Source organism: Leucopleurus acutus, assembly GCF_964270905.1.
Source record: "Leucopleurus acutus genome assembly, chromosome: 9".
NCBI lineage: Eukaryota > Metazoa > Chordata > Mammalia > Artiodactyla > Delphinidae > Leucopleurus > Leucopleurus acutus.
In genome coordinates, this window is record NC_139144.1 from 92,833,841 (window position 1) to 93,875,749 (window position 1,041,909).

At 40.8% G+C, this 1,041,909-nt stretch overlaps 7 protein-coding genes across 12 annotated transcripts; 4 read left to right on the forward strand and 3 right to left on the reverse strand.

The window, feature by feature from the left end:
• Positions 1-374: 374 nt before the first annotated feature.
• On the reverse strand, positions 375-96,964 carry PTN (pleiotrophin). 2 transcript variants are annotated; one of them, XM_082846812.1, is made up of 5 exons: positions 96,786-96,964; positions 22,987-23,102; positions 21,930-22,103; positions 19,597-19,758; positions 375-1,083 (listed from the first exon to the last, which is right to left on the reverse strand). In XM_082846812.1, exons 2-5 carry the CDS (start codon positions 23,099-23,101, stop codon positions 1,031-1,033), a joined length of 504 nt encoding a protein of 167 aa, XP_082702938.1. In that variant the 5' UTR covers position 23,102; positions 96,786-96,964; the 3' UTR covers positions 375-1,030. The 2 variants fall into 2 exon arrangements, with proteins under 2 accessions (XP_082702938.1, XP_082702937.1); XM_082846811.1 differs by having other exon boundaries at positions 375-1,086.
• A 62,515-nt stretch (positions 96,965-159,479) lies between these two features.
• On the reverse strand, positions 159,480-609,882 carry DGKI (diacylglycerol kinase iota; the record flags this gene model as incomplete). 2 transcript variants are annotated; one of them, XM_082846808.1, is made up of 34 exons in its annotated part: positions 159,480-159,637; positions 163,885-163,984; positions 165,637-165,673; positions 179,289-179,409; positions 182,975-183,012; positions 207,950-207,975; positions 228,235-228,360; positions 230,843-230,970; positions 232,071-232,111; positions 234,658-234,727; positions 246,257-246,301; positions 248,562-248,641; positions 279,530-279,630; positions 301,816-301,878; positions 307,188-307,387; positions 330,174-330,285; positions 331,725-331,798; positions 335,648-335,710; positions 336,864-336,919; positions 343,009-343,087; positions 346,508-346,645; positions 348,116-348,229; positions 358,206-358,266; positions 360,100-360,182; positions 371,368-371,463; positions 372,128-372,202; positions 382,622-382,738; positions 386,411-386,482; positions 403,198-403,263; positions 410,740-410,796; positions 412,169-412,243; positions 434,662-434,757; positions 446,384-446,492; positions 609,479-609,882. In XM_082846808.1, the coding sequence occupies 34 exons, from the start codon at positions 609,880-609,882 to the stop codon at positions 159,521-159,523; spliced, it is 3,240 nt and encodes a 1,079-aa protein (XP_082702934.1). In that variant the 3' UTR covers positions 159,480-159,520. The 2 variants fall into 2 exon arrangements, with proteins under 2 accessions (XP_082702934.1, XP_082702935.1); XM_082846809.1 differs by lacking the exon at positions 301,816-301,878.
• On the reverse strand, positions 428,840-758,613 carry CREB3L2 (cAMP responsive element binding protein 3 like 2). Of its 2 annotated transcripts, XR_014326465.1 has the most exons (13): positions 758,159-758,613; positions 689,422-689,638; positions 673,201-673,376; positions 671,497-671,584; positions 666,759-666,943; positions 664,255-664,401; positions 663,235-663,293; positions 661,634-661,702; positions 648,775-648,874; positions 648,366-648,492; positions 646,472-646,688; positions 640,982-644,762; positions 428,840-428,850 (listed from the first exon to the last, which is right to left on the reverse strand). XR_014326465.1 is itself a non-coding variant. In XM_082846810.1 (12 exons), exons 1-12 carry the CDS (start codon positions 758,258-758,260, stop codon positions 644,687-644,689), a joined length of 1,563 nt encoding a protein of 520 aa, XP_082702936.1. In that variant the 5' UTR covers positions 758,261-758,613; the 3' UTR covers positions 638,979-644,686. The 2 variants fall into 2 exon arrangements, 1 of the variants encoding a protein (XP_082702936.1); XM_082846810.1 differs by lacking the exon at positions 428,840-428,850 and having other exon boundaries at positions 638,979-644,762.
• Positions 523,724-525,886, forward strand: LOC309966604 (riboflavin kinase). The gene has a single exon (XM_082846807.1). It carries the CDS (start codon positions 523,931-523,933, stop codon positions 524,396-524,398), a length of 468 nt encoding a protein of 155 aa, XP_082702933.1. The 5' UTR covers positions 523,724-523,930; the 3' UTR covers positions 524,399-525,886.
• Positions 758,614-801,878: 43,265 nt separating the features above from the next.
• LOC309966053 (RWD domain-containing protein 1-like) lies at positions 801,879-802,932 on the forward strand. The gene has a single exon (XM_082845961.1). The coding sequence runs from the start codon at positions 802,044-802,046 to the stop codon at positions 802,770-802,772; it is 729 nt and encodes a 242-aa protein (XP_082702087.1). The 5' UTR covers positions 801,879-802,043; the 3' UTR covers positions 802,773-802,932.
• A 1,799-nt stretch (positions 802,933-804,731) lies between these two features.
• Positions 804,732-843,468, forward strand: AKR1D1 (aldo-keto reductase family 1 member D1). 3 transcript variants are annotated; one of them, XM_082846973.1, is made up of 9 exons: positions 804,732-804,906; positions 812,498-812,665; positions 816,176-816,292; positions 819,694-819,771; positions 823,710-823,832; positions 829,218-829,327; positions 830,014-830,179; positions 832,246-832,328; positions 841,561-843,468. In XM_082846973.1, exons 1-9 carry the CDS (start codon positions 804,814-804,816, stop codon positions 841,655-841,657), a joined length of 1,035 nt encoding a protein of 344 aa, XP_082703099.1. In that variant the 5' UTR covers positions 804,732-804,813; the 3' UTR covers positions 841,658-843,468. The 3 variants fall into 3 exon arrangements, with proteins under 3 accessions (XP_082703099.1, XP_082703098.1, XP_082703097.1); XM_082846971.1 differs by lacking the exon at positions 841,561-843,468 and adding an exon at positions 834,866-836,236 and having other exon boundaries at positions 804,734-804,906; XM_082846972.1 differs by lacking the exons at positions 812,498-812,665; positions 841,561-843,468 and adding an exon at positions 834,866-836,236 and having other exon boundaries at positions 804,733-804,906.
• A 28,461-nt stretch (positions 843,469-871,929) lies between these two features.
• LOC309966647 (RNA-binding protein with serine-rich domain 1-like) lies at positions 871,930-873,789 on the forward strand (the record flags this gene model as incomplete). Its single annotated transcript, XM_082846858.1, has 3 exons — positions 871,930-871,991; positions 872,557-872,650; positions 872,881-873,789. The coding sequence occupies 3 exons, from the start codon at positions 871,930-871,932 to the stop codon at positions 873,787-873,789; spliced, it is 1,065 nt and encodes a 354-aa protein (XP_082702984.1).
• Positions 873,790-1,041,909: the final 168,120 nt, after the last annotated feature.

The following is a 1,041,909-nucleotide window of genomic DNA, read 5'->3' on the forward strand; positions in this document are numbered from 1 at the left end:
ACAGGCTACCATTTTGCCTGGTGTTACTGATTTGGACTCTGCAAGCCCAAACTTATTCAATAGAAGAAGAGCATTTTTCTGTTCTTCCAAACACTAGACTACTTTGGAACTTTTGTTTCATTCAGTAGCACCAGTCTAACCTACTATATACTGATAGAAAGAATGTATATACAGTTACAGAGCTACATCTACAGCTACATCTATATAACATTTGTGCCCAAGAGTGATTTAATTAGCTTGTATGATCAATTCTCACTGCTAACAGGTCGGATGGGTGAGTGTAGGTGACAAAGGGAGAAGGGTTACAATATCAAATTATTGCACACAAAAGCATCTTTTTTTCAGCATCACCTTGATTTATTTTCCTAGTCTTTTTTTTTTCCTCAGATGGAAAAATAATTTCATCAAGAAAACAAATATTTCTGCCAAAGCAAAATAATTTCATGTTTTAATGCTTTTCTTTTTAAACAAGTCAACATTGAACTAGGACATGCTCTGATCCCGCTCCCCTCATTTTGCTGACTAAAATTTTTTTAAAATCCATTGGCAGAAAAAAAGATATTTTCCTCAGATAGGATGATCATATTTTATTGCTGCTTTGTTTAGTAGACACTTTTCTCAATTGGGAAAAAAAAGTCTAGGTGAAAAAATTACCTAACAAGAGAAGTAGTTTACATGGTCATAACATTTAAATTGTTGCCAAAAGAAAAAAAAAATGTAAAAAAAGATTTTAAATGTAAAATATCACATAACTTCAAAAAACTTACCTCAGTTTTCTATCACTTATCATGTACTATAAGTCAACTTTCTAGACAGGATTACAGTCCTTTATTATAAGCCCCTAGTTGTACTATGGTATACATTTTAAAAAAAGCTACTACAAAATTTTTCTTTTCTTTTTGTTTCTGCCTATTGTGTACTTAAGCTATAGATAATTTTTGAATAAAAAGCCTACGGTAGATATAAATGCAATAGTTAACTGATCCTGTTTGCTGATGTCCTTTTCACGGTCCACGGAAGGTGGCATCTTTTAGTCCAGCATCTTCTCCTGTTTCTTGCCTTCCTTTTTCTTCTTCTTAGATTCTGCTGTGATTAAAAATAAAAGAAAGAGAAGAAAAAGCATTGCATTAGTAAGCTATGAGGGAGGGAGCCACTTGTCTTATAAATGGCCAGGAATGAAATGATTAGATACATAGAAAAAGTACGTGTGTGTGTGTGTCTGCTTTTGTGCTTTTGCCAGGAGAATGCCTATGAGCATAGGCAGGAGTAATACAGCTTACCTCCCTGTGTGAACACATATAAATGCCTGTTATCTTACTGGTTGCCCCCATTTGATAAAGAACATACTGTCTGGGGTTCCTACTTAGAAAATACAAACACAGCCAGCATCTCTGAGAGAATAAGCCAGGTCACTGCTCAATGGAGAGCTACAAATGATTTCTTAGCCCCTCACTTCCCACATTCCCTTTCCATGGAGAGTTGATAAGCATTCTTTACTGACAAACATTTTCAAAGTGCTTCCACTCCTGATTTGCCCTCTGTTTATACATTTAGCCAGCTATTCATATACGAAGGACCACCTTTGAACCTACCAAACATGGAGCTTTGACACTACAGAGACTCCTAGCCTTGGATGAAGCAAGTGGAATGTACCAACCTGGACTAAACCAGGCGAGTAAAACTATGAGGATTTAAATCAAAAGACTTTATCATTTTCCATTCAGTCATCTGCCATCTCCCTTTTCCTAAGCACAGGAGAATACAGTATAGAATAGGACATGTCAGCTTTGGCTCCAAAGATAAGAATGGTCAGCATCACCAGGCTAGCGAGCGAAAGGATATTGCTAAATGTTGCTAAAATACTTCCTCCGTTTGGTCCACAATAGTGGCAGAAATGTATGGATTTGGGGCTGGAGCCAGACTGCTGGAGTTTAAATTCTGGCTCCATCACTAGTTACTATAAGACTCTGAGAAAGTTAATTTGTGTATCTGTGTCTCAGGTTCCTCACTTGTGAACGGGCATATGAATAGTACCACTTCGTAGGGTTCATATCCAAATTCAATGAGTTGTGTAAAATCCACTGAGAACAGAACATGGCACAATGACATGTGCAAATAAAGGTAAGCAGTCATCATTAGTGTGATAATAGACTAAGAACAGGAGGTAATTTCTCTGTAAGATTAATACTCTTTGTCATCACTGAAACATGTGCACTGAGCAGGTTATTGAATGTGCTAAGCAGCAGAGGAATATCAGGATGCAAACAATGGCCAGTAGGGATTAGGGCTTTGTTCATCAGATCATAGGGCATGCGTCCAAGAGGGTCATAAGGCTTATGATGAGAGGGGACATGACACCAACCGCAAATGGTGTACAAAACCCAGCTTATACTTAAATAGAGCTTGAGCTTTTTCCATTCTTACCAGCTCTTCAGATAAGTTCCAAAGTCCATCATATATTAGATGAAGTAGTATTTCTGTACAAAGTAACTGTCCTAAACTTCATTTACTCAAGCTTCAAGGGTGCAACATACACAATTAGGTCAGGAGTTGCTAAAACTTTGCTAAATTGCTGCTCACAAGCATTTATTTTGTTCACGTGTATCCTCAAATTTTCCCCTCTCCATACTGAAGTAACAATTTTTTATTCTTTCTATTTTTACTTGTCATCATAAAAGTCTCCCTTTTTTTAACCTATTAAAGGTGAGATGACCAGAACCTCCAAGTTTAAAGATACCTCTAAGGTCAAAGAAGGTTTTCTCTTCAATTTCTGGACAAATAATGTCTGAACATTTAATAATTCCCACTCTTTGGTTGACATTTGAAGTAACAGCTGTATATTAAAATGGCATCCTCAGGGAATAATCTAAGATGACAACTGAAATATAACTTTGATTTCCCTTGTCTGATTTTCTCCAGATCCCTTACTGGGGAAGCCTCAGTAATTTATAATCCTCTAGCTCTCCAGTAGAGTGGATGTTTGGGGCAGTAATTTGCATATTTTGGCTAGCATGTCCCTATTTCATATGTAAGTAAATGGATCCCATACCAATCAGGTGTTTGTAAAATTTTATTTCATAACACTTAAAGTTATTCTGAATATTGAACACTATTTGATCTGACTAATGTAGGTGGTTCATTTCAGGGAACACTTTGGGAATGGGAATCTCTCCTCAGTTCTCCTTGGTAAAGGCAAGAGCATATCCTTTCTCTGTTACCTGAGCCTGACATTTATTTTATATTCATCAATTAACAACTTGCTAAATGCCAAGAAATCAACCAATTGCCATATAATCTGCACAATATCAATCAATCTATTTTTTTGATGCAACTGACAAGTCATCATGGCATTCCTTTGACACACTACACACCTTAAGTCCACTCTGGGTTCAATATAAATAGAAAAATGAGGAGTCCCAGTAAAAGGTAGTGGAAAGAAGGAAGTTTGTATTTGCATAAGGTCAATTTGATTTCTCACATTGTGACTTTTACGTACATTTTACTGACAAACAAAATGAGCTTTGTCACTGCTTGTCTCTGTGGTCTCAAAACTTGTGAACATCCTCTCAAGCTTTATCCTGTCTGCATGAGGGTTTTTAAATAGTATCATGGAATCTATGATCAACAAAGAACTTAGGGCTTCCCTGGCGGCGCAGTGGTTGAGAGTCTGCCTGCTGATACAGGGGACACGGGTTCGTGCCCCGGTCCGGGAAGATCCCACATGCCGCGGAGTGGCTGGGCCTGTGCGCCATGGCCGCTGAGCCTGCGCGTCCGGAACTTGTGCTCCGCAATGGGAGAGGCCACAGCAGTGAGAGGCCCGCGTACCGCAATAAAAAAAAAAAAAGTAATACCAGCTTATATAGAAAATAAAGAAACATATGGTAGAGAAATTACCCATGTTTTCACAATATAGAGATAACACTTTTAGCAACAGGTTCTATTTATGTTTCCTTTCTATAACTATATGTAATATATAGTTTAAACTAGGAACATACTGACAGTTGATAAAGTATATTATACTAAAAGTTCTACTGTATTCGTTTTCATGCCACTGCATATACTTTGAAACATGACCAAGTAGTATTCCTTTATGACATGCCCACCCTTATTTTTTGTAACCTTTCTTCTTTTGCTGCTCAGTTGGCGTGTCCCCACTTTCTGTTATTATGAATAATGGTGCAATGTGTGCTTTTACAGACAAATCATTGTATGTTAAAATTCTGCCTTAGTATAAATTATTAGAAGAGGATCTACTTGATCAAAGGACAGAATGTTTTTAAAGCTCTAGGTATATACTGGCATATTTCTTTCTTGAAAGGAAGTACCAGTTTAAATTTTTATCAGCAACCTATATGAGTCGATCACAGCAAACTCGTTCTCAAAAGGCAAATAATCAAACAGGACGCATCGTCTCTTTTCCATCTATTCACAGGCCCTTTTAGAAATAGGATTGCCATGTGGATGGTACAAGTAAACACCCACTCCCATATCCAATATTAGGGAAATATGGAAGAAATAAGGTTGTGAGTGAGCATTGAAAGACATCAGTTTAAAGATTTTTTTGAACACCTTGAGAGGAAATGTTATTCTATGAAGCAGAAGAGTTGAAAATTCTGGGATAAGCTAATCTCATTTTCTGAGGAGAATGTCTTGGTTTGATTTCTTTCTTTCACATGACCTATGGGGTAGACAGAAAACATAAAAAGAAAATTAAGAGATGAAAAGATTTGAGGGGCGCTTGAATTTTAACTGAGTCAACCTCTCTTTGCCACTGATTCAAATAAAATGGCTTTGGGTCATTAAATCGATGGGAGGAACTATTGATTAGACTAGGAAAAAAGAGATCTGTACCTTCTAAGAGGTAGAATTCCTATATGAGGAAGCTATGAACACTCAGAAACGGGCACTGAAGATTCAGAGGTCAAGATTAGCAGCAGACAGGGACAGCGGGAAGCGCGCCGTGGAAAGCCCTAGAGCTGACCTGCGGCAACTCATCCAATAAATCATGAAAACTGAGTGAAGGAAAAGGATCAGATTACTGACAAACAGTAACATCGCAATGTAAGTCAGTCCAAAATCTGGAGACCACCAACACCCTTTTAATGCTTCATGAACCTATTTAAAGGAATTCACCTGTATTTAAGAATTAGCTGCCTAGTCACCTGGAAATATCTAATTCCTTGCGCCATGCCAGCTGTGTCTCAGAACTGATAACAAGGCTTGCTGAATTGTAAATGTACAGCTCAGTGATCCACCAGGGATCCAGGCACTAGTTGGCTTGGCTTCCCGGCACGGCACCATTCATTAAACTTCCCAATACTAAGTGGCACGATACAGGAAGAAATTTCTATATATTTAAAAATCAAAAGCATAATCTGTTAAATTTTTGTTCTTAAGATATTATTCTCAGATATGGTTCGGTCCAACATCTGTGTCATGATTTGTTGTTTCCTCTTCGATTTCTTATTTTGTAATGTCACTCGCTTCATTTCCTCTTTTAGGGACCCGATGCATTTACTTCTAGGATTATGTATGGAATACATACCTACCTCTATACATACATATCCACCTGCATGTGGCTGCTACTCAGTGCTGCCCACGTGCTGACAGCCGTTCCTTCCCTCACTGCCCACCTTCCTTTTTGCTCATCAGTTCTACTTCATAACAATACCTACAACTCCCTCCCAATTATCTGCCCTTCTACACATGTTTGCTTTCTGACATCAAGTAGATGTGCATAAAAAATAGTATACATCTGTGTCTAGACACAAACAAAATATGTCTGGACTCTCTGAGGAACCTCTGTTCTGCCCCCATTTACTTGGAGAGGTGACTCGGCACTTAACTGCACAGCCTCCAAACAGCAAGTTCAGCCATGAGAGCAGCAGTGAGTTAATGTGGACCTAACGGAAGATTTCGTGGAGGTGAGGAAATTATTCCGTCAACCACCCAAAGCAAGCTTAGTAAAAGTCCCTAAGCATGTCAGTTATTTTCCAAAGCAACTCTCGCTGGATCAGTAGATGAAGCCCTTCTCCCTTCACCCAGAGACTCCTCTTTTCAGCCTCTTTCCCTCTTGTCTCTCCGTTTCCTTTTCTTTGAAGGAAAACGTTGAGATAACTATTGGCTTCTCCAACCCATCTAGGAAGGAATCATCTCTAGGATGTGCTTCCTTTATACAGGAGACATGAGTGTGATGGGGTTACTCCCTGATCTGACCTATGTGCATGTGTGTACCAGGTAGACAGTCACCAAGTCAAACCCCTCTTTCTAGCTCAGCACATTCACATTGTCCTTATGTATCAGCTACACCTATTCATGTGTTTGAAAATGTAAAAACAACTGAAAATTTTTGTGGATTTTTCCTCTGAATTCACAAGAGAGAAGATCAGTGAAGAAAGGAATCACAGTTGCTTCATCTGTACATCCTTTAATCCAGGGCTTTCTCACTTGTAGATAGTTACAGAAGGAAAACAAAAAGCTCTGTGTGTGTGTGTGTATGTATGCGCACACGCATGTGTGTGTGTGTGTTTGCATTCGCTTTCGGCTGCTAAATTTTGTCTTTTTCAGCTTTGGCCAAAAAAAAGGTTTTTTAAGTGCTTAATAACATTGAAGAGAGGCAAATATAGCTAAAACAAGTGAAACTCTTCAAACAATGTGATTTTACATAGGTAGCTTGGAGAGTGTAGGTTACGATTATGCCCGTATATTTGCGGGTACAATAGCATGCAAATCTGATACCTGTGTTAGAGACTCGGGGTATGTATGTGCTGTCATGCTTGGTGATACTGCTGGCCCTAACTCCGTCCCACGCCTCCCAGCTACTTTGCAGAACTCTAGAAGCTAGAATAGAGTGATATAATTAAATCCACGTGTCTCTCTCTCTCCCTCCCTCTCTCTCTCTCTCTCTCTCTCTCTCTCTCTCTCTCTCTCTCACACACACACACACACACACACACACACACACACACACAGCCTTAGATGGGGGACTGAATGTGTAGGTTTCTTCTGTTCAGCAAAGCATCTGCCCCTTCTTCAGTCCTAGGCCACTCTCAACACCTTACACTTCTTGACAGTGACTTCCCCACACACAGATTAACTGCCTTCTTCTACATCAAAAGCAGAAAAGAAGACCGCTTATTTCTAATATGATATTTAAATGTTTAAAAGCTTGTTTCTGCAATAATGAAGGCATAGGTAGAAAATTTACCTTATTAGACAAATATTAAAATTTATATTGTAGCCCAAGTCAGAAATGAAATGTATCATTATAAACAATGCGTAATTCCCACTTAGCACATCGTTATTTTTCTATTACCATATCTGATGTTTAATATTATATAACTGGTGTTACTGGAAACTCAAATTATGATTTATGAAAAAGGGGAAATGCTTGAACTCTAGAATATTTAAAAGCTCGGTAAGTACAGCTCAATAAATCATTTTTTATTCACTCTCAAATGAAATTTTTTGGGGTGTGTATATATATATATATATATATAAGAATCAGTTGTTTTATATATATTATATATTTATATATATAATATATATATATTATATATATATGAATCAGTCATTATGGGCTGAATTATGTCCCCCTCAAAAATTCATGTTAAATTCCTAACCCCGATACCTCAGAGTGTGAACATATTTGGAGACAAGGGTCTTTACAGAGGTAATTCAGTTAAAATGAGGTCATTGGAGTGGGCCCTAAGGAAATTTGGACACAGATATGCACAGAGGGAAAACGATGTGAAGGCACAGGGAGAGGACAGCCATCTATGAACCAAGAAAAGAGGCCTGGAATAGACCCTTCCCTCATGGCGTTGAGATGGAACCAACCCTCCTGAAACCTTGATCTCAGACTTCTAGCCTCCAGAACTGTGAAAAAATTAATTTCTGTTGTTTACGGTACTTTGTTACAGCAGTGAACGAGACTTCACACTACTTTTCATTTTTGTATATCCTTCGGATCACCCTCATTAGCTGTAGGGATGCAAAATATACGTGTTTATTCTTACGTTTTAAAAAAATCGGTTCCCCACATTTTAAATAACATCATTTGAATATGTGACTTTGGCACTGCACAATCTAGGACTTGATGCTCATTAATGGTTTCACAATGCTCTCTGCATTAATCCACTCACCCGTCTCCACCCTTGGCCTGCAGATTTCCAGCAGGTGAGCTACGTTTCCCCATTACTTGATTCCTTCCACCCCCATCCATCCAACGCCCTGTCTACAGCAGCAGCAGCGGTTAGATCTGAGGAGATTCCTGTCGACTTCTCTACATTTTTTTAGACAGCAGCCTTCACAGCAGCTTAATTTATTACTCTTGTGCATCTGGGCAAAGACCTGAAAATAAAGTTGTCCTGTTTTCTGTGGAATGAAAATAATTCCTGCAATTATTTTTGCCTTGCGAAAGCGAGTGCTGTGAATGCGTGAGCCTGCGGCAAAGAGCTCTGGGCCTTGCCCCCTGTGTGACCCAGAAGGAGGACACCAGAAAAATGTTTACCTGCTTCCTGCTCTCTGGATTTCTGATGAGCTCTCTACAGATACTGTTCTTTCCTCCTGAAAAAGTCTTCTTTTCTCTTCCCTGTCTGTGCTCTGAGCAACAGCCAGCCCGCTTTGATTTCCCTGTAGGTTCCTGAAGGCTTTGCATCAGGACCGAGCTGGCTGGAGTCACGGAGAGCATGCAGAGTTGTCTCTGCTAGCAGCACTTGTCACCAGGACACCGGCGCCATGGATCCTGGGGAAGCACCAGCATCTCTACGAATCTCACAGTGGAGAGAAGGTAGCCCTGAATCCAGCCCTGGGTCAAGCCTTGGAGGCCACTGAGTGTAACAGGGTGCATTGCACTGCTGTGTCTTACTCTGGAGGAACTCAGCCCCTTTAGAGGACCCCAGCTTGAGAATTGCAGCACTAAAAGTTATCATTTGCTCCCATCCAATCATTACACAAAGACAAGCTTGAGTCAAAAATTATCTGACATGACTCAATCGTAAATGACCCCAAACACGCTTATACCGATGTTTTAGAATTATCGTTAAAACAGAAACCAAAACTATTCATTTATTTTACAATACCCAAAGAGATCCCATAGGAAGCACTCAGTTTAGGAAGAACTGGTATAATAGAAAAGAACTCTGGACACAGTCCTGACTTCAAGTTCAAGCCTGACCCCTCACTGGCTAGTGACCTTGTGCAAGTTGCAACCTTAGTGTCCTCCTTTGTAAAATGCGAACCAAACTCCTTGGGGTTTTGGTGGGGACCAAGTGAGACAATGCATGCTAAGGGCTTAGTATAGTGCCTGTCACGTTGTAAATACTCAATAAATAGCAACTACTTTTGTGATGCTCAAGAAATGCTGATGATAATAGCTAAAACCTAAAACACAAAGCAAAAGTTAGAAAGGAGGAATGCAGAAGCTTCAGGGGGAAATAAAAAGAAGGTCTCTCAACCCAGTATCTAATTAGTGCAAACATTGTTCTGTTACGCAGCCTTCCTTGATGCTAATTATTACATAGCTGTTTTGTGTGTGCACAGCTAATGAGCCTCTGAGCATGGAATTTGCCAAGGGAGATGGAAGCAGACACACAGCATGAAGTAAACTCTACAAACATTTATAGTTCCTGGTCCTCACGTCTGTCCCAGCCATTAGAAACAAAAATTTTTTAATAAGGATGGGAGTAAAACACCCAGGTGACTCTTCTTCCAGGTGATTTAACTGTGATTTAACTGTGATTAACTGTGCTTTAACTGTGCTTTAACTGTGATTTCTCTATGCATTTTTTGGCAGCCAATGAATGAATGATGTGCTCTAGCGAGCCAGACCAGGACAGTTTAGTTGGACACATCATTCATTCATCAAGTCGGTACTATATGTTGAGCTCCTCTCAGGGACTAGGGACGTGAGATGTGGTAACTTGCAAAGGGGAATGGGCTGTGGCTCCTGACCTCAAGAGGTTCAGGGTAGGGCAAGGCAGACATGCACTCACGGCAGAGGCAGGGATGAAAGCCTTATCAGAGGAGCCAGTCCTCGGAGAAAAGGCAGCGACTCAAGGCTCGGGAAGGGAAGTCTGGCAAGTTCTCATATTGATCTCTTTTCTAATCCTTGAACAAAACAAGCTCTTTTTGGCCTCAGGACTTTGAACTTCCCCTTGTTTCATTTAGAACATTAGTAAGGCTAGCTGCTCTATGTCTTCAAGTCCAAGTTCAAAAGTTACCTCTCAAAGGGGCTTTCCCCAGTTACTCTATCTAACTTAGCCCCCTTCCCTTTGGTCACTCTGACAGTTGGCTCTTTAGATTTTAAGACCACTTACTCTAATATGTAGTTCTAATTTTAATTACTAGTTATTTATTTTGGTCACTGTTATCTACCCACCACCACCACCAGAACATAGCAGTAAGAGGGAAGGAAACTTGTTTAATATCAGTAGCACCTAACATACAACCTTTACCACTGTAGGCTCTTAATAGATTTTATAAATAAATGAATAAATTGGAAACAATGCCAAAGGACAGCATGCTGCTCTCTTTCATAGCCTTTGTACTCTGAGCAGTACATTGGGATTTATCCTCCTGATTTTCCTATTGCACTATAGGTCCATATAGGTCACTGATTTATCCCTGGTGCTAACTCTAGCCTATAGAACCCACTCCATAAATACTTGCTCAATGAACGAGCTGGGTTTTACAGAATGAAATGTATGAAGTATAGAAGAAGGAGAACAAGTTCCAGGTTTCTGCAACCATAGGTGCAGAGAAATGGCCATATAAGAGTTCATGGCCCGTTCGGCCATCGCTGGGAGATTGATGTGTCTGAGGCAGAGTATACGGGCAATGCCAGGAACAAGGATCCAGCAGGAACCCAACTGGATGATCACGTCCTGCTAACGAGCCAGGATCTGATTCTGTTGCTGGTGGAAGTGAGGATAAAAGAGGGATTTTAGGAAGAATAAGTGGGTCTGAAATTCATTACCTTTCTTAGATAAGAAACTGAGATGCCCATGTTGAATAGATACAGGGGTAGGAGCTGTACATAATGCAGGAGATCTAGAGTCAGGCTGCCTTGTATTTAAGTCCTGGCTCCTCTGCCTATTAGCTGTATCACCTTACGCTAGGCATCTCACTTCTCTAAGCCATAGTTTCCTTATACATAAAATTGGGGATGATCATAGTAACTATTTCACAGAGTTTTTGTGAATATTCAATGACACAATGTATGAGCAATGTGCCCAGCTATAATCAAAGCCTACTAGGCGCCCATGAAATATTAACCATAATTGCCAGCATTGTAGTCACCATAATTCTTTTGCCTGAAAAGGTGCTGAGGGAAACGCCCACCTCAAGAAATCCATTTGGAAGGAAGGAAACAGTCTGAAAAACACTGCACATTTATCAGGCATTTCTACATAAGTTACTTCATCTTTACAATAGTGCTATGAGATATTCATGGAAGACTTTAGTTTACAGAAGACAAAACAGATATTCTAATAAGAAAGTTGCAGAATTAGATTTTCTCACTTCAAGAACAGTATCATGGATGGGAAATAAAACAGACATTCAAAGATTTCCGCAAGCAGAATAAAAAAGAAAGGAAAACCTTGAGGCCAAACCGAATAAGAGTGTTTCCCTCTGATCAAAAAGAACAAAATCCCCATAAGATGCCCCAGGCTGCCTCTTTCTGGTCAAACGCAAGGGCAGCAGCCGTCAACCCCGTCAGGGGTCTTAGAGGGGAGGGAGCGCGTTCCAGGCTGGCCTACAGTGGGATTCTGTGCATTCGCCTCTCTCAACACAGTTAAAAGTCTCTCAGCCCAGCAAAGCTCATCCACAGAGGGCTGCATGCTCATTCCCAAGGGATGTCAGAGCCCAGAAAATAGAAAGAAATGTTGGGGAGCATCTTTTATCTTTAAAAGAACTAACAAAAGAATCTACTTAGCGGGAGAGAATTGAGAATGCTGGGAATATCACTTTACTGACCCCCTTTCCCATTTAATGATCGGTTGCTAAACGCTGTGTCCTGCACACAGCGGAATCTCACACTTAAATGGTTGCTGTCCTTTTGATCTTCAAAGATGAATTGCCAAACCTGAGAGGGCTAGGAAATCATCCGAAAAGAGAGAGCGGCGACATGGCAAAACTTCTAGAAATAGCTGGGAAGAACTGAAAGGAATTAGGGTTATCGAGAGCAGGGGAGTTTAACAAGGACTTGGTACCAGCAGAGCATGAATTGGTGGACAGGACAGAAAGAGGGATTAACACTGTTGCCTGGACCACCTGTGCACAGACGTCCATCCACGTGCTTCTCCCTCTGCCCACCCCAGAAACCATTTGTGAATACCCTTCTGTCAGGCAAACTTGGAAGCAGATATATGCCCAGCTGGCCTGTCAGTATCAAAAGGAGTTTCACAATACTCCACAGTAGTTATGTATCTTGTTTATAAAGCAACTAATAATTTCCAGGTCAATGATAGCTCAAGGTTCTAGAACGATCCAAGATGATCATTAGCCTATATCACTTGTGGCACCTGTAGGAAAATCTCAGTTCACCTAGGTGCCTTCCGCACAAGCCCCCACCTGGGCCTCATCTTTGACTCTGCACTCTGGTGATCGCTGCCAGCAGCCCGCTCCCCTGGGCTGCACCTGCTCCCACAGACAGCACTGCCTGGAGGACCACAGCTTCCCCACAGAAGGGCCCAGCCTGAGTCCCATTCAGCTCGGCCATCTTCTAATTCTACAGTGAGTCCATCCTCCAGGGGGACCACTGAGAAACACTTGTGGCTTGGAGAACAGTTATTTGCCCTCCGAAGGGTTCTCTGCTCTGCTCTTTGATATAGCACTGTCAGCCCAGACTGGCCACAGCTCAGTTATTCCTGTGCATTATTTTCAAACTGAAAAGACTGAAATGACTCAACAAAGAATGGCTGGTGGTTCCAAGAAGGAAAGACCTAACTCTCTCTACAGCTGGGTACTCACCTGGTCCAATATGATTACTCCGGGCAGCTTTCTCTCCAAGAAATGTCATCAATGCCTCTTCTAGCCCCACAGGAGAGAGGGGTAGGTCTGATGATATACTCCAACACATACTCCCTGAAGGATCACTTACTAAAGAGCAATTCAAATCCCTTTCAGCTTCTCTTCTCATACTTACAGGCAGAGTTTGGAAAGTTATAGACATTTCCCAGACGCTCTTACAACAGAATTTTATATGTGACCTACTTTCTACCATGCAGGCACTCTTAAATGAGTCTTAGAGGGAGAAGTGAACAAGTAGAAAATAAGGCCAAATTTGGGGATATTGGACATTTTGGCAAGAAAAGAGGTGGGCGTGTCTGGTTTTAGGGGTACAGGGAAGGTGAAGTTTCCAGTGCCCAATTCTTAGTATTATATGTGCTGAGCAGTGGGTAATTTCAGCGAGAGGGTCTCTGCTATGTCAGTCACGTATGGTGTGATTAGACACTTCTCTTGAGTCTTTTGCCTTCTCTGCAATATTGATGGATCCAAGTCAAATCCTCTGGCCCTTGTAGAGATTCTGCGAGCGATATAATACTCTTCAGTCAGCCCCTTTCTGCTTCATTAGTTAGAAAAGATCTTGCTGCGGCTAAAAACTCTGACAGATACGGGATTTTCTTAATGAAAAATTTTAATTAATGCTCTCAATCTCTTTTCCTAAGAAATTAAAATCTCAAGAGCCCACACAATTGCTCACCAATTTCTCCCTGCCGGATTCTGGCAGCAATTAAGCAAATTCCAGTTGTAACCTTTCAGTCAATCAATGACCTTCCCCAGAGCAATCTGTCCCCATCCCCAGGAAAGCCACATTCCAATTTTGCATCTTTCAATTCTTATGTCTACATTAGAATATCAGTAGTCTCCCTTCTTCTGTGTATATAATATAGAAGTGAATGACTAAAACCTCTCTTCAGATTAAGTGGGATTCCAACACAAGAGAACCTTTAGATAAGGATTTCCAACCTGATATCTGGTATCACTGAAAGTGTGGACCAAGGCTAGAGAATAGAGTTTGTACAATATTGACACAGCCATAGGAAGGACCACTTCTTCACCTCAAAAGGTAATGCTGTTAGAATGGAGTGTAATGAATTTTAAGACAATTTTTAACCAAAGCAAGTGAGATATTTAGTAATTTAGTAATTTCCCAAAGTTTAGATGGCAATTCTAGATATTAAGCGCCTCCTCTCCCCAAGCATGTCTTTTCTGTTTCCCAGTACTTTATTTTATTTTAATTGGAGTATAATTGTTTTACAATGTTGTGTTAGTTTCTGCTATACGATGAAATGAATCAGCTATATGTATACATATCTCCCCTCCCTCTTGGACCTCCCTCCCATTCCCCCCCTACCATCCCGTCCATATAGGTCATCACAGAGTACTGAGCTGGGCTCCCTGTGCTATACTGCAGGTTCCCACTAGCTATCTGTTTTACACATGGTAGTGTATTTATGTCAAAACTAATCTCCCAATTCATCCCACCCTCCCCCTCTCCCCCTGTGTCCATGCGTCAGTTCTCTCCTCTCCCCAAGCAAGTCTTTTAATCTTTTAGCCTTGTTAATAATCAAGTCACAACGATTATCCCCCAAGGGGGATGTTTTCCCATCTTTCCTCAATTTCATGCTGGGTTGTCACAGCCTTACCAACATCTTTCTATTCCATTCTAAAATTTAAAGAGCATGTTTTTCACACTGAAAATCATGCAGTTTGCATATTGATCCACTACCATTTCCCAAAACAAGAGGCCAGTAACTGAGCGAAAGAGTTTTATAAAACAAAAAAAAAAACAGACAAAAAAATCCCAGAACCTGATGATGTGTTTCATGAGAAGGATAATGATGTGTGGCGAAAAAAAGGTACATGCTAGCTATAAGGTCGGTGACTGGGTTTAAAAAGGCAGAATAATGATGTCAAAAGAGCGCAAAGCCTGGAACTGATTCTGCTACTCAACAATAGGGAGACTTGGATGAATCACTGATTTTTTTTGTCCTCATTTGTTGCATGAGGGTCCCATCAATCACAGGCAAGGTCCGCAGATGCTCTACCATGTAATGAGTCTAGGAATTGAGATTTATCTAATACTACCAGAGTTTCATGAGTTTGTAAAACCTAGTGGCAGCACGGTGCGATTGAAAAGGCAGTGGGTCTTCTGAGTCAGTCTGACTTTGAATTTGAACCCTGGTTTCAACACTTACAAGCTGTGAAACCTCGGGCAAGTTGCTTAACCTCTCTGAGCCTGTGTTTTCTTATATATAAAGTAGGATAAATAAAATACACTACATAGTGTTGCTTTGAAGCTTAAATTAAGCTTCAAGTTAAATTAACTGATGAGGTAAAAAGGAAAGAAATTGGGTCATTTGTAGAGACGTGGATGGACCTCGAGATTGGCCTTCAGAGTGAAGTAAGTCAGAAAGAGAAAAACAAATATCGTATATTAACGCATATATGTGGAATCTAGAAAAATGGTACAGATGAACTGGTTTGCAAGGAGGAAATAGAGACACAGATGTAGAGAACAAACGTATGGACACAAAGGGGTGAAGGGGGGGTGGGATGAATTGGGAGATTGGGATTGACATATATGCACTAAGACGTATAAAATGATCCCTAATGAGAACCCACTGTATAGCACAGAGAACTCCACTTCGCTGTACAGTAGAAACTAACACAACATTGTAAAACAACTATATCCCAATAAAAGAAATAATAAAATAAAATAAATTAAATGATGAGGAGTGCCTATGACAGTGCCCGAGTCAAATTAGCGGGTTCCCTACCTCCCTCTGTCTTTTTCATGTCCTGAGCTAAAATAGGAGAGAGCATTGATGACTTATTCTTTCCTGAATAAAGGAAGAAACTAATTTATTATTGTATAACTTTGAGAAAAATTTGCTTAAATGACTTCTTTACTACAGCTTCCACCAGTCTTTGGTGGATCTAGTGTACAAAACCGTTTTCTCCTCTTTTAGCATTTATTTATTTTACAAATATTTATTCAGCACTTAACTATGCGCTGCTCCATGTTCTAAGCAAAAGGGATACAGTGGAGAACAAAATAGACCAGGTCCCCATCCTCCTGAAACTTATGCTCTGGGAGATGTCTTTCATAACAGTTTTAGAAATAATGTCCTAGAAATTGTCTTCTTCCATTTGGGCGTCATCCTGCACATCAGTATTGGGCTTTACAAACCTCACCTTCTCCTATTTCAAAGGAAAATAAACTCATGGAGGTTACCTTATACTCATATGAGATTAAGTGAGAAATCTGCAGGGTATAAAAGAGAACGTGAATTTAGAGTCAACCAAATGTGGACTCTGTCATTTATTAGAGACGTAACCCTGGGCAAATATTGAATAAATTAACCAGGGTTCCTCAGTTTCCTTCATACCACTATTTACTTGCAAGGAAATATGGAATTTTTATGAGATAATATATGTAAAACACTTAAAGCAAGGCGTGAGATTAGAACCAGAACAATACCAATCATAATAGAGATTCCATCTTATTACTTGTTTTTCCATTGATCAGAAATAAAGGAGCTATCTTAAGTGCAGAAGTTCACACAGGGAAAGCTGTAATATCCATTCATGATTATTTGAGAAAAATGGTATAAATATATATGAAACCCACACATGCCACCTGTTACATTTTACTTAAACCAGGAAACATATGTCAGGGAAAGTGTGAGTGAATCCCATTAAGAAAATCTTCTATCTGACATGTCTCCCTAGCTCAAATCGTAGGATAAGATTATTCTTTGTTCAGAGTTCCTGGTGCCAAAACAGGATTCGTAGAACCCTCCACTGTTGAGAGGGAAAAGGTTAGTTTTAACAAAGGTATGTTATGCACAAAAAGAAGATTACATTTTAATGACCTACAAAATGCATAACTGGTAATGTTGTGAAATACAGACCTCAGGGTAATTCCATTTTCAATTAATTATCTACCTTAATTTTTGACATAAAAAATTACAGACTGTCTACACACTTGGAATATTTTTACCACTATTTTTCAAGCCTGAATCAGACTTTTAACCTTCATTACATATCACTAAATGGGAAATGTAAAACGGTGAACTATTCACCAGTCCAATTAAAAAGGAGCCCCACTTAATGTATTTATCAAATATCCTGAGGAGTCTTTTTTAATCACGTTCCCATTTTGTCCGATATATTCCAAGCTTTTCAACGTTCTCCATTTTCACCCAGCCCCACCATCAGCCACCACCTACTTAATCACGATCCCATTTTTTTCCTCCCCATCCATTAAGCTGCAGTTTCTCTCACCGCAGGAGAGAACAAGGATGGCATGTGTGCTTGTGTGTGTGTGTGTGTGTGTGTGTGTGTGTGTGTGTGTGTGTCTATGAATTTCACACTAGAGCAGTAAGTCTCAATTTTAGTTGACACTGAAATCTCCTAAAGAACATTTTAATTTTCAAAATGACTGATGCTGATTTAGTTGGTCTGGGTTATACTTGGGTACTAGGACTTTTATAAGTTCCCATAGAAAATTGTGTGTGCAGCCCAGGTTGAGAACCACTGGACTGGAACATAGAGACGTCTTCAATCCCTTTTCTTTTCCCACTCTATATTTATGCTGAAGATGTTGGTTCTCTGACTAGGTTAAAAATCAATTACTTTGAAAACTGTATCTGTTAGTTCTTCCACTTTGGGGACTATCTCACTGAATAGATAAGGCCACTGATTTCCATTAGATCTGTAGAGTTGTCTCCAGATGAGTGACATTTGTACAGCTGGCACACGAACTCAGTGCACTGACCCTAGCCCCACGTCGTGCCTTCCAAATATGCACTACAATCAGCAGAGGCTTCCATGCTCTGGAAAGAGCAGCCTGAATCCTAGACATTCACCTGCAGGTCCACCCTGCTTCTAGCCATCCTGAAGTTGGAGGTAACCATTTCTATGGACCGCCTCATCAGAGGCTAAAAGAGTGAGGCCTGTGAAAGGGGTCCTTCCTGACCATCAGTGGCAAGTCAGCCAATCCTCCCCAGTTTCTGGGGATATTCTTATATTCATTTATTATGGATTTCATCTTCATTTTTCTGAGTTTCTCCTTATAATTAATCTAGCCCATATGAATTTTCAGGTCCATTTTAGAATCAAAAATGAGCAAAGGCCAAGGAGATATTTTAATGCAGAGTTCACTGAGGCCCACTGTACTCATTTGCTAGGGCTGCCATACACCGAACCAAAGAGTACGTGGCTTAAATAATAGAAATTGATTTTCTCACAGTTCTGGAGGCTAGAAGTCCAAAATCGAGATGTCAGCAGGGCTGATTTCTTCTGAGGCCTTGCTCACTGGCTTGTAGATGGCTGTCTTCTCCCTGTGTCTTCACATGGTCTTCCTTGTGTGTCCTAATCTCCTCTTCTTATATGCCAGTCATATTGGAATAGGCCCACCCGTATGACTTCATTTAACTCTAATCTCCTCTTTAAAGGCTCTGTCTCCACATACAGTCACATTCTGAGGTGCTGTGGGTTAGGACTTCAACACTTGAATTTTGGGGGAAATAACTCAGCCCATACAACAATGAAATAAAAGAGTTTAACACCTCTTTGTCTTCCGTCAGCTGGGATTCTATTTGTATGAAACCATGGCCGTGATAACTGGTTTGGTTTACTTTCTCCAGCATGAGAGCAGAGTCTGACTTTCTGGGAATGGATAGAAAGATAGCTCTACGTAATTCTGAAATTCCATGATAAATGTAGATGGTAAGCTAATCTAACTAAACAAATATGAAGGCTCTGAAAAAAATATTAGAAATACAGCGCCTATCAAGTTATGTGGTAGAAAAAGGAAAAAGTATAAAATAATTTAACTGATTTCAGGAAAACTATGTATGTTGATGATCTAGGAGGGCTTGATGTTTCATTTTCAGCCTCTTGATCTTTCTAAGTTTGTCCATACTTGTCAGGATGTAGTCCTGATTTAGGGCTTGAAATATATAGTCACCATGCAGCTGTCTTAATCGGCCTGTTTTGCTAAGTTGTTTATTTGTGCGAGGAGACTGTTCCTATCCCCCCATCTGTGCAGAGGACTTCAATTTGAATTCATCAATTGCCTACTGAAAAGTACATGCACGATGCTCAATATATGAGCCTTTCTCAGTCCCTTTCTAAAGGTAATTCACCCAAGATTTCCTTCTGTAAAATTTGAGTTTGCACATCTGAAGATCCTGCCTGAGTCCGTCAATCCACTCAGATTAAAATTATGGTTCAGGGGCTTCCCTGGTGGCGCAGTAGTTAGGAATCCACCTGCCAGTGCAGGAGACACGGGTTTGTGCCCCGGTCCGGGAAGATCCCACATGCCACGGAGCGGCTAGGCCCATGAGCTACAACTACTGAGCCTGCGCGTCTGGAGCCTGTGCTCCGCAACAAGAGAGGCCGCGATAGTGAGGCCCGCGCACCGCGATGAAGAGTGGCCCCTGCTTGCCACAACTAGAGAAAGCCCTCGCACAGAAACGAAGATCCAACACAGCAAAAATAATTAATTAATAAAGTCCTACCCCCAACATCTTCTTTAAAAAAAAAAAAAAAAATTATGGTTCAAAGGCAGGAACCTACCTTGAGGTTTGGGCTTAGTCAGTTTGCCACAGGGCTTGGAGATGGTGACTGTCTTCTGACAGTCAGCGTTGTGGAGGGCTCGCTTCAGGCTTCCAGTTCTGGTCTTCAAGGCCGTATTCAGATCACATTCTCCCCAGGCCTGGAACTGGTATTTGCACTCCGCTAGAGGCAGGGTAGGACCAAACAGAAATCTGTGAGTTCCTCTTGGAGTGCCATGAAAATAGACACTTTTGTTAACTTTTTGTAGTGAGGTAATTGTAGGTTCACATGCAAGAAATAATACAGAGGGATCCCATATACCCTGCACCCAGTTTCCCTCAGTGGTGATATCCTGCATAGCTATAGTCCAATAGCGCCACCAGGAAATTGACGTGGACACAGTCCATAGATGTTATTTAGTTTTCCCCAGTTTCACCTGCACTCATTTGTGTATATGTACGTGTGCACATTTAATCCTCTGTGACTTTATCACATGTGTAGGTAAGAGTGAGTACCCCCACCATTAGTATTCAAACAACTTCTAACACAAGGGTCCCTCGGGTTATCCTTTTACAGTCAGAACTTAACTTTCTTCTTCCTTTCCTACCTCCTTAACCCTTGGCAATTACTAATCTGTTCTCCACCTCTGTAATTGTGTCATTTTACGAACGTTATATAAACGGAATCATATAGTATGTAATCTTTTGAGACTGGCTTGTTTTGCTCAGCAAAACTTCCTGAAGGTCCGTCCAAGTTGTATTAATCAATAGTCTGTTCCTTTCATTGTCGAGGAATCCTCCATGGTATGGATGTACCCCAGTTTGTCTAACCATTCACCAGTTGAAAGATTATCTGGGTCATTCTCAACTTTTGGTAACCGCTAAAGCTGCTATATACGTTCATGTAGAGGTTTTTATAAGAACATAAATTTCCATTTCTCTAGGATAAATGCCTAAGAGTGAAACCACTGCATTGTATGGTAAACACAAGTTCAGTTTTGTGAAAAACTGCCATACTCTTTGCCAGTGTGGCTCTACTATTCTGTCTTCCCATCACCAATGTATGAGTGATCTAGTTTCTCTGCATCCTCGCTAGCAACTGATGTTATTTCTAATTGTAGCCATTCTGATAGGTGTGTAGTATATAGTGATGTCTCTTGGTTTTCATTTGTATTTTCCTAATGGAGAAAAGATGGTGAACATCTTTTCAGGTGTTTATTTGCCACCTATATATCCTTTTCAGTAAAATGTTTGTTCATGTCTTTTGCCCACTTTCTAATTGGATTGTTAGTTTTGAGAGCTCTTTATATATTCTAGGTATAAGACCTTTAAGACACACTTTTTAGGACATTTTGCGTGTAATTCTTTAGGGTACCCATATAGAATTTAAGATCAAATGTATCTGAATTTCACCATGCCTTTATAGAATTTACCTCCATTCATAAAGAGTTATAACCCCAAAGGTTGTAGAGAATGAAAAAGATATAGTACGTATATTCATTATCCTTCTCCATTGATCAATAGGCCAAAGCACATTTCTGTAAACCAGTGAGAATATTTGGGGCATTGTGTCCCACTATGGCTGAGAAAGACAAAGAATCTAGAATGTGAAAAAACAGGCAATTTGGGTGTTCAGTGGTGGGTTTAAAGTTGGAAGTGTGAAAGATTCCTTCTCAAATAAGGAGATGAGGTCAGCATGAAACTGGCAATAGTCAGTGAGAGAAAATCTGTGAAAAGTGGCTCATAGTAGCCCTGCTGGATCTGGTAAGTAAATCTATGAAACAGTATGGAGAGTGGGGAGGGAAAAAATAGAGAGAGAGGGCCTGGAAGTAACAGAAAGAGATCTGGAGGAGGAGGAGAATAAGTAAGAAAAGAGGAAGGGAAGATCAAAGGAATCTAAAAATAGAAGAAGGAAAGAGAACACTGCTAGGAGGGATCAAGGGCATATTTTCTGTCCCTTTTGGTAAGGTAGTGGCCTCAGTCAGGGACTATTCTGACACGCCCACCGAAAGGAAACATGCAGCAATATCTGGAGATATTTTCAGTTGGTGCAGTTGGTGAGGTGGGGAGTGCCACAAGAAACTAGTGGGTAGAATTCAGAGATGCAGTTAATTATCCTACAATGCACAGGACAGCCCTCCCTCCAGGACAAAAAACTGTCTGGCCCCAAATTCTGGTAGAATTGAAAATGAGGGACCTGGGGTTAGGCAAGATGCTTGGTTATTTTGCATCTGATAAAATAAACTTGTTAAAATAATAAATAGAGTCAACCTCAAAAAGATGCTTGATGGAAGAATGACAGAATCATCTCAGGGTGGACAACTAAATCACTAGGACAGAAGGGGTGGGATTTACCTCCAAATTGCTTTTTCCAGTTGCAGGGGATCTTACATCTCTGGGTCTTCATGGTTTGTTTGCACTCAGCTCCGGTCCGGGTGCCCTCCCGGGTGCCCAGCCCACAGTCCCCACTGGTGGGCACGCACACACTCCACTGCCATTCTCCACAGTCAGACTTCTTCACTTTCTTTTCTGAAAGGGCGGAAGGAAAAACAATCAACGTCCAGAAAACTCTTTAACTGCTAGATATAACCAAGTTAATTCCTGAGCTCCATAATTGCATGGTTGTGCTTTTAACCTCTATCTTCAGTGTCCAGTAAAGAGTAGGAACTCGATAGGTGTTAGCTGAATGGTTGAATCAACCAATGACCAAGAGAATGGAGAAAGAAACCTAAGGAGCTAGAACTAATATTCATTTAACCCTTACTATGTGCCAGGGATTGTGCTAAGTGATTTGCTGACATCTCCTTTGAGAAGCAAACATTTCTGAAAAAGAGAAGATGATCAAAGTCAGTTAAACCTAAAAAATGATAAAATATTCTTTGAGAAGTAACAGTTGTCAGATTAGCCATTTCAATGCATGTCAACGTTCCTTTCTCTGTCTTATAGGTGGAATAGCATAAATTAAATGTGGTGGACCACAGATGTAATAGACTCTCAGCTCCACAGCCTCCTTATGACATTGCGAGCGACACAGAAAAGGTGCTTTATCCTCCCTAAGCTTCAGTTTCCTCCTTTGTAAATATGAGATAAAACAAAACTTGCTTGCAGGACTCTTTCTGAGGAAGAGTGTCAACATAAGTAAAACACTTGATTCCTGGTCAATTTTCTGTATGTTGTAGCTGTTAATATGATCATTATTATTTCAGTCAATAGTTAATGATCACCACCTATACTTTAGGACTTAGAGTCGGGGGCGGAATCAGAGGGGATGTCACTTAGGTTCCTCTAAATACTTGGAAGGAAGGAAGTGGGGAAGAAAGGAAGAAAGAAAAGGAGGGAGGGAGGGAAGGAGGGAAGGATTAGATGGATGTTAATCAGTGAAGAGTTTTGTGTTCATAACCATATTGCTTACCTGGTTTCTCTTTCTTTCCTGCTTCAGCAGTATCCACAGCTGCTAAAATGAAGATAAATGCCAGGAAGGCAGCTGCAAATTTCCGACGCTGCTGCAGGTACTGTTGAGTCTGCATTCTAGGAACAAACAGAGAGACAGAAGAAGGTGGCGTCAACCTAAGTAACTATATATAGTCATCCTTATAACTCCCGACAATTCGCAAAAACAGCCATGGTGCTGTAGCACACGTGGATAATCTGAATGGACACGGTGAATGGATTACCTGTGCAGGTATATGTTTGCTGTTATCTTCAGAGGCATCAGTAATGACCAACATCTCAGATTTTTTTTATCGTTTCCATCATCATGATTATCTTATCATCATAGTTCTATTATTCATTGGTCCACTGAAGAGTAAAGCCCAAAACAGAAGAAGAGCTAGCACACCTTCGATCTATAGCAAAAACACTTCTAAACTCACATGTGCTGAAAATCCACTAAATTCTAGGATGGAATGAAGAGTTTACACTTACTCATAATTTGAAATTCTCCACATTTGATATGAATAAAAATCCCAGGATAACATTATGAAGACTCCCTTAGAACTTAAAGTCATTTGCGACAGCCTAGTGTCAGTACGATTGCCTTGCTAAGCAAACTTGGGATGTCTCAGTTCAAGCCCCAGGACAGCCCACTTCTTGAAGCTACACCAAGTCACTGGCTGCAGCAACTCACCTGGAAGCCCTTTATCTCTATCTGGTATGTTCATGGTGTTTTATACTTCATATAAAAATGACAGTAATAACATATGGTCATTAACTCTGAGAATTTTTCTTCCAGAAATATAGATTGTTTAGATAATTTTACATTCTCATGAATGTAAACAATAAAACATCACACATATAAGGGATTGAGATCACTCTATTCTGCAATTTGCTTTTCCTCATTCAAACACATCTATGTAATGATGTCCTTGTCCGTGAATTTTTCCCCCTTTCTGTGACATTGGAAATGCTATCCCTTATTAGTGTTTTTTTAATTGATGACTCTAGATTCCATTGTATGGATGAAGCATATTTCATCTATCAGTTAAAGTTAGTATTTTGGTCATTTGGTCCTTTCAATGAATCTTACATCCTAAATAGCTACTCAGCATCTCCATTACTTTCTAAAATCTAAAATTAGGTGTTTTGTTCTTCCTCTTAATGCTAAATTTTTATAACTATACTTCACTGATGGTCAGACAGAAGAGTTCCTACTGATGCTGAGACTTTTCCTATGACTCTCATTGGACATGAACTATATGAGAAGCCAATCTGGATGTACTGGTTGGCAAGCCTTCTCAGAGTTGAGTACCCTGGTGCACCTACACTACTACACATATATGACTTAGCCATGCGTCATTTACAATTATTAGGTGTAATGTGAACCAAGGTGAAGGTCTTCTGTTGTTTTCTCCAAAGGCTGTCCAAGAACATACTCTCAGTGACTAACCACTTCGGTGGCAGAAACTTTTCATCTGAACTTTCTTAAAGGGTAAGTTAACTTTTAAATTCAGAACTTTAAAAATTTAACATATTTCTTTCCAAGTTGGAATACACCTTTATGTTTCACAATTACCTTTGAATACCTGAAATATTTAGATTGTGAATTAGATGAGAATTCAGAAATTTCCATCATGAAAGCACAGCTCTTGAGAGAACTTTCTCACCAAGCAATGGAGAGATGCTTGCAGAGCCTTGTAAAGAAATGTCACTGAGGAAACATGGCCACTTGGCAGAAACAGAAAGAACTCTTCCATAAATAACACACACACACAGAGTTATTAATAGAAAGGTGCTATTGCTGGCTATTTTAACCTCAGCATTTCTAGTTTGACATTGCTAAGTTCTTACTTTTATAATTATTTCCAAAAAGCTTTCTCTCAATCAAGTTAAATTCACTTAATTTCAAGAAAAAAAAATCCCACATGGGCCAGAATTTCCTGACCAAAAATTTCTTTTGAGTCATAGAACGGTCTATTAAACAAGTGATCTTAACTATAGTGGGAGCAGAGGGGAAGGAAGGAGAGAGGAATTGGGATGAGAGTTGGTAGAACGGAAGTACACTCTAGTCTATGTTATTTCTCCTATTGATTCAGAAAAATTCGGAATCTTAATTAGTGGGCAAGCGGTTAATTTCAGCTTTTAGATGTTCTAAAGAAAAATGCATGCAATTCCATGTGTACAGGGAAAATGTGTAAAGTATGTGATCAGCAATAGGTGTGAGTTGGAGAATCTTCTCAACCTCTTTTCCCTTCCCTCCTGTTTTGCCTACCATTCTGTTTAAGCCTCTATTTTGATAGCTTAAGATTTTTTTGGGTAGAGCAAATGAAAAAATGGTTATTTAAAAGAAGAGAATAAGGGAGTTTAGAAAAGAGTTGACTCAAATTATCCAAAAGCCCAAGTAGCATGCTGGTGCCTTGGTACCTTGGTAAAACCTTGGGTAATTAAACATGTGTAGGTAACAGTTTCCCTTGCTTGTGGTATTTGCATAGTTGATTATTTGTCCTTAGCATCAAGCAAAGGCAAAAGCATCTGTATATGGTTTAACCCTGCCTGCTATCCAACAGTTGCTAGATGAGCATGGAGGCAAGAACATTGACCTTAAGGAAGTGGTCAGGATCATGACTTATTTTTCACACGGAGGGAAATAAAACAGTGGCAGAATAAGCCTTGCTAAGTCAGCTCAGTTCTTTTGAATAATTTACTTATTTTCACCCCCTCCTACTGCCATCTTGTGTTGTGCTTGCTCTCACAGATTTAATTTCATAGGGTTTAACGGTTGAGTTGAAGACTACCCTAGGTGTCTGTTGTCTGGAAATTATTGTTGAGTTGTCTCAATCACTAATAAGTATGAAGTTCAGAGTTTCCCCCGAGTTGGTTTCTGAAACCAACTCGGGGGGAAAGTGTTAAGTCCTGGTCACTTCTATGGAGAAATCGCTGATGAAAAGGAAAAGAGAGCTCTCCTTTCCTTTAGCATTTTAATAGGATCTAGAATTTTTAAAGATGATTAACATCTCGTGTAAACACAAAACAAGAATGCTGGAATCTGTCTCTTAGTGATCTGTTTGGAATGACTAATACAGGATTTGAGGCAGAAGCTTTGGCTTAAACTTCAGCTCCACCATATAATTTTTGGAATGTTCTTGGGCAAATCACAACCATTTGAACCGCTGTTTTGACATCTACAAAGTGGGTTTGATTATAACAACAACTTGAGAGCTTTATTGTGAAAATGCAAGATGTAGACACAGAGCTAACCCAGAATATCAAGAAATATATTATTAGTTGTTGAATAAAGTTAATTCACCCCTACACTCGTATTACTTACTAAAAGGAAGTACTTCTTTTTATTAAGACATAACAAGCATGACACTTTAAGCTGTCTAATATCTAAAATCAAAAGATAAAAATTTTAAAAAACAAAAAAGGAGACAGAGATATGATTTAATGCCAACTAAAGATTTGTTCAGCTTTCTAAGGATACAAATTTGTTCAGCCTTTTGACTTCTTAAAAAGTTAAACTCAAGGACCTTCATGCCCAGTATTTCTTTGGAGTTCGCTGAAGTAAAGAGACTCCATGTTGAGAATTAGGGAAACTGTTGATGTAATTTAACGTGTATGAAATGAAAAAAAAAAAATCTAACTTTGCAACTGCATTTTATGCCTCTTGTGTGGTGAAACTATTCTACTGCCCTCTTTATTTCAAGTACCTAGGATAGGGACCCAGCACTTAGTTGCCACTCAGTAAAATTTTTGCCAGCAAAAATTATCGCCAAAACATGGTATCAAACAGAGGAATTAATATTCATGCTAAAATGATGTCTCAGCCCTTTGTCTATACCATGGGATATAAAATTCACTGAAGAAATTGGGCTGGAAACAACCAGAATCTAAAGCAGTTTCATACATACAGGAATGGTCAGTGAATGATCTGCAATGCTTCTGCATCATATATTACACATCATCAGACTTTTCTAGATATTTTGTGATCTACCTGCCTAAATTTCTGTGAAAAAGTATTTTTTTTCCTTTTTATAGGTCACTTTTCTTTATTTTCACCAACTCTTCTTCAAGTCGGAATCCTCATACTGATTTATTTTCAAATGGTTTGGTCATTGCCTTAGATTCCTAAAGTCTCATATAAATAGCCATTATGTTTACAATGGAATCTTTTGCTAAATCAGACCTTCACTTTGACCTTATTAAGCTTATTTAAACACTAAGCCTTGAAAAGAATGTGTCCCAAGCACGTGTGTGCATGATGACCTCAGGTACACTCTACTCACACCCCAGGAATGAGTTCAACAGCGTTCCATCTTTGATTTTAACTAAGTGCATTATCAATTAGGTGGATAAAGAAGGACATTCACTTAATTTTGTACAACTCAATAGAAACAGGCAACTTTAAGGCTGAAATATTTTCATGGCATGGTGGCACCTGCTGGAAAAATGTGATATTTTAAGACATCTTCTTTAGACATCTATTCACTGATTTTTAGAGCACCTACTAAGGGCCAGGTGTATGCTGGGCATGGGAACATGATAAAAGAATATGATTCAGCCCTCCCCCTAAAGGAGTTCTGTCTAACTGGGAGAAAAGGGAGAGAAATGATTCACTATGGTAAACATCATTAAAAGTTTATACACGTAGTGCTAGCTCAGTACATAGGCTCAAGTGATAATTTTGCTTAGCAAGGTTAAGTGAGGTAGAGGGCTGGGTATATTTTATCTTTTTTTTTTTTTTTTAATAGTTGAAGTCTTCTAAATAAAGAAAAGAGGGAAGGAAGAGAAATTCAGGCAGAAAGGACCAAATAAGTCAATGTGTGGAGATGATGTTTATAATACATTCAGTGACAGAATGTGATTAGAATAGAGTGTACAGTAGTAAGTAACAGTGGGTGGACCTCAAAAGGAGAAAGATATAATGAGTTAATCCTGGGAGCTGTGAGAGAGGAAGATAGACAGAGTTATTAACTGGTCTGGAGAAGTGAAACAAGGGAAGGTCAGGGAGGGAGGAAAAGGCTGCATGTTGTATAAACGTGACTAAAACCCTAAATTACCACCAGAGGGGCAGCCACCATACTCAACAGTCCATCCAGATATCTTTAATATAGTACATTTGTTACCCTTTTGGCTTTGTTTTTATTTTTGTTTATCAGTTTTGTGGCTGTTCTATGTACTTTGGTTCATTTTGGGGTGTTTATTACCAAAGTATTATGATTGGAGTCAAGAATGAGCTCCAAGACTCAAAAACTTCATACTCAAAAAAAAAAAGTTCATACACACACACATTTAAAAATCCCTTCTGATATTCATTAGAAAAATAAAGTTGGGCTAAAGCAGTGATTTTTAGAGCACCGGTGTTTCCAGGAAGAGGTCAAAGGCTGCTGCCAGGCGTTAAAGGATCCTGAAAATGTGTGTTGAAAGCCACCCTTCTGTGCCCATAGCTCCCACCCTTACCTCAGCTTCAGCTGGAGCAGCTCTTCTTTAACTACTTTCCTTAGTGGCTTCCTTGTAAGTTGTCATTTGTCAAGAAAGAAAAATGTATTTAAAAGTCACTGGTCTGGCCAATATCAAGATCTACCCAGTAGGGGATATGATGGTACAAAACAGTATTTTTTCAAAAGGTAGAAATGGGAAAATGTCTCAAGTAGGTGATGTGAATATGGAATATATTTGAGTATGCAAAATGCCTTGCTTGTGGTAGCAAAAATAGGAATTTTACAAGTGTGTATTCTAACTATTCCATACCTCACATTAAAGTTGGACATGATTATGTCCTCTTATCAAAGATCAAACACACAGTATAACAAGTATGATTACAAATATGAGGAAAATATCTCAGAAAATCATAAGGCATTAAAAACAAAATTTTTAATACTGTGGGAAGAGAAGAGCCTTTGGAGTCAGCCAGATTTCTTCCATATAAGCTTCGTCACTTATTATATCTGTGATGTGGACAAAGCAGTCACTCCCTTTTACTCTCAGTATCCTCCTGTAAGAAAATTTGGTTTTATCACGCAGGCTTGTTGTTTGTTTAAAGATCACAATGAGAGGAGACCTTCAAGATGGCGGAGGAGTAAGACGCGGAGATCACCTTCCTCCCCACAAATACATCAGAAATACGTCTACATGTGGAACAGCTCCTACAGAACACCTACTGAACGCTGGCAGAAGACCTCAGACTTCCCAAAAGGCAAGAAACTCCCCCATGTACCTGGGTTGGGCAAAAGAAAAAAGAAAAAACAGAGACAAAAGAACAGGGACGGGACCTGCACCTCTAGGAGGGAACGTGAAGGAGGAAAAGCTTCCACACACTGGGAAGCCCCTTCACTGGCAGAGACGGGTGGCGGGGGGGAGCTTCGGAGCCGCGGAGGAGAGCGCAGCAACAGGGGTGCGGGAGGGCAAAGCGGAGAGATTCCCGCACAGAGGATCGGTGCCGACCGGCACTCACCAGCCCGAGAGGCTTGTCTGCTCACCCCCCGGGGCGGGCGGGGCTGGGAGCTGAGGCTCGGGCTTTGGAGGTCGTATCCCAGGGAGAGGACTGGGGTTGGCGGCGTGAACACAGCCTGAAGGAGTTAGTGCTCCACGGCTAGCCGGGAGGGAGTGCGGAAAAAAAACCTGGAGCTGCCGAAGAGGCGAGAGGGTTTTTTTTCCCTCTTTGTTTCCTGGTGCGCGAGGAGAGGGGATTCAGAGCGCCTCTTAAAGGAGCCCCAGAGACGGGCGCGAGCCGCGGCTATCAGCGTGGACCCCAGAGATGGGCATGGGATGCAAATGCTCCTGCCGCCACCAAGAAGCCTGTGTGCGAGCACAGGTCACTCTCCACACCCCTCCCGGGTAGCCTGTGCAGCCCGCCACTGCCAGGGTCCCGGGATCCAGGGTCAACTCCCCTGGGAGAACACACGGCGCGCCTCAGGCTGGTGCAACGTCACACCGGCCTCTGCCGCCGCAGGCTCGCCCCACATCCGTACCCCTCCCTCCCTGCGGCCCGAGTGAGCCAGAGCCCCCAAATCAGCTGCTCTTTTAACCCCGCCCTGTCTGAGCGAAGAACAGAGCCCTCCAGACCTACACGCAGAGGCGGGGCCAAATCCAAAGCTGAACCGCGGGAGCTGCGCGAACAAAGAAGAGAAAGGGGAATCTCTCCCAGCAGCCTCAGGAGCAGCGGATTAAAGCTCCACGCTCAACTTGATGTACCTGCATCTGTGGAATACCTGAATAGACAACGGATCATCCCGAATTAAGGAGGTGGACTTTGGGAGCAACGATATATATTTTTTTTTCCTTTTTCTCTTTTTGTGAGCGTGTATCTGTGTGCTTCTGTGTGAGATTTTGTCTGTAGAGCTTTGCTTTCACCATTTGGCCTAGGGCTCTCTTTCCCTTTTCTTAGTATAGTTTTTAGCACTTGTTATCATTGGTGGATTTACTTTTTGATTTGCTTGCTCTCTTCTTTCCTTCTTTTTTCTTTATTACTTTTTAATTTTTAAACTTTTTATTCTAATAACTTTATTTTACTTATTTTCTTTTTTTCTTTCTTTCTTTCTTTCTTTTTTTCTCCCTTTTCTTCTGAACCGTGTGTCTGACAGGGTCTTGGTGCTCCGGCTGGGTGTAAGGCCTGTGCCTCTGAGGTGGGAGAGGCGAGTTCAGCACATTGGTCAACCAGAGACCTCCCACCTCCGTGTAATATCAAACGGCAAAACCTCTTCCACAGATCTCCATCTCAATGCTAAGACCCAGCTCCACTCAACGACCAGCAAGCTCCAGTGCTGGACACCCCATGCCAAACAACTAGCAAGACAGGAGCACAACGCCACCCATTAGCAGAGAGGCTGCCTAAAATCATACTAAGTTCACAGACACCCCAAAACACACACCCGAACATGGTCCTCCCCACCAGAAAGACAAGATCCAACCTCATCCACCAGAACACAGGCACTACTCCCCTCCACCAGGAAGCCTACAAAACCCACTGAACCAACCTTACACGCTGGGGGCAGACACCAAAAATAAATGGGAACTACGAACGTGTACACTGCAAAAAAGAGACCACAAACACAGTAAGTTAAGCAAAATGAGAAGACAGAGAAATACACAGCAGATGAAGTAACAAGGTAAAAACCTACCAGAACAAACAAATGAAGAGGAAATAGGCAGCCTACCTGAAAAAGAATTCAGAGTAATGATAGTAAAGATGATCCAAAATCTTGGAAATAGAATGCAGAAAATTCAAGAAACATTTAACAAGGACGTAGAAGAACTACAGCGCAAACAAACAATGAAGAACAACACAATAAATGAAATTAAAAATTCTCTAGAAAGAATCAATAGCAGAATAACCGAGGCAGAAGAATGGATAACTGACCTGGAAGATAAAATAGTGGAAATAACTACTGCAGAGCAGAATAAAGAAAAAAGAATGAAAAGAATTGAAGACAGTCTCAGAGACCTCTGGAGCAACATTAAACGCACCAATATTCGAATTATAGGGGTCCCAGAAGAAGAAGAGAAAAAGAAAGGGACTGAGAAAATATGTGAAGAGATTATAGTTGAAATTTTCCCTAATATGGGAAAGGAAATAGTGAATCAAGTCCAGGAAGCACAGAGAGTCCCATACAGGATAAATCCAAGGAGAAACATGCCAAGACACATATTAATCAAATGATCAAAAAATAAATACAAAGAAAAGATATTAAAAGCAGCAAGGGAAAAACAACCAATAATATACAAGGGAATACCCATAAGGTTAACAGCTGATCTTTCAGCAGAAACTCTGTAAGCCAGAAGGGAGTGGCAGGACATACTTAAAGTGTTGAAAGGGAAAGACCTACAACCAAGATTACTATACCCAGCAAGGATCTCATTCAGATTCCAAAGAAGAATTAAAACCTTTACAGACAAGCAAAAGCTAAGAGAATTCAGCACCACCAAACAAGCTTTACAACAAATACTAAAAGAACTTCTCTGGCAGGAAACACATGAGAAGGAAAAGACCTACAATAACAAACCCAAACAATTAAGAAAATGGGAATAGGAACATACATATCGATAATTACCTTAAATGTAAATGGATTAAATGCTCCAACCAAAAGACATAGACTGGCTGAATGGATACAAAAACAAGACTCATATATATGCCGTCTACAAGAGACCCACTTCAGACCTAGGGACACATACAGACTGAAAGTGAGGGGATGGAAAAAGATATTCCATGCAAATAGAATTCAAAAGAAAGCTGAAGTAACAATTCTCATATCAGACAAAATAGACTTTAAAGACTATTACAAGAGACAAAGAAGGACACTACGTAATGATCAAGGGATCGATCCAAGAAGATGATAGAACAATTGTAAATATTTATGCACCCAATATAGGAGCACATCAATACATAAGGCAAATGCTAACAGCCATAAAAGGGGAAATCAACAGTAACACAATCATAGTAGGGGACGTTAACACCCCACTTTCACCAATGGACAGATCATTCAAAATGAAAATAAGGAAACACAAGATTTCAATGATACATTAAACAAGATGGACTTCATTGATATCTATAGGACATTCCATTCAAAAACAACAGAATACACTTTCTTCTCAAGTGCTCATAGAACATTCTCCAGGATAGATCATATCTTGGGTCACAAATCAAGCCTTGGTAAATATAAGAAAATTGTAATGATATCAAGTATCATTTATGACCCCAACGCTATGAGACTAGATATCAATTACAGGAAAAAATCTGTAAAAAATACAAACACAGGCTTCCTTGGTGGCGCAGTGGTTGAGAGTCCGCCTGCCGATGCAGGGGACACGGGTTCGTGCCCCGGTCTGGGAAGATCCCACATGCCGCGGAGCGGCTAGGCCCGTGAGCCATGGCCGTTGAGCCTGCGCATCCAGAGCCTGTGCTCCACAATGGGAGAGGCCACAACAGTGAGAGGCCCGCGTACCGTAAAAAAAAATAAAAAATAAACAATACACTACTTAATAACCAAGAGATCACTGTACATATCAAAGAGGAAATAAAAAAATACCTAGAAACAAATGACAAGGAAAACACGATGACCCAAAACCTATGGGATGCATCAAAAGCAGTTCTAAGAGGGAAGTTTTTAGCAATACAATCCTACCTCAAGAAACAAGAAACATCTAAAATAAACAAGCTAACCTTACACCTAAAGCAATTACAGAAGGAAGAATAAAAAGACCCCAAAGTTAGCAGAAGGAAAGAAATCATAAAGATCAGATCTGAATTAATTAGAAAAACGTGAAGAAAACAATAGCAAAGATCAATAAAACTAAAAGCTGGTTCTTTGAGAAGATAAACAAATTGACAAACCATTAGCTAGATTCATCAAGAAAAAAAGGGAGAAGACTCAAATCAATAGAATTAGAAATGAAAAAGGAGAAGTAACAACTGACACTGCAGAAATACAAAGGATCATTAGAGATTACTACAAGCAGCTATATGCCACTAAAATGGACAACCTGGAAAAAATGCACAAATTCTTAGAAAAGCACAAGCTTCCAAGACTAAACCAGGAAGAAATAGGAAATATAAAGAGACCAACCACAAGCATTAACATTGAAACTGTGACTAAAAATCTTTCAACAAACAAAAGCCCAGGGCCAGATGGATTCAGAGGTGAATTCTATCAAACATTTAGAGAAGAGAACACACCCCTCCTTCTCAAACTCTTCCAAAATATATCAGAGGGAGGAACACTCCCAAACTCATTCTACGAAGCCACCGTCACCCTGATATCAAAACCAGACAAAGATGCTACAAAAAATGAAAACTACAGGCCAATATCACTGATGAACATAGATGCAAAAATCCTCAACAAAATACTAGCAAACAGAATCCAGCAGCACATTAAAAGGATCATACACAATGATCAAGTGGGGTTTATCCCAGGAATGCCAGGATTCTACAATATACGTAAATCAATCAATGTGATACACCATATGAACAAATTGAAGGATCAAAACCATATGATCATCTCAATAGATGCAGAAAAAGCTCTTGACAAAATTCAACACCCATTTATGATAAAAACCCTCCAGAAAGTAGGCATAGAGGGAACTTACCTCAACATAATAAAGGCTATATATGATAAACCCACAGCCAACATTGTTCTCAATGGTGAAAAACTGAAACCATTTTCACTAACATCAGGAACAAGACAAGGTTGCCCACTCTCACCACTCTTATTCAACATAGTTTTGGAAGTTTTAGCCACAGCAATCAGAGAAGAAAAAGAAAAGGAATCCAAATCAGAAAAGAAGAAGTAATTCAGTTACTGTTTGCAGATCACATGATACTATATGTAGAGAATCCTAAAGACGCTACCAGAAAACTACTAGAGCTAATCAATGAATTTTGTAAAGTAGCAGGATACAAAATTAATGCACAGAAATCTCTGGCATTCCTATACACTAATGATGAAAATCTGAAAGTGAAATCAAGAAAACACTCCCATTTACCATTGCAACAAAAAGAATAAAATATCTAGGAATAAACCTACCTAAGGAGACTAAAGACCTGTATGCAGAAAAATATGACACTGATGAAAGAAATTAAAGATGACAGAAACAGATGGAGAGATATACCATGTTCTTGGATTGGAAGAATCAACATTGTGAAAATGACTCTACTACCCCAAGCAATCTACAGATTCAGTGCAATCCCTATCAAACTACCAATGGCATTTTTCACAGAGCTAGAACAAAAAATTTCACAATTTGTATGGAAACACAAAAGACCCCGAATAGCCAAAGCAATCTTTAGAAAGAAAAACAGAGCTGGAGTAATCAGACTCCCTGACTTCAGACTATACTCCAAAGCTACAATAATCAAGACAGAATGGTACTGGCACAAAAACAGAAATATAGATCAATGGAACAGGATAGAAAGCCCACAGATAAACCCATGCACATATGGTCACCTTATTTTTGATAAAGGAGGCAAGAATTTTACTGTTTTAAGGATTTTTTACATAAAGTGGTGTAATGTTCATTTTGAATAGGAAGTTATATGTCAAAGATACATATGTCAATTCCTAGAGCAACCATTAAAAGAAATAATTCAGAGTTACAACTGAAAAGAGTAGAAAAATTAAAGTAGGAAACTTAAAATAAGGTTTGATTAACCTAAAATAATCAGAAAGGAGGGACAAAGGAACAAGGAACAAATGGGATAAAAAGAGATAGCAAGAAAGTATGTGTAAACGTACACATATGAATGATTGCATTAAATACAAATAGACGAAATGTATTAATCAAAAAACACAGATTGTCAAACTAAAGAAACAAGCAATACTGAACTGCATGCTATCTACAAAAGACACACTTTATATATATATATATATATATATATATATATATATATTTAAGTTAAAAGTTAAAGGATGGGAAAAGTTATTCCACAAAACCAGTCATCATAAAAAAGCTAGTGTGGCTATAGTAGTAACAGTCAATGTAGACTTCAAGTCAGGAAGAATTAACAAAATAGAGACATTTCATAATTAGAAAAAGTATCTATTGATCTAGAAGGCATAATACCAAATGGGTTTATATATAATAAAATTTCAAAAGACATGAATTACTCACTGACAGAACTGAAAAAAGAAACAGGCTAATCCAGAATCATAATCTAAGGTTTTAACCACTCTAATTGGTATAAGTAGAAAAAAAATTCAGTATGAATGAACTTGACTTGATACCAAACCTAACAAGGACATTACAAGAAACTATAGACCAACACTCCTCATGAACATAAACATAAAAATCTTTTAAAAATATTAGTAAATCAAATCCAGTAAATATTATAAAAAGCTAATAAATCATAACTAGTGATGTTTATTCCAGGATGCAAGGCTGTTTTAACAGCTGAATGCCAATGTATTTCATTGCATTAGCAGAATTACCAGAATAATGGAGAAAAATCATGGGATTATTTCAACAGATGCCATAAAAAACCTGAATCAAATCCAACACTATTTCCCGATAAAATAATGATGCACTAAAATTAGAAAATTGCTGTAATAGTTTTGTTCTTCTTCTTCTTTTTAACGGGCATAAAAATGTTACCTAAGTGTGTTCAGAGTCTTTAAGGAAAGCTTCCAGAGGAGACTAATTTTGAGTTTAATCTCAAATAACAGATTAGTTTAGAGAAAGAGGAACATGCAGGCGAAGGCCTGCAGGTTTGAGTAACTGTGATATATTCCAGGAATCAATGATTAGTTTAAAATTGCTCAAGCATCAGTGAGAAAAGTTGAGAAATAGAAAAGAAACTAAGAGATGGAAGAGACTAATCTTGATGTTTCTTGCTTGTCATATATAAGGGTCACATGAGAAATGCAATGATGTTTTACTTTAGGAAATACGGAGCTATGAAGAATTTTGAGAGAAGGAGGACCATGACCAGCTGTGAATCTGAGAGAGCACTCAGCAATCGGTAAGCAGAGTGAATGGAGGATGTGCACCTAGACTCAGGGAGGCTTAGACAAGGGCAGTTGACATAATCCAGGTGAAACACTGAGAAGACTTACACTGTGACACTGGAAAGGGGATAGAGCGAAGACCAAAAAAAGTTATTTAAGGGATAAAATTTATTGGACTTATCACATTAATTGAATGTACTATGGAAGGAGAAATCTAGGACATCTCCCAGATTCTAATCTTCAATCCGGAGGTAAGTGCGAACATAGATAATATGGTTTTAAACAGATTCATAAGTAATACACACTCAGATCTATCCTAAGGACAGTATTCTCAGCAACCGACATATCTTAAATCTCACAATATGCATAATAGATATTTATATATAATATAGTTAATATAGTATCTATTAATATATTAATTCTCAGACATCTGATTATTTAGGTTCTTTCACTAGCCTGACTTTTCAGATCAGTAAAAAAACAAAAAAAAAGCTTAAAGATGTTAAATGACTATGGTTAAGTAAGGAAAGGTAGCAAAGATCTGTTTGGACACACTGAGTTTGAGGTACCAATAGGATATCTGAGCTGAAAGAGATAGTAGTTATCGACCTAAGAGACCACAGAGTAAGAAGACACAGAGTAAGAACTGAAGATGTACACAAGACGTGAGAATTCTAATTCTTACGTAAGTGAATCGAGGTTAGCAACAGAGCAGTAAGAGGCAAGCAAAGGAAGTTGAATCATGGAAACCAAGCAAACAGGAAGTTTCAAGAAGTAAGAAATAATGAACAGGGTCAAATTCTAGAGATAGGTGCCTGTGGGAATTAGCAACAAGGAATCACTGGTAACATTGAGGTATATTTTAGCAAAATTGTGAAGTTAAAAAAAAGCACATAGCTGCTTCTGAAACAATCATTAAGTTAACATTAGTTTAGAGACTGTTTCTTGGCCAGTGGGTATCTGTGTGACTCGGCCGAGTTATTATGTTAGAAGAGCCTAATAAATATTCAATGTGACATAATGAAAGGCCCCGAGAACTGCCGCAGTGTAATGGAAAAGACTCTGTCCAAGAGTCAAGGGAGCAAGTGTCTGCTCAGGGAACTGCTGTGACTCAAAAGGACGGCAAAGACAATGACTTGTGTCAGAATCCCATGGGACTCTTTCAGGTAATTTGGATTAAAGAAAGGAATCTTTTACTCATAAAAGCATAAAACAGGGCTTCCCTGGTGGCGCAGTGGTTGAGAGTCTGCCGACCGATGCAGGGGACGTGGGTTCGTGCCCCGGTCCGGGAGGATCCCACATGCCGCGGAGCGGCTGGGCCCGTGAGCCATGGCCGCTGAGCCTGCGCGTCCGGAGCCTGTGCTCCGCAACGGGAGAGGCCACGACAGTGAGAGGCCCGCGTACCGCAAAAAAAAAAAAAAAAAAAAAGCATAAGAGAAATAAGACACCATCTCACTGCTCTTGGTTGAGAGTCAAAGTGTGCTAGGCACTGGATACTTTGTGTTTTTATAAAGCTGTACGCCGCTCTTCTGAACCCCTTGCTCCACAAAGCCCTCCTGTAAGGACAGCAGCATCAGCATCACCTGGGAGCTTGTTAGAAATGCAGACTGTCAAGTCCCACCCCAGACCTTCTGAACTAGTATACTCATTCTAACAAGGTCAAGATCCCCAGGTGATATTGAAAATTTGAAAACACTTGTTCTAAACCATAATTTCTTTAGGAATAAAAAATTTAAATATTTGCTTACTATTTGATTACTTATTTAAATTATTTATGGTCCAATTTCTTCCAATAATTTAAGGTACCTTTTAAAATGTATACATTCTAGAAAGATGAAATAATAAAAGTAAAGCAAAAGGCAAAAGGAAAATAAGAGTAGGGAAAGATAATAGCCATCATGGATTAAAAGTTTTGCTCTGTGATAAAAGCTTCATCTTTTATCCTCTCAACGACATTAGAAAAGAGTCAATATTATTTCAGTTTTACAGGTGAGTAAAACATAAGTTAAAGAATCTAGGTAACTTGCCCAAGATCACAAAGTGGTAGAAGCAGAGTTTGTAAGTCAACTATATTTCAATTAAAAAAAAAATAGAATTTGAACCTAGACTAGTTAAAATCAAATTATGTCTGTGCTCTTAACCACAAAGTTGAATAGAGAGGTTAAAATACAAAATGCCCATGATGTACTCTTTTATACTTACTAATAATTTACCAACATTTGGTTTTATACTTTCTAAAAGCTGATGTGGAGAGAGAATACAAGAACCACATCCGTATTTAATTCTTTGCCCATCACAATGCTATTTGTGCAGTAGAGGAGAGAGCCATCAGTACTTTTTTGAGGAGCTATACATCCTTGTAAAAAGGTGAATTATGTAAAATCTCTAGATTACGTTTTCTCACTTTGCAGGAATTCTTTTTTTTTTTTTTTTTTTCGGTATGTGGGCCTCTCACTGTTGTGGCCTCTCCCGTTGTGGAGCACAGGCTCCGGACGCGCAGGCTCAGCGGCCATGGCTCACGGGCCCAGCTGCTCCGCGGCATGTGGGATCTTCCCGGACCGGGGCACGAACCCGTGTCCCCTGCATCGGCAGGCGGACTCTCAACCACTGTGCCACCAGGGAAGCCCTGCAGGAATTCTTGAATATACTTAGTGACAGTCTAAAAATGAATGACTTGAGGGCAAATAATTTCTAAAAGCAAAATTACAAATAATTTTACCCCCCAAAATACGTGTGCATGGAAATAGATAGATGTAGATATAGGTCCATAACTCCTGCAAAGATATTAAAAATCCTTGTCCTTAGTATAGGTACCAAAGTGGGTAGAGCTGCCTGACTTCAGAGCTCCTAGTTTTCTCCTGTCTGTAGTTTAGGGCCTGTGCTAGGTTAGGATGGAACAGGAAAGATCAAAGAGCCTAAAGGTTACCCTCTCTCTACACCCACCTCGAACCCATGAGTGATTTAAAATCCCTTCCTACACAGTTCCCACACTGCTAGGAAGTGTCCAGATGGGTACTAAGACACCTGAAGGTAAAGATGTGATGTATGTTTTCTTGGTTTAGCTTGCAAAGTCTGGGTTATTAATGCCTTGTTCCATACTAGGAACAAAGCACTAGAATAATGAAACAATTGCCCAGGAAGCCATTTGGATTGAAGTTAGCCTCTGCTTCAGGAACGGAAGGGCTGAAACTTGCCAGCTTTGATTTGCACGCCTTTCAGCTACTATTTCCAGCCAATTCAGTTCATACAACTCCAGCTTTCATTTAGAGCTGAGCTCATTGACTAAAAAAATAAAGAAGAATGGAAAAAAAAAAAAAAACAAGAAAAGAAATCAAGGAAAGGCTTAATTGATTATGCAGAGTGTTGTTTTGGGAAAGAGGAAAATCTTGTTAGAAGCCTAGCAAACTCACTTCATTAGGGGCCTAGTGACATCTTCCAAAACCAGAACATTACATCAGGTTAGTTTAAAACATCAAGTGACCTTGTAGTTTGGTAGAGATACCTCACCCCCATTCATTCTGTCTGCCTCATTCTTTGCATTCTTCATCATATTTTATCAACGGTGAAAAGTCTGCTACTAAAAAACATTCTGAAAGTGATGTAACATTGGAAACTAGAAACATTAAAATCAGGCGTTGTGATTCTGCTCACTCGCCTTGTCTTCTAAAAGCCCACTTTCTGTTTCTGCTTACATGGTTATTTTCACCTCGTTTCCACATCCTCTTCTCTCATACACATAGTTCCTTCCACTCATTCTTCTTTCATCTAATGATTCACTGAATGCACTGTTGGTAAAGGAATGTGGACTTGGGTATCACATCTCACGATGGTTCGTGAGAATCAATTGCTTCTTGTTCCTTCAGAGATCCTGCGAAGTCCTTCTGCATGGTTTCCATGTCAAAAAACAAGGTTGTTGATTTTTTTTTTCCTTTTTTTGGAAGCATCAAATGCCCCACTTACTGAACTCCATCCTTTCTAGAAATAATTAGCCTGAGGGCTAAAACTACCATTGAAATTTATAAAAGAGTGACAAAGAGATCAAAATGGTTCCTTCATGCCAAATAAAACTTATTTAGTTGTGTGAGAAGGTGGCTAATAATAGTGATCTTAGGGCCATAGATCATCCGGGTTTCAGGAAATTTTGACACAGTCTGAAAACATACCTCTTGAGTAAGACAGTGAAGTTCCAGTCAGGCAATAACTCTGTGAGGTGGGTACACTGTGATATAACTACCCATTCCACCAGAGAGTGCTTATATTGAAAGGGAGAAAAAAATCTAAAATCAGTAATTTAATCTTCCATCTCAAAAATCTAGGAAAAAATTCAAATCCAAATTAAATACAGGTAGGGACTTCCCTGGTGGCACAGTGGTTAAGAATCCGCCTGCCAATGCAGGGAACATGGGTTTGATCCCTGGTCCAGGATGATCCCACATGCTGCAGAGCAACTAGGCCCGTGCACGGCACTGCTGAGCCTGTGCTCTAGAAACCGTGAGCCACAACTACTGAAGCCCACGTGCCACAACTATTGAAGCCCGCGCACCTAGAGCCCGTGCTCTGCAACAGGAGAAGCCACCGCAATGAGAAGCCCATGCACCGCAATGAAGAGTAGCCACCGCTTGCCGCAACTAGAGAAAGCCCGCACACAGCAACGAAGACCCAACTCAGTCAAAAATAAAATAAGTAAATAAATAAATTTAAAAATTAAATACAGGTAGGAAATAATCAGGATCAGAATAGAAACTGACAAATAGAAAAGAGAAAAATAGTAGAGGAAGTCAACGAGATGTCCATAAGAAATTCACAGAAGATTCTCTCTTTAACTCTGTTCTGTAAAAATCTGTGCAAATACTTGGAATGAAAACATGAACAGGATTGTAGTTAATGTGCAGACCACTTGAAACTGGGGGAACTATCAAATTACACTGATGATAAATTGAAGATTAATTCTATTCTTAATGGACTACAATGTTGACTTGAAATAAATGAATTAAAAATTAATAATGATAACTGGAAAGTCCTGCATTTGAATGTATTTAAATCAATAACTTAAGCAAACGGCAATAACTTGCTTCACAGTGCTTCACAGGATACAGTGAAGTGTTTACTGGACCACAAGCTTAATATATACAAATGGTAAATATGGGTGGAAAAACGAAGCTAATGAGCAATCAGTACATTCTATTTTTAAGAAGCTCAAACAGAAAATTCTTCTTTATATGAGCTGGAATCTCTCCACCGTAAGTTTCATTTAATTTTTCTCAGAGGTAAATGAGGTGAACTCCTGGCAACTCTTACATAGACAATAGGATACAAAATTAACTCTGATTATATGTCTAACATGACGATGACAGCAGGGAACAACACTCAAATAGGTTAGAGATTATTACCTTGCAGCTGCAAATTTTAACTAGATTTAAAGTAGTTGCTAACCTAGATCATATTATTTCTTTTAAACCATAAAATAATATCTTGTTCTACTAGCAAATAAATCCAGAAATTTTATATATCTATAAAACTGTGTTCTATACATCTTTCAATCTCCATACTTAGTAACTACCTAGGTACTCAGCAAATATTTACTGAATGAATAAATGAATAATGTTTAAAGACTGACCAGCCCAACCCAATGAAACAGTATCACATGGTTGATACCCTTAGGATATTGATCATTATCTTTTGAATTTCATATATAATTCTACAGGTCTGGCTATTTGGTTTTCAGGTCCATAGTAAATTAGAAGGAAGAAAATAAATGCTATCACCAAGTACATCAGTATCAGCATAAAGATAAAGGAAAATACGGGAAAATTATTTTAAAAAATTCTTATGTACATATGAGTCATTTAGGATAGAGTCAAATAGCCCCCAACAACTTTTCCCTGATTGGAGCACCCAGATGTCACAGTATTGATATCTGCAAGACAGCTGATATCATCAGTGTACACCGATGTTTCTTATATGTGATCAACAACATAGAAAAGTATGCACAGTAGTTTTACAAGGCTACATCTACAAAGCTAATGAGCTGAAAGAATTAGTACATAAAGGCATAAACTCTCAGCTCTCTAAAAAACACTCCAAACTCCACTATTCATAGTTAGTTGCTTCCTATGGGAGGCTGACAGCCTCAGTCTCATCACAGTTTTAGAAAACCCCCACAGCAACTTAAGTTACTAGCTTCCAGCGATTCTTATTCTCACCTCAATTGTCATAACACATCAGAGCTGTAGAATGAGGACATTAGCTCCAATTTATGGACATGTAAACCAAATGAACACAAAAGAAAGTGAATCAGGAGAAACTGAGACCAGTCTACTCCTTAAAGGTTAAGATGTTGTTTTCCACTCAGTCATTCACTTAGACTGAATAAATTGATGGTGTGAATGTGTACAACACACCAGGCACCAGGTCAAGTGATGCAAATGTAGAGATAAGGCAACTCTCTTCAGAAAACAGACACAAACAAATTTGGAGGAGTATTTTCAGAATGAGTTAAAAATTGAAAGGTCTGATATGTTTAAAATACTATATATATGGTATTAAATTTTTTCCTTTAAAGCACTTTTCATTTTAAATCACTAATTAGACTAAATAACTATTAACTACTTTTCAACCCCAAAATGGTATGATTCTGTCTTGTTCAATTCCACAAAACCACTGTGGGATAAACAATGGCAGGCACTGTTAATCTGCAGCTAATAGACTATGAAATTGAAGGTTGAATAGATTGCATAACTTACCTCAAACCACACAACTAGTTAGTAGTGAAGCCAGATAAGAAGTTAACTTGATTTTAATCCTAATTAATTATTCGATTTACTATATAATATGTCTCTTCCATGTTTTATGACAGGAAATCATCAGCTATCCCATCTCATAGCTTGAAATCTCATTCTAGTTGTATGTTTACAAAGGAGCATACTGAATAAACAAGATTTGTTCCCCATATGGTATAATAGCTGCTGTTCTGCTAGTAAAGTTTTTCTCTCTCCTCTCTTGACATTCCACAGTCACAATTTGTGAATGAATTCACTGTTAATCTCTACTTGCAGTGCTTCTTTAAATTAACTGCTGTTTCCAGAGCACTTATAAAAAGGAATTTATGAATTACCAAATGTAAAGCTTGTCAGCTATTAGGTCCACATGGAGTTTCCTTCTGCTTAGGATGTGATCTAAGTACAAACAAATTGTACCTTTTTTCAGAGAATTTTAGAAAGAGGAGTGACCTTAAATTGATCCTTCAACTCCTAATCCATCAACTAGAATTTATTTAGTGTTGTTATGTACAAGACTCTGTGGACATAAATAAATAAGTAAGTAACATGTGACCCTTATCCATAAAGAAAGTAAACTAAAACTTGAAGGTTTTCATGAAAATGTAAATGTAACTCCTTTGCTCAATATGACAAAGTGTCCCACAGAATTAAAAGCCTTATGCTGCATGTGCTTCTCAAATGCTTACAATGTGGTCCATTCTGAAGCCAGGGAGACCTATTTACTAGACGATTTCTTTTCTTTAATACAGTTTTCCAAATTATAAAAGGTGCATATGATAATTATTAGCAACTGTGGACTCTTCCCACAGAAGACCAACCAGAAAAATCTATTAACTAAGCAAAGCTAATTTTCAGCCTACTACAGTAAGGAAGATATAACCTTGACCACATCTCACTATCTCAGAAGGAGTAGATTCGGGAGGATATTTATAGATTTGGGGGATCTGGTCTCAAGTAGTTGAAGTCGAATCTTTCAAGGCAAGGGATTGACTAGGACTGAGTAAAGTTCATAATATAAAGGTTTAGTGAAGCAAAGGTCATAAAGTGAATCTTGATAAGTGAACTGTTGTTTAATATGCAAACTCTTTAACCAGGTAAGAAACCTATTGCTCTAATGGGAGAAAAATTTGCCCAGAAAAGTAAGCTATGTATTTGGATATACTGGCTTTCAGGAATTTTACGAAGCATCAAAGTTATGACTTGGTTTTATAGCCCTATCTTCCTGGCGAAATATTTCCCAGAAATACGGGGGTAAATCAGAAGCTCTGCCTGGCTTCATTCTCAGTGTTGCTCCTCACTTCCCAGCTCACTTATATGTGAAGTATGATTTGTGATTATTTTTTATACTTTAGAGGGTATTTGACCACATTCTAGGGGCCTCCAATGAAAATCAGTGTATTTAATTTGGTGTGGTGACCTAAAAATCAGGAATAAATATTTGCATAGACGGAAAGAAACATTTATTTGAGGAAAACAAAATTTTCATTTGCAGTTTGGAAAATTTAGACCTATCATCTCTCAAGAAAACTAAAAATGCATATAAATTTATTTATTTTATTTATTTTTGGCTGCGTTTGGGTCTTCATTGCTGCACGTGGGCTCTCTCTAGTTTCAATGAGCAGGGGCTACTCTTCGTTGCGGTGCGTGGGTTTCTCATCACAGTGGCTTCTCTTGTCGCGGAGCCCGGGCTCTAGGCGCATGGGCTTCAGTAGTTGTGGCACACGGGCTCAGTAGTTGTGGCTCGCAAGCTCTAGAGCGCAGGTTCAGTTGTTGTGGCGCACGGGCTTAGTTGCTCCACGGCACGTGGGATCTTCCCAGACCGGGGCTTGAACCTGTGTCCCCTGCATTGGCAGGCGGATTCTTAAACACTGTGCCACCAGGGAAGCCCCAAAATGCATACAATATATTCATTAATACTGATATTATTACAGGATATCATTTTCAGTAACAGCACAAAAACAGCAGAATCAGCCCTTCTGCTGAATGGTGGATTTAATTTAAAAGAAAAGAAAATAATATAAATCTGCACTTTCTTTTGCTTTCCTCCTCACTGAAACAAGTTGAGATGACTATTTATTTTGCACTTAAATGCAGGTGCTATACTAAAGCTTTGTATACACATATTCTTATTTAATAGTCACAACGATCTTGCAAAACAGGTAATATCATCACCATTTTACAGGTAGAAAAAACAGAATCAAAGAGGTTAAGCATCTTGCCCAACTCATATAGGTCCTGGTAGAAACATGAACTTTGTATATCAGATTTCTAAGCCTGTTCTCATAGGACTAGTAAGAGTAGGTTAACATGACTGTCATTGTGAAATTAGAACCTCAGTAATGAAATGGGATCTCCTAGGTTTCTATCAATAGAACGCGGATCTACTAATGACTTCCACACTGGAGGGTCTGTTCTTACAGAAAGAACAGTCCTCTGAATCATTGGAAAAGAAGAACCTCAGCTTTCGGGGGTATGGCAAGCAGAATTCTAAGATGTCCCCAAGATTCCCGGTCCCTGCTGTAACATACCATCTCCTAATTACTCAAGCAAACACTAAGTGTTGCTGTAAAGGGATTTCGTAGATGCAGTTAGATCCCAAATCAATGACCTCAACATAGGGAGATTATCTGAGTGGGCCTGACCTAATCACCTGAGGCCACTAAATTAGGGTCATGCAATCAGAGACAGGGGATATGTGAGAGGGATTTGGCACAAGGAACATTGTCCTGCTGGCTTTGAGATGGACGGGTCGGGTCATGTGGCAAGGAGAGTGGATGGCCTCTAGGAAGCCAGTGGCCTCCAGCTGAGAGCCGGCAAGGAAACAGGACCTTCAGTCCCACAAATACAAGGAACTGAAAATGACTAATAACCTGATTGAGCATGGAAGCAAATTCTTCCTCAAATCCTCCAGAAAGAAACACAGCCCAGCCAACCCTTGATTTCAGTCTCAAGACCCTGAGCAGAGAACCCAACCACCATGCCCAAACTTCTAACCTACAGAACTGTGAGCCAGTAAATAGGTGTTGTTTTAGTTTACAGTACTTTGTTACATGGCAACGGAAAACAAAAACAAGGGGCTGAACACTTTCATAAAACAAGTGCTAACCTCTGATTAGGACTTCAGTGGATATTTCAGTTAGCTTGAAAATGAGCTTATCTATTAATAGTCTAATCAATTTTCTATAAACTCATAAGTAAATTGCAGGACCTTCAAATTCCTCTGGTCCACTAATCATGTGGACTTATAAATAATAATAGTAATAACAAGTAAATACTGCTTTAGAGTTCAGTGTACTTCCACATTCATTATATCATTTGAGCTTAACCCAGTGGAGTATACCAGTGGTAATTATTAGTATCCTTTCTTACAGTACAAGAACTGAATATGTAGAAAAGGTAAGTTACCAACTGAAGATTAATCACAAAAATTTGGGGGTGCAAAGGGGTGGCCAAAAGGTGACAAAGTCTTCTGATTTCTCTCAAAATCACTTTTTTTCTCTGGGCTGACTTAAAATATTTTGGCAAAACAATGGAGTTATGTCCCCCTCTCCAACTCTCTTCCTATTTCAAGAAATAAAAGAATAATAATTTTATATTTGAAATAATTGCTTTGCTTCCCACATCAAATTTTCCTACTCTTCACACAATGTGAGCCTTTAAAACACTTATTGTTATGTTTTTAAAAACACTTTAAAAACATGCAAACTGATTTTGTAAAAGCTTGAACTAAGCTGCAAAATAACATGCATGATAACGGAAAGTTGTGGATACTCAATATGGATTCACAACTGCATCTATAAAATGGAATTCTATGTCGCCATTCAAATGTGACCTGTCGCTATGCACATGAAAAGTTGTAATATATATTTATTTACTTGAGAACTGGCTGATTCCATTTATACAATCCCATTTAATAAAAAAAATATACATACACACACACACATATAATATACCAAATTTTTCACTGAGGTCCTGTGGAATGTAAGACATTTTAATTTGCTTTTAATGCTTTCTAAATTTTCTGCAGTCCTTATAAATACTGTATATTATAGTGTATTTTTGCCATCCGAAAAATACACTAAAGTCATTTTCATTTTACAAAATAATTTGATCCACACTCTCAGCCTGGTCACATCAAAGCAACATAGTTACTATTAAATATCCAGAGTCTATACGAAGGTTGAGAATTAAATATGGAGCGAGGCTCTCATCTTTACGAGACTACGCCTCGTTCCCATTAGTGTAGCTGGGCACGCACCTCTACTTCACAGGCTCAGCACCTACAGCTTCATGACCAATGCCTCCAGATCCCTGACTGTTCCTGACCACCAGTTTGGGCTTAAGTCACAAGTGCCAATTAACGCTTCCAATAGCATCCTAAACCTGGCAAGGTACTCTGAGCAAAGAAACAGGCCCTGACTCTTCTTCAAGGCTCCAACTAAAGTAAGTTGAAGGGAATTTTCTTCCTTCACTTTCTCTTTCATGGGCTGTGAAAATGTCAGACTCTTTAAATGGAGTTTCCAATCAGAGTTGCTGAAACCTATAAATTTCCAGACAAAGGCAGTGGATAAAAATGACTGTGAGTTCTTTTGACAAACTTGAAAAGTAGGTGTAACTCGGCCAGGTTTCAACCGCCCACTCTTATCGGGATTACGTCCTTTCCTTCCTCCTCTAGAGACCTAATGTCATTCACTCCCTGTGTCCCTTTGTGTCTAAGGAATAAAACTAGGATTAAAGCATGAGGACCCTTGGATCTTCGGCTGGCTCTGAACCAAAGAAAAGGCACATGAATTTTGTAGTTTTCCACCGCCACCACTGGAAAATACTCCATGTAGGGTCAAGTGGGTAACTTTTGGCAGGGTCATCTTCAAAAAGGGAAAAATAAATAATCAAAATGTGGAATAAGACAATATTTTGACAATTAAAAAGAAAAAAACTGAATCCTTAGTCCTAACACCCTAGCAAAATTGTTTTAATTTTTAATTACCTTTAATACTTTCCTCACCTTCATATTTATTTTTACATAGTCACTTATGGTACTCACAATTTTGGTTGTTACTCTCAAAATTTAACAAGTCATAAGGCTTTTTTTAGTAGTTCTTTGTTATGTCTTAATTTCTATTTTTAATGGCTGCATAATTCCTACCAAGTAGATGTGCCACAGTTTGTTTTTTCCCTTTTTGCCAATTCCCAAAAATGAAGATTCATACCTAAATGTTAGGCAAAAATATGCAAGTAGCAGAGCCCCATCCTGCAGCCCACTTGCCTCAGACTAGCTCTTCCACATGTCACCCTCCGGGGAACTTTCCTTTTCTGGAGCTATTCCTGCTTTTATAAATGGGTTAACATAAACTGGGTCTCGTGAGGAGCTCAACAACAGAGTTTGTTTAGGCCGTTTTTGCTTCACACCCAAGTCAAAAGATAAGAGAGAAAAAGAAGAGTCCATAAATAGAGGGCGAGGAACCAGCTCCTGCTTTCTGACTCATGGGACTAGAAATAAGTAATTAAAACTAGTTTGTGCTGATATGGGCCAGGCATTTTTTCATCTCCCAAGCCGTGTAACTACTCACTGGGGAAAAAGCAAAATGCCAGCAGCCCTAAATACCTTTACAAGCCTGCATCATACAGTCCATAAGGTGTATGGGCCAGCATACTAGAAATGCTGGTAATTAAGGGTGGAACTAGTTGTGTGGGGTGCTCAGGGAAGATAGAAATACGTTATCTTGGGAAGTGGAGCTTTGCATGATTCTACAATGCACAGCACCATGAAGGCGGCACCTGATGTCCTGACCTTACTTTTTCTACTGAATGACTTATTATGGAAATAGAGATCATGTTAAGAAAGGGAGGGCTTCCCTGGTGGCGCAGTGGTTGAGAGTCCGCCTGCCGATGCAGGGGACACGGGTTCTTGCCCCGGTGCGGGAAGATCCCACATGCCGCGGAGCAGCTGGGCCCGTGCGCCATGGCCGCTGAGCCTGTGCGTCCGGAGCCTGTGCTCCGCAACGGGAGAGGCCACAACAGTGAGAGGCCCGCCGCGTGCCGCAAAAAAAAAAAAGAAAAGAAAAAAAGAAAAGGGAAAACAGTGAATCTTAAATGTTATTTTTATTAGATGCGATAACGGTATTGTGGGTATAATTTTTAAAGAGCTTTAATCTTGGCATTTCAGATGAAATAATAAAATGTCTAGGATGCGCTTTAAAATACTTAAGGAAAAGAGAAGTTTTGGCATACCACCCAAGGAAAAAGAGTTCACAGAGCATTGCAAGTATATCTCAAGTCTGTTCTTATGTATGTACTCAGTTTTGTTGCTTTTTGTTTCCTTTTATTTTATTTCCTAGAAAGAAATAATACTCATATTTAGTCCAGTTTCGGGTATGTAAAGTCTTCCACATTTTAGGATTTAGCTGCAAACTGGTTTTTTTTTTTTTTTTTTTTGTAGTTGTTGTTAGTTTTTTATAGCTTAGCCAAAGGGAGTTCTTCCTTCCAGCCATAGTTTGAGTGCTGACCATGGCTGCGTAAGTCCTAAAGTGGGCTGCATTTAACAATGCTTCTCTCCCTGCAGCTGAACGCAAGCCCCCAGCAGGGCACAATGGGTGTGCATTTTACTACTCACTCTCCCCCTGGGACGGGCACCCATGTGCAGGGCACAATTTTGCATTATGTTGAATTACGTGCAACAGTCTTGGTCCTGAACATTTATGTTCTTTTTAAAAAAAAATTTAATCTCTGGCTGCTTTGCTTGGCAGTCAAGTATCTAGTCAGAAGCCAAATGAGGATCACTTGCTCCCCACCAGGACATCTCTTGCCCCACCAAGAGCGTTTGGCCGGTTGGTAAGTTTCTCTGCCATCTGCCCCAGTCGCCAGAAAACAGGCCAAGCTGCAGTTACTGAAAAGCCCATTATCTATTGTGCTGTTAACTTCTCCTCAGTGTTTCTAGTTATGTGTCCTTGTGGTATTTGTACATCTTGGGTAGGATGAGGAGGCAAATAAAAATGTATCCCATTTCCATTCGCCAAACTGCTTGGATTGCTCATGAAGGTAATAGTAATTGTTTTGGTCAAGTAGGTGTAGGATTAGATGTGAATGTCATATATCTTGGCTATTGTTTCCTCTATTATAAGGCAATTCATAATTCTAAATTGGAACTCATGCTTCCAGAGAGTTTGGCAAACAAAAAACAGAAATAAATTAACTTCTGTAGGTCATACATCTGGTGATTGATGTTGGTGACTGAGTCAGTGGTATATCCCAATGATCTATACCTATCCTGTCTAATACAATAGCCACTAGCCATGCACGGCTACCGAGCACACAAAATGTGAATGATCTGAATTGAGATGTGCAATAAATGTATAATATACATCAGACTTTGAAGACTTAGTATGAACAAAAGGAATGTAAAAATATCTCAAATACAGTTTTCTCATTCATTCTATCAGTAATTCATTTATTCAAGAGTTGGGCAAGTGGACTAGTCATTAAAAATAGGGCAATGAATAAGACAAGCTCAGTCCTGGCCCTCATGGAGCTTAAAGTCTAGTAGATGTTATTTAAAATTGTCTTCCTTTATTGGTTGGCCTTTTGCATGAATACTCTGACTGTACGTCTGATATTCTCAAAACACACATGACTGTAGCCCTGCTGCAAGGTCAAAGACAGGGATATGTGCTAGGGGAACATCTCAACTGCCAACTGGCAAAGGTGCCATTTCTTAATGCTCTAGAGCCTCACTGTTCAATAAAATAGCCACTCATCCAGATGAATGTTTGAAATGTGACTAGTCTGAATTACAAGGGGCTGTTAAGTGTAAACTACACACTGAATTTCAAAAACAGTATGAAAAAATGAATAAAAACTATCTCATTCATATTTTATATCAAGTATACGGTAAAATGGTAATATTCTGTGTATAGGTTTAATAGAATGTATTATTAAAATTAATTACACCTGTTTCTCTTAGCTTTTTTTTTTTTTTTTTTTTTGCGGTACGTGGTCCTCTCACTGTTGTGGCCTCTCCCGTTGCGGAGCACAGGCTCAGCGGCCATGGCTCATGGGACCAGCAGCTCCGCGGCATGTGGGATCCTCCCGGACTGGGGCACGAACCTGCGTCCCCTGCATCAGCAGGCAGACTCTCAACCACTGCGCCACCAGGGAAGCCCTCTCTTAACTTTTTAATGTGGTTACAAGAAATATTAAGATTACATATTGGCTCTCATATTATTTGTATTGGCCAGCACTTCTCTGTACTGCTGTTTTCCATTCCACCAGTGCAAATAGCCACACCAGATGCCCTGCAGAAACCTGTGGAACAGCTGATGGAGGAACTTGAACCAAACTAGGGCACTAATAAGCTGCCTCAGCATCTCTCTCTTTTCTTTTCTGTTTGAGGATCACTTGTACCTTGAGTGATTAGTGGACACAATTCAAATGTCTAGGCAGCGAGATGCAATGGAAAGGCAGTAGCTGTTAATCAGAAAACCTTATTTCTGCTGGTCTCAGAGTTCTTATTCACTTAATGAAAAATCAAGAGCAAATCATGAGATCTTGCAGAATCTCCACCTCTTTAGGTATAAATTTAAAAATAATGTGTTCTCAACAAATACTTAGAAAAGCACAACCTTCCGAGACTGAAACAGGAAGAAATAAAAAATATAAACAGACCAATCACAAGCACTGAAATTGAGACTGTGATTAAAAATCTTTCAACAAACAAAAGCCCAGGACCAGATGGCTTCACAGGCGAATTCTATCAAACATTTACAGAAGAGCTAACACCTACCCTTCTCAAACTCTTCCAAAATACAGCAGAGGGAGGAACATTCCCAAACTCATTCTACGAGGCCACAATCACCCTGATACCAAAACCAGACAAAGATGTCACAAAGAAGAAAACTACAGGCCAGTATCACTGATGAACATACATACAAAAATCCTCAACAAAATACTAGCAAACAGAATCCAACAGTACATTAAACGGATCACACACCATGATCAAGTGGGGTTTATTCCAGGAATGCAAGGATTCTTCAATATATGCAAATCATGATACACCATATGAACAAATTGAAGGATCAAAACCATATGATCATCTCAATAGATGCAGAAAAAGCTTTTGACAAAATTCAACACCCATTTATGATAAAAACCCTCCAGAAAGTAGGCATAGAGGGAACTTACCTCAACATAATAAAGGCCATGTATGACAAACCCACAGCCAACATCGTTCTCAATGATGAAAAACTGAAACCATTTCCTTTAAGATCAGGAACAAGACAAGGTTGCCCACTCTCACCACTATTACTCAATATAGTTTTGGAAGTTTTAGCCACAGCAATCAGAGAAGAAAAAGAAATAAAAGGAAGCCAAATCAGAAAGAAGTAAAGCTGTCACTGTTTGCAGATGAATGATACTATACATAGAGAATCCTAAAGATACTACCAGAACACTACTAGAGCTAATGAGTGAATTTGGTAAAGTAGCAAGATACAAAAGTAATGCACAGAAATCTCTTGCATTCCTATACACTGATGATGAAAAATCTGAAAGAGAAATTAGGGAAACACTCCCATTTACCACTGCAACAAAAAGAATAAAATATCTAGGAATAAACCTACCTAAGGAGACAAAAGACCTGTATGCAGAAAACTATAAGACACTGATGAAAGAAATTAAAGATGATACAAACAGATGGAGAGATATACCATGTTCTTGGATTGTAAGAATCAACATTGTGAAAATGACTCTACTACCCCAAGCAATCTACAGATTCAGTGCAATCCCTATCAAACTATCAATGACATTTTTCACAGAACTAGAGCAAAAAATTTCACAATTTGTTTAGAAACAAAAAAGATCCTGAATAGCCAAAGCAATCTTGAGAAAGAAAAGCAGAGCTGGAGGAATCAGGCTCCCAGACTTCAGACTATACTACAAAGCTATAGTAATCAAAACAATATGGTACAGGCACAAAAACAGAAATATAGATCAATAGAACAGGATAGAAAGCCCAGAGATAAACCCACGCACATATGGTCACCTTATTTTGATAAAGAAGGTAAGAGTATACAATGGAGAAAAGACAGCCTCTTCAATAAGTGGTGCTGGGAAAACTGGACAGCTACATGTAAAAGAATGAAATTAGAACACTGCCTAACACCATACACATAAATAAACTCAAAATGGATTAAAGACCTAAATGTAAGGCCAGACACTATCAAACTCTTAGAGGAAAACATAGGCAGGACACTCTATAATATAAATCACAGCAAGATCCTTTTTGACCTACCTGCTAGAGAAAGGTAAATAAAAACAAAAATAAACAAATGGGACCTAATGAAACTTAAAAGCTCTTGCACAGCAAAGGAAACCAGAAACAAGATGAAAAGACAACCCTCAGAATGGGAGAAAATATTTGCAAATGAAGCAACTGACAAAGGATTAATCTCCAAAATTTACAAGCAGCTCATGCAGCTCAATATCAAAAAAAAAACCAACCCAATCCAAAAATGGACAGAAGACCTAAATAGACATTTCTCCAAAGAAGATACACAGATTGCCAACAAACACATGAAAGGATTCTCAACATCACTAATCATTAGAGAAATGCAAATCAAAACTACAATGAGGTATCACCTCACTCAGTTCAGAATGGCCATCATCAAAAAATCTACAAACAATAAATGCTGGTGAGGGTGTGGAGAAAAGGGAACCCTTTTGCACTGTTGGTGGGAATGTAAGTTGATACAGCCACTATGGAGAACAGTATGGAAGTTCCTTAAAAAACTACAAATAGAACTACCATACGACCCAGCAGTCCCACTACTGGGCATATACCCTGAGAAAAACCATAATTCAAAAAGAGTCATGTACCAAAATGTTCATTGCAGCTCTATTTACAATAGCCAGGATCTGGAAGCAACCTAAGTGTCCATCATCAGATGAATGGATAAAGAAGATGTGGCACATATATACAATGGAATATTACTCAGCCATAAAAAGAAACATTATTTGTAGTGTTATTTGTAGTGTGGTGGATCGACCTAAAGTCTGTCATGCAGAGTGGAGTAAGTCAGAAAGAGAAAAAGAAATACTGTATGCTAACACATATATATGGAATCTAAAAAATAAAAATAATAATGGTTATGAAGAACCTTGGGGCAGGACAGGATAAAGGCGCAGATGTAGAGAATGAACTTGAGGACACGGGGAGGGCTAGGGTAAACTGGGACGAAGTGAGAGAGTGGCATGGATATATATACACTACCAAACGTAAAACAGATAGCTAGCGGGAAACAGCCACATAGCACAGAGAGATCAGCTTAGTGCTTTGTGACCACCTAGAGGGGTAGGATAGGGAAGGTGGGAGGGAGATGCAAGAGGGATGAGTTATGGGGATGTATATGTATAGCTGATTCACTTTGTTGTAAAGCAGAAACTGACACACCACTATAAACCAATTATACTCCAATAAAGATGTTAAAAAAAAATCTGTTTTCTCTAGTTCAGATAGAATTGTACTAAGTGAGATAAACATATGCATACAAAGCCACCTGATAAACTGTAAGCCATTTTGTCATTATCATCATTTATAATAATGATCATAATAAAATTCTTCCATAAGCGATCAAGAAAACTTTTGAGATGTAGAAGATTAAAATACCCTAATTCTGGGGATATTCGAAAACCAGAAAAAATTCAAATAGAAATATTAAAGCACAAATGTTTAAATAGTAAAATTGGCAAAGGAAGATGTGAGTTACAGGAGTAGGGACTCCTAGAGGAGGCACGTATTATAGAAGGGTAGGGGCAATTTGGTTTTGGAGCTCACATCTCCATTGCCTGATGCCAAGAGATCACTTTGATATTACTTGTTTTTCCAATGAACATTTTCTTATACATGCTACTGATTCAAAACAGCAACAGCAAACTCACCCTATGTATATCGTAGCCAATCATTTGAGTATTTCTGCAGTAGCAAAAGGTGGGCGGTAGGTTTCTGATTTCACACGCCTAAGTTGAAGCTTGAAACAGAGGGCACTTTGTACAACTTCTGGCTTAGCAACACCAGGCACCACACCACTTAGCCCATAATTGCACACCAATGAGACACAGAGACACGATTATTTCTCTAGGTATGTGAGCTGGTCCCAACATTCCTGGTCTCCATCAGACCCTGAAAATCAAGGCAGATCCGATGGTCTCAGAAGTCCTAGTTTGGTTGTGCTTGCTGTAGTCTGGGAAGCTTGTCACCGTGTGGATAGGGAGCTCTTTCATGCTTACTTGACTGCACAAACAATTCAAAAAGCATCCCAAGTCAGAGCGAATTTTAACCAGTAAATGCATCTTCCAGTGCGCATGACAAAGAGGCTGACATCATGGGGAAATGTAGAGAACTGAAGGAAATGAACTTTGCCCAAAGAAGCTTCCTTAAGACAGGGCTAGATAATAGTGTCGAATAGTATTTTTTTAATAAGGCATTGTGGTAAAATAATACATGCTCTTTTTTTCCCAAAGAACCTGCACCACCACTTCCACTAGAGCAGCTAGTCAGGTGAGCATGGTTAAGTTTGGCTTAAGTTTGACTTTGTGGTATGAAGGGTGTGGGACTTCACCCACATGGAGGTGGCAGAGCCACAGAGGATGTTTAAGATACAGTGAGTAAACCCGTCTGAATGGAATGGAGGTTTCACGTAGTGGCACAGAGAGGGGCCTCACAGAAAGCAGATGGGACACTCACCGTGCATTCACTGAGGAGAGTGTAACGACTGCGTTATTTACAATGATGTGAGAGGAGTTAAGGGAAACCAAGGGGAGGTGTTGAAACCTCCTGAGGCGAGCAACAAGAAGGTGCCACCACCTTTCCATCTGAGGTGGGAAGTGGAAGGAATCATTGTCAGGACCTCAAGAAAGCTCAAACTGTAGGAGACCACAGCCGAAGAGGACCAACCTCTGCAAACTCAGGAAACAGCCGAGACCCCTTTTTTCCTCCTCCCTGATCTCCTGACTGTGCCTGCAGTGAGCAAAGCCAACCAAAAGCCAGACGGCAACGGAATCTGCTCGTGTTTCCTAGAAAGTTCAGCCTGCTGGTATTTGGAGCAGAACAGAAAGTACTGGAGAGGGGAATTGAAGGGACGAACAGAACATATCCCAAAGAGCTGATAAGTTAGATCAAAAGGATACTGGGTGACTAGAAGCTTTCCTATAGTGGGCTGGGATGGGGAGGTGTCTATGTTTCCTCTCCGTCCCGCTTATCCTGTCACAAGTTTGCTCTGAATCTATTTCCCATTGTCCACACGACAGGTAGCTTACACTGCAGGCCGCAAAGAACTGTTACAAGCAGCTATTCTACAGACGTTCAACATAAGATACCTAAATCAAGGATTAAGGAGCAAGAATGAACAAGAAATAGGCCCATGGGCAACGTGAAAGGTAAAAAAAAATAATTCTTAGGTATAAAAACATTATTGTCTCTAATATTGAGTTTTTGAAAATCCTGAGATTTGTGTTAATCCAAATTTTGATTAAATTTTTATTGAGCTAATACCAAACTCTGTATTCATTAGCTGAGTAAATATGCTTTAGATTTTCTTTTTCCTGACTTAGCCAGATATGGATCTGAGCTATCCAGAAGCTCTGAGTCTGAGTAGACATGAGACAGAGGAAAGTGTCCTAGTCATTTAATATGGTAGATTCTTTCATGTGAATTTCTTTTTCAAATTTTCTGCTCCTTCTGTAGGTTTTAACATAAAAATGTTGCTAATTAAAGAGCTATCAACCTCTTATTATAATTCATGTTAATAAATACATGGCCACTGGGTGGCTGGCCACTGAGACACAGTGAGACCCAGTCAAGGTTCTTGGGGGCTCAGCATACCGTGTTGAGAACAGCTTGTTTTCATAGAATCCCTGCTTTATTCCTGGCCCTGTTGCCCATAATTATTGCAAATCAGGACCATTTCCTGCCTTCCTGCCCAGAATAGCAGGAAGCATCCAATCCTTTCAACCCACTTTGCTCATGGGCACCACCTCTCTGCAGGGGTTAGGGTTCACTGCCAGGAATTTCAAAAGACCTAACTCTGTTTTGGTTTCTTATCCAGAACTTAGCTTGTGAGCAAAGAAATGAAGCAAGATCTGTAATACATCCAGGGATTTAGAGACATGGCTCAGTTTCAGGCCTGGTTAAGAGCCGCGAGCCACTGGCAATATAGAGCTCTTGCTCTTTTCTAGATTCATTGTGGGATCAGTTCCAGGGGAGACTTGGTGAGCCTGTGACTAATGGGGAACAATTGGAGAACTCTAGAGGGTGTCTTATGAAGTACTAAGAGCGAAGAGGATGTTCACTGCCCCTTGGCATTTAATACAGAATTGCACTGAGCCTTCCTATGTGCCTCCTCTGTGGGTCCATGCTACTTGATGGGGGCATTCACAGCCAGAATGCTATTCATGGACAGTATGTCTAGCCTCACGTCCAACCTTTGATAGCCCCTGGGGGTCACCTTATTCAGGCATCCCAGTGCCTAGAATGGACTACTTCTACCTGTAATAGTTAACACTAACCGTTATTTATTGTTGTTGTTGTTTTTCTTTTTTGGGGGGTTCTGGGCACAATACTAAATGCTTTGTGTGCTCTTATCTCAATTACTCTTCACTATAAGCCCACTAGCCATCACTGTTAACCCCACTGTACAAATGAGAATACTGAGTTTTAAAAAGATCAAGTCATAAGGAAAAGAGCTAGGGTGCTAACTAGGAGGTGCTGTACCAGCCAGTGCAAAGTGCATCTTGGCCTGCACCTTGGAGAGGCATCTGAGGGACACAGAATAGCACCAAGCATGGCAAAAAGAAGCCTCCCGACCAGACCACCAAATATGGTGGGCAGTCATTTCCAGAGAGGAGGCAGACATTAATACAACTAAAAATCATGCTCTGGTGTGAAAGACACACTCCCATCAAATGTACAACCTTTGACCTTGGACAGGGAATCTGCCCTGACTCCTCATCCCTGTTTCTGCCCTCGTGAGAGGATAGATATCAAGAAACACAGCCCTTTTAATTCTAACTTCTCCGCTTGAGAATCAGCCTTAAAGAACTAAACTTCTGACTCTTTTGCCAGAGACCCTGTCCTGACCCTAAAATCATAGGGGACGCCGAGTAAAAGGTACTCTTTACTTAAAAGGCAGAGAAGTCCCAAATTCTACCATAGGCGCCGAAGCCTCCAAAATCCCCTTCATGGGGGTTAATCCTTTCATGGAGCCCCCGTGCCCTTTTACCCTAGACCTTGTAGTGGAGGCAAAGTGCGGACCAAAGGCCTTAAGTGAGATGACTATCCCCCTCCGAGGTAGCAATGTCACCTCTTCTCTCTTTAAAATTTGAATCTTCTTTCTTTCTTGATAGATGATAGATAGATAGATAGATAGATAGATAGATAGATAGATAGAACATTAGTATTGCATTAAAATTCACTATTTAAACACTTTTATATCTTTTATGCCATTTCACTTAGAACTTTGTGACCATCAGGGTGGCCATAGGACCTAAGGCAGAGGTGGTTGATCCCAGAAGGATAATTTGAGAAACATAAAAATGCATCAGCTATTTTAAATGTGCTCAACAATTTTTCCCTTATGTCTTCATGCATTTATTTTCATTAATATTTATTAAGCATTTTGTAGGTATTGGCTATGGTGCTAGAGAACAGAGACTGAGAGCAAAACACAGCATGGTACCTGCCCTCAAGGAGACCACAACCTGATAGAAGAAACTGACAAATAAGCCAGCAATGATAGAGAGAATATCAGAGCATTATGGAAACAGACAAGCAAGGATCTCACTCTTCTTGGGAGCTGGGGTAAGTTAGGGAAGGTGTTTCAGAGACAGTAAAGCCTGGTGGACCCTGGAAGGGATGAGCAGGCATCAGCATTAGATGCTCTGATGGCAGAGACAAGGAGACACTAGGGCCTGGGAGGCCTGCTCACCACAGTGGGTCTCCTGACTGATAAAGAAGCACTGTGGGGCTTCGGAGAAGGGTGCTGCAGTAAGAGCATGAAGGCTGATCTTCTCTGTGTCTCAGATTATCTTCATGGGCTTTCATTTTTTCCTGAATTCATCAGTTCAACCCCAAGGGGTCATAACTCCAGTTCCTGAGCTCTACTTTGCCTAAAGGTTCCATTTCCAAAATCCTACTCTGAATATAGTACAAAGTTTGTCTAACGTATTCCTGCCATGTTGTTAGGGAATAGCCCTTTTATAATTTAATCCTTCCACCTGTACCTTAAACTGAATTCTCACTTGTTCCCCATTTTTAATGTTGTGGAAATAGGCTCTTCAAGGATGTTTTGGATATTTGCAAAGGAGACAGGCTGAGGTTCTAGAGAGAAAAAATGTAAAAGATCTTGTACTGTATATGCTAAAAACGTGGCTTCTGCAATCAACACCCTTATATAACTAGAGTTTCCTAAACAATACCCTAGAGATTTGCAAAATGCGTCAGAGAGAGAAATGAACCACGGCAAGTTGGGAAATAGAGTTGACATGTGAAAGTAAAGCACTCCTGCAGTTAAAGACTGACATGGTAAAGAAAGCAGGAAGGGGAGAGCCCTAAGTTATAGTGAGGAACCCATGGGTGGTATAAAAAACACAGAAGACGGGGGATGCGGCAGGCTGTTTACAGGACCTTCACTATAAATGTCCACAAGTCCACCAGGAGAGAGAGCAGTGAGGGTTGTCACAGTACTGGAGGTGAACCAGCTCACATAAGGATTGGACTGGATGCTTAAAAAGAGAGAGGAAGAGTGAGCCTCTTGGTCAATTCAGATAAGTAATAAATAGAAGGGCCCCAAGTTTCTCTGAAGGAGGCCAAGAATGGCTGAGGCTTATGTATATAAAGTCAACAGAAATGTATAACACGCCTGCTCAGTGCAGAACACCATGCGTAACAGAAGTTTAAATTTTGGATTCTCATGGAAAAGTACCAATGAGCTCCCTGACAGGTGCAGGATAAGCAGAATTCTGGGAACTCAGATTAAAACAAGCAAACATGAAAACTATTTTCTTTTTCTTTGAGCGCTACATGTTTTTTACTTTATATTGTAATTTTAAAATATATCTTAACATTTGAAGATCAAGACCTAACAAAGTAGAGGTAACCCAGAATGCTTTACTCTTGGTCATCAAAAATCCAGGATAAGAATCACAACGTTACTATATGTCCCTTAAAAGTTCTAGTAATTTCTTGTTTTTGTTATTTCTTGGGTTTTCAAATAACACATCTTAAAGGCATTCTTTTTAGAAGTAAATATTATAAAAATTAGTTTTGTGTAAAATAAAAATTATACAGAGATTTAAGAAAAGTCAATACAGGGACTTCCCTGGTTGTCTGGTGGTTAAGACTCCGCACTTCCACTGCAGGGGCCTCGGGTTCCATCCCTGATCAGGGAACTAAGATCCCACATGCTGTGCAGTGCAGCCAAAAAATTTTAAAGACTAAAAAAAAATTTTTTTAAGAGAAGTCAATATAATAAAGAAAGTAAAGCCTAAAAGGTCCCTACATTTATTCAGTAATTTATGATTTACTTAGAATATTGTGCAGATTTTCTTATTTGATCCCAACCATTTTGTGAAGCAAGCGGGGCAATCTGTATTATCCCCGTACTCCAGAGGTGAAACCAGGTCCTCAGAGAAGCTAAATGCCATGAAGAAGTTTGACACAGCTAGTAAGAAACAAAGCAGAGGCCACATACCATGTCTTCTGGCCCTTAGTTACGAACGGCCCAAGTGTTGTTGGTATTGTAACACGATGTTTAACTAATGGTAAAAAGAAGAATTTGGTTGCCTTTTTTTTTAATTAATTAATTAATTTGTTTGTTTATTTATTTATTTTGGCTGTGTTGGGTCTTCGTTTCTGTGTGAGAGCTTTCTCCAGTTGCGGCAAGCGGGGGCCACTCTTCATCGTGGTGCGCGGGCCTCTCACTGTCGCGGCCTCTCCCATTGCGGAGCACAGGCTCCAGACGCGCAGGCTCAGTAGTTGTGGCTCGCGGGCTTAGTTGCTCCGCGGCATATGGGATCTTCCTGGACCAGGGCATGAACCCGTGTCCCCTGCATTGGCAGGCAGATTCTCAACCACTGCGCCACCAGGGAAGCCCCGAATTAGGTTGCTTTTAAAATGAAAATAGACAGTTCTGGCCATCAGGGGAAATTCAGTGGAAAAAAAATTCAGAATAGACTAGATAAAACAAAGAAGAATGAAAATCAAAAATGGAAAAGGAAGTTGAATTTACCAGCAACAATGCCAAATATCACAAGAAGTCTTATGGACCATCAGCGCACTCTCCCTCAAATCACTTCTGGGTGTGAGCTCCAGGTTAACATTTTTGATAAGGAATTTCACAAGGTATTCAATATTGTGGCTGCTGTCCTTGACATGAAATTTTGTTAGGCAGAATGTAATAGTGGACTCCACCTTACACTTACTTGGTGCTTTTATAATTTTAAGCCATTTCCACTTGAATTATCTCATTTTATTTTCTTGATAGGTGGTTGGAGTATATAGCATGTGCTATTTAATGGTAGGGCACAGATGCATAAATATCTCAAAATAACTCAAAAAGTATATCAGTTCTGCTCTGCTCTCCCCACTCTCAACGTAAACTGTACGCGATTTAGTTCCTTCATGAAACAATAGCTATTACTTATATGGCTTCAGAGAGAAAGCACTTGATGTTCATGTTTATTCATTGTATAGTATTTATTGTAATCATATCAATAAGGCACTGTTTCTATGGGCCAGCTGCATGAGACATGGAAATAGCTTTGTTTTGTAACACTCTCTTTGTATTTTTTTTGTTGTTTTTATAATGGAATTTTGTTGTATATGGCTCTGAATTCTACTGAGTGCTTCAGATTGAAGAGTTTATTTGCACAACTTATTCCTTCTTTACTTTCCCTGCACTGTGATAGTAGTTTATGAAACAAGTCGCACACCAGAATCTTCAGTTATGAAGCCCAGGAAGAATTTTAAAGTTTCCCAAGTGATTCTGATGAGTTGCCAGACTCTAAAATGACTGTGCTATGGACATCCTTTTCCTTTATCGTAGACTCAGGTTGAATGGTTATATTTTGAGGATTCCATCTGATTATTATTGTATTATTAGAATGAAAGCCTTTCCCCAGACAAAAGTAAAGCCTAATCGCGTGAAAACTTCTCTTAGGCTGACTCCCAATTTGTGTTAGGATCATTTGATATAAACCAAGTAATAGCCTAGCATGTAAAAAGCACTTAAGATGACAAAAAATTCTTAAATTCCCCTTGTTTAACATCCATTCTTTCCATACACAATTACTGAATACTGCTGAGGTTAGTACTATGTGCATAAAGATGAAATGAATAGAATGGAGACCCAGCCCTTAAAAATTCAGTGGGAAAATTACAATTTCATCCTGTTGTTAATCCATTCCACATCACAATTATATTCAGGGACGTTAAAACAGCACGTATGAGTGAAAAACCAAGCAAATATCACTCACTGATCTACAGCTACAGAATTTCTTGCAGTTTACCCAGGAGGCAGTCACTAAGAAACTAAAACAGATAAACTTAAGGGCGTATGTAATGCCCAATAGGGCCAACAAAGGGCCTGCTGGATGCAAAGTCTTGCAAAGTCTCTAGGAAGTAAGAATAAATTTAACATGTAGCATTACCCCTCTCCCACCAAAAAAGCTTTGATGTTGCACAGTAGTTTGCCACCTAGTTAAATAGTTTTAAATAAAGCTGTCTACAAGGTAGGACGGCTGTAGTCTGTATACAGGCTGCACAATATATTCCAGGTCCACCCCTTGAGAATGATACAAAGCATAATGGCCCTTGCATGGAGTCACGAAACACGATCTCAAAAAACACTGCAAATCATGTTAACTGACCCCAGGGTTTGCATTCCTCCCCTTCTCTCTGATCTTTCCCCCCTTTTTCTCCTCTCTCCCTTTGCTTTGAGCCTTCTGACGGTCAAGTACTTGCTTAGTTACTTTGGGCGACAATATGTTATCTGCAGTGGAAATGAGAAGCTTTAATTCAAAAGGTGGCCACTCTTGACCTCCGACCCTGGTGCCTCCTACCCTGCTGCTCCCCTCCATTTTCTGTCTCCATGGAACTGAGTAGTCAAGTGGAAAAATGGGAGCAGGCAGAGCCTATAGCTATTCATAGACCACCCCACTCCCCTTCGCTGCCCCCCCAAAAAGAGAGAGAAAGATGAATGAAAGTCATTCATCAATAAGCAGGAGATGAAGAAGAAAGCCCTACTGGCTGAAAAGCAAGCTAAGAAGCAGAGAGGGCAAAGGAGGAGGACTGCCAGGAAAGAAAAGGGGAGGAGTAAGGAGCTGGCCTGGAGGGCAAGTTGTGAGTTCACGAAAATAAAAACCCAGGGGCTGAAAAGCAGCACTGCGCATTTCCCAAATCGAGTTAGCTGTAAGGGGCCAACTGTTTCAAAAATGAATGCCTAGGGCCTTCCCTGGTGGCGCAGTGGTTAAGAATCCTTCTGCCAATGCAGGGGACACGGGCTCGAGCCCTGGTCCAGGAAGACCCCACATGCCGCGGAGCAACTAAGCCCGTGAGCCACGACTACGCTCTAGAGCCCGCGAGCCACAACTACTGAGCCCACGTGCCACAACTACTGAAGCCTGTGCATCTAGAGCCCGTGCTCTGCAACGAGAGAAGCCACCACAGTGAGAAGCCCGCACACCACAACGAAGAGTAGCCCCCGCTCGCCACAACTAGAGAAAGCCCGCGCACAGCAACGAAGACCCAACGCAGCCAAAAATAAATTTAAAAATTTATTAAAAAAAAAAAATGAACACCTTTTACTTGTGTCACACCTTCTTAAAATATGAATGCAGCTAAAGGAGAACCAAAGGGAGAAGGCCTGAGCCTCTGGGATTGTTCTTTCTTTAAACATCTTGATGGCACCGTTGGGAGCCGGGAGATACAGCAGCTGGGACACCTGCTCACAGAGTTGAGAACTGAGACCCTAAAATCGACACTCATCCAGAGGAAATGTTTTTATGTGTCAGAAAGCAAGTGACAGCAGATATATTATTTGTCACACATAGAGTCAATCTTTATTTCAACTATCCTGGCTGAGCAATCTGACGTCCCCAAGATCAAACTGCAACCTAAGAAAGTGGCCCAACTCCGACTGGCCAATGGCCTCACAGTCAACCAACGTGGTAACAGCACAGAGGCCAGAAAACAAAGAGTATTTCCTCTCAATCTAAGAATGTTAGGTGTGAAGAAAAAACAGCATTAAATTCAGATCAAAACTAGATAGAGTTCAGTGATTCTGCAGCATTCACCATATTTCCTCCTCCCTCACAAGATGTAAACATTTAATAATTTATTAATCATCTATCTGAACACCTGTTTGGTTTTTTCCATGAGTGCCATCTCTGAGATTAGCACTCCAAAGTAAAAAGTTTTCTTTTTATGTGAATCCCAGGCAACGCCACATGAATCCAGATAAAAAAAAGTTAGGGCAAGAAAATGTTTCTGCCACCTTGTGATCCATTTCTTTCCCCCCAATGGGACATCACCTGCACCCCTGTAGCTTGATAAGAATTGTATTTGCAGGAAGCAAAGTCCCCTACTTGCTGACATATTCCACCTACTTTCAGATAGAAATCTAAAACCATTTTCCCAGAAAATTTGGCATTAGTCCTAAATGTTGCATGTTCCCTAGTTTTTCCATCTGTCAATGATACTTTTCTGACTATCTACATTTTCTAGCACTTAGGTTTTGAGCATAAGAATACACTTGAAGGAGGTGATGTATTGTGATTGGGGAAGAATAAAGATGAGGCCGATAGTAACACTGGCAAATTCACACGAGCTCAAATCATCGAGTGGAAATCTCGTGAACTTCAAACATGCATACTTCCCACTGTCAAGGGCAAGGCCCTTGAACATCTCACACAAAATAAGACTAGAGATGAGTGTGGAAGAATCTCTCATAGAAGAAACAATCAGAGGCTCTATTGTCAGTATTCTAAGCAAGACAGAGACTAACCTGCTGCTAACACTCTTGGGAAGACCCCCTCCCTGCATGGCTCCCTTACCTCCTCCTTTACAATTCCACAGCTTCTCATGAAAAGCCCTGAAATGGGGACTAGAATGCAGAGGCAGAGTGGATTCAGCTCCTTTTGGGCCTCTGCCAGATTCTCATTAGGTCCTGGACATGTGAGCCAATGCTGATTTCCATGGCTGATCTACCCTAAATCTGCCCTTCCTGAAACACTAGCCTTTGTCCTTCCAGTCGCCGTCTCTAAATGGGGATTTGGGTGAGAGCACTACCAAGGGGACCGTCATTATACACTCATTATTATGAAATTGACGGCTTCTAAGTCTTTCTGGCTGAAAGCTCTGATGGGGTGAGATCAAAATGGATTGTAGAATCATTGCTTTCCCTGGTAATTCGGCTTACAAACGAGTACTAGAATGGGAGGGAGGGTAAGGAGGAGGATAAAGGAAGAGTGTTTTTCCTCAAATTCACCTCACTTCGTGCTGGAGTGAGAGGCCATCCATACTCACGAAAGGCTAATTATATAAATCAGATGCCTGGCTGAGTTTCCAACCCCCTGGGAGCAGGGAGAGCTAGGAATAAATGAGGTCTTCTGCAAAATGAAAGAAACCCTTTGAAAAAATGCCAAAACCAATGGTTATACAGCTTAACTCACAATTTTTTTATAGAAACAGAAAAATCTGGACCAAGGATAACAAAAATAGCTGAGTTTTCATCTTCCAGCAGACTTGGAAATGTACTCTGAATTGATTTGCCTCCTTGCTGGTATGTACTTTACTTTGCATCGCTGAATGTGACAGCTCCTGAGATGTTCGGATATCTAAATTCATCCTCAAAATAATAGCTGACTTTTGTTTTCGGAAGGTCACATTTGTGTTAGGATGCCACGATACAAAGCCATTGTTCAAGTAACAGAGCTAAATAAGGTGGGGAAAATCATAGCAGTAAGAAACAGGGATGTAGACGTTTAGTTCTGGCTTTACCACTTGCGAACATGCAATCTTGGACGATCACTTCACTTTTCAAGGTTCCAGACTCCTCATATGAAAATAACTGGATTGATGTACACTAGCACCATTTGGTCTATGATGTTGCACATGCCACAAGTAGTCAATACTCAGAGGAACAGCTAAAATTCACCAGCTATCAATGGTGGACATGTCAGTTACTTTGAACATAAGAGTTAAAGTTTGGGCTTTGGTGGATGTTGACATTTCCCTATGGTTAGTCTTAGCTTCCATGTAAGTTCATTCCTTTTCCTGTCCCAACTCACTGATACTACATCCTGCTGGATCCGCTGAAGTACAGCATCTGAGAGCTCTTTAATTCCTGACAATGTAAATTCCTTTTTGGGGCAGGACAGGAAAGGTACCAGGATTCCCAAACCTGGCACCTGGAAATTACTCAATATATGTCTGTTAGAATAAATCATTACAGAAATGTATGAATGGAAAGGCCACTTAAATATTTTAGAGAATGCTTCTAACTGGTTGGAGAGCTGACTTGCTCATACTGATTTTTCTTTTCAAACAATCCATTTTTTGTAATTTTTATTTCTGACCAGACCAATGCATTAAAATCCACTCTTGCCTGATTAAGAACTCAGACTAAACATACAGGCGTAAATTGTCAAAATCATAGTTATCCAGAGATGAAACAGATTATTGAGGCCATCTGGTCTTTCTCCTTTTAGCTTTCAGAGGTAAGAGGCTAAGAGAGATGAGATGAAATGTCCCGTTCAAAATCATGTAATCATAGTATGACTGTGGTGGAGCTGAAACCAGGACCCATATTTTAGGATACCTAAGCCAATGGTCTTTCTATCGTGTCACATCCTGATTCTACTAAAAGTTTCTCTTATTTGAATACAAACAAACACAATATAAAATGTATACATACTTAATATATGTATATATGTAAGATTTGCCCTGTTCTTCATAAGTGAGAAACAGCTTCACCTGTTCATGGAACCTCTAAACTATCTAGGATTATTTTTTCTGTCCTCTTTTCCCAAAGGGAAGAGTTACAAAATCCCTACTGAGGACATACTTAGATCTTAGCAATCCTACTCCCTCTGACTTGCTTTTCTTACAGCCTGTAAAATCTTTCGTGCAGGGGGAGGAAAAACCATCTCTTACTGAACCAATTCATTGTTTATCATTATAACCTTTATCCCCTGAGTCCCGCATGGCTTTGGAGGCCCCAAAATCGATTACTATTCAAAAGTCATAAGTTTTGTTCTCTTTTCCTATCATCTGCTATATGCGTTCTCTCTTGAGGGTTGCATTATGGTTTTGTCTAGCAGCTCAAATGAAGAAGGGATATAGGGAAACTGGATTTACCAGTAGGAAAAAAAAATCGGCACAGAACTAATTCTTCTATTTCACATCATTACTTCATAGAAATACATGCATTCTTATGTACAGTCATACATCCTACCAGTGGTGATCAGATTCTCAAATCAATTGACCAAAACCATTGAAACCACTAGAAGGATTAACCATCTGCCTTATTTCCTTTTCATGGTAGGTTATGCCAAACTGCTGATGAGTTTGGGGTTCAGAGCTTGGTAAGGCAAATTTTTGTTGAAGATATCACAAAAGGGACTTCACTGGGGTGATCTGGTCATGATCACAGTTTATATCCTAAGATAAGCGAAGATTAAAATCTTTGCAGAAAACAGAATGACCAAGGATAAGATGCTCCGGACCCAAACTCCATCTCGCCTTCTCTCTCTAGGACATTCCCCGAGTTCCATGGAACTGAGACACTATTCTAGGAACTATAGAGATTAGGGAAGAACGAGGTTTGAATCAACTGGCTAACTCTGAATTTACTGGATTTCCCTGTACTGTCTGAGATTGATATTTTGCTACCTAACAGGCTCAAGTGGAAATTGTTACCTCTAAACCTGAGAGGATGACTTTTTCTGTTAATTCAAATGGCCCAATGAAGTTGGGACTGAAAGATAAAGAGGATGGGATCTAAAACAGACATTGAAATGGATCTGAAAGCAAAGAGGGTAAGTTGGGTACAATTTCTCTGTGAACTGGGTGGTTAGGATGCCCAAGGAAATGGGTTTATATCATCCATTAGCCATGTCATACAAAGGTAGATAGACCTGCTTTTAAGATACAGGTGGCAATTCTGAAGCTGTAAGAAATCTATTAAAACTATCAGACATTGGCAACATGGGAGAAATGTGATGTTTTCCAGTTTGAAGGACAGGGTATTAATTATTGTCTATTTTGGTGCCAGTAGTTTTCAAAGCCAATTTTAAAATTATACAGTTTTAATCATTCTACAGTGAAAAATGAATATAGATTAGGGTGTGCAGCAATGAGGCAGACAAATAAATCCATCCATTTATCTTTGAGGAGTCTCTGCAGTGTACATTTCTTAGGACAGTTTTACTTGCTTTTCTACCAATGAAAGAGTGAAGGGTAAATGGGACAGGAAACCAGACAGCGCGATGCCTACTAAAATGAGAAGTGGAAGATGCTTGAAGATAAACTTTGTCTGGCTTGACATTTTGTCTGGGTGGTTTGTTCTGCCCGTTCGCTTTCTTTGCCTGATGCTTCGCTGCAATCTCTACAGTTTCTGAGACATACTTTTTATCTCCCCTTTCAAATTCAGTTTAAATACCTACCTTTTGAAAGATTGTTGCTATTTATTTTTTTAACTACTTCCCCATCCCTCCCTCATATTTAATGAAAAATAGAAGCTGTTAACACAGGGGAGATTTTTAAAATCTGGTCCAAAGGCAGACAAAAACGTAAGGTAAAAAGAGAGCTAGAAAATTCTATTTGTTTTTTAATAAAAATTTTAAAATATTGAACTTTAAGTAGAGTCATACTCTTACTGTAAAACAAATGTGTAAAACAAATTATGGAGTAAAGGAATTAGTTGATATTAAAACTAATTCACTTACTTTTTACCTACCTCACAAGATTGTTCTGAGAATCAAATGAAAAATCAAAGATTGAGCATAATAAAAACACTGAAATAATTTTATACCATGGTCCATGCTATTTATACTATGATATTGTTACAAAATGCTTCTAGGTATCTTACCACTGGTACTTTAGTAACACTCTCTCTTTTTCTCCCTTTTGTTACCCATCATCCCTCACTCATCCTGCTGAAGCCAGTAATCCCCCTGGTCCCCCTCACTCCCCACTTAGGTCTCCAAACAGACTTCTTCAAGAGGCATCTGACTTGTCTATCTCCCAGCGCACATCACGTGTTGTCTGGTTCCACACCCTCTTCCAAGAAGCAGAAAATGAAAAGCAAAAAGCAGAAAGAGTAACAAAACCAAACAATTTTTTTGAAGAAAATGATATTTCCCAGTCCATCTTAGAGCTGTTTTGCAAGTGGTTTAGGGACTTGCCAGTCCAATGCACTCATAAGAGACTTTGGGAATTAAGTCATGAGGGGACAAAGGTAAAGGGTGTGGTATCTGGTTTGTGGGTGAGGATTATGGCAGGACAACTTGATTCTGGAGACAGTAGCTCTGTTATTTGCCTAGTGGTTTAGCCGGAAATCCTGATTCTCTTCCTTCCTGTTTGTGACAGAAATGGTGTGATTCCTGAGTAGCAGCTTCCCGAATCTTAGTTTTTCGATTATGGCAAAGGCAGCAACTCCTGTAGTGACCCAGCTCTGCAGTGTGTTTTTAAGAGTCATTCCCAGGAGTTCAACCTAGAATCTATTTCCTCAGCTCTCTCAAAATTGTGGGAACTATCTCTACCCCTTAATCAATCTCTCACTGCTTAAACTACCCAGATGGGATTTTGTTGTTTGCAACTAAAAAAAAATTGTTTTAAAACTGGCCTAAACTCACTCTTGCCCTTGTCAAATTCTGCTCTCAGCCAACCCTTCCATGACTGTCAAAGGATGAAATAAACTCTCACTAAGATTTTTCATTTCAATTCACACGCCAGAACTATTCTGAAAATTTACAAGCAAGTATAAATCTTGCCTCTGTCTCCAAGAAGATTGAAATCTAGTGTACCTCAGATATCCTGTTTGTTTGGATTAAGAAACTTCATTTAATCCACTTAGGAACCCAACAAGAACTCATATCCTCTTGGAACATAACCTCTTCTTAGCATTGGGTGCTCGTCATGCACGGTCTTACTGGACTGGCATAGATGTAGGTTTATTATTCAGCCTCTTTAATTTAGCTGCTGAGAAATCACATTAGGAAGGCAGAAGAAAATATCTATTTTGGAGTCATTTAAGCAGAGCATTAAGCTATACAACAGAGCCAAAATTTTCAGAAGGCTATATGATACCCTAAAGATAGAATCCCAAGACAGGCCCACTCTCTAGAATAGGGTCTACTCTGAGTACTCTATTAATTAAAGCAGGTTCAACATTATCATGACTTTTTATTCTCTTCTATATTTATTGACCTACTTTGTTCCATGTTTTAGGGCATATAGCAGAGATGAGAGTCACCACTGAGGAATCTGCTGTGAACAGAAGACACACATGTATAGAGACATTAGTGGCACAATGCAAAGATGGCATTGTAGTAGTAAGTAAAAAGCGCTATAAGAATACAGACTCAGTCTCAGGAGATTTGATAGGCTTAGAAGTCAAGGAAAATTATATATACATGAATGTGCAGTATACATTATACCAATTTTTATGTTCTCTTAGGTCCAAACCCATCCTTCTATATGCTGCTTTGGGATACTTCATGATTCCTTAGTGTTTTATTTGCAGTTACATAGTTAATAACTTTATATATAGTTAACCAATATTTACATTCATTCTCTCTGTTAAAATAATCAGTGTGGATTTTCTCATGGCTGGTCCTGATTGATACAGAAATTGAAGGTATGAAACAGGGAATCAGAGCCTCATAGATGGTATTTAGGAATTGGTGTGGTTGTGTCCTTAGGTTTGAACACAGTGATGGGCTCCATGCCAATGGAAAATAGGATGCTAGTAATTATGCAGTGCAAAGGCATCACAGTTAATCAGATGAACCCCTGTGGTTGATTGTGATAAAGTGCCTACTGAAGAAAGTGCCTTGAGAGCCCAGATGGCTGACGTTCTTGACCACTGAGGCAGCCATGATAACTGTGAGGACCGTGGTGTGGGCTGGATTCTTCTGAGTACTCTGCAGGGACTAGAGAAAGAAGTGGCAAGCTCAAGTCTAAATTCTTATCAATCACAAAAGAGAAGTTATGTGGCACCCCTTAAAGAATCTCTTATCTCTTGTAACCTCTGGGCTGACATCTCTGAAAATCAAACACAACATTTAATGGTGTGTGTTACAGAATTACAAACTATGTTGAAGTCACAACTTCACCAGTATCTAATGTTCAAGTCAGGACACTGGGAAGTAGAGTTCCTGATATTTGAAAAGGAGAAATCTAGCTGGACTCAGACAAAACCCAGACACTTACACCCCTGAGTTACTCCGAACTTCCCTCTAATACTCATTACTGACAGCCTAACCTGGAGCCAACTAGCAAAACAGAAATGTGTATGCAGGGTCGCGACTCCAGCACCACAGGGTAGACTGTAGAAGGGTAGGTTTGGAGCTGAGAGATAAGTGTCTGGCACAAATGTGCAGCTCAACTGTATAGTGTGAGAGGTAGCATGACGTACCAGAAAGACCCAGTTATGCCGTTCTGTGATCTTAAGTAAGTCTCTGCCTTTGTTTCTGCATTTGCATATTGAAAAGAAAATATTGGACTAGATTGGTAGTTTAGTTCCACTTTTGTTTTGAGTAGCAAAAACCTCCTATCAAATAAAACCATGTATAAAACTCTAATATATAAAACATATAAAAATAAGCTGCTCTGATTATATTTGTACCCAACTGGGGGACCTCCCCTTGCCCACTGTATCCACTCTGAGGTACCTCTTCAGGGCCCTAAGGCTCTACTGAACACAGTCAGTAAACCTCTCAATAGGATAATCTCTCAAGATCCTTCTTATTCTAAAGGTACCTGATTCTGAGATTCTTCATGTCTAACGTACCTTGTTCTTAAACTGCAGTCTCTCACCAGCAGCATCGTATCACTGGAGACTTGGCAGAAATTAAAATTGTCAAGGCGCTGAGCTCAGACTGCCTGGGTTCACATCTCAGTCTCCCCACTCACTCACTGTGCACCCTGGAGCAAGGAGCTTACCCTCTGCTTTCATTTCCACCCCTGGAATTTCCATCCGGAGGGCCCTTCGTAGGAAGGAGGGAACTCAGATAACATAAGAAAATCCCTTGGCAGGACAAACAAGTCACGTTCCTGAGAAATTCAGAGTGAGGCACTTTCCATAACTACATATGTCAAGTGACCGCATGGAAGAAAACTTTATAACGACAGGCCAAGGTCACCTCACGTTAATAAGAGAGGTCTCACGTCTTTCAAACAGGAGGGAGCTGATTTCCAAAATGACCAATGGCAGATACCAAAGGGTCACGAGGGCCCAAAAGAGAGTGGAGAGCACTTTGCTGTAGAAGCTGGCTGGCAATTCAAGAACAATAAGCCGGGGGACTAAAGCCCCATGGGGGGGCGTGGGGTCTCAGAGTGGGTTCCCAAAGGATCACCGTTCCTACAAATTAGCCAGCTGCCAGATTTGGTAAACATCGTAAATCTCTAAGAACACGGCTGCACTCGTGAGGTAACCCAGGTGTGTGGCCATGGAGGATGCCGGAATATGCAAGGCCAGCACTGCCTGTGTGCCAAATGGGTCACAGCCGCCCCTCTGGGCACAAGTTTCCCAGGCCCCTTAGTGGAACTGCTCCCAATTAACTGCTTTGTCTGTCTCCAAGCCCGCCTCTCTGTGGGACATGGGGTTCCTCTCAGGTTGGTGGTCTCTCTCTCTCTGTCTCCCTCTCTCTCTTTCTTATTTCCACACATGCATGGCAATCTTAATCAGACATCACATCAGTCCCCTAGAGCTTTTCTGAGACTATGTTAGCGAATCCATCACTTAGGATGTCAGGCTCGATGAAAAGAAGCCCTGGGTGAGTGGGGAGAGAGCAGAGGGCTGGGGATGTGGATGCAGGCTCCGGGTGCTCTCCTCCTCGCACTGGCCCTCGGATCTCAAGTGCTTTCGCCATCCTGGCCTCTGGTATCCTCAGCTCAGGGATCAGAATGTGATTTTTAGATTTCTTCCCGTGTGGTCATGGAGAATATCATATATGTTTGAATATCAAGAATTTTATAAACGTCGAGGTACCTCCAGCATCATACTTTCTTCTTTAAACTTTCTAACAGAGCAGTGGGTGTGAAAATGTGGGTAAAGAGTACGAGAGGAATCCCAGAGGTCCCCAGTGTGGCAATCCCGGTGGCCCAAGACTCCTGACCACATACGCAGGAGTCCCAACTTTGGGAAATCCTGTAGGCCTTGAAACTTCACTGACTTCCTTTCCATCCACCAGAAACTTCAAACTGTTCCTGTCCCACACCAGCAAATGCAGTAACAGATAGCCATGTGTGTCTTTTCTTTCTGTCTCTGGATTTTGTAGGGCCTTACTGAGAGAATACCTTAATTAAATACAGTACAATAATTATATGTAGAACACTCAATATGTAAGCAGTGATGGCTTGCAGGGTACTGTGCTATATTTAAAAAGATAGGCAGAGTCCCTTCCTGTCTTTGCAGAAAAAAGACGCATCAACACACACTGAGAGGCATAGGACCTGCGAATAAGGGCTGACGTGAATAAGTACCCTAGTAGCTCAAGGAGTGGATGTTGAGCTTGGCCAGAAGGTTTAAAGAAGATTTCCTGGATAAAATGGACTTGAGCCTTTCTTCACAAGAAGCAGTCTAGTGCAGAGAGCCCACTGGAGATGAAGGTTTGAAATGGACCAAGAATTTCAGCACCTCACATTTCCCATGCTGGCCCTGCTAGTAATAATTCCAGAGGCTTTAAAGCATAGAAATTAGTTCTTTTTTCTTTTTTTTTTAACAACTTTATTGGAGTATAATTGCTTTACAATGGTGTGTTAGTTTCTGTTGTATAACAAAGTGAATCAGCTATACATATACATATATCCCCATATCCCCTCTCTCTTGCGTCTCCCTCCCACCCTCCCTATCCCACCCCTCTAGGTGGTCACAAAGCACCGAGCTGATCTCCCTGTGCTATGTGGCTGCTTCCCATTAGCTATCTATTTTACATTTGGTTCCTTTATACAGCGTTTTGCCACATGTGGCTCCACATTAAATATCAACTTTTATATATTTTACATATATTTTTATGTTTTTTGTTATAAAATATATATATATATATGTAATTTTTTTTTTTTTTTTGCGGTACGCGGGCCTCTCACTGTTGTGGCCTCTCCCGTTGTGGAGCACAGGCTCCGGACGCGCAGGCTCAGCGGCCATGGCTCACGGGCCCACCGCTCCGCGGCATGTGGGATCTTCCTGGACCAGGGGCACGAACCCGTGTCCCCTGCATCGGCAGGCGGACTCTCAACCACTGCGCCACCAGGGAAGCCCTAAAAATATATTTTATACTTATATTTTATGTTACATATATATGTTACATGTATTTCAATATAATGTATATTTTGTGTTACATATATTTTATATTTGGGGCTCATCATACATAATTTTTAGACAACAAATGGTAAGCACTAAGTTTCATTTAACCTTGTGTTCCATTTCAGAGACCTGACTCACAGACGTGTGTGCTCTGGTTGAATGAACACGTGAGTGAGCAGCATTCACAGACATCTCTGTGTGGGACGCTTCCTCTCCTTTATCTTTCAGGGCGTTCATTTCATTCACTGTGAGTTTATAAACGGCATGGATTTTGGAGTCAGACAACCAGAGTTCAAATCCAGCCTTTGCTAATCACTTGGCTGATGACTTTCAGAAATCTGCTTAACCTTCCTAAGACCTCGGTTTCCTTATTTGCAAAATGGGATAATAACCCTTCAAGTGAAATAAGGTATTTGAAAGCAGTAAAGCATAGCCCTCAATGCATAGAATTAACTTCCCCGCCATCAGAACCCAAGTTTCTTTGTTCTCTGGCATTTTAGTGACTAGTGTCATTGTCTTTCCCTTTTACCTTACGAAAGGGAGAAGCTTCTAATCCCCCTATCTATCTACCCACCTATCTATTTCTCTATATATCTGTCCCCCCCACTAATATCTAAGCTATGTGAGTTCTGGAGTAACACACACACTAGCTTTCGGATCTCTCCTACTAACCCAGAGACCTTGTGCTCTACTTAACAACAATTTACTTAACAACTCTCAGCCTCAGTGTTCTCATCTGTAAAATGGGATTCATTAGTTTCCATTCTTTATAGAATTATTGTAAGGATTAATTGAAGTCATGTACATAAAGGATTTATCAGAGACCCCGGCTCAAAAAATGTTAGCTATTGCAGAGGTTAGCTTTTTCTCCCTTTCATTCCCTCTCAGGAAGCTTAAGTCTCTAGACGGCATGACCTGAATACCCATAACCTGAGAGTTCTTTTTTGAGTATTTCCTTAAAACTTGACATTGAAGCAAAGCACTCCCAGGGACTGAAAGCAAACGTCTCTGTCCTTTCGCTGAGACAGTCGCTCTCCTCACAGAGCTCATAGTTCCTTTATTGGCTGTTCGGCTTCCTCTGTAATCACCGAAAACTCAGGATTTCTCCCCTGTAGGGTTTTGTTTTCCATTTTATCAGAATCTGACTGAGATCTCAGACTGTTTCTGGGCATCCGCAAAGGGTATTCAAACCTGCCCAGAAGAGGAGAAGGACAAACTGCCATGATCTCAGGACTCGGAGGCTGGGCGCGAGGCCTGGGTTATCTTACTGATGTGGGCGGCGCCTGCTGCGTGGTCTCCAGCCTCTCACAGCTTTGCTAGGACTCACTGACTCTGTATTTTTCTACACTGAGGTTAGGGTTTAAGTGACATCAAAGGGTCAGAGGGAATGTTAAGATGGCCTAGGTCACTGTTTCAATCCATACTCAATACTACTGCCCTCTTTGATACCCCGCCCCCCCGATACATAGTCCACTAATTAGGAATCCGCAGGGACGAGTTCCCGTGACATTCTAAAAGGCAGAAAACAAATCCCTCCCTTTTTCTAGCTCTGAAATTCCCTTGCACACATATATACATATGCTTGATATGTGCTTGGAAAATACAGACACATGCATTCATATCTAAATGACAACCCCTGAGCATCCTCAATTTTATTTTTATTATTAATTATGATTATTTTATGCCATGGGTGAATAAAATAGTCTTATTATTTCTTTTCCTATTCACCTTTCATCGTAATTCACCCACACACTCACACACAGCCCTTTCCCTTGCTCACACTCACTCCTCACTCACCTGATAGAAAAAATAAAAGCCACACGTGGGGTCTAAAATCTCTTTTTAAAGCAGAACATTTTAGTGTCCAATTTAAAATGCAAACTGTATTTTCTAACTATTCTATTCTGCTGTTTTCCTCTTAGAGTTTAATACCTGGCCCTTGCGTTAATAAATATATATTTATTATAAGATTATGAACACTTTTACTCCATATACAACTTAAAGCCATGGCTGGGAGAGATTTTAAAAAAAGGGAAAAAACTTCTGGGACGTGTTTAGATAGGAGAAAGAGAGCTAAAACAGGAATCAGGAGTACTGTAGAAAAAAAATGTGACGCTGGACACTGAATAGAGAAAAGTAAGTAAACTTTTATAACATCGTGGGGTTTTCCCCAAGTTTGCATCCTCCGTTTCCTCTTGATTTTCTGACATTAGCTTGTCAATTGAATTTCATTCCTAACAGCAGTAGCCTTACACAAACCAGCACTCTGGCCTCTCGGGCCCTGCAGCTCATTGTCAACCTGCCCCACAGGAGACCTTGTTATTCCTCTTTCGAGGTCTGGGTGTGATGGTTATTCATCTCGCAGAGCAAGCTGGGATTGGGGGAACCCTCTGTGTTAGAACTTCTGGCTTGATTTTCTGTAGACTCCAAGTCAGCTCTGAGGTGAACTGTGTGCACTGTGGCTCTGTAATGAGCATTCAACAATGTGCTTTGTGTCCACAGGTGTCCCATTCAGAGCATCCAAGCTAATGGACAGTTAAGGAAATGACCCAACAGCTGGCAGGCCTCCCCTGCTGTTGCCAATATTGTTTTCATGCTCCAGGCAGTGCTGAATTATAACACACGCGCAGCAAAACTAGCACAGAAGCCCCACATCCACCACTCTATGCCCCTCCAAACTCTAAGGTGAATACCACTTACCAAACTGGCTTCGGGCCGCCTTCTACCTGCTCACAGCTTGACTAAGAATCAAAGAAATGTTTGCTTTGCAAGAAGATAATCCTTTAAACCAAATATGGCTTGAAGTTGTTTGGCTTTAAAATAGTTTTTAAACTATTCTCTCTCTCTCTCTCTCTCCATATATATATATATATATATATATATATACACACACACACACACACACGCACACACATATATGTACACATATACATGTATATATACACATATGTATTTTATTCCTATTTGTATATTATGAATATATGAATAAGAATGAAATGAATATACATATATGTTCACAGTTTCATATTTCACCACCTAAGAAGATAACCCAATGTCTTTGTTTATGCCCATGTGCTAACTACAAAATTCACGTGGCAATAATGGCAATATTTCTCTTGTCATTAATAGTGCTTATCACTGATGCCAAGTTCTTACATGATAGATGATAAAAAATGTTTTACATGTGGATTTATAATTTCTCTATAGCAATATTATTTTTGCTAGATATTTACTAAAGCTTGAGAAACTTTTTAAATGAACATTAGCGTATGGTTCCCTCTCCTTGTCTAAACCCTATTTAATATTCATTTCTCAGTTGAGATACAGCCACAGACTTTGGAATTCAAACATATGATCCCAGATTTAAATACATGTAATCAGTAAACATAAAATATTGTTTAATGCTTAAGTCTTGAGTTAAGGTTCTAGTCATAAATTTATTATTAGAGTTTTTATTTGTTTTTTTTTGTAAACAGACCATACGTGACTAAGTAAAACAGTATGTTTAACATTAATAACTGTTTAATTTTCATAAATATATTGTACTTCAAGTTACAGAATAAGAAGTTTAGACTTAGTTATTGAAATTGTATGAGATAACATTTTAACAGTTGTTTTTATCCCTGCCCGGGAACAGAAAAGAATTTGGTGGAAACTCAGTAGGCCTTTCCTGATACTCTCCTTCCTAAACCATCCCTCCTTCCCTTGACAAACACAATCATTCTCCATCTAACTACCCTGTTTTATTTTCCTCATAACTTACCACTAACTGAAATTGTGTCTACTTATTTCGGTCTTCATTCATCAAGAATAAAAGCATGTACCCTCTACATTTTCACCCTTGTGTTGCCGTATAGTATAGTATGTGGGCATCCTATAAATATTTGATGAGTGGGGCTGCTTCCCTGGTGGTGCAATGGTTGGGAGTCCGCCTGCCGATGCAGGGGGCGCGGGTTCGTGCCCCGGTCTGGGAGGATCCCGCGTGCTGCGGAGCGGCTGGGCCGGTAAGCCGTGGCCGCTGGGCCTGCGCGTCCCGAGCCTGCGCTCCGTGGCTGGAGAGGCCACGGCAGTGAGAGGCCCGCGTTAAAAAAAAAAAAAAAAAAATTTGATGAGTGAATAAATGGGTAGATGTTTTCATCTATACTCTATTTTTAAAAATACAAAATATATAATCTCATATAGTTATTTCTCAGAAGTAATATATAGACAGATATATACAGGCAGTCACTGCTTTACACAGAAGTGTGAGACAATAAAAATGGTCACGTAAAGTGAAACCATGGAAAGCAACCTTAATAATCATTGGGAATAGTTATGATTGTTCCTTGAGCTTCAAAAATCTTTTGCCAAATCATTAAAAAAATCTTACTATCAGAGGTAAATGTATAGGGAAATAAAGAAATATAGCAAAGCTCATACTTCTTTAGTATATGGTAACTTACAACATTAGAAATGTTAAGATTTAAAGTGTTTCGTTTTTTTGGTAAAATACTGATCGAGACTACTTTGAACAGCTTGCTTTCTTTTTCTCACTGTGTAAATTACAATACAGAGTGAGCATCTCTTCTATGCCTTGGCCAATTGTCATATGCCTTTCTAGGTCTGGATTGGCCTCCGACGTTTTATTCTTCATGCTTTCAACATCTTAAAATATACTTGAGAATTGAGTGAGTTTCTTGCCAGCATCAGTCCCTTTGGGACATCTTCATCCTCTTTGTTTTGTCTCCCTTTCTCATTTATACAGACAAGCGTGGCTCCACTAAGTGTCTTAGGCCGCGTAATGCAGAGCCTCTCAACTGGCAGCAGTGTCAACGTTCCCACCTACAGGTATTTCTTCGCTAACTCCATTTATGTTTCATTTGAATTTCACTTCCAGTGTTAAATCACCTCTCATTTCTTGCCTCCACATTCATTTCTGTTGGCCAATTCCTTCTTTAAATTGTCTGTTTTTGAAAAATGTCATTGGGTTTATACTGGGAGACAAGGAGGCAACAGTACTCCATGCTTCACTGTCTGGGCATAAAATGAATAACAGATGCAGAGGGACCAATGATGGGCAAAGGATGAAGGAAGTGATGTGATTGGTCACTGATTAGAAAGCAAATCTATTAGGGAGTGATTTGTGGACTGAGGAGCTAGCAGTTTAATTTGTACTTTATGCAATTATTTATAGTTAATATACTCAAATTTGAACCATGCTGCTGAGGAAGAGGTGCTAATTAACTAAACTGTAGTAACAAAAATTCATGCACATTGGAACCATGCAAAGCAAAAACTGCCTGTAATTGAAAGTACCATTTCTCTCTCAAACTTTCATATGACTTCTATCTCTACGTATGAGAGAAGCTACTTTAGAAACGTGCAAAATCGGGTTTTTACCCTCAGAAGTCATGTATTAAAAACAGAGGGATCATACATTCCTTATTGCCTTTCCCTGAGAACAGAGAGCTGTAGATTTTTGGTTAGTGCATAGGTCAAAGAAAACAAGATGTTGTCACTGTACTGCTACATATTTGCATGTATTAGCCAGGATCAGAAATGCATAAATCAGTGGTTTCCAAACTTCATCATGTGTTAGAATCACCTAGATGGATTATTAAAACACAGATTGCTGACCCCACCCTCCGAGTTTCTGATTTAATAGGTTTGGAGTGGTACCTGGGAATCTGCCTTTCTGATGAGTTCCCAGGTGAAAGAGATGCTGCAGATCAGGAGCCACATTTTCAGAACCACTGACTTCAGCACATTCGGAATCACGAAGAGAAAGAAAAGAATCGGGAGACTAAAACCTGGCAAGAGCACAGAAGCTAAATCAAAGTGCTTTGGGTATCTTAGAGATCTTTTATTTTAGGCTTCTAGTTTTACAATTAAGGAAGTGGAAGCCTGCAAAATTCAAATTATTTAATTCAAATACAAAATTAACCAGACTTAGAGTCTGGTCTAAAACCTAGAATCTATAACCAATACTTTCTGGAAGATAGCTAGCACCATAAGAGACCCTATTCTCAATAGCTATAAGGTGAAACTATGACACACACACACACACACACACACACACACACACAAAGAGTTTCTCAAACTTTGCTGCATATGAAATGGCCTGGTTAAAAATAAATATTCTGATTAAGTAAGGTTCTGATTTCAGAGGTGGAGGATGCAACCCCATGAGATCCAAATGCATGTGAACTGTTCTTTAAGAAACTGCTTTAGAATTGTGTAAGCCAGTGTTTTAAAGCACAGAATCTATACACAGGAGAGAACAGAATGCCAACTTTTTTTTGAATTATTTTTACAAAATACTTTTACAGACTATGAAAACTCCCCAAACTATCCTATGAGATGCATGAGGCACCTTCTTGGAGAAACCTTGGTCAAGCCTCCTCCATTCTAGAAGCTTCCTTTTCCTCATCTGGATAGGGGTAAAATTATTAAACCTGATCTCAGGGCTTCCCTGGTGGCACAGTGGTTGAGAGTCCACCTGCCGATGCAGGGGACACGGGTTCGTGCCCCGGTCCGGGAAGATCCCACGTGCCGCGGAGTGGCTGGGCTCGTGAGCCATGGCCGCTGAGCCTGCGCGTCCAGAGCCTGTGCTCCGCAACGGGAGAGGCCACAGCAGTGAGGGGCCCACGTACCGCAAAAAAACAAACAAACAAAAAAACCGATCTCATACAATTGTTCTGAGGATTAAATGAGATAAACTATATGAAGGCAATTTGTGAAGGGAAAAATATTACATGGGTGTTCGTCGTTAGCTTCATTACAGAGAAGCCTAAACAGGATATGATTTTTTTTAATATCAAGTGGAGAATCTGCAGAAAAAAGATTCTTAATTGTATTACAATAGGCTCATCCTGGCAGAAGCTTACTTATTGGTCAAAGGAACCAGAAGGGGTAAAACCTCTGTGAAATCACAAGACTTCACCTTCACAGGCCCCAAATTATGTGGAACAGGACTTGGAGACTAAATCCTAATCTGGAACAATAAAAAATATAATATATCCTAGGCTCAATGGTTTTCTTAGAAAACATCTTGTCTAATCTCTGTCCCCAAGACATTTCCTGCCTTTTCTGACTCTCCAGTGAACTGGGGATTGGAAACCAGACAATTTTGACTTCCCGAGCTTTCTTTTCTTTTAGCAAAGCTAAAAGAATAATTTTTAAGGAAGGAAAATGAAAATGATCCATTTACCTCGACTCTGCCCTCACTATGAAGGAGGATCCTGGAACTGGAGAAAGAAAATACCAGAAAGGGAGAAAGAGTCTGCCTTCCCGCAGACTGTTGAACATAAAGACACTTTCTCCCTTTGAGGGCCCATCACTTGTTTTTCTCCACATATTTTAATCAATATTCGTTGAGCCATAACAATCTGGCTTCCACAGTCACTCTGGTGCTGAGTTTCATGAGTAACTACTTTTTCCACTGGCTGCAGAAGTAATGAGTCTGTACATGCTGGCAGAAGATCAGTCCTTTGAGCAAAGCAAAATCAGCAGTTTCAAGGGAAGTGCGGGCATCTCAGTGTGGTGATCAGCCCACATCTAAAATGTAAACCAAGTACAGAAAGCAACTCACAGGCCAACTGATCCCTTTTGGAAGGTGTGGCTTCATACCATTCCATGTGCATGTGACATGCCTAGACCTCATTACAGAGTTTTCCTGAAAGCTGATGCATCCAAGGAAACCTTAAAATAAGGAGCAAAGTAATAACATATATTTCCCAGAAAATAAAACTGTTAACACGGCCTTGCCTCATTCTAGCAAAAGTATGTCGCAAGATCTCTTGAGGAGGAAGGTATAGTACTGAGCTCAGGGATTTGAGTTAGCTGGGAGCCTGGTCACCACCGTCCACCACATGCCTGAGGCGCCTTCTCATGAAAAGGTCTCCTAGACGTTGAGGTTGCCCATGAAGGTCAGAGACCTGAGAAGCCTGAGTCCGGCTCACACTCCGTTCTGAGGGTAATCCAGTCTCTCCACAATTCCTTGTAGCCCAGAACACTCCCCTCTTCCCCCCATATCAGCTCTTTCTCTAGACCTCTTCCGTCAGTGGCACTGGAATTCTTTCAAATTGGTCAACATCTCATTTTTCACTACCCTATCATGCCCCTACCTTCCATCCTAACATCTAGACTTCCATCCTAATGTCAGATAGCTTTTATTTTCCTTCATAGTGTCTCCAGAAAGAATTCCTCCTAAGTACCTACTTATGTCAAGGCATCAGAAATCCATCCATCCATTCATTTATTCATTTATTCATTTATTCATTCTTTCAGACATTTGGTATCATGCAAAGCATTGGGCTAGTTAAGTAAGGGAGAGACGGTCATTTAAAATAACCACTGTATGGTAAGAATGAAGTCAGGATTCACACGCTTGTCTCTACCGAGAACTCCCACTTTCTCCCTTATCTTTTTCAGTCTTTAAACACAAGTCAGGAGACACTTCCTCTTGGAAGCCTGCCCTGAATCCACCCCCAGCTGCATTAGGTGTCTCTCTTATGGGCTTTCAAAAGTGCCTATCTAGATCATTGCACTGATATTGCATCCATTTTCTGTTGATGTGCCTGGCCCCCAACTAGACTGTGAGCTTTAAAGACAGAGACTGTGTTGTATTCATCTCTGCATTCCTAGTACTTAACATAGAGCCCAGTAGACTGTGCTCATTGCATATTTTTGAATGAATGAATGAATGAATGGATAAAAACTATGAAAGAAAAATCATAGAAAGTTGTGAAACAGAGTAAGGAATAAGTATTCATTTTTAACTAGAGGAATGAAGACAATTTTCATGGAGGAGATGGTATTGAAGCAAAGCACTGAAGCGTGAACAGGATTTCCAGAATTTGGAAAGATCAAGGGCTTGGGGGGAGGGGTGGTACACAGAGGATTACTTTTTAAAACCTAACGGATTCTCTCCACCTCTAATCTGTTACTTCTCTGAAAATAATCTTTCTTATACTCTAGCAAAGTTTTTTGTTTTCCTTCCTTGCTTGTGGAGAACCTTCGGTGATGCCTTACTATCTATCAGGATAGAATCCGAGCAGGTCAGCTTGCCCTTCGAGGGTCTTGCTATCGTTACCCAAAACTTTTTTCTAATCCTAACTTTCACTCCTTGGCCACCCACTGACTGCACAAATCCGGCCCTTCTGCTCTCTGTCCCCCAGTATCTTGCTTTTTATCATCTCTTTGGCGTTCCTCCTTCTCCATCCCTCACCTACAATGCCTTCCCCGTGCCTTCTTGCCATAGACAATACCACTCTGTCTTTGAAAACCCTACCCCCTTCATGCAGCCTCCCTTTTCCACTCCAGATTGGAATACCTTCTTCTTCTAGACAATGTGATAACAACTCGTTTACCATTTAATCATTGTATGGTTTTCTAACTATAAGCCTGCTTTGTCCCCCTTATGAGGACCGAAATAAGGTACCTACAAGCTAGGATAATGGATGGTGGCTTTTTGCAACATGCACAGTGTTCCAGACAAATATTCTATTGATGAAAAATTCTTGATAACTTACGCACTACTCTAAGGATGTATGAGGAGTCTTTCCTTCAGGCAGACATCTTATTATTCAGCTACCAGCAGATGGGGGTGCTTACCCTAGATATCATATTTAATTTAATGAGAAGAAATAAATTATCTATTATCAGTGTGTCTACGTTATGAAATCACTAACTTTGCCTGTGTTATGATATAAAAACTTGCCACTCTCCTCCTTCATTGATAGAATTATAGTTATTTTTACCTCTTCCACGCAGCCAAAGTAATGGCATTTTTTTTAACTGTGTGACTAGCCTTTTAACATAGGTGCATCTTTTTCACTGTTTTTACCCTTGCCCTTGTCATCGTGGGGCTCCTTCATGCTTTTCAGCCCCTCGTCAAACCACATCAATACCAGTCTCAAACCTTAATCGTAAACAGCATCTAGAGGGATAAAGGCTCAATACTTCACGTAAAGGAGCAACTTCATCACACACAACAGGCTGCAGGGCATGGAGAATCCATCACCTAACCTTTCCCAGCCTCTATGCATCTGTGCCCCACTGTTGGATATCCAGGCTTGACAGCGAATGCTTTCCAATGGGAAACTGTAGCAGGATTTTTTTTCCCATCCTTTGGTCCCTATTGTATGTTCAGCTGCACTGAAGCTAGCTGCTAATCAAAGCCAGAGACTCTCATACACAAACAAACAAGGCATTGTGGCCTCCCCTGGGGCTGGAACACAGCAATCCAACAAACAATTTGGTCAGGTGATAGCAGCATGGAGGAACAGACAGAGCATTGCCCAGACATCCTCCTGTCTTCACTCCCCCCCGCCCCTTCCTCAGCACGAGCCAGTCGAACCACCAGGCCAGGCAAACCGATGCTTGAGAAAGCAATGGAGAATAAAACAATATGCAATAATATGCAGTCAGAAAGGTCTGGTATGACAACAGGATTCTTTGTCCAAGAGAGTGTATTCTCTAGATCATAGTGAGGTAGGAATAAAATACATAGCATGAGAGCATATTCCTGGATGCAGGAAAGAGGAAGAAGGAAGGGATTGGACCAAAATATCTTCAGATGCTCGCTGGGCCCCTGTCATAGGACAGTGGGGTGGCGGTGGAAGAGTGTGATTTAGGAGGTTTTTTTTTTTTTTTTTTTTTTTGCGGTACGCGGGCCTCTCACTGCTGTGGCCTCTCCCATTGCGGAGCACAGGCTCCGGACACGCAGGCTCAGCGGCCATGGCTCACGGGCCCAGCCACTCCGCCCGCAGCATGTGGGATCCTCCCGGACCGGGGCACGAACCTGTGTCCCCTACATCGGCAGGTGGACTCTCAACCACTGCGCCACCAGGGAAGCCCTGATTTAGGAGCTTTGTGGTTAGGTATATTTGATCTACAATCTCAGTTCTACCTCTTACTACCTCGTGACCTTGGACAAGTTACTTAACCATTCAGAGACTCGGTTGCCATTGTTAGTAATGTTGGGGAATTGTGCTCAGAAAGGAAAAAGGAGGGGAATGCTAAGAAAAGAAAGCAAGGTCTTCAGCTTCCAGAAGTAGCTAGTGATAGAGGATGACGGCTCCTCCCTGGCCCTGGCAGTTCCTAGGAACACAGCCTCAGAGGCACTTGTGAACTTTGACATACTGCCATGTGTCCCCAGAGCACATCAAGGGAAACTAGGGATGCCCATGGCCAGCATGAAGCCTGGATACAAGATGTCTTCATACAACAGCAGGAGCCGGGACTCTGGGTGCCTGCACATTGATAATGGAAACATCCCTGAATATGAAAGACAGAGCAGAAAAGCTAGAGATGCCAAAGAAAATGATTGCTCACATCACAGTTTTTGGTTAGGGCAGCCAGTTAATGTTAAATCTTGCAGGGTTGGTGGAGATTGCAGGAGAGAGGGGAAATTGAGTAGGAACTAGGTTAAAGGTTATCTTAATTCTATGAAATGATAAACATGAACTGAGTACCTACTATGTGCCATTTGTTATTTGGGTAGTGGTAACGTGAAAGAACTAGAAACAACTGTCTAGCAGTACAGTATAGAACAGAGAGGTTCAGTGAGAAGATGCAGGACCACTGAAACTCAGAATTAATATAGTGACTTCCTTTCAATACAAAGGGTAGACAATCCAAAATGATTTAATAATTGAAGCACCTTCATATGGAGACCTACAAATGGAAATAAAATCAGTTAGATGCTATCTTGAGGAATCTGTTATAAGATCTGCAGATTTACTTCAGGAAACACCAGTCAACATTTCCATGTCTTATCCTTTCTAGGATGTACCTTAAATGTCCCTCAGTTGCACATGGTGCTCCTCATTGGGTATGTCCACATCCTCATTTCAGTAAAAGTCAAATTTATCAGATAAGCCACAGTCCCATAGTTTCTCCATTTCCAGCTTCTGGCTGGAAGGCTCCTTAAAGCCTTACTAACTGTCCTATACTCAACTGTCACATTTCTCACCTCTTCCAATTCAGAGGTTCCTGGCCTCCGCACAGGAACTCCAATCTCGCTGCAGCATTAGGAGTCACAGTAGATACAAATATTGGAACATTCTCAAGGGACAACGTGTGATTTTGCTTAAATTCCGCCAAGAATAGAGATAAGCAATCCCATGTCACGTTAGATGAGTAGTGAAATCTATTCCCTTTTGAGGAAAACAGCCCCTAATACTTAACGCTGATCTTCCTCACCAAAGAAACATTAAAATCACCTTAAGAAGAGTGGTCACACCTTCCTCTATTCTATACTTATTTTCAATAGTTGCTCAAGTTCCAATAGATGATGATAAATCTGGCTATACCTTGGTATGGACTTGGAAGTTAGACAAGGAAAGGGGTCAATTTGAGATGGGAAGGAGAAAAGGAAATAATATTTGTTCTTCAAAATAAAATTAAACAATTTTTAATAGAAATGCCCAAGTCTAAACATTTTTCTGATTTCAACAAGATATTTAATGTTACACATTAGAGGCGGCAAATGGAAGTCAGGGTAGAAACCTAACCCAGGAAGTTAACTAGTGTGTGTGTAGCTAAGCCCTGGGCCTGGAAGGATCCTGTTGTGCCCATGAAAGGGAGCCTCTGGGTCTTTTCCTTGGTCTCCTTTCATGATCCCCCCGCAAGAGTGGGGGAAATGTGAATTGAAACAATGGGGTGGAGAGTGTAAACTTTATGGATTAGTTGACTCCAGTGACCAGGTTGTCTAAGTCATGGCCCTGCATCCAAGATTGCTCAAGTCCTATGTGAGGCAGCAACTCTTCACTAGAACAACTGATGGATTCTGTTTTGCCTTCAAATACTTCCTCTGAGAGGAACATGGAGGGGACAGGCTGGTTCCTGTCCTGGAATGACTTCTTGGCATTTTTATACTAAGAGGCATGTAGAGCTTAGGAGATTTAGAAAGCAAACAAGACAAATCCACTGGAGAGAAACCTCCTAAGGAACCCCACCAGAGCCAGATGGGCCAAAAGGGCCCAGAGAGAGTTGCCGAGCAGTTCATCCAGAGTGGAGGAGACCTCAGCGCTATCTAGTAGAGTTTTCTGTGAGGTCTGAAGCTCCTCTCCCCAAGCTCATGCTTGGCTTCTGTCTATCAGATTTTTGGATGTTCTCCCTAAGGTCTCAGTTCAAGTCCACTTCTATTTCTTTTGTCTTCTTGGTTCTGCTGCCTTTGAAGTTAACTGCTCTCATTTTAACCTCTTGCAAGAGAACATCACTGGATGAGATGTTGGAAACCCACAGTTAGCTTGCTTTTAGGAAATGTGGATCTAGTTAGAGAGAAGTTGGTAGAAATCCACCTCTACCAACTTATTCCTGCTAAATTGCTTTTGATCTGTTTCTCCAAACTAAATTCATTTGTGACAGCCTTGAAGTACATCTTCAAATCCCCAGATATCGTGTATCAGAGGGCAGACTCTGTGATCCCTAACCATCAGACTCAAACCACTGTTTTAAAAGGCTAGAAATCATTTCAGGCTCAAGTTGGTGGGAATCTCAATACTGGCATAGACAATAAAAGCCTTCCACCCCTCCTCTACAAACAAGAGTGCGGTTGACAAACCCAAATTTGATCTGACTCACGTTAAACTAGAGCCAATCTGTACACTATTCATTCCAAATAATAATAGAGCGAATAAATAATTCCCCAAAGGATGCCAAGCCCTGGAGTGACGTGCATCAAAGAGGTTTGCTGCCCCTGCAGGTTTACCCACGTGCAGTGCATTAGGCCCTCTCTTCTTAGCCCAGAGCAGCTCAGCAGTTCCACAGGCTCCTGGGACCTGCTAAGGGGGTGAGATTGGACCTGGGTGGGATCAGGCAGCTGTGGCTTCCCTGGGGAGACTTTTACCCCTGGATATGTATCTGGAAGGGTCCTCAAGGTTAAGAATGGAAGATAATGTTTACTCAGCTTGACCTTTAATTTGTACACACTAAGGTCCACAAGATTATCTGTTCCGTCTAAACAGCACATCCTTTGCTGGGAGAAAGATTTTTTGTTTGCTTCATGGGATTATGTTTGTTTGTTTGCATTTTTCTATTTCCAACTTTTTAATGAGAGTCCATCAGATTAATTTACTAAGCTTTCTTTATGATTCAAATTTACCCATGTCAAACTAAATAAATTGAATTTCCATCTTAATTGGCCCACTTAGTAGAAACAAACGCACATGTTAATGTGTGGAAAGCTATAAACATATAGCATACATCGATTACTATGTTGATCTAAGAAGCAGGACACAATTATTTGTGCAACTATTTTCAAAGGTTAAATCAGAAAAACTATAAAAGTGTATCAGAGTGTTAACAGTGGTGTCCATTTTGAGCAGGATTATAAGTCATTTTTTTCCTTCTTCATAACTTAAAAAATTTTAATATTTGTAGCATGGACATTTTTCTAGAATGAGAAAAAATAATATGTTTCTCCAGGTATATATTTGTGTTTTCCTAATAACAAACATAATAATCAAAAAACCCTTATTTTTGTTCACATCATTAAAATTAATCAAACTTTTCACAAGTTTGAAATGAACTGAGCTGTATGTAAGATTCTGTGTTTTGCCAGAGTCACTGAATTTAACAGTTAACTATAGATGGTAATCAAGAAAAGAGGATGAGAAGAAAGGCTTTACATTATTGTTTCAAAACTTAAGTACCTCCACCAGTTAAAATAACGTAATAAACTCCCTGCTTTCTTTCCTATAGCAGCTTCAGGCTTCCTCATTTGATCACCTTGGACCATATCTAAAGAAATATACCAGAAGGCAACATTCTTTTATAGAAAATATTTTTTGAAGAACTAAATTGGCCCTTGCGTAAGATTCTCCAAAGCTGCAGGATATTTTTTTAAGCCAAAGATCCAACTTCTGACTTAACATGGACACCCCATCTGGCCAACTGGAAGATGCCCAGTGGAAGCCTTCAGATGTTCTAATGCTCAAAAATGAAGGCCACTTTGTGTTACAACTTTAGCAATGATTCTCTGCTATGGGGAGCAATAATTCCATGGGCAGGTTTAGAACAGGCCATATTATTAGCAAATAAGGAAGGCCATTATGAAAACATTATTTTAAAGTTTTACGTGGTCTCCATTTGTTTTATCCTGAGTGGAGACTTTCTCTGTTCCCTAAGATTGTTACTGAGATATGTTCCGTATTGATTGAATCTGGACTCTGAGGCAAGAGTCCTTGGCTCCTTCCTTAGGCAGCCCAGCATCTCCCAGGAAGCCACACAGATGGATGATCCCTGCTCTACTTCCCTTATGGTGTGGAAAGGCACATCCAAGGGAAAAACAGATGTTCAAACCTTAAATAAGAGAATACTCTAGCATTCAGAAAGCATATTACATTACATCCTTCTCATCGTAAGAAGGAAGTTTCCTAAACACTATTACTATCACTTACACCCTCGCAGGGGAAGGCTCCGGGAGAAGCACCGGTAAGAGGCCTGAGATCACACCTGACAAAGGGCCTTGTATTCTTAAGGGGCTCAGTCAAGTCAATAGCAATTCGGATGGTGACTCTGCAAATTTCTTTTATAAATAATCCAACACTGTAAATATGACTCGCACATGAGAAGTGATCAGCTTTTGCACATAGTAGGAAGTGTTATCGTCAGTGACCTTCGTTGTGTGTTTTAAGCTATGCATGTCACGATTAGAGAGTTCTGATTTCTTGCCTGCTCTCCCAATTTATGGAACTAAACACTAGTGACTGGTCACTCAAAATGAGGTCCCCAGGCCAGCAGCTGCTATCGCCAGGGACCTTGTTAGAAAGGCAGACCCTGAGAATCCACCAGAGACCTACTGAATCAGAATCGCATTTTAGCAAGATCTCTAGGTGACTGACATGCACATTGAAGTGTGAGAAGCACAGCTATAGTATAAAGTGCTGCTAATCAATTGTAAAAACCTAAATTTAGTGAGAATCACCGATTGAAATTTTTGGTATGCATCCTTTACAACTCTTAGGAAGCCCTATAATATAATATTTAGTAAAACAATTCATAACCATTTTAGTTTAACCTTTTTTACAATTGTCTACTCACTTTTTTTTTTCACTCTGACTCCGATTTCCTTTTCTTCACACCTGTCACACATCTTTCCTCTTACTCACTTCATCTGGTCAAACTTACCTTTCAGCATCTTAGGCAATCTCTAGGGGTCCTGAGAAAATGATAACGACAAGCAGCAGAACTGAGGAAAGAGACAGGCAGAACTGGCCCCACTGATTTCATTAACAGTAGCTTATGTTTAGTGTAGCAGGTTACAGTTTATAAACAGTGCATTGTTACGATTTACCTTTACCACCAGCCCGTGAGGTAGGCAGAGCATCTATCATCACTATCACCCTGAACACCATCATCATCAACATCATCACCAGCTTACAGATGAAAACCCTGAGGTTCCAGGAGATACAGGGACAACTCAGCTTCCGGCAGAACTGCGATGCGATAAATGCAGGCTCCTGAATCCAAACCTGAACTCTTTCCTCTGAGCTGACGGCTCCATGATGGCAGTAGGGCCACAGCACATGGCTATGGGTGTCACCAACCTCAGCAATGAGATGGCTGCACCTTGGCTTGGGAGTGCCCTGTAGGTAGAATGCTCTCCTAGACACTGTAGGAAAGGCCAAGGTCAACAGTCTGATTCGGGGACCTTACATGTCAAATTCCCTGGGGCCTGGAGCACGATCATATGTTCCGTGTGTTTCTTTTCAGAAGGGGTTTTGGATCTGCATTTAGAGAGAACAGTCTGAGACTAGAGAGGACAGAAGCATTTCAAGAAGAAGAAAGTCTCACCTAGGTTTCTGTTTGTTTGTTTTCTCATGCCAGGTGGACATGAGAAATAAAGCAGTGGGGGAGGGAAAGCAAGGGTGGACTTTCATGGGGGGCGGGTGGGCAGGGCTGCATCCCCCTAATCAGCATTTCCATTATCCTCATCAAATACTCTGTAGCAGTCAGACTCTGGGTTCTGTCCTTCACACTCATTTTCTAGATTAATATTCATGTCCATCCTAGGAGGTATTAGTGCTGTCATCTTAGGGATAAGGAAATTGAAGCAAGAAAGACCACGATATTTGCTAATGGTCACACAGCTAGTAAGAAGCGTAGCTGTGGTTTACCTTGATTTCTTTAAACTTAGAGCTCAAATATTGGAGCATTACAGCCAATGTTTCTAATACATCACCTGCATGCAGGTGCCCTGTCACATGTCCATCTTCCTTGACTCCACCTCTCAAATCAGAATCTCTGGGGATGGGCTCCAGGCATCTGGATGCTAAGACATGACTCCAGTTATTCTGATAAACACCGAAGAAAGGAAACCCTACACTGGGTGATTTGGCCGCTTACTCTACATACACTGGAGTTTAGGTTTGACATGAGAGGCAACTGAGAAAGAAAATTAATTAGTCAGCTGAAGATATGGCATTATATTATAGAGGAGAAAAAAATATCCAAACTAGGAACTTTAAGATCTTTTAAGATCGTCAAGATTCTTGTATTAAATAATGGGGTCATCTTAACCTCTTTGAATTTGTATCCTTATCAATTAAAAAAAAATCCTGTTCAGCCTACCTAAGTAGAATTGTTATGAAAATATGATGAGAAAATAAATGTTATTAGTTCTGAAAAGCAAAGGCCTGTAGCCACAATGAAGTTATGATGAAAATAATGTCCCAAGTGTTCAGTCTTAAGGCTTTGAATAACACAGTTTGTTAAAGAAGAGGTAAGGTTTCCTTCTCCTTTATGCAGGTGAGTCAGAGACCATGCAAGGTCGAGACCCTTAAAATAAACAAGGTGAAATATGATTAGGAAGACACTCCAGAGAACTGGCAGACCTGCATGATGTTTGCAATAAAGGAGGAAGAGGAAAAGGCAGGAGAGCCTTCTAGAGGTTCAAGGTTGAGAATGGGGTGCTTGGGTTTAAACAGGAAATTGGTACCAGGTGATGTATAGAGGGATTGAGTATAGAAGGCAGTCAAGGTCATTGGAACATGAGGAAGAGCAGAGAAAATGGTATTCAGAGTCATTTACTTATTTTTTCACTCATTCATCAGGTATTCATTGGGCATTTCAATGGTCTCACTCTAGATATGCTAGGGTTCTGGAGAGGAATGAGAGAGTGTCTGCCTTCTAGGGGTGCACGGTCTGGGTGGGGTGGAGCTGGTGGTAACAGTGAGTAATTCCAAGAGGTAAACGATGTGCTTTTCCAGTGTTGGCGCTGCTGGGAAAGGAGGAACGGAAGTCGCCGGAAGGCTGGGTGGAGGGGGGAATTAGAGCGCCACCTAGAGGGAGGATTTGCCTGGGAAAACCCTCCCTTGGCGCCGTTAATCTCAGACTCATTCAGTTTCACCCAAATTCCACAGCTGAAGGTAGAGGACTTGCTATCGTTCCCTCCATGTCTGTGATTTCATTGAAGAACAGTCATCTCATATCTCAGTATAAAAAGTGGAAGAAGTGGGAATAAAAGGTGAGAGATACAGAATGCTATTTGTGCCTTACAGTGATGTTTTGGTTTTTAATAAGCACAATTTTTAGAATTAAGAACCCAAGTGTCAGTTACTATGACTTACTTCATTCAAGGTTAATATGTAACAATAGATTTTTTTCACTAACTATGAAGTTTCAGAATCTAAGAACTCTGCTTTTAGGAAACTCATTATGATGATGTTTTTATTTGAAATATCACTTTATCTTAAGCCTACTATGAAGAAATGGCTCCAAAATAAAGCCCAGGAGAAAAAATTAAGTTATTTCTCAAAATATCTTAAGCATGAACTATTCACTGTATTCCCTGCTTACTATGAAGAAATAGGGATTTGTGGTGAATGTGATCTACATAATCAAATCTGCAATATTACCATAATTATAATGCCCTCAGATAACGTTACATTATAGTTATCCTTCTAAACCACAGAAATCTTAACTTGTCATTTACCAAATACTAAAATAGAAACAAAAGGCTTGTTATATTTGACAATCTAGAAAGATCGTATGACACCTATGCCATGTGGCAAACGATTCCACATACAAGACTGGGAAGAAGTGCATGGAAAAATCGCCCAGTGGATGGAAAATTGAATGGGCCATAAACATCAAGAATGGAGAACTTTCCAAAGTGAGGCTGTGGCCCAAATTCCACTCAAGCCAATTGACTCTGGAAGGAAAAAAGCTGGCCCAGCTTGTAAAGAGAAGCTCCATATCTGAATATTATTTTACCCCAGGGCAATGACATGGTTTTGTGTCAAAAGGAAACAAAAGTTCTCTGATTATTCATTAGAACTGCAGCCAAAAGAGACAACATTCATCACCCTTAGAGGAGCTCCACTCAGCATCCAAACAAGGGCTGTTGGGAGGCCTGACTCACCTGATGCTTAAAGATGAGCATCTCTTTAAACTGGACTGACCTGCACTCAGGTGTAAACCAGCTTGCTCCCTGATCACCCTGGGTGGTCTCAGTTTGGGCATTACCTTTAGGAGGGCAGTCAAGGACAGCCATCCTATTCACTATGTCACCATATTAAACAGTGTAAGTGTTGGGAGAACTGGAATTTATAATCTGAATTCTAACTACCGGCCCTCAATCCACCATTAACTAATACACCATTTCGAACAAGCCACCCAAACTCAGTCTCCTGAGAAAATTTTGAATAGTAATAAAATACCATATGGCAAATAAGAATATGATCAGAATTCACATGAGAATGTCATTTAAATAAGAAAGCAAGAGTATCTTCAAAAGGAAAAAAATATTTAAACCCCAAATACTTAATTTCTAGGATTGATTTTATTGATAAAAGTGATTAAATTATTTGGGGACCTTATTTCTCTCAAGTTATTTTCAATGATCCGGTTCTGTGAAAATTCAAACCAGGCCACTAGGTTTTCTAGAGTAAAAACATCAAAAATGTTCATTAAAAAACGTGGGTTCTGCCACATATTGCTATATGTAAAGACTAAATAGGTACATGGAAATTTTCAATAAATCAGTAAATTTATTACACCCAATACCATGAAAAGAGGTCCAGGAAACCACAAAGTTATGTATTATAAACATAATATATTGTACTATAAATATTTTAAATATATGTTATCATCCTCATTCTATATAATACCCCATCGAAAAGTCAGAAAATAAAAAGTCACATATTAACTGTAGTTTCTTTTCTCTCACACTCTAGCTTTGAAAATATAATACATTTGTACCGACAAGCAAACATCTGGAACACAGCACCTAATGCGTTAAGTATGGCTTCAGGTGGGTGTTCCTTATAGAGGCCTTTCCCTAAATGATAAAAAAAAAAAAAAGTCGTAAAAGAGGCCTGGGAACAGGAGGAGAGGAAAGATCAACTTCTACAGATTTAAAATACGATTAGAGAATTAAAAGCACCAAAGTTTCTTAAAGCACAAAATAATGGTATTAGAGGGTTTTTTCACAACATAATTTTTCAAAAGCCCATCCTCTAATTTAAATGAGAAAGTACAAATATTGCCACTCTAAAATAACTCATGTCCCAAAGGGAGGAAAAAAGAAAACACCACTCCAATTTTCTTAGAATTTAACTGGACTATAATTTATTTTAATGATTTGGTCTTTAGAATGCATAATTTACTTAAAAAGGAACATAATGAAGATGGAAAATAGAAGCTTTATTTTCTACACTGGGAGACACCTCTTTTGTTTCACTCCCATTACCTTTCAATATTTCAAATATCAGTTCATCCCCAGATGATCAAGGGGCTAAAAAGGGCTTTGCTGTTTCGTCAACTCCACATTTGCCTGAGATCATGAAACTGCTTCGTTATATTATTAGTTCGAAAGCGCCTGTTGATAGTTCCTGGACCTCCTCCCAGGCCCTTCCCTCCAACACACACCCGTAGGTCACCTTTCTCAGCTGTTAAAGCAAAATGCCTCAGTAACCCTCCAGATGAAAACAAAAGATGCCAAAAGGCTGGAACTTTGATTTCTCTCGAATTGTTCATTCTCCCCAACCATCACCTCCCCCCACCACATGCCACTCCTACTTTTTCAATGTATCCCCCAGACTTACAGAGCAGCTGTTAACAGAGGTAGGGGTGAGTTAACAGGAGTGTAGATAAACTCAGTGTGTGTTCCGGTGTTCCTGCGTGTTCTGTTAAAGAAAAGATGTGTGTGTGTCTGTGTGTGTGTGTTGAAGAGAGAGCAAGTTTTATGTTCTGTGTGTTAAGTAGAGAAGGGAAGGAGTTAAATACATTCCTCTCTTTTAAAATATTTTAACTTATTAGAAACATCAACTCAGAAACTAAGAATCTAGCAGATTGGTAATTAATATACCCAAGCTTTACGTGGGTGAAATAAAAAGTTCAAGTGTCTCTGTACAGGGCAGTTCTTAAAATTATTCAAATGAGAAATGGGATTCAAGGTGTGTCTTTTAAACTTTGGACGTAACCATTTCTAGAACCATTCCTGGGCTGGCAGGCAGGACAAGGAGTGCCCGGATGGTCTGCAAGGGACCCGCAAGGTCAGCTGGCACCGGGAGGCACAAGCCCCCACTTGGTACCTAGAAATGCCAGCTAAGACGCATCAGCTGGCAAGCCCTGGGGCAATCCGGGAAGCAAGGGAAGGATGGGAAAAGGAGCCCTGCTTGCTCAGGCTGCCTGACTTTCTCTCTCTTGTCTACCCAGCCACAGACACACCTACTAACTCAGGTTTTACAAAGAGCAAAGCCCCTGCATGTTCTCCATTCCGCTGGAAGCAGGAACACAGTCCAAATGCGCACATAACATCACAAAAGCTTCTTTCCTTCCACCCATCTATGGGCACCCTGACCATCCTGACCAGACGCCCCCAAAATATGCCTCCGGAGCAAATCAGCTTTGAAAGCAGCCGCACCAGCAAAGACACCAGCAGCCCCTCTCCCACTCCTACCACGATCATCCGCGGGCGCCCAGAAAAGTGGCGGAGGCTGAAGGGGAAGTCGATCGGAGAGCCCTCGGAGGAACCGCGCATTCCCTTCCACTTACTCGGAGTTGCAAACGAGCCGCGTGCGCTCAGGCTGCCTTTGTTGGTCGGGGCGAGGCTTTCTGCCCGGAGTCCAGGTACCCGAGTCACTGCTGCTCGCGGCCGCGCCTGTTCCCCGCCGCCGGCACGCACGGTGGCTCACTGGTCTCTTTCTTCCCCTCTCCCCACTTTGGCTTTTCCTCCGCTCTGCGACTCCCTTGGCGGGATTTTCGGACTGGAAGGCGGGGAACCAGACGGATCCTGCCTCGGAGTGGAGCACGCCCTGCCGGGGAGGGGACGGAAGGGAAATGGAGAATGGGAGGGAGGAGAGGAGCTGGCAGGGAGAATACGAGGGCTGGGCGAGGCGGGGGGGGGGGGGGGGGGGCGCGCCTTTCCCTCGAGAGCTGATTGGGAAACTTATTAAAAGCAGGGTTCACCAGGGGCAGTATCTCCCCACCCGCGCCAGCACGCGGATTTGAACCCAGAGGCCAGAGGATGAAGCCCTGTTTCGTTTTTAGCAGAGACAGATGCAATATCTCTTTCCCAAACTTTGTGCATGACCTCTTCTTTAGGTGGGTGCGTACCCCAGTTTATCAAGTAGCGCGTCTTAAATGGACGATTGATGGCATCTTAAACTACAGTTTGGGCCCCCGGCGATTCTTTTTAAATGATATTCAGGGTGGAAAAGCAGTCTTCAAGACCAGGCTCTCATTTGTCCCCACGTCTATCGCCCTCGCCCCGCACAGCTTCAGTCACTTCAGCTGTCAGTCCCATCCCACCTGCGCGTCACCACATGTGCAAAGGACTTTTTTGCGCTTGTCACAGAGTGACAGATGTCTGAAAGTTCCCAATTAAAGTGCCACTTTCCTTTAGGGGGCTCTTTCCTCTTCTGGCTTCCTTGGTGCATTTAGTGACCTATTTAGTGACATGCCTTTGACACCCAAGAATTTAGGGGGTTAACGAACGTAGCTCGAACTCCGAGGTTTGTAAAACTCAGAGGCTGGACTTCTGTGTCTTTCTGGAATTACATTTTTCTTCGAATGAGGAAAGAAGGTAAGATAATATACCTAGGATTGTTTAAGTAACACATAGATGAGTATCTGTGATATAGATGAAAGTATTGCGCAAAAATGATTAAGTATAAAACAAATTTGCCCAAACATTCTCAAAAAGGAAATTGTGAGGTTCTCCTCCGCTCATCCGTTTTTTCCTGCTCTTCGTCTTCCTTTCACTGCCTTTCAGCTTATCATCTGATGACGCCCACCCCAAATGTGGTTGCAAAATATACTTCCATTTCCTGTAGTTCTGAGGTAACATCCTTTCAATTCAGTTTGATAAATATCTAGTAAGTGCCTTATATAACTCTTCTTCTATTAATTTTTATTGGAGTATATATAGTTGCTTTACAATGTTGTGTTTGTTTCTGCTGCACAGCAAAGTGAATTAGTTATATATACACATATAAAACCCCCCTCTTTTTTAGATTTCCTTCCCATTTAGGTCACCACAGAGCATTGAGCAGACTTCCCTGTGCTACAGTAGGTTCTCATTAGTTATCTATTTTATACATAGTAGTGTGTATATGTCAATCCCCATCTCCCAGTTCATTCCACCCCCCCTCCCTGCTTGGTTTCCATAAGTTTGTTCTCTACATCTGTGTCTCTATTTCTGCTTTGCGAATAAGTTCATCTGTACCATTTTTCTAGATTCCACATGTAAGCGTTAGTATACCATATTTGTTTTCCTCTTCCTGACTTACTTCACTCTGTATGACAGTCTCTAGGTCTATCCACGTCTCTGCAAATGGCACTATTTCATAACTTTTTATTGCCGAGTAATATTCCATTGTATATATGTACCACATCTTCTTTATCCACTCCTCTGTTGATGGGCATTTAGGTTGCTTCCATGTCCTGGCTATTGTAAATAGTGCTGCAATGAACACTGGGGTGCATGTATCTTTTTGGATTATGGTTTTCTCCGGGCATTTGCCCAGGAGGGGGATTGCACGGTCATACAGTAGTTCTATTTTTAGTTTTTTGAGGAACCACCATACTGTTCTCCATAGTGGCTGCACCAATTTACATTCCCACCAACAGTGTAGGAGGGTTCCCTTTTCTCCACACCTTCTCCAGCATTTATTGTTTGTAGATTTTTTGATGATGGCCTAAGTGCCTTATATAACTCTTAAAATTTACATGTGCTTTGAACTCAAGCTAAACCCCAAAATAAGAAGCATTGTTTTGTGGAAAGTAGTTCTTAGGGACTTAGGGACTCTGACGGCTATGTAGACAAGTGTACCATGGAGGAGCTGGCTGGGGACGAAGAGCTGTTTCTACAAGCAGTGCTTTGAATCAGTCAATCAATCCATCCATTTTTTCAAAAGCAGAGGCATCAGAAATTCACTTACACACCTCTAGTCTGTCCCCATAACCAAACTCTCCATACACCTGCCACACACCATCCTCACATGAAATAAATGACTAAGGAAGTATCTTCCTTCTACACACAGACTTCCTGTTGCCTGTTTCCCTTTTGTGATCCCATTTACCCAATGAAATACAGCAATGTTTGTTTTAATCTGATTTTACCTGTATAAATTGTGGAGGAATGGACATTATTACTTTTTATTATTATTTTTCCCAGACCCTTTACTGAAAGAGTCTTCTCCATATTCACTCTCACTCCATAGGGGTGAAATTTCCAGGCTATTAAACAAGGAGTTATCCATTTTCTCTACCTTCTTAAACATTATCTTAACATCTACAAATGTAACATGTTGCTACCAGTTATTATGGTGTTTATCTATAGGGTTAATAGAGTAAGCATGAGATCCCCACAATTTCCACTCCATTACATGTTAAATCAAAAATATAACCCTTTATTCAAATAGGAACGTATGAAAATTATTTACATGAGTGGTATTCAACCAGGAGCAATTTTGCCTTCAAGTGAACATTTGGCAATGACTGGAGACATTTTTGGTTGTCACAGCTTAGGGGAGGGGTTGTTACTGGTATGTAGTGAGTAGAGGCCAGGGATTCAGCTAAACATCCTACAATGCACAGGACAGCTCCCACAGCAAAGAATTATTTGGCCTGAAATGTTAATAGAGCTGACATTGGGAAACGCTGACAAACATTATTAACCATTGCATTTTTTTAATTTAAAAAATTTTTATTTATTTTTACTTTTTTATTGTGGTAAAACATACAATGATTTTTAAGTGTACAGCTCTCTGGCATTATGTACACTCACATTGTTCTACGATCATCACCACCATGCTTCCCAGGCTCTTAATTAGAGATTATAATGGCTGGATGGGGCCATAATTACCATTTTTAACCACTGTATTTTAAAAATATAAAGGAAGATTAAAGAGAGTTTCTTTTTAAGAAATAAAAGTCTATGAGATTGATATTAGCCCAGCACGTACACCAAAGTTTAAGAAGATGTTTTCTAATGCACTCTAAAATGTGCAACTTCAAATCCAGACTCCTTCCTGTGTCACAGTCATGGGTCTGTTGATCTAAGATTTCAAGTCATTTCATTTATTTAGCTGACATTCTCTGAGCACTTAAGTTTTTGAGTGAATAGAGCCATGGACAGAAACAGATGAAAATCTCTACTCTCATACAGCTTACATTTTTGTTTATATAAATAAACAAGCAAATGAAATTAATTAAGGAATTAAATTTTTTTAAGGATGTGATAAGTGCCATGGAAAAAAAGACCGGGAAGGAAGATGAAATCATCAATTTGGGGGAGGAAAAACTTTCTGGGCAGAAATGTGAGTGAAGACTTAAAAGAGGTGAGGGAGCTGACTAAGCAAATATTGGGGAGAAGAACCTCCAGAAAAAGGTCAGCAAATTCAAAGGTCTGACTTTGCCGGATGTGATAGAGGACCCGTGGGGAGGTCACTTGGGCAGGAACGTAGTGCATGGAGGTGAGGAAAGTAACAGGCCAGATCATGCAAAGCCTGTGACCACCGCAAGGACACGGGAATTCCACTTTTATTCTGAATGAGGTGGGAAGCCGTGAAGAGTGGCAGAACGGGACTCTGGTCCAACAGGGTCTCGCTGCTGTGTTGAATGGACCACATGAGGGCAAAGGTGGAAGCAGAGATCCCAGTTAGGAGGCTACAGCAGTAATCCACCGTCCAGACTTCTTCCGCATGTCCCTGTTTCTCGTGAAGAATAACTAACCCCAAACTTACCCTTTCATACTTTCTCTGCCCCCAAAAGCGCCTGTCAGCAGTCACCTTGGTTTGCTCATGCCAGTTCCCAGCCTCTCCAGGGGTAATTAATGAGCCCCCTGCATGGGTGTTACCAGGCTAAAATATAACTAAATGCAAGATGATTTGAAGTCATAGAAATCATAACATGTCCTAAGGGTGTTTTGAAAATGAGGCCGCTGATTCTGCAGTGACAAGTTCAGGAAGTGTGATCAGCATGAAGTTAAAAAATGTGAAGGAACCTGCTGAAAAATTGGCCAGCAGGTCTCCTGGATTGCCTGCTTGGCAGGATGTTTGGATTCTTGATTACCACCCCGAGTTCTTCAATATGGCTAGAAGGCAAAAGGACAATTCATCATGCCGTCAGTTTGACAGAAGTCCCATGAATACACTTCTCATCCTCTCTCTGGAATAGTTGAAAGGGAATTTTTAAAAAAACCTTTTATTTTTTGTTCCCTGCGACTATATTACAAAACTTACTTCAATTTCAGGTAATTTTTTAAATGATTTTGCTGTTTATTGATAAGAAAACAGAAAACTCAACTAAGAAGGGCTTAAGTAATTCAGGAATTTATCTCACGAACAACACAGGTTGGTAGACAGTGTTTTAAAGTCTTCAAGAACCCAGGTCTCTCCATCTTTTTTTTTGTTTGTTTCTTTGTTTTTGTTTGTTTGTTTGTTTTAGCGGTACGCGGGCCTCTCACTGTTGTGGCCTCTCCCGCTGCGGAGCACAGGCTCCGGACGCGCAGGCTCAGCGGCCATGGCTCACGGGCGCAGCCGCTCCGCGGCATGTCGGATCTTCCCGGACCGGGGCACGAACCCGTGTCCCCTGCATCGGCAAGCGGACTCTCAGCCACTGCGCCACCAGGGTAAGCCCTCTTTCCATCTTTTGACTCTGCATCTCCAATTTGTGAACCAATTCTCTTCAATATGGGGTCAGAGAGCTTCAGGCATATGTGGCTTAAAATAAAGCAAGCCCAAACCCCAGTGGAGAGTAGACCCCTAGCCACACAGCCGTAGCCTCTGCCAGCAAAAGGAAAAGGGGTAAAGGATGTGGGAAGCAACCCACAATGCCTGCTAGCATTTCTCCATGAAATTTTATAAATGTGCACTTTATCACTCAGTCTCTTATGAATCTAAGTAGCTTGAGTCAAGCCCCTCAATCTTGTCTTTCTTGTCAGGAACTGCTAAAAATCAAGGTTCTAAACGGGCAAAGCTGAGGAGCAGGGCTTGGGCAGTGGCCTCTGCCAGACTCTTCCAGAAAATCCAGCCTGAAACACACAAAGGGGCTTGATCACACGATACAAGAAAATAAAATCTACAGACCAATGTCCATCATGAGCACAGTTGCAGAAGTCCATAATGAATATCATCAAATCAGTACTAGTAATGTAGAAAAAAATATAGTACTGTACACAAATTGGATGACTATCCCTGGAATGCAAGTTTGGTTTTACATGTGAAAATCAAACAATAGAATTCACCATTTTAACAGATTAACTAGAGGAACAAAAGGAACACATTAAATATACAGGAACAGCATTTGAAAAAATTCAACACCCATTCATGATAACAATTCTCAGCAACTTAAGAATATAAATGATTATCGTTGTTCTGATAAGACATATCTGCAGAAAGCCTCCAGCTAATGTGATACTTAATAGTGAAAGTGAATGCTTTCCGTCTAAGATTAGGAACAAGGCAGGAATGACCCCTCTTACCACTTTTATTCGATATTGTATTGGAGACTTCAATCAGTAAAATAACGCCAGAAAATGAAAGGAAAATAATGAAAAGGAAGAAGTACAATTGCCTTTATTCTCATATGACATGAGTATGTACATAGAAAATTGTCAGGAATGCACAGAAAAGCTTCTAGAACTAAAAAGTGTCTTTAGCTGGATGCAAATTATAAAAATCAATTTTATGTCTATATTCTAGCAATGAACAATTGGAAAATGAAATATTAAAAAGTACATATCAAAAGCATGAACTACTTTGTGGGATAAATTTCACAAAACGTGTCAAAGGCTTATACACTGCAAAACAACAGACATTTCTGATAAAAGTTATAGAACACCTAAAGAAATGGGAGAGATTTGTTATGTTCACTGATTTGAAAATTTTAAATTGTTAGGATGAAATTCTCTCCATACTTATTTATAGATTAAATGCCATCCAAACCCAATCCCAAGAGGTTTTTTTTATAGAAATTGACAAAGTGATACCAAAATTCCTACGGCAGTGCAAAGGATCTCAAATAGGCAAAACATTTAAAAAATATTTTTAATTAAAAAACCTTTTTTCCTTAAGTATAGTTGATTTATGGTATTATATTATTTTCAGGTGTACAACATACTGATTCAGTATTTTTAAAGATTATACTCCTTTTAAAGTTATTATAAATAATAGCTAAATTTCCCCATGCTGTATAATATGTCCTTGTTGCTTACTTATTTTATACATAGTAATTTGTATCTCTTAATCCCATACTCCTATCTCATCCCTCCCTCGCTCACTCTCTCCACTGGTAACCACTAGTTTGTTCTCTATATCTGTGAGTTTGTTTCTGTTTTGTTATATGCATTCTTTTGTTTTATTTTTTAGATTCCATATATGTGATAATATGAAGTATTTGTCTTTCTCTGTCTTAGTTCAATAAGCATAGGTCCACCTACATTGTTCCAAAGAGCAGAACTTCGTTCTTTTTTATGACTGAGTAGTATTCCATTTGTGTGTGTGTGTGTGTGTGTGTGTGTGTGTGTGTGTGTGTGTGTGTGTGTATGCCACATCTTCTTTATCCATTCATCTGCTAATGGGCTCTTAGGTTCCTTCCATATCTTGTAAATAATGCTGCTGTGAAAATTGGGGTGCATGTATCTTTTCAAATTAGTGTTTTCATTTTCTTTGGATATATACCCAGCAGTGGAATTGCTGGATCATACGGTAGTTCTATTTTTAGTTTTTTGAGGAACCTCCATGCTGTTTTCCACAGTGGCTGCACCAATTTACAATCCCACCAACAGTGTACTGGGGGTCCCTTTTCTCCATATCCTCACCAACATTTGTTACTTGTAGACTTTTTGATGACAGCCGTTTTGACAAGTGTGAGGTGATATCTCATTGTGGTTTTGATTTGCATTTATCTGATAATTAGCGATGTTGAGCATTTCTTCATGTGCCTCTGGGCCATCTGTATATCTTCTTTGGAAAAATGTCTATCAAATAGGCAAAACATTTTTAGAAATAAAGAACAAATTTGGAAGACACACTGCTTGGTATCAAGTCTTACTGTAGAGTAAAAATAATCAAAATTATTGTTTAGTACTGGCATAAATATAGAATTATGGGTCAATGAAGAACAAAATCATCAATTCACAAATAGACTCAAATGTATTTAAGTGGAGAAAAGATGGTCTTTCCAACAAATGGTCCTGAAAGAACTGGATATCCACATGGAAAGAAATAAACTTTGACACCATAGAGAAAAATTAACTCCAAATAGACCTAAATGTAAAAGCAAATGTTATAGAATGTCTAGATAAATAGTAGGAGAAAATCTTTGTTACTCTGGAGTAGGCAAAGGTTTCATAGATTGGACATAAGTAGCACGAACTATTATTAAAACATTGAGAAATTGCACTTCATCAAAATTAAAATTTTGCTCTTTGAAAGCCATCATAAAAATAATGAGGCAATCCTGACAATGAAAATAAATACAATTTTCCCTCAACATTTGCCATAGAGATTTGTTCTATGACCCCCATGATACTAAAACCTACCCATGCTCAAGTCCCTTATATAAAGAGGCATAGTGCAGTTGGCCCTCTGTATCCATGGGTTCCACATCCTCAGATACAGGAGGGCCAGCTGTCTTCTCAAAATATGTGTCTGACAAAGATCATGATCCAGAACATTAAAGATTCCATATGACTCAATAATCAGATGTCAGCCATCCTAATAAAAAATTGCCAAAAGATCTCAACAGACACATCACAAAATGAAATATGTAAATGCCGATAATCATAGAAAGAAATGCTTAACATCGTTTGCCCTGTCAAGGAAATGCCAACTCAAACCCCAATGACATACTACTACCTACCTACTCAAAGAGCTACAATTAAAAATATTGACAATCCTAAGCATTGGTGGTAATATAAAAAGATACAACCAGTTTGGAAAACAGTTTGGCAGCTGTTAATAAATGTAATGAATTAAAAATACATCTATCGGGCTTCCCTGGTGGCGCAGTGGTTGAGTCCGCCTGCCAATGCAGGGGACACAGGTTCGTGCCCCAGTCCAGGAGGATCCCGCATGCCGCGGAGCGGCTGGGCCCGTGAGTCATGGCCGCTGAGCCTGCGCGTCCGGAGCCTGTGCTCCGCAACAGGAGAGGCCACAACAGTGAGAGGCCCGCGTACCGCAAACAAAACAAAACAAAACATCTATCATATGATCTAGACTTTTCACTCTTAGGTATTTACTCAAATTAAATAAAAATATGTATCCCACACCAAATTTTGTATATAAATGTTCATAGCATTTTTATTCTTAATAGCCCCAAATTGAAAATCCTTCAGTTGTTGAATGTGTTAATAAAATGTAGTAGATCTGTTCAATGAGATATTACTCAACCATAAGAGAATAAACTACTGATACATGGCAACAACATGGATTAACTTCAAAAACATTACACCGAGCAAAACAAGCCAGACACTTGTGAGCATATACTGTATGATTATATAAAATTCTAGAAAACCTAGGCTAATCTACATTGACAAAAAACAGATCAGTGTTGCCTGCAACTGCAGTTCAGCTTGGGAGAGGTTGATAGAACCATCAGATAATCTACTGATGTGGTGGTTGCATGGAAATATACATTTATTAAAAATCTTCAAACTGTACCCTTAACATGAGTGCATTTTATTGTATATAACTAAAATTCTTAAATGGACCTCAAGAAAATTTTTTACAAAATCAAATAATGAGGTAGCTAGCTGTAGTGGTTAATGACATAGACTCTAGTCAGACTTCCTGGTTTCAAAGGCTGGGACTTTCACTTACTGGCTGTGTGATCTTTGGTAAGTTATTTAACCCCCCTGTGCCTTGGTTTACCATTGGAAAAATAAGGATGATAACAGTGCCTGCCTCTCAAGTTTGCAAAGAAAACTAAGCTTTTAAAATGTCTAGAACACCGCTTGGTTATTAATAAACACGATATCATCATTCACTAAACTAACAAAGAACCTTTAAAATTACTACGTAAAAATCTGGGGCAGACACTGCATTTTATTGGGACTAGATCCATGTGTAAAGGAAATAATATGAAGTAACAAGTCCTTTAAATATGTACTTTCCCTTAAATAAAAGCTGTATCCTAAGACTCTCAAACGTAAACCACTTTATTTTAAGAAATCAGTTTTTCTTTGCTCATTTCCCAAATTAGATTGCTCACCTCTATTATTAACAGATATTTTGTTGATAGTCAACAAAGAAGGATGTCTGCAGTGTGTAGGTGCCTGACTAGTCAACCCTCAGATTCTGCTTCAACACCAGCTCATCTAGGCAGCACTTATGCTGGGGATACACAAAGACAAAGCAACGTGTGAAGACACGTGCCCTGTCCTCAAAGAGATTACACATATGGCATTACTGACAAATGTGTATGAGTTTATAATGAAGGGTTGTTTCCTCAGTTCAGAAGAAAAAGCATCCACAGCAAAAGTCAGGAAAAATGAAAGAATACTTAATAGAAATGGAAACATTTATGCTGGTTTTGAAGAATGGGTTTTATGAGTCAAGTCAGAGGTGGCAATTATTCTAGCCAGGGAAGCCCATGAAGTCCAGAAAAAATGCTGGGTACGGTTTGTGGGCAATTTTGGCTGAAGCAGAGGCCAGACCTGGGAGCAAACTTGAATTGGAGTGAAGGTCACTTTGGGGCAGATCTTGAGTCTGCCTTTATTGTCAACCCTGCAGAGACGTGGCGGTGTCTGAAACAGACTGACACGGTGCAGGCAGTATTTAGGAAGATTAATTTGGCAGATGTATGGAGACAGACTAAAAGAAAACCTTTAAGAACTTGTCACCTTGTCAGTCTTTGATTCAATAATCCAAACTTTTCCAGCTCAGGTAAAATGTATTTGAATGACATCGTCTAAAGTTTGGCCTTTAATAATGTGCTTCATTTCTCATCGTCTCCAATATCCATTTCTACTGCAGCCAGGTAGCTCTCCCCTGCAGCCTCTGTACATAGCGTGCTTCTTTACACCTCATAGTTTCTTGCTGTTTTTCTGGACTGATAAGGTCTTCCCTGCTCTACTGCTTTTACCCAAACACTATTCTTCAGTCAAGTTCCTCCTGCACCATGAAGACTTTCCAGGTTTACAGTGTGGCAGTGAACTGCTCCATCACCTCCAACACTTCTCTCAGAGCTCATTGTTTTAAAAAAAACAAAAACAGAAACAGTGAGTTCTCATTTGGAAGGAATGCAGACTCAAGAATACTGGGTTAAAAATGAGCAGAATCAGATTCCCTTGATCTGTTGCTAGTTAGTTTTCTGACGTTGGATAAACCACCAATGGCTCTTGACCTTCATATTCTTCTCTTTACAATATAGTAGAACAAGTAATCTAAGATCCTGCTATTCTGAGTATGGGATTGGATATTATATTATATAATTGGATATTTATTATTATAATTTTAGGAATTTGGAAGTCCATAGTTAACGTGTCTTTTTTCTGAACAAAATCCATCTTTCTTTTCATTTTCCCTCTTAAATATTGCCATCTTCAAGTGCTACAGCAACTCCACTTTCTTTAAATGCTGTAAGTTTTACAAAGTCTTTCACATATATTTTCTCATTTGATGCATATCAGGAACCCGTAAGGATAGATATCATATTACTCTGTCAGAGCTGAGGAAGCAGAAGTTTAATCCTCTGATGAAGATGGTGACAACCTTTCGCAGAGGCATTTCTATCTTGTCTAGGGTTCTTTCCGCACTCCCTGCCCCGCTTCTGCCTGTCTGTCTGTCTGTCTCTCACTGACTCCCTCTACCACTTCCAGAAAATGTACATATTTTATACTTGAGATGAACAAATTTCTCACTAATGGCAGTTCTGCAATATACTGAAAAGAAGCAAGGTTATGCCCATGCGCTCAGCTGAGACCCTCCTTCAGACATTAGTATTTCCTTTCTTGTATCAGAAGATTTTTTTAGGGAAATCAGGCAAAGGGATGTGAGCCTGAGTCATCCTGTTCAGATATGTTGGGGCTCTGTGGTTTATTTTAAGATCAGTTGTTATTCAGTAATTCATGGCCCTAGTTTTATTTTGGAAATGACTTTCATTTCCATTGGGCATGAATATTTAAGCCAAGATTATTATTAGTTGAGACTAAAGTTTAGCCTATGGAAGTCAGCAAAATATTTTCCAAGACTCAAGGAGAAAGTGGCTCTAGGACATATTAGTACAGATAGTCTGCAAAGCATCTACCACACACCTACACACAAATACACAATCACACACACACATAAGGAAGGAATCAAAGGAAACCTGTCAACAAATGATATATTACATATGACCTTTTGGCAAAGGGTACACACACACACATCTAGAAATGAAAGGAAATGTGCCCACAAATTATGTTTACCAAAATTGCTCCTTGAGATGAAATTTCAGAATAGTCATTTGTTCGTTAGAGAGAAAGAGAAGGAGAGGGGAAGGGAGAGGGAGAAGCAAAAGAAGCCTGGAGACACTGAATACCTTGTTTGTCCAAGGCTAACTTGCAGTAACTTATGCATATAAAGCAATTTTTCTTTCAAGGATACACCAAACTATCCATTTCCTGCTAAATGTGCATAAAGAAATAGATGCAGATGTTGGATAACTGAGTTGGAAATGGAAATGTTCTTCTTATTCCTGGGGTACAAGAGCTCAGAGTTTGCAGCATTTCTGCTTCTGCTCTCTCCCCCCGCCCCCGCACGGGTTTGGGTTGTGCATGAAAAGGGAGATTCTGTGACTAATATCAATGAGACAAAGAAATGAAAGCTCTCTAATCCCTGGGCTAGGCGCCAGCCGTCCCACTGTACGGGGCCACTGGCCAGAAATCCCACTGTATGCTGGGCCCCAAGCCAACCACGATTGGATACAATGAGTTTCACAGCCACTTTTTCAGAGCTGACAGCAAATGTCGGGGCACCAACAGCCTTTGATAAGAGCTCCAACTTTCTCTCTAACATTTCTACCCAATAATACTAAAGCTTTTTTTTTATTTATAAAGCGGTACTCTCTTGAAGATTGCTTAGTGCTTTTAGAGACACAAACTCATTCATCTCAATGCTTATAGTGAGAAGGGGTGGGGCTGGTGGCCAAGACTGGGAAATCAATATTCTCTTCCTGTTGAGAGAGAGAGAGAGGGAGGGAGAAAGAGAGAGAGAGAGAGAGAGAGAGAAATAGGCATATTACTTTGTGCAACAGTTCATTCTGTTATTGAAATTTCTAGACAATATCTCACATGAATATTCTTCCTTAAATTAAATGTGTGTATCATGAGCTAACTAACACTTGCTGTGTGATTCCTAATGAGTCGTTTACTTAAAATGTCTTCTCTCTTCTTGAGACTGGGGGCTTTTGAAAGGCCAAACACATACACAAACCAGTTAATGCGGGCGCCTCTCATTGAACGTTCTGGCTGTTTCAGATTTAAATATTGATTTCTTTCTTTTGCTCTCTCTGTCTCTTCACAATGGCAGCAGCTGTCAGGAAGCTGGGAACTTCATGCCAAGAAAGCGCCCAAGAGGGCATGAGCACCATTAAAATATTTTTTACCTTTTACTGTATTGCTCTCAGAAGCTCTTGAGTAGCGAGCTGAATATCGGGTGGCCAAGAAGGGCTGCTCCTCCACCGAGGAAACGTTGGACCTGATTTCCATTAGAGATTCTGAATTATTTAGTGGGGATTGAGTGCCCCAATCAGCTGCTTTCTGAGTGGTTGCCTTTAGGCATCCATTCACATTCACTGTGCCTTGAGGTCTCCTTCTCTTGAAAGCAGAGTATGCACAATTTGAAACTTGTTCATTTTTATCTAGAATGGTTGGGGGAAAACTTACTTTCCAAGAATTAGGTTGAATATAGTATGCAAAGTGAGGCCTAATATATTGAAAATTAACAGAAATGTGAGGATCTCATTTAATCACAACCTTTTGTCATTTCAGACTCTTATCATAATGTATTCTGGCATATAATTTTCAGATTCCGGCATACAATTTTCAGATTTTTCATTCTTTCAATCTGTAAACGGATGGTAATTGCTGTAAGAAGTTAAATTCCTAGCACTCGTTACCCTGCTGACTTACTGGTATATATTTAGTGGATTGACATTTTTGATTGACACTAGTGGAAATTTAAGTGGAAATCTAGACAAGAAAATAGAAGGTTGGGCTGAAGGAAGAAGCCAGTATATAAATACCTATATATCCCTTTCTATCTCTGTGTACCTGTGAAAGACTCATCAAAACTGTAACAATAATACCAACCACTTATTATAGATTCGCCATTTTTTCATTACATAGCATGCTTAGAAAGATATTATAGGGGATGAATTTGAAGAGATGAACAGGGGTCAGATTTATGGATAACCTTGCCAACATTCTTAAGGAAGTTAGACTTTATTTTATTGTTATAGGCATTCCTTGATTCGTTTTAAGCCATAGAGTGCCATATATCAGATTTCCACTTTAAAGATCTTACTGCATTGGGTAGGTAGAATAGAAAGAGTGGAGATGAAGCAAGGACACCAGCTGAGATGATCTAGGTGGGTAACCGCGTGCTTGAATAAATAAACCAGCAATGGTGATGGAGGAACAAGAGATTCGAGAGAAAGTCATTGTCAAGAAGCAGTGGCTGATTGGCTATAAATGGTGAAAGGAAAAAATGATCAAAAATAACCCCTAGGATTCCACCTTCGTGGATGATGATGCCAGCTTTTGAGACAGGGGACAGGATTGGACGACTAGAGACGAGTCCACCTTTAGAAATGTTGAGTTCCGAGGTTTATGCGAGATTCAAGTAGAGAGTGTATTATTTAAGCAAAATTTAGAAGTATATACCACCGTACAAACCGACAATTTTAAATTCCCCTTTTATGCAAAACTATGGGCCCCTTGCTTTAATTAGTCCATTTATAATACTTCCTTAAATCAGTTTGTGCAAGAAGCTCTCAACCCTACAATAAAAACCTTTTCAAGCTAGAGTTTGCCCTTTTAAAAGGGGTGTTTGATTTATCTTTCTGATGCTTCTATGTCCAAAGTAAAAAAGGAGAAACTTAGCTAATGACTAATTCTTTCATTTCTCCCAGACTTGGAGGTAATTATATTTTGGCAGTTCCCCATATCAAAGTGACTGGAGGAAAGGGAAATCATGCCTTTTAAAGAAAAATCTGGTTATCTGCTACTTAAATGCCAAAATTGGTAGCTTAACTAAGTCTTGTTTCCCATCCCATTCCATCCCCCCATGTCCCTTCTCTTATCCATTAAAACAATCATACTAATGACTCTCTAGTAAACTTGCAAGGAGATTTTTGCTATTACCCAAAGCTTACGATTTCAGTGTCATAAGTTCTGCTTGCTTTTTGTTTTGTTGCGTGCATGTTTGTGAATCTTCTTTCTTGTTTTTTCATTATTTTGTTCTGTTTGGGCTTTCTGTGTGTATGCATGAGAGCATCAGTGCCACCTTAAGGTCAGCACTATTTCCCTATCCCAGCTGGGTGAAATTTCTCTGAAATTGATTTTACATGTGCTGGGCCGGGTACTTGTCTCCAGTTATTTTGACATTCCCATGCTCTTCCCTTCCCCCGCCTTCCCTTGCACTACACTGATTTTGGCCTCATCCTAGTTAGGTGAATGAGGGAGAGAGTTGGTGAGAGGAGTACAGTGTTTGGTTTGTGCATGAAAGCTAAAGGATTGGAATAACTACTGAGAAAAAAACTGGCACCAATGAGAATTTTGTCAAAAGGAAAACTGAGTATATTTGAGAAGTAATCATAGAATAAATATTTCCCGAAAAGCTGGGAAAGTGCAAGGTGATATCAAAAAGATGACTATAAAAATTGAACATTTATTTTGCAAATTAATTCAGGAGTATATAATAAAAACAGGCTATAATCATCTTCATCTTCCAGGCACTGGGGTAAGCAACTTGCAAATATCACATGTAATTCTCACAAAAACTCTGTGAGGTAAATGACTCATCCTATTTTTTGGATGAGATCACACAGCTAGAGGGGGTCAAGTTGAGGTCTGAGCCAGTCCTGACCAAGAATATCCTCTGGTTTTTTTCAGTCTTCATCTTCCCGAAATTTTCATTACATTTTTGCCACATCCTATAACATTTTGATCTGTGGGAAATGAATTATTATGATTACTCACGTTTTGAAACTGTAAATTGCTAGAGAAAAATCATGATGGAATTCAGATAAGGAGATTACTATCTAAAGTGTGGCCTCCATCTTTAGGGATAATTAGGAATGCTCACAGCTTCAAATAATAGAAAACCTGACTGACAGTATCTTGCATAACAAGACTTCTAGAAATAGGTGGTTGCTGGCATTGATTCAGCATCTCAAAGATTTGGGTTCAGTTTGGTGTCTCTGCCATACTGCTGTCCTGCACTTACGTCTACAAGATGGCTATGTCTCAGGGATGGTTCTGGACAGAGGGCTTCTCCTTGAGTATCTCTTTCTCATGGGGAAAGGATAAATCCTTCCAAAGGCCCCCAGAAGACCCCTTACACATTATTAGCCATGACAGGGTCATAAGTGATTGACATGGAAGGAAGATCAGTAAGTTGAAGATGATAGGATTTTTTTTTCAGCCTCTATATGGTAGGAAGGCAAAGGAAATGGAGGTTGCAGAAGGCTATGGGGTAGCCAACAAACACATCTGCTACAACTATTACATGAGAGGCATAGATTGTTCCCCTTATGATATGGCAAACAGATTGTAATTACATGATCTCTCCCCCAAAGACCAAACATAGTTACTTGCACCTCCCTGAGTTTTGGGTTTTGGTTTTGTTTTGTTTTTTTTAATGCTGAATTTCAGCATCTGTACTGAGTTTTAGGAACATTCTTTAATTTCCTTTAACTAGCTCACTTTATTAATAAAGAGCTGTTGCAATGGAAAATAGTTATTTTACTCTTAATTTCCATCAGATCACATACTTCTGCCTGTGCCAACATTCTATTCTTTCCCTTATACCTTTTATTTTCTGCTTCAATCTCTTCCTTTAGAGTTTTTGGTTGCTCTCACCTTATAAACTCAGGATTCTTTAGCAAGATCTATTGATAACTAATTTGTGTACATTGAAATTGACTATGTATTTTAGACATTAACATTTTGTTTCTCTGGATCAAGGAGGAAAAGGTCAAATTAACAGCTGAGAAATACACTGCTTCAAACATTTTTTCTATCATATTAGTTAGAATAAGAAAACACTAACAGCATAAGATATATTTTCAGTAAGTCACACTGATGCCTTATTCAGCCAAATATTTCGTCTCTAACAGTGGCACAAAAGATGTGTAGCGTGGCCAAATGTTATTAAAGGAGGGATGTGTGTTAAGGAAGGTTCATTTTTCCTGATTAGCCAATTATATATTTCTTGTTGATGAGTTTTCTAAACCCCAATTGTTCCAGTTCCTATTTCTTTTCCACTTCAAGGTGGGGAGCTTTGAGGGAACCACATGTAATGTCATCCTTTGGGCTGTGTCACTCTAAAAGCCAGTAATAGGAAGACTACTTGTCCTTCCATATGAGCCACATGTCCAATATCAGATTTATCAGTAATAAAGGCAATATTTGGGGCTCTCATTTGCTTTGTCCCTTTTCATTTATTTTTCTGAATAGGCTTAGAACTTGAGCTGCAATGTAGTGTGTCATTTACTGTGTCCTTCTTCAACCCCATCAATAAACAACTTACAAACATAATTCCTTCTCTTTCACTCAATAGCTATCTGACTTTATATAAGCCCTTTATCTCACCCTTTTTCTTCTTAAACACTTGATTATCACCATATCCTATGTGCTGTGATATGGATATATATGATATAGATGATACTATATCAGAGGACATAGTAAGGATCTGGAGGCTTTAGATTAACATTGGCAAAAAAAGTATGATAATGAAAAAAATTAATGCACATTAACATAACATTTACTATGTTCCGGATGTTGTTAACAGTGGTCCACTTCCTTGAAAGTGTTGAAGATCACTGTAGTCAACATGGTACGGATACTGAAAGAATCACGGGACTTGGATTCTATTCCCAGCTTAACTTTTCTGGACTCCATTTTTTTTTAATTTTCAAAATGAAGAGTTTGAAAATATGCTTTGTGAGGACTCTCCAACTCCCTAATTCTATGATTCCATAGTGTAGTTTGGGCCACTCCAATACCACAAATTCAATTACTGATTGGGCCAAAAAAATTATGTAACAGTCCCTCCTCCTGTCCCCTCTCACTGTAAGGGAATGGATCTCAAATGATCAAGCCAATTGGGTTGTCTCTTTAGAAAGCGAGGTTCTGATTCAATTATCTGTTGCTATGTTGTAATAGGGAAGAACCTTTGTATTCTATTACAAGTTAATCACCAGAGGAATGTTGCCTCTAAGCTTAAATTATACATAATTGCCCATCTCTGGGAACCCTGCCTCCCAGGTAATGAGCATTAAGCTAAAATATCTTTGGGTAGCTCACAGGCCCACCTGTGAATGCCTACAGGGCAGAGGAAATTAACACATCTCCTCCGGGGGCTGACGGGAACCAGGAAATGTTTGGCTTTACTCCCTCTCCTTTCAATAAAAAGGAGCGTGAGCCTAACTCAGGCAAGAAGGTTCTTTGGGAGACAAGTCCGCCATCTTCTTGGTTTGCTGGCTTTCCGAATAAAGTCACTATTTCTTGCCCCAACAAGTCGTCTCTCAATTTATTGGCCTGTCATGCTGCAAGCAGTAGGACCTTGGACTTGGTGAACAAATTTTGGTGCAACCAGCCAGGAGCCTTGCTGGTAAGGCCCTAGCAGCTGCCGGGACCACTTGCCCTGAGCCTGAGGATCTCCCCTTCCAGTTCCCCAAAGCGGCACAGGCTGCCCAGCATCGGCAGTTGGAGCAAAAGCCCGTGACAGTAAGGTAAGTCACTCCGGTGTGTACACCCGGGAATGTTATTTCTCTCCGTTTGGGGCTTTTTCTCTGGAATAAGACGATTTGTTTTCTATTTGAGTGGGGTACCCTGTTGGAGAGAGGAAAGAGTTGCATTTCCTCTGTGTTTGGAGCTTTTTCTCCGGAGTAAGCTGATTTGTTCTGTAGTTGAGTGTGATACCCTGTTGGAGAGAGGAAAGAGTTGTTGGACTTTTACTGAATTTGTGAACTGGTTCATTTGTTTCTTTGAATGCTAGCATTTGTGTGTGCAGGTTGTATTTTGCTTTTCTTGAGTTTGTCTTTAAAAATGGGTAATGTGGGCTTCCCTGGTGGCGCAGTGGTTGAGAGTCCGCCTGCCGATGCAGGGGACACGGGTTCGTTCCCCGGTCCGGAAGGATCCCACATTGCCGCGGAGCGGCTGCGCCCGTGAGCCGTGGCTGCTGAGCCTGCGCGTCCGGAGCCTGTGCTCCGCAACGGGAGAGGCCACAACAGTGAGAGGCCCGCGTACCGCAAAAAAAAAAAAAAAAAAGGGTAATGTTTCAACTATTCCTAAAGAAAATCCTCTGAGGCGCATTTTGGATAAGTGATCTGATTACAACTATGAACCCGTGGGTGAGAGGAAGATATTTATTGAAACAATGTGTAGCCACAGTACCTGTTAGGATCTCCACAAGGGGTTTAGGCAGGGTTATCTTGGGACGCTGTATACTATGTACTGCTACCCTTACGGTGTTAATTATGTTGTTTATGGTCTCCCGTGTCGTTGATATATGTAAAACCCCAAGACCAAACTTGAGGGTTTATTTAGGATTTTCTGTTTGTCCTTTGGGTTTTTCGTTTTATTTTGTTTGGTACTGTTTCTTCATTTACAGCCAAATCCGTTTTGTGATATTTGAAACTTTTACTGATGTCAAATGGAGGAAAGGATCAGGGGAAAAAAAACCCAAACCTGTCTGTTCTTGTCCAAGAGTGGGACATTCCCAGGAAGAAGAGGCAGGTTCCACTTGGTTCCTAAAATCAGAAAAAGCTACAGATAGAAATAGAAGTGTCTTTTGCATAAATATTAGTAAAAAGGGGTTAGCCATCTAGACAGGTGACTTTGATTTGTCCCATCTGCCAGAAACCAATTTGAATCCAACGTCTTTTTGTAACTGATGGGTTTTACATTGTTGTACCTGATTCATGGCTGAAATTTTGGAATAGGAACTGGGAGGTCTGTATGTTTGTGTGTTTTTACACGTGTTATAGATGTGTGGCATTGCCATAATTAATTTGTAAAAGAGCTCTACTTAATTGACTTAAAGGAAAGTAAGCACTTACATAAATGCTCAAATATAAAAAACTGGCCAGAATGTATTTTGGATTCACATGATCTAGGAAATATTCAGTATTGAATTAATATTTAGTACTAAAGTTAGATTAAGCTTGTTGGTTTGTTTAATACAGACATGTCTTTACAGTCATTTACATTAAGCACAGTACTTTTATTGTACCTAGGTTTACTAGAAATCAAGTAAGATCTTATTATTCCTGTTAGAAATGTTGTCAGCAGGAAAAATAACATTATGACAAGATTTTAAGTAAATAGAAGTAAATGAGGTAAGAGTTTTAGATAAACTCTATAGGAATGATTATGTTTTGGGAATGTCTATTTAAAATAGTCTCTCTGGGGGCTTCCCTGGTAGTGCAGTGGTTGAGAGTCCACCTGCCGATGCAGGGGACACAGGTTCGTGCCCCGGTCCGGGAAGATCCCGCATGCCGCGGAGCGGCTGGGCCCGTGAGCCTTGGCCGCTGAGCCTGCGCGTCCGGAGCCTGTGCTCCGCAACGGGAGAGGCCACAGCAGTGAGAGGCCTGCGTACCACAAAACAAACAAACAAAAAAGTCTCTCTGGATTTTCATAACTTGCAACTAAACTAAGTTAAATGGAGAGAATTCATTGAATACCTGGGTCCTTTCAAACAGGATGAAATATTAGAACATCAATTGCTGGGCAGGTCTAAATTTACATGCCTTTAGGAGAGGAAGACCAAAGCATAAGTTTGTCAATCAGGAAATGGTGGAACAACCGTCTACAAAGACTTGCCTCTTGGTTTTCATTAGAGGTTAAGGTTTTAAGGTTAAGAATTATAAGGGAAACATTTCAGTATACAAAAATAGAGAAGTGTGTTTTCAGCAAAGAAGGTATGAGGAATGAAAATGCATTTTGTTGAAGGGGGAAAGGTGATTTTGTCCTAAGTTGGTTGTTTCTGAATGGAAAAAAAAAAGTGAGGGACAGATTGATATTGGAAACAGAAAGTTGTGGAAGGTTATTGGAGGAGGAACACTGCGTCTTGTGCATGGTCAGGATTGGCTAAGATTGAACCTAATTAAGAAAATGAATTTTTAAGGTAAAGTGGTACAAAACCTGAATTTGGTTCTCTAAAAGGACAAAATTTTCTTGAAATATTGAACTGCTTTTGGTAATAGATTGTGAGTTTCTTCAAGTGATCTGTATTTGTCATTGAGATCTTTTATTATCACTGGTTAAAACTTTTCCATATTTTTGACAAATTTCCCGAAGTTCAAATTCTAAATGAAGTTCATTTGACTTCTAGCTAACTTTGAGTTTTTCCAAAGGGTCCCTGGAAAACCTCTAATTATTTGTTTTCTCTCCATCTCAGAGAGAGGAATATTAAACTAATTAGGCTTATTTGGTATGGTAAATTACATAGGAAGCATTGTCAAATAAGTGGTGATAAAACTTCTTAGATTGTATCATATGGGTAGACGTTATTAATATACATACTCTAGAATTATATGGAGCTCCTAAAATTCTGGTACATCCTGGAAAATGGTATCAGTTATAATTTTAGTAGTTATCTTAAATTTTTGTATGTCACAGCAGTAACCAAGTTTTCTCTTCAACTGCATTGTAGTCCCAGTTGGTTGATGCCAAAGCAAAAAGGCATCCTTTTAATGGTTAGAGATGATCAATTGCTATTTATGGTTTTACAGTGGCTTTTTAAAAATTGAAGTGGAGTTGATTTATAATATTGTATTAGTTTCAGGTGTACAGCAGAGTGATTCAGTTTTATATATATATTCTTTTCCAGATTCTTTTCCGTTATAGGTTATTGAGGTTATTTATAGGTTACAAAATATTGAGTATAGTTCCCTGTGCTATACAATAGGTCCTTGTTGGTTATCTATTTTATATATAGTAGTGTGTATGTGTTAATCCCAAACTCCTATTTTATCCCTCTCCCCACACCTTTCCCCTTTGGTAACCATAAGTTTTTTTTCTCAGTCTATGAGTCTATTTCTGTTTGGTATATAAGTTCACTGCATCATTTTTTTTTTAGATTCCACATATAAGCAATATCATATGATATTTGTCTTTCTCTGTCTCACTTACCTCACCTAGTATGATAATCTCTAGGTCCATCCATGTTGCTGCAAATGGCATTCATCCTTTTTTATGGCTGAGTAATAGTCCATCACCTACATATTTACCACATCTTCTTTATCCATTCATCTGTCAACGGCCTTTTAGTCACTTCCATATCTTGGCTATTGTAAATAGCGCTGCAGTGAATATTGGGGTGATGGATCTTTTCCAATTATAGTTTTCTCTGGATGTCTGCCCAGGAGTGGGGTTGCAGGATCACATGGTAACTTCCATAAAATCTTACGGAAAAACCTAAATGAACTTTTTGGCCAACCCAGTAGGTTTTTTAAGGAAACTCCATACTGTTCTCCATAGTGGTCGTACCAGTTTGCATTCCCACCAACAGTGTAGGAGGGTTCCCTCATCTCCACACCTTCTCCAGCATTTGTTGATATTATTTGTAGACTTTGATGATGGCCATTCTGACCAGTGTAAGGTGATAACCTTATTGAAGTTTTGATTTGCATTTCTCTAATAATTAGTGATGTTGACCATATTTTCATGTGCCTTTTGGCCATCTATGTCTTCTTTAGAGAAATGTCTATTTTAATCTTCTGCCCATTTCTTTATTGGGTTGTTTGCTTTTTTGATATTGAGCTGTATGAGCTGTTTGTATATTTTGGAAATTAATTTCTTGTTGGTCACATCATTTGCAAATATTTTCTCCCATTCCGTAGGTTGTCTTTTCATTTTGCTGATGGCTTCCTTTTCTGTGCAGAAGCTTTTAAGTTTAATTAGGTCCCATTTATTTATTTCTGTTTTTATTTCCATGACCCTAGGAGATGGATCCAAAAAGATATTCCTGCAATTTATGTCAAAGAATGTTCTGCTTGCTTTCCTCTAGGAGTTTCATAGTATCTGGTCTTACATTAAGGTCTTTAATCCATTTTGAGTTTATTTTTCTGTATGAAGATAGAAAATGTTCTAATTTCATTCTTGTAAATGTAGCTGTCCAGTTTTCCCAGCACTACTTATTGAAGAGACTGTCTTTTCTCCATTGTATATTCTTGTCTCCTCTGTCATAGATTAATTGACCACAGGTGCATGGGTTTACTTCTGGGCTTTCTATCCTGTTCCATTGATCTATATGTCTGTTTTTGTGCCAGTACCATACTGTTTTTTTAAATAATTTTATTGGAGTATAGTTGATTTACAGTGTTGTATTATTTTCAAGTATATAGCAAAGTGATTCAGTTACACATATACATATGTTCATTCTTTTTTAGATTCTTTTCTCATACAGATTATCACGGAATATTGAGTAGATTTCTCTGCTACACAGTAGGTCCTTGTTGGTTATCTATCTTATATATAGCAGTGTGTGTATGTTCATCCAAGCTCCTGATTTATCCCTCCCCCACCTCCAGTTTTCCCCTTTGGTAACCATAAGTTTGTTTTTTGATATCTGTTAAGTCTGTTTCTGTTTTGTAAATAAGTTCATTTGTATCTTTTTAAAATTAGATTCCAGGGCTTCCCTGGTGGCACAGTGGTTGGGAGTCTGCCTGCCGATGCAGGGGACGCGGGTTCGTGCCCTGGTCCGGGAAGATCCCGCATGCCGCGGAGCGGCTGGGCCCGTGAGCCACGGCCGCTGAGCCTGCGCGTCCGGAGCCTGTGCTCCGCAACGGGAGAGGCCACAACAGTGAGAGGCCCACGTACCACAAAAAAAAAAATTAGATTCCACATATGGGTGAAATCATATATTTGTTTTTCTTTATCTGCCTTACTTCACTTAGTATGATAATCTCTAGGTCCATCCATGTTGCTGCAAATGGCATTATTTCATTCTTTTTTTATGGCTGAGTAATATTGCATTGTATATATGTACTACATCTTCTTTATTCATTCCTCTGTCGAGGGACATTGAGGTTGCTTCCATGTCTTGGGTATTGTAAACAGTGCTGCAATGAATATTGGAGTGCATGTATCCTTTTGGATTATGGTTATATCTGGATATATGCCCAGGAGTGGGATTGCAGGATCATATGGTGGTTCTATTTTATGTTTTTTAAGGCGCCTCCATACTGTTCTCCATAGTGGTTGTACCAATTTACATTCTAACCAACAGTGTAGGAGAATTCCCTTTACTCCACACCCTTCCCAGCATTTATTGTTTGTAGACTATTTGATGATGGCCATTCTCACTGGTGTGAAGTGATACCTCATTGCAATTTTGATTTTAATTTCTCTGATAATTAGTGATGTTGAGGATCTCTTCATGTGCTTTTTGGCCATCTGTATGTCTTCTTTGGAGAAATGTCTATTTAGAACTGCCCATTTTTTGATGGGGTTGTTTGTATTTTTGATATAGAGCTGTGTGAGCTCTTTGTATATTTTGGAGATTAATCCCTTGTTGGTCTCTTCATTTTCAAAAATTTTCTCCCATTCTAAGGGTTGTCTTTCCATTTTGTTGATGGTTTCCTTTGCTGTACAGAAGTTTTTAAGTTTAATTAGGTCCCAGTTGTTTACTTTTCTTTTTCTTTTTATTATTCTAGGAGGTGGATCAAAAAAGATATTACTGTGATTTATGTCAAAGAGTGTTCTGCCTGTGTTTTCCTCTAAGAGTTTTACAGTGTCTGGCCTTATGTTTTGGTCTTTGATCCATTTTGAGTTTGTGTATGATGTTAGAGAATGTTCTAATTCTAATTTCATTCTTTTACAAGTAGCTGTCCAGTTTTCCCAGCACCGCTTATTGAAGAGACTGTCTTTTCTCCATTGTATATTCTTGGCTCCTTCATTGTAGATTAATTGCCCATAGGTGCTTGAGTTTATTTCTGGGCTTTCTATCCTGTTTCATTGATCTATATGTCTGTTTTGTGTCTGTACAATACTGTTTTGATTACTGTAGCTGTGTAGTATAGTCTGAAGTCAGGGAGCCTGATTCCTCCAGCTCCATTTTTCTTTCTCAAGATTATTTTGGCTATTTGGGGTCTTTTGTGTTTCCATACAAATTGTAGAAATTTTTGCTTTAGTTCTGTGGAAAATGCCATTGGTAATTTGATAGGGATTGCCTTGAATCTGTAGATTGCCTTGGGTAGTATAGTCATTTTGACAATACCAGTTTTTCCAGTCCAAGAATATGGTATATCCTTACATCTGTTTGTGTCATCTCCAATTTCTTTCATCAGTTTCTTATAGTTTTCAGAGTAGAAGTCTTTTGTCTCCATAGGTAGGTTTATTCCTAGGTATTTTATTCTTTTTGATGCAGTGGTAAATGGGATTGTTTCCTTAATTTCTCTTTCTGATCTTTCATTGTTAGTGTATAAGAATGCAAGAGATTTCTGTGTATTAATTTTGTATCCTGAAACTTTGCCAAATTCATTGATGAGCTCTAGTAGTTTTCTGGTAATGTCTTTAGTGTATTGTATGTATAGTATCATGTCATCTGCAAACAGTGACAGTTTTACTTCTTTTCCAATTTGTATTCCTTTTATTTCTTTTTCTTCTCTGATTGCCATGGCATAAAAGTGGTGACAGTGGACAGCCTTGCCTTGCTCCTGATCTTAGAGAGAATGCTTTAAGCTTTTCACTGTTGAGAACGATGTTACCTGTGGGTTTTTCATATATGGCCTTTATTATGTTGAGGTTAGTTTCCTCTTTTCCCACTTTCTGGAGAGCTTTTATCCGCAATGGGTGTTGAATTTTGTCAGATGTTTTTCTGCGTCTACTTAGATGATCATATGGTTTTTATTTTTCTGTTTGTTAATATGATGTATCACACTGATTTCTGGATATTGAAAAATCCTTGCATGCCTGGGTTAAACACCACTTGATCATGGTGTATGATCCTTTTAATGTATTGTTGGATTCGGATTGCTGGTATTGAGTATTTTTGCATTTATATTCATTGGTGATATTGGCCTGTAATTTTCTTTTTTGTGGTATCTTTGTCTGGTTTTCATATCAGGGTGATCGTGGCCTCATAGAATGAGTTGGGAGTGTTTCTTCCTCTAAAAGTTTTTGGAAGATTTTCCGAAGTATAGGTGCTAACACTTCTCTAAATGTTTGGTAGAATTTGCCTGTGAAGCCATCTGGTCCTGGACTTTTGTTTGTTGGGAGTTTTAAAATCACAGTTTCAATTTCAGTACTTGTGATTGGTCTGTTCATATTTTTTATTTCTTCCTGGTTCAGTCTTTGAAGATTGTACCTTTCTAAGAGTTTGTCCCCTTCTTCTAGGTTGTTCATTTTAGTGGCACATAGTTGCTTGGAGTAGTCTCTTGTGATCTTTTATATCTCTGTGGTGTTAGTTGTAACTTCTTTTTCATTTCTAATTTTATTGATTTGAGTCTTCTCCCTTTTTTTCTTGATGAGTCTGGCTAAAATTTTATCAATTTTGTTTATCTTCTCAAAGGACCAGCTTTTAGTTTCATTGATCTTTTCTATTGTTAGTCTCTATTTCATTTACTTCTGCTCTGATCTTTATGATTCTTTTTCCTTCTACTAACTTTGGGTTTTGTTTGTTCTTCTTTCTCTAGTTACTTTAGGTGCAAGTTTATGTTGTTTATTTGAGATTTTTCTTGTTTCATGAGGTAAGCTTGTGTCACTATAAACTGTCTCAGAACTGTTTTTGCTGCCTCCCATAGGTTTTGGATAGACATATTTTAATTTATTTGTCTCTGGGTGTTTTTTGATTTCCTCAGTGATCCGTTGATTGTTTTGTAGCAATTGTTTGTCCTCCACGTGTTTGTGTTTTTTGCAGGTTTTTTTTCTTGTAGTTGATTTCTAATCTCATAGATTTGTGGTCATAAAAGATGCTTGATATCATATCAATTATCTTAAATTTACCGAGACTTGTAGCCCAGCATGTGATCTGTCCTGGAGAATGTTCCATGTGCACTTGAAAAGAATATGTATTCTGCTGCTTTTGGATGGAATGCTCTACAAATATCAGTTAGGCCCATCTGTCTAATGTGTCATTTAAGGCCTGTGTTTCCTTATTGATTTTCTGTCTGGATGATCTGTCCATTGATATAAGTGGGGTGTTCCCCACTATTATTTTGTTACTGTTGATTTCTTCTTTTGTGTCCATTAATATTTGCCTTATATATTGAGGTGCTCCCGTGTTGAGTGCACATTAATTTACAATGGTTATATCTTCTTCTTGGATTGACCCCTGATCATTACTTAGTGTCCTGCTTTGTCTTTTGTAACAGACTTTATTTTAAAATCTATTTTGTCTGACTGAAGTATTGCTACTCCAGCTTTCTTTTGATTTCCGTTTGCATGGAATACCTTTTTCTGTCCCCTCACTTTCAGTCTATATGTGTCTCTAGGTCTAAAGTGGGTCTCTTGTAGACAGAATATATACAGGTGTTGTTTTTGTATCCATTCAGCCAGTTTATATCTTTTGGTTGGAGCATTTAATCCATTTACATTTAAGGTAATTATTGATATGTTTGTTCTTATTTCCACTTTGTTAATTGTTTTGGATTTGTTTTTGTAGGTAGTTTTTCTTCCTTTCCTCTTCTGTTCTCTTGTGATTTGATGACTACCTTTAGTGTTGTGTTTGGATTCCAATTTCTTTTGTGTGTGTATACCTATTTTAGATTTTTGGTTTGCAGTTACCATGGGGTTTTCATATAGCACTCTATATATACATGATTGTTTTAAATTGCTGATCCCTTAATTTCAAATGCATTCCAAATATCCTGCATTTGTACTCTCCTCCTCTCACAGTTACTGGTTTTGATATCGTATTTGTGTGTGGATGATTTCCTACCTTTATTGTATGTTTGCCTTTACCACTGAGTTTTCCCATTTCATAATTTTCTTGTTTCTAGTTGTGGCCTTTTCTGCCTAGAAAAGTTCCTGTAGCATTTGTTGTAAAGCTGGTTTGGTGGTGCTGAATTCTTTTATCTTTTGCTTGTCTGTAAAGCTCTTGACTGCTCTGTGAAATCTGAATGAGAGTCTTGGTGGGTGGAGTTATCAGTTGGTAACTTTATGGGGATTCACTTGTAGATTGTTGCTTTTCTTTTGTTGCTTTTAATATTTTCTCTGTCTTTAATTTTTGTCATTTTGATTACTATGTCTCTCGGCATGTTCCTCCTTGAGTTCATCCTGTATGGGACTCTGAGCTTCCTGGACTTTAGTGACTGTTTCCTTTCCTATATTAGAGAAGTTTTTAGCTATTATCTCTTCAAATATTTTCTCAGGCCCTTTCTCTCTCTCTTCTCCTTCTACGACCCCTATAATGCAAATGTTGGTGTGCTTGATGTTGTCCTAGTGGTCTCTTAAACTGTCCTCATTTCTTTTTATTTTTTCTTTATTCTGTTCAACGGCAGTGGTTTCCACCATTCTGTCTTCCAGCTCATTTATCTGTTTCTCTGCCTCATTTATTCTGCTATCAATTCCTTCTAGTGTATTTTTCATCTTAGTTATTATATTCTTCAACTATGGTTCTTTACATTTTCTAAGTGTGTTATAAACTTCTTTTAACTTCTCACTCTGTGATCCATTCTTTTCCCAAGTTCCTGGTTCATCTTTATGATCATTACTCTGAACTCTTTCTTGGGCAGATTGCCTATCTCCACTTCAGTTAGTTGTTCTTCTGGGGTTTTATTTTGGTCCTTCGTCTGGAACGTATTCCTCTGCTGTCTCATTTTCTCTAAATTTCTGTGTTTGCAGACTCATTTCCACAGGCTGCTGAATCGTCATTTTCTTGATTCTGGTGTCTGCCCCCTGGTGGTTGAGGATAGTCTAGAGGCTTATGCTGGCTTCTTGGTGGGAGGGGCTGGTGCCTGCCCACTGGTGGGTGGAGCTGTGTCTTGGCCCTCTGGTGGGCAGTGCTTTGTCATGGGGTTTGTCTAGAGGAGTCTGTGGGCTCAGGAAATCTTTAGGCAGCCTGTCTGATGATGGGTGGGGCTGTGTTCCAGCCCTGTTGTTTGCTTGGCCTGAGGAATTCCAGCACTGGAACCTACAGGCTGTTGAATGGGACCAGGTCTTGGTGCCAAAATGTCAGCCTCCAGGAGGGTTCACACCAATGAATACTTCCTGTTTCATCTGCCACCGGTGTCCTTGTCCTCATAGTGAGCCCCAGCTTCCCCCAGTCTCCCCAGGAGACCCTCCAAGACCAGCAAGTAGGTCTGGCCAGGCTCCTGTGGAGTTGCTGCTTTTGCCCTGGGTCCCAGTGTGCATGAGACCTTGTGTGTGCCTGCCCAAAGTGAAGTCTCTATTTCCTGCAGTCCTGTGGCCTTCAAAGTCAAGTGCTCTGGGGGCTCCTCCTCCTGATGCCAGACTCCCAGGCTGGGGAGCCTAATGTGGGGCTTAGAACTCTCACTCTTGTTGGAGAACTTTTGCAATATAATTATTCTCCAGTCTGTGGGTCAGCGACCTGGCGGGGGTGGGAGCATGGAATTTGATTATATCATGAGTTTGCCCCTCCTAACATCTTGTGCTGGTTTATTCTTTATGTCTTTGGATGTAGAATATCTTGTTTGGTAGGTTTCAGTCTTTTCTAATCAATGGTTTTTCAGCAGTTAGTTGTGATTTTGGTGTGCTTGTGAGAGGATGTGAGCTCAAAGTCCTTCTACTCTGCTGTCTTGTCCAGGAACTCCAGCCACTTTAAAAAATCTACAGTGGCTTTTGAAGGACTCTATAGCTATTTTGTGAAGAAGTGGGGAAGAATGATGAAATCCTTTATGTGCAAGCATTTGTGCTGTTACCTCAGGGAAAATAAGAAAAGAAAGGGAATGAGAGTGAGGATATGTTTCTTCAAACTTGAACTCCTCCAGCTGAGCTAGCTGTCCCAGCCATTCTGGCTGTCATGCCAGTATATCCACCCCTTCTACCACCTTCCATTCCTTTCCAGCCCCAATTCCTGACATGGGGCCTCAGGACTGTCCCTGCTTATAGGAATCAATTAGAAAATCTTCTGTTAGTTTCTGGGGCACAGGGACTTGGTCTGGTATCACCATCTAAGACCAGACAGGGCACCCAGTTTGGGCCTGGAGCCACTCCCAGGGCAAGGCAGTTTCCATCACTGTTATCTCATATAGGAGACTAAATGCAAATAACCAGCCAGCTGGGTATCTCAGACTTTAATTGGAAAGAACACAACCCTGCTGTATAGGGAGGATCCTCTACACCCCTGCTTGGCAGTACCCACAGCTGAACCAAATTGGGACCCCAGTGAAGGAAGAATACCCTTACTAAAGCACCCCTTATTAGTGCATCTTGGCAGAACTTTGAAAAGAGGAACCAAAGCAGAAGACTTTGAACACAATTCAAGAAACACAGCCAAAAAAAAAAAAAAAAAAAATCAAATGAAGACTTTTCTTAGTTTTTCAAAAGGATTTATCAGGCCTACAGATGTCATACTAATGCAGATCCCAAGGCCCTTGAAAATAATATTAGAATGGTAAATTTGACATTTTGGGGGGCAAAGTGCCTCAGATGTCAGGAGAAAGTTGCAAAATTTAGATGGTGCATTTGGAATGAATCCTTCTCAATTGTAGATGTTGCTTTTAAAGTGTTAAACAGGGAACAATAACAGAAGAAAGAAGACGCAAAAGGCAATGCCACTTTTTTGGCAACAATATTGGGTTTCCCAGAAGGCAAGTAACCAGAAGAGAGGTAAGAGCCACTATTGGGGAAGGAACAGTGTGCGTACTAACGAAGAAGAACATTGGAAAAGAGATTGCCTTAGGTTAAAACATAAGGAAAACAATAAAAGACGAGAGCCTGTCATATGGTAGAAAGAGAGGAACACTGTGATGAATGAAGAGGCCCAGGAACTCCCTTGGACTAGAGACATCTAATTTCCCACAGTAGCCCTGGGTAAAATTGACAGTGGGGAACGAGCTGATTAACTTTCTGGTAGACCTCACCCTGAACTTCTTCACCAGAACAGCTTGATATCAGAGTCCACCAGAACATGATGCCAGCTGACAGATAGCACTCTTGAAAACCCCAGGAAAGGAGATCCTTTGTATTTCCCCCTCCCTCCATGTCTACAGAAATGTTAAGACCATAAGTGTGTACTAGCGGCATTCCAGGGAAGCCCAAAAACACACGGCCAATATGAATCCCATTAAAAAGGGATGCTAGAATTGCAAACCTCTTAGTCAACCTAAATAATAATTTAAAAATATGTAAAGTAAAATGATATTTTTTTAGTAACCAGTTAATTATCAAAGTTTAAAAATTATTTTTAATTCTAACAATGTTATGGAAAAATTAGTTAGTTTAGATTTAAAATTTTTTAATAGACTATTTTTTAGAACAGTTTTCGGTTCACAAAATAAAAGGGTGGGGGGGGGGTGTTGCTGGGACATCTAACCTAAAACAGTATCTTCTGAGGCAAGAGGATTACTTCTCCCACAGATTAACTTGTCAAAATACCAGCCAGTGTATTCAGAAAAGGACAAAGAGAGGGCCAAACTGTGAAGATTTACTTGGATCACACCTTGGACCTGTGCTGTAGCACATTCATAATAGTACCCATTACAGGAGAAATGCCACCTTATGGTGGATTCAAAAATATAAATAATGGGGCCTAACCTAAAAAAGACCATCCAGGCACTCACTCAGAATTGCATGATTTCAATGACCCAAAGACTGCTCTCAGACATCCCCAGATGGGGAATCAACACAGAGGAACCTGCCCCACTGAGGACTGGGAAATAGACTTCACTCAAATGCCTCAAGCTGCAAGAACTTTCAAATAACCTGCTAGTGTTTGTGGATACTTTTGACGATGGGTGGTAGCATATCCCACCTGGAGAGAAAGTCTCTGAAGTGATTAGAGCCCTCCTTAGGGAAATTATCCCTTGATCTGAATTAAGGCACTGAAACTACACTCATCCTATAGACCCCAACAGGAAAAAAACAAGAAAATGAATCATACGTTAAAAAGGAACATCACTGAAATATGTCAAGAGACTAATTTAACTTGGTATAAGTCCTTGCCAGTTGCCCTGCTACAGATCATTGGCTCCCAGAAGCAGGCTTAAATTAAGCTCCTTTAAAATATTGCATTGTAGGCCATTCCAGGTGTCAGCTCAGGCAGGAGAATCCATAAATTCTCTAAAAGACCTAGCAGTTTCCAGTTAGGCTAAAACTTTGTGAACTATACTAACCTCTGTGCATGAGTTTGCCTCCAACAGGTCTATCCATTTGAAGTAGATGGTAATTTCATCGTAGCTGGAGAAGTGTCAGCCACTTTGTTTAATTTTGTCCAAATAAATGGCACAGGAATCTAGTATGTTTATTGGGAACTAGAACAGAAACCCCAAGTTCAATTACCAATTAGACAACAAAGTGCTAAGGGGTTTCATCAGGTTCAAATAGTTGTAGATTAAAAATGACTGACTGAAGAGTCTAAGGAACATTCATTGCCCATGCAGGAAGTAGCCAGAACAGTCTTCATCTCCTTCCCACAAGATTGTAGAATGGACATTGACAGTGGGGAGTTGTAATAGGGAAAAAACTTCGTATTCTACTGCAGATTAATCACCAAAGGGATGTTGCCTGTAAGCTTAAATTATACATAATGGCCCATCTCTGGGAACCCTGTCTCCAAGGTAATGAGCATTAAGCTCAAATACCTTTGTTTAGCTGGCTGGAAACATCCTGACCAGGCCCACCTGTGAATGACTGCAGGGAGGAAGAAATTAACATATCCCCCCTGGAGGCTGACCTGAACTAGGAAATGTTTGACTTTACTCCCTCCCCTTTTAGTATAAAAGAAGCCTGAATTCTAACTCAGGCAAGATGGTTCTTTGGGACACAAATCCACCATCTTCTCAGTCTGTTGGCTTTCCAAAAGAGTCGCTATTCCCTGCGCCAAGAACCCATCTCTTGATTTATTGGCCTGTCTTGTAGCAAGCAGTATGATCTTGGACTTGGTAACAGTGTTACAAACCACCCAAAACTCAGACATTTACATACTCATGATTATGCAGTTTGGACTGGGCTTGTCAGGCCAGTGCTACTCTGAGTCATGCTGGGACTAGAACATCCAAGAAGTCTTCTTCAATCATATAACTGATGGATGCCTCAGCTGCAGTGGCTGTACATCTCTCCCTTTCTGCACACTTCCCCATGTGGCTAACTTGGGATTTGTCATAATGGTGCCGGGTTTCCAGAAGGAGCATACCAAAGGGACAAACCCAATGTGCAAGTGCCTATCAAACCACCACTTAGTTCACACCAGCAAATGTCCCATTAGCAAAAGGGTCAAATCCAAAGTTAATGCTGGAGGGGACTATACAGGACGTTAATAGCAGGAGGCAGGGTTCATTGGGACCATAAAAAACAATCAACCCAAGACACCGATATGGGATTTCTGGTTCAAAAAATTGATACCAGTGAGTAAGTATACTAGACCAGCTACTGACCCAGGCTCCTACAATTGATGAACAAAATCTGTGTTTTGTTCTTTGAAAATAAAAATCACAACAGAACTAATCTCTGAGAAGTGCATTTTTCTTGAGTGGACCTACTAAATCAAATGACTCGTTTGTTATTCTACTACAAACTATACGGATGACATTTAGCATTTGTTGCTCAGCTAACTTTTACTCCTTAGTTCTTTTTAGACAAGATAAATAGAATGGAAAAGATGATCTGGTTTGAGTTACAGCTAGAAAATTCCATTCCTTCAGTATCAGCCTTTCTCTTGACAACCTAAATGGCTATTTCAAATTTGGTGATTAAGAATGTACTTTTACCAGAGGCTATCGCTAACGAGTTCAGACTCCGGCTCCTGACTGCACCTGTGGACGAATGAGTGTGTCGTTGGCAGAGCAGCTGTAACCTCTTCCTGCAATAATCCAGCAGCTCACTGACCTAGCGCCAATTGCTGCCATGGATTTTTCTATTCAGATAATTGAAAACAGCTCGTATGCCTGTATTTCATACCCATCAGCAGTGACACTGAAAAGGCCTTAATTCCTGTGAATATATCATGGTCCCTGCTGCAAACTTTAGGTTTGAGCTGAAGAAGCATTTTCCTTTCTGTGGAAGTACCAAAAAAAAAAAAAAAAAACCCAAAAAAACAAACAAAAAAACACCTAAATTCAGAGGAGCCAGGCCAAACATAATTTCAGAACTAAGATGAAAAGTTATGGATAGTGGAAATTTAAAGAGCTTCAAGCAATGGGACTAAACACAGAAACTGAAACTGAACCTTTGCAGTATGTGGAGTACATACAGAATATCACTACAGCTTAAGTATTGTCAGAGGTTTTAATGTTATGAAAGAGTCTTGAAAAGTTTGGTTCTGTAGCATCCGCGTTTAGAACTTTGGTGGTTTTCAGAAGAATGAAGACAGTTTAAAAACAGGTAAATTTAAAATAAGACTAATCCAAAGACTTTTAAACAAATTGTTAATACACATTGAGCGTGTATGCATGCATTTCCAAAAGGACAGCACAGTGGTTTCCTCTTAAGTTTTCAATACCCGCTGACTGACGTACTATGAAACCAGACCTTAGGTCAAGCTGATGGAATTTTTTTCCATTTTCATTTCAAACTTTTTTTTAACTTTTAAATTGAAGTATAATAGTTGATTTACAATATTAGTTTTAGGTGTACAGCACACTGATTTCAGTGTGTGTGTGTGTGTGTGTATATATATATATATATATACACACACCTTTTTCAGATTCTTTCCCTTATAAGTTATTACAAAATATTAAGTATATTTCCCTGTGCTATACAGTCGGTGCTTGTTGGTTATCTGTTTTATATATAGTAGTGTGAATGTTAATCCCAGCCTCCTAATTTATCCCCTCTACTTTCCGCTTTGGTAACCATGAGTTTGTTTCCTATGTCTGTGGGTCTCTATCTGTTTTGTAAATAAGTTCATTTGTATCATTTTTTTAGATTCCACATATAAGTGATATCGTATGATATTTGTCTGTCTGACTTCACTTTGTATGATAATCTCTAAATTCATCCAAGTTGCTGCAAATGGCATAATTTTTTTTTTATGGCTGAGTAATATTCTATTGTGTATATGCCACATCTTCTTTATCCATTCATCTATTGATAGACATTTAGATTGCTTCCATGTCTTGGCTAATGCAAATAGTGCTGCTGTGAACATTAGGGTGTGTGTATCTTTTCGAATTACAGTTTTCTCTGGATATATGTCCAGGAGTGGGATTGCAGGATCATATGGTAACTCTGTTTTGGTTTAAGTAACCTCCATACTGTTCTCCATAGTGGCTGTACCAATTTACATTCCCACCAACAGTGCAAGAGGGTTCCCTTTTCTCCACACCCTCTCCAGCATTTATTATGTGTAAACTGTTTTATGATAGCCATTCTGACCGGTGTGAGGTGATACCTCATTTTAGTTTTGATTTGCATTTCTCTAAATAATTAGCTATGTTGAGCATCTTTTTATGTGCCTGCTGGCCATCTGTACACCTTTTTTGGAGAAATATCTATTTAGATCTTCTGCCCATTTTTTGATTGGGCTGTTTTGTTTGTTTGTTTGATATTGAGCTGTATGAGATGTTCATATATTTTGGAAATTAATCCCTTGTCGGTTGCATCATTTAGAAATATTTTCTCCCATTCTGTAGGTTGTTTTTTCGTTTTGTTTATAGTTTACTTTGCTATGCTAACGCTTTTAAGTTTTAATTAGGTCCAATTTGTTTATTTTTGCTTTTACTTTCATTACTCTAGGAGGTGGATCCAAAAAGATATTGCTGTGATTTTTGTCAAAGAGTGTTCTGCCTATGTCTTCTCTAGGAGTTTTATAGTATTTGTTCTTACATTTAGGTCTTTGATCCATTTTGAGTTTATTTTTGTGTATGGTGTTAGGGAGTGTTCTAATTTCATTCTTTTACATGTAGCTTTCTAGTTTTCCCAGCACCACTTATTGAGGAGACTGTCTCTTCTCCATTGTATATTCTTGCCTCCTTTGTCATACATTAATTGACCATAGGTGCGTGGGTTTATTTCTGGGTTTTCTATCCTGTTCCATTGAACTATATGTCCGTTTTTGTGCCAGTAACATACTGTTTTGATTACTGTACCTTTGTAATATAGTCTGAAGTGAGGGAGCCTGATTCCTCCAGCTTCCTTTTTCTTAAGATTGCTTTGGCTCTTCGGGATCTTTTGTGTTTCCATACAAACTTAAAAATTTTTTGTTCTAGTTCTGTGAAAAATGCCGTTGGTAATTTGATAAGGATTATATTGAATCTGTAGATTGCCTTGGGTAATATGGTCATTTTAACAATCTTGATACTTCCAATCCAAGAATACAGTATATCTTTCTATCTGTTTGTGTCATTTTCGATTCCTTTCATCAGCAACTTTTAATTTTCAGAGTAGAGGTGTTTTGCCTCCTGTACAGGTATGTTTATTGCTAGGTATTTTATTCTTGTTGATGTGATGGTAAATGGGATTGTTTCTGTAATTTCTCTTTCTGATCTTTTGTTGTTAGTGTGTAGAAATGCAAAAGATTTCTGTTTATTAATTTTGTATCCTGCAACTTTACCAAATTCATTGATGAGTTCTGTAGTTTTCTGGTAGCACCTTTAGGATTTTCTATGTATAATATCATGTCATTTGTGAACAGTGACAGTTTTACTTTTTCTTTTCCAGTTTGTATTCCTTTTATTTCTTTTTCTTCTCTGAATGCCATGGCTAGAACTTCCAAAGTTTGGTTGAATGAACATGGTGAGCATGGGCACCCTTGTCTTGTTCCCGATCTTAGAGGAAATGCTTTCAGTTTTTCAGCATTGAGAATTATGTTAGCTGTGGGTTTGTCATATATGGCCTTTATAATGTTGAGGTATGTTCCCTCTATGCCCACTTTCTGGAGAGTTTTTATCATGAATGGATGTTGAATTTTATCAAAAGATTTTTCTGCATCTATTGAGATAATCATATGGTTTTTATTCTTCAATTTGTTAATGTGAAAAATCCTTACATCCCTGGGATCTCATGATCATGGTGTATGATCCTTTTAATGTATTGTTCGATTCAGTTTGCTAGTACTTTGTTGAGGATTTTTGTGTCTGTGTTCATTGATGATATTAGCCTGTAACTTTCTTTTTTTGTGATGTCTTTGGTTTTGTTATCAGGGTGATGGTGGCATCATAGAATGAGATCAGCAGTATTCCTTCCTCTGCAAATTTCAGAATAGTTTCAGAAGTACAGGTGTTAACACTTCTCTAAATGTTTGGTAGAATTTGCCTGTGAAGCCATCTGGTCCTGGACTTTTGTTTGTTGGGAGTTTTTAAATCACAGATTCAATTTCAGTACTTGTAGTTGGTGTGTTCATATTTTATGTGTATTTCTAGTTCAGACTTCAGAGATGGTAACTTTCTAAGAATTTGTCCATTTCTTCTAGCTTGTTCATTTTATTGGTGTATAGTTGCTTGTAGCAGTCTCTTGTGATCCTTTGTATTTCTGTGGTGTTGGTTGCAACTTTTCCTTTTTCATTTCTAGTATTGATTTGGGCCCTCTCCTTTTTTTCTTGAGTCTGGTTAAAGTTTTATCAATTTTGTTTATTTTTTCAAGGAACCAACTTCTAGTTTCATATTTTCTATTATTAGTCTCTTTCATTTATTTCTGCTCTGACCTTTATGATTTCTTCTGCTAACTTTGGGTTTTGTTTGTTCTTCTTTCTCTAGTTGATTTAGGTGTAAGGTTAGGTTGTTTGAGATTGTTCTTGTTTCCTGAGGTAAACTTGTATCCCTATAGACTTACCTTTTAGAACTGCTTTTGCTGTGTCCCATAGGCTTTGTATCATTGTGTTTTCATTTTCATTTTTCTTTCAGTATTTTTGATTTCCTCTTTGATTTCTTCAGCAATCTATTGGTTATTTAGTAACATATTTTTTAACCTCCACATGTTTATGTTTTTTACAGTTTTTTTTCCTGTAATTGATTTCTAATCTCATAACGTTGTCATTGGAAAAGATGCTTGATAAGTTTTCAATTTTCTTAAATTTACCAAGGCTTGATTTGTGACCCAAGATGTGATCTATCCTGGAGAAGGTTCCGTGTGCACTTGAGAAGAAAGTGTATTCTGCTGCTTTTGGATGGAATGTCCTATAAATATCAATTAAATCTATCTGGTCTAATGTGTCCTTTAAGGCTTGTGTTTCCTTATTGATTTCCTGTCTGGATGGTCTGTCCATTGGTGTAAGTTGGGTGTTAAAGTCCCCCACTATTAATGAATTACTATCGATTTCTCACTTTCTGTCTGATAACATTTGCCTTATGTATTGAGGTGCTCCTAGGTTGGGTGCATATATATTTACAATGGTTATATCTTCTTGGATTGATCCCTTGATCGTTACTTAGTGTCCTTCTTTGTCTCTTGTAACAGTCTTTATTTTAAAGTCCATTTTCCTGATAAAAGTATTGCTACTCCAGCTTTCTTCTGCTTTACATTTGCATGGAATACCTTTTTCTATCCCCTCACTTTCAGTCTGTATGTGTCTCTAGATCTGAAGTGGGTCTCTTGTTGAAAGCATATATATGGGTTTTTGTCTTTATTCAGCCAACCTGTCTTTTGGTTGGAGAGGTAATTATCAATAGGTAGGTTTTTATGACTATATTTGTTAATTGTTTTGGATTTGCTTTTGTAGGTATTTTTACCCCTTTCCCTTTTGTTCTCTTTTCTTGTGGTTTGTTGTGTTTGGATTCCTATTTTTTGTGTGCATATCTATTATAGATTTTTGATTTGTGGTTAACATGAGATTTTGATATAACAGTCTATCCATGCATGATTTAAGTTGCTGATCTCTTAATTTCAAATGCATTTCTTTTTTTATAATTAATTTTTATTGGAATGTAGTTGCTTTACAATGTTGTGTTAGTTTCTACTGTACAGCAAAGTAAATAAGCTATACGTATAAATATATCCCCTCATTTTTGGATTTCCTTCCCATTTAGGTCACCACAGAGCACTGAGTTCCCTGAGCTCTACAGCAGGTTCTCATTAGTATCTATTTTATACACAGAATCAATAGTGTATATATGTCAATCCAAATCTCCCAATTCATCCTACCTCCTTCCCTTTCCCCCCTTGGTGTCCATATGTTTGTTCTCTACAACTGCATCTCTATTTCTGTTTTGCAAATAAGATCATCTATACCATTTTTCTAGATTCCACATATATGCATTAATATACAGTATTTGTTTTTCTCTGTCTGACTTATTTCACTCTGTATGGTGAAATAATGACCACTCTGTATGGTCATCTCTACAGATGACCCAGTTTCATTCCTTTTTACAACTGAGTAATATTCCATTGTATATATGTACCACATCTTCTTTATTCATTCCTCTACTGATGGACATTTAGGTTGCTTCCATGTCATGGCTATTGTAAATAGTGCCTCAATGAACATTGGGGTGCATGTGTCTTATTTACTTAGGCTGTGCCAGGTCTTTGTTGCGGCATGCTGGATCTTTAATTGCACCATGCAGACTTCTTAGTTGCAGCATGCAGACTTCTTAGTTGCAGCATGCAGACTTCTTAGTTGCAGCATGCAGACTTCTCATTTGCAGCATGCAGACTCTTAGTTGTGGCATGTGGACTATTGCAGCATGCATGTGGGATCTGGTTCCCCAACCAGGGATTGAACCTGGGCCCCCTGCATTGGAGGCATGGAGTCTTACCCACTGGACCACCAGGGAAGTCCCACACATGTCTCTTTGACTTATGGTTTTCTCTGGGTATATGCCCAGTAGTGGGATTGCTGGATCATATGGTAGTTCTATTTTTAGTTTTTTAAGGAACCTCCATAATGTTTTCCACAGTGGCTGTATCGCTTTACATTCCCACCAACAGTGTAAGAGGGTTCCCTTTTCTCCACACTGTCTCCAGCATTTATTGTTTGTAGATATTTTGATGATGGCCGTTCTGACCAGTGTGAGGTGATACCTCATTGTGGTTTTGATTTCCACATCTCTGATAATTAGCGATGTTGAGTATCTTTTCGTGTGCCTGTTGGCCATCTGTATGTCTTCTTTGGAGAAATGTCTATTTAGTTCTTCCACCCATTGTTTGATTGGATTGTTTGTTTTTTTGATATTGAGCTCCATGAGCTGTTTGTATATTTTAGAAATTAATCTTTTGTCAGTTGATTCATTTGCAAATATTTTCTCCCATTCTGAGGGTTGTCTTTTGGTCTTGTTTATGGTTTCCTTTCCTGTGCAAAAGCTTTTTAAGTTTCATTAGGTCCCATTTGTTTAGTTTTGTTTTTATTTCCATTTCTCTAGGAGGTGGGTCAAAAAGGATCTTGCTGTGATTTATGTCAGAGTGTTCTGCCTATGTTTTCCTCAAAGAGTTTGATAGTTTCTGCCCTTACATTTGGGTCTTTAATCCATTTTGAGCTTATTTATGTGTATGGTGTTAGGGAGTGTTCTAATCTCATACTTTTACATGTAGCTGTCCAGTTTTCCCAGCACCACTTACTGAAGAGGCTGTCCTTTCTCCACTGTACATTCCTGCCTCATTTATCAAAGATAAGGTGACCATATGTGCGTGGGTTTATCTCTGGGCTTTCTATCCTGTTCCATTGATCTATCTTTCTGTTTTTGTGCCAGTACCATACTGTCTTGATTACTGTAGCTTTGTAGTATAGTCTGAAGTCCAGGAGCCTGATTCCTCCAGCTCCATTTTTCGTTCTCAAGATTGCTTTGGCTATTCGGGGTCTTTTGTGTTTCCATACAAATTGTGAAGTTTTTTGTTCCTAGTTCTGTGGAAAATGCCAGTGGTAGTTGGATAGGGATTACATGAATCTGTAGATTGCTTTGAGTAGTAGCGTCATTTTCACAATGTTCATTCTTCCAATCCAAGAAGATGGTATATCTCTCCATCTATTTGTATCATCTTTAATTTCTTTCATCACTGTCTTATAATTTTCTGCATACAGGTCTTTTGTCTCCTTAGGTAGGTTTATTCCTAGATATTTTATTCTTTTTGTTGCAATGGTAAATGGGAGTGTTTTCTTCATTTCACTTTCAGATTTTTCATCATTAGTGTATAGGGATACCAGAGATTTCTGTGCATTAATTTTGTATCCTGCTACTTTACCAAATTCATTGATTAGCTCTAGTAGTTTTCTGGTAGCATCTTTAGGATTCTCTATGTATAGTATCATGTCATCTGCAAACAGTGACAGCTTTACTCTTCTCTTCCGATTTGGATTCCTTTTATTTCCTTTTCTTCTTTGATTGCTGTGGCTAAAACTTCCAAAACTATGTTGAATAAGAGTGGTGAGAGTGGGCAACCTTGTCTTGTTCCTGATCTTAGTGGAAATGGTTTCAGTTTTTCACCATTGAGGACGATGTTGGCTGTGGGTTTGTCATATATTGGCTTTATTATGTTGAGGAAATTTCCCTCTATGCCCACTTTCTGCAGGGTTTTTATCATAAATGGGTGTTGAATTTTGTTGAAAGGTTTCTCTGCATCTATTGAGATGATCATATGGTTTTGATCCTTCAATTTGTTAATATGGTGTACCACGTTGATTGATTTGCGTATATTGAAGAATCCTTGCATTCCTGGAATAAACCCCACTTGATCATGGTGTATGATCCTTTTAATGTGCTGTTGGATTCTGTTTGCTAGTATTTTGTTGAGGATTTCTGCATCTATGTTCATCAGTGATATTCGCCTGTAGTTTTCTTTCTTTGTGACATCTTTGTCTGGTCTTGGTATCAGGGTGATGTTGGCCTCGTAGAATCAGTTTGGGAGTGTTCCTCCCTCTGCTATATTTTGGAAGAGTTTGAGAAGGATAAGTGTTAGCTCTTCTCTAAATGTTTGATAGAATTCGCCTGTGAAGCCATCTGGTCCTGGGCTTTTGTTTGTTGGAAGATTTTTAATCACAGTTTCAATTTCAGAGCTTGTGATTGGTCTGTTCATATTTTCTATTTCTTCCTGATTCAGCCTTGGCAGGTTGTGCTTTTCTAAGAATTTGTCCATTTCTTCCAGGTTGTCCATTTTATTGGCACAGAATTGCTTGTAGTAATCGCTCATGATCTTTTGTATTTCTGCAGTGTCAGTTGTTACTTCTCTTTTTCATTTCTAATTCTATTGATTTTAGTTCTCCCTTTTTCTCTTGATGAGTCTGGCTAATGGTTTATCAGTTTTGTTTATCTTCTCAAAGAACCAGCTTTTAGTTTTATTGATCTTTGCTATCGTTGCTTTCATTTGTTTTTCATATATTTCTGATCTGATATTTATGATTTCTTTCCTTCTACTAACTTTGCGGATTTTTTGTTCTTCTTTCTCTAATTGCTTTAGGTGCAGGATTAAGTTGTTTATTCGAGATGTTTCCTGTTTCTTAAGGTAGGATTGTATTGCTCTAAACTTCCCTCTTATAATTGCTTTTGCTGCATCCCATAGGTTTTGCATCTTCATGTCTCCATTGTCATTTGTTCCTAGGTATTTTTTTATTTCCTCTTTGATTTCTTCAGTGATCACTTCGTTATTAAGTAGTGTATTGTTTAGCCTCCATGTGCTTGTATTTCTTACAGATCTGTTCCTGTAATTGATATCTAGTCTCATAGCGTTGTGGTCATAAAAGATACTTGATATGATTTCAGTTTTCTTAAATTTACCAAGGCTTGGGCTTCCCTGGTGGCGCAGTGGTTGAGAGTCCGCTTGCCGATGCAGGGTACATGGGTTCGTGCCCCAGTCCAGGAAGATCCCACGTGCCGCGGAGCGGCTAGGCCCATGAGCCATGGCTGCTGAGCCTGCGCTTCCGGAGCCTGTGCTCCGCAACAGGAGAGGCCACAACAGTGAGAGGCCCGTGTACCACAAAAAAAGAAAAAAAAAATTTACCAAGGCTTGATTTGGGACCCAAGATATGATCTATCCTGGAGAATGTTCCATGAGCACTTGAGAAAAATGTGTATTCTGTTGTTTTGGGATGGAATGTCCTATAAATATCAATTAAGTCTATTTTGTTTAATGTATCATTTAAAGCTTGTGTTTCCTTATTTATTTTCATTTTGGATGATGTGTCCATTGGTGAAAGTGGGGTGTTAAAGTCCCCTACTGTGAGTGTGTTACTGTCGATTTCCCCTTTTATGGCTGTTAGCATTTGCCTTATGTATTGAGGTGCTCCTATATTGGAGGCATAAATATTTACAATTGTTATATCTTCTTCTTGGATTGATCCCTTGATCATTATGTAGTGTCCTTCTTGTCTCTTGTAATAGTCTTTATTTTAAAGTCTATTTTGTCTGATATGAGAACTGCTACTCCAGCTTTCTTTTGATTTCCATTTGCATGGAATATCTTTTTCTATCCCCTCACTTTCAGTCTGTATGTGCCCCTAGGTCTGAAGTGGGTCTCTTGTAGACAGCATATATATGGGTCTTGTTTTTGTATCCATTCAGCCAGTCTGTGTCTTTTGGTGGGAGCATTTAATCCATTTACATTTAAGGTAATTGTCAATATATATGTTTCTAATCCCATTTTCTTAATTGTTTTGGGTTTGTTATTGTAGGTCTTTTCCTTCTCTTGTGTTTCTTGCCTAGAGAAGTTTCTTTAGCATTTGTTGTAAAGCTGGTTTGGTGGTGCTGAACTCTCTCAGCTTTTCCTTGTCTGTAAAGCTTTTAATTTCTCCATCAAATCTGAATGAGATCCTTGCTGGGTAGAGTAATCTTGGTTGTAGGTTTTTCTTCTTCATCACTTCAAATATGTCCTGCCAGTCCCTCCTGGCTTGCAGAGTTTCTGCTGAAAGATCAGCTCGTAACCTGATGGGGATTCCCTTGCGTGTTATTTGTTGTTTTTCCCTTGCAGCTTTTTTTGTGTGTGTGTGGTACGCAGGCCTCTCACTGTTGTGGCCTCTCCCGTTGTGGAGCGCAGGCTCCGGACGTGCAGGCTCAGCGGCCATGGCTCATGGGCCTAGCCGCTCCACAGCATGTGGGATCTTCCCAGACCTGGGCACGATCCCGTGTCCCCTGTATTGGCAGGCGGGCTCTCAACCACTGTGCCACCAGGGTAGCGCCCCTTGCTGCTTTTAATATGTTTTCTTTGTATTTAATCTTTGATAGTTTGATTAATATGTGTCTTGGTGTGTTTCTCCTTTGATTTATCCTGTATGGGCTCTCTGTGCTTCCTGGACTTGATTAACTGTTTCCTTTCCCATATTAGGGAAGTTTTCAACTATAATCTCTTCAAATATTTTCTCAGTCCCTATCTTTTTCTCTTCTTCTTCTGGGACCCTTATAATTCGAATGTTGGAGCATTTAATGTTGTCCCAGAGGTCTCTGAGACTGTCCTCAGTTCTTTTCATTCTTTTTTCTTTATTCTGCTCTGCAGTAGTTATTTCCATTATTTTATCTTCCAGGTCACTTATCCGTTCTTCTTGCCTCAGTTATTCTTCTATTGATCCCTTCTAGAGTATTTTTAATTTCATTTATTGTGTTGTTCATCGTTGCTTGTTTCCTCTTTAGTTCTTCTAGGTCCTTGTTAAATGTTTCTTGCATTTATTCTATTTCCAAGATTTTGGATCATCTTTACTATCATTATTCTGAATTCTTTTTCAGGTAGACTGCCTATTTGCTCTTCATGTGTTAGGTCTGGTGCATTTTTATCTTGCTCCTTCATCTGCTGTGTGTTTCTCTGTCTTCTCATTTTGCTTATCTTACTGTGTTTGGGGTCTCCTTTTTGCAGGCTGCAGTTCTTAGTTCCCGTTGTTTTTGGTGTCTGCCCCCAGTGGCTAAGGTTGGTTCAGTGTGTTGTGTAGGCCTTCTGGTGGAGGGGACTAGTGCCTGTGTTCTGGTGGATGAGGCTGGATCTTGTCTTTCTGGTGGGCAGGTCCACGTCTGGCGGTGTGTTTTGGGGTGTCTGTGGACTTACTATGATTTTAGGCAGCCTCTCTGCTAATGGGTGGGGTTGTGTTCCTGTCTTGCTAGTTGTTTGGCATAGGGTGTCCAGCACTGTAGCTTGCTGGTCGCTGAGTGAAGCTGGGTGTTGGTGTTGAGATGGAGATCTCTGGGAGATTTTTGCCATTTGATATTACGTGGAGCTGGGAGGTTTCTTGTGGACCAGTGTCCTGAAGTTGGCTCTCCCATGTCAGCGGCACAGCACTGACTCCTCGCTGCAGCACCAAGAACCTTTCGTCCACACGGCTCAGAATAAAAGGGAGGAAAAGTAGAAAGAAAGAGAGAGAGGGAGAGAGAGAGAGAGAAAGAAAGAGAGAAGGAAAGAAGGAAAGAAAGAAGGAAAGAGGATAAAATAAAATAGTTATTAAAATAAAAAATAATTATTAAGAAAAAAAATTTTTTTTAAGTAAAAAACCAAAAATGGACGGACAGAACCCTAGGACAAATGGTGAAAGCAAAGCTATACAGACAAAATCTCACACAGAAGCATACACGTACACACTCACAAAAAGCAGAAAAGGCGAAAAAATAATATATCTTGCTCCCGAAGTCCACCTCCTCAATTTGGGACGATTCGTTGTCTATTCAGGTATTCCACAGATGCAGGTACATCAAGTTGATTGTGGAGCTTTAATCCGCTGCTCCTGTGGCTGCTGGGAGAGATTTCCCTTTCTCTTCTTTGTTCTCACAGCTCCCTGGGCTCAGCTTTGGATTTGGCCCCACCTTTGCGTGTAGGTCGCTGGAGGGCGTCTGTTCTTCGCTCAGACAGGACGGGGTTAAAGGAGCCGCTGCTTCCGGGGCTCTGGCTCACTCAGGCCGGGGGTGGGGGGGGGGGCACGGCGTGAGGGGCGGGCCTGCGGCGGCAGCGGCCAGCATGACGTTGCACCAACCTGAGGTGCGCCGTGTGTTCTCCCCGGGGGAGTTGTCCCTGGTTCCTGGGACCCTGGCAGTGGCGGGCTGCACAGGCTCCCCGGAAGGGGTGTGTGGAGCGTGACCTGTGCTCGCACACAGGCTTCTTGGTGGCGGCAGCAGCAGCCTTAGCGTCTCATGCGCGTCTCTGGGGTCCACGCTAATAGCCGCGGCTTGCGCCTGTCTCTGGAGCTCCTTTAAGCTGCGCTCTTAATCCGCTCTCCTCGTGCACCAGAAATCAAAGATGGAAGAAAAAGTCTGTTGCCTCTTTGGCAGGTCCAGAGTTTTTCCCGGACTCCCTCCCGGCTAGCCATGGTGCAATAACCCCTTGCAGGCTGTGTTCACACTGCCAACCCCAGTCCTCCCCCTGTGATCCGAGCGAAGCCCGAGCCTCAGCTCCCAGCCCCGCCCGCCCCGGCTGGGGAGCAGACAAGCCTCTCGGGCTGGTGAGTGCTGGTCGGCACCGACCGTCTGTGCGGGAATCTCCCCGCTTTGCCCTCCGCATCCCTGTGGCTGTGCTCTCCTCCGCGGCTCCGAAGCTTACCCCCTCCGCCACCCGCAGTCTCCGCCTGCGAAGGGGCTTCCTAGTGTGTGGAAACGTTTCCTCCCTCACAGCTCCCTCCCACTGGTGCAGGTCCCGTCCCTATCCTTTTGTCTCTGTTTATTCTTTTTTCTTTTGCCCTACCCAGGTACGTGGGGAGTTTCTTGCCTTTTGGGAGGTCTGAGGTCTTCTGCCAGCCAGCGTTCAGTGGGTGTTCTGTAGGAGTTGTTCCACGTATAGATGTATTTCTGATGTATCTGTGGGGAGGAAGGTGATCTCCGCGTCTTACTCTTCCACCATATTCCCCCCTCCTCTCCAAAAAATTTTTAATTCAAAAAAAATTTAAAAACAATTAAAAAACAACACAACAAAACAAAACATTAAAAGAATAGCAATAATAATAACTTCCTGGGGTCTCAGCTGTCAATATCCTTGCCCCCACTGTGAGTCACAGCCAACTTTCGCCTCCCCAGAAGGCCCTCCAGCACCTCTAGGTAGGTCTCTGGACCTGCTGTGGGTGCAGCTCTTACTCTGACCTGGCCCAACTCTTGCATGTGCTTGCCTCCATAGACCGGTATCCGTTGTGGGAACACTCATTGTCCGTTCAGATATTCCATATATGCAGGGTTTACCAAGCTGATCACAGGGATTTAATCTGCGGCATGTGCAGCTGCATGGAAAGATTTTTGTTCTTCTTCCTTAGTCACCTCACCCCTGGGGCTCAGCTGTGGTTTTAGCCCCAACTCTGTATTTTGGCCACCCACAGCGGTCTGCTCCTGAGGCTACCTTGGATCACTCGGGTCTGCCCCGCTGAAGACAGGACATGGAGGTGGCATGGCTGCTGAGATCACAAGAGCCCCAGGGGTGACAGGTGAGTGGGGGGGTAGCCAGTGGCCATGAAATATCCGGTCCCACTAGTGAGGACGTGTGCTGGGCAGCTTACGGCCATAGGAGTGAGCCTTTCCTAGTGCCTGGTGGCCATTAGGAGAGGATCAGCCTTGGTGGAGGCCTTTCCTAGTACCTGCAGGCAGGTACTCTCAGCAGGCATGAGAAGGCCAGCCCTCGTAGGGGCTTTTCCTGGTGCCTGGTGGCAGACGTGTGTGTCTCAAATGCATTTCAAGTATCCTCCGTTTGTACTCTCCTCCTCTCAAGATTACTGGTTTTCATAGCATATTTGTGTGTGAATGATTTCCTACCTTTACTGTATGTTTGCCTTTACGGGTGAGCTTTCCCATTTCATAATTTTCTTGTATCTAGTTGTGGCATTTTTTTTTCTGCCTAGGAAAGTTCCTTTAGCATTTGTTGTATAGCTGGTTTGGTGGTGCGGAATTCTTTTAGTTTTTGCTTTTCTGTAAAGCTTTTGATTTATTTGTCAAATCTGAGAGCCTTGTTGGGTAGAGCCTTTACGGGTGAGCTTTCCCATTTCATAATTTTCTTGTATCTAGTTGTGGCAATTTTTTTTCTGCCTAGGAAAGTTCCTTTAGCATTTGTTGTATAGCTAGTTTGGTGGTGCGGAATTCTTTTAGTTTTTGCTTTTCTGTAAAGCTTTTGATTTATTTGTCAAATCTGAGGGCCTTGTTGGGTAGAGTTTTCTTGGTTGTAAGTTTTTCCCTTTCATCTCTTTAAATATATCATGCCACTCCCTTCTGGCCTGCAGAGTTTCTGCTGATAAATCAGCTGATAGTCTTATGGGGGTTCCCTTGTATGTTATTTGTTGCTTTTCTCTTGTTTCTTTAAATATTTTCTCTTTGTCTTTAATTTTTGTCAGTTTGATGATTATGTGTCTTGGTGTGTTCCTCCTTGTGTTCATCCTGTATGGGACTCTGTGCTTCCTGGACTTTGGTGACTGTTTCTTTTCCCATGTTAGGAAATTTTTCAGCTATTATCTCTTCAAATATTTTTTCCGGCTCTTTTCTCTCCCTCTTCTCCTTCTGGGACCCCTATAATGCAAATGTTGGCGCATTTGACATCCCAGAGGTCTCTTAAACTGTCCTCATTTTTTTTCATTCTGTTTTCTTTATTCTGTTCCATGGCAGTGATTTCCACCACTCTGTCTTCCAGCTCACTTATCCATTCTTCTGCCTCATTTATTCTACTATTGATTCCTTCTAGTGTATTTTTTCATTTCAGTTACTGTATTCTTCAACTCTTTTTTGCTCTTTATATATTCTCTTTGCTAAAAATTTCTTGTAACTTGTCAGTCTGTGCATCCATTCCTTTCCCAAGTTCCTGGTTCCTCTTTATGATCATTACTCTGAACTCTTTCTTGGGTAGACTGTCTATGTCCACTTCATTTAGTTGTTCTTCTGGGTTTTTATTTTGTTCCTTCACCTGGGACATATTCCTTTGCACTCTCATTTTGTTTAAAACTCTATTTGTATTTTTATGTATACAGTGGGTTAGTTATGTGTGTTGACCTTGGAGAAGTCACCCTCTGTAGGGGATGTCCTATGTGCCCCAGCAGTACACTCTCCTCTTACCATCTAGGGCCAGGGACCAGCTAGTTCCACTGGAGGTGCTGACCTGTGTTTGCAGACTCAGTTCCACAGGCTGGCAGATCATGCTTTTCTTGCTTCTGGTGTCTGCCCCCTGGTGGGTGAGGCTGGTCTAGAGGCTTATGCAGGCTTCTTGGTGGAGGGGCTGGTGCCTGTCCATTGGTGGGTGGGTGCAGCTGGGTCTTGGCCCTCTGGTGGGCAGGGCTGTGTCAATGGGTGTGTCTTGAGGTAGCTGTGGGCTCAAGAATTCTTTAAGGCAGCCTGTCTGCTGATGACTGGGGCTGTATTCCACCCTGTCGGTTGTTTGGCCTGAGGTGTCCCAGCACTGGAGCCAGCAGGCTGTTGGGTGGGGCCAGGTCTCCACGCCAGTGGCCCAAGATGGCTGCATGCAGCCAGAGTTCGTGTAGGTAAGCACTCCCTGCTATGTCCACTGCCAGCTTTCATGATACCAGCGAGAGCCACAGCCAACCCCTGTCTCCACAGGAGACGCTCTGACACCAGCAGGTAGGTCTGGCCCAGGCTCCTACAGAGTCACTGCTCCCCCAGGCCTGTGCAGCTCCTACAATCAAACCCACTGGCAGTGGGGGCTTCTGCTCCCAGTGCCAGACTCCTGGGCTGGGGAGCCTGGCATGGGGTTCAGAGCTCTCACTGCTGTGGGAGAACTTCTGCAATATCATTCTCCTGTTTGTGGGTCACCCATCCAGGTAGTATGGGATTTGATTGTATTGCAGATGTGCCCCTCCTACCGTTTTGTTGCGGTTTCTTCTTTGTGTCTTTGCATGTAGAATGTCTTTTTTTTTGGTGGATTCGGCCTTTTTTATTGATGGTTGCTCAGCCTTTGGTTCTGATTTTGGTGTGCTCATGAGAAGAGGGTAGCTCAAGGCCCTTCTACTCCACCATCTTGTCTCTCTCCTGTCCATTTCAAACTTTTCGGTGTATTTCTTGCACATTTTTTTCTCAGTCTAAGTTTTCAGAGTTGTACCTTATCACTGTCAAAGTTTTATATCTTTAATTTTAAAGACATGTTACAAGCTACAGGGAATAAAAAGGACTGAGGCAAACTTAATGTTAGGACTTCAATGTCAGACCAACTGGATTTAATGAATTAACTGCTCCAAGGTGAGAGCATTTTACCTGTCCCCTGCCCCACAGTGCAAAGAACAGGGCTAGAGATATGATAATATGCATTTCATCAATGTAATCATCCCCAACATATTTTCATAGGTGTAACTTACTGAGTTCTTACTATGTGCTAGGCATTGTTCTAAATATTTTTCTAGCAATATCTCATTTAATGTCCATAACAATTCCATTTGGTTGTTGGTGGTGTTTTCTATATTTCTGATGAGAAAACTGAGGTTCAGAAAGAGAGAGGTACGTGAACAAGTTCACCCAGTTTCTAACCAGCAACATAGGTGCCAAATCCATGACTGTCCCCACTGGTTCAGGAAATGCCAAGCAGAAAAGAAATCCACCATGACCTAATTAGATCGAGCAGTGAAGGAGAAACATCCTTCCTTGTTATCAAGGCCATATCCTCCATGTAGTTGTAACACATAATGGATATTAAGCATCCGTCGTCCTCTGTGTAAGTTCTGGTCCTTTCCATTTGTATGAAACTGAGCTAATTATCTTTATACCTTTGAAGTGATAGCCTGTAGATTTGAGGAACTAGCAACCTGTGGCTTGCTGTATCGATCTCTGGGAATAAACACACACAGAAAATTCCAAGGATTGAATCCTACAACAGGTGTGGGGTTGAAGCCATGGATGTCTTATAAAAAGACATTTTAGATTTTTTTTTAAGCATCTTTATTGGAGCATAATCGCTTTACAATGGTGTGTTAGTTTCTGCTTTATAACAAAGTGAATCAGTTATACACATGTTCCCATATCTCTTCCCTCTTGCATCTCCCTCCCTCCCACCCTCCCTATCCCACCCCTCCAGGTGGTCACAAAGCACCGAGCTGATCTCCCTGTGCTGTGCGGCTGGGGCAAATACTACTCAAATGGTAAATTTTGGGGGAGGCTTTAGCAGTTTCCAAAGTGAGGGCTTTGAACAGTGATCATTTTGACACTTTTTCATCGTTGTAATGAATCTTCTATAAAAAAGATTCCCCTCAGAGAATCCCACCACTTGAGAAAAGAAAGAGGCCCAGAGACCATCAGTTGTACAGTCTTGTTTACAGATAAGGAAACTCGGGCCCAGGGAAGGCAAGAAACATACCTGGCTCCTCTGGAGCAGAGCTGGGGCTGGAATCCAGTGTATTCTCTTCTACCACGAGTATCTGTTTCATCCTCATAGCCCCTTCAGCTGGAATCTAAAGCATTTGAACATTGCATGTGACACGTGTTGCAGAGGAGAAGTCCCTGAGCTTTGGTGAACTCTCCCTGTCACTAGGTAGCTATGTGATCTTGGGCAGTGTTTTAATCTCTTGGAACCACAGTTTTCTCCTCTGCACGGTGCAGTTGCTGGACTTGCTATCTGGAGTCATTTTACTACCCTAACATGTGACTCTGTGATTTTAATCTATCCGTGAATGAACTTCTACTTTTCACAAAGCACATGATCTTCTTTTTCCTCATTAAGATTCTCTGCATTTCTAATGAAAAATGACTTTGGAACCAGAATTCCAAAGACAGACAAGCTCTAAGTAAAAGATAAGAGAGACATTTTCAGATATGCAAGAACTCAAAAATTTATTTCCCTAGTTCCTAGTTTTAATAAGCAATTTGTGGCTATACTTCAGCACACCAAGAAACTAAGATACATGTGGGCATCAAGAAGTGACAAGACAAATGCAGAAGCCCAGAAGGAGAACGTCCTAAGGAGATAATTGGTCAGTTCATCAGAATTAGAACAGGAAGCCAGTGGACTCTGAGAAGGATGCCTTCACGAGAAAGAATGGAATGGATTCCAAGAAATATCAGGGAGCTAGATGATACTAGGGACGTAGTTTTAAAAAATTACATGTGTATGTGTGTGTTTTATCTTTCAACAAGAACAGAGATAAATAATGAACACCAAGAGAAAGAAATTCATAAAAACAAAATCGAAGAGTCTAAATATGAAGGCAGAGCGATCCAAAAAAAAGGCAGAAAAGTGAAATTCTTTGATCCAGATGAAGGAACATTGACTTTCACTGGCATTGGGGTCATGGTCTTGAGTGGTTTCAGGAAAGTGTGATTGTCACACACTATGACCCTCTGCAGTGCATACTAACATGCCAGGCTAGTGACACTCCATGCCCCTGCTTCCAACTCTTACGATAAAATTGGACAACACATGGAACTTCTAATACTGGTACCAGACAGGGTATAAAAGTTTACATCTGTAACAGGGAATATAGTTAACAGAAGTTGAGAAGGGGAAGAAGGGAGAAAAGATGGGAATGTGCTAAGATTCACACAAAATCTTCTTGGTTGCCTCTGTGACCAGAGAGTGGCAGGAAGTGGAACTGAAGTGGGACAACACAGGAGACTGTAATGTTTTGTTAAGAAATAAAAGCTGGGTAGACAGTAACAGGCATTATTCCCAGCCTTGTGTGAGCTGGTTACTGTTCCTCATCATCAATTTGGGTGGTTCTTTCTCCAGTCTCAGGTAGTTTCTTCACTAGCAAACACTGATAAGTATTTTACTGACTAATTGAGTGGGGGGTCTCTGCAGATCTCTGGGGTTATCTCTCTGTTCAGATCTCTCTTCTCCAATACTTGGCGCCATGAGCTCTAGCTGCCTTGGTCTCCCAAGCTCTCAGCTCTGTCTCCCCAACTTAGGCAACCTGCCAGGCTCTCCCTCAATTTCCCCTCCCTGAGCTACTGCCAGGAAACTCTCTGAAGTCTGTAAAATGGAGAAATCATAGAGCTCATCTTATTTGATTCTCATCAACCAGGGATTATTGTCTTTTTTTGCCTGAGTTCCAGTGTCTTAACAATTATTGTTTTATATACAAATTTTTTTTTATTCAGTTGGGAGAGTAACTCTGGCCTCTGTTAGTCCATCTTGAAAGCAGAAGTCATTTTAAAAAAAATTTCTGCTTTATCAGAGGTCTCTTTTAGTTTCTGCCTTCCCAGACAGCCAACTCTTTGCTTACCTCCCAATTTTGAAAATCTAACTTAACCCCCTAAAAGATAATATTCACACCAACTCCATGTAACAGCCAGTAACCAAAGAAAAGAAACTAATTGTAGTTCTAATGTTTATTCTATACATTTCCACACAATTCACAATACAGAAAAAGTGTCCAAAAAGTAACTGTAACTAGTCATTTCTTTTTCAGAGATTAGTTCAGTCTCCCAAATTAATTCCATTGAAAATCTCTGTAGAGCAACACAGTGATCAAGATACTTTGTATAAATAGGAAATGCAAGAAAATTAGGGAAAAATACTTTATGACTTTGTTACAAAAAAACTCCATTCTTTCCCACCCCACCCTTCCCACCCACCCTCCCTCCATTTCATATTATCTGGATCCTACTTCACCTGGAAATAAAACTTCATCATCCTCCTGCCACAGATGCTACTCTTTTTTGGATTCCACCTGCCAGCTGGCAGCTTTGCAAAAGCATGGCTCTGGGATGTGATAGGGCAGAATCAGAAATTATGAAAGAGCCCTTTATAATGTGACTGCAACTCTTTCTACAGATACAGCCTTTGAGAGTGGACTACCCACAGGCAAGGGCACTGTGAGTGCCCAGGAACTCTTTCCCACTCAGGAATCAAATTAACTGAAATATATTCGTTCTTATGGAACTGAGATTGTCCTCTATTTCTTTACAGGAAGGGTTTTCCTCATTTTCAATCAGCTGTAGTCCATATAATACGCAGATTCATGGCTGTCAACTTAATTATTGGTAATTAAAAAGAAACAAACAGCCTAGCTAACCTTTAACCGAGACTAATGTGAACCCTAACTTATCAAAGATGCGTTTTGCAAAATATTCCATTGTGCTAGAATATTTTGTCTATAAAATTTCCAAATCTCACTCCCCAGGATGGCAAGAACCCCACACTTCCCAGCCCACAATCAGGATGTTAGCAAGCATCAATCTAGGTTCCAGTTGCATTGGAAATTATACATGTCATCAAAGCCTCAGTCCAACCAATGGAGGAGGGGGGCAGGGGATGGAAGATGTTACTGTTAATAAAACCCAAAAGGTTGGGAACCATTTGGATTCATTACACAAGCTGCAGTAAATATCAAAGCTAAACTCTATCTTAAAAGTTGATAAATCTCACTAACCTATTTGAGAGAAATTACTCATAAATTTAAAGCAAAATATAGGATAAACCAATTTATGGCTGTCATCTGTTTATTTTTACAATTTGTAAACATCTCCTATCTCTGTAATTCTTAAGAGGAAAGGTTATATAGTCTCAGAATTTGTAAGGATTATGAAAAACTTCCTAAGTTGTCCTTATTTTTCTCAAATTTTATCATAGATCTGCGTAAGTCTGTGGTCTAACCTCCTGATGAACACTTAGAGAAACGCCTTCAAAATCACGCCAGTCCTTTGGAAAGCTCTACTAGAAAGTGCTTTCTATTAGCAGAGTCCTGTTTTCCCCTAAATTCCAGACATCATCTAATTCTTCTGAGCAGCATATGTTGAAAATTTCACAACTGATACTCCTTGAAGCCACTCTAAACAAGTTCACTTTTTTTCTGTATCTTTTGAATTTGCTTTTCATGAGGATCAAAGTTTGCTGAGGGACATGTTATTTATTTGTGGGTCACCATGGCAATTTAAGACTAAGAGCCTTATTATTGTACTACACTTGAGAACTTTTTCCCCCATTACTGTTTTTTCTCACCTTCCTGAGACAGAGGCAGGAGGGGCGGGGGACAAGGTGGGGTGGAGCAGTTCCCTGAGCGAGACTCCAGATATGGGCCCGCTTTTCAAGGCGACCTCAAGAATGACTCCCACTCCCATGCAGCCAACCTGAAATCTAGGAGCTCATGGAAGTAAGGGAAGGATGGCAATTAACACTAGTTCACAGGCAGAAACATCACAGAACATTAGTCTAGGGATATGAGGTTGAGCTCTAATTCATGACAGTAGGTTATAAAAATTGCCTCCATGTTTTTTGTACCAGAAAATACAGGGATCTTCTGCCCCCTTCTCCAAGCCCCAGTCCCAACTGCACACCCCAAACAAAAAATGGGTAGAAAGTAGGAAACTGAACACTAGATCCTTTGTTTTCACTTCAGTTCCTGAACTTGTGACTGTTACGCCTTTGTAGAAACATATCTTATTCAGGAGATTTGGGAATTGGCAAACAGTGGTGGGTGTATGTGTGTGTAAGCAAAGCAGGTTTCTTTTAGGGTCATGAAATACCGGCTTCTAAATGATCTGGGATATATTTACAATGTCTGCTGTTTTTACAAAAACGCTTTCATTGCATCTATACGGCAGGAACCTGAGAAAAGGGGCTCTGACTGAGTTCTGCCCCAGTCCAAAATCACAGAAATCAAAACCTGGAAAACATCACAGATGTCTTTTAGTCCAAGCAGTTTGCTTTAACATGATCCCTGATCTGGTTGTTCAATTTTCACTTACATACTAGAAGAAATACTCGCTGCGATAAGTTCACTGTTGGAAAGCCCAATCCACTTTTCTGGATGTAGTGTTTAGGGAAAACGAAAGCCTTACATAAGAAATAAAGCGCCTCCTCTCCGTGTCTGTTGTGATCTGGTCTGTCCTTGTTTTCTTCTGCAAACTGTCCGCCCTACAGAACTTGAACCTCGCAGTCCTAGTTAAGCCACATCTCCTCCAAACGTTCCTATTCCCAATCCAAATTTGGCTGCTTCCCAGATCAAACACCCCTCTTCTACGTATTCATCAAACTGCTCACAGAGGGGCCTTGTAAATACAAGGTTCAGAACAGGAGGATATCTCAGGCCTGTCCGTTCTTTCTACCTCAAGCGTGGCATCTTCCCATAGGTGCATTAGACCTCTGCGTATGTGACTGTGTATGACGGATTTAGCCTTGTATACCCACCCCAAACGTCAAGCAATGGGCTCTTGAATGGCAAGACCATTTCAACACTTTCTGGTGCAGCGTTCTGTAATAATATTATTCCAATAGTGGCTTCCAAGGAGAGAAAATAATACCAACATTTTTAAATGCTGAGAATCACAAAGTAGAGAAGCCAGGAAGTCCCCTTCAGTGTTATTTCGTGAAATCCATCCCGGTAACAAAATATTTGCCCTTTTTTTCCCCTTGAAATATTTCCAAGCTGATAAGCTTCTGAGAGCAAAAATCCTAAATTTTTAACACCATATTCTCCCTCAGTCCTAACCAACCCACGCTGTGGAATCTTAGGTAAATATTTTGGCAAGGATTCACCTTCTAAATGATGGAAAACTGAATGATGGATGTAAAGTAGCATTGCAAGCAATGGTGGAAAATCACTTAGAAAACATCTATTGTAGACACGTTAGTCGGTAATATCTAAAGATCTTAGTTGTGCTGTAGTTCTGCCACTTACTACATGCATCTGTGTTAGTTGAATTCATTGCTCTGAGATTCCATTTATTCATTTCAAATGCACTATCTGCATTATCCACCTCAGGGCTTTGTACTGAAGCTCAAAAGTGTCAACAATGCATCAAAATGCTAAAGCAGTAACAGTCTAAAATTACCGAAATTGTTACTAATAAATTGTACAGATTTGAGTTGTTGAAATTATTTTTATTGAAGCCTATATGCACTAAGTGATTAAGAAATAAGATAGTTTCAGTTGTTCCCATCACTAAAGTCTCCCATGTCAGATGCCATTTGGCTCAAAATACTGAAACTATGGAAAATGGGTAAAACCCAGAATCATCGCTTTCTCATTTCCATGGGTAAACCCTCCCTTGTAATTATCATGCCAGTAGCAGAAGCCAAGGCACTTTCCATGGTTGCCTTTCATGTACACTTACTTGGACCCCAAATATATTTTAGGCAGAATTTTCTTCTGTGGTTATACCAGATTACATTTAATTCTAAGAATATCAAATCACAGCACTTTTTTATATTGAATGGATAGTAAAACAGATTTGTAATAGGACTTTACTTAAGAATGTCTAAGAATATTCATGAAAATCCATAATGCTTCCGGAAGTGTTTTGGAGTGACATACCTCTTAGTATGCTTTCTTTTCATTAGCTCTTAAATTCATGCTTAGTTTTGAGATTTTTAGATGATAACTAAATGTCATTCTCTTTAAAGACTCTGTTACAAAGTGATGTTTTAAAAGATTTAAAGTCAAGATTTTTATAAAATTTTAAAATGAAACCCTGCCATTCAACAAAGTCATTTTAAAAGAACGTTTAAAAAACTCCCAGAATCTAATCCAGCCCCCTCAGGTTCACGTCCCGAGTCACAACACCCCTCCCGGGGGTCATGTAGCCTCTGCTTAAACACTCCCCATGACTACGAGTTTCTAATTCTGGGCCCACTCTGCTGTTGGACGATATTTATGCTTCACCTTTATACTCGGTCAAAATCCACTGCAAGTTCTGCCTCTTGTTCCTACTTCTGTCCTTGAGAAATAGGATAAAGTTTTGGCTCTCATTTTAGTTGTGTTTCTAAGTCTCATCTTAAAGTCTTGGTTTCAAATCCATTTTTTAAGAACAGTGCCAAGACCCTAAGGAAAAGCAAATGCGAACTATTTTCTTCTTTCATATTCTCGTTTCATAGAACTAAAATACGGCTAGCTAAAGAACGATGGTACAACAAAAGCTGACCTGCAGGCCATGCTCCCCTAGTACCATGGGCTTCTCCTGTAAAGAACTTATCAGATTGGAATTTGTATGTTCTCCTAGACTGAGCTCCATGAGGTCTAGAGTTTTGTCTCTTGCGTTCATTCTTATATCCTTGGTACGGTGCCTGCATCAGAGCAAATGATAAACATATTTCACAATAAATGATTAAATACATGATTGTATGATCAATTCTGTGAACAGATGACTGCAGGTGAAATGACTGAATGCATGTATAAAGAGACTCTAGAATCTGTCCACCATGACGATACCATCCAATATTCAAATCTCTGCTTTAAAATGTAATGCTTCAACAGCCTAAGAATTATTTTTTCTGCTTTTTTTGGGGGGGGACCAGTTCAGTAACTCTTGGTGTCCTGGGCAAGCACACTGTCAGGAGCACTACTCCTTGCTTAGTTCCTAGTTTTAGGTTTCTTACTGAACTGTGGGGAGATGGTCTAGAATCCACAGACGGCCAGTAGGGGTATAACGTGCGTAGAATCCAGTCACCCAGGTGACTCCGTGGAGTGCACTGTTTACATCGCTGGGTGTGGAAGCAGCTGCTACGATTGGGTACTTTTGTGGTGTGACTATGACAGAAATTTGCTAAATCGATCTGGGAGATTACTTCTCAGAATAAGGCCTGTTGTAAATATACAAGCTGATCAAGGTCAGTGGAAGTCTCTTTGTCCTTCAGGAAAAAGGGATACTTGTCCCAGAGAATAATTTCATTTTGATCCATTTTGAGCATAACATCTGGGGGAGATGGACAACTGTATTTCAGAGTCATTGAAGATAGTGGCAGAAAGTCCAGGAGCAGGACAATTGCCATGGGCAGACAATCAGAGGGACTAGCTATGGGGTGATGACCAGGACACAGAAAAGGGGTGGAGCCAAAGTCAGTCTGAGAGGCTGGGCGAGGAAAAACCATAGGACTTATAAAAATCAGCTGAATGGCGTTTAGAGAATAAGAAAGTTGAGATATTCAGAGATGGTTCTACTAAGACCTGGGCGGAAGTTATTTTATACTAAATAAATGTTAATTAGAAAACTCTCTAATGGATGTTCTACTTTTTCCCCCTAAAATGAAAATAATCCATTTAAGTAGAGCAATTAGTAGTTTTATTGGATGGTTATGACAAGCCAGTTTAACAACCATCTATTTTATTTTTAAATAGCATAATTGCATAAAATGTCATGCTGTTCTCAGTGATTTCATTAGCTACTCCTACTAGAAGGAAGCCTAGCTACTCAGACCGCACCCATATCCAAGTTACTATGGCTTTTCGCGGTAGCTTTACCAGAAGTAGATATCATTAGGCAGCCTACTGAGTGAATCCTGTAACTCAGCCTTGTAGAGGGGTCTAAGCATCACAGAGGACGGAACTCTCCACTTGAGATCCACAAATAGCATAAACAAGTCTCTGGGCTCAGGTAGGTTTCATGCTTCATGGAAAGTAACAAAAACAATTACAAGACCTCTTGGCCATAGATTTTATGACACAGGCAAGAGCAAATGCCATGTGCAATTGGAGTGCTCCAGTAACAGAACTAAGCTTAGTAACAGTAAAATAACAAAGAATAAATGAAAATTTTCTGTTACCTTATCTTCGTCTGTTGGTGTTAACTACACAGGCACAGATGACTAGCATGCTTCTAAAATGTTTTCTTAAACCTATGCAATATATGTGTGTATAGGACATATACACATATATGTATACAAATAAATGCATTCCTCTATGTGTATCGGGGCTTGTATATGCACAGAGTATTTCTGACATAACATACAAGCAACAATGTTTCTCGATATTCCCGCTGTTTATCTTGGGGGGCGGGACAGAGGACACTACACCAGCAGAGAGGGACAGCTTGACTTTGCATGTGATACTCTTCTGTGGTACTAGAACTTCTTATAAAAAGCACGTTCTACTTTTATAATTTAAAAATCTAAGCATTTAAAATAAAAATGACAGGTAAAAAAATAAAACTGCTGCACCCACATTTTCTAAGACATGGATATTGTGAGGAGTCTAGTCAATCAATTCCAGAAATCCTTTAGGCAAAGAAACTGTTACTAGGTCTAAATGAAAACTACCAACTTGTTGAGTATGTCTCAATGCAAACGGATCTGCCTACGCACTAAGGCCAGCTAGGATGGAAGGATGGGGAACAACGGGTAATGTGAGGCTTTCCAGCATCTGTCACTAGTTTCATGGCTGTGTACTTGCCAGCTAAATTCTCTGTTTCAGAAATTGCATTCATTTTAGGTCATAACCTCTACAGAGGTAACCAAAACTCTCCAAGTGACATTCCCGGCTGTGGTGTTTATTTCATTCCTGGCTTCTGTTCTTTATCAAGTCCTTGAATGTGATCAAGCATAGCTCAACTGGGTTCTTTTTCATTAAATGTGTAATACTGGAATATAAGGCTGCACAAATGACTGCCTTTAAGGTTATATAATGTTGGCTTTTAATAACTCTCCATTTCTCATGCCTCTATCAGTCTAATCTAAAAATGGAATCCCAGAGCAGACAGTGCCACAACATGGAAGGCTCTTCTGAGCCAAACACAGAGGATTGGCAGCTAAGCTAGCTACTCTTGGCAGTACCATCTCAGTTGGTTTTGTAGAAAATTGTATTTCTATAGGTATATAGTTTTATGTCTCTTAAAGTAATGTGGATTTTCAGACCAGGGCCAGACCATTGCTTCTGTACTTCCTGACGGCCCATTAGAGGGGATGCTACCTACCCTAAGCTGTGCTGGAAACTCCCGAGCACATTCTCTTTGCTCTTTCTAAAGCCCAGGACTGTCACATGCAGTGGCCAATTTTTTAAAAAAGCTACAGGAGGTAGATTTAATGTTGAAGCCATTAAATAGGTCACTGTTCTGATCATTTTTGATGCTTTTTTTTTTTTTTTTTTTGTAAAACCTAAGTTCTCTGGGTGTTTGCCTTGGTCCTATGTCATTCCCCATCAATAACATAGGACATTAACGTCTTTCTTTTTTTGCTTTGGAAGAATTTCCAAATGCACCAGGACCCCTACAGTAGTCATTACCTCATCTATTTCCATATCAAGGATTTACGTATGACTTCAGTTGGAGCTATTTGAATTGGCCCGTAGCCACCTGTACCCTCAATTTTCTCTGGGCCGCTTTGAAGCATACCAGAGAAATATGAGATGGTAGTTGGTGAAAGCAGAGTCCTTCATCCCAGCAATGGCAGCTGGTAACTGGCCGCAGAGCCAAGTGCTTGGCTCAATCTCGGGAATGGAAGGCACCATTCAAAGCCAGATTCCAGTCTGTCATAAGGATTATATGTCTGTCATCACAACATCTCCTTGACAGTCCCACCAACTGGAAAACTCCCAGCAGAAGCCCAGTGATCAAATTCTCCTGGAGCTTTTTTCTTTCTTCTAGCTTCTGGAAATAATCGACTCCAGTCCCTTTTGCCCTCACCAGAAAACCCAAAACATAGTTCCATTTCTAAGACTGATGTATGGAAGTAGATGACTCACGACCAACCCATTCTCCCACAGCTGGAATAATGCCAACCATTTGATTTTGAAACAGCTAAGGACAGACTTAGACCCCATCCACTGAGAGGCTATTCCAACCTAATACAGTATATATCATCTTTGTACTTTCAAAATGATACGTGACCAAAAGTGGTTCAGACAAGCAAGGCATCACCGCTGGAGCTTTAAATTAAATGGAGAGAGACAGTCATTTATGTTTACATGCAGAAACACTAGGGAAACACTTTATGTCTAAGAACTAAATGGAAGAAGCTCAGAAGACATCGATTTAGTTTAAAGCAAAAAGGTCACCCACTTTCACTTTTGCCTTATACCCAAGTCAAGTAGATCTTTTCAGTGAAAGAAGACTTTTTCTCCTGATACTTTAGTTATCATAGAGTCCTTAATAGAGGTGCCTGTAAGTACCAATGATCCGTGGCAGGATTAGAAGCTGTAATTCTACTGCCAGCAAGATGTTCCTGGCTAGACTCCCACAGTAGTCTGCACTAAGAACATTCTGGTAGGGGAAACAGAAAAAAAGAATATATTTGACCACCCTGTACATGAGATATGGGGCTATAGTGCTATCAGGTATGACCTTGGAACCTGACAAGTAGTAGCAGGTGAGGCATCCATCAGAAAGATCCAGGCATCTCGGAAATCTGGCAGTGGAACTCATAAAACAAGGCTTTGTCCTTGGGACAAGGCTTACTTGGGGTAATGAAAACCAAAACCTTAGAAGGAAAACCTAAAATGGGCCCCCTCTCACCACTGTACCTGAATCTTTTAGCCTCTGTGCAACATTCCAGCGACTGTTTTCTTGCTTAAGTGAGTTATTTTGACATATGTTGCTACTTTTGCTTTTGCTGTTTTATTTCCAGTCGATTAGCCTGCTTTCTATTATCAGTCAAAAAAGCCTAAAAGTAAACGCTGTCGTAGCGCTCCATTTCCTGTAACCACAGTTCCCACACATGGTTTTCTGCTCTGCAATTTCAGCAGCACTTAAAATTGAGTGGTTCTGCAAACTAGCTGTGGGCCTTTGTTGAATCCATTGCTCATCTCTACTGCAGCAAAAGGCAAAGATGGCTACATGTAGGCAGTACGGAGCTGGACCAACAGCCCAAGCTGAACCGGTCCTCCGTGGCTCTCGGCAACAGCCCTGCCACCTGGGTTGACCCCTGGGTCCCCTCTCTGAGGTACCTCTGAGCCCAGACAACTCCCATGCCACCTTGCCACGCCTCAGAGATATTGCACACAAGCTGACATTATTTCTGTGGCACTCCCCAGCTCCTGTATGACGAAAAGGGATTAAGGAGGGGGAGAGGAGACATGCAAAGGTCACTAAGTAGTCTCGGTATGTTTAGTCGTGGAAATGGAAGCGGTCTGACGGTTATATTTTTGCAGGACAGCCAGAGGGTTTGAAAAGACCTTCAGAGTCTTCTGGTCTCCAAAGGCTGAATGTAAAGAGAACCGATCATATCGTATTTTTTAAATTGATGGGTCATTACAGGAGAATTGTGCGGTACGGGGGAAAGGTGAATGCATAGGGGGCGGAGGGAGCAGTGCCATTTATACAAACATCCTTGAATCTTTAAAATAAATTATACAGGTGAACACAGAAGTTCATGCTACTTGCTGGAAGCAATAAGGATCGAATTTTGTGGAATCTGTATTCCACAAATCTCCAGGTATCCTGCCTCGTCCTCAGCGGGCTATCATGTTCTGTTGTACATCTAGGTAGCCCTTAAAACTGGTGGCATGGTCTCAGATAGATTCTTGCAGGAGAGAGACAAGATTTATGGATTCCATCAGCTTCTTCCAGGGGAGCTGCCCAATCACCAGGAGGGCACAGGTGATATGCTCGTTCAGATTCTCTCAGCCTGTCTACCAGGGTCAAACAGCAGTTTCCAGGTCCTCATGGCCAATGATCTTATAGTTCTGGCGGCTTTCTAGGTAGGCTGCCAAATCCGGGTCCCCGGCCTGCTGTGCTCTCTCTTGAGGTGTCTTACCCTGTAGGTAACAGTGAAAAGGAAAGAGACACGAACACTTGGGATAAGATTTTAAAAAAAGAAAATCATAGAAACAGAGCTACTCAAAGATGACTTGCTAAAAAAAAAAAAAAAGATCTTTCCACGTTTGCTGTTTTAGAATTGATGGGACACTTTCAGATCTAGTATTTGACAGATGCATCTCATCAAACGTGTGAGATACGCAAGCTCAAGAGAGACGATCACTTTTCAGAGGTGGGGTTCCATCAAAGGAAAGGGAGGCTCACAGAGTAACCAGGTACACAGCAGCGAACTGCGTGGCACAGTGAGTTTGGGAACCCAGATCCTTTCTGGAAGGGGGACAGAAATCACTGAACAGAAAAGCAGGGAAACGGGCATTCTGATTTCTAGTTTGGAACTCTTTCTGTTATACTAAACCCTGGGAAGTAACAAGCAGAAACAAAGAGGAAGGGATGGTCAGAAACAATCGAAAGGGGTTTCTTTCTTGGTTTCGAAGTCGTCAGTTAGGTTCTCCCCAATTTAGAACTGTTCTTATCTCTCCAAAAAGTAAGTTAATTTCTGACAATAAAAGTGATGGGTGTTGATTAAAGCAAGAGGGAGGAGATATGGGGATATATGTATATGTATAGATGATTCACTTTGTTATAAAGCAGAAACTAACACACCATTGTACAGCAATTATACTCCAATAAAGATGTTTAAAAAAAAAATACCAGAAAAAAAAAATCTTGGGAAAGTAGGAAAGCATAAGAAAATAAAAATCACCAGTAATTCCACTACAGTAAGATAACTGCTGTTAACCTTCCATAGAGTAACTATTTTATCTTTTTTCTATAGCCCTACGCATAATTATTTTTATGAAAATAAAACCATACTTTGTTTACATACTGTTAGGTAATGTGCTTTTGCGCTTAATAATATATCAAACCTTTGTACGTCACGAAATGTTCTTCTGCATCATTTTAAATGATTGTGTAACTTTTTGCAGTCTATTATGTTATATGTATATTTATATACACACAGTATTTTTGAAATGAGGCCAATGAACAGCAGTCAGCAGTAAAAGGAGGAAAGGTCGCCATTCTTTTGAATGTTTACAGACATTACTTCACACTCCTTGACGCTTCTAATTTTTGTTCAGTGATATCTATTTTAAAATATTGTTTTTTAAAATCAATTTTTATTGGAGTATAGTTGATTTACAATGTGTTAGTTTCTGCTGTACAGCAAAGTGAATCGGTTATACGTATACATATATCCACTCTTTTAGATTCTGTTCCCATACAGGTTGCTACAGAGTACTGAGTAGAATTCCCTGCGCTAAACAGTAGGTCCTGATTAGTTATCTATTTTATACCTAGTAGTGTGTCTATGTCAATCGTAATCTCCCAATTTATCCCTCCCTTTTCTCCTTGGTAACCATAAGTTTGTTTTTTACAACTGTGACTCTATTTCTGTGTTGTAAATAGGTTCATTTGTACCATGTTGTTAGATTCCACATATAAACGATATCATATGATATTTGTCTTTCTGCGTCTGACTTACTTCACTCAGTATGACAATCTCTAGGTCCATCCATGTTGCTGCCAATGGCATTATTTTTTATGGCTGAGTAATATTCCATTGTGTATATGTACAAAATGATATTGAGTTCTAAGGAAAAGGTAGAGGCATGATCATTGCACCAAAGTAATAACTCCACGTATAAAAATGCACACAAGCATTACACAAATTATCAAACACTTCTCAGCCTCCATCTCATCTATTGCAATGGGTGGTATCAAACTCAATTAAGGCTGATCCTAGTAGCCTACAAGGGGATATGGAGTAGAAGATAGAAGGGAAGTAACAATGGCTCTAGACTCTTTCTAAAATTTTACTTACTTAGTTGGGATTTAATATTTAACCATAGCTTCAAGTTCCTATAATAATTTTATTCAACTTGGTTACAGTATTTGTAGATTATCTTGTCTTCAATGTTAATGAGGTTGGGATTCCCAATTTCCAAATATTCAGAGAGATGGACTGGGGTGGGCCTCTGAGTTGATTTTTAAGGAGCCATTCCCTATTAAGAGAAATTCTCAAAATATTGCTTCTCTTCAAAAATTTCCAGAAGAACCAGTCATAATTATCATATTCAGCTTTCACCTAGCAAAAAATTATGGAATGGAAAAATTATAGGATCCCTGAAAAGGATGAAGCTCTATTACTTCATGAGGTAGGATCTATAAAACAAAATGTTGGGTGAAAGTTTATACAACAGCATGTACAGTATGACTTTACTTGAAGAAAATGAGAAAAGTAGACGTACCCACATGTGGGGAGAAATCATTAAAGTTTTAATGGTATATAGGTCTAGATTGTGGGATTTCTATTCTAGTAATTTTTACTTAAAAAAATTTTTTTTGCATTGCTAGAGTTTTCTATGTGAGAATGCACTATATTTATCATAAAAGTAATAAATTTTTTTTGCATTTGGAAAGAGCACATACATATGTAACACAAAATAGAAAGGAATCTCAAGGAACATTGAGCCCATTTATTTGATTCAGAAACTTAGATTAAAAAAGAGCCATCTGGGCTTCCCTGGTGGCGCAGTGGTTGAGAGTCCGCCTGCCGATGCAGGGGACACGGGTTCGTGCCCCGGTCCGGGAAGATCCCACATGCCGCGGAGCGCCTGGGCCCGTGAGCCATGGCCGCTGAGCCTGCGCGTCCGGAGCCTGTGCTCCGCAACGGGAGAGGCCACAGCAGTGAGAGGCCCGCATACCGCAAAAAAAAAAAAAAACAAAAAACAAGAGCCATCTGCTCTGGGGCCGGGTTTATTGGCCAGTCTTTTATTCGTCCCTCTGTTTCATCTGGTTCCTCCCTTCTCTTTTATCACCTGAGTTGAGGCCAGTCTCTGTGTGGTAAACAGGCAATGGCCCTGCTGTGTCTGAGCGGCCCCAGCAAGGAAGGCCAAGTCCACCTCGGATCATGGCCTCAGCTGGTCCTACCTCCATGGGTTGTGTTTCTCAATCAGGTTACACATCAAAGCACCTAAGTGCAAATATCATCTGGGAAGAATATCACAGTGAATAATTTGGAATCTTACACCCAATTAGCTAACCAGATAGGTAACAGACCAGCTAGAAACCAGGACCCAGCTTAACGAATTTGATAGCCTAGTGCTATCAGAATTAAGGCAGCCAGGGACCTCAGTCAGAGAGCAAGGATCTCGTGGGTCGCAAGGAAAGTGGAGAATCAAGCAATGCACCTGGCTCAGAACTGGCTCAGAAAGGAAAGAAAGGTCCACATGTCACAATGTACACTGCAGTTGGAGGAGACCCCAGGGTGAAGACTGCATATAAGTAGGGGCTCATCACTTAAATGAATCTAATGGGGCTGAAGTCATCAGTAGGCTTCTAAGTAATTTGTCTCTGTTTCTTGGCTACATTCGCTGACCCCAAACTTAGGTTAGTTAGTACCCACTTAATGAAATCCTCATCTATATATTAAAATTCTTCTCTGTAACCTTCTACAGTTAAGTGGCTTGTCCTTTCTTGGAGCCTACCCAGGGTGCTTTAAAGCCCTCAGAGCTGACCATGATCATGACCTCAGATCATCACAGAGAAGTCCTCTCTGGGGTTGATCTTCTGTATGAACTCTTCTCTCTGCCCACCTCTTTCCCATGGGCTGCAGTTCTCGGTCAACAGCACTAAGCTTCAGCTCCTCCTTTACTGCAGCTTTGGCCCTTTCCTTGGGTGCTCTCTGTGAACCGGAGCAATTCATGGTGCAGCCTGATCTCCCATCCTGGGAGTGATTGGTCATCACTCTGGCACCCATATACGGGGCCACATAAATCATGGGTTTTAAGCTATTCTGGATTAAGTAGCTGAAGGAGAAATTCCCAAGGGGCTTCTTGGTAGCCAGGCCAATGTCTTTTGCACCTGGTCCCGACCCTTCTAGTGCTTTGCACCTCTCACCCTCTCCACACTTGGCTGCTGGCAGCCAGCAGAAGCCCAAAGTCCAAAGGTCAACGCGTTCAGAGGTCTATAAGTCCCTTAGGCAAGCACACACCCTCCCTTTGTGCTTATACATTTAAACTGCAGTTTCTCTAAATGAAACACTTCATTTTTTTCCTCCTTTTTCCAAAGCCCCAGGCACTTCCATAAGTACAGAAAGGATGCCTTTGCTACAGGCACAAGTGAAGGCAATGGTGCCAGAGATCTTGCCCCGTGGGAGGATGCTTGCACTCACTCATCAAGTTACCTTGGAGTCCGTCTTTCTCAGAGATGCTCCTGCGTCCACCAGAAGCTGGCACACAGCCCGGTTCCGCTGGCAAGCTGCCTTGTGCAGTGCGGTCTCACCCCTAAATCAAAGATGAAATGAGAAAAGGGTTGGAGGCAGGAGTGAGAGTAGGGTAGAGGCAGCAGGGAGGGAAGTGAGGGTAGCATCCTCCCCCTGCCGCTCATGTTCTGTGCCCCTCGGCCGCTTTCCCTATCATCTGTGGGTGAGACCACGGCTGCAGGGCATGGCCAGGGGAGGTAGGTGAGGGGCTTAGTCATCCACTAACCCTAATATCTGACTCCAGCCTCTTTTTCAAACAGTGTTGGCTGGTCAAGTAGGCTGAGTGATTTTGTTTTAAGCGACTACTGTCTGATTTAAGTAATACCCAATGGCCCTATGAAATAGACTGATGGGTGTAGATGTGTCTGAACAGTGTGGAGCCACTCTCTCTGTGTAGTCATGTGGGCAGGGCAGGAGCCACCTAGATGGTGCGCACACAGGAGCAGCGATGGAGGACCACAGCACAGTGCTTGGTAGACCATCTGGCCCCGGGAGGAGTATCTCCTGGGAACCCAACTTCAAAGACCCAGGAGATACCCACTCTGCTCTACCTGCTGATTCCTGGTGAGTGGCAGGAGGGGGACAGCCACAGAAGATACCTGGGAGGGATGGTAAGACTCTGGGAGGGTTCCGCAACCACAGCTGCCCCACTGGGCAGCAGGTCAGCCATCAGTATGGGGAACAGTCAAGGCAAAGTGGCTGTTTCCCCCACCCCCACAAGCAGTACAGGGAGGAGGACATTCCCATTCTGAGTCTGAAATTGAAAAGACACTTAATGCCAAAGTGTTTATGGAAAATCAAATGCAGTCCTTAGGCAGACTGGGGTGAGTGATAACCTTGCCAATGGGATTTGCGGTACGTGGACAAACTCTGTGTAGCAAGGGACAGTTTCTCCCTTGTCAGTAAAGCCTGGTTAAATCCTTCCTACTTGTCCTCCTCCATCTCTCCTTAGCCCCTCCCCACACTCCACCCTGCCCACTCTTTATCCCTTTTCCAATTTCACTGGCGTTCTTTAGAGGCTCAACATGGCTTCCAGGGTTAAATGCTTAGCTTTTCTTGTTTCTGTTTGGGGAACAGTAGCTATTTTGGCGCTTGGGAATGAGAAAGTTGAAAACATTATCAGTCTGGCAACCATCCACAGAGCTGGTGACTTTCTCAACCAGGGCTTCTCTTCTGAAGCACAAAACATGGAAATGGTTGGAGGTACTATGTTCTTGGTTCTCCAGTGGTTGTATAACTTGTCCCATCTAGACTCAGCACAGAGAAATTGTTTCACTATACAAAAAGGATGCCTTAGGGCATTAGGGCTTACTTTTCTTATAAACCTCACTTGAGGAAGAGTACATGTGATGGGTAATTAAGAGGTAAGTGCATTAATTTAGACTTCTCTGTAGTTCAAGGTGCATCAAAGCAGAAGTACCTCACTTGAAGGAAGTTGTAAATGGTGACCAGCAACAGCTTCATGTGCAATCATCATGACAGGTACCATCTATTTTTATTGTGTATTCTCTGATTTAGAAGATTAGCCCTGCACAGTTATAAATACAACTGAAAGTAGACACTTTTTATCACTGACATTACAATTATCAATTGTATGCCCTAGAGGCTGCATTCTTTTCCTAGATCTGTTCTCAAGAAGATAATCTAGACCACATAATGTAAGGCAACACTCACGTTTCGCTGTCTGCCATATCCAATAACTCAGAAGGTCCTAAAGAAGAGGAAAGCAAGATGTCCATCAAAAATAGTTCAAAAACTAACCATTGACAAAAAATTATAGTCACAGAATTAAAATGCCTTGGGAAGCTGAATGAGAAAGAGTATTTGGTGACAGGGATAATAAGACCACCTCCCTTCCAAAAGAGAAAGGATCCCTCTACCTCCCCCTCATCAATCTCTCAGTCATCACCAGGCAATATGTACAGAATGGGAGATAAAAAATAATGATATGGCCTCTGCCTTCAAGAAGCTTTCAAACAAGTTGAAGAATAGAATAAATGAAAAATAATTAAGTGGCTACCTAGCGGGGCAAAGGGAGAATCAGATGGACTTTAAAGACCATTTTTCATTCTCCAGCAGCAGGTGGTTTGGGATGTAATCTTATGTAGTATAGCATGAAAGCTATGAGACCATATTATTAAGTATCCCTTTCTCTGACATAACACAGCAAATTAAACTAAGTCAAGATATTATCCAGTCCAATCTCTTTATTTTAGAAATGGGGTAAAATTCTATTTTTCATGAGATTTCCCTTCCAAAATCTGGAAGAAATGTTATATATAAACATCAAATGATTATAGATGCTTGATCAGGAATTAAAATGTTCTGTGCTTGCACATTCACAATTTCTCATTTGTTCACTAATTTATTCATTCAACCTGCAAACACTGCTAGGAATGTTCACCTTTCCCCCCAACCCTTCACACAATTCCTTACCTGCAGGTATCAGCTGACACAGATTTTCTCCACAAAGCCCTCTACCTCCCCACTCCTAATACTGCATTAAATGTCATTCCTTTGTGTTACCTTTGCGTACTAACCCCATTTCCTAAAATGGTGGGGGGTGGGGGTAATAATAATCATCCAAATTGAGACTATCCCTGACAAGTAGGTATATATGATCACCTTACCAATCACTCATGACACTTGTCAAGCCATGTTAAAATCACCTGCTGACTTGTCTCTCTCCACAACTAGACTCTGGCAAACCCCTTGAAGTTGTGGCCAATGTCTTGTCCACCGTGTCCTTCCTTGGTGACTGGCATGGAGCCTGGTGCCAAGCAGAGGCTTAAATGTTTGGTTGAATTAATGAATAAATGTGTTTGGAAGGGTCAGACACAGCTCTAGGTATTGAGCACTGTAAACTTTAGAAGTATGATCCTGGTGATTTGCTCTCCATATGGGCAGATCTCATTATCATTGAGCATTTATTTATGTAACTACTTACTACATAATTAGAAGAAAGTCAGTCCTAACATCATCTTCCCTAACTATGAAAGTCAGTGGTCAGACACTGATGAAAGAAACTGAAGATGACATGAACAGATGGAAAGATACACCATGTTCTTGGATTGGAAGAATCAATATTGTTAAATGACTCTACTACCCAAGGCAATCTACAGATTCAGTGCAATCCCTATGAAATTACCAATGGCATTTTTCACAGCACTAGAACAAAAATTTTACAGTTTGTATGGAAATAAAAAAGACTCTGAATAGCCAAAGCAATTTTGAGAAAGAAGAACAGAGCTGGAGGAATCAGGCTCCCTGACTTCAGACTATACTACCAAGCTACAGTAATCAAAACAGTTTAGTACTGGCACAAAAACAGACATATAGTTCAATGGCACAGGATAGAAAGCCCAGAAATAAACCCATGCACCTATGGTCAATTAATCTATGACAAAGGAGGCAAGAATATACAATGGAGAAAAGAATCTCTTCAATAAGAGGTGCTGGGAAAACTGGACAGCTACATGTAAAAGCTTGAAATTAGAACATTCTCTAATACCATATACAAAAATAAACTCAAAATGGATCAAAGACCTAAATGTAAGAACAGATACTATAAAACTCCTAAAGGGAAACATAGGCAGAACAACACTCTTTGACATAAATTACAGCAATATCTTTTTGGATCTGTCTCCTAGAGTAATGGAAATAAAAACAAAAACAAATGGGCCCTAATTAAACTTAAAAGCTTTTGCACAGCAAAGGAAACCATAAACAAAATGAAAAGACAACCTCCAGAATGGGAGAAAATATTTGCAAACAATGAGACCGACAGGGGATTAATTTCCAAAATATACAAATAACTCATACAGTTCAATATCAAAAAACAATCCAATCAAAAAATTGGCAGAAGATATAAACAAACATTTCTCCAAAGACGACAAATGGCCAACAAGCACATGAAAAAATGTTCAACATCGCTAATTATTAGAAGAATGCAAGTCAAAACTACAGTGAGGGGCTTCCCTGGTGGCTCAGTGATTGAGAGTCCGCCTGCCGATGCAGGGGACACGGGTTCGTGCCCCGTTCCGGGAAGATCCCACATGCTGCAGAGTGGCTGGGCCCTTGAGCCATGGCCGCTGAGCCTGCGCGTCTGGACCCTGTGCTGCACAACGGGAGAGGCCACAACAGTGAGAGGCCTGCGTACCGGGGGGAAGAAAAAAAACTACAGTGAGGTATCACCTCACACTGGTCAGAATGGCCATCATTAAAAAGTCTACAAATAACAAATGCTGAAGAGGGTGTGGAGTAAAAGGAGCCCTCTTGCACTGTTAGTGGGAATGTAAATTGGTACAGCCACTGTGGAGAACAGTATGGAGGTTCCTTTTTTTTTTTTTTTTTTTTTTGCGGTATGCAGGCCTCTCACTGCTGTGGCCTCTCCCGCCTCGGAGCACAGGCTCCGGACGCACAGGCTTAGCGGCCATGGCTCACAGGCCCAGCCGCTCCGCGGCGTGTGGGATCTTCCTGGACCAGGGCACGAACCCGTGTCCCCTGCATCGGCAGGCGGACTCCCAACCACTGCACCACCAGGGAAGCCTGGAGTTTTTTTTTTTTTTTTTTTTTTTTTTTTTGGAGGTTCCTTAAAAATCTAAAAATAGAGCTACCATGTGATCCTGCAACCCCACTCCTGGGCATGTATCCAGAGAAAACCGTAATTTGAAAAAATACATGCACCCCAGTATTGTACTATTTACAATAACCAAGACATGGAAGCATTCTAAATGTCCATCGAGAGATGAATGGATAAAGAAGATATGGTACATATATACAATGGTATGCTACTCAGCCATACAAAAGGATGAAATAATGCCATTGGCAGCAACATGGATGGACTTAGCGATTAAGTGAAGTCAGACAGAGAAAGACAAATACCATATGATATCATTTATATGTGTAATCTAAAAAAAAAGATACAAATGACCTTATTTATAAAACAGAAACAGACTCAGAGATATAGAAAACAAGCTTATGGTTACCAAAGGGGAACGGGGTGGGAGGGATGAATTAGGAATTTGGGAGCAACCTGTACATGCTGCTGTATATAAAACAGGTAAACAACAAGGACCTACTGTATAGCACAGGGAACTACACTCAGTATTTTGTAATAACCTATATGGAAAAAGAATCTGAAAAAGAATATATATATATATTGGTATAACTGAATCTCTTTGCTGTACACCTGAAACTAGCACAAAGTTGTAAATCAACTAAATTTTAATAAAAAATAAAGAGAAAAAAGAAAATGTTCTGTGTACTGAACATCAAAAAAAAAGAATGAAATGTCATTTGCAGCAACATGAATGGACGTAGAGATGATTATACTAAGTGAAGTAAGTCAGAGAAAGACAAACATCATATGATATTGCTTATACATGGAATCTAAAAAAAAAAAAAGATACAAATGAACTTATTTACAGAACAGAAATAGACCCACAGACATAGAAAACAAACTTACGGTTACCAAAGGGGAAAGGGGGCAGGGAGGGATAAATTAGGAGTTTGGTATTAACATATATATACTACTATATATAAAAGAGATAACAAACAAGGACCTACTGTATAGCACAAGGAATTCTACTCAATATTTTGTAATATTGAAAAAGAACATATATAGAGAGATATATAGATATATATCTGAATCACTGTGCTGTATACCTAAAACTAACACAATATTGTAAATCAACTATATTTCAATTAAAACAAAATGTCACTGGGTCAAGGAGAAAGGGGACTTTCACAATCCTCCTGGTCATCCAGGAGCTAAATCGCCAACTGTACCTCCTCTCTTTCCCATCTACTGGTCATCCAGGCTGGGTGAATCTTCTCTTGCACTGTCTGTCCTATTTGTTGCTCCTACGTGTCCTATTTGACAAATAAGCTTCCTAAAAGGTCTCTGTCAGGAACATATTAGCATGCAGGACTGTTACCAAGAAAACATAAAAAAGATCTTGCAACATCCAGATTTCCAGGTTTTAAATTCATCATACGTCCTGTGTCACCCCAGGTATTTCAACATTGAAGTTCACAGTCTTTCACTTGGAAGTACCCTTCCTCAATTTGTCCTCAAGGCTCCCTTTTTTTGGCATAAGCTCAACTGGTAGCTGCACAGTCACCCAAATATTTCTCAGGCTCTCCCAGCTGTGAGAGCTTTGCTCTCTCCAGTCCTGCTACCCAGAGAGGGATTTTCTACCCACACACCTAAACCTTACACATTCTTTAAAGACCAGTCTGTGAAAAGGTCCTGTGAAAAGGCCACCTTTAACAGATGGAATCAACCTGTCTTCTCTTTGACAGAAGGAATCAATCAACAGAAGAACTCCCATGATACTTATTGGACTATGGACCCTTGTACTATGTGTTTGCTTTGCAAATGTATGCCTCATCTCCTTAAATAAACTATTCTCCATCTTTTAAATGTAAGAACACTTGGATTATTTTTCATATCCTTCTAGCGTGTTCCCTATTTTACAGGTTCGACGAGGATTCAGTTCATTCATTTTTGTTCCTCAGTCCTGTGATTCTAAGGAAACATGAATGATGATCCACCCCCTCCCCGCCCTGTACCCCCGGAAGTGCCCAGCAGTCCAGTGATTAAGAGGGAGGGTTCTGGAGCTGAACCTCCTTGGTTTCAAATCCCAGCTGCAGCTTCCACTCACTAGATCTTGGGCAAGTTCATTTCATTTCTCAGCCCCTTGATGGTCACACATGTAAATCGGGATTAATAATAATATTTATCTCGCAGGTTTGTTATGAGGTTTCATAAGTTAATACAAAAGAATGTGCTTAAAACAGTAGCTGGGGCACTACATGAAATGCCTAAAGTTTAGGTATAATTAAGTGTCCTACTCTCTGACATAACACAGCAGGTTACACTAAGTCAAGATACTGGAATGTCAATGAGGGAAGGCGATATAAAAGGGTGCCTCGGCTCCCACTTACATTTGACGTAAGTATTGACTCCAATTCTGTGTCCTGAGAACCAGTCCTCCAGGCCTATTCAACGGCTGATGAGGCATCCCCCACAAGGTCAGGAGCAAGAAGGCTTACAGTGCCCAGTGGTCCTTTTAGAAAGCTCCTTCTGGAAAGCCACTCATTTTGAAAGGAATTCCATGAACACGAGCAGCCCGGCCTCACCAGTGTCCGTTCCCATTGTTACTGATAATTGTGTAACTGAGCAGGGCCTTCCCGGGACAGATCCCTCCGCCCATGTCCTCTGCTGTAACTCCTCTCTGGAGTCCCTAGACAATACTGTCTGATGCACACTTCCTGGGTTGTTTTACACACGCCAAAACCACCACCAAATAGAAACAGTTAACTACTTGTTGATCATGAGCCCCCAGACCTACCGGCACCTAAGGATTGATAACGTTAACCCCTGGGACACTGCCCTGTTACCTCACCATCAGCCAATCAGAATTGTGCATAAGCTGATCACACACCCTGCAATGTCCCTCCCCCGCCTTGCCTTTAAAAATACTTTGCTGAAACCCTTTGACGAGTCCGGGGTTCTGGGGCACGAGCCACCTGTCCTCCTTGCTTGGCCCTGCAATAAGCCTTTCTCTGCTCCAAACTCCAGTGTTTCGGTTTGTTTGGCCTCACTGTGCGTCGGGCACACACGAACGTGTGTTTGGTAGCAACTGCACAAATTTTTAGGCAACAGGGGCCTTGTCTCAGGTCCTCCTTTCCTCAGCACTGTCACTTGGTGCTCTCAGAGCTGCACCCGCAGTGGGTCCATGGACTCTGGGGTCCACGCCTCCGTGCAGTGAGAGGATGCTGAAGCAGTTTAATCTGTGCTAAACTGGCAAGGATCTGACACCCTGGAAGTGGGACAAGGAAGAGAAAGAAGCTTGTTCCTCAACTTTCTGACAAGAATCGCTATAAATGAAGCCAACCCAGAAGGATTCCAGAGCTGGTCATCTAATCTGCGAGTCAGGCACGCCTGGAGCTGCTTATTGTCTCCCCCTCCCCCTTTAATCCTCTGCAGCTGACAGAGATGAGAAAAAGAGCTGCTGATACTAAAACAAGATCCTTTTGCTCTCAATATCCAAAGAAACTTCAGTTAAAGGTTTCAGGAACAGCTCTGGAAAGATGGACTTAATTAACTGATAGCAAGAAGGGGCTGCAGAAGAGAAAAGGAGAGGAGGAGTGACTGCCAGGTGGGGCCTGAGACAAAGCTGTGCTTTCCCTCCCTAGTTGCGTCTTCAGTGACCCACAGGGAGCTCTTCCTACTAGTACAGCATGCTGTCTAATAGTGCACTGTGTGGGTTAGTAGCATTGGTGTAAGATTTGGAGGTGGAGGTGTAGCCAGAGAAATAAAAACAATCAACAAAGACCATACAAATTTTCCCTTGAAAGAAAAATACATGTGAAAAAAATAGCAACTATGGTTTTTGGAAAAGTTAACTTTAGTCTCACTCTTAAGGGAGAGAACAGGAGAAAGAGAAAACATAAAGATGATGGAAGTCCTTCAATATATACCAATGGGGAACATTTGGCTTTGGGCTTACTTCGTATTTCATGAATACATATATCCTGATTGTGGATACCATGCATTTCCCCTAAGGAGTTTGAAGGAATGCCATTAAGTTGTCAGCAGAGAATTCCTGATTGTTCCCTGAATATAAAGGGAACTCTTGGCTCTCTGTCCCTCCCAGGATTTACTAAAATATCCACACTCCATTCCATAGCTAACCTGCACCGGAAGATGACTGTTGAATCTCCACTGAAGGGATATGGGTACAAATTTCTCCATGAAATTTTCATAAGATGATCACTGCCCTTCTGCAGCCCTGTACCAGTTGTCACTAGAACGCTGCATATGATACTCATTTCAAGCCACCCCGTGCTGTGGTGGTTTATCCACGTTTCATTTCCCTCGCTGGGTTTTAGGAATATGGAAGGCAGAAGCCAATCTCATATTATGGATGCATTTTGGCAAGTCACCTAACTTTACTACCCTTCAGTTTTTACCACCTGTCAAATAGAGATAAGAGAACTTACCTTGTAGGACTGTTGGAAGAATTAAATGTATGAATACATGTAAAGCATTCAGAACAGTAAAGATGAGCAGTGATTATTACTATAACATTTTTCTTCAAAAGTGCATGGGACTGGGCTTCCCTGGTGGCGCAATGGATAAGAATCCGCCTGCCAATGCAGGGGACACAGGTTCGATCCCTGGTCTGGGAAGATCCCACATGCCGCGGAGCAGCTAAGCCCGTGCGCCACAACTACTGAAGCCCGCGTGCCTAGAACCCGTGCTCCGCAACAAGAGAAGCCACCGCAACGAGAAGCCCACGCACTGCAACAGAGAGTAGCCACCATTCTCCACAACTAGAGAAAGCCCGCACGCAGCAACGAAGACCCAATGCAGCCAAAAATAAATTAAAAAAAAAAAAGTGCATGGGACAGAATTTTTGAATGAATGAAACATTTAAAAATCCACTTGGACCCTGGCCAGTATATTTTTTCTCAGAAAGAGATCCATAAGTGGAACATGGATTCAAAAAAAAAGCTATGCTATATGAGAAATGGTCTGAAAAATAAGGGAAAGAAAAATACATTGTGGGGAATACACATCAGTATTCCCTGCTGAAGGCCAGGGAAGCTTTTCTTGCTTCGAAGAGAAGCAAAACTTCACAAACCTCCCAACATGAAAAAGTGAGCAGCATGGTAAGTAGTCAGACCTTCCAGATTTCAGGTTTGCTGCCCAGTCAGTGCTCATCCCATAGGTTCTTCCACTGAACTGATGCAATTTTATCATCGATCCTGCACTTGTATTATATATGATGTGTCTTTTGTCACATGCATCCTTTAATTTGCTTCCCACACCGAGGCATCCAAATCCCCTTTGCTATTCCTACCAACTCCCCGTGGCCTCTCTCTCTCTCTCTCTCTCTCTCCCCGGACCTCATTTCCCATTAGTCTCCCTGACGCTGCCAGCAGACCATTCCAAATCCTCCTCTGCCCCAGGACAAAAGCTGCACAGATGTGGGGAGAGCTGGCACTGGGAACTCTTAACAGCACCATCATCCTGTCCCAGCAGGATGGTGGTCGTTTCTCTCGGGGACCAGAGGCAGAAAAAGGAGGGGGGGTGAAAAAAAGAAAAGAAAGACTGAAGGCAGAAAAAGAGGGAAGACAAAATAAGCCATTGAAATCAGAAAGGAAATGCATGAGTGAGATTTCTATCAGGAAACACAGTAGGGGGCAGAGGGGTGGGAGCTGGGAGAATAAAAACAAAAGAGCAAAATGTGCCGGGGTGGGGGGCTGGGGTAAAAGACTAAAACACCATAGAAGTCTCTCGAAGGGCTAACACTGGGGAGGAGGGAGTGGGCAAATATGGCTGAAAGGAGTTGAAAAGCTGGCGCCGCCGGGGGGTGGGGGGTGGGGGGGGTGGGCGGGGGTCCCTCAGCTGGAATCCCTCCACATCCTCCTCTCTCCACCCTGTCCCTGTGGAATTCTTAAGCTCGCTCCCTCCTCCGTTCTCTTTTCAACCCTCCCAATGCCCAAATTCCAGTTTTTCATAAAGGAAAGCAGCGTGTCGTGTATTTGAGAGAAGAAGTCCCAAAGAAGATGCGGGAAGAGAAAAGTTCAAGCCTCCTGTGGCTTTTCAGAAATAACCACAGGTCCCGTGCCCCCCAGCCCCTCAGCCTGGATTTAAAAGAGCTCTGAGAAGAGAACTTGGTTGCTGAATGCGGTGTCTGGGAGAATGACTAATCTCTCACGACTCCCGTTCAGAGGGCGGCGTGCTCCTGATTGCGGACCCCACTGCTCAGCGTCAATAAACGGTGGAGAAGAGGGCAAAGCAGAGGGGAGAGAGGGGCTCCCTGGAGTACGGATGCAGAAAGCAAACAAGCGGTATCAGTCATGAGCCTTGAAAAAGGCCCACTGATTTCTCAGGACCCTTGTCGGTAAAGGCATCTTTACAGGCAGGTCTTTGAACAGTTTTTAGGATTTATATAATATGAAGACATAAAATTTTCAAAACTAAAACTTCAAGAGGTTTGCAGCAACTGAGATTATTAGGAGGGGCATCTCTTGACCTGTGGCACAGTGGAGAATTTGTATTCATTTATTTTTTTATTTACATGAATTCAAACTGATCAGACCCACCCAGTCTGCAAACCTAATGCTAATTTACAAACAACGATGCCAGTCTGGTAGAAATCCCCGAATCCCAGCCTCACAGAGGCATCTTCGCAAAGGATATTTTCCATCAGATCAGAGGAATTTCAGAGTCATCATCATTATTAAATTGGGCAAGACTAGTCACTGAGCAGAGATCACATTAAGAAGATGATTACAGAGAAAGGGTCATGTTTTCTGTGTTCCTGTCCCCGACTTCAAGAACACGATAACTTAAAAGAGTTTCTGTAATTGAAATGAGATGAATAGTTCTGCAAAGATAGTTTCCAATTCTAAATGCACAGGTTTATAAAATTCTATCAGCAACTAAAGATATTAAAACAAATGACAACAGAAATGGTTGAGCCAAAGTACTTAGCTCTTAAGGAACATGGAGAATTAGGCTGACAACGTCAAAAGATTTTACATCCGTGTTCCTGAATAACTAGAGATAATGAGGTTGATGTTAAGAATGAAATTGACCATGCCTATCAGGTTGATAAATACTAATTTTAGTAAAAATCAACTGCAATTCAGTTTCTATTATTTGGCTGCAGTACTAAAAGGTTAAAAATTGCCACCCATCAATATACAGTGATCCTTGGGATGTAGGTCATAGTAAGACTTTATTTTCAAACAGAAGAGATGGATTTTGCTTCATGGTCTCCAGTCTTTCCCCCCATGTATCTACTGGCCAACTGGAGACCCTGGTGAGGCAGACGCAAGTGACCATGAGAACTGTTTGCCTGTGAGTGACGTTGAGGTGATTACAAAAATCTCAGGTGTTTTCTCATTAGTATAAATATTAAACCACCTAATTTACAAAAGCTAACCCCCCAAATTAGAAAACTAAGCTTCCCCCTACCCCAGGTTCCTAACAAATTCCTTGTGTCCTTCAGTTTTGACGCAGAGAGCTGTATCACATTATTCACTCTTTGCAAAAGACACCTGGGATCAAAAAGAAACTAGTTTAGTATTGGAATGTCAGGCTTTGATCGGAGCACTAAGAGATTTGCCAGCTGCATTTCATGCCAGAAAGAATGCGTGTGGACTGATCTATGGCTGAGGTTAGAAACTCCAAGTCTTATGAGCTTGAGTTACAGGGGCTTTTAAAGACCGTCTTAAGGGAGTAGAAAGAGAAGTTGGCGGGGGCGGGGGGGGGGGGCGGCTGAAAATCCTTGGTGTTAGAGCTAGATCATCTCAGGCCTCATCATTCAAGTCCCTGGGGAGACCCAGCTGAGAAGAGGATTTTTGGTTTTGTTTTTAGTGTGATTGTGTCCCAGATATTGCATGGGACATACTTAATGCTTAAAAAAAAAGTTATTGTTGTCTTGTATTTTTATTTGCTAAATATTGCAGCCTCGGCTTAGGACCCTGAACCAAAGGGAAATATAAAAGCAGAGCTCCAGGGAATTCCAAGTGAGTCAGTAGTTCAGGATATTGAGAAGGGAGGGTCATCATTTTCAACTGAAGAAGACAGAGTAAGGGAGCGGGGTAGATTAACTACGGCCATTAATTATAAAGCAGAGGGGTCTATTTCCCCACCCCTTGAGTTGGGGCTGGCTCTGTGACTTGTTTTAGCTGGCCGAATGCCACAGAGATGAGGCAGACTTCCCCAGCCTGGCCTCAGAATGTCTGGAAGCTTCCATCCTCACCCTCCAGGAACCCGAGGACCATCATGCTATGCAGAAGCCTGGGATGAAGGTCCAGGTGTAGAGAAAGGCTCAGGTGTCCCAGCCGTCTCAGCTGAGAGCCCCGAACATGTGAGAGTCCATCTTAAATACAGACTCAGTCAAAACGGCAGCTCCCTGCAGCCTCATAGGTAAGACCAAGTGAGATACCAGCAGATCACTGAAGCAGAGCGGATCGCAGAACCAGAGAAGGGAATGCTTGTTCTTCAGGAGAGGTAGAGAGGGGAGGAGAGAGAATTCCTAAGTTGGCTCATCACTCAAATAGACAGCCAGTGTCTCACCTAACTCTAGAGTGGTATGCGGGTATGCGGGCAAACAATCTCATCGGGTAAAGGGCAAACTCAGAGGGAAGGATGGAGAATGATCAAGACGACAGCCACCAGCAGTACTTGCACCTGAGCTAGAGGCAAACAAAGTGACAGCATATATCTAAAGTTCACCTGAACTTTGTACAGTGGACATCCTGAGATCTTTTCTATTAAGAGAAAAATAACCATGGAAGCTTTGTGACCTTTATGCACTGTCTGTGGGGCTGGGTTCTAATATTTGGTTCTGCCTGTCACAAGCTTTTGGAAGAGTCACTATAAGGAAGAGGAAACACCTATGATGTGTGTTGTTGGGGGCGGGGGGGGGGGTGTGTGTGGGAGAGGCAAGCAGAATTGACGCCACCAATGCTTTCGCAAGTCTTACCCAAAGAGGAATGCTTTAATTGCCGGGGGCAGAATGGTCAGGTGAGTAGGAGGCAGAATGTGCACACCCCAGACACAGCACCGGAAATACATCTAGGCTTTCCCGGGCAGACAGGCTTGGGATTATCCAACCTAGCCTACCAGGGGGAAAGAAAGCCTCTAATGACGACCATCCTACTTTAACTCCCTTTTCCTCTTCCTGAACCACTCTTTCCACCGTAATTCAGGCCAAGGGTTCAAGCAAACGCTCCGTGGTGAGAAGGTACTGAAGACAAAGCAAGGTGAGTCTAATGTGACTGACAGTCTAATACTTACCTTACAAGGTCCTCGTAAAGATTAAATGATAGGATGTGCTCAGTATAAGCACATGGCATACAACCCGTGCTTGAGAAATGGTAGCTATGTTATCTATTTGTGGCTTTACAATAGGACTTAAGGCATCTACATACAACTGCCTTAAATTTTATGATGCATATGCTTATATATTTTTTTAGCCTGCAACTGCTTGGTAACAATGACTGTAGTTTTTGTGTGTGTGCTGGTCTATAACAGGTAGTTCCTGTGAAGTACTCCACAAATATGTGATGAATGAATGGAATAAGACATGTTTGCTGAATTGCATAAAAAGAGGAATAAAAAGGAATGTGAATCAGACATAGAAAACAAACTTATGGTTACCAAAGGGGGAAGGGCAGGGGAGGGATCCATTGGGAGTTTGGGATTAATAGATATACACTACTGTATATAAAATAGATAAACAATAAGGACCTGCTGTATAGCACAGGGAACTATACTCTATCTTGTAATACCTATAACAGAAAAGAATCTGAAAAAGACTAGATATGTGTTTATATGTATAAATGAATCACTTTGCTGTACACCTGAAACGAACACATTGTAAATCAACTATACCTCAATTTAAAAAAAGGGAATGTGAATGTGAATGTGCTTACTGTTTACAACCTAAATATGATACAGTGAGGGTAGGCCACAGGCTCAGTGCTGGGGCTCACAGAAAATCTTCCAGGATCTCTGTGTACCTGTATCTAGCAGAGCTAGAGACCCCTCAGAAACAGCCATACCAGGGAAATGCTTCCCCCTTCTTTCCTATTTTTCAGTCCTAGAAACACTATAAACGTGGGAAGCTGAAAGTATGGTCAACATTTGATATTCCTCTCATGTGTTCGTGCCTCTAAAGGACTATCAGAGGTACATGCTAAAGTACCTAATCTATAACACCAAATTACACACCCAGTTAGGACACCGTCCAGGAGGTGAACGTGGCCGGCCACAGAGGACATGAGAGTACCAGATGTTTTCAAAGAGAATAAAGTGTGACTTGAGTTGAAAAGATGAATGAGACTCAAACAGAAAAAAAAAAAAGGGGGGGGGGGTGGGGACTAGAAAGATGGAAAAAAATATGCTCATTACTCCTCAGAATGATCAGCTATAAATATGGATTAGGTACCTGGTCCCAACTAGTTAGCTTCCCAGAACATAAAAGCTCTTCCCCAAACAGTAAAGCACGCTATGCCCAGGCCACATGTGGTTTGTCTTCTAGTTTTTAATTAATCAGCCCCCAGATACCCTGCAAAGGCCTTGATATGAAAATTATTTCTGTTAATGGCTTGGTTAAGGTGACCTACACGTGTAAGGGATCTGGAATCCCAGCTCCCTCAAATAAGCAAGGAGAGTCAGCTAAAGTTGGAGAATATTTCTACCATTCTGAGGACAGCCTGGATGAAAGTCAACTTAGAAAACTCAGTCTATTTCATAGATAAATGATTCTTGGTTCGCTGTGCCTACTCACCGTGGTCAAGGATATACTTCACAATCTCCCCGTTGCCGGTTTTAGCTGCGTAGTGAAGGAGTGAACAGTGGTCTGGTCCCTGAATTAGCAGGCTGCCTCCATTTTTATAGCTTTCTATTAGCTGAAAAAGAGACATAGGAAAAGCAGCTCAGGCACAGTCCAGAACAAGGGAAACAGCTAACCGGTGATAAAATCAAACTAATGTAACAAACCACAAATGTCTCCATCCTCAGAGGACACAGAGAAAAGTCAAAGAGATGAAGTAACCATTCCTGGGTTGTGTTATCACTTAAATAGATGGCCAGTGTCTCAGCTAACTCCAGAGAGGGTATGTGGGCACTGAACAGCCTAAGGAAATGGAAACATGCTAAATTACTTGTTCCTTTTCTGTTTTTTGTCTTTAACTTTTCTGGGCACTGGTCTCTGTCTCAAGGGAGTAAAGGGTGGAGAGAAGAATAAAAGATTCCCTATGCTAGCTCAGCGTTCTCTTGAGTGAAAGAACAATTAAGTCTATAGGCAGGAATAGCTTGATGTCTGGTAGCTAAGCTCCTTCCCCGTCCTTTAGTTTTTTCTCCAATCTCTCATGAGCCTAGCTACCGAGTACAGAAGCTGCTCCCCATCTTCCTGCATGCGCTCACAACACATATGCACACGGCAGACACAGGCACACCCATGTATGTCTCCTTCCTTCATCCGGATCTGCAGTCCAGCCTGCATGCCTTCTGCCCAACGTGTACCCAACAAGGCTTGAGATGACCCACGGGATAAGAACCAGAAGGGTTCAGAGAATGTAGCGGTAGAAACCTAGAAGACTTCAAACATGAGAACAGCCTGGAGAAATCAGATACTGCAGCCTGGGAATTAGGTGGCTAAATTTGTGAAATACTGAACATTATAGAAAGTGTAACTGGATCTCCGTTCTCTACACTGCAGTATATCAGAACAAGAAGAGCCTTTCTGGAGCTTCTAAAAGGTAGTTTTAGGATAAATAAGAATCAGATAACTCGGCAGGATATAAGCAAAAGGAACGTGTCTTCCACCAAGAAGTTAGATGGCACATTGTAAAAAATCAAACAACTCACAAGGTTGAAGAGTAAACTCACGGTTCACGCGTTCACTCCAAATCACAGAACCGCCATGTGCCAGATGCCAGTGAAACAAAGATGAATACAACTCGGCCACTGGCCTCCAAGACCTTGCCGTCCACGGGGGAGACAGCTGTGTAAAGAATTGCACAGAGACGGAGAAGAACCTGAGGAGGGTAGCACAGGGCACTCGTAGGGGATGGAATAAAGTCAGGAAAGACTTCCTAGGAAATTGATCAAAAAGGAGTCGTTGAATGGAAGTAAGGAATATATGGGGTTTTCACGCCTAAACTGTGAAGCAAAGGAACAGGAAGAAGTAGCTAATTGTCTTCCACAAAAATCGAAGAGAATCCTGTTCTGTTCAACTGTCTTGTCTCACAATGACACTTCCATTCTTTGTGGGCAGATCCACAGAGGATTTGGGCTCAACAGAATAGCAGAGACCCAGTCCATCAGCTGCCCTGATGCTGCCTTTCAGTGGTGTTTATAGACACTGTGAATGTTAAGTTAGTCCACGGGCATTTTATGCAGCCCAGTGTATAGGAGCCACTCATGACAACCTTCACACAGGGATGATCCTGGGTTTTCTGTTCTCAGCTCACTGGTGCACTGCCACCCCCTGCTCCCCACCCAACCTCTCTCTCTCTCTCTATCGCTCTCCATCCCTTACACACACACACACACACACACACACACACGCAGTTTAATATTTAATATTTATTGTACTTTCTACATGGGATAGAAAAATGAAAGACGATAGAGAAGAAAAAAGAAAAGGGGGAAAAAGTACTTGGAAGGAAAAGAAAGAAAAGACAGAAAGAAAAGAATGAAAGAGAAAAACCCTAAGCCTTTATATTTGACCTCTCAGTAAATAAGGTGTTATTAAGTCATTTCTTAGTCATTTAGGAAATAATTACAACAGAGAATGAGATAAGACAGCCAGCTGAACATACTGATTTCCCATCTCTCAAATAATTCTCTACTAAGTACCAAAAAAAAGTGTGATAATACACCCAGGGACCTGGAAAATCTGTTGCCTAGACTGAAAGTATATACAAAATAAAATGAAAAGGTTTCAAATGTACAACAGTTTGCAAAATTTTCTGGTTTAGAAGCTCTGCAGGAGCTTCTGATTCCTGGGCAGGAATCAGGTCTTAACTCACGCCTCTCTTTCCCACAGAATCCACTCTAAGGCCCTACAGGGAGTATAGGATAGTATTGGTTTAATCCACTGCTGGGAAATGGCACTGAACGCATAGGCGCCCACACTGCTTAGACAGCACTTTCCTCTTGTGGGTAACAATTCCTAGTAACGCTATGATCTGGACAGTGGCACAGGCACCACTCCCAGGATTATGTGTCTAAAGACGGCAGTTTATCAAGATGCTGGCAACCTTCTCACCATTTGTCTTCTGCTAGTAACCTGTTAAAAATGTGGCACAGAGATTTTGCAGTTTATTCAACAGATGTGCGTCAGAAGAACTTGTATGCAAGGGCAGTGCTTCTCAGCTTTCTTTTAAGGCTTCTGGTTTCTCCATATGCAGTGGCACCATACTCCACGAGTAAGGCAGAGCCTCTGCCCAGGGGCAGCTGTCGATATTACAGAACAGATCAACGCCAGTGTGCGTTATACAGGGACATGTGGGCAGTCCAAGTCCTGACGCCTGAAAATAACTTGGGGCCAAATACAGCTTTTAGGGTATTCATAGATTAAATTATATTTTATAACAAATATTTGCCTCCCCACTATGTTTAGCTACTAAAGAAACACAGATTAACATTATATTAATAAAACAGCTATCATTTTAGGGTCCCTGCTATGTAACAGGAACAGTCTTCAGAGCTTTACATGAATTTTACATTCAATCCTCACAATAAAGCACAGAGAGGGGCAATGTGATTCCATTTTACAGATGAAGAAACTGAGGCACAGAGAGAATTAGGTAATTACACAAAGTCACGTATACGGTGAATGGCAGAGCCAAGATCTGAACCCACGCAGTCTGACTTCGGAATTCGCATTCACTCTAGAGGCAAGCAGTGACCACCTCCTTCCCTCTGAACTTCCCTCTGAGCTAAATTCGTCAGAAAACATGAGCACAAATCAAAATACTCGAGGCAGATCAGAGCATCTTCTTCTGATTCACTGTGATCCCCGAAGTTCAAAACTGTAATAATGTCGCAAGATGTAGGCTCTTGCCTAGAGAATGTATTTCTGGGTATTGTCCAGGTTATTCCTACAGATGCATTCATTTAAAGACCTATCTAAAAAGAAATCTTTTAACTTCAAATTTCAGAGAGGAGGAATTCCAAGCACGGTGAGGACCGCCTCCTGGGGACATGCATCGGTTGTATCTAGTCAAGGCAAATAGCGCAGTGCCTTTGCACAGACCCTTTGCTATTAGGAGATGTAGAGATGCTGTGAAGACCCCTCTCATCCTCTCTTCTCAGTCCTCAAAAAGAGCATCCTTCCTCCTCCTAACCAGCTAGTACCAGGGGGATGAGAAACGATATACGGGATCATGAAAATTTGGTGAGAAATGATGTTGATTTAAAGTTCTTAAAAGAATCACCAAAAGTTCTGGTAGCAAGATATCTTACCTTCATAAGATCACCAGCTATTACTGCCTGCAAAATTGCTGTGGAAGACAAAAGAGAGATGTCCCATTAGTAGAAGACCCTCTCATTAAAATATTATAAAGGGCTGGATCCGTATTTTGGAGACACAGTCTACATTTGGGGCAGGAACCAGGGGAGGACAAACATGCCAAAGGGTGAATCTGGGGACAGACTAAGGCCTTCCCTTTAGCCCTTGCCTACCTGGGCACTCGTCTCATTCATCATTCTAGAGCCTACCTGAGCCCTCTCCAGCCCAGGTCCAGAAAAGAGAACATGAAATTTAGAGTCACACATATTGGATTCAAATCTTAGCCCTGACCCTTACAGGCTGTGGAATACTGGGCGAGTTATTTAACCCCTCTGAGCCTCAGTTTCCACATCTGTAAAACAACAGCAAGTCTCAATTGTATAGGATCCTTCAAAGGATTAATCCAATCATCTAAAGGTTCTTAACTCATCCACTCATGCAAAGTAGGTGCCTAATCATGACTGTCTCTGGTCCCTTCTTTCTAGTTCCCTCTACTTCGTCCTTCTGGGGTTCAAAAATCACTAGTAATTTTGTTTGTGTGTTTTATAATTATAGATAAATACCTACTGCTATGGAAAGAAGGACAAGAGACAGTAAAGAAGAAACACATATTTTGATTATGTTCTGAGGAAAATAACCGTATATTTAGCATAAAATTCATTGGTGATTCTTATAGAGAGAACTCTAGAAGTCCTAGGTAACCTAAACTAATTGTAAGACTATGTAGCCGAGGGGAAAAAAATATAAGTACCTGTGCCTGTCATGTGGGGTGTAGAAGAGGAATGAGAAAATATAACTGATAAAAGGGGGAAAGAATACATGAGTGTCTAATGACAATTATGGTTCCTAAAGGGAACATGTGTATTAGGTCGAAAATGGTCCCTTTAGAAGAATAAATACTTAGATTCTAAAACTGCTCAAAAAAAAGGATTCTTTTAAGGCTTTGAAGTCACCAAAAAAATTAGAAGATTTAAAATTTATTTTTCAAGTGTCACTTTACTCTTCTTGTTTCAGAGTCTCTCACATAGAGTTAGCCAAAAATGTAGTATCAGGTATCAAAGTACATGGAGCCCTTGACCGTCACTGAACAAAGCCCTTGAAGCATTTATGATGAGCAGTTATGAGCCCTGGGTGACGAGAGGCGAAGGACCACAGGCATGTTAAACTCGTTCAATGGCCCAGGGCTGAGTGCCTTCCCTCAGACCAGACCAGAAGCCTTGAAAACCTGTGGAAATGATGAGGGTTCCTTGAGCACAGGGGAGGAAGAAGAATGCAGGAAGAATAGAGAAAAAGGAAGAGCGGGAAAGAGAGGGAAGAATGTTTCTTTTCCATAACAAGCTGTAAGCAATCTGCTTTCCTCACCTCCCTTTGGCTCCCAGCACAATGCTCTTTGTACGCTATCAACGCACACCAATCAGTTGTGGAACTGATTGAAAACAGAGCAAGCAGAAAAGGAGTGACAAGGCAATGGAGATAAAAATGACAGAAAGGGAATTAATAAAACGTCATGCATCCAAAGAAGCCAAGAAACGTGTCTCACTCCTCCTAGTATAGATGCGACACTGGCGTTCAGAGTGCAGTGACTCTCTCGGGGCACGGAGCCAACGGTGGCCCCACCAGCACCGTAGTGCAGGTCCCTGTGACCAGCCCCAGCCTCTGTCCAGTGCCCTCTGGGAGGTCGCCCTGTAGAAGCTCTACTAGGCTCTGTGAGGCTTACGGAAAATGGAAGAAAATAGTCTAAAGGTTATCAAGCTTATAGTGTTGTGGAAAAGGCACTGGATTGGAGTCTAATTCCAATCTCTATAATTTACTAGATATGTAAATTTAAGAAGTCATCCAAACTTTTTGAACCAATTTTCTTATGTAACGTAAGGTTAACAGCTGCCCCGCTTACCTCTCTGTAGTAAAGATGAAACCAAAAAAGTGCTTTATAAATAGGATAAGTTACGTTGACAGAAGGGGTAGAGTACTTTTGTGACTATACGTAAGTACATGAAAGAGACATACAAACACTTCAGAAGGAGCCTAGCAATGAGGGTAAGTTGGTGGTGGAGTCAAGCAGACACCTCTCTGTTCACAGGCCCCGTCAGAAGTGAGGCATGGATGAAGGAGCCAGTGGGATGGTTGGTGCTTCACCCCAAGATGTCAGCTGTACCTCAGAGGACAGGGAGGAAGAGGCAGGGGAAAGTATGAGCAGTTGCAGGTCTGGGAGAACGACTCCATCTGGGCTTTGATACTGTAGGATGTTCTCTTGACCGAGGTAGAGTATCCATTTAGGAAAGAAAGAAGGTTAGGGAAATTGCCTGAGAGGCAGCGAATGAAGAGCCTTGAAACTTACGTGCAGAAGTTCCTAACAAGGTAGAGCCTGCGTTTTCAAGACCGTGTTGGAACATTTCTCAAGTTTAAAAGAAATAGAAAAAAGAAAGAATAAAGGGGAGAGAAAAGAAAAGTGAATTCGCTAATTTAAAGCACCAGTGAATAAAATTTGGTGCCTATAAGCAAGAAATCAGGATGATAGCAAAAATTCCCCAGGATAAATACTATCGAAAGAGCCCTGAAAATAAATGAATGAATGAACAGATGAATGAATTAATGAGAGGCTGGAGGAAAACTTATGCTAGCTGCAGAGTTCAAAGGATTGTTGGAGGAGGTGAAATTTAAGGTGACTCTTCCACAATAAGTGGATTTAATTCGCAAAGAAGATTTGGAAAATCCTTAAAACATGAAGGGAAGATATGAGCAAGGACTTGGAAGTTAAGAGTCATGTTGTCTGAGGCGCCCTGGGAAGAATTCTGCATTATCACACCTGAGGCTGGGTTGTCTTAGGTCATAACTGTAGAGTTCCTAAGGGACTGCTCCAGGGAGCACGCTATGTCAAGAGAAGGAACCTGGATTTTCATCCCAAGAGTAATGAGAAGCTATGGAGGCATTAAAAGTAAATTGAGGATCGTATATATGTCCTGACACATGCCAGTTTGATTCCGCCCCTTCCCTCCCGCGAACAGCTCAATTGCTCCGGATTACCCCCATTACAGTGGCTTTCCATTGCTACCTCAGACTCACTCAAAAGCATTTTTATTTATGTCTTTTGGTTTCCTACAGCCTCCCAAGTTAAAGTCCCCATGAACAGATAGAAGAGCATATAGAAGAATCATAACCACAAATAATTTCCAATTGTACTGGAGACAGAAAACATGAATATTTATTTTTAAGTCAAGCAGTATACTCAAGGGTAGCTATTATGCAAGCATTATTAGGCACAAGGCCCTCTTCTCTCCTGATTAATGTCTTTCCCTCCTGAACACTGTTGTTTAAGATTTGCTCTGCATAAACAGAGCCTGAATCCATTAGTATTCAACCCCAGATAATAACCTTCTGAAAGAGCAAGCTTAAAACCAAATAATGAGTTGTTATGATTACAGTATTATTCTTTATTATCTCTTCAGCTCTGAGCCTGCCTTCTTGCCTTTTCCAAAACTCCTTCATAACTGAGGCAACAATGCTTCCAAATTCAAAAGAACAAGGGAAGTCAAATGGCCAATGGGACACAAGGGTTACTGAGTAGGTGGATACTAAGTTTCCCAGACAATTAAATCACATAAACTTAGACAGTCAGACAGGAAAGTAAGAGGGTAGAGAACTGAAAAGTTTGTCAGTTTTAGAGTTTAGAAGTTGAATCATTAGTTCGCAAGAAATGGTTTATTTTTCCTTCAGCGCTGTGCCTTCCAATCAATTGCTAAACAGTAAACATCCTGAGAGACAAAGCTGGAACTGAAAAGTCAGGACTACCAGGAAGGAATCACTGTCTTCCTTCTCACAGCCTCTCTCCTAGGCCTGGACTCCCAAAAGCCCGGACATCCTTAGCCATCGGTGCACAGAAGGGAAAAAATGACTCCTATCACCTGGAATCACGATGGGGAGAACACAGTCCAAGGGCCCACTGGTTGGCTCGCCTGCTTCTGCCGTGCCAGGCCCTGTTCAAGGCTGACCGTACAAAACATACTCCATCCTCTCAGAGAGCTGATATTTTGGCAAGAAATCCAAATTAGGAAGGAATATATTTTAATTGAGTCTAGAATCATACTGCCTGAGTTTAAGTCTTGTGAGTACCATTAACTAGCTATAACCTTGGGCAATTACCCAAGCTTCAGCTCTCTCATTAGGAAAATGAAGATAAAATCAGTTCTTTTGAGTCTGCCTTGCAAGTAAGGTCAAGAAACAGCGACTCTGACCACTGTGGTCTTCTGTGTAGAACACCATGGAATACTGATGTTTTTAACACCATTACACAGAAATGAATCACTTTCTTCTATGAAATGAGAAGTTTAGACTAAGGTCAACTGTGGCTCTAGAACATGGCATATGACTACTTCCAAAGGGATGGTTTAAGGTTGTGAAGTTTGCTTTGCAGACAAAAATATTTGTAAATAAAAAAGAACTTGGCAAAGCCACGTGTATGTTTATAAATCTCAATAAATCAACCAAAATAACTACGCTGTATATAGAGTCACAAGCCTGAGCATTTATGTCTATTTAAAATTTTTAATCTTTCATGTTCAGCTATTTTTCAGTTTTAAAATTAATATTCTGTTGCTGAATTGTCACTTGCCAATGATGGCAGTCATGTAAATCTTTTGTTTTTTACTTGTGGAAGAAAAAATTAAATGTAACAACAAAAACTGTTGAACAAAGAATGGCTTGTGGAGGCCTAGGCGGTAAAAATCAGTTGATTCATCGAGAATCATAAATACACGTCTGGCTTTGCCAAGTTCCGCATACTTTTTACTCCTAAATATTTACATCTGCAAAGCCAAGAATCACAGCATAAAACTAATGCTTCAGAAGCCATATTCCACATTGCAGAGCTCTATTTGGCCTTAGTCTAACCCTCTCATTTCATAGATAAGGAAAATGGGGCTTGAGAAGTAAATTGACTCTTCCAAGGTCACACAGATAGTTAGCAATCCAGCTGAGAGACAGAAGGGCGCTTGTCTCTTTTATTTTTATTATTTCTTTTATATTTTCTTTTATTATTTCTGACTCTTAGGTCAGAGTTCCTTCCACCATGCTGTTTCTTCTTTAACTTGGAGCAAGGTAAGCAAAAATTAAAACCACCCCAAATAAAAGGTTCATGAATGCATCACATAGAAAATAAAGTCAATTTATGGCTTTAGGCTGCAACTCTTTTTATGCCAAAGCAGACACTGAAAAACAAGCATCCCTACGGCGAATGTCATGTTCACAATTCCCTTGATCTGATCACGACAGGTGTCTTCACACTTTTCCTTAATTACTTACTGCTCAGCCGCCAGAGAGTCTGCACTGTCAGATGCCCAAAAGCTCACTTCTCTGAGACACATGTTTCTGCATAGCTTTTCCTGCATTTTCCTTATCAGCAGCATTCTGTCCAATTTTTCTGCTTTGTGAGCAGCAAGCCCTGGTACATGAGCAACAAACTGGGAAGGCTTAGCCCCCAAAACGGAATTTAATACCACCGTGAACCACAGCGAAGGTAATCTAACACACATTTAATGGATAGCTATCGTGAATTATGCTAATAAGGCATAAAGGAGGAAGCAGCTCCTGAAAATGACTGATAATTGCTATTATTTTACATAGTCATACGGAACAAACCCAAGACGAGGTGAAAGAAAGGAGGAACTGGATATCTCTAAAGACCTCTGCATTTGAATCTAGGCCTCAAGGAAGTTTTGACAATTGATAATAAGATGCATGCCAAGTTCTTTGCTAATAATGGCTAGAATACTAAGGGTTCTTAATAATATATTAGAACTCAAGATTATTCTTATAATGACACATAAACCTGTATCAGTTCCCTATTACTGCATAGCAAACCATCCCAACATGCAGTGGCTCTAACACGGCAATTATGTATTTTGTTCAAAAGCTGATATTTGGGCTGGGTTAAGCAGAGATATCTGCTCTATCTGGCATCAGCTGGGGCAGCTTCACTGAAAGCTCCAAGCGCCACTTCACAGATCACACGCACAACTGGTAGCTGGGAGCTCTGCTCGCGCGGGCTTCCTTGGGTTGCTTGGGCTTCCTCCTGAAATGCTGACTGTTTCAAAAGCAACCATTCCAAGGGAGCCCAGTGGAAGTCACCTTGCCTTGGAAATCACACAGCGTCACGTCTGCTCTGCCTCAGGCTTAAGTTCGCCCATATTCAAGGAAAGGAGCCACATACCTCATAGCTCGATGAGAAGAACGTCAAAGTCCTGCTGCAAGAAGAATATGTGGGATGGGAGATGCCGCTGTGGCTGTTTTTGGAAAACACAAGCCGTCACATCCCACACTTGCATCGTGATGTGCGTGGAGTCAGTGGGTTGGTGCTGACTTTCAGTTAGGGTTGGGAACTGACCAAGAACAGTAGCTTCTGTCACCTGTGTGATCTATGGGAGTGTACCTGCACACAGTGTCATCTGTTTGACATCATGAGTATCTCGGCAGATAAATAAGAAAAGGTGGAAGACTACTTATCAGAAGGACCAGCTTTTTGGAGCGGGAAGTGCAAGGCAAGTAGAAGACTCTGCAGACAACAAACGCTGGTTGAACTGAATTAGGAATTCTGTGTAAGGTGTGCTCTCTTTAATCATCAGATGTGAGAAGAGACTGCCCCTCCTCTTCTTCTTCTCCAGTCAGGCAAACACTCACAGAACTCTAGTCCTATATTCCTCACGCTCTGCCGACTGGCGTCTCCTCCACTGCTGAAATATCGAATGGAGGGTTACAGAGCACACACCTCACATAGTTTGCCATCTTATCATCTCATCGTCATTGGGATTAACCCATCAGTGGCATCTAAGGGCCATTAAATGCTACAGTGGTCTAATACTCAAATACCACCTGTGCCAAATCCCTCTTAGCATGTGCAACCAGAGACGGAAGACATAAATAGGTTTTGTGTGTCTCTAATGACAGAGTTAATCCTCAAATTCAATTAGTCCCTGCTAATTGAATTCATGAATGTATATGGGTTCTCTCCATCTGCTACAGCCATCTTTTTGAAGCTGCTATTAGCATGGAAGAGGTTTCCTGTTTGGAGAAAAAATAAACAGCCCCCATCCAGTGTTCCCTCCTGGCAGAAAACGTGCACCTTGCTGCCAGAGGACCAGGACGTGCTCCCTTCAGAGACAGTCAGTTCCATCTCCCTTATACAGCACTGGAATGACCTATAAACAGTGCGGGAACCAGATGTCTCTCCCAAACATCCCACTTGTTTATCTCTTGTTGTGAAATTGTTCTCTGGTTGGTTTACATGTTTAAGTCCCATCTCTGCCATTAAGCCACAAGCACAGGGACTGTGTTTTTCATTTTTTTCCTCTTTGTTTTAGCCATACTCCACCTTTCAATGAAAACTCTATAGTACAGGAAATATATGAAGTGCTTACTAACTACCTGGTGGACACTTATGGTCTGGTGATTCAGCTGGCTATCATTTCAATATTCTTCAAACTCTGGGTCAAGGAAGACGTTCTGAGGAACAGAAGAAAGTCTACTTTACTGGCCCCTGCTACACCTGGCAGTAAATTTTGGAGCTGAAAATAGTTCCATATCTTTTTAAGGTATATAGTGGTGTTTATTAGAGGCAGTGACACACCATTGTAAGTATCTCAATAAACCAGAAATGGTTACATTATGGGTCAGATGAGAGCCTTATACTAAGCAACGATGCATGTTACTTCCTAGGACATTGGTAGTAAGCCTTGGCTCACTGTTAAAACAAATGTCATAGGTTAATTAATCTGCTTTGGGCATTGGGTTAGAGAAGACAAGTTCCCAAGTTAAGGGGCCAATTGGGTTCATACTCTTCTGCAGTCACAACATGTTACTTTCCACCAACTGTGAAAATATGTGCTAACACTAGTCACTGGGGGACCAGAGAAGTTCTTGAAAATACCTTTTTGACAGTCTATACAGTTCAAAATTAATGTTTTCTCTAGTGATGACAGATTAATATCATTTTTGGATGAAGTGGTTCGACACACTTTTTTTATGTAGTACCATCTTCTAAAGGAATATCCAATTATTCCCATAAGACTAGAAAACTATAAATTCATTTTTAGCATCAATATTATAGAATCCTATCAACTATTTTTGTTCAATAAACATTAAGCTTCCATCCACAGGGAGGCTTTTTCCTATTTGTAAAGGGCTTCAATCTGATTACAACTTACTAACTTCATGAACCCTAAATAATTATAGTACACAATAACACTCTTTCTCCTTACGAATAAAGTCATACGTACTAAAATGCTTAGCGCACTGTAAACTGCTTTAGCAATGTAAGAGATTAAAAAAAAAAAGTTCCAGTATTCTCCGAAAGTCCTTCATCCCTAGAATGCTGAGAGAATTTAATTTAGATTGACAAACTTTGTCAATTTGTTTATTTTTGCTTTCCCTGGCATTTGGATGATAAAGCATAATCATGAGAGGGTAAGAGAAATGGAAGAACTAATAGATAAGGTCCCGTGAGCCTCACAGATGAGAGGACGGTGCCAAGAAGAGGAGCTGCTGCCGGCCTCAGGTCCTAATGACGTTTGCTGAGGGTCTTGACGAGAGCATCAGGGATTCGGCATCATCCCTTCCCTCAACGTCAGGCTGGCGTTGCTCCTGTGATGGGTCTCCTTGAGCTCATGGGATGTATTTTAGCAGTGTCCTTCAGGACCTCTAAGAGGAACTTAGGTTGAAGAAGTGCCCTCACATTTCATTCAGTGATAGCTGCAAGCAGACCTGACAGGGCCTGAAAGTGATAGATGGTTATCGGTTTTAACCAAATATCAAGACTGCATGGGAAATGGTGTTTAAGGCCAAGATCCAAGTACAAGTGAGTGTGCTCTTGAGCTCAAAAAGATGTTAGGTTTATAGGTCATCCGGTCATCGGGATGGCTAAGTACCTTATCATCTCCTAGCAGCACACTGACTGCTCTGTCAGGTAAAGACCTTTAGAACTGAGAAGGAGACTAGGTTTAACCAAAACACTCCTCCCTGGAATGAAATAAAGCCAAGGAGGAGTTGACACAGCAAAAGACACTCTCAGAGACATACCAGCAAAATGCACGTACAGCCAAAGTGTACCTTTTTCTAAAAAGGTAAGATTTCTAGAGTTTGTCCTTACTTGTAAGTGTGAAGACAGACAAGATCATTTGTATCTGCAAGTAAGTTATAAGAAAAACACTAACTTAGACTCTTCCCCATATCAACATATGATAGATATTAATTGGAAGCACAGAAAAATTAAGCATTTTACTTCAGAGAAATGGAAAAAAAAGTTTTAACTTTCACTTCAATATTATGCTAACTTAGGACTAAGCAATATCACACCTTAGAAGCAAGAATTATAAAGCAAATGGTTAGTTCTGAAGCTTGCTCAAAGGATAAGATACAAAGTAGAAAAGCCTTCAGTTGAACTTCAAAGATATTTATTAAAGAGCAGATTTTACTGTCCAGTTGCTAAGAGAGAAAAAAATAAAACTGTACCTTCATTCTTCTTAGGGATTCATATACTCTAAAGACAGAAAGGTAAGGGTATCTATAAAGTAACGTGTGTACACTTACACAACCACATGTAGCTCTGCTTGCTAAAGAAGTAGGGTGATGTAGGGGATGATTTCCTAGGGAATTTGTTAGAAATGGTTTAAAAAGGGAAGATTTGCATTGGCAAAAAGATGGGAGGAGAGTTCTCTATAGAGAAGACCGGCAGCATAGAGCCATGGAGGACAAAGTGATAAGCAGTTTCTCTTGATAAAGAAGGAGAGCTGAAATGGGAGCATGGAGAAATGAGTCAGAGAGTTAAAAGAGGGTGCTTCCAAGACTCAGCAATGTGAGGTCAAAAACTTTTTAAAAAAATGTCCGTGAAAATCACTCAGCAACTCCATTTTCCAAATATAACCTTGGTCATGCCTGTCACTCTTTTCCTCGAAGATAAAAAGAGCTGAAATCTAGAGAAGAGGAAAAAAGGAAAGCTCGCTGGGAAGTCAATACCAGAAGAAGAACGTCTTTGGGTGGGTCATGCTTTCCAAGAGAGAGAAGAAGCCCTCAGGGTTAGTTAGGGAAGATACGAGAACCAGAGAGACGCGTGGTCAGAGAAACAGAGCCAACTGCTGCAGAAACGGTACGGTTTAAACGACTTTTTTGCTATCTTGTAAAACACCACTCTGATTTTTTCGCAGAGGCTGAAATAAGCGCCTTCACTTCCTAGGGTGAGAAGAGGGGATGGGAATGTCACCAGACTGAGCAAAATTGAGTGGATTCTAGCTGCTTACAAATCCCTTTTTCAATAAGCCTTGGGGCTCTGCTTTGTCAGGAGAGAAGCTGGAAGCTGCATAATTAAATAGTAATGTATTTTGTTACCTTGATAAAGAAAGCTGCCAGTGTGAAAGCTGCCTGCAGCATTTATGTGCTTTGCAAAGCTCGGTTTCCATCTTTTCGAAAGATGGGTGCATGGTGAGGTGGGAAAATAGCAGTGATGTTTGTCATCACAAGCGGAAGTGACAGCCTGGCCCTCGGCTGCAGGAGTCCATACACTCGCAGGGCAGAGGTGTCTCTGCAACACCTTTCCAGATGGCAGATGGCGTTTTTGGCTTTGCCTCGTGTGTTTCATTGTGCAGTATTCTTTCCTAGCTTCGATGCCTCAGTCCCCTGAACAGAAGGAGCCTTAGATGTCAGCCAGCTCAGGGTGCTCAGTGAAGACACCAAGGCGTGAGAGCAGTGCTCTGCCTAAGGTTACCCAGCCTGCAAAAGGCAGCGCCAAGGCGATGCCTGGTCCTTCCCACGCCAAGAACAAGGCTCTTGTCTTTGCCTGAGGCTACCATCCATGTTCAAGTGACCACTGCCCAGAATGACACAAGTCTTTCTCTGTCCATTGGGCTCCCTGAAGGAGATGTCTAGTTCCAGTAAATTTGTAAAACAATGGGCTTAAATAAAGTCGTAGGTCCATGCAAATAGATCTATCGGGTCTATTTATAGAAAAATATATTCCCATTTTCGTTATTTGACATTGATAGCTTTTCTTGCTCTCTCTTGCATTTTTACACGCCTGCTCTGTCCCCTTCTTTTGTTAATATCTGCAAGCAAACTATGTGCTAGGCATAGAGCTAAATGTTTCCCCATATTATCCAATTTAATCCTCACAGTGAGTCGACTAGATATGTAGTAGTATTGTTATCACCCCATTTGAAGGACGAAGAAACTGAGGCTTACTGAGGTTGACAGTTGCTCAACGGCTACTGTGTAACAGAGCCAGGCTGTCAGCCCAGCATGTGAAAGGCTGACGAGGGAGCCTTTTCTCCCCAGCAGGGGACCATACTGTCCCCCTTATGTGGCTGTACGGACTGTCAGATAGCACTACCGTGTCGCTAGGTGATGAAACGAGGTCCTCTCTTCCCAACATTTCCCTGGTCAGCCACAGGGAAATGTGGCTGACCAGGGATGCAGGTTTAGTTGTCTCCATGTCCCATACTTTTTGTGGCTGACCAGGGATGCAGGTTTTGTTGTCTCCATGCCCCATACTTTTCTAGCTCTGATGAGGGAAGGTGCAGAAAATAACGCTGCAGCACCGGGAAAGGAAATGCCGTGGTAATGAACTACTCACAGGTATTGTGTGGAGTTACACTGACTAGAAGAAGGGATGTTGCATGAAGCTAAGAAAGTCATACCCTAAAATTCAGAGCATCCGGGAAAAGAGAATGGACACAGAAAGCCGGCAAAATGAGGAAGGAAGCATTTAGTTAACTTCATTCTTTTGAAAAAGAGGGGCTTGGACTGATGACTATTTTCCCAGCTCTATCCAGGACAGCACGGGCCTAAGGAGCTATAATAGGCATCATGGGCAAACAAAACTCCACACAGGAAAAATGCTTCCGAGATCCTGGAACGTACAGGTTGAAGTAACACATCGAGGATTAACTTCTGGGAACCACTCTAAAAAAGGAACAAGGTATTCTAATATTTTGCAACTGGTACTCGTGACAAGAGAGGCTTAGTCTAAGACCGTGATTCAGTTGCCAGCAGCCACCCAGTTCTTTGCAAGAGAAAGCCATCAAAATAAAAAACAAGCTTTAGGTAGAGCAGATTGGGTGAAAAGTTTTCATTGGCTATTAGGGTTTCTAGTTAAGTAGAACACAGACAAATGGAGTAACAATAACAATGATCCTTATATAAGGACCGTACTACCATAACTGCCAATGTACCTGCTAGCCCCTTGGTTATGTGGGTAACCCAGATAATATCATTCTACAGAGTAAAGAGCTTAAATAAACAGTAACATTGGTAAAGCAAGCGCAGTTCTTCATCTCTGCTCTCACAGATGACAACACGCGGACCAAGCCAGTCATTTCCCACTCCCTTTTGAAACACTTACCTGTAGGACAGGTGATGTATCTGTAGGAATGAGATCTATGAAAGCTTCATTTGTGGCTGGAGGATCCACGACACAACGGTATTTGATGACCTCTTCCCACCCATCCACTTAAAAGCAACCACGAGATTAGCCTTCATCCCTTCCTCTCTCCTTTTTTTCTGTTACTTTCTTATTTTGCAGTGTTTTAAATACTTTAACTTAAATATTCTCTGAGGCCAAAGGCAATGTAAAGCAAAGTTGTATGTAAATCTTAGTAAAGAATACTCCCCCCTCAACACACACAGACATAATAAGGCTTCAAAAGCTAATTAGATACTGATCACCAACAACACATTCCAAAGAACCCAAAAGGATCAAAGGATTATCAGTTACAGTAGATAGTCAGATTTAATAAGGGGGAATGAGAGAGAATAGTAGGGTCAGGAAAGAACTAAAGTAATACAACCTGATTTTGGAAAGCCGGGGGGGGGGGGGGGGGGGGCGGGGGGGGAGTTTGTTTTGTTCGCTTGTTCTGTTTTATTTTGTTTTTAATCAGCAGTGATTGTCTGTTTTCCTAGGAAATGTGAAAGACTAGCCAAGGAAAAGCATGCTGTCATCTTTTTTTTTTTTTTTTCTTTTTTTCATGCTGTCATTTTTGTTCCTTTCCTTTCACACAGCCTTTGGGGAGCACCCAGTGAGACCACCATAAAAGGCCATCTTTTCAGCACATTAGTAACTGAATTTCTTTGGAAAAGGACCAGCGCTAACCTATCCTCTACAAGAGGGAACAATGTTAATGAGGCCACAATGGAACTCAAAGATTTGTACTGGAAGGTGCTGTTTGCCAACACCACATACTGCAGCAAATGTTACAGTGAGACTTGTACAGAGGGAATCAGGTCTGTGCCAGGGCACGGCGTAGAATGGGGCAACATTTCTATTCATTGAGTATAGAGTTAAATAAGAAGGGCAACACCACCCATGGAGAAAAAATTTGGAATACACTCAAAAACCCAGTCAGTGGATAGGGAAGGATAAATCACGGGCGTTTGAGTTGTTAGAAAAATTCATCATTGTTTGTCCTTAGAATAGATGGAGGTGGTTCGAAAACACAGAATTAATGAGCACAGAGGAGGGTCTGGAATGAAGGACAATGGAGATGGTTTGCCAGAGAGATGGTAGGAGGGTACATAAGCCATGTGGCTGTGTGAATACAAGGGAGATGGGATCTGGAGAGGGGCCCCCAAGCAGGAAGTAGAAATAATTAATTCAAGCAAGTAAACAAAACCAGGGTGAGGAAGAACCTCAAAAGGGAGCACTAAGTTCTTCATGAAGAACCTAGGGGTGAGACAGGAATAAAGACACAGACCTACTGGAGAACGGACTTGAGGATATGGGGAGGGGGAAGGGTGAGCTGTGACAAAGCGAGAGAGAGGCATGGACATATATACACTACCAAACGTAAGGTAGAGAGCTAGTGGGAAGCAGCCACACAGCACAGGGAGATCAGCTCGGTGCCTTGAGACCACCTGGAGGGGTGGGATAGGGAGGGTGGGAGGGAGGGAGACGCAAGAGGGAAGAGATATGGGAACATATGTATATGTATAACTGATTCACTTTGTTATAAAGCAGAAACTAACACACCATTGTAAAGAAATTATACCCCAATAAAGATGTAAAAAATAAATAAAAATTTAAAAAGTAAAAGTAAAAAAAAAAAAGGGAGCACTAAAAGGTTTGAATCTAAATACAAAAGCCAATAGGGGATTCCACAGTCATAAACTGAATTGGGGGCAAAAAAAACAAAAAAACCCTCTAGCAACTCTGCATTAGCTAGCCCAGGGTCACTGCAAAGTGGCATACTGCGATGGCCAATATTGAAAACTCTTCCTAGCAAGGCAGTTAAAGATCTGCAGATGTTTCCATCTGTATCATTAGCCAAGCTTGCTTATCACATTTTACTAAAAAATAGCTTATAGAAAATAAAAAGGAAAAACATCTAACTTTCTTAATCCACTCTACTCTTCTGGTCATAAAATAATTGTCTTTCTATGTGATATTTTCTTTAGGAAATAGCTACCTTTCAAGAATTCTACCTTTTTAAGATTGAGTGCTACTGACCGGAAATTAGATCCCTGTTTCCTTGATTATGGAAGTATGGAGGCAAAATAAGTGAACAAGAATATAGCTTTAAATTGTTCTTCTGTGTCAAGGGTACTGCTCACTGATACGAGAAGAAAAAAATAAAATCTCTTTTCTAACGACCAATTCCAACCCAATAATTATGAGGTCTCCTTTCAACAAAAAGAATCAAGATTTCCTATAACATTAGCTCAAAACTTAGCCATGCTATTGAGAGACTATATAAACGGGGGCTAAAAATGGGATCTGGATCTAGAGTATGAGTTTGAATCCTCGTTCTACACATGTCACCTTGAACAAGTCACCTGATAGGTTTGTGCCTTAGTTTCCTCATCTGTAACATGGGAATAATAGTAGTACTATGATTGTTGTGAAATTTAAATATGTATAAAACATTTAGAGCAGTTGGTTCAGTATATAATAGTTTGGTGTGACCTTAAAGTTACTTAACCTCTCTAAACCTCAGCAGAACATCCCTTAAGCCACTGCCTGGAACTTATTAAGTTTTAATAAATACTGACCTTGTTTTTCAGTTTTAAGTACACATAAGAGTATATTATGCCAAATAATTTCAAAGGAGTAGTTGAACTTATTTTTGCTAAAACACAAGGACCCAAACCATTAATCCCTCCCACCTTAGTTTCTCAAAAATCAGTTATTCTTTAAAAAAAATTTTTAATTTCAGGAGGTATCATAGTTATTTTAAAAAATATATAACTCTCAAGATGTATAACTTTTATTTGAATAAAAAAGAATATAAATTTCTCTTTTTGATAATAAGGGGAATGAGCTACTTCCTTAACAATTTAAGCTAAAATGCTGGATTAAAAAAATCAGGAAATGTGGGGAGATGGTGGTAATAGTTGCAGCAGACTATTTGAATATTCCTGAGTCTCCACATATAGAGAGACAGAGGAACTGGAAGAACCAAAAACACATGGTCAACATTTAAGACAAAGTAACAAGATACCCTTATAAACCTCAAAATTACGAGTGGCTGGAGAGAAGACACCAAGAGTCAAATGACCTGCATTCTATCAACGTCTGTGCTGGAAAGCCCAGGGAAGCAGCAGGGCAGCTGATGGACCTGAGAACAGGAAGCCTTAAAACAGCCAGTAGGTGTTCACTGAACAGTACAGTGGGCCAAGGTGAGAACACCTACAGAAACTGTCAGAAGCTTTTCCCATTCCCACAGCACAAGGGCCCCCAGTAAGGACTAAAAGTACCTGGAGCACTGCAGCCCCTGTAAACTCTTAAAACTGACCATCCAGGGCTCCCCTTCAAGATAGGACCCAAAGTGAGGGTAATCTTCCAAGTGGAGTACACACTGAGCAGAACAGGGACAACAGGAGTAAAGGAAAGAGGTCTGGATAAAAGTGAGGCTAGGGATCAAAGCCAGGAAGTCTGAGAAAGCAAGCTGCCACACTTTTAACAGTACACAAAACCAACCCAAGAAAGAGCTCTCTGAAGTTAGAACAGCTAACAAGTGTTTTTCTTTCTAAACTTCAGAAAAACTAATTTCATATGAAGTATCAAGAAAAGGATGTAAAATCTCACATGAAGGAAAAAAAACAAGAATAAGGAACAGAATAACATTCCCACAGATAGTGGAAGTGAATCACAAATACTTGCTATAAAAAAAAGTAGTAACGTACTGTTTCAGATGAGCTTAAAGACACGATACAAAGAAATATCATGTATCAGAATTAGAATAATTCAGAAATGAGGTGATATTCAACAAAACATTAGAAATAAAAGAATAAAACATTTTGCAAATTAAACTAGAAAGAACACAAGAACAAATAAATTCAACCAATAAAGCCTTAAGTAGAAGAAACAAAGAACTTTTAAAAATCAAAAAGAAAAGAGGAAACGGATAAAAGGAATGTGAGAGAAAATGGCAAAGGTTGAAGATAAGCAAAGAAGATAAAACAAACATACAAAATGAACTTCTGAAGAAAACTAAAGCAAAAAAACAGAACAAACCCTTAATTCAAGAACATGGTTCTGAAGTTTAAAAAATAATAAACTTTATATTTAAATAGTGTCATGTCTCAAAATGATCTACATCCAGGCATATTTTCATAAAAATACTGAACATTAAAGGAAAATAAAATATCCTTTGGGTATTAAGACCAAAAAAAGTGACTTTTATAAGGAGAATATTATCATTAGACTTTAATAGCAAGTGCTTTATGACAGGAGAAAAATGTAATATTTAAAATGTCAAGGAAAGAACATGTGCCCCAGTGAGTCTGTATGCAGCACAACTAATTTTCAAGGGTGAAAGACTCAGACCAACTGCTATTGTATGAAAAAACTGGTTTCCTAAGGAATCTACAAGAGAACGTGGTTCAGACAACTAAAATAACTAGAGAGACTTAGACGTAATGACTGGTGATGAACATTAACTAGTTACTGTCATTATCTGAATATGATGCACTCTGAATTAATGTCTCTGTGTTTCCTATGCATTCTAAACAAGAACCGAACAAGCACCCACACACACAAACTCACAAATGGAGAATTTAATTTACATTAATCAAGTTTGGTAGTTTTCTCTGGTGACTGGAAAACCTCTCTGAAGGACTTAAAGAATTCTTGTGCATAAAGGCCCAAGGAAATGAGCAGCTCACCTAGAATAATCTTAAATGAACATGAATAAAAATCAGTAAAAATGAACAAGAAAACAACTTTGAAGAAATTATCTGGGATGCAATCCAGAGAAACAAAGAGATATAAAATAGGGAACAGAGGGGTAAAACATATAGGATAGCATGAAAATGTCTAACATGCATCTAAATGGAATTCCAGAAGGAGATATATAGGGAAGAGAAAGCATTCAGGTAATATTTGTATTTAAATGTCTATGTTAGAAAAATAGTAGAAAAGGAATAAAAATAACCCAAATGATTAGAAGGAAACTATAAACGTAAGAAACTAATGAAACAGAAGACAAATACATAATACAGAGGACCAATGAAGGTAAAAAATGGTTTCTTGAAAAACCAGTAACATAAAGGGCTCTAAGCCTCTGGTGAGAGGGAGAGAGAGGTGGAGGAGACACACACACACACACACACACACACACACACGGCAGGCACAATCAATATTAAAAATGAAAAGGTAGATGCAACCTCAGATCTCATAGAAGTTACACAGACAGTAAGATAGTATTTAAAAATGTATGCCAAAAAATGAAAAATAACTTTAATAAAATGGATGAATTCCTTTAAAAATAGTTACCAATACTGATTCAAGAAGAAATAAAAAATCTATCTCCTCCAACATTAAAAAATACAAATCTGTCATTGAAATTTTCCCCACAAAGGGAATGCCAGCCCCAGATAACTCTACTGATGGGATCTTCTAAGATAGTCCAGAAATAGACAACAAGTGTTACACAAAGTCTTCCAGATGTTAGGAAATGAGATGCTTTCCAATTCATTTTATGAAGCTATGAACATCATACATGCACTATACTATAAAAAAGAAAAATAAAAAGCCAATCACACTCAGGAATATGGAAGTAAAATTCTAAGTAGAATATTAGTAAGCTGAACCCATCAATATATAAAGGAGATAAATGTAATAACCAATTTGAACTCATCTCATGAATATAATAGTGGTTTCTACTAAAAAAGCAATCAGTGAAGTGCACCATAGTAAAAGACCCAATGAGAAAAAGCATATTATCATCTCAAAAGATGAAAAAAAATTCAGTAAAATTCAATACCTGTTGAATTTAACAAATTTGAATGAAGGGGAAAATCCTTAAAGGTCTATCCACGGAACAACCACACCACCAACACCATGACTACCTGCCAGTGACCTTCACAAGTAATGGTGACTTGTGGATGGCACTGACTTGGAGGTCAGGAACAAGGCAATACTGCTATCTCTATGTGTATCTGATACGATACCAAGTGTTCTAACTGGCACAGAAAGAATGAGAAAATGCTCATACAGAGCACAATGACTGGAAAAGATGAAACAGAATTCTCAGGAAAATACTTGCCTCACAAAAGGACCCTTTAGATAAAGTTTATGAATATAAAAGATTAGCAGGGATCTTGATTCAAGATTTTGAAACAAGATTCTAAGTCAATTGCCTTTTAATACGCCAACAATGTTCACTTAGAAAATATAATTTTAAAAATATAAAATATCACTAAAATGTTAATACTTAGGCATATATTTAACAAAAGATGGCCAAAACCTTCATGAAAAAAATTATAAAACTCTGTTGATAGGCATTTTAAAAGATTAATTAGTTAAAAAAAAATTAAATGTAAAGAGATGTGGTTTGAGATGAAAAGACTCATTATCATAAAAATATCAATTCTCTTTATACTCATGTATAGATTCATGCAATTGCCATGAAAATTGCAACACAAAACTTGATAAGCTGATTCTAAAATTTATATGAAGCAGCAAAAGTTCACATACAATCAAGACACTCTTGAGGAACAACAAATTTTAGGTATCTCCCAGATATCAAGATTTCTACCAAAGTTACAGCAATTAAAACAACATGGTATTGTACAGAAATAGACATATGGATAAATAAAACAGAAAAGGGAATCTGGAAACCCATAAATATGGAGAGACAGAACAGGCTTTGCAAGTCAGTGAAGGAAAGTCCCCGTTTGAAAAGATAAACCACAAACTGGAGAAAATTTGTAACACATACAGTCAACACAAAGTTTTTACCTAGAATACATTAAAATGTTTATGAATCACTGAGAAAAAACAACCCACTGGGGAAAAATGGGCAAAGGAAATGAAGAATTACATAGAAAAGTAAACACAAATGACCTACAAATATATGAAAAATGCTCAATCTGATATGTAATTATTTAATGCAAATTAAAATCACAAGATACCATTTGACATTCCCACCAAACTGGCTAAAAATTTTAATCAGTTAATATCAAGTGTTGACAAAGGTGGATTATTAGGAACTCCTACTGCAGTTGGGAGTATAAATTAGAATGATCACTTTGGAAAACAGTTTGTCATTATGCGATCAATTAAATATGTGTATAACCTACCACCTAACTATGCCATTGCCAGGTTTAAACCCTAGAGAAATTCTTGCAAATGGACACCAGGAGGAGTTATGAAAAAGGATGTCCATAATATTGTTTGCAATAGCAAAAAGAACAAAAACAAACAAAGAAAGAAACCCTGGAGCCTACCTAAACATTCATCAGCAGAATTTGGATATATAAGTTGTTATATATTCATACAACAGAACACTATACAACATGAAAAATTGATGAAATGAATACGATGCTCATCAACAAGGATAAATTACAAAAGCATTATTCTGTAACAAAGGAAGCAAATCACAGAAGAGTTTGCAAAATAATTCAATTTATAAAAGTTCAAAATAAGCAAAACTATATACACACATATATGGAATACAAATATAAAATATATATTTATACACACACATATATCCATAGGTGAAATATGCATACGTGTAGTAAAATGATGAAAAGAAACAAGGAAATTTTTAACAAAAAAGGCAGAATAGTAGCTGTCCCCATAGGAGAGGGAAGAGAATGTAATCAGAAAGGCAATCACGAAGCTTCCAGATTACTACAACTATCTTATTGTTTAGACTGGGGGCTGGGTACACAGTAGTTCCTTTGGTTATAATTTAAACTGAGCAGATAAATTTTATACATTTTTATGACTATTTCTATTTCAGTAAATGTATATATACATATATATTTATACTAGAGAGAAATATGAATCTATGGTATTTGAGCCAGAGACAGCCACTGATGTATTAAAGAGCTTTAGGCCACTCTACAATGCATTTCCCTGCACAACCCAGTGCAAAGTAAAACTGCCTCGAATCCTGACAGTGGTTCGTCCTTGGGGACTTACACTGGTGATCATGGCTGTTACAGTTTTTATCTCCAGATAGCCTCCACTCCCATTCTTGTTCATTGTGTTACTGTCGCAACAGAAGAACTACCATATAAAGTGAGAAAGAACCATTTTTACCAGCAACAGGTCTACGGGCTAGGACAGGAGAGGGATACCTGCTTCGGACATGCCAGGAGGAATCAGATTGTTGGCATTTCCTCTCAATTAATGTCTTTTACTTTGTAAGTGAACAGACATTGGTTGGAAGCTGACCCTCTGTCAGTGCCCCAGCACAGAGGCGTTCTGAGAGGCCGTAAAGCAAGCAAGCTAAGAGGACAAGACAGAGTCTGAGAGCTCAGAGCAGGCGAAGCAGCCTGGGAACCCACCAGACGTGGCTCCAGGGGCAACAGGCACTAAATGCAGAGGAAACCTGTAGGACGGGGCAATTCATCACCATCAAGCTTCTCTTCTGACAAGGAGTAGGACTCTGGCTTCCAGCTGTAACATTAAAATGTAACGTTCCCCCTGGGACTTCGCATGGCCGGCTTCCCTGAAGCTTCAGTTTCACTCAGTTAGCTAATTATGAGAGAATGTGACATTGGTATTTACTTTTTCTACGGGGACAAATCATTCTCAGCAGGAGGGAGAAGTTGTTATTTTTGGTCTGTTTTGTTTTGTCATTAAAAGGAAATTACTCACACAGTAGTAAATAACCTCTTGTTAGAGGGAAACTTTTTTCTTTCTATAATTCTATCAATTCACCTGAATGCTGACAGTCACTTCTTTTGTTTTCTGGGGACACGGTGGGTAAATGATCAAGGGTGGAGTGTTAGAACTGGGTTTGAAAATTAACTCTACCACTAACTAGCTGTGTGATCTTCAGCAAGTTATGTAAGTACTGTGAGTTTCCCCCACCAAAAACTGAGGAGAACCAATTTACTGTGTAGTGTGCTTTGTTAAAGATGAAATGATGTAGCTGAAACACTTTAGCACAGTGTCTCTGCACAAGAAGCACTCAGTAAATTTTAGCCTTTATTCTTAATGACTCTGATACTCTATGATAAAAATAGAAACATTCTACATTTCACTTATGCCTTATGTCATCAATTTCCCATATCTAATGACCCCGTATCAGAGTCAGAACAGTCAGAAACTGTCCCTTTACTTTGTCACTGCAGGCTGAATTGTGTATTAACCATTTTACTCCTCCTCACCCAGATATAAAAAGGCTTCCAATAAAATTTAATATTTAATGATAATGTTGAAAGAAACATTTTTCACACCCCTTCTCCTCCCCAGCACATCTTTTAACTTGTCAAAGGCAGTATGTAATGCTGAGCAAACATCATAATAAACACATACTTCCTCATCCACTGCTGACATCAACAGCATTATGTTCAGGGCGCTTTTAACAAATTGGAAAGTGATTTCACAATTGAACTCATAACAATCCCATGAGGTAGGCAGGGTAGATACGAATAGCCTCACTTTACAGGTGAGGAAACTGAAACTAAGAGGGAAAATAACAAAGCCACGATATCCAAGCACATTTTCCATGAAAGGATAATCTGAGGGGATCGAGAAGGTCAGGGTTATTGGACTTTGGAAAATTAGATTTTCTCAAGAATGAAGTCTGTTCTGGGGCTAGCCAACGTGACCAGTCAGAGAGAGAAATAGGATCGCTGGTGGAAAGCAAACAAAATAGAAAGGCAAGAGGCACAGAGCTTTCTTTTCCAATTTCACAATCCATTTGCCCAATGTGCCTCGAGTTTTCTACCCATAACTTTGAGAAAGCAAAAATGCTACTTCTTACCTCTCTTACAAGTACACTGCAATGTCATTATTGTATACAAACACAAGTTTGATGACATGATACTCAAGGTTTTATGCTAACCACAGCAAACATGAACACTTTAAAATGTATAAACATAAGAAAACACATTTTAAGTACTAAGAGAAAATCTTGGTGATAAAAAAAGGAAAAGAATATTTTTCCAAGAATACATGGGCTAGAAGATATGAGAATTAGGTAAGATTAGGTCAGTCAGCATTATAATTTTACATTACATATTTGAATCATTTTTGGAAGTTGCAGAATCAACGTTTTGAAGCCATGAAAATGTAAAAGCCCTCTAATTTGGATAATGTTTCTTTAACCAATCACATACACCCACTTCTTAAAATAATCGATTCTGAAGTGCTGTTAGTACTGAACAAGTCTTCCAGGTAGTTGTCACCGTTCACGACTCCCCAGGACATTGACACTGCTTGCTGATAGCTCATAACCCTTAAGAATTCCTAGCGGACTACAGAATTGTAATTCAGAAGCCCATCCCCCTTTATTCTGGAATGGGAGATTAAGTTCTTACAGACAGGAAGGCAAATGCAAACAAAGGTCATTAAAGGAAACCCTAGTTCAAAATAAAAACCAAATACAAGTTTCTGGTTTATCATTTGAACCGGAAAAATCCAAGGACCTCTAAATATGCAATAAAAAACCTAGTCAATACCAACATCGATGGGTAAAATAGCATATAACAGTAGGTCATCGTTAGGTGGGTGATGCCTAATTCTGACTCAATAGGCCTGAACATAATTTCCCCTATGATTTTTCATAGAACATGATACAACTTCATTCCAACACTGGGAGCAGAACAGGCCTACTTAAAAACTCCACCCCTCTCTAGGTATTCAATTAATGAACATCTTTTGAATGTTTGCTATTTGTTGGGTTCTATATCAAAGAACTCACAGTCTCCCCTCTCTAGGGGAGACAGGTAAATCAAGCAACAAATTTTTAAGTTAAATTCTAGAATGAAGAAAAATATGTGATGCAATGTTAAGTAGGGCAGAAAGCTCTCACGGATGATGAGATGATTAACCACGCCTCAAATGGTAAGTATAAATTGTCTATGGCAAAAAGAAGGAGTGACTTCTGTCAGAACAGCCTGGCTAAAAGCAGGGAAACATGATAAACGTGCTGAGTTTCAGAAATTAGATGTAGTGCCGCATGGCTAGAGCACAGAGCAGAGAGACGAGGGGAAAGATGCCCAAAGAAGCAGTGAGCAGTAGAGGAAGATAAAGAGTCCATCACTTAGGACTTTCTAGTCCATGTTTAAGTTCAGTATTGGAAAGATGAATACAATTATTGGTCTATTGAAAAGATTTCATCCTACAGGCAATGGGAGTAGATTTTGACCATAATCAGTTTGGTGATATGTAGGTATACAGTGAAATAAAAGAAGGAATTCTAGAGGTATGGCTATCAGGTAGAAGACAATTTTAAAAGTCCAAGTAAGATACGGAGTGGCCCTAAATGAAAGGAATGGGGATGGAAAAGAAAACAGAGGTAAAAGAAGTATAAAAAACAGAGTTGATAGAATTTAGTGGCCAGGTAGCAATGGGAGGGTGAAGAGGAAAGCTTAAAACAGCTGTCTTTTTTTTTCATTTTAAACTTGTTTGGCTAAATAGATAATGGTGCCTTAGCTGAATTAGGGACAGCATGAAGTGGAATGTCAGTGGTACTCTTAGAGTCCTGGCTTATCCCTCTTTTATAAAAGATTCATCGAATTTCACTTTGTATTGCAGTACGTATGTGTCATTTCACTGCCCCCTTCCCCAAAAGGGGACCCATCAAGCTCCTTGAGGGAAAAAGTTCTGTGTCACACATCACATTGTCCCTGCACATAGCTCCATATAGCATATTTGTATAACATGATTATATAACATAACTGACCCATTGTAAACACTTAATAAAACATTTCTGAATGACTGATTGAATATATGTACAACTCCAAACCTTAGATGTGACAAAACTACACATTTTATCCTGTGAATAAAACAGTCATCTCTTAAAATGCAAATAACTCACCTCAACTGCGTAACAACTCAGACTACTACCAATTTCAGACTCATAACATTCTCTGCAAATCTCAGTGTCCACTCTGGAAGGGACTTTTGGAAATATCTACTACAAATCCCCACTTCAAAGGTGAAATTTGTGACTCAGAGAAGTTACATGACCAGCCGAAAGTCACACAGAGTACAGCTGACGCTTGAACAACACGAGTTTGAACTGGCAGGTCCACTTATATGAGGAATTTTTTTCAATAGTAAAAACTACAGCACTACAGGAACCGCAGTTGGTTGAATCTGCCAATATGGAGGAACTGCAGATATGAAGGGCCAACTCTAAGTTACACACAAATTTTTGACTGCATGGAGGGTGCCCCCAGCCCCTGCATTGTTCAAGGGTTAACTGTATCTGGAGATGGGACAGAAATCAGAATACGTTAAGCTTTGAAATATTGGTCAACCAAAATAGTAACAGATTTGAAGATTTGTAACAGATTTGAAGATAATACAAGACATCAGATTTAGCTGGAATGCATTAAGTTTTTAAAAGTGCTTCATATTGTGCACTAAAAAACACAAGGCAAACATCTTAAAGACATTTTCTTAAATAATTCTTCCCTCTGACAATGAAATGCAAGGACCACAGCTCAACTTTTAGTTCTGAATTAGTATAAGTAAGACAGATTCTTACCGTGATCTTCTGAAGAGACTGGTGACCTAAAATGAGATAATAAGCATGATAAATCCTTTGTATGTGACACTGATAATTATAGGTACAACAATGATCAAGAATAAGCTCATAGAAATTACACCCCCAAAATTCAGTTAAATAGAAATTCAGTATAGTAGTAGATGGTGTAATTGATGTGTTGGTTGTATGGTATATTCCAATTAATAACTCCCAAAGCTTACCTGGATTGGTTGAGTGGTAGATGTTATTAAAATAGTCTATAGTCTATTAGCATGGTGATGTAAGACTGAAACAAACGTAAACTGTCTGGATTTATCACACACAATAAAAGAACTCACAGAAATGTGGTGATGGATGAAATCCTGTGAGGTCACTAGTGCTGAAAGCCAGGCCTCCATAGAAAATACCAGGGATGTAAATAAGCACTAGATTAAGTGTCTGTACGTAAAAAAGAAATCTACTTGGACAATAAAAAATGAGACAGAAGAGAAATGGCATGTGCCCTTATCAATGTTGCTTTTCGCTTCCACTCACTGTGGAATTTAATGTTTCAGTGAGTATGATGTAGACCCTCTACGTGTTGGCCTTATGTCTGTAAACCTGTGAGAGTCAGGCAGGAGGGCAACCATTGGGATCTCACAGAACTTCTACAAAGTGATAACTTCTGCATATCATTTGAGGCTCAGGCCTAATTACAATATTAAGATACCAACGGATCATCATATCAACCCCTTTCACAATAATGACCTTCTTTTCTTTCTCGGCTATTAATTGAGTTACTTTGAGCAATACAGACACAACTTTGTTGATGAATTCCCCTCAAGTTTGAAAGATACAGTCTTGACTACTGACTCATGCTTTTCTTGGGAGAAAGAGAGATGCATAATACTGCATTCAGAGGTGTTAGAATTTTGAAGGGAGAGGCAAGAAACCAGGAGGGAGGGGTCCTCTCCTCTAAATGATGGGCCTGCTGGAGTCCATAGCAGGGAGGTGACCAAAGGCAAATGCATGAGTTTGGTAGTAAAGCTACCAAACTTTATATAACTGATATTTATATGTAGTCATAATATAACTAATATTTATGCGACATGATGACAAATGTTGGGGCAAGAATGATTCAGTGAGTGCATAGTGGTTGAAGGACAATTCTAGCTACTTTGGGATGCCTGATACCACTTTACTTCATCTACTGATCGGAAATATTTTTGTCCATTATGTGAACAAACAGTACAGTATAAAGACACAGGAATAATGGTGAGACAGCCTTGAACTTCCATTGGGTGGCAAAGTGAAATCATTTCAACCTTATAGGTCTCTTCAAGTAGACTTCTGTGTGTGAAAACTACAGAGTGCCCCCAGATCTGGGGGAGAGAAAACTGGCATCTGAGTGGTAGACACGGGAGCAGGGGGAGGGAACCTGACATAATAACTTAGGAGGGAACCTAAGTCATCACTGTGGTGGTGGCTGCTTGAGAAACGCTGCTGGGCCTCCTCAGGTGGAGCTGATCTATCCTCTCCCTGGAGTCCCCCTATTTCACACTTTCACACACCAGTCTTCCCACTAGGTTGTGAGCTTCTTGGAAACTAGGACCATGTCTTGTTTAGAACATAGTGGGTCCCTGATTAAAATGTATTAGATTGCATTAATTTCAGCACCACACACTAGAGTTCAGACTCAGACACACTCTGGAGCTCCTCAGAAATCACCATGTCACCTTAAAACCACCTTTGAGTTTGCCAGCTCCTAGGTCAGCTGTGAGGGAAGGGTCTAGGGAATGACCTGAAGCTCCAAATTAGTGACAGCGTGGGCACTCTCAGAGCCAAAAGACATCCTGTGCCCCCTGCAACAGAGATGACCACCATCAAACAAAGGGGAGGAGGGAGCTGAACAGAGGTGAAATGAGATTGACATGTACACACACTACTATATTTAAAATGGAGAACCAACAAGGACCTACTGTAGAGCACAGGTAACTCAATATTCTGTACTAACCTAAATGGGAAAAGAATTTGAAAAGAACAGATACATGTATAGGTATAAATGAATCACTTTGCTGTGCACCTGAAACTAATACAACATTGTTTATCAGCTCTACTCCAATATAAAATAAAAATTTTAAAAAAATTAGAGAATTTTTTAAGTTGCAGAGGGCATGAAAAAAGAGTCAGCAACAAGGAAACATCTTCACTCCTGGTGTTTTCTGATGGGAAGGAAGCAAAGCATGTCTTGGATGTTTTGCAATTAATTTCTCACAGAGCTATAGGAATAAAGGAAAATCCATGCCAATGGACCACTAAATGTCTCAGGTGGAAGGCCAGTGAGGGTTTTTGCTGCCTTTCTGTAAAAGCAAAGCACTAATATTAAATCTGAAAAATTCCAGATGGCTCCTTGAGAGCCCCAAGGGGATGCCTTCTGCGGTATGTCCAGGCAGTGGGGAAGAACTATTGATTTCAGACTGTTTTCTAAGGATTAGTCATGTTGAGTTTCTGTGTTGAATGTCTCCCACACGCCTGGGTTTGTGGAATTTTAAGACATATGGAGTATTTCAATCCGCACTCAGTATTGCACCTTTCACTGGAGCGAGTCACTAAATTATTCCACTGAGACATGCACATCATCCATTATTGCTGGAAATGGGCATAAAAAGTTTTCTGGAACTTAGCTCAGGAGAGAAGAAATATCATGAAATCAGCAGTATGAGTTATTTTTACAACAGAGAGGTTGAATCCCTGGAAGAGATAATGTTCCTTAACCTGACAACAAAGGAAGGAAAGAAAGCTCACTGCTTATTCCTCCCACTGCACCTGAAAGACTTGTGGCTTTGTCCCAGCCTGTTCATTTCTCCTCCACATACACTTTATCTTGGAGAACCTATCTGCTCTCACAATGCAGACTATTACCTCACTAGCGCTCAGATAGCTCCAGGACTTAGAGTTTTCCTCCTCACTTCTTTCCTCATCCCTAGTCTTTTATTATGGGCTACAGGATATTTATACTTGATTTTGCTTTGTTTTATTGGTTTTGCTATTGTTTTACATTTTTATTTACATTCATTCAAATTCAGCAAAGACAACGAAAACAAAAACTCAAGACCCGCATTTAAAAATCCCTCTCCTATTTTATTGACCCCGAATAATTATTATTCAGAGTTGAATCTTTCCCTTTGTGTTGATTCAAACCTGAATAATAATTATTACTTGAGACCCTTTTAAGTACCAGGCACCGTACCAAGTGATGTGGATCAAAAAAGAAACAAGATATCAATTTCAAGGAACTCATAATCTAGTGAACGAGGAAAATATGTAAACAAGTGATTACATTATAATGAAAAAATGCAATAATCAAAACGTGTATGAGTAAAGGGGTAGCACAGAACAGAGGGAGACCAATTCTCTTCCAAAAAAAGTAAAAGGTGGCTTCAAAAAGCAAGAACCATCTGAGCTGGGCTTTGAAGGATAAGTAGAAGCCTATTAAGTACGAGAAAAGAACTCCAGGTGGTGGCAACAGGCATATGAAATAGGGGTAGAGACAGGAAATTTCATAACACGTTATCAGATATACAAGCAACTCAGTGTTGCTCAAATATAAAGGAGTCATAAACATCAGGACTAAAGGCAGAGGAGGGAGGGGCATTTCATGTAGGAGCTGAGGGGCCAATTTGAAGTGCTTGTCATTTACCTTCTAAGCTACACAGAGCAAAGTTCTGAAGCAGAGAAGTCACACATTCTCACCTGTGCTTTTGCTTGGGCAGCTGTAGCGAGCAGACTACAAAACAGCAAGAATAAAGGCAGAAGACAAGCTACAGACTAGTATCGCAAAACTGCCACGTTAGTATCTCCGCTCTTTTTCAATCCTTTTTGAAATCCATGGAAAATAACAAGGAGAATAAGAAACAGAAAAGGAAATATCATCTTTGGCTAAACTAGAAGATGTCCCTAAACTGAAATTATTATATATGAAGAAGAGCAGCTAAAGTATAGTAAAATTGGACCAAGTTTCAGGGAGACAGAGTGTGTTTCAGTCTTAACTGAGGAGACATGAGCTACATCACGGACCACAAAACCTATGACAGAAAGCCCTCCGCTCTGAGCCATTCAGGAGCAGAATCAAACCCTGGAGGAGAGAGCTGCTAAGAAAGAGTCTGAAGACAAAAGATTCAAAGTCAAGCTTCCGGAAACACACCAACCCACTATCCCTAATTATCCATCCAAACTAGCGGTTCCAAAAAGAACTCACCCAATACAAATACGGGTAATGAACAAAAAGGAACCATCATGACATTTACACAAAAATACCCAGAGAAGAGAGCAGGACAAGGATCTTCTGAAAAACAAAACTCAGGCTGAGAACATCCTAAAAAGATGATGGCACGAAGCAAGGGTGGCGCAGTGGTTGGGAGTCCGCCTGCCGATGCAGGGGACACGGGTTCGTGCCCCGGTCCGGGAAGATTCCACATGCCGCGGAGCGGCTGGGCCCGTGAGCCATGGCCGCTGAGTCTGCGCGTCCGGAGCCTGTGCTCCGCAACGGGAGAGGCCACGACAGTGAGAGGCCCGCGTACCGCAAAAAAAAAAAAAAAAAAAAAAGTTAACAAATCTCCATGAAATGGATAAATGGAATAAGGAAAGGAAGGGAGGAAGGAAGAAAACAAGGGAAGGAAACAGTCTCTGTGAACAGAAACTTAAAGAAGAAACAAAATGGTCAAAGAAATAGCTAAAAGACGACAGCAGAGGCAAACAGCAAAGGTTTGCCCAGATCTCTGAACTATTAAGTTATAGAAAAAACCCGCGGGCTTTCCCACAGTATCACCACTGCAGTGGGAAAAAAGGGATTAAGGGGAAGTGAATAACAATTAAAACTATATTAAGTAAGAATCCATTCATTTATTCATCCCTTCAAATATCTGCTTTGTGGAAGTGTTTTGCTTTTTAACCACTTTGATTTACTTTTCTATCATTTTAATTGGAACACTTGCTAGTGAAAGTCCCCTTCCCAGTGTTAACCCTGCTTAATTGAATATCCATACTTTTCTTTCCTTTTAAATGAAGGCAAGACTTCTCCAGCTAGGGTACACATGGGAACTTGAAATAAGGGAAGCCTCAGGAAAATAAGACACCATTTTTAGATGGGGAATTATAAAATTTAACTGGTAAAATATTATTTTTATGCTGAAACAGGCACAGCCACATTATGGATCCCAAAGCAAAAGTTGCTTGAATTCTTAAAGCAATAAAGTTAAAAAAAAAAAAGTTTGTGTTTGAGACAGTCAGCTTCAGGAATGTCTCCAAGGTCCCCAAGGGGATGAGTTTGTTCTCCTCTGTTCCCATGGAAAAGACAGAAAATATGAAATTATCCACTTAAATACAGCTATAACATCCTGGAATGAATTATTTTATAACATTAATGTACGCAGATACCAAGAATCTGAGGGAATGAGACGCAGAGTACACATCAGCTGCGGCTACTGTATTAGACAGCACTGCTTCTAGACCTTGTCATCACTAAGACACAAGGAGCGTCTAAGAAACACAAAACGGTTGTGTAGATTGCCTTCCATCAGCATGTTTCCCTTCAAAGCCTCTAATCTTTCCAGTAGATCAATCACAAGGCTGAAGGACACTGAAAAATGTGCCCAGTGTTCTACCAGCAATGTCATAACAATAAGAGCACAAGAGTGTCCTAGTTAGGAGAGTGAAAGTCTTTAAGAAATATTGCACTACTTGCGATGTTTTACTGTTTTCAATCAATAAACCTAGAACGGAGATGACGGGCATCATGACTAGTTCAGCCTTTATGAGGTGGTGAAATGCTTTGCAATACATTTTAGATACGGGCATTTTCTTGGCAGCCTCCATGAAATCTCCAAGCTCTTCCTAACACAATACCTCCTTTAAAAAAAAATAATTTTTACTGGAATATAGTTGCTTTACAATGTTGTGTTAGTTTCTACTGTACAGCAAAGTGAATCAGCTATACGTATACATATATCCCCTCTTTTTTGGATTTCCTTCACATTGAGGTCACCACAGAGCACTGAGTAAAGTTCCCTGAGCTCTACAGTAGGTTCTCATTTGTTAACTATTTTATACATAGTACCAATAGTGTATATATGTCAATCCCCATCTCCGAATTCATCCCACCCGCCCCCTTTCCCCCCACCTTGGTGTCCATATATTTGTTCTCTACCTCTGTGTCTCTATTTCTGCTTTGCAAATAAGATCGCCTATACCATTCCACATACATGCATTAATGTACGATATTTGTTTTTCTCCTTCTGACTTACTTCACTCTGTATGACAGTCTCTAGGTCCACCCACATCTCTCTTTTTTTATTTGAGTAATACTGTCCTGACTCTACTTTTTTTAAGCCTCTATAAAATATTTTGCTTTTATTTTTTCCATCTCATGGCTTTAATTCAATAGCATCCATGGCTTTCCCACTTGGCCCTTCCTTGGACTATCTGTATAATTCCCTCCCTTGGACAGAGAGAGGTCACTAGACTATCCATTTTACATATTCTTTCCTAAAAATAGATTAGATGAATACTGGGGACCCACCTATATGGGTCTGTTACTTTTTGGAGAGAATCACCCACAAATGAATGTTAATCTCCTTCCCCAGTGTCCCCAACACATATACCCTCCACTGAGATTTTCTAAACCACCTCCTGGTGGGGAGTTGGCAACCAAAGGGGCCACCACGTAGAAGTGAGCTTGGAATAAAAATACAGGACAGGTGTAAGAGGCACCTGAATAGGCACAAAAGCAGAGATTCATATTCTGAAAATACTTAGCCACGGATTATTTCTATAAGACTGTGGATGGGGGAGGGAGCTCGGCGATATTCATACCAACACACAGGCCTGGCTGGAGGAGCCAAGGCCCCTCATTTCCTGGTTACCATCATGCAATTAAAAGAGAAAACACAGGAGGAATGGCAGGGTGGTCTAGAAGCTGTGCTACCTCTAGACTCCGCCCGGCACACTGCAAATAAACCATCCTCGGCTGCAAAGTCCTCGTGAACAAGGCTGTCCATGACCACACACTGAAAGCAACTCTCTCTACATATATTTCACCAATTTGTCTTGTCATGCCTAACATTCCTCTTTACCCTCTGTTTTTGTTTTTTTGGGGTTTTTTTTGTGGTATGCAGGCCTCTCACTGTTGTGGCCTCTCCCGTTGTGGAGCACAGGCTCCGGACGCGCAGGCTCAGCGGCCATGGCTTACGGGCCCAGCCGCTCCGCGGCATGTGGGATCCTCTCGGACCGGGGCACGAACCCGTGTCCCCTGCATTGGCAGGCGGACTCTCAAGCACTGCGCCACCAGAGAAGCCCTCTCCTCTAGTTTTGCAGATGAGGACCACATCCAAAACACTACTTTCTATAAGCACAGGGTGGATCATACAACCTACTCAGGAAGAGAAAGAGAAGCATCTGGTTTCTAGCTTTATATCAACTCTGAATGTTGTTTCCCTCTCTCCTTTGTCATTCTACTTTCACTTCTTCTTCCCTCTCCTGACCACAGCCCTGAAAGTTCCCTGGGCTCATCTCATCCACCTTTCTTACACTTTGGTGAAAGCCAGTATCTCTGTACACACAGCCTCCCATCGTGTGCTGATGCACCTGCTCCTACCGAAGAAAATCAAGGACATTCAGGCCTGGGCAGAGTTCCCCAGGTTGGACTCTGTTTCCTGCCTGGACCATTATTTCTAGTTGTCTGTTAACAAACTCTTGAGTAATGTCTCAAGTGGAAACTGATTTCCCAGCTGGACATCCCTTCCAGGCACATTTCAAGGGTGCACACACCACTGCTGAAGAAACACCATCTTTGTTTTGCGTCTGTTTTACCTTGCACTGATGAAGCTACAGAAATTCAATTTATTTCCTGAAACTGTTGACGGACAAAGAACTTTCATTTAAGTCAAGCCAGCCAGGGGATGATTTAACATGGTCTCAAAGCATGGCTGTAGGTAATCATCTCTGGGCAACAGGCTTCTCCCTTGAGCTTCCCTCAAGGATATGCATTGCCTAAGGACTGCTATGCCCAACCTATGACATCATTTTGAGGGCCTGAGGGAGCAACAGCGGGATCACAGATCTAGCTGACATCTTCACCACCATCACTCCAGGCCCTAAGCATCTCTAACTGGATAAAATAGAACCAGAAATCCCTTAGCACTGAGAACCTCCATCAACTATACAATCCTCTCTGTTTGCTTTTCCTCCCTCTATTATGAATATTGCTACTAAGACGACGAACAAAGCACATACAGTAAGGGAGCAGGCGAGAATGAGAGCAAAAGAGATGAAAGGTACAGGAACCACACAAAGTGGCATTGAAATGAGAGAAAGACAAACACATTCTCTATTCAAGTGGTCACAGACCCATTCAGGGATTGCCAAACAGCCTCAAAGGTAACATTCACCACCAACAGAAGGGAGGGTTGTGGAAAGAGAGAGATGGGCATTTGTGTGGAGGTAGGGAAATAAGTTCCAGAACTCAAATAATAGAGGCTGCTTGGGGAGTTCTTCATTTGAAGTAAATTTCCTCTAATTCTGTTCATATTCATAATGTCCTATTAAGACTCTCCTATCCAAATATACACCCGATGATCCCAACGTGAGCTGTACTTGAAATATCCTTTTTAATAAGTTCCTGTGTTTAGTTATATTTGGTGTTTTGCAGACAGCACTTTTACCACTAGCCTGTATGATTCAGTTTCTTCTATACACCCTCCTTAATCAGTCTGCAGAGTGAGGAAGAAACTCCTAACGCCCTTTGAGCTTGAAATTTTACTGCCACCTACTATTCATCCCTAAGAACTGCAACCAAATGAGGGGAAGGAGTTTCTTTGAAATGCATGGTTAGAGGAGAAACGGACAAAAGTGGGCGTCAGCTACAAGAAGAAAGAGATTTTTAAAAAAGAGAGATGACCTGGAAGAACCTAATACAGACCAAGTTCATTAAACATGAAAAACTGACCATCACACTTTTTATTATGTAAAATATGAACACTCCTGGGAAATATTTTAACCTTTTGAAGATGTAAAAACAACAAAAAAATTGTGCATCAGACATTGTACAATCATGCAGAGAAGAAACAGATGTGATAGTTCATATTACAAATCGGTCTTTGCAATATAGTTGCCTGCCTAATTTCTAAAAAGGGACTAAAGGAATAGAAAAGGAATGTTATTCTAAAATCTGATCAAGGAAGATAATACCTGCAGAGACCTGGTGGGGAGTATAATATCTTTTAGAAAGAGCTGCCGGCTTTAGGCTAATGACTCTGGGAGACCTGGCCAACAACTGCTGTTGAGACGCAATCCATCTGGAGTTGTGTAAGTGTGGACTTTTTTTTTTTTAAGCATAAATTGAAACAGGAAGCTCTAAATTGTGAGGGCAAGTCACATGAGTGCTACGTTCAGTATTAACACAAGAAACTTATACAAAAGGCCATCTCACATATCACATGATTCAGGATAGGCAATATCTACCTTGTGGAACCAAGGCAACTGAGCAAGGGCTTACCCCCAGCTAATTATTTTTATGAAATGCAGTACGGATTTTTGAATCCAGCATTGGAAAATGGAAGAAAAAACAGGCTGATGTGGGAGCTGCTTTGGCCCTTCTCCTGAAGATAACTATAATACAGTCCAGAAGTTTTCCTATCAAAATCTCCTCCTACCTAACCCACTTCTCAGAAGAGGGAATTCATGTTCAAAACACTGGCATGGCAAACAAAATCTAAAACAAAGTCTCTCTCTGCCCAACTCTTGTGTGTCCAAGGAAGGTGCAGTTTCTAAGTGATACATTATAAACAACCCAAAACAGGAAAGGAGCTCTAAGAGAAAACGATAAATTGATGCAAATAAGTCATGGTACAAGAAGTGAAAACGGGCTCCACAGACTCTTTGAGAACAACTCAGTTAATGCACTGTTTGAATATTAAGCACTCCTACATGCTTAGCTATAACATGCGGCGGATACTGAACTTAGAACATTCCCACTTAGAAATCTCCCACTTTCAAGGAGATTCCAAGGGGGCTATCGGGTGAGGCTACCATTAAAGACAGCACTGGAGGAAGTCGTAAAGTAACGTCTGTTGTTGTAGTTGCTCTTATGCTTGGTGATCAGCTCAAGAGCTAGAAAAGTTCGGAAAAGGGAAAACGTGGTCCCCATTTCCCTGAATTCCAAGTAAGTAGCTTCTCTACATTGTAGAGCTATTCCTTACCCTGGTCTCTTCGGGGTTGTGGGTTCAGAGGTCCCCAGAGGTTTCAGAGAGAAGTTCCACTCTGTACAACCTCCCATTTCCAAGAGTGATAAATGCACCCCCTTCACATCCCTGACCCCACACCTGAGCACACCAGGCGATAACTGGTCAGTATCTCTCCAACCTGAGACTCACAGGCAAATACTTTTGGAAGGATTTCAAAATTATCCTTCACCCTTTAAATCAGTTTAATCAAATGATTCACACTGAGACTGACACACTGAGAAAACAAGAGGTTTGGTGGGAGTTTGAGAAAAAAGCAAAAGGATGGACGGGTTATTTAGGAGGTGAGTGGTTAGAGAGGCTGTCAGGAGACAGCTGACACCTTGAAACAGACCTCCGAACACTGAATGCACTGGGCTCTGAGGAAGTGGGGTGAGTGGGACGAGGAACAGAGGGCCAGGACACAGAGGCTCACTTGCTCTCCCCAGCGCTGTCTCACTGGTGTTCCCTGAAGGCCCGGTCCCCTCTGCAGAGGTAGGGAGGTGGGAAAGAGGGAGCCAGGAGTGAGCTGATTTCTCAGTGACCTTACGAGGAGATGAGGGCAGCCTCTGAAGGGTTAGTCCCAGGACCAGTGTTGGAGAGAGGACTGACATGCAGAAATATTTCATGTCACAGGCAGATGCACCAAAGTCATATTTAGGAGAAACTACAGCCTCTTCTCTGATTGTTAGAGCGAGAATCCTGACGGGCACCCTTATAAAGTGGCAATCTGTGGGAAAGAGAAGTTGCCTCCCACCTTCCCTTCCATTGCCAAAACCTGCCATGGAAGCCCAGTGACGGGGCATGTGTCGAGGACCGTGGTCCGCAGGTGGGATCCTCTAGAAGTGACATGACAGGACACTTAGCTTTGCATATTTGCCCCCTTTTGGAAGGGAAGGGAAATCGTTGTTGGAGCCCGCAGGAGCTGTGGGCGCTTTCCTGATGGCAGGGACATTGCAAGCATTCCCAGGGGATGGTTCTTGTCACCCTTGACTAAATTTTAATCCTGTTGTTTAAAAAAACTGGGCCCTCAAGGAGAGACGTGGCATCATTTTGCAGAACTAACATTCCCTGCATCTATGCCAACTTTTTCTAGCTTGAATCCCATCCAACCCTACATCCCTATTTTCCAAACTGATGAGATTTCAATGTCAAGTCCTCAAGGAAGATCCAGCCACTGTTTCAAGAGAGAGAGGACTGACCGCACAGAAATGGATTGTACTGTGACCCTGCGCCAGCACAGGGCTGCTCCCAGGGGACACAAGACAGAGGAATACGAGGGGCTCTCCTGTGTGTCCAAGCCTCCACTTGTAGCACAGCCACTGAAAACAAAACAAAAAAATTCCCGTTCCTATATTGGCATAACAATACTCACTCTAACTTCCCCAGTGCAGAGGGAGATGGAGTTATTTCCCCCATTTTAGAATGGTGCTTAATTGATTTTGTTAGGAAAGTGCTTAATTGTTTTCCCCATTTTAGAATGGTGCTTAATTGATTTTGTTACTTCTGACCTGCTTTCCTTAATGCCCTAAGGCAGAGCGTGTTGTTGGAAGGAAATAGAAATCTCTTCTGTTTTGTTTTTAAAGAAGACTCAATAATTTCCTAAGAGGCCCTTTCCACTGCTCTCTACCTATTAGGAAACTCAAGAAAAGTGCTTTTCTACACAAATTGTCCCCATACTTCCTAATGCTCTGGCTTTGCCTTGTCTCCTTTAGTTGGAAATCTGAGAATTCTGTTCCATCCACAAAATCTTGATGGTTTACGGTTCCCCACATACCAAGTTTCTTCCCCTCCATCCAAAGAACATCCAAAACCTCTTCAAGAACTAAACTTCACTAACACAACCAAAATAATCCAGAGATACATGGGAGACACGCTAACATCTCACTGCATAGGCTTCTAGAAACAATTTTTCCTCCCCCCTCCCCTCCCCCACCACTGTGCTCATCAACAGGGCACCTACAACCGCTAATACCCACCAGAGTTACCTGCTCGCTTGTAAAATAGCAAGGGTTCCCTGAGTCAGGGATTCAGTGCATCTGTATTATTTTAATATGTTAATTCCCTGGATCAAACTGAAGAGCAATTATAGAAAGAACAGAGCAAAATTTCTCATTAATTATTTTGCCCACGTAAAGGGACATAGTATCATTATGTGCTTGGCTAGACAGGACAATGACTGGGGGTGAGTTAGGGAAAAAAGAAGAAAGGAAGATACATGTCAGCTAAATGGCATTTTTCCAGCTTGAGCGATTAGCCAGGGAGAGCAAGATTTAGACTAGTCATGCAAGGGACCGTCTCTATCCTGAGAGCGCTGATTTCATCTCTAAGATATATTCCAGCAAAACCTGTTTCCACTAAGAGGATTAATTTTCTCCGTCTTATCTGATTGTGATGCTCGAAGGATATTTCCACAACCAAAATCACGGCCCAATAGTCTGTCTTCCTATTGACAGCCTGGAGCTTCGACAATAAGCGCAATTAACCGTTTTTTCTAGAGTCAGGCCATCACCTAACGTTCCAAGAAGAAACTGGGCAAAGGAAACAGCTGGAGACAAGAGAGGCATGAAGCTATTACTCCTATGTTCAGTCCAGAACTTCTGAGTTTTGGGAAGAGGTGAATTTCAGGGCTATCTTCTTGATAGGATGGTTCAGAATTATAGATTACACTAAAAAAGGTCAATGTTTCAGTTTAAGGTATTGTTAGGTGTTTTGAATATCCCTAAGTAACTTGCCAGGTTGTACAGACATCCTTAAATATAAAACATTAGGTAGAGTGATGTGCAACTGTCATGGAGTACTGAATTATTTGAGAGGTATTTCTGGTGATATAATGATGAAAAGCAGATACCTGTTTATGGACAAAAGTTGAAGAAAATAAGCATAGAGCCCTTAAAAAGCCTCTTTTTTCCTTAGTGGCTTGTGTTTTCGTTAATTCTTTAAATATTCATCCTTTTCATATAAAAATAAAAAGGTAAAATCTGGAGAAAGCAGCAAATTCTCTTTCCTCTTGTTTCCAGAACACTCTACGCATATATCCATTATAGCACTTATCAGCGGGAACTATAATAATTGGTTTATTATTTCCCCTCTGAATATAAGTTCTTCAAAGACAATAATTTCTCATTTAGTTTTACATCGTCAATGCCTAGGTATATGGATTGCTTCTACCTAGGAGGTGCCGAATACATATTTTCTCAATAAATTAATGACTAACTGAATGGCTCAACCTATTTCTTAGATTCTAGTGAAGTCATAAATCAGACCAGATACATTATAGTTCAATTTTTTATAACTCTGTCTCTTGTTAGAGAGAGAAATGCTCCACTGATCATAAAAATCCATCAACCCTGCTTAAGCTAAGCAGGTAACAGATACCTAAGTACACAGATGTCTGGACTGAATGTCTGCCTTTGGTGGTTCCCTACACTGTCTCCCCAGTGTCTTAAGCCAGTGGCAAGATCTTTTATTTTTACCTGTGTGACCTTCACCTTAGGTCTTCTAGGCTCAGGACTTGGAGATACTAAGAACATGTGCATTTTTTCCTTTTCTTTTTCTTTTGGGGGTTTTGCACAAACCACAAAAGAACTAGAAAAGATTATTTTTATTCATAAACTAAACAATGCCTTGCAGTCCCTTTACCTGTTTTCCCTTAACCCAGAGGTTCAGAGGTAAGTTCAGAGGTAGGTCTGTCCTTTCCTCAAAGAGGACTTGGAAAGAATATACTAGAGTTTTCACTCAGTGCCTTTTTTTTTTTTTTTATCTCATAGATCATAAAGTTGGGAAAAGTCTTCCTTTGGAATCAGATTCTGTCTGCTAAAATTTTAGTTAATTACTTCCTTATGAATCTCCTGTCCAAATGAAATATAGTCGTTATGAATTGTGGTGCTTCAATTAATGATGAGAGCGAAGGTGCTTCCAGAAACATGTTATTTTAGTAGCACTTTCGTAGACACTGAAAACTTTTTTTTTTAACTTAAAGACAAATTCCTTATGGTCCTAGCAGTAACAGTGTGAGTCAACTACTTCTCTCCAATTTATTTCAAAATTCTTTCTTAAAGATTGTTTCTGGGGCTTCCCTGGTGGCGCAGTGGTTAAGAATCCACCTGCCAATGCAGGGGACATGGGTTCAAGCCCTGGTCCGGGAAGATCCCACATGCCGCGGAGCATCTAAGCCTGTGTGCCACAACTACCGAGCCTGCACTCTAGAGCCCCCGAGCCACAACTACTGAGCTTGCATGCCACAACTACTGAAGCCCGTGCGCCTAGAGCCCGTGCTCTGCAACAAGAGAAGCCACTGCAATGAAGAGCCCCTGCACTACAATGAAGAGTAGCCCCCGCTCACTGCAACTAGGGAAAGCCCGAGCGCAGCAACAAAGATCCAATGCAGTCAAAAATAAATAAATAAATTTATTTTGTAAAAATATTGTTTTTATTGTGTTCATAGGATTTGAAGATCCTATATGTGTTGTATAGCCTTCTTTGGAATTGTAGTCTCCCCTAGAGGACAGCACACACATACACACACAGACATGGAAAAGCTACATATATTAGAATCAGGCCATCACCTAAAGTTCCAAAAAAGAAACTGGGTAAAGGAAATAGCTGAAGACAAGAGAAAAATGAAGCTATTACAGATACATACATAATATATATATATTATACATATGTATGTATGTATCCATGAGTTCCAAATCCTGAGTCAACCAATCGCAGATCGTGTACCAAGTTTAGGATCCACAGTTGGCCGAATTTGCAGATATGGATCTGCAAATACAGAGCTTTGACTGTGGGACTTGAGCATCCGTTGATTTTGGTCCTGGAACCGATTCCCCACAGATACCAAGGTATGACTCTATAAATCTTTCTTTAAAAATTGTAATGTATCTAAATGGAATTTTCATATAAATGTAACCAGTGCCAGTAATAACAGAAATCTACTTCATTCTGTTTGTTCATTCTGTCTGCTCTCCCTGAAGTAGGAGGGAGGCTGATGGATCTTAGAAGCTAAAGTTAAAACTATGAGAAAACCCTGAGGAGCCGTGCTCCCCTCTCCGGGGGACTGGGTGGGTAGGTTGGGTCAGTTAGAGTTTAGAGGGGAAAGGTGTCTTGAGCAGATGCTGACTGGGTGCCATGGAGGAAGAATGAGCTGGAAAAGCACTGGCGTTGCATTCCTTTCTATCTCCTGTATTTTAAAATTAACCTTCTCAGAATTTTGTCTCATTTACCTTTCGAAAGAACCAGTTTTTAAAAATTTTATTCTTGGTTAATCATTTATTTTGTCTGTTTTATTCCCCTTGTCATTGATTTCTATCTTTATTATTTCTCTTCACTCTTGTTTCTTTGTTCTCTACTCTGAGTCTTTATCCAGTTTATCAAATTGAATGCTTTATTTGTATGGAATCATTTTTCTCTTAATAAATGATTTAGAGTCATAAATCATTCTGTGAATACCACTTCTGTTATTTCCTGCAAATTCTGATAAACAGTATTTTCAGTTCTAAGAATTTAAAATTTCCCTTTGATTTTTTTATAGAATTATTTAGCCTGGTGAACAAGATGTTAAAATTGAACTTTTACTATCTCCAAGTTGACTGGGGCTTTAAGGCTGAAAGCAATAGATGCTATAGTTGTACCTAGAATATTACAATACTTCTTCAGGTCCCTTCACATACTGATTCTTAAATATTCCTAATGGGAAAGTAAATTGTGCAACATGGACCAAAGTTGAAACTGTATAGGGACTTCCCTGGTGGTCTGGTGGTAAAGAATCCACCTTCTTGGGACTTCCCGTTGGCAGTGGTTAAGAATCTACCTGCCAATGCAGGGGACACGGGTTCGAGCCCTGGTCCAGGAAGATCCTACAGGCCCCAGAGCAACTAAGCCCGTGAGCCACAACTACTGAGCCTGCGCTCTACAGCTCACGAGACACAACTACTGAAACCTTGCACCACAACTACTGAAGCCCGCGTGCCTAGAGCCCATGCTCCACAACAAGGGAAGCCACCACAATGAGAAGCCTGCACACCGAAACGAAGAGTAGCCCCTGCTCGCCGCAATTAGAGAAAGCCCGCGCACAGCAATGAAGACCCAACGCAGCCAAACATAAATAAATAAATACATCTATTAAAAAAAAAAAAAGATTCCGCCTTCCAATGCAGAGGACATGGGTTGGATCCCTTGTTGGGGAACTAAGATCCCACATGCCGCAGGGCAACTGAGCCTGCACCACAACCACTGAGCTTGCGTGCCTCAACTAGAGCCCACGTGCCACAAAACTACAAGGCACATGCGCTCTGAAACCCACGCACCACAACTACAGAGAGAGAAAACCCACATGCCACAACTAGAGAGAAGCCTGCATGCCACAACTACAGGGCCCACGCGCCCTGGAGCCCGCGACGCCACAACTAGAGAGAAGTCCATGCACCTCAACAAAGAACCGGGGCACAGCAACAAAAATAGATCCCACATGCCTCAACGAAGATCCTGCAGCCGCAACTAAGACCCAACGCAGCCAAAAATAAATAAATAAATAAAAATTTTTAAAAAATGTTGAAACTGTATATACACCCTGCGACACAGGAGGACACACGCAAAATGTTCACCGTATTTTTAAATAATAAAATATTAGAAATCAATATCTAAATGGAGGAATAAGTCATGGCATATTTGTATAACACAATATTCTATACCAAATTAAATGATTTGAAATCTACATACATCAACGTAACCAAGGAGGACTCTATGAGGCCGTCCCAGGACAGACCCCTTCCCCATATCTTCTGCTGTAGCTCCTCTCTGAAGTACCTAGATAATAGTATCTGATGCATATTTCCAGACTTTTTTCAGATGTTAAAACCACCACCAAATGGAATAAATTAACTACTTGGTGATCGTGAGCAAGGAGCCCACAGACTTTCCGGTGCCTAAGAATTGATCACCATCAACCAATCAGAGAGCTGTGCATAAGCTGATCACATACCCTGAGACCCCCTCTCCCCTACCTTGCCTTTTAAAATGCTTTGCTGAAACCCTTCGGGGAGTTTGGGTCTTTTGGGCATAAGCCACCAATTCTCCTTGCTTGGCCCTGCAATAAACTCTTCTCTGCTCCAAACGCTGACGTTTCAGTTGTTTGGCCTTACTGTGCATTGGGCACACAAACTTGCATTCCGTAACATCGATATGAATGAATTTTAAACATTTGATGTTGCATGAAGTGGCAAATTCTAAAAGCGTATGCACTGTTCAATACAGGTGATGAAAAGTAAAAAGATAACACAAAACAAAAAACCCCATAAAACAATATATATTTTTATGCTACTGTCTGTTGCTATGGGTAGAAAGATTTAATGCAAGTAATAACATAAAACAATAACATGATATTTCAGTGTTGGTGGCACATTAGTGTTTTTCATATAATGTTTGAGCTTATTTAGATTGGGGCATATTGAACACATATTAAATAATGTTTAAATAAAAGCCTATCTTTATTTTTTGTTTCAGTCTCTTTTTTTTAAAGAAAAAAATGCTTTCAATGAGTTCTCAACCATATTTACTTGTGGGTAAATTTGCAGCTGTACATATTTAATGTGCATATGTAGTCTTCCTACATTGTAGAATTTTTCACCTTACAAATGCTTATAAAGAGAGATACCGAAGTAAATCTTTCTTGGGCCCTGGGACTCTGGGCACGCTGCCTTTGCACTGGCCCTTCAGGAAAACAGGGCAGTATGGCAGAGTCAGAAGTCAAGCAGACCTCACTCAAACCACAGTTATCCTGGGTGACCTAAGATGAATATTTTAAACGCTATGAGCTTCAGTTCATTCATCTGTTAAGCAATGTGAGATTTAAAAATTGTTGAAAGATTTAAGGGTAATTTAACCATAGTGGAAAGCACGTAGCAGGTATCAATACTAGCTATTACTGACCTTATTATACATTACATATCTGTATAAAATATATATTATTACATAATTCCATTGTTCTATAACTGCAATTATACGTATGTGTATCAAAGATGCTCTCTGAAGTAATAAATAAAGAGATGTTCTTCCTAAAGGAATTAATGAACACACATACACAAAAATTTTCAGAATTAATAGACAAACTGGATAAGGTAAAGTATGTAAATGATTTAAAGCAACCATTTAATTTTGTTTGTACATTCTGTGAGTCAAAGGTTCAAACAGAGCCCAGCGGGGACAACTTGTCTCTGTTACACAATATCTGGAGGTTCAGCTGGAAAGACTCAAAGCTAGAAGTGAATGTTTGTTTTCTAAGTTACTTGACAGAAAAATGTTTTAAAAAGGAGTCAGCTGCTCTAGTGCATTTGAGGCATAAGGTAGTATAAATATCCAGGAAAACTAGTGGCTGCCAGTGGAAGCTCAAGGAAATATGAAGAGAAATTCCTAAAAGGATAATATAACCCGAATAAAAAATAAGAGTTGATTTTGAGAAAGGGTTTTAAGAACTTGACTATTATATAAAATGGTACATTTATCTGTGATTCTTGGAAAGAATAGTTACTGTCTTAGAAACAATCTCACGTATCATGATATATATGTTAACATACTATACACAGAAAAATCAGGGCATAGGAAACTAGATTGAGCTCACGTGCCTGAGCTTTTGTTTCCACTTTTGGAAACAGCCTGTATATAAGAATAACTGAATCACTCCTCTGGTTTGTCTAGTCTTAATTTCTATTTCTATGGCTATTTAAAACCCTAATTTTCAAATAAATCTGCCCAAAGCTAGATGGTCACTTTTTTAGCTGTCAGTGGGTGGATGACGCAGCCTGGTTCACAGCCTCAATTCCATATACAAAAGAAATGGAAAACAATGCCCTGAATTGTAAGCAATCAAATTGCCATCGGAAACTAACAACGCGGTTTAATTAAAAAGGAAAATCCATAGTAATTCATTTTCTCCTTCCCACTCTTCACACACAGAATAAGAGGTAGTACAGAGAAGCAATTAAAACGAAATCACCTTTTGCCCTTGGGGTGTCTGAGTAGAACCATTACCACCAAAATAATTAGCTTCAGATTTCTCTTTTTCCTCCCCTTTGTCACACCGAAATTGCTTCCGGTCTTTTCCTCCCCTTTATCACACCGAAATTGCTTCCGGTCTTAGAAACAATGCATTGCCCTGCCTCTTCTGTTAACCCTAGGCTTCTAAGAATCTCAATCATCTTGTTATTTTGTAAAGATGGTAAGACTGCATAGTTACAAGGCCACTGTCCCTATTCGATTAGGACCTTGAATCGGACTGGGAACCAGCCTGATCTCACGAATTACAACGAACTTATACAACCTCTGAGATGGGGTGACTGGACTGGAGTCAAACAGTGGGTGCACATGACTGTGTCCATGACCACAGGGTGCACCTTGAAGCTGCTTCTGCAAGGAGGGGTGACAGGAGGGAGGATTCTCGGGACACGAGTGTACCAACACTGTTGCAAAACTCAGTACCCATCCCTCAGATGAAAGCACACCCACTCTCCTGACCTTTGAACAAATGCTGCATCATTTACCCAGAGAGACTACAAGCACTGCACCGCAGCCTTCAAAACCACCTGGCAATACTACACATCACAGCCAGAGGCTCAGAACCGGAGACTCGTGAAACTGACCTGTCACAGCACATCACAATTTTCACACAAATGAAACACTCTGCATCACTTCCAAACTACTCATGTCACTCTCATGCATGTCCTCACAGTATGGCAAACACAGGGGCATCTGGTAAACACTGGGTTCCAGTAAAGCGAACCCTGGTGAGGTTCAGAGTAGTTGTAGGTCCGTATGCAAGGTCTCACTGAGGCTCGGGAACAAGAGAAATGGAAGGCGAGGCTCCACTGGGAGCTTCGGGGTGAGGAAAAGGGAGCAAGGTGAACAGGGTGACACAATCAGGAGACAGCTGGAGCACCACTGAGAAGAGACTCCTTCCCATTGGCTACTACCCCACAGAATCCTCTCCCAGCAACCCCAGTGGTACACAGGACAAGAGACAGAAAGAGCTCTTACTGTAGCACTCGGGAGTGGCTGAAATCTTTCAGATCTGAGTCTTCTTCGTAATACGGAGTTATCATTCCCAGCCCACTGTCACTCAGCATGCGTTTCCGGAGGGCAGGATTCCACCAGTCTGTCATTCTGGGAGGGAGGAGAAGGGCAGCAGACATTCAAGGTCAGCCACAGGACTTAGTCTGCTCTTTCTCAGGATGATTCTTGTCTCCAAACGTGAGGACGGAAATTAATCTTTATTGGGTAGTTACGAGGTGTTTCACCCTTAATAGTCCGTTTAATTTTCTCAACCATCAGGAACTCTTTGTATGCTGCTGCCCTCTTTATAGATGAGAAAACTGAATTTCAAGATTAAGTAATTTTAGGGCTTCCCTGGTGGCGCAGTGGTTGGGAGTCCGCCTGCCGATGCAGGGGACACGGGTTCGTGCCCCGGTCCGGGAAGATCCCACGTGCCGCGGAGCGGCTGGGCCCGTGAGCCATGGCCGCTGGCAACGGGGGAGGCCACAAGAGTGAGAGGCCCGCGTACCGCAAAAAAAAAAAAAAAAAAAAAAAAAAAAAAGATTAAGTAATTTTAAATATGACATAGATAAGAAGCAATGGCGCCTGATGTAGAAAAGAACAAAGCCTAGATTTGCTCTTTCACAGCTTCCCAGCTCTCAGTTTATTTCCAGAGGGGGCAATGGAAAAGAAATGAGAAAGGAACTGACTCAAGTTCTCGTGGTTTTGCAGGCTGCTTTATCTCTGGAGCCAGAGCTGATAGAGAATGACTTAGAAGGCAAAACCCAGGACGAGCTTGGCAAAACGGGCTCACCCTTCATCGGATCCAACACTACGGCCCCAATCAGGCGGGGTGGGAGGACGCCTAGACTCCAGCACCCACCGCTTCTACGGCGGGACACGGCATCACACTTGCCTTCCCCACAACTGACAGTCCTGACTTATCGTATGTGGCTTTCCCACTACCTTCGGGACCCCCGGGGTTTTTTTATCAGGCCATCCTTCGTGCCTGTCGGCTTTCCCTTCATGCCAGGACAGCTCCGGTATCAGTCGTTCCGGCTCCTAAACACAGCTGGAAATCTGTTCCAGCCGCCACTTCTGTTTTCTCTTGGCCCCGCACAGACCAGGGACGAACCACTGCTATCAGCTGGCCTGGCAGAGTGGGATGCTCAGAAATAGCAGCCGTGGTCGAATTAGTGAACGGGGTGAACAGGCATGAGGCTTACCTCAAGCGAATGTGTCTGCTAATAGTGTATAAGTATGTGCACCCACTTGCACATGCCCTTTGAGTGCACGTGTGTGTGCTCTCCGGGGAAATCCTTATTTTCACTCTTTAGCGTCTGTGTACCAGGAAACTACAAAAGTTCATTAAACTTCACAAGGGCAAAGGTCTCTGTGTTTTTACTTTTGCACTGTTGTTTCCCAAGTGCTTACAGTAGTACCTGGCACATAAAAAAGCTCTCTAAATAAACATTTCTGAATTGACGAAATAATCTAGAAATGTTAATATGTTTTGGTGGTGCAGTGTGGTGGTTAAAATACACATGGGCTCTAGCATGGAATAGATCTCAACTTCTCCCCTTTATTTTTTGTGCAATACTGGTCAAGTTACAAAAACTCTCTAAACCTCAATTTTGTTATCTATGGATTTAACATTATAACAGTGCCAAATCTGCAGGGTCATTGTGAAATGATGATGATGATTTCAATAACATAATTTTTAATGAGTGTCTACCAAGTGCCACCAACTGCCCTAATTTTACATGTGTCAACTCATTTAATTTTAAAACAATTGTATGAGTAGGTATTACCATGTCCGTTTTATGATGAGGAAATAAGCATAGAGCACTTAAGATGATTAAGTCACTATGAAGTAATAGTAGGGATATAAGAAAGGCATTCAGCACAGTGTGTGACTCATAATTATAAGTGCTTGATATCTGCATGTATCAGGCTGCCTTGATACAGGAGAAAAAAGAGAAGGATGAGGAAGAAGAGGAGGAGAGGAAGAAGAGAAGGGATGTGGAGGAAAAAAATAATTGTCAAACCACCTGTGTCATTTTTTTTTTTTTTTTTTTTTTTTTGCGGTACACGGGCCTCTCACTGCTGTGGCCTCTCCCGTTGCGGAGCACAGGCTCCGGACGCGCAGGCTCAGCGGCCATGGCTCACGGGCCCAGCCGCTCCGCGGCACGTGGGATCCTCCCGGACCGGGGCACGAACCCGCGTCCCCCGCATCGGCAGGCGGACTCTCAACCACTGCGCCACCGGGGAGCCCCACCTGTGTCATTTTTTAATGTGATAGTACAGGCATTACAGATGTATATGCACAAACGCAAATACTAGTGTTTTCTAGTTTGGTAGGAAATGCTGGTGTGGTGGGTAAAGAAGCCTCAGACATGACACAGATCTGAGTGGAAAGAGTAATTCTGCCCAGACATTCATAAGACAGACTTAGAATGGAACCAGCTGTGCTACACTCTAAGGAAATACAAGAAAACCTGTATTTCAAAATAGTTTGATTTCATTAGAAATGTCAAGTGCAAGGCCAAACCAGACACCATGTGACCCTGCGGCCAGCCTCACCACCACACCACCAAGGAAGAAGCCCACTCACCCAGAGGCTTGCTCCACCACCAGATCAGGCATTCCTGGGGGTGTCCCTGCCTGCTGTGACAACACCATATCTGGGTCCAGAATAAAAATCTCATCTTGAGAAATCTCCATCACAAAGTGCAAATGTTCCTAAGGAAGAAAAAGGAGTCTGTCAGATGACTGATAAGGTGTTCACATCCATCATCTGAAGAATAACAAAACAAAGCATTCTTGGTCTTGAGGAATAATGAAATTTTATGACATAGCAAATGACCACAGTGTATTTTCAGAGGCCTGACCAGTGGGCATCCCTCCCAGAAACAACATGGTAGCAAGAGGCTGAGGAAGGGGAGAGTTGAATCCTTCTTGGTTTGGGACTCTGACCAAGATACTGTTAGGTATAACCAGAGATGGTCTTGCCTCCTCTTCTTCCCAAATACTATCAAAGAAGTGACACCCTACATGCAACTTGGTCCAGCATGCATGTACGATGACCTGGACTTCCAGGATCCGGTCAAAGCTAAGTGGCATGGCTAACAACTGGTTTTTGTTTTTTTTTTTGTTTTTTTTGCGGTACGCAGGCCTCTCACTGTCACGGCCTCTCCCATTGCGGAGCACAGGCTCTGGACGTGCAGGCTCAGTGGCCATGGCTCACGGGCCCAGCCGCTCCGCGGCATGTGGGATCTTCCCGGACCGGGGCACGAACCCGCGTCCCCTGCATCGGCAGGCGGACTCTCAACCGCTGCGCCACCAGGGAAGCCCTAACAACTGGTTTTATCAGTGGATTCCATTCTGTACCTTCTTTTCCAGTGGGAGCACTAGCTATCATTGGGCATAAGCATTTTTTTTTTTCTCATTACTGAACTCTGGGAAGTGGTGAGTTGAAACCAAGCAACATAATACACACTTGAGGTCTCAAATTTGCTAATCAGAAATAAAGTTAAAAAGGCATAAAATTTGGCTAGGAAGCAGTAAAAGTAGCAGTGTGAATGAAGATTTGGAGTGCAGGCTGGTGACAACGTCTAGAAGCCTACCTATCTTCTGGATTCATCTTCAAGGTCAAACCATATCACCTTGAGTCCACAGATCACAAAACACGTGAAGACAAATAACAAGCTCATAGCTGAGACTATGAATACCATTCCAGAATTTGTACACATTTCAGTGTTTTTGTTGAAAAAAAAAAGTAAAAGATGAGTATAGTTCCTGGGGAGTTTTTCACTTTCACAAATAGGCTCAAGAAAACTTACCTGAGATCTGTCTATTCGATAAAAGCGATCAGCAGAAGTAGCTAGGGAGAAAGAAATGTATACGGCATTCAGAGAGGCCTGTGTTCTGGCACCAGATTTACAACCTTCTCACCTACGATGACAATCAAAAACCTTACATCCCAGTCAGTCCCTAAATCTACTTAGAAACACTCAGGACTTCACACCTCTGCTGCCGCTATTCCACTGCTTAGGAAGCCCTTCCGCATTACACGTGTCTACCTAAACCATGTCTTAACCCATAGAAAACAAACTTATGGTTACCACAGAGGAAAGGGAGGGAGGGATAAATTAGGAGTTTGGGATTAAAATATAAACACTACTGTATGTAAAACAGATAACCAACAAGGACCTACTGTGTAGCACAGGGAACTATACTCAATATCTTGTAATAACGTATAATGGAAAAGAATTTGAAAAAGAACTTATACACATAGGGTTGGCCAAAAAAGCTCATTCGATTAATGAATACATTGTTCAATAAAGTTCTTGGTGAAAATGAAAAATGTCTTATTTGTACTGAAAAGCGAACAAAGTTTTTGGTCAGCCCAATATATGTATCTGAATTACTTTGCTGTACACCTGAAAGTAACACAACATTGTAAATCAACTATATTTCAATAAACTGCTTTTAATAGTACATCATGTCGTAAGGACCAACTCAAATGCCACCTCTTCTGTGAAACCTTCCTCAGCCCCATCCTCCTTGCCCCAGGTAGAATTTGTTGCTCCTACCTCTATATGCACATTTGCATTTTGTGCATGGTTTATAAAAACTATCTTCACAGAGAACTCTGAGACTAAGATATCTGCCTCTTTAAAGATCTGTGTTTCATTTCTTCTTTTATGTCTCAAGATATCAGCACAGAACCCTCAACAGAGCTGGGACTCAATATGTATTTATCAAGTAAATAAAGATAGGAAAAACAAAAATAAACAAAAAAATACTGTAGGTAGCCTGACTTCCTGAGGAAGTGATTCTCATTTTGGAAAACAGTTTGAAGATGCAGAGCTCGGGACCACATGTGGTATTAAAGGCATCATTTCACTTTAAAACTGAGTCCCTAAGCCATGTCTGAAGAAAGCTAAAACAGAAAAAACAAAAATTATTTAAGCAACCCTATAAGGGACTTGCCTGCATCTGTAGTTTGAGGGGGGAAAAAAACCAACTTAATGACAAACTTTGGGCTTCTAGAAATTAATCTGATTATTATCAATATTCAAAAGAATTATGTTCCTCCTCATTTAAATCTATCTAAGAGTCCAGTATTATAAACAATTTTCTACAAAGTACACAGTACTAGAGGGAAAAACTCAAAATGCAAATAATCATTCAAAAATCATAGATATTTAACGAGTAGCTTCTCTCCAAAGGAAATAAGCTAAGAAATAAGACAATCATGGTTCTTGCCCTCATACTCAGGCAACAGAGTAAAATTTGCCTGAGAAGGACTTTGTCTACTTTGTTCTGTTAACCATGACTGCAATCACCTGTTAAATGTTCTTAACGAAACTATTTCTAGAGTAAAACTAATATCTAGACCATTAACCACACTTGTAATTTTATCTAAGACTGTATATAAAATAGACTATATAGAACAATTCATATACATTTTTGTAATTTTCTTAAATATAAGTTGTTCCTCTGTGGATTCAGGAAAAACAAAATGATTGCGCTTCTCATCACTAGGGAATAAAGGACCTGGAAGAAAAGCAGTATAGATTATCTTCAGAGGCAGCTGACAAGCCATTAATGAAAACCGATGTCATGATGTACGTGGATTAGATTTGATATAGATACAGGTGCTCATCTTTAAAAAATATTCACACCCTCACACATCCTGTCATTCTCTTATCCACATTTATATCCTTTCAGATGCACACAAAGCTGAACAAAAGAAAGGTCTACAGTGAAAGCTAAATGTCCACACAGACAAGAGAGATACGGGGTAGTAGATACACTGGGAGTATCTAAGCAGGAATGTACTGTAAAATGGGTAACTGGATAGAAAAGTGGGATTAGGCAGCATTTAGGGAGACAGAGATGGAAAATGGGCTCATTAACCAATCAGAAGATGACCGACCTACTATACATTCAATAACAGCAGAGCAGATGTGAACACAACTGAAAATGCCTACCCTTTCACAAAAATTTATACCTCATCCTGAAATGATGGTTTACTGACAATAATATGGAAGTTCCATAATATGCAAACGACATACCAATTAGCACCCGTCCTCGTGCTTATGGAATCAATCTACTGGCCTGAAGACAAGTACTCAACACGTTTTTGGAAAAGGGGAGTGAAAGGGAAATATCACCTTGAGCAATTTGATGTTGAGAAGTTCGGCCAGATTAACCAACTTGCTTTGAGGGAGATAACTTTAGGAAAGTGTGTTGCGACATCAGCAAGTTCACATCGTTTGAGATGCAAATACCAATCACGTGCAGCCACGTGAAGGGTTTCTGAATAGTCTTTTGGAAAATTAGAGTCCACTCTATCCATCAATACCTTGCCCTTGTGGCTTCCCCAATCCCCACCCCTCCAGGAAATACAGAAACACTCACCATCTAGAAAGCACCACCGTGGGGAGAGTCTCTGAGCTGAGAGCGCCCTGGGGAAGGAGGTTTCGTGGTCCTGGAAAGAGACATACACATCCTGGTGGCTCCATTTGAATGGCCTGAGGGGCGTCCCTCACTCCACATTCTGCCCCATCACCTATTTCTAAGAGTGAGCATCCTTTACTACACAAAGCGCTGGTGAGAGATGGAAGCATACTTTTCACTGCAAGGACACACGGGGACTCTGCTTTGAAATGAATGATTTCACATAACAACTCCCATATCAAGTTTCCAGGAGATTTACAATTATTCCATTAAACATTCATAAATTATACAACTTGGGACATGTACTTCCTTTGGAGACTCTCTTTCCCTTTATGAAGCTGAGGAACTAGTGGCAGCTGGCTGTCATTTGTATTTCGGTTCTCCACATAGGTATAAAAATGTCCCCTACTGAAAGAACCTCTGCCGTTAATAATTTTTAAAAACATGAAATGCACATTCTAGTTTACAACACATGATTTGGAGCATTCTGGCCCTGGTTCATAGCGAAATTGAGATCACTGACAGAAATGGAACAAATGATGAGGGAGGCCAGGTCTCCGCGGGAGGACACTGGGAGTTTGACCCTTACGAGAGATTTGAGATGTTCAAATAGAAGGAGGATCCTTGGAGCGAGGCTGGGTGTGCATGATCTCGTGTGTACAGAGGGGGACAGGGGAAGGAAATGGGAAGAACACAGAAGAGATAAGAAGAGAGCGAGTCAGGGGTTGCACTGATTTCTCTGGAAGTCTAAGCTGCCCCACGTGATCCTCAGGCAAAGCTTCTGCCTAAATCAGTGCTTCTCAAAAGTATGAACACCGGACTAGCGGCATCAGCTGGGAGGTTGTTAGAAACACAGATTCCCAGGTGCCACCCCAGATCTACAGAAACCCTGGGGGTGATACTCAGCCATCTTTGAGGTGAGTCTGATGTATGCTAAAGTTTTAGAACCATGGGCCTAAAGTTACGGGGACAAAAAGGTCCGTTATTAGAAATCTTGGGTAGATGGAGTTTTTATATGAATGCATTCTGCCAATTAAATAATTAATAGAGGAAAAGTTGGTCTTACTCAGGACTGGTACCAAGATTTATATGTAGAGATACAGAAGTGATATAGCTATGGATACAGAGATAAATATGTAGTCCTCTTTTTTGGAATCAGCTTTGGGCTAAATGAAATCGTGACATGTACCTATTTATATGAGAATTGTGTTTAACATTTTGAGAATTATATTTTGACACATGTGATATCTTGTTTTTAAAGGAACTTAGGGTTCTTAATGTGTTTTCATAAAACATCTAAAGCGACTAACATGTCTCAGTTTAGTGAGAACTGTAATTATAAATCCAGAAATTCGAAAACGATCTGAAACATTTAGGGGCAACTGTGAGGGCTAATAAACAAAGATGTCAAACAGAAATGTGACTTCCTTCTATAAGAGTAAAGGGACATAAACACCGAGGATACTTTCTGAATTTTGATGTCGAATGTGCTACAGAGACCGCCATGAAAAGTATCAGAATTTCCCTAGGTAAAAATTGACTCTGAAAGAATACAGAAATGCTTGCTTTTTTAATTTTGAAAACCTAAAGACTGAGAGTGTGATTGCTAGAATATTCAAATTCAGGAATGCTGGCTATAATTTAGTTTAATAAAATGCAGGTTGATATATTGCCTCAGCCGCACAACCAGCTTACCACAGGCTGTTAACATAATATTGATATAATTGCATACATTTTCACGTGTGAGTGTCTGTGTATCTGGAGAGTTTTATGTATGTACCTGACTTATTTTGCTTATTTTTCTGTTCGTTTATTTACTCTGTATCTTGAGGCACAAAGCATTTGATATAACTCAATTTCCTTAAAGGGGTTTTGCTTAAAGAGAATGTTATGTTGGCTCTGTGAAAACATTTTTTAAAGCCATAGAGCTCTTTAAAACACTTCAGATGGGTTCAACAATTCTTGAACTCCCTGCAATTTCCTGTAAATTTGGTGTGTCTATATGTATGTGTATTTTCCACTGCTTTCCATAGATTATCAAAGTGATCTGAGATCCCCGAAAGGTTAAAAAGCTACTAATTTAAATAATCAAAGTTTATATCAGAGGGGATTCAACAAAATAAGAAGATTCTAATCATTAAAATGCCTTAATGATATCCAGACTTACAAAAATAGGAATGACTATTTCAAAGGTACTGAAATACCTTTAGAGTGTCAAACACCTGAAGCTCTCTGAGCAGCTGGCTTTTCTCCTACCATCTACTCTACTATTCTTCCTGAACCTCTTTTCTGGGATCTAAGAGCAAGCCGTAAATGAAGAATTGCAGCTTTGAGAATTTAAGTAAACTCACAGAAGTATCCAGATATTAAGTGGTAGAGTTATAATTCAAATACAGGCCTCTCTTACCACAGAAGCCATAATCTTAAATCCCAGGTTTATGGCTTCTAAAGGAATTACTATCATTTGGGGTTTTGAAGGATGGATGGGGTTTGTATAGGTCAAGTTTGAGAGAAGTTTTTTTTTTTTTTTTAACTCAACTCAAGCAAAAACATGAGGAAAGCAAAAGAAAGGATGACCTTAATGGTTATGAAGACTTCTTTTGACTCTGGTGTTGAAGAATTTTCCATAGCTTCAGCTTTTGTTAACTGTTAAAGTAATCTTCAGTATTTCTTAACAGGTAGTTCACTGCCTGGTAACTCGGAATTTTTCCTCCCTCAAATTCCCCAGCCATGTTACTACCTACTCTCCACCCCCATGTACCCATCTGCTTAAGAATCCCCTAGAAATATGGTAATCAATGGGAACAACAGAGACAGAGAGTCCAGAGACAAGGAACTGAGACTACATTCATGTAAAGAAAATTCTGATTATAGAGTTTAGATAGCTTCACTGTATGTATTACGTGACTGCAATTAGAAACTCTATACAAGTATGGCGAACATTAACAGATGGTTTAGCATGTGATACAGTTACAATTCTGCCACAACTTTATATTCAAATCTGTACAATGATGCTTATTGCAACATTGTTTTTTCAGGCAGAAACTGTATACAACATAAATGTCTATCCACAGAGATAAGGTTAAATCTATATCATGAAACAGAGGAGCAGTTTTAAAAGACTGAGTTATAGCTTCATGTATTAGCAAGACAATGTCCATGGTATATTACTGTTAAAAATAAATTGTGGTATAATATGTAGAGTGAGTGCATGAGAAATGTAAATCCATTTTTTTTTCAAAAACCAACAAAACCCCATATGTGTATGATGTACATCTATGTGTGTAACTTTGTATCAATGTGGAGAAAGGTACAAAAGGGTACACACCAGAAAGGTACTGTCATAAGGTCTACTTTGGGTGGGCAGTTAAAAACCAAGCAGAAGTCTAGAATTACGTGCAACCGGAAAACTAAGATAAGCCAGGATTATAAAACCTGGCAGACTTCATGACACAAGTAGCTAATGAAAGTCAAGAGAAATACCTTGAGAAATGTCTCTAAGAGGCACCTGAAAAGATGCTCAAAATCACTAATTATTAGAGAAATGCAAATCAAAACTACAATGAGATATCACCTCACACCAGTCAGAATGGCCATCATTAAAAAATCTGCAGACAATAAATGCTGGAGAGGGTGTGGAGAAAAGGGAACCCTCCTACACTGTTGGTGAGAATGTAAATTGGTACAGCCACTATGGAGAACAGTATGGAGGTTCCTTAAAAAACTAAAAACAGAGCTACCATATGACCCAGCAATCCCACTCATGGGCATACATCCAGAGAAAAACATGGTTTGAAAGGGTACATGCACCCCAATGTTCACTGCAGCACTGTTTACAATAGCCAAGACATGGAAGCACCCTAAATGTCCATTGACAGATGAATGGATAAAGAAGATGTGGTACGTATATACAATGGAATATTACTCAGCCATTAAAAAGAATGAAATAATGCCATTTGCAGCAACACGGATGGACCTGGAGATTATCATACTAAGTGAAGTAAATCAGACAGAGAAAGACAAGTATCATATGATATTGCTTATATGTGGAATTTTAAAAAAAAGTTACAAATGAACCTATTTACAAAACAGAAATAGACTCATAGACTTAGAGAACAAACTTATGGTTACCAGGTGGGAAGGGTCGGGGGAGGGATAGATTGGGAGTTTGGGACTGACATGGGATTGACACACTGCTATATTTAAAATAAAATGCCTTTCCATGAAAAAAAAAAAAAGACAGAAATACCTTGAGGACCTTAATATCAAAGATGAATGTATACTGGGTGGATTAAAAGTAGAGCAGGAATAAAGAGAAGCAGATTGTCAAAAAGGAATTCGCAATAACCCAAAGCCAAGATCTGTAAACTTCTTTATACTCTGATGGTACCAACTAATGACAACCGCAGAGATGATGAGAGTCTTCTGTACTCACGTAACTCCTGCAGATTGTCTACCCATACCCGTTTCTCCTACTCAAAAAAGAGAATCAGAATACACGCGAGTGGTAGTGATGTTTGTCTAGAGGTTAAGGAAAAACTTGCTGTGGTGTTGCCTTAACTCACACTGCTAACGCACTGTAGGTATTACATCAGGTAACCTGTGTCCTCACAGAGGGCCTGGCACACAGGTAGAGTGGGTGACCCTGGCGTTAAGAAATCCTGGATTCAGGGGCAGCAGGAGGGTGACCAGCAGCACAGTGCAGACCAGGAGTCAGACTTGAGCAGGAAAAGGGGATATAAGGAAACAAAAGAGCCCCTAGCAGGAGGTCAAGGATGGCCCCCAGGATTTCATGGGGCCATGGACCCATAGTCTCATGGACCCACTACGACGGACGTGGCAACATCCTTGCCAGTGACAGTGAAGCGAATGGTCAGACATATGTTTGCTTTGTGAATGCTGCACATTAAAGTCAATGTACAAAGACAATTTCTGATGGAGCCAGAAAACAAACTCAAAAATATGCACCTTTCAACAGTATCTGACTGTAGACACTTGAGAAATGTGATTGTGTGAAACAGCTACATTTCAGGAGACAGTCACATAATCCCCTGAGCTGTGCCACTAACAATCACATCAACAGCCTTCAGTACTAGTTTAGGGCTTCTCGTCTCCTCAGTCCGCTCAAACTGCATAATCAAATCAATGATTCATCAAAGAGATAAGATACTTGACTTGCTTATTTTGTGACCTTTTATTTTTCTTCATATAAATGGTATGATTTAGATGAATGCAACTGTCATTGCTCTACAGTGTAGGCAGAATGATATAACCTTGGACATAACCATGCTCCTTTCTGTCTTCTAAAATTGCATGCTCTTTAAATAAATAATATTAACAAAACTACGCATTTCAAAAATCCCTGATATGTGCATTTTCTCTTTTGATGTATGCTAATGGAAAATCTGTTTCTCATGCTAAAAATATAGCACGCACAAAAGCAAACCTGATATTTCTTACATATATTTTTGAAAGTCAACTGGCATGAATTATATGTAATGGATAGGGAAATTATGTGAACCACATATGCCAAACTTGCCCTTAATTTACATTCAATTACTCAGAGCTGATGCACACATAATTTAATGATTCCACAGCAGCCCCATTATACACTCCAGTAGGTTATCCAATTAAGCAATATTCACCTGGTATTTAACTACACCTTTACTGCGAATGAAATTCTTTTTCTTTCATAAAATTTAGGGAAGATGTATGCAGAGGCAAATTAGAGGTTCCTTTGAATTGGGAATCTCTGCTTCGCTGAACAATGTCTACTCAATAATCACTACTTTTAAATGTCTTATGTATAGATCCAAATTTCTTATGTATCCATCCAAATTTCTCCTCTGCCTGCCTTGATATTTTCTGCACTCAACCCATCTATTCAATCATTTTTTTTCTCTCTTTCCATCCCCACGTTGTATATCAATATCTCTTCATTCTTAGTGAATAGACCATCAGGGATGATTAGAAATGTGCATTTATGCATCTGTGTCCAACTACAGTCCCACTTAATGGACTTGCTACTGTTTTGTTTTGTCTTTCAAAACTCTCACTCTTCAAACCTACTCCTTTACCACCCACAACTCCTGCAGCAGAAGAATGTGCAGAAATGGAATAGCCATTACCAACCCAGCTTTGAAAGATGAAGAAACAGTGATGGTGTGGTACAAGATGGAAATGAGAGAGATTCCAACATTTTCAAGAGCCCTCTTCTGGTGAGAAAGTCTTCCATTAACAACAACAACAGCTGTGTGTGTGTGTGTGTGTGTGTGTGAGTGTGTGTGTGTGTGTGTGTGTGTGTGTGTGTTAGCTGTCTTGCCTTCACTTGTAACAGCAAACAGACCTGGCCCCAGGCAAGTCTTACTTTAATTCTCCATTTGAGCCATTTCTGACAGTTTTGATCTAGCCGCCCCCCCCAAAAAAACAACATGCACCAAATTTCCTAGCTAACTCCTGTCCTTCCCTAAGACAAGATAGAGTAATTCCCAGGGGGACTCCCTTGAACTTGTTTCCACCCATCCATTCAGACTCTTCTAGAATCCAGAAAACAAATTAAGGAGGAAGAGATTTCAGATAATAGAGAGAGATGAATAAGGGCAGCCAATATGAAGGGAAGGAGAATAAATCAAATATTCGTGGGCACATGCTGCTTGCCTAGGACTAGACAGAGCTCTGATGGACTATAACACGGACCTATCCTCCAGGAGAAGAGCACGTGCGCAGGAAAGAAAAAAAAAAGAGATGAAAGGATGAACAAATGGCTGTAGACTCAGATCTGATCAGGAGTGTTTTCTTGTGAAAGTGAAAGCTGTAAAGGCTCTAAAGGAAGAAAGAACTTTTTGAAACTGTTATATCTACTGTGAAACATTCCAACCATTCTAGTGCTATTCTAAGTAAATGAATTTTTTTTTTTTTTTTTTTTTTTTTTTTGCGGTACGCGAGCCTCTCACTGTTGTGGCCTCTCCCGTTGTGGAGCACAGGCTCCGGACGCGCAGGCTCAGCGGCCATGGCTCACGGGCCCAGCCGCTCCGCGGCATGTGGGATCTTCCCGGACCAGGGCAAGAACCCGTGTCCCCTAGCATCGGCAGGCGGACTCTCAACCACTGCGCCACCAGGGAAGCCCTAAGTAAATGAATTCTTAAAGCGGAGGAATCACCTGAATAGATCCATTTTCACCTATTATTGAGTCCTACTGTATTTATTAACACCTCAAAGTATTAGCTCATTCTGTGTGCCAACTACGTTGTACCCCATAGAAACGGGGAAACCCTGAGTGTCTACAACATCCCTAACTGTTCCTGGTCCCATTGCTCCACCATATCCACAGATGCGTCTTTCTACTTCCTTTATTCCTCCTGCTCTTCTTCCCACTTTCTTTCTTCCTCTAGCACTTTCATCTGCCTGGTCCCCAGTCATGCCCTGAGAGCCATCAGAATGACTCAGGATTTCTTAAACCCATCACGACTGACATTTGGGGGGCTAGATAACTCTCTGTTGTAGGGGACTGTCCTGTGCATTGTGACATGTTTAGCAGCATTCCTGACCTCTACTCAGTAGATTCCAGTAGTACCATGTCCCCTAGTCATGACAAACAAAAATGTCCAAATTGCCCAATGTCCCATATGAGGGGCAAATCTCCCCCAGTTGACAATCACTAGAATGGTTGAATCTGCCTCTATTCCTTAGTAACTTTATGACTTGGAGCTAAGAAGGGACATAAAGAAGTCCAGGGAGGGAGCAGAGAAGGAATAATTTCATAGTAGGTGGCTTCAGGAAGCATCTTCATTAAATAGGTATGCAGAGTCCAATTTCCCTATGAATTCTAGTTTATTTGCCAAGCTCAAGAGTATCCCGAATCTGCAAGCGCAGTGCATTTTGCTTGTCAAGTTATAACTATCAGTTACGGGTTACAGGAGATGCATTAGGATGGAGGGGCCTTAGTGTTTTGACCTCAGAGATGGCGCAGGCAGGAATATTCAGCAGGCTATAAATATCCAGCATATTCTTGTATAACCTATTATGCCTTGTTAGGTTAATACAAGGTGTCATTTTTGAGACCTAGTACTTTGTTGGCAATTCACTATGAATTTGGGAAAGGAAGAATCCAAAGCAAAGAAATGCTTAAATGGCTGGGAAATGCCATATGGCTCACTAATAAGGTGTCTTGGGCACTTGTACACCTTTCCAAATGCTGATTTTCTCTTGAGTTTCTTCTAGCCTTAGAAAACCGTCAGCTAAAATCCCAACTGCAAATTAGTGAGCCCACTGGAATTTCTCAAGCTTTTAAACTTACTGGTGTTTATTCATTCCATCACAGTTGATTCTCAAGTATATTTAGCTCCATTGCATGCATAAGAAAGGTCATTAAAAAGCACTGAAGGCTTTTGGCTGTCCGTGTTTCTTACAGGTCTTTCTCCTAATCGCCCTCTAACTCTCACTGACGCAGACTAGAGATGCTGATATTACCAGTTTCTGCATTAGGAAACACAAGATCTAGTGCTAAATTTCCTGCCAGTTGGTTTTGTCACTTTCTACATAAAACTAATACACCTCCCCCATGTATTTTATACGTACCCTCGGGAAAATATAGAAATCAGTCTATGTCATCTCAGCTTCTCCACACCATCTGACACATTTCATTACTCCTTCCTTTTTGAAACACATTTCAATTTTGGTTTTCATGATACCACCTTCTCCTGGATTTCCAGCTGCCCATCTGTTTCCATGACCCTTTTGGACTGATTGTTCTCTTAAACTTATGCTCTTCTTCACCACTCAGTAGACAGATATGACAATGGGCCCTTTTCTTTCTTTCTTTCTTTCTTTTTTTTTTTTTTTTTTTGCTGTACGCGGGCCTCTCACTATTGTGGCCTCTCCTGTTGCGGAGCAACAGGTTCCGGATGCGCAGGCTCAGCGGCCATGGCTCACGGGCCCAGCCGCTCCGCGGCATGTGGGATCTTCCTGGACCGGGGCACGAACCCGTGTCCCCTGCATTGGCAGGCGGACTCTCAACCACTGCGCCACCAGGGAAGCCCTGGGCCCTTTTCTTTATGCAAACTCTCCCTGAGTGAACTCCAGCCCCATAGTTTCAACTAAATACCATTCATTTGCTAATGACCCTCAGATTTCTATGTCGAGGCCTGAATGTTTTCGATAAGCTTTGAAAGTCATACATCCAATTTTCTACTCACCAAAACCTCTTGCATCTAATAGGCATATTAAGATTGCTATAGCCAAAAAAGAACTCTTTATTCACCATCCCTCCAACTCATTCCTTGTCCTGTCTGCCCAAGATCCCAGCCAAATGGGAAAGTTTATATCCCCTCACTCCTTACCTCAACCAGCTCTCTGTCGCTCTGCTTAGGGAATTTCCTCCCCACCCTCTCCCTACTCTCAGGCCATGCTAATTCAAACACTGTCTCCCTCAGTTAAACTTCCTGCTTAATGCGCAGTTCTGGGGTGTCCCTAGACCTCTTATTCCAACCTTCTCTTAATACCCAAAAGGCTCCTGCTTGTTATAATTCTTCAAGGAGGGGTGTGGGGCGAAGTAACACTCCTGAAACTCATCTTTGATCGCTGCATTGGTTATCCTATGTGGTCAGTGCACAAACCTTTTGTGCACTGACCACATAGGATAAATGTCACTTTTGAAGTGATGTTTATAATGCAGCAGTTTTGACACCAGGGTTTGACCTTACTGCAAATAAACAAAAAACAGAAAGATTTTGATACGGATAAGTACCATTAATCCTTCTGCATGTTTTTATTAACAAATAATCAATAAGATCAATATCCTTATCATATTCTAGAGTCTCAACCATCCCCTGATATCTGTGGATATGTACAAACATGGCATAAAGAAAACATGGTAGAAAATATCCCTATATCAAAACCCTTAAGCCAAAATGACTACATTGAATAAGCCGGGCTAATAAAGAAATGTATCAGTTTCATAAAACTAATCAGAATAAATGTTTTAGATACTTCGGTTCAACTGCAAAGGTTTAAACTGTCCATGTGTAAAAATGAAAAATTCTAAAAAAGAAGACCCTTAAAATCTTATAGCTACCGGTGCCAATCCTTAAAGGGTGGAAATCAGCTCCGACTTTAAAAATACTATAATTTAAAGAAGAAAATGACACCTAGATAGTGGCTCCAGGTAAATATGCAAATAATGGATACAAGAAATGTTGTGCTCTATCTAAACAATAAAGTAGAAATTTGTCTTCTAATGGTTGGTAAAAAAAAAACAGTCCGAGAAGTAGACTTTATTTTCTCATTGCAAACACACCCTAAGTGAATTATCATCCTTTCTGTTGCAGCCAGATGGAAGACGGGACCCTGGAATAGTGGGGTACTTTGAGCAACAAACATACAAACGAGAACGCCAGGCCACTTTTGTCATCCAGCCTCAGGACGATCAGGCCACTTTGACTGAGGGCACAGGCTGTCGACTGGCAGGAGAAGAAAGTCACCTAGAGTCTACAAGGCACAGAGGGTTTTCTTTTGATAGTTGTTTTTTGCTGTTTTGGCAAAAGGATGCTTAACTAGGGGTTTCAGGTGTAGTGTAATAGACACCAAAACCCAAAGTGAGGTGCTGCCAGATGTAGACATATTAAGTCCTTCCCCCACGTGGAGGGAGGTATAGAGGGTCTAGGAGAAGATTTATTTGGAGGGTGTCATTAGCATGCTGTGACTCCCACACACCCCTCCTAGCCGGCAAGGGTACTGGGCTTCTCAGAGAGAAGGGCTTTTATGGGACGATTCAGACAGCTTTGCATACGCCCCTTCCAGTTTGGGGTGATGCTGTGCATTGGTATCTAAATCATGCCTGGGAAATCTAATGGGAAGAGGATGGCTGGAGGGGCTCGTACCGCACAGTAAGGGTGGGAAAGTGGGGAAGAGACTGCACTCCCAAAGAGTGTTGGGGCAAAGGGTCACTGAGCGTTCTCCCAGGAACCGGATGTGGGTTATTAGAGAGAGGCAGGCTGGGTTTATTGGATCCTGTCCAAGAGATCAGGATGGGACAAACAGATTGCGTTTTAGAAAGTTGGTTTCATGGTTGCAGAAGCAGGGAATTTACTTTCCTGGATGTGAATGAGAAACACACAGCCCCGGTTGCTACTGGCAGCCATCTTGGACCAGGAAAACGTCTTGTGCAGAGGTGAAATGTGACAAAAAACGGAGAACAGAGCAGAAAAACCAACAGAACGCACAATCCACCCTGCATCTGAACTCTGTGCTGATGTGAACCAACAGACTCCCTGTCAAGCTAGTTTGAGTTGAGTTTTCTAGTATTTGGCACTGAAAGCCCTTCATTTTATAATCTTTCCTAAATGATCTGGGAGAACAGCCACAGCCCAAGTTTGCACTAGACTAGGACTGTCCATTTTGCAGGAAAATGCAAAATAATCAGAATGCCAACTTCATCTTGGTTCTTGGAGTGAACTCTATCCCTAGGGGAGGATGTGGACTCTAATCCGAATGAGACATTAATTGACAGATGGACTTCTTTTGGATGGAATGTAAGAAACAAGGAGAGTCAATTATATGTTACCTGGTAATGAACTCTCTGGGAGCCAGAAGAAACTGACTGCAGGTCCTAATGAGAAAATGGGAAAAAAAAAACAAAAAAAAAACCCATACACCTTAAGATTAGTTTGAACAAACTGCCTCAACTCCATCAACTAAACGCCCAATTTTATATTATTAAGCCCATCTGGAAAGCATCTTACTCTCCCCAGTCCCCCAAGGTTAAACAAAGAAGATAATGCCAAAAATAATAAAAGCACACCCAGTTGGACTAAGAGAAGAAAGGCCATTTAGCTATTGAAACTTATAAATCCTAAATAGCGTTTAGAGGTAAGTGATATAATTTCAAGGATAGAGAAGACCAAAAGTAAAAGACAGGCGATTTTGGTGTAATAAATGGGGATCCTAGTTAACTTGCACCTGGACTTTTGGTTTGTGCAGTAAGCTACTTAAGCCCCCTTAGGCACTTAGGAAGAATTTATTTATCTAAGACCAAAAACATACTGTCAGGATAATTGTGTTTATACTGACAAGTTGCTTGGCAAACACAGGATTTCATAGACTGAAAAGAAAAAATCACTGTCCAGCTCTGCATTATCACGAAGTGCAAATTAACAGGGTTGAAATTAATGAGGCTTTACTGGGAGATTCTGAGAGCCAGGCTCCTTTTATAAAGTTTTATAACTAAATTGTCATCACTGTCATGTCCTGCAGGCTTCCTTGTTGACGAGCATAGTGATTCTATTTACAGACGTCAGCAATCCTGGCTACCTGGGTACCTGCTTCCCACAGGCTTTATCAACTTACTCTCTGAGCCCAAGTTTAAAACTTTTCCTCTTTATTTGTGCTTGCTCTTTCCTTTCTTTTATTCTTTTTTTTAAGAATCCTACTTTTAGTTGTTGAATATTGGTGTGATAAGCGTAACAGTAAGTTAATTTTCAACAAAGTCAATTCATCAGTCATATATTTTGCTACTGTGGAATCTTAAGTTACCCAAGTGTTTAAAAAAAAAAAGCTTGGTATCAATTATGAGCCACTTTTTTTATTGCTGGGTTTTTTTTTTTGAGGGAAGTTCCACAATAAAAGACCAACATTATTTTGAAACTATGAGTTACTATATGTTCTAGGATTGATGTGGACCTGAGTCACATGTTAAAAAGTTCACAAATTTTTACATGTTAAATTTATCTTTGGTAAAAATAGCCAAGTGAAGCCACAAGTATAAACTCTGTTGACTTTTCTTCTCTCACCCTTATTAGTATTCACAGTTTGGCAACTATCTCAAAATATTCTACATTCCCAGTTCCATCTCTATCCTTCACAATGCTGAAGAGAAAAATTAGTAATTTTTACATTCCTTTATGCCTCCTACCTGAGTTTATTTCCACCAAGAGAAACAGACTCTAATGTTCAAAGCTAAGTAGCTACAATTTGAAGGGATTTTAAACACTATATATCTTCTTTATTTGTGATATTTACTTATGTATAATGTGTTGTCTGGAAGAGAGTTGCTCATCTTGGGGTATTTATCAAAATCACGCAAGAGCTTTAAAAATATAAATGTCTAGACCACATCCCAGAAAAGTGATTCTAATGTGCATCTTTCACCAAGAAACAAAGACAAAGAAGTGGCTGTTTATGCTTTTTGCCATTTGTAGAACAAGACACTGAATACTCTCCCTTGAAATTTTGCAAAAACAACCCATGACCACTGCAGTGATGGATCTGGGTTCTCCTGGCTTTGCTGGTGCAGTTCAAGTTCATGGGAATGTCACATATGAGACCTCCTCCTTTCTCTTTCTCTATGGTAAGACCAGATTGAGAAAAAAAATAATAGATTATTCCTTTGTGTTCTGACACAAATTCTTTTGAAATATAGGTTTTTCTTTCCTGTAGAAGTTACATTTAAAAACAAATCTAGCTGTCTCTGACAGAAGTCTGTACTAGATGCAAAACATTAAGTAACGCCAAATCTGTTTTCCTTTATTATTTATCAGTGCCCTTTGAAATTCTGTATAGTTCAAAAAACACAGGTGAGCTGTCTGGCAAGACAAGGAGTTCCAGGCTATAGCTATGGATCACACTGGAGCAACGTGGTGCTGTACTTAACCTAATCAACCTTTCCCACTCCAACCACCCGAGGAGGAAAAACAGCAGTGGGGATGGGGAGGGAGAAGATGCGGTGTATGCTTAAGAGACAAGAAAGACAAGGCCACCATATTTCCATTTCCTCCCCAAATGCATCATCTTAGAAGTAAATATAGATGGCTGGTAATTACTGACAAAAATGGAAAACTGAGCAGAATAAATTATTGGCTAAAGAAACTCACCTCCTGCAGGCGATCTATGTACATACGGCAAGTCTCCAAATCACAGTCTCCACGCACAACTAGAATACCCAGAGGGATGGCTAAGGGTGAAGGAAAGAGAAAAATCTAAAATAACATATTTGATTTTTCTATTTTGGTATAAATGCATTTTTTATGGTTAAAAAAGACCTCTCATAAATATAATTGGTTTTTTGGATATTTCACTATCTCCCGGCACCTCTTCTACGAGCTCAGTCTCTTTACTTATGCAGTTTTCATATTCTTTCCCTGCATGATCCATGTTGCCCCTTGCCACGTGGCCAGCCTTCATTTCATTTTGTCTTAGTGGCCCTGATAAGAGGTACAATGTCATGGAAACAGTAGACTGACAGGGCCAGAGGCTGTTCACAGCCAGCTGCTAATTTATGCCCGTATTTGCAAGAGCCAAAGTACCAGAGAGGAATTAAAAAATCATGATACTGGACACTTACCCCTTTCCCTCTTAAATGCATGGGGCTTAATCTTTATGTCACTTTGCAACAGTTCCCTATTTAAGAGACTCAAGCTACTCAAGGCACTGTTGTTACCTGGTGGCCAATGCCAGAATGAAATAGGCAAGAAACATTAAAAAAAAAAAAGCTTCTAGAAGGTTCATAGCTTAAAAATCCAAGTGATTTTAAAGATGGTCAGTGTAAATGTGGTAGCAGCAGGGCTTCAGAAAACAATGAGGAGAAGCTGTTACGTGCCTTAAATACCTTTTTTAAGTGGTGGTAAATGTCATACAATGGCTTTAATGGATAGAAACTCCTGCTTCAGATATAACCACAAGATTCCTGAAAAACTGAAAATAGTCTCCTTCCCAAAACGTCAAACAAAAAATGTATGTGTACATTTCTGATTTTAAAAATTCAGTTATACTATTAAACCCATGATTTAAAAAATATTTCAAAATCTTGAAGCAACCAACTAGAGATTAACAAGGAGATGACAGGACAGTTGTGTCCACTAAAGATTTTTAAAAATCTTTCACTCATTGAATTTTTAAAGCTTCATCATCAATAAATAGGTCTGAAAATGCAAAGTGCTAGGGCTTTAAAAATGAATTATACAGAGAATAAAACAGATTTAAATGCATGGGAAAATCCTGAGGAACTCACCAAGTTGTAGAAAAGACACACATATAAAAAATAATAAATGGAACATAGGCTATGGTAAATGTATGAACTCAGTCACTTGAAAGCTATAGGAGAGAGGAACTAAGTCTTGCCTGGAGGGTAGATTTGAGGCTCTCTGAAGGATATGGAGCCCCACTGGTCTCTTAGAGAAGCAAGAGTTGTCTAGAGAAAAAGATACAGAGTTTGCTTCTCAACATTACCTCCTAGACTGGTTCCACTAGGGAGAACAATACCACTACCTCATACCTTTAGGTTCCCAAAGTGCTTCAAACATAAGCTGGAAGGCATCCATCATCTTGCAGAACTACATAAGCCTATGAATCAGTATGGTCTCTCTCACCGGAATAAGACTTATTTCCTTTTATAACCCCAATGCCTGGTAGGTATTCAATAAAAGTTTGTTTTTTTTAAAAAAAAAAAGGTGGGGAAGGGGGAGGAGGAAGACAGGCTTAGGGCCTGTTCAAGTGAGAAAGAGAAAGTGTGTCTTTAAGAGCTAAGTCTACTTTCCAGGATAGACAAAGAAGAAGGGTTTGGAGCAGGAGCAGAGAGTGTGCATTGGGTTGGCGCTTGCCTTTGCCTATTCTTCCAGAAGCTAAGCAAGAGAACAGCAAGCAAAAGGGTGAGGAACCATGTAAGTATCACATGTTTGGGGGAATAATAATCTGGAAAAATAATTTCTCTCCTTTTTTGAATATATACAGAAATATCCAAGAAGTCTTCAGTATGGTAATCATGCATCTTTGAAAGGAATGAAAGGGAAATTCAGTAAAGAGATCCCTAATAGTAGTGACTAAAGTAATCACCCTCAGCTAGACTATTAAATAGGTCCAAATAAGGTGACCTACTTAAGTAAGAGAAGAATAAGGATTTCTAATACTTGAGGAATGATGAGGAAAACCTAGAATTTAGCCTAGAAAATAAATCAAAGTTTGTGGAAATAGAATACAGCTATAATTATCATGAGAATCCATGTTAGAATCTTTCTCTTAATTTCAAATGTGCAAATGTAGAGAAATAAAATTTCATTAATATTTACCTATTTACTTAAATGAGGAGACACATTATATAGAAATGCAGGAATCTGGTCAACCCCTCTGACTATCAATGCTTGAAGTTAGTCTGGCCATAAATCCAATACATTTGGTAGCAGATATTTTAAACTACAATTAGAGATTGGATATTCCAGACCTAAAATAATGAATGTCTAGGAAAAAGTTTTCAAAGATGTGTCATTCATTTCTACTAAGGGTATAAAGTCAGCAACTTTGCTTATTCCTCAAGAAGCTGATGAAGAGAAACGGTGTATTTGATTGATATTAGCTATTCAGTTGGGGTAAAAAAAAAAAAAATGGCATCCTATACCACAGTTTCATAGCATGATTACTGACGACTGTTGTCAAATTTATCCTATGAAGGTACAGAAAGAATTTACAGTCATTCTCTCTTGGATTCAAATCCCAGTGCTGCTTTGGTCTTACAAATGACTCATGCTTGCTGTTTGGTCTTGCAACTTCCTCAATTCCTTTGATCCTTGGATTGAAGGCTATAGTATTTAGAATAGGTATCGTCTAGGATTTTGTGAAGATTAAATACAATACTATATTTAAAAATGAATAACCAGATCATCAATGCTATCTTTCCCTCACTCCCTTTACTAACTTTTGAGCATCTTGAGCTAGAAAATGGTACATCCAATCATCTATCTTTCAATTTATCATACTACAAGGATTAGCTGGTAGTAGTTCCATAAGTTATATCCTGTTTACTTAAAGCTAACACCTACTGTTTCTTCGAGGGTAAAGATAACTGTAGTACAAAAATATTGTAATCTGACACTTCCATTTGAGACTTTACATGGTGAAGAGAAACCAGAAACTTGTGGAAAATTACCACCTTCCTTTTACACTGCTGACAACCAACTGCCAAACCTCACTGAAGTTTCCTTCATCTTAATTGGGAGCAGGGAGACTACTTATCACCCAAGCATTAGCATTACTATTCCTGATCTTGATGATTCATCTGATTTTAGCCTTAGAGATTTTATTTGACTCCAATAAGCATCAGTCGATACTCAACCTATAGTACATAATGGAACTTTCATTGCAGGGGTCAAACGGAGTTTACAAGTTCTAACTAAGCAATCAAGAACAAGCTGGTTTCTAGATTAAGAAGGCAGATTTAACACACACTTACTTCTCCTGCACCAGAAATGCTACTAAATTACAGCACATGAATTTTAAAAAGACATAAACCAACAAAAAAAGAGGAGAAAGTGAGGAGAAAATGGTAATGAATAAAGCATATGGAAAATTGGTAACTGACTCAGAGCCCCTATAGAGTCTAATCCTAGACTATGGGTGGGGATGGATAAGAACTAATTTACGCTTCAAAACCCTCGGAAGATGTGCAAACTGGCAACATCAGTTGCAGCTAAAGTAAGAAGCACTGGATATTAAATCACTAGATTCCACCACCCACTCTTGGTAGGTGGAGTTACTTCACAGAAAATGGGGATTAACTGATCATCTACAGAATGCAGAGATCCCCAACTTTCTTCTCTCACTAGACTCTCCAAAAGCTGGCAGCCAGAACCCTACCTTCTTAGAAAGAGATCTGAAGACTCTTCTCTGGGGAATCCTCAGAGTTAAGAGGAAACATTCCATCCATGAAATATAAACATGATTGTATTAAAAGATGAAGAACATGAAGAAGAAAAAGGAAAAGGAGCATCATTCAGAGAACAAACAAGTTCTTGAAATTTGATATAATAGAGTTTAATAGAAAGGTTAGAAGATGAAGTTGAGGAAATCTCCACAAAAGAAGAGCAAAAATAAAAAGAGGCAGAAAATAGGAGGGAAAAGGTAAGAACAATAGGACCGGTCCAGTGGTCCAACATTCCAATAACAGTAGTTCTAAAAACCAGAGAAAAATAGAGAGGAGTAATTATCAGAAACAAACAAAAAATCAAGACTATTTCTTAGAACTGAAGAACATCAGTTTCCCACTTGAAATGGCCCAACAAGTACAATAACAAAAGAACAATAGGAAGACATTTTATTTTGAAGTTTAAGAATATTGGGAACAAAGAGAAGAGTCTACAAGTTTCCAAATAGGAAAATCTAGATGGCAAAGAAAGGATCAGGGATTAGACTGTTTTAAACTTCTCAAAGGCAACTGTACAGTCAGAGAACCAATGAAACAATGTGTTCAGAATTATAAGAGTTTTACAAATAATCCAAACTATCAAATTAGTCCAAGGGTTGAATAAAGGACACACCCTCTACTAAAAAGTTACTGCAGAACATGCACCAACAAAAGTTGAGTTTGCAACAAGAATGAGGAATGCAGGGGATATAACAAATGGGGAATCCAACAAAGAAAAGATTTAAAAAAAACCCTCTAAGGGGATTGGGCTAGAAGAGTCTAGGGTGACAGATATATTGGGGCACTCTGACTCAATAGGCAGAGATGTAGAGAGCTGTCAACATTGAGTCTCATCAACATTGGAGAGTTATTTTTCAACCAAAGGATAGAATGTCTAAGTGAGTCTGAACCAGTTTCTTACAATCATCCCCAGATGTGCTCTGCCTTAACCTGTTATTGAGAGAAAGAGTTAGGTCATGGTGAGGCAGAAAAATTCAAAGAAGTCCATCCCCTCTAACCATAGTTCCACTTGATAGCTAGAACCCACCTTAACACCCTGCCAAATGCTTTCCAGAATGCAGTCATGACCTTGCCCACTAAATTCTCATAGAATGGGCTCATAGGCACTCTCAGGGAAGCCAAAGCCAAACAGTAATCCAGAGACTCTTTTCAGCTCTCTCGAAAGCCTTCAACTATAAGTGAAAGCATCATCGCTTCCTTGCAGAGGGAGGTTTAGGACTGCTACTTGGTGTTTCAAAGCCACGCTATCTGAATTAGGGATGTATATATTGGTGACAACCAATGTGTGACAACCAAGGGTGACAACCCTGTATACTGGGATTATCTTGGTAGGAGAGGGATAAGGGGAGATACTTGTTCTGTTTCTTAATCTGGGTGGGAGGTACATGAATGCCCATTTTACTACTAATCATTTTATATACATACATATGTGCATATATGTATATGTGTGTATATATATAGGGGTATAGGTGTGTGTATATATATGTATGAACAACATTTATGAACAGAACATGTATGTGTGTGTTTATGTGTGTATGTATGTGTGTGTGTGTGTATATATACATATATATATGTATAGTATTTCAGAATTGAAAATAAGAAATACAACCTATCTGTGGCAACTGATTTTAATGATAGTGCTGCTAAAGTTCACTGCATATTCTCTGATGTTCTCTGTGAATTAGACAAAAGTATAACTTAGCATCAAATAGGAAAATGAGGGAAAACAGTAGAGAAGCCATCAAAAGCCCCCAAATGACACCTACTGCTGCGATCCATCTCAAGCAATGGACACGGCATATTGAGCAGTCATAACCCTATGGCTTGTCATGGCATGTGTACTTGTTTGCGTGTGTGTTTATATAACAAGCAGCAGGATGATCTCTGCCTTATCTGGGCCTCAGAAGTCTCTAGAGCAGCAATGTCCAACAGACCTTTCTGCATGTCCAATGCAGGAGCCACTAGCCACATGTCATATCGAGTACTTGAAATGTGGCCGGCGTGAATGAGGAACTGAGTTTTTATCTTATTTGATTAATTTATAGTTTAAATAACCATATGTGGTTAGTGAGCATTAGAGTTTTGTTCTCTGTGGAACCAAAAAGTTGAATGTCCTTAGTACCAGATTCAATATATTTCAAAACCATCCATGTTTTAACCTTTCCATGAGTAGCGCATAGATCCAGCAAACAAAACCACTTTTCTCTTTGCCCCTACCTAGTTGGATTCAATGTGCTTCCTAATTCCTAGCAGTAGTATTCCTTGGTTGACTGAGGACAAATTTATTTCCCTTATTCTATATCCTACCTGTCTTATCCTAGCTGTCTTTATCACTTCTCTGACCCTCCTATCAAAACATACTCTCAGATCCTTCTTGGTACTTTGGTATAAATGACTAATAATTAATTAAAGGGTTAACCCTCTAAAAAGCACTTGAGTTTCAACATGTTTGAAATTTGGGCTAACATGACTGTCATAGACTAAATGTTTGGGTGTCTCCCAAATTCATATGTTGAAGCCCTAATCCCCAATGTGATGGTATCTGGAGATGGGCCTTCTTCGGGAGGTAATTATGGTTAGATGGGGTCATGAGGGTGGGACCCTCATGATGGGATTAGTGTTTTTATAAGAAGAGACACCATAGAGCACTCTCAAGCTCACTCTCTCTCCCCCTTTGAGGACACAGCATGAAAGCAGCAATCTACAAGCCAGGAAGAGAGCTCTCACCAGAAACCAAATCAGCCGGCACCTTGATCATGGACTTTCCAGCCTCCGGAACTGAGAGGAAATAGATCTCTATGGTTTAAGTCACCAGGCTATGGCATTTTATTACAGCAGCCCTAGCAGACTAAGAAAATGAAAAGCTTTGACAAATTTAGGTAAAGAAATACAAAAGAAATTGTGGAGTTGACTGGCAATCCTCAGCCCTGAGGATTATACTACCAATTACTTCTTCCCAGCCAAAACATGAGCCCTGCCCTGGTTCCCATCTCAGATTTCACCCTGGCATCCATTAACCTCCTTTCCCTATTTCTGTTTGTTTAAATGCCTCATAATACAGAATGCAATTAAATTAATTGGTTGAGATGAGGGTGGTGTGGGAAGACGCCGAGTTAGTGTCTCCTCACAACTAGGGCGCTTGCTGGCCACTGGTGGGGGATCCTGACGCCCGAGGAGACGGGAGGAACCCCCAAGTGAACCACCACCCCATGCAGCTTGTGGAATTTTGGTTCACGAGCTGGGGGTTGGGCTGAAGTTCCTGTGGTGGGAGCTCCGAGTCCGAATCACTGGACTAACAGAGAACCTCAGACCCCAGGGAATATTCATCAGAGTGAGGTCTCACAGAGTTCCTCATCTCAGCACCAAGACCCAGCTCTACCCAACAGCCTACAAACTCCAGTGTTGGAAGCCTCAGGCCAAACAACCAGTAAGAGAGGAACACAATCCCACTCATTAAAAAAAAAAAAAAAAGAGAGACTGCAAAAAAATATGTCACAGATGAAGGAGCAAAGTAAAAAGCTATAAGACCAAATAAATGAAGAGGAAATAGGCAATCAACCTGAAAAAGAATTCAGAGTAATGATAGTAAAGATGATCCAGAATCTCGGTAACAGAATGGAGACACGGATTGAGAAAATACAAGAAATGTTTAACAAAGATCTAGAAGAACTAAAGAACAAACAAACAGAGATGAACAACACAATAACTGAAATGAAAAATACACTAGAAGAAATCAATAACACAATAACTGAGGCAGAAGAACAAATAAGTGAGCTGGAAGACAAAATGGTGGAAATAACTGCCAAGGAGGAGAATAAAGAAAAAAGAATGAAAAGAATTGAGGACGGTCTCAGAGACCTCTGGGATAACACTAAACGCAACAACATTCGAATTATAGGGGTCCCAGAAGAAGAAGAGAAAAAGAAAGGGTCTGAAAAAATATTTGAAGAGATTATAGTCAAAAACTTCCTTAACATGGGAAAGGAAATAGTCACCCAAGTCCAGGAAGCACAGAGAGTCCCATACAGGATAAACCCTAGGAAAAACACACCAAGACATATATTAATCAAACTAACAAAAGTTGAATTCAAAGAAAAAATATTAAAAGCAGCAAGGGAAAAACAAAAAAAAACATACAAAGGAATCCCCATCAGGTTATCAGCTGATTTTTCAGCAGAAACTCTGCAGGCCAGAAGGGAGTGACAGAATATACTTAAAGTGATGAAAGAGAAAAACCTACAACCAAGATTACTCTACCCAGGAAGGATCTCATTCAGATTCGATGGAGAAATCAAAAGATTTTCAGACAAGCAAAAGCTAGGAAATTTAGCACCACCAAACCAGCTTTACAACAAATGCTAAAGAAACTTCTCTAGGCAGGAAACACAAGAGAAGAAAAAGACCCACAAAAACAAACCCAAAACAATTAAGAAAATGGTAACAGGAACATACATATATATGCTGTCTAAAAGGGACCCACTTCAGACCTAGGGATACATACAGACTGAAAGTGAAGGGATGGAAAAAGATATTCCATGCAAATGCAATTCAAATGAAAGCTGGAGTAGCAATATTCATATCAGATAAAATAGACTTTAAATTAAAAACTATTAAAAGAGATAAGGAGGGGCACTACATAATGATCAAAGGATCAATCCAAGGAGAAGATATAACAATTATAAATGTCTATGCACCCAACACAGGAGCACCTGAATACATAAGGCAAATGCTAACAACCAAGAAAGGAGAAACTGACAGTAACACAATAATAGTAGGGGACTTTAACACCCCACTTACACCAATGGACAGATCATCCAAACAGAAAATAAGTAAGGAAACACAAGCTTTAAATGACACAACAGACCAGACAGATTTAATTGGTATTTATAGAATATTCCACCCAAAAGTGGCAGAATACACTTTCTTCTCAAGTGCCCATGGAACATTCTCTAGGCTAGATCACATCCTTGGTCACAAATCAAGCCTCAGAAAAGTTAAGAAAACTGAAATCATATCAAGCATCTTTTCTGACTATAATGCTATGAGACTGAAAATCAATTACAGGGAAAAAAAACTGTAAAAAACACAAATACAAGGAGGCTACACAGTGCGCTACTAAGTAACCAAGAGATCACTGAAGAAATCAAAGAAGAAAAAAAACTACATAGAAACAAAGGCAATGAAGACATGATGACCCAAAACCTATGGGATGCAGCAAAAGCAGTTCTAAGAGGGAAGTTTATAGCAATTCAATTTCACCTCAAGAAACAAGAAAAATCTCAAATAAACAATCTAACCCTACACTTAAAAGAACTACAGAAAGAAGAACAAAGAAAACCCAATGTCAGTAGAAGGAAAGAAATCATAAAGATCAGAGCAGAAATAAATGAAATAGAAACAAAGAAAACAATAGCAAAGACCAATAAAACTAAAAGCTGTTTCTTTGAGAAGATAAACAAAATTGAAAAACCCTTAGCCAGACTCATCAAGAAAAAAAGGGGAAGGACACAAATCAATAAAATTAGAAATGAAAAAGGAGAAAGGAAAAATCACAACTGACACCGCAGAAATAAAAAGGATTATGAGAGACTACTACAAACAACTATATGCCAATAAAATGGACAACCACGAAGAAATGGACAAATTCTTGGAAAGGTACAATTTTTCAAGACTGAACCAGGAAGAATTAGAAAGTATAAACAGATCTATCACAAGTAATGAAATTGAAACTGTAATTAAAAATCTTCCAACAAACAAAAGTCCAGGACCAGATGGCTTCACAGGTGAATTCTATCAAACATTTAGAGAAGAGCTAACACTGATCCTTCTCAAAAGCTTCCAAAACATTGCAGAGGGAGAAACACTCCCAAAAATCCATTCTACAAAGCCACCATCATCCTGTTACCAAAACCAGAAAACGATATCACAAAAAAATAAAATTATAGGCCAGTATTACTGATGAACATAGACACAAAACTCCTGAACAAAGTAGTAGCAAACAGAATCCAACAACACATTAAAAGGATCATACACCATGATCAAGTGGGATTTGCCCCAGAGATGCAAGGATTCTTCAATATATGCAAATCAATCAATGTGCTACACCATATTAACAAACTGAAGGATAAAAACCATACGATCATCTCAATAGATGCAGAAAAATCTTATGACAAAATACAACACCCATTTATGATAAAAACTCCAGAAAATGGGCATAGAGGGAACCTACCTCAACATAATAAAGGCCATATATGACAAAACCACAGCAAGCATCATGCTCAATGGTGAAGAACTGAAAGCATTTCCACTAAGATCAGGAACAAGACAAGGATGTCTACTCTCACCAGTCTTATTCAACATAGTTTTGGAAGTCCTGGCCACAGCAACAAGAGAAGAAAAAGAAATAAAAGAATACAAATGGGAAAAGAAGAAGTAAAACTGTCACTGTTTCCTGATGACATGAAACTATACATAGAAAATCCTAAAGATGCCACCAGAAAACTACTAGAACTAATCAATGAATTTGGGAAGGTTGCAGGATACAAAATTAATGCACAGAAATCTCTGGCATTCCTATACACCAACAACGAAAAATCAGAAAGAGAAATTAAGGAAACACTCCCACTTACCATTGCAACAAAACGAATAAAATACCTAGGAGTAAACCTGCCTAAGGAGGCTAAATACTTGTATTCAGAAAACTATAAAACACTGATGAAAGAAATCAAAGATGACATAAACAGATGGAGAAATATGCCATGTTCCTGGATTGGAAGAATCAAAATTGTGAAAATGACTATACTACCCAAGGCAATCTACAGATTCAATGCATTCCCTATCAACTACCAATGGCATTCTTCACAGAATTAGGACAAAAAATTTCACAATTTGTATGAAAACACAAAAGACCCTGAATAGCCAAAATAATCTTGAGAAAGCAAAATGGAGGTGGAGGAATCAGGCTCCCAGACCTCAAACTGTACCAGAAAGCTACAGTAATCAAGACAGTATGGTACTGGCACAAAAACAGAAATATAGATCAATGGTACAGGATAGAATGCCCAGAGATAAACCCACGCACATATGGTGACCTAATTTATGACAAGGCAGGCAAGAACATACAATGGCGAAAAGACAGCTTCTTCAATAAGCGGTGCTGGGAAAACTGGACAGCTACATGTAAAAGAATGAAATTATAACACTACCTAACACCATACACAAAAATAAACTCCAAATGGATTAAAGATCTAAATGTAAGACCAGACACTATAAAACTCTTAGGGGAAAACAAAGGAAAAACTCTCTTTGACATAAACCACAGCAAGCTCTTTTTTGACCCACCTCCTAGAGTAACAGAAATAAAAACAAAAATAAACAAATAGGACTTAATTAAATTTAAAAGCTTTTGCACAGCAAAGGAAACCATAAACAAGATAAAGACAACCCTCAGAATGGGAGAAAACATTTGCAAATGAAACAACAGACAAAGGATTAATCTCCAAAATATACAAACATCTCATGGAGCTCAATATTAAAAAAACAAATAATCCACTTTAAAAATGGGCAGAAGACCTAAATAGACATTTCACCAAGGAAGACATACAGATGGCCAAGAGGCACATGAAAAGATGCTCAGCATCACTAATTATTAGAGAAATGCAAATCAAAACTACAATGAGGTATCACCTCACGCTGGTCAGAATGGCCATTATCAAAAAGTCTAGAAACAATAAAGGCTGGAAAGGGTGTGGTGAAAGGGAATCCTCTTGCACTGTTGGTGGGAATGTAAAATGTTACAACCACTATGGAAAACAGTACGGAGGTTCCTTAAAAAACTAAAACTAGAACTACCATATGACCCATCAATCCCACTACTGGGCATATACCCTGAGAAAACCATAATTCAAAAAGAGACATGTATCACAATGTTCATTGCAGCACTATTTACAGTAGCCAGGACATGGAACCAACCTAAATGTCCATCGACAGATGAATGGATAAAGAAGATGTGGCACATATATACAATGGAATGTTACTCGCCATAAAAAGAAACAATATTGAGTTATTTGTAGTGAGGTGGATGAACCTAGAGTCTGTCATACAGAGTGAAGTAAGTCAGAAAGAGAAAAACAAATACCATATGCTAACACATACATATGGAATCTAAAAAAAAAAAAAAATGGTACTGACAAACCTAGTTGCAGGGAAGGAATAAAGATGTAGACATAGAGTATGGACTTGAGGACATGGGGTGGAGAGGGGGAAGCTGGGGCGAAGTGAGAGTAGCATTGACATATATACACTACCAAATGTAAAACAGTTAGCTAGTGGGAAGCAGCATCATAGCACAGGAGATCAGCTCGGTGCTCTGCGATGACCTAGAGGGGTGGGAATAGGGAGGATGGGAGGGAGGCTCAGGAGGGAGGGGATATGGGGCATATGTATGCATATGGCTGATTTGCCTTGGTGTACAACTGAAACTAACACAGTATTGTGAAGCAATTATACTCCAATAAAGATCTCTTTTAAAAAAGTAATTGGTTGAGAAATCCATTCTATATTTCACATTGCATGCTCTGGATTTTATGTCTGAAATAAAATGCCACGGGTCATACGAATTAATTTCGTTTTCTACAGTTGAAATTAGGACTACTTGAAGTCATTATGCAAATTTATGCCAAATAGCGCATAAATTAACACCATTCGTCTTCAAAAACTCTAAAATCTTCTAGCAACCAATCCACAAGTGTACTCTTTCATCTATAAGAAACTTCTGAAAGATATATGCACTAAAAATATATATATATAAATCATGGTTTCTAAAATATATATCTCACCACAAACGATAAGCAGGGTCAGGAAATAGACCAGGCTTAGATATCCTATACATGGAACTGACTTGCCCAAAACATTGAAAACCAAAGTTCTTAAAGGCTATTAAAGAGAAAATGCCTAGAGTTTTAAGAAAACCTGAACAATGTTTTCCAAAGAGTCAGAGGTATGATGCAAAAGACAACCAAATAGTTTCTTCAAGACAGTCAGTTACTTGATTGAAGAAAGACAAAAGATCCTGTGGACCAACTCTGAGATGAACACCCTTCCCCCCTCCCCCCTCCCCCCTCCCCAAGATCTCTGAAGCAATTTTATTCTGGTACAACCATAGGAGTGTGAGTGAACTGTGTTGAGGCCAGTGAATTCCAGTGCATGGGAGTCTCAGGTTAACAAAACTGCAAACTTTGTGAGTTCCCAGATGCAAAACTATTTGCTGCTGGACTGAGTGAGTAGCCCTCATCCTGGCATAGCTGCCCTCAGCCTGCTGGTTCAGAGAAGCGGTGATGAGAGGCAGAGGGGGATGGCTGAAGCTGTTCATTGTCTTCTGTTAGTGAATCCTGCCCTCCACCTCTAGAAAAGCCACTTATGCCCGAACAGACATTTCGCACATGTATATTCTAGTAGCATAACCTAAGCCATGTTATATTTAAAGATACACAATCCTGAGTTGTGTTACAAGGGTTTAGGCCTGGGTGGAATAAATCTGGGTGAAGAGGAAAATGATAAGAATGATTTTGTGATAACCAGTTTTACCGTGTTTGTTAACCTTTGCCACAATCCTAAGAGGTGGATATGATTATTCCTATTTCTAAAATGAAGAAACTCAGTCTCAGGAAGATTACGTAATATGCCCTGAAATGTCACAGCTATGAAATGGTGCACCCAGATTTCATCCCAGGCTTCTCTTACTCGAGAACCCGTCTCCTGCGCTATTCCTCCATCTCGTCAAACTTGGGCCACACAGAGGGTGGAGTCTCTCCTTTCAACGCTGAGCTCAGAGAGGTGAAGCTAGAAACTGCTGACAGGCTGACCAAGGAGTGAGGGGGGAATTACAAGTCCCGTATCCAGAGCTACACAGGAATTGGGGAAAGGCTGTGATCCTCGGGAAGCAAAGCGAAGGTAAGCAATTCCAGGCCGGGACAAAGGAGCGTGGCCCTGGGACTCAGAAACCATGAGTCAAGCCACACACATTTTCATAAACACACTTGGCAGGGGTGGGGTCACTTTTAAAGACCCACCATTCCGTTCCCTTCCCTTTCCAGCAGGCCAGCTTCCAAGGGCCTGACAGACTGTGGATCAAGCTTATCCGAACAGTTGACAAGCTCTAACCCTGTCTGTAATTTGAGTCACAGAATTAAACTGACTATTTCTTACTTCATAAAGAACTACATGCAACTATAAAATGGTGAGCAGGATCCTCATCATTATGGGGGTAGTAGAGATAGCAAGAGTACATCTGACTTTAATCAGAATTGTTATAGACAATCACATGACTTGTTTTGCTATTAAAATCACTGCTTTAGAATTTTCCATATTGAGCTGAAGAGCTGATTGACAGTTAACGTAAACTAAATGTAAAACCCACGTTCTCACTTGAGGTGGAAAGATTTCATTATGTCAGATGCGCAAGGTATTCGAAACATCCGATATCATTAATCTGGTAGTGTTTTGCTAGTATAGGTATTTGCATACCATTCATTTTAACATTTATTCTTGGTAGATGACTCTATGCAGGAAAATCCCAATGGCAGATGTTTTTGATCATTTTGATTACTCAGTGAGCTTACATTGCCCTTGATTCTTCTGCAATGTAGTATGTGAGGTCTCCATGCAAAGATAGGTAATCACGGTACCTACCTGTCCGGGTTATCGCGGAGATTAAAGAAGTCAGTGCCTGTAGAACACAGTATCTGCACATCCACCCTATATTCACTCCTATAAGCCTTATCAAATTCATGGATTTTCCCTAATTCTATAGCAACAGGTACGGGCCATTCATAAAGCCTCAAGCCACTTTCAGCACACCAAACGTGGTGACTTTTATAGCAGATAATGTGTTCTACCAAAGCTTCTAAAGGCCAGAACCTAAACCAAAGCATGTAAATAAAAGAACCAACCAAACCTGCAAGGAATCACAGCTGGCTGCTTTATGACCCAAGCAAAGACCCTCAGAGCCAAAGCAAGAAAGAGCCACCTTTGCTATGAAATCCACATGAAACTGTTCATGGGATTTATGAAAAGGGAGAAAACTCACAGCAGCTAATTCATTCCCTGCAAGATACTGTGATGCATTCAACAAGGTATCACTGTGGAAAGAAAGGGCTGAAAGCTCAGCCTTGAAAAAGAAAGGATTTAATTATCTGACACATGAGCGATTATAGTGCAATTCCTGTTCAAACAGAATTGCGGCTAAATGCGGCTATTTACCTATTCAAATCACAAACAAAACCATCTTCAATAGGATCATTAAAAGAAGGTGTGAAACCTTAGGGAAAAACTCCTCAGAAACTGCAAGGATTTACAAAGGTTGGATATTAAGCTCTAAATATATACATAAAAATTTTAGAATTGCAAAGTTTCTGTTAAGGCTAAATAAAAAGGTTGTCACTTTCTGAAAAGAACAATGAATGTAACAACAGGGTTAAAAATTCATAAAATAGAAATGCATTTCGAACAGTTGGTGAAACCATCAAAAATACAGATAATCTTAGAATGAATGTATTTTATGTTAACACTCTTCAGAGATACATTTTTAAAAGCCTGACATTCCCTTAAGTATTAATTTTAGGCTTACTGACATAATCAAGACAGTTTGTCAAACATTCGCTACCTTTCTATCAATTTATATGCGGTCTTAAGAAACAAATAGTCTGAAAAAGAAACTGTTCCCTAGAAAATAACACAGGAGAAAAGCCAGGTAAGCTTGGGTTTGGCAATAACATCTTAGGTACAACATCAAAAGCATGATCCGTGAAATAAAAAGCTGATGAGCTGGACTCAATTAAAATGAAAACTTCTGCTCTGTGAAAGACACTGTTAAGAAAATGAAAAGAAAAAACCGACTGGGAAAACAATCTTGGCAAAACACATACCTGATAAAAGACCGCTATTCGAAATATGCAAAGAACTCTTAAAACTCAACAATAAGAGAGTCAATTAAAAAAGTGGGCAGAAGATCTGAACTGACATCTTACCTCAGAAGATGTATAGATGGCAAATAACTGTATGAAAAATGTGCTCAATGTCACATGTCATTAGGGAATTACAAATTAAAACAACGTGACACTATTACATATCTACTAGGATAGCTAAAATTGAAAAAAACAGACAATGCCAAACGCTGGTGAGAACATGGAGCAACAGGAACTCTCATTCCTTGCTGGTGGGAATGCAAAATGGTAGAGCCCCTTTGGAAGAGAGCTTAGCAGTTTCTTACAAAACTATACAAACCCTTACCATGTGATCCAGCAACTGCACTACTTGGTATTTACTGAAATGAGTTGAAAATTATGTCCCCACAAAAATTTGCCCATGAATGTTCATAGCATCTTTATTTATAATTGCCGAAACTTCAAAGCAACCAAGATGTCCTTTAATAGGTGAAAGGATAAACAAACTGGTTATTGCACTGTAAAATATTATTCAGCAACAAAGAGAAATGAGTTTTCAATCCACGAAATGGAGGAAACTTAAATGTATATTGTGAAGAAATAAGCCAGTTTCAAAAGGCCACATGTTGCATGATTCCAACTATATGGAATTCTGGAAAAGGCAGAACTATGGAGATAGTAAACAGATCAGTGGTTGCTAGGGGTTTGGGGGGAGGGACTGATGAATGGGTGAAGCACAGGGGGTACTTAGGGAAGTGAAGCTATTCTGTATGATACGGTCATGGTGGATACATGTAATACCTCTGTGAAAACCCATAAAACTGTAGAACACAAGAATGAATCCTAACGTAAAGTATGGATTTTACTTAATAAGAATATATTAATGTTGGTGCGTCAGTTGTAACAGTGTATCACACCAATGCAAGATGTCAACAATAGGAGAAACTGTGCTGGAGGCTGGGGGGATAACAGGGGGATATATGGAACTCTGTACTTTCACTTAATTTTTCTGTAAATCTAAAACTTCTCTAAAAAATAATGTCTATTAGTAAACAAAAAAAAAAAAAAAAAAAAAAAGCAGGAGAAAAGGGGGAAAAAAGAAACTGTTCCGAGTTTCCCTTAGACAGATATTTTGCTGATACCAGAGAATACTGACATACAGAAAAATAAACTTGCTTTCTTAGCCATAGTGTAACCACTATTCAGAAAGTCAACAGGATGATGGAATAAGGGGCTGGAGGGAAACAGCAAGGAGCAGAGGTCGTGGACCAGAGGAGGAAGGAAAGCCCTAAGGGAAGATGGCAGGGGACAAGTGGAGTCTTTCCAGTTTACCTCGTTAGTTCCAAATGTGTCAGGGTTATCAGGGCACTAAAATTCTAACTTGATGGCTGACAATAATTAAACAGAATGAGTTGGCAATATTTCAATCCAGTTCTCCCCCTGTGTACCACAGGTTGATCGTGTGACAACCTGTCATTATTACCTGCCCACTGTTCACCTGGAACCAAGAGGAAAAATTAATGGGCATATTAGCATTCGAAAGGAAACATAACACCCTAAGAACTTTCTATCTCACCATGCCATGCCTGGATCTGTCAAATGTTTCACCACCCCTGGTGCCTGTGATTAAAAATGATCCTAGAGTTAGAACGTCATAACTTGAGCTGAACCGAGTCCTCTCCATGGTTCATTTAAAATGTCACCCATAAGATAAAAGTAACTATGTAGTTTTCATTGCATTTGATTTGAGGATAATATGTTGAAGATGTGCTTTCCAGAAACTAGCAGGCTCTCTACAAATATGGGTTTCAAACTACCCGTCAAATTCTGCTATTTATTCTGATGGCAACCCAAGGGACATACAAGTCATGTTTCTTTTTAATCCTCTTACATACTTAATAATGATCTTGAATAACAACTTGTGTATTTTCATTTAATTTGGCCAATGTGCATTGTATATACAAGGGATTGTGCCAAAATACTTTTTCAGGTCAGCAAGTCCTTCACTTAATTACACAGCAAACAAATTTTAAGGATTTTCTCGAGCCAGGGACAACTCCAGTGCCAGGAGTTGGGCATATAATACTAAGGAAGACACAGTACCTGCCCTCAAGGTGTCACAGGGGAGCGTGAAAAGGGGAGTGACATAAAAACATCCTGCTGATTATACACATTGTACGAGGAAAGCTGAAGCCACAAACCAAGTGTGTTTAGGACTCAGGAGAGCTACACATTCCCCAGAGCAGGATCCGCTTTCATAAGGAATTATTTCCCAAGTGAAGAAAACAATGACATTTGACAAGAGACACAAGAGTTTTTCTAGACAAAGGGAATTCTCTAAGCCTTAGATCATCTTTAGACTCTAAGAAACCAAGAGCATGAAAAGAAGCAAATGTTCAGGATTGAGAAAGAGGTAGGTGAAGAGTAAAAGGGGGTGAGGCCGAGGCCAGAGGCTTGTGGGTTTTTTTTTTATGCTAAGGAGTTGGGGCTTTATTCTCAAAAAGATTGGCAGATGCTAAAAGGATTGCAGCAGAAAATGGTTTCAAGATTTACATTGACCTAGGGGGGGCTTAATGTTGCCCCTAACTTGACTAAACTTTAGACAGGTTTCTCCCTGACTATAGGCCCCTGACCTCCCTTTTCATAGAGTACTTACTTTAGAAGACTCTGAATTATAAATTCTTTCTCTGCCCCTTTGAGAGGTAAATCTTCTCCCAGCCTTCTGCCAGTTCTACAACTCTGGACATCTTTCCCAAAGACCCAGAACCCATCCCTTTGACATGTAATCGTTCACGGAAGACACTGCTCCAGTTCCTAGTCTCTATAGGTAGCTAATAAGTGACAATTTGCAAACACAGATAGCCTAATCCAATGGCTAAAGTCCTCTAGCACTTTTCCATTTGCTCACCGCAGTGATTAAAAAGTCTCCCGCCTTTTGTCACAGCAGAGTTCACTTTCTCTTCCCCATTGCCACCGTCTTGACCCCTACTGCAATAGTCTTGAATAAAGTCTTGCTTGCCTGTTTAACTTGTCCATGTGACTTTTCTTTGACAACATGTTAGAAAAATCATTGGCAGAGATGTGGAAGGCAAATTAGTGGAAGACAAGGTGAGTGGCAGGAAGGTGAGTTGGGAAGCTATAGAAGTAAATGAGATGAGCAATGCTGGAGTCTGGAATAGAGGAATACAGTAAAGATAAGGGAGAGACACATGTGGGAGATGTTACGAATCAGCTCCATAATGAATTGGATGGTGAGAGGGAAGAGAAACCAGGGTGATTCACAGCTGTTCAGAGTGGCCACGGCAGTTACAACCTTCTCACACACTTGCCTGACACCACAGTAGACAGTGGCCTGCTGAGCTGGAGAGAGGGAAGGAAAACCAAAAAGGCAGGAGAGAGGGGGGGTGGGAAGGGATAGGTGATGGAAATGATATAAAAGTGGCCCTTGGAAAGATGGTTGATAAGAAGCACTTACAAATGCCTCAAAGGCAATTGACCACACCTAAAATATCTGAAAGGGATTTCAGAGTTAGAATATTGTTACAGGCAGAATTGGGGAGAGAATATTCTCAAGCCTGGAGAATGAAGAGCAGGTGGAGGAAGCGGGGGGTGGGGGGGGGGCGGGGGGGGAAGGGGAGACTGTAACTCCCTAGACATCCCCCCAAGGCCCAGACCACATCATCTCAGGAACTAAGAGTAATCGATCCTTTTCTTCTTATCTTTCCAATCATCAGCATCTAGCACACGATGAATGGAAAAGCATAAATGAGAAAGAGAAATCCAGAAAAAACACATTGAAGCTGTGTTCTGAACAAAGATGAAAGGAGTCAGAGGGAGAGTGCAACCCGATCACAGCTAATATGCTTAACATTGCATGAGTTTTCTTTTTTCCTACTTTGGATACATTTCGTTCATGCACTACCAGTAATAAAAGAAGAAAGTAAAAGCAAAAGGTCCAATACTATCTTCTAGTAAATAACAGAAACCAAAGGTCCAGGTCAACCAGTTCTAGAAAATGTCATCATCTTCCAAGTTAATCTGAAGGTTTACTAACAATGATGTAAAGTTCTATTTTTGATGAAGGGAACTCCATTACAATGAGGATTCCTAATGTCACATACAATGGAATTCTAGAACAACAAAATGACTTATAAAATTCCTTGGAGCGCACTCCCAGTGTTAAATGTGATAGAAGCAATTAACTGTAAGGTTCTAGAAGGCACCTGACAATGGGCATTAGAAAACAATATAATTTTTGTCCAGGTACATTCATTAGGAAGGTAATACTCGCAAAATTCCGAGATACAGGGAAGAGCCACCACTGACAATTTACTGCCAATGCTCTAGTATTTGGAAGGGAGATAACAAGCACTTAACAGTGACATGGAAATCTTGGCTACATGGGTTGGCCAGCCAAATACATGTGAAAGTCAGGGTGAAATACTGTGTCCAAAAGCAAAAAGATTCATAACCAGACCCAAAATTTAGTTAAATACTATACTCAAAATGTTGTTTAGAGGGCTTCCATGGTGGCGCAGGGGTTGAGAGTCCGCCTGCCAATGCAGGGGACGCGGGTTCGTGCCCTGGTCCCGGAAGGTCCCACATGCCGCGGAGCGGCTGGGCCCGTGAGCCATGGCCGCTGAGCCTGCGCGTCCGGAGCCTGTGCTCCGCAACGGGAGAGGCCACGACAGTGAGAGGCCCGTGTACCACAAAAAAAAAGATATTTAGAGACACTGGTTCAATTCTCTTTCACAATTTTAACATCTTACTGTCAACTGCACATGGAGGTAATGGGCAAGGTCACCGACAGATATTGGAGAAACATTCAGTCATGCAGCTCTGAATTTGAGCTGATTGGATACATGTGAAGAATCATAACAGAAGATGTCCTAAAATCTGTTATAGGGGCCCAAGTCTCTTTGTGAAAGCAAAAAGAGTAAACAAATTATATACAGACAACTGCCGTGTAGAGATGTGAACGAGGGCAGTCTAAAGAAAACACAATTCTAGCACCTGATAACCAAGGGAATGCTTTAATTCTGCTTATCAGTGACTCCAGAAGAGGGGCAGTGGATCAGTGATTCGGGAAGCCCAGTAAGTATTAAGAAAGAGTGCTTTCCACCAGTATGAATTATGAAAGGCCCGACGCTTTTATTCACATAACTAGCAAATAAAATTGTGGTTCTAAATCATTCTGCAAAGAGGTTATTTTCAGACCAGCACATATTTCTGTCCTTTGCTCTGTTCAGTTCAGTATCTTTACCAATAAGTTGGATCAACATATAGAATAAGTACCCATCTCGTTGAGGATCAAAATCTGGCGTTATCTCTGACTACAGTGTTCGGCTAGAAATAGCCTGAAATTTATATTACCTTGCATTCAGATTTCCAATTTTAATTACTCAAATTCCAAAAGGAGAATATTTGGCTTGATAGTAGTTCAGGGCAGACAGAACCTTTAAGAAAAGGTCAGCATTAACATTTTAGGTTTCCATTTTCCTTAGCTCATTCTGAGGCACCTAAAGAAAGTAATTAGCTTCTATTCCAATTCCCTGAATTTGGAATAGCAGGGAGGTCAGGCCAAAAGATGCAAAGAGAGAAACTTGGGAGGTTAGTGATACATGAGCCCGATTCCTGGTACCTAGAACAGTGCTTGGCACATAATAAGTGTTCAATAAATAGTTGTTACATGAAGAAGGGAATGAATGGACTCAAAGATTTGGGTGTGTGGGTGGTTACATCCTGGCCTTTTAGTTCAAGAATCAGGTGCCGAGTTACGCAGACAAGATGGTGCTTTCAGCACAGATGTGCCCCCGCAGATCCATGATGGGATGGAGGCCCTCGTTCCCTCAGCCGCTGAACGTGCTGGCTCTGCTGACAGCTCACAGCGGAGCCCCTCTCTCAGAAGGACGCAACCGCACTCACGGTTCGCTGCCTCCCAGGGAGCAGCCTGAACGATCTCCAATAACCCTTGCCTCAGGTGGGACAATTCTAAATGGCGATCCCAGATCCAGATGTCCCTGTGGGAGTGCTCTGCTGCAGTCGCCTCACAGCTCAGTCTGTCCCTCTGCCCACTGCTACTCCTCGCTCTCCACATCCACCGTTCCCTCCTGGAGAATCTCCAGTAAACCTCCTAACACGTACCGTTCCCTCCTGGAGAATCTCCAGTAAACCTCCTAACACGAACCGTTCCCTCCTGGAGAATCTCCAGTAAACCTAACACATAAAGCTCAAAAGTCTCAGAGTGGGTTTCCCAGGGAACACAAACAAGCACAAGAACTACGACCCCAAATTCTTTTTTAAAACACATTTCTGTAGCATGGACATATATACACTACCAAATGTAAAATAGCTAGCTAGTGGGAAGCAGCCGCATAGCACAGGGAGATCAGCTCGGTGCTTTGTGACCACCTGGAGGGGTGGGATAGGGAGGATGGGGGGGAGACACAAGAGGGAGGGGATATGGGGATATGTGTATACGTATAGCTGATTCACTTTGTTGTACAGCAGAAACTAATAACCATTGTAAAGCGAGTATAATCCAATTAGAATGCTAAAAAACCCCACATTCCTGTAAGTGCACAGCTATGTCTTTACAAAGCAGGAGGGTTGTGGTTAGAAAGTGTACTGGATTAGGAGAGAGGAGATGTAAATTCTTACTAAAATCCTGTCGCAGCTACGTGAGCCTGTGTGAAGCCACCTTTGTAAGTGTCCCTCTGCTGATGCCTGCGGCCAATGCATGCGACAGCCGTCTGTAAGCTATGAGGCACTAGGCGGACACTAAGTGTTATTATTTATTATTAAACATGGTGTCGTGACTTTGCAGTGGCTAATGCCACATCAAACATGCATTAACATAAAGAAAGAAAAAGTATCAAATCTATGCAAAGTTCTTAGAAGAAAGTCTTCAAAAAGAAACGTAACAACCGTTTGAGTTCATATCCCAGAGCTGGCAAACTGGGAAGGTAACAACAAACCAGACTAGGTTGGTACATAAGCAGTGAGAATTAGTCATTATTTTGTGTGTGTGTGTGTGTGTGTGTGTGTTGTACACAGGATAAACCAACAAAAAGGAAAAATGTTCCTTTGGGCAAGACTTAAGAATATACCTGCAATTGATGGTTCTCATTACCCAAGGCTAAGTTTTAACAAGGAAAGAAGAATACAATGACAGTATGAACACTTCAGGCTATTTCCTTGTCTGAGACCTAACTAACATCATTAGCATCTAATAAAGCACAGCTCTGGAATCACTTCTTATTTTCTTGTACACAAAGCAAGGCTTTGGATCATAACCAGAATTAGATAATGAAGGGGATTATATTAAAAATAAGATCATTGTCCTTCAGCCTAATATTCCCCTGGTATCTGAGTCTTGGAAGTTAGCGAGACAAGGAATGCACTCGTGTATAAGCCAAGAAGACCCCCAGGAACTGACAGGTCAGGGTCTCCATGCTTACGGAAAAATCAAGGAGCTCAAGGTTCCAGATCTAACGTGCTGCTCAGCAATTCCTCCCAGGCCACTCACTGTCTCACTCTTCAAATGGCTATTTCAACCTTTCCCTTTTCGTTTTCCCTGAACACCGATACACTTCCCTTCCCTACTGTTAGCTGGTAACGCTTGCTCCTTGTGTCACTAATAAAAGTAATCAGAATAGAACTTCTGCTTCTCCCTGGTACCAAATCCCCCAACCTACCTGCCTCTGTACCCACTCCTCTGCCTTCCCTCCCCGTACTCTCGGGGACTGTCCCCACCCCTCCACTGTGCGCTGGACCCCATCTCCACCTATCCAAAGGCATTGCTCCTGCAGCTGGCCCTCTCTCTCCTGAATCAAGTTCTCCCTTTCTAGTGGACTGTCCCATCGGCGCGCACACCAGCCTACACAGCTGAACTAGCTTACAAATTAAAAAAAAACCAACAACAAACCTCCCTTGATTCCACATCCAGCCCCCATTCCATTTCTCTTCTTGCCAGTTAAACATCTCAGAAGGGCAGTCTATGTGGAATCGCTTCCTTTGGTCCCATTTGCACGTGAACCTACTCTATTCACCTTCTTCCCTCTACAACCTCTTGTGAGGTTACTAATAACCACCCTCTATCCAAATCCAATGACCAGTTCTTAGCGTGCATCTCCCTCCACCTTCACAGAGCATTTGACCTAGTTGTCACTATTCTTTCATAAAATATTCTTCTTCTCTTGGCTTCTAACCAGCAAGCTCTCCTGTTCTTTGTTTTTTCCTAGCTCACTCAGTGCTTCTTGGTCACCGCTGGGTCCTCTACATCTGCCTCAACTCTATGCACCAGGTTGCTGAGCCCAAAACCTCAGAGGCATCCTTGAATCACCCTTTCCTCCTACGCAGTGCAGCTAATCCATCATCTGATCCTACCAGCATTACCTCCAAAATAGATCCAAAGTCCAACTGTTTCTCCCCAACTCTGCTACTCTAACTCCCTCAACTTCCAGCACACATCTCACTTGGAATATCATGTTAGCCTTGTATCTGGTGCGCTGATTTTTACTTTCACAACCCAGCAGTCAATTCTCCACTCAGCAGCCAGAATTATTCAGAATAAATGCAGACATGTTATACTCCTTCTCAAATAATTCCTGGAACTTCTCATTATATTCTGAATAAAACTTAAAGCCTCTCTATGGTCTACAAGCCCCCTCCACGTGCCAGCCCTTTCCTACAACTTCAAAATGACTTCATACCCTTCTCCACCCAACTAACCAGGTTCCAGCCACATGAACTTCCCTATTGTGCATTAAATAGTCCAAGGACGTTTGCACCACAGGGCCTTAGCACTAGCCACTCTCTCTGCCTAGGGACACTCTTCCCTCAGAAATCCAGGTGCATACTCAACCTTTACTTTTAGGTCTCTGCTTAAATGTTACCTTTTTAGAAAGTCTCTCCCTGATCACCTTATCAAAAATAGGATCCTTTGTCACTCTTGCGTTATTTCCCATTACAGCACTTACTGCTATATCACTTATTCACTTGTCTATTTCTCCAAATGGAGTATAAGCTGTATGAGGGCAGGCACTCTTCAGTATCCCCGTCAACTGAAGGAGTACTAGAAATATGGTAAGCAGTCAACAAATACATGGATTTATGAACAGAAGATTTATTTGGGGGGTAGAGAAAGATCCAAAAACAGGAAATTGTCCAACAAACCAGAGTCTGGTAAATTAAGGTAAAGTCAGTTTAAATACAAAAAAGCATTTGAAATAGTATTGTGAAAGATTTAAAAACAAGTATGCTATTAAAAATATTTTATAAAAGAAAATAACTACTACTTGGAAGAAATAGGGAGCATAGTGATTAAATAAGTATTCAGAATGTCAGGTCCTTCGAATTTTCCTTAAGTTTCTTGGGCCTCAGTTGCTTTATATATAAAATGGGGATAACCATGCTACCTAGTACACAGAGATGTTGGGAGAATTAAATTATATGATATGTGTAGAAATATTAAGACATTTGCTAGCTCACAGTAATAGTACAATATGCATTAACTACAGTTATTTTTATTTATCAGCATTACATTTTCATTAAGGATAAATACAAGATACAGACAAAAGATAGGGGAGAACAGTAAAGGAAACTAAACACAAAACTCTGAGTAAATGTCAACTCAGGAAAATAGAAATAAACATAAACACTTGCAAAGCAATGGACAGTGCCCTTCAGAGGACAGACTGACATCATTTAACTCCTCAGACAGATTTCAAGTGGAACGCCTACCTCCACCAAATGGAGGCCTAATCTCTACTGAACAGCCCTGTTGTCAACTTGTTAGGATGGGGAAAGGTTCAATTTTAGATGAAGCAATCGATAGGGGGAAAAAAATCAGTGTTTTTAGCAAACTCACGAAGCAAAACGCACTTAACACGTTCTGATGCTTGCAGTCATTACAATAAATGATGTTGGAGCTTTAAAAATTCTCCTAAGTAAACATGTCGGGAGGAAAATTTTTAAGTCCTATGTCATTTCTACGCGGCTAAACGTTTATTACCGTATAGTACACCCTGAGGAAATATAGAGTTTAACCACTGCATTTAGCAGATAAGGCAACTGAAGCCTGAAGACGGTAAATGCATTGCCCAAGGTCATTCAACTAATTAGCGGTCAGATTGGCTTTTGTCATGCTTGCTTATATATTCCATCCCTTCCTTTCGTTATTTAAATGTTTACTAAGAAAACAGATACATAGCGTTTCCTTAGTTCTATCGTAATCCTCATCAGATGAGAAAAAGCTCATTTGCTGAGCTTTTCCAGGGGTTATTTATGCTTTTCTTTTGCCACCACTGTTTGCTCAGAGTAAGCCCTCAATAAATGTGTATTGAATAAATGACACTGTAATGTTACATGTCCTGGTTTCACCTTTCAATGCCTAGCATCTAGGGGGATATCCAACATATAACTGATACAAATGTACAGTTTTTGGAAGCATGGATTCATGCATGAGTGAATGGCTCCACCATCTTGGCATGTTTATCAAAGGCAATTGAGTCATCCATAAAAAACTGAAAACAATAAAAAAATCCAGTGAGCCACACCCCCCCATTCTGAAGATGAGTGAAACACGGTGACTCACTTACAAAGAACAGCACAGGGAAAGTAAAAAGACAGGAACTTTGCAGTGGAGAAGCCGGGCAAATACAGCCTTAACGAAGAGATCAGGTTACCATCACAAGCATGTCATGTGGGAATCAGGTAACCCCTGATATGACGGGACGGGAAGGGTACTTCGCCTCTGCAGTATTCTTTCTAAGAACCTACAACTCCAGTCTAAGTATGAGTAAAACAACAGATGAAGCCATAATAGGGGCTATTGTACAGGTCGCTGGCCTGTATTCCTCAAGACAATCAAGGTCATGGGGGTGGGGGGTGGAGGAAAGACTGACAAACTGTCAGAGACCAGAGGAGACTGGGATTAGTTAACAGTAATGAAGCATTATCAGTTTCTGTGGCAAATGTACTATGGTATAAAATGTTTAACAATGAGAAAAACTGGGTAAGAGGTACGTAGGAACTCCTAGTAGTATCCTTGCAACTTTTTTGCAAATCTAAAATTGTTCCAAAATAAAGTTTATTTTTAAATATTCCATGATGGACAGCAGATGATGCACTTAAGAAATGTATAAGGACTTAAGAGAGGGAGTTTGCGGATATCTGACCAGATCACTAAATATGGGTTTCACAGGTGTAAATGCCTTGCCATCGTAGCAGTCTCTCGTACTAGCTGACACAATAAAAGTAAATCAAATGATTACTCATATTTTCTTTCCGTAATCTTTAATATATACTAGTGTTTTCAATTCTATTTCTGAAAGTGAGAAAGAGAGTTGGAGGGTGGCGATGGTGTGTGCAGTCTGGTGAGAGGATATATATAAAAAAAGGGCAGCTGCTCTGAGCCTGGCTTGTGGACTTGCAGATTGAAGGGCAATGTCATAGCAGTGTCTTTTGGAATAGCAGCTCCAACAATCACAGCTACCATTTTGGGAAGGCTTGCTAATGTTGCCAGACTGTGCAGCGGGGCTTTCATATACAACATTACATGTAACCCTCAGCACCCTACGAGGCTGCAATTATATTCTCGTTTGAGAGATGAGAGATTTGGTCATCAGTAAAATTACTTTGTCAAGGTTGCAAGTGAGATTCAAACACAAATGTTTCTGACGCTTCTACTGAGTCATTAAACAGAAGACAAGGAAATTCCATTAGGACAACTGCCTAAATATCTAATTAGCCACAATCATTAGTCTTAACCAGATAATAATATACTGAGATATTATCCACTATATAGATACACTAAATTGTAAATGGCCAGATTAATATCCATGGTGCTGAGATACTGTATGTAAAGGGGTTGTTGAACACTGTACTTGATATACAACAGATGTTAGCAATGCCCCCCACCTTTATAGGCTACATCTGTTTTCAATTAGTTCCAAACTGGTTTTTACTTTTCTGCTTTAGGCCCTAGACTCGTATGAATTATCATGGCCACTCAGAAGTGCAGAGTAAGCTGATACCAGAGTAAAGTTTAGCCAGTTTACCGGAGATAGAGTTACATCTTGGCCAGTATCAAGTCATTCCAAATATAAACATGTATGTCATGTGTCAGTGAAACTCTTTTGTACTTAGAAATATAAGAAATTTTAAAAAACTGATTACCCTTTGCCTAGACTATATGATTATATGCTTTATTAAGAACTTATTTATATACTTCACTCTGATTACGAGAGTGAGTTTCTGCTATAATTATTATAGATTTACTTGAAGAATTTCTTTTTAATATGGCTACTTTTTCCTCATGTTCTATTTCAAGTTGAATAGACTTTCCTCTCTTGGACCACATAACCATTATCTTGAGGATTAATAATTCATAAATCCAGTGAAAAAACTATAACTGTTTTAAGCAAGTCTGAAATTTACCAATGAGAGCATAAGGAGAGAAAGACTAACCCTCTCTGTGTTATCATTTTAGAGGAAATGCCGCCAGGTGAGTTGGGGCTCAATGGAAGGGAGACAGGAAGTATTTAAAATACTATAGCCATCTTTCTCTCTGCCAAAATAAATATGGCGATGAAAAGGGCTGCCCTCTCGTAATTACCACGGAGTCCTGCCTTACAGACAGAAGCAGGGCTTTGTAGGACAACAAACATCTGAGCTTGTAATCTAATGTGAATAATGATCCAGACACATGAGCAAGATTCTATTAAATGGTGAAGGAGAACAGCCACGTGCTGCCTGGATGAGTCACTTGGTGTACTATCAAGAAAGGGAACTAATTTTTTGAACCCAGTAATGCAGGACCTGCTCTAGTTCGGACTTGGATGTTGACAATAAATGAACGACCGAAGAGGATTCACCCGCTTTGTTCTTCCAGGATGCAGGTCAGAGCACATTCCTAGAGTCCCTTTTATCTAGATGTGTTCTCTCTATTTCATTTCATTAATGCTTCAGAAATAACCTGTTTTGGCATGCACTGCACATTGGGATTTGAACTGGTTTTTGCCTTTATACTCAGTTTGAGCTGTCGGCCTTCCCATGAATCTGTAGTCACTTGCAATTTGGAGCCGGGGAAGAAAGGGTGAGTGTGAATAAGTCCATAAACCCCCAAGGACAGACCTTCCTGAGCAACCACAGTTGAGAAGCATCATCACCATGTATTAACTGTAGAATGACTGAGTTGGCTGCTTTTACTTCTAATTCACATGTTGTTTTCCTCAAATCTTTAGAATGAGATAATGCTCTGATTCCCTCTTTGAGAGTTTCTTTGTTCTTCTGGGTCCCAAAAGACATGGCTGAATTTATTGGACTTATATTTATATCAAGTCACCTCCCCCAATTTGATATAAGAAGTTTCCTCACATAGATGTTTTATCACATAAGAGATGATAAGCAGAGTACTTGCCAGGAAATGTCATCTTGTAAAAACTCAAATCACAATTACCTCTGGCAGTAGTGGACAGATAATGCCCCAGAAAAGATAAGAAGAGGTCATTGAAATCCACAGATAAGCTTCAAATCTCATTTCAGCCAAAAGCTTCCCCACTCCTAACTGACTCTCCTCAGAGTTGACAGTAAGCTGCAAAATATTACTGGCTTGAGATCCAGTCTCTTTTTTAATTTTTCAAACTTGTAAGCTATTTGTTTAGAAGCTTGTAAGAAAAAGAACATAAAACACCATTCTTTTATCATTAGTAGCCTCTAAAAGTCAGTTTAATTTACACTGTGTGCAATCTCCCATTGCAAACGTATAGGTCCACCACCTTACGGTTAAATTAGATTTTGTGCTAGTCTGGCCCGCATAATCTCATTTACATTAGAAAATATAATCTGCCATTGGCAGAAGGGGGAAATGCAGAGGCTCAGGGAATTGTTCCTCCTCCACCTCAAAGCATTCCTACGAAAGGGAACGGGAGTGAAGGATGGAGCGAGGAGGCTGGGGAGAAGCTGAAGGATACTGATGTTTACGGAAAAGGATGAAGAGGGTTGAGGGAGCTGAAGCAGTGAAAGGATGGAGAGAGAAATTCCATACAGGATGCCCTGGTAGCTTTAGTGCCTGAGTTACGGGGGAAGCGGATCCTTGCTCACTGTCACCTCCAGATCTGAAAGTCCCTGCCCCACGCTGAGACTGTCCCTGGATTTCGGGACTTCCATCCAGTACGCCCCACTACAGATCACAGGTTCAGGAATCAGAGCTCAGAAATGTGCCCCCTACTCCACTCCTGCCAGTTTTAACTATTTTCATCTTCTACACCTTCAGGCAGGTCCACACTTGGGGCCAGTTAGGGTTTTCGTTCATAAATCCCTGGTTCTCTACAATGCTCCCTTCTCTCTGTTGGCATCCCTGCCTGTGCCCTTGGACACTGGCCCTCATCTTCTCTGCCTTTACTGCACTTGACTACTGGCCCCCACAATGAAGAAGGAACCGGGAACCCTAATATCCAACACATCTGTAGAGTCTTAACTGCTTCTGGCCGACGTTCCCCAGTTACCTCATATATTTTCATGGTACAGACAAAGATCTAAAATAGTGACTAGGATGTAAAAAATGCCCAATAAATATGGAATATCGAGCAAGGTGAACTAACAGTTATATATATTTAAAGAAGCATATGGAAAATACGAACATTGAAAAGGAATTTGTGTGTTGACTCAACTTAAGGTTTCAGAAGCACTGTCACCTCATGAATGACTCATTTTACCCTGACATTTACTACGCTGTGGGCCTTGCTTTGACGTCATACAATCACATAACAGCTAGAAGTAAAGGACGTGCCTTCCCAGATAACTCTGTCACGCTGGCATGAAGAATGAGGACAGTATTTGGTAATACAGCCTCCAGGAAGAGACGTGTGCTGTCTCAAGAATTTTCTAGATGTTACTATACCATGTTGTATCACCATCATTCTGCTCTTCTCATTTTAGGTCAGCCTGGGAACTAAAATGGTTCATAAACCAAGAGACCCTTACGTGGCATCAAGAGCAGAACTAGTCTATTCTGATTCCCTTTTCTAGTTCCATCTTCTTCAGCCCACAGAGCGTCACTTGGGGTTCCCATGTTACTACACTTCCCTTCATTTCTTTAATCATGACTTTCAGACACAAGGTGAATCTATCCATCAAACCAAGGAGGACCAAGAAGCTGAAAACAGGCTGATCCCGTGATATCCATTAGGCACTTCCAACTTACAAGCTTCCCGGAGCTTCTCTTTGTCATAGTGGAATCCTTCATAGTCTTGTAAACTGATTTTGTTCACCCGGATCCTCAGACGGTCTGGGACAGACTGGGGACTGTAAAACAAGAACCGCATGGTCAGATATCAAGGAGAGAATGGAACTGGGAGTCATATGCACCTGGACGGACTAAAGGCAATATCATCTCTTCTTATGAAGAAGAAAGAGTTCACATTCAAACCAGAATCATGGGATCTTGATGAGAATACAGCAATTATCTGGAGAACACGTCTCTGCAAACCTCAAGTTTCTGGAACGGAGGTAAGAACATGGGAATAAGCAGAAAAAGCTTCTGGAGCCCACTCATTTTTTTTTTTTTTTTTTTTTACTAACTTATTAAAAACTCCAATAAGATTCTGTGTTCAGTTCCACGATCAATGAGATGCAGCTAATCTGAAGTGCTGAGAAGTGGTGTAGAGCTGGAAAGAACTGCTTTGGCAAATATGCCCATAACAGCTTGGCTCTCAGAAGAGACAGGAAAACATAAAAATCAAACCAAGAATCCAGAAAGCACGGGGCTGAGAATGAAATGGCCCCACACACCTCGAACTCCCTGGGGCGCTTCTCAGTCAAAGCCAATTACAATGAATGCTGCCTGTGATGGGCCACTGAGGACCCCAAAATGGACGAGAAGTGTTAAAACACGTACAACGTGCATTCTTTAGGAAGAGAAGGAAGTATTCAATTCATTTTAAAGGAATTCAAACTGGTTCAGGATAGATAGTGAACAATCAAAAGGGGGTCGTACCAAACTTTCTGAAGCATCCCATTCACCCTCAGAAGGCTTTTAACTGGATTCCTCGGACGTTTTTAACTAATATTTTCAAAATAGTTTAATCATGGGCATTAGTCGAGGGAAATAATTTGATCTTCATCGTCACCACTATGGAACAGTACATTTATTCAATATATTAATATAACACAATCCCCATTTGTCTTTATTGCTTCTCCTGTCTTATATTATGGGGTAAAAGTCCCCATTGACTGAAGCAGAAAGAACAGCATTAGTCCTCAATTCACTTCAGGAAAAGAAAGAAAGAAAGGAAGGGAAGGAAGAAAGGAAAAGAGAGGAAGAGAAAAAGAAAAAAGGAAGGGAAGACGAGAGAGGAGGAAGGGGCGGGAGAGAGAAGAAAGAGGAGAAGGGTGGATGGAAGGACAGAGTGATACTTTAAAAATATTGGCAGGATACCTCTACCCCAACCTCAGACACACATGCACTCACACACACAATTTCACTGCAGCTCTGGAAGAGGGAGAAATAATTTTAATTTCATTCTCTTGTCTAAAAACTCATTTTAGGGCAAAGTGTAACAACTCCTTCCATACATACTCCAACTTAACAGGCACTGGTGAATAAAACTGACATGCGTACGTTGGGATGGGAGATGTGGTTTAAAGCACATTTGTGAATGAGCAGAACAGACCTTTAATATCACACGTACCCACACCGCCATTTACAGGTAGGGAACCTGAGATTCAGAAAGGTAAAGTGATTTTAAGGTCACAGAGCTACTAAGTGACAGAGCTGGGAGCAGAGTCTTGGACTCTTCATTCATCTCTTTTATGCTCCTTCTATTATATGATGCCAAGAATCCCACAGATTGACAGCAAAGCCGTACAGCCCGGATTAGCAGAGTCGGACGATCCCTACGTGATGCCCAGACTCTTGGTCAATGAACAATCGACAGGGGGCTGGCTAAGTAAACTGCTGGTACAAACAGGAGAACGCGGGGCAAATATTACAAATGAGTGCCTACCTTTAAAAGAAAGTCTGAGTACAATATGTTGTTAAGTGAAAAAAAAAGTCATCGAAAATTACATATGGCATAACCTCCTTCATGGGAATTGTGGAATTTAGGAGTTTATAGAGAAGTGTCTGAAGAAAATGTTCAGTAAGCTGTTTGAGATGGTTACCTGTACATGGGGGGATTTGGGGATTATTTTACACTGAGTATCATCATTTTTAGAAAAATAACGCAATTATTTTAAAGGTACATCAATAAGTAAATCAATGGTAACTCAGGGCAAGAGTAAAAGTAAGGATTATATCAGTGTTAGGTGTTAGATGTAAGTAGATAGGAAAGAATTATTAACAGAGTAACCACACACCATTCACACCAAATGCTGATTTTGAAATTAAGAGGGGCCTGATCTTTTTTTTTTGGGCTGCACCACACGGCATGTGGGAAGCTTAGTTCCCTGACCAGGGATCCAACCTGTGTCCCCTGCAGTGGAAGCGCGGAGTCCTAACCACCGGACCGCCAAGGAACTCCCAAGAGGTGCCTGATCTTTTTAATGTCAAGTTCACTCCAGTGAACTGCAAAGATTATAATTAGCAAACACTCTCCTGCAAGCGTAGCAGGTAAAAGGGAGGCTGGAAACATAGAACGCGGTGGCCCATCATACTCTGTAACAGGAGAAGAGAGAGGGCAGAGGCTGAAAGAGCTCTGCCAAAACATTTTTTGAGGTAACAGCGGATCTAGTGGCAGTGAGCTCTGGTCCTCTCCAGCGAGCTGGAGTCCAGAGCTGGCTATGGTAGCAGCTGCCATGTTGGAAATGGGATTCAGAGAGTGACTGCAGACCGGTCCCCGCATCCCTCCTCCAGGGGGCTGCCCGTGGGCGCACCCATGTGAACCACCCTTCTCAAAATCCAACACTGTCTGCTGTCTGTCCACACACGTCTGCCGTCCAGGTTCTCATCTGAACCCACTGATTCCCACCACACACTACTGCCCCTGAACCACAGCCTCCCACCAATCTTATAGAACTTTCCAGGTCCCCTATGAATTCATATATTATCTCACTTCATCTCCAGAATGGGAAAGAGTGGAGACTCTCACTAACCAGCCGACGCTCTGTTCCTTCCACTTCCTACACATTCACTCTTCTGCTCTCATCTCCCATCTTCTCCCAACAACCTGCAACACATCCCACTTTCCCACCAGTGGCAGCTTGCTTAAAACCAGCCTTCTGACTAGGGTACCTGGTATTTGGCCTGCTATCAAATGATGGTGCAGATCAGGCCAATCAGGAAGGTTGAGGACATTCACCCAGAGGGTCCCTGATGGATAATCCCTTTGAATTACTCTGGACCCTGGTATAAAGAGTAGGTACAGGAGGCAGCTCAGCAAAGTGGTTAAGAGCTCAGACTCTAGGTCAGATGGACTGGATTGGACGTAAAGTTCTTCCAGTTATTGGTTAATCAGGACACTGTGCTTCAGTTTCCCCATAGGAAAGGTGGGGATAATAACAGTATTCACCTCACGGGGATGTTATGAGAATTAAGTGAGTCAACACAGGTGATGTGCTTAGAAAAATGTCTGGCACATGGTAAGTGCTCGATATTAGGTATTATCGGTATAATTATTATTCTGAAGCTTGTTCTTTCAGGTAAGGTTCTGCCTAATAAGCACTAGCATCTGCTGCTGCCAGGTATTGGAAGGAGACTAGGGCCTATGCAGGAACTCCCTAGATACTTCTACCAAGCTGCTGGGCTTCCTCCGGGGGCAAACCGTCTAGCCTGGCTGGTGTCATGATTCTCCTGGATCTTCTCCCACTTGGTATTTTACAGGCCAAGTGATAACATGAAAACAGACAACTAGAACATGGGGGAGAAAAGTGCACAGAGATTAAATGAAAGCCAAGTAATTCGATTGTGTCCCTTGATGGCAAAATATATTAGTGTCCCATTAATGGCTGACCGGAGGTGAAGGATGACTAAGCTTTTCCTTGGACTCTGGGCAACAGCAGTGCCATTAGTTTTCTAAAATTAAATTTTGCCAAGAAAGTTAGCAGAGCATAGAAGAGACTAACAACCTGGTAAAAATGGATTTGCCTTTGTGCCAACTTCTACCCCAAGCTACTCTATACTAATTTAAGCTCTGTATCAGGGATTCTAAACCTGACTTCCATGGAACCCCTCAAGGTCCCTAAAAAGGACTCACCAATCAGTGAATGTCCTTTGAAATCGGGACAATGGCCCCAACCTGTCGCCTCCTCATGAATTTCCTCTGAAACATCAAGAATACATTCCTTGTGTAGAGTGGAAGTTGATGGCTCTGAACTTAACTCCCAAATATCCTCATCCTGACTTTCTCAAGAACCGTAATAAAAGCACCTCTCGCTAAAGTCACTAACAGGGGCCTCAAAATCTCCAGACTGTACCTTCTCTCTCCACCTATGCACACCTGTTACCTTGAGATGCTGGAGGGGGCGGGGGGTAGGTGCAGAGCCATGAAGACAACTCCCTGAACACAACTTAGATCGAATTCTCATCATTCTCTGCTACCCTTTAGTTCCTGCCGATAGATTTTTTTATTTGACTCTTCAGAGACTTTCAATCCATTAGTGTCAAATTCCTTCCTCATGCCTCCAACCTTCTTCATTCTCTCAATCAATTTCTTTACTACACATTGTCTCTCACAGACTGATAAAAGACTCCTCTCATCCCAGTCTCCTATGTACAGACACCCCTCATGGATGGAAGGGATGAGTTGGGTGCTTTTGTTCCCACTTCCAGACAATTAACATCACGTAATCCCTTCTTCTCATTGGAAACACAAATCACCTGGCAGTAACACCACTTAACCTTAAGACAATACAGCACAGCGCATAAAGCAGAACGCAGAATCAGCCAAATCTTAGTTCCAATCTGAACTCTATCAGTTAACACACATTTGACATTCAGAGCTCTAAAGTTACCTTCTCTAAACCATTTTCTGATCTGAAAACTAGACTGATAGGAATATAGTGAGAACTGAATGAGAAGATGCATGTAAGGCAGTTAGCACACTCTTGTAAATAGTAAGTTTTCAAGTATAATGTATTGTTATTTTGTTACTATTATTAGCATCTAGATGCGTCTTCAATTTCCACAGGCCTTTTTAAAAAACTCAGTCCTGAATAGTAATATCATAGCAGAAGCCATAGTCAGAGCTCTAAATAGGAGTTAGTAGATCTCAAACCTTAGCAGGATTTGAGTCTGCTGACATGGGTTGGGAGACAAGGTGCAGAGTTACGTAGCCATCTACCGTCCGTTGAATGAGAATGCAAGTGGGGACTGTGAATGTTTGCAAGATATTCTACTTAAAGATATTAAGGATATAAATCCTCACTCACATTACAGAGGACATCCTTAAAGCTGTATAATTATTCTACATTTTGTACCTTGAAAAAGTCCTGTTTTAACATTTCTTAAATGGTTCAGTGTAAGACTCACCCCTAAACCACTGTGTAGACTCATCGGTTTTTATGACAAACTGTAATTTAACTGGGCCTTTGTTACTCATATACAGAGTTTTCCTTTGCAAGGTAGAAAAGCATCACAAGTCTCTTGAGGCCTGATATAATAATAATAATAATGAGGAGGAGGAGGAAGGGGGAAGAAGAAGAGGAGGAGGGAGAGGGAGGGGGAGGAGGGAGAGGGAGGGGGAGGAGGGAGAGGGAGGGGGAGGGGGAGGAGGGAGGAGGGAGGGGGAGGAGGCAGGAGAAGAAGGAGGGGAGGAGGGGGAGGAGAAGGAAGAGTAGTAATAGTTGTAGATTTAATGTCTTTCAAGAAATGTAAATGTGAGATTCTATTCAGTCATAACCTAGATATAATAAAGGATGTTTCTAACCAATCTTTAATAGAATTTATTTGAATTGGTTCTTGTTTTGTGAATGGAGTTTTGATTAAAATATTAATTTCTAGTGTGAATTCTTGGGATGAAAGACTATTTCCTCATCCTCCTTGCAGCTCCAGCACCTAAAATAGAGTCTGGTCTGAGTTGTTTACAATAACAAATAAATGAGTGAAATGCAAAAAAGTCAAATCCTTCTGGGACTCTCAGTGGCCCTGAGGCTTGAGCACAGTGCGGCATCAGACCATCCCTGAGATGCTCACTAGAGGCTTTTCTCTTCGGGAGCCCCAGGCAACCCCTGCTTTGGCTGCCCACTTCCGTCCTGTGTCCATCTGGCTCTCTAGATCTGGAGGTAAGTCCACGCTGCATTATGCTCTCTCACCCCCTTGCATCTTATCTCTAGTGGGATCTGCACAAATAAAGAGGGAAGAATTTACAAGAAAAGAGGATGTCCCTGCCCGAAAGGCACATAAACCATTTCAGGACTGCTTGTTCTTTAATTAAATAGGGGTGAACCAGAAACATTTACCACCCATCCTTTCATCAGCTATCAGGCTGGGCCTTATTAAACTATAACTATACTTAATGGCCTTCCCTTTAGCAACTTCCTAGAAATTGCGTACTTACCCTGGGACATTTCCAAACTATGACTGGTAATAACTTATCCAAGAAGACATCCAAGTAGGCCCCTTTACATTGAGCAGTAAAACCAAATTGAATCAAGGCTTCTGAACAGAGATTAAAATGGACTTTTGACACCTGCTGAGTTCAGAGAGAGCTCTAATAATACAGTTGTCTCCTGCCTGGAGTAGAGAACAATAAGTCAGGACTGTGAAATAAATTGTAAAAGGGTTTTTGAATTTGGAGCCAAGGATAAACCCAAATCGCGTCAGCAGCAGTCAATCACGACCTCCTACTGTCCGACATATGTTTCTGAGAAGGTACCTTTAAAGGCTGTTAATTCTTTTCTGATAGACGTTCACTAAGTTCTTGGCTCCTTAAGACGTCCATCTGTGAGGTGGCTAATATAATATGCCACAGCTTACAAATTATTTGAGACAGCTAGCCTGCCAGATCTCCAACAAGGTAATGGAATTAAAGCATTATAGGGCTGGGAGAGATCTCAGATGTCACCTAATTCAATATTTGCTATTCCGTCTGATGCCATCTTCCCCTATTCCATCTGCAAATGGCGGGTCAGCCCCTGCCCCATCCTTGTCTACTTGTGAGGTACAGGACGGAAGTGCCCTATTCCTTGGTTAGATCGCTCTTAAGCATTTGTAAATTCTTCCTAAAGAATCTAAATGGCTCTATCTCCGTGGTTCCTGTTTATTGACTTTTCTTCTACTATTTGGGTCGGAATTGGGTTTTAAGTCACTGAGGTAATCAGCCACAGGCACTAATGGCAAAGATATGTAAACTTTAAGCACTAAAGCTAGACATATATCAGAGAAATGTTTGCTGCCTTCATGGCTAATGAATTAAAAATAGGCTACAAGTAGCAAACATCAAAAAACTTTGATGCCATTGGTTGAAACAAAACTTCACCTTTAAAGTTTCTTGAGATCTTCAAATACACATTGAAATGCAGATTTTCATGCTTCCATTGAAAGTGGAATACATTTCTGTGCTTCTGAAATGGTAATAAATGAATACATGATAGAGTGAAATTAGCATTATTAGGTTCCTGGCATTTAAAGGAGAAGCAAAGAGGACGAACTAGTAGTGGCTTTACTTGGTGGCATCACAAAGCGGCTGGACCAGTACAGCAGTTTCATCATTTCTGCTATAAGGGAAAAGAAAAAGGCCAATAGCCTTGACCAATATTTCAGATTCTCCTTACCACCCATTTGCTTTTGTGGCAGTGACTGCCACAGCTGCTGAGGACTCGGTCATCCAACTCTGAGACTTTTATGTGGAACCCGCCCCCCACACGCTTAATGTTACAACTTCCGGGTACCAGAGACACAGGTTTATTTTTGAAGTCGTGGAAACTCAAACTCTCCTCTCCGTAAGATCTCACAGTCTCTTACTTTCTCCTTTCCCTTTATTCATGCATTTTAAATTTCCTTCCTAGTTTTCACCTAAGGCTCCCTTCAGTAGCATTTCACGCTGTGGTTAACTCTCTGCTCCTTGAAGCTCTTTTCTCTTAGATTTCAAACCAAAAAGCTCTCCTGGTTTCCGAACTAAATTTCCGCCTGCTCCTTCTTTCTCCTCCTCTAAGTATCTTCCAAATATGGACGCTTCTCTACCCCCTCCACTAAACCCTTCATGGGCCAAGACCAAACGACTATCATCTTATACCTAAACTAACTGTGCCCCTGGCGCCCATTAACACCCTCATCACACTGCAGATGCAGCAGGCGGTGTGAAATGTAAACGTGATCACGACATGATGATTTTGTTACCTTCCCTTATACTCTGTTCAAAATAAATAAGCTAAAAGGATATACTGTACAGCACAGGGAATATAGCCAATAATTTATAATAACTACAAATGGAGTATAATCTACAAAAATTCTGAATCACTATGTTGTACACCTGAAATGAATATTGTAAATCTCAATTAAAAAAGAACTGAATGCCCAGCTATCTATATACCTCTATCTTTACATCTCCCACAACGTGTATTAAATATGAGGCTTTCAACATCTGTAAGTTGCTGCTTCCCATCTAGACTTGCTACTTCTGCAATGAGAAAAATGAGTTTTCACGATAACTGACTACATTATTCGTTCCACCGAATCACGTGTTACACATATCGTTCACCATTGTTCAGAATGAGAACCACTCAACAGAACTTGGATCAAAGGAAAAATCAGTTCCCATTGCTAAAGCCAACAAACAGGGAATAACCTCAATGCTCACGTGTCTTATCATTGCTGTGCTCTCCTCACGTATGGAGTTGATTCTCTGGCTTGCCTCTGCTTAATGTGAGTGGAGAATTTCTACCTGTGATTAGATACCATCTACAGATTTAAGTCTTATGAAAGTGGAATCTCCTTCCCTGATATTTGCTGAATTGGTAACTAGGGATGACAACCTTTCAGGAAAAAAAGAAGTCTTAGGAGTTTTACACCTTAAGTTCCCACTTATACTCTTTTTATACTATTTTATGCTTAAAAGTATAAAATTTGGAGTACATAAAGAGTATAAAAATATCATGATGATGGGCTTCCCTGGTGGCGCAGTGGTTGAGAGTCTGCCTGCCGATGCAGGGGACATGGGTTTGTGCCCCGGTCCGGGAAGATCCCACATGCCGCGGAGCGGCTGGGCCCGTGAGCCACGGCCGCTGAGCCTGCGAGTCCCGCAATGGGAGAGGCCACAACAGTGAGAGGCCTGCGTACCGCAAAAAAAAAAAAAAAAAAAAAAAAAAAAGATGAAAGGCAAGGAAAACAAATACCACAGGAAATAAAGAGGGATGGAAGTCAGAGGAAGATAGAATATGCATTTTTGTAGTAGAATTCTACAAAGTCAAGTTGCTGAGATGAAGAACAGCTGGAATGGGAAAAGTGAAGAACTCAAGCCCTGTCTTTCATCACACCCAGCCAAAAGCACTTCCATTTTATGAAGTAATTCCATGTAATGGAGGTTTCCCGTATTAAAAATGACTAAAGATTCTACCATAAAACGCTAATATGAGCTACTCTGAGTACTGTAGCCTGCAATAGCATAGAGAATTATTTTGCTGTTCCGACTGTAGAAGACCATTAATCACTATCTCCAATGATAAGGAATCACTGGCCTTGAACCAATGAGACATAATAGGATAATATTACTCTCGAGCCATCTCAATGGTTTCAGATCTCATGTGCTCAGAAAGGAAAATATTTTTTACTTCAAGTTTCAATTTCAATATATCAAACAAAGGGAAAACCGTTTATGTATTTGCTACTTAAATGGTAAAAAACTTCCCTTGGGTTTGCAGTCGTTAACTGTTGTAATATCCTGCTCTTATTTGCAACTGATAAAGAAATTGACTTTTCTTTGGTGGAAGAGAGAAGGGAGCAAGTGATAGGACTTGAGTAGCTGAAAAAGGATCATTTCACAGAAGAAAAAACTTCTGGCCTTTCACATACATCCTGAAAGACACTGAAAGTAGGCTTAAAACCTAACTTATTTGCTCATCCTCTAGCAACTAAGCACTTTCATGAATCAAGTGGAGGTATTTGAGTGGGTGTCTATATAACATTAAAACATTTTTACCAAAAAACCCCAAAAACCCTAGCATACATACAATTTTTAGTATTTAACATTTATTTCACCTATAAACCTACAGAAAAAATCAAGAATTTAGAATTGTTTATAAGTAAAAATAACCAAACAAAGCAGTGGCCAAAAATGCATAAAGCAGTAATGCAGTGAAAATAAATATAACTGTCTATTGAGGTAGAGAAATGCTGTAACTCCAATTAGTTTGAGAAAGGATTGGATGCATGAATTACAAGATGTGTTCTTACTGAAAAATTATCGTGCAAACTGTGTGGAAGGAGCTCTGCATCCCTAGGAAACAGGATCAGTAAGGAGAGGATTCCATGTTTTGTTTCATATCAAGAAAATAGAAACTAAGTGTTGGCCTGACAATAAATGGCATCACATAAGAAACATTTCCATAAATGGTTTCAGCCTTCCATAGGCTGATAGAAAGACTTATAAAAAGACTCATATATTTTCCTAAAAACTGGATATCAGAGAAATAACATTTGCAAAGTTGTTTTTTCTTAATAGGTAGTATTTCACTGTGCTATGGTTTCTGGTTTTTTTTTTTTTTTTTTTTGCGGTACACGGGCCCCTCACTGTTGTGGACTCTCCCGTTGCGGAGCACAGGCTCCGGATGCGCAGGCTCAGCGGCCATGGCTCACGGGCCCACCGCTCCGTGGCATGTGGGATCTTCCTGGACCGGGGCACAAACCCGTGTCCCCTGCACTGGCAGGCGGACTCTCAACCACTGCGCCACCAGGGAAGCCCTGCGCTATGTTTTGACTCACATTCCTCCCAGGTTGACAAGGGCTTGCCAAGGCTTGGAATACTCAGTGGTGCTGCATTTAGCTCTGGAGAGAGACACTGTATGATTAACTCTCCTATCCATCAACCTACAGTTGGTGGAAAGCTAAGTCCCCCACTTGTAACACAGATGTGCCCCCATTACCCCATGTGTCCTTGTCAGAAATCCAAGAAAAAAGAATCAGAGAATCCTCTAAACCCGACTCTTCTTTCCAACTCAGCAAATTCAACCAGTTAGGGGGAAACTTTTCACCACCTTTCTCTAATTTCTGATCCAATGACTAAGGAATTTTATTTTTGGAACCATCCTTCTTGATAGTATAAGAATAGACAGACTAAAGACACACTGCTAGAACAGAACTTGTAAAAATCATAGAGCAATTCTCTTACTACCACAATTACTCATCAACAAAAATAACTTTTGTAAGATTTGACAGTCAACTTGAGAAAAAAAGTTCCTTAGGATAAACTTCTAGTGGTAGACAAATTACTTGGATGACGATGAAGAAACAAACACAAAATAACCAGCTGAAATATTAATTGGTTAATATTTTAGTGCTACCAATACTAAAAGGAAAATAGGAAAAGAGAGGAAAAAAGGTTTCTGTTGAAAATGTCATAACAGAATGTGAAAATAATTTGGGGTACTTTTGCTGGTCCCATTTGTTTCTATCCTCTCACTTATCACATTTAAGTAGATCAAGTCTCTACCAAAGGCAGTATCCTAACATACTCATAAACCAAGAACCTTTCTTCAAGGAAACATGTAATTGTTTTACTTCGCCTATACAACAAAATACCATCAGACCAAAAGATTTATGTATGTCCCAACTAGAGGACATAAATCACTTTGAGAGCAGCAGAGCCTAAATGATTAATTAAGGCAAATAATTATAGTTCTCTGTAATATAAAGCTGAAAAGCTTTGTCTTTTTTGTTCCATTTGTAATTCTTCCAATGCCATGTTCATTTTACTCAAATATCTTAGCTACAACTTTTAGAACGTGCTACATTCTTTTCAGAGTTCCATTTTCTGACACGAAATGTGAGAATGAGTTCCGGGGATTAATTAAATCTAGCATCAAGTATTTTCTTTTTATGTCTTTTAAAATGTACTCTCTTTTCATTTCATATAAGTGTTTCAGGGTACTATGACAGAGGAGGGAAACTCAATTGCATCGGTATAATTCAACTGAAACTCTCCTATAAATGAAATGCACGTTGCGTTTCATTACCACCTCAGAAAAGCAATCCGAAATAAATACCCTCTTGGAACACTCGAAACAAACGTCTGGATTTCTCTGTTATTGATATGTTCTTCATACTCTATGGCAGAATATGGTATCAGTTATCACTGCAGTACCGGAGTAAAAACTGAAATGTTTCTTTTTTTCTCTCTGAATGCAGCAATTCTATGACTAACATCACAGTTGTATCAGTTTATCTAAAGATATTAATAGCTGTTTTCTAAAAGTATTTAGTTTTATTCTGGGTGAAGAGTCCATTTGTAAGTAAATCTTTTATTCACAAAGACTAGCAAAATTACTCCTTTTCCTTGCCATTTATCATCTGTATTTTTATAGTTGTTTTATTATGATAATGTTTTAGGAATTCAGATCTGAACAAAAATTTAAAGTTCATACTGTAAACCAACTTATTTTACAGAAGATGAATTTTGGTCCATAGAGGTCACCAGTCTTATTGTACCCAGAGAGTTAATACTTAGAATCTACTATAAATAAAAGAGCAATGCCCTTTAGCCCCTTAGACAGTCTCATAAAAAAAGATTTTAAAGAATTAAACTATCAATACATGTATTGATAGTTGTGTGTATATACAACTCTATAGTTGTATATACAACTATATAGTTTGTGTATACACAAAGTTCAACCTTCACACAGTTGGTGACAGAAAAAAACCCTAAAATTTATTCAAATTTATCTAGTATGATGCTGTTATGGGCTAGGTTGTGTGCCCCCAAAATTCATATGTTGAAGTCCTAACCCCCAGCGCTGCAGAAATGTGACTGTATTTGGAGATAAGGCCTTTAAAGATGAACTAAGTTAAAATGAGGTCATATGGACACCAATCTGACTGGTGTCCTTGTAAGAAGAGATTAGGAGACAGACAGGGACGAAAGACAATGTGAAGACACAGGGAGAAGATGTCCATATCCAAGCCAAAGAGAGATGCCTCAGAAGAAACCAATCTTACCAACACCTCGACGTCAGACTTCCAGCCTCCAGACTGCGAGGAAATAAATTTATGTTGTTTAAGCCACTGTGTCTGTGGTACTTTGTTATGGCATCCCTAGCAAAGTAATACAGATGCCTATTAAAAAGATGCACTAAGAGAACTAACGCGCTTCATTTTAATCCTATAATTACCGTTGATAAAAAGATACATAATAGAGGAATGAGATGAATCTAACTTTTTACTTTCCAAAATTTTAATCTCACTTGGAAACCTCTTCTGGCTTGATATCACTGTTAGGATTATCAGACCCTATTGGACTAATGTTACCTCTAAAGTCAGGCTTTTTAAATTTTAATTTTCTAAAATTTACTTTGATTAAACGAACAAAACTCATGAATTTCCCTCCCCTCTCTGCCCTGCCCAATAGACTGCACCCCAAAACGCCCCGAAGCTCACTGGGCCCCAGGCTCTGCAACAAGCCAACACCTGAGTGAGTATCGGCTTCACTTTTTTGGTGGTGTTTTTTCTTTTGAAGTGACCTTTCATTATACGAGAAGTGCTGACTCTCAGGACTGTTTCTACACCTACACAGACATGAATAATGCATCTCTAAAACTAAATTTTAAAAGCAACGAGATATAACTTTAAATGCCGAGGGAGTCCTAATACCCCTTTACATAACTGCACCAGATGCTTGAGCCATGCTCACCTTCACCAAGAGAACACAGGCGCCATCCAGCCCCTGAGGATGCGAGCAGGACCCTGCCCGAAAAGCCTCTTTCACAGACCCAACACCATTACTAACAAGCCCAAAAGACTCTCCCCCTTCTTTAGCTGCACTAGAATTTATTTTTAACTGGGGTTTGTCATTCTGACATTTTTCGTATAATAACACAAACTTCAAACCTGTACTACCAGAGATTCACGCATTTGAAACACTCAAATTGAATTCTAAAGTGTTAGTCATCTCTGAGGGGAGTTAGTCATCTCTTAAAAAGGGGAGAAGTTTACATAGTATGATTTGATTAAAACACATAAGTTACATATATATTGATAAACACACAGGAAAATGACCAGAGGTTATATCAACTGCAGAATTCAGTGCCTTAAATGCCATCTTCAAAGAGCCCTGGGTGTTACCTTTATGACTTTATAGCATATGATCTTAGGCAAGTTTCCCAATATTTCTTATTCTCAGTCTTCCCATCTATGGGATGGCAATGATAGCAATCGCTACCACATACAGTTATCAGGATGCTAAATGTGATCACAACTCAATCTCAGGCCCATATTACCTCTTTGGCTAAATGAAAAAATCTGCCTGGGTTCTTGCTGAGAGCAAGGCAAAAGTGTACCAAGGTGGTACAGGGCCTGGCCTGCCTGATCAGTACTAAGGATAAAGAATGACCTTGTCACATCCCATGGCAAGTCTCAACTGCTAGATCCCTCAGGGGCAGATCTTCAGAGCCTAGGATCATGCCCTGAATTTTAGCATGACAGAACTTCAGAGCTGATAGAAATCCCAGAGATCAACTGCATTTTTTTAACATTTGAAAAACTGAAATGCAAAAAGGTTACTATATGGTCAATGTCACACGGACAAAAGCAGGGCTCCCATAGACACTTAAAACAGAGGATGTCTTCATGGGGTTTGGGGGCCTACAGAATAAGGAGGAAGACACTGCAGTTGGAGACATGGGTCTGCTCCTGCAGGCCCCTTGTCTTTAAGTCATTAAACGCCCCTGCCCCGGGTACCTGCACGGGAATAGAAGCACAGGCAGAGCGAGGAACTCTTGTGGGAAACTCACAGAGCGTAAGGAAGGGAAAAAACCAATGATCCAAGGTGCAGCCTGGATTCAAGTTTGGAAATTGGTATGAGACGAATCTCAAGTAGCCCTTACTTTTCTTGGGAATTTTCAATTTGCTATATTGGTTTTATGGAACCGGCAGAGAGGGGTGGCATAGGAAGACAGGAAACAGGACAATTTGACATGATTAAAAGTCAAGGAACTGTGGACAGTGGGAAGTGAAATCACCAGAAATTCATAAAACATGGGAGTGGGCATGAGAGAAAGGAGGAAAAAGATGAGTAAAGCTTAGCAGTTTCCCCTGCTCAGAGGATCAGAGAGCAAATGGCTTTTTTCCCCAGAAAGCCTGAAGCTAAATCTTACGCTTTGCCGTCTGACTCTGAGCTAGAATTGAAAGAAATATCATGTACTCAATCAGTGAGTTTAGCAATTCTCTCTGTTCTTTTAAAACTATAAACTTTATTTTTTGCTTTTGGTTTTATAGCTGCAGTTACTGGGGGAGAAAGAAGAATCTGTGCTTACCCACCTTACCCAGAACCAGAACTTCTCTACTGAGCTTTAAAGCAGAGACATTTTTATAAATGGCTATAATTTTTTTTTTGCTTTCTTCCCCTTTATAGAAGTAATGTGTGCTCATTGAAATCAATCTAGAAAATAAAGAAAGCCAATAAAATTTAGCTTAAATTTGTCCATAATCCTACTGCTCAGAGATAATCATCCAGGGACACAAAAATAACAACAGAAGCATTAACAACAAGTGTATTCACAGTATTTGTGAATGCTTAGGCCCTTTTGGTACCCTCACAATTGGTCCAGAAATTATGACCCAAAAGTAATAATCCATGAATTAGAATCTGGACAGATTCCTGGCATGAAGCACTCTTCAGGCATGAAGCGCTCTTCCTCAGGCATGAAGCGCTCTTCAGGCATGAAGCGCTCTTCCTCAGGCATGAAGCGCTCTTCAGGCATGAAGCACTCTTCTGAAGGTTCAACTGGCCCAGGAGTCCTGATGAACCTACGGTTCTAACAAAGCCACCAAGCTTAATTCATTTGGAGGCAAACCATAGCTGGTGGGTCTTCTTAGCTACTTTAGAGGTAAACCCCATAGTTTACAAAGGCACGTATGTAAATTTCTACGTTGGCAATGTTTTTCCTACTCCCTGGTAGAGTGCAGGGTGTGGGAGAGTGAAGTTCACTGAAAGAAGAATGGAAAAGAGAAAGGGTTTTGAAAAAAGCAGACCAAGTCTTATTTTCTAATTAAAGGGCCAGAACTGAATAAACAAAATAAATAGAACTTTTGTAGCATATTACACAAATTCAAAAAAATGTTAAAACAAAAGCTTTGATGTGACTAGTTGGAAAACAGAATTACTGAATTTTTAGAAAGCACTTCAAAGAAATTTCTGGTTTACTTCCTCGGCCAGAGGCATGCAAAGATTAAACCACCTATCACTAATTTATGGGGTTTTTAATCATGAAGATTAAAGATTCTTCGTTCTGTCTTGGTAGTTTCTCAGTAATAAAATTCTTAAATTCAACCCAAAAGAAAAATAAATAGACATATCAAAAATATTTCTCAAAAAAAAATTTCTTTTAGTAAAACCCCCTTTCTTCATAGAACAAAAATCAATTTGCTTTCGTCCTTCACCAAGAAGGCTTCACTTATTGGAAGCAAGTTTAGAATGCTGAATCATATTCAGCTTGTTGTCAAAGATAACAATTTATACTTTTTTCATGGATCTGTGTCTGACTCTGCCTTCCCCAAGACAACAAACAAATCCACACAATTTGGCACTGGGAAACATCTTGTTTATGTTTAAATTGTGACTGTTGTACAAGACAGCCGATTACATTTAACATTTGTTGGTTGCAGTTCAAAAACACCCTGGTTTCTCTGCAGAGCTCTTCTGCTGAGTTTAGCTATGGCACTCCCTGAGTAACTGTAGCAGGTAAAAAGAGGATACAGTGTGAAAACTCTCTGCTTTAAAAGGCAGTAGAGAAGTTCTGGCTCTGGGTAAGGAGGATAAGCACCCACCATTCTTTCTCCCCCGGTGAATGCAGCTATAAAACCTGGACAGAATGCCTAAAGCAGCTATTTGAGAACTCTGAAAAATAAATGATAGCAGCAGATGGGAGAAGAAGACCAGAATTTAAAATACCGTCCAACTAACGCTGAGCTCTCTCCTCCTTTGACCTCTAATCAACCCTGGTCTGGACTCCAGGCAGCACAAAGCCTAAAATGGACAACAGGTGCAGACGGAGAAAGCTCTGGGAAAGCCCTTGAACTCTGGCTTGAGGAAAGGGAAGGGACTCTGAATGATCAGAGAAATTTGGGGAAATCTTCCTCTTATACCTCCTCCATTTTCTCGCAACCCAGCACTCAGGCAATTTTGCTGTGCTGGCAGCAGCAACGACAAGGTCCTTTTGGTGCTTAAAACTGTAAGGAGAGGGAGAAAAACAGCAAGGTCCTACTGTACAGCACAGGGAACTATATTCAATATCCTGGGATAAACCATAATGGAAAAGAATATGAAAAAGAATGTATGTATAGCTGAGTCACTTTGCTGTAGAGCAGAAATTAACACAACATTGTAAATCAACTATACTTCAATAAAATTAAAAAAAAAACTATAAGGAGAGGGAATCTTCTTCTCTGATAAGAGAAGCTGAGGCCCCAAGAGGATGGGACAAACCACCATTGCTTCTTTTTCTCTTTCAGTCATATCATTGCTTGGTCCTAGAGGTGAACGTGGTTTCAGGAGCTATGCAGCAGCATGAGGTAACTAAAGCCTTAGGTTTCTGGCTGAAGGATCCAAAAATGAAGCCCCAGGAAATGGGAAAGTACTGAGGATGACAAGAGAGAGGGAGGAGCTCAGGAAGACAACTCCAGAAAGACGTCCATGAACTTGGACGCAACTCTAGGCTGCAAACGTGTTAATCTGGCCCTAAACACAGTACCACAGACTTTAGGAACTGAACTACAGAGCAGACCCTCCCCTCAGATCCTGTCCTGCAACTTGGAGGGGTTACACACCAGACAGATAGGAATAGCACTGCAAAGGCTCTGAAAACACAACTGGCACTATGGCTACCATCCTCAGAAATTGTGGCCTGAAAATTGAGTCAACTGCCTTCTAGAACAAAGAAATGATTAAGCAAAGCACATATCTAACAAAGGCTTGGATCCGGAATACATGACAAACTCAAAACTCAACAGGAAGAAAACAAACAGCCCAGTTTAAGAAATGGGCAAAAGACTTGAGAGGATGCTTCACCAGAGAATGTATAAAGGATGGCAAATAATCACATGAAAAGACACTCAGAATGATTAAAATGTAAAAGTATTGACATTACCAAGTGCTGACAGAGATGTGGAACACCAGGAACTCTCATACATGGCTGGTGCAAATGCAAAATGAAAAGACCACTCTGGAAAACAGTCTGTCAGTTTCTTATGAAGTTACCATATGACCCTGGAATCCCTCCTAGGTGTTTAACCTACAGAAACGAAAACTTACGTTCACACAAAACCTGTTCATCAAGGTTTATGCAGCTCTATTCAGAATCATCCCAAACTGGAAATAACCCAGATGTCCTTCTGGGTTATTAGGTAAATAAACAGAAACATCCATACAGTGGAATACAATTCAGCAACAAAAAGGAATGATAGATGCAGCAACTCTCATAAACATCAAAGATGTTACGTTCACTCAAAGAAACCAGTTTTAAGGGTTGCATATTGTATGATTCCATTTATATGGCATTCTCTAAAATACAAAACTGTAGCAATCAGTGGTTGCCAGAGTTTGAGATGAGAGATGCAGGGATTAGGGGGTATGACCATAAAGGGCATAGATTACAAAACAGGATTTTTGGGGTGATAGAACCATTTTGGTGATTATGGGGCTAGTTACATGAATCCGTATGTCTTAAAAGTGAGAAATATATATCAAAAAAGTCAATTTGGACCTATATTAACTTTAATTACTAAAATACAAAAACAAATATAATAAAGAGTCCAAAAACATTTATTCACATGGAAGTACAACCAGAATTTCCATTTGGATGCGTGTCACATTGCGTTGTAATTGTACTGTAGGCAACACAAGTGGGTCTGTTCCTGGTGTGTTCATTTCTCCAAGGCAGAAACCTTAGCTTTCTAATCTCTTATCTCCAGTATCCCACAGAGTATCTGATATCTAAAGCAGACACTGAATAATATTTTTGAAAGATGAAAAATGAATAAATTAGGTGTGAACAGTTCACATTATTTCATTTTGGTAGGGGAAGAGCAGGAGGGAAACAGAACTTAAGGAAAAGCAACAGTAAAAGTTGAAAGCGTTCCAGAGACTCATTTTACAGTTACACACCTTTTGGGGCTTTTTGAGCATGACCATTTAATGTGAATATCATGATTAATGAGACACAGTGCATGTATGTAGTCTTCAATGAGGATTCTACTATGAAGTCACTTAATTATAATGAATTTATTAATTGAGGTGCTGGCCTAATAATTCTTTGAGCAACACTGAGGAGACAAGGGTGAAATGGGTGAAGGGGGTTAAAAGGTATTATATAATAATAATACCTTTATAAATACCATTATAAAATAATAAATATAAAATACTTATCATAATAATAAATATAAAATAACACCATTATAAAATAAATAAGTCTTGGGGATGTAATGTACAGCATGGTGACTATAGGTATTGACTATTTGAAAGTTGCTAAGAGAGATCTTAAAAGCTCTCATCGCAAGAAAAAACTATCGTAACTACATGTGGTGATGGATATTACTAACTTACTATGATGATCATTTCACAATAGACACAAACACTGAATCATTATGTTTACACTTGAAATTGCTACAATGTTATATGTCAATTATATCTCAATAAAAAAGAAAAAAAAAGTAAGAATGCCCAGATTACAAATTATGTCATATGCCAAGTCTGGGAATTATAACTCTTCTCTGACGTCAAAAAAAAAAAAAGCTATAGTACATAAAATTTGTGGTGAAATATTCTATTTACTTTATTTTGTTCTATTTCACGAAGCCACTAAATCCCTTTGATTAAAATTTAGCATTCCTATGTGGTCATATATGATCAAAATGAAAGTTTCAAGATTCTTCTTTGTGTAAAGCTGAAATTTCCCATGTACGCAGATGTTAATTGTATGTTGCCATTCCTAATAATTTATGCATTATGCTGTCAAGACCATGACCCCCTCCCTAACTCAAAAAATCATTAGAAAGCTAGAGAGAAAGGATAATTTAAATTGCTTTAGAAAAGCAACTTTACTTTAGGAACAGCAGAAAGAGAGGCTTCTCCCAAAGGAAAGATCATCTGTAAAAAAGAATTGTTTTGAGCAGAGAATGGCTGATCCAAGAGTTAAAAGGAAAAAAAAAAAAAAAAAAGACAAAGTTTAGCTCAAGACACTGGAGTCCTGACTTTCGTGAGGACCAGAGCAAGGTTAACGTGATTCTTAAACACTGCTGCAACAGCAGCAGGAGAGTGGGTCTAAGCTAAGCCGCCACTGTCGTTATACATAAATACAATACTCATTGTGCTTGGAATTTTCTCTGTGCTCCTTGCTGTATTTGACGGAGTTCTGTTATTGAATGTTTAGAATAATACTCGAATTTAATTCTTATTATATAAACCTTTCCTCAGTTATACAGACATAAAATCTATAATATGCAGTAACTAATATAGCACATACAACTATAAAATAGTTTAGATAAATATTCAAGTTTTAAGTGGCCACATCTAGGTGGACTGCCTGTTACATGCCATGAAAATAAACATGACAGTTCACCTGATTATAGCATACACACCTGGAAAAAGAAAAAAAGAACCTCATTCAAATTATACGAGGAAAACTTAAACACAACTAAAACTTAAAAGGTGATAGAAACATGACAACTAGCACCTGGACTCCTATTGCTCATACTCTCAATTCCTTGAACTCTATCAATAGAGCTGCTGGAAATAATGATCACTGAGAGTCATTCTCTGGACTCAAATTTATTGAACAGGCCTTATGGGGTATATGTAATATACCCCAGCAACAGCCTCCAAATTGGAAATTAAATGTTATTTTCTTACTGATTCTTTGACCGCTCACTTGTAAGTTCCATGAAGGTACAGAGCTGTTGTGCTCACCACTAAATACAAAGGAGAAAATAGTGTCTGACACAGAGCAAGTACAAAATAACATTTTTGGAAAAATATTTTGTCATAATTGAGTAAATAAACGTGTATCCACAAGACTAGGGTTGAAAGTAAAATGATACATAACTGAACTTCAGGAATTACTTTGCATATCCCTAGATGTTAGATATCGCAGAGTTCTATTCAGACATGCATTCTTTCATTCATTCATTCTACCAACCAACCAACAATTCTGTTTAGTTTCAGAATACTTTGTGTTAAGGTCTGTGATCAAGGCTGGGAACACGAAGGGTCATAAGAAGATACTGCAAATGATTTCAAGTGGCCTAAGTGTAGTGTGGGATACACACAGATATACAGGAATATAATTAGTACCGATCGATTATACCTTGAGAACTATAATAAGTACAATAGTAGTATAAATAGTGAACTCCAATGAGGATGTAACTAGTTCTGCCAGCAAGAATCAAGGTACAATTCTTAGAAAAGGCAGTTATTCAGCTGGGCCCTGAGAAATACATAGGACACTGATAGATGAAAAGCGGCAGATTATAAATTGTTATGAGCATGAATTTTGAAACCAGGCTGCGGGAGTATGAATTCCAGTCTACCACTTATTAGCTGTGTGACCTTCGTCAAATTACTCAACTTCTCTGTGCATCAGATTCCTCATGTATAACATGGAGATAATAATACCACGTATGGCAATAAGGTGGTTGGGGGAGTAAGTTAGTTAACCTGTGTAAAGCACCTGTAACAGTACCTGAAACATAACAAAAGTATATGTAAGACGGAGAAAAGAAAGAAGGGCAAGACAGAGGCAACAGCATAAAAAAAGTCCTGAAGTGAAGCGCTAAAAAACATTTTCTTTGTTTTTCACCAGAAAAATATAAAAGCACAGAGTGCGTTAAGTACAAACTACTATGTACAAACTGCACTTTGCTAACTCATTAACAACTTTGGGTTATCGATCTTTTATTACAACTACGGATTCCTCAACCCAGAAAAATCCACAGATGCACGTACCGACAATCAAAGCTCCACGCATAATTTCTGGGGTCCGTCCACAGAATCAAGTGCAGAGGGAGCTTCTTCAAGGTCATCTCTGAGCCATAGATAATGGAATGGTCTAGTGGGTTTACAGACTTTCCACAGAAACCAATGCTTAGTATGGAATTTTATACAACCCCATGAAACTCTGGACCCTAAAGTACCTAATCAAAAAATTAAACTGTGAACTCACAGGACTGAGACAGATAGAACACAAAGAATTTCACAGCTGCATCTCAAATCAAAGAAGGGCTAAAGCAGACAGTTACAGTGAGGGGCTTCTCTGTCTGAGAAGCGGACCTGTGAAGGGAGAGGGTGCAGGTGGTCTGTCCCTGAGGAGGAGATGAAGGTGAGAGACACTGTAAAAACGGGACGGCTTTGTACTCACATGGTGAAGGAGCCTGGGGGGGCAGACACTCTCCGCAGGTCCGCAGCTTGCACCTGATGGACACTAGAGGCAGCAGGGAATGAGCAGCGAAGACAGTCAGCAAAACAGCGTGGACAGACAGGGGAACAAGCCAGGAGAGAGAAAGAGAGACACACAAAATTTAAACAGAAATTAAATGAGCGCATCACCAAACAGTAAATGAAAAGAAAAAGAAAATCAAGCCAGCCACGGAAATAATCAAAAAGCCAGTGATAGCGACGAAGCCAACAGGACACATGGCAGGGTCGGCTCTCAGGCAAGCCACAGACTGGAGCACGAGGCGGGGCACCGGCAGATGCTGGAGGAGCGCGGATGCTGCACGGGGCTGCGGGGCAGAGGGTTACCGCGGTCCTCTCCGGCTCTAGGTCTCACTGGGCATCCATCTGTGCGCACGCACGCATACACACGCACACACACACACACACACACACACACACACACACACACACACATGGGTGGTACGCTGGCACAGTCAACTCAGAGCAGAATCAAGGTAAACTGAATCCTTTAACATAGTCCTCATGATTCCAGGGCTTTGTTGGAATATTCATGTCAAATGACAACCGTCTTCAAAAGAGCGACTCGACAAAAACTTTAACTTCCTTCAGTTAAACAGAGAAGGCTTTCTAAGAAATCCCAAGGTAATACCAAGAAAGCCTGATTTTATCACAGTGATGCTGTAATTCCACTCATATTCTTGGTAGACGAGTGAAACCATAGACTTCTCTCTGCTCTCCCTTCTTTTGTAAAGGAGAGGGTCTTCGATGGCTACCAGAAAAGAGAAAATGTGGAACTGAAGAAACTAAACCCCAAATTTCCTGTCACTGTTACATCATTATTCTCTTCACTCTCTTCGACCATTTGAACAGTTTCACTATAACTGCAGTAGACGTACCCCCCCCATCCCTCTTTTCCACGGGGTACATACATTCTCATATAAAGCCACCCATGAATTAACTCCTTGTCATCCTGAACGGGCTATCAGTTATAACCAATGATACTTCTCAGCAGCCCAGGATGCTGGAAGTCGGTTGCCCAAGGTTTGCCAACTAGAAATCTTGCCCCTGGATAATACAATCACCCTTAACAATGTTGTCTTAATTGCTAGTGAACTCAGGCTGAGATCTTCCTATGCACCTGAGTAATGTAGAATGTCTGATCTCCCTCAAAAGTGACTTTCAAATAGAGAACATAATCAAATTTATCTGGTTATCATGTTACTAGTACATGAATATGAACCTAAACAAATCTGCTCTATTACTTTTAGGGGGGAAGAAATTTATTGGAGTCCTAGTTCAAGTAGATTCATAAGCCATAAATGACATACTCTCCTGTACCAATGGGGTGGAGAGGGGAGGGGAGAGTGAACATAACGGGCCTAGCCTTTCAGTTTATATATAGTAACAGCAAATAGGATCATAAGGCAAGAAATTATTTTAGGAAAAATTGTTTTCCTTTTTGCTACATGAAGACCCACTGGCATCATGAAAGCTTCCTATTTAGCTGTTTCTCATGGGAATTCTTCCAGCCATCCATGTGCACCAGATCTCGAAATTCTTAAGTATATATCTTCCACTTCTGCCATAAAATGTGACCAAGACATTTTCTGTATTATTTTTATATTCACGAGGTTTTAGATTTATGTTATTTTAGAAACAATTTCCGAGAAACGTAACAGATAGGACATTACAGAACCGATCCATGTGCGAGTCCCTTGTTCAACATGTAACCAAAGTCTCAGACACACTAGCAGGCACTGGCGACCCTATGAGGAAAACCCTGGGGTCTCCCCACAGAGCAGGGGAGACAAGCAAACCAATAATGACACTGGTTTTGATAAATGGTGTGAGAGAAGTGACGAGAATACTATAGGAGCGCTGAGTGGTGTACTTAATAGCTAGAAGCGGATAGAAAAGGATTCTTAGGGAAAGTGATATTTCGATGGAGTTTGAACTTGAGCAGGGGCTAGCAGATGAAAGCACGTGAGGAGGGCAAAAATATAATGATACACGAGACAGGCCGTACTGCTCCAGAAATAGCAATACGCTCTGGAGCACAGGAAGGAGAGGACCAAGGCGATGATCAAAAAGGTCGGTAAAGCCAAGGAATATAGGTTTTACATTTTTAGAAAGATCATTCTAACCAGTCTATCGGAAAAGACACAGTGTGAAGGGCAGCAACGTGGGAAACAAGGAAATGAACTGAGCAGATTTTAGCAATGCTGACGAGAAGTAGTGCATGCGGCTCCGCAACTAAGGCTGTGTGACTAGCAGAGGGGAAAGATGGTGTGAGAGTTAAAGGTGTGGGAAATAAACAGAAGGAAGAGTTCAAACAACGCAGGGGACGTGTAAAAGTGGAGGTGACTATGAGATATGCAGACAAAGATGTCAACTAAGATATCTGGGTATGAGTCTTCAGTTCTTAGAAGAAAGCCTGGGCTGAAGACACAGATCTGAGACACACTAGCTTATCCGTCATAGAGGGAACTTGTGCTGCAGATGTGATTTCCCAGAGAAGGGGCAAATCTAGGAGGAACACCAGCATTTCAGCAGAAAAGGGGGCCACAGCCCTAAAATCTCAAATATTCATGTTAACATGCTATGTGAAAGGAGGATAAGTCCTTAAGATGAATTGAAAAGCTACCCCTTTCTGACTCCCTTCCCCCTAACACAGATACACACAAGTTTTTAAACTAAAACAGCTCTCTTTCTTCAAAAAGAAGGCATGCAAATGATGAAGAAACAGTAAAAAGTAAGAAAGAGAGAAAGGAAAAAAAGGGAAAGAAGGATGGAAAAAATAAAGGAAGGAAAGAAGGAAGAAAGAATTTTCTTTCAATAATCTCGTTCTGCCTTGGCTGCAATAGTGAACTTTGCACACTGTGGCCTAAACAGAGAAAAGCTTGGAGGGCTCAGAAGGTGGAAGAAAACTTTTAAGAAGATATTAGTGGCCAGGCCACCCTTAAACTGGAAACTCCACTTGGAAATCCAGTGGAAGAAGTTAGATTTCCAAACAAAGATTTCTACTGAAATAGAAAGAAGCAATCTAATTACAGCGGGTGAAAAAGAGCAGTGGTGAGAGATTTTCTAGAAATGTGTTGAATGATAATTTTAATAATAAATTGTAATAAAGATCTTGGCTAATCTTTAAGATTTATATGTGTCCTTTTAAGAAATGGACAGAATATTATTACTGGCATTTCACGCAAGTCTTTTCCTACGGCCTGAGGCTGCTTGGATGGAGACACCACTGCCCCCTGGTGGGAAATAACTGCATTTTTGAGTTGAGGCTGCTGCTTTTTTTTTTTTTTTTTTTTTTTTTTTGCGGTACGCGGGCCTCTCACTGTTGTGGCCTCTCCCGTTGAGGAGCACAGGCTCCGGACGCGCAGGCTCAGCGGCCATGGCGCACGGGCCCAGCCGCCCCACGGCATGTGGGATCTTCCCGGACCGGGGCACGAACCCGTGTCCCCTGAATCGGCAGGCGGACTCTCAACCACTGAGCCACCAGGGAAGCCCGAGGCTGCTTCTCGAACACCCTCCCGGCTAAATCTATGAAGTCACATCATCTGTCATATGTGCCATGTGTACAAAAAGAAAACAACTCTTTCCATTTGTTTTTATATGAGAAGAAAGCCCAAATAAATTCTTAATACAGTTTCTGAGCAAATACAAATTCTTTCTCAAGGGCGAAAACTGTTTGAAACTAAACACCCGAAAACAGTTTCATGTCTCATAAGGTTATTAAGCGCAGAAGCACCAGGCATGAAAGTGGGAGCTGTTTGCCTGTAGATATTAAGAATTTTTAGCTCTGTTAACAAACGATCTACAAGTGATCCAAAACAACGTGGACAATCTCAGAGAGGGCTTTTCACTTAGTAGCTCAGAACTTTCCCTTAAACCAATAGTTCATGGCTTAACTCTAAAGTTTCAAGAGAGAATATGATCAACCATATACTATTGCTGACACACTGCCTGAAACTCACAAAGTGTATATTCAACCTAATAGTGGTAAAGGCAGAGGACAGAGAAAGCCGCAGAAATGAGCTAAGAGTTTCACTAGCTGCAAAATGTAAACAAAATGAAAAAGGCAACTAAACAAGCCCTCTGGAGAACGATCTAGGAAAAGTGCCGGGGGAGCCCAGATTGACTCTGGAAAAGGAGGATGCAGAGGAGAGAAGATCCCTCACCCCAGCTTCAAGCTTAGAAGCAGAGACACTAAAAACTGAAACACGTCACGAGCCCTGTCGAACGCTGTTCTTCAAATCTGCCATCTCAGAAAGACAGGTGAAGCTTTGGCAGGGAGCGATAACACCTGTGTCATCGGTTCATTCTAGGCACTTCTGTACTTGTCACATTGACTCAATAAATACATGGCGAAGCATGCCCTTCCTTCACAGGCACTAGAGGAAGCCAGCCATTCAGTACAAATAGGTAACCATGCATCACAGGCCACAAATAGAGGAGCACCTTGGAGGGACCCTCACTCTGACAGAAGAATGGCCCAAGGCTGAACCCTAAAACGTCCTTACCTTGAGTCAGGTCAGCCATAGGTGCGTGATATATGAAAGATACTCTAAAAGATACCCCAAATCCCCATCTTTCTCCATCCCTTTCTCCAACCCCCAAAAGACATTTCAATCGAAATTAGATTAAGGGACTCTATAAAATGCACTCAAAATATCTAGTCATTTATCACCTCGTCCAAATCAGTTTATCAAAACACCCAAGAAAGGAAAGGGTCCAGGCATTGAGTTTAGGTTTTGGCATTAGGTTTAGGCATTGAGTCGTGGGTCAAGTTTCATCTAGACAATAGGATGCCACCCAGGATGGCAAAATTGAGTTGAAGCATCAGAGTACACAGGACCCCAAAATGGGAGCATTGGGAAAGGGCAGAAGGGGATACAATGTGGAGAGAGGGGAGCCAAAGCCAGCTCTGCCGACCTCCTGCACCTGGAGAAACCAACTCTCCAAGTGACCAGGGAAAAGAGGAGGCCAACAGCACGCCTTCTTAAACAGAAAAGAACACGTTCGACAGGACACGTTTTACGACCCTGAATCACTCAGTGATTTTCTGCTGGTCCCAGTAAGTGTATACTCAAGTGGTCAGTGGAAAAGCATCATCACTCTAACACATCATACAGCAATAACTTCTGAAAGAAGGGTGTGGTCACCGTATAGTAAACACGAAGAAGAAATATGTGCGAGAGACCAAGGAGCTGCTGAGTTTCCTGGACTCGTCTCCTTTCCCAGCACAGGGAGGCCCCTGATCATGCACATGCGCAGTGCCCTCCTCTCCACGGTCTCCATGGTCACCAAGGTGGGCAAGGGCAGACTCACTCATTGAGTAAAGGCATGGACGTCCTTCTCTTGCTCTTCTGTACCATGTTGGCCTGATTCCTCAACGAGATCCGAATCATAGCCGGGGCCAACCTACAGGGCTCCCCATCCACTTGCATGGGGATGGATTTGTAAGTTAGCAGCATGACCTCCCGACACTGGTGCAGCCTTTCTCCGTGGCCCCCGACTTGCAGGGCAGCCTATAAAGACGAGAGGCAAAAGGAAGCGAGAGGTTAGTGCTTAAGAGTTGCTCAGGAAACCTAGAAACCCCAAGCCCACTGCCTATAATCAAAAGGCCTTTGAAAAATACTTACTGAAAGCTGTTAGCCATGAGTAAAGTGGGAAACCTTGGATAAATCATTAATACACATAAACTGAAGTATCTAAATTTTGATGGCTTGATCACAGATCCTCACTGATAGCCATTTTTTGCTTTTATGTATTTTCAGCCTTAACTTAATCGTTAGTTTAATACAAAAGCTCTTTGTGTTATCTACTCCCATTAAATAACCAATGTACATAGAATAAAGAATATAAAAAAGATAAAATACATGGTTTAAGACAGCTTCCATACTACACTTACTATATAAATATATTTATATATAATTATAATATCTAGTTATATATTATATATTAAATGTATTATATTTAAATATGCAACCCATCCTTAGAAAATGTTTCAAACTTCAGGCAAGCTTTTCCTTTTTACCTAAAACCTCCTCAAACTACTTCAAATCTGTGTAAGATCAATGAAATGCAAAATAATAATCCTCAATTGAAAACATTCTTTAGAGTAAAGCAGCTTTGAGGATCAAAATCAAACACAGTAAGAGCTCAGTTCACTACAGTAGCCACAAAATGAAAAGTCAACCCAACATTAAAATTCTGCAACAGAGTAGCATAATTTCTCTGCCTTAGTAAAAAAAAAAAAAAAAAAAAATTTTTAATATATATTTTAGTATCATCCTTTTAGGAATGAACTAAAATCAGACAATATGTTTGGTTATGCATACAGATAGTGCCCAAATTGTCTTATACAGTTTGAGGGACATTTTTATACACATATGTAAATCTCCATCCAGATCAGGCTTTAGGCAGTTTATAGCAACCAGAAGGTTTCCATGTGTCCCTGCCCAATCTATTTACACTCCTCTCACCAACCAATCAGTAACCACTATTCTGACTCCTATACCATAGATTCAATTTGTTTGAACTTGAACTTCATATAAGATGAATCATACAATATGTACTCTTTTGTGTCTGACATCTTTTGCTCATCATTATTTTTGAGTAATAGAAAAGTGTATTTACCTACTCTTCTGCTGGTAAACATCTGGCTGTTTCCAGTTTGGGGCTATTAATGATATAAACTTTCTTGTGTCTGTCTCTTGGTGGATACATCCCCTCTCGTGGTACGTAAGATGAGTACAATTGCTATGCCGTAAGTTTTTTTTTTAACTTTAGTAGACTGCTAACAGTTGTTCAGTAAGGCTTTATTATAATACATTTTGAGTATCAATTTTTAATGAAGTAAACAAACTTTTAAAAGAAGTTAATACTAACTCTAGCTCAAAATCTAAAAGATTGACTTAAAAAGAAAAACCTACGGGAAAAAACTTTGTTAACTGAGATTGGTGAAGTCAGTTTCCACTAATTTGGTTCCCAGATAGTTGTGTTTATCTGATACTTTGAACTACTTTTGCATTTGCATTAATCTGAACAACAGAAACCTGATTATGTATGAATGCAAAGAGAAAAGGAACACAAAGGGACAGAAAGGAGGAAAGAAAGTAGAATAAAAACTGAAAAGTAAAGAACATACTTCATTATTGAACACCTTTGATGTTAAAAAGCACTCAGTTGTGAATTTTATATACAATTTTATTCAATTAGTAGAACAAGGAGGCAGAGGAGAATGAGGCGAGAATTTACTAAAATTCTTTCCGGCCTATTACCCGATCCTCTGTTACTCAGATTAAGGTCTTTCTGGCTGCACTTAAATGACTCATTTAAGTTAATCTATGGACTTGAGCCACTACCTCAACTCCCGAACTTTTCCAAAATACTTCCCTTGCCTTCAACAAGCACTTCTCAGGGCAATATTTATCTGACCATACTGTATCCCTTCATCCATGGAGGAAATACCATTTTCTTCTCTTTTCCCCCAGTCTTGACTAGGCCGAATGACAGATAAAAATGCAGAACCTGCTAAGTATGAACTTATTCCTCTGGGTTTGACAGGACTGAAAATTGCTTAAATACTTTCGAACCCTTCGGTATCAGAAGGCTTCCGCAGTACTACAGAGAACACTTAAGCCATATTCTCAGCCTCGGTGATAGATTAACAGCAAACACAATTAACAGAGGTAAATAGCTGTCAGTGGCAGTTCCACTGGCATTTCAGAATCAGTCCAGGATCACTGAACAGGCACAAGAGGAATTATAGTAATTAGCTTTTCAGAATAAAGACAGTTCTATTATTGTTAGCACAAAAACACTTACTTTTGGAACAAGTTAAAGGTAATTTTTTAAAATTCTTACTAGAAATAGTTATTTTTCATCATTCAGATTAATCTAGACTTAACATCCTATAAGGCACAGGCCCTAATAACCATAACCATCCCCAGAATTTGCTAGAATGAGTCATTTACTGATAAGAATACATTGGTGTATTAATGACAGATATTCAATTGTCTGTTCAAACTACCATGTATTATACTCTTGTGAAAACTTCAAATATTGCCTTTCTGGTAGTATATGACTTAGGAGGAAAACAAAGACAGCCCCTGAACTAAGTGCATCCATTGCCATTTATTGTCCTAAAGTCATTATAACAACTTTCTTTCAGTCCACAGTTAAGGTGTGAGGTTTTCTTTCTTTCTTTTTTTTTTTTTAAGATTTCTTTGATGTGGACCATTTTTAAAAAAGTTTTTATTGAATTTGTTACAATATTGCTTCTGTTTTATGTTTCGGTTTTCTGGCTGCAAGGTGTGTGGGATCTTAGCTCCCTGACCAGGTATCGAACCCACAACCCCGGCAATGGAAGGCGAAGTTCTAACCACTGGACCACCAGAGAAGTCCCTGGTGTGAGGTTTTCTGACTTTCTGCACTATGCTCCTCCCCGGAATACTGTTCTCCATCTAAGTCTCATCCTCCTTCTTACTACTCAAGTCCTTATTCCACTTGCTGTCAGATGACAGGACAGACAACCCTGGATTGGGAAATCAGAACAGAAATAAGGGCAAGTCTTCCAACCCCTCCTTTCTCCCGACTGCTGCAGGCCCCTGACTCCCAGTCCCAGTCCTGTAACAAAAGGCCCAAGGCAGCGATCAGTGACATGGACAGTAAATAACAGAGATAATCAACAATACCGAAATCTGGGTTTTTTTTTTTTTTTTTTTTCCAAGACGAACAAGGTGGTCTTGTAAAACCAAATAACAAAAAATAGAAAACTATTTTGTTTTATTAAAAAATAAAACAAGAGAGGATAAGATATAATAGAGTTTAAAAGTCATACAAGAATGTTATAAAGATCTATATGTTAATAAACTGGAAAACCTAGATAAGAGAAATTTCTGGAAAAAATATAATTTGCAAACTTTGGTGTAATAAATACAGAATTTGGATAGATTAGACTGCTTTTAAAAATTGAAAGTTTTCAAAAACATTACTCATTCCACCCCCAACCCCAAAATGTGCCAAGTAGACTTAGATGTTTTACAAGTAATTCTACCCAAGTTTTATAGAAAGACAGTGTCTAATAAAACTTGTTTTAGAAAATGATGCTATGCCTTCTGAAATAACAAAACCAGATAAGGGCAGCAGCAGAAAACAAACTTTTAACCTAAATTATATTTATAATCACACATACCAAAATCATTTTAAAAATAGCTAATTGCTTTTACTGGTCTGTTACGTAAAAACTAAACTGTGATCCATTACGGGTTTGCAAGAATTAAGAATACTTCAACATCAGAAAATAACAAAGAATGAAATAATTCCATTTGCAACAACATGGATGGACCTACAGATTATCATATTAAGTGAAATGTCAGAGAAAGACAAATATCATATGATAGCACTTACTTGTGGCATCTTAAAAAAATGGTATAAAACGAACTTATTTACAAAACAGAAATAGACTCACAGACACAGAAAACAAACTTACGGTTACCAAAGGGATAGCGGAGGTGGGGGGCCGGGGAGGGGTGATAAATTAAGAGTTTGAGATTACTACTCAAACTATATATAAAACAGGTAAACAACAAGGACCTACTATATAGCACAATGAACTATACTCATTATCTTGTAATAACCTAAAATGGAAAAGAATCTGAAAAAGAATACATTTGTATACATATATATGTATAACTGAAACACTCTGCTGTACACTTGAAACTAACACAACACTGTAAATTAACTATACCTCAATAAAAATAAAATAAAAAAGAAAACACATTATTACAATTTCACCATACTGCGGTTTAAGTGAGATAAACCACATTATCATCCCAAAAGATGCAGAAAAAATAATAAAGTTCAGTGCCTTTTAGGGTCAATTGTGAGAAAACTAGGAATCGAACACAATTTATTTACCTGATAAAGGTCATCTATCAAAATCCTTAGGGAAAACATTATTTGGAATAAAGAAAATTCAAAGCATTCCTTTCAAGGGACAAGATGATCCACTAGTAACAAAAGTTTTCAACATAGTATTGGAGGTCTTGACCAACATAATAAGTCAAGGAAATAAAATTGGAGGAAAAAGCCATGGAAGAAAGAAAGCAAACCTTGTAATATTTCCACTAATATCATCCCATACATCAAAAGTCCAAGAAAATTCACAGGCCAAAAATTAAACCTTGTAAGAAAGGTACACTATCAACATAAAAACATCAAGGGCTCCCCATCTCTAGCAATAACTAAGTAAAAATATAATAAAAAATAGGATGTCATCTATAATATCAACAAAAATAAAGCAATAAAACTTTTATGCAGAAAAGTTTTAAACTACTGGAGACATAAACCTTAAAGAAATGGAGAACCACGCCATAGCCATGGATGGGACAATTTAATACTCTAATGATATGAATTTCCTCCAAATTAATACATAAATTCAATGTAATTCCAAGTGAATATGAGAAATACTATTTTGAAGAATCTTGTCAAACTGATTCTATAATTAATTTCAAAGAATAAAGGTTCACAAATGGCTGAGAATATTTTGAAAACATAACAATAGATTATCCTTATTGAATATTGAGTCATGTAATATTCAAAGATACAATTCAAATAAAGGTGTTTGCATAAGAAAAGACATAGGGGGCTTCCCTGGTGGCACAGTGGTTGGGAGTCCGCCTGCCGATGCAGGGGATGAGGGTTCATGCCCCGGTCTGGGAAGATCCCACTTGCCGCGGAGCGGCTGGGCCCGTGAGCCATGGCCGCTGATCCTGCGCGTCCGGAGCCTGTGCTCCGCAACGAGAGAGGCCGCAACTGTGAGAGGCCCGCGTACCGCAAAAAAAGAAATAAAATAAAATGGAGAAAAATAAAATCAGTATTCTACCTCACATCATACACAAATATTAAGCCCAGATGTATTAAAGGACTAGGAGCAAGAAACATAAATATTAATATAAAAATTAGCCAGTAGAAAGAGAGGAAAGCGCAAGTATATATTTCTCCTTAGCTCTCTTTTTTCAAGCAGTGTCTCTGGCAGTGGCTGTTTCTCCTCTGTTTCCATTTCCCACTGGCAAGCACTCTTCCCAGGCCACCCTGTCTCTACGGTCCCAGCACAGACAGGCAGCCCCAGCAATGACCTCAACTCTTGTGGTCTGATTCCCTTCTCTGGAGTCCCAGCTCCTGCCTGATGACCCTCACTGCACAGCCCATCAATGGCCACTTGTCCAAGGTCCCACCACTGCTGAATGGCCCTGGCTCCTGAATGCTGATAACACTGTCTTTTCCCTTTGTCCCTCCAGTCCTGGAGGTGGCAGAGAATTTCTGCTGTTGCTAATCCATGGATTGCTATCTATGGGTTACCTCTTTTCAGTTCTTCTGACATCCTGTAACTAGTCCCCTGTACTAAATTCCCTCAATTGAACTATCTCACTTGGGATATTTTCCCTCTCTGACACCCTACCCTAGTCCCCCAAATGAAAAATTTTACTTAAGTAATTTGCAGTGGCACCATCATTCAAGGCATATTTTTCTATACAAGTTTTTACAAGCGGTTTTATTGCCACGAAGCAATGCCATTAAGTTTTATTGCTTTTTTCCATTTTATCAAATATTAACATTTCTGGACATGGGTGTATTTTAAAATCCTACCGTAATACATGCTGTAAGCAGTCTAAATACCACCAGCAATAGTATTACTATTTACTTAATTATTGTTCATATGAGTAACATTTATGGCAAAAATAATTCCATAGATTCAGTTTCTTTATATGTTAAGTGATGAGGTTTTGGTAGGCTGCTATGGTCTGTTTTAGCACTAGCATTTTAGGATTCTAGGTTGTACCTGTAATTTCATGTTCTCAAATTCTACCACATGCCATCTAACTTTGACAATATTAGCTGTATGCTAATGCACAGCCAGTATCTACAATGAAGCAGAGGACAGTAAAAAGGAAAGGCTTTATTTGAAAAACTTTCCTTCTGCTCATTAAAATTAATCCAGCAATTATTAAATACTATGAATAAGAACATTTTTTGAAAAAGTGAAGATTCTTATAAGGAAGAAACCTAAGTACTCCTTCTCACTGGGGTTTATTGTATACTGATGTCTTTTTCCATTTTTGTTCAATAGAGGTAGATTCACTATTAAGGTGAGTTCATGGGAGGCAAAAAAGCCACAAAAGGGGTCTGTTCAGCTTTTCTGCCAACAGTGAGATCTAGCCTGGAATTCAGTGGTGCACGATGGAAAAAAATCATCTTCATGCTTTCAAGCTATTTCCATAAACAATCAATCCTCTGAAATCTGTAATATCATGACAGACTTAATATAGTGTAGTCATATAATCAACAACATATCCTGGGATCAAATAAATTTGTATAAACCTGGGAAGAAACACATCTTATTGATGATTGTTTTTTTTTTTACACTAGGCTAGTAGCATCCATCCCTTATACTAGACTTGTTTTTGGATTTTGTGAAGCAAGAAGGGAACTGAACAGAATATAATGCTGAAACAGTATCAACTAGGTCACGATAAAAGAAAAGCCAGACTCCATACAATATATCATCTACCCAGCATATAATCAATTGTATTAGACATGAAAAGAAGCAAGAAAATGTGATCCGTGAGGAAGAAAATTTTTTTGAAATGATCACTGAATGGACTTAAGAGCAAACTGGACACTGCAAAAAGGGGTCAGTGAACATGAAAACAGAGCAATACAAATTACATAATCTGTAAAACAAAGACTAAAACATTTTATTTTTTTCCCCAAGACGCATAAGGCAATAGCAAGCAATCTAAAGTACACATAATTGAATGCCAGAAGGAGCAGAAAAGGATGGAGCAGAAAATACACGGATGAAAATATTCCAAATTTGTAGGGGAAAAAAAAAAGGTCAACCTTCAGTTCCAAAAAGATCAATGAACCTAAAACAGGATAAATACAAAGAAAACCATGTGGAAGTTAGAATAATGCCCACTACAACAACCAGGAAAACTATGCCCACATTCTAATGCCCAGAAACTATGAAAACCGTACAAGGCAAAAGAGCCCTTTCTGGTATGATTACATTAAGGATGTTGACATAGGAGACTATTTTGGATTATCTGGGGGAGGGGGCCCTGATGTCATCACAAAGGTCCTTATAAGGGAAGAAGGGAGGCAGGAGAGTCAGAGAACAAGAGGTGAGTATAGAAGCAGAGGTCAGAGTGAGGCGGGGCCATGAGCCAGGAAAAGTAGGCCACCTCAACAAGCTGAAAAAGACAAGGAAGTGGGTTCTTCCCCAGAGTCTCTGGAAGAAACACAGCCCAACCATCCATCTTAGACTTCTGATCTCCCAAACTGTATGATATTACATTTGTGCGGTCTTAAACCACTGCTCATGGTAATTTGCTTACAGCAGCGATAGAAAAGTAAAACAAACACATAGAGGCTTAAAACTAAAAGAAAAGAGCCTCAAAAACAGAGAAAAAAAGACACAAAGAGGGGAATAATGATACAAATGGTACCTGACTGTTCATCCTTAAAACATGGAGGCCTGAAGAAAATGAAACAACATATTTAAAGTGCTGGAAGAAGCCAACAAACAAACCAGTCTATCCAGTATTCTATATTCATAAAAATATAGTTCAAAAAAATGAGGATAAAATAAAGACATTTCCGAAAAAGTAAATTTGAAATTATTTACTGCCAAGAGAACTGTACTATAAGAAATGCTAAAGGAAATCTTTCAAACTTGAGCAAAATGACACCAGATGAAATCTTTGATCAACAGAAAGAAATGAAGAAAGCTGGAAATGGTGAATATGTGGGTATACATAAAAGACTATGAACTGTTCTTTCACCTCTTAATTTCTTCAAAAAACAACTGACTGCTTAAAGCAAAAATATCAATACTGAAATGCAGGGTTTGTATGTTATGTCAGAGTGTAATACATGAAAAAAATAGCACAAAGTAGGGGAGAAAAAATGAAATTATAAGAGAAAAAGGTCTGTAACAAATTACTTGTATCAAGAATAAAGGAGGGGATTTTACAGACATTAAAAAAATAATAAGAGAACACTGTGAACAACTTTAGGCCAATAGACTTAACAATTTCAATGAAGTGGACAAATTCCTTGAAAAGTTCAATTTAGTAAAACTGACTGAAGAAGAAATAGAAAACGTGAATAATTCTATATCTATTCTTGCCTCAAATAAATCTCAAGCCCAGACAGTTCTTTAGGAAATTCTATGAAATACTTAAGGAAAAAAATAATACCAATCTTATAGAAATTCTTTCAGAAAGCAGACAATCCCTATCTCAATTTACGGGGCCAGCATAACCTTGATATCAAAACCCATAAAGGATATTTCAAGAAAATAAATTTATAGACCAATATCTTTCATAATCAGTCACAAAAATGCTTAACAAAATATTAGTAAATTGAATCCAGCATATAAAAAATGATAGTACATCAAGTGAGGCTTAACTTAGAAATGCAAACTGAGTAATTTTTTTTAAAAATCAATGGAATTTATGATATAAAGAAAATAAAGGAGAAAATCAGGTCACTTCCATATATTAAAAAAAAAAGCACTTGATTAAATACATCACTCATTTGTGACTTTAAAAAACTCTCAGAAAACTGACAGAGAATCATAATTACTTAATTACATAAAGGGCTTTTATAAAAACAACAACCACCAAACAGCATACCTCATGAGGAAATATGGAATGCTTCCTCCTATAATCGGGAAGAAGGCAAGCATGTTCATTCTTACCACAGTTATTCAACATATTGCCAGCTCATTCAATAAGGCAAGAAAAATAAAAGGTGTGTAAGGAAATAAAACTGTCCTATTCACAGACCACACAATTATGTATACAAAAAAACCTAAGGGGGCTTCCCTGGTGGCGCAGTAGTTGAGGGTCTGCCTGCCGATGCAGGGGACACGGGATCGTGCCCCGGTCCAGGAAGATCCCACATGCCGTGGAGCGGCTGGGCCTGTGAGCCATGGCCGCTGAGCCTGAGCGTCCAGAGCCTGTGCTCCACAGCGGGAGAGGCCACAGCGGTGAGAGGCCCGCGTACCGCAAAAGAAAACCCCAGAAAAACAAAAAAACCAAAAAACCTAAGGTATATATCAAAAACTACTAGAACTAATGAGTGAATTTAGCAAACCTGCAAGACAAACTCAATAAATAAATATCTACACATGTGTGTACACATAGACATCAGTTATTTCTATATATTAGCAATAATAATTACATGTGAAATTTAAAATCATACTATTTAAAATACTTAGGAGTGAATTTAACAAAAGGTATGCAAGGACCTGAAAACTGTGCTGAAACTATAAAAGACTGCTAAGAGAAATTAAAGAACACCTAAATAAATGGAGAAATATATCATGTTTATAGATTGGAACATTCAATAATGTTAATATGCCAATTCTCCCTAAATTTACCTATAGATTCAATGCAATCCCAATTAAAATCCAAACAGTTTTATGTAGACACAAACTAATTCTAAAATCTATACACAAATTCAAAAGATGTAGAATAACCCTAACACCCTTAGAAAAGCAAAGTGAAATGATTCATATTACCAGGTTGAAGACTTGCAATAAATCTATAGCAATCAAAACAGTGTGGAAGTGGATTAAGGATAAACAAATCAATGAAACAATAGAATTCAGAAAAAGACCCACATACAATCAAGAGGCAAAGGCACCAAGACAATTCTATAGAAAAGGAAAGTCTACTCAAAAAATAGTGCTGGAAAAAAACTGGATAAATGTATTTTAAAAAATCATGAATAAGATTCTTTTATTTCACCTCTCATGATGTTATTAAGAAACTTGCAAAGTTTTGGATAATCGTATTTTTAAAAATGAACCTTGAAGCTACTTTGCAGAATACACAAGAATTTGAGCTGAATCACATACTTATACATAAAAGCTAACACTATAAATCTTCAAGAAGACAAAGGAGAATATCTTCCCAACCTTTCCTGGAGTAAGCAATGATTTAAGAAGGACACAAAAAGCTCTAGCATGAAATATGCCTACCTCCTAAAACTGGAATTCATAAGAATATTTAAACTTCTGCCGATCAAAAGAAACATTAAAAAAGAAAAGATAAAAATAAACTGAGAACATATTTGCACTAAATATATCTGTCAAAAGACTTGTATTCAGAATATATAAACAGTCCCTGCAATTCAACAATAAAAGATAAACAGCCCATCAAAATATGCAAAAAATACAGACATTTTTTAAAAAACCAAAGACATAAAAGGTAACAATAAAGGTAAACAACATGTCTTACTCTCTTTTTTGTTGGACATAATTGACTGTATAAAACATAATTTCTTTCTTTCTAGGGATGTAATTTTATCCTCTCATTCTGTTTCATCAAGTGTAATATTATAATAGCTTTTTGTTTCTATCCATGAACACATTTTCAGAACCTGTAGGGTATTAAATTCCTAACACTTCCCATCAGGTATTCTTAGACATTGCTGTTGGGCAAGTAAACAGTACAAAATTTCTAGAAAGCAGTTTTATAATTTTTATTAAGAGGCTTTAAAATGTTTATGCCATTGAATCAGTCATTTCTCTCCTGGGGATTTGACATAAGAAAATAATTTGAAATGTTAACTGTGGTTTATAAACATTATGTTAATTACAGGAGTGTTTTATACCACCAAACATCGAGAAACCTAAAAGTTCCGTAAAGGAAGCTTTTCATAAAGGAATATTATATAAATTGAGACATAGTTACACAATGAAAGAGTAGGATTTACTTATAATATGATTCCCTATATATTTAAAAACATGGAAATAAAGCAATTGAAAGGGAACACATCAAAATATAAATATAGTTAGTTATGGATCATGTGATTCTCAGTGATAGTTTTAGTTCTTATACTTACATATGTTATCAAAATAAACATTTAATATTACTTTTTTCTAAAAAAAAAAAAAAAGATTATCTGGTATGTGTACAACTTCAACCCTGGGAGTTTCTCCGTGTAACTTTTCTCACTGAATAACCTTTTGCTTTTCTAATTCATAAATATCAAACAGCCTACATATTTTAATTTCAATTAACAAAACGAAAGCGGGCTATGCTTTCCTTAAAGTTCAGGAGACTGAAATCTTTGGATTACATACCACATAGCAAATTAGGCTCCCAATTCCTCCATCTGAATAATGCTTTCAACTGTCTTGAAAAGTTTTAGATTACTTAGAAACAGACTCAACATGAAAGGCCCTTTACAACTGTAATGGCAGAAAATTGTGGCAGAAGTAAATACAGCTTATAGGGTCTGATTATGGTCTGTGTCGAATCCAAAAAGCTAATCAGGTTACCAAGCACCCAATGAAGAATCATCTTAATTAACAGGAATGCATTTCAACCAGTAAAATGAATTGAATACTTCTGCTTTGAAATGTGCAATTACAAGATAAAGTCTAAAAGAAACAATATTTTCTCCCATTCTAGTAATTCTATTTCAACTCTCTCTTAAAGCACCACTCTGAATATTTTAAATACACAAAAATACATACACTTTTACCCAAATAACTACATTCTTCTGTTTATATAATCATCTTACACAGATGTGTGAGTTTTCAAATAATTTACCTTCTTAGAAACATAATAGTTTCAAGGCATGTGAAATTTAAGGACTGAAAATAAAGTGCTTTCATTATTGAGTAAAAAAAAAATACAATATTGTCTGCTATATGAATAGGAAGGTAAGATGTGTATGAATATGAAGCAATATTATTTAAAGAACATGGATGTTCAAAATTGTGCAGTATTATCTACATTTAATAATTTTACTATTCCATTTTCTCTACACCAACTCCCATCTATTATTTTCCTCCTTTTCCTACTAATGATGGGATGGGAGAGAAAAGGATTTGATAGGCCCCCCCTAAATATTCTCTCCTGACCTAGAGGGATCTCCTGAGCTCTAAACATGTATTTCAAACTGCACATTTCTATATCTTCTTAGATGTCTCACAGGGGTTTCAATTTTAACTTATATAAAACAGAGTTCATTTTTTGACACTATTACCTTTCTTTTATATTTTCTATCACATATAATATATTCACCCTTTGCCTATGCTGGCCACCCAGCATTCACTGATACTCCTTTCTCACCCTTCACAATAAGTCCGTATCAATAACTCTTGAATTCACCAACCCCTTCTATCTTCATCACCACTGTCTTTCTTCAGGCTTTCGGATCTCCTCATCTCTTCACCTGGACTTTGGTACCCATGTCCTGATTTGTCCATCTGTCTCCAGAAGTTAAGATTCTGGTCACCTTTCACACTGACATCCAGATAACTTTTCTGAGCAACAAATCTGATCCTGTCTCATGCCATCTGCTGCAACCTCCCCATAACAGTTAAAACAACAAATTATAAAAACCTAACCCTTTCTGCCCTTTATTCACCATTTGTATCATCACTCTGAGCCACCACTAGTAGTTCTCCTGGTTTCCAGGCCCTCTTAGGCTGATCCCTCTAGGGGAGCAGCCACTTGGCCATCTCACCCATAGAGACTCCTGCCTCCTCTGTGAAATTTTTGCTGATCTCCCCAGTTTGTAAATACAGTTCTCCTTTCCATCGTCACACATGCCTTTCTCCTAGAATTTGTGTCAGACTGTTATCGCTCATTTCTTTCTTCATCTCTCCCCACAACATGAACTGTGGGCATCCTGAGGACACAGCTTTTCTACTGGTTCATTTTGTAACCATTTTACCTAGCAGAGTGTCATTTATGGATTCAATAAGTATTTGTGGATTCAACAACTATTCAATAAATATTCATGACTGACATTGAATGAATGAGAGCAGTGAGACATTTTAAATAAGTATTACCTTGAATTTACAAAACTCCTGTTAATTAGAGACCATCAATATTGCCCATATTTTCCATATGCTGCATGGCATTTAATGATCCGGTCTCAAAAGTTACGCAGCATCAATTCCACTGTACTCTATTTGCCAAGCATTTGTAAGCCCACCTAGATTCAAGGGGAGGGTATACAGACGCAAACTCTTCATGGGAGTAGTTCCCAAAATTGGATGCCACTTTCAAACCACAGTCACCATCAAAAGATGCTAGTGAACTAACTTATTATTTTGAAAATGTATATATAAAAGAACCATTTATCCTGCTTCTCTGAAACAAACTGTATAACTAAGTAACAAAACAGTAGGAATAGAAAAAAATTTCTCTTTAGAGACATATTCCAGTTAATAAATGAAGGATAGAAGTAGAATATCACAATTTTGCAACCACTGATGATTCCTGTATGCAGACATTGATCATCAAAGACTGTTAACCAGAGAGAGAGAGAGAGAGAATGAGACATTACATATCCTCTCTTGGAAGAATAAAACACTACTTACAAAAGAGATCTGGGAAAAAATGTGTCTGATGAATCTATATCCAAATATCAACTTAGCGGAAACAGGGAAGAGAGAAGAACACGTCATTGAGACTTTGGGGATGTTATCAGCACAGTACAGGACAAATAGCCTGGTTTCTTTAATAAATAAATGAAGGGAAAGAGAGAGACAGAGAGAGAGAGAGAGAGAGAGAGAGAGAGAGAGAGGGAGAGGGAGAGAGAGAGAGAGAGAGAGAGAGAGGGAGAGGGAGAGGGAGAGAGAGAGAGAGAGAGAGAGAGAGAGAGAGAGAGAGGGAGATGGGTGGGAACCTACAGAGACTTAAGTGTCATACCAGCCAATCATAGTGAATGCATTTTATTTGAATCCTGATGAAAACAAACAGAGCATAAGAAAACAAATGACATCTGCAAGACAAATAAAAATTTGAATACTGAGTATTTAGTGATATTCAGAAGCTATTATTTTAATTTTTGAGATAACATTTTGTGTTGTATCCATAAAAGAAAATCTTACCTTTTAAAAAACACATTCAGAAAATTTCATGGGTAAAATGATATAATATCTGGGATTTACTTCAAAATAATATGAGAGGAGATCACAGCTGGTGACAGAAATAAAATTGTCCATGAACTGATAATTACAGAGGCTAAGGGATGGTGCGTTAGGGTCCAATATACTGCCTGTTTTTACACTGAACTTTTCCCATAACAAGTATTTATTCTTAAAACACACTTTAGGTGGAAGCACGTGCTCGGCTTCCCGAGGCACCCCTTTCCCCTTTGCGAGTAGAGCCTGGGTACAGAATGCCACCAACCTTGCCTGATTTCATCAAACAAGCCTTCTGACAGGTCTCCCATCCTCTAGCTTTCTCCTGGCTTCAGTCCATCTTCTCCAGGATGACCCAGCCGTGTGGCTGACAGGGTCTTGGTGCTCCAGCCAGGTGTCAGGCCTGAACCTCTGAGGTGGGAGAGCCGAGTTCAGGACACTGGTCCACCAGAGACCTCCCAGTCCCTTGTAATATCAGTTGGCAAGAGTGCTCCCAGAGATCTCAGTCTCAACACTAAGACCCAGCTCCACTCAATGACCAGCAAGCTCCAGTGCTAGACACCCCATGCCAAACAACTAGCAAGACAGGAACACAACCACACCCATTAGCAGAGAGATTGCCTAAAATCACAATAAGTTCACAGACACTGAAAAACACACCACCGGACGCAGTCCTGCCCACCAGAAAGACAAGATCCAGCCTCATCCATCAGAACACGGGCACCAGTCCCCTCCACCAGGAAGCCTACACAACCCATTGAACCAAGCTTACCCACTGGGGGCAGACACCAGAAACAACGGCAACTACAAACCTGCAGTCTGCGAAAAGGAGACCCCAAACACAACAAGTTAAGCAAAATGAGAAGACATAGAAATACACAGCAGATGAAGGAGCAAGGTAAAAACCCACCAGACCAAAAAAATGAAGAGAAAATAGTCAGTCTACCTGAAAAAGAATTCCGAGTAATGACAGTAAAGATGATCCAAAATCTTGGAAATACAATGGAGAAAATACAAGAAACATTTAACGAGGATCTAGAAGAACTACGGAGCAAACAAACAATGATGATGATCAACACAATAAATGAAATTAAAGATTCTCTAGAAGGAATCAATAGCAGAATAACTGAGACAGAAGAAAGCGTAAGTGACGTGGAAGATAAAATAGTGGAAATAACTAACACAGAGCAGAATAAAGAAAAAAGAATGCAAAGAATTGAGGACAGTCTCAGAGACCTGTGGGACAACATTAAATGCACAAACATTCAAATTATAGGGGTCCCAGAAGAAGAAAAAAATAAAGGGACTGCGAAAATATTTTAAGAGATTATAGTTGAAAACTTCCCTAACGTGGGAAAGGAAATAGTCAATCAAGTCCAGGAAGCACAGAGAGTCCCATACAGGATAATTCAAAGGAGAAACACACCAAGACATATATTAATCAAACTATCAACAATTAAATACAAAGAAAAAATATTAAAAGCAGCAAGGGAAAACCAACAAATAACACACAAGGGAATCCCCATAAGTTTAACAGCTGCTCTTCCGGAGAAACTCTGCAAGCCAGAAGGGTGTGGCAGGACATATTGAAAGTGATGAAAGGGTAAAAGCTACAATCAAGATTACTGTACCCAGCAAGGATCTCATTCGGATTTGATGGAGAAATGAAAATCTTTACAGACAAGCAAAAGCTAAGAGAATACATCACCACCAAACCAGCTTTTCAACAAATGCTAAAGGAACTTCTCTAGGCAGGAAACACAAGAGAAGGAAAAGAACTAAAAAAACAAACAAACCCAAAACTATTAAGAAAATGGTAATGAGAACATATGTATTGATAATGACCTTAAATGTAAATGGATTAAATGCTCCAACCAAAAGACACAGACTGGCTGAATGGATACAAAAACAAGACCTGTATATATGCTGCCTACAAGAGACCCACTTCAGACCTAGGAATATGTACAGACTGAAAGTGAGGGGATGGAAAAAGATATTCCATGCAAATTGAAATCAAATAAAGCTGGAGTAGCCAATATCATATCAGACAAAATAGACTTTAAAATAAAGACTATTACAAGAGACAAAGAAGGACACTACATAATGATCAAGGGATCAATCCAAGAAGAAGATATAGCAATTGTAAATATTTATGCACCCAACACAGGAGCACCTTAATACATAAGGCAAATGCTAACAGCCATAAAGGGGGAAATGGACAGTAGTACAATAATAGTAGGGGACTTTAACACCCCACTTTCACCAATGGACAAATCATCCAAAAAGAAAATAAATAAGGAAACACAAGCTATAAATGACACATTAAACAAGATGGACGTAATTGATATTTAGAGGACATTCCATCCAAAATCAACAGAATACACTTTCTTCTCAAGTGCTCATGGAACAGTCTCCAGGATAGTTCATAATTTGGGTCACAAATCAAGCCTTGGTAAATTTAAGAAAATTGAAATCATATCAAGTATCTTTTCTGGCCACAACACTATAAGACTAGATATCAATTACAGGAAAAAATCTGTAAAAAATACAAACACATGGAGGCTAAACAATACACTACTAAATAACCAAGAGATAACTGAAGAAATCAAAGGGGGAATCAAAAAATACCTAGAAACAAATGGCAGTGAAAACACGATGACCCAAAACCTACGGGATGCAGAAAAAGCAGTTTTAAGAGGGAAGTTTATAGCAATACAATCCTACCTCAAGAAAAAAGAAAAATCTCAAATAAACAACCCAACCTTAAACCTAAAGCAATTAGAGAAAGAACAAAAAAACCCAAAGTTAGCAGAAAGAAAGAAAACATAGAGATCAGATAAGAAATAAATGAAAAAGAAATGAAGGAAATGATAGCAAAGATCAATAAAACTAAAAGCTGGTTCTTTGAGAAGATAAACAAAAGTGATAAACCATTAGCCAGACTCATCAAGAAAAAAAGGGAAAAGACTCAATAGCATTAGAAATGAAAAAGGAGAAGTAACAACTGACTGCTGAAATACAAAGAATCATGAGAGATTACTACACACAACTATATGCCAATAAAATGGACAACCTAGAAGAAATGGACAAATTCTAAGAAAAGCACAACCTTCCGAGACTGAACCAGGAAGAAATAGAAAATATAAACAGACCAATCACAAGCACTGAAATTGAAACCGTGATTAAAATTCTTCCAACAAATAAAAGCCCAGGACCAGATGGCTTCACAGGCGAATTCTATCAAACATTTACAGAAGAGCTAACACCTATCTTTCTCAAACTCTTCCAAAATACAGCAGAGGGAGGAACACTCCCGAACTCTTTCTACGAGGCCACCATCACCCTGATACCAAAACCAGACAAAGATGTCACAAAAAAAGAAAACTACAGGTCAATATCACGGATGAACACAGATGCAAAAATCCTCAACAAAATATTAGCGAACAGAATCCAACAGCACATTAGAAGGATGATACACCATGATCAAGTGGGGTTTATTCCAGGAATGCAAGGATTCTTCAATGTACACAAATCAATCAATGTGATACACCATATTAACAAATTGAAGAATAAAAACCATATGATAATCTCAACAGATGCAGAAAAGGCTTTTGACAAAATTCAACACCCATTTATGATAAAAATCCTCCAGAAAGTAGGCATAGAGGGAACTTACCTCAACATTAAAAATGCCATATACGACAAACCCACAGCTAACATCACTCTCAATGGTGAAAAACTGAAACCATTTCCACTAAGATCAGGAACAAGACAAGGTTGCCCACTCTCACCACTACTATTCAATACAGTTCTGGAAGTTTTAGCCACAGCAATAAGAGAAGAAATAAAAGGAATCCAATTTGGAAAAGAAGTAAAGCTGTCACTGTTTGCAGATGACATGATACTATACATAGAGAATCCTAAAGATGCTACCAGAAAACAACTAGAGCTAATCAATGAATCTGGTAAAGTAGCAGGATACAAAAGTAATGCATAGAAATCTCTTGCATTTCTATACACTAATGATGAAAAATCGGAAAGAGAAATTAAGGAAACACTTCCGTTTACAACTGCAACAAAAAGAATAAAATATCTAGGAATAAACCTACCTAAGGAGACGAAAGACCTGTATGCAGAAAACTGTAAGACAGTGATGAAAGAAATTAAAGATGATACAAATAGATGGAGAGATATACCATGTTCTTGGATTGGAAGAATAAACATTGTGAAAATGACTATACTACCCAAAGCAATTTACAGATTCAGTGCAATCTCTATCAAACTACCAAGGGCATTTTTCACAGAACTAGAACAAAAAATTTCACAATTTGTATGGAAACAAAAAAGACCCCAAATAGCCAAAGCAATCTTGAGAAAGAAAAATGAGCTGGAGGAATCAGGCTCCTGGACTTCAGACTATACTACAAAGCTACAGTAATCAAGACAGTATGGTACTGGCACAAAAACAGAAATACAGATCAATGGAACAGGATAGAAAGCCCACAGATAAACCCATGCACATATGGTCACCTTATCTTTGATAAAGGAGGCAATAATATACAATGGTGAAAGGACAGCCTCTTCAATAACTGGTGCTGGGAAAACTGGACAGCTACATGTAAAAGAATGAAATTAGAACACTCCCTAACACCATACACAAGAATAAACTCAAAATGGATTAAAGGCCTAAATGTAAGGCCAGACACTATCAAACTCTTAGAGAAAAACATAGGCAGAACACTCTATGACATAAATCACAGCAAGATCCTTTTTGACCCACCTGCTAGAGAAAGGTAAATAAAAACAAAAATAAACAAATGGGACCTAATGAAACTTCAAAGCTTTTGCACTGCAAAGGAAACCATAAACAAGATGAAAAGACAACCCTCAGAATGGGAGAAAATATTTGCAAACGGAGCAACTGACAAAGGATTAACCTCCAAAATATACAAGCAGCTCATGCAGCTCAATATCAAAAAAACAAACAACCCAATCCAAAAATAGGCAGATGATCTAAACAGACATTTCTGCAAAGAAGATATACAGATGGCCAACAGACACATGAAAAGATGCTCAGCATCACTAATCATTAGAGAAATGCAAATCAAAACTACAATGAGGTATCACCTCACAGCAGTCAGAATGGCCATCATCAAAAAATCTACAAACAATAAGTGCTGGAGAGGGTGTGGAGAAAAGGTAACCCTCTTGCACTGTTGGTGGGGATGTAAATTGATACAGCCACTATGGAGAACAATATGGAGGTTCCTTAAAAAACCAGAAGTCGAACTACTATATGATCCAGCAATCCCACTACTGGGCATATACCCTGAGAAAACCATAATTCAAAAAGAGTCAGGTACCACAATGTTCATTGCAGCACTATTTACAATAGCCAGGACATGGAATCAACCTAAGTGTCCATTGACAGATGAATAGAGAAAGAAGATGTGGCACATATATACAATGAAATATTAGTCGTAAAAAATGAAATTGAGTTATTTGTAGTGAGACGGATGGACCTAGAGTCAGTCATATGAGTGAAGTCAGTCAGAAAGAGAAAAACAAATATCATATGCTAACACATATGTATGGACTGTAAAAAAATATATGGTTCTGATGAACCCAGGGGCAGGACAGTAATAAAAACGCAGATGTAGAGAATGGACTTGAGGACATGGGGAGGGGGACGGGTAAGCTGGTACAAAGTGAGAGAGTGGCATGGACATATATACACTACCAAATGTAAAATAGATAGCTAGTGGGAAGCAGCCGCATAGCACAGGGAGATCAGCTTAGTGCTTTATTACCACCTAGAGTGGTGGGATAGGAAGATGCAAGAGGGAGGGGATATGGGGATATATGTATACATATAGCTGATTCACTTTTTGATACAGCAGAAACTAACACACCATTGTAAAGCAATTATACTCCAATAAAGACGTTATAAAATTTTTTTAAATAAAAAAAACACTTTACTAATTCCTCAAAGTCAAAACTCCTAGATAAATTCTATAATGCACTTTGTGATGTCACCCCTGTCTTCCTCTCCAGCGTCACCTACATCACTCTCACTTCACCTACCTTTATGCTACATAAGACTAACTGTAGTCTCCACAGAGGACTATGGTCTCTAATACTACCAAGTGTATGTAAATTTCCCTTTTTCCAGAATGCCAAGTCCATTCTTATTCTCCTGGCAAAATTCATTCATCCTGTCACATTTACTCGTTGACAATTACAGGTATCAGGCTCGCTGCTGTGTACCAGAGATACACTGGAGTGATGGATACCGACCATCTGCCACTCCCACCGAGCACTCCACCCCTTCCCTGCGCTCCTTTTTTGTCCTGTGAAACTGACCCATTTAGACTGTATTAATGGCCCCCTTGTCCTCCGGCTTCCGTTAGACTTCTCCAGAGGGAGACAATGGCAGAAGATCTGGAGGGCAAGAATTGTATTGATGTCCCTGACCCTCTCCCTGCCAGGCTGGCACAGGATGGCTGCTTTCACTTAGCAAATACTACTCCTAACAGGTGGTCTTTCCCAAATAGTCCTCTTTCTGGTACAACTGACTGCTTCCCTGCCTTTGCACCTTTAGCTCAGGAATACAACACCATCCATTATTGCTTCTCATAAACCTAGTGCACTATTTGTAAAGAGTCCCTCCATTAAATTCTCCTCTAATTACCGTTTCACTCTGCCATATCCTTCTTGTTCAGACTTTAATTATATAATTGTAAGCAGAAACAACCCAAACCAAAAAAAGACTGTAAAGAGAACCTGACACACATACAGACTGAGAAGTTATAGAAGATGAAGGGGTAAAGAACATTTGAGAGAGAGGCAGCATATGCAGTGTCCCTGTGGTACAAAAGAAGCAAGGGATGTCCAAAGCGATACTTGACAGGCAACGAGCTAGAAAACAGAGGGCAGTGGGAAAGGATGGAGAATCAGAGAGAAACTCAATTTTGTGATAAAGATTTAGATTTTGATCTTGAGAGCAATGGGAAAGTGTCTTAATATTCTCCCTGCCCTCCCAAGCCTAGGTAAGGGATCATCTTCTCTTAGACATTCCCTGACAGCCTTCTACCACACAGCCAGGACTAGGAAGCTCTCACACACGGTAAACATTCAATACACGGTCACTGGATTAGTGAATAAATGAATGAGTAAAACACATGTGGCCAGGTTTGTCTTGGGAACCTCTAAGAATTCTCCCTGGCACATACCCTACCTGGGCTTATTCCTATTTTCTCTTGGCCGAGTCTTTACCTATAGTTAGCATAAAGACCTTTGGAGAGAAAGAGCTATATATGAGCTACAACTCTGGAAATTAGATCAATCCTAGAGCAATCTTTTACACCTAATGGCCATTTCATTGTAGACATGGCACATGTAACAAGCAACATCACCATCTCAGGCGATGGACATTCTTGCCATAATCACAATAGGGTATTCTGTTAAATCTCACTAATTCGAGGTGATGGAGGAAAAGTCATTTGGAATCCACAAGATGAGTGAAAAAGAGTTGTTTTGGGTTGTTCAGGACAAGAAATACAACCTTCTTGCCTTGAGGCATAAGGTATGGCCCAAACCAAGCGCTAGCCAAGTGCAAGTAGAAGCTTTATTTTAATTTGCTTTACAAACTGATAGTGTGGCCTGATTTACACCGGATACAATGATAAGCAAACTTTTTAATTGGTTTCCTCATCATTCAATACTAAGTTGAAACACATGGCTAAAACCTGCTTGAAACTGACTTTATACTATACGTTTACTTTTTTAATGCCAGCAAACAAAATTAAAATGCAAGGTGATCTCGATACTGTGCAACTGAATATTCATTAACGTCACAACAATGACGTTTTTCTATATTCAGGTATTTTGAGATAAGGGAGACGCCCATCTTATGCTTAAGCAGGCAAGATGGAGATGAATGCAAATGACCACTTTCCTTATTATCTAAGCACTCAAGTACTCAGCAAACCAAAAGAGTATCAAATGGCAAGGTTTCTGCATCAATGCTAGGATATGTCTGTGGCATAATGTTTTTTAATTAGCATGAAAACTTTCCACTTCATTCTGGTAGAAAATTCATCAGGATAATTAACACATAATATTCATGTATCTTTGAAGTTTAAACAAAAAATATGCATCAATTTTTTTAGTGACGTGAAGAATTACTTTTTGTTTTTGTCTTCCCCTGGCAACTCTACATTGCATAAAGTTTGTGAGTTGACAAGCCAGGAAAGAACATTATACCAAGGTCCTATAAAATGGATAGTAAAGTCTAACTCTGACTAAAGCACATTACACTTCAATAACGTAGATGCATTGCCCACCAGAGAGGCCATGGTGAATCCAATGACTTCAATATAACCATCGTCATGACGCTGAGGTTCAAAGTCATGGTGATCTCCTGGGTTCCCCCAAGGCATTGTGCCAGCACAATATCTGCAAGAGAAGAGTAAAAACAGAATAAAATTTGCTCCAGTCTTCCCATGATTATCATTGGGGATTAATTTATAGTTCGACCCGATGTTTATTTCACACATCTTTCTACTCTTGGTTCACACCTCCCAATAAAAAAGAAAATGAACTTATCACCTCCAAGTATCAATTTATGAAAATGGGGCAAAATTTTACAACAAAAGCATCCCGCGGAGCCCAACTTTCTCCTAATTATTTATCAACATGTCTCACTCTGTAATTCACAAATGCTTACTTTCTACCACATACCATGAGTTATCAATAGGTGGTTTCAGAACCTGGTCTTGGAGGGAGACATATACATGCCAATAGGAAAGGGAAATGGAACGGAGGTGGGTAAGCATCAATAATATACACAGAAAGAAGGCAATAGGTACCCCAGGACGAAGGAAAGGTAACTGAAGCGGACAGAAGGAGTGAAAAACGGATGAGACAAAGATGTGAGATTAGAAAGGGAAGGGGAAATCAAGGAAGTTAAAAGGCGGAGGAAGCAAACTCCAGAGGGGGGATGGGGGAGGAGCAAGAAGAAGAAGAGAAGAGCATTGTTATTGCTAAGCAACAATGTTTCCTGAGAATCTACTAGGCCTTCTACTTCGACAACTAAAATGAAAATACTTCCGGGACAGGATGTAAGGGGCTACGCTGAGCACTGCCAAAAGGAACAGGAGACATATTTTCCTAGCCATAGATTTACTCACAATTCTCGTTTCAACTAAATTCAGTCTAAACAGAACTTGCTCATGGATTTGTGTGTCTGAGTTGTCTGGTTTGCAAATAACAAAGGGTCATAGATCCAACCCCTTTCAAAATCTTGGCTTCGGAGCCTAGAATCTAATTTGATGTCACTGAGATACATGCTTATTTTGAGACTAGTTAATCTTAAATATCCCTTTCTCCTGAGGTATACAATAGCACCACAGAGAGCTGACATCCTGGCTAGAAAATGCTCCTCTAATTGATCCCATTTTTTCAAAGTAATCATCTGGCAATTATTCTGAATGAATTCCATGCTGCAATCAGGCTGGATGGTTGCCTAATAGCTTTTGGGAAACTGAGAACAGGGATTTGTTCAAGTCTATCATTCCTGGGTGAGGGGTGAGGGGATGGAAGGCGTCAGTAATTGAGAATTACATTAAAATGTTCCAGTCCAGAGGGCTGCCTGGGCTTCTTAAGGGTGGGTAAGTATACACCATGCGTGCCGTATCGCATAAACACAGAAGTACCACAGAGAACACTAAACAAACCAAGTAGGAGAACAAAATTATCAGACTCGAAAACCCTTAAGCCATTAAAATAACTGTTTTTCATTGTTTGTACCTGGACATTTTCTATAATGAAAGCAGAAAACCTTAAGTCAAATGGAGTTCACATCAAACCAAGGAAACAATATGAACAGAGCTTACCTGGGTATATTTAAAAATACTATACACTGGAACTTCAGTTCCTGAATCTTTGGGGTGAGATCTGTTCCATCACACTGCAACAATCAAAGCAAAAAAGCAAGGATTCTGAAGTAGGCTCAAGTCTAAAAGACAACTAGGGTGACAACAGCATGTACCACGGTCTTCCCCTTGTCCCTGTCTCTGCTGAAGTGGATGCCCATTACTATGATTGAAACTTTATTCTGATTATAACTTTCCCAGACCCAGGGCTCTGGGCTTGGATTTGTTTTGATTTAATGTAAAAACAAAGCTGCCATTTGACCAGAATGATTTTTCTCTGGTCTCACAATCAAAGGAACGATCATCACTCTTAACCTTGGATTATTACTGGATAGCATAAATTGGCTTGTAGTATCAACATTAGAAAATTTATAAACGTCTAAAAGAATAAAAAGGATGAATCCTCAAGTTGAGGCAGTAGCAATCTCTACCAAAGTCATCTGATTCAAACAATAGTCGTGAATGTGACCATTTATTTTATTTGCTTTCTGAGATAATTTTTGTTTTGAAAATATTCGACATAATATTTTGAACGCTGTTTAAAAGGAATATACCCTGCATGCTTTTTTAAAAGTATCTGTTATAAATTAGTATTAGCAATCACTAATTAGTGATTTGCTCTTATCAATGTCATCTCTTACAGACTGTGACTGGTCTGAGATAAACCGCTTTGTTGAACCTGGCCGTGACCCTGGGTTTCAAGAGCCTCAGGGCGGCTTGGCCTCAATACCTCTGTGTGTGTGGCTTCCCTCACCAGTTAGTACTTTCCTCAAGAGCATCATCTGACTAATCAAAGAAAGGGGTTTCGTTTCCCTTTCTCATTTCCCACTGGTGACAAATGCCAGAAGAGGAACAGTCTAGTCATGACTGTAGGCCTCTCAGTGTCAAAGGTATAAAGCCTGCTTTTATATTTGCTCTCCTCACACCCTCATCACAGAATTTCCCCCACTGTCTTCTCTGCTGAAGAGAGGGTAAAGCATTCCTAAGCTCCCTGCTAATTTCTAAGGATGGCTTCAGAGGGAGTTTCAATCCGGGTAAAGTGACTCTGCTAGTGGTCAAGGTTGTCTCATTCTCCTCCCAGCTGATCTTAACACAGCCTAATTTTTTTTTCATGAGCATTCTCAAAAATTGTTCCTGGGAAATCTTACAATCCTAAATAAACAAAGTATTTTCAAACGTTTTTTAGATAGGAATCAAATTCTGGACATTGACTGAAGGTGTTTTTACAACACTCTCAGATACTTAAATAAACATGAGGTCTCCCAATTTAAGGACTTGAAATGAGTTGATAGATGGCTCTACCAGTGAAGAAAAAATGTAGACATCTTAAATGATCAAAATTGAGTGTTGAAAGCGACTGAACTTTTTAAAAATAGCATGTGATACATTAAAAGCATGCAAAGCAGTATTGTTGCATTACAGAAAAAAATTATACTTAATATTATTGTACTTAGAACAGAATTCATTTTCTAAAAAAAATTTCTACTTTCTCCTCCTGAAAAACTCATCAGCGATTCTGGAAACTCATCGAATTCTGTGAGGATGGGCACCTTACAATGTATTGAGTTTTACAAAATTTTCTTATATATTATTGCATTTAAACTTTACAACTCTTTAGAGCGGCAGTTTTCAACTTTTTCCCTACTTCAAACACACAAAGGAAAATATGTGCACACAAAATACCTTCCTGTGTACAAGCTCACACACTGATGCATCTAAACAAGAAGAAGAACACGTGTGAAGCAGAACAAAATAATGCCATATATAGGTTTTCATTACTGTCCTCTGGGTGTGTGTGTGTGTGTGTGTGTGTGTGTGTGTGTGTGTGTGTGTGTGTGTGTGTGTGTGTGTGTGTGTGTGTGTAGTATTCATGTGAGAGATTATTAACTATTACCTTGGAAATACTGACTTCACCCTGTGGCAAAGATAAGATGGTCTGCTGTTATGTGTACATCTAATTGCTCTAACCCCCCCATCCTTTTCATCTCACACTCAGGAAACATACAATGATGTCGTTGTAGAAATATCCTTGTGTCCCTCTGTGTCACAGCACAATGGTCAGTAACTGTTGCTTCAAATGCATATGTTTTTATGCCTGCTTTACAGATGAGGAGAGAGAACTCTTCTGAAAGGTTGAGTGCTTCCCCCAAAGTCATATACCTCATAAAGATAGACCTAGGACTGAATCAGAATTGTTCAGACTTAGTTTCTATTGTTTTTTTTTTCTCTTCATAAAAAAAAGAGATGATTACGTAGACCAATCCACCTGGAATGTTACATGTACAGGCTGATATCAAATCTTTTCTAGTTATTTGACTGCCACCTTGGCCTCTCTACAAGCTTCTTTTAATCCCTGATACACAGCCAACCATGCCTGAGATATTTCTCATCAGGAGGACTGCCAGATGTGGGAGAAAAGCTTTCTAGTGGTGAGGCGGCATAGAGTTTAATTTCCATCCAGCTGAGTTAAACAGTGGACAGCATTACCATTCCATACGGCCACTGCCCTCCGCTCAGTGGCTCTCCCGGCAGGTGCTGCAATGTTCCTAATAATGTGAAAAATACTGCAAGAGGAGGGAAAGTTTATTTCTGGCTTGGTTGAAGGCAGCCAAAGAAGAACCAGGGCAAGTTTGAGGCAAGGTTGCTGCTACTTAACTAACCATCATTTTATCAAAATCAAGATCTTCACAGTTCAATGGACCATGTGTCTTTCTTGTATCTAGCTTTAAAAAGGCACTATTTCAGTTTTCAAAAGTTGCTACTGCTATAGGATGCTTGCTTTTCGTTGGTATTTCATGGGAACTGAAACATCTGAAAGTGATGCCCAGGGTGATTAGTGGCAAACTCTGTTTCAACTGATTTAGGAGATTCATGTCTCCTACAGGCTTTATTGGTGACAATGAATTTGAATTTGTATCCTCTCAGGCTCCTCTATATTCCTCTATAAATCCATGAGTTTAAGGTCATATATGTGTCTCTATTTACATGTATACCTTTTGTCCTGTCCCCTCCTGTCACAAATGCTATTCTTTATCTATTCCACGATAAATTCAAGCATTGCTACATTCCCATTCCTTCTTTCCCATCTATATATTTTTCTCTATCTTCCATGTTTCTCTTTCCTTATACAGGTATGTGCAGCAAAGTCATGTTCATTCCCTCTTTTAACTTGTTTACTATAAGGAAACACTTTGTCTTTCTTAATAATCAATGATATGCTATTTTTAAATATATCTCTTAGAGAAAAAATGACTTCCCATCTCCCTTGCCTCCAAGATGAGTATCCCTAAAACCTGGGATAGAGACCCAGAGGGAAATAGCACCAAAAAAAAAAAAAAAAAAGAATCTCTCAAGTGGTGAAGGATCTTGAGCAGGCTGGAGAGCGAGTGACCACAAAATAATGAGATCAAAGTATTTTTCTAAGATGGAGACGCTTCAGATAGGCTGGGAATAAAGATACTTGTTTGGTGAGCATCTATTTCTACCTTAATAGCCAGCTCAACTTCATTCCTTTGATGACTTCCCCGACTGCCCCATGGGCAGTTTTCATTTCTCCCTTTGTGCCACCAGTATAGTATATAAGTAATCCAATAACAACATTGATTATATTGTTCTGCCCAGAGTTATGTGCCCTTCCCCATGACTCAACTGTGAGTTTCTTCAGTGGTGAAGCCAGTCATCTTATTTAACTTCATCCTCAGCAACTAAGACAGCGCCTGACACATAACTAAATGCTCATAAATGTCGGTTGAACGAACTACACTCAATTCAGTTAAAGTTCTATGCAGCCCACTGATTAAGTATATAAACTGGTATTTGGGGTTCATGTTAGGGGGCATGCTTTTTACATTTAAATGAAACGAGTCAACACATTCAATACTTACGACAACTTTAACATGCTTGGATAAATCTCTAGAGCTTCTCTGTAGGAAATCAGAAAAAGCTGCCTATACAAGGAAAGAAAGAAAGAAAAAAATCTTCATTGCATGGTTATGCCAAATCCTTACTTCTGTAAGATAGATAGCCCCTAGTGATTCTAAGTTATGCAAAAATATAAGACAAGTTCTCCTTTTGCTGAATCTAAAGTAAACTAGTGCAGAGGCTAAGTTGAATTCTTTCTTTGTTTTCAAAATGTAACCTATAGGGGCTTCCCTGGTGGCGCAGTGGTTGAGAGTCCGCCTGCCGATGCAGGGGACATGGGTTCGTGCCCCGGTCTGGGAAGATCCCACATGCCGCGGAGCGGCTGGGCCCGTGAGCCATGGCTGCTGAGCCTGTGCGTCCGGAGCCTGTGCTCCGCAGCGGGAGAAGCCACAGCAGTGAGAGGCCCGCGTACCGCAAAAAAAAAAAAAAAAATGTAACCTATAATAAAATTTAAGATCACAGTAGGAGAGTGAAAATGTAGGTAATTTCAAGGGTCAGTTTGGAGATCTGACTACCTTTCCTGATCTTCCTATTTGTCCATTAGATGCTGATATAATCTTTAACTTGCCACTGAGAATGTCTTATTTCACCCCGTTTTACTTCAATTCCCTCTATCCAGTGGTAAAATTTAAGCCACACTTTTTAAAATCAATATTTTAGAGGCCCCTTTTTCTTCTTTCCAGCCATTCACACCCAAGGATGTCCCTGAGTAGGAGGAGAAGGAAAGAGAAGGGGGCCCCTTTAATCTCATCTATGCTTCCATGAAAAACTTCCCATATTCTGTCAATTTCTCATCCAAATGTCAGTTCATACGTGCCCCTATGAAAATTACATTCTAACCCAAGACATGCCATACATCCTTCAGTCTACCTAATTTCCTCATTCTCTAGATTGGCTTTGATGGTTGCTTTTCACACCACTCCTTGAATACCATCCCCTCAGTACAACTTTCAGGGCTTTTAAGTTCAAAGATGATGAACTCTCTGACAACTAACTTAAGAAATACATACTTACTTTCATTCTTAAACCAAGACATTAAACATTAACCATATATAGACACACATGTAGACATCTGAGATGTGTGTGTAATTATTAGCAGAGTATAGTTAGCATCTTTATTACCATGAGTGAATTAGTATAAATAATGTGTAATCATCAAAAAATGAAATATATACTTACCCCTGCATAGAACATTTTATTTCGAAAACGACTGTTGAATTTCTCTGGATTTGCTTCTGTAAAAGGGAAAAGGTAGTTTTGTTATAGAGACCTGATTAAAGGTAGTGAGTTAGATTAGCACCCCTACTTCTTCCCTCTCCCTCCCCATCCCAAGGACCCAACAGCTTCATCATCATCTCTCCCTTAGTTACAGGCAGTTGGCACAGGTGTCCAGTGCTGCAAAGTGTAGCCCCAAACTGGCATCAGTGGCAGCGTCACCTGGGAGCCTGCTAGATATGCAAATTCTTAGGCTCTACCCCGAACCTGCTGAATTAGAACGTCTGGGGGCTGGGGTCTAGGAATCTGCTTTAACAAGTTCTCCGGGTGATTCACACGCACATTAAGGGCTGAAACACTCTAGACTCTATTCAAAATAGAGGGCTGGCAGGGATACAGTGCAGGGGTGATAGGAGAAAGAGGGAGGGGGAGGAGGGGGAGGGTCAATTATTTGCTTTGACCTCCATAGGACATGGCTTCCATAAACTATCTATGCAGTTTCAAATTTAATTAAATATGGGGAACTTGGATAATAATTAATAGAGAATTTGCTTTCATATTTTGCAAAAACTCCTAACTACCATCTGTACTGTTGTCCGTGACAGGCCTTGAAACATCATTTGATTTAGTGAAGTTATATAAATATATATATCTATATATCTATATATATATATATCGATATATAGATATATATAGATATATAGATATATACAGATGACCTGCAGAATGGACCCAACAAAAGCTCTGACTGAAATGGTTTAATTTTGAGTTTGTTCCTGAATGTTATATAGGTTGAGGACCATAAAGCGATTAGACGAGAATTTGCATTGGAAAATGTTCACATGAATTCAATGGATTAAAAAATCCCCAAATGAAATGCTATTTCCTTACATTGTTTCTAATAAAATTCCAAGAGATTCCAAAGGAACCCACTGTAAATATTTGCTTTCTGCTCTTTTGTCCCATATGATCATTAATCCCTTCTTAGGGGTAGGTCTTTCTCCAAGTCATTTCTCATCAGACAGCTGGCTGACTAGCTGGAAGTCTCCAAATCCCAAACCTATTTTTGAATGGCAAGCGTGACACCAGATGGCAAAGGTCATGGAGACCAAAATTCTACCTACATCGTCCACCTTCTGGACTCCATGATTTACATCCTTCACGTATGAAAAACACATTCACTCCCTCCCAGGTCCCTAAAGGTCTCATCTCAATTATAGCATCAACTCAAAATCCAAAAATCTCATCTAAATCTCATTAGCTCATACTTCCCAAATCTCATCATCTAAATGATTTCGCTCTGGATGTAATCCATTTATAATGATGATCAGACCCTGGGTATAATCCATTCCAATAGTTTAATATATTAATCCCATCTTTGTATACAACACAATAACATATGTGCCATTAGAATGGAATCCTAAAGCCTACTTTTGTCTGAAATTGGTCTTGCCTATTAGGGAGTAAATATAAGTTCAACACTATGTTTATAAAAATCAGTAAGTGATTTGAAGCTCACATAACACACATCTTCCAAATTCTCTGCATTGGATATCTACTCAATCTTAAGACTTCAGTTATGTATATATAAATGACTCTAAAATCTATGCCCACAGTACAGTGCCACCTTCAATTCAAATTGTATATATTATAAAAATCTTTCCTTCCAATGTCATGTCCCATTAAGGACAAATATTTTTATCAACATTATCTTCATGTTTCTAACACCATTGCAAAAATTTTACACTATGTATTAGTTGGTCACCTAACCCATATCTTTATCACAAACTCATTTTCCTTCCTGTCTGAAATGCCCTTGCCCACTTTACTTCTTGTCTACAACAAACTCCTTCTTTATTTCCTACTATACTCCCTCCTACCCTTTCTGGAAACTTTCCCCTGATACCTTTGTCCTGCCAACAGTCCCTACCAAACTCCCACATTATACACTGTCTGAACAACTAATCTTACCCTTACTTTATATTCCCTTGTACTTTTATTTATTTTTTATATACAGGCCCATCCTCCAATTAAACATTCCATTCCTGTAACAAACATTGAGACAGCCACTGGACTTGGCACAAGGAATATAAAAGTAAAGACATAGTCTTTTGCCCTCATGTTGTTTAGAGTGGGGGAGACAGGTCTGAAAGTGAAAAATAAAATGTCCTTTTGTATATGCCATAGAAAGATGCCTCTGTAAGACAAAGTAGGAGTCACACATAAAGGGAATGATCAGAAAAGTGTTCCAGAGGCAAGTACACTTGAGTCTTGAATGATGAGTAGATGCCACGTTGAGGTTCAAGATGGAAAAGAAGGTTACAGAGAACCTCGGACAGTGAGAGTTTCTCAAGGGCAGATTGTGCCTAAGTCTTATTACCTGGGCAAGAGCCTGGCAGTGTGTCCTTTGCAGTGATGGTGATGATGAAATTTGGTAAGCCACTGAAAATAACACCTTTTTAAAGAAATCTGTCAGTTCTCTATATGAATCATGAAACATTCATAATCCTTTGAAACATGCTGATCTGCATGTCTCTGTATATTCGGTGAAAATAGCAAATCCTAAATCAGATTTAAAAACTGCTTCCTCTAGAGTCATAGTTGTATTTCCTTGACCTTGTAGCAGAGGCTCAAATCCTCTGAATAAGAAGTAACTTCAATGAGGCAGTACAACTTTAGCAGACAATCTCAGACTAAAAGTTTGATGTGTTTAATATCCTTCATGTTCCCCCCAAAATGACAATCTAATTCACGCAGCTGGCAAAGCGAGACCTTGCTTTGCTACCTGATAACGATAATCATCGTTAACATGCCTATATGTTAATGGATTGGAATATTTTCAATGTACTTCCTCAAGCACTGTCATAATGCAGTAGTGATTAAAGCACTGGGCAAGACTCCAACTGACAATTAAATGACCAATCCTATTAAAACTCTCAATTCTGTTCCAAACAACTGCACGTTCTGACGTGCAACAGTTCAGCCATGCATGGCTTAGCCACTATGAGAATAAAAAAGCTTCTGTTTTCCAATCAAATTAAGTATACCTTCTATCTGATGAAATGATTCATGTTTGCATTCTGTATATACAAAATGTTAAGTCAATCAAAATGTTAAGACTATCTCTACTCCTTGCTTGATTTTTTACTGGTAATTCTAAAGGCATTTACACAGTAATGCCACTAATAAACTGTCTCAAAATAAATGTCGTTTTAATTGTCCCTTCTAAAAGAAATACAATATAAGTATCAATAGTAAGGCAGAAGTCTGCATTTGTCCCATGTCAGTTTGATGGGTTATTTCACATCTATGCCAAAAATTGTTTCTGCAATTAAATTTTTTAAGATTCTGCTTTAGTGAGACTTGTTTTTCCTACCCATTGCATGTAAATGGATGAGCGTAATTCCCAATGTATTGTAGTTTTGGACTAGTAACGAATCGGTTATTCTACGCAAGTTCTTTTGCGTTTGTTTTTTGGTAATGGCTCTTCTGGGGCTCTGAATCACTCTGCAAGTATTTGATGGCAAACGATACAAGTTTTGTCATGAACTCTCAGTCCCTGAGCAGCTGTATTTGAGAACAGTTTGAAGTCTCAACTATGGTTTGCGTGGCTTGAGAACAGCCACTCACACAACCTACCAACAAAGTAAGTACGTATGCCCCTATTGAAAATGCGGCCTGCTATCTTTCTCTTCTTTCTGCAGCTGAGCTTGAGATTTCTTGACTATCCAGGTAAAAATATGGGGAAAATCCAAATAAATGGAAAACAGTAAAAAAAAAAAAAAAAAAAATAGCTTGAGTAATTATACCTTTCATCATAAATAATGATTTTTTTTTTTTTTTTTTTTACTTGATGCAAAAAGAATGGACTAACAGATACTAAGAAGTCCACACCTCTGGTCTAGGCATATCAACCAAGTCTGGTTCCAATAGTTTGTGCATATTTATCGTGTACCATCTCAATATCCTCTCCGTAAGTATGGCATGCGTTACTCTCAGTCAACAGCAATCCTCCCTTATCCAGCTCTTCAGTGGCTGTTTTTCCTCAAGGGCCTGGGCTTACCTGCAGGGAAAATGTTTGCAATTCCTTCTCCGATTGCAGGAAAGCACTTACACTAAGCCTCGGCAATAAAGTATTCAAAGTAAAGTATTAACTCTTGGCATCTTTCAACCAATTATTTTATAATCACACATATAAAACGACGTAGACATACATATACACCACAATTTGTATGTTCCTCTCTAAAATGAAATAGTTCCACAGTTTAAAAGAAAAGAAAAAAATCGCTTTCCCACAAGAATTCTTTCTAAGCCTGGCCTTTCCACCGTGAGGTCTCTCTTTGCTGCCCTCTTATTCTGAGGCACCAAAGTTTCACCACAAGGAAACATATCATTAGGATAACTTTCAGATTAATAAGACAAAATATTAGGCTCCCTTGAATGAGCTCTCTGTCCGCCACTTACTCACTTAGACCTCTTCTCCTGGCAGGATGTCTAATTTGGAGGTTCATGCATTAGTGATAACTGTACGACTTTACAAGTACTGTTAAGAAACGTAAAGATTTTATTAGGAAGCCCAGATCCAGAGTCTCCCAAAGAACATGAGAAATAAATGGGGTAAGAAATGGAGAAAGAAATCTCCAGTTACTTCCCCAAGTCTACTCTCCTTAAATTAGGAAAGGCAGCAGGTTATAAATGCCAGCCCTAACGTAGGACCCTCTGAATATCTAATCTCTGAGAACTGTCTAGAGCAGGGAGGTGCGGAGCGTGTCGGTGTTTCTGATTTGGGTATTTGATATTTATGGTTCTGTTGTCAACCAACCTTTCTATCTGTGATTTTCTGGTTAACCAGAGAAAACTATGACTCTTTCTTTAATCAGTACTCCTTCTACTTAGCTCAGCATTTGACCCTCAAAGCCTCATGAAACCAGGAATTCAAAGTCTAACAAAATTGCTGAATTCAGTAAGAGAATGACAGGTTTATACTCTACTTTTATTTTGTCTTCTAACAGCCTTCATCCTATAGCCCCATTCCTGATCTTTAGTATATAAAAGTGTTGTCAGAACTTTCTCTGCATTATTACTGGAATCTGAACTATTGAACTTTAGCCTTTTGTACTCTGTATTTCAAATTCTATGAGTTAAAAGCTTAGAGGCTCTTGCAGAATCTAGAGGAAAAGTAAAAGAATCCCTCATTATGACTTTTATCTCACAAATTACTTATACTTGCAGCCAAGCATTATTTTGGTTACATGTTACCATATTCACAAGGGACTAGGGACAGGCAGAGACACAGACGTATTGTACAAGAAGAGAGTTTAAGAGAAAGAGATTAAGAGAGACCAAGAAAGCAAGAGATTGAGGCTTCAAAGCATAAGCCCAAATCCTAAACTTTCTCAGTTCTGAATGACAAACGAAAATGTTGATGAAATATTTAACTTGTCATTATTTCATCTTATTTCTCTTTCAAAAGTTATTTTGCTTCCCCAAATCTCGATTCCATCTCTTCTAGTACTTACATGACCACCAGCCCTCATTCATACTACCTCGTCCAGTGGAGATTCCAAGCACCTTCCAGGCCTAATCCAATCACCATCAAGCCCTTTTCTTTCAACCTAAACCACCTATAGCCAGCGCCCGTACTGTTCTAAGGTGACTGTTGTCTCTTTTGTGCACACAGGGAAGACTTTTATGTTTGGCTACAAGATTCCAATGACCTTGGTTATAAAGTCCTGAACTTTAATAATGGGTGGTTTGAGAAGCTGTAAGTATTCGAATGGCTTCAGTGAAAGACTCGCTTTTTATCACTTCTTAGTAGTTCGCTAACTTCAAAGTGTCTAGTCAAACCTAAAGATTAGCAGTCCTGAGTCCCGGAGTAAACATCTGGTCCTGACCTTTACCGTCTTTGAGATCCTAAACAATGAGGTCTCAAAGTAACATCTGTAATAAGTTCCTATCTTGTCTAGCTCCCAGGGGCAACATGAAGGTTCAAATGGAACTGCATTAGACACACTGTCAACATTTAAGTGATATGCAAACAAAACGGAACATGCAAAACACCTGCTGGCAACTTCCTCCCTGGGAGATGGAAATGGGACGTTGTCCTCACCTCTGGATTCATGGAACTCCAGTGTGACGTGGGCATCAAATCCGAGGCTGAAGTAATTATTGAAAACATTCAGAGGAAGCTGCAATGATGAACAAAGGCAGAGGTGAAGTTGTGTGTGACCAGGCAAAAGGAGGAAAATAAAACCGAAAGCCAGACACTTGTCTCTGGGGCAAGTCCCTGGGAGGACGATCAATTAAAACTCAAGGCAGGGTGTCTATGTGGAAGGAACAACGGAGTTTTGAATTAATTCTTTAGTGAAAGCTCAACTCAAACGATACTCCTAAGAATTTTAAATAGTTTAGGAAAAAAGGGATACAAATACAAATTATTCAATGAGAACCATTCTTGTGTATATTGTAATAAGAGAACCTCATAAGCGGAGGGATGCACATTTGTAACAGTTACACAGGATGATTCAACAAGCAAACTTAGCAAGTAAATTCAATTGTAAGGATCGTGTCTAACCTTCTTAATCAGTGGATGCAAGTTTTTTCAAGAATTTACGTTCAGCATATTAATACTGCAACTTAAAATGAATAACATTTGTTTACTCTGCACTTATTTTCCAAAAAAATACATTTTTGACAGAAGTCATGTAAGCAATAAGTCAGTGGGAGCCATTCAGCTATTCTCAACCTAGAGGAAAAATAAAAATAAAAATATATGTGTGTGTGTGTGTGTGTGTGTGTGTGTGTGTATTTATCAGTATTCAGATTCCTATTTAGTCTATCAACTCTAATCTTTAATATGACTGTGAAATATGCAACGCAGACACACAGATACACATACAAGCCTTAGCTTTCCTTCCCAGAGTCCTCTGGGTCCCTGGCTGTTACTGCTACAAGCTGAGTAAAGGAAAGAGCAAACTCTGCAGCCTAAAGTCCTGCATTAAAACTACAAAGCTGATATGATTTGAAAGCTTCAGTTGAATTAGAAAAGCATGTGGAAAATGCTAGAAGGCAAATGGTGGTTCTTACACTTTTCCTTCTGCAACTCAGAATGAAAGATAAACGTTAAAAGTAAATGGAGGGCTTCCCTGGTGGCGCAGTGGTTGAGAGTCCGCCTGCCAATGCAGGGGACGCGGGTTCGTGCCCCGATCCGGGAGGATCCCACATGCAGCACAGCGGCTGGGCCTGTGAGCCATGGCCGCTGAGCCTGCGCGTCCAGAGCCTGTGCTCCTCAACGGGAGAGGCCACAACAGCGGGAGGCCTGCGTACCGCAAAAAAAAAAAAAAAAAAAAAGTAAATGGAGGGGCTTCCCTGGTGGGGCAGTGGTTGAGAGTCCGCCTGCCGATGCAGGGGACACGGGTTCGTGCCCTGGTCCGGGAAGATCCCACATGCCGCGGAGCGGCTGGGCCCGTGAGCCATGGCCACTGAGCCTGCGCGTCCGGAGCCTGTGCTCCGCAACGGGAGAGGCCACAACAGTGAGAGGCCAATGTACCGCAAAAAAAAAAAAAAAAAAGGAAATGGAGAGGTAATTTTATCTCAGCCTAGATAATGTTTCCGGATAATTATCAGGTTTATCCTCCAGATAGAAATGCACTTCTCTTCTATTAGAAATAAGTGTTTGGCCTCAAGATTTCAAAAGTAAGTTTATTACAGGGTTTCATATGCCCCTTGATCAGTAAGATTTTCTGTTTGACTAGAGCGATAATCGTGTCCCATTAAGAGAAAAATGAAATGAGAGGAAGAGTCAGAGGGAGAGCAAGAGATATTAATGCAGAAAGAGAAAAACTGAAATAAAGGATGAACCCTTCGATGGAACGCCGAGTCAGAGCTTGTACTGATTCAGAGGTCAGATCAGCCCTTAGAAGTCGTTACAACCGACTAGAGAACAGGGAGAGAAACTAAACACACAGAACCTTGCCAAAACATGTCTCACTCTCCTGGCTTCAAATATGAGAATGTCCAGTTCCTGCACTGAAACAAAATACAAGTCCTTAGTAATGACAGCAAGGGTTGGTGATCCTGCCAAAAGCGCAGATATGTTCATTTCTCCCATTTATGCTCTTTTGGCTACAATTCTAACCCATGTCTTAGCATCCACTGATAACTTAGGAGAACATCTGGTCACCATCCCCTAAATAACATCACAATTTAGTCTGTTATTAAGTTCTTATTCATATTTTCCAGGAAAAATTGCCCTGGTTTCCTACATGTCTCCTCAAAAATTCACTTTCAAAACCCTTTAATTATCTGGATTAATGTTCCCAGGCTGCACCAAGAAGTCTTTCCATTTCTTAAGCTATTGGGAAGAGAATTAAATATAGATTGCTATTGAGGATCTAACCATTCCAAGTTGAGTGGGGATAGGTCCATAACATTTCCATATGGTACACTTCTTTGTACTTCAGCTGTTTTCTATCCAATTTCTGTAAGCCAAATACATTAGGAAGAAGTATTATATCCCAAGATGACACTTGTTTAAACAACATTGTGACGTTATGAACTCAAGATCAACTAAGCAATCATGATATCTACTAAAAACCTTATAGTTTCTGGATCATAGTTTAGGTGAAAAAACCATGAAGGTAAGACAAAACATGTTTTAACCAATTTTAGCCAAATGAGTAACTTGAGCATCTGTCACAATTGGTCAGGATCATGGTACTAATCAGTAAAGGTGCATTGATTGGGTCTAAAATCATATCGAATTTTAAGGCTGAAACCACCCTGAAATCTTGGCCTCAGTCAATGGCACAACCCAATATAGCAGGGATGCTGTTTAAGCACAGATGCCTGGGCCTTCACCCTGCACCTACTTAATCAGAATCACTGGGAATAGGACCTTGTAATCTGCATTTTATAGGCACACCTGGAGATTCTTACACAACAAAAATTTGAAAATACTGTTGTGGAAGAAAAGTGGAAAGTAATAGAAAGCAAGTGTCTACTCAGAAACCTGTCAAATTTATCTGAGATTGAGGCCAGAACTTAAAGCCAAATGTTCCCCTGAAGCTCTATAGTAGCATTTTTACAATTATGTCCCTTGGTTTGTCTTGGGTTGAGGTACAAGTTCAATCACTGAAGGAAAAACCCTAAGTCAAACATTTATTTAGGCATCTTGATGTCCCAATCAAGTGATGAAATTGAAATATTTGCTATCAGACCAGAAATCTCAGGCATTTATCTTTCTTTTGAAAGACCCTGTGCCTAATGCTTCAGATCATACGATTTTTTTAAACTTCTCATAGGTTAAGAGTTTGCAATGAATTTGAAAGATTAGAAAACTGATATATTTCTTTCTGGTGTGGAATTTGAGGACAGAGAACAGCTCCCTGCGCTATGGAAGTAGGTAGGAAATCTTGGTCTTTAGAAGTCTACGGGGCAGAATCACCAGGAAGTGTTATACTCATAGCCCTAGTAGCCGTCAACTCAAACACCGTCCTGTCATCTCATAGGAAGGAATCAGCACATGACCCTCCAGCCAGGAACGTATTTCCTGTGACTCAGGCAGATACTCCAGGGTTAGCTTTCTGCTGAAGGAAGAACTCTCTAACCTTACACACGCCATCTTCGAGTTCTTCTGGAGGCAAGTCTGGGTTTCTTTCCACATGGAGGTTCCAGCGATCTAGCTGTACAATTGTCCCATCTTCTACTTGGCAAAGGATCTTAGAAACAGGTTCATCAGTGTAGCCCTAAGGAATCAAAGAGCACACACATTGCTGTCTGGAGTAGGGAACAGTACCGCCAAAGGTATTTCATGCAAGGCAGAGCCCTTGTTCTACGGCTGTTTATTTTGCAATTAGCAAGACTGGGAGAGTAAACTGTTTTCCTCGAGGTACTTAGAATTTAAGACAATAGGCATGGGTAATGTGCACAGAAATACTAACTCTAGCTGGTTTGAGCTGAGGAATGACTTTTGCCAAGAACCAATGGCCACCGGCAGGCTTTTGAGATCCATGCTGGATGGCTGTTTTTATCAGAGTGAAAACAGGTCGCCCCAGGCCTCCTACTAGAGCAATTTGGAGGATACACAGAACAAATGTATGTGGAAAAGCAGGAAAAGAATCAAGGTGACATCGGCTAGACAGTTTCTTCCACTGACGTTCCATTTCACTCACCTCTCCCTGACCTTGTACTAGGACACCATTCCTTCCAGGACCTAGGGCAAGTCTGACTGAGGAATAGCCCTGCTAGGGAGCTAGCTACTTACTCCTTGAGCACACATTACTGATAGCACGATTATTAAGGACAGTCAAGTCACTGATTCGGATAAGAGGAATTAATACCAATAATACATTTAGCTGCCTCATGTAAATATACTTATGATTTATACCATGTTTACTTAAAAAAAGAAAGACCGATGGGAGGTTAATTCATCCAAGGCCAAATAAATATCTGCTAATATCCAGACATAATTATCACCTATGGGAGGTGAATGCACCCAAAAGCCAGAGTAACATCTGCTAATATCTGAAGATAGTTTTCATGGAGCTCAGCCCAGGCAATGGTCTCATATGAGCAGTTAAAACGCTGGTGGGGCAGCATATGTTAGCATATTGTGCTTTCTTATTTTCTTAGTACTATAAAAATAATGATGATGATGATGATAAAATGGCTGGTTAGGGACAGGTAAACTACTTTCAACAAGCTTTCCTGAATTGGCTCCATGTTGAAAAGGACAGTTGGTTACCTGTATAACCAACAGTTGGTTACCTGTATAACCTGTATAAAATCATGACGACACTGACCAGAAATCTAAATGCTCAAACAAAGCCATAACTCTTCCAGGATTGTAACTCTGAACCAGACTCACTCTTCTGGAGAGGAGTGGGGGTCGGGAGCAATTCAAGTCTCTGGGATTGTTTAACATGAGGACCTAAGGCCAACCCACCCTCTGTCTTTAGTGGGTACCTCAAAAAGCCCCAGGCCTGTGTACTAACCCCCATTTTTTTTTTAATATAAAATGTTCCCTTCTTCTCTAGCTGACTGTAAGTTTAAATTGAAGAAGTCACCAGATAAAACCATGGTTCATGGGGGACCTTGATTCTCAACTCTAACTTGGTCCTTGAACAAGAGTAGCATGTGCCCCTTCCACTTGAGCATCTATGGGTTTGGAGATCTGTTGCTGGATGACATGGGCAGCCCCTGAGGGCAGTTCTTACCCCTCCCCAGTTGAGAGTTCGAGCCAGGTCGTTCCCGGTCCCCAGAGGAAGGACCCCAACCGGAGGCTGAGGGCTCAGCTGCAGTTCATCCAGAATGGAAAGGATCCAGCCCACCTACAGACATTTTGGGGACCAGAAGAGATATAAGGAAGACAGATAAGTTACGAAGACGACAACCTGAGAACAGGAGCCTTTAAAAGGAGCAAATAGAATAGTTCTACTTTTCTTTAAAACATGCATGTTTTAATCCAGTGACCAGGGAACTGAAAGACCACTTATCTCAAGCAGTTTCACAATGGCAAGTCTCTTACAGGAAAAAGAACCATTTTGTATATGCTGTATCATATAAGCAAAACTAGACCCATTCATCTGTATGTTACCTAGAGATGTACTTTACAATTCAGGAGAGTTTACAGTTTAGGGAGGTATGTACATAGGGCACTGCAGGAAATCTAAGACTCAGGAGCAGACTAACCTCAATTCTGGCTCACATTGGCTTCGTAATCTTGATTAAGTTATTTAACCTCACAGACTCATTTATCTGATTTTCAAAATGGAGATAATGCCTACCTCACAAGATCGTTTATAGATTAAACTAAAACGTATATAAAACCCTCATTATGGTGCATGGCCCATGTAAGCACTTATTAAATGGTTACTCTCCATGTTATCTTAGAAATTAGTCGTGCTTTCCGAAATATCCCTACATTCCCCTTAATGAAACATTATGAAAACATAATTATGGATGAACTTAGTACTTATTATAAGTTTAGGAAGAAAACAGATACTTGTATACTAGAATCATATTCCTGTTTAATCTTTTTCTAAGATAAATAATACTTTGGGTTTAGTCTTATAATAACTGTTTAGAAAAATTACCCCAAACTTGGAAATACCAAAAAGAAACTTGCATATCCTCACAATGTCATTCTAGAGTAGTGTCACAGGCTTATCTAAGAACTTTATGACTGTAGGTTAACTTGAGGATTTCTGTCCTGCAGAGGTACAAATGTCAAGAAGAGATCACTTTAAAGGTTATGGTTCTATTCCCCCATAAGGGCATAAACTAATTTTGTCTCAAATTTAGAAAAATTATGTTGGTATAAACTACATAATCATTTTCCTCTTCTTGTATTATCTTGCTGATTCCTTTATTAAACAGCCAAATAGGGCTTCCCTGGTGGCTCAGTGGTTGAGAATCTGCCTGCTAATGCAGGGAACACGGGTTCAAGCCCTGGTCTGGGAGGATCCCACATGCCATGGAGCAACTAGGCCTGTAGCCACAACTACTGAGCCTGCGCGTCTGGAGCCTGTGCTCCGCAACAAGAGAGGCCGCGATAGTGAGAGGCCCGCGTACCGTGATGAAGAGTGGCCCCCGCTTGCCACGACTAGAGAAAGCCTTCGCACAGAAACGAAGACGCAACACAGCAAAAATAAATTAATTAATAAACTCCTACCCTCAACATCTTCTTAAAAAAAAAAAGAAAAAAAAAGCTAAATAAATTTTTGACATGTATTCATTCTAAATTTGTATAATTATTTAAAAAATTTTTTTTAAAATTGTACTTTAATTGTACATTTATTGAACACTACTGCATATAAAACATGGAACTAAGTAATTGAAATAAAAAGGTAAATGAACTACACTAAGATAGGTAAGGCAGAATGCCTGCTCTCAAGGAGTTTACAATTAACAAAAAGAGAGACATACTGATTGCTTTCTATGTGCTAGTCCCTGAGCAAATTTTTCTACTGAATTATCTTATTAAGCTTCAAAACAACTCTCTACAATAGATATAATTTTTGTCTTCATTTTGTAGATAAGGAAACCAAGACTTGGAAGGTTTAGTGACCTCCTTAATCATGTGCGAGGTAGAGCTGACATTCAAAGCTAGGTTTGCCACACAACAAAGGCCAACTTCTTAGCCACTCTGGTGCAGGGGACCTTTCAGTAAAGAACTAAACCCAGCTCTAGATGTGGCCTGAACATCCCTGAGACGATGGCATGTACTTTGGGAACCTGTGGAACACTGGGGAAACCTTGGAAATTGCTTAGTCAAATTCAGTTAATTTGCAGATTTATTAACTGAGGTACACAGAGGTCATGTTATTTGCTCAAGACAAAATAATCAAAAGTGGCAGAGTCGGAGTCATGCCAGGTCTGTTGACTTGCATCTAAAATCCTTTCTCCTCTAAGACGAGTACTTCCCAGGATGCCAAACTTGCCCATCTGGCAAGAAATCTAAAACTGTCTTTACCTTCTAGAAAGGGATACCACTATGCTCATCCAAAGTGGCAAACTAAAAATCCAGACCTACACTAGTGTCCAAAATCCCCCCCTTTTCCCCAAACTGGGCGATTTGCTCCTAGACAAGTCCTTAGATTTCCAGCCAGCACTTCTTTAGCTCTTCCCTTACACACAATACTCACTAACCTTGCTAACTGAAGTAAAGGGAAAAAATGCCAGATGCTAAAGTAGTGCTGATGACTATGTTAGCTATTGCTCCTGAGCTGCTAAAAGCACAAACTAGACACGGTAAAGGCAGATGCCTCTAATAAACTACAAGAAGGGGATTTAAAAGTCATTGAAAAGGATGGGAAAACTCAGAAATCCCAACAAACTGGGATCACTGGCTGGGGCTGTAAACAGCCCTGAGTAGAAACAGAGACTCTCAGAAATGCGGTGGAACTTCCTAGAAACCAATTCAATATCCCATACAGAGCAGGGAAAAGAAGGAAGTCTCTTTAAAACTTCTGAGAGATGATCATGCAGACCTCAGTCCATTTACCTTTAGGGAGACTTTTGTTATGTTTATTTGAAATAGGTCTACCTTTTCTGAGTAAAGATAATGCTACGAGTTCACACTTTCAACACCCCATTTCACTCTAGACACAAACATGGGAGGGAAAAAAAGTCTTCATGGGCCAGAAACAAATGAAGCACAAAATGGCAAGCAGAGGAAACCAGGAGTTTGGCTTCTGTCTGATTAGGGGGAATAAAAGTTCACCCCTGGCTGGTAGGAGGCTGTGTATGAACCAGGCTCCCCACTGGCCAGCAGAAAGGAGGCCAAGAAGAGAGGGTGAGGGATCACTGCCTGAGGCCATAACCCATAGAAAGTTGGGATGCCTTAAGGCTCGAGGCACACAGCCTCTCTCTAACAGTGTGTCCAAATTCCCAGGAGCTCAATGACACCCCTGAAACACCCCTGACATGGCCGCAGGATGGGAGCCTTAGCCACTTAAAGAAAACCCGACTCTACTCTCAGGATCCTGAAACCATTCAAACTACTAGAAAGGATTAGTAAAAGGAGGCAGAGAAAGAAAAAGGAAAAATCATAAAAATACAACTACCATACGACACAGCAATCCCACTCCTGGGCATATACCCTGAGAAAACCATACTTCAAAAAGAGTCATGTACCACAATGTTCACTGCAGCGCTATTTACAATAGCCAGGACATGGAAGCAGCCTAAGTGTCCATCAACAGATGAATGCATAAAGAAGATGCGGCACATACATACAATGGAATATTACTCAGCCATAAAAAGAAACAAAATTGAGTTATTTGTAGTGAGGTGGATGGACCTAGGATCTGTCATACAGAGTGGAGTAAGTCAGAAAGAGAAAAATAAATACCATATGCTAACACATATATATGGAATCTAAAAAAAAAAAAAAAAAGGTTCTGAAGAACCTAGGGGCAAGACAGGAATAAAGACGCAGACGTAGAGAATGGACTTCAGGACACAGGAACGGGGAAGGGTAAGCTGGGACGATTTGAGAGAGTGGCATGGGCATATATATACTACCAAATGTAAAATAGATAGCTAGTGGGAAGCAGCTGCATAGCACAGGGAGATCAGCTCGGTGGTTTGTGACCACCTAGAGGGGTGGGATAGGGAGGGTGGGAGGGAGACGCAAGAGGGAGGAGATATGGGGATATATGTATATGCATAGCTGATTCACTTTGTTATAAAGCAGAAGGTAACACACCATTGTAAAGCAATTATACTCCAATAAAGATGTTAAAAAAAAAAAAGGAAAAATCAAACACATCAAAACAACTTCCTCTGAACACGAGCCTGCAGAGAGAGATTCTAAATCCCAGGAAGAACGCTAATGGTAAGATGGATGGGAAGGTTAGAGGAATAATTCACAGCCCATGAAACACAAATAATTTTCAAATAACTTTGAAATAAGTGTCCCATACCTTCCACGAATTGATAAGGTGTCTTCTAATAGTCCTTTGATCAGTATAATTGTCCTCATTCAAACCTTAAGAGCTGTTCCTGTTTTTGTTTTTGTTTTCTGAGAAGGTTGCCAAGAATGCACATGAAACTGTGGTGTGTGGTTCCACACAAAACGCCATGAGCCCTCCGGACCCTTTGATTTTCGCTTTCTTCTCAATTGATTAGCTTCACAAAAATGCATAAATAGATTCTATCTTCTTTTTCCAACAGGCAGTTATTCAATTATTTAATTTTCCCCTGAATACAAGCAGATAATCTTAGTATCTCATCATTACACAACGCTGGAGCCATCAAACGTCTCCTGCCTTTCACAGCAGAGATTTCTTTTTTTTGTCTTGAAATTCCCTCAGGTACAATCCATGTTAGGCTAACAGTTCTTTGGCTGAAGTGGGCCCGTATCTCTCCTTTGCACAACGCCTGAATAGTTGTTCCCATCCAAGAGCTACATCGTCACTACCCAACAACCAGCTTCCTCAGAAGGCAACATAACATAGGTGTGCAGGGAAGGCACAGAGCTGCGAGGAGCCCAGCTGCGTCTGAAGCCTGGCTCCATCACCTACCGAAACTCACGGAGCCAGTGAGTCACTTAATCTAAGTTCCCTCCTATGTAAAAAGGGATAACAGTACCTGCCTCATAGGGGTATTTTACCAACTAAATAACATGGAGACGTTGCTTAGCATGTGCCTGACAAATAGGAAATGCTAAATTGACATTAACTGCTATGCTTAAGATATACTTTTCTTCCTCTTTCTTTACTTCATCCATAAAGGTCCAGTTTCCTAGAAGCAAAATGCCCTCTTCCTGTCTCTCTACTTAAAGAAAAGTTGAGTCTCAAAGTTCACAAATCACTCCCACCTTTGACTGCCATCAAGTCACAAAAATCTCTCTTTCACAGACTATCACAAACAGTAAAAGCCAAGCTGCACTGCAGCATAAAAAGGAGGGAGGGAGGGAGAGAGGGGGAGGGAGGGAGGGAGGGAGAGAGGGGGAGGGAGGGAGGGAGGGAGAGAGGGGGAGGGAGGGAGGGAGAGAATATGGAACAAATACACCTACAATAGCAGGAGACATAAAAGATCTTGAGTAATAATCCGTGTACTTGCCCCTATGAAAGCAAAACTATGCAAAAGTCTTAAGGTCCAAAGCCGTTATCGGAGGCCCTCCCTTCCCAGGACCGTGCTCCTGCTGGAAGTCCAGACTGCAGGTTCGTGGGCAGCGACTGTGTTTGCTGGGGCTTTCGCATGACCCCAGATCCTCTCCACCAGCTTGACCAGCACCCCTTCAGTTAAACTTCATTAATTGCAACACACACCGCTTTGCATCTTTCCCATCACAACTGAAGAAAACTCTCTGGATTGGGCAAGATCATCTTCCAGGTGGCAGAGGTCCTTTCTGCCTTTGTGTTAGGAAATGCAGGGCTGACGGGGCTAGAACACCAGGGTGCTGGGCTTGGCCCTGAGCAGAGCAGCCCAGCCAGACCTGCAGCCGCAGCAGCTGCCTGATGCTGCCACCCCCTGGCCCCGTTCAGCTGTAACCATCACTGAATATTTCCCAAGTGCACATGGAACAACGTTTTCATTCGGCAATATGCTAACATTAGCGTTGGCTGAGGGGTGGAGAGGGCCGTGAATTGACATTTTCTCTGAACGAAGCAGATGCACAGTTGCCTTTCCTCATATCATCTGCAGGCAGAAACGTGAGGGATACCCACACGGAGAAATCACAGGAGAACGAGGGCAACGTTTCTGCACCCAGAAAGATCATCAAAACGCAGCATTTGACAACTGGGTTCCCTTTCTTACACGTACACAATGATTCTTCCTTTCGATATTTTCATATTTGCACTCAATAGTTTACAAAGTCACTCTGTGTTAAAAGAAATGTTTAAAATCGAGACACTAGTCAAGGTATGAGCTTTTTTGAAACAGAATGTAGATTTAGGTTATCCATCCTCTCATCGGCAAGAGGACAACTGGGGGTGTACCAAGCTCTTCTTCAAGAGAGGCTGGGACGTCGGGGTGCTGAGGGAGAAGAGGCCTGTGGAACCATCTGCTGGCCCCGTCAATTAAAGGGGAATAATAATCCGTTCTTCCCTGCTCTGGCTGTAGTGAGTCGGGGCATGGGGGGGGCCTACTGTGTAGGATGTCTCCTCATCTAGGGAAGCCAGCGGAATCAGAAATAAGCATAAGTGTGCGGCTCAAGTCCATTTAATCCCAGCCCTTTGGAAAGACGTTAACAGGGTTAAGGGTGGACCTTCGGATCCAGCCCAGTTCATCAAGGCCAAAGGCAGGTAAGGAGGGATCATGTTTCACCTTAAGGATCCATAATGAGGGGAAGGGACCTGTGACCCTACTGTCTCAGTTCACGCACTCCTCGATATTTAACCAAGGTGGCAGCCATGGGGACCTGGCTGGGTGGAGATGTGGCCGAGGAGAGGAGAGAATACAAATTTACCCCGTGACCAGAGACTGTTTCTAGTTTAAAAACACGAAGGTTTGAGATCATTCTGAGTTAGTTTTCCCTCACCCTAGAGATCAAAGATAGGACCAGCCCATTCGAAACCTGCAACTATGTGACAACCTCAGGATTATGCAAACCACTTACAAAGAGACCACACCTGGGCCACCTTCCTCTGCAGCCGTCACGGGCCTTGTGTGGTGACGGACTGCTTGAACATGGCTGATCTCAACTGGAGGCGCTGTAAATTTAAACTATATGCTAGATTCTGAAGACAGTCCAAATTGAGCATAAAATATCCCACAAATGACTTTACACTGATTGCATGTTGAAATGATAATATCTTGGACATAGTGGGTTAAATAAAATATATTATAAAATTAATTTAACCTGCTTCTTCTTAGAGTTTTCTAAGTGCCTTCTAGAAAACTTAAAATGTAAAAATGTGGCTTGCATTATAGTTCTCTTGAACAGCAATGGTCTATACTAACATAATGCTACAGCTGTGAAGACCCTTAGGGATCCAAACGTATCCCTTGCAGATTTAGAATGTCTCAGAAAGAAGTTAGGGAACCTTCCAAAGCACCTCTTCCTCCTCCAACTGCAGTACCTGCCTCCCTGCACTTTTTACCAGGATAAAATTAAAGTAAGTCATACTGAAGCCGAATAACTTTTCTCCAATAATGCAACGTGTCTATATATTTAATAAGACCTTGTACACACACTAATGTGATTGAGGGTTAACGTATCCTCATCCTAACCCATCAAAAATATTCCGTATCTGATTCCTCCTGGGACCTTGTCACTGACAGAATTCTGACAGCCTCTACAGTGACAGATACACTCACTAAATAAAGGGTGAGCACCTTATGTCACATATATACCCGACACTTCACTTGCCTCGAGCCAACAGCTTTTCTTCATGCATCCATCAGGATGCCTCTTCTTTATATAAACACTCAAAATTTAAAGTTTCATATTCGAAACTGATAAAAATGTCAATCATGTACCTTGATAAACATTTCATAAACCCCATATATCTTTTACAAAACATCTAACAAGGTAAAATAAAATAAAACCTGGTTTTACATAAGGTATAAGATATGCAAAGCTTTGGGCTTCCCTGGTGGCGCAGTGGTTGAGAGTCTGCCTGGCGATGCAGAAGACACGGGTTCATGCCCCCATCTGGGAAGATCCCACGTGCCGCGGAGCGGGTGGGCCCGTGAGCCATGGCCGCTGAGCCTGCGCGTCTGGAGCCTGTGCTCCGCAACGGGAGAGGCCACAGCAGTGAGAGGCCCGCGTACCGCAAAAAAAAAAAAAAAAGACATGCAAAGTTTTGATTCTGCATGACTGGACTACAGAGGTTACCACTGAGAAAAATAACTAGTTCAAAAGTATGCATCAGTTCTAGGGGAAATACACTACTTTTCATGGCTGTTGTAAAGGACCCATGTATAAACGTCTAGTGCAGCTGTGAGTTATGTAGAAGGATGTGAAAATTGAAGTTAGGATCACAGATAAGGTACCAAAAAAGAAAAAGTGCCTATAATATAATTGAAAAGTTACATTTAGCCTTGTGGAATACCCGTTACTATGGTCTATTTAAAGAAGAGATGCTAGAAAAGCTGGGGAACAAGGTAGTCTGCGTGTCGAGTAGTGACATTAATGGCACCAGAGAGTATAGAAATTCAACACTGTGATTTGATCTGGTCATTAGGACCCAATAGGGAGGTACCAAGTCTCTCTCATTCTGGGTTTTGTCCCAGACACTCTCTTGAAACTATTTCTTGAAAACCAGCAGTTACTTCCTAGTCTCCAAATCCACAGTAATTCCTGTCTCTTCTTAAGAATGTAATCACTGCCTCTGTCTTGAAACTCCTTTTGGGTTTTTTTTTTTTTTTTTTTTCCTCAACAGAATAGACTACTGGTGGTTCTTCTGCTTCTATCTTTCCACTTTCCTTTTGAAATTCAGCTCTGACTCCTAATTATAAATGTTTCACAAGTGTCTGGACTTGGCTCTCTTCTTTGTCCTTTATGCTTTGAATTCCCATGTTTCCAAACACTTTCCTAACTGCAGAGAATATCTCAATACCACATAACTTAGAACAGTGCTTCCTTCACATATCTGCTGAGTAGAGGAAAGGAAGAAGAAAGCAGTGAGGCAGAGAGAGGTGATGGGAGGTGCAGTGGATAATGGGGAAGTTTGGAAGGTGGAACTGCCAAGCCAGGATGAAGCCCAAGGTATGGAGACGGAACAGGCAACCGATGTGGATTTGAGGTAACGATCACTTAAGTCAAGAAAGAGGAAGGCCTCTGAATTCAGGACACCAGGCATATCCCCATAGTCAAATAATTTTGGAAAACGCTGGGTTAAACAAAGTGAAATAGGTTTGGCTTCTTTAAGACTTTATAATGAATTTTATAAGCTAATAATGTGTATTAGAGTCTCCAAGAATAGTAAGCATTACTTTCCCAACTGAAAAATGTTTTCCTCTCCGCAGAAAATCTTAAAGGACCAGTGCAATCACTGTTTTATTTTTTTCTGGTTGTGTTCATTAGTATATAATGTGTATCCAGTGCTGCATTAAGTGTTCACGTGCTGTGAGAGATAAAATTAGAAGATTCCATTGCTGCCTTTGAGAATAAAACATTCTAATTAGGAAGATTAGAGAAAAGCCAAAGATAGTTCATAATAAAATCCTATGAGATCAGACTCCAAATACAGAAGAAAAGACACTGGACAGCAAAATCTAAATGTCACGATTCTCAATTATTTGCCTTTGCTAAATATAGCAACCTAAGTAGAGGGCAAATTGAGAAACAGATGAGACAAACTAGGGAAAATACACCAGTGATATTAAACTTCAGCCCAACTCCATCTTTTCTCCAAAAATGACTACAAAGGGAACCAGTTATGATCTTTATGCAAACTAATGTTAGCCAATATTCTAAGTTTTATTTCCACCAGTAAAAAAAAAAAAAAAAAAAAAAAGCCATAATTCAGTTGTGTACACATACTTCTCCATAGTTGTGACCAATTATTAAGAATATATGGAAATAGGTCAGTTTCTGTTTTAAAAATAATTTAGTCATCTACAATCCTCATTCTAGGGATGTGACCACATCCTTACTTTGTGGAACAGGAAAGGATATAGCCTAGTGGAGAGAGGGAAATCTAATTTAGAAAGATCAAGTATGAATCCTTGAGGGCAATAACAAAGTCCCTCCTAACCCTTAGGGGATTGGATTCACATGAGAGACGGAGGTTTGAGGGGATTGGAAAGACTGTGAGGTGGGAATGAAGAATGAGAAATGTCTTAAGGAAAACAAAAGACAAATGGAAGAAACAAGGGAAAGAACTAGATTCTCTTTCAAGGACCTACCGTTCCATCCCCACCACAGGCCAGAATCCGCAGATTTGGTACTTTCCTATATAATTCAAGCCTGTAGAGGATACAGAAGGAAAAGTAAATAAAAGAGCATATCACCGGCCATAGCAGAGAGCACGATTCCAAAACACACCAAAATGAAGGGGGCCGTGGAGGGTGTCCACTGGAGAAAACGCATAACCGCGAGAATGGTAATACCTTCAAAACGAGTCACCGAGTAGTCACCAAGTACTGGTTCCAACAATCGGATCAGGGGCTGGCAGCAAACGTCACTGGAATGGGGTTCTAGGGTGCCCTAGTGTTTTATTTCCCATAATTCCTATTAATGTGTCAACGCACGTTATTTTCCTCACTAGTGTCAAATTCCTTCTTTTTCTTTCCATTCTTCTCCCTCCTTTCTCAAAGAACATCAAATCTGATTAGCTTTTCCCAGACCTATTTATTTTTCAAATCTACACTTCCCACTCTTACTCCTAGAAAACCTTCTTCAGAGAGATAGGAAGGACACCCCACTAGCATTATTACTACCGCACCCACAATTCCATCTCCCTCTCAACTCACCTGCTGACGCTCAAACCCCCATTTATACTGCTCAGCCCCAAAAGGGAAGAATTACTGAGTTTTCTTTATTTTGAATTTGTCTGCTTGAAATTAGATCTTTCCTGTTGTCTTAAGAAAATGCAATGATACTGTTCCCGCTAAAATGTTTGCTTAAGTGACAATTTCAATGGCTCTATTCCAGAAAACATCAGCTATTTAAATCAAATCATATTTTTTTCTGAAAATAGTTCCTGTCCTGCCATGTTCTTTATGGTTATCTATGAAGTATCTACCTAAAGTCTAACTAAAAATGATAAAACCTTAAGTAAATGTGAAAGGGCAAAAGTAAATGTAAAAGAGAAAAAGCAGATTTGCCTTAATACATCTGAATGCAGAAAAAAATATAGAAGTCTTACAGCAAACTCTAGTGGCAAGGAAGTTCACAGATTAAGAGAATGACAACAGAAGTTAATTTCCATAATCAATGTTCTCTCGTAGGCTTAAAATATGTAATTTATCTATTTCATACAGGAATATTATTTTCTAGAAATTCTCTGAGCTTGTGTTTCTTTGCCTCTGATATTATTACTTATTTATAAGTAGTTATAAAAATAATTAGTATCTCTTTAGCTCTAATGTTTACCAGATGACATCTGAACTACCTTATTAGGTGGGTTTTAAAAAGGGAATCAGACAACAGCAGAAATGTCCCTGCTCCTTCCCACCATGTACCCCTCCACGAAAGGGAAGATATAGGACACATGCCATCTACAGAGAGACTTTATTTTTCACCACTTCGAACAAAAAACAGAGAATGAAATTTCTGAGAGGCTCCGATGAAGGACTGAGCAGGAATTAGAATGTCTCTCCCACTCTGGTATGGAATCCATAGGTATAATCAGTTAATCAATCAAGCTCTCAAATGGACACAGATGCATACAATTTCTAATGCAAATAAATGAAAATATTCATAAACAGAGATGGCCCTTCTCCACAAAGATACACTCACATTCCCATTAATGTACATCTCCAAAGTGGTACATGCATAAGTAGAAAAAGGATGGGTCCTTTCTCCATTCAGATTTGCACATAATGTACATGTGTCTAAGCAGCAAACACACTCAGAGTTAACGACTCAGAGGGTAAGTGTTGAAGGAAACTAACCCAGTGAAGAGGGAAACAGCAGATGAAGTTTCAAAGGGAGGACAGTGCAGGTGAGCAAGTAGATGAGAGACGGTCAGAAAAACACTTCATGAGGTCATCAAATAATAAAGCTTGACTCCAAAGCAGAAAGTCCTTCTCACTCGCCTAAAATAGTAAGAACCATGGAGGGTATTTCCAGACTTACGCGTCTTTTGGCCCTTCCTGAGAAAGATCAAAGACTTGCCGTGGGTTCAGGTACCACATGAACATCTGCATGACCTTGGTTCCCTGTAAGGAAAAAAAAACTGACAATAACAGGAAGAAATTTCCAAATATTACCTGCTCATTTAAAGAATAAAAATAAATCCTGTTCTAAAAAATAATATTGAATTATAAACAGTATAGAGTAGCAGTTAAAATCATGGGCTTTGGCCATCGATATACATAGGTTGAATGCTTATATTAGGCTCTGTCTAACCTGTGTAACTCTGGGCAAGTTCTTTAATTTCACTAAGTTCAGCTCTCTTCTCTTTAATGCAGGAATAAAAATGCCTAGTTCACAGACTTGTTGTAAAGATTAAATGCAATAATGTCTGAGGAGAACATCAAAGTGGTTGGCATGCAACAAATGCTTAATGATTAGTATCTGTTGGCTTTTACCATCATTATTTAATGTGTGAAAATCCACATAGGGAAGTTATTAGTCACACATTACTTTTTACTTTATTGTGCAGATTATTGTCTTTGCATAATATAAAATAAGGACAGTATTAGCTAAGTATGACTTTATTGAAATAAATGTTTTTAACCACAGCAAAAGTATCTCAGGCTCCCTATACTTAAAATATATAATTTCTTTAGTTAGTGCTATCAACTCTTACTTTGACATTTTTCAATTTCCGCGTATACATCTGTGTCTTCTTCTCTCTCTCACAACCATTTTTGGAGCGTCTTAAGTAACTGTGACATTTATAGAGATATCATGGCAAATACAAAGCAGTTCTGGAGATCACTTCTTTTTTTTTTTTTTTTTTTTGTGGTACGCGGGCCTCTCACTGTTTTGGCCTCTCCCGTTGCGAAGCACAGGCTCCGGACGCTCAGGCTCAGCGGCCATGGCTCACGGGCCCAGCCGCTCCGCAGCATGTGGGATCTTCCCGGACCGGGGCACGAACCCGCGTCCCCTGCATCGGCAGGCGGACTCTCAACCACTGCGCCACCAGGGAAGCCCTGGAGATCACTTCTTAAAGTGAATTGAGCAAAAATCAAATTAAAGAAGAATTTTTTTATTAAGCAGCATCAAAAGAGCTTTAAAATTGAGTAGGGCGCCTCATTTTAGGTCACTACCAACCATAGCAAATAATATTTGATCGGTTGGGCAGCATCCGTTGCTTATAACTATCATCCCTTTATTAGCCATCATGATTGCTCTTCCTTGAAAATATTCCTAAGTTTGGATACCTATACACTGTATTTGAGAGTCATCCTAGTACAGTAGAAATAGCACAATATTTGAGTCAGAGCTAACTTGGGTGTTCTAACTGGGTGACTGTGAGAATTTATAATCTTGCAGAAATTCAGCATGTAAAATAGGGCAATGTCTACTTTCCAAGGTGATTATGAGAATTAAATGAATCAGTAATAGTTTTGTATCCAGCACAGTATGTGGCACAAAATAGGCCTTTGTAAATGTTAGTCCCTTTCTTTTTTGTTCCTTGTTAACCTATTCATTAAACTACACTTGAGCATGTGGGGGCTAAAGTGTAGTTTATAATTATCACATTGCTATGCCAGTTGTTAACAGAGGCCAGTGTAGGTCTTTTGTTCCACATTTCATCCAAACCTATAATTGAAAGTTCTGCTTTATCATGTGCTTGCTATAAATTTAGGAATAACATTCTACCCTTAATCATTACAACTAATCCTTCAGTTTTCGCCAAATGACATACTTTGTTTCCTACAAAATCTAGATATAGATTTAGATACATAATAATAACTAAATACTAAACCATTCTCTTCTTTCCACACCAGGCCTTGGTATCAAGTCAGTTGGGGATTATTTCAAGTAATCTTTTATGTTTCATAGGTAACACCAGAGTCATTCTAATGACCAATCAGTTTATTAAAAATTTCCAACTGACTTGCTAGAAAATTAATTTTTCACTTTTAGATTCCTAGGGCAATGTGAATTGTAGATGTTAATTACTCCTTTGTTGTCACCTTTGGCTATGGTGTGCGTCTCAATTCCAGTTTCTCTTATATATACAATACTAGGTAATTAACACCTTTCAAAAAATAAAAATAAAAAGCATTGAGGTTTTTTTTTAATCTTCAAATTTCTCTAAAAGGTTTGAATGTCCACACCATGTTGGGTTTTGCTCATTTTCAATTTGTGTTAGTTTGAACACCTAATTCACTACATTTATCCTTTTGACAAAGGGGTATTTTTTAAGGCTGGCAGGTTTTGCACCCCACGCTTCTAGGAGGTACCACTTAATGTTGCAGCCTACTGGAATAACACTCTCTAGAATTTGGCAGGGATGACTTTCATAAACATGCAAGGCTGCCCTATCAGAGTTTATATTCAGGCATGATAATAATTTCTTATTTTAAAAGTAATCTTTCTAAAACACATTCATTAGCAAAAATGATAAGTGTCTGAATGAAAGTATTGCATTGTCTTAAATCAATCTTGGTGGGTAAAGAAAAGAGACCTAAAACATTTAAGTTAGTTCTATTTACTCTGCTGCTACCTCTAGGATAAGCTACTCAGTGCTTTAATTAGAGATAATTTATTGAATAGAATTGAATGGGCTGACAAGTACTAATTCACCAGGAAAAGAGTAACTTATTTCTTTCTCACTGACAAGATTAAGTCTACTCCATCACCTACACAATTCACTAGCGAGTTTCAAATACTCTCACAGTCATCACATGCTATATGCCTTGTAAAAGCTGAACTTCTGTGCAAGAGCTTTTTTATTTTTCTCTAAATGGAAAAAAAAAACAGCTTACACATCAATTCTAATACGCTCTGGAGCATGTTCTCATACATATGGTTGTAGATGTAATACCTCAATGACCACAGAATTTTCTAAGATAGTTTGAGATTGGGTATTCCTATGGAATGATAAAACATTGTTCTGTCCAGCTCCAGGTATCAGGGAACAGAGTGGGAGGGAATAAAACAACTTCCAAGAAAATAGGTAGATTGTTCCAGAGGGGAACGAACAGGATTCATCCATTCACCTCCTATGTGCTAGGCACGGTTTTAGGTAAGGGGATCAGGAGATGGACAAGACAGAGAAGATCTTGTTCTCCAAAGAAAGTTCTCTGAATTATTCATGAAAAAAAAATAATGATTTGGGGAGTATAGAGGATCAATTAAGAATGGGTCAGCTCAAATAGCAGCACATCAATTGTCATCAAAGCACTGGAACTCTCATGTAGGGCTCAGTACTCTATGTTACTAAGCAAGCCTTGGTTTATATCATGGAGGCATTATCTAGCTCATGAAAAGAACTGTCCAGACAATAAGAAAGACCTGAGGAAAATAACAGTGGGAGGAGGAGGTTAAGAAATCTCTTAACCCAAACAATCCCAAAAGAATACCTTATTGATTCAATAAACCTGTATTAAGCTCCTACTCTGTACCCATGTGCACACCCAGGAGCTCAGGAGACCAACCCAAAATAAATTTGTTCACTAAAGATGGTAAATGCTATGATGAAGATGCCCACTGAGATGTATGAGTGGCTGGAGGAGATACTCTAAGCCCAACTATGGGGATTGGATGAAGGCTTCCTATGTATGATATGTGAACTGTGTCTTGCAAGATGAGTAGAGTTAACCATTTCTTTTTACATGGAGTAGAGGAAGAAGTTTTACGGTAAGGGTACAAGATGTGTGAGACAGCAAGACATGTCACGGAAAAACTATATTCATTTCAGTCTTTGGACCATGAGGCAGGGGTGGTGGGAGATCAAACTCCCAAAGTGAGTTGTAGATTAAGTCATGTAGGCTGTGGGGCTCAGGCTTTGTTTTGCAGGAAATGACAGTCACTGAAATGTCTTAATCAGAGGAATTGGACTTACATTTTGATACATCAGTCTGACTAGAGGCTAAGGAGCTAGACATCTAGGCCCTAGACCTATCAAAGGGGCTAGGTGGCTTGGTTTAGCCACTGCGGTACACTGATGTCTGCTCTTGCAACATTCACCCTCAATGTGATGGTATTAGCAGGTGGGGCCTTTGGAATAGGCACACAAAAAGATGCCCAACATCGCTAATTATTAGAGAAATGCAAATCAAAGCCACAATGAGGTATCATTTCACACCGGTCTGAATGGCCATCATCAAAAAGTCCAAATAATAAACGCTGGAGAGGATGTAGAGAAAAGGGAACCCTCCTACACTGTTGGTGGGAGTGTAAACTGGTGCAGCCATTATAGAAAACAGTATGGAGATTCCTGACTTTAGTTAGATTCCTAACTAAAAATAGAGTTACCACATGATCCAGCAATCCCACTCCTGGGCATATATCCGGAGAAGACTGTAATTCAAAAAGATACATGCACCCCAGTGTTCACTGCAGCACTATTTACAATAGCCAAGACATGGAAGCAACCTAAGTGTCCACTGACAGTTAAGTGAATAAAGATGTTTTATATATATATTTATATTATTTTAGATATATAATATAAATATACATTTATATATATACATACACACACACACACAATGGGATAGTACTCAGCCATAAAAAAGAATGAAATAATGCCATTTGCAGCAACACGGATGGACCCAGAGATTGTCATATCAAGTGAAGTCAGTCAGACAGAACAAGACAAATATCATATGATATCACTTACATGTGGAATCTAAAATATGATACGAATGAACTTATTTACAGAACAGAAACAAACTCACAGACATAGAAAACAAACTTATGGTTACCAAAGGGGAAAGCGCGGGGAGGGGGATAAATTAATAGTTTGGGATTAGCAAATATACACTACTATATATAAAACAGATAAACAACAAAGTCCTACTGTGTAGCACAGGGAACTATATTCAATATCCTGTAATAAACCATAATGGGAAAGAATACACAGACACACACACACTAAATCATTTTGTTGTACAGCAGAAATACAACACTGTAAATCAACTATCATTCAATAAAAAAATAAAATAATGTTTTTGATTTATCCCTAGGTTGAGCATCGTAGAAAATAACATCTTCACTGAGGCTGTTTGTTCAGTATGTATAAATAGTCTGGGGACTCAGATTGGAAGTTACTTCCTCTCTTTGTCTCCTCCTTCTCCCCACCTGGGTTGACCTTCCCTGGCCCGACTTAGGAAGGGCCAGCCCTGGTCTGGGGAAGCCTGTCCATGAATGGTGTGTGAACTCGGTCAGTATGAGCCTGTCCACAGGCTGAACATCCCTCCCCCCTATAACCTGTTGATAAGCTCCCTGGCAACTCTGATCCAGGGGTCCAGCTCATGCCACACCTGTACCCTGGGATTTCACAATGAACGGCGTGAGCACCCCAGGCCGGGACCCTCGACTCTCAGGACTGGCTGGCCAGAATAATTCCAGTGGTCAGAACACCTGCTTACAGGGAACAGAGCCAACATTTTATAAGAACTTTAAATGGAGTATAACCCATAAAAATACTGAATCACTATGTTGTACACCTGAAACTGATATAGTATCATTAATCAGCTACAGCTCAATAAAAAAAGGACACTTGCCTAACCATGAATGTATAATCTAAGTCACTGAAAGGTGAAATTCACGACTCATGAGTGTGAAGGAGACGCAGTGTGAAAGCAGGAAACATTGAGAGGCATCAGAAGGGCCCATACGTCTCAGGTACAAACATGTTAATGAGTCACACGGGCATCCAAGAAAAATGATAAGTTTTGAAGTTAAAGCGGCGATAAGCGTAAGAGAGGGGGCCTATTTCTCAGGCCCTCAGGTTTCCACGCCGGGGAGGGCATCATGCGGGAATAAAGTTTCTCTTTCCTGTACTACCTCTTTTCCGCAGGAGGAGACACTCAAAGTTGATATCACAGCCCCTAATTCTAGTGACTATTCCCTCAAATAGTTCACATCCCACCAATAATAGCCGTGCCACTAACCTCTAAAGCTTTGCAGAACACCCAGTACAGGTCTACCTGAAGAGTGTTAGAAAAACAGAGACAATTATTCTGAAGCATCTGTTTAAAAGAGGGATTGTTTAAAAAGAGGACATAAAAGCAGTCCCTATAATGTGTGCAGCTCAACATATTCCTGCCAAGGGCTGGAGAATTTCCGAACACACATAAAATACTGAAGGAAAAAAAAGCTGTAGGCATTTAACTTGCCAGCAGATGGCGACATCGTCTAGTCATTTAAAGAACAGAAGCCTAAGCAAGTTTTGTGCGTGTGCGTTTTAAGTTTGAAGTCTAAGCTTCAAAAACAGAAGAGGGGAGTGCTTTATATCGAGATACAGATGAGCAGAATAAATCAATCCTTTAAAGGCAAAAATCAGGATTTAACAACAAGAACAACAAAGTATTTCTCTACTGATTGCTGTCAGCTCTTGAGAATCAGTGTGGTCTCAGCTGTAGCAACACTGGCACCAGGGAGCGTGTTAGAAAAGCGGGATTTCAGAGCCACCTGCGACTCACTGAATCAGAATCTGCATTTTAACATGATCCCCAAGTGAATCATATGCACATTAAAGCCTAAGAAAAAAAAACCCCATGATTCTCAACACTAGCTAGACAAGAAAATCTACTAGGAACTTAGACCAGTTAAGGGGTCCTGTTCTCACAGGCTCTTAGCATGGGGTGCAGCAGACATTGTTCTTTAAAAGCTGCCGGGGTTATTCTGACATGAAGCGAGGGCTGAGAACCACTTCTCTGAGCTACGAGATGAGCCTCCTTGAAGAAAGTAAGGACAAGCTGAGATGCTATTCTTCAAACAAAAAAATAAACTTTCATCTCAAATAACTTCTCACCCACTGTGCTCCTCACACAAAGCCCAGGTAATCTCAGAGACCCTGATATGACTCTTCTTTATGTTTTCCTAAATGTGTTCCACAAAAGACCTACATCAGAATCATGGGAGATGCTTGCTAACCGGTAGCATTCCTGGGCCTCAACCCAGACCCACTGCATCAGATTTTATGGGGTGGAGCATTTCTAACAAGTGTCTTCATGGGTTTTATTTACAAACAGTTTGAAAGCCTCTGGACTATAAGAAGGGAGTAAGGGGCACATATTCAAATAGAATTTACCCGGACTGAACACTAGTGTCAGGCGGAAATTTCCTGAATTTTCCGGAAACTGAAAATTCCTAGATAAGAATTCTAATGAGTGATATTTCAAAGGTTCTCATGACTGAGGATGTCAAACAGATACAGAGGTCATGTTACTAATCTCAACTTGTCTGTAAGGTAAATAGAAGTGAATGGTCTCCCTTCTCAAAACAGAACAGCACACTATGTAAGGCTTGAATACAGAATGCTCCAGAGCGAGAAACTCCAGGTAGGAAAGGGTATATGCCCCCCACCCCACTTCTCCTTCCTTGGGTTCACCTGCTTCGTTTTCACTGCCACCCTCTGTTCCCCTTTGGCTCTTTGTCTCAACTATGGCTCATTTGGGTCCGAGAGAATAAAAGGAGGAGGGAAGGGCTTCCCTGGTGGCACAGTGGTTGAGAGACCGCCTGCCAACGCAGGGGACGCGGGTTCGTGCCCCGGTCTGGGAAGATCCCACATGCCACGGAGCGGCTGGGCCCGTGAGCCAAGGCCACTGAGCCTGCGCATCCGGAGCCTGTTCTCCGCAACGGGTGAGGCCACAACACTGAGAGGCCCGCGTATCGCCAAAAAAAAAAAAAAAAAGAAAAAAAGAAAAGAAAAAAAGAAAGAAAAAAAAAGGAGGGAAAAACTATGAGGAAACAAGATTCAAAGGAACTGAGGAATAAGAAACTCCTTCCTCTGATTGCGTTTTGCCAGATGGGATGGTTTGCTTCATCCTCTGACTCCCCATCCTACGGCTGAACGTGCCCTCGTCTGCAACGTGAAGGTCATGTTATGGTCACAGCTCAGGAAAGGCTAGCCCTGACAGGGGAGTTAGATCAGCCCTGACCGTGACTCTGCCCTGCTCACCACAATCGGGGGATCAAAGCTGTGCCATCCTAACGCTGAAGAAGGAACCGTGAATATGCGAAGCCGCTGGAGGCCAGTTTGAATGATTCTAATTGTAGATGGGTGTTTGGATTTCTTTACAGCTTTCTCCACATTTCACACTGTGCTTAGAAACAATGCACAGTGTTCTTCATATTTATTAGGCTTAGTAAAGAATTCTACTTCAGAGAGGGAATATATAGAAGTTTAAAGTTTTGTAATATTAATTTTGATTTGGTTAGTCACACTTCTGAGAATCCCAGCTATTCCGGAGGTAACGTCTTTAGGGCGATGCATTCACAAGCCAGAGTGCAGCAAGTGGCAGCGAAGTCACGAAGCCTTTTGTTTCTCGCAACTGGCCGTTTAAAAAATGTGAACAGCTCACTGTGATCTCAAATTCCTCAAACTCATTTCAACCTCGTCCCCAAAATAATTTCTTTCCTTTCCTGAAAACCCATCAATAACAAAGCCACTTTCCAGATAATTAGCTGGAAAATCTTGCTGCTCTACTTCCTTTTATGTATCCTATTCATCCACGTGCCCATCTATCCATTCATCCATGATCCACCATTAGTCCATCTGTCCGCCCATCCATTGATCAATCCATCCATCCATTGAGCTATCCCTCTATCTGATTTTTAAAAATTTTTAAAAATTTTATTGAAGCATAGTTGACTTACAATGTTGTGTTAATTTCTGCTGTACAGCAAAGTGATTCAGTTTATATATATATATATATATATATATATATATTCTTTTTCATATTCTTTTCCATTATGGTTTATCACAGGATATTGACTACAGTTCCCTTTGCTATACTGTAGGACCTTGTTGAGGGAAGGATTAGGAGTTTGGGATTAGTAAATGCAAACTATTGATATTATATATAGGATGTATAAACAAGGTCCTCTAACCGATTTATGCTAAGTGAATAGACTCCTGACTTATATATATGTATTCTCTATGTGTCTAATTAATCTTCCATTCTATTACTCCTTTGTTTAAAAACTATTTTTCAAAACTAAAAAAATTTTAAATAGCAAAAAACAAGTTTTCACTATATAAATCCAAAATCCTCAGCTGGTTTTTTATAAGACACTGCTCCATAGGTTCATTCTAACCTCTAATCACATTTCTAGTAACTTAATATGCATCCTCTACTCACCATACTGTACTCGAAATGAATCACTTTCATCACAACATCCCATCTTCTACACATGCTGTTTATTAAACAATTATTTGTTCACTGCTCTATGTCGTATATTAGACATCACAGGTTCAGAGGCGAGGCCCCCGGCATTACGGACACTGTATCTTTGCAGTAGAGGCACACCTGGAGCACTTATGCTGCAATTCGCATGATACAGGTGTGTGCCATGGGCGACAGGGGCACAGTGCACAGGGTGATTAATTTTGAGCAATAGTTCAGAAAGGTGCTACAGTAAAGGGTGAACAGAAATGTGACAAGAGAGGAGGAAGAGGACATGCCTCCAGTTTTCTCTCCTCTGCACAACTAAGTAGTGCACATCTTCCATTTCAGCCACTTCCCTGACACCATTTCCTTATCACTCCCAAGTCACCGCCTGCCTCTGAACTTCCACAGCACTTGCGGTCTGATCCACTCAATTTACAACTCACGTATATTTAACGTTGCTCAGATTCTTTTCCCCATTTGCCCCTTTTGTGTCATTAACAAACACGATATCCTTATCACTTAGGCGTCCATGAACTGTTTTCTATTTAGTGAAAGAGGAAGCAAACTTAGATCATCTCTGAAGTCCCTGTCTTTAATAATTCATACAGAGACTGAAACAGCAACAGGCTGTATCTTAACTGGACCGTCCCCTCCTCAAAAGCAGAGATCACCTACAATTTTCTGAATGCCCTAGGGAAAAAGCTGATGATAATTTAACAAAGGCATTTTATATAAAGACTGTTGTGATAAAATATATCAGACATTAATTAGCATGTGGTGGCTCAGGTGGCCAAAATCATGGAGTTAATTACATTAGCTTTGCTCTGTTCCTTGGTCCCCAACCACACCCCCAACCCTAGTTAGGCTTCAGTGAGACCAGAGATAGAGAGGGGGTAAGATTCAGGGCAAACGGAACCTCACTCCTGAGAAACTCCTCCAGTGGCAGTGTCAGGCTCACCATCATTACAACACGAAGGTAGTCATTTAGCAACTCAAAAGAGCAGAATGTTGAAAATAGATTATTTCTCTGCTTACAACACGTTTCTTTTCCCTGTTCTCTACAATGTTAATACAGACTTTTAACACAAGAATTATTATCAAGAATTTTGAAGAAAGGAAGGAAAGGAGGGATAATATTTTCTTTAAATTACAAGCTCCCATAAGAGAAGCTTTACTATAATTAATGCGATCAGGAAAAATGCCCATTAACTTTAGCAATAAGAACATCATTTTGGATCAATCCTAATTCTATGACTCCCCTCCTTATATGGGGTGACTAAACAGTTTTAAATCTTTTAGTTGTTTAGCGTGATACTTCAGGGAATCTTGTCTCAAAATGTAAAATGTGCACTTCCCTTCATGGACACAGGAAATATTTTATCATCCAGTCTCACATGAAAATAACAGAAAATCAGAGCCCACAGAAGAGTAATGATAAGAAGCCTCAGAGAGTGGGAAGAAAACTAGATGAGGAGACAAAGACCTGGATTCTAGAACAATTTCTATCCTTTAAAGAGCTATGTACTTTAGATATGTCATTACATTTAACTTTTCTAAGGCTATTTCTTTATCCTCAAATGAGGTTGATAACTAATGATTCTATAGGACTTGGGCAAAGACCAAATGAAACCTGTGAAACGTAATATAGTTTTGCTAGCCTTGGTGGTATCTGTTGTTCATGATTATCATGAATAATAAATCATTAATCTCTCTTTCCTCTGAAGAGAGGGAAAAAAGCAGTCGGGTCTAAATTACAATAGAAAGAAAGAAAGGTAAGTTCATAAAGGGCTTCCTAACTATAGGAGTTGAGAAACCTGAAACCTAAGAGTTTATAGAATGACCTTTCTTGAAAATCTGTAAGGAAACTATTAGCAGTTAGGTTTTTGAGTACCTCCAGTAAAGCCTTATGTGGAAGTAGAGGGATAGATCCTAGAACCTCTAGGCTTTGCCTAGCCCAGTCATGTGTGAGGCTGTCCCTTGCTGGAGAAACTGGCTGTCTTCCAATGCTAGGGGTCCTACGTGGTGCTATTTCACTTGGTGTTGGGAAATGTGTTTTCAAGAAGGCATCGAAGCCTCCAGGTGAAACTCATGAAAACCGACTTACCTGGTTGCCTCCACTCTTGGGGTTCACAAACACAAGCAAAGGTTTCATGAGAGGAGAAGAGATAGGTTTTATCACAAAAGGACGACCTTTGTTTTCCTAATGAAGAAAGAAAGCAGAACTATTGAGACATACATCTGTGACTTGAAAGGCAGCCCCAAAACAATGAAAGTGAGAAATTACTAGCACCACCGCTACCCCCTTACCCCCCAAAAAAAACCCCACCCCGCCCCCCCAAAAAACCTCTGCATCTTGTTTCACAGGGCTAACTCAAAGTAAGCGAGAAAGCATCGCAAGCTATAACTTGCCCCCAAGAATTAAGCCACGCTTTTGTTTTTATTCTGTATACTCAAAGCGTTCTAGAAACGTTCTAGCTCTTATCTTCATCTTTATAACCTTTGGGATAATACTTCCACAGACAAGTGCAAATGCTCTGATTCTGAAGTGGCAGGAGGTTTCATATATATATATATATATATTTTTTTTTTTTTTAAGGAATATATATATTTATTTATATACTTATTTATATATATGTGTGTGTGTGTGTGTGTGTATATATATATATATATATATATATATATATATATATATATATATTTTTTTTTTTTAAGGAATAGGCAGAATCCCAGTGTGGTTAGAATGAGGTGAAGGAAAGAGTGGCAGGAGATAGATCAGAAAAACACGCTTGGCCAGGTCAAGTCAGACAGAGGCGGCTATGGAAAGGAGGATGGATTTCACTGGACCATCACCCTCAAACACTTACTTCAGTTCCTCTTTTACTGGCTTTTCTTTTAAAGCTTGTTCTCTTCTTCTTCCGATTTGAAGCCTTCAGCGAGTTCTGTAGGGAAAGAAGGGACCACCTGAGCTCGCAGGCAGACGGCCCACGAGCTTTCCCATGCAGAACCATCTAGAAGATGACGGCAGCACATGCTGTTCGACGTTCATGCTTCTCATGCTTTGACACTTCCAAGCCACTGCTCATGGGTAAGCCACACACAGAACCCAGTCGCGTGCTTCAGAGTGAGCGACTGACTCCCCACCACACGGAGAGGCAGGGACTTAGAACCCTGGAGGCTCTCATGGACTCACATAACAACACATGTTATACCTGCCAACCCTCCCAGTAAAAATGGAAGAATCCCAAATTCTCTGAGGGGCTCCAGTCTCCCGCCCAACCAGGTCCGTCTCCCGCCCAACCAAGTTCAAGTTCACCTCCTGGTATGGAGATCACCTATGTGGAAATGTAAAAAAGGAGGCCATTTTTCACGTTTTCCTTTTTCGTTTTTTGTTTTCTCTTTTTACTTTTTATAGGGAATGACCTGTTCATAAAATGACTCAACCCCACTGGAACTTTATGATCCAACTCCCCTATCAGCATTAATGGCTTGGTTTTAAAATGCAAAGATTCGAGTTACTTATAATAATAGAGTGCGAGCCACTGCTCTTCCTTTCTCTGGCTAAAGACCCATTAGTTTAAAAAGTCCTCCCTCCCCTGGTAACATTGATTTTTTTTTTCTTCTCATAGAATTGCATCCAACTTGCTGAAACACAGTGACCCCAAATTTACATTCCCAGTCTTTCTAGGGATTTTATGGACCCCAACTTTGTGATTATTACAGCTATTTATTCTTAATATTTTATACAGATGCTTTGAGAAGAACCTCTCTCAGGGGACAGTCACAGCTCACTGGCTGAAGACAAGGCAAAGCCAGATTTAATTAGTGAAAAGTCAATAGTTAATTAGATTGCCATCTTCATAAAGGCAAGCTATTACTACCATGTCGTAGAGTTTTACAGAGTGTTGAAAGCCTGAAATACAAAATTCTTAACTTAAAAGCTTATATAAGTATATACAACTGCATTGTTTGAGCGATTAAATGTTTTCAAACAGCTTGAAGAAACTTAGGTATTTATTCTTCAACATTTTAGAGTGCTTTTTCTTAACATTCAAAATAAACCTTAGTCTAGAGTACATATAGTAAAACATCCAAGTTACAAGACTGAAACTATTTAGTTTTTATTTTACTTTCATTTGAACCATGAAAAAAATAAGTTGATTTGTGGCCTGTGCTCACCAAGGATGAAGGAAACTTTCTTGGACAACCATTTGTCCAAGTCTTCAGGTTCTCTGAATCTCCCCAGAAATCGGAAGTTCATGGGTGTTCGAGATTCCAGGTGCTTTGTCATCACTCACTCTACACTATACTTCTCCTGCAAACAGATCTCCAAATTTCCGAATTCCTCTTTAAATGGGTATACTGCCGTGCCCCTCTTTGGGAAACTTTTGCATTCTTCGAGTATTTGCTATATTTTGACTACTTTCAGTTTTATTAAAAGGGAAGAAAAAATTACTCGGAACCTTTAAACTTTTAATCAGCCAAATATTCCAAGAAGAATGCTGAAAACTATTAGACCAACAGAAGCTGTATCTACCTGATGGCACTCAGTGATGCTCTGAGTGCTGGTACTTGGGCCCCAACAAACATTCTTATTTAATTTTTTTGGGGTGAAGCCCAGGCAAAGATACTTTTTAAAAGCTCCCCAGAATAGAATAATAAAATAAAAGCTCCCCAGGGAATTCGAATGTGTAGCTGGGGTTGAGAACCCCTGTTTCAAGTACAAAGGGCAGAGTGAGTAGCCATATGTACTGTGGTAAAGCCAGTCACTGCGGTGAGGAACGTGAGGTGTGGGATCTGCCAGGCTCGGTGTAAATTCTGAACCACCCTGTCACTTAGATCTGTGACCTTGGCCAAGTCAGTCAAACTTCTGAAATAACAGTTTCTTAATTTTAAAATGAAGTTGATAATACCTACCTCACAGGACAGTTGTGGAGTTTAAACAAGAAAAAGGATGTGAAGTAGTTAACTTGGTATCCATCCCATGAAAAGCACTTCCATAAAGGTCAGTTGCCTCGTTCATAGCTCTAGATCCCCAACACCCAGCACAAATGCCCGGCACGTGGTATGAACTCAAATCGTTGTGGAAATAATAAACCAATATTTTTAGAGTTCACAACATTGAGTGAGTCTTTCCTGATTTTGAAAAGGATCCTTAGGAAGTGAGTGATTGTTTCCTAACTTCTTTGCTGTTTTCATTCATTTAGTGCCAAGAGAAAGAGGCAGGACCCCGAGTGCTTGCAGGAACACACTGTCGGCCTTGCTTCTTGACAGCACTCAATAATTAAACCCCAAGAGGTAGGTCGAGTGCATCAAGCTGAGGTTGTTTCCTAAACTTGCCTGATCACAGAAATCACAGTCCTTCAGGTGATTCTGATGATCAAGTATGTTTGAGAAACAGAGGGTTAGAAAAACACATCAAAATAAGGCTTGATGTCCGAAAACAGGGCAGGCGGGGAGCTCAACTAACAGGGAACAGACACACAAAACGGCCTTTGTTTTAAACACAGATACAAGTGCTTCTGAGCCTCACCGAGCCACACGCATCTGAGGCCATCATCCCACAGAACAAGAAGGGGGCAAAAATAAAGCACGGTGGTTGACTTACAGTACCTGGACGCTTCTATGTGAGCTCTGAGTAAGCTTACAGCCCTATGGATGGTCAAATAGCAAGAGATAAGCAGTACGGAACTTCACAGCACACATCCAAATTCCCCAGGCTTCCTTCTGTTCCCGTGTAAATATGTATCTCTGTCTCAATATATCACTTCTTTTAGAAGGCAGCGTAATTCAACGAGGAACAGATGGACGTGAAGGCAGATTCGGGCTGTGTTTTGGCCAAGACAAGTCTTCTAGCCTTGCTTATCCACACTAACACTTACCCTGCCTGGTCAGTATTGTGAGAGCTAAACGAAACATGCTTTCCAAGAATGTAAAAATTATGCCAAGACGTTATTGTCTAGAATTGTTGGTGATACAGTCAACAAACAAACAAAGCAGCCCTCTTAACAAGGGCGGCTAACTCAGTGATACAAAGGGTTCACTTTGCAAGTTCAACACTTTCCAAACAGTGAAATACTGTGCTCTCATTTGGATTTTTACATTCTTCTGATTCCAACAGCATTCACCCCCTGTACATTCTGTGCCCACTCTTTTGTTAAAGTCCTAAGAAAAGATAAAGGCCTTTTGTTTTCTTGTACCAGGTATTGGGCAGAATTACCTTGCCACAAAAATGATCCTATCAACACAATCTTTATCATAGTTATGACTCCTTCCTGGGCTGTTACAAAATCTTATGGGTGAATCACTCAGCTGTGAATGAAGCCTAACGTACTACTCTTATTACCCTTCAGGGATTTTCTCAGGTGATGGGATCACAAAGGATCTAAATAATAACAGATCTAAAGAGAAGATATCTCACTTCATCATTCCAAATGAAGCCCTCCTCCATCATACACTGGACAAAACTCTGATGGATAATAAGAGAGCAATCCATGGACTTTGTCTATTAAAGAACGTTCTCACTCTGCCCTGCTTGAGCTGTACCATTGCAGCAAAGGTTGTTGTGAGGACGGGTAAGCAGAAGGATCAGGAAAACTCATTCCAAAGTTAAGGACAGGGTCTCTGCAGCTTCTCAGGCGTATTCGGCCAAATCACAGCAAGTATCGCTTGACCTTTAGAACTAATCAAAGGAAGTCACTTGGGCACTGAGGGAGATTGTTGGCCATTGCTATTACATATCATAGGGTTCCCAGCATTTTAAGATCATCCAGTCATAAGGAATAAGGACTAGCATGAAGAAAGGCAACGCAAGGCTAGGCAGGAGTTGATAGCGACATTTTTATAAGTAGACCATTAGAAAGAATATGAATATCCATTGGGAAGGAGTTGGCTTAAATTAACTGCAAACTATCCATAGTGTGGGACATATACAGTAGTTTTCAAAAGAGTCAAATCTGTACGTATTAATATAGACTTTTCCCTATGATTTTTTTTTAACTGGGAAAGCCAAATTTTAAAGCATTAAGTGGAGAACGATGTTAGTTATTAAAAACGCAGTGTCCCCCCCCCAAACTTAACCCACGAAAAGTTCATGTCACACAGGTCTTGCTCCACCAGCTCCAAGTGCTTACACTCGCATCTGAACATCTTTAACGCGTTCATCCAGTCAAAATATCATCTGCTAACATTTTCAGTCCAAACACTGACATCTGTAACTTTAAATATACGTTTACTTTATATCAACAGATTCAGGTTTGGTTGTTGAAATTTGGTTTTCTTGTCATTTTAATTCCTTCCAGTCATCTACCGTCCATCATCTTTTAACTTCTAGGTCTCTCTAAGTAATCTGGTGATGAAACCCAGCAAATCATCCAGGCAGCCCTCATTTCCCTTACCATCAAACTTTCATGCAGCTCCCAACTCCACAGCTGGTCACGGAGTAATTATCCACTCAGAACCAGCCATCTTTCAACAGAGAAGGAAAATATATGGTTTAATTCCACCTCTTTACAACCCACTTCTCCTGACCATTATACACTCCAGCAGATTTCCTTTACTCTTCTTCTCTCATCTGTTTAGACACAAACATCACAAATAAAGCTGACTTTATTTGATGACCCATCTTCACTGCTGTTCTCAGTTATGTCGTACCAACTTGCATTGTTCTTCCTCATCCTTCTTCCCAGGGATGCCACCCACATCCTTCAAAACCAAGCACAAATGACAGATTTTCCACTGAGCCTAGGCTGCTCTCCACGACTGAAGCTGCTCAATTCTGCTTCATGTCTTCACTGTGTTTCTACATCTTAGGTGGCATTTACCTCTCTCTGCCTCAGATGTGTAGGCATCTCACTGACCAGGGCTATTTCAAACAACCTGTCTGGCCCCTTCCTCTCACCACCATATATGTATCTCTCCCACGAGATGAACACTGATCAAAAAGACAAACCTTCCCAGACATCTGAAAGCTACTCTTTCATTAAAGATTTACATGTGGCTGAATTCCTCTCCAGAATCCACAAATACCCTGACCAGTGATTTAGATGGTTGTGTCTATTTTCCCCACTGGGGAGTACACTCTTTGTGGACATCAAATGAACATCTGATTCATCTTTGGACCTCTCACTGCATGTAACAGCATCTTTGAATGTGGTTAATTAAACATTTACTTAATTCAATTAAGCCTCTTCTCCTTTATCGTTTTTAAGCAGTGTCATAGAAAAATAAAGAAATATATAGAGAAGGAAAGATATATAAATTCTAAAAGTCAAAAAACATTTTATCTGTTCTTTATCTACTTTCCAAATTCTATTTTTTTTTTTATCATTTCCCAATACCTCCAACAAATTCTCTAATCTTACTGCTTCCACACCATCACTAACAGGTTGCCACCCATACTCTACACTCTTAAGATCAATCTTAACAAACTACAGTTTTTATGGTCATCAATGCTCTGGCCCCAAACACAAGGACTTTTCTCAATCCTTGTGATTTTTTTCATGTCTACAGAATTTAACATTGATGATTGCCCTATTTTTCTTTTCATTTTTAATAATGAAACTTTAATGCAACCATAGTTCTCTATCTCGCAGGATTCTCTCCCTCCTCTCACTTTCTGGGTATGGATGTTCTCCCAGTCTTCTTCCGTTCTTTTATTCAGTAAATGATCAGGGCTTGACTCTCTCCCATGGGATAGGCATTGTGCTAGTGAATACACAATCCCACTACAGTGTGAAATACAACAGTTATAGTAGTATTTCAAGGTGCACTTGGAAACAGAGTAGGTGCCAGGCTATGGCCCCTATCCTTGTCTACTTCTACCTTCTCCATTGGAAATCTCATCCTCTTTACATCCTCTTTCACCGTAATACAGATGGCTCAGGGATCAGTAACTTCTATCTTGACCCCTGTATGACTACCCACTGCTGCTATCTGCTGTTGTGCGGCTTCACCTGATACCCTGCACCCCTAAAAGTCAACAAGAAGGAAAATAACAAGAGCTAACATTTGTTTATGGTTACAATGAGCCGGGTGCTGTCCTGTGTGTTTTATTTTTTCTTTTTTAGTTCATTAGTCCTCACGAAAGCCCTATGAGTTAGGTACTAGTATTATTTAACCTTTGCAGCTGAGAAACTGAAACAGAAGAGATTGAGATTAACCAAGTTAGTAAGTGGCAGAGCAAGGTTATGAACCCAGGCAGCCTGGCTTGCAAGCCAGAGCTCTTCAGAACTACTCTATTGCAACCCTGCCCCCAAGCTCATCATACACTACCCTTTACATAGAACTTAGTTAATTGATTAAACTACTTAATGGCGTTGGAGCCCGGAGGAGGAGGGACCACCAAAATTTTAAAACTGATTCAGCAAGGCTGGCTACAGTAACACGGTAAGGCAGCATGGCATATCATTAAAAGCTTGGTTTCCAGAATCACAGTTCTTGGGTTCAAATGCCATCTCAAACTATTCAATAATTATATAGTCCCAGTTAATTTATTTGACTTTTCTATTCCTTACTTTCCTTAGCTGCAAAATGGGACTAATAGGATACCTGCCCCATACAGCACTGTGATGATGAAATACTGAAGGTAAAGTACTTAAAATATTTCCTAACACATGTAAAGCATTCAATAAATGTTAGCTTTCATTCTTATTATTACGATGTCCTGAATCATAGAACGTAATAAAAAGGTGCATGATGAAAAAAATTTTGGACTTTAGCATCCAGACTGTGAACTACTCTCCAACAAACACCCCCACCAACCAGCCACTTAATAAAAGTTGCTAAGATACCAACTTATTATCCTGAAAATTTAAGGGCAAACGAGTAAGCATGTTTTATGTATTTGCTGGTCATAAGGGAAAGGTCTCTTTATAGAAAAATTGTAGCTAAAAAATGAAGAGTGAAAACTGGAAAAATCACCCTTTAGCAACCCCTAATGAAATAACAGATTCAGGTAACAATCCTTAATGGATAAAATTATAGATGAAAGACTGATGGACAACTTTATAATAGATGGATTAGGATGACAGCTCCTGAATTCACAGATCAATCTTAACGTCACTAAGAGTGAACAACCTGATATTATGTTCCTTTAAAAGCTACACTATAGAAAAAGATACCATGACCCATATTGTCCTTTTGCCAAGAAGTTAAACCTGAATCTAATGTCTTTATATCTAAATATTTCTACAAGAAATATGGGCCATACGGAAAATCATTTTAAAACACAATAATAAAATCATTTAATAACACAATAATAATCAGCCAAAATTAAAATATGAGATATTCTACAGGTTAAGTGACCCAATTTATTCAATAAATAAATGGCAGGAAAAATAAGAGAGGAGATTGCTATAGATTAAAAGAGATTTAAGAGATCAGTCAACAAAAAGGCAGTTGTAGACTCTGGATCCTAATTTGAAAAAAATAACTGTAAAAAAAGATATATTTGAAACAACCAGAAAATATTTTAAGGATGCCACCTCAAATTATTTAATTTTGATGGGTGAGATAATTGTATGTAGTTGTCTTTCTAAAGTGGTATCTTTTCAGGAAACAAAATGAAGCATTTACAGATTAAATGGTATGCTAAAATCTGCTTTAAAATACTCTAGCAAAAGAAAAAAAGGAAGACTTCCACTTTGGGGAAGACAGAGTAAATGGGGTGGGACCAGGAGAAAAATGGATGTGGCTCTGAAAAGGTAACATAGGGATACCTGCGGTGATGGAATTGGTCTGTGTCTTGACTAATCAATGTCAAGATCCTTGCTGTGATGTTATACTATGATCCTGCAAGATGTTACCATGAGGGGAAAGTTTGTAAGGGGTACATGGGATCCTTCGGTGTTATTTCTTACAACTGCATGTGAATCTCAAAACAAATTTAACTACAAAAAAGAAAATATGGTGTGGCAGGGGTTAGGTTAAACAATAACAGCAGAAAAGTTCAGGGTTATACGCTTTTATGCTCAAGTGTCTTATTTAGTTATTTTAATGTTTACTAGTATCGGCATTGCAGATCAGTTCCTTTTCAGAAAAGATGAATATAGAAAAAGATGTTTAATGATATAACATACCAATAACTAAGGGTTATTATTTAGACATAGGATGAGAAAAGCATTAATTGAAATGAAGACCAAGAAGGACCTGACCTCAGACAGGAATATATCAGGTATATGAGGTCTTGGTTCCAGAATTCTGACAGTGAGTTAAAATCTGTATATTTAAATGTAATGTTGAACAAGACACATAGTAAAGAAGTGCTTTTATAGGAAGAGATGAATGAGTATGATGTTTTGTCAGTAGTATTCCTTATAGGAAAGAAATAAGTGACTAGTTAGAAAGAAGTGACGACTAATGTGTTACTGAATATTGCAACAACAATTCAGGATGTGAAATGATAATTGCAGAGTTTGTGTTTCAAGTCAAATTTCTGTATTATCTGTGGTGCTTCAGGTATAGAATCTGTTTTATGTCTTTATGAACATTAAAAATATCTGTGACACCAAAAAACAAAGTTCATGGCTATGGAATTCATTATGACCTTCTCTTTCTCTTCACTTGCTTGAAAATTTCCACAACCAAAAGAATTTTTAAAGTTTAGAAAAGTAAACTTAGAATTTCTCCGCAGAGTGGTAGTCTTCTGATTTTTCTGTTCTATCTTAAGGGGCCCAAGATCCCATACCACTAGGTCATCCTACACACTCATGCTAGTTGTTTTCTTCTAAAATACAGTTTTCCTCTATCACTCCTTTGCTTAAAAGGATAAAGTTTACATGAATCAAAAATCTCCCCCAGCCAGGCCTGAGCAACCTTATGCTCATGCCCTACACACCTCCTACACAAACCTTCCACAGCAGTCAACCTAGTCTCACGGTCCCATGAAGATAATTTTGGACAAAGTATCCTTGCTTGTGCCATTCTCCTGTTGGTCATTTCCTTCTCCACTGACCTCAATCCCACCCATCTGTAAGGAGGCAGAATGAAATCCACCTGCTTCATGAAGCTCTCCCTGATCTTTCCTTAAAATAACTATATGGTTCTTCAGAGCAAGGATTGTCTATTATATCACAATGCCTAGTAGCCTTCCTGATACCATCAAGGTTTTTGATGAAAAACGTGTTGATTTAACTGAATATTTACTATACAGCACATGGAGAGATTACTGAATTTTAGGGGAAAAACACACACAAAGAAGTAAAAATGTTAAAGAGGTCTTAAAATAACACCAAATTGGAAATCAGTACACCTGAATCTCAGACATAGTACTGTAATTGACTTGTTATGTCACCTTGGACAACTTACTTAGCATCTCCTGACATTCAGCTCTAAAATGTAAAAATAACTAGATGTTTCATTTTTTAATGTGTAGATACTGTACTCGCCTCTGGAAAACAGTTCCCAAGGGCTTCCATGGATTGTAACTTGAAAAGATGATTCCTACATGTTACTCATCAGAGGCAAAACTTTTATATAAAACACATGAAGCAAAACAGTGTCCCTGATCCACCAGTTTTTAAATAAAACTGAGTCAATGAGAATACACTACATGATAATTTTGGAGACCATCTGAAGTAGGACTGCCATATCTTTTAAAGATACTACATTCAAGAAGACTCCCTAAGGTACCCGCACCCCGGGGGAGGTATAATCTTCTCCCTGTAACATTAAAAGTCTGCCATCCCATAACTTGGAGATGACTATCTAAGATGTACAGTACAAAGGTAGAAACGTTTCTATCACAGATTAGGACCTTGTTGAAAAACTACCAAGGTCTCCCAGAATATAGCAGCAGAGACTCTCCAGGACAGAAAGTACCATGAGGATGGAATACAGAATGAGATTAGATGTTAAGACGATAAATTCTACTTTGCCTTAGGAAAAGAGTGTTGCTCTCTAAGCAGGCCTTGTGTACTGGGGAAGGTCATGACCCACAGTCTGCATTCGGGTTGGAAGTGGTGGTAATAGCAACCAAACAATGGCACAGAGCGCCCTCACAGCCACTCCCTGGGGTTGCCCAGGCTGGAAGAGAAGAGAGTTGTGTGAGAATCAGCTGTACCCACTACGGGTCCTTAATGAACTCAGGAGAGCACCCATCAAAGAGAACATTAGCACCTGAGTGGGGAGGAAACACTCCTGCTGTGGAACTTTGATTTCTTTAGGAGGTGGAGGCTGGTTCCATGAGAGAGCCCAACGCAGAACTGTGATGGGCTAATGGGATGAGCTGGGAAGCAGAGGACCTTGGGGATGAGTGAGCAGAGATTGTAAGAACCCAGAGATTCGTCAGGGGGAGAAAAGCAAGAAGCAGCAGTTACTTTTTCTCTGTGCTGGCCCAGCAGCACCAAGGTTCCGGCAGTTACCTGAGGTTTCTTCACCTTAATGATCCAGGTGGGCGGGACAATAACAGCAGCGTGAGCCCCCAGGGAGCAGGGTTCCTCAATCTGGTGCAGCATGAAGCAGGTCACCTTATTGTGAAACTAAAGGGAAAAACAGGCCAGTAAACAATTCTGTGCAAAGGACGATGCTGCCACAAGAAGGAATAAGTGCATGTATACACACACATACACACACACTCTCTCTCTCTCTGAGGTCACACGCTCTCGTCACTGCCCAACCAGCCCCAAGAACTTAGAGACCAGATTTCAAATTCATTCCACTTTACAAACTGATAACGATTGATAACAAGAAATCCATCTTACAGGACAAGCCGGCTAAAATTTGATAAGCTTTTAATAGGATATTTACATAAAGATGTTAGAGACTTGGAGGGGTCTACGAAGGCTAACTTTGCACATAATTTTGTTTCACTTGGCTGGCGCTGGTGACAGACTTGGTTGATCTGGGACGATGTCCAGAAGGAAACGAAGGCAAGCAGAAAGGCAATGCCGACCATCTGCCTCTCCTTTTTCTATCCATAGATGTAAATCCTTCCCAGGTCGTCCTTCCAGTGTAGGGGACCCAGGAAAGAAGATGTCTCTTCTAGAGAGCTGTTAATCCGAGAGGGAACAAAAAGACTGCTTCTGCTAGGTTTGTCTAGGACCACTGAAAAAATAATGGTCCTGTCATACTTGGCAAGTCTAAAGTGCTTTTGGTTTTTGAAAGGAAGTAAAAGCAGACTAATGATGATAATGATACCGCAGTTCTAGGGGCTTAAGTTTATACCCCAATGGACTGAGTAACCTTAGGCCAATCACGTTTTTTTTTTTTTAGATGTTGAGGGTAGGAGTTTATCTTTATTAATTTATTTATTTTCGCTGCGTTGCGTCTTCGTTTCTGTGCGAGGGCTTTCTCTAGTTGTGGCAAGCGGGGGCCACTCTTCATCGCGGTGCGCGGGCCTCTCACTATCGTGGCCTCTCTTGTTGCGGAGCACAAGACGCGCAGACGCTCCAGACGCGCAGGCTCAGTAGTTGTGGCTCACGGGCCCAGTCACTCCGCGGCATGTGGGATCCTCCCAGACCAGGGCTCGAACCCATGTCCCCTGCATTAGCAGGCAGATTCTCAACCACTGCGCCACCAGGGAAGCCCAGGCCAATCACATTTTCAATCATCTTTTTTGGTGACTGTAAAGTGATAATGAGTGGTAACATTTGTTTTCTAATGAACATAAAATCCCCATTAAATTAACATTAGCTTCTACTTGGATTATACTTAACTATGACCACATAATTTGTCATCTTAACTGAAACAATTTTAAGAATGAAAGGGAGCGCTGGTAATAATTATGCTGGAACAGCAGACATAAATTAGGGCTGTTTCAGGAAAACTGGCAAATATAGCCACCCCAATTATGTCACATCAAGGAAATTGTCTTTATCGCTGAATATCTTCAAGATCTGACATTATCCATGGCAAATTACTAAATTAATTAAGCGTGAAATCCTAATTAATAAGATAATAAATAATTCCTCCTACCACCAGTTACTTGTGATCTGCAAACAATTTGCTATACCAGAGAAATGTCATTTGAATTCCTTCTTTAGAAAGTGATTTTCTTTTAGCAATTCAAATAAACCCCCAAATGAATGGCCATTGCATTTCTAAAATGGTAGGGATCTCAGAGACTGCCTACTTCAACTCTCTCAATTTATACCCGAGTAATCTCTAATCTAGAGAGACTAAGAGGTATGTCCAAAACTGCAGGACTCCTAAGTGGTAGAGTCAGGACCTGAATCCATGAAACCCAGCTCCCAAACCCAGTTTTATTTTCTGCTGCAGGAAGCGCCCATAGAAGGCACTTAATTGTTTGACATCAGATATCCTAGAAGGAATTACCTGTACTGTTAAAATACAACACCACTGTAATCTGTCTTAAAATGTTCTGTGTTTTCACTCCTTGAAAAATGACGTTGTAAACCTGGGAAACTCAAAGCTATCAGTACTTGGAACTGACCAAAACTCTGCCACAGGGGTCAAGCGAAAGTTGTTTTTTAGTGATTCAACTGGACTACAGATTAATAAAAAGAGAGCACATGTGTTCACTGTCAAGTGGGACTGAGTTCCCAAATTAAACAACCCTGGATCAACCACCTAACCACAGCCTGGCAGCTACGGGGGCACGAGTGGGCACATCCTATCTGAGGCCGGCTTGATGCCATTTGGCAAGTAACATCTCACCAGATCAGGGAAACCAACAGCACAGAGCTGGGGACCCCTGGGCTCTAAATCTGCTTCTTCCTGTCCAGGTGGAGACATTGCTTTGATGGCATAGTCTCATTCAAGGACTAGGATGGCCTTACGTTTGTGAACATGTTCTTGAACAGAAGCACAAAGATTATTCATGTAACAATTAACCGAAAGGAGATGGAAATGCCAAGAATAAAAAATGTGCCAGGAGGGTGACACACAGAAAGCACTGAGCTTTCCAGACCAAGGCGTCCCTACCTAGTGACAGCAGATCCTCCTGACAGGTGCGGGCCTAGGGAAATTATGCCAGAGAGATTATCAGGTTGAACCTGATGGAACTGCCAAAATTCAAAAGTTTTTGACCCACAAAAAGGTCAGTTTCATGTGTTTCAACTAAATGCATCTTCTGCTCCTGCCCTATGGCTCTGTTTGGCAGGTAAAGCTGTTGTGTGTAGAGTCCTGATGTTTTCCTTCCAACCCTTACCCTCGCTAAAACAGCACAGCCCTTTCTTTTCAGGTTGGCTGTGCAGTGAGGGGACAATGTATCGCAATTATACAGTCATTCAAAAAAACAGAAAACCCCCCAAAAAAACAGGTGAATTGAGAGATTAGAGCAGGGGTCCAGACTTTTTCTATAAAATGACTGGATAGTAAATATTTTAGTCTTACAGGGTCATACTGTTTCTGCTCCAACTACTCAACTCTGCTGCTGTAGCATGAAAGTAGCCAGAGATGATATATAAAGGATGGGCATGGCTGTGTTCCAATAAAACCTTATTTATAAAAACAGGCAGCAGTCAGATTTGGTCTACAGCCCATAGTTTGTCAACTTCTGAGTTAGAGTATACATTGTCTAGTTAAAGAAAAAAACAGGTCCATAGGCAAACAAAAAATGAACCATCTAGTTGGGACAGAGCTGTTAAAAAATGAACAAAAGATAGATAAGAGAGGAAGAGTAAATAGGGAAATTACCATTGGATCCTGATCAGTATATATGTTCAAATGTAAGAAAGACTTACATTTCAATGAGCATACAGCCAACTATAACAACACCGAAACCTAAAGAAGGATACAAGACCACTCTTATCCTAACATAGCCCCATTGTAAAAAAAAAAAGGTGCCCACATCCAAAACAGAAGAACCAAGATGCCTGAATTTCTGTGTCAGAGGGATTATCTAAGGTTGCAATCTCCCACTATAGGAGTCATCGACAATCTAATGTAGTGGGGAAAATGTGGCGTAAGAGTGAAAAGCCCTCGATTCTAAACCCAGGGACAGAACCAGGAGAGGATTTTCCAATCTGTGATCCCAGGCTTCAATGTATAAAGGGGTTAATTTATAGTTTCTTCCAGCTCATTTATGCTATAGTTCTATAGTTTTGATCTGTCTTTCTTCCTCCACAGATCCTATGAGAGAAATAATACATAAATTAGGATAACGTTCCACTTACAGACAGGAACTCCAGCAATGACATAAGCCAATTTTGATAAAACACGAGCCCACTTTATTTTATCCCCAAACTTACCGCCTGCTTGCACCAGGAACAGCTGATAGCCACAATCTCTTTACTGTGGAAGGAGAATTTTTGCTGGAAGCCCTGGGATGTCAGAATAAGAAACAGAGAATTAAAACCACTTCAAACACAGTGTGCATCCGCCCTCCTGAAGTCCAACGAAGTAAGGCCAGGCTTAAGGTAACTGGGATGGCAAATGCCACACTCGGCACTGCGGCATCTCCAACTTCTACCACACAAGAGTTTCCTATCCCAGAATCCTCTGGAGTGTGACAGAGGAGGCAGCACCATTTCCTTAACACTACTCAAAGTCAGACACAAAACGTTGTCCTTTTTCTCCCAAGTAAATGAGGTTCTGATACATTTTTATAGTAAGTAAAAGAAAGAGCCGCTTTTGGTTCACATGACTCTATAATAGTCATCCATCTCAGAGGTTCTATACAACCTGAACATGGAGAACCCACAAAGAGAAGTGAAGCATGAGAGAGGCAGGTGACCTAGAAGTGAGAGTCTGGGAGATGTCCCAGGGTAGAGGAGGAAATGTAAACTCTTTCATCATCCCCCGGGGGTGTTGGACTCAAAACAAGCAGCTTTCAATGTCCATTTTTCGCCAGCAAGCAGCAATGAGATGAATGGAATAGCAAACACAATCCTCTTAATAAACAAACAGAATTACTTTTCCATCCAGAAAGGAAGAGATGCTTTTTGGCTGCTTCTGTCCCTGCCAGAGAGAAGTACACAGTAACGCTCAAGGAATTTTTTTTAGCTTTCCCAAAGCTCATCCATTTCTATCTCCCTGTGAAATCTAAGCCAAACAAAATAATGCAGATCAATGACAAAAAAAAGTCTTAAAACAAGGCTTTTGTAAAGTAATCCAAAGAAAACAGAAAGATGTGACGGGCAGGAAAGTTTTTAAGGCATTGGCTGACCAAGTCTTGCTTAACGTATACAGATAACTTTAAGTTAAAAAAACCCCAAAACTCAATTTACACATTATTAAAAGAAGTCCCAACAGCATTTTTGCAGTACCCATAATTCCCACCTATCTGCAGCATTTTATATACTAATGAGCATTTCCTCCTTTTGGGTCCTCTCGCCTCTCTTGGGTTTCCTAAAACACATTCCAGGTCTCCTTGTCCCTCTCCAATCTCCTGCATGTGGACATAAGACCGGAACCAGGGTCAATCCTCTGTGCTCTGCAATTCCTCCTTGAATCCTTCTCTTTTCTCCCCAGCCTCAACTCTCACTTCTAGAAACAGGACCTCTTCCTTAACACCGGACTCTCCTGGATTCTGAAAAGTTTCTCCAACAGTATCCCTTTCTCAACAGCTTAAGTAATAATAGAATCACTCAGGGAAGAGGAGTTCACAGAACAAGCATGAGTCTGCTCTCCTTACAAAGGCCTGCTTGGAACGTTGGTCCTTGGCCGGCATCCGGGAACTTGAGCTTCAGGAGGGGTTCCAAGGTTCCCAGAACAGTTAAGGGTGACTGACTGTGCCTGAACTGTTTGTACAAACAGCCTGATGTATGCTGAACACCTGCTTTCCTTCTGGGAGTCTGGAGGTTGGGTATGTGCTAAGCAGGTTATGTGCTTATGTCACCAGCCCCCAATAAAACCTACTCTCTGAGCTTCTGATGAAACTAGGAGACAATATTTCACACGTGTTGTCACAACTCATGTTGGAAGAACTAAGCACACCCTCTGTAACCGTTAGAAGACTTTTGGAGCTTCCACTTGGTTTCCCCCAGACTCTACCCCAGGGGCCTTTCCTTTGTTGACTTTGCTTCCTAGCCTTTTGTTATAATAAATCACAGCTGTGAGTAATATACAGCGTCCCATGAGTCCTCCTAGTGAATACTGAAACTGGGGCGGTCTTAAGGACACCAAACATACTCCTCTCCCCACAAACAATGAGTCTTGCTATACCTCCTCTGTCAAGGAGAATATCATCCCCCCAGGAAAGGATGCGCTTTTGTAAAACACACAGGGACTGAATTATTAGGACAGGTTGGTGTCCACAGGTTTACTGCTGTGGCAGCCAGCCACCACCTGCACAGCCCCTGGCATCAGTTATCACTGCCTGACAGAAATAGCTTCCAGGGAGGACACCAAGTCCAGTGGACCACAGGGTTAGGTAGAGAGGTCCCTTCAAAGATGAGGCACAAACTATTCAATGTGAAACGAAATGGCACTAAATAGGCAGGAATGATTTCACATCAGAGTCACTTGAAAAGTTCTTCCTCTTTGCTCAAGCCACTCTTGATGGACTGAGCAAAAAAAAAGAGATGAATAAAACTTCTCTTCAGAGCTATAGCTATAGAGCTCTTTCCGCTGTGTACAGAAGCAAGCCAGCAGGCAAGAGTAAGCACGCTGAAGCTGGTGCAGGGCCTGAGCAGGGACTCCTGCAGACAGCCCTGGCTGTGTGGTGGGATTCTCCCACCCCGGACCCCACGTCCAGCAGGCATCAAGCCCCGCTGAGTGGTCACGTCACATGTGGACGTCTGCTCCATCTGCTAACTTGTCTCTCCCTCGATAGTCTGTTTCCCCCCGTGTTCTTCATTCTATCCTGGGCCATGACACCAGGGAAAATGCTGTTGTTGTTGTTGTTTTTAGTATCAGCCTCAATCTTAAATACTCAAATGACTACTTCTTACCCCGAGATTACAGAACTATTCATACTGACATTCAGCGCCATCCATAATCTTCTCAGCCAATTTTTCTACATCAATCTCCCACTCTCAGCCATTATAAATTCCTGTCTATAGTGAGATGGGATTAATTATATTCTACAACATGCTTTATTCTTTTATGTTTCCATTTTTGCCCATTTTACCATTTTTTGCTGTTTTTCTAAATTCCCAACCCACCATTTAGAGTGCCTACCACTATTTCATATACAGCATCTGAATTTTACTTCCACTACAAAATCCAAAAAGAAAATGTTCCAAGGTCACCTCAATTCACTGTAACCTCTCCTCCTAATCCTACAGGCCTCACCTCCTGTATCTCCCCTTGGCATCAATGAACAGCTGCTCTAAGTTGCTGGTTATTTTATGTGCACGTGTTCTCTCGCCAATGGAATTACAAGCTCTTTGTGAGAAGTCCTTATAATATTTCTTAATAGATCTCTACAGCTTAGCATAGTTCTTTGAACATCACAGACATGGCATGAATATTTTCTAATTGAACAAGAACGTCAGTGCTACCACACTGTAACCCAACTACAAACTTCATGCTATCCAGACTTTAAAAACATAACCCAAACCACCTGAAAATATGCCCCCTCACTCTGCTCTCGTCCAACCGCTCTAAACACAGCAAACATGCTAGGCAAACCACTTAATCCTTTCCACTTTCTCCCTTCACCTGGGAATGGTAATAAAAATACAAACCTCTCCAACGCCTGAGTAGTTATAAGCATCAAATGAGGCAATGCATTCGAAAAGTTCTTTATAACACAGTACACATAAGTGAAGGAGTCCGTTTATTGCTGGAACCTCTTCCAACCCCTTGCTGACAAAGTCCTCTAGTGTGCCACGTGTGATTAGTTAGCAATAGTCTATTCAGGGGTCCAGAGTGAGAGCATTAGCCCATCCCTCTATCGATTATCGGCCTCCTGACTTCAAGGAGAAATAGATACAGTTCAGCGTAGCCCTGACAGCCAGGCTGAAACTGGAAACAAACAACAAGGCCAGCCACAACTGGGGCACTGGGCGCTGTGCTTATGCAGAACTGTGATGGGTCCCTTGGAAATGAGCCTGGTCTAACCAGCTCTGTGCTTTGTTTTGGATTCTCTAGTCTGGCAGTCACAGTGGCCATGGCTTCACGGTTACTATCTAACATAAAGACATAAATAGATCCACACTGGAGCCTTCAGGCACCGAGTTCCTACAGACCACCTGCAATGGGGAGGTTTTGGCTGGGAGCTCAGCACAGCGAAAAGAGCCAGATTCCTAATTACCCACTTTTAAATTCTGGCCCAAATCTGATATTATGGTACTGACAGATGCCCTAACTGAATTTCAGCGGACTCTGGTTTTTAAGGGCTGTTTTGGCTCTGTTGCCGCTTTCTCTTGTGCAATCTAGGGCATATACCAAGTAGCACTCAGTTTTACAGCCTTGACTGAAACCAGATAAAAGCGCTTTACTTGAAACAAACTCTTTTATTGCTTACGGATTTAACTGAGGTTTGGGTGAGGGAATTTCCTGACTGTAGCCTGACTCCCTGTTTGATTTGATCCAATCCAAGAGTTGATACTGCTCTTGCCTCCAAAACTTTAACCATCACCAACAAAATAAACCTCTCCATATCCACTTGCATATTCAAAGCTCACCAAGTATTACGAAAGGCAAACCCAAGGGAATGATAAGACTAAATTAATATCTATCTTAACACAGAGAACTTCATTTTTGCTCAAATACTCCCTTTCATTTTTGAAAAATGTATATACTTTTACACATTGTATATTTAATATCTAAAATGTTCATCCCACATTTAATTAGATGCAAAGTTCATTATTTCTAGAAAAATTTAAAATAAAACTATTATAGCACTTTTGTAAACTTATCCAGTGGGATAAAAATACCACAGCAATTTGATACTCACAATGTAAAAGGAAATTCTTCCAACCGGAGCCCATCTCAAACTGGTTGTGCTGTTCCCATGCAACGGCTTTTAACCAGCGGAAGCTGACAACCAGTGATGACGTTTCAGGGTTTGACCAGCTGAAGCTGCTGAGTAGCTAAGACCTTTGAGTGACCTAGGTGCAGAGCCACATCAATCAACCTAATTGAAAACTTTTTTCTAACCAATAGAAAAGGACATTTGTTTGACCTTTGAGTGACCCACATGCAAACTCACACTGACCTAATTGAAAACTTTTTTCTGACTAATAAAAATTGGCACCTGTTTTAACCCATGATCTACAGACTTATGGACTAATTCTGTCCTATCCAGAGCTCAGACTTCAATCTTTAATTAGCAAAGTCACCATGAACCGATCTCTTTCCTTGTACCTGCTAATTGTTGACTTTTTCCCGTCAACAAACTATTCAGCCCAGTTTTCCACAGATAGGTGTACCCTTGCCTGGCAGTGCGAATCACTGGATATTAGGCTAATTTTATAATATGCCTTTTCCTTGGCTTTATCACAGTGTAAAAATTGTACCATTAATACTGCAGTTTATGCAAGATTAGGGTTCATTTACTCATAGCAAATCGAATTTACCTGAACTTCCTAAAACTTCCTATACTGATTTTACTGGTTTTAAGCTAACATTTTTATAAACACTCAAGATTTTCAAAATGTAAACATACACTAAATTAAAACTGAATTAAAATAAACAATATCTTTATAAATTGAATTATGGTGACCAATTTTTTATGACTTCTGACAGTGCTGCAAATTATATGAAGCTACAGTTACATTATTAGAATTATCATTGAAAAATCTAAATCCTTGTCCATTGGGTTTAACTATAATATGCTTTATGGCATTAATTAAGAGCTCTGAAAGTTTATCGATGCCCTTATTGTCCATAATATGCCCTCTGTCAAGGGTGATCACTGACTCACGCACATAGATTGACATTTTATTAGTCCTCAATAGAGCCTCTGCGTCCTTCCATTCTAATGTTGGTAATTACGATTTATTAACCCCAGCCAGTCAGTCTTATTATCCTCAGATAGTTTCTGCTTTTTCCATTAATTTATCTGACAGCCCCTGATACAAGCTATAGGTCATAAATTGAGTCTCCTGGGGAGAGCGGTGCTGGGAAAAGCGAAATTCAGGGCACAGGATTCTCAGCATAAGTTAACACTGTTACCACAGACTTGTCAGACTGTATGAAGAGCCTAAGACGTGATGTCCAGAACACTGTCATCAGAGGCAGATGACTTCATGGAAGTCAATGGCTTAACCTTGCAATTAATGTATAATTGAAATTAAGCCTATAACAATAGTCACTGGTTTACATTTCAATTTAAGTGTTAACTATTTTAACTGTGATGTTTATATTTCATATTTTTATCACCCTTCTGATTCTAGGATAAAAATGCTGTATTCAGATACTTATATTCAATATGGCCAAAAGTGCATACAAAACTTTAACTGTTGGGTTTATATCTTTGTCCTAGAATACCAGGGAAGTTCCTTACATGAAAACATCTACCTAATGACATAACCAGCTACAATTATAATAATGGTCTTCCATGAAAATTAATGTCCATCCCTGACTGCCCTGTAATTGAAAACCTTCCCAATAAAAAGTATAATTTTAACGCTGATAGTATTCATCAAGAAGGTTGTTTTTTGGAAAATTTGTTTTTAACAAAAAACTATTTTTTTAAAGTTGACGTTACCACAGTTACCAGCTACAAATCATTACAGATATTCAGAGAAGCCATATAATCTATAATCTTGCTGACAGTATGACAATCCAGGAAATGACTGGCTGTACTCTCCACTCTTAACTGAGGAAAATGCGCTTTCACTGGTAAAACTAATTACACTTTCTTTTTGTTCAAACTTAGACTGTTTTGCTATAACAGTCCCCAGACAACTGAGAAAAAGACTTAGAAAATTTGCCGAAATGACTCTAATTGTGTCCCTCCTGGCTTCATGAATTTATGTCAAAGGAATATCACCAGATAATGCATGCCTTAGAGAAAGAAAAGATTCTGCTACCTAGCAACAGTTTTGACTTCACTTGGGATTTTAATAGTCAACTGATGGGTTTTCCAGCTGTCCCTAATATAGCAACTCTAGCAGGCCTACTTCTGTGAGATTTTAATTTCTGCTTCTTCTATCACAGCAATTCTGGCATCCCTACTCCACTTAACATGAACTGTTTTTTTGGTGTTTTTGTGTTTGTTTGTTCAAGTTTCAAATGACATCCTAGTGTTAGATCTGCTCTTCCTGGTAGTATCTCAGATGACCTAATAATCTTTTCACACTAATGCACCCAGCCAGAAATGTGCAGAGGCCGCTCAGAGAGAAAAAGGACTGCATCCCAAAAGATCTAGCTGTGTGACCTAACCAATATGTACCAGCAGGAATGGGAAAGTGTGTATGGGACTGGGTCCTGAGAGTGCAGGACAAAGGGGGCAGGGCTTAAAGCTGGATAAAAGAGGGTTTCTCAATGTCAGAGCACTCATCTACAACAGAGAATTTAACACATTATCAGGAACCCCAGAAGATGGTGCTAACACTACAACAAACACTAATACCAGAATGGCGTTTGAAAACTTGAACAAAAAAACAGACCGTGTTAGGTGAAGTAGCAATGCCAGAATTGCTGTGATAGAAGAAGAAACAATCAAAATCTCACAGAAATGGGCAAGTTAGAGTTGCCATGGCATGCCAGGGACAGCTGGAAAACCCATCAGTTGACTCTGTCCTGCAAGAGGGCCTAAAGGATATTCCACTTACCAAAACTATAAGAAATGTGCTGGTGAGAAGGGTGTCATCATCATTGAGAAGCTCTCCTCTCTGTAGGTTAGGCCTGATGGTAGGAAATCCTACAGAGTGAGCACTCTTGATACCAATAAATATTACAAAGTTCCAAAATAATAAGGAACATGTGGCAGCATTTAACCATTAAAGCAAGGTGGGTGCAATTACTGCAAGACTGAAGTTCCTGCCATGGGGGCTTGACCAAATGGTTAATACAGCACAACCTCCCAGAGGCAAGATAGACCATCAGATAAAAGACGTATTAATCGATAAAATAAAAAGAAATCAAGAATGGAGGATCAAGAAATATGAGGGCAAATGCTCCAATAAAGGGTCATGATATTTTGCCCCATTTCTGGACTAAAGGAAGTTTTCAAAGATAGAACCCAAAGGGCAAGTTCCCAGGAGAATCCTGCAACATCATAGCAAGAGTCTATGGCAACATTTCCCCAGATTCTATCTAAAAGGATCTACTTGGTCCATTTACTTGGGTAGTTGTACAGTGGGGAGAAAGAAATGTCCAAATATTTTAAAGACTGTTGGGCAAGAGTCCAGGTCAACATGTATACCCAAGCACTGGTGTATGAAGCAGGATCATGGTCCCCTACTAGAGTAGGGATGTATGAGGTCCAGTTTAAAAAAAGGAGTCCTGGATCAGGGATGGTTTACAGAGAGTCTACTGTCTCCACAAACCCAGCAGGGTTATTTCCCCTGGCCCCTAATTTTATAACTGAACATGCTGGGAGTTTGGCAGAACTCCAATACGGGTTTCTTGCCCTGTTGTGTAAGTGCTGGCATAGTAAGAAAGCCCAAGTGAAACACTCAACCACCCTCCCAGTCATATCTAAATCAAAACCAATGTCACATTCTCAGAAGCAATAGGTATTAAATGATTAATTTTGTATGTTATGATAATGTTATTGTGTTTATTTTTAAAAATTATTATCTCTTTATGTGCCACCTTAAAGACTAAAGGAGGCAGCGGTGGTGTTCCCCAAAATATCCCCATTTAATTCACCAGCTGGGCTCCTACAAAACCAGATATTATAGTGGAGAATAATGCTGGACTACCACAGATGCAACCCAGTATACTCTAATTGTAGATACTGTGTCAAATTTGGGATCTTTTGGCCTTGAGTATATGACCTATGGTTGTTGATTTAGCAAATGAATTATTTTCCTTCCCTCTCTGAAAGGAGAATCAAAAACCATGTGCATTCACTTGTTAGGGTTAACAGTGTACTTTTACAGCCTTGTGCCAGGGCTTTTAACTCTTCTGAATCTTATCCAAATATAGTGCAAAGTAACCTGAACCATATGAACATTCTGAAGAATACCACTTGGTCCACCATATCAAAGGTATCGTATTAAGGTGGATGAGCAAGAAGTGGCAAGTATATTGGAGGTTTTGGTGAGACAGAAGGTGGGGAGATAAGCCCTATGAAGAATCAGAGGTCCCACACATCAATGAAGTTTAGTGGGCCAGGGCGTGCTAGAATATCCTGCCCAATCTAAAGGACAAATTATTGCATTTCACAATTTTAACCACTAAGAATGAAGCATGGTACTCTGTAGGTCTCTTTGAATTCTGAGGCAGTATATTCCACACTTAGGAATACTGCCTCAATCAGTTTATTGGATGATATTAAAAGCTGCCAGCTTAGAGTAGAGCACAGAACATGAAACAACTCTGCAGTGGGTCCAGTCTTCAGTGAAAGTAGGCCCTGTCACTTGCAGCAGGCCCCATGCTATTAGAGGCACTGGGTAGGAGAAAAGAGGCACTATAGAGTTAATGACAAGCATCAATAGGAGAATTACAACATAGACTCTAGGATTCTGAAATGAGGTCGTGCCATCTGTAGGAGAGATTTGTATATCTTTCAAAAACAGTATGTTATTATGTTATGGTGGAGGAATACCTGAATCACCAGGTAGTCATGAGCTGGGTTCTGTCAGATCCCTAAGTCATAAGGTTGTGTGGGCTCAGGTGCAATTCACTGTTACATTTAAATGGGAACATACGGGATCTGGCACCAGCAGTACCAAAGAACACAAGTAAGACACATGAGTAGGTAGCTCAGACTCCCCATATTATCCACTGTTATAATACTAGGCCTCTCATTCAACTCACACCTATGGAAATATGGGGATCCCTTATGACCATCTGAAAGAGAAGGAAAAAGCTGTGATAGGTTCATGGATGGGTCAACTTGGCACATGAGTCCAAGCCAAAAGTAGACTACTACTTCACTAAAGCCTACTCAGGAGTTGTCCTGAGGGACAGAAGTGAGAAGAAATCCTCCCAAGGGACATAACTTCAGGAAGAGCAGCTGGTCCCCCACTTTCTGTGAAAAGATAAGTAGCCTGATATAAGAATATATAATGACTTACAGATAGTGTTGAATGACTTGGCTAGTTGATCAGGGGCCTGGAAGGAAAGAGGAGATCAGGGGAAGAGGCACATGGATGAACATAAAGTGAAGATCACTGTACTGCACATTAATGCCCACCAGAAAGCATTCACGGTATAAGAACTAAAAACTTAGATATAACAACTCAGACTCCACACGTTGTCATGAGCTATCCATAGCGCTATGGGCTCAGAAGTGGAGTAGCCGTGATGGCAGTGATGAATGCTACGGCTGGGTCCAGCAGCATGGGCTTCCACTACCATCACTGCTACTATCACTGCTGACTGTCTAGCCTGCCAGACAAAGATACCAAAGCTGAACACTTAATATGGCACCAACCCTGAAAGGGAACCACTAGATGCTTGGTGGAAAATTGACTACACTAAACTCCTTCCACTCTGGAAGTGGGAGCAAGTCACCTTGACCAGAATCAACACATATTGTAGGTATGGGTTTACCTTTTCCTTCTGCAGGGCCTCAGTCAGTGCTACTAAGCAAGGGCTTACAGGGTGTTTGACCCACCAACACAGGATCTTATACAACACTTTCAGACCAAAGAATACATTTTTGTATTCTTGAAATGGAGGTTCAGGAGTAGGCATATGGCCATGAGATACATAAGTCCTACCACATCCCACACCACCAAGAAGCTACAGGCCTGACAAAGAGATGGAAAGGTCTTTTGAAGATGTGACATGGGCTTCAGCTTTGAGATGGTATCCTATGAGCACCATCCTCTAGTCTCAGTATATTGACCAAACTCATGATCATTTAATGGGGCTGTGTTTCCATGGTAAAATACGTGGGTGCAGAGACCAAGGAGTGAGAGGAGGAGGAGCCCTGCCTACTATCACTCCCACTGGCCCACTTGGGGAATTTGTGCTTCCTTTCTCCACAACTTTGGGCTCTGAGAGTCTGAATACCAGGTGGGGAATATCTCCACCATGGATAACAGGAGGACCTTAAACCTTAAACTACCACTGCACCAAGTTACTTTGGCATCTTTGTGTCAAGAGACTAGCGGGCACAGGAAGGCGTCACCATCTTGATCCTGATCATTAGGTGGGGGAGAGTTATTTGACAATGGAGGCAGTAAGAAAATATCTGGCACCCAGATTATCCACTGGGGCATCCTTTCTAATTCTTTGAAAACTTTTGATGGTCAATAGACAAGTGCAACAGCCAAGACCAGGGGATCAGACTGCGCAGGGTAAGGGTCTTGGTCACTCCACCAAGTAGGTCACTGCTAGAGACTGAATGCTTGTGTCCCCTCAAAATTCGTATGTTGAAACCTAATCCCCAACGTGCTGGCATGTGGAGGTGGGGTCTTTAGAGGGTGATTAGGTCATGAGAGTGGAGCCCTCATGATGGGATTAGTGTCCTTATAAAATAGACTTTTATAGCTCCCTTGTCCCTTTTACCATGTGAGAACTCAGCAAGAAGATGGTCATCTATGAAAAAGAAGTAAGCTCTCACCAGAAACCGAATCTGCCAGCATCTCAACTTTGGACTCCTAGCCTCCAGACAGAGAAATAAGATTCTGTTGTTTTTAGGCTACCCAATCGAGGGTATTCTGTTACAACAGCCCAAACAGGTGATCACCTGGACAAGAAGAGTTAACTGAGCGTGAGGTGACTACAGAAAGAGTGGTTGAGGAAGGATGAACATCAGTTGCAGACTTAAGACCGGCTGCCAGAGACAGGGCTGTAGTGTATCCCACTAACCTTCCTCTTAAATGTTTCCCCAGGAAGTCAGCCCAACCAGAATCCTGGAGGAACTTTTCCGAACATGTATTTTATGAAGCAAGTGACTCTGAGAAGCACAAGGGACAGACTGTAGTAGATGCTGATGTTCCACCCAGAAAACTCTGCTGCGGGCCTGAGGCACTCAGCTCATTCTCCCAGTTGATAGGAGTGCTGGAGGCTGATGGCTTTCCAGGGAGTCATCTTTCCATCCTTAAGCATTGCCCTAAGCCTAAAAGAGTCACCTTGGCCAAGGACAGTCCACATCCAATGACTGGTCAAGGCAGGGCAACTCTGAGGGGCTTTTCCAGATCCTTATTGGATTGGCTGAGGCCTTTGTTGGAGCTGCACTGCAGTTCAACTCCTCCTTCTGCACAATCCTCGTGCCTTCTCTTGCGAAGTCTTTTCTGAAGAAAGAGCATTAGGGACCAGAGTGACTAGAGCATCACATTAGCTGTAACTACTAGGACACCGGCCATGTCAAAGACTAGGAAAGCAGTGGCAGTAGCAAAACATCTCTACAGGTGAGAACTGAGTGACTTAGCCACCTGGAGACCACAGCAAGGAACACTCTGCTTCCGAGCCCTCAGCCTCTATCTGCCCTTTTTACAAACCACTTTGAAGTATGAATGACATACAACAAAGCTGTACATATTTAATGTGTACAACTTGATGAATTTGGAAACAAGTATACACCTGTGAAACCATCATCACAATCTATGCCGTAAACATATCCATCACCTTCAAAAGTTTCCTCCTGCCCTCCTTGGTTACTATTATCTTTTGTGATAAGAACACTTAATATAATATCTACCCTCTTAGAAAAATTTCAAGTATTCAATATAGTATTGTTAACTACAAGCACTATGCTGTAGATCTCAAAGACTCATGCATCTTGCATAATTGAAACTTTGTACCCTTTGTACCTCTCCATTTCCCCTTCCCCAGGTGAATCGGGAAGACATTATGCTCAGTAAAATAAGCCAGACACAGGAAGACAAATACTACATCATGTATGATACCACTTATATGAGGAATCTAACAGAGTCAAATGCATAGAAGCAGGGAATAGAATGGTAGTTGCACTTATCTCCTTCCTTGATACTCAGCCAAGGACAGAAAGAAAAGCCAGGCTTCCAGCAGCTATGTGGGCACAGGCTCCATGGAGAGGCTAGATTTCTCTGGACTTGTTGTATTACCTACTTTACATTCTCAACAATCCTCCTGAGGCTAATGGCATCTGGACAAACATACAGACAGGCGAATAACCAAACCTGCCTAACTAGTGAATGGATTCTCACCCTTGAACTTCCTTTCCTTGTTCCTAACTCTACAGGGCCTCTTGAGAGCTGACCTCCAGGGCTCACACATTTTTAAACCAGTAAAGAATGGTGCTTCTTTACTGAAGGAAACATTCCCCAAAGCTCCAGGTCAGTACTTTCCATTATTTTTAGACTCTCTAATCCCTTTCACTATTCATCCATATCTCAACCACACCCCCATGGAATGTCTTAAATCATTTGTGTCATTTTTGCAATACAAAAATGCCATTAAGGATACTTCCTTTAGATGGGTATGTTTCAATTATTGCACAAGTTCATTTTAAATTCATTTTTAACAATATTCATTACAATAAAGAGTAGTTCTGACATTTTCCCCTTTAATTAGGGCTACCTACAATTTAATTTACTTTAATTATATATGAAAGTACATATAATTTATAGACGAATAATTCATAATTATGTGACATGTTTGGTTAGGAAACTGGAAGACATCAGAAATGCAGACCAAAGTTAAACTATGTATTCTTGTGTTAAAAACTGCTTTCATGATTTGATGTTTGAAATTTAAAATTTTTAAGTTTAAAAAAATTAGCTCGTTTATTTTATAACTTTTACATATGTTTCCAAATGAAGAAATAAAAGATAAAATTTCAAGTTGTAATTGACAAGCATATTTCCACAACTGCCATACTGCTGGGTTTGGATGGTTCCTTTAAAAATAAAAGGTCAAATTAGCTATAATCATGACTATCTTTTTTCTTTGCATATTGATTTTTTTTAAGTACTACTAGGGATAACTCAGTGTTGAATAAATCTTGATTGAATGAATGCAATGTGTAGATGTGGTGAAGATCAGTAAAGAGGTATGTTTGCAGAATAAGTATGTAGCTTGCTTTTAACCATTGGCCAAGTATAGATTTACACTAAATATGGGCTGGATCAATCCCATTGTCCCTCTGGATCCACTCTCCATCTTTCTCTACCCTGTGTCCTGTTGTAAAAAGTTAACTTTTATGGATTGCCTCAACAATGTCCCTTGTGCTCTGGTTTCTATTGGGTTTGGCCACTGGAGACTGAAGGTGAGTGAAGTTGGGATATTTGTTCCCCCAGCTGGTAGATCACCTCAGGCTGGCTAAGTCTCACGACTTAGTCTCATGACCCTTTTAGACTTGGCTTGACCACAGATCCCTGCTGTTACTAGCCTCGAGTTTTTCACTATCCCTCGTAGTTTCTTTTCTGCTCACACATTTTAAATATTCTCTTTATTAAACACTTATCAAATTACATAATTTGAGTGTGACAGCTCTCTTCTGCCTGGACCTTAACTCTTTCATAATGTAGGACTATGAACGAAAACAATGTAAAACTACATGATGGTCATAAACATGGCAGCCTGGTAGTCAGTGAATGTTAAAGCAACTGAGCCATTGAATCACGAGCCGTCTCATCTGATATTCATTATATGACACACACACTCAGCCAAACGCATATTCAAGGCTTGAGAGAAAATCAGTCTCTAATTAGTCTCAAATATTTACTGTTGATTCTAAAAAGTAGAAAATGAAACCACAAATACTCTTAACCACAAACACTCACTAATAACCCCAAAAGTTTTCAAACCACTGGTTTAAACATTTTTTTTTTGCTAAGTAAAGTATTTTTTACCCCATCCCAATGGATAAATTATGGAATAATGTGTATAGAAGTCTGTGTGTGTGTGTGTGTGTGTGTGTGTGTGTGTGTGTGTGTGTGTGTGTGTGGAATGGTTTAGAAATCTCTGGATATGTAAGAATGTACAACCAACTGTACTGATGAAAACTATGCATAGCACCAAAGTCTGAAATGAATCTTCAATCCCTTAATCTGCAAATGGAAAGAGAGTCACTCACTGGTCTTCCTCTAATCCAGGGGAGAAGCCAGGCTCCAAAGAAGGGTTATTTATTATCCAGCAAGGAGACACAGGTTTAAGACCATCATATGCCACAATTGCTTGAGTCTCTGAGAATCCATAAGCAGCTGGATTATAAACACAGGACACGAATATAACAATTCAACATTATGGGAACTTTACGTGAAGAGCTGGGCTCACAGATTTCCCTGCGGAAAGCCGTGATGAGCAGCGAGCTGTGAGTGCTCTGAGATGCCTGCCTGGGGACACTGGGCAGGAAGAGAGACATGGTCACAGCAACTCAGAGTGCAGGGCGTCCAGTTCTTCCCCTTCGGTTGACCACGCCAACAGAAGACAAGCCAGAAAAGGGAGTGAAATACGACGCTAGGGAATACTTGTCACAAGATATATAATGCTTATTGATTTTCTTTTAATAAAATTCCTCCAAATCTATTATGGCTTGAAAGCTGCTGAGGTGGTGCCAGCTACTAGGCTGTCCAGTGAAGATATTTTCTCCAAAGTGAAGAACCTGTTCATCCAGATCCTTCCTACTGTCCACATCTCTGACCTCAAAATTGGCCACGCCCACCTGTTTCCTCTCTCTTACGCATACACATGCACACATTCTTATGGGAAAGTTGTAGACAGTCTACAATCCACTAAGTAAGAGAAAAATCCATAAGCCCTAGGGCAACAGCAGACCGGGAAGGAGTAGACGGAGCCAGCGAAGGAAGGTCATGTGAGGGTAGAGGGCTGACCTCCTTTTTCCCAGCCGTGTAAAATGGCTGGTAAGCAACTTTCAACTCCTCATCTCTCCCTCCCTCCTCCTCTTCTTTTTACCTCCTCCCCCTTTTAACCTATTTTGCCTGTCCTCTTTCCAGGCTAGAAAGGAACCAGCTGAGAGTCACTGTGTTGAACTGGAGGAGATAATACCAGTTATAATGGAGGCCCATACCCTTGAGACTAAAGTGTGCCACCTTCCAAAGAAGAGCTTGGTAACCAATGGCTACAGCATATTTCCCTTTCAGGCACTGGGAAAACAGCAACATTAATCAAACTTTTTCCATGTCTCGCTCGCCCTCAACACTACTCAGGCAGCCAAAACTTCCTTGCCTCCCCCTATTGTCAAAAATGCCATACTGGTCAGCTCACCCCAGTGCTTGACCCCAAAGAGTCATATGAATAAATAAACAAATTAGAAATGAATTGATGAGGAATATACTGTCCCAAATTATCTTGCTCTCTACCAAATCAAAACTTTGCTTTATTGAGACCAGCTTACGTCTACGTAAATTTAAAAAAAAAAAATCTTTGTAGTAGGATTTACCACCAGTTTAACTTTCTCTGAGGATCCTTTCATTCCTAAAGTAGATCTTTGTACATTGAAAAAGCCATAATCCAACTCTGTTAGGGTCAATAACATGGAATCTACAGAGCATGAAGCTGTCAGATCCCCACCTCACTCTTCCAAGTGGCCCTGCACTCTGAGGGGCCTGTAGCCAGTCATACTTAGAGAGTAGACATAAGTCACCACATATGAGAAGGGCATCTCTTTCCAGGAATTGGATAATATCCCAAGAGAGCAACACATTTCTTGCTTCCATGTTGTCCTTCTACCCAGTTCTGCTCAACCATAACATATCAACACGAGTATCGCTCATCAACCTACTGGTTTTCTGTTGGTGTTCAAAGAAGTATGATGGGCCAGCAGTCCTCAGGAGGGAGTTTTAACAAAATAGGAAGTATCCTTTTTTTAAACTATCCACAATGAAATTCACTGTAAAAGTCCATCCATCTCTCTTAAAACGTGCTAATTCCTTGTATGGAGACCACTGCTTCTTGAGTGAGTTCTAGAACAAATAAAACACCTCTTAAGGGAAGGGGACCTAGAGAAGGGAGGCCTTTGGGAAAGGAAGGGACGTCCTGAGCCCTGGGTCCAGGTGACTGGACTCATCTACCTTGGGTGCTTGCCAAGGCCTGAGGAGACTCCTGCGATGACCGTGGGGTGCGGGCCCCTTACCTTACCACACTGCTTACATTTTCCCTCCTGCCGACGCCTGTGTACCCAGTGATGACGCACAAAATTCTGTGGGAAAACAAAAGTAAATAAACATGTTTCAATTCCCAAACTCCAATGTTAGGTTTTTTTTTTTAATGTTTTAAGAATAAAGATTTCCGCGAACAACCATCTAAGCCCATCTAAGCACAAAAACAAATATGTGTATGTGTGATTTGTTTAACAATAAACATGAACCCCCTTGGGAAAATGAAGCCAAGTCCCCATCCTCAGTGACCTTTCGTATCTGTAGAAACCATTAATCATTCCCTCCCTCTGCGGCTTCCTGGTAACGAATGGCCATAATGAATTCCCGTTACTCTGTTTTCCGTCTAGTAAAACATTGTGCAGATTTGTGACCTTGAGCTGGGGCGAGGGGGCGGGGGGGCGGGGGAGGGTGGGTAACTGAGGCAGGTAAAAGAAATATCCTTAAAGAAATGAGAAGGTGAAGGAGAGAAGGACAAAGACCTCCAATTTTTTAAACCAATATGTATTTAATGCTTTATAAATGCCAGGCAGGCACTGTACTAAACATTTGAGTCAGAGAACTTAAAGAAATGAAATTCTCAGAAAGAAACAGATCTCCTGATTCGGGACTTACATGGTGACAGTTTTTCACTAGCGAAAGTGAAGGAAGAGAAAAGCTGAAGGAAACTGATGACAGAGACAAGAGATGTGGGCATATCGCGAAATTCTGCAATGAGGTTGTATTTAAACTGTCCTTGGATAACCTGAATGAGATCAGCTTCCAAGGTCTATTCTTGGCTTGAGCTGTAGGAAACATGGAAGGTCCTTTTCCTCCCTAATAGAAGCACCCGTCACCCCAGCTGTTGGGATACTTTGCAAGAGAGAAGGTGGTCTTCAGGCCTAATGGTACAGGTAAACCCTAATAACTTCCATACAACTCATCTCTCTTAGGCCAATACACCTGAAATATTTGCTAATGTTTTTCTCCTGCCCTGTTCTGAGAAAACATACTTTACCTGAAATTAACATGCGTATTGTCAGGCCACAATCCATACTTTCCCTTTAAAATAGGCCCTTTATTTTTTGATTATTTTTTTTGCGGTACGCGGGCCTCTCACTGTTGTGGCCTCTCCCGTTGCGGAGCACAGGCTCCGGACGTGCAGGCTCAGCGGCCATGGCTCACGGGCCCTTTACCATCTATTCAGCTTTTCAACAAATACTTACCAAATGCCTACTATCCAGGCATTGTTCTAAGTACAGAGGGACACAGGAAACAGATCAGTGTCGAGAAAAAAAGATGTTCTATCAAGGCATGAAATTCAGAGTGACAAAGATACCTCCAACAAGCGTTAGCATCATCAATTCCAAAGTGCCACCTCTATTTCTCTTCGTAACGTCAAACCAATTTAAATTAAAACTAAACAAAGATCCTGGAGGAATAATGGTCTTTTAACTATAATAAGATATAAAAAAGCATAACGGTCCCGCTAATTAGTCTAGTTTTTATCTTGCTTTTCGCACTGTGGCAGTTGAATGAAACAAGGACACAATTCTTACATTGTTCTCAGAAAGAAGCTAATAATAATAGTTAACATTTCTTGACTACTAACACTGTCAGGCACTTTTTAAAATGCCTTACATGTAATAATAATTTTAATTTTCATGAGAATTTTCATGAGTATAGGTGCTGTTTAGTTGATAAGAACCAGTAAAACCCCGAGTTGGTAAAATATTGAAGTATTTCTATATTGGTTGATAAATCGCAGTTTAGTGCCCCTACCATCCCCCTGGCTCCTCCCTGGATGCCATACACTGCCCCCCCGCCCCCCAACACTGGAGCCCACTCCTACCTCCTCATTATTAAGCAACTAGAGTGTGAATTTCGGGCATAACAGGTCTCCAAGATTCTGGAGCTCTCTTCTGAAAATGAATCATGTTACTGGGGCGATGCCATTGGGTTCTCCCACAAACTCAGAAGACTGGGCTGTGCCCCACTGATGGTAGTTGTTTGTCCAAGCTTAAATATCAATATAAACAATTTTGGGGGCCTATGGCTGCAAGTCCAGAAACCTGCTCAGTTATCAGCGTCCATACCTTCAGGTCAGTGAAAAAACTCTACTGGGGATGATGATATTGGACCCTCCATCTCTCTAGTTCACAGATGAAGTGGACCACTCCAGCTTTCCACCCACTCAAGTGAGAAGCACTTTTAGCCCACTGCCTGTTTAAGAATAAGAGCTGGGGAGGCCTGGGGTCAACTGCTAGTTGTACTCTATCACAGTTAACATCATTGTAGGGCATGTTATCAGAGGGCTTGACTTGAATTATCATTATCGTCCTCATTTTACAGATGACAAAACTAAGTTATAGAGTGGCGACTTCAAATGTCAGGGACAGAGCAAGGATTCAGACCCAGGCAGGCTGGCAGCACTGTGTTGCAGCGCCTTTCCTCTGCTCTGAAAGATCAGGTTCAAGCTCCTTCAATAAATGATTTCAATGACAGTCAGTAGTGGAAATATTGAATACATAAAAATGTCAGGCAGGATTATGAGAGATAGAAAAATTTACTATAATTGCTGTTAGTTTAGCAGAAGCTGAGGGAGAATGAACAGTATCATTGATGTTAAGAGAAATTCTCTGCTTACTGAGATTATAAATCACCTAATGACTCTCAATTTAAGAATTTATGGAGGGAAACATTGGAAGAATTTGATCAATTACCTATGAGAAATCACGGCTGACTCATGGAATTATTTAGCTAGTGACAGCTCTAATCAAAAGACTAAACCAGCAGTTTCCACAAATCAACAATTATTTAGAAATTATACGACTGACAATGAATCATTTCTGCTGCAACATACATCGTTTGGTAAGCAGGTTTATAATACCATGTAGTTTAGTTTATTTAAGGAATAAAAGAGAACATTTTAAAATTTTTATTTAAATATTTGACTCTGCAAGTTGTTAACTATTTTTAATACCATCCTTCCTAGGAAATAGGTAGGAAATTAAGGCCCAGATAAAATAACTCAAACAAAAGCACTAATATAGAAACTGAGTAATTGTCTCTAATCTATGGCCCTGATTTGAAATGTCAAGTATCCATCTATTCAGAGGTCTTCTTAGGCCTGATATAAATTTCTTCTATTGCTGCTTAAACATAGCTGGAACAAAGTAAAAGCCAAAAAATGTGTGCTGAATTGAATGAAATTCTCAACCGAATTTCTTTGACAATTAAATTGTGTAGTTACCATTTTGAAGGATCATCCATTGTCTTTATCAATTAGGGGAAAAAAAGCCATTTCTGTAGAATCATCCTTCTTTCCCAAGCACTTAAATTTTTCACACTATTTCCTTTGACTATTATTTATATCTCCTAAATTATTGAAATGAAATTAGACTTGGGATCTTCACATTGCAAATATGAGTGTTGATTCACTGCTGTTAAGCTAGCAAAGCAAGGCTGCTGACACCATAACATCTTTTTATTGTTCATCAATAATCTGAATTATTCATATAGCATCTTCAAATACTGGGTAAGGAAAGGGCTATTACTTATGGGTGTTAAAATCTCGGTGATCCATTATTTCAGGGTTTATGGTCAGTATTGTTAGCAGAAATGCATAACACAATTGTTCAATTATTTTCAGAAACAGCCAGTTTAATTCATAGTATTATTCACAGAGCTTTTGAAAGGATCTTAGCAATTACAGCCCAATCCATGCAGCTTATCTCTAAGAAAACTGAGGTCCAGCCAGAAAGGTTCAATTTAGAGGAGTCCAAACAATATTCATTAAAACATTTCCATGTATCAGGCACCCCACAAAGCCTAGGGGACAGTGATTAATAGCCCTGTTCCAGAGCCCAGCCCTAGAGACACCATCTAGGGGAAAAGAAGCAGAGGTGTCCTTTGAACCCAGGTCAAACTAATTCTAAACTGATTGCTTCTTTCATTTCCATTAAGTAAACTACCTAAGGACTCTTAATTAAGAATCTCCATGGGTCATAATCTGTCCTAAGTATCATCTCCAAACTGTCCTCTTAGACCAAGAGTTCTTAGACACTTGGGGAAAAATTAGCCCCTTTATAAATTCAATCAGTCAAAAGATATTCATTGATCACAGCCTCTGCATCCTGCCTGGTACAATGAGGTTGGGACAAATTTCACGAGTGATCCCCCAAAGCTTACGCTATAGGAGGATGGCAACAAACAAGCAAATGAGTAATAAATAATTATGACATACAAAGTGCTCTGAAGGGCAGAACAAGGTGCTTTGATAAAGAACAATGTGCAACCTACTAACCTACTTAGAGGTGGTCATCAAGGAAGACCTCTGAGGGGCTGATATTTGAACTGAGGTCTAACTATAAGAAAGAGCTAGCCATGCAAAGAGATTTCCAGTACAGCAATGAAACACACAAATATCAGAAGGTGAGGAATATCTGGATGCATGACTCAAGAACTGAAAGAAAATCCATGTGGTAGCTGGATGGGTTGGAAGAGGTAGGCTGGGTCCAGCCTTTGCAGGACTTTTGACTTTTCATGCAAAGCCAAGGGTATGGTTTTCCTCTAAACGATATGGAAACCACTGAAGAGTTGTAAGTTGGAAAATGATATAATCCAACATTCATTTTTAAAGATGAATCTCTTAAATCATGGTGGATTGAAGGGGGAAACTAAAGAATCCTGGAGAACCTATTGTAGTGGTCAAAAGTGAGAGATCCTAGGACTTCCCTGGTGGCGCAGTGGTTGAGAGTCCGCCTGCCGACGCAGGGGACACAGGTTCATGCCCCGGCCTGGGAAGATCCCACATGCCGCAGAGCGGCTGGGCCCATGAGCCATGGCCACTGAGCCTGCGCGTCCGGAGCCTGCGCTCCGCAATGGGAGAGGCCACAACAGTGAGAGGCCCGCGTACCGCAAAAAAAAAAAAAAAAGTGAGAGATCCTGGTGTCTTAGTCTAATGTGCTGACAACAGAAATGGAGATAAATGGATCATTTGAAATATATTTTATGAATAAAATTGATAGGGTTGGCAAATGAACTAGCTGTGGGGAGTACCTGAGAAAAGTAGTCATTATGACCCCCCTCCTCACCCATTTTCTCGATCAAGGAGCTGGGCCAATAGTCATCTCATTTCTGAGGTACAAAAGAATTGAAAAAACTTGTTTTTATGGTGATGGAAATAAAGAGTTTAGTTTGTAATGTATTATATTTGAGATGACTGTGATACATTCAGCGGGCATATCAAATGGAACTCCAAGTGTGGGCTGGAAATGGAAAGCTAGTTGCTGTCAGCCCAGACGTGATATGTAAAGCCAAGGGATTGGATGAGCTCTCCCAACAACAGTAGGCAGAACATGGTCCAGTACTAAGCCCAACGAATACCAGGGAGTGAGCAATGAAAGGACTACCCAGTGAAATAAGAGGAACATTAGGAAAGATGTCATGACAGGAGAGCATTTCAAGGAGGATGAAATACTGAGTAGTTTGAACACATCTGCAAGACTGAATAAGAACAGAAAAATTTCTAATGGATTTGGCATTCAGGAGATACTGGCAACATAAAAAAAGCAATTTCAGTGAACAGGTAGAGTAAAAACCAGATCGGAACAGGTTAAAATGCCTAGGAGGGGACACGCTGAAAACAATTAACGCAGTTAACACTTTCTGGAAGTTAGCACTGGACACAACGCTGAGAATCAGAGCCGCAGTTAAGACACAGCTGGTGGTGAGGGACTATTTTTGTTTGTTTGGTTTTTAAGATGGGAGCTGTCAGGGCATGTTTATGATGATGGAAATAATCTAGAAGGAAGGTGGGGAGGTGAAAATGTAGGAATGGAAGAAATAGCAAGTCCTTGATACGAAGACAAGGGAAGGCGCTGAAAACACTTATAAAGGGTCTGGCTTCATGGAAGAGAAATAATAACAGCTGCTGAAAACACACCCAAAAAATCCCTGCATTAGAAAATTGCACATACAATTACAATTATCTATCCAGAGAGAAAAAGAGAGATTAAAGGACAGGGAACCAAAGGTAGACATACGGATTCCCTGGTTAGAAATTCATACAGTCCATCTTAAAACCTCAAAGTGGTTGCTTCTACGGTCCTAAATAAAATTTCTCCTTCATCTGAGCTGTCACTGAGTTATCTCCTGACCATTGCTATAGTGCACTTGGGTGACATGGAGGGTAAAACAACCCTATCATTTTTCTTAGATTTCCTCACCCTACATATGACCCATAACTTTCCTCTTGCTGACATAATAGACAAGCACAGTGGGAGAGGACAGTTGACAGAGACAACTCTTGATATTTTCATCTCTCTCCAAACCTCCACCGCCAGCCTATTCTCTCTCCATGTTTTCTCCCAATCTCCTTGTATTAGTCAGTAACAACGAGATCATTCTTCTTCACAGTGTCTTTTTTCATTAACTGTCATTAACACCTCTGTACTCAGACGTCTTCTATTCCTATTCCACTCATTCATCTATTCTCGTAGCTTTAATTACTATCTCGATGTCTAACCTCTAGCGCCCAATCTTCCTCATAAGCTCCAAACTCATCTACCCACTCAGCTTTCTGTTGGGCATCCCCAGCTGGGGCCTCAGGACACCTCAAACTTGAGAGTTCTACAACTGAACTCATTACTTCCCTACCCCATCCTCAGAGCAACTCATTTGCCAACATCTAATTGCTTTCTCAGAGAAGAACCCTTGTTTATTCCGAGCTCCCCTGTCTTTGTGTCCAAAATCCAATCAATTACTATCTCCTGTCAATTCTGTTTCCTTCAAATTCATATTCTCCAATTTTCTCCATCTCAGTATTACTCTTAGTTCAGATCGCCGTTATCTCTTGCCTAGATTAGGAGAACAGCTCCTTAATTTTTTTCTCCATGCTTCCAATATTGCTTGAATTATATGGCATTCCCTCCACACTGTAGCCAGAATAATATATTCTGCTTATAACAGTTTAATGCCCCCTCTAATTAGTATGATGATGAGACATTCCACTTGCAGTCTTGCTAACAAGGGCCTTCCAGGTCTAGCTCTGCTTATCCCTCAGGTCTCACGCCTTCCTCATACATCCTCTCACTTTTGTGCCTGTGTGCCTGTGTTCTGTCTCAAAGGCTGTCGCTCACCTCCTAGCTAACCCCCCGCCCTTCACTTAGATCATCCCTTTGGGTCTCAGTTTAGTTGCCACCTCTTCCAGGAATTAAAATGGACCAAAAGTCAATAAAATGCTATTTCTTTCTTATCTTTTCAATTCTACCACCTCCTCCTCCCGCTACTTTCTAGTTCCATTCAATAAGACCTTAGCTCCCCAATACATTCTGTGAGAAGAAGAAAGGGCAGTAGACACACACTGAAGAGACTTGGGGATTTTATTGATTGTATGTGTTGATGTATCGAAAAGAAACTGATGTGGAATAGAGGGAGATGGACTTCATTTTTTTTTAATCCCTACTGAATATCTATGAATCCAATGAATCAATGGGAAATAAAAGGTGGTATTTGAACTAGAGCTCTGATATACTTACTTCTCTCGGTGATCTTGAGCCCCCTTCTCGAAATGTTGGTTTACATCGGAAATTAATCTGTCATTTAAAAAGAAAAGTGTATTATATTAGAGATAAGCACCTGACTAGAATGAGTTACCTGAAAAAACCAACAGTGACAGATATTGAGACTACAGAAAAAAAAAAAAAAACCTCAAAGAATAAGGAACATAGTCTTACACTATTCTTAGTCTTTTGAAATCATCACCTTAGATAATCCCAAGCAATCCTGTTATCTCCAGTCCATGACTCTTCAGTCTCACTGATGAAATCAAAGTTATCTTTAGACAGTAATGCTCTTACGCCATAAATTTGAGAAACTGAGATAATAAAGAGGCAGAAGAAAAATATATGGCAGCTGAAATCATCCAGCTGTGTTTTAGATTTTAAAAGTAGGAAAATATAAACTTGAGACATTTTTAATATGATGAAGATGAGTCACGAAAATACACAAAATTATTCTTCAAGCATTCAGCACTCCCTTACTTTTAGATGCGGAGGTCTCCCTATACATTTACATCTTCTTTAGCTACTTGATAAGGTGAAAGGAGCGTAGAAATGAAGTAGGAAATGAGTACATGGAGTTGGGACAGCAAAAAAAAAAAAAATTATTGTAAAATATTACTAGTCATTCCCACAAAATATCACTTGGCAACAGTTGATAATGTGTCTGTAAAACTAAATGAATATCCCCGGGGATTAAAATATTTCAATACATGTACACATGGCAGCTCAAGATAGATGATGCACAGAGAATCCCACGTGGAAAAGGGGCAGCAGGCATGGAAGGAAGAGGTCAGCAGAGAGCTCACTACTGGAGCCTTTCCCTTGGCCCCGATGACAGATAAATGGACTCTGCAGAATCCACCTCCTCTGGAGGAAAGACACCACCGGAATGTCACGTCCAGCCCCTCCCACACATTAATGCTGTGTAAGCGGGAACGCTGCTCAAAGCAAGGAACTCAGCTTCTGGCCGGGCTCTCTCCCTTGCAGCCAATTTAGAAAGAAGTAAACTTACAAAGGTCAGACATGTCTAAACAATGATTTTAAAGAGCTATGGAATTTTTTTCCTTTAATACGAAACATCTTGTGGAAAATCCCATGGGTGAATAACAACGTTTGTTATTGTTGAAGAAAATGAGTACACGTGAGGCTTTTCTCTCTAACCTTATTATTCCTTTTCCTGAGAATCAACATAAAATGATATCAAATAATACCTCAGCAAACAATACAGTGAATGAAACTTAAGCATTGTCCTTCCATCCTTTCATTATTAATCTGGTAATGTTGGACTTCCAGGTGTTTAAAAGAGCATTGTTTTCAAAAAGTTGAAAATGGAAACTGACACCTGGTCTTTGAAGTCCAAACACTGGCAGGGTAGCAAAAATTGCAGCAGGTGGCGCTGTCTCACCTTTTCTAGCTGTTCGATGCAGGCGGTGTGGACGACGATCTTACAGACCGCACATTTCCTCCTGAGAGCTGATTTCTACAACAGACAATTCAAAAGACAAGAAGAAATGTTAACGGTCTGTTCTGAAGAGCTCCCTGGTAGTAAAGAGAGTAGACATAAATGAGGTAAACGTAAACCAATTTAAAACTTCATCATAAACATTCAATAATCGGACAAACTTCCGCAACAGTACTCTGACCTACCAAGTAACTTCATATCCATGACTGAGGGTGGCCTAAGATTTTCTCTTTAAAACAGAATTATACTAGCTGCTGTATGCTGAGTATATACTATGAACCAAGCTCTTTATTCTGTTATTTTCTTAGTTTCATAACCTAACATTGTAGGCATTATTATCCTATTTTTTTTTCACGTTTACTCTAATAGTTAAGGGGTAGGGTCTAGGTTCAAAACAAGCATGGTTTCCCTACAGCCAAACAGTTTACATTTCAAGGGGCCATCCCCTTGGACTTTTATTCCCAGCACAAATCTATACAAGCCTACTTGGTTTCTGCCCAAATCTTCTGGAAAGTAAGAAGACGAATTTAACTTTTACGAGTCACCATCCTTATCACCACCACCATCATCATCATCATAGCAGCAGCAGCCCAGTAACAGCAAAAGCAGCTAAGATGAATTTAGCACTTTCTATGTGCCAGGTATTCTTGTAAGCACCTCACAGAGAGTACCTCATTTCATCCTCACCACCCTAAGAAACAGATACTGTTCTTACTACCATTTTACAGATGAGAAAACAGGCCCAGCAAGGGATGTGCCCAAGGTCATATAATTAGAGCACAGCAGGGCCAATTAGTCTGATAGCAGGCTCGTGCTTAAAAGCATGCACAGTTTGGCCTCCCTGACAGTCAGTACCAGTTAAAATTCACAATAAAAATATTCTCTGAGGTTTATCTTTTTTCTAACAATAAAAAACAAGCAGCAGGGAGAGAGAGAAAGGGGTGGAAATCTCCATTCCATACTGACGGAGCCATGTAACATCTGACTCACAAATGCTCAGGTCTCTATGGAGAACAGGCTAAAAGGCAGATCTGCAGGGATAATTTGGGGGGTTGAGCACTGAAAGAAACTTATTATAACAAAGCCAGTCTGTGACCCAGCCCATCAAAGCATCCGAGTGTGAAAGGCCCGAAGTCTCTGTCCTTAAGAAAGACACAAGACTCAGCTTCCCCTACTGAGATAGGATTTTTAAGCCAAAAATGGAGGTGTGGCTGCTACCAAGGAGCCTGGAAGGACTGCAAACCAGCACCTTGGAAGGCGCAGAATCAGGAAAGAAACTGTAGCCTCCCGCCTCCTTGGTGCTTCCACACGGAGTCTCCACAGTGCCACCAGCCACCAGCCAAGCATCCAGAACGCTGCAGTCAGTACCGTAGCAACGACACGCGTCGTCTTGATACCCACTGACTAAGGTTTAGGTACCCTGCTTGCAAACGCTTTCGTCACTCGTGGCTTTCCTTTGCCTGAGGAAAGAACATGGTCGGTAACCTTACGTAAGCTTGGCAATCGATCGATTTTGCCAAAAAGGAGGATAAGGGAAACCCAAGCACCTAGCTACACTATTGAAAAGTGTCCTGGCTCTACTACTAAAAAGAAAGCGGCGGGAGGTGGGGAGGAAGGGGAAGGGGTGGGAGATGGGGAGGGAGAACAAGAAGAGTGACAAGGGCTTCCCTGGTGGCGCAGTGGTTGAGAGTCCGCCTGCCGATGCAGGGGACACGGGATCGTGCCCCGGTCCGGGAGGATCCCACATGCCGCGGAGCGGCTGGGCCCGTGAGCCATGGCCGTTGAGCCTGCGCGTCCGGAGCCTGTGCTCCGCAACGGGAGAGGCCACAACAGTGAGAGGCCCGCGTACCGCAAAAAGAAGAGAGACAAGTACTAGTAGCAGCACCAGCAACGGCAGCATCGCTCAAGGCAACAATAATAAAATTCTGGGTTTGCAAATATTTTCGTGAGCTAAGTGCCCGTAAGGAGCAATCTATTGTTGCTCTCCTGTTTGTTCTGGATCTCCTGGTGGGGATCACTGCTTTAGCACCACCCGCAGCAAATGCACGGGGCTCCTGAGTGAGTCCTGTTGCTCAAGAGTTATAGTGACGCTCGGAGTTGATTTCATTCTACCCATTATCCACTAAACCCCTAGCAGATTTCACTGCACGCAAGCAAAGCAACACTCTCATGGTAGCAACCACTGACGGGCTTATTTAAGGCCGCCTGAAAAACCTCCTTCCTTACCAGTAACTCCTGCCCTGGTGTAGCCTTGTGCCTGACGTGTGCTCTGCACTGGGGCCTGCAGAGCTCCAAGGGCTCCTTGAGGCTCCTACGGAGTCACTGGGGATGGCGGGAAGGGACAAAAGTGCACTCGCCGAAGCCAGAATACCCCTTCCTTGCCTTGTTCTCCATCTGGATTCCAAGTCGGAATCTCCTGTGAATAGGGATCTTGCCTGGAAGAGTTTGAGAGCCTGTGGCATAAGACTGTCCTCTCTCAGCTTCCTAGGGTGAGATGTCTCTACACCGATGTCATTCATGTGTAACAATTCAAGTGCAGTGTTCTACAGATGATAATATATGAAGAAAAGTGCTTTCTGTTCTAAAACTAATTTTATTTAAACAACGTTAAATTTTAAAAGGCCCTCATGAGGCATGCTTCTATGCCTTCTGAGGCAGAATATATAAAACCATAATCTGAATTTTTCTTTATCATCACTACAACATGATGTATTTTACTGCAAAGAACAGTCATTTTTCTGCTTCCTGTCTTTCTATCAGGCTAGATAGTCTTTCAGTGTTATAGTGCCTGACTTCAGTTGCCCTCAATTTCTAAAATGACAGCTTCTAAACAGCTTCTAATCTGATAAATCAGATAATTAAGGTCTATAATCACATGCAAAATTAAGTGAATAAATTCTGAATGAAGGCCTCAGGTCTTTTTCCATAGTAGAAAAATACATGGATTTTAGTTTCTCAACTGATGAAAACTGCTCCCATGAATCCGAAGTCTCAACTGCTGACTTCTTGGTTTACGACTATGCTTTAATTAGTTAAAGTTATTTGAAGTAGCTGGATAATAAGCTTCTGGGCAGAAACTGCTCAATTAATGCTTGGTTATGTTCCAATTTTTATTTGCAAGATTTAAACTAAATATAAAGACAAAACACAGGAATCTAGACATTCTCAAGATTATAACGACTCACTTTTTCTTTAAAAACTCTTAAGTCAATACTTCCTTCACTATGAAAAATGATAAAGCAAGAAAAGTCATTAAAATTAAGTCAGCAGCCTAGTTGTTATTCTTCATACCGGGACATAGCTGTTACGGAACCTAGCACAAAGATACAATTTTAAAAATAAAAATGGCCTGGGACCCAAACATGCTTAAAAATTAACATTATAAAAGTTTAATAATTCACTCTCATCAATGAATTTAAAGGCCAGTTAGGCTTACTGCTTCAAATATCAAGTAACCTCAGTGTCCTTACTAAGGGTTTCCTGATTTTGTCAAAGGAAATCCATTAATTTGTAATTGTGTGTGTGTGTGACATCTGTAAAAACTAGTGGAGGGGGCCCATCTGTGAAAACTAAGACAACATAGGCTATAACATAGATTATATCCCATTATACTCTGATCATAATTTACTTATATAATAATGACACAATGAATGATATGCTATGCTTTAGGATGGTGGCGTAACCTAACCAGCAGACCTAACAGTGATTGTAAGAGAACACACTCAAAGTTCTGACTTGGCCCTATATGTTTCCCATGCTGTGGGCACTGTTGGCCTTCCAAGCGTTGACAGTTCCTCACCAAACTTCAGCTCATATCAAGTATGGAAGTAAAACTGTCACAGCCTTAGACCACTGGCTCTGGGGATGGAAGCTGGAGCGGGGACAAAAGGACCAGAGGCAAGCACTGGTAGAAAGTATATAATTGTCCCTGAGAAACAGTTTAATATCTAATCCTGTCCCACCTACCCACTTCCTTTGGTCATAAGTCCCTGATCCATGTGTACCACCAAGCAGGCTATATGTTCTTCCTTTGAACAAGAGATGTGATTTCTGCTAAGTAGCAATGAATATCTGGTAGTAGTTAACGACGTTTGATAGAGACAGAAAGAAGAGAGGGAGGGAAGGATAGGGTAGGAGAAAGAAAGGGAAACCTAGTTTCACAGTTTATGATTTCTGACAGGTCAAGGCCTCCTTGCTGCCCAAGGAAACTTAAATTGAATGCCACCCCTAATAGTCTGAAGTTTGACCCCAAGAAGCGTGTACAACAAGGCTGGCTGAGCCCCTTCCCAATAAGCGCTCACCAAATCTCACTTTTCCCTGAAGATGGTCATCCTGCCTCTGACCCCACCTCTCCCACTGTATTCTTAAGGACGCCACCCTCCCCTCAACACACACACACACACACACACACACACACACACACACAGCTCTAATCACCAGAGATCAGAAGTGGAGAAGTAGGAGGAAATATTTAGTCTCCGGAGCCGACATGGCAACCCTTTCTTGGCCTCCTGTCTCAGGAGACCTCAGGGCCAGAGGCTGCTGCTGGCCACACAGAAGTACTGGCCTGGCAGCATCTCACTGCACACAGAGTTCCCAGACATGGGCTCACAGACCCAGTGCAAGGAAGCACTGCTTCCATCAGCCCCGCCCTTATCATAAGGTCACAGCGACAAAAGGATGCATGGCCAGGGAAGGGGCTCCAGGCAGGAACCCAACCATCCTGGGAGTGGGGAAGGGGGCACAGGAGGCACTAGGGGGAGGACAGGATGGAGCGCCGAGTGGTGAAAAGTCAGGAAAAGGGGGCTGCATGAGGCTGGTGGGATGAGCTTCCCAACTCAGGCTCCCCCAGCTGTCTTCTTCCCAGTAATTCTCAGCCCCCTCACCTTTCCCACGTCAGAAGAATCATGGTGAGAAACAGAAACTGAGCGCTGGGAGTCAGGCAAAGGAGAAACAGCGAGTGCGGCAAGAAGAATTTTATCCTCCCTTCTGGACACAAAGCTCGGTCTACAGGGGCACAGTGATGGGAGGGGGAGACGGGGCAACTGGGCCCGGGCAAGGCTACCCTTTTCTTCCTCTCCGAGGGTGGAGTGAAGGGACTGCTCTGTAAAGTGCAGGGAAGGAAGCTTCCTAAGCCTTCAGAGCATCAGGAATTCAGCGTCCTTTCAGCGGGGATTGCCCCTACGGGCAACACGAACAAGAACACTGCTGCTGTATAATCCTAGGTAAATGAAAACAAGGGTTCTTTGATTTATTTAAAAACCCAATTAGAAGAAACGACAAGCATGTTCGGCAAGTTCTACTCCCCTGGGGTGTCTAGGACGCAACCTGTAAATTGGTGCTAGGGAAAAAGAAGACTGACATTATCTGGAAGTTCCATTCATGTGGTTTCAGGGCCAAAGCACAGGCTCTATCGCCACTCACGCCGGCGCCTCTTTTCCTCAAACAGAACACAGGCCGTTTTGGACAAACCGAGAGGGTGGCTAGCTGACGTGCCAGCGCGCCCCTACCGTGGCTCCTCGCTGCGTAAGTAAGTCGCTCCGAGACGGCAGGATTTCAAGAGCCCAGACCGGGGAACAGAGATGCCTCCCGTCAGGGGGGCGGGGTGGAGGGGGGAATCTCAGAGCCCACCTCTGAGGGTCTCCTGCAGGGAGCCCTCCCTCTGTGTGAAACCCTCAGCCTGGGTACTGCTGCCGGAGTCAAGGCCTTGATCTGTCAGGGCCCCAAGTGTTTGTGCCACGTGTCCTCTGGACGGGGCTCAGTGAGGGCCGGATCCCTCTGGGATATCCCCACAGCGTCGCCACCCTAGATACCAAATGATGCCAGAAGTACCTCAGAATATACGAAAGAAAAAGGAGGAGGGAGCCACAGGAGGCTGAGGGGTTGGGAAGGGGGTCACGTAGACAAGGAACGAAAATACTCAGCAACACGCAAATACACACCGATGCGCCTACATCCGCACACGCCAGCTCTCGGGAATCAGGATGGTCTGAGATGTCCCACGTGTGAACTTTGCATGTAGCTGGAACGATGTCAGCATTCTGAGTGCTGTGCGGGAAATAAAGAGAAAGACGCTTCTGTCCTTCCTGGGAGAAGCTGGCGCGCCACTTGAGGCGACACGGAGGACTTGAAAGAAAAGGTCACTAACAAGAGAAGACCGTGCACGGCCGAGTGCTGAATGAACAGCTCAGACAGTAAAAGCTGTAATCTAGAGCAGGGTGAAGCCCCAGCGGCTGACTCAGTACAAAGGACGTAACACCAAAGAGAGCAAAGTGTTGAACTGGGCCTTGAAAAGATGTAATATTTGAAAATTGAAGCCACTCCAGCAGGGAGAGGATCCAAAGTCTCTTTACATAGTAGGCACTGATGCCTCCTCAAAGGAACAGAGCGGGCTTTTGCGTGTCCGATGGGGCGCTGAGCCAGGGGCCCACAGGCGTCCATCTGCGTGAGTCGCTGGGCACCGTGCTTAACGGTGGAGTGTGGAGGCCTCTCTGTGTGCCTGGTCAGGGGGTCAGGTGGAGGAAGGTGGGGAGTGGGAACACTGGCTGTGGGTCACGAGGGTCTCAAAGGGAAATGGCAAAGCAGAACTTTTCCTGAGAGGACCTGGGTTACAAAGTATAGAGTTACAAGAAGATGGAGATTCCTCTGTATTTCCATTCTGCCCTAATCCAACACCAGGAACACTGCCTGACACATATTAGGAGCTCAAGAGATATTCTAGCAGGGAGGGAGGGAGGAGAGAGGGAGGGAGGGAGGGAGGGAGGAGGGAGGAGAGAGGGAGGGAGGAGGGAGGAGAGAGGGAGGGAGGGAGGAGAGAGGGAGGGAGGGAGGAGAGAGGGAGGGAGGGAGGGAGGGAGGAGAGAGGGAGGGAGGGAGGGAGGGAGGAGGGAGGAGAGAGGGAGGGAGGAGGGAGGAGAGAGGGAGGGAGGAGGGAGGAGAGAGGGAGGGAGGAGGGAGGAGAGAGGGAGGGAGGGAGGAGAGAGGGAGGGAGGGAGGGAGGAGGGAGGAGAGAGGAGAGAGGGAGGGAGGAGAGAGGGAGGGAGGGAGGAGAGAGGGAGGGAGGGAGGGAGGGAGGAGGGAGGAGAGAGGGAGGGAGGAGGGAGGAGAGAGGGAGGGAGGAGAGAGGGAGGGAGGGAGGGAGGAGGGAGGAGAGAGGAGAGAGGGAGGGAGGAGAGAGGGAGGGAGGTAGGAGAGAGGGAGGGAGGGAGGAGAGAGGGAGGGAGGGAGGGAGGGAGGGAGGGAGGGAGGGAGGAGGGAGGAGAGAGGGAGGGAGGAGGGAGGAGAGAGGGAGGGAGGGAGGAGAGAGGGAGGGAGGAGAGAGGGAGGGAGGGAGGAGAGGTGAAAGGGCTTGCAGACTAGGGCTTTCTCCTCAGTGTAAGCCCCCAGCCCAACCCCAGTCTGGAGAACTGGTGGCTTTGGAGTTGAGGCAAAGCCCCTCCATCTAGGACACAAACATTTCAGGATGGGCAATCCCAAAAGAAGAGAGAAAGAGGCATTCTATAGGTGTTTGAGGGACAGAAGACCTTCATAGATACTAGAGGGAAAATGGGGTAGAGGCTTCATGGTAAGTACAGCTAAACAATTTTTGTGACCACAAATGTGATGTCTTTGGGGGAATTCCAGAGATATTGGACAGGAAGGCTATCTTGCAAAAGGCTGAGGTCTTACATAAATGGGTGGAGTTAAGAACAGGAAGTCTGCATTACTGATGCTCATGTGATCCCATCTGTGTCTGTAGGCTAGTAAGGCTCTGGAATATCTACTTGGGTAGCAAGTTGTGGGGCTGCAGAGGATTGGGGCCAGCACGCAGGCCAGACTTCCCAAAGAGAAGTCCCGGATGGGCGATGCAGGTTAGGCTAGAAAGGTGGATTGGGAAAAGATTGCTAAAGCCCTTAAATCTCGAGTGAGAAATACAAATTTGAACCTAATAGGCAATGGGGCACTAATAATTTTTGAGACTCATGTGGCCAAAAATAATAATTCAATCTGGTGGCAGGATGCAGCACTATCTGAAAGCAGGAGGAGGAAGACAAAAGGAAATGAGATGATTGATATATTAATTCAGTCAACCAATAAATACTGAGCACCTACTAAGTGCCGTTCACTGTCCCAGGCACTGGGGATACAGTAGTGAATAAAACATGAAAAAAAATTTGTTTTTATCTCATGGAGCTTACATTCTCCTGGGAGAGACAGACAATAAACACGATAGGTAAGTGTGATACACAATACGCTGATAGGAATAAGTGCTAAAGAGAACAATTAAAGTGAGAACGGGGGCTAGCGGGTATCAGGGGCAGCGGAGAGTTGAAGTTGGGACAGGTTGGCCAGGAAAGCTCTCGCTGAGAAGATACATTTTAAGAAACACCAGGAGGGGGACTTCCCTGGTGGTCCAGTGGTTAAGGCTCCACGCTTCCAGTGCAGGGGGTGCGGGTTCGTTCCCTGGTTAGGGAACTAAGATCCCGCATGCTGCATGGCATGGCCAGGAAAAAATATTTAAAAAAAAACAAAAAAAAAAAACTGAGCTACAAAGCAATACTTTAAAAAAAAAAGAAGAAACACCAGGAGGAAGTGAGGGAGTTGGCCATGTAGTTATCTGGGGGGAAAGCACTTCGGGCAAAGGGAACAGAAAGTGCACAGCCCAGAGGCATGAGGACTGTGGGATGTTTGCAGAGTGACCAGGAGCCAGGGTCACTGGAATGGAGTGATCTAGGCGGAGATGAGGGAGACCACGATGGCAGGCCAGGTCACACAGGGATTAAGTAATGAACAACAAGAACCTACTGTATAGCACAGGGAACAATATTCAATATCTTATAATAACCTGTAATGGAAAAGACTGAAAAAGAATATATATATATAACTGAATCACTTTGCTGTGCACCTGAAACTAACACAACATTGTAAACCAACTATACTTCAATTTTTAAAAAAGATATTAAGTAATGAGAGTTCACAGTGGAAATTCACGTATTAGGCAATGAGCGCCTGAATTGGAGTGATGAGAATGGAACAGAGGGCTAAGGCAGAGAAGCAAGAGTGGTGCACGGACAGAGCACGGCCCTCTTTCCATCATACGCAGGTCTCCGGAAGGGTGAACACAGACTTCTCACACCTGGGCCTCATGTCTTTCAGGAGAATAACTGATACAGCCAAGCACGGCTTCACTCCTACTCCGCGGTCCGCTCGCTGATTGTGTGTACACCAGCCGACTACACCTACCGCACTCTCGGGACCGTCTCCGAAGTACTGCAATAAAACTCACTTAACCTGCTCTTCAAACAGCTTCGTTTGCTCTGTGCTAAGGAACACATTATCTGAAGCACTTTGCATATGAAGTGTTTATGCTTCCAGAGACACCTCCCCTGAGGAAGCACAGATGTGCCCCTGTGTCTGGGGTAGGCAGGACCCTCCGGAGCTAAGGTACAGAAGGGTCTACTCCACAGCTTCCCTAGAGACACAGAGAGAAGGAGAAAAGTGCCACTGCTCATCATTGTTTGGACACGAATAAAAGCTTTCTATTTCCCCGACAGCCAGTACATTTTATATTTTTCATCTGAAGAGTACAAAAAGCAAAATCCTAGAGCAGAAAGCTACGGGAAGGGAAAGGACTTGGTGAGCTGAATATGAGAACCAGAACAGCACGTGGGAACCTCGCCAATCAGGGCTCACGGGAGAAACAATTCAGTAAGGACCAAATGAGTAGCTACCGTGTTAGTGCAAAGCTAAGTTGATGGCTGGTTATAAAGAATGACACCTCACTGTGTTTTGACCACTGGATCAGGATTGGAAGAAGTGGTGGTCAGAACAGCACAGGTTCATTTTAAGAGGGGAAAAAAGGTGCATGCCTGTATCTCAGCAGTTTACCCTTACACTGAGATTCGTACCAAATCATTCTCTTTAACAGTGGTTCAAAAGTGGCTTATATCAGAGACTTTAGTACATTTTTTAAATGAGAAGATAGTACATTTTTAAAAGAGAAGATAGTACATTTTTAAATGAGAAGATAGTACATTTTTAAATGAGAAGATAGTACATTTTTTAAATGAGAAGAAAGCGATAGGTACAAGGCTTCTCTAATGCGCTTCAATAGGAAACTACCACAGGACTCTTAGGAGATGTCTACCTCTTGGAACTTGATTGGGTAACTGGTGTACACAGCTACTATCTTTTGTACATCTACATAGAATTCAGGTACAGTTATTGAGACATAAACCAAATATACATTGCAGCTGTTACTTATGAAAAGGAGGGTGAACGGCCTGCTAAATCTGTATCGGCTGGTACAAGTTTAATGGAAGGATACTAACACACGGCTGCCTCCAGAGCCAGGATGTAAGAAGCTGCGAGTGCCTCTCATTGACTGGTCCAAGATTGCCGCCCCGGTTAGGCATTCCTTCTGCCAGCTCCTGCATGGCCACGATGCATTAATAAAGGATTTCAGACTAATGAACCTCAAGAAATCTTCAGAAATCCATAGTTCTATTTCCCACCGCTGGTTCTCATTTTACCCTAGCACGTGCCCTATTTCCTCATTTCTTTTTTCCCATTTGTTTCCTCTGTGCTTCTCAGCTTTGGGGTCAGCGGGTTCTGGCCGTGGCCGGTCAACAGCTTTAATGTTATCGTGTGCTATCTTCCTGCTTTGGCTCTTTTCAGCTGCTTTTATGGCTACTCCCTGTTCAATGTTTATAGCTTCTTCAAAGTTATCTCAGATCAAAGCTGCCATGTATCTGACTGTAGGTTAACTGAAGTGTTTCCATATGTACAAAAAATGTACATAAATATGATTACAAGTATACAGGCACTAATAAGTAGATATTCACACAATTAGAGCCCTACACACACGACCAACACATGTGTACTCTCAATTTTCCAGCAGATAGGTATGAGTGAGAATGGGCTGGTCATATCACAGAAGTCACAATAGAGACAACAGGAAATGATGTCTCATCATTGTCTTAATTGTCTAGTTCCAAGGTAGTAGTATATCAAGGGCATAGCAGAGATCTGAAGCTTAACGTAAACTAGAAAACACCAACCAAAGTTTGCCTTTTATTACTTGCTAGTGTGATAGCACCGTATATGCCATCTTACTTGCAGCATGAATCCTGATATGTTCACATTATGAGTTTACTTTGTGGAAATAGATAAAGTTGGTTTTTTAAAGTTCACAGCTTAAGATCTCTAAGCAATGATTTAGAGACATTTGCTTTAATCTGGAAGATTGTGTCTCCTTAAGAAGCCATATCAAACCATGGTAAATTACCTATCCTTTTACTGCCATTTCCAACATCCCAAGCTGTTGATGACGCAATTAAGTCAAAGTCTTTCGGCCAATCTGGCCCAAGAAGACCACCATTTCAATCATAGCTCACCCAACACTGTATCTCCAATTGGCCGTGTGGTTTTCACCCACATACATACAACTACTGGTACCATTTTTCAATGAGGATATCATTACCACAGAGAGAATATTTACCAGGAGGCTAGCAGTATAATATATACATTATGTGCTCTAGAGACACAGCTCACTTCAGCCATGCAAAGTGGGTACCACTCACCTGCTTTATAGATAAGGAGCTGAGACCCTATGAGATTGAGCAACTTGCCCCAGACAGACTGGCCAGGAGTAGAACCTAGGTCTTTCTGACTCAAAGCCATCTCCTTCTATTACATCTTACTACTCTCCTCTCATTTTACTAGTGACAGATTTGGGGAGCAGGACTGAGAAAGCTAGGGAACCATGATGTTCGACAAGACTGCTTTAGATGATCTAGTCTCATGACAGCCCCAAGGGGATGGACTTATGACAACCCTACCATGACCACCTGTGCCAAGAATGGTCAACAGCAGTCTCTATCCTCCATGAGAATCAAATAAGAAGGGCACGACACAGGCTAAACAGGGCTTATAACCCCTCAATAGCCTGTAGTAGTGAATGTGGAATCTCCCTGTGAAGAGCCTTAAAAATAAGGCAGAAATTCAAACGCCCCGGATTCTAAGTGTAACGATACTTAAGCGGCAGGGTTGATCTGGTGGCAGGTGTCTGTGTGTGCGTCTTTCAAGAATCACATCACTGAACTCATTCATTCATTCTGTGGAAAAGGGCAGGGTAACTACTCAACGCAGTCAGTGTTCTCAGTACTGAGGACCCAGGAGAGCACAAGACAGGCAAAGTCCCGAGCTAAATGGAGTTTATGTTCTGATAGGGACACAGACAGGCAAGTAAGGCAGGGATTTTTTTTTCAAGGTTAGAAAGTGATGTGCACTAGAAGAGATGGAGAGAATGGAGAAGGGGCACAGCTGGGCTGGTTGTTTCACCCTCTCTTTTATTCAGTGAGAGAAAGGGGGATGATTACAAGGCCCTCCAAAGTTACTACCCTGGCGCTGCCTGTTGGGTTTCAGTTTCTGACCATCCTCTGGAACCACTTTTACTCAAGGAGGAATGACCCGAGCAACCAATTTTTATTGAGTGCTTGCGACTGGCCATGTGGTTCATTGCTATATATGCTTTATCTCATTGAAGTTTCCAACAACCATAAGCAGCTGGTATTATTGACATTTTATAGCTATGAAACTGAGGCTTAAAGACGTTAAAACAATGATGGACGTCACACAACTAGAAAATCCCAGAGCCTGGATTCAAAGCCGGGTCACTTGATTCCAAAGCCCACACATCACCTCGAATGAAGACACCAAAGCAGGCTTTGCCATTTCCTTCTGTCTTTAAAACATTACCTTCTGCAACCTGTATCTGCCTGGCATATGAGGTAAGAAAAACAACAAGAAAAATCTCCAAAAAACGGACAATATCAACCTTGGGGTCAGTAGTAGTTCTGGGTAACTGCTAAAGCAAACAGTGCTTCAGCTGAGATTGGGGCCTCTGAGCGATAAGAACGTTGGTTAGAATCTGTTGTTCTGGGTGCCCGGCACTGAGAGACACTGGAAGAAGGGAAAGCCCTTCTGTACACCTGGGCATTGCCTAGGCGATATGTAAACCCTACACTGAATCACATGCAAACTACCTCTATTAAGTGACAGAACCATACCCATATTAAATAAGAAGAGACCCGCTCCACACAAGCACACACCCACATACAAACACACAAATGCAGCCTCAATCGACAAGTGTCATTGCAGAAGAGATGACAACCATGCTCAGAGGCTCAGGCTCTAAAAATAAAATAAGACAGACAGACAGACAGACAGCTTAATGAAAGTTTCAAACAAAGGCAAAAGAACTGCATAAAGAGACAGAAAAGTGAAGAAGCCCCACCGCAGTGATTAAGTGTCTCTGACCTGTGTTTCCTTTAAGTGGGAGTAAACTGCCCCAACGACCACCCCAAAGGGTCATTGTTACTGACCAACACTGACAAGAGGAAAACTGCATTGCGTGGATAAATAGTTTCCCACTGAATACTGAGATCTCACGAGATGACAACGGGTGTTCTGTGGGGAAAATAATGGGTTTTCAACAATCATCCCTTCCCCGCAAGCAAACAGAGAGCAAATCCTGCATCCCTAATGCCTCTCTCGGAGCCTCAGAAGACATGTTAGATTATCAAAGGTGTTCAGTGTTTTCTAAACTTATTCCATCACAAGCCATTTTTAAGGAAGAATTTTCCATATTGCTTTTCCAGGAGTTCAGTGCTCTCTAGAACATGATTTTATTTTTTTGAAAGCAGACGGTGCAAATAGACAATGGTACTGCTGATGCCGGGTCACCTAGGAGAGAGTGGCAGAGCCCTACAGCTCCCTGGGCTCCGTATCTCATCACTCTCTCTAGTGCACAAAGTGGGCAGGGTCAGTATCACAAGCTCCTCAAGCATACGGATAACACTCTAAGCTAAATAATTACAATGATAACGATAGCTGTCATAATAACAATGGCTAACTGAGGGCCCGCCCCATGCTAGACCCAGTCCTGTGTGTGCACTTGGACAATCTCATGGACGTTCCCGACCATCTGGCCAGACACATATGGGCAACACCCCTTGCACACACAGAAACACCCCACCCCCTTCCTCCACTCACATCCACTGGCTCGGGGGTCAGGAGCAGAGAGTCTGTCTGAGCAGATGCTTTTTCAAAACTATTTTTGTTGATGGCTCTGCTCTCCCCGAGTCATCTGGATTCACGAGCTCCTCAATATCTTGGTGGTGGGAGGCGCCTCTGGTAGAGAGCGGCCTTAGAAGCGCCGCGGAGATGGCATCTTCACGGCTGGTACCCAAACAGCTTGGAAGGCTGGCTTAGGCTTCTGGGCTTTGCTGCCACACTCACAGCTCCCTCTGTGAGCCCGGCTACCATCTGGAGCTGCGGAGCGTCAGTCTGCCGTGCTGGAAGACCAGGGGCAGCGAGGGGGTGGGGGGAGGGGTGGTCCCAGCGCAGTCTGAGGCTTGCGTCCAACGGTGGTGCTCTGGGGTATCTACCCACCAGATCCGAATGCACAGACGGTCAGAGGTCCCCAGCCACCTGTGCTGGGGACCGACTCTCTCATCTCGCTCACAGTGCACAGATGCCCACAAATCAGCATCTTCATGGGCCACTGGCCAGTGCTCGCATCTTCTAGAGATGAAATAGACAGGGCTCTCACCAGGTTCGCCATCTTTTTTCTCTTTCAAAACAACGGAAAGCTTCCTTCAAATAGGGCAGAGAGCTACTGCTCTTGTACTCTTCTTACAAGTTTCTTCCAAAACCCAGGGACATAGCCAGCATCCTTCCGAGCAGATGCTGTGATGCCCGATTACAAGGATGAGGCTTCTGACCCATCAGGAAGAAGACACAGCCTGTGAGATGTTTTCCAGAATGAGTTACTTTGATTTGTCACACTCAGCTGGTCCCACCCATGACCTAGGGAGACTATGCACATTACACACAGCAGCAAAATGACAGGGAAAGTGTAAGAGTCTCAGCGTCGGGGCATCCCAAACAGAAGGCCTTGTTGAAACCAAAGTCCAACCAAACTACCAATTAGCTCATTCAACTTAATGACATTGAAATATAAGCAAGGATAGGAGAGAAGGAGGGAGGATATTAACATGTGTCAACTACTTTAATCCTCCTGCCAATTCTGAAGAGCAGATATAATCATCACTGTTTTACAGAGCAACCTGAGACTCAGGGCAGCAGGGCAGAGCTAGGATTTCTATCCAGACCTATTTGTCCCTGGATCTGAGTAGCCCCTCACTCTCCACTCCCCCGCTCCCCATCTCACCTGACCGCCCTATTGCAATTCAGTCATCGACTTAATAAAACTATATTTGTTAAGCGCTGAGCAGTATTGGAAGACACCTTAGAATCAAGGTCAGGTGTTACAGGCGGGTTTGGCCATTTTTGCCAAACGTGACCCACAGGGACAAGAGTAAAGTAAAACACACAAACAAAACAATAACAAAAGCGAAACGGTACCCATTAGCCTACCCACAAAGAGAAGGTGACAGAAGTACACTTAAGTATAGAGAAGATATAACTGGTAACAGCATTCCGAAGCCTGACAGCTCCTTTCTTCTCTTGCCCAACCTCTGCGGTCTCCCTCACCTTTCTACCTACCCTATTCCCGTAGTTCTGGCACCTACCTGTCTGTCTGCTCACTTATCCAGAAAGCCACATACCTCTCAACTGAAATCCTCAATCAAGCCTGATTTAAATGTACCTGTGTGAGTGCATCTGAGAGCCGTGTGCAGGCATCTGCGTGGCCAGGTAAGGTAACTCACCTTAACAGAATATCTTCTGTCTTTGCTTCCTAGGGCTGCCCTAACCAAGGACCACAGCCTGGGTAGCGTAAAGCAACAGAAATGTGAATTCTCTCATAGCCCTGAAGGCTAGAAGCCTGTTGTCATGGTGTGTATAGGGTTGGCACACTTCTGAGGGCGAATCTGTCCACGCCTCCCTCTTAGCTTCTGGTAAGAGCCCGCGATGCTTGGCTTGCAGCTCTATCACTCCAATCTCTGCCTCCATCATTACATGGCCTTCTTCCCTGTCTACCACTGTGTGTCCTCTCCTCTTCTCATAAGGATGCTTGTCAGAGTGCATGAGGTCCCACCTACTGCAGTATGACCTCATCTTAACTCATTACACCTGCAACAACCCAATTTTCAAATAAGGTCGCATTGTGGGATCAGGGGGTTAGGACCTCAACATATTTGGGGGGTACACGATTTATGGCATAACAGCCACTCTACACCAGAGGCAGGGACCAGGCCACTTCATTTGGTTCTGACACTCTCTCTGTGAAGTAGATCAGTGGCTCCCTACCCACTATGTGTGACAGCACATATGTCATCTGTAGAGTTTGTTTGTTTTTAACATATTCATGCCTGGTCCCACTCCCCAGAGATTCTGATGTGGTAGATCCAGGCTGGGAACCAGCCATTTAAAAAAATAAAGTTGAAGTAAAGCTTCAGAAGACACTACGATGCTCCTCCAGGAATAAGAATCACTGAGGTCTAAAGATGTTAAAATTAAAAACAAAATTTTTTTAATAAAAATAAAAAGAATCACTGAGGTCAATCTTAATAACCATACAGCAAATCAGGAAATGGGGGCAAAAAGAGGTGAAATGATACGCCCCAAATTCACTCAGTAACTAGATGGAACAATAGGTTTTCAAATTCAGGTCTGTCTCACTCAGAGTCCCCTTCCTTCCCACTACCCATGTGGCCTTTCTGTGTCTACATGTCTCTGGGCAGGTGTGACCACGGTTGTTTGTACCCCTACGTAGTGACGTAGGCAGTGTCTTTTAAGTGTAAAAATTGGTGTGCAAAGGTATGTACTCAATGGATTCTCAGGGGAGGCATGAGTTTCTTTGGGAACAAATACGTATTTCGCTAACATCTTTGTATATGCCATCAGCCACGCACCAGAACGATTTCTACAGACTGTACCCACTGTGATGTTATCAGATGAGTGATGTTGGAGGAGGAGTGACTCCATCACTGAAGAGGTGCCTTTCACTCCTTACTCTATTTTAGCAAAGCAAACGTCATGGGTGGAAGTTAAGAGAAAGGAGAAATCAGTGTGGGTTGAGTAGACAGAGGCGGCTTCGTGGAAATGGGGCTTGAATGCAGTATTGAAAGATGGGTGAGATTTACGTAAGTCGAGTGGGGAAAGGAAACCTTTACAGGCAGGGAGAGGAACATGGGCAAACTCAGAGGCAGGAATAAGCTTTGTACGAGGGAGAAGACAGTCACGAGACAGGCACAAGCAGTGTACCCACTATGAGCCGTGACGTTGTCAATTACAATTAACTGTCACCTGTCACTCTCAACTCGGTCTGAAGTTTCTGGCACTGGGTACCCAGCCCGTAAACACTTGTAGAATAAATGAATGAAAACATGTCCATCAAAATAAATATCATGAAACAAAAGTGGTCCTAGCTGGAATTTTGTCTCAGTTTCCCCCCCCATAATCATGATGGAAAACAGTGATCCTTCTACTCCAATTTCATGACTTTTGCATACCTTTCTTCTCTCCAGACCAGAAAAAGAAACAGCTACTAACTTGGGGACTGCCACTGATTTGGGAACAACTTTAATCCCATTAAATATCTACTCACAGACATTCTGCAGTATTAAATGTTCTCACTGGAGAATATAAAAGAGGAAGAACTGTAAAGGTCTTCTGGTTCAGCCCTGAGACTTTGGAGCAAACTCTCCTACAGCAGTCTTCATGTTCTGTATCGTCACTGCCTTCCTTGCAATGCCTTCCAATATCAGCCCCCAAATGTCCATCCATGTCTGCCAGCAGGAGGTCCTGAATTTGCAGGATGGCTTTGGTTTTAAATAGACTATTGCACTGTCCCCATACGTTGTGATGGTTTCACAGCAGCCATTTTCACCCTCAAATCTGTCTTGGTTTAGACAATATGGTCATGCTTTACAAGCACACAGACATTTATAACATGCGCTCTGAGTCTCAGTTGAGAAAACAGACACACACACACACACCCATCCGTCCTTATTTCCATTCTTACCCAACGCATGCCCTTTGGTGTGCTTATGCCTGTCTCGTGATTCCCTTCTCCCTCGTACAAAGCTTGTTCCTGCCTCTGAGTTTGCCCATGTTCCTCTCCCTGCCTGTAAAGGTTTCCTTTCCCCACTCTACTTACGTAAATCTAACCCATCTTTCAAACCCCATTTCCATGAAGCCGCCTCTGTCTACTCAACCCACACTGATTTCTCCCTTCTCCCTTCTCTTAACTTCCACCCGTGACATTTGCTTTGCTAAAATAGAGTAAGGAGTGAAAGGCACCTCTTCAGTGATGGAGTCACTACTCCTCCAAGCACTCTGCCTGCATTCTGTTTAGAAGCCAGCAGGTAGCACCTGGTTATGGTAATCTGGTCCCAAACCCAACAGGTTGGCTTTCTTCAAAGGTGATTCTTTAAAGAAATGAGAATATATAATCTATTTACACATGGTATTTTTTTTCTTATGAAACTGTGTTCAATACTAAGAAAGCTGCAAATAAAACATTTAAACTGGAGGCTGTCTTGGAGATCTCCTTGCCTAACCTCTTACCCAAAGCAGAGGTGCACCCCCCTTTAGCATCCTTGAAAGATGGCCACCCAACGTATTCATAAACACTTCCTTTGAGCCCATCTCTCCAGGCACCTTGTTCCCCTGTTGGTTGTCCAAGCCCTGATTGTTAAAGTTCTTCCTTATAATACAGTATTTGTCAAAGTTAAGTTTCTGGACCATCTGTACCATGATTATTTGAGGCGATTGTTAAAAATCACAGGTTCCCAAATCTAACTCCAGACCTACTGAATCAGCATTTGGAGCAAGGATTTAAAAAGTAATCTACCTTGTTAACAGGTTTTCCAGGTGACATCTATTATACCAAAGTGTAAGATCGACTGTTAGGGTCAGTGGATTCTCTATCTAGAACTTACTTCTACCTTCCTAACAGGGGAGAGCAAGACACCTCCCTTTTCTTTCCAGTGTTCATTGCAGCACTATTTACAATAGCCAAGACATGGAAGCAACTTAAATGTCCATCGACAGACAAATGGATCAAGTAGATGTGGTATATATATACATACATACACACACATATACATACAATGGAATATTACTCAGCCATAAAAAAGAATGAAATAATGCCATTTGCAGCAACATGGATGGATCTAGAGATTATCATACTAAGTGAAGTAAGTCAGACAAAGACAAATATCATATGATATCACTTATATGTGGAATCTAGAAAGAAAATGATACAAATGAGCTTATTTACAAAACAGAAATAGATTTACAGACTTTGAAAACAAACTTATGGGCACCAAAGGGGAAACCTGGCAAGGAGGGATAAATTAGGAGTTTTGGATTAACATACACACACTACTATATATAAAATAGATAATCAACAAGGACCTACTGTATTGCGCAGGGAACTCTACTCAATATTCTGTAATAACCTATATGGGAAAAGAATCCAAAAAAGAATAGATACATATATATGTATAAATGAATCACTTTGCTGTACATCTGAAACTAACACAACATTGTAAATGAACTATACTCCAATATAAAATAAAAAATTAAATTAAAAAAACATACTTTCCTTTTCTTCATGGCAGCTCTTCTAATGCTGGAAGATGTCAGTTCTCTCTCCTTTCTCTCATTAATACTTTTTTGCAACCCCGGTTATTTCGCTCTTCCTTCTACTACAAAGTTCTCCACCCTGAACCAAGTTAAGCACACTCTCCTGGGTCTTCCCTTTGCCAGCGTCCTTCCCAAAACGTGATGCCAGAATGAAGTGGAGAGAGTGAGTTAGATTTCTAACGCTTTTACTACATATTGATAATTTTGTGAAGTATATCAACTTACACTCCCACCAGCTGACAATGAGAATATGAATTCTGGTCTAAACTAGCCAGCAGGTATTACCATTTTGTAAATCTTTAACAGGCACACGACGTTGCCTCCTCATAGCTGTTTTAATTTGAGTGCCTTTGTTTATATTTTTCATACATATATTGGCCAGCGGTAGTTCTTTTGTGAATTGTCTGCTCTTGTCCTTTCTGGGTCCCCCCTGCCCCCTTTTAATTCATTATGCCCATGGCTGTGGCAAGTAAGTTCTTTCGATGCATTATCTCATCTAACCCTCAAAACAACATTCCTCCCACTTTACAGGTAAAAAAAAACTGAGCCTTCAGGAACTTATAATGAGGAAACACAGGTCTTCAGCTTCCTCACTGCTTTATGCCTTCATTTAATCCATGTTTTTTGGAGGAGAGACCTTCATCCTCCAGACACTTTGTAAAGTGAGTTAAGAAAGCCAAGTATTTGGGATGAAATTATGAGGAAGATTAAAAAGAACACTAGAAATTTTTGTAATTCTATTACCTCCTTACATCTCCCTAATATTTCCTTTCTTTGTTACTTTTCCTGGCATAGAGGTAATTAATAGTGACCGAGTTAGAATCAATTAGTGGGTAGCAATGCTATTTACTGATACAAGGTTTAAGGCGGATGTAGGTACTTGTTCATATTTTTGCCAAGAGAGGTAACGTGTGGCTGACTCTGAAAGAGTGTCAGAAAAGGATCAAAGAGAGTAATCTGGAAATAAGGTAGAACTCCATAACAAATTACAGTCCATCAGTTGACAGCAGCATCAGTAGATAATAGTTCAAAAGTATGTACACAAGAAGGACTGGCTTTCATTTTTTCCATTTTATATTATCAAGACCAGTGTTTACACAATTAACTAAGATCCAAATGTTAATTCATCATTTATAGCATTTTAGTCTAAACAGCTGAGCTTCTCTTGGTTTTGGTTAATTTAATCAAATTTCATGAAATTATACTTTAATTGAAAATACATATGCATAAAGTTGAAATGATATTTAAATCAACTGAATTTACAACCAGATTAAAAGAAATGCAAACAACGAAGTACAGATCTGAGTCAGAAGCAAAATTAATTTACTCCTCCTTCATTTTTCTACCTTGAAGGTGGCCAACAACCAAAGGTCAGGAGTTCTCAATGCCACATAGTGATAACACTGAGATTCAAATCCAAGTTTCCTGACTTTAAATTGAGAGCCTGTACAACTGAGTCTTTAACTGACATTTAACTATTCCCACCCTCACTCAAACAAACCCTGGTCCTCCAAACTCTAATAAAGTTTTCCAAACAAGACCTATAAACGAGGCATCAAAACACCTAATGCAATTTTAAAAAATCTTGGCTCCCCAGCTTTGTGATTCCAGGCAGCCTAATAAAAGTCCCTTGGGGCTATTCTTCTATGGACATTGGCAGAAACTCAATTTCTTCCTTATTTGTTATTCATAGAAACATATTCATTTGCAATTCCTAGGTTCTACATTTTGCCCCAAATCCTCTTTCACGTTATAAACAAACATAACAAAAAAGAAAAAAATTATTAGGTCAATTATGATGCCCATTTCCCCAAAATAAGAAAGAATACAACTTTTCTTTCTTCTTTACTATTGTTAGTTTCCCATTACCCTCTTTTTTATTTTATTATTATTATATATATATTTTTTTTTGTGGTACGCGGGCCTCTCACTGTCGTGGCCTCTCCCGTTGCAGAGCACAGGCTCCGGACGCGCAGGTCCAGCGGCCATGGCTCACGGGCCCAGCTGCTCCGCGGCATGTGGGATCTTCCCGGACCAGGGCACAAACCCATGTCCCCTACATCGGCAGGAGGACTCTCAACCACTGCACCACCAGAGAAGCCCCCATTACTCTCTTTTTGAACCATAATTTTTAACGACACAAAAATTTTAAGTTCAGTTTCTCAATACTAAAATTTAGTTCCTCCCAACTTACAGCCTGGCAACCATGCTCTTTTCATGGAACACAAAGAAGATTTAAATGTTGTTCCAAATACGGACAAAGCAAATTTTAGAAAGCTATGCTATGATGGAGTTGACTGTTGATCACTTATATAGTTTCTAGAATTTTCTCATCTGGAGCCTAGTCTGAATTATTTGTGAGCCTACACCCACCACCAGACCGGTGTTTGCACCCATCTCTACCTTCACCCACCAGTAATGTTGTCCACCACCCATGCTCCCCTACGAAGGAGAGCCTTCTCCCACAGAGACCCTTCCTCCACCCACAGGTCTCTCCCCACAGGACACGGCTCCGTGTGCAAGCATCGCCGTCATGCACACTCACCCTCTCCCCCACCCCCAAACACACTAACAAAACCCAATACTGGTTATCATCACAAAGTAGCACATTATCCCAAGGTTCGACCTGCAGAATCAAGAAAAAACCTAAAACCATTCAACTGACCCCTTAAAAGCCATGCTAACTTGATAAACTGTCAACTGCCTCACAGGGACAGGCTCTTTCAATGCTTTCCTTGGAAATTCAGGCGCGGTGATCCCCGCTGCCTTCAGACTCAACTACCCGCAAGGCTCCCCCCAGGAAGGCCAGAGCACAGGGGTCCCGGGCGCACACTCACTGCAAATCTGACTTGGCAGTTCTCCTCCCCCAGGTAGCACAGGTCTCCCGAGACGTTGGTCTCCAGCCACAGGTGCTCTCCATTCACGGCATTTTCCTGGAAGGAAAAGACCCACCTGACTTCAGTTTTCTTTTCAGGCATAAAGGGACGGGGTGGAGGGGGGCAGATCTCAAATTTAGATTTTGGATGCAAGACAGTTAGTGAACCCAAATTGTCTAAATGCTTCTCATTTTACCCCTGAAAATACCGCTGAAATTGGTCCTACCAAAATTCTAGAAACGGAAAAAGGTATTTGGAAAAACTGTGAGCAATAATTAATTAATATGTTAAGTCCAAAGATGCGTTTACCCATGGATGTGGTCATCTTTGAAATATGTAACAAATGAGGGGCAAAAAACCCTCAAGGTATTCAATCTAAGGCCTTATTCATCCAGGCCCACTGCAGAGTTCATGACAATTGAGGCCAAAATTCTATTAAAAGTCGACTCTCCTTAGCAAATTAGCTAAGGAGGAGAGTAGTATTAAAGTACTTTAAAGGCTGCTTGAAAATACATTTATATCAGTAATGGATAAATTATACTTCTAAACCAGGAGCTTCTTATAACTTAGTTTTAAGTCGCTGTGTAGTCAAAGCATAATAAATTACTAACTCAAACATTTCACCAGCTCAATAGGGCCTTCGTCCAATTCTAAATTCTTCAAATTGAATGATTTCCCTGCTTCTAAAAATATTCACATACCTCCAGTGGCAAACAGAGAATAGCTGTAGGTTTGGAACCCTAAAAGTCTTCAGATCATGATGGATGAGAACAAGATAAAAAATAAATTAGTTAATTAAAAGGCATTTCTTTGCCAGGTATCCTAAAGAAATCCAGCTCCACAAACTAAAATATTCTACTACTGGGAACTTATCATCCAGATTTAACTTACAACCATTTATAGAATTAAATCTCTTTTCATTCTTTTATTCTCTAATTCATTCAATAAACATTCCACACACCTGGTGCCAGGCACTGGGTTAGTGTGCAGTAAAATCTACCAGAGAACATGGAAACTAAACACATAATCATAGCAGCAAATACTACAGAAACGTACTACAGCAAAAATCCCACCAACTCTTTTAAAAAGTGAAGTATAAAATGTTGCAGTGGGGAGAAGGTCAAAAATCCTTGATAATACCAATCTAGGCAGGCCCAAAATTAAGTCCCAGCAGGCCAAGTAAGGTGGGCAGGAGCAGGTAAGCCCAGGGAGTCAGAGACTTGCAAGACATCAGTAACTCACTGGGCTGGCAGGCTTCATCCACGCTGGGCCAAGCCGATTGCCCCTGCACACTGGAGACCCTCTACGAGCACTCAGAAGCTTGCTGATAAGGATTCAGGCACAGCAGGAGTGCTAGCATGAGCTAACCTCACTCCTGAGTGGGGATCTGATTAGAAAGCCCAACATTAATAAGAGAAGAGGGAAAGAAAAAGGTGGGGGCTTCCTGCCACAGTGGCTCGAGCACACTCGTTCTCAAATTTAATTGCTCATTACAATGACCTGATGGGTTTTGAAGAACACCTGGCTACCAGCCCATCCCCAGAAAGTGTGCTTTAACTAGTCTGAAGTTTTTAGCAAATATCTGCAGCTGTAAGAATGGAGATACCACTTACTGAAATTCAGGGAGAAGATTACAGTAAGAGCAGATTTAGGGAGTAAGCGGAGTTCGGGTTTTTGTTTTATTTTATTTTCCATTGAGTTATAATTAACATTCAATATATTAGTTTCAGGTGTACAACACAGTGATTCTATAGTTTTATACATTATGAAATGATCAGTGCAATGAGTTCAGTGTTGAGGATGTAAAATTCTGAGATGCTTATTAGACCTTCAAGTGGAGATGTTGAGAGGGCAATTTTTATGAGTCTGAAGTTCAAAGAAGAGGTATGTACTGCATGAATAATTTGGGAGGCAACCGTTAATTGATGGCACCTAAAGCCATGAGAACTGAATGCAAAAACCTAAGCTCTGAGTGCTGAGCTATGGAACATTCCAATACTTAGAGTTTGGGGATATAGGAAAGATCCAGCAAAGGGGACTGGGATGGAGTGGCCACTGGGGTACAAGGAAAACAAAAAAGAGTATAATGTTTCCAGGAAGAAAGTGCACCTAGAAGGTCTGTGTCAAAAGCTGAAGAATTGGCCATTGGATTTCACCATGTGAACATGTGAAGTCACTGATGATCTTGACAAAAGTACCAACAGCAGGATGAGAAGGAAGAAAGCCTGATGGAATGGGGTTCAAGAAATAATATTACTGACTCTAGTTTCAAAATGTGTATGAAACCCAATTAATTCTCACCACATCTACTGTTACCACCCAATCCTCCATCATCTCTGGCTTGGAATATTCCCAATAGCCCCCTAACTGGTGTCTCTGCTCTACTCTTGTCTCCCCATGGTCTGTTCTCCACAGAGCAACCAAAATAATTACCTTAAAATGTAAATCTAATCAGGGACTTCCCTGGTGGCGCCGTGGTTAAGAATCCATCTGCCAGTGCAGGGGACACAGGTTCCATCTCTGATCCAGGAAGATCCCACATGCCGTGGAGCAACTAAGCCTGTGCACCACAACTACTGCGTCTGGGCTCTGGAAACCACGAGCCACAACTACTGAGCCCGTGCGCTGCAGCTACTGAAGCCCATGCGCCTAGAGCCTGTGCTCCACAACAAGAGAAGCCACCTCAATGAGAAGCCGGCGCACCGCAACGAAGAGCAGCCCCCGCTCGCCACAACTAGAGAAAGCCCGCGCGCAGCAATGAAGACCCAACGCAGCCAAACAACAACAAAAAAACTAAATCTAATCAAATCGCTCATCTGCTCATAACTCTTCAATGGCTATCTATGTACTCGGAAGAGTGCAAAGTCCTCACTTACCTCGTCCCTGGGAGCCTCTCTGACTTCCTCTCCTGTCTCTCCGCGATCTCGTTTCCTTGTCCAGCTACCTCATCTTCTCTCTCTCTCCCTCTCAGTCGCTGACCTGCCATTACACTGGTCTCGTATTTCCCAAGCAGACTAAGGAAGCTCTCATCTCAGGTCCATTGAATTTGCTGCTCCCTTGACTAAAAATTGCTTACACGAAACACCTGCACTGTGCATTTCTCATTTCATTTAGATCTCTGTTCAAATGTCCCCACATCAAAGACTGTTGACCACGTATTCTGTTTACTGTATCCAAACTTCCTATTCTTCTTCATTCTGACTTACGTGGGTAATTTCTATTTACCTTTTGGTTACCAGATCAAGTGTTATTTTCTCAAAGAAGCCATCACGGACCCCAAAATCGAAGTCATTTTGTTAGTTACTCTCATAAAACCATGTTTCCCTCCCATCATTAATTGGCATGATTATTTGATTCATGTTTCCCTCTTATGCTAGATTCTAAGCTTCATATGGACATTAAATGTCCAGCACTTAACTTAGCACCTGGCAAATAGTAGGTGATAAATAAATTTGGGGAACTGAAAAGATGAGATTAAGAATCAGTGAATGAATCATATTCTTGTTATATGCAATTCCAAGGAGTAGAAAGGATAATTATTTTTTTAATCTGTCCATAAGTTTGGAGTCACAAACTGTGAGAAGTAAACATGGATGCCTAAGAGACACGACGGTCTTTCAAAATCATGAAAGAAACAGAGGCATGCAAGAAAAAAAACAGTCATGCAAGGAAAACATGAAACATACCTTTTCTTAGACTACATTTTCCCCACGCCTCATCCTTTTCCTGTACATCTGTCTTGTCTGACGCATCAGAAGGAAGTAACCTTACGCAAAGAGAGGTCTGGCCTTTGCCCTCAACCATAGGAAGGTAATCTCTCTAAGTGCCTGGAATGTCTTGCCTGATAAGAGTATCTTTGTTTACATGGGGACCTTGGGCCATGCCAAATATTCTAAAGTAGCAGTGACTTATGGTGAGGCATATATCAGCTCATCCTCCAGAGGGGCTAGGGGCTAAAGTCAACCATGCAGGTGGTTAACTGTGTCTACATGACCAAGCTCCGACTAAAACTCTGGGTACCGAGTTTCAGATGAGCTTCCTTGGTTGGCAATATGCCATATGTATAGTTGCACCATGGTTGCTGGGAGAAGTTATCTGTCATAAATCCACCGGGAGAGGACAACCGGAAGCTCCTTGTGTAGAAATGTCCTGGACTTTGCACCATGCACCTCTTTCCTTGGCTGGTTTGAGCCGGTATCCTTTCACTATAATAGGCCATAAATGTGAGTACAGCAGCTTTCAGTAAATTCTGTGAGTCCTTCGGATGAATTATTGAACATGAGTGTGGTCTTGGGGATTCCGGAACCTGCAAGTGAGTATGATCTTGGGAACTCCTGAATTCAGCTGGGTGGCATTCACACATGAATAGAAAAATAAACTGTTGTGGTTTTCTTCTTACACTTCTGATAAATCCTTATCCAGTTCAAGAGTAATAAACATGAGCTTTGGAGTCAGATAGACTTGCTACCTACTAGCTCTATGACCTAGGGTCTCTCTAACTTCCCTAGACCTCAGTTTACTCACCACTAAAATTGTAATAATAATTGTACTTCCCTCACGAGATCACAATGATGTTTAAATGTGAAAATGAATAACGTTCAATGCCTTGCCCACAATGAGAAGTTAACAGGTGTTAATATAGTTCTTTTTATAAAAAATTATTTATTTATTTTTGGCTGCATTGGGTGTTTGTTGCTGCATGCAGGCTTTCTCTAGTCGCGGTGAGCGGGGGCTACTCTTCGTTGAGGTGCGCGGGCTTCTCATTGCGATGGATTCTCTTGTTGCGGAGCACGGGCTCTAGGCACGCGGGCTTCAGTAGTTGTGGCACGTGGGCTCAGTAGTTGCAGCGCACGGGCTTAGTTGCTCCGCGGCATGTGGGATCTTCCCAGACCAGGGCTCGAACCCGTGTCCCCTGCATTGGCAGGTGGATTCTTGACCACTGCGCCACCAGGGGATTCCCTCAATATAGTTCTTATTATCGTTGTGGTTAGTTACCAGTTTTCGTTCTTCTTTCCTAATCCATAGATGTTGGTATTATCCAACATCTATTTCTCTCCTGGGTCTTTGTAGTCAAGACTGCTAGCCATTCACCAAAATCATTTTTCTCTTCTTCCTGAGCACACAGCTAGACCTTGTTACCCAGACTCACTTGTGATTGGATGTGGCCATGTGACCCAGTTCTAACCAATGGCACATGAGCAGGAGTGACATGTACTATTTTCAGACTTGGCCCACTAAAACCTCCCTCCCTTTTCCCATACTGGATACCTGGGAAGTTGGCCTTTGGGATGATTTTAGAAGGCTTCTAATGATGCTGTAAGAGCAACTGTCAGTCCAGGTCACTGAATAACTATGTGGAACAGAGCTCACCCGCCACCCAACCTGAAACAGTCCTGGTCTGTTACACAAGTGAGAAACAAAGTTCTCTTGTATTGAGCCATTACGTGATGATTTTATTTATTGCAGCCTAGCCCACCCCAACTAACACAGGCCTCTTCTCTTTGCTCACGGCTTTGTCTGCATTTCCTTTCATTGTCTACATTTACCCCCAAGTTACCTACCATACACTGAACGGCAATGCCTAATCTCTGAGTCCTGGTTTCTTCTGCTCTGAATTCTACTTCTGACATTCTCTCTGATATTTCACACTGCTGTAAAATTAACTCCCTTAAAACATAGCTGTGGGCTTCCCTGGTGGCGCAGTGGTTGAGAGTCCGCCTGCCGATGCGGGGAACACGGGTTCGTGCCCCGGTCCGGGAGAATCCCACATGCCGCGGAGCGGCTGGGCCCGTGAGCCATGGCCGCTGAGCCTGCGCGTCCGGAGCCTGTGCTCCACAGCGGGAGAGGCCACAGCAGTGAGAGGCCCGCGTACCGCAAATAAAAAAAAAAAAAAAAAAAAAAACATAGCTGTGATTATGCCTCTCTCTTGCTTAGGAGGCCAAAAAAAAAAAAAATCCCTATTATTTATAAAACAAAATCTAAACTTAATCCCACACACTAGACCTTCCATTAATGGTACCAATCTGTCTTTCTTATTCACCTTCCCACATTCTATTCTTCTGTCACTCTTCTCTAAATATAGTCCTATTTTCCTTTTCTGTGCCGTATTTTTTTATTTATTCCATTCTCCACACCCAGGTACCTCTTTCTCTCTTCTTTACACATTCATCTTGAAATACCATCTCAAACAGTATATAACTCAGAGTATCCGTCTGTGCCAGACAGAAAAAATAGTTCCGTTTCAACATGAAGATAACATTTCTTCTGTATTAGTGAGTGTTGAAACAAGTCTCTGTAGGTATACATAGATTTATATAGATCAACCTATCTATAGATAGATCTAGCTACCTAAGAGCAGAGACCCACCTATGTAGATACAGGTAGGATTTCTTGCTCTCAAGTTCTACCTGAAGTCCTAGTAATAAATAGTTATAGGTAAAAAGACACAAGTTGTGGAGAGGGAGTGTTATAGACTGAATGACACTTACAGATAGAGTACACTGACACCAGAAGCAAATAATCTACACAAAATGAAGACATTTGCTTGTAAAAAATGTTTTGAAACAATAAGACAATCATAAATATGTATCAAATGTAAATATCCTTACAAATTCAGAAAGGGAAACAAAAATCTGGACTGTCTCCCTCTAAAAATCTTCAAGGTAATAATAGGTGAAATCTGTCTCAGATGGTTTCGGTATGTTGTCCAGTAAGCATATGGCAACGGAGCGCTTGAAATGTGATTAGCGCTAATTGAGATGTGCTGTCAGTGTAAAATTCACAGCAGATTTTGAAGACTGACTTAGTCTGAAAAAAGAATGTGAACCGTATATTGATGGTTCATATATGTATCATATATTCATCATATATATATAAAGAATGTGAACTATATTGATTATGTGTTGAAACAGCAATATTTTTATATATTTGGTTAAACAAAATATAATATTAAAATTAATTTTACCTATGTCTTTTCACTTTTTAATGTGGCCACTAAAAGTTAGGTTTTGTTTATGGCTCATATATATTTCTGTTCAACAGTGTTAGTTTAGATAATCACTTACTAAGAGGCAAAAGATTAGACCTAGGTACTTCTCACCGACCTGTGAAGTTGTAAGAGTCTATGATTTCTCCCAGCAGCCAATGTGATTTAATTTAAAATTCTCACAATTTTAGAAACTAAAAGGTTAGAGAGGGTGCATGAAAACATGCTAGATATGTCCCACTATTAACATGGCTGACCAGGTCAGGACCTTTACTAATTTATAGTCGGTTATCTCCTCCTGCTCTGCTTAGCAATCTGATATCTTGATTAAATGGACAATGTTTTTTGAAATGAGGATGGAAGTGGAGAAAGATATCGGGGTGTGAGTCATTACTGGTGATGACACCCAAACCTGAAGTTAAAAAGCAAAGGCCAAGAGCTTGTAAGGAAGGCACAGGTCTGCTTGGACCTGCCATCTGAAACAAGACTAAAATGAGAGCATGCACATGTGCATACAGATACACACACACACACACACACACACACACACACACACACACACACACCTGCCTCCTCCTGCCTTTTCATTCAAGGTTTCCAAAGATAAAATGACCTAGTTTCATAACCCCATTTAAACCAATCCCACATGAAGACTCTGCTTCCCTCATCTTGTCTCTGAACCAAACAGTGAGGCAGTGAACCCACTGTGCTATGTTTTACCTGCCCAGAAGGAAGCACTCCTTTTCTTAGCATCATCAACCAGAGGGAAGAAAAGGTGGCCTGGATTTAGGATGTGGGTTTGTTTCTGTTGAGGCTCTGTTTTCCACAGCCCTCAGCCTTGGAGGAAATTTTCCAACGAAGAAGGCAAAAATGAATTGAAATCAAGGATGCTATGTTGAAAACCAACATGCTTTTTAAGAAAGATCTTGGTGGCTTTTCTACCATTGCTTTGAGAGTTGTTCAGGCAGTGTAATGGGCAAAAGCAAATTACAGAACAGAGGACACAGAGCGAAGATCCACATCCTATGTTCTCTGCTCTAACGCTAAAAACAGGAAAGAAATCTCCACGTCCAAATTAAGTCTCCGTTGCATGGGAGGCATGTGACATTTAAGAAAAGACACACATTATCTGTGCAACAGACTCACTTCGAAGTGGGCTAACTCGCTCTAAACTGGAAGCTTGGATTCCAGCCCAGGAGATGAGACTATTTTTCCTTTTTGAGCATTACTCCCTTCCTTTCTAGCAATTTAGCTTGTTTTCCCCAAAACTGGCTTGGCTGACGTTCATGGCATGGTGTCAAAGGGAGAGCCCCTGTAGGTTGTCACCATGAAAGGGAAGAGAGGATACCATTGGGAGGAATGGGAAGATCAAAAACTGTGTGTGCTTTAAGTCTTAAAACAATGCACTAGATTAGGAAGGAAATTTAAAAAGAGTTGGGCTTCCCTGGTGGTACAGTGGTTAAGAACCCGCCTGCCAATGCAGGGGACACGGGCTCGAGCCCTGGTCCTGGAAGATCCCACATGCCGTGGAGCAACTAAGCCTGTGCGCCACAACTACTGAGCCTGTGCTCTAGAGCCCGTGAGCCACAACTACTGAGCCCGTGTGCCACAATTACTGAAGTCGGTGCACCTAGAGCCCATGCTCTGCAACAAGAAGCCACCGCAGTGAGAAGCCCGCACACCGCAACGAAGAGTAGCTCCTGCTCGCCGCAACTAGAGAAATCCCGCGTGCAGCAACGAAGACCCAACACAGCCAAAAATTTAAAAAAAAATTTTCTAAAGATTGATCATTTTAATGCATTTAGTCCAGAAAAGTGGGCTGATAGAAGGAGAGCAGTGGTCACGCTGCTTTTTTGTAGAGAAGCAGACAAGGGAGTAGAATAAAGAGAATGGTAGTAGGTCAAGCCAGAGGACTAGTCTTACAGTTTAAACAGAACAAAGAAAACCCTGGTTTAGCTTTTTGAACAAGCAGGCAAACTAAAGTAACATAAATGAACTTGGTGTAAAGCACTTAGGTTAGGAAAAGCCAAAAATTTAGAAACAAGGGCAAGTCTCAGCAAAAAAAAAAAGTCATTGAAATGTTTTTAACAATCTGCTTCTTCCTCTCTTCTGAGAAAAATCTTTTACATGATTGTCTTAAGGAAGTATCGGGCTGGCTTCTGTTTGCTAACAGCAATGTTAGCCCACAATTACAGGTGTTTTTTTCCTGAGTCACATCTTACAACTCCTTCCACATCAGATCTCTAAATAAGCCCTGAGATGGAGTGTCTTCAGAGAAGGCTTTCCATTTTACCTCCACTGTTAAACATCCCCAAAGTGTTTCCTGCCACCATGATAATTCATCAGGCCACCAGGACAGGGCAGCCATAATCAAAGGGGCTGAAGGATTAAAGGTCAGCTACGCACCCCGGCCATACTTCCTATTTGCTCTTCCTGAACTGTGTACTGCAGTTCACCCACCACTAGCCAAAAATACCACTGTGATGAAATATTAGAGTATATACCTCTCTACAGGAATCAGAAAAATAATACCTTCTAGTCAAGCTTTGGCTCAGGAAGGAAAATTCTTTCTAAGAGCATTTTCTGGTAACTCTTTCCAACATCAAATGGGGATGGAGGCGTCCTTCCTCACAACCCCAGTGACGCTCTCTGTACCCCTCTACGCTAGCTGTTGCTGCCCTGTATTTTAGCTGTCAATGTCCCTTCTGCCCATGGCATTCTAAGCTTCTTGAAGGCAGAAACCATATCTTCCTCACCTCAGAATCCCAAGGAACTAACACAGGTTCTAGAACAAAGCAGGTACTCAACAAATGGTGATCAATCAACCAATTCGTCAATTACTTTATTTCTGAATAGAAAACCTGCCGGCTGTACCGTTTACAAAGAACTTTCACGCTCATTGCCCACATTTGATCTTAACAACAGCCCTGAAGTCCCCCTTAGGGAGGGGTCACCATTGTCCCCCTCTACCGATGAGGACCCTGAGGCGGAAAGAAATCAAGTGACTTGACTAATGTCACAAAAGGGGCAGAGAAATGATTTAATGGATGTTTCTATCTAAATGATATAAACTCTCTCTCATTAGAATCTTGCATCTCAGATAGGATCCTACTACTTTGGATCAGAGGATTTGGAACACCATGGATATTAAACTAAGTTTTTGGGGTCCCTGTAACACACTCTCCTCATTGGCCCATGCACATCCCTTTTTTATTTAATTTACCTGTTTGTTTATATATTTAATTCTTTTTTAAATTATGTAAGCACTACTGTAAATATATTCTACACTCCCTTATGGTTTAAGAGTTTATTAACTAACTGTCCTGGAATAAAGGGAAATTCGAGGAGAGGAACAGTCTTCCTGAACACCAACTCAACATACACAGGTGCTACTGGAGCACTCTTGGACTCCATCAAGGAAGAAGTTGCATTCCAATTCAATTCAGTCTTTTGCCAGGTACTTCATACACTGCATACATTGGTATGTGTCCAGAGTATAAAATAAGGATGTTAGTAAGTGTGTTCTTGGGAAAGAGGGAGAAATATTATAGTATTAAAGGACATTAAATCATAGCCTATGTGCTAAAAATAAAATTGAGTTTAAAAATTCCTCTCCTTCCCCCCACCCTGCCATAGTCTTTCTTACGGGAGGAAAAGAACACGGATTATTCCCTCTGTTCAACTCAACCAGAAATGCTAAACAAGATTCATCATTAAGACCAGACTGGCAGAATCTCAGAGCAGCCCTCCTCTAGCTTCATACTGTTCCTTACATTCCTTCAGAAAGAGACAAGGCCTTTCAGTCCACAGTTAAAAGTGTCTTTAGCCAAGAACTTGACTCACCGAAGACTCTCAGTAAAAGCAATTCACACGGCAACCTTCAAGGTTAACAGCTTTTGTACATGTCTTTCGGGTAAAACATTAACATCAGCTAATATACAGCAGATGCAAACTTTTATGTATAGAATGGATAAATAACAAGTTCCTACTGTATAGTGCAGGGAACTATATTCAATATTCTGTGATAAGCCATAATGGAAAAGAATATGATAAAGAATGTATATATATGTATAACTGAATCACTTTGCTGTACAGCAGAAATTAACATGACACTGTAAATCAAGTATACTTCAATAAAATAATTTTTTTTTTAAAAAACAGCTAATATACCCACCCCGCTGATATGAGACCCATCTACCTTTGGGTTAGGGGAGGAAGCATAGCAAACAGGAGAACATGGAGTGCCTGGAATGTAAAGTGAGGTCATCCTCTCGCAGGAAAAGAATAAAAAAAAAGAAAAAGAGAAAAAAGGACCAAAAAAGAAAAAGCAGCTTGAGCTAAGGAAATCAAACTTGGACTTTGTGATGTCGCTAAGAGTAAACTCTATTCATCATCAACTTGGCAGGGACCAATAAAGCATGTGCACAGAGGTACTTTTTATCTCACAGCTGCAAACCCAGGCAATAGTGCTTCAAAGGATTCATGAAGTTTTTATTTTAGTTTTCAATACGTCTGACTTCATATAAAGGAGCTATGTTCTTAGGAATCTGGAAATGGAGCCAGGGCTTAGATACCCAAAGATGGATCAGTGAACAATATTGAAAATGATTAAGTCTTGTTGGTAGCTACAGGAGTCGTGAGGATGAGAGAGACGCACATGCAATGGAATGGTGTTGAAATGAAACAGCCGACACCTACACTCCAGTCCAGAGTCGCTCTGGGCTCCTTCGCTGGCCCGTTTGCCACAGGAATGCTGAGGGGATGTGCAGGGGCCAGGTGCTGCAGGCCCGCCCGGGAGATTGCTTTCCTGCAGCAAGAAGAAACACAAAGGAAAACCAACATCAGAAGGTAATACAGAGCTAAACAGTTCCCGTGGGGTAGGAACAATGTCTGAATTAGTCTTCCACACGTGAAGGCCTTTGCAAATGTACTGGAATATATCTCTCTAAAGCGCATGGTGAAGACAGAGGGTGGCAGGTCTCAAAAGACAGGGAGACTGAGGGGACCACCTTAGGGTGATATCGCTTCAGGACCAGGAATTAAAATGTAAGCCCCTATTCAGGGCAGAGGGCGGAATGCAGGTCTCTGTGTTTACAGAAAAGGACCTAAGGCTGGAGTGGTCCCAAATCTTAGACAATTTTAAAGCTACCAGAGACTAAGCAAGAAAAGCAGGCTCATGAGGTTTTCGACTGAAATTCCTCCGTTTCCCATCAAAGAGCTCTCCAAGCTGGCTCCCGCCCCAAATTCAGTCTTATGCATCTCAAGAACATCCTCCCTTACCCTTGCAGAGGAATTCTACGCATGGCCTGAGGTTCTAAATGGGAAAAGACCGATTTGCATCCTCGAAATCGCCCACGCTGAAAGATCAATATCTTACCAAGGTCCGCGGTAAGCAAAATCCAAAACACATTGGTTGGATTTTAGGTTTGTTGAGTGTAACGTAACAGAATTTGGGTCAGAAAGGAGTGAATGAATCAGGGGAGGTTGAGAAAGTCAGGCCTGACACTGGTCTGCAAAGGTAAGAAATCAGAGGAGCTGCTTTAGCAAAGCAAACATGACTGTTGCTGAGCAAGGGGAAGGGAGGAGATAAGAGCCTAGTGGAGAAAGTGAGGACAGCAAGATAAAGGAGGAAAGCAGGGATCACCCACGGAGAGCTTGTGGTACCATCAGGAATAACAGAAGCCCAATTTCTGAAAAGCTCCGTCAGAAATGTCGACAGGGCTTCCCTGGTGGCACAGAGGTTGAAAGTCCGCCTGCTGATGCAGGGGACATGGGTTCGTGCCCCGGTCCGGGAAGATCCCATGTGCTGCAGAGCGGCTGGGCCCGTGAGCCATGGCCGCTGAGCCTGCGCGTCCAGAGCCTGTGCTCCGCAACGGGAGAGGCCCCAACAGTGAGAGGCCCGCGTACCACAAAAAAAAAAAAAAGTCAGACAATGGTCTCAAGTTTAAACAGGAGTGCTGATGTGTGGATTAACTAAGTGGCTCCCTGGACGGGAGAGAAGCGTTCCTCTCCGGGAGGGTCCACATGTGCTCTGAGAACGACCTGAACTAGAATCAGGCGAGCCTTTGTGATGCTGCAGCTCTGAGTCCCGAGTGGGTCTGAGCCGGGTGTGGGGGGCAGCAATCTGCGCTTACACATGCTTCCCAGGTGCTTCCTTCTGTCGCTAAAGTCTTCACGCTGCTCTACGGGAGTGCAAAAAGATTTTAATCTAAAACGGAACCAGAGGATATGAAATGGAGAGTCTCACACATGTGCTCTCAGGCAAACGAAACGTAAGAACTAAGAGATTGATTTCCAGTAAATGCCTGATCTACAGGAGACAGAAACTTATCCCTCAAACCATGAACATTCGCCAAGAATCTCTCCCCATCCTCAAACCAATGAACTTGCTGCTTGGATTCTGGCTGGACTCTCCCCTCTTTGCTCTCTTTGACCATAAGAACAGTTCGTCCGAAACTATCAGCAGATTCGCCCATAGCTTACTACAGGTTGCGTGTCCCACATTGCACTGCTATTCCCATATAAACACAATTTCTGGTCATTTGAGCTTGCTTCAGTTTACTTCTTTATTTAGGTTGACAGAGCAAGACAGGGGCCACTAACTACCCCAGGCCTATCAAGGGTGGGGGGGTGAGCCTGAAGGAAGGCACCAGCCACTTCATTACCTACTTTACTTGCATTAGCTCTCTGCAGCCTGTCTCATAGGATGTACACATGCAGTAAGAAACTGCCATCTCTGACACTACACCTGCAGAAGCACCAAGTCCCCAGGGAGGCCCAGATGCTCATACAGAGGAACAAGGCTACACACAGACAGTGAGATGGGGAGAGGCAGGCAGTGATGGCCAAATGTATGGTGAATCCCATCATAACCCAGCAGAATCCAAGCTTTGTTGGACTCTAGAAGACACATGATCTCCCTGTACTGTTCACTGATCTCTACAAATTCCACCCATTCGTGCAATTTGTAAAGGTGAACAAGATGAACAGCAGAACCAAAACCCAAGGGAAGTCTGGGCAGAACCCAGAAGAGAATCCAGGATGTATAGCCAGTAATCAAGGATCAAGTGTGTCTGAGAGTTCAGCAAGTGTCCAGCCTTCTTCCCCTTCCTCGTCCCCTTCCCCTTCGCTGCTTCTTTCTTCTTCTCCTTCTCCTTCTTCTTCTGCCCCTCAGTCCAATGTATATTCCATTTTGTTGAGCCATAAGGAAAGAACACTGGAAGATTCTTCTTCTCCTCCTTCTCCTTCTTCTTTTTTCCTCTCTTTCTCTACACAGGAAGTTCCAGAAACACTGGATAGGTCCTTCAGTAGTTGGAAGTGATCATATCAAGCTTGCCAGTAGCCTATATTCAGAAGCTCCCCGTACTGGGCAGCAAGGCAATGTACTTGTTTTATATAATCCCACAAAGAGTCATCACAGGCTATGTAGGCCTTTAATCAAGACAGTCTGATGACACCATATTTTTTTCCCTCCCTTTCATCAAGGCAAATAATTAACAACATCAATTTTGGCCCTTCACTCCAAAATATATTCCATTTTCTTGAGCCAAAGGAAAGAACACCGGAAGATTCTTATACGGTGAGCCTTCACCCCCCGGGCATTTTTTTCTCCACCTGAGTTCAAAGAACTTCTTTAGCATTTTTCATTAGTACTTTTCTCTGGCTTTGAAGGATCCTGTACCGTGATTCTGAGCCACAGTTTTTATCACAAGAAAGCCAGATCTCTGTGGAGTCTGAATCTACAGGTTTCACTTTTGATTTCCTAACAGACACCACAACCTAAATTTAAGTGTTCTAGCAAAAAAAAAACACCAAATGGTGCCTAAGCACAAAGGCTTAGAACAGCTGAAGAATTCCTAAATCTTAGGTGAATGAGAGAAACATAAATCCTTCAGTTTTTCATGAACAGCCAGAGAGTTGTGATCAGAAAAAAGAAAGAAGAGAGGAAATAAAATTCTGTTGTCACAGTAGAAACCACAGGCAAAATGAGTTTAACTCATCAGAAGTTGGAGACTGACCACCAAAACCTGATTACTCTTGCTAATGAGGACTGCCAGCAAATTGCTCAAAGAATCAAATTAGGATGCAAGGGATATATGTGTCTCTAGAAGAGCAATGTGGCTATAAGATAAGAGACATACTAACATTTAACCCTGGATAAGCCCTGCAATGAAATTACAGTCAAATCATACTCTCTCCCAGCCTGTGAATAGAAATGATTAAGTAAGGGCTTTTGTTGATTATTTATTCCTCATTGTGGATGCAAATTTAAGGCTGGTTTTTTGTAACATTAATAGAAGAAAATTGTATATCTACCACACATAGAAACATTAATTGGGGGGAAATAAATAAGAAACATCAAAGTGGCTGCCAGTTTGTAACTGTAAATGGGCCTCACGAAAGGACATTACGTGAGAAAGAGAACACATATATATGGAATCTAAGGGGAAAAAAAGGTCATGAAGAACCTAGGGGTAAGACGGGAATAAAGACACAGACCTACTAGAGAACAGACTCGAGGATACAGGGAGGGGGAATGGTAAGCTGTGACAAAGTGAGACAGTGGCAGGGACATATATACACTACCAAACGTAAAATAGATAGCTAGTGGGAAGCAGCCGCATAGCCCAGGGAGATCAGCTCGGTGCTTTGTGACCACCTAGAGGGGTGGGATAGAGAGGGTGGGAGGGAGGGAGACAAAAGAGGGAAGAGATGTGGAAACATATGTATATGTATAACTGATTCACTTTGTTATAAAGCAGAAAGTAACACACCATTGTAAAGCAATTATACTCCAATAAAGATGTTAAAAAAAAAAAGAAAGAGAACAGGAAAAATACATAGAGGTACTACAGGGGGTGGGACGTAACTTCTGATCATAGCTTTCCATTCTTCTAAATAACCATGGGAGAGAACTCTTTTTTTCCCAATAATTCATACACGTATACACATTTTGTTCCAAAATAAGAAAGCAATTTCATTATTTCTCAGACCTCAAATAAAATTAGTATAAGTTATTTTTCTATTTGGATTCATCTTGGCAGCAAAAGACGACATTTACGAGTCTGGTAGAATTCGATGCGTGTTGGAGTGGTGGTTATGCTGCAATGTGTTCCAATAAAAAAATCAATGGGGTGTCAACTTCTCGTTCTTTCCTCCTGCTCAGAATCCTCCCAAACCCACAGTCAGTAAAACCGTGAAATGCCAATGATTCCTTCTATTAATTTTACAACACTTTGTCGGAGGATGACTATAATGGCAAAAAAAAAAAAAGTCTTTGAAAAAGAGAAGCATAATAATAACGGTGAAATAGACATTAAAAGAAAATGTTCTAAAACGGAGTTTCAGGTGCACAAAGTCAGAGTTAATGTCAATTACCTGCCATGAGAGACCTTGAACATATTTAAAGTACGAAAGCCGTCATACATTTTAAATAGCATTCTATTATTACCTTCACTTCATTCAGTAAGACTATAAACTCTTAAAGGACAGGGCTCAATTCGTCTACTAATCTTATTATGTTCTAGCCCAGGGGTAGACACAGCGTATATTCAATGAATGCTTTCTGAGTTAATGAGTGAACTTGACCAAGAAGCTAAGCAAAACAGCTTGCTGATTAGATCAAGGGTTGAGAAATCTGATTAGGATGATTTGAATTATATCCCAGGCCTTGCATTTCAGTTCTTTCCCGAGAGAGCCAGAAATCCCTCAAAGCAGCACTTTAAAGATAAAGGCAAAGAGAGGTAGAATCCAGTGTTGAGAAGCCTGAAAGAACTCAAAACGGCTTTGTGATCAACATTAAAATGGAATCTTTTGCTACAACATTTGTAAAGGGCATATGATACTGTTACTATTTTGGTAATGTATTTATCAAAAGAAACATGCAGCATGTACTCTTCATAAAGAGAAACTTTTTTTCATTTATGGGAAAACACATAAGTAAGTGGTTATTTAGCCAGGATACTCTCTAATTATCCATTTTGCAAATTTCCCTCAATTCAGTTTGGTTCTCCTCTTATTCCAGGTTGACGTGACTCCCGTAATCAATCCATCTCCATCTTGCCAACTCCCTCTCCTAGGGATGCTGCCTGTGGGAATGGAATGAGGACCCCACCTGCTGGGAGGAGACACTCCAGCGAGTCAGGAGGTCCCCTAAGCCACGAAGTCTCCTAAAACAAGCAACTTTCACCTTAAAGATTGGTGAACTCATCTCCTTGCTCTAGAAAAGGAACCAGCTGCCTCAAAAGTTACTCTGTACCTTGGTTTAACTCCCCAAGTACCTCAAGCAAGATCTTACTTATGGTGCATGTTGGTGTTTTCCCCCCGATTCATTGGCACTAACTTTGCCTATATTCAGAGAAGCCCACGATGCTTCTAGGTTGACCGAGACAAGCTGCCTGCCATGCTAAGGAGAGTCTACTCAATAAAAAATTGTCTCACGCCCCACACAAATTCCAAATATCCCACCATAGATTTATGTAGAGGAACAAATCTTGTGTAATTTTTTGAGCCTAAATCTTAATTCATTTTACATATGAACACAGAGTATTTTTTGACAATCTTAACGTATATTGACATTTTCAGGAATATAGTTATCATTGAAACAAAGGTTGGCTTTAGTTTCCTAAGGGTCAAAAGTCATTCAGAAAATCACCACTGGCATTGACTCTTCAACATGTTCTACCTGTATTAGTCTACATTTGTAGCTGTTACTTTCACAGTGATTCTCCAACAGCAGTGTTCAATCTCTGCCTGCAGTGGGGCTTGAGAATCAGTCGATTTAAAGGCCTTCCAGGTATTTCCAGCATGAACCGTGGACTACATAGAACCACGGTTCTACATAGAACCACTGTTCTACATAGATGTACAAGCATCTGACCACTTCATTATGTCTGCTAATGTGACTAAGCCCTGGCATTCATATACTGAAATATATTTATTCATTCAACAATGTACTTACCACTGACCATCTATTTCATACCAAGCACTGTTCTAGATGTTTAAGATACATAAATGAATAAAGCATATATAAATTGCTGGCTTTGTGAAGCCTCTAGCAGGAAATACATTTTGCCAGGCACTGTTTCATTTTACATTTCTTATGTATCCCTCACAATGAGGTAGGTACATTTATGATCCCCTAATTTACAATTAAAAGAATTATAGCACAAAATGGTTAAGCTACGTGTCCAAGATCACACAGCTGGGAAGAGGTCCAAGTGAGATTTGAATCCAGGCATCTTACTCCAGATTATACATACTTAACCATTACACAACCCCACACTTGTATGAAATGGTGACAGCACATACTTACATGGCAAGAGAGACATATGATACAATTAGCCTCTTACGATCCTAATTTTGTAGCTGCCTCAATTATAAGTGTCTTATCTCCACAAGAAGAACGTAAGCTTCTAGAGAGAGGTCAATTTGGGAGGCATTAGATCGCACAGGTTGAGAACACACCCTACCTTACCCATCACCAGCTATGTAGTCAAGTTGCTTGACCTCTCTTAGCCTCCGTTTCCTTCTATTTCAAATAAGAATAATACTATCCAACTCAGAGAGTAGCTAGGATTACATTTTTTAAACATGTGCAGGATGTCTGGCACATGGTAAGCACAATAAATAATCACGGTTATTCTTATTCTCTCACACATACTGGCTGCCCCCAAAGCTAGGTATGTGGGAAATCTCTGAATAAATATGTGCTTTTTATTCAATTGCTCTCAAATATTCCAGGTTCCCTGGACTCTTCATTCAGTAAACATTTAACAAGCCTCCATTACGTGTCAGGCAGTTCAAAGGGGTTATTCAAACATGAGATCCTTCTCCAATCACGGTAAATAATTCCACAGTTGCCAGAGGAATCATTCTTCTTCCCCGACTTGCCTAACTGCCTAGAGCAAAATTAAGCAGCACCACACTCTCCCCTCAGACAAATTTACCAACATATTTTTGAAAAATGCAATCCAAATGACACTGGAATTATTTCATTATATTCATGTAAATGAACGCAATACCAAAAAGGCATTTTGTTTGGTTAATCTGTAAAGCAGACTGCTAAATGTCCCTGAGAACTTGTGAACCCACTGTTGGGATTTATTTCCCAATTCTAATTCATTATCAGCACATTCCTAAAGCAGTGCTGGCATGGGGTTGGTGTGGGATGTGGCAATAAACCTCATTTTTAAATGAGGCAAGATTTCTTTTACTGGGATCCTCTCAGGAGCTAATGATATTCTTCTCCTTAAGGTATCAGTTGAGGGGAAAAGTAAGCCTTGGGAATGGAGAAGAAGTAATCAAACTGTTTGGAGTTGAATTGTGTTCCCCCCACCAAAATTCATCTGATGAAGTCCTAATCCCCAGTATACCAGAATGTGACCTTATTTGGTGATAAAGTCTTTACAGAGATAATCAAGTGAAAATGAGGGCCTTAGAGTGGGCCCCTAATCCAATATGACTGGCGTCCTTATGAAAGGGAAGATTTGGATAGACACACACATAAGGAGAACGCCATGTGAAAATAAAGGCAGAGATCAGGGTGATGTGTCTACAAGCCAAGGAAGGCCAGCAAACCACAGTAGCTAGAGGAGAGAGGCCTGGACCAGATTCTCCCTCACAGCCTCAGAAGCCCCTCCCACAGGCCAGCACCTTGATCTTAAACCTCCAGCCTCCAGAACTGTGAGACAATAAATTTCTATTGGTAAGACACTCAGTATGTGGTACTTTGTTATGGCAACCCCAGCAAATAGACATCTTTCATAGCAAATACACACATTTCAAAGCTAGGCCCACAGTTTGGATTTACTATGACAGGGTTTGGCTAACTTCAAAATGTGGACTTCTCTCTTCCAATTGCCCCCGTGAAACTCTGGGTACCTTCCTATCATAATTCTACCCTTCAGAAACTAATAATACTTAAACAGAAACACATTCTTATGGAAAAACCACTGTCAAAAACAACATTCTCACACAAATGGTGAGCATCCGACAAAGTTTTATTTAACTCATTAATGAGGTAACCAACAGGGGAGAAAAATGCAAAATTGAAGTGTGTATAAGAAACTGTGTATGACAAATTGACTATTTATTATAGAAAGGAAATGCCCAAACAGACCGCTGAATCTGCTGTAGCAGTAGTTAACTTTCCGCAGGTTAGTAAGACCTTGGCCCCTGTGGCATTCACTTTTCTTTGATCTATAAAATCGTGACACATCAGCTTTTCACAGGTTAACCTCTAACTTTATGGGGATATAAACTGCCAGCACCTCTATCAGTTGTGGATAATTAATCAACTCTACAGAGACAACAAAACTACAGCACCCAAGAGTATCAGGTAAGAGTCAGTTACTAAGAAACAAGGTGCTGCTTCTATTGGAGCAGGCTAATTAGAATATGCTGTAATAAAATAACATTAAAAGAAATCAAACAAGACCCCTTTTTCCATCGTCAACATCGGGGATAATTTCATTCTCACTACTCATGGGTCAAACTATTAATCAGAATTTGTTGTGCAGCTTCACATATGTCTGGAATATTCTGGAAAATCTCATAAAATACATGATCTTACTCTCCAGACAACAATAATAATAATCTATTGGACACCTAGTATGCATTGGACATTATTTTAACCATTTTCTCTTAAGCTGGAAACCGATGTTACCAAGTTCACTGGACAGAGTGTGGGGGAGTGAGGGCAGCAGGTCTGGCAAAATAAGAAGCTGAACTGTGACGCGATTACAACAGAAACCTCAGCTGATCTCACATAAAGTTCTGGAGCCAGAATGGCCCTTCAGAGTTGTCCCAATTTCAGGCAGAGACAAGACTTTGAACCTCCACATCAACCAGTCTTTGGTTGTGGGCAGCCCCCTGGAAGGGCATAACACGGGCAAGAGATTCTTTTATGCTGGGGCAATGCCTGGCAACCATCAACAGCCAATACTCCTTGAAGCTGGAAAAATAAGCACCTTGGTCCTGAGAAGGCATGTGGCAGCCACCCACGGCATTCACTAAACACCTCTAATGCTCCTGACAGACTTACGAAATGGGTCATTTTATTATGTCCATTTTACTGATGGAACAACTGACATTAGAAAGGTTAAGGAACTTATATAAGCCGTACAGCTCAGAAGTAATGAGGCCAAGACTGGAGCCCAGATGTCTGGTTCCAAAGGCTCCATCAATCTGCATTCCCTCTGAAAGGGAAAAGGAGGGAAGAGAAGGGAAGGCAAAGTAGGAGAGGGCGGGAAGGATGGACAAGATGGTACAAGGACTGGGCATGCAGTGGCTTGAAGTGACCCATGAAATGGTCTGGTGTGGTGGGCGGGGGCAGAAGGACATTTTAAGAACACAGTCTAATTTCCACTTGGAAGCTGTATTGCTGTCATGGAAGTACGTCCTTTACCTCTGCCGTATTTCCCACCCGCTCTTATATCTTCAGGGAAGTCTACTCTTGGCTTAAACGCAGTGAGGTTTTATGAATGTGAAAACTGAAGAAGGGGCTGAATTTTACATCTAGGTCAATGAATATAGAATCGACTGCCTACTGGGATAGAAAGATAATCCGAAATTGAACAAATTTAGAAAAAGCATGAGCCTGCGAACAGAAATAACTTTAAGAACATAAGCCCTTTGGGAATCCACAGAATTTAGGGGAAAGAATTTAGATTTCCAGAGGGTTGTTCCCAGTAAAACTAGCAACAGGAAACGCTTGCCTTTACAGCCCCCCTCCCCATTTCCATGCTAGGACACTTCCCGACCTTCAACTTCCCGTCACCCTGGCACCTTTGCTGCTTCCACCGCAATCTTGTTCAACTGGTAATGCCACTGAACAGATAACCCAACAGTTTTGTCAACTGAAAACAGTTTAGGATATTTCCCTCATAAGGGTATGTACAGTCTCTAAAGAGACTCATGGAAATGCAAAAACCGTCATGATCCAAAGAAATGGAGTCAAATGATATTCAAAGTAGTTAAAATAATTTTCCTAAGCTACAATCCAGAATATTGTAAATATAGATGGGGTGGGGGTGGGGTTAGAGGCAGAGACCTACTGTCTACTTTGAGACCAGCCCTAGGCATGATGGCTAGGTTTACAGAGAGGCTCAAGGGCATGTGTCTTCTCCACTTGTATCAGTGAGAGAAGGGTCCTGGCAAAAAAGAGAACTCACCTCAGATGGTTCAGATGAAGAGACCTCCATAAAGGGATTACTTAAAAGTAAGGTTAGGGAATAAACCACTCCCTGATCTCGAGACTTACATTCCTGATCTCGAGACTTACAATAAAGCTAAAGAACCCAGGAACATGTGGTATTGAAGAAAAGAGACGTCAAAGCACCCAGAGACTAGGGAGCTGGCGAATGTTTGTCTTGGTGCAGTAAACCAGGATCAGTAACAAATCAACGGACATCTCAGCCTTCTCTTTAGCAGACAAAGGAAGTCCAGGCTCATCAATCTCTTCTCACATTTCTTACTTTTCAAATCTTTTAGTCACATTTGCAACTCTACCAGACTTTCTCTGAAATCAACTTGGCTGTCAGCTGTATCTCTGGGTCCAAGGTAGAGGGCAAAGTACCTTATTTAAGGTCAAATAGCTAGTTGGTGGTAGAGCTGGGAATAGAAATCAGGTGTCTTCACCTCAGCCCAACTTATCTACGTTATCACTGTATGGCTTTCGTCCATCCCATCCAGCTTGGCCAGCAAGTGTACATGTCCTTTGCATTTTCCCTGCCCCCCAGCAACTAACTCATCACTACCCAGATCCTCATGCTTCACGCGCATCCTGCAGGGCTACTTACGAAAAACGAGATCATGACTAAAACTTTCAACAAGCTAGAAAGAGAAAACAAGTCTTCAATCTGATAAAAGGTATGTCTGAAAAATATATAAGTAACATCATACATACATAACATTTTCCCCCTAATACTGAAACAAAATATGTCTAGTCTCACCACTTCTATTCAACATTGTACTAGAAGTCCTAGCCAGTATAGTAAAAGAGAAAAATAATTAGGAAAAAAATATATGTATTGGGAAGGAAAAAGTAAAACTTTTAATCTGCAGATGGCATGATTGTGTAAAATCATGTAACATCCCAAGTAATCTATCAGAATTAACATGTGAGTTTGCATAGTGTCCAGAAGCCATATACAAAAATCAACTGTATTTCTATACATAAGCAATTCCAAACTGAAAATTTTAAAATACCATCAAAAATGACATTCAAAAAAGTGAACTATTAGGTATAAATCTAAGAGAATATGTATAAGACCCTAAACTGAAAACTACAAAACTTTACTGAGAGAAATTAAAGAAGTTGTTAATAAATATATAAATATTTGCATATTGAAAGACTCAATACTGTTAACATGTCACATCTTCCCAAAATGACACATGGATTCAACACAACCCCTGTCAAAACCCAGCTGATATTAAAATGTATATATTAGAAATGAAAATAATACATAAAGTAGTCAAAAATCTTGAAAAAGAAGAAAAAGTTGAAGGACTTGCTCTACCCAATTTAAAACCTACTATAAAGACAAATCAAGAGCATGTGACATCAAAGAAAGAACTGACAATTAGATCAATGGAAAAGAATAGAGATTCCAGAAGTAGAGCCACACATGTACGACTTCAAAAGCGGCACTGAAACATCAATGGGGAAAAGAGTATCCTTTCAACAAATGGTTATTCATACTGGAAAAAAATTTAAGTTGATCCCTATCACACACTGTATACAAACAATGCTTTAAGAGGGATTACAGATACAAACCTAGAAGGTAAAACTATTTAAGTTTCTAGAAGAAAATATGACCTTGGAGTAGACAATGATTTTTTTTTAGATAGGATACAGAAAGTTCTAGCCATACAAGGAGAAGTTGACAAAGAGGAAATCATCAAAATTAAAAACTTCTACTTATCAAAAAAGGTATCAAAAGATACTTCTCACTCTGCATTCCCATTCCTGTGCCAACAGTGGCAAAGGCAGAATCAGAACCTCTGAAAAACTGCTCCTTCATAGAAGCAATGAGAACACTGGCTAAATTGTCAAAAATCATTATTTTTCAGAACTCTGGAAATCACCAATTGATCAGATGAGGCTGGCAGCAGAACTGGCCTTGGCTAGCCACAGGGCAGGCTGAGCACTTCATCTTGGACCAATGGTAGCTTCAGTCTGCTCCACTGACCAGGGCGTAGCCCACACTGCTCCCTCTGCATTAACCATCCCGACAGAGATGTTGTCTTCTCGCCCACCTGATGGCAGGCTGGAAGTTGCATCAACCTGCAGTCTTCTAATGTCCAGGGTTTGCTGTTGTGGTTTGCCTCCAGCACACCCAGGATATATCATTGTGATGATACTAACAAGACTGCACTTGTTCCACCAAAAAAAAAAAAATTAACTACCTGTTTCTGAGAGCCTGAGTGGGATCAATCTTTTAAAATTTTAGGGAACCAAGAACTTGCGGGGATCCCAACGTTTGCCCCCATTTTGCCTGGCAGTCCCCCACCAAGTCATCTCTTCACAATTTTGTTTCTTCTACTGGATGGCCTGGCAGCCAAGTCCATGAGCTAAGTGTATGCCCTAATGCGGGTTGTCTGCCGGGCCTTTGTGCAGACACGTCCAACTTGCAGGACTATTCTCTCTGAGCCTTCTCCCTTTCCCCCTAGTAGCAGCTAGAGAAAGAGAGAAGCAATGAGACTTTCTTCACTAACATTGTACGCTGAACAAAGCAACATCTTCTCTTCTACCCTCCCTTTCTATCAATTTACAGGAATGGAGAGAAGGGCTGGGTAGAATAATTTTCTGATCGTAGCCCTCCCAAGAGGTGTCTGATCTTAACCTCTGGCAGCTCTCCAAACTTAGAATGTGTGATCCTTGGTGTGTTCGTGGTCTTCAGCTTTGAGACTTGGCCATAAGTCCAAGGTAACAAGAAAAACCCCATTCCGTAAGGGCTTTTAAGAAAGGGGGGGGCGGTATATTTAGGAAAAATAAAGTGAGTTTCAGAATCAGACTCTTAGACATTCAGTATTTATATTCAATGCTTACTATGTACGGCACAGAAGTACAATGAATTGCTGGTTGTAGAGAAGTAAACAGAATGCTCAGGGTCCCTCCTCTTGTTGAGCTTATGACCCTGGTACAGAAAACAGATAATAAATAAGTAAATAAACATGTGAATTATTGCTGAGAGATACAACTGTTATGAAGGGAATAACAGGAATAAGTGGTGCAGGAGGGGAATGACGGTGATGAGGGAAGCTACCAGGAGGAGGTGACAGAAGTAGGATTTAAAGTAACCTGGAGTCGAAGTCTCGTTCTCCCACCTGCTAAATATATGATCTACCTATGACTTAATGTCGCTTAGACTCAATTTCTTCATCTGTAAAACAGGAAGACTAATTTACACTACATGGGGTTGTTGTGAAGATTTAATTAAGTAAGAATATTAAAGGCACCTTTTTCCTGTTACTTTCTTAGAACACAATAAAGGTTTTAAAAAGGCGTCTAAGGGATTCCCTGGTGGCGCAGTGGTTGAGAGTCCGCCTGCCAACGCAGGGGACATGGGTTCGTGCCCCGGTCCGGGAGGATCCCACATGCCGCGGCGTGGCTGGGCCCGTGAGCCATGGCCGCTGGGCCTGTGCGTCCGGAGCCTGTGCTCCGCAGCGGGAGAGACCACAACAGTGAGAGGCCCGCGTACCGCAAAAAAAAAAAAAAAAAAAAAAAAAAAAAAACGCATCTAAGGCATCTATTTTCATTAAACAGAGGATTCGCACTGTAAAGTGGAAACTGAACTGGACCAAAATAAAAATTAAAAAAAAAAAGATTCAACACTTATTAACTTTATAACTCTGGGCAAGCCACGTAACAGCACCAAGCTTTCTTTTCCTCAACTGTAAAAGTGAGAAGACAGTACCTTACAGAGTATATGAGGCTATAAACTACTTTATAAAATAAAAATATTTATTCGTAAAGCTCCAGTGTCCTTGATATGATAAAATAATGAACATTCACTCTTAAGCAGAGATGGATTTATCATGAAACTAATGAAGCTTAAACTTTAAGGTGTCTCACTTGTATGTGCCACTGTGAGTCACAGAATTTTGCATGTGGGAGAGTTAGACAAGATGCAGTGAGGGAGTATTTACATGTAAACATTTCTGGTGTATTGTCTAAAGAGAACTCAGGGAAAAACAGAGGCTAAGTCTCAAAGCCTCCATTCATGCATCTACAGGAAAAATATCTGTCTTGGATATTGGTACCAAGTGAAAGAAGGAAAAAAATCTTTCCTGGATATTTGGCTATAAGCTAGCCTTTACATAAGTTTTCTCCCTGGGCTGTCCCAAAGACTTCAACCCAAATAATTAGTTTGAAGCAGGTATGGGTTAATAAATTTCCCTGAGTGTCTAAGAGTAAACACAAGTCCTCCCTAGAGAAACCAGTTTTAAACGAAGGTCTCAAAAGAGTTCAAAGAAAGTACCAAGGCATCAGAAATTTCTATCAGAAATCACGAACACAGGAGAATAAAATGGACTCAATGAGTACAAGCCAGCAAAAACAACAGACTCTAGAATACTAAAATGGTCATAACTAGAATATAAAACAACTATGTTTGGTGTCCTTAAAGAAATAAAAAAAAATGATTAAAATTAAGATTAAAGAACAAGATACTATAAATAAATAACTGTATTTTTTAAAGAATATAGATATCCTTTAATAAGGAAAACTAATTAAAAGCAAATAATAAATGGGTACATGGTATATAGAAGCAACAGAAAAGAAAAATTAGCAAACTATAATGCAGATCTAAAGAAATTATCCAGAATGCATAACAGAGATAGAAAATAGGAAAGGAAAGTTAACAGATGTAGAAAACAGCGAGAAAGTAAATGTAACATATGTCTATTAGAGTTTCAGAAAGAGAAGAGACAGAATTGGGCAGAGGCAAACTTAAAGACATATTAGAAAGTCATCAAAACACCCAAAAAGAGGAGATCTTTGTTCACGTGGTGGAAGACTTTTTAAAGACGTCAGTTCTCCCCTGAATGAGCTATGGATTCATAAAATTCCAATCAAAATTCCCATAGGCTTTTGGGTGACCCTGACAGACTAATTCTAAAATTTATATAGAAGAGCAAAGAACAAGAGTGGCCAAGACTCCAGAAAAGAAAAACAAATGGAAGTAGGGCTAGCATTAACAGATATCAAGACTTGTTATAAAATGTTAACAATTAATACAGTGTGGTATTAACCCAGGAATAGACAAGCTGAGCAATGAAACAAAAAAATGTGACTCAGTAACAGACCAAAAAATATATGAAAACTTGATTTATGACAGAACTGGCATTGTAGAATAATGAGGAAAGATACAGTTTTCAATAAATGGTCCCTCAAAAATTGATTATCCTTACAGAAAAAAAAGGAATTGGACCCTACCTCAAAGGACACATAAAAATTGATCCCAGGTAGGGCTTCCCTGGTGGCGCAGTGGTTGAGAATCCGCCTGCCGATGCAGGGGACGCGGGTTTGTGCCCCGGTCCGGGAGGATCCCACATGCCGCGGAGCGGCTGGGCCTGTGAGCCATGGCCGCTGAGCCTGCGCGTCCGGAGCCTGTGCTCCGCAGTGGGAGAGGCCACAAGAGTGAGAGGCCCGCGTACCGCAAAAAAAAAAATTGATCCCAGGTAAGTTAAAGATGGAAATGTGAAACACAAAACTAGGTAATGTTCAGAAAATAATATAGGAAAGTATCCTTTTATCAAAGGTGGAGGGGAAGTATTTAATAAATAAACATATACAAAAATGCAGATATTCTAAAATAAGTTATAAATTTAATCAAGTAATTCTATTTACCAAAAACACTATGAAGAGAGTGAAAACACAAGCCACAAAATAAAAAAGATATTGCCCATTTGTATTAATTGACAAAGCATTAGTAGAAATCAATAACAAAAAGACCCCCCCCCCAAAAAAAAGAAAAAAGAAGTGAAGAAAGATTTGAACAGGTACTTTACAGAAGGGGAAACCCAAATGGGGTGGGGGGGAGAGAAAAAAGAAAACATGCTCAAATTCATTAGTAATCAGAGAAATGGAAATTCACCTCCGACCCCCCTCTCCCCCATTCATTCTTTTCTGTATCACTGTGAACCACTCTATACACACTGGCAAAAATTTTAAAGTTTATTTTTAATATTAATTCTTGGAAATATTAACCACTGGAGAGAGAGAGAACTTACATACTGTTAGAAGGTACACAATATGGCACAATCACTTTGGGAAACACCTGGTATTACCTAGGAACACTGAAGGTGTACATAGCACAATAATTACCCATTACACTCCAAGGTACAGACCCTAGATATCTCTGGCACATACTCACAAGCTGGTATCAAAAACATTATAGCAGCACTGTTTATCACAGAAAATAATAGAAACAGCCCAAATGTCCAGTGAAAGCAGAATGGAGAAATACATTCACAATGTGAAATAATATTCCACAGCAATGAAAATGAATGAGCTACAGCTCCACAGAACAAAACAGATGAAACTTGGGAAGAGCGGTGATTGAAAAACACCAATTCCAGAATATGTACAGCTGTATCTCACTTACACAACATTTAAAAAACACAAATAGGGACTTCCCTGGTGGTGCAGTGGTTAAGAATCCACCTGCCAATGCAGGGGACACAGGTTCGAGCCCTGGTCTGGGAGGATCCCACATGCCACGGAGCAACTAAGCCCGTGCACCACAACTACAGAGACTGCACTCTAGAATCTGTGAGCCACAACTGCTGAGTTCACGTGCCACTACTGTAGCCCACGGGCGTACAACCCGTGCTCTGCAACAAGAGAAGCCACTGCAATGAGAAGCCCACGCACCACAATGAAGAGTAGTCCCTGCTCGCTGCAACTAGAGAAAGACCGAGCGCAGCAACAAAGACCCAACGCAGCAAAAAAAAAATTAATTAATTTAAAAAAAACACACAGATAGAGCTATGCTATGTATTCTTGAGAGGTGGCATGGTGTGGAGGTTAAGAGCACACAAAACTGCAACCAGACTGCCTGAGTTGGAATTCTGGTTACTACACTTACTATTCCTATGATTGGACAGTTATTTAGCCTCTATATACCTCATTTCCTCATCTGTACAATGGGTCTACCTACCTCTGAAGATTGTTCTAGGGTTAAATGAGTATATGGCACCTACAAGTGTTTGGCACATAGAAATCACTGTATAAAAGTGTTATGCTGCCATCATTAAAGATATAAATATTTGGTAAAAAGAATAATGAAAAACAAGGGAATGATAAGTAAAAACTGCAGGCCAATTAGAGTACGTTCAAGGATGGATTAAGGAAAATACCCTGGTGGACGTCAGAGGTTATGGTAGTGCCCTTTGTTATTAAAATGGGTACTGAATTCTCAGGTATTCGTTGTGTTATTATTCTTTATAATTTACAAACACTTTATAAATATTTTGTCATATTCTATGTTTTCTCCTTCCAATGAAAAATACTTTTAAAGTTTGTAAAATTAGAAATAAAAGGGATAGGGGAGTTTAAACAGTCAAGTTTCCACTGTCCATTCAAAGCTGCCACCCTAGAAAAGAAACACAAAATTGCACTCAATAACAGATGGCGTTTTCCTGAGATTCCAGTACCTTGTTCAAAACATTAGGAATTTCTCTGTTTTGGAAATGACTTCTAAGCCTGCAGCCCTTCTCTTGAGCGTTCTGAATGTTGACAGTTCTCATCCTCTGAGGAGAGATTTTATTTTTATCCAAACAACAGCAAGCAATTTGAAACCAAGTTTGATAGATGAGATGGGTGATTTTGCTCTATGACAGATAAGTGAGATAATAGTGTGTTTCATAAAACTGTTTCTCAAAGTAATTTCAAAAAATAATGGACTCCCAGGCTTAGCAAAGTAATCAAATCCAACCTCCCTCACAACTCAGGGACTGGTTCTGCCAGAACCCTGACAAATGGCCTGTCAGCTTCAACTTAGAATTTACAAATAACACAAAAGTAGACAAAACACCCCAGAGCATGGGTGGTGATAGGCATTGATACTTACCCATTAATCTAATTGCCACATTTTCTAAATGTATAATCTTTTGTTATATTTTACTGGTTAACATCGGACCATCGTTTCTGTTGATAGATATCAAAATCTGATTTCTATTGTCAGGTGCATTAGCTCTCTTTCCCAGAGGAGAATAAGTTGAGAAGCATTCATGTATGATTCACCTAAGTCATTGATGAAAGTAGCAACCAGGTCATAACCAAGTACAGAAATCCTGCTCAAATAGAAACCTGCTTCCAGTTGGGAATTAATTAGTAATATTTGTGGGAATGGTTTCCATCTAGACCATAGGGAAATCATGAAAAAGGATCAGATGCACTGTTAAAATTTAGACACAAATTGTCTATGGAATTTCCTAAATCTATTACTGTAATAACCCTATCCAATAAATGAAATGAGGCTAATTACATGTATTTATTTTATTTACATATATATGTATATAATGTATATTTTATGTAATATATATACTTTATTTACATATATTTTATTTATTTATTTCATGCTAGTTCATTGTGATTTTCCTTTCTAAGTCTACATAAAACATCTGTTTAAGGACTCTGGGGAATTTTCTAGAGGTTGTCATTAAACTTATTAACCTACAATTTCACCTGCAGTTTTGACAATGAAATATTTTCCTATCACCAATCTTCCAGAAACGCTACAATATTTACCATAAATATTGCTACCAACGCAATATTTTTCAGACGTTATTGGTCCATGGTCCTATGATCAAATTTGCAAGCTCTCTCACTATTTGTGATACAATTTAATTAAATGTGGAAACCTTCCCTCTTCAAAGAAACTACGTTGATTTAAAATATATTCTTTCTGGGGCTTCCCTGGTGGCGCAGTGGTTGGGAGTCCGCCTGCCGATGCAGGGGACGCGGGTTCGTGCCCCGGTCCGGGAAGATCCCACGTGCCGCGGAGCGGCTGGGCCCGTGAGCCATGGCCGCTGAGCCTGCGCATCCGGAGCCTGTGCTCCGCAACGGGAGAGGCCACAACTGTGAGAGGCCCGCGTACCCCCCAAAAAAAAAAAAAAATATATATATATATATATATATATATATTCTTTCTGATTTTAGATTCTTTTCTATTGTCGATATTTATTCATTTCTTCCAGTTTGAAAACAATTGCCCTTCATAGAATTACCTGAAGCAATATAAGCAAAAATCCAATTTTAAATTTTTAAAGATCTAAAATTCTAACATTATTTTTTTTTAGGATTCTTTGAAGGATATACAAGTGTTAAAAACACCCAACACAGACTTGCTTTTACATATATATTTTAAACAATGCAGACTGTTCTAAGGCAGTTTTCATCTTTAAAACTGTGTGCCCATAATTGTTACTTTTAAATTTTCCTTCTATTTCTTTGCACCAACTTTTAGACATTTATCCTAGATAAAAGAGAATGATTCATCACAGGAGGGAGACAGAGAAGTGGCAAGGTCAAGAGAAGCAGGGGTAGGGGCGGGGGAAGCAGCACAGGTTGCCCAAATTCCATGTTAGACGCTGGTTCATGAAATTGAACCTGCAAAATAAGAGGCAGCCAGCATTCCATAATTACCACGCAAATTGGTCCTGAATAAGGTCCTTCCATATTACTATTTATTTCAATCCACCTGATTATAAAACTGAATGCTTGTGTCCCCACCAAAATTCATGTGTTGAAGTGCTAACTCCCAATGTGATGGTATTTGGAGGTGGGGCCTTTGGGAGACAATCAGGTTTAAGTGAGGTCAAGAGAGCAGGGCCCCCATGATGGGATTAGCGTCCTTATTTAAGAAGAGGAAGAGATCAGAGCTCCTTGCACCCCGATCACGTGAGGACACAGTGACATGGTGCAAAGGTGGTCTGCAGACCAGAAAGATAACTTTATCAGGAACCAAATCAATAAGCACCTTAGCCTTGGACTTCCCAGCCTCAGAACTGTAAGAAATAAATTCCTGTTGTTTAAGCCACCCAGTCTAAGGTTTTTTGTTTTTCCTGTAGCCCAAGCTAAGACACACTATAAGCATGGTAAAAAAAGACATCTTATTGAAATTAAATGTTAGCTATAAAATTACTCCTCAGGGCTTCCCTGGTGGCGCAGTGGTTGAGAGTTCGCCTGCCGATGCAGGGGACATGGGTTCGTGCCCCGGTCTGGGAAGATCCCACATGCCGCGGAGCGGCTGGGCCCGTGAGCCATGGCCGCTGAGCCTGCACGTCTGGAGCCTGTGCTCCGCAACGGGAGAGGCCACGGCAGTGAGAGGCCCGTGTACCGAAAAAAAAAAAAAAAAAAAATTACTCACCTGCTTAGAAACAAAGTAACTCCTGTGCTCGTCAACATTAAATCCATACCTTGGACCTAAGCTTTGAGCTGCCCTACCCACCGCATCCCCATGTCCAATCATGCAAGAGTCTACCTCATCAATCCATGTACGTGTCTATCAGCTAAAGTAAATTGCTCATTCCCATGCCTTCGCAAATATTAATTCTTCCACCTAAAATGGCCTTGCCACTCCCTTCTAGCTGTTCATATTGTTCTCCTCCATTCCTCCTTCCTTATCAGAAAACAAAAATAAAAATAACTACGGTAGGGCTTCCCTGGTGGCGCAGTGGTTGAGAGTCCGCCTGCCAATGCAGGGGATACGGGTTCGTGCCCCGGTCTGGGAAGATCCCGCATGCCGCGGAGCGGCTGGGCCCGTGAGCCATGGACGCTGGGCCTGCGCTTCCGGAGCCTGTGCTCCGCAACGAGAGAGGCCACAGCAGTGAGAGGCCCGCGTACCGCAAAAAAAAAAAAAAAAAAAAAAAAAAAAAAAAAAAACCTACGGTAAAAACTGATAAACACGCGCCCTCTGTGATTTCTCATAATAGAATCACCCCTTGCTGCCCTGCTCCCTTCCACATCTTGCTTCTTGGTGGAAAGCAGGGGGAGGAAAGCTTAGATCAGTGGTTTGGTGTTAAAGATTCTGTGTTAGATGGTGTGGGTAGGACCCGGGCCTTGATATTTGGAAGACTTCCCTGGGGAATTGAATGTGCACTCAGGAATGAAAGCCACCGTGGGATCAATGCTTCTCAGTCCAGCTGTGCACAGGGTCAAGGGCTAAGCTCTGGACACATTCTCTTAATTAGGAGTTATCCACAGGCCTACCAAATTAGACTCTCTGAGGCTGAGGCATTTGCATTATTAAACACTTCTTGCCAAACCTAGACTGAGAAACTTGGGCCCAAACAGCACATCAGCCTGATAGTAGAGCAGGGTGGAAGGTTCGGTTCTAAGGCCCACTGTCCTCTTCCCCTCCCATTCTGAAGTCCTTTAAAGTACAGGAACAATGCCCCTTTTAACATCATCCAAAACATCACTTGGGTATTCTATGATGCCCTAGAGGGGGGTCATTATGAAAGCCCCAGCTTCACCTAGGGTGGTTCTATAGTACATGCCCAACAGAACAAGCAAGTGTGGGCACATGCAACAGTGCCCTGTTTTGTGCAAAAGGAGAAGAGGAATATGTGAAACAACAAAGAGAAACGTGTGTTCCTCAGAAGTACTCTGTGCTCCCTGAAAAGCAACCACGCAACCATGAGACCACCCTCAACTTGTTATCTCAGTGGTTCAGCCAGTCTGCAGGGAGCACAGAAAAGGGAATGAATTCTGCCTAGAAGAGGGTGCAGGTAAAGCCTCACCGAGGAGGCGGCACTTAAGCTCAGTCCGAGAAGAATTTAACCAGATGAAGAATTCGGTTCAAAGCTTGCTAGGAAGAGGGGAAAGCCCCAAGCTGCAACAGTGAATGTCTTGTTCTGGTACCAAGAATCACCACTGTGCTCACATGTAAGGAGTATGAAGGAAAGAAACAGCACGAAGCTAGATGGCTGAGGGAGAGGATGAAGCCTTGAGTGCCCTACTAAAGAGGTCGCAGACAATGGGAATCAGCAAAGCTTTTATATCAGAGAATCCATTACCACTCTGGTCTGTGCCAAGTCCTCCTTATTCACAACTTTAATAGAACCACAACATTACAGTTCTCTGGGAATCATGGAACATCTTACAACTGTCTCATTGTAATTTTGTAACATCTTCAGACAATCTAAACATTCATGAAAAGGTTCACTGTCAGAATAAAAATTGCAAGAAAGGTCTTTAAGTGACTGTAAAATTTCCTAAGAAAAGCTTGCAGACTCTTCAGACTCGTGATCAATCCCCACAGGTATCCTCAACTGCTGTCACATTCAGTTGCTATAACAACCTGCCACTCACATCTACTTTACACCAGTAACCTAAGGACAGCTAGATCCAGAAGAGGTTAACTCAAACACAAAGCAAAAGATGCCAGTGGAGGAAAACTCAGCAGGGAGGTAATTACAAACGAAATCACTATTCTCTTAAGGATCTTTAAAAAAGCAAATGATGATGTAGACCCTTGAACACACGCAGCGTGTGTTGAAAGACTGAAAGGTACACCAGGAATGAACATTTTGTCACTGACCAACAAAGGGTCTCTGTTCCCAACTTCATTTCCATCCACTCCCTCTCTGCAAAAGACTCTGCATAAATTCCCAAAGGTCAAAGTGGGTACTTCCTTAACCTTTCTCTCCTCCAATTTAAACAGGCATGACTACCATTACTGACCTATCCCTTTGTCTCTCCCTCTGAAACAAACAGAAAAACAACCAGCCTTCCCAGCCTAAGCAAATTTTTCCATCAATGTTGATTTTACTCCTTTCCTGCCTGACTCTTGCACAATGTTGTATCGACATCCTTTTGCTCACTGATAACTTTACCCTCTCCTTCCAGACCGGCTCTTATGGAGCTTGTCCTATTCCACTTGTCCTATAAGGTCAGTTCACCTTTCTAACCTTTCTTATTAAATTATAGAACACTTGGGGACAGGGACTGTGTCTTATTTGGGGCCATAACGGGACCAGCAAACAGTAGGTGGCCAGTTTTGTGAATGTGATCGGAACTGCATGAAGAACTTTTGCCCCATACACAGAAAAACTCCAAAAAGGTTGTTTTCTTCAATTTGTTGGTTTAGAGCCTGTGGGATGTGGGAGGCCCTATTATTTAATCCTGGTCAGAAACGGCTTTGACGTGCTTTTCTTGGCTCTCAAGAAGGAAACAGAGGGCTTCCCTGGTGGCGCAGTGGTTGAGAGTCCACTTGCCGATGCAGGGGACACGGGTTCGTGCCCCGGTCCGGGAGGATCCCACATGCTGCGAGTGGCTGGGCCCATGAGCCATGGCCACTGAGCCTGCGCTCCACAACGGGAGAGGTCACAGCAATGAGAGGCCCGCGTACTGCAAAAAAAAAAAAAAAAAAAAAAAAAAAGGAAACAGAAAAGAAAGACTATGGCTTTTTTCTCTTTCTGTAACTTTAGAAGAAACCAGACTTCTATTTAAAATGAGTAGTTGGCATTTTGGCTGCAGGGAACATTTCTCAGGATGATGAAAAATGAAATAAAATCAAAGAGCAGACAAGCACGTTTCCAGTGACATCAACATTTTCTAAGATGCTGTGGACCCTCTGTAAGGCTTAAAGTTGTGTCCGTTTGCTCATTTACCATGAGGTAGGCGCATAGCTCCATAACGGCTACACTATATGTATGCGGGAGGTGGATGAGTGTGCGGACGCACGCTTGCACAGAAATGTTTATTATTTCGATTTTGCTCTTAACACTTTATGTACATATTTGGAAGTGTTAAATTTCCATGAAAATTAATGAAAAGAGGAATATTATGTGGGTGGAGAGGAGGCACGAAGAAACAAAACATGAAATTCCAGCAAGGGAATGTGAGGAACAAGGGCTTCACACTCGACCTTCTCCTGAAGCCTTCTCATACAAAGCCTGCTGCCCAGTGGCCACTTCTGGCTGAAAAATATCGTATTGAATACTTACCAAACCATTTCCACATACACTGCCCTTGATGGTGTTAAATTTCCCCTTAGCGTCCTCGGTGCAAATTACCACTCCACCTTGTGGCTGTCGCAATCCACCAGGGAAGGAGAAATCGTGAGCCGTGTTCTCTTCTACCAGAAGAGGGGTGCTCTTCAAAGACAGCCTTCTCAGAAGTGCTCGGGGCGCAGGCCCACCCAGAATGGGAGTGATGACTCATCAGGCGGTCCTGCCCACTCGCAGCATCTCAAGTGAATGAAACGAGAACCAACTGGACTGGATGATGGCTCCCAGCCTTGGGAGGATAACAGGGAAGAGCAATTGAGATCTACTTTCTATCAGACAATACATGAGGAGTTTTTCTTAAAAATAGCAAGCACTAGGCAGTATTATTAGTATTATTAGATGAGCATGATGAGGTCCACAGAGGTTATGTAACTCGCCTAACGTCACAAGTTAATAAAGGATAGAGTTGGCATTTGCACCCAAAAGGTGGCCCTTTGGAGGAGAGATGCCCACCCTGCCAGGAGGTGTGATGTGAGTGTTGGAAGGGTAAACTGAGGAAGGAACCAAGGCCAGGGAGGAAGAGGCTCTGTAACTAAAAATGGAGGCCAAAGACTTCTGTCTGACTCAGGCCCAGTCTGTGGGACTCAAGAGCTTCCTCTGCAGGACACACAAGGTTCCAGCCAACACAGCTCCAGTCACAGTGTCATGGCCTCAAAGGAAATGTGAGACTTGTTCAGGGCGGCAATACCCAGGTGTACGTGGAGGGGAAGCCCTCTGAAAACCCAGAATGTCCAAGGAGGACTGCAGAAGGCATGGGAAAATCATAGCCCCGGGAGGCTCATAATTTTTCCAAGAGACAACAGCAGTCTTTGGGCCTCTGCCAGTGGATCCCGCAGCCCTGAGCAACGAAGGGGAACAGAAACTCATACCGGAGGGCACAAGTGACTCCGAGAGAGCTGGGAGGGGCACTGTGCCATGGAAGGTGACAGCCGTCTGACATTAGCAAAAACTTCCCATTTGGAGGGACTTGTGGCAATGTGATCACAATGAAAAAGGACCCGATTTTTCAACAGGACGGATTTTTGAATAAAATACACAAGGGCCGTGTGCGGCTTTCACTTCGTCGATATTTTGGTCAGCGGAAGGTCCTTGGTCTTGGCACAGAGTATCTTAATGTCTAGATTTTCTGCATCCATTTGCTATCCTATATCCACCTCTAAAAGATGCTGCTGAAACTCAAACAGGGTGTGAAACCTGAACCCACATGAAATGTGCCCTAAAATCACCTAAGTATTGTCTGCAGCCCAACTAGGGTTCTTGCCTCAAACACTGTGTTGAAAGGTATGTGCTGTCGGAGCCCTCGATGGACTTGGAGCCACACGAGGTGAAGTGGGGACACAGCCACTCCTCCCATCGGGGACCACCTCCATGGCGGGGGTCTCACAGCAGCCTCCTCGGCCAAGAACTAGCTATAACTGTCTCAACTTTTTCAGGAACATCGCTTAAAACCAGCCAATTTTCCAGGAGAGCCCTGCTGCATTTGATCAATAAGGCACAGAGTTTAAGAGCTATATGTCTCCATTTTCCCCTTGAACACGAGTCTATCCTTTTCTAAGCTGAATTCACCAGGGATTTCCTGTGGAGCCACGCTCCTCCACAGGCCCCCATGCTGAACTGGAGAAAGAGCCCGCAAATGAGGCACTCGAAGGGTTCATCTGAGGCTGGCTGGAAAGGCATCATCCCTCAGTATCAAGTTCCCAAAACTACTTTGATTGGAATCACCTGGGGAGCTTGTTAATCACAAATTCTCAGCTCCTAGAGGGATTCCCGGTCCAGTGGTTTTGGGGGGTGGGATGGCCATAAATTTCCAATAAACTCCTCAGGATGTTCTGATGCAAGCTGTCCACAAACCACACTGACCCTGTGCGGGAAAAATGTTGCTCCAAAGAAAGAATGAGCGTTTATGGAATGCCTACTCTGTGGGACGATTTCATACAGACATGAGCACACTCAACCCTGCTCTCTGACGTGGGCAGTGCTATTATCCCCATTGTACTCATAAAGAAACTGAAGTTCACAAAAGTTTTGTAACATACCCAAGTTTACACATCTAACAAGATGCAAATAGAACTTTAACCAGGTCTGTCTATGTAAACCCCAAAGTCAAGCACTTTCCCCCATACAACATGGGTTTCTGGGACTAGCAAACTGTGCGGACAGGTTGAAGAATTGAGACCTAAGAGGGGGTACTGGACTTCAAATCTGGGGAGAAAGTAAATATCCTATACCCTTGGAGATTGTTGGGTTTCATATTTTTGGGGTCACCTAAACATCCAAGTGTCTACTTGTTTGGCCTTCACAGGAAATAGGAAGACCCTGGCCCACCATTTTCTCCCCTGGGATACACCATATGCCTCACTACTTTTTCTCTAATCCACCCGACATCACTGTTGTCATTGATTATGGCAACCGGCAGTGACAGAAAGACCAACCAAGAGAGCTCAAGAGAGAAGAATCTCACAATGAGAACCCGAAGAGAGAAACTTAGAAGCTGATGCGTTCTGCTTGGACGCATTGTCAGGACAGAGGAACGATCCCATGCTTCATGCCTGCTTCTCTCAGCACTTACAATGGCATAAATTAACATCCTCTTCAGAGACGATTAAGCTGATCGTTCTGACAAGGCCATCACAATGCTAGACTTTCGTCTCTGAGAGGATGATTAGCGAGGAAAGAAAGAGAATCAGACCGTATAATAAATGTATTATATGTATTATACTCTCGATTCTTTGTTACTGGTTTCCTACAGGTAGAAAAGGAATGAAGAGTAAAAGAACTCTCTACCTGGAATTTGCCTTTAATTTGTCATTCCCTTTCCTCAAGACTTATTTTTGAGGTTTTCTGACACCCATCCAATGCCAATAGTGAATTTTATTACTGAAACCATAAAATTTTCCAATTCCAAGCCCACCTAAAACCCCGGCAAATTCTTAAAAAAAAGAAAAAGTCACCATCCTGGCCCTGAAACATTTTTGTGGATGCGCAGATAAGTGAGGGCTGGTGAAGTCTGCCCCGTCTCAAATTACCCCAATTACTTATAGAGATAGAATGGAGAGAAGTCCAGAATGACAAATTCCATCTAATATTCTGGTCCTGCCTGCCCTTCTTCTCGCTTACACCGTGCATTCATTTTGCAGAATGTTCTCATGTGCCCAGGCGAACAGAGAAAATCCTCAGAGCTACACTGCAGCTCTGCATCTACTGCAGGACACAGAGCTCCTCCCACTTTTTAAGGAACTAATATGATTTAGAACTGGAGGTGTAATCTCAAATTCATCAATCTTAAGAATTTTCACATTTTACATCGAGTCCTTAGAGTAATTTGCAAAGTGAAATTTTTGGTAAAATTATTAGATATTTCAAGTTTCCTTTCTAAATCCAGATCGTCTCTTTCAAATCTTAATCCTGTATGTGTGCACTGGTCCCTAAGGTCAATTAATTACGCTCATATGCTGTCCCTCCCCTACATACTATTTCAAACCTCACATTTATTACATTCATATTTAATTTTGCCTTGGAATTTTTTTTGAATTTATAATTATAGTTTAAATTTGTATTGTTGTAGAGGTTTTTAAGGGGTTATAAACGAGTATCATGTTTGCTTTATTCCCATTTGCTTCATCATATAACTATCACTGCATTTTCAAGTCTCCACGATGTATTTTTAAAATTTTATTACTTTAATAGTTAATACATGAAGATAAAAAAATTAGGCAGCAATAAAAAGTAAGTTTCCTTACTACTATTACCCTCCAGTTTTCCAATCCTTTCACAATTTTATGTAAAATATTTACTTAAAACAATTTTACGGATCTTTCCAGAACCTGTAATGCATTTACAGTGTATATGTGTGTGTACAAATAGATTTTTATAACATAAATCATAGCATACCATTCACTGTTCTGAACCCTTTTCTCTTTACTTCATGATGTATCTTGGTAATCATTATTTAGCAGTACATAAAGACTTGCATCCTGCGTTTTAACCGCCGCATCGTATTTCATTGTTTGGACATACTGTTATTCAGTCATTAATTTACCAGCTGCATAAATTCAGGGAGCCCCTCACATTCTCTTCTCTGGGGTTGTGCAAGGCCCTGCACTATATTGTTTCTAATCCTACTACACACAGTCCTGCAATAAATACCTTTGGAAATAAGGCCTGTGTACATGTACCATTAACTAGCTGATCTGTAGAATGAAACCCTAGATGTGAAGTGACTGACTAATTGATCCCTCTAAATGACGCCATTATACCTCCCTCTTCCTCACCCCATCACTGAGTCCTGTTGATTCTACCTCAAGTCTATACTACCTTTCCATCATCTCCACCTCCACCTTGGACCAGGTCACCATCACCCCTTTCCCGGGCTATTGCAAGACCTTCCAAACTGGTCTCCCTGCCGTCCACCTGCCTGCCTCGCAGTCCATCCTCTACAGGGCTGCCAGTGTGACTGTTAAAAAATGTAAATCTGTGCACCTAACATTCCTGCTTAAAGCCGCTTAATGTTTCCCTTTGCCTAAGGTAAGTCCAAATTCCTTCCACAGCCTCTCTGGCCCTTGCTTAATAACCAGGCTCACCTCTTACTCTCTTACATGCCCACTACACTCTGGCCATACTGAACCTCTGTCATGTCCTTGATGGAACTGATCACAGTCTGACCCTTGGCACATCTGACTCCATTTGCCCAGAACACTAACTCCTGTATAAGTCAACCCCCCATCTACTCAGCTACTCCTCCATTCTCAGTCTTCAGCTTAGACGTACAGCTGGTGGTTAACAGCACAGGTTAACGTACAGCTAGTGGTTAACAGCACAGGCTGTAGAACTAAGCTGCCTGGGTCTGCCTCTACCATTTACTAGCTGTATACTCAAGATAAGTTAATCTACTTCTCAGTGCTTTATTTTCCCCATCTGTAAAATGGGACTAACAATAGTATCAACCTCATAGATTTGTTGTGAGCATTAAATTGGTTAGTGTGCGTAAGGCATTGAGCATGATAGATGGCTCATAGTAAGTACTCAGTACCTGACAGGTATGATTACTCTCATGTACCCTCCTTCGAGAGGTCTTCATGGACCCCTTGGACAAGGTCAGATCCTTTTTCATAGTATCGCTGCCATATGAATGGGTCCAAAGAGTAAAGGAAGATGTACTAGTGATTAACTTACTAATGTGGCTTCATCCATTCATTTAATAATTTATTCACCTACTTGACACATATTCACATGTGCAATCTCTGCTCCAGGCAGCATGCTAGACACCTGCGAGCCCTGGGCAGACTCACTGCCTTCCCAGGGCTGCCAAAGTAAGGAACTGAGCTCCCTGATGATTGATTTTGCTATTCAGTCAGTTAATATTTACGGCACTAAGAGTTAAGCCTCGTGGTCAGGCGATCTTCTGGATGCAAGACATAGAACAGAAAAACCCAACCAAGCCCCTCACTGAGAGAGCTTTCTGTGGGATAGAGACTCAGACAACAAACAAACACACCTTAACATAGAGTTAAACTGTGATGGCAGCAATGGGGGACAAGAACAAGACCAGAGTAAGGGAGGCTGTTCTAGATCGAGTGTCAGCAAAGTCCTTTTGGAAGAGTGACACTTAAGCAGACCCTTGGATGAAGTGAGAGAGAGACAAGGTCTATTTGGTGAAAGAGTTCCAGACAGAGGTAACTCCAAGTGCAGAGTCCCTCAGATTTCTGTCTTGTTCAGGGACAAGCAAGAATGTCGGTGAGGCTAGACCTCAATAAGCAAGGGTGAGAGTGACAGGAGATGAGACTGGAGTGGCATCTGGGGCTTTCTGGGTCAAGATGAGGACTTTGGATTTTCTAAGTCTGAAAGGAAACCATTAGAGGTTTTTGAGCCAAGAAGTGACCAGGACAGAATTATGTTGCAAAGAATCACATTAGCTGGTGTGTGGAGAATAGATCTGAATGTGTGTGGGAGGGGACAGCTATCATCAGAGAAACCATTTAAGAAGCTACTGCAATAATCCAGAAGATGGTGGCTTGGATTAGAATGGGAAGAGTGCTGCCGGTCAGAAGTAGTAAGATTCAAGATTCAAGATTTGTGCCCTGGTCCGGGAAGATCCCACACGCCGCGGAGCGGCTGGGCGCGTGAGCCATGGCCGCTGAGCCTGTGCGTCCAGAGCCTGTGCTCCGCAACGGGAGAGGCCACAACAGTGAGAGGCCCGCGTACCGCAAAAAAAAAAAAAAAAAAAAAAAAAAGGAGCAGTCAGTGATGGAGGGGGAAAGTCAGAGCAGAAAAGGGAATAACTATTTACAGTTGTTAAGTTATAGAGGTAAAAAAGGGGTGGGAGATGAAAAGGTACAAAAAGGATTCCTGAAGGAACTCATCACAGGTATTCTGCTGGCATCTTCCCCCTCTTCATTCTTTAATACCACACCCTCTCAGAGCCTGTGGTTTTTCTTCCATGCCTACTCCCTATGCTTCTTTCTTCTCCCCATTTCTACTGAATCAAATGTGTGTGTGTGTGTGTGTGTGTGTGTGCGTGTGTGCATGTGTGTGTGTGTCACCGACATGTGTACCTATGCACATGTGCAATGCAATGCTTGCATTAGGCAGCCAACAAAAGAACTGGTCAAAAGATATTCAACCTAGAGGAGAAATGATAAATCAGTGGAATTGCTGGTCTTCTTGGTTTTGCTATTTAAGAAGTCTTGAGATTGACATACACACACTACTATATATAAAACAGATAACTAATAAGAACCTACCATATAGCACAGGGAATTTACTCAATACTCTGTAATGACCTATATGGGAACAGAATCTAAAAAAGAGTGGATGTATGTATATGTATAACTGATTCACTTTGCTGTACAGCAGAAACTAACACAACACTGTAAAGCAACGATACTCCAATAAAAATTAATTACAAAGAAAGAAGTCTATAGCTCAATATACTTGAAATATATTCTTCTGGGCAGAGAGACAAGTCAGATCACATTGACAAATGGTCAAAATAACCAAATTTCCCCTAGTCCAATCAATCTTCCCTCGATTATTTAAAATTTCAGGCCTATAACATCCTCCCTTTGATTTTCCTTATTATGTCATTATGTCCCTGACGTGACCTGACGTGACGAGACATCGCAACAACATTAAATCCTTGGAGCTTGCAGGAAAGCTTCCCCTCAGCTTGAAAAAAGAGAATCTAACAGAGGTATTTCTATTTAAAATAACTATTTTAAAATGTGTAATTTTTTGAAATAACTTTTGTGATATTTTTCTTATTATAAAACATAAATAGATTTAATTAGTCCTAGCAAATTAAAAGTGGTGGTAACCTAATCTGTTTTCTTTCTTCCTATACTTTTGTCTCTTGACTTCTGATAACAGCCTCTATTTCCCTTTTAAGCGTACATTTCCATGTAAACTAAACCAAAAGAGAACAAAATGGAAAGTTTTAAATTTCTCTCTGAATCTAACTCTCTTATTATACTCTTTAAGTCCACTGACAGATTTTATTGGTCCCAACCTGATATCTTTCCGTTGTTTGGGGGGTATTAACAAGTACATCATCTCTGTTTTTATGACTGTCATATAGTACCTAAAATTAGTTATTAAATAAAATACCCCAATTCTCATCAAATGTCAGCTGTTGTAACATGCCATATCTGTGGTCCAAGAGACTCTTTTAAGCCCCAATTCATGTTTCCTACTACCTGCTTTATATCTCACCTTAAAGATCCCTCATACCTACCATGCTCCAAACTGAACGTCTGGTCCTTCCTCCATCTCAGCGGTCCTTTCATCTTCTCAGTTGCTGTGAGTCCTCCCTATGGACTCCGTCACCCTCAACCTCCACAACCGACCGTCACTAGATCCAGTCAATTCCACCTCTACAGTATGTCTTAAAGCTCTCCATTCACTGCATCTCCTCTGCCCCAACACCACCCCAAGGCATCCTCTCCTACACTACATACCGCAAAAGCCTCTTAACTGGTCTCTCCTCTTGTATACTTTCCCCTTCCAATCCACATCCAATCTCAAAATACTTTTCTCATAGATATCATTCTGAAAAATTAAAGCAGGTAAGATAATTCCCTGGTTATCAAAACAGCACTGTTAGACCAAAATCATTCATCAAAACATAATGGTACTCAGTTATGATGTGAGTTGCTAAAAAGAGCTGAGAGTTCCAGAAATCTAAGAAAACATGCAGATTCTAATTTAATAATTCACACACGATATGGTCATGAACTTTCTTCTATGAATTAATTCTTCTGTGGAGGATCAAGGATTCACATATAAGGCAAAATCATCAACAACCCTTTCTTAATGAAGAAGTCAGCTAAGAATGAGGAAAGACTTTCTAAAGCTTTGTCCCCTTAAAAAATGCCTTTTAAGGTTCAAGAATTCTTGATATATCACTATTGACCTCCGCTATTGACCATACAGCTTTATGAAAGATGTTGATAGTATATCACTTCCTCTGTTTTAATTTCCTCGAAAAGTCTTATCTTGTGCATAATGTTAAGGCTTTTAGGACTTCTCCTGGGAGTCTATTCCCCATTCCTAAATGACCTCGCTACTTTGTTATTACAGATCTGATAAAAACTCTGACGAAACACTTCTTATATGTTTCTATTTTATTTATCGAAGCATCTATTTATGCATGTTGTTAGTTAAGGGTGCTGTTGTTTTCAAGATGTACAAAAGAAAACAAAATGTTATCTCATGAGGAGGAGACGTTTAGCTCCCAGAGCTACTTCCTAATGCCATTTCCATGGAAACAGGACTTTTTCCCTTAACTGCAATGACATTAATAATCAGGTGTCTCAAGTCATACAAAAGGGAGGAAAGGGAACAGAAATTACCAGCCAATCTTTCCTATGTCAATGGGGAACACAAGGATCATGACCCTTATCTGGGACAAGAGTAGATGTTCAACAAGTTAATCTTTCATCATATTTTCATTTCTAAATACATCATATGACAACAACAACAAAAAAGTTGTCATCAAAAGAGAAGATTCTGAGTAAAACCACTCAAGCAACAACCAAAGAGCCCCAGCTTAATCCCACTGCTCCTCTAAGAAGCCCGTCCACACCCATCATGTGCCACCCAGAGCCAAGCACAGAGGGCATCTGATCAAATGCAGAAGAAAAGGGTTTGGTCAGGGACTTCCCTGGTGGTCCAGTGGTTAAGACTTCGCCTTCCAATGCAGGGGATGCGGGTTCGATCCCTGGTCAGGGAGCTAAGATCCCACACGCCTCAGGGCCAAAAAACCAAAACATAAAACAGAAGCAATATTGTAACAAATCCAATAAAGACTTTAAAAATGGCCCACATCAAAAAATCTTTTAGTAAAAAAAAAAGGATATGGGCAAAGAAGTATTTCTTTGTAATTTCTTTGTACAGACCTCTGTAAGGCTCTATTTACATAGTGACAAAGGAGCAGATGAAAGAAGTAGAGGAAAACTCAAATGACTCAAATCAGAATGTTTACCAATTTACGAAATTCTCAAACTGTACATCCAACATTCAAGTGACTAAATTTTTTCTTTTCATTTTCCCCCAGATGCTCACTGTCGCGTCAATAGCCTTGAGTCTGAGGAGTGAAATAATTTGCAAACCATGAGGAGAACCACATGTAATTTTTCATAGCAAAAGCTTAAAACAGAACATTTTGTTTGTGGTCAGAATTGGGAAGCTAGGAAACTATCTTGTTGTGATTAAACCTTTTTCTACCCACTTCTTTCAAGATCTGCAAGACAAATAATCCATCAGACCAGAATTAAGGACAAAGAAGGGGGAACTGGCTTGGGGTCTATCAATCACAGGATGATCCAAAATCACGAGTACAATTTTGTGAATAAAAAATTTACAAAAGTTTGGAGCTACTCCCTGTAAGACACAAACAAAAAATAATGTTGAACTGACTAAAAATTGCATGGTGAAAATAGCAAATGTTACTCTTTAACACAGTTTTCTGGAATATCTGGTCAATAAACATGTTATTAATTTGGTGTTTTTTTCAAAACAGTTATTTGGGGAAAACTTTAAAGGAAAAATTATGGCATGTCACAACGTGGTCCAAAATAGTGGTGATGTTTCCTTCGGTTGTATACCCAGGAGTGGGATTGCTGGATCATATGGTAGCTCTATTTTTAATTTTTTTGAGGAATTGCCATATTGTTTTCCATTAGTGGCAACACCAATTTATATTCCCACCAACAGTGTGTGAGTATTCTCTTAATCAGTATCTTACAGAGCTATCTGCACCCCCGTGTTCATTGCAGCATTTCTTACAATAACCAAGATACGGAAACAACCTAAGTGTCCTTTGATGGATGAATCAATAAACTATGGTACATATACACAATGGAATATTATTCAGCCATAAAAAGAAGGAAATGTGCCATTTGTGGTAATATGGATGAACCTGGAGGGCATTATGCAAGTGAAATAAGCCAGACAGAGAAAGACAACTACTATATGGCATCCCTGACATGTGGAATATTTAAAAAAAAAATCCAGTTTCATGGAAACAGAGAGTAGAATGGTGGTTGGTTGCCAGGGCCTAGGGAAGGGGAAAATGGAAATGCGGGGGGGGGGGGGGGTTTGTAGTTCAAAGGACAAACTTTCAGTTGTAAGAAGAATAAGTTTTGAGGATCTAACATACAGCATGGTCACTCTAGCTAATAATACAGCATTGTATACTTTAAAGTTGCTGAGAATAGATTTCAAGCATTCTCACCATAAAAAAAAAATTTAACTATGTGAGGTGATGAATGTGTTAATTATCTTGATCTTGGTAATCATTCCACAGTGTATCTGTATATCAAATCACCACATTTTACACTTTAAGTATATACAATTATATTTGTCAAGTTTTCCTCAATAAAGCTGGAGGGGAAAAAAAGATTAAAAAAACAATGGCAACAGCAAAGTTTGTTCCCACCTGGAGAAAGTCACAGCTCAGAGTCCTGCTGGCTAATATCACAAGGTCTCAATCAGCCCTCAACCCCGCAGGCTCAGAAATGAGGCTTTGTCAGCACATTAAAGAATCCTTCTCCCATAGCTGAGACTGAGGGATAAATCCAGAATGCTAGTTTATGAATTTCTATCGAGAAAAGATCCACACAGGGACATGAATTTTCAGTCTGTGTGAAAAACAACATTTTACCTCCAGCATGATAACATTCTTTTCCTTCTTGGGAAGCCAAAAAAAAGAAAAATAAAAAAAGAATGAGGGTGGATAGAGATGAAGGCGAGTTGGAAGCAGTAAATGTAAGGGCTGACATCCAGCCCGGCCTCCCTGATCCAACGCGCCCATCTGGTCTCTGCCAGTGCAACCCAAGAATCCAAAGGCATCCTTTTGCCAAGGTTCCGTTTCAGCTAATCAGGGCTCAGAGAGGCACCACCAGCTTTGTCCCAGTGTCTTTTCTGTTTTCCCATGGTTAATCAACCTCATTGTTTAGCAACACATTCTTCCATTAGATATATTAATACTTTTAATCACATTCAAGTCGTCTGGCTTGCAGGGGAGCCATTCTGTAGCTTTCAGGTGACTCTTTACATTTCTCTATTACAACAGATTTTGAAGTTTAATTTCAGCAGATCATCTCACGTCCTTTATTTGGAAATTCTGAGGGGTTAGACCAACAGGTCTGTAGCTCCCAAGGACAAACAATAATCTCATTATCCCAGTTAGTTCACTTTGTTCAAATTAAGTCTGGCTCAGAAAAGATAAAAAGTTTTTTTTGTTGTTGTTGTTTTTTTAAATATAGCTGTTCAACAGCCAACATCATCCTCAATGGTGAAAAACTGAAAGCATTTCCACTAAGATCAGGAACAAGACAAGTTTGCCCACTCTCACCACTCTTATTCAACATAGTTTTGGAAGTTTTAGCCACAGCAATCAGAGAAGAAAAGGAAATAAAAGCAATCCAATTCGGAAAAGAAGAAGTAAAGCTGTCACTGTTTGCAGATGACATGATACTATACATAGAGAATCCTAAAGATGCTACAAGAAAACTACTAGAGCTAATCAATGAATGTGGTAAAGTTGCAGGATACAAAATTAATGCACAGAAATCTCTGGCATTCCTATACACTAATGATGAAAAATCTGAAAGTGAAATCAAGAAAACACCCCCATTTACCATTGCAACAAAAAGAATAAAATATCTAGGTATAAACCTACCGAAGGAGACAAAAGACCTGTATGCAGAAAATTATAAGACACTGATGAAAGAAATTAAAGATGATACAAATAGATGGAGAGATATACCATGTTCTTGGATTGGAAGAATCAACATCGTGACAATGACTCTACTACCCAAAGCAATCTACAGATTCAATGCAATCCCTATCAAACTACCAATGGCATTTTTCACAGAACTAGAACAAAAAATTTCACAATTTGTATGGAAACACAAAAGACCCTGAATAGCCAAAGCAATCTTGAGAAAAAAAACAGAGCTGGAGGAATCAGGCTCCCTGACTTCAGACTATACTACAAAGCTACAGTAATCAAGATAGTATGGTACTGGCACAAAAACAGAAAGATAGATCAATGGAACAGGATAGAAAGCCCAGAGATAAACCCACGCACATATGGTCACCTTATCTTTGATAAAGGAGGCAGGAATGTACAGTGGAGAAAGGACAGCCTCTTCAATAAGTGGTGCTGGGAAAACTGGACAGGTACATGTAAAAGTATGAGATTAGAACACTCCCTAACACCATACACAAAAATAAGCTCAAAATGGATTAAAGACCTAAATGTAAGGCCAGAAACTATCAAACTCTTAGAGGAAAACATAGGCAGAACACTCTATGACATAAATCACAGCAAGATTCTTTTTGACCCACCTCCTAGAGAAATGGAGATAAAAACAAAAATAAACAAACGGGACCTAATGAAACTTCAAAGCTTTTTCACAGCAAAGGAAACCATAAACAAGACCAAAAGACAACCCTCAGAATGGGAGAAAATACTTGCAAATGAAGTAACTGACAAAGGATTAGTTTCCAAAATTTACAAGCAGCTCATGCAGCTCAATATCAAAATAACAAACAACCCAATCCCAAAATGGGCAGAAGACCTAAATAGACATTTCTCCAAAGAAGATATACAGACTGCCAACAAACACTAAAAGAATGCTCAACATCATTAATCATTAGAGAAATACAAATCAAAACTACAATGAGGTATCATCTCACACCAATCAGAATGACCATCATCAAAAAATCTAGAAGCAATAAATGCTGGAGAGAGTGTGGAGAAAAGGGAACACTCTTGCACTGCTGGTGGGAATGTGAATTGGTACAGCCACTATGGAGAACAGTATGGAGTTTCCTTAAAAAACGACAAATAGAACTACCATATGACCCAGCAATCCCACTACTGGGCATATACCCTGAGAAAACCATAATTCAAAAAGAGTCATGTACCAAAATGTTCATTGCAGCTCTATTTACAATAGCCCGGAGATGGAAACAACCTAAGTGCCCATCATCGGATGAATGGATAAAGAAGATGTGGCACATATATACAATGGAATATTACTCAGCCATAAAAAGAAAAGAAATTGAGCTCTTTGTAATGAGGTGGGTAGACCTAGAGTCTGTCATACTGAGTGAAGTAAGTCAGAAAGAGAAAGACAAATACCGTATGCTAACACATATATATGGAATTTAAGGGAAAAAAATGTCATGAAGAATGTAGGGGTAAGACAGGAATAAAGACACAGACCTACTAGAGAACGGACTTGAGGATATGGGGAGGGGGAAGGGTGAGCTGAGACAAAGCGAGAGAGAGGCATGGACATATATACACTACCAAACATAAGGTAGATCGCTAGTGGGAAGCAGCCGCATAGCACAGGGAGATCAGCTCGGTGCTTTGTGACCGCCTGGAGGGGTGGGATAGGGAGGGTGGGAGGGAGGGAGAAGCAAGAGGGAAGAGATATGGGAACATGTGTATATGTATAACTGATTCACTTCGTTATAAAGCAGAAACTAACACACCATTGTAAAGCAATTATACCCCAATAAAGATGTTAAAAAAAAAAAGATAGCTGTTCATAAGAAATTAAAATCATTGAGAAAAAATGGAGCAATTGACAGAGAGTTGCCAACTTATTTATTTTGCTAAGAACATTTAAAAGAAAAAGATACCACCTACTAATACTAAGTAAAGATATTTCAACCCAAATACAGGAGAAAAGACAGTCTCAGGATAAAGGAGTGCCTTATAGGGTGGTACCCTTAGTTTTCCCACTTTTCTTTGCACCATGCGCACCCCTTTTTATTCCAGTGTGGTCTGGGGGCGGGCACAGGATGGTAGAACAGCACTTGGGAAACCATCCTCAATGGCTCCATCACTCTGAGAGCCTCCTCCCAGACCTCAGGGCAGGATGTGGCCCAGAAACAAGGGCATCTGCCCTGTGCTCCGAAGTCTCCTAGCAAAGAGATTCCCAAGATCTTCCTATATTTAAGAAACAAATGTGACACTCTACAAAAACTAACACAACTCTTAGGTTTGGGAAGAAATTTACAAAAATAATATATGGTATTTCAATATGCCTACTTCTTTCCTTTCCTTCCTTCCTTTCTTCAAAATGCCTACTTCTTTCCTTCAGAGCTGAGCTTCTGGGAAGAGCCGTCCTCACTTACATGCCTGGATCCACTCGCATCTGGCTTCTGCCCTCTCGAGCCACTGAAACAGCCCTCAGCAAGGTCATTATTAACCTTCTAATGGCTAAATCCAATGAATGTGCTTCAGTCCTTATAAGATTAAGGTCTATGCCAACTATTTCCTTTTTCTTGAATTTTTCTTGGCTTCCAAGACACACCCCTTCATCTCCTTAATGGCTTCACATTCATTGCTTAAGTCAGGGATGGAAAGGAGAATTCATCTTCCTTATTGACAGTGATCAGTTGCAGCGGGTTCTAAGAACACGGTGCTGAGAGATTTCCAAGAGTGTTGATCTTGATGAGCGGTGTTTCCCATGAGCATGAAAGGAGGCACAGGACAAAATGCATGCCAAACAGTTTTTAATCTCATTTTAAATATTGGTATCCCCCCGAGTTTTATCTTTCACTCCCTTCTCATCCCTGGATTATGTCATCTGTGCCTATGGCTTCAATAACCTCTCACACACTGACTCCCCACGTCCCTGTTTCTAAACCAGAAGTCTCCCTATGTTAAACTATCTATTAACCCGGACATTCCACAGGCACCTCAATCTCAGCATGTCTATAACTACATCATCTTTCCCCAGAACCTGCTGCTCCCCCAGAATTCTACACTTTGGTTAATCCCACCACAGTTAATGGCACTCCTGGCCAAGCCCACAAATTGGCAGTCGTCCCAGGCTTCTTCTTTCTCTCACTCCTTATTTTAAATAGTCCCCAGGTCTTGTCACCTTTACAGTCGAGTTCCTCTCCTCCTTCCTCTCTACATCACCATAGATCGGTTCCTTACCAGCTTTTTCCTGGATTTTCGTGATGGTTCTCTAACTGATCTCCAATGCATCCCTCACAAAATATGAATGTCACGTCTTTGCTTTAAAAATTCCTCAAGGCCTCCCCTAGTATTTTGAAAACATTTTTCTTTATAACTTTACTGAGGTATAATTGACACACAGTAAATGGTACATATTGAAAGTGTTCAGTTTGATGAGTTTTAACATACACGTGCACTCACGAGACCATCACGACAATCAAGGTAATGAACACATCCGTCGCCCTCCAGATTTTTCTTGCATCTCTTTGTAGTCCCTCCTATGTAGCCTGTATACGCTCTAAAATCGGACCACCTGGGTAAAATCCTCATTCCAAAACTTCAAAGCTGATTTTGGGCAAGTCAATTAAGCTCTCTCCATCTCAGCTTCCTCATTAAAGTAAAAAGGGGATAATAATACTACCAATCTCATATACGTGTGACGAGGAAAATATAGCTAAAACTTCAGAGTGCTAAGAGAAGCTTCCGGTGGCTCCCACTTCACTAGATTAAAAGGCAAATCCTTTAAAATGACCATATGCGAGGCTCTGTATGATCTAGCGCTCAACAGCAACTGCTCTGCCCCATTGCTGTTCCTTGTACTTGCCGAGCAATTCCTTACCACAGGGACTTTATGCCTCGCTCTTCCCTTTGTTCAAAACATTCTTCCCCAGGGACTTCCCTGGTGGTCCAGTGGGTAAGACTCCACGCTCCCAATGCAGGGACCCCGGGTTCAATCCCTGGTTGGGGAACTAGATCCTGCATGCATGCCCCAACTAAGAAGTCCGCATGTCACAACTAAAAGATCCTGCATGCCGCAACAAGGATCCCATGTGCTGTAACTAAGACCCAGTGCAGCCTAAATAAATAAAAATTTTTTATAAAAAGAACAAAAACATTCTTCCCCAAATTTGCCTGGCTTGTTCCCATATTAATATTGTATCTCTGTTCAAAATGCGAAGCCTTTCCTGAGCAAATTTTTACCTTTTTCCCAGCCCTCTTCTGTTCACTCCGCTTCTTCCGTTTTCCAAAGTGCTTATCACCCTCCAGCTTCCTATATATTTGCTCATATATTTATTGTCTCCCTTCACTTAAACATAAGCTTCATGAGAACAAAGACTTTGCCTCTTCTGCTCATTGTTTCTCCAGCATTAGGTTCATACTAGGTACTAAAAACAATGGTTGAATTAACAGTGCCTCTGGCACATAGTAGAGACCCAACAAATAGCATCTGTTATCAGTAATGTGATTGTCATCATCGTCATCACACGTGCCCTCGCACCACCATACCTAGGGAACAACCTCCAGCTCTAAAAAACGGGAGACCAAACCCTCTCCTCCCCAAATCAGGCACACATCTGCCTTCTGTGATTGTCATCATCGTCATCACACGTGCCCTAGCACCACCATACCTAGGGAACAACCTCCAGCTCTAAAAAACGGGAGACCAAACCCTCTCCTCCCCAAATCGGGCACACATCTGCCTGCTGAGGGTAATGTCATTGTGTCAAGTTACATTTCTCCGAAGTCCTTGAGCTTGTCTAACCTTGATTTCTGCAACTAGCTGCTTCCTGTAATGTTTACTTTCTCAGCTTCCTAAATCTGGCCTCACCACTGAATAAACCACAGTCCTTCTCTTCAGAGCTTAGCCTATTTGACCCTCAAGAATCTGCCAAAATTAACCTCAGATTTTCTGGTCCCCAAAATAAAAATCCACACCATATGTCAATCCTAAGCTCTGCCTGATGAGGCCTTCTCTACAACTAACTGTTCATACTCTAGGTGGACCATATGGCTTTAAGTGAATTATATATTTTTAGGAAACAATCTTTAATTCATATAAACACTTTTGTGTCTCAGTAAAAGTTTCCATCTTCCAGCGATACTTTAAAACCCACTCACAGCTCTTGAGAAAACCTGCCATTCTGTCATGAGTAATACCTATTTATTTGCCTAGATGACAATTGCTATGCTGATATTAGCTATGCAAATACTAACTAGCAAACCAAATAGTGATCTCACAACAGTATGTACAATCACTTTTCAATAGATATTTGTAAATATACATTTTGTGTGCCTTTCATACCATGGGGCCTTATAGGAAGTCAATGAAGATATATTAAATTGAGTTTGCTTGCGTTGTGGAATGTGTGACAGAGCTCTAGTACATAATCCTGGGTCATTTTAAATCTCGCCTGATTTGCCATGCCTGAATACTTTGCATACAACGTATTTGTTAGAGCCAAATATTCTAATTCAGAGGCTCTCACAAATATAATACACTAAAAAAAAGTTCATCAGTTTATTTCCTTCTATCAATGCTTTTCACTATGGTAACTGCCCTAGAGCCTGTGATCCTAACTGCCCTAAACCACCAACCTCTCTTCACAGTTCAGTAAAGCTTTGTCTTAAAAGCAGTTCCTGGGATCTGACAGACACCAGGCTGAATGATGCAGACTGTGTGAGTCATCCAAAGCCACTACGATATTTGCTCCAAATCTCCCATGTACCACATCTTTATCTATTTGGAAAGTTTCAGATATTGTTCCTACATATGGGTGGACTTGCTTCAGTGTCCTTACTCACTTCTCCCAACCCACCTTTTGTATTATTATTTATTAGTTAATAGCTGTATCTCCAAATGGCCTCCCCCCTGCGTTGATTCTCTCTGTAACACACACAAACATACACACACATACACACTCACACAATGACCACTACTCCTCCCAGCCTGAAAACATTCTCAAATCTCACTCATCCTTTATCAAGCAGGGTCCTGTAGCTTCATCCCCCCCAGCTTCTCAATCACTCCTCAACCCACAGCAATCCAGCCTCTAATCCCAAATCCCACTGACCCTGATCTCACCAATGGTCTCTGTGTTGGTTAATCCAACAGACGTGCCCCTATCCTTATCTTATTTAGTATCTCTACAAACTTTGGAAATGTTTTGTGTGTGTGGTAAAATACGCATAAAATAAAATGTACCGTTGTAACCATTTTTAAGTGTATGGTTCTGTGGCATTAAGTACATTCACACTGTGCGCAACCATCACCACCGTCCATCTCTTCCCCCCCAGCCCCTGGCAACCACCATCCTACTTTCTGTCTCTATGAATTTGATTACTCTAGGTACCTCATATAAGTGGAATCATACAGTATCTGTCCCTTTGCAAGTAGCTTATTTTCAGTTAGCATTATGTCTTCAAGGGTCATCCACATGACAGCATGTGTCAGAATTTCCTTCCTTTTTAGGACTGAATAACATTCCACTGTGTGTGTGTACCACATCTCACTTATCCATCCATCAACAGACACTTGGGCTGCTCCCACCTTTTGGCTTGGGTATACTACCTTGGGAAACTTTTATCCTTCCTTCCATAACTATTGAGAGACATTAGGGTACATTATCCTCACTAAGCATTAAGGATAAACCAGTGTACAAAACAAAGAATTCTGTTTTCATGGAGTTTACATTCTGATGGGGAGAGACAAACAGTGAATAACAATTAAGTAAAGCATTAACATGAGAGCTGCAATTTAAAATAGATTGGTCAAGATAGACCTCATTGCAAGGGTGGCCTCTCAGCAACGATTTGAAGGAAGTACGGTGGTCATCACTTTGATTCTTTCACACAGCACTTGTGACATGATTATCTACCCCCATCTATGTCTCCATATCAGGGCTTCTGGCTATGTGTTCAAACCTACCTTCTGCCATTCACTACTTTATACATCATGCTTTAGTGATATTAATCTACTTTGATTTTTCTTTACAAACCATCAGTTTTTCCCTCTTTTCCTTGGTTCATACTGTGCTGTTACCTAAAAACTCTTTCCACCTTTCTCTACCTGGTTAAATTCTACTCATTCTTCAAGACTCCACATCAGGAATCATCCTTCCAGAAAACCTTCTCTGAATACGCCAGATTTGGCCAAGTAGCCCTTTCTCGTGCTCCCTGGGGACCCTGAATATACTTGAGTTTCAGCATTTACTTCTGTACAGTTACAGTATCTCTGAGGTAAATGGTAAGGTAGTAAGGTTTTCCCTTCAACATTTTATTTAAAATAAATTAATATTTCTTGATGGTATAAAGGTACCTCTTAGGTATTTAAATGTCTACTGAGTAGCAAGCCGTTTTCTTGGGATTAGGAAGGGCCACAATGTAAAATTGGTCACTATGAAGAAAGTGGACCAAACTGCATAAGGAGCCCAGAGGAATTTGGGGAAGGAAAGAAGTACAAACTCAACTCTCGGTCTTACAAATTTAAAGTTAAGGACACTGGTTGGGACAGACCAAGGGGTGGGGGGCTGAGTCCCTGGGCCGGCTGCAGTACCCGTGTCAGTGAGGTGCGATGCTCTCCTGGACCCTGCCCCCTGGCACCGTGATTACACACCAGGAACAACAGCTGGAAACGAGCGGACAACCGTGGCCTAAGCCCTCGGCACAGGGCTACACACACACACGTGTTGGACACAAAGCCACTTGACTTTCACACGGCTCTCTTCTCTCCTTCCCTGACTGAGCTCATTCCAACTTCTCCGAAGATAAGCCGAAGGAAAATTCACAGAAGATCATTAACGTGGCCTCACTCTCTTTAGTTGTTTTTTTTTGTTTGTTTTTTTTTTTTTGTTTTGTTTTGTTCGCAGTACGCAGGCCTCTCACTGTTGTGGCCTCTCCCGTTGCGGAGCACAGGCTCCGGACGCGCAGGCTCAGCGGCCATGGCTCACGGGCCCAGCCGCTCCGCGGCATGTGGGATCTTCCCGGACCGGGGCACGAACCTGTGTCCCCTGCATCGGCAGGCAGACTCCCAACCACTGCGCCACCAGGGAAACCCAAGGCCTCACTCTCTTAATAAACGTCCAAACAGACTTTGCAGCCTGAGCAATATGGATGCTGAGAACATCAATAAGCCATTTCCGATATTAAAATAGAATATGTTCAGCAGGCAATCTCTGTCAAGATAGGTTTTGGCAAAGGGCAGCCTAATGTAAGGCTTAGGCAAGGGTTCTGGAGACAAATAAAGCTGAACTGCAGACCGGCTCAACCTCTTACTAGCTGTGTGGGAAAGTTATTTAGCTCCTCTGTGGCTTATATCGGAAAAGACAAATGGGACGAATAGTAGTCCTTACTTCGTCAGGTTGCTGTGAAGGATAAATGAGAGAATCCAATGAAGTGCTTAGCAATCAGTAAATTTAACTTTTAAAGTGATCAGCTGAAAGGGAAAACACTTAAAACCTTTCCATATGAGAAGGTCAAACAGCAAACCCACAAACAGCATCCTGTTTGTCCTAAGCAAAACAAACATCTAGGGAAAGCACTGGAAGCACTGGGAACTTGAGGTTGACCATATGGGATCTTCTGCAGGTTACAAAAATAGCTTAATTTAATCAGAAACCCCAAGCTTCCAAGAGGCCTGAGTAAATAGGAGGAGGAAATAGATTTTGTCAATCAAGACCTTGTGTCAGGCTCTCCATATTAGACACAGAAATATGATTAACTTAATCAGAGGTCATACGGACCACGGGACAAGACAAGCATTCTATTCAGTTTTTGTCTAATATCTGCCCTCAGATCATTGATAATAGTGGCTTTAAATAATGATCTTTGTTTGTTATCTCTTATAAGTCAGGATGAATCGGAAGTTTGAACAATCTGTGGAACAACTCCTAAAAATTTAGGCTAATTGGTTTCGGAAATTGGACTGAACCACTGAGTAGAACACGATTGGATGGCAGGAAACAAGACGGTGTTTTAAAAACGTAGACCCCAAAATACTTAGTTTCCTACACTGGGCCTGTGTACACTCACCCAATAGTGTTAGCTATAACTTGAAAATATTTCGATGTGCCTTATTTTAAGAAAACATACATGCAAAATTTCAAAGCAGAGACATCAGAAGATAATGATTTGCATTAGAAAAGATTCTTGATTTACAGGAAATATTCATGGAAGGATTCCTTTGAATAGTAAGATTCCTTAGAATATGAAGAAACACTAATTCCAGAAACCGACTCTGCTTCTATTACATTAAGATCTTACGGAAAAACCCTAACGAACTTTTTGGCCAATCCAATATAAGTTTGTATCTGTATCGATGAATTTAAGGAATTAACAAAAATAACTAAAATCTTACTATCATAAATTGGAAAAGCAGGAAAAGATCTTGAAGATCATGGACGCTAACCCTTTCATTTTATTAAAAAAACGGTCTGTTTCAGCAGGTGAAGCGACATCACTGATCATCTGGAGACCGGAAGCCAGAAGCTTGGGACCTGGTCCTCCAGGCACGTCTCATCACCCCAAGCTGCATCGCCTTTTCCCTACATATGATTTGGATACTGTATTTTGAAATGCTTCTAAACATCAGCTGTCAGTGTTTCATAAGCTAAGAGCCAGAGCTCAGGCCTCCCATAGACTCTACCGTCTTTATGAAAGAGCAGATCACTCCGGAGGTAAACAAAGTGTGGCAGAAGAGATACGCCAGAATGAAAAGGTCCAGCCACATGGGAACTAATTTCACACACAACATCACTGGCAATCTGAGGCTTCCCTGCACGGGAGCCATGAAGAAATAGGACCATTCATTTATTCAACCGATATTTGTTGTTTGTCTCTGTGGCCCAAGCTCTCAGAGTAACACAAGGAATAAGAGAGGAGCAGTCCTTTACTATCCATCAACCGTGGCAGCCAATACTGATCGAGGGCTTCCATGTTCTGGGCACGGTGCAATCACATAGTTTACCTCATTTAATACACCCAATATACAGCCTGATGAGATATGCCCTACGGTGATCACCATTTTTTCAGCTGCAGAAGGAAGCACAGAGAGATTGAGTAACTTAACTAATGTCACGCAGCTACTAAGTGACAAAAGTGGAATCTGAAACCAGACCTCAAAGTGTCCACCCTTAGCCAGTGTGCTGGATTGACCCCAAGAGAGTGGCGGGAGATGCACATTAAACACATACCTGCAAATCATTATTTACTTTACCACTGTAATTAGTTATACAAAGGGGAACTTTAAGTTACTCAGTCCTTTACAAGAAGGATCTAGTCACTGTCACATAGGGCTATTTGCACTACCAGACTTATTCACTACTTGCCAATGTTATAGTAACATTTACCTTCCAATACAAAATGCCATATTAGTAAAGTATGCTTGTAGTAATGGGTTGCGGGGGGGTGGGGGGGTGGGGGGTGGGCGGGTGGGGATGTTGTGTTTACAAGCTCTAAGCATTAACGGCTGACACAAACCTAACTTTGTCCATTCAAATTCTGGCTGCCAGAGGAAATGTCCTTTTGTATTGATGTAAGCTTGAAAATGGGTCTTCAAACCACCCAGCCCTGTCTTGCTTGAACACTTCTTTTTAATACCGGAGAAGGTGGGGTTTTCTCTTTTCTTTTCACATCCAGTTCACTAACTACTCATGGTGAAATTTGCCAGACCTTAACTCTTTTTTCTTTGCTACAATTCTGAAAATGCCCATCATCCGTCAAACCAGCCCACGCAGGTCTGGTTTCATCTTAGTTATTCATGCCCATAACCGCAAGAAAGAAAAGAAAGATTCACCCCTTATCCCCCAGGTCTGCTTGATTTATGTCAAATGAGGGCAATTAGTAGGCATATGGACAACCTCATCTACCTAATGGAAAGCTTACTCCCTCACTCAGTCATGTTTTCCATCCAAATCTGTTTCAAATGAACTGGGAAAACCATGCAGAGCTACTTCATATAGTGCACAGTTAGTGCATCGCAAACAGGGGATCGGGATCTGATACCCAGCCTGGGCTCAGCCCTCCAAGACATGCGCTGGCCTGGCTCTGTGTCCACCTCAAAGAAGGGCATCTCTTCCTCTGCACAGACCTCAGCTTGCCGAGCCAGGTGCCCAAAGGCTGCGTTCTCCCGTGGTGCATTTCTGTAAATTCACACCAGGTATCTTATAGTTTAGCCAGAGCCACAGAATTACCCAACCCTGTGCAAGTCATATCTCACTGGCTCTCATCGTCTTCATCTCCAAACTGAAAAGATGGACGAAATAAATTCCAAGCCTCCTCCCATGTTTAAAACTCTAAATATAAAAGTTTAGGCTTCCCTGGACTTTTCAGAGATGCAGTGTGATCTGCCTAAGAGCGGGGAAAAAAAAAAAGGCATGAACAAGAGATCCCAGAGGCTTCCTATGGTATCTTGGGCAGGACTTCTCTGTGGATTCCATCTCTAGCTCTCCTGAGAATTTCCCAAGGGGTTGCCTTAGATATCTCATCCCTCTCTTCAACGGGAAGAACAGAACCATTTGCCCAGCACCCAGTGTAGTCAGAATGGCCAACGAGAGGGTAGCTATGAAAGCGTTTGGCAAATGTAAAAGGTGTTACATAGATGTGTCAGCTAGGTCCTCCCTCCGGATTGTCCGGGAAGTTCTTTTTGGTCATTTCCCTCCCAATGCCCTTCCTCCCTATCTTTCCTATTTGTCAATAGAGTATATGAGAGTGAACATCTGCTTTCCAGTCTATTTTTGCCATTTGCAGGATCGAATTGGCCATCCAGAGAAGGTTGACACTGAGGTCTTCATTATTCCTCCTGGTGTTGCCCAGGGATTCCGCTCCACCACGACTTTCAAGGTTGTAGCAGGAAAGGAAAGGCATAAACTAATCAGTTGCCTTGGAATAAAGTTAAAGTTAAGCCCACCATCGTGTTTCATAGCGTATTAAACCTGGGCATCTCCTCTACTTAAAGCCCTACAACAGGATTTGGAAATTGTGGACTCTATCAAATTCAAGCACAAATTCTGTTTATGCAGTCTGAGAAACGGACCGCAGAAATTCACATTCTTGCGAAATAAATCTAAAATATCTTGGTTTATTAATTCTGGATGAAAGACCAGTTTCTTCTGTCTCCCACTTCTGATTTTATTCACATCATCCTGGGGAAAAAGTGAGACGAAATCAGTACTGTTTGGCATGAATGCAAGAAGTGTGATGTGAGGAATTTCCACAGGGAGGATGCCTGAGGTCAGGCTGCAGAAGATATTCCCCTGGGGCATCAGCCTGGCTGCCCTGTGTCTCCACTGCAGCCCCCACCAAAGCGTTTCGGCAGTAGCAGGTATACAGAGAACGTCCATCAATCTCTCTCTGGGGATTCACCACAATCGCTCCTCTCTGCCTCAAAACTGGAGACTCAGAGACTGTCTTGCTGTAAGAAATGGGGTAATTACCTAGACAAGCCCAACCCTTCTTTCCCTCTACAACAGTCAGCCCCAACCTTGCCTGCTCAGCGTGTTCAAAAGTGGTGCAAATACTTAATCAAGGAAGTATCTCTGGAAAACTTCTATGACTTGCTGGTGTCATAATGCTCAGCCTATGACTACAATTTTTAAAAAAAATATTTATTCATTTATTTATTTTGGCTGCACCGGGCCTTAGCTGTGGCACAGGGGATCTTTGTTGTGGCATGCGGACTTCTTAGCTGTGTCATGCAAACACTTAGTTGTGGCATGCATGACAGATATAGTTCCTCAACCAGGAATCGAACCCGGGCCCCCTGCATTGGAAGCATGGAGTCTTACCCACTGGACCACCAGGGAAGACCCTGTGACTATAATTTTAAATAAACATCCACAAAATTCAACACCCATTTATGATAAAAACGCTCCAGAAAGTAGGCATAGAGGGAACTTACCTTAACATAATAAAGGCCATATATGACAAACCCACAGCTAACACCGTTCTCAATGGTGAAAAACTGAAACCATTTCCACTAAGATCAGAAACAAGACAAGGTTGCCCATTCTTACCACTATTATTGAACATAGTTTTGGAAGTTTTAGCCACAGCAATCAGAGAAGAAAAAGAAATAAAAGGAATCCAATTCGGAAAAGAAGAAGTAAAGCTGTCACTGTTTGCAGATGACATGATCCTATATATAGAGAATCCTAAAGATGCTACCAGAAAACTACTAGAGCTAATCAATGAATTTGGTAAAGCAGCAGGATACAAAATTAATGCACAGAAATCTCTTGCATTCCTATACACGATTGATGAAAACTATGAAAGAGAAATTAGGGAAACACTCCCATTTACCATTGCAACAAAAAGAATAAAATACCTAGGAATAAACCTACCTAAGGAGACTAACGACCTGTATGCAGAAAACTATAAGACACTGATGAAAGAAATTAATGATGATACAAACAGATGGAGAGATATACCATGTTCTTGGATTGGAAGAATCAACATTGTGAAAATGACTGTAGTACCCAAAGCAATCTACAGATTCAATGCAATCCCTATCAAACTACCAATGGCAGTTTTCCCAGAACTAGAACAAAAAATTTCACAATTTGTATGGAAACACAAAAGACCCCTAATAGCCAAAGAAATCTTGAGAACGAAAAATGGAGCTGGAGGAATCAGGCTCCCTGACTTCAGACTATACTACAAAGCTACAGTAATCAAGACAGTATGGTATTGGCACAAAAACAGAAATATAGACAAATGGAGCAAGATATAAAGCCCAGAGATAAACCCATGCACATATGGCCACCTTATCTTTGATAAAGGAGGCAAGGATATACAATGGAGAAAAGACAGCCTCTTCAATAAGTGGTGCTGGGGAAACTGGACAGCTACATGTAAAAGAAGGAAATTAGAACACTCCCTAACACCATACACAAAAGTAAACTCAAAATGGATTAAAGACCTAATTGTAAGGCCAGACACTATAAAATTCTTAGAGGAAAACATAGGCAGAACACTCTATGACATAAATCACTGCAAGATCCTTTCTGACCCACCTCCTAGAGAAATGGAAGTAAAAACAAACAAATGGGACCTAATGAAACTTAAAAGCTTTTGCACAGCAAAGGAAACCATAAACAAGAAGAAAAGACAATCCTCAGAATGGAAGAAAATATCTGCAAACAAATCAATGGAAAAAGCAGCTCATGCAGCTCAATATCAAAATAACAAACAACCCAATCTAAAAATGGGCAGAAGACCTAAATAGACATTTCTCCAAAGAAGATATACAGATCAACAAACACATAAAAGGATGCTCAACATCACTAATCATTAGAGAAATGCAAATCAAAACTACAATGAGGTATCACCTCACACCAGTCAGAATGGCCATCATCAAAAAATCTAGAAACAATAAATGCTGGAGAGGGTGTGGAGAAAAGGGAACCCGCTTGCACTGTTGTTAGGAAAGTAAATTGATACAGCCACTATGGAAAACAGTATGGAGGTTCCTTAAAAAACTACAAATAGAACTACCATATGACCCAGCAATCCCACTACTGGGCATATACCCTGAGAAAACCGTAATTCAAAAAGAGTCATGTACCACAGTGTTCATTGCATCACTATTTACAATAGCCAGGACACGGAAGCAACCTAAGTGTCCATCAACAGATGAATGAATAAAGAAGATGTGGCACATATATACAGTGGAATATTACTCCGCCATAAAAAGAAACGAAATTTGAGGTGGATGGACCTAGAGACTGTCATACAGAGTGAAGTAAGTCAGGAAGAGAAAAACAAATACTATATGCTACCACATATATATGGAATCTAAAAAAAAAAAAAAAAAAAGGTTCTGAAGAACCTAGGGGCAAGACAGGAATAAAGACGCAAACGTAGAGAATGGACTTGAGGACACAGGGAGGGGGAAGGGTAAGCTGGGACGAAGTGAGAGAGTGGCATGGACATATATACACTACCAAACGTAAAATAGATAGCTAGTGGGAAGCAGCCACATAGCACAGGGAGATCAGCTTGGTGCTTTGTGACCGCCTAGAGGGAGGGGTGGGATAGGGAGGGTGGGAGGGAGACGCAAGAGGGAGGAGATATGGGGATATCTGTATACGTATAGCTGATTCACCTTGTTATAAAGCAGAAACTAACACACCATTTGTAAAGCAATTATACTCCAATAAAGTTGTGAATAAATGAATAAATAAACAAACATCCAACATACTAAATCCATGTAGGATGAGGATGCTCTCATACAAAAGCAAAAAACACTGGACTCTTGGGCCATGCCCTGCTTGTAAGGCAGCTGGACACTGGAAGTAGAGTGGGCCTTACAAGTGGCTCTGGGTCCAAATCCTAGTCTGTCACATTCTGAATAATTTGGCAGATTAGTTAACCTCTCTGAGCCTCAATTTCCTCATCTATAAAAAGGGCCAATAAATCTCTACTGGAAGCATTATTTTGAGAATTAGAAAAATACATTTAAAGAGGCCAATTGAAGAGTCTGTCCCAGGTGGTAGGACATCACCATTGTTAACATGCTGCTAGTCTTCACCTCTCCTTTCTTGCCTTCCAGCAGATCAGAAATCCCAAAAAGGAGACAATCGGTCCAGCAGGCGCTGTGTACGTGGAAGGTCGTACTGTACAATCTTCTTGATTTTAATTAGTAAAAGACAGCAGGTATACAAAAGTCAGCCTGCCACGGGCACACTATTCTGTACATAAACATCGGAGGTATTACTCACTCCTGCACAGTTTTACAGATGCCTCTTCACACCAACTGGATACCTGCAATGCTTAGAGAACGTGCAGGTGGACAGGTGAAGTGCAGAGGTTTGAAAAGAGGGCATGTAAAAAACCTTATCCAACCAAAAGAAGAAAGTTAATCCCATGAGGTACCTTCTGGCTTATCCCAGCTTCTGATTCTTAATATGTCACGTCCCTCTGTATCTTGATTCCTTCGTGTTCAGATCACAGAGAGGTCATGGGTTACGCAGAAAGATTTCGTTGGAAAGCACCACTCAGTGCTCCAAGAGGCATCTGTGTCTGAATGATAGAACCAAACAAACCACAGGTGCCAAACGTGCATGGAATCAGCCGGCCAAACATGACTCCCTGTGCCCCAGTACCTATTTGAATCACTAAGAATGACAGTCCCTCCTGGGTTTGGGGTTGAATCTAGTTGCAATAACTGTCTTTACAAATGTGGACACTTGCTCCAATTTCATGAATTTGCAACGTTGGAAGATTTGGAAAGCCCAGTCTATAGATCTAACACAAATAAAACCTCTTGATTGTAGCAATGCTGAAAACCATAGGAGTTGCTATATAATAACAAAGCTCTACATTTTGTTAGTGTTTTTACATCTACAAATATAATACATAATCATAATCTTGATGCTCTTGAAAAGATTCCTGTCGAGAATGTATACTTGCCTTACGAATAGCTGGAGAAAAGTTATTTGTGCACAACAAGCTTTTAGTGGCCCAAATCACAATCTCACCAAACCTGTACTAATTAGAAAATCAACTATCTGTTCTTTGATAATGATCTCCCATAAATAGTTCCTTCTTGAGTCAGATTTACAGCATACCTCCTTCCAAGGAGGCAAAGAGACAAACTCTCTCATACGCTCTCATATGCCACAGGCAGTTCTTTGGCTCAGGGATCGTTCCCAAACTGATGATTGCCATTCCTCTTTTCACCCCACCCTCCTCGCCCACCTACTGCCATTCCAATTCTGTCAGCTGTAGCCTCCATAAGGAAAAAGAAGAAAGAAAGGAACAGAACTTTAAAAGCCTTCCTAGGTAGGGTCCTCTTGCATTCAGAGCATCAGCAGAGAACCTCTGCATCTCTCTGGGTAGAAACAGAGCTTCAATTTAGAAAGCACCAGCCAGCCTGGAACTCACTGCCATGGCCAGGTATGAACAAGGACATCCACGGGCACCCCGCATCACCTCCGCTCTGCCCCACAGACACGCAGGACCTTAAGAGGCAGAGCCCTGTGCATGCAACAGCTATTTCCGAGGCAGAGACACCTCCGACGCACGTGACGACATTAACATGCAAACCGCAAACACAGGCTCATGGAATGAAAGCCCAGGTATACAAACAGCCTATGTTTCACTCAATAAATAGAACTGCAAGAAACAGAATAAGTTACTGAGAAAAAAACTGAAGTTGGGAAGGAAAAATTAAATGTGTGAGTGAGGAAAAAGGACTTGATCCCACAAGTAACCACTAACAGGACTAAAATTTTATATATAATGGAGTTTACTAAATAAAATAATACATGGGAAGATACAGAATGGAACATGTAAGGCTGTTTCCTTATAATCATAATACCTAATGTAAGGGAGTTCTGGTGGGAACAGTATTTTAAAATTGTTCTAAAGCTGTTAAAACATCCACTTGTAGGTTTCTGCCTTATCAAGTGAAGCAGGCATGGGGGTTGGGAGGGGAGGTGAAGGGGGGCAGAATTAGCCTTTGTTATGGAAAGGATGCTTTAGTAGGCCTTTTATTCAGGCAGATGGAAGGCAACAGGTACCCTCCCATTCTTCTTTGGAAAGCCTGAATCCAAAGAAACCCATTGTAAAAACATATTAAGTATCTATTTAATAATGGAAATCGACTACCCTAACAGAACTGTGTCTGCAGAGGCAGAATCGTGCTTTTGTTTTTGTCCAAAGTTTGGTTGAGAATTGATTAATCCTTGAGATTCTGGTTTGTTCTTGAGCTACTGTGTTCGTATCACACAGGCTTCTGCTCTCCGAAGATGGAGCTGGAGCTAGACTATCAGGACTGAGGTAAGGCTTCACCCTCCTTCCCCTGCCCCTGGAGGAAAGGCCACAGGAAGGCAATTCGGACTTGTCAAAGCACAGTCTGGGGCTTCCCTGGTGGCGCAGTGGTTGAGAGTCCGCCTGCTGATGCAGGGGACACGGGTTTGTGCCCCGGTCTGGGAAGATCCCACATCTCACATGCCGCAGAGCGGCTGGGCCCGTGAGCCATGGCCGCTGAGCCTGCGCGTCCGGAGCCTGTGCTCCGCAGCGGGAGAGGCTACAACAGTGAGAGGCCCACGTACCAAAAAAAAAAAAAAAAACTGAGAAAGGGTATCTTGAAGACACCTGATAATGAAAGGAAATTATGACTGGGATTATTAACCTTTTATGATTTACAAGTTACTGGTTTCTTCCAATAAAACTGGCAAAGAGCTAACGAAAAAAACTGAGTTGGATGGCACGATAACTTAGTGTCATGCCTTGCAGACAATAACAGCAACCCATGATTATATCTTCAGAACCCAATATTGACACGCAGGTTATGACTACAGGATTATTCATGGAGACAACAGAATACACTATTTGTAATTGGGATGTATGGTTGCCATACCCACCGCGTGATCATCAAATATTTAGGAATGGAATCACCTTTTCTGACTCTAGCATTCTATTATCAATAAACTTGTAAAACAAGATTCCCAACTTCATGTAAGTTAAAACAAAAACAGCTGCTCTGTCTTCTGTCTTTCCATGTTCAAATCATAAAACACCTATTCTTTGTTCCTCAATTTGCAAAACACAGAAGAGCAGAGCACTAAAATAAGGGCAGGATTCTGATGCTCTCTGCCCTCCCTCTCCCCTTTCCTCAGCTAATACATCTGCTATCATTTCTGTAGACACTGTTAACTTTCCCCAAGCAGGGTATCCCCTCAAACTACTGCTGAGTTCCAGCCCTCAGGCAGCAGAGGCATCAAACTTCCCACCCGGCCCATCTTATCCCTGGTCTAAAGCATTCTTATTTTCTCTCTCCTCCTCTCTCAACGTCTTTTCGGTTGCTTAAAAAATCCTGGTTGTTTTTACAACTTTAGCTGAATAATAATAACCAATCAGCTGTAGGCAGAGGCTGTGACAGGGAGGGGAAAAGAGACTGAAAGGGAGAAATTATAGACTGGATATTTGAGCTTAAAGGGATGTTAAAGTTCATCAACTCCAAACTCATCATTTTGCATATGAAGAATCAGGATCTCTGAGGTTAGCCAAAATCCAACCCTGATTCCACATCTGCAAATATAAGAGCTATGAGAAGAGGGACCTGGTCTTCATTTTATCTCTGCCTAGAACAGTGCCCATGAAACACTGTTAAATCATCAAAGAAGTGGAAAGTTCTGACTCCAGACACAGCTGGGGTGGGGCTGTTCCCTGCAGCAACTGGGCCCTCGGGTGGGACCTACGATCCAGAGCTGGACACGCTCGGGAGGGTCGGGTAGGAGCTGCAAAGCCGTGGAGCAGAGCACAGCGTCACGGGAGAGCAGAGGCCACAGCACCAGGACACAGCACTGACTTCAGGGAGTCCTAGCAAGAGGCAACAGGACAGGAGATCGTGACAGTGGAACCTGCGATCCAGCAGAACCAGGAATGGCAGGAAAGAAGGCAAGCCTCAGAGAGGCTAAAAGAGGGGACCCTAGTCCTAGAGGAACCAGGGGGAAGGTATTAAGAAGACAGGGTTTCGGCTGCAGGGAAAGGAAATGGAAGGAAAGAGGTGCAGAGCTGGTGAAAAGATGGTGCCGGAGCTCAGACCCGGGCTTCCTGCTCCAGGTCCGGTGCTCCCACCTGTCCACACCCCGGGTTGCTCCCCCAGGAAACAAACACCCTCTCCTCTGGTGAAGCACACTGAGATGTGAGACCCACAAGGGGAGGCTCCTTGTCTCTTTAAATCTCTGTCGCATCCCATGTGCCTGGAACATAGCAGGGGCTTCATAAACGTTGAATGAGTGAACAGACGATTGCTCATGGACAGTTAAGTGGAAGCTCAATTCCCTGCCCCGATACCTGTGGGTCATTTTCTCACCTGTCCGCTCCCTCCCCCACTCCTAACGTTGGTATTCCAGGCACTGATCAGCAGCTGTAGGAATATGGAGGGCACTCCAGCAAAGCAGAGCGCCCAGCCAGCCCAGCCCAGGAAGGTCTGCCCCGACGAGCAGTCCCGCAGGGCAGCCAGGGGAAGGTAAGTTCTCACTGGGTTGACAATATTTCATTCCCGCATCTGTGACCTTGGGGATTCTGGAGGACCAAGGAAAGGATGGGCATGTTAATGAAGGTCTTCAAGACAATGAAAGACTTTATGCTGATATATCCAACATGTTCTCCATTTCTTAAAATTTGAGAAAAAAAAACGAGTAAAATTTAGGAAAGACCAGGTAGTCAGAAGTCCTAGTTTCCAGAGACAATTTTATACAACTAACTGGATCTCTTGGCCCCAGTTTCTTCAGCTGTAAAATGAGTGGGATATTAGTAGGTGATGTCTAAAGGTCAGTCCTAGTTCCAGACTCACTTCGGTTTTAATTCATATTTTTGTTCCAAAGGTCCAAAATGGGGCATTTCTGAGTCTATGATAACTGTGAATCTCATGCCAATTAACAGGCTAAGTTTCTTCCTATGCTTTCTTTGGAAAAGAAACCCTCCCTCGACAACAGAAGCAAAGGCCTGCTTCGGTGAAGAGTTGGAGGGTGCAGATAAAGGTCTCCTTCCCTATTACAGCGAGCAGGCGATACCATCCTTTCTTACTTCCCATTCCAAAGTTTCTACCGACTAGATTGGGCTAGAAAAATCATTTTGCCTCCTTTGAATACCAAAACAGCATGTATTTTTCTACAGGCACTATGAGAACCTGTCAGACAGCTTAGTTATTTTAGCAGACTTCTCCTACTGGACAGTTAACTCTCTGAGAATAGGACCATATTCCATCCTCCTGAGTGTCTCTCACTGCACCTGACAGGCTTCCTTTGCACTTGGGGTCGGTGGGGGGGAGCTGTAACTATTTGCTGGACATCTTTTCATATATTTTTTTATCATATGTGTTCCATACATGTTTCAGGTGTCTCTCTCTTCCTTCTCTGATTGGTTTAGAAGCTCCCTGAGCACCAGTAGTGATCATGCTTTCATCAAAGATCCCCTAAGTATTTAGTATCACTGTAGACCTTTTGAAAGTATGTAAAGGAAAGAGGAAATCAAACCAGAGCAAGGCAAGCTATGTCTGCTGAGGGTCAAATACTAACCATTGCAGGTCATAGAGTCTGTCACAACTACTTAACTCTGCACTTGTCTTACAAAAACAACCATAGTCAATACATTTTTACATATATGAGCATGTCCGTGTTTCAATAAAACTTTATTTACAAACCAGGCCAGATTGAGCTGTGGGCTGTAGCTTTCCAACCCATGAAGTAAACCTTGGAACAAAAAAACAAGCATAAGAACAATTTAGTATCATTTTGCCAGTCTCGATGAGCAACACTGAATCCTATATGGACTCTTGCGGAGCAAGTTAAGAAAAAAGACAATAATAACATGATAATAACAAAAGGATAAATTAAAGCAACATCTTTCAGTTTATTGACTATGTCTAGGCACTAGCCAACCAGTTAATATTATGTACATATGACATATGGATTTAAATATATAACCACGTACAATGTATCACTATGTTTCAAAATCATAAGCCCTGCCACAATAAACTCTGGACTAAAACTCTGGCTACTTCCAAAACCTATCCCCATAAGAAACCTCCTAGCCTGTTCCAAAGAGATTTCTCCCTGAATATTAGAAGCTGGGAGAAAACAAAGAGGAAGAGGTGGGCAAATTATAAAAAACTGTGGGTGGTGAACTGCCATCACTCGAGAATAATATCATCTACACAAAAAGAAAAGAAAAACCAGATCTCACAATCCCCACAAAGGTGTAAATGGTGGGGGGGGGGGGGCCTCGTTCATAAATTTCAGTCTGTAAAGAGGAAACAGGAAGGTCTAATATTTATCAACTACATTTTTCTGCTACAAAAAGTGGGAAGTTCCTCTTTACTCACCAGCCATCTGTGGACTCTGACCCTGGCACTGGGCACCTGTTTTGGTTTCTGCAGCTTCTACAGAAGAGATCCATCCACCCCGGACTCATCATTCCAAGACAGCCAGGAGATATCTCACACGTGTGTACTCAGGCACGCACGCACGCGCACACACACACACAGAGACACACACACACACACACCCCACACACATTATCCGCCTGGAAGCTTGGAGCTGTCTCCAAGTAATCATCTCAACCCCTCCCCGTTAGTCCCTAAATAATAAACCAAGTTAAACTTGAGTGGTCTGACTACTGAGAAGAGGAGACAGGAAAAGCTAGACTGGCTCTGCCAGAAGAGAACAAAGGCTGCAAACTGATCCCCAGCCCAGACGTCCTCTGGCGCTAGACACTGGCCCAGAAAGTGGATTAGCTGGGCAGATGGTATTAGGCTTGGAGCCTGGATCCCTGGGAGAGCCTGCCAGCAACTGCTGGAGCGCCCACCACATACACTTAGGAAGAATTCCAGGCTTTTCAGGACCCAGCCGCCCTGTCCCCCAGGAGTCTGCACCCACACGCAGCCAGAGGACAGTTTAGTCCCTCGTTGCCAAAAGGAATGGAGGGGAAGCAGGAAGAAGAGAGTGGAGAAAACTTAGAGAAGAATGGGTGTAAGGTCTGAGCCCGTTCACACCAAAGGCAAGGCAGTTAGAACGTTTAGTGAATTCACTTTCCGTCCTCTTTGACTCAAGCTCAGTCTTTCGCTCAGATTCACAGTCTGAGGTGGACAGAGGATGTGCGGACTGGAAGGTGGTACCAAGAGGCTGTAGAAAAGGCAGATGTCCCTCTCCCACCACCTTCACAAGCAATTCAATTTCTGGGGCTAAAACAACAGTGACATCAGCATCGCTCCAGTACAGCAGATCTGGCAGCAAATCCCACCAGCTCCCACAGAGCAATCCCGAATGGGTGGCAGCTAAATGAGAAAATGACACCAGGGCAGCCAGTCGCACTGAAGTGGGATACTCGATGTTTCTGTTACAGTAGTTTTTTAAAGGAGAAAGGGCAGGAGGAGGGGGGAAAAGGACAGCATCCTTGCTGGTACAGAGAGAACACACGGGTCACCCTGGGCACTCCTGTTTCTGTCCTCCGGCTGCTGCTTCACTCCCACCAGAAGTGCTCCAGGTGGAGGGAGTCCAGCCCCAGCCTCCTGCACTCCCTCTCCCAGGAGCTCCCTAACTGGGCCTCATCTCCACTCATCCTGTGGCTTTCAGAGTATAACAAAAATGATCTCCTCTGCGCGGAAATCACCGTCTTCACACGCTGCAACTTGCATTTTCCGAACGGGCTTCTCATATGTAAGCAGACACGGGTTAAGAGGGCAGGAGTCTGCCGGCCAATCAGCTCCAGATCTGCCCCTCCAGCCGTCTGGAATCATCCTCTGGCTTCGATGCAGCAATAAATGTCTATTTTACCCTTTTCATCTGGAGCTGTCCCCGTGTGACCTCCGCCCTCCCCCCCTCTCTCTCACCTCAGGGCACCTGCCTCAAATAACTTCCCTAGTGTTGTCATTCACCTCCTGGATAATTGATAGCATATCAAGCTGATGCTGAGAAAAGAACAAGGTGGTCAGACGTGTGCCTACTATAAATAGACCCACGACGTGACCAGCATTTGCCAACTTTTGAGCAAAGAAAGCAGAGGCAGAAGCAGCAGAGGGAGGCAGGCAGCCACAGCCCCGTAGAGTAGCTTCAGCCAATAGCAGAGGGCCAGGCAGGTGATGCCTCTCCCCACTGGGAGCAAAAATTAAAAACATCACACGTGCGGGCACTTGGAGGCTTGCTGGACAGAGGCAGCAGAAATGCTCAAACAACACACGCCTCAACACATTTGCCTTCCTCCTCCCATAGTATCTTTTTCTCTTTACGTTTTAGGCACTTAGGTTCTGAATTTTGCTCTCAAGGGCATTTCTGGTTCCAGGCTTTTATATACATCCACTCACATGAGTAAACCAATGTGTATTCGGTACCTGGGCAGACCACGCATGAGGGGCAGGGCAGACGCTGCCTATAGAAAGAGGAAGAATAAACTAAGGTCTCCAGGGTCATGAGGCAGTAAGCAAGAATCCTTTTGTCTCAAGTAGCAAAAATCTATTCAAAATAGAAGTATAAATGGAAAAATGATAAGGATGTAAGGCCTTTCATAACACTTCCTAGTAAGGATTCACGACCAAATGAGGGAGCCAGTCCAGGGCAAAGATTCGATCAAGGGTGTTGCCTTCCTATCCCAGCCTATTTTTTTCATCTGGCCTCAGGATTCCTGCCTTTGAGAGAGATGGAGATAAGGAGGGACAGAGAACAAAAGCAAGTGAACGCAGTTTTTCAGGCTTAAATATTACTTCTATGTCTAGATTGAGATCCTCGTCTCGGTTACTCACACATGGAACAAACTGGAAACAAATCAGTCCGACTGCTCTTGATTTTTGGAGGGCATTGAATTGCCAGATAAACAAGTAGAGTCTGAAAAGTCCTACAACTGCCCATCGTCCCAAGAAACCCCAGCTTCCCCAAAGCTCCACCAACAAGAATGAGGCTGTGAAAGGTGTCAGGCCCTGGGGAAGGTCACCCTCTCCTGTGCCCCTTCACATCCGTCCTGGAGAATAGTAGGCAAAAAGGAAGGTGGAGAGAAACTTTCCAGACACACAACCAACTGCAATCACTGCAAAAAGTCAGTACATTTCAGGATCGCAGAAGCGGACTGTATAAACTCCAAGTGTGTTGGGGTTTATGAGCAAAGCAGCAAACTGGAAAACCCTAGAAATCTGAAGGCAAAGGCTTGGGTCCATGGTCCGGTTCCTAAATGGGTGACTGAGAGAGCCCCTGAACCTTGCGAAAGGAGGGCAACCGTGGAAGGTTCTTAGGAGAGGTGTATTTTGAGCTGGCCATCTCACCAAGCACATCAGTCAGACAAAGTAAGGAGTTCTTCCTTGACTCGGTCAATCGCCAACAATCAGTGACAGAGAAGAATCAGAGCCGAGAAAGCAGTAGAGCCGCCAGCATACATGCATATCACCAAATAATCCTGCAGAGGCCTTAATAGCCACGCAGATAGGAGATCTCTCCCCTGTTTCCAAGCAGAGCACCTCATCGATAATCCAGACCGGAGATAATATGGCAAGACCTGCTGTGCCCTCCCTGCACAACCTCAGGGCTCCCGGTTACCGTGGCCTGGGTTCACGCCTAGGAAGAGGTGGAAATACACCCTTGTCTGCATAGCCCTTTTCTGATTCATTTGTAAGCTACACTAATAATCCCATGATGCAAACACAGGGGGAAAAAACTCATTTGGGAACAGTCAGAAAGGTTATTTTTGCAAGACATAAGGGAATGATTATAATGATTTATTAAAATCTTACAATGTGAGAAAGTAAGATCAGCAAACAAAATCCAATTAAGGAATTCCAAATCAAAAGGAATTGAACTCCTCCAGCCTGAGGTTGACAAAGAAGCCATTCAGTAAAGAGCTTTATATGCTAAACTTAGCTGGGTAAACCTAGTTATTTTCCATGCAGTGCTGTTCTTAAAAGAGCTATTTAACTTCATCCATCTCTAGGATCTGAAAGGCTAGGTATTCAGACTTGCGGAGGTTTTTTTCGATTCAAATGCCGATTCTAAAATGAACTGCCCTCGGAAACGACATTGAGTAGACTTAAGAGTTGATTAACATAGTGTTCATAAGACCAGCTCCTCGACATCTTTCCCCTTCCCTACCCGCCCCTCTCCCCTCCTCTCTCTTCCCTTTCCCAAAACATACCCCTTCAGTTTTCCCCACCTCTCAGTCAGATCCATCTACCTACCTTCTTTCTCTCTCAACCACGTGGGCCGCCTATATTTTGGACGTGTTTCTGCATATATAACCTGTTTGTTTATTTTTTTGTTTTATATACTTCCCTTTTGTATTTGTTGCTTCTCTGGAGTTTATCAATAAACATGCTCCAGGATCTCAAAAGCAAAGAAAAGAGAGCTGCCCTTTGAGTCTTCCAAACTCCCTTTCCCGGGTACCCACACTCTCTTCTGCTCCATTTACCGTTGCATTCACGCCTTCATCCATCTGAGGCCCGCAGGCTTCCCCCTCCCCACTCCCAGGAAACCTCTCACCAAAGTCACCAGTTCCGTCCCAAGGGCAAGACTCTATCGACCTCTCAGTACCATCTGCAGCTACCAACATGGGTAACCGCACCCTCCTCTTGACCACAATTTCCTCCTTTGACTCCCCGACATGATTCACTGCTGATTTTTTGATCCCTTCTCGTTCCCAGGCTTCTCTTCTTCCTTCCTTAACTCTTAGGAATCTGTGCTCAGTCCTCCTCTCTTCCCCCAGGGTTTCTCTAGAAGTCACCCAGTGTCATGCTCTCATGACTCCCCTGTAATGAGGAGACCCAACTTTTCATCTTGGTCTGACACCTCTCCCCTGACCAGCTAGAGGTGAACAGCTTGCATTCAACGTGTCTAAAATGGTACCAGTTATCTGTCCCCCGACCTGTACTTCCTAGGAGAGCAAATCATTCAAGCCGGGACCTGGAAATCAGCTTAATACTGCCCTCTTCTTCATTCCTTACATCCAGACACTAAACCCAGCCAACCCTCCCTCCCCCTCTGCGGCTACCAGGCTAGTTTAGGACAATGTCACGCCTGCTGGGTCTTCCTGCTGCCAGTGAGACTAGACACATTGCTCCTGCGGTAAGATTAATCAGTGGCTCCACGTCAACAACGAAGTAAACCTAAGCCCTCTGATATGTCCCTTCTCACATTTCCCCCCCACCTTCTAGCTGTCCTAAAGGCAGGAAGCTCCCCCATCCCTTCCTGTCTCTTCTTTTCAGGAGGAAGGAATGCATCTACCTTCTTTGACTGGGTAATTCGTTAAGATAGATTTCAATTGTTATCTCTCCATGAAGCCTTCTATTACGGACTGAATGTTTGTGTCCCCCACCCTGCCCCAATTCATAGGTCGAGGACCTACTGTGCATGTATTTGGAGATGGGGCCTTTAAGAAAGAAATTAAGGTTAGATGAGGTCATAAGAGTGGGGCTGTGATCCCATAAAATGAGTGTCTCTTATAAGAAGAGACACTGGGAATCTCTCTGTCTCCTCTCTCCCTCCCCCTCTCCCTCGCTCCATGGGCACACACTGAAAAAAGGCCACGTGAGGACACTGCAGGAAGGTAGCTGTCTGCAAGCCAGGAAGAGAGCTCTGATCAGAAACTAAACCCTACTGGAAACTTAGTCTTGGGCTTTCCAACCTCCGGAACTGTGAGAAGATAAATTTCTGTTGTTTAAGCCACCCAGTCTGTGATATTTTGTTATGGCAGCCCGAGCAGTCTAACCCATCTTCCTTAATCCCCTGTCCTCTCACCCTGGAGAGAGCCGGTCATCCCTCCTATCACTTGTACAACTATCCATCCATATGACGGCATCCACCATGCTGTAACGCAGTGCATGTTCACATATCTTTCTCACCTACTAATATAAACTCCTTGAGGGCAGAAACAATGTCTTATCCACTTTTGTGTTCTTCTTGGTCTAGAACAGTATCCAGCGATAGTAAATGTTCAATAAATGCTTGTGAGATGAATTAATGAACTAGTAAATGACATGAGTGAAACTGAATTTCCTATTTGCATCTGGGTTGACATGTGGGTGTTTCTGTGTGGAGGGTTGTATGTGCATGTATGCCTATATGATGAGATGGTTTATCTGCAAGGGGTGACCATGTGAGTGGATCAATGTGTTTCATATTCAATTGTAGAACCATTTCTCCATTCCCTCCCCAAATCCTCCTGAATTCCTAATGCGATTCCCACATAAAAATCGCCTGACCTCATTTTTTATCTGGGTCTTCCTTGTTTTCTCTCGACTTGGGGTACTTGGCCAGTTACCTCCCGCTGCACGTGGTTTTATTTCCTTTGGCTGGTACTGACAACATGAAGCCAGACTGAAGTCACTGGTTCAGGAAATCTCTAAACCAATGACATCTCAATGTAGAGCCTGTTTTCCCAGGGCTCTGGGAACTCTTTGCATCACTGCTGGACAGATATACATATTCATGAGTTATCATGTAGCTGAGAAGAACAAGATGATTATATCCACCCGGCAGAAGTCAGTTTTGTTTTTTTTTTTTTAAAAAAAAGGGAGTTTTAGGCTTATAGTAAAACTGGAGAATTGTGCATACTCTCTCCAGCTTGGAGACAGAGCTCCTCTACACCCTGGGGAAATCAGTCCTCATTACATTTTCTCTTTTCACAGCTATTTATGGCAGCTTGGAACAAAGAGCTCAAGTCCTGTACCTCTTGTTTTAACTTTCCTTTATGCAAAAGAACCTTCTTTTCCCAACAGCTTGAGCGATACATGCTTATTTGGAGGGAAATGGATATGATCCGCTTTACCACCACCCCTCCAATCAAGATGGCAAATTCTTGGAAATGACGACTGTGACGCTAAGTCTATAGCACCAACGTGACTCTAAGAGCTCCTGAGTGAGACATGGGGCTCAGATCTCCCTGAGGTTCGCTATGCACCTCGGGCCATGGCCCATCCCAGGAGTCGGTCCAGCATGTGTTTCCGTAGGGAGAGCTGGAAGGGAGAAGTCTGTTAGAAAGAGAGAAGGGGTAGACTCTCAAAGCCCTATCTGCAAAGCACTTTGCCAGACTGAGAGGAGGTCTGAGAGGTCCTTCCCCAGCAGAGCTGCTGGTACTGTGTTGTGTGAGATCACAATGGGTGTGCTGAGGAGATAGTTATGCCAAAAGCATCACTTGTAATCATGACAATTTCTTACACTGTCCATTCAGATGGTCTGATCTTACTCAGAAAGGGACAACTGCACTCACATATTTTTTAAACCATCCACATTCTATTTGACAGAGAGTCTCAAGCAGCTATAGAAGTCATTGGACACACAGCAAGGGCAAAAGACTTCCAAGAAATTCTTAGGTAATTGCAGACCTGGGCTGGGCCAAGAGGCTGCGTTTAATGTGAACTCACCAACACACCAACACACACACACACACACACACACACACACAGACTCTGAGCAACCTCAGAGGCAACGAATGTGGACCACACCCAATCCTCTTCTGTACCTCGAGTCAGGAGTCCTGCTTGCCCTCAGGGTGCCTCCCTTTCTTTGAATCAGCTGGGCCCACCTCACCTGCCAATCCCCCTGCTCACCCGTCTCCTTTCCCTTCCAGGCTCTGTTGGTGACTATGGTGATTTCTGTAACAGCCAAGAGCCCTGAAGGGAGGAATGGCATTTTCCAAAACTCTGGGCTTATGCAGCCAACTCCTTCTACCTCCCTGCCTCCTGCCCAAATCCTAAGTGCCTCAGCTGGGAGCCTGTTGCCATGGTTACTCTAATCTTTGCTTGGCTTGTTAAACAAGCTGACTCTGCTCCAGCCTACCTCCCTGTGGCCCCACCTCCATGTCCTTCAGGGCTTCCCTCCCTCCCTCCCTCCGTCCCCATCCTTGGGTACTTCCTCCTGAGGGACGAAAGGAACGGGCAGTGATCATTGCTCCCTTCCTACCCCTCCAGTCCACCAGATCTTATCAGGAGGGTTTTCTTTCATGCTCCTAAACGGAAAAGTACCACTCGTGACAGAAACAACCAGTGATTGAAAATGAAGGTTCTACACAAATTCTAGAAGTGGAGGGGAAAAGGAGGCAAAGGAGCCAGAAGGGCTCCATTAAGTGAGAACTATTTTGCTTGACAAAAAGAGGCTGGTGTCTTGGAAAAGTTGATTGACAGGCCTGCTGAGGTTGGCCGGTCCACCCAGCAAGCTACCCCCAGAATAAGACCTTGCACCCTACTCTAAAGAGACCGTCCCTCACATTCCTTTCACATCCTCACATCACATCCCTCATCCCTCCAGGCTAGAGAGATGCCTTTCCTTCCTCTCTTCCAGGGCAATGCCCTCCAGGCTGCCCTGGATTCCATAATCTCCTGACTCCTTAGGGATATTTTTTTCAACTTTATTGAGGTATAACTGACAAACAAAAATTGTAGACAGTTAAAGTGTACAACTAGACGTTCTGATACATGTAGACATTGTGAAATAATCCCCACAATCAAGCTAATCAACATACCCGTATGCTAACATAGTTACATTTTTCTTTTCTTTCTTTCTTTTATTCTTTCTTTTTTGGGTCTTTGGGAACGCTTAGGGGTCTTAATTCAACCAAAATTTCCTCAGTCTCCTGAATCTTAAACCAATTTCTTTCTACTTACTCTTTCCCCTCAGCATGTAAACACAATTTCCCATCTGAAGACAAAATCCCCCTTTGACCCTCTGGTTACCGCTCACTAGTCTTCCTTTCTGGAAGCCGTCTCCCTTCCTGTCTCTATTTCCTTGCTTTGCGTTCAACCCGCCGACAGTAGTTTCCTCCAGGAGCATGGCAGAGCCCAGGTTACAAAGAACTTCCCTGCTGTCAAATTCAGTGGACACTCTTTAGTCTCCTAGCCCTTGCAGTCCCTAACAAGTGGCTGTGATGGTTAACACACAGGATTCCGGAGTCCTTTTACTTATTTTCAACTTTGGCCCCAGCATTTATCAGCTGCGTGGCTTTTGCACCAAGTTATTTAACTCTGTTGCCTCAGTTTCCTCCTATTTCACTGAGGTAATAACAGTACCTACCTCACTCGGTTATTATGATGATTAAATGAGGCAACACATGTAAAAAAAACAAAGCAGTGCCCATTCATAGAAAGCACTAGAAAAATCACTGTCGGCTATGATTATTATCCGAAGCCTCAGCAGCATTCAGCGTTGCTGCCCTTCCTCTTCTTGAAACCCTCTCCCACTTTCTCCTCCTTCCCCTGTGTCTTCCTCCTCAGGTTCCTTCGTGAGTACCTCACAAGCTTTCTGAATATCTCAGAGTTCTGCTCTGGACCTTCTGCTCTTCTGACTTTAAACACGATCCCTGAGCAACCTCAGTCATATCGAAGATTTTAACTACCATTGTGGGTGTTCGACCATCAAATCTCTACATTCAAGCCAAACATCTCTGCTAGACTCCAGACTCATATAACTAACTGTTGGGTATCTCCACCTGGATATCTCATAGGCAACTTGAACTCAGTTTAATCAAAGCAGAACTCTCGGGGACTTCCCTGGTGGTCCAGTGGTAAAGAATCTGCCTTCCAGGGCAGGGGACGTGGGTTCGATCCCTGGTCGGGGAACTAAGACCCCACATGCCGCGGGGAGCTAAGCCCACGCGCCTCAACTAGAGAGCCCACGTGCCACAAACTAAAGAGACAATGTGCTCTGGAGCCTGCACACCACAGGTAGAAAGAGAAAACCCGCATGCCACAACTAGAGAGGAGTCCGTGCGCCGCAGCGAAGAACCTGGGCACCGCAATGAAAGATCCCACATGCTGCAACTAAGACCCAATGTGGCCAAAAAAAAAAAAAAACAAAACAGACCTCTGCATCTGTCTGTTCTATCCCAATGAATTGCACCACCTAGGAGCCCAAGCCAGAAACGTGGTTTCCCTCAACCCCTCTATCCAGATAATAACCAAATCCAATTAGCTCTACTTCAGTCTCTCGCAAGCCCATCTAAGCTGTCTGTTATTAATGACTTTTTCCAGGCACTCAATATTTCAGGCCTAGATTATCAAAAGTACTTACCCTTCTCAAATCACTCCTTACACTGCCGTCAGAACAACCCATTTTAATGTTGACAGGATCATGTTTCTTCCCTGTATTAAATCTTCAATAGCTCATCGTGACCTATAACAGTATTTCCCAAACTTAACTGGGGGGTTTTCTTACAAATATCTGGGTCCCACCCTAAACTAACTGAAATCAGATTCTCCAAGAGAGACGGTATTTTTCACAAGTGCTTGGTGATTCTCAGGATCAATAAATTTGGAAAAGGCTGGCCTCTAAGATCAGAGAGCACGTCCTTGTGTTATAGCTGTTCCTCTCTAGAGAATTCCTAAGGTCTCTCTCACATTCTATAATCCAGCAGCAGAGAACAAAAAAGTGAGGGAAATATGTAACACGTCTCTCCGTTCCCGTCCTCCACCACTGATGGCCATTGTCAACTGGTTTTCCATGTTGTGTCACACCCAATCCCCACTGCTCCTGGTCACTACACCATTATTAATGCTGCTCCCTGAATGTGGAACAGCCTCACCCCGACGTTGATCACACAGCCAACTCCTCCTCATTCTTTAAAACTGTTCAAATAGCACCTTATCCAGGAGGCTTTGCTTGGCTCAGGAATTCTCCCCACGCCCGCCCACCCCAAGCCTTCATGAGGTTCATTTCATCTGTGCCCCTCCAGCATCCTGGCTTACCCTCATCAACACACCATTACAGGATAGCGTCTGCTTCCTGTTCTCCCTTCTATAGGTCATGATTTTCTAATCCCAGCACCTAGTCCCATTCCTGGCAACCAGGGAACTTTGTCTTATTGACAGAGTGACAAAGAATGATCTCAGTAGGCTTCAGGTTCATTGTCTCAACCATTCAGATCTCTCTGAAACCTTATCATCAACCAAAGTATTCATTATCCCTCCCAACTTCAGATCACTTAAAAGTTTGCATTCCATGTTCTTTTTATCCTCATCTAAGTGATGATAAAAAAAAAAAAAAATCTCAATACACAGGGTCCATAGGAGAAATCTCTCTGTGTGCCTGTGAGGTATTGGTTGTAAGGACCCTGGAGAAGTCATTCAAATGGGGATGATGCTATCTGACCATTCCTTTATGCAGCTCATATGTATTGATCTTGCCCAGGACACTTCGGGTGGAAAGTACCTGACACAGACACTGTCAAATGCCTTGATGAAGCACAGATATGCCATACCTGCTGTATTTACTCTATTTAAGGCTTTGCAACTTTTAAATTTCTTGAAAAGAAATTATACTACTCGGGCAAGACATTCTCAGAGAGTCAATATTTGCCCTTAAGGATCACTCCTTTCCTATCCAAGTACAAATTGTCTGTTTCATAACCTGTTCAAGAGTGTTTTAAGGAAATGATCTCAGACCCTCTCATCTATAGTTCTCTCATTTTTTAAAACCTAGAAAATGTCTGCCTATCTCAGCTTTCCAGCTCCTGTCCCATTTATTATCCATGATTCTCCAAAGATTCTAAAGAGTAATTCAATAGCTTCTCTCTGTTATCTAGAATGTAATTCATCCAGGCCTCAAGGCTTGAATCATGTAGCTCAGGCTGGTGTTTACTTATACCTTCCTCATCTGGAGAGAATTTGAAAAAAAGGGAACTAGGACTAGCTTTTTCCTATGGTTAATTGTGGGTATATCCTAAAGTTAGGGGTATATCTTGCAGTTTCCTTTAAAGACTTAGACAAATCAATCATCCATTATTTTTTTCAAGCAGAGAGCTACACACACACACACACACACACACACACACACACACACACACACACACACACAGAGGTTCTGGAGTCAGAAAGACCAAAAGTAAGAATCCAAGCTTCATCATCTAGTAGCTTTGCACCCCTGGGCAAGACTATTATCCTCTATGAGCCTCGATTTCTTCAAGTTCAAAATAAGAAGAACAATAATGCCATTTTTCAGAACAGCTTTAAGATATCAATGAGTTAATACGAAGGTACCTGTAAATGGTACCTGCTACTGAAACTACAATTAGACTGTTTTTCAAGCTATATGAGTAATTTCTAGCATGTGATTCTTTTTTTTTTTTTTTTTCTTTTGGCGGTACGTGGGCCTCTCACTGCAGTGGCCTCTCCCGTTGCGGAGCACAGGCTCTGGACGCGCAGGCTCAGAGGCCATAGCATGTGATTCTTGACGGGAAAGGGTCCAGAACATTGTCAGGAATCAAATGGTAGGAAGAATTGAACCAATCAAGCACAGCGATGCAGGACTTCCCTGTATTACCTGCTGAAAAGTATTTATCCATAAATCTCAGCCTCCTTCTACATTTGATGTGAGCTTCACACTGTCTGACTAAAAGAATGAAGGAAGCCCCCCTGAATCATGGGAAAGCAAGGATGCGCCATAGAAAATAAAGAAAAAGAAAAAAGGCCAACATAGACAACCTAGAACAGAGTGAGGCATTGGCAGAAGCAGACCTGTTAGGGTCAGACCCTGCTGAGAGCTCTGAGATACAGCCTAGACGCCAAGGGTTTAAAGAGCAGGGGAGCTGTGTGTAGTTTCCAGGTAGCAGGCAAACCTGCTGCACCCAGTTCTCATTCATGAGGTACGACTGTCTCGGCTGTGCATGGCCCCAAACACAGGTCCCCCCACATCTGAAGGCACTCTGAGGAGCATCTGTAATGGAAACACGCAAATCTTTCTTGGCTTTCAATTCCTTTTATGGTCGTTGCTTCCTGTTTCAGTGTTTAGACGCAGAAACAGCTGAGATGCCTATTAGCTCTTATTTAAGTGCCCAGGCCTTCAATGACCTCACTTCTTTATGGGCTCAGGTCGGGCTTGGATGAATTAAATTGTGAGATACAGGAAAGAACAGGAGTCCTCACAGGCATCAACTGCTCAGCCGTCACCTGGGATGCACCCTTGATTCTTACACCTTTCTATGTGTCTGTGGTTGTTGAGGTGTATTCAAGTTTTAAGCAAAAAATACCACTTTCTTTTTAGCCTTCTGAAATAGGAACTATATTATAATTAGTCCAGGAATTTTGATCTGCCTTTCATGGGGAATTGTTTTTTCTTCAGTAAATTTAACCTTTTTCTCTAATCTCCTTTCACACTTCTTTCTTGCCTCCAAGATAAAATCCTTCTATATGGAAAATTAGAAAGCACAGAATTCTTAGGTCCAGGGTCACCCATTCTCATAGGGCAGACTTCTTCCTTCCTAAGAAGAGTCACTTTCACACGTGAAAATTAAAACCAAGAGAGGATCACTTAGCAGCTCCCTAACGTAAGCCCCTGGATTAAGGGACCCCTACCAGTCACAAGGTCCACTGTCGGGTTCTTGGGCACAGTGGTGATTGAATGGTCAGTGGGAGAGACGTCGGAAGGCAGAGAAGGGTTCCTCCCTGACCTGCCTGGATGTTTACTTTCTTCTCAAGGCAAAAACAGAGGTACCTACCCACCCAGGAGGAGCCACTCTTTTCCATGGGAACTGCTGGCACAACATGCCATGCTACCTGCCCCTGGTCCCCAGTATGGCCTCCACGCACCACGGAGCAACTGTCAGCCTCTTGTAACAACGATAAAAGCGTGCCGTGATACCCCTGACCAGTAAGGACAGAGCAGTCTGGGCCTGAGAACCAGAGCCCTAAATAAGTGACAGGTTGTCTAACTGCTTTGGCATTTGCTCCGTGTTTCTGTATCATTAAAACATCTATTTTAAGCCTCTAAAGGTGCCAGCTGATGGCTCCTGGGTTGACTTTGATGGGCTCCTACCACAGATCGGGCAAATATTTAATAAATGTGCTTTGCTGCTCATCCCAGATGTGGATGATGTCACTCTAGAACAGATCACGTTTCTTAAGGGGCCCCATCCCTGTTCAGACTCCGCGAGCCCAGGGCGGCACCCTGGGAATCAGTGTTTTTAAGGCACTCCCTGAAGGACAGTAGAATTATTGTTCCCAGTGAACAGCCTCTCACACTTTAGTTTCACAATGCAGAAGGAACTTCTGCAGTCTTTCTGCTAAAGATGCACATCTAAAAGAATCTGGGAAAGGCCAGGATGCTTTCTGGTTAACTTGCTTCAGATACCCCCAACAGTGATTGCAGCAATGCATCGCTTGTAGCAGTTGGTTAATAAATTCTTAAAGTTCATTTAGTTCATTTCCACCCAAAGCAGAAATGCTGGTCCATAACAGAAGTATATCTAAGCTCTGCTTAAGTGCCTCCAAGGGCAGGTCATTTACCACCCAAAAGGCAGTTTTCCTGTCCAATAGCGGCCTTTCTTCCTGGTTTGCCTGGGGTGCCAGTGACAGTCCCATTTTAGATCTATTATCCTGGTGTATTTAACAAGCCCCCCTTTTGCTCTCAATGTCCTGGTTTGGAAGATAATAGAGTGACCATATCATCTACCTACAGCACAGGACAAACTTTAGATCCCTTACCCTGAGATACAACACGCTCACCACCTCCACCCCACCCACCTCCTCTCTCTCCCATCTCATCATCCAGCACTTCCTGCCACACACCGCCTACTGCCACCACGTAGAAACACTCTCCTCTCTCCATTGCACACACACAGCCACTGAGGAACAGGTAGTAACTCGCCTAAAGTTTTGCAGCCAATAAGTAGAAGACAGTTTTCCATCTATGGTTTCCATCTAGTTCCATCAATGGTTTCTCCTGAGATGTCGCTTCCAGACCCTCAGGCCCTTTGCTAGTTGACCTTCTCAGGCAAACTCTTATTTTGCTCTATCTAATAAAAGACACACCAGCAAACATGAGGTTTCAGGGGAGTCTAACCATCGGAGACGGTGTTACTTCCCGGAATCAATACATTATGGTTCCATGAATGCAGGGTTTTAGTTGCCTCTTCAGATGTAGCAGCTTATTTGAGCTTTAGTCAAATAAAACCTAAATGTCTTTTCTCTACCAGAACTACTGCCAGTAGTTTTTTTTCCTCCCATCATTACCATTGATTTTTTTAACTCTCAAATAAGATTTTACACTTATCTCTTTGTAACGTCATCTAGTTATTTTTAACCCAGCATTCCAGCGTATCTAGATGATTTTGAGACAGGTTTTTGTCACTGATTACATTGGCCATTCTTTCCAGCTTTGCATCTGTTAAAAGTTTGATATGCATGCCTCTTGCATCTTCTTTCAACCTCCTGGCAAGGTTACTGGCCAGGGCAAGTCCAAGAACTGGGAATCTCTGGGACTTCCCTGGTGGTCCAGTGGTTAAGACTCCGTGCTTCCACTGGAGGGGGCACGGGCTCAATCCCTGGTCGGGGAACTGAGATCCTGCATGCCACATGGTGCGGCCAAGAAAAGAAAAGGAAAAGAAAAAACTAGGAATCTCAAAAGGATTTCACTGGTGATGTTCCTTGTCTGTGCCATCACAGCCTTCCAATGGGCATCCCTGAAGAAAGCACTCTCTTGCCAAAGTTTACAGCCATTCCACCCCAGCCGTTTTTTTTTTTTTTTTTTTTTTTTTTTTTTTTGCGGTACGTGGGCCTCTCACTGTTGTGGCCTCTCCCGTTGTGGAGCACAGGCTCCGGAAGCGCAGGCTCAGCGGCCATGGCTCACGGGCCCAGCCGCTCCGCGGCATGTGGGATCTTCCCGGACCAGGGCACGAACCCGTGTCCCCTGCATCGGCAGGCGGACTCTCAACCACTGCGCCACCAGGGAAGCCCCACCCCAGCCTTCTACAATGAGATGCGAACATGGGGATCTTCCTAGAAATGATGGAGCAAATCACACTGTGACTAAATGATTCACCCAAGTAGCCCTCAGGCCTGGACTGACTCTAAGGACAGGCAGAGTGTGGTATGGAGGTTTTCAGAAAGGTCCTTAAGCTCCAAAGCAGTCCAGCCTTCCAACTGGCTAAGAAGAGAAAACTCTTTATTGGAGTTTCATCCCCAAAGCCTGATCCTTGTTCCTAAGAGAAGTTACACTTAGACCTTAAGCCAATATCAGGCATTTGTACCTCAGTGTGATACAGAAAGGTTTTCAAAGATGACCCCTGAAAGGAAAAGGCCAAGAAAAGCCTGGATGAACACAGGTTTCCCTGAATGTCAGATCTAGCTCCTAAAACCTGACAATCTGTCCTTTTCATCTACAGATAAAGACAGGAAGAGAAAACAGTTAAGGGATCTCTCAGGATTTATAATCCTGAGAGAAAAGGAAGAAAGCTCTACATCAGGAAGCTCCAGTAGGAAGAACAGTGAACCACCCTGTTGTTCCAAAACAATTACTGCAGGATTTTCCAGCCTAACAGGAAGACAAAGCAAACTCCAGAAAACAAATTTTTTCAACGGTGATGTAATCTGGCTTCCATTAAGTACGCCATGTTAGCATGGTGTTTATCTCTACTTCCTTCCCAAAATGCACTGTAAGGAGAGTGATTAAATTTAAAAAGTAAAATTCCACAAGGACATAGAGAAAAGGAGAAGTGATAACAGTAAGAAGGAAATGTCAACAGTCTTCCAGAAGACAGACATTGAATAAACAAGTCATTACCGACCTATTAGAATAAGGAAAGCTAAAACTCTCAAACAGCAAAGCCAAGAAAAGAAGCCAATCCACACCGTGGGCCCTGGGCAAGACTGAGGGACTGGAAGTAGTGCCATGGACGTTCTATAAGGCACACAGAACCCTCCTGATACCCACTAAGCATCAGACCGTGCCTTCCCCATCAGGGCAGGAGACGAGGGATTTTCTTTCTAGAGAAATTAAAAGAGGGGTGCTCAGGAACAAGACGCACAAGTGGGGAGGCTTGCGTGGATGTGAGGGTGGTGCAGTGGCAAATGTGAGCCTGCAAAGGGAGAACTGAGTGAAAGTCAACACCCATAATGAGATCTCTCTGTCCCTGCCCCACGCTTGGATCCCACAACAACTGTGGCAGGCACATGTCCCCAGGAAGAAGTCTGGAAGATTCTATTCTGGGTAATCTGACCTGCCCACGGGAAAAGCTTCCAGATGATGTAACTGGGGATCCTTCAACCGAACAGATCTGCAGATCCCACTCAGCAGTGAGACCAGCTAGCTGGAGAGCCTGGGTCCCCCTCAAGGTGCATCCCATCAGTTCTTAGAGCCTCCCTGTCTATGTGAACTGATGGCAACAGATCTCCTGACAAAGCCACTAATACGAAAGACAGGACCAAAACACAAAATCAGGATGAAGGAACTGAAAAATCAACAAAGGAACACGCCACAGATAAACAGTTTTGGGAATTTAAAAATATCACAAAAGAAAAAGTCAACAGAAGAGTTAAAAGATAAAGTTCAGGGAATCTCCCAGAATGTAGGACAAAAGATAATGAAAATATAAAGGTAAGAGAATTAGAGGATCAATTTAGCACACCCAGCTTCCAGGTAGTAGGAGCTCCAAAAAGAAAAAAATATAAAACAATAGTGAAAAGAATGAGATGACAGTAAATGAAATGAAAGGGAAAAAAAGAAGTGATAGTATACATATGGCTCCTCTATGAACAGTATGTACAAAATCACAGTAATTTATAGAGTGTAATGGTTAAAAGCAGACTCTAGAGCCAGATTTCCTTTGATTTGAAATCTGGCTCCACCAACTACTACCTGCGTGACTTTGAAACAGTGATTTAAACTATGTCTCAATGTCCACATCTGCATAAAAGTAAAAAATAACACTACCTACTTGATATTGTCGTTACAAAGATAAGTTAATATGTGTCTAAAGCTCTTAAACAGTGTCTTGCATCCAAAATGTACCCAATAATGTTAGCTATTATTTAAAGTGTTATATAATATTACAGTACAAATGATATGATCACTAAATTTAACCTAAAACTTTGATGTAAATATATGAGGAAGAGAGAGGAACAGGAAGTATGTTAAATGGGACTCAGTGGTGTTAGTCTAAAACCTTACCATTCATAGAAGCCAGTGTTATAACGTATTATAACGTTTCTGAAGGGCAAATCAAGTAACAGTAGCACAAACATGGTATTTAAAAATGAAGAGGTAGAGAGGGCAGACAGCAGAAGCAACAAGAACTACAATCCTGCAGCCTGTGGAACGAAGACCACATTTACAGAAAGATAGACAAAATGAAAAGGCAGAGGACTATGTACCAGATGAAGGAACAAGATAAAACCCCAGAAAAACAACTAAATGCAGTGGAGATAGGCAACTTTCCAGAAAAAGAGTTCAGAATAATGATAGTGAAGATGACCCAGGACCTTGGAAAAGGAATGCAGGTAAAGATCCAGAAGATGCAAGAAATGTTTAACCAAGACCTAGAAGAATTAAAGAACAAACAAACAGAGATGAACAATACAATAACTGAAATGAAAACTACACTAGAAGGAATCAATAGCAGAATAACTGAGGCAGAAGAACGGATAAGTGACCTGGAAGATGGAATGGTGGAATTCATTGCAGTGGGCCAGAATAAAGAAAAAAGAATGAAAAGAAATGAACACAGCCTAAGAGACCTCTGGAACAACATTAAATGCAATAACATTTGCATTATAGTGGTCCCAGATGGAGAAGAGAGAGAGAAAGGACCCAAGAAAATATCTGAACAGATTATATTCGAACACTTCCCTGAAATGCGAAAGGAAATAGCCACCCAAGTCCAGGAAGCGCAGAGAGTCCCAGGCAGGATAAACCCAAGGAGAAACACACTGAGACACATAGTAATCAAACTGACAAAAATTAAAGACAAAGAAAAAGTATTAAAACCAACAAGGGGAAAACAACAAATAACATAAAAGGGAACTCTCATAAGGTTAACAGCTGATTTCTCAGCAGAAACTCTGCAAGACAGAAGGGAGTGGCAAAATATATTTAAAGTGATGAAAGGGAAGAACCTACAACCAAGATTACTCTAGCCGGCAAGGATCTCATTCAGATTTGATGGAGAAATCAAAAGCTTTACAGATAAGCAAAAGCTAAGAGAATTCAGCACCACCAAACCAGCTCTACAACAAATGCTAAAGGAACTTCTCTAAGTGGGAAACACAGAGAAGAAAAGGACCTATAAAAACAAACCCGAGACAATTAAGAAAATGGTAATAGGAACATATATATCTATAATTACCTTAAATGTGAATGGACACAGGCTCGCTGAATGGATACAAAAACAAGACCCATATATATGCTGTCTACAAGAGACCCACTTCAGACCTAGGGACACATACAGACTGAAAGTGAGGGGATGAAAAAGATATTCCATGCAAATGGAAATCAAAAGAAAGCTGGAGTAGCAATCCTCATATCAGATAAAATGACATTAAAATGTTACAAGAGGTCGCCCGGCACCATCTGTCAGTGGCGTGAGCGTCTCGCTGTGGCGTGTCGTCCGCGCTGCTCGGCCAGTTGTACGCCCGTGCGCTCGCCCGGCCGGCCGGCCTGCGGAGTTCCCGCCCGCGTCCCCCGGCTGGTCCGGGGCGTCCGGGCACCGCCTCGACGGCGGCTCCGCCGGACGCGCGTTCTGGACCGCAGCCCGCACCCCGAGCGGACGGCGTCATGAGGCACCTACCGTACTTCTGCCGCGGCCAGGTGGTGCGGGGCTTCGGTCGCGGCTCCAAGCAGCTGGGCATCCCTACAGCTAACTTTCCTGAACAAGTAGTAGATAATCTTCCAGCTGATGTATCCACTGGCATATATTATGGTTGGGCCAGTGTTGGAAGTGGAGATGTCCATAAGATGGTGGTGAGCATAGGATGGAACCCGTACTACAAGAATACAAAAAAGTCCATGGAAACTCATATCATGCATACTTTCAAAGAGGACTTCTATGGGGAAATTCTCAACGTGGCCATTGTTGGCTACCTCAGACCAGAAAAGAACTTTGATTCTTTAGAGTCACTCATTTCAGCAATTCAAGGTGATATTGAGGAAGCTAAGAAACGACTAGATTTACCAGAACATTCGAAACTCAAAGAACACGATTTCTTCCAGGTTCCTAAAAGCAAAATAATGAATGGCCACTGAAGGAAAAGCATCTTATTTATTCATTCACTGTTTTCTAATATATTACTGCTCATAACTCTACAGTCTCATCTTGGTTATATTTTAAAAATCAAACATTTTCCTACAGCTGTGAATTAAACAGTACAATGTAGTTACCATATTATGTTCCAACTGTTCAATTAAACCCATCGTGTTACAGTAGTAAAAAGGTTCATTTTAAAAATCAAGATTCTTTTTAATGTAATATGTTGATTAAAATGTACCACTAGAAAGGTCTTAAGTGTTTTATAATGGAAATGAAATATATATAAATATGGGGAACTGGCAAGTCAGTGGTTTGAGATGAGAACTATTAATTCTCATGGTAAAATTGTAGCATGCATGTACCTGTATAGCATGCTCTGCTAATCAGAAGGCTCATAAAAATAACTATATTCAGCAGAGGTTTGACAGTTTACTACAGACCTAAGGGGAGAAATCCAGAATTCGTAATTTTGATATTTTGTGCATTTATATATTATTATAGACATGAAGACTTGTGATATTTCACTTTAGTTAGTCATTTCCTTTAAGGGCTCAAATCATTGTACTGTGTTCCATTTTTGTTACAGCTGCCTCAGTTCTAATTGGTCTAGACTCTCTCCCTATTATTTTTTTGTTTTTCTTTTAAAACCGTAAAATGAGTGTTTTTCAAATCTCTAGTTCTCATTTTTGTGTTGTGTAACACTTCTCTCTTTTTAAGAGTAGATATTCTTCAACATTTTTCTTAACCTTTGTTTCCTGTAAATAATTCTCAGTGTCAGTTCTTCCATTTAGAATATCCAACTTTACATTTACAAAATGTAGAGTTTCATCTGCGTCTGTTATCTGCCGTCCCATCGCTTCACTATATGAACAGTGATTAAGTGCATATCTCTTGCATTTTAGAGAAAACACCCAAATGTTCATCTGTAGGTTTCCTCAAAGTTTAAACAAACACCTGGCATTTCATTTATATATACCAGTTTCTTAAACAACACAAAATACTTGTTTCCTCCACTAGGGAAACTATTTAAGACCCAACTAAACTATGAAATACAAAGCTATTTGTTTTTAATGTGACTGTATGTTCCTGAGCAAATGCCGACTGTTGTAGTTGTGTGTGCACAATGTAATTTAAGGCTAAAGAGTGATATCTAGAAGATAAATTTTAAAGATAACTCATTATAAAACCATTTTCCCCTAATCTGCATAAATGAGAACTGATTTTAACAAAACTGTTTATATAATATTTAGAAGAATATCTAAAGCTGATGTCGGAGAAGGGGGAAGCAGGAATAAATTCAGTTGGATTGTTTTGACTTTTTGGTATATGAATTTATGGCAAACAGTGTAGTATGTGTCTTTTTCATTTCTTCTTTAAAGAAATACTTAGAAAATGTAATTTAATGTTAGAAATCCTATACTTGAAAGAAGCCTCAATTATCAGTGGTTCTGTGAAACAAAATTAAAAACAAACATGGAAAGTGTAAAAAAAAAAAAAATGTTACAAGAGACAAGGAAGGACACTACATAATGATCAAGGGATCAATCCAAGAAGAAAATATTACAATTATAAATATATATGCATGCTACATAGGAGCACGTCAATACATAAGGCAACTGCCAAGAGCTATAAAAGAGGAAATCGACAGTGACACAATAATAGTGGGGACTTTAACACCTCACTTACACCAATGGACAGATCATCCAAACAGAAAATTAATAAGGAAACACAAGCTTTAAATAACACAATAGACCAGATAGATTTAATTGATATTTATAGGACATTCCATCTGAAAAGAGCAGATTACACTTTCTTCTCAAATGAATACAGAATATTCTCCAGGATAGATCACATCTTGGGTCACAAATCAAGCCTCAGTAAATTTAAGAAAACTGAAATCATATCAAGCATCTTTTCTGACCACAATGCTATGAGATGAGAAATAAAATACAGAGAAAAAAAACATAAAAATCTCAAATACATGGAGGCTAAACCATATGTTACTAAATAACCAAGAGATCACTGAAGAAATCAAAGAGGAAACAAAAAATACTACAGACAAATGACAGTTAAAATACAATGACCCAAAACCTATGGGATGCAGCAAAAGCAGTTCTAAGAGGGCAATTTATAGCAGTTCAATCCTACCTCAAGAAACAAGAAAAATCTCAAATAAATAATCTAAACTTACACTTAAAGAGACTACAGAAAGAAGAACAAACAAAACCCAAAGTTAGTAGAAGGAAAGAAATCATAAAGATCGGAGCAGAAATAAATGAAATCAAAACAAAGGAAACAATAGTAAAGATCAATAAAACTAAAGGCTGGTTCTTTGAGAAGATAAAGAAAATGGTAAACCTTTAGCCAGACTCATCAAGAAAAAGAGGGAGAGGACTCAAATCAATAAAATTAGAAATGAAAAGGGAGAAGTTACAATGGACACTGCAGAAATACAAAGCATCCTAAGAGACTACTACAACTCTATGCCAATAAAATGGACAACCTGGAAGAAATGGACAAATTCTTAGAAAGGTAAAACCTTCCAAGACTGAACCAGGAAGAAATAGAAAATATGAACAGACCAATTACAAGTAATGAAATTGAAACTGTGATTAAAAACCTTCCAACAAACAAAAGTCCAGGACCAGATGGCTTCACTGGTGAATTCTATCAAACATTTAGAGAAGACCTAACAATTATCCTTCTCAAACTCTTCCAGAAAATTGCAGAGGAAGGAACACTCACAAACTCATTCTATGAGGCCACCATCACCCTGATACCAAACCAGACAAAGACGTCACAAAGAACGTAAACTACAGGCCAATATCACTGATGAACATTGATGCAAAATTCTCAACAAAGTACTAGCAAACAGAATCCAACAGCACATTAAAAGGATCATACACCATGATCAAGAGGGATTTATCCCAGGGATGCACAGATTCTTCAATACATACAAATCAATCAGTGTGATACACCATATTAACAAATTGAAGAATAAAAACCATATGATCATCTCAATAGATGCAGAAAAAGCTTTTGAGAAAATTCAACATCTATTTATGATAAAAACTCTCCAGAAAGTGGGCATAGAGGGAACCTACCTCAACAGAATAAAGGCCATATATGACAAACCCACTCAAACATCATTGTCAATGGTGAAAAACTGAAAGTATTTCCTCTAAGATCAGGAAAAAAACCAAGCATGTCCACTCTCGCCACTTTTATTCAACATAGTTTTGGAAGTCCTAGCCACGGCAATCAAAGAAGAAAAAGAAATAAAAGGAATACAAATTGGAAAAGAGGAAGTAAAACTGTCACTGTTTGCAGATGACATGATACTATACATAGATAATCCTAAAGACACCACCAGAAAACTACTAGAGCTAATCAGTGCATTTGGTAAAGTTGCAGGATACAAAATTAATGCACAGAATTTTCTTGCATTCCTATACACTAACAAAAAAAGATCAGAGGGCTTCCCTGGTGGCGCAGTGGTTGAGAGTCCGCCTGCCGATGCAGGGGACACGGGTTCGTGCCCCGGTCTGGGAAGTTCCCTCATGCCGTGGAGCGGCTGGGCCACGGCCACTGAGCCTGCACATCCGGAGCCTATGCTCCGCAATGGGAGAGGCCACAACAGTGAGAGGCCTGCTCTCTCACTGCTCTCTCACTTCCGCAAAAAAAAAAAAAAAAAAGTTCAGAAAGAGAAATTAAGGAAACAATCCCGTTCACCATTGCAACAACAACAACAACAAAAATACCTAGGAATAAACCTACCTAAGGAGGTAAAAGACCTGTACTCAGAAAACTATAAGACACTGATGAAAGAAATCAAAGATGACAAAAACAGATGAAGAGATATACCATGTTTTTGGATTGGAAGAACCAATATTGTGAAAATGACTATACTACCCAAAGCAATCTACAGATTCAATGCAACCCATATCAAATTACCAATGGCATTTTTTACAGAACTAGGACAAAAAATCTTAAAATTTGTATGGAGACAAAAAAGACCCTGACTAGCCAAAGCAATCTTGAGAAAGAAAAACGGAGCTGGAGGAATCAGGCTCCCTGACTTCAGACTATACTACAAAGCTACAGTAAACAAGACAATATGGTACTGGCACAAAAACAGAAATATAGATCAGTGGAACAGGATAGAAAGCCCACAGGTAAACCCACACACATGTGGTCAACTAATCTATGACAAAGGAGGCAAAGATATTAAATGGAGAAAAGACAGTTTCTTTAATAAGTGGTGCTGGGGAAACTGGACAGCTACATGTAAAAGAAGGAAATTAGAACACTCCCTAACACCATACACAAAAATAAACTCAAAATTGATTAAAGGCCTAAAAATAGGCCCGGACACTATCAAACTCTTAGAGGAAAACATAGGAAAAACACTCTTTGCCATAAATCACAGCAAGATCTTTTCTGACCCCCCTCCTAGAGTAATGGAAATAAAAACAAAAATAAACAAATGGGACCTAATGAAACCTAAAAGCTTTTGTACAGCAAAGGAAACTATAAACAAGATGAAAAGACAAACCTCAGAATGGGAGAAAACATTTGCAAATGAATCAATGGACAAAGGATTAATCTCCAAAATATATAAACAGCTCATGCAGCTCAATATTAAAAAAACAAACAACCCAATCCAAAAATGGACAGAAGACCTAAACAGATATTTCTTCGAAGAAGACATACAGATGGCCAATAGGCACATGAAAAGCTGTTCAACATCACTAATTATTAGAGAAATGCAAATCAAAACTACATTCACACCAGTTAGAATGGGCAGCATCAGAAAATCTACAAACAACAAATGCTGGAGAGGGTGTGGAGAAAAGGGAACCCTCTTGCACTGTTGGTGGGAATGTAAATTGATACAGCCACTATGGAGAACAGTATGGAGGTTCCTTAAAAAACTAAAAATAGAACTACCATATGACCCAGCAATCCCACTACTGGGCATATACCCAGAGAAAACCATAATTCAAAAAGAGACATGCACACCAATGTTCATTGCAGCACTATTTACAATAGCCAGGACATGGAAGCAACCTAAATGCCCATCAACAGACGAATGGATAAAGAAGATGTGGTACATATATACATTGGCTTATTACTCAGCCATAAAAAGGAACAAAATTGGGTTATTTGTAGAGGTGTGGATGGACCCAGAGACTGTCATACAGAGTGAAGTAAGTCAGAAAGAAAAAAACAAATATCGTATATTAATGCATGTATGTGGAACCTAGAAAAATGGTACGGATGAACTGGTTTGCAAGGCAGAAATAGAAACAGATGTAGAGAACAAACGTATGGACACCAAGGTGGGAAATTGGGGGGGTGGGGGGGGATGAACTGGGCGATTGGGATTGACATGTATACACTGATGTGTATAAAATAGATAACTAATAAGAACCTGCTGTATAAAAAAAAATTTTTAATAATCTCCTGTAACAGGCATAAGCATGTTAAAAAAAAAAATGAAGAGGTAAACAAATACCAGAAGAAACAGCTAGAAGAATTGAAAGTTGCTGTTCCCTGCAGCCCTTGGCAGGGCTCAGCAGTGGGGAGGAGGGGAGTCACATGAACATGCGTAGTTTATTTTCATAACCATTTAAAAACACACATATTTAAGTAACTTTATCACACTGAGCTGAAACCCAGAGGGGATGACAATAGATGAGTCTCCCCAAGCAGCTTCTTCAAAAGCTGAGCACTGACTCAGAACAACAAACAAATATCTTTCCAGCTGCTTCAAACAAAAAGTAACCGAAGGCCATGCTCCAGGGGAAAGGGAGGCGACCAGACTTGGTGCCGAGCCTGCCTCCCTTCTTCCCCACCCTGGTAAAATCTTGCTGTGCCCTGTTGCACCCAGGTGCCCTGAATTTTTTTCCCATCCCTCCTCAGGCCCGGCCCTTGTATTCTTTTTTTTTTCTCTTTTGCCACAGGTCATGCGGGATCTTAGTTCCCCGACCAGGGATCTAACCCGTGACCCCTTCAATGCAAGTTGCAAGTCTTAACCACTGGACCGCCAGGGAAACCCCCCAGCCCTTGTATTCTTGCCTTCCACCTCCCAAGCCAAACCGTCCCCCAGCCCCTCCTTCACACAAAGGGACAAAAGAAATTGCTGCAGCTTGATTGAATGACTGTTAAATTGTGCTCTCAAGTCTTTTGAGTTTTCTATTAAATGGTCCATATGGTGGTTTCATCGGAGAAGCTAACTCTTGCAGAAAAATACTTCTTTTATAAGATGAAATGTGGGCACTCTGTATTCTATCTGAGAGGCACGCTGTAATAGTTAGCAGTGCCAGCAGATGAAAATACCAGTTACTGTAAGAGATTTCTGAAGAAGTCAAGAGGGAAAGACAATTTTGTCTTCTCAAAAAATGGAAAGTGGGTCAGGAGATTCTGAGAAAAGACAGGATTTATACATAGGGATTCATCACGCTGATTATGGAGCCCTACTACACAATAATAATCACGCTTTCTGTTTCTGCCACTTTCAAGGGAGAAATAAGAGCAGATGCAGGAGAAGCCAGAGCACGTTAACCACGGTAGATCAATTCTGGCTCAGGTAGAATGCAGCTGTGGCAGTTGAGGACAACGTTCTCAGGTCTTGACCCCAAATGTACCTGAAAATTTGGAGCTAAAGTAAAAGTTATCTCAACCAAAGAAATGGGTTTAAAGTGAGCTGTGAAGAATTATTCTACAGACTCGTGGTTGCCAAGGCAGAGGGGGAGTGGGGGAGGGATGGACTGGGAGTTTGGCATTAGCAGATGCAAAAACTATTATCTATAGAATGGATAAACAACAAGGTCCTACTGTATAGCACAGGGAACTATATTCAATATCCTATGATAAACCATAATGGAAAAGAATATGAAAAAGATTGTATATATATATATATATATATATTTAACTGAATCACTTTGCTGTACAGCAGAAATTACCTCAACATTGTAAATCAACTGTACTTCAGTAAAATAACTTTTTGAAAAAAGAATTGTTCTAATCAGTCAGTGAAGATAAAAACAGTACCATTGGTCTTCCCTGGTGGCGCAGTGGTTGAGAGTCCGCCTGCTGATGCAGGGGACACGGGTTCGTGCCCCAGTCCGGGAAGATCCCACATGCCGCGGAGCGGCTGGGCCCATGAGCCATGGCCGCTGAGCCTGCGCGTCCGGAGCCTGTGCTCCGCAGTGGGAGGGGCCACAACAGTGAGCGGCCCGCGTACCAAAAAAAAAAAAAAAAAAAGCAGTACCATTCACTGGTTGATAACAATTAAATATTTGTTTTAACAAGTATGGGTTTTAATAACATATTTTAGGCATTTTTAAGGTTTATTTATTTAAAAATTTAATATCATCATATAGTCTTGGAGTGAACTGATAAAACATAGGCAGTTACCTACTCCACTTATTTAAGGCAATCGTTGAATGAAATAAGTAGAAGTTGAATCCATATGATTATCAACTTCTATTCTGGTAGAATTCTGCTTTTTATTCCCAATCTGAGTCTATGTTTTATCTTTGAAGTCATGTTCATTCATTCTTGCACAAACCACTTTCTTAAATCTCTAATAAAGTATTTACCTACTAGTTTGTGAAAACAAGATTCATATCCTATGATATGCATCATACCTATTGCAGATATTTTTGGTGTTGTGGAAATCACAAACCCATAAAATTAAACCAAAAAGATTTCTTTGTACAAATTTCAGTAAATGTTCTCTTGAACAAGACAGAGGAATAGGTAGATATTACAAAACATGAATCTTTATTTCAATGCTATTTTAATGCTATAGTTCAATGATATTTTAAAAATCAGAATGACTTGGTACCCTCTGACGATATGCAGAGTGAGGCTGCTTTGCACTTTGAGGAAAGTGAAGCCTCATTAACTACTGAACAAGCTGATAGATTTACTCAAATCTGTCTACCAGACCCCAGATAAGTCTGGAAGCTTTGTCAGGAAAACCAGAAGGACTTAGGGGCTGCGACAGATGCTTGGCTTGCCTCTAACTCAAGTCGGGAAACACCTTCTAATAATAAGACGACATTGCTCTTGGGCGCACCAGAATCATTGGAAGTCAGTAAAAACCCCTGGCTGTGGACATAGGAATTGGCAGATGTGGGCTTCAGGGAATAAAGAAGGTCCTGGCACATGCACAGCCTTATTCCGATTTATGATTTAGGTCCACCGTACACTGTTGTGCACTCATGCCCAGAGAGAAAGTAGCAGGATAAAACTCATGACTGGTTTTATGCCTCTCTCTCTGACTCATTCTGGAACCTTCCATGTTGGCGAAGCGTAGATAAAATTTCATCTATTCTTTTTCCACTAACACCAAAATTGTGTTCTTTAGAACGCTGTTGAGATACACTCATCATAAAGATAGAAATTAGAAGTATGAATAGAACATCTGGGGAGGAAGATATTTAACTCCATGGCGACCTCTCTCTAAGCCAATATCATATTATTTAAATATGCCTTTGGTCCGTTCTGCCTCTCCAATTAGACTGTGAACTCACAAGCAAAAGCTAGTCCTTATTCATCCCTGAGCTGAGACGACCAGCACAATGTCTGGCACAAGGCACTCAACAGATTTTACTTAAACTAAACTGAGCCTACTTAAGGGAGGTATCAAAAAAATCAAAGTAATACATACACCTGATTTTAAAAAAGAAAGCATGCAGAATGGTTTATAATGAACAGCCGGTCCCCAGACCGGCTCCTGGACCTACTTCCCAGAGGCAACCACTCCTAACGATGAGAATTTGTTTTTAAGGTTTCATAACATTTATTGCTAATGCAAACACAAAAAAAAAAGAAGAAGAAAGGATGCCAGTTTCAAATTATTCATGTCTCTTTACTTAAATAGACCTCCAATATTTAGAAACACGGCTGGCAGTTCTTCCAAGTTGTTGTATTCATACTTCAACCAACATATATTGTTTGCAATGAAAGTGGTGGCATTTCTGTTTGCATACTTTTATTAGTAAAAACCAGCTTTCTCCCCACCTTAGGACGAAGGAGGCATAAGTCAGTGCAACCCTAGAATTAGTGGGGCCAGAGCACATCAGAACTAGACAATGGGGGTGGAGAGAGGGAAGGTGAGTCAGTGTCACGATGGGGTAAAATGCTCTGAGTTAATGCTGCAGGATGGGGAGAATCGTCGGATGCAGAGATCTGCTCCCCCGTTTGCTTTCTCTCAGCACACGCCATTCTGTACAGATGGGGCCCACAGGGCAATCGCATTATACCCCATTTTACATCTACAAACTCCGAAAGCAGCTCCACATTCTAGGGAACCATCCTCTTATTTTGAACCAGTGAAATAATCTGCAAAGTCCCTTGGAATTATTTATAATGGGATTTCTCTTATATTAGCAAAAATAAGTAGGAGCATAAAATGACGCCACATTTATAGCACATAATGGTAGGAAACACTCTGCAAAGGCACGACAATTTGGGAAAGTCCCCACTCTGATCAGAATGAATAAATATGATTAACATGCAGAGAAGATGCTATTAGGCTCTTTGCCAAAGAAAGAGATTACTGCTTTAGAGAGTCAGCCTGCAAAGGTGACCTGACCCCCTGGAGGGGCTGGAGCCCTGAAATAGCCACCCTGAGGGGTGCCCGTGTGACGGGGGCTCCATGTACCCAAGGGAGCATACAGGAACTGAGGAACAAGATATTGATCAGGAAGCTGGGCTGAATGAGTGGCTGTTCATCAGGACAAGACAAGAGACCAATTCAGAAACATTCTGTTGGCAGAATCCAGATTTAGATACTTCAACATCACCTCCTACCTAAACTAAGGAGAAACCCAAGGCTCAGAAAGACAAACAAACAAACAAATAAGGACAATCAAGGAACAAGAAAAATGGGGCTTGCCTGGTGGCACAGTGGTTAAGAATTTGCCTGCCAATGCAGGGGACACGGGTTTCTGGGAAGATCCCACATGCCACGAAGCAAATAAGCCCATGTGCCACAACTACAGAGCCTGCGCTCTAGAACCCACGTGCCACAACTACTGAAGCCCGTGCGCCACAACTACTGAAGCCCGTGTGCCTAGAGCCCGTGCTCCGCAACAAGAGAAGCCACCGCAATGAGAAGCCCGCGCACGAAGAGTAGCCCCCGCTCGCCGCAACTAGAGAAAGCCCGTGCACAGCAACAAAGACCCAATGCAGCCAAAAATAAAAACAAATAAATTAATTAATTTTTTAAAAAAGGAACAAGAAAAATGAAGAAACTGATGTTTTCCGAATTCTTAATGGGGGCCGAGATTTTACAAAATTAATCTGATTTAATCCTCACTCCAGTCCTATCCTGCAGGCATTATCTTCATTTCCTGGGTGAGAAAACAGGCTTCCAGGGTCTCTGTAACCTGCTCAAGGCCACAGAAGTAATAACGTGACTCAAATCCAAGACTGACTCTAAATCCAAGTTCTTTCTATCACGACAGGGTAAATATCTAGAAGGTGAGAAAAATCGTATATCTAAATGCACAGACATTATACATGGCAATACCTCTGAGGTTTACAAATGAGTAAGCGAAGTCTGGAGACGGAGACGGAGACTTTACCAAACTTTTTTCAGTCACTTAAACTTACTTTTGGGTACCTTAAAATATTTCCTGGGTGACTCATTTGGGCCAAATTAGCCAATGTTTTAAAATACTACTAGGTTCTGGCAAAAGGATCATTGACATTCAGCTGAAATTTTGGTTCTAGAAAATTAGCTTTGCTTTACAGAGCGATTCAGTAACGCAACAAGAACGTGTCTGTGCGTAAGTTGCCTGGTGGGCCCGTGCCCTGGGCTGGTGTCTCCAGCTGCCTTGAATCAGGGCAGTTATAACAGTGCTCACCTACCCCTTGGAGACACGCTGATGCACCTTCTAACATCAGAGGGGAAAGTAATTACTACTATAAAAAAGACAAATGCCACTTTATATGAAAACAAAATAGCGAAGTACACGCAGCATTTGATACAGGCCTGCACGTGGACTGTATTTAAACTCTCCAACAGATTCAATATCGAATCAAACAGAATTTACGGTCATAGTTTGAGCAACATGAAAAGCACCTTAAAAACATTTCCACTGGTTAAAAAGAGGAATAACTTTAACTCCAATTTTCCAAACTGCTTTTGTAAAAAGCAAACTTTGAAATAGGTCAGTCAAATGGAGATTTTTCTCAGAAAGTTACATGTTTGTGGAAACGGAGTGAAACTAGAAGCTTCAGTGCAACTGCCACTACATCAAATCTTTAACTCTGGAGGGTCTTTTCCCCCTACTATAAATAAAATTAAAATGTTCACCCTTATGTACATGAATATAATAAAATTGCATCTGCTCTTCTGCAGCACCCAGAGCACACACATTTATCATCCCCTCCCATCCACGCACACACAATCAAAAATAAAATTGAACTCAACCTTCCCCCCATCCAGGGGTGTTTTTCTTTCCAGCGGTCCCACATGTCTGAGTTGCTGACAGTAGCGAGTGCTCACAGGTCACCTTTACCAAACGGCATCTCCTCCAAAAAGACCACCTGATTGGTGGGGGAACGTGGTTGTCAGGTAGACTAGCACCTCCACATGCCTTGTTCCCTCCTCTTCTCTCCCTTGTGCTAAGGTCCTCTATGAAAAGGAGGTGGGATGGGCTTAATAAGAGAATGAGAAGGACGAGCAAGCGTCAGGGTTTCTGTGATGTCACAGGAGCGTTATTAGTGGCCGCTCACCATTTCCGAAAAGACATGAAAATTCTTCACCTGCCATCAAAGTCTATAAGCTATTCTCAAGTCTTTCCATTCAGCAGTTTTTCCAGGCAGGTCTCCGCACACAGCTTTTTTTTTTTTTTTTTTAACACACTAAGCTGACTCAGACGCACAGGCAGAAGACCTCTGACTCACTTCTCTCTTCCTTCTTTCTTTCTCTGCTTTTCTTTGTTTCTTCTTTTAACTCCTTGGCTCCTGGAAATGTATGCTCCACTGAGGGTCAGTTCTTCTCATCTAAGTGGGGAAATCAGGTGAAAGATCCAGCAGGGCAGTTTGTGGTCTTTAATGCTCAGAAATATGCAAATGCTAAGCATCCTTGGGAGGGCAATGAGGAAACAATAACACTCAAGGATTTTTCTTAAAGTTTGGCAGACAGACACTCACTCCAGGAGGGTAAGTGCTGACACTTCTCTGGACCTGCCGTCTTTCCTCTTCTCCCTCACTTTCTACCCAGGCACCTCTGCTACTCTTATTTCTTGCCTACTTAACTGTGCCTTTGATTTGGGGGTCTGTAGATGCATAAATGCTTATGTACACACACATACACACATATACACATATAATGAATTTAAGGTATGTGGAATATATACAGGGTTGATATACCTATTTTATACACTGGTACAGCCATATCCTTTGTTAAACTATTTAAAGACTTCCATATCAATGGGGAAAGAGAAATCCTCTGCTTAATTAAGTCCACAAATCACTCAATAACACTGTCCAGTGGTGGCCACAGAGGTGGGTGACTGGACCAGGAAGTAGAGCTAGTGCAGATGCACCTGGAACCTAGCATTGATGGGACAGTGGAGCAGGTGGCTTCCAGCGGCGATTCCCTGGGGGCCAAAGCACCAGCTCCCTACGTCCAATCGTCCAGGTGTGTGTCCAGCCACCTTCTGGCTATAACAAAACCCTTGGCTCAAAGACTCATACTTATCAACGCAATAAGTGAATTGTGGAATAGATTAACGTGTTTCCTATTTCAAATCATGGTTCATACAGGGCTATCACTTAGCTAGAGACAACTGCACCATACCAACTAGAAATCAATAAATGCTTTGGAAATTATCAGAATGATATGATGAATGATTTGCCCTCTAACTTACATCACTTGGTAGGCACTTATATATAGTTCAGTTCACTTAAAGAATAGAAGAGAACATATTTTTAAGTGACGAATTATGTATTTATTTATATTGCCATACTAGTGGGCAAATATTTTCATCATCCTGCTATACATAAGCATGTGTGTGCATTCATAGATGCTTAGAAAACAATATGGAAGGACACACAACACAGCAAATGGTTAAGTGCAGTTACCTCTGGGGCTGGGGAAAGAGATGTTTTGGGAGCAGGTGTACTTAAAGGAGAAACTTTCCATTTTTATACTATATTATCTATCCTATATGAATAGCACATTTATTATTTTTATAATTAAAAGTTTTAAAAAAGTGTCCATCCACATATGCACTTGCAAACACACAATCAACTAGTCCAAGTGAACTTAATGGAGGAAGTGGCTTATCAGTGCCTTAAGGAATGATAAAAAGAGAGGGCCTTGTGAGAAAGGAGAGGCATTCGAGGGGCCACGTGTACTGCCGGGAGGCTTGAAGCGAAAGTGGAGTGAACATAGGAAGGTAATGTTTTACAGATTAATCCAAGGGGAGAAGGGAAAAATAGAAGAAGAAAGGGGAGAATAATGAAATAATCATTAATTGAAAAAAAAGAAATCTTTGAAAAAGTGGGGAAGAAAGAAAGGAAGGAAGGAAAGAGGAAGGGAGGGAGGGATGAAGGGAAGGGTAAGAGGGAAGGGAAGGAAGGAAGGAAGAGGAGAAAGAAGGAAGAGAGGAAGGAAGGAAGTGAGGGTGGGTGGGAGGAGAGAAAGAGAAAAGAGAGAAAGGAAGACAAGAAAAAGGGAGAAAGAAAGAAAAGTTGGTTGACACGCCCAAGTAAACGTGCAAGGATTTTGGCTCCCTGTGTCTGGCAACAGCAAGAGAAGCTATGGTCAAGGTTCTGGCAATGTCCCCTGTGCCATATTGCTGGCCATGTAGTTTAAAGCTTCAAGAGATGCTTAATTTTTGAAGTCATAATCAGCCTTTTCCTTTGTGCCCACAAAACTTAAATAGCATCTCAATAAGTGAAATCTTTGCATCATTGGTTCTTTATTTATATTGTCACTGCTTTCTACTTATAGATGTCCTTTAGTCTCTTTAAAGGATTATATATATATATATATACACACACATATATATAAATCTTGACTTGATACTTTTTCTGAGACTCCTGTAACGCTTTGCTCTAGATAACTGAGGCATTTCTGTGGTTCTACCTTTATCTTGTTAAATTCATACTGGCAATAAAATATCCAGGGCCAAGAGCAAGAGCACTGAGGGAAAATAATCTAGGATGGTCAGGTACCTACAATTTACAGTTTGCATTTACAATGCAACCATATTTTGACTATAAAGTCCATCCATCCTCCTTGCTTTCCTTCAACAAGAATACTAGGTGATGGACAATCAAAAGTAACTAAGACATAGACTCTTCTCTAAAGGAGCTCACGGCCTCAATACTGGAGGTAACTAATAAGTGATTAAATAATTAAATACAAATTGATAAGCTCTATGACACTAACATATAGCAAGAAAAATGGGAAAATAAGAAAGCATGAGTAACACAATTTGGGGAAGTTTTCCATAAGGGTTGATGCGTTGAGCTGATTTTTGAAGGACCTTAGGAGATAGCCAGGCTACGAAGAAGGCAGAGACATTTCAGAAAGGGACCATTATATGTGCAAAGAAGGGGAGACTTTCCAGGGAAGGGTGTGTCTAGGGAATGCCTAATGGTCCAATAAAACCAAAGAGCACACGAGATAAGTATGGAAAATCTAGAAAAGAAGAGGGGAAACCAATGAGGATTAATGAAAGCAATGAGGAGCCTTTGAAGGGCTTTAAATTAGGGAATGGTTTGCTTACGTTTACATTTTTTTTTTTTTTTTTGGCTGAGAACCAGTGGCATGCAGGATCTTAGTTCCCCGACCAGGGATCAAACCTCTGCCCCCTGCAATGGAAGCAGTGGAGTCTTAACAACTGGACCACCAGGGAAGTCCCACTCACGCGTACATTTTTTTTTTTTTTTTTTGCGGTACGCGGGCCTCTCACTGTTGTGGCCTCTCCCGTTGCGGAGCACAGGCTCCGGACGTGCAGGCTCAGCGGCCATGGCCCACGGGCCCAGCCGCTCCGCGGCATGTGGGATCTTCCCAGACCGGGGCACGAACCCGCGTCCCCTGCATCGGCAGGCGGACTCTCAACCACTGCGCCACCAGGGAAGCCCACGCGTACATTTTTGAAAGATCACTCTGGGACCCTGGAGAGATGGATTAGTGGAGGTGAAAGGGGAGGCGAAGACATCACTGTATGGTAGCTGAAGGAGGTGTCCTGTCTTTCCTAATAGTAGAGCACCTTGGTTATAAGAACTGTTCCGCAAATACAAGGATGAAATCTAGGCAATTTTTTTTAGCTACTAAAAATCACTGAAAAGTGACCAAAGTCAGGCAAAAACTGGAGCAGAGATTGCCATTAAAAGGGAAACTGGGGCTTCGCTGGTGGCGTAGTGGTTGAGAGTCCGCCTGCCGGGTTCGTCCCCCGGTCTGGGAAGATCCCATATGCCGCGGAGCGGCTGGGCCCGTGAGCCATGGCCGCTGAGCCTGCGCATCCGGAGCCTGTGCTCCGCAGCGGGAGAGGCCACAATGGTGAGAGGCCCGCGTACCGCAAAAAAAAAAAAAAAAAAAAGGGAAACTGTAATGGATGAAATTTGCAAGTGTGCAAATTTTTGCCCGAGAGCACTCCCAATCCACACATAGCTGGGACTGCAGGAAGCCTCAGCTTCGTTGCTTGACTGGGATGTCAGATGACTTCAGGGAAGGCAGAACTGCCAGAAAGTTACAGGGAAATGTTGGAAGAGAGGAAGTCACAAAGGGAATGAACACTAAAATCTGCAAATAAAATCCCCCCAAATCCCTAGCTAACCAATAAACTATGCATGCAAATTAACCAGTTGAGTCAATGCAACCCAATCATAATCCCAGCAGGGCTTTATAAATAAAAATTGACTTAATTCTAAAATCTGATTGGAAATGCAAAGGATCTAGAACAGTAACATATTCTTGAGAAAAGAACAGATTGGTAGTTTACTCTACATGACTTCAAGAAGTCTTTAATCTAGAGTGCGAAATGGGCATGAAGATAGACAAATAGATGAAGAGGACAGACTAGAGAGTCCATTAGTAGATCCACAATTATATAGGCAATTGGTTTTTGATGAAGTAACCAAAGCAATTCAATAAAGTAAGGAAGTTTTTCAACAGATTATGCTGGAACAACTAGATATCCATAAGGAAAAAGATATCCTCATCTCATACTATGCACAAAAATTAATTCAACATGGTTCACAGATATAAATGTGAAAGCTAAGATATAAAATTTTAGAAGAAAACACAGGAGAATATCTTCATAGGGGATATGGTAAAGATTTCTCAGATGGGAAACAGAAAGCAATACCATAAAAGAATAATAAAAATTTTCTGCTTAAGAAAAATAACACTAGGAAAATTAATAGGTATGTATCAGATTGGGAGAAAATATTCACCAAATATACATCTGCTAAGAGATTTACATCTAGAATTTTTTAATCCTATAACTCGCTAATAAAAAAATTTTTAACAGAATAGGCAAAAAAAAAAGCTTCGACAGACACTTCACAAAAGAAAATATGTGACTGTTGAATGAGAAATAATGCTTTATATCATTAGTCACCAGGGAAATGCAAAATAAAACCACACTGAGATCATTCATTAGGCACCCACCAAAACGGCCATACTTAAACACTGATGATACAAATGTTAGTAAGGATGTGGCACAGCTAGAACGCTCATACCTTGCTAGTGGGAAGTGAAATTGTACTTCTGGGAAAGATCTGGCAGCTTTTTATATAAGTCAACATAACCTACCCTTCGATCTCACTGCTAGGTATTTATCCAAGAGAAACGAAAACATATGCCCACAAAAAGACTTCAAGAATGTTCAAAGCAGCTTTAGTCACAATAGTAAAAAATCAAAACAATGAAAATGTCCATCAACAGGAGATTCACAAGCAAACTGTGCTTTACTTATATAATGGACTAGTATTGAGCAATAATAAGGAATGAACCATTAATACAGGCAACTTTATGGATGAATCCCACACACATTACGTTGAGTGAAAGTCAGGCACAAAAGAATATATACTGTATGATTCCATTTCTATGAAATTCTAGAACAGGCAAACTAAACTAAGATTTAAAAAATTAAGACAGTGATTGCCTCTGAGGGGCAGCGAGCTTGACTGGAAAGGGGATGGGAAGGGAAGAGGGAACTTCTGGGAAGATGGAAATGTTCTGTGTCTTCATACAGGTGAGTTTTACTCCAGGAAGGATGGGCTGTCGATTCATGTATCCAAATTGTATATCTAAGATTCAGGCATTTCAATGTTTATACATTTTACTCTAAAAAAAAGAACCTCTAAAATCATCATCATCGTCATCATCAAGCAGGAACTGGAAAGTTAGTTGAGGTATTGTGTTGATGACTGTCAAAACTAGGTTATGATTAGAGCGTGGTTCTATTTTGGTTACTTGAATTATTGCAGTAATTCAAGCGAGAGATGATGAAGGCCTGAATTAAGGAAGTGGCAGGGAAGTTAGATGAGATGAAATAAGTCTGACTGCTATCCAGGTAGTAACTGGTGACTGACAATGAACCACTGAGAGAGGTATGAAAAGGGAAGGCTAATTCACAGATTCCAAATTATCCATATAGAACTGTGTTTCCATATCATTGGTTTCCATAATGGTCCTCTATACTTAAAAACATTATTTTGAAAGGTGTCCACAGACATCACTAGATTGCTAAAGGGGCACCAACGGCACATACGAGCTTAAGAACTTATAGATGACTCCCAGGTTTCTGACTTGAGCAATCAGGTGAATTTTCTAGGTGCCATTCATTAAGACTAAAGAGAAATTACATGAAGATAGATGGGTATTCTGGATGGAGAGTGCAGTTCAGAGTAACGATGTGAGTTAAGTTTGTAATATTGTGATCAGAGAAGCCAGTAAGCTGCCAGATATATGGGTCTGCAACTCAGGGAGCAGTCTGGGCTACAGAGAGAAACTGGTGAGTCGTTAGCATGGGGGAGATCAATCGTTGTAAACTGAGGTCCTGTTTGATGCACAGCTTCTCATCTAGGAAGACCCTGTCTACTTGGGAGCTATGCACGCAATCCCCATGAACGCCGCCTGGTTCCACCCTTGTCATCCGCTGAATCCACCCTGGAAGCAGCCTATCCTGCCTCAATGTAGCAAAATTCTCTCCACAACAAGATGGGAAAGTTTAAAAGAAACGAGGGGAGAGAAATGATACATATGTAACAAGATGTTCCAATGAATATTCTTTCTGAAGTATCAAGAAACAATAGATCATGAATTTTTAAAGAGGAGCTGGACCACTTGCAAAATTGGCCAAAGAAGGTGGCTACAAACTGTTTATAAAACTCATCACTCCTTTACCACATCAAGGGTATAAAGGGATCAAGAATTGGACATCTTGGGAGGGATTTTTCAAGGCAGCTGTTGATGTGTTGAGAGCGCACATCCCTCCGACCAAGGAGGGTGGTGGTTAGGCTTGCTTGCCTCTCCAGCTCACGTCAAGAGGAGCTTTAAGAGGCAGAAAAACATCTGTCCTCAGCAGTTCATGCAGTTTGGGAGACACATAGATTGGTGCCTGATTCACAGCTGAAATCTAGAAATAGAGATGGGCCTGCTGGCTGCTTTGATGTTGGATCCAGGAGAGGCGGCTGCACTTCCAGAGTCTGCAGAAGCAAAGGTTGCTTGGGTGTCCCCTGTGGAACACAGTGCGGACCACGTACTAGAGACAGCCACGTCTGGGCTGGCTTACATGCTCCTCCACAGCCCTTAACTGAGGTTAGCTGGACGTGTTACCAGGAACCTAAGGGTTGAGAAAACTGTAGCCAGGAGAGCGATGCATTGCCCTGTCTCCAGGAACCGCACATAGGAGATCCTCAGCAATGAGGGAGGGGAGACTGCAACAATTCCATAGGACTCCAAAGAGAAGTCACCTTAAATATCTGCTAGATCCAGAGAGCGCTGACACTAGAAAAACAATTCATTACTAGTCACGTAGGAACTTAAGTGTTTCCTCCCTCCTCCTCTCTCCCAACCCAACTTCAACTTAGAGAGGTCTGCAGTGGAGTCACTATGGAAAACAGTACGGAGGTTCCTTCAAAACTAAAAATAGAGTTGTCATACAATCCAGCAATTCCACTCCTGGACATATATCCGGGCAAAACTCTAACTGGAAAAGATACATGCACCCCAACGTTCAGAGCAGCACTATTTACAACCGCCAAGATATGGAAGCAACCCAAGTGCCCATCAACAGAGGAATGGATAAAGATGTGGTACATATATACACACTACTACTCAGCCATAACAAAGAATGAAACATGGCCCTTTGCAGCAACACGGATGGACCTAGAGATTATCCTACTAAGTGAAGTAAGTCAGACAGAGAAAGACAAATACCAAATGATATCACTTGTATGTGGAATCTAAAAGATGATACAAAGGAACTTATTTACAAAACAGAAACAGACTCACAGACACAGAAAACAAACTTACGGTTACCAAAGGGGAAAGGGAGTAGGGGAGGGATAAATTAGGAGTTTGGGATTAGCAGATACAAACTACTGTGTATAAAATAAACAACAAAGTCCTACTGTATAGCACAGGGAACTAATTCAATATCCTGTAATAAACCATAATGGAAAAGAATATGAAAAACTATATATATATATACATATATATATGCACAAAACTGAATCACTTTGCTGTATACCAGAAACTAACAACATTGTAAATCAACTATACTTCAAGAAAATAAACCAGAGAGGTCTGCAACAGGCCCGCAACTGGGACCAACAAATAGGAAGAAGGGGTAAAAAAGCGGTGTGGGCACATATATGGAATCTAAAAAAAAAAAAGAAGAACCTAGGGGCAAGACAGGAATAAAGACGCAGACCTTCTAGAGAATGGACTTGAGGATATGGGGAGGGGGAAGGGTAAGCAGGGACAAAGTGAGAGAGTGGCATGGACTTAAATATACTACCAAACGTAAAATAGATAGCTAGTGGGAAGCAGCCACATAGCACAGGGAGATCAACTCCATGCTTTGTGACCACCTAGAGGGGTGGGATAGGGAGGGTGGGAGGGAAGGAGACACAAGAGGGAAGAGATATGGTGACATATGTATATGTATAACTGATACACTTTGTTATAAAGCAGAAACTAACACACCATTGTAAAGCAATTATACTCCAATAAAGATGTTAAAAATTAAAAAAAAAAAAGAGCAGTGTGGGGAAGGGGAGCAGCTGATCGCTCATCCTCTCCCTGACTGCAGCAGGTCCGTGGCAGGCCCCAGCTGGGGAGGGAAGAAGGCTCCATTCTAAACCAAGTCTAGAGTGTTTATTATTGCCTACCTCTGGAAGTTTTAGTTACTGAGTTAGTCTGGTGTTTTACAACTGAAAGTTTTTTGGAGTTTGTTTGTTTGTTTTTGTTTAATTACCTAAGAGTGACCAGCAGCAACAGGGAAGGACATGCCCCATCACGCAGGTTTGAAGAATGAATGGAAACAGAAAGCAAGGCTGTTTTACGATTCTACCCCAGGAGGCTGCTCCCCCTCCCCACAAGCCTTCTCAGATGGTACCCAGATTTCTAGCTCCCATCCACATTTCTTTCACTCCTGGGCCCATATTTCCCACGGCCCGCTAGACAGTCCAATATGGTGGGGCTCATCCGAAACTCACCATGTCCCAAGGTGAACCTTGTCATCTTTTACAAATCTCCGTATCCTTCCCGACCCAATCTGCTCCTTTCCCTTCATTATCCACCCATCCCACACACCACCAACAGAAATATCTTAAACCAGAACACTCAAGTCGCTCCCCTGCTTGAGTTCTTTAGTGGTTTCCAGTATGCAAAATCCCAGACAAAACTTCTCTTGGTGGATCCTGCCTATGTCTTTGGACTGTTCAACCACCACTCATCTGCATGTTTTTAAAGATCTTATGCACAAAGCCAAGGGCTCCCTCACCACTCTAACTCCATTCTTGTGGGTCCAGAGGTGCTTGGAATGCCCTACCCACCCCCGGCGCTTTAACTGGAAAATGCCTATCTGTTGTCAACTCAGCCCAGGTGTCACCTCTCTTTCAAAATCTTTCCTATGCTCTCCAGGCTGGAGAGTTAAGTGGGTTACATACTTCTGCGTTAGCATTTATCAAATTTTATTTTAAACATCTCAGTACTTAACCATTTGCCCTTCCTTGTGCCATTCAACCAAGCAAAACAATGTTCTTTGACAAAAGCTTCCTTTTTGTTTGCCAGCCTAATGCTTGGTACAGAGCAAGTGCTCACAAATATTTGTTTAACTGAATTAAAGTCCTTAGTGACTTCAAGGAATTTGTAATTTGAAAGAAGAAATGAGAACAGGGATTCTATCTTATTCATCTCTAACAAAGAGTAGGCCTCTATATAAGTTTGGTGAATAAATAAACACATAAATGAATAGAAGATCAGATAGAAAGTAGGGTATCCCTAAAATGGAGCAGATAAAGACGACAGAAATTTAATGGAGAGAGATAGGAGCCCTTTCTCCTTTTCATTTCTTACTCCAGTACTTTACACTGCAAAGCTTAAAATAAATGAATGCAAAACGGTTGGAAGTGGAAGAGGTTTTCTTTAAAAAAATAAAATAAAAATAAAAAGACTACCACCCACTACCCATGCTGCCCTCCCACCAGAATGACTATAGTTTCTGCATCCCTAATAGGATTGTTGCAGTTTTGAGAATGTTGCCATGGTAACCAACCTCAGCCCTTCCCCTAATATAAGATAAAATTTAGCAAAAGAAATAAATAACAGACGCCCATAGAAACATTATCAGACCTTTCCATATAAATAACCTGGGTAATTAAATGTTTCAAAACAGAATATTTAGAGAGCTGTGAAGGAAAAAAAAAAAAAAAGATTCTATAAAGTTTATTTTTAAACAAAGAAAAAAAAAAATCCCCAAACATCAGCTGGAATACTTGGCTGCCTGCATGGTTTCAAGGAGTCACAATTTCCAGACTTGCCTGGACAAGAACACAGTCAGAACAGAGAAGCACGGGTCTACATTTTGATGCACAAGCAACATTCCTATCAGGAACTCCCAGCCCCTATCCTGAGGCATCCTTTCAACATATAACCAAAAGACCTCTCCCTTCTAGATTCCCCCAAACACAACTAGAGGCACATGGAAAACATCTGTAGTGGACCCCAGTACTACTGCCTAGGGAACACCCTCGCTTTGCTACAGCCATGCTCCCTTTTCCCTTTGAGAATTCTGTAGGAGACTTGATATCTATAGAAGGAGTCACAAATTTGCTCTGTAAGGGGCAAGTAATAAATATTTTAGGCTTTGCAGGTCATCCGGTCTCTGTTACAACTCCTAAACTCCGCCGTCAAAGCACAAAAGCAGTCAGTGACAATACATAAACCAATAAGCATGGCTGTGTTCCAATAAAACTTTATTTACAAGAACAGCCAGCCCAGATCTGGCCCCAGGGCAGAAGTTTGCTAACTCCTTATTCATAGTATTCCTTGTAAATCCACAGTTTCTATGTATCACAGGAAACACTGTAGCACCATCTTAGGCCAGCAGGAAAGCCAGGCCCTCAAGAGTACCCCACACTCAAAGGGAGGGGAAAGGGGTCATGGTATTGACGATCCTAACACTGACTCTGGAAATGACCTCAATGAGCTGTTAAGAGAAACTGTGAACTTGCCTCCTGTAGGAATTTCAAAAGCCAAATAGAAAACCATCTGTCAGGGAAGGGTAGATAAAATGCTCCCTGCAACCTACTGGAAGCTGTTCTACTTTAAATGGATAAGAAGCCCGGCTGGCTGGCGTGCGGCCCAGTGACGCATCTCTGTTCAATAAAGCAGTTATTATCAATCTGAAGCCTGGAGCAATTTCAACCAATTTGCAAACCTGGATGATATTCTGGTTCCTTTAAGTTCTAGAAAGAGACTTGGATGCAGCTGGCGAAACAGAAAGAGCAGGACTCAGGAGATGGATGGTGCATGTTTCTCCACTACCTAGTTACGTTACCCGGCAAGTCCCTGAATGACTGTTTTATCATCTGTAGAATGGGCATAACAGGGCCTGTTGCTGGATTTGTGAAGGATTAAATTAGATAACCTATAAAGAACACGTGCTACAGAGTAAGGATTCAGTTAACGTTAGCTGCATTCTCTTTAAGGGAGCAGGCAAACCTCCAGCACTTGGCTTAATTTTATCTGTTCTCTCAGAAAGATATCACTTGGGTTAATGTTGCTACAGTCCAAAGAAGAATTTTTTTTTCTCCTGGCAAACTGCTGTAGGAGGAGCTATGAGCAACGCTTAAACAACTCATTAGCACAGAAACCAGTGCAAGTGAGCAACGGCATATGACAAGCACCTCGCTCAGGAACTCTCATCTCAAAACTCACAAACCTCGGCCCTCTCTGTCCGTCTCTATTTGTATGGGCATCTGTCTACCTCTGAGTGAATGTTTTTCTCTCTTTGTTTCCTTCTTCTAATCCATCCTACTTCTTCCCCTAAGTTCCCTCCCTCATCTTTACCAACTGGCCATGATATGAGCTAGAAGTATATTTATCTAATAGTTTCCCATTCCCTCTCAATTACCTAAATTAGATTGCACTTGCTTAAGTGTGCCTGATTGACCTTTTTAGTGAGTCAGTGGCCTTGATATAGAAAGATTATCCACCCCTGTTCAACAGTCTTTGTGGCAAATCTCTTCCAAAAGACCCATCATCATGAAAGCACTAAAGAAAAGACTTGTTTAATGGCAAAAGGCAAGCCAACTTGGAATAGAAGGATCCAAAGATATCAGAAGATCTGGATGTCATGTTTCTACAGACTTTTCCAAGTGAGGAAACTAAGACATTTAATGGTTCTAAGTCCCTATAAGATTCCTTAAGTATGAAAGTTAGCTGCCACCATATGTGGAAACTTCTCTTTTCTATCACAGAGATGCTCCGGTGATAAGTGAAAAGAATTTTGGATTCTTGAAAAGAGATGCTAGATATTTTAATTCCCTCTCCAACTTGCTGTCTATTTTAATTCCACTCTCCACTTTGCTGTCACCTGGTGATGGGGTAGAAAAAGTTCCTGACTTTTGCTCTCTGGAGCAAAATGTTCTCTGGAATATTTTACTTAGAGGTGGGTGAAGAAATATAAGTGAAATATGAACCACTCAATCCTTGCCCCCTTGCTTCAATTATTCTGTCAAATAATGATGAAACTTCTAGAGATTCAGGCTCATGCATAAATGTTCAATGTATTTCAGCATGAAATAAAGTAGTTTAGCCACAATTAAATTGGTTGTACCAAACATCTTAGTGATCACTCAGAGAGGACAAACTATTTAAAAGGGCTGATTTAAATATGGCAAAGAAAAGAGGGTATCTTTCTCACTGATAGTCCTGCTTTGAAGTGTGAGCCATAGACCTAGAACGCACTGGTTTACTAATTAACGCAAATATTTACTGGGCATCTGCTGTAAAACACAGACAGGGAGAGCTGTTTTCCAGGAATCATGAATATACAGATAGGAATCCATTAGGGTGGGAGTGGACAAAGGGATCAAGAAAGAGAAAGAGAGATAAAGCTAACTTGGAGAGTAAAAGATGAGAGATCAATAACCACTTTCCCCCAGTCCTCCATGGGGATTATTTTTAGAATACATGTCAACAGTAAAATGTGATTTTATTTAGAATCAATATATTCCATTCCTACATTGAGAGATATTTTATTTCCCATTCGCCCATTCATCAAACATTTATTAAGCATCTGTTACGAATAAGCACTGAGTCGGGTGCTGATTTTGAGGACCAGAAGTGCCACTTGACAGCACCAGTAGGTCCTTTCTTCCAGGAAATAATAGCTAATAGCTAACAGGTATTGAGCGTTTACCATGCGCCAGGCATTTTCCTAGGCAACTTACAAGAAATAGCTCATTTAATCCTCACCATGAGGACTATGAGAGTGGTCAAGAATATTTGTTGTTACTACTATTGCCTCAGGTAGTTTCTCTCTTTTATCCTTTCTTCTTTCTTGTCAATGTAAGACTCAAACTGCTTGAGGAGATTTCTCTCCTTTATAATACCAGGAACTTTCACAAGCAAACATCCTCTGTCCTGCCATTACCTTGGTCTACGTCTACCTGCCTGCATTTCCTAGATTATGAAAACAAACCCTTACCTGGTCTACCTAACTCTATTCTCTTCCCCTTCCAATTCACCTAGCACTTTACTGCATCTTAATAACTTTCAAACACCACTTTTTCACACGGTTCTCCTGCTTAAGAACCTACAACATATAAAAAATTGAAAGGTGCTACTAATGTCTATCATATTTATTCAAGTTTCTTTCTCCTTCATGTGTGATCTCTACAGTGTATTCTCAAACATCTGCATATCTGGAAGAGACAAGAAGATTTTGGAGGGCTTCAGGTTCTGGAGTTTGAACATGGTTATTTAATTCGTTAATCATTTTCCTAATAACAACCCTAAATAACCCTCCTCCCATCCCCTCATGCCTTATTGAAAATTATTCAACAAATTTAAATACAAATCCTTACCAAGCTTTCAAGGTCCCCATCATGTAGTCTTATCCCAAGAAATCTGTATCAAGTCCCATAATTTTTATATAAACCCTCCCCTCCAGTTAAGCTAATCCTCCTACTGTTCAGTTCACAGAGAATTTATAGTGCACCTACTCTATGCCAGTCACTGAGGATATATATAAGAGCAAGACAACTTATGCCCTCAACATTTTACAGTTTGGAGATCTGCATATGATAATTCCCACCTCTGTAGGGTGGCCCATATTCTTTCATCCACTTGATATGTACTCACCTCCTCCCCTTATTTTCTTCAAAGCCTAACTCAAATAATGCCTTTTTGGACCACTCCAGCTCAGATGGACTGTCTCCTTCTCCGATATTCTTCAAGTTCAACTCTTTATCTCCACTATAAAGAACTTTACAAGAAGGACAAGATTGTACAAAGACTGGAATTCTCCAAAATGTTAGGGAAGCAGATAATACACTTCTGAGATTTAAGTTGATAAATAACAACACGAATTAGAAGAGGCTAGCCAATTGCAGGAATCTTCCCAGAACAACCACAGAAAGATGTAAAAATTCCATAGGCATGTACTTCTCAAACTTTAATGCGAACACAAATCACCTTGTTAAAATGCAGATTTTGATTCAGTAAGTCAGGAGTGGGATCTGAGATTCTACATTTCTAACAAGCTCTCTCTCTCGGGCAGTGCTGATGCTGTGGTTCCTGAGATACACTTCAAGTAGCAAGTAGACAGCAAGCATAACTCAAGGGTCCCCAGACAACAGCTCACTATCGACAAGTCAATCCCAAAGCCCCACTGCCACAATTAGGTTCTGCTGGCTTTATTGGGGTTCCAAGCTGAGACTTCCACTCTGACTTCATTATCAGCAGCAAACAGCCCTCCCCTCTTCCTTGAGCTCAAAGCTTAAGGGAAATATCTCATTGTACACAGACAGATGAGGTACAAAATTCTCCCTGGAGACGTAAATATCCATCTCTCCAGAGTAGGAACAAGCACCAGACTTAATATCCTTGTAGCATACCCATTTCCATTTTTCTGATTCTGTACTCACCAAACAACTTTCTGGTCTGAAATTTGTGTCTCAAAAGCCGTCCTGGTATTAAAATCACCTAGGAAGATGAAACACTTCCAGAATGGTGCTTCATAAAAGCAATAAGAGCAGTGGCAAATATGGTCAAAATTAACATTTTCAAAACACTGGAAATTAACCAAAGGTTTGCAAGAAAAATGGCTGATTCTCTAGAAGAATAAGCTCTGTGGCATTTAAACTTCCCTATATCCATCTCCCTCTTTCCAGGCCTGCAGTAGCCTTGAAAACAAGCACCTTTAAAGACATGGTAGCTGTGAAAACCTGTGGCCCACCAGCTCTTGGAGAGAGCAGAATGGGTCTGGAGCTCCCCCAAATGCCCCATCCTCAGAGAATAATCACTGTTGTCTGGCAGCTCCCTGGGAAAGAACCATGCACAGAACTTATCTTTATTTGACTTAACTTGGATATTATTAAGTGAGGAAATCCCTATTCCTGGAGTGTTTTACCAAAAGAATCAGGAATTGTTTAACATCACAGATACCTGAAGTAGTGATACCAGTTGGGGCAAACAAAAAGCTGACCAAAAAACTTAAAATAAAATTCTGGGGAGTGAGATGTCCATAGAGGGCTTTGGAAAACGCTGACATATTCCTGGGAATCAAGAAAGTCATATGCATGTGCTAGGCTGTGCATATTCTCAGGAAAGGTCTGAGAAGGCCCTGATCTCTCATCTATGGCTGATTAAGTAGGAAGTGAAGGCTAAGGCAGAGTTGTAAACTTCCAGAGCACTGAAGGCACACCTCAACTCACATATATCTGCAGCAAAAGGATGGGAGACTTATTAGTTGAAGGAATTTAAGGAAATACCTGTCCAATCATTAGCTGACCACTAAACTAACCAAGCAGAGACTTCAGAACCTGTACACATAAGGAATATAGACTTTACAAAGTTAATAAAGTCACTAAACATTGATAACAATAACTACTACAAGCAGCAACAAAACAAACTGATTTCCAAAGTGCCTCATTATATTATTTTAAAAGTCTAGTTCTCAGCAATTAAAACAAACAGGCAAAAAAGGAGACACATAACGAAACAGGAAAGAATGGCCCATAAATCAACAGAAACTCTCCCTGAAAGAGCCCAGTGTTGCACTTACTACACAAAGTTATAAATGAGCTATTATAAGTATGTTCAAAGAACTAAAGGAAATCTTGCCTTAAGAATTAAAGGAAAATATAAGAATAATATCTCACCAAATAGACAATATCAACAAAGAGCCAGAAATTATGAAAAGGAGTAAAATAGAAATTCTAGAGCTCAAAAATACAATAATATAAATGAAAAATTCACTGGAAAGGATCAACAGCACAACTGAACAGGCAGAAGAAAAAAATTAACAAATCCCAAAATAAGTCAACTGAGATGATCGAATTTGAGGAACAGAAAAAGAAGAAAATGAAAAAAATAAATAAATAAAGCCTCAGAAACCTGTGGGACATGACAGCATACCAAATATACAAAATGGGAGTTTCAGGAGAGGAGAGAAAAGGGTAGAAAGAATAGTTGAGGAAGTTATGGCTGAAAACTTCTCAAATGATGGAAAATATTAATCTACACGTTCAAGAAGCTCAATGAACTCCAAGTGGGATAAACTCAGAGATCCACACAGATACTCAATAGTTAAACTGTCAAAAGCAAAAATGCAAACAGGATCTTAAGAGCAGCAAAAGAAAAATGACTCATCAAATGCAAGCAATCTTCAATAACATTAACAGCTGCTTCCTCATTGAAAATATGGAGGCCAGAAGCCAATAGGATGACATATTATTAAAAGAGGTGAAAGGAAAAAAATTGTCAACAATATCAAATCTAGCAAAACTATCTTTCAAATTGAAGGAGAAATTAAGACATTTCCAGATAACTAAATACTGAGAGAACCCATTACAAGCAGACCTACCTTACAAGAAATACTGAAGGGAATCTTTCTGGCTGAAATGAAAGGGTGTTATACAGTAACTTGAATACCCATGAAGAAACAAAGACCACCAGTGAAAGTTACCACATAGGTAAATATAAAAGACAATATTAATGTATTTTTTTCATAACTTTTTTTCTCTCAGATTTAAATGGCAACTGTATAAATTAATAATGATAAAATGGTGTTGGTATGGTTATAATGTATAAAGAAGTGGTTTTTAACAAAGGAGGAGGGAGGAAACAGAGCTATATATGATCAAAATTTTTGCATACTACAGAAATTGAGTTATTATTAATCAGGACTAGATTTTTTAAAAGAAAATATGTCAAATGTAATCCCCAGAGCAGCCATTAAGAAAATAACTCAAAAATGTATAATTAAAATGGAAGGTAATTAAAATGGTATGCTAAGAAATGTATATTTAAGGCAAAAGAAAGCAGTAATGAAGGGATACAAGGACAAAAGAACACGAAGATAGGTCTCAAATCAATAACCTATCCTCCCACCTTCAGTAACTAAAAAAGGGAAAGAAAAAAATAACTAAACCCAAAGCAAACAGAAGGAAAAAAATAATAACGTTTAGAGCAGAAATAAATGAAATAGGGCATAATCAAACTACAGATCAACATCAAAAGTTGGCTTTTTTGAAAAGATTAATAAAATTGAATATCCCTCAGCTAGGCTGATCAAGAAAAAATAAGGACGTTTCTAATTCAGGAATAAAAGAAGGACATCACTACTAACCTTACAGAAATATAAAGAATACTATAAACAACTCTATGCCAATTAATTAGATAACCTAAATCAAATAGAAAAATTCCTAGGAAGAAACAAACTAATGATACTGACTCAAGAAAAAAGGAGAAACCTAAACAGACCACAGCAAGTAAAGAGATTCAATTAGTAATTTAAAAACTCCTCTATTAAGGTCTTCTGCCCATTTTTTGATTGGGTTGTTCATTTTGATATTAAGCCTCCTGAGCTGTTTGTAAATTTTTCTCCAGAGAAGACATACAGATGGCCAAGAGGCACGTGAAAAGATGTTCAACATCACTTATTATTAGAGAAATGCAAATCATAACTACAATGAGATATCACCTCACACCAGTCAAAATGGCTGTCATCAAAAAATCCACAAACAGTAAATGCTGGAGAGGGTGTGTAGAGAAGGGACCCCTCCTACACTGTTGAGGGGAATGTAAATTGTTGCAGCCACTATGGAGAACAGTACGAAGGTTCCTTAAAAAAATAAAAATAGAGCTACCATATGATCCTGCAATCCCACTCCTGGGCATATATTCAGAGAAAAGCATGGTCCAAAAGGATACATGCACCCCTATGTCACTGCAGCACTGTTTACAATAGCCAAGACATGGAAGCAACTTAAATGTCCATCAACGGATGAATGGATAAAGAAGATGTGGTACATATACACAATGGAATATTACTACGCCATTAAAAAGAATGAAATAATGCCATTTGCAGCAACATGGATGGACCCAGAGATTGTCATACTGAGTGAAGTTAAGTCAGAAAGAGAAAGTGAAATATCATATGATATCAATTACATGCATATGCAGGATCTAAAAAGAAGGGATACAAATGAACTTATTTACAAAACAGAAACAGACTCACAGACTTAGAGAACAAACTTATGGTTACCAGGGGGGAAGGGTGGGGGGAGGGATAGTTAGGGAGTTTAGGATTGACATGTACACACTGCTATACTTAAAATGGATAACCAACAAGGACCTATTGTATAGCACAGGGAACTCGGCTCAGTATTATGTAACAACCTAAATGGGAAAAGAATTTGAAAAAGAATAAATACATGTATATATATGAATAAATCACTTTGTTGTACACCTGCAACTATCACAACATTGTTAATCAACGATACTCCAATATAAAATAAAAAGTTTGGGACTTCCCTGGTGGCGCAGTGGTTAAGAATCCGCCTGCCAGTGCAGGGGACATGGTTTGATCCCTGGTCCAGGAAGATCCCACATGCCGCAGAGCAACTAAGCCCATGTGCCGCAACTACTGAGCCTGCACTCTAGAGCCCGTGCTCCGCAACAAGAGAAGCCACCGCAGTGAGAAGCCCACACACACCAACAAAGAACAGCCCCTGCTCGCCACAACTAGAGAAAGCCCACTCTCAGCAACAAAGACCCAATGCAGCCAAAAAATTTATTTTAAAAATTAAAATAAAATAAAAAGATGAATTTTATTATATGTAAATTATATTTCAATAAAGCTGTTATAAAAATAAAAGCAGTCCGACTCCTCATAAGAACATACTGAGTTCAGTTATTCTGCCTAGAATCTATTCCTTTAAAAGTAATCATTCTGACACGGTTCATCAGCTTTTGGCTAGACTGTTAAGAAATCAATTGCCTAAGTAAAAACGGTAAAAATACATTTCTGAACCTCCAAGAATTAAAGCCAGAACATTCAGGAGCTCAATCGAAAATAGTAAGGCAATCAGCCTCATCCAACTCAGTCAAAGGAATGCTTGAACAAAAGAATGACCGAATGAGAGATTAGTTACAATACCTCCCAAGCAACATTGGTATTGTCTGCTGTCCATCAGATGCGTCCATTCTGAAACTCTAACTAGCTTTCAAATTCACTGTGATCACAAAAAATGGTTGTTTTGTTTTTTGGAAATTTCCCTCTGTACCGATCAGTTCATTACTAGTTGTAAGTGTTCAATGACATTAGAAATCACCTGGTTCAGTTCTTCAGTGTGTTTATCTCCAGATGACCATTGGGAATAGAGCAGGAAGAAAATACCAAAGGTCACCGGGGTGAATAAAGGACATGGTTGTCTTAGTTAAGTAGTTCCAGAACCTTCATAAGGGTAATGAGAAATCTCAGGTGCCCCAAAGACTTGAGGATGCCAATTTCCCCATTGTAGAAGGTAGCAGGGTAGGGAGCGAGTTTATTGCTCAAGAGAATTCACAGACATCTATTACATCCTTAGAACAGTTGGAGTGATACACTATCCAGGTGGCTTCCCACTGGTTTCAGGAAAGGAGTAAAACATACTGATGTTCATTTTTAATAGGTGTAAAACTAGATCCAGACAAGATTGGCAGAACAGAGATTCAGCTCAGGCTTATTGGTATTTAAGTCTTATTTCTGGACTGTATACTCTTTGATATAATCATTTTATTTTTAATTCTTCTGCCCCCATCCAGGGCCCATGATGACCAATCTAGTTGATGCCCTTTCTGTAGTACAAGTGTCAGTACTCTTTGCAACTTTTCATTTTGCAAAATGTTTCATTCTATTCTGTTTAATGAAATCTTGTACTTCTATCACTCTTATCCATGGTTTGTCATTTTTACTTCAGGGGCCTGAGAAACTTTTGACAGGGCATGACTCATGGGTCAGGACGAGAAGAGAAGGAAGTACCAGCTGGTGCTTAAAAAGCTGCAAGGGCAAATGCCCCCCAAATTTCAAGACAACCTCTGACTTCTTTATCTACTTGCACATTCATACTCTCCTACTCACATGGAGAAGTCTTTTGTAATTTTCTTAACCTTCAAAGACATTCTTGATGCTGTTTTGAACACACAAGAGAGAAGGCGAAAATAAATGAAAAAAGGAAAGGAAGAAAAAGGAAGATGCTAGATGGATGGATGAATAACAAGAGAATGAAGGAAACCAGCACCTCTCCCAAACCCATCTGGTCTTGCCTATTCTGCTCCCCAGAGTTGGAAATGCAATCTGTTTTCCTGAACGTCATGAACTGCTAGAAAAAAACCAAGGTTGGAAGGAGCCAGGAGGAACAGACAGCAGCAAAATAAACAACAATATCCTTTACACATCATCACAGCTATTAAGTATAGGACAAAAACAAGCAAACAATAACAGAAACATTCACCCGTTAGATCTAGGACCAGAAAGCTTGGGACCCTCCAGTTCCCAACCGTGTGATTTGGAAAAAGTCAGATTGTAGGCTTCAGCTCTCAGTTTCTCCAACCACAAAATGGCTAATAATTCTGACTGCCCGATCACCCCCACTGCCACCCACTGCAGGCCACCATCCAGGTCCTCGCAGAGGGCCAGCACGAAGATCATCCTCCTCGATGACGTATCTCATTCCTGACCCTGAATGGGAAAGACAGGGGTGTGTTTCCATGCCCAGGCATGCACCGCCAGGGGTGAGGGCAGGAGGAAGAGGATTAGTAAATGTTCTGGAAGAAATAAATACGGGTGTGTGGCTGGGAAAAACACTGTCCGGAAGAAGTGCAGGTCTCGGTTCTCTCTCTGTGGGAAAAGCTTTAACTTTAGGATGTGCTCCCTATCACGTCCTGGGAAACTTTATACAAAAATGTCTTTTTGAAAGAACTCTGTTTCAACTCTGAATTTACCGCATCTCTCCCTTTCATCGTTGACTTTTATTTTTTTTTTTTTTTTTCTTTTTGCAGTACACGGGGCTCTCACTGCTGTGGCCTCTCCTGTTGCGGAGCACAGGCTCCGGACGCGCAGGCTCAGTGGCCATGGCTCACAGGCCCAGCCGCTCCGCGGCATGTGGGATCTTCCCGGACCGGGGCACAAACCCGTGTCCCCTGCATCGGCAGGCGGACTCTCAACCACTGCACCACCAGGGAAGCCCCATCATTGTCTTTAATCCTTTGTTCCAGTTGTTCTCACACCTGAAATCATAATCCTTAATGTGTGATACCATAATTGTTGCTAAGTAACCCAGGTGCTGTCATCACTAGGGTTATAGCTTTGGGGTAAGGGTGTGTGTGAGATTTGCCCATTGGTGTGTATAAGCTTCTGCCCGGTGAGGAGACAGTCTCCCTCACGAGAAGGGAGAAGGTGGTTTGTGGAGACGTGCCAATTTTCCAGAGTAAATTCCATATCAGTGCCAATTACAGAGGTGCCTTTTTCTCCTACCTGCCTCTCTCCTCCAACTCCTTCCCTTGCTGGGAAGTAGTTTATCTGCAAGTCAGAGAACATCTGAATGCTTGGTGGCTCTGACTACACATTTTATTCTGGCCTTTATTTAATTGGGTTTCATTTAACTGGTATCTACTGACACTCATTAATACAACTTGCGAAGCACTGTGCCAAATGCTACAAAGAATAAAAAGAGATGAGAAAACCCTCAAGAAACTTATAGTAGGTAAATTTTAGTAGGTAAAACTTTAGTAGGTAAAAACTTTAGTAGGTAAAACAAGTACTGCAAGTAATTCATACAAGGCAAAGGAAAATAAGGATCACAAGATAAATAGCAACACTACAAACAAGAAAGTCCAAATGTGAGTCAGGTCACTTGCATTAAGGAAATTTCAGCTAAGACATCCTGGAGACATAAGTGGGCATTTAAAATATTTCCTCATTTAGAGAGAAGGGTGGAGGGATCCTAGCTGAGAGAAGAACACAGGTGAGATAAAACGAAATTCAGGTCATAGTGAGGTCATACAAGGAAGTTATAGGACCGGAGCTCTATTTTATGATGCTGATATCAACAAGTATACTAAATAGATCTTCAAAGGGATCCTCACCACTGATTTCAAATTTTTTTCAAGAGTTAAATATACTATTTATATCACCAAGAGTTTATTTGTACAATATTCTTTTTCTTGTTGATGTTATCTGTCTCTCTGTTGTCTACCAACCAAGATAATCCACCTCTCACATTTATAGACAGAGATTTAACACAGAATGACATGTTGAAGACTCTGGAATTTTTTCCCTGAGCAAAAGTATTTCCCTCATTTACCTATGTATTTCTTACACAAATGCCATTTCAGCTGCAGGATCTTCTATTAAAATACAAATACTTCTGCAGATGTAACATGCTAAATCCACATCAGGTATTCTGGAGAACTTAGTAAGCATTAAACATATTTTGGAAAAAAAGCAAAGGTTTAAGAGCTAGACATACCGGGGTCCCAAATCGAATACTCACTGACTGTTTGATCTTAGCCGAGTGGGATAAATAGCCTGGGCATGTGCTTTTCATTATCTGAAAAATTAAACTAAAAAGCAAGTCCACTTTGCAAGATTATCTCCTCTGAGGCTCGAGTGCCACACCTCCTATATGAAATACCTTTCAAACAGGGAACGCTCAATAAATGTTTTGTGAAGCACTCAACAGTAAGTACCTGGTTCATCTTCTCTCACATCTCCAGCACCTAGCAAAATGCCTGGCATACAGTGGGCGCTTAATGCCTGATTTTGATATTGTTGTACCAAAAGGAAGCAATGGGGCATTGACTTTGGACTTCCACCTCTACCCCCTCCCCACCGGATAGGTGACCTTGAGCAGTATCTTAGCCTCTCTGAGCATCAGTCTCTCTTCAAAAATGAAGAAAATCACCACTTTACAGTTACAGTAAAGAGATTCTATAAGAAAAGTATCTGGAATGTTCTAGGCATATAAATAAAGGCAAGTTTTCTCTGCTTTAGCAGGATTTAATTATTGGCTCTCTGCCCTGTTTCCTCTCTGAAAACACGCATTCTGTCCTTTTAAGGAGTCTCATTGGCCCCCTGCTCATCCATTTAACATAAATAAAACTATATCTGCTATTATACATTATCTGTAAGAACAGAGGCAGGGCAATTTTGAATTCTTAAAGGAAAAATTTAAACTTTTTGTTGTGTGTGTGTTGGGTGTTTAACATTGATACTGGCTGGGAGAGGATGTGAAGAAACTCCTCCTGGACTAAGGGCTTGGGTGGACATAGGAAGGAAAGGAAATGAGGTACATTTTTCCTTTTGTAAAGAATCATTCATTAAAAAAATTATTCACAGCATAGCTTTGCCTAGCCACCAAAAGAAACGGAAGATGATGTTTATCCCTTGAGGGTAGAGCAAAACTTCTGTCTGTTTAATCTAATCTTACTTTGTAGGCTTATGGAGTTGAATGGATATTCTTTCTAAACCCTCATCCGCGTCTCCTTTTCTATGTTCAACTTAAATTACTCGTTTTCTAAGTCTGAGTTTTCAGCTGTGTTTCCACCAAATCATTCTCAAAGAGAGTAAGTTAAGAAAAACCCCAGAAGCAGCTGGGGTGTATATTACCTGCTTGTTTATACATCCCTGTCATTAAAAACTACAGGTTGGCACACATGGAAGACTCCACTATTATACTGACGTGTGTTGAACACTATTTTGCCAAGATGCTTTAAAAAGATAATTTCACTCTGAATGCCTTCTCCCTCATTTATTTATGTTTTTTAACATAATAGGTGCTGGTGTGTGTACACCTCCAGTAAATCTGCTTCTTTGTCTTTCAGCTGCGCTTGGGGGAAGTGAACGCTGACTCACATCGGGTCTGACATCTCTACTGAGCGTGACAGCATTCTCCTTACCTGCCTGACAATCTCCAGTGCCATTCCTGCTGCAGGTTTGAATGGAGGGAAAGTGCCTATCATCCCTATGGTGTCCGGTGGGGTGGGGAGAAACAGGCTCCTGGCCACAGGGGAGCCACCCAGAGCATCGTGAATTGTTGAGGCAACCTGCTGGCTTGAGAGCTTCCTGGATCAGGTTCCAAAGAGAAACAGCTGTGGTTCGTTCCTCAGCATCTGTGAGACAATGATTTGTGGCCATACAGTATTGCCCCTACTCGACACAATGGGAAAAAACCACGTTCTTCAAGGTCAAACAAGGGGAATGCATAAGCATGCAACCAGGCAGACAGATACAAAAACCTGCCATGAGCTCCTCTGAGCTCAAAAACCGAAATGATTCACATCTATTCTTGCTGTCATCTCCAGCATTTCTCCTTTTGAAGGGCCCCCCCTTCATAATTCGTTCCACTTGCTCGCAGATGGGCAGAATCTCTTAGAACTTTATAATTGGAAATACTTTCCAGATCACAAAGGTTCACGCTCTCGTTTTAAAGATGCGAAAACTGAGGCTAAGAAAGGTGAAGGGACTTACTTGAGTTCACACAGGTCAGTCAAGGCTGGGCCAACATCAGATCTGTGGTCCCAGGTTGGAAGGAGCTAAACAAGGCGTAAGGTAATTTCTGTGATACTAAGTGATAATGCAGGCTGCACTTGAACTGAGTAAGAGCAAGGGGACCGGGGACTTCATTTCCTCTTCCCAACTTCATCTACTATAAATCACTTGTAAGCAAGAACAACTGTGCAGCCTCCCTTTTCCACCCACCCTGCCCACCCCCTTCTTTAGCGTTCTGATTTACCGGATGAAGGTCCCCGCCTGAAAGACAGGTGACGGGGGAATGGGAACAGTGGGGACAGCAGCATGGGGGTCTCCCACTGATGGGAGCGTATGCCGAGTGACTTGCAACTCGCATTTCATTCTGAGAATTGCTCTGAGTCAGGTCTGGTTATCCCCCCGTTGGCAGATGAAGAAACTTGAGTCCAAGAGAGGTTAGGTAACCAGCCCAAAGCGATGGAGACAGGATTTGAATCCAGGCCTAGCTGATTCCAAAGTCAATGTTACACTAGACTGGGGAAAACCAGGCACTGGACCTTTGCTTCTGTGCTCAGGACTGAGATGAGTAACAGAGCCAGGCTTCTCATCTGCCCTTCTCCCCACCAGGCATGACTTTATCTAAGTCAGTAACCCAGCAGGGCCAAGAAGTGGAATAAAAACTGGATAAAATCGCTACAGGGCTCCATTTCCACCCCACAGAGCAATCATCGCCACCAGCCTGTTTGCCGGAGGATGCATGGACAGGAGAAGGAACAGGGCCATGCAGGTACTTGCTCGCCCTACCCTATGAGCCCTAAGGACAAGATGCTCATACAGAACAAGGCACAACTGTAAGAACTATACGAAACCTCCAAACCCCAGGTCGCTGGAACAGCTCGCTATGTGCTAGATGATTTGTTCTGTTTAAAGAAGAGATGTATTTCACTTTTGAGTCTACCTGTGAAGATCCAAAACACTGCATCATGCAGTACTGAAAGTATATCAGTTTTCCAAATGCCAGTTTGTCAATCCCATGACTCCTTTCTAATAGGAAATGTTTCAAAACTTTCATCCAAGAGCTGTTTTCTTTTAGGTTTAGATGCCTGGGAAAAAAGTACATAATGATGAAAAGCTACCAGGAATCAGTAACCAGTAAACCAGTAAATCAGTAATCAGTAAACCCATTTTGTATTTTGCATAATAGCATCTAGGAACATTTGGAACAAAGAAATATTACATTTATGCATGAGCTACATAGCTTATGCAGTTTGCAGACTATATTGGAAGTGCTGATGGATTGATGGAGCCCCTGTAATGATCCAGCAGCTCACAGGAGAGGCCTAAGTGAGTCACCATGAAAGTCAAGTCCCTGAGCGTCCACTAGACCAGGGCTGCTCAAACTTCCATGCACTCGTGAATCTGGAAACCCTTTTAAAGTGCAGATTCTAATTTGGCAGGCCTGAGATTCTGCATTTCTAGCAGGTGACGCTGCTGTGCATGGACACACTTTGAGTAGCACGGCCCTGTCACTCATACTAACCCCTACTCGTCAACTCATACACCTTCTTGCCACCATTTTTCCAAAAGGGCCACTATAGGTGTGTGTGTGTGAATGTAGCTCCTGAAAAAGTGAATCTCGTCTCCCGGGCCTCACTAAATCCCCTTCACTCCCACTGCGCTTGTAGAGGCCAGACTTCTGTTACACAGCCGATAAAGCGTTCTGCCTGTGACTGCATCACTGCTGTTTTATATGCATTTGTGCGGATGTCGGTGGTGTTCAGTTGTAATCTCCTTGAGAGCAAGGACGATGCAGTGGTATATACTGTCCACAGCCACTAACATTTGCTCAATAAATGCTGGCTGGTTAATAAAGTATCTGGATGAGAAACATATGCATCCTGGTATGGATATGAAAGTGAAACGATTCAGCATATGAGTGAAAGAAATATACATACTAATTAATCACTATTTATTTCAAAGAAAATGGTAGGTGTCATTTATTGAGCACTTAGAGTCAGGCACTGGGCAAAGTGCCTTTACATTATCTCATTTAATGTCACAAGGACCCTAAGAGGGAAACTCCGAAGTCCATACTTCAGCAGAGTGCTGCTGCTCAGTAAGTGACTCCTACGTAGCACAACTCAGTGAAAATCTGGTGGATGATCACAGAACAAGGTAGCCTCCTGTTCTCCAGGCAGTTGCAGGCACAAGTAATGAGGCTGCAATATAACAAGTATAATAATACAGGTCAAAGGCAATAGAAATAAAAGCAAAAATAAACACATGGGACCTAATCAAACTCCTAAGCTTTTGCACAGCAAAAGGAACCATAAACAAAATGAAAAGACAACCTACGGACTAGGAGAAAATACTCGCAAACAGGAAGACAGACAAGGGCTTAATTTCCAAAATATAAAAATAGCTCATACAGCTCAATAACAATAAAAGAAACAAACAACGCAATCAAAAAGTGGGCAGAAGACCTAAATAGACATTTCTCCAAGGAAGACATACAGATGGCCAAGAGGCACATGAAAAGATGCTCAACATCACTAATTATCAGAGAAATGCAAATCAAAACTACAATGAAGTATCACCTCACCCCAGTCAGAATGGCCATCATTAAAAAGTCTACAAACAACAAATGCTGGAGAGGGTGTGGAGAAAAGGGAACCCTCCTACCCTGTTGGTGGGAATATAAATTGGTGCAGCCACTATGGAGAACAGTATGGAGGTTCCTTAAAAAACTAAAAATAGGGCTACCATATGATCCAGCAATCCCACTCCTGGGCATATATCTGGAGAAAACCATAATTCAAAAAGACACATGTACCCCAATGTTCATAGCAGCACTAGGCACAATAGCTAAGACATGGAAGCAACCTAAATGCCCAGAGACAGATGAGTGGATAAAAAAGATGTGGTATAGATATACAATGGAATATTACTCAGCCATAAAGAAGAATGAAATAATGCCATTTGCAGCAACATGGATGGACCTAGAGATTATCATACTAAGTGAAGTAAATCAGACAGAGAAAGACAAACATCATATGATATCACTATGGAATCTAAAAAATGACACAAATGAACTTATTTACAAAACAGAAACAGACTCACAGACATAGAAGACAAACTTATGGTTACCAAAGGGGGAAAGGCAGGGTAGGGTGAGGGATAAATTAGGAGTTTGGATAAACAGATACAAACTACTATATATAAAATAAACAACAAAGTCCTACTGTATAGCACAGGGAACTATATTCAATATCTTGTAACAACCTGTAATGGAAAAGAATATATATATCACTTTGCTGTACACCAGAAACTAACACAACATTGTAAATCAACTATACTTCAATAAATAATAATAACAATAATAACACAGGTCAATGCAAAGGGCCACAGGAAGAGAGAGACAGCCATCGGGAATGCTGGGAAAGGCCTAAGAACTGACTTTTGAACTGTCTTAAAATACACAGACCCAAGCAGAGAAAGAAAGAAGGACATAAAAGGGGATGAGAATGCATGTACAAAGCAAGGGGGTGTCACAGAGCGTGGTAAGGTTGAGGAGGCCCCAGAAGCTTGGCGACATAGTAGAGGGAGGAGCACGGGCCAGTGGTTCTCTCCGGGGAAGTGGAGGTGGCGAGGCGGGGAAGACGTGGTCTCCGAATCACCCGGGGCCTTTCTTAAATGGCACATCCCCACCCCAGGAACGTGCTGTCTCCCTTCACCATCATCCCTAAGCTTTAGGTTTAGATGCCTGAAAAAAATACATAATGATGAAAAGCTACTAGGAATCAGTAACCCTTCCAAATGAATTTTGTTTTTTGCATAATAGCATCTAGGAACATCTCCTGGGGAAGCGAGTTTGGGAATGGGAGGTTGGCCAGCTCCATCAGTGGTTCAGATACGGCTAACGTGGGGGGAACCACTGCAGAGGAGGGATGATGAGCTCAGGACTGTGGGCTTTATACCCCAGGCAATGGAGGAACAGGGCTTTAGTAAAGGGGAAATGACAGATTTGAATCTATTCTTAAAAGATGCAGAGTACAGATTGGAGTGGAGAAAACGTAGAGACAGGGAGAACGTGAGGCTTCCAAAATAGCAATAATAAAGATAATAATAGCATATTCTTTTTGATGTCCCAGGCGCTGTTCTAATTTAATGGTGTAATCACAGATCTGAGAGCCTGATCTAAAGCAATGTCTGGAGGAATGAGAAGAAGGAATTGCTTCAAGAGAGACCTCTAATTGGGCAGGATGTGTGCTTAGGGTTGTAAAGATGGACACTTTGTCACCAGGCATCACACTGAAGCCTCAGGCTGTCCTAACCCCTGTCCCTTTCCCTCTCAGCACTTCATAATGATAGGATAGATAATCTTAGGTGTGTCTTGATGGGTAGGAGTTTAGAGATGAGAGTCTCCATGGTCAGAAAAATTACAGTTTAGTTGAAACCATGTAAGTTTGAAAAAAAAAAAAAAAGGTGAAAAAACTTTCCAGAGCCAGCAGCAGCTTGGATGCTACGGCCTTGGCCAATTCATAAGCAAGAGTCCCATGCATGTCCTGGGTTTGCTGGGTACCCTGTGCTACTGTCCCAGAGCGCCTGCTGCAGCCACGGATAAGCCGTGGCGGGGCCTGTCTCTCATTGGGAGATGATGGAAGATCGTATGACTTAGAGTTGAAATAATAAAAGAATAACTGGCAACAGTAAGTTCAGAGAGAGTCAAAATATTTCTATAATGCTAATGGCAAGTTCCCTTCAAATTAATGGTTTTATATAAAATTCATTCGTGAGTCATTTTTTGAGTGGCCGCTACATGCCAAGCAAAACATTAAGGGCTCAGGCAAGGAAATGCAGGAAAAAGAAAAGTTTAAGAAAATAACTAGACTATGAAGCTACTGATCAAGTTTTATTGCCCCCAAAACATTTATTATTAAAGTCTTACATTTTCTCATACTGCCAGACAGACTTTACGGTAAAGATAAAACTGAGAAAACAAGTGCTGTCAAGGTTACGTCTTGACTGGTCACCAGAAGTGCAAGTCCTGGACCTGGATCATTGCATTAGTTGGGATGGAGTAGGATACACTGCAGACAAATAAGACATGTCTCATTTGTTAAAATAACAAGAGTTTATCTCTAGCCCGCACTGCCTGTCTACACAGGGTTGGCTGGGGGGGGTCTCTGGGTCTCCAAGCTGACGATGGAGAATGTTGACAGTAACTGTGGCAGAAGGGAAAGACATATCTGGAGGGGCTGGCATTGGCAAATAAACATTCCAGCTGGAAGTGTCATACATCACTTCCAATCACAACATATTGTCCAGAACTAATCATCCAAATATAAGGGATCCAGGAAGTACAACCTACCATACTCCCCGAGTGGGGAGAGCCGGAATATTGTTTGAGGCGTTGCCATCTTGAATATTTGGTGAACAGCACCAGCGAGCACCAGTGACCACCAGGGACATGTGGCAGAGCGGGCCCTATTTTAACTGACCGTGAGCCCAGAGATTGAGCTCATGCATCAGCCTTGATCAGACAGTCTAACACGATTCTTGTCAACAGATCAACTAAAATTGTTCCTGAATTCTGCTCCTGAAGCAACGGTGTGCTACCCAAAGATGAAGTGATAAAGAAGCGGGCTGGATCTAATAGCACATGAACTTGAGCTTAAAGTGATTAAACAGCAACACCCCTGAGCTACTCCTTACCTACTGCTGTCAGGAGGCTCTTTAATGTCATTATACTGGAAAAGTTACGGGCTTTGCAAATGGCGAGATCCATTCTAAGCACCATTCTGACCAATAGCTGACAAAAAGGATTTAATACACCTCCTCCCATCACTCCCACCCATAATCGCAGCCTGCAGAAGCCAACTTCCCCCGGGGCCAAAAAATAATTTCCTGACCAACCTCAGAAGAAGGCAAACACAAAATACTCTGTTAGAAAGACCAAGAAGGGCCAGTATTTTGCAGAGCCTATGAGAACTGAAATCTGCCATGTAAATCCCTTTGACATTGGGAAAAACTGAGATTTAGTATAAAGGCTGTGATGCAGCCTTCCAGATCTATCAGATTGTGCAGGACAAGAGTGACACGTACACCGGTTTGGACCAAGTCATACTTGTTAAAAGTGATTGAGCTCTGGTTGCACCATGAAGAGAAATACAGCCTGATTTCAGAATGAATTATCCCTCCTTTATTATGTGTTAAACACGTATATAAAATGGAATCTTCATAATTTCTGATTGCTCTGGCAAAGCCAGGTAGGGAGCAACTCTTGAAGTATGTCTCTGTGCTCGCTTTGTTAAAGATGTTACTTTGTTCTGAATCTCTCACAACATCCTGTCCAGTAACTGTCATCTTTAGTTTACAGATGAAAACTCTACTTCAAGCAAGTGGAGTGGCTTGTTCAAGGTCCAACATCTCATAAGTGGTAGATCCCAGGAAGATCCCCTTCACTTCCCATCCCCCAGGCTTCCACTTTGCAGGAGAACCAGTCAATTGTTGTAAAAGAGGCAGTTTATAATAATGATAAATGGTGCAGTCTCTGCGCACAGAGACCTGGATACGAACCCAGCTCCAAGTCTTTGAGTCGCCATTTAAGTTGCAGCTTCAGCCTATCTGTTAAATGGAGATAAGCCTCCCATCATATAGTTTTTATGAAGAGTAAGTAAAATTATATATACTGCTTTGGACGGACCTGGTACATCATAAGTACTCTATAAATGTTGGCTATCATCATCATCACCTAAGTTCTATATCCTATAAAACCGAGAGGCATTTAACTGTAGCAAGTGTTATACCCAACCTCTTAAGCAGTTTCAAGCATATTTTACTGGAATCTTAATGATAGTAAAGTGCCAAAGCAAAATGACTTGATGAAGAAACCCTGCTCTTTCAATTTCAAGGTCATGATACTGAGCCCCTAACATGATCATCATAACTAAGATTTTATATCGTAACACGCGAAAGACATCATTCCAAGCCCTTTGTGTTTATTAATTCGTTCAGTCCTCACTCACAAGAACCCTATGTGGCAGATTCTATTATCATACCCATTTTACAGATAACGAGATCGAGGCCAAGAGAGCTTAAATAACTGGCCTAACTCCATACACCTAGGAAGGGGTAGAGTCAAGATTTAAACCCAAGAATCCTGACCTTAACGCCTGTGCTCCACCCACTAAGCCACGCTGCCTCTGTGTTAAGTGCACAGTCATATTCGAGGCAGTAACAATACAGGATGTGTTATGTGTGTAACATGAAAGGCTGTAGCCCCCCAAGTCACTGATGCATGATGAATTGAAGCACAGTAAGCGTAAGTTGTGAGGTCAGTCAACACTGTGAGTTGTGACAAATGTAAAGAATTCAAGATGGCAACGCCTCAGACAATGATTCTGTGCAAGTATGCAAGGGACACAACTCGACAAGCAATCAGAAGGAAGGGAGTACCTCTTTTTAAGCAGAGTAAATAGGCCAAGGATGACGCTGGTAGGCAAGATCCCTCTACATGAGAACAGAGACTTGGGGGAACCAGCTACAGTGCTCATAAGTGACTGTGCTAGTGCATGGGTCTCATCATCAATGCCAAGACAAAGAGAAGAGAGTCCTCTCAGGAGTGCCCGGACAATACAGAACAATTGCATGTGGGTCCACATCAGAGAAGAGGCTGAAAACCAATTCCCGACCTGGCCTTTGATTTCTTATTTGGCTTTGGCAAACTCAGTCTTCTTTGTATGCATAACGGTAAGTGAGTACGGATGAATCCAATGCTCATATTCCCAGGGCATATTCAGGTCAGGGGAAGGGACAAAAGTCACCATGATCCTCACTTTGGGTCATGTCAGATTGGGGGTACAGGGCTGTGGATGCCCACACTCTGGGAATCACCCCCTTGGGTGCTGAGTGTGCTGGTGCTAACTTTATAGCATGAGACACCAAGGATGTCTACCGTTCAAGGAACTAAAGCAGAAAGAAACGGACCTACGCTCAACTTCACCCTCCACCTGGAGGACTCCTCCCAAGGACCTACCATGTTTATCGCAGCCTCCAATTCCAGACCACTTTGCAAAGATGGTGGAAAGTCCTTAGCTATAAATTTCAAATCCTAAAACAGCTCTTATCATGAGACTGAAGGAAAAATGCATTTTGGGCAAGATTCTAACCCATTCAAATGTAGTGATTTTTCTCCAAACTTAATTTTAGCATTTCAAGCTGTGCATTTAATGGGGGCAAAATGCAACTTCCTGGTTCAAGATATTCAATAACTCTAATAGTATTGAGTGAGACATGGGCAAATGAGACTAATACCTGGATATAATTTGTCTTGAAATAATCCCAGAAGTGAAAGCCCAAGGGAAAACATGTTCATAATGAGGCAAAATGGGTTTTTGCTAAACACAAAAATAGTGCAGGGCGCATTATTAAACCTCAAAAGGCAGCTTTGCTACCTCTGTTGATTAATGGTTTGTCCTTTCAATTCTCATTTTGCAAAGGCTCTCTGCACTGGGATGACACGTGGATATGGAAGTACAATGAAGGGTGGAGGGGAGAAATGAGGACAGAAGCCACCAGAGCAGGATTACCCACCCTCACAAAAGCCTTTACAAGGCCTTTTCTAATAGGGCTCTCCATTCAAGAGTTAAGAAAAACTCTCAGCACTGGAATGGAACACTGTCAAGTGTTCTTACGAAGTAGGGAAATGCCAAAAAGGGTTCAAATTCCATCATCAACTTCTTCCCTTTTAGAAAGGGTGAGTCTTTCGCACTCTTAAGCATTTGACAGCTTCCAGCTTCTCTGACTACAAGGAGTTGAGCTGCTCCAAGCAACCTGGCACACAAACTGAGGCTTGGAATTAGATAAGAAATGCCCCAGACTGTCTAAGTATTATTAAATAGTATAAACCTCCCTACAGAACAAGTATAGAGAGAATTCTGAGCCTACAAATAGTGCAGAGGCGGAACAAAATACACGGGTATGTCATTTATACCTAAAAACAGATGGTTTACTGGTTTTAGGTCAAATAGGTTATATAAACTGAAAGAAAATCCTTGGGCAGTAATTTCCTATCTCTGGATTACTCAAGACGTCTCCAAGTTCGGACAATGGAAGATTAAGCTGCTCCTTCGCTATCTCAAATCCTACTGCAAACATGGAAATATCAATAATTACCCAAAAGATTTGTTCTCTTTTTGCCTCCCAGTGAAAAATAGCACTAAATAACATTGGCTTTCAGTTCATTAAAGTAAAATTATTTGTTTTATTACTTTTCTTGGGTATTTATAGAATCTGCTTTTCTTCCCCTCAATATTGCAAAAAGCTATCCTCCTCTTTCTCGCTGGAGCACCACAGAAAAGCACACCCGTGTCAATGCACCTGAGAGCAAGGAGAATGCAAGAGCCTTCCACCCTGCACACTCCCCGTGTGAAGCCAGGACAGCCAACACCCTCTTTGAGTTACTGGTCCAGCTTTTCTTCCCCAACCTCCTAATTTATTGCTCCCTGCATCTTTCCCCTTGGTAAGTATAAGTTTCTTTTCTATGTCTGTGGGTCTATTTCTGTTTTGTAAATAAGTTCATTTGTATCTTTTTTCTTTTTTCAGATTAATTGATATCTGAAAAAATATAAGTGATATATTTTATAAGTGATATGATAAGATCTCTGTCTTTCTCTGACTTACTTCGCTTAGTATGATAATCTCTAGGTCCATTCATGTTGCTGTAAATGGCATTATTTCATTCTTTTTTATGGCTGAGTAGTATTCCATTGTATATATGTACTACATCTTCTTTATCCATTCCTCTGTCAATGGACATTTAGGTTGCTTCCATGTCTTGGATATTGTGAATAGTGCTGCTATGAACATTGGGGTGCATGGATCTTTTCAAATTATGGTTTTCTCCAGTTATATGCCCAGGAGTGGGATTGCTGGATCATATGGTAGCCCTATTTTTAGTTTTTTAAGGAACCTCTATACTGTTCTCCATAGTGGCTGCACCAATTTATATTCCCAACAACAGGGTAGAAGGGTTCCCTTTTCTCCACACCCTCTCCAGCATTTATCATTTGTAGACTTTTTAATCATAGCCATTCTGACCAGTGTGAGGTGATACCTCATTATAGTTTTGATTTGCATTTCTCTAATAATTAGTGATGTTGAGCATCTTTTCATGTGCCTGTTGGCCATCTGTTATGTCTTCTTTAGAGAAATGTTTATTTAGGTCTTCTGCCCATTTATTGATTGGGTTGTTTATTTTTTTGATATTGAGCTATATGAGCTGTTTGTATATCTTGGAGATTAATCCCTTATTGGTTGCACTATTTGCAAAAATTTTCTCGAGTTACTCATCCAGCTTCTGCAGGGGGCTATGGTACTAACCTAAGTGTTCCCTTTTCAGAAATGAGCAAACTGGTTTGCTTAAGAAGTTGGGAGGTCAAGTCTATTATGAAGTAGAGAAAAAAACCCAATTGGTCTACAAATGTCTTTGTCCTCTAATGTGGGTTAAAAACAAATTCTCTAATGAAATGGTACATTATTTCTTTCAGTAAATATTTACTAATTCATGTATTCAATATCATCTGTTTATTGAAATCCTACTACACATTAGCCACTGAAGTTCACACTAAGGGCACGGATATGAAAAAAGATGAGGATCTAGGCCTAAAGAAGCTTACAGCTTGCGTGGCAGTCATAGCACTAGCTATCGCATGTTATCTCTGTAACATTACTTATCACACTGAAAATTAAAAATACTGTAGAGTACCAGAGCGAGAAAGAAGTAATTCTACAACAGAGAGACTTCAGAAAGAAATCTGCATCTAACACAAATCTTGAAATGTGACTCTACTCCTTCTTATGGGCCCTTATATGGGATACATCAGTGCCCCCTGAGTCCTCTTTTCTTCTCATCCTACAGACTATCCCTCGATTATCATGTTTGCTCTCATGATTTCTGTTCCCATTGCACAATCTACACATCCAGCCTGGACCATTCCCTTGAATATCAAAGTCCCTTTCACACTGGCCTTTTTTATCCTGATGGCTCACAGGTACCTCGTATGCACTAATACTGAAAATTCATCATTTCCCCATCCAGTGTAGCTCATCCTCCTCTACTCTTCATCTGAGGTGCTAGTTCCACTAACCAAACAAATGTGAAACACAGAAGTCATCCTTGATTCTTCTTTCGTTCCCAGTAAATCATACTCAATCATTAAGTCCTCTTAATTTTAAATCCTAAAGATTTCCCTCATCCCTCCATCTCCTAGCTCTGCCCTTGTCCATCTTCTTTCAACTAGACTGGCACAAAAGCCTCTATTGACCCATCCTCTGTGCAGTCATCTGAATAGTCTAATTGAAAGGCAAGTCTGAAAACTTCACTCCCTTATCTAAAACCTCTCAGTAACAACCCAGACAAGTCATGAAATGGCAACAAGTCCTCCATTTTAAGTACCGACTCTCCGCCCTAAGCATGAGCCTCCAGGGCTCACGGCTTGCCCATGAAGGTCCTCTCTCTCTGCATAATTTTCTCACGAGAACTCTCCAGTCTTTCCCTCCCAACTCTACCCTTCCAACCTCTCTGCTTTACAAACTCAGTTTGACTCAAGTCTTTTCTTCCAGACATAGCTGCACCTGCAACTCAGACAAGAAGCCTCTCTTGCACTAGCATCTTCCACCGCTAGACATCAGTTCCAGCCAGTCCCATGCCAGCTCCATCTTCTGGAAACACAACTTACACAAGAATGCCAAGTCCCTATTATGGAAGAAAAAAAATCAAGATATTTCTTTCTGGGTTCCAGCCTAACATGGTAGCCCTAGATCGCTGCTATTACCTAGATCTACCTATTGCCCCAGTTGGAACCATCCTTGGCTGGATGTAGAGGAGACCAAAGCCTTCAAAAACAGGTCCCCAAGCTCTTTCTATTCCAATACCAGCAGCCCCCGCTGACGACAGTGCAGCAACCTCCCTCTTACTCCCCTCCTCATAACCTAATAGTGCCCTCCAGTGTCGGGCAATCCAACTGCATGTGAAGAAGCTATAAACTCAGAACCCAACACGCTCTGCCCCATTAACCCCAATGGCCGTTCCCGCAAGTCGTGAAATGTATTCAAAACCCAGAGATCCGCCCCACTTTTGTCCATAAGGTGTGTGTACACCAAGACTCACTGAGCTCCAATGTGTAGTTCCACCATTGGGAAAAAGAAAGAAGAGAGAGAAACAGGGTGATCATCTTCCTCCCTCGTTTCCAGGTTGTTGACAGCAGGAACCACCTGGCATCCCAGCAGGGCTACACTAGACCAGCCATGTTATCTGTGGAGGGCAGGTCAGGGCCTCCCACAGAGCATAGGTTGGGTTGCTTGGACAGGAACTAGAAAATGACCCAGCTGTGCAGTCTTAGTTCTGAGAGCTCCAGAGCCACCAGGACAGGAACCTTGGAGACGCAAGTGGTGAGCAGTCTTACAATAATGAGGAAGCAGCTCTGCCACCAGCCACAGAGACTCCACCCAAAGGATGCCTTGGAGGCCAGGGTTTGTTGTATCTCTCTCCAAACCAAAGTGCTCCCTTAAGTAAGAGCACCTGGTCATCAGCTTTGACCTGTCTGGGTCATTAGACACCCTCACTAGGGTAGCACACTCTATCCCTGGCAAGACACCAAGCTTTTCATTATTAAATCTTTTATGTCCACCAACTACCCACTCCCTGATTTCTATCCACCTGGCATCTCTGATTTGGGGCACATTCTTTGAAACCCTTCAAATCCAATTCACAAGTCCCCTTCCTACCCCCCACAGTAATAGCTGTAATGAGCACGCATGAGTACACAGATATCACATGAGGTGATCTTATACCTCCCTGGCACTGCCACCTGCTAGATGCATAATCTTAGGAAAATACTTAATCTCTCTCCGTTTTCTCATATGTAGAAGGGGAATATTCATAATGCCTACCCCTAAGGTTGTTGAGGGATTAATACGTGTAAAATACTTAGAACAGTGCCTGGTATACATAGTAAAAATAAATGTTAACTCCTGTTATAATTCCAGCACCACAGAATCTGTATCCAACATGCTGCATTCATCCACTCAGAACCCCCAGATATCAAATGTTTCCAAGCATTTACCTATGTTCCCTGCACGATGCTAGGTTTCAGGGAAGCAGCAGCAAACAAATAAAAAACCTCATAGTGTTTATATTTTAGCGGGGAGAGACAGATAATGAAAAAGCAATACATGATATGATATCAGGTGGTATCAGAAAGCACAAAGGAAGTAAAACAGGGTTACGTCATGAAGAGTGACAAGCATTTCTATGACAGGTGGGGCGGGCAGCACAGCCACTAAAGAAGTAACTTTTGAGCTAAGACTTGAATGATTCGACCCAGGCATGATGAAAATATCAGGAGCAGCGTTTCTCAGCCTTGGCACCTGCGGACATTCTGGACCAGGTAATTCTCTGCCGTGAGGGGCTATCCTGTTCACCCTAGGACGTTTCTCAGCATCCCTGACCTCTAACCTCTAGACGCCAGTAGCATCTCCAAAGTCAGGACAAAATCACCCTCACTGAATAACACTGAAATAAAACGATAACATGGTTACCATCTTGGTCTCATTTCTTGGCCCAACCTATCACTTTATATTCCTGGATTATCAACTCTCTTTTAATTTTCTATACAATCAAGTCATTTCCCACAGCTATGTCTTTGCTTGCGTTGACCTCTTGACCTTCACTCACTCTCTCTCTCTCCCTCTCTCTCTCTCTCTCTCTCTCTCTCTATATATATATATATATATATAATAATTGTCTGTCTGCTTACCTATCTCCCCCTACTAATATGTGAGATTCTCATGGTAAGGGAATGGACCTTATTCATTTGTGTTTGGTGCCTAAAACACACACTGGGTGCTTGACACACCCTAGGTGCTTAAGAAATATTTGTGGAATGAATTAATTGCTGTACCCTCAAGGATACCACAATCATTTAGAGACCAACAAGATACACACAGACATAACTCTAAAAGAATACTAAAAATGACATGTGACAGAAGAGAAATAACTGTTATTAGAGTTCACAGTCAAGAAAAATTACTTTGCACTAAGTAGTTTACTCATTTTCATAGAACAAAATAAATACTATATTGTTAAATTGTGACTCCCCCCACCCCTGCCCTCAACACAGGGCTATAACCACTGACCACGGCCATAATTTCACTGGTGATCAATAAAGGCCTCACAGATTGGAAGTGAGGATGCTTGTGGTTCATACTGACCATCACTCCTACTGGAAAGCCAACCTGGAGGTACCAGCAGATTATTTCAGTGCTAAGAGCTCGAAGACTACATGGGCCTGAGCTGCGTGTCTGAGTGAGGCCAGTGTTAAAAGGTACCTGCTGGACTTCCCTGGTGGCGCAGTGGTTAAGAATCCAGCTGCCAATCAGGGGACATGGGTTTGAGCCCGGGTCCGGGAAGATCGCACATGGCGCGGAGCAACTAAGCCCATGCGCCACAACTACTGAATCCCACGCGCCTAGAGCCCGTGCTCCGCAACAAGAGAAGCCACCGCAATGAGACGCCTGCTCTCCGCAACGAAGAGTAGCCCCCGCTCTCCGCAACTAGAGAAAGCCCACGGTCAGCAATGAAGACCCAACACAGCCCAAAATAAATAAATAAAATAAATTTATTTTTTTAAAAAAGCCACTCTTCTCATTAAATATTAAAAAAAAAGTACCTGCTGATCTCTTTCTTGCCCAGTCTCTTTAAGATGTCACATCTACTAAGTTTCTTTCCTGTATGTGTGTGTCCCAGACCTCTCTAGCCACAGCAGAGCTAACATTAGATGTGTGCCCTCGTTTGAAGGTATCAGTTGTGACAAGCAGTGTCCACGCCCACACTTTACCAGTGTTTCCATATTTCAAATATCCTTCTTGGCTTCACCTGTATTTGTCTGTCAGACCATCAGTGACATTGGTGACTTTGTCTCAGAGCCTGAGAACTGAACCACATAGAAATCCTTTATCCCTTTCATTACAAAGATGAACTAACTGGAAAGTATTTTGAGAAGATGACTTGGCTAGTGCATTAAAGACTCTCAGAACAAAATCAAAGAAAATACATCCATCTCAAAGGCAAACAGGCAACCCGGAGACTGGAAACTGCCGTGGAGCCGGGTCAAAGTGTCCTGTGGTTCCAGAAAACAAGAATCCCCTGGGGTTTAAAGTTCAACAAGCGTAAACTAACATTTAGAAGTCCAGGAACTCGTCATCAACACGCCAAGTGCATTCCTAAAATGGCCCGGCTGGAACATTCAGCTAAGGCTTTGCTGTCTGCGTGGTTCCCTAAGTTAGTTCCTACAACACTGTTGTTTGTATACATTCCCATCTTCCCACCCCTACTCCCACCAGATTCCTACTCCAAACGTGAGTCAAAACTCAGGAAAAACTCAACACAAGTGTATTACGCAAAATTCATGTACACGTAGCTTTTATCTCTGTGCTTGTTAACAGCTAATAACACAATTAGAAAAAAATGCTAAACTTCAAAATAACTTTTTTTCCCCTCCAATGCCCTAACCACAGCAAAGTCATTATCAAATAAAACTATTTCAAAAAAACAAAAAACAAAAACAAAACCATCCCAGCTGCACAGAAGTGAAAATTTCCATTGGACATGTAGAGATTCTGAGGCACAGACAGGTCACGTGCTTTAGCCAGGGTCAAAATCGTGATCAAAGGCTGAAACAAGACTTGGAAATGTCAACTCCAGCTTCACTGAGGACCTGTCGCTCCAAGCCCCGCTTGATGTTACCTCTTAACGTAGCTACTGAGTCTGGCCTACATTTAAACACCTACTCACAGACGTTACACCAGATAACGCTCCTCAGTGAAGCTATGTTCTCAGACCCACATCTTCATACCCACACAGAGAATCCGAGAATTTCAGACGGCAAGGGATCATCTAGGCCAGCCTCCTCATTTAGTAAATTGGCACAGTTCTCCAAGCCCACCACCAGCCCTCACCACCAATAAGGAGAGGTCCAAACACACCTTACGATGGACGGAGTAGCACCCTCCACCCTCTGACCCTGTCTATTTCTAGATGCACGGCCTGCCAGTCCACTGTCACCTGCAACCTAGGACCAACAAACAACTTGCCTTTTCTAGAACACACCATACTTTTTCAAACCTCCACGACTATGCTGTCACCGCTCTAGAGCACGCTTCCTCGTATGCCTCCAGAATCAAGCTTCCGCAACCGGATCGAATGTCACCGCCACCATAAAGCATTCTCTGACCATTTCAGACAGCACTGTTGCCCCTTCTTCCATCATCCCGTGAGGCTTTTTACATGCTTCTGACGTCGTTCGTTTCTCATCATGGATCTCTGTGCTGTTTACAATCTGTCTTCTGCCACTGGAAGATCAGTTTCTTGAGATAGTGACACTATTTCACTCATTTTCGTCATCTTTGCATGTAGGCTGGCACTCGGGGACCTCTTTATCAAGTCAGAGAAATGAGATAAAGAGAAACAGGGGCAAAAAGGCAGAGGGTGCTAAAGTCAGAGCATTTAAGAACCTGGCTCGAGGTCACCCAAATGGACACATGGATTCCACATCGGGGCCCTGTCACATGGGGTCACACAGACCAGGAGGCGCAGAGTCACTTCCCCATCTACACGACAGCCCGCATCCACCTCCTTCCCTCCTTTCCTCTCCACCAGAACACAGTTTCTGGTTCTAAGCAGAGTTTCTCACCCACAGTTCTGCCACACTCTGGTGGGGACACCTGCAAATGACAACAGCTGAGAGAAGGTTGAACCTTCCAGAAGCAGAGAAGAGAAGCTGAGGAGCGCACTCAGGTGAACAGTTTAGACGGGAGTCTTCATGCGAGGCTGCTGGGCAGACGCACAGGAGGAAGAGATACACGCCCTTCTCCCAGCAGTTGCTACTGGGACCACGATTCCACCACCAAACCCCCTTCCTCTTAACCTTCTAGCATACCAACCTCAAGGACAGTGTCTCTGGGGCCCTGGGTCTTCTTGGCTCCCTCTCCAATGTCTGGGAAAGCCCCGTGACTGAGCACGGCCTCTCCTACTTGCAAGGAAAGCCAGCCAGAAAACCCAGCCAAGAGATTAGCCAGCTGGCAGCAGCTCTGGGCTGGGCCCGTCTGAGTCCAGACCAGCCTCCCGGCACTGTGCAAGGGCCTCCCTGGCCCGGAATCCGGCCTTTGCCGTCCACAGCCAGCCTCGCCTGCAAGTGTCAGAACGATCCACCCTCCTGTGGGGCCTAGCCCAGAGAGAGAGCAGGTCCTCCCCAGCCGCTTTCAATTTGCACCTCATTAGCAACAGTCTCTCCCCAGTGATGGGCCTTCATAAATCCCAGACTGAGCACCCCGTTGGTGCTAAATGAACTCTGGGTGTTTGGGGAGAATGGCATCTGAGCTGCTAGGAGAATGACAAGTCTGAGGGCTTCCCAGAAAACCAGGGGAGCACAGGCTACAGACAGAAGACAGACAGGAACATTGAGTGTGGCAGAAACCAGCGGTTCAAGGTTGGGAGGGGCTGGTAATCAAAGGGAGAGACTGAAACTTTAGCTGATGGCTGCAAGGCAACTGGTGAGCTGAAAGAATGCAACAAGATTGTGCAGAATGCGGAGGGGAGTCACAAGAGGTACCTCCTCCACTTGGATGCTTGAAAGATGATGCAAAATTACCCATCCCTCCTCTGGCACAGAGAAAGTTAAGAGAGATGAAACACCTGCGAAACTCCTAAAAGTCTTAGAAGCAAGAGGCACTAAGGACATTATTGTCTGTTCAAAAATTCTAAAGAAATACATTGACTTGTCTAATTTTCTATTGTTCTTACTGAGGAAGGACAGAGTGAGAACTTTCAGGTCCCCGTGACTAAATGGGCACCTTTATCCCAGCTCCCTCCAGAAACTCCCACTGAAATGAAAGTAAAGGAAATAAGGTGTGGGATAGGGAGGGTGGGAAGGAGGGAGACGCAAGAGAGAAGAGATATGGGAACATATGTATATGTATAACTGATTCACTTTGTTATAAAGCAGAAACTAACACACCATTATAAAACAATTACACTTCAATAAAAAAAAAAGACATAATGTCACAAGAAAAAAAGGAAAAGGTGCGATGACAGCAAAAGGGATGACGACAGGATTCGGGGGAGCCTGGGGAGTGAATTGGGTAGAGGCAACCATGTGGAGGCTGGGCAGAGAAGGCTGGAAATTAAGTGTATGAAGGAGGAAGGAAAAAATCCAGAGGTGGATTCACCCTGCAGAGCTCCAGAAAAGGTCAGGAACTTGAGGCAGCAAGTACCACTGAAGGGGAGGGTAGGAGAAGGGGCCGAAAGCCTTCGCGGAGACTAGTTAAGAGTCCCATCCCGAGCAGCCTGGTGGGTCCTCCTGGCACACACAGCCCAGAGTCTGGAGATGTAGTTTCTAAAGAATCTAAGCCAGAGGCGAACTCGAAACACCAACCACAACTGGGTGTGAGGATGAGACCCTCCACTGCAAGCTGAGAGATCAACTGAAGATCTGTACAACGAATAATAAAAATTCCAGCCCCAGAGAAATACCAGTTAGATGTTAACCTCTTCAGAGGAGAGTGGAGCATTCTTCTCTGAGGAAAGGGAACAGAAAATATTAATGTTTAGTGTTTTCCCAATAAAACAAACCAGGTCCCCAGTGGAGCTTCATGGTCTAACAAGTTACAAATACAAACACGTGGAGCTTCCACTCAGCCTTTGGGGCTGCTCTCTTCAATGTGACTGCATCATCAGACATCTGAACGGAGTCTTCAACATGAAAAGAAGATACTAAAAAGAAAAAATTTTCTGACGAAAAAAGAATTATTACAGGGTTAATAAAGCATCCAGAAAATATCATTAATATCCTCAGAGATAAGAAGATATTAAAGCCATGAAACAAGAATGGAATGCTATAAAGATGAGTCCTAGAAAGCAAGACAGAGCTCTTAAAAATTAAAATAGGGCCACAAAAAACAAGAAAATCCAATAAAAGAGTGGCAACTAAATGAGGAAATCTCCCAGAAAGCAGGTAAAAAGAAAGAACTTTAATAGAAAAGAAAATCAGAGGAATAGTCCAGAAGATGCAATAGCTTTCTGATAACAATTCCAGAAAGAAAGCAATTGGTAAAATGCAGGGGAAGAAGATATTCTCTTTCACCCTCAAAACTAATGCCAGAAAATCTCTTAGAACTCAACGTTTTCAGATTGAAGAGATCTAAAAAGCCCCCAAGGGAGGGTGGGAGGGAGATGCAAGAGGGAGGAGATATGGGGATATAGGTATATGAATAGCTGATTCATTTTGTTATACAGCTGAAACTAACACACCATTGTAAAGCAATTATACTCCAATGAAGACGTTAAAAAAAATAAAAATAAAAAGCCCCCAATACCGTATATATATCTGCCATGCTAAGGCACATCAGTTCTGAAATTTCTAAATAGTAGATATAAAGAGAAAAAAAAATCTTTAACCCAGAGAGAAAGAAAAACACAAAGTTGTTGAGAATCAGAATGGAATTGGCCTTCTCCAGTGCAATTACGGAAGCAGAGCACCAACGGGGAAATGTCTTCACCATTCTGGGGTGAAATTCTTTCCAGTCTAGAACTCCATACCCTGAAAAACACTCAATCATGTGCAAAGGTAGAAAAAAGATATTCCCAGACATGAAAGGACTCAAAATATCTACCTCCTATGCACCCTTTCCCAGGATGTGTCCCACTTCCTGGGAAACTTTTTCAACTCAGTCGTCTAAAAATATGATGAAAGTTCCTGGAAAAAACCCATCCTGGGATGTGGTATTGTTGTTCTTGAAATTGTTGTGTGTTCCACCGAACGAGGTAGAAATCAAAGGAGAAGATATGAAATCCAGGAAATCTTGAAAATGGGGGATTCAACTATGGGAAACAGCAATGAGAGATCAAGAAAATGGTAAAAAAAAAAAAAAAAAAAAAATGGGGGCTGTGCTCCCAAGCAGTCCAGGAGGGGCGAGATAAGAAAAATAAGAAACTGATACATTACTTCACACGTTTAAATGTAATGGAAAATTTATGTTTCTGTTAAGAAGTGTGTGGAAGAATGAGAAATAAGCCCATGTAAAAATAATTTTTAAAATGAGACCAATAATACGAGAAAGGAAATGCCTCTCCACTACCACCCTGGGTGGCTCGGTTGTGCATGAGATTTACAACGTCAATGATACAAGCATTTATGAACAATTTAAATAAAACTGTGATATGAAGATAGTGCAAGGATTAAAGGAGGTATACGTGCAGGTGGGATACAAGAGAACTAAATCCTCACTTTCTCATAGGAAACAGTTGAGAACAATTACAAAACAGCACTCGGTGGCATATTATTAAAAACATAAATGTAGACTCCAGAGGAAACTGCTAACATATCATAGCGGCTTTGGGGAAACGGGAGTACAGGAGAGAGAGGGAGAAGGGAACTGCTGGGTTGGGTTATAACCCTGTGGTTCTAGTTAACTATTAACCATGCATTAAACCATGCTTGTGGATTACTTTGTATAAATATGTATTATATTTTTAAACTAAGCAAAAAGTTAGCTGATCCTCACATACCCGCATTTGCACATCTCCAGAATGATGTGTACCCTTAGCAAATGTAAGCTCTAGAGCCCTCATGAAGAAACTGAATTATGAGGCATAATAATTCACATTCACAAGGTCTCCACATTCACAAGGTCTTCACATCACTCCATGGCAGGTGCACACAGGCGATGCAGCGCGGTGGTGGAACAGTGATATCTGGCATTTCTATAGGACTTCACAGTGTACAGCGTGCACACATCATGCCATTCAGTCTCAGCAATGCTGTGCAGGAAGCATCCCCAGCCTCACTTTTCAGACGAGGACACTGGGGGTCAGCAAGAGCGAGACCTATCTAAGGGTTAACAAGTGACACATGAACAAGCAGACCCCATTTACACTCACACACACACACACACCTCCCCACAACACACACTCGGAAGCAGGTAGTAGTATTTTCTAACACGGATGGATAGGGACACATTAACCGATTTGGTTTTGTTTTTTTTTTTTTGAGGTACGCGGGCCTCTCACTGCTGTGGCCTCTCCCGTTGCGGAGCACAGCCTCCGGACGCGCAGGCTCAGTGGCCATGGCTCACGGGCCCAGCCGCTCCGCGGCATGTGGGATCTTCCCAGACTGGGGCACGAACCCGTGTCCCCTGCATCGGCAGGCAGACTCTCAACCTCTGCGCCACCAGGGAAGCCCCCGATTTGGTTTTTAATTTTAATTTTATTTATGCCTTTCTCAATCTGGGGCAGTGAGGAGTCAACATTTTTGAATGAAGGCTATCAGAAAAAAACAACAAAAAACCATGGGTTATATTTCTTTTTCATTTTAAACAAAACTGGTTTCATTGAGTAACATGGAAAGAAGTAGGAAGTTCTGCATCTTAGAACTTCCTAAAGTTCTAAGTTCTAAGTAAATCGAATAGAATTATGACATTGCGTGGTAGTCACTACATTGTTAATAACTAGATTTGGTTGAAAAGTAAAGAGAGTATCCTAATCTTAAGCCTGAAGTTAGTTTGCAGGCTGTATCCTCACATCAGACAGCTCATGTGGGCCTGTGGACCCAAGACTGCCCATCTTGGCCTGGGGCCAAGATCCTATTCTTGCCTGCATCTTAACACTAGTTTGATCTCAAAGTTGCTCCCTCTTCTACCCTATTTTCCTCTATTTTACATTTATATGAGAAAAATGATGATTTTCCAAAATGCAGGGCATGAGCCAGCTCTCACTCAGGCATTGTGATGCGATGTACCTCATGCAGAGGATAAGCTGGACACAGTCTTAATCCTTCAGGAACAGGCATGAAAGCCAGCAGACAGAATTGGCCACACTGACTTTCCACCACAATGCTGCACTCCATTTACTGAAGATTAGGTCTGAAAAGAGAGTGCAGTTTGCAGCTGAAAGCAAATCTTTCCTAGCTGCAAAATTATCTGTGTTTCCATTAACTGGTCCAGCCAATCTCTGTTCACATAATAGCGTTAGGCAGGAACACAGCCCTCTGACAGGGAACAATGTTTAAGCTGCTTGACTACTATTTTCTAATAAATTCAGAATACATATTTCTCCATTAATGTGTTCAGTGATTTCTAGGTCTTGGAATCTGGGGAAAAAATCTTTCCACTTCATTTAAAAAAAAATTCCGGAGACGTGAATTTGGGGAGTTTCTCCAAATACATTAGAGAGAAATTCCCCAGCTCAGAGGCAAGCCAAATTCCCAAGTTTTCTGTGTAGTCACCATTTCGAACTTAGGACAATGTTATTTAGCTGAAGTATTAATGAATGACATCAAATCTAACCACTTACTATACTACTTTATGTAAAAATAAGTTTTGTGTTCAGACTCTGAGGACATTCTCCTTTTTCAGTCTTTCCCAAACTCTCATGAATTTGAGAGTCACCCTCCTTCCTCCTTCCGACTGTCCCAGAGGCATGAGAGGAGCGTGGCTCTCGGCCATCATGGCCACTGCAGAGAGAACAGGGATCTCCCTTCCCTCTTCATGCCGTGGGCGAGGCAGGGAAGCTCACGCCCACTCTGGATGTTGAGTGGCAGGGCAGGGGAGAGGTGTCACTTCTGTAACAATGACAGTGGCTCCAGAAGGGGCCCTGGCAATGAATCCAGGGAGAAAAAGGACTTCCCCACCTTTGGGTACAGAGCATCACCTCTCTGCTCCCAAACTTCCAATAGCTCTCTATTAACTACAAAATCCAAACTCTTCCAATGGTGTTCAAAGCCTTCTGTAATGAGCATGTAACTTACCTTCCTTGCCTGGACTTCCACTACATACCTCCATGCACAAAGCAAAATTATTCCACGATTCACACTGCTTCCCAAATACAACACACGTTTCCACCCTCCGGGTCCTTTCTCATTCAATTCCTGCGGCCTGGATTGTCTTCCATACCGGCCCTCCTGTGTCCCATCTCTTCCTTCAAGCTCCAAGAAAACAGCTCCCAACCGAAACTAACCACTCTCCCCTCTTTTGTGTTCCTACAACCCAGATACGATCATGTGCATCACTTTATACCTGCTGTTTACCTTTGTTCAAGCTGCTGACGTCTAACAAGTACAGAGTAGACAGAACTCCTAGTAAAATGGTCTTTTATACATGGATTTCTAGGTAGTGGAACCTGTTTAAAGCTTCCCATCCTTCAAGATATTCAAATGATCAATGGGGGGATGCTGTTCAAAAGAGATTACAAATAAATGGACTGTGTTTTGAAATTCTGTTTCCAGTTTGCCATTTAGAACTTAGGGTATGTTCATGCACCTCTATGTTCATAGCAGCTCTATTCACAATAGCCAAGACATGGAAACAATCTAAATGTCCATCGACAGACGAATGGATAAAGAAGATGTGGTACATATATATACAATGGAATATTACTCAGCCATAAAAAGGAACGAAATAATGTCCTTTGCAGCCACATGGATGCAACTAGAGATTATCATACTAAGTGAAATAAGTCAGAGAGATACAGACAAATACCGTATGATACCACTTATATGCGGGATCTAAAATATGACGCAAATGAACCTACCTACAAAACAGAAACAGACTCACAGACGTAGAAAACAGACTGTGGTTGCCAAGGGGGAGGGTCGGGGGGGAAGTGATGGATTGGGAGTTTGGGATTAGCAGATGCAAACTATCATATATAGAAAGGATAAACAACAAGGTCCTACTGTATAACAGAGGGAACTATATTCAATATCCTGTGATAACCCATAATGGAAAAGAATATGAAAAAGAATGTATACATATGTATAACTGAATCACTTTGCTGTACAGCAGAAATTAACACATTGTATATCAACTATACTTTAAAAAATAAATGTTAAAAAAAAGAACTTATGGTATGTTTTCTGTATTGAACCAATGGTATGAACAAAGCCACTTAGCTATCTCCACCTAGCTATGTCCTCTTCCTTCTTCAAGGCACATTAAACCATCACCTGCTCCAGAAGATCTTTGCCACACCCTTCCTCTGGCCTCCCACACCCTGCCCCCAGCATCCTTCTACCTCTGTGTTTATCATTCTGTACTGTTTCAGCTCAACTCGTTGCCTCTCTCCCTCGCTAGACCATAAATTCTTGATAACAGAGATCCTTATTTCTCTTTTATTTCTAGCACTTAGCATAGTATTTAGCACGCAGTAGGCACTCAAAACATTTTTTGTTTCCCCAATAAGTTATAAGCAACTTGAACCCACTTTAAGGGAGAAATCATATATTATTTAACTTTGGATTCCTCACCGAGGGCTTGAAATCGTGCTTTGCACGTGTAGCGAGTGAGTATCTCATGACTATTCTTATCAAACAGATACATTTTTATCCAGGGAACTGCTTATATTATAAAACATAGGTGAGAAAAACCCAATGTTTCTCCCAGTGACACCTTTTTTTTAGTACTTTTTTCTGATTTTCAATATCAAGACTTCAAAGAAAGCACTCAGTGAGGGGGAGAGCCTCAGAGACGGCTGAGATTCACGTATTTCGTTTCTCATCTCTAAAGCTTCTCTCCTTTTCCATTTCTCATCATCCTCACAAATGATCTCACTCCCTTCGGCAGGAGATGCACGTTACTCGGGCTATTTTTAGAACACCCTTGTATGCAGTATTGGCAGTTCAAAGCACCAGAGAGAATATATACAAACACACAGGGATTCTCCTGGGGCTTTGCTTTGTCCTTGAAACTCTTTTCATAGCTTTCTAAGGTCTTTCCTGTAGGAGCCAGGTGAGCCACATTAAAGGTTTACGTCCAGGCTTTTACTTCCATGCCTCCCTGGTGAATTTACAATAAATACTGAATGCCGTAGGAACTAATGTTAAGAATAAAACAGGGCATGATAAGCAATTTCCATGACATGGACAGAATCTGAAGCTACAGGTCCATACTCCAAGTTTACACCCTGTATCTTGGGCCATGCCCTTGCCCGAATTTCAGGAATCTACAAGTAGAGAAGCAGTACTGCTCTCCCCGCACCCTTCACTCTAGCCCCAGATGCAACTAGTACAAGCTGAGCTAAGTATTTTCGATAAAAAAGCAGCCAGTGCATCCAAACGTCACAGAACATGTTCCCTCCCGCACAGAGCCACGTGCGTCTGGAAATGCAGGGGAAGATGCAGTTCACAAAGAAAAGAGGAGACAAACCCCATCTCTACCCTTGTGGAAATCAGTCACCACTGTAGTGAAGAGGGGAGGAACACTTGACAAGCAGGATGATGGAAAACACCCAGAATGTCTTTCCCTTTTTCCCCATCTACAATGCTCTCGCCTTCCTAGCCATACCTCTAAAGTGTAACTTCTTAATTATGGAACTAGACTTCTTAATTCAAGGACTGTGTCATTCAAGGTTGTTGTTTAAGGATGACCAGCTAGAGGTTTCTGTAGGTTTGATAAATTAGTGCCTTGAGGGCTTCCCTGGTGGCGCAGTGGTTGAGAGTCCACCTGCCGATGCAGGGGACACGGGTTCGTGCCCCGGTCCGGGAAGATCCCACATGCTGCGGAGCGGCTGGGCCCGTGAGCCATGGCTGCTGAGAGCTGCGTGTCCGGAGCCTGTGCTCTGCAACGCGAGAGGCCACAACAGTGAGAGGCCCGCGTACCGCAAAAAAAAAAAAAAAAAATTAGTGCCTTGATACTAATCCTTCAAAGCAGCACCATTCAGTAGAACTTTCTGCAGTGATGAAAATGGTCTACACCTGTGCTGTTCAATAGGGTGGCTACTAGCACCCATGGCAATTAAGCAGTTAATGTGGAGGGAGTGTGACTGAGGAACTGGATTTCAAATTTATTGTATTTAACTGCTCTTAAGAGGCACATGTGGCTCGTGTCCACCATATTGGACAGCCCTACCTGGAATAGTAAAATGCTCTCCTCTGGACAAAATAAGTAATTTTCTTGACCACCAAATATAGGCTTAGCCAAAGTACAGATGGATTTCTTTTTTTTTTTTTTTTTCCCGGTATGCGGGCCTCTCACTGCTGTGGCCTCTCCCATTGCGGAGCACAGGCTCAGCGGCCATGGCTCACGGGCCCAGCCGCTCTGCGGCATGTGGGATCCTCCCGGACCAGGGCACGAACCCGGGTCCCCTGCATTGGCCGGCGGACTCTCAACCACTGCACCACCAGGGAAGCCCCCAGATGGATTTCTTTATCAGCTCTGTGTCAATTCACTAAAAGAAAGTTCACCCAAACCTCTCAAATAGCTTAAGTCAGTTTTAGAAGAGCTGACCACAGGTATTTCTCTACCATCAGTAGGGCCCAGGGGAGGTCAGGATAGGCATAAGTCTGAAAAATAGAGATAACAGTAAATAGTAGTTGAGAGAGAGCTTTCCCTTTCTTATTTAGGAAAGAAGAGAGAAATAAAGGGAGGGAAGGAGGAGGAATCTTGAACATTCTAGAAGTGTTTGGTGTCTAAAGTAAACATAAAACATGCCAAATAAACATTTAGCCAAACTGAAATGACGAATCTTAAGTGAAATGTCTGCAAACTAAGCAAAACTATGGAAATGTCATCAGTAATTTGTTGAATTGGCAGCCTGGAAATTTGGCTTTTGGAATGAGTTTTACAGCAATTGGCCTGCACCCATGCAAATCCATATACTCATGGCAACCAGTGGCCACAGCAAGGGAACTAAGTCCCCCAGAGCCATACCTACTCTTGTGCAGATGGTGTCTTCCACTAGGGCATCCAGACAAGGGTCAGGTGGAGATTGAAATCCAGCCTAAGTGCCACCCACCATATGCCAAATCCTAGCTCTTGGGCTGACAGAGCTTGGACGTGAGGGAGGATTTTTGTTCATTTGTCCACCTAGACTTGAGATCTGTTTCCAATTCTAACAAAGACATCATATGCGCTAGTGGTGGACCTGGTTAGACCACATTTTTAGTTTACTGCTCAGTTCTTATAAAGAAGGCCATATATGGATAAACCAGTATGCTCTCAAATTAGGAGTAGCCAGAAAAGGGAAGGTGATTCAAAATCACCTTTAGATAAGAGATAAGTGAAGAATAAAAGTAGAGATGGTTTAGTCCAAAGAAAAGAGGGCCAAAGAAAAATGTGATACCTGACTTCAAATATTTGAAGACCTATCATATAGAAAAAGGAGGAGGGGAATTCCCTGGTTAAGAATCCGCCTGCCAATGCAGGGGACACGGGCTCGAGCCCTGCTCTGGGAAGATCCTACATGCCGCAGAGCAACTAAGCCCATGAGCCACAAATACTGAGCCTGCACTCTAGAGCCCGCGAGCCACAACTACTGAAGCCCACACACCCTAGAATTGGCGTGCCACAACTATTGAGCCCACACGCGGAACTGTTGAAGCCCGCGGGCCTAGAGCCCGTGCTCCGCAACAAGAGAAGCCACCGCAATGAGAAGTCCGCACACCGCAATGAAGAGTAGCCCCCGCTCGCAGGAACTAGAGAAAGCCTGCACGCAGTAATGAAGACCCAACGCAGCCAAAAATAAATAAATAAATAAAATTTTAAAAGAAAGAAAAAGGAGGAGGGTTATCCTGAATATCCCCCAGAAGTGAAACTGTAATACCAGTAGGTAAGAAGTAAAGGAGTCCATTTTGGACTCAGTATGGAGACAGCATGGTATAATAGGAAAAAATGTGAGCTTCGGGTGACCTAGAAATGAGTCTGACTCCCGACTCCACCAGTTAATACCTCTTTGACTTGAAATAAATTGTTTCCCCTCTGTAAGATTCGGTGTTCTTGTCTGTATAATATAAATAACTAACTCAGAAAGTTTGGATAATTAAATAAGAGAACAACAAAAACGGAGGCACAAAGTACCTAATTCATGCTAAATATACAAGAAATGGTAATATTTTAGTTTTTTCTATAACAACACTTTCTAACAATTAGATCTAACCAACAGGATCTCCCTAATGTAGGGAAGAACTCCTGGCATGGAAGACAGTCACCAGGAGAGGCTGGTGGACTTTTTTGCAAAGATTTTTTTTTTTTTTTTTTTTGCGGTACGCAGGCCTCTCACTGTTGTGGCCTCTCCCGCTGTGGAGCACAGGCTCCGGACGCGCAGGCTCAGTGGTCATGGCTCACGGGCCCAGCCGCTGCGCGGCATGTGGAATTTTCCTGGACCGGGGCACGAACCCGCGTCCCCTGCATCAGCAGGCGGACTCTCAACCACTACGCCACCAGGGAAGCCCTGCAAAGATATTTTATCAGGTTTTTTTGTTTTGTATTTTTAGTTGCAAAAAATAGAAACCAACTCTGGTTAACTTAAACAAAAAGGAACTTCATTGGAAAGATGTTGGATGGTTCACAGTTCAATAGAAAGGCTGGTGATCCATGCTTGGAAAGGACAGGAACCAGGGCAGCAGGAACTGCCCTACCCTTTCCATTTCCTAATGGAAAATCCATAGCATTGCTAATGGAAGTGAACAAACTGGCACTCCCTTTGACAGTCCTCTAAGAGGCCAAGTCCAAAAGAGTCCGGAGTCCAAGCCCACGTCTCATGCCTCAAGGAGAAATAAGGGTGGTGAGAGGAGCCGCCTACAACAACCCCCAAAGACCTCACTGCCTTCCACGGTACAGAGCCAGGCACCGTGATGTACAATCCCACAAGACTGCACACAACAGGGTAGAGGTAATTCCCAAAAGGAAAACAAGGTATATTTATACATTTATACGAGCGTACGGCCCAGAGTAATGCTTAAGGGCACTAGCCAGAGAGTTCTTTTGGCATTCAAATCCTGGCCCCAAAGCTCGCTATCTGTGAGGCCCTGAGATGTTACTCTGTGCCTGTTTCCTCTTCTGTAAAACTAAACAGCAATCACACCTACCTCATAAGGCTGTTGTAAGAATTAACAGAAATATTATATGTAAAGCACTCAGCACAGTTCCTGGCACACATAGGAAGGCCTCATAAATGTTGTTATTATTATTGGTATTACCATTAATAATGCTGAGAGTACTCCACTGAGCACCTCCCAGATATGCTTTTTCTGAGAGACACTTAGCATCTTGCTTCTCTATGGTTTCATACCAGGCCAGGAAGTCAATTATTTTAGCCCTCTCCTCCCCGGTCCTTCTTGACTTGATTTTCCCATGTGGATAATGGGTTCCTATAACGCCAGAGATGCTTCACCAAAGCTGTTTTGAGTGATTGTAAAAAGCACACAATGAAATATATGAGAAGCACTAATTGCTGGAGAGATGCTGAAAACAGCCATGCTACAGAACCCAACACCTCAGTGGGAATAACCATTCACCACTTGTGAGCAACGTTCATCCACGTATTATTTCTTCTGCAGATGACTTCTAGTTCCTGGAAGAGGTACTTTGCCATAAATGGGAGGGTAATTTACTGGAAGTTAAAGACCAGTTTCCAAGCATCCCATCTGCTCCCGGAAAGAGGTATTTTCTCCCAAATGGCCTGGAGAGAGGGACTAAGGGGTGATGGTGTGCAGTGCACTCTTAGAAAACAACAAAGTTTGCTCTCTGGAGACAAGATACTTGTCTAGATACATACAAGTTTCACCACAGTCTGTCTAAGCTAGAACAGAGATGGCGGAAACGCCTGGAAAGGCAGGACTCTGAGCTCCCACACGTGGATCATGCAGCCTTCAAAATTAATGACAGGGCTTCCCTGGTGGCGCAGTGGTTGAGAGTCCACCTGCCGATGCAGAGGACACGGGTTCGTGCCCTGGTCCAGGAGGCTCCCACATGCCACGGAGCGGCTGGGCCCGTGAGCCATGGCCGCTGAGCCTGCGCATCCAGAGCCTGTGCTCCGCAGCGGGAGAGGCCACAACAGTGAGAGGCCCGTGTACGGCAAAAAAAAAAAAAAAAAAAATTAATGACAGTGCAACTAAAGAAAACAGATCACCTGCCAGCTTTGTACTCTGACATCTCCCCTTTTACACACACACTTATAGGGACATTAAATACATATTTCCCTCTAATACCCCGACCCTTCTTCCTGTTAAACTCCATGACTTGTGCTAGCCTTATACAGTGCTTTCTTCTGTCTTCATTTTTTATGTTTTTATTAAAAACATTTATTCTTATTACAAATGGAATACACGGCAATTGTGGAAAATTTAGAAAATACTGAAGAGTTTAAAGCAACAGAAACCTATCATTTGACTTTTGCCTTCATTGTAAGAGCCTTGAGTTGCCTGCGAGATCTCAATACAGTGCAATCTTGGCCACAATCCGACTCCTTGGCTGCAAGCGAATTTCACTTTATGCCATATATTACTTCAAAAAACAGAATTCACAACTAGCCGGAGTATTCCATCAAGATGTTACCGGTTCACGTCAGATACGGCCTCAAAAAACATACCTGTTCGGCAGTGCTTCCAAATCCTGAAAATTGCTGCCCACTCTTAGTCACAGAACGTGGGAGTGTGGCTATTAGGTGATCAGCTACATTGAATTTTCTCCATATATTCAACAAATGTGTCGAGGCACCTGTTTCTTCTCCTAAAATCACTGAGCCACAGGAGCATATGCTATATGGAGACACGAAATGCAGTTGCTATAAAAATGAAATGCTATTCTGGGAATACCTATGTCATTCCTTGAGCCGAATCTCCTTTACAGTCAAATGGCTGCTGTTTAGCAGCTAATGCAAAGGAGGAGCCTGAAGAGTCCTCTCTCTTCTCTTCTTTTCCCCCCCGTAGGAGGAGTACTAAACATCTAGCATCATGCTGGTGGTGTCACTGTACGGTTTTCATGTAAACAGAATCATGAGGGTGATAATTAGGTCATCATCCTCGTCAGTGCGATATGGACCTGGTATGCCAGCCAGTGGTGGATTCCAACTTTGTTCATCATGGTGAACAACTGAGAGAAGTTCAAGTAAGCAAAATGAACAGGACGGAAGTGTTGAGAACTCTCTTTCCAAAGAGCAGTGCAAGGAGGCAGGGCACTGAAGTGAAGGGAACGTGGGACTTCAAATCCAAAAACTAGACTAAGCATGGCAATGTCCCGTCACTGGCATGTGACTGTGGGGCAGGCACCTAGTGGTCATGGCTGTTTCCTGTGCTGCACACGGTCTATGAAAACAACACCTGCTCTACCACTCTACCTGTTTTGAGGGTAAAATTAGATCAATCATGTGAAAGCAATTCATAAATGGTAAAGCTCTAAAAGCACCAAACACATTTTTATTATAAGTACCTAAATTTAGTCAGTATTAACAATTTAAGAAATCTGTTTTCTTTAAAAAAATAAATTCCCTTAGATTTTGTTATAATTCTGCACTGGCTCATAGAAAGCTTCTGTTTTAATCTTTAAATAGCTTTGACGTTTATTTTTGAACTAGAGATTTATTTTGCTAAGAAATTCTGAAGGTTTTCTTCAAATGTGAAAGAATGAGTCAGGTTTTTTAAATGATCCTTTGGAACTTTCTAGGTGTCTATAACTACACACACGAATATATTTATGAATTCTAAAACATGCTGTTATGGAAAAACTTATATTCCAAGTACCTGAAGCCTGAATAGGCCCTTCAGTTAAAGAAGAAAGACTCAACTCTTCTTAGAATATTTAAAAAAAAAAAAAAAAGTACCTACTATGCCATTTCAGCCACACAAAGGGCACATAAATTGTTCCTAACTTCTTCACTGGACCCCAAGTCACTGAACTATTACCTACCTCCCTTCAACTTCCACTCTGATTACAAGAATTCATAAGGTCTTATACTGGAGGTGGAATTGGAATCCATGAGTACCAGGCTATAATCCCTGCAAATCATTTCCTGGCCCCAGAAAACTGGATTTATTCCCCCATTCATACAATGGAAAATTCATATAGTTTTAAAAAGAACCACCAAGGAAAGCTCTGTCTTGGCCTCCTTTCAATTGCCAGTAGCATGTAGCTATTCACAGGGCCGAGTCTATGCTTGAACAGGGAAGGAATTCTTGTTTTCTTAGCCAATCAACCTTTGTAAAGCCAATCAACCTTCCTCTCTGTCCTGTGTTAGGACTGCCTGGGCCCACTACGATGAAACACACAGCTCTCTCCTCTCAAGGGACTTTGGTCTAATAAACTACTAGATGGTAGAAATATGGCTATTTGCACACAGGAAATGGAAAAGGGTGAAGAAGAACCAAAGTGAAAAACTGTATTAGGGAGGCAATAAGCAAATATGGGCATAGATCTAAACTCTGCCATTTAACTGGCTTTGTGACCTCAGGCAAGTTGCTTAAAGTCTAAGCCCTAATGTCCTTATCTGTAAAATGGAAATAATAATAGTTCCTACTCAATTGAGGGTTAAATGAAATACTACATATAAAATGTTTAACAGCTCTTGACACAGATTAAGCATTTCATAAAATCAGTAACTTGTACTAATTAATATTCACACAAGTAGGTAGGTAAGTAAATTAACACTTGCAGTCCAATCTGAACCAAGAAAAGCTTTTTCCTTCTCTTAGCTGCACTTCAAAAGAACTCTGGAAGTACACAGGCTGCCTTTGCAGTCTCAGGGAACAGTCTACCAGTGGCTACTGGGAAGGGTGAGAACAGTGATGTCTGTTGCTTTTTGGTCATTGGGAGGAAAGGCAGGGTGCATTGGGAAGGTAGGTGGCCCCGTGGGTGTTCACTCTGCCCAGGAAGACCATGCTCTGCAGCTTTGGGGGTTCAAGGTTCTTCTGCTTCCTGTCTAACTTCAGGTGCTGAAGACGGTGCTTCCACTGGAGAGAAACAAAAATACACTACAGCTTACTGATTGAGAGGGGGCCAATTTAAAAGGAAGAAACTGTTTTAAATCAGGCTGTCTTCTTAAAAACCTCTAAAGGAAGTGCTCTCTGTCTGAGAGATTGCCTGAAACCCTGTCATGTACGTAGTACAATGATAAGAACAAAGTCCTTTCAATTTGAAGAATTTTCCAGAAGTTTGTCTCCAAGTGATACACGGAACCTTTCCAACTGCTTCCAGTTAAGCTTCTGTAAAGCTCCTTTTTTAAAAATCTTTAAATAAATTGCTTTCAAGTGTTTTTAAAACAAAAATTAATTTTTCCGTAGAATTTTGACATCTTATGTACAAAGCAATGACACATTTTAAAATGCTCTTTGGACCTTGCAAGAAGTCTTTTTTCTGGCTATTTCCCGAAGATCTACATGATACACAAAAGCAACCAAACTGCCCCATCTTTGCCTTTTGAAGAAAAAAAACAGATTCACTTCCTCAATGCTTACTTCACAGTCCTGAGCCAGTTTTATTTGCTCAACAAATATTGAATAATCTTCTAAAATTAAAAAAAATAAAATATGTTGTTTGGTCTGGCTGAGATAACCGATAGCACACCCCAGAAGCTGAGCCTTCCATTTCTGAAATAATCCAGGACAGGTAGCATCTGGGAGCTTTTTTCTCTGATTGCCGGGACACTGCAGCCAGCCATTGTCTGCACATACAAAGAAGACATCATCCAGCCAGGCCAGAAGACAAATAACCTCTTTCCTGGGGTCCCTGGTGACAACTCTATTTCTAGTACCTCTGGCTTTATCTACTTGTCTATTCCTGACACTGGGAAGCTCTGAGACCCTCGTTCCCCAGCCTTCCACGTCTGGCTTCCTGCTCCCAGCCGACCAGCTGGGCTGTGGGCCGCTGCTCCCTGATTCCTCTGCTCACTGCGCCTGTCTTCTGCGACCTTGGCCTTCTGCCTGATCCGATTTCCAGAGCACTCGGGAGGAGCTTTCTCCTCTTCACATCCTCTAGTACGAGTGAACTAGTTTTTAATAAACCGTGAAAGGAAAAGTACATATTCTATACCTTAATGAATGCCAAGCCTGTAAATTAAATTTCCTAAGTGTATATCTATCTCATTTCCATATAATCTGAATAACTGTCTCACTAGCTACCGACATTTGATGAATGTTCAATATTTTGAAGATTAAAAAAACGGGGAGTTCCCTGGTGGCGCAGTGGTTAAGAATCCACCTGCCAGTGCAGGAGACACGGGGTCGAGCCCTGATCTGGGACGACCCCACATGCTGCGGAACAGCTAAGCCTGTGAGCCACAACTACCGAGCCCACATGCCACAACTACTGAAGTCCATGCCCCTAGAGCCCGCGCTCCACAACAAGAGAAGCCACCACAATGAGAAGCCTGTGCACCGCAACGAAGAGTAGCCCCCGCTCACCGCGACCAGAGAAAGCCCGCGCGCAGCAACGAAGACCCGACACAGCCAAAAATAATAAATAAATAAATAAATTCATAAAAAAAGAAAGAATAAAAAAACGAAATCTGCTCCTTAACTGGGCTTAAGTACGGATGATACCACCCTAACAAACACACTCACAGCACTTACTTTGTGGCAGGGAGCACTGTCAGTGTCAACCTTCAAACAATCATACAAGGCAGGTACTATTGTCATTACCGTTAGACAGGGAAACTGAGGCATAGAGGCGTTAAGTAACTTGCCCATGGTCCCACAGCAGGCAGAGGTGGAGAACTGAACCCAAGAGGCAGGGCTCCAGAACCGGGGTTCTTAGCCACTACTCTACTCTGCCTCTCATAGAATTGAAGAGTAAGAACGGTAAGATTGATTGTGGTTTAATTATTACTGTTTTAAGCTTTGAATGTTTCCCCCTCCATCCAACAAAAGCCAGACCGTTACTATTATAGCTTAACTTAGAATTGGTTCCTTATTTATGAGTCTGAAAATCTGAAGGCCATTCTCCACTTGAGCAAAACCCATGGGCGTTAGGCCCAAGAGCTCTCCAAGTCCCCCTCTAAAAGCCGCTGCCTTTCAAAAACGGTAGCTGCTCCATTTCAAAGGCTCACAAACCTCAGGGCTGGAAGGAAAAAACATTCAAATTAATCTGCAAAGCGCCTTCTTCCCACCCCTACCCAACCACAGCTCCCTCCCTCAGCCAATACACATAGCCCTGATGGGTTGATTTTTTCTAAAATTACCCAGACAGTGCTCATGCCACCTTTCTGAACCCTACGGATGTCAGGAAACCCATCAGCCATTCTTCAGGGGCTTTATGTGTTACGTGAATAAAAAGTAGCTGGCACGTTTTCAAAGACTTCGTTATTAAACAAGTTAAAAACAAAACAAAGGGTTAGTTTAGAGTCACGAAGTTGACTGAGGAATTCTTCCTAAAATAGCTTTTCCACAGCAGTCAGTCAGGTGAGTCGGAAGGAGAGAATGAGTGAAGTAACAATACGGAACAGAGGTCACGGGGGTAACCTCTGCGTGGCTGGGAGGGCAGATTCCGGGAACATAGGGCAGCCATCTTTCTGCACGTTCTAAGTTCTACTCACAGAAGGACAAGTCAACAGAACATTCCCTGAGGAGAAAATCAATGATGCCCCTTGGAAAAGGATGAGACAGACAGAGAGCTGGAGAGCTAATTAGTGCTACTCAGAAGGCAAATTAAGGCCTTTTCTTTGACAAGCTGCAAACAGCTGGTTAAGCAAGAGATGCTGCCACCCGTCTCCAGCCTCCAATAGCTGGCCAGATGGCTGGCGCAGGTACTCACACAGGAAGTTGTAAACAGAAACAGTCCTGGGCCGCTGGACAAAGTGTAAATGAGAGAAAGGCAGACCTTTCTCTGAGGAAAAAGGAAAAATCACAGCTGAGATGGACAGGGAACGCATAACATAGTAGTTTATTTAAAGAAGGCAATTACATTCATTCATTCAATAAATATTTATCCAACACCTATTGAGCAATAAGAACAGGATTCAGAGATTCAAATGATAAGGTGCAATTTTTGTCCTCCAAGGAGCTAACAACTTAGCAGGGAAGCATACGACATTTAAAGTTAACTCTGGGGCTTCCCCGGTGGCGCAAGCGGTTGAGAATCCGCCTGCCAATGCAGGGGACACGGGTTCGATCCCTGGTCCGGGAAGATCCCACATGCCGCGGAGCAACTAAGCCCATGCGCCACAACTACTGAGTCTGTGCTCTAGAGCCCGTGAGCCACAACTACTGAGCCCGTGTGCCACAACTACTGAAGCCCACGCGCCTAGAGCCCGTGCTCCACAATGAGAGAAGCCACTGCAATGAGAGGCCCACGCACTGCAACAAAGAGTAGCCCCCGCTCGCCGCAACTAGAGAAAGCCCGTGAGCAGCAACGAAGACCCAACAGACAAAAATAAATAAATAAAATAAATTAAAAAAAAAAAAAGTTAACTCTGTGCAAGGCACTGTGCCGAGTTCTCTACCTAAAGTAACTCATTTAATTCTAACAAATCTCTAAGAGAGGTATTACTATTACCACGTGAGCCTCAAAGGGGTGACATAACATTCCCAAGATCCGCTAGAACGTGCCAGGTTCAAATCCTAGTCTAATTCCCAGGAGATAAAATTACAATTCAGTCCTAACACAGCTGTTTAAAAGCATCATGTGAGGACAGGAGAGGACCAACCACCTACCACAAAAAGTGGACCCTTTTGAGTTCAAGCCTAAGGAGGAGTTTGCCGGATGAACAAGCCAGGGATGAGTTATGGGAGCGTTATGGGCAAACAGACCTAACTTGGCGTTTTTCTTTCTTTAATCTTCTATATTGCAAGGGTTTGTTATGCCTTGTAACAGGCCCAACATTCCAGCCAGTTCAAACAATTCCAACCACTTCCAACCATTTGAAATTTGCCCATTTTTATAGTGATTTCAAGCAAATTCAACTTCAAAGAAACATAAAAAGCCTAACAACTTAGATTTTTTTTTTTTTTTTGCGGTACGCGGGCCTCTCACTGTTGCGGCCTCTCCCATTGCGGAGTACAGGCTCCGGACGCGCAGGCTCAGCGGCCATGGCTCACGGGCCCAGCCGCTCCGCGGCACGTGGGATCTTCCCAAACCGGGGCACGAACACGTGTCCCCTGCATCGGCAGGCGGACTCTCAACCACTGCACCACCAGGGAAGCCCACAGCGTAGATTTTGCTTTGCTCCTTACCTTCTTCCCCGAGCTATCCATTCATATACCACCATTAATGCAGTAACTACTGTCCTAAAACGACAGTTATACGGTCTCAGAAAAAATAATTAGGATCAATGTTACCAGTATAACACTGCATAAGAAAGCAAATGTCACAGCCCAACATGTAGGCAACGGTCCTGACACATGTTTCCAGTCTCAGAGTGAGGGCTTCTGAACCCACTTCAAGGACACCTCAAGGTTGGGTAAGGAATGTGTATCCCAGATCCCAGTCCAGAAAAGCCTGGAAGGTGCAGCTAGCCTGGGTCCTCACCAGGAGTCCTCATTTTCTCAGATTAGAAAGTAGAGTTCCAAAGAGCTAGTTCTAGTCTAACTGAATTTGACCCTATGAGGCAATGCTGCTGTTGCCACAGCAGAAATGAACACCAACAAAGCTCCCATCAACTTCATCATCCCTTGATACCACAGAACACAGTGCTGTCACTCTCCCATGTGAAAACCGAGCCCTAAAAGATCAATTAGAGCAGATTAAGGACTCTGGACAGTAGTTCGAGTGCAGTCTTGCCTGGGGTGTGTCTTGATGGAGGAAGTGTACACTGAGCCAAGTCCTAAGTAATTACTGAGGAAGGAAACAGTAAACTGGAACCAAGTTTGGGGTTTTTTTTTTAACATCTTTATTGGAGTATAATTGCTTTACAATGGTGTGTTAGTTTCTGCTTTATAACAAAGTGAATCAGCTATACGTATACATATATCCCCATATCCCCTCCCTCTTGAGTCTCCCTCCCACGCTCCCTATCCCACCCCTCTAGGTGGTCACAAAGCACCGAGCTGATCTCCCTGTGCTATGCGGCTGCTTCTCATTAGTTATCTATTTTACATTTGGTAGTATATATGAGTCCATGCCACTCTCTCATTTTGTCCCAGCTTAGCCTTCCCCCTCCCCGTGTCCTCAAGTCCATTCTCTACGTCTGCATCTTTATTCCTGTCCTGCCCCTAGGTTCATCAGAACCATTTCTTTCTTTTAGATTCCATTCATATGTGTTAGCATACAGTATTTGTTTTTCTCTTTCTGACTTACTTCACTCTGTATGACAGACTCTAGGTCCATCCACCTCACTACAAATAACTCAATTTCGTTTCTTTTTATGTCTGAGTAATATTCCATTGTATATATGTGCCACATCTTCTTTATCCATTCATCTGTTGATGGGCACTAAGTTTGCTTCCATGTCCTGGCTATTGTAAATAGAGCTGCAATGAATATTGTGGTACATGACTCTTTTTGAATTATGGTTTTCTCAGGGTATATGCCCAGTAGTGGGATTGCTGGGTCATATGGTAGTTCTATTTTTAGTTTTTTAAGGAACCTCCATACTGTTCTCCATAGTGGCTGTATCAATTTACATTCCCACCAACAATGCAAGTGGGTTACCTTTTCTCCACACCCTCTCCAGCATTCGTTGTTTGTAGATTTTTTGATGATGGCCATTCTGACTGGTGTGAGGTGATACCTCATTGTAGTTTTGATTTGCGTTTCTCTAATGATTAGTGATGTTGAGCATGCTTTCATAGGTATGTTGGCAATCTGTATATCTTCTATGGAGAAATGTCTATGTAGGTCTTCTACCCATTTTTGGATTGGGTTGTTTACTTTTTTATATTGAGCTGCATGAGCTGCTTGTATATTTGGGAGATTAATCCTTTGTCACTTGCTTCGTCTGCAAATATTTTCTCCCATTCTGAGGGTTGTCTTTTCATCTTGTTTATGGTTTCCTTTGCTGTGCAAAAGCTTTGAAGTTTCATTAGGTCCCATTTGTTTATTTTTGTTTTTATTTCCATTTCTCTAGGAGGTGGGTCACAAAGGATCTTGCAGTGATTTATGTCAAAGAGTGTTCTGCCTATGTTTTCCTCTAAGAGTTTTATAGTGTCTAGCCTTACATTTAGGTCTTTAATCAATTTTGAGTTTATTTTTGTGTATGGTGTTAGGGAGTGTTCTAATTTCCTTCTTTTACATGTAGCTGTCCAGTTTCCCCAGCACCACTTATTAAAGAAACTGTCTTTTCTCCATTTAATATCTTTGCCTCCTTTGTCATAGATTAGTTGACCACATGTGTGTGGGTTTATCTGTGGGCTTTCTATCCTGTTCCACTGATCTATATTTCTGTTTTTGTGCCAGTACCATATTGTCTGATTACTGTAGCTTTGCAGTATAGTCTGAAGTCAGGGAGCCTGATTCCTCCAGCTCCATTTTTCTTTCTCAAGATTGCTTTGGCTATTCGGGGACTTTTGTGTTTCCATACAGATTGTGAAATTTTTTTGTTCTAGTTCTGTGAAAAATGCCATTGGTAGTTTGATAGTGATTGCACTGAATCTGTAGATTGCTTGGGGTAGTAGAGTCATTTTCACAATGTTGATTCTTCCAATCCAAGAACATGGTATATCTCTCCATCTGTTTGTATCATCTTTAATTTCTTTCATCAATGTCTTATAGTTTTCTGCATACAGGTCTTTTGTCTCCTTAGGTAGGTTTATTCCTAGGTATTTTATTCTTTTTGTTGCAATGGTAAATGGGAGTGTTTCCTTAATTTCTCTTTCAGATTTTTCATCATTAGTGCATAGGAATGCAAGAGATTTCTGTGCATTAATTTTGTATCCTGCTACTTTACCAAATTCACTGATTAGCTCTAGTAGTTTCCTGGTAGCATCTTTAGGATTCTCTATGTATAGTATCATGTCATCTGCAAACAGCAACAGTTTTACTTCTTCTTTTCCGATTTGGATTCCTTTTCATATCTTATTCTTCTCTGATTGCTGTGGCTAAAACTTCCAAAACTATGTTGAATAATAGTGGTGAGAATGGGCAACCTTGTCTTTTCCCTGATCTTAGAGGAATTGGTGTCAGTTTTTCACCACTGAGAATGATGTTGGCTGTGGGTTTATCATATATGACCTTTATTATGTTGAGGTAGGTTCCCTATATGCCTCCTTTCTGGAGAGTTTTTATGATAAATGTGTGTTGAATTTTGTCAAAAGCTTTTTCTGCATCTACTGAGATCATCATATGGTTTTTCTCCTCCAGTTGGTTAATATGATGTATCATGTTGATTGATTTGCGTATATTAAAGAATCCTTGCATTCCTGGGATAAACCCCACTTGATCATGGTGTATGATCCTTTTAATGTGCAGTTGGATTCTGTTTGCTAGTATTTTGTTGAGGATTTTTGCATCTATGTTCATCAGTGATACTGGTCTGTAGTTTTCTTTTTTTGTGACATCTTTGTCTGGTTTTGGTATCAGGGTGATGGTGGCCTTGTAGAATGAGTTTGGGAGTGTTCCTCCCTCTGCTATATTTTGGAAGAGTTTGAGAGGATGGGTGTTAGCTCTGCTCTAAATGTTTGATAGAATTCACCTGTGAAGCCATCTGGTCTTGAGCTTTTGTTTCTTGGAAGATTTTTAAACACAGTTTCCATTTCAGTGCTTGTGACTGGTCTGTTTATATTTTCTATTTCTTCCTGTTCAGTCTTGGCAGGTTGTGCTTTTCTAAGAATTTGTCCATTTCTTCCAGGTTGTCCATTTTATTGGCATACAGTTGCTTACAGTAATCTCTCCAGATCCTTTGTATTTCTGCAGTGGCAGGTGTTACTTCTCCTTTTTCATTTCTAATTCTGTTGATTTGAGTCCTCTCCCTTTTTTTCTTGATGAGTCTGGCTAATGGTTTATCAATTTTGTTTATCTTCTCAAAGAACCAGCTTTTAGTTTTATTGATCTGTGCTATCGTTTCCTTCATTTCTTTTTCATTTATTTCTGATCTAATCTTTATGATTTCTTTCTTTCTGCTAACTGTGGGGTTTTTGTTGTTGTTCTTCTTCTTTCTCTCATTGCTTTAGGTGTAAGGTTAGGTTATTTATTTGAGATTTTTCTTGCTTCTTGAGGTAGGATTGTATTCCTATAAACTTCCCTCTTAGAAGTGCTTTTGCTGCATCCCATAGGTTTTGGGTCATTGTGTTTTCAATGTCATTTGTTTCTAGGTATTTTTTTATTTCCTCTTTCATTTCTTCAGTGATCTCTTGGTTATTTAGTAGTGTATTGTTTAGCCTCTATGTATTTGTATTTTTTACATTTTTTTGTCCTGTAATTGATATATAGTCTCATAACGTTGTGGTCGGAAAAGATACTTGATACGATTTCAATTTCTTAAATTTACGAAGGCTTCATTTGTGACCCAAGATATGGTCTCTCTCGGGGAATGTTCCATGAGCACTTGAGAAGAAAGTGTATTCTGTTGTTTTTGGAATGGAATGTCCCTATAAATATCAATTAAGTCCATCTTGTCTAATGTGTCATTTAAACCTTATATTTCCTTACTTACTTTCATTTTGGATGATCTGTCCATTGGTAAAAGTGGGGTGTTAAAGTCCCCTACTATTATTGTGTTACTGTCAATTTCCCCTTTTATGGCTGTTAGCATTTGCCTTATGTATTGAGGTGCTCCTATGTTGGGTGCATAAATATTTACAATTGTTATATCTCCTTCTTGGATTGATCCCTTGATCATTATTTAGTGTCCTTCTTTGTCTCCTGTAATAGTCTTTATTTTAAAGTCTATTTTGTCTGATATAGAATTGCTACTCCAGCTTTCTTTTGATTTCCATTTGCATGGAATATCTTTTTCCATCCCCTCACTTTCAGTCTGTATGTGTCTCTAGGTCTGAAGTGGGTCTCTTGTAGACAGCCTATGTATGGGTCTTGTTTTTGTATCCATTCAGCCAATCTATGTATTTTGGTTGGAGCATTTAATCCATTTACATTTAAGGTAGTTATCGATACGTATGTTCCTATTACCATTTTCTTAATTGTTTTGGGTTTGTTTTTGTAGGTCTTTTCCTTCTCTTGTATTTCCTGTCTAGAGAAGTTCCTTTAGCATTTGCTATAAAGCTGATTTGGTGGTGTTGAACTCTCTTAACTTTTGCTTGTCTGTAAAGGTTTTAATTTCTCTGTCAAATCTGAATGAGATCCTTGCTGGGTAGAGTAATCTTGGTTGTACTTTTTTCCCTTTCATCATTTTAAATATGTCCTGTCACTCCCTTCTGGCTTGCAGAGTTTCTGCTGAAAGATCAGCTGTTAACCTTATGGGGGTTCCCTTGTATGTTATTTGTTGCTTTTCCCTTGCTGCTTTTAATATTTTTTCTTTGTATTTAATTTTGATAGTTTGATTAATATGTGTCTTGGCATGTTTATCCTTGGATTTATCCTGTATGGGACTCTCTGCGCTTCCTGGACTTGATGGACTATTTCCTTTCCCACGTTAGGGAAGTTTTCAACTATAATCTCTTCAAATATTTTCTCAGACCCTTCCTTTTTCTCTTCTTCTTCTGGGACCCTTATAATTCGAATGTTGGTACATTTAATGTTGTCCCAGAGGTCTCTGAGACTGTCCTCAAGTCTTTTCATTCTTTTTTCTTTATTCTGCTCTGCAGTAGTTATTTCCACTATTTTGTCTTCCAGGTCACTTATCCGTCCTTCTGCCTCAGTTATTCTGCTATTGATTCCTTCTAGAGATTTTTTTTTTTTTTCGGTATGTGGGCCTCTCACTGCTGTGGCCTCTCCCGTTGCGGAGCACAGGCTCCGGACGCGCAGACTCAGAGGCCATGGCTCACGGGCCCAGCCGCTCCACAGCATGTGGGATCTTCCCAGACCGGGGCACAAACCCGTGTCCCCTGCATCGGCAGTCAGACTCTCAACCACTGCGCCACCAGGGAAGCCCTTAGAGAATTTTTAATTTCATTTATTGTGTTGTTCATCATTGTTTGTTTGCTCTTTAGTTCTTCTAGGTCCATGTTAAATGTTTCTTGTATTTCCTCCATTCTATTTCCAAGATTTTGGATCATCTTTATTATCATTACTCTGAATTCTTTTTCAGGTAGACTGACTATTTCCTCTTCATTTGTTTGGTCTGGTGGGTTTTTACCTTGCTCTTTCATCTGCTGCATATTTCTTTGCCCTCTCATTTTGTTTAACTTACTGTGTTTGGAGTCTCCTTTTCACAGGCTGCAGATTCGTAGTTCCCATTGTTTTTGGTGTCTGACCCCAGTGGGTAAGGTTGGTTCAGTGGCTTGTGTAGGCCTCCTGGTGGAGGGGACTGGTGCCTGTGTTCTGGTGGGTGGGGCTGGATGTTGTCTTTCTGGTGGACAGTGCCACATCCGGTGGTGTGTTTTGGGGTGTCTGTGAACTTAGTATGATTTTAGGCAGCCTCTTTGCTAATGGGTGGGGTTGTGTTCCTGTCTTGCTCGTTGTTTGGCACGGGCCATCCAGCACTGGAGCTTGCTGGCCATTGGGCGGAGCTGGGTGTTAGCGTTGAGACAGAGATCTCTGGGAGAGCTCTCGCCGACTGATATTATGTGGGGCCAGGAGGTCTCTGGTGGTCCAGTGTCCTGAACTCAGCTCTCCCACCTCAGAGGCTCAGGCCTGACACCCAGCTGGAGCCCCAGGACCCTATCAGCCACATGGCCAGGTATGTGGGGATTTTCTTGCCTTTTGGGAAGTCTGAGGTCTTCTGCCAATGTTCAGTAGCTGTTCTGTAGGAGCTGTTCCATATGTAGATGTATTTCTGATGTATCTGTGGGTAGGAAGGTGATCTCTACATCTTACTCCTCCGCCATCTTGAAGGTTCCCCTGCAATAGGAGAATCCACTGAAGACGTCAACCTCCAAGACGCCAAGAGCTAAAGGAGCAGAGGCATTTGTTTCAGAGGGTTTGCAGCTTGCTTTTTTTTTTCTTTTCCTTTGTGCTTTGTCTAGTTTCACTTGTTCACAAGGTGCTTCATGCTGAGGCCTTACACCCAGCACTTCAGATCAGAGTGCCTGGTGAGAAATGGCTGCGCTGACGCCTCCAAAAGCCAAATTTTTAAAAACCTCCTTTCCCCAGCTCAGTGTGAAGGAAGGTCTTCTCCAGGCACATGCCACCAAGAAGGCAGGGCTGCCTTTCCACCTTGCTCCCCATCCAGGGATATGGTTTCACCCAGGGAGGGGGTGACCACCAGCACTTCTCATGTCCAGCCCGCAGCTCTGTCTTCCAGAAGCACTATTCCAGGCAGGCTTGGACAAGAGAACCTGTCTTCTTTCCTCAACTCAACTCCCATTCACAGAGAGGAAACTCTAGTCCAGGGGCAGTAGGTAGAGAATCTAGAACAAAGGTTTTAATCTGATCCTGAAGTCTCTAAATATCAAACAAATGTGTAAAGAGCAGAAAAAAAATTCAAAAATAAAATAAAAGTATTTACAAAGGAGGATGCTTCATACTGATACTCAGGAAAAGAAAACTTCCCCCCATACAACATTGATTCTCATACAAGGAAGAACAATGTCCATGCTCTCCTACTTGGCTTTCAACATTCCAATAGTCTTTCCTAAAAATCACAATCTTGTGTTGCAGGATAATACTCAAAACGGAAATACTTTGTTCTTATCAACCTGTAAAGAGTGATAGACCCTTTTTTACCTTGCAGCATAATCTAAGAAGTAAAAGCTCCTTGCTGCTACTTTTATCTCATACCAAAAACTCCCTTTCAGGAAGGTCTGGTATTACCATCCTGGTTTATAAGTAGAGAAACTGAAGCACAGGCATTACTAACTCATAAGTAATGGTAACTGTCCAGTCCTCCTTACAAACAAAATCACACTTCAACAGTTATTCTGTGCTGCTCAAAGAGGTACAGATGGGCCAGCTCTTCCCTAGATCTAGGTTCACCTACACAACTCCTGTGTAGGTTTTATTAAAAGGCGTATAAAATTCTAACCTGGGTATCTTCACAGAGATGGCAGGTGTCATGCAGGTGGTTTTGTTCTCAGAAGCAAAAGCAATATATTTTCTGGTGATCATGAATTTATATTCATTTCTATCTCAGAAAGAGTAGAGGAGTTACTTAAAATTATATGGCCAAAGGGACATGGCCCAAAGAAAAAAGTATACAAGAGATAATAAATAATGACCTGTGATATATTATGGAAGAGATCAAAGAACAGCTTACGCTGCACACACCCATACAAACACAGATACCCAAGGGAAGAGTTCGAGCCAGAAGTGAATGGTTAGTGAAGCATGATGGTGTGTAAAGAGAATGTCATTTAGAGTCAGATCTGGGTTTAAAGCTGCCTCTTACCCCAGGTCTAAGCCTCAGGTCCATTTATTTATAAAATGGAAATAACCATAATCACGTCATAAAACTGTCACTGAATAGTAAATAAGATATAACATGCAAGAATACTTAGCGCAGTGCCTGTACACAGAAGACAGTGAACATCAGCTACCTTCTCCTTCCCCTCCCCTGCATGTTTCTAAATGATTTTTTAAAAATTTTACTGACTTTAATGGGAATTCTTACAGTGGTTAAAAAAAAACAGTTCCTACACATTACATAGTCATCGGCACATATGTATCTGTTGCAGCACCATAATTTGCAAAGAAAAAGGAAGTAGTAATTTTAAGAGAAAAGTACCAGCTCACGTGCACTGCCTTCTAAAACCTTCAGCTTTACAATCTACGGAGACTATTTGCTCTAGGGGAGCAGAACCTGAAATAAAGGAAATATTCTCATGAGGAAAATGGTTCCCCAAAAAAGAGAGAGAAGATAATGAGGGGAAATCGAGGGGTATATAAAGGAGTTTATTTTACTTAACAAAGTAAAAGTCGAGCAAAATGAATAATCTGCCTCCAGAAATGGTTATTTAAAGGTTTTCTGTAAAGGGCTCTGGTTCCTAAAAAGACAGGAGTCATTGCATATGCCCACCCACTCCTCATTTATTTTTAAACCCTAGCTTATATGTTCCTTAGCAACAGAAGGAGCAGATGAGACCCCCACACACACACGCACACGCACACCATCTCCCCCAGCCCCCTTCTCCTCTCCTGTCAAGTGTCATTCCACAAATACCCATGTTCTTCAAAAGATTTTTTTGACCACCTGCAGATCTCTTCTTCCCCACCTCAAATGATCCCCCTTACACAGCAGCCATACTTCACACCCTAACTCAACCCCTTCACTTAGATTCCATTCTGTGAGGTCTTCCTGACCCCTCTCCATCAACTTCCACCGGAAGCCATCCTCAGGTGCCCCCCAGAAGTGAGGGGATGTGGTCCTCACTGAGAAGCCAATGCCCAGATCCAGCCAAAGCTGCTCTTTTCTTTCAGACCATTCCTTAACCCACCAGCGAAATGGCCAGGCCCAGCTACAACTGAGTCCAACATAAATGGCTGCCCTGGTGAATGGGTAGGCCATTCACCATGACTCTAAAAAAATCATCATCGTCATCAAAATGGAGACACTCTCCAGGTTACCCAGGACAAACACGTGCCAGATGAAATGCCTACCTTCTGCTGTCTTTTCTCTGACTTTGGGACTGCCTGGCCTTGTTTGGCTGGGCATGGCTTATGAGTTCAAAGATCAGTTGTTCAGCCTTTGGAAACATGGAGCAGAGCAGCAATCCTCAGATATTAGTGTGCTTATGCATTGCCTGAGGAGACTGTTAAAAATTCCTACCCACAGAGAGCTTGATTTTGTAAGTGTGGGGTGGTGGGCATTTTTAACCAGCCACCTGAGGTGATGCTGTTGCAGGAGCCTTCCTGAATTGGGGACTGTAAAGCTTTATTTAAAAGGAAATGATGTTCACAAAGTGGGATCCACCTCTGTGGATTGTAAGGCAGATGCGGTGTTATCCTTTTCCTAGAAAAACACCGCATCTCTGGGTCGATGTCTATGTTTGCGTGTGCACACCTTTACACATGCATGTGTGAGCATGCAACCCAGAAAGCCACGGCCTCACAGAGCACTCATTTCCAAGAGAGAGGCTCAGGGAATGACCCCTGCCAAGAAGCGAGCTGAAATGATTTCCCTTGCAAACTCTGGCTTTGTAGCCCTACCCAGTGAGGTGTCACGATGATGAATACCAACGACACAGGAACGATTCTGGGCCCAGGAGCCCAGACCCACAATGTGCTCTGCATTATCAACCGTCCCTTCCAACTCGCAGTTCCTAAATTAGGCTGAATGTAGCCCCTGGTCCCCTAAGGGCCAGACAGGCCATCATAGCTAAGAAGTAGAACTGCCTGTGTCCTAGCATACCTCCCTAGAGCTACCTCACTCTCCACCACGTGTCTATTTTTAGAAACCAAAACTATAAAGAGAAAGATCCATTTCGTCCTGATCTACATGAGTAACTAAAAGAGCAAGTCAGGTGGGAAACTCCCTCAATGCACAGTGAACAAAACGCACATGGGGGATGAGGGCGTAACACCCTCCCCAGGAAGGCCGTTTCGGAGTCGTCAGGCGCCAACACTGAGACACAGAGCACATGCCCTAGTGACCGCGGCCTCCAGTCCAGGCAATGCCAATGGGGATCCCGGTGATTCACACACATGCTCCCAGAAATACAACACACACCCTCACAAACCCACACACCTCTGTCATCTGCTTTTGCTTACATAACACCACATGGTGTGACAGGCTTAAAACTTTATAAGCACTTCTGGAAAGGACTGCTAACTTAAAATGAGGAGGGTCACAGGATGCTTTTACTGACCCCTTTTCAAGAAATACTCCAGGGCCAAGGAGGTGCACATCTTTGTAATTCTATGCTTGTTTATCACCTCAACTTTTAAAATTAACAAGCAGTAAGGGTCTCCAAAACTCTCCAAATCTATCAATATCTTTATTCTTGCCTTAAGGTGGGGGGCAGGGGGGAGGAGAGAACCTACTGGATCCTCATTTCTCATTCGTGAATCCTGACACAATTTGGGGTAGTCTTTTGGCATCATTCGGTGGCCATTTACCCCACACTGTCCTTGTCTTGTAAATACACCCATCCTAGGGGCAAGCACGGCCCCATTCTCTCCCCCATCCCTTGCTCGCCAGCAGGCTTCCCAAGTCGTCCTTCTGGGCACACCCAGGAGAGAGGGAGAGACCACGTGTACGTGTGACCCTCCGGAACCAGTTGCGTATCTACAGACACAGATTCACAACGACTCTTCCTTAATGGGATATTTCAATGCAGGTTCAACTTCCATAAGGATTTCTCTTCAGGATAGAACGCTGTTCTTTTCTGCCTGTCCGTGATCTCAAGTATCAAGTTAGTGCCAAATGTTCACCCGGTGAAATCGGCAAGGTAGGGGGAGTGGTTGAAGATGACCCCGGCGTAGGGACAACTTTGAGGACTTCTCTCAAGAAAACCTGGCATATGTGTGTGTGCACCCCGCTCACACACACACACACACACACACACACACACACAAACACACACGCATTTTTACTGTTGTTGTTCTGACCTCAGGGACTCAGTCTTCTCTCCAGTTCCGGGGGGGAAACCTGGCGCACGTAGCTTCCCTCCAGCCCAGAAGGATGGGATGAGAAGTGAACACATAGCCCAGAAGGGGGAGGGAGAAGGAAAGAGAGAGAGGGAGGGAGGCAGAGAGAGAGAGAGGGCGCCAGGTGCCCCCAAGTCCGAGGAAGCGCCTTTCGGGGGCGCAGAGAGGGTCTCGCACCCCGCGGCGGCACCTGCCTCCCGGCTGCCGGGCTCGCGTTCCTACCTGTAAGAGACCTGCTTCCGGAAAGTTAAGTTCCGCAGCTTCTCCTCCAGCGCCTCGTCCTTCTCTTTCGGGCCGGCGGCCCCGGGCTCTTCCAGGGCAGCGGCCCCAACCGCCGCCGCTGCCCCCGCGCCCCTCGGGTCCGCACCGCCCTCGGCGCCCAGGCAGCAGCTCCCGGCGCCGCTTCCGCTGCTGCTGCTGCCGCCCGTTGCCCCCTTCTCCTCTGCCGCCGAGGAGCTGGGGTTCATGGCGACCGCTCCGGCGGCCGCGGAGGGAGCCGAGGCGGCGCCGCTGCAGAAGCCGGACAGACGAACAGCGCTGACGGCGGCCGCCACCGCCGGAGAGCGAACAGGTCTGCGCGCCGCTGGCAGGGGCGGCAAATGGCAGCCCCTTCCCGCAGCATCCATCCAAGGCGGCCCCGCACCGGGGCATTGTGGGAAACTCCGTGCCTCCACTCCCCCTCCCCGACCAATCAGAAGCCACCTCCTTCCGCCTGCCCCTCCCTCCCCGCTGCAAACCCGCGCCCTCCCGCCCCCCTGGCCTTTTCCTAAATCGGGGGCACCGGCCAGGGCCGAACCTGAACTCTGCCCTGAGGCGTCGGGTCGCCGGAGAGATAGAGGGCAGGTGATGAGGAGGCGCTGGGCTGGGGGCGCGCGGACACTGGCAGCAAGAGAGGAGAGCTTCGGAGGGAAATTCGGAGGGCAGCGTGCCGCACCCCGGTTAAGACACGAGGAAGCGGAGACCGGGAAGGGAGAGGTGCCCTGCCCAGGCAGCCGGCCCGGGAGCGGTAGCGCCCACCTTCGTCCCCGTCCCCTGATGCCTGAAGTCCAGGGCGGCATTCTCCCCACCGCCGCTACCCGACCGTGCAGAGCCGGAGCCTGGCAGAAGCCTCCCTACGTGGGAAACCTCGGGGGGAATGCAGCGGGCGCGTGGTCGGGGCGAACCTGGGAGAGAATTCGTGAGCAGGGTAAATTAAGGGATGAGGAGGAGGTCCAGTTTAAGATGCAGGCGAAGCGCCTACCTAGTCTCGCAGGGCGAGGTCTGGGACGCTTTCATCCCTGAATCCCCCAGCCCAGAGCCTTCCTTACACATAGAAAGATCTTTCTAAACAGTTGTTCATAGATTGAATCGGATCACAGGCCCCTCAGAGAAGCAGAAAGACTGAGAGAATCCAGGAGGCAAAGTGAGGACTTGAGCGCTGGGCGCTGCCGCGGCAGAGCGGAAAGGAAAGGAAGGGCCCGCTCGAGGAGGGGCTTCCAACCTCTGCGGACCCCGCTGCCGACACAAAGCCAAGCTTGCCGTCTCTGCAGATTTAATTGTCCACCGGTCTCTTGTTTTTGTTTCTAAGGTTACTGAAAACTCTATGAGGTTTGAATGCTGTGCAACAAAGTGTGTGAGACAGATAGTTTTCCAAATTAGGAATTTTCACGCAAGAATCACTGCTGTCAACAAACACGAGAAAGATTTATACTGAAGGCTAAGTGTAGTAACCAAAATCCATGCGTATTCAATACATGGACAGGCAATGAGAGAACCAGACCAGGGAAGAATTTCAGGTCGGTGTTGCTGACCCCAAACAAGTCGCTTGATTCCCCCCCCCCCTTTATTTTCTCACGACTAGAATTAGGAGATTGAGTAAGATACCTCAGAGCTCTCTCAACTCCCTCATTCTGTAATTTGCTGCATGTGTACATTATAATAAGCCAAAGGGTCAGGGCATTTCCAGAGTGGAGTGAGGAAAGGTAATAATAATAAAAGTAATTTTAAAAACAGCTAGTGTTTATTAAGCCCTGGTTTTTACATGACGGATGTTGTGCTAAGCACTTTGCATGCCTATCTCTGTGCTTTTTACTCTACCCCTCAAATGTATGCTCCCCGTTGCTCAGGCTTATGCAACTAGAAATTGGCAGAACCAGGTATTACACCCAGGGTGCCTGATTATAGGTCTCTGCCCCTCACCCCTCAGCCCCCCGCCACCCCCCATGCAGCGTGCTCCATTTTCAGAGGAGAATGGGCATATTAGGTGCTTCAACAGTCATGTTAAATGAGATCTGTGACGACCTAGTGTATCATGACACCAAGGAAATGTCATCTTACCTGAATTACTAGGCAGCTTCCTAACTCCTCCTTCCTGCTACAGCTCTCCGTACCCTCCTCCAATCAATTCTCTAGCTCAACCCCCCAGAGACTTCTGATATGTTTTCCTCTACCTAAAAGTCTTCCAATGACATCATATTGTCGTTAGGGCAAAGTTCAATTAACCCCTTCACTGATTTTCAAGGCCACATTAGTGGGTGGTGTGCCAGCCCTGCCCACTTCCCCTCCACCCTGTCCTGATAGTGTCACTCTGAACTGGACTGTGTACCAGTCCCAGATGCTCTCTGCTCTCTCTGCTCCCATCTTTGCATGCATGGGTCCACTGCCTCCTTTTCTGAGTTCCTCCCATCCCTAATATTAGCCTAGCTAACTACATGGAAACGACCTAAATGTCCATCAACAGATGAAGGGATCAAGAAGATGTGGTATATTTATACAATGGAATACTACTCGGCCATAAAAAAGAATGAAATATTGTAATGCCATTTGCAGCAACATGGATGCAAATAGAGATTATCATACTAAGTGAAGTAAGTCAGAAAGAGAAAGACAAATACCATGTGATACCACTTATATGCGGAATCTAAAATATGGCACAAGTGAACCTATCTACAAAACAGAAACAGACTCACAGACATAGAGAACAGATTTGTGGTTGCCAGGGGGAGGCAGGTGGGGGAGGGAAGGACTGGGAATGTGGGATTAGCAGATGCAAGCTATTATATATAGGATGGATAAACAACAAGGTCCTACTGTTTAGCACAGAGAACTATATTCAATATCTGGTGATAAACCATAATGGAAAAAAATATTTAAAAAAAGAATGTCTATACGTGTATAACTGAGTCACTTTGCTGTACAGCAGAGATTGGTACAATATTGTACATCAACTATACTTTAATTAAAAATTAAAATAAATTCAATTTTAAACTATAATATGATGCCACTTTTTAGAATAAACAATTTGAAAATAGATGGTATTGGCTGAGGAGGCAGGAAAACCAACACTTTCTCAAATTGTTGGTAGAGTTTGGTATAGTCTCTGATGGGAAATTTGGAGAGATCCACCAATATTTGAAATGCCAACCTAACTGACTTAGCAATTATGCTTCTAGGAATCTGTTCTCTGATATCCTTGAAAGTGTACACTAAAAATTTAAGACTAAAAACAATGTAAATGTTTGTTAATATAGGACTAATTACTTAAATTATCATTCACCTGAATAATGGAATTCTCTGCAGTCATTAAGAGGAATAAGGCAAACTGATAAGGTATTGATATAAAACCATCTCAAAAATATAACTTAAAAAAACACCGGGTTCAGCGTACTTAGTATGCTACCATTTACAGAAAAAGAGAGGATAGCTACAAACATAATATTTCAGGAAAGATACATAAGAAAACAGTGATAATCAGTCAGAGTTGAGTGGCCTTAGCTAGAATCTTGAGTTTTGCCTGATTAAATAAATATATACCAACAGGAGACAGAATGTCTTCCAGGCTAACAGGAAAGCCAGATGGACCAATCAGGTGTGTATTTGCATGTTTAAAGAGTGTATGAACACAGCCACTATGGAGAACAGTATGGAGGTTCCTTAAAAAACTACAAATAGAACTACCATATGACCCAGCAATCCCACTACTGGGCATACACCCTGAGAAAACCATAATTCAAAAAGAGTCATGTACCACAATGTTCATTGCAGCACTATTTACAATAGCCAGGACATGGAAGCAACCTAAGTGTCCATCAACAGATGAATGGATAAAGAAGATGTGGCACATACATACAATGGAATATTACTCAGCTATAAAAGGAAACGAAATTGAGTTATTTGTAGTGAGGTGGATGGACCTAGAGTCTGTCATACAGAGTGAAGTAAGTCAGGAAGAGAAAAACAAATACCGTATGCTAACACGTAAATGTGGAATCAAAAAAAAAAATTAGTTCTGAAGGGCAGAACCTAAGGGCAGGACAGGAATAAAGATGCAGACGTAGAGAATGGACTTGAGGACACGGGGAGGGGGAAGGGTAAGCTGGGATGAAGTGAGAGAGTGGCATGGACTCATATATACTACCAAATGTAAAATAGCTAGCTAGTGGGAAGCAGCCGCATAGCACAGGGAGATGAGCTCAGTGCTTTATTACCACCTAGAGGGGTGGGATAGGGAGGGTGGGAGGGAGACGCAAGAGGGAGGAGATATGGGGATATATGTATATGTATAGCTGATTCACTTTGTCATAAAGCAGAAACTAACACACCATTGTAAAGCAATTATACTCCAATAAAGATGTTAAAAAAAAAGTCTATCAACAACAATGCGCTGCTACACAAAGGAAAATAAGGTTAAAAAAAAAGATCACTGAACATGCACTCGATTTTAAGACAGAGAGAAAGAAAGAAACTTACACCAGAGAAGCACAAATAGTTCCAGCATAAGACAAATGAATTCTTGTTGTGGGGTGGCCTTCTGAGAAGTTACTTAAAATATCAGTTATCCTTTTAGACAATTTATTTTCCTTCTTGTTTTTCAGTGGTCACTAAGCAACCTTGTAATTATTCATTCAACTTCTTAGTTACGTTGACTCTAAAAAGTGGAATCCTTGGGCATAGGTCAAAACCACTCCAATCACAGGAAAAGAAATGGACGTTCAGGTTTAAAAACATATCATGTATGATTTGGAGGAACGTAAGTACATACACAAGAAAATGAGCTTCTCTGGGTATACTGAAATACGCTGCTTCTCATCTCAGACCTCCCCTGGAAAAACTCTCCATCACCGGGTCCAAAGCCATGCCCCACTAGTGGGCTCCTTACCTTATCTTCCTATTATTAATTACTGTTCATTCTAACGTAGGTATCAGCGCAGTCTTACATACCAAACTTGAGTCTCCCAAATTCTAGGCCTGATCAAAACAGCCTCAAGCAGGAAATTTTAAAGAAAGAAAAACAATTTTTTTTAGAGTTTAGATTAGCCAGCAAGACAAGTAATAAAGAGAACATCATGTCTAACATTTTAAAAATGTATGTAGTGATTAAGAATTTTCAGGAAATAATACAGAATCATTTATTATTATAGAAAGCAAGTAACACACATAAACCACACAAAACACACATATACCACATACACACACACAGACACATACCATTTAGGGTCTAAGTTATTTAAAGACCAATCTAAGGTTAATAGAGCTTTGGAAAATATTGTCAGTAAAGGAAAAAATTAAAGGAAGTTTCCAGGTTGGAGCTGACGTGTGTAAGCTTATTCCCGCCTACCACCTTTATACTTTCTACTTTTGCTGCCTGGAATGCTCTACCTCAAAGATTCCCAAACTTTCTCAGTTTACAGAACACTTAGCATCTCAGTAATTATTTTTCCTGGAACCTCTAGACCAAAAGAAGAACCGAACATTTAGGTTTATTAGGTAGTTAAGTGCTAACGATTGAATAACCATTTTATGCCTCGACAACATTCGTTGCTGTTTAAAAAAGTGATACATATACATTGAAAGGAAAAAGGTAATGTTTGTATTTCATCCTTAAATAGCCCCAATTGTTTACTAATGAGATAGTAATGGGCATGATACAACTTCTCAAACCTTGGAATCATAATAGATACCACTTTGCTTTTTATCAGAGCAACCACTGAACACCCAGCTCTGCCTAGATAATAACGTCAGTGAAAATAATGTAGCATGATCCGGTGTGGAAATTGTCAACCAGCTATAGTAGTTTGCATGGTGTCTAACAGAGGTTGAGTATCACTGTTTGCCCTGAAATTTTTAAATATCCTTCAATGCCCCTGTGAATTCACTGCAGAGACCTGAGCTCCTCCATGGCGTTCAGAAACCATGGCTCTATCCCAATATTTTTACATGATGTTTGTTTTTGCATGGGTTCCCTAGAAAACACATTCTTAGGCAAAGCGTACAAGCCAAGGCTTTACGGAGAATTGTAGTCCCAGGACATTATGAAGGGAAAAGAGAAGTAAGGCAGAAAAAGAGGGAAAATAAATTCAAGGTGGTGAGTATGAGATGGCTGCATCCTCACAAATAAACATACCTGGTTGCTTGGTCACCAGAACTTCGTCCAGACAGAACTTACATCATCACTGTATCTGGGAACATTCTGTCTGCAAGAAGAAGGGGCATTTCTCTGCCAGTTTCTTTCTGTCTCCTGACTCCTGTCTCTCATTGGTTGAAGTTTGTCCCTTAGGGAATTGACTCACTCTCCCTTCCAGGTTATGTTCCTGGGGAACCCAGCATCCTGCCACACAGCTGGAGTTCTTAGTCCTTTCTGGAAGTGATGGGAGGAAACTCTAAAACTTGAGCATCAAGTTGTTGAGCTTCCTGCCACTCCCTGAGTCCAGCCCTTCTTGGGGGAGGCTGAGACAGCTGGAAGAGTTAGGATATCAGGCAACGTCAATGTCAATGGTGGAGGCTTTCCATTAAGCAGAAAAGAAACAATAGGTTGGGGGGACAGGAGGGGCCAATCATTCTGGAGACGCACATAAACTCGGTCCTGGGCACTCTGCTTCTTCTCATCGTTCAGGTCTTACCTCTCATGTCACATTTTCAAAGAAGCCTCCCTGACACTCCCTAAAATGCCCTTCTTAGCCATAGCTGACACAAAACTGTGTGTTTTTTTCTTAAATTCACAGCACTTCCCACTGTCTAAATTCTACTATTTACTTCTTTGTTTTCTCCTCTTAGAACATGAGCTGTATCTTAGCTAATGTCTTCAACAAAACTACAAGACATACAGTAGGTACATTAAAAATGTTTATTGAATGAATGAATAAATGTTATCTAACATTCATGGGCCTAGAAAGAGAATCAGAGGGCCAGTCAGGAAGGTGCTGGGATTGTAAATTTACTAGGCAATAAGGAAAGGAGAGATCTGTACGAGGACTGTGTGTTAAAAAACCCAAGATTCTCAGGCTTACACCGTTGCATACAAAATATGAAGCTGCCATACAAAATATGGATACCTGTTGAAATAGACTGGAGAACAATCTTTTATGTTCTATTGATAGGAATTAATAGGAACTTATTAGCATGGGCAGTCTCTAAGCTAGATTTAAATTAAAATAGAGCTATTATTTCTCCAGGATGAAAGGGGTCTTAAACTCATCCAATCCAGCCTTCCGTCCATGCACAGTACTCCCACAGCATCACTTCACATGATCCTTTACAGCCTTGAACAACTGCAGTTATGGGGACTCACTACTTTCTAAGACAACTCAGTCATTTTCAGCAGGGTATGTCATTTTCAACAGGGTATGTCATAAATTTCTTCTTAGTTTTCATTATTATTCCTTACTCTGTTTGTGCACCCAGAAGAAATAACATAATTTACAATGTTCTTGTACTCGAGCAGCTGGTTTGGGGGCCAAATTGAAGGAATTAACATTTATTTTCATTAAATTTCCCCTTGCTGTGTTCTGACCATCATTCACCCATCCAAGAGTCTTGGGGATCTGAAGTATGTCATTCATTGCATTCACAATCCCTCCTGATTCTCTATCAAGAGCAGATCTGATCTGCAATGTACTGTGAAGTTGCCGATAAACTTCCTGAAAAAGGATAAGGTCAGAAACAGAATGAATGGTGTACCCCTAGAAACCTCGATCCAGGCTGATAGTCATTGGTTTTACAGGCAACCACTAAACAGTGATATATACTGTTCTAGGCGCTAGCAATTCATCAGGGGAAAACTAAAGACCTCTCTCTTTCTGCTCTTTTGGTGCTAAACATTCTAGTGGTCTATTAATCAATAACTTTTGTGAATAGTTATTAAAATCCCAATTAAAACATTGAGCTGAACTTTTATCTGCATTTCTCTATTTGTGGACAAATTTCAATTGAGGGACTATGTGCAACACTCTATTTCTATTACATTTCCCCAAAGTATCAGACAAGAAACCCTATCAGAGAAAATGAGGCTAATCTAATGTGACTTTTTAATTAACCCACCCTAATTTCCAAAAATCATATCCTTCCTTTTTCAACATATACGAACACTTCTTCAGCCTCTCCTATAGAAGCAGTATGCTAATGCTGAGGATTCAAAGATGGACACAATTCAGTAAATTTCCTGAAAGACTTTACTATTTAATTGTAATAAATGAAAACCATTTCCTTTCTTTTTTACTGAAAGTGATGAAAGCCATGTGGCAGACCCCAAAGCCTTTTTATTCAAAATCTTTCATGTCCCCTTTCTCCCTCATCTTCCTAGACTACAGAGATACACAAATGAAATACTCCTTCCCAAACTGCCCTGCAGTGAAGTGTGACTATGTGACCTGGTTCTGAACAATGAGATTAAATCCAAAATAACCAGATGAGGTTTCTGGGAGAATGTTTTACTAGTACAGAAAGATAATTTGCCCTTTCAGTCCTTTGCCCATCTTCCTTCTTCAATTCAGTGCCTAGATGTGTAATAGCCATTTTACAACCATGAAGAGGCAAATCATTTACTAAGAATGGAAAAGTCAGTTGTAACGCACATTGGTCCCTAATGACTTCCTTGAGGAGTTGCTAGCCCAAGACAGTCCATCTATTACTAGACTTTTTATTATAAAAGAAAATTAAACTCTTATCTGTTTAAGCCACTGTTGACTGGATTTTTTATTTGCTTGCAGCTAAATGCATTTCTAACTTTTAGTTGGCACAAATGAATTCAGGAAAAAAAATCAATATATTGGTTGAAATATTCATAATAACCTAAATCAAACAGGGTAGTTCAGTGAGAGCCCCCTCCCCAATTGTATTTTGTGAATAATTTCCAAAGTTAACTATGAAGTTAATAATATTACTCTTTAATCAAATCATTCCAATTCTAAAATGTATCTTAAGTAAAAATCCCAAGTAAGAAGAAGTAAGGAAAGGAAAATATTTGTTGTAGAATGATTTATAATGATGAGGAAGTGATCTAACAGATAAACAATAGGAAAATAAAATTTTCAATGTCCATTGAAGGACTATCATGCAGATCCCCCAAATAATAGTTATGGATCCATGCAAATTTGTCATACAAATTGCTGATGATGTACTAAATGAAAACACTGCCATATGAAGTTGAATAACAACATTATTGAAACTATATAAAATATGGGTAGATAAGGCAGAAAAGGAATGCACAAGTAGAAAAATAATTGGTTTTGAGATGACTCAATTTTTTCAAAATTATTTATACTGTTATAATTTTATAATTATAAGACATTTTAGATGATAAATATTATTTTATTAAATACCATGTTCTTTCAAAAATATCTTTTTGTATTCCTACCAGGGACAGAGGTATCATAAACTTTTGGTTTAGAATCACTGTAAATTTAAATAGATATTTAATTTAAATAAATGTCATAAAACAGTTTAACTCAGAAAACAGATGAATTTTTGTAATATTAGGAAAGTTCATTAAGATTAGAATGGTTACTCTCAAGAATGAACACGAAATGTAGAGTCAAATGACTTAAACAAATTTTGTTTTCATTTCCCTTGCATGTCATGGACAACAAAATTATCTTAATGATTAAGATTGTTTTGTTTTCATTTCCCTTGCATGTCATGGACAACAAAATTATCTTAATGATTAAGATTGTCTTTTGCACAACTAAAAATGGCAATAATACGATGTCAGAGCTGGGAGGAATTTAGGAGATTGTCTGTCCCCACCTTTCATTTCAGAAATGAAGAAACACCTAGAGAAGTTAAGTGACTCACCAAAGTTCACATAGCTAGCCAGTGGAGAACAAGGATAGTGTTCAGGTCTTCTTTAATGTTGTTCATTCCCCACAATAAACATTTACTCATTAAATAAGCATCTATTAAGTAGTCACTCTGTACTGCTATACTGGACAGTGTGCTAGGTACTGTTTTCAAAGATAAGTTGGGGATAATACGCTACTCTGTGAGGATCAGAGTTTTGTGGGGTGAACAACAGGATAATAATTATAAGCAATATTGACATAAGTGCTTTATGTTCTACTAGATTCCAAATGTCTTGGAGTATGATCTTGGAGGACCTAACAGATGATGTCTGAGGAACCCAGGGAAGAAGAGACTTTTGCCTTACTTCTGAAGATTTGAGTGGAATTTCACTGTCCAGAAATAGTACATTGCAAAAGTGAAGAATAATAAAAAGAACCAGGTGTGCTGAAAAATGCCAAATACTTTGATATGGCATAGACTTGGAATGGAGGAGCAAGGGAGAAGTGGAGGTAGATGAGGCTGGGGGGTAAGTTACAGACACTTTGAGAAATCCTTCTATTCTCTGAGGATTTTGAACTTTGTGGAATAAGCAAATAAAACGTGCAGATTATTCCTAGGTAGGAAAAATAGTATATTTAGATTTGTTTTAGAAATCTATAGAGGTGTGAAGGACAAAACTGAACAGGAAGAGGCAGAAAGACAAGTTATGAGGTTATCGAAATAGTTTGTGCAAGAAATACTAAAGGCTTGAACTAAGGCAGTGGCAGTGGTCTAGAAAGAGGAATAAATATCTGAGAGATATTACTGAGATAGAACCAAAAGTATTTAACAAATTAATTATAGATATTGAGGGAAATGGTAGAATCAAAGTTGAAACAAACAAATAGTTCTAGAAATTTTAGGCAAATTCTCATAACACAAAGAACCTAATGGAATTTAACATGGTCTTATCTATATGTCATAAATTGTTGCTCAAGACTTCCATATCTAGTATATCAAATTCCTGCTAATCAAACACAAGTTTTGCAAGGGAGAGGTTAAATCAAGAATACTTGTTATATTTACCAAGACTGAATTATGAAGAAATAGAAAGTCTGAACAGACCAGACCTATAACTAGTAATGAGATGCATTGGTAATCAAAATACTCTCAGCAAAGAAAAGACCAGGACCAGAGGGCTTCATTGGTGAATTCTATCAAACATTTAAAGAAGAATTAATACCAATTCTCCTCAAATACTTCCAAAAAATTGAAGAGGAGGGTACCCTTCCAAATTCATTCTATAGGGCCAGCATTACTCTGAGTCAAAGTCAGACAAAGATACTATAAGAAAGTCATAGGCCAATATCCCTGATGAATATTGATACAAAAATCCTCAACAAAATACTAGGAAACAGAATTCAGCAACACATTAAAAGAATTATACTCCATGACCAAGTGGGATTTATTCCTGGAATGTAAGGATGGTTCAACATATGAAAATCAATGTAATACATCACATGAACAGTATGAAAGGGGGAAAATGTGATTACCTCAATTGGCATAGAAAAGGTATCTTATAAAATTGAACACCTTTTGGTGATTTAAAAAAAACACTCAAGAAACTAGAGATAGAAGGAAACCTCAACATGACAAAGCTCACATATTAAAACAAATAAACAAACAAAAAACCAAAGTTAACATAATACTCAGTGACAAAAGACTAAAAGTTTTTTCTTTACAATCAGGAAAAAGACAAGGATGCCTGCTTTTGCCACTTGTATTCCACATGGCACTGGAAATTCTAGCCAGAGCAGTTAGGCAAGAAAAAGAAGTAAAAGGTGTCCAAATTGAAAAGGAAGAAGTAAAATTATCTCTGTTTGCATACAACATGATCTTATGTGTAGAAAATCCAGAAGATTCCACATACAAAAAAAAATTGTTAGAATGAATCAATCAATTCAGCAAAGTTTCAGGATAAAAATTCAACATGCAAAAATCAGTTGCATTTCTACACACCAGCAATGAACAATCAGAAAATAAAAGTAAGAAAACAATTTTATTTACAATAGCATCAAAAAGCATAAAATACTTAGGAATAAATTTAACCAAGGAGGCGAAAGACTTATACACTGAAAACTACACAATGTTGTTGAAGGAAATTAAAGAAGACACAAATAAATGGAAAGACATCTTGTGTTCACAAATTGGAAGACTTAATATTGTTAAGATGTCAATACTACCAAAAGCAATCTACAGATTTAACGCAATCCCTATCAAAATTCCAGGGACACTTTTTTCAGAAATAGAAAAATTTACCTTAAAATGTACTGTGGAATTTCAAAGAACCCTGAATAGCCAAAACAAGTTTGCAAAAGAAAACAAAGTTGGAGGTCTCACACTTCCTGATTTCAAGTTCCTTACAAAGCTATAGTAACCAAAAGAGTGTAGTACTGGCATAAAGGCAGACATATAACACAGTGGAACAGAAAAAAATGCTCAGAAGTAGACCTTCACATATATGAGCAAATGATTTTTAACAAGGGTGCTAATATCATTCAATGGATAAAGGATAATCTCTTCAACAAAGGTCATTGGAAAAACTGTCTACCCACATGCAAAAGAATGAATTTGAACTTGCTTAGTCAGCCCTAGTTGTTGTAACAAAATAGCATAGGCTTGGTGGATTAAATAACAGACATTTATTTCTAACAGTTCTAGAGGCTGGGAAGTCCAAGATCAAGGTATCAGCAATTCGGTTCTTGGTGACAGCCCTCTTCCTGGTTTGTAAACATCCTCCTTCTGCCTGTATTCTTACATGGCAGAGAGGGAGCTCTGATGTCTCTTCCTCTTCTTATAAGAACACTAATCTCATCATGGAGGTTCCACCCTCATGACCTCATATAAAACTAATTACCTCCCAAAGGCCCCACCTTCTACACTGGTGGTTAGGGTTTCAATATATGAATTTTGGGAGGACACAAACATTCAATCCATAACACTTACACTTATAGAAAAATTAACTAAAAATGGTTCAAAGACCAAAAATGTAAGAAAGACCTAAAACTATAAAACTCTTAGAAAGAAACACAGGGGAAAAGTTTCATACCTTTGGATTTGGCAAATATGCCCTAGATATGACACCAAAAGCACAGGTAACAAAGTAAAAATAAATAAATTGGACTATATCAAAATTTAAAACTTCTGTATATCAAAGGACAGAATCAGCAAAGTGAAAAGGCAACCTATAGAATAAGAGAAAATATTTGCAAATCATATATCTGATAAGGGGCTAATATCCAGCATATATAAAGAACTTATACAACTCAACAACAAAACAACAAATAACTTGATTAAAAAATGGGCAAAGGACCTAAATGAACATTTCTCCAAAGATGATATACAAATGGCCAACTAGCATATAAAAAGATGCTTACTATCACTAATCATTAGAGGAATGCAAATCAAAACCACAATGAGATTTCATCTCATATGCATTAGAATGGCTACTATTAAAAAAATTTTTTTAAACCCAGAAAATAACAAGCTGTTGGTAAGAATATGGAAACATTGGAACCCTTGTCCACTGTTGGCAGGAAAGTGAAATGGTATAGTCACTATGGAAAATACTGCAGCAATTCCTCAAAAAATTAAAAACAAAATTATAATATGACCCAGCAATTCCACTGCTGGGTATATATCCAAAAAGAATTGAAAGCAGGATCTCAAAGAGAAATTTACACACCCACATTCATAGCAGTACTATTCACAATAGCCAAGAGTTGAAAGTAACCCAAGTGGATGAATAGAAAAACAAAATATGGTCTATACATACAATGGAATATTATTCACCCTTAAAAAGGAAGGAAATCCTGATATATGCTACAACATAAATGAACCTTAAGGCCATTATGTTAAATGAAATAAGGCAGTCACTAAAAGACAAATACTGTATGATTCCACTTACTCAAGATACCCAGAATAGTCAAATTCACAGAAACAGAAAATAGAATGGTGGTTGCCGGGGGCCAGGAGGAGGGGGAAATGAGGAGTTATCTGAATGTTAATGAATACAGAGTTTTAGTTTTGCAAGATGAAAAAGTTCTGGAGATTCACTGCACAACAATGTAAATATACTTAACACTACTGAAACATATAAATGATTAAGATGGTACATTTTATGTTATTCTTTTTTACCACAATAAAAAATTTTTTAAAAACTGCTTGTGGAAATCCTCTGAAACAAGGGGTTAAAAACCATGTTTGAGGGAAAAAAAATAAATTAAAATAAAAAATTAAAATAAATTTATGCTGAGACCACAAATTATTAAATCTGTCTTTGACTTTACGTCTCAGACCTTGAGCAAGGAACATACATTCTCCTAAGAAGATGAGTTCAAATGAGTAGGAGTCAGGCAGGGGCAACTGCAAGGCAAGGGAAGAAATAACTTCTTGATGGAGCTTCTACACTAAGATGCCATCCCTGTTCCAGATTTCAGGACGTTGGAGCTTGCTCTTGCCTCTTCATTCATCAAAGATAATGAAGAATTACAGGGTGGAATTACTTGCCAAAGAGCTTTCCATTTTCCGACTGCCTCCCTCAGATGATGCTGATTGGAATGAGAAAAGTTCCCTGAGGACAAATGCTCGTGCTCTTAGGACCAGAGTTTGCTTGCAGCAAAAACAGAATGCTCAGAGGTCTGGTTTTGTTATTATTCACAGTCCCTTGGGCGAGCCAAGCACAGTCAGCAATACTCATCCAGGCCAATCCACCATTAGGGAGCTGCGCGTGAGAACATGGGCATTTCCCCTTTTCTTTCAAGCGAGTCAGGTCTTTAATTGGATTGTGGTAATGTAACCTTCCTTGTCCAACACTGCTATCCAAGGGGTGTGAGAGCAGCTCGTGTTACATTTCTTTGAACTCCTATTTGACTCATAGTTCATACTACTGTTTCTCAGTCTTCCCTCATATACTGAACTCTCTTAAAGGAAAAAAGATTCTTATAGACTCCCGCAGATTCATTTAAATTCTTTCTATTATAATTTTAATTATGTTTGGCAAAACAAGGCAAAAGTCTTTATATTAGTTATAAAGACCCCCCCAAAAATTTCAAATACAGTACAAAAGCACACAACCCAGATATTCAAAATCACAATATTTATGTGTGATGAATAGCACTGTTTTCCTCAAACTGAATCACCACTTTCAACAGGCATATGGTCGTGTTTGCTCCAGAGCAGGCTCCTGAGATGGGTGCTTTGTGACTACTCAGCTCTTTGGTCATATTTCTACACTGAAATTACTATTAAGCCTTTGCTCATACAGCCCATTCTGATGCCACTTGGCCTTACTTAGCACAAAGGCATCATATACATAATAATTCCACCTCTATTCTTTACTCATTAGCCCACAGTCACAAAACAGTGCTACTTGGTGATCGGTGTAAATGGGGCTCCTGAAACTACAGGTCATTTAGTAATGAGAGGTAATCCAAGTCACGCAGAATTGACATACACTAATTTTTTAGACAACCATATAAATTAAAACAAAAAAATTAACTTTGAAGATAAATGACAGAATATTTAGTTTCTTGGAATCAGTTGAGGAACATTATAGTACACCTCCCTTAGCATCTACTTAATACTTAAAGTATTTCATTGTTTCCTATGTATCTCCACCAACTTAAAGTGACAGCAACTTAAAGGCAATAAGTTCAATGGTTCTATGGCTTCTCCTACAGAACCCAATAAAACTATGCCCATTGCCACAAATTATAATTGACCAGCTATTGCGTCAGAGGCTGCTGAACTGATCGATTAAGGTTTCCTGAATGTTTACTCCTTTGGAGTCTGTATCAGTCAATTTATTTTTTCCAGTTGTATTGAGATACAATTGACATAAAACATTGCCTAAGTTTAAGGTTTACAATAGGTACCAATTTATTGAGTTAAAGAAGATATTATTACTGGGACCAGGAAATGCATTCAGTCCATGTGTAGGCCATTTTGAGACATGAAGAGAAGTTCCTCTGGCTCACCATGGATAGCGTTCCATTGACCACCTGCATTCAGACCATACCACCTGAGCATTCAAACTTGTTGGCGTCCTTTCAGTTGGAAAATGGGAACTGGACAAGAATGACAACTATGAAAACCTATACCAAACCTTCTATTGTCAAAGTCCTTTGCAGAAGGACTTTGTAGTGGAAAGGATGCCGGGTGAGAAAGCCAGAGCCCTGCTTGCTCTATCTTTATCACAAGTAGTTGTGTGACCTCAGGCAAGTCACCTAACTCCTCTAATATTTAGTTATCTTATTTACAAAATGAAAGAGTTGAAATAGAAATTCTCTAAGATTCTTTCTCACTCCAACAATATAATAACTATGAATGAGGGGGAAACGGGAGAGTTGAGGTAGGCTGCCACCTTATCCTATATTTTGCTGTCCTAGAGCAGCCTGAATAATGCCCTTACTACTGAATTGTTTCATTTTTCTCTCCCATCTCTCTCTTTCCCTTCCTTCCTTCCCTTCCAGATGGTGATCAGCCTCAGGGAAGAAAGAGGAATGGCAACAGAACACTTTCAAAGGGTATAACCGCAGACCATCTTAAACATACGCATGTGTTCCCCTTCTCTCAGGAATAGATATGGCTCTTTTGATGTTTTTCTGCCTCCGAAAGTAATTTCATGCGAATTTGCCAATCTGAATGTTGAACGTTTTCCAAAACATCACTTCATCAAAGCTAATGGGTAACTGTGTCTGGTAGTCAAGAGCTCATTGATGTGTTTCCTGTTCCATTACTCAATAAGCATTAAATAACAACAACAGAAACACTACTATTAAAACCACTCTGGAAGAGTTCTTTGAGATGGGAGGAAGTAGGAAGGAAGAGGAGAAAACACATTATGCAGAAAGTTGTAACTCATACAAAAGGAGATGCATTTGTTCCCTACAGCCCAAAAGGACTTTGTGATTTGCTTTGAGTGTTACTCTGGCAGGTGATGAGGTGGACACTTCTTCCCTCCCGTAGGGATGTGTAATCACACTGAACACACTAGCTCCACCGTGCTGGTTAAATTGACGTTACTCTAAGAGAAGATATGGTGAGATTTAAGAGAGTTCAGAAGCAAGTAATGAAGACTACTAAAAAAAATGGGGGAAATGAAATGAATTGGACATGTTTTATGAGTTTGAAAAGGATGAAGCTAATGGCTAACTCAACTACTATCTTGTGGGAATGTTGGTATGGCTGTCAGGGGACAAAGCTAAAGAAAACAAACTTTCTGTGTCCCTCTAATAAATTTTTAAATTCAGAATTTCTTTTGATTCCAAAAACTCTAATTTGTTCTTTAAGCAAATAACCGTAATAGCCCTCATTATTTTTTTTATTAACATTGTCTTCAGTTCTTCCATACAAAGAACCTAATCTGATGATTCAGCCTGAAGTCACCTTCTCAAACATCTCTATCTCCTTCAATGGCTAGTGATAAATGGCTGGTGATGTTTCTTTGCCTACTTGTGCCAGCCAGCCTGTGGTGTCCTTAACACCAGTGTAGTCAGGCTGTTGGGCCTCTTAGGTAGAAGTAGTCAAGAAGTGAAAGGTAAGGAGGGTATCATTTCTCCCTCCAGGAGGCCTGCAGCGAAAAGGCTGGTCAAGAAGGGAGTACCACGAGAACCCCTCTGGTGCAGAGGGACTCTGCCAGAGTAAGTAGGAACAGGCAGCCTCTCTCCCAGCCAGCTCCAAAATGGTCCACTGGCTCAGCCAGTTGGTTACCCAAGGCAGCTAAGCAGACGACAGGCCTCCTCTGCAGCTTTCTGGTGTAGGGACCATCCTGTCTGGTATAGTTATCTGAGCTGTCTACCAGCTTCCTAATTTGGGGGATGGTCCTATATGGACTGTCTACCAAGTTCCAATGTTTGGCCCCAGTTACTTTAGCAGCTTTACCATGCAAAAAGCAGAAAGATTAGGGAGTCTGAAATCTGTACTCAAGTCATCATATTCCCCAAACCCATTCATCTAACCTAGAGCTTGAGAAAATGATGGGGAAATGTTACATGGATTTTGAGGAATTCTTGGTAGCCCTAAGTAATTTACTTATTTCTTTCATTTTCTGTTCCACCCACAATTTCATGTACCTATTTTCATTTCCTCGTGCTTGTCTTGGCCACTTACATTTTTCTATGCCAAAAAAAAAAAAAAAGAAAAGAAAACAAGAAAACCCCACAGATTCTTTCCTCCTCCCTACCTGCCTATTCTTTTGCATGTAGATAGCCATTAAGGTGGATAGGAATGTTTACAAATTTCAAAATGTGAGTATCTCAGTGGAAGCATGTAAGAAATACTGATGGCTGAACTTCGCCTCAGACCAAATTACTCAAGACTCTCTTGGAATGAAGCCCAGGCATCAATATTTTGAGAAAAACTTCCTAGGCAAATCTAACATATAGTCAGGTATGAGAACCATTGATCTGGAAGCTTGGTTTCTCCTGGGCACCACAATCTGGGCAGTTCCCGTGAAGTGAATGTTGGTACCTGATAAAGTAACATAGTTCCCCAATGCTCTTGCAACATAAACCAACGGTGTTACAGTAGTTTCCAGACGGGAGAACTTGGGGGTGGGTAGGGTTATTAAGGAATGTTTTGTTGCAGCAGTGGTAATTCATAGAAAGTTTAAAATTACAGGTATATTTCTACTCTATGAGGAATCTCTGTCTAGAAACCTTGTATACACAATAATAATAATTATAACTAACTCTTACGTGGTGTGTACTATGTGACAATTATTAACATATTACTTCTGTTAACTCACTCTATATTCACAATAACCTGTAAGGTAGGTAGTATTTTTATCCCCATTTTGCACGTGAAGGAACTGAAGCAGAGGCTAAGAGACTTGCCTGAGACACGAAAGTAGTGCACTGCAGAGTCAGGATTTTGAACCCTGACTGTCTGTCTCCAGGATCTCTGCCCTAAGGTGGCCAAAAAGTTCATCCGGGTTTTTCCGTCTTACAGAAAAGCCCGAATGAACTTTTTGGCCAACCCAATAACTCTAAGATAGGAGTATATCTCTGGGGCCAAATCCCATTATAGAACCACTTGATTCGTCTGTGATTCCTTAAGCTGAGCTAAACATTTCCTGTTTTCCAACTCTATTTATGGGTTCTAATATTGCTGTTTGAAGACAAATCTGTTTCACATACAGGCATACTTTATTTTATTGTGCTTCACAGATATGGCGTTTTTCACAAATTGAAGACTTGTGGAGTCAGACTCTCAGTGCTATTTTTCCAACAGCATTTGCTCACTTGGTGTCTCTGTGTCACATTTTGGAAATTCTCATATTTCAAACTTTTTCAGTATTATTATATTTGTCATGGTGATATGTCATCAGTGATCTTTGAAGTTATATTACTACTATGATTCACCGAAGGCTCAGATGATGGTTAGCATTTTCTATCAATAAAGTATTTTTAAATTAAGGCATGGACTTTCTTTTAGACATAATGCTATTGCACTCTTAATAGTATATGGAATAGTGTAAACATAACTTTCATATGCACTGGGAAACCAAAAAGTTTGTGTGACTTGCTTTATCATAATATTCACTTTATTGCTATGATCTGGAACTGAACCTACAACATCTCTGAGGTATGCCTGTAATAAAGGTCTTATATATATAGGATTACAGGATTATATATAATCTAGGATTAGGGCTGGAAAGGCCTCATAAATCAACACAATCAGTGTTGCCCCTGCATTTTATGGATGGCCAAATTGAGGGCTAGAATGTTTGAGATATTTCCAAGGCTACACAGCTCATCAACTTAACTCCTGGCAATATGGTGGACTAGCTGTCCAAAGACATTTCCCTTGGTATAGACCACCTACAGTTCTGGATAAAAGATAGATAATATTTTTTTAAATGAATGTCTGATTTATTCATTAAAATCCTTCATTAAGCTGATCCCTTGTTAACTAGAATGGATGTTTAATGAACTGTGGAGTTGGGGAACAGGAGACTAAACCTAAACAGGGTGATAAGTTGGAATGAAGACCCACACACAGCCAAAATCCCTGAAACATTGCATCTACAGTGGGAGGTCTAGAAAAAGCCCACACCACAGAGGAAGTGGATAGGGTTGACTGCAGTGTGGATGCTTGTGAGCAGTTAAATACAATACAGAAAGGGGAGGAGGAGAGGCAGGAAGAGGAAGAAAAGGTGGTAGAGGGGGAAGATGAAGAAGAAGAAGCAGAAAATCTCCTCGGAAAATTTCTCATCACATTGGTGTAGCTTTGGGGTCAGAATTCATACTAATTAAATGAACACAGCTAATGATCTGAACACAAACTGGAGATTTAGTTTAAAGTAGTGCCAGGTAGGTTGGTACCTGGTAAGATAAAAGCAGATTTTCTTTGGAGGAACACAGGTTAAATCTAGGTCTCACTGCATTTCCACAGAAGAAGTTTCAAAAAAGATGAATTCACAATCAAATTTCACAAAACCCATAAAAAGGCAAGGCACCATAAGCAAGAGTCCACAGAAAAACAAACTGCAGAATCATCCTGCCAAAAATTCAGATCTGGGAACTATTAATACAGAATATAAAATAATTATGTTTAATATGTTTAAAAAACAAAAGAAGATATTGAAAGTGTGATGTAAGAACAAATGACAATCAAAACAACTAGGCCTTTTCTAAAAAACCCAATAGAGTTTCAGGAAAAAAATAATTGAAATTAGAAATGTTGTAGACAGATTAAGCAACATGTGATAGACTCAAAGTTGAGCCATCAAGATTCCCCTTCAAGGAAGGACTTATTCAACTGTAAGGGGTACGGTCATCAGTCTGCCTCCAGCTGTCACCTCCTTCAGAGTTTGCCTCAGATGTGGAAAGCTGCATTTGCCAAGGTCACTGGAGCAGCCTGTATCCGGTGACTAAGTGATGAAGGATACAAAGACCCTGTTGGTTCCATCCCAGTGCAGGACAGCTCTGACAGGAGATATTCACTTCTGAGCTCCCTGATGGATTAGCCAAGGATTGTTTTGGACTTCACTGCAGTTTGCTTTTTCCCTCCACCCAGTCCTTCTTCTTTCTCCTTCCTTTCACAGGTTTTGATCCTTAATAAACAGCTCATACTTCAAACTCAATTCTACCATCTGCTTCCAGAAAACACAACCTGTGGCACAGCAGATTAGACACAATTGTAAGGAGACTCATTAACTTGGAAAATAAATATGAAGTGATAGCCCACAGGAAGACAAATATGAGGGTTAAGATACTGCAGATAGAATAAGGTCTGGAACAAGAGTAGTCAGAATTCCATAGGAGTTAACAGAGGGAAAAGGGAAGAGGCAATATTTGAGAAGACAAATTTTGGCAGAGAATTTCCAAAAATTGATGAAACATACCAGTCCTCAGATTAAGGAAATACAATGAATCTCAAGTAAGATCAATAAATAAAGCACTGAGTTTATTATTAGACAAAGAAAAGATCATAAAGCAGGCAGGAGAAAAGGCCAGATTACCTTCAGATCATCAAGAACTGATTTCTCAACAGCAAGGTAGGAACCCTAAAGACAGTGGAATCAAAATATTGAGAGAGAATAACTGTCAATCTAAAAGTGTCAAAGAGGGACTTCCCTGGTGGTCCAGTGGGTAGGACTCTGTGCTCCCAATGCAGGGAGCCCTGGTTCGATCCCTGATCGGGGAGCTAGATCCCACATGCATGCTGCAACTAAGAGATCTCATGCCACAACTAAGAGTTTGCATGCCGCAACTAAGAAGTCCGCATGCCGCAACTAAAGATCCTGCATGCTGCAGTGAAGATCCTGCGTGCTGCAACTAAGACCTGGCACAGCAAAAATAAATAAATAAGTATTTTTAAAAATAATTTTTAAAAAATGTGTCAAAGAAATGCTAATTATGTGACATGATGTAGGTGTTAGTCAACATGGTAATCATATTGCAATATATAAAGATATCAAAACAATACATTGTACACTGTAATGTTTACACAATGTTATGTGACAATTATACCTCAATTAAAATAAAATTGTATACCCAGCAAAACTCTCTTTTAAGATTTATGAAAAATAAAAGACAATTACAGACAAATTAAATCTTAGAACAATACCCTCATCTAACCCTTTTCCTGTATAACCCTTAGAAGGTATTTTTCAAATTCTTTCATAGCTGCCTGATCTGCAGTACCTGCCTCTCCTGCAACTTTAACATTTTTCCACATCTTATAGCTTTTTGAAATGTGTGAGCCAGCCTGCACTAGCTGAGAGGGGTTTAACATTATCCTAACCCTGGGTAATGCGACCATAAATTTCTTTGGCTTCCAGCTTCATAACAATGATGTCTACTGTGCTTTTTTTTAAATCAATTCTCATCTCATGAATCCAGAAACTTAGCTGCTCTTCCACCTTTTCCATAGCTTCATCACTCATAGACGTTACTTTAGTACTTTTTGTTTGTTTGTTTGTTTTGGCCGTACGCGGGCCTCTCGCTGTTGTGGCCTCTCCCGTTGCGGAGCACAGGCTCCGGACGCGCAGGCTCAGCGGCCATGGCTCACAGGCCCAGCCGCTCCGCGGCATGCGGGATCTTCCTGGACCGGGGCACGAACCCATGTCCCCTGCATCGGCAGGCGGACTCTCAACCACTGCGCCACTAGGGAAGCCCACTTTATCACTTTTCCGAGTAGACTCGTGTCCAGGTCAGGATTTCCTCTTCCTTTTTCTGAATGTACTGCATTGTTGATTTATTAGCATTGACCTTATAGCCAACAGCACTGTAACTCATGACTGAATGAACCTTCTCTAACACATACTTTCTCCATAAGGCAAATCACAGCTTTTTTTGCACTTAGTAACACAGACAGAATTTCAGCACTATGCTTGGGGGCCATTTTAAACAGCAAAATCACTCCAGAAAGCACACAAATGCAGAAAACATGACACTAAATAGATCACAAAAAGGACACTTGTATACAACATGAGTGCTGAAATAAGAAGGCAGAGTGTCACCTTGTTCAACCTTCACTGGGTTCACATGCATCAGGCAACTCACATTTTTCACTGTCCTGCACAAGTTCATGAATTATCATGAAAGTGCTGTGAGGACTGATTTCGGGGATACAAGTAAATTTTAATGAGTAGACAAACTCACAGATAAGCTCTCTGTAAAACATGAGGACCAACTGTACAACTAAAATATTGCACAAAAATTTCCTGAAAATTGGAGAACTGCTCAGAATTAAGGCATGCTGAGATTCTTAGGTTGCTCAGGGGGAGAGTAAACATACCGATTAATTTTAAATGTTTAAGTTAAATGTTCATGAAAAGAATAAAAACATTATGTTTCAAAAGAATAAAAAGTGTGTTTCAGTTCAGTCATAACCACAAGATGTCATTTTATACCCGTCAGAGTAGCAAAAATTAAAATCAGATCACATCAAGCATTGGTGAGAGTATTGGCAAACAGGAACATATATATTGCTGGTGGAAGTGTAAATTGACACAATCATTTTGATAAAGTTTGTCAATACCCAAGAAGGCTTATGATACGTATTTTGAAATGCGGTACCCAGAACAGAATGGACTACTCCACACGCGAATCAATTAACTCAGGGCAGAGTGTACTCTTGCTTCCTATGAAGCACTTGGGGCAGATTCTAACTTTGCACTCACTTCACGACAGTCACACTCACTTCACGACAGTCACACTCCAAAGTGTCAACAGAAACTTTTAGATATATTGCCAAGCCAGAGCTTCCTCAATCTATGACTGGAAAGGCAAGGTTTTAGACCTAAAAATAGGCATTCCATCACACCAAGTGGTCTGCCTCTATCTGCTACCACCTACTTCATCCTCTTAATTTTGCCTCCACGGCTCCTGTGATCAGGTATCCAGGAAAGGCAAAGGGAGCAAAACTTACGTGTGTGAAATGCCATGCGGTCCTGATGGGAGGTCTCCTCTTTGCCATGTCATCCTCTCCCACTTTTCACCCAGGACATGAAAGTGGGACTTCTAATATATTTTTAATCCCAGATTAGAAATTGTTTTAAAATTTGGGTCCAAAGTTCTGGCTCTTGTTAACAACACCTACCCTTGCAGACATGCAGAGCAACATGACCTTGGTTCGTGCAAAAACTCAGGCACCTCTAGAGCAATGAAAACAGCATCAGAGACCACTGCAGGCTTGGCAATGTCAGAGGGGGATGGAGTTTGGGCAGAGAAGAGAAAAACTCACTCACGGCCAGTCCTTGGTGCCTTTACAACATCAGTTAGGCAATGGTGGGTGAGAGCAAGTGCTGAATCATCTGGAAGATTCTTGGAGGTTCTTTGATGGAGATAATCCAAATAGAACACAGCTTAAGCCACCAGAGACAGAAGAAAACAGAGGGGAGGCATGGGACGAAAACAGGAGGATGAAATAAACCACATACTGAACGATTAGACTCTCCCCGGTGCCGTTCCCCACCATGATCCCAGAATACCTGTACAGTCACATTCCCCTGTCAGGACATAGAAATATTTTCCTCTTAAGAAACTTGAATGGTCCCAGGTATTCAAATACTACCCTTTGGGAACCCTAACAAGAAAACACTAACTTATCATCCTATCTCCGTAAAGAGAGAGAATTCAGTCAGTTTTTTAAATTGAAGTACAGTTGACTTACAATAGTCAGGTGTTGTTCAGGTGTACAACATAGTGATTTGATATTTTTATAGATTATACTCCATATAAAGTTATTATAAAATATTTGCTATACTCTATGTGCTATACATGAATGCTCTTTTTTTTGAGGATTTAGAACATTTTTATTGGGACCCTCAGAAAGATATAACTTTTAAGTTGTGACCCAGAACAACGCTTACATACACACAAACAGAACTGAAATTAATGTTACATGAAACAGTGTTAATCTCTACTAAATGCATTCTGATATTTTCTATTTTATTCAGTGAAATTCCATTCTATCCCATTCCATCCCAACCTCATTCTATTCCATTCTATTGTTTCTCTTTGGAAACTGTTGGTTAAAAATACATGAAATTGATTTCCCAGCCCTTTGGCCCTCAGTTTGAAGAACACTAGGTTAAACAAAAATGAACATTCGCTTACCCTGACTCTCAGATTTATAACTAATCATTATACATCGTCAATGTTGTTTTATGCATGAGAATGGACAATAGCCATTCAGATCTTTGAGGAAGGCTGGTAATACGAAAGAGAGGCCACATGGGGACAGAAATGCGTGTGTGTGTGTGATGGTGGTAAAATTCTTATATACCATGAAAAGAACTAACAGTAAGAGTCTAAAATTTATACATAAAATATTAGAACATAAACACATTATTTACAAATATAGAAATAAATGCAAGAAGAAATTTAATTTGGTTGCTTCCAAGAAGTAGGACTGGTGGATGGAAAAGATATAGAAAAATGGACTGCTACTTTTCAATAAAAGCTTTTTAGTACTCTAATTTTTTTAGCTATGGACAATATCACTGACAATATCATTGAATTCTGAATATTACATATTTCAAAATTTAGTTGTATTGCAGGAAAATTTTGTCGTGGGTTTCGATAGCACGATTTCCACCTCTCTCTTTTCCCTGTTACACCATACATGCAGACCCTCACTCTCATTGACCTTTTCTAAAGCACCCCTCCCGGTTCAACCTATATCCCCCGTCAAGTACTGCCCCTGGGGTAGGATTGCATGGAATTATGTATGCAATATTGCACATACTATTTCAACTGTATTTTCTTTTCTGCATTCATTTACAATTTAAACTATCTCAAACCAGGATAAATAGTTGTATCATCTGTTGAAAGCATTTAAATGATAATGAAGCCAAGAAAGAAAATATTGGGGGGATTAGAGGCGCCTTTTCCATCCTGGTGGTCTCTAAATATGTAGGCGATTATAAATTTACATTTCTTCTTTGGGGGGAAGTTGTCTTCTTTGAACCAGCCCAAGCACATGGACCCATCAGGAAACTCAACTTGCCATCTGTCTTGCAGTAATATTGGGGAGGACATTAGTTATGAACACGCTGGCAGCCCTGATTCCCAAATGCTTTTCACTTAAGAAACGATAAACATTTTGAAACAGACTTCTTGGAGAACAGCACAGCAGCCTCTCCAGCAGCTTTCATGGTACCCCTCAATGGTTATTTTTGCTCCTCCATCGAAAAATGACAGCATAGAGGGAGGAGGGGGAACACATGGGCTCCTCCTGGGGCGAGAACTCTTCTTTAACATGGCCAGAAGATCTAGCAACAGCTGTGCCCATTGGAAGACAACATCAACTTGTGCGACCTGCCCAGGCTCATCAAATGTTGAAGGGAGGGATCAAGTTGTAAGCAGCCTCGCAAATGGTGGCTTGGATTATTTTGCAGGAAAGAACTGAAATGAGCCATCTGCCTTCTTTTCCCCTCCCTGTAGAGACAGGAGCCTTTGGGAATGTCCCAAATCCTGGGCTAAAAATCAATCCTGAGAATTCCAGGCAAAAGAATGTGGCAGTGCCACCTTGCCAAGTGATTCCATTAGAGAGGTGATGGATGATAGCTAGAGTGTCACCTGCCCCAGATCAGGCATGGTTGAAGGAACTAGTACTAGGCTGGAAATCAGGACAGCTGGTTTGTGATTCTCCTCTGCACTCATCCACTGTGTAACCTAACGTGGAGCCATTCGCGTCTCTAACTGCCTCCACTTCCTCAGCTGAGCGACAGGGACAATAACAATTGCTCCACCTTCCTCGTGGACGATCAGCAAGTTACATTAGAAGGCATGAGGAAGCACTTCGTGGAAAGCACAGGGTCTTACGCAAGGGGGATCATTAAAAAGATTTTTAATATAAAATTTGAGATGAATGAAGATTTATCTCTGGGACTAAGGAGAACAGAGCCCGGATTGCAAATTGTTTTTTCCTGTAGTGCCTATAAAGGCAATCACTGGGTAGACTCCTCCCCCACTCACAGCCCAACTGCCTCCCTACTCAGGCCTCTCACTTCCTGTCCCTCAGGGTGAAACTAACCACCTTCCTCACCTCCTAGTCCCACCATCAATACAGTATCTTTTCCTTTATTCCCTCTCTCATGAATCCCAGAAAGTCAGCCACCATCTAGTCCAGAGGCTGTCAATTCAGACGACGGAAGGACCAGGTAAGTGACATAAATGAGTGAACCAGCCTGGGCGTGGGAAATGTGGCCAGGCAGAGATGACCTACACCATCTAAGGGCCACCATTATTCAGCTCCTGAAACTGGCACGTCTTCAAGTCTTTCAAGAGAATATGGAAATCTGGAGTTGTGTGAGAAATCTTTGAAGGTTGAAAGTTAACCAGCAATATTTAAATGTTTGAATCATCATAGGGCCAAACCAGAAGCATTTGTGCATGAGCTGAAGGTCTGCAACCTTTGATCTAGGCTAACTCCTGTATTTTTACAAGTACAAATTCTCAAGCCCTAAAAAACAGCATAGTGTAGTTCAAAGACTATGTCCTTGGAGTCAGCAAAGACCAGGGCTTAAATCTCTCATCAGCACCTAATTTGCCATATGGTAATTTGAGTAAGAGTTTTAATTTTTTGAACCCCAATTACCTCAACTGTGAAAGGGGATAATTATATATCCTCCATAAATGTTCTAGAGGAAATAAACAAGATCACAGATAATACATGAAAATCACCTGGTACTTAATAGGCACCCAGTAAGTGTCTCCTTTTTCCTCAAGGTCAACAAGTTAATGGTATTAGGAGGCAAGAACCCATAACCTTTATCTCCTGAATCCAACCTGCTTTCCCACCCACCCCCCCCCACCCCCACCCCCCCCGCACTGTATCCCATGGTTCCCTTGCCTGGAAAGCTCTCCTTTTCAGAGACATGAGGTATGATTCACCCTGGAAACTGTGCACAAGATTAGCACTCTAGACACCTGCGTTCTGATTTACTTTTTTTCCCGTGAACATGCCCCATCAACCTGTGTAGGTCTCGTTTATTTTCTCTGGAACAAAAGTGACAATCACTGTAAACTGAGGCAATAAATCTGTGTTACGTTGCTCTAAATCATTGTAGGCCCATCCGTGAAACCCAAATGCCTGTGAGCCTGGGATCAGACTCTGATTTGACATTCTGATGCCTAAGGAATGTGTTTTAAAATGTACGTTTTATTATTATTTAGATGTGGTGAGGCCAACAGATCAGGAGACAATTGCCATTGAAAAGACAGTTTGTTTGTAAAGAAATAAAATAAAAGCTTAAAAAATGTCCACCTTTATCCAAAAAGTGATCTATAAGAAGATTTAGACTACATATTAATTAGCAGAGAGGTGAATCAAGTTGAAAGAATACGGAACATTATCAACATATTTACTAATAAACATTGAGTATTTTTTAAGTTAATGTCTTATAATTTCCTAGCTTCTCCAAAGTAGACAAGCTTTATCATATTGTTGCAATTTGTCCTATATCAGTTAACAGATTTCAATACACAGTGGGTACGTACTAAATATGTGATAATGATTATTACTTTTAATTAAAGCTGTTGAATTTTTTTAAAAAAAGAAAATATAGATTGTTACTCACAGTCCCCAGGGTGAGGGAGCTTGCCACACCATGCAGGGCCACGCAGGGAAGCACCAGGGTTGGTTGGGAGGCAGAGGGAGTGAGAAAAATTAGGCAAGAGGCTTTACTGTAGTTTCTGCAGAAAGGAACAAGCAAGGCAATGAAAGCGGGTTTAAGGGTGGCTAGTGTGAAAAATTTCAGTGGGCTCTGAGGTATAGCAATTGTTTCTAGTTGTCTGGGACCTCGCCATGGTGATTAGGCAATTAGGTTGGGGGGGATAGTGAGGTCCTGAGAGCCCATAAAGGAAGTGGTTGGGGAACGGGCTGTGGATTGGTTGGCTTGCATATGAAAGTTGTACTTATAGACAAGTCCTTTACTTTGTCTAGTGATGGGCTACCCCTGTGAGGAGCAGTCTCTGCCGAGTCAGCAAGGTCCCAGATGTCAAAGCATTGGAAACACGGAAAATCCAAAGGCACGATTAATACAGAATATTTTCAAACCGCTGAGTATTTGGCCCCTCCACACACCCCTGGAAAGATATCAGAATGTCAAGGAGGAGGTTTCCATTATAGGCTCACAGAATAAGAAAGAGGGAGGGTGTATGACTAAAATCCTCCACTGGGAAAGGACCCTTGCATAGGAACAGAAGAAGAGAAGGTCAAGGTGCTCAGAGAAGAAAGGCAGCAGGAGATTAAAGCACCCATGAGCTCAAGGAAGGGTTCGGCATTCTGCTGAGATTAAAAAAAGTGGGCAAGGGGGGTGGAGGTCCAGGTAAACACGGTCCATGTCCTTAGTCTCTAACATCTTGGATACTCTTTCTAAGGCTAAACGAAGCCCCACTCTCCCTGAGTAGAGAAAATTAAATTTGAATACAGAGATTGCAATAGAATAAAGATGATTCTGCTCGAGTGCGTTGACCTTTATCTACCATTCCATCAGAATTTCTGGAGCGTGAATATGTGTTAGGTGTCCTCTGCAGCTGTTCACATGAGGAAGGATCCTTCTCTTCTGCATCAGGTCCAAGGAACCCTCAAGCATCCGAGATGGGGAAAGCAAAATCAAACCCATGGAGTTCTGAAATCTAGTTAGAGAATAGTTGTAGGAGACAACGAAAATAGCAGCCACGCAGCAGAAATCTCCGGAGAATACTGTCTTTCCTCCTGGGACTGACTGAAAAAACAATCACATTTCTCAATATTCCTCCAGCTGAGACTTGGATTCAGTGCTAGATAACATATAAATTGCTGGTTTGAGGCTCTTCTTTCAGGTGGACTAGATAGTCAGGAAAGAATGGTTAGGCGCACATAGGCAGATCCATGCTTATATGAAAAGCTTTTAAAAACAGAGTATCAGGATTTTCAACTTTCACTATTTAAGAAAAAATATTTTATTTGCAAGAAATAGAAATACAAAAGCATAACAATTTCCATTCATTTTTTTCCAAACTAAATACAAGTATCCTACAAAGCATTTACTTTTTTTGGTATTTACTTAGCTATGATAAAGAATAAAAAGCCATAAAAAACAGCATGATATGACAGATAATAGACTCACAATGTATTCAGACTTAAACACTGCTGGTCTGTATAACGTGTAACCAAAGACAGCAAAGCCCAGCCTGTCAGCAGAGACATTAAAGCTCATGGTTTCTTATAGTCCGGAGTCTGCTCAGCATTGTCTAAAAAGGGTGGCTCACAATTTGTCAAAGAGAGCTGGTGTTTTTCATAGACTCAGACAGTGTTTCATCTGAAAGGGAGATTTGCCGAACAGCATAGGCCATGGGTCCACGGTGCCAAAAGTTCATTGTTCTCAGCCAGCCAGTGAGTAAGGAAGAGGAACAGAGAAACAGCTAAAACCGCTCGTGGTGCTTTTCCAGGATGCAAAGGCTGCTAGCTGGAGCTCACAGACGACTGGATGAACCGGACAGGAGATGAACATCTCCAGCGTGAGGCAAAAACCTGAACTTTGCACAGCAGGGCCAGCCTAGGGAGTAGGCACTGCATTCCCTGCCCAGAGGACCTTAGAAGTTTACAGCGTGTTCGCGCAGAAAGAGATCTGCTCAACCTGACCCACAAATTGCTGCGCTTTCCATATCGCTTAGCTGTTTATCCATCTCATAGTAATTAGTTGCCCTTGTTTTCTCTTTCTATAAAATTAACTTATTTAGCACAGCACCCAGCATCTAGTAGGTGCTCGAGAATTATTATTTCCCTTCCTTCTAGAAACCAAGACAAAATAAAGCATTTCCAGATTTTATGTTGCCCAAAAGGACAAAACGAAACAATACCTAGTCTTGTCCTGTGGTAGGTGCTGACCCTTTGTCCACAGAGACATGGAGCCTTAATCCTCAAATGCGTCAGATTCCTCTGAGCTGAGAAAATGTTCTGCTCTGAGGATTTATAATAACTTTAATCCCGGCTGGCCATTTTTTGATGTGATTGCACCTCTGCAAGATGGGATTTTCCTAATGGACATAACTCTTCCTTTGCTCCTGATGTGCAAATCTGATCATGGCTCACTTTTAGGAAACCAATTTTGAGCCTTTGGAAAAAGTTCCTTTTCCCATGTCCACCTCAGTCTAGTACCACAAAGCTGTATATAAAATCTCCCAGCCCCTAGGTAGTTCTCAGTCATCCTGGATTCAAATATAAGGCACATGTAAGACACAAACGAGTGTCCAAGATGAGGGAGGAACGTGTGTGCGAGTGTGCGAGTGTGCATGTGTGCGTGTGCCTGCGCAAGAGGAAGAGAGAGAGAGAGGGAGAGGGAGAGGGAGAGGGAGAGGGAGAGGGAGAGGGAGAGGGAGAGGGAGAGGGAGAGGGAGAGAGAGAGAGAGAGAGAGCTGGCACATGGGTCTTTTGAAGAGCTATTGATTAATGAAGCTTCCTCAGTCCCCTTATTCCCCAATATTCACTAGGGCCTTCTGCAACACTCTTCCTTGGGAGTGAATGACGACTCAATGAATGAATGAAAAATCTGAACTCTGTCTCTTGCTTCTTCACAGCCCCCTACTCTCTCCTGTAGCTGCCCTCCCAGAGGGGCTTATGCGATCACGCCTCCTAATTGTCTCAGCTGAAAAGCATTCAAAGAAAATGACTCCGACCAGGGCACTACCTGCTACTGGTCTGTCTTACAGGTCCTGCCTCTTCTGCAAGCAGAAGAGCTGGTGTCTGTAATAAAGGTTCCTCAAAGACTGGGTTCAACAGAACCGAACTAGTGACAAGAGCTCTTGGCAGAGAAGGGGGAGACCAATGCCTTCTCCTCCGTCTCCCATCTCCCCACGTTAGCAAGGCCGGCACGGACGCTCTGTCTCCTCGACGGGGAGAGGGAGGTCTCTGAGTGTGTGACGTGCTCACGTGACACGTGTGTCCGGAGGAGCTGCCCCTGAAGGGCTTCTGATCCTTGTCTTTTGCTTGGTGTGAGGACAGAGGAGGAAGGAGGCACAAAGTGCTAAAAAAATTTTAATAAAACACCTCTGTCAAAAATTCTGGACAGTGACTCACTGCCAGAACAAAGGTGAACCAATGCAAGACCCCTGCTCCAAGGGCACACGAGAGTCACAGCCCTCTCTCGGCATTCAGGCTAAACCGAGAGATTTAGGAAGAAAACAACATGGTACTCGCAGTTGGTTTGTAAATAAGTTGAGCTAAAAGCTGCTTTCACAATCTACAAATTAGGTCTTTAAATCAAAATCATTTATATTCATAAAAAGGTTATCTAATTCTGCCTGTACTGGTGTCAAACCTCATCCCCACCCCCTGCCCAAAAGGAGCAACCTAGTTCAGCTGTCAGATTCTTGTATAACACTCCCTTTATGTGAGCTAGGCTCCAGAGTCCTAACACTTCACAGAAATTCTTTCTTAAACCTGGTACTGAGGCCTTTCATTTACAGTATCCATTTCTAAGTGCAAAGTCAAGAGCTGTGAATAGAACCTCACTGGGGGGTCTGGGCTACTCAGGTCTCACCCAGTAAAAAAGTACGTGTTCTCTGAACTTTTGCATCTCCTCCACTAAGCTAATCAAAGAAAGGAAAGAGGAAAAGCTGTTGACATAATGAAAAATATATTAACATGTTTATCATTAACATTGATTCTTTATGATTGATGGTTGTGCTAACAGTCTCTTATTTTCCAAAACTGAGGTTCAGAAACCAAAAGGCTGCCACTGTTGGACACCTTCAGGGCTAACCAGGTATTACTGACTCATCTATGGGATGGCTCTGGGGAGGGAAACAAATCCACTGACATTGTGGGCTTAACCCTGGAACAGAAAAGGTGCACACACCCATTAACTATTTGGAACCAATCTGGTATTATCCAACTCTTCTGCATCCTCTTGACTCCATTACGTCCTCCTAAAGGGTGACTGTTTAGTTCCCCTTACTCACCCGAGCAAGGAGTAGAGAGCAGAGGTCTTTCTCATAATAGCAGCAATTGGTCCTTGGATCCCCTTACGATGGCCATTTGAGCTCTCATGCTGATGTCCCTGGTCTCTAGACACAGATTCAGTTGTGGGAAGAATGGTTTCCCAGAGATCAAGCCCTGCTCTATGGAGGGCTGGAGACAGTGACGTCAAGCAAGGGTAGGTCAGGGAGGAAATAAAATCCTCAAGGCACTAAAGACAGGCGCTCGGAGTTTGCGGCCCTTTTCCTTCTCCCTCCTTATTCAGAAGAGCTGGTTTTCTACTCAGCCTAATCCAGGAGACTTAAAAACCCATCTGGTTCCAGTGCGTCAGGTGGGTAAGCTGACCCACTCCCACTGACATACAAAAGCTTGCCTTTCTTATCGTCCAAATACGACTTGAGTTAATTCTATATTCTTACCTTCTTAGCCGCCCTCTCCCTCCCCATGCACACAGGCTGCCTGTGTCTGATAATTACATGACATTTTAAAGAGAGGGATGGTTCAGCAGTGGCCCATGGTTAGCAGACACCAGCCAGGCCCAAGAGGGTCTAGAGCAGAAGAGAAGGAGAGGAGAAGGTAGAGAGAAACAGAAGCAGGGCGCATGCTAGCAACCTTCCTCCTGCACAGCCCAGCCGGTCTCAGCCCTCCCCGGCCAATGGAAGGGACAGTGAGAGGCGTGCAGAGGACCGAGAGGGCTGCCAGGACCACTGCAATCCTGATCCAGCTTTACATCAGTGCTAAGAAGATGAATTTGGCTGTCTCCCAGCCAGAACTCTCTCCATCACAGTAGGGAGAGAGGAATCACTGACAGTGAGCCCCAAAGGTACCAGATCTGCTTATGAGGTCTGACGGCAAATGCTAATGACACCAAATCCTGTGTCTGCTATGGAACAGAAGGCCCAGGTATAGCTTAATCTCTCCTAAGTACAGGTTCCAATGACAATGTAGATGAGAGACAGAAACGGAGACAGAGTGAGAGTTAAAGCCAAGGGTGCTTCAGCTGCTACTAAAAATAAAATACAAAACGTGAGCAAATTTCTTACACGAAATCTTTTACAAGCTAGGGAAAAACACTTAAGGGGAGTCTTCTACGTTATACAGTAAAAAGTCAATTTCCATTTCTTATTTGTATGAAAGAGGAAAGTTCTTTTTAAAACTACAAAAGTTACTTTTAATCATTAAAAAAAATAAGAGTAGGTTGGGGGATTAGGTCGTGTCTCTTTGGGTGAGCTGCAAAGTAGCCAAACCTGACTATAAAAGGTAAGACTGTGGATACACAAATGTCACCTACTCTGACCCCAGGAACAGGCCTCAGGCTCACCTCCTGTGTTGAGGCAGAAGAGGAGGGGGAAAGCAGAAGTGTCAGGGGAGGTGCAGAAAGACAAGCTAGCAGGGTTGTCTGAAACGCCTGCTGTCAGGGACAGGGCTCCCCTTCCCTGTTATGGGTATGGGACAGAAAAAGCATCTGTCCACAGAGCCCCAGACCCGAGCGAGGCACTGCTCCATCTTTCCCTGTGAGTTCATTCTACAGGAGGACACATGCTTAGGGAGATTTCCCAACTATAATTACAGGGCTCCAGCAAAAAAGAAGAAAAGAAAGCAAAACATGGCCTGGAAGGATTGGGGATCCCAGAGCCTAGGGTACCCTCCTCGCTCCAAAGGCCAACAGAAGACTTTGCTAGCTTGGAGGGAGGCGTCCGGATGTCTTCAGTGTGGTTGCCCAGGGAAGCCTCAGCGAGCTAATAAATACTATTTACAAATGGGGAGGAGAAGCCAAGGAGGCAGAACTAGGGGCGTGTGGGGACACAGATTGTGGAGAAATCCTACAAGCAACATGATGGGGCAGGTTTGCCTGGAGTAGAAAAGCCTGATTCCTTCAGGCATTGCACTTGCGGCCTGAGAGTACGAAGGGGACGCCTCGCTCCAGCTCCAGGGCCGGAGGACCAGTCAGCGGGGGCTCAGCGCAGAGCGGCAGGAGAGACCCAGGCTGAGCAAAGGCAGGACGTCAGTCGGTGCTTTGCCAGATTCCAACAGGCATCCTGGTATTTTTGTGGCTCGAGTTGAACGAACAAGCGTCAGCTCTTCTTCAAAGAGGCGGTCACACCCACCCCGGTGAGAAGCAGGCAGTATCTTTTTGGCACTGTCGGTAGAAACAAGCCTGCTCGCCCCACCCCTGACCCTAAGATAATTTCCTATGGCAGTAAGCAACAGGGAGGGAGAGAAGCGGGCTCCCTTCTGCAGGGAGGGACGTGGGACCGGGGGGAGGCGCTCTCTCACCGTGGGTGGAAATCCCAGGCTGTCCTCGTATCCAAAGCCATGACTGCACATCCAGGTCTTCGGTCAAGATCAGGTGGCAAAAAGGAAAAGCTTATGACAAAGGCGGTTTGGAGACATAAAGGTAGAGTGAGGAGATAGAGGGAGGTGGCGACGGTCTCTTTAAAAGGTGGCGTTCACTCTTCTGTCGAGTTCTACAACTTTTAGTGTTTCATTCCCCTCCAGTTTGGTGCTGACCCTGCGAAGGCATCAGAAGGAAAAAGAGGTCTTAGTACCAATTACCTCATGCTCGGTAGGATGACACAATCATTCCATGACTGCGACTCTGCAGGCTGGCCCAAGCATGCTTCTCGTCCTCTCCCCTGTTCCCGAAGTCTCCCGCTACCAGCCTATCCGTCATCCGCATTCCTGCCTCTAGCCTCATGCCAAAGGAGACATTCCAGCCCAGAGGATAAACATGGCAGTTTGATACTGATTTGTTGTACATTGCTTTAAACGATTGTATTTCTTGAGGATGGTTAGTCACCCCTATGCTAAACTCTGGGAGGGAGAAAATAAAAGGATAAAGACTGATCCTTGGTCTAGAATAAATATTTTTTTTTAAATCTAGATAAAGATGAAATCTTTATAGAGATTAAAAGATTCTAGATAAAGACTTAAAAAAAAAACCCAAACTAACTTGAAATAACAGTAAATATATAACAGAAAATAAATACATTATTAAATTATATAACAGCCTAGAAAGACTCTAGGCATTCAGAGAAGGGCTATGAGGGCTCTGGTATCAGGAAGACATCCCAGAACAAGAGGGATTTCAATGGGGCCTTGAATAGCTGAGACAAGAGGAGAGAAGATTTGTGTCATGAGTCAAGTAGTCGAGCAGCTGATTCTTCTCTGCTCCTAGTGGCAGCTCTACAATTTGCTAAAATAGGAATAATAATAATAATAATGTCTAACCTCTTCAAGTATTTCAAAGGATTTACTGTATATGTCATATTTACATAGTGCTTGAAATAGTAAGCGCTATAAATAATGATAATAGATAATAAAGCATTAAATGCATGTATAATATAATGTAAACATATAATAGTATATATAATTACAAACTTTCCCCTGCAACATTAGGGGAAGAAAACCGAAGAATCTGAAACAAAGTCTTTCCCACTTGCATTGGAATAGCATCATTTCTGGGAAGCACAGAGGCAGAGTTCAGCTAGACCACGAACCACACCATGTATAACCAGGATTGGACGCAGACGCTCCTTCCCGTGCCATTTGGTGTACCCAGGTATCTCCCCAGCGTGACATCAAAGCCCAGCAGTTGTACAAGCCTTTGTGTTTACACAAGGACTGTTCCTCATAACTACCTAAAGGAAACACCTCATGGAGAATTGGAGACAAATGTATGTTATTTTCAATATGGAAACACATACAGGCATACTGCCTCTCGAAGTGTCCTTCAATATTAACATGTAATTATAACTAAATAATTAAGGCATGTTTATTTACACATAAATCATAAACTACATACTGACATATTGCATGACATATATGTATCTCTAGTTGGAAGGAAGCTGGGGAAAGCCTTGAGGCTGCATTTGCATAGCGAGTACACTGCTGTTACTGGACTGTATGTTTACTTGTGAGGCTTTGAGGGAGGAAGGGAGTCAAGCCCTTTCCCCGGACTCTTGGAGCCACCACTGCCAGCTCCCCAGTGGCGCAGCAGCCACGGGGCCAGCTCACACCAGGTCTCTTCCCCAATCTCTGCTAGGGGCAGCTGTTCACAAGCAATAGTCTCTCCAGAGTCTGGGTGCTGGAAATAGGTCTTGAAAAAGCCAAAGGTACGACTAGGCCAGTGGGAAAGTCTACACCCCACACTGCACGTTGCTGACGCATAACCCATCGTCAGTGCCTTACAGGAGGTGAATCTGTATCTGTTTGACTCACAAGTGCTGCTGCAGCTCCAACAGCACTGATTTCTCCAGGCTGGTCTCATTTGATATAATGAAACGGGGAAGATCCACGTCAGGCCTGGACTCCAGCCCTGATGCCCTGAGCAGGGAGGAACCTCTGTCCCAGCGCCCAAGCTCCCCAGCCGAGGCCGAACTGGATGGCTCCTCCAGGGGAGAATGTTCCTCATAGATCAGCAGGTTCCTGGATCTCACTGAGAACAAAGCAAAGTAACAGGTGTTACGAGAGACCACAGGGGTACATCACATCCCCTCACTCTATGCCCAGGGCTGGGAGCAGATGACAACTCATGGGTTCTTGTTGCCCAGGACGCAGGGTGCCAACTGGAGTTGGCTTCCTATAAAGGCTTCAGGATTTCAGAGTTTTGTGCATTGAAAAATGATACCAATTATAAAAAGTCTGGAAGAACAATAGAAAAGCAAATAAACAGGAAGCATACTGCCACCCCACTGCTTTGAAAATAAAACTCCCCTCCATGCCCCACCCCCAACCATCTGGGGGAAACAATTTGTGGACAATAGGAGTCAAATACTTGGCGATGTCCAGACGCAGCTAAAATAAGCATTCCCAGTGAGCAGGTTTTGCATAGGGGAAGGCAAAAGGGCAGAAAACTGTGTTTTCATCTAAAACTGGAGAGAAGACACACAGCCAAAGCCATAAATCAAACAACGGAGACATTCTCTTTTGTTTTATAGGATAGTTGCATAGCTAGATGGCTCGTAGCAATTTTCTACAACAGAGAAACTATGCTCCCATTGGCTTCCAATCAAATTTAGAGATACATTCCCTTAGGGAAAAAAGAATTTCCCGGGAGACCACTGCAATTATTTGGTTGAAATCCTAGCCTTTCTGTCATATACCTGGCAGGGATACACCTACCTCACAAAGACCACAGATCTTTCAGAACCACAAAATTATGCCTACCCCCCAAATCCAGTACCCCCTAATTCCACCCTTGTTCTTACTAGTGTATCTATTTTATGATCCCTACATAGCGCCTCTTTATTTCCTACATACTTAAAAGAGATCATTGATCTGGGTGAGAATATCACTTCTGACACCTGATTCTCCAAATTTTCTAAATCTTAGGCATAATATTTTGTAAGACAGGCTGATTCTTTAATTTCATTTTACAGATGCTTACTATGGTCGCATACAATTCCACTGAGTTGAATTCCTTGAAAATGTCATGGAAAACTTAATGTTCTCCCCACTCCGTCCCCCCAAATGCGCATCCCTCCCCCTTATCAGAACTCAAAAAGAAGACATCAGAATTTGCCAGGGAACACAGTCTAGAGTAGTAGTTTGCAAACTGTGCTCTGCTGCGCTCTAGAGAATTCCAAGGGGTGTCTCAGCCCAGTGGGTGAGTGCCACAAGGGGAGACCCAGCAGCCTGGGCGCCAGACACCCCCATGGCTCTCTTCCTCCCTTCAGTGGAGAAGCTACACTTTTACCAGTTCTTAAAAATTAGACTTTCATATGGAAACAGAAGCCAAGAACACTTCCTGCAATGTCTTGGCGGTCACAGCGATGACAGTTAACTGCAGAGTAACTAATTCGGGGGCAGATGCTTGTGTGGGCCTATTCAATGAATGTTTTTTATGGGGGAGAGGGAACAGTGATATTGAATTGCCTTCTCCCAAGGAACGGATATATATGCATTTTTATGGATAAATGATTTGGAGACCACTGCTCTGTACCCAGGGACGTTTATCATATAGCTATTCTAAACCAAGTGGTTTAGCAAAGTCCTCCCATCTAAAAAAAAAAAAATCAGACTCTCAGATAAGACTTCTTTCAGTAAGTTAAGCTTTGAGAAGTGAAAGAGAAAAGAAACAAGCCACCTCCCAAGTTGCTGAGTGCTGTCTTACCGATGGAGGCTGTGTAGGGCTCCTGCATGGAATGCTGGCTGGGCAGGGCCATCTTGGTGGCCGAAGGATAGGGCCCATAGCCCTGAAAGAAGGTGCCGAATGCAACGGCAAAGCATAACACAACAACCTGCAGGACGAGGAGAGAAAGTGGAGAGCCGTCAATTCCGAGATCCACAGAGCAAACCTTTACACCTGCAACACCTGGGAGGTCCAGAAAGACAGCTCCCCTCCATCAGGCCAGCAGATCGTACGCAGTCCATCACCGTCACATCATAGTGGAGAGACAGCCTCGGAGTGAGCTGTGTGGTCCCTCGAACACCCCAGCACTTGGACGTGGCAAGCTGGGGAGAGACTGGAGATTGGGGAGTGGGCCTGGGCAGTAATGGTGTTGTTCCTTCAGGAAACTCACCATGAGGCAGGTGCCAGTCTGTGTGCCAGCCAGCTTGCAGGTGCGAGAAACCTTGCCCATCACCAAAGTCTGAAGCTTCTGCAGCTGCTGCAGGAGAGTTCTGCAAACACAACAAATCAAAGCCAAGAAGGGCGTCTGAGAGACAAAAGAATGCTTGTGGGTGATCTTTGCCCCAGGCTCCAGGGAAGTGTCTAAGGCTTTGTGTCTGAATTTGAACACAGTACTGAGAAAAAGTTCCTCTGGTGAAGACACATACGCCACTGTCTTCCAGCACCAGAGTCATAGAGCTTACGGGGCTCAGGATCCGCCCACGTGAGCAGCTTGTCCATTCTGTGCTGTTCTGAGTAACAGTCATCTCTATGCCCCAAATCATCCCTGATAATCCCGGGATTTGTTTGTCAGCCATTGAGAAAAAAAATAAGTAAAAATTGGCTGGTGATGGTGAACCAAGGAGAATTCGTTCAACCAAGAGAAGAGAAACATTGAAGAAGATACAAGAAAGGAGAAAAGCATGAAGAAGAAGATGCCGGGCAGAGAACACGTGGAGGGGTGGCCAGAGGAGATGGCTGTGACAGGAGGTGGTAGCAACATCTCTGAGCAGCCGATGCTCAGATGGCAGATCTGAAGAGAGAGAGAGAGAGATGGAGAGGAAGACAAGAATGGCGGGGAGGCAAACAGCCATGAGCACCTCAAGCCTGCGGCACTTGAAGGCTCACAGCACCTCCATAGGCAGAAATGAAGCCCAAATATGAATCAGGAGCAAAGAAGCCTGCTCAGCTGGACACACCTTCAGAGCCAGGATCTTGGAAGCCGTCCTCTGATGCAGATTCTGATGTTTCTCCAGGAAAATACACAGAACAGGAGCAAAAGAGAGTTGTTCTATCCCTAAAAGTGGACAGCTGTGCACACCCGTGCAAGGGAAGGGTTTGAGGATGAGAATAGTATGTTCTGCTCTGTGTAACATCAGGTCACAGGAGGAGCAGATGGTGAATTTCTTTGCAAATTGTGAACAGTGCAGCCATAGAAAAGGATCTCACAGCACACTCGCCTGAATTAGAGCCTCGGGGATGAATTCTGTGTGAGCAGCAAAAAGAGCAGAGACTGCCCCTCGCCCCCATCCCTCCTCTCCAAGCCCAATGCACTCGGCAAGGTGGAGAGGTTTTACAAGCAGATGCTTTTCTCTTGGGTCTCAAAGATTTTCAGAAAATTCATGCTGTGATGGAACATTAGAAAGTCAGACAAGTTCACTGAAAAACACTGAAAAGCAAATCACTCATTTGCAGAAGAATTCTGGGCTTTGGCAGATAACTTGCCTCCACCACAGCCCATCTCCTGAACAGCTTCCCAGTGCTGGAAGGACATGCAGGTTTTCCCAAGTTTGCAGCTTCCCCTGTGACCAGTACCAGTGAAAAGTTCTCTCAGGTTTAAGCCAACTAAGGACAGGTTGGCAGTAAGACTATTGCTTTTAGCAGTTCAATGGATAAGACCAGAGGCAGAATTGGAGCCCACAGCACGTACAGCGAAGGCTCTCTGAACTCAGTGACCCCATGTGGTCCCATCTACACCGTATTTTTACCTTGTACAGTGGTTTTAATTTAAGCAAAACAAAATCATTCATCCCATTATTTCATACCGTTAAATTCTATTAATATGGAGGTCTTTTTAGTACTTAGCTGTATGTTTTCTTGCTTTATGGTTATCTAGAAGCATAATCACAAGTAGTATAGACTGGTTTATGTTTCTGTACATTCAAGCAACACGTTCTTTAAAAGAGTTTTGTGAGTTACTCAAGGCTGAGAAATACCGATAGCATGATTACTATAAATTCTACTTTAGGAAATTGTGTCGTTTGTGACAACATGGATCAACCTGGAGGGCATCATGCGAAGTGAAATAAGCCAGAAGAAGAAAGATAAATACCACGTGGTATCACTGACACATGGAATCTTTAAAAAAAAAAAGTTGAACTCATAGAAATAGTAGACAAGCGGTTGCTAGGAGCTGGGGGTGGGGAAATAGGGAGAGGTTGGTAAAAGGGGCAAACTTTCAGCTATAAGATGAATAAGGTCTGAGGCTCTAGTGTGACATATGGTGACTCTAGGTGATAAAACTGTACCATATAATTGAAATTTGCTAAGAGCGCAGAACTTAAATGTGTTTACCAAAAAATAAAAATAAGGTAAATAGGTCATTAACTTGATGTGAAGAATCCTTTCACAATGTATACATGTATCAAATCATCACGTTGCACACTTTAAATATCTCACAATTTTACTTGTTGATTACACCTCAGTAAAGATGGAAAAAAATTAGAAGTTTGCAGTTAAATGATCGTATGATGCAGCAAGTGTTCTTCCCCATCACACTTTCTTCTCCCAGGACCTCCCAAGAGCACCCCATTCTTACTGGCTTGCACGGCTGCCTTTTCAAAGCTAAGAGCTGAGTGACAGACCCACTTCCTGGGTGAGCGTTCCTTCTGGCAGAGCTGAGATCTAGTGGGCAGTGGCACACATTTTATTGACAACATCCTGTAATGCCAGCCCCAAAGCCCTCTTTGGGTTCTCCCTGCTGTATTTCTGGAACTCGTGGGGAATATACACAGGTGAGCCATAGATAAGACCTATGCTTGACCGTGTGGCACAAACCTTTTCTCTCATATTCTGGCCTCCTCCTGTGGTGCCAATCAACAGGGTCTTTGTTACCAGCTAAACTACAGAAAGGGGCCTCGCTGTTTCCTTGGTGGCCTGCTGAAGAGCCACGTCTGTAATGCTGGCTGCCACTTCTGATGGGCACCTCAACTCCCATGGGGCACCCTGCTGCCTGCGCTGGCAGCTCCAAGGTGTTGAAGCTCAGCTGTGCTCTGTGCATGGAAGAGTTGGTGGAGGACATTCCTCTAACCAGGCTTCCATTAGACAGCAGATTTCCAGATGTTACCACAGCCATTTACTTTTGCTCCAAACTCTTAAGGTGTTTTTAAAGCAAAATCGCCATTTCCATTTTTACCAACAGTCCCCATTTACCCACAACCTTCCTGCACCTCCTCCCTGCCCAATCCCTGCCCTTTGTCCAGTCTTCAGAGCATGAACCACTGAGAAAACCAATTCCACACAATACTCGGAATCACTCCTCCCTTCCAATTTCTGATTGTGATCACGAGGCCTGGGACCCCTTCCCTAGGATGCACAGTCTCCCAGGAGGCTCCACAGTCTGTTCTGAAGACAGACCTCTGACAGGCCAGACACACCTAAACCCCAATGGTATAATGCCTTAGGCTCAAGTTGGGAACCCCAGCTATAGGTGTAAAGTGCTATCAGTTTGGAAGAAGGACCATCTAAGTCTGGCTGGGCGAGCAGTAAGGGCTGTATCTTTACTAGTGGTGTGGCGCTTTACTTGGCATTCATCAGCACATCCTTTCCAAACTCAAAGACAATTATATTCTGAATCCACTGCAAATGAAAATGTTTGTTTAATGGCCCCTGATTTCTAACAGTTTATAATCCAACTCTTTAAGATGAGCAAACATGTAGTTCAAAATAGATTTTTCAGTTTGAAATTCTGGTGGAAAGCAACAGTGATTTATAATGCGCTGTTTGCTGCTGCTTCTCCTACTCGGATTAGCAAAGGTGAACTCATGGGAATGATGACACTCTGAAGGCCCCATCCATCAGCAACAGAGAGATTTCACCCAAGGAAAGCAGGTTAACTCATCCATTCCCCAATATCTAAATAGATTTCCATGATGTGATAAAGTTTGGGAAATTCATAGACATTCATAAAACAGAAACATTCTTTTTTTCTTTTCTTTTTTTTTTTTTTGCGGTACGTGGGCCTCTCACTGTTGTGGCCTTTCCCGTTGCGGAGCACAGGCTCGGGACGCGCAGGCTCAGTGGCCATGGCTCATGGGCCCGGCCACTCCGAGGCATGTGAGATCTTCCCGGACCGGGGCATAAACCCGTGTCCCCTGCATCAGCAGGCGGACTCTCAACCATTGCGCCACCAGGGAAGTCCTGAAACACTCATTTTTGTCATAAGGAAAGAAAATTATTAGTGATTGAGTGTCCACTGGCTGAGTTCTAGAACTTCATATACTGAGATACTATGTAAAGGTTTCAAAGACATGTAACCAGTAACTAGAAGACCTAAGATGTAAACCCAAACCTATCTGACTCCATAGCTCACGTACTTTCCAATTCAGCACACCATGGTACCCAAACCTATAACCTAATAAAATTCATGATCAAAAGATTTCTTAGTTAAGTAGATTTTTCTTAAATCCAGTGACATTAACATCTTATTGAGGGAATTCCCTGGTGGTCCAGTGGTTAGGACTCGGTGCTTTCACTGCCGAGGCCCGGGTTTGATCCCTGGTCGGGGAACTAAGATCCTGCAAGCCGTGCAGTGCGGCCAAAAAAAAAAGCATCACATTGACAACAGCACAACCAAGAGATGTGTCCACCATTAAATAAGAAAAGATTACAGTGACCAAACTGCAGACAGTGGCCAAACTGCAACAGAAGGGCCACAGCGAATCTGATGGCAGACAGTGACCAAACTGCAACAGAAGGGCCACAGCGAATCTGATGGCAGACAGTGACCAAACTGCAACAGAAGGGCCACAGCGGATCTGATGGCAGACAGTGACCAAACTGCAACAGAAGGGCCACAGCGGATCTGATGGCAGACAGTGACCAAACTGCAACAGAAGGGCCACAGCGGATCTGATGGCAGACAGTGACCAAACTGCAACAGAAGGGCCACAGCGGATCTGATGGCAGACAGTGACCAAACTGCAACAGAAGGGCCACAGCGGATCTGATGGCAGACAGTGACCAAACTGCAACAGAAGGGCCACAGCGGATCTGATGGCAGACAGTGACCAAACTGCAACAGAAGGGCCACAGCGGATCTGATGGCAGTGAGATATATACTAACAAAGTGTCAGTGATCCGATACAAATAAAAGCAATAGGGTAAAATAAACATCTCCTGGCAGACTCTGGATGCGCCAAAATAAAATGCAAACGATGGGTAAAGGAACAAGAGGTATTCCTTAGCCCACCTTAAGTGTCAGGAAGTCAAACCTGAGCTTTGTTTAGGAAACTGGAAGCTAGAAGGCCTGTCCCTCCACTGGACACCAACAGAGCTGATGAGATGGCTTTAGGATTACTAAGTCAGTAATATTCGCCAGAACACGGCGATAAGCTCCCAGGAAGAGAAACCTGAATTTAGATCTCAGTACCATGGTTTTTAATCACTTTCCTTAAGTCCTGAGTTCAGGCACTTAGTCAAAGTTAATTCTCTTGACCTCACCAGCTAACAGAATAATGAGAGAATCCCCTTCTGGGGTACTCTGGGTTTGCTGAAACAAATACACCTTTGCAGAGTGCTTGCTGTTTCTTTCCACTGATGACAGATGAGTCTCTTTACAGGAAAGCCTGGAATCTCACAACTGATATGTTGGTCTGAGATGATGTGGTACCTTCCCTGATGCCACTGGGATAGATGCCACGGCATGAAGCATTGGGAGCTCGGATGACAGCTGTTACCCTGTTTGCATAAAGGGCCGGCTGGAGAAAAGGCAGCCAACAGATGAAATGGAAGAATTATTTTAAAACTAAAGCTATAAAAAGTCAATCATAGGACAGACTCTCTTTCCAACAGTACGTTCGGAACTCAGTTTAAACTTCTCCTTTATTACTGTATGTTAAATCATCAGTGATCATGGCTAATTATGGCTTAATGAATTCTTGGGCTTCCGGGAGCAAGGTCTTAATTTAGAGAGACGTTTATCTGGGCCAAGACATTTTTCACAATTTGTTAAATTGGAGGGTCCAACACTTGATTGAAAATGTGGATTTTGTCCTGTGGTGAGATGTAAAAATAAACCTTATGGCTGTCCTCACACAGCTCCTAGTAAAAGAGCAGTTAGAGGCAGCTGCCAGCCTTGCCCAAAATAAAGCATCACCCTGTATCTTGGGAGGCATATCAAAGGAAATTGGGCAAAACATTCAAGTAGCCGACAGTGTGAGACACAATCTTATAAAAACTGGGAAATGCATCAACAGCCTCGTGTGTTTTCTTGTATTTGGTTTAATTTTGTTTTCTTATGTTTCTGTTATTTAAGGGAAACAGCAGGGGTTGGTGTGGGGAGGGAGCGAGAGAGAACAAGCTAGTGATACAGTTACTGCATCTTACACTTTGAACATTCTAGTACCTAATTTCCCACTGGAGTCAGAAACTAGGACCCAGGAAAAATAATAAACTGGTGGTTCCCAATTACTTGCTGTGCCAGGAGCTTCAACCAGGTCCTCTCTATAAACACAACTGCCACCAAATACTGTAACACACCTTACTCAGAAATGGAACTAGCTGGGCTATAAGGCATGTGTGCACATTTGTGTGCGTAAGTACATCACCCTCTGGGTGACTCAGCCTCCCACAGGAATGAAGCAACTTTTTTTTTACTTATGGAACTACTTAAAGCAGTAAGTTCTAAATTCCAAATCATGAACCATTCGTGGGTTGTGAAAACAGCTGGGGTGTGACTGGTGTATTTAATTAAACAGAATCAAATAGAACACACAATATCTGAGGGCATCACACATAGTAAATAAGTATTCATTGGTGAAACATTCACATTAGTTATGAATGTGATGTATATGTACATGTGGTGTGTCTGGGTCACTACACAACATGTAAAACAATATGATCAAAAAAGTCCAAGTGCTACTTATCTAGGGCACACATGCAAAAAAATTATATGAGTGAACATTAGGTGGCTTCATGATGGAAGACGCAGACATCCATGTCCTTTCGAACCAAAACCCCACCTGAATCCCTCCCCACCCACCCCAGTCTTCTAGAATTAGTGTACAAGATCAGAGGGTTAGGAGAGAGGTGTCAAAAAGCAAAAACAGGGACTTTCCTGGTGGTGCAGTGGTTAAGAGTCCACCTGCCAATGCAGGGGACACGGGTTCGAGCCCTGGTCCGGGAAGATGCCACATGCCCGGAGCAACTAAGCCCATGCGCCACAACTACTGAGCCTGCGCTCTAGAGCCTGTAAGCCACAACTACTGAGCCTGTGAGCCACAACAACTGAGCCCGTGAGCCACAACTACTGAAGCCCACGTGCCTAGAGCCCGTGCTCCGCAACAAGAGAAGCCACCGCAATGAGAAACCCGTGCACCGCAACGAAGAGTAGCCCTCGCTCACTGCAACTAGAGAAAGGCCGCGCGTAGCAACAAAGACCCAACGCAGCCAAATAAACAAAAAAATAAATAAAATTAAAAAAAAAAAAAAGCTAAAACACCTACCTCAGGCAGAGAGTGGGGAGGTGGTAGGATATAATGTTAATAATAATTCAAAACATTGCATAACAATATTTAAGGAGACTGTTGAACTACCTCAAAGACTTTTAAATACTAAAGTGCAAACTCTTATACAAAAGATAATTACATTCTGCTAAAATCCGAAACTTTGAATAAATACTCATTTATTTATGATCTTTCACTTAAGTTTTGAAAGTTGTTCATGGGGCTCTGGCCTAAATTTTTAAAAATACAAATTATCTCCTTTCTCTTACTGTGTAATTGCCACATTATAAGGACGTTTATTTTTCAGGGACCAAGGGCACTTCTGAAATATTCTATCACCTACTCACCCAGGAACACAAGAAAGAGAGAGTTCTAGAATGTTTTCTGGGGCTGAGGAATGTCTAACTTTACCATGGAATCCTACTAAAATGCCTTTGTAAACTCTCTGGGAAACTTAGTCTAGTATCCAACAATCCTTTGAAGTTTGTAACATTTTCAACTGAAAAGAAAGCTTATACTCTTCCCACAACTAGAAGTTAGAGATAATGGAGAAATGAAAAGTGAGTTAAACCAAGACAAAGGTCTACAGAGGGTCATTCCTGGACGTAGGTCATTCCTGAGCACTCTAACAGCCTCTCTGTGCACAGCAGGAAAGAGGCACCAGCTGATTACAGTCAGTCGAAGAGAAGACTTCACATGTGGAAGACACAACAGTGAGGAGGAAGCCGACAGACAAAACTGGTGCAAATGGACGCAGCTGTGCGTCTAAACAAACAAATGAGGAGAGCACAGTCAGAGCCCAGTGGGCTTGGCTGGAAAGACCTCCATCAGGAATCATATGTAGATTTTTTTTTTTTTTTTTTTTTGCAGTATGCGGGCCTCTCACTGCTGTGGCCTCTCCCGTTGCGGAGCACAGGCTCCGGACGTGCAGGCTCAGCGGCCATGGCTCACGGGCCCAGCCGCTCCGCGGCATGTGGGATCTTCCCGGACCGGGGCACGAACCCACGTCCCCTGCATCGGCAGGCGGACTCCCAACCACTGCGCCACCAGGGAAGCCCCATATGTAGATTTTAAAGAACAAGAAAAGTAGAGACAGAGAGGAGGACTATAGCTAAGAGGAAGGTCAAAGAGGAAAACTAATGAATTCTTGTTTCTGATAACAACACAGACAGGACAAGCACATCCCTCACCTTCTGTGAGGTTCAGAGAAAGAATACCAACGAGGCCCACATCCCATACATGTCAACATCCTAAGGTATCTCCTCACCCCACCTACCCCAAGCCAGGCAAACACTGCCCATGGGCGCCTCCGACACCTGCTATGTCGAGCTCCCTCCAAGGCCAGGTTAGAGCTCCAGACAGATATATCACCTTGTTCCTGCTGACTTCTCATCCCATGGGGAGGGGCGTGGCTAGGGGAAAGCTAGAGCAGGGCCCCCTAAAACACAGATCCCAAGCTGGGCCCTCTTGTTTGGAGCTACGGTTGACCCCGTGCTGGGAAAGGCAGCGGTCCTTGGAGAGAGGGCACAACAGCGGCAAAAGAGACCGAGGTCAGGTCCAGTTGAGAAAGTAAGTGGCTGAATTCTAGTCCCTGTCCTACCTCTAAATGGATGATCTTAACCTCATCAGCCCTCAGTTTCCGCTTCTGTAAAAGGAAGTGATTAACAGTTAAATGAGATGTCTAAAGTACATTTCAAGTCTAAGCTCCTTTAAGTCTACAAATCAGGGCTGAGGAGAGGGATAGTGGCTCACGGCCTTATAGCCAACAGCACGAGGGCAAAATTAAAAATGAATGGAGCAAACTGGGCCACAAACACGTAAAATGGATGGGCTGGGCAGTAGATGTGCATCACTTGTGCAGAAGAAAAGGCTAGAAAGTGGGGGAAAGACAGGGTCTCTCAAGAATGAGACATGCAGCTCGGAGAGGCGAATGATAAGCAAGGAAGGCCAGGAAGACCCTCCGGCGCCACACACGGCCTCGCCTGGACTTTGCAAGTGCAAATGTATATCCTGATTGAGCACAGGAAGAAGGGCCCCCTGGGAGACCATTCGCTCTCGGCTCACACATTTCCTGGTGGCATGCGATTCGCGGATCACCTTAGCAAAGAAGTGTGAAGGTGACTTCCCACTGCTTCGGCTGCTCTTAGGCTCCTGGGGTAAGGCTGCAGAAGTCTCCTCTCCTGTCTCCATCCTCTTCCAGCTTCCTGAGCTCAGATAAAAGGGGCTTTTTTGCCTAGAAGCCAAGAGCATGCTAATTGGCTGCTGCTGAGGCGAGTACTAACCGAAGAATTGGGATTGATTTGGAATCTGAGGGCTCATTCTCATCTGGATAGATGGAAAGTCCCTCGTGGGGGGAGCACAGAAGCGGTAAAATGTAAAGAGGTATAATTTGTCTTTATTTTGGTCCACGTACCCACTCGCCTTTCCCGCCACATCGTGCCAAATGAAACAACGGCACACAAGGTCTCCCACCCCACTTCTGGTGACCCAGGGTCCTGTCCACTTCTCACAGCCATTTCTACCTCTGCCCAGCTACCTCCAAAGGACACTAATACAAGAAGCATGAACAGGACACAGACACAGGTGTGTGTTCACTGGGCCCTACCCTGTACTTAGTTCAAACACCGGGTCACTCACACGGTGTGACGAATAAAGGATCTGAAAACCTCCCCTTACCACGGGCCCAAAACACCAACTCCTCCTGACTGGTTTAGGGCAAGAGATTGCCACGGTTCATGTTACAGTCACCCTGGCTACCGCAGTGTCCTCTGGCGAGGGGAAGCCCTTGGCAGGAACAGAAGAAGAAGGGAGAAGAGGAGGTCGGGGGCAAGGAAGGCCCTTCCTTGTGTGAACAAGAGCGGCTCTGCTTTTCTTCCCTGACTTCTCAAGCCACAGCACATTAAAAGCTGCTGGACTGAGAGATTATGACTGTAGGAACTATAGATAGCATCAGACCTATATGACCTATATGACTATAGGAACTATAGGTAGCATCAGACTACCCGTGGGAAGACTGCAGGTTAATCAAGTAGCAACCATTTCCACCATAAAAGGTTGTCTACCAGGAGAGGTAAGTTTGGAAGAGGGAAGAGACGGCACTTGGGCCTCTGGGGGAACCACAGTGGAGGCTCCTACAGTCCAGGGACAAGCAGAGCACCATGGCATAAGATAGACGGTTTTCTCAGTTGGGGTTCCAGCAGGCTGAATGGCTGGGAAAACCTTCCACAGTCAGTGAAGAAAACAGAAGGAAAACCACCGCTGGCTCTCAGGGAAGAACGCCAGATATGCCGACCCCAAGCTCAAATATGCATATGCTCCCACAACTCATATTGCACAATAACCAATAGCATAATTAAAAGGCTGTGGCCATTATCGTAAAACATAAAAAACAAGTGCAAAACACGGACTGCTGTTACATAGAATCAGATGTGCTTTATGTCAGTACTCCTCAGATAACAGCTCTTTATCAAAATCTGAAAGAAATAGGATTCTGTAGAAATAGATTTACTGAAATGAAAATATATACCCAGTGTTTTTTGTTAAATGGAAAAGGCTCTTAACAGAGGAGGATGTACAATATAAATACATATACATAAAATATTCCAAAATGTAAACATCTCTCTAGGTGAAAAGATTGTAATTTTTTTCCCTTTTTAAACTGTATTTTCTAATTTTTTATACAATGGGCATATATTACATGTGTGGGTTTTTTTCTTTTTAAGTTTAGAAAAATATGATAGAGCAGGGTCAGTCTGGAGAGGGGAGGAGAGGCCCTTTTTCCCAGGAAAGGTGGCAGCGACGCCGTCTCATCGCAAGCACCCACTGCTCTTTGTGCCTCTGCTGCCCCCGTGTGGCTGTGGATAGACCTGACACCCAGAACCCCTAGACTAGACCCAACCTGGACCAAACTCCACGGTTATGTTGGACGGATTCCTCTTCCTCTGTTCAGCAATTCATGACATGGATTTGTCTCATTCATGAACACAGGACTTCTGCAACAGCAAGTGCTAGGACAGGGGGGTGGGAACACTATCAGCTCAGGATGCTAACAAGATGGATACAGACGCTGGTGGGGTTCAGGACCCTGAGAACCACTCTGGCAGGAGTAAAGGTGGAGATAAGAAGAGAGGAAGCCTCAGGAGACTAATGGCCAAAGGCAACCATGAAACCGGAAACCTGAAGTCGTACTGGAAACCAGCTCCTTTGCCTCAGGGGATCAAGGTGATACCACATGGAGCTGGTGACATTTACTTACTTCTGTTGTTTGTCCACAGAGCACTAGAGGTGATTGCCCTTGACTTGCTATATGACCACACATTCCCAGAAATGCAGGGAAACCCAGCGGGGTCACAATGTCCACTTTTCCTACTGATGGTATTTTTACCTTATGACTAGATTAGCCTGCTGTTTGAGCAACAGACCATGAAGATTTAGGAAATGGGAGCCAAATTGAAATGACACGCAAATAGATTTACCCTGATCCCTTAACATTTGCAAAATTGTTACTAGGCATTAGTGCTAAGCCTTAAAATGATGAATTAAAATTTTGCTTACCTAAAAGTCAATTTTTCTCTGCTTGGATTGTCAGATCTATAACAACTAAGGGCAACAGGATCCCTTGACTAACGAACACTTTAATTTTCAAAGCATAGGCAGGCTCCGTGAGCGCGCGCGCACACACACACACACACACACACACACACACACAATGAAACTCCCCAACCGCCATTTCTCAGCCCTATACCTTAACCCCTTTCTCTTGCGTATGACTCTGGGTAAAGCTCAGTATGCTTCTCCTACATCGAGGCTCCAGGACCAGATTGCCTGCCTCCAAATGCAGCCTTCTAGCATTTACTGTGTGACCTTGGGCAAATCACCTAACCTTTCTGAGTCTCAGGACCTCCTTTATATAATGGGGATAGTAATAGGACCAGCTCATAGGGCCATTAGAAGGTTAAATGAATTAATATCTATAAAGTGCTGAAAACAGTACCTGGCACAGGAGGTGCTAGAGGAACTATCCTATAGTTATTTTTCAAAATGGGCTTAAAATGTAATTAATTAATTAACTTTTAAAAACAGTAATTAAAAAAACAAACTTTGTTTTCTCTCCATTTTTTTTTACTAAAAAACACCATTTATTACTCAAACTGGGTGACAAAAAAGTGGTCAGGCCCTCTTTGTCCACCTCTTAAGTCTGATGTCATTTTCAGGAGAATCGGACTCATTGACCTTATTCTTTTCCAAGCCTCTTCCTTAACCCCCTCATCATAGCCCTTATCAGAATCAGCCTCTTCATCAATCCCATGTATTTTAGGAAAAGTAAAGGACGTGCATGTGTGTGTGTGTGTGTGTGTGTGTGCGTGCACACACGCACACACACGGGAGGAACAGGTGAGAGAAGTGCGACCATCCTGAGCATCCTGACACAACTATCCTTTCAATGTCATCTCCTCCCTTTTCCTCCCAGCTCTGGCCCTGGATCTCCCTCTCTTTCCCCACCTTCCATCAGGCAGTGTGTCGGTTCCTCACGCCAGGGACCCTCACCTGTTGGTGTTCTCCAGAACCTCCACCTTCTTCCGGAGCTCGGAGTTCTCCGTTGAACAAGACTCCACCCTACAGAGGAGAGAGAGAGAGAAAAATAAACTTAGTTTTTTATCAGGGGAGCAAACACTAAGCCAGGAGCTAGGATGGAGGCAGGTGGGGTTGAGAGAAAAAAGACAGGGAAGGGCTTCCCTGGTGGCGCAATGGTTGAGAGTCCGCCTGCCGATGCGGAGGACGCGGGTTCGTGCCCCGGTCCGGGAGGATCCCACGTGCCGCGGAGCGGCTGGGCCCGTGAGCCATGGCTGCTGAGCCTGCGCGTCCGGAGCCTGTGCTCCGCAACGGGAGAGGCCACAACAGTGAGAGGCCCGCGTACCGCCAGAAAAAAAAAAAAAAAAAAAAAAAAAAAGACAGGGAAGCAGCTACTCTAGGGAGGTGAGGGAGAGAACTTGGCCAACCTGAGTTGGGGAAAAGGGTGAGTAGAAAAAAGAGAGAGAGAAATGGGTAACCAGTGCCTCAGTAATGGAAAATGAATAGGGATGGTACAAAACATAAACTTCTTTTAGGGTGTTCCAACCTTGATTTCTCTCGACTCTTCCCTATGGCTCTCAATGTCCATCACAATTCTCTCTCTATGCTACAGGGTCTGGATGCTGCTGGCTGTACTCTTGGCCTGAAGGACTGACAGGAAGCCCAGGGGCTTGGGGCAGGGGGAGAGTGAAGGACAAGAACCCGGGACCTCAAGACAAGGAATCCAGGTGCCGGAGCAGGCATGCCCCGAAGAGGCAATAAAGAGATTTTCATTGAAACATCTTGACCCTGGATACCTACAGACAATAACAAACAGAATGGGACTGCTTAATGCTATATTACCAACATCTAAATCAGGAAGAAGAGACACTGACTTTCAGTAGGAACTTCAAGAACCAGCCAGGATCCACCAACTGCTCTTCTCACCAGACACACATAAGGATTCATTTCTAGGTCCCGGGACTCATTCCAATGATATTAGTTTGCCAGATGGGAACTATTTTCTAGGGCTAATACAAAATTGTATTTAATTTACATTTTTCTAACAGCCCCCCTGATATTCCAGGCTATTCAGAAGAGCCCAAGGTGCCTTCAAGTGTTTTTGTGAAAAGTCACTCACCTATAACACAAATTATAGTGGACAGAAAAGAAAGAACGCCAACCTGCTTTACTTACTTCATCCCCTGTTGCTTTCTCTAGCGTGCGAGGGAGTGTGGCCAACAGGAATTGATTAATTAGCGCCTCTCCTCTGAGGAGTCCAGGAATATGCATGAAGGTTAGCATTTGTACTTATTTGAAAGGAAGCCTTCAGGGACTTAAGGACCCTTGGTTGGAAACTGTGCGGTACAAATGCCTACTAAGACTGAATGTACTTTTTATCACCTGCCAGACCTATAAGCTTTCCCCTCTAAAAACCACTAGGTGGCAGGCAAAACATAGCTGATAAACCAACGGCCTTTGCCGGGGTCCAGACCAAGAAATTGAACCCCCTTCTCATAGAAAGCAGGGCCCCCCCGCACTTACATTTCTCTACATGAATTGCTCAATACACACAACCACTTTGGCAGGAGGCTTACTTTTTCTCCAAACTGTCCATGTATTCCTTCTTCTTCCTCCTACTTTCCTGGGCAGAAATCTGCAATGGAAGGGGAGAAAAAAGGATTATGTTCCAGCTATCTCAGTAAACCAGTATTGACAAGAGGCCATGAGCAAAGAAATCACAAAAGCCCTGCTCACTTGTGTGACCACTTCCCATTTGTTTAACCTACTGGCTCATCTACTAATCACCTCTTCTGTCCTCCCTGGTTTCAACCAGCTGATGTTCTCATCTACTTTCCAACACACTAGGCCCCCAGTGAGAAGGACAGTGGTCCAGGAGTCAGAGTGGAACCTGTGGGTCACGAACCATCTGTATGGTCTTAGATAAATGATTTCAATTCTGTGGACCTAGTTGGCTCAACTATAATACATAATATAAGCCAGTTGGGGTCAGTCGTATAAAAATTCCCTGGCGGTTCTGCACATGGACGCAGAATTTTAACTCTAAGCTCTTTCCTTCCTCTCTCTTTGTCCCCTCCCTCCTGCTCTGCCCACGCCCTAGCCATGCCCCAGGGCCTCTGCACCCCTGATCCCCACTGTAGGGGCCTAGGACTAGGAGACTGCTGGACCCAGGTATAGAACAGTGCTCTGCAGAATTTTTTATCAAAAACCTCTATCAAGAAAAAAATTAAGCAAGCACCCATAATACATTTATATTTATTCATTTATAAATTATACACATGCCTACTAGAGGGAAATATTGTGTATCTAATAAAACAAATTTTAAAGGCTGAGATTTTTTCAAAATGTAAATGGGAGTTCTAATATTTTCTTCCCGCCCCTGTATGGGTTATCTTAGGCACCACAGAGTGTGCACGCCCGACCTGGAGGCCCACTGACCAGAAGATGTATGGGGAGGTCTGGGGGAAGACGGGGGCAAGCCTTGGTCCCCACCACAGGACGGGCCAGTGTTGGCCACCGGGAAGGGAGGGTGGGCATGCTGGCCGGGTTGGCTCGCTGTCTCTGCTCACAGAAGCACCTGCATTTGAAGGGCTCACCTTGTTCTTGATTTTCCTCCGGATTTTCTTCAGGGCCTTCTCCTCTGATTTTGTCAGGGGCAACTTGGTGGGGATGGGATAGCCCTCGGCGATCAGGGTCCTCTTCTCTTCCTCCGTCAGGACCAGGGGGCCTGATCCCTGCAGCTTCTATGCAGACCAAGGAGCAGAAAAGCGTCAAAGAGGAAAAGCCGGGCGTGCCGGAGAAACACCTCCTGAGGGGTGAGGAGGGTCTGTTAGGATGTCTTGCCAATGGCTAAGGGAAAAGGAGGCCCATCTCTTTTGGTGAGAAATGGGCACTTTGAAGTGGAAGCAAAAATGCAGAAGACACTCGTGTGAGTGTTACAACCCAAGGACTATAAGGGAACGGGTAAAGAAACCTCCACCCATTATTTCCCAGAAAGTACCCTGCTGGCTAAAACAACAAAATTAAAGGATACAATTCATTTCCCGCATCCCTAGAGATTTCCTGTCCTCGGAGTGATGAAGGACTCACTTGGAACTCTGTTTGCGGAAAGTTTTGCTGTTCTCCTAAAGATGCCATTTTGCAAGATGCTCTCTAAACACTAGGAGTTGCTTCTTGACCTCTACTTCCAGCTAAGGGGCCAGGGCTCCTAGGGACACACCTACAGGCATGTTCCATGAAAGTCACTGGTCAGCACAGCCCCAGACTGTCCATCATAGTGGAGATGAGAACTGTAGCTCATCTCATTTCACCCATATTAGGACAATGTGTTTATAATTAGTCAAATAAATGGAGTACCTACTGCATATTAGCTCCACATCAGATGCACGGAAGAATCAAAACAAACTCCGTCTCTTAAGTAGCTAATGAGCGAGACCGAGACTAAATTGAAACACGTGAAAGAATGAGAGCAATTAAATGCTAGACTGTAATATTCACTCAAGGTAAGTTAAAAATATGAAGAAGGAGAACGCTTATGTGAGTTTGTGTGATAAGGGAAGGCTTAGGGTAGCAGATAAGGCTTGAATTGGGCTTCCTGAAAGAAAGGGGGTGATTTACACAGAGGAGGGCATTACAACAAAGGCAGTATTGTAAAAAGTAACTGAAGAAGCCACTCTGCGTAGAGGGGTGAGGGGTTCTGGAAGCAGCGGCAGGTTGGGCACGTAGGAGGGTGTTTGTACCCAGCAGAGGTATGAGGGCTTGATGCCAACAGATAACAGGGAAACAACACAGATGCTGAGCCAGGGTATGATATGGGAAGGATTTCCTCCATGACCACGTGGAATGGATTAATTGTGGTAGGACCCACAAATCCATAGGATGGACACTATTTCAGTAATCAAAGGAGTGAAGGGTTAGAGGAGAGAAGGCAAAGGTGGAGTGGAAAGAGTTAATTCCCTGGCCCTCGGGAATAGTGATATATAAGAACATGGCCACAGATCTAGAACTTTCTGAGTTTCTGACATAGACAACTCAAATTTTCAAAATTATGTTAATTAATACATGATTCTTCTAAGAATTTTTAAATAACTCATTTCATTCAAATTTTCTCTATGTGATATTATAAATTCAGTAAGGCTGACTAATTTTTAAATCCTCATAGAAATCAATCGACTGTTCAGAACAATGAGAAGTTAATTATCTAACCCTAATTTTTTTTTAATTTATTTATTTTATTTTATTTTTGGCTGTGTTGGGTCTTCTTTGCTGCACACGGGCTTTCTCTAGTTGTGGTGAGCGGGGGCTACTCTTCATTGTGGTGTGCGGGCTTCTCATTTTGGTGGCTTCTCTTGTTGCAGAGCACAGGCTCTAGGTATGTGGGCTTCAGTAGTTGTGGCACACAGGCTCAGTAGTTGTGGCTCGTGGGCTCTAGAGCACAGGCTCAGTAGTTGTGGCGCATGGGCTTAGTTGCTCCGCGGCATGAGGGATCTTCCTGGACCAGGGCTCGAACCCGTGTCCCCTGCATTGGCAGGCGAATTCTTAACCACCGTGCCACCAAGGAAGCCCTACCCCTAATTTTTATTTGGAAAAATTATATATGTGAGGGATGAATGTTGACTCATGATTTCTAACCTGAGTCACTGGGTTAAGAGTTGCACCACAGACAAAAAGGGTTAAATTATATTTTTGAGCTTTAGACATCAATGTATTTACTCTCAGAGCAATTTTTCAGTTCATCAAAGATTGCTTATTTAAAAAATAAATTATTTCCTATCATAGGTCATAAAGACCACCTAAATTGATGATAAATATTTGTGATACAATTTTGAGAAGAAGAACAGCCCATTTTTATTCCTCATGTTTGTAGCTATAAAAAAGAAACATGTGAATAAAAACTGGAAGTGTGCACAGGAAAGGAAGAGAATGTGTTAGCACGATGAGGTCACAGGCAGTTCTTAGAAAATGTTCTTTAAGACTGTCATCCCCCTGCTTCAGCAGTTAGACCTAAAACTTCCTACAGGCTCCGAATGGTACCCACGCTGGGTGAAGGTCTGAGTGACAGAATGGGGGATGGGGGTGCAGGGATGCAGGGGACACTCACGTGCGGTGCGGTGAGGAGTGGGGAGCTGGCAAGTGCCGAGGGGGCCCGCGCTGGGGCCCTGGCGGGGCTGTGGGTCTGCGGCAGGCCAAAGGGATGCAGGCGCGGGCTGGGGCTCAGGCTGCCCTCTGAGTCGCTGCTGTGGCTGCTGGGAGGGGTGGGCGGTAAGTGCAGGTGGTCCACGGAGGCTGAGGGGAAAAGAACGGATTGCATCCATCAGGGAGCAACAGAGCAGGACTTGCGGCAGTTCAACATTCAACATCCCTACAGCAGTACTCAGGACAGCCGAACGAAAGAATGAGGAATCTCTGTGTGTGGATATGGAAAGGCCTCCAAGATGTATTACTATTAAGGTTAAATTTTAAGAGTGTTTCTTTCAAAAAATTTGAAAGGCTGCATTATTGGGTTCCAGGTCCGCAGTCCTTGATATGGCCTCATGGCAGGTGCTCTTGGCTCGATTTTCAGGCTTTATTTGGGATACATTTTTGGATTGGGTTTTTCAGTTTTACTTTGGTCAATGGGGGTTTCAGTAGATGTGACGTTATTGTCTGCTGGTCTCAGCCTATAGAGGAGCGGAATAAATCAAGGTGCAAAACAGTGTATAAAGTAGCCCTCCTTTTGTATGAAAAAGGAGAGAAAGAGAATACAGACCCCCATTTGCTCGTATCTTCGTAAAGAAACTCTGGAAGGTATATAAGAAACTAATAAAATTATGATGTAATGGGGGCAGGGGAGATTACAGTAAGTAGGGACGGTGCTGGCATAACCTTCCCTCTGTTCATTTCATATAGTTTCCATAGTTTGACTTGTAAACCATGTTAATGTATTAGGATCTTTTTTTTTTCTTTTTTTTTTTTTTAATAGCAAAAGCAGGGAACCCATGAGTGTTTGAGAAAAGCTCATTTGTTTCTGGAGGAATGTGCATGGTAGGGCCCATAGGCCAGATGCCAGGCATTCTTGATTCAGATAATACCCAATCCATCTGTGGATAGACAGGTAGGCATTGGAAGACAAATTGGGGGAGGAGTGTCTCCCACAAAGTCTTCCAGCATCTAAGCATCCTTCACCTCTCCTCAGGGAGACACCCACACACTCTGCCGGGGCCTTTGAGCCTTAGCCGGTGCCAATCTTGCATCTCCAGGGCAGGAGGGATGGGTTCCCAAGGGAGGAATCCACTCTGGAGTTCAACCTGACAAACGAGCTTTGGGGTCTCACTCTTTTTCTGACCTGCAAATCTTCACGTTGTGCTGAAATACCTTGACAGCCAGCTGCCGTTACTGAGCCAAGGAACATGACCTTGGGTAAACCTTTCACTCCACACCCCTCCTGGAGCCCCCAGGACAACAGAGCCCTGAGTGCAGCGGCTCTGAATTGGGCAAGGAGCCTGGAGGCCTCATACACACCAGGCCTTCCTCGGCCAGAGAACAGCTCGGGGCCATGGAAAGGCCTCGGTCTCCTGCTTGACGTATTGTGAATGGGAAGAGACTTTCTGACACACAGCTACTCACCTAAGAGAAAGGATTCCCCCATAGCTGCCTTTGGAGGTGACAAGCTGCAACCAGACGGCTCTCTCGCCCACTAAGACACCTGAATATCCAGGTAACCACAGGTGATGTGTCTCTCTCTGCCACGCCCCGCGCCCACTCCCATTCACAGCACACTTTCGTTCTCTCTCTTTCTCTAACCCTCTTTTCTCTTTCTAACATGCTGCTTTTCACTAGATGCTTCTCCGCCCAAGAGCTCCCTGGTTTCTTAGAGTCCACGGGCACTCTTAAAGCTAAAGAATATTCTAAACCAATCCTATGCATCTCCACTGCCAACTCTTCTGCCACCACTTCCAGGCAGCTAAGGAGGGTAGGTATGCACCTTAAACTTATGTGCTCACCTAGGAAGGAGTCCCAAGCGTGTTAGCCAAGTTTTTCCCAATGCCATGACGACCTATGGCACTCTGTGGTGTCAGATAAATTAAGCAAGGAAGCCATCAGACTGGGGTGGCTCCAGTGCTCTGGTGGCCCTACATAGGCAAACCAAAATCCAAGCCTCTAAATGCTTCAAGGTTACCGGACTGAAACCTAGGACAACCGGTCACAAACAACCAACTTGGCTTTAAGTTATATCCAATCAATAATTTCCTTACTTTGGGCTTTCCTGGTGGTGCAGTGGTTAAGAATCCGCCTGCCAATGCAGGGGACACGGGTTCGAGTCCTGACCCGGGAAGATCCCACATGCCGCGGAGCAACTAAGCCCGTGCGCCACAACTACTGAGCCTGCGCTCTACAGCCCGTGAGCCACAACTAATGAGCCCGCGTGCCACAACTACTGAAGCCTGTGCACCTAGAACCCATGCTCCGCAACAAGAGAACCCACCACAGAGAGAAGCCTGCGCAGCAATGAAGAGTAGCCCCCGCTTGCCGTAACTAGAGAAAAGCTTGCGCTCAGCAACAAAGACCCAACGCAGCCAAAAATAAAATTAAAAATTTAGTTAAAAAAAAAATAATTTCCTTACTTTGCTTCCACCTTTTCTTTATAAAAGTCTCCCCCCAGCTCCTGTTGGTGGAAACTTGTAACTGGTTTGGCGCTGCAGAATGTAATTAATTTTTGCTCAAATAAATTTGCTCTTAAAATTTTTAATTTTTTAGAGTTTATCTTTTAACAATGCTTATCTTTTAACCATGGTAAACAAACAAACAAGCAAACCAAAACCAAAACAAAACAAAACCCAGGAGTGGCCAAACCTAACAGGGGCTCCCACTGTCTGCCGCGCTGAGCGGTTAGTCTGAAGAACTAACCAAGAATACCAGAGCTCGCTTGTCCCTTTCACTAGGCACAGCCCTAATTATTCTAATACCGTTCTCCTTTTTCCAAGCAGAAGGTGCTCCACAGAAAATGAAAATGGCATGGCAGGAAAAGTGAAGCAAACTCGAATCTCCTCTTACTCAATTATTAAGAGCTACTGCCCTGGCCACAGGTGCCTCGGTATCAGATTTCTAAATATCACTTGAAATGTTGCTCTTGGATTACTTACTGACAGGGCTGGGGACAACTGGCTACTTTGCCTAGAAGCCCTGTTGCATTCAAGGATATTTAATTTCCTCCTCTCTGTACATCTAGGATAATGAGGAAGGACGGCCATTTACTTTACCCTTGAAATGTTTCTCCTCCAGTGATCCCAGATTCCAAAGCCACTAGGGGATTCACTGGTACAGTTGTGACATTTTCTGAAGCATATTGCAACATAGATTTAAAAAGCAAGATGCATGTGATAGTTGTAACCGGTGTCACAAAAATGAAAGGAATTACTTTGGAGCAGTATATAAAGCTGAAAGGCACTAAAACGAATATCACTCAGTGAATAGAAATACTGTCTCAATATGGATTTTAGTCAGTATTTCTAATTTTAAAAACAGAATCCTTTCTTTACTGATGATAAAGGGTAAATGCCAACCTTGATTAAGTTGTCACGGATCAAGTCCTGAGTATGTTTCTGGTGGAATGAAGGTAGACTTTGTTTCCGTGAGTACTGCTACTAGGTAACATCTGCACGTTACATCTACCCAGTAGCACGGATACCCTTCCCATGACAAGTGCATATACTAATTTCCTATTTGTCGACCACACCAATGAGCTACCCTTCTAACCTTGTGCCAAAAGCATAAATAAAAAGGGAGGGGATGGCGTGTCTGAAGGCACAGAATTAAGAGCAGGATCTGTGCAAAGTAACTCAATTAAAAAGGCTGAGAGGGACTTCCCTGGTGGCACAGTGGTTAAGAATCCACCTGCCAATGCAGGGGACACGGGTTCAAGCCCTGGTCCAGGAAGATCCCACATGCCACGGAGCAACTAAGCCTGTGCGCCACAACTACTGAGCCCAAGTGCCACAACTCCTGAAGCCCGTGCGCCTAGAGCCCGTGCTCCCCAGCAAGAGAAGCCACCGCAATGAGAAGCCAGCGCACTGCAACAAAGAGTAGCCACCGCTCGCTACAACTCCTGAAGCCTGCGCGCAGCAACGAAGACCCAACGCAGCCAAAAAAACAAAAAAAAAGAAAGAAAGAAAGAAAGAAAAGAATAAAAAAATGCCGAGAGAGCTTCCTAGACTCCGTGAGACTTAGGGGTCTACGTTCAGGAATCCTGACTATGGGCTTCACATGGGACAAGAAAAAGACTGACACAGAGAAAGAAGAAAGTGAAAGTGTGATAACCCCAAGTGTGACACTACTTAATTCTAAATGGATGGCAAGAAGCCCAATAGGATGCAGGAACAAAGGAAGCTCCTTGCAACAACTGTCATCTGAAATCAACATTTAAAAACATTGAATTGGTCAGACAGATAAACCGTGAATTCACTTCACAAAGGGTTTAAACTAGAATTGTTTGTTGTAAGTAGGCCAGGTGCCTTTGTGAATATGTGCCTATTTGCCTCTACTGATCATCACTCCAGGACAGGGAGCTGGGTTTTATCCACACGATGGCTTGAGGGCAGCGGTTCCCTTGTCCCCTAGTCAGCACCCAAGTCACAGCAGTCTACGAACATGCTGAAAAGTCACCCTGCCTAGGAGTAAAAGTTAAAGATTTAGCTGGAAAAACTTAGGTTTCAAAGTTTGTATTTACCATCAAGAACAGAGCTATTTCATAAAGCAAGTTCTGCCTTTGGTACAATCAAGCCCAGCACTGTCTCGCACATTCCCCATCTCTTTAGACGGTGCACCCACATCTGTTAACCCAAAGGAGAGAGTGGACAGACCTTCCTTAGGAGAGAAGTTTAGGAACTGATCCACTTCATGAGGCTCCAGCTTAATCTTAGGAATAACTGTCTGGCACGAGGAATCAACCTAAAGGAAAAATTTCAAACACAGTTTTTAAAAACCAATAACAAACCTGAAGAAACACCCCGGGGAGTTATTTGTCATCTGTGTCTTCCTCCCAGGGCAGCCCTGCTTCTCTGGGGCTGGCGAGGCCCGGCCGAGTGCAGGCTGCTTCTTGGACAGGGAGGTGTTTTAGTCCTTAACATTTCCCTCATTGCCAAACCTGGCAATACAGGTGATGGAACCTCAGAATTCTAAAATTAAGAACCCAGGACTCGGGAGTTCCCTGGTGGTCCAGCGGTTAGGACTCAGCACTTTCACTGCTGTGGCCTGGGTTCAATCCCTGGTTGGGGAACTGAGATCCCACAAGCCTCATGGCGCAGCCACAAAAAAAAAAAAATCCAGGGCTCACTTATCAGTGCTTTCTTTCTATTGTTTTTATGGACTATAGAGGCCTTTTATCACAAAATAGTCTGGTACATTTTTAAGGGTCATGGCCTCCAGCAGTGTGTCCTGCGGCAGGAACTGTGTGAACCCAGCTGCATCCATTCTCTCCAGGTTCCTGAAAACTGACAGCAACTAACCATGAAACACTGAGTACGGGAAGGAGGAAAGGTATCTGGCCCGTGCATGGGGAGCAAGGCCATGACCCTGTCCTTTCTTAGTGACATGCATGAACATGAACTGAACTAAAATCTCATGGAGCAAGGAGACTAATACAGACTCCAGAAGCCTAGTCCGATTAACAGACTCAGGTAGCTATTGAGAAGGGAATTCTAGAGGGCAGTGCAGAGGTGCTCTGTCCACAATCCCTCATCTTCCACACGGATGGAAGGTAAGAGCACAGGAGTGAGTACTCAGCAAAGCCTTAGTGGCCCCACCACTGCTGTGTTACCTTTTCCTGAACAGGTGGACCACTATACCTCGCTCAGAGGAGATCTGACTTAAAGATCGTCAGCAGAGTCATTGTTTATAACCTGTGACTTTGAACTTAAGGAAAGTTAGGACTGGATTCCAATATCTGGAAAAAGATGTACAAGTATGACTCTGGTCCATCACCAGACACTGAAATACCCAAAGAGAAGGTGGAGTAAAACTAAATCCTACTTGCCGTAGGTGTGGAACTGAGCAAGGAAGAAATTCCAGATTTCTTACGTTTTCCACAGGGAATACATTAGGAATTGGTAGGTGGGAGATCCCTGAATTAAGTCAGGGTAACTGAGCACTGCACAGGAACTAGCATTCCCTATTGCCACGGCACAGAAAGCCATGGATCGCGTCATCATCATAACCACTCCCTTTCCACCGGCTTAAAAATCAGTTCCAGGGAGAATCTTTTTTCCCCATGGATATCTATGTATTTTTAAAATTTTGTAATAGCAATCATAGAAAAAATGAAATGAGACTTGCTACCAATTTTTCTGGAAATGCCTTTAAAGGAAGTGATATAAGCAACGCTGACACCAAATCAACATATCCTAGATATATACATAAATACATTTTTACATACATACATACATATAAAGTTATATATCTTTAAACATATACAACCACTAGCTCCAAAAAGATTAAGTGCCTTATTGGAGAATGAGGATCCGTATCTTTTGATCCAATCTGTTTATATGGAGGAAAAATGATTATACCCCAGCGTTCATTTCCAGAGGGGGTTCCTCCTTTTCAAAAGGGGTAGAGATGGCAGTGATGGTCAGAGTGACAGACGGAACTAGTCCTGAGGGCGGCTCGTCCGTGATTGGCTCTGTCTTGATGGTTGTTGATGGAAAGTCTGTAGACAGGTACCATTTCTCACTCTCCACTTCATCTGTGGGAAAAAGATAAGCACATGTGTGAATCTGTTCAGGGCATCAGGTATAAGTAAAACAAATGGCACTGACCTTTCTCCTCAAAAAAGAAGCTCCAACACAGAATTATTGTGGGTAGAATAAAGGGAAATAAAACGAGGATGTGAGAGAGGAGATAAATGGATGAAGAAATGAATGGCAAAGTGAGAATCTATACTTGCATTCACTTGAGTGTAAGGATGCCTAAAGCAACTCTGGAAGGATATATATGAAAGAAAGAAACTAGGCTCTCCGGGCAGAGCAGGAAGGAGACTAGGTGGATGGGGAATAGGATAGGAGAGAGAATTTCAGTGTGTAGTGTTTTACACTTTTTGGTTTTCAAACCAATTAATATATTATCCAGAAAGAAAGAAAGAAAGAAATGCATTTAAAAATAAGAAGGAAAGAAGCAAATGGTTGACAACCAGGGTCTCAGGAGACAGGACTGGAGACAGGTCTCTGTCCTTCTCCCCAATGGATGGTTATTTGTTTTCTTCTTTTTCTTCTCACTCCCCATCATTGGTCCTAGTCTGCTTCTCTGCAACGTCGCTTATGCCTTACACCTGACCTAGACTTCCAGAATTTTATTTAGCCCTCTAGGAAACTTCAGAGTTTGTAACAGACATCTGCCCCTTGCTGAAATGGATGAAATGCTCATCCAGAGGAAAGGGCGGCATCTTGTCAAGGCTGGTCTTGGCTTGCCTCTGGCTTTCGTGACAATCACAGGCCTGGGGATCACAGCAAAGCAACAGCACCGAACAGACAGAAGCACCTCCATCACTCAATGACATTCTCCTGGGAGCCTGCATGGTACCCTGCATTTCTTACCAAGTTACATCAGAGCAGGTACCTCAGCATAGCCCTGGGAAAGGAGGGAGGAGGGCAGGAAAGGGAACAACAGCAAGAAGGCTGCAAACAGGTGCAGAACGAGAGAAAACAAGTCAGAGATTCCCAAAGTCAGCATTCCTCACCTGTTACCAGTTTTACTAAAGCGAGACTAAAATAAAGCAAAGATATGCTCCCTTGCTTTATGAAAACGTTTAAACACACACACACACACACACACACACACACACACACACCAGGTGCTTCGTGAACTATTACTGTCCAGGGGAGCAAAGTCATTCACATTATGAATTATTTTACACTCAAGAATTGGGCTCAACTTTTCTTATGAAAAGGTACATGAACATCATTCAGAACTGTCAAGACGGCAGTGGAAGAGTGGGCACGGAAGCTAAAAACTAAAGTTCGCAATTGTTAAGGTTGTGTTTCTTTTTTTTTGCGGTACGCGGGCCTCTCACTGTTGTGGCCTCTCCCGTTGCGGAGCACAGGCTCCGGACGCGCAGGCTCAGCGGCCATGGCTCACGGGCCCAGCCGCTCCGCGGTATGTGGGATATTCCCGGACCGGGGCACGAACCCGTGTCCCCTGCATCGGCAGGCGGACTCTCAACCACTGCGCCACCAGGGAAGGTTGTATTTCATAAGCAACTTCCTTCAAACACAGGGAAAGGTTAGATTCACATGCACCATGGAAAATAATTTTCCCCCAAATCCAATTTCTAATTGACTCAATTAATTATTCCAGCCCCAATTTATTTCCTGAGGTCAAATAAAGACGGGCAAGACTTAGGTTGGTTGAAGGTGTTTGCTTTTAGAGCTGGTTCTATGGAGCTGCTGAGTGCTATGGGGTGATGGAGGATTTCCATCATTCTCGGGGTATGCGCCACATCCTGGCCGAGCGGGAGGGGCAGGTAACAAAGGTCCTTTTGAAAGCAGCCAGAGGATGGAGACCACACTGTACTTGATGCAGAACCCTGCTGGGCAGATGGGCCCCCTAGCTCAGCTTGGGGAAGCAACTGGATGAGGAACCAAATGAAGTACCTAACGCCACTCCCAGAATGAGCTTAGGCATGAGGTCTCTGCCACCTGTAAGGAAGACACGCTTAGGACAGATGTGGGGAGGGGCTGGAGAGACAGAGAGAGCACAGATCACATTTTCTCCACTCAGCAATGATGTGTTCATACCTCTGCCTTGTCAACACTTACAGCCTGTCCACACTGAGCAATATTTACCCCTAGCAGAGACTGGAAGAGAGATAGTAAGATGAAATATAGTCTCAGTATATATTAAAATTAACAGTTAAGGAGGCATCCCTGAGGAGAAGGTCACATGCAATTACCAGGGAATGGTGAGATAAGGCCAGATCCCATGGCTGTGTGGTTACAATTACTGTGATGAAACATAATTCACAAGGCACAATAGGTAAAAATAAATACAAAAAGCAAATACAAAATTACAAGCAAAATAGAGACAGGTAATGAAATTAGTTCTTCCAATCTGGCTAAGCCATTCTCAAAGTACACACATTCATAAAATAGGTCAAGATAGTCTATATGCTTTTTTTGGTTTTTTTTATTTGTTTGTTTTTGCGGTACGCGGGCCTCTCACTGCTGTGGCCTCTCCCGTTGCGGAGCACAGGCTCCGGACGCGCAGGCTCAGCGGCCACGGCTCACGGGCCCAGCCGCTCTGCGGCATGTGGGATCTTCCCGGACCAGGGCATGAACCCATGTCCCCCGCATCGGCAGGCGGACTCTCAACCACTGTGCCACCAGGGAAGCCCAAGATAGTTTATATTCTTAATGCTCAGTGTCCTACACCCCTATTTTAAAATTTTTTATATAATCTTTGCTGTATCAGAGATGGAGACTGAAGGACAAATAATGACATGTGAACTATGAAACAAAACTTCCCCTGAACTCTTCCAAGAGAAAACCCCAAGGAAGCTGCCTCTCCTCCCCTGAGCCTTTTGGGGACAAACCACTGGTGCTGCCTTCATGCTTCCATTCCAGTACAGCAATTTATTACTCTGCCTTGAAAGATGTTTTTTGAATTAGAAAGAGGTTTAAGGCCATCAACCTCAGATATGTGTTTTTATAGATGAGGAAACTAACATGCAGGTCTAAATCACACAGCAAATATGTGGCAGAACCCAGATCTCCCAATTCATTAAAGAAACAACTAAACATGTAGATAAAGATGTGTGCACAGGGACTTCCCTGGTGGTCCAGTGGTAAAGAATCTGCCTTACAATGCAGGGGATGTGGGTTCGATTCCTGGTCAGGGAAATAAGATCCCACGTGCCGTGAGGCAACTAAGCCAGCACGCCACAACTACTTAGCTTGCATGCCTCGACTAGAGAGCCTGTGTGCCACAAACTACAGAGTCCACGCACTCAGGAACCTGCGCACCACAACTACAGAGCCCACGTGCCCTGGAGCCTGCGTGCCAGAACTAGAGAGAAGCCCTGTGTCACAACAAAGAGCCTGTGTGCTGCAACTAAGACCCAATGTGGCCAAAAATAAAATAAAATAAATATTTTTTTTAAAAAAAAGATGTGTGCACAGGGCTTCCCTGGTGGCGCAGTGGTTGAGAGTCTGCCTGCTGATGCAGGGGACACGGGTTTGTGCCCCGGTCCAGGAAGATCCCACGTGCTGTGGAGTGGCTGGGCCCGTGAGCCATGGCCGCTGAGCCTGCGCGTCCAGAGCCTGTGCTCCACAACGGGAGAGGCCACAGCAGTGAGAGGCCCGCGTAGCGCAAAAAAAAAAAAAGATGTATGCACAAATATGCAGCATTATTTATAATCACAAAACACTGAAAGTAACCAAAAGAGTAAAACGGAAGGGCAAAGTGAATGAATTAGGGTACATCCATACAATGGAAATGTTATGCAGCCAGTAATGTTACATGTTTAAACCCTTCTTAATAACAAGGCAAAGAGTTATGATAGAATGTTAAGGAAAAAACCTGAATATAAATTTATGTACTATTAATGAAGAAACTGATAGGAAAAAAAGACTGAAAGGAAATATGTCAAAATAGTAAAAATATCTCTGGAGAATACTTCAGAACATGAGTGACTTTTTTTTTTCTCTAGTTTCATACTATTTCTAAATTTCCTAGACTGGGAATATATTGTCCCTGGATGATCACACATGGACATGGCCTGCTTCTGCCTGCTCTGCTTCATATTTTATGATGGTAATTACTACATAGAAGCCTTAGTGGGTCAAGTGGCCCATTTAGAGTCCCCTGACTTAAGAAGAGTCAATGAGTACCTTAATATATGTTATAAATTGCATAACTGGCTCCAGTTCTTCGTTTGTCCCTCTATCCCTGTCCTTTGCCATGTAATTTTGCAGTGCCCTCCCACTGGGGACTAATCCCTACCCTGGGATTGGCCACATGACTGGCTTTGGCCAAGAGGATGTTAGCTTTGCAACACAAGTAAAGTCTTGAAATGCACTTGTACAACAGAACTTACACACTTGTACCTTTGCCATCACACTTGTGAGAAGGATGTGCCAGGACAATCTACTGATCCCAGAAGGAGGACAGACACATAAATCAGAGTTGCTCCCAGATGAGCCTGGCCAAGATCAGCTAACTCTCAGCCTTAGACGTGTGAGTGAATCTAGCTGAAATCAGCAAAATCACCCAGCTGCCCCTGAGCCTCCACGCCTAAATCAGCCAACCTCCAGCCAAGGTACAGACATGTGAACTCTAATAACAAATGACTGTTGTCAAAGCTAATGAGTTTAGTGGTGATTTGTTATGCAGGAATACAGCTGGCTGATACAATACAGCTACATGTATATACAAGAAATTAAATCCATTACATCAGAACCTATGGCAACAAATAGTTACACCTTGTTCCCATAATAATTCCTCTAAACCACCAACTGTGAACCATATCAATAAATATTTGTAGATTGACTGACTTGATCTACCAATTATATAATAAAATAAATGATTTCAGTTGAAGAAAGTTAGCCAGTAAGAAGTTTGGTGAGAACATTCCAGCGGCAGTTGAAATTAGAGAAAAAAGCTTTCATTCTGAACTACTAGGTATTGACTTATACTCTGTCCCTCAGTGGATCAAATTGGAGAAAACAAAATGACAAATGTAACCTGTGAGGTAGGGGGTTAACAAAGGATAAAGGGAAAGGGAACCAGCCGAATATGTATTACAATTTTTCTATGTGACCTTATTTTTGTAGTTTTATTTCATTGGCAAAAGATCAGAAGAGCACCATGGCTTAGAACTTAGATGGTTGAGTTATTGATAAAACTGCAAAAACAAGATTCAGTACACACTCTATATACTGTCCAATTTCTAATACTAATACTCAGATAGTGAGTGAAAAAAATTTTTATTGTAAATTGTGTCTATATGCCTTTTAAGTTTCATTTCAGAAGGAAAACATCACCCAATAAGGTCAGTAGTGCACTGTGGGGAGTAAGAAGCACAACCAGCGTATCATCTGATTTTATTTAAACAGCTCCCTGGGCTTCCCTGGTGGCGCAGTGGTTAAGAGTCCACCTGCCAATGCAGGGAACACGGGTTGGAGCCCTGGTCCAGGAGGATCCCACATGCCATGGAACAACTAGGCCCATGCGCCACAGCTACTGAGCCTGCGCTCTAGAGCCCACGAGCCACAACTGCTGAGCCTGCGTGTCACAACTACTGAAGCCCGCGCACATAGAGCCCGTGCTCCGCAGCAGGAGAGGCCACTGCAACTAGAAGCCCGCGCACTGCAACAAAGAGTAGCCCCGGCTCGCCACAACTAGAGAAAGCCCGTGCACAGCAACAAAGACAAAAGTAAATAAATAAAATAACTTTATAAAAACACAGCCAAAAGTAAATAAATAAAATAACTTTATAAAAAAATGAAATAAAATAAACAGCTCCCTATCAAAGGTCAAACTCGACTGGCAAATTTCCTCGGCATCACCACTTAGCTGTCAGCAAGAAAATAAAAACAAGCCACTGTCTCATGGCGATGAATCCTTCATATCCAAGGATGAAATGGAGCAGCTATGAGCAATGGGGCTAGATGCTGAGATTACCAAGATAGCGGCTAAAAACCCCACAAACCAAAACCAACATAGAGGCAACACCAAAATGCAGGTCCTCAATCATTTCCATATGTGCTGCGTAAATAATGGCACTGAATAGATACTGATTCCTGGGAAGGGGAAAAGAGATTAAACTCTAAATTGGGAGTAGGTAGTATCTTTATAAATATGTCTTATATATGTGTGTGTGTTTTTTATATATATATATATACATATACACTCATATACATATTTATATATGGTGTGTCTGTGTACTTTTAAAAAGAGAAATCACATAGGACAAATGCCACTTACATGATATACACATATATGTACCCATTAGCTACTTATATGTCTAAAGTAAAAAGGGAATTTTTGTAAATTAAAGAAGTATGCCTCATCTAAATCTTTCAGCATTTGATAACTGTGTTTGCCCTTTGAAAAATTTCAAAGGAGCTGGCAAATCTTGGCCGATTTTTGATGTAAACATCTCTTAAAGGAAAATGCTAAGGCTGGGTTCTGGAGGCTGGGAGAGGGGCAGGAATGCAGTTGAATATGTCAGAATCATATTAAGCTGTAGCCCACTGCATGTTCAGACAGAAGGTAGGCGCCTGCCCGCCCAGAGTCCCCTCCCTGAGTGCCTGGACCCTGAAATCACCTCCAGTGGTGAGTGGCATGAAGAAGTGTTGAAAATAGTAAAAATAGCAAACACTGAACTGTGAGTGTTTACTATGTGCTAAGCATCATTCCAAGTGCTTTAGATATATATTAATTAATTAATCCTAAGAGTGACCCTGGAAGGCATGTACTATGGTTACCCTCATTTTATAGACAAGGACACTAAGAGATTAACTCCCTCACCCTACGTTACCCAGCTGGTATACAGCCAACCTGGGATCTACACCCAGGCAAACCAGACCCACAGCCCTGCTCCTGGCCCCTCTAGCATACTGCTTCGCGAGAGACCAATGATGAAACAGATCTCTAGCCAAAAGTGAGCATTCTTCAATTAATGTTATTTTGAGCCCATAATTAGCCACTACAAAAGGTACAATATTGGTTCTTTCTATACTTCTTACCTTCGTTTATATGGACTCCTAATCCAATGTTCCTGAGGTTAAGAATTCCAGTTTAACACCAGCAAATAAGAGCTAAAATGTTCTGAGAGCTCACTGTGTGCCAGGCACCGTTCTAAATGTCTTCACGTACTTACACAGGTTTCTGTGATGGATGTGATTTCCCTTGTACACCTCCCTCACTCCATGCCTTCTGTGCTTGTGCTTACAGAACCTCTTTCCCTTACTCTGGTGTTCATGTTGTGGCCAGTTGATAAACTATGTATTTAATTATGTGGTAATTTACATAGGGCAATAATAACAAGAGCTAATATGTATTTAGTGTTTACTAATTGCCAGGCGCTGTTATAAATGCTTAATACGTACTAACTCATTTACTCCCCCCAACAACAGCACAAGGTTAAGTATTATTACTATTATTCCCATTTTAAAGATCAGGAAAGGGCTTCCCTGGTGGCGCAGTGGTTGAGAGTCCACCTGCCGATGCAGGGGACATGGGTTTGTGCCCCGGTCCGGGAAGATCCCACATGCCGCGGAGCTGCTAGGCCCGTGAGCCGTGGCCGCTGAGCCTGCGCGTCTGGAGCCTGTGCTCCGCAACGGGAGAGGCCACAACGGTGAGAGGCCCGCGTACCGCAAAAAAAAAAAAAAAAAAAAAAAAAAAAGATCAGGAAAGAAACACAAGAGTTGAGCCACTTGCCCAGGATCACACCATTAGTAAGTGGCAGAGCCCAGGTTCCAATTCAGGCAAATTGATTCCAGAGATGAATCGCTATACTCCATCCGTGTTCTGCATTTGGCATCTCAGGTCTTCCCATAGGATACTGTGTTTAAAGTATTCATTGAATAAATATCTGTGGAGCAAATGACCGATTTCAAAAGATTTACTTAGTATATACACGCAAAAATCCCTTGTGTGTACATTTCTTTTCCTTCATGAAAATTAATGACTCTTACCCATGAATAGAGTAAGTTTAACGCTAGATAGCTGTACATATTGCTTTCTTATACCATTCTAGCATTGCAATGGCCAGCAAACGAAGAAGTCATGATTTCACTTCTAAAAGGGGGGAAAGCATCATTATTTTCTTAACCTGTTAGAAAAAGAAAATAAAAGGTAATCTCAAAAGGATGATGACTAGCAAAAAAGCATTCACCACTAGCCCAGGCTTCAGACTCGGAAAGGAAGGCTGTTCCTCTGCTTGTCAACCCCAAGTACATCAGGTTCTTTCTGTAGCGCATCCCTGTCAGGGGACCCAGCTACTCTCTGTAGGGAGATGACAGACACATCTGCCTTTTTTTTACCCTAGAATCTACCCCTCTAAGACAGCTCAGACCCATGCTCTTGTCAGCTCAGACCCACAGCTCTAATCAAATGTGATGAAGACACAGCTATTTATCATCTCTCTGTGACTTTCTTTCCCAGGTCCCACGGCCTTGGAATATTTCAACATCAAGAGCTCTTCCCACTGCAAACAGGAAACCTAAGTCACCCATGACTCATCTCTACCCTTTATTCAGCAAACCCGATGGTATGCTAATCCTGCTCTGGGTTTCATCTAATCCTTTCCAAATCCATTTTTTCTTTGCCATGGATGGTACATGCCTTTCCGTTTCTCCCTGCATTGCTATATCCACGCACACCTTCCCTGCTCTGGCATCATCAGCCACGAGACACCATTTTCTTCTTCTAGACCCCCAAAAAAACACCATCCCACTTTCCTAAGGCCTTGTTTCCCATCAAACGCTGAGTCTCCGCCTTCCATCAGGCTACCTCATACCAGCAGCATCTGTTCATGTTTAGCTCACAGACTATTGTTTTCATTCCCACCTATGAAAACAGCTCCTTAAACTTAGGATATCCACACTAAGCCAATGTACCCAGCCATCACTTGCCCTACTCACTCTAGAAGTCTAACCAGGCTAACCTGAAGGAAGATGATTATTATTTATGTGCTGGTCCCACCCTCTCTAGACCTGGAAGAGCCACAGTTATAGTCCTTTATTCCACCCAAAATAAAGTTACCTTGACTTGTGCATGGTGCCAGTAGATCACTTCTGTATTAGTATATTTTATGCTGAGTCTGTTGATATTCTATATATTTCCAACTTGGTTCTTATATCATCTTGGAGGATAGGGGCCATGTCTAGTTCTCTCTGAACAGCCTTCATCCAGCACTACTAAGTTTCTTCTTTAGGAAGAAGACTGAAATTAACTAACAAAGCCAATGAATACCTAGCCTCCCAATTTAATTACAGAGGAACATGACCAAAATAGAGTAACTCATGAAGATACCCTCCAGGTGGTGAGGTGCAAGACTTGGTCATTCACATATAAGCTTTTTATTCTTCAATCTACTTGGAAGCTTCTGCTTATCTCTTTATAACCTCTTTACTTTTTTTTTTTTTTAAAGAACCGAAAACCCTGCTTAGCAGCCTTAATCATGGGCAGAAATGAACGAGCTGAATGTAGGATGTCTTTCTGGTGGTTCTGAAGGTCGAGCCCACATTCCTAGGACTGGCTCCTGTGGTTGCCAAACGATGTGAAGTCCTTTAACTCAAGTGTTTCAGAAAAGTCTACAGTCAAATTCAGCCCTGAAGACAGATGACTCCTGTGTAATCTTAGACTGGTGTTTCTCAACCTTCTTTTGGTCACAGACTCTTTTGAGGATCTAAAAAAATTATAAATGTTCTCAGCAGGAAAACTGACAAATGTTGACAGCCCAAAATTTTGCATATAATTTTAGGGGTCTACAGTCCATCTGAAGAACATGATACACTAACAGGATAAGAACACCTACATTTGCCCAATATAGTTGGCCTGGGGTTCAAGGAGGGAGGAAGAGGGAAAAGAAAGAGTGAGCAAAGAAAGAACAAGAAAGGAAGGAAGAAGGGAAGGAAAGAAGGATGATGGTGGGAAAGAGAAAGAGAGAGGAGAAAAGGGAGTAAGAGGGAGGGAAAAAAAGAGAGAAATCCAATAAACTGAGAGAGCTCTGTGCTTGAGCTGTTTAGCTTATCACTTTGTTTCAGGCTTGGAAGCAATTACAGAAGAATGGCATTTAATCTCAGTAAAACTGAACAAGAAGATTGGAATCATTGGCTTTCTGAGATATAATGAAATACTATCCATCACTAGAAACAAGAATTCCTAGTTTTGCTTAAGCGGTTTAAACAATGCAAAAGATGAAGAAGATTAAATTTAATGCAAACAGAAATTTTTTAAAGTTGCCTATTTATGCGTTGCCTAAAGAACTATCATCCTCCTCGATCAGGAAGGCAATCTGCTTAAGAAAGCACTGACTCCAGAGGGACCTTTGTGAATTAATACTCCCTTAAGGCGGATGCAAATTGGGGTTCAAATGAACCAAATAATTCTGTTCCCAAACATTTGTATATCCACAGAAAAACAACTGAAGCCAGGAACTCGACAAAGCATTCCCGGGCAAGTTCCTCATCCATTCATGCATGCTGTCTACCTTTGATGTCACACATCCCAAAGGGTTCCTATCCATGTTCATTATCCCCTACTTATAAAAGTACTTTTGCTGGGACTTCCCTGGCAGTCCAGTGGTTAAGACTCTGTGCTTCCACTGCAGCGGGCACGGGTTCGATCCCTGGTTGGGGAACTAAGATCCTGCATGCTGTGTGGCTAGAAAAAAACAAAAGCTGGCATAGAAAGCTTTTACTCAGAGAGAAACCGGTACTTAACGAAGATGAACTGTGGATCAGAAACTCTCCGCAAAATATATCTGACCCACTGTACCTATTCTCAGCAAACTACCAGCATGGCCTATTGCAGTGTTGACTTAAAATGTTGCACAACCTAAAAGTTGAGAATTATGTTTCATTCGGTGGACTTTCTGAGGACTTAAGCCTGGAAAAGAGCCTCTCCGATAACTCTGAGGGACTGCTCCGAAGAGGTGAGGGACAAGCCAGGATATACAGGACTTTTTGCAACAAAAACCAGGTAGTCGGAACATCAAAAGGTTACTGTTTATTAAAGAAAACCGGACACCTCAAGGAAATGAATTTAGCATTTTTCTCTGTGTGGGAATATGCAAGAGTCTGGGCTCATTGAAATCATTCCTTTGATATGCACCAGAACTATCTAGGGCCAAGATCCTGCTTTTTTCCACACTGAATCCCCTCGGGGTGCACAGTCTGGCTGACAGCTTGATGGCCACAACATCTTTTGTTTATTGATATGATACAGCAAGTGACACATTCTTTGTGCACAGCAGTATAGCACCTCTAAACAGAAGGAGGGGCCAGATGGGGGGAACTGAATGGTGTGGGCTTGGGTCTAATGATAAGAAAGCTTCCTGGAAAATACTGACTGATCATTTCTCCCCACACTAAGCTATCAGTATAGGTGGCATCTATGAGTTCCTTTATGCTGCCTTTATACTGATTAGCATTAAAAAGCAAAGAAATAGTGTTATCGGGAAGAGAAACGGACCCTCAACTTTTGGAAACCTGCTTATTTGCAATCATTTTAGTCGGGGTCTTGGTTTAGAAGAATCAATGTCCTAGCCCTCGGCCCACTATGTGCTTCCCTCCAACCATCACCACTGTTTCAACTCTACTCAACGCTTTAGGGCCCAAACGAAATTCTGCCTTGTTCATGCAATTCTTCCTGTGATCTTCACTGGGCGTACGCTCTGTCTTCTGAACTTCTAGTTTCTTTTCCTCTTGGGACACTGCTCATATTCGGTCTGATCAAGTATTGGGGTACAAGGCATTTTCCCTAGAGTCTGGGTGTAAGTTTTACCATCGTTGTCTCACAAGTATCTACGACAGTGCTTGACACACAGTAAGTGTTCAACAAACACAGAAGTGAAGGAGAAAGTTGCCCAGATGGTTTAGGCCAGCTCTAATCCGCATAGTCTAGAAACAAGGCTGCTGAACGGCTGACTAGCTCCACAGATGATAACTAAATACAATATAGGTATTGTTATCACACTCCTGACACAGGGTCTCTGCACTTGCCGTTTCCTCTGCCTAGAAGCCTCTTAGACATACACCTAGTTCTTTCCCTAATCTGCTGATCTTTGCTCAAATACTACCTTCAAAGAAAGGCCTTCCCTGTCTATCCTATTTAAAATCTCAACTCCCCCACTGCTATGGTTTGAATGTTTGTGTCCTCCCAAATTCATATGCTGAAATCCTAATGCCCAAAGTGATGGTAGTAGGAGGTAGGGCCTTGGGGAGGTGATTAGGTCATGAGGGTGAAGCCCTCTGTAATGAAATTAGTGCCCTTATAAAAGAGACCCCACAGAGCTCCCCAGCGCCTTCCACCAGGTGAGCACACAATGAGAAGTCTGCAACCAGAGAAGGTTCTCCCCCAACCATGCTGACACCCTGATCTCAGACTTCCGGCCTCCAGAACTGTGAGAAATATATTTCTGTTGTTTTTAAGCCACTCAGTCTGTGGTATTTTGTTATGGCAACTTGAATGGATTAAGAAACTCCCCCCTCCTCCAACATCTCCCTATTTGTTTTCTGATTTATTTTTCTGTATATCACTGATCACCATCGAACACATATATATAGTTTACTTCTTTACTTTTTCTTATTTCCTATTCCCCCCTCACATCCTAGAATATAAACTCCATGAAGCAGAGATCTTTATAAATTGTTTTCAGTCTTTATCCCCCAGTGCTTAGGATAGTGGTGGCAGATTAAGCACAAAGTAGGTGCTCAGTGAATAGCTAAGGAATAAATTTTTAAAATGAATCACAAAGCACCTGTACAATACTTACCTCTACTTGGCACTGTGCTTGATCCTGCACAAGACAACTTCTAGAAGCCAGGAAACTGTAACCTGATCAAATACCTGCAGCCCAGCGTGTCTGCACAGTGATGGGGCACTCAGAGCAGGTGTCTCCCCTGATGTATCACTAAAGGCTGGGAACATGCTTCATTCAGTCTCCTATACCTTCTCCCTTAACAACTCAAGAACCACTAGGAGAATGAATGGCTACACCGTAAGGCACTGATAACATGTGATAAAGGAGTTCAGACATGGAAGAAGCCAGTTTATAGACATCACTCTGAGAAGAAGTGTGGTGGTCAGCTTCTAAGACATCCCCCCAGTGAGCCTGTTTTTCTGGCATTCCCATCCTTGTATGGTCCCCAATCACAAGGAATCAGGACTCCCCTGTGTGACTGACAGAATAACTTCCACAGCTGGGTCAGAAAAAGTATTTTAGCTCCTGCCTTGGTGTCTTGGCTCTCTCACTCTTTGGAAGGCGCCTATGCTCACCACTACACCACCAACGTACCCCTCACTCTTTGGGAAGCCAGCTCCCATGCTGTGGTGATACTCAAGCAGTGCCATGGAGAGGAACTGATTCACCAGCATCAACTCGCCAGCTATGTAACAGAACCACCTTAGAAGTAGATCTTCTAATCCTGGAAAAGTCTTCAGATAACTGCAGCCGCAGCCAACATCCGATTTCAACCTCCTGAGAGATCCTGAACCATGTGGACAAAGAATGCCACCTGCCATATCAGCAAACAAAGGATGTTGTAGCCATCAAGCCCTCAGCCACTGCATCTGTCCCCAGCTGTGCACCCTGAGGGGATCCAGGACGGGAAAGAACAAGATACTGGCCTTAGATAGTTAAGGTGCACATCAGAGGAATGAATTCAATGAGCCCAGACACTTGCATCTTCCTACACAGAGGAAAATGGTAAATTCACTAACTCAAGATGTCTGTTTTTTTTAAATTAACAGTGATCTTTTGATGTTCTGACTACCTGGTTTTCGTTGCAAAAACTCCTATATATCCTGGCTCCTCCCTCACCTCTTCCGAGCAGTCCCTCAGAGCTATCTGAGAAGCTGCTTCCCAGGCTTAAGTCCTCAGAAATTCCGCCAAATAAAAAAACATAATTCTCAACTTTTAGGTTGTGCATTTATTTTTCAGTCAACAAACAGAACCACCTAAGTGAGCCAGTCCTGAATTCCTGATCCACAGAAATCATGAGAGGTAATGAATGATTACTACTGCTTTAAGCCACGAATATGGGGAGATCTGTTACATAGCAGTAGATAACTAATACAAGAGGTATCAGAAATGACTTCCACAAAGGAAGTAGGGCTTGAAATAGAGACATCAAAGGAATTGTAGGAATAACAGAGGCAAAGCAGTAAAGAGAATACAGGGAAAACCATGAGCAAAGGCAGATACAAATATTAAACAGAATCCATACCCACACAGAACCTCAGGATTGGAAACCAATCTTAAAGGTCAATTTAGTCCAACCTTTCATGTAGCGCTAGAGTCTACTTTAAAAATAAAACAACTAAGGCAGGGACTGCATGAATTTATCTAAGCTAAAACCCAGAAGAAGGCTGAGTCCTTACAGTGACCCTCTGTGTAATGATAAAATGAGGAGTATTTAGTCATAACAGAGACCATATTCCTGCATTTGAACTGAGGTCATTCCTGGAAGTGATTTAATAAGAAATTGAGGGGGAAGGAAGATGGAGTACAGAGGAGGGGAGAAGAAAGACAAAAAGGAGGAGAAGCAGAAGAAACAGAAGCAGGAGAAGGAGAATCAGGAAGAAGGGGATCAGGAAGAAGAACAATAACAACTCTACAACAACAGAAGATGAAAGAAGAAACACTGATTCACTGAAATGCTGTATGGTGGGCGCTGTCCTAAGTTCTTTAAACACATCATCTCATTTTACCCTCACAACAGCTCCACATCCCCAAATTATTTTAGCTCTACTTCTTCCCTTCCTTCCCAGGAGTCTTCCCCTCACCCTGTTCTCCAGATCTGAGGTACAGAAAGTGGAAAAAACACAGAGAGGAAGGATTAAATCATCATGCATCTGACCTCTTGTCAGGAAAAATCTGAGAATACAGTTAAGGCTCCAGAGGTCCAATCAAGAAAGAATCCACCCACAGATTCGGGGCCTTCCCTTCACTGAGGATATAAGGCCAGATTTCCTGGGCAGCTGGTCAGCAAACCTCTAATCAAAGGAAGAGTAGATCTGAGATGGGAAAGAAAAAACCTAGAGCATTCTCTGTCCCAAGATATGATGCTTTACTGATCCCAGAGTTGGTTCTTCTAGAGGCCAGTAGTAGACCTAAGAACCCCAACTGGAGGAGGGATTCCTCCACAAAGCTAATAGCCTATTTGTGAAGTTGATAGGAAGCATTTGCCTTTGACCCAAAGAAGCAGGAGGGAGCTTGTTCTGTAGGTAGCCACTTCACAAGATGTTGCCATGTGTACAGTGGTATAGGAAAGGAGGGGGACATCCAGGTCAAGCCAGAGGATATCACGTTAGTGACCATCTCCCACACTTTTCATCCTCCTGGGAGAAGAGAGCATATGTCAAAATAGTATTAGAGAATATAATTTTCAAAACTTAACTCAAGATACTAAAATAGCTGATTATACTTCTAGGAAAACAAACATAGAAAATTAAAGTTTAAAAGTATACATACAGCGTATACCAATTAAAGGCCTATGGATTAATAGTCAAAACATCTGAACATCTCTAAGGTCAGGAAAACTAAACCTTTAACACATACCATACTAATGGCATTGATAATGGACATGAAAGGGTAACCAATGAAAAAAGTCGTAGGGATGCTAGCCAAGATCTCCTATACATGGGGTCAATGAAACATGCTGAAAATAGGTTAAGAGGATGCCCAAGAAGTGTTTACGGAAAGAATCGTCATAAAAATGATTTCTCAGAAAAAAAAATGGCATGACCTCTGAAACAATGGATGTACTGGAATTATCAACCAGATAGGCCAACTTGATTTGCAAAAGGATGCTTTGCTGCCCAGTCCACAGGGTCAGAGAAAGCAATTAGTACCATTCAGCTCTAGCAGATTCCCAGAGCACACAGTCTCAGGTAGAGAGAGGTATTCTGTGCCTCTTTGCACTTCCCCATGGCCCAAGCACAAGGCCACACACAGCAGGTATGTGGCTGAAGGGGGCGCTAATGATAACACACACTCCACACCCTCAAGGAGGTCAGAGCCAAAGGTGCCGAGGTCCCAGCTGCTTCCCCTGCTCTGGGTTTACCATCATTGAAGCTGTCACTGGCAGTGACGTGGGCGAACGGTGACTGGGCCCGAGGCTCCTCACACAGGGAGTAGCTGTGCTCAGCCTGAATGAGAGGTGCCGGGGACGTTGGGGACGGCTCTACCTCCATCGACACACTCTTCTCTGAGAGGAAAGGGTCGTTCAGGAGCTGGCCCAAGACGTTCTGGGAAAACTCATCCAGCAGCTCCGAGAAGTGCTACAAGAAACAAAGGAGGAAGGACTCAGTTTCTCTTAACCATGATCTGACATTTACACACATGTTCTAAAGCAAAAATATCATCCACTGCTTCAGATGAAGTCCCTTATACACAATGTCCAGTTATCTGTTGCTGTGTAGCAAAGCACCCCAAAGAGTGGTGGCTTACAACAGCCAAGAGCTATTATCTCTCACCACTCTGTGGGTTGGCTGGGTGGATGTGCTGATTTCACCTGGGTTCACAGACAGAGGCACAATGAGCTGGAAGGCTGGAGGGGGCTGGGCTGGGACACTGGACGCCTGGGCCTTTTTCTCAAAGAGCCTCTAGCAGGCTGGGAGTCCTCATAGGATTAGGATGGTAGAGATGTTCCCAAAGGGAGAAAACCAAAGCTGCATGGCCTCAGAGGTCACACATCATCACTCCCTCCACATTCTTCAGGTCAAGGCAAGTGACAACGCCAGCCCAGACTCATGGGGTGGGAAAATAGACACCACCTCTTGACCAGAGGAACTGCAAAATCACATCGCAGGCAAGTGTAAACAGGATGGCATGACTCACTCGGGGCCATCACTGGAACTATCCACCACATTTTGCATTGGGAATATTTTAAAATAAGCTACCTTGTATTTTTGAAGCATGAACGTGTTATTTATAGCCAAGTACCAAGTTCAAAGGCATCAGAGGCAGCTTCCCTCTATTCTCCCAAGTACCTGGACTTTGTCCCTTTCTAGTTTTTCCTTAATCTCCTTAATCTCTTCTCATCTTCCATCTCCAACAGCAACACCTCCCTACCCACCGCCATGCCATGACAATGATAAAGAAATGGTCTATACATATATTCACAGGGAGTCCTATATCCCTCGTTCCATGGTCCCACATTAAAGGACTGTAGCCCCATCTACTCTCCCTCACTGATAGGGGGATGTTCATGATATGAGGGTCTGTAGAGCTGGGTTTCTCAACCTCAGCACTACGGACATTTTAGATGGGTGATTCTTTGTTATGGGGGGCAGGGCTGTCCTGTGCATTGTAGGATGTTTAGCAGCATTCCTGGCCTCTACTCACTACATGCCAGTAGCACTCCCCTAGTTGTGAAAACCAAAAATGTCTCCAGCCACTGTCAAATGTCCCTTGGCCAGGGCCAGGGGGGTGGGGGTGGGGGTAAGGGGAAGATCACCCTTGGTTTAGAACTACTGCAGTAGAGTATATTAAAAATAATTATAATATAATTTAATTTAAAATTTCACTTGATACCAGCTGTTAGAGCCACTTTTACCTTCTTAATGTTCCCTGAGTCACAGACCAACAGGTGTCATCCTTATTGATTAAACTTTAGGGACACCTCTGGTATAGAAAGGAAGTTAGGAAAGCAGGTACAGCAATAAGAGAACTGATTGCAAATGGTGATACTTGGGGTAGACAATGAAAACTCTTGGGATTTGCAGAGCAACTAAGTCCTACCATTGAACTGAAGTGTCAGTGAAGGTGTTATGAAAATGAATGCAGCTTGGAGAAGCGGGGGGCAGGTGGTAACCCTAAGGTTAGAGCTCTAATATTAGGATAGTTGTAGGGCAGAACTTCTGCTTTTGTAAAGGAGAGAAGCAGACAACAGAGAGGAGGCCTTGCAGGCTAGGTCCTTAAGGCAGAGTTAGATTGCTGGGTTTCACCAACAGCACAAACATGAGATGTGGCTGCATCTCATCAGGACAGAATGCAGAGAAGCCACAGGCCTTGGGCACATCCTAATAGGCATGGGTCATCTGTGAGAACAAGACAGGGTGGTTGGGAGAGGGTTCTCTGTATACGAACATATTTAGAACTGAAAGGTCCTAAGAAGCATCTAAGGTAGGAATTCCCAGATGCCAACTGTCTGCTTCACAATCACCAGAAGAATTTTGTTGTAGTTGTTTTATAATGGAATATTTCAAGCATTCAGAAAAATTAGAGAGAATAGAACCATAAATAATTACGTATTGATTCCTTTTTAAAAAATTATTTTTCCACATTGTTACTGCAACATTTTTTCTTTACTCTTTCTTTCTTTTTTAAAAAATAAAACATGAAGCTCCTATCCAATCCCCTTCTTTCCTCTCAGAGTTAACTACTACCCTGAACTTGATGTTTATTTTTCCCATCTAGGACCTTACACTTTTACTACATAAGTATGTTTCTATTACAAACATACGGACTTTTTAAACTTTAAGTAAACAACACCATACTTCACACCTCCTCTGCAAGTTTCTTCTTGCAAAAAACTTTTTAGGCTTATTCATGTTTACATGTGTAGCTCTATTTCATTCAGTTAAATTTCTGAATTGTATTACATTGTACTTATCCATTTCCTCTTGAGGAACATTAAAAGATTTTTTTAATATATGCTATTGTAATAAACATTATTGAACATAAAGGGAAATTTTAAAACATACCAATCCTATGACCCATCTTCAGAGCTTTTGACTTAGTAGGTCAAAGACAACCATATAAAAACCACCACTACCACCTGTGATTCTAATGTTCACGTCAGTTTTTCAACCATTGAAGGTTGACTGCATCTCCACTCACCACCTCTCTCCCTACACCACTTTACAATTAAGTCCCTGGAAGTTTACAAAGTCACTGGAAGTTTACAAAGTCCCTAGAAGTTTGGACATGCTCAAGGTCAGAGAAAGAGTCATGGATTTTGCAGCCATCATGTGCTAAACTTTAGATAGGTCCTGTGGATATAAAGTAATAAAGAAGAAGACAGAAAAAACCCTGCCTTCCTTGAGCTGATCATGTAGACCAGTGCTTTTCAAACTTTTATGTGCATATGAATCACCTGGGGATCTTACGGCATAGATGCTGATTCACAAATCTAGGTGGGCCCGAGATTCTGCATTACTAATCAGCTCCCAGGTAAGGCTGCTGGCCCATGGACCGGACTTTGCATGGCAAGGAGTGGAGCAGCTTCAAGGCTAAGACTAGGATGCAGGTTTCCTGACTCTCTGATAACATGAAGCCAGGGTCTGATTCCCTAAGCGGCTCCCCAAAGACAAATTTACTGGTTACCTGAGGGTGAATATTCTGCAAGCGTTTGATGGAATTCTTTTCAAGACCAGAATTAAGGAAACAAGAAGAGAAATAAATGACACAATGTAAAATGCAAAAGCAAGACTTGACCTCACAATCCCTGCATTCCCAAGCCACAATTCTGTCCCTGTGCTGCAGTGTCAGCCCTTGCCAGCTATGCTGGCCCATCTAAGCCTCTGGAATCCTGAGGCAAGGCTCTCTTTGATTGCCGGTGCTTTCCCATGGAAGTTGGCCATGCTGGGCTGCTCTGCTGACACCATTTTCTTTCTCCTGAGCAGCACTAATGAATGTTTTCATGAACATCCCCTGGATAACCAATAATAAACCTTCTCTAACTCTGCTAACTATCCCTGACCTCCCCTTACTTTGGATTTTGTAGTGATTATCATGTCACCCAACAATTTAGTCCTAAATGACAGGGAGTCCTGAAGAACTCATGGTTGTTAAAAAGTGCATTATGGGGCTTCCCTGGTGGTGCAGTGATTGAGAGTCCGCCTGCCGATGCAGGGGACACGGGTTCGTGCCTGGGTCTGGGAGGATCCCACATGCCGCGGAGTGGCTGGTCCCGTGAGCCATGGCCGCTGAGCCTGCGCGTCCGGAGCCTGTGCTCCACGACGGGAGAGGCCACAACAGTGAGAGGCCCGCGTACCACAAAAAAAAAAAAAAAAAAAAAGTGCATTATGACAACCTTCCCTCTGGAAAAAGAAGCTCCTCAGAAGAAGGGAGCAACTGTGCTTAACCACCACCCACACCGAGGAACTCAGCAAAGTGGTGAGCACTGAGAAGGTCCCAGAGAGACACTTGTGTGTCTTCGGGGTCCCAAGGATACGCCCAACTTGTCCCAACCAGACGCTGTGACTCAGCCCAGCAAATTAGCTCCAGCTGGGTCTCCCTGGCAGCTGTGGGCTCTGGGGCTCAGCAGACAGGTCAAGCTCCCACTGCCTGTGCAGGAACCAGGCCAGAATCAGACCATCTTTAATGCCAGTGAGAGAGGGGCATATGGTCTTGGAGGCCGAAGACCAGAGAAAGAAACAAAGTGAGCCTCAAAGAGGGAGGCTTTCTGCCTACAAACACTTTAGCAAAGGACTACTCGTGTAGTAGTTCAAGGGCTATGAAATGTCAGTTGAATTCTTTCAAAGACATGGCATAATAGCATTTTACCGTTCTGCCTAAGAGTTTCATCAAGCTTTATGGGTTTATAATACTTTCACAGCTTTCCCCTCAACCAATGTTCACATCAGTCCTGGGAAGCTGGCTTTAAACGCACTGTTCAAGGTCTCAGTCACCTACTGTTTGAGCTTCGCCTTGAACACAGATCCTCTTATTGCAAATTGACCGAACTTTCCCCACATTATTTCTCCTAGGAAAGAAGTATCCGAGCTTTACAACCCAACGGCTTGGAGAAGTTCTAACCAGGATGAAAACATGATGCTGATGCTGGTCATTAATGAAGATGTTGATAGGATCAGGTGGTAGGCTCATCTGATGGACTTAGTGCTTGACATATTAGATTTTCAGAAAATGAGCTAAGTGTTTTGCTATAAGGTAGGCATGTCTCCATGTATAGATGAGAAAACTGGGGCTCAGGGTGGTTAGGTATGTTGCCTAAGGTTGGAGATGCATAACTGAATTAATATTCCATCCCAAGGCTAGCCATGTACTTTCTACCACGGAATGCTCCATCATTTAAGTCAGCCTCTAAAGCTGACATGTAGTAGAGACTGGATTTTAAAAAACAAAAGACAGACTCACTGACAGCCCATCCACTCATCCATTATGAACACACGGTTCTCACATTCGAAGTGTAGAAATGTGTCAGGGGTTTGTTAGATGGAGAGGCTCCTGGTATCACTCCCACGGGGCATCAGCAATGAGAACAGAAATATTTTCTTGCCCTTTGAGTGTGGTTCTGCCAAAGGGTTCAAAGCCACATCACAGACTCTCCGGTTGAAAGAAACGTCCCATCGAGGTTAAACCTCTATCTCATGACATGAATATTCCTCATCTCCTCGGTGAAGATGCGTGCAACTTCCTTTATGAACCCTTTTCAAGGTCTGTCTCTCCATTACTGAAGACCTGGCATTTAACATCCTTCAACCTGGCCCCAACCGTCCTGTGAAGTCTTGTCCTCCTTTATTCTTTATTTTCTTAAGATTTTTTTTGATGTGGACCATTTTTTTTGATGATTTGTTTTTATTGTTTAATATTCCTTAAGAATGTGAAGATCCTATTGTACTTTTCTCTATTTTTTTCAATTTTCTCTATAGTTTATTAATAAGTCAAAAGAAAATTTTTTTTTTTAAAAAGAGAAGCATTATAAACCTTTTCCTTCTCCTAGTTCCTGGGTCTTTTTTTTTTTTTTTTTCCACACACACACACTGTATTTTATTTTTACAAGAGATAAATAGACTGACACCAAGCATTGTAAATGCATGACCACAACAGGAGCAACAATGATTGCAATTATCAAACACGAAACACACTCATACTATGTCATAATATTGACATTCAGTCCAGGAATTCTCCACTGTTACAGCTCCTTTACTTTGCAGTGAAAATTGGTTTGTATATTTTTTGCCTCTGAGTCCTTGTGGGACTTTTTTTTTTTAATTCAAACAAAGTCACAAAAATTATAATCATCCTCATCAGTTCACTCAGTCCCATGTAATTAATTTTTTTTCATCTTGATCTTTTGTTAGCACTTTTATGAGTTCATCAGTTTTCCATTAGAGTTCTGAAAATGCTTATTCATTCAGTTCAGCAGTATAGTCAGTTACCAGAAACCTGTACTTGTCAGTCTTTTCCATGAATTCCTTGAAGATGAAACCCTTTTATAGGAACATATTTCCAAAGCATCAGAGTACATCCGCAACTGTCTGTAAATGACAAAAGACTTAAAAATGACCACGGTTAAAGATTTGATGAAAGTTCATAAGGTGAAGTTTTAACCACTGGACCACCAGGGAAGTCACTCCCTTTATTCTAATACATGACACTTTCATTCCAGCCCTAACAGTGTCCATATCGGACACTGGAGCAATACAGCTTTGGAGCCAGACGACTGGATTTGAATCCTGGCTCCTAGCTGTGCAAACCTGAAGAAGACCCTTCAGTTTTCCAAACTCCAGTTTGCTCCAACAGTAAAGTGAGGATAATAATACTACCAGCTTCCTGTTGTGATGATTAAATTAAATAATGCGTGTAATGCACCTAACGCTTCACGGGCAAAGCAATCAATTTTTTAAAAAGCTTTTTTAAAAAACAAAACCCTATCAAAATTGAAACAAAATGTGGTCATTCTCTACTTGTACACTGGCTCCCCCCACTATTCCTCCTAGAATATCCTTTCATTTTCCTCTTCTATCAGGAATCTACCTAAAACAAAATAAATCTATTTCTTTTACAAAGTCATCCTAGACAGACACAGCTTGAACTGACCTTTCACTTCCCTGACAAACTACAGCTCTTCAAATAAGTATTTCTTAACTGGACATTTTTTTTTTTTTTACTTTCCTTTGATGTTCCTTTCATTGCCAACTTAGTTTTTGTCATTAGGCCTTATAAACTCTGTGACCCAGATGCAAACACTTTTACCTGCCCCGCTCTGAGCCCAGCACAGATCACAGATCATATGTACTCGCCAATTTTCCCTTTCCACCTATCATTATTGTGTAATACCCCAGTCGAGCGGTAAACAAATCTAAATTAGAGCCCAGGCCTCCCCAACAATGATAAATAAATGCTATCCAATGTTTAAGACACATATCCAAACTTACAAACCAGATAAATTAAGAGAAGTTGTTAACCTTACATAAATGACTAACTTTATAAGAAGTTACCCTGACTCTGAAGCATTTACACTTGTGTTTGCAGGCCCTTAACTAGCTGTCAAGGGAGCTTGCAAGGAAAGAGTGGTTTCAAGTCTGGGCTGCCTCCTTCTGCTAACAACTGCCCCCAAGAACCAGGGTCGTGGGGGTGAGGAAAGTGGAAGGAAAATGAAGGATTCGTAATTCTTTTTTTTTTTTTTTTTTTTTTTTGCGGTACGCGGGCCTCTCACTGCTGTGGCCTCTCCCGTTGCGGAGCACAGGCTCCGGACGCGCAGGCTCAGCGGCCATGGCTCACGGGCCCAGCCGCTCCGCGGCATGTGGGATCCTCCCGCACCGGGTCACGAACCCGCGTCCCCTGCATCGGCAGGCGGACTCTCAACCACTGCGCCACCAGGGAAGCCCAGGATTCGTAATTCTTGAGCTCCAGCAACTGGTTGTATAAAGATATGAAGCTGTCTTTCTTGTGCTGCTCTTCACGGGGGTTCACTCACTCAACAGAGTGAGCAGCTCCTGTGAGCAAAGCCCGCGCTGGGCAAGGCGTGGACAGAATATGATTAAAGGTCATCTTATAAAGAGAGGACTGTCCTGAGGTGCAACATGAGTTATCTGAAGTATGTCGCATGACTGCTGGGCTCATAGAAAAGGTTCTAAAGCAATTCTGTCCCCCTGATGTGGGCCCAACATCTTTTGTGCTGGATCAGAGTAGGCACAGGAGTTCTAGTCTCAGCCCTACACCTCACCGGCTGTCACCCCACCTCTTCTGGGTTCTGTCTCCTCGTCTGGAAAACTGTGTGTGTGTGGGGGGGGGGGGGGAGGTGAGGGGAAGTGATTGAGAAGACTTTGGACTTGGTCGGTAGTTTCTCACCTTTTTTTGACGTGTAGACCCTTTTGAGAATCTAATGAAAGCTTCCTGCTGGAAAAATGCCCACGGGCACTACACGCCAAGTGCAGGATTCTGTGGGGCTCCCCCACCCCGCTCCCCCCGGGGTCTGTCCATGGAGAGGAGGATTCCGTGGATTCCGGGTAGACACTCCCAGCAGAGGTGGTGGTAATAACACGACGCGTTATCAGTCATTGCTGACAAGCCATTCGGCTCTGCTACACTATAATTTTCTAAAATGTGGCAGGTGATATTAAAATGGAAAAGCTTTGCCGCTTAGGAAAAGAACGAGGGAAAACGCCCTCTTTCTGCTTCTTGGGTTTATTTAGCTTTGCCCCTGTTACCCTGCCCAGGGGCAGTGAAACGGGTGGGGCGCAAGCTCCGAAAGCAGAACTTGACCGCTCCCTGCGGGAGGCCCGGGTCCAAGGCTCGGGCTCCGCCGCCCGCGCCCCACAAAGATCCTATTCTCCAGGCCCGCCGCCTGGAAACCGGCTGCTGGCTGGAGGCTCCGTCTCAGGCAGGGGAAGAAGGGTTTTTACTGAAAAATCGCAGCTAGGAGCCTTGCCCAGAGCACAGAATGCTCCACAGACAGCAGTCACGGATATAGTGGACACGGCGGGGGCAAGCTGACAACCCCGAAAGCCTCAAAGAAACGCAGGGAAGTAATTTGGAGGGCACGCCTCAAATTCACTTTAGAAACCAAGGTTTCCCTCCAATAAAACACAGTTCGCCTGTATTGCGGAGGACGGAGGGAGGTGAGGTAGAGAGGGGAGGGGGAGGGGGGAAGAGGTACCTCCCCCGCTCCACTCTCCCAGGGGCCCACCCTCAAGGAGCCGCACGTTAGACCTGAGGGGATTCCTGCCCTGCATATGTGCCCTGCATATGTGCCCTGTGCACATACCACACAGAAAAGGGCCAGATGACCACCTGGAGAAGAATAGGCCACTTTGTCCAAGTTACAAGAAAAAAAAAAGGCTCACAAGTCAAACCCTATTACAGTGAAATTTCAAGGGGACCCAATTTTTTTCTGGTACCAAAATTTAGATACATTCCATATTTCTCTAAATAAAAAAAAAATTGGGAGCTGAGGCTTGGAACTCTGTTACACAAGAGGTTTGGAAATTTGGGGGTTTTGTTTCTTTGATGAAGTGATGTTGGCTTTACTGAAATTTTACAAGCAGTGGCAAATATTGTTTTTTAAAGAGCCCAGTTCCAAAACATGCACACTCTGGTTTTTAATATCCAGATGTGGCTTTCTTTGTAAAACAAGTATGTGAAATATGTCAATCAAATTATAAAGGTACTAGGGATGCTTATTTAAAGAACACCTGCTATAAGTCCATTGATAGGATATATTCTATTTTCTGTAAAAAGAGTCACCCCTAATTTATTAATTATGCAAATATAAAGTTTTACATATGCTATGTGCTTCAAGGGAGATGTACCAATACTAATTCCTTTTTAAGCTACATCATTCTTCATCATTAAAACAGGTAATGATGCACTTTCTCTGAATGCAGTCCGATCCTGAATGGTCTACAGCAGTTCTTAGCTTAACATTTGATGTGAAAAAAATTCACTGCTTCACTTTATACAAACAAATCAGTTAATGAGATTAAGAGAAAAACACCAGTGGTGGCTTCTGCTGGCAAAGGAAAGCTAAGAGATTCAGCATTAGCTGGCGCAAAGAAACTCAATCTGCCTACTTCTTGGCTCACTTACATAGACAGCTGCAAATGCCCCAAAATGCACTTCTTAGTTCTTTCTGAACCCAAACTAGCCTTAGCCTGGTGGAAGGCCTCTCCTTCCATGGCTTAACAGTGTCTAACCAATCCCCACAGGAATAAAAATGTCAAGAAAATATAATAAGAATAATAAGGGTAATATCATCTCCCATGTCCAACACATAATGGTTTACATATGACAAAACACTTCCACATCACTGTTGTATCTGATCTTGACAAGATCAAGGATTATCCAGAGTGTACAGCTGGAGGTTGGGGAGAGAGTGCAGTAGAGCAGGATTCCTGCTTTCTGGTTCCCACGCCCATATACTTCCAGTACAGCCTTCTCCCTCCCGATCACTAACACAGAGACCTCAGCAACCAGATCGCTGACTGTCAAATGCTTCTTGAATTGCAATGTGGGCCTGAGATCTGGGCAATCTCCTCACACTATGGGAGGAAATCCTTAGGGTCCTTTCAGAGCAGTCAGAACCATTCCAGAAATAAATTATAGTCCATATAAGATGGAGGAGTCCTCTCTGATTGGTTTTGAGAAACTCAAACCATCCCCCAGAGTCCTTCTATTGCCTCTTCCTTCTGCCAAAAAGACAGCTGAATTCTCCCAACAAACAAAAGCCCTTCAAAACCATGATCAAGCCAACCATTCAAGGCTGAGGCAGTAGAGAATCTGCCATTCTGTTCTCTACATCCACGGTGGGAGAGCCAGAGGCACCTGGGATGGTGAGAGGCAGCCATCAGGATGACCGAGTCTTCCTTCCCACCTACTCCACTTTGACCCCTAAATCCAGATTCTACCTCCACACTCTCAATGGGAGTGCTGGTGACCCTGTGGGGCTTTCTGCCTGATCTATCCTACAGGCCAAAGCCAACAAAATGTTTGCTTTTAACCTCCCACACTTAAAAAATTCTCCAAAGTAACTCAAAGTCCAAATTCCCCACAGTTAAAATTGATTTAAGTTTCTTATTCACTATTTCCCAGTTAACGTCCCTGAAGAGTTTCTTCCTAATTGATGTTTTATCCTTTGTTTGATACTCCTCCTGTCCTTTACCTTCAATTTGCAGGTTTCAACCCTTTTATGTTCTCATTATATGAGGAAATTCAGAGGCTGTTTTGGTCAGGCTCTTCTAATTGGGTCTCTTGCCCCCTCTACAAACATAATCTGCTCCTCTCAGGTTCTTTCCACTCTCCTAAACAGAAAACAACTTCCCATTTTCCCTCTTCCATCACACACCTTCCATTACCAACACTTCAGTCTTTACTCCACCAGGAAACACCCAGGGCATTCCCTCATATCCTTCAGTGAAGGCCCAAGCTAAGACATTCATTGTTTGTACGCTCTTAGGTCTGACACTAAAACAACTAAAATCTGGTATTTTGCCATTCCAGAAAAGCTTCTGATTATGATAACAGGCTCCAAATCATAGACTGATGAAGCATGAAGAAACACTGGAAATCATCTGCGTCTACTTGGTCATTCTAATTTAAGAAATGACCTCTAATTTGAGATCTAGGGTGGTACATGAAATCAAAGAGTTGAAGGTTGACCTCTTTATACTATAGATCCTGTAGTAAGAAAGATGGTGACTAACCATTAAGGATCACCCAACGGATGACTGAAGAGGGTCCCATAGCCGTCCTCCATGGAATTCTCTGAATAGAACATATGTTTTGCAATAAGAGAATTCTGTCTCCAAGTCCAGATCCAATGCCAAAGATGTCAGATATGAAAAATTAAAGGAGCCCATAAAGTTTTTATGAAAAAAAATGGCATACTCCCTCGAAAGCTATCCTTTATTTGTGAGCCAGATATGTCGTAAGAATTACTGAGATAATCTCATCCCTAGAATGCAAGAAAGTAAAGGGAAAGTGCTTCAGATGTACAAGAAATTATCTGCCCTGTTTTGTAAGTGCACAGGGATGACTCACTGCCAGAAAGTACTCCTTCACCCCAAGGTAAAAGCAAGAAAAAATCCAGAGGTTACCAAACTGGGAGACCCAGGCAAGTTCTGGCTTAAAGCCACTTAGATTCTCACTCTGTCAGATCTCACATTCAGGCTCCCCCTCTCTGGAATGCTGGCCTGCTGAAACATACCGGAGAATCTTAACCATCTGAAGGAGTATTTTATGCACGGGAGTCATGAGTCAGAGGACACATATGCTAGATCAGCTCTGCAATTATCAGCAATAACCTTGGGCACATCACTCATGCTTTCTGTTCCACCTGAAATTAGGAAGAAGACATTCTGCCATTCAAAATTGTTGTGAAGATAAAATGAAGTCATAGATAGTCTGATCTAGATATAATATAGTACGGTACGATAGTAAGTGAAAATTAGCTGAGAACCGTTAGTGGGCTATGAACATGAAAGCTCCTTCACGGTCACGCACATAGTTATTTCTTACCTCCACCTTGACTAGCCAGTTAGCAACGGCCATTAGTGGGAGCATGGCACCATTGGCTGCCTGCTCCTGCATGTTTCCTCCTCTGACAAAACTCAACCAGCTGAGGTAATGAATCCTCTTTTCTCTCCAAATGGTACTAGAATCTAGGAACTCAACAGCCTGGTCAGGATAGGACAGTTGGGAGTGGAAAAGCACCAGATGGCTCTCTGTTACCCACACTGCCTGCTCCGAGCTGAGCCATTAACTCAAATCCCATCAATAGAAACAAGAGTGATTAGAAAGCCAAGCTCCATTATTTTAAAAGAAAGAAGATGCAGTTAAGAGATGCTAAACCACCTGCCCCCTTATCCCAAAAACAGATGCAAAATTTGATGTTTCTCTACTCATTTAGAACAGTTCCCTTCACTAATAAGAGCTCAGTAAATGATAGCTGTTTTATTACTGTTATTACTATATGCCTTGCTGAAATTGGGACAAATGATTAAGCATTTCTCTGATCTATCAGCCTATTAACACTATAAAAAATTATGAGGCTTGTTAAATATCATTTATTCTTAGTGATCTCATACTAGATTCTACTTTACTCCTTTGCTTACCACGGGGTTCAAGGTTCAGTTCGTCATTCATAATTGATACCTCTTCCTTTTCCCCTTTTTGAAGACCAGGCCCATATCTCCAGTCTCAAACACCTCTCGTATTCCCTGCAATTCCTCTGTAGACTATCAAGAACATTTTGATCACATCATATGTTTCTTCAGTGCCCTTTCTTCATTTTAACTAGCAATTATAATTTTTTGTACACCTCTCACTCAACAATTTATAAGAGAACTGGTCACAGCCAAACTGAATTATCAAGTTCCTTCTTTGGTGGTACTACTGACAAAAAAAGGGCCAGAAAACCCAAAGTAAGCCAGTAAGAAGAATGAGATCATCACCCAGTGGGCAGCTGAGAGTCCATGATGGCACACCAGCAGAAAAGGAGAAAAACAGAGCAACTTGGCCCTGAGAAAATGTCCTGGACATGCTCAAAGATTCCTGACCCAGATCTAAGCAGCAGCCTGCCAGATCTTTCCCAACAGATGGGTATGTTCAGGTTCTCAAGCCTTGCTCTGGAATTGGAGTCCAGGTGCTCCAAAAGGTATCTCTCTAAGTGCCTTTGCCACCAAGAGAGTCCCTGTCACCTAGCTAAAACCCTGCCCCTCCTCTTCATTTGACCTTGGAAGAGTTAAAGAATGTCTAAAGGAAGATGAAAAAAGGAGGCCAGAATGTTCTCTTTCTAAGAAAGACCATAAAAAGGAATCTAGTGATCTCAGAGTTGTGTGAACTAAAATATCGCCTGCCATATCAGTAAACAAAGGATGTTGCCATCAAGCCATCACATTACAGCCACCCTGACAGTGAGCCCTCAGGGAACTCAGGATGGAGACGAACAGGCTGCCCACTGCCAAGCCCATCTAGCAGTCAGCCAATGCAGCCATTCTCGACAGTGCACCCTGAGGAAACTAAGAACAAGAAAACGCCCCAGACAGCTGAGGTGCACATAAAAGGAATGATTTCAGTGAGCCCAGACTCTTGCATCTTCCCATACATAGAAAAGCACTAAATTTAGTGATCATTTGATGTTCTGACTACCTGGTCTTTTGCTGCAAAAACTCCTACATATCCTGGCTCTCCCTCTTGCCTCTTTGGAGCAGTCTTTCAGAGTTTTCTGAGATGCTGTGTCCTGGGTTTAAGTCCTCAGTTTTGTCCACTGAATAAAACATAACTCTCAACTTTTAGGTTGTGCTTTTTTTCTTCTTTTTTTAGCCGACAGTTGTTAACGAGACTAAGCAAACTGAAGATGTTCTGCAGTCCCTCTGGGAAACGCGTGCAAATTCCAAGTTAAAACTTGTTACCAAATAGCTTAACTGAATACTCTTCTCCCATAGAGAATATAGAACAATGCTTCTACATTTTTTTTTTCCATAATTGGACAGTGGTGGATAACTGCTTACTGCATGATGAATAGGGAGTCTTTGCCTTCTGGTTGTAAAAGATTCTTTCCTGTTGCCCATGAAGCCAATGGTCTCAGAAATGACATAAGGTTTCAATGAAACAATGATGCAGTGCTTCAGTGGGGGTGGGGAATATTTTGGAAAGAAAGTCAGCAAAGCTTCATTAATAAACAATATAAGAAGTCAATAGGGTAGCTGCTGGTATAGTAGAAAGGACATTCTATTTGAAATCAGAAGGCTTGGGTTTAGATCCAGCTCTGTCACAACCTGGCTCTGTGACCTTGGGCAAGTCATTTAACCTCTCTGGGTCTCTTTTCTTAGAATGTAAAATAACAGAATAGGACCAGCTGGTATCCCAGGCCCCCTGCATCTCGGACAGAAATCTTGAGATCAGTTATGGTGGAGGTGGCCTCTGCTTCCACGTGCCTAAAGGAATAAAATAGCCTGAAAACAAATTTTAAGCCTGAGTCAGTGTTCCCTGCAACTCCCTCTCTCTGGCCTTTTCCGAGACTCTTTTTGCAAGGAATTAGTTCCCCTGAGGATGGCTGAGTTAGCAGCTGGACGGTATTGGCTGATTTCTGCTTTTGAACAGCTGGTCTATGAGAAAAACAACCAGACAGGCTTTTGTCAGAAAAAAATGACTCCACTCTTACAGGCCAAGTATAGATGGAGAAAAATAGACTTAAAGAGTTCTGTACTGCTTTCTCCTGACCGACATCTCCTTACATGGACCAATATCCTTCCAACCTTAGCTCTGCAGACCCTCTATGAGAAATGGTGGAGAGAGAACAAGGACTAGACAATTTCTAGAAAGCTCCAGAAAAAATTCATGGCCATAATTTCTTGTTTTCTTTTCCATTCCTTTCAAGAATCCAAAAGTCTGAAGGGCTTGAGGTTCTCAAGCAGACCATGTTGGAATTCTAGGTAAAAAGACTCTTCATTGATTGGCATTGTCCTGAACATCACAGGTCCCCTGGGCACTAAATACTAGTAGCTTCCCCTCCCCATCATGACACCAATCAAAAATGCTACCATGTATTTCTAAAAGCAAAAGAAGCTGACTTTCCATATATAGGCTCGGCTGGATTATGAGGAATCTCGATGTTGACTCAGGCTCTTTCCATGGGTCTATTTTCATTATAATAAAAAATTCTCTTGATAACCATCTGCATCTTAGTGCCCCTTTCCCCATTCATCCTACTACTCTCAACATTTGCAAAGCTTAGGTTTCTAATAGGTTAAACCTCTAACTTTTAGTCTGGGCTTATAATAAACTGATCTTTTCCTCACCTTTGTTTAAACAGATTTTTGCCACCAGCAGTCCATTTGGAAGGGAGAGGGAAAGAAAAACAGCAACTCACAAAGCTGTACACAGCCTGTGTGTAGGACGAAGGTGCAGCTGGACCACCTCGCTGTGATGTCTGTAACGTGCAGTAAAATTAGTAAATTGTGCCAGTGCTAATACTCCAGTCTCAACAAAGCGGTTTGTTTATTAGGGCTTCTAGCTCACAAAAGAGGTATTTAAAAACTCTACACGTAGCCTTGGGAACAGACCCGGGGAAAAGTAAACATAAAGCACAAGTTTCGCCTTTGCAAGCAGCAAGCACAGCATCAACGACATCAGAGCACCTAATAAATGAAGAAAAATGAAGGGAGTGTTGGATGAACACAACAGCATCACAACCACTAAGAAAAATTTACTGATAAAGATGGATAACCCTGACTTAATAGCTATCATCTATCCACCTAAAACTTAAAATAGCCCATCTAAGATTGTTTCAGTAAATTATAGTATATCTAAGTGGTTATTAAAAACGTGATTGTAGAAAGCTACTTGTTAATAGCTTTCTATTATGAACATCTAAATGTTCATAATATATAACAAAGTGAAAATATATTACAAAAAATGAATTCTCTATTTTTCGATTATAAAGTAGAGAATTGTCTGTAAATGCCATAATGTAGAAATGAATGGACGGATAGACAGCAAAATGGTGACTGTACTTCTGCATAGTGTAACAGATGTGGTTTTTTTGTTCTTCTTACATGTATTTTCTACAATGAAAACCTATGAGTTTATAATGGTGGGGGGAAGCATTTGTTTTTAAAAAACAGACTCCATTTAATCAAATTAAGTGAGACCTGGTTTAAATAGTCCTCAGGGAACAAAGAACAGTGAGGACACCTGACTAGAGACAGCATTTTCTACCCAGAAGACGGATACTCTATATTTCGTTCCTGATCAAAAATAACTCACTGGCAGGCGCAGGCTTAAAAGACAGACCCCTCTGCAGGACAGTAATATCCCATTTTTCCTGACACTTTACATGTTAAATGGACAGAAACCTCCTCTCTAATTTTATCCTCCATGTTGAGAGCAACTAGGACCCACAACAACTGGGCCTTTGTCCAACAAGCACGGCTACAGCTAACCCCAAGTCACGTGCAAGGTTTGTCTTTAAAAACAGCTTCCATCAGGAACTCCGTTTGCAACAGAATCACAAACATGGACAAAGAGCTCCTCTCATTCACCCTCTCCTCACCAGGGTGGGCCCTGAAACAGCTCCCAACAATTGCCCGATCAATAACACTTTTTCTTTTCGAAATCAAAATTTCCACCCTAAGCCACTACAATTAAGTTTCTATCCTTAGATTGTACTTAGTGGTAGTTTCTGTTGTCTCATGACTTGGGACAACCAGCCACAAACACCTAAAATAATATCTTTGGTCCTGCTCTCCAACCTCTTCCCAAATTACAGTCCGCTAAATGGAGAGAACAGACAAGCAGTGGTCGCTTACTTTCTTGCCCTCTGTAGGAGGCTGAATTCTAAGATGACCCCAAGGTTCCTGCTCCCTGGGGGACACACCCTATAAGATCCCCTTGAGTGTGGCCTGTACGGCCTAGGGATATGATGGACGGGGCTCCTGTGAGTGCCAGGTTACACCGTGGGGAAGGTAATTTTGCAGACATAATTAAGGTCCCGTATCAGTTTACTCTGAGTTACCCAAAAGGGAGATTTTCCTGAGTGGGTCTGCCCTAATCAGGCAAGCCTTTTCAAAGAAGGCCTAGAAGTCAGAGAGAGATTCTCCTGCAGGCCACCAAGAGTCATACAGATGCAAGATACTGAATTCTACCAACAACCACAAGCTCAGAGGGACTGCAGCCCAGCTGACACCTGACTGCAGTTTGGTGAGTGAGTCCCTGAGGAGAGGACCCAGCTAAGCTGTACCCAGATTCCTGACCCAGGGAAAGTGTGAGATAATACATGTTGCTGTTTTAAGCCACTAAATTTGTGATAATTTGTTACATGACAATAGAAAACGAACACACCCGCTGACTGGCCAAGTGTCTGTCCACGCCCTCGCCCATGCTCTCGCTTCTTCATGTCCACCTCCTCTGAGGATGTCTACGTGGAAGAGAAAAGAATCCCCTGTGCTCCTTGGACTCAGCCTCCAACTGGGGAGTGAGGCCCACCCAGCAAGCCTTGTCTGAGGCACTCCACCCCTGTTTCGTGAACCTGATGCTTTGCCCCCCTCCCTCTGTTCACTCCTTTTGGCAAGTCAGGTTTAGATGGTGGCTGTGGCTTAATACCTGGCCTCCCAGATCACAGATCTAGGTCTGAATAAATCTCTTTTTCCTGATAGACTGGGCAAGGTCAAGTTGATTTTTTTTTTAAAGAAACTTTTACAAGAAAACTAAGGGAAGGAAGAAGAAGGAATTTTTGAAATGAAAGTAGACACACGTAGGACACATTTCTTGCTCTAATTTAACTGAAGGCCGGCCACAGCCTGGCTTGGCTGGTGTAGCTCCTGGAACGTTCATGTCCACATCCGCTTCCCTCCCCAGCCCTGTCTTTGCAGGAGGTTTACAACTGTGCCAGGTTCCCTCTGGCTCAACTTGCGTTTGAGTTGGCACCTTACTAGCCCTGGAGCCTCCCTCCCAGGTCCTCCCACTCTGGTTTCTGGCTCCAAGGATGAAGAAGGAACTTCTCCATCTGACTGCAATGATTCCTCTCCCAGGCCTCATGCTGGGGACCTTACAAGACACTTGTGCTTTACTCACTGTCTTCAGACCTCTGTGTTCCTGTGTCTTGCTCTTACTTTCTGTCCCTTTGGCTTCAATTCACCTAAGATATATTAAGAATTCACTGTGTGTCAGGCAACTGTGCTGAATTCCAGAGCTACAGAGATGCTATCACGTAGCCCAAGGCCTACTAGAATTGCCTAAAACACACTCGCTAGTCCATCACGGAGACCGGACTATACAATTCCAAAAACCGATTCACGGTCAACCTACTTTTCTTAGCTGATGCCTAAGTGGCATCTAAGCACCATGGTAAGGACCAAAACTTACCTGAAGCTTCTCTATCACCTATAAGTTTACTCTATAAAGCTGTAAGAAAACAAATGTAATAGAATTTCAATGTCTAAGTTCCATCTCCCTACTAGACTTTCACTATTAGACTGTCTACTTGCAGAGACCCACCGCAAGTAACAGAAGAGACTCACTTTGGCCAACGTGAATCAGTAGGCGTAAATATTAACCTCTGAGAGGGTCCTCTCAGTTACTCAAATGTGTGCTGAGCTCAACACAAGAATTCCCTAGTGTGAATTTTCCTATTGAATTCATAGGCGTGAATATTAGCGTTTTACTGAAAAACGTGAAAATAAGCTGTCCATCCCCACCCATGTAGCTGTCCTAGACTGCAAGCTCCCAGAAAGCAGATCAGATACATTTTGTTCTCTTTGTTCTGTGACTGAATGGCATAACAAGCAAGTGGCCATTCTAATGAGTTCTAGCGATGACAATGAAAGCCAGTATGATCCCTGCAATTGCCCGTGTCAGTTCTATCATGCTGCCCCAAGCTTAAGGATGGCTGTGTATGAGTCACTGGAAATATAATAGGATGTTCACACAAAAATGGGGAAAATCTCAAACAAGTTATACATGAAGCATTCCTGTATCTAATCTCGAGCTCACATCAGGGTTCAGAGATCACCGGTCTCAGAGTAATCTCAAAGGCCAAGCCAGCAAAAACAAATGTCGTTTTTCTCTCAGGCAGACACCAGCTATCAAAGTTCAGAAAGAAAGAGCCACTTGGACCTGGAGTTTAGCATTCAGACTGCTGACACCATCATCCCTGCCACTGTGAGGTCTACTGTGACCTTATAAGAGCACTCTAACGCAGCGGTCCCCAACCTTCTTTGGCACCAGGGACCGGTTTCGTGAAAGACAACTTTCCAAGGCAGGGGCTGGGGGAAGGATGGTTGAGGCAGTAATGAGAGCGATGGGAGCGCAAGACGAAGCTTCGCTCGCTCACCCGCCGCTCACCTCCTGCTGCGCGGCCCCATTCCTAACCGCCCAGAGGTTGGGCACCCCTGCTCTAACGGACGGGTTTCATTTTCTACTGATGCTGCACAGATGTTTAAAGAAGAACACGCCAGAAACTGTGTTGTAGGTGTAAAATGGATCTCAAAACATTTTATAAAGGACACGTATTCATTTAATTGCAAAACTATCAGGAACAGAATCTTTTTCTACTCCTCCCCTCATCCCACTCTAGTATTTCAAAGGCTGGCTGCTTGGGCAGGCTTAATCTACTTTGGGGATCTTGCTGTGCCAGTCACTTCCCTATATGTCACTTTCCCATGAATAGAACAGGTACTGGTGCTGCACAAACCTCTTCCCATACCACTTATTTGACCTGGGTCTGTTATATGAAGCAAGCCTTTTCCACCACTTTGTTCAACAGCCAACATGTACGTAAAGCTTAACAACATCCCAATCAAGATTAGAAAAAAAATCTAAGGGAGACTTCATTAATATTTATTTTGAAACATTTATGTTTCTGATACGAGGGGAAAAAACCGTGTGATGGAAATGACATTAGTTTAGATACTCATTGATGCAGAAGCCAATGCACACTGTTTATTCGCTATTGGTTCTGTTGGGGGTGGTAATCTCCAGGCAGAGTTGCTAGGAAACAGAGGTCACTGTCAAGATTACTTATTGATTTTTTTCTAAGGATCTATCAATAAGCTCCTTGTCATCACAGTTCTTATCATCAGAGGTATAATGAGGAAAGTGGCTAAATATATTATTTCATTAAATCTTCACAACAAATGTGTTTGTTAGGTAATATTATTACCCCCATTTTACCGATGCAAAAATGTAAGCTCGTAGAGGTTTGACAACTTGGCTGACGTTGCACAGGTAAAGAAGGGGCAGAGCCAGGAAATCAGATCACTTCCTCTGACTGTGAAAGCTACGTTCTTTCCGCTAGACCAACTGCCTCTCCACTCTCCAGGGTGAAAATGCAAGTGGATGTTATCATGCACTGGTGGACCACAGGAGAGAGACCGGTTTCCAATGAGATATCATGTTCTCCGGGCATCTGCAGAGGGCAAAATGCCTGAGTCATTTCAGAGAGACAGGTCAGGTCAGGTATGCATACCATCAATTCACGTTTGTGTCTTTTTCTGGGAAAATGAAGATAACAGTTCCATCTCCCTTACCGGGTCCTTGTAACAAAGATCAAATTACGTAGACCACATCAAAGAACTTCACAAATTCTAAAGCCCTTGTAAATGTAAGGTGATATGATTACCATTATCCCCTACTGAGACAGACAGCTGTTTCTCACCTACCCTGTGCTTCTGAGCTAGTAGGGCTTTTTCAGGATTTGTTTTCTCTGGGGTGGGGAGTAAGGAGGAATTAAGGAGGCTCCACAAACACCAGAGCATAAGCACGTCTGTGTATACATCCAGGTGAGTCATTTATGGTCCAGTTAATCATGGCACAGTCTGTCAGTAGAACAGCATACAGCCGACCCTCATTACCCATAAATTCCATATTTGCAAATTTGCCTACTTGCTAAAATTTATTTGTAACACCAAAATCAATACTTGTGGTGCTTTCATGGTCATTCACAAATATGCACAGGGCAGTAGAAATTTGAGTTTCCTGAAGTGCACATTCTCAGCTGAGGTTGAACAAGGCTACACTCTGCCTTCTTTCAGCTCATACTGTAAACAAGTGTCCTTTTCATGGTTTATTTAGTGCCACATTTTCACACTTTTTTTCTTTTTGTGGGTGATTTTGCTGTTTAAAATGGTCCCCAAGTGCAGTGCTGAAGTGCTAGCTAGGGTTTCTGAACAGAAGAAAGCTGTGATGTGCCCTATGGAAAAACTACATGTGTTAGGTAAGCTTCGTTCAGGCATGAGTTATAGTTCTCTTGGCATGAGTTCAAAAATATATGTATATTAAATAAGGTGTTTTTAAACCGAAACACACAGAAAACAAGGCAATGTATTGATCAGCTGATGAAAATGTGTGACCAGAGGCTCACAGGAACCTAACCCAGTATTTCCCCTAGGAGCAATGATTCAGTATTCACTAATTCAGTATTCACTAATTCACTATTCACAGGGACTTTATAGAACATAACTACCTCCCAAACAAGAATGGATTATATTTAGTCATTAAAATTTGTAAATATAAATTTGAAGAAGAGCGGGAAAATGCCTGCTATGCATTTAAGGGCTACATATTTTTTCTTCCAGTTTCACTGAGGTATAACTGACATAAGTATAAGGTACACAGCATAATTATTTGATTTACATACATAATGAAGTGACTATAACAATAAGTTTAGTGAATATTCATCATCTCATATAAATACAAAATTAAAGAAATAGAAAAAAAATTTTTCTTGTGATGAGAACTCAGGATTTTCTCTCTTAACAACTTTCATATAGAACATACCCCAGTGTTACTTATATTTATCACGTTGTACATTACAACTAAACGGCTACCTATCTAAAACCAGAAACATGAAAAAGACTGGGAGGGAATACACAAAATAGATAAAAAGTGCCTCTAGGTTCGTGTAATTATAGAAGAGTTTTCTTATTTCTCCAACTTTGGTAACATGTTATTTTCATGGTTTAAAAATAAAATTTTAAATGCAAAAAACTCCCACCATTAACATCTGTGAGAAAAACACAAAACTCCTCATTGTCAATTCTATGACTAATCTGTTAGGCAACCCCCCAAAGGTAATTAAAACCTTCTGGAGGACTGGTGAGGTTTGATTCACTTTTCTGAGAAACCTGAAAAGGATGTTCCTAGTATGGATCTGATTTATTATCCAACAACACTGAAGGTTCTTTTTCTGTTTTGATTTCTACAATCTATTTGCTACCATATACTCAGTCTCCTTCCCTACTTCCCCCTATTGCCAATATGGCATCACTCCAAGACCCTCAGATTCTCAGCCCCTCAACTCAAATGTCACCCCAGAAAGGCAGTGCCCATACCTCCAACTGTACCACAGACCTTGTTTTACCATCTTCCTGGCATTTACCATTATCTGAAACTATTGTATTTATTTATCTGTTCCAGCTTTTATCGCCTGCCTCCTGCCCCCGTGCTGAGACATACAGGACTGTTCATCTTACTCATTGTTGACAGTCACCTTGCCCACCCCACCCCCTCACATACCTAGAAGGGCCCATGGGCAGATAGGAGGAGCTCAATAAATATCTGCTGACTTACTGACTCTTAGATTTTGTAGGTTTTCCTGATTCCTTTTTCTCCTTTGACCCCAAACCAGGCATAATCATTTATTTACCTGACTATCTTATTCCAAAGGGAGTTTAGGAATACCTCAATCCTATAGTAAGTCCTTTCAATTCATACTTCTCAATGTCCCTTGATTCCATCCCAATTCGTTTCCTGGGAGGCAGCAGAGTCCAGAGTTAGAGATTTAGTTCTCTCTAACTCCCTGCAGTTGATTTAAAGTGGGATTAGCTCCTGATGACGTTTTGCTGCAAACCTGCTTATCACTGAGCTGCTTCACAGAACACATTCCTTCCTCATGACCAGATCCCTGTAGCAGCCTCATAACTTCTCTACACACACTTCAGTCTGGCTGAGGTCCAAGGGATCGATGGACCAATAAGACTCTGAGATTTGTGTGGGTTTATGTTCATGTTTATTAAAAAGGGCCAACGGGCTTCCCTGGTGGCGCAGTGGTTGAGACTCCGCCTGCTGATGCAGGGGACACGGGTTCGTGCCCCAGTCCGGGAAGATCCCGCATGCCGTGGAGCGGCTGGGCCCGTGAGCCATGGCGGCTGGGCCTGTGCGTCCGGAGCCTGTGCTTCGCAATGGGAGAGGCCGCAACAGTGAGAGGCCCGCGTACCGCAAAAAAAAAAAAAAAAAAAAAAAAAAAAAAAAAGGGCCAACAATAGGACCTCCCTGGTGGCGCAGTGGTTGAGAGTCCGCCTGCCGATGCAGGGGACACGGGTTCGTGCCCCGGTCCGGGAGGACCCCACGTGCCGCGGAGCGGCTGGGCCCGTGAGCCATGGCCGCTGAGCCTGCGCGTCCGGAGCCCATGCTCCGCAACGGGAGAGGCCCCAACAGTGACAGGCCTGCGTACCGCAAAAGAAAAAAAAAAAAAAAAAAACCTTAAAAAAAGGGGGGTGGGGGCGGCCAGCAAGCCCCAACACGTGACTCTCCACGAAGGATAGGCGTCTGTGGGGTGTGGAGGAGGGTAGATTCGAGTTGGTGGTGGCCATCTCGAGATGTGAGTGTGGAGCAGTCATTTTATCTCTGCTGAAAATTTTGTTTCATTTATCTGTGTTTTAAGGCCATGAAGAGGCATACACTGAGCTATTTCTGACATCATGTCTTAATCAGAAAGCAGCTGTAATATAGAAAAAAGTGCTTCACTTAATCCTGTTTGCGTAATGGTTTCTAGGCAACTGCTTAATGCTTTATATGATCATGGGTTTTCACACAGCCCAGTAAGATCCCACAGCCATGTAACTTTGCCAGGAGGAAAAAAGAAGCAGGGATTTGTGAGCAGCAAACACAGAACAAATGGAACTTTCTCGATGAATCATACAGAGAAAAGAAATCCAGTCACTCTCAAAAGAGAGAAAATCAAACCCTTGAGAGGCGCCCCTCATGGGCTTCTGGCTGGGGTTTTGAAGTTTCACAAGCGTAACTGCAATTCTGCCCTTTGATCTTGAGATACAGTTTGTATTTGTTCTACCTAAGCATGAGGGATAACGAAAATGACACCTAAAATTGTGAAATGACCTGCAGCATTTAACTTTCACAGGGGACAAAAGCATAGGATTTTCATGTTTACTTAATTTTGTTCCAATTGCTATTATCTTTCCTGAAAAGAAAAGACTAGTCATCAGTCCTAGGGACATAATTCACAGTTTACAACTATACCTGCTCTTGCAGGTGGGGACAGTGGATAGCTCTCCAGGAGAAGCAGGAGGGGAGTCAGGAGGGGGCTGTAGACTTGGGGCCTGTTTGCCCCCTGCTCTAACTGCGGTAGCCCCCATCTTCTATTTTCACAGATGTTCAGCAAAAGGAAAAGCACTGCAAAGACATAACCAGAGCATCGCAGGGTGGTGTCACCCTCTACAAAGACAGTCAGACTTAAGCTTGAACTACTTAAGGAGCGCCCCTATCTTTAAAAACTGGTCGTTTGTTTTGCCAAGCTCCCCAGGCCCCCGCCCACCACCATGCCAAGTCCCTGGAAACAGTGAACAGAGTTGTCGGGAGGCTCACTGTATTGCGTGGCAGTGAGTGGAGGCAAGAGAGAGGAGATGGGCAGTGGGGCTGGAAGGGAGGGTAGCCACCTGCCCTAACTTGCCCAGGGCTTTCCTGGCTTTAGCACCGAAAATCCTGCATCTCACAAAACTCCTCAGTCTCAGGCAAACTGGGACAAGGGCTCAACCTACAAACGACTGGAAGGAAAATTGCAGACCTTGCCTAAGCACAGATGTATTTAGTCATTCAACACTCTTGGCCACAGAGAACCCAGACTCAGGAAAGCCTGTTCCATGGTGTCCCTGCTCTAATACTGCAGGGAACCAGCATCTGTGATGATGGGGCCTCCCCACCCTGTGCCCCACACCGGGCGTCTGGGTTCTTATTGAATATCAAATAAAGCACAGCATTCCTCCCACAGAGCCACTGCTAAAGACACCATTCTTCTACCATTTTACCTACCCTATACTTAGAGGTAAACAATTGGCCATGATAAACCAATTACCTTCCTGACCCCTAATTCTCACCAGGCCAGCCTCTTGTAAGTGGTTAAACACATACACTATCACGCCATCATTAGAAATTCTCTAGAAATCCTTGCCCATTTTCCATCTTCGTAGAGTAAGAAGCCATCAGACAGGCACAGAAAAAGCACATGTTCACAGACATTTCCTTTAAGACGCAAGCAGCAAAGGCCTGTTGGATAGAAGCAAAGCCACACTGTAGTTTCTTAAGAGCCACAGGATAAGTGTGACAATGACAATTTTAGGATTCATTCTTCAGCACTGCCACCTCATTCATCTCCCCTTAAGCCCCTCAAGCTAACACAAACATCAGATTCAGAAATGCTTATTGAGTCTAGATACGTGGGTGAAGGCACCCAGCACTTTCACTTACCATTTCTGATTAAAATTCTGTTCTAATTAGGAAATAATTTGAAATAAAGAGTAATTCAGAAAATAATGTCACAGATACCCCTGAAACCCACCACCAGGGTTTTCAAATGTCAGTCTGCTAATGTTGGCCTCAGATTTTCACAAAAGAACTGAAATGTTGCAGGTAACACTAGAATCCCACTCAAAGAGGCAGGTGCCATAGGAAGGTGGAAACAGCAGCTCAGAAAGATTAAATAATTTCCCAGAGCTAGAGAGGACGGGTTTCTGGGAGCATTCACATCCTTGCTACAAGCATGATTTCTCTTCTCTCACTGTACCTTTCAATGCACTTGAAATCACTCCTAATTGGATGCTTGCAACACTAACCAAAGCATGTGATTCCAGGACTCAGATTCTGCTGCCCCCAAGTGCTAACAGGTGCCAGGTATTTGGTGGTGAGACTGAACAGTTAATTCACGCCAGGAACTTAAAATTTCGAGTCAGGAAAGCCCCCAAAAGGCCTTATAATCACTTACAAACAGTTGTTCCTTGCTTATAAGCGGAAAATGAAATTAAAAAGCGGTCATTGTGTAAAGAGAATAAGATATACCTAGGAGTGTACGATTTCAATGTAATTGAACATTTTAAATTATAAACCATTTTTTAAATTTCCTCCATATAAACTTGAGCTTTCTCTTATTCACAAAAGCTCTCAAGCCCACCCCAGCCCCCTGCAGACTGCTATATCACTCTACATTTTCCATTTAGGGGGCCCTGACAAGCCACAAAACAGAGTGCCATGCTGAATATTTTTTGAGAAGCCAAAAACCCAGAAATGCCACATTGAAACAGCAAAAAATAACAATGACAAGTATTTCATTTTAATTCATATTTCACAATCCAGGTTCTGAATGTTACAATCAGTACATACAGTACAATGTTGCACCTGAAAAGTCAGACCATTCTAACAGGTGAAATAACATTCCCCAGGGTGGGAAGAATCTGTTCACCTTTTTCTAGAAAAAGGAATCCTCTGCTTACAGGAAAGGGGCCAAATTCAATTAACCTCGCTGTTGAAGAGCTACTTTTAAAGATGAATAGCATTTCATTTTATAAAATAGAGGCCTTTCTAAAAACTGTGTGTGGGAATTTAATCCAATTTCCCCCCGATGTATATTAAAATTCTCAAAATGTGTTGTCTTCCTTTCTTCCCGCCTCTCCACTCACACAGGCCCTGCTCTGGTCTAGCCAGCCATAATGACATGGATTTCCCCAAACACAGTGCTCATCACATCTGTCTGACTTTAGATACAAGATTTCTGCAGCCCAGAATTGCATTGTCCTCCCTCCTCCTCCTAGAAAACTCTGACTTCATAAGCCAGCCTTTTCCCACTCACCCATGTCACCATGCACCCAAAGTGCACCTAGAGCCCCTTACGTATACTTCTCTTACTACCTTTATCACTTGTGCATTTTTACTATTTCCCCCTCTTCAAGGATGTGACCACAGGATCTGACATAGTGCCTAGACGTGGCAGAAGCCAAATAAATTCTTGATAAACCCAATGACAGTCATGCCCTGTTGCCTTCCCTGCCCTTCTATACCACCTCCTGACCAACCACGGGGCTGCCTAGTTATACAAGTCGGGGTCACCCTTCACCATGAAACCTCAACTCACCCCTGACTATCTCCTGCCAGAAAAAAATACAGCAAGTGCAACCTAAACAACCAGGCCATCCCTTCAACTAATGAAGAACTCTTAAATTCAAATGACGATGGATAATTTTTCTTCGTTTTTAGAAAGTGAAGAATATTTTGCTAATCCAAATAATTCCTACACACCTGTAAAAGGACAACTAGGTATAAGAGAAGAGTGTGAATGCAACGACCTTTACCTCTTTCCTCTGCCAAGGTATTAATGATCAACAAGCAAAAACACTTCCGATGAGCTCTTACTAATTTTTGCTGTAATACAAGGTGGAATAAAGATCACAATATAGCGTCTCCTCCCAGAAGGTGGAAGTACCATGTCTGGCATGTTCTATACTTGGCCGGACCCACTTAAATCTTGAGGAGCTATTAAACTGAATCAATCACTTCCTAGTTTTCTCCTAAATCCAGGTCATCACTGTACCTGACCTGCATGGTCACTAAGGGAAATAGGCAGTTCTGTGACCCTTCCTCTTCTTTCCTTGCTCATGCAATTCCCTGGGGTCAGTGGGAATACAGTGGAGTTCAGAATTCACAGGTCAGATGACAATCAGGGAGTCTGAGTTACCCAAGGCATACAAGGCCAAGGCTATAGGTAACAAACTTGATGGTCTAACACAAGTTAGAAGAGCATTCATGTTATTTAAAAAAAAAAAGAAAAAGAACCCCATTAAGCCTGGAACTTGGAGACAAACCACTGAGCTCTCAAGTCTAGCATCTGGAGAAAATGACTGGAATTTCTACTCCCTCAAAATGATGGGAAAATGACTCCTTGGCTACTCAAGCACACCCAGCAGCTTGAGATCATCTGATGGATTTTAAAGAGTTCAACACAACTTTATTTAAGGAACCAACTTATCTGCATAGCATTTGCTGCAATGCAATGTCTAAATGTTCCAAGAAAGCCAGTTTAAGTAAGTGGGGAGGCTCTTTTTCCCACACACCTTCTGCATCAGAGGACAATGAAGAAGCTGCTCTTGAACCTGGGTCACCTGAGCAGCCTCCAGCGAGGTCATCCAGCTGACTTTCCCCACTCTGCCTGGCCACTGCTTAGGTACGGGTGAGTGGATCTGTCAGGGATGAAATCAAGCCGGGGTCAAGGTCAACCTTCTGGTGCCAGCATTTTACAAACTCGAGCTCTGGCCGCAATATGAGGGAAGTAATAACTTAAGCATCTTTTTTCAGTCTTCAGAATACCACTTCATGCAAAAACCAAAAAGGACAAAAAGTAAAGCAGAAAATACTGTGGTAGACTTGAGGAAGAATATATTGACTCCAAGGAACTATAATTGACTTATCAATGAGGACTGTAGAGTCCTTACCTGGGGTGGGTTGCAAAAATGTCCTCAATACCGTGCAGCTCCTCCCATTAAGAGGTGGCCTCTATTTCTCTGCTCATTCATTCTGGAATGGCCTTTTGAGTTGTTTTGGCCAACAGCATGTGGCAGAAGTGACACTGTCCAACTTCTGAAACTGGGCAGAACTTGACTCAAGAATCTTTGGAACCTCCAGTCTCCCTCTTGGAAACTCAAGCTACTGTATGGACAAACAAGGGCTAGCCTGCTGGGTGATGGGAGACGCACGGTCCAGCACCCTGACCACTCCCATCCTCTTTCCTCCAGCTCATCACCAGCCATGCTCCAGAAGGAGACCTTCCCAGCTGAACAACAACTGGTCACAGACTCACGAGTGAGCCCAGCCAAGAGCAGCAGAACTACCTGTCTGAGCTGAGTCTGAATTTCTGGTCCACAGAACTGTGGGTTAAATAAATGGTTGTATGTTTTAAATCACTAATGTATTACTCAGTTATTAGCAGCAAAAACTCATACACCATTCTCAAAAACTTTTTGGAAGAGATGAACATATGTCTGAATGGCATTTAACTCCTTGAAAACAGGGAACCAGAACAATGATTTCTCAGATAGTCTACAAACTTGGGTAAATGAAATCATGATGAAATTCAAAGTCAGAAAGACCAAATTAAATTATCCTATAGGTAAAATGCTTCCTTCACCATCCAGTGAGGGAAGCAGGTACAATATTTAGAAAATTTTAAGTAATTTTACTACTGAATTTACCAGTAGAGCAGAAAAATCAAATGGTAAAATACCTCAATAACTTTTCACTTTCACTCCATTCCCTTTATTTCGCAGAAGTCTTCCCTTCCATATTCCCCTTCCCTAGTTTTTATAATTCCCATTACTTCATATCCCCATTGTAGTTTTCTAACACAAACAAAAGGAACAGCAGTAACTTCCACTTAGGGAGGCATTTTAACAGGTGCTTCAAACACATCATATTGTGAATTCTCACAATGGCCCCATTAGGTGAGCATGATTAGGCCCATTTTACAGAGCTGTAAACTGAGGCTCAAAGAGGTTAATTACCTTGCCAAGGTCATATGGCTTGAAGGTGCTGGAGCCAGAATTTAAACCACCATCTGCGTGATGACACAGCTCATGAATTTCCCGTTATGTAACACTGCCTCCACGTGACAATGAGTGCTGAGCTCCTAACAGACTTCTCACGAGGAAAGAAGCTTAAAATCAAAAATAAGTTTTTAGGAATACACATATATGTAGGGGGAGAGAGAGTGTGTGAAAAAGAATAAAAGAGAGTAAGAAGTGGCTGTGCAAACTGCAATTCTACCAAAAGAACTGGAATTTTATTGACTTTGGCCAAAGCCTTTCCATGACTTAGAGAAAAAGAAAGAAACAGGAATACATGATGGTTAGGATTTGTGGTATGTCAGTTCGGAACTATCAATAAAAGACGTCATTGGACCAATCATCTCTGAACGTGAAACATACTCGTGTGAAGACATCAGGAGGGGAACTATATAAAATTCACAGAAACACAACTAATTGTGCATATCTGTGAACAGTTTTGCATAACACAACCACTACTAAAGTCAAACATACATTTTATTTAACAAATAAATATAATCTTCTTTATCAATTATTTTAAACTTAAAAGTAAATTATCTCTTTTACTCCAAAAGAAAGGTGGCTTTAAAAAGTAAATCTGCCACTTGAGTAAGAAATAAATATTTAAATTGAACCTTATGTTCTGTATTAAATTCATTTCCTTCTTCCAAATTATTCATAAACTGGAGGGGAAAGATGATAACGTTTAAAAGGTTTGACTGTCCCCAATTTTCCCAATTTCCACTGATTAGTCCCCTGCGATCAGGCCAGTATATAATTAAGCTGCAGTTTGGGGGAAAGTATATAAATCCTCTGAATTAAAACCAGGGAAAGAGGGAATTCCCTGGCGGTCCAGTGGTTAGGACTCTGCACAGGCCATGCGGCCGCCAAACACCACCACGGGGACTCTCCCCTTCTACAGCCAAAGCAAAGATGAGTCTGAGTCTCTCTGGTTGAGTCAGCTGTCACTGCCCACACCCAAGGGCCCAAAAGCTGGGGGAATCTCACCTTCCCACTTTGCCCTCTCTGGAGGAGGTCCTTTATGGGGACATTCAGAGCAGTCCTTCTGTGGACCCGCCCCTAGGCCTCAACTCTGCCCCTCCCCAATCATCTCACCCAGGGGCACCTCTCACAGACCTCTGGATTACCACCTTGACCGCTGTCTCCACACTCCAGTCCCTGGAAATTCACCACCTCATCCTTTGCTGAAGGATCCCCATCCCCCATCCCCCTTCCCCCAACCTGCCCAGCACACCATCCAGGCCTCTCTCACCCGATCTTACGATGACAATGCCGCCCTCCTCGTGTCCCCACTGCTCAGCCCATCCACCCCTCTATGACTGATGCCCTAACTTAACTGAACCACACAGCCCCTTTCCCAGAAGCTCAACCCACTCCCCAGTGTCTCCAGGAACCTGTCTCCAGCCCTCCACTACCCCCACTCACCTCCACGCCCCTGCTCTGCTCCCCCATCCTCCAGCCCATCAAAAGTCATGGCCAAAGTCAAGAAACTCTTGTCCTCCAAGGGGGAAGAATCAGAGAATGCTCGCGTCAAAAGGGACCTTGGAGGTTTTCAAATGTAAACCCAGGCTCTACGCAGAGCCTGAAGATGAAGCCCTCTCAGAGCTGCGTGGACCACAGCTGAGCCAAGCAGCGTGACTTATTACACTGTCACATACTGAACTAAAAGCCATCTCGTAACTTTCGCTGGCTGGCTGTGGTTCTGACTTTGGAACTTATCTGAAGACTGACATATAGAAGTACTCTGAGTATTTATTCTCAGATCTTGTTCCTCTGAGCAAAATCCTGACTCTCACTTGATGAGCAGCCGGCTCCAGGCCCTCCCTCCTCCCCTCCCGTCTCCCTCTTCTTCCGGCATCATTCCCACACCCCCTCTGCTGTCTCTGCTCAGACACACTAGGCCTCCTTGTGCCTCCGCGCAGATGCCCACACACCTTCAGGAACCACTGTTCCCAGGACTGGGGTTTAATATTCCTTCATCTTCACGGCTTCTGGCTCAGATGCTGCTATATCAGAGAGACCTTCCCGACCACCCTATGGAAACAAGCCGCCCCCCATTCCGTTTCATTGTTCTCCATAACACTAGCACCTCCTGAGAAATTATGTACTCATTTAATTCTGTTTACTCTCTCCCTCACTAGCATGTCAGCTCCACGAGGGCCGGACCTCCATCGCTTGCTGCATTGCTGCATCTCAGTGCCCAGAATACAGCACCTGGCACAAAGTAAGTACTCCGTAAATATTTACTCAATAAATGAATTCCCACCCCTCCCACCCTCACCATTCCCCATCGCTCACGTACATATTTGCTTTCTCTCCCACTGGACTGCATATCCCGCCTGCCTACCCATCAAGGGGACTGTGAATACTGATTCTGGCGTATGAGCAGTCCCCGGCAGCTTTGAGTCCCTGCAGTCTTCTGTCCTCCACTTCTCCTTCCTTCCTTCCCTCCCTCACACCAGCCCCTCCTTTACTCCCCTTCCTGATCCAGAACCTTCTACCCCAACGAAAGTCATGAAAAGTATATGATCTATGTCATCTTCTAACTTGCTGATATGAAAGATGAACAGACACAGCCCTCCTAAAGAAGCCCCTCTCCTATGGCTTTAAGCCAGACTCGACATTCTCTTGACTACCTCTTAGCAAATGCATGCTACCACTCAGCCAGCACTGCTTTCTTCTCTTCCCCCAAGAACCTGTTTAATCAACAGCTCTAGATGTTTTCCAGCGATTCATGTCAAGCTTTTCACTTTTCAAAGATCTATACTGGACTTCTCTCTCTCTAGTTCTCTGGTAACTCACACTTCACGTTGGTATTCCTTATTACAATTTAACAGTCCACAGGACTTTTCTATTTGTCCTAAGATAAAGGTCAACCTTTCTATCTTCCGGACACATTCTTTTGAAATCTGAGCTTACCAGAAAACTCTCTAGTCACTCTGGTGTCGTTACTCCCTATCTTTGTTTTAGTGTTCATGCTTTTTATAGATGAAATTTAACTTGTCTTCTAACTTCATCCTTTACAAACTATATTAGAGTCTTTGGCCATGGAGATTACCTAATTTTTTCCCTGGATCATCTGAAATCCTCCTCCCTAAATTTCTGACACAAGCATAATTATGTGCAGGTGTTACTTGATGTGTTTTTATAATCTTAAAATAGAAATGGTCATTCCCCTCTAAGTTTTGGTGGGGTGGGGGTCTTTTTAGCCTATTTTGCTCAGTGTTTGGCATATTTGTTGAAGAAAGAAAGAAAAAATAAAAATGAACAAATGATGACAAAGTCAAAATAAGTACTTACCACTTACTTGTTTCTACTTCCAGCAGAACCAAATCATAGAAAGTCTAAACAGTCCCCTTATCTTCTTTAAAGTAACCATGAAGAAACCCATGTACTTAATCTACCAGCAAGTCTGTATCCCGGCCCCCAAAACACCTGCTACAACAAAATCAATCACGTATTTTGACAGGGGAATGTTTTCTTCAGGTCTTTATCTTTTCCCCACACTCAGAACAGAAACGCAAGTACCTGAGGCTATGGACCCATCAGACACAAGAATTTTAAGCCATCCAGGAAAACCAGATCATGCAGGTAAAGGCGTTATTTGGCCTCCCCTGCCTCCAGGGAGGGAAGGAGAGGAACAGGTGTGATGTGCAGGGTAGTCAGACATTGAATTATCTGGACAAACTGCTTCAAGTTCTACCCTTTCCTTCAGATTACAGAGCATCACAGCCAGTAATACGTAAAATCCACTCCACAGATTATCCAATAGGGGAAACAAAACAGAGGAGGAAACTGCCGAAAGTGAAGACACTCGAAATACACATCTCTCCAAAACCAGTGCGGACAAGGGACACCAGGGTGGCCAGTGCCCCACAAACTGCTCCACCTGCTGCCACTCCAGGAATCACGGCTTCTTCAGATAACTTAACAGTTTTCCCATAAATAGAAATTTTGCTCTCTTTCCTCTCTCTCTAACACACATCACACACACACGCAAACACACAGATATGTTTATACTATTTTATAGGAGAACAAAAGCCAGAAAGGATAGAAAAATGTGGAATTCTGCTAGTTTAAGCATTTGACTTTTTTCCTCTAGAATTATTAAATGGAAATCCATGACAAAAGCCACTTGATTTCGAGGTTTTGGAGACTACTTCTGAAATCCTAGAATATTGTTATTAAAATGTTAAGAGAACTCACAGGTGATTAGGCTGCTGCCAGAGGTGCTTCTGGAATATTTCCTTAGGCCACCTTACAAAGAATCCTGGGCTCAGAAAGCAAAGATTAAACAGTCTTAGAGAAGGAAACAGCCCATGTCAGGAGCAAGGAGCCTGGGTTCCCATCTGAATGATGCAACTGCCTATCTGCAAAGCCTTGTACAGGCACAAACTCTCTTCTATGGTAAAGTGAACTGACCAGGGCAATCCTAAAATCTCACTCCACTTGAAAATGATTCTATACCTGAAGAGGAGCAAAATAAAGTACTGTTATCTATGCCAAAATTGGCAACTGGGAGATAAGTCCACTGAATCTAGCCTCCTAGCCTGGGCCAGGAATTCTTAAACTTTAGCATCATCTTAGTCCTTTGGGGCTGCTTGCTATAAGAAAATACCATAGACTGGGTGGCTTATAAATGACAGAAATTTGTTTATTTCTCATGGTTCTTAAGGCTGGGAAGTCCAAGATCAAGGTGCTAACAGATTCAGTGTCTGGTGAGAGCCTGCTTCCTCATAGATGGTGCCTTCTTACTGTGTCCTCACATGGCAGAAGAGGCCAGGGTTCTCTCTGGGGTCTCTTTTATATGGGCCTAAATCCCATTTACCTCCTTAAGGCCCCATCTCCAAATACCATTATATCGAGGATTAGGATTTCAATGGAGGAATTCTGGGGGGACATAAACATTCAGTCCATGTCAAGTATGTATCAAATCATCTGAAGGGTCTTTAGAACACAAATGGCTGGGTCTCACTCCTGGAGTTTCTAATTCAACATATCTGGAATGGAGCGCAGGAATACGCATTTCTAACCAGTTATCAGATGCTGTTGCTGGTCCATGGGGCACATGTGAAGAACCACTGATCTCCAGGGAAGGGCCTTGATGTTCACTGATGGGATCAGGGACTTAGGGAGCTGGGGGTGGGAAGGGTACCAGTTAACCAAGGCAGGAGAGTCAAAGAAGACACAAGACCAGAGAAGCAGGTACAAATGTGAACAGCCATGAAATTCTCCCAAAAGGTGGAAGCATAGGGCTAGTTCCATCTTCTTAAGTTATATCCTCATCTACATTACTTTATAATTTGTAAAATAGATTATATGTTATTTTGATTGTATATTTTGCTTAAATACTTAAAAAAAAAAAACTATGTCCTAATAAGCTTAGACAGTAATTTATTGCTCTTTCAGAAAGCAAGTTAAAACAAAAGCAAATTAGTTAACAAAGAAAACTGGATGCACCTGTGCTCAGGGGAAAGGCATGGCTTTATCCGTGGTGTTACATATAAATATTTAAGAAGTTTTTGTTGATTCTTGCCAGGCTCAAATGGAAGAGGGAAAGCTTGGAATAAACTAATCTTTTGGAAAGAAGTGGAGAATGCTTCACCTTGGGCCATAGAAAGTTTAACCTGGAGATTTTACAAAGAACGAGCAATAACGTGTTTTGCCCCAGTTTCATGACTCTGGAGTGACAAATAATAAAAAATAAGGAAATTATAAACAGAAAAATTGGAGGTAAAAAGGAAGAACTAATATGAGAGTTAATTGGAGCTCCCTTCTAAAGGCTTTTTACTAACAAGCTGCAAGAACTGTTGTTCTGAATAATTTTTCTGCTTCCATGTAAGACATATGAGCAGCACTCTCCTCAAGGTAGCATCTATCATTACATACAGATTCTCAAGTGTCTGGGAATGGGAGCAAGGAAGGAGGGGGCTATGGACTGAAAATCTGTGTCCCCCTAAAATTCTTATGTTGAAGCCCTAACCCTCAATGTGATGTTTTTGGAGAGTGGTCCTTTGGGAGGCAATTAGGTTAAGATGAGGTCATGAGGATGGGGTCCTCACGATGGGATTAGTGCCCTTATAAGAAGAGACCAGAGAGCTTGCTGGCTTGTTCTCTCTCTCTCTCTCTCTCTCTCTCTCTCTCTCTCTCTCTCTGTCTGTCTCTCTCTCTCTCTCCCCCTCTCTCTCCCCCTCTCTGTTTCCCTCTCTCTCTCCTCGTCTCTCTCTCAACTGGGAAAAATTATGTCTGTTGTTTAACCAACCCAGTCTATGGTGTCTTGTTATGGCAACTCTCACTGACTAAGACGGATGGGGAATAAACCTAGATCAGCCCAACAGTTTGGGCTCTGGACTCATTATCAAGGTATCATCATCTACCTAGTGACAATCTGGGCCAAGTACCCAGGAAGAAAAGAGCCTCTTTAATGTAATAATGTCATCACATCAATAGCAGCTCTAAAAAGAGAATACACCCCAGGCTTAGTCTGAGTGCAAGCCCCCCTCCCACAGTGGCTCCACCCAAGCCCCCAGTTCCCCACTAATGCTAACCCCAAATAAAAGATGCTCCAGATGGCTCAACAGCAAATTGCCCTTGCCATTCACTTGAACCTAATAGGACAGTTTGGCTCTGGTACTTGGATTCTCCTCCAGATCCCAAACCCCATGGAATTGTGCTTCTTATCCCTGGAACCTGCCTTACAAGTTTCCCTCCCAGCCACAGGAGGCCTGCCCTGAACTCCATTCCAAAGTACCTTCTTCTACCCACTGACAGGTCATCCTCATATTGGCCACCTGCATGAACTTACAACCATCACCGACCAGGGATTCCCTTCACTGCGATGCTCCATCCACTTGTTGGGACACCATGTAAATACCTAACACCATGCAAATGCTGTTTATCGAGCACCAACTCTGTACTAGGATCTTGGCTTTAACATGCATTATCCCTAACCTTCAACACAACGCTGCAAGATAAATATTACTCTTTCCATTTGTGGGTAAAGAACATGAGACTTAGAAAGTTAAATAATTTTCCTAAGATCACACAGCTCTACTTTAGTCAGTAAAGTCTTGCTATTTTAAGCTGTCTGTCTGACTTTAAAGTCTATAGCTCTTCCAGTACAGCACCATGCCATTTCTTCCCATCTTGGTGAAACCCATCCTCTCCCTAACTTCCACCGCTGACGCTTCCCTGGACTGAAGATGGCCATTCCCACATCCTCTTAGCCTCATGCGGTGCCAGGAAGCTGTGTGAGCCTCTGCAACAGGGTCTACCTGAGGTCAGTCCCCCAGTGCACCCTCTTCAACCCCATCACCTGGTCTGTATCCCAACCCATAAATATGGAATAGATCTAATCTTGCGGCTCCCACCTGCCACACCATCAGTTTCCAGATAGAAGCATAAAATAATTACAGTGCATAAGTACAAGTCTTGTGTATATTATGGTGGGGGGAAGGGTCGGGGAAGAGGAGAGGAAGGAAAAAAAGAAAATTTGGAAGGAAAAAAGAGAAAAGAAGGAGAAGAAAGAATCAAGAAAAAAGCAGAGCAGAGAAGAGAGAAGGAAGAAAGAAGGGAGGGTGCCCAGTAAAACAACATGTGTCAAATAAGGACATATGTGAGGCTGCTTAGTCAGGAGGGAAAGGAAAATCTGGAATCGTAGCACAATCCCTGGTCTTTTAGTTAAGCCAAAGCAAACCATTCCTAGTCTGAGAAGAGAATGTGCATGATATCAAGATTACAAACTATAAAAGCAATGTCTGATCTTTCACTGGATACTGGATTTTTTACAAATCCAGCTATAAAGGACATTCTGGGGACAACTGGGCAATTTGAACATGGACACATTAGAAAACAGCAGTGAATCAATGCTAAGTTTTTTGAACCTATAGAATTTTCCTTGAGGTTTTTTAGGAGTAGGTCTTTGTTCTTCAAAGATATCTGCTAACTTACTTAGAGATGAAACGTCATGTCTCAGTTAACTTTTAAAGGGTCAGCAAAAAACAAAACAAAACAGACATACACAGGCAGAAAGACAAATAAGCTAATATGGTAAAATATTAACAATTGGTAAATTTAGCTGAAGGATATATGCCTTCATTGTACTGTTTTTACAACTTTTCTCAGGCCTGAAATTTTTCAAGATAGAAAGTTTAGGGGAAAATATTACAAATTAGCCCCAACCTAAGAAGCAAAACTTCCATAAGCCTCGCTACTGACCTTGAAGGCACTATTTTGTGGGGATTAAAGTCTCATCCAGCCCTGGATTCATGCTGCCTGTGCTGGGACACCATCTATCACTCATGAGCAGAACAAGTTACCTAATCCCTTCAAGCCTCAGTTTCCTCACCTGTAAAATGGGGCCAAAAATAAAACCTAACTCCAGGAGTTGACTTGAGAGCTAAATGAGATAATTCACAAAATGTTACCATTATTATTGTTATTTTCCCCACCCAAATTGCCCAAATAGAATTCTCAAGGATAAGCTATTTTGTTTTAGAATTTTCTTTCTCTCTCTTCCTCTTATGTGAAACGTAGAGAGGCAATCTCAGAAACATGGCATGTGCCAGAAACCGGATACTGGAATTGATTTACTCATCACATCTCTTAACAGAAGAACAGGGTGACGCCTCTCTATCAAATAACATTTCTTCTAAACTCCGTTTTTAACATTACATTCAGGTGAAGAACTTGTCATGAAGAAACAGCAACTGTAAGAAAGAAAAATGAGGCTTCCCGTGTAAGCAGGACAGTTCACGGATCAGGAGCAGGGGCTGGGTGGGAAGTCCAAAGTCAAAACAGAGAGATTCCTTCTTCTGGCAGGAAAAGCTCAGGCTGAGGACCTGTAGGGCTGGCTTCTCCCTCCCCCCAGTAACTGCCTTGATGACTGGGAGTGTGGCCCAGACAGAGCACATTCCTTAGGGCTGGAGAGTAGGCATGGGGCCAGCAGCCCTTAAACACCACATTTGTATCCTCCAGCAAGAAAGAATGTCTGGAACCAACAGCCTGTGCCTTGTTCTAAGAACAGACTTCTCCTCCAGCTATTTCTCCAACTGACAGAAGAACTGTTATGCAGCGCACATCCACCTATACTGCACTTACTTTAAAACTGAGGGCCCCAGTGTGAGACACTTCAGAATATCCGTATTTTTTTAAAAGCCTCGAGTATGGAATGCTTTCAGCATCAGTATGAACACAGTTCCTGAATTAGGTCAGCAGAAATACTGAGACACACAAATTTAAAAGAAAATAATCAAGTCTACACAGGGCCTAAAGTTGTCCACTTATTCCCAGAATTTGAGTTATGTATATTTTTTTAAAGTTTTGGATGACAAGTTATTACACAGGACACTAAGGAAAGCTGCAGACACGGCAGAGCTTGATGTCTCTGTGGCAACGCTGTGATGTTTGGGTACATGCAGAACTTGAGTCCTTACTCCCTGCAGTTCAAACGCCTTGGGTCCCCTTCCCAGTTGCAAACCACCTTATCATATGTTCTTCTAACCTTAATCATGGACTTCTCTGGAATGTCACAAAAAGCCATAGAATGCATATTCCGGCTCTTTTCACCTTTCTAAAATTATAAAAAATTAATCCAACCTATTTAAAAGAGAAAAAAATTCTAACACTTGGATATTAGTTAAGAAACTATAAAATATACATGCAATGAATGAAACATAGGCATTAAAAATTTTAGTAATAGGTAAGAAGTATGAAAAATGTTTAATGTCTGTCATTGAATATAAAAGAGTATGGCACAAAAGTAATACGAAAAATATGAATCATAGCTATATAAGAGAAATATTCATAGAAAAATATCTCTGAATGCTAATGCAACAGAAGTTAGCAGCAGTTGAGGGGGAGGCTGAGTTTTTGAGAGACGTCTTTTTTGTTTAGTTTTCAGTTTCTGTAATGGGGTAATATTCTTTCTGTAGTGAACAATAATACCAGTTTTTCTTGATAAGAAAAAACAAAATGATGAATCTAGAATAAAGGCAAATTTCTTATTTTGAATTCCACAGTCATCTAAGGGAACTAAACACCGGGTATCCATAACAGTCACTGATAAATACACCGTGGATCAACAACACAGTGAGTATTTTCACACCAGCAAGTTCCCACCTGGACATCCTGGCAACAGAGTCCACCTGTCTGATTTGGGAAATGTCCCCAAATGCCAATAGAAGGGGCCTTTGTGAAAATATTTGTACGTGAGAAAACACACACATACACACACACAGCAGAAAATTGAAGAAACAGGCTAGTAAAAAGGACTGAAATGGTTTGAAATCCTTCAACTAACGACGAACTCAATTGTAAAGAGCCCTATTCCCAAATGTTCTTGTGTAGAAGACTTGGGTCCTAAGGGGCGGAGGTCCTGGCTGTTCCCTGAATCCAGAAGCTCACAGTGGCTGTGAGATGCTCAAAGTTGATAAGCTTTTACTAAGTCAGTTTAGTATGACAGCAAGAAACACAGAGTTTCCTAGACAGTGGCCCACAGGTGCCTCTTCTCTTTGAACACAATGGAGATCCGCATGGCCCTTGGGGGCTAGAAGAAAGCACGGCTAGAGTAAATTATTCTTCGTGTTCCCCAGAGGAGTCCAGCAGCAAAAGATAATAGGACACGTTCAAAGTCAAAAAAGCAGCAGCTGAGGGCCCGTCTGGCACGAGATATACTGCTGTGCTCAGAGACCTACTAGGAAGGATCTGAGACACTGGAAGGGACAGGGCATTTTCTCTAATGCCATGCAGGCAAAACGTGAGAATTGCAAGAGGGGTCTCAGTCAGCCAGAGCTTCACAATTCAGTCTCAAAACCCTCCTCTTAAAATCCTACTTTTATTGTTTAAGCAGTTATCCATCCAGAGCTTTTAATTAATGACCCTCCCATCCATATTCACAGTTAAATTCTCCATTAGTTAATTAAGCAAGTTTTCACAAGGTTTCTAGCAATCTAAACACATTTTATGAGTTGGCATTGATGTTCTGAGGAGCATTTCCAAACCAGAGATTGCTCACTACTGACTGCTGGGGTGAAGCTGGAATCAGCTGGGAAGAAGAAATGATGGAAGAAGGAACCGATTGGAGGCAGAAACATCCCTATTATAAAATTAGAAATAAAAGAAATAAAGCCAAGTGTCTGCCTTTCAAAAAAAACCAATCTCCTTGTGTTAAAAAATATATATATGAATGAACAGGCTTGCCCTACCTACCCCACTGGGATCATTCACTGAAGAAATATTTCTGTGTGATGGGGACTGGCGTACAACGGCGGTGAAAAGCAAACAGATTCTTACTTGCCTGGAACTTACACTAATGAGAGAGAAGATGTCAATCAATCAAAATAATGAATATAAAAGATAAAATGTTATAACTCCTCTGAAAGAAAGGAACCAGATCTCTAATTGCCGGGAGAGTTTCTTTAAGGCTTGAGGTCAATCTAAAGGCTAAGCAGCAGTTAACTGGGAAAAGGGGAGAGGGGAGGAAGAGTGTTCCAGACAGAGGGAATAGCACGTGCAAAGTCCCTGTGGCAGGAGGAGTATATTTAAAGAACTTAAAAAGAGGAGCACAAATTGCCAGGGCAGAGCTCTACAGGAGTCAAACCACAGAGGGAGCTGCAGGCCTTATTAGGGATTGTCTTTTGTTGTTTTTGTTGTTGCGGAGCACAGGCTCCGGACACGCAGGCTCAGCAGCCATGGCTCACGGGCCCAGCCGCTCCGCGGCATGTGGGATCTTCCCGGACCAGGGCACGAACCCGCGCCCCCTGCATCGGCAGGCGGACTCTCAACCACTGCGCCACCAGGGAAGCCCGGGATTGTCTTTTTATCATAACAGCAATAGAAAGCCATTGAGGGGCTTAAGGAATGACAGTGACCTATTCGGATTTGCTTTTTGTAAAGACTTCTTCCAAATTTGGGGATGATGGGAAGGAAAGAGGACAAAAGAGATGTGAGGAGAGCTGTTAATAGGTTGCTGCAGTAGTCCTGGTAAAAGATGGGGGTTGCATTGTCTTAATAAGGCAGCCCAGGAGATGGAAAGAAGTGGATGGAGTCAAGACATTTAGGAGGAAAGTCCATAGGACTGAGTGACAGATTGGATTCGAGGGTTTAGGGAGAGGATGACATCAAGGATGGCTCCTGGGTGTCTGGCCTGTCCCAGTGGGTGGATGACTGTCCCATGTGCTGGGATAGGAAACAGGTTTGGGGTGGCGCCTCGGAAAAAGAAGTATCATAAGTTCAGTCTTTACCATATTTCGTGGAGGAAACTTTGAGATAGATAGCCCAGTGGAGAGACAAGCTGGATAATCAGTTCTTGGAGAGAGATCCAGGCTAAAGATATAAATTATAGGCCTATCATAATATAGACGGTAATCGACACAACAGAAGTTGCCCAAGGAATGCTTACAGGGTGAGAAGAGATAACATTTCAGCATTGAGCTCTGAGGTACTCAAACCCTTTTAGGTTATGTGACTCAAAGGAAAGAACATCTATGAATGGATTTTATAAACTGTAAAGCACTATAAAAATTAGTTACTGTAAACCCTGAAAGAGCTTGGAGACTCACCGAATTTGTCTGCATTTAATAGGTGTAGAAATTGAGAGAGAGGTTACAGATTAAGCTCAGCAAGTCCAGGAGTTGTACAGACAGGGCTGGGCTGGAGTAAATCCATATCAAAGCTCCAGTAAGTCCAGGAGAGCAGACTGTCTGCGTTCTCTGTGAGCCCAAGAGGCTCTGGGAAGGAGGCTTTGAGTTACTCATAATCAGCAGGGTATTTCTTTTCCAGAACCCACAAATGAGCCCCATACTCAGGCCTCTGCAATAAGCTGGCTACAGCTCCCGTGGGCCTGGCTGAGACACTGTAACCTCACATCTGCAGGACTCTCGCCCTTCTCTCTCTCTCTTAAAGGGCCTTTGTCGCTTATTCCCCAGCCCCACAGGCAGAACAGAAGGACCTTTGCTTCTGTAGCCCTTAAAAGCAGAATGAAGTTCGGGGAGCAGAGAAGTTGGAGAGAGACTTCATTCTGCCCATTTCAGGGAGGACCGGGACCCATGACTCAGTGAGAAATAAAACAGAAGCATCACACAACACACTTCTCCGTAAGGCGCTCTTCACCTCCTGACGCCCAATTTTAAAATAGCAGGGGGAGTGAGGCAAGCAAGCCTTGCACAAAACAGCTTTTATTTTTCTCCTAGGGATGCTGTTTTAAACTGCATTCATTTGCTGGAATTAAAAGTGATTTCACCCTCAAAACGGTGACCTTAGACTCATTCTGTCCAGCTGCATAAATCAAATGCAATTCAGCACAGGGCCAGTGGGAAAGACTGAGTGGGAGGCTGGACCAGATGACCCTCAATGGTTTCTCCAGCTCCAAGACTCCGCTCCCGTATGTAAGAACCAGATGTTCTTATACAAGAGTCAGCATCTTTCAAAAACATCTATTTTCTCTATGCTCATACGTAAATCAATGGCACTCAGAATTCCAATTAATCAAGTTTGGAGCTCAACATGGATATTTTTTCAGCCAGGAGTCTGCTCTCACCTACTTTCTCTCTGGGGCCTTCTTGGGGTGACTTTTCTAAATATACAATGGCCACCCAGCCACCAGGCATGTGCTAAAACCTGCTGACCCTACACTCTTTTCCCAGAGGACAGACGTGGTTTTTTTCTACTCATCTCCACCATCAAGCCTTGGGTGGCATCAGCCTCAAATTCATCATCTGGAGAAGTGGGGAACTTTTTTCCCCAATATTCTAATTTGAAAAATGTAAATCGGAGCAACGTTGAAAGAATTTTATGATGAATACTGTATGCCTGCCACTTTGATTCTACCACTAATACTTTATTGTTCCTGCTTGACCACAAATCTACCCACCAATCTATTCATCTGACTCCATTTTATTTTTTTATGTGTTACATGGTATATCACAGACCTCCTGGATAAATACAGACCTGATCTGAGAACTATTTAAAAAATTCTTATGCCCTAACCTTAATCTAATCCTAAGAAAACATCAGACAAGCCCAAATGGAAGAATGTGCTACAAAATAATTATCAGTTATCTTCAAAAGTGTCAAGAAAAGTATCATTAAAGAATGTGACACTGTCACAGATTGGAGGAAACTAAAGAGACATCACTACTAAATGCAATATGGGATTGTGGATTGGATCCTGGACCTGAAAAAATACATGAGTAGAAACGCTGGTGAAATCTGAATAAATATCTGCACGTGAATTAATAATCTTGCGTCAATATTAATTTCCTAGTTCCCATAATTATACTATGGTCATGTGAGTTGTTAACATTAATTTCGACACTATTTTTTCTATTTCTCAGTAAGTCTAAATTCATTTCAAAAAAAAACTAAAAGTTTTTGCTCTAAATAAAAATTCTTATGCCCCATGTCCAGACATTTTGATTTAGTTAATCTTGGGTGGGGATCAGACACCAGTATTTTTTTTTCAATCTCCCCAGGTAATTCAAACATGTAGGAAAGGGATCGATGAGAGAATACATATGCTTCCCATGAGCCCTGACAGGTGGGGGTGGGAGAGGCCACAGGGTGGAGGCAAAAGAATGCCACAAGCTATGCAGCCCGCAGCACTGCCTTCTTGTGGGTGCACACCAACACACACAACCAACCACAGTCAAACACAATGGGCAAAGGATGCGGGGGTGGGTTGGAATGACTTGCCTTTATTCCTCTAGAACTGAGGCTGCTGTAGGGAAAATTCAGGTCTAAAGACACTCCCTGGACCTATGCACTGGTCCATGGCCCCTGCCCAGCTGCCTCTCTCCATCCTTGACAGCTTCCCTCTCCCCCTCCCTCTGCCCTCAATGTACACTGAAGGCCGCATGGAGATGGGGTTGCAGGTATTCTCAAAATCTACCAACAGGGAGAACGCAGGGTCAGCAATAAACCCTGCCTAGGTTTTTCAGTCCACAGGATCCAGGAGCAGAAGGCTTCAGTGGCAGCAACCACTGAAGCAGCAGCATCTCCATATTAAATGGTTATGCAACAACACGACAGCTTCAAAATAAAACTGTGGGGACAGATCATGCCTATAGGAGTTCAGAAAAGGGAATGACAAGTAGTGACTATGGGAAGAATCTTGGTATAACCCACTGGGCATCTAACCAAATAATCAGTAGTAGTATCAGAAATACCTTGATATTACTTTCATGTTGAAGACAGTAGATAGATAGAGAGATAGGTGACCAATCATATATATAACAACACCAATAAACTTTGTTTTATTTTGCTTAAGAAACGTAGAAGCAGTGTCCAGCAGTGCCTTTTAATTTGAACTTGATACTTCACAATTAGGGAGGACTCAACCTTTTCTAAAATGATTCCACATAAACAATCTCATTTAATCCTCAAGCCAACTCTGTGAAATCAGTGGGTATTATCATTCCACTTTATAAATGAAGCAAATGAGGCCAAGATAAATAAAATTAAATCAGGGACTATTGAGCTTAATGAATCCAAAATATAATATAAATGACCTGATTTCTGGCCACATTTTTGTAATCTTGAAAGCATTTTACAGAACTGAAATCAAGGTCAGAGAGAACAATCTCTCTTAAAACAGACTTTTAACAATGGAAAAGATGAGCTTGAAAGGCAGGCAGGACAAAGCAAATAAAATGTCCTGATGCCATTTCTGGTTCTAATTTCAGAAGCATCTCCTATGAGTACAGAAACAGCACACTTTTTGTGTAAAACACGGATAAATTACAACCTGGGAGAGCCATGCCTGAGTCGGGATGATGGCAGCTCAGTTTACACAGGTTAGAGCATTTGCTAAATTTGTGTGAATTTTGAGAGTCCAAGATTTATCTCTGAATGCCCTGTAAAGATTTATCTCTACTTTGTGTTCATTTCTTTAATTTGGTGGCGGGGCGTAGGGGGGCAACTTTTAAAAAGCAAGAAATTTACACAAAAATCTGTGTTTCTGGCTTCTTTGAAAGCTAGATCATCTGCCAATAGTGGGTCCAAATTCCTATCTGGCACTGTCTGTTGGACCTGAGGGGCTGCAGATTCTGCTGAACAGGTCCCAAGCTCTCCCAGTCTCTCCAGTCCCTGCTGACCCCTAGGATCTCCCAGATCAGCTTCCCTCATTTACCTGCCTGAATCCTGAGCTCAAATCAACATAAAAGCAATGGTCCAGGAAGGTAGTAATGGACAGCCCTGACGGTATATGAAGGTTAGTAAGTCAGGTCACACTGTGTTCAAATAATGGGGAGCCTGGTCAGGCAGTGATTCTGGGGATCAGGAAGCTAAATGACCCACATCCACTGTTATTCCCACCAAGTGATGAGGAAGGAAAGGAACTGAGCAGGGGTGAGGCAATGAGGAGGGGGGCTGGGTCCCTGTTAAGTTCGTGCTTCCTTAAGTCCCAGCCCCCTGCAGCGCTGGGCAGAGCGCTGCCCCAGAAAGATCTGTGGGATGGAGACAAGAATGACAATCTCCGAGACGCGTGCATTCGTTTTACCAATTGCCTGTGAGGGCCGAGAGGTACAAGAGCGGCAAATTGAGGCAAAGGGCGCTGAGGGCATCTCAGAGGGTATTTGAGAACTCGAACTCAGAAGTTGTGCTAAGAAACCCGAGAATCACCATATGAGTAGTAAATGCTGCTTGCTATTCTGGGAAAAAGAAAATTCAAAGTAGTTGTATCTTAAGTGCAAAACATGAGGAATTGGCAGTATCTACCTGGAGTGCCCTATTGCGGGGTGGGAACTAGGGAACTAGGACTAGGGTCTTGAGTGAGCTCAGAAGGTAAAAGAGCTGGATCCAAAAGGAGGCACCTGCTGCAGGCAAGCAGAGGGAAGAGCCACACCTGTGCTTCGCACCTGTCATCTCTGTTCTAATCAGCCCACCTCTAGCATGGTTTTTTTTTTTTTTTCCATTGTCTTTCATGAAACTTTTGTTTTAGTCTGATTTCCCTACTTCCACCCCCTAGGGTCAGGACGGGGCAAACTCTGCCAGGTTGACCAGGCAAAGCACCACGAGGTCAGGCCATCAGGCCGAGACATCCCAAAGCACAGACTGCAACCCGTTCCACTGGCCTCCAATTTCAGAATAGGATTGCTGCCTAGACCCTTGTATCCCTGTCACTGAAACATGTTGGGACTTCTGAGGAGACAGGTAGAGAAGGGATTAGTCAGGAAAGGGAGGGAGCCTAATCCAGGTGTAGAATTGACCCCCAGGAAGGGCTCATGGGGGGCAAGTCAGTTTCTTGGGGTCCATCTAGCCTGACCTGGCATCAGTACTCGATGCGGTGTTCCAGGTTGGGGGTTCTATCCCTCACAGGAGGGGCAGCAGGACATTCTAACCACTGGTTCTCACACTTGAACGTGCACAGGAATCAGCTGGGAGCTGTGGACCTTCAGATTATCATTTGGAAACTCTGGAGTAGATTCTGCATCAGTGACGAACTCCCAGACGATGTTGATAATGCCAGTCCACAGACCACACTTCGAGTAGCAAAGCCCCCAGCCAGCAGCTCTCAACCTTGGTTTCATTTTGGAATCACCAGGGAAGCTATTAAAAAAAAATCTTGCCGCCCAGGCCTCATCCCAGAACCAATTAGATCAGAATCGCGTGGGCTGGGACCCAGGCACTAGGTCCCAGGTAATCATGACGTGTGGCGAAGACAAAGAACCATTGCTATAGGCAATGGATGTGGTCACAGCAGGAGCCTTCCTATTCCAGGGGGTTCACTGGGCCTAAAGCAACTTGTGGGTGAGGTCAGCCAAGGAGGTGACCAGAGGCCCAGTTAGAAGAACCTAGACTCGTGGGCCACACCCCTAGGCCTGGACGAACACAACTGGAGAAAGGGGTGCGAAGGATTGCTGGTGCCCAGAGTCAAGCATTACAGACACCAGTAACTAGCAAAACTAGACCCAGATTTCCCCAACCAGTGGACCAGGCTTGCTCAGTGTAGGTGTCAGAACCATTAGACCTGGAGGTCCCCAGTATTTCAACTGAAGGGGGGAAAAAACCAAGAAAGGCAAAATAGGAAAGAAGTTTTCCACTGTTAACCAGTGAAATTCCTCAGTGACCTCTAAGAGTGACTAGCTCATCCCTTGGCTCCTCCTGCTCCTTATTTATACGTTGGCCCAGTTACTCCACAATGTGACCCCTTCTGGGTCTCTAGCTACTGCATAGATTTGGAAAGTCATTACTGCAATTTCCAGTCCCCCCTTAACAATGCACACCATTAATGTGACAACCTCCAGAATGCCATCATCTGCTGCAGACCACAAGTTCTGGCAATGAGGCAGGAGAATCTAAGAACAGATTCCAAACACTGAGTTGGGGTCCTCATACCATCAGGGCTGAGCAAAGCTCTAGAAACAGTGGCAGAGTTAGGGCACAGTCATAGAAGAAGGGAAAGGCCCAGGAGAGCAAAAGACATAAAAAGAGAAAAAGGATAGGAAGGAGATGAGAAGAAGGAAGCCGGGGTGGGGAATGGGGAGATGAAACCCAGGCCAATGCCTCCAGCGTCCTTTAGGGACTGTGCCTGGGTCAGGAGTGAGCCAGCCTTAGGTTAAGCCCAGATTCTAGGAAGGTCTGTGCTTTTAAAATGTATTTACGTTTACCATGTTTCAAAAATGATTTAAATGGCTTAAAGGAAATACATAATATGAAGTCAAATAAAATTCAAAATGGATGTAGAGAAGAATTCATGAGGTGGGAGGACCAGGAAGTAGAGGAGAAAAAATAAGGGCGAACTAGGGTTTAGCCCTGGCTGTGATGAATGAATATGTGGGCCAGACCCCTCCACTTACAGTCAGAAAAGGCAGCTTCAACTTTTGCCTACTTTGAGTCAGTATCTTGAGAATACCATGAAATGTCTTTAATATGCAAGAATTGTATTTTGGCTTATGATGTAAGCCACTCATTTTTTTATGCATTCTTCAAAAAAATAAAATAAAATGTGTTTTTCCCAAAAAACAAAGACAAAGGGTTTAAGGTACAAACAATGCAGTTTCTGGGGAAAGAGCTCCTTTAGTTCCTGGGTGGTAAGCTCACCTGTCAGCAGTCAGAGTCTAATTAGTGCACAGCAGCAAGAGGGGGCAGGGCTTCTCTGGAATGCTGGGGGGAGGAGGGGGTATCACGGGGGCAGGGTGGTCTCATCCATGTACACAGGATGCTGGCAGTGGACACCGGCTGTGCACAGACCTGACCCCTTTCAGCCTCCACTTTAGAAGTACAATCTCCAGGACAGAAACTCTTAACATTTGGGGGTCATGAATACCTTTTGAAAATGTGATGAAAAATGCACATGCGCAGTATACCTACAAATCCTGGAGAGCAGGAGGTTCCAGGAGGTTCCCAGACCCACTTGAATTCATGATCTCAGCTTTAAAGAACTGCCACTCCACAGGTTTTCAACTGTTGCAGGTTTCGTCCAGGAGAAAGCACACTGTCTGGTCACCCCTACTTGTTAATTAGGAGCCTCATGAAACTCCAGTGAATCCCCAGTGCTATGGACTGAATTGTGTCATCCCAAAACTCAAATAGTGATGCCCTAACCCCCAATGTGATGGTATTTGGAAATGGAGCCTTTGAGAGGTAATTAGGGTTAGATGAGGTGATGAGGGTGGGACTCCAATAATGGGATTAGTGCCCTTAGAAGGGACAAGAGACCAGAGATTGCTCCCTCTCTCCACCATGTGAAGACACAGCAAGAAGAAAGCCAGGAAGAGGGCCCTCACCAACATCAGAATTTGCTGGCACCCTGGTCTTGGACTTCCCAGCCTCCAGACTCTGAGAAATAAATGTCTGTTGTTCAAGCCAGCCAGTCTATGATATTTTATGAAGGCAGCCCAAGCAGACTAATACACCAGATACTTTCAATGCCAAACACCGTCCACCTGGTCCACTGTAGAGCATAACAGCCACTGAGACACTGATCGCCTCATTTTTGCCTCCTCTACCACATGGCTCAGAGGCAAGGGTGGAGGATGCCATCCAGAGCACTATCGGGCACACAGATCCAGCACTGAGGATACTGGCTGCACCCCCAAAGAAGGAATCTCAAACAGGAGAAGCAAAGGAGAAATGAAATGTCGGGGCTACCAGTCAGTCCTAGGAAAAGGAGAGGATTAAAATTGAAAATTCACAGGGAAAGCTGGTACAGAGATAGTGGTCTTTCTGACATGTTCCAATAAATCTGCCCATCGTAACACCCCCTCTGCATGCAGGGAGGAATCCATAAACACTGTCAACTCAAGGCTGCTCTTCTAAAGAAAATACACCAGGCTACAGGCCAGTGTTATTAAATGGCTCCAACCAGGCAAAGCTGCTTACCCTCAAATCAGTGTTTTTACACACCATCACTCTCCACCAAATAACAGAACTTTACAAATTCCTGCTCAAAGCCAATGCCTCCAGCTTGCCTTCCTGGCCTGGCTACTTGGTCTACCATTGCCATTCCTCACGGTCGGCACACATCACACATGTGCCATTGCTCTGGGGGCCCTGCTAGGCTTTGCTTCTCAAGGGCAGGGCTGAGTCTTCCTTGGCTTTTGTGATCATTCCAGGAGACTGGATTCCAGGTTCTGCACTCAGAGGTGGCCCAGTAATTATTGTTGGCTGGCTGCTTTTCCTGAGGAAGCATAATCAGACCTTTGGATACCCATACACACACTGCCCGCATCCCTGCCATTCTGCTCTCCTGCAAAAGGGACTTCTTCATAGCCCACTCACATTCCGGGCAGTTTACACATCCAGGGATGAGCAGCCCAGCCCAGGAGTGCCCAAAAGCGCAACTGGGGTTTTGGGCACATGGAGCCAAAGTAGAAGGAAATAAAGCAATTCCCTTATTGTGGCAGGAAGGGGCTGTGCTTGGCCACCTCAAAGGTCCCTACCAGACCTAGGATCCTATAAGTTTGGGAAAATGTTCTTTTGTGGTGCAGCAGACACTGCTGCTTGACCATTCAATGTCCATCTTGCCCTCCCTCCTCACAATCAGACATGCCAATCTTGTTCAAGGTAACAAGGTATCCAGCTAAAACACCTTCCTGGCTTCTCCTCAGTGAGGGGTGGCCAGCGAAACCTAAGAGGAATTCTGCTGGGGACCTCAGAGCAAGCCTTGGCTTTTCAAGTCCAGGTATCCCCCTCTTCTGTTTTGCCCTCCCACTTTCTCCCTACCAGGGAGGCCGATGTTATAGCTGAGGTAAAGTAGTCATCTTGCAGTCGTGAGGTAATGCCCAAGAAGATAAAGGTCTACCTGCTAAAGACGGCAGAATGAAAAGATGGGACAATCCTGGGTCCCACTGGCACTGTTCAACCACTATGCCAGTCCTAGATGGCCTCGATCTAGACTTCTTGGTTCATAAGTAGGCCCCCTTACATGTTTCAATTACTGTATTTTAAAGCCAAGTGACATATACGCTTGCAATCTTGAAACTTTTGTTTCTGGTTTGCTTTTGTTTTCTAAATTGGGCACAGGCAGTGGTTTCTCAAAAGGGCAATAAGAAAAAAAAAAAAAAAATCTACCTACCAGGATATTTTTCTTTTGGTTGGAAAATACCAAAGAACAAACTTCTCCATGAAAATCATCTGTATTTCATGAAAAACCAATGAAGGGCTAACCAGTCTCCCAAATTGCCTGCTGTTTTGCAAATATGCAGCTGCATAGAGAAGAACCGTCAGGTTACTCATTCAAACTTGTTAGCCTCTACAGCTAAGGATTTTTCTCTCTTTGGCATTCACCCCATTATCAGCAATGGGTTTTTTGGTGTGTTTGTTTAAAATAAAAATTATAACGTCCAGAGGGGATGAAGATTTGGACACAGGTTTCTAACATCTCCCTCTCAAAGTCCTACTGACACTGCCAAAATAATAACAAGGCATTATGGATGTGGGTCCATTCACATGCCAGAACCTCTATGGACCTTCTGTTAGAATGCTAGCTGGCCCACACAAAAGGCAGCCAGAGAAAACCAACTTAGAATTCTGCTTCCCAAGCAAGCAGACTGAGGGGAGGTTGCCTTGCTGAACTCTACTTACATCAACTACTTTGGAAGGTCAGTTCAGGCCCTGGGTCAGAAGGAGAGCCTGTGGCTTTAACGCGTTTGCTGCAGCTTACCAACAGCACTCAAAGTTGCACTGCTGGGGAGGTCCAGGGGCCAGGCGGTGCCGCAGCAGATGGAGAGCCCTTTAGCACTACCTCCTGATGCTGTGGGCAGGGCCCCCAGGGGCTGTTCCACATCACGCTTACCATTCCTTCCCACTCTCTTCCTATTAATGAATTCTTAAGCTTATCACAGTCAGACCCAGAAATGCTATTTATATTAAAAAAGCAATGTAGGGCTTCCCTGGTGGCGCAGTGGTTGAGGGTTCGCCTGCTGATGGAGGGAACATGGGTTCGTGCCCCGGTCCGGGAAGATCCCACATGCCGCGGAGCGGCTGGGCCCGTGAGCCATGGCTGCTGAACCTGTGCGTCCAGAGCCTGTGTTCCGCAACGGGAGAGGCCGCAGCAGTGAGAGGCCCGGGTATAGGAAAAAAAAAAAAAAAAAAGCAATGTAAATCATCTCAGTCACAGATGGCTGTTTCAGGTGATGGCAGGAATAGGGAATGGGCCGGCCCCTACATGCCTTGCCTCTTGTGACTTGAAGAATGTTAACACCTGCCACCAATCCCCACCCCCCTCAAAACCTACAAAGAATTTCAGTTCTGCAGAAGCAGGTGCTTGAAAAATCGAAGTGTGAACTCAGTCATGCAAATCAATACCAGGCCTTGAGCCTAAAAAGGTTCAGGTAGGAACTGAAAAAACTTTTCGGGTTTTTCCCCCCCTAAATGTCATCACAATTAGGCCACATTAGGGTGAAGGTGGCCAAAAGGTACCAACTTCCAGCTATAAGATAAGTAAGTCCTGGGGATGTAATGTACAACATAGTGACTATAGTTAACAATACTGTACTGTGTATTGGAAAGTCTCTAAGACAGTAGATCTTAAAAGTTCTCATCACAAGGAAAAAAAATTGTAACTCTGTGAGATGATGAATGTTAACTAAATTCACTGTGGTGATCATTTTGCAATATATACATATATAAAGTCATGTTGTATATCTGAAACTCACATGTTATATGTCAATTATATCTCAGTAAAACTAGAGAAATAAACAAGCAAAATAACTAGGTCACATTAGAGAAGCTTTATTCTATTTACTAATTTTTTTCCTTCAGTTTAGAATTCAGCAAGCATTTCTTCCTATGCCTCCTTGAAATTACTGGAATAGAAAACTGGAGGGCAGGAACCTACTATCTCCTAAGCAGAGGCCATGTACCCGACATAGAGACAGACACTTCACTTACATCATGTCACTCATCCTCTATCACGGCCTTGTGAAACAACCTCAGAAAGGTACCCAGAGTAGGGAGTGCCAGAACCAGGTCAGAAGCCCAGAATCATTCACTCATCCATTCACTTGGCAAACATTTCATTGGCTCCCTATGATATGCTCATCACTGTTCTGGTGAGCTTCCCAACAAGTATGCCTATGGAATGCCCTGAGTGGAGGCTAGAGCCCACAGAGCACTTGGGCTGTGATCAGCCTCATTCACTATTTCAATGCCCCGGGCAGATATCATCATTTTCTCTTAGTGCCATGTTGAGAGAGCTGGGAAGCACTGAATAAATAATTTGTTGGTGGTGATAAGGGCTATGAAGTCAGTGCTGACTCCAAAATCCCTGTTTTTTCTACCAACCCTCTGCCCCAGTGGCTGAGTGATCAGCAGACAACAGGATATTCAGAATCCACAGCAGAAATAGGAAGAGTAGGAATCAGAAAGCTGAAAACTCATCATGTTCAATCCACTGAACCACCCATTTCTCAGCTGGGCCAAGCTTAATTGCAGTTTCCTCCTATAAGTCTGTATTTAAGTCAAAAGGAAACACTGGGTTCCTTTGATTTAAAAGCACCTCATGTATACAATGGAGAAAAGACAGCCTCTTCAATAAGTGGTGCTGGGAACTGGACAGCCACATGTAAAAGAATGAAATTAGAACACTCCCTAACACCATACACAAAAATAAACTCAAAATGGATTAAAGACCTAAATGTAAGGCCAGACACTATAAAATTCTTAGAGGAAAACATAGGCAGAACACTCTACGGCATAAATCACAGCAAGATCCTTTTTGACCCACCTCCTAGAGAAATGGAAATAAAAACAAACCTAATGAAACTTAAAAGCTTTTGCACAGCAAAGGAAACCATAAACAAGACGAAAAGACAACCCTCAGAATGGGAGAAAATATTTGCAAATGAAGCAACTGACAAAGGATTAATCTCCAAAATTTACAAGCAGCTCATGCAGCTCAATAACAAAAAAACAAACAACCCAATCCAAAAATGGGCAGAAGACCTAAATAGACATTTCTCCAAAGATATACAGATTGCCAACAAACACATGAAAGAATGCTCAACATCACTAATCATTAGAGAAATGCAAATCAAAACTACAACAAGGTATCACCTCACACCAGTCAGAATGGCCATCATCAAAAACTCTACAAACAATAAATGCTGGAGAGGGTGTGGAGAAAAGGGAACCCTCTTGCACTGTTGGTGGGAATGTAAATTGATACAGCCACTATGGAGAACAGTATGGAGGTTCCTTAAAAAACTAAAATAGGACTACCATATGACCCAGTAATCCCACTACTGGGCATGTACCCTGAGAAAACCATAATTCAAAAAGAGTCATGTACCAAAATGTTCATTGCAGCTCTATTTACAATAGCCCGGAGATGGAAACAACCTAAGTGTCCATCATCGGATGAATGGATAAAGAAGATGTGGCACATATATACAATGGAATATTACTCAGACATAAAAAGAAACGAAATTGAGTTATTTGTAGTGAGGTGGATGGACTTAGAGTCTGTCATACTGAGTGAAGTAAGTCAGAAAGAGAAAAACAAATACTACATGCTAACACAAATATATGGAATCTAAAAAAAATGGTTCTGAAGAACCTAGGGGCAGGACAGGAATAAAGACGCAGACGTAGAGAATGGACTTGAGGACACAGGGAGGGGGAAGGGTAAGCTGGGACGAAGTGAGAGAGTGGCATGGACATATATACACTACCAAATGTAAAACAGATAGCTAGTGGGAAGCAGCCGCATAGCACAGGGAGATCAGCTCGGTGCTTTGTGACCACCTAGAGGGGTGAGGTAGGGAGGGTGGGAGGGAGACGCAAGAGGGAGGACATATGGGGGATCTATGTATATGTATAGCTGATTCACTTTGTTATAAAGCAGAAACTAATACACCATTGTAAAGCAACTATACTCCAATTAAGATGTTAAAAAAAACAAAATAAAATAAAATAAAACCACCTCATGTTCCTAATATGTAAACACAGCTGTAACACCAAATGGTTTTTTGGCTGCTACTTCTCTGCCTCCCTTTCTCATCAAACACAAAAATGTATGTGTATGTTAAGATTGCCAGGGTCACTGGGCACCTTCAGTTAGAGCACGATGCCCTGGAACACAAGGGGGTCAGGTTAGTCTCCATCTAGGTTTGGTCTTGACCTCCTCGGCCTCCCCAACCCACAGCCCCAAGCCTTCCAGCTGCTCCCAAATGTAGGTCATGGGCTGCAGGAGAGTCCTGGAAAGAAAACTTGCAAATCCAGAGCAGAACCAGAAAAACAACTCCTGGCAGTGCCTCAGAAATGAATACTATCTCAGGGTAGGAAGTTCAAAGTCATAGCTACAAAGATCGGCTTCAGGTTCTGTGATTACGAAACAATACAGTATGTCCCCCACTCAATCCCACCCTCCTTTCCAAAGGACAACGTCCAGTTCCTAAGCCATTTGTAAATAGAAGCAGGCAGAGGTTGCGGCAGGGGGCGCATGGAGGGACAGCCCATACACACACACATATGTTTGAGGCTCTTGTGGACCAACCTGGCTTCTTGTTGGATTACAAAAGGGAGCTTGGCTGTGACTAATTTCAAAACACAAAGTTAAAGTCAAAAGCTGCCACAGGTGACCTCAGCTTATGAATCCACGTTCCAAAAGTTTGCAGCAGCAGGATGTTGATGGTGGGGTAGGCTGTGCGTGGTGAGCGGACGGCAGGGAATGTATGGAGACTCCGTACATTCTGCTCAGTTTTGCCGGGAACCTAAAGCTGTTCTAAAAAATTAAGGCTAAAAGATAAAAATAAAATAAAACAAATAAATAAAATTAAAAATTAAGGCTATTTTTAAAAAAATTGTAACACAAGTGCTTCAAACTCACAAGACATATAGTTATTGAAATAACATGATTGAAAGTAATCAGTTCCCCCTCCTACACTGTTGGTGGGAATGTAAGTTGGTGCAGCCACTATGGAAAACAGTGTGGAGAATCCTCAGAAAACTAAACATAGAATTACCATATGATCCAGCAATCCTACTCCTGGGCATATACTCAGACAAAACTATAATTCAAAAAGATACATGCACCCCTATATTCACAGCAGCACTATTCACTATTCACGTTTAGGAAACAACCTAAATGTCCATCAATAGATGAAGGGATAAAGAAGATGTAGTACATAGATACAATGGAATACTACTCTGCCATAAAAAAGAACAGGATAATGCCATTTGCAGCAACATGGATGCAACTAGAGATTATCATACTACGTGAAGTAAGTCAGAAAGAGAAAGACAAATACCAAATATGATATCACTTACATGTGGAATCTAAAATACGACACAAATGAACCTATCTATGAGACAGAAACAGACTCACAGAGGTAGAAAATAGACTTGCGGCTGCCAAGGGGGAGTGGATGGAGGAGGGAAGGCCTGGGAGTTTGGGATTAGCAGATGTAGACTATTTTATATAGGATGGGCAAACAACAAGGTCCTACCTTTATAGCACAGGGAACTATATTCAATATCCTATGATAAACCATAAAGGAAAAGAATATATATATTTAAAAAAAGTAATCAGTTCCCAGTCAGCCAAGAGACCAACTTAACCCATACTGTAGCTGAACTGTGCTGGGTGAATTCTCAACTCGGCGTCACCTCACAGGGGTCTGTTCTGCTCCGGGCTGAGAAGGGCTGCCCGCTTCTGCCTGTGCAGTCAGTCGGAAAGCAGAGTTCTCCTTATTCTCCACCCCCTTGTTTCCTGGGCCCAACTTCAGTCCTGGGGTCAGAGTTCTCCTCCCATTCTTGTTCCTCATCTCCCCAGGAGGGTTGAGGGCCATGAAAGCAACATCCTGGATACAGGGAAACAGAGAGCAAAGGTAGAATCGAGCCCCATAATTCAGGCGGCACGGGGAGGACTGGAGGGTGCCCTCCAGAGTCCCCTCTCTAGGTCCTGAAACCCAGGCACTGCTTGGAGCTGCACATTTTCTTCGAAGAGACATCATTTACTTTAGTGTTCCTTCCACTGGAAAGCCCTCAGGCTCATATTCTTATTACAAAACCATTTGTCCTCACCTGCCCCTATTATTATGTCATTAAAAATGGGGTCAATTTGGTTTTTTTCTATTTTCCTAACATGTGAATACCGTTGATGTCTCCGTGATCAAACTTATCTTTGGCGACCACTGGGTCCATTTTATACTTTCTCAGTGGGAAGTTAGCAGAAATATAGAAAGGAAAAGGCTCAAGACTTCTAGGCATTTGCTAAATCCCAACTGTCTTATACAGATTTAATGAATCCAGAGACCCTCCTTTTGCATGCCCCAAAGCCTGAGACTCCTAAATGACACACGCACAAAGGGACCCAGGCACAAACTACTCCTCGCTCACGAGAAGGACATCAGGAATAGGTGGATTCAGCGTGGAGAGAAGAATGAAGAAAGGACCTTCATAACACTGCACGGGCACGGGGACAGTCTCCAAGGCCAATTTTGAGGACTGATTTTACAAAAACAAAAGGAAAGAAAGAGGCACTATTGTACATATTATCTACCATGCATATTTACTCCCAGCACCTGCCCTTCTGCAGTTTCTGCTCTTGCCTGGAAACAAGGCCTGCACTCCCTGGGCACAAAGCCAGAGAGCATGCCCACAGGTCCAGACCCTCGGGGGACCTCTGAGGCTCCAGGACACGGTCCCGCCCTGAGCTAACACCACACAGTGCTTGGCAGGCAGCTGAAGAGCATACTCAGCCTTTCTTTATCTTGACCACTCCATAGCAACCCTCCCCTCTTTGGATCCTGGATTTTCCTGGATTTTCTCCACTTTCTCTGCTGATTCCTTCTGTGTTCCATCTGCAGATTTCTCTTCCCCTGCTAACGCCTCAAGTGTCCCCAGGGCTTCATTCTCAGCTTTGCTCTCACACTCCTCACTCTCCCCCGGACCTCGCTGGACTATCTTATTAGGACTATTGGCTTCACTTCTCCCCCATGAGATTCATAACACCCAAATCTACATCTCCAGACCATTCTCCAGAACTCCAGACCCATGTTTCCAAATGCCTTTCAGGTACCTCTCCTGAATGCACCATGAACACATCAGAATCACCATGTCCCAAACTGAGCTCATTATCTTCCCCAGCAAACTCATTTTCCTGCACGAAGGGTAGCACCATCAGCTCAGTGTGCCGCATCAGAAACCATGACGCATCCCATATCCCTTGCACGCCCCACTGCCACCAAGTCTTCACGTCCAGCCCCTAACCCCTTCTTGTATTCATGTTCTGCTCCCTGTCAGGTTCAAGGCCCTCATGGTGCCTTGTTCTACTTCATGGACGAAATAGCCAGCCAGCAGATCATCTTGCTGCCATTAATTCTCCCCTCCAATCCATACTTCATAAACACTAGGGTTTCCTTTCCAAAACACACTTCTCTCCCTGTCTCTTTTTTATTAAAAGTCTTAAAAGCTTCCCACACTACTGCCCACAGAAGAATATCCAAATGGTTAACAAAGCATGCAAACCTTGTATGATCTTATCATATCTCCCAACACTCCCCACAGAGCATCCTACTCGAAACTACATAAAACCACTTGGGATTCCCAGAATCAACTATGACATGTTATACATTCCTACTCTGTATCTGCTGTTCCCACGGCCTGGAGAACTCCTATTTATACTTCAGGACCCAATGCAAATATCACCTCTTCAGTGAGAGGCTCTCCAACTCTTCATCTCCTTCAGATCTCTTGTTCCACCCTCTGTGTGCCAGAAATACTTTGAACGCAGCTTTAAAGCAAAATGTACACCAGATATTTAATGACTTGTGATTTAATGACTTCTTTACATATCTCCCTTCCCACTCTGCTGGGAGAACCACAAGGTCAAGAATGTATATCCTCCTGCCTGGAACATGCACAGGTTTAGAAAAGCAGTTCATTAAGTTCCTCAAATTGGAGGAAGGACCAGTGATGAGAGATACTTCCCCAGGATGTACAGACAGGAAGCAAGGGGAAGGAAGGAGTTAATGGCTGAATCTTTCAAATGCTATGACTGGTAACCTTGGATTTAAATGTCTGTTTGACACAATTGGCTAGTGAGAAAGCATTTTCATCACAAATCCTTGTTTCCTCCAAGTTTCCTAAAAAAATCACCCTATCAGTTTGAATCCTGTAGGCTTTCTCAGCCAAAAGGAATTTCCCTTTAAACAAAAACTATTCAGACATTTCCAAGATATGAAATGTTAAAAAACCAAGATTTTCCACTCAGACGACTGAAAACTGTTTGTAGATTTTTTTTCCCCAGACTCCTCTAATTTGCCAAGAAGTCTGAAGAGGGGTGTGTGTGTGTGTGTGTGTGTGTGTGTGTGTGTGTGTGTGTGATGTTAAAAAAAAATGTCTCCTACCTCTGTGTCTCTCTGTTTTTCCATTCTTTATTTTGTCTGGGTTTTACTGAAGCAAGGTTTTTAAGTCAGAAAACAGAGGCTACAAAATGCAAAACTATACCCACCGAGTGCCCAAAGGAAAGAGGTAATCAACTGACCTTTGTTGTTGTTGTTTTAAATCACCCATTTTTTAAAGATCAGAGACTTTCAAGGGTGACAGCATGATACTCAGCACAGAACTTTGGAGTTAAAAGGAACCTCTGGGACCATAATACAAATGCAGCATTTTACAGCAGGATAAACTGAGATGGCGGATGTGAAGTAACTTGTACTATGAGTTTTGCCAAAGAAAAAGCCTCTTCCAAGATACTTCTAACAAGAAGCAGGCATACAACTTTGAGGGGCTCAGCGTCACCCGTCTCAATTCTTTAAAAGCTCTTCAGTAATGTCAATAAAGTTTAGATAAATAAATTATACCAGAATAGAGCAATTCAAGGGCAGGCAATTCAACATCAGGCAACTGTAACTGAGCTCGACAGCAGCTATACACACCAGAAAGATCAATGGTACAAGATCTAAGAACTTATATCTGACTTTTGCACTGACCTTCCACTCAGTCCTAGAAAAAAATTAGATACACCACCGCAGAGCACCAAAAAAGTGCTTCCCAAGCTGAAGAATAAGTATGAACCCAGTCAAAACACAGCCTGCATCTGATGAGTGACACTGACTCAAGAAACAGCTGTGTCCCAGCAATGACTCATGAGCCTCTCTTGGGTTTACACTGCAGGAGAGCTGAGTCACAAAACATCCCCTGAGATAACAGGGGTGCGGTGATAAGGGGGATCAAAATGTTCTCAGCTCTTCTCAAAGTAATGCATCAGGAAGATTCAAAGGTTACCCAGCCAGAGCCACTCTACAGCTCATGAGAGCCCAGAAGATCTTGGGTCATATTCCAAAGATCTCCCAGTTTCCATCCACAGACAACTAACAGATGTAAAGATCTGAGAACCAGCTGTATTGAAGTTGATGGAGGAGCCCAGGAGAGTGTACAGGGAGAACACAAGACCAAGTACAAACGCTCACGTTTAACAGGTGGTAATGCAGCCAGTAAAGGAGGAAAATCTAAGCCTCCCAGGGTATCATGGGAGCCAAAGCAAGAGCGAGTTATGAGATGAACGTGTGGTCGGTCAGTATTGCCAAATGTTCCCATGAAGCCTTGCAAGCTAAGGATGGAGAGAAGACTAGTGGATGGGGCAGTTTAGAGAGAAGCTGGAGAACCTTCAGGCAGCAGTAGGAACCAGAATATACAGGAGGCAGAAGTAAAAACTGAGGAAATGGGGGCTTCTCTGGTGGCGCAGTGGTTGAGAGTCCGCCTGCCGATGCAGGGGACACGGGTTCGTGCCCCGGTCTGGGAGGATCCCACATGCCGCGGAACGGCTGGGCCCGTGAGCCATGGCCGCTGAGCCTGCGCGTCGGAGCCTGTGCTCCGCAACGGGAGAGGCCACAACAGTGAGACGCCCGCGTACCGCAAAAAAAAAAAAAAAAAGAAAAGAAAAAAACTGAGGAAACGGAGGCCGTAGCTATTGACTACTTGCCTGAGAAAACCTGCAGTAAACAAGAGAGAAAAAACAAGCGGAGCAAGGAGTGGCAACAGCATCTGGCAAACATGTGTTCAAGGCAGAGACCTGTGTTTACAGCACAAGGCAGAAGCTGCGGAGGAGAGGAAATGAAGATGCCCGAGAGAGAATAATTACAGGTCCCTTGTGCTTCCTGAATGATATCAGACTCCTGAGGTGGGGATACCTCTTCCCCAGAAAGAAGACATTTGACTTAGGGGAGAGGGTGAAAAAGTGTGTACACTATGGGCTAGGCAGTGACATGTGAAGAAACTGAGACCCAAAGAGGAGAGGTTACTTGCCCAAGGTCACCAGAGAACCAGTGGCCCTGGATTCCAAATCTGCCTGGCTCGAAGGCACACCCTCTCCACAACGCTGCCTTCAACTCTACTCTAGCGGAAACTGGGACTATGATAGAATCATCCTCCCTCCCATGTGGGTCTCAAAACTAAACAAGAAAAGTTATTGACATCAAACTACCCAAGTCACTTTCATATTAAATTTTCAGACTTGCGGAGGCATTTACAAGCATCCAGAGTTTTAAAAAAAATACATTAACAAAAGAGACCAAGGCCACTGAGCTTATTCATTCTCCAAGACTGCCTTACTCTACATAATTGTGTATCAAGCAAGTATTACATATCTCTGAGCATCCTGTGCTTGGGAGTGTAGAAAAGACAGTCATGTTCCCCGCCTTCAAGAAGCTTGTGTTCCAGCTGAGGTCTCTTTTTTGCTCGAGGTCTCAGATTCTCCATAGATAAAAGGGGCCATCACCTCCTATGTGCCTTGTGGGTAACCTAGACAATTCCATTCAGGGAAAAAATGAGGTCACTTGGAAGAGCCGGAGAGCATGTGGTGAGCCGGGAGAAGGGGGAATAGACTCAAGGTTGACACCAATGGTGAATCTCACCATTTCATTTCAGGCTTGACTCTACTGAGGCAGGGAATGTAAACACTACGCCCTCATTCATAAAATCACTGACAAGCAATTCAGACACTCTGCAGCCCTAGACCCTCAGTCCTACCAATCTCCCAGCCAAAGCCTAAGGCCATTTGCCCCAAGACAGTCCACAGACAGGTCAGAGCCCCGCAGGGCTGAGGCCGGCAGTTCAAACCGCAAACAGGCACACTCTGACCTTATCAGTGTTTGAATAGCCATATGCAACTGGAAAAACAGCTTCTTTGAAAAATGGCATTCAGCGCTCTGCCTGCGGAGATGAGGCTGTGTGGACCTCGAACAGAAAAAGTCATTCTCGTCTTGCACCGTGATCATGATTACAGGCTCAGCTAGTTACCTCCAGCCCTGATATTTGACCCTGACGCAGAGAGTTCAGATAATATAGTTAATTCTACATTTCCTCATTCGTGAGTTGGGACACAGCAGTACCCCCTCCATGATAGCCTTTGCATGCATTGCAGAGATATTCCATGCTTAAATGTTTTAAAACATTTTCCATTTGCTAGCCCACCTTTGTGAGAAAAACAGCCATTAGCTAAATGAACACAACTTTTAGTGAAGGAAAGGTCTGCCAACTCAGACTATTTGACTAATGATCATTACACATGGTCATGCTGGTCGAGGCTCCAAGAGTTCCTCCATTCCCACATGACTAATCTAAGCCAATCAGGTAAATCCCTTTCCAGCCATTGGTTCAGAAATGATGATGTGATCCCATCCTTGACAATAAAGCTCGAAGAGAAATCAGCTGGTAGGCATCTAAAAAAAGTTTCTTCCATCTTAAAAAAGGACACAGGGAAGACACAACCTCTCTTCTCCCTTTGGATATTGTCATTTTTATTTGAACACCTGAAACTCATATGGATATGAGCTGCCTTCTGGTTGCCTCCAACTTGAAGATGAATCCTGCCTATGGATGGATGGAATCTAGGTCCATGATGAACTGAGCAGCTGCTGAATCAGCCAAACATGTAGCTATACTTTTAGGCATCTTGCAACGTGACAGAATAATTCACTTATTGTGTAAGCAATGTGAATCGGTTTCCAGTTACTCGCAGAGGCAAGCATTGTCATTTAATTCAATTATTAATCTAGATGCAGTGCCTCATTTCTCCTGCCAGAGTGACTTCACATCAGAGCTCAATAGGATATTATCACTCAGGGATCACTCAAGAAAGAGGGCAAGTACAAAACTCAGTACTGCCCTCTCATCTTTCAGAACTGTGCCCAAGCCCACCTTCCCCCAACCCGTGTTAACACAATGAGAACAATTTCAGAGACAATAATCTAATTGAATCAAAGATTTTTCAGCAAAACAATGAAAATTCTTTAGATCATAAGCTAAATCAGCAACATATATGCAAGGCCGCCTTATGAATAGGGGCCACATGCAGAGGGGTAGTGAGAGCTCCCCCCAGCTCCCCAAATACTCCTCCCCTACTACCTGGCTATTGCCTACAGTTCTCCATTTAGAGATTCAAGAAATTATTGTTAAATATAAACGCCCATTTAGGGGTCACATGTTTAGCTTTACTACTATTGAAATTTTTAGTGTAAGCTTAAAAATCTTTCCCGAGAACAAAATTAAAGAGGAGGAGTTGGAAAGAGAACACCATTACAGTGAGCAACTTGGGGTCCATGAAAGGAGTGAAGGTGAAGAAAGGTGAAGTAGGGCCTTGAAGACAAATTATACTGACTTCACAATTCTGTCTCCTGCTGGGACTCATTACCTTTATTCAATTGGTGGAGGTCAGGTGACCAGAAGTAATGATTTCTCAAGCCACAAGGACCCAGGGTCCCACTCAGAATCTGGCCAGAGGCCAACAATAGGAGGCGAACATCAAACCAAAAGCTCCCATATCCCAAGGGAGCCCCATCAAGTCTCTGGGCCGCGGAGAGGAAGGGGAAACCACCAGCCTCTCAGATCAGCCATCCACCTTCCGGCAATCACGATGGATGTGGAAGCCAGATGGCCTTCACATCCGCTCACCAGGCAGGTGGAACCGACCCTTAACACCCCACCCTCTGGGCTCAGTCATTTCATTTTAAGAACCAATTGGATATAAAATTTCAGCGCATAACCACTAATAATTCTACAAAGAACTGGATTTACATGAGTTTAGTATTTAAAAGAAGCAGAACTAAATTAGGAGGTTGGAATTAACTGATACACACTACTATATATAAAATAGATAACCAACAAGGACCTTCTTATAGCACAGGAAGCTATACTTAACATTTTGCAATAACCTATAAGGGAGAAGAATCGGAAAAAGAAAAAAAAAAATATATATATATATATATAAATGAATCACTGTGCTGTACACCTGAAACTAACATAATATTGTAAATCAACTATACCTCAATAAAATAAAATGAAATACCAAGCAGAACCTCTGTCATTATCTTTGCAAAGAAAAGGTATCCTATTGTATACCTTAAAAAAAATAATCATTGCAAAAATTGATAAAATCCCCCTTTTCCAGATTGCTAAACTGAGCTATAAGAAAATTACCAAGAGCACAAAGTTTATCATACACAAACCCACTGTTAATCCTCCATCCTCAAAGCCCTTTTCCAGCAAGCACTCCTGCTTCCTCTATTCATTACCCAAGGCCTCCACCAATGCTGGTGGTATTGAGTGAGCACCAGAAACCCCTCTCTCCCCAAGGAAATGCAGGCTAAAATTACCTCTAGTCCAGTTTTATGTGGTGCCTTTAAGTTGTCATTTTTCATTTCCTAAATACTTTCAGAAGGTAAAAGTTTGAACACTACGAAAGGGATAGTGTGTAAGTAACTCCCTCTCCCTCCTTCCCTCTCTTGACCTCTAGTCCCTCAAGTCCCCTTACCAGAAAAACATCAGCCATCTGTTTCTTGAGCATCCGCCCAGATATAGTCAGTGCATGTAATAATATACATAGATAAGATTTATAGACTGTTTTGCTCCTTAAATTGCAAAATCCCACAGTAAATTCCCAGAAATGTAATTTGCACAGAATCTTACAGGAAACACAACATGAATGTTAGAAACATCCAGCATCCTGGAAGGTTTAGGGGAAGGGACAAGGCTTCTTGCAATGATCTGAAACCATAATATATACACTCCTCATTTTTATATCTGCCATCTTTTCTGAAACCAGTTTTAGCTTGTATCCACTCTAGAAGCAATAGCTTTCCTAAATGTCCTACTCACTGATTTAAAATTATATCTCATCATCAGTATGGGAACTATTTTTTCAGCTTCAAGAGGAAGCCCAAAGCTCTAATAATTCAGGATCTAATGAGCAAGTCCAGATTCGCTCTGTGTGGTTCATTATTTTATAGACTTTGAAACGGTCTCCTCTAAGGCTCTGTCCTTGTGGACCCAGAAGTTTTCTTCAGAACTAACCAAATGAGAAAAACACTGCTCCTGATGGCTCACAGAAGGCGCCTCGGAGACGTGACAATCCCAGCCTCGGGCAACTTCTATATTTTTAAAATCAGGTAGGTGACAGTTTTGCTAAAACTAGGCATTAGCAATCATGCGTGTGGTAGCTAAATCCCTATTTAGAGCAAAGAGAGTGATCATGCTAGGAAGGGTTGGTGGCCCCACTGCCACCTCAGTTAAATATTAGCTACCCTCAGACTCAGCAATTTCTGGCTCCCCATCCTCTGACTCAGTTCCTTTTAAGTCTGGATCCTTCATTCATACAGCATAGTGGGCAAGAGCTTGGGCTTTGGAGGCAGGTAGACTTGAGTTTAAATGACCTTTTACCAAGTCACTTAAACTCATTAAGGCTCAGTTTTCTTATCTGTAAAATGACTCCTTCACTGGGTCATTGAGATATCCTCTTTTTTTTTTTTTGGCTGTGCCCTGCAGCATGAGGGATCTTAGTTCCCTGACCAGGGATTGAACCTGTGCCCCCTGCAGTGGAAGCTCGGAGTCTTAACCACTGAACCGCCAGGGAAGTCCCACTGATACATCATTTTTGTAAAGCACTAAGTACAATGCCTTTCATGAGGACCAGCTACATAATCTATGGGACCTGCTACAAAATGCAAACGTGTGGGCCCTTGTTCAAAAATTATTGAGGATCTCAAGATGGTGACAGCAGAGCATCAAAGTGTGGGGCCCTGTGGGACTGCACAGGTGGCAGGCCCACGAAGCCAGCCCTCCCTTTCAGATAATAAATATACAATAGATGGTAGCTATACTATCTTACCAATTTCCCAGCTTACGTTTGTACCTTACCCTCCCTGCAGGCTCTCCACTCCCTATGTGATGCCTAATCCACTCAACTTGGAAAGTTTCACTGGGCCATTACAAAAACAGGCACTCTGCCTCAGAAGTAACCTGCATTTTTACAAGAAAAAAACTGACAAAAATGGGGGGATCTAAAACAGAAGGTGATGTTACCATAAGCTCATGCCAGACACACTCCCACCTTAGAGCCTTTGCTGTGGCTTTTCATCCTGCTGAGATAACATTCTCCCCTACTTCAGGCCTAGAGTGTAAGCTTCTCAAGGTCAAGAATTTTGAGGTTTTTTTGGTTCACTGATGTATCCCAACTGCTTAGAGCAGTGTTTCACACATAGAAGCTCTTCAATAACCATTCATTGAAAGAACAAATAAATCGTGAGTGAATGCATCATCAGGCCATCCTTTTTCCACTTGGAGGTCAGGCCATTTCTCATTATGGACAAATGGCAATAATAACCAGCTCTGCAACTGGATACCCAAGAGAGTTCAAGAAACAGATGGGAAAGTTATCTATTTTCAAATCTCTGCCAAACTCCCCTTAGTTTAGAAGGAATATAACCCAGTTGTCTGTGCTACCAAATCCAATACGTCTTTCAACACTAATTCATATACTCAGTTTGTGGGCCACGGCTTGCAGCAATGACGAGTGGCATTTTATATGAGTGAGCTGCCCAGAAGAGAAACACGTCCCTAAGTGGCCTACATAAAAGTAATTAAAAAAAAATCAAATTAGAAGAAAAATAATCACCCATCACTGCTTCATTACAATGACATAGAAAAATTAAGCCCTTGCTACCAAAAGGAAGGTAAGGTCTCTACCCCTGCAACTGTACATAAAGATGTCAGTTAGAGCCAGTCCAAGCTGTCCTGCCTGAAGTTAATGTCACAGTCACGGGTAGCATCTCAAACCCTGGCATAAGATCTCAGAAATGCAAGTCATGAGGCCTGAGAAAGGGAATGTGGATGCTGTGCATAATTCATCCCACCAGCTGAAAGACAACCCAAAGCATTACAGCTGCGGGATGAGACATTTTCACAGCACTCGTGAGAACAAAAGAGAAGAGCTGCCCCTCGCAAATGGTTAAAATGTGGCCTATGTCAGGAGAAACATCTGGAGATACTATGAGAAGATATTTGACGGCCGGCATTCTCTGAGCTCTGTCCTGGCGACGGGAAGCACATCTGGGCCCCCAATCCGAGCCCACGTAGTGTCCTCGGGACAGACTCAGTGAGCAAAGCCCAGAAGATCACACCACACATCTGGCTTTTGACCCGGCATGAACTTCCACTACCTCTCTGCCCTGCACTCGGCATGTTTTCAACAAGCCATTCTCAGCCACCACAAATGCCTTGGTGGGAATCACAGGGAGGCCCTCATCCCTTTTCCCAAAATAACGTCAGCCAGAGGCAAAGGCCAAAGGGGTGGAGCCTGCAGGCCATTTTGCAAAAGTTTCAAATATCCTGGCACTGACTCCATTAAAAGAATCATGAAGGGGAAATAGCCAAGCCTCTCATTTTCTCATTAGTGTCTCTCTCTATACAAACTCTGCATTTGTAAAAAAGAAACAAAGAGATCTCACAATAAAGTCATATTATCAGTGCTGGCTGTTAGAAACAAAATTTCATTTTGCAAATTTAATACCAAAAACTTGAAATTGAAAACTTTATAAGAAATGTGTGTGCTCTGTGACAGTTTAATGCCCAAAGGGAATCTCTGAGGCATAAGACTGAGCCAGGAACTGGTGAGCTGTCCCACCTTCTCCAAAGCCTTTCTGAAATATGCATTGCCTCAGATTTTCCATTCTCCTTTGCTGATCTTTCCTCTGAAGAAGGAGGAAGCAGATTTCTTGGCTGGACAGTTAAAGGAGCCAAATAAAGTAGTCTTCCTCCTAATATGAAGGGGCTTTTTCTCAAAACACACACACACACACACACACACACACACACACACACAGGTATACTTCCTAAAATTCAAATAAGATAGTAAAGGAAGAGAAAGAATATGACAGCGAAGGAAAGAAAATGCTACTTTATTTTGCCCAGTTTTAAAAAAATCTTCCCACAAAAATTAGTAGCAAACTAAACAGAGGCAGATTATCAAAACATCTACGCCTTCTCCTGCTTTACAGCGCAATAGGAAATGATATAGCATATGTGAAAAGCCCTCGGGGAAAAGAGTATAAGTTACTGAAGGAATACAAAGCGTCGTTACTATTATCAAAAGTTTAAAAGAGACAGCGGCCCACCTTCACTGTTCAGCTAGAAAAACCACACCTCTCCCCAGATCTCTCCATTCTGGGCATGCTCTTCCCAAATGCTTCCTTCCCAGTTCCCTGTCCCAAGCTGTTCCTTTCATGACACTTCCCCCTCTCAAGCCGCCCCTTCGCCGCCCCGCCAAGTCCTCACCGTGTGATACATGAGAGCCTCGGTTTCTCCGGGCTCTGACAGCTCGCTCAGCTTGCGGTCCCACTGCAGGACGCTCTGCTCCCCGCTCTCCAGCACCTCCATGGTGGTCCGAGGCGCGCTGGGCCGAGGATGCTGAGGGCAGGAGGGGAGCGGGTAGGGCGGCCTCGGAGGGCGAGATCCGCCTCTGCGTGAGTGTGTGTGCGTGTGTGTGCGTATGCGTGTAGCTTATGCACTTAGAAAGGAAAACGTTCGCTCCTCTGCCTGAGAGAGAATTGCCAAGGGCTCCGGTTCAGCGTCCTCGGAGACCTGAGAATCCCCAGAGGAGACAGACTGTCTAGAGATCAGACCGAAGGCTGAGGAGAATAGAGCAGGGTGTGTATCCAAAATAAAGGCAGGAGATCAGTACTCATCCCAAGAAAAGCCCTTCTCAATAAGCTCACTTTCCACTACTGCTCCAGACACAAACTTTGAGATTCCCCAGGGCTCCTCAGCTCCGCTCCAGGACACAGCTATGTCTCCTCCTCCCTCCAGAGCGGGGACCAATCGGATGCTCACTTCTCCCGCCCTACCCAATCAGAAGTCTTTCTCTCCGGCCAGAGGCAGGGGCAGCGAGAAGTCTCCGCCCAAGCTTTGGAATGTGGGCGGGCAGCGCCTTTGACGTCACCGGGGAGCTACTCCGGTTTTACTACCGCCGGCAGCCGAGGTCTGCGGCAGCAGACAAATGGAGTGCTTGAGCCCAGGAGTGATGGACTGGGGGTGCAACCAATGAGGAAGGAGCGCCTGGGAGGGACAGCCAATCAAATAGCGACAAGAATACATTTTATAAGAGGGAGGGTGCGCTCCGTCGCCTGAGAATCCAGAGAAATTAGCGCGCGCGTCTGGAGGAAGAGAGTGCTGCTGGGAGCGCCGATTTACGTACTGTCCTAAATATTTTCAAGTAGTTTAGCTCATTTGAGTCTTTCAGGATTTTTATAAAATAAGTCACATATTACACACAAATATATTTATATTAGCACATATTGGCAAATTGTAATTGCTTGTGCTTCAGGTTTTTCTCCTGCTTTCTGTTAGACTCTTCTCCTGACGTGTTTTTTATGGGCTCTCCTTATTCTATTTTTTTCTTTTATTTACCCAACAGACATTGTCGAAAAGAGCCAACGGCTTCCTTTTCCAGGTCATAGAGATTTTACCTCAGTGGAAGAGTCAGACAATAAACAGGTAAAGAAAGAAACGTATAATGTCAGAAACTGGTAACTGCTGTAAAGAAAAATCAGAGAAAGGTAAGAGGATGGGGCAGATAGATGCTATTTTAGATAGCAATCAGGGTAGGTGACGTTTGGGAACAGACCTGAATGAAATGAGGTTTGGGGAGAAGCTGGTGTTTTACAGACAGCCAAGGAGACAGGTGTGGCTGCGGATTGAGGTGCCAGGGAGTGAGTGAGGGGAGAGGTGGCCTGAGAGATGGGCAGGGGACAGACCACCAGGCCTGCCTATATTGGGAAAGAGATAGCCTCTTCTAAATTATTTTTCCTCAACTTGTGATTTTTTTTCCTCCTTTCAGACTCCTTTTTTTTCCTTTTTTTTAATTAATTTTTATTGGAGTATAGTTGCTTTACAATATTGCGTCAGACTCCTTTTAAGGAAACAAAGTGCTTGCATATATAGTTTGCTCATTTTAAATGTAAGGGAGTCTTTGCCAGTTGTCTCTAGAAGTTTCTTACAGTGGCACATTCCGGTATGGAGGTGTTACTTTGTTCTCTTCGCAAGTATTTTTTGGTGGATAGGGTCAGTCCAATTTTGTCTTAGAACTCTATGGTGTCTTTAAGTGGTAGTTTATTGTAGAAACTTCCATTTGTCTGGTCCTATCTCCTGGGTCGTTGGAGAATATTTTAATGCGTAAGTAGAAATTCTAGTTTATGGGCCCCGTACCTTCCTTGTATAATAGTTTTCTCATTTTTCTCTTAGTCCTTGGTTTTTATTTTCCAGTCTGCTACCTCCTTCACCACATCCTTTTCATAGATCACCTTTTCAATTTTTAGCAACTTTTTCCATTTTTCTTAGCATGAGACTCAGCATGAGCAAGTGAGGTAAGAAACGTGTACACCCTCCTTCAACTGGAATACAAGCACGTATCTGTCAAACATTTCTGCCTTAGGCAACGTCAGTCCCTGGTTTTGCCCCATGTGGTTGGCAGTTTCTAAGATGGCTCCGATGATCCTGCTTCCTGGTGTTCACACCCTCTGAAACTGCCTCCCCTTGAGCGTAGGCTGGACCCGGGGCCTTCCTTCTAGCAAAGAGAATGGGGCAAAAGTGATGGAATGTCAAAAAATATTCTGGCTCCTGTCTGGCTCGTTCTCTCCTCCTCTCGTTTGCTTGCTCTGATCTGTGAGCTGCCCTATGGAGAGGCCCACATAGCAAGGAACTGAGGAAGGTGTCCAACTAACAACCAGCAGGGAACTGAGTCCCTCAATCCGATAACGCAGGAGCACCTGGACCCTGTTAATATAACCACTTGAGTGACTGTGGAAGCAGATCCTCCCCGAGTTGAGCCTTGAGATGACTGCAGCCTTGCGAGAGACCCAGAGTCAGAGGACTCAGCTATGCCATGCCCAGATTCCTGACCCGCACAAACTAAAGGTAAGAAGTTTATATTGTTTTAAGCCACTGACTTTTTCCTTCATAAAATCAGTAACATAATAATTGGTTTCCTAAATGCTTGATTAAATTTATCTGTATTGCCATAGTAATAGAGTAATGTCACAATTCCTACATGGTTTTTCAGCCTCCTTTGTTGCATGTATGCTTCTCCCATTCAAGGTATGAAGACTCCTCACCAGCACATTTCTTGTTCTATATCTTGAGTCTAGAGTTTGTCCCTTCCCCTAACATAATTAGGACTTAACAATTTAGCTGACTTTTTTTCCAGCTTCTCTGGCATCCCTTAAAAAGTAGCAGCACTCAGGAATTCCCTGGCGGTCCAGTGGTTAATACTCGACACTTTCACTGTGGTGGCCCAGGTTCAGTCCCTGGTGGGGGAACCAAGATCCTGCAAACTGCACAGCGCCACCAAAAAACAAAACAAAGTAGCAGTGCTTGCTCCCCTGTCTGGTTTTGGGTTTGGTTTTGTTTGGTTTTTTTGAGATATAATTGACATATCACACTTATTAGTTTCAGGTGTACAACATAATGATTCAATATTTATATATATTGTGAAGTGATCACCACAATGTCTAGTTATAGCCACCATGCTGTATATTATAGCCCCAGGACTTATGTATATGTATTTTATAACTGGAAGATTGCCTTTTGACTCCCTTCACCCATTTTGCCCACCCCCAACCCCTGCCTGGGAATCACCAGTCTCTTTGTATCCATGAGTTTGCTTGTATGTTTGTTTAGACTCCACCCAAGTGAGATTATACAGTATTTGTCTTTCTTTGTCTGGCTTATTTCAGTTACCATAATGCCCTCAAGGTCCATCCATGCTGTTGCAAATGCCAGGATTTCCTTTTTTTTTTTTTTTTTTTTTGCGGTACGCAGGCCTCTCACTGTTGTGGCCTCTTCCGTTGCGGAGCACAGGCTCCGGACGCGCAGGCTCAGCGGCCATGGCTCATGGGCCTAGCCGCTCCGCGGCATGTGGGATCTTCCCGGACCAGGGCACGAACCCGTGTCCCCTGCATCAGCAGGCGGACTCTCAACCACTGCGCCACCAGGGAAGCCCCAGGATTTCCTTCTTTTTAATGGCTGAATAACATTCCAGTTTATACATATACCACATTTTCTTTATCCATTCATCCACTGATGGATGAATGTGTCTTGGCTATTATAAATAATGCTTCAAGGAACGTGGGGGTCAGGATATCTTTTTGAGTTAGTGTTTTTTTTTTCCATTGGTTAAACAGCCAGAAGTGGAATTGCTGGATCATAGGATAACTGTATTTTTAAGTTTTTGAGGAACTCCATACTGATTTCCAGAGTGGCTGCACCAATTTACATTCGCACCAACAGTGTACAAGGTTTCCCTTTTCTCCACATCCATGCCATCTCTTGTTTTTTCTTGTCATTTAACAGCTATCCTAACAAGTGTGAGGTGATATCTCATTGTGGTTTTGATTTGCGTTTCCCTGATGACTAGTGATGTTGAGCACCTTTTCATAATCCTGTTGGCCATCTGTATATCTTCTTTTTTTTTTTTAAAGTTATTTATTTATTTATTTGGCTGCATTGGGTTTTCGTTGCTATACACGGGCTTTCTCTAGTTGTGGCGAGCGGGGGCTACTTGGTGTGCAGGCTTCTCATTGCGGCGGCTTCTCTTGTTGCGGAGCACGGGCTCTAGGTGCATGGTCTTCAGTAGTTGTGGCACGCAGGCTCAGTAGTTGTGATGCATGGGCTTAGTTGCTCCACGGCATATGGGATCTTCCCGGACCAGTACTCAAACCCATGTCCCCTGCGTTGGCAGACGGTTTCTTAACCACTGCACCACCAGGGAAGTCCCTGTATATCTTCTTTAGAAAAATGTCTATTCAGATCCTCTGTCCATTTTTTAATCAGATTTTTGTGTGTTTTTTGCTATTTAGTTATACAAATCTTTTATTTTTTGGATATTAAACCCTTATCAGGTATGTGACTTGCATATATTTTTTCCCATTTAATAGGTTGCCTTTTCATTTTGCAGTTGGTTTCCTTTGCTGCACAAAAGACTTTTGGTTTGATGTAGTCTCAATTTTTAATTTTTGCTTTTGTTCCCTTTGCTTGGTGACAAATCCAAAAAAAATCATTACCAAGGCAAACGTCAAGGATCTTACCACCCATGTTTTCTTCTAGGAGTTTTAGGGCTTCAGGTCTTATGTTCAAGTCTTTAATACATTTTGAGTTAATTTTTGTGTATTATGTAAGATAGTGGTCCAGTGTCACTCTTTTGCATGTGACTGTTCAGTTTTCCCAACATCGTTTGTTGAAGAGACTGTCCTTTTTTCATTGTATATTCTCAGATCCTTTGTCATAAATTAATTGAACATGTATGCATGGGTTTATTTCTGGGCTTTGTATTCTGTTACATTGATCTGTGTGTCTGTTTTTATGCCAATACAATAATTTTTTGATTATTATAGCTTTGTAATGTAGTTTGGAATCGGGAAGCATGATGCCTTCAACTTTGGTCTTCTTTCTCAAGATTGCTTTGGCTATTTGGGGTCTTTTCTGGTTCCATACAAATTTTAGGATTGTTTGCTCTACTTCTGTGACAAATGCCATTGGAATTTTGGTAGTGACAGCATTGAAACTGTAGATCACTATGGGTAGTATGGACATTTAACAACATTAATTCTTCCAATACATAAATGGAATATCTTTCCATTTATTTGTGTCTTACTCAATTTCTTTCATGAGTGTCATACAGTTTTCCATGTGCAGGTCTTCCACCTCCTTGGTTAAGTTTATTCCAAGGTATTTTATTCTTTTTCATGCAACTGTAAGTGAAATTATTTTCTTAATGTATCTTTCTGATAGTTCATTATTAGTGTATGGAAATGCAACATATTTTTACAGTTGATTTTTGTATCCTGCCACTTTACTGAATTTGTTTTTTAGTTCTTAGAGTTTTTTGCTGGAATCTTTAGGGTTTGCTACATATAATATCATGTCATCTGCAAACAGTGACAGTTTCCTTCTTCCTATCTGGATGCCTTCTATTTCTTTTTCACGTACCTGTTGCTCTGACTAGGACTTTCAATATTATTTTGAACAAAAGTGGTGAGGGTGGGAATCCCTGTCTTGTCCCCGATCTTGGAGGAAAAGCTTTCAGATTTTCACCATTGAGTATGATGTTAGCTGTTGGCTTCTCATATATGGCCTTCATTATGTTGAGGTACATTTCCTCTATACTCACTTATGAGATTTTTATCATAAATGAGTGTTGAATTTTGTCAAATGCTTTTTCTGCACCTTTTGAGATGATCATGTGATTTTTGTCCTTTATTTTGTTAATGTAATATATCACATTGATTGATTTGTGGATATTGAATCATCCTTGCATCGCTAGAATAAATCCCACTTGATCATGGTATATGATCATTTTAATGTATTGTTGAATTTGGTTTGCTAGTATCTTATTGAGGATTTTTGCATCTGTGTTCATTAGTGATATTGGTCTGTCTTTTTCTTTTCTTGTGGTGTCCTTGTCTGGGTTTCATATCAGAATAGTGCTGGCTTGGTAAAATGAATTTGGAAGTATTCTCTTTTCTTTTACGTTTTGGAAAAATTTGAGAAGGATTGGTAATAATTCTTCTTTAAATGTGTAGTAGAATTCAGCAGTGAAGCTATCTGGTCCTTGACTTTGTTTGTTGGGAGGATTTAATCAAAATCAACTGATTCAATCTCCTTATTAGTAATCGGTCTTTTCAGATTTTCTTTCTTCCTGATTTAGTCTTGGTAGGTTTATGTTTCTAGGAATTTATCTATTTCTTCTTGGTTGTCCAATTTGTTGGTGTATGCTCACAGTAGTCTCTTAAGAGCTTTTGTATTTCGGGACTTCCCTGGTGGTCCAGTGGGTTAGACTCCGCACTCCCAATGCAGGGGGCCTGGGTTTGATCACTGGTTGGGTGGGGAACTAGATCCCACATGCCTGACGCAACTAAGAGTCTGCATGCCACAACTAAGAAATGCACATGCCACAACTAAGAAGTCCACATGCTGCAACTAAGAAGCCTGCATGCCGCAACTATGAGCCTGCATGCCGCAACTAAAAGATCCTGCATGCCACAACGAATATCCCATATGCCACAACTGAGACCCTGTGCAGCCAAAATAAATAAATAAAAATTTTTTTAAAAAGATCTTTTGTATTTCTGCATTTACTTTAGTGTTCTCTCCTTTTTTTTCTTGGTGAGTCTAACTAAAGATTTGTCAACTTTGTTTATCTTTTCAAAAAACCAGATCTTAGTTTCACTGATCTTTTCTATTGTCTTTGAATTTCTATTTTGTTTGTATATGCTGTGATCTTGGTTATTTTCTTCCTTCTACTAACTTTGGGCTTCATTTTTTCTCCTTTTTTAAATTCCTTGAGGTTGTTTAGTTGATATATTTCTTGTTTCTTAATGTAGGCATTTATCACTGTGTTTTTGCTGCATCCCATAAGTTTTAGTATGTTGTATTTCCATTGTCCTTTGTCTCAAGCTATTTTTGATTTTTGTTTTGATTTCCTGTTTGACCCATTAGTCGTTCAGTAGCATGTTGTTTAATCCCCACATACATTTGAATTTTCTAATTTGCTTCTTGTAAGTGATCTCTAGTTTCATACCACTGTGGTTAGAAAAGATGCTTGATAATGATTTCAATCTTCTTAAATGTATTAAGACTTGTTCTGTGGCCTAACATGATCCATCCTGTACACTTGAAAAGAGTGAGTATTCTGTTGCTTTTGGATGGAATGGGGTGTGTGTGTGTGTGTGTGTGTGTGTGTGTGTATACATATATATAAGTTGATGTGGTCTAACCTGTCATTTAAAGCCTTATTGATTTTCTTTCTGGATGACCTATCCATTGATGAAAGTGGCGTATTAAAAGTGCCTACTATTATTGTATTGCTGTCTATTTCTCCCTTTAGATGTGTTAATATTTACTTTATATATTTAGGTGCTTCTATTTTGGGTGCATAAATATTTACAAATGTTATATTCTCTTGTTGGATTGACCCCTTCATCACTATATAATGACCTTCTTTGTCCCTTATTACCATCTTTCTCTTAAAGTCTATTTTGTCTGATATAAGTAAAGTCTATTTTGTCTGATATAAGTATAGCTATCCCAGCTTTCTTTTGGTTTCCATTTGCATGAAATATTTTTCCATTTGTTCATTTTCAGTCTGTGTGTGTCCTTATATCTGAAGTGAGTATCTTATAGGGAACATATAAATGTGTCTTGTCTTTTTATCCATTCAGCCACTCTGTCTTTTGATAGGAAAATTTAGTCCATTTACATTTAAAGGAATTATCGATAGGTATGTAATTGTTGCCATTTTGTTAATTGTTTTCTAGCTTGTTTATAATTCCTCTGTTCCTTTCTTCTTCTCTTGGTCTCTTCCTTTGTGATTTAGTGATTTGCTATAATGGTAATTCTAGATATCTTTCTTTTTATATTTTGTGTATCTAGTATAGGTTTTTGCTGTGTGGTCACCATGAGGCTTACAGAAAACAACTTGTATTTATCATAATCTATTTTAAGTTGATAATAATTTAAGTTTGAATGCAGTCTAAAGCTTTCCCTTTTATCCCCCATTTTATTTTTGATGTCACAATTTACATCTTTTTATCTTGTGTATCCATTAAAAATTAGTGTATAATCTACGACAAAGGAGGCAAGAATATACAATGGAGAAAAGACAGTCTCTTCGATATGTGGCACTGGGAAAGCTGGACAGCTGCATGTAAAAGAATGAAATTAGAACATTCTCTAACACCATACACAAAAATAAATTCAAAATGGATTAAAGACCTAAATGTAAAACCATATACTCTAAAACTATTAGAGGAAAACATAGGCAGAGCACTCTTTGACATAAATCACAACAATATCTTTTTCGATCTGTCTCCTAGAGTAATGCAAATAAAAACAAAAATAAACAAATGGGACCTAATTAAACTTAAAAGCTTCTGCACAGCAAGGGAAACCATAAACAAAATGAAAAGACAACCTACAGAATGGGAAAAAATATTTGCACATGATGCAACCAACAAGGGATTAACCTCCAAATTATACAAACAGCACATGCAGCTCAATATCAAAAAAATAAACAACCCAATCAAAAAATGGGCAGAAGATCTAAATAGACATTTCTCCAAAGAAGACATACTTGGCCAAAAAGCACGTAAAAAGATGCTCAACATCACTAATTATCAGAGAAATGCAAATCAAAACTACAATGAGGTGTCACCTCACACCAGTCAGAATGGCCGTCATCAAAAAGTCTACAAACAATAAATACTGGAGAAGGTGTGGAGAAAAGGGAACACTCCTACATGTTGGTGGGAATGTAAATTGACAACAGCCACTATGGAGAACATAGTATGGAGGTTCCTTAAAAAACTAAAAATAGAGCTACCATATCATCCAGCCATCCCACTCCTGGGCATGTATCTGGAGAAAACCATACTTTAAAAATATACATGCACTCCAGTGTTTATTGCAACACTATTTACAGTAGCCAAGACATGGAAACAAGTTAAATGTCCATCAACAGAGGAATGGATAAAGCAGATGTTGTACATATATGCAATGGAATATCATTCAGCCATAAAAAGAATGAAATAATGCCATTTGCAGCAACATGGATGGATCTAGAGATTATCAAACTAAGTGAAGTAAGTCTGAAAGATAAAGACAATATCATATGATATTATTCATACGTGGAATCTAAAAAAATGACACAAATGAACTTATGTATAAAATAGAAACAAACTCACAGACATCGAAAACAAATTTATGGTTACCAAAGGGGAAAGGTAGGGGGAGGGATAAATTAGGAGTTTGGGATTAACATATACACACTACTATATATAAAATAGGTAATCAACAAGGACTTACTGTATAGCACAGGGAACTCTACTCAGTACTCTGTAATAACCTATATGGGAAAAGAATCTGAAGAAGAATAGATATAAGTACATGTATAACTAAATAACTCTGCTGTACACCTGAAACTAACACAACGTTGTAAATCAACTATACTCCAATATAAAATATAATTTTTTTAAATACCAAAAAAAAAAGAAACCAAATAAAAAAAAAACAACTTCCCCAGGCCAGTTAAAGTTAGAATTGTATTATTTTATTTACACTCTTATAATGTCCATATAAAATGTCCATACAGTATAATGTTCAAAGGAGAAAAGGGTGCTATAATAAAGAAAAATATATATTAAATCATATCCCATAAACTGGATAATTAAAAAACTATAATTTAATATCAAATATGATCTTTATTATATATTTGATTACCTTATTATAACTGTAAGTTTTGTAAGTTCTATAAATCAAGGAATTATCTAGTTTTGTATTTAGAACTTTTCCAATGTCTGATACAATGTCACATACAACTTTCTGTGTATTTTATAATGTTCATTAAATAAATTAAAGAAAAAGATTATTGTAGTTATAGTTATTTACTCTTTTGTCTTTTAACCTTTATACTAGTTTTGTGATTTACCAGTGAGCTTTTACTGTCATATGTTTTCCTGTTAGTGACCTTTTGTTTTAGCTTAAAGAAGTTTCTTTAACATTTATTTTAAGGCCAGATGAACCCCTTTTGCTTTTGCTTGTCTGGAAAACTCTTTATCTCTCCTTCAATTCTGAAGGACACCTTTGCCAGGTAGAATATTCTTGATTGGGAGTTTTTTTCTTTCAGCATTTTGAATATATTGTGCCACCCCCTTCTGTCCTGCAAAGTTTCTGCTGAAAAATCTGCTGCTAGTTTTATGGGAGTTACCCTTGTACATAACAAATTGTTTTTCTCTCACTGCTTTTAAGATTCTTTCCTTGTCTTTAAATTTTGACACTTTGATTTTAATGTAACTTCATGTGGGTCTCTTTGATGAGTTCATCTTATTTGGAACTTTCTGGGCTTCCTGGATATGGGTGTCTGTTTCTTTCCCAGGTCAGGGAATGTTTCAGCCATTATTTCTTCACATATGTTTCTGCCCCTTTCTCTCTCTCTTCTCTTTCTGGGTCCCCATAATGCAAATGTTGGTCCCCTTGCTATTGTCCCATAAGTTCCTTAAACTACTCTTATTTATTATTTTTTCTTTTTGCTGCTCTGATTGGATGAGTTCCACTGCCCTGTCTTTGAGTTCACTAACCTTTCTTCCACTTCATCTAGCCTGCTGTTGAAGCCCTTTATTGTATTTTTCAGTTCAGGTGTTGTATTCTTCAGCTCTGTGACTTCAGTTGGTGCTTTGTTATATTTTCTTTTTATTGAAATTCTCACTTTAGTTCATCCATTCTTCTCGAGCTCAGTGAGACTCCTTATGACCATTATTTTGAACTCTTTATCAGACAAATCACTTATCTCTGTTTCATTAAGGTCTTTTTCTGAGGTTTTTTCTTGTTCTTTTGTTTGGAACATGTCACTGTTTCTTCATTTTTTTCTTTGACTCTCTTTGCTCGTTTCTATACATTAGCTAGAATAGCCATTTCTCCCAGTCTTGAAGGGCTGTCCTCATGTAAAAGGTTATTGTCCAACCCTGCCTTAACTCTTGGATATCTCTCACACCATTATGACTGTCCAAGCAACATACTTTATTCTTAGTGGTTCACAGAGGTTGAGACTATGCCAAGACCTGTTAGTATCCCAAAGGGAAGGCTCTCAGTCAGCACTGAGATTTAGGCTGCTTGGAAGTCAGACCTTTAGGCAGCAGGTTGTAAAGTATGCAAATACACCTCTTTCAGGGAAAGGCTAGAGATGGGCATTTCTGTCTGGTCCCTCTGCACTGAGCCCTGGGTGATAGGCAGTTAAGAGCTGTTTCTTTGTTTGGTACTGTCTCACTGAACCCAAGAACACAAGCCCCACTGGCCACTCTGGCAGGCTATCAAGGGATGTGTTTTTTGGGTCACAGCCACAAAAAGCCAGTGAGCCAGACATGTACACAGCTCTTTTCTCAGAGACCCAACAACCTGGGGTGGGGCAGAGGAAGAGTGTGAAGATGGTATCCACTGGCCTTCCTAGTCTCTGGAGAGGATCGTAGTCAGTTCCTAGATGTGTTGAATTAGAAACCTACTCCTCAGGCCACAGCTGTCAAGGTAAACTAATAGACCTCTTTGACAGAAAGACTGGGGATATGTTCCAGTCTGCTGTCTCTTCACTGTGCCCTAGTGGGGAAAGGGTAACTGGTTAAGAACTCGTTCTCCGTTTGTCACAGTCTTGTGAGACCCACTAGTGTAAGACTTGCTAGCCACCAGAGGCAGGTGATCAAGAGGTGTCTTCTGGGCGGCAACCACAAGCATCAGACAAGTTCACAAGCTCCTTTCCAGGAGCTACTGGCAACCTGGAGTGAGGCAGAGGGAAAACTCATATATGGTGCCTGCTGGCCAGTGTCTTTGGAAAGTATTTCATTTGCCCCTAGATGTGTGTTAAATAAGTTGCCTGCCCCTCACTCCAAAGCTTTAAGATAAGCAAATACGGCTACTTCACAGAAAGACCAGATGCATTTCAGTGGGGTGCTTCAGCATTGGGTCCTGTAAGGTAGCCAGGGGGGTCCGTAAGAGCCCTTTAATAACTGTTTCTCAGTTCGCTATAATTTTGTGGGTCTCGTGGACACAAGCCCCGTTGGCTTCCAAAGCCAGATGTCTTGGGAGCTCATCTCTCAGGTGCTGGTCTTAAAAGCTGGGGTGGCAGATGTAGGGTTCAAACTCTTCACTCCTCTGGGGGAAGCTCAGGGTTGTGAGTTCCCCCCCAATTGTGGGTCACTGCACCAGGTGTGGGTTCATGGTAAGATTGTGTCTCAGCCTCTCCTACCCATTTTGATGTGGTTTTTTTCTTGTTTGCTTGCTGTGTAGGAGTCACTCAGCTCATTTAGGGGTTTCTTTCAGAGGAAATTGTTCCACGTATAGCTGTAGATTTGGTGCATACATGAGAGGAGGTGAGTTCGGGATTCTCCTATGTTGTTATTGTTGACTAAAAAAAAAAGCACAACCTAAAAGTTGAAAATTATGTTTTATTTGGTGAACTTTCTGAGGACTCCAGCCTGAGAGGCAGCCTCTCAAATAGCTCTGAGGGACTGCTCTGAAGAGGTAAGGCAGGAGCCGAGCTATAGAGGGGGTTTTGCAACAAAAACCATGTCATGTCGTCAGAACATCAAAAGATTACTGTGAATTAAAGAAAACCAGACATCTCAAGTTAATGCATTTAGCACTTTTCTGTGTATGGGAAGATGCAAGAGTCTGCACTCATTGAAATCCTTCCTTTGATATGGACCTTATCTAAGGCCAGTATCCTATCCTTTCCCATCCTGATTCCCCTCAGGGTTCACCAAAGGGGGCTGTAGTGGCTGAAGGCTTGATGTCCACAATACCCTTTGTTTACTGATATGTCAGGGGCGTTCTTAGTCCACATTATCTTGTCCCCTGTCTATTCTTGATAGATAAATGGTTTGTCTCTGAACATTGCTTTAATGATTCTGAAGACACAAGTATCTATTTCGTTCTATAACGCTCCTGGCTTTCTATCACACTTTGAGAGTTTTCATTCTATTTCACTTTATTCTATCCCGTAATTCTAGTTTACAATGGGAGCAAAATTTTACTGCTCCTTGATGTTCCTTCTTTTAATTCTCCCTATTCTAACCATATTCAGTTTAACAAGACAGTTTCCAGCATTGAGGAATTACTTTCCGTTATCATTACTTAACTAGAAATGGTGTCTTTCTATTTCACAGTCATTATTATTTCCTGCACATAGCACACAGAGGAGAGGTGATGTCTGGGAAAATCCCTCCCTAGAAAATGAGGGATTACAGGAGTGGCTGTGGAGTCCTTTAACCCTGAGGGATCCTGAAAAAAATGGTATGAGAACCCTGAGAATCAAGATAAAGAATCAGACAAAAGGAGGAGGTGAAGGGAGATGCTCTCAACCTCTGAGGAGTCAGCCCTGAGGAGACAGTGAGCTGGACAGGGCTGGAGGGCGCAAGTGCCTTGGCTTCACATACAATTGCTTGTTGACAGAGAATAGCCCCTGAGGCAGGTCCTGGGTGGTCCCACTCTGCCTGAAGCCTAGGAAACAAATTCTCTCTTGATTTCTGAGAGGGTGCTAGGAAAGCCTAGAGAGCTTGGAAAATCTAATTAAAAATCTGTAAAAAATCTTCCCATCCTGGCAAGATCAGAGATGGCAGAGCCGATGTGGAGCCACCGTGAAGCCGCTGTGAAGAACAGGAACTGCTGCAGGTGTGGGCAGTAGCAGCCACGTGTTGCTGGCCCGCCTGCACCTTTGCTGCCCTCAGAAGATCTTGGCTACACCCTCCAGTGCCACAAGGCAGCTTCCCAATCACGTTCTGAGCCTGTGCTCACGTTAATTTGCCAGTGAGACTGAGCTGGCTACTACACTACAGCTTCTTTTAAAATGTGAGAGAACATTTTCTCAGCCAACTGGCTGTGTGTGTGTGTGTGTGTGTGTGTGTGTGTGTGTGCGCGCGCGCGCGTGCGTGTTTTCCTTAACTTTTTATTTCAATGGGTTTATTAAGGTATAATTTACATGTAATAAACTACACATGTTAAAGCCGGCACATATTTGAAAAGTTTTGACCCATGAAACCACAACAGTGAAGATAATGAACGTATTCATCACCCATAATAATTTCCTATTTGGCCCCTTTATAATCCCTGCCTCCCACTCTTCATCCACCTCCCTCTGCCAGACATTCATTTATCTGATTTCTGTCACTATAGATTAAATTGTAGTTCCTAGAGTTTTATATAAATTGGAGTCATATACTATGTTCTCTCTTTTGAGAGAATAGCATAAATATATTTCAGTCAGCATAAATTTTTTTTTTTTTTTTTTTTTGCGGTATGCGGGCCTCTCACTGTTGTGGCCTCTCCCATTGCGGAGCACAGGCTCCGGATGCACAGGCTCAGTGGCCATGGCTCACGGGCCCAGCCGGTCCGCAGCATGTGGGATCTTCCCGGACCGGGGCACGAACTTGCGTGCCCTGCATTGGCAGGCGGACTCTCAACCACTGCGCCACCAGGGAAGCCCAGCATAAATATTTTTATTTTTTTGTTTTTTAAATTTTATTTTATTAAATAGCATTAAAAGTGTGAAACAGCACAAAAGTGTGAAAAATGTAACATTAAATAGACCACACAAATGACGTATGTTTATATACAATGGACTATTACTCAGCCTTAAAAAGGGATGAAATTGGGTCATTTGTAGGGATGTGGATGGACCTGGAGACTGTCATACAGAGTGAAGTAAGTCATAAAGAGAAAAACAAATATATTAGCGCATATATGTAATCTAGAAAAATGGTACAGATGAACCAGTTTGCAAGGCAGAAATAGAGACGCAGATGTAGAGAACAAACATATGGACACCAAGGGGGGAAAGCAGGGGTGGGATGAATTGGGAGATTGGATTGACATATATACACCAATATGTATAAAATAGATAACTAATAAGAACCTACTGTGTAAAAAATAAATAACATTGGCTAACTGTTTGAAAATAAAATTTTATAACCCCTACCTTACAACTTATGTGGAAATAAACTTCAGATGGACTAAGGATGTGAGTGTAAAAGGAAACGAAGCTGTTCAGAGTAGAGGTAAAACACTTATAATTTTAGTGTGAGAGCGATCAAGGCATAATATGCAGGAAACATATAGGAAAAGCTAGATTTGTGTATGCCTAGATATATGTGTGTATGTATGTATATATGTATATATATTTATATACACATATATATATCCACACAGAATATGTAACTTAAATATCATTAAAATGTTATACATGCTGTTGTTAACCTGAATATTTTTTAGTGAAGGTCTTTTTTTTAATTGCTTTTCCCTCTACTCCCATCCCATCTCATGCAAACAATGTTAACAGCCTGATATGTACTCTTCCACACTTTGCTTTGTGCTCATATAGTTCTGTACAAATACACACACACACAGGGGAGCTTGGTCGTTGTTACATTATGCACACTTCCCTGCATTTTGCTTTTCTCACTTAACAGTAGATCTTGAAAATCCCCCAAGTCCTGCAATATAGATCTAATGCATTTTTGTTAATGACTGACTAAAAAAGGACTATGAAAAGATAACTGAGACATACTTAAAATTTTAATAGTTTGCTTGAGCAAAAAGCGATTTGAAGTGGGCAGCAGTGAATCTAGCAGAAAGGAGCTCCAAGGAGCTGTACAAAACGAAAGACTTACAGACGAAAGGGAGCCGGAACAAGGAAGTTAACAGTGGGCCAAAAAAATCAGGTTGGTTATGGCAAGGTTGTTTTCCTTTAGGGGATGGCAGTGGTCTATCAGGCAGTTTACCTAATGCTGATCAGGAGATTCCATTTCTGGCGGAGCAGAAACTCTATGTTAAGTCTCAGTTTGGTGGCACTTAGCATAAGTGACTCCATTTGGGGCCTATTGTCTTATTTTAACAGGATAAAGCACTTTTTATTCCCCAATTGATAAGCATTTATTCCATTTCCAGATTTTACTTCTAGAAACATCAATTATATGAAATGGGTTAATACGCCTTTTTCTTTTGAATTTCCCTATAAGTGACCTTCTCCTAGTAATGGAAGATTAGGTTCCGATTGTTGCATTTGACAGCCTGCAGAGCACCTGGTGCCCAGAGAGCGGGAATGGGGTCCCAGGAGTGGAAGACTGGAAGGAGTAGGGAAATTAAAGGGCGTGAAGGGCCGGGAAGAGACAGAGGCCGCAAATATCGATTTTGCCATGCCATATTTTTTGCCTCAAACCAGTGTATGCCCCTCACCTTAGGATATTGTTCGTGATATGTCACAGGAGAAGGTGGTGGAGGCCAGAGATTACTAGAAGGAGGATGGAAGACACAACCAAACTGAAACAAAACATCTGAACTAGAAAGGACAGGAACTTGTGTTTCAGCCAGAATTTTGTTCATTTCTACAACACTGCCACCATGTGGCTATAGAAGAACATTGCAGCTAGCAAACCTGAAGTTGTGGGTTGCAAGAGCTGAGTAGTCATTAAAAAGAACGATCTCTTGGGACTTCCCTGGTGGTGCAGTGTTAAGAATCCGCCTGCCAATGCAGGGGACACAGGTTCGAGCCCTGGTCTGGGAATATCCCATGTGCTGTGGAGCAACTAAGCGCGTGCACCACAACTATTGAGCCTGTGCTCTAGAACTCGCGAGCCACAGCTACTGAGCCCGTGAGCCACAACTGCTGAGCCCGTGTGCCACAACTACGGAAGCCCATGCACCTAGAGCCCGTGCTCTGCAACAAGAGAAGCCACTGCAGCGAGAAGCCCACGCACTGCAATGAAGAGTAGCCCCCACTTACCACAACTAGAGAGAAGCCCACGCACAGCAACGCAGACCCAACACAGACATACATACATACATACATACATACATATGTAAAATTAAAAAAAGAGCAATCTCTTATGTTCTATCTTAATTTTCACCTCGCAGATCAACATGTAGAACATTTCCACCAACCCAAAGAGTGCCCTTGTGCCATTTTCAAACCAGTACTCTCCTATCATCACTTTTCCAACTTCTAATATTAGCTGTTCTTGAGCATGATCTAAATGCAGTCCTACGGAACATACTCTTTTGTATCTGGTTCACAATGTCTATGAGATTCAACCATGATGTTGCATGTACAGTCAATTCTTGTTATTCGCAGTAGTTGCATTCTATAAATTCTTCACAAATATTGAATTAGCAAATACTGAACCATTACTCCTGCAAGTCTACTCACGACAGTTTCATCAACTGATCAATGTGTATCAAAAAACATATCAATGTATATAAGTGATCAATGCACGTAAACAAGCAAAATCAAAACAAGTACCTTGTCTTATGTGTGTTTCTGTTTAAAGATGCCTTACTTAATATATATTGTTGATTCATTAACATTGAACTCATTGCTGACAGCACGTCAGCTCACGCCTCACACCTGAAAGAAGCTTATCTAACACAGTGATTTTCTCTATAAAGCACATCGCAGCCTTCTTGCGCTTAGGAGCACTAGGCAACATTTCAGCACTATACTTGGGGGGCCATTTTAAACAGTGAAATCAACATCAAATAGCACAAAAGTGTGAAAAATGTAACATTAAATAGACCACACAAATGACGTACGTTTATAGTATGAGAGCTGAAACAAGAGGTCGGAGCATGGCCTTGTTCAGCCTCACCAGAAACACGCACACCACGTGACTCAGATTTTTCACCACTCTACAGGTCCATGAGTGACCATGAAAATGCCTATTGATTATGGACTTACGAATACATTTTTGCAAACAGGAAAATTCTCAAATACAGAATTTTTGAATAACATGGGTTGATTATATCTGTACTTTGTTTTTTTTCTACTGCTGAGCCATAGAATTATCATATGTATACAGCACTATTGGTTTGTTTATCTTTTCACCTGTAGGTGGAATTTGGGATTGTTTCCTATTCAGGGCTAGTATGAATTAAGCTCTTATGAACATTCTTGTACGAACTGTTTTGTGGAAATACACACACATTTCTCTTGGGTAGATGTATACCTAGCTGTGAAATCACTGTGGATGTTCCGCTTTATTAGAAAGTTTCAGTTTTCCAGAGTGGTTTTCACCATTTTCTTCTCTCATCAGCAATCTGGGCATTTCACTTGCTTCACATCCTCACCAACACCTGCCTTAGACAGGTGGGCGTGTACCGGTGGTATTAATTTGCATTTACCCAGTGATTAATGATGTTGCATACCTTTTCATACACTTGCTGACCATTTGGATATATTTCTTTGTGAAGAACTTTTTCGAGTCTTTAGTCCATTTTTAGTTGCAATATTTATCTTTTGTATTACTGATTTATAGGAATTCTTCATAGATTCTACATGTAACTTCTTTGTCAAGAACTTGTATGTATGAATTTACATTTATGTATTTGCAATACACGTAGTATAATTTTTGTCTCCCAGTGTGTGGTTTGCCTTTTCACTTACTGAATGGTGACTTGGGATGAGTTGAAGTTTAAAATTTCAAGTAAGTCCAATTTGTCGATTTTTCATTTAAGATTAGTGCTTTTTGTGTTCTAAGAACACTTTGCTTACCCGTATGTAATGAAGTCATTCTCCTGTTTCTTCCAGAAGCTTTATTATGCTACCTTTCAAATTTAGGTCTATAATCCATCTGAAAATAAATTTTATGTATGAAGTGAGATAGGAATCAAGATTGATTTTTTTCATATAGATATGCAATTGCTCTAGTACTGAAAGAGCCTTCTTCTTGTGTAGAAGCTTGCATTGTGTAAAGATATATATACACTCACAGAAGATTTGCTTCTATTCCAAAGCCTTTCACCATGACGCCAAGCTACCACTATCTCCACTAGAGGGAACTATTTTTTTTTAACTTGTTTCTAGTATGTCGTTCCAGTGCTTCTCTTTCAAAACTTTTTCCTCAGTTTGCATCTTACAATCAATGAAATGTAGGATATCTGTGCCAAGCCATGTACATTTTAGTACTGTTGGCTTTTGAACTTCATAGAAAGGGTATCTTTACTGTTTGTTGTTTTCTGAGGCTCTTTTTTTCCCCCACTCTATTATATTACTGAGAATTGTGCATATTGCTCTGTGTAGCTGCTGTTCACTCAGTTTCATTGAGGTGTGCTGTTCCATTGTGTGAATATGCCACAAGTCATTTATCCTTCTGTCCGTGGCATTTGATTGTTTCTGGTGTTTTTCCTATTATGTATATACTCTTGTGACTATTCTTATTCATGTTTCCTAGTGCATGTGTGAGACTTACACCTATTTAAACAACATGGGATTGCTAAAGAGAACAGTATGTAATGTTCCACTCTAGTAAAAATTGTGGAGAGACTTATGGTTTCTAGTCCAGCTTGTAAGGAGCTTAGAAGTCATCATTCCTACCCACACAAGAAGAAGCTTAACACCTAGCACAGGGAACTATTTTCAGCATATTCAATGTCTTGTAATAACCTATAATGGAAAAGAATCTGAACTATATATATTTATATATTCATATATATCTGAATCACTTTGCTGTACACCTGAAGCTAACACAACATTGTAAATTAACTGTACTTTAATTTTTTTAAAAAAAGATAAAAAAAAAGAAAAAGCTTAACAAACTGAAAATCAACAACTCTTCTTAGACCCATCAAAGAATTGATGTAACAGGGCAAACTGCTGTTCTCCAAATTGGAGAGATAGGCAGATATAGGCAACCACAAATTATCAGAGTAAAAACTTCCTCAGGAACTAGTACTGGGATAGGAAACCCTACACTGTAACTACTGAATTGCTGTAGGCTCAGTGTGGACAAGTTTGAGAATTAAAAACTCAGAGCAGGAGAGGAGTCTTAGGGGAATCCCCACACTTTTGTGAGTTTTACCTCCAGGAGCTCAACCAAGTTCTTACAGTGATCAGAGAAAAATCCTCTCATGCTTCTCGCAAGGCGAGGGGGAAAGTATTCTGTTCTTCTTAACAAAGCCTACCTCAAAAGAAACTATTTTATCAGCGCCTAACTGACTAGGGTGTAACCAGAGTCTAACTGACATGGGGAAAGGGAAATACCCAACTCCAGCCCCCTCTAGCCTTCCTATCTCACCCAAGGAGGAGGGGAGACTGAGAAACATTTGTGAAGGCCACACGCCAAGGGCACAGGCTCCCTAAAACATGGAGACCTAATCATAGGACTATAGAAAGCTTCTCTCCCCCACCACCCTACCTCCACATCAGTAAGCCTCCTGTGTAATAACGAATTACAAATGCAAGCCTCAGGCCTTACTTAAGAAGACGTATCTAGGGAACCCAAAAGACAGTAGGTGAGATAAAAACAAGGACACCAAGGAAATTTAGCATCTGACAACTATAGGTACAAGAAATAGCACATACAGTCTAACCCCTAGCCAGATAAACCTACAATCTCACACTAAAGGCCTATTTATTTCCGTACCTTTAGCCCAACATATCATGTCTAGTTTTCAACAAATAATTGCAAGGCATGCTAAAGACAAAAAAACATACTTTGTAGGGACAAAGCAAGCATCAGAACCAGACTCGGACTTGGCAGAGATGTTGTAATGATCAAACCAGGAGTTTAAAACAATTATATTAACATGCTAACGGCTTTAGAGGAAAAAGTGGAAAAGATGAAGAACAGATGGGTAATGTAAGCAGAGAGAGGATGTTGAGAGTTTAGCTGAACTACTCCGTGATATTGCTGCATCCATTTTGTGTGGCTGAGCAGCCTGCAGGGGCTTTGAACTGGCACTAGCCCCTCCGGTGGGTGCATGCCTTAGATAAAGACCTGCAGAATCACAAGTAAATTAAATTCCTGACATGACTTCCGCAACTACCCTTGTGCTAAGCACTTTCCCCTGCCTCCGAGTGCCTTCCCATTGGGCTCCACTTAGATAAGATCCCTGTGAAGCTTTCCAAAACCTTACTCTTTTGTGTTTGAACTGACAAATTTGGCTTTAGCCTGGGAACCCCAAAGCACTCCACCCACAGACCCTAATGAAAACATGTGCTCCAGGTCCTGCCCTGACCTCTTGGCCTGCATTCTGCCTTGACCTCCCCATGGAGCCCCCCGAGATGTGCCCTCTTGAGGTGTGCCATGTTCCGCCTCCAGGACTTGTGAGTAATAGGCTTCTCTGTTTCACTTTTCCTTGCGTTTATTTTTGTGGAACCGTGGCTCACTCTCTGACACACTGGGGCACTACTTAACAAATGTTAATGTAACAAAGTCACAACAGGTAGAAACTCTAAAAAAGAATCAAAGGAGATGCTAGAACTCAAAAACACTGTAACAGAAGTGAAGAACGCCTTAGATGGGTTCATCAATAGACTGGACACAGGGAAAGAAAAAATCAGGGAGCTTCAAGAAATGTCAATAGAGGACTTCCCTGGCGATCCAGTGGTTAAGACTCTGCACTTCCATTGCAGGGGGCAGGGGTTTGATCCCTGGTCAGAGAACTAAGATCACACGTGCCTCACAGTGGGTGTATGGGATCTTAGTTCTCTGACCAGGGATCAGAGAAATGTCAATAGAAATGTCAATAGAAACTTTCAAAACTAAAATGCAAAGTGAAAAAAGAGAGAGAAAAAGAACTGAATATCCACAAATTGTGGAACAGTTACAAAAAGTGTGATGTCTATAATGAAAATACCAGAAGGAGAAGGGATAAAGGAACAGAAGGAATATTTAAAGCAATAATATCTAAGAATTTCTCAAAGTTAATGATAGACAACAAATCACAGATCCAGGAGGCTCAAGCAGGGTAAATACCAAAAAACTACACTTAGTCATATCATATTCTAACTGCAAAATATCAAAGACAAGTAGAAAATCTTGAAAGAAGCCATCAGCGGGGGGAAAAGAGGAAACTTACCTATAGAGAAGCAAGGATAAGAATTGGACTTCTCTACAGAAACCATATAAATGAGACAAGAGTGAAGTGAATAATTCAAAGTGTTGAAAGAAATAAAACACCAACCTAGAATTCTGTATCCAGTGAAGTTATCCTTCAGAAATGAAGGTGAAATAAAACTTTCTCAGAAAAACAAAAATTGAGGGGATTTGTCACCAATGAACCTGCTTTGCAAGAAATGTTAAATTCTTCAAAAAGAAGGAAAATTATATAGGTCAGGAACTCAGATCTATGTAAAGAAATGAAGATTGTTAGAGAAGGAATAAGTGAAAAGTATTATGCCTAGTGAAATAAGTCAAATAGAGAAAGACAAATACTGCATGATTTCACTTACATGTGGAATCTAAAAAAGAAAACGAATGGATATAGCAAAACAAACACTCAGATACAGTGAACAATTGAAATTTGATTTTTAAAACACGACATTTACATTAGCATACAAAAAATGAAATACTTAAATATATTTAAAAATATGTATAAGATCTATATGAGGGAAAACTACAAAATGATTACTGAAACCAAAGAAGATCTAAATAAGCAGAAAGACTCAATATTGTCAAGGTGTCAGTTCTTCCCAACTTAATTATAGATCCAACACAATCCCAATCTAAATACCAGCAAGTTATTTTGCGGTATCAACAAACTGCTTCTAAATTTTATATGGAAAGGCAAAAGATCAAGAATATCCAACAAAACATTGAAAGAGAAGAACAAAGTCAGAGGAAAGACCCAGAATAGCCAACATAATATTGAAGGAAAACAACAAAATCAGAGGACTGGCACTTCAAGACTTACTATAAAGCTGTGGTGATCATGACAGTATGTTATCAGCAAAAGAATAGACAAATAAATCAATGGAACAGAATGGAGAACCCAAAAATAGACCCACATAAATTCAGTCAACTGATCTTTGACGTTTGACAAAGGCAACTCAATAGAGAAAGGAGCCACAACTACTGAGCCTGTGCATCTGGAGTCTGTGCCCCACAACAAGAGAGGCCGCAACAGTGAAAGGCCCACACACCGTGATGAAGAGTGGCCCCTGCTTGCCACAACTAGAGAAAGCCCTCGCACAGAAACGAAGACCCAACACAGCCAAAAATAAATAAATAATAATGTTTTAAAAAAAGAGGAAATAAATAAAATAGAGATTTAAAAAAACAATAGAAAAATCAACAAACCAACAGCTGGTTTTTTGAAAAGATAAATAAAATTGATAAACATTTAGCCAGACTCACCAAGAAGAAAAGAGAGAGGACCCAAATAAATAAAATAAGAAATGAAAGAGGCAAAATAACAAGCAATATTCTTTTAAGAGAATACTATGACCAGTTATATGCCAACAAATTGGACAACCTAGGAGAAATGGACAAATTTCTAGAAACATAAAACCTGCCAAAACTGAGTCAAGAAGAAACAGCCAATTTGAACAGACTGATCACTAGAAGTGAAATTGAAACTGTAAAGCAAACAAACAAACAAAAACATAAAAACCTCCTAGCAAACAAAAGTCCAGGACTGAACAGCTTCACAAGGGAATTCTACCAAACATATAAAGAAGAACTAATACCTATCCTTCTCAAACTATTCAAAAAAAAAAATTGAAGAGGAGGGAACATTCCCAAATTCATTCTATAAAGCCACCACTACCCTGATACCAAAGCCAGACAAAGACACTACAAAAAAAAAATTACAAGCCAATATCTTTGATGACCATAGATGCAAAAATCATCAACAAGATATTAGCAAACCGCATCCAACAATACATTAAAAGGATAATACACCATGATCAAGTGTTTTTAATCCAGGGTCACAAGGATGGTTCAACATTAGCAAATCATTCAGTGTGATACACCACATTAATAAAATGAAGGATAAAAAATCACTTGATAATAGACACAGAAAAAGCATTTGACGAAATTCAACATCCATTCATGTTAAAAATCAAAGTAGGTATAGAGGGAACATATCTCAACATAATAAAGGCCATTTAGGACAAACCCACAGCCAACATCATACTCATGGTGAAAAGCTGAAAGCCTTCCCACTAAATTCAGGAACAAGAAAAGAGGCCCACTCTTGCCACTTCTATTTAACATAGTGTTGGAAGTCCTAGCCACAGCAAACAGACAAGAAAAGGAAGTAAAATGTATGCAAACTGGACAGGAAGAGGTAAAACTGGCACTATTTGCAGATGACATGATACATTATATAGAGAGCCCTAAAGTCTCCACCCCAAAACTATAAGAACTAATAAATGAATGCAGCAAGGTTGAAGGATACAAGATTAATATACAAAAATCTGTTGTGTTTCTGTACACTAATAATGAAATATTGAAAGCAGAAAGTAAAAAAATCTCATTTAAAGATGCATCAAAAAGAATAAAATACCTAGGAATAAACTTAACCGAGGAGGTAAAAGACCTATACTCTGAAAACTATAAAACATTGACAGAGGAAATTGAAGATGATACAAAGAAATGGAAAGATAGCCTGTGCTCTTGGATTGGAAGAATTAATATTCTTAAAATGCCCATACTGATCAAAGCAACCTACAGATTTAATGCAATTCCTCTCAAAATACCCATGACATTTTTCACAGAATTAGAACAAATTGCCAAAGCACTCTTGAGAAAAACTAAGAAAGCTAGAGGTATCACCTCCCAGACTTCAGACTATAATACAGTTCTACAATAATCAAAACAGCATGGTACTGGCACAAAAACAGACTCATAGATCAATGGGACAGAATAGAGAGCCCAGGAAAAAACCCCACACACCTATGGTCAATTAACCCATGAAAAAGTAGGCAAGACTATACAATGGAGAAAAGACAGTCTCTTTGACAAGTGGTGCTGGGGAAACTGGACAGCTATATGTAAAACAATGAGATTAGAACATTCCCTCACACTGTATACAAAAATAAACTCAAAATGGATTAAAGACCTAACTGTAAGACTTGAATCCATAAAACTGCTAGAAGAGAACATGAGCAGAATACTCTTTGACAAATCATAGCAATATTTTTTTGGATCTGTCTCCTAAGGCAAGAGAAATAAAAGCAAAAGTAGTTTTGCACAGCAAAGGAAACCATCAACAAAATGAAGACAGCCTATGGAATGGGAGAAAATATTTGCAAATAATATGACCAACAAGAGGTTAGTATTCAAAATAAATAGATCATAGTACTCAATATAAAAAAAATACCAATAAAAAATAGAAGACTTGAATAGACATTTTTCCAAAGGAGACATACAGATGGCTAACAGGCACATGACAAGATGCTCAACATTGCTAATTATTAGAGAAATGCAAATCAAAACAAGAATAAGATATCACTTCACACCTGTCAGAATGGCCATCATCAAAAAGTCTATAAATAACAGATGTCAGTGAGGATGTGGAGAAAAGGAAATCCTTGTACAGTGTTGGTGGGAATGTAAATTGGTGTAGCCTCTATGGAAAACATTATTGGGGTTCCTCAAAAAACTAAAAATAGGGCTTCCCTGGGGGTGCAGTGATTAAGAATCTGCCTGCCAATGCAGGGGACACAGGTTCGAGCCCTGGTCCAGGAAGATCCCACATGCCACGGAGCAACTAGGCCCGTGTACCACAACTACTGACCCTGCACTCTAGAGCCCACGAGCCACAACTACTGAGCCCAAGTGCCACAATTACTGAAGCCCGTGTGCCTAGAGCCAGTGCTCCACACAAGAGAAGCCACCGAAGTGAGAAGCCCGCACACCACAATGAAGAGTAGCCCCTGCTCGCCGCAACACGCAGCAACGAAGACCCAATACAGCCAAAAACAAAAAAATTTTTTTTTAAACAAAACTAAAAATAGAGCTACCGACGATCCAGCAATTCCACTCCTGGGTATATATTCAGAAAAACAAAAACACTAATTCAAAAAGACACATGCACCCCAACGTTCATAGCAGCACTGTTTACAATAGCCAAAACATGGAAGCAACCCAAATGCCCATCAACAGATGATTGGATATATATATATATATACATATACACACACACACACATTATGGAATATTACAATGAAATTCTGCCATTTGCAGCAATGTGGATCGACGTAGAGAATATTATGATTAGTGAAATAAATCAGACAGAGAAAGACAAATGCTGTCTAATATCACTTATATGTGGAATCTAAAAAATAATACAAATGAATGTATATGCAAAACAGAAACAGACTCATAGATATAGAAGACAAACTTGTGGTTACCAAAGGGGAGAGGGCAGGGGAAGGGACAAATTAAGGGTATGGGATTAAGAGATACAAACTACTGTGTATAAAATAGATAAGCAACAGGATACGTTGTACAACACAGGAAACTATAGCCATTATCTTCTAATAACCTATAATGGCGTAGAATCTGCAAAAATACTGAATCTCTATTCTGTACACTTGAAACTAATATAATATTGTAAATCAACTATGCTTCAATCAAAAAACATTTTTTTGGAAAAAAAAGAGGCACCATTTCTTAAACATAGTAATATTAGATTCCTTTACAGATAGTACAAGTGAAAACCTCATGATTTTTCCATATCTTTGTTATTTTAAGTGAAATTTTTGTTGTATTTACACCACTGCAGAACAAATAGAAAACCATTAGTGCTTTTCCAATTTACATGGCTAGATTTATAGACTTTGGACAGTTTGATAATATTTGAATGTAACAAACTTTTGCTTTAGAACATTGAGGAGACACAGCAATAATGGGGCACCCTACATTTAGAAACCAAAATAAATAACTACATTTTAGTTATTTATGAGAGACACAGAAGCAAGGAACAGGGAATTCCCTGGAGGTTCAGTGGTTAGGATTCCACACTTCCACTGCAGAGGGCACAGGTTTGATTCCTGGTTGGGGAACTAAGATCCCACAAGTTGCATGGTGCTGTCAAAAAACAAAAACAACAAACAAAGACCACACATAAATGACAAATAAGTCTATCATGTTTAAAAAACAAAGAAGCAAGGAGCAAATAAGCATACTATGTTTGTACCATTCATCACGCTGCCCCTTTGCTTGCTGGTAGAGTACCTTAATGCTTGGACTGAATTGTGCTGGCACTGAACAAGTATGTAGTCAGTATCTGTATTATTTAAGGCCAAGAAGAAACACATATACCTCAAATCTTAGCTGAAAATACGTGCTTGTAATGGGAAAACGTCTGGAATCCCCAGACTTTTACACTAGTCTCCCTCTCTTTCAAAAACTAATATTATAACACCTGCCACTTCACAATATAATATATAAACAAACGTAAGTGCCTGTATGCAGGTTACTTAATTACTCTTTTCTTAAATATTTAAATTGTGGTTTAACATGCATGCTATCAAGTGCACAAATCTTAAGTGTACAGCTAAGCAAATTGTTACAAATGTATATATCCCTGTAACCACAACCCAGGCAGAAAATATGGAACATTTTCAGCCACCCAGAGGGCTCCCTGTGACCCCCCCAGTCAATAAACCTCTACCCAAAGTAATCATTATTCCAACTTCTATTGCCATAGATTAGTTTTGCCTGTTTTTGAATTTCATTGAAATGAAGTCATACAGTATGTACTCTTCCATGTTTTAGTGTCTTTCACTTAACATATCTGTGAACTTATCCATGTTGTACGTTGTTCTTTTTATATTATCTGGTGGTTACTGTTTCTATGGCAGAATCTTCCTAATATGGGAAGCTATCTCAGCATACACCCAAAGATGAATTTGCTAGATTTACTCTTTCAAAATCAAAAGGCACTGACTGTGCATAGGCAACAAATTGTCACAATTCGGGAGGCCAGTAATTTTAAGAATAACAATTTGGACATTAATACTGTGTTACTCTGTTAATATTGCAGTGTCTTTTCAAAGTTTATTCCAACTCTGAAATTCTAGGCTTCGTTATCCAGAGGCTAGACCATCCATGTAAACTGAATTCAAACAAATCTTTTCTTCAGCCTCTATTATCTTATAGAAACTATGCCAGTCACTTGTGTCATATTTTAGATTCCACATATAAGTGATAGCATATGGCATTTGTCTTCCTCTTTCTGACTTAACTTCACTTAGTATGATAATCTCTAGGTCCATCCATTGTGCTGCAAATGGCATTATTTCATTCTTTTTTGTGGCTGAGTAGTATTCCATTGTATATATGTACCACATCTTCTTTTTTTTTTTTTTAACATCTTTACTGGAGTATAATTGCTTTACAATGGTATGTTAGTTTCTGCTTTATAACAAAGTGAGTCAGTTATACATATACATATGTCCCCATATCTCTTCCCTCTTGCATCTCCCTCCCTCCCACCCTCCCTATCCCACCCCTCTAGGTGGTCACAAAGCACCGAGCTGATCTCCCTGTGCTACACATCTTCTTTATTCATTCATCTATCATGGACATTTAGGTTGCTTCCATGTCTTGGCTATTGTAAATAGTACTGCAATGAACATTGGGGTGCATGTATCTTTTCGAATTATGGTTTTCTCCAGATTACCAAACATGATTTTTAAAGGAAACAAAATTTGAAACACAATCACTTTGTTGGTTTCAGGAACCACTCCCCATTCTTGCCTTTTCAGGCTGAGGGGGGTAATGGTCACCATTGTCACCAGTCCTGACATTCTGTGATTTCCTTATACATACATCTTCGTGGGAAGTTCCATGTGACCAGTTAATAAAGGAAGAAAACCAAAGGCCTGGTTTACAGTTAGATGGCATGCACTATGGCCAACTCCGACAGAACAGGATGACTGCTACACTATGGTCTTACTCCAGAGTACCCCTGAAGATATAGGTGAAAGAAAATCTTCCTAGTGGGTGGAATGTCGTATGGTATTGCTAGCTACCCACTTTGTGTGAAAAGAGAAATAGTCTAAAGATCAACACAAATTCATGGGGAGTGTCTAGCTAGTTGTATAGATGCTCAGAGAATGACCCTGTTACTTCTTGGTACCCAACAAGACAACAGCAGATATTGCCCTATTCCCTGGACAACTGTGTTGGTTTCATTGACAGACTGTGATGGATTGATTACACCAGATCCCTTCTATCAAAGAGGGGACAGTGTTTGTTCTCACTGAAGTTTGACATTTTGGCTCAGATATGCATTACTTGCTCACAGCATTTCTTCCAGAATATAAATATTTACAGAATCTCCATGTACTGTAATTATTTACCAAACAACGGTGCCTCTGACCAAAGATCACACTTATTGGGAAAGAAAGTAGGTCAATAGATTTATGTTCATACAAGTCACGGTCTTCTGGTTGATGTCTAATCATCAACCAGAGCAGGTAGCTAAATAAAATTAGAATAGACTACTGAAGATTCAGCCATGGTACCAGCAAAATAGTCCTTGCCACATAGTTCTTTTGATTTTTTTCTAGTGTCTTGCAAATATGGATAATTTATGTAGCAAAAACTTGTGCACCCATAATTTTATGTTTTTGCCATTGTGTCTGTGGATAGATTCCTAGGACAGGGATTGCTAGATCAATGAGTAAATGTGTATGTGATTTTCTAGATATTGCCAAATGTCCCTCCATAGGGGTACATAGGGGTGCACCATCTTGCATTCCCTTCATCAACGTGTGACCGTGCCTGCTTCCACACAGCCTCCACAATGGGGAAGATTTTTTCCGGTCTGATATATAAAATATAATATCTCAGTTTAGTTTGAATTTGCATTTCTGTTATTTTGTGTGTGAGAGAGGTTGAACAACTTTTAACATGTTTAAGGGCCATTTTAATTTCTTTTAATCTGAATATTCAATTTTTTTTAACTTTTTACTTTATATTGTATATAGTTGATTAACAATGTTGTGTTAGTTTCAGGTGTACAGCAAAGTGATTCAGTTATACATATACATGTATCTATTCTTTTTCTAATTCTTTTTCCATTTAGGTTGTTACATAATACTGAGCAGAGTTCCCTGTGCTATACTGTAGGTCCTTGTTGATTATTCATTTTAAATATAGCAGTGTGTACATGTCAATCCCAAACTCCCTAACTATCCCTCCCCCCACCTTTCCCCTGGTAACCGTAAGTTGTAAGTTCGTTCTCTAAGTCTGTGAGTCTGTTTTTGTTTTGTAAATAAGTTCATTTGTATCATTTTTTTTAGAAGAATATTCAGTGTTTTAAGTAATTTATTGTGTTGCTGCTCTTCTTCATTTTTTTTAGAAGCTGTTCATTAGTTAGGAACATCAACCCTAATTAATGTCCTAAATTTATGACACACACAGAGTTTTATTGTTATTGTCTCTAGAGTTTGGACATAGGAAAGTTTTCTTGTATATTTGGAGAGACTCAAACATTATACTGCTCTCATAGTCTTGCTCTTTCTGGAAGTTTCCCATAAAATCTTGAGCAAAGTGGCTAAAAAAACCCTTCGAATTTCCAGAGCCCTGGATTACATAATGAGTTACCACTTGTTGCATTGTATCACTCAAAACAAATTTACCTTTATCCCTAAATTTAGGCACCCAATTTAAGGACAGGAGTACTCTCCACAAATATCCTGTCAAACTATAATTTTCAAAACGTTGAAAATATGACTTATATAAATGTAATATAAACAAATGTCAAAGGTTTATTTCACCTATTAAGAAGAGAACAAATAAAACGGTGAAACTGGTTTCAAGAGAATTTTAAAAACAAAAGTTTAAGTAATCCATCAGGAAAGACATTTTAAACATTTAGAAAAAAAAATGCTGGGTTAGGTACAAAACTGGTTAATGTCCCACAGAGCAAGACAGCTATAACTTTTGGGACTATCTTTTCTAACAGAAATCTACAAGTTAACATATAAATTCAATACCTAGATTTTTATCAAGTAGTAAAGAGTCCTAGAGAATTAAATAATTCTTGGAGGAACTTTTTAAACAATACCCCTGTATGATTTCCAAGTTTTAGGAAATTTTTCTTAACAATACCTGGTGAAATTGTCAGACTGCAGTATCAGAATGCAGCTGCATAAACATCGCTCTTACAATCATGTGGAATTACTTTTTGCCCTTGCTATACCTGGGAATAAACCTGGAAGAAATTTTGGCATATGGGTAACATCATACATAATGGGTTACATCATATATATTGCAAAAATGTTTTCTGAATCTTGCAAACCTTGTTCACATTTATATTGTCTACTAAAAAAAATTCCTGATTTGTTTTTTAACAATACATTTCCTATATTTTACATCTCTCTCCTTATAAGTCCTCTTACGCACTTCCTTCTAGTTCATGTAGTAGCGAGAAGGGCTGGACCTTGGGAAAGCCTGAAGGGTGGATACAAACACAACCAGGACATTCTCCCATCACTTGTCACTGCTTTCCTTTTCTTGTCGGTTATATTCTCTCAGATCATCTTCCTCTTCTTGGCAGGGATTCTGACTGACCCCACCTACTTTATGTGCTTACCTCTGGACCAATTGACACTGGCCAGGAAGAGTGAAAGATACTGTGATTAGCAGCCTCTATAATAACCACGTGACTAGACTAAGTAAAGGAGCAATTTTCAAAAAGATGGAGGAAAGATTGCCTCCCAAAGATGGCAAGAGCGCTAGGCAGACAGTAGATGCCCACCAAACCTGATCAGTCACATAATATTGACAAGAGGTTTTTTAATATAATTATTTATTTATTTTTACTTATTTATTTTGGCTGCGCTGGGTCTTAGTTGCGGCACACGGGATCTTCGCTGCAGCAAGCATGCAGGATCTAGTTCCCTGATCCTACATTGGGAGTGTGGAACCTTACCCACTGGACCACCAGGGAAGTCCCAGACAAGTGTTTTTATTATTGTTTCTTAGGCTTTGATGTAGAGGCGATCCTTACAGGCTTAGCAGTAGATACAGAAAAATACAAATATCAAGACAGGATAGTAAATATAATTTGTCTATTTATCAAAGAAATTGTTGCACATGATTAAGATTATAAATTTAATATGATAAACATAATTTATTTAACATGCTTATAAATTAATTATACATTAAGACTAAAATTAAAACCTTTACATTTATCATCTATTTGTATATTTATATATCTTTGAATGTCTTAATACTTACATATAAATACTTACATATTAATAAATCCATTATTACAAATTATTACATGAATATTGACCCAAAGGTGAAAATGACAATTTAGGTTGTCTTTCTGTAAAATGACTCGATTATTTTGTGCCATAGAACAAAATAAATTTTTTTTCAATAAAAAATGTCTTTTCTATTGTCTCAGTATTCTGTTAGCCCTCATTAATTCTGGCATGTTCTTAAATCATTTTAACAAAAAGTTCCTTATTGCTCCAAAGAGTTAAAAGTTTCTACTAATTATTGTTTCTGGCTGTGATTTGCTTTAAGAATAATGCCTGGACAAAATAAAACATTCCCTATAACTTGTGCCTGCCTCTACAAACTTGTGTCTTATGTTTATAACTTTTACCCTCTAGGCATTCTTGATTTTGCCTTTCCCAAATTCAGAAAAATAAAACTATATGGACGATAGAGTTGATTTACAGATGGAATGGAAAAACTCTATCTCTGGATCTCCTGGATGACATTTTTGACTCTTGGCCAAAAAGGGGTCAGTTTTATGATCTGTGAGTTAAAGAATGAAACTCCCTTAGAAATCAGTTCTACCCCCACGGTCAGCTTCTTTACTGATGGTGTGCAACTGGCCCAACCAGTTAAGTTAGCTGGCAGAATCATAAACATCTACTCTGGGAGCCTCGGTTTTGAGTTCCAGCCGAGGCTAAGAAAGCCCTCGTAGATCGTGGTGGTTCAGCCAGGACACTGGACGTGCTGTGTGTGTGAACGTGTCCCCTGGGAAGCTTGAGCCTGGTAGAGGCCACTTCTCCGACCTGTCATTCTTGCCTGAACTTCTTGCTGTGCTCTCTCCTTCACCTGTAAATCAAAGCATTACCTGACTTGACTCTGTGGGGTCTCATGAGTCCTTTCAAATGTCCCAACTTGGGAAATTTTTTCAATTAAGATGTCTTTTGATGACTAACCTATCATTGAATTTCCTGGAAAGACCACTAGGTACCACAAAATTTTATTTTAAAAATAGGTAAAAATAATCAGGTTTACTTGGCATTCTCCAAATTTTCATTAATTTAGAAAAACTGTACAAACTCTTTTGATTACGAAACTTGAAAAGGGGGGGGGACCTGATAAATCAAAATGAAAATATACCTTCCCAGGTTAATTATGTCTAAATAAAATGTATTAATATAAGTACATATCAATAATTGTATACTTTTCAGGTTAAAAGAAACATATCTGTTATTAAATAAAGGACTGGTAAAGTAAGTTTTAAAAGATTTTTTTCCCTGGGTTTTAGACTTAAATGCCTTGTCAATTGGAAATAATTATAATACATTTATGGGATAAATTAAAGGCCCTGGAGACAAGTTATTGTCATCATTGCTTCTTCTTCACCTATCACACTACCCATAGCTGTAGCACCTTGAACCTAACAATTCTCCTTCCACACATGAGCAAGAAAAATCCCTTGCCTATTATTTTTTGTTTTGTTGGCTATGCCACACGGCTTGTGGGGTCTTAGTTCCCCAACCACGGATTGAACCCAGGCCCTCGGCAGTAAGAGCACAGACTCCTAACCTCTGGACCACCAGGGAATTCCCAAGAAAAATCCCTTGATTGTTTAACATGTGTTAGGAAATTGCTTGTGCCTTATCTGGACCTTTGGGCTAATCTCAGCTGATCTGATCTGATCTCCAGAACTGCCTGGAGCATGAGAGTGACCCTTGGAAACACTATGAGATACATGAAGTAAAGGTTCTATAACCATAGATCTGTGAGTTATTTTGAGACAGAGGTACCAGTCTGTCAACAACGTTCAGTAGTAATAATTGGATTTAACTTGCACCTGACGGGCAGAGTTGCCAGTTCAGACTGGTCACGTGGCTGGAATGTGTCTGGACCACCAACCAGCTTACCTGGAGCAGGCTTTGGGTTTCTTGGCACCAAGGTGCTTCACACACATGGCAGTGGACGTTCAAAACCTGAAGACAAAGTATATCCTGGGCAACCCAGTGGTGGAAGGGTAAGGAAACCTGCACCTGAGATCTCCAGGGCCCTCCCAGTGCATATTCTTCTCCTGCTATTATAATATATAATATATATAGCTATAATATTGCTATATTATATTTGTTGCCTGTAACATGAGCATAAATTGAGTCCTGTGAATCCTTTCAGTAATTAAACAGTCAAACATAATAATGCACCTTTTGGTAACCCTAATTTAATTTTGTTCATTTATAGTTCATACTTAAACACAAAAACTAGAGGTTGTCAAGCAAGTTATGCGCCCGGATTCAAATTCATTCTTGGCATATGGGCCTCTTCCAAAAGAGAATTCACTTCAGATAACAATTACCTGGGCCAGCCTGCCAGTTAGCATGAAATAAAAGAGCAAATATTGATCCAATCACTATTTTCTACTATGCTTTGATCATTCTTTGCTTATTTTTAAGGTAGATTAAGACTTTTTCTGCCGGACTATTATTAAAGAACTTTGAAGAATTTTGCCTTTTACTCAAAAACTTCATTATCTTTATCCTTAATCTTTACAAAAATGTAGAGAAAGCCAAGGAATTCTAAAACTGAAAATTGTCAAAGTTCTCAGAGACTGGAATTTCCACATCTCAAGGTACTCCCATTAGTCTTAATGACATGGGCTATAACTCCCTTTATGAGTTAATAACAGCCCACTCTGTGCATTTAGAAGTTTCACTCTAATCCTAGTCTTTGCCTTACTGCAAACTGATATTAGTAATCTTATCATTAAACAGGTATGAGTGGCTTTTCCAAATTAATCACAGAAGCAATCTCTGAATGACCTGAAATCTGAAGATTGAGTCTTCTGGAAAAGAAAATAAAGGGAGATTTGCCTTGGCTCCAACAAATAGGACCTTATCAGGTACTGCTAATAATTAACACAGTAATGAAACTCTAGGGTAATGATCCTTGGATTCATATTTTCAATTAAAAGCAATACATCATTTTCTCTAAATCATCGGACTTCCATTTCATTGGTAGACCTCAAGCTGAGAGTTCTTTGAAATCTCCCAGAAGTAGACGGTCCCCCAAAATAACAGTTGACTCAAAACCCTCAGCTGAAACTAATTACACAGAGTAGACAGTTTCTGCTCAAATCTCTGGAACAGTATTCATTTTCAGAGAACTCAACACCCTTTTTCTTTGGGTTTGTTTTCTACATTGACGCTGCCTGGTAAATGACTAAAGCGTTCTCAGTACGGTTTTCTACAATTTCATTTTCTTCCTTCTAACCCCCTAGGGTCTTTTTGTGCCATTTAAAGAGAGACAAAACATTCTCATGCATTTTCCTCAGACCATAGTCACTGCTATAAGTCTAATTGGTGGATCAATACCCACCTGACCCTGCTGAAAAAAATTAATAGGTGTTTTTAAAAACATTTTCAAAATAGACTTCCTTATGCAGATTTCTTCTGGTCCTAAAAGTTCTCTCACATTATAAATCCCAACCTTCAACCTTGTAAAAATTGGACTATACACATCAACAGAATGATTCTTGTAAGATCATTAAACCCTGCCAACCAAACCTAGTTTACTGAGAAGCAGGAACCACCCTCACTGCAATAGTCAGTTTGCTCTCTTCAGAGTCACTGTATCCTGCTTTGAAGGAATTGTTTAACTTAACATATTGTTTAAGTATCAATATATAAAGAGTATCAGTATCAATATATAAAGAGTAACTCCAGCCATTTCTCAAAAGAAAAGCAATCCAATATGTAAATTCACATCAATTTAGTCAGCATGTGTGATAAATTAAAAATTAATTTTAGGAATAAGTGAGGGTTCTAGCTCCACTAAGATGAAGTAAGCATATTCTACCCTGACTCTCCCACTGAATACAGCTATAAAACATGAAATAGTATGGGAGGAAGTTAGTTCAGGACTCTGAAAAGTAAATAGTAGCAGGTGGATTAGGAAAGAAGAACAAAACTCAAGTGTCACTGGGCTCTCTCAGTATCACCCTGCCAACCAGATAGTGGGTACCAGAGTGCAGACAGAACTTCAGGAGAAGACCTCTAGTTCTGACGTGAGAGAGAAACTCATAATACTTAGAGAATCTGAAAATCCCCTACTTTCCCCTACTTTTTTGCCTCTTTTTCTTTCCCCTCTATTAATTTGTGACCTAGTTCCCAAGAAATTCCATGGTAGGCGTTGTAGCATTCTCAGGTAATACAGGCCAGCAGGATCCAAAACTATGCAGAAGGGAAAGCTTCCTCTTTTTTCAGGGGAGCTGCAGTTCCAAGAGAGTGGATCCAACCTCTCTTGCCTTTATACTGTCTCTATAGTCTCTTGTCACATAGCCCTAGATTCAGGTGCAGTTGTGGAAGCACACAATAGAGCAGCGGGGTAACCAAAGCTTTCTAGATAGAAGACCAAAAAGAGAACATTAAGGAACTAGAATGTAACCAAGAGATTGCAGTGAGGGAAGAATTTGAGAAAGTGACCCCATAAAGTTGTTTATGAACTACCCTGGGCTCACCCTTAAACTATGTATGCTTGGATCAGATACTATTCGTTATATCAAATATTTTGAGAAATGAACTATATAGATACACCACTGCCTAAGTCCCAGATTTGCCATCAGGTGGTATACATGCAAGATAAATCCAAAGATCACTGCAAAATCTGAGAAATGAACCGTAGTTCACAGAGGCAGGGGAACCTTGTGGCCTAAACCTAACCAGGTCGACTGCCTTCTAAAACAAAAATATCAACATTTTACAGGATATAAGTAGGACCCAATGTCTTAAGACCTCATTTTCAAAAACTCTTCAATATAATCTAAATTTACATTGCAAGTGAATAACAAGGAAAATATAAATTTATGTAGCGTAAAACCAAAAGATGTCAATGCCAAGATGTCATAGAAATTGTAATTATTTGGCAAAGATGTTGAAGCAGCTATTACAAGAGTGCCTTACCAAAAATCAAGAACAGTCTTGAAGCCAGTGAAAGAATAGAGAGTCTCAACAAAGAAATATTTTTTTAAAAGAATGATCAAATAGTAATTTTAGAAATGAAAAACATAACATAAAAAACTCATTGAAGCGGAGCAACAAGAACTTTCATGCATCGTTGGTGGGAACGCCACTTTGGAAGACAGGTTGGCAGTTTCTTACAAAACTAAACAATTATTCTTACAGCATGATCCAGCAATCGTGCTCCTTAGAGTTTAACCAAAGGAGTTGAAATTTTATGTCCACACAATAACCTGCACACAAATGTATATAGCAGCTTTATTCATAATTGCCAAAACTTGGACTCAACCAAGATGTCCTTCAGTAGGTGAATGGAAAAAGAAACTGTGGGGACTTCCCTGGTGGTGCAGTGGTTAAGAATCTGCCTGCCAATGCAGGGGACATGGGTTCGAACCCTGGTCCGGGAAGATCCCACATGCCACGGAGCAACTAAGACCGTGGGCCACAACTACTGAGCCTCCGCTCTAGAGCCCATGAGACACAACTACTGAAGCCCACATGCCACAACTACTGAAGCCCACGCGCCTAGGGCCCGTGCTCCGCAACAAGAGAAGCCACTGCAATGAGAAGCCCGCACACCACAACAAAGAGTAGCCCCCACTCGCCGCAACTAGAGAAAGCCCGTGGGCGGTAACAAAGACCCAACACAGCCAAAAATAAATATAAATAAATAAATTTATTAAAAGAAAAAAAAAGAAGCTGTGGTCCATCCAGACAATGGAATATAATTCACTGCTAAAAAGAAATGTGGTATCAAGCCATGAACAGACATGAAGGGTGGGGGAGACGTGGAGCAACCTTATATGCATATTACTAAGTGAAAGAAGCCAATCTGAAAAGCTATGATTCCAACTATATGACACTCTGGAAAAGACAAAACTTCAGACACAGTAAAAAGATCCGTGGAAGCCAGGGATTAGGAAGGAAGGAGGGGTGAGTAATCAGACCACAGTGGATTTTTAGGGCAGGGAAACTATTCTGTATGATACTGTAATGGTGGACACATGATATTATACATTTTTCAAAACTCATAGAATGTATAACACCAAAAGTCAACCCTGATGTAAACCATGGACTTTGCTGTAAAGCATGGACTTTGGTGGCTAGTGATGTGTCAGTATAGGTTCATCAGTTGTAACAAGTGTACCACTCTGGTGGGTATGTTGATAGTGGGAGAAGCATGTGGAGGAGCAAAGAGTACACGCGAACTCTTGTAGTTTCTGCTCGATTTTGCTGTGAACCTAAAACTTCTCTAAAAAATAAACTCGGGCTTCCCTGGTGGTGCAGTGGTTGAGAGTCCGCCTGCTGATGCAGGGGACACGGGTTCGTGCCCCGGTCTGGGAGGATCCCACATGCCGTGGAACGGCTGGGCCCGTGAGCCATAGCCACTGAGCCTGCGTGTCCGGAGCCTGTGCTCCGCAATGGGAGAGGCCACAGCAGTGAGAGGCCCGCGTACCGCAAAAAAATAAAATAAATAAAGTTGATTTAAGAAAAAAAAGGAACTCAGTGGATGAGTTCAGTATCAGAATGGAGGAGAGAAGAAAGAAGAGAGAGGAAAGATGAAGTGAACTTGAATATAAGTCAAGAGAAATAATCCAATCTCAAAACAGAGAAATTTGGGCTTCCCTGGTGGCGCAGTGGTTGGGAGTCCACCTGCCAATGCGGGGGACACGGGGGACGGGGGTTCGTGCCCCGGTCCCAGGAAGATCCCACATGCCGTGGAGTGGGCCGCTGAGCCTGTGCTCCGCAACGGGAGGGGCCACAGCGGTGAGAGGCCCGCGTACAGCCAAAAAATAAATAAATAAAACAGAAATTTTAAAAGATTTTTAAAAAATGAATAGAGGAAAATAGCAGAGTAGGGAACTCCAGAGCTCTGTCCCTTTACAAAAATCTGATGAGCTGGCAAAAGCTGTCAGCATCATTTTTTTGCAGAACTCTGGAGTCCAGTCAAAAACCTACAACCAGGGGAAAGCTTGATGAGGAGAGAAGCTGTTGCTTTGCAGTAAGAGACAGCTGTGGTGATTTAAATTGCCTACGTCCCACATGCTATACCCCTATTTGGTGCCAGCCACCAGGACTGCACCCACATTCCTGGTGCAGGAGGCTAGTGCCAGAGGGAGCAATGCAGAATTTCTCGAAGAATTCTCTAAGAATTGTGGTTGTAAGTTCCAGCCCATCCGGTGGCTGTCTGAAGGGCTTGCCTTTATTTTGCCTGACTCAAGCATTTGTAGGGCTAAGGTGACAGCCTAGGAGGCTTTTGCTATATGCATTTAAAGGCAGAAATATTGGCTGTGACAGCCTTGGGCTAGGGATAACAGTTGGGACAAGCAACAAACAGACTGAAAACCCTGGGAAACAGCAGGCAGGGAAAAGAGATATGTGGGGGTAAAGGGGCCTTTAAAGGCTCCCATGCATACCAGGGAATCAGGTATACATAGTGTCAGGGGTGGGTACATGCCCAAAGAAGGCCTGAGAAGACTCCAAGCTTTTACCTCTGAGTGGCCTTCAGGCTCTGTGCAAGCTGTGAGTGAAGGCTAAGGCAGAATTGTAAGCAGCGTGGCTAAGCATTGAAGGAGTGCTCCAACATAGAACCAATCTGCCAAGACTGGGCGAGTATTTTCTTCTCTTCTTTCCTTTTCTTTTTCCATTGAAAGAAACTCTGTCAAAACACCAGGTGACCCCCAAGTTAATGGAACACAGACTTCACATCACAAACAATACAGACTTAACCAAAATAGTTTGGAGAAGTCACAAACCAAGCAAACAGCAACAGCCTACAACAAACAGCAAAAACAAACCCTGAAGATGGGGGAAATCTGATTTACAGAGTTGTCACATTTTAATATTAAAAATCTCCACGTTTAAACAACAGAAAATTACAACGCATGCAAATAAACCGGGAAGTATGGCTCATTAACAGGGGGAAGGAAAGAAATTAATAGACAGTGTCCATGAGGACACCTAGACATTTAGACTTACTAGACGGAAACATTAAATCAACTCTCTTAAATATGCTCAAAGAGCTAAAGGAAGTCATGGAGAAAGAACAAAGGAACCAGGAGACTATGTCTCACCAAATACAGAATATTAGTAGAAATTATAGAAATGAGACAAATAGAAATTCTGGAGATAAAAATACAGATAGATCAATTGACATCCAGTTTAAGAAGAGAAAAGAAGGAAAGAAATGATCCAAACCTAACAGACCTATGAGACACCATCAAGTATACTGACATATACATACCTGGAGTCCCAGAAGGAGAAGAGAGGAAGAAACAAAAAGACTATTTGAAGAAATAATGGCCAAAAGTGTCCCAGATTAGATGAAAATCATAAATCTAAATATCCAAGAATCTCAATGAACTCCAAGAAGCATAAACCAAGAGAGATTCCAAGGAAAACACATAGTCAGATTGTCAAATCCCAAAGACAAAGGGAGAATCTAGAAAGCAGCAAGAGAGAAGTGATTCATCACATACAAGAGATACTGTGTGTAATTAATAGCCCATTTTTCTTTGGAAACTGGAAGCCAGAAGACAGTGGGATGACATATATAAAGGACTGAAAGAAAAGAACTGTCCACCAATAATTGCATATCCAGGAAAACAAAAACAGAAAGAGCTCATTACTAGTAGACCTGTGCTACAAGAAATGCTAAAGGGAGTCCTCCAGGCTGAAATAAAAGGATAATTGAAGCCATATGAAGAGATAAGGAACACAACAGTAAATGTAGCTACATAGATAAATATAAAAACCAGTAATATTGTATGTCTGGTTTATAACTCCTTTTTTTTTCCTACATGATTAAAAGATAAATAAAGCAATAATTATATATTTATGTTAATTGACCCACAATGTATAAACATGTAATTGGTAAAAATAACAACATAAAGGGGGGAGATGGAGTTTTAAAGGATCAGAGTTTTTATATATTGGGTTGGCCAAAAAGTTAATTTGGGGTTTTCCGTAAGATGTTATGGAAAAACCCGAATGATCTTTTTGGCAAACCCAATACTACTGAAAGTATCTTGGTTCTAATTCAAACCTGATTCTTACAAAGTTAAAATGCTAATTGTAACCCCAGGGTAACCCTAGTATTACGGACTGTATTGTGTCTCCCCAAAATTCATATGTTGAAGCCCTAACTCCCAATGTGGATGGTATTTGAAGATGGGGCCTTTGGGAGGTAATTAGATGAGGTCATGAGGGTGAGGTCTTCATGATGAGATTTATACCCTTATAAGAAGAGACCAGAGTGTGCTTGTTCTCTCTCTCTCTTTTCCCCACCATGTGAAGACAGAAATAGAAGTAGGCCTTCTGCAAGCTAGGAAGAGAGCTCTCATCAGAAACTCATTGCCAGTATCTTGAACTTGACCTTGGACTTTTCAGTCTCCATAACTGTGAAAAATAAATGGCTGTTGCTGAAGCCACACAGTCTATGATATTTTGTTATAGCAGCCAAGCTGACTAAAACATCCAGGAAATAACCTTTTTTTAAGTATACAGAAAAGGAAACAAGATGGGAGTCAGAATAGTAAACTAGAAAAAAAAAATCACTCACAGAACAAGGCAGTAGTGAGGGATAAAAAGAAAATTGAGGAATAAAAAGAAAATAAGACATAGAGAAAACAAATAGCAAAATTGCAGAAGTAAATCCTTTCTTATCGATAATTACTTGAACTGTAAATGGATTGAACCCTGCAATTAAAAAGAAGAGATTGGAAGAATCGATTTTTAAAAATGATCCAAATATATGTTGTCTAAAAGAGACTTACTTTAAATCCAAGGACATAAATAGATTGAAAGTAAAAGGATGAAAAATAAATTCCATGCAATAAAAAAATGCCAAAAGAGACCTGGGGTGGATATACTAATATCAGACAACATGGACTTGAAGTCAATAATCGTGATGAGACAAAGAAGGACATTACATGTTGACAAAAGGGTCAATATATCAAGATATACCAATTATAAACATATATGCCTCTAACAAAAGAACCACAAAATATATGAAGCAAAAAACTGACATAATTGAAAGGAGAAATAGACAGTTTTACAGTAACAGTTAGAAACTTCAGTACCCCACTCTAAAGAATAGATAAAACAACAAGACAGAAGATCAGTTGAAAAATAGAGGACTTGAATGATGCTATGAACCAACTGTATCTAAAAGACATCTAGAGAAGACCCTACCCAAAACAGCAGATTGCATATTTTTCTCAAGCACATGTGGAATATTCTCCATGATAGATAGTATGTCAGACAACAAAAACAAATCAAGTCTCAATAAATACTAAATGATCGAAGCCATAAAAATCAATCCTATTTCTATGTATTAGCAATGTAGAGTTGGAAACAGGATTTCTAAAATGCCATTTAGAATGGCTCTAAAAAACTAAATATTTATACCTATACTTAGGTATAAATCTAACAAAGCAAATATAGGATGTGTATGGCTGAAAACCTCAAGATGCTGAAGAGCCAAATAAATGGAGAGAAATACTGTGTTCATGGATTCAAAGACTCAAAGGAGTAAAGATAAGAAATTGATCTACAGATTTAACTCAATTCAAAAAATTCTGGCAGGACTTGTGAAGACACAGACAAGCTGATTCTAACATTTATATAGAAAGTTAATAAATAAGAATAGCTAAGATACTTTTGGAAAAGAAGAATAAAGTGGGAGAAATTATACCATTTGATTTTTTAAGTCCTTTTATAAAGTTAGAATAATTTAAACAGTGTGGTATCAGTAAAGGAAGAGACACATAAATCAATGAAACCAAGTAGAAAGTCCAAAAGTAGATTTACCCAAATATGACCTTTGATTTTTAACAGTAGTGCAAAAGAAATTCAGTGAAGAAAGCATAATTTTTTTCAACTAATGGAACTGGAACAATAGGATACCCTTACGTAAAACAAAACAAAACACCTCTACCTAAATATGCTAGATTATACAAAAATTTACTCAGAATGGATTATTGATCTAAATGGAAAAATGAAACTATATAAAACTTTTAGAAAAAAAATAGAATAAAACTTCTGTGACCTAGGGTTAGACAAAAAAGTTCTTTCACATGAAACTCTAAAACAATACAAAAAAATTGAACGTTATCAAAATTAAAATCTTTTGCTGCATGAAAGACACAGTCAAGAGAATGAAAAGACAAACTACATACTGAGAAAAAAATATTTGTAAACCATGTATTCAGTAGAGAACATGTATCAAGGATTTACCAAGAAATCTCAAAACTCAACACTACGAAGACAACCCCACTAAAAAATGGGCACTGAACCCCCATGTTTGAATAGGCACTTCACCATGAGGAGATATAGATGGCAAATAAGTATGTGAAAAAGTGTTCAACATCATTATCCACAATGCAAATTAAAATTAACAATGAGATACCATGACAAACCTATCGGAATGACTAAAATTATAAAATACCGACAATGCTAAGTGCTGTCAAAGATGCGGAAAGGCAGGCGCTGGGCTGTGGCTCAGCAGGCCTAGCCTGGCTTTGGGCCTCCGGCCTCTCAGCCGGGGACTCTGCGCCTGCGCCCGCCCGGCAGCTGCCTGCTCTCCCAGTGCGCCGCGGTCCCGGCTGCCGCGCGCCGCCTGGGTGTCTGGGCGATCCATGGGCTGCAGCGAGGGCCGCGATGACAGATTACGGCGAGGAGCAGCGCAACGAGCTGGAGGCTCTGGAGTCCATCTACCCTGACTCCTTCACAGTATTATCAGAAAATCCACCCAGCTTCACCATTACTGTGACATCTGAGGCTGGAGAAAATGATGAAACTGTCCAGACTACCCTCAAGTTTACATACAGTGAAAAATACCCAGATGAAGCTCCCCTTTATGAAATATTCTCTCAGTTAAATCTAGATGATAATGACGTCTCAGACATTTTAAAATTATTAGCATTACAGACAGAAGAAAACCTTGGTATGGTGATGATCTTTACTTTAGTGACAGCCGTGCAAGAAAAATTAAATGAAATAGTAGATCAAATAAAAACTAGACAAGAAGAAAAAAAACAAAAAGAAAAAGAAGCAGAAGAAGCTGAAAAGCAATTATTCCATGGCACTCCTGTTACAATCGAGAATTTCTTAAGTTGGAAGGCCAAGTTTGATGCAGAACTCTTGGAAATTAAAAAGAAACGAATGAAAGAAGAAGAACAAGCAGGAAAAAATAAATTAAGTGGGAGACAGCTATTTGAAACAGATCATAATCTCGACACATCTGATATTCAGTTCTTGGAAGATGCTGGAAACAACGTGGAGGTAGATGAGTCTTTGTTCCAGGAAATGGATGACTTGGAGCTGGAGGATGATGAGGATGACCCAGACTACAATCCTGCTGACCGGGAGAGTGACTTGACCGACTAATGGACTAGCCCGTCTCCAGAGAGGCTTGACTGCCATAGCATCTGTGGCTGTGCTAAGAGGGTGTTGATTTTCCTTTCTTTTTTCTAAGAAAAAATAATTTTCAGGAGAATATTCTTCTGATGGCTTTCATCATTGAACTTAATAAACTGGTCTTAAAATTTCAGAAAAAAAAAAAAAAAAAAAAAAAAAAAGATGCGGAAAAATAGCAATTCACGCGCATTGCTAACGGGGATGCAAAATGATATAATCATTCTGAAAAGCAGTTTGGCAGCTTCCTACAAAGTTAAACACACCACATGACCCAGCAATCCCACTCCTGGGTATTTAGCCAAGAGAAATGAAAACTAATATTCATGCAAAAACCTGTACACAAATATTTATAGCAGCGGTATTCACAGTCATCAAAAACTGGAAACAAACCAATGTCCTTCAAATAGAGAAACAAACTGTGGCACATATATATAATGTATATAGACATTACTACTCAGCAATTAAAAACAAGTAAGCTATTGATACAAACAACAACCTGGATGAATCTCAAAGGTGTTATGCTGAGTGAAAGAAGCCAATCTCTAAAGGTCACATACTATATGATTCAATTCACATGATATTCTCAAAAGATAAAACTATAGCAATGGAAAACAGATAATGATTTTTATGAGTTGCTGGTGGGGGAGCTTTTGATTACAGACAAATAGCATGAAGGAGTTCTTCGGGTTATAGAATTTTTCAATATCCCAATTGTGATGGCAGTTACGCAGATCTGTACATGTGTTAAAATTCATAGAGCTAAACACCAAAAAAGTCAAAAATAAGAAAAATAAACATATATAGCCAACATCTTAGCACACAAAGGTGCACAATAAGTGTTTGTTGGATCGAATTACAAACAATGTTGAAGATCACTACTGCCCATATTTCACCCTGCCCCAACATAGTTGAAATTATTGTGTCCACTGGCTGATTATGTGTGTGTAAGCAAGAATGAGGTTGTCCTGGAGAGAAGACAAGTCAGTTAGAGACAAACTTCAGGATACTTTCACCATCATGGACACAGTTATCTTTAAGGTCACCAGGTCCAAAACTCTCATACACAACACAATCCTTTGGAGGAAGACTATAATAAACATGTGTTAATTGTTTCACTAACTGCTACTCCTTTCCTTTTTTTTTAACATCTCCAGAATCTCCCCAGGTGGGATTAAGCCCAACCCCAAATTTTAAAATGGCTTCTAATTACATTAAAGCAATCAGTCTTTTATTTTCTTTGACCCCTGTGATTGACTTAGTGATTGGCTCCAGGAACTAAGAAAGGCAATTGAGGCCAACTGGACACTATTTCTGGATTACTGTGTGAGCTATGACGTAAAATCCCTTTTTTTGTTGGGTTTGAGCCTGGAACCATGTCACTCTAAGGACTGGTTACCATCTTTCAGTGATAAAGAGAAAATCCACTGAGAGAGCAAGGAGGCAGAGAAATGAACTGAGAGTGAAAAACTGGTTCCCGGCCATAACATTTTCCCCTCCAGTCCAGTTTCCCACTTAACTAGGTGATAAAAATACCAGACCCCTTCCCAGTCCTGCTAGCCCAAATCTCTAGGGAAGTTCTGGAAAACTTAGTCTCACCTGGAGCTAGCTCTAATGTTGGAGTTTTCAGGCATATAGACCAATAAATTTCTTTTATTATTTCAGAGAATTTGTGATAGGTCTGTTACTTACCAACCAAAGCATCCTAGCTGACAGAAGCCAGCTAGATTTGTTTCCTTTTATTTTTTAAAATCATTTCTTTGCAGAGAACTAAGCATAAGATCAAAATGGGATATTATTTACATGCCTCTGATAAGTTCAAAGGACAACCTCAATTAGGATTTCCAGAACAACCTGAAAAAAAAAACAGGTTGAGAAATCTCTCTTCCCTCCCACTGCTCCTCCCTCTGGCTCTCCTTTCTTTGATTAAATAGGCATTAGGACACCTTTTCAAAAAGGCTTTTCTGTGGTGTTCAGAAGCATTTCTAGAAATTGAAACCTCAGACTTTCCAAGATGTACCTCAGTGCTGCATATCACCGCATACCTCTAAGTGATGGAAACAGCATTCCTATCATCGGTCTTGGTACCTACTCAGAACCTAGATTGGTAAGCTTATCTCTCTCTGTTTTTTTTTTTTTTTAATTAACACTTGCCTAAAAGATAATCTGTAATTCATTTTGAATGGATTTCATTGATTTAATTATTGTAATAATGAATGCAACCTTGAAGGACTGCTGTTTGGCTGAATAAGTACTGAGCCAATGGTTAAACTAAATCAGTTTATGATTTTAAAGTATCTTGGCTTAAAGAATGGGACCTTTCTGCTTCCTTTACTAAAATTCAGCCTGAATGCTGGTTATAAGGTTGAACTGAAGTACGCAAAATTTCTGAGTTTATGATTTTTTTAAGTTCATATTTGAGAATTTTTAGTTCAGTCCAACAAAACATTTAGTGAAAACCTACCATGTATGAAGCACTAGGCTATAGAAACTTCAAATATGAAGAGAATAGTGTCTCTGCTGTCTAGGGATTAAAAATCTAATAGAGGAGACAGACTCTAATAACTAATTAATCATAGAACAATGAAGAGTAAATGCTGTCTGAGAATTTTAAACAGTATCTCTCTGAAAACACAGGAAAGGGAATAGTTAGATTTGACCATGAGGACTGAAGTGGGTTTCCATTAAAACACAGAAAAGCTTCTACTTGTAAGAAAAATATCTTTCTGCTTTCCACATTGCAATTCCACATTTAATGCTAATTACCAGAATAAACAGTGGTTATATCTAGAAATGCTACTGAAATTTGAATGATCATGTGTGAATGAACTCTGTTAAACTAAGTATAAGTTAGCTAGGCAGAGAAGCAGAGCTGAGGCAGGACATTGTAGGCAGAAAGAGAAGCACAGAGGCACAAGGATATGAATCTGATTATGTCATGCCTCTGCCTGACACGGTTAAGTGTTAAAAAAATTTTAGCTATTATTATTGTATGCATTTACATCTCCATATCCTCTGATGCACACATATATATATATAAAAATATATATATATATACATATATATATATATATATATATATATATATATATATATATCTCCTTTCATTCACTTGACAAGGATTACCTGAACACCCAGCATGCATACTATACTGGGAATATAAAGCTGAACAAGACATGGTCTCTTTCCTGATGGATTTTACATCTTGCAGGGAAGATTGCACAGAAAATTTTAGCTATTATTTTTGTAGTATTCTTTGTAGTACTTTATAGTACATGCATTTTCTAATTTAATCCTCACAACATTATGAGAGAGATACCATTTTACAGATGAGAAAACTGAAGCATGGCAAGATAAAGTAAAATGTCCCAAACTTATAATGGTGAGGAAGAGAACTGGAATTTGAACCAATGCAGTTTGGGCCCAGGTCCTATCCTCTGAGTCCCTATACTATATTACCTGTTATAAATGTATGTTATGTCAATGCAGCTGCATATTTCTATGACTTCCTATATGTATTTCTATATATGAAAGTATCTAGGAATATATATCAGAAAGTACCTAGGATGGATAGATAGATAGATAGAATGATACATCTAGGATATGAATCTAATTATGTCATGCCTCTACTCATTTCAATGACTATCAATTATATGGCTCCTTGCTTGCACATCTATCATTCTATCTATCTCTCTGTCTCTCTATCTGTCTCCTGGAACTCAGTGGGGCTCAAAGTGCTGCATCTACCAATAAATATTATTAAGTGCCTGCTGTGTCTAGTAATATTAAATGCTACAGGATGGAGACATTCCAAAGCATTCATGTGTCATTTCCCAAAAAGAGTTGTAACTCATTTCAGAAGATAAGACATTACTGCAGTTAGAGAATATGGCATTCGAGGAATATTATTAGAAATGAAGATTGTGCATGCACAAACCACATTTGTGATCAGAAATACAGAACTAAAGGTATGTCTCACAAAATTGGAAACTCTAATGTGAAGAAAAATGCCCACCATGGAAGATTTGGGGGAGGGGTATAGGCAGAGCTAAGTTGAGGGGGAGACGGGGAGTGGGGAGGGTGGAGTATCTCCTAGCTGGAACACTCAGCAGTTTCTGTTCAAAGCCATACAACTGACAACTCCCTCACCATCTACCCAGGGCTGATGAGACAGACACTAGGAGTACCCATGCCCAAGTCGGTCACCAGGAAATAAAAGTACCGAATTAGATTTAACGTCAGAATCTTAGTCCTAGAGATGAAATCTGATGCCAAAATTCAGTCTTCTCTCCTCAGCGTGCCTGAGGTGCTTTTCAAAACCTTTCATTCCACAAGAGATGGAAGGAGAATGACAGGCTGAGGTAACTCATTAACTGAAATGCTTCACATTTCATGTATATAATCAAGTCAGTCAATATTTGTCCTGGGATCCTGTTCCATTTTGATAGAAAAGTTAGCAGGCGCCAGGGGAAGATTTAGGCTTGTCTTCAGGGGGAGTCGGGGTAGGAGCAGAGATGAAAGGCTGAGATAAGGAAGACTAACAATAACCTCTCCTCCAGCATCTGCCCGTTTGAGACTCCACTGTCACACACGTGACGATAGGAACTGTAGAACAGCAGCCCGGAGGAACATTATTGTGCAGCTGTGTGAGGCCAACCAGCCTAGCTTCTCCTGACTTACAAAGATTTTTTTTCTCTTAATATGCCCAACTTTCTTATTAAGGTGTTTCATGCCTGTGGAGTCAGGGAATTTGAGATGGAACCAGCATTTAGTAGCACCAGGCACTCTGTGCATTTCCTCACTTGACAATCACTAACTAATGAAAACTGAACTGTACAAATTATCTATGCACCATTTCCCTAGGACAGAGTCCCAGAATATTTTCATACAGGGATGAAATAGTCTATAATAGCCTCCCAGCAAGTCTCCCTTCTTCCTGTCTCTCTCCCTATATCTCTGTCTGAGAAAGTCCGATAGGCAAGAGTTTTGAATCTTGTTCGTTTTTCTGCTTTGATAGAAATTAATTTGGTTTTTATGTATATCAGCCCATGAGTTAATAACCAGTATTTATCAAAAACTTCAAGTAAAACTCAAGAATGTTACCAAGTGTGCAAATGACACAAATCTGAGACCAATGGTAAATATTTTGGAAAATGGGCAATAATTCAGTTCAATAAATATTTATTGTGTGCCTACCATGTATGAGGCATTTTTCTAGGTAACACAGGGATCAAAACAATGGACTAGAAACAAGGGATTTGAAATCCGTGAGTGACTGAAGGCAGAAAAAATAAATACACTTATAAATAAAATATAAAGAAAAGCTGAAGTGCTTGTCCAAAGATGAAAGTAACAGTGAACAAATCTAGTTGTGGGGTAGATCATGAAACACCAAGCTATAGGGCAGGAGTAGCCTAGATTGGGGTTGTAACTGATCCAGTATCCCTTCCTGGGTGGCTCTGGTTAAGATTTCTATAGCTGTAAACAGTTTTCACACTCTGAAGAGTGAGCCAAAGGCTTTGTATGTGGGGCAAAGGAGAGGTGAAGTCCAATCTCCTGAGTACTAAGGAGGAGCCTGAAACATCAAGGGGCCACTGTGATGGAATTTTGTAGTAGGGAAGAGAGATTGGTGTCAATTCTGAATACATGGGCAAGTGAGAATTTATAACCAAGGTGCAGGGTTGGAATCTGTGGGTAGAAAATTACTAAGAGGAACCATCAGGAATACGGGGCCATTCTGGCTAAACTGACCTAACAGGATTCTTGCTGAAGACAGGGTGGGGTGACTAGACATCTCCTGGGGCATGGTGGAGGAGGAGGAACCTGATTTGATATCAAGCGTGATCAGATATGGAGGGTGAGAGGTTGTGGTTAAACTGACTTAGCAGGATTCTTGCTAAGCTTGGACAGAGCAGAGATGAGTATGAAAGTCCATGTTGGAAAAGAGTTCAAAAGAACCTGATTAGAGTTTGGTCCATGAAAGAATCTTTGTCAGGGTTGAGGATGTTCCCACAATCTCTACCTAAAGGGACCAGGGACCAGGCAGGAACCGTAAATAAGTGGCCCTAGAGAGCCAAGTCTATTTCTCAGTTTTGTTCTGCTTTCCCATTTTGATAGTAGATACAAGTGCAAGAAATGCTTTCTTCCTCTTTGCTACAAAACAAAAACAAAAAAACACAAAAAACATGTGCAGGTAACACTTAGGAGACGATTGATGGTACAAAACACAATAAACAGAGTACCAGCGATTCCACTCACCATTCTAAATGAAGATGGTAATTTCTCCACTACAGCTAATTGTCATGCATAAACAAAAGTCCAGTGTGGCCTGATCTTTTCACATTTTTCAAAGAATATTGTAAAGTAATTAATAATTTTTAAGTAATGGCAACACTTATATTTTTGTAAAATGCTATATGAGCTAGTATTTTAAGAGTCAAAGAAAATAACTCAGCTGGTGTTTGTTTTTACTTTTAGTAGAGTGTGTATCCTGAGTTCTTTGCAGTACCTGTGACCCCTTCACACTCACACTCCTGCCACAGAAGCCTTGGCTCTTAGAAAGCAAATACCAAGAACTGACTTCTGCATTTTATATCATTCCTCTCCAGAGGCAATGAATGCTGCACATCAAGCTACAAAAAATGGTTTGCCGGGAGGCGGGGGGGGGGAGGGAGTTGGGGGGGGGTAGATGGTAACAAAAAAATACCAGGGAGAAAAAAGTAGGTTCATATTTCAAAGCTATTACCCTGCCAACGTTAAAACGAATTAAAATGAGAAGAGGCGAAATACATAGAGATCAAGTGAGATGGCTTCTCTAATAAATCAGGCAAAAAATAATAAGAACTTAAACTTGGTCAGTGTCTGTGAGGAAAATAATTTGGCTGGGGCCTAAAAAAGAAGTAACTTGGCTGAAGGATACAAATCATGGGGTAGACTCTACAAAGCTTGGCAACCAATTGGAACCAAACAAAGGAGAACAAATAGTAGGTCCAAGGCCACAAATGGATGTTTCATGCCCAGGTTACTACATTCTTTGGATCTAAAGTTTTGAACTTATTTGAGTCACTTACCTTTTATTTTTGATCTACTTCCTTATTTTTTTAACATTTAAAATTTTGAAATATATAGAAGGGTGAATACTTTTAAAGCTAACATCTGAGTAACCACCACGCAGATCCAAAATTAGAATATACCAACCCCCAGAAACCCTCTGTGTGCCCTTCCCAATTCAAAACCATCTCTCCCTCAAGAGGTAATTTATCTTCTAACTTTCATGGCAATTATTTTCTTGCTTTTTTCTAAAGGTCATATAACTTTTTTCAGGTAGATTGCCTATCTCCTCTTCATTTAGTTGTTCTTGTGGGGTTTTTTCTTGTTGCTTCATTTGCAACATATTTCTCTGTGTTCTCATTTTGTCTGACTTTCTGTGTTCACGGTCTTCTTTCCACAGTCTGCAGGATCATAGTTCCTCTTGCTTCTGGTGTCTGCCTGGTGGGTGATGTTGGTCCAGGGGCTTGTGCAGGCTTCCTGTTGGGAGAGACTGGTGCCTGCCCTCTGGTGGGTGGAGCTGGGTCGTGTCCCTCTGATGGGCAGGGCCATGTCCATGTCAAGGGGTGTGTTTTGAGGTGGCTGTGAGCTCAGTACAACTTTAGGCAGCCTGTCTTCTGATGGGTGGGGCTGTGTTCCTATCTTGTTGGTTGTTTGGTGTGAGGCTTTCCAGCACTAGAGTGTGCAGGTTATTGAGTGGGGCCGGGTCTTAGTGCTGAAATGTGGACCTCTGGGAGAGCTCACTCCAATCAATATTCCCTGGGGCTTCCGCTACCAGTGTCCTTGCCCCCACAGTGAGCTATAGTCTACCTTCACCTCCCCAGGAGACCCGCCAAGACCCCTAGGTAAGTCTGGCCCAGGTCCCTATGGAAGTACTCCTGGGTGCTGGATCCCACTGCACGTGAGACCTTGTGTGCACCCTCCAAGAGTGGAGTCTCTGTTTCCCCCCGCCCTGTGGAGCTCCTGCACTCAAGCCCCACTGGCCTTCAAGGCTAAATGCTCTGGGGGTCCTTCCTCTCAATGCCAGACCCTCAGACTGGCACAGAGGGCTATTTTTATGTGGGAACATCCCTGTGTAGCCTGCATGTGTTTAATATTTTTTGGTGTGAGGGCTCTTTTTAGTATAGATGTCTGCCACCTCTTTCCTCAGAGTATGCTGGCTGTTATCCCTTTGATAGGAGGTGTGACTGATGTTGTGGTGACCAGAACCTGCACTGGATATTGAGCAGTGCCTCCCCTTTGCTCTCTGGTTGTCACTGCCCTGTCAGGGGTGGGATCTGCTACCTAGTCGTCGGAGTAGAGTCCCCCAGATCTGTTTCTGAGCTGTGTTTCTGATCTGCGGTGTGAGGTAGGTGGGACTGGAGCATTCCTCCTCTGGAGCTGTTCACCTATGGGTGTGCTCTGTTGTGTCACCTTCACCTGTTGTACAAGCTCTTAGATTACACTGTTGTTGGTACTGCTCTGGTCCCCACCTTAACCGTGGGAATGCCTGCAGTTGGCCCCAGTGTCCCTCAGACATTGTTTTCACCAGGCCACCAGCGCAGATCCACTAAAGTCATGTCCCAGGATTGCAGTAAGCATGGATCTGGACCCGCTGTGTGCACTATGGGGGCAGCTCAGACTCTGGCCTGGCCCGACCCCCTGTGTAAGTGCCCACAAAGTCTACAGCTGTTAAGCTAGGCCCATCTTGGCTGCAGGAGCAGCTGCTGTCCATTTAGATGTTCTGCAGGCACTTAGCTTACAAAGCTGGCCGCAGGGTCGTCGATTCGCAGATTGTGCAGCTGCGAGGAGAGACTTCAGCTTTTCTTCCTTAGTTGTACAGCCCCTGGGGCTCAGCTGTGGTTTCAGCAGCACCTCTGCATGTGGGCCACCCACAGGGGTCTGCTCCCGAGGCTGCCCTGGAGCACACAAGTCCGCCCCGGCGAGGAGGGGGTTGTGGATGCAGCAGCAACGGGGGTCACAAGAGCTCCTGCCCTGGCAGGAGCCCTTCCCCATGCCCAGGGAGGCAGGGGCCTCATGTGGGGAGAGAGGCTGCAATGGCAGTCCTGCCCCTTGCAAGTCACTTAACAATGGTGCTTCGCTTCTATGGCGGTCTGGGTTTCCTCTACAAGCGTTCCTAGTTGTGGATTTCCTCACTTCCATCCCCTCAGGCTGTCTCCGCACAGTCAACAGAAGACTTCTCCCCGGGTCTGCTCTCCAAACCCCACATTTTAGCACCCAGCCGCCATACACACTGGCGACACACCTTTCAGGCTGGGGCACACAGGGCTGTGGCGAGGACCATCTGTGTAGGTCTCACTCTGTCCTGCCTGCCACAGACAGGTTGCTGGGCTCTCCTCTCGTAGCCCCCAAAGTTCCCCTTCTGTCCCAACTGATCTCCTCGCTGTGAGGGGGCTTCCCCGGGTGCGGGAACCTCTCCTCACCTTCAGCTCCCCCAAGGGGTGCAGGTCCCATCCCACTTCCTCTCCTCTTCCTTTTCCCTTCTTTCTTTCATCCTACCCAGTTACTCAGGGGTCTTTCTTGTCCTTTTAGGTGTCCGAATTTGTCGTTTTCGCTATAAAACGATGTATGTGCCAAGTGTCCTGATTAAGAATGATTAAAGAAAAGACACATTTCTCTTCTCCCCCAACCCAACCCCCCTATCATTTTAGACCCCTAAGGGGACCTGTGCAAGATCAGTGAAAATTGCCATTGACACGGGGTACCGGCACATTGATGGCGCCTACCTCTACCAGAACGAGCACGAAGTGGGGGAGGCCATCAGGGAGAAGATAGCAGAAGGAAAGGTGCAGAGGCAGGATATCTTCTACTGCGGAAAGGTGAGGTCTTCCCTTCACCCTACACGACTTACGTTCATGGTGGGTCTGACGTCTTTTCTCTGCTGAAGAATATTGAACTCACCAAACCCTGCAGGCTTGCAGGATCTTAGTTCCCTGTGTCCCCTGCAGTGGAAGTGCAGAGTCCTAACCGCCGGACTGCCAGGGAAGTCCTGAGGAGTGAGTTCTTAACTGCCAAATTCCTCAGTCTTGCCAAGGATTTAGGGACTAATTAGCCCCATGAAGTTTAGGGAAAAGTTCTTTCTTCATACTTGGGCATTGATTTAAGACAATACGGAAGAGCCAAATCAAAGAAAGTTGATTTGAGGAGTGAAGGGAAGTAAGGAGGTGGTTCATGTTATAATAAGCATGTGTCAAAACTTCTTTTAAAAGGAGGCAGCTTTTTCTTCTGTATATGCCTATTTGTCCATAGATCACTAATTTTTTTTGAGATATAATTCATGTACCATAAAGTTCACCATTTTTAGTATATTCACAAAGTTGTTCAACCATGACCACTACCTTTTCCAGAATATTTTTATCACTCCAAAAAGAAACCTCTTACCCACTAGTAATCACTGCCCATTTATCCCTCTCCCCCATTCACTGGTAAACACTGATCTACTTTCTGTCTCTTTAGTTTTCCTATTCTGGACATTTCATACAAAAGGAGTCATATAATATGTGTTCTTTTCTGTCTAGCTTCTTTCACTTAGCATAATGTTTTCTACTTTCAACCGTGTTGTAGCACATATCAGAATTTCGTTTCTTTTTATGGCCAAATACTATTCCATTGTATGGATATACCACATTTTGTTTAGATCACTACCTTTTGAGAAATTGAAATCTCCAGAAATCACTATCCATTGAAGAGCAATCAGAAAGATAAAGAAAGCATCATGATAAAATGAAAGCCAGTGGAAATAAAGGATACATATTTACAGGCAGCCTTGCAGGAATAGAACTGTATAACTTTAGAGAACTTGTAATACAATTCTCCTAAGTTTTCTAAAGAGAACAAAATGGTGCTTCTGACTTCACTCACTCCCCAGAACCCCGTCCTCCCTACTCCTTTCCAGCCTCTCCAGGAGTTTGCAGTTTCCCAAGTCACCAGCCACTTACGGGCTATGATTTCAAGGGGTCATGTAGAGCCACTGTCCCAAAATATCAGCCTGAAGCTTCTCACTTTATTATAGCTTTACAGCCTGATTCCTAAAGATTTTGTTATTACAGAGTCTCTCATTACAAATCACCAAGTGTTTCTGGGGAAAAATAAACTTGAACTCATATCCTGAGGACCTGAGCCAAAGAATCTTGCCCAAAGCTGGAAATATTTTTGAATTTATTTAAAAAAAAAAACTTTCATTCTTATCTCCTTGGTAAACCGTTAAAGCTGTTGGAATACCTATCATGATGAAAAAATTGAACTGAATTAAATCACCCATTTCATTTCATTTCAAGGCTTGATATGAGTTAACATTTACAAAGCACTTAAAGAGTACCTAGAACTAGTACTGCCTGTCTGTTGAATAAAAATAGATTAAAACATGAAGCAGAATTTTCAGTTAGATGAGATTTCACCAATACACCAAAAGGACCCACAGTAACAACAAAAACACGTTTTTCTCTACTCTCACATTGTCTTCTCTATGCTCTGAAGGCAAGAAAAAAATTTTTGTCCAATATAGGAAAAAAATCAAATTTTGCTAATTTTGCTTGCTCTTAACTTGTGGCAAAAAATGTACATAAATTCAAAGCTTTTTCTCCCAAAAAATATGTAAGCAAATTTGATGCTCCAAGAAGATGTATTCATTTATCCTGAAGCTCTGGGTACCCTTCAGTATCCCATGTTTTACAGACCTCAAGGGTACACGTGCTCCAGTTTGACAACCCAAGGCTTAATCTTTCATTACCTAACACTTTAGAGAACGAGTAATTTCTTTTTCTTTTTTTTCTTATTTATGTTAAGCTGTCTACATTCCTTTTATTTACTTTTTCAGCTTTATTGAGATATAATTGACATATGGCCTTGTATAAAGTGTACAACGCATTGATTTGATACAATTATATATTGCAAAATGGTTACCACCATAGTGTTAGCTAACACCTCCATCACATTACATAATTACCATTTATTTTCTGTGATGAGAACATTTAACATTTATTCTCTTAGCAACTTTCACGTATATAATACAGTATTGTTATCTATAATCACCATGCTGTTCATTAGATCCCCAGAACTTATTCATCTTATAACAGGGAGTTTGTACCCTTTGACCAACATCTCCCCATTTGTATTCATGAATAGCTGTTTTGTTTTGTTTTGTTTTTTCATGAATAGCTATTTTATTGTTTTTTAATATAAATTTATTTATTTTATTTTTGGCTGCGTTGGGTCTTCGTTGCTACACACAGGCTTTTCTCTGGTTGCGGTGAGCAGGGGCTACTCTTCATTGTGGTGTGCAGGCTTCTCATTGTGGTGGCTTCTCAGGAGCACAGGCTCTAGGCACGCGGGCTTCAGTAGTTGTTGGACATGGGCACAGTGGTTGTGGCTCGCGGGCTCATGAGCGCAGGCTCAGTAGTTGTAGCGTATGGGCTTAGTTGTTCCGCGGCATGAGGTATCTTCCTGGACAAGGTCTCGAACCCATGTCTCCTACATTGGCAGGCGGATTCTTAACCACTGCGCCACCAGGGATGCCCCATGGATAGCTATTTAATTGTTGATCTTTGTTGGAGGACTGGAGGCTGGGGTCTCCCATGCCGCCATTTTGGTGACATTATTGGTTCAGATCTTAGTAGGGATTGGCAGAATTTTCCTGGGGAAATGAGGAAGTGAACCAAATGAGAACAAAGGAGCAGTGAAAAGGGATCTAAACTTTTGCAATAATTTAAAATTTCACCAGCTTCTGCACCACCCATCACAATGTGGAGGATCTGGTGAAGACACATACACAACCATATTTCTTACTCAGATGAAGCACACCTTTTATCAGTGAAATGAAAGTAAAGTGCCAAGCCAGGTCAGAACCACTAGTCAGATACATGTTCCCTAATTACACAGTGAGGAAAAGTGAAAGTGCGAAGAGTCCATTAGGCAATTAGCACAGAGCAGAGGAAGACTTTATTGCTGAATTAGGTACTCTGTGGTTCAGATGGATCTTTAAATTTCTGGTACTATATTTGGATAAAGTTATACTCTGGATGTCAAGTTATATCAGCTCAACCTATACTCAGATGACACTGCAACGTAAACATATTTTTGTGAAATGAAATGGGTGAATACAATGTGTATGAGTGTTTGTAAGAATAAAGGGCTGGGAATTCCCTGGCGGTCTAGTGGTGAGGACTCTGCTCTTCCACTGCAGGGGGCATGGGTGTTGGGGAACTAAGATCCTGCATGCTGCACGGTGCAGCCACAAAAAAGAAACAGTAAAAACAAATATTAAAGGGCTGCATCATTGTTAATAATAATAATGAGGGTATTAGTTAACTATCTCCCTTTTTTTCTTTCAGCTGTGGGCTACACATCATGACCCACAGATGGTCCGCCCAACTCTGGAGAGGACGCTCAGGGGCCTCCAGCTAGATTATGTGGATCTTTACATCATTGAAATACCCATGGCTTTTAAGGTAAGTTCATATGCCTAAAGGTAAAGCCTCTGCTCTTTGGCAACCATGGGCCAACATCTATGTACGGGAAGCTCATTCATTACTTAGCACCATAGAATATTATGATGTTTTGTTACCATAAATCAGATAGTACTGACCTAACCCAACAAATGCCAAGAAAGATTATGTGTAGCCAACTCAGGCCTGGATCCCAAGTTTCTAGATTCATAATCCAATGCACTGTCTGTTATATCATGTCTTTGCAGCTATAAACGCTCTCCATCAAACCAACAAGTAGTCTCCTAACTGTAGTCCACATTGCAGTTGTCCAGCATCCAGACACACCCTTCTTCCCATTCACACAGTCCCGAAAACATCCCTGCACAACATAATGTAAAATAATAAATACAACTGAAAACCTACTCACACTCCACCCTCTCCAAAGGAAACTAACCCAGAGAGTAGTCAGATTTTTGAAGGCAGCTCCAAGATCAGGACCTCTAGGTGATATCTATTCCTCTAACTCAAATGCACTCCTTCCTTGAACTTTCTCAATATACGGACTCAGTTTAACCACCACCAACACACCCAGTATACACTGCTGAAGAGCAGCAGTTGCTTTAAAGTTTCACTGAGGGAAGGAGAGATTGAAAAACAAAACTGACCACTTGTCCATGAGGTAAACCAGATCCTGCTGGACAGGAAAGACAAGGACTCTCTGCCATTGCAGTGGCCAGAATTTCTTTACACAGCCAACCTGGCTGCCCCGTTCTGTTCTCTGGAAGCACCTTCCTTATTAACTCTCCTCTGTGGTCACATCCAAGATGTGACCTTAGCAATTATATATCCCCAAAACCTCATTTCACAGAAGAGAAAAGCAATGAACTACTTAGGATTAAAGTCCATCAGAATTGGAACCAGATCCTGGGTCGCCTGATGCCAATCTCATACGTGTTCCCTTATACTACACTACCCTCCGCCTTATCCTCACAAGCCTAATAATCGCAATGTCCTGTGGACTACAGTGATTTTTTTATTTCAGGCTCTTGGGATTTTGACCTTAGCCCTTCTCCTCACTCAACTAACTTCGATTCTTATTCAAATGTCAGAGTTCTAAGCTGAGTCTTACAGATTTGGAAAGAACCTGTATTTAAAAGTGAGAAAATGAAATTTACTCCTCTGTGGCTGACTAATGACTTGTAAAATCTTTTTGGAGAAGGTAAATAAAGGAATTCTATTTCTATTCTTAAATAGGATCAAGGACACAGAGAACGTAAATTTTTAACAGTGAGAAATTACGCAGTATAGTGACATTACCTCCCAACTGAACCTGTACTTCCTGTAATTGAGAAATCAGTCTTTGAAGCCAAAATATCACTTGCTTTTTGAATCTCATGATTCTTTTTAAAGAAAAACCTTTCTCGCTAAAATATTTTACCACTTTGTTATTTTTTAAGTATAAAGTTAATAAGCAGACACAATTTCAGAACAACAAAAAGTACAAAAAATCATGATAAGACATTTTAAAAAGACGAAGTTATTGCTAAACAGGAATGAAGGTCAATAGCATGGGTTTTTAGAGGGTTGAGTTATTCTTCTAATAATGCCTTACAGTCAGGAGCAGGAAAGGAGGAAAAAGACAATGAGTTTATCCAAATGAAGGGATTAGTAAAGTAAGCACAGTGGAACATCATAGAAATATCTAACATGGGTTCAGACTTGGAGAGGACTTAATTAAAATTTGGGAGAGTAAAAACTATTAATAGTAAGAGTTCATAATGGAGATATAAAACCATTTCAGGTCAGAAGTAAAATTAGGAAGTGCAAAAAGCAAGAAATATGGAGGGAGTCTGGAGTGGAAATAAGCCTCGTAAGTGTTGAGAAGGTCAAAGGGCTTAGAAATCAGAGGTAACCAGGGTAGTTAATATGAATGATTACATGGCTTTGAGGAGAAAGGAGTCTTTTTCCTGCTCTCGGTGAAATAGAAGAAAATTGAGGTGAAATTATCTTTGCTAAAGAGAGCATGGAGAAATTGTTATCACCAGATGAAAGATTAATTCAGGTGAGATGGCAAAGCGAAAAATTAGGGAAAATTTTTAAGAATATAATGGATTTTATCCAATTGCTTGATTTTCAACAACAAAAAATTCCTATTATCAAGGTCTACAAAGACTTCTACGCCACCAACCAAATCCAGTAGACACTTTGTCCTCATATTTTATTTGATCTCTTTCAGCACAGTTGACTACTGCCTCCTTCTTTAAACATTTTCATCTCATGGCTTCTATGATATCACCCTCTGGTGATTCTTTGACAGCTTCTTCTCTGCTAAACTCCAAATGTTTTGCCCATTGCTTTATCCTCAATATTCTTGTCTTACTGAGCCATACTCTCTCTATAGGTGATTTCATCCAGTTGCATGGATTGAATACCATTTTATATGCTGAGGACTCCCAAATTTTATCTGTACCCATGACCTCTCTCTGAGCCACTCTCTGAGACTTCTCTGTTCTCTTCAAATATCCACTTGACTGTCCAACAGTCATTTCAAACTCAAACTATCCAAAACAAAACTCTCAATTCCTTGTCCAACCTCAGGAAATGATTACCACCATCCACTCAAGGAGTCTAGAAATTATCTTTTATTTCTATCCCATTTCCAAGCCCATAAGAGATGGGTCCCATTTTTAAATATAGCAAAAAAGGAGAAATCTGAAAGACAATTTCCACACCATAGTCAATCTTCATTGGGAAAGTATCATCCAAAAGTTAGAGGAGGAGGTTTGACACTTACATAGTGTATGAGGTAGAAAAAAAGATGCTGAACTCCTGGAGGGCCCAAAAAGGGTAAGAAAAGAACCATGGGGCGATTAGCCAGACCTGAGAAGTAATGTGCTATGCATTTCCCTTATACTTAAGGAATATTGCATTCATCAACTATACTTAGCTGAAGAATTTCCTCCTCTCAGCCTTAGTGATGACCTCTGGTTTCTTATAAGAGTAAGAAATTTGCTGTCCTCAACTTTGGCCAGGATAGACTATCCAAACACTGAGTCTAAAAGTCCTAATTCTCAACTTTTACTTTTCTGTAATGAGAAATTTTATCATTAAGAGAGAACTTCATGGCTTAAGAACAACAATAATCTGTCAATAAATAAAGAATAATGAATGCTGGGGTGAGAGAATGAGACTAATGTGTCATATATGTTGGACAAATGAATTTCTGGACAGTTCTACAGGGGGAGGGGAAAATATATATATATATATATATATATATATATATATATATATATATATATCTTGAATTGGTTTCCCAGGGCCCGGGTATATTGGAATACTGACAACTTAAATTCCATCATTTCAATCCCCAGATATAAATAAAGTTAACTACACTTTTTCGTTTTCTTTTTCTTTTTTAACAGCCTGGAGATGAATTCTATCCTAAAGATGAAAATGGCAAGTGGTTATATCACAAGTCAAATCTGTGTGCCACTTGGGAGGTGAGTTCAAGTGGGCCTCTTATGTTAAAAGAGTACATTTTTAAATTGTGATCTGATTATTCCTATTCGATTTACGGAGAGTTGCAACCTTTACTCCCAATGAAAAGTAGTAGTCAGGTATTTCTAACCACGAGCAAAGATGTATAAAATCTCCACTTCTGAGTGCTGAAAAATGTTTGATTTTGCTCTGATGGAAGAGAAGAATGCCAAAGATAAGGAAGAGAGAAGTGTGGGAGGAAAAATAAAGTAAAGGAACTAAGTTCTACTGTAACAGTAAATAAAAATATATAAATGAGATAAACTCACAAATTTTTGGTTTCTCAAATTGAATTTTTAAAAATCAGTAATATGATGTCTAAAAGAAACAAATGTAAAATAATATATGAAAAACTGAAAAACAATTCTGGTTCCATTTCTGAGCAGGCTGCTGGCTCTTTCCCCAAGATTATAAGAGTGAGAAACTAGGGGAAAATAATGCGAAAACTCTTATGGATTTAGGTGGGAGGCAGGTACAGATATTTTGAACTGGTTTGTTTATGAGGTAATACGGAAGCTTTTACCTAGAGTGAAAGGCAACTCAACAACCACTAAGATAATATAGGAGAGGAACTATCGGAGTTATTTTTCCTCTTATTTCTCTCTTGCTATAGCCTTGGGACACACTCCACACATGTAGACACTTAGGACTCGTGTTCAGATGTCTTCAGGAATCAAGTCAGAGCAGCACTGAAATCTTGCACTTGTGAGAAGCTGATAAAAACATAAGTCTCTGCCTGACCTCTGGCAGTTGTTTCCTGCCTCTCCCAATTCAAACTCCAAAGGCTGGAAATGATACTCTAATGATCATCTCATTCTAATAGACTTCCCCCTGTTTAGGTTACAGCTGAGGATCTGAACTGTGGCTTGTTTTGAGGGGTGAGGAGGCACTGACTGTGTTTTCTACTGTCTGGGGCTCTCCACCCGAAAGACCATACACTCACTCCTGACCTCATTGGAGCTGACTAGGATTGGAGTCTGGCATTCTCCTCTAAGGGACTGCCTCACAGTGTACCTAATATCCTCAGGAGAAAATGAGCTCAGAGCCCAAAATAACAAGGCATTTATTTCACAAGGAAACAACATATCTCAATTACATATCGCAACAAAAACAGAACAGAGGACCAAAAACTTTTTAATTAGCCAATTAATATATTCAAGGAGATAAAAGAAAGATATCAGCAATATGAAATAAGAACAAGAAAACATTTTTTTAAAACAAGCAAAAATAATAATTATGAAAAATAAAAACACAGTGCAGTAGATGGGATAAAAATAGAATGGGTACAGATAAGGAAAAGATGATCAGCTTAAAAGATCAGAATGAGGAAATCTCCCAAGTGAAGAAGGAAAGGACAAGAAAAAATTTTAAATGTGAAATATGAAAAGCTAAGAGATGTAAATCATAAAATTAGAATTTCCAGTATCCACACAATAGAAGTCTTAGAAAAAAAGAAAGAAAAGGAAGTAATAATTGAAGAAAAAACCCAGAGATGTTGAAAAGGCATGAATTACCAAAGAGGAAAGAGAAAGAAACCCATACCTGGATGCTTTACAGTGAAATTTCAGGATGTCAAACATAAAGAGAAAATGTTAAAACTTCCGGAGTATAGCAAACAAGCCAGTAAAGGAGACAAAATGAAATAATAAAAAATAATCAGTCTAAGAGAAGGCAGGAAAATAAGAAAAAAGGGGAAATGAATAGATGGGAAAAACAGAAAATAAATAGCAATATGGGGGATTTAAATTCAGTGGTGTCAATAATCACAGTGTATGTAAAGAGCCTGAACAACCCAGTTAAAATGCAGAGGTTTTCAGAATGGATAAAAAGCAAAACCCCACTATATATTATATACAAGAAACTCATTTTAAATAATAAGACACACAACTAAGCCCATGCGCCACAACTACTGAGCCTGCGCTCTAGAGAGCACACGCCACAACTACTGAGCCTGCGTGCTGCAACTACTGAAACCCGCATACCTAGAGCCCGTGCTCAGCAACAAGAGAAAGCCACCGCAATGAGAAGCCTGCACACCGCAACGAAGACTAGCCCCTGCTCACCACAACTAAAGAAAGCCTGCACACAGCAACAAAGACGCAACGCAGCCAAAAATTTTTTAAATAATAAATAAATAATAAAACAAATAGGTTGAAAGTAAAAGGTTAAAAAAAAAAGTGAAAGTCTAGAATAAGATGTACTAGGCTGACAGTAATCAAAAGAGAGCTGGAGTAACCATTTTAATATCAACAAAAATTTCAGAGCAAAGAGTGTTACCAGGGATAAGGAATTTTGTTTTATAATAATAAAGAGTTCAATCCTAAACATCTATGCACCTAAAAACAGAACTCCAAAATACATGAAGCAAAACTAAGAGAAGTGAAAAGAGAAAAAGAATAATCTAGTCAGAGATTTCAAAACCTCTCTCTTGATAATTGAGATAATAAGTAGACAGAAAGTCTATAGAATATAGGAACTTAAACATTATCAAACAACTTGACCTAATTGATATTTATAGAATACTTTTCCAAAATATAACAGAATGTGCACATGGAATACTTTACAAAATAGTTCATTTTCTGAGACATAAAACGGATCTCAATACATTTAAAAATATTCTTAGGGCTTCCCTGGTGGCACAGTGGTTGAGAGTCCGCCTGCCTATGCAGGGGACACGGGTTCGTGCCCCGGTCCGGGAAGATCCCACATGCCGCGGGGCGGCTGGGCCCGTGGGCCATGGCCACTGAGCCTGTGCGTCTGGAGCCTGTGCTCTGCAGCGGGAGAGGCCACAGCAGTGAGAGGCCCGTGTACCGCAAAAAAAAAAAAAAAAAAAAAGATATTCTTCATGCAAAGTAGGCTGTCTGATGACATTGGAATTAAATTTGAGTCAATAACAAAAATATATCTAAAAAAATATATATATATCTGAAAAATCATGATATATTTGGAAACTAAGAAGATACGTGTAAATAACCCATAAGATAAAGAAAAAATAACAAAATCTGAATCTATATGTACTCTATATGCTAGCAACACACAATTGGAAATGGAATTTTTTAAAAACAATGTTAAATATTTAGAGATAAATTTAACAAAATCTATGCAAGACATATAGTTAAAACTACAATATTTTACTGAGAGGATTTTTTGTTAATTTGAACAAATAGAGAACTGTATCATGTTCTTTGATGGAAAGATTGAATACAGATAATTTGTTAATTCCCCCCTAATTCATGGATAGATTCAGTGCAATCCCAATGACTATCCCAAAGGAAATTGAAAAGCTGATTCTAAAATGTATAGGGGAGTGCAAAAACCATAATGATAAAGATTTAATTTACTAAGAAGATATATCAGTCTTAAACACATATCTACCAAATAAAATATCTTCAAAATATATAAAGCAAAAATTGATAGAATACAGAAAGACACTGGTAAATCCACTGTTACAGTGGGAGATTTCTGATATATTTCTCTAAATTATTGAAAAGCCAGGAAAAGCTAGACCTAATCTTCTATATAATGCGTGTGTATGTGAGAGAGAGAAACAAGAAGGATCTGTATCCAAAAATAGGAGAATATACATTTTCCACACATACCAGACACATAAAAATTTTCAGGTACTATACCATAAAGAAAACCTCAACAAATTTTAAGAAATAAGATCATTATTATCACGCTGGTATACATTATGAAAATACAAGGGGAAGATATGATATACAACATTTCCCCAAAATCATTCAATTACGTGCCTATCTCCTCCACTTTTCTTTAGTTCACAGAATGCCTATTAATATACCTGGGGACTTTACTTTTTAAAGAATGCACAGTCACCTTTATAAATGTTTATTCCTGCTTGTGTTGAGGTTTCTTTCTTGACCCATTGGCTCTTACCCTACAGGCTTTAGAAGCTTGCAAAGATGCTGGCTTGGTGAAATCCCTCGGTGTATCCAATTTTAACCGTAGGCAGCTGGAGCTTATTCTGAACAAACCAGGACTTAAGCATAAGCCAGTCAGCAACCAGGTACAGCTTGACAAGGGGAGGAAGGGGAGGGGGGGGGTGTGGGGAGTGGGGAATGTGGGAGGATCCATTACTCAGCAGAAAGAATCCTGGACTAGGAGTCAGGAAGTCTTGTGGTCACTTTACGTGTATCTCATCATTAGACCGTGGGCAAGTCAATTTATGTCTCTTAAGAAAAAAGATTTGAAAGTCCAAATCCAAAAAGTAACCCAAACTTTTTCTGAAGAAAAATAATAATGTAGGGGAACAAAACCTACCAGACATTGACACACAGAGTATTTAAAATAATGTAAGATTACACAAGAACCAACATACAAATAAATAGAAAATAAGAAATACCTTAGAAACAGTCTCAAATAAAATAAAAACTTAATGTAAAATAAAATAGCACAAACTAATGACAAAGGAATTGATTTTTCAGTGAATAGTGTGGGGAAAATTGATAGTTATATAGTAACAAATATAGATCTTTGCCTCATGTTATACTCCAAAGTGTCCCTTTGATCAGGCGTTAAAGAAGAAACAAGAAATTATTTGTGAATACTACAAAAGAATTTTAGTTTTCTGGAGCTATGGATAGAAAGGGAAGCCATGGGAAAATTATAAAGAAAACCAATACATGTAATAGTGTAAAAATGTTAAACACTAAAAATATTAGAAACAAAGAGCAAACAAAATTAGATGATTATATCTAAAAATATAACAGAAAAAGGGGATCATGTCCTTACGAATTAAAAGCCTAATAAAAATCAATGAGAAAAATACTAAGGCTCAAAAGAAGTGAACAGAAAGTCACAGAAGACAGATTGCAAGACTGATAAACATATGAAAAATATTTAGCTGCTCTAGTAATTATGGAAATTTAAATTTAAGTGTAATTTTGTATTGTGTATCAAATTAGCAAAGTTTCTGTTTTATTTTTTAATATAGTGTTCCATGTAAGCAAGTGATGGAGTGCTGGCAAATGCAAATTGGTTCAACCTTCCTGAAAAGCAATTTTGCAATAAGTAGCAAGAGTCTTAAAAAGTGTTTAGTTTTCTATTTCTAGGAATCCATCCTTGTGAAAAAAATCAGAACACCCATGTGTGTTTGTCACAGCACTTTATGTGTGTGTTTGTCACAGCACTGTTTATCATGGCAAAAAAAAAAAAAAAACACCAAAAAGGAAACAACATAAATATGAAAAGTTCAGGGAATGTTTACATAAACTTTAAAACATTTATAATATGTGAAATCTTAACAAAAAATGTTCTTGAATCACTCTTGAGGAAAAGAGAAATGGCCACGATATTAAGTGGAAAGACCAGGATACAAAACGTAATACAGTTTGAAGGCGATTATATTATTTTAAAAGTGCAAATATTGGAAAGAAATATATCAAAATGCTAACCGTGGCTATCTCTGGTTGTGAATTTTACAAGTAAATTTTGTTTTCTTCTTTATGCTTTTCTGTATTTCAAGTCTTCTGCAGTGAGCATATATTACTCTTATAATCACAACAAAATACTATTGTTAAATGGGGATATGACATCCTCTTCCCCCTACTTCATAAAACATTAAGCTGCACTAAAAAATGCTCTTGGAACTGGTAAATATTCACAAACTTGGATTATGGTGGACTTGTTTGTTGAATTCATTGTTATTAGAAACTCAAAAGGATTCATAACAGAAAAAATGAATTACCTACATCATGACAGTAGCCCACAGCTAAATAGAAGTGTTGCCATATTTAGAAGTACCACTTCCAAACTGATACCTCAGCTAGCGCTATATCATATGCTCTCAGGAACAGAGAGCAACAACCTTTGCCTTCCTCGTTGATCTCCATCCATCCCTTTATTCCTAACCAATCCCCTACCCAGCATATCCTTCACATCTCCTTCCTGCACCCCTAAGAACAATATTTTGTTCTAAAAATGTTGAAGTGACAAGCAGCTTTCTTCTTACAAATGCACAGAGACAGATGGTGATTTTCGACCTGAGAATGAAAAATAGTGAAAATTTGACAGTGTGTTTCCTCATGCCAAGGAGGAAATCCCCTGATCTGTTGGCACAAGAATGTCGATCAGCTTCACAAATATACCCTGAAAGAGAATCAAGGCTTGTTGGAAGATCATAGCCTGAACCTATTCATGTGTCCTGTCGTGTCTGAAAGCAGAATATGTCAAAACTCTAGAGCTGGCAAGGTCAAAGTGCAGGTCTCCCAGCCACCAGCCATGACCCGATGCCCTGGTAGGACCATCTCTACTCTAGAGATACAAAATGAGCAGCTTTCATCCCAGGAATACGGTGAGCATATTTTGGGCATTAGACAGAGTGGACACATTTCATGTGCAAGGGATACATACCTGAAGGCTTGCCTGATTCAAAATTCACGTATTTCAAAACTAATTTTCCCATTAGACTAAATCTAACGTAAAATTTGCAAAATTTTATATTTTTCATTGACTTCGTGAACAAATTGACATAGAATATAACCTCACTCTATAGTCGTTCTCAGAGCTTGAGCAATCCAAGATTCCTTAGTACTCCCTATGATGTCCATCTGAAGCAATGTCCCTCCAGGCTCCGCCCCTGGCTTAGACTGTCTGAAAGCCCTCCTAGTGTCATACAGTGCTCTCCCAGCCCAGTTCAAAGGGGACTGTGGATCTATCTCAAGCCATTTAATCTCATACAAAGTTCCAACACCTAACTCTAGGAACGAAGGAAAGAAGGGAGGTAAGGAGGGACGGAGGGAAGGAAAGAAGAAGGGAAGGAGTAAGGAAACTTTCCACATTCTTCAGTTTTTCCTGATCCTATTCACCATGCCTAACTCACAGGTGTCCTGACACAGAAATTAGTAAATAGTTGTTGAGTGACTTCATTAATGAAATGAAAATTCAATGCAGTTTTTCATGGAAAGACAGAAGAGGTTGGGTTAATTAATGAAAGGACTTTTGCTATTTTCCTTCATGGATTCTGTCCAGCTTCTTAACTTCACCCTGTGAGATTTTGATATCTAAAACTACAGCACTACCAAAGGGTGTTGTAAAACCCCGGACACACCAAGACGCTGACAACTTACATCAGTTTTACCTAGCAAACAAGGAAAAGTAAATACTGCAGCTCCACTGGCTCATTCACAAAGGGCTCTAAGCAGTCCCTAGCAAAGAAGAAGGCAAGTGTGCTTAGGTACCCTTCTCCTTAGAAATAAGGATGACATCAAGGCCCTGCAACATCAGGAACCATCACCACCCTCTACCTTAAACTGAGCATCCGGTCCCAGCCAGAAATGACCAGCTGTACCCCAAACGAAGCCCAGCCTACAACAGTCTGCAGCATCAAGAGTGATGTTTCCTAAGATTCTGGCTTTGTCCTCGCTGTATAACTCTTGTTTTCACTCATTCAACAAATGGTCATCAAGCACCTGCCTTATGCCAGGCACTGTGCTAGGTTCTAGGCATGCAAAAGTGACCAAAGACAGATATAGTCCTTGCTCTCGTGGATCATACACTAATGAAGTCAGGAAAGTTATATGTAATTGGAAACTGAGACAGATGCTCTGAAGAGAAGGAATGTGACTCTCTGAGGTCATACGCACTTGGGTCATGTTAGCCTACCCTCTCCCACCCCCACCCTCACCTCCATCCCTAGAATTTCCTTCACTGAGTGGTCCTTTAGCCATATGCCCTCAAGTTTTTAATCAAAAAACTATCTATGCAAAGATCTTTGTTATATTACATATTATATTATATATTTGAGTTTATATTACATTAACTCAAATTTTTGTTGAGTACGGGTTTCTAGTATGTTGCCCAATGCAACTTTCTGTAAACTCCTGAATTTGTTCACAGAATGGATATTCCTGTTTGTTTTATTTTTTAATTGTATTAGCCTTATTATGTATACATTTTGTGTTTATATGTATATATGTATACACACACACAAATACACACACATATATATGTATATAGGTAAATACACATGCTATATACACATGTGCATACACATATTTAGGCCAGAGACCATAACAGCACTCCAACTGATTAGAAAGGCATCCCTGTGGGGAAAATTAAATGTGTTTGGCGCAAGCAGGCAGGCACGAAAGTAAGGAATTCACACTTAGTCTTTAAGTGATGACGTGACATGATAAAAAAGAAAAAAATTGTTTGAAAAGATTAGTGTACCAATAAGATAGAAAATGAGAAAGAGACCAAAGGAGGAGAGTGATGCTAGGAGTGGGAGAGGGTAAGGGAAAGAAATACAGTCCACCCTCCATATCCATGGATGCAGAACCCACAAATATAGAGGGCCCACTGTACTACACCATTTCATAGAATGGACTTGAGCATCTCCGGATTTTGGTGTTTCCTGGGGTGGGGGTGTGTGTCCTGGAACCAATCCTACGTGAATACCTAGGGACTACTGTACTGTGGACACTGTGTGTCACTCTTTAGAATTAAGAAATGTTCCCAAGTGGGGGAGAAAACAAAAGTGTCTTAGGGAAAAGGAGGGATCAAGATTATGAGGGGGCAGGGGAAAAAGAAGAAATGGGAGAAACTGACAAGGGGGAAAAAGAAAGTTTATCAAATTAGAAAAAGGAAAGAAGACCCACCTCTAAGAGTTCCAGTTTACCTTTCCACTTCATCAGTAGCATTTTCTTGTGCCTTCTAGAAATGTAACTTGTCAAGTATTTAATACTTTAGATAGTGAAAATAATAATTATATACTTAAAATATTTTAATTAAGACTTGGTTGATTTTAATTAAAAAGAAAGCAAACACGTAGGTCAAAAACTACCATAGTATTTAAGAAACTTTGAGAAGAACTTTTGTTGACACATGTGTTTTTAGTGCAGGAATCCTGTCAGTAAGATACAGAAAATGAAACTAGGCCTACACTTGGTGTAAAGAACTCTCCACCAAAAAGACAAAATTCATCTGTAAACTTAGTTTTATACACACTCTACCTCTTGTGAAAATATTCTTAGATGTTTGATAGTGAGGGACAGAGGGCTTCTGCAACATGTCACCTCTATTTACCAAGACTGTAATGTGAACCTTGAGACTGCGTGTTTGTTATGGAAAATTGTATTTGCTAGAATATTTACTATAAATAATTGAATCTGTTCACTTAAAGTTTTAAACCGATAGCTGTAAAAATTGAATTTGTCCCCCAATTATTTTAGGATTAACCCACAGATGGTGACCTCACTAACCTTGTTTTAATTCATCTCACCGATATATAAACAATGTAAACTTCCTTGTTGGGAAAAATATGTAAGATTTGCCTTGCTATCCAAAATACTTTTCAATTGATTTTATTGAAGAACTTTTTACAAACTATATAAAATTGCATTCATCCAAAAGCCCTTAATTTTGTGCTCTGCTCTCCAATGCAACCACATAGGTTGAATGCCATCCATATTTCACCCAGCCAAAACTCTTGAAATTTTGCCAACAACATGACATTGTCATTATTGCATACAGCCCTTTGGGGACCTCTAGGAATCCATCCTGGTAAGTAATGCTGTCTGTCTCCTCAGGAAGTATATTTCCTTGGTGTAGAGTATGAGGCTAATGTAAATTACTTGACTGAAATGACTCTATTCAGCTGTGTGATCTTAAGGAAGTAATTTCTTCAAGTCATTCTCCACATATGCAAATTAGAGCTAACAAAACCTTCCTCACTGAGGTGTTGTAATAATTGATTAGACTCTACCTGTAGAAGTGCCTACCAGTACCTTATTATTTGACAAAGAGTCTCTATGGCCATATTCCGAAATTTTTGAAATCTCTGTATTCAGTGGCAACACTTCTACTGTGATGCATTCCACAGACTTAAGTAGAAATTTTTCTACTCTAAGATGATTCCAAGAGTTGTGCCTTTGTTTCTTCTACTTCAGTCTTCTTGCCTTCCCCTGTATGCCTACTTCCAACCCCATTCTCTCTATAAGATCCATGAAAGCAATATTATTTACCGTCTGGAAGAGGCAGCTCTGTGAATCTGCCTGTCTTGATCTTCTCAGACTAAGAGCAAGTCTTCTGAATACTCTGCACTCAGAGAAGTTGGTTACAGGTGACCTGAAGTGTTCTGGATAGGTTACCAGGTGAATGGGGGTCAGAGGAGGAGGGTGATTGGTAAACCACTGGTTCTCATTACTCGGACTAAATATGATGCATGTTTCGATTTTTTTTTTTTAAAGGGTGAATGTGTCTTCCCCACCTTTGTTAAAGGATGCACTTCTAAACTCACTGGGGAAAAAATACAATAAGACAGCAGCTCAAGTTGTTTTGCGTTTCAACATCCAGCGAGGAGTGGTTGTCATTCCTAAAAGCTTTAACCCTGAAAGGATCAAAGAAAACTTTCAAGTAAGAGAACTGCTTCTGGAAATGTAAAAAGTAGGGTATTATTTTTTTTAGAGAGAATTTTGTGTTCAGATTAATAAGAAAGTTGCAATGCCTTCATATGTTATTTTATACCTGCTCCCCGACCCCCTCCGCCCACACCTGGATTTAATTTTAGCTGAATTTGAGACAATTCCTAGTAATTCAGGGATTTCTTTGCTGCTTGTAGGCTATCTAGCTCCCTTATTTCTTATGTTTCCTTACCTATTGACTCTGGACACTACCTACTCCCTTCCCCACCAGCACAGCAGGAATAGAAGGTATAAAATTGGAAATTCATAACAGTCAACTTTCCACCTTCTTAATGGCTCTGGAAAAAGTTGGGGACAAATTTGGAAATTATTGAAGAGGATCATTTAGACTTCATAAATGCCAACCCCCTTTATTTCCTCTATAAGTAATCTGTAATCAGCATTATAAATATAGGTGAGAAAAGAGGCCACTAGACAATGGAGTGATTAGTTTACTGTGCTACTTCCAAAGAATAAACTGCTAGGTAAATGCAGGCATAGAGAAGTACCATGTAAAGTTAATCAGTTACCCATCAGTTAATAATTTAAATTTCAAAAGTAAGTTGTTTTTTGTCATGTGACAAATAGCCCTACTAGGTGCGGGAAGGTGTTAAAGAAAAAGGAAGCTTGTAAGGATTTCTTTTATAAGTGACTGGTTCATTCATGACTGTTTTTATGTTATAATAAATTTCCTTCTACAATCTCATAACTCCAATTCTTGGATAATAAATAATCAAAGGAAAGAATGCTCTGAAAAGACCACTTGGAAACAATCCTTGGGGGAATGACTAAGTAAATCATATTACATCTATACTACGGATATAGTAGTTAAATAAATAAAGTCAGTCTATATATTTTGACAGAAAAGATCACCAAGACATATTATGTGAATGAGATAAAGCTGCAGAATAATAGAAATATGATACAATTGCATTTTGCTGCTTGCTGTGTTGAATGTTTGGAAGGAATCTGTGGGAAGGGGAATAGGACTGGGGTGGTGGGTATCAAGAGGCACTTTTGTTTCTTTTACTCCATACATGTCCATGTATTTCTGTAGTGTTTCATTTCTTTACAAAAAGCATATATCATGTATTACTTTTACAATTAAAATTTATTCATGTAGGGCTTCCCTGGTGGCGCAGTGGTTGAGAGTCCGCCTGCCGATGCAGGGGACACGGGTTCGTGCCCCGGTCTGGGAAGATCCCGCATGCCGCGGAGCGGGTGGGCCCATGAGCCATGGCCACTGAGCCTGCGCGTCCGGAGCCTGTGCTCCACAATGGGAGAGGCCACAGCAGTGAGAGGCCTGCGTACCGCAAAAAAAAAAAAAAAAAAAAAAAAATGTATGCATGTAAATTACTAAATTAAAAGTTAAGGGATAGAAAGATAAAATAATAAGAGAAATTATAAACAAATCAACTGTTAAAAATATAAATAAGCTAAAATAAACTATTAAAATGTTCATAAAGGACAATTATAAAACCAAGGTACAAACTGTACAAGCTAAAAAAAAAAAAATGAAAAAGTAATTAGAATTAAAAGGTAGATAAAGAGACATTAAAAATGACAAGAGAAAGGATTAATATGATGAACCAAAGCAAATTAAAAGTTAAAAAAATACATAAGCAAATTTAGAGACTAGGGAATATTTTTGTTAAAAAAAAAAAAAAAGTGCACGAAGGCCATAGTCCAGAATCAAAAGTTCAGCATCTTATACCAAAATAATAAGAATTCTTCACTTTTAGATTTTTAGGAGATGTTCTGAATGTGTATTGTTTCAGAACATTTGAAATTTCTTTCAAGATGTCCCCAACAGGATTGTCTTAAAGACAAAGGGCAGAAAGAATTCCACCTCCACATGGGTGGGGTGGCCCCCCCGCACTAGCCCAACTCCTCTAAGACATTTGCAGAGGTGTTCATAAATCTTTGAAGGGCTCCCACTGCTGGCCTCACTCCCTGATCCCAAGCTTGACCCATCTTCTACTATTATAAATGTCTGGTTTTTTGTTTCTGTTATTTCAGATCTTTGACTTTTCTCTCACTGAAGAAGAAATGAAAGACATTGAAGACCTGAATAAAAATGTCCGCTTCGTGGAAATGCTCATGTGAGTTCTGGGGGATCATTAATCAGGTTCTGTGCAGTGATGTTGGATTGTCAAGCGTCAACCAACAGGCTCTCATGAACCGGGACCATGTCCATGGAAGGCACAAGGGTAAAGGCTGGTGGCCAGCATGTTCTGAATTAGGAACTTCCTACAAACCTGCATTTTTGCTTAAAAGAATATTTTTGACATTTATGACATTCCCATTGGTTAGGTTAAGGCATCACAGGCTAAAAACATTGAGGAGAATTAAATCAGTTTTCGTTATGTTAATACAACAGCAGCACAGATATGCAAACAACATACTTATTTCTTCCTTAGAAATCAAAGTGGGCACAAATTAGAGCAAAGCTGTCAACAAGAACAATTCCTGGGAGAGAGGCATTAGAGTGCAGTAGAAAGAGCACCAGGTTGAGTTTTAGACAAATGTTTGCCTGTAAGATTTGGAGCTTCTGGCTTCACCTATTGTCTGACTTCCCACAAGCAAAATTCCTTCGAAGTGTTGCCAAATTTAACTATCAACTGAAGTAACCCTTTATTCTCTGAATATTACAGAGCCTTAAAAATAAAAAAAAAGAATATAGTTCATGTATATATACACACGTATATATTTGTATACATACATACCCACATTTTTTCTTCTTAATCATTCTTCATTAATATTTCCAGTTCTTGAAATCACCTGGATAGTATTCTTCTTTTTACAATCTTCTCTTTGAGTGTGCATTTAGAAAATGCTCGTTAAGATGGTTCGTATAGTTTGGGCGCTTATCTTATCGGTCCCACTATTTTTCATGAGTCAGAAAGTGCGGACTATGCTAACACTGAATTTCTGAATCAATTTCTGAATTAATAAACAGCTTTCTAATGTGAATTTTCCAGGGGAAAAACTATTTGAAATCAAGAAGCACCTCCTAGCCTCAAGAACATAAAAGTAAACACAAACACAGAACTAACCCTTACACGTTAATTAACAGCTCTTGAAGATAAACTATTTCTATTGAATAAATCTCATTAAATTAAAAATAGTAACAGATAGCCAATCCTCCAATATGCTGTTTTGTTTTGTTTTTTTACAGTTGGTTAGTGACATTATTTGGTTTGACATTTTATTTATTTATTTATTTATTTATTTATGGCTGTGTTGGGTTCTCGTTGCTGCACGCGGGCTTCCTCTAGTTGCGGTGAGCAGAGGCTACTCTTCGTTGCGGTGCGTGGGCTTCTCATTGCAGTGGCTTATCTTGTTGCGGAGCCCGGGCTCTAGGCGCACGGACTTCAGTAGTGTGGCACACGGGCTCAGAAATTGTGGCGCACAGGCTCAGTAGTTGTGGGACACAGGCTTAGTTGCTCCATGGTATGTGAGATCTTCCCGGACCAGGGCTCCAACCCATCTCCCCTGCATTGGCAGGCGGATTCTCAACCACTGCACCACCAGGGAAGCCCGACCTTTGACATTTTTAATACCTAATTCTAGCAACACTGGGAAAATAATTCATCACATCTGGAAATAACTAGAAAAATCAGCAAGGAGAAACAAAGATTAGGCCCCATTGATCAAAAAAATGTATCATTTAGGGATGCTGGGCCAAGGTTCTGCTGCTTTTCATCTGGCTGATCCTTGGTATTTGAGAGCCTTCTCTGGTTTTGTTTTATATTTTAATTTAAAGCTCATAGTACTTGCAGAGAACTAAATCTTAGGTGTGCTCCAGTACAGGCACACACACACTCCAGTCCTTCTATAGACTGTTTCACCATTTTTATTTAAGAGGTAGCTTCATCATTATCATCACTGTCGTCATCATCATGGAAACTTACTTTGCTGGTCATCAACTTTCTAAATCTCAAACTTTCAACTCTCAGGAGGCCTAGTGATAGGGGCAAGTAAAAACTCTGAGAAGAGACTGACACTGATTCATGATAGAGTTTGTTTGTTTGTTTGTTTGTTTTGCGGTACGCGGGCCTCTCACTGTTGGGGCCTCTCCCGTTGCGGAGCACAGGCTCTGGACGCGCAGGCTCAGCGGCCATGGCTCACGGGCCCAGCCGCTCTGCGGCATGTGGGATCTTCCCGGACCGGGGCACGAACCCGCGTCCCCTGCATCGGCAGGCGGACTCTCAACCACTGCGCCGCCAGGGAAGCCCCATAATAGAGTTTTGAAGAGAAATGCTTATGTGGTTTATTGAAATGGGAGGCAGTTTATATCAAGAGAGCAGACGGAGGAAGAAGTTGGGACAAAGTGTGTAAGTGGGCAGGTATTGCTCACCTCCTGTGCTTTTGTTTTAAGAAAATGTTAATGTGGAGACAACTAGCCTTCTCCCCCCAATCCCCCCACCCCACACTTACACCCAGGGTGCTATCTGGGGCTTCAGTAAAAGGTGCTGGCTTAAGGGGAAACAGGGGAGGAGAACGGGCACGAAACAGAAATGGAATGAGTAAGAGAAAGAGGGAATGGTCGGTAAAGTTACCAAAGAATGCTAGTAACACATACAGCCATGCAGCATTTGAAGTGAACTTTTTCCCTTTGGGGGGATTGTTTTGGCAGGTGGTGTGACCATCCTGAATACCCATTTCATGATGAATACTGACTTCAGAGAGCTCCGCAACAGATATTTTCCCTCTGTGTGTGCCAGGACTTTGGGCTGGGTGGTTCCTCCAGCTATGGAAATCAAAGGAGTTTACTATCCTCAGATGAAATGGTGATGGAGACACACTTAACTTTTGTGTAGTGTAAGTGACTTTGACTTAGCTATGTGGGGGGAAAAAATAGGTTTAAATCTGTTGAAATAACTTGGAAATTATCAGCTAATATTTTATTAAATCAATGTCTTCTGGGTTTCAGAAAGAAAAATATTAGGCTTTAGAAAAGACTTCAAAGGCAACATATGAAGATAAATAACACATGAATTCGGATACTGCTGCCATGGGTAGTCTGAGTTCTTTAGCAGTTAACAGGGCAACAGCAAGGATGGAGAGCTGGACCATGCCAGTGTGCTGGCAGTGGTCTTGATGGTTTGGACCATTGACTGTAATACAGACACAGCCAAGGTAAGATCCACACATGCATTATTAACAGGGAAGTGATTTGCTTCACCTTGAGTAGAGAGAGAGGGCTAAGTATAGAAAAGTCTTACTGTAGAGCTAATTAAACACCACAGCGGTCAACAAAGCCATACTGATTTGATTGTTGTTTGTTTCCACCCAATGTGTGTTCGTGTAGCTTTTATCCAGCTTGAAAGATGGATAATTGCTTGTTCTCTCTTGCATGCTTTAAAGGGCCTGAGTTTCAGTAAGCTAGTGATCTGTGCTAACACTGCCTGCAACTCCTGCCCCCATTCATTATATGACCACCATTATGCAAAGTGGCTTGAGACAACCTGCATATCCTGTATTGTAAAATAGTCCACAGACCATTATTTCAAAAGAAGACATATAAAAAGGAAGCTTTAGGAAACATATTGAAAGAAGAGGTTTCATAGAATCATTAGACTTAAGACTTTGAAAGTTATTGGGATAACTGAATTTTGAGAAAGTAGCAAGTTCAAAAGAACACTGATAATTTTACTATATGTAAATTTTTTAAGTGAATAAAATGATTATTAGAATTCCATAGTAGAGACGTACCTATTTTCAGTCCAGCCAGAGCAGTATATTTTATTCATTCATATTAAGTCACTCTCACAGGGCAAGAGAGCGCTTCAAAACTTCAAAACATCAAAACAAACTTATGTTTGTCCAAGATCAATTGCTTAGAATCTTCCATGATCTGAAAACGTACATTTCTGAGAAATTATCATTTTAAAAAATTGATCTCTACTTATTGTTTCCAATAATTCTAATATGAATACTTATAATGCTATTCTCTGGAAAATATCTCATTCACAAGAAATAATAAAAATGATGATTTATTCTACCACATGAATCTCCATTTTGTTGCTTGGGGTGGGGGGAATCATCTGAATTCATTTAAATTAGAGACCTTTGGTTGAATTCCTACCGTACATTTAGCACTGGGAAGATAGGGAAGATAGGAAGAAAAGGGAGTACCATAATGAAAGAACAGAAACTCAAGTCCTGACCTCTACTGTCAAAACTCTTCAAAATATTTCAGGGGGCTGGTGTGGAAGAAGGACCACACCTATCAAACCATTTTTTAAAGACAGGCATTGGAAAAGAGTCCCACTATTTGTCAGGGGAAATGTATACATGTATTTCTAAAGATTGGAAGAGGGGAATTCTGTCTTAGGCTTAACAGAGATGGAGGAAAAAGAGTTGGAGACAGAAAACAGAAGGTCAGGAAAGAGTGATGGTCTGCATGAGTTTCTGTATGTCACTTCTCCCTTCACTCTCATTCCTCTCAAGCTTCCCAACTATTTTGGGATAAATTGTATGCCCCCAAAATTCATATGTTGAAGTACTAGCCCGTAGTACCTCAGAACGTGACCTTATTTGGAAATAGGGTTATTGCATATGCGATTAGGTAAGACGAAGTCATACTGGAGTATGGTAGACACTAATCCAGTATGATTGGTATCCTTATAAAAAGGGGAAACTTGGACACAGGCAACACACAGGGAGAGCACCATGTGCAGATAGAGGCAGAGGTCAGGGTGACGCTTTTACAAAGATGTCCAGCAAACCACCAGAAGCTAGGTGAGAGGCATGGACCAGATTCTCCCTCATAGCCCTCAGAAGGAACCAACCCTGCCAACACCTTTATCTTGGACTTGTGGTCTCTAGAACTGTGAGGCAATAAACTTCTGTTATGTAAGTGGCCAGTTTGTGGCACTTTGTTCAAGCAGCCCTAGCAAGCAAATATACCATCTCTCAGTCAAGATTTCCAGTCTCTCAAGCTGACACCAGCAGTAAAAATGGCCTTACTTAGTCAATGCTTTACTGAGCTCAGGTATTGATGACCAATATTTTTGACCTTCTTGGGGACTTTTGCAACCCCAAAGATGTTTGTTAACCCAAATCAATCTCTTTCCTAATCAGAGGCCTCTAATGGAATATGGAGTAAGATACATCAATAGTTACATAACCTGCCTGGAAAAGGAGAGGAGGCCAACAGCGTACCCACTGATCCATAAAAACACATGGACCAGAAGAGCAAGGACTTTCTGCCCCAGCCCGCAGAATGTTTTTTGTTTGCCCATCACTGACTATTCTCCTTGGAAGACCTCCCTCAGGCACTGTCTTCCATAATGACACAGAGGTTATTGGAAGAGGCCACAAGAGGCACATAGGCACCAATCCCAAGTCTGCAGGCTTCAACACTGCGACGTGCTGCACACTTCATGACCACAGTTATGGAAATGTAAAAGGTTGAGGTAAATTATATTTCCCAGGCTTGGTATTTCTCTGGAACTCCCTTAAAATTTCAAGCTTTCACTGGTGACTTCAATTTCTGACCATTCCAAACTAGTAACTAAATCATGATATCTTGTGGAGCCCTGGTCCTTGCATGTGAACCCTCCCGGAATCTGAACTGTACCCACCATGTTTCTACCTCCAGATACCAAATCCCCAAGTTCTCACTTCTCTTGATGGGGGCAAGGGGTGAGGAGGGATAGGATAATCTCCTCTGGGCACTGGTATTTTAGCTAGATTGAGAGCTGAGATGCAGAATATGGTGGGAGGTATGGTGGGAGTAGCAGTGGTCTTGACAAAAGTACATGGACTTTTCAGGTCCCCCCTTAAATCTGGCCATTGGTAAATCTTCCTACAAAGACTATGTGGCATCCTTAGGAGGATGAGGCCCCCTTTAATTCTGTCTTGGGGGTTGTCAGGAAGAGATAAAATTGCCAAAGGACAATTTGGAGCTGGGTAGCCCTCACTTTATGTCCTGCTGAAGTTGGTCACATGTTGGTCAGAGAGGAGCAGCTAGTGGAAATGATTGAACATATGTTTTTAAACTGTGTTGTGTGTGTGTGTTGCTATTTGATATGTACTATTGAGCATTTTTTATTGACATTCGTATATAAGACTATTGTGTAGTTTTGTGTATACTCTTTAGTTTCTATTATCAAATTGTGCTCCTTTCATTGTTAAAAGGAGAGAGTGAGATTTTCTTTCACACTCTCCACTCTAGAACAAATTAAATTTAAATGATTTATTTCCTAAAGTATTGGTGGAATTCACCTGAGAATTGCCTCTCTGTCAATAGAGAGCCTGTACATTTTCTATTTCATCTCAAATCAATTTTGCAAATTTATCTTCTTCTATAATTTATCAATGTCACGTATTTAGCATATGGAGGTATATTTGTTCATTTAGTCAACAAGATTTTTGTGTGCCACTATGGTAGGCTCTATCCTTGGCAGTTGGGATATTTCAGTAAACAAAAGTCCCTGAGCTCTCATACACGCCCGTACTCTTCCAATTCCTTTAATTTTCCTAAACATGTGGTCACCTCCCTCTTGCAATTCTTCTTTTGTATGTCTATGGTCTTGTTTTGTAATTAATGGTTTATCAAGTTATTTTTGATTTTTTCTGGATTTCATTTAGACCAAATTTCCCAAAGGAAAGAAAATTCATTGACTACTTCTGTCTTTCTGTTTCTTAATTCATTCATATCTCATTTTCTTTTACTTATCTCTTGTCTGTTTTTTATAACTCATCCATAGACTTCTAACTTCTTAGGTTGAATATTTATTTCATTGATTGGTGTTTGTTTTTCTTGTATAGTAATATAAACATTGAATATAATGAATTGTCCATTGAGTACTGTTTTAGTTAAGATTTCTTAAGTCGATTTTGTAATTTTACAGATATTCTGAGTTTGGGGTTTGCTTTCTTCTTTAATCGTTGTTTACAAGAGTTCCTGTCTTACTTTAATTTCTAGTGTTAGAGCTTTTTTTCTAGCTTTTATATTCTACTTTTAATCATGCTGACCTCAGATATCATCAGTCAATGTTTTCAACATTTCATGGAATTGTGACAAGATACATTCTATTTTAAAGTATTGAGTTGGATATAACGGACATATAATCCTGTGTTATACATTTTTATCATCTAGTATTAGAAGAGCTATTTGAGTGAGTGGTTCTTTCTTTTAAACAGTGATTCTTAACTAGGTGTTAAGAGATTTGGCAATGTCTGGAGACATTTTTGATTGTTACAACTGGTGGGGGTGGGGAGAAGTGATATTGGCATCTAGTAGGAAGAGGCCAGGGATGCAGCTAAACATCCTACAATGCACAGAACAGCTCCCACAACAAAGAATTATCTGGGCCAAAATGTAATTTTTGCTGAGATTGAGAAACCCTGCTATCAGAAGAGTCTTTCTTGATAGATGTTAAAATGTGCTGATTCCTAATGCCATAATTTCAATTTATTGCATATAACTGAAAACTAATCCATTTAGCCTTGTTTATAGTGCTTGAAGTAAACTGTCCACCTTTTACATGGACAGTTTGAACAAACTGTCCAGCTATGTTTTTTTCTTGTATATTTTATCTTTTCTCAGATTATTAAACTGCTAATGGATGCCATGCTTTTAGTATTTGAGTTTAAAACACATGGGCAAGCGAGCCCCAATGAAAATAAGTTAATGCAGGAAACCAGGCTTTCCTGGTGACTCAGTGGTTAAGAATCCACCTGCCAATGCAGGGGACACGGGTTCAAGCCCCGGTCCGGGAAGATCCCACATGCCGCAGAACAACTAAGCCTGTGCACCACAACTACTGAGCCTACACTCTAGAGCCTGTGAGCCACAACTACTAAAGCCTGCATGCCTAGAGCCTACACTCTGCAACAAGAGAAGCCACCACAATGAGAAGCCCGTGCACCACAGGAAAGAGTAGCCCCCACTTGCCGCAAATAAAGAAAGCCCGTGCACAGCAAAGAAGACCCAACGCAGCCAAATATAAATAAATAAATTTAAAAAAATAATTTCTTCAGTATGAGTCAAGAGAAAAATTGCTCTAATAACAGACCGCCATAGAAAAATAGAAGCAATCTGAAAGATTAGATTAAGCTGGTAATCTACTTTCCTTCTTGTCCCAAATTTCTTTCTTTTTTATTTATTTATTTATTTATTTATTTATTTATTTATGGCTGCCTTGGGTCTTCCTTGCTACACGCGGGCTTTCTCTACTTGCAGCGAGCGGGGGCTACTCTTCCTTGCGGTGCGCGGGCTTCTCATTGCAGTGGCTTCTCGTTGCGCAGCACAGGCTCCAGGCATGCGGGCTTCAGTAGTTGTGGCACATGGGCTCCATAGTTGTGGCTCACGGGCTCTAGAGCGCAGTCTCAGTAGTTGTGGCGCACAGGTTTAGCTGCTGTGTGGCATGTGGGATCTTCCCGGATCAGGGCTCAAACCCGTGTCGCCTGCACTGGCAGGCAGATTCTTAACCACTGTTCCACCAGGGAAGTCTCCCCAAATTTCTTGAAATAACTAAGCAGAGAGCCAATTAAATAGACTAAGTCTATAGCACCTCTCTAAAATAAAGAAAGGGTACCATCACTGAACCCCAAATCCTTAAGATAAGAAAGCCGAGGTAATTGGATTGACAAAGAAGTAAGAGTAGACAACAGTAGCCTAACGTACTTGCCGGAAACAACTGCTACAAAGGTAATAGCAATTTTAGACATGCTTCAAGTTTAGAATAAAACAATAATAGGAGAAGTTCCCATGACCTCACATCTGACAGGACTATCCCCTCCATACAAACAGTTGAGGGGCTCCCAAAAGCCATGTTTGTTTGTTTAATTTATTTATTTATTTATTTTTGGCTGTGTTGGGTCCTCGTTGTTGTGCCCGGGCTTTCTCTAGTTGTCATGAGCAGGGGTTACTCTTCGTTGCAGTGCACAGGCTTCTCATTGTCGTGGGTTCTCTAGTTGCAGAGCACGGGCTCTAGGTGCGCAGGCTTCAGTAGTTGTGGCACATGGGCTCAGTAGTTGTGGCTTGTGGGCTATAGAGCTCAGGCTCAGTAGTTGTGGCGCACCAGCTTAGTTGCTCCGTGGCATGTGGGATCTTCCCGGGCCAGGGCTTGAACCTGTGTTCCCTGCATTGGCAGGCGGATTCTTAACCACTGCACCACCAGCGAAACCGGCCATGTTTGTTCTTCAGGCTGAAACCTATTTCTTTCTAATCAAAGTGAATACTGTTCCAGAAGAGAGCAGGTAACTCAATATTGAGACTGGAGAAACAGATCACAACCTGGGAAACTTCAAAAAAACACCCAAAAGGTAGGATTAAAAAAAGAAAAGAGCAAAGCTGATTTTGGCATTTACTTCCAGGATAAAGCTATGGAGTGGGGGAGGCGGAGAAGAAGTGACAATAGCGGGAGGATTAAAGGCTGCCCTTGGCCATATGAGAACCAGTGTATATAACTGAAGCAGAACAGAGTTTACCACCTCAAAATACTCCACATTGGCATGAGAATTATTTTGTGCTGAAGACAATTGAGAAGAAACAGATATAAGAAATCTGTCTTCCCCCGATTTGCCTAAAAGGAGGAAATAAACTTACAAAGTGTCCCTCCTCCCTCTCTACCAGGAAGGACAAAAGTTGAACTGCTAGAGACAACTTGAGACCCTTATCAGTCTGGAGATGGCACCAGAGGAATCTACATAACAAACTTTGCTAACTAGACCTTATCTTCTGTTAGTCTCCCATATATTTGTCCTCCCACGATTTGCTGCCCCTAGACTCAAAGTCCTTTTCTTTTGTCTTGTCATTTCTCAAAAAATGTATTGCTCTTTTGTTAAGAAGTTATGTAAGACCTAGTTCTAACCAAGCCTTTGAGTTACTCATCTCTGGGAACTCCCATGTGTAACATGCATGAATACATATGTCTGTAAACTTCTGTTTGTTTTTCTCTTGTTAATCTGTCTTTTGTCAGTCCAATCTACAGGGCTCCAGCTGGAGAACCTAAGATGGGTAGAGGAAGAGATTCGTCCTCACCTATAAGACTATGTCAGGTAGAAGCTCGTAGTTTCCTTTTAATAAGGGAGGCAAAGAAGCCAATGACGTGAGCAATCATCATGGAAGCCATAAGACCGGTTGTCTCCTCTTGCCAACTCCACCTGCCTTCTGGGCACGAAGCCTCTGAAAGAAAAGTTAAACTCTAAGGTGAACTATGGAAAACTGAGGAACAAGAGCAGAACACAGTTTACACCAGCCAACTCCAAAGAAGACAGCAACAGGGCTTTGCCTAAAACAGCCTTGAGCAATTGGTAGTCTAGGAGGCAGAACCATATAGCTAGGAGGCTCCAAATGCGCTGCTGATATTCAAATTCCAGAAGCATTCTTCAAAGGTGTGTGGCATGAAAAGGACGGCCCATATACACAGGTGTCATCAGTCACAGCTGCACCTATTAGCACCATCAATTTCCACCTCCATTCCCAGGCTTTTTAAACTGGAAACTGCATTTTGACCAGGTGGTAGACCCTGCCAGGAATGCCTCACTCGTATTTCCTTTGGGATAAGCCCCTAAACACAGGTTTCTAACTGAGTAATGTTAAAGAACAGCTCTGTGCTAATACCTAAGGATCTTGCACGTATCCACACAGGCACTTAGGCAAAGCTTGATCTGCAGCTGATCTGAGTCTTGGCCGAACATCCTGGGTCCTCTGAAACAAGAGTGTGCTGGAGGCGTGTGAGGAGCTGCTACCAGGCCGTTTCTTACTCAGTGCCCTATCTGCCAAGAAGGAGGCCACAGTGAGGCAGTTTCTCATCTTCTGCCAGGTTTTGATGAGGCCTGAGACCTCTGACTCACCCCTTGGGGTCCAGCTGCAGACTATAAAGTACCTTAGCAGCAACATAGCAGTGGCCCTTCAGCAACAGGATAGACCATCATTCATGTTGCAATCATCTGGACCCTTTTGTTTTGGTGTTGCCCTACTCCAGAGACTAAGGGAAGGAGATTGCCATCATCATAGGGACATAGAAACTGGACAAAAAAAAACCCCAAAAACCAGCGAGATTATGCTACTATAGAAAAAAATTATAAAACTACTTAGATTCCAATAATGATTCTCCCTCAAGGGTCCTGCTGGTACGTAATTATATCTTTGTTTCTTTAACTGATCAATATTCCTAATAGTGACGCCATTTCCATATTAGAGTCTCCTGCTTTGTCACCATTGCAAGTCTAGCTTGCACAAGAGTTGGTAAAATTTCCCATATTATAATTTTTTTTTTTTTTTTTTTTTTGCGGTACGCGGGCCTCTCACTGTTGTGGCCTCTCCCGTTGCGGAGCACAGGCTCCGGACGCGCAGGCTCAGCAGCCATGGCTCACGGGCCCAGCCACTCCGTGGCATGTGGGATCTTCCTGGACCGGGCACGAACCCGTGTCCCCTGCATCGGCAGGCGGACTCTCAACCACTGCGCCACCAGGGAAGCCCTCCCATTTTGACCAAAAATATGTCTTATCTACCTCCAGGAAGAATTAATAAACCAGATTATAAGAGTTATTAAAATTTAATGGAGCAAGTTTTTATTCCAATTATCCAGTGAAACAACATTAATATATCAAATATTAATATAAATCTGAAGAAAAATGCAAAGATTTCTAGGTTTTTTTTTTTTTTTTTTGCTTTTTTATGATTTATATGTAGTCTCTAAGGGGGAAAAATGTCTTGCTAAGGTAGTAACAGAAAAAAATGTTTTAAGAGAAGCTTATGATAATTGGTTACTTGGAAATATGTCAAGCCATGGCCACTGAGCCTGCGCGTCCGGAGCCTGTGCTCCGCAATGGGAGAGGCCACAACAGTGAGAGGCCCGCATAACGCAAAAAAAAAAAAAAAAAAATTTTAATAACTGGTACATAGTTATATAGGGAAAAGTTTTATATAATAAGATGATACCTTGGATAAATTAGACTGGTTTAATCTTTTGGTTTAGAAATAGCTATCTTTTCTCTGATTTTACCAGTATAATACTATTTAGCATATTTTCTTGGGTTTATTTTCTAATAAAAAAAGCTAATTAATTTGAGTTTTCTAGATTTCCTCTACTGATTTTAATGGTCAAATAAGCCAATTCATAATAGATTATAAAATATTAAAATTATGTGTCAAAATAAATTGAATTATAATAGGTAATTCTTTATAAGAGGGATTCTTACAATGCTATAAATCATATAGACTAATGTGTCAGCATAAATTATAATATCCAAATCCTTACTTTTAAATACTTAAACTAATATTAAATTGTGTTAATCACTGAGTTATATTTGGGTACCTGAAAAATTTCTAGGTAAGATAAAGACAAAACATTGATCACTAAACATATTAGTTTACCCTCTTCCTTATTTTTACAAAAACTATAGAATGGCAATCAGCAGATTAAAGGATGAACTTGCCCTTAAATGAAAATATACATGAATATTTTTGCCAACTTAAAATTTGGTAAGACGATAGTATGGATGAAAAATTGTTGCTCACCATCTGCCTCTACAGGGATTAGGTCACTAGCCACTGCAGTCCTTCAGCACACCCCGAAAGGGGTTCAGGGCGGAGATCATGGAAAAACTGGCAGAACAGGCCTTCAGATAGTTAGATGTTTTCAGAAGAAGGTTTTATGAGCCTAATTTCTTACATATTCTCATATCCAGAAAAGCACTAAAATCATTAACAGAGACATCTGCTCCTCATGAATAGCAGTAAACTTCCAGCAAAATGTGTGCTTGATTGCACGTCTCCCCCTTCACTAAAATCTTGTATATACTGACCTCCTTCTTTACCTCTTCAGAACAGTTCCTCAGATAAAAACGCAGACTTAGAGAACGGACTTGAGGACACAGGGAGGGGGAAGGGTAAGCTGGGACGGAGAGAGTGGCATGGACATATATATGCTACCAAATGTAAAATAGATAGCTACTGGGAAGCAGCCACATAGCATAGGAAGAACAGCTCGGTGCTTTGTGACCACCTGGAGGGGTGGGTTAGGGAGAGTGGGAGGGAGACGCAAGAGGGAGGAGATATGGGGATAAACGTATACGTAGAGCTGATTCACTTTGTTATACAACAGAAACTAACACAACATTGTAAAGCAATTATACTCCAATAAAGATGTTAAAAAAAAAGAAAGAAAGAACAGTTCCTCAGAGCTGAGAGGCTGTCTCCCTGGCTATCGTTCTCATTTTATCCCAAGTAAAACTTAACTCACAACTCTCACATTGTGCTTTTTTTATTTCAGTTGACAGTAGATAATTAGTACTTATGGACAAACATCGCTGTAGACCTTGTTTCTTCTCATTTTAATTTTCTCTGTTAATTGGGTACAAAATTTGGTTGCTATAGTTAAAGATCTCAAAAGCCCTCTCTTGGAAGCCAGATCCTAAATAGACCTTCCTTTCTTAACAGGTGTTATAGCAACAGCCCCCAGTCTCTGGGCATTTCAAACTATGCTAAGCCTCTTTTCACTATTAATTGATAAAAGTCAAGCTTATGTTTTAGGGTAGTAACTCCAATTTAAAACCCTAAACTTTTCTCATTCTAATTTGATACTAAACTCTGATGACAATCTTAATATGATTTTATTTGGTATTAGGAATACTTAAGGTAATTTCTAAATATTTTATTTAAAATATTATGTTATTAACAAATCATCCCATTCAGATAACTGACCCAAGCATGCCACATTACCAGAGGCTTAAGAATTAACATCTATAGGGCTTCCCTGATGGTGCAGTGGTTGAGAGTCCGCCTGCCGATGCGGGGGACATGGGTTCATGCCCTAGTCCGGGAAGATCCCACATGCCGCAGAGCGGCTGGGCCCGTGAGCCATGGCCACTGAGCCTGCGCGTCTGGAGCAACGGGAGAGGCCACAACAGTGAGAGGCCCACATACCGCATAAAAAAAAAAAAGAATTAACATCTATATACTTAATAGTAGATATTATGCCTTTAAAGTTGCTTATGAATTTGCCATGCTACAAAAATAAAGGAGTTTTCTAACTTCTTTGTGAAGCCCAAGAAAATTATTGGAGATTATCCAACATCAAAAAAAAATCTCATTATTAAGCTTAAAACCAATGAAGAAAATGCATTTTCTATTATTATGCAAACTAGTGACTCTTACTGGTTTTCATCCAAAAGAGACTAAACATTTATAGTCAATAGAAAGATAGTTATGTAATCTAGTTTCTAGAAGGAAAAAAACCTTATTGATAAAATCTTCCATTATTTGTAATTTTTATAAACCCCTAATAAACTGAAGCTGTAGGGCAAGAACTGAAACCCCTACCTAGTGAATCATTTGAACATTTACAAATGAATCTCATTTTTTTGTTTCAAGCTTTGATATACATTTTTTAATGATTATTTATAAATAAATATTTTGGTTGAATTTAAGCAGTCTTTTGCCAAAAGACTAACATGCTGATATAAAAACAAAGATTTCATTTTCCCACCTGGAAATATCAATAACAGTGAAAGCTCACTTTACAGGTAAAATATTTTTTAAATGTATGCAAAGTATTCACATTTAACTGAAAAGTCCACATCATTTTCAAAGCTCTAAGAAGAAAAAGGCAAGCTAATGACATTTTAAAGTCAATACTGCCCAGCTTCCAAAGAAGCTTACTCTGCCTCGAATGATAATGGGATCTTATCTCAAAATCTCTATGGGGACTTCCCTGGTGGTGCGCTGGTTAAGAATCCGCCTGCCAATACAGGAGACACAGGTTCAATCCCTAGTCTGGGAAGATCCCACATGCCGCAGAGCAACTAAGCCTGTGCGCCACAACTCCTGAGCCTGCGTTCTAGAGCCTGCGAGCCACAACTACTGAGCCCACGTGCCACAACTACTGAAACCTGCGCGCCTAGAGCCTATGCTCTGCAACAAGAGAAGACACTGCAGTGCGAAGCCCGTGCACGGCAACAAAGAGTAGCCCCCACTCGCCACAACTAGAGAAAGTCCTCGCGCAGCGACAAAGATCCAAGGCAGCCAAAAATAAATAAATAAAATTTTTAAAAAATCTCCATGAACTCTCACTATATTGTTACTAAAATTACCTTTAGGCTTGGCTTGAGTTCTCTACTGACAGATTCTGCCTTGATGCATCCTGATCTCATTGAGGATTATTATTTAGCTCATTTATGTGCTTAGTTATATACCCAGCAGCTGCCAGCCACACATCCAAAAGGGAAACCAATGATACACCTCTACAGACTAACTAGTTTAGAAGCACTACCACATGGATGAACCTTGAGGACATTATGCTGAGTAAAATAAGCCAGTCACAAAAGACAAATGTTGAATGACTCCACTTAGAGGAGGTACCTAGAATAGTCAACTCACAGAAACAGTGGTTGCCGGGGGATGATGGGGCAGGGGGGTGGGGAGGGAGATGGCGGAATGAGCAGTTAGTGTTTAATGGATGTGGAGTTTCAGTTTGGGAAGATGAAAGCTCTGGAGGGGGATAGTGGTGATGGTTGCACAATGTGAGTAATGCCCCTGAACTATACACTTAAAAGTGGTTAAAATGATAAAATTCGTTTTATATATACTATACCACAGGAAGGAAAAGGAGAAGGAGAGAGAAGAACTTAAGATTCTACAACCTGGCCATACAAACCTGCTAGAGGCCTGACCCTGAAACCCACTAAAAGGCTCCAGAAACAGACCACGACCAAAGCAGACAGCTTCCTGTGAATTCTGTAATTAAGATTCTCTGACTCAAGATGACATTGGGTGCAGACAGTGTCCCGCCAAGGCCTTCAAATCAAGACTCGTAATCAGGATATAGGATTTACATTTGAGCTTAGGTTTAATAATCATCTCACCTCCATTTCCTTACTCCTTTCACGTTAATCTTTTCTGTGGGCAACACTATCAATTTCCAACTGTTAAATTTGTTGTCCAACCTTCCAAAGTATTTAAAACAAAGCCTGATATCAAAACTTATCAAAAAGGATCTAAGACGCTGGATATCACTGATTTCTTTTTTTTTCTTTTTAAAAAAATATTTATTTATTTGGCTGTGTTGGGTCTTCATTGCTGCACGGGAGCTTTCTCTAGTTGTGATGAGCAGGGGCTACTCTTTGTTGTGGTGCACCGGCTTCTCATCGCGGTGGCTTCTCTTGTTGCAGAGCATAGGCTCTAGCTGCGCGGGCTTCAGTAGTTGTGGCTCGTGCGCTCTAGAGCGCAGGCTCAGGAGTTGAGGTGCACGGGCTCAGTTGCTCCGCAGCATGTGGGATCTTCCCGGACCAGCGTTCAAACCCATGTCTCCTGCATTGGCAGGAGGATTCTTAACCATTGCGCCACGGGGAAGTCCTGATTTCACTGATTTCTATGAGGATTCTACTCTGGCGAGAAGTCTCAAAAACTACAATGTATGATCCATAATTTAGTTTTGATGATAAACCAAATAACAGTTAAAATACTCCATCAAGACAGGCACATCAAAAACAGCTTATTTAAATTTAGTGAAGCTACTTTTCTTGCTAGGCTTTACGTTCCCAATTTCCTGTTAATATCTGTGGCTGTCCTCATCCCTTTGTGCCCTCCTCCACCAGGTGTGAAAATAACCAGGTGTGAAAATGTTGCTGTGTAGCCATCCCATTATCCCAAGCTGACACTCAGCTGGTAAGACTGTGTCAAGAAGAGCCTAACCTCTTATGGACAAACCTGTTTCACTTGGAGCTCATTTGACCAAAAGGGGGAAACTGAGAAATTCTGTGAGGAAAGTGGTGCAGCCGAAGGGTGGGGCTAACCAAAGGACCCAGGCAGACATTACACAGAGACAGCTATTGTGTGTACTCCATGACTAAACTCCCAAATTCTTCTGGAGAATCCATAAACCAATGAAGTTCTTACATACCCATAGTTGGCCTTCTTAAGGACAGAATATCCAGACCGACCCCATACTAGCTGCCAGCTAGCTACCCAGTGGGGAAATGAAAGTATATTATAATAAGGCTTTTATACTGAATATGAAGTTATTTGACAATAGCCTGTTTTATGTTAAACATGCATGAGGAAAACTCTAGAGCAACCGTTAAAAAAAAAGTGCAGAGCTAATAAGTCAATAGTAGAGATAAATGTAATAAAAAATATTCAGTAAATTCAAAAGGCAGAAAAATAGAAAGCATATAGCAAGATGGTAGATGCAAACCCAATCAAATTCATAATTATATCTAATGTAATTTGAGAATTCAAAATAAAAGGCAGATATTGTCAGACTAGATAAAAACGTAAGACCCAACTATATATGCTGTCTATAGGACACTCATTTAAAATATATCTTTGTAAACAAATTAATGAGATCATTTTATACTTGTTAGGAAAATTGGGGGATATTGGCCTTAATGAACTGCTGATGGAAGTGTATTCTACCAGTACAGCCATTTTGGAGAGCAATCTGGCACTTGGCCAAATTAAGTCTGTAATACCCTGTGGTTCAGCTATTCCACATCTGAGTATTTATCCCAAAGAAATCCCCATCCATGTCCATAAGGTTTCATGCACAAGGATATTCATGGAAGCATTGTTTGTTGTAGTTGGATGTCAGAAGCAATCTGGATGCCCATGGCAGGGGAGAGAATGAGAAAAATACGGTAAATGCACAGAGTACTAATGCAGCCAGAAGAAGCACCAGGCTAACTGTAAACATAGCAATATGGATCTTTAAAACATAGTGCTGAGAGAGAAAAATATAAAAGAATAAGAAACAAGATGAGATCTGTAATGATACAATTTACATAATTAGAGGCATGTATTCTAAGCAGTGTTATCCGTGTTAGAGCAATACAAACACAGAATATGCATTTAAAATATTAGAATGGGGCTTCCCTGGTGGCGCAGTGGTTGAGGGTCCGCCTGCCGATGCAGGGGACACGGGTTCGTGCCCCGGTCTGGGAAGATCCCACATGCCGCGGAGCGGCTGGGCCCGTGAGCCATGGCCACTGAGCCTGCGCGTCCGGAGCCTGTGCTCCGCAACTGGAGAGACCACAACAGTGAGAGGCCCGCGTACCGCAAAAAAAAAAAAAAAAAAATTAGAATGGTTACTTATATAGAGAGAGGAGAAAATGAAAAGGGATAAATAACAATACACAAATACATATGTACATATGTAAAAACAAAAGAGGTGCCTCACACTCCCTAATAATATTAACGTGCCATAAAACGAGGCTTGTGATTAACTCAACCCCCTGTACATAAAGTCTGACTAAGAAAAACATATATAAAATAAAATGTCACATAGTTGAATCTGTCAGTATTTTCCTTTAGACATTCTGACTTCTTTACCTTACCCTAAAATTATATAAATCACCTCTAGTTTTCTAATCATTTCCAGTTGCTTTGTGTGTTTGCATTTAGATCTTTAATTCATCTGAAAATGCTTTTGCATTTGCTATGCAGAATAGTCATAACCATATTTTTAATGGAAATCTAGTCCCAATGCAATATATTCAAGGAGCCGTCCTTTCCTCACTGATTTTAAATGCTCCATTTATTATACACTTAACTCCCATATGTACACAAGTCTATTTCTGGGTTCTTTTTTATTCCTCTGATCTATTTGTTTATTCTACTCAAACTACTAACTACTGTTGCTTTATATTTTAGTATATTTAGTATATGTTAGGTGTTCCCTATTATTCTTTTTCAATAATTTCTTGGTAATTATCACATTTTTTCCCTTCAGATCAAAAATAGATCCCCCCCAAATGCTCTATTGGGATTTTGTTTGGAATCACATACAATTTACATGTCATTCCGAGAAATACTGACAGCTTTATATTATATCTTCCCACCCAGGAACATGGTATGTCTTTGTATTCCAGCTTTTGTTTTATGTCCTTCAGTAAAATTGTATAGTTTTCCTGAGATAAGTGTTCCACTTTTCTTGTTTAACTTATACTTGGTAATTTATAATTTGTTGTTACTATAAATTTTTTTAAATTTCCATTTCTAATTGGAATGCTATTATAAAGAAAAGCTGTTGATTTTTGACTATTTACTTTGTATCTAGAGATCATTCTAAATTATCTTCTTATATATCATAGTATTTTTTAATATGTTGAAGTTTCAATTTTTAGAAAGTAGGTGATTGGTAATTGCTTTCCTTTCAGAGTGAGCAGGGGGGAAAAAAGAAATTTTAGATTAAACCATTTCTCTTTTATTTTACACACACACACACACACACACACACACACACACACACTGGTGAGCAGAACGTTTACAATACTGTTTAAAAACTGGAAAATTTTAAAACATTTATTTTACCAACATATAAGGTAAAGGCTGTATCCAGAAGTAAATATAAACATAATGAAATGAGGTATTCAAGAAAAAGAAAATATTTATGTATAAAATTAAGCAACTTCTGTGGGCCAGGCACAGCACAGAAGCTTGAAGTTTAATGTAGAAAAGCATTAATAATATTAAATTATTTTAAATAATAAATGTACATAAATTTATACCAATAAGCAACAGTGTATCAACTACAGGCAATCCTCCCTTTGCATGTAGGACTATTAAAAATAGTCCATGCAAGCTAAAACTATGCAAATCAATCTTAATAATCAATAGGAAAAATTAAAATTGCCTGTGATGTTTAAAATTTTTGTCAAAACATTGAAAATTCTCTTATCCTTAATTATAAATGTAGAGTAAAATTGAAAAAAAATAGAACTAATATTCACTATGCCATAATTTAAAATTTTAGTAACATTGAGAATTCAAGTGTTTTATTTCTTTGTAAAAAAAACTCGATCAAGAGTAGTTTGAACAGGGGGTTTCCCTGGTGGCGCAGTGGTTGAGAGTCCGCCTGCCGATACAGGGGACACGGGTTCGTGCCCCGGTCCAGGAAGATCCCACATGCCGCGGAGCGGCTGAGCCCGTGAGCCATGGCCACTGAGCCTGCGCATCCGGAGCCTGTGCTCCGCAACGGGAGAAGCCACAACAGTGAGAGGCCCGCGTTCCGGAAAAAAAAATAAAAAGTAGTTTGAACAGTTTTTGCCTTTTCTCACCTAAATTATGATACAGAGCAAATATCTTTTCTGTATTTTGGAGAATTGTACTATTTCTTTTCTAACTTTGGGTCAGATACCAACATTTTCTGTTTTCAATGTCATATATCATATATTATATGATTCCATTTATATAAAATGTCCAGAATAGGCAAATCCATAAAGACAGATAAATCCATAAAGCAGATTAGTGGTTGCCTAGGTTTGGGAGATTTGGGGAAATGGGGAACGGCTGTTAATGGAGTTTCTTTGGGGGATGATTAAAACTACTGGCACTTCTACCTGGACCAGAAGAGAAGCCAAATTCCCTGAAATTCCCTCAACTGATTTGTCTACTGAGATTGGGTCAATCCTCTCCAAAAGGGTATTTAACTAGGGCCCTGACATTATCAAGTGTAGTGTTTTTCAGACTTGTTTTTAGCAGCAGAACCCATTTGGGGAAAAAAAAATTGAATTTGGGACCCCAATATATAAGAGAAATAAAAGCTATTTTTAATTGACATAATGCAATTTATAAATTCAAATTTGTAATATTTATTATTATAAAGTCAATTAATTAGAATAATGAGGATGTTTTGATAAACCCCCAAATTTTAAGATATTAAGTGTTATAGCAATCTCTAGATCAAATTTCCTTTTTTTAATTGCATAGTATTAAAAATCCTGACACAATATAGGAATAGTTGAAAAGAGTAACAATTACTATTTTCTTATTTTTTTTACCCACCTTATTTATTATATTGATAATTGTTTCCTCAGCTCTGGTAAAAATGACAGCAAAATAACATATACAATTTTGAATGCTCAAATCATTAATGTGAAGTCAGCAATCACTTTTTAAATAGCTCTTGAAATTAGAAAGTAGTACCACATGAAATGTTGATTTCAAAGTTAAATCACTGGCAATTGCTAAACCTAGTTGGTGTCTTTATCATAAATATACAAAAATCAAACATGAAGTCCCTAAAATTTATAGTAAAGGCTGAAAATTTTATATGCTATTATCATTATATAGTATGTTGTATATTTATTTATTACTGCATAAGGACAACTACCCAGTAACTATGAACATTCTCAAGGAAGCCCAAGACAAGTACTAAGAACTTCTATATTCTATTGTGGAACAGGATAAAAATTATTATAGTTTGTAATATATATTAATTTATATATATAAATAAAACTTGGACACAACTCAACATTAAAATAAAGTCATACAGCTATTATTTGCCATTAGCACTTTTAGAAGGAAATAAGGTACTAAAGATTCTGGATGCCTTAGAATTGGTATAATCTAGTGTTCTGCAATTATTGTTTGAGTTTGTTGCTATTGCAATATTGTATGACCTAGCATATTTGGGGAGCAAATTTGCCCTGAAGAGAGGACAAAGATCTTTGAGAATGAATGTCCATGTAGCAGTGTTTTCATGACAGTATAAGAATTATTTTAAAAGGAGGAGGGGCTGTTTTTGTTTCCTCTCCCCAACTGAACCCCTGCCTTAAGTGATAAGGCTGTAGACTCCAAATCTATCAATGGATAAAATAGTGCAAATATTGCTTCACATCCGAAGCTAGTACTATTTCTCTGAAGAACTGTGGCCATGGCTCCATCTCCAATCTAGGACACCACAGACCTGCTTTTTCAGGCTGAGAACACCAGGTGGCATATGGTGGCTGAATCAGAGCCTTGGTAACCATGGCAACCAGCTACCATTCCAGCTCTGGGCAGCTGCCATCTTTTATCCAAAGCAGTGTTTTGTGCACACTGGGGGTTTTGCTTTGAAATTGTTGTACTATGTGCTTTTCATTCTTCACAGAGTCAGGGTTTCTACTTCTGGGAAGGGAATTCCAGTGCCAGAGATAAATACCTCGGGTCAGTTGCATTAATTTTATTTTCTGTGCATTATTCATTGTGTCTGCATGAACCAGACTATGCACTGATATTTGAGAAGGCCACGCCTTTCACAGCAGGCTTTCTCTAGGGAGGCTAGACTTCACTGAAGGGAAATGCATGATGGAGTGAGTGGCTCCTCTCTGGACCGAGGTTAAAACAAAAATGCCCAGCTCAATGCTTGAATCCGTTGTAGGTACAACGACCCTGAGAGCTGCCTGGACAAAAGATGTCTGCTGTAACTATCACTGATCTATAGACTGAAGATGTCTGTTTGCCAACCTACTGGAAGGATGTATTTTACATAAATAGTATCTTCCCACAAAATGTGTTTTGTGTCTGTCATGCAGTAATGAACCAAATATTTATAAATTGGAGACTATCCCTTTCCTTTTCTATCAGTCAAAAGTAATGAGATTTTCCAGGTTAATCATCAGGCGTTGCCTCTGGTGATTGGCAGTATATCACAAGCCAGGCTGCCAAAAGCCATTCTCTTTGCCATTGGGAACAGAGCCGAAAGCAGTTATGTTATCCAAATGTCTTCTCTAAATTCCTAAAAGGTTCTGTACTGAACAGGGACTCATTTATAAACACATCTATTGCAGCCTGGTGTTGTTTCTGGCTGTTAGATAGAGGGGCCATATCTTAAGTGTGCATTCTTTGGATGAAAGATCCTTCTTATAGAATTAAAATCCTGTTAAAAATACATTATTTTATGTCACATGAAAAATGAAGAATTTACACTGTATATGTAATGTAAAAATAATCATGAAGGGTGGAAGAGAGGAACCTCTGCTAAGAAAATGACTGAAAAGAAATACAATAAATATTAACAGTTTTGAGACTGGATATTTTTTTTCCACTTATGCATTTTCCACTTTTTAATCAAGAGAATTTACTACTATGTCATAAACATGAGAACATTAAAATGTATTTTGGAACGCATTTTAATTTCATTAAAGCAATCTCATTGTTTTTCACTGAACATGTTACAAATGTAAAACGTTTAACATTTTATTTGAAAAATTATTTGAAATCATGAATGTCCCCAAAAAATCATTTTAATTCATTTTAATTGTTAAATAAATTTTAATATATTTGCACTAATAGACCACAAAATTTTTCAAAATTTATAAATAAAAAATACTCAATTTTTATCTAGTATTCTCTATGAATTAAAGTATTATTTAAGGGTATCAGAAGAGGGGAGTTAATACATGTATTATATGTCAAACTCCGTTTCCTGTTATTTTATGAAAATATTGATAAGAAAGATGATATATGTATTTATTGAGAAAGTTGCTTGTAATTTGATAAATTAGTCATAGGGATTTTCACGCATTTACTGGTTTCATACTATTGCAGGTTTTTCCATCTTCTACTTAATAAGAAGAAAAAAGACCCTGATAAAACTGAACCAAAAGCAGTAGGGGTACACCATCCATGCAGGCTAATAATTTGCCACCACTTCATAAATATTTCTCCAGTGTTTATTTGCAGGAGCCTGTGTCACTGACTGGGGGAAGGATGGCAGGTCTCTGGGCAAGTGACCAGCTCACTTTCCTCCAGAACAGTGCCACTGCAGTAACTGCAACTTGTACACCATACTCAGCACAGTGGAATTCTGTAGGGCAATTTTGTCTAGAAGCACACTTAATAATATGGAAATATATTCAAATTATGTCATTAAGTGAGGAAAAATTATGATATTGAGATCAATGACAGATAGACACACCCTCCAAGTGATTAAGAACCATCATCTCTGTCATCACTTAATTAGTGCAATTGCAAGTAATTATTTTCTGATTTTTTTACACATTGCAAATATTTTCTGCTGGATTGTTGCCTTTTAACATTTTTTCTGATATCTTTTGTCTTACCTCAGTGTTTTGCTTTTATCTAATGAAGTCTCTCAATCTTATCTTTTTTTGATTCTGGGTAGGCTTCCCAGAATTAAAATATTATCAGTTTCTTCTATGATTTTTAAAAGTGTCTATGTCTATTTCTTTAATATATATAGAATGTATTTTTTTATGTACTGAGAGGTAGAGTTAATTTTGCAATAAGGAAAAAGCTATTATTATTCTTGAAGGGGTTCAGAATTTTCCACCCCAAATTATGCCACTTTGGCATGTGGATTACTTTGAGCTAGGCAATCAAGAGCCAGAAGATTCAGGAAAAACTCTTAACTGCCTAAAAGAAAGTATCAATTTCCCCATTTGTGGGAAAAATCTACATTAATAAAAGAAACTTCCATTAGAAAGAATATCTGTACCAGGAAGAAAGCTACTATCAGAGATAACTTTTTTTCACCTGAGATTCTTATTTGCATAAAAGGGAAAGCTTTATTCACCACACATTTTTTTCCTGTCACTGTCCTATGAATTGCCTCCCCCACTTAGAAGCACCACACCCCAATCCCTTTCCTTAGCTCAGGATGCTATATAAGTCTCAATCCTCTGGCAACATTTGAAATCTCATATTTTTGTGGGGCTTCCGTGTATATATATGCAGTTACTTTTTTTTTCCATCCTGTTAAGCTGTTTTATGTCAATTTAATTCTTTTATCAGTCACAGAAGCTAGAAGGGTAGGAGGGAAATTGCTTTTCCTCCTCTACACTATATTTTATTACACCTTTTCTAGATTTGTTCTTTATCTCCTAGTTCTGCCAGATTCCCTGAATCAGATACATATATTTAAGTTCTATTTGGTGCTATGAAGAAATCTGAGAAAGAAGAAATGATTTTTAAAAGAAATGCAAATATTACAGATATTCATCTGGTCACTTGCATGCATTTGTGGCTGAAGACCATGAAGGATACAAGGAAGGGGCTGCAGTGTTGTTTCAAGTGTACCTCGGTCAGTTTGGTCAGGCACGGTTATTACTTGCCTTTTTTTTTTTTTTTTGTAAATTTATTTATTTTTTATGTTTATTTTTGGCTGCATTGGGTCTTTGTTGCTATGCGTGGGCTTTCTCTAGTTGCGGTGAGCAGAGGCTACTCTTCGTTGCAGTGTGCGGGCTTCTCATTGCAGTGGCTTCTCTTGTTGCGTAGCACAGGCTCTAGGTGCATGGGCTTCAGTAGTTGTGGCGTGTGGGCTCAGTAGTTGTGGCTCGCGAGCTCTAGAGCGCAGTCTCAGTGGTTGTGGTGCACGGGCTTAGTTGCTCCGTGGCATGTGGGATCTTCCTGGGCCCGGGGTCAAACGCGTGTCTCCTGAACTGGCAGGTGGATTTTTAACCACTGCGCCACCAGGGAAGCCCCTATTACTTGCCTTTGGTAGATACGCATGCCTTTCAATAATTAGAGGCAGGTGACAACTACAGGGACCTCACTTCCAGATGGTGTGTTATAATGAAAACAAGTCTCAGACCGCATTCTGCCACATGTATAAATATTTAGCAATCAGGTCCCAACCAATCACATAACCTGCTTACTGAGATAGATGAAGTCTCAGCACTTGGGCCTTTTACGTGCCCAGCATCCTACAGGCACTAGAGGCAAGGAGAACAAGGTTCCAGCTTTGTGGCAGGACTGAGCTCTCAAATCAGAGTCAGGTGAAAGAATCCTCCCATTACAGCCCAAAACACACTTTAGCATCCCAAACGTGGAGAGATAATCCAAAGCGTATAAACTGTTCGGCTGGCCAGATTTTTTTAATGTTGTTTACGCAAAGGCAAGGGCATGCCTAAGACATGTTTAGCCAATCCACATAATTGAAACTCATCTGAAATTCATGTCACCAATGAGAAATTATTTCTAACCTCAGTATGCTAATTAACAAAGCCCCTGGGATAGACATAAGATAAAGATGGCTGGAGCCTGTAACCAAACCCCTCCGGAATGTGGCTTCTGAATGGAGAATTTCAAATTTAACCTACCACCCCGCAGCGTGTGTTTTCCCAATTAGGGTTCTTCAAATATCGCGTAACCGTTCCTAAGAAGAGAATAAAACTAAATTGAACGTATCATACCACACTGTCTATGCTGAAACAATTTAAATTCATTGTAAGGATCATGTAATCACAGACACATATTGCTCACTATTTCTTGGGGCTATTCATATCTCCTAGTCTGACAAGGTAGTTACCCACCCTTTCAGGGCAGCCCCCGGCAACGGTCCTCTGGCCTGGTGTCCTTCCAGCCAATAGAACGAGGCAGAGTTTGGTTCAGAAGCAAAGGAAAGTTTTATTCTTTTTTTTTTTTTTTTTTAATTGCGGTATGCGGGCCTCTCACTGTTGTGGCCTCTCCCGTTGCAGAGCACAGGCTCCGGACGCGCAGGCTCAGCGGCCATGGCTCACAGGCCTAGCCGCTCCGCGGCATGTGGGATCTTCCCGGACCGGGGCACGAACCCGTATCCCCTGCATCAGCAGGCGGACTCCCAACCACTGCGCCACCAGGGAAGCCCGAAAGCTTTATTCTTTGGAGAGGCACACGCTCCAGAGAGGTTGCGGGTCGAGCTGCTTTATAGGGATCTCGTTAGCCGGGAAAGGGGGCGGAGCTCTCGCGAGGCTGGCTCAGCGGCGTGGCTCTCGTTCCAGATCGCAGTGCTGGCCGCAGCGTCTCTGCGCACAGCCCGCTGACGCCATCTTGCACTGAGTGTCGTTCTCAGAGCTTCTGCCCGCGACCAGCCCGGCTGAGGTGCCTGCGTAGCGGTTTCACAGGAGGAGGTCTGGTCTGGAGTACCAGGTGAGAGGCGTCTGCCCCTGGCACCCTATAAGCGAGTGAAATCAGACGAAACAGAGGGAAAAAAAAAAAAGGTTAGACTTTATTACCCAGATTCTATTTTTAGGAATTGTTAATGGGCTTTGCGGGTGACAAATCCCTCCTGTCTTCTGTGCTGCTCCTCAATCTTGAGGGGCACTGAGGGGCGACGGGTCCGTCTTCTATAACTGCTTCCTGCTAAGTTTGGGCGTCGGTTGTTATAACCCCGGGTAGAGGAGCCGAAGTTGTCCCCAGCAGCCCTTAGATCTGTTTGGTTGTCACCAGGCCTCAACTGTGACTCTTCACATCCCCGAGTGACCGCCACTTGGAGTTTTATAGATTCTAAACTTTTGGAGACAAAGGACAGCAGACAATTTAGGATGCAGGCCCAAATATTAGCAAGAGAATAATGGTCATGAAGGGGCCCAGGAAAGGTACAAAGCAAGTGACGCTCCGGAGGGTCTGCGTTACTCCCTCCACATATGTTTGGCCAGATTAGGCGGCCTGGCTTCTGCCAGCCGAGTGGCTTTTCCCAGTGGTCTGTCTGTGCTTTCTCCAATCAGGCCACTTTCATCAATGCAAAAACTGCACAGTGGTTTTTCCAGCACACAGACCCCTCCCCAGGCAGCTAACAGATAATCTAAGGCAATTCGGTTACCCAGGACTATACCAGCCAGTGAGCCAATGGACTTTTGTCATAGCTTGAAGTTGAGGTGGGTCTTATTGGCCACCAACACCACAATGGCTGTTACGTTTTTTATGTTGACAGAATTATATAAGATTCTCCTGGCCAAGGTCACTAGAACCCCTATGAGAGCAATGATTCCTGCCATTAGGAGTCTGCTCTTTGGGGGCACACTTTTGTTGGTTTTTGGAAGAGAAGCTTCAGATCAGAGAGAGGTTCACACAAGTAATCAAGGGGGTCCGTTGCCCCAGGTTATCAGAAGCTGGGGCTCGGGAGCCCTCTCACTCAACTGTGGTGTACCCATGGAGTGACCCCCTGCAACTTCAGGGCAGAATAGGTGGTTAGGCTCACCAAGTGGGGTTTGTTCCACTCAGCAGTAAGCTGGTCTCGGGGGTTGCTAATTTTCCAGGTTTTTAGATACACCCAGTCTCCAGGCCGGAAGGGGTGGAGGGCTGTGTCAGTGGGTACGGATAGCACCTGGTTACCATATTCTGTGAGGGCTTTCATGGTTTCTCCTACCTGGAGGGTGTACTTGAGTTGTTCCATTTCAAGGGGGCTAAGGTGTCCCTTCTCTGAGGCTTCGAAAATGGGTCTACCATACGTAAGTTCAAATACACTTAAATTTAACTTATATCTTGGAGCAAATGACATGCATAGCAGGGCAGTTGGGGGTAATTTAATCCAATTTTCTTGAGTCTTCAGGCATAGCTTGGCTAAGGTTCATTTTAAGGTCTGATTGGATCTCTACTTTTCTCAATGATTGGGGTCTCCAGGCTGAGTGCAAGGTCCATTTTATGCCCGGGGCACTTGTCCCTTTTGCCATTTGTGACATGAATGCTGGACCATTATCACTTAGTCGGGATCTTGGGTATTCTCTCTTTTAGTAATACGTTAGGCACTTCAGCTGCCATTTCAGTTCTAGTGGGGAACGCCTCTACTTACCCTGAAAACGTGTCCACTAGCACCAAGAGATACCTGAAATTGCCTAGTACTCTCAGCAGGACAATGAAATCAATCAGTCGGTCTTCCCCAGGATATGTCCCTATGGTCTAAATGGGCCTTATCTGGGGACCTGTGAGGGCTCTGATGTTGGGTGTGTTCCTGTTTAGATGAGGCAGGTCTCAACTATCCAACTGATTATATTTTTCATGCCAGGAGTTACCACGACCTCAACTAACCAATTACGTATATAGGGCTTCCCTTCTGTAATGAGTTCCTTGATGAGCCTCCCTCATGGCTTGACAAGCTGCAGTTTGGGAAAAGAAGTATTTCCCGTGTTCATTAACTAGCCAACCCTGGCCTCCTAGATCTCTGTTGCAGCCCCATTTCTGGGCTTTGTCTCATTCTTCCTTTGTATAGACTGGGGAGTAATTGGATAGACCTGGCCTTTTAGGTATGAGGAGTAATTGCCAAGTTACTGGTTCTAGGACCGCCCTTTTGGCAGTTGCCTCTGCTTTGCTGTTCCCTTTATTACCTCTGTATTCCCTTTTTGATGACCCCTCCAGTGAATCACCACCACTTTTTTCAGGAGTTGCACTGCTTCTAGGAGTCTCAATATGTTTAAGCCATGTTTCACCTGCTTCTTCTCTGCAGTAAACATACCTCTTTTCTTCCAAATAGCCCCGTGTGCATGTAGGATGGCATAGGCATGCCAGCAGCCTGTGTAAACATCTAAGATCTTCCCTGTCCTGAGCTCTGGGGCTCAGGTGAGGACCATCAGCTAGGCCTTTTGGGCTGAGGTCCCTGGGGTAGGCTTCATGCCTCAATGACTCGGGTCTGAGATGTCCCTGCATATCCCGCCATCCTTTTTTTCTCTCTCATAAAATTGCTCCCATCTGTGAGCCATTCCTCTTTGGCGTGTGGGAGAAGCTCACTTCCTGGGTCAGGGCAACTGGAATATATCATGTTCTATACAATCATGCTCCAGGGGCCCCATTCCTGTGGGTAGCAGGGTGGCAGGATTTAGGGTGTGACAGGTTTTTATGGTAATGACAGTTGTCTAAAAGCATAGCCTGAAGTTGAATCGAACTTCCGGGGGATAGCCGCTCTGTTCCCGTAGAACTTACTAAAGCCTGACCCTGGTGGAGAGTCCAAATAGTGACTGGCTGACGAAACATTAACTTTTCAGCCTCTGTTAGCAGGATTGAAATAGCTGCTGCTGCCTGTAGGCAAGGAGCCCATCCCTTAGAGTTTTTATCTAATTGTTTAGAGAAATAAGCAACCACCCAAGTAAGGGGTCAGAGTTTTTGATCTAATACCCCAAAGGCAATTCCCCTTCTCTCATGAATGTAAAGGTCAAAGGGTTTAACTAAATCTGGGAGGGCCAGAGCAGGGACCTGAAGTAATTGCTTTCCCAATTCTTTTTGTTTTTTTTAATTGAAGTATGGTTGATGTACAATGTTGTACCAATCTCTGCTGTACAACCAAGTGACTCAGTTATACATATACAGACATTCTTTTTTTATATATACATTCTTTTCCATCATGGTTTATCACAGGATATTGAATATAATTCCCTGTGCTATAGGACCTTGTTATTTGCGTTCTCAATTCTTTTTTTTTTTTTTGGCCGCACTGTGTGGCATGCAGGATCTTAGTTCCCTGACCAGGGATCGAACCTGTACCCCCCGCATCGCGAGTGCGGAGTCTTAACCACTGGACCGCCAGGGAAGTCCCTGCTTTCTCCATTCTTGAAAGGCCCCTTCACATTCTGGAAGGATGAAGATCCTTTTCTTTCAATTTTTCATGTAAAGGCCTAGCTATTAGACCATTAGGTATCCAGATGTGGCAAAGCCCAGCCATCCGCAGGAAGCCCCTAAGCTGTCTTCTAGCTTTAAGAGGGGCAGGACTGCAAATGGCTTCATTCCTTTCCTGGGGTAGGCTTGTCTGACCTTCTGTGAGGATGAAGCCTATGTAGGTAACCTCAGTTTGTGATATTTGAGTCTTTTTCTTGGACACCTTGTATCCTTTATCAGCTAGGTGGTTCCGGGTGGTTACAGTGTTTTTGTCAGAGGCCTCCTTAGTAAGGTTGGTGATCAGAATGTCCTCTTCTATATGAGGGAACCCTCCCCCAGATATATTGATAGATCTTTAAGGTCTTTAGCTAAAGTTTCCCGAAAGATGATGGGGGAATTTTTGAACCCTTAGGGTGGGACTGTCCAGCAGTATTGTTTTTATTGTGTGTTTGGCTCCTGCCACTCAAAAGCAAAAATTTCATGTGACTCTGGGGTGATTAAAATACAGAAGGCGGCATATTTTAAATCTAATACAGAATACCAAATCCTGGTGGATTGTAGAGTGGTCAGCAGGGTGTAGAGATTAGGGCCGACTGGATGTATATTCTCTGTGGCTTCACTGACTGCCCTGAGGTCCTGTACCATCCAGGGTTCCCCACTGGGTTTCTTTATGGGGAGAATTGGGGGTATTACAGGTGGATTGGCATGGCCTAATAAGGCCCTGGTCAACTAGGCCCTGTATAACAGGGGCAATGCCCAACAAGGCCTCCTGACAGAGAGGGTACCATTTTCTATTGGGCCATGTATGTCTGGGTTTTAGATGGACCATCACAGGACTGGCTCCTTTAGCTCGTCCCACCCATCCCGGGGCCCAGACCTCAGGATTTCTTCCAGGGAGGTCAACTTGCTATGTCCAGGGAGGTTTGTCCTCAGCCATTATCATCTTGTGCCCCTTGTCTAGGGGATGCCAGTCTCCATTTTGTCTCCCATTAGGTGGATAGTAATCCCAATTTATGTAAGATATCCCTTCCTAGCAGAGATATAGGCATTTGGAGACATATAGGAAGGAATGGGTGAGCATTCTAATGGCTCTGTGAATGCCCATTCTTGGGCCTTCCCTGATAACCCCATAATTTTACAACTCTTGTGACTGTGTTTGCCTGATCTGGTGTTCAAAACCAAGTAAGTGACACCAATGTCCACTAAGAATTCAACAGGTTTTTTTCCCTATGTCCAGTGTCAGCCAGGGCTCCTTGGGGGTCAGTTGGAGTGCCAGCTTAGGAGTCCCCTGGCCCTGGCATTCTTCTTCTGTTTGGACCATCTGCCTTCAGGGTAGTGGGCAGGATCTGCCACTTCTGTCCCCCTTTGGGGGCAGTGAGGGCATTCTCTCTTCCAGTGTCCCTCTTGTTTACATATGGCACACTGATTGGGTCCTAGTTTCCTTGGTTTGCTGTCCCTCAGTGGGGGCCAGTGGTCACTCACCAGAGTCAAAGGTCTCTGTGGGCAGTTAGTCCAGATTCCTGTGCTGACCGGTTGACACTAGAGGGCAACAGCCAGTAGGTGGGCCTGCCTCTGGGTGTTTTTATCCTCTTACTTTTCCTCCTCTATATATCTGTTTTTAAACATGCAGTAGGCAACCTCCACCAGGCAAGAGATAGGGGTATCTGGTTCTATTTCCAGATTCTGAAGTTTATGCATAATGGCAAGGGCACTTTGGGACATAAAATATGCCCTCAGGCTTGTATTCCCTTCCAATGACTCGGGGTCAGTGGTACTGTAAATTCAGAGACACTCCTTGAGGCGCTCTAGCAATGCCGAAGGGTTTTCTGTTGGCTCCTGGTTGTTCTCCTTTATTTATTTATTTATTTTTTAATCTTTTGGCTGTGCCACACAGCATGTGGGATCCCAGTTGCCCAACCAGGGATCAAACCCATCGCCCCCGCATTGGAAACATGGAGTCCCAACCACTGGACCACCAGGGAAATCCCTGATTTGCTTTATCTTAGTCCAATTGACAGGTTTCTTTCCTGCTGCCTGGATTCCATTTAGGTCATATTTTTATAATGTGTCAGCCTGTCTTTTACCTGCTTCTCCATTGTCTCAGTCCCGGTTGGGTTTGTTATCTAGGACCGCTTGATTCCCAGGTCTGAAAATGGCATGACCTACATTGTTTCTGTTCTCTTTGTATGCTTCCTCTCAGGTTTTCAAAAAGACTGTGGCCTTTTCTTCCTCATTAGGAGTACATTGAGGAGGCTCTAAATGTCAGCCCAGGTAGGGTCATGGGTCTGAAAAATTCCCCTAATCAGATTCAGGAACCTCTCTGGATCTTACCTCAACCCCTTGCTATGACTTTTCCAGTTGTACAGATCAGAAGTGGTAAATTGTTGTATACCTGGATGAGCCCTCCTTCTCCACTGGGGACCAGCCTCAAAGGGAGTACTTTTCCTGTGGGTTGTTGGACCCTATCTGGTAATTAGTCCCACTCCGTTTATGTGCTGAACCACGTTCCAGGGGAGGAGGCTGATATGGAGGGGACTGCTTGGGTCTGTGGCCCAAATCAGGTTATACGAAGGAAGGGGGTAGGGAGGGAGTAGTAGGAGGAAGGTTAGGGAGGAGATCAAGAAGGTCCTCAGCGGAAGGGTCAAGGACTGGTATTACCTCAGTGGAGAGAGCCCACAACCTTTTTGAAGGCCTTTGTTCTGAAAAAGCCCATGAAAAACGACATAGGGAATTTCTTTCCATGTGTTTTGTTTCTGGCATAGAAGGTCCGGTTGTAAAATGCTATTGTAATTTAGAGATTCACTGACATGCCAGCTTTCCCCATCTCCCAGCTGATATTGGGACCAGGCTGTGTTACATCGGAAGATTAACTGTTTTCTGGTCAGGGGATGATACCTGAAGAACTTACAGTTCTTCAGGATTCACCCTAATGGGCATAAGTATGGAGGACATTTGGTTCCCCATACCTTAGATGTTCTGTTTTAGATTTGTTTCCAACTACTGAGAGGGAGGTTGGAGTGATTTGTTGGCGTGCAAATGCCACAAGATTTGGCTCAAATAAGACTTCCAGTTCAGGAAATTTGGAACGAATACCAAACTGTTAATGGGTTCCTCAGAAGACCCAAATAGGAGATGTCCAGGTGGCGTGGTTGCTGATGTTACTTGGAGACGCCCCCTTGAATTTGTAATGGCCCGTGCTAGAGACGGTTAGTCCCTCCTCAGTCAGAATACCCCGCGGGAGGTTAGATGGCACTGACTCAAGGATAGAGCAGCTTAGCCTCTCTAGTTCCTAGAGTGTCTAGCAAGTCCAGAGCCTGGTGGGTGGGTCCAGGTGGGAGGGCCACAATCAGTCCCATCTGGGTCACCAAAAATTTGTTACCAAACTTCCCGAGTTGGTCCCCCCAAAAGGGTTCACTCGCACCAATAGAATGAGGCTGAGTTTCATTCAGAAGCAAAGGAAAGCTTTATTCTTTCCTCAAGGAATGCAGAGGTATGAGCTTGCACTCTAGAGTCCATGCTCTCCCTTAAAGGCCATTGGCAGGGCTGCCTTATAGGGTTCTTGTCAGCAGGGAGGGAATTGGACTTCTTGAGGGTCAGGCACAGCTGTACTGCTCACAGCGATCCAAAGTGCTGGGTGCAGCATTTCTACACACAGTATGCTGCCACCATCTTGAATTGCAGTGTTGAGCACAGCACTTTTGCACACAGCCCACCAAGCTGAGATATCACACACAGCCATTTCACACAAGGAACTCTGGTCTGAAGTGCCAGATGCAGGGCCTCTGCACGTGGTACCCAAGTGAAACTAGACTAAGCACAAACGAAAAAATGTTTTATTTTTTCTATTTTATTACCCAGATTCTATTTTTATTCCCTGGGAATTGTCAGTGGGCTTTGTGGTGACAGCAACACCAGTATTTGTGATTACAAAAATAAGACTCATCACCTGCCTTTAAGAATGACATTTGGTTTAGGCTTGGAAGTCACCATAGAAGCCCAAGTCCTCTTTTGTCTTAACCTTAGCTGTTATGAATAATACTCTCCTCTCAATGTAGTCCATGATTCTCAAGAGGAGTTGGGATATTGGGGAAGGATCCCATTCCAAGTTTGGCTTATCAGAATCTCCTAAGGGAAAGACCTCTCCATCCTGTTAATCCTCCCAAGAGGGAAAGTTACTATTCATCTTCCCAAACCCAGCACTCTTAGATTGCAGTCCCATAGGACTCTTCTCTGGAGTCTGTATTTCACCATTCCCTTGACCTTAATCAGTAACAAAAGCTTTATAATACTACCATGGCATTGCTCACCCCCCACCCTTCCCCCACCCAGGTTTATAAACTCCTTAGCTCCCTTGCCTCTGGGCAAGTCTGTCTATAGCATCTCACAAAAGAAGAAGAAAGAAAGAGTAGAAAAAAGAATGTCTAGCCCTAAGCTTCCTTTTGCATCTGTATGCTTGCTGGTCTCTGAATCCCAGAAGCAGTGAAAGGTAAATAAACCTCTGGTCTATTCTTCCTTTGTTCTCTGAACTGGGACTTCACTCCCGAGGAGATTTTCTTCTCAGATGAGATTTGGAAAGGTCTTTTTTCTTTGCTTAGATGGTTTGAACTGATAATTTGCATCTACAAAGGAAACTAAAAAATACTGAATAGCTCTTAGAAAACACTGTGGAGGCACTCCTTAGGATAATCTTGCCTCCACTCTGAATGAGAAGAGACCTCCAAGTGAATGAAAACCCAAAAGCAAAATTTTCAATGCTGAGTTAATTTTAATATTGTCCCTGGATAACTCTCTCTAAGGTCAAACAGATTTTAATTCACCAGCCTTAAAATCAGTACCTCCTCTCCCCACCAAGGAAAACATTTAGATAATTTCAAGATAAACAAATAAAAACATAGGATTAAATAAAATTAACCTAGTATTACAAACAAAATAACCCAATATTACAAACAATAGAAGAGTCAGATAGGAAAGGCTCATGTGAAATTCTCACACAAGCCCACCTCCAGTTGAGTTACTTCATAAAGCATAAGATTTTTGAATAAAATATACACAGTTTATTCTCATCAGTTCAAACCAGAATTGACTTTCATAAGAGAAATAATACAACAAAAGATAGCAGCTGAACTAAAATAGATAAAATAAAGAGATGATACAGATGAAAGAAAAGCAGGCATTACTAAAAAAAAAAATCAGAAAAAATGGAGCAGTAGCAAAATCAAAGTTATAACACACAAATTTTCTGTCAAAAGAAAACAGATAATGCATTGTGAGAAATGACCATGTTATAGAGAAGGGGGCATTGTGAACAGAGAGCAGTGCTCATACATACCTTGGGAATAGTTTTAAAATTCCAAACACAAAGGCAGCAGGGACTCAGCCTGCAGCGTTCTGCTGAAGAATTTATGAGGTTCCTTGGCCGCTTCATCTAGCACCTAATCACAGAGCCACTTTTACCTGAAAATTCTCCTGTTTCCTTACACACAACCATCAAACACTTTATAAAAACAGAGCTTCAGGCTTCAGGAAATACCAGACAATGACAGAGTTCTGTGGAAATCAGAAAGAATCAGCTTTGATCTTATCAGACTGACAATAATGATAGAAATGTAAGTTACACTCATATCTAATAAGAAGCTTGATGAAGTCCAGAATGCTGGGCTGGCCATTATCTTTCTTAGTACAAATGAGAAAGAGTTGGCTAAATGATATTTACATTCTGGTGATAACCATGAAAAAAAAAGAACTTGTGACAAGGATTCTCTCCTTGGGCAGCTTTACTGAGGTTTTTCTAGGGCCTCCATCTCAGGTGCACCTGCTGATGTTGGCCTTCTATGTCCATCTTTGAATTGTCCAATTTTAGCAAGAATCCTGCCGTCGGTTTAGCCAGAATCCCCACCCTTGATATCTAATCACCCTCTATATCTGATCAAATTCCTCATTCCCCACCGTCCCCCAGGTAATACCGCCCTACCCTGTCTTCATCAAGAATCTTGATAGGTCAGTGTAGTGAAGAATTACCCATCTTTTAATAACTTTCCATCCACCGACCCCTTCACCCCCACCCTGCTTCTTGGCTATAAATCTCCATTTTCCTTTGTTGTATTCAGAACTGAGCCCAATCTCTCTCACTGCAAAATTCTACTACACTAGTCCCTATACTTATCAGGATAGTCCTGAATAAGATCTGCCTCTGCGTCTTTAATAGGTGTTAAGTTAATTAAACAAGGAGGGTGTTAGACTAAGGTGGCTTTAATGCCTTAGTAGCCTATGTAAGCAAACCCAAACCTAAGCCTAAAATGCCTCAAGGTTAAGAAATCAAAACCTACAGACAACAGATCACGAACAGACAAGTAGTCTTTTCCAAATATGCAAACACTTATTATAGCCAGTCAGATAACTTCCTTGCTTTGCTTCCACATCTTCCCTATAAAAGATGCTTCCACATCTTTCCCTTAGCTCCTGCCAATGGGGTGCTCCTAGCCACTTCAGTTCTGGTGCTGCCTGATTCTTTTTTTTTTCCCCCCAGCTTTTTATTTTATTTTAAAAAAACTTTATTGAGTTATCGTTGATGTATAATATTATATGTTACAGGTGTATAATACATTCACAATTTTTAAAGGTTATACCACATTTATATGTATTATAAAATATTGACTATATTCTCTGTGTTGTACAATAATATATCCTTGTAGCTAACTTTATACCTAATAGTTTGTACCTCTTAATCCCCTACTCCTATATTTTCCCTCCCCGCTTCCCTCTCCCCCCTGGTAACCATTAGTTTGTTCTCTATATCTGTGAGTTTGCTGCTTTTATGATTTATTCACTAAAGTGTTGTATTTTTTAGATCCCACATATAAGTGATATCATATAATATTTGTCTTTGTCTGACTTATTTCACTTAGCATAACACCCTCCAAGTCCATCCATGTTGTTGCAGATGGCAAAATTCCCTTCTTTTTTATGACTGAGTAGCATTCCATTTTATATATATATAATATATATACACATCACATCTTCTTTATCCATTCATCTGTTGATGGACACTTAGGTTGCTTCCATATCTTGGCAATTATAAATATCAATAATATGAACATTGGGGTGCATGTATCATTTTGAATTAGTGTCTTTGTTCTTTTTGGTTACATACCTAGGAGTGGAATTGCTGGGTCATGTGGTAGTTCTAGTTTTAGTTATTTTAGAAATTTCCATAATGTTTTCCACAGTGGCTGCATCAGTTTACATTCCCACCAGTGGTGTACAAGAGTTCCCTTTTTCCCACATCCAAATAAACTTTAAAATTTAATAAGTTCTGGTTTATCTTTTAACACAAGTGTTACGAATAATATTTTCTTTGACACTAGGTAGGGCAAAAATATTTCCAATTAAGTATGTTAGTTGAATATATGTTTGTCTCTGCTCATCCAGAAATTACTGAATAATTGTAAAGTCCTATGAGTCACAGACCTGAAAGGGCAAAGAGAATAGGCGAGTAGGGGAGAAATGTTGTCAACCAAAGTTTGGGAGCTGGAATGAAAATGGAAGATAGGTAATTTGCTTACCAGGCCAGAGAGTGCCTGAAAGGAGGGCACAACGGTATGTGGAAGTGGAATATAAGCAAACTGACTCACAATGGTTTTGTTTTGCTTTTTAAATTTGAGTTTATTTAAGCAAAAATTGATTCATATCAGGTAGTGCCAAACCACAAGTGGGTAGGACTAGTGCTCCTGATTCACAATGTTGAAGCCCAGACAGTCTCAGGAGATTTGAGGCACCAGGGTCCCCCAGAGGTGGGTTGCAGATGGTCTAAAAACAGAGGAAAAGTCTGTTTTTAAAGTAGTTGGGTAAAAGCAGGAAAGAATAAGGTAAAGTGGCAGTGATCCTATGTGTGGAGTTTGCCTCAGATGTAAGCTGCAACACAGAGCTAACTGACAGAACACTTACCTGAAAGTGAAGAGCCCTGAACTCCTACTTTAAGCTACCTGTGGATGACAGCACCTTGGAAAGCTACCCTTAGATGCTCTCTGAGCACAAGCCCCGCCAATGGTGACCTCAAAAGGAAATTGATAGAAAGATTTTATATAGAAAAATGCAAGCCTCTTTGGTGGTTTCCATTCCAATATGTAAAAGAGCTTGGAAGTCATCACTCCCAACCTCAAAACAAGAAAAAAGCTGTACAAACTGAAAATCAATCATTCTTCTTAAAACCATCAGAAAATTGAGGTTACAGGACAAATTCCCACTCCAAGAACTGAAGAGACAGGTGGATCACAGCTTACATGGAACAGAAGCCACTGGAGCTGAAGCCTGTGGGAACACTTCAGATGTTATTGTCTAGTTACTGGAGATGGAACAAGGACTGGCTTGAGAGTTAAAAACTCTTAGGGGCTCAGTCTCAGGGTGCCCCTTGATACTTTCATGAATTTACCTCCAGGAGTCCCACCAGGTTTTCAAGATGAAAATAACACAAAAATCTTCTCATCTTTAGGGTAGGAGAAGGAGAAAATCACCACTATAAATATATCCAGATGGAGAGTTCTGTTCTCTATAAAAAAAAAAAAGAGTTCACCCTCAGAGAAACTAATGTTTTACCAGAGCCTAACCTATCCCAGAGGGAGGGGAATTAGACAGCCTTCCTGTCCTTCTCTAGCCTTCCTGTCTCACATAAAAGGAGGGGGGAAAGCCTATAAAAATTCTTCTGGGGCTTCCCTGGTGGCGCAGTGGTTGAGAGTCCGCCTGCCGATGCAGGGGACACGGGTTCGTGCCCCAGTCCGGGAAGATCCCACATGCCGCGGAGTGGCTGGGCCTGTGAGCCATGGCCGCTGAGCCTGCGCGTCCGGAGCCTGTGCTCCGCAACGGGAAAGGCCACAACAGTGAGCAGCCCACATACCACAAAAAGAAAAAAAAAAAAAAATTCTTCTGAAGGTTGCAACCCATAGACACAGGCCCACTAAAAAAAAAAACCACGATTCAATCATAAAATTACAGACTTCTTCCTTTCTGTAATACCTTGTCACCATATAAACAGGATTCTGGTATAACAATAGTGAGTCACAACTGACAGAGCTGTAAGAAACAGTCTAACTAAGAAAGAGTTGCTAGAGAAGCCCAAAGGGAACAGGGAAGGCAAAAACAAAAACACTAGAGGAAGTTGAACTCTCTGACACCTACAGCTACAGCAGACAGTAAACACAACCTAACACCTACCCAGGTAAACATAAAACCTCAGTTTTATGTTTATCTCAGTTCCTATTACCCAATACATTATGTTCAGCATTCAACAAAAAATTCAAAGGCATGCTATAAGGCAAGAAAATATGCAGTCTGAAGAGACAAAGTGAGTATCAAAACCAGTCTCATATGGCAGAAATTTTGGAATTACAAGGCAGAAATTTAAAATAATTATGATTAGTATGCTAAGGGCTCTAATGGAAAAGGTGGATAACATGCAAATACAGATGGATAATGTCAGCAGAAAAAATGGAAACTCTAAGGAAGAATCATGTTTAAAATTAAAAAATAAAATACTGTAACAGTAATGAAGATTGTCTTTGATGGCCTTCTTGGTCTGTTGGACACAGCCAAGGAAAGAATTAGTGAGCTTGAAGATATTAATAGAAATTTCCAAAACTGAAATGCAAAAAAAAAAAAACAAAAAACAACATTCACGAAACATGGAACAATTGCAAAGGTGCAGCATACATAAAATGGAAATACCAGAAGAAGGAGAAAAAGGGTAAGAAGAAATATTCGAACTAACAACGGCTGAGAATTTTCCAAAGTTAATGACTGATACCAAATCACAATTCCAGAAAGCTCAGAGAACACCAAATATGATAAATACCAAACATCTACACTGAGGCACATCATTCAAACTGCAGAAAACAAAAACAAACAAAAAATTCTTGAAAGAAACCAGAAGAGGAAAGAACCCTTGCCTATAGAAGAATGAGGATAAGAATTATACCAACTTCTTTCCAGAAACCAGGCAAGGAAAAAGAGGGTCAGTGAAATATTTAAAGTGTTGAAAGAACAAAACCAAGAGCCTACAAGTCTCTATCCAGCAAAAATTTCCTTCAAAAGTGAAGGAGAAATAAAGACTTTCTCAGACAAACAAAAACAGGGAATTTCTTGCCTATAGACCTGTCTTTTAAGATATGTTAAAAGAAGTTCTGTAGAGAAAAGGATTATTTAGGTCAGAAACTCAGATTTACATAAAGAAAGGAAGAGCAGTAAAAAAGAGTAAAAAAATCAAAGGAAAATAAAATATTTAATTTTTCTTATTCCTATTGATCTAATAGATCAATGTTCATTCAAAATAATAATAGCGGAAGTGGTCGGGGCCGCGGCGGGCGGGAAGGGCGCCCTCGCTTCGCTGGCTCTGTGGCGGGCCCAGTGAGGACCCCGGAATTCGGAGCAGCCGGGAACCCGGCCTCCGCCCTCGGGGCCCTCTCGCCGGGCTGGAGACCCGGGCCCTACTTACCCTGGAAGTGCTCGCGGCCCGGCGCCTGGACTGGGGAGTTGCTGCACTTTGGCATAAAATCAATTAGGGATTGTTTGTCAGACTCAAGTTAGAGTGAGAGTTCAGATAAGTGAGGCCGCCATTGCTGCTTTGAACACCTCAGAAGGGGAGAATAGATTTATCAGGAGTGAAAAAGAAGAGCTTGCTAGGAGTCAAAGAAAATAATAAAAAGTCCAGCACTAGGGCTCCTTCTCCTACCAAACGCAAAGACCGCTTTGATGAGAAGTCCAAGGATCGCTTCAAAGATAAGGGGGCCACCAAGGAGTCGAGCGAGAAGGATCGTGGCAGGGATAAAACTGGAAAGAGGCGCAGCGCTTCCAGTGGTAGCAGCAGCACCAGGTCTCGGTCCAGCTCGACCTCCAGCTTGGGCTCCAGCAGCGGCTCCAGCTCATCTTCTGCATCGAGCCACTCAGGAAGTTCCAGCACATCCCCCAGCTCCAGCTCCGGCAGCTCCCCTGGCTCTCCGAGTCCTTCTCGGCGCAGGCCTGACAACAGGCAGCGTTCCCACTCCAAATCCAAACCACCCAAAAGAGATGGAAGGGAAGGGAGAAGGCGGAGCCCTTCCCCTAAACCCACCAAAGTGCACATTGGAAGGCTCACCAGGAATGTGACCAAGGATCATATCCTGGAGATATTCTCCACCTACGGGAAAATTAAAATGATTGACATACCTGTAGACAGGGTGCACCCCCGTCTGTCTAAAGGCTACGCATATGTGGAGTTTGAAAATCCAGATGAGGCCGAGAAGGAGCTGAAGCATATGGACGGAGGACAAATGGATGGCCAGGAGATCACTGCTACTGCTGTGCTGGCCCCCTGGCCTCGGCCACCCCCCAGGCGATTTAGCCCTCCCAGGAGAATGCTGCCACCGCGTCCCATGTGGCGCAGGTCACCCCCACGGAGGAGGAGCAGGTCGCGTTCCCCTCCGCGCAGGTCCCCCGTGCGCCGGCGATCCCGCTCCCCGGGACGCCGCCGCCACAGGAGCCGCCCCAGCTCCACCTTCTCCCAATAAGCAGGGCCACCGAAGCTCTGCCCTGTGACTTGTATCCCATCCAACTCACTTTTGTCACTTTTGTCACTTTTCTAGCAGGAGGATCGGTAGGAGAGAAATCCCTCACTCAGGGGCAGGCTTCGAAGGTGAAGGCAGTAATTGCTGTTTCCCCTGGCGGCAGAGTTTACAGGAGTGTTGTTGGTTTGGGGTCGTGCTTATGAAGATGCCCTCCAGTTTTCTGGCTAGAAAGCTTCCGCATTTCTAGTTCCTGAGAGTCAGTTTAGTGGCAGACCCAGCAGGGATGAGCAGGGGGCTCCAGGAAGTGGTACAGCCCCAGCCTGGGAGCATGTTTTCCCATTCCACAGATGATGTGGGGCCCATCTGGTGGGCTGGTTGTGCCCTAACCTGTTAGCCTGCAGGGTCCCACAGGAAAGGTGTGCTTTTATGCAGCTGCCATTCCTGTTAGCCTGGCCCTGCTCCCCCGCTCGAGTCCTCGTCTGACCTCTAGGGCCAAATACCCAAAATGGTTCTTTTCACGTGTACTCATGTGCGTGCACACACACACACACACACAAACCTACGTCTTCCTTTCTCTCTGAAACTGGTGAGTTGAGAGCCAGCTCTGTTGGGTCATCACAGAGCCCCCTCGTTGTGTTGGTATTCATGGTGGTCGTGCAGGTTACCTTGGCAACGTGTACGTTGCTTTTTTGGCTTTTATTGTACAGTCAGTACTATACATTTTCTGTTTTGAGTTTTGTAACTTTGTAGCATTTTAGATAATACTGTGTTTGTACTTTGTTGTATAGAGAAAAGAATTGTGTTGAATAAACCTAGGATTAGAGTGCAGCTCAAGTGTTGGGTTCGCTGCCTCCTTCCTGTCCCTTGGCCCCAAAGGCAGCTTCAGTTGTGAGGTAATTAAACATGATTGTCTAAAAATAATAATAATAATAGCAACAATGTATTAGGTGATTATAGTGTATGGATAAGTGTAACGATAGCAATGTTATAAGGGATGGGAGGAAGAAATTGAATACTCTGTTATAATGTATCTGCACTAGCAGTATAGTATTATTTGAAAGTGGACTTAGATTAGTTATAAATGCATAGTGTAAACTCTAGGGCAAACACTGAAAAAAAATTTAAAGTATAATTGATATGCTGAGAGGAGGGAAAATGGAATTATATAAGATGTTCAGTTAAAACCAGAAGAAGCAGGGCTTCCCTGGTGGCACAGTGTTTGAGAGTCCGCCTGCCGATGCAGGGGACACGGGTTCGTGCCCCGGTCCGGGAAGATCCCACATGCCGCAGAGCGGCTAGGCCCTTGAGCCATGGCCGCTGAGCCTGCGCGTCCGGTGCCTGTGCTCTGCAACGGGAGAGGCCACAACAGTGAGAGGCCCGGGTACCGCAAAAAAAAAAAACCCAGAGGAAACGGAAAAGAGGGAAAGAAAAAAAAAAGAAACAGAAAGTTCAATAAGTAGAAAACAGTTCTAAATATGGCAGATATTAATCTGACTATATCAATAATCAGTTTAAATATGAATGGTCTAAATACACCGATTAAAACACAGAGACTGACAGACTAGATCAAAAAATAAGACCCAACCATGTTGTGTACAAGAAACCCACTTTAAATATAGAGACACAAATAGATTAAAAGTAAAGGGAAAAGATACACTATGCTAATACTAATCAAAATAAAGCTGAGTAGCTATCTTAATTTCAGACAAAGCAGATTCCAGGATAACAAAAATTATCAGGGACAAAGAGGGGCATTACCTAATGATAAAGGGGTCAATTCTCTAAGAAGGCATAACAGTTCTTTTTGTGTATGCATCTAACAGCAGAGCATTAAAATATGTGAGACAGAGCCTGCTAGAGCTGTAAGGAGAAATAGACAAATCCACTATTATGGTTGGAGACTGCAACTCACCTTTATCAGTAATTGACAGAAAATCAGCAAGCACCTAGTTGAAGTGAACAGCATCATCAATCAATTGGTTCTAATTGACATTTATAGACTTCTTCATCCACAGCAACAGAATACACATTCTTCTTAAGCTCACATGGAACATTCACCAATAATTACTATTCTCTAGGCCACCAAACACACCTCAACCAATTTAAAAGAATAGAAATCATATGATGTGTGCTCTCAGACCACAATGAAATTAAACTAGAAATTAATAACAGAAAAGTAGCTGGAAAATCCAAAATATTTAGATATTAAACGACACACTTCTAAATAACAAATGGATCAAAGAAGTCTTTAGAGAAATTAAAAGTACTTTGAACTAAATGAAAACGAAAAAAGTGTTTAGATCTCTAGATGTACTCCTTACCCCCACAGAGCTAGGACTCTGCCTTTCCCCCACCCTGGCAGAAGACTAGAAATTTACTCTCTGGAGATCCTGCTTTGAACTCTGGACTCAGGACAATAGGCATAGCTGAGGATGCTATCTGAATAAGAAGAACTAAGTAATAATCTACACACCATGTATCCACTCTGTTTCCCAGCCCCTTTCTCCTACCTGTCTTACAGAATAATAGTAACCAGGAATATGTCCCTGTGGGAAGCAGAACAATGGTCCCCCAACGATGTCCACATCCTAATCCATGGAACCTGTGAATATGGTATGTTACATGGTAAAGGGAAATCAGGGTTGCTAATACACCTGGATTATATGAGTGGAAACTAAATATTACTGGGGATGGAGAAAGCGGACATTGGGGTACAAAGGTGGAAGGCTTCCAAGGTCTAATGCCTCCTTTCCCACACTAGGAGGTTAATAAATAAAACCTAAAACTCCTAAGTCAAGAAATAGCATTTTAATACTTTAATAGTGATTTTTAAATGTGGAAAAAACATTAAACAACAATTGAATGAATTAAAATGGCTTCCTCTGAAGAGTGGAAATTAAAGATAGAGCAGAAATCAGACAGAGGATGATCATTTTTCATTAAAAGATTTAAAAATTATTTGATAAAATTATATTTTTGAAAGATTAATGTTTGCATATTCTATTTCTTTAGATACAAAATCCTCTTCTTATGTTTACTGATAGTTATTGTGAAAGATTTTCTTGGTATCAGACAATCTCAGATCCCTGATATAAGCGTTTTCTTCCCAAGTGTTGCAAAATGCAAGTGAATAAAGAAATGTATTGGAGGATACAGTGGGAGTGGGGCAAATGGGTGAAGGTGATCAAAGGGTAAAAACTTCCAGTTATAAGATGAATAAGTTCTAGGGATCTAATGTACATGGTGACTATAGTTAACTATACTATATTGTATACCTGGAAGTTTGCTAAGAGAGTAAATCTTACAAATTCTCATCACAAAAAATAGATAAATAAATAAATGGTAAGTGTGTGAGGTTATAGATGTGCTAACTAATCTTATTGTGGTAATCATTTTGCAACATATACATATATCAAATTATCACATTATACACTTTAAACTTACACAATGTCATATGCCAATTATATCTCAGTAAAACTAGGAAAAGAAAGAAATGTATCTGACAGATCCAAATATAAACATAGCATGAAGCTCCATTCTTCCATAGTTCTGAACACTTCATTCAATGCTTTCCATGGATTTTTTTTTTTTCTTTTCATCCTCCTTCTAACCCTCTGTATTAGTTTCCTAGAGCTGCTGTAACTAACAACTACAAAGCGGGTAGCTTAAAACCATAGAAATGTATTGTCTCACAGAAAACAAGGAAGCTAGAAGGCCTAATTCAAGGTGTCAGCAAAGCTCCAGGGGAGGATTTTCCACACGTCTTCCTGGTTCCTGGCAGGTGCTGGCAATCCTTGGCGCTCCTTTTCTTATCAGTCCGGTCTCTGCCTTCATCATCACATGGTGTTTTCTCTGTGTGTGTCTCTGTGTCCAAATTTCTCTCTTTTTATAAGGATACCAGTCATTGTATTGGGGCCCACCCTAATCTAGCACAACATCATTTTATCTTGATTACATCTGCAAAGACCTTATTTCCAAATAAAATCGCATTCACAGGTACTGGGGTTAGGACCTGAACATATCTTTTGGGAGGGTGAAATTCAGTCCACAACACCTTCCCAGCTAATTGTGTTATTTATTCTAGCATTGCTTTCCTTCCCTTTGCCTCCAGACTTCACCTTAGCCCTGCTTCTGTAAAGCCAAACTAGGCTTCTCTCAGTAATGTAACTGTTTAAGGAAAACACCTCTTCTGAATGTGCTCCAACCCAAACCTACCAGTCCCAGGAAAATTGTACACTCCATTGGGCTAACCTAGTTCCTCGGGATGGGGAACCCCACAATACTTAGTAGTTCCCAGTTGGAGTTGATATGCAAATGATACAAAGATCTCAGCATAAAAATAGAAGAAATAATGATGTGATTGAAAGAGTACAGGGTGTGAAATCAGAAAACCTGTGTTATGATTTTGATACAAACACTTAGAAAACCAGGACCAACCCAGGTCTAAATTCTAGTATAATGTTATTTCCACCATTGCATGGCTAGAAAGCTCCACCTGTGATCCATATTAATTCCCACACCAAGGGCAACCATAGATGGCACTGAATGTATTACCAACATTTGAATGGAAACTCCTCAGGAGAAGGAAGAGAAGGAAGGGAAGGAAGAGGAACAGAAGAAAGAGGAGGAAATAGCAAATATAGTGTCCACAAAATCTCTTTTAATGATTGTTAAACAAATACACAGAGAAAAATTCCAAAGGCAAACTCTCTCTTAGAGCTTCCCTAAAGATGAATGGAAAGAAGACCTTGGCTCTTACCAGCATGTGCTTCGTGCTATTTCAGTTAGTGGGTGAATCATACATGCTGGTAATGAATTTCCCAGGCTTTCAATTTTAAATGAGAGTAGATAGTGCAAGACATTCATTTTAACGTGGAGTATTTTCTCCTGATGTTCATAAAAAGAATCCATTGTGTTATGATTAGATAATGCTTAACCCACCTCCGGAATGTTTTCAGAGTGACAGAATATTTATTTCTCAGTGACATCATCAAGGTTCGAGAAGGTCTGATCAGCATACTTAACAAAGCCCTGTGATCCTAAAAGGGCTAAGACAAATCCTCCCCCTCCTTTGTAGGTTCCTCCATCTGCACTTGGGTAATAATACCTACCTTTCCATTCTAAACATAGAATAAGAGAGTAATTAAATAGAGCCTAATCATAGCAAAAGAAAATTCTGCTTTTTAAAAAATCTTTCTTCAGAATAATTTAGTTGTGCTTCACATGTGCTTTGAGCAAAAATTTTAGACTAGAATTTAATCTTAATACTAGTAATAAAATGCCATTTTTTCCTCAACCTATCATAATTACTCCATAAGCACATAAATTTTAACTTAAAAAATTACATCTAAGATTATCCATGCAAATAGATTGTACTTATGGACAGAACCACTCTAAGTGGTGATACCCAAAATCTTTGATGCCCCCCAAATACCCAAAACAGACAAAAAACAAACAAAAAATCTTTGATGCCAAAACTTTCAAGGATTTGGCTTCTGAAAATCAGCAAATCCAGGCCAAAATCATCAGATCAGCAAATTGGATGTACTGAACTTGACCCAGTGCCCGTGCAGTCAGTTTAGATTTGTAACTAATACAAAAAGTTGATTACTTCTCCTTAGATTTGTTGCTCTGAAGGGACATCAGGTGAAAGACTTTGGATGTGACAGAGAAGCAGTCAGGTATCTCTTAGAGATTTTTAACTGAATAAGGTTAACTGGGCATTCTTCCCGTTGAAATAGCAAACTACATAGCATATACAATAGCATAGCATATACAATAGCATAGCATATACAATAGCAACATTGTATATCAACTATACTCCAATAAAAATTAATTTTAAAAAACCAAATATCAAATTACAAAAATAGAGATCTTTCTTGAAACAGCTAACAATACTTAACCTTAAGGAAAAGTTTAACACCATCAATTGTTTCTTTATAATTGTGAGGTTTTTTTAAGACAAGAAATACAATTAAATGCAATTAAATAAGACAATTGACCTAAAAAGAAATCTTTGTAGGGTTCCTTTCTTTTAAAGTAATCTCTTCCTCCTCTAAAGGCAGATTACTCTACAGATAGCAGTTATAAACCAAAAGAAGTAATAACTTTGTTTTTGGTTTTATAACAATCAATAAAAAATATTTAAATTCTCCAATCAAACAAGATTCCCAAGGATTGTTGCTGGAATTGTTTTTATTACAGTAATTACATAATAACTCATTGGAATGTAAAGTAAGAAGTTAACTGAGACAGACCACTAATGGAAAAAGCAAGGCATTGGGGGTATTTTTTTCAGTGTCAGGTTTTTTCCCCCAAACATCTCAACATTGGACATTTAGTTAAAAAGAAAAGGGGAATGGGAGAAGAGGCAATATGTCTGTTTACATACACCAGTTTCTCTATATACATTAAGGAATGGAGAATGGGACAATGAAAGACTTAAAGTTAGACTGGAGTAGTTAGGATGTAGTAATAGGAAAGTGGGGTGTGGGCGGGAGGGGAACAGACTTGTTACCTGAGCATGTGCCACCTGAGGGAGCACAGTTCTGGAGTAGAGTGAGGCTCCCTGTGTAGTAGACACCTCCTGCTGCTGGGACACAGCTTCTCCCATCCACACATTCCCAAGGCAAGTGTGTCCCTTAAATTGATTGCTCCCATCAACCCTCCTCATTGACAACCTGTGTTACTCCTTGTACCTATTACCTAGTTAATGATTCTGCACTCATTTCCTGTGTGTGTGTGTGTGTGTGTGTACACGAGGGAAGCAGGTTCCCAGACCACCAAGCAAGTCTAACACCAGCTGGGTGTCCTGCAACTCAACACAGTTCTGACACTATCTACCTGGAGTCAGCATCAGATCCCATAGGTTAAGGACTCAGCCCTTAACCCCCTTCATTGCCAGTTGCAAGTCCAGGTTGTCAGATGTGCTTCTGACTAACTGGCTACAGATTGGAGGTTCCAAGCCCCACTTCCTTGTATTCAACTAATTTGCAACAAAGGCTCACAGAACTCAGTAAAACAGTTTACTTACTAGATTATCAGTTTATTATAGAAGGACATAACTCGTGAACAGCCAGATGGAAGAGGTGCATAAGGGAAGTTATGTGGGAAGGAGTGCAAATCTTCCATACTCTCTCTGAACGCTCCACTCTCCCAGGACCTCCATGTATTCACCAACTGGAAGCTCTCCAAACCCTGTCCTTTTGAGGTTTCATGGAGGCTTCACTACATAGGCATGATTGATTAGATCGTTAGCCACTGGTGCCTGAACTCAGTCTCCAGCTCCTCTCCACTCCCTAGAGGTTAGGTCCCAAACCTCTAATCACTTGGTTGATTCTTCTGGCCACCAAATCCCATCCTTAGGTGACCTAGGGCTTTCAAAAAGTCACTTCAGTAACATAAAAGAAGTTATGGAGTTCATCACCTAGGAAGTGCAAGAGTTTTAGGCCCTTTGTGGCAGAAACAGGGACAAAAACAAAATATATATTTCTTACTATAAATCACATCTTACTAGTTCATGGTATATATTCCTTAATCTTCAGTGGTTCCACAGAACTGCCTTGTCCCATGTTGGTTCTCAAACTGACCCTTGTACATGGAGGGCAAGGAGAGACTGAAGAAAGAGGCAGAGCACTCCAGATTGGTAGGCAGTGGGTTGAATAAGAAGGAAACTTACTTGTGAGGCTTGTCTTGAGCACCGAGAGACAGTACATCTTTGCACCTGCTGCCAGAATCTCAAAAGTTTGTATTGAGGCCTTAACGGTTTCAGTCGCATATTCAGTCCTGTCGTTCTCAACACCACATTGCTCTGTCCAAGATGCGTCCTTGAAAATGGTTCCAGCTGTGGGAATGGTGGACAGAGCATACATTTCAAGGACAGGGGATAGGGTGAGGAGCCTCCCATTGCCCTGGTCCAGCTCAGGGGACAGTCGGTGGTCACATCTTCTCCATGACCTCTAATATCCCACCACCTTCAAATTAATACGATCACTGCTATCCTCCTCCCTCAGGCTCTTCCTAGGCAGCAGTGACCAGTCTCCTCCACTGGGCTGCCGCTTCACAACGAAGGAACCAGGGCTACACCCAAGGAACACACAAGCTGCACCTGTGCATGAAAAACAAAATATGTTTAGAATAAGGTTTTAGAAGATAACTATTGCTATCAGTTACCTTACTCTTAATCATATGATGTTTATGCTGGAAGAGACCTTGGAGATGAGGAAACTGAGGTTCAGAGAAGTGAAGCAGCGGGTCTGAGGTTCACACTGAGTGAACTGTGGCATCAGCATGAGCACCCAGGTGCTTGACCTACTTGTCCACTACTCTCCATCACTCCTTCCTCTCTCCCATCAACCGTCCTGAGTCTTAATCCTTGTCTCCTCATAGTTTTAAAGGAAGAAAATTGAAACCTTCTTCTATTTAATTTACTGTTAAAAGCCCACCAAAATCATGCCCAGCTCTTCACATTTAAATATTAGAGCAAAAAAAATAGTGGAGACCCATGCAGTGATCCAAGTCCATGTCTGGACATATATTCCCTGAGAAAATTGTGCCCATCTGCACCAGAATATTTAACAAGAAACTTCATGTATTTTGCCCACTGCATCCTTGGCCTCTGCTTCACTGAGAGGGAGACAGTCCCGAATATGGACTGCCGTCCCGTATCTGATCCACTGGTGGAACCAGTGGCCTGTGGTGGCTACCAACTTGGTGCCGGGGACATCGGCCTGCTCATTCCAGTTGTTCTCAGCTTGGTAGGGGTCCTTTTTACATTTATCTATCTAGGTGACAAATATTTTGCCTTCCCACTCAGCCAGTTTTTGCCATAGATCTTGTCATACTGGCGTGCCTTTGATAGCTCAGTTCACTTTTTGTTATTTCCTTTACCATATGACCAGGTCACAGGCCAGGCCCAGGAGTCCATGAAGGTGTAGTATGGAGGGGATTTGAAAATAGCCTGCATGGCTAACCACACAGCCACCTTCTCTGCTCATTGGGTCTGTCTGTCTGATCCTTGATTGCTAATGATGTGTCCATCTTGACAGCTGCTAATGAACCCCCTCAGGCTTTCGTCTTCCACCTATGAACCAGGCCATACCTTCTGTGGGAACCTCTTCTAAACGTGGTCCCAACAGGCTACTGGGGTAACCAGAGGCTTCATTGCACCCAGAAGTGGTCTTTTAGGGTGTGGGCCACATGTTTATGCAAGCGTGTGACCCCTGAGGACCTCACGTAACTTTGGTCTTGTATGTATTTTTCCATTTGATGATGGAACTTCGTTGTGCCTGCCCCACTTTTTTGGTTGGGTTAATGTCGACCCAGTTTAGGATGGGCTGGTCAGACCTTGGTAACACCATAGACTCACGAGTCAGGTGTTGTTTCTACTAGCACGTAGTAATAGTCCAGGAGCTGTCACTCATCTATATCAGTCTGGGACAATGTGGTCCAGGCAGTGACCTCAGATGGTTGGGTCATTAACCTCTAAAGATTTGTAGGATCAGCTCAACATGTCATCTTTTTAGGTACAATTTGGGATGGAGCCCAATGGGACATTCTAGCTAACTTTAAGGAGAAGTTTCTGACTATACTTATGTCAATTAAAAATTAATCAGTTGATCTGAGAAAGAAATGGAAAATTTTATTTCAGCCAAATTGAGGATTTTAACCCAGGAATAGCATCTCAGAAAGCTCTGAGAACTGTTCCACCCATTAGAAGTCAAAGCAGTTATATAAGTTTTTTGAAACAGAGGGCTGTATGTTAAATGACATATTATTGACAATTTACACAATCCAGATCTGCAAGTACAGGGTGGTGGGTCATGTGACCCCTTACAAGATCAAGAAGGAATGTTATCTTTTAAGGAGTTGTCTTACGGTTGAACTGGTATTTCTGCCAATGGGGGAGGTTTGGTTGATGCATAATGCAGATACACAATGCACAGTAGAGGGGAGAGTGGAAGTCAAAGGGCAGAGAAAATTTTTTATGTTTAAATGTTTCTTGTCTTGCCATAAAATATGAATTTTATTTCACCCCTGGTACTCCCAACTTTAACAAAAAGCACAACACCTGCTGGGGCTTTTTAGGCACTGGAGACAATACATTCCACACCTCCACATTCTGCTTGTCCCACTGGTGCAGGTCACAAAACCCCACCTTAGAATTGGAACAGAGGCACACTGGAGGAAATACAATGTGCAGTACATCCAGCCCTGCTCAGGGGCTCCATGGCCCTTCAGTTCTTCTGAACTGTAGGTCTCAGCAATGTTACTGAACTGAACTTGGGTCCATTCGCCTGTTGTGCAGCAAAGCCAATCTACTGACAGTGGGTTGTGGTGAAGGAAATTACAGTGTTTATTGCAGGATTGCAAGGAAGGAGAATGGGCAGCTCATGCTCAAAAGACCCAAACTCCCTGATGACTTTCAGGGAAGGATTTTTAAAGGCAACATTAAGGTTGAGGGTTGCAGCTCGTGGACTGTCTTCTGATTGGTTGGTGGTGAGGTAACAGGGTGATGTTTTGGGAATCTTAACAATCAACCTTCTGGTTCTAACCGGTCTGGGGTCTGCATGGTTATTATGGTCAGCATGTAATCACCTTTTCCACCTGGGCCGGGGTCTTATTTTCTGCAGAACTCAAAGATATGCATCAGATTGTTATGTACATCCCTTCAGGAGGAACTAGGACTCTGAACTAGTGTTTATTTTTATTTTTTTTTATAAATTTATTTTATTTATTTATTTTTGACTACATTGGGTCTTCATTGTGCACAGGCTTTCTCTAGTTGCGGCGAGCAGGGGCTACTCTTCATTGAGGTGCACAGGCTTCTCATTGCGGTGGCTTCTCTTGTTGTGGATCGCAGGCTCTAGGAGCACAGGCTTCAGTAGTTGTGGCACGCGGGCTCAGTAGTTGTGGCTCACAGGCTTAGTTGCTCCGCGACATGTGGGATTTTCCCAGACTGGGGATTAAACCTGTGTCCCCTGCATTGGAAGGCAGATTCTCAACTACTGTGCCACCAGGATAGTCCCTGAACTAGTGTTTAAACTATCATTACTTTTCTTGCTTTTTCTTTGTTTCTGCATTCCGTCATTTCCCTCATTAGTAATAGCTTGAGTCTGCTCTTTGGAACTTAGGGAAGGCCTAGGAGAATAAAGCCTTTTTCTAAAAACAAGAAACAGGGGACTTTTGTATCCAGGAAGGCCCTGCAGAATTCTGCTTGGTTTCAGCACCACCCACCCAGTTCGACTGGAGCCTATTCCAGAAAGAGCCTGCTACTGTTATTGGATGACCTGTTAGGTATGAACCAGGAAATTCCAACAACAACCAGGTACTCTGCCTTTGAGCAACAGCTTCTTGAGGGACCCCAAGCTAACATAATTATGTTCTTTTTAGTTCTCTATATATGTATTCCATTCATCAGTTTTGTTGCTGTTTTTGTTTTAATGTTTAAAATAATCATGGCAATCTGTATAGTAATAAGAGTCAGAGAGAGAGACATAATCTGGTAGCATATCTGCGGGGGCTGGTAGTGTTGCTGAAATGTCTAGAAAACATTTCTGACCTCTCAGTTCAGAATTTTGAAAATGTGGTAAATCATGCTCTACTACCCAGCAATCATAAATGGTTTCTTTGTATTAACTTCTTGAGAAGAGGTCTTTTGTTTTCCAATCTTTAAAGCTGCCCTGAGGCAAAAAATACCAATACGGGTGAAATTTTTTGCAGGTATAGGGGAACAGAATTTGCCATCCCAAAATGTATCTCTTCGGCATATTAATTATTTTAAGCTAGTTATTTTCTAAGAAACAGCAGACATGGGGAAAACTCTGAAAACAAAGAAGGAGTTACCCTTTTGTAAGAAACATTTATATTTGTGAGTGAAATCTCCTTTTGTACAGATGCCTCCTTCACTGTACCTGGAAAAGGAGGATGACCAAATCTCTGGAAACTTTTATCAATAGAGAAGGCACTGACTTAAATCTGTATAACAACCTTACCCTTGTTTACTGCGCTTTTCCTAGTCACCTCCCATAACTGACTCTCCCCTCCCTCAAAATCCTCTTTTGTCTTTAGCTGAAGGTGGTATTTAAGAGAGGGCTTTGCCCATCTTGGTGAGTTACTCAGTTTCCCTGGATCTTTCCCATGTATACATGTTCTTAAACTTTTGTTTCATTTTCTCCCATTAATCTGTCTCATGTCGATTTAATTCTTACACCAGCCAATAGAACCTAGAAGGTTAGAGGGAAACTTCTTCCTCCCCAGCACAGTTATTTGTCTAACCATTCATTCCACATTCACGGTCTCAGTGATCCTCATGAGAATTATTCTATTATTGACCCCATTTGAGAGATGAGGAAACAAAGCCTCAGGGAGATTGAGTGATGCCACTTGCCACTCGTCCCCTAAGTGGGATACCAGAAAGAGAACCAATGTCTTTGACTTCTGGTCCTCAGTGTCTTTGCTTTCTCCTTCCATTTGACACTTGTTTTGATACCATTATATTTTAACACTAAATAGGGCTTTCAATGTAACAGAACTTCCCAGGAGCCCTAACCCCTTTCTGGACTTCAGCCAACAGCTCAGCTCAAGACAGTAGTTTCATCTCACTCTGGCTCTTGGTATACATACCAGACATTGTCTAGACAAACTAAAAAGACCCCACTAGACCAGGACAATTACAAATGACAGTGACCAGGAGAAAATGGAGCATTTCTCCCCCCTTTTTACATTTATTTATTTGTTCATCCATTAGTTCATTCCTATTCCTTTATCCAAATGCTTTTCAGTGAAGGAGGAAATTAAATAAGTATAATATTCTCTGCCTGTACTCAAGAAGTTTACAATCTACTCAGGGACTTTATGTGTCTACAAAAATTATTAGCAGTCTCTTGAACTTTTAGAGTGTGTAACGTGGAATTTTATTGGACATATGGATTATAATTTTTAAAAAAGTTTTCTTGATGCTATTTTTCAATGAATAGTCTTATGATGCTGCCTTAATCTTAAATTTGTGTCTATCTGAAGTTTATTCATTTTCATTATTATGGTGTTCCATTGTATGTAAATATACCTCAATTTCTATATTCTATTTGGGGGGGATATTTGAGCTATTTCAGTTTGGCGCTGTTAGGCTATAATCCAGCCCTTCCCCTTCTGCTGTAGCAGTGATGTTAGGGTATTCTCTCCTCATGGCTCCCTCATGGCCATTATTAAATGTCTGAATGTAGGTATTTCATATTCTTTTTGCCAGTAATAATGTAGGCCCCATAGAAACAGAGCCCCTTGAATGGTCTGACTGTCCAGCCCAGGCTCTGCCATCTACCTGGCTGCCCAAGGACACTGGCCACATTGGAAGGAAGTATGTCACCCATGAAAGACAGTAACCATAAGGGACTCCGAATCCAGAGCATGGCTTGTGAGTGTGAAGAAGAGCAAACCCATCTGAGCTGTTTTTGCACAAGGAGATAGAAGACTTCTGGCAGTTGTCAGGGAAATCCCTGCCATAAATTTCTCCTAGCTGCTCTGAAGACAAACTCCAGACTTCCCAGTTACATTAACCCTTAACTTCAGTCTTGAGCACTTTCCAGTAGTCTTTCTATCACACCCTGCATCCTCAGAGACCACAACATCCTCAATTTCCCAGCCTTGTTTGTCACCTAACCCAATCTGCCTCACACAAAAATGCATTCCTCTGGAAAATCAAGTGTCCCAGGATCACTGGAAAACTCATTTAAAAGACCAGCTTACCCTTAGAGAAAACTACATACACCTGATGATTGGAAAATGGCATTAGAACTAATCATTGTAAAGCAAATAGCTTGGAAGTGATGATTTAAGTTTGCCATGGTAGAAATATAACATTTAGGAATAATGAGTATAATTGATTATAAAAGAACATTTCTTTGATCTTTGAGTGATTGCTATTCATAATGCAAGCCTAAAGAAAAATGTAAGGCTAAAATTGTTTAAATTGATTTTTTCCAGAGTACATTTTTAATATACTCTATTGATTGGGGAGTACAATAAAATTTAAAACAAAATTCACTATTGTTACTAGAGCACTGGCTCTGGTTTCATATTGTAGTTCATATCATCAGCTATGTATTTCTTGTACTAGAAAGGTATTATTGAGTTTCTAATTTAAATCTGTAAGTTCTTTCATTATGATATGAATCGCTATGTGATAACTAATATTCATTTACCACTAAAAATTCACAAAGCAGTATCTCATAGACATAAATTAGACATTACTAAATGATTACCCACTGTATATTTTATAGAAAGAATTTATTTAATATTATGGAAATTTCATCAGTGTAAAAGTAACTGCTATTAACATTTAGAGTGTGTAACATGTATATTATTTTACATTTATTTTTAAGTAATATCAGACTTACAAAAAGTTGCAAAAATGGTATAAAACATTCTCTGTATACACTTCGCCCACCTTTCCCTAATGTAAACATGTAGTATAACCATCATACAATGATCAAAACCAGGAAACTAATATTGATACAGTACTATTAACTAATGTAAAGACCTTATTCACATATTACCAATTGTCCCATTAATGTCTTTTTCTGGTTCAGAATCCAATCCAAGGCCCCACATTGCATTTAGTTAACATGCCTCCTCAGTCTCATCCAATCTGGAACAGTTTTGTTCTGTCTGTTTTGCTTTTTTTTGTTTTGTTGTTGTTGTTTTCATGGCTTTGACAATTTTGAAGAGCACTGACAAGTTATTTCGTGAAATGTCCCAAAATTTGGGGTTGTGGTATGATAAAAAATATGTTTGGTCTTAGAAATAAACCCATGTGCTTATGGTGAATTAATCTATGAAAAAGGAGGCAAGAATATACAATGGAGAAAAGAAAGTCTCTTCAATAAGTGGTGCTGGGAAAACTGGACAACTACATGTAAAAAAAATGAAATTAGAGAGGGCAGACAGCAGAAGGAAGAAGAACTACAATCCTGCAGCCTGTGGAACAAAAACCACATTCACAGAAATATAGACAAGATGAAAAGGCAGAGGGCTATGTACCAGATGAAGGAAAAGATAAAACCCCAGAAAAACAACTAAATGAAGTGGAGATAGGAAACCTTCCAGAAAAAGAATTCAGAATAATGATAGTGAAGATGATCCAGGATCTTGGAAAAAGCATGGAGGCAAAGATCGAGAAGATGCAAGAAATATTTAACAAAGACCTAGACAAATTAAAGAACAAACACCTAGAAGAATTAAAGAACAAACAAACAGAGATGAACAATACAATAACTGAAATGAAAAATACACTAGAAGGAATCAATAGCAGAATAACTGAGGCAGAGGAACGGATAAGTGGTCTGGAAGACAGAATGGTGCAATTCACTGCCATGGAACAGAATAAAGAAAAAAGAATGAAAAGAAATGAAGACAGCTTAAGAGACCTCTGGGACAACATTAAACACAACAACATTCGCGTTATAGGGGTCCCAGAAGGAGAAGAGAGAGAGAAAGGACCCGAGAAAAAATTTGAAGAGGTTATACTCAAAAACTTCCCTAACATGGGAAAGGAAACAGCCACCCAAGTTCAGGAAGCACAGAGAGTCCCAAGCAGGATAAACCCAAGGAGAAACATGCTAAGACACATAGTAATCAAATTGACAAAAATTAAAGACAAAGGAAAATTACTGAAAGCAACAAGAGAAAAATGACAAGTAACATACAAGGGAACTCCCATAAGGTTAACAGCTGATTTCTCAGCAGAAACTCTACAAGCCGGAAGGGAGTGGCATGATATATTTAAAGTGATGAAGGGGAAGAACCTACAACCAAGATTACTCTACCCGGCAAAGATCTCATTCAGATTTGGTGGAGAAATCAAAAGCTTTACAGACAAGCAAAAGCTAAGAGAACTCAGCACCACCAAACCAGCTCTACAACAAATGCTAAAGGAACTTCTCTAAGTGGGAAACACAAGAGAAGGAAAGGACCTACAAAAACAAACCCATAACAATTAAGAAAGTGGTAATAGGAACATACATATCAATAATTACCTTAAACGTGAATGGATTAAATGCTCCAACCAAAAGACACAGGCTCACTGAATGGATACAAAAACAAGACCCATATATATGCTGTCTACAAGAAACCCATTTCAGACCTAGGGACACATACAGACTGAAAGTGAGGAAATGGAAAAAGATATTCCATGAAAATGGAAATCAAAAGAAAACTGGAGTAGCAATACTCATATCAGATAAAATAGACTTTAAAATAAAGAATGTTACAAGAGACAAGGAAGGACACTACATAATGATCAAGGGATCAATCCAAGAAGAAGATATAGCAATTTTAAATATATATGCACCCAACATAGGAGCACCTCAATACATAAGGCAACTGCTAACAGCTATAAAAGAGGAAATCAACAGTAACACCATAATAGTGGGGGACTTTAACACCTCACTTACACCAATGGACAGATCATCCAAACAAAATTAATAAGGAAACACAAGCTTTAAATGACACAATAGACCAGTAGATTTAATTGATATTTACAGGATATTCCATCCAAAAAAAGCAGATTACACTTTCTTCTCAAGTGCACATGGAACATTCTCCAGGATAGATCACATCTTGGGTCATAAATCAAACCTCAGTAAATTTAAGAAAGTTGAAATCATATCAAGCATCTTTTCTGACCACAACGCTATGAGATTAGAAATCAATTACAGGGGAAAAAAATGTAAAAAACACAAATACATGGAAGCTAAACAATATGTTACTAAATAATGAAGAGAACACTGAAGAAATCAAAGAGGAAATCAAAAAATACCTAGAGACAAATGACAACCAAAACACCACGATCCAAAACCGGTGGGATGCAGCAAAAGCAGTTCTAAGAGGGAAGTTTATAGCAATCCAAGCCTACCTCAAGAAATAAGAAAAATCTCAAATAAACCATCTAACCTTACATCCAACGGAACTAGAGAAAGGAGAACAAACAAAACCCAAAGCTAGTAGAAGGAAAGAAATTATAAAGATCAGAGCAGAAATAAATGAAATAGAAACAAAGAAAATAGCAAAGATCAATAAAACTAAAAGCTGGTTCTTTGAGAAGATAAACAAAATTGATAAACCATTAGCCAGACTCATCAAGAAAAAGAGGGAGAGGACTCAAATCAATAAAATTAGAAATGAAAAAGGAGAAGTAACAACAGACACTGCAGAAATACAAAGCATCCTAAGAGACTACTACAGGCAACCCTATGCCAATAAAATGGACAACCTGGAAGAAATGGACAAATTCTTAGAAAGGTATAACCTTCCAAGACTGAACCAGGAAGAAATAGAAAATATAAACAGACCAATCAAAAGTAATGAAATTGAAACTGTGATTAAAAATCTTCCAACAAACAAAAGTCCGGGACCATATGGCTTCGCTGGTGAATTCTATCAAACATTTAGAGAAGAGCTAACACCCATCCTTCTCAAACTCTTCCAAAAATTGCAGAGCAAGGAACACTCCCAAATTCATTCTATGAGGCCACCATCACCCTGATACCAAAACCAGACAAAGATACTACAAAAAAAGAAAATTACAGATGAATATCACTGATGAATATAGATGCAAAGATCCTCAACAAAATACCAGCAAACAGAATCCAACAACACATTAAAAGGATCATACACCATGATCAAGTGGGGTTTATCCCAGGAATGCAAGGATTCTTCAATATACACAAATCAATCAGTGTGATACACCATATTAAAAAATTGAAGAATAAAAACCATATGATCATCTCAATAGATGCAGAAAAAGCTTTTGAGAAAATTCAACACCCATTTATGATAAAAACTCTCCAGAAAGTGGGCAGAGAGGGAACCTACCTCAACGTAATAAAGGCCATGTTAAAAAAAAATGAAATTAAAACATTCTCTAACACCATATACAAAAATAAATTCAAACTGGATTAAAGACCTAAATGTAAGACTTCATACTATAAAACTCGTAAGGAAAACATAAGCAGAACACTTCTTGACATAAATCTCGGCAATATTTTTTGGCTCTGTCTCCTAGAGTAATGGAAATAAAAGCAAAAATAAACAAATGGGACCTAATTAAACTTAAAAGCTTTTGCACAGCAAAGAAAACCAGAAACAAAATGAAAAGGCAACTTACAGAATGGGAGAAAATATTTGCTAATTATGTGACCAACAGGGATTAATTTCATGCATATATATGAATCATTTTGTTGTATACCTAAAACTAACACATGGTATATCAACTATATTGCAATAAAAAAATTTAAAAATTTGGTCTTTGTCCCCTTTTCCTGCCATTGAGCTCCTAAAACACTTGAGATTTCCTGAGTGATAGAAGTACCTTTGTTACACTAGTAAGGTTACTCCTGACCCTAGATAGCTTCTGGATGGGGGGCTGGTTACCAAAAAAAACCCAACCATGTGATTAAAAGAATAGAAATTTCAGCCTTTGTGGAGAGAAGAGAGACTAGAGATTGAGTTCAATCACCAATAACAAATGTTTTGTCAACTGAGAAAAATGCACAATGTGAGAGTTGTGAGTTAAGTTCTGTTTGCGGCCTAATGAGGACTATAGCCTGGGGGAATAGCTTCTCAGATAGCTCTGAGGAACTGCTCTGAAAAGGTAGGGGGGATGTCCCTGGTGGTCCAGTGGATAAGACTCCGCATTCCCAATGCAGGGGGCCTGGGTTTGATCCCTGATCAGGGAACTATATCCCACATGCATGCCATAGCTAAGAGTCTGCATGCTGCAACTAAGAAGTCTACATGCTGCAACTGTGTGCCTGCATGCTGCAACTGAAGATCCCACATGCCACAACGAAGATCGCGCATGCCTCAACCAAGACCCAGTGAGAAAGAAAGGGAGGAAGGGAGGGAGGGAGAAAGAAAAAGTAGGGGGAGTTCAGTATATACATGATTTTAGTGAAGGGGGATACAGGCATTCAAGCACACGTCTTGGCAGAATGTTGCTGCTAGCCATGGGGAGAAGATGTCTCTGTTAATGCTGTGAAAAGATGCAAGAAAATGCGCTCATAAAATCTCCTAAAAGTATTCAACTATCTGAAGGCCTGTTCCACCAGTTTTTTCAAGAGCACAGAGTGCCTCATTCCTGATCTTCACCCTGAACTCCTTTCAGGGTGTGTTGGAGGTCAGTGGCTGCAGTGGCTAGTAACTTCATTCTTGTAGAACCAGATGGTTAGTGACAATTTTTAGTTGGCATAATTAACCTTGTCTAGGTAATGAAGCCTTGACAGAAGCTCTTGAACAACAAGGATCTGGGAGCTTCTCGGTTGGTGAACACATTAGTGTGCTGGGAGGATAGCCCCCTGGAAAAAGTGCGGAAGCTCTGCACTCCCTAATCCCTCCTCAACACTTGTCTTCCATTTGGCTGTTCCTGAGTTGTATCCTTTATACTAAAACTGTAGTTGTAAGTATAGTACATTCCTGAGGTCTGTGGGCTATTCTAGAGAATCATCAAAACTGAGCAGAGGGGTGTGGTTGTGGGAACCCCCAAATTTGTGATTGGGTGGGCAGAAATGTGGTGCTTTGAGGACACTCAAGAATTTCAGCTGGTGTCTGAAGTAGGGGCAGTATTGTGGGACTGTGCCCCTTAACCTACACGGTCTGTGCTAATTCCGGGTAGTTAGTGTCAGGATTGAAGTGAATGGAAGGACACGCAGCTGGTGTTACAAAACTGATCTTGGAAAATGACACACAGGGTTATCTGATGTCTGCTCATGATAAATTCACGTTAATATTTTTGGTAAGTAAACCACAGAAGTTGATCTTGGGGGGTCACAGGGTGTGGCAGCTTGAAGCAGGATCTTAGTTACCTGACCAGGAATTGAACCCAGGCTGTGGTGAGAAGAGCACCGAATCCTAACCACTAGAACACGAGGGCCAGCAGGCTTGAAACAGAACCTCAGTCCTTGTCTTCTTTCAAGAAATAATTCAGCAAAGAGACAGAGGTAGTGAAGTGGGTAATGCATTTATTAGAAGCAAAGTACATGTGAAAGAACACACAGGCAGCATGTGGAGTGAGCCCCATGCTTTTGGGGTGGCTTAAATTGCTTATATGGGGGCAGTTTTCTGGGTTCCCTCTGGCCAATCTTCTTGCTCGTTGCCCATATTTGGTCTGACTCATGTGCGTAAACATCTTTTACCCAAGATAGATTCCAGTGCGAGGGTTTCTGGGAGATTGGCAGGACATATTATGGGCTGGTGCTCCCTCCCTTCCCTGACCCCTGAGCATTTTTCTGCGCATGTGTGGTCTGAGAGGTCTCCTTGATCCCAAGAAAAATGTGGCCTCCTTATCTGTTACTGAAGCAGAGCTCTGCCATTATCTTTATCTCGGAAGAGTCAACAGGAGACAATTTCCAGCTGCTCAGCCTGAGGCCCAGATATCTCCTGTCTCAAAGTGATATTGAGTCCTTCTCAGTTCATGATGTCAGCAGGCACGTGATGATGTCATGTCTCATATCAGCGAGGAAGAAATTTTCCTCTACACTTCTATGTTCTTCTGTCTGATCTAAGAATTAAATTGACATGAGGCAGATTAACAGTAGAAATCAAACAAAAGTTTAACAACATGTATACATGGGAGAGACCCAGGAGAAGTGAGTAACTCACCAAAATGGCAGAAGCCCAAATGCCACCTTCAGCTAAAGACAAAAGAGGATGTTGTGGGTAGTGGTTTGGGACTTCAAAAGGGAGGAAGGCAGTTCACAGGGAGATGGAAAAGCAAATGTTTGGTAAACAGAGACAATGGAACATGGAGAGGAATTTTAACAGACAGACTTTGCTAGGCTCCTCCCTGTCTACCATACCTACTCTGTACTGTAGTTATCTATGGTGACAGTTTCTTTCCTGGAATAAGTTCTCTATTTACATTCTTTTAGGCAGTTAGGGGGAAGGTCAAAGTTTCTTCCTGAGTCTTTTGGTCCTTGATTGTTTATAGCTCTAAATAATCCAAATGCCAAAGACACGTTTTGGGGTAAATTGTGTTATTTTACACTCTGCCAGAATGTTAACTTTGATCACTTGGTTAAGGTGTTGACTGCCAGGTTTCTACACTGTATAGTTATATTTCCCCCAAACCTATTATTTTTAAATGTTTCAAATTATAAGATATTATGTTATTCATAACTTCTTCCTAGATGTCAAAAAGAATTTTTTAAAAAATTATCAGTATAAGAAAAGAGAACTCCATTAGAGAAAATGAAAGAAATATATTTGTATCATTGAACAAATTTTTGGAGAAAGTAGATGAAATGCAGGAGGGAAAAGGAGAAGACCTTAAAGTTACCAGTTTCAACAGAATGTGGCACTGAGATGTCACTGATTGGACAGGGTATGAATTTACCTTCTATCTCCATGTCAGTCATAACTGATGAATTTTCATTTAAATTAGAAGATAAAAACCCAAAGATTCCATTAAACCCAATGTACTTTTCATGAATGCAGGTACAGATCCATATAACTTGAATGTTCAAAGGAAATTCTAGTTGATACTTATCCACCTCAAGTTACAAATAATAAATTTTAGGGACCATTACACACAAATTCTTCCAGATGACAGAAAAAGATTACTAGAACATTCAGCTTCAAAGGTGTCTGTATTTTGTCTCTATATCAAAGTCATTGTGAATGAAAAAAATTGACTTAAGATTGATAATAGTACAAAGTTTGGAAACATTTATCACATGCTCTTAGTAAACATGAAGAAAATTAAATGCATGTCAACAATAGTGTTAGGCATTTGAAATTGAACTGTGATTTTAAAATATAGCTATAATTATTAATGCTACAAAACAGAAACTATGTGAAAATAAGATAAAATATCTCATGCAATTGTTAACACAATATAGATGATGCAGTTTTGGTGCAACAGTGCTAACATTCAGATCATCCGAGAACTTTATGACATTTTCTTTATCTGTCGTAACTACAACAAATGATAACATTAAATGTAGAATATTTTCTTAGAATACAAACATCAACAGCAAATCATACATTATTTGAATAAGGTAAGAAGTGCTAAATATCACCTATTTTAGTTACAACGCCTGATACACACTATGTAGAACAGATTATAATTATTACCACTTTTTTGGATTTCAAAAAGGCAAACATGTCTGTAACATTTTTTGGGAGTTTGTTCAGTAAATGATATGACTAGAAAAAGACTATATATTTTTCATAATGTTAACTATTGTCTCCCTCCACAAAAACTACCAGAATAACCTGTTGGTCAGGCAAAGTTAAGCATATTAGACTTACAGCAGCAGGGGAGAGCACCATCTCAACAGTCTTAGTGTCTCAGCAGGGAAAAGTTTTTGGCTCTATGCTCAGGTAATTTAAGGCAAGTTCTTCAAGATAGGGAACTGGTGAGGATTAGGCAAAGTTTGTAACATAATAGTTTAGGATTAGTGGGCACAGCAAGTCTTGAAACAAGTCTGGATACACAAACTCTTTTCCTGATAAGCAAGCTGTTTGTCCAGTTGAGCACACAGTTTTCTTGATATGACTAGCTGGTTTCCACAGTGAGGTAACTCTTTGCCTTGATAAATTGGTTTGCAGAAATTTCCTGAAGCAAATGGTGAAGTTAGTTATTTACTGGTTAACAATCTTATCTCCTTGGGCTAGAATTTCCTGGGGAAAAGCAGTTAAGCTATATTGACACAGATAATATCACTTCTCAGTAGAATGCCTACAAAAATAATCTAGACAAAATCTAGACAAATCTACAAATAATAAAATAATCTAGACAAAATAATTTGAATGACCAGGCATATGACAAGGCCACAAATATGCATGGAAAACATAAGGGATCATGGCAGAAAATTCCTGAAAAGAATTATAAAATATTCCATATTCCCTGTTTCGTTTAAACTTGATAGAAAACATACAACAACTTTTTTGGTATCAGTGTTGGAGTTTATTGAAAACAATTTTAGGAAAGAAATTTGAAGCCATTTTTGAAAATAAAATATGAGCAAGTGAAGCTGAAGCTATCATGACACTAGAAACTTACTTAAAGGAAAATGCAATGCTCTGTTAAAAACCATTGTGCTGTTGTATTTTCTGCAACACAAGTCAAAGGTTTGATTTTGAAAATAATCATTTTTACATTTATTCGGTAGGTACCAATTTGTAGTAATAGCTTCAGTAAAATTGATGTTAAGTGAAAAATGATGCAGGAACAAAAATTCAGTGTACACAATGCACTTAAAAGCATCAAAGGAATTAATTACATTTTTTGAAGACAAAGCAATAATGTTTATGAAAAATATATTGATACTAAACAGATTGCAGAGTCTCTTGACATTGATATCTCTCCCAATATAGGCAATACCAAGAAAGGAGTAAGAAGTTTTAATTCAACTGAGAATCCCATTTATGATCCAAAACTAAATTTAAATTCAATTTTCTTTTTTCTTTATTAGATACAACAACATCATTTTTAAAGGAGAGTTTTACAATACTGAAAGAATATAATGGCCTTTCAGTGTCATAGATGGCAAATGTAATTTAAAGAATAAACAATTGCAGCTGTGTAAACACTAATAGTTGAAGTTGCCTGGTGAACAAAGTAAGGAAAATGATACTAAGGGGAATTCTATGTATAAGGACTAAAATCCTAAGTTGATTTCTAAAATCCACACTTACAATACTCTAGTTTAAGAATTGCAGGGGGCTTCCCTTGTGGTGCAGTGGTTGAGAGTCCACCTGCCGATGCAGGGGACGCGGGTTCGTGCCCCAGTCCGGGAGGGTCCCACCTGCCGCAGAGCGGCTGGGCCCGTGAGCCATGGCCGCTGGGCCTGCATGTCTGGAGCCTGTGCTCCGCGGCGGGAGAGGCCACAACAGTGAGAGCCCCACGTACCACAAAAAAAAAAAAAAAAGAATTGCAGTATATTTGCAGTAATAATTTACAGGACACATTTCCAATAACTCTTTGTGGCTCTTGGGATACATTTAACCTTGCAGTTGCATTTGCCAATGAAGAGTTTTATAGCTTCATGAAAATAAAATTTATTAAAGGTATAAATGTCACAAGAAAAACTGCATTTCTATAGAAAATAAGACAGAAGCAAGTAGGCATTAAAACTCGTAAAAAAATTTTGTCTCTGTGAAAGCAAGATGTATAATTACTTTATAACAAATTATTAAATCCTAATTTCTTGAGTACTCTAGTGAGTTATTATGATTACAAGTTTTATTTCCTTTATTGTGTGTTCAGTACTTTAATTTGTAGATTTTAAAAATTATTATCCAAGTTTCAGGTGTACCGTGTTATAATTCAACAACTGTATACACTACAGAGTAATCACCACAAGTCCATCACCAAACAGTTGAGCCACTTCACCCATTTCACCCACCCTCAAATGCCCTTCCCCTCTGGTGACCACTAATCTAATATATATATCACATCTTCTTTATCTGTTCATTCATCAATGGACACTTGGATGTTTCCATACCTTGGCTACTGTAAGTGATGCTGTGATGAATATAAGGGTGTTAATTTGTAGAATTTATATAGAATGACCTCAAGCTTACTGTAATTTTTATTATTAAAAAATAAATAATATACTACCTTCTAAAATTTGTACTTGAGGAAAATAAAATTAATCGTCTTTAAGGAAGGGACAAATTTCCTATTTCACACAAAGGCAGTATATGGGTGGCAAAGCATAGTCTCAAAATGTTAAAAACATAACTCTTAAACAAATAGATAGTACATTACACTGCCTATCTCACAGTAAAACTTCATTTTTGAAATCCCATTAGATACCTGCACCCTGTGCTTCCTTTCCAGTTTTCCTACCTACACTCCTCCCCAACACCTTCCCTAGCACTTCTTTTTCCTAGTGCAAAGTGCTGCATGGTGGGGATAGTGAATAATATCCTCCAAACTGAGAAGGAACTTTGAGACTGAAAAACCAAGCAGGCAACTGTGTGAAGTGCAATTATGAAGTTTATTGTGGGTAACTTACATACAGGCAGGATCAGGTCGATGAAGGTCCAGAGGCATTCGCGGCTGCACTCTGTGCTGCCGAAAGGGGTACAGGGGGATTTAAGGGGCCTAAACTAAAAACATAATCTGACTACTAAGGGAGGAGCACGTCCACACCCATGGAAACTGGGGGTTTTTTCTTCCCTCCCCGCCGGGGGGGGGGGGGGGGGGGCGGGGTCTCATGACCATCAGGCCTTGCAGGCCATTAACTGTCTGCATCAGCAAAAGGCATTCTTGCAGTTTTCATATTAGATGAAGGCAAGGGTAAATGTTGATAGGGAACTTATCTGGCTGTGGCACATTCCTGGTGAGTAGGCTAGAGCTCAGTCATGCAGAAAGGGGAGGGGGTCGTACTGTGGGCCTGAGATGGAGCTGACAAAATGGAGTCAGGGTGGTTCAGCCACACAGGAAATATAGCCTTCTGCAGTGTTGCAGCCTCACATCCAGTAGCCTCTAAGCAAAAAACATTTCAAACATTTCATACTAATGGGATTCAAGACATGTGACCCCAAAATATGGCACCTTGGTATATTGACTATCTTACACAGAAGGAGTATGGGAAAACAGCAGGAGGAAGGTCATGCTGACCTCCGCTGCCTCACCCTTCTCCTGTTTCAAGGTCAACAATCTCCCACGTGAATGTACCCTCCCTGTCCCAGGAGGAAGAAAGGCATCCTTATCACCAGAGACAGGGAACTGGGGGCTGAGAAATCTGTATAAATAAACTTTGTTAAACTAACTCTTATCTTCCTAGTTACTCCTTTATCACTGACTACTCCTAACCAAAATGTGTCTGTCTTCTCAATTCATCACAAATTTAATGTTTCTTTGTCTACAAGGTATAAAAGCTCCTACTCTGGTCACTTCTTTGAGTCTTCATTCTCTTGGGAAGGCTCCCATGTGCTTGTAACAATTCAGTAAAACGTGTATGTGCTTCGCCTGTTAATCTGTCTCACATCAGTTTAATTTTCAGACCCAGCCAGTGACCCTAAGAGGTTGATGAAAACTTTCCTCCCCTACAGTACATTAAGATCCAAAATGAATAATAAATTTCAAATCAATTTTTTTTCTTTTTATTGTCACTGTTGGCCAAAACTGACCAGCCTTGCCTCAAAAAACATAAAAGACACTACTATATATAAAATAGATTAACTAATAAGAATCTGCTATATAGCACAGGGAACTCTACTCAATACTCTGTAATAGGGACTTCCCTGGCAGTCCCGTGGTTAATATTCTGCGCTTCCACTATAGGGGCACGGGTTCGATTTCTGGTCGGGGAACTAATATCCTGCATGCCATGTGGCAGGGCCAAAAAAACCAAAAAAAAGGACGACGACAACAACAACAAAAACCCCACACAATTCTGTAATGGCCAATATGGGAAAATAATCTAAAAACAAACAAACAAAAGATAAGCTGGCTTGTCTGTTTCCAGTCTTTATTTCCTCAACACTAACCCTGTGTTCCATGTTTTCACATCTGTTATCACAATCCGTAGTATAAGGTAGGCTGATATTACTATCACCATTTAACAAATTAAACAACTGAGTTCAAAGAGGCTGACATGTTATAGATAATAATAAATAGCAAGGTTCCAATTGAGATTCAGGTCTTCACATTCCAGGTTCAGAGTTGATTCCTTATTGCTCAGCTCAGAAGTTATAGCCCTTCCGTTCTGCTCAGGTAAATCCATGATTTTGTGCTCAATCTAAGGTGCTGCTCAGAATCTATTAACTATTTATTTCTTCTCCAGGATTTCTCAACCTCAGCATTATCAACATTTTTCTTTTTCTTTTTCTTTTTCTTTTTCTCAAGAGGCTGTCCTGTGCACTGTAGGATGTTTAGCATCATCCCTGGCTTCTACTCACCAGATGTCAATAGCACCTACTCCCAACCTTCCCTACCCGCAGTCATGACAAAATCAACCCGGGTTGAGAATCACTGTTTTACTCTGTGCTGAATTCCTTTAGAATTTGCATCCTCTGTTCCCTTCAGTATGTGAGAACACATGGAGTCTCAGACCTGGTGTGTCAATGTGGAAAACCTCCCTCCCTGTACCCTGTACTCGGTCCCTCTCCTGCAGTAACTGACATCCTCACTGTAAACGTCTATCAGTTCTTGGAAGGTATCCAAAACCTACTTACATTGGCTTGATTCTGTGCAAGTTCATCCAGTCTACTTGATGCAGTGACTGTTCAAGATCAGGGGTCCTGAATTGAATTGGCTGCCCCGAAATGATTTACTGGAGACTTCTGGAAGTGTCCCCCACAGCTAGATTAACTATTTTGATTAATTTGGCCTGTCAGTTTGTTGGGAAGGAAGGGAATAGCCATTTAATTTATTTATTCACTTAATTTATTCAACTTAATAATTTATTTAGATTCATTCCTTTATTTAACTGATACTGGGACTGAGATGACTTTTTTTTTCCACTAAATTGAACAGCTAAAATTATCAGATCAGTTGTACATTTAGACTCAATCTGAATGCAGCTTCTATCTCAGCACAAATTATTTCATATCCTTTATTCCCCAGAGAATGTAGCTCAGTTAATAATCAATTTTCAGAGGCTGTTTCTAACCACTCTCTTTTCTTTTTATAGCAGAGAGAGTAGGAGAATTTTTTCCTTAAATTTCAAAAACTATTTTAAAAAATGTTTGAGGAGCCCTCATGCTTGTTTGATCATGACTTTCAGGCAAGAGAGGGTATCGTTAGTATGTACATAGAACTCAGAACAATCAGTGTGTGTCATTGTACGTCCATGGTGGATTTCCTGTGTGATGGAGGGAAGAATAAGAGGAGACAGACCAGAGGGTTCATGTCACACTAGATTTCTTAGGAAGCTTGTAAAAAGGATTTACTGTATTTTGATTAATCCATCCTTCATCCACCTTGAGTGTCTCCATGGCAACCAGATATTTGTTTCCCAAAGATGGGCTTTCAGACTGGAAGGTTCATTCAGCTCCATACAAACCCCCCTGTATTCCTGTGGCCCACATCTTTGAAATTCCACATGCATAGACAACCACTCCCAAACCCTTATCTGTGTTACTGATCCCAGTGCTAGTATCATTTTATCAATGGCAAGACATGATCAATTGTTTGAAGCATTTTCTCAGCCAACAGAAACATGTTTCGCCTCTATTCCTCAAAAATATCAAGTGTTTTAAGCTCAGCCTAAAGGAAGCTAGCTGAACAGTCATTATGGGGCTTTAAAAAATATATACAATGTCACATTGGTTAGAGTATTTCAGAGCATCCACCAATTAAATGCTCCTATGAATTAAAAAATTAGCTTTCATCAAAAACTAATGGTTCCTTTGCCAAAACAGTTATAAAGCAGAATCTAATTCAAGGTATAGTAACATGCAAAGAACATATATTTTATAAATGAGGTTGGGGTGATTTGCCCAAAGTCTCACATTAGTTAGAAACTGACCTTAAATAAGGACATGGAGACCCAAACTCCCAGCACTCAGCTCTGCCTACCCTGCAGCAGGGCTGCCTTCTTTTGCCCATAGAGGAATCTGAGCAGTGCCCTGATTATGTGCTGAGTCTTCCACTTTGTGGGAACAGGATACTCCTCTGTCCTGCCCCCTCTCCAACTCTTTACTCTCAATATGGAAAGATGGCATGGATGGAGGGATGGAAGAAAAGCTCTATATTAAAAGTCTGGAAAATATATAACTTTTTTCTTACCCATATCTCCAAAAGGTGTTATATGGGGGAAATTCACTTCAAGTATCTTGCATTCCTTTCTTTTTCATGACCATAAATGATTTTTATAATCAACAAAAACAAAAAAAGCACTTTCATTTTGAAAAAACAAAATAATAATTGTGCTTCAAAGCTCAAATTATACTCTAAAGTAAATTTATTTCTAATGTAAAAACAAACAAAAACGACCATTTATGCAATTGTAATGCAGTAAGTAGGAGTTGCACAATTTCTCTCATTTTATTTTTTTAAAAATCATCACATGGTTTGTAATGCCCTTATTAATGATTAAGGTAATAAAATCATGTTCTTTTACCCACATTATGGGACTAATAATTTCAACCTTTTTTTTTCCTGCCTAAAAGTAATATTGAATTAGTCTGACACAGTTTAGGAATCATAACTTGAATTATTGGAATTCATTTGGGAAGCCCAGCCTCACTTAAAATTGCTGCTGTCTGCAGTATAATAAATGTGATCGATGGCCTTCTGCAGCGATGCAGCTCAGCTGCTCCTCCATTGCTGAGAGAGGTCTCTTTGTGTGTGTGCCTGTGCAGATTTCTTCAACATTCTGCAACTGTTTCCAACAGGAGCTAGTTTTCAGCCTCCTGTTCACAGTTATTTAAGAATAGACTGCTATTTTCCATTTACCATGGATCAATTTAGATTGCCTATAGCAAAAAGAATCTCGTTAAAGATTGATGACTCGTAAAAAAAAAGTAAAAACATACACAGAGAGAGCCTTTATCAGTTCTACCTTACTTGGTTCTTTGTCATTTTGAGCTAGAAGAAAAAACTCGTTTCTACTAGAAACTAGAACTTTCACATGATCATCAAATTAGGCAAATTAACATGAGAAGACTTAAATTAGTCTCACTGTTGCTCTTTAAGGAATAAATGTTTAAATAAACTTCCAACCAAAGTAAAAACAGACTGTAGCCAATGCCCCACCCCCAACATCTCTTCAACAATTCTGATCCCCCTCTGCTGGATTTCCTTCTTCCTTCCATTGTACTTATCACTCGAATTAGCAATTTTCAGAAAAATTTTTTGACACACCTCTTGCAATCGGTTACAATATAACTGTGTATTGAGTTAAAGCAGATAATCTAAGAAATACCCTTTGCTACCTTGTGAAATATTTAACTCATAAATCACTTCTTTCATTTAGTAAATTTATAAATATAAATAAATATTTGCAAAGAAAAACAACTGCCCAGGAGCCTTGTCAGGGTTTTATCCTAAATACAATTGCAAAATCTTAAATCATAAACTTTTTGATTTGGAAGAAATTCTAGAGACTATTTCATACATGGTGAGACTAAAGTAAGTTGAGGCTTGAGTAACTTACCCAATTTTGCAGTGCAAGTGAATAAGGAATCCAAATGTTCCTGAAATCTTTCCACCTTACTGAAACATGAGGGAGGGGGGCAGGGCACAACCTTTGAAAGAATAACATAGCCGGAAGGACATGACATAAACTGATTAAAACCAAATGGGTCCAAGCTGGAGGACAAGTCAACTTCCACTAGATCTTGAGCCTCAGTATACGCCCACTGTAACACATCAGCAAGCTAAATGACACACCCACAGGCGCCATGACAGTTCCAAGGATCCATAAGGATCAAAAAGTGGGCGGTGGCCCAATCCCTGGAAATCCCTGCCCCTTCCCAAAATAGCTAGAATACTCCTCTCACTCATTAGCCTATGAAATTACCCACCCCTATAACCATACCCTGGTGCCTTTCTCATCTTCTGAGATGGCCCACACTCTGTGGAGTGTGTTTCTCTCTAAATAAATCCACTTCTTACCTATCACTTTGTCTCTCAGTAAATTCTTTCTATGATGAGACATCAAGAACCTGAGCTTCAGTAAGTCCTGAAATCAGGTGTGTGATCTCAGTTGGAAGACTGTGGGTTTTGGCCGGGTTCGAGTCCCAGCCGCGTGGGTTCAAGTCCCAATCAGGGTTTTGGCCGGGTTCAAGTCCCGGCATGTGGGTTCAGGTCTCAATCTGAGGTGCATGGTTTCACTACTATTCTGCTTTTCTACTGGGGGAGCGGAAAAGAAAGGCACGCACATGACCTTCCTCATTCAACACAACAATCTTGTGAGGTACATATGATCCTGATCGAAGAGATAAAGAAAACTCTTCTGAGACTCTGAGATATAACTTCTCAGTTGTCCAAGGTCACACAGCTACTAAGAGTAGTGGAATTTGAACCTCAAATTGTAACCTGAGTGGATTCTATGAGCAGCCTCTATCCTTAGTCACATCCAAGTTCAGACTATTGATGAAAGGCATTGATAAAAAGAGAATATTTTGGAACTCGCCTGGCAGTGCAGTGGTTAAGACTCCGTACTTCCACTGTAGGGGGGTGTGGGGCACGGGTTCAATCCCTGGTCGGGGGAACTAAGGTCCCGCATGCCATGTGACCAAAAAAACAATATTTTACTGAAGATTGGGAGGATCCACTGAGAAAAATTCATATCACATTAGGCAAAAAGTAAAATTCTTCTTTAGGTATTTCTGTTATCTCCCCCCAAAAGTTTCCTATCCTCAGAGGTTTCTGTTTTCTATGATGTTACAAGTGGCAGTGCAAATAATTAATAAACATTCTATAATAAGGGATAGAAGAGAATTTTATTCAAGCTGACGACTATAACCTAGGAGACACAGATTTAAGAAGCACTTGAATTGTGTTCTGTTGGTCTACAAAACGAGGGAGGCTTAATAGGCAAAAACCGCAAAGTTACATAATTCTCGAGGAGTAGGATTGGAGGGACGTCTCTGGCGGTCCAGTATTTAGGACTCAGAGCTTCCGCTGCAAGGGGCGCTGGTTCTATCCCTGGTTGGGGAAGTAAGATCCTGCATGCCGTGCAGTGCAGCCGGGGGAAAAAAAAATAGGATTGGAGCTGTCAAGAAGTAAGGGTGCTTTTTTAGCAAGGATTCCTTTGGTTCTGAAACAGTTGCATAGTTACAAGGGGAGACCTTGAGACCGTAAGGCTGCAGCGGGCATCTGCTAGCAGATACTGTTTTGAAAATGGCTGGCGGTGTCCTTGAGTTTGATAATAGTTCAGAAAAGTGAGGAATAGATGCAGGAATGTGCTGGAAACCACACCCACGATGGACACCCAGCTCCATTTTGAATACCTGAACCATAGTTCCTCCATTTTGATTATTAAATGATCTTAAACATGTCATCACAAGGGAAAGGAATTATAATTGCTTAATTAACATAAAAGCTAAGGTTTGTGAAAAGATGGCCTATCGCCAAGGCTGCATACATACAAACGCTGCAAACATTTTACTTCAAAAAGAAAAAAATGGGGTGCGGGATTCCTTGGCGGTCCAGTAGTTAGGACTCTGTGCTTCCACTGCAGAGGGGATGGGTTTGATCCCTGGTCAGGGAACTAAGATTTTGCAAGCAGTGCAGCACAACCAAAAAAAAAAAAAAAGAGGAAGGAAGGAAGAGAGAGAAAGAAAGAAAAAGAAAGAAAGAGAAAGAAAGAAAAGAAAAAAATGGGGGAAAAGGGGAAAACATAGCCAAGCTAAAAACAAAAACCCAAGATGCCAAAAAGAGAGTGAACTGAAAGTCTAAGCAGTGTGAGGAGGCTGAAGCCAAAATGGCTCACAGAGTTGTTGGAGCTGGTTGGAGCCTTACATGCCGTGGGCTAGAGTGAGGACAACTTCTCAGGAATCAGCATTCAGCCCATGCCTTGTGTGCACAAAGAGCTGGACCAGGGCTGTGTGTGTAAAGCTAAGAGTTTTGGAGGACAGCTCCAGCTCTGAGATGCAGATTTAGAAAACATAACCAAATAAAGTTCATAGAAGAATATAAAGGAGACTATCTTTGTGACCTTAGGTGGGAAACAATTTTATAAACACAGTTTAAAAATTGGAACCATAAAGCAAACTATCGATGAACACAGTTATATCTAGATAAAGGATTTCTATTTAATGAAGCACACCAGGGTGAAAAATTAATAGAGAAGAATATGTGAATATATTTGTGATGTCTATGGGAAGAAAAGGATTAAGCTGTAAGTGTGCAGTCTCTTCTCTCCTTTGATTAGGGGAAAAGAGCGTGGGGGCAGAAATAAGATAGGTGACCAGACCTTATTTCCTTGTAAAAATGCTAATGAATATCTCCTAGCAAAAGAACTAAAGGGATTTCCTAGCAAAGGAGTCCTTATCTATGGAATGTTTTTAACAGGAAGAACATAGTTGGTTAAGATTGCTTCTGATAAACAAGCCAGGAATCTATGGATTTATGGGCATGGCTCAAGGGAAAATATTATGTAATGGATAAAACCATCTAAGTATAAATTGAAGATGTTCATGACCTAGATGACAAAATATTCATTTATCCCATTTCTAGTGAACTTAACTTGATCACATGGTTAAGATGGTATCTGCCAAAATTTCTCCACTTATTATTTTCCCTTTTTCATTGTAAACAAGAACAAAAGAGCATTTTTGCTCACCACTCAGTTCCACAAAGATTCATTCACCCACTGCAGTTTCTGACCAACAGTGCACTCTGCTTCAGACAGAAAGTTAAGGTGATAATGGGATGAAGCACTCTTGTTCCAGATAGAGAAAATGAAGATGATAACAGGATGCTCTGTGCTTTGGACAAGCAAGGCCCTTAGATATTTAGCTGTATAATCTTGGGAAGAATTTTATTGAACCCAGGTTCCTGCATCTTTCCATTCATAGAAAAGCACTAAAACCATTAACTTGAAATACTTGTTCTTTGCGACTAGTAGAAATCTTTTACCAAAATGTATACTTGACTGCATGTATTACCCAGCCAAAATCACAGATAAATTGTCTTCTCCCTCTACCTCTTCGGAACAGCTTTCCCAGAGCTACTGAGCAGCTGTCACTGGGCTATAGTCCTCGAAGACCCTGAATAAAACTCAAACTCACAGCTCTTATGTTGTGTCTTTTTCTTTCAGTTGACATAGTAAGTATCTTACAGAGAGATACTTTAAGACTATGTAAGTATCCTGTTTGTCATCAAATTTTCACCCATTCATCTTAGCCTCCCTTGATGACTCTCCCCTAAAATTATTATTCCGTGTTGGTTGCCAAATGGCAATTTTCTAATTGAATCATTTGCTCTGCATTTATTAGCTGTCACTCTGATGAAAAGAAGACATTTCACTTCTCCCCCATTTCTTTTTAAATTTTTATTGGAGTATAGTTGATTTACAATGTTGTGTTTCTGCTGTACATGAAAGTGAATCAGTTATACATATATATATATATATATATATATATATATATATATCTTTTTTAGATTCTTTTCCCACATAGGTCATTACAGAGTATTGAGAAGAATTTCCTGTGCTATACAGTAGGTCCTTATTAGTTATCCATTTTATATATACTAGTGTGTATATGTCAACCCAATCTCCTGACTTATCTCCCCACCCTCCACTTTCCCCCCTGGTAACTATAAGTTTGTTTTCTACATCTGTCCCTCTATTTCCGTTTTGTAAATAAGTTCATTTGTACCATCTTTTTAGATTCCACATATAAGCGATATCATATGATATTTGTCTTTCTGTCTGACTTACTTCACTCAGTATGACAATCTCTGGGTCCATCTATGTTGCTGCAGATGGCATTATTTCATTCTTTTTTATGGCTGAGTAATATTCCATTGTATATATGTACCACATCTTCTTTTGTTTTTTTAAATTTTTGTTGGAGTACAATTGCTTTACAATATTGAGTTAGTTTCTGCTGTACAGCAAAGTGAATCAGTTATACATATAAGTATATCCCTCTTTTTTAGATTCCCTTCCCATTTAGGTCACCACACAGCATTCAGTAGAGTTCCCTGTGCTATACAGTAGGTTCTCATTAATTATCTATTTTATACATAGTAGTGTATGTATGTCAATCCCAATCTCCCAGATCATCCCACCCACCCCTTCCCCTCTCAGTATCCGTTAAGTTTGTTCTCTCCATCTGTGTCTCTATTTCTGCTTTGCAAATAAGTTCATCTATACCATTTTTCTAGATTCCACATATAAACGATAGTATACCATATTTGTTTTCCTCTTTCTGACTCACTTCACTCTGCATGACAGTCTCTAGGTCTATCCATGTCTCAGCAAATGGCACTATTTTGTCCCTTTTTATGGCTGAGTAATAGTCCATTGTATATATGTACCACATTTTCTTTACCCATTCCTCTGTCAGTGGACATTTAGGTTGCATCCATGTCCTGGCTATTATAAATAGTGCTGCAGTGAATATTGGGGTGCATGTATTTTTTCAGATTATGGTTTTCTCTGGATATATGCCCAGGCCCCATTTCTTTGTTCAATCTTTATTTACATCAGCATGGACTCAGATTCATACTTTATTCCTTCAGTTATGATCTAGTGTTATCATTGTTTATTTTGCTGTGTAACTTATCCTAGATTTGCCCAGTGGGTGTCCTTTATTTTTTATTTGTCTTTTTATAGTAGGTACTCCTAAGGTGAAATTGCATAGAAGGTGAAATAAAGAGAAAGAAAAAATGATGTTCCTAGCATTATATTTTCAAAATGTATAAAGCAAAACCTAAGGGAGTAACTAGGAAAACACAAATAATCCAAAGCTATTGGGAGTTTTAAAAAACCTCTCTCTGAATCTGATAGTTGAAGCAGACCAAGTGGATCATTGCTAAGGATACAGATGTGAATAATGTACCTAAGAATATTCACCTAATACATATAGACTATTGTACCCAACAGGTAGAAAATGCACGTTCTTTTTGAGGAAACATGAAAAACTTTTTATTTGGAAATATTTTTAAATATACAGAACATTAAATAGGGAAAGCTAGAAATAGTACAAAGAACACCTATATAGCATTTACTCAGACTAACCTATTGTTAATATTTTCTCCCATTTGTTTTATCATTTTCTATGTATATGTATGCAGTGTTTTTCCTGAATCATTTTAGTGTAAGTTGCACACATTGTGGTTATTCACCCTTAAATACTTCAAGATATATTTCCTAAAAATAGGGATATTCTCTTGTATTAGCACCACACAGTTATCACCCTTAAAATCTTTTATTGGTACTTTAATCTAACCTACTGTTTATATTCCAATTTTGTTAGCTGACCTAATAATATCATTTATAATGTTTTTTTTTCATCTCGCACAGCATCTAGTTAAGGTTAGGTATTGCATTTATTTGTCATTATCTTTGGCCTATTGTGAAATTCTTTTTAAAATTGACCAGGTTTGACCACAGTGTAGTAGTTTTCAACCAAAAAAAAGATAATTGCATACATATTTTGAAAAAAAACAACATAAATTATTATTTGAAAAGAAAATCAAAGTGAAAATTAGCAGTATTTTATATTGAGATCCAAAAAACAAACTAAAAAATTGCATTTCAAATTTGTGGAATATACCAAGGTTAACGCTCTGAGGAATATTTGTAGCCTTGAATGCACTAATCTGAAGACATGAAAGGTGAAAATAAAGACTTCCACTCAAGATAATAATAACATTAAGCAAGCAAACTAATGAAATAGATAAAAACAAAGAGAGCTAGTCAGTACATCCCCAAAGTAGTCATTAAAAAGATGAATATAAAAGATAAAACTCTGTAAATAAGTCAGATAAAAACAAATACTGTGTGCTAACACATATATATGGAATATAAAAAAAAAATTTTTTTCTGAAGAACCTAGGGGCAGGACAGGAATAAAGATGCAGACTTAGAGAATGGACTTGAGGACACGGGAAGGGGGAAGGGTAAGTTGGGACAAAGCGAGAGAGTGTCATGGACATATATACACTACCAAATGTAAAATAGATAACTAATGGGAAGCAGCTGCGTAGCACAGGGAGATCAGCTGGGTGCTTTGTGTCCACCTAGAGGGGTGGGATAGGGAGGGTGGGAGGGAGACACAAGAGGGAGGGGATATGGGGATGTATGTATATGTATAGCTGATTCACTTTGTTATAAAGCAGAAACTAACACACTATTGTAAAGAAATTATACTCCAATAAAGATGTTTAAAAATTTTTTTTAAATAAAAGATAACACGAGATAACCTGAGCAAGAATAAAAGGAAGAAGCCATAAACAATGAATAAAAATTATGACATTTTTACAAGTATTTTAGAGATGCAAAAATAATTTTTAAAAATTTAACCAGTAAATTTTAAACATTGGATGCAATGGACAATTTTCTAAAAAAACAGAAAAAATACAAATTACCAAATCTTACTGGAAAAAATTAAAAGTTGAGTAAACTAATAAACATTAAAGAAGTTGAAAAGGTTGTCACATTTTCCCCTTCCTGTACCAAAGGACAGTTTTTCAGGATGAAAAATATATGTTTTATCAGGCTTTTAAAAAATACATAATTGCTATTTCATATAAAATGTTTCAGAGAATAGAAAGAGGAAAAATCACCAAATTACCTTGCTATCAAAGAGAACAAGGACAGTATAATTTTACTATGAGCACGGATGCATTAATCCTGAATTTTAAAAATAAATCAAATTCTGAAGTACAGTCAGTTCTCATTATTTGTAGATTCCATATTTATGAACTCCTCTACTTGTCAAAATGTATTTGTAACCCCAAAATCAATACTCAAAGTGCTTGCACTGTTATTAGAAAATATGTGCAGAGTTGCAAAAAATTTGAGTTGCCTGAGCTGGTTCCCAGCTGCGGTCAGACAAGGCAACACTCTGCCTTCCTGTTTTCACTCATTTACAGTAAACTAGTGTTTATTCTGCGGCCTGTTTAGTGCCACATTTTTCACATCTTTGTGCTTTTTGTTTGTGATTTTGCACCAAATATGTGCTAAAATGCCGTCTGGTGTTTTAAGCACGAAAGGCTGTGATGTGCATTTCAGAGAAAATACATGTTAGATATGCGTCACTCAGGCATGAGTTACAGTGTTGTTGGCCATGAGTTCGATGCTAATGAATCAACAATATATATTAAATAAAGTGTCTTTAAACAAAAGCACACATAAAACAAGATATGTTGACCAGTTGACTAAAATGTATCTAGAGTTTTACAGGAACCTAACTTTGTATTTCCTCTAGGAACAATGATTCAGTGTTCACTAATTCCGTGTTTGCAGCAACTATATAGATCATAGCTATGGTGAATAATGAGAAGTGACTGTATGTATAGTATAAATGTGGTGTGTGTGTATACAAAACAGTATATCATAATCAGGTAAAGTTTCTCTCATCAGTACAAGGATGGTTAACACAAAACTATCAATATAATTTACCACGTTAGATTTAACAAAGAGAAAGTCACCATAATCTTTCCAATAGAGTGAGATGAAAACACTCAGTAAAATTCAATATTCGTTTATGATAAAGGCTCTTAGCAAAGTAGGAATAGAAGGCAACATCTTTAAACTCATCAATGGTTTTGTAAAAAATTAATAAACAGAAACCTCAATTAAATAGAGTTGGAAGACCAGAAGGGGGCGCTCTCATGCCCTACGATGATAACAAAGCCCAATGGGAAAAAGAAATACTCCTTTCCTGACAGGGACTCAGCCAATGAAAAACCATGGTTTCTTTGTTTACTTAGCCCTCGCATCTTCCTTTTCCTCCCTATAAAAAGCATTCTCTTTTCCTTGTCCTGCAGGAACTTGCATGTGGCTCACCATGATTACAGGCCCTGAATTGCAATTCTCTGCTGTCCAGAATAAACCCATATTTGCTGGGGATATATCTGGTTGTCTATTTGTTTCAGGTCAACAGTTTGGTAAACTCATATGAAAGAATAAAAGTCTAAAATAAAAAGGGATACCTAAATTTACTATAAAGCCATATAAATGAAGACAGTATGATATAGGGACTAGTAAATATATAAAAGACCCCAGAAACACAAACAATCACATATGAGGCTTTAATGTGTTAGAGAGATGTCCACACAAATTACTAGAAAAATAATGGACAAGTCAATAAATAGTCCTGGGGTTAATTAGATTACCATATGAGAAAAAGTAAAAGTAGATTTCCATTTCATGATAAAACTCCAAAAGTATATCAAACTTAATTGTAAAAATAATTATTTAAAAATTTCAGGGAGGGATAATTTAGGAGTTTGGGATTAATATATATACACTACTATATATAAAATAGATAACCAACAGGACCTACTGTATAGCGCAGGGAACTCGACTCAATATTTTGTAGTAACCTATAAGGGAAAAGAATCTGAAAAAAATGCATATCTATATATAGATATCTATCTATCTATATATCTGAGTCACCTTGCTGTACACCTGAAACTAAGACAACATTGTAAATAAACTATACTTAAATAAAAAATAAAAATAAAAATTTCAGAAGAAAATGTAGGAGAATATTTTTACAGCTTTGGAGTAATGATGGATTTCTTAACAAAATAAAAATTTTAAAAACAGAAATCATAAAAAATATATGTATTTTGGTACATCAGTATTAAAACTTTTAAACAAAATGGTTGTAAGCATTTGTTCAGAGACAAACCACAAAGGATTATGTTGACAAAAAATTAATCACTTGATCTAAGAAAGAAATGGAAAATTTTATTCGAGCCAAACTGAGAATTATAACCTGGGAACAGCATCTCAGAAATCTCTGAGAACTGTTCTGCCCATTAGAAGTCAAGGCACAGTTATATAAGTTTTTGGGATAGGGGCTATACATTAAATGATGTATTATTGACAATTTACACAATCCAGATCTGGCCCCTTACAAGAAGAGGAAGGAATGTTATCTTCTAAGGAGCTGTCTTGTTGATGCTAGGAGAATATTGCTCTTTATGTTTGAGCAGATGTTTCTGCTGACGGGGGAGGTATGGTCAATGCATAATGCAGGTACACAATGCACAGTAGAGGGGAGAGAGGGGCCAAAGGACAGAGAAGATTGTTTATGTTTAAATTTTTATTGTCTTGCCATAATATATGAATTTTCTTTCACAATTAGTATCCAGAATATAAAACGAACAAATCAATGAAAAGAGGCAAAGAGAACATCGACATTATAGGTTTTTTAAGACAAAGAATTGAGCAGCGAGTTCACAAATGAAGAATAACTGATGAACATGTAGAAAGGTCTTCAGTCTTGTCAGTATTCAGGGAAGTACACAATAAAATGTATGAGATATTTTATATCTATCAGACTGGCAAAATTTAAAAGTCTTATAATATCAAGTGTTTACAAGGATGTGAGAAACTGGAATGTATAAGTTGCTAGAACTTGTTTGAAAAATTACTGGAGTAATAGCTATTAAGTTGAAATGACCATACCTTACAACCTAGAAATTTCACTTTTTCAGTATCTCTGACACATGTATACAAGGAGACTTTTAAAAATATGCTACATTGTAACAAGAAAATTTATTTGTAAACAACTCATCTATCAGCTGGGAGATGGATAAACAAATGTTGGCATGTTTACAGAGTACAATACTGTATGGATTACTATTTGAATGAAAGAATCCATCTATGTGGATCAATAGATCTCAAAAGACATTGCCGGGCAATAGATCCAAGCTGCAGAATCATATGTGTTGTATGATTCCATTACACAGTTTTTCAAACACATGAAATATAATCTCTCTCTACAGAAAATATAAAAAGTGGACTGACTCCATGTCAGATTTGTAGTGCGGAGATGTGGGGGGAATAAAGTAGAATACAACTACATCTATAATATCCCATTTATTTATTAAAATTTTTAGAAAAAAATGATGAAACAGCATTGATTAATTGAGTAATGAATACAAATACATTCGTTATTATTTTCTCTACTGTTTTCTCTATATTTAAAAAATTAATGAAAATTAAAGTCGTGAATGTTTAACTGAAATTAGAGGTAATAAACATGTACCGTCATCAAACTCTGAAGCCCTTAATGGTATCCAGAAATTCCCTTTCGTTAAAATATCTAAAGTAGGCCCATTGGGACTTACCTGGCAGTCCAGTGGTTAGACTTCACCTTCCAATGCAGGGGGTGCAGGTTTGATCCTTGGTCAGGGAGCTAGGATCCCAACATGCCTCACGGTCAAAAAACCAAAATATAAAACAGAAGCAATATAGTAACAAATTCAATAAAAGACTTTAAAAAATGGTTCACATAAAAAAAATCTTTAAAAAAAATAATAAAGTAGGCCCAGGATGGAGTCACTCATGATAAACTAAGATGTAACTTTCTGTGCTCTGCTCCCCAGAAAAGTAAGGCCCAGATCAACCAATCAGTGCTTGCCTCCTCGGCACAGGTTATCTGACCTGTTCTAAGACTTACCATGGCTACAAATAAGGAAAGTAACCCTGCTCTAACCAATCAACACATGCTCAGTATAATGTGCTTGTTTCTGCTCACTTTAGGCTATTAAAAGCTCTTGCCTTGTACAGCACTTTGGAGCTCCTTTCTATCTGCCAGTGTGGATGCTGCCCAATTCATGAATCACTGAGTAAAAGCCAGCAGATCAGTAAATTGTCTCTAAAATTTTTCTTTTAATACCTTGCGACTTGATTTTTTTTAATAGGATGTCTATATGATAAACTATAAGTCAGTACTCAAAAACACTTCGATGGAGTTATTAGTGATATGAAAAATGCCAGTGATTTGTAATATTCAGTGAAATAATGCAAAAATTTTTAATGTGTATCTAGTAAGTTCTAAGTTAGTAAAAATGCAAGCGTACAGACAGATTGGAAGGAAACACAATTCAACCAAGGGTTATTTGTCTCATCTCTGAGCAGTATGATTCTTAAACAGATTTTCTTCCTTTGCAATTTCTGTTTTCTAGTTTTTCTAAAAAGAAAATATTTTAGAATCAGAAAACATTATCTTTAAGTTAAAAATGGTTTTTCATAAAAAAGCTTTCAAGGTGTTTTTATTAACAAGTTTGTTTTCTATTTCTCTCATGACTAGCATTGAAATAGCATTTATTTTTACTGTTACATGTGAGTGATTTAAGAATTTAAACCAACCCCTACATAATATTTTAGATCAGTCCTCACTTGTGATTTGGAAATATTTAAAGCTTTCAAAATAGGAGTCCATTCCAGAGAACATGACAGAACATCAGCCATTGCAAACATCTGTCTAATCTTGGGACCTTGAACCTGTTTACTGGCTTATAGAGTGGTAGGCAGAGCCAGAGCCCAACAATTATCCTACCATTCACTTGCTATGAGTAATGACCATCTGCTGGGGACTGGGGAGGACCCAGCTCAGCCAACTTGACTGCCTTGGTTTGCATGATAAACGAAGGTCATAGAAAGTCAATACAATTGAGAGCAACTCCCCAGGTGGCAGAAGTGATCTGCAAGCAACAACAGAAATGGCTTACATTTGAGGACTGCAACTCTGAAATGAATTTTCTCTCTTTGGGGATTGCACTTCTCAAAAAGGATGCTACTTACAAAATACAAGTGAAATTCAAAAACTACATCTCTTTAGAAGGGCTTAGGTTTTTTGCTTGTTTGTCTCCTCTATTACTGCATGGAAAGAAATATGTAGAATATTTTTTTCTTCTTGGATCTCAAGTGCGAAAGAGTTTGTCATATTTTTCAGTTCACGTTTCACTATCGCCGCAGATCCATGAGAGGCTTTCTTCTATTTAACTATAAAAATATTTTCTCCTTTAGGCCGAAACGCAACTCTCATTATCCTTCCTCCTTCCTGTTTTAATGTGTTAAATAAATGTCATTAAATATAAATGTTTTGTGAATGAACAATGAACCAAGTCCTCCACTTTCTCATGTGTTATTTTCCTATAACAATATTCTGAGAATTTTTATAAATTAAGGACCTTCTGCTACTTCGATAAAGTATATTATCCATTGAAAATTTGTCCAAATAACAGTCAGCATTACTGAGACACATGGAAATAAGGAGGGGTGGGAAAGCTCTGCTTACTCTAAGAAACAGCTGGCTTTTTGTCAAGCCTGCCAACAGAATGGCCAATCAGACAAGAACAAACACAAGCACATCATTCATTCATTCAACAAATATTTATTGAGTGCTTGCTTTGTCAGGCTGAGACAAGGCCTAGCAACCGATCACAAATCATGGTTGCAGTTCCTGCTTTGTCACTTGTTAGCTGCATGAATTAGTGCCGTCACCTAAATTCTCTATATCTTATTTCTTCATTTGTAAAGTGAGAAAAATAAACCCCACCCTATCTCCTTTGCAAGATTGTTTTGAAAATTAAATAGATACTGAAGGGTAAAAGAGTACGCAACCCCAAAATATGCCTCTTGGGCATATGGATTATTTTGAGCTGATGATTTTTGAGAGAAAGCAGACACAAGAGAATCTCTAAAAACTATTTTTAAAATTTTTATTTTGTCCACACCGTGCAGCTTGCAGGATCTCAGTTCCCTAACCAGGGACTTAACCTGGGCCACGGCAGTGAAAGCACCAAAACCTAACCACTAGACCACCAGGGAACTTCCTAAAAACATTTTCTTTATAAAGGAAATTTATATTTATAAGAGAAATCTCTACTTGTGTCTCCTTTTCTCCAGGAACAAAAGGTTGGCTCTAAATAACAGGAGGATTTTGTCAATGGAGTAGGCACCCGGTTAAATCTGCATAACAAAGCTTGCCCTTCCTTCCTGTTAACCTCCCACATCTAGACTGCCCCATCCTCTTCAGCTGAAGATGATATCAAGGTAGTGTCTTGGGCCATTTCAGGGAGTCTTACTCAGTTTTCCTAGATATCTCCCATGTATACATGAAGTATACATGTTTATTAAACTTGTTTGTCTTTCTCTTGTTCATCTGTCCTTTATAATCTGGGGTGGTGTTTGAGCCAAGAATTTGTGCAGCTTCCTCTATACAAGCATCACAACTGTAGGGGTTCAGAACCAGTCTCCACAAAATGTGCCACTTTTGTATGAGGATTATTTTTGAGCTAAAGGCAGTCGAGACCCTGAAGAGTCAAGAGAAACAACCATCCCTCCTTTAACTACCTAGAAGAATTTAAACTGGGGATTATTCCCAGAAAAGAATTATTACCAGAGATAAAGTTTGTCTAAGTGCCCCATCAGTATGGCAGGGCAAATAGCTACTCACCAAACATCTGCTATTCTTCTTATCGTCCTGTGAATGATCCTCCTGTCCTTGCAAGCCTCAGGCCCCTGTCCCATTCCTTAGTTCAGAATGGCATATATACCTCATTTTATCTTTCGGTCTTTAAACTTCTCAGGTATGTGGTTCTCTGACCTTCTCATGTATGTGGGGTTCCAGTACCTACAAAATTAAATTTGATTTTCTCCTGTTAATCTGTCTCATGTCATTTTAATTCTTAGACCAGCCAGAAGAACCTAGAAGGGTAAAGTTTTCTTTATCCTCAACACTAGTATTAATTTGTTGATGTTGCCAAAAGAAAGAGAGCAGAGGCCAAGGTAAGCCAGCTGAGAAGGAGCAGCAGAGGAACCTTAGCCATTGCTATGGCCATGCTTATGAAAACTAATAATAAAACACTTACAAGGAACTGAGGGGCTTCCCTGGTGGCACAGTGGTTAAAAATCTGCCTGCTAGGGCTTCCCTGGTGGCGCAGCGGTTGAGAGTCCGCCTGCCGATGCAGGGGACACGGGTTCATGCCCCGGTCCGGGAAGATCGCACGTGCCGCGGAGCGGCTGGGGCCGTGAGCCATGGCCGCTGAGCCTGCACGTCCGGAGCCTGTTGATCCGCAATGGGAGAGAGGCCACAACAGTGAGAGGCCCATGTACCGCAAAAAAAAAAAAAAAGAATCCACCTGCCAGTGCAGGGGACACGGGTTTGAGCCCTGGTCCCAGACGATCCCACATGCCAGGGAGCAACTAAGCCTGTGCGCCACAACTACTGAGCCTGTGCTCTAGAGCCCGGGAGCCACAACTACTGAGCTCACACACCACAACTACTGAAACTTGTGCGCCTAGAACCTGTGCTCTGCAGCAAGAGAAACCACCACAATGAGAAGCCTGCACACTGCAGCGAAGAGTAGCCCCTGCTCGCTGCAACTAGAGAAAGCCCATGTGCAGCAACAAAGACCCAAAGCAGCCAAAAATAAATAAATAAATTTATTTTTTAAAAAAAGAAAAAGGAACTGAAGGACTTGAAGGAATAGTCACAATCTTGCCCATGATCACTGAGAGAAAAATTATGACTGAATGTGAAATAAAACCAGAAGGTAATGAACAGCAGGCAATCCAAAATGTTCTCTTACTCCAGCTTCAAGACATTTCCATCCTAGATTTGGGGAGAGAGAACAGGATACCCAAGGAATAATGTCATCCACTTCCCCAGATGTAAGGTCAAGAACTCTTGTCACTCTGGTAAGTGTATGCAAACATCTCAGAAGCAGGGAGAACTGTGGAGTGGGATGAGAGAGAGAAGAACATGTAATAAGTGCGTGAGCCAAAACCAAAGGAAGGAGAAAACACAAATAGAATTTTTAAGCATTTACTCCATGTTATAAAAGATATTCCAAGCAAAAATGAAAACAAGAATTATCATTGCACTGATTTATTTATAAGTGGGTAGTAGACCAAACATTTTCCCCCATACTTAAAAAAAAAAAAGTAAAAATGAAAATAAAAAGACTCATTGTAACCTTGAAAACATGATGTTGAGTGAAATAAGCTGGATACCCAAGGACAAATGTATGATTCCACATACAAGTGAAATAGCTAGAATAGGTAAATTCACAGAGTAGATTATATGTTACCAGGGGCTAAAACGAGGGGGATTGGAGAGTTCTTGCTTAATGGGTACAGAGTTTCTGTTTGGGGTGATGAAAAAGTTTTGGAAATAGTGGTGGTGGTTGCACAACATTGTGAACGTGCTTAATCCCACTGAATTGTACACTTAAAATGGTTAAAAGGCTAATTTTACGTTGCATATATATTTTACCACAATTTTTAAATGGAAGGGAAAATCCTCATTGCACTGATTTATCTTGAAACAATTAATAGAAAAACTAGCAGGTCGTAAGAGTATTTGGAATCCCAGAATTACAGCTAAAGGTGATATCCATAAAGCATATTTGGATCAAGCTGACACAGCCTGAAGAACTGCCTTAGTCTAGTTTAGAGACATCTCTGTAGGACAAGCAGGAGACTATGAAAACCTTGAGGAAGGGAGCTTTGTCATAAGAATCTTTTATCTTCTCGGTAACAGAATAGAATCTGGTATCCAGTTGATATTTAAATGGCTCTTGAATGGGGTATATAGAATCAAAGCTGTTTCATGAATTCACTGAAAAATAATCTATGGTTCCTCTTACGTACCAAGCACTGAGCTAGGTACTGGCAGTCTGACTGCCCTCCAAGCTCACAGTCCATAGAGAGAGAGCCGGGCTTTAAGGCAGGGAGACTGAGGCACAAGTGGAGGGTCTGAGAGGCTATGGGAGAAGGCTTAGCTGGGTGTAGGAGAGTGGGGCATTGGGTGTCTTCAGAGGTTCTGATGCAAAAAAGAGCAGGATGGAGAAGTGATGAAAGAGCTCAACGTAGAGGATATAAATTTTATCTGAAGAGCACTTGTTACCGAACCAAACCTGGGTCCACTCACCTGTGCACAGTAAAGCCAATCTACTGATACCGGGTTGTGGTGAAGGAAAGTGCAGCATTCATTGTAAGGCACCAGACAATGAGTCTGGAGCAGTTCATGTTCAGAAAGCCCAAACTCCCTGATGGGTTTTTAGGGAGGCATTGTTAAAGGCCAGGTGAGGGAGGAGAGTCGCAGGGTATGTGATCAGCTTGTGCACAATTCTCTGATTGATAGTGAGGTAACAGGGCGATTTCACAGGGGTTATCATTATTAATCTTCAGGCTCCAGGAGGTCTTGGAGTTATGTTCTCGTGGTCATCAAGTAGTTAACATCTTCCATTTGGTGGGGGGTTTTCACACCTGAAAAACAACTCAGGAAATGTGCATCAGATACTATTATCTAGGTTCTTCAGAGAGGAGCTAAAGCAGAGGATATGGGGGAGGCGTCTGCCCTGGGAAGGCTCCATATAGAGTCCTGCTCGGTTACACAGTGAAAAGCTATTAAAAGGCTTTGATTCGAGGAGTAAAGTGAGTATATTTGTATTCTAAGAACCCTCTCTGTATTTACCAAAATACTAGTAAGATGTACCAAAATGTTATCCATGAGATTTCACTCAACCTTTACTTAAAAATATTTTTGTCTATTCTGCCTGAATATTTTACAGTAAGCATACAAAATATTTACAATCAACACAATCAGTAGAGCTCTTTTCATTAAGAAGAAATGAGAAAACAGGAGGAGACAAAGGAGGAAGAGGAAGAAAGAATGGGGAGGACCATCTGGTTGCAGGGTGAAGAGATTCAGGGAGGCTTCTAAAACCTATATCATACTGTGTTATTCTCTTGCTCAAACCCCCCAATGGCTTCCCAACATACTTGTATTGAAATCCAAGTCCCTGGACAGCCTGCATGTCTTAGGGGGCCTGGCCTTGCATATCTCTTGGACCTCCTTACACACCCCTCTTCCTTTGCCTCATTGAGCTACAACCATACTCAAAATCTTTGCTTCACTTTTTCACTGCATTCAGGTCTCTGATCAGATGTCACCATGGAGCCTTTTCTAGCCACCACTCCCTGCTACTCTGTCCTCCTCAACTTTCTTTATTTTACTTTGTCAGGGAGGAAGAAATTTTCCTCTACCGTCCTATGGTCTTCTGGCTGGCCTAAGAATTAAATTGACATGAGACAAATTAACAGGAGAATCAAACAATAGTTTAATAACACATATACACGGGAGAAACCCTGAAGAACTGAGTAACTCACCAAAATGGCCAGAGCCCTCACCTTAAATACCACCTTCAGCTAAAGACAAAAGAGGATGTTGGGGCTAGTGGTTTGGGACTTCAGATGGAAGGAAGGCAGTTCACTTGGAGATGGAAAAGCCAATGTTTGGTAAGGTAATGTTTGCTGGGCCTTGCAGAGACAACGAGACACAGAGTGGACTCTGATCTCTAGGCCCTGCTGAGTTTCCCCCGCCACCCCTAGCCCATATTCTTTGCAGATATCTCTGGTGATAACTCTGTTCTAGAATATGTCCTTTATCAAAATTCTTTAGGCAGTTAGGGGGGAGGTAAAAAGAAAGACTTCCTGAGTCTTCTATTTCTTAAAAATAATCAGCCTAAAATAATCTTCATGCCAAAGAGACACATCATGGGGTAGCAAATTTTGCTCCCCTACAACTTCATACACTTATACTACCTGATATTAAGTTAACGATTTGTTCATTGTCTTTTCCCCCAACAGATTGTAAACTCCAGGAGGACTTTGTTTTGTTCAGAGTTCTGTCTTCCGGTGCCCAAAACAGTGTCCGGCACAGAAAACGTCCCCGGTAAATATCTGTGGAATGAATAAAGGAAATGGTAGGCCATGGATAACATGGGTCTCTACCTTTGGTGCCTAGATGTGAATTTGTTGTCATTCTTAGGTTTAAGAGGAAGCCTGGGTCAGAGGATGAAACAGGAGGGAAGGGGGCAAGACACAACCTTTAAAAGAATGACATAGCCATAGGACATGACAGAAACTGGTTAGAACTAACTAGATCCAAGATGGCAGAGGATTTGACTTCCAGTGGACCTTGAGCCTCATTATATGCTCATTGTAATACATTAGCATAAGCTAAGTGACACACCCACCAGCACCATGACAGTTCTGAGGCCAACAAAGATCAAAAATTGGACAGTGGCCCAATTCCTGGAAATCCCCGCCCCTTCCCCCAAATAATTGGAATAATCCTCCTCCTCATTAGCCTATGAAATTACCCAGCCCATAAAAACTAACCACCCCATATTTCGGGGCCTCTCGCCTTCTGAGATGGCCCACGCTCTGTCTGTGGAGTGTGTTTCTCTCTAAATCAATCCACTTCTTACCTATCACTTTCTCTCACTGAATTCTTTCTCTGATGAGATATCAAGAGCCTGAGCTTCATCAAGTCCTGAGGCCAGGTGTGTGACCTCAGTTAAAAGAGCATGGGTTCAGGTCCCATCTGGGTTTTGGCTGGTTTCAAGCCCTGGCACGTGGGTTCAAGTCCCAGTCTGAGTTACACATTTCTGTGATGCAGGATATTGGTGAATTCTGGTTTGAGTGCATTGAATTTGAGGAGCTCAGGGGAAATAAAACAGCTCTGTCAACAAACGGCCCTCTCTACTGTTAAAGAACAAAATTCAGCTGAGTAAATTTAGAGATCTAATTGGCTTTATTCAGCAAGTCATGAATTGGGTAGCATCCAATCTAGCAGAGAGAAAGGAGTTTCAAGCGAGAGATTTTTATAGACCGAAGTGAGCAGGAACGAGGAAGTGTTACTGAGCATATGCTGATTGGTTAAAGCAAGGTTACCACCCGTACACAGAGCAGAGGGAAGGCTTGGAGCCATCAGGTACCCTGAGCTAAGCAGGAAAGCGCTGACTGGTTGACATTGACCTTCCTTCTCTGGGAGAGCTGAGCATAGAAACTCAGGGACTTCCCTGGTGGTCCTGTGGTTAAGACTCCATGCTCCCATTGCAGAGAGCCCAGGTTTGATCCCTGGTCAGGGAACTGGATCCCACATGCCACAGCTAAAGATCCCACATGCTGCAACTAAGACCCAGTGCAGCCAAAGAAAGAAAAGAAAAGAAACTCAGTTAAGTTTTGGTTTGCTAATGTGTTTTAGCATGAGTGACTCCATTTTTGGCTCAATCTGGTTACTTTAAGAGTACTGATACAGAAGAGAGAGAAACAGTTGATTACTGAGTAAGTAAGATCAGATTTACACATACGTGTAAGGTAACATGAAAATGACTACAAAATCTGGTCACAATTTCATGCAGTTTTGTACAGTAAAGTAGAAGAAAGAAATGAATGCCTCTTGAATGAAAGGCAATGAAATGCCTCTTATTTCCTTAGCAGTCAAGTGGATGTGCCTGTGTTTATCTCCTCTTTACATGATCTATACATATGAGAGATTTCTGAATTAATTTTGGCAGTAGGTGTTTACAGTTCCAAGGATCAGAAGACCTTGATCTTGTATTACAAAATCCAATTTAGGGTCTCTTATGGAGCTTATTATATCTTCTGTGAGACACTCTAAGGAGGGGAGAGAAAGTTGAAACTAAGCAGAACCCTGTGGGGCCCTCCCGGGTAAAAAAAACCTTTCCTTGTCCCCAGTTTCTTATTTTCAGGATAAAGGCTTCAGCCTCCCAGACCTCCCCGAATACCACAGAGCAGATTCAAGCAGTTGCTAATCAGGGAAGTAGGGGAAAGCAGAAACAAAGGAGGAACAATCAAGAAACTATAGTGCAGGATCCTGGTTGTACAGAAGGGATATACAGAACAATATCTTTGAGTTCTTCTGCAGGTACTAAGGCCCCCACCCAGGTGGAGGATGGAAACTTCAAGCTAGTGATTAAGAGCCCTGGAAGCACCAACATGTTACCTCACCACGAATCAATCAGAAGAAAGTCACACACCCTGCAGACACCCCAAATTTTGCCTATAATAACTTTTCCCCAAAAACCATCAGGGAGTTCAAAGTTTTTGAGCATGAGCCACCTGTTCTCCTTGCTTGGCCCTAAAATAAACCTTTCCCTGCTCCAAACTCCAACATTTTGGTTTATTTGGCCTCAAAGTGCATCAGGCACACAAACTTGCATTCAGTAAGAAAGGCAGGGATGGTAGCTGCTTCCCTCCCCAAAGAAAATTTCAGTATTTCACTTTACAAAGAATAAAGTGGGGGACTTCCCTGGTGGCACAGTAGTTAAGATTCCGCCTGCCAATGCAGGGGACATGGGTTCAATGCCTGGTCCAGGAAGATCCCACATGCCACAGAGCAACTAAGCCCATGTGCCACAACTACTGAGCCTGCACTCTAGAACCTGCAAGCCACAGCTACTGAGGCTGCGCACCACAACTACTGAAGCCCGCGCACCTAGAGCCCGTGCTCCGCAACAAGAGAAGCCACCGCAATGAGAAGCCCACGCACTGCAATGAAGAGTAGCCCCCACTCGCCACAACTAGAGAAAACCCGCGCACAGCAACGAAGACCCAATGCAGCCAAAAAATAAATAAAATTTTTAAAAAGAATAAAGTGGAAATGCTCCATAAGATGTTGGATATGTGGGATTAGAACTCTGGAGATGAAGTTGGGGCTCATCCTGTAACAGGGAAGAGCAAAATCTGACTCCATGTTGGATCTGTTTCTTTTACATTAACCTTCTTTTCATTCCTTTTGTTATTATAACCATACATAACGGCCTGCGTCGGGGAACCCTGACCCTCTGCCTGAATGTTAAACTAAAGTGTCTGTTCAGCTCATGGGGAGACAGTCTGATCCTGCCCACCTGTGAATGGCTGCAGAAAAGAAGAAATTAACACATCCCCTCCCCAGTGCTGGCCAAGCCAGGAGATATTTTACAAAACTAATGACCTTTTTGCCTTACTTCCTCACCTCCTCCTCCTCTCTGTTCTATAAAAGAAACTGGCATCCAGACCCCAATAAAATGGTTTTTGGGGACACTAGTCCACCATCTTCTTGGTCTGCTGGCTTTCTGAATAAAGTCGCTATTCCTTATCTCAACACTACATCTCCCAATTTACTGGCCTGTCATGCAGCAAGCAGAGCAAGCTTGGACTTGGCAACAATCTACATTTGATGCTATTCACATGTTGGAAACATAACAACAGAATCGCCTCTCTGAATTACTATGTTAACATGACTTAAAAGTCACCAAGGGCTCCCCTGGTGGCGCAGTGGTTGAGAGTCCGCCTGCCGATGCAGGGGACACGGGTTTGTGCCCCGGTCCGCGAGGATCCCACACGCCGCGGACCGGCTGGGCCCGTGAGCCATGGCCACTGAGCCTGCGCATCTGGAGCCTGTGCTCTGTGACGGGAGAGGCCACAACAGTGAGAGGCCCAAGTACCGAAAAAAAAAAAAAAAAAAAAACACCAAAAAATTCTTTCATTATGCTCCCTCCTGTTTCAGTTTTCAAGATTGTAGTTATAAATTTTCTGTTGATTGTTTTTTTAAGTATTAAAAAATATTTGCTTTGATGGTTGTTTTCTTTCATAGAGGTATCATTCGGCCCCTTGTGGGCAAGGAAAGAAAAGAGGAGAGAAGTGTTCTCCAGGATGGAAAGAAAACCTCTCTCTCCTCTTGAATGGATTAACTAAATTGGCAGAGTCTCCCCTGCCCTTTAGAAAAAGGAAATATCTTCTTTGTGCTGAAGATTTAGGCTCTTCCTGAGAGCTATCAAGAAAGAAAAGAAGTGAAAGAAGCTTTTATCTTGAGAACCAAGAGTGGGCAACACCCTATAGGATGTAGAGGTGATGCGAGAACTGAAGGGAAATGGATGGGGAGAAAGGAATAAAGGACCAGTGGGAGCAGCCAGAGGAGAACACCAAGAGGAAGAGCCCTGCAGGACACATGTTGTTCTTACTGGCTCCATCAACTCAACTAGAGTTGAGTCTTCTCTGGGGAAGAAACTTCTTGCCTTCAACATCTATACCTCAGAACTAGTCACCAACAGGAACAACTCCACCCAGGCACAGAGGCTTTGCCCCATTGCCTTCTGCACTCTTGGTGACCCTCTATGGTCCCCATAAGCCCAGGGGGGTCCTGGCCAGTGTCAACTAAAAATTGTCACTTACCATCTGGTTCTACAAGAATGAAGTCACTAGCCACTGCAGTCGCTGACCTTCAATACAACTCCTGAAAGGAGTTCCGGGTGGAGACCAGGAATTGGGCACTCTGTGCTCTGGGGAAAACTGGTAGAACAGGCCTTCAGATAGCTAGATATTTTCAGGAGAAAATTTTATGAGCCCAATTTCTTGCATCTTCTCCTATCTCGAAAAGCACTAAAATCATTAACAGAGACATCTGCTCCTCATGACTAGCAGCAACCTTCTGCCAAAATGTGTCATTGCACGTATCCCCCTTCATTAAAATCATAGATATACTGACCTCCCCCCTACCTCTTTGGTGCAATTCCTCATAGCTATCTGAGAGGCTGTTTCCTGGGCTATAGTCTTCATCAGACCCCAGATAAAACTTAACTCACAACTTTCACATTGTGCTTTTTTTTTTTTCAGTCAACAATGGTAATGAAGCAAATTTTTTTGGACAAACAAAAAAAAATGCCCACAATTCCATATTTTTCTGCAAAGCAATAATAAAATACTTTAACGACCTAAGAAAAGATCTTGTAGATGAAGCTGTATTTATACCTCATTACTGAAATATCTGAATAAGAATTAAAGATTACATGCAAAGCCAGAAATTGCAAGCATCCAAACTTGCTGAATTGGAATATTCAGGAGACAACTGAATTCAGGAACACAATTTTAAGGAATGTTACATCACCACTGCCTGTGGAAAAACACAGACACTGATGATGCTGCGTTGGAAAGTTTAGTAGAAGACTTAGCCTGTGAGTATTAAGAGGATTTAGGAATTCCTTAACCAATCGTTTTCACTTATATTTCCCTTTTGTGTATGATCCAGACTGACATAAAATAAAAAGCTATGCCTAAATAAATCTAAGAGAAGTCTTTGAATAAATAGAAAATAAAAATTGTGTGATTAGAAAAAATGTTATAAACACACTTTTCATACACTTCGCATAGTGAGCCAAAGTCAAAGTTTCAATCAATTCATTAATGAGGGAACCAGCTATGTGACAATGCAGGTGCTAGGGAGATAGAAGAAAGTGGATTCATAAATGAAAGAAGGAAGGCTAAAAATAAGATTGTTAAATCAGTTACAAAACGGATTAATGAGCTGCAAGGCAGTAAACCCAAACCTTTGAGGAACCTCTCCTTATCTGTTTTCTATAAATTAACCTGGAACTTGACAGAATTGTAAAAAGACTGGTTCTAAGTCAACATGCATTATATTCCCAGAGCCTGAGGACCCTTCAGTGGACTTGTTGGACATTAAAAAGGCATGCAAGCAGCTTTCAGCCTGATTTCTAAGTTTTAGATAGTTTTTCTGAACATTGAAGAGGCATAGCAACCAAAATATTTTCTTCCAACAGTTTTCTTGAAAGATTTTGACAGAGGGTTGTGTAATAGGGTACTTGGTAAGGAGGACTTTTTTTCTGGCTATAGGATGGTACTGATAATTTATTTTTTCCTTTTTTGACTAGTTTATTTCCCTTAGCATAATGTCTTCAAAGTTCATCCATACTGTAGCACATGTCAGAGTTTCCTTCCTTTTTAAGGCTGAATAATGTTCTAGTACATGTATGCAGCACGTTTTGTTAATCCATACATCTGTTGATGAATAATTGTCAACCTCTTGGCTTTTCTGAATAGTGCTGCTATGAACATGAGGGTACAAAGATTTGTTTGGGTCTCTGCTTTCCATTCTTTGGGATATATACCCAAAAGTGGAATTTCTGAATCAGAAAATGGTATTTTAAAATTTAGATTTTACTAAGTGGGAAGGAATGCCACTAAACGGTTTTTAGCAGGGCAGTGACGTGATCTGGATGTGTTTTCAAAGAACCACTCTGGCTTTGTGTGGAGATGAGACTCTGGGGGCTGAGAGGGAAGCCACGAGACTGGTCCCAGAAGTCCATGCAGGAAGATGGTACCTCACCCAGAACAGGAGCACAAGAATAGTGAGAAGCATTGGATCTTGATTTACTTCTGAGGTGGAAACAAATAAATTTGCTGATGTATTTTCTGTATTTACACAAGTATGTATAAGGCAAATATCCCTCCTTTGTTCTTTTGTTGCAGGAAAGAGAATGGGGTGTGAGAGGATGGTAATGTCCCAGGTCTCGGGGGGCACAGGTTTGATCTCTGGTTGGGGAACTAAGATCCCACATGCCGCGCAGCCAAACAAATAAATAAATAAAACAATTGCAAGTCCTGTTCAAAGCCTCTCTCCTCTTCCAAGTTTAGCTCTGTCCTAACTATGCATCTCTTCAGTGATTCTCACCTCCTGATATTCACACCCTCATGCAAACCCCTCCCACACCAAAAAAGAGCTCACATGTATAAGGGCAGAAATTATGGCATATGACCTTCAAAACTGATATGTTGGCTTCTGACTTGTTCTTTATTGATTCACTTGCTCTGGGGATACCAGCAACCATGTCTTGAATACACTCAAGCGGCCTTATGGAGAGTTCCAAATGGTGAAGAACTGAGGCCTCCTGCCAACAGCCAGCCTCAGCTCCACAGACACATGAGTGAGCCACCTTGAAAGTGGATTCTCCAGGCCCAGTCAAACCTTCAGATGACTTGCAGCCCTTGCCAACATCTAGAATATCTTGAGAGACCCTGGGCCAGTAACACCCAACTAAGCCACTCCCAAATTCCTGATCACAGAAACTTGTTGGAAAAGACATGTTTATTTTTGGTTTAGGTTGCAAATTTTAGAGTAATTTGCTAGGCAGTGATCAATAACTAATACATCCATTTATTCCCTTTGCTGCCTCCGGCTTCTCCAAGGTCAAGTTAGAGGAGGCAGAATTAGAAAATATGGGACTAATAACTTACCTAATTGGTGGTATTGTAATCTGGTGCAGCCCAAATACTGACTCTCTTGCTGGAATGCAGGCTATGTACTCTTTAAGAGACTCTGCTTGGATTCTGACACGGACAAAGTACTGTCTGTCTTTACTCATTCATTCATTCATTCATTCTATCTATCTATCTATCTGCTCCAGGTCTTAGTTGCAGCATACAGGATCTTAGTTGCAGCATGCAGGATCTAGTTCCCTGACCAGGGATTGAACCTGGGCCCCTGCATTGGAAGTGCAGAGTGGACCACCAGAGAAGTCCCTGCCTTTACTCTCATAATGCCCCTCCCCCTCAGCAACTGCCCGTGTGGTGGGAATCACAGTCTCCTTTTGCTGAGGTCCCCTCACCCTGGCAGGCTTCACTCTGGGACAGGATACTTAGATGGTCACCCAGAGCCCTGTTACCATTCTCTGATGTCCATTTAACCTAAGGAAACACATATAAACTTGCAGTGCAAGATGGTGGATATGTAGGAAGATGCCCTATTACCTTCCATTCTCCAGTGGAGGAGGCACAGGTTTCTAGGCTCATGGATGCTCCCAGATTCGAGGGCACATATATCAAACTGTTCCAAGAACCTTCTCACCATTCTATACACCAATGACTTCACCAGGATGAGTCCGTGACTTTGGCAGTTCATTAGGTGCCCAGCAGAGGAGGGAAATGCCCTTTCCCCTACTTGTAGACACCTCTAGTCTTTCCCAGTTATCTTGTTGAAGCCCTCTTCTGTTGGCTTGGTGTGGGGTAAGTAATCCTCCCCTCTTCTGGCTTGATGTGGAGAAAGAAATCCTCAAAGGCTGTCTGTGTTGGAAGTTTGCATGACACAACTTAGAACTATAGTCTAGTTTCTCTTCAGAAGGGGCTTTGTATTTCTACAGTAATGCTCCTAATTTTGGTTGCTATTGGTCACTGGTTGGTATGTGAATTCAAATTTAAATGGAGCTGAGGAAAGTACACACTGAACCTGACATTTTTCAGGTAATGCACGGACATCACTCTTAGTGTTTTGTGTGACGATCCAGACTGCATATTGCATACATTTTAGAAACATTATTAAATCAATTTCAAATTATAATAAAATATATTAAAATATAAAACTTTCTCTTACAGTGATACTACCTTTATGTGACAACTAGATTCTTTGTGTTTGTGTTTTGTTTGTTTTCCTTTCCAAGATTGGAATGGCAGTTTGGAGAGAAGAAAATTCATAAGATTTTAAGTCAGATAAATCTAGATTAAAAATATGGGGCTTCCCTGGTGGCGCAGTGGTTGAGAGTCCGCCTGCCGATGCTGGGGACACGGGTTCGTGCCCCGGTCCGGGAAGATCCCACATGCCGCGGAACGGCTAGACCCGTGAGCCATGGCCGCTGAGCCTGCGCGTCTAGAGCCTGTGCTCCGCAACGGGAGAGGCCACAACAGTGAGAGGCCCGCGTACAACAACAACAACAACAAAAATGTGTACTCCCACTTGCTTATTAAATTAACCTCAGCTCTCTGAGCCTCTCATTTGTTATTTGGAGACAGTCATATTTATTTTGAAAGATTTTTGTGAGGATAAAAGATGATATAAGGTACTTAGAATAGATTCTGGGAAAGAGACACTCAACAAAGTGCAGCTAGTACCAGTTATTGTCATTATGAAAGTATATAGAGCTTTTACACAGTTGAAATATAAACTAGGCTAAATTTTGAGTTCTAATTTTTTATATTTATCTAAACTTGTTTCAAAAATGTTTTCCATGTGTTCCACAATAATCATACTTTCATTTCAATGACTGTAATATATTCCAGCATATTGATATTTTATAATTTATAAGCATTCTCTATTCCCTAAAGTTTAGGATATTTATAGTTTAACGCTTTTTCATTCTTGCAGTTTCAAATTATGTGCTATAAACATCTTCCAGTTGTGGAATTACCACAGTGGGTCAGAGTGCCTGAATATTTTTATGACTCTTGATATGTAATCTCTACTGGAATATAGGGCACTGTCAAAATTATTTGTTATTCCCAGGAAACCTCCCCCTATGACTCAAGAGTTCCCATGAGGAAAGGACTATGGTCTATTTGTCTCTGTATCCAGGAGTTGAGCATGGTCCCTGAAACAGAGAGGATACTAAAGGAAAGAATGAATAAATCTTAACTACTGAAACAGACCATTACATAAACTAAGCAGCTAGCAAAATGGAGTCTGTTTAAACAGGAAAAAAAAGGCTGCAATCACAAGGACCAGTCAAAACACTATTCAAAGAAGTGGGAATAGGACCATTCTGAGCTACATTCAGCCAGATGGTGGCATCAACCCCATATATGCCAAAATGCTGGCCAGAGGGTTTACAGTATAAGAAACACTGAGCAGTCCCTGGATAGCTAAGAAGCCCACTTGGATAAACTGATTGATGGCCTTTATTCTTCTTTTCCTCTAGGAGCGCAAGAATGGTAATGCCTGGCTTTCCAAGGTTCTTCTGGGAAGCATTCTCAAGATTTTCAGCCTCAGAGGTCATCTTTTCTTTTTTAAAAAGTTTTATCTCTAACCTGTGACGGTAGAGAATTTTTCTCCCCTTTAATTGTGACATATAACCCATGAGCATAAAAGGGCACACAATATAAATGTATAAAGTATAAAAACTAGTTAGAAAACAAAGTTCCAGGTAACTACAACCCAAGTCAAGAAAGACAAGACACTGCTAGCAGCCACCACACTTCCAAGGGCCCTTTCCTTTTCACACTGCCTTTTCAACCCCTTCTCAGAGGTGATCCCCATTGTGACTTATGGCAGTCACTTCCTTATCTTTATTTATAATTTTATCACTTGTGTATCTGCATTAGTTTCCTATTGCTGCTGTAACAAATGACCACAAACTTGGTGGTTTGAAACAATACAAATTTACCATTTTAGAGTTCTGTAAGTTACAAGTCTTGCTGGGCTAAAGTTGAGGTGTCAGCAGGGCTGTGTTCCTTTCTGGAGGCTCTAGGGGAAAATCTCCTTGCCCTTTCCTGCTTCTAGAGGCTGGCCAAATTCTTAGGCCATGGCTCCCTTCCTCCATCTTCAAAATAAGCAATGTACCATCTCTCTGACCCTTCTTCCATTGTCACATCTCTTTCTCTGACTCTTAATTCTCACTTCAGAAGACCCTTGTATTACATTGAGTCTACCCAGATAATCCAGGAGAATCTCCCCCATCTCCAGATCTCTAACGTTAAGAGCAGCTGGAAGGTCCCTTTGACATGTAAAGTAACATATTACAAATTCTGAGATTACAGAGTGGAAATCTTGGCGGGGGGTGGAGGAGGGAGGCATTATAGTATTTTGCCTAACCACAGTAACCATCTCCAAATCCATGGTTTAGTGTGACCTGTTTTTTTAAAAAAAAATGGAAACAGTCTCTTTGTATTCAATTGTGTCTTGATTCTTTTCCTCACCATTATGTTTGTAAGATTCACCCACATTCCCCATAGCTGTAGCTCATGTTCATTGTGTGAATATACAATTAATAGACAACTGGGTTATTTCCAGTCTGGAGGCCATTATGAACATCACCATTATGAACATTGCCATTCGTGTATACTTGTACACATATGCACACATTTCTCCAAGAAAGTATATTTGCAAGAGTGAAATTGCTAAGTCAAAAGTTATGTGTGTCTTCAACTTGACGAGGTAATGAAAAATGGTTTTCCAAAGTAGTATTCAAATTTACACTCCGAGGAATAGTGTCTGAAAGCTCCCACTGTTCCACATTCCTCACTCAACATGTTATTGTCAGATTTTCAATTTTTGTCAGTCGAGCAGGTACACAATAGTATCTCCTTGTGGCTTTAATTTGTATTTTATGATTAATAATGAGAGCATATTTTCATATGTTCATTGGTCATTTGAATTTCTTCTTCATGAAGGAATTGTCCACACATTTAACCCATTTTTTAACTGGGTTTTTTCCTTATTAATTTTCAGGAGTCCATTCTATCTTATAGATACAATTCTTTGTAATTTCTAAGTCTTCAAATATTTTATCTAAGTCTGTGTCTTTTTTTTTTTTTACTGTATTTGTAGTGTTTTTGATGAAGAATGTCTTCATTTTAATGTAGCTTAATTTATCAATTTTAACATTTATGGTTAGTGTTTCCTTTTTAAGAAAACTTTCCCAATACTGAGGTCATAAAGATGTACTTATATATTACCTTCTAAAAGCTTTCCAGTTTCGCTTATCATGGTTGGGTCAATAATGCATCTAGAATTGAATTTTGGTATGGTGCCATGTAGGGGTTCAATTTTATTTCACTTTTTATGGCTATCCAATTGACCCTGTAGTATTTATTAAACAGACCGATTCTGCAGTGACCATTTTCTCACAAATCAAGTGCCCATATATGCAGGAGTCTGTTTCTGGATTTTCTATTCTATCTCATGGTTCAAGTTCACCACCATTGCAAAAGCACCACACTATTATAATAACCATAGTTTTATAATAAGTAATATCTAATGACAGAATAAGACTTCCCATTTTGTTCTTCAACATAGTCTTAGCTGTCTGTGAAATAAAATTCATATTTTATGGCAAGACGTGAAAAAAAATTTTTTTATACAAAATACAAAAAAGTCCTTATTGACAATTTCTTTATTTTATATTTTTACATCTTTATTGGAGTGTAATTGCTTTACAATGGTGTGTTAGTTTCTGCTTTATAACAAAGTGAATCAGTTATACATAAACATATGTTCCCATATCTCTTCCCTCTTGCATCTCCCTCCCTCCCACCCTCCTTATCCCACCCCTCTAGGTGGTCACAAAGCACCGAGCTGATCTCCCTGTGCTATGCGGCTGCTTCCCACTAGCTATCAATTTTACGTTTGGTAGTGTATATATGTCCATGCCACTCTCTCACTTTGTCACAGCTTACCCTTCCCCCTCCCCATATCCTCAAGTCCGTTCTCTAGTAGGTCTGTGTCTTTATTCCTGTCTTATCCCTAGGTTCTTCATGACATTTTTTTTCTTAGATTCCGTATATATGTGTTAGCATATGGTATTTGTCTTTCTCCTTCTGACTTACTTCACTCTGTATGACAGACTCTAGATCCATCCACCTCACTACAAATAACTCAATTTTGATTCTTTTTATGGCTGAGTAGTATTCCATCATATATATGTGCCACACCTTCTTTATCCATTCATCCGATGATGGACACTTAGGTTGTCTCCATCTCCTGTCTATTGTAAATAGAGCTGCAATGAACATTTTGGTACATGACTCTTTTTGAATTATGGTTTTCTCAGGGTATATGCCCAGTAGTGCGATTGCTGGGTCATATGGTAGTTCTATTTGTATTTTTTTAAGGAACCTCCATACCATTCTCCATAGTGGCTGTACCAATTCACATTCCCACCAGCAGTGCAAGAGTGTTCCCTTTTCTCCACACCCTCTCCAGCATTTATTGTTTCTAGATTTTTTGATGATGGCCATTCTGACTGGTGTGAGATGATATCTCATTGTAGTTTTGATTTGCATTTCTCTAATGATTAATGACGTTGAGCATTCTTTCATATGTTTGTTGGTAGTCTGTATATCTTCTTTGGAGAAATGTCTGTTTAGGTCTTCTGCCCATTTTTGGATTGGGTTGCTTGTTTTTTTGTTATTGAGCTGCATGAGCTGCTTGTAAATTTTGGAGATTAATCCTTTGTCAGTTGCTTCATTTGCAAATATTTTCTCCCATTTTGTGGGTTGTCTTTTCGTCTTGTTTATGGTTTCCTTTGCTGTGCAAAAGCTTTGAAGTTTCATTAGGTCCCATTTGTTTATTTTTGTTTTTATTTCCATTTCTCTAGGAGGAGGGTCAAAAAGGATCTTTCTGTGATTTATGTCATAGATTGTTCTGCCTATGTTTTCCTCTAAGAGTTTGATACTTTCTGGCCTTACATTTAGGTCTTTAATCCATTTTGAGCTTATTTTTGTGTATGGTATTAGGGAGTGTTCTAATCTCATACTTTTACATGTACCTGTCCAGTTTTCCCAGCACCACTTATTGAAGAGGCTGTCCTTTCTCCACTGTACATTCCTGCCTCCTTTATCAAAGATAAGGTGACCATATGTGCGTGGGTTTATCTCTGGGCTTTCTATCCTGTTCCATTGATCTATATTTCTGTTTTTGTGCCAATACCATACTCTCTTGATTACTGTAGCTTTGTAGTGTAGTCTGAAGTCAGGGAGCCTGATTCCTCCAGCTCCGTTTTTCATTCTCAAGATTGCTTTGGCTATTCGGGGTCTTTTGTGTTTCCATACAAATTGTGCAATTTTTTGTTCTAGTTCTGTGAAAAATGCCAGTGGTAGTTTGATAGGGATTGCATTGAATCTGTAGATTGCTTTGGGTAGTATAGTCATTTTCATAATGTTGATTCTTCCAATCCAAGAACATGGTATATATCTCCATCTATTTGTATCATCTTTAATTTCTTTCATCAGTGTCTTATAATTTTCTGCATACAGGTCTTCTGTATCCTTAGGTAGGTTTATTCCTAGATATTTTATTCGTTTTGTTGCAATGATAAATGGGAGTGTTTTCTTGATTTCACTTTCAGATTTTTCATCATTAGTGTATAGGAATGCCAGAGATTTCTGTGCATTAATTTTGTATCCTGCTACTTTACCAAATTCACTGATTAGCTCTAGTAGTTTTCTGGCAGCATCTTTAGGATTCTCTATGTATAGTATCATGTCATCTGCAAACAGTGACAGATTTGCTCCTTCTTTTCCAATTTGGATTCCTTTTATTTCCTTTTCTTCTCTGATTGCTGTGGCTAAGACTTCCAAAACTATGTTGAATAAGAGTGGTGAGAGTGGGCAACCTTGTCTTGTTACTGATCTTAGTAGAAATGCTTTCAGTTTTTCACCATTGAGGACGATGTTGGCTGTGGGTTTGTCATATATGGCCTTTATTATGTTGAGGAAAGTTCCCTCTATGCCTACTTTCTGGAGGGTTTTTGTTATAAATCGGTGTTGAATTTTGTCGAAAGCTTTCTCTGCATCTATTGAGATGACCATATGGTTTTTATTCTTCAGTTTGTTAATGTGGTGTATCACATTTATTGATTTGCGTATATTGAAGATCCTTGCATTCCTGGAATAAACCCCACCTGATCGTGGTGTATGATCCTCTTAATGTGCTGTTGGATTCTGTTTGCTAGTATTTTGTTGAGGATTTTTGCATCTATGTTCATCAGTGATATTGGCCTGTAGTTTTCTTTCTTTGTGACATCCTTGTCTGGTTTTGGTATCAGGGTGATGGTGGCCTCGTAGAATGAGTTTGGGAGTGTTCCTCTCTCTGCTATATGTTGGAAGAGTTTGAGAAGGATAGGTGTTAGCTCTTCTCTAAATGTTTGATAGAATTCACCTGTGAAGCCATCTGGTCCTGGGCTTTTGTTTGTTAGAAGATTTTTAATCACAGTTTCAATTTCAGTGCTTGTGATTGGTCTGTTCATATTTTCTATTTCTTCCTGATTCAGTCTTGGCAGGTTGTGCATTTCTAAGAATTTGTCCATTTCTTCCAGGTTGTCCATTTTATTGGCATAGAGTTGCTTGTAGTAATCTCTCATGATCTTTTGTATTTCTGCAGTGTCAGTTGTTACTTCTCCTTTTTCATTTCTAATTCTATTGATTTGAGTCTTCTCCCTTTTTTTCTTGATGAGTCTGGCTAATGGTTTATCAATTTTGTTTATCTTCTCAAAGAACCAGCTTTTAGTTTTATTGATCATTGCTATCGTTTCCTTCATTTCTTTTTCATTTATTTCTGATCTGATCTTTATGATTTCTTTCCTTCTGCTAACTTTGGGGTTTTTTTGTCCTTCTTTCTCTAATTGCTTTAGGTGCAAGGTTTGGTTGTTTATTCGAGTTGTTTCCTGCTTCTTAAGGTAGGATTGTATTGCTCTAAAATTCCCTCTTAGAACTGCTTTTGCTGCATCCCATAGGTTTTGGGTCATCATGTCTCCATTGTCATTTGTTTCTAGGTATTTTTTGATTTCCTCTTTGATTTCTTCAGTGATCGCTTCGTTATTAAGTAGTATATTGTTTAGCCTCCATGTGTTTGTATTTTTACAGATCTTTTACCATAATTGATATCTAGTCTCATAGTGTTGTGGTTGGAAAAGATACTTGGTACAATTTCAATTTTCTTAAATTTACCAAGGCTTGATTTGTGACCCAGGATATGATCTATCCTGGAGAATGTTCCATGAGTGCTTGAGAAAAATGTGTATTCTGTTGTTTTTGTATGGAATGTCCTACAAATATCAATTAAGTCCATCTTGTTTAATGTATCATTTAAAGCTTGTGTTTCCTTATTTATTTTCATTTTGGATGATCTGTCCATTGGTGAAAGTGGGGTGTTAAAGTCCCCTACTATGACTGTGTTACTGTCGATTTCCCCTTTTATGGCTGTTAGTATTTGCCTTATGTATTGAGGTGCTCCTATGTTGGGTGCATAAATATTTACAATTGTTATATCTTCTTCTTGGATCGATCCCTTGATCATTATGTAGTGTCCTTCTTTGTCTCTTCTAATAGTCTTTATTTTAAAATCTATTTTGTCTGATATGAGAATTGCTACTCCAGCTTTCTTTTGGTTTCCATTTGCATGGAATATCTTTTTCCATCCCCTCACTTTCAGTCTGTATGTGTCTCTAGGTCTGAAGTGGGTCTCTGGTATACAGCATATATATGGGTCTTGTTTTTGTATCCATTCAGCCAGTCTGTGTCTTTTGGTGGGAGCATTTAATCCATTTACATTTAAGGTAGTTATCGATATGTATGTTCCTATTCCCATTTTCTTAATTGTTTTGGGTTTGTTATTGTAGGTCTTTTCCTTCTCTTGTGTTTCTTGCCTAGAGAAGATCCTTTAGCATTTGTTGGTGCTGAACTCTCTCAGCTTTTGCTTGTCTGTAAAGATTTTAATTTCTCCATCAAATCTGAATGAGATCCTTGCTGGGTAGAGTAATCTTGGTTGTAGGTTTTTCTCCTTCATCACTTTAAATATGTCCTGCCAGTCCCTTCTGGCTTGCAGAGTTTCTGCTCAAAGATCAGCTGTTAACCTTATGGGGATTCCCTTGTGTGTTATTTGTTGTTTTTCCCTTGCTGCTTTTAATATGTTTCCTTTGTATTTAATTTTTGACAGTTTGATTAATATGTGTCTTGGCGTGTTTCTCCTTGGATTTATCCTGTATGGGACTCTCTGTGCTTCCTGGACTTGATTAACTATTTGCTTTCCCATATTAGGGAAGTTTTCAACTATAATCTCTTCAAATATTTTCTCAGTCCCTTTCTTTTCCTCTTCTTCTTCTGGAACCCCTATAATTTGAATGTTGGTGCGTTTCATGTTGTCCCAGAGGTCTCTGAGACTGTCCTCAGTTCTTTTCATTCTTTTTCTTTATTGTGCTCTGCAGTAGTTATTTCCACTATTTTATCTTCCATGTCACTTATCTGTTCTTCTGCCTCAGTTATTCTGCTATTGATCCCTTCTAGAGTATTTTTAATTTCATTTATTGTGTTGTTCATTGTTGCTTGTTTCATCTTTAGTTCTTCTAGGTCCTTGTTAAATGTTTCTTGAATTTTCTCTATTCTATTTCCAAGATTTTGGATCATTTTTACTATCATTATTCTGAATTCTTTTTCAGGTAGACTGCCTATTTCCTCTTCATTTGTTAGGTCTGGTCGGTTTTTATCTTGCTCCTTCATCTGCTGTGTGTTTTTCTGTCTTCTCATTTTGCTTATCTTACTGTGTTTGGGGTCTCCTTTTTGCAGGCTGCAGGTTCATGGTGTCTGTCCCCAGTGGCTAAGGTTGGTTCAGTGGGTTGTGTAGGCTTCCTGGTGGAGGGGACTAGTGCCTGTGTTCTGGTGGATGAGGCTGGATCTTGTCTTTCTGGTGGGCAGGTCCACGTCTGGTGGTGTGTTTTGGGGTGTCTGTGGACTTATTGTGATTTTAGGCAGCCTCTCTGCTAATGGATGGGGTTGTGTTCCTATCTTGCTAGTTATTTGGCATAGGGTGTCCAGCACTGTAGCTTGCTGGTCGTTGAGTGAAGCTGGGTGTTGGTGTTGAGATGGAGATCTCTGGGAGATTTTCGCCATTTGATATTATGTGGAGCTGGGAGGTCTCTTGTGGACCAGTGTCCTGAAGTTGTCTCTCCCACCTCAGAGGTACAACAGTGAGTCCTGGCTGCAGCACCAAGAGCCTTTCATCCACACAGCTCAGAATAAAAGGGAGTAAAAGTAGAAAGAAAGAAAGAGGGGAAAAAAAAAAAAGAAAGAGGATAAAAGAAAATAAAATAAAGTAAGATAAAATAAAATAAAGTTATTAAAATAAAAAATAATTATTAAGAAAAACATTTTTTAGGGCTTCCCTGGTGGCACAGTGGTTGAGTGTCTGCCTGCCGATGCAGGGGACACGGGTTCGTGCCCTGGTCCGGGAAGATCCCACATGCCGCGGAGCTCCTGGGCCCGTGAGCCATGGCCGCTGAGCCTGCGCGTCCGGAGCCTGTGCTCCGCAACGGGAGAGGCCACAACAGTGAGAGGCCCGCATACCACAAAAAAAAAAAAAAAAAAAAAAAGAAAAAAATTTTTTAAAGTAAAAAAAAAAAAAAGAAAACGGACGGATAGAACCCTAGGACAAATGGTGAAAGCAAAGCTGTACAGACAAAATCTCACACAGAAGCATACACATACACACTCACAAAAAGAGGAAAAGGGGAAAAAATAATAAATCTTGCTCTCAAAGTCCACCTCCTCAATTTGGGATGATTCGTTGTCTATTAAGGTATTTCACAGATGCAGGTACATCAAGTTGAGTGTGGAGATTTAATCTGCTGCTCCTGAGACTGCTGGGAGAGATTTCCCTTTCTCTTCTTTGTACGCACAGCTCCCAGGGCTCAGCTTTGGATTTGGCCCCGCCTCTGCGTGTAGGTCGTGGGAGGGCATCTGTTCTTCGCTCAGACAGGATGGGGTTAAAGGAGCTGCTGACTGGGGGGCTCTGGCTCACTCAGGCCAGGGGGAAGGAGGGGTGCCGAGTACGGGGGGAGCCTGCGGCGGCAGAGACCGGCATGACGTAGCACCAGCCTGAGGTGCGCCATGCGTTCTCCCGGGTAAGTTGTCCCTGGATCCCGGGACCCTGGCAGTGGCGGGCTGCACAGCCTCCCGGGAGGGGCGGTGTGGATAGTGACCTGTGCTCGCACACAGGCTTCTTGGTGGCGGCAGCAGCAGCCTTAGCGTCTCATGCCCGTCTCTGGGGTCCGCGCTTTTAGCCGCGGCTCGCGCCCGTCTCTGGAGCTCCTTTAAGCAGCGCTCTTAATCCGCTCTCCTCACTTACCAGGAAACAAAGAGGGAAGAAAAATCTCTTGCCTCTTCGGCAGGTCCAGACTTTTCCCCGGACTCCCTCCCGGCTAGCTGTGGTGCACTAACCACCTGCAGGCTGTGTTCACACCGCCAACCCCAGTCCTCTCCCTGCGCTCCAACCGAAGCCCGAGCCTCAGCTCCCAGTCCCGCCCGCTCCGGCGGGTGAGCAGACAAGCCTCGGGCTGGTGAGTGCCGGTCGGCACCGATCCTCTGCTCTGGAATCTCTCCACTTTGCCCCCCGCACCTCTGTTGCTGTGCTCTCCTCCGTGGCTCCGAAGCTTCCCCCTCTGCCACCCGCAGTCTCTGCCCAACGAAGGGGCTTCCTAGTGTGTGGAAACCTTTCCTCCTTCACTGCTCCCTCCCACTGGTGCAGGTCCCATCCCTATTCTTTTGACTCTGTTTATTTTTTCTTTTGCCCTACCCAGGTACATGGGGAGTTTCTTGCCCTTTGGGAGGTCTGAGGTCTTCTGCCAGCATTCAGTAGATGTTCTGTAGGAGTTGTTCCATGTGTAGATGTATTTCTGATGTATCTGTGGGGAGGAAGGTGATCTCCGCGTCTCACTCTTCTGCCATCTTCCCCCTCTCCAGGACATGAAAAATTTAAACAAAAAATTTTCTCTGCCCTTTGACTTCCACTCTCTCCTCTACTGTGCATTGTGTGTCTGCATTATGCATTGACCGAACCTCCCCCAACAGCAGAAATACCTGTTCAATCATAAAGAGCAGCATTCTCCTAGCATCAATAAGACAACTCCTTAAAAGATAACACTTCTGATCTTGTAAGGGGCCACCATGACACACCACTCTGTACTTGCACATCTGGATTGTGTAAACTGTTAATAATGTCATTTAATGTACAGCCCTCTGTCTGAAAAAACTAATGTAACTGTGCTTTGACTTCTAATGGGCGGAACAGTTCTTGGAGCTGTCTAAGGGGCTGTTCCTGAGTTATAATCCTCAATTTGGCTCAGATAAAATTTTCCATTTCTTTCTTAGATCAACTGATTAATTTTTCATTGACATGTTCTTAACCCTTCCATGTGTAGATAAATTTTAGGATCAGATTGTCAGTATATAAACACATTGCATTGAGTCTATAGGTCAATTTGGGGAAAATTGAAGTTTTTACAGTACTAAGCATTTTAGGTCATGAACGACACATCCCCTCATTCAAATAGGTTTCTTTAATTTCCCTCAATAAAGTTTTGTAATTGTCCCCATGCACTTCTTGCATATCTTTTGTTAAATTTATTCCTAGGCTCATGATATTTTCTGATGCTTTTATATTAAAGGATATCCTTTTTCAAATTTTATTTTCTGATTTTTGCTGTTATATAGAAATATTCGATATTAATAAGCCCTGTTATTGGCCCTAATATTTTTTCTACAGATTAAAATTTTTTTCCATATACACAATCAGATTATCTCCAAATAATAATAGTATGTTATCTTCTCCTATCCTTATGCCTTTACTTATCTTTATTGCCCCTTTTACTGGCTAGAACTGTTAGTATTTATTGAAAGTACTGCTATTATGCTTCTTTGTTTTGTCTTGATTTCAAAGGGAAAGGATTCAATATTTAATTGTTAAATATAATTGCAGTGGGAGTTTTTATAGATATATTTCTTTTTCAGAATAAGGAAGCTCTGGTTTGGTGTTTTTACACTGAAATATTGTTTCATTTTAGCATATTAGTCTATATTTATTGAGAAGATCATGATTTTTCTCTTTGAACTTATTAATATGATGAATTACATCAATTAATTTTCTAATTAATTCTTGGGGTTATACCCAACATATGATTTATGTATTGCTGGATTTGATGTAATATTTTGTTTAGACTGCTTGAATATATTATCAAAATAAGATTTGTGTCTCTGGTTCCAGAACAAGATGGTGTAGATTCACTTTTCCCTGCTCTTCTTCTCTAAATACAATGAAATACCTGGAAATTTTTCAACAGACAATGATAAAGAGAACTCTGAAGGCTGTGCAGAAGGTGGACTGTCTAAGGACCTGAGGACTTGAGGAATGACAACATGGTAAATGCACTGGGTTATTTGTTTACTTTTTTAATCTCCCATATACCCCAGACTAGGCACCTAAAACCTAAATGAGAGACCTATACAGAGTTACCAACAGGCATTGACTAAAATAGAAAAGCCCCAAAGGACTAGGAAAGGGCAAGCCCAGCAGAGACCTAGTGAGGAGCCTAACCCCTGCTCTAGCACTGGTGGGTTGTCATTCAGCCATGCCAGCCCCAGCCATGCCACAGTCAGGCACTAGTACATGGCTCAGTCTGTTTACAGAAGCAGCAGCAGCAGCAGCAAAGCCCTGACAGGCCAGCACACCATTCTCCACGAGCAACACAGGGAGTCAGATTAGCCTGCAGCAGCAATTCCACCCAAGTCCCAGGCCATCCTGAAACTGCAAAACTCATCTCAGGATTCAGTGAAGCTCAGGTTCTTTATGTCTCAGCACAGAAGGAATTCAGCAAGAGGCAAAGTGACAGGTAAGTAGTAGATTTATTACTATAGGATGCTTATGAAGGATACCAGTGGGCAGGCAAGAAGGCTCTGCCCCAAGAACTAAGTGGGCTACGTTTTTATAATCAAAGGAAAAGCTGGGAGGGAGAGAAGACCACCTTCTTCCTCTTCCCCTGTAAAGATGTTACAGGAAAATGGGGAGCGAGAGAATGGTCATGTCCCAGGTCTGGGATGGGCTGCCAAGTAAGGGTCCTTGGCTTTGCGCAGGAAAGAATTCAAGAGCAAGCCATAGTAAAATGAAAGCAGAGGTACACATTCCACAGGCACAAGACATATGTAGAACACATCCTCTTGCTTACTGTGAACATTTAAACATTTTCCCATCTTAGATCTTCTCACCAATTTCATTTGCAAGTTTTTTAAGTGCTGAGAATGTAGTTTGAGTGAGGTTTTAAAACTCATTTTAGATCAACAATATTCTCTCTTATAAACTCTTTACCCATCTTCAATTTCCCTTTTCTCCTACCATTTTAAATCCACATTCTTTGTAGCAAACAGAAGTAAAACGGGATTTGAATTCAAATTTCTTTTTGTCATCTTCCAACTTTGTGTCATAGACCTCCAAAAGAGGCTTATTTCTTTCTTAATAGTGAAATTTTTCTTTGCTTATCTTAGCATTTGGGACAAACCTTCAGATATCTCCAGGCCTTAAATATTTTTAGAAGAAAGAATTTGATTTTTCAGGCAGAGAAGTGGGGTCTATGTGTAGAACTGGTAGCAGATATAACAGGAAAAGAGACAAACTATGATAGACTAAAAGAGAGAATAGATAAGAAAGCTAAAATCAAGTTAATGTGCCCTTCTTAGACCTGTTGTTACTGAATGCAAGTTCATGTGAAACCGTGCAAAACCCAAATTAGGACTCAAACCCACGGTCTTTTAATTGAGATCACACACCTGGTCTCAGGACTTAATGAAGCTCAGGTTCTTGATGTCTCATCGCAGAAAGGATTCAGTGAGAGACAAAGTGATAGGTAAGAAGTGGATTTATTTAGAGAGAAACACACTCCACAGATAAAGTGTGGGCCATCTCAGAAGGCGAGAGCGCCCAAAATATGGTGGTTAGTTTTTATGGGCTGGGTAATTTCATAGGCTAATGAGGAGGAGGATTATTCCAATTATTTGGGGGAAGGGGCGGAGATTTCCAGGAATTGGGCCACTGTCCAATTTTTGATCTTTGTTGGCCTCAGAACTGTCATGGTACTGGTGGGTGTGTCACTTAGCACTGCTAATATATTACAATAAGTGTATAATGAGGCTCACTGGAAGTCAGATCTTCTGCCATCTTAGACCTAGGTTGTTCTAACCAGTTTTTGTCATGTCCTATGGCTATGTCATTCTTCTAAAAGTTGTGCCCTGCTCCTTTCCCTCCTGTTTCAGTGGGACATATGGAGTGGTGTCTCCACTCTCCTTGGTCTTTCCCGAATTCTTCCAGTTGTTGGTAGCTTGTTAGTTCCATGTTCTTTACCAAGACCTCCCGTTGTAAGATAACTCATGCAAGTGGTTATTATCTTGCCTGCCCAGGGATGGCAGTTTCAGTCAGTGGTTCCCCTAACATAAGCACCATGCACATTCTCATAAACTTGTTTGTTTTTCTTTATTAATCTGTCTTTGGCCAGTCTAATTTACAGGGCCACAGCTAGAGAACCTAACATGGTTGGAAGAACAATACTTTTTTCCCTCTCCCACATCTCTCTCTATCTACTGCAGCAGCTCTGGCTGTGGCTTCATTTCCTCTGGGTCTCCAAGACCGGCTACTATGGTTTCAGCTTCTGCAGCCTGACCCTAGTCCATAGAAAAATTAGAAAAACATTCACCAGATGATTGTTAAAAACGGTAAGACAGATTTTATTCAAATTACTGCAGTAGGGAGAGAGACCTTGATATAGAGCTGAGCTCACCTCTGGATACAGCAAAGACTGGGGATTTGTAGCCAAAAAGCAGAGTGAAAAGGTCAGTGAATGGAAAAGTCCTAAGAGGAACTTGATTAGACATCATGGGTAGGCGGAATTCTTGCTCAACTGGCCTAATAGAATTTTTGCTAAGAGCAGAACAAGGACTTAGATATCAGGATGAGGAATGAGGAATCTGATCAGTTATGAAGGGTGCGGGATTCTCACTAGACCAAGTTAACAGGATTCTTACTAAAACTGGGCTTAGCAGACCAAAGACACAGAAGACCAAAGTGGAGGACTAGTCAAAAGGACAGTTCAAAGGAACTCATAACTGGACTCCAATAATATTGCCTTTGTTCCTTCAGCTGTGGAGGCATGGTTGCTTCATGCTCTTGCTAGTCTCTGAGTTGCCTCACCAGCCTTGGTTTTCTCCTCTTCCATCACATGTGTAATCAATTTCCTGCATTAAATTCCTTTTTATTTTTATTTTTTTTGTGGTACGCGGGCCTCTCACTCCCGTGGCCTCTCCCGTTGCGGAGCACAGGCTCTGGACGCGCAGGCTCAGCGGCCGTGGCTCACGGGCCCAGCTGCTCCGCGGCATGCAGGATCCTCCCGGACCGGGGCACAAAACCCTGTCCCCTGCATCGGCAGGCGGACTCTCAACCGCTGCACCACCAGGGAAGCCCTAAATTCCTTTTATTTTGTTGTTGTTGTTGTTGTTACACTTGTTAATAAAGTTTAACATATATACAGAAAAGTACAAAATCCTAAGCATGATAAATTTTCACAAAGTGAAAACACATCCATGTAATCATCACGCAAATCAAGAATCATAAACAAGATCAACATCCCAGAAAACCCGCACTTGTCCTATTGCAGTTACAACTCTGCTAAGGTTATCCTTCTAAGGCCATAAATTAGCTTTACCTATTTGTTATTTTATATAAATAGAAAAATACATTGTGTACTTTTTTTATGTCTGACTTCTTGGCCCAGCAATATAGCTGTAAGATTTATCATTGTGTCTATTTGTAGTTTGTTCAGTCTAGTTGCTGTATAGTATAGCATTGTGTGACTGTATCAACTATCCATTCTCTGGGTCATGAATATTTGAGTAGTTTCCAGATTTGGGCTTGAATAATGCTACTATAAACAATATTGTACTTTTCATTTGGTGAACATACTATGCATTCCTCTTGAGTATGTATATCTAGGAGTGAAGCTGCTGAAATCACAGGTATGCTTCTGTGCAGTTTAGTATATTCTGCCTGTTTTACCAAAGTGACTGCATCAATTTACAGTCCCGTCAGCAGTGATGAGAGTTCCAACTGCTCCACATCCTCACCAATACTTGGTATTGCCTCCCTTTTTCATTTTAACCATTTTTATGTGTATGTAGTAGCATTGCCTGATGATTTAAATTTGCATGTCTCATAGCTAATGAAGTTGACCGCCTACTTATGTTATTTCATTTCAATTTCAAAGTCTTATCTCATTTCTTCAGTTTTAAATATACATCATAGTTCTTTTTTCTTGCTTGATTCATATACCTAAAATGTGGAGTAATAAATTTACTGTTGTGTTTTCCTTTTTCTCTCCCATTCCATTTCTACTACTTTTTTTTTTTTTTAAAGAAAATGTTGGGGGTAGGAGTTTATTAATTAATTAATTAATTTTTGGCTGTGTTGGGTCTTCGTTTCTGTGTGAGGGCTTTCTCTAGTTGTGGCGAGCAGGGGCCACTCTTCATCGCGGTGCGCGGGCCTCACACTGTCACGGCCTCTCTTGTTGCGGAGCACAGGCTCCAGATGCGCAGCCTCAGTAGTTGTGGCTCACGGGCCTAGTTGCTCCGCGGCATGTGGGATCCTCCCAGACCAGGGCTCGAACCCGTGTCCCCTGCATTAGCAGGCAGATTCTCAACCACTGCGCCACCAGTGAAGCCCCTCTACTACTTTTTTAAAATTAATTAATTTATTTATTTGGTTGCGCTGGGTCTTTAGTTGTGGCAGTTGGGCTCCTTAGTTGCAGCTCACAGCCTCCTCAGTTGCAGCAGGAGGGCTCCTTATTTGTGGCTCGTGGGCTTCTTAGTTGGGGCATTCAAATTCTTAGTTGCGGCATGCATGTGGGATCTAGTTCCCTGGCCAGATATTGAACCCTGGCCCCCTACATTGGGAGTGTGGAGTCTTAACCACTGCGCCACCAGGGAAGTCCCCCATTTCTACTGATATTAGTCAATTTTACCTTTCCTAGCATATCTGCTATTTTAATGCTTATAATTTTATTACTTGATTTGTCATCTTTAAATTGTATGCATTGACTCCTAGTGAACATAGATAAGCTAATCACTAAGTTTATACTACCTCAGAATTTCTACCCCCTCTTCCCCTCCTAATTTTTGGTAGTTATATTGTTTTCAGAATTTATATTATTTACATTCTTATCTGTAACTCTAGTCCTCATATTTCTTTCAGTTTCTGTTCTAGAGTTGAATATATTCAATGTTCCTTGCCAGTCCATTTGTAATAGTTTCCTTTATCATATTTGGATGGTTCGAATTCATCCTCTGGAAGTTTCCTTAAGAAAGTTTGAGAGGGAATTTCCTGGCAGTCCAGTGGTTAGGACTGGGCACTTTCACTGCTGTGGCCTGGGTTCAATCCCTGGTCAGGGAACTAAGTAAGATCCTGCATGCCACACGACATAGCCAAAAAAAGAAAAAGAAAAGAAAGTTTGAGAGGCGTAACATTTCCTGAATTATTGCTTGTTAAACAATCTTCTGCTTTTATGTTTGAAAGGCAACATAATTGGATTTTAAATCTTTGCTTTCCATGCTTTCTTTCCATGTTATCTTGAAGATGCCAAGCCAATAACTCCTTGAGCTGAATATTGACAACCCCAGTTCACTCTTCCACTGCAACCTCAGAGACGCACTACTCCCCATAAATATGATGTCTATGTGACTCTTTTTGCACTCTTACCTCTTCTGCACTCAAATCAACCTGGTTCCAGGAAGGCTTCTACCGTTAGTCCTGCTTATCCCAGTTCCTTCACTCATTGCTGAAAGTGAAGGCTGCAGTATTTGTACTTTAGAGTGGGCCTCTCACCATTAGGACGTGTTATTGCTGGAATATTCTGCCACCACTGGACTATTTTGAAATTTATTCTGCTTCTTTATTTCACTTTCTCTCCTGAGGCTTTTGCCAAACTCAGCTGATTTTGAAGGCTTTACACACATTTTTGGAGTATGCTGATTATGTATGTCTCATAGTTTCACTGAAAATGGAATTTACAGGGTTTGCTTTATTCTCCTGTTGCATTTGTTATTATTTTCAGGAGCAAAAGGGCAAGTATGTGACTTACATAACCATGTTTATACTGAAAGTCCAGAAATAGAGATTTTTGAAGGAAACTGAAGGTCAGGTTTCAAAATAAAGGAGTGAGGAAAAAGAAAATCTTAAGCTTCATCTTTCTGACAACATGTTTCATGACAATGTGTTCTATGAAAAGTTGAGACTAATATCTCCAGTAAAGTCAATGTGAGTTTTTTGGTGCCCTTGAAGTTTAGCTTTTGTGAAAAGATTATTTCAGGGGTCACTTCTGTTTTCAAATTCAGTATTTATTTTATTAAAGTTACAAATTCAAAAAATGAATTGTTTCTTAGACTTAAATTTGTAAATCTTATTATGCTATTTATAAATCCACAAATTTAAACAATTACTTAAGGATTTTTTAAGCACTTAATATTGTAATCTTTTTTGGCTGTATTGGGTCTTCATTGCTGCACACGGGGCTTTTCTTGGTTGCGGTGAGCAGGGGATACTCTTCGTTGCGGTGCACATTGCAGATACTTCTCATTGCGGTGGTTTCTCTTGTTGCAGAACACGGGCTCTAGGCACGCAGGCTTCAGTAGTTGTGGCACACGGGCTTAGTAGTTGTGGCACACGGGCTTAGTTGCTCTGTGGCATGTGGGATCTTTCCGGACCAGGGCTCGAACCCGTGTCCCCTGCATTGGCAGGCAGATTCTTAACCACTGCACCACCAGGTAAGCCCAATATTGTAATCATTTTAACTGCCTTTATACATTCAACATATTCCACTTTTTAAAAAAATATTTCAATTGTCTAATAAAAACAAGCTTTCCAAACACCCCTATAATTTATAAATCTAATATTGTAAATTTTTATGTATTTGGACTGACTCTTAAATCATATCAAATATACTAAGAAATTACTCAATCACACATGTTAAACTGTAATCCCAAAGCTGATATGCCAAATTACTCTCTAAAATGCCAAATAAGTTATTAAAACACTGCATACGCATATATAATTTCCAAACCTAAAACAAAAATATTCATTGTATTGGTTCAATTTACTTCATCCTCTCTGTATTTAATTCTAAATCTTCATGGGGTAAGTTGGTACACACCAAGGCGGTAGATTTGGTGTTATCTTAATGGCTGGCTGAGATTGTATATCAACCAGACATTTAATTGGAACATGAGATTCAGAGTTGCAAATCCTTGGGACAAGTTTTCCCACATTCTAGACTGCCATTTTGAGTCTTTTTCTATAGCCTCTAAGTCAGTAGGGACTCTTAAATGTATGTCATTTGGATGGGTAATCTTATAGCCCTGGCCCCCAGCCTCACTTACTTACGTTACCTAATTACCAGGTCAGATTTGTCTATAGTTTCCACCAAGCTTGCCAAGTTAAACTTATTTAGATTCATCTAACCTAGTCTAATACTTTTTTCTGCTCTGAATGATTTTCATGTCCTTTCCATCTGGTAAGACAACATTTTTAGAAATATAAGACATTGGAATGAATGATGCGAATTTCTTATGTCTATGCCTGATTTTGTTTTCACAAACCTAACGATTTCACAAATTATAATGACATGAATTAAAAGTAACTAGGAGACTTCCCTGGCAGTCCAGTGGTTAAGACTCTGTGCTTCCAGTACAGGGGGGCGTGGGTTCAATCCCTGGTCAGGGAACTAAGATCCCACATGCCGTGCAGCGCGGCCAAAAAATTAAAAAAATAAAAATAAACCCATGCTTGGTAATCAATTAGAGTTGTAGAAGGGAGAGGAAATTAGTTGAAGTTAAAGGGCAAACTTAGTTTCTATTTGTTATTATTAACCTGAAAATGGTCAAGTTAAAGGACAAACCTGTTGTATAAACGCTTGCCGTCTGTGCTGTGATTCCTAAGAGGTCCTTCTGGGAAATTTCAAGAGGGGAGACAAACTATTATTGGCCTTTTCTGAGATCAATAATATGATATGAAAACAGAAAGGTAGGGTTTTTATTTCCCATGATATGATGAAACATGTGCCTAATAGTAGAAGAAGGATAAGAAAGCTGCCATCTTACTGAAAGAAAATGAATATCTTCCAAATATGGCAGTGAAAGTGGATCCTCAGTGTGGTTTGCTGCAGTTAGGACCTGAACTTCTACTCTGTCTCCAAGATTAACCCTCTGCTTGGCAATCTCTCCTTAGTTAGAGCTGCCAACCTCATGCAGCCGTGGCTCTAACACTCTGATCCATTTGGAACACATGGCCTTGCCCTTAATAGCCCACAACACTATTAAAAAGAGACGGAACATTTTATGCAAAACTAAAGGGCAAAGTATAACCAAATGGAATTTAAAAATGAAGTCAGTCACATATACCTAGATTATACTTAGTTGCTGTGGTTGCGGGACCCCGTACCACCTCCAGCCCAAGGACCTGACTTCCCTGGATAATTGCACAGGAAATCCTACCCAGGCAGGGGAGGAAAATGTTGCCCCCAATGCATTCTATCTTATAAGCCACTTCAGGATAATTATCAGCTCGATAACACAATAACCCTGATACTAAATGCAGAAATACATATCTATAATACATGATGATGAGGGTGGATGTTTGCAAATTTCCTGCCTCCAAAAACCTGGTTTATAGAGAGGGGGAAAAAAAAAAAGGAGAGGCAGTCCCCTCAAAAAGTACTTGAAACTGGGATATTTTTCCTGGAGAAAAAAAGTATCAGGACAAACAAGCTCTCTCTCAGTATATTGTATTTATTATTTTAGTGGAAAGAGTACAGGCTTTAAAGCAGATGAATGAAGGCTAGAATACACTTTTAGTTCCTACGAGTTATATCCTTAAATAAGGGAATTAAGCCATGTAAGCCTCGGTTTTCTCACTGATGAAATAAGATACACATCTCATAGGGTTTCTGTGAAAATTCTGTGAGATGACATAGCATCTAGAAGAGTCTGACACATAGTAGGTATTCAACATGTGTTGGTCAATTTCATGTGTCAACTTGAAGAGTGCTTGGGATGAGATTAACCTTTAAAATCAGTAAACTTTGAGTAAGCAGCTTGCCCTCCATAATGTAGATGGGCCTCATACAATCAGTTGAAGCCCTAATAGAATGAAAAGACTGGCCTCCCCAAGGAACAGGAAATTCTTCAGTAGATTGCCTTCAGACTGGAACTGCACCATCAGTTCTCCTGGGTGATCAGGCTGCCAGCCCACACGGCAGACTTGGACTTGTCAGCCTCCATAATCACAAGAGCCAATTCCTTCTTTCTCTATATATTCACATTATATTGATTCTGTTCCTCTGGAGAACTCTGACTAATATATAACAGTTATTAGTTTCCTCTTTTTCTTCAAATATTAAAATAATTAAAAGAATTCTTTTGTGGTGCACAACTTCATAGGAAGATTTTAAAAGATTAATGTTGTAGTGACAGAGCAGACTTATAAACAGGTATGTCCAATGGTAACCAATGCCTGAGAATTAACCACAATCACTCTGCCAAGTACAGCAAACTATCCCAGCTCCCTGGACAAGAGAGTGACCACACACACAATCTTCCAGATGCATAGGTTGGCAGGGGGACAGGGGCCACCACCTCTGCAAACTCTTCACTGCTTCTTTCCACCTCGCACAGTCATCTTCCTGGACCCTGAGCTCGGTTCTGGGGATTAGTGAGATCTTAGCAATGACCGATGACCGTAGACCAGGCTGCCCCAGCTGTTGCAGATAACCTGAAGATTGTTCCATAGCTAATTTTGTAGCATGGATTATAGCTCATGTCTGGATAAACCTGGCTTTCATGCTTCAGCAATTCCGCTAATGAATAGCCTTGGTACATGTACAATTTAGCTTTCTGCAAATACTTTCCCCAAGATATCCTTGTTAAGTAACAGGCAGTGTAACATGAGCTGCATGTGCACTTTTCTTCCACAGCCTCTATAAATAACCTCTTCATAACCTCCATTGTTACCTCCTGGGCTGCACTGCAAAGCAATCCTCAGAGAAACAGAGATGGAAAAGACATCGTCCTTACCCTCAGGAAGGTCCTATTTAGTCAGTGGATGAGAAGCGAACTGAACAGCTAAAACCACGTGGTATGTGTTATAATAGTGTTACCAAACCGAACTTGGGCCCGCTTGCCCGTGCACAGTAAAGCCAATCTAGTGACACCAGGTTGTGGTGAAGGAAAGTGGAATGTTTATTTAAGGCACCAGACAAGGAGTCCAGGGCAGCTCATGCTCAAAAAGCCCAAACTCCCCAGTGGGTTTCAGGGAGGCATTTTTAACAGCCAGGTGAAGGAGGGGAGTTGCAGAGTGTGTGATCAGTTTGTGCACAATTCTCTGATTGGTTGATGGTGAGGTAACAGGTCAGTGTCACAGGGGTTAACATTATCAATCCTCAGGCTCCAGTAGGTCTGGGAGCTATGTTCTTGTGGTCAACAAGTAGTTAACTTCTTCCATTTGGTGGGGGTTTTCACATCTGTAAAACAGCTCAGGAAATGTGCATCAGATACTATTATCTAGGTTCTTCAGAGAGGAGCTAAAGCAGAGGATATGGGGGAGGGATCTGTCCTGGAAAGGCCAAATAGGGTCCTGCTCAGTTACAATAGAGATATCATCAGAGTACTGTAAGGAAACAGAAGAGGTTATGATTAATTGCAGATAAGTAGGAGATGGTCATTATCAAGGAGTGTTCATGGAAGTGATTAAATTTGACTAGGACTTGAAAGGTTGTCAGGGTTTTTATAAGAGAGAAGAGAAGAAAGCTTTCCAGGAAAATAGAATTACATGAGCAACTGCACAGGCTCAATGAGAGAACAAAGACACTCAAGAGAATGTGCCTTAAGCCGCGTAGCTCAGGGAGAGCAGCTCGGTGCTTTGTGACCACCTAAAGGGCTGGGATAGGGAGGGTGGGAGGGAGGGAGACGCAAGAGGGAAGAGATATGGGGACATGTGTACATGTATAACTGATCCACTTTGTTATAAAGCAGAAACTAACACACCATTGTAAAGCAACTATACTCCAATAAAGATGTTAAAAAAAAAAGAGAGAGAACGTGCCTTAAACTCATAAACTTTATTTTATTTATTTATTTATTGGCTGTGTCGGGTCTTAGCTGCAGCACGTGGGGTCTTCCTTGCGGCACGAGGGATCTTTCACTGCAGTGTGCAGGCTTCTCTCTCGTTATGGTGTGCTGGTTTTTCTCTTCTCTAGCTGCGGCGCGTGGGCTCTATAGTTTGTGGCACGTGAGCTCTCCAGTTGAGGTGCGTGGGCTCAGTAGTTGTGGCGTGTGGGCTTAGTTGCCCCATGGCACGTGGGATCTTAGTTCCCTGACCAGGGATCAAATCCACGTCCCCTGCATTGGAAGGCAGAGTCTTTACCACTGGACCACTGGGGAAGTCCTGACTCATAAACTTCAAATTCTGTTTTACTTACAAACACCAAACCAGCAAACTGACATATCTGCATCACTCATCTTCATCATTTCCCTCTTATTGGCTATAGAGATAATAAAAGATTAACTCCAAGAAAATTAAGCATCTCTGGATTCAGTAAGTGGGGCAATACTAGATCTAAATTTGTGGACAAACGTTTCACACTCAGGTCAGATTCTGAACTAGGTCTTTCTCCTGCATATCTTAAAGAGTCATACATTAAATGAGCCTAAAGTTTGAGAAAACATGAGGATGAACAAAAGGGGGATCTGTTACCCGAAGAGCAGGAGGGTTGCACATATTAAACATGCCTGGTGCCACTTCCTAAATTGTGAAAACTTATTCTTCCATGAAATCCAGAATTCTTAAAAGCAGTACTTCGGATCTTGGGTGGAGATTGGTCTGAAAAAAAAGGCTGGGATGTGAAAGAAAGTCCTGGGAATTTTCCCAGGGAGTTAACTTTCTCCTGCAGAAAAATAAGGATCATCAAAGACTTTTAAACAGTAAAGTGGTCAGACCTGTGTTCCATAAAAATACCTGTGGCAACAGAACAGAAGATGAAGCAGAGTAGATTGTAACCACAGGCAACAAGAAAGAGTTATCCTCCTTTTCTCTTTGAGTCTTTGCAACTTTTTTATTTTTTGAATTTTTGATTTTTATTTTTTTATACAGCAGGTTTTTATTAGTTACCTATTTTATACATATTAGTGTATACATGTCAATCCCAATCTCCCAATTCATCACACCACCAACCCCACCCCCCACTGCTTTCCCCTCTTGGTGTCCATACATTTGTTCTCTACATCTGTGTCTCTATTTCTGCCCTACACACCAGTTCATCTGTACCATTTTTCTAGGTTCCACATATATGCGTTAATTTACGATATTTGTTTTTCTCTTTCTGACTTACTTCACTCTGTATGACAGTCTCTAGATCCATCCACATCTCTACAAATGACCCAATTTCGTTCCTTTTTATGGCTGAGTAATATTCCATTGTATATATGTGCCACATCTTCTTTATCCATTCGTCTGTCTGTGGGCATTTAGGTTGCTTCCATGACCTGGCTATTGTAAATAGTGCTGCAATGAACTTGGGGCATGTGTCTTTTTGAATTATGGTTTTCTCTGGGCATATGCCCAGTAGTGGGATTACTGGGTCATATGGCAATTCTATTTTTAGTTTTTTTAAGGAACCTCCATGCTGTTCACCATAGTGGCTGTATCAGTTTACATTCCCACAAACAGTGCAAGAGGGTTCCCTTTTCTCCACACCCTCTACAGCATTTGTTGTTTGTAAATTTTCTGATGATGCCCATTCTAACTGGTGTGAGGTGATACCTCATTGTAGTTTTGATTTGCATTTCTCTAGTAATTAGTGATGTTGAGCAGCTTTTCATGTGCTTCTTGGCCATCTGTATGTCTTCTTTGGAGAAATGTCTATTTAGGTCTTCTGCCCATTTTGGATTGGGTTGTTTGTTTTTTTAATATTGAGCTGCATGAGCTGTTTATATATTTTGGAGATTAATCCTTTATCTGTTGATTTGTTTGCAAATATTTTCTCCCATTCTGAGGGTTGTCTTTTCATCTTGTTTATAGTTTCCTTTGCTTTGCAAAAGCTTTGAAGTTTCATTAGGTTCCCTTTGTTTATTTTTGTTTTTATTTCCATTACTCTAGGAGGTGGATCAAAAAGGATCTTGCGGGCTTCCCTGGTGGCGCAGTGGTTGAGAGCCCGCCTGCCGATGCAGGGGACGCGGGTTCATGCCCCGGCCGGGAGGATCCCACATGCCGTGGAGCGGCTGGGCCCGTGAGCCATGGCCGCTGAGCCTGCTGCTCCGCAACGGGAAGGGCCACAACAGTGAGAGGCCCACGTACCGCAAAAAAAAAAAAAAACAAAAACAAAAAACAACAAAAAAAGGATCTTGCTGTGATTTATGTCAAAGGGTGTTCTTCCTATGTTTTCCTCTAAGAGTTTTATAGTATCCAGTCTTACATTTAGGTCTTTAATCCATTTTGAGTTCATTTTTGTGTATGGTGTTAGAGAGTGTTCTAATTTCTTTCTTTTACATGTAGCTGTCCAGTTTTTTCAGCACCACTTATTGAAGAGACTTTTTCTTTATTGTATATCCTTGCCTCCTTTGTCATAGATTAGTTGACAATAGGTGCGTGGGTTTATCTCTGGGCTTTCTATCCTGTTCCATTGATCTATATTTCTGTTTTTGTGCCAGTACCATATTGTCTTGTTTACCGTAGCTTAGTAGTATAGTCTGACGTCCAGGAGTCTGATTCCTCCAACTCCGTTTTTTTCCCTCAAGACTGCTTTGGCTATTTGGGGTCTTCTGTGTCTCCATACAAATTTTAAGATTTTTTGTTCTAGTTCTGTAAAAAATGCCATTGGTAATTTGATAAAGATTGCATTGACTCTGTAGATTACTTTGGGTAGTATATTCATTTTCACAATATTGATTCTTCCAATCCAAGAACATGATATATCTCTCCATCTGTTGGTATCATCTTTAATTTCTTTCATCAGTGTCTTATAGTTTTCTGCATACATGTCTTTTGTCTCCCTAGGTAGCTTTATTCCTAGGCGTTTTATTCTTTTTGTTGCAATGGTAAATGGGAGTGTTTCCTTAATTTCCTAGGAATTTTATTCTTTTTGTTGCAATGGTAAATGGGAGTGTTTCCTTAATTTCTCTTTCAGATTTTTCATCATTGGAGTATAGGAATGCAAGAGATTTCTGTGCATTAATTTTGTATCCTATAACATTACCAAATTCATTGATTAGCTCTACTAGTTTTCTGGTGGCATCTTTAGGATTCTCTATGTATAGTATCACGTCATCTGCAAACAGTGACAGTTTTACTTCTTCTTTTCCAATTTGTAGTCTTTTTATTTCTTTTTCTTCTCTGATTGCCGTGGCTAGGACTTCCAAAACTATGTTGAATAATAGTGGCGAGAGTGGACATCAGTGTCTTGTACCTGATCTTAGAGGAAATGCTTTCAGTTTTTCACCATTGAGAATGATATTTGCTGTGGGTTTGTCATATATGGCCTTTATTATGTTGAGGCAGGTTCCCTCTATGCCCACTTTCTGGAGAGTTTTTATCATAAATCGGTGTTGAATTTTCTCAAAAGCTTTTTCTGCATCTAGTGAGATGATCATATGGTTTTTGTTCTTCAATTTGTTAATATGGTGTATCACATTGATTGATTTGCATATATTCAAGGATCCTTGCATCCCTGGGATAAATCCCACTTGATCATGGTATATGATTCTTTTAATGTGTTGTTGGATTCTGTTTGCTAGTATTTTGTTGAGGATTTTTGCATCTATATTCATCAGTGATATTGGTCTGTAATTTTCTTTTTCTGTAGTATCTTTGTTTGGTTTTGGTATCAGCGTGATGGTGGCCTCATAGAATGAGTTTGGGAGTGTTCCTTCCTCTGCAATTTTTTGGAAGAGTTTGAGAAGGATGGCTGTTAGCTCTTCTCTAAATGTTTGATAGAATTCACCTGTGAAGCCATCTGGTCCTGGACTTTTGTTTGTTGGAAGATTTTTAATCACAGTTTCAATTTCATTACTTGTGATTGGTCTGTTCCTATTTTCTATTTCTTCCTGGTTCAGTCTTAGAAGGTTATACCTTTCTACGAATTTGTCCATTTCTTCCAGGTTGTCCATTTTATTGGCATACAGTTGCTTACAGTAATCTCTCCAGATCCTTTGTATTTCTGCAGTGGCAGGTGTTACTTCTCCTTTTTCATTTCTAATTTTATTGATTTGAGTCCTCTCCCTCTTTTTCTTGATGAGTCTGGCTAATGGTTTATCAATTTTGTTTATCTTCTCAAAGAACCAGCTTTTAGTTTTATTGATCTTGGCTATTGTTTTCTTTGTTTTGATTTCATTTATTTCTGCTCTGATCTCTATGATTTCTTTCCTTCCACGAGCTTTGGGTTTTGTTTGTTCTTCTTTCTCTAGTTCCTTTAAGTGTACAGTTAGATTGTTTAGTGGAGTTTTTTCTTGTTTCTTGAAGTAGGCTTATATTGCTATAGACTTCCCTCTTAGAACTGCTTTTGCTGCATCCCATAGGTTTTGCAATGTCGTGTTTTGGTTGTCATTTGTCTCTCGGTATTTTCTGATTTCCTCTTTGAGTTCTTCAGTGATCTCTTGGTTATTTAGTAACGTATAGTTTAGCCTCCATGTGCTAGTTTTTCCGTTTTTTTCCCTGTAATTGATTTCTAATCTCATAGCGTTGTGGTCAGAAAAGATGCTTGATATGGCTTCAATTTTCTTAAATTTACTGAGGCTTGATTTGTGACCCAAGATGTGATCTATCCTGGAGAATGTTCCATGTGCACTTGAGAAGGAAGTGTAATCTGCTTTTTTTGGATGAAATATCCTGTAAATATCAATTAACTCTATCTGGTCTTTGTTTTTTAATCCATTTCCCTTGTGGTAATTTCCACATATTTTGCTTTGATGTTCCATTCTGAAAGATATTAAGGTTTAGAGCAATGAACATAGTACAGGAATAAGGAGAATTGGGTTCTAGAACTGGCTCTGTTATCATTAAAATAGAACACAATCGAGTTGACGTGATTAAGAAGGTGAATGTCATCTATTGAAAACCTGTTACAATACACTTTTATTCTGGCAAGAGCATTCAGATATTAGCAGATTCAGTTTCACTTATGCTGTACAATTTCATTCAACAGAAGGTTCCTGTTTCTAAAATGAAAGAGTATAAAGAGATCTAAAAATGTTATGAGACCAACTTGTCAATCATTTAATCAATGAGATAGAGTGTAGCAAGAATATGCATAGATATATTGCTATCATCTGCCAGATGTCTAATAAACACTTCCAATATATCAGATACTATGCTAGGTACTTTATATGCTAAATACTCTTTCAATCCTCAAAATATGATATATGTATGGTTAGCTACACTTTATGGCTGTTGAAATTGAGATTCAGAGAGCTTACGTCACTCCTGAATTCACATAGTTAGGTAGTGGTGGAAGTGGTATTTGAATGACATATATCTGTCTCTTAGAGCACTTGCTCTTACCCACTATTACAGACTGCTTTCTTGGTTTCATCCTAAATGTATAATTTAGAGACCAAATTTCATAACTTATCAAGAAGGATTAATATAATATTTTGAGATATTTCAACAATTTAATGAGGCCAGTAATTTGGAGGGAAATAAATAATTTCTCATCTTAAAAATGACATAAGCAATTAGAGAGACAAGGTATTAATCATGTATTTTTAAGTGGAGAGAGTTAAACTTCTCTGAAACGTTGCTATAATTAATTTTATTATGAAAAATATATGTGTGTTAAAGTGAATGAAACAACTGGATTTTATGAAAGAAACATTGTAAATAGGAAACACATTTAGCAAATTGATGGGCTATTGGTCTTAAGTGAAGCTGTGGGTATTTTTTTCTATCAGTGAACATTGTACAAAAATATACCTGAAAGGAGGTGGTCGCTCATAGAACCACTTTCCAGAATTGTAAGGGAGAAGGGCTCATGTGAAGCTATCTGCCTTAGGAATGGTGGTTCATATGCATTCCCTTTAGAAGAAATGTCAACTTAAAGCAGGCAGATTTTGGTAGTCTCACTGAACATCTGAAGCTACCTCACCCCAGAGCGACAGTCTTTAGAGGAGGTGTATGCTGTTGAAGATACGCTGTGTCTCCTAAGCTCTTCTAAATCCTCAGTTTCCATAGGTACTACTTCCTAAACTGATATACGCTGAGAAAGCACCCACAGGCAAGGTGATTCTACTTTCCTTTTCACCATCTTCCTTCTCCAACTTTACAAAGGAAAGGCATACCTGAATCTTACCCTGCAGTGTAAAAACCTGTGAGACACCTAACAAAGGCACAATTTGTAATATTGTTATTGGTAAAGCCTCCTTACATAAAAGCACGATGAACACATAATAGGGCATCATGTCTTTTCTGGTCTTACATCAGGAAAGGGAGAGGATTGGTGTTAGAAATGGGGTATTTTGGACAGCAGGCATATTGAGTAATACCCTCTGGACTGGGAAGGAACTCTGAGACTGAAAAACAAAGCAGGCAACTCCATGAAGTGCACTTATGGCGCTTATCTTGGGTAACTTACACACAGTCAGTATCAGGAGGAGGAGGATCCAGAAGCATTCTCAACTGCACTCCACACCCCTGAAAGCCACCAAAAGGGGTACAGGGGGATTTAAAGGGGCCAAAGCTAAAGATAGAATCTGACTACCAGGGGAGAAGCACGTGCACACCTACAGGAACAGGGCTTTCTTCCTCCCCACAGGGGATCTCATGACCATTATGCCTTGCAGGTCATTAGCCATCAGCATCAGCAAAAGGCATTCTAGTTTTCATATCAGATGAAGGCAAGGGTAAATGTTGATAGGGAGCTTGGCAAGCTTGGGTCCATCCCTTGTGAGTAGGCTAGAGCTCAGTCATGCAGAAAGGGGAGGGGGTAGGACTGTGGGCCTGAGATGGAGCTGACAAAATGGAGTCGGGGTGATTCAGCCACACAGGGTATTTTGGTCCACTCGGAGATGCTCTTGAAGGAAACCAGAATGCCACCTGTCAACTGAAAGAAAAATGCACAACATAAGAACAGTGAGTTTAAGTCTTATTCAGGATCTTACTGAGAACTATAGCCTGGGAGACAGCTGCTCAGTAGCTCTGAGGAAGCTGTTCTGAAGAGGTAGGGGAGAAGGGAGTTTATATGTGATTCCTGGCTAGGGAATACCTGTAGTCAAGTATACATCTTGGTAAAGGTACTGCTGGTTACAAAACATAGATATCTCAAGTTAATGATTTTAGTGCTTTTCTATGTATGGGAAGATGCAAGAATCTGGGTTCATTAAAAACTCTTCCTGAGATATACATCTAACTATCTAAAGGAACTGCTTGTCCAAAGCAGAGCATCCTGTTATCGTTAGGGGAACCACTGACTGAAACTGCCCGCCCTGGCCAGGCACCATAGTAACCACTTACACAAGTTATCTTACAACAGGAAGTCCTAGTAAGGAATGCAGAACTAACAAGCTACCACCAACTGGAAGAATTCGGGAAAGGTCAAAAGGAGAGAGGAAATGCCGGTCCATATGTCCTACCAACCTCCCAGAATCCTTCTCATTGGACTCCATCTTGGCCCAGCAATGCATGCACCACCAGGAAAGACCCTGAGTCAGAATGATTAGCCAGAGACAACCAGAAAACTAAACCCATTACCATAAAACCTGAGACTGTGAGCCACATGGCAGAGCAGTTCTCCTGGGTTCCCTTACCCTGCTGCTCTCCACCCAGGGCCCCCTCCCAATAAAGTCTCCTGCTCTGTCAGCACGTGTCTCCTTGGACAATTCATTTCTAAGTGTTAGACAAGAGCCCACTCTTGGGCCCTGGAAGGAGTCTCCCTTCCTGCAACATTATCATCTTTATTTCCTCTGTCTGGAGCGCAAAGTGTACTGTTGGTCAGAGACTGTAACAGGTTAATCCTCGAAGAATTGGGTGATGAGCAAAAACGCTCTTTGTTCTTTGTTTACACACCCTGAAATATGCTTCTTTGACGTAGGAATTATTTTAGCTAAAGGCATTTAAGAAGCAGCAAATGCAGGAAAAGCTCTCTACCTTCCCCCTATTTGTGTAAAAGGAGGACAGAAATTTACAAAGTTGTCCCTCCTCCCTCTCTACCAAGAAGGACAAAAGTTAATCACTAGAGACAACTTAGACCCTTATCAGTCTGGAGATGGCATCAGAGGAATCTACATAACAAACTTTACTAACTAGCCTTTATCTACCCTTAGTCTCCCACATATTTGCCTTCATAATCTTCCCTTAGAGACCCAAGGTCCTTTTTCTTTGTCTTGTCACTTTTCTAAGAATGTATTGTTCCTTTGCTAAGAAGTTATATAAACTCAACTTCTAACAAAATCTTTGAGTTACTGACCTCTGAGAACTCCCATGTGTTGCATGCAGGATACACATGTTTATAAACTTCTGTACATTTTTCTCTTGTTCATCTATCTTTGTCAGCCCAATGTATAGGGCCCCAGCGCTAGATGGCTAGAGGAAGAGATTTTTATCTCGTCTATGCTCTGAAATCTGGTATATTTTTTTAAAAAGATGCTAGGAATAGCTGTGATCTTTGTATAATGACCTTGTCTTTTCCTTCCTCCGACTATGATTTTATCAAAGAATGTGTCACTTCCCAGGGAGAGGATTTTGAGAACAAAGACAACGCAATAAGAGATAGTGAAGGCAGTGGTGCATTATTTAATCCAGGCAACAACCGATGGCCTGACGCATGTTCACTATCTACCCATCTTTCTTATCTTAGAGTTACAATATTTAACATTTCTGAATTTTAAAACATAAAGGGAAATAAAAATATGCTACAAGTCACATCTTTATATGTTCACTATTTTCAGTAATAAGAAAGAGCTTGGGACTTCCCTGGTGGCGCAGTGGTTAAGGATCCACCTGCCAATGCAGGGGACACGGGTTCAAGTTCCGGTCCGGGAAGATCCCACATGCCACAGAGCAACAAAGCCCGTGCGCCACAACTACTGAGCCTGCGCTCTAGAGCCCGCGTTCCGCAACTACTGAGTCTGCGTACTGCAACTACTGAAGCCCACACTCCTAGAGCCCATGCTCCGCAACAAAAGAAGCCACCGCAATGAACAGTCCGCGCACCACAACGAAGAGTAGCCCCCACTCTGCAACTAGAGAAAGCCCGCGCGCAGCAACGAAGACCCAACGCAGCCAAAAAACATGAAAAAAACAAGAGTCTGGTGAGTAACCTTATGTGTGTTTCTGCTATCAATTTTGCATGATTTTGTAGGGGAGCAGAATTTGCCACCCCAAAGTATGTCAATTTGGCATATTAATTATTTTAAGTTGTTATTTTCTAGGAAACGGCCAGCCGTGAGAAAAACTCTAAAGCCAAGGATTTACTCTTTCATAAGAAACATTTACATTTGTAAGAGATCTCACTGTACCAGGAAGTGGAAGATGACCAAATCTCTAGAAATCCTTATCAGTGGAGAAGGCAAAACTTAAATCTGCACAACAGCCTTACCCTTGTTTGCTGCGCTTTTCCTGGTCATCTCTCAAAAGTGACTCGTCCCCACCCTCAGCATCCTCTTTTGTCTTCAGCTGAGGATGCTATTTAAGGGGAGGGCTTCAGCCATTTTGGCGACTTAGTTTTCCTGGCCTCTCCAAGGTAGAGAGTTATTAAACAGTTTTTTTAATTTTCTCCTATTAATCTATGTCATGTCAGTTTGATTCTTAGACCAGCCAAAAGAACCTAGAATTATAGGGTAAATTTTCTTCTTCCCGGACAATTTCAAGGAGATAGAAGTAAAAAAGTTCATGTTTTCTCCTGATAAATCAACATTATATCTTTCATAAAAGAAACATTTATGGGAGGTGTGTTATGTTTTTATTTATATTTTCTTAAGTATTTATTAAGACCTCTTTATCTTTTGCCAAAATTCTGCCATACTTATTTTTTACTTTGGCACACAATTTCTCCTTGCTTTCTCTAATAAACTATTTCTTTGGTTCTTTATTCATTCCTGCCATGTTCTTATTGGATTTAAGGGAACTTAAGGGGAATAGGTTGCCTATTTTATGGTAAATAATGCACTTTACAGTGATGGGGTTCAAGGCATGCTACCCACAAATATGGCACCGTGGCATATTGAGCATGTAAAGCTGAGGGGATCTGAGAAAATAGCAGAAGCAGGAAGGTCACACTGACCTCCCTGTCCTAGCCCTTGTTTCCTGAAACAGGTCATAAATATCCCATGTGAAAGGCACCTTCCCTGGACCAGGAGGAAGGAAGACATTCTTATCACGAGAGACAGGGAATTTGAGGCCAAGAAGCAAACCTTGTTAAACTGTTATCTTCCTAGTTACTTCTTCACCTTTGACTACCCCTAGTTCAAAGCTCTTTATCTTCTCAATTCATCACAAATGTATTGCTTCTTTGTCTACAAGGTATAAAAGCTCCTACTCTGGTCATTCCTTTGGGTCTTCATTCTCTGGGGAAGTCTCCCATGTACATGTAAAAATTTCATAGAATTTGTGTGCTATTCTTATTAATCTGTCTTTGCCAGTTTGATTTTTAGACCCAGCTAGGGTCTCTAAGAGGGTAGAGGAAAATTTTTTTTCCTCCCCCACAGCAGCAATAATTAACATACTTTTCCACTGCTTACTAATGGTCCAGTACTTTTCTTTTTGCTGTTAAGTTCCATGAAGTAGTTTAAAGTGTTCTCTTAAAAGCATATTTAAGTGTGGGGATAGGATATAATGTTCTCTAAGTACAATCTAGGATGCTCTGTTCTGAATTTCTATAAACTACCTTCATGAAGAAGATCACTATATACAATGGAGAATAAAAAGCTCTAGGATAGGGCTTCCCTGGTGGCGCAGTGGTTGAGAGTCAGCCTGCCGCTGCAGGGGACGCAGGTTCGTGCCCCGGTCCGGGAAGATCCCACATGCTGCGGAGCGGCTGGGCCCGTGAGCCGTGGCCGCTGGGCCTGTGTGTTCGGAGCCTGTGCTCCGCAGCGGGAGAGGCCACAAAGGTGAGAGGCCCGCCTATCGCAAAAAATTAAGTGAAAAAAGGAAGGTCCGCAATAGTGCTGTATCATTTGACTATTTTATTTTAAAAGGAGAAGAAATCAGGATATGCAAATATATTTGCTAATATTTGTGAAAATAAACATAGTAAGGATAAATCAGAAACTGATCTTAAAAATGTCTATCTGTGGTGGAGGGAGAAGGTGGAGAAGATAGCAATGGTGTGGTCAGTGGTCTCTAAATATGGTCACTGACAATTCCTCTTTTCTCTGTGAACATAGGCTGCTCCTCCCAGCAAGAGGTGGAGTCTATTTCTCCTATCTTTAAATCTGGACTGGCCTTTGACCTGCCTTGATTAATGGAATGTGACAGAAGTGACACTGTACCAGTTCCAGGTCCAGCCCATAAGAGACTTGGCAAGATTCTGCTTTCCTGGAATTCATTTGACATGTTGTAAAGAAGTCCAGACTGTCCTGAAGAGAGAGCCATGCAAGAAAACTTGTGAGGTGAGACATTGTCTTAGGGAGAAAGGGGTTACTTGGAGAAAAATTTGAAGTACTCAAGCTTACATTTTTTTCCAAGGCCCCAGATATGTAAGAGAGGACTTTTTAAGTGTTCCAGCCCAACCCAGATGCTAGTTTAATGCTACCATACAAGTGACCCAAAGCCAAACCAAGTACAATAAACTGTTAAAGAAACTCACAAAATGGCAAGAAATAATAAATTGCTGCTGTCTTAAGTTTTGGGTGCTTAATTATGCAGCAAAAGATAGCTAATACATATGGAAACAAGACTTCTTTGACTGAGTCTTTTTTGTGTTCTTTTGACTTTTGGAATGCTTTAAAAATCCAAAATCAGGGAATTCCCTGGTGGTCCAGTGGTTAGGGCTCCGCGCTTTCACTGCCAAGGGCCCAGGTTCAATCCCTAGTTGGGGAACAGAAGTCCCACAAGCTGTGCAGTTTGGAAAGAAAAAAAAACTCTAAAGCAAATTAAACCAGGAAGAAAAAAGCAATTCATAAAACCGAAAACAAATTAAAATAAATTATTCTAACTCACAATCAAATTGCTGATATAACTCTGAAGAGAAAATAATTATTTTAGCATATCTTAAAACTCAGTGCTTTGAATGTATATTCAGAGTGGGAAGATAAAAAGGATTGCAAAGAAATTTTAAATTTTACTTGGTAGTTTTATTGCCAGTAGTTGTGTTATTATTCTGAAACAGTTTTATGTACAAGATAAAGCAAATGTTAATTTTATTTGGAACGAAGATTTTCAGTTTAAGAGGTAAGAGATATATTTATTTGTTCATTTTAATTGGCATTCTTATACATTTATGGTTGTTAAAGATATTTTTCCTGATTTGGTCCAATGAAAAGGCAAAGAAGCAATAACACCCTTGTAGCATTGAGCATCCCTAGGACCCTAATTCTGGTATACAAGTCCCCATTAAAGGGAACCAGTATTCCTTAGGGAAATGACTGATTCTAGGGAATGTTACTAATGGATGCCAAAGATGTCTTGTTGATCTAAAAAGCAAAGAAGTCTTCAAGGACAGATGATGTCAAAAGGTTATAAAAACCAGATTAATAGGGCTACTTCTGGTCAAAACTGGGACAATTTTTGCCTGATTCTACTTGACTTAAATGTATTGAATGTGTGAAAATCGACTGAATTGATCAACGTACTCAAAAGGAAGAAGACCAAAATGCAAATTTAAAAACAAAACTAAACTAAAAACACATTAAAACCTTATTTGTCACCATTGGAGATAGCTATTGCATCATTTCCTTATTCTGAAAATTAGTAGATTAGTAGTTAAAGGAAACATGGTAAGCATTTTTCTTCTGTTTTTATTAGGATTATATTTTTCAGAATAAACAACAAAGAGGCCCAGAAAATGAAACAATTAACTCATGGAGGAATCATCAATGGTGTTCAATAGAATGAAAGGATAATCTCATAGTTCCAAAGTGTCACCCCACCAATTACTTGCTGGTTTCATGGAAAAACAACTTACAATGAGGGACTGAGTATTCATCACCTTAATCCATGATTAACATTGCACTTTATAGTGTGACCGCCTAACATTATGGGCTTCTTGGTATGATGCAGTATGAAGGGCACAGCATCTCTTATGAACTATTCGCACCAAATATATTTCACCCGAAACTAATCAAGTCTTTACAGCTTCCAGATCTAAATGGAGGTCAGAGTAACAACAATTTAAATGACATCATGAGGAAGCAATCAAATGAATTGAAAAGATGGGGTACTCTACAGGACAATAGTTTGTATCTATTCAACAAATAAATATCATGAAGGGAAAAAAAAGGCAGGGTATAGTGGTGGAGAGGGTCTGTTCTAGATTAGAAGAAATTTAAGAGACATAACCAAATGAAATATGTGGACCCTGATTTGTCCTGGTTTTCAAAATAATAAATGACATTATTTAGATTACCAAGGAAATTTAACTATGGACTAGGTTTTAAATTATATAAAAATTATCATTAATTTTTAGGTGTGACAATCTTATTGTGGTTAAGTAGCAAAATATCCATTTTTTAGAGATAACACAGCTGTGAAATAATTTGATGTCTCCCTTTTAATATAAAATATTTCAAAAAACTAGGCAAATATGGCAAAAATGGACAATTATTAAATCTGTGATGGACATATGAGTGTTTATCATAGATAGTAGTATAATTTTGAAGTGTCTATCAGTCATGTCATTTTGTAGAACTAAACCATTTTAGACAAATAAAAATTATTTAATTTGGCCTAAATGTATTAAGATCCTAAAATGCACATTTTTTCCCCTATTATTTTAACCCTAGGCTTATTTTAACCCTAGGCTTATTTTAACCCTAGGCTTATTTTAACCCTAGTTTCCCTTCCTTTTAGCTCTACAAAGCCTGGCACAGTTAGTAACATGTGGTTAGTTAATATTCACTGATAACTTTTAGTAAGACTTTTTTGATGTGCTTACTAATAACTAAGTGAATGAATGTTTTAATAAGTAGATAAATCTTTTTGCAAGTCAGATGATTTCCAGTTATTTGCTTAACAAAACTGGAAGACTTAACTGAGTTGCCAGCTGATTACCCATCAGAAAAATATTCAACAAAGAGAACTATATGACTTTTTCAAAAATAACTCAGAAAGCATCCAAAGAATTGATTGGCATCGCTGTAACAAAACTCCTTCCATTTTCATCTACATATTCATGTAATCACATTTTCTCAATGCTTATTTCTATAAAGATGAAAAATAGGAATAAGATTGATGCTGAGTCCTGTCTCATTCTAGCAATAAGTAGCAATTTAGACACAGATAAATGAAGTAATTGGGGAAGGCGCACCATCCATCTTATTAAGAGATTCCTTCCCATTAATTTTTTACTTTTTATATTTGATAATTATTCATCAAAATGTAAAATATTTATGTTGCTCTGATTAATTGTGAATTTATAGTTGTAATGATAACCCAGTCAAGAAGAATTTTTTCATATGAAAAGTCAAATCATCAGAATTTTTTTTTTTTTTTTTTTTTTTTTTTTTTTTTTTGTGGTATGTGGGCCTCTCACCGTTGTGGCCTCTCCCGTTGCAGAGCACAGGCTCCGTACGCGCAGGCTCAGTGGCCATGGCCCACGAGCTCAGCCGCTCCACAGCACGTGGGATCCTCCCGGACCGGAGCACGAACCCACATCCCCTGCGTCGGCAGGCGGACTCCCAACCACTGTGCCACCAGGGAAGCCCCAGAATTTTTTAAAAGTATTTATACATATGTATATACAGTCAGCCCTTTGTACTGCAGGTTCTGCATCTATGGATTCAACGAAACACGGATTGAAAATACTGAGGAAAAAAGAAGTTCCAGAAAGTTTCCAAAAGCAAAACTTGAATATATCACTCCAACAAATATTTACATAGCATTTACATTGTATTAGGTATTATAAGTAATCTAGAGATGATTTAAAATATATGGAAAGATGTGTGTATGTTATATGCAAATACTATACCATTTTATATAAGGGACTGGAGCATCCTCAGATTTTGGTAGCTATGGGGGTGGTGGGGTCCTGGTACCAACCCCCTTCTGATACCAAGGGATGGCTGTGCATACATATATAGATATACATATGTATTATAGGCTGATCAATAAAAGCATTGAAGCATAAAATATATTACATTAGTATAAATTCTATGTATATTCTTTCTATTCTTACCTAGGATGACAATGAGTCCATGGAGAAAAAAGAAATGGTTTAAAATATCTGACTGCTAAAACATCATTTGGTCCTGTATTTTTAAAATGAATGATATTGTGCATCAGATTGAAGCTGAATCTGGCCTCTGTACCCTGACACCAAATTAAATCTCAGAGACACAGTGTTGGGTGAAGTAGAACATAGCTTTATTGCTTTGCCAGGCAAAGGGGGCCACAGCAGGCTATTGCCCTCAAAACTGTGTGTCCCCCCATGGAGAGGGTACTGAGAAGTTTTATAGTAATGGTTCAAAGAGGGAGTGATCAGCTCGTGGACATTCTTCTGATTGGTTGTGGTGAGGTAAGTGAGAGTCAGCATCATCAACTTTCAGATTCCAACTGGTCTGGGGTCTACATGCTTGTGGGCAGCATACCATCATTAATCATTAACCTCTCCCACCTAGAGGGCATTTCAGTCTCTGCAAAACAGCACAAAGATATTGTTGTGTGTATAGGTTGATGGGGAACCAGGACCTTGCCCCAAGGCTACACTATTGTTTCTCTTGACTATTTCCCGGACCATTTCTCCTTTGTCTCACATCCCTCCCTTCCCTAATTAACAACTGCTTGAATCTGCTCACTGGAACTCAGGGAAGGTCATGGAGGCTGAATGAAGGCTATTTCCTGTAATCAAAGAAATGGGGGACACAGAAAGGCCTTGTGCCCAGGAACCCCACAGGGCCCTGCTTGGTATCAAAATTGCTAAGATATTTAGATTCCATTGGATATGCAATTTTTTTAAAGGTAATATAAATGTTTCCTTTCCAAATACCAATATATACAACATGTTGGAATTGTATCTTTGTCACAGGAGAGCCAGCACAGGAGAGTGCTGGTACCTGACCCCCATCAGCTGCTGACCAAGACATAGGAAATCAAGAGAGAAGACACAGCATCACACACCCAGTTAGATACACAGCCCTTCCCCCTTTTCTCTAAGTCTTCTTCCTGGCCCCAATGATGGAGAGGAAAGAACTAAAACAGGAGAGGAGAAAGAGTAAAAGAGAGGATCACTCTCCCCTCGCTCCCCAAATTCTCAAGTCAGAGCCAGGCTGAAGAAGATAACGTTTTCAAATGAAAAATAAAATGGAAATTTCTACTTGCACTAGAATTCATTTAATAACTGAAATTGAACAGAAAATTATAGGGTCTTTCATGGGATGGGAAAAAAATGATTCAACATAGCATGGGCAGGATTTTGACTCCACCAGATTCACACTGTTCAATAAATTGGTAATAAAAATAAAACTAGGGCTTCCCTGGTGGCGCAGTGGTTGAGAGCCCGCCTGCCGATGCAGGAGACACGGGTTCATGCCCCGGTCTGGGAAGATCCCACATGCCGCGGAGCGGCTGGGCCCGTGAGCCATGGCCGCTGAGCCGGCACGTCCGGAGCCTGTGCTCCACAACGGGAGAGGCCACAACAGTGAGAGGCCCGCGTACCGCAAAAAATAAAATAAAATAAAATAAAAAAATAAAACTAACTAAATAAATAAAGATATACAGTAAAAATAAAAGAATACATGGAAAGATTAATAGTGATCATCTCTGTATGATGATGATTATTTTCTTCATTGGGCATTTCTGTATTTTTCATTTTGTTAAACAACAAACATACTACTTTTAGAATGAGAAAAAAAGTATATATTTTCTTTCTTTTTTTTTTTTTTTTTTGCAGTACACGGGCCTCTCACCGCCGTGGCCTCTCCCGTTGCGGAGCACAGGCTCCGAACGCGCAGGCTCAGCGGCCATGGCTCACGGACCCAGCCGCTCCGCAGCACTTGGGATCCTCCCAGACCGGGGCACGAACCCGTGTCTCCTGCATCGGCAGGCGGACTCCCAACCACTGCGCCACCAGGGAAGCCCCAAAAGTATATATTTTCATTCCTAAGAAACTCCAATATTATTTTTAATATCTATACACATGGGTCCAGGCCAAATATTTTTTACATTTATAAAAGTATTACATGTGAGTAGTTTAAAAATTCATATAGTACTAAAAAGCTTATACATGACCCAGCATTTCCTTGCTCCCTCTGCCTTTCTCCCCTCATCCCCCTCCATGGAACAAACCACTTTCAACTGAACTGATTGTTTCTTCTGGTATTTATGTCCCTATTTCTAAAAAAAATTACATATAGCCTCTTGAGTCATCTATTTTAAACAATCCCCATGACTCCATATAATAATAGACTAAGATTTAACTCACTTCCAATTTTTGCTTTCCTCTCCCACCTCCACTCTTTATCATTTTTATCCCCATTTTTATTTTTTCCCTCTTATGACTGTGACAGTGTAAATGTTGTTCCCCTGGTGAGTCAGAGGGTACAAGGTAGAAGACTACGTTTTCTTTCTTATGTAATTTTTTCTTTTATCTGGAGTTAATTTGCTAATTTTCTTTGAATGTCTGACTAATTCTTTCTACAATTTCCATAGTTCTGTAAAATAACTTAAGCACATTTTTTAGTGTGGTTAACACTGCCCCCTGCCCCACCAAGACACACTTTTTTTTAAACCCGAGCTGGAGCTTAGATCTAGACTGGTTGTTCTCTAGAGGCTGCACAGCTAACATCTTAAGGCTTCCCTTTGCCTCTTCTGCATTGAATCTCTCATTTCTTGCATCCTTTTTCATAGAGTATCTTTCAGTACTTTCTTGAAAAAATTTGCATCAGAGACATATTTTTTTCTAATTTTTCCATTTGGAAACTTTTTATTCTACCTTCATACTTGACTGATAGTGAAACCGAGCAGGACTCTAAGGGGCCCTCCAGGATACAAAAGCCTTTCCCTGTTCCCCATTTCTTATTTGCAGGATAAACGCCTCAGCTTCCTAGACCTCTCAGAGTTCCAAAGAGAAGATTCAAACAGTTGCTAATCAGGGAAGTAAGGAAATGCCAAAACAAAGGATCAATCAAGAAACTATAGCGCAGTGATTAAGCAGGATCCTGGTTGCTCCTCAGTGGATATGCATAACAATATCTTTGAGTTCTTCTGTAGGAACTAAGGCCCCCACCCAGGTGGAGGAGATTCTAAGCTGAAAATTATTTTCACCCAGAATTTTATGGGCATTCTTCTATTATCTTCAAGCTTTCCCTGGTGTTGAAAAGTCTGATGACATTCTAATTCCCGTTTCTTTGGAAGTGACTTGTTTTTTTCTCTCTAGAGTTTGTGTTTCTGGTTCTCCTTATATTTGGGGTGATTTTCTAGTTGGACAATTTTGAATAAAACAGGATGTGTGGGCTTCCCTGGTGGCGCAGTGGTTGAGAGTCCGCCTGCCGATGCAGGGGACACGGGTTCGTGCCCCAGTCCAGGAAGATCCCACATGCTGCGGAGCGGCTGGGCCCGTGAGCCATGGCTGCTGAGCCTGCGCGTCTGGAGCCTGTGCTCCGCAACGGGAGAGGCCACAACAGTGAGAGGCCTGCGTACCGCAAAAAAAAACCCAAAAAAAACAGGATGTGTGCTGCTCATGTCTTTAACCAATTTCTCTCGGCCCCCAGCCCAGGGACTCATGCCAGAGGTCAGAGGATAGCTGTTTCCCCTAAAATCTCTGAAGAGCAGCGAGAGTGCAGAGAACCTGCTCATTAGCCTGGGTAACATCGGACAGCGTAAGTGGAGGTAAGAGAACATTCTCCCTCTTCCAGTCCTCTTTTGCTGTGTAGCTGCTATACATTGAATGTTTGTGTCCCCCCAGAATTCACATGTTGAAATCTTAACCTCCAAGTTGATGGTATTAGGAAATGGGGCATTTGGGGGGTGCCTAAATCATGAAGGTATAGTGCCCTCGTGAATGGGATTAGTTTCTTTATAAAAGAGGCCTAAAAAAGGTCCCTTGCCCCTTTCCACCATGTAAGGTTACAGTGAAATAATGCCATCTATGAGCCGGGTGGCAGGCTCTCACCAGACACCAAATGTGCTAGCTCCATGATCTTGGACCTCCAAGCTTCCAGAATTGTGAAAAAGAAATTTCTATTGTTTATAACACACCCATTAACCTGTTAACACATGTTCATGTGCCCGATGCACAGTGAGGCCAAACTAAAACATCGGAGTTTGGAGCAGAGAAAGGTTTATTGCAAGGCCATGCAAGGAGACAAGTTGCCTCATACCCTAAAAAGCCACAAGCTCCCAGAAGGGTTTCGGCAAAGCGTTTTTAAAAGCCAGTGAGGGAGGTGGGGTCGCAGGTTATGTGATCAGATCGTGAGATCGTGGACAATTCTCTAACTGGCTGATGATGAGGGAACAGGGTGGTGTCACAGGGGTTAACTTTATCAGTCCTTAGGCTCCAGGAGGCCTGGGGCTATGTGCTCATGGTCATCAAGTAGTTAACGTCTTCATCTTCCAATTGGTGGCGTGGAAGGGGGGATTTCATATCTGCAAAACAACTCAGGAAATTTGCATCAAATTCTATTATCTAGGTACTTTAGAGAGAAACTAAAGCAGAGGATATGGGGGAGGCCCCATAGGGTCCTGCTCAGTTACACACCCATCCTATGGCATTTTGTGAGGACACCCTGAATGGACTAAGACAGAAATAAGCCACTCCAAAACTTAGTGGTGTGAAGCAACAATCTTTTTTTTTTTTTTATCATTATGCTCATGACTTTGTAGATCAGGAATTTGAGCTGGGCAAGTGGGAATCGCTCACCTCTGCTCCATAACGCCTGGGTCCTCAGGTGGCTCAAATGGCCAGGGGGAATTGGGTTGGGGTCATATGTCTGGGACTCCAGTTTTGACTGTCAGCTGGCTCCTCAGTTCTTCTCCTTGTCATGTCTGATAGCGTTGAATGACCAGGATGGGTTCTGGCCATCCTGGTGACTGGGCTATTTTGGGAAGAGTAGGGGCACGGAAATATCTCTCTTCACGCAGCCTGTCCACATGACTGGCTTGGGCTATCACACAGCACAATGGTTACAGGTAGGATGGACTTCTATGGTAGCTGGCTTACCTCAAAGCGATCATTCCAAGATGTCCACTTGGAAGATGCAAAGCTTCTTATGACCTAGTCTCAGAAATCCCAGAATGTCACTTCTGTCACATTTTATTGGTCAAGAAAATCCTAGAGCGAGCACAGACTCAAGGTTAGTGTAATGAGACTCTACCTCTCCATGAAGGAGGAGCAAAGAAATTGTTACCATCTTTAATCAACCATACTTCTATTCAATACTGTGAACATATTGGAGTATAGAACATAACTTCTACCTGAACAACGTGCCAGAAGAGTCTAATTCGGAACTGAGAAGCAGCAACAGGGAGTATCTGCAGCATACAGAGCAAGGAAGGAAGGTACCACAGGGAGGATGCCACATTAGAACGGAGGGAGTGTGTCTCGGAGGACCTGCTGGAGGAAGAGGCACCTGGGAAGACTGCATTCACATCACACACTAGACATCTCCTGGAGAGCTCCTGAACAGTTGAAGAGAATCTGAAATAGTTTTTAGTATTCTGTGAATAAGGAGGGATTCCGAGAAACAATACACTTTTATTGTTGTTATTATGACCCCATTTCACACACACTCAAAACAACACACGCATGCACAGGAATGGCCAAAGGAAACTCCTATTACAACAATAAGACTTCTGCAGTGATTGTGTAGCTTTACTGCAGGAGGATGTTCATCATGGACCATTCAGCCCCTCCATGAGCAACACATCATCCAAAACTGATGGGTTCCATACTTTGCAAGTGAAAGGATATGAAATATACTAATGAAATAAAAAATTGATACATATTTGAACATCATTTATGTACTGGGGGAGGAATATGTCAATAAATGTTGCTGATACAATAAGTAGCTCAGAATATAGCAACGGAAGTCACACATCTAAATGCCATAAGAATAAACAAAAGGAAAAACTTGAGAAACAAGTATCTGAAGACTACAAGAAGTAGACAAGGCCAACAAGAATTAATTTCTTACCTTCAGCACTAGAAAATAAATCTTTAAATCTCTCCTAATTGGATATAAATTATTTTTTCTTTTTTTAATCAACATCCTACCTATTGTCTGCTATCCTGGCCTGTCCTCATCTTCTCCCTTGGACAAAACCACTTTGGAGGAATTAAGTTGTTCCATAACCATCCCATCTTCCTCTCACAATTTCATTCCCAAAGATATTGTAGAAACTGCTGATATCCTGCATACTGTTTAACTCTGGTGAACCAAAACCATTTAATCATGTTGATATTAACCAAGTAGCATATGACAATGAACTACAGGTTATGTATAGTTACATTTTTCTAGATTAGAATTCCTTTTCTGGAAATATGACAGGATGGGTTTCTAAATGAAAAGATCTCACCCTCATGAGCCATAAGAATATCTGCCTTTAGGGAGCTATATTTTTAGAATATCAATTCACTCACATCTAAATCTCTCATCCTTTTATTTTCCAACTGCATGGAGAAAAAATAGAAGAATTCAAGAAACAGACATGTTTATCTCTTTTAATTCAGGGAACACTTTTAAATTTTTTCCATGATTAATCAATAAGACCTTGTTTCTTTTCATCCTTATTTTGTTCTTTGGGAAAGAATATGATATATCTTACTGAATAAGCACTTCCTGCCAAGCAGTGCACTGGTTATTAAGATTTTTTTTTCTTCATTTATAGGTGTTCTAAACTCTGATGACTAATATTTCTGGAGATCTCAACTTTATTTTTTTTAATATTTATTCATTTCATTTTATTATTCATTTTCTTTATTTTTCTGGCTGCGTCGGGTATTATTTGTTGCGTGTGGGATCTTTGTTGAGACGTGTGGGATCTTTTTCACTGCGGCGCCCGGGCTCTTTGTTGTGGCACATGGGCTTTTCTCTAGTTGTGGCATTCGTGTTTTCTCTCCAGTTGTGGCTTTCGGGTTTTCTCTCTAGTTCTGGAATGCGGGCTCCAGGGCACATAGGCTCTGTAGTTTGCGTCATGCGGGCTCTCTCTTTGAGGCGTGCAAGCTCAGTAGCTGTGGCATGCGGGCTTAGTTGACCCCTCAGCATGTGGGATCTTAGTTTCCCAGCCAGGGATCGAACCCACATCCCCTGCATTGGAAGGCAGATCCTTTACCACTGAACCACCGGGGATGCCCCTCAACCTTTAGATAAGTAATGACATTACTCAGTCTGTATTCTTAATAATTGTAGGAGGTATATTGCTTGTCCAAAGGCCATTCTTCTACAGAATTAAGTCCTAAATTGTATTCAGAAGAATATTGTTGAGTGTGACTTGAAAAATAAAGATTTCCATGGTCAAATAAGTTTAGGAGGGGCTTCACTGGTGGTGCCGTGGTTGAGAATCAGCCTGCCAACGCAGGGGCCATGGGTTCGAGCCCTGGTCTGGGAAGATCCCACATGCCACAGAGCAACTAAGCCCCTGCGCCACAACTACTGAGCCCACATGCCACAAATACTGAAGCCTGCATGCCTAGAGCCTGTGCTTCGCAAAAAGAGAAGCCACCACAATGAGAAGCCCATGCACTACAACGAAGAGTAGCCCCCCACTCGCCGCAACTGAAAAAAAAAAACAACCCACGCACAGCAACCAAGACCCAACGCAGCCAAAAATAAATAAATAAATAAATTTATTCTAAAAATAAGTTTAGGAAACACTAAGTTAAGCAAAGTTAAATGGTGCATTTACATCAGGACTTCTCCAAACTTTAATATGGAAGATTAAAGATTTGTGAATCTTAAAATGTGGAGTGTTCCATACAGCCTTTCCAAAACTTACTGACCTTTATTGCAAGCAGCATAAATGTCATATATTTAGCTTTGTTCTGTATACATTTGAGAAATGCTACTTTAGAAATAGCTAAATAAGTCAAAATGGAAACTTCTTAAAAATCAATTTATCCACAAACATAACCTACTAGAACCTACTAATGTTAAATGATAACTTCAGAACAAATTTACTGAAAACTTTATGTTTTCTAACGATCAGTGTTACTTAATGGCTACTTTTCCTACTCTCATAATTAAGTGAGTATCTGAGATCTTCACAAAGAGTGAGCACTGAAACTTCATTCTTACTCTAGGTTTCATTTTAGCCGCTAAACAGACTGAGTTGACAGAAGAGATTCTCTAAGTTTATGAATAACCTTTTAATCTCCTAAAGACCTTCTGATGCTTTGTTTTAAGGAACTTATAAGAAATTTTCCCCATAACTCTTACCAGCAGAGTATTAACAGGCCACTCCTGATTGTTTTATATTAGGGCAAATACAATGTCAATCTCCTAGCTCTTAATTTTAAAAACAAATATCCAGAAGCAAAAGAAAGAAGGAGCGGAATGGAAAAGAGAAAAGAAGAGGAGGAAAATAGCATGGCAGATTGTTTGCAAAATGGAAATATTTGCAAAGTGTTTTACAGAATAACCACAAGTCCTCAGATCCTGGTTTTCACTCTTCTTTGTAATGACTTTGAGGTCCCTTCCATCAAGTAGAGTCTATTTCTCCATCCCTTGAACCTAGGCTTGGCCATGCCATTTGTTTCTGTCGATAGGCCATTATGAATGTGATGCAAGAGACTTAAAAAGTACTTGTGCCTTGGGGCTTGCCCCTTCTTGCAACTCTTTGGAATCCTGAGTCCATCATGTGAAGAAGCCCAGACTAGATCTTTGGAAGATGGAGCCCAAGTGGAGCAGAGAGGAGCCAAATTTCTATCTTTATTTTTAATTATAATTTATTAATTTCCTGCAATAGTAGATGATTAGCTTAGTCATACCACCCTCATCCCTCCCATTGAAAAGGCCAAGAGGAATGTTGAAACTGAGATTTCAAAGATAGGATGTAAATAGAGGGACAAAGATGTGGGAGGGCCCTGATGTAGAAAAGAGGTTGGCCCCTTGGGAAATTAAAAGAAGTCAGTGGAGGGACTTCTCTGGTGGCCCAGCAGTTAAGACTCCGCACTTCCACTGCAGAGGGCATGGGTTCGATCCTTGGTGGGGGAACTAAGATCCCCCATGCCATGTGGTGCAGCCAGAAAAAAAAACAAAGAAAAATTGAAAAAGAAAGGGAGTCAGTGGAGCTGGAACACAGTGAGCAGGGTAGTGAAGGGTATAAGATGGAGTAGAAGAGAAAATCGCAGACAGGCAGGACTCAGAACATGCAAGACACGGAACATGCAAGACCTTGTAAATTTACAAGAACTGGATTTTATTTTCAGTGGGTTTTTTTTTCTATCAGAGTTAAAAAAAAAATTTTAACTGTAGTATGCAGCACCATTAACACATGAAGGTATCAATGGGGGAGACCAAATGATATAACCTAGTTGGAGGGCCATTTAGCTATACAAATCGAAGGACTTAAATTTTTCTCTTTGATCCTGAAATTCCACATTATTCGAGGAAATCATCATGGCTGTGCAAGAATGTTTCTTTTCAAATATGTTCATCTCATTATTTTTGATAATAGTGAAAACTGGAGGTAACCCAAAATGTCTAATAGCAGTTTATTAGTGAAATAAATTGCAATATATCATAATGGATTATTATTGAACCATGAAAATTACTGTCAAAAGGTATATGTATATATAAAACATGAAGAAGGGTAGGCTACAAAGTAGTATATTCAATATAATCTGAATTATGTAAGAAGAAAATTGCAGAGAAATAAATGAGTGGCAAAATGTAGGGCCAAATGTTGACAATGTTTATATTTGTAGCTGGAGTTAGGAGTATTGTGCAGCAGAAAACTATTTGGGGAAAATTTCTTCATCCTCTGAAGGTGCCAAATTTCCTACCCCCAATATTCTTCAGTGGCTGCAGCTCTGGGTCAGAAATACTGTACAAAGACTGTTTATAAGTACAGATTGTTGTGTGTAAAAATGATAGTAGAAAACTGTCAGTCAAAATATAGAGATTACGCACAACATAAATTTAGCCCTGTAACAGACTATACTAAAAGGAATAGAGAAAAATATGCTTGCCAAATAATTTAAGTCTGAGTCTAGAATGAAGAAAGTGCAGAAAGGGAAAACTAACTGTGGTGCCAAGTTAAAACTGTCTGATATAGGAAATATAGGGTATGGCACAGACAGATGGAGATGGGGAAAGTTCGGACTTCCATCCTACATGAGGATCCAACAGCTGCACCTGATGGTCTAGGGCTCCTCTCCATCACATCATATGTAAATCACAGCCAACTAAGGAGGAAAAAATTTAAGTATCTCAGCATCCTGATCCCTGTAAAATGGACTGGGTTCATAGACTACTTTTCTCTTAAGATTCCTGAGAACACCCTTCCAGGTATGCTCATCTACTTAGGAGTCCCCAAAAGTTGCTCAGACTTGGACTTGGGATTTTATCTGTGTGGAGGTGAATATCTTTATCTTCTTCAATGGACGTTCTCTCAATAATTAAAGGTCGGAGAAGGTGTGGATTTTAAAAGTCTTTGGAAAAAAAAACACACTCTGCAAATTATTGTATTTCTCTAAATAACTTAACAGGGGGGAAAAAAGGGGAAAAAAAAAAACCCTGTCTGTTTTCGAGAAATTATTGAGATTAATTAGAGTTTTTTGAAGTTCAAACTCAACACAGCTGATTTTATTTTCTCCTTTTTTACTTATCTCTATTCTTTGAACGTTCTCCAGTGAGCATGTAATTACTTTCAAGGACAGAAAAATTAATGTTATTAATTTTTATATCTCACTACCAATTTTTATTGCTTTATTTTTTGAATGCAACCAAAAAAAAACAATCTCAGGAGGCTGGAGTCCCTGGGTTTGAATTCCAGAACTAATACTGAAGGTGGTTTTGAAACAGGAGGGAAGGGGGCAGGGCACAACCTTTAAAAGAATGACATAGCCGTAGGACATGACAAAAACTGGTTAGAACCAACTAGGTCCAAGATGGTAGAATATTCGACTTCCAGTGGAATGCTAAATGACACACCCACCAGCACCATGACAGTTCTGAGGCTAACCATAAAAGGCCAAAAAGTGGGGGGTGGCCCAATTCCTGGAAATCCCCGCCCCTTCCCCAAAATGATTGGAATAATCCTCCTCCTCATTAGCCTATGAAATTACCCAGCCCATAAACACTAACCACCCCATATTTCGGGGCCTCTTGCCCTCTGAGATGGCCCACACTCTGTCTGTGGAGTGTGTTTCTCTCTAAATAAATCCAATTCTTACCTATCACTTTCTCTCACTGAATTCTTTCTGCGATGAGACATCAAGAACCTGAGCTTCATTAAATCCTGAGACCAAGGGTGTGATCTCAATTAAAAGACCATGGATTCAAGTCCCAATATGGGTTTTGACGGGTTTGAGTCCCGGCCCCATGCGTACAAGTCCCAATTAGAGTTACACGGTTTCAGTTTGGCAGTCAGTTACCCAGCGCATGAATCAGATAAGAAAGATCTCAAAAGCACAGATTTCTAACAGTGTTTATAAGGCCTATTTCTCCCAGCTTTAGAGCCCTTGTACAAGTGCCTACAATTTTGCAAATTCCCATAAATCAGGGAGAAAATCTAAAGCTCCAATAGAAAATGAAGGGGCAAAAAATGTTTCTATTTATGGATGTAAAAACTATAGCATATTAAATCTGAATGCTTTAAACATAGAGAATTGTGGCAAATTGTGTTTCCCCAAAATGGTCCCATTCCTCGGGCTTATCTGCAATGTTACCTTGACTCTCTTCTCGTCATGAAATGGGGTCTGGTTTTCCGCTTTTCCTCCCCCTTACTCTGGGCCGATTTGTGACTCACTTGGAACACTTGTAACATTCTATTTGGAATGCGTGGAAGAGATGCTGCCTGACTTTCAAGGCTAGATCAGAAAAGGCATGGTAGCTTCTGCCTCTGCTCACTGGAATACCAGCCCTTAAGCCTGCAGCTGACATATAAGTGGTCCAAATGCCCCAAGGCCCAGACCAGCCCACGCAGAGAGCTCAGTCAGCCAGACCCAGAGACCACAGAAAGTGAGTTGCCCAGCCAGCCCCCAGCTGCTCTAGCCCCCAGCTGTTCCAGCTCTAGATACTCTCTGCCAGCAACTTCATGAGAGACTCCAAGCCAGACCCACCCAGCGAGCCCTCCAGTATTCCTCAGCCCCCCAAACCATGTGTGTGCTAAAGGGGCCATGCTAAAGAGGTAATATTAAGGGATGTGATTAGGCCATCCCAGTCTACTAATTGGCCCTATTCTTCTGAATGATTACAGTGCAAAGCAAGGCCTCCAGAAAGACATTCCTCGGTTGTAGAAGGGACATATACATCTCAAAGGAACAGAGAAAGGATTTACAATCGCAAATTACAAGTTTTCTAAAACAAATGATCTAGGAAAAGTGAGGACAGGTGCCTATCATCAGGTTTTGGCTGGAAGAAACACTATATTCTTTTGGCAGCCTTGGGCTTTTCCAGGCTGAAACTTAAGGGGAGCAGGGTTGTCCCAAGAACATGGCCTTAGGCTGCTGGAAGCCAGGTAGAGCTTGGTCAAGTCTCTTAGTGGGGGGGTGGAGGTGGAGTGGGGAGGAGGTAGGCATGGAGTTGCTTTTGCAGTTTGCAGTTCTCAGTTGTTACATAGCAATAGATAAACAGAGCAAACTTTCTTACCTAAAAGTGAAGTGCTGCTGTAACAAAAACCTAAAACACATGGCATTGGCTTAAAGACTGGGCAGCAGGAGGAGGCTAGAAGCACCCCGAGGAGACTATTACAGAGAGCTGAAAGAGCCTGGAGGGAGCTGTCAGTGAGGGCTTACAGTAAAGGTAAGGAAAATGTTATTGAAAGCTGGAGGAAAGGGGACTCTTGTTATGCAGCAGCAGAACTTTGAACACACTCTTGCCTGCAACAATGTGGAAATGTGGAAAACAGAAAATGTATCTAATATACTCTATGATCTAGCTGAGGAGATCTTGATCTTGGGTGGACTCACTTGGAGGAGCTTGAAGCAGGGTTTCGGTTCCTGGCCAGAGACTAAGGTCGGGCAGCAGCAGTGAGAGCACTGAATCCTAGCCACTAGACCATCAGGGACCAGTGGCCAGTGACAAGGCCCTGGCCTGTCAGCTGTGTAGAAATGAATTTCCACATAGAGATGGAAAGTAGTGAAGCAAGTGAAGTGTTTATGAGGAGAAAAAAAGTACGGTATGTGTGGATAGACACACATGGGCAGACTCAGAGAGTCGCACCCTCGTGGTAGTTTGAATCACTTTTATGGGGCATTTCTTCCCAGTTTCCTTTGGCCAATCATTTTGATTTGCCTGGTTCTGAGTCTGTATTTGGTATATCTCAGGATCCTCCCATGTGTGCGCACACATCTCTCAGCCAAGATGGATTCCACCAAAGAGGCCTATGGGTAGTTGGCATCACTTACTATGGGGTGGCGCCCCCTCCCTTTTTGACCTCCAAGGAGCTTTCTAGTCAGGAAGGTCTCCTTGACTTCAAGAATGAGAAATATGTGGTCTCTTATCTTCTATCTGGGCAGGGCCCAGCCTCCTCTCTCAATTGTCCTGCTATTCTGGTCTTGGAGAATTGGTCCGCAGGGAACAAATCTCCAATAGCTTACCCTGGAGGGAGACCCATCTACCTCCTGCCTCAATTTCAAGGCAGAATATTGAAAAATGCCACTTACCTTCTATTGCCTGCCTATCAGATACAGGTAGAAAGAGAGAAGCTTAAAAGGGAACTGTTCCATTTTTAAGAAAACTGAGAGGAAATATAAAAGATTTAGGACTTGCCACATTCAAAATTAAAATTATTTCTCATTCCCAGATTTTCCAGACAGCAGCGGATACTCAAACTACATGGCTGTATCTGTTTCAATTGTCCCTTCATATAGTAATATCTTTGTAATAATTTTTATAAAGAGAAGAGGAAAATATCTGATCTTTTCTCTAGCATAATTGATCAAAAATTGGTTTTTTAATTATTCATAGTTTTGACTAGGTATTAACGAGAACTAAATCATCCACCTAATTTTATATGTTGGATATTTGCAATAATTCCCAGAGACTCGCTTCTGGCTCCATACATTTGTCAGGGAGGAAAATTTTCCCTTTACCCTTCTAGGGTCTTCTGGCTGGTCTAAAAATTAAATTGACATGAGACAGATTAACAAGAGAAAACCAAACAAAAGTTTAATAACATGTATACATGGGAGAGGCCAAGAAAAACTGAGTAACTCACCAAAATAGTTGAATCCCTCACCTTAAATACCATCTTCAGCTAAAGACAAAAGAGGATGTTGGGGGTGGTGGTTTGGGACTTCAAAGGGGAGGAAGGCAGTTCACAGGGAGATGGAAAAGTAAATGTTTGGTAAACAAATGTTTGCTGGGCCTTGTAGAGACAAAGAAATACAGAGAGGAATTTTAACAGACTTTGCTAGGTTTCTTCCTGTCTACACACCTAGTTCCTGCTATAGTTGTCTATGGTGATAGCTCCCTTCCTGGAACAGGTCCTCTATCTATAGTCTTTTAGGCAGTTAAGGGGAAGGTCAAAGTTTCTTCCTGGGTCTCTGGGGCCTTAAAAATAACCAGCCTAAATTAATCCTCATGCCAAAGAGACACATTTTGCAGTGGCAAATTTTTGTTTCCCTACACACATTTCTCTGTTCCTCTCCTCTAAATACAACCATAAAAATAAACAACCATAATAGGACTCTGAAAAAATGGAAAAAAAAAAAAAAAAGGCTAGGGACCTCAGGACTTGAGGAACAACAATGCAGTGAGTTCCCTGGTTCAACTTTTGTCTCCCATGCATCTTGACCTGGGTGTTGGCAGAGCCAGGATAGACCAACATGAAGCCCCAAGAAAAACTCCCTCTAGCCCAAGGACCAGTAAAGGGGCAGCCCAGCAGAAACCTAACAGGGAGCTTCGCACATGACGCCAAACTAACTGGCAACAGGCAGGCTTTCAGGGGAGACAGGGCAAAGCAGGCCTGGAATCTCCCAAACTCCACTTCCTGCAGAAGGCGACCCAGGCCTGGTGTTTCCCAACTCTTTCCCCCGAAGGAAACCAGAATGTCACCCCAAAATATGCCTCATTGACATAAAAATTATTTTGAACTTGCTAAAGAGAAAAATCACAGGCCCAAAATGGCATCCCTTGTGCTAAAGCCCATGATACCATACCTAGATTTAACACCTGACCTAACTGAAGTTTTGACCTTCACCAGAAATGTAGTCTTTTTTTTGGCTGGGCCAGGTCTTAGTTGCAGCATACGGGATCTTTAGTTGCGGCATGTGGGCTTCTTAGTTGTGACATGTGGACTTCTGAGTTGCGGCATGCATGTGAGATCTAGTTCCCCAACCAGGGATCAAACCTGGGCCCCCTGCATTGGGAACGTGGAGTCTTACCCACTGGACCACCAGGGAAGTTCCCAGAAATGTAGTCTTAATCAACCGGTATGGAATTTTCTTGTCAGCACAAATGAGGTCATCTGTCATGTGGCATGTGGCCCTCTCCATCTTGGAGAGGAAGAAGTGGCCATCTGCATGATAAAACCCTTGCCATTCCTCCCCCACCTTCCACCAAAAGAAGAGGTCGTGGCCTAAAAATAATTTTCTCTTTTTCTTGAGAATAGCTTCCTCACTCCACCTTCCTGCCTATAAAACCCCTCAATTTTGTACCCTTCTAGTTGCTAGATGGGATGCTGCCCAATTCATGAATTGCTTAATAAAGCCAATTAAAGCTTCAAATTTACTCAGTTGAATTTTGTTTTTTTAACAAGCTGAAGGCAACTAAGAAGCAACAAAGACAGAAAAAGCTTCCCCTTGTCTGCCTAAAGGCAAAATTTAAATTCTCCTTTTATTGAAGACAGACTCTTTTCAGCCCAGAGATGGCACCAGAGGAATCTCCAAACAAGTCTTACTCCATTAGTTGCCTCCCATATATTTACCTTCCCATAGTCTGTGGCCCTTGGAAGCCTAAACTGCTTTCCTTTGCCCTGTCATTTCTCTATAAATTTATTGTTATTATTTTTTATTATTGTTGTTTTTTGTTGAAGATGCTGTAAAAACTGGAATTCTAAGCTGCCATTTCAAGTTACTTTTGGTTTAGTTTTCTCTCGCATAATGTGGGCGGCACATGTTAAAAACTGTTTTCCTCTTGTTATTCTGTCTTTTTGTTAAAGAGTCCCAGCTAAAAACCTGACATGGGTAAAGTTTTGCCTCTCCTACACCCCCATAGCTCAAGGTGACTCAAGTAGGCTCTTCCTTGCCCTGAGGTACCAACAGAGATCAGGTGAAAAGCCCACCAACACATTCACTCATCATACCATGAACCAGGAAAATCACAAATTGGATGAGAAAAGACAATTAACAGCCAATACTAAGATGAATCAGATACTGGAATTATCTGACAAAAATTTCAAAGCAGCATCACCAAAAAATGTTCTTATAGGCAATCACAAATTTTCTTGGGACAAACAAAAATTAGAAAACATCAGCAAAGAAATATGTTTTAAAAAATGGAAATTATAAAACTGAAAAATATAATAACTGAAATAAAAACTCACCAACTGGGCTCAATAGTAGAGTGGAAATGACAGAGGATAGAATCAGAAACTTGATTATCAATTAAAATAATTTAATTAATGTGAACAACAGAGGGGAAAAAGACTGGGAAAAATAGAACTTTGTGGACTTGTGGGACAATAGCAAAAGATCTAAACTTTGGATTCTCAAAAGAAGAGAAAGAATCAGGGGGAAGGGCTGAAAAAAATTCTAAAAAATAATGGCTGAAAACTTCTCAAATTTGGCAAAAGATATACATCTACAGATTAAAGAAATTGAGCAAATTCCCAAAAAAGGAAATCCACACCAAGATACATATTCTGAATACTAAAGACAAAGGTACAGTGGCTAAGATGGTATCATAGAGGCCTGCAAATATATAATTACATTGTGGCAACAGGAAAAGTCCAGGAACAGACTCATGTATATGAGTGTATATACTGAGTGTATGAGTATATACATATACATGCATATATAATTTATATGTATAAATATATAAATACATACTATATAAATGAGTACATGCACTCATGTGTATAATTGAGGGTAAAATGATTATAGACATGTAAATATAATTATATATATATCTATATATAGATATATAGATATCTATACCTTGTTTTATTTTACTTCTAAGATGTTGTGTTTTTTACAAATTAAAGGTTTGTGGCAATCCTGCCTTGGAGCAAGTATATTGGCACCACTTTTCCTATAGCATTGTTTTTAAATTAAGTTACGTACATTGTTTAGACATAATGCTATTGACTATTGCACACTTAATAGACTACAGTATAGTGTAAACATAACTTTTATATGTATTGGGAAACCAAAAAATTGGTGCAACTTGCTTTATTGCAACATTTGCTTTATTGTGGTGGTCTGGGACTGAACCCGTAATATCTCCAAGGTTTGCCTGTATATAAATGAGTATCTACATATACTCATATATATGATAAGTGAATGATAAATGTTGACAGCTCAAATAAATGGAGATAGGACAAATTACTCAATATGCAGTTGGAGACAATGTCTTTCCATTAGAATAACAAAGTGTGATCTCTTACACCATAATACTACAATCAAAAACTAATTCTGGCCAGATTAAAATATTGAACATAAATAACACAATAGAATTATTAAAATGAAAAAACGCAGGCAAGTGTCTGTTACAGTTTGAGGATGAAGAGCTTTTTAAACTTGAAACCAGTTCAGAAAAAAAGAAATTTTGTTTCATTCTCCATCTGACAGAAGGTGAGTGGCAAGAATAGAGTGTCTCTTGAGATGTTTTTTGGGGTTTTTTTTGCGGTATGCGGGCCCCTCACTGCTGTGGCCTCTCTCGCTGCAGAGCACAGACTCCGGACGCGCAGGCCCAGCGGCCATGGCCCACGGGCCCAGCCGCTGCGCGACATGCGGGATCCTCCCGGACCGGGACACGAGCCCACATCCCCTGCATCAGCAGGCAGACTCCCAACCACTGTGCTACAAGGGAAGCCCTCTTGAGATGTTTTTTAGCTGAGTACTCTTACTACTTTAGCTACAACAATTCAAAGAGAATATTATCCCCTATAGCCTGTAAGTAGGGTTTTCATATTTAAATCTTCAAATAAAATCTAGGGACACTTTGTTCTCATAGGGTATCAACTCCTGTAAACATCAGCTGAAAAAATCTTTATTGAAAAAAGTCATTGAATTTATGTAGGCAAGAGTAAGTTTATTACTTGATTTGTATTTTCTAAATTATTCCTTCATTTCATATGTTACTAGACTTTATTGTCTACCATTCTTGGCTGCACATTATAGAACACTTAACTAACAATGACTCACAAAAGGGTTTTTGTTTTTGTCATGGCAAGAAATTTGGAGATAGGGAGTGCTGGCATCCAGACCAAGATTCTGAGACCCTCTTGTAATATACCTCATGGTTAAAAAATAGTTTTCAGAACTCTGGAAATCAAGTCTGCTTTCAAGAGAAAAAAAAGGGGAGAAGAGGTGGTGTCAACCACATCTGTTCTCTCTTAGTCTGCTCAAGCTGCTATAACAAAAATACCATACGTTGAGTGGCTTTAACAACAAATATTTATTTCTCACTGTTCTGGAGGCTGGGAAGCCCAAGGTCATGGTGCTGGCAGATTTCATGTCTGATGAGGACCCAGTTCCTGGTTCATAGATGGCTGTATTCTCACTGTGTTCTCACGTGACAGAAGGGACAAGGGAGCTCCCTGGGTCCTCTTTTATAGGGTCACTAATCCCATTTATGAGGGCCCCACCCTCATGACCTAATCACCTCCCAAAAGCCCCACCTTCTTATATCATCATATTGGGGATTAGGTTTTAGCGTATGAATTTTGGGAGGCACAAACTTTAAATCTATAACTGTCTCTTTCATCAGAAAAGAAAAAAGCTTTCCCAGTATTCACTAACAGTCATTTGTTTGTGTCACATCAACCACAACTGGCTACAAGAAAGATTAAGAAAGTTGGTATTTGGTTTTCCAAGTCTCTGTGGTGGAAACTGTCAAGAACTGTGTCTGCCACAGAATTACAGCAGCAGTCAACCCTAAACGCTTATGTTCCTTGAGAAATTAAGCTCTATTTCCGGGACACACATCCAGGAGGAGGCAACCTAGTGTCACTTTCTTTTGTAGTCTTACTTTTAAACTCTACCAGTGTTTAAAACTTCTGTTTTCTTTAGTGATGTCGTTCATTTTGTATTTCCCAAAAGAAAGCTAATACTTATAATTATAGGCAAGTCTAATCTGTTGGTCGAAGATTCTGGGCGCAGCTCCACATATTTGTCACATCATGGTACTGCTCCTCTTTGGAGCCCTGTGGCAAATTCAAACATATTATTTTGTATCAAAATATATATATTTTTAAATCATAAAAATAGGAAAGACAAAAGTATAAAGGGAGAAGTATAGGGAAGTATAATAACAAGATAGTCTTCCACAATTTATTCAGGTAGTAAAATTTAACATTAACAATTTCAAAGAACTATAGGGACAGAAAACGGTGATCAAAATGGTCATATATTAATAACAATATTCATTCATTATACCGTTAATAATAATAAATATCATAACATATTTTTAGTAATAAAATGACAAAAGTACCATAGTTGTAAGCTATCCTTTCTCTTTTCACACCTTTCATGAACTAATTATCCAAAAAGCCATGAGAGATCTACACCTACCATCTCCATTTTCTTCAACTTCGTTTTTCTTTCTGTCTACAGAGTGACTTTATTTGGCATTTAGATTCTCACATGACATCATATACCAAAATCGATTCCAGATGGAATAAAAACTAATGTATAGAATGTCTTATAAAGAACAATAATTTAAGAGGCTTGGTCCTGATGCATGAATAAACAAACAGATCGAAGAACAAAATGTAAACCATAGAACTAGATCTAAATGTAAATGGGAATTTAGTATAAGATAAAGACAACATACCAAAATAGTAGGGAAAAAATTGATTCAAAATAAATGGTGTTGGGCCACTGAGAAGCCATCTGGAAAAAAAATTAACTTGGCTCCCTATCTCATTCTTTTTGCCAAAATAAACTTCACATAAATCAAAAATTTAAATGTAAAAATGAAATCTTAAAAGTAGTAGAAAAGAAACAAATTAATCTTGGTATATGTCTAAGCAAAATACAAAACCCAGAAACCATAAAGGAAAAGATAAATTGGACTACATAAACATTTTAATTTTCTGTACAGCCTAAAATACCACAAACTTAGATGACAAACTGAGGAAAAATAATTATAAAATATTTGGCAAAGTACTAATTTTCTTAATACATAGAAAGTTCTTAATAAACAATTGCCTTGACCCAGCAATTCAAATTCTGAAAATTTAAACATCTGATATTCTTGCATATGTATATAGAGACATATTGTTCATTGCAACATTATATGTAACATAGTAGACTGGAGGCATAGTTTTTCATCCTGACATGTTCAGTGGAAAACTGTGCAGCTAATTTTTTAAATGGGCTACAAATACACACAATAATCTAGAAAGGTCCCATATATATTTTTAAGTAAACGAAACAAGGGACAGAAGACAGTTTGTAATAGGCTGTCATTGTTTAAAGGCTATATGTGGGTATGTGCATAAAAAATTCTGAAAGAACACAGATCCATGGATTCTGGAAATTTGGGATGAAAAGGAGACCTACTTTTCATTCTATATTCTTTTGTACTATTTGACATTTTTTTGCATGGGCATGTAACATATGTGCATATATTTCTTTTCAAAAAAAATTTTATGTGCAAAGATAAATGAATAGTTGCAAAATTTCTGACAGGGAAGAACTCTAAAAGTAAAAGTAACAAAAAAAATCAGGAGGGAAAAGATTGATCACTTTGACAACATAAAATTTAAAACATCTATTTTTATAAAACACAAAAATTAAGCTGCAAACAGAGAAAACTACACAAGAAATTTCACGTTTATATCTTTATTATTACTCAAACAAATTAACATGACAAACACTAAGAACCCAATAGACAAATTATGTCAAAAGACATAATTCACAAAAGCACCCTTACATTTTCCTTCATAGCATTTAACGCAATGTTAATTATATATTATCATGTGGCTATTTGTTTGATGTCTGTCTCCCTCACAAACCTATAAGCTCTGTGAGGGCAGAGTTAGTCTGTTTTGTTCACTTTGGTGGCCTCAGCAACTGACATACTGCTTCACACTTTGCAGGCACAGAATAAATATTTGTCGAATTGCTTTAATTATCCACCTCCTCTTCTCCTGGTTGGTGAAAGAGGGATTCCTGCCCTAGGATTATGAGGCTGGCTGAAGACACAGCTCCCAACACTGGACAGGTGAGATCAACAGCAGTTTACTAGTGTGTATAGTCACAGCCTGGGAAGGAGGACACCCCAGGCAGGGCCACGCAAAGCTGGTACTTGGGAACAGGATGAACAACCAGTGCTATGGGAAGTAGGCTTTATAGTATCATGAGGGTGGGGTGCCCCCAGTTCCTGAGGAAGAATGTGATTGGCTCGTTCGAATGATTCCACTTGTAGGCAGGAAACTGAAGCCCACTCCTCAGGGATAAGTAGGAACTGCCCCCAGTCCCTCTGATAAGGAGGGTTGTTTGGCGAGGGTACCTTACTCTTAAGAGCAGAGCTGGGTGGGGAACTGGCAGTTAGGCCATTGAAGCCCCTCTCAATTTCACCAGATTTCAAAGCAGTACATTATATTGGACCTTAATTTTAGTTCTTACTCCACATGTATTATTTAATAGATGGAATACTTAAAACTTGAAAAACGTTCAAACTTGAGAGTAATCTAAGTTCAAAATTAAAACAATAAAATACTACTCCCCCCACCCCCACGTCAAATAAGCAAAGATTTCCTAATATGATAATAATTAGTGCTAGCAATGATAAAGGGATACTATCACCCTCATGCATGCTAGTGAAACTTCACATTTAAGAAAGCAATTTCCTTGGACTTCCCTGGTGGTCCAGTGGTTAAGACTCTGCCCTCCCAATGCAGGGGGCCCAAGTTGAATCCTTGCTCAGGGAACTAGATCCCACAACTAAGAGTTTGCATGTCACAACTAAAGAGCTGGCGAGCTGCAATTATGGAGCCCACGAGCTGCAACTAAGAAGACCGCCGGCCGCCACTAAGACCTGGTGCAACGAAATAAATAATAAAATACTTAAAAAAAAAAAAAAGAAAGCAATTGCTGAGTTGACTCCTTTAAAAAATCATCAGGGGCTTCCCTGGTGGCGCAGTGGTTGACAGTCCGCCTGGTTGAGAGTCCGCCTGCCAATGCAGGGGACACGGGTTCGTGCCCCGGTCCGGGAAGATCCCACATGCTGCAGAGCGGCTGGGCCCGTGTGCCGTGGCTGCTGAGCCTGCACGTCTGGAGCCTGTGCTCTGCAACGGGAGAGGCCACAGCAGTGAGAGGCCCGCATACCGCAAAAAAAAAAAAAAAATCATCAGAAAACCCTGTTGGATCAAGGAAAGGTAAATTTGTTAGACTTACTGCAGTACAGTAAAAACATGACCTTGTCAGAATTTCAGTAGAATCTTAGAATGGGAAATTAAGATAGGATATTTTTAGAGTTTTCGTGCCTAGGCTAGGTGATTTTTAAAGCAGGACTCACAAGGTGGGGAACTGTTGAATACTGGGCATAGTTTATCACATGATAACTTTGGATTGGTGGGCACAGTGAGGCAAGTGAGTCTTGATTTGTATATTTTAGTCTTCATAAATAATCAGTTGATTCATAGGGTATTTCCTTGAGCAAGCAAGTATTTATACTACTTAATACTATGATAATGTGAGATAATGTACCTTCTTTGGGGATTCTATACCAATGATGTAATCCAGGAACTAAAAATTTTATGAATAAACAAATATTCTTCATGCTCAAAATGTTTATTACAACATTACACTGTGCATTTTCCATTATTTTTGGCCAGCCAGGGGGATGATATTCAAATTATTTAACAACCAGCAGAACATGGGCGTTGAACAGGCAGAACGTGAATGAGCTGTAAAATATCAATATGAACACTAGGAAAATATCAACCCAGCTATTCCACATCCAGACGTCAAATCCAAAAATAGATGGGAAAGATCTTACCTCCTACTACAGCATCCTTGTGAGCTTAACACAACAAAGATTAATATTTCTCACTAACGCTACACTTCCGTTGAGTGTTTGTGGGGCTCTGGTCTATGTCATCAATGTCGTCAGTCAGGCCCCAGGCTGACAGAGCAGCCATAATCTGGAATACCGATCACTTTGCAAAAGTGAAAAGAAAGCCCTGGAGGTTCTCATGTTAGCAATCACATGTCACTTCTGCTCACAACTCATTTATCAGAACAAGTTACTTGACCCCTCACAATCACAAGGGGCTAGCAAATACAATTCTACTATATGGCTGGAAGGAGGGCGGGGTCAGGGGGTGAACAGAACATACAGTGAACAGCACTAGGGACAACCACTGTATACTTTATGGTTATTAACTCTTTAACTCACTCTTCCTCCTGTAACTCAAGCACATTCACCACCTCCCCAAGTTAACAACCTGAAAGTCTCAGCTAGTTAAAGTAGCAAGCTCAAGTCGTGATCAACTCTACCTCTGGAATGATACGTGGATTCTCTACATCATATCCAGATGTAGCTTCTCTTCATTCAAAGGATGAGTGTATTAGTCTGCTATTAATGCAATAATGATGTATAATGTATCATTCCTAAATGCAATAGCTTAAAACAACAGACATTTCCGTTTTTGCTTGGCTTGGATTCAGTTCTGCTCCAGGTGTCTCCACATATTCTTGGTCCAAGGAATATGCTCAATTCATGACAGTTTACAAGAGCAGGGGAACACAAGCCAAATAAATGCTCAACATTTGAAGCCTTTACATACCTTTGCATTCCACTGGCCAGAGCAAGTCAGAGGTTCACAAGTCACAAAGCAAGGTCATGTTCAAAGTGTTAAGAACAGGGAAACGTACTGCCACACAGGGGAAAAGTGGAGAGGAATGGATATTTGATGAACAAAAATCTGATGCATCATGGCTTTGAATTAAAAGTACAAAGTATTTATTCCCTTATACAACCAATGTACAATGGGGGAACAGACGCAGGATACACACAAAATACTCTCATTTGAAAAGGGAATGAGTAGGAGATACACTGCAGTGACAGGTTCATGTTAGCTCCAATTTTGCTCCTTGGTAACGCTCCACAGTCCATGACTTTCTGTGATCCTTGGTTCCACCCTCTGGAATTTCCTTCCTTTTCTATTTTGCTCCTCAGCTATATTTGAAAAGAGCATTGGAGAATATGCCATCCTTGGGGACGGAGTAGCTTTTTTAATCTATTTCCTGCTGGTAGAAGGTTGGGGGCTAAATATGATTTTATATCTTCAACAATCAGAATACCTTTTAGTCCAAGATGGCAGTCCTTTTGGCACCTATTCTAGTCAGCTTCTCATCTGATTCCAGTTAACTGAAAACACCGATAACCCCAAGCACAGTTTACTTCTAGCTATATTTTTGGGGGGTTATATATTTTTTGGCTTTCTAACCCCATAATTCTGCCTGGCTTAATTGAGGGTTCCTGAGTTTATCAAGCTCCAGTGAGAGAACTATACCCTTAATATCCCTGCTTCATTCCACTACCATCCCCAGGCCATCTGGTCTACCTAAAAGGATTTACTTGACTTCACCTTAATTTGGTAAAGAGTTTTATTATTGGTGTGATGGTCACAGCCTCAATTTAATCCTTGCAAAGAGGATTAATTGTTATCAGCCTTTGCACAGAAAAGGTCTAAATTGTATGTCGTTAGGCTGAAAAGCAATCCCTTTTTCCAAGCCTACAAATCCCCAAATTTCTGCACTTTCTATTCCCTTTCACTTTGGCAGCAACATTTGACTACCACACATGGTATCACTGTCAAAAATTTAGGCCAGGGAATTCCCTGGTGGTCCAGTGGTTAAGACGCCCTGTCTCCACTGCAGGGGGCACAGGTTTGATCCCTGGTCATGGAACTAAGATCCCACATGCTGTGTGGCATGGCTGAAAAACAAATAAAAAAATTTTTTTAAAGAGCAGAAAAATATAGGCCAGAAAAGGAAGTTAGAGCATTCAATGTCTTGGTATGGAGGACTTGACTATGGAGGACTTTCTATTTATCTGCCTCTCCCTAGATAGGAGAAGGAGAACATGGGGTGGGGGAGAGGTGGAGAGGGTTGTCCTCACTATTAGAACTTTTGAATTAAAAAAACCACCCTCACCAAGAAGGGTTGAGGAAAAGTACAGATAACTTCTGATGATGGCCTACTGTTAGGTTAGAAAATATTATTTTGAAAAATCCTTGTGACTCATGTCTACCTCCTTGAATTTTGAATCTTTTCTGCACTATCTTACAAAATGAGCCAATTAATTTCATGTTTGGCAAAGGGAGTGGAATTAATCTGTTCTTCACCCAATGATTCCTTTTCTACAGAGAGTGCAAGGAAGGCACATCAGGCTGGAGAAATCAGTATTTAATGCCAACGTGGCAATGAATGGAGTAGAAGTAATAATCATACTGGTCTGGTTAGGAACTCTGTAGGAAATAAGAGAGAGAACAGTGGTTAAGTGGGCCCAGTTACTAAGGATCATCACCAGTGCCTTCCTTTCCCTATGTGCAAATACCTTCTTTTACTCTAGGCTCTGTCTACCTCCTGCTGGGATTATGACAAATTATTTGTAGTCACTGCATTTGCCTCCAGTCTCTGCTTATTTCAATTTCAACTAATATTGTTAGAGCAATGTATTTCTCAAATGTCACTTTTGTTATATGAATCTACAGTTGTAATCTGTTGTTAATGTCAGATCCTTTAAGGCCCTATGCATTTACCAACATATTACAAATTTGAACTTTACAGCTTAGTTAAGGTTATTATGAGGAATAATACAAGTACTTTCTAAAAGTGGAAAGCACACTCTAAAAGTTATCCCTAGTTCTATTGTTCCTCTAGAAACAATTCTTGAACAAGTTACTTAATATCTCTAAATTTCAATTTTTTTTAAATCGGGGGACTTCCCTGGTGGCGCAGTGGTTAAGAATTGCCTGCTAATGCAGGGGACACGGGTTCGATCCCTGGTCCAGGAAAATCCCACGTGCCACGGAGCAACTAAGCCCGTGCACCCCAACTACTGAGCCTGCACTCTAGAGCCCGTGAGCCACAACTACTGAGCCCACGTGCCACAGCTACTGAAGCCCGCACGCCTAGAGCCCGTGCCCCGCAACGAGAAGCCCCTGCAATGAGAAGCCTATGCACCGCAACAAAGAGCAGCCCCCGCTCACCGCAGCAAGAGAAAGCCCACGGGCAGCAACAGAGACCCAAAGCAGCCATAAATAAATTAATTAATTTTTAAAAATCGGTAAAGTATAGACAAAAAAATTTTTCCTGGAAGTTAAATAAATGAAAGCCTTCAGCAGAATGTCAGGCATACAGTAATTGCTCAACAGAAGTTCACTATTTAGAATTTATTTAAAAACTTAAATATTAATTACCAGGTAATATCTGTATAAATATTTCAATGATAAATTGAGAATAAGACTTCAGAAAATAAAATCACCTTAGTACCAAATAATTACTGTCTTAACAATCTTAAACTGCTTAATCTAATGATATTCTAGGCCCCAGGAAAAACTTACTTTGATCCCCATTCTTGAGGCCCATAAATGAAGTCTATCAGCAGCTGGGAGATAAAAGTTCTTCTTGAACTGCATATTTTAGTAATTTAACAGGAAACTCAGTGATCGTTCTTCACTTCAGGTGGCCCTCTTCCAATCAACGTTAGGTCCATTTTCCTTCTCTTTGCACTTAAAACACTTTTAGTGCCACACGGCCCTCTGGCTCCAAATTGCACTCTTAAATAGCCATTTTAAAACTGTTCTTCCTTAGAGCCAAGCAAAAAGAGAGTATATTACAAAAGGAGAGATCACAGCCATACCAGGCCTAGGTCCACAACGTGTGAGTCTCTTTCAATCCCGAGCAGGTTGTCCTAGCAACAGGCTTTACTAACTTGCTCTATTTCACCTCTTAAAGCCTTTGAAGTGAGTCCCTCCTCCCTCACTGCCTTTGAAGTTATTCTTAACAGAATTCTGAACACCCATCTATTAACTGCCCCAGCAGATTTCTGAACACCCCAGAAATTTCTGCATCCCCCCAGAAAAACCTGGGGCTCTTTCCTGAGCCACAGTAACAGCCATAGGCACGTGGCTTCATGTGATTACAGCCCAAACTGTCAGTGTGACTAACCAACCCACCAACCAATATTTCTGGAACGTTTCCTATATTCTGGGCACTTTGCTGGGCTCTACAAACATAATGAAATGCAGTCTCTGACCTCCATCGTTTCAATCTAATGCCATCTAATCCTCTAAACCTGCCCTGTCCAGTGTAACAGCCACGGCCTCACAAGGTGATGGAGCATTTGAAATGTGGCAGGTCCCAATTGAGGTGTACTGTAAGTGTAAAATATACACCAGGTTTTGAGGACTTGGTAGAAAAAAATGTAAAATATTTCACTAATAATTTTTTATGCTGGTTACATGTCTAAATGATAATGTTTTAGATATATTGATATACATAAGATATATTATTAAAGTTAATTTTACCAATTTCTTTTCACTTTTTTTAAGTGACCACTCGGAAATTTAAAAGGACATATGGCTCGCAGTATAATTCTGTTAGATCGTGCTACTCTAAATATATGTGTCGAAATTACCTGAAAAACTTGTTAAAATGTAGATTGCAGGTCCTAGCCCATGTCTGACATTGAATCAGAGTATCTGGGTAATGGGGTCCAGGAATAAGAATTTTCAACAAATATACCAGCTAATTCTTATGCACCTGTAAATTTAAGACTCATTTGTCTCTTGACTGCTAAACTCAGAGCCAAGAGTTATTCCTATTCCAAATAACATTATTTACATCGTTTAGGCAGATGATGAGAAAGGGTAACTGACAATTAAGAAGGGTTCCTTCAGTGAGTCCAAAGTCGTTTCTGGAATCATCCCAATAAAGAAGAGGGTAAAAAAACAACACACTTGATCTTTAACTGGGCAACCCACTGCACAATCACTCTCATGTACATTATGTGGTATTACTACGCCAGGGGCAGGTACTTTAACAAGAGAAGAAGAAAAGGCAGGTTTGGTCTTATACTATCTTGACCACCTGGTTTTCCAACTTGATGGGTCAAACTGAAAACAGAACTTGAGGATAAAACTCCAACCTTCTCATTTTGGAGCTTTTGTGTTTATGCACGTGATAAAAACCATTGACATTTCTTCCACAAATGCTGAGGTTTTACTGTGTTTCAGGAAGTGTGGGCTGGCTGTGGCCGAGACTACCTGCTGGCTGCTTCTCGGTATCTGCTCTCACCTTCTTTCTTAGTCAGAGATTTTCAACTGGCCACATAGCCAACCAGAACATGAAAAAGAATTCTACGTTTGCTGTGATGCTTTTCTTTCTTTTTTTTTTTAAATTAATTAATTAATTAATTTATGGCTGTGTTGGGTCTTCGTTGCTGTGTGCGGGCTTTCTCTAGTTGCGGCGAGCGGGGGCTACTCTTCATTGCGGTGTGCAGGTTTCTCATTGCAGTGGCTTCTCTTGTTGCGGATCACGGGCTCTAGGCACACAGGCTTCAGTAGCTGTGGCACGTGGACTCAGTAATTGTGGCTTGCGGGCTCTATAGTGCAGGCTCAGTAGCTGTGGCACACAGGCTTAGTTGCTCTGCGGCATGTGGGATCTTCCCGGACCAGGGCTTGAACCCGTGTCCCCTGCATTGGCAGGCGAATGCTTAACCACTGTGCCACCAGGGAAGCCCCTTCTTTTTTTTTTTTTTTTTTTTTTGATGTTTTTCAAATAGACGTGGCAATATGACTAAGTTCTAGCCCCAGGAATATAAGCAGAAGTATTGCATGGCAACTCCCTTCAAGAGCTTCCCTTCATAGATTATAATAGGCACTTGTGCTTTGCCCATTCTTTCCCTCTTCCTCCATCTTGCTGTATGAATAAATCCATGGCTCCATCTTTAACCATGAACTCAAGGCCACCTTTTTGATACAGTGGGACAGAAAGATGAAAGTAGCTTGGGTTCCTGAGGATTTTGTGTAGAGCCACCATACCAGCCTTAGACCGCCTTCCTCTGGACATTGAGCTATATCCTGTTTAAGTCAACATGATTTGGGGATTTTCTGTTACTTGCAGCTGAACTGAATCCCAACTGATAAACATCTCATTTTAAAGTTGTAATATTATAAATTCTCTAGACCAGTGCTTGGATTTTAGCTTGTAACTCTGGTCACATTTATATTGCATCTTTTCTGTGGAGATCTCCAGCTCCTGTTCTATGGTATGTTTTCCAGTTTTGCAGCCTAATCATAGTTAGAAAAGTTTCTCAGGTTTTCCTGTTAACGTTGTATCAACCTCTCCCAAGCTTATACTTCTAAACTGAATACTAAAGCTTCTTCTCACTGCTGACAAAATAATTAACCAATGGTCAATCTAGGAAAGAAATAGAAAATGTTATTCAAGCCTACATGAGGATTATAACCCGAGAGACAGTCTTTCAGAAATCTCTGAGGACTGTTCCACCCATCAGAGGTCAAAGCACAGTTACATACTTTTTTGAGACAAAGTATTTATTATACAACAAACGACGTGTTGACATTTATACACAGAAAAAAAGTTATAGGAGGTTACCAGGAAAAGCACCGTTATAAAGTGAGGAGTGGGTCATCATGACCCCTCACCAGATTAAGAAGGAAGTTTATCTCCTAAGGAGGTCTGATTAATGCAGATGCACAGTACACACTAAAGGGGAGGGAAAAGGCCCAGAGAAAAAATTTACGTTTAAATTTTCCTTGTCTTGCCAAAAATATATTTCATCATCGCTATATTCCATCTGTTAATCTCTCCTTAGATTTCTTGCAGCTAAGTTTTTTCATATTTTTGTAGCTATGTTATTAGATGCAAAAAAGTGTCCATGAAGGAGATGTGGGGCTTTTTGTGAGTTATAAATGAGTTACCCTATTTAATTTGTGACTTTTTTTCTTGTACTCAACTTTGATATGAATATAATGACCCCTCTGTTCCTTATGTTATTTTGATGCTCTTTTACTTGGCATATAGTTGCCCACTAGTGATGGATATACTTTGCTTGCTCCTCTCAAACTACTCTCCCCCTTTCTGCACTCCAGGAGGCTAACCAATATCGACTGGCCAATGGGAAAACTAATAGTACATCAGTACATAGAGCAAGAGGTCTGGGCGTTTATCCCCTGGCTCCCTCCCTGCAAGGTCACTGAGAACTTGATCAGAGCTTAAGAACTTGTCAGGTACCCTCTCCGCTCTTACTCTCTGTCTCTGGACCCTGGTAACCACGCCCTCCCTTGCCCATTTAGATCTCCACGGTAATAGGTCCATGCAGTCATTATTCCCAGGGTGTTGTGGTTTCTCTATACTTTACCCTCATGGTTGCAAATAGTCCATTTATAAATCCTCCTCATGCTATTCTAATTTGAGTGTAACATCTGTTCCCTCCTGGGACTCTGATAGAATTAATTGGTGCCAGGAGTGACCCCAGAAAACATATTCTCAAAATAGACTTCTAGATTAGGTTGCTCATATATTTGAGGAAAATCAGGATAAGCTCCTTCCTGGGGTGCAGGCAGGGCCAGGGTGAGGTGAGTGAAGCACTTAGGGCACAAAATCAAGGAGGCCCTCACTCTCAGGGTCAGGCCAAGAGTAAATGCACCCTAAGTGTCTTGCCAACTTCACCCTAGTCCTGTACCCCAGTCTCATGCCTGACACGGAGTAGAGTGCAGGATGGCAGGCATGGAACCCTAGTAATTCACTGCATGGTACTGTATCAAAATGACTCAAATTATCATCAGCATTAGCTTAGGGTTGTGAAATTAACTAAACAAGGAAGCCATTAGACTGAGGTGCCTTTAATACCATGGCAGCTGTTGGGAAAAAAGTTTTCCTTTGTCCATGCAAAATTAATCAGTCAATCTAAGAAAGAAATGGAAAATTTTATTCAAGCCAAATTGAGGATTATAACTTGGGAAGAGCATCTCAGAAATCTCTGAGAACTGTTCCACCCGTTTGAAGTCAGGGCACAGTTATATAAATTTTTTGAGACAGAAGGGTTCTACATTAAATGACATAGTATTGAAACCAGGGGGGCCCTGTGGGCTCCTGGGCACAGAAGCCTTTTTTTTGTCCCTCATTTCTTGTAGACAAGACTCCAGCCTCCATGACCTTCCCTGAGTTCCAAAGGGCCGATTGGCAGAGTTGAGTAGTTGTTACAGACATTGTAGAGCCCACAAACCTAAAATGTTTCCTACTTGGTCCTCATTAGAAAAAGTGTGCCAACCCTTGTTCTTCTAGATCATGGGAGATGGATTCTGAGGAATGAATGGTTTCATTCCGTGGGATGCTATTCCAGGAGCAGCATGGAGCTTAATATGAATTCAGTAATAATCTGTTCTTCTCCAGCCCCAGTGAAGTTGTATTCATTAGACATACGTTTGCCTGGGGGTACCATAAAGGCCTGACTAAAGGCAGATAACACGAAAAGAAGTGTATTTATCTCATATACAAATAAGTCCAGAAGTACGTGGTCCAGGGGTGGTATGATGCTTTCCAAATGGGCTCTTTTTTTTTTTTTTTTCCTCCCCAACCATATCTACAATGTTGGCTTTCATCTCATGCTTATTGTAAGATGGCTACAGCACCTAAAGGCATAAGGATTCAAACAGTTGCTAATCAAGGGAGGAGCAGCCCCCAAACCACCTGAGGTAAGATTAAAAGGACCAGGGAAGCTCATCAAGATTAGGACACCAGTCACCTGAGACCCTGCACACACCCTAATCTTGTCAGCAGCACCACCCTTGAAGTATTGTTAGAAAACTCCTCATCAAATCCTCCCGGGTTTTATACATATAAATAGAAAGCTAACAAGAACCTGCTATATAAAAAAAAAAATCCTCCCGGGTTGGGACACAGTTTTTCGAGGCAGGAGCCTGCTGTGTCCCCCTTTGCCTGGCAAAGCAATAAAGCTATCCTTTTCTACTTCACCCAAAACTCTGTATGTCACTGGTGCAGAGAGGCCAAACTTTCGGCATCATTATTGACAGTTTACACATTCCAGATCTGCAAGTACAGAGTGGTGGGTCATCATGACCCCTTACAAGATCAAGATGGAATGTTATCTTTTAAGGAGTTGTCTTGTTGATGCTAGAAGAATGTTGCTCTATATGGTTGAGCAGGTATTTCTGCCCATGGGGGAGGTTTGGTCGATGCATAATGCAGATACACAATGTACAGCAGGGGGAGAGAGGAGGCCAAAGGGCAGAGAAATCTTTTTATGTTTAAATGTTTCTTGTCTTGCCATAAAATATGAATTTTATTTCACACTTCTACCCTTCTAGGTTCTTTTGGTGGCCTAATAATGAAATTTCCGTAAGACAGATAACCAGGAGAAAAACAACAAAGTTTAATAACATATATACCTCCTAGAGACTCAGGAAAACTGAGTAACTCTCCAAAATGGGGGAAACCCTCACCTTAAATACCATCTTTAGCTAAAAACAAAAGAGAATGTTGGGGGTGGGTCGAGTAGGTTATGCGAGGCTACCAGGAAAAGCGCAGTAAACGAGGGTAAGGCTGTCTTGCAAAGTTAAATCTTTGCCTTCTGCATTGATAAGAGTTTCTAGAAATAATGTCACCTTCTTCCAGGTACAGCAAGGGAGACACCCTTACAAATGGAGATTACCCTTACAAGTGTAAATGTCTCTTACAAAAGGGTAACTTCTATTACTCAGTTTTCACAGCTTCTCCTGTGTCTGCAGTTTCTTAAAAATAATCAGCACTAAAATAATCCTCATGGGGACTTCCCCGGTGGTCCAGTGGTTAGGACTCCATGCTTCCACTGCATGGCGCCAGTTCGATCCCTGGTCGGGGAATTAAGATCCCGCGTGTCTCGCAGCACGGCCAAAAAGAAGAAGAAGAAGAATGATAATCCTCATGCCAAAGAGATCTATTTTGGGGTGGCAAGTTCTACTCCCCTACACAGCCTACATAACCAAACCAAAATCTAAGCCTGAAAATGCCTCACGTTTTCTAAATCAAAGCACTAAGGTCAACCAGTCACAAAGAGCCAACTATATAGCCAATTAATACAATTTTCTTTCTCTGCTTCCCTATTTTTTCTATACAAGTCTTTTTCCTAGTTCCTGTGGGCAGAGTGCTTGTAACCCCCTCTGGTTTGGTGCTGCCTGACTTTAAACTCTTAAAATTTTTAATATACCCTAGTTTATCTTTTAGCTGTGTGAATCCAGGTGAAGGGAGAGGCATGGATCTAGTGGCTTGGGTACTCAGTCATTATGACAACAGTAATGACAATAAAGATAGTAAAATCACCGGGCATCTTTTGATGCCCGAGGATAAAGAGAAATGGAAAGCTATGCATATGCAACTAAACACAAAGAGAACTAGAAAGTTTCCAAGACCACTTTGTGGAGTCCCTCGCCTCCTACACTGGTCACTGCCAAGGACCAACACCACAGCCTGACTGTAAGAGTTGCAGAGTTGCAATGCTGGACATTTGCATGAAAGTAGGAACATTGATGGGGAAGGGGAAGGACCCTGAGATATTGAAACAAAGAAGGACCCTATGGTCCTTCCCTCTCATGTCCTCCACCTGCCTTTTGTCTGTAGAAAGACTTGAGCCAAAGAATAATTTTAATCAGGGAAGAGAGAAAATGCAGAAACAAAGGAAAGCAGTCAAACAAGACCAAATAATAATAGGACCTTTAGTAAATAAAATAAAATAAGGACCTTTAGTTCCTCCTCAAGGGCTATAGATAATATTTTGAGCCGTGTCCTTTGGGCTGTCTTGTAGATACTGAAACCCCCAGCAGGTGGAAGAAGTTAACTACATGATGACCAGACTATAGCCATGACATAAGCTGCCACAATTTCTGAGAGGTGGCCTCAAAGAAATGGGAACAAACCAACCCTGGAACTGAAGACCAACTCTACCAATTTCAAGGTAATTATCAGAGCTGACTGTGCTGTTTCTGCATGTAGCCCCCTCCCTCTGTCTATACACCCCTGAAACTCCCCTTTAAAAGCTCTTGCCCACTGATTGCCAGAGGTGGGGGGGGGAGGGAGAGGGAGTCAGCTTTTGGACAGGAGCCCCCCACACACCATGTTGCCAGCCTCCAAAATAAAGCAAACTTTCCTTTCCACCAACTTTGCCTCTTTATTGGCTTCAGAGCAGCAAGCAGCCAGACCCCACTTTCAGTAATAATATGAGATGAGGACATTTGAACAGATATGGATGAGGCTGAAGAATTTTTCATATTAGAATTCTCCTAATCCTCTCTTGTCAGGGGAGACAACGCTTGCCCGCTGTTAAAGGGTACAAGCCAATTTCTGCATGTAAAAGCCTTTCAGTGTTACTTTTAATGAACCAACTACAGGAAAAAACCATATTTATCAATTCCCCATAATAAAAATAGTATACATATTCCTAACAGTCCTATTTTCTTGACTAGTATGCTCTTAGATTTTTATCTCAGTTCATTATAACTATATACCATTATTTTATGGTATAAAATAGGTAGGACACAAAATCTATAATAACCCCTGCTCTCAACCATTTTATATTTCTTTCAAAAATCACAACATACACTTCCTGTTTTATAATTATTTAGACTAAGTTCAATGAATAAGTGCATTAATTACACACAGCCACTTATTTTTCATAACTGTTTCTCCATTCTTGTCTTTCCTATGTTTGAGTCTTCTCCCTGTGGTTGAATTATGTCATTTAGTTGGTTTGTGCTGAAGAGTAGCAGAATATGCTACCCCCAAAATGTACCTCTTTGGCATAAGGATTATTTTGAGCTGGTTATTTTGAGAAACTGCAGATGCAGGAGAAGCTCTGAAAAGAAGAGTAGAAGTTATCCTTTTGTAAGAGAAATGTACATTTATAAAGGAAATATCCATTTGTGTCTCCCTCTCTCCCAGGAAGAGAAGGTTGACTCTAAATCACAAGAGAATTTTGTCAGTACAGAAGGCACCTACTTAAATCTGCATAACAAACCTTACCCTTTTTTCCAGTGCTATCCCTCATAACCTCGAATAACTGTTCCCCTCTACCCCACCCAAACGTCTTTCTTTTGTCTTTTGCTGAGGGTGGTATTTAAGGTGGTGGCTCAGGGCCATCTCAGGGAGTTATTCAGTTTTCCTGGCTATGAACCCAGATGTATGTGTACAGGATATATACATGTTAATAAACTTGTATTTGTTTTTCTCTTCTTAATCTGTCTTTTAATCTTGTCTTGTTAATCTTGTTTGAGTTCTTCTGAGCCAAGAACTCAGAACAGCAGAGGGAAAATTATTTGAAATAATTTATCATATAAATTATTTAAATTTATTTCCCTACTGTGTGGTTGGCTTTTTGTTGTTTGTTTCCTTAGAAAATGTTCTGGGGACCATTCTAGAGGATTTGCCCATAAGAGAACATCTTCCTGTTGCTTTTATAAATAAATAACTACTGAGCAGGAGAATGCTTTTTTGGAATTTGTTGTGCGCTCAAATATTATTTGAGAAATCCAGTGCAGTCTGGTGGCTTTCCCTGTTAGGTGACTTCTTCTGCCTGGCTGCATATAGAATTGTTTGTTTTTGTTTACTTGTTTGTTTCTTTCTTTTGGATAAGTTTGAGGAGATAGAAAAAAGGAATAATACAGAGATAAAGAAAAGAATTTCCCAAAGTTGGTCTAGGCCAAAATTTCTACTCCTTCATAATCTTCTTCTAGGAAGAAATTAGCAGTCCTGATAAAAGGTTTAGGTAATTCTAACAAACCTTAATGAAATTAAAGGCCTCTGAGAAACTAAGTGTGTATTCATCCAATCAGCTCACTCTCAGTGAATATTCTAATGAGCTTTATCTAGGCATTCTTTTTTCTCTAATTTAAGGATGATTAGGTAATTGTTTAATTTTTCTCTTTCTTCTAGAATCTCACTAACAAGGGTTAATCTTCAGTATATTTAGGTCACTTTCTTTGTGACAAATGTAAATAAAAGTTCGTAGGTACTCATAAATAATCAGAAAAAAATTAGCAAAAGCAAACCTAGAGAAGGTCAAAAGTAAGAAGCAAAGATAAAACAAATCAAAAAATTTTTAAATTATTATAAAATATTGGCTGTATTTCCTGTGTTTTACAATATATCCTTGTAGCTTATTTATTTCATACATAGTAATTTGTACCTCTTAATCCCCCATCCCTGTCTTGCCCATCCTCCTTCCTCTCCCCACTGGTAACCACTATGTCTGTGAATCTGCTTCTGTTTTGCTATATTTACTCATTTGTTTTATTTTTTAGATTCCACATATAAGTTATACAGTATTTGTCTTCCTCTGTCTGACATATCACTAAGCATAATACCCTCTAGGTTCATCCATGTTGCTGCAAATGGCAGCAATTTTTTTATGGCTGATTAATATTCCATTGTGTATATGTGCCACATCTTCTTTACCCATTCATCTGTTGATGGACACTTACGTTGTTTCCATATCTTGGCTGTTGTAAATAGTGCTGCTATGAACGCTGGAGTGCATGTATCTTTTCGAATTAGTATTTTTGCTTCTTTTGGGTATATGCCCAGGAGTGGAATTGCTGGACCATATGGTAGCTCTATTTTTAGTTTTTGAGGAGCATCCATATTGTTTTCCATAATGGCTACTCCAATTTATTAACAGTGTACAAGGATTCCCTTTTCTCCACGTCCTTGCCAACATTTGTTATTTGTGGTCTTTTTGATGATAGTCAGTTTCACAGGTGTGATCTGAAAGACAGTTTTTCAGAGGACATGTGCAAATGGCCAATAAGCACATGAAAAGATGCTCAACATCACTGTCTATCAGGGAAGTGCAGAATCAAAACCACACACCCCCCACTAGGATGACTATAATCAAATAGACAGAATACAAGTTTTGGCAAGGATGTGAAGAAAATGGATCCCTCACACGTTGTGTGGGAATATAAAATGGCCCAATTCCCTCAGAAAACAGTCTGGCAGTTCCTTGAAATGTTAAATATAGGGTTACCACATAACTCAGCAATTTCACTCTTAGGTATCTATCAAGATAAATGAAAACATATGTCCATACAAAAACGTATGCACAAGTATTTATGGCAGCATTACTCTTAATGGCAAAAAAATGGAAACCAGCCAAATGCGTATCAGTTGATGAATGGATAAATAAAATATGGTATATCCATACAATGGAATATTATTTGTCAATAAGAAATGAAATACCAGTATATTCTACAATGTGGATGAATCATACATCATGCTAAGTATAAGAAAAGTCATAAAAGACTATGTAATGTATAATTCCATTTCTATGAAATGTCCAGAATTGGCAAATCTATAGCAACAGAAAAAAAATTAGTAATTGCCTAGGGCTGGTAGGATAGGGGGCAAATGGAGAGTGAGGGACTGCTAAAAGGCACTAGGTTTCTTTTGGACTGATATAATTCTTCTATATTTAGATTGTGGTGATGGTTGCACAACTCTGTAAATACACTAAAAACCATTGAATTGTATATTTTAAGAGGGTCGGTTGTATAGTATGTGAATTATATTTGAATAAATCTGTTTAAAATGGAATCAAGAAGTTTTGAACAAAGAGTGAGAGTCAATTGCCACTCTCCTCCCAGCAATCATCCAAAACAGGAATTTGACAAATTAATGAATATTATGCCCTTTTTGACATGAAAAAGCACAGACTGGACTGAGCTTTAATACCTTTCTCCATTCCATACTCCAATACTTACTAATTAGTCTTGGCATTCAAGAGGGATTTTTTGGCATCCCAGTTACATGTTCTTAAATATATAAAAAATTTAAAAATTAGTTAGAAAGAAATGTGGAAAAAATGGCACAGTGATGATATCTCCGGATGTTGGAGTTGTTTTCTGAACTTTCCTAATTTTCCATTTTGAGCAGCATGTATTCCTTCATAATCAGTAAAAACTGTTATAAAGTTATTTCAAAATTTCATAATAAGAGATAGCAAATTTGTCATCGCTTCCTGAGGAAAAGTTTCCTGTGTCTGTGAAGGCCACAGAGCAATATTCCTTCCCAACTCTCCTATCACAAGTATTAAACCTGGCCATCAGGGTAGGCTGCATTGATCTGCAGGAGTCACCTCAAAATAAACCACTTTGTCATGAGGACTAACTTGAGCTGAAGGCAATTGAGAATCAACAGATTTGGGGGAATTCCCTGACAGTCCAGTGGTTAGGACTCCGTGCTTTCACTGCCAGGGCCTGGGTTCGATCCCTGGTCAAGGAGCTAAGATCCTGTAAGCTATATGGTGCGGCCAAAAATAAATAAATAAATTTAAAAAAATAAAAAGATGGGAATTCCCTGGTGGTCCAGTGGTAAAGACTCCACCCTTCCACTGCAGGGGGCACGGGTTCAATCCCTGGCCAGGGAACTAAGATCTCACATGCCGCACAACACGGCCAAAAAATAAAAATAAAAAATAAAATAAAATAATAATTTTAAAAAGAATCAAGAGATTTGGGAAGTTTTCTGCCTTCCCCTTATTTGCCTAAAAGCAAGGCATAAATTTTCCCTTGAGGAAGGTGGCCCCCCACCATCCCCAAAGAGAAGTACAACTCTTATCGTTGAAGACAGGGAGTCAACACCAAGATGAGTTTGCATAAACAGACCTCACTAAAATAGCCCTTATCTTCCATTAGTTCCCTCATATATTTCCTAGTCATTTTTCCACAATATTTCATCCCTTGAAGCCCAAACCCCCTTTCTTTTGTTACAAGGGTATATAAGCCCTTGAGCCTAACCTTTTTTTTTTTTTTTTTTTTTTTGCGGTATGCGGGCCCCTCACTGCTGTGGCCTCTCCCGTTGCGGACAACAGGCTCCGGACGCGCAGGCTCAACGGCCATGGCTCACGGGCCCAGCCGCTCCGTGGCATGTGGGATCCTCCTGGACCGGGGCACGAACTCGCGTCCCCTGCATCAGCAGGAGGACTCTCAACCACTGCGCCACCAGGGAAGCCCTAACCTCTTTTTTGAGTTTTACTCTTTTCCTGTAACTCTCATGCATGTAAATATTAATAAAAATTGTGTGCCTTTTCTCCTGTTAATCTTTTTGTTCTTTTAATTTGCATGGCCCCAGAGATGGAGAGTCATACAAGAGAGTTTTTCTGGACTTCCCTGGTGGAGCAGTGGCTAAGAATCCGCCTCTCAATGCAGGGGACATGGGTTCAATCCCTGGTCTGGGAAGATCCCACGTGCAGTGGAGCAACTAAGCCCGTGTGCCACAACTACTGAGCCCACGTGCCACAGCTTCTGAAGCCCACACACCTAGAGCCCGTGCTCCGCAACAAGAAAAGCCACCGCAATGAGAAGCCCGCGCACCGCAACCAAGAGTAGCCCCCACTCGCCGCAACTAGAGAAAGCCCGCGCACAGTAACGAAGACCCAATGCAGAAAAAAAAAAAAGAGTTTTCTTCTTCAATAGTCCCTTGTGTGTTTTCAACTTTTAAAAAATATTTAGTTGTATTTGCATAAAAATGCTTAAGCTTCAGAATTTAATCAATATTGCTTTTTATGACTTTTACTTGTCGAGTATTGTATAAAATTCATTTGGTTTTTACGTGTGCCCTTTCTCCCTCAACTAGATTCCAAGGTTGAGGGAAAGACTATGTAATAATATAGTATGGGTATTCTAATTCCCCTAAAATAGTTCCTTTACATAATGTAGACAATCAATAAGTAGTTTTTGGACCTTTCTGTTATGAAACTTTTTTTAGTAACAAAAAAGCATGCATTGTATGTTGCTTTATATAAATGTCTTAAACAACTGTTTGGTTCTTAGCTACTAATCCAGATATATACAGCTCATTTATTCTATGCTGTATCACCATGTTTATAAATTACCCTTTGGTTTTTGTAGCTTATTTTTTTTTTATTATCACTTTTTTTTTTCTTCTTCTTTTTTGACTGCTTTGGGTCTTTGTTGCTGCGCGTGGGCTTTCTCTAGTTGCGGTGAGCTGGGGCTACTCTTAGTTTTGGTACACTGGCTTCTCACTGCGGTGGCTCCTCTTGTTGCAGAGCAGGGGCTCTAGGCGCCCAGGCTTCAGTCGTTGCAGCACGTGGGCTCAGTAGTTGTGGCTCGAGGGTTCTAGAGCGCAGGGTCAGTAGTTGTGGCACACGGGCTTAGTTGCTCTGCGGCATGTGGCATCTTCCCGGACCAGGACTCGAACCCGTGTCTCCTGCATTGGCGGGCAAATTCCTAACCACTGCGCCACCAGGGAAGTCCCCTGTAGCTTATTTTAAAATTACCTTTTAATTTTTGATCTTTTGTAAAAGTCATCCTGTTTTTTAAAAAAAACGACATACTTAAGTTGCAAATGTGTTTTCATTTATGATAAGTCTTTCTTGCATCTTATCTTTCCATACCTCGTTTACCCAAGCTTGGATTTGAGTAAATTCTTCTGATTTATTTCTTTAGCAGAATTTTACAGCTATTAGAATCAAAAGCAAACTTCCTTTTAAAAATTAAACATTGATCTTATGGAATGTATTTAATAGTAATCAAATGTCTTTAAGCAAACATTCCTCATAATTAAAGTATGCTGTTCTAAATCTTAACTGTCCTTAGGCAAACCCACCACATATGAAAAAGATTACCTTTTATCCTGTCTTCACACTGATCATTTAGTGAGATGAAGGGGACACGTGAGGTAATCCTACACTCTCTATCACTAGGCTGAGTAGAAAGGCTAACTCTTACAGATTTCATGTAAACTATCAGACCCAGACATGATGGAATGTTTTTGATCTCCACCCCCTTCTCACTTCCCTCCTTACTTTCCTTTCTCACTCCACCCCACCAGTCTATCTCTATCCATTCCTTCTTTCAAACTATCAGCAGATATAGAGTCAGTCCTATACCCACCCTGTATCAAATTTTTAATGGATAATCATTGCCTGGATAAAGTCTAATGTGAAAACTAAAAGAAGACATATGATGAAGAAGACAGTACTGATGAGTAGCTGGCTTGTCAAGATGGCATTTGCCTTGCTGAAGTCATCACTTTTGTGCAGGGTCTTCATTTCAATTAATTTTGTCAATTTACTAAGAGCCCAGGCTCACTAAAGTAACAGAAGGTTGATATGTAAACGACAATACCAACATATTTAAGTACAATGAGAGATTTAACTGGCAAGAGGACTGGCTACTCTGACCAACTCAATATTGAATTCTTGGAGAGAAATGTATGAGAAACCAGATTATAATTGAAATTGTGGTACTTGGACACAAGGCAAGAAGTGGTCTGTTTTAGGAGCATGTTGGCATTAGCCTTGACATTTCAGCAACTGATTACTACTGTATATTGAACCCTTGACCACAGCAGTCCAGAATATTGCCTACTGGATCACTAAATAGCCATTCTTCTGACCGACCCATCCCTTCCTTATATATGCCAATATTATTGATAAGATAAGAGGCAGATTCTTAATCTTCTTGCTGCTGGACCAGGAAACATTTTATCTCTGAGACATCTCTGGCACATATCTAGTATCAAACATCTGACCTTATCTCATAGTTGTATCTCAGACTGATTTGGTTTTCTTCAGGCCTACAATGATATGATAGCAAAAAGATTGTATATAACCTGGACCAGCTACATACGATGTGGGCAAATATAGAGATCCTTGTTTGAAAAGTATTGAGAATTTCAAGACAGTGACAGCAGAGCATCAAACCTGAGGGATTACTCAGGTCACACACTAATGAAGTTAGTCTATATATAACAATCCTCTAGTGCAAGAGTCAGCAAACTACCACCCACAATCCAAATTCAGCTGCTGCCTATTTCTGTATAAGTAAAGTTACATTGGAATGTAGCTTATGGCCGCTTCTGCTCTACAATAGCAGAGTTCTGTACACGCTACAGAGATGGTATGGCCCACGAAGACTAAACTATTTACTATCTGGCCTTTAAGAAAAAGTTTGCTGGGAATTCCCTGGTGGTCTAGTGGTTAAGACTCCGTGCTTCCCCTGCAGGGGGCGCAGGTTCAATCCCTGGTGGGGGAACTAAGATCCCACATGCTGCTCAGTGTGACCAAAAAAAAGAAAAAGAAAAAGTTTGCAGACTCCTGCTCTAGTGTCTGATCTGTCAGTCCTTGCCCCATACTTGTTATTCAAAATGGTCTCTCAGCAGTCTCAGCTTGATCCACTCTCCCCCTAAGAAACCATGTGGGGCACATGGTGGGCCTGCAGCTCTAGATCAGAAGAATGTGGAGATTTTTGACCCACTCAGAGTCCACAGACTGAAGTGCCAAGAATTTCTACGGCACTGTAGGACAGCAGTGCCTGTGAATTCTCCATGGGGAAGCTTGCAAAGCTATCTGAACTCTTCTACCCAGACTTCTTGGGTACCTGGGATTTCTAACCATGGCTACCACAAAATCACTGCCAACTCCAAGTCAGAGAACTGACACTTGCCTCGTGTCTTGTGTGTCCACTTCATGAAGAAATGGGCTCAAGCCCTGTTCCTCTTTGACTCACTTGAGAATGCTGAATCCTCTGGTTCCATGTCTTATCCCCCATTTTGATTCCCCTGGATCAGGTACCCATATAACCTTTTTTTTTTTTTTAAACACCTTTATTGGAGTATAATTGCTTTACAATGGTGTGTTAGTTTCTGCTTTATAACAAAGTGAATCAGCTATACATATACATATATCCCCTTATCTCCTCCCTCTTGCATCTTCCTCCCACCCTATGTTATGCTGATCTCCCTATGTTATGCAGCTGCTTCCCACTAGCTATCTATTTTACATTTGGTAGTGTATATATGTCCATGCCACTCTCTCACTTCGTCCCAGCTTACCCTTCCCCCTCCCTGTGTCCTCAAGTCCATTCTCTATGTCTGCATCTTTATTCCTGTCCTGCCCCTAGGTTCTTCAGAACCTGACCCTAGGTTCTTCATTTTTTTTAGATTCCATATATATGTGTTAGCATACGGTAGTTGTTTTTCTCTTTCTGACTTACTTCACTCTGTATGACAGTCTATATGTCCATCCACCTCACTACAAATAATTTCATTTCTTTTTCTGGCTGAGTAATATTCCATTGTATATATGTGCCACATCTTCTTTATCCATTCATCTGTTGATGGATAAGCAACTTAGGTTGCTTCCATGTCCTGGCTATTGTAAATAGAGCTGCAATGAACATTTTGGTACATGACTCTTTCTGAATTATGGTTTTCTCAGGGTATATGCCCAGTAGTGGGATTGCTGGGTTGTGTGTAGTTCTATTTTTATTTTTTTAAGGAACCTCCATACTGTTCTCCATAGTGGCTGTATCCATTTACATTCCCACCAACAGTGTAGAAGGGTTCCCTTTTCTTCACAGCCTCTCCAGCATTTATTTTTTGCAGATTTTTTGGTGATGACTATTCTGACTGGTGTGAGGTGATATCTCATTGTAGTTTTGATTTGCATTTCTCTAATGATCAGTGATGTTGAGCATCCTTTCACATGTTTGTTGGCAATCTGTATATCTTCTATGGAGAAATGTCTATTTAGATCTGCCCATTTTTGGATTGGGTTGTTTGGTTTTTTGATATTGAGCTGCATGAGCTGCCTGTATATTTTGGAGATTAATCCTTTGTCAGTTGCTTCATTTGCAAATATTTCCTCCCATTCTGAGGGCTGTCTTTTGGTCTTGTTTATGGTTTCCTTTGCTGTGCAAAAGCTTTTAAGTTTCAGTAGGTCCCATTTGTTTATTTTTGTTTTTAGTTCCATTTCTCTAGGAGGTGGGTCAAAACGGATCTTGCTGTGATTTATGTCATAGATTGTTCTGCCTATGTTTTCCCCTAAGACTTTGATAGTGTCTGGCCTTACATTTAGGTCTTTAATCCATTTTGAGTTTGTTTTTGTGTATGGTGTTAGGGAGTATTCTAATTTCATTCTTTTACATGTACCTGTCCAGTTTTCCAAGCACCACTTATTGAAGAGGCTGTCTTTTCTCCATTGTATATTCTTGCTTCTTTTATCAAAGATAAGGTGATCATATGTGTGTGGGTTTATCTCTGGGCTTTCTATCCTGTTCCATTGATCTATATTTCTGTTTTTGTGCCAGTACCATACTGTCTTGATTACTGTAGCTTTGTAATATAGTCAGAAGTCAGGGAGCCTGATTCCTCCAGCTCCATCTTTCTTTCTCAAGATTGTTTTGGCTATTTGGGATCTTTTGTGTTTCCATACAAATTGTGAAATTTTTTGTTCTAGTTCTGTGAAAAATGCCCCTGGTAGTTTGATAGGGATTGCATTGAATCTGTAGATTGCTTTGGGTAGTATAGTCATTTTCATAATATTGATTCTTCCAATCCAAGAACATGGTATATCTCTCCATCTGTTTGTATAATCTTTAATTTCTTTCATCAGTGTCCTATAGTTTTCTGCGTACAGGTCTTTTGTCTCCTTACGTAAGTTTATTCCTAGGTATTTTATTCTTTTTGTTGCAGTGGTAAATGGGAGTGCTTCCTTAATTTCTCTTTCAGATTTTTCATCATTAGTGTATAGGAATGCAAGAGATTTCTTTTCCTTCTTTTTTTGAATTTTATTTTATTTATTTTTATACAGCAGGTTCTTATTAGTTATCCATTTTATACATATTAGTGTATATATGTCAATCCCAATCTCCCAATTCATCACACCACCACTTTCCCACCTTGGTGTCCATACGTTTGTTCTCTACATCTGTGTCTCTATTTCTGCCTTGCAAACCGGTTCATCTGTACCATTTTTCTAGGCTCCACATATATGCATTAATATACGATATTTGTTTTTCTCTTTCTGACTTACTTCACTCTGTATGACAGTTTCTAGATCCATCCTCGTCTCTACAAATGACCCAATTTCATTCCTTTTTATGGCTGAGTAATATTCCATTGTGTATATGTACCACATCTTCTTTATCCATTCATCTGTCGATGGGCATTTAGGTTGCTTCTGTGACCTGGCTATTGTAAATAGTGCTGCAATGAACACTGGGGTGCACCTGTCTTTCTGAATTATGGTTTTATCTGGGTATATACCCAGTAGTGGGATTGCTGGGTCATATGGTAATTCTATTTTTAGTTTTTTAAGGCACCTCCATACTGTTCTCCATAGTGGCTGTATCAATTTACATTCCCACCAACAGTGCAAGAGGGTTCCCTTTTCTCCACACCCTCTCCAGCTTTTGTTGTTTGTAGATTTTCTGATATTGCCCATTCTAACTGGTGTGAGGTGAGAGGAATGCAAGAGATTTCTGTGCATTAATTTTACATCCTGCTTCTGTACCAGATTCATTGATTAGCTCTAGTAGTTTTCTGGTAGCATCTTTGGGATTCTCTATGTATAGTATCAGATCATCTGCAAACAGTGACAGTTTTACTTCTCCTTTTCCGATTTGGATTCCTTTTATTTCATTTTCTTCTCTGATTGTTGTGGCTAAAACTTCCAAAACTATGTTGAATAATAGTGGTGACAGTGCAGGTGCCCATATAATCTTAATATCTGGGCTTGGGCCCCTATTAAGAACTTTAGGGGATCTGAGATTTTTACTCTATGTGCTAGCTATCTAGTTAGTCTTCCACAGTTTCATGGATGCTTGTAGAAGACAGGAGACCCCTGTGTAAGGAGTGAAGGATAGTTTATTACTCACAGCAAGAGCAGTAGCCTGAGTAAGGCATTTTTGCACCATTTCCCCAAACCTCAATTCTCACAGGGTGACACAAGGGCCAGCTTATACCCATACATACAGTGGATTCCTTTATAGAAAAGGCATCTTGGGCTTAGGGAACAAGAACTTTTTTATAAAGCACTATAATTCTATAAGCATATGTGCCCTTCCAGAAGGAAATATTTTTACTACTCTGGACAGTAAGCAAATTGTCCTTTGCTCTGGAGGGAGACACTATCTCTATCTTCCAAGGCAGTTTGCTAAACAAACATCCTTGAAAACACAGTTCAGAACAAAGGGCAATCAGTGCCCTGTGTGCAAGTTGTGCAGAAATGCAAGAAACTCTTGGAGACTTGTCCCTCTCAACAGCCCCTATTTGGAATTGGTCTTTTACAGTGACTCCTCCCTCCCACCCCCATAGCTAGCTGAGTTCCCCTTTTTCTGGGAGCAAGTTGCATTTTTAGCTGATGACTTCTCCCCAGTTTGATACCTTCCCTTCTTGTTCACAGCTCAATAGCTGGCACTTCAAAGAAATATATATCCTTTCCACCCTATTGCCCCAACACTAACACAGAGCTAAATGCTCTCTCTTGTTTCATGATCGTGGTTGTCTGTATATAGCTATACAACTTAGGTACCACAATTTGTTTAAAGCACTTAGTCACTCCCCCATCCACCCTGTTCTTCTCAGTTTCCCAAGGTTGTGTGTGTGTGTGTGTGTGTGTGTGTGTGTGTGTGTGTGTGTGTGTAATGATACAAAAGATTATGATATTAAAGTCAAGTGCCAGAGTATTCCAGCCATTGTGCCGAAAGTTGGGGTGGTTATTGGAATCATGCTTAGAATGTTCTGTGTAAGGAGCCTATACTGCAAATGAGAGGCCAAACAAGAGTGGATAAAAGGGAACAGGAAGAGGAATCAGGAACTCACGCCAAACAAAAACACCATCCGGAGGAAACAGGATAGGCCTGTCCAGACACTGGAAACTATAATGAGGAAGGAAAAGCAATTACCAGAACAGATGGGCGGAAACAGAGCAACTAACAGAGGTGGAACCATGTTTATTTGAGAAAGTGTGTCTGGAGATTTGGGGGGCTGAGTAGAATTTGTGCTTATTCCCCATAGCTCCTGGACTGATGATGATATAATGTGTAAATACTTAACAGGCAAGCATGCACTCCTGTAAACAATCAAGATGTTTCTTAAACCTTTGATTCCCTGTCCCTTGTGACTTCCTGTGGGTTTTTTTTTTAATGGATGTATGTTTTTATTTCAATGGATACTAACTTGATTTATTCGTTTCTCAAAATACTTAAAATATTTGCGTTCCTAGAGAATCATACAAGTCTATGGCGATGATTAGAAAGGATATTACAACAGGTCTGTCCTAGAAAATATGTGACAGATGGTTGTGGAGCATTAAAAAAGAGAACTGTTAAGTCTACAATGCAATATCTCATTGTCTGCTGTATTTTTGTAAAAGTTTGCAGAGTGAGACGTATGTTATTGTTTAATCTCTTTTGATATAACTAAATTTCTTCAAACACATACAATTAAAAAATAGTCCACTCTTGAGTAAATTGCCTGTACGTGAATAAAAATGCAGTCTCTTAGATGAGTTTTGTGTTTCCCAGCTGTCCATGAGATTATTATGTATATTAAATTATATACTCTCTACTCTGCATTCCATGAGAGCTACAAATGAAAAGATTTAGCCATTTTAAAATTTCTTATTAAAGGCCTCACTAATTATTCATCAGCTATAAAAACTTTATAACTCTTCAATATTTTGAGGCATTTGTGTGCATAAACTAACTCTAATTTTAGTAGTTTATTCATCTAGTTGCTTTAACAAAGGTAGAGCACCTCTTTCATACACTAAATTAAACATCAAGTGCAATATTTTTTAAATGACTAGAATCATTGAAATTTAGAGTGGGGAACCATTTAATTTTCTTAAGGTGAATAAGAAAACTGCAACTCAGTGATTGAGCAATAATCATATTCCCAAAAGATCTGCCCAGCTAGAAGTGCATTAAAACCACTTTTTCAGACACTTAAGCATCCATGTTCTTTATATAACATGTAGACTTTTCTATTTGTGACTCCTATAGGGAGTTGAATCTAAATTTATTCAATTAAGTAGTGCCTGAACAGATTTTTGTATATCACTTATCATCTGACCAGTGGGCATTTCTTTTTTAATCAATTCCTTTTTTAAAATTCAATATTTGTATATATTACAAAATGATCATCACAATAAGTCTAGTTAACATGTCACCATAGATAGTTACAATTTTTTTTCTTGTGATGAGAACTTTTAAGACCTACTCTCAGCATCTTTCAGATAAACAATGCACTATTATTAACTGTGGTCACCATGTGATATATTACATCCCCATGACTTATTTATTTTATAACTGAAAGTTTGTACCTTTTGATCCCCTTCATTCATTTTGCCAACCCTTTACCCCCACCTCTGGCAACCACCAATCTGTTCTCTGTATCTATGACCTTGGGTTTTTTTGTTTGTTCTTTTATATTCCACATATAAGTGAGATTATATGGTAATTGTCTTTTTCTACCTGACTTATTTCACTTAGGATAACGCCCACAAGTTCCATCCATGTTGTCACAAATAGCAAGATTTCTTTCTTTTTTGTGGCTGAATAATATTCTATTATATATAAATATACATATCACATTTACTCTAGGATTTTACTCTGTATTACTATTCCAGATGAATATTTTAAATCCTTCATTCTTATAATAAAAAGTAGACTTTTCTTTGTGAGCAAGTCTATTTTTCAAGTCAAAATATAGAAAGCTGAAGCTCTAAACTGAATATAAGTTAAACTTAAATTTTATCCTGTTAGGAGGCCAACAAACCTGATGGTTTTTCAAAGTCTTTATAGAGGTTGGTGAAAAAGACCCCACAGTGAATTAATTTTATTACTTAAGATTATAATGTCTCAGAGTGTCTGTGGAATGTTTATGAGCCTGAAATACTTAGAAATGTCTACATTTTATCATATTTTTCTCTTTTCATTATTCTATTTCTTTCTTTCTTTCTTTCTTTTTTTTTTTTTTTTTGGCCATGCCTCATGGCTTACAGGATTTTAGTTCCCTGATCAGGGATTGAACTCAGGCCACAGCAGTGAAAGCCCAGAATCCTAACCACTAGGCCACCAGGGAACACCCTCTTTTCATTATTCTTGTTAAACTAAGTGCCCTGGATACTTTAATCTTTTTTAGAATCACAAATCCTTCTTAGGAATCTTTTGCAGTTGAAACTTCTTTATGTAGAGGGAACTCATGGTGGAAAGTCTCTGCTCCTTAGTATTGGCAGCTACCAGGCTTTTTGCCCCCTTCAATATGCAGGCTTTTCCCTAAAAATTCTGCTGTACATGCCTTCAAATACTACTGTGTGATCATATTGCCATTATAAGGTACAACTGTGTGTGTCTTCCATCAGCACTTTTTTTTTTTTGAGAAACCTCATACTGTTTTCCATAGTGGCTATGACACCGAGGATAGTCATCAGTAGGTAGACCCATTAAACTATAATTTGCTTAAGAAATAATGAACCGTAATCTGCCTTCACTGATCAAGCTTGCTTTAATTATTTTTACAAAAACTTGCATGTCCTCCAAGCCTAAACAGTAAGGTGTTTGCCCAAGTTGTTTTTCAGCAACTTGGAGTCAGCTGCGTCTAGTTTGGGCTTGAGCCAGTTAAGACTGGTTGAGACCATTGACCTTCCAATTGGGCATGCATGAGTGTCTGATTGGTGACCTTCTGATGTCAAAGAGCCAAAAACTCCACCCTCAGAACATGCTAACACAGCCATTTTCATCCCATTAAGAAGCTTGTGGCTTAGGTGCACCTGTTGCGCCTGCGAAGATGACAATTACCTCACGTTTTTCTTATCTTCCATCACCTTTCCCTGAGCTCCCCAGGCCTCAGCTCTATCCCATAAATACCCCGAGCCCCCAGCCTTGGGGGGAGGTGGATTTGATATTTGGTCTTCCGTCTTCTGGCTTGATTACCTTGTGAGTAAACCTTTTCTCTGTCACAAACCTCAGCAGGCTCTGCATTTGGCTTGCTGCACATCCAACAAATGAATCTGGTTCAGTAAGAGCTGTACCAATTTATATTCCTACCAACAGTGTACAAGGGTTCCTTTCTCTCCACATCCTCCACAGTGTTTCTTATCTTTGTCTTTTTGATATTAGCTATCCCAACTTGTGTGAGGTGATATTTCTTTGCAGTTTTTATTTGCATTTCTGTGATGATAAGTGATGTTGAGCACCTTTCATAAACTTGTTGGCCATTTGTATGTCTTCTTTTCCAAGAAACATCTATTCAGTTCCTTTGTCCATTTTAAAATCAGGTGGTTGTTTTTTTTGCTATTGAATTGTAGGAGTTCCTTATATATTTTAGATATTAATCCTTTATCACATATATGGTTTGCAAATATTTTTGCCCATTCTGTAGGCTGCCTTTTCATTTCGTTGATTGTTTCCCTTGCTGTGCAGATCTTTTTGGTTTGATATAGTCCCACTTATCTAATTTTGCCTGTGCTTTTGGGGTTGTATCCAGAAATCATTGCAAAAGCCAATGTCAAGAAATATTTTGTCTATGTTTTCTTCTAGGAGTTCTATGGTTTCAGGTCTTATGTTTAAGTCTTTAATACATTTGAGTCAATTTTTGTGTATGGTGTAAGATAAGGGTCCAAATGTCTTCTATTAGCATTTTATCTGTGGTCCTTAGACCCAAAACCCATGTTATAATGGCCCTGAAGTAAGCTATGGGATTTTATAATTATATTTTATATTATTTATAAACTATCTTTTCCTCCAAATCCATTGACTATCTATAAGACTTCTTTATACTAGTTAATATTTTGTGTTAATCAGTTCATATTAAATGTTTACACATATTTCCTTCTTTTCTCTTTCCAAATATTTCTTTATTATCATGGTCTTACAAACTCTAAGATTAGATTTTTTTTTCTTTTTAAATCATGCAGTTTTATTTTTAAAAGTCAAACCTAAATTCATAGTCTTTCATAAAATTTTGAATTAATCTAGGTCAATTGCCCAGAAAATCATGGTAAAATACACATAACATAAGGATAACCATTTAATCCATTTTTAAATATACAAATTCAGTGACAATATATTCACAATGTTGTGCAATCATCACTGATTAACTTAAAAATAAGAGTGATACCATTTATTGAACTCTGTCCAGTGGTTAGAACTCGGTGCTTTCACTGCCGGGGGCCTGGGTTTGATCCCTGGTCGGGGAACTAAGATCCCCTCAAGCCCTGTGGCCAAAAAAAAAAAAAAGTGTGTGTGTGTATATATATATATATATATATATATATATATATACACACACACACATACCAAAGCAAAGGACAAAAAGGCAATATATTGATAAATTTGACTACATTAAATTTAAAATTTTGTTTGATTAAAAAAATACCACAAACAAATGTGAAGAAATGGATAGACTGATAGAAAATATTTGCATTGTATATAACAGGCAAAGGTCTCTAAGCCAGAATATATATTCATATATATTTATGAATATATTTGTGTGTATATCTATTTGTGCATGTATATCTATCTATCTATCTATCTACCTCCTTTACATCAATAAGAAAAAGATAAACAACTCAACAGAAAAGTAAGCAAATGATATGAACAAGCAATTCATATCATTGGATACAAAATACAAATAGTCAATAAACATATGAGAAGATGCTAAACCTCACTGGTAATCAGGGAAATGAATGTTGAAACAAAAATAAGACACAACTTTTCAACAAGCGTATTGGTAAAAATTAAAAAGTTTACTGTATCAGGTTTGGTATGGTTATAGGAAAATGGAGTTTTTCTTACATTGCTGGTGAAAGTGTAATCGATAAAACAACTTTGAGGGTAATTTGGAAATTCATATTCCTCATGACCCAGCAGTTCCACCTCTACGCACTTATGCTGGAGAAGCCCTAACGCATATATGCAAGCAAACTCATTAGAAGCTATTTATTGCATCATTTTTACAATGAAACATTAGAAAAAACTAACACATCCACTGGAAGAAAAATGGCTAAATAAACTGTAGCTATATATATTATGCAGCATTTTAGAAGATGGTAGCTTTATATATACTAGGTGACGTACATTTCAGTTAATCCAGGATAGCCCCAGTTTGTACTTGTTCCCCTATTCACACTCAACAGTGCCACATTGGATAGCTCTCTAACCTATTTTGGGGTGGGGAAAAAAGGGCAGGAAACCTAAAGAAACACAGACAAGGCACCACAAACTGGGTGGCTTAAAATAACAGTAATTTACTGTCTCATAGTTCTGGAGGCTAGAAGTTCAATATCGAAGTGTCATAGGGGCCATGCTCCTTGTAAAAGCTGTAGGGGACTCCTTCCTCTTCCTCTGGGAATAGTTTTCTTAGCTTTTGGTGGCCTCAGGTGTTCTTTGGCTTATGGCAGCACAACTCCAATCCTCCATCTTCATATGATTTTCCCTGTGTATGTGTCTACCTTCGTGTCCAAATTTCCCTTTTTATAAGGATACCAGTCATATTGGATTAGGATGCACTGTAAGGACCATGATTAGCTGTATGTAAAGACCCTATTCCCAAATAAGGTCACATTATGAAATCCTGAGAGCTAGGACTTCAACATATCTTTCTTGGTGGGGGGATGCAATTCAACCCATAGAAAATAGTATATCATATATGGAAACACACAAAGAACAATGCCATACATTTTCAAGAGTTTATATATATATATGTAAACACAGATGAAAATATTTAGAAACATACACACTGAACTGATAAAACGGTGTCTGCTGCTGGTGGTGGATATCCAGAGTAGATTTTAGCCTTTAGCCTTATCTGCAATGTTTACATTTTTACAAGAAAATACATTACTGAAGTAATTTTTAAAAATCAAATAGTTCAGAAAAGTTTTAATGAAAAACAGTGGAACCCTGCCCCATCTTTCTCCATTTCTTTGTCCCATTTCCAGAGGGTTCCGCTTTTAACTCTTAGCTCTTTCTCTTAGTAGTTACCTTCATTAATTTAAATAACATGCTTAAGAAAATATAATAATTTCTACCCCATAGGATTATTGAGGGATAGAAATGAATTATTACATATCAAGAACTTAGAGGGCTTTCCTGGTGGCGCAGTGGTTGAGAGTCCGCCTGCCGATGCAGGGGACGTGGGCTCGTGCCCTGGTGCGGGAAGATCCCACATGCCGCGGAGCGGCTGGGCCCATGAGCCATGGCCGCTGAGCCTGCGCGTCCGGAGCCCGTGCTCCGCAGCGGGAGAGGGTGAGAGGCCCGCGTACCGCAAAAAAAAAAAAAAAAAAAGAACTTAGAACTGTGTTTGGCATATTAGTACCTTTTTTCAACTGAGGTATAATTGACATACAAAATTATATTAGTTTCACAAATACAGCATAATGAATCCATATTTGTATATACTATGAAATGTTCACCACAATAAGTCTAGTTAACATCCCCCATTCATAGTTACAGAAATTTTTTTCTTATAATGAGAACTTTTAAGATCTACTCTCTAAACAACTTTCAAATATACCATTCAGTATTATTACCTACAGTAGCCATGCTGTACATTACATCCCCAGGACTGACTTATTTTGCAACTGAAGTTTGTACTTTTTGACTCCCTTCACCCATTTTGCCCACCCCTACCACATTAATGCTTAAAAAAGGTTGGCTACTAGTATTTTCATTGTACCACTGTTTTGTCATAAATCAATTTTAGACATTACTTATTGGCTTTGGCTGTGTTAAATGTGGATTTACAGCTTTTATATCATCTCTCCCCTCTCTCATCCTCTCAATTGCTTAATCTTTTCAACTACTGATTAACTCAGTTTGAAGTTCTAAGTTGTTCTAATTCTCCCATTGCTTCTGCTTCAAACTCACCAGTATGTAATAGACTCTTGTCAGAATTATTGCAGTAGGGAATTCCCTGGCCGTCCAGTGGTTAGGACTCTGCACTCTCACTGCCGAGGGCCTGGGTTCAATCCCTGGTCGGAGAACTAAGATCCCGCAAGACACACAGCAAAAAGAAAAAAAAAGGGAGAATTATTGCAGTGAAATTTGGAAGAGAATCTTGTTGCCTTGATTGTGAAGTGGTTTTTTCATTTCTTGCTGAAGCTCACCCTTTCTTGGCCCTTTCTTTTGTAAATTGAACTAAGCTATTACTGTGCTTCTATTCTGTTTCCCTCCAGCTTCTAGAGATCTAGTGTCAGAGTGCTGACCTAACGGATACTGTGAACAATCAGTATTTGTTGATAGATTGAAAGCTCTGTTATTGTTATCTTTATAGTAATGCATGTTTTAGTCTTCCCAAGTTAAAAAGAGCTCCCTGAGAAAGCCTACTCACAGCCCACATGCATCATTTCATTCTCCTATGTGCTACTTAATGAATTTGGCTTTGCCAAATTAAATGGTGTGTTAGCTTCCCTTTGGGTTATGATTTTACTCATGACTGTAAAACTGTAAACACAGAACAAAGGGTGTTGCTCGCTACCCAGTTATACAAAGATTGACTCACTGCAGTCGCTGACCAACAGTACACTCAGTGCTCCAGACAGAGGCAGTGAAGATGATAACAGGATGCTCTGTGCTTTGGACAAGCAAGGCCCTTAGATAGTTAGATGTGTATCTCAGGAAGAATTTTTGTGAACCCAGAGTCTTGCATCTTCCCACACATAGAGAAGCACTGAAATCATTAACTTGAGATACCTGTCCTTTATGACTAGTAGCATCCTTTCCTTTACCAAGATGTGTACCTGACTGCACATATTCCCCAGCCAAAACACATATACACAAGCTTCTCTCCCTACCTCTTTGAAACAGCTTTCTTAGAGCTACTGAGTGGCTGTTTCCTACGTTATAGTCCTCAGTAAGGTCCATGAATAACTCACAATCCTTATGTTGTGCAGTTTCCTTTAAGTCAACATGACTTTAGTTACAACTACCATTATCCTGACCCACAGGGCGACCCTGCTTCCACGTTAACTTGCTGGAGCAGGAATGGACAAAAGCCTTTTTCCCTCCAGATAGAATTGAACCAGACTGAAATGTTTTAGATAACTCACAAAATGAAAATGAGCACAGAGTACAAGGAACATCAGTGGTCTGGCTGACAAAGAAGAGACATCATATTTTGCAAGCCAGGGTTTTACATTCCTTTCACATCCAGTCTGAGAGATTTACTGTATTTCCCCCTAATTGAATAGCATTAAGTGTCTTAAAATAGCCTCTCACACGTAAAGTGATCTTCTTATAGTAAAGCTCTAGTAGTGTGATATTATAATGCAATAATCATATATCAGAATGATTCTCGAAGAAAGGAAGAAGATACAGCACTCAGCTGAGTGTTACATGACCTGGATTCTACTAATCTTTCTTCCAACGATTCAGGTAGAATTCTCTGACCTTGGGAAAGTCAACTTTTCTGAATCTCAAATTTCCTTATCTAAAGAATGGGCATGCTAATATTTACACTACCTATCTCTCTGGGTTGTCCAAATAATTGTCAAGGCAACAATTTATTGCAAGCATAGTCAAAGTTTCTTTCAATCTTGTTCAAGGGAACTTGAAGAAAGTCATTTCATAGATTTCTTGCATAGGCAATTTTTCTAACAAGAATACATAGCTAGATAACATTTTTAGGAAAAATAAATACAAGGAAAAATGTCTGGGTACAGTTTATCAGGCTCCTCATATGCAAGTTACTCCTCACAAAACTGGGGGGGGGAACCTAGTATTTATATAGGCTCTTTATTTTAAAACATTTTATTGTAGTTCAGATATACAGTTGATCCTTGAACAGCGCAGGGTTAGGGGCACTGACCCTCCACACAGTTGAAAGTTTGTGTACAGCTTTACGGTTGGCCCTCCCTATCTGCGGTTCTACATCCTGAGATTCAACCAGATGCAAATCTCACAGTACAGAACATATTTATTGCAAAAAAGTCATGTATAAGTGGACCCATGCAGTTCAAACTTGTGTTGTTCAAGAGTCAACTGTATACAAAATTAAGGAGAATAGTACAAATCACCTTACTTCAGTGGGTATCAACACACAGTCAATCTTATTCATGTACACTCCTATCTACTCCCCTCCCAAACTGGATAATTTTAACGTGAATTCCAGATTTCACCTATAGATGTATAGGAGATCAGAACATGTCACCCCAAAATATGCCACTCTGGCATAAGGATTATTTTGAGCTGAAGACTCAAATGAGCTCTCAGCCATCCTCCTATGTTCCTGAAAACAACATAAATTCCCCTTTTTGCAGGTGCCTTCCCCCACTTCTCATATGAGGAAGAAAATAACAACCTTATGATGGCGCTGAAAAAGAGTCTACGTAAGCAAATCTTACTAACTAGCCTTTATCTACCACTAGTTTCCTCATATATTTGCCTTCCTACAATTTGCCACCTCTTGAAGCTCAAAGTCCCTTTCCTTTGTCTTGTCACTTCTCTTTAAATGTAACCTCTTTTGGAGAATGGTATAAATGCTTACAAGCCTAGCTGTTTCTTTAGGGGTTTTCTCTTTTTATGAAGTCCCTTCATGCCACATAATACTTTTAGCATCAAATAAATGTGTATGACTTTTCTCCTGTTAATCTGTTGTCAGTTAATTTTGCAAAGCCTGCTGGAGAACCTATGAGAATAGAGGAACATTTTCCTCCACAACAGAAACCTGTTTGATGTTCTAAGATAGTCTCTCCCTTTCTCTTTCTTTTTCTCTTTCTCTGTCTCTCTCTCTTCTTCTGCTGCTGCTTCTCTCCATCTCTCTTTCTCTTCATTTTCTTGTCGATGTTGAAGAACCCAAGTTGTTTGTATTTGCACAGAATTTCCCGTGTTCTGGATTTGGCCAGTTCCATCTCCCTGTTTGTTCCCCTAACATGTTCTTCAATTCTCTGAATTTCCTGTAAACTGGTAGTTAGAGGTAGGGGCTTGATCAGATTCAAGTCTGATTTTATTCCTCAAAATAGTTTATTGGTCGTACTATACATTCTCTATTGCATTACATCAAGAGGCATATAATAATTAATGTTCTCTCTTTTTGTGATGTTAAGACTGATCTTTGGTTTCTGTTGATACTGGTCTAATCCATTCATTATAAAGTTTCCCACCAACTTTCCACCTAATGGTTTTAGCAGCTATTGACAATCATTTCCTAGATCCATTACTTCATTAAGGGATGTGTGGTAATATTGTAATTTTATCAATTCTTCTATATTTATAATCTAGAATTCTTCTATAAGGAAGATTTTTCCCACATAATTTCCCTGAGGGGGGGTGATAACTTTTTATTAGCTGTATAAAATATAAACTTATTATAATTAGGCATATTTCCAATATTTTAAAGAAGATGCAATTAAGAGAGTAGATGAATAAGAAGAGAGAAGCATTAGAGAAGTGATTAACAAAATCTGGAGATTAGTTACTAGATCTATTAGTTTGCCCAACACAATAATACTAAAGCTTTGACTTTTCCCCCTTTAGTCTTTTCTATTTATTTATTTATTTCCATTCATTTTAATAGACTTTCATTTTTAGAGCAGTTTTACATTCGCAGCAAAATTGAGCAGAAGGTACAAGAGTTCCCATGTACCCCAAACTCCCCACACAGGTATAGCCTCTCCCGTTATTAACACCCTCTGATGAACCTGCATTGACACATCTTTATCTTCCAAAGTCCAGAGTTTACATTAGGGCTTGCTCTTGTTGCTTTGACATTTTATTTATTAAAATACTTTGCTTGAATTTTTAAAAGCTTGTGTTCGTCTAAAATCTTGGAAAAGCAGAAAAACACATATAAGAAAATAAAAATCACCTGCACCCTCACTCAGGAAAAGACCACAGAAATATTTTGATATACAGATTTCCAGGTCTTTCTGTTCTTCCTCCCTTCTTTCCTTATTTCGACCTCTCTTTCTGCCATTCTTTCTTTCTTTCTCCTTCCTTCCTTCCTTCCTTTCTTCCTTCCTTCCGTCTTTCTTTTTTCTTTCTTCCTTCCTTCCTTCTTTCTGTCTTTTGTAACACTTTTTCACCTGTTTTCATTTTCCTATGTTGTTTTCTGACAGGAGTATTTTTAGTGGCTATATAGCATTTCATCACATAGATACAATGCAGTTTAGTTAAGCATACTCAGTACTGGTTTATGGGTTGTTTCTGCTTTTTTGGCTGTTATAAGTATTGCTGTGACTTTTTAAAAACTGTACCTATGCAATCCTTTAAGTTTATGCATGCTTTTCTCTGTAGCATAAAGTCCTAAGAGTAGAATTTTGGGGTCAAATGTATATAAATGTACATATTTCAAATTGAACTGATTTATACTTTCACCAGTGCACTAATACATAATAAGATTATGTTTTTAGGGCTTCCCTGGTGGCGCAGTGGTTGAGAGTCCGCCTGCCATTGCAGGGGACGCGGGTTCGTGCCCCGATCCAGGAAGATTCCACATGCCGCGGAGAGGCTGGGCCCGTGAGCCATGGCTGCTGAGCCTGCACGTCCGGAGCCTGTGCTCCGCAGCGGGAGAGGCCACAACAGTGAAACGCCCGCGTACCACCAAAAAAAAAAAAATGATTATGGTTTTATAAAAAGAAATAGGAAAAAGCAACTACCAGTCATGCAGCTGATGGCTTCTAGAGGAGATAAATCGATATTGCTTTCCATTTCCAAGGAATGGATGGTCACCAGTGTAAGGGATAAACTGGAGTCATTCATTGTACAATTTAGAGAAAAAGGTATACTTGAAGCTCTAAGAAGTTCTGAAATCAAGTATTCCAATAGAAAGCGAGAGTCCGTATTGCAGTTTTTATTACCAAATCTCACCTGGAGTGATTCAATTCAAATATTTATGAGCAATGAAAAATGAATCGAGTGTAATAAATAGTTATTTCTCTTAATGATTGATACTTATGTGAAAGAAGGCAAATATTCTCAGGGGATGAAGTGTGACTGGACCTCATGATTTCAACATGAATTTTTGTTTCCTATGCAGCAAATTATGGTTTTGCAAGAACTTTTACTGTATTCTTATGTACTACAATACCTAGCACATAGAAAACACACGAAATATTTCTTGAATAGATTAAATAAATAAATAAACTATGTTTGGAGAAATAAAAAAGCAAGACCACATCTATGGCTGAGGATGGGGATTCCTCGGAAGGTCATGGAATCTATAGTCTGTTAGGAAGAAGTCTATCCTGGGAGAGAAAACAAGAATATAGGATATGGATGAAGGGAAACTGAAGTCTACTCCGAGCTTCAAAGCACTTGATGTCTGGCCTGTAGGCACTAGCGTGTTAGAGCTGGCTTGTACTGGCTAGCAAGAACCAATTACTATAATTTTCAGGAATCTTGTGAGCTGGTGGTTAAATTGTTAGTAGCTTAAAATCGGCCATGGTCAGACTATTTACACCATGGAAATCAGTAAACATATAAATGGATACACTCCCGATTCCCCCAACCCCCAAGCCAGTTAGACCTATACTAGCACATCACTGACTCCAGGTAAATGAGACAGACTCACAGTACAGTGACATCCTAGACATCCCTCATCTGCCTGGGGCAGTCTCACTGGACACCAATTTTCCTGAGGTTATTATTAATAGCTCCCCTTTCACTGTTGAAAGTATCTAGTTTGGACAGTAAATATTTGGTTATTCTAGCTCAAGGGTACTCCCTTAAGGAGCGGTAGGCTGGCCCTGCAGGCCAGGTTCAGGGACTCCCAGTTCAAGACCCCAACTGGGACTTGGACCTATGGAGTTTGAGGAACACCATCTACAATTATCCTTTTGTTTAACATCTTTAATTCATTCCTCCAAACACTGGTGTTAATTAAAAATTCATTTTCAAAAACTTTATTTCATTAATTTTAATGAAATTAAAATGGGAAATGAAATTTTAATGGGAAAAATTATGATGCCTTAAATCTCAACCCAAGAACCCATATAGTTTTGGCAGAAAAATGTAATAAGTAATACAAATAATTATATATAAGCAATAAACAATTTGAAAATATATAAACATGATTTGTATATAAAGTGAAATGTAATGAAAGTTTATTGTACTTGCCAAAGGATGAATTAAAGACCTGGTGGTAGATGGTGGAGGAAGAAGCAGGGGAGTCCTTCTGGGAAGGTAGTGAAGAGGATACAAATGGACGTTCAGATATTCAAGACCAGAGTCAGATGCACTTGACAATTATCTCTTCTTTCTTGAGACTGATGCTAGAAGCAGCTCCTTGGTCAACTTTCCAGCATGTACGACTGATTCAGAATTTTTCTTCATCTTCTCACCATTTACGAAAATTCTTACACACAATATGGTGAGCTCCCGTTAAAAACATTTTAAGCATTTTATTTTTTCTACCTTTTCATTCTGTTTACCACACACCTCTTTGTTCAATGGTTGGTATATGACCATTTGGAGGCTTATACTACTTTGCACTTGAGATGCTCTTAAAAATAAAGTTATGACACACAAAAAAACCCTTTAGGACAAAATTAAGGCTAAACAGAAAAGCCCTTCAAAACAGACCAAAGAGTCTCTCTCCCTAATGCACATGAAATCATCTGCAATACAAAAATCAAACATAGCACACAATTCAGATTTGTTCCACATGATGTTCTTTAGCTAGAAACTGTTGTGTCAAGAATATTGGTGAGTGGGTCTTTGTCTGAAATCATAATGTCAAGGTATTGCTGCTTATAGAATATTTCTTTAGGAGGTTTTTGAGTGAAAAAACAGTATACTGGAAGAATGAGTTGTCAGAAAAAATGACATTATGACTATTGTGGTGAAAAGCTGTAGACTAAAGAGTTACTATGGGTTAAGAATGATAACTACAAAAAATTTAGCCTTGTACACAACAATAGCAATGATGTGCTGCAATTCCCTTCTGAAATCTTTGAAGTATTTAGTAAAGTCTTGTTAAATGCGCCAGCCAAGTCTTGGCGCTCATCATTGGGAACAGAAGGAAGTGTGAGTGCCCATGCTTGGGATCAAACAACAAAAGAGAAGGGAGAGGGAGTCTACTTAGAACATGCGGGTGATGAGACATCCTATAAACTTCTAAAGAAAAACAAAATCAGACTTCTCAACAGCCACACAGGAAGCTCAAAGACAATGGAGAAAAGCCTTTAGAATTATGATGAAACATTATTACCAATCCTGAAAAGTCTTCGACATTATTTTGATTTTTAAAAAGACAACATCAGTTCATAGTTTTATGATTATGTGTATTCCTAACCACTCTCCACCCTGAAAAGTAATCTCATGGGAACAACGTCTCTGTCCTATTTTTAATGTTATAATCATAGTAATGTGTTACATGTTAAGACTTGAATGACTGGTTGCCCTAGAAAGTTCTGAGGTCTTCCTTGAGCAGCTCTGCCCCCCTCGTACCTGCCTCCCAAGAAGAGTTTTTTCTCCTTTCCAGAACTCCAATGTCTTTTATTTTGTATCATGATTAATTGTCTCCTTATTGGAATATGAGGGTCACAAGCTCAGCTTGATCGTCTTGCTACACCCAATTGCCGGCACAGGACCTTGAACCTGGTAGGTGCTGAAGAGCTCTGTGTTGAATATTTCTACATCTTCAGTAATCTTATATCTTTGGAAATCTTTCTAAAAACTTTTCCAGTATTTCAGACTCCCTCCCCAACACCATTCCTACTTCAAAGTAAAAAAAAGGAAAAGTTCTTGTAAAACCGTAATTTGCTGCATAGGAAACAAAAATTCATGTTGAAATCATGAGGTCCAGTCACACTTCATCCCCTGAGAATATTTGCCTTCTTTCACATAAGTATCAATCATTAAGAGAAATAACTATTTATTACACTCGATTCATTTTTCATTGCTCATAAATATTTGAATTGAATCACTCCAGATGAGATTTGGTAATAAAAACTGCAATACGGACTCTCGCTTTCTATTGGAATACTTGATTTCAGAACTTCTTAGAGCTTCAAGTATACCTTTTTCTCTAAATTGTACAATGAATGACTGCAGTTTATCCCTTACACTGGTGACCATCCATTCCTTGGAAATGGAAAGCAATATCGATTTAGCTCCTCTAGAAGCCGTCAGCTGCATGACTGGTAGTTGCTTTTTCCTATTTCTTTTTATAAAACCATAATCTTTATTTATTTATTTATTTATTTTTTTGCGGTACGTGGGCCTCTCACTGTTGTGGCCTCTCCCGTTGAGGAGCACAGGCTCCGGACGCGCAGGCTCAGAAGCCATGGCTCACGGGCCCAGCCTCTCCGCAGCATGTGGGATCTTCCCGGACCGGGGCACGAACCCGCGTCCCCTGCAATGGCAGGCGGACTATCAACCACTGCGCCACCAGGGAAGCCCTAAAAACATAATCTTATTATGTATTGGTGCACTGGTGAAAGTATAAATCAGTTCAATTTGAAATATGTACATTTATATACATTTGACCCCAAAATTCTACTCTTAGGACTTTATGCTACAGAGAAAAGCATGCATAAACTTAAAGGATTGCATAGGTACAGTTTTTAAAAAGTCACAGCAATACTTATAACAGCCAAAAAAGCAGAAACAACCCATAAACCAGTACTGAGTATGCTTAACTAAACTGCATTGTATCTATGTGATGAAATGCTATATAGCCACTAAAAATACTCCTGTCAGAAAACAACATAGGAAAATGAAAACAGGTGAAAAGTGTTACAAAAGACAGAAAGAAGGAAGGAAGGAAGAGAGAAAAAAGAAAGACGGAAGGAAGGAAGAAAGGAAGGAAGGAAGGAAGGAGAAAGAAAGAACGAACGGGAGAAAGAGAGGTCGAAATAAGGAAAGAAGGGAGGAAGAACAGAAAGACCTGGAAATCTGTATATCAAAATATTTCTGTGGTCTTTTCCTGAGTGAGGGTGCAGGTGATTTTTATTTTCTTATATGTGTTTTTCTGCTTTTCCAAGATTTTAGACGAAAACAAACTTTTAAAAATTCAAGCAACGTATTTTAATAAATAAAATGTCAAAGCAACAAGAGCAAGCCCTAATGTAAACTCTGGACTTTGGAAGATAAAGATGTGTCAATGCAGGTTCATCAGAGGGTGTTAATAATGGGAGAGGCTATACCTGTGTGGGGAGTTTGGGGTACATGGGAACTCTTGTACCTTCTGCTCAATTTTGCTGCGAATGTAAAACTGCTGTAAAAATGAAAGTCTATTAAAATGAATGGAAATAAATAAATAAATAGAAAAGACTAAAGGGGGAAAAGTCAAAGCTTTAGTATTGTGTTGGGCAAACTAATAGATCTAGTAACTAATCTCCAGATTTTGTTAATCACTTCTCTAATACTTCTCTCTTCTTATTCATCTACTCCCTAAATTGCATCTTCTTTAAAATATTAATAGTGTTATCGAAGTCCAGAATATTCAGTCTTGAATAAAACCATGTCCTATCAACAGTCTAGTCTATGTCAAATAGCACCAAGATCAGTGTAGTTCCTTGGACAGTTTTCCCTCGCACATGAAGGGATGACCAGGCCTGCATATTGTTTCAGCACTCTCCAGGGTTTCTGTGATTTCCTGTGGGCAAATAACAGCATAAATGAGATAACTACAGATATGGCCCAAGAATACGCAGAAGTGATTGCATGGGACAACTGGAATCTAGGAAACAAACATTTCTCTAAATGAGAATCTAAAGGAAACATAATACACAATTCTGCCCAGCCTTAAGACAAATGTTATAAAATTATGAGGAGCATATTAGCTCCTAGACCACAGCTCCATTCCAAAAAGGTCTTTACTTTGCCTTTGCACAAATAAAGCAAAATTAGAATGGTTTTCCTGGAACTCAGGGATGATCGACCTTAATGTAAATCAAGTCTCTCCCTCTAGGAGGCAGATGATTGTTTACATATTTTAAGTGACAGTTGTTTTCAGTTTTCAGTGTCTACTCCTGCTGTTCCCTGTATTAATATAACTCACCTTCCTACATATCAAAACCAATTACTTTTCTCTTTCCTTAATGCCATCCCAAGGCTCTGGGCTATGTATTTGGCACTAGACTACAAAGAGAAGTCAACACAAATGCTGCCCCTGGGAAGCCCACACTTCTTTTGGGGAGAGAGATACAATTATATATATAATTAACTATAATAAAAATAAGGTTGAGAAAAATAGAGGTACAAGCTAAAGACAGAATTAATGGTCATGACACAAACTAAGAACATAAGAGTTATAAATTAATTTTCTGCTAGCCATTAGCATCTACATGCCATCTGCTATGACTGCTTTCGAAAATTCACATATACACTTTGAATTTTCCATCAGGCCTATGTATTTCCTGTTCGAAACTAGATAATTTCATTTTTAAAATCACAATTAGATTTTTTATAGAACTTGATAAGCTGATTATAAAATGTATGTGGATAATGATGTGATACCTTTTAAAAACTGCTTCCTGATTGTTTAAAGTTTCTGTAATAGGTCTTGACTAGAATATACACGACTGTGCAAAAAAAAATGTCTTTGTATTCTTATTCAAATTGCTTCTGAGAAGCAAAATTCCTTGAATAGATTATGGAAGATGATAAAGGTACTTCTTTTTCTTGTAAAAAATATGTATACGGAATAGTAAACATAGAATAGTCTAAACAAGGGGGGTGGGGTGGGAGTGAGGGCAAAACAGGTGAAGGGAATTAAGAGATATAACCCTCCAGTTATAAAATAAATAAGTCACAGGGATATAATATACAGCATAAGGAATATGATCAATAATATTGTAATAACTTAGTATGGGGATAGACGGTTGCTAGACTTATTGTGGTGATCATCTCACAATGTATGCAAATATCAAATCACTATGTAGTACACCTGAAACTAACATAATGTTGTATATAAACTATATTTCCAAATTTAAAAAATTTTTAAATAAATAAAAACTATGATCATATATGAGAAAAAAAGAAACTATGAATATATCTACTCAATAAGTTATAGTCATATAAAAGAAAAAAAGCATAAACAATTTAAGAAGAGAAATAAAAGGGAGAGTGGGTTTACCCTCTTAGATAGCAATATATATTATAAAGATACAGAAATTAAAATAGTACTCAGGGGCTTCCCTGGTGGCACAGTGGTTAAGAATCCGTCTGCCAATGCAGGGGACACGGGTTTGAGCCCTGGTCCAGGAAGATCCCACATGCCGTGGAGCAACTAAGCCCGTGTGCCACAACTACTGAGCCCGCGCTCTAGAGCCTGTGAGCCACAACTACTGAGCCCATGTGCCACAACTACTGAAGCCCGCACGCCTGGAGCCCATGCTCCACAGCAAGAGAAGCCACTGCAATGAGAAGCCCCTGCTCGCCGCAACCAGAGAAAGCCCACGCACAGCAACGAAGACCCAAGGCAGCCAAAAATAAAATAAATAAATAAATTAATTAATTAATTTTAAAAAATAGTATTCAGGAACAATCAACAAAATGGTATCTGAAGCACACCCATGCATATGTGGAAATCTGATATAAGCTACAGGTGGCATATCAAATGAGGAGGAAATAGATGAACCATTTAATGAACATGGTTAGTACCACCGGTAATCCACATGGAAACGAGAATGAATTTGGTTTTCCCTCCTCTCCTCCCCCCAACTAATAAAATGTTCATGTCACAGAGTTGTTACTATATTATGTGGTTGTTAAAAAGAATGAGGTACATTCGTATGTAAAACTATGAAAAGATCTTCAGGCTGTAAAGCAAAAAGAGCAAGTTACAGAAAAAACATCTCTACAGCACAGTCCTATATATGTGTGCTCGGGTGCAGGGGAGGACAAACCTGAAGCCCCCAGTACACATCTGTATAGGAATACACATTTGTAGAAAAAGGGTATAGACGTATATACAACAAATTGCTACCTCTGTTACCATGAGGAGTCAAGTTAGTGCTGGGTTGGTTGTACATGGGAGCCATTACCCTTTATTCCAGACTTCCATAATTGCTTAATTTAAAAATATATAATACTATGAAACAGTCACTTGGAAAAGCTTGTAAAAATTATAAATTACTAAAGAAGTATGTAATTATTTAGTAAATTAATCTGTTCAGAGAGCTTTTATGAAAAGTCTTTTAGCTGCTGGTATCGGGCTGTCACGTGGTTCACAAAATGTGGTCTGAGAACTCTGAAAGCTCTCTGATGCCCTTTCAAGGGAGCCATGAGGTCAAAACAATTTTTTAAATACACTGATATGTTACTTGCCTTTTTTGCTCTCATTCTCTCATGAGTTTACGGTGAATTTTCCAGAGGAAGAGGAGGGTCATGAGGTTAATGAGACAGAAGAGGTTAGGTGTAATGGCAAGATTTTTTCACTATGTAGCTTTATTTTATTTTTATTTTTTAACTATATGAATATGTACCTCTTAAAATTATACCTTAGAAGGTAATATAGGTGAATACTTGTATAATCTTGAGATGGAAGGCATTTCTGAACATGTCACAAAATCCAAAGCCATAAAGAAAAGAAATGATAAATTTGACCATAAAGTCAACAATTCTGTCTAGAAGGAAAAAAAATCCACAAGATTAAAATACAAATGACGCATGGCAAAAAATTTGCGACATATGGTGTGTGATAAACAATGATTCTTTCAAAACAATAGAAAAAATGATGAGCACGCCATAGAAAAAATAGGCCGAGGCCATGATCAGGCAATCACAAATGAAAAAGATATAAATGCTCCCTAAATATATGAAGATATGTTCTGTCTCAGCACTCATCAAAGAAATGAAGATAAAATTAATAATAACTTACCTTTTTTAGACATTCAGATTGCAAAGATTAACTAGAATAATGGCAAAGACGCAGGGAAATTGGTATTCACATATAACATCAGTAGGAATGTAATAGAAATTATTTCTGAAGGGCAGTGTGGCGATACGTTTAAAGATATTAATTGTGCAACACTTGATCTAACAATTCCACTTCAAAAATTTAATCTAAGTCCACAGAGATAAATGAAATGCAGCAAAAAATCATAAGTCAGATTACTAATTTCTGCCACATCCAACCTTCCTTTATCCTTTTATCCTTTTACTAATAGAATCTCCACTCGCCTAAGTTTTAGGATACATGACTACTCCACTGAAGAGGACATTTCCCAGCTGACCTTGAAGTTTCCTGTGGCCCTGTAACAACATAATGGAAGTAAATGGTCGGTTTCTGTGTTACCTGATGAAAATTGCCAGTTTGTCTTTTTTTCCCAAGTGAAAACATGATGCTTGTGGGTCAGATCTAGCCATGCAGACAAGGACAACATTTTAAGGGATGGCAGAATAACAAGCTAGAAGGAATCTGCTGTCTTGAATGAGCACAGAGCAGTGGTACATGTTATACGAAAGAGAAATAAACTTGCTATTGTTTGAGCCACAGAAATTTTCACAGCATAACTTAGCTAATATGAGTTTAAATGTCTGTCAGTATAGTTTTTTCCCATAAATTTTGTTATAATGGAGTCATAGGCAGTCATTAAAAGTGGCTTTATAAATCTATAGATGTCTACATGTATTGTTGGGTTTCTTAGTCTGCTTGAGTTGCTATAACAGAATACCAGAGACTGGATGGCTTATACAACAAAAATTTCTTTCTCACAGTTCAGGAGGCTGGAAAGTCCAAGATCAAGGTTCTGGCCAATTAAGTTTCCAGTGAGAGCTCTCTTCCTTGCTTGCAGACGGCTACCTTGCTAGGTCTTCACATGGCCTTTCCTGGGAGTACATGCTCCAGGAAAGAGAGAAGGAGAACGCAGGGTGGCATGCACTGCACTCTGCTCTCTCTTCTTATAAGCCCGCCAATTATATCAGATTAGGGCTCTACCCTTATCATCTTATTTAACCTTAATTTACTCCCGAAGACCCTATGTCCAAATACAGTCACATCTGGGTATAAGTCTTCAACGTGTGAATTTGAAGGGAGACACAAATCAGTCCATAGCATTGCATTTAAAAAAATTACTAAAATCATGTATATTGTGATTTCGATTATGTAAAATTACATATGTGTGGGTGTGTATGTAGAGAGTATGTTTACCTAGATAGAGTCTGAAAAGATGCTCCCCAGTAGCAATGAAGTCTGTAGGTGGCAATGACAGGCATCTTTGGGCTGCATGAAGAACAAACTGTAGAACAGAAAAGCAGGCATAACTAACAGTAGTGGTTAATTATATCACCACCATAAAAGCAAACAAAAGCTATGTAACAAATTAAGATTTGTTTCAAATAAATAGAGTTCAAGGTTTTTTCAAAATAACCCAAAAGAATGACACTTTTCAGAAGTAGAAATCTGTACAATGCATTATACTATCAAGTGAAATATTTCTTGAAAAGTAGAAATTTCCTGTGCTACTGCCGTCTTTATGTTGAGTTGTGCCAGGATAAATGTTTTAGAAATTTTTTCTTAAGAATAAACCAGGGCTTCCCTGGTGGCGCAGTGGTTGAGAGTCCGCAGGGGACACGGGTTCGTGCCCTGGTCCGGGAAGATCCCACATGCCACGGAGCGGCTAGGCCCGTGAGCCATGGCCGCTGAGCCTGCGCGTCCGGAGCCTGTGCTCTGCAATGGGAGAGGCCACAACAGTGAGAGGCCCGCGTACCGCAAAAAAAAAAAAAAAAAAGTTTGACAAAAAAAGAATAAACCATGTCATCTTCAGAGTCCTTTCCATCTCCTGCTTTGGTCCAATCACTCATCTTTCACTATTTGCCCCTTCTTCACAGAGGGTCACAGATCTCCTCATTCTCCTTATAGCTCCTAATTACTACACTTTTCCTTTCTTCTCTTCTTATGTTACCTGCAGCAGTTGTTGCTTTTTCCCTTTATTCTGTTTGTTTTCCTTCATTTGTTCCTTTATTATCTTCCTTGTTCTCACCCTCTTTTCTTTTTCTTTTTCTTGGTCCTCTTATTGATCTACTCTTGATCTATTGAGTTTTTCATTGCTTTTTTCTTCTTTTCCCCCTCTGCAATCCTTAACCTCATAATAAAACCCAATACAGAAAAACAGACACATAGATCAATAGAGCAGAAATAAAACCATGCACTTATGGTCAATTAATGTACGACAAAGGAGGCAGAAATATACCATGGAGAAAAGACAGTCTCTTCAATAAGTGGTGCTGAGAAAACTGGACACCTACATGTAAAACATGAAATTAGAACATTCTCTAACTCCATATACAAAATAAACTCAAAATGGATTAAAGACCTAAATGTAAGACCAGATACTATAAAACTGTAAAACTCCTAGAGGAAAACATAGGCAGAACACTCTTTGACATAAATTTCAGCAATATATTTTGGATCCATCTCCTAGAGTAATGGAAATAAAAGCAAAAATAAACAGATGGGACCTAACTAAACTTAAAAGCTTTTGCACAGCAAAGGAAGCCATAAACAAAATGAAAAGACAACCTATGGAGTGGAAGAAAATATTTGCAAACGATGCGACTGACAAGGGATTAATTTCCAAAATATGCAAACAGCTCATACAGCTCAACATCCAAAAAAAAGGCCAATCACAAAATGGGCAGAAGACCTAAATAGACATTTCTCCAAAGAAGACATAGAGATGGCCAACAGGCACATGAAAAGATACTCAACATTGCTAATTATCAGAGAAATGCAAATCAAAACCACCATGAGGAATCACCTCACACTGGTCAGAATGGCCATCATCAAAGAGTCTACAATAATAAATGCTGGAGAGGGTGTGGAGAAAAGGGAACCCGCTGCACTGTTGGTGGGAATGTAAATTGGTGCAGCCACTATGGAGAACAGTACGGAGGTTCCTTAGAAAACTAAATATTTATTTATTTATTTATTATCCTATGATCCCGCAACCCCACCCCTGGGCATATATGATGTCATTTATATGTGGAATCTAAAAAAAATTATACAGATGAACTTATTTACAAAACAGAAATAGCCTCCCAGACCTAGAAAACAAACTTATGGTTACCAAAGGGGAAAGGGGGATGGGGGGCAGGGATAAATTAGGTGTTTGGGATTAACAGATACTTACTACTATATATAAAATAGATAACCAACAACAGCCTACTGTATAGCACAGGGAACTATACTCAATATCTTGTAATAACATAATGGAAAAGAATCTGAAAAAGAATATATATACACATGTCTGTGTATGTGTATATATATATATATATATATATATATATATCTGAATTACTTTGCTGTACAGCTGAGACTAACACAACATTGTAAGTCAACTATATTTCAATTTTTTTTAAAAAAGTGCCTTCACAGAGCAGGCAGACTATTAAAATGTGGAGCTTCTCTCTTCCCCCAGATAGTCCCAGAACAGTGTGCTCAGGTATTGTTTCCAGTTCTTCTTTTTTTTAAAAAAAATACTTATGTATTTATTTATTTGGCTGCGCCAGGTCTTAGTGGCAGCACACAGGATCGTCACTGCAGCATGCAAACTCTTAGTTGCAGCATGTGGGATCTAGTTCCCTGACCAGGGATCAAACCCGGGCCCCCTGCATTGGGAGCACAGAGTCTTAGCTGGACGCCCAGGGAAGTCCCTGTTTCCAGTTTTTAAGCTGATTCACTCCAACTATTCAGAAAGGTAGTAAGTTGACTAGAGCCTCATGAGTGAATATTCAGTTTACAGCTCTGTGTTATACATGTCCTTCAAACAAGGGGATGAATATACCCCTTCTCCTATTACTCTCTAACCCGTACCCAACTTCTTTTCTTCTGCAGGTAACATTCTGAAAACATGATTTACCTGGAAGAAAAAAACCATTGGGGAGGGGAGGTGTTCAGGAAAATGGAAAATCACCTGCAAATATCTGTCCTGGACCTTATTTACTCTTTTGCAGATGGCTCACAAGAGCAAAACATTTGAGGAAAGGGACCATAATCAAGGCAAATAGTTGGAAAGGAGCAGAGGATGAGAGGACTAAAGCAGGACTAAAGCAAGCTCTAGATTTTTGGCCTCCATGAAATATGTGAGATATTAAAGGAATACAGAAGAGAAGAAATGGTTCTTAGCCTCGAGGAATTGTAATCTAGTAGGAGAAATAACATGCCTTTTGTGTTGGGTGTCCACAACACCACCCTCAGTTTCAGTGATTTGCTGGAAGGACTCACAAGATTCAGAAAGTTTCTATACTCCCAGTTACAGTTTATTACAGCAAAAGGATACAGCTTAGAATCAGCAAAGGGGAAAGGTGCATAGGCAAAGTCCAGGAGAAACCAGGAACCAGATTCCAAATGTCCTCTCCCGGTGGCATCCCACAAATAGCCTTAATTCTCCAATCAACTACATAATAACACTTGTAAAATGTTGCTAACCAGGGAAATTCACTCAAGCCCTGATATCCAGGATTTTAATTGGGGGTGAGTTGTGAAGCCACTGCAGCACCTGTGTGATTGATCTTAACTACTTAGTCTCCAGCCCCTCAGGGGTCAAACTGACACAGCATGGCCCAGGGCCTCAGGTATGCAAAAACCATTGTTAGCCTTGTTAGTATCAGATCAAACTGATAGAGTGTGGCTCAAAACTTCAAGCTTACAAACATACTCTTATTAGGTAAGATAACAGTTCAGAGATCATCTCCCAGGAGTTATTCAAGGGCCAGTTCTTTCTGTGGAATATGTAGGATGACTGTGTAACCCACCCTCACTGAGTTAACCCTTTACTGCATCACCAAGTAGTATGCAGAATATAAACTATTTTAATTAAAAAAATATTTATTTATTTTATTTTGGCCTCGCCTTGTGGCTTGTGGAATCTTAGTTCTCCAACCAGGGATCGAACCCAGCCCTCAGCAGTGAGAGTGCAGAGTCCTAACCACTGGACTGCCAGGGAATTCCCTATAAACATTTTTTAAAAAATAACGGAATTTAACATTTTTCTGATAGCAGAAAACTTAATCTATTCATATTCTCAGTTACTTTAGGTTTTGTTTCTATTTTGGTTTTGGTCATCATTTCAGATTTTAAGTCAGTCAATACAATATTCATTCTCCCTTCTATCTAGGGCCAATTTGAAGATCCGAGGCCGTAATAGGGCCATGGCATATGTGGGAGAGACACTGGGTCCTTGGGCATCCTTGGTTTACGATGGCATACATAGAATGTGCCTTGCCTCCATTGGTTCTTGACTGCTGACATCTCTCCGGAAGCCACCGAGGTAATGCAGGACAGTCTTTGGTCCCTGCACACTGCATCCTCCTTGTCCTAACAATGAAGCCTCAAGTCATCCAAGCCTTTGGACTACTACTGAAGGGACAAAAATCTTTACTTTTTTCCTTTAAAGCTATAGGAGACTGAGCGAAGGGGTAATCTCAAACTCTTCTTGTCCAGACCTGTGTCACAACCTCTGAGAGTTCTACTCAAAAATAATTTTGTTAAACTTCCTTGGAAGTTCAAGAATTTCCATCCATTGCTACCTTTTAAGGGGTGGGTGTGAGAAATCCTCACCAGCATCTAATGCTCTTGCTCTCCTTGCAGACTCCCTTCTCTTCCAGCACAGGCAACCTGTATCTCCTCTCTCAGAAATGGTGATAGAAGTAGTGCTGGTGAAGTTTAGAAAATGACAAGCCATCCAATTAGGCTGAAGCTTAGAATGGGTATGGGAAAGCAGTGAGGATCAGGCAGGAAGATCGAATGAGGCTATCAGGCAGGGATGAAATTGTGGAGAGCCTTGGATGCAGTGGGGAGCCATAGAAATTATAGAAAAAGAGAGGGCAATAGAGAGAGCTGTAATTAAGGAAGAATAAGAGTGTGGATCTCTGTGAAATATTTTTGCAATACATTTGGGAGGACAATATATAGATAAGATAATTGGGATTAAGAAAACCTAGGGCTTCCCTGGTGGCGCTAGTGGTTGGGGGTCCGCCTGCCGATGCAGGGGACACGGGTTCATGCCCCGGTCCGGGAAGATCCCACATGCCGCGGAGCGGCTGGGCCCGTGAGCCATGGCCACTGAGCCTGTGCGTCCGGGAGCCTGTGCGTCCGGGAGCCTGTGCTCCTCAACGGGAGAGGCCACATCAGTGAGAGGCCCGCGTACCAAAAAAAAAAAAAAAAAAAAAAAACCTAAAACAGTAAATTCATTTTCTGGACTTAAAAAAACCCAGAAGCCGTATATATTTGAACAAAGTAAAACAGGATTGTTTTAATTACATGAGACTACGAAGTCTAAGAATATGGAAAATAGTTTTCTCTAAAACTAATTATCCATGATGATTTGAGAAACTGAACTAGAGGGTTGTATTAAATTGCATGGAATTCTCTCCAAACAAGCCTCCCCAATTTACCTCTTATTCTTTTCTTCTCCACTGCCATCATCTGAAGGAATACAAGGCACTTGTCTTTCAGTCTGCTTGAATCCTGTATACCACCTCTACAATGAATTATTAGCATATTAAGAGCATTACTTTTAATACAGAATTTGCTTTCCTACTATATGAAGATTTTCAAGGTACGGCTACAAAAACAGTGTACAGAGGGAAGGGCATTTCAAAACAAAGGGAAAAGCACGT

What these genes read in the sequence shown, in the direction of transcription:
- PTN (XM_082846811.1), bottom strand. Translation starts at nt 23,101, where the DNA reads ATGCAGACTCAACAGTACCTGCAGCAGCGTCGGAAATTTGCAGCTGCC. An exon ending in AGGAAAGAAAGAGAAACCAG is followed by an intron (nt 22,104 to 22,986) that starts GTAAGCAATATG and finishes CCGCCCTTTCAG; the next exon opens with AAAAGAAAGTGAAGAAGTCT. An exon ending in GACTAAGCCCAAACCTCAAG is followed by an intron (nt 1,087 to 19,596) that starts GTAGGTTCCTGC and finishes TTTTAATCACAG; the next exon opens with CAGAATCTAAGAAGAAGAAA.
- LOC309966604 (XM_082846807.1), top strand. Translation starts at nt 523,931, where the DNA reads ATGAGGCACCTACCGTACTTCTGCCGCGGCCAGGTGGTGCGGGGCTTC.
- CREB3L2 (XM_082846810.1), bottom strand. Translation starts at nt 758,260, where the DNA reads ATGGAGGTGCTGGAGAGCGGGGAGCAGAGCGTCCTGCAGTGGGACCGC. An exon ending in GGAGGAAAATCAAGAACAAG is followed by an intron (nt 663,294 to 664,254) that starts GTGAGCCCTTCA and finishes CTTCCATTGCAG; the next exon opens with ATTTCTGCCCAGGAAAGTAG. An exon ending in AGACTGGCACCTGCCTCATG is followed by an intron (nt 648,493 to 648,774) that starts GTGAGTTTCCTG and finishes CTCGTCCTGCAG; the next exon opens with GTTGTTGTGTTATGCTTTGC.
- LOC309966053 (XM_082845961.1), top strand. Translation starts at nt 802,044, where the DNA reads ATGACAGATTACGGCGAGGAGCAGCGCAACGAGCTGGAGGCTCTGGAG.
- AKR1D1 (XM_082846973.1), top strand. Translation starts at nt 804,814, where the DNA reads ATGTACCTCAGTGCTGCATATCACCGCATACCTCTAAGTGATGGAAAC. An exon ending in ATCTGTGTGCCACTTGGGAG is followed by an intron (nt 819,772 to 823,709) that starts GTGAGTTCAAGT and finishes CTTACCCTACAG; the next exon opens with GCTTTAGAAGCTTGCAAAGA. An exon ending in CGCTTCGTGGAAATGCTCAT is followed by an intron (nt 832,329 to 841,560) that starts GTGAGTTCTGGG and finishes ATTTACTTCCAG; the next exon opens with GATAAAGCTATGGAGTGGGG.